General features: G+C 40.9%; 20 protein-coding genes, 2 long non-coding RNA genes and 2 pseudogenes across 87 annotated transcripts; 9 read left to right on the forward strand and 15 right to left on the reverse strand.

Annotated features, from left to right (window-relative positions):
• Positions 1–6252: 6252 nt before the first annotated feature.
• PLA2G4D (phospholipase A2 group IVD) lies at positions 6253–34245 on the reverse strand. Of its 9 annotated transcripts, none has more exons than XM_057722428.1 (21): positions 34112–34245; positions 32882–33016; positions 29781–29853; positions 29449–29585; positions 27802–27933; positions 27065–27105; positions 26631–26673; positions 25186–25249; positions 24719–24855; positions 23701–23811; positions 23533–23570; positions 23220–23355; positions 22769–22905; positions 21311–21533; positions 14573–14690; positions 14071–14208; positions 13748–13855; positions 13405–13596; positions 12963–13129; positions 12129–12315; positions 6253–10969 (listed from the first exon to the last, which is right to left on the reverse strand). In XM_057722428.1, exons 4-21 carry the CDS (start codon positions 29533–29535, stop codon positions 10743–10745), a joined length of 2286 nt encoding a protein of 761 aa, XP_057578411.1. In that variant the 5' UTR covers positions 29536–29585; positions 29781–29853; positions 32882–33016; positions 34112–34245; the 3' UTR covers positions 6253–10742. The 9 variants fall into 9 exon arrangements, 8 of the variants coding, with proteins under 8 accessions (XP_057578411.1, XP_057578413.1, XP_057578412.1 ...); XM_057722430.1 differs by having other exon boundaries at positions 32882–33064; positions 34112–34241; XM_057722429.1 differs by having other exon boundaries at positions 32882–33061; positions 34112–34240.
• A 26652-nt stretch (positions 34246–60897) lies between these two features.
• Positions 60898–78040, reverse strand: PLA2G4F (phospholipase A2 group IVF). Of its 2 annotated transcripts, XM_057723697.1 has the most exons (20): positions 77866–78040; positions 76787–76859; positions 76049–76185; positions 75812–75940; positions 75163–75203; positions 74880–74922; positions 74341–74407; positions 72337–72506; positions 72129–72242; positions 71880–71917; positions 71554–71689; positions 68851–68987; positions 68373–68595; positions 67347–67461; positions 67010–67147; positions 66800–66907; positions 65604–65798; positions 65163–65329; positions 64425–64611; positions 60898–64166 (listed from the first exon to the last, which is right to left on the reverse strand). In XM_057723697.1, exons 1-20 carry the CDS (start codon positions 77974–77976, stop codon positions 63946–63948), a joined length of 2550 nt encoding a protein of 849 aa, XP_057579680.1. In that variant the 5' UTR covers positions 77977–78040; the 3' UTR covers positions 60898–63945. The 2 variants fall into 2 exon arrangements, with proteins under 2 accessions (XP_057579680.1, XP_057579681.1); XM_057723698.1 differs by lacking the exon at positions 67010–67147.
• A 1847-nt stretch (positions 78041–79887) lies between these two features.
• On the reverse strand, positions 79888–128084 carry VPS39 (VPS39 subunit of HOPS complex). Of its 6 annotated transcripts, XR_009051358.1 has the most exons (27): positions 127865–128084; positions 119954–120019; positions 112588–112620; positions 112012–112076; positions 111662–111704; positions 110361–110455; positions 109314–109412; positions 108765–108857; positions 106472–106655; positions 102755–102875; positions 102525–102645; positions 99473–99602; positions 91225–91367; positions 88959–89102; positions 88432–88573; positions 87650–87736; positions 87236–87309; positions 86809–86907; positions 86083–86200; positions 85440–85568; positions 84699–84801; positions 84473–84518; positions 83417–83566; positions 83117–83251; positions 82769–82860; positions 81400–81951; positions 79888–80860 (listed from the first exon to the last, which is right to left on the reverse strand). XR_009051358.1 is itself a non-coding variant. In XM_057722154.1 (26 exons), exons 1-26 carry the CDS (start codon positions 127935–127937, stop codon positions 81876–81878), a joined length of 2661 nt encoding a protein of 886 aa, XP_057578137.1. In that variant the 5' UTR covers positions 127938–128084; the 3' UTR covers positions 79888–81875. The 6 variants fall into 6 exon arrangements, 5 of the variants coding, with proteins under 5 accessions (XP_057578137.1, XP_057578139.1, XP_057578138.1 ...); XM_057722154.1 differs by having other exon boundaries at positions 79888–81951; XM_057722156.1 differs by lacking the exon at positions 119954–120019 and having other exon boundaries at positions 79888–81951.
• Positions 128085–129882: 1798 nt separating this feature from the next.
• Positions 129883–173288, reverse strand: TMEM87A (transmembrane protein 87A). 5 transcript variants are annotated; one of them, XM_057721839.1, is made up of 20 exons: positions 173085–173288; positions 171745–171805; positions 168715–168800; positions 166101–166214; positions 163963–164016; positions 163830–163874; positions 158485–158605; positions 153720–153781; positions 152742–152925; positions 151632–151731; positions 149284–149377; positions 147713–147911; positions 145760–145864; positions 144768–144826; positions 143921–144024; positions 136366–136439; positions 135885–135946; positions 134210–134262; positions 133627–133657; positions 129883–131152 (listed from the first exon to the last, which is right to left on the reverse strand). In XM_057721839.1, exons 1-20 carry the CDS (start codon positions 173226–173228, stop codon positions 131111–131113), a joined length of 1794 nt encoding a protein of 597 aa, XP_057577822.1. In that variant the 5' UTR covers positions 173229–173288; the 3' UTR covers positions 129883–131110. The 5 variants fall into 5 exon arrangements, with proteins under 5 accessions (XP_057577822.1, XP_057577821.1, XP_057577823.1 ...); XM_057721838.1 differs by having other exon boundaries at positions 134210–134265; positions 173085–173286; XM_057721840.1 differs by lacking the exon at positions 147713–147911 and adding an exon at positions 148409–148484 and having other exon boundaries at positions 134210–134265; positions 173085–173285.
• Positions 173289–173316: 28 nt separating this feature from the next.
• On the forward strand, positions 173317–241352 carry GANC (glucosidase alpha, neutral C). 7 transcript variants are annotated; one of them, XM_057721831.1, is made up of 25 exons: positions 173322–173639; positions 174126–174280; positions 177812–177874; positions 179361–179469; positions 187372–187499; positions 191889–192071; positions 198144–198189; positions 200493–200559; positions 201982–202078; positions 209612–209792; positions 210021–210174; positions 214008–214243; positions 216318–216444; positions 217884–217963; positions 219758–219901; positions 221016–221112; positions 223875–223976; positions 225065–225308; positions 227300–227364; positions 228829–228905; positions 231879–231953; positions 234880–234993; positions 236238–236350; positions 238888–238991; positions 239596–241352. In XM_057721831.1, the coding sequence occupies exons 2-25, from the start codon at positions 174252–174254 to the stop codon at positions 239703–239705; spliced, it is 2745 nt and encodes a 914-aa protein (XP_057577814.1). In that variant the 5' UTR covers positions 173322–173639; positions 174126–174251; the 3' UTR covers positions 239706–241352. The 7 variants fall into 7 exon arrangements, with proteins under 7 accessions (XP_057577820.1, XP_057577819.1, XP_057577816.1 ...); XM_057721832.1 differs by having other exon boundaries at positions 173321–174280; positions 179336–179469; XM_057721830.1 differs by having other exon boundaries at positions 173322–174280.
• Positions 223995–249315, reverse strand: LOC130845114 (uncharacterized). Its single transcript, XR_009051329.1, has 3 exons — positions 249065–249315; positions 247182–247294; positions 223995–224063 (listed from the first exon to the last, which is right to left on the reverse strand). It is a non-coding gene; the product is annotated as an uncharacterized LOC130845114 (long non-coding RNA).
• Positions 249316–250234: 919 nt separating this feature from the next.
• Positions 250235–300547, forward strand: CAPN3 (calpain 3). Of its 4 annotated transcripts, XM_057721848.1 has the most exons (24): positions 250235–250851; positions 276591–276660; positions 278154–278272; positions 279786–279919; positions 280649–280817; positions 281649–281795; positions 283584–283667; positions 284558–284643; positions 286750–286827; positions 287603–287763; positions 288971–289140; positions 289455–289466; positions 290111–290319; positions 291104–291140; positions 292907–292924; positions 296303–296413; positions 297389–297466; positions 297848–297905; positions 298004–298068; positions 298552–298620; positions 298710–298788; positions 299004–299120; positions 299447–299505; positions 299915–300547. In XM_057721848.1, the coding sequence occupies exons 1-24, from the start codon at positions 250543–250545 to the stop codon at positions 299939–299941; spliced, it is 2466 nt and encodes an 821-aa protein (XP_057577831.1). In that variant the 5' UTR covers positions 250235–250542; the 3' UTR covers positions 299942–300547. The 4 variants fall into 4 exon arrangements, 3 of the variants coding, with proteins under 3 accessions (XP_057577831.1, XP_057577832.1, XP_057577833.1); XM_057721849.1 differs by lacking the exon at positions 283584–283667 and having other exon boundaries at positions 250366–250851; XR_009051330.1 differs by lacking the exons at positions 298552–298620; positions 298710–298788; positions 299004–299120; positions 299447–299505; positions 299915–300547 and having other exon boundaries at positions 250366–250851; positions 292907–292938; positions 298004–298062.
• Positions 300548–301067: 520 nt separating this feature from the next.
• ZNF106 (zinc finger protein 106) lies at positions 301068–367832 on the reverse strand. Of its 4 annotated transcripts, XM_057721844.1 has the most exons (22): positions 367688–367832; positions 349340–349425; positions 345433–345494; positions 337374–337571; positions 331695–333875; positions 330037–330664; positions 328808–328877; positions 327136–327290; positions 326992–327052; positions 326155–326493; positions 323418–324198; positions 323005–323060; positions 321980–322125; positions 319399–319533; positions 314497–314613; positions 310348–310539; positions 309835–309897; positions 309012–309131; positions 308416–308487; positions 307525–307596; positions 305430–305576; positions 301068–304985 (listed from the first exon to the last, which is right to left on the reverse strand). In XM_057721844.1, exons 2-22 carry the CDS (start codon positions 349391–349393, stop codon positions 304929–304931), a joined length of 5706 nt encoding a protein of 1901 aa, XP_057577827.1. In that variant the 5' UTR covers positions 349394–349425; positions 367688–367832; the 3' UTR covers positions 301068–304928. The 4 variants fall into 4 exon arrangements, with proteins under 4 accessions (XP_057577827.1, XP_057577830.1, XP_057577828.1 ...); XM_057721847.1 differs by lacking the exons at positions 331695–333875; positions 337374–337571; XM_057721845.1 differs by lacking the exons at positions 345433–345494; positions 349340–349425 and having other exon boundaries at positions 367688–367825.
• A 2831-nt stretch (positions 367833–370663) lies between these two features.
• On the forward strand, positions 370664–408091 carry SNAP23 (synaptosome associated protein 23). Of its 10 annotated transcripts, XM_057721855.1 has the most exons (11): positions 370692–370779; positions 371793–371849; positions 376086–376207; positions 389060–389163; positions 389730–389771; positions 390178–390226; positions 391225–391342; positions 395470–395502; positions 400215–400373; positions 401792–401936; positions 403076–408091. In XM_057721855.1, exons 4-11 carry the CDS (start codon positions 389107–389109, stop codon positions 403139–403141), a joined length of 669 nt encoding a protein of 222 aa, XP_057577838.1. In that variant the 5' UTR covers positions 370692–370779; positions 371793–371849; positions 376086–376207; positions 389060–389106; the 3' UTR covers positions 403142–408091. The 10 variants fall into 10 exon arrangements, with proteins under 10 accessions (XP_057577837.1, XP_057577843.1, XP_057577838.1 ...); XM_057721862.1 differs by lacking the exon at positions 376086–376207 and having other exon boundaries at positions 370697–370779; XM_057721861.1 differs by lacking the exon at positions 376086–376207 and having other exon boundaries at positions 370703–370779; positions 389063–389163.
• A 78-nt stretch (positions 408092–408169) lies between these two features.
• LRRC57 (leucine rich repeat containing 57) lies at positions 408170–413422 on the reverse strand. 2 transcript variants are annotated; one of them, XM_057721852.1, is made up of 6 exons: positions 413329–413422; positions 412982–413087; positions 412739–412877; positions 411806–412074; positions 409539–409724; positions 408170–409111 (listed from the first exon to the last, which is right to left on the reverse strand). In XM_057721852.1, exons 2-6 carry the CDS (start codon positions 413063–413065, stop codon positions 409070–409072), a joined length of 720 nt encoding a protein of 239 aa, XP_057577835.1. In that variant the 5' UTR covers positions 413066–413087; positions 413329–413422; the 3' UTR covers positions 408170–409069. The 2 variants fall into 2 exon arrangements, with proteins under 2 accessions (XP_057577835.1, XP_057577834.1); XM_057721851.1 differs by having other exon boundaries at positions 413322–413420.
• Positions 413423–413458: 36 nt separating this feature from the next.
• HAUS2 (HAUS augmin like complex subunit 2) lies at positions 413459–426197 on the forward strand. Of its 4 annotated transcripts, none has more exons than XM_057721864.1 (6): positions 413459–413584; positions 416930–417022; positions 417388–417457; positions 419487–419619; positions 420894–421002; positions 422622–426197. In XM_057721864.1, exons 1-6 carry the CDS (start codon positions 413492–413494, stop codon positions 422829–422831), a joined length of 708 nt encoding a protein of 235 aa, XP_057577847.1. In that variant the 5' UTR covers positions 413459–413491; the 3' UTR covers positions 422832–426197. The 4 variants fall into 4 exon arrangements, with proteins under 4 accessions (XP_057577847.1, XP_057577849.1, XP_057577848.1 ...); XM_057721866.1 differs by having other exon boundaries at positions 413478–413584; positions 416983–417022; XM_057721865.1 differs by lacking the exon at positions 416930–417022 and having other exon boundaries at positions 413478–413584.
• An 8032-nt stretch (positions 426198–434229) lies between these two features.
• STARD9 (StAR related lipid transfer domain containing 9) lies at positions 434230–562150 on the forward strand. The gene is given in 37 exon segments (XM_057723627.1): positions 434230–434351; positions 438304–438373; positions 440157–440273; positions 491371–491487; positions 492983–493015; positions 493105–493166; positions 494810–494922; positions 504980–505049; positions 506450–506522; positions 509955–510022; positions 511060–511157; positions 511564–511773; positions 511953–512050; positions 513103–513180; positions 513581–513652; positions 516680–516859; positions 519999–520050; positions 520382–520519; positions 521214–521296; positions 521420–521523; positions 526207–526397; positions 526875–527343; positions 528830–529224; positions 529227–529316; positions 529319–529387; positions 529390–529529; positions 529531–538859; positions 539049–539246; positions 539627–539810; positions 540207–540344; positions 559392–559509; positions 559662–559783; positions 559983–560047; positions 560219–560421; positions 560588–560667; positions 560900–561058; positions 561557–562150. Coding segments are annotated over 37 exon segments (13935 nt in total). The 5' UTR covers positions 434230–434304; the 3' UTR covers positions 561659–562150.
• LOC130846676 (importin subunit alpha-1-like) lies at positions 468714–470198 on the forward strand (annotated as a pseudogene).
• On the reverse strand, positions 558261–560945 carry LOC130845844 (uncharacterized). The gene is made up of 3 exons (XR_009051472.1): positions 560884–560945; positions 559536–559805; positions 558261–559449 (listed from the first exon to the last, which is right to left on the reverse strand). It is a non-coding gene; the product is annotated as an uncharacterized LOC130845844 (long non-coding RNA).
• A 2769-nt stretch (positions 562151–564919) lies between the features above and the next one.
• On the reverse strand, positions 564920–578140 carry CDAN1 (codanin 1). Of its 3 annotated transcripts, none has more exons than XM_057724695.1 (28): positions 578027–578140; positions 577307–577797; positions 576870–577076; positions 576510–576679; positions 576265–576378; positions 576104–576182; positions 575563–575683; positions 575266–575375; positions 574714–574803; positions 573948–574023; positions 573200–573405; positions 572775–572895; positions 572289–572435; positions 572005–572171; positions 571231–571318; positions 570898–570987; positions 570646–570700; positions 570310–570443; positions 570123–570226; positions 569683–569841; positions 569247–569310; positions 568998–569076; positions 568664–568812; positions 567375–567482; positions 567183–567246; positions 566836–567017; positions 566476–566583; positions 564920–565711 (listed from the first exon to the last, which is right to left on the reverse strand). In XM_057724695.1, the coding sequence occupies exons 1-28, from the start codon at positions 578114–578116 to the stop codon at positions 565586–565588; spliced, it is 3699 nt and encodes a 1232-aa protein (XP_057580678.1). In that variant the 5' UTR covers positions 578117–578140; the 3' UTR covers positions 564920–565585. The 3 variants fall into 3 exon arrangements, with proteins under 3 accessions (XP_057580678.1, XP_057580676.1, XP_057580677.1); XM_057724693.1 differs by having other exon boundaries at positions 576870–577073; positions 578027–578116; XM_057724694.1 differs by having other exon boundaries at positions 565586–565711; positions 566476–566653; positions 578027–578116.
• Positions 578141–579478: 1338 nt separating this feature from the next.
• TTBK2 (tau tubulin kinase 2) lies at positions 579479–717050 on the reverse strand. 5 transcript variants are annotated; one of them, XM_057722975.1, is made up of 16 exons: positions 710562–710653; positions 681893–682028; positions 676850–676997; positions 652159–652232; positions 645351–645491; positions 643756–643860; positions 630187–630252; positions 626270–626362; positions 625211–625336; positions 612100–612257; positions 604551–604767; positions 601210–601421; positions 598855–599443; positions 589057–590330; positions 585893–586380; positions 579479–584977 (listed from the first exon to the last, which is right to left on the reverse strand). In XM_057722975.1, coding segments are annotated over exons 1-15 (3804 nt in total). In that variant the 5' UTR covers positions 710564–710653; the 3' UTR covers positions 579479–584977; positions 585893–585917. The 5 variants fall into 5 exon arrangements, with proteins under 5 accessions (XP_057578958.1, XP_057578960.1, XP_057578957.1 ...); XM_057722977.1 differs by lacking the exon at positions 710562–710653 and adding an exon at positions 716686–717050 and having other exon boundaries at positions 579479–586380; XM_057722974.1 differs by having other exon boundaries at positions 579479–586380.
• Positions 717051–736273: 19223 nt separating this feature from the next.
• UBR1 (ubiquitin protein ligase E3 component n-recognin 1) lies at positions 736274–891029 on the reverse strand. Of its 9 annotated transcripts, none has more exons than XR_009051332.1 (48): positions 890794–891029; positions 866683–866939; positions 864365–864443; positions 843169–843279; positions 829997–830127; positions 827526–827664; positions 826508–826570; positions 825941–826064; positions 825199–825306; positions 824461–824549; positions 822803–822901; positions 821719–821876; positions 816918–817017; positions 816258–816386; positions 807852–808032; positions 805637–805698; positions 805253–805363; positions 804464–804529; positions 804101–804202; positions 801994–802057; positions 799231–799355; positions 796929–796981; positions 795732–795834; positions 794822–794870; positions 794274–794428; positions 792689–792788; positions 791633–791742; positions 787359–787445; positions 786215–786396; positions 781875–782080; positions 780382–780475; positions 779468–779617; positions 775886–775983; positions 773090–773183; positions 771604–771752; positions 769174–769229; positions 768049–768145; positions 764007–764074; positions 762895–763045; positions 758516–758603; positions 757092–757225; positions 755549–755657; positions 752608–752664; positions 749913–749990; positions 742060–742230; positions 740626–740727; positions 739860–739940; positions 739010–739140 (listed from the first exon to the last, which is right to left on the reverse strand). XR_009051332.1 is itself a non-coding variant. In XM_057721874.1 (47 exons), the coding sequence occupies exons 1-47, from the start codon at positions 890872–890874 to the stop codon at positions 738999–739001; spliced, it is 5226 nt and encodes a 1741-aa protein (XP_057577857.1). In that variant the 5' UTR covers positions 890875–891029; the 3' UTR covers positions 736274–738998. The 9 variants fall into 9 exon arrangements, 7 of the variants coding, with proteins under 7 accessions (XP_057577857.1, XP_057577856.1, XP_057577855.1 ...); XR_009051331.1 differs by having other exon boundaries at positions 739011–739140; positions 739884–739940; XM_057721874.1 differs by lacking the exon at positions 739860–739940 and having other exon boundaries at positions 736274–739140; positions 773090–773147.
• A 37991-nt stretch (positions 891030–929020) lies between these two features.
• TMEM62 (transmembrane protein 62) lies at positions 929021–963286 on the forward strand. 7 transcript variants are annotated; one of them, XM_057721884.1, is made up of 14 exons: positions 929021–929335; positions 929598–929709; positions 930866–931003; positions 933202–933247; positions 937203–937344; positions 939474–939598; positions 939746–939868; positions 944173–944328; positions 945688–945847; positions 951459–951572; positions 954372–954456; positions 957347–957451; positions 959976–960094; positions 962407–963286. In XM_057721884.1, exons 1-14 carry the CDS (start codon positions 929156–929158, stop codon positions 962731–962733), a joined length of 1932 nt encoding a protein of 643 aa, XP_057577867.1. In that variant the 5' UTR covers positions 929021–929155; the 3' UTR covers positions 962734–963286. The 7 variants fall into 7 exon arrangements, with proteins under 7 accessions (XP_057577867.1, XP_057577868.1, XP_057577869.1 ...); XM_057721885.1 differs by lacking the exon at positions 951459–951572; XM_057721886.1 differs by lacking the exon at positions 929598–929709 and having other exon boundaries at positions 929208–929335.
• Positions 963287–963376: 90 nt separating this feature from the next.
• CCNDBP1 (cyclin D1 binding protein 1) lies at positions 963377–973593 on the forward strand. Its single transcript, XM_057721892.1, has 11 exons — positions 963377–963577; positions 963747–963806; positions 964097–964176; positions 967505–967586; positions 968356–968452; positions 968626–968693; positions 969271–969347; positions 969698–969978; positions 971881–971941; positions 972812–972858; positions 973115–973593. Exons 1-11 carry the CDS (start codon positions 963469–963471, stop codon positions 973227–973229), a joined length of 1077 nt encoding a protein of 358 aa, XP_057577875.1. The 5' UTR covers positions 963377–963468; the 3' UTR covers positions 973230–973593.
• Positions 973594–979513: 5920 nt separating this feature from the next.
• Positions 979514–997167, reverse strand: EPB42 (erythrocyte membrane protein band 4.2). Its single transcript, XM_057723120.1, has 13 exons — positions 997013–997167; positions 995531–995716; positions 994688–994918; positions 991713–991831; positions 990899–991003; positions 989827–990004; positions 989063–989201; positions 988663–988766; positions 987690–987932; positions 986380–986679; positions 983502–983656; positions 982219–982352; positions 979514–980363 (listed from the first exon to the last, which is right to left on the reverse strand). Exons 1-13 carry the CDS (start codon positions 997020–997022, stop codon positions 980201–980203), a joined length of 2067 nt encoding a protein of 688 aa, XP_057579103.1. The 5' UTR covers positions 997023–997167; the 3' UTR covers positions 979514–980200.
• An 11604-nt stretch (positions 997168–1008771) lies between these two features.
• LOC130846189 (non-histone chromosomal protein HMG-14-like) lies at positions 1008772–1009123 on the forward strand. The gene has a single exon (XM_057724276.1). The coding sequence runs from the start codon at positions 1008772–1008774 to the stop codon at positions 1009075–1009077; it is 306 nt and encodes a 101-aa protein (XP_057580259.1). The 3' UTR covers positions 1009078–1009123.
• An 11687-nt stretch (positions 1009124–1020810) lies between these two features.
• On the reverse strand, positions 1020811–1054671 carry TGM5 (transglutaminase 5). 3 transcript variants are annotated; one of them, XM_057724797.1, is made up of 13 exons: positions 1054504–1054670; positions 1050481–1050660; positions 1050109–1050354; positions 1046530–1046648; positions 1042586–1042714; positions 1041804–1041981; positions 1033103–1033241; positions 1032403–1032506; positions 1032058–1032297; positions 1023540–1023902; positions 1022863–1023023; positions 1021503–1021636; positions 1020811–1021338 (listed from the first exon to the last, which is right to left on the reverse strand). In XM_057724797.1, exons 1-13 carry the CDS (start codon positions 1054511–1054513, stop codon positions 1021185–1021187), a joined length of 2157 nt encoding a protein of 718 aa, XP_057580780.1. In that variant the 5' UTR covers positions 1054514–1054670; the 3' UTR covers positions 1020811–1021184. The 3 variants fall into 3 exon arrangements, 2 of the variants coding, with proteins under 2 accessions (XP_057580780.1, XP_057580781.1); XM_057724798.1 differs by lacking the exon at positions 1042586–1042714; XR_009051573.1 differs by lacking the exon at positions 1022863–1023023 and having other exon boundaries at positions 1021201–1021338; positions 1054504–1054671.
• Positions 1054672–1059375: 4704 nt separating this feature from the next.
• Positions 1059376–1079844, reverse strand: TGM7 (transglutaminase 7). The gene is made up of 13 exons (XM_057720793.1): positions 1079835–1079844; positions 1071862–1072044; positions 1070897–1071142; positions 1070209–1070327; positions 1068146–1068274; positions 1067881–1068058; positions 1065586–1065724; positions 1063836–1063939; positions 1063154–1063396; positions 1062368–1062694; positions 1061796–1061956; positions 1059786–1059919; positions 1059376–1059535 (listed from the first exon to the last, which is right to left on the reverse strand). Exons 1-13 carry the CDS (start codon positions 1079842–1079844, stop codon positions 1059376–1059378), a joined length of 2133 nt encoding a protein of 710 aa, XP_057576776.1.
• An 11537-nt stretch (positions 1079845–1091381) lies between these two features.
• On the reverse strand, positions 1091382–1092045 carry LOC130846758 (oligoribonuclease, mitochondrial-like; annotated as a pseudogene).
• Between the last annotated feature and the right edge of the window lie 13946 nt (positions 1092046–1105991).

Consider the following 1105991-nt stretch of genomic DNA (forward strand, 5'->3'; position numbering starts at 1 on the left):
ACTAGCACAGTCCACTCTGCCGGTGCGGGTGTCCCCAGCATTTTGAAATAAACTCCCAGTTGGACCTTAACAGACATACAGAAAAGTGCGTGAATCATAAGCGTGCAGTTCGAGAGTTTTTACTATTGAACACGCTCACAGAACCAGCACCTTGATCAAGAGACAGAACAAGACCAGTATCCTGGAAATCTACCTTATGCTTCTTTCCAATCACCACTTTCCTGACCCCCAAAGGAGAACACTATCCTGATTTCTAATACCATAATTCATTTGATCAATTTGGGAACGTTGTATAAATGTAGTCATTCAGAATCATTCTTTTATGCCTATTTCTTACTCAATATTATGTTTATGAAATCCATCCATATTGTTGCAAGTAGACACAAAGTGTTCATTTCATAGCTGCATAGCATTCCATTGCATGAATACACCAAAATTTATCCATCTTAGAGGATTTACCTAGGCATTTATGTCTTTGAATTTTGCTCTGAATTATATCTTTCTTTGGGTATACGTGTAAATGCTGGTTACTAATTAATATTTTTAATTAATTTGTATTGGAGTATAGTTGCTTTACAGTGTTAGTTTCTACTGTACAGCAAAATGAATTAGCTATATATATACCTATATCCCTCTTTTTTGGATTTCCTTCCCATTTAGGTCACCACAAAACACTGAGTAGAGTTCCCTGTGCTATACAGTAGGTTCTCATTCGTTATCCATTTTACACACAGTATCAATAGTGTATATACGTCAATCTCAATCTCCCTATTCATTCCACCCCTCCCCCTTTCCCCCTTGGTATCCATACTTCTCTATGTCTGTGTCACTGATTAATATTTAAGGTTGCTACATGAGTGTAAAAGCATATTTTTTTGTGGAAATGTTTACAAAGGGATGAGGATGCTCTGGGGTCCACCTTTCCTCACCTCTTTTCGTCCTAGCAACAATCATTTGGCAACATAGCCCCCCTGGGTGGCGGCTTCCTGAACTGCAACCACAGCTCGTAGAAGAAGTTAATTGCTGGCTTTTCAAAGTATTATGTAAAGTAACCAGTGATTGTTTATGGAAATAAAAGTGCTCCATCTCCATCTTACAATCAGGATGCAGGTCCATCTCTAAAATAATGATAAGATTTTAAAATAACAACTACCATTTATCAAGTACCTACTATGTGTCAGATATTATGTCAACTTCAACACACACAGTATTCTATGTAATCCTTTCAGCGAGGCTATGAAGTGGTTACCCTTGTTTCCTTTCTGAGGTGAGAAAACAGACTTAAGGAAGTTTAATAATCATCTCAAGGAATGCTTGAGATGTGAACCTCGCTGTTCAATACTGACTCAAGGTTCATTCCACCAGACCCCTTCCCAAGGAGGGCTGGGGTAGGAGAAGACCTTGCGCCCCTCCTGGGGCTCTCTGCTGGGAGGCAAGTGCTTCCAGTTCCTCTTCTCACATCTCCATCTCTGCCCAAGAGGAAGGGACTTGCACTGCTGCTGTGCCCTGTCCATCCCGCAAGGAGGCACGTTGTTTTTGTGATTGGCAGAAGCTCGAGCCATTGATCGGACAATGCTGCACTAGCAGATGGGTTGATCCATCTGAAGATCAAGAGTTGCATGGGTGGACTTCCTAGGTTGCACAGGGGTTAAGAATCTGCCTGCCAATGTAGGGGACACAGGTTCGATTCCTGCTCCAGGAAGATTCCACATGCCACGGAGCAACTAAGCCCGTGTGCCCAAAAAATAAATAAATAAATAAATAAAAAATAAAGATTGATGTTATAAAAAAAAAAAAAAGAGTTGCATGGGTGTTTTCTCCATCTTCCTGCACCTGTGCAGCATCAGGCCAGCCTCTTCTCTATCCTAGCTAACAGCTCCAGACCAGGTGTTAGGGAAGATGACAAACCTTTCTTGGTTTGCCAGGGACTTTCCCCCTTCACAATGAAATTCCTGAGTCACAGGATCTGCCTCAGTCCCCAAGCAAGTTGCCCTCCCTTCTCATATAGGGCAGGTCGGGCCCAAGTTGCACCACAGACTCAGTTGTTCTAGATTCTCTAAGAGGATGAGACATTCTTTAGGCCTCCTGGTTTGTGACACATGAGCCAATCAGCAACAGTGACTACCATTAGGAATGAGGCTTATCAGATGAGCTTTGGTGGCCCAGCATGTAGGCTCTGCAGGTGGCCTGCGTACAGGCTTGGTTTATTGTACACAGGGCTGCCAAATCAGGTATGGAAATACCATCCTGTTACCCACAGGCTGTGATAGCCTCCCAGGTTTTGGTCCTAAGTCTTCTATTTATTTTTATTATAAAATGTTTCATAATACAAAAGGATATATAGCATACATACTCATATATGATGTAAAAAGTAGTAAAACACATACACCCATGTACTCACCACCACTACCACTCCCGCCTGAGAAACAGAATATTTCCAATGCTTTCAAAGCTCCTGTGTGCCTCTCTGTAATCATAACTTCCTTGTGAGGGTAACAACTCACCTGAATTTTGTGTTTATCATTTTCTCAACTTTTGTTATATGTTTACTACATATAGCATATACTACATAAATAATAGATTGTTAACTTTTGGATACTTGAGTACTAATCCAAATGAAACCACGCTTTCTTTTTTCACTTGACATTGTGGTTTGGGGATTCATCCACATCAATGTGCAAAAAACTGTAGTTCACCATTTTTCCTTGCTGTATAGTATTTCACTGTTTGAATATTCTGTAATTTATCCATTCCCCTATTGATAGATGTTTAGATTTATCTTTTTGGTAACATAAACAAAGCTGGCACAAACAGTCTCAAATATGACTCCTGGTGTGCGTGAGTAGAGGTTACTTTCAGGTATGTATCTGATTCTGAAAGTCTTTACTGATCACTGGGTGGCGAAGTGCTGTTCTCAGGTTTGATTCTCCTTCCACCTCAGAGTTCTGAGTTCAACACTCGCCTTTCCACTAAACACTCTTTCCCTGTGTATTAGTTAGGATTCAAGATTGTGAGTGACAAAAATCCCAACTGAAGTGAGATTAAGCCAAAAAATGGGTGTGTGTGTTGGGGGGTGGGGGGCGGGGGGGCAGGGATGGTACAGGAGGAATGTGTTGGAATGAATGCATGATTGAGCAGTCAGGATGGGGACTGATTTAAACCTGTATCACCGGACTTCCCTGCTGGCACAGTGCTTAAGAATCCGCCTGCCAATGTAGGGGACACAGGTTCGATCCCTGGTCCAGGAAGATCCCACATGCTGTGGAGCAACTAAGCCTCGTGAGCCACAACTACTGAGCCCACGTACTGCAACTACTGAAGCCTATGCACCTAGACCCTGTGCTCTGCAACAAGAGAAGCCACCGCAATGAGAAGCCTGTACACTACAATGAGGAGTAGCCCCCCACTCTCCAAAACTAGAGAAAAGCTTGTGCGCAGCAATGAAGACCCAATGCAGCCAATAAATAAATTTAAAACAAACAAACAACAACAACAAAAACCTTGTATCACCTCTGCAGCCCTAAAAAAGTCCCCTGGTGTCCCTCTGGCTGGTCACCTACTCATCCCTGAGCCAGTCCCTGTGGCCAGGGGAGCACAGGGTACTGCTCTGATCGCTAGGCTGAGCTACAGGTGGTGGTGGGTCAGAGCCCTAAGCTTGCGGGCTAAGGGTAAAGGAGAAGGGAGCTCCTCACCTGGAGACGGGTACAGTTCCTAAAAGAAGGGTAATGGCCAAAAGGTAGCCTGAAACAGTGAGCGCTGACTCACCTCGGCTTGCCGTGTGACCGGACAAGGTGTGCCATCCCCGGTGGTCTGTTTCTCTGTGTGTGGTTGGGGGTGATGAGCTTCAGGTCCCTGTGATTCTGTCTGGCTCTGGACTCTGACTGTGGGCTCTTGTTGCCTCCTCCTCCTCCTCCTTGCTCCTCTTGTGTCTTTTAAAATCATGGCTGGGCCCAACCTCTGTGATGCTGTGAGGTCAGTCTTTGCCTCTCCAGGCTTCCAGAACATTCCCCCTGTTAGCTCTCAGAAATGCCAGACTGTGGTTCTGAGCTCACCTCCACGAGCACATTCCCTGACTGTATGACATGACTTCTCAGAGGCAGCTCACCCACCGCAGGACAACTTCCCAAGCCGAGCCCCCCATGAAGGCCAGAGTCCTTCTGAAGCTCCGCACTGTTCTCACCAGCACCTTTCTTTCAGGCTGCAGCCTTCCGAGTCTCCTGTGGATCTCCACCTTCCTTACACCCCTGAATCCCATCTGTCACACAATTTGGTCATTTGCTTCCTCTATTATACCCCTCAGGTCCCCTCTTTGCTTCTTCTTGCTTTGCTCACTTTGACGAAGCCGGCTACCCTGCTGTGACCTGTCCTGTGGACAGGACTGGTGACAGAGAACTGGGGGCAGCCTCAGGCCAACAGCCCATGGGGAGCTGAGCCCTGCCAGCAGCCACACGTGTCAGCTTGGAGGTGGTTCTTCACCAGGGGAGCCTTGAGCTGATCAGAGTCCCAGCCAGTGCCTTGACTGCAGAGCACCAGCTACGTCGCACCTGGATTCCTGGCCCACAGAAACCAGGTGAGCTGTAGGCAATTGTTGTCAGGAGGTGGAGATAGCAGACATCTTGATCTTATACATGAATTTTAAGGAAATGAGTCTAAGATTTCGCCATTCAGGATGACAGGGATGTTTTTTCTTTCTAACGCAGGGGTCCCAGACCCCCGGGGCTACGGACCAGTAGCGGTCTGCGACTTCGGCCGCACGGCAGGAGGTGAGCGGCAGGCAAGCGAGCCAAGCTTCATCTGCCGCTCCCCACCCCTCGCATTACGGCGTGTACACCCCCACCCCCCAGCAACCGTGTCTGTGGAAAAACTATCTTCCACGAAACCAGTCCCTGGTGCCAAGAAGTTGGGGACACTGTTCTAATGGACACTGTATTAGTCAGGGTTCTGAGAAACGGAAAAGAGAGAGCAATCTGGGGAGTCCAAAATCTTCAGGGAAGGCTGGGAGGCCAGAGACTCGGAGAAGAGCTGCAGCCTGAGTCTAAAGGCCGTCTGCTGGCAGAATTCCCTCTTGCTTGGGAGAGGTCCGTGTTTGCTCTAGTAAGGCCTTCGGCTGATGGGATGAGGCGCACCCACATTATGTAGGGTAATCTGCTTTACTCCAAGTCCAGCTGACTTAACTGTTAATCTCATTTGCAAAACACCTTCATGCAAACATCCAGAATACTGACCACATATCTGGGCACTGTGGCCCAGCCAAGTTGACATAAAATTAACCATTACAGATACCCTACACCAGTTAAGTCAATGCCCTTCTATTCCTAATTTATCAAGGGCTTTTCATACTTTTATACTACTACTCTCATTTGATCTATATATTGTTATATAAAATTTATAAATTCTCTGAAACCCCTCTTACATCGTTGAAATAAATCCAACTTGATCAGGAAAGAGAACTATTTTTTCAATTCACCCTTTGCTCACCATCCCCACCACCACCACCTGTGTTGGTCAGGAAGCAGAGTACCAGCCCAGGGCCAGGACTGGTGACAAGACCCCCTGCAGGGCTTTCGGGTCCCCCTGCCCCCAGCCATTTCTGGGCCTGGCCCAGGAGTTCCCATGGGCTGCAGGAAGAGCCTTGCACAGTCCACACGGAGCCTGCGGGTGGGACCAGACAGCTGCCTGAGTCACAGTCCTCACCCAGGTAAGGGTGGGGTTGATGGGACATCCTGGTAGTCAAGGGACCTGGGGTAACAGCAGCTGGTTGGGTGTGGGGTGGGGGGTGTGAAACAGACAAATACACCCACGTGCACACCCACGCACCAGGTAAGGCCTTGAGCCTCAGCCTAGCCCACTTCCTGGCCTGTGAGGCACTCCTTGGCTCTCTCTCTGCCTTTATTGAAAGTTCCCCAAATGGGATGTCTTTTTTTCTACTTGTGCCCCTTCTCACTCTCCAGAGCATAGATACTGAGTCAGCCAGACTGCAAGGTTGAGGGCACAGTCCTCCAGACTGCCAGGAGTTCTGACCCTGCTTGCAGAGGAGCTTACCCAACTGTGCAGTCTCAGGGAACAGCCCCCGCAAGACTGTCCTCACTTCAGACACCAGCTACAAGTTCAGGGGTCCCCAGAACCACCCTCACTTTAGAGCAGCTCGCTACAAATTTGGCAGTCCTCAGGACCACCCTCAGGTTTGATAATTTGCTAGGACAACTTGCAGAACTCGGGAAAGCACTACACCTAGAATTACAGTGTGTTGTGTTTTTGTTTTTGTTTTTGTTTTTTTTATAGTGAAAGGATACAAATTGAAACCAGCCAAAGAAAGAGACCACAGGGCAGAGTCTGGGAGGGGCTAAATGGAATTTTCAACTGTCCCCTCTCCATGGAGTCACAAACAGAATTACCTCCTCCTGGCCACAGTGTGTGACAATACTCTCAGAGCACCACCAGCCAGGGGGCTTGAGCCTTTGATGTCCAGAATGTTTACAGGGACTCTACCACTTACTGCCCACATGGCTGACCTTTAGTCTCCAAGCCCTCCAGGAGGTCAGGCTAATAGCTCTAGTCCCAGTTCCTCTGGAGGTTGGAACTGATAACAGCCTGTTCCAGAGGCCTCATCAAAAATCACACTGTCAGGCTGTCCAGCAGCCAAAGCCTCCAGGCAAACAAAGACTGTCCCATCAGGCAGACCATTCCAGGGGCCAGACCCCTCTTTAGGTCAAGTTAATTCTTCCCAATAGAGTAGGGCAAGCTCCAAAGTGCCCAAAGATGCATGGTGGCATGGCTGTTAGAAGCCTGGCATTGATTTTAAAGCCTCCAGTTCCAGCTCTGGCTTTGCCACTTCTGAGTTTAGTTATCTTAGCAAGTTGCTTAACTTTTGCTAATGCCCACCAGCCAAAGACTCCCTGGAACATCACTGTAGTTGAACAAATTTGAGTTTATTGGTCCTTGTTGCAAGGAGACTGTATACTGTGGGGAACCATGGAGTGTCTCAGTAAGTGGGAGGTGGGAGGGGGTTATTGTAGGATTTGGGCTTGTGTGAGGTGATTTACAGTGTAAAAAATTAATAAACAGAACCCTCAGATAGAGTCAGGAGGCCGGGGGGGAGCTCTCATGCTCTATAACAATAGCAGAACCCAGTAGGAAGAAGAAAGACTCTTCTTTCTTGGCAAGGACTTAGACAATGAAAAGCCATGGACTCTGTTAACTAGAGCCCTCCCAGCTTCCTTTTCCTCTCTGTAAAAGTGTCATCTTTCCCTTGCAACGTGGGACCTTGCACACACACACACACCCCTGACCCCCACCGCCCAGTTCCACAGAGACAGAATCTCTTGCACTTGGGGACAAGACCTCACCCTATGTACTTCTTCAGGCTGTTCATCTGTATCCAATAAACTGGTAAATGTGTTTCCTTCTATCCTGTGAGCAATTCTGGTTAATTATTGAATCCAAGAAAGGGATCATGGGAACCCTGACTTATAGCTGATTAGTCAGAAATATAGATAACAACCTGGGACTTGCAATTGACACGTGAAAGAGAGGTAGTCTCATGGGGCTGATCCCTTAACCTGTGGGATCTGATGCTAAATCCAGGTAGATGGTGTCAGAATTGAGGTGAATTGTAAGACTCCCAGATGGTGTTGCAGAGAATGGCTTGATGTGGAAGAAAGCCCCACTCATTTGGTGACTAGAAATGTCAGAGGTATTCTGTGTGAGAAGTAAAGGAGAAATCAGAGTGTTTTTTCCTATTGAAGCCAGTATACCACTATCAACATCACTGAAAAATAAGAGTTTGTTATGAAATGGAAAAACTGTAGAGTCAAAATAAAGCCAAATACATGAGAGGCAGAGGAGAGGTCATCAAATGAGGGCCATGATCTGTCACCGTGACACCTACCTGGGGCCAGGGCAGCCAGAATTGTGTGTGTGTGTGTGTCCCCCTTTGAGTGTAGGAGATTATAAGTGAATGTAACAGCAATACATAACTGGATTATATATCATGACCAAGTGGGATTTATCCCAGTAATGCAAGGTTGGCTTAACATCCAAAAAATCCACTACTGCCATATAGCACATTAAAGAATAAAGTGGAAAAAAATCACATAATTGTCTCAATAGACACAGAAAAAGCATTTGACAAAATTCAACACCTTTCATGATAAAAAACACTAAAGGAACTAGGAATGGAATGGAATTTCCTCAACCTACTAAAGGGTATCTAAGAAAAAATGCTTTGCTTCCAGTATTATGTACAAGACAAGGACGTCTGCTCTTGCCACTTCTATTCAATATTATACTGTTCTAGTCAGGAAAAGAAAAAGAAATAAATGGCATTCGGAGCAGAAATAAAGAAGTAAACAATCTCTATTTGCAAGTGACATGATCTTATAAGTAGAGAATCTTAAGGAGTCAAAAAAAAAGAGAAAACTATTAGAGCTATTAAGCAAGTTCAGCAAGATTATAGAATGCAAGATCAATATACAAACATTAATTTTATTTCTTTATAATAGACATGAGCAATTCAAAAATAAAATTAAGAAAAGAACTCAATTGATAATAGCATTAAAGAGAACAAAATACTTAGGAATAAACAAGTGTAAGACTTGCTCATTGAAAACTATAAAACATTGTAGGAAGAAATTAAAGAAGACCTAAATAAATGTAAAGACATCACGTGTTCATGAATTGGGAAACTTAAAATTGTTAAGGTGGCAATACCCCCCAAATTCATCTACAGATTCAATTCAATCTCCATTAAAATTCCAGCTATCTTCTTTGCACAAATTGACAAGCTAATCCTAGTATTCATATGGAAATTCAAGGGACCCTGAATAGCCAATACAATCTTGAAAAGGAAGAACAAAGTTGGAGGACTCACACTTACTGATTTCAAAACATACTACAAAGCTACTGTAATCAAGACAGTGTGATATCAGCATAAGGATAGACAAATAAATCAATGAAGTAGAATCAGAGTCCAGAAATAAATACTCACATTTACAGCTAACGGATCTTCAGTGAGGTTGTCAAGACAATTCAATGGGAAAAGAACAGCCTTTTCAACAAATGGCTGGAAGAATGGGATATTCACATGCAAAAGAATGAAGTTGAACCTCTACTTCACAGATATACAAATGTAAAACTCAAAACAGATCAAAAACCTAAATGTAAGAGGTAAAAGTATAAAACCACTAGAAGAAAGCATAGGTGTAAATCTTCATGATCTTGGATTAGGCAATGGCTTAAATATAACACCAAAAGCACAAGCAGCAAAATATACATAAACTGGGAATTACCAAAATCAAAAACTTCCATGCTTCAGAGGATATCATAAAGAAATCGAAAAGCCAACCCACAGACTAGGAAAAAAACCTTGCAAATCATACATCAAATCAGAGAACACATAAAGAACTTTTTTAATTCAACAAAAAGACAAATAATCCAATTAAAATGGGGAAAAGATCCGAATAGATATTTCTCTAAAGAAGATATACAAAAGGCCAATAAATGTGCGAAAATATTCTTAACATTGACATTATGGAAACGCATATAAGAAACCACTTCACACCCACTAGGATCATTATAATAAAAAAGACAGACAATAACAAGAGTTGGCAAAGACTTGGAGAAAGTGGAACCCTCATACAATGCTGCCAGGAATGTAAAATGGTGCAGCTACTTTGGAAAACAGTCTGGTAGTTCCTCAAAAGATTAAGTGAAGAATTACCATATGACCCAGCAATTTCACTCCTAGATATATATGCAAGAGAATTAAAACACTGCCCACACAAAAAGCTGTACATGGATGTTCATAGCAGCATTATTCATAATAACCAAAAAAGCAGAAACAATCCAAATGTCCATCAACCCATGAATAGATAAATTGCGATATATCTACACAAGGGAGTATTATGCAGCTATAAAAGGGATGTAGTACTGATACCTGTTATACCATGGATGAATCTCGAAAGTGTTATGCTAAGTGAAGGAAGACACAAAAGGCCACATATTGTACGATTCCATTTATATGAAATGTCTAAAATAAGTAAATCTAAAGAAACAGAAAGAAGATTAGTGGTTGCCTAGGGCTGGGGTGGAGATGGTTTGAGGTTGACAATTAAGGGGGGAGGGGTTTCTTTTCGGTTAATGAAAATGTTCTCAAATTGATTGTGGTGATGGTTTCACAGCTCTGAATGTATACTAAAAGCCACTGAATTGCACACTTTAGATGGATAAACTATATGGCTTGTGGGTTATATCTCACTAAAGTTGCTTTAAAATAGCATAAGAAGAGGAGGCGGCAGAGGAAAAGCAGGAGCAGAGGCAGTAAGAGGGGCCTGTCAGGACATACTGTGATTCCTGATACCTGGAGCCACCTTTCAGGCCATCCCCTGCCCCGCCTGTCCCTACTCCTGGTCTGGCACCTCCAGCTTGCACCTCAAATCCATTCTGTTCAGGCGTGGAAAGGACTACATGTGAATGTTTGGTTGAACCAGCTGTTCTACATGCTGACCTGGTGAGGAGTTTGTTTTCAGCTCCTCTCAAAGCAGCTATGAAGGTGACGGAGAAATCTGGGTGGGACACAGCCCCCTCTGGGTGGTGAGACCAGCCGTAGAGGTGGCCTGAGCCTGGGAGAACCTGGGAACTCCAGCCCCCTGAGGGTTGTGGCTGTGCCCACCGCAGGTGGTTAAGCCCTCAGCCCCTGGAGGGGTCAGAGTGTGGCCCTCAAATCCTGGGGCCCCCAAGAAGTCTTAAGTCTGTGGCCCTGGAGGCCTGGCTCCCGGGGCCCGGTGCTTCAGAGCGGTCCTCAAAGCCTGCAGGATGGTGCCCCGGCTGTTCCGGATGTTGTAGTCACTGAGCTGTAGCAGGCGGTCGAAGTCTTCCTCCTTATAGGTCATGTTGAACATGGAATAGGGGGAGGTGACCCTGCTGAGATCCACCTGGCCGGCTGGGAGCTCTTCGGGGCTGCGCTGGACACCTGCCCAGGGGTGGGAGGGGGTTAAGGGCAGGGCCCAGAGGCCTCCAGAGCTGGCAGAACTGCTCCTGGCGGCTGGACACAGGGGTGAGTGGCTCCCCTCTGGAGGGGTTCCTCCCAGCCCCGTGTCCTTTGCCCAGAACTCTCACTGGGGACAGCATGATGCTCTTTTGAGCCATGAAGCATGTCGTGCTCCCCACATTTTCTCGCAGCATTACACATCTCCCACTGTTCAGGCCACCCCCTGATATCCACCTCACCTTCAGGGGTAACGCGGAAGCAGCAGGAAAACAAAGTCCTGTAGGTTAGTGAGTGGATTCTTAAAACTCACAATGGAAGCAAGCATCTGAAAACCAAAGTGCTTTTGCTTTGCAAGAAAAAGTCTTTGTTGAGAGAGGAAGAGAATTCCAAGATGCGGGCTGAGCATGTTAAGAGTGAAGCTGGAAGGTTCAGGATTATGGTGGGAACTAGAAAGCCAGAAAATTGCACAAAGGCAGGATTAAGGTTTTCCATCAAAAGGAGGTAAAAGTCTGACCAGCCAGTGGGAGGCAAGGATTAGAAGGAATGTGATGGAGGTTCAGATCTCGGGGGCCCTGGCGTAGAGGCCCAGCTCCCTGAGAAAGGACCCCGGAATGGGCTGCAGTAGAATGACAGAGAGGCCAGTTGTGACCCCAGGCAGGTTTAGGGGAATCCGAGAGAGAGAGAGGACTGGGGCCTCTCTTTCCTGGCTGTCCAGCCTGGGGTGGGGGTGGGGGTGGGTGAGGGGGAACACTTTAGGAAGTCCTTTAACAATGTGCCGTGTGGCATTGGTGGTAGAACGGTGACAGTGCGGGGATTCCCATACACCCCACCCCCACCCCAGAGCAGGGGAGGAGAGCCCAGGTGTAGCAACAGGCACTAGGGGAGAGGGAGGCCAGAGGAGCCTGCAGTCATGGCAAAGAGGTCAGCAGCCCGGTGACTGCAGACAGGAGGGCCCTGCAGGGATCTGGACATCCACAACAGACCAGGGTACTGCCATGTCTCAAACTGGGTGGGACTAGCCTTAAGACTCTCCTCCCTCTGCTGGCCGCAGGGGCACTGGGAGGGCCCAATGCGGTGCCTGTGAGGGGCCAGGCTGCCAGGCTGTTAGGGAGTGGGGGTTGGGTTGGGGGGAATGCCTCACCAGGGGCTGAGTGGTCCTTGAAGGAGGCGTTGACCAGAGGGAAGTGCAGCAGGACAGGGGCGTCAGGGCGGGTGGGGTCCGAGAAGAGATGGCACTCCCGGGGCTGGTGTTGGTCCTGAGGGACGGGCTCCAGGCAGGGAAACGGCAGCCCCCGGGCCCGGCAGTCCAGCTCTGTCTGCTGCAGCACCTGGCAGGGAAGAGGGGGCTCAGAGAGCACCGGCTACTTCCCAGTCATCCCAGGTCAGCACTCTAGAGAATGCTAGGACAGCTCCAGCCCAAACTGACTGCTCGGGACAACCTGGTTCTGTCTGCTCGTGGCCCAGTCAAACTACACAGTGCCTCGGAGGGAAGCAAAGGATCCCGGTGGACGGCAGTATTGTTTGGCTAAAATCTTTAGGTGGGGTACAGACCTAGCACTCTTTCTTCATTTGGGATTGCTGTTTCTGGGATATATTCAATCTCAGAGTCTTGAGGGCCTCAGTAGGGGACCCACTTCTGTCTCACGGCCCTACCCACCTCCCTCCCCAGATTCCCCAGAGAGGCCCCTGGGAAGGTGGATGTGGACAGGACAGGCTCTCCTCCTAGCTCTGTCCAGTGGTTCCTCTTGGAGTGGGCATGGCGAGCTTCCTCCCTGTCTACCGTTCTTGGGAGCCCAGGGCCCCAGCACCTCCACAGCTCTTCCCAACCCTGGCAGGAGCCTTTGGGTCAGAGCCCGTCACCTCTCCCTCCCCTTGGGGACCCAGAAGGTCTGGGCCAGTAGCACTACTGCTCGGCCCTGGAGCATGGCCTCGCGAGGTAGAGGGTCTGGGGTTTCCATGGGGTGACCAACAGCACCTCAAAGGGCGAGGACAGAGAGTAGTCGAAGGAGAGTATGAGGTCCAGCCTGCGGCCTGGCCGGAACATGGAGGGACAGCTGGTGTTGAGGAAGTAGCCGGCATCTACCAGGCAGAGCTGGGGCTCCTGTGGGGTCAGCTGGCCGGGGGAGGAGTCTACCTGGCAGTCTGACGGGGGAGGCAGCAATACTCAGGGGCAGCCGCTCTAACACAGATCAGCCACTCGCCCCCTTCACACTGCATTTGCCTCCAGGTCCCCTGCTAACCTCTGGTGTCCCTCCCTGAATGCACATGCCACCCCCGCCCTTCCCAGGAGCTTCTTCAAGCCACACCCCAGAAGTGGATGCTGGGACCCCCCCAAGGCCTCTACCATCCCAAGCTATGGTCCATTTCCACCCAGGAGCTCAAACTTATTATCCGGGACCCATGGCAGTGGCCCTTACCTGCCCAGGTGGAGAAGTCTTTCTGGGCACAGTAGTCCTGGTGCAGCTGGAGACCCCGGAGGAAGTTGGAGCTGCGCTGGTAGAGTGGTCTGCTTGTTAGGAAACCCTTAAATGTCTGGGCCAGAGCTGTTCCAGGCTGCAGCCACAAGGCCTCGGGCCATGAGGAAGTCCCCGAGGAGGCAGGAGGCTCCTCTGAGCCCAGAGAAACAGACATTGGTCCAGTGAGGGGCCTGGAAATGCCTGGTCCTGCCTCCCCTTAACAGTCCCCCCCCACCTCAACCCTGCAGCATCTGAAGGGAAAGTGGCTTCACCGAAGTCTCCCCTCAGTGCCTCCCTTTCTTACCCAGGTTCCTGATCTTGTCCTTGATGTGCTGCTTCCAGGCATCACTGGAGCTGGTGAGGTCATACCAGGCGTCCAGTAAGTTCAGGGAGAAAATGTTGCTCCAGATACCTGAAGGCCAAACCCCCAAGAGAGGTCAGCCTCAGGCCTCAGCACCCTGCGCTCCATCGCTTGAAAGCCAGTGGCCCCCACCCTTGGGTACAGATGGAGAATGGGAGGCGGAGCGGGCTGCCCCTGCACTGGCCCTTCCCCACAGCCCAGGAGCCACCCTCACCAGGGGCTCTGCCCAGACCTGGGTACAGGGCCTTCAGAGTGATGACCCTCACCTTCTAGAAAGCAGATCCGGGACTCAGGGACCCTCTTCATCAGCTGCCCCATGAAGAACTCAGAGCCGAAGAGCTCAGAAGGCACAAAGGCTCCATACTTCAGGAACCCGGTCTCATAGGGGGAGAACTCGACCCACTCTGAGGGGGCAGGAGGGAGAGGCAGGAATGAGAGGATAGTGGGCTGGGGAAGCCCCAGCTCTGACAAGGGCCAAAGACCCTGTCCCCCAGCAGGCCTCAGCCTCTTCCCGTCTGGCTGTCTCTTGAGCTGATCCCTCCCCCACCCAGCCCTTGTCTGCATCCTCACCACAGCCCCTGCCCCAGGATGGTGAGCTCTGCTGGCTGGCTCATCAGCCCATCAGAGCCACCACCCTCCCAGAAGCCTGGCCATCTGTGCAGGAGTTTCCTGTGTGAATTCTCTGGAGACCCCCAGGGTGCAGAGAAGATGTGCGTGTGTGTGTGTGTGTGTGTTGGAGGGTGGAGTGGATAGGACTGAGGACTGTACCCTTGAAGTCCAGGGTCTGCAGACTGTTCTCTTTGACATTGAGGCTCAAGTAGAGGGGCAGAGGGTTCTGGCCCCGCTCCAGCGCAGCTCTCTGTCCTGATAGCTTCTGATCCATCACCTGGGGTGGGGCATGAGGGCTAAAGTAAGGTTGGAGCAGGCAGGGTGGGGGCACAGGCTGGGGGTGAGGAGCATTGGGGTCTGGGTGGCATGGGTGGGTACATGATTCAGTTCCCACTCCTGACCCCACATTCTGACCGGCTCCACATGTAGGGTCGCCATGTAAGGCTATGTGCTGTGTATCTACAGAGAGTACCATTCACAAGGACCACGACATCAACAGTGACACCCAACCCTGCATCCTGTGGTTCCAGTGGCCCATCTGTACGGGTTGAAGGGTGGAGGGGACATGAACCCTGATGCAGAGACATAAAGGTACACACACACACACACACACACACTGCTTTCCAGAAAGGACTCGGAAATCCCCCTTCAGTATATATTGCAACCTTTGCCAGGGGATGGGCTGCCCCTTCTAGGTTCACCTGGATGCAGTTCAAGTTTCAGCCCCTTCCAAACTCTCCTGACATACTCGCCCCAACTCATCTCCTCTGTTCCTGCTTTGCACAGTATGAAGTTGTACCCCACTATTTATCCTTGCCTTCTGTGTCTAATTTTCCCTCCGGTAGAACTCCAAACTCTGGCAAGAGCTATGGCTTGCCTTTTGGGGAAGCCTCTGCAGAGCCTCACTGAATTCTAGGGGAACAGAAAGCTCTCCTTCTATCCAAGACCAGAGATGCAAATGGGGTTCATCTCAAGCCTCAGCAAGGTTAATGGTGGTGATTGCCTGGAGCCACACCTGAGAAAGGATCCTGCTGCCACAGGCCCTAGGCTGTTTCTCATGGAGCAGTATGTGTACCATGAACACACCACCTCTCTCTTAGGCTCTCTGAGCTGGAAGGCACCCCACTCAGCAGCTAGACCTAGGGGGTTCCCACCCTGCCATATCACCTTTATCATCAGATTTATTTATATATACTGTCTACAAGAAACCCACTTCAGACCTAGGGACACATACAGACTGAAAGTAAGGGGATGGAAAAAGATATTCCATGCAAATGGAAGTCAAAAGAAAGCCAGAGTAGCAATACTCTTCTCAGACAAATTAGACTTTAAAGTAAAGACTATTACAAGAGACAAGGAAGGATACTACATAATGATTGAGGGATCAATCCAAGTAGAAGATATAACAACTGTAAATATCTATGCCCCCAACATAGGAGCACCTCAATACATAAGGCAAATGCTAACAGCCATAAAAGAGGAAGTCAACAGTAACACAATAATAGTAGGAGACTTTAACACCCCACTTACATCAATGGACAGATCATCCAAACAGAAAATAAATAAGGAAACACAAGCTTTAAATGACACATTAGACCATCTCAACTTAATTGATATTTATAGGACATTTCATCCCAAAACTACAGAATACATTTTCTTCTCAAGTGCACATGGAACATTCTCCAGGATAGATCACATCTTGGGTCACAAATCAAGCCTTGGTAAATTCAAGAAAACTGAAATCATATCAAGCATCTTCTCCAACCACAATGCCATGAGACTAGATATCAACTACAGGAAGAAACTTGTAAAAAATACAAACACATGGAGGCTAAACAATATGTTACTAAACAACCAAGAAATAACTGAAGAAATTAAAGAGGAAATAAAAAAATATCTAGAAACAAATGACAATGAAAACACAACGACCCAAAACCTACGGGATACAGCAAAAGCAGTTCTAAGAGGGAAGTTTATAGCAATACAGTCCTACCTCAAGAAACAAGAAAAATATCAAATAAACAACCTAACCTTACACCTAAAACAATTAGAGAAGAAGAACAAAAAAAACCCCAAAGTGAGCAGAAGGAAGGAAATCATAAAAATCAGATCAGAAATAAATGAAAAAGAAATGAAGGAAACAATAGCAAAGATCAATAAAACTAAAAGCTGGTTCTTTGATAAACAAAATTGATAAACCATTAGCCAGACTCATCAGGAGAAAAAAGGGAGAAGACGCAAATCAACAGAATTAGAAATGAAAAAGGAAAAGTAACAACCAACACCGCAGAAATACAAAAGATCATGAGAGACTACTACAAGAAACTATATGCCAATAAATTCGATAACCTGGAAGAAATGGATAAATTCTTAGAAAAGTACAATCTTCCAAGAGTGAACCAGGAAGAAATAGAACATATGAAAGCACCAATCACAAGCACTGAAATTGAGACTGTGATTAAAAATCTCCCAACAAACAAAAGCCCAGGGCCAGATGGATTCACAGGTGAATTCTATCAAACATTTAGAGAAGAGCTAACACCTATCCTTTGCAAACTCTTCCAAAATATAGCAGAAGGAGGGACACTCCCAAACTCATTCTACAAAGTCACTGTCACCCTGATACCAAAACCAGGCAAAGATGTCATAAAAAAAGAAAATTACAGGCCAATATCACTGATGAATATAGATGCAAAAATCCTCAACAAAATACAAGCAAACAGAACCCAAAAGCACATTAAAAAGATCATACACAATGATTAAGTGGGTTTATCCTTGGAATGCAAGGATTCTTCAATATATGCAAATCAATCAATGTGACACATCATATTAACAAACTAAAAGATAAAAATCATATGATAATCTGAACAGATGCAGAAAAAAACTTTTAACAAAATTCAACATCCATTTATGATAAAAACTCTCCAGAAAATGGGCATAGAAGGAAGTTACCTCAACATAATAAAAGCCACATATGACAAACCAACAGCCAACATCATTCTAAATGGTGACAAAGTGAAAGCAGTCCCTCTGAGAACAGGAACAAGACAAGGGTGCCCACTCTCACCATTATTATTCAACATAGTTTTGGAAGTGTTAGCCACAGCAATCGGAGAAGAAAATGAAATAAAAGGAATCCAAATTGGAAAAGAAGAAGTAAAATTGTCACTCTTTGCAGATGACATGATATTATACATAGAAAACCCTAAAAGATTCTACCAGAAAACTGCCAGCACTAATTGATGAATTTAGTAAAGTAGCAGGATACAAAATTAATGCACAGAAATCTCTTGCATTCCTATACACTAACAATGAAAGAGCAGAAAGAGAAATTAAGGAAACACTCCCATTTACCATTACAACAAAAAGAATAAAATACCTAGGAATAAACCTGCCTAAGGAGGCAAAAGACCTGTATGCAGAAAACTATAAGACACTGATGAAAGAAAGCAAAGATGATACAAAAAGATGGAGGGACAGACCATGTTCTTGAATTGGAAGAATCAACTTTGTGAAAATGACTATACTACCCAAAGCAATTTACAGATTCAATGCAATCCCTATTAAATTACCAATGGCATTTTTCACAGAACTAGAACAAGAAATTTTATGATTTGTATAGAAACACAAAGACCCCGAATAGCCAAAGCAATCTTGAGAAGGAAAGATGGAGCTGGTGGAATCAGGCTCCCTGACTTCAAACTATACTACAAGGCTACAGTGATCAAGACAGTATGGTACTGGCACAAAAACAGAAATATACATCCATGGAACAGAATAGAGAGCCCAGAGATAAACCCATGCACATATGGCCACCTTATCTTTGTCAAAGGAGGCAAGAATATACAACGGAAAAAAGACAGCCTCTTCAATAAGTGGTGCTGGGAAAATAGGACAGCTACATGTAAAAGAATGAAATTAGAACACTTCCTAACACCATACAGAAAAATAAACTCAAAATGGATTAAAGACCTAAATATAAGGCCAGACACTATAAAACTCTTAGAGGAAAACATAGGCAGAACACTCTAAGACATAAATCAAAGCAAGATGCTTTTGAACCCACCTCCTAGAATAATGGAAATAAAATAAAAAATAAACAAATAGGACCTAATGAAATTTAAAAGCTTTTGCACAGCAAAAGAAACCATAAACAAGACAAGAAGACAACCCTCAGAATGGGAGAAAATATTTGCCAATGAAACAAAGGATAAAGGATTAATTTCCAAAATATACAAGCAGCTCATGCAGCTTAATACCAAAAAAGCAAATCACCCAATCTACAAATGGGTGTAAGACCTAAATAGACATTTCTCCAAAGAAGACATGCAGATAGCTAACAAACACATGAAAAGATGCTCAACATCACTAATCATTAGAGAAATGCAAGTCAAAGCCACGAGTTATCACCTCACACCGGTCAGAATGGCCATCATCAAAAAATCTAGAAACAATAAATGCTGGAGAGGGTGTGGAGAAAAGGGAACCCTTCTGCACTGTTGGTGAGAACGTAAATTTGTACAGCCACTATGGAAAACAATATGGAGGTTCCTTAAAAAACTAAAAATAGAACTACCATATGACCCAGCAATCCCACTCCTGGGCATATATCCTGAGAAAACCATAATCCAAAAAGAAACATGTACCACAATGTTCACTGCAGCACTATTTACAATAGTCGGGACATGGAAGCAACATAAATGCCCATCAACAGATGAATGGATAAAGAAGATGTGGCACATATATACAATGGGATATTACTCAGCCATAAGAAGGAATGAAATTGAGTTATGGTACCATAAGTTAATATAGTATAGTGATAATACTTTTTTTTATCTAAAGACTTAAATTTGAAATCAACACTAAATTTGTCTCAATAAAGAATTATTTTAAAAAGCACATAGTGAGGGACTTCCCTGGTGGTGCAGTGGCTAAGAATCCACCTACCAATGCTGGGGACATGGGTTCAAGCTCTGGGCTGGTGAGATCCCACGTGCCCCAGAGGAACTAAGCCCAAGCCACAACTACTGAAGACTGTGTACCTAGAGCCCATGCTCCACAACAAGAGAAGCCACCACAATGAGAAGCCCGCACACCACAATGAAGAGTAGCCCCTGCTCACTGCAACTAGAGAAAGGCCGTGCACAGCAACGAAGACCCAACACAGCCAAAAAGTAAAAATAAATGAATTTTTAGAAAAAAGCGCACAATGAATGTGAACTTTAAGAGGTAAAGCATGATGACTAACAAAAAAAAAAAAAAAGAAACTATATTTGAAAAGCTTTCATATTGACACAAAATTTTTAAAACTGCATGGGTAATTAACCCATGCAACAAGAGGAAGTCACAACGATAAATATATTTAAAACTACGCTCAGTCTCACTAAAAATCAAGGAAATTGAAAACTACAATAAACTTTCCTTTCACACCCATAAAGTGAACAGACATTTAAAAGTGTGAAGAGCATGTAGAGAAAAAGAAACTATGATACACTGGTGGTGGGAGGGTGAATTAATACAACCCTTTTGAAGAACAATTTGACGATAGCTAGGAAAGTTAAAGGTATACAACCCAGTGGCCTAACGATTCCACTACTGGGTATATATCTTCAAGGCTCAGAGAATCTCTAACACATCGGCACAAGGAGACTTGTACAAAACCAGTGTGCACGTCATACCATATTTTCCTTAAGGATATGCATTTTCATAAAAGTATATGTAATAAAGTATATAATAAAGGTTTATAAGATATGTATTATGTATTATATAATATTATAAATTGTACAGATACATATGTGATGATAAACCTAAACTCAGGATGGCGGTTACCTCTGGGGAGGGAGGGAACTGGGCTTAGAGGGGGGTCCACAGGGGGCTTCAGCTCTTCCTGTAACATTTCATTTCTTAGGCTGATTAGTGAGATCATACATATTCCTTACATTGTTCTTTGTGCATTTTCTTAGCTCTAAACACTATTGTAAAGAATATTTAATAATTAATACTAAGATGTTATAATAAATATTTTTAAACTAATTAATGAAAAACAAGAATGGCTGGTAATATCCAAGAAGCATTGTGCTTGCCAACAAGAATCAAATTTAAAGAAAAAATTTAAAGCAGATTCACTTTTGGTTAGTTTACATGATAATCATTCTTGGTCAAATGCCTGATATTCAAAAATAAGAGAGAGAATATATTTGATAGTTCACCTTTTTGTTATACATATTAAAAGTATTTTTTTGTGTTTTAGTTGTTTCAAATGTTTTAAAAGAAATTTTGTTCAGGTAACTATATGTGGTAAAACAACACTGAAAAAAAATCCCCGATTTTAATAATTGTATCAGTTAATGTAAGATCCAGCGGTTAATTTAGTAAGCTTTTCTTAAAGAAGCAATATAAGTATTATTCTCATCCTCACTGTACAGATGAAAAAACTGAGGCACAGAGAGGTTAAGTAATTTGCCCAGGGACACATAGCTAGTAAGAGGCATTGGGACTAGAATTCAGGAAATCTGGCTCCAGAGTCTGTATTTTTAACACTACCATGAAGACAAAGAAGAACACATTTCATATTATAGTATAAATAAAATAAAATTAAAGCAGTTCCAAAAATCTCACTGACTCAAACACAGTGCTTAACTGACTTTGGCATTGACTGGTCCCTAGCTCTTGGGAGATCCAGAAATTTCTGTTCCATAGCAACTAATTGAAGAATAATCTGGCTCCAAAAGTAGACATCCCAAAGTTCGCAGACACTGAAGCACAGGGGTTCCCACATCCTTCAACCACGGGTCTCGCTTACCCAGAAGGAAATGCGCACGTGCATCAGCGAGCAGCAAGGCTGCCCGGGCCCGACCCGTGCACACCCGGGCCACCTCGCCTGCGCAGGCACCCTACCTGACCGTGCAGCATGAACTCCAGCACCAGACCCCACAGGTCCACAAAAGTCGTGGGGTGTCCTTGCTCAGCCCGCTGCTCCAGCTCCTGATGGTAGCTTGCCAGGCGCTCAGGAGAGAAGGCCTCCAGCTTGCTCTTGACCATGTGCTCCCGGGCGTGTCTGATGGCTCCCTTGAGGTCCCTCTGCGACCACTCAGGGTCCCCATACAGATGGGCCATTGTCCTGAGAGAACAAAGGAACATTATAGTAGGAGGCCATGGCTCGGCATGGGTCGCGGCAACTCCAGCTTCCACCCTCCGACTTCTCCCAACGTGTGGCCCCTGCCGCTGAGGCCCCGCCTGTGTGGAAACTGTCCCGGGGCTTTCTCTGTGTCTTGATCAGTACTGTCCAACATAAATAGAATGGGAGCCACATATGCAATTTAAGTTTTCCTAGTAACCACATTTTTAAAAAGTAAAAAGAGATCCGAAAAAGTTTATTTTAATAGTATATTTCATTTAATTCAATATCTAAAAATGATCATTTCAGCATGTAATCGATTTAAAAATTAATATAAATTTATATTTTTTCCCAACTGTTTTCAAAGTTCACTGTGCCTTTTGTATTTATAACACATCTCAGTTTGGACCAGCCATATTTCAAGGGTCAATAACCACATGTGGCTAGTGTCTGCTGTATGGTACAGCACAGCTGTGGACCCTACTTCCATCTTAATAGGCCTGTTCTGAGGCCCTTTAAGACTGCTTGTTAACAGCTGTCACCTAAACTCCTCTGAGGAGTTTATTCCTCTTTTACTCCTTAAATTCAACAAGACTCAAAGGAATGAACCTCTAACAGGGAGAAGTCCCATTTCTTCATAGGCGGAGAGGAGTATAGGGAGGCAATGCTGTCTTTAAGTAAAATAGCATCTCTTGATCTCAATTTCCTCATCTATACTATACAATAAGAGAAACTACCCCAGAGAGTTGCTGTGAGGATTAAATGAGGCAGCAACCATCTGACGCATACCAGAAGCTCTGAAAAAAGCTGCCAGTTCGGAGCTTCTGGTATGCGTCAGACGTGTTCAGTGCTTTACCTGGGCTGTCCTGCTCCAATCCTATGAAGTATGTACTGTTATTACCCCTATTTTGTAGATGAGTCAACTGAGAATCAGAGGAAATAAGTTGCTCAAAGTCATCTATCCAGTAAGTAGTGTTGCAGAAACTCAAATCCAGCTCCTTCTGAATCAGCTATCTCACACCACTTCAGCAGCATGGAATGGATGTCCTGCAATGCCTCGCTCATGGCAGGACCTCTGAATGTCTGTTTCTTCCCTTTTGAGAAAGCCACTTGGCACCCATCAGACCATACTGCTCACACCCACTTGGCTTCCCCACATAGAGGGTCCCTCTGACGTCCACTCCATTTTCCCTCGGGGCCTGATCATCTCTGGTCTTCCAAGTCCCCAGGGCCCTCACCACGTAGAGCCCGAGATGCCACTGAAGTAAGTCACACAGTCCAGAAGGCCCAGCTTCTGCAGGGCCAATAGGTGGCCATAGAGAGAGGTCATGGCCCGGGCACCTCCTCCTGTGGCCATGATGCCCACGACGGGGACCTGGGTTGCAAACAGACACAGGCTGGCTTAACAAGGACAGGGATGGAGCTTCTTCCTGCCTCCAGAGAAGGGACCTTGTGGTCAGGGCCTGAAGGAGTCAGGATTAGAGCTGGCGCCTGGCTCCTCCCCAGCAAATGACAGCTCCCAGCCTTGGACAGATCCCCAAAGAGAGCTTCCCCATGCCCCATGTCTCCCCCCACATGCCCACTCCCCAGTCTCTGCTGACTGGAGGATCCGGAGAGGGCATAGCAATCAGGTACTCACTTAAGGCCAGTGCAAGGTATCTGCACCCACGTCCCCCTGCGCCCACAAACCTCATCTTCCTGTAGGTCTCTGTCCAGCTGCAGGGCCTGCTTCAGGGCCTTGGCCACCACCTGCTTCCTCCTGCTCAGGAAGGCTTTCTCCTCTTCACACAAATCGAAGCCCAGATGCACAGCCAGCTCCTTAGGACTGGGGCAGTGGAGGATCCGAGGGTCAGGGGGCATCTGCATAGCTCAGCCACTGGTGGTCAAGCCCACCACAACTGCCAAATAAACTGCCTGCTCCCAACCCCCCAGGACCACCCTTTTCATGTACTCCCCAGTCCCATGACTACCCCTGTTCCCCACAGATACGAATGTCCCTTACCAGCTCTCAGCCTTGAGCTGCAGCTTCACTCCTGGGGCCTGAAATCAAAACAACAGACCCCACTCAGAATGTCCTAAACCCTGAGGCGAGTGTGGGTATCTCCTGGGGGCCCTGGGCTCCCCCATCTTCATTCTCACTGGCACTTCCCATCCAGCTGAGGCCACTTACATTTGCAGCAGGAATGTCAACGGTCACCTCCTTCCCCATGGCCAAGGACCTCAGGGGCACAGTGAGGGGCTCAGCTAAGTTGCCCGAGTTCCAGCCACTGCTATTAGAGCTCTGGAAGGAAAATTCATTCATTCATTCACACGATGAATCCTTACTATCTAGACAGTGATCCGGACAGACACAGGCCCTCCCTGATAATACCAAACTAATTACAGTATTTACAGTTATTGTAATTACAGTAATTACAATTACTCATAATTATAAAAATAATAGCTAACCAAATCACTTTGCTGTACACGTGAAACACATATTATAACTCAACTATACTTCAATAAAAATAATAGCTTATATTTACTTTAGTATAATAATAGCTAATATTTATCATTCTAACTGAATCATGTGCATGAGTTTGTAAAGAAACAGGTGAAGAACTGATGTTAGTATTGTAAAGGAAACAAGAAGTGAGATGTGACAGAGTAATCAAAGGCGGGGTGTGCGGACTATGTTTAAAATTGGGTGTCAAGGAGGGCCTCTGAAGAGGTGCCATTTGAGCTGAGATCTAAAAGAGGAGAAGGAGGAGGAAGTAGAGGAAGAGGAAGAGGAGCAGGCAGCCTTGGAAGGAGCCACAGGAGGACAGGGAAAGCACTTGGTGTGTTGGAAAAGCAAAGAGAGACAAACATGGCTGGAGCATCGGGAAGGAGGGGAGCATGGAAGACAACGCGGCAGCAGAGGCGGGCAGGGGCCAGGTTACGCAGGGCCTACGGACCCAGACATGGGGTTTTATTCTAAGAGCTTTATTGGAGGAGCCACTGAAGACCTCAGACAAAGACTGATATGTCATAGCCCCCAGGCCCACTCTAGGCCCCTGGTGATCCTCCCTGTCTGCCGTGGGCACGTGCCCAGCTAGGGGAGGCTGACAAGGCCACGGGGGCCTGGCCTTGGCAGGAGGGTGGCCAGAGAGAGGCCTGCAGCAGCTGAAGGCTGGGGTTGGCAGGGGCGCTCCAGAGCCAAGACCTACCCTCAGGCACCCACTCAGCTCTGCCTCTTGGGCCGCCACATAGTGGAAGCGGAAGGCAGAGGCTGTGCCCAGGGCACGTGTCTGTGTGTCCTCATATGAGCCCTTCAGCACCAGCTCCAGCTCCAGCTCATCCTGATCTAGGGAGAGAGTGGACAGGTTAGCACAAGGGAAACAAGAGCCCGGAACCCCAGCTAGGATCCAGGAAACCGGCAGTACTACCCACGACAAGGGGAGGCCGGATGGCGGGACCATGGCAAACAGCGTTCTGGAAAGGGCTCTCCACAACCCCCATGGGACACCCCCTCCTGCAGCATGCCCTCCCCCAGGTCAGGGGGACTCTCTTGCCGGGAGGAGACCCGTTGCCTGTGTGCTGTGTGGGACTCCTCCTGCTGTACAGTTTCCCAGCCACCCCCTTCCATCCCCCACATTTCAGGCAGAGGCCAGACCTCATCCTGAGCAGGTCTCACCTGCAGCCACAGCTGTGCTCCCCGTGCTGTCTAGTTGGACATCCAGGCGTGACAGCTCTCGGGCCTGGGGCAGACCACACCGTGGGCAAGGGGCTCTGCCGGGGAAGCTGAGGTCCCCTCAACCTCACCCCCTGAGCCCCACTGTCCCAAATCTACCACACACAGCACCAGAAGCAGGGTCCAGAGTGGGACCAGGTGCAGAAACCCCTCATCCCAGCTCTGATCCACCGCAACTGCGAAGCCAGATGTCCCAGGGCAGCCAGGAGAGAGCCATCTCCACCCGGCCCCCCTTGGCTCCTAGACTTGCCAAACTTCTGAGATCTCTGACCCGCAGCCCTCAGGTCCCATTCTATCTTCTCTATGTTTCTCCGCCGACTCAACCTGGAGGCTGTATTCTACTACAACTTCTCCCAAATAGTATTATGCAACCCACTGGTCCCCAGGATGATGGAGTGGATCAGAGAAACTCTTAACATTTCAGCAACTAGAGTATCGCCTGACTGTCCTCCAGTCAACTGACTTGCCACGGGAGCCTGCTGCATCCTCTCTGTAATGCGTGCCAGCTGAGGCCTGCAGCCCACTCAGCTCTTGCTGCTCCCCTCTCCCATAGAACTGCTGAGGTCATCAACATGCCGCTGGTCTCCATCACCTCTGATAAGAGGCAGCTGCTATAGGTGTGGCAGTTTTAAGGGGTATTTGAAAAAGTCACACTAGCCCATCAAACAGGCACTCGTAGGACCACCAGCGTGAGTGCCTGCTTCAATTTTGAACTCCGGCTGCCTTACTCACCACATGAAGGGCCCGGCTTTGCTCCCAGGTCTTGCCTGTGATGCTGGTTGGGGATGTTACTTTGAATGGAAAGTTTCGAATCATTGCTCACCACCCGTTCCTGTCCACTGCGGTTTCGTGAGCTTGCTGTGTTTTAGGAGAGCTGACCAGGACCCTCCATGGTCCCGAGGAGGAGCTGATTGACCCCCAACCCTATCTCAAAGCTGCCAATTGGAAGCACACCACACTGGAAACTCCCTCCAAGGCTCATTGTTTTTATTTTAACAACCTGAGCCTGCTGGCCTGGCCTGTGAGTCTTCCTCGCCACCTTCAGGGCTAAGAACTATGAATTCATCACACGTGAGTAACACCATCAGGAAATGCCTAAAATTCCCCCAAGGCTCCCTCAGCCATCCTGCCTTGGGCTCAGCAGAGCCTGGGCCTCCCCTCTCTCCAAGTTCCATTTAGCCCCAGGCCCCTCCAAGCCCAGACTGCAGCCCCAGGTGAGCACCTAGCCGAGAGGCAGACTGGTCTTACTGCAAAGCCCCGTCCTTGCCTTGTCCCTTCCGGCCCACCCACCAGGTAGCCACCCCCGACCCCCCCACCCCAGTGTCTGCTCTGGGACCCTTCCCTTAGCGCCCGCCATCCCCACCCCCAGGCCTGGGGAAGGTGGTTACCACAAGCACGTTGTTGGTGATCAGGTTTTCTGGGCAGTCTGACCTGGAAAAATCAAACCATCCGGAGTCCAGCCTTGCAAAGGCAAATGCTTCCTGTACTGATGTGCCCCCTCCCGGCCGGGACTGCACCCAGGTGGGGCTTCCTTGGGTGACCTGGCGGGTTCTCTAAGTCCTGGATACAATTCAGGGTGTGGGGAGATGCTTTTGAAGGGTGAAAGGTGAGGAGAGAGGGAGAGAGGGAGAGTAGGGCAGAGAAAACACTGGCCTTTCTCTCCTCATTTCTCTGAGAGGGTCCCCCCATGCTGACTGGCAGGGGTGGGAGATGAACAGCAAATCTGGGCTAGACAGGCCAATGGGCAGATCTGGGTCAAAGATATTTTCCTAAGGAAAACCTAGGTCTTGAGACACTTCCTGGGCTGTGTGGTATTACTCACGTTTTCTCCATCAGGAACTCCACGTCCAGCTCCTCTGGTCCCTGAAATTAAAGATGAGCAAACTGTCACATGTCTTTAGAAGTGACACAGCTCCTTTACCTGTGTTATCTTATCATCCCAAGCAGCCTCTGAAGGAGGCACAGTGTTATGTCCCTTTCCATTTTACAGATGAGGAAATTGAGTCTTAGGGAAAGATGGGCTGCCTGCCCTCGTTACCCATAGCTAGCTAGATATCCCTGCCTGGCAAGGCTGAAGGGGAAGATGAGGGCACAAGCCAAAGGAGGCTTGAAGATGCCCAGGGCACATTTCGTCTTCCTCTCGAGGGGGACCAACTCCAGAACTCTGCCCTCCATGCCTCCAGACTTCGCTGCTGGAGAAAGAGCAGAAATCTTCATCACGCAGGCCTGGGGCACCATCGGAGGGTCAGAGGCAGTGAGCAAGAGTGATGAGCCCACACCCCCCAAAGAACTGGTCACACCGAACTGTGTTTTGTGGCACATGAGGAAGTTTTCCATCACCCAAAAACCTCCATTCCCCGTAGATGACTAGAATTCCTCCCTTAAGTGATTCAGCCCGTTTAAGCTCCTCCTTTCCTATTAAAATGTAAATATCTCTGGGTGGGCCTCCACTCTTTCTGCAAAGGAGTTCAACCCAGCAGCATTCCAACAGATGGGAGAAACTGTGCCACTTCCTCAGCCTGGAGCTGAGTGGTGGGGCTGATGGGGACCTCCACCCACCTGGGGACGCAGGGAGAAAGTCTTCCGGAGCAGCCTGCCAGGGACGACTTCAGAGACATCGAAGAGAATCTTGAAGCAGGCGTCGTCCTGCTTGACTGGGTCCTCATCGTAGATGCTTAGCTCTAGAACATTCTAAGGACCGTAGAACAGCAACTTAGCACATTATTAACGCATAGCTGTGGCTCACACCTGTTGAACCCTCACTTGATGCCAAGGACCAGGAAAGATTATTATGCCCCCAAACTTTGTACTTCAAAATAAAAATAATGGTAAAACCTAAAAGCAGTAAAAGGAAATTCAGCAAAGTTCCTAATTTCCCCCTGCTAATTTTTGTTTTTATAAAAAATAAAATTCACAAATACAGGAAAAGATGCTCAACATCACTAATCATTAGAGAAATGCAAGTCAAAGCCACAATGAGGTATCACCTCACACCAGTCAGAATGGCCATCATCAAAAAATCTAGAAACGATAAATGCTGTAGAGGGTGTGGAGAAAAGGGAACTCACCTGCACTGTTGGTGAGAACGTAAATTGGTACAGCCACTATGGAAAACAGTATGGAAGTTCCTTAAAAAACTAAAAATAGAACTACCATATGACCCAGCAATCCCACTCCTGGGCATATACCCTGAGAAAACCATAATCCAAAAAGAAACATGTACCACAATGTTCACTGCTGTACTATTTACAATAGCCAGGACATGGAAGCAACCTAAATGCCCATCAACAGGTGAATGGATAAAGAAGATGTGGCACATATACACAATGGAATATTACTCAGCCATAAGAAGGAATGAAATTGAGTTATTTGTAGTGAGGTGGATGGACCTAGAGTCTGTCATACGGAGTGAAGCAAGCCAGAAAGAGAAAAACAAATACCACATGCTAACTCATATATATGGAATCAAAAAAAATGGTACTGATGAACCCAGTGACAAGGCAAGAATAAAGATGCAGATGTAGAGAACAGACTTGAGGACACGGGGTGGGGGGCGAAGGGGAAGCCGGGATGAAGTGAGAGAGTAGCATTGACATATATACACTACCAAATGTAAAACAGATAGCTGGTGGGAAACTGCTGCATAACACAGGGAGATCAACTCAATGATGGGTGATGACTTAGAGGGCTGGGATAGGGAGGGTGGGAAGGAGGCACGGGAGGGAGGGGTTATGGGGATATATGTATAAATACAACTGATTCACTTTGTCGTACAACAGAAACACACAACAGTGTAAAACAATTATAGTCCAATAAAAAGCTTAAAAACATTAAATAAATAAAAAATAAAATTCTTTCAAAGAGTTTCCCCACTCCAACCTCCACCCCTGCTTTGCTGGTTCCCCACAGCACGGTAGGTACCAGGCACTTACTGGTAGTCTTCTGGGCATGATCACATTTAACTTCTTACAAGCCAGTGAGGAGGGCTTTTATTGCCTCCATTCCATAGACTGGTTCAGCAAGGACCAACAGGTTGCCATTCACATTCTCTCACAAACAGCACTTCCAGGCTGGGGCACAAAGACATCCCCTTCCCCAGTTTCTCTGCTTGAGCTCCAGAGGAAGGCGTGCTCTACCCCAAGAACCTTCCCTGTGTGGGGTACGACCTGTCCTCAGGTGGGTGGCCAGGGGTACTCTGACCTTTACCTTGACCTGATTTTGGATCAGAAAAGTGAAGGTCTCGTTCCATATAGGATGATTGGAGTTGGTGAGTGTTTTGGTCTTAAACTTCATTCCAGATGCGGTTGGCAGCTGCAGGATCACATAGGGATCTGCCTCGCTTACTGCCAACATCAAGAGAAGCGTTGTGAGAGAGAATTCCTCACATCCCTCTCCAGGGGCCTCACCAGGTTCCTCCCAAGACCCCTGCAGCCACTCTGTGCAGCCCAGCCCAGCCAAGCCCCAAGGCACTTGTCTGGGCCTTTCCTGTAGGACCTGATCCTCCCCACACCCCTAGAGCCCGGGACACAGTTACTCACACAGGTCAGCCCAGCCCAGGCCCCGCGCCTCCAGGACCTTCACGGTGAGCCGCCAGCAGGCAGAGGCCTCCTCCTGGAGAGAAACAGACCACCGGGTCCCTCCTGCTCAGTCACAAGCCCCACCAATGGGTGCTGAGGCTTCTTCTAAGGTGCTGGCTGATGCTGCCAGGCATTCTGCGGCCAAACAGCCTTTGCCCACCACTGTCCCTGGGGCCACGGTCCTAGGCCGCAGCAGTCGAGGAATGGCAGACCACACGGGGTAGAATTTGTGGGACACCTTCCCTCCAGGGACAGGATTGCGCAGTAAAGTGAAGAAAGCAGGGAATGGAGGGCCAAGGAACGGCCACCACACTGGACATGTCGCTTTGGGGTCAGCCACCCCCAGAACTCCCAGCCCTTTGGTAAAGGGCAGCCCTTTGGTAAAAGCATGTGACCCTGCTGCCCAGTGTTCCCCCCGGGCCCTCTGGACAGGAAGTGGGCACTTGACTCCTAGAGGCTGAGCCCTGGGGAGCCCAGTGCTCCGTGATGGCCTCAAGTATAAACCCTCTCTTGGGTGTGAAATGGGAAACTCCAAGAGCATCAGGCTGTTACTGTGAGCAGGGGGTGAAAGGTATTAAGATGCTGACAAGGCCACATCAGACCACAGACAAGCCCAATAAAGTGGAAGAAGAAACTGAGTGGGCAGAAGCTTGGAGGGACCAAAAAGAGGAGCAGTCGCAGGTGGCAGGAGGAAACACGGAGTGCAGGTGGAGCGTGGCTGAGCCTTGCTAGGGACAGAGCCCTGGGTGGGGGGCGGGTATCCTGAAACCCCTACTGCTGAAGTCCTTAGCATGCTGGGATCCAGGAGGCCCTCGGGTTTCTATTCTTCCTGAGGCCCTGCTGGGTAGATTTTTCTGGATACCTGCACACATTTCTTATGATAAGGCCCTGTGATCTGAGGCAGAGACAGCACTGTGTTTGCGTGGTGGACATTCAGCACTGCATGGTGGGGAGACAGCACTGTGATGAAACCAAAGCTCTTTCCTACTCTGCACCCTCCCATGACCAGTCCCACTCCTGTGCGTGTGACCTGAAAGTCTCGGCTCCCACAAGGGACCGTCTCTGCTCTGCACAGGTGCTACCTGCCAGGGGCTGGCTCAGTGTCCATGGGGCCGGCTCTCCATGCCCCACAGAGAAGGGGCCACAGCAAAGCCAATCAGGCTTGTGCCCCTGCCCCCATGCTTCTCCCCTGGGCCCCCACATCATCCCTGTCCTGCTAAGTGTCTTTGTCATCCCTGTCAGCACTCTGGCAGAGAACACATGACCCTCCCAGCAAGGTAGACTGGTTTCTCCCTTCTTGGGGATTAATGCCAGTTTGTAGTTGACAGGGGTTTAGTGACTTTTTAGACACCTGGTTCCATTTCTTCCCCACACCCAGATTCCATCACCTCCCACCACAGAGAAAATGCTGGCTGGGACCTGGGTTCCTGTGAGGAGTCGCGCTTCAACACCCACTCCAAGCTGTGGGGGGAGGCAGAGGCAGCCCAGGCACACCCCACCTCAATCCTCAGGGCCACAGCCTATGTGGGCTGCTCTAAAGCCACTTGGGGCTGCTAAGAATTGCCCCCAATTGCCCCCCAGCCAGCCACCGTACCCAAGTTGAGGGTTGCTGCTTATTTCCTCCTCTGGTCACTGAGAGCCTCTCAACCTCAGAAAGCCCACTGTGTCCTGGAGGATATTTTTCCTGGGATGAAAGCTCATTCTCCTCACCTCTAAGAGTGTCACTAACACAGAGCACCTGGAGGATGGGCTGTGACAATCACTACAAAGACTGGTCATTGCTGGGGCAGGAGAGAGCAGTGGTCAAAGGCAGGCACCCAGCCAGGTTGTCTGGATCTAAACCCTGGTCCTCTGCTTACTTGCTGTGTGACCCAGGACAAGTCATTAAACTTCTCGGTGCCTCTGTTTCCTCATTGTAGTGGAACCAATAATAGTATCAACCTGACACGGTGTTCTGAGGCTGAATGTGTTAATGCCTATAAAATGCTTAGCAAAAAAGTAATAATTTTCTAGATAGCTGCTCTTATTACTATTTATTAAGTGCTTGTTATGTTTCTAGCTGCTATACTAAGCATATTACATATTCGAACTCAATTTATTCTCACAACACCCTCATAAGATAGTTCTCTCATTTCCTCCCATTTTACAGATGAGAGAATTGAGGCTTGGCAAAGTTGACTCGCTCTAGGTCAGAGAGTTAGTGATATAGTTAGGATTTAAACCCAGGTCTTCAAGGCCAGAGCTCACAACCCCCATGCAGTTCTACCTTCTTAGGAGTTTGCTTCTTTGTAAAAGCATGCAAGATACCGCCCCCCTGCGGCCCGTCCCCCCCCCCCCCCCCACTGCCATGGATGTCTAAACATTAGAATTTCACAGATTTGTTTTAGACAAATAGGATTATTGAGCCAACTAACATGTTAACTAATAGGATTCTTTTCTCCTGAGGGCTCTGGGGCTTCACCTTCCCTATTGAAAGATCCTCCCACCTGGAATACTGCCTTCATTGATGGCTGACCCTGGATGCTCATGGAGGGGTCTCCAGCAGGGTCCCCCACCCAGCTTCCTATAGCATCCTGGAAGTGCCTCCCTGCTGACAGTCCCAGCCATCCTCTCTCCCCCTGCATAGGGACCCCCGGGGCCTCCTCCATCCTCCTCCATGGCTCAGTGCTAGTCTCTGCCCATCACGGGGGATGTGGCCCAAGGGAGACTGAGGAAGGCTGGATTCCCCAGACTGGGGTCCAGAGGATCTATAACCATGGGGTCTTCAGCTGAGGGAGAAAAAGGAGCAGGCTGCCTTTGCCCCCTGCTGGCACCCATTGACCTCCACTGGGGCAGTGCAGGGAGGTTGGAGAGACAGGGAGTGGAAGCTGCAGGCACAGCCTCAGGCCCTGAACCTTCTAACTCAGGCTGAGATGATGCTCCTGGACCACACAGCTGGCACATCCCAGAGCAAGTCCTGGATGCCTGGCCTGCCCTGCCAGCCAAGCTCCTGTTGCCAAGGCAGGCTCCAGTTCCCCATTCCAACAGGGAAGAGGCGGGGTGAGCCTACCACTGAGACTCACCTGCCCCCGGAGCTGACTTGAAGTCCTCAGGGACTCGGCCAGGCCTGGAACTGTCAGGCAAGGTGCTTTGCAGATGTGTGGGCAAAATCAGGCTCCCAGGGCCACTGAATCTTGGGCTTCAGTTTTGTCCCTAGGCTGGGCCCAGAGCAGAAAGAGGGTGGGAAGAGAAGGATGCCCAGCCTTCTCCAGGAAGAAGAGGAGGAAAGGGGACACTTTGGAAACCTGCACAGCTGGATCCTGGGGCTCAGGCTCTGACAGCTGGAGCCAGAACTGTCCAGCCCCTCCACCACCCTTCTCCTGCAGCCTTGGGTTCCCTCCAGCCCCCCATCAGGACGTTTCCATTGATGTCTGCCTTAGCAAGGGTCCTCCAGATCTCAGGCTGACACGGGCTGGGGCAGCAAGTGTCCTGCGATGGAGCAGTCCCTATCTGTCTTTCCCAGGAACCCCTACTGCCTGGCCTGCCCCAATCAAGTCTTCTCCAGGAGCACCTGGACCCAACTCAGGCCTGGATCTCAGGGCCAAGCTCCAGAAGCCTGGCCAGGTCTGTGAATGAGGCAAATGCCTCAGGACAGCGATCGTGGCCCCCTTCGTGGCCACCGTCTAGGGCAGCAGGGGATACCCAAGGGCCAATCCTTCCGGCCTGGGTCCCTGGCAGAGAATGAGAAATCTGGGCTTAGGGGAAGCACGTGGCAGAGGTGGGAGCGAGCAGTCTGTAGGCCTCTTTGGCCTCATAGCTCATAGGCCAGGCAAATAATTTGAGGTAGATGGGGCCTGGGGTTGGCAGAGCTCCTGAAACACACATTGCGGTTTCTGGGCTCCAGCCAGTTCCAGGAAGGCCACTGTCTGCAGTGGTGGGCTATGGGCCTGGTGGGGTCTCCTATGACATGCCACCACTGCGTTCTCTGATGTGGTGCGTGAGCCTTTGTGGGGAGGAAAGGGAGGGGCTCTAAGAGGGCTGCTGCCTGGTCAGCGGAGACTCTGGTGTCCTGGGCTCTCACTTCTGTGGATGCTAATTGTCCATCCCACCCACTCCCCATCCCTCAGCAGATTCCCTCACCTTCTGCCTCCCACCTTCAGCCTTTGCCTAGGTGGAGACCCCACGTCTGGGACCCAGCCCCTCCCCAGAGACCAGAATCACCTTGGTTTCAGCCATGTCAAGCTTCTTAGAATGCAGGCCCTGGCTCCAGACCCTGCCCCGAGTGATGCCGACAGGCTCAGTGACATTATTACCTGGTGAGGATGGCCGGGTGGTCCCCTAGGTGTCTGTCTCTCCATGCCAAACCTTTGGCTTCCCTCCAGGCTCAGTTTCCACCAAGGTGCCAGGTCCCTGGCTGGCTGGCAGCGACTACTCCACTGGAATGGGACCTACTGTGAACCTGCCTCTGAGGAGCCACGATCCTATAAACAGCCCGGGCCCCACCTCCAGGTCACTCCCTCAGCCCAGCACCTTCTCCTCTTCTCCCGGAGGCTGAGTCAACTAGCTTCTCCTGAAACTTCTGGCAAGGCTCAAGGACCTGCAGATGGAGCATCCCTTCCAGACCTGGGATGTCAGGATACCAGAGAGGGGGAAGGCAAGCCCCAGGAGCAGTGGCAGGAAGCTGGTTCCCCTGAGGCTGAGGACAGAAGGCAGGGTCAGGGCAGAGCTAGGAAACCCCCGCAGCCCAGCCCCAGCCTGAGCCAGGCCACCCTCTGGGGGACGAGGGCTGAGCACCCGAGAGCAGAAGAGCAGTCAGGAGCCTGGGCGTTAACAACAGGGCGGTCCCAGGGGCAGGCCCTAGGCAGACCCTGGAGACCTAGGTGCAGGGGGCTCTCTCGCCCCTTCTGTGTGGCTGGTCCTAGGAATTTAGAGGATTTCTGTTAAAACAGAATGACAAGCTTTGTAGTAAAGGTAAGAGACCAACCAGGAAACTCTTAGATTATGAATATTACAGCAAAAAGCTTTGCAAAGTCACCTGTTTAAGCTATTCAGTATGCACGACATGAAACGTTCTCCTCAAATGCCCTGAACTGTCATTTTACTGTCAATTCATTATATAGTTGAACAATAATGATTTGTTTTTAGAGGCAAGTGAAACAAAATGAATGTTAACCTATTACAAATGGATCTAAAATGTGTTATTACAGAATCCGCCAGAAAAGAAAAATTAATAATGGTCTATGAAAAAGTGAAAAATAATTTGAATGAGAAATATCAATACTTTAAAATTTGCTCAAACCAGGTATAAAATCTAATGAAAAAGTAAAGGGCAAATGTAGAACACTACAGAGAACAGCTTATTCCAAAGTGGGCCATGGATGAAGCAGTGCACAGAGTCCCCGGCTGGGGGGCAGCAGAGCTCAGGATGATGCTCTCCACGCCGAATGCTCTGTCCCCACCCCAGACTGGGCTCAGCCCAGCCTGGAGCCCACCCACCGGGAATGCCCTGGTCATTGGTGGCCTCCGTAGGCCAATCCCAGAGCAGTCCTGCGATCACAGGAGTCCTGAGGAAATACACCCTCCTGGGGAGTGAATTCACGTCTCCCTGAACGGATGCGAGCCGCATCTGGAAACACTTAGGGAAACTACAGAGGCAGAGCTGCAGCATCACCCAGCAAGAGGTAACCCCCAGTGCCAGCTCTCCACACACGTGTGGGAGGGCCAGGCAGCCCCACACCCCAGATGACAGGGGTCCCTGGGCTCAGCTGGCCGGACTAGGAGGAGAGCCTGGTGCTCAGTTTCCCCATCTGTGCAGTGATGGTGTGGTAAACGCTGTACCTGAAGAAACCCATGAAATTCCTGATTCAGAGATTCTTAATTTGGGGCCGGATGGGATTTAGGGCACTCCCACCAGTTCCTGGTAATATATTCAAAATGATGTGAGCGTGTGTGCATGTAATGCACTGTCCAATAGGAATGTCATGCAAGACGCATTTTAAAGCTACAAGATACAGGTGAAATTAATTTTAATAAAATATTTTATTTAACCTAATAGTCCAAAGAATTATCAATTCGACATTTAATCAACATATAAAAATTATTAAGGGTTTTGATTTAAAGAAAAATGCACAACATGAGAGTTGAGTTTCTGTTTTATTCAGGGTCTTACTGAAGACTATAGCCCAGGAGAGAGTTTCTTAGTAGCTCTGAGTAAACTGCTCCAAAGAGGTAGGCGAGGAGCCAGTATATATATGGATTTTTTGGCTGGGAGATACATGTAATCAAGCATACATTTTGGTAAAGAATTATTCCTAATCACATACATAGTGTTTTTCTATGTGTGAGAGATGTGAGAATCTGAGGTCATTGGAATTCTTTCTGAGATACGCATCTGTCTAGGGTTACATAGAACACCTCTATCAAAAGCACAGATTTTGAAGGTCTAACCTGAAGCCCACCTATCTTCTGTCTCAGGAAATGCAAACAGGAGGCTAGTTGTCCAGACTGAAGCCCATTTTCTCCTGCCCCATGAAATGTAAACTGCAGGCCAGTTGTAAACGTCTAAACTGCAGCCCATCTATCTCTTGCCTCAGGAAGGGGGCAGGGCCAGAAGCAAGGAAGCAAAGTTGTTAGCTTAAGTCTTGCCAATTGCCCCACCCAGACCCCACATAGACTGTGTTTAGGGAGCGTGGTTGGGAGAGGTTAGCTAAGTGGGACAGAGGTCAGGGGGAGGTGAGAGAAGAGAGGCCGAGGAGATCTGGAGCAGTCAGTCTAGTCTGAAGCACGGCCAGCAGGCACAGCTGGGCTTGGCTGAGGCCGCAGGTTGCTCACCCAGGCCCACGAGATCCTCAAGGGAGGGACCTGCCTGTCGAGTCCATCAGAGCAGGCCCTGCCCACGCTGGAGGAGATCTTGGGCACCCCCACTTCCCATTCTGTCACCCCTGCTCCCTGGCTGGCCTTCCCCCTTCCTCCCACTCTCCTCAAAGTCTGCTCTATGCTCACAGTAAATGAACATCTATTTTTTCATTTGGCACTGACAGCTCCTTTAATTTTCCCAAATGTCCTCTGCGGAACCAGCCCTCCCCTCACTCTCAGCCCTGCAAGAACGCAGCAAGTGTCCCAGGCTGGCTGACCAACGTGTGCAGCCGCCCTGACGGGGTGATTGGTTCGTTGGACTCAGGACCTAGGCTGGTGCAAAGTAAATCCTGGTGCATGAGATACTGAAAGAGGCGCTTTGTCTTTCTTGCTAGTCATGAACCTGGGAGGATGTGAAGCTAGGGCTGCTGAATGGTGCCATCTTTCCACTACGAGAGGAAGACCTGTTGAAAGATGGAGCCAGTGAGCACAGTTAATACTTAAAAATACTGTGTGCAGGTGGAGGTGGCTTTACTGTGCAGCTAAAGATCCTCAAGCTGGGTCCTCTTCTGGCACATGCCCTTCCAAGGCTCTGAGCGGACCCAAGCAATAGGTTCTTGAGACCATTTGTATGTGCTAGTAAAATCTGCAAAAATAACCTACTTTAACTACAACTGGTGAAGACCACCGTCTTCCCATTCTTTTATCTCCTCTATTAGCATTGATGCAATGGATTCTTAGGATCTAAGGAGAAGTTGCGTTAGAGACACGTATATTAATTTCAGTTCAAGGGGACATAGTTATGTGGCATGTAGTTGGTTTCATGTATAGTGAAGTTGCTGCCAGCCATTCTTGTTTACAAATAGTTTCCAAAATATTCCTACCACCTACTGTGCCAACTCACCTGGCATTGTGACACAGAAGTGCAAGGCAGATGTTGTATAGGAGTACAAGAAGAACAGGGTAGAGGAAAAGAAACAAGGTATGGAACACACACCTTTTGGTCACACAGACCAAAAGTAGTCTGTGGAAAATTCGTCCAAACAGACACACGGGGACTTCCCTGGTGGCGCAGTGGTTAAGAATTCACCGGCCAATGCAGGGGACTCGGGTTCCATCCCTGATCCGGGAAAATCCCGCATGCCACGGGGCAACTAAGCCCATGCACCACAATTACAGAGCCTGTGCTCTAGAGCCTGAGAGTCACAACTACTGTGTCTGTGTGCCACAACTACTGAAGCCTGTGTACCTAGGGCCCATGCTCCACAACAGGAGAAGCCACCGCAATGAGAAGCCCATGCATGGCAATGAAGAGTAGCGCCCGCTCGCCGCAATTAGAGTAAGTCCGTGTGCAGCAACGAAGACCCAGCGCAGCCAAAATAAATAAATAAATAAAATTTAAAAATAACAAACAAACCCAGACACATGCAATCTTAAGTGGAAGATACAGTTTTGGTTTTGTTTTGTTAAATTTATTTTATTTGCTGTGTTGGGTCTCTGTTGCTGTGCGAGGGCTTTCTTTCGTTGCGGTGAGTGGGGGCTACTCTTCATTGTGGTGCGAAGTCTCCTCATTGTCGTGGCTTCTCTTGTTGTGGCACATGGGCTCTAGGCGCGTGGGCTTCAGTAGTTGCAGCACATGGGCTCAACGGTTGTGGCTCACGGGCTCTAAAGCGCAGGCTCAATAGTTGTGGCGCACGGGCTTAGTTGCTCCTTGGCATGTAGGACCTTCCTACAGCAGGGATTGAACCCATGTCCCCTGTGTTGGCAGGCGGATACTTAACCCCTGCGCCATCTAGGAAGCCCGAAGATAGTTTTTATTGAAACATGATCAAACAGAAGTTCTTTCCTGAAAGAGATGTTTTCGATCATCTTAAACGCTTTTTCCCCTTTATTTAATGGGAATTTCAAGAAACAGATGTTATCATATTCCTGTACCACAAGTAGTTAGCACAGCCACAATAGCTCAGATATGAGAGAAACTTGATAGAGGTTGTAGCACATTTTATTTTTCTAAAGATGGTTGCAACAATGTCTCCTGTCCTCATGCCCTTCTAGAAACTTACCCCTCCTTCATCAAGAGGTGGAGGCGGATTCCCCTCCTTTTGAATCTTTTGGGTAACTAATAGGATGTCAGGAACCTGACACTGCCTGACTCAGGTTAGGTGATAAAAGGTGGAAGCAGCTTCTTCCTGACGGCTGGAACACTCCGGCTGAGAGCCACCGTGACAGACGTCTGAGTCCCTAATGCTCCGTGCTGTGAGGAAGCCAGAGCACACGGAGAGGCCAGGAGTTCTCGTCCCCAGGTCTTCCCAGCCCAGGTCCAGGCATAGGGATGCGCGAGCCTTCAGAGGATTCCAGCCCAGCTGCGGAGTCACCCCCAGCCGGTGCCCTTTCTGAATTTTTCACCCACGGAATCTATGAGCCTAATAAAGTGGTTACTGTGTTATGTCATTAAGTTTGGGGTGGTCTGTGACATAATAACAGTAACTAAATCAGAGCTTTTCTCAAGTTTGCTAATAATCTAAAGTTTTACGTGGCGTTGTCAAGGAAGAGATGTGAAGCAGAAAGAAATTATGAATAATTAACTATCAGTAATTAAAAAAAGCTAAATTTTGTTCAACCAGGCTAGGGGAATATTGCTTTCTATTTGCTCTAAAGAAAATTATTTTACAAAATTGGTGTTGAATAAGGAGGCAGTTGAGGAGTATGAGACCAAACAAGGAAGGAAAAGGTACAGAGGTTAATTAATGAAAATATTATGTTAGTTTCCAAATTTTTGTGATGTTTTGGCATTTGTCAACCTTTTACAATTTGTATTTTGTGTGATATTACTTTATCTGATTTTGTATTAACTTGTATAAACTTCAGGTGCTATAGAACATGGATCTAATCTGCGTGTCACACTGTTCAACGCACTTTATTATATATACATGTATATAATATTTATTGATTCCCCAAACTCTATGAGGCAGTTATTATTATTATCCTCACTTCACAAATGAAAAAACTGGGGCAGGAATTAGTTTAGGAATTACCCCCAGGTCAACCTGGGAATCTAGCCAAGAGGCAGTGCTCTTAACCATCACCTGCAATATGATCCCTCTGCAGCAGAAGTATAGAAACAGAGAGTCCCTGGATCCAGGTTTGCCTGAAGGACTGAACATAGTCCTGGGCTTTTCATTTGGGTCTCAGCCCTTCCCTATCTACTTTAACTCCAGGAAGGAAGGGTTCAGTCCCTCCCCTCCCTTTACCTTTCTCCAGAATAGCACTCGATGACAATGTCATAGAGGAGAGGAGGTACCTGACAGGATGGAGGAGGAGACAGAGCTGATGCCCAGCTGATTCTCAATCGAGGAAAAGCCCTGAAGCAGGTAGTGGGACAGGTAGCAAAATGTATTGAGACAGGGATGACACACACTTCAGAATTCAGCACTAATTACCATGTCAAGATCAAGGCACAGGCAGGCCTGTATCCTTACCTCACAAGGAAGTGGTTATTCACTCTGATGGCAAGAGAAAAAGGACTATTTCCTGTCCATGACTGCTCAGGACCAAGCGGAAGAGGAGCGCCGGTCCCTGTCCTCATTTCAGGGCTATTTGAAAAGATGAGCGTCTCTCTAAGTAGGGAGCAGGATGCCACCCAGCCAGTCCATTCATTCATCCAACAGATATTTACTGAGTGTCTACCATGTCCCAGACATAGGGCCAGGTGAGTATCACAGGCCGGATTCCCACCTGAGGAAGCCTCTGTCCAGTGTACAATCTGCCTTCCTCTCCATGTCTCTCAGCCAATGGAGAACATCAGTGACTTAGAACCAAGGATGTTACACTGGAGGCCCTGGAGTGCTAGGGCAGGTTTCCAACCCAGAATAGAGCCTCTGGAATTTTAAGGTAAAGAGCCAACAATAACATTATAAACAAATATTAAATAACTTTGTTTGGAGGTAGTGGTGGCAGGTACATGAGCTTCAAGTAAGTTAAGAAATAGGAGCATGTCTCAAGAACTACTGATGTACCTGGACCGAACTCCCTTTAGGATGCTTCTGCCTCACTGACTTGTCTTTCTCCAACTCTGTGGTCTCTCCCTAGCCCCCACTCTGCTCTGTTGGTCTTTTTCTCTCTGATTCCTTTTTTGATAAACCTTCTACACACTGGAAATGTGTGTGAGCACTTAAAATTTATTGTGTTTATAACCTTTGTACTCTAGCTCATAATTTTTTAAAAATTAATTGAGCCTTTTATACATTTTCAAAACAGAAACCCCCAACTAAACTGCTTTAAACATGAATAAGGCACTTTAATGATTTTTATTTTTGTGGGTTAGCTTATCTCAGAAAAAAAATCTTTCTCTGAACTCCAGGGGTGACCACCTCCTGCACCACCAGATTTCACAGGAGAACCCCATCTGGACCCCATGTCCAGAGTTTCAGGTATCCTGCTCTGTTGCCAGCAGTTCATGTGAAATCTATGCTTTTCTTTCCACCCAGCCTTGACTCATCTGAAATGTATTTCCTTTAAACACCCAGCAAACCAACAACCCTTTTCTGGGGAAGGACCATGAGACAATGATCTTCTTGCTGGGATTCAGGAGGGCTATGGGCTACACCTTTGCCAACCTGCCCGCTTCCTGCAGCTGAGAGAGCAGCACCTGGGCTCCCATCCAAGTGCCAAGGAGCCTTCCCTCCCTCTGGGCTCCATGGAGGGGCCGGATGAGTGACTTGAGCTACAGCTGGGTGCTGGGGGGCCAGGCCAGCCCCTCATCACACTCCCCAGCAACAACTATCTTATCTCATGAAACAGGGATTAAAATACATACATAAATGTGCTTTTACTGTTTTGACCCTTCCTCCTGTCCATCTCCCCTCTCTTTGGCCAATGGCACCTGTTGTCAAAACTGGAGATGAGAGGGAAAAAGGAGCCTCCTGCTGCTGCTGGTCTCAGAGTCAACCCTCCAGAGGCAGGGCTTGAAGGCTGAACACTGTGAGGAAAATAAAGGGGTTGGTAAATGTCAAGAATTTCCTTTTACACTTCATGAGCAAAGCTTTGAGCTATGAGTCCTCGGGAGAGAGAGAGAGTACTTGGGGGGTGCGCCCATCCAATGTAAGATGAATGCAGAAAGGCCCTGTACTGCCAGGGGTGGGGAGAGGGAAGGAGAAGGAGAAGGACGAGAGGACAGCCGTTCACATGTCTTAACTCCTGCCCCAGGCCCAAATTCTGAGGGGTTATTTTGCACAAACAGATCATTTGGGTGAAATCCTGTAACTGAATTTGGTCCTCTTTGTATAGGTGTATCATGGGAAAAGTCATACCCCCGAGAGAAGCACCTGTCCAGCATGGTAATGCCCATGGTGGTTGTTCTAAATGATTGAAGGAGGGTTTAGGTAGGGCAGGTGCCAGCAATGGTGTCCCCCTCTCTTCCTAGGCCCCTTGTGGTAGAGAAGAGATCAAAAAGTCTTCTTGAGTTCACATTGAGGGTGTAGACGGTAGCTAAGCTGAGAGCCAGGGGCCTTCTGGGGCTATCATGGAGCTGTGGGGTGGCCAGCCTGAGCCAAGGGATGGACAGGGTCCAGAAGAGCCACAGAGTATTCTCAGCTTCTGAGGGAGCTAAGGTGGGTCTGAGTCAGCCAGGGACCTGGCCCTGATCTGGCCTGCGTACAATAAAACAGTTGACCCACCAGCTGTAGTTTCAGCTCACATGTCAGCAGGAACCTAAAGGCCAGGCTAGGGAGACCCCAGAAAACCCCAAGTAGATGATAGGCTGTATCCCTCTAAGGCCGTTGCTTAGCTGCCATCTTGACTACATGGATGAAGGTAGGGAGATCTCTGAATAAAGCATTTGCCGGCACATGGTCACCAAGTGTCTGGCATAGTTGTTCTGTGCTGGGAATGCTAAACCAATGTGTTAGGTACAAGGCCTCTATACACGGCCCTCTATAGGCAAGTAAAATTGAACTAAGCACAAAAGAAGAAGGTAGACCTTATCTTATCACCTAGATTCCATCTTATTTTTTCTGGGGACCCAGTGGGCTTTGCTGGCGTCTCCATGGGAAGTGGAGACAAAATGGTGGAGTATAAGGACATGAGCTCACCTCCTGTCATGAAAACACCAAAATCACAACTAACTGCCATATAACCATCAACAAAAAAGACTGGAGGGACTTCCCTGGTAGCACAGTGGTTAAGAATTTGCCTGCTAATGCAGGGGACATGGGTTCGAGCCCTGGTCTGGGAAGATCCCACATGCCATGGAGCAACTAAGCCCACATGCCACAACTACTAAGCATGCACTCTAGCACCTGCATGCCACAACTACTGAGACCATGTACCACAACTACTGAAGCCCATGCCCCTAGAGCCTATGCTCCACAAGAAGAGAAGACACTGCAATGAGAAGCCCAGGCACCACAAGGAATAGTAGTCCCCATTTGCTGCAACTAGAGAAAGGCAGGGTGCAGCAATGAAGACCCAATGCAGCCAATAAATAAATAAATAAATAAATTTATTAAAAAGAAAAAGACTGGAATCTATCAAAAAAGATATTCTACATCCAAAGACAAAGAAGCCACAATGAAATGGTAGGAGGGGCGCATTTGTGATACAATCAAATCCCATACCCACCAGATAGGTGACTCACAAACTGGAAAACAACTATATCACAGAGGTTCTCCTACAGGAGTGAGAGTGCTATGCTCGCTTCGGCAGCACATATACTAAAACAGGAGTGAGAGTGCTGAGCCCCAGTTCAGGATCCCTTGTCTGGAGGTCTGGCATTGGGAGGAGGAGCCCCTAGAGCATTTGGCTTTGGAGGCCAGCAGGGCTTGATTGCAGGAACTCTACAGGACTGAGGGAAACAGAAACTCCACTCTTGGAGGGCACACACAAGGTCTCATGTGCACCAGGACCCAGGGAAAAAGCAGTGACTTCATAGGAGCCTGGACCAGACCCACCTGCTGATCTTTGAGGGTTTCCTGGGGAGGCAGGGGGTGGTTGTGGCTCATTGTGGGGACAAGGACACTGGTGGTAGAGGTACCAGGGAATACTCATTGGTGTGAGCTCTCCTGGAGGTGGCCATTTTGATGCCTAGACCTGGCCCCACCCAACAGCCTGTAGGCTCCAGTGCTGGGACACCTCAGGTCAAACAACCAACAGGGTGGGAACACAGCCCCACCCATCATCAGACAGGCTGCCTAAATTCTTCCTGAACCCACAGCCCTCTCTAAACATATCCCTTGACATGGCCCTGCCCACCAGAGGGACAAGACCCAGCTCCACCAACCACTGGGCAAGCACCAGTCCCTCCCACCAGGAAGCCTGCTCAAGCCTCTTAGACCAGCATCATCCACCAGGGAGCAAACACCAGAAACAAGAGGAACTACAATCCTGTAGCCTGTGGAATGGTGACAACAAACATAGAAAATCAGATAAAATGAGACAGCAGAGGAATATGTTCCAGACTAAGGAACAATACAAAAATCCCAGAATAACAACTAAGTGAAGTGGAGATAGCCAATCTACCTGAAAAAGAATTCAGAATAATGATAGTAAAGATGATCTAAGATCTCAGAAAAAGAAGGGGGTCACAGACCAAGAAGATATAAGTAATGGTTAACAAAGAGCTAGAAGATATAAAGAGCAAACAGGGTGGAAAATACAATAACTGAAATGAAAAAGACACTAGAAGGGATCAATAGCATAATAAATGAGGCAGAAGAACGAATAAGTGTACTGGAAGATAGAATGGTGGAAATTACTGTCACAAAATAGAATAAAGAAAAAAGAATGAAAAGAAATGAGGACAGATTAAGAGACCTCTGGGACAATATTAAATGCACCAACATTTGCACTATAGGGGTCCCAGAAAGTGAAGAGAGAGAGAAAGGGCCTGAGAAAATATTTGAAGAGATAATAGCTGAAAACTTCCCTAACATGGGAAAGGAAACAGTTACCCAAGTTCAGGAAGTGCAGAGAGTCCCATTCAGGATAAACCCAAGGAGGAACATGCCAAAAGATATTAATCAAATGGACAAAAATTAAAGACAAAGAAAAAAAATATTAAAAGCAACAAGGAAAAACCAACAAATAACATACGAGGGAATCCCCACAGGTTATCAGATAATTTTTCAGCAGAAACTCTGCAGGCCAGAAGAGAGTGGCATGATATATTTAAAGTGATGAAAGGGAAAAAACAACAACCAAGAATAGTCTACCCAACAAGGCTCTTTTTCAGATTTGACAGAGAAACCAAAAACTTTATAGACAAGCAAAAGCTAAGAGAATTCAGCACCACCAAATCAGCTTTCCAACAAATGCTAAAGAAACTTCTCTAGGTGGAAAAGAAAAGGCCACAGCTAGAAACAAGAAAATTACAAATGGGAAAGCTCCTCAGTAAAGGCAAACATACACTAAAGATAGGAAACCATCCACACACAAATATGATACCAAAACCAGCAATCATGAGAAGAGGAGATTACAAATGCAGGATATTGGAAATGCTCTTGAAACTAAGAGACCAGCAACTTAAAACAATCTTGTATATATAGAGACTGCTATATCAAAACCTTATGGTAACCACAAACCAAAAATCTACAATAGATATACACACACACAAAAAAAAAAAAAGAAAAAAGAAAAAAAAGAAAAAGGAATTTAAACACAACACTAAATATAGTCATCAACTCACAAGAGAACAAAAGAGGAAAGGAAGGAAAAAGACATAGACTGGCTGAGTGGATACAAAAATAAGACCCATATATGTGCTGTCTACAAAAGATCCACTTCAGATCTAGGGACACAAACAGACTGAAAGTGAGGGGATGGAAAAATGTACTCCATGCAAATGGAAATCAAAAGAAAGCTGGAATAGCAATACTTACATCAGGCAAAATAGATTTTAAAGACTGTTACGAGAGACAAAGAAGGACACTACATAATGATCAAGGGATCGATCCAAGAAGAAGATGTAACAATTGTAAATACATATGCACCCAACACAGGAGCACCTCAATATATAAGCCGAATGCTAACAGTCATAAAAGGAGAAATCAACAGTAACACAATAATAGTGGAGGACTTTAACACCCCACTTTCATCAATGGACAGATCTTCCAAACAGAAAATCAATAAGGAAATACAGGCCTTAAGTGACACATTAGACCAGATGGACTTAATTGATATTTATAGAACACTCTATCCAAAAGCAGCAGAATACACATTCTTTTCAAGTGCACAAGGAACATTCTCCAGGACAGAATATATGCCGGGCCATGAATCAAGCCTCAGCAAATTTAAGAAAATTTAAATCATATTAAGCATCTTTTCAAACCACAATGCTATGAGATTAGAAATCAACTACAAAGAAAAAAAAACTGTACAAAACACAAATACGTGGAGGTTAAACAATATGTTACTAAACAACCCATGGATCACTGAAGAAATCAAAGAGGAAGTTAAAAAATACTTAGAGACAAATGAAAATGAAAACATGATGATCCAAAACCTTTGGGACACAGCAAAAACAGTTCTAAGAGGGAAGTTTATAGCAAGACAATCTTACCTCAGGGAACAAGAGAAATCTCAAATAAACAACCTAATCTTACATCTAAAGCAACTAGAGAAAGAAGAACAAACAAACCCAAATTTAATAGAAGGAAAGAAATCATAAAGATCAGAGCAGAAATAAATGAGACAGAGATGAAGAAAACAATAGAAAAGACCAATGAAACTAAAAGCTGGTTATTTGAAAAGATAATGTTGATAAATCTTTAGCCAGACTCGTCAAGAAAAAAAAGGGAGAGGACTCAAATCAATAAAATTAGAAATGAAAAAGGAGAAGTTGCAAAGAACACCACAGATATACAAAGAATCATAAGAGTTTACTACAAGCAACTATATGCCAATAAAATGGACAACCTAGAAGAAATGGATAAATTCTTAGAAAAATACAATGTCCCAAAACTGAACCAGGAAGAAATAGAAAATATGAACAGACCAATCACAAATACTAACATTGAAACTGTGATTTTAAAACTCCCAACAAACAAAAGTCCAGGACCAGATGGCTTCACAGATAAATCCTATCAAACATTTAGAGAAGAGTTAATATCTACCCTTCTGAAACTATTTCAAAAAATTGCAGAGGAAGGAACATTCCCACTTCATTCTATGAGGCCACCATCGCCCTGATAGCAAAACCAAAGATACCACAAAAAAAGAAAATTACAGGCCAATATCACTGATGAACATAGACACAAAAATTCTCAACAAAATACTAGCAAACTGAATCCAACAATACACTAAACGGATCATAGACCATGATCAAGTAGGATTTATCCCAGGGATGCAAGGATTTTTCAAAACACACAAATCAATCAGTGTGATACACCACATCAACAAATTGAAGAATAAAAACCATATGATCGTTTCAACAGATGCAGGAAAAGCTTTTGACAAAATTCAACACCCATTTATGATATTAAAAAAAAAAAAAACGCTCCAGAGAGTGGGCATAGAGGGAGCCCACCTCAACATAATAAAGGCCGTATATGACAAACCCACAGCTAACATCATACTTTTGGGGAAAAGCTGAAAGCATTTCCTCTAAGATCAGGAGCAAGACAAGGATGTCCACTCTTGCCACTTTTATTCAACATAGTTTTGAAAGTCCTAGTCATGGCAATCAGAGAAGAAAAAGAAATAAAAGGAATCCAAATTGGAAGAGAAGTAAAACTGTCACTGTTTGCAGATGACATGATACTATACATAGAAAATCCTAAAGATGCTACCAGAAAACTACTAGAGCTCATCAATGAATTTGGTAAAGTTGTAGGATACAAAATTAATACATAGAAATTTGTTGAATTTCTATATACTAACAATGAAAGATCAGAAAGAGAAATTAAGGGAACAATCCCATTTACCATCACATCAAAAAGAATTAAATAGCTAGGAATAAACCTATCTAAGGAGTTTTTGGAGTTTATAGTACTCCAAAAACTATAAGACACTGATGAAAGAAATTGAAAATGACACAAACAGGTGGAAAGATATGTTCTTGGATTGGAAGAATTAATATTGTTAAAACAACAATACTACCCAAGGTATTCTACAGATTCAATGCAATCCTTATCAAATAACCAATGGCATTTTTCACAGAACTAGAACAAAAAAATCTTAAAACTTGTATGGAAACACAAAAGATCCTGAATAGCCAAGGAAATCTTGAGAAAGAAAAATGGAGCTGGAGGAATCAGGCTCCCTGACTTCAGACTACACTATAAAGCTATAGTAATCAAAAGAGTATGGTACTTGCACAAAGACAGACTTACAGATCAATGAACAGGATATAAACCCATGCACCTATGGGCAATTAATCTACAGCAAAGGAGGCAAAAATATACAATGGAGAAAAGACAGTCTCTTCAATAAATGGTGCTGGCAATACTGGAAAGCCACACATAAAAGAATAAAATTAGAACACTCTTTAAGGCCATACACAGAAATAAATTCAAAATGGATTAAAGACCTAAATGTAAGACCAGATAGTATAAAACACTTAGAGGAAAATATAGGCAGAACACTCTGACATAAATCACAGCAATATCTTTTTGGATTCACCTCTTAGAGTAATGAAAATAAAAACAAAAGTAAACAAATGGGACCTAATTAAACTTAAAAGCTTTTGCACAGCAAAGGAAATCATAAATAAAACAAAAAGACAACACACAGAATGGGAGAAAATATTTACAAACGATGCTACTGACAAGGGATTAATCTCCAAAATATACAAACAGCTCATGCAGCTCAATATCAAACAAATAAAAGCAACCCAATCAAAAAATGGGCAGAAGATCTAAATAGACATTTCTCCAAAGACATACAGATGGCCAAAAAGCACATGAAAAGATGCTCAACATTGCTAATTATTAAAGAAACGCAAATCAAAACTGCAATGAGGTATCACTTCACACCAGTCAGAATGGCCATCATCAAAAAGTCTACAAATATTTGATGCTGGAGAAGGTGTGGAGAAAAGGGAACCCTTTTACACTGTTGGTGGGAACGTAAATTGGTACAACCACTATGAAGAACAGTAGGGAGTTTCCTTAAAAAACTAAAGATAGACCTACCATATGATCCAGCAATCCCACTCCTGGGCATATATCCAGAGAAAACCACAATTTGAAAAGATAATGCAATGTTCACTACAGCACTATCTACAATAGCTAAGACATGGAAGCAACCTAAATGTCCATTGACAGAAGAATGGATAAAGAAGATGTGGTACATACATACAATGGAATATTGCTCAGCCATAATGACAGTTTCTCTGGCTTATTCCCACATCTGCATTCTTGAAGCCCTTAAGAGTTTTTGTTGAAATTTAGATGAAAACTCTAATTTGAAAAGATTCATGCACCCCAATGTTCATAGCAGCACAATTTACAATAGCCAAGACATGGAAGCAACCTAAGTGTGCATTGACAGATGAATGGATACAGAAGATGTGGTATATATACACAATGGAATACTACTCAGCCATAAAAAAGAATGAAATAATGCTATTTACAGCAACATGGATGGAACTAGAGATTATCATACCAAACAAAGCAAGTCAGACAAAGACAAATATCATATGATATCACTTACATGTGGAATCTAAAACAATGATGCAAATGAAATTATTTACAAAACAGAAGCAGACTCACAGACTTAGAAAACAAACTTACGGTTACCAAAGGGGAAATGTGGTGGGGAGGGATAAATTAAGAGGTTGGGATTAACATATCCACACTACTGTATATAAAATAGATAATCAACAAGGACCTACTGCATAACACAAGGAACTCTATTCAATACTCTGGAATAACCTATATGGGAAAAGAATCTGAAAAAGAATAGATACCTGTATATGTATAACTGAATCATTTTGCTGTATACCTGAAACTAACACAAAATTGTAAATCAACTATACTCTAATATAAAATTTAAATCTTCTAAAAAAGCATTTACCAAAGGAATTTAAGTTTACCCAAAACTAAACCTAGAGTTAGTTTACAATAACTGGCAATTTTCAATTCCTATAGCCCTTGGCAACCTCCTCCTTACACAACCAACCAGAGGCTTGAGCACTGGAAAATAAGATGACATGAGTTATAAAAGTGAAAAGAAATCTAAATGGGACACTTGGAGAAAGATTCACAGAGGAGGCATTCCTTATTTGGGAACTTGGAATACGGGTTGGTACTTATTGATTATCACAACACCAATTTACAGTATTCTGCGCTACTTAAAAGTGGCATACAAATATATTTATTGGTGTAAGATGTTATTTCAGAGGTCATCTAGCATCTGTGCTGAGTCTTTTGGGCTGTCTGCAACCCCGCGCCATTTCCCTGCCTACCCCTTCCCAGACCCTCTCACCACAGTCCCTCCTAAGCCCTCTTTAGGACTCAGCTGAAACAGACTTGCTCAGATCAAAAGAAGCATCCGTGAAAGAGTCAAGAAATCAGACCAGGCTCTCTCACACACATACATACACACACTCTTTCACACAACATTTAGATTCCAGAACAAGGAGCCCATGTTTGCATGGGGTGGCAGCTGTGCATCTGGCCTGAGCTCAAAGAGCCAACTGTGGATAATTAGGGAGGAAACTGTGCACACACACCAGTGGGAGCCCTCCCAGCATGGGTCCATCACCCCACAGCTTTCAGGAAACTGAGCAGAGAAGGTATTTATTTAATAATTTCTCTAATTGTTTTGTTATCTGTTCCTAGAACCCCTAATAGGTAAACATTGGCATACTTCTCTAAATTTTCTAATCTTATATCTCTTATTTCCATTTCTTTGTATTTCTGTTTTGCTTGTTAAAAGAGGCAATTCTATTGGTGAATCAATTGTACAATGCCATGCATGAGAGCTGGGGGAGCCCTGCCCCTCACTCCCTGTGGACTCCTTGACTACACCCAGCCTTTGACTCAGTCCCTGTCATCGGTCCCTTGACTGGTGCTTCCTGTCATGCTAATCCTAGTCACACTTCTGTAAATGTCCCTATATTAAATCCTCTTTGGCCACACCCTCTGAGTGTGCTAAATGTATCCTGCGGGGACCCTGATACATCCATCACTCAGAGCAAGATAGGCCATCATAGCCAGTCAAGGGGTTGACGACAGGAAGCACAAGACATGGGGACTGAGTCTTCAGATTAAAAAGTTTCACTGAGTACATAGGACAATCAACAAACAAACAAACAAAAAAGACCCTCACCAAAGCACATTAGCATGAAATTTCAGAAACGTGGAAATAAAAGTAACTGCTAGAAACACAAAAAAGTCACACACAGGAAAGTACTGGAAATCATAATGGAATTGAACTTAATAGCAACACTGGAGGTTAGAAGACAAGGGGAAGTGTCTTGAAAATTCAGACAGAAAATGATTTCAAATGTAGAATTTTATTCCCAAACTGTTAGTCAAAAGTGAGAGTGTAAAGCAATTATAGTCCAATAAAGAGCTAAAAAAGAAAAAAATAAATTAAATTAAATAAAAAGAATTTCAAACGGAAAAAAAGAAAGTGAGAGAATATAAGCATCTTCAGAAATGCAAGATCTCAAATTATTTTCACCTATCTCAGATATTGGCTCAGTGCTTTCTTAACTTTAATGTGCATGGGAATCACCTGGGAATTGTGTTAAAATGCAGATTCTGATTCAGTAGGTCTGTGGTAGGACATCAGATTCAGCATCTCTAACAAGTTCTCAGGAGATGCCAATGCTGCTGGTTCATGGACCACACTTTGGGAAGTAAGTTACTAGAGGATATGTCCCATCAAAATGAGAAAGCAGGATAGAGGAAGGAAGAGGATCCAGGAAATTAAAGATCTAACATAAAAGTCAAAGGGAATATCCAGAAAGATGCTGAAGGGAAATCCCAGAACAATATCTACAGTCTGAATTCGGATGTCAAGGAAGTATCAAAAGGAGGAGGAGGTTGTAAAGGAGAAAATAATGAAACTGATGATGACCTGACATACTGAGAGAAGACTTATGCTGCTGGTGGAGAGTTTGAGGACAAATTAGTGAAAACTAAGCAAATGAAAGTGAGGCAAGTGTTAACTCCAAAGAAAACTAAAACTTAAGAATGAAAGAAATGTAATCATATACTACATAATCACAATAATGTAAACAATAAATATTGACAAAATTTATAACAATATTGGGAAGTTGATGGAAAGTAGGATAAAAGAACTGAGCCATCGTCTTCCATAGTAGGAAGTCATAAAAATCAAGAAATAATAGTATAAGCATATTGTTCTTGAATATGGAGGTGAATACCTAAAGAAACAACTAATAGAGTTCAAAGCAGTTGCCTGCTAAGTAGGTAGCAGTGGGGTAGGGAATTAATGCTTTTTTTATTATAAGCTTTAACTATTTGATTTTTTTTAATTAAGTACATGGATAACTTTGATCAAAATAAAAATAAAGAAAATTATTTGAAAACATGGACCCTTTGTCATTAATAAATCACTTACAATAAACATCACAGCTTATTGCCACTCCCCAGTGCTTCAGGACCCACTGCTGCAAAAAACAGCTCAGAGGCAGTTCATTCTCTTGAGATGCTCAGTTCCAGGAGAGACCACATGGGCAGGAGATATTTGTGGGTATAGCAATAGCAAGTTCCAGAGATGGTTTTGAAACTCCCTGACATCTAAGAATACGCCCAACAGGTTCTTCAATAAGGTAACGCTATGCTGTGCATACTTTTTCCAAAGAGAAACTTTTATCTCCTGGATTTCCTATTTCAATAAAAACCAGCAATGTCCACCCAGTTGCCCAATGGATTAATGAGGATATTTTTTCAGTTGCAAGTATGAGAAACTAAACTCCAAATGGCTTAAGCAGAAAAGCAATTCATGAGTCCTATGAAACCCATGGGAAGCCCTGGGAAAAGCCCAGTTTCCTATCATACCTTCAACATTCAACACTGTGCAACTTGGACAAGATATTTAAATCATTTATAAAATGGTGGTGATAATAGTATTGTTGTGAATATGAATATGTGAATACTTTAACATTTTAAAGTACTTTGGATAGTACCTGGTGCATAGCTAATGCTCAATAGATATTAACTATTACTATTATAAGCTATTATGCAGCAATCACAACAAATCTGGAGGACAAATAAAAATATTCATCCTGGACATATTGTAGTGTAACTGCAGAACACCAAAGATAAAGAACAAAAGATAAAAGCCCTCAGGAAAGAGAGATAAGTTGCCTACAGCTAGGCAATTAGACTGGAGTGGGCTTTTCAATAGTAATAGAAGCCAGGAGAAAGTAAAATAGCTTCCAACAGCTGAGAGGAAAAAACTGCCAAATGAGAATTTTAACTCAGCCAAACTATTATTTGAGACTCAGTATTAAATGAAGAAGTTATCAGATCAAAAACAACTGAATCACCAACAACTCTCACCAAGCCGTTCTAAAGATTTACTCCAGGAAGAAGGAAAAAGAACACAGGATGAAATGCAAGAAGCATTGCTGGGAAAATAAGTTAGTAAACACGTGGTAAACCAAAATGTTGACTATAATAATAATAATGATGATGATGACTGATGTAGGGAATAAAAAAGTAAAACACAGAACAATGACAAGTGAAATGGGAAGATGTGACTGGAACTGAAACATTCTGAGGATGTTGCTATTGTTCTGGAGGAGAGTAAAGAAATTAACTTTAAACTTTGTGAATTTAAGTGAACAGGTTAAAATTTGGGGGTACCTACAAAAAGAATAGAAATAAAGCATATAAATCCCAAAATAATAGAGAGGGAGAAACAAAAGAGTCAAAAAGAATTCAGGAAAACTTAGAAGAAGAAGAGTGAATAGAAGGCACAAAATAAGATAGTAGTAATGGATCCAAATATTTCAAAAATCACAATAAATATTAATAGACTAAATTCATCAATTTAAAAGCATAAATTTACTTTTCTGTATGATTGAAATTTATCACAATAAAATATTTGTAAAAGGGAGAATGTCAGTCTAGAGTTTCTTAGAAACCACCTGTGGCTGTTTTCAAGGGTGCTCTGAAAGCATAAGAACATAAAAAGTTTGAAAATAAGAGATTAGAAAAGCTACACCAAGCAAACACTAATCATAAGAAAACCAGGGTATGTATAGGTAAAAGAGGTTTTAATGTAAAAGTCACTAGGGATAAAGATAATTTCTATGTAAAGATAAAAGGAGTAATAATAAAATAAGATAAAAGGATAAAAATAATAATAATAATTCACCAAGAAGATATGCCAGTTTGAAACTTGCATGTACTTAAATAACATGTCTGAAAATATTCTAAGCAAAACTTGACAAAATTACAAGGATATTGATAAATCCATAATCACATCACCCTCACTAATAGATAAATAAAATATACAAAATATTATTAAGAATATAGAAGATTTGAATAACAAAGTTAACAAGCTTTATCTACTGGACATATATAGACCCCTACAGCCACTACATTTAGGGAATATGTATTCTTCTGAAGCACAATGGAAAATTTACAAACATTGATCATGAATGAGGCTTTATGGTTAGTCTCAAAAATTTTAAAGACGTAGGGAAACAGAGGAGAACAAACCTAACTTCATATTGGATCTATATCTTTAGCTCTAGTTGCCTGTGCTTAGTCATGTTGGCTCTGCATCTTTGTAACAGAATGGTGCCTATAGCCTGAAATATACATGATAGCCTTTTCTCAAGGCTCTGCCTCCTAAGCTTGACCTTTAAACACTTTTCATTCATATAGAGATAAAAAGTTGCAGAACATGCCTTTAAAAATCTATGATTTGAAAATAAAAACAAAAAACAAAAAAAACAACAACACTACATTCCCAAATGGAAACATAGAATAAATTTACTTTAAAAAACTTTACTGTTTAGAATAAGTATGAGGACAATACAGGGTGTTCATATACCATGTGCCCAGTTTACCCTGTTATCAACATCTTAACATTCATGCCGTACATTTGTTACAATTAATTATCAATGTTGATATGTTATTATTAACAAAATCCATACTTTATTCAGACTTCCTTGATTATCACCTAATATCTTTTTTCTGTTCTAAGATTCCATCTGAGATACAACATTACATTTAATAGTCATGTCTCCTTAGCCTCCTCTTGTCTGTGACAGTTTCTCAGACTTTCCTTGGTTTTGACGACCCTGACAGTTTTGAGGAGTACTGGTCAGGTATTTTGCAGAATGTCCCCCGATTGAGATCTGCCTGATGTTTTTCTTATGATTAGACGAGGGTTATGGCTTTTGGGGAGAAAGATCACAGAGGTAAAGTACATTTTCCTCACGTGACATAAAGGACACACTATCAAGGTGCCTCATCGTTGTCGCTGTTGACCTTGATCACCCTGCTGGGGTAACGTTTGTCTATTTTCCCTACTGGAATTTACTTTTTTCCCCCTTTCCGTGCTCTCCTTTTTGGAAGCAAGTCACTAAGCATAGCCCACACTTAAGAAGTAATATTCTATCTCCTTTGGGGGGGGAGTATCTATATAAATTAACTTATTTATTCAATCATTTATTTATATCTGTGTGAACTTATGGATATTTATTTGCTTTGGGTTATAAATACTATGTTAGTTATTTTGTTGCTCAAATCTATATGTGTGTGTAATATATATTAAAAATATTACATATATATATAAACCTGTGTGTATATAATATATATTATATATGTTAATATACATTAACCCATATATGTACATATATCCATAATTATTTCTACCTGTATTTATATCTATATTAAGCTAAACTTAAGTTCATACTTATAGAGTCCCTAGTTCTAATCCAGTACCATGTGCTTCATTCTTGTTGTCTGGTATATTTTTTTAATGAATTAATAATTAAAACTCTAACAACAACAAAAATAAAACTCAAGACCCAGATTGTTTAATGGCAAGTCTTATCATTGAAAGAATAGCCACAGTTTTAAATGTGCTTTAGAAAGGCACCAACAAAGACAAAAAAAAAAAGGAAAGATGTTCCTAGATAGAAAGACTTCATATCTAAAGATGTCAATTCTTTCCAAAAATAATCTATACATTTAATGCCATTCCAAATGAAATCCCGGAAAAGTTTTCAATGAAATTTAACAAGCTGAATCTAAAAAATATATATATATATATACACACATACACACACATATATATATAAAGAGAGAGAGAAGGTCCAAAAAACAATAATAGCCAAGACAATTCTAAGGATGAACAAGAAGGGGATTTGTCTCACTATAAATTAATTATAGCTGAGCCTTGGTGTAGGAGTAGACAAATGGATAAATACAACAGAATATGGAGCCCAGAAACAGATCCACACATATTAGGAAAATTGTTAGGTGAGAAGGTGGCAGTGTAGATGAGAGGGGAGAGAACGATTCAGTAAATGGTGCTGGTGAAAACAAAATTTAGGCCTTAAATTTAAAAGTAAAGAGTTTGATATTTACAACATTAGAATAAAGAAGGATTTCTTACACAAGAAACAAAACCCACAAACCATAAAGGAAAGCAATCATATACTTAATTATATTAAAATACAAAACTTCTTTTTAATAAAAGACACCTTCCAAAGTTGAAAAAATAAGCTACAGACTGAGGGAAGATATTTGCAGCATATTCAGCCAAAAAAGTATCAGAATAAAAAAATATCTTCATACATTTACAAATCAGTCAGAAAAAAAGACAAAGAACTGAAGAGAAAAAATGGGCAAAGTATATAAACAAGCACATCACAGACGAGCAAACAAGTGTAGCCAAGAAACACACAAAAAATACATACAACTTCATTAGCATTCAGGGAAATGCAAATTAAATTCACAGTAAGATACTACTTCATACACATCAGATTTGCAGACATGCAAAAATCCTACAAGATTTTTAAACGATGAAGTAAATTAAGCGTTTTTCCTTCTCGCCTTGGAAGTCCTCCAAAAGCAACAGGAGAAAATAACAATAGAAACACAAACTCCACCTTGGATGAAACTGAAAGACATTTGAATCCCAACCCACAAAATATCTGGAAGGACTGCCAAAAGCAATGAAGATCAAGCAGCCAGAGGCAGGTAGAGGAGCAAGGATGCAGGCGATGCCTGAGCTCAGAGACCGTTCAGAGTGTACACACCAAGGTGCCGAACACACCGTGAACTGCAAAGCCGAAAAAAGAACGGGGTGCCTGGGTTTGTGGCAGAAACTTCCCTGGAGTTGGTTTAGTTATGAAAAATATAGGAGGTAGGGCTGATTGATAAATCCCAGAGACAAGCCCCTTGAACACAAAGCTGAGTATTCCAACACCTGAGCAGACCCACAGCTGCCTGTCTCCTCTGGCTGAGGTCCACAGCATGGCGCTATGGATACCTGCCTCAGGGGAAAGACTTTGACCACTTGTACCCATGGGACAAGTGGTCAAAGTCTTTCCCCTGGTATATCATGTGGGAAAAAGAACAATGTGAGGAGACGTCAAAAGAGTGTACTGCCCTGGATACCTGCCTCAGCGGGGAAGAGGAGGAGGTTAGGAGCAGGTCACAGAAGCTCCCCAACGAGGTCTCCAGGTTGGGCACAGGCTGGCCTTCATGTTTGGAACTGGAATATCTGGGGGCTGCTCCCCACCTGAGAATCCAAGCAGTCCATTGCTGTTCATCTTCCTTTCCCAGGAATAAGAACCTCATGGTTCTATGGTCCATCATTATAATCATTCACTGACACCCACTCTTAACCTATTTGCCCTTCTCTTGCTTCATTACACTCACTGGGCAACACTCGGTCCTGGTGGAATCCAACTACTTGGCATCTGCACTTGCTTTAACTCCATGACCAGGAGCCTCAAGTGGGTCCTTGTGTCGCCCAGCAGGCCTAGTCCATGTCCCCAGTCCATGCCCCTCTGCCACTCCAACAACCTGGTCATACTTTTTCCACTCTCCATAAACCTCTAAAACTGCCTGCAAACTCTCAGCTGATGACCTTGATTTCTATTCCTAATTGCTTCTGTTATCTATACTGCCTCCAACTTTTCTCCTCCTGTTTTCTTGAACCAGTCAGATTTCTCTCCCACTGCTCTACCAAACTGCTCTTGTCGAGGCCCCCAGTCAGTGCCCGTGGCTGGAGCGGTGATGAGTTCTCAGTCCTCACCTTACTTGACCTTGCAGTGCATGTGACACAGGTGATGGTGCTCTTCTCCTTGAGATGCTTTCTTCCCCTGGCTTCCTGGACACCACACTAACCTGGTATTTCTCCTACCTCACCAGCCGCTCCCTCTCAGTCACCTTTGCTGCTCCTTCCCACCTTCCTGGCCTCTCAAGACCTGCATCAGTCCACATAGCAAACAAGTTCCAGAAGAGTCCTGGATGCCCAGCTTGCTCTCTAGCTGCTGTTTTTCCCACCCACCCCATTCCTGCAGCCTTGGGCTCCTCCCAGCCCAAGGGAGGGTACCTGCTAATGGGTGATGTCTCTGGGACAGCGGGAAACATCAGGACCTCAGGCTGGCGCAGGCACGGCAGCAAGTCCCTGGCTGCACTGTCTCTCAGTGAAAGGGGATCTGGGGTCCTGGGCCCCCACACTGCCTCTCACTCCTGGATTCCCAGAGTCAGCCTGACCTCCTGGCAAGCCTTCTCTGCGAGTTCCACTGGGAAGCTGCTGGTCCAGACGCGGCTCAGGATTAGATTCCCGAAACTAGGCATAGTCTGGGGATGAGAGGAGGAGCCTCCGGAGAGTGGCCCCATCACACGCAGGCCCCCTCCGTGGCCGCATGTGGGACATCAGCGGGGGACTGAGAAGGCAGCCTGCCTGCAGGAGTTCTTGCTCAGAGGAAGGCACAGATTGGGAAAGGCGGGTGATGAAGGAGGCATCTGGGCTAACGTCACCACGGGCTTCCACTGAGCACGAAACTCTGCAGGTACACCTGGGAGCCACTTGCCAGCCTGGTGAGGACAGAGAAGGGGGCTTGTGTGAAGGCTGTGGCCTCAGCTGTTGATCCCAGCAGGCAATGCAAGAATGTCGTGGCTGAGGAAGGCCAGCTGGTCCCTTAAGCCTGTACTTCCCACCCCCTCAGGTTACAGTACTCCTGTACGGTGGCATCAACTGGCCAGGGTCATTAGGTAAATGGACACGTCTGTAGGGAGCTGGAGGAGAATGGCCAAGAGGGCTCCAAACGCCCCTGGCCCTTCCAGCCCCCATGAGGGCTGAGGAACTCCATGTCTCATTCAGGAATATCGGAGAACAGCAGCCACTGGCTGGGAAGCCCTGCCCTCGGCTACCGGCTCACTCTGCCCCTCCCTCCTGCCCTGGCTCCAGCTCCACTCCAAGCCCAGCTCTTGACACAGAGACCTGCTCCCTGGGTGGTGGCACCAGCAATCCCACAGGGATGGGGCCTTGAATCTGCCCGGCTCAGCCACACAAGGATCTGTTAAGAGAGCAGGGCTCCACCCTCTGGGTGGCTCCCACGCTGAGGGCTTTATCCTCAGCTCTTGGGTGTTGGCCAGCATTACCAGGAACCTCTGGTACAGCTAATAATAAAAAGAAAACAGGGACAGCATATACATGTGCACACAAGGACACACAAGGATGGACCACCTCCCCCCAGGCCAGGAGGAAGGAGGGAGAAGAGGAAGATTCATGGAGCAAAGACAAGGAGTGGGTCCTGTCAAATGTCCCCAGAAGGCCAGGTTCTTCCCCTGGCCTAGGGGAAGGTTGGGGCCTGGGGACAGGTCCCCAGCATCACCAGCCAGACCTACTTGCAGCGAGGTGGCAGCAACAAGCCCAGGTCTGAGCCAGGTTGCTCTGAATGTACCTGGTAGGACGTGGGGAGCTATGATGACCAAGTCATTTAGGACCAGCCAAGAGACCACTTCTCTGCAACTCAGAGTGATCAGCACTCCTTAGAAAAGAGAAACCAGCAAGTACTGAGAGCACACAGTGTGCCAACCACTGAGCTCAGCGTGTCACACACCTTGTCTCCATTTAGTTGTTTTTCTGGGGTTTAATCCTGTCCCTTCATCTGGTACAAAGTCTTCTGCTTTTTCATTTTCTCTATCTTTCTGTGGCTGTGGTTTTCAGCTCCACAAGATGAAATAGTGCTGACACTGCTGTCTGCCCTCTTGTGGAGGAGGCTATCTAGGAGGCTCATGTGCGCTTCCTGATGGGAGGGATTGATGATGGGTAGGGCTGGGTGGGCAGAGCTCAGTAAGACTTTAATCTGATTTGGTGGGCGGAGCTCAGTAAAACTTTAATCTGCTTGTCTGCTAATGGGTGGGCCTATGTTCCCACCCTGTTGGTCGTTTGGCCTGAGGCCACCTAGTACTGGAGCACACAGGCTCTTTGGTGGGGCTAATTTTGGACTCTGGGAGGGCTCACACCAATGAGCACTTCTCAGAAGCCCTGCTGCCAGTGCCCCTGCCTCCTCGGTGAGCCACAGCTGCCCCCCACCTCGGCAGGCAACCCTCCAACACCAGCAGGTAGGTCTGGTTCAGTCTTCCATGGGATCACTGCTCCTTCCCCCTGGGTCCTGGTGAGCACAGTTTTTTGTGTGCCCTCCAAGATCGAAGTCTCCATTTCCCCCAGTCCTGTGGAGGTCCTGCAATCAAATCCCGCTGGCTTTCAAAGCCTGATTCTCTGGGGATTCCTCCTCCTGTTGCCGGACCCCCAGGTTGGGAAGCCTGATGTGGGGCTCAGAACCCTCACTTTGGTGGGTGGACTTCTGCAGTATAACTGTTCTCCAGCTTGTGAGTCACCCACCCAGCATTTATGGGATTTGATTTTAACGCAATTGCACCCCTCCTACTGTCTCATTGTGGCTTCTCCTTTGTCTCTGGATGTGGGGTGTCTTTTTTGGTGATTCCAGTGTCTTTCTGTCGATGATTGTTCAGCAGTTAGTTGTAATTTCGGTGCTCTTGCAAGAGGGAGTGAGCACATGTCCTCCTACCCCGCCATCTTGATCCTATGACACACACCTTGTCTCAAAGGCCACTTACGGCTCCTTGTAAGTGGTCTTTGAGAGCCTTAGTGAGGCCAGCAGCTCTCAGACCAAGAGGCTCCTTACCCTTGCATGTGTCAGAGTCAACTGGTCCCGTGGAAGAGCGGACGTCAGCTCAGATTGATGGTGTATTTGGGGACTAAAAAATGATCAAAAAACTCAGATATTGCTAACAGAATAAAATGTTATGCAACAATGATACCGAACTTTTTTATTATTTGGGATATATAGTTGCTGATTGAACTTAAATTATTTCTTAAAAAGACAAATTCAGAAAATTTACTGTGTAATTGAAAATCGTTAATTTTTTTAAATGCTGGGGCATGATCTCAGCCTGTCTTCTGTCTTTCATCTTGAAACTGGAATTCTCTTTTGTCATATTTTAGTTACCCCTCAAAGCACCAAACCCATTAGATATAAATATAGATTAATAAATTCATAACATCACTTCAAGGCTCTGAAGGCCCCTGGAACCACATCCCTTCAGCCTCCTCCCCAAGTCCCACACTGCCACCTGAAGGTCACCATGCCATTGCATGGCCGGTGACCTGACCAGGAGCCGTCACAGCCCAGAGCTTGTACACAACCCTCTCAGAGACGAGATGACAATCAACAATTACCTAATACATATTTGGTAGTATATATTAACACATAGATGTAAAATATAGAAAAATGGTCCAATTAACCGGTTTGCAAGGCAGAAATAGAGACACAGATGTAGAGAACAAGCATATGGACACCAATTGGGGGAAGCGGGGAGGGTTGGGGGGGAATGAACTGGGAGATTGGGATACCAAATTGTACACTCTAAATATATGCAGTTTATTGTGTGTTAACTGTATCTCAATAAAAGTTCTTAAAAAAAAATTACCAATTACATAAAGAAGGCAAAGCCCATGAAGGAGACGCAACAAAGAACATACCCCAAGGAAACTGTTCACATAACAATCAGGAAAAAACCATACAATGCACATATTAACACCATCTGAGGTAAATGGTGAAGCATTTCCTTGTAATGAAAACAGGTAGTTTTGGAAGATCCCATTAGGGAACTTAAACAGGGAAATGTGACAGTCAAAAGTTAAACAAAACCCCCCATAATACACATAGAGAAGCAGACTGGACACAGGTGGAGAATGTATTTGTGAACCATAAAATCATGCAAAGAAAATACCCAGAATGCAGCACAAATGAAAAATATACAATGTGTAAAAGAAAGTTTAGGGATACAGAGGATCGATTCATATATTTCAATATCTATTTAATAGGAATCCAGATAGAGAGAATGAAGAATAGTGTTTTGATAAAATTGGTAGATAATTTCTTAGAGCTTCAAAAAGATATGAATCTTGAAATCAAAAGAGCTCACTGATTTTTTTTTTAAGTTCACACTTTAGAAAAATCATAGTGAAACTTGAAAATCAAAGACAAAGAGAAAACCCTAAAAATTAGGTAAAGATAAATTAGCTACAATGAATGAGAATTCAGCTGACATCTGACTGCCCATAGGCAATATCCAATGCAAAGAGGCATTAAAATCTGAGTAAATGTAAGCCAGAACCAAGAATTCTACCCTTATCCAGGCTATTGTTAAGTCAGAGCAAGAAAAGACAATCCCAGACACATCAGGTCTCAGAAGGTCCTCCACCATAGAAGTATTCAATTTTGCACTCTGACAAAAAGAAAGATAAACCCAAAAGGAAGACTGCAGGTCAAAGGATAAAGAGTCACAAAAGATGTGTAAACATCAGCTATTCAGATAGCTTATCTCAAGAGCAATTGTCCCTGGTGAGTGGAAAGGAGAAAAACAAGCTGCCCCACCCCATGCAGCCAAAAGCACTGGCTCTTTTGAGGCTCAGCTCCCTCAGCCCTCCCGGTTCCTGTCCAGGTGGAGGGCTGGGGTCCCAGGTCAGGCTGGGGCACAGGGGCCTGGGATCTAGAAACCTTCCTCCCAACTGGGAGCCAGAACTAGAGTCTTCTTCTCAGAGTCAGGATGGGTAAGGCTCTGACACATAGGTTCCCTGATTAGAAGAGGAATGGTGACTTTGACCCTGGAGAGCATGTGTGTGTGTGGGGGGGGGGGGGGGGGGGGGAGGCGGTGATGAGGAGAAAGAGGCCACAGAGGCCCCCACCACAGGGAGAAGACCTGAAGACCCCTACACCAAGCCCAGTCAGCATGGATCTCCTCTTCACAGACTTAAAATCTGCCCATGCTGCAGAGACTCCAGATATTTGGAAGGTGGCTGGTGGGTCAGAAGTGATAAGCAGGGGGAGAGAGAAACAGATCGCCCAGATTGTGGGATACATCTGTGAAAAAGGAACCCAGGCCTTTGAGATCCCAGCCAGCCTCCCCCTACCACCGCCTGTCCCTAGCAGCTGCCAGGCGCTCACGGGCCACCCCCACCAGGAACACACACGCCCCTGATAAATGGATATGCCCTCTAGACACGCCCCTTTAGCTTCTGGGAACGGTGAGACTATTTGCAGGAGGTGGCAGCTGTACCGCTGATAAGAGAATGTGACCCAATTTAAAGAGCAAAGATGAGTAATTAGCAGGAGGACCCCCCAGCTGGAGCCCAGCCAGGATGGGATATCATCCCACAGCCTTAAGGAGGCTGAGCAGAGAAGGGTGGGGAGCCATGACGGGGAACAGGGGAGGCCCGAAGTGCAGAGGGATTAACAGGCAGGACCATGGAGTTAGTGACCCAGGCTGGCAACCCCACCTGGTGCCCCTTTATTCTTGATGCCCTCAGCACCGCATCCGGGAGCTGGGCAGTGGGGGGTGGTCAGGGCTGGGGCTGTTTGCAGGAAGTGTGGATTGGGTGGATGCATCTTTGCTTCTGGTCTCAGTTAAGGACGGTAGCCTGCACCTCGGCTCTCACAGCGCCCATCCTGTTGAGAGACTGAAGACCTGGGCCCTCTGAGGTCCTTCTGTGTTTGCCGAGGGCCCTAGGGCTAGATTCTTGCCTGATTCGCTCTACACACTCCAATGGCAATGAACACTGCTCAGGTGTGCCCCACATCCCCCAGAGCCCTGGGAGAGACATACGGCCCCACCTCCTCCCGGAAACACATGGGAGAAGGCCCCTGCCCCTAATCCAGGCAGCATTCCTGCAGGAGCATTCTGGGTGGGGGACCTCAAGGCAGATCCCAGCGACGTAGAAAGCAGAAGCCCCGCAGGGTCTACCACCCCTCCTTCTACCAAGCCCTGGTCTGGAGCCCGTGGTCCCTCCTCTGTCCCGCCTCCAGCCTGGGTCAGCCTCCAGCCCTGTCCCCAGCCTGCCGTCGGTCCAGAGCCAGCCGGAGGGCCTGCCGCACGGTCTCCACATTGTTCAGAACGTTGTATCGACTCAGGGCCACCAGCCGCTCAAACTCCTGGGGCTCATAGGTGAAGTTCATCATGCCATAGGGGGTGTCTGGCCCGTTGATGACAAAGTCCCCATAGGCCTTCTCCTCATCCGTTTGTCGCTCCACACCTGCAGGGGGACGTGGAGAGAGGCCAGGCTAGGGTACTCTGTGGCCAAGAGTCCAGAAGCCCCCCCTTCCCTAGGGCATCTGGCTGGTTCCGTGGGCTCCGCTCGGGCACACATCTCAGCTCTCTCGCCCACCCGGAGGAGCCGGGCCAGCGTGCACGCTGAGTCCAGGAAGCTGTGGCCAGCTTGCGGCCTCCAGGAGGCACGCCTGGGCACACTTGTGGGCACAGCACCCCATCACCACCCCAGGGCTCCCCTCACCTGGAGCCAGGTGCGTGCGGAAGGTATGGTTGACCAGGGGGAAGTGCAGCACGATGGGTGAGCGCAGGTCCTCGGCCTTGCCGAACAGGTAGCACTCACGGGGGTCCTTCAAGTCCTCAGGGGGCACCTCAATCCGGGGGAAGGAGATGCCTCGGTCCAGGCAGTACTTTTCTGTCATCTGTAAGGCCTGGGCAGGGACACAGACCTGTGAGCTTCTGACTCTGCCTGAGGCCCCCTGACACACACACGGGCCCAGGCTTTCATGCCAGCCCTGCCTCCCGCCAGCTGAGTGACTTCAGGCAGCACGAACAGAATCCACACCCAGGTGTGGAACCTGTCCACCACTCCACAAGGCTTGAGGGAGCTGCTGATAGAGACTCCCTGAAGGGGACACTGATGGCTCTGTTATTACCATAGTAACGAAGTGACAGCGGACCTAGACCCAGGCCCAGGTAGGAGCAAGGAATCCTATCAGGAACAGCAGGGTCCAGAACAGGGGTCTTCTTTTCACCAGGATAAAGGCTCCTGAGCACTCTCTTTGGCCTCCTCTCCTGACTCCCACTCTCCTCCATCACCTCAGTAACCCTCCTCTTCCAAGTGGGGAGACCAGTGCTGGTAACGGTGTTCACAAGGTGCCTGCCCACCGCTCAGAACCCAGGCCCTCCTCCAAGGGTGATCCCCCAAGGCCCAGCCAGGCTCCCTTAGCAAAGAGCCCCCCCCCCCAACCCTGCACCTTACCTCAAAAGGGGCATCCAGGGAGTAGTCAAAGGACAGAATGAGGTCCACGGCTCTCTGCGGCTGCAGGCTCAGCGGGAACGGAGAGTTGATGGCAAAGCCTCCGTCCACCAGGTACAGACAGTCCCGCATGGGAGTGAGCTGGTTGGGGAAGGCATCCGGGTGCGAATCTGCACAAAGACAAATGCTTGCTCTTTGCGGCAACCCTCTTCTCGTCTCTTTGGGAATGCCCCTCTGTCGAGAGCTCTCCTCTTCTGACAGCCACGGGGTGTCCCACCCCAGCCCCCGGCCCTGCGTCCCAGCACATTCATCACAGTCCTCCCCCCCCCAGCCCCTGGTGGGCAGCAGGGGCCCCACCCCAACCCCCGGGTCAAATGCTGGCACTGGCCCCAGTGAGCCACAGGCACAGGCAGCAGGTGGGACCCCACTCAGAGCAGCACCCACCTTTCCAGGCCACAAACTCCCTGCCAGACACATAGTCCCTGTGCAGGCAGAGGCCCCGGGTGAAGTTTGGGTTCTGGGCCGAGGTAAAGCGGTAGGTGCATATGTCCAGCACAGCCCGGGAGAAGGACCCTTGCGGGGTGAAGAGCCTGGTTCGCAGCCTCTCTGGGTCGTGCAGCTGGAGCTCCTGGCAGTCGTCTACGTGGGGGTGGGGTGGTGAGATACAGTGAGAAGTAGCACCCTCCTTTGTCCAGTGGTCCTCGCATCTCGGGGCAGCCCCCTCTGTCTCCTCCCCACATCTCCCCTCCTCCCCCACCCCCACCTCCCAAGCTTCTGACCACTGCTTCCCAGAACCCATTATAAATGACTCTTTCTTTCATGTTCCCCATGTTTTGAAAGTTGCCTACGACGCTGCATGTATTACACAACATCACCTACCCTTAAAGTTTGCATATGCAACTTCCAATCAGAATTTCACCCATAAACACCCACTGAGCAGTTATCAGGCGCCATGCTGGCCCGCTGTGCAGGGCACAGGGGTGCAGTGGTGAACAGGGCCTGGCCCTGGCCCTCCAGGGCTCACAGCCTACTTAGGGCAGAGTCACATAAAGAGGTAATAAATGGTGACAACGCCCCGAGGTAAGGACAGCATGGGATGTGCGCATGGTTCTACGGGACCTTGGCGGTCAGACCCTCGATCAACCTGGAGGGATGGAGTGGAACAGAGACGCTCCCTGACAAAATGATGTCTGAGCTGAGCTTTAAGAACAGAGCAAAAGTGACCCAGGGAAGAAAGGTGGGAAAGGTATTCTATGCAGCAGGGAGCTCATGGGCCCTTTAAGGAGCAGGCTGAGGAGGAGCCCTGAGGTCCCACCGAGTGTCAACCAGCCCAGTGGCCCTGGGATGAGTTCATCTAATTGGAGCCCAAGCAGAGAATTAAAGGCACAGGCTCATCACGGATCACTCACAACTCCCATTAGGTTTTCTGACATGGGCCCTCCCACCCCTTGGCCTCTCTGTAGACACATGGGCATCCCAGAGACCCTAAGCTGGAAGTCATTTTCTCAGTACTTCTCTGAACCAAATGTGACATCCGAGTCCTTCACTGCCCCCTCCCTCATTCCTCATGCCTCTGTTGCTAGAAAGAGGTATTGGGGACTGGGGGGTGGGGGTTGGGGGAGCAGGTTCTCTGTCCGCACCTGTGGTGTTGACATTGCCTCTGTACCAGTGCAGGAAGCCAAGGCCCGAGCCAGCGGTCTTCAGGAAGATCTCATCCAGGCTGGCCGCAAAGGCACTGCCCCACATACCTAAGGAGAAAGACAAAGTCCCCAGCCCTCACAACTCCTCCACCCGATATCAGGGCCTGGCCTGGCGCCTGCCCTGCCCCCAGTCCTCTGGCCTAGACTCACCCTGCAGGTAGCAGATCCGCGACTCGGGTCGGAGCTGCAGCAGCCGCCCCATGAAGAACTCTGAGCCAAAGAGCTCGGTGGGCACATAAGCACCATACTTGGGGAAGCCGACCTCGTGGGGGGTGAACTCGCACCACTCTGGGGGCCCGAAGTGAAGGGAATGTCACCAGGGGCTTCCCACCAGGACCCCATGGTTCTCCCCGCCCTCGTGCCTGAGCAGGAGGCAGTAAGCCCACGTGCGCCGAGGCTCCCACCTGTGCCCTGACAGCCCTGGCCTCTGACACCCTCCCACCGACCACTGCCTCCACCTGCTTCCTAGGTCCCCAGACCCAGGCACCTGCAAAGTCTTCCCCACTGATGTTGCTGCGGACGTTGACGCTGGCGTAGATGGGGTAAGGGTTCTGGCCCTGGCTGACCGCCTCCTGCTGGTCAGACAGCTTGGCAGGATTTTTCTGGTCAGGAAATAAAGGAGACCACTTGGCCTTTTGGGATTTCCCTGTCGCCATCCCCATGGCCTGAGGTCTAGCGCCCTGAGGGATGTGGCATGCCCATAAGACTTTGGTTGCTAAGGCCAGCGCTCTAGAGACAGCTCTCTAAGGGACAGGCTTTGGGCTGCAGCAAAGGTGAGGCCACTGTGGGGTTTGTGCAACTCCAGGGGCTTTGGGAACACCCTCCTCCATTCCTTCCCATTCAAGAAAGCATATCAGAACCCAAGGGAATCAAGTGACGTTTTTAAAGGAATAACTGCAAATCCAATCTACTTTCTTTTAAAAAGTAAATCACTAGAAAACATGTATTCTTTTCTTAGAAATTACTTTCACAACGGTTAGCCACACATCAGTGGGCTAGACCCCACAGGCCCCCAGGGCTGAGAACCTCTCTTATCTCTAATCTCATCTCCCAGTGCATTCTGGGCCTGCAGGTCTAGGAGAAGCCTCCAGGTGGCATGAATCATGCCCACTTGACCAATGGGCTAGAATGCCATTCTGCCTCACCTGCTGGTTGGAATTATTTAGGACATTTTCAAAGCACACCACTAGGGCTCGACCCCTCACCAACCAAAACCAGTATCTCTGAAAGTGAGGCCCAGGCATGGCGTTTTTGGAAAGCTGTACAGGTGATTCTAATATGCAGACAGACCTGAGAACTGCAGACTACACTCTCCCTCCCCAGGGGTTAGAGCCAAGGCAAGATGAAGTGTGTCAGCCCACCCAGAGATCCCACCCCTTGCCTCCAGGGAGCTAAGATCTAAAGGATAGGTTTGCAGATCTCAGACCTTAGCCTAGTGGTTAAGACAGAGCTAAGTGCTGGTGGGGCAGGGTGGACAGGAGCCACATTCATTTACTGCTTGCTCTTCTCTTACCTCCTGGTACAGAAAATATTCAACGAGAAGGCCCCAGAGGTCGATGAGGGAAGCGCTGTAGCCATGGCTTTCCCGGATCCCCAGTTCCTGGGCATAGTACTGTAGGCGTTCCGTGGACATTGCCCCCATTTTACTGCTGCAAACCCGAGCCTGGGCACGCTCAATGGGGCCCTGCAAGGCCACCTGGGACCAGGCTGGGTCCTTGTAGAGTGTGGAGATGCACCTGAGCATGAAGGGGATTAGGGACAGGGGAGCACAGCAAGGGGAGAGAGGGATGCAGATGTCTGTGAGTCACCCCTCCTCCCCCATCCCTCGCACCCACTGGCCTGCACCACCCACTCAGAGGGCCCTGGGGACTCCATCCCTTCTGGCCCCTCCTAAACCCTCTGGATCCCTGCCCCTCCCCACCAGATCACCAGGTCACACCCCTGCCTCTTCAGGGCTCTCCTTTATTTTGCCCTGCCCCTACCTCACTTACCAGGTGGAGCCAGAGACTCCACTCAGGTAGGTCACAGTGTCCAGGAGGCCAAGCTCCTGTAGCCCGGCCAGGCTGCCATACAGGGAAGACATGGCTCGGGTTCCACCTCCCGAACCCAGCACGGCCACCACAGGCACCTGGGCACAATAATAATCATGATAACATCTCCCCCCACTATTGTTCATATATGATTGCTCAGCATATCAGGTGTTGGTCTAAGAGCCTTACTTGTATTATCTCACTGAATCTTCAAAGAAACCCAATGGCATCCCCACTTTACAGGTGAGGCACAGGAAAGTTAGATAATGTGCCCACAATCATACTGTTAGTAAGTAATGGGCGGTCAAATTGAAGCCATGTAACCTCAGAGATGGCTCTTGACATTATACCAGGAAAGCATGTTCCTGGGGGTATATTGGATTCACTCACAACAGCTAAAGCAGGGTTTCTCAACCTTGGCACTGTTGGTAATTTGGGGCCCGATAATTCTTTGTTGTGAGGAACTGTCCTGTGTGTTATAGGACGTTTAGCAGCATTCCTGGCCTTCACCCAGCAGATGCCAGTAGCATCCCTCTCCCCTCCCTCGGTTGTGACAATATCTCTAGACATTGACAAATGTCCCCTAGGTGGGTGGGGGGATGAAATTGCCCCCAGTTGGGAACCACAGAACCAGAGTGACAAAGGCTGGCAGGCAGCCTGCTCTGCACCAGACACGGGAGGTGCCCAGATGTCTTTTCAGGATCAGAGGTACCTGGTGAGATCAGACTAGAAGTTTTTGGGCTTCTCAGCTTTTCCACAAAGGTTTGTTTCATTCCACCCCAGATTTTCAGTTGCTTTCCCTGTCCTCCCTTTCTTCCCCTGTCTTGAAAAAAATGCTCCCTGGCCACTGCCCAGCAAGGTCGCTGTCCCTTCAGAGCACTGGAGGAGACAGAGCTCCCCGTAGGCAGATCTGTGCCCTCTCTACCCTCCACCTGCCAAGTGGAGATCAGGCACAGAGCAGGCATTACCAAACGGAGCAGTCTAGGCTTGCTCAGCTTGTCAGCGCTGGGCACAGGCTCTGTCTCCTCGTACACTTGCAGCCAGTATGAAGCTGCCTTTCCTCCTGCCTCCACTTCCAAATCCCTTTGTCTCCTGTTATGTGCTGGGAGCCGTCCGGGGATTGCCTAAAGGCTCAGGCAAGGCCGAGCACTTCGGGAATGGCCTGCAAGGCGGGAATTCAGATGAAGGCATCTTCGGTTCGGGAGAGCTGCAAAGCAGGCATCTTGGAAGTACCGGAGTTCTCCGAGATTTAGTTTCACTATGAGTCTCCTTTGTGTACTTTTCTTTCTAGGAATGATGAGCTCTCTGGGTGAGGGGCGCCAACGCTGCCTTCAAGAATGGTGGCTACCCCCCACTTTCTTGGTGTTGTGGAAATTCTATGGGCCGCAAACAAATCACATGTAGACCCTTAGGGGGCCCGGGTAATGGAGGAATGTTTAAACTTATTATCCCCACCCTTGGGCCATGCTGGCAATTCGGCCGTAATGGGCCATGCATTGTGATCAGGAATGCTGCCTCACCCAATCACAATTATCCCAAACCTCTGAAGTGAGGGTCCGTCAAACCAAAGTTGCCTATAAAATATCCCATGCACTCTTCCCTTATAAGAACGGAATATTACGGGTATCTATGTTATGTCCATGTCCTGTATGTCTGCTGTCACGTAGCATAGAGAATGTAGCTCACTGATTAAGCTTAACCTGCTAACAATGTGTCTGTCACGTCAAGCCTGGGCGCCTGAGAGGCCTGCCCTTAGAGATTGTTATCCTGTGCTCCCCTCCCCCTTGTAACCACTGGAAGGACAAAACAAGAACGGGAAGAACTGATAAGAACTAATGATTACATAGAAGACTCATCACCTGACTAAGGACTGGCCCCCGGCGGAATCAATGGGACATTTGGGGGAGGGATATGGGGCCCCTAATGGAAAAATCCACATAACAAGCTGTAAGATATATAAGACCCGAGCAAAAATTAAAGTCACTCTCACTCTCTCTCTCTCTCTCCTCTGCAACTTCACTGCCTCCTGTCTCTCTCTTTTTTTTTCTCGCCGACTCTACCCCTCCCAAGGGACTCCCTGGATCCTGCCTGGGCTGGACCCCGGCAGTTATGGACTGAATTGTGTCCTCCCCAAATTCATATGTGGAAGCCCCCATGTGACTATATTTGAAGAAAGGGCCTGTAAGGAGGTAATATAGGTTATGCGAGGTCATAAGAGGGGGGCCTTAATCCCACAGGAATGGTGTCCTTGTAAGAAGATGAGGAGAGAGAGAGAGATTCCCACAAACCCCTGCACACGCACAGAGGAGAGGCCATGTAAGGACACAGCAAGAAAGTGGCTATCTACAAGTCAGGAAGAGGCCTTATCAGATACCAACCCTGATGGCACCTTTACCTTGAACTTCCGGCCTCCACGTGAGAAAATAAATGTCTGTCGTTTGAGCCACCCAGTCTGTGGTCTTCTGTTACGGCAGCCCGAGCGGATTAACACACCTCCCTCGTTACCTATGGGGTCCTGACTCTCCCGATGGTGCCCATCAGCTCAGGCAAGCAGACCTGCCCCCTTCCTCCTCCGGTCCCCACACGTCTTAGACACACAGTCCTCCAAGGAAGAGGTTGGATTTGGTCCCAGTGACTCTGGGGTGCGGCTCCTCCATTCCATACCTGGCTGCTGTCAGGAGCCTGGCTCAATCCCAGCACCTGTTGCAGGGCCTTGGACACGATCTGCTTCCTCTTATGCAGAAACTCCTGTTCCCCATCACAAAGGTCAAAGCCAAGACGCAGGTCAAGGTCCCCAGAGCTGCCTCAGGTGGGGTGGGGGTGGCGTACCGGGTGACTGCTCGGTGGAGGAGAGCCTCCAGCCAAACCCATTTTTGCAGAAGCGGACAGATGCACACTCCGTGGAAGCCCTCAGAAAGATCCCACGGGAACCAGAAACACCCAACCCCCAGCTGAGCCCAGCAGGCGGAAGAGCCTCCACCCTGCCTCACCTCACTTCTGCCTTCATACTCACGGCCAGCTCCTGGCCCTGGAAGAGACAAGAGTCCATCCCTGAGCGCACTGAGTGGGACTCACATTGGCAGTCCCGGTTGCTCTGGTAACACTGGCCCAGATGTGGACACCACGGCTGAGCTCCAGACTGGCCTGATCTTGCCCCCCTTCCAGGCTCCCTCCCCTAGACCTTTTTTGGGCATCACAGAGCAGGCAGGAGTCCCTCAGGCACCCAGGCAGAGCCTTACCTCCCCCAGGGCCACAACATGCTGCTGCTCCCGGCCTAGGGCCAGAGAGGAGAGCAGGATGGCCCCCTCGCCCAGCCTGCTGGTCTGGACCTCCAGCTCAGCACTCGGGCCGCTCTGCAGAGAAGAAAACACCCGAGAGGAGGAAAAGGGACCTGGTCCAGGCTGGATGGATTCTATGGTCCGCCCCGTCCCAGGCTCCGTCACTCACCTGCAGGATCATCAGCTTCTCTCCCAGCTCCACCTCCAGCCTGGGGCTGAGCACGGGGTTCACGTGGAAGGTAAATGTGGCTGGGAGGCCGGCCTCCGTGGGAGGCTGCAGGGGCAAGAGCTGGGGCTTCTCGTAGGCCCCAGGCACTGCCAGCCGAATCTGCCTGGAGCCTGGGAGCAGAGGGCCCAGGTGAGTGCCCGGGGCGGGGTGAGAGCAGCGTGTGTGTGTGGCTCGGGATACCAGCACCCGAGCAGCGACTCCCCTCTCCTTCCCCTTGGAAATGCCAGCTCATCTCCCTGCTCATTCTCTGGTACTGTGTCCCACAGGCAACACATCAGGAAGGACGCTCGGGGTCCCATCACCTGCCCTGGTCAGAACTGGGAGCCTGGGCAGAGGGGACACACAGTGCTCAGGGAAGGGCCCCTGCCCAGAGCTTATGGGGCTGATGATTTTGAGATTATTGTATGAAGTATATAGACTATAACTCTATAATAATCACATGATGATGATCATATATTAATTATTACATTAATTTCAACTGATAGTCCCCCTCTCTTGCCCCACTCAAGCTGTGCGCTCACTGCCTTCGGGGAGGTTTGTGACCAGAGAGAAAGCGAATCGGCTGTACGTTGTTTCCAAAGCATAGACCTTGGGAGAACATAGAGGGTTTGCACTGGAAGTAAAAGGAAGAAGTGGGTTTGTGGCACAGGGAGGACAGGCTTGGAGGAGGTGGAGAGAGGCCTGTGGGTCCCGGAGCAGCAGGGCCTGCCCTGTTCCTCCAGCGTTCTGGGGAGCAGGCAAGACCCCAGAGAGAAACGGCTACACATGACACCCAGGGAGAGTAGACCCCAGACAGACTCACGAAAGAGCCCCAGACACCTCAGGAGCGGAGGTCCAAATGCAATGCCTCTCCCTACGTACCCTCCTTGGCACTAAATGAGACCTGGGGACTTGATATGACCAGGGGTGGGAAGGAATTAGAGAAAATAAAGAAAGTGATACTTCTGTCTCATCATGGTTTACAGAATGAGGTTGATAAGGGCTGTTCAGTCAGAAACAACAGACGCTGTGGTGAGGCGACCAAGCGGGCCCCGGCTGTCGCAGACCTGGGCCTGGGCCCGGCTCTACCGCTTACTGGCTATGTGACCTTCAGCAAGTTTCTTCTTTGAGCCTTGGTCTCATGAATTAAAAGAGGATAATGACTGTACCTACTTTATGAGGTTGTTATGAGGATTAAAAGGTAAAATACCATAAAAAGCTCACCCCAGTGCCTGATTCATAGTAAGTGCACGACGTTAGCTGGACAGGACTCAGCCGGTAGGCTCAGACTCCCAGCGCCGGAGGGGACCTCAGCTGCCCTGCCGCCTCCGCTGCCCTCCCACGGCTGGATCCCCTCCTGAGTGGCTGCCCCCTGTGGCAGACTGCGATGGCCCCAGTTCTTCACTTCCGGAGTTCTCACTCTTGGCCACGTGGCCTCAGCGCCTCCACGAAAGAGGCCGGCTATATTCCTTCCCCTCCAACTTAGGGTCAGCCTCGTGCTTGTGTTGGTGAACAAAATGTTAGTGAGTGGCTGTGATGTGACCAAAGGCTTGAAAAGCGCTAGCTTATCTGGCCTTGTGCTCTTGCACCTCTGCCACTGTCTTAAGAACATGCCCAGGGTCCTCCTCTGGTCACAGGAGGTGGGTGAGGACACAGCAGCAGAGCCAGGTCACTCCATCAAGCCCAGCCTAGATCGCCCATGCCCCAGCTGACCACCAGCTGTGTCTGCCACTGAGATTTTGTAGGTGCTTTTTGTAGAGCAGTAATTGAACCGATACAGCCTCTGTGCTTGAATACTTCCAGGGACAGAAATTCATTACTTCCAGAGGCAATCCGTTTCATCCTTGGTCAGTTTTAAGCAGTGAAAAATTAAGAACTTTCTGCCCCAGACCCATCTTCTTGAAATCAGCAGCCCCCAATCCCCCAGGAGAGAAGGCAAGACCCAAGGCCACTGACCAGACTCACCATACTCTTGATGTGAGGCTGTCTCATCCCCTCCAAGGGTGCCCTGGATTCTCAGACAGGGCTGAGCCTGAGGAAAGCAGAGGCCTGTGGGAGCCAGACAGTCCACAGGGCCCTGCACAGGGCCTGAACCAGGATGGAGGGAGGGGTATCTGGGGCAGGGTCCAGCTAACATCCTTCCCAGGGCCTATGCCTTATGAGCAGGGGTCTTCTGTCATAGCCCCCATCCCAGGACTGAGAGGAAGTGGCCCCTGGTGGGAAAGGGGGAGGAGATGAGGGGGCCCTAATGGTGGCTCCTTGGCAGTCTCAGAAGCCAGGGGCCCAGGTGAGCAATGTGCTGTGCAAGGCTGGCTTCTGGGCTATTCCCTCAGGTGGGAGGCAAGGTGCTCCTTGTCCCTGGAGACGCCTCCTCCCCAGCATGTCTGCCCTCTGAGGAGGGGCTGAGTGTCCTTCAGAAGCAAGTGGGCATGATGGGCTCAGTCGTGGACTCCCCAGTCCCCTCCTCAGCCCTGGGCAGCCCCAAGCTGGTCTCCCCTACTCACCACCAGGACCCCATTGGTGATGACTTCAGATGCGGGCGCCTGGCTGCAAAGGATGAGGGGCTCATGGGACACCTGAATCCCTCGAGATGGCTGTTACTATAATAATGTAACCAAAGCATCTGGAAGCGCTTGGGGCGCACTGCAGGGTGGGTCACAGGGGTGGGCGTCAAGATCAGGACATCCCCTCTCAGGCCAGGCCAGGGCAGGACCTAGCGCCGGAGAGCTGGGAGCTGCGGGTGGGCCTCAGAGTGAATGGGAGGGTGCAGGCTCCACCTGAACTCACCTGTTCTCCAACACAAATTCCACCTGCAGCTCTTGGGAATCCTACATGGAGGGAGCAAGAGAGCACCAGTCTTCAAAGAGCTCCCAGAGGGACTTCCCTGGTGGTCCAGTGGGTAAGACTCTGCACTCCCAATGCAGGAGGCCCAGGTTCAATCCCTGGTCAGGGTATTAGATCCCTAAGGCTGCAACTGAAGATCCCGTAAGCGGTAACAAAGATCTGGTGCAGCTGTGTAAGCGTTTTTTTTTTTTTTTTTTTTAAAAAAAAAGAGCTTCCAGAACCTGCCCCAGCCCTGGTCCCACTCAGCTCCAGGGGCTAGGAGGAGAGACCGTTGTTGTGGCTGCTCATGGGGACGCGACAGGGTAGCGGCATCGCCACAAGGAGCTCCGTCTGTTCAAGGCTGTGGGCAGCACTGTTCTAGACACAGAGGATCCAGCAGTGACCGAGACACACGAAGCCCCTGCTCTCAAGGAGCCCACGTGTTGGCTTCACTCAGGGAAGGAGTGTTTGCGGGAAAGCTTTGTGGGGTCAGGGCTGCAGGATGGAGGAGGGTCTGTCCTGGTGGCCCAGCCTGTGCTGACCAGGAGCCCCCTGTGCCAGGGCCTCTTCTCCTGGGGCTGGGCTGGCTGCTGGCGAAGGTGGGACGGCTCACCTGGTGGCTGAGTGGGAAGGTGTGTCTGTGAGCTTGGCCGGGCTTGAGGCTCCTCAGGTCAAACAGCAGCAGGGAGAGCTGGTCACTGTCCAGGACGTCCTTGTCATAGAGGGTGAGCTCCAGGACATTCTGGGGACAGGGCGAGAGTGGGTGGGGGGCTGCTGAGGCAGGGTGGAGGGCAGGCACCTGGGAGGAGCCCTGTCTCCCTCCACAGCCCGGCCCCTCGCGGGCCCCCACCTTCACGGCACCGTGGATCCGGTAGCAGAAGGTCTCGTTCCACTCGGGGTCACTGCAGTTGGCCACCACCCTTGTCTGGGCGGGGCTGGGGGATGCTGTGGGCAGCCACAGTCGCACGTAGCAGTCGGCTTTGGACACTGTAGGTGGGATGGGGACGGGTCTTCAGCCTGCAGCTTGTTGCTGGAAAGGTTGCCTGGAGGAGGCTGGGGCTGGATGGGAAGGGGCAGAGAGGGGAGTGGAGGCTGCCCACGTAGCAAGGTGGGGTGGGGAGATGGTGGAGGGCTGGCGTCCTTGACTCCACCTCCCCCAGTTATACCTCCCATTCAACTAAATGGAAATCCTGCAGCGGCCAGTGGAAAAGAGTATGTGACAGCACAGACCACTGAGTAATTCCCAGCAAGGGCTGATTCAGGAAACAAGCTCCCACCCGGTGTGAGCACTGGCGTGGAAGCCCCTAGGGAGCAGACGGTGACTTCTGGCAAGAGCGGGCCTCACACGCCCACGCAGGCTGGCAGCGCTCCACATGCCAGCCTCAGGGAGGAGTCGGCGGCCTGCACGCGCCCCTCCCCTCCCGCTCCCGCCGCCTGCCCTGGGCTGTGGCCTGGGCTCCCTCACCAGAGAGGCTTCGGTCCCCCCCACCCCAAATACACTCGCACATTTCGGGCCAGCCCTGGCTGAGCTCTGGGGGAGGCCCCAGGGAAAAGGAAGGGAGAACGCGTGGGATTGCGGGTCACTCACGCAGGTCTGTGCCCCAGATATTTCTGGCCCTCAGCACCTTCACCTGGAGGTCATAGTATGGGTGCGTCTCCCGCTGAAAGGACAGAACTCCGGGAACTCAGTTCCAGGAAGCCGGCTGTGGGGCCTGACCTCCCTGCCGTGGCGCCCACCTTGAGTTTCCCACACCCCATCACAGAGCGGCAGCCTGGCCCAGGGTCACTGCTGTCACTATGCCAGGGACCCAGGAGGCCTTGGCGGGGCAAGCACTGGGAGTTGCGCATGGCGGCGATGAACCTGACCTTGGAATCAGTCAGGCTGGGGTCAAATCTAAGCTGCCCTGTGGACTAGCTGAACGGCTTTAGTCTGTGCTTTCCTGTGATGTCCCTCTGCCTTAGTCTCTAAAGTGGGGGTCGTGATGCTGATCGCATGGGGTTGTGGTGAGTTTTAAATGAGAAGTCGTACAGAGCACCCGGCCCCAGTTTTTCACACACTTCACCACTTTGACTGATTGTGTTCATTACACACCACAGACGTGCAGCTGCTGCTGCAGCTGGAGAGCCAACGTGAAGGCTGGAGTGATGTGCTTACGGAGATTAAGTACCAAAACAGAAAACTGTGTGGGGCCCCACCCACCAGCTCCTGACGAAGGCTGGAGACAACCCGAGGGGCGTGAAGGCAAGCCAAGAGTCACTACTGGTCTGACGAGTCGCTAAGGAGATGGCAGCTCGGGCTCAGGAGAGAGAACCGCAGACTGCAGCCTTCTGGGCGTGAGACCATCTCCTCCAGATCCCAGCAAAGAGCCTCATTCCCCGCAAACCCCCAAACACCAACCCCCACTCTATAGCCAGGCTGGGGCATTCCGGGCAAAAGCCAACCAGGTGCAAGTGTCACGTGACCTCACTCTCCATTTCCTTACTGGAGGTGATTATTTTCAAGATTATTATTATATGGCCGAGCTCTCTAAGCTTTACCAGGTAACCTGGAGTGAATTAGTCCTGGCCCAGATCAAAATGCATTCCCAAGGGTTGGCACCCGTCTCCACAGGGGCCTGTGCTCCCAGGAGTCCTCCTGTCCACACCCCCAAAGAGCAGGTACTTTACCTGCCACCTCCTCCACTGAGGTCCCCTCTTCTCCCTCTTCCGCAGCAACACTGCACCCAGGAGGGGCAGGCCCTTGCCTGTCAGCCACCTGGGCCAGAGCGCCCAGAGCATGGCCGGGCAGCCCAGCTCCTGGCAGGAAGCCCTGCCCGTGCTCCTCTGGCTACACCGGCTGCTGGCTCAGGTATGACAGCTGGGGTGGGGAGGGTGGAGCTAGCTGCTCTGCTTAAGCTCACAGTTGGGGCAGGAGGTGGGGTTTGATGTGCTCCAGGAAGTGACTGGAGCTCAGTTTCCTCTAGCAGGAGGGACTTTAGATCCTCTCCAAGTGGATTAGCCCCTAGCACTCTGGTTCCCAAACCCAGCCCCCGGCTATCAAGGGGCTGCTTATCGAAAACATGCCTGAGCCTCACTTCCCAGATGATGTGATGTAGTGGGTGTGGATAGAACCCAGGTGTTCATATTTCCAACAAGCCCTTTAGATGATGTGGGTGGACACAGGTGGTCCAGGGAACAGCAGCCAGAAAGTGCTGCAGCAGGCCCTCGTCATCCCCAGCTATCAGAAAAGCCTAAAACTAACACCTTTCAAGTCCCACCTGCCCTACAGCTCTTAAGCAGAATCATGGAAATCTCTGGTTCCCCACAGTGTTTCATCTGGTCTCAGAAGATGTTTCTAATCTCTCGGGGCATCCCTCATTTATTCTCCAAACACAGAGTGGCTGCTGTGTGCCAGATACCGCACTAGGCCCTGGCCCAAAGGTGAAGAGGGCCCAGCCACATCCTGAAGAAATTCAGACTCGTGACTCCCTGTGGCTTCTGCCCAGGCCCCCTTCCTGAACCAGTGGAAATACCTGGATGGTCCAGGAACAGAAGTAGGGATATGGTCAGGTGGTGTTGATACGGGCAGGTAAACAGTAGCCTGCCTGTCCTTAAGCTACTAGAGATAAAGGTTTTAGAGGGCCCCCTTTGACCATTGTGGGCTTTAGGTGCAGATGGTGTGTGACGTCCCCTTTTCTGTGGACCACAGCTGCCTAGATGGCCAAGACAGTTTCTGGAAGAAAGGATCTCTAGGGCAGTGAGCTGTTGGAAGATACATCTGTTTTCCTCAACCAAGACCCAGTCATCTCCACTCTCCATCCCAAGGCCCAAGTTGGAGCCTGAAAAAAATGACATTCCAAAATGAGGTGATTCAACTCCCAAATAAACCTGCAGGCAAGTTCAGACCAGAAACTCCTAGAACTGCTGTTGGCCAGGTCCCAAGGGGGAGGGCCTCTTTCTGCTTAATTTGGAGCATGAGGCCAAGACCTGTGCTGGGGCCTCAGAAATGCCAGAGTCCCAGCCACTTGGTGACCTGCATGCACGATGTGGAGGCCTGCGGAGCCGCAGCAGGGGAGCCTGAGGGAGGGGCAAGGGGCCCGCGCAGGACAGAGCCAAGGCCGCTGACTGACGGGTGCTTTCTGGGCTGTACCACACTCTCTCCCGGAAGTCATCAGCCCCATGCCTCAAGAAAGTCACGTACCTCTTAGTCCCAGATGTTTTTCACTCCTAGGGAAAGCTCAGGATGGCCAGAGATGGCTCCCGAGAGGGACACAGAGGGCCAGATCACCTTTTTTGGAGCTGGCCAAAGTGGACCGACACGTCTTCACTTCTCAAGCATCCCTAGTTCCCTTAATCCCACCAAGCTCACACCTTTCCTGCCCGTCCCAGTCATCATGAGCTGCAGGAAGAGGCACGAGGCCCTAATATATGAAGTGAAAGGCAAATAGTTTGGATCAGCTAGAGCTGCAGGGTGTCTATTAGCACTTTGTGATACTGGAAATGTTTTCCATCTGTGCTGTCAATACATCAGCTACACACTAGCTGTACTGGACAGCACAGATCAAGACAGGACAGAAGTGTCATACTGACTTTTTTTCTTAGTCACTAATTGGATTAGTCTTCTCAGATTCTTAAATTGACGCCTCTGTTATTTTCATCAAATCCCACAGGAAAAGGGAAAAAAGAGACCCAGGCAGGCTTAGTTTTTACTTCATGATGTTTATTATGAGAGATCTTTGTCAGTCCTCACTACAGAGCTTTCATCTCCAGCCTTCTCCACACCTCTGCAGAGGGCAGTCTAGGGAAGGAGAACGGTGTTCAGGAAAACTGGGTCGTTTATGTATTCCAGAACAGAAGGAAACACATTCTTTATTCTATTGCTTCAAACACGTGTGCCACACAGGTGGAGTGAATGGGAGATACACATACGGCAGGCTGGGAAGGCAGGGTGCGTGGGGTGGAGCCAGTTTCTGCGGCTGCTCCTAGAAGAAGCTAGGTCCAAGCTGGTGCAAACAGGGCCCAGGGCAGCACTGCATCTTCCCGGGGGCGTGGCCAGTGGGGCACGGATCTTGTGAAGCGCTGCTCCGCCTCCCAAACCTGAGCAGAGTCCCCAGTCCCTGTGAAGGATGCTGACAGCCCTCACCCTATCCCTTTAGACCCTCCGCGGACAGCATGCCTGGGAGGAGCCTCGTCCACACCACCAGCAAGTCAGGCTACAACACAGGTCCCAAACAGCACAGTGCTGCGGCTTAACAAGGATCTCATCATGTCAAGGGCAGGCCGTCAGAACAGTGTCAGTATCTGGTGCTGTCACCTACTCTCATTACTGTTAGGAACACTGGGGCAACGAGACGGTGAATCTGCAAAACGCCAGGGAGGACAGGATGCAGGGCCACTCTCCCTGTGCGTCCTCAGCCCGCAGTGCTGGACACTCCTCCCGTGGGCTCTAGGGTCCTGCAGGAGGCAGGATCTCCCCCGAACACACACGAGTGCTCGACGGATTTGGCGGCGAGTTAAATCGTAAACTCCTGCCTCCAGCAGCCCTCTGGGTTGTCCCCGAGCACCTCACGAGCACGCTCTACACGCCGGCAGTGTCAGCTCCTGATCTGATGGTTCCCTGTGTGCAGCAGAGGCACCTCCCTACCACGTCTCTCCACAATCCCTCGACCCCTGAAAAACAAAGCTGGAGAACAATGGCCAGGCCAAGGTGTAAGGTAGGCAGATGACACTGGCTGGAAAGAGAAAGGCGCCCAAAGCACAAAGCACTCTGCTCAGAAAGCCTAAACCAACCTGCCCAGGGCGGCTGGTGGATGCACCAGGTGCAGAAGCCTCTGTGTACATCTGCCAAGAGGTCACAAACCCTGGGCAGTCCACCCTTAGAGCTACTGTCACACTCGGCCCCGAGGGACTGAGATGACACTCTCCTAAGCTTCCAGGCATAGAGCACACAGTCCAAGGAGGACCTATTTACAACACACCTAACAGTTACCAACGTATTCCTGCAAACTGGGACTTCCTCTTGCTTCTCATTTGACCTTGTTTAAAATATTAGTTATTCCTAGTGTCAGGAAGATGGGAGAGAAAGCCTGCTGGAGCAGTGGTTGGGGGGAGAGATAAAGGAAGAAAATAAATAGAAGGTGAAGGAGACTGAAAAATAAAGAACCGAGTGGGGAGATGGGTGGGGGGACACAGGGTCAGTGACTACGAAGTGACCAGCGTTACCTAGAGGATGGGCCACTTGGCCTCTGCAGCCAGACGGGCTCTGATTCTCCAGGACTCCAGGCAGCCGAGGGGAGGGCTGCTGAGACGTCCTGCATGTATCTTAATAGAAAAATCTGAACAAACAACCCTGGGGGTTACAAATACTTGAGACAGTTTCCTTATTCGAGTGATGGGAATGCAAAGACAGGAGAGTGCCCTTCCCCATCTCCTCCTGTCCACGCAGGTTTTAAAGTCTCCGGAATTGCCTACAACATAATGGTATATAAGGTGTAACTAACCTCTTTGTCTATTAAAAATCTGGCAATTCAGAACACAAGTCTGATTAATTCAGAGATGTTCGAGGGTGCAAGGCAGCCAGTAGTGTCCAAATGGGGAGGTGCCTGGTGGTGGCAGCAGCCCCCGATGCCAAAGGCCGGGGGCTCTCCCCACTCTGGGATAGCCGAACGGTCCGCTGCTCAGTCCCCGGCTTACTGGGCTCAGGGGTCAGCCGGGTTGACCTCTTTGGAGCAGAAATAGTGCACGACCACTCCATTGGGGTATCTTGCAAATGCACTGCAGGGAAGGAAAATGACCCCAGAGTGAGAACTGCCTCTCAGAGAAGACCACTTCTTACGGGAAAAGGCACCTTACCGGGAGCCACCCACCCTAACCATAAAGAGCAGCCTGGCCCTCTCTGGATTTACGCAGCCGCCATCTCTGTCCAATATCCGAACAGACGATGAGGTCCGTGCCACTTGAGTGCATGGAGATATTCCTTACTGTCATCAGTGTGCGAGACACGGGCAGATGGGGCAGTACACCTGCCTGGCTCAGCAGCGGCTACTGAGAGCCAACTGACTGCTCATCAGGACCAGCTCTGGGCTAGTTTTCACAAAGGACTGTGAGCCTTTCTAAAGAAAAGGAGTCTTCCAGCCATATAAGAAAAAGGACAAATCACTCTTCTTTGAAGGAAAGGGGAGTGACTAGAGTATATGCCTTAAAACAGAATTTTACTCCAGTCACGAGGTAGCAGGTTGAAAGACCTTTTTCTTCCTTCAAAGGTGTATCCTTAAAAGATAAGGACTTCCTGCCAACCGACAGCTCTCACACACCCCCTGGCTACATCACAATGTTTAGCTGCCAGAGGGGAAGGACTTCCTGAGCAAGACGTCAAGAGCCCCGTGCCATACCTATCAGGCCTTTAAATTCTCAACCCCACCCCCGCCCGCCCTCCCCCACCTGACAAGTGGCCTGCCCTTTGGAGGCTCAAGAACGAAAAGCGGCCCAGAGAGTCTGCCGCTGCGCTTTCCTCTCGGGTTAAGGGGCAGAAATCCATCCCGAGTGTGACCCACATCAGGCCCGATGCTGCCGCGCTGTGGATGAGGCTCACCTGTTCCCAATCTTCTTCTTACACACCATGCACACCTTCTCCTCTGTGATGATGCACTTCACCTGCTGGTGTAAGATCCGCTCTTCCTGGACCTGGGAGCAGAGAGATGGGGGAGAAGTCCCTCTGGCTGGCAGGTATTTAGAACAGAAGGAGGGGCTGGCACTGTCTCATCTCCCAGCCCACAGAGACTCCCCTAACTGAAACACCTGCATCTAAGTGCCCAGCTGGTTACCGATCCGCTTGAACTGGAGTGAAAAAGCACAAAGTTCTGCCCTTACCTACAGGGAACGTGGTAACCGTCTCACACTGAAAAGTATAAGCTCTCCCTCATGTCTGAAAGGCTCATACCCTGAGGAACTCTGCATGGAGAAGGTTCTTGAGCACTTGATTGAACCGTTTCTTTTGTGCATTCTCTTCCAAGACCTTTTCCAGAAAGATGCGTATATCGTTAATCTGAGTGTTCGCTGGCAGAAGGTTGATGGCCTGGGGACCGGAAAAGAGAAGGAGATAGGGTGAGGCGGGACAGACGTGAGACTGAGCAAATGCCTGAAGTCACGGAGCCCGCAAACCCCAGTCCCTCCTCCGGCCCCTCTTCTCATTCCATGCTCCCCACACGCGCCCTCCATCTCCCCGAGAAGAACCCCTGACCTTGGTGGTATCCAGTTTGCTGTGGTGCAGCTCGAGGACCTGCAGGGCGGCTTGGAGGTTGGCTTGGGGCTCCAGCAGTTCCAGCTTCATTGGCCCCAGGCAGTGAACACTGGGCGGGGACAGGTACATCCGGAGCAGAGACAGATACACCTGTCTCACACACAACAAGCCACGCGCGTCAGGCTGGCGTAACCCACCCAGAACCCCCAGTGCGACCACACCTAATAGCAAGAGGGTTGGTCTAGAGCAACAGCTGTCACAGAGCATTTAAAACTCATAATTTTTCACCTTTTAAAAAAATGTGTACAGTCAGCCCACTGAAGAGATCAAAAATTAAAGACTGTGTTTTCCCTGAGAGAAAAAAAATCAAATGCCTTGTATCTGTTTAGCATTATACTGTTAACAAAATGACTCCGAGATCCCTCATTTCCTTTGGCTCTGAAGGCTGAGACCCTGCCACGTATCAGCAGGTGAGGATTAACCCAAGATGAGATGCCGTATCTCCTACTGGTACCCGTACCACAGTTTCTCAGCCTCAGCGCTCCATATCCTGAGCCAGATAACTCGTTGCTGAGGCTGTGCTGTGCATCACTTAGTAGCAGCCCTGGCCTCTACCTCCTGGATTCCAGGAGCACCCCCACCCCCACTCACGGCCACCTAGCACGTCTCTGTGCATGGACAGATCCGTGTGCAAGCTAGATAGAGCCCACATGTGCACCTCATCAGAAGCATCAGATGCTCCTTCTCAACAGGCTGACCACAGAAATTTATTATACAAGTCGGGATTCTTTGGCGCGTAAAGAGGCAAGGGTGCTACGAATAATCACACGGATGACAACAGATCTAAGCCAGAACCACCCCAAGCAAACCAGGACCGTGGTCGTCCTGCCTCTACCTCAACACGCACATGAAACAGCAGCCAGCGCACTGACCCATGCCCTGTCTTGTCTTAGCAATTCACACCGGCGTCACCTGCGGCCAAACCGGAGGGGGTTAGCTACGCTGAGAGGGACAGAACAATGCACACGGGCTCCCTGAAGCCAGGTCACCACTTACATCTTTGCTGCCATCTTTGTCTTGGTCATAATGCTTGTGGCAGTACCTGCAAGGGAGAACGTGGTCAGACAAGGCTACGACCAGCTAACGACAGCAAAATCGGGGGCCGGCACACGAGGCGATTCTCGCTCCTGCTGCAGGGTGGGTGGGTGGCTTTCTTAGCCTCTCATCTCTCTGAAGGGCCTCTTTTAGACCCTTGGGAGGTGGGATGACAGGGTCAACATACTCTTCAGCCATCCTCGTATCCTTCAGGATGTGGACATATATGAAGAGAGCTTGTTCGTGTTTCCCCATGCGTCCCAGCAGGAGAGCACGCTCTTCTAAGAGGCCTATGGAGAAAAAGGTGTATACGTGACCAGCACCAGCACCAGGCAAGCCCAAGGCCGGGGGCTAAGCTATTAGAGGAATGGATACTGGGGAAATCTAAAATGGGAAAAATTATTTTTATTACTTGGGATTTTTTCAAGGAGAAAATGGCTGAAATTTTTAAAAGGGAAGAGGTGTGGGAGCTATTTTCGGAGGTGATTGCTTATAAATGGAGTAACAACACGGTGATCGGTCAAGTGACTAACAGGCACCTACAGGGTACCAGGCACTTCAGCTGCAGTACAGAGACACTGGGTCTCTGCTCTCATGGAGCTTACATATCAGACAGATGTGTGTCTTTTTCAGACAAATTGCTCCTGATTACAAAAACTGCTAAACAACGAACGTGGCCAAGAACAGGTACAGAAGCAAGAAATAGGTTTCGACCTGGCTATCAATTAGCATGTGGTTCACACCCAAAAAAGACTCCTCTCTAACAAAAGTGAGCCTTCAGAGGGCACAGAACAGGAGCACAGGCATGAAATATGTGGTTTTTCCCAGGCCCAACTCTTTGAAGGGCTGGGGAACTGGTAAAAGGGAAAGATCCATTTTTGCATTATCTTCTGCTAAAGTTGGCTCTGGACCTAAGCCAGACACTCACCATCAAAAGGAAAATCACAGATGAGCCGGCCTGGATCATAGTAGCTGGAAATTTCCAAGAATGTGAGGAGCTTCTGTCGGTATTCTCCTAGCTCTCCCTCTTCCTCACCAGCAGGGACTGGAGCTTTGCCTTTAAGGGAAACCACGCTCGACATGAAAGGATGTCAGGCAGCCATGTGGGGTCATTAAGAAAAACGAGGGGGATGGGGTTCAGTGATGTCACCACCATGATCAGAAAGGGCCTCCGTGGTGGTTTCCAGTTGGCCTTCTCTTAGTTTATGGTCTCTACATGGCCCCAAGACATCAGCTTGAGGTTAAAAAAACCAAACCAACAAACCAAGCTGCACAGAGAAGCACTCTGATAGACGAACCTGTTTCTTATCAGCACAGCTGCCACTCTGCAGACATCTGTTCTTTCCCTCCTCCTCCAGGGGTGAAGTCCAGGGAGGCTCAGAGGTACCCAGATCCAGACACCAGCCCCTGAGTCTCACCTGAGGGGTCACTTAGCTGCCCTGGCTCCTCTGAGGCACTTCCTGCCCACCTGGGCCTACAGAGAGAGTCTGCTTCCCTACCCCACCCATGGCACCCTCGGGTCCAGCTCACCTCTAAGGCCTGGGGCCACCCCGCTTTCCAAGAACTGGTACCTGCAGGGAAGGACAGAAGATACTCCTTCATCAGACCTTGCACCTTCTCACAGTACAGCTGGATCAGGCAGTTGTGGAACCGAGAGCCCGTCTCCTCCCAAACGTGGATGACGTGTTCCTGAGGCAAGACACAGGTCTGCCTGGTACCTTCTGTGCTGTGACTCAGCCCAGTGGCCCAGGCTCCCTTGCAGTTTTAAGGCCCAACAGGTCCCATTCAGATTATCCCCTAATTAGGCCACAAACATTTCCAAGGGACAGCTCTTCTAAACCCACTGGGAAATTTCACAGTACAACCCAGCAATATCAGGAATTATTATCTTGTTTTCCAATCGAAGCTCTTTTATTAATTCTGTCTCATAATCCTCCAAATCAGCCCATTTAATTAAGGTTAAATATTTGCACTCTGGTACTTAGGACTGATTTGGTTGTCCTTCGGTCACGGTTGAGTCTGGCTGTACAAAGGTGGCTTTGAAATGTTTCTCTCAAACATCCTTCTCTTTTATCCCTCTGTACGTCACCTAGGTTTAGAAGGTAGCATCAAAAAGTGACATCTCCAGCTTGGTCTATTGGGATCTCTGTCCTCAGAGGATATTAAAAGAACCCTCTTCCTTACATTCCCTCCAATCCCCAAGGGACATAAACCCCAATCTGAATTGGCTAATCACCAACATGGAGTCCTAGATCCTGGGTTTGAAGCTTTGTAGTTCTGATCAAAAAATATCTTACCAGGTATGGAATAGCCAGACCCTTAAAATTCTCCACTAAGAAGCCAAGCACTCGGTCTCGGGGCAGAGACTCCACCTCTGGGAGGTCCTCGGTAAATATCTGTTGGAACAAAACCTGAGTTCTAGCAGCAGAACCATCTGATAACAATTCTTCCAAACGCACAGGCGCACAAGTGTAGGGTCAAATGGACAGACACTGTATGGGAAGGGCACCTGTGGCCAGTTAGTGTGGGAAAGACTAGGTTGCAGGTCTCCTGGAGTCTGCACCAGGCTCCTTCCACTCCATCCCATTGCTGTCCCCATGTTTCCCAGTCTCTGAAACACCAGAGAACTGCATGAATCCCTCCTCCCTCTCCACCCACCGCTGTCCTAAGTAGAGTCAGCACCAAGCGTGGTGCCAGATAAATCCAAGGGACTTCATGATCTACCTTCAGGCCATCCTCTGGAAAGTCTCTCAGCACCCACACTGAGTAGGAAAAAATCAAATGCAGGTTTTCTGTGCCTAGAGGGAAAAGTAAGACTTGTTAGCAGATGAAGCCCACCCACACTGCCCACAGGACCCAGAAAGACAGGTGCCCAGGTTGCTCAGGATTTATCTTTCAGAGAAGATAGCTCTGTCCAAGCACCAGTCACTCAGGGCTGCTTGGGCCTACCAGGCTGGCTACATACCAAGGGGCTGTCATGGTTCCATCACTGGGGCAACTTTTGCCCCAGCCAGAGGAACCCAGTTGCGTGAACACAAGGGAGGGAGGGGACCGACCAGCCAGAATCAGAAAGGGAGAGTGGTCAGGTCCACTTGAACACCATCCCCTCCCCGCGCCCCTTCCACAAACTGGGCTTACCCAGGTGTTGCAGGTACTGCACTGTCCTCTCATGGCCTTTCAGAGGGGAATTTGCTTTCTTGGACTGGTCCACCAGCACCTGCAGAGCTGGCCACGAAGCCCAAGAATAAGGTCATGAGCCCCTTCCAGAAGGTGCATCTCCATGCAGAGTCATCACACTGTAAGCAGCTTTTGGCAGGAAAGAGGCCTTTGCAGGAGGCCCCTTTGTCTTGTCACTAACCTTAAACCAGGCACCTACATGCTCTACTCATCTCCAGCCCTAGCACACCTTCCAAATCTTGTGATCACAAAATACTCTGCCTAACTTGTTGGTTCTTTCCATAGACCAAAGAAGTAAAAATGAAGAATACGTAATTTACAGAGGACCAGATCTCCTCCCTAGCTTCCCCTTCAGTACTCTTGTGAACAAACTGTGTGAAGAAGACAGTATCTACAGAAAAGTCACCGGTCGTCGACACGCCTGCCCACAGTGGGGGACGGTGATGACTCTGACCCCCTATTTGAATGATTAACTGAGATGACTTCCCTTTTTCCCTTTAAAAGCTTTCATGGTGCAGGAGCATCTTCGGAGGTGGTTTTGGGGGGACACTGGGTCCACCATCTCCCCAGACGGTCAGCATTCACATTAAAAGCAACTTTCCTTTCTTAGCAACCCTTGTCTCTCATATATTGATTTTCGAGTGGGGAGCAGCTGGACCTGATTCGGTAACAGCACCTCCGTAGGTTTCCTCCATCAAAATACAAGAGACCCTCCCAATCAAAGAAACACCTCCTGCGGTCACCTTTCTCGTGGAGCCCCTTCTTCTCGTACAGGATGATCAGTTCGCTATACTTGTGAGCCTTCTTCAGCACGTGCTCGCTCTCTTCGATGTGGCAGTGATTGTTCTCCAGGCGCAGCAAGGGGGCCACTAGGGCCACGTTTGTCTGCAGAGGAGGCAGAACTTCAGCAGAAACTGCTTCCGGGGGAGCCCGACCCTTGCCCAGCCCCGGCCTGCTTCAGGCTGAAACGCCAGGGATGTAAGAAGCAAGAGAGAGCAAACCACCCTTTTCCGTGACTATAGGAAGTAGCTTTTATAGCATTTACGCTCTTTCACACAACATGTTTTAAGGGTTTTGTTTGTTTGTTTGTTTGTTTTTTGCAGGGGAGGGTAAAGAAAGAGGCAATTTCCTCTGGGGAAACACTGTCCTTGTTCACCTTGTAGCAATGACCCCGTCTTAGCAGAGGAGGCCACCCCACTGTAAGATTCTTACCAGTGGCAGGGACCCCAGCGTGGGGGACTGTGGGGACCCGAGAGCTCGCAGAACTCACATGGAGGTAGCACTTGAGCAGGGTGGTGTCAATGATTTGCAGCAGTTTCTTCTTGGATTTGATGGTAGGAGTGCCTTCCATGAGCGGGGAGGTGCTAGACTGGTGATCAGAGTCATTCAGCTTCTTTACCAATTGGCTTCGTTTCTGCGAAAGCCAAAAACACGGGGTCAAGGCCAGGACTAAATCTTCCTTTATCACCTGAGCTACTAGTCAATTCCAAATACAGTACCTCCAAATCAGCTCACATCTACCTGCCCTGATCCCACATTAGCATTCCGTTTTTATCAGGGATCAAAACAGATGACCACCGAATCACCAGATACAATAACAATTATCTGCTGAGTATGTACTACACACCAGGCACTATGCCAAGCACTTCATATATGACCCTATTTTAAACCTAAAACAAATGCAGCTATTACTATCCCCATTTTATAAGTGAAGAACCAAGGCATAAGTGAAGACCCCAAGCGAAGAACTAAATGTTAGATACCTCATAAGTGGCAGAGACAGATCTCAAATTAGGATCTGATTCCAAAGCCCATGTTCTTTTAGTTTTTTTTTTTTAATCACCTTTACTGAGGTATAAGTTACATATAATAAAATGTACCCTTTAAAAGTATACTATCAGATGCGTTTTGACAGATATATACATGTATGTAACCACCACCCCAATCAAGGAACAAAACATTTCTATTACCCCTGAAAGTTCCCTTGTGCTCTTCCCAAAGAATCCCACCCACCCCCTACCCCAATGATCTGATTTCCATCACTAGAGACTACTTTTTCCCTATTCTAGAACTTCATATAAACGGAATCATCCAGTTTGTACTATTTTGTGTCTGGCAATGCCCGTGGTCTTATTTGTTTTACTATCTCTCTGGCACAATGCTGGTGTCAGTTACCTCCACACATTCCAAGCTCAGTGGAGAAGGCCAGGGAAGAATGTATGCTTGGAGTCCTAAAGCTAAGATATTGGTAATACAGGGTCTTCTGTGATGCCACACATTTGGGAGACTTTCTGCCCTGGGAACCTTTTTCACTTGGCTCATGAGGTGTGCAGTATGCAGACAGAAACAAGTTTGTGTGCTCCTTGCGGGCTGCTGGCCACCCCTGGAGCCCAATGTCAAGGAAGTGCCAAGGCAATGCATGCCTGAGAGGACCTGCAGGACATCCGCTGACCCAGAAGCAGGTGGTAGGAAGCTGGCTTACAATTTTCCTAGCAATACTTCTCATGCTTATCCAGAGGACCCCTTACAAAGGTCTGTAGAACACTTACGGGAAAAAATTTAATAAGTTCTCTGACTCTGGGTGCACAGGAAATAAATAATCATCTTCTGCACAGAAATTTAGGGTTCAAAGACATTAGTTTTAGTGCTGACATGACCATTTCACTTATCTGCCCATAACAGTAAATTGAAAATCATTTAAGTCTAAATACTCCCTCTAAAAAGAACATATTATAGAAGGATATTTAATGACAGAGAAGGACTTTCCTAATATATGGCTAAATGTCTTAAAAGTAAGCTATAAAAGTAAGCTATAAAACAATATATAGCTTGATATCCATTTGCAATAAATAAACCAGTAAATAAACAAAAATTATTCACAAGTACGTACAAAAGTCTGGAAGGACAATATTAAAATGTTAGCTACTTTCCTCTGGGTGGTAGAGCTACAGGTGATTTTTATTTTTGTTTTATACTTTTCTGTGTTTTCCAAGTTTTCTACATAGAACACATATTTTTTTCCAAAAGTATATACGTTCCCAAAAAGTTGGTTTTAAAAAAAGTATTCTGCTAGGATAGCGAGGGTGGGAGGGAATGGTGGGAGGGAATCCTGGGAGGGAGAGGATATGGGGATCTATGTATAAACACAGCTGATTCACTTTGGTGTATCTCAAAAACTGGCACAAGAGTGTAAAGCAATTATATTCCAATAAAGAGCTTAAAAAAACAAAACAAAACAAACGTATTCTTTTCTATCAACTAAACTTTTCCCTTTTTAGTTTCTATAACAGCTTAATGTGAATTTATCAGGAATTGAGTGAGTTTCCTGGTATCAGGATTTGGCAAAAAAAGAGCTCAATACTATTGTTAAGCAGGGAGATGAACCAGGAAAAAATGTGCCCCTGGCCCAGACTTCTTACAGTGGTGATTTATGGAATACCTGCAGCATGAGAGAAGGTTCCCAACTCCCTGCCGTAGAGAAGCAGGTACTGAAACTCCCAGGTAAACTCTTCCATACACTTCTGTATTACACCCACCTGTGTCAGGTAGTCAATCAGAGCTAAGTGAGCCTTCTCCAACTCAGCCCCAGAGAGCACAGGCAGCGGGTTAGGATACTGTAGCTGCTTCCGGTAGTCTGTGGGCAGCAGGTCTGGGTACAGGCCCATCACGTGGGTAGGATCTACATGGAAGGTAAACGTGAGTCCCCAGAAAGGAACACAGCAATTTAAGGATAAACTAAAACAAGACTATTACTACAGCAAAATACTGATAAGTTCCAGACTGATTTTTTAAAAGGAATGATTCAAGTTCATAAAAACTTGAGCTATATACATATATTCTGAGCACTAAAACATTACAAAAATAGTATGACAATATTCTAAGACACATAAAGAATTAGAATTGAAAATTCATTAACTCACTAAAAGTAAGGGAGAAAAGAACTGCCAAAGGAAAAAACTGATAAGACATTGAAGTTGAAAAAGATCAACAGACTTAATAAAAAAAGTATATATATATATGTCAAAAAAGGAATATTAGTAAAACAAAAACACCAGGCAACAGACTAGGAAATATATTTGCAGCATAATGGCAGAGGCTAATAGGTTGATTATATAAAACTAATTCACACAGATTGGTTAAAAAAAAACATAGGATTTCATTTGATTAATGGGCAAAAGATATAAATAACTGACAAGTGATGAATATAAATAAAGGGGAAATGTTCTGCTACATTAAGAACCAAAGTGATACATATTAAAAATGTCAGAGGTGACATCTTTATATTCATTTAATTAGTTAAAAAGTTATTTTTATATGATACAACCCAGTGCTTACAATATTGTGAAACTGAATCACTCTTATACTGCTAACACAAAAATACTGCTACCTCAACAAGGAAAAAAGCACTTGGACCAACTAATCCTACTTTTAGGAAAGTATCCCCAAAATATGGGGGGAGGTTAGGTCAGTACACATAGGGAAACCCCCAGTCAGTGCCCACTCCAGCCCCAGCCAGCCTGCCAAAGCCACCCAGCACATGCAGTCTACACAGGGAACACTCCAACACAAGGCCACACCTTCAAGACCAGGAGAGGTAACTGTTTTACCTAATTTAATGAAAGTAAAAACTGGTTCTTTGAAAAGATAAACAAAATTGATGAACCTTTAGCCAGATTCATCAAGACAAAAAGAGGGCCCAAGTAAATAAAATCAGAAATAAAAGAGAAGTTACAACCAACACCACAGAAATAAAATCAAGCATAAGAGACTACTATGAACAATTATACATGAACAAATTGGAAAACCTAGAAGAAATCAATTCCTAGAAACATACAACTGCCCAAGACTAAATCAGGAAGATATGGTAAATCTGAACAGAATAATTAGTAGTAATGAAATTGAATCAGTAATCCAAAAATTCCAGGACCAGACAGCATCTGCAGGGAACATTACTAAACATTTAAAGAAGAGTTAGACATTTCCTAGTTAAAGTATACCTATCCTTCTCAAACTATTCCCAAAAAATTGAAGAGGAAGGAACACTTCCAAACTCATTATATGAGGTCCACATTACCCTGATACCAAAACCAGACAAAGACACTACAAAAAAAGAAAATTACAGGCCAAAATTGCTGATGAATATAAAAATTCTTTAACAAAAGATTAGCAAAGCAAATTCAACAATACATTAAAAGGATCATACACCATGATCAAGTGGGGTTATTCCAAGCATGCAAGGATGGTTCAATATCCACAAATCAATCAGCATGATACACCACATGAACACAACAAAGAAAAATTTCATGGTCATTTTGGGGTTCCCTGGTGGCGAAGTGGTTAAGAATCTGCCTGCCAATGCAGGGAACACAGGTTCGAGCCCTGGCCCAGGAAGATCCCACATGTCATGTGCCTAGAGCCCATGCTCTGCAACAAGAGAAGCCACTACAATGACAAGCCTGTGCACTGCAACAAAGAGTAGCCCCTGCTCTCTGCAACTAGAGAAAGCCTGCATGCAGCAATGAAGATCCAATGCAGCCAGTAAATAAATAAATACATAAATAAATTTATAAAAATAAATTTCATGGTCATTTCAATAGATGCAGGAAAAGCATTTGACAAAATTCAACATCCACTTATGATTTAAAAAAACAAACAAAAAAACCCAACCTCTTAACAAAGTGCGTATAAAGGAGACATAACCCAACATAATTAAGGCCACACACGACAAGCCCACAGCTAACAACATATTCAATGGTGAAAAGCTTCTTCAAGATCAGGAAGAAGACAGGGATGCTCATGCTTGACACTTGTATTCAACATAACATTGGAAGTCCTAATCACAAGCAATAAAACAAGAAACAGAAATAAAAGGCATCCAAATTGGAAGGGAAAAAGTAAAACTATCACTATTTGCAGATGACATGATACTATATATAGAAAATTCTAAAGACTACCAAAAAAAAAAAGAAAAAACTATTAGAACTAATAAATGAATTTGATAAAGTTGTAGGATATCAAATATACAGAAATCTGTTGCATTTCTATAAACAAATAACAAACTATCAGAAAGAGAATTTTTAAAAGATCCTACTTTCAATCACATCAAAAAGAATAAAATACCTTGGAATAAATTTAACCAAGGAGGTGAAAGACTGATACTTTGAAAACTATAAGACATTATGAAAGAAACTGAGGATGACATAAGTACAGCTGATCCTTGAACAGTTTGGGGGTTAGAGATGCCAACCCCTGCCCCTGCACAATGGAAAATCCACATATAATCCTACAGTTGGCCCTCCATACCCACAGTTCTGCCTCTGTGGATTCAACCAACTATAGATTGTGTAATACTATAGTACATATTTATTGAAAAAAAATCCATGTATAAGTGGTCCCACACAGGTCAAACCCATGGTATTCAATTGTAAATGGAAAAAAAATCATGCTCATGAATTGGAAGAATTACTATTTGTTAAAATGTCCACACTACCCAAATCAATCTACAGTTTCACTGAAATCCCTATCAAAATACCCACAGCTATCTTGAGAAAGAAGAACAAAGCTGGAGGTATCACACTCACTGATTTCAAACTATACTATAAAACTATAGTAATCAAAACAGTATGGTACCAGCACAAAAACAGACACATAGATCAACAGAACAGAGAGCCCAGAAATAAGCCTACACTTATATGGTCAATTAATCTATGACAAGGGACACAATACTATACAATGGGGAAAAGACAGCCTCTTCAATAAATTATGTTGGGAAAATTGGGAAGCTACATGTAAAAGAATGAAACTAAACCATCTTCTTACACCATATACAAAAACAAACTCAAAATGGACTAAAGACTTAAAATGTAAGACCTAAAATCATAAAAGTCCCAGAGAAAACATAGGCACCATGCTCTTTGAATTGGCCTTAGCAATATTTGGATCTGTCTCCTCAGGCAAGGACAACAAAAGCAAAAATAAACAAATGGGACTACATCAAACTAAAAACTTATTGTACAGTGAAGGAAAACATCAACAAAACATAAAGGTAGGGGCTTCCTTGGTGGTGCAGTGGTTAAGAATCCGCCTGCCAGTGCAGGGCACACGGGTTTGATCCCTGGGCCAGGAAGATCCCATATGCCATGGAGCAACTAAGCCTGTGAGCCACAACTACTGAGCCTATGTGCCACAACTACTGAAGCTCACATGCCTAGAGCCCTTGCTCTGCAACAAAAGAAGCCACCGCAATGAGAAACCGGTGCACTGCAACAAAGACCAGCCCCCACTCACCACAACTAGAGAAAGCCCCTGAGCAGTAACAAAGACCCAACGCGGCCAAAAATAAAATAAAATAAATAAATAAATAAATAAATAAATAAATAAATAAAGTAAATAAATCTAAAAAGAAACAAAAACAAAAACATAAAGGCAACCTACCAAATGGGGGATGAGATTTTCAAATGCTATGTCTGATAAGGGGTTAATATTCAAAATATATAAAGAATTCATACAACCCATCAAATCAATACAATCCAATGAAAAAATGCACAAAAGACCTAAATAGACACTTTTCCAAAGAAATCATACAGATGGCCAACAGGCACATGAAAAGATGCTCAACATCACTCATCATCAGGGAAACGCAAATCAAAACCATAATGATATATCACTTCACACCTTGTCAAAAAGACAAGAAATAACAAGTGTTGGTGAGAATGTGGAGAAAAGGGAACCCTTATGCACTGTTGGTGGGAATGTAAATTGATGCAGCCACTATGGAAAACAGTTCGGAGGCTCTTCAAAAAATTAAAATTTTTAAAATTTTTAATTAAACTATCATATAATCATAGCAATCTAGCGATTCCACTTCTAGGTATTTACCCAAAGAAAATAAAAGCTATCATACAATCTAGCAGTTCCATTTCTGGGTAATTATCCAAAGAAAATAAAAACATTAATTCAAAAAGATACATGCATGCCAATATTCACTGCACCATTATTTTTGCCGAGACATGGAAGCAACCTAAGTGTCCACTGATATGTGAATGGGTAAAGAAGATATATCTATGCACACAATGGAACATTAGTCATAAAAAAGAAAGAAATTTGCCATTTGCGACAACATGGATGGACCTAGAGGGTATTACACTACATGTGATACATGCTTTGCTGTGAATTAGCTCATGTGCAGCTGGTAAGTGGGAGAATGATGTAGGTATGAGGTAAAAGTTGTATTCGTTGGTATGCAATTTTCCCCAGCTTGTTAACGTCTTGAAGTGACCAGGGGCAAGATTTCTCACAGTTAATGAGAAACCTTAACTATACAGAAAGATCTAAAGAAAAGAGCTGAAAATCCTATAAAAGGGCCCTCTTTTAGTGCAAGTAGTGGCTGATTAGTAGCTTCAAAAACCACTATAGTTTCTACTAAGTTAAGCCATCTGGGAAGATGAGAGTAAAAATGAAGGAAAGGTGTCTCCTCCTATTAACTGTTTTGGGGGTCTCCTAAAGAGGTCTACACCCAAGACCAGATTTTTTACTAAGATGAAACTAGTTTCTGTTGGAAGCAAATTGTTCTCAAAGATCTGTCTCTCAAAGGAGAAAGCACAGCTCCAGGGTTTAAGATGGCAAAAGACTATCATCCCAGGTACCAACAGCAATGAGAATTTTTTAGTAGGATTGCTATTTTTATTAGTGTTTCAGTTACAAAGCTGCCTAGATTTTGAGTGATCTGCTCAGTGTTATTTTCTCCTTAAGTCCTGTTATATTTCATATTTGTTATAGAATACAAGGTTCTGCAGGACCACATTCAAGGCATTATTGCAAAAATACCTGTATCTCGATACACATAAAAAAGGGTGCCCTGGGTGCCACATGAATATTCTGGCCATTTGCAAGGGATCTAGCCCCCATACTGTAAGCAAATAAAGGGATATTCTATTAATATGTCGGTCTCATGTGTCAGGGTCAGTCTGTCACTAGTGGTCTGATGATCACTGGATGTACCAAGAATATCCACTACAGGACCTAAGGACCAGTCCTTAGACTGAAGTCAGTCAACGGACGTGCTGCCCAAAAGGCCAGGTCAATAGCCAGCTGCCTCCAGACCACATCACACCAGCACACACCTCCTGCTGCTGGTAAGGGTCCACTTGTGCCTTATCTTCCCTACTAGACTCCTCTTTGAAAGCAGATTTCCTGTCTGATTACTGCTGCTTGGGGCCCAGCAGAATGCACTGCACTCTCTTAAGAGCTCAGTATATATTCGCGGAGTGAACAAATTAAAAAGTAGTAGCTTCATTAGGATTGACTTTAAAGTTTTAGAATTGAAGTTCAAGTATTGTTGGTACATGGAAAAAGGGTCAAGTTGTTACAGCAGTTCTAGCTTATTATCCCCGTGTCTTCCCAAAGAGCTGGTGGCACACTGAAAACAAATGTCCCAACTGAGTTCATTCAGAGGAAGGATGGTAGATATTTATCAATTTCAGGGTGCCTGGCTTCCGTCTCCCTTCTTTTTTTTTTTATAATTAATTAATTAATTTATTGGCTGTGTTGGGTCTTCATTGCTGCACATGGGCTTTCTCTAGTTGCTGAGAGCAGGGGCTACTCTTCATTGTGGTGCGCAGGCTCCTCATTGTAGTGGCCTCTCTTGTTGTGGAGCATGGGCCCCAGGTGCATGGGCTTCAATAGTTGTGACACATGGGCTCAGTAGTTGTGGCTCATGGGCTCCAGAGCACAGGCTCAATAGCTGTGGCGCACGGGCTTAGTTGCTCCGCGGCACGTGGAATCTTCCCAGGGCAGGGCTCGAACCCGTGTCCCCTGCACTGGCAGGCAAATTCTTTACCACTGCACCACCTAGGAAGTCCCCCGTCTCCCTTCTTAAGAGCAACCTATTTCTTTTTGGTGAGCTCCTTCTTCCAGACCATGTGTAGTCTTGGTGGAAGAATAGTTCAGGCACCTATCTTTGCTTTCAGAAGCAGAGGGTAGCCACAACCTCCTTTCCCACCCCTAGTACAGTCAGAAGGAATGAGACCATGACCTACTCCTGGCCAATCATATCCCTTTGATCTTCAGAAAGTGATTCAAGGATAACAAGCAGTATGGCCTACATCAACATATATCCAATCCTACGTGCTTCTTTTATGTAATGTTGATGCTGCTCCATCATGAGGTGGGGTCTCTGTTCCCCTGCCTTGAACTTGGAAAACCCTTGTAAATCAATAGAATACGGGAGAAGTGACCTCCATAAAAAGCACTGAGGCTTCCACCTAGGCCTCTTGGATCACTCATTCTAGGAAAAGCCAGTCACTCTGCATGAGGACATCAAGCAACCCTGTGGAGACACCCACTTGGACAAGAACTGAGGCCCGCAGCCCACAACCAGCACCAACTTATGAGCTATGAGAGTGGGTCATATCGGAAGTGGATCCTCTAGCCTAGTCAAGACTTCAGACAAAGGTAGCCCAGCCAGTATACAACTGCAACCACATGAGAGACCCCCAAGCAAGAACTGCCCAGCTGAGCACGTCCCAAATTCCTAACCAACAGATACTAAGGGAGGTAACAGATGACTTGTTATTGTAAGTCACTACCTTTTGGGAGAATTTGTTACATGGCATTAGACAGCTCATACAAGCTGATGGGGGCAATCGTTATCGAGGATGCAACAACAGGGGAGGCAGCGGCAGTAACAGCTAAGGACATGGCTGTGCCAGTGGAAGACTGCCCCGGCTGTCCCGGCTACAAAGGGATTACTGTCCAGCTTCCCAGTTCCTGCTGGGAGGTCCTCCAGAGCAACCTTGGTTCCTATCTTTCCCGAAGCTGGTCCCCCATTAATTTTGTAGACTCCTCCAACTGCCATTCCCTTAATATTCCAGTAAGCCATGCTTAATTTAACCAGATACTGTTTGAATTCTCCAGAATTGGTCTTTATTCCTTACAACCAAAAGCCTTAACTGATACAGGGAGTTACCACAGTTTAATGTTGGCCAAGGTCAAGGGAAGATGGAAAAAAGGTAAACAAAGAGGAGGAAAAAAGAGGAGGTACAGAGTCAAACCAAGTATATACAGATTGATCTAAATTAAGCGAAAATAGAATATACCCAAATGAAAAATTTAATAATAATAACAGCAAACACTTACCTGGCATTTATTAAGTACCACACACTGTTCTAGGCACTTTCCTGTTCTAAGCACTTAACCTAATCTTCACTGCAACACTATGAGGTGAGTAGTACTATTCACCCTGTTTAGCAGAGGAGAAAACGAAGCAGAGAGAAGTCCAGTAACTCTGCCTGAGGTCGGGCAGTCTGACTCCAGAGTACCTGCTCCTCACCACAATGCTCTAATGTCTAGAGAGCTTTTAGGACGCTGAGAAAAGAAAGGGCTTTGCAGCACTGCCCTGTGTGGCTCTTAAAAATGACCTAGTATTGAATCCTACCAAGCTCAGCTCAGTGATTTTTGTCTAGAATAGCAGTCAATAACCACTAGATGATCAAACACGCATGTGCTGACTTGAATGACTTTGTTACCTTCCTCTAATGGCAAGGGCAAAGCACCCTGGAAAACTGGCAGTCTCTATGTGTATAGGTGAGACCAGAACCATAAGATCAGGACTGTAAACACATAGCTACACGGCCACCCACAGGATCCTGTTAGGTATGAGGATCAATTTACATAGACTTTCCCCGTTCTCAGAAGTCTGCTGTCATTGCTCCCCATCCTTTCCAGTACCCACCCCCGCCCCGCCCTGGTTTAGTTCCTTATCCCTATATCATATCCACTTGTTACCTGTGCCAAGTTTAGCAAAGACCTGCATGGACTCATCAAAACGCTTCTGGCAGAAGAGGTTGAAGGCATACAAGTTCTTAATGTGATGGATCTGTTGCTGCTTTTCACTGTCGGAATCATCTTTCATTTCCTGATAAGAGAGTAGAACAGGTAGAAGCCCACTCACTCAACAAGTATTTATTCAATACATACCAGGAATCAGACGAGATCCCGGCACGTGCATATGCCAAAGGGTACGGAGCAGTCATGTGGCTCTGACCTCAGACTGCCCTTACTTTCCAATCATAAGTAATCATGCAATTAAAATACAACAGGATTTCTACAAAATACCTGACCAGTACTCCTAAAAACTGTCAGGGTCATGAAAAACAAGGAAAGACTAAGAAACTGCGACAGATCAGAGGACATTAAGAATGCATGACAGTTAAATACAATGTGATTTTCGGATATGAACCTGGAACAGAAAAAAGGGACATTAATAGGAAAACTTGGTGAAATCTGAATAAAGTCTAGAATTTCGTTTAAAAACAAAAAATCAAAACAAAACAGGGTGAGTGATGATAGAAGCACGTGGGTGGGATACTCAGTCTAGTGTGTGAGTGGTGGGTCCGTGAAGGCTCCCAGGAGGAATGCAAAGAGAAACAAAGGATGACCTGGAGTTAGCCAGGCGAGGCTGGCAGGTGAGACAGGAGGGGAGGGGATTCCAGGCCAAGAGGACAGCACGTGTGTGCAAGGCCCTAAAATGACAGAGAGAGAACACGGCCGGCTCAAGCAATGAAAGATGTTTAGCATAGCTGGCGTGGTTGGGAAAGGTCCTGTTCACAGTAAAAGCCAAATAAATACAGAGAGGTACTTAATATATCTATTTCTTCCTTTAAACTTTTCTCCCTTTATATCCTTTTAAACCAATCTTTGCCACATTTAACTTCTTCCTTCAAAATGTCTCTCCAAGACCTACTAAATCGGAGTCTGATTTTAACAAGATCCCTATGTAATTTAGATACATATTTAAGTTTGAGAAACACTGACTAAAAAAAAAAAAACTAACCACAACAAAAAAACAAAATGTCTCTCCATGTCAACTACTCCCCAACTTAAAAAAAAAAGTCTTTCCATGTTTTCTCTTCCTTTCTTTTCCTCTTTTATGGCTGTCACCCTAGTCCAGGCCACCATCAACATGTGGCCATGCTTGGGCTAAGCTCTCCTGCTTGGTGCTTTAAAGGCTCTCAAAGCCTGGCACAGCCTCCTTTTCTAGATTACTCCCAGACATTCAAGCCACACTCTCCATCCCAGTCAGGATGGGCTCCAAGCATCCTGGAAATACTTGTTTGCACACTTGTTTTCACTTCTTTAACCTCCTCGGGCTCTGTAACTCTCCCCGTTTCCTGCTCCTGCTCCTACCTATACTTAGAGGGTCCAATCTTAGGATGCCTTTTCCAGCCCAAACCAAAGTTTAGTACGTAACTGCCTTCTGAAAGTTTCATGTATGTTCTCTGATTAATTTAAATAAAAGATAGTTTCCTCAAGAGCTAAGATGATAAGAAGCAATAGTCTTTCATCATAGAGCAGAACACCTAGTAGGTACAAGCCTAGAGAAGAGAAAGGAAGATAGAAGCCCACTTCCATCCTCTCTGCTGAAGATTAAACAGACAACCTGCAGCAGGAAGATCACTGAAAAGACCTGAGACCTTCCTTTTAAGAAAAACAAATACTAAAAAAAGCTATGTGCTACATAATACCCTTTTCATAAAGTTTAAAAACTAAATACATATTCGAGCACACAAATATTTGTAAAAGATTAAACAAAAAAATTTTAAGGGAATGATAAACACAAAAGTTAGGATAATGGCTATGTCTGGAGGGTAGGCAGAGGGATGGGATGGGGAGGGACATTTAGGTTACATAAGTTATTTTTCGGGGGTAGGATAGTGGGCTCATGGGTATTCACTATTTTAAAAATGAAAAAAATTCAGAGCGATAGATGAGTGGGGGAAAAAATAGTAAGATGCTAAAATTAAATAGGCCAAGAAAGAAACAATCTATGGGATATTAAATGTCTCTAACTATTAAGAGTGGATTTTTGTTATTTATTTATTTGTTTATTTATTTGGGGGGTATAGTTGCTTTACATGGATTTTTGTTTTAAATCTAGAACTTATACACCCAAAATAAATGTTGTTCTTCAAAAGTACCCATCATATATGATTATAAGCATACGCATTCCAGAATTTGTGACCACTGTTTTCCTTTCAGAAATAATTTATAAGATACTCTAGAAACTAAGTGTTCCTACTAATCATAAAAAGCTCTTTTCTTTTACCAAATGAGCACTGTCCGGTTTAATGACTAAGTGAGGCTCGGCACAACTTTCAGTTGTTTCATAAAATCAAATCCATCCTTTAGAGGTGACAATAATCACTGCTAGGCATGTTTAATAGAATATGCAAGGCAATCTCCAAGAAGCGTGTTGGCAATGGCAGCATCACTGAAACAGGAGCATGGTCACTACTCAAACCACAGCATGAGTGACATCCCATGCAAACATTCAAGGAGCGTGACAGTCTCGTGACGCGGCCTTGCTGAATGCAGCGACCTGCAGTGGGTTCAGAACGCCCAGAGAAGGCACGCTCATCCAAGCCCAGGAGCCACTGGTGAAAGGGATCTGGGGAGGCCCTCTAGCTGTGGCCTTCGACCAAATGGTAATCTTGACAGTTATGATCGTGATGTTACTGTCTGCATTGCCTTTAATGTTTCAAGGCCATACCATATCTAGTACGTTATTTTACTGTCCTATTAATTCTGTGAAATACTGCTAGTATAACTGGCATTCATTCTACGTTTGACAGATAAGCAAACTGAGATAGTGAAATCATTCAGAGTTACACAGCTATTTTTATGCCAGGGTCCGATCCTGAATTCAAGCCCCCTGGCTTTCAGCTCTGTGTTTATCCCTCCAGTTCAAACTAAATATGAACATTTAAACCAAAATCACCTGCTCTGGAGAATAATGAGGAAGGCAAACTCACACGCAAATCTCAGAAACAAGACTTACTGCGAGCTGCAGAGCCAATTCAAACTGCTTGTCCTGGAGAAGCTGTTGGATTTGGGTTGCCATGGGGACTGGAATGAGTCTCCAAACAAAATGGTTGCTGGCCACATAGATAATGTTTGATCTAGAGACAAAAGTCAGAGGATTAGTTAAAGAGCACTGGCTTTATGAAGACACAGATGACTTGAAAGCTTTGGAATAATATGGCAGCTACAAAGAATGAAATTCCTTACCCTCCCGAGGTAATGAAACGGGGCCTTTGCAATTCAATGCTCTGGACCAGAAGCCTCGGCTCGAATGTTCGGATCTCCACATATCGAGGCAACACTGCAATGATGTAGGGAGGCTGGTGCTCTGCACAAGAGAGAACATCTTGAGTTGCAGTTCTGCTCTAAGGCTTTAGGTTTATGGACTGTTTCAGCTTCTCATTTCTAAGCTGCACTTGGATCTCCAAATGGTCCACTAGTCAAATACCAAGCCAGGGTCCTACACTGTGATATACAAAGAAAAAAAAAAGTTTTGTCTCAGTGATGCTAAGAGAAATCTCCAGCACAAAAAGGATGCATCCAGCTCTGCTCAGAGCGACCTAACTCCGCTCCTACTGTTTCCCCGAGAGAACTGGGTGAAAGCGTCACTGGCTCCTTTCTCATCAGTCACAGAGCCAGGCCAGACCAAGGCCAGCTGCAGCTCCCCTAACAATGTGTCAGTGGGAGAACGAGGTTACATAACTTCTTTCATTCTCTTAGGAAAGGCAAAAGGAGAGCAACTTCCTTTTTTTTTTTTTTCACCTAAAATTATGCTAAAGAAAGAGATCCACATTTCTGGCCAATATTGTTTCTGCTTGAGATTTTCACAGCAAAAGGATGCAAAACTCCACCTGATGCTCAATGGTTCACAGGGAAGGCAGCTGGATGGCATTCTCAGTGTAGGCATTTCCTTACATGAGGTAACTAGTGTGTCAAGTTCATAGAAACAGAAAGTAGAATGGTGCCAAGGGCTAGGGAAGGGTAGAATGGTGCCAAGGGCTGGGAAAGGGAAAATGGGTTCTTGTTTAACAGGTATAGAGTTTTAGTTTTACAAGATGAAAAAGTCCTGAAATCTGTTGCACGACAATGTGAATATACATAACACTACTGAACTGTGCACTTAAAAATGGCTAAGGTGATAGATTATATGTTATGTGTCTTTATAAACCACAGTTAAAAATAAATTTTTTTTAAACTAGTAAAAAATGAACCACTAGATGGCATAATTATTATATAAAAATTTTACCTCAAAGAATATATGAATAGTTTCTTAGTGTGACTAACTTGCTATAAATTTATTTTCCTTGTTATTTATTTTCAGATAAAAAGTTTTTCATATAATACTTGCAATTTATACTCTAAATGAATAGTACAATAAAATTTCAAAGCCAGAAGAGAACTCAGAAATGAGGAAACTGAGGCCTTAGTAATACCTTCATTTGTTTGAATGCTATTGTTATGTTGATATTTTTCATCTTACCAAAAAATACAATTAAATAGCATTTATTTTGTATTAGTTTTTTTTTTTTATGCTGTCTTCATTTTAAAAAGCTATTACAATCTTCTTTCATGTTAATTTTCTCCGTCTTTTTAAAATCTGGCCCACTTTAATAAGGTCTAAATGAATAAGAGAAGTAATCTCTACTAGAAACCCTTTTGGTTGTCACATCTTTTTTTTATTTAGCTGCATCTTTTTTTTTTTTTTTTTTTTTTTTGGCACACGGGTTTAGTTGCTCCGTGGCATGTGGGATCTTCCTGGAGCTGGGATCGAACCCGTGACCTCTGCATTGGCAGGCAGATTCTTAACCACTGCGCCACCTAGGAAGCCCCTGGTTGTCACATCTTATCACTTGTGCAGCCTCCCCAAGTCTTCGACAACAGAGATGGTCTGGATCTCTGCTTCTTCAAACTTGGCAGACTGGCTGGCATCCAGCAGGCACGTAATGAGTGGCAGACAATGACAGTGATTCATCTCTCAGCAAGCATTTACTAAAAGGCTATGACGTTTCAGGCACCATCCAAGTGGACCGAGACACGAGCCCACAGCTCACAGAGCTCCTGCGTGGCAGAGGAGATACACAACTCACTGCATCCACTGGGACGGTGCGGCCAGCAGGACAGAGAAACCTGAACGGGCAGTAGGAGCACCAAGGGGGAAGTGACTAATTCTGCCCGCGGGTCAGAGAAGACTTCAGAGAGGAAGTGCCACCGAATGGGGCCTTGTCATATGAGTAGGACGCTGCTGGGCAGAGAAGAAAGGAAAAGGTAACAGCATGGACGAAGGCACAGGGATGGGGAGTCCTTTCAAAATGACTGGAGTCTGGGTGCAATCGTGAAGAGGAGAACAGAAACAGAAGCGAAATTTAAAATGTACTCCATTCTGAGACATTTAGTCCTCTTCCTGTCAGATGCTGTTCTCCCACCCTACCTAGGAAGACCGTCCCCTCCCTTGGCAAGTTAAGGCACAAAATTGTTTTTGACAAACACTGCCAAAGGGGCTGGGCACTAACAAAGGTCTTAAAGCAGGACTCCCACGCTCGGGGATCAAAACCTGCTTCCAGCATATTACATACAGCTTCACCTAATCTGCCAAGGTTCCTCTTCTGAAAGGAAAACAAGGGTCCCTAGAACATCATGAAGCTTCTCATGAAGCTCTAACATCCCTCTCAAACTTGTGAATATACATAATCTTGAGCCCTATAAAATACTGTCCTTTTGATTTATCTTCCTTCTGGTCTATTCATCTCTCATTACCACCAGAATAACCACCCTAGAACATGATGCTTTTATCAATTCTACCATTTAGGAATCTACTGGCCTCTCAGATCTTCACGTGGGCCTCTAACAACGGGCCCCACCCTCATTCCTCCATAGTCCACACCACCTGTTTCGGCCAGGTCAGTCTCTGGAATGCCTGCCCACAAATCAGCATGTCTTCTGCATTTCTGCTTATTTTTCAAACTATTTTTTTCTGCCTAAAATGAAAGAAATTTCTCTTCAAGCTAGATACTAAACCCCCTGCCTGCTCTAGTCCAAACTTAATGAAACTTCTTACTGACTAACTGAACAATGAACTTCCCCTTTCTCAACTACCGAATCTCAACTCATCTGATTTAACACCCTAAGCAAGGCCTTGTTTCGTCCCGTCATCCAAGATGTAATCCTTATCCCCTGAGCTAGAGCCCTTAAAGACAGCGTATCTGTATGCCCCTCCACAGCAGGAACTAAAATGCTCACTCTTCCAACTAAAAGTTGCTGGGAGCGTGGTCATATGCTTCCAGGCAATACCATCTCAGAGAGCTGGGAGCCTGAGGCAGGCACAGGGGCAGAAATACCTCATGCATAGGACAGACACACCTGAATACACCCTGTGCCTCTAAGCTACAGAAACAAGAGCAACAATAACCACCACATCAAATTATAGGGCTAAATAAAGAATTTCCACGAATTTCCACACATAGTCTATTTGGCAGAGGACACAATAAAACCACTTAAAAAAAGGTAAAAGAAAAGGAACTAAGAGGTAAAAATAGCAGTAGACAATCACTTCCTAAAATGCACAATTCTGTTTACATTTTTCCCCCTCCGGGGCAAAATCCAATTTCCTACAAAAGCCAGAATATCCCCTTTCTTTTTTTGGGGGGAGCGCACCATGCAGCATGTGGGATCTTAGTTCCCTGATGAGGGATGTAATCTGTGCCCCCTGCAGTGGAAGCGCGGGGTCTTAACCACTGGACCGCGAGGGAAGTCCCCAGGATATCCCACTTTTAATAACCCGAAAACACTTTTCTACTTACAGGAAAGGCAACTGAGAGTAAATGACACTGGAAACAACAGCCTGCTAAAGCTATGAATGGGGCTCCATGCTGTGAGGGTGGCACAGCCCCAGCCCAAAGTGGGAAAGAGCAGCTACGGTGCTCTCACCCATGGCCACGGGGATGTCCGTCCAGTTCAAGGCACACTTCTGTGTGCAGGTCCCCTCCTCGTTGAGCACCACGGTGAGGTCATCCTGACCCACGGCCACCTTTCCGTCTGCCAGAGGTGCAACTAAGGGCTCCAGCTGTTTTCCTGTTGGAAAGAGCTCTTTGTTGGACCCCTTTCCATCCACCTACAGGAAGACACAAAGTGAGTCACCCATCATTTTCCAGCCAGAGGCATGAACACGGATGGCCTGGAAAAATCAAGTTAAAACCCCAAACATACAGAAGCTGATAATACTCCTTGTTTGGTATAAAGAAATATAGAGTCTGTTATGACAAAGTTTGTCATCACAATGTAGAACCAGTTCCCTTTTTTCTAACATGGAGACAAGCATCTAGCCTGGCAACTAACAATGTCAAGTGCTGGCAAGGATGCAAAGCAATTGGAACTTTCATAAGATGCTGGTGAGAACACAAGATGGTACAGCCATTTTGTTTGTTGGCTTCTTATAAAGTAAAATATACACTTACCATGGGACCCAACAATCCCATTCCTAGGCATTTGCTCAGGAGAAATGAAAACCTGTGTTTACACAGAAATCGGTGTGCAAATGTTTATAGCAGCTTTGCTTATAATGGCTAAAAATTGTACACAGCTTTGTCCTTCAACTGATGAATGGATAAACAAACTGTAGTACATCCATAAAATGGAATACTCCTCAGTCATAAAAAAGAATATATTGACACACATACACAACACAGATGGATGTCAGATGCATTATGCTAAGTGAAAGAAGCCAGGCTCAAAAGGCTACATACTATATGATCCCATTCATATGACATTCTGGAAAAGGCAAAACTATGAGAGATGAAGAACAGATCAGTGGTTACTAGAGGCTAGGATGTGGGAGGAGAGCTGACTTCAAAGGGGCAGCATGAGGGAATTTCTTGGTGTGATGGAACTGTTCTGACGGGGTTTTTTTTCTCTCTTTTTTTTGGCCATGCAGCATGCGGGATCTTAGTTCCCTGACCAGGGATGGAACCCATACCCCCTGCAGTGGAAGCATGGACCACTGGGCCACCAGGGAAGTCCCCTATTCTGAATCTTGACTGTGGTAATCATTATACAACTCTAGGCATCTGTCAAAACTCAGAACCCCACATCCAAAAGAATAAACTTTACTGTATATAAATAAATGAATACATTTTGAATAACCTGGTCCTAAAGCAAGATTTCTCACCCTCTAAACACGCCACCCTCAAGAAAGTGACGGCAACACCTAAGGTAGTCAGAGGAATGAAAGCCCTCCTCCAACTTCTGGCTTCATCCCTAACCCCTCGCAGACTCTTCACAAGCACCCATCTGCCTAGTTGCTATGCAGTCGGTTACACAGCAGTAACTCACCTAGGAGCTTGCAGTTCTGATGCTGATAAAATTAGGCTAGTCCAAGAATATAAATAGGGAACAAATATATTAACTAGATAAACAATGAAGAGCTCACACAGCAGGGAGTAGGGAAGTGGGAGGTGGGGAGAAAGACTTCTAGGACTGCCAAGTCTGGATTAGGAGAGGGGTATGAAGCTAAGGAATTTATATTATTCTATAAAATGAATGGTATACCAACCTTTTCTACATACAGTATACATATTGGAGGGAAACAAAACAAAACAATGTCATGGATATTTACCACTTACGAGAAAAAGCAGGTTACAGAACAATGTGTATAACATGGTATTTCTCTAAATAGGGCAGATGTCCATTACCAAAAAATTCATAGGGATTACTTCTGAGTGGGAGAATTATGGATGACTTGTACTTCTTTTATTTTCCTTATCTATATTTTCTTATTTTCTATAATAAACACATATGGCTTTTGAAATAAAATAACTTTTACAACAAATATACTAAAAGATTTTGGGGGGGCAAGAAACTCAAAGTCTTAGAAATACTTAAGTTAATACTAAAATTAGTATCTAATTCTTCAGCACTGAAGCCTCAAGACAGCAGTCCATGATAATGCTACTGGACAGAGGCAAGCAGTCCTAATTATTCAGCCCAATAGCTAGATATAGGATGTGGATATATCATTACGTAGAGAATTGAGAGGTGACTCTGCCTGGCTTAAGATACACAGACACCTTATTTGTGAAAGATGTTTAGAGCATGAAAATAACCAAACATACAAACATAAACCCTGTTATGCCAAAAACTCTACTTAAGACACTCTCTTGACCTGCCGTTCAGAATAGTCACCTTCCCCAAGATAAACTGATATCTGCAAAATAGTAAGTCTTACCCTTATTAGGTAGTAGTCTCTCTTGAAACCCACACAGAGAGAATTTTCACACCATGCCATGGACTTGGGCACATCTGGTACACTAAAGTCCCCCTGGAGAAAGAGAGCAAGAGTTCAACTGGAAAGATGTAAAAGGGAAAAAAAAAAAAAGAAATGACCTCCTGTTTTTCCACCCCCATTCTGCAAAATTACTCTCACCCTCATCTAAATACAATTCTCTTAACACAAGGCCAGGAAACCATCCATAATAAAAATACAAGCCACCCATGAACTGGACAAGGTGCGTTTGGAAGAGGTGAAAACCCACTTCGATGTAAATCAATCTGCAGAGATGCAGAATTGTGCTACCCCTGCCTCTGAAGGCCAGGAGACTTTGACAAGTGGGCACAAGTAACTCTCAGGTACTCATAGCAGAGCATTCATCTGGGGAGAACACCAAGACTGGGCTCCTGAGCTTCACAGGAACTGAACAGCAAGTCTTGCAAGCTGTGGGTCAACTTAGCAGCAGCTCCCAACCAACCCGTGGACCAGCTAACAGGTGGACTTTACCTGCAATTCATGAAATTCCCTGTCTTTCCAGAAATAGAGCTGCAGCTTCTTTTTCACAGCCACACACATCCGCAGCACCTCCTCCCCAGTCTCTGTGTGCTGGGAAGAGACACCCAGAGCAAATGAGGACATGCGTACAATGACTCCAGAACTGACAACTGTACTAGAGATTTTCTACCCTGAAACGGCTACTCATCTGAACATCCCCTGTCATACAAAGTCACGCTGCCCGAGAAGCTGAGCCACAGCACACCATACTCTCTAAGATATTCTCAGAAACAACAGGTTGAGGAGCGCTTCCTCCCCAAGGGCTGCCAGTCAGAGGCCCCGGCCCCGGCAAATCTCATGGACGTTCATCATTTAGACAGCAAAACCGATATAACTGCTTCCTCTTTTTTTTCTTAAATGCTGCTTGCTCAGGGCTGTCAGTACCTGCAGGGGCAGGGATCAGCCTGTGTCAGTGAGAGCAGGCCCACTTTCAATCCTTTAAAGGAGTGGGGGGACAGAAATGCCTAAGCACGCAACAAATGATGCCGCGTCAATATAGACCGTAAGTGCTAAAAAGTGATCAAAGCTGAGTAAAGGGGTGACGCAGAGTCTGAAGAAGGTACGGATGACGAACTGGCAAAAAACAGGAGAAATGTCTTTTCTGAATAACGAAAACTCCCTAAAGACAGACCACAACGATATGTTTGGAACAAGAGTCAATTTAATGCCCTAGAGCTATGTTCATGTACTGTTACAGATCTGACTTCCCACTAATGGTCTGTCCACTGGCAAGTGTTTTTGTCCTTGGTTAGCTGCCTCCTGAAATACAGCTCTCCGGTGGTCTAACTAGCACACACACAGGGAACACAAATGTTTCAACTTCAGATCACCATATTAAGGGGGTAATTTCTCTAATGCAATTCAAAATCAAATATTTTCTTTGGAGTTTCTGCTGAGTTTGGATATCACTGTTATTCTTCCCATCTAATGGTAGGAATGATGTAGGAAATGCTGTACCTATTAAAACACGAAGTCAAATTTCATCTTGCCTACACTTACCTGGAGGTCGCATGTGAACAGTGATGCTCCCTTTGCCTTGGAGACCGTAGTGATTTGTTGAAATGTCAATAGGTCATGGACATAAATATTATTTTCTGTTTGGAAGGAGGTAAAACACCACTATAAATTATCACAATTCTCTAGCATAGCCATCTTCAAGACAAAAGAAAAAAAATTAACCGTGTAACAACCAGAAGAACCAAATGGCAAATGCTGGTCAAAGATATACCTTCAGCTTCACTAACAATGACTTATTCTGGTCCATGACCAGTACAAAGCATTTAGGAATTCACTTAGTCTTCTAAACTTGCATATTTTGTTCCTTTAAATTTGGGCTGGCTTGAGTTAAAGAGCTCCTTCACTTCCAAAGGGCACTCTTATACTCTTTCTCAAGTCTGGAAACTTGTGATGTAATATTTGTACAAGAAATTCCTTTCAAAGCTACTCACATGAGGAGGCTCCAATAAGAGAAAGGAAACCCCCTGTGGATTTTGTGCAAACCCATGACAAGGATTTCTTTTCTAGCAAAGCAAGCACAATAATTTCACTTGGGCCACGTAGCTAGTTATAGTTACTTTAAATGTTTCTCTCGTGACTAAAAACTAAGTTTAAAATGATTCTACCATTTGGGGCCTGGGCTGAACAGTACAGGGCATGAGGCAACTTTCTAGTTCTTATGCTTGTCAAGAAAAGGCCTCACTGGCTGCCTTCCATGAAACTGTGGCTTTTCAAACAAGGCCTTAAATAGCCTGGCTCTGGTCCCTCACCTGTCTCTCGCCACTTTCCACCACATACCCCAAGTTTCACCAGACCTCAGGGCCTTGGCTTAAGCTGTTCCCTCTGCCTAAAATGCTCTGTCTACCCCTCTCTTCCTGTTGAAACCCTAGCATCCATTAGACAATGCTGTCCCTCCCACTACTAAGATCCCATGACACTTTTTATAAATTTTCATTGTAACTTATCACACTGTAACATGAGTACTTTCTGTCTTTTTGGTCTTCAAAATCAGAACCTAAGTTTCAAAGATAGAAACCATGTCTCATTCAACTTGGTATCCCCAATGCCTAGAGTAGGGCTCAATAAATACTGAATGAATGAATGAAGTGACACTTCTTGAAGAACAGAGCTCATGATATGGGGGATGCTGGTGCCTTTATTACCTGCGTACCCTGCCTTATCTGGTTAGGAATGTGTCTGTTTCATCGTCAAAGAACATCTATCAAATTAACCATGAAAGGGTTAATCAGGTCATAGCTTTTGTTTCCTGACACATGAAATACAAATGCAACCCCTTTTCTTACCTAACAAGCTGACCAGAATCTTAAACTGGGAAACCACATGGATCTGGAAAATAGGAAATCATTAGACTCAAGCATTTCTGACAAGGTTTAGCAAATGTTCATTTTAACTACAACACTAAAAAGGGACTAAAAAGCCCATATCAATGACAAGGATCTGAATTATATTTAATCACAATTTCTGCTCGTGAAAGAGCATCTCAGGTACATGATGGATGGACAGAGATCCCTGCATAAATAGGAGGACAGAGAGCAGAGGATCCAAGATGAATAAACACTTTTACCAAAGTTCTAGCTTTGACGGAGTCTCACAGAAGTCAAATATTCTTGTAGCAACCACCATCACGGCCTACCTGCTGTATCTTCTTGGAGAAGTTCTTATTGGATTTCTCTAGTGTCACTTCAAACCTGTTGCAACCTATGGGAAAGAAACAAACATTCACATTCCCAAACAAAAGGGTACATATAAAAATAACTACCACAAAAAATGCTGCTCCACCCTGCTCTCCTATATGAATCATAAAAAATTCCTGAAAGACTAGAAGTTGGAGATTCTAGAAGCTGGAGTTGCCAGTTCTCTTTACTGAGTTTAGTAAGTTACTAAGTATAGTAACTCCAATTTCAGAACAGAGGGTTTCATGCACCTTCACTTGGCATTAGCAGAAAGGACCACACCACAGTTTACTGAAGCTGCAAGGTACTTAGGAGGATTTTATCCTACATAATAGTACCTTGGCAAAGTATTTCACCAAAAGAGTGTAAAAAGGAACAGTCAAATATAGGAGCCCAAGCAAGGAATCCCAGCCCAAAGCATCCTTAGACCTAGACAGACTAACTAAATCCCAGCAGCTACCCTGTGTCCTGCATCACAGGACAGAGCAAACAACACCATCCCCAGAGCTACAGCAATTTAATGCATCTACACTTACTGCCACTCTCAGGTGATGCTACATCTGCTGACACTGTTGCAAAAAAGGGGAAGAAAGTTATAGACCATAAAAAAAAACACGCAAAAACGTGAAGCCAGCCTTGCTGGGATGACCAAAATATTTAACATCAAAAGTCACCAAAGAGTCAAAAAGAGAATAATTATCACAATAATAACAGCAGTATCATTAACGAAGCAATAACTAAGTTCCAGGCCCTGGATTTATTTATTTATTTATTTATTTATTTATTTATTTGGCTGTGTTGGGTCTTCGTTGTTGCACACAGGCTTTCTCCAGTTGCGGCAAGCGGGGGCTACTCTTCGTTGTGGTGTGCAGGCTCCTCATTTTGGTGGATTCTCTTGTTGTGGAGTACGGGCACCACGTGCGTGGGCTTCAGTAGTTGTGGCACATGGGCTCAACAGTTGTGGCTCACGGGCTCTAGAGCGCAGGCTCAACAGTTGTGGCGCACAGGCTCAGTTGCACCGCGGCATGTGGGATCTTCCTGGACCAGGGATCGAACCTGTGTTCCCTGCATTGGCAGGCGGATTCTTAACCACTTCGCCACCTAAGAAGTCCCCAGGCTCTGGATTTTTAAACTTATGTGTATTCTCTGTAACCTCACAACCACCCCAAGAAGTAGGTATTATTATTCCAATTGCATATCTGAGGAACCCGACAGGTCAAGCAGTTAGGTAGCAGCCAGTGAGAGAAAGCCCAGAGGTAAACTCAGGGCTGACTTTACCTAAAGCCTGTGTGCTGAGCCCACACCCTGCCACACGCCTCCCAGCTCGGGGAGAGACCATTTACAGTGCTCAAATCGGTGGAGATTCTTTGAGGCAGCCACAAGGGCCCACACCACCAAAGCTGCTCTTACTTCCTCCGCACGTCCCTCAGAAGAGGAGACCACAACGAGGCCCTGGAGTTGTGGGAGATTCAGAGACCTGCCCTGTATTATGCCATTACATTTCACAAGAAAAAAAAAAATCAGCCATTGCTGCTTGATAAAGAGTCCTGCATTTGAAAAGGACTTTATTACCTCTAACAATCCTCTTGAATTATCTAGGGCAGAGATTCTCACACTTTCTGGCCTCAGGACCCCTTCATCTTAAAAATTACTGAGGACCAAAACTTTTACATGGGTTATAGCTACCAATGTTTACCATATTAGAAATTAAAGCTGAAAAATTTTTAAAACATGTATTAACTGCCTTAAATATAACAGTAATAAGCACATTACATATTAACATAAATAACATATTTTTATGAATAATAACTATTTTTCCAAATTTAAAAGAAAAGCATTGTTGTATACTTTTGTAAATCTCTCTAATGTCTGGCATAACAGAAGACAGCTGACTCTCACATCTGTTTCTGTATTTAATCTGTTTTGATACGTTGTTCGGTTGAGGTATATGACAAACATCTGTCCTCGTGTGGACATTTCGTTGGAAAAGGGAGGAATATTTTAACAGCTTTTTCATATAATTGTGGATCTTCTTTGATGCTATACCCAAACTGGACAAATGGAGTTTCTTGCAATCTGGAATCTGAAACCTATGAATGAACTTTTCTATAAAAGTCCATAGGTCTATCTCACACTTTGAATGGCTCTTTTATGCATGCTTGCTTTAGAAATTTCCTGCGTTGGAAAATATTGGTTCACATAGCTATGCAGGCTTTCCGAACGTTGACACATTTTGTTATAGGGTTGAAAAAAAAAATCATGCTCATCATTGCCCTTAATCTCATCAGGAAAAGCTTGAAGTATTGCGAAGCTGTCACGCTCCTGGGGGTGGATACTGTTTTTCCACAATTCTAATTTTCTTTTGAAAGCTCTGTCTATCAGTAGTAACAAGTACTGCCAGCTATTCTCTTTGAAGCGACAGACTCTCCTTGTTCATTTTTGAGAAAACATCTACCAGACACCCAAATGGTCTGAAGAACCACAGTCTATCTGTTAGTCATTCCCTCAAGCAAAAATGAGGCTCCGTGAAGTAAGTGGTCAGCTCAGCTCGTTACTCCAACAATCACACGAGTGCTTCTCCCTGAGACAGCCACTGGGCTTCGGACCTCGCACACAGCAGAAGTGCTTTACATGACTTCCCGTTATATCACAGAGATTATTGAAAAGAGGTGTTCTTAAAGGTCAAGATGTAATAAAATTAATACTTCGTACTGCCCCACAAAGAACATTCTTAAGTGAAACTGGCAGGAGGGAAGAAAAAAGCACTGTGAGTACACACTGGGGAAAAACACAACTGCTAGGACAGCGTGCTGCCGACAAGTTTGCTGACCGCTGTCCTGAACTTGTTTTAAGGGCAGCAGTTTTAGCTGCCTTACTTTTGTACCATCAGTGCAAATGTCAATAAATGTCAGTGAAAAAACAATAATGTTTTAGTGTTACTGTGAACGTAAGTTTTGATCTGAAAGGATCTTGGGGAACCTCCCAGGGTCTAGAAACTGCTGACTGAAAAAAAAATCCACAACCTAAAAGTTGAGAATTACGTTTTATTCTGTAGACTTGCTGAGGACTTAAGCCTGGGAGGAGCCAGGATATACAGCAGTTTGGACAAAAAAAAAAAAAAGGTAGTTGAACATCAAAAGATTACTGCTATTAAGCACTATTTACAATAGCCAGGACATGGAAGCAACCTAAATGCCCATCAACAAATGAATGGATAAAGAAGATGTGGCATATATATACAATGGAATATTACTCAGCTATAAAAAGGGATGAGATGGAGCTATATGTAATGAGGTGGATAGAACTACAGCCTGTCATACAGAGTGAAGTAAGTCAGAAAGAGAAGGACAAATATTGTATGCTAACTCACATATACGGAATCTAAAAATGGTACTGATGAACTCAGTGACAAGAACAAGGATGCAGATACAAAGAATGGACTGGAGAACTCGAGGTTTGGGAAGGGGCGGGGGGTGAAGGGGAAGCTGAGACGAAGCAAGAGAGTAGCACAGACATATATATACTACCAACTGTAAAATAGATAGTCAGCGGGAAGTTGTTGTATAACAAAGGGAGTTCAACTCAAGGATGGAAGATGCCTTAGAGGACTGGGGCAGGGAGGGTTGGGGGGGACTCAGGGTGGGGGGAGTCAAGGAAGGGAGGGAATACGGGGATATGTGTATAAAAACAGATGATTGAACTTGGTGTACCCCCAAAAAAATAAAAAAAATAAAAGAAAAAAAAAGATTACTGCTATTAAGAAAATCAGACTTCTCAAGTTTCTATGCATGGGAAGATGCAAGAGTCTGGGCTCAATGAGATCATTCCTTTGATATGCACCTTAACTATCTAGGGCCAGTATCCTGTTTTCCTCCCTCCTGAATCCCCTCAGAGTGTACAGTCTGAGGCTGCAGTGGCTGAGGGCTTGAGGGCCACAAAGTCTTTTATTTACTGATATGGCAGGTGACATTTTCCTCCACAAGACCAAATTTTGAGAATCACTGCTCCAGGGTAAGGTGTCACTGAAACAAAGTTCTTAACACCTTAGATGAGAAGTCATCTAACTCCTCTGTTTAAGCTATCAATACGAGTAAACTGAATTCTCAGAGCAGACTGAAGCCTAGAGACGTTTGTGAACTCACAGGAAGGAGATGGCTCAGATCAGATCAGAGTCCAGGTCCCCTTAATCCCAGTCGTCCCATGACATCTTATTACCTGCTCTTTCCCTTCCCTCAGAAAGATAATCTAGTTGCAGCCTTATCAAGGTTTTGATAGGGACTGAGTAAAGGGACAAAGTAGGTAATTAAATAATTAATCCCACTAGGGGATTGTAAGTAAAGAAAAAAGTATGGGAGACCCTTGTAAGTTAATGACCACTCAAGAAAGCACCTGTGCTTAACCACAAACCCAAGCAGGCCTGCTCAGCAACAAAACCATGCAACAGAAGCATGAGACATGCCTCAAAACAATAAAACAATGGTGGCGTGAGACCACATCCCGCCCAGTGAGCTCAGTAAGTTAATGATTTCTAGGACACGCTCCTCTGCACGCACTAAAAACAAAAATATAAGGAAAAGGCGACATGACACCTGAGATGATCTGCCACTGTTCGCATATGTTACTGCCTTTTTGCTCACTGCCACTGCGCCATGACAGTCCTGGCTTGGCCATGTAGGGACAAGAAAACTCCCTCGTCTGCCGTGGAGGAGTAACTGATGATGGAAGCGTGACACCTACTCAAGAATGAGGAAGAAGGTGGTCTTTTCCCCCTCCCCACTTTTCCTTTGATTATAGAACTGTAGCCCACTCGGTTCTCGGGGGTGGCACTCTCTCGCCCCCCCACTTATGAGGCTTGCAAGTATCCTATTCTAATAAATCACTTCTCATCTGTCACTGTGCCCCTCGCTGAATTCTTTCTGTGCTGAGATAGAAAGAACTGGAGTGCCTCAGAGCACCCCTCCAAATGCCACCTAACAGTTTCAGTTTGGAATATCTCAAATTTAGAAACCCAGTTAGTTCTACAGCTGATTCATGGAGGCCCAGGTCTATTTCTGGCCCATAAACAGACCAGAGCTGGTCCAGAACTGAACAGTTCTTTAAGAGTACAGGGAGAAATGAAGTTACTAATCAGAGTCTGATTTCCTAATTGTCTAAGGTAGGTTAATATTGCTATTCAAGTTACCTGTGGGGAAACGGAGGAAGATTAACTAACTTGTCAAAGGTTACATGGTGAACTGGTCACAGGGCAAGGAATAGTTGCTACCAGGGTTCCAAGTCAGATTAACATTGATATTACCAGTTTGAGTCTATACTGAGTTGAAAAGTTTATTTTTATAGTTTAGTTTTCAATTCCTCACCACTTACACAGAAATGATATACTAAACAAATTACTTTATCCGAGTATTTAGTATTTGATGGCACAAAGAACTGATTATCTCTTGGGATAAGAATATTAGGCTCTTTCATCCCTCTGCTTTGCAAATCATCTGAGCCTACAGTAGACAGTCAAAACACAGTTGCTGGATGCCGAATAAAATCAAAGGCAGGCTTAATTTTTAAATTACAGACTGGGCTGATGTCACAGAATACAAATATTCTGGCTCTGAGAACCAAAAATTTAAAGCAAGGGCCAGCAAAGTACTGCCTGTGGGTCAAATCCAGTCCTGCACATGTTTTTGTAAATAATGTTTTACTGGTACACAGCCACACCCATTCATTTACATATTGCCTACAGCTGCTCTTTTGCTACAGTAGCAGAGTGCAGTAGTCAGGACAGAGATGCTATGATCTGCAAAGCCTAAAATATTTTCTATTTGTGTAAGTAGATAAGGAAAGGAGTACCTGAAGAAAGAGAATCAGTCATGGTTTTCTTGACATAAGAGAAGCCACTTTTGGCCTGTGCCATTTTGTGATCTAGGCCTGGCCACAGTGCTTATCCTTGGACAGAGCTCAGTAATGACGAACTTAAGGCAACAAAAGAACAAACCTTTATCAGCCAACAGAAGTAACAATAGCAAAGATAACAAACCGGGTGTAAAGACTGCCAGTTCTGTTTCAATGGTAAAGATGAGCCTCGCTTTCTTGAGATTTTGCAGAATTTAAACCCCCCTAAGGTGCTCAACCACCAGATCCACTGGAACCTAAGCGATGCTGCTGCTGACCTTTTCAGACCCTCAGTCACTTCACTTAATCCTGGACTCTCACCTACCCAAGCCCCTTCACGAATATGCATGTACCCTTAGCTTAAAAACTTCCTCAGTTTTGCTGTTCGGTGAGACACTGCTTTGGGAAAGATCCCTGGTGTTTTATTTAAAGCAATAAAGCCTTACTTCTCCCACTCTCTGCCTTGGTTATGTCTTTTGGCTCAACACCCACTAAGAGGTGAACCCAGTTTTGGGGTAACATTTAGTCATTTTTTTGGAACAAGTTAGCTGACTACTGATTTAAAGGAAAGCTGAAAAAATTAGAAATGAAATAAACCTTATTTTGATCTTCTGGTTTCTCTTCTTATCCCACCACGGAACCTGACCAGGTACCTTCCTCCTTCCCTACTGCACCAGCGAAAGGTAGCAGAATATGCCACCCCAAAATATGCTACTCTGGCACAAGGATTATTTTGAGCTGAAGGTAACTGAGAAGAAGCAGGTACAAGAAAAGCTCTCTGCTCTCCCCCACTTGCCAAAGAGCAAGACACAAATTTACAAAGGTAGCTCCCCTCTCCTCTCTACCAAGGACAATGTTTAATCAATTTGGAGACAACTCTAGACCCCTATATTAGCCCACAGACTGCACCAGAGGAATCTACATGACAAACATCTTCAATCAGTTCCCCCACATATTTGCCTTCCCATAATCTGCCCCTCTAGAAACTCAACGTCCTTTTCCTTTGTCTTGTTGCTTCTGATTTACAGGTCCCCATCCAATTGACCTAAGACGGGTACAGTAAAAAAGAATTTTTTCCTGTGGTACATCAGTAAGATACTCTTTTTACCTAATATGTTACCCTTGCTACAGGTTCCAAAGAGAAGGCTCCATTTCCACACTTACATTAAGTTATTTACTATGGAAAGTTATATATTAGGTTGAAAGCTATCAGATTTTGTTTTTTCTAATATAGCCAAATAATTGCAATTTCTTATGGTTCAACCCATTCTGGCATTAACAACTGATCTCCATACTCTGTAGCTCCAGGGTAAAATATCTAAACACATCTATTTTCTACAAAGAGAAAAGAAATAAAATTAGGAAAAGGGAGTAAGATACTTTTTTCCCCACTAGAGGGCACTCTAACAGAATAACCATCAAACACTTTTAGTTATTCTACATTTTTACTGACAAAGAAGTATCTGATTAAAGTTTTAGTTTTCAAAGTCCTTGCATCTGACCCCAACAATTTTGTGAGGTACTTTACAGAAGAGGAAACAGGCATTGGAAAGGACCTGCTCACAGTCATGTGGCTGAGGAGAAGTGACGCCTGACTCAATCCCAGCTCCCCTCTTGTCCTAGTCCACCGCGCAGAAGTTTAACAAGATCTTTAAAATCAATGGCTCCTAATTTCTATCCCTACTACCACGCCACTTACATGAGAATTTTATTCCCCTCAGTAATATTTTTTATTTCTGGCATGAGTCTCTAAGAAGTGAGACAGGAAAAAAAATCTAGCTCCACCTCCCAGATGAGGGTAGGGTAAATATAGTCTGAAAAAAAGAGAAAATCCCGGAGATTCTCACAAGTTTCTCCCCGCTTCTCCACTGCGCTACCACCAACCCCCAGTCACTCTTTTAATGGTCCAGGAATCTACGGTTGTATGCAAGCTATCTTTCTTTTTTTTTCTTTTTCTTTTCCTTTTTTAACATGAGCAGTAAGCCACCTCACATTTGGTTCTGAAAAGTTGGCACTTACCAACATCTTTCCGAATCCTATAGAGAAGAAGATGACCTTGCTTTGTTCCAACAAGCAGCCATTCCTCTGGAAAAGAAAAGGACCATCAGCTTTAGTGAGACCCTATTTCTTTAGCTGCAGCTTATAATCAGAAATCAAAGGGTTGAGAAAATGAGTTGCTTTTGATAGTAGGTGTTTTGCAAAACTAAGGAATGTTTATATTCAAGAAATGTTTGAGCGACTTTCCTGGAGGTCCAATGGTTAAGACTCTGCACTTGCACTGCAAGGGACGCAGGTTTGATCCCTGGTCGGAGAACTGAGATCCCACATGCTGTGCAGCACAGCCGAGGGGGCCGGCGGGGGGGGGCAATGTTTGAGAATCTACTAACTGAAAACATATTCATTGAACTAGGTGAGACATATTAAAGAATGAAAAATGTCCCTGGCTTCATTGTTTCAAAATGAAACGGACCAAAAATATGATGCAAGTTTGTAAAATCATAAAATAGGTAGTATAAACATAAAACTAGGTATCTAATCTCAGAAATAACAGCTAAAAGGCATCCTTCGAAGGTTTGATGATTTTACTTTAGGAAAAATAAGAAGTGCCATAGCATATTAAGCTTACAGAATTATCTCAAAAGATGGTCTAAAAATAATAGTAAGTGTTGCCAAAGATGCGAAGAAACTGGAACGTTCATACACTGTTGGCAGGAAAATAAAATGGTGCAGCGCTTTGAAAAACAGTTGGATAGTTCCATAAAAGACTAAACGTAGAGTTACCATATGACCTAGCAATTCCACCCATGGCCATACACACAACAGAAATGACAACATATGTCCACACAAAAACTTATACATAAATGTTCATAGAGTATTACTCACAATAGCCAAAAGGTTGAAACAACCCAACTATCCATCAACTGACGAATGGATAAATGAAATGTGGCTTATCCACACAATGGAATATTAGCCATTAAAAGGAATGAGATGCTGATATATGCTACAATAGGGATGGATCTGACAACATTATGATAAATGAAAGAAGCTAGACAAAAAAGGCTACATATTGCATGATTCTATTATATGAAATGTCCAGGATAGGCAAATCTAGAGACTGAAAGATCAGTGGTTGCCTAGGGCTGTAGGCTTAGGAAAATGGGGCTGGTGGGCTTGGGGAAAAAGAAATGGGGTTTCTTTTTAGGGTAATGAAAATGTTCTAAAATTGATTGTGGCAATACTTGCACAACTCTGTGAATGTACTAAAAACCACTGAATCATACACTTTAAATGGGTGAATTGTATGGTATATGAATTACATCTCAATAAAGCTCTTATTAAAAAAAAAAAGATGGTCTAGGCTAGTGGTTCTTAAACTTTGGTATCAGAATTATTTAAGGATTTAGTAAAACAGATTGCTAGGCCCTGCCTTAGGTTTCTGACTCACTAGGTCTGGACGTGAGCCTGGGGGTCTGTGTCTCTAACAAGTCCGCAGGGGATGCTGATGCTGTTGTTCAGGGGCAGCATCTTGGGAGACACTGGTCTAGACTTAAAGGACTAGGTTCTGAAAGGACTTAAATAATTACCCTGACACATTTATATTAAGTCATTAAGGGAAGTTAAACATGTACAGATACTTCCTCAGCTTTTTGATGTTGTAACATAAAGGTCACTCATTCCCTTCATAAATTCTTGATCTTTTGCAAAATTAAATATTAGATAATGACAATGACATAAATAGATAAACTTTATTGAGCATTCACTGTGTCCCAGGAAATGCTAAGCACTTATCATATGTTGTAACAACTATCCTTTGAAGTATGTCCTTTTCTTAAATCCCCATTTTATAGATGAGCAAGTTGAGGCCTATGGGATAAGCAACTTGTCCAGAGTCACACATGTAGTAAGATATGTGTAGTAGGGGCAGGATTCCAACCCCAATTTGACAGACTCTTAACTCTATGCTACGATGCACTTACTGAGGCATTCTATCTCAAAAGAATAGGTGTTGGCCAGAGGCTTCTGAAAGGCAATGGTTATGTTTATAAAAACAGGTCAGGAGGACTTCCCAGGTGGCGCAGTGGTTAAGACTCCGCCTGCCAATGCAGGGGACACGGCTTGATCCCTGCTCCAGGAAGATGCCACAAGCCGGGGAGCAACTAAGCCTGTGCGCCACAACTATTGAGCCTGTGCTCTACAGTCCTCGAGCCACAACTATTGAGCCCATGTGCCACAACTACTGAAGTCTGTGTGCCTAGAGGCTATGCTCCAAAACAAGAGAAGCCACTGCAATGAGAAGCCCGCACACCACAATGAAGAGTAGCCCCCGCTTGCTGCAACTAGAGAAAGCCCGTGTGCAGCAACAAAGACCCAAAGCAGCCAATAAATAAATAAATAAATAAATAAATAGGATATATTAAAAAAAAAGTTAAAAAAACAAAACAGAACAGGTCAGGAGCCACATCAGGAACATTTCTACAGGTTGATGTCCTTAGTCTTCCATAAAAAGATAGTGACTCTTTTGGGTTTTAAAGTAAAGGCAGGACACAGAAAGTGAGACACAGTGTGCTCTCAATGACATAAGTGGGAATCAGAAATTACACTAGCTCCAATAGAACACTGGTGATTTATGCTGGAGCAGAATACGGGGAAAAAAAAGAATTCTGTTCACAATGCTTGCTTTGCAAATGATATTATGTTTAGAATTTTACTTATAGGTATCACTGTATTGAGCAATTGATAATATTAAAGTTGACTTTTAGGACACCCATTAGTATTTCAAATACAGATAAAATAAAGCAGAATTTTTTTAGTTCACTTATAACATACATAAAAATCTATAGCAAAAAGACCAACATAATGTTCACCATCTTCCCCATCCTCTCCACTGTGACCCCCAAACCTCTGTCAGTTCTCGTTTTTCTTTACCTCTTTCAACAGCTTTATCTCCCACCCAGGTCTGCAAGGCCTATCAGTTTGACCTGTACAAGGTACCCAGCAAGAGCCCTCTCGCACAGAGTCTCTCTGGAGACCCCTCAGCTGGTCTCACTCTATGTGTCCTATCTGTTACGTTACAGCATAGCTCCAATGCTGTCACACTGGAGCTTAAAAAAATCCTCATGAAGCTGTACTACCAAAATATGAAGCCAAACTCCTAAGTATGACTTTCAGGAGTCTGCTTTCCATTTTTATTGAAATGTTTATTTGCCAACAGACATTTCTATCAAATGTCTATCCTACTGGTCATAAAATGGAATCAGATAAATTCACTGAAAATTTTTCTTTAATTTTAATTGAAATTTTATTTGACCCTTCTCAAGCATTCCTTTGGAGATGCTGAGGAAAATGCACTTATCATACATGTGAAGTATTGTAACAGCTTTCTTTTAATGAGTAAGAGCACCACACACATACTCATTACTAATCCTCAAACTCATAAGGAAAAACAGTGTATCACCCAGAGGTAATGATGGCACAGAGATCTGAAGAGTCTTGATTTGGTTACAGAAGTCAGTGGGGGCTCAGGTGGCCAGAGGACCTGACCCAGGCTGGCCTATGCATACTCTATGTCATCATATAACACAGCCGTGCATGTAAAACACAGAAAATGAAAAGCCTGCAGAGCAGGCAGAGCATGGGGTAGCCAGTCCCTTCTGAGACTCAACGCTGCACATCAGAAAGTGGAACACACCACACAAATGGGTAACACACACAAAAACAAATGACGGTCAGCCCTAGAAAACTCCTGATGGCCTGATCCTGAGTCACAAGGTTAGATACGATTCCTTCTGGGAAGGAAGGGGGAGCTCTCTAGCTCACAATTACCCTAGTGAAGCTCCATCCAGCAGTGCAACCCAGTCCAAACTCACGTGATAAACAACCACTGCTGAACATGGCAGGGAGTACAGAGACCAACAGGGTAGTGGTCACTTCCCTTCTTTGGCTCACAGGGGAAAGAACAGTGTTACTCAAAGCACCAGCCCCTGTTTAGTTGTATCAGAATCACTTGTATTTATTAAAAATGCACATTCCTGAGCCCCGCTCCCAGAGATTCTGATGCAATGATTCTGCAGTGGTGCACTGAAGTCTGCATTTTTTAATTTATTTTTTTAATTACATGAGACATTTACTTAGTTCCAAAGCTAAAACTATGAGAAGTTCATCCCTGTCCACTTCACCCTGTTCTCTTCCTTCTGCTATAGGTAACCATTTTAATCATTCTTGATTTATTTTTCCATTGTTTCTTTGGAAAATATAAATAAAAATGATTGGGTATACACACATACAGATACACACACACACACACACACACACACACACACACCCCTACATTTTTTATAGGCTCTGAATATACAACAAAGTTTGAGAACCAGGCTCTAGTATCAGACATGATTTACAGGATATATGACCTTGGAAAAACTACTTAAATTTTCAGGTTCTTCCTCTGCAAAATGGAGTTGTTATTATTGCATAAATGCTTAATATAGACTAGTACTCAATGATGGAAGCCATTACTATTACTATTAATTAATTAAACAAATATTTAATAAGTATCCATTGTGAGTCAGGAACTGTTCTAGGCACTGCAAATAAACCTATGTACAAAACAAAGTTACTGCTCTGAAGGAATTTATACTCTAATATGAAATGAGAGGGATAATAACATATAAAATAGCATTGTGTGGCAATCTGTGATAAGAAGATAAGGCTGAGTAAAAGAGTAGCCCATTTGTGGATGTGGCATTTTCTTTTATACAGAATAGTTAGGGAAGGTCTTACGATTTATGAGACATGCTTTGTGTGTTCATGGAACAAGGAAGACCGTGTAACTAGTACCAGAAAGGAGCAAGAAATAAGAGCATAGGGGATAAAATCAGGGAAGTAACCAGAGGCCTGATCATGACAGGTGTTTCCAGTCATGGTAAGGACTTTGGAACTTATTCTGTGATGTGATGTGATGTGATGTGAAGCTACTGGAGGGTTTTGAGCAGAGGAGAGATGCGATTAGATTAAGTTTTCAAAGGATCACTCTATCCCAGGGTGATCAGTCAGAAGACTACTACAGTCATTCAGATGAGAGAGACTGGTACCTTCAACAGCAGTAGCTAACAGTAGAGATGGAGAGAAGTGACTGGATTGTAGAATTTTTCGGGAGGTGGAGCAGACGAGATTTGCTGATGGATTGGATGTGGTGTATAAGAGAATAAGAGAAGTCAAGAATAATTCCAATGATTCTGGCCTTAGCCAACTGGGCAAACAGAAACGCCATATGCTGAGCTACGGGATACAGGGGGACGGGCATGTTTTAAAATCAAGAACTGTTTTGGAGACTTCTCTGGTGGTGCAGTGGTTAAGAATCCGCCTGCCAATGCAGGGGACACAGGATTGAGCCCTGGTCAGGGAAGATCTCACATGCCGTGGAGCAACTAAGCCTGTGCACCACAACTACTGAGCCTGTGCTCTACAGCCCATGAGCCACAACTATTGAGCCCATGTGCCACAACTCCTGAAGCCCGCATGCCTAGAGCCTCTGTTCCACAACAGGAGAAGCCACCACAATGAGAAGCCTGCACACTATAACAAAGAGTAGCCCCCGCTCTCTACAGCTAGAGAAAGCCCTCACGCAGCAACGAAGACCCAACACAGCCAATAAATAAATAAATAAATTTATATTAAAAAAAAAAAGAACCATTTTGGCCATGCAACCAGATATCCAAATGAAGATGCTGAAGAGGCAGCTGGATTCTACAACTCTGGAGTTTCAGGAGAAGTCATCATCATCATCTGTATCTTCCTCATTTCCATGTCCCAGGAGATGGATCATGGTCACTCTACATCTTTCAGCTTAAATACTGTCTGGCCCTCCAGAAGCCTGGAGGTTCCTGGATGAACTTTCCACCTAAAGTCACGGTGTAGATAGAAGGGGTAACAACTAGAAATAGCAATATTTATTGCTGCTAAAGTCTGAAAATAAAGTATCAATAGTTCTGAGGTACAGGCAGTAAATGGCCTCTTATAAACCAATACCTATCACAGCATCCTAGTAGGCAATGGGCGTTTCTCCTGTTTGCTTGGAGATCAGGCAGACCATAAGGTACCTACCATTTCAAAAACTGTGTTTCTGGAAAGCACAGGTACAGGGCATCTTTACTGTGAAAAACTGCGGTTGGTGAAAGAGACTGAGATATGTGTACTACTAGTTCCACAGGGTATCAGAGTCAAGGATCTGACAAGCTAAGTACAGTTTGGGAAGCAGCTGCATCCATCCTCTGTAGAAGCATATGTCCGAGGCTGAGTGGAATACCCCTCCCTTCATGTTCCCATATTAGGCAGGATATGTCTCCAGTATCATTTATCTTGTATCATAATCTGTTCATATTTCTTTGTCTGCCATTGTGTGTCCTAGGAGCACAAGCACTCTTTCTTATTCATCCTTGTATTCCTGTCTCTAGCAGAGGCTGGTGCATGTAGGCACTTAAAACATGCTTTATGAAGAAACAGGGGAATGAGCCCCTTTGTGCTGAGTGTCAGGTCTTTCATTTCTATTTATTTTTAATTTTTACTGAGAGCATTTAATGACAGAAAAATGGAGGTTTTCTTGAGATATCTGGAGGAAGCAGGATTCTCTCCTTAACTCTAGGACAGCTTGTTGTGGAGGTGTGACTTTAAAGAGGCCCAAAGCTAAATAACAAGGTCCTACTGTATAGAACAGGGAACTATATTCAATATCCTGTGATAAACCATAATGGAAAAGAATATGAAAAATAACGTATATAGATATAATGGAATCACTTTGTTGTACAGTAGAAATTAACACAACATTGTAAATCAACTATACTTCAATAAAATTAAAAGAAAAAAAAAAAAGAGGTCCAGGGCTGCTAAAGGCGGGAGGTGGGGGGCACACATTAACATGAAGATCTGGAGTGAAAGCAACTTGCTGAAAAAGATGTGAGGAACTCTGACTGGTGGCACTGTCCACAGATAATGAATAGGATGCTGGCTACCAGCGAGATTCCACCAGGCCCATCATGGGTACATAGCTCATTATAAGATCTGATTAAGGGTTCTGAGCCACCTTTTTATGGCCCTTGATTTCTAGGACCTGGACACTAACAAGAAAGACTGAAATTACTTATGTTTGGTCTTTGGTTATCAGACACAAACACTCCTAGATAGGAGCATAATGTTCATAGTTAAGAGTCAAGGTTTATTTCAGAAACCATTTGTATTCTGGAGCAGAGAAGAGATACCTGACCCTGCTTTCTGCCCTGCCCAACCCCAAGAGGATCCTGCAAGTTTTTATGGGTTAGGTTTCATGACAGCCTGGAATGATGCTCTTATAGCTACAAGAGTTAAGTAACTTGGGCATTTTAACTACAATCAACCACTTGGCTAGATTGAGTGAAGAGTAACAAGTTAGCTACAGTAATTAGAAGTAAGCGATCAGTGATCACTAAGGGGAAAAAGACATAGCTGTTAACTTGTTCAATGCAAACAAACAAAGAAAACACACACACACACACACACACACAATCCCAGAAACAAAAAGCAAAACAGTGTTGTCTTTAACCTGGAAAACACAATAGTCTGGACAAGTTCAAGCCCCTAGCAGGCTGAGAACGTCCCACTGCTTTGTCCCCCCAAACTAAAGACTTATCAGGAATCGAAATGAGCCAAAGCTGAGTAGTTAATAAGGAAAGCTCCACTTCCAACTCCGCACCGAGAGCAACGGCAGGTGAGTGTCCCTAAAATGCCTGGGTCCCCGAGGATCGCCCACGCTGTCAACAGTGCTCTGCCCTCCCTCATCCTAGGCCCCTCTCGAACGGCATCCAAGAGGAGTCCACACAGCCAGACGCCCGTCCACTTCCGCAGCCTCGTGAAAGGTCCCAGCCGCCCCCGCGCTGACCCCCGTCTGGCCCCTCGGCTCACCCCACGCAGCCAGACAGTCGATCTGCAGAGGCAGCTTTTCCAGGATCGGCACCGGCTCGAAGGCGTCGTGCATAGCGGCGGGCGGAGTCGCCGCCGCAGTCTCACCCGGATTGTGCCCGGTCGGGTGTGCGGCCGGAATCAGGCCAAGGGAAGAGTAGGGACCCCTGCTACTGGCCCTTGGGCAATAGAGCCATCATCAACACCGGACTTCCTGCAGAGCCAAGCCCGTCCCTTCCGCAGCCGAAGCCCCGCCCCTTCCGCCCCGGTTCTCAGCGCGTAGTCGAGGAATGTACTGGTGCTTTGGGTCCGGGTGTCACCCTGGACGGAGCATGTCCATCGAGGAGCCTGACTGGTTATGGGATTAACAAGGAGGAAAAACGATCCTAATTTCAGAACTGTCTTGGGCAGCGTAGCGTGGTGAAGAATTCAGGCTTTGGCGACAGTTAGACCTGGGATGGAGACCTACCATTTAGGAAATGAACTAAGTAGCTGTGGCGTTTAAGAAACAATCTCTAGAAGCCTGTTTCCATATCTGCAAAATGATGGTAGTGTTGTGTACCTACCAAGTTGTGAGTACTTAACAACGCCTGACACTCTAAGCACTCAATAACTGGCAGTTTCTGTGCTACCATTATAAGCCCAACTAGTTCGAGTACCTTGTATTTTAGGGTTGTTCTAGGGCAGTGGTCCTCAAAGTGTGGTCCCTATATCAGCATCACCTGGGAACTTGTTAGAAAGGCAGTCTCAGACTTCGTTCCAGCCCTACTGACTTAAAAAGTGTGTGTGTGTGGGGGGGGGGGGGGGGGGGGAGTCCAGCAGTCTGTCCCCAGGGTGAGTCCATGAACTTTAAAGTTTGAGAACCAACGCAAGAATGATCTGTATTTGGCAGTTTACCCCCAAGAGAACAACAGGTTTGCCATAAAATTAAGCATTTGGTTTAAAGCAAAATGTAAAAGGGAAAAGGAGTGAGTCTGATATAAGGTGTTAAGAAACAAAACAAAAACCCCACCTGCCCTGGTCACTTTATTTTCAGTTTCTTCATCTGTAAGTTAAGAAGTGCTGTTTCTGGTAACCAAATGAAATATTATCTAGTAGTAAGAAACACAAAAATTGCTAAACAAACCTTGTGTTGTGGCTGATTTTCACCAGAGAAACTGAACACCTTGAAAATTTAGAATTACCAGCTGCTGTGCTAGAAGAAGGCCTAGCACCTTGTAGTTCCAGAACCAAGGACCAAGATCAAAATGAACAATGTAAACTCTAAGGTAACAGGTCAATGTGATACTATAAATTCCTTCTGAACCTATTCTAAGAACTGATACACAATTACAAGTAACACAAGAAGCCATAAGCAAAAGCAGAAAGAATTATCAGGCTATAGAATTTGTGCTATATATACGCCTGCTTAAAACAATAGGTTTTGGGGAATTCCCAGGAGGTAGAGGTTAGGACTTGGTACTTTCACTGCCATGGCCTGGGTTCAATTCCTGGTTGGGGAAATAAGATTCTCCAAGCCACACCGCACGGCCAAAACAAACAAGCAAGCAAACAAACAAAAAACCCCCAAATAAGTGGTTTCTTGTTGTTTGTTTTGGGTTTTTTTTTGCCTAGTCTCAAGTTAACATATAACCAGTCTTGAAAAATATTTGACCAACTATCCCGCTGCATTATGACTACTATTCACTTGCTAAGTTTCAGTGTGGAAAACAGAAAAGCACATGAAGTTAACACCAGCCTTTTGCGAATGGGTTAACCTGAGAATAGTCAGTTCTTCATATTGTTTCTTAGAGATACTATCCAGGTGATTTTTTTTGTTAATCACCATACCAAACAGCTATAGGGAAATGTTACATAAATGTTAACACTTTAGTGAAGATTGTAGTCCTGTGGTCTCTGGTTTGAACAGAAAATAAGACAACACAGAATAAAAACCATATGAGGAAAATTCTACAAGAGTGAGTCTGGGAGAAAGAAGGTTCTCTAGAGAAAGTCTGGGAAAAAAAGTGAGAATATATCAATTTTGTTAAAATTTTTTAATATTAAAAAGTGGCATGAACTTTCTATGTAGAACAAAAAATCTTGGGAAGGCAAAAATTAGACAAAATCATTCAAACAAATATAGTGCTTCAAATGAATCCCATCACCTTGTGATGTTTCTTATAAACCATCCCTAAGCCAACACCAGATACAAGAAGAGTCGATCCTGAAGAATGAGCAGCAGTCCAGGGCCTCCACACTATTTCATGCAGAAAAAACTGTTTAAGCCAGAAGGACCTGTTTCCTTTGTATCAGCTCCTGCTTCTGAAGCATCATAACCCCTTTAACAGGGTGCTCACTCACATGCACTTAAGATGGAGTGCCTTTCTGCATCTAGTGCAACACCCAGTGAAAGGCATGAAGGCAAACAAAGCATTGCCTAGGACACCGCAATGCTGCCCCTGAAGGCTTACAAAACAGTAGTTAAAAGTTCTGGAGTGTGCACCACATTGCCAGCAATGGGATGTGTCACAATAGCAGATGTCAAAAGAGTTAAGCTAATATTTCTCTCTAAAGTACATCTGAAATAGAAAAATCTTTAATATACACCATTTGTAAACAAAATTGCACTTGATTTTGCTTCTTTAAATGATCTAAATCACACTGTAACAGTCTCTTTCCCTTTTTTTGTTGTTGTTGTTGCTGTTGTTCTTTTAATCATTGACAGAACCATGCCTCCTTAATGCAGAAGGCCTCTTTTTTTCTCAAAAATACTTCTGCAAGATTTAACCTTGGCTTCCCAGGAAATGCAAAGATAATTAACATTTTCCCCCCATCACCTATGTAACTCCCTAAATAAATAAAAATTGCAGGCAGTTGCTCCTGGATATTACTTATTATGGCGTTGATGTCACAGTTCTTCAGAAGATGTTAAATTTTTTAGTTTGACAGATTAAACAATTTAAACATTATAGAAGGTTTAGGAACAACATACACAAGTTGCATAAACATTCATGTCAGGGTGTGGGAGGGAAAGGGGCATCAATGCTGCAAATAAAAAACTTGTAGATTTTTCTCATCCTATGAACTTGTTTTCAATAGAATGTTCTCCATGTTCCAACACCTCTCAACAGCTCCAATGCATAAAGGTCAAGGAACACATCAGAATGTCACTGCCTCCTTTAATCCCATGGAGCAGTGTAGAGACTAACACAGAAGTTGATCTCTTCCGAGATACTAGCCGTCTTCAGCTGCAAGTCTTCCCGTTCTTTACTCCATTTTGGACCTTTCAAAGTGCGTGATCATTCGTTCCTAGGGGGAGAAAAAGTTATTCTAAGTATATTAATTTTAAACGGTCTACATTCCAAATATTTTTACAAAGATGATCATGCACACATTTTCTATAAGTACTTGCTTATGTTCATTAAATATTTAGAGCCTTGGTTCCTAACCATCAGTGAAGATTTTGAAACATACAGATGTCCAAGTCCCAAGATTAACTGAATCAAAATCTCTAGGCTTCTGGACAACAAACCACAGATTAAAAGGAACTGTATATTTAGAGTCACTTAAGCTTTAATAAAAATATGTACCTCCTCTGATTCAAGAATTTAACTTAATGAAATAGTCAAGGATGTGGGCAAAGATTTAGCCATTCTACTGCATCACTCAGAATTATAACAAAATACTAGAAAGAATTAAGTGTCCAAAAATATAGGACTGTATAAACCAAGTATAGTATATCCTTATAATGAAATATATTTAAATTTCACAGTAATTACACAGTAATTTTACCTTATTTTTTCACTTTTCCTTTGCTTCATTTGCAAAGTACCTATCACAAATTTATCTCAAACTCTGACAGAACTGAAAATCCCTTTTCAATATGATCAATTACATCAGATTACCTAGCTTTTTCACTTTTTTTTTTTTTCCCTTAGAAATACCCCTCCCTGAAGCTCTCTGTTTTCCTGCTCCATTCTGGACTAGCTGCTCTCCAAACCTATTGCCCAGCTGTCACTCTGAGAATTTCTTACATCATCATCCTAGGAATTTATCCCTCTCTGTGTTGGATCCTTTACTTCCTGGATCCGAAGTCTTTCTTTTTAGTTTCCTCATTTTATTTTACTTTTAATAAATTTATTTATTTGTTTATTGGCTGCATTGGGTCTTTGTTGCTGCACATGGGCTTTCCATAGTTGTGGTGAGTGGAGGCTCCTCACTGCAGTGGCTTCTCTTGTTGCGGAGCATGGGCTCTAGGCTCATGAGCTTCAGTAATTGCAGCACAAAGGCTCAATAGTTGTGGCTCACAGGCTCTAGAGCGCAGGCTCAATAGTTGTGGGCTCTAGAGCGCGGGCTCAATAGTTGTGGCACATGGGCTTTGCTGCTCTGCGGCATGTGGGATTTTCCCAAAGCAGGGCTTGAACCCATGTCCCCTGCATTGGCAGGATTCTAAACCACTGCGCCACCTAGGAAGTCCCTAGTTCCCTCATTTTATGAATAACATTTTCTACTACTTTCCTGAGAAAGCACACGTAGGATGTCAATTGTTTTATTTTTTGCATGACTGAAAACATCTTTATTTTACCCTTATATTGATAGTTGAGTACAGAATTCTAGTTTGAAAATAATTATTCTCAGAATTCAAAAACATTGTTCTATTATCTTCTAGCTTCCAACATTGTTGAAGAGTCTGATGCTGTTTTGATTCCTAGTCCTTTATTTGTTTCTCTTGTAATTCATATAAGTTCTTTTTTCAGTTCTTGAATCATTTTTTTCACACAGGAAAATATAAACAGATGAAGTCAGTACCACCAAAAGTACTACAATAAACCCATATTCCCATGAATGGAAAAACTGGGTTTCACATACTCAGGCCTCTCTGGTTGAAATATGTGTGTCTGGAGATCTAGAGCCAAAGGGGAAACCCTGAAGGCAAACTATTAGCAGAAGGTGGCCCCCAAGAGAAAGATATAGGAACTGCAGAATGCACCACAAAAAGCAGTGTTCTGTAAACAGGCTTCTCTGAATGGTAGTTTTCAATTACTTCAATGTATGGGACAGCTAAGGATTCTGACACTGTGTGCTGCACTACACAGCAGGTCAGTGGGAAGTGAGCAAACCATTTTTTAGCAATCAGTCCAACACAATAAGCCTTTTAAAAGGCTTTCTGAAATTGAGACTCTAGAATAACCTAAACATTCAGAACATGTCTAGACCATGAACTGAGACCACAATTCTTATATAAGACCTCATGTGAAACCTTCTAGATAAAGTGTATGGAGCCATATTAAAAGACTAAAAATCAACATAAACATTACAGCTACTAATTATCCTTATTATCTGGAGGACAGTGACACTGATAACACTGCATAGTAGGTAACTTAAAATAATTTTTCTTTATTATTATTATGACCTAGACTAGATAAGACTAGATAATTTTTCTTTATTATTATTATGACCTAGACTAAATTTGAATTCCTTCAAGACAAAAGAATTAGACAGTGGGAAAATATGGTACTGGATATCCAATTTAAACAAAGATATGCTCAAGTCTGACCACACTTTGTAAGAAGTAAAAGGGGAAAGTGTACAGAAAGGAAACATTCTTGAATATTTTAGTTCTAATATTCGTGTTTCTCTTCTCATCCTTTGTCAACTATACCAACTATAGTTCATCAGGCCATTACTGAGTCAAATAAATAGATCTCCTTGAACAAAAGACTTATGACTGCCTATTAAGCCACCAGACGCACAATTTATGTGCATATGATTTGATTACTAACCTCATCTGAATCCAGAAGGGCTGGAAGTGCTCTGCAGAGAGAAAAACAAACAAAGTGATGTAAAATAAAGCCATAAATAGTTCAAAAAGGACAGTGGAATAATGAATACAATTTAAAGTTTTTGTACTAAGATTTGCATCCCATTAAAGACATTTCAGGAAAAGAAAAAGCAAATACAAAAAAAAAAAGAATTATAGTTACTAGAATTGTATGGACTTTAATAGGACCAATGTTTAATTAAAATTACAGACATAGAAAGGAGCCAAAAATTTCAAAAGGATTATCTCACTGATTTTAGGAAAACCTATAGCTAAATCTTTCTGAGCAGAAATGCCATCTGAATGAATAATCCACATTACTTTTGTTTGTATATCATTCCTAGTCTTTAATTATTTTCTAATACCTTTTTAATGTTTTTAATACTTTACATCTTTAATACTTTAAAATCAGTAATTTGATCTTTTACTTCTAGAGTTAACTACAAGCATTCTCATTACTATGCTCTTCAGCGCCTTCATTTAAAATAACAAAAGTAATACTAACTTTAAAAAAACATTCTTGTGGTAATGATTCAAAAACTTACACATCTGTCACAGATGACGGAACATTCTCTTCTACCCACTTTAAATCATCTTCCTGCTGAGAACAAATAAATGCCAGATATTACTAAAATGCACCAAAGTATACATCTCAAGTAAGGATCTAAAGAGGTCTGAATTTAATCTTATGTCACTCTAAACTAGTATATTCACATAACGGGACTGATAACAGAAAAGGCACATAATTTAATTTAAAAAACTAAACTATATAAATGAAATATAAAATGATATCCTACATCCCTAAATGCTTTCTTCTCAATAGTCTGATACCTAGAGTTTTTGCTTCATGTAAGCTTTTCTCCTTAAAACTGAGATAAATTCTAAAGCCTTTTTAAATGCAGTGAATGCACAGTTCATAAGGAAAAAATTTTAAAAAGAACTGACTGAAAAAAATCTTGATTTTTTAAAAAAAAGTGCAGTACAGTTGATTTACAATGCAGTGTTCATTTCCACTGTACAGCAAAGTAATTCAGTTATACACATATATATTCTTTTTCATATTCTTTTCCATTATGGTTTATCACAGGAGTTTTAAAAAATTTTTTATCGGAGTATAGTTGATTTACAATGTTGTGTTAGTTTCAGGTGTACAGCAAAGTGAATCAGTTATACATATACATATATCCACTCTTTTTAAAATTATTTTCCCATATAGGCCATTACAGAGTACTGAGTAGAGTTTCCTGTGCTATATAGTAGATCCTTGTTGTTTATCCATCCTATATATAATAGTTCGCATCTGCTAATCCTAAATTCCCAATCCTTCTCTCCGACCCCCTCCCCACTGACAACCACAAGTCTGTTCTCTATGAGTCCTTTTCTGTTTCATAGATTGGTTCATTTATATCATATTTTAGATTCCACATATAAGTGGTATCATATGATATTTGTCTTTCTTTCTCTTTCTGACTTACTTCACTTAGTATGATAATTCTCTAAGTCCATCCATGTTGCTGCAAATGCCATTATTTCATTCTTTTTTATGGCTGAGTAGTATTCTGTTGTACATATGTATCACATCCTCTTTAAGCATTCATCTGTTGATGGACATTTAAGCTGTTTCCATGTCTTGGCTATTGTGAACAGTGCTGCTATGGATATAGGGGTGCACGTATCTTTTTGAATTATAGTTTAGTCCGGACATATGCCCAGGAGTAGGATTGCTAGATTATGTCAACTCTAATCCTAGTTTTTGAGGAATCTCCACACTGTTTTCCATAGTGGCTTCACCAGCTTACATTCCCGCCAATAGTGTAGGAGGGTTCCCGTTTCTCCACACCCTCTCCAGCATTTGTTATTTGTAGACTTTTTAATGATGGCCATTCTGACTGGTGTGAAGTGATACCTCATTGTAGTTTTGAAAAAAATCTTGATCCTTACTACAAAAAGACCACCTTAGATTATTAATGGGGCTATGATTTCATTGATGAAAATCATTAAATAGAACCATTAGAATGGTCTGGAACCCTTTCAGGGCATAGCAGCAAATCATCTAGTTAAAGATTACTAGGTCCTAGACAGAATCTCTTGCTATCTCTAGTTTTAAAAATGTTAATTACAGCATAGGTTAAAAAAAAAATCATTAAGGCCAGTACATAACTGCTGAGCTCCACCAAGGGCTAGAGGACAGGGTAAAGAAAAAAAAAAAGTCATACTTACTGCTTTGTTTACTTTACTATTTCCATTTGGTTCTTGTTTGGTACTTCTCATTTTCATTCCTTCTGTAGAAGAAAAAAAAGTAGATTGGTTAACTACGTCAGGAGACCAGCACTGATAGCAAAAACAGATTGAAGAGCTTTATTTTAAGCTTATTCACACTAAATTATACTATAGATAAGTTTCTCCATCTTTACATTTGTGCTAGAACGTTCAAAGTCAAGTTTTCAGCTCATCTTTAGCAAGTAAACTGGACATTTAATGTGCCATTACTTACTGAACATAGTTTTATCTAAAGATTCATACCCTTACTTTCGCTTCCCCCTAACTTCACCACATACCAAACTGAAGAACATGTGGTAAAAGAATAAATATATTTATATCAGTCTCTTGATTTTGATACTCAAGTTGTTATACTTCCTTTATTTCTAAAAGCCAGAAAAGAATATTTAAAGCACAAATACAAGGTGAATTTGATCACTACCAAAGCTTTCTTTCAGCATAGGTTCCTTTTGTTCATCCTCCTCGTCTTCTTCAGACAATGGTGAAAAGGCAAACCTGACAGAACAAAGACAGAACAGAAGGAAAAAATCAGAAAACTAAAAAAACTACTTCACTATTTGGATTTTATAGGATTAATTAGTGAAAGCTCAATTACAGTTGTCCATAACATCAGTTCAGTGAATAATAAAATAATTCTTCCCCCTCAGAAAGCTCTCAATTGCTGCTATTAGCAAGAGAGAAGCAGGACAGTATCATATGTATGAGTGCAGGCTCAGCCACAGGCTACTTGTGACCTTAGACAAGTTACATATTCTCTCTGTGCCCCAGGTTCCTCATCTGTAGAGGGGGATAATAATAGAACATTACTCATAGAGGTAATGAAAAAAGCATGTAAGTTATTTCAAGTAGAGTGCTTGGAAACAATACCTCACAGTAAGTACTCAATAAATGTTCATTTACAGGCATATGTATCACACAGGGGTAAGTAAACTCTCTTGTAATTCAAAATTTCAGACTTCAAATTGGTAGTTATGATGTGGAAAGCCTGATCTTGTTGGGTTCTAAGTAATTTAAAATCTCAATTTCCAAGTGGGGAGCTGAGAGGATGAAGGCCTGATCTGGTATATCTCAGTTACCTTTCCTTTGCAACTTGCAAGAGATTCAGAAAAGCAGCTACCAGTTAGGCAATCCCTAGAATGCTTTAGCTTTGAACTCATTCAGTGCTTTGCCTATTATTTTCACTCTACATTGTTTAAAATCTCCCTTACATTATGAAAAAACTCTTTATAAGCTAGGAATAATAGGGAACATCTGTAACCTGTTAAAAGGTAACTAAAAAAATTCACAGTAAATATCAATGTGATGCTTCAGATGCATTTATTTTGCAGTCAGCATAAAATGAAGAGCTCCACCCTCAATTCCTCTATTCAATATTACACAGGAAGGCCTAGCAAACACAAGAATCAAAAATGAAACAGGAAGACTATTAATTTGAGATAATTACCAATCTAATGAGAAAATCTAGAAATTATTAGAACAAGGTAACACAGGAGGATTGATAGATATGTTATACAAAAATCAGTAGCATTCCTACATAATTGGAAAAGCCTAAATTATTATTTTAAAAGAGGTTGCATCCATAAGATCCACAACATTTTTAAAAAAAACATACTTCAAGTTACTAAAGATACCTGAGGCATTGAAAGGACTGAAAAATGGAGCAATACCACACTCAAGGATGAGATTACCAAAAAGATACATAATTTCCCTAACCCATTAAGCTTAATTCCAAACAAAATCTGATAAGGTTTTCCTAGAATTAAACAAATAAGCTAATTTTTTTTTTAAAAGAGCAAAGACCCAATAATAAACTGTATTTTTTAAAAAGAAGATTAAGGGGGAGGGCAGTTTAGGCCCTGGAGATACAAGACTTACCAGGAAGCTAAAATAATGAAAACAGTGTGCTAGTGAGCAGGATCAGAGCAAAAGAAGAGAACAGAGAACCTATAATCAAATGTACTCTTGATGAATGAAAGCTCAACTGTGAAATTTTTAAAAAACTATACAAGAAATTGGGAGATTGGGACACCAAATTGTACACTCTAAATATATGCTGTTTATTGTCTGTTAACTGTAGTTCAATAAAAGTTCTTAAAAAAAAAAACTATACAAGAACTTTATGATTTCACCTCAAGATAGGAAATAATTTCTTGGGACAAAAATGTACAATCTGTGAAGGGAAAAAAAATGAGAAATCTGACTCCATATTTTTGAGTTTTTCTATAACCAAAAACATCATTTAAAAAAAGTTCAAAGATAATCAACAAACTAGGAGAAAATATCTGGAATATCTGAACAATCCAAATATCTGGAATACTGGCATCTAATATATTAGGAATTCCTACAAATCAATACAAAAATGATCAATAAGCCAATAAAAAAATAAGCCAAAGATATAAAAAGCTGATTGACATTATAAAAGACATAAAAAGTTAACTCAGCCTTAAATGCAAATAAAAGTAACATTGAATATTAACACTCATCCATCAGATCTGCAAAAATTAAATAAAATAATGGGAGTGTAGAAGGAGGGAAGAGGAAAGAACTCCTCTCATATCACTGTTGGTAGACATGCAATTTGTTTCAGATTTTTTGGGGAATACAATCTGGTAATACTTTAAAAATTACAAATACACATACCCTTTAACCCAGCAATCCCAAGGCCACTCACTAACATGTACTGAGCATCTGCTATGTGCCAGCGTGTAGTGAAAATTTAACCTTGTATACACAGAGAGGTCTGATCTTTGCCCTTGACTACTGGGAGATGATCCCTACACCCCTGGCATGTCCTGCCTGATGGTAGTGCCTTTGGTCACCCACTTTGGCTCTGGCCACAGGAGAGTCTAACACTGTGATTTGTGATAAGGTTTCTGGGGCATACAATACCACTTCTGACCTCCAGAGGAACCAGCCACTAAAGATAAGCCTGATCTCCAGGCCCTCCTTGGAGACTGAAGGTCAGCCACTCCGGCAGTAGGTGATCGAGCCCCAGTAAAATCTCTGGACACCAAAGGCTCAGATGAGTTTCCCTTGGTTGGCAATACTCAGTGGGTACTGTCACACACTGCAACCAGGGGGAGGGAACACCATCTGTGACTCCATGTGGAGCAGACAACTAGAAGTGCTGCACTTGGACCCCTCCTAGACTGTAAGTCTCCCCTTGACTGATTTTAATTTTCATCCTTTTTCTGTAATAAACCATAGCCATGAACGTAACAACTTTCAGTGAGTTCTGAGCCCTTTTAGTGAATAATCAAACCTGAGTTGGTTTTGCAAACCCCTGAACTTGCAACTGGGTGTCAAAAGTGAGGACAGTCTTATAGGGACCATTCCCTCAGGTTTTGCAGCTTGGCTAACTCCATGTAGCCAGGAACAGTTCTTGGCCTTCATGGAACTTACATCTGGTTTGACGGGTGGGGGATGGGGAGAGAAGGTAGATAGTAAGCAATAAATAAAGTATATAGATTCGAGAAGATAATAAGTGCAATGAGGGGAAAAAATGAGACATAGGGATATTGGAGTATATAAATGTATGTAACCAAGCAGGACCCTATAGGACCTTCCCTCTCCACCCCTGACCCCAAACCCTCTGCCTGTCTTTTGTTTGTAGAATAACTATAGCTTCCTAGGCCTTCCCCAAGTTCCAAAGAATAAGTTTCATCAGAGAAACAAGAAAATGCAGAAGCAAAGGAAAACAGTCAAGCAAGACAAAATAATAACAGGTTAGCCATTAAACAAAGTCAGGAACCTTTAGTTCCTCCTTGAGGGCTACAGATAATATTCTGAGTCATATCCTTTGAGCTGTTTTGCAGATACTGAAAGCCCCACCAGGTGGAAGAGGTTAACTGTGTGCTGCCAAAAGCACACAGATCCCAGATTGGTTGGAACCAGAAGGTTGACAATACTGACTCCAGACTACCTCACCTCTAACCAATCAGAAGAATGTCCACGAGCTGATCATGCACCCTACACCACTCCTCCCTCACTCTATGTTTAAAAACCTTTCCCTGAAAGCCACTGGGGAGTTGGGTCTTTTAAGCCTAGCTGCCCAGACTCCTTGCTTGTGCCCTGCAATACTTAGCTTCACCACAACCCAGTGTCAGCAGATTGGCCTTACGATGCACAGGCAAGTGGACCCAAGCTTGGTTTGGTAACATGTACAAGGGTATTTAAAACATTCTTGTAGCTTATTCCTATTTTTAATGCCCCTGTGCATAAGAGTTAACATAGCAGGCCTTTATTTATTTATTTAGATTGATGCTGTTTTTTATTTTACTTTTTTAAAGTATCCATAATTTTAATTTTTTTATTAAGTATAGTTTACAATGTTGTGCTAAGTTTCTGCTATAAAGCAAAATGATTCAGTTATACATATGTATACATTCTTTTTTATATTCTTTTCCATTATGGTTTATCACAGGATATTGAATAGAGTTCCCTGTGCTACACAGTAGGACCTTCTTGTTTATTCATTCTATATATAAGTTTGCATCCATAGCAGGCCTTTAGAAGGGCCTACTTACCATGATGCTCCATGGTTGATGTCCAGTAACTTGGTAACTGATCTGTTCCCTAGCTGATTAAGGGTGAATCACTGTGCCTAGACTGTCGTATGGAATCTATAATAAAATTTTCTTTGCTTCCGGGAATTTGGAATTTTGGTATATATTAGGTAGAGGGTGCTTATGTGGCCAGCCCCATAGTAACCTGAGTGTTGAGTCTCTAATGTTTCTTCCCTAAGCAGAAACGTTACTGTATTTTTTGTTGCTGGGAAAAGGAGCATGCTTGATGTACTTCCTTAGAGGGGAAAGAACATAAGCAAACAAGGATTTTTCCACATTCTACTTGTATCTTTTTCCCTTGCTGATCTCACCATTTTGCTATAATAAACCTTTGCTCTAAGTACAACTGTATGCTTAGTCTCATGAGTCCTTTTAAATACGTGAGGTCTTGTGGATCCTAAAACACCCAAACTGTAAATAGTCCAAATGCCCATCAATAGGGAAACAAGTTAATTAACTGCACTACATCTGCACTATGTAATATAATCCCATCCGTGAAAATAGATGGGTTTAATTTAAATCGGTTGCCCTGGAAGGCATTTCCACAATACACTGTGAGTAAAAGAAGATTCCATATTTGAAAAAGGAATACAATGTGGAAGGATACATCACATTAGACTGTTAACACTGAAGTTATAGGGAGTGGGCAAAAAATTTTTTTAAAAGACTGAAAAAAGGGAAAAATTTTATGTATAGATACAGCTAGCAGGTGAGCAAAATATCAATAGATCAATGTAGAAGGAGGTGGCACGAAAGGCTGGAAACAGCTGCTGGAAGTGACAGAGCAGTGGCCCTGCGCAGCGTGCTGGAAGACAAAGCTTCCAGGTAGTGGCCTGCAGAATCTGACCCAGAGTATGACAGGGCAGTCGACAGGAGGCCAAGGTCCCTGGGCTGCGTCTTTAGGGGAGCAGGTGGAGCCAAGTGGAAGCTCCACACTTCCTAAGCCCAGGTCCCCTCAGCTCAGTGCAGCCATGAGTGTCGAGATGAAGGTGACAAACCAAGGGGGCAGCACTGGCCACATTCATCCACCAGGTGCTGGAAGCCCCTGGTGTCTGCACTGCTGGATATGCCTAATGTTAGAGTGCTGGCTGAGAGGGACATTGTCTCCACATTCCGCATTTCGCCTGCTCATGGTATCTTCTTACAGGACATACACTGACCACTTAGCTGAAGCCCAGAATCATCCCCCACTCACAGAGGCTCAGCAGGATAAGCTTTGACACCTATCAATCATCACCCAAAGTCAAAGTGTATCCTATATGCAGTACCGCTGGAGGCCCTCATCTTGTAGGACACGTGGCATCTGGAAGGCCTTGTCATTGAGGCCATGTACACTGATGTGCTTTGCCTCCCAACAACCAGAGGCTGGAGGTTGACATCCAGGACCAGGACCTCAGTGCCACTGCCCGAACCCTGCAGGAGTGGTGTATGGGCTGCGAAGTGGTGCTGTCAGGCACTGAGGAGCAGGTGAGCCGTGCAGCCACATATCAGGACCCTGGGCAACATGTGACTGAGCTGAGGGAATCAACTGCCGGCACCAACCAGTGCCAGCCCAGCAAGAAAGCCTCAAAGGGTGAGGGGCCCTGAGGGAGTGCCAAGATTTGGTCCACGTCGTTTCTTCCTTGGGGCTGTGGGGTCCCAGATATCTGCCTGGCCCTTAGGAGTCCTCAGAGAGCTTTCCTGTGCCCCTGGCCAGTTGATAATCCTAGGTTCATGACCCTTTATATCCCGTCTTCTCTTTCCCGCTCCCAAGGGAAGAGGCAAGCACAAGTCACGTTTTTGTTGATACTTTTTGTTTTATGTGACTTTCTTATGTGTCCCATTGCTCCCTCCTCCCTGCCATACTCTCTCCCCATTTCTTTTTCTTCCTTTTTTAAATAAATTGATTGATTGACTGATTGATTGGCTGTGTTGGGTCTTCGTTGCTGCACACGGGTTTTCCCTAGTTGTGGCAAGCGGGGGCTCCTCTTCATTGTGGTGGCCTCTTGTTACGGAGCATGGGCTCTAGGCACATGGGCTCAATGGTTGTGGCTCACAGGCTGTAGAATGCAGGCTCAATAGTTGTGGCGCACAGGTTTAGTTGCTCCACGGCATGTGGTATCTTCCTGGGGCAGGGATCAAACCCATGTCCCCTGCATTGGCAAGCGGATTCTTAACCACTGCGCCACTTAGGAAGTCCTCTCTCCCCTATTTCTTTAGGAGCCAGCATCTGTCCCTGTTTGTTACATGTCTTTGAGTAGGTGGGGCTGCTACGTCTCCAGCATAACCCACACATGTTCTTTCCCCCACCACCCCAGCTCTGCATACCTAACCCCTAGCTCCTACTCCCTGCTCCTAGGCTATTTGGGGAGCATCTGAAGAGCCATAGGTCTCCCACCTTCATTCCCACCCTGAGAGTTCTGGGAGCCAGCCTGCCTTTCAGGAGTCACTGGACACTTTCATCCTAGAATCCTGTCACACTGCAGTTGTTTCCTTTCCTCTTTTCTCCCCTCGAGTTCTGGGAATGCTACTGCTTCGATGACTCCACAGACTAGGGCAGCTGTTTCTTGAGCTGTTGTGAGATGGTTCTTTCTCAGCCCTGGCTATCTCAGAAAGCCTGATGGCAATCCTGGAAGGATCTATATCTCCTTTTGTGAGTTTGGTGGGGAAGCAGAAGGGGATATATTGTAGAAAAAGAGTATATATACAACACGACACAGAAATAAATCGGGAGGTCTACCTACCAAAAAAAAAAAAATAAGATTAATGTAAAGGAGGGTCACCAGACCCTTAGTTATATCATCTCATCCTTTTCCTTCTTTGGTGGTGTAGTTGCATAATATAAGCTCTTAATTTAAAAGCACAAGAAGAGGGGGGAAAAAGAAGGGAAACAAAAGCATGGCTAATAACAAAATAAAGAGAGCCAATTCGCCTATAGTTAGACAAAGCAAATTCACAAATCGATTTTTATTCCATAGTCAGTTACTTAAGTTTTCACTTTACCCTCTCTGTTGTTACAAAATAAGCTGAGCTACTGACTACAGAAATCGTTCTTTCCTTCTGGACACTAAATAGGCAAGACTCTCATTACAATTGTCACCATCTATCTACCTCCCTTATTCACCCACACAAATACTTATATTAACAGAAGATGTCAGAACTGAAAAGGACCTCATATCAATAGTTAACAATCCCCCCTATTATATGAAGAGGAAACTAAGGCTCAGAGAGGTGAGAAGAGGCAGCATGCCAAAAATCACAACTCAAATTAATAGGAGAGCTGAGACATGAACCCAACTTCCTGAATCCAGACCCAACGAGCATAACTTCCATTACATGACACAGCCCTGACACTGTCACCCACTGAACCACCCCTAATTGATATAGTGGCCATTCAATGGTTAGTAGCGTGAATAAAAAGTATCCCCAAACCTCTGGTTGTTTGCAGATGGTCGCCAGAGAACCATGATGACAAAGAGGATCATGGAGAACAGCAACCGCCAGATGGCATCGTCCACCCACAGCTCCCGCCAATCCTACCCAAAGGGGAAAAAAATACATTTCTATACATAATCTTAACCCTTTGTTCACAAAGCCCTCTGCATAGAACAAGGACCACTTATTTATTCACTCAACTTATATTTACTAAGGGTCTGCTATCATATGCTAATAAGCACTGTGCCAAGTGCTTGGGATACAAAGTGAAAAAACCTAATTTCTTCCCCCACAGTGTTTACTGTTGTTAAAGAAAAGGCACTAACCAAATAAAGCACTTGCCAATGCTTCATTATAGCTGTGAGACTCTTTAGGGAAGGGTTTTTATATAAAGTAAGAGAAAGTAACATCAGGTTGTTATTTTTTATAATTTTCATTTTCATTTATTTGTTTTACCAAAATAGAGCCTTAGCTGCCTCCAAAGAAATGCTACTGGCCATAGTCTTTGTGCTCAGATCTTAAGGACATGGTTTTTATTCAATTAGCATTATTCACACATACTTAACATTTAAAACTCTGAATTGCTTGTTTGAGAATTTTTAGTTAAGGCAAGACTGGGTTATGACGGACTGTAGTTATCACTTACAAAATTCACTTGAGCTACTGGTATATATAGTATGTGGTATATACTGAACACTCAGGAGGAGAGAAGCATTCTAACCCTCAGAGTGGAGACCTAACCCTAATTTTTTATAAGGTGCAATTCTTACCACTGTCATCAACATCATTGTCTGTGTACAACAAACAGTACAAAATTCATAAATGCATGTGTTTGTAAACTCACCGACTGGCAAGTCACTATCCTGAACTTCATGGTTGTCCAGATGATAAACACAATAGATGCTACGAGGAAATATAAAAGCTGGTCGGTATGAATGTTGGTTTACATTCCCAATTACATTCTCTAATTCTGGTTAAGTGGAATCCCACACACCCCTAACCCTCAAACAACACCATCACTTTCTGTTATTTTACCATATTTAGTCAATACAACTTAACTACTCTACACAAGGTCCATGTACTCCTGACAAGCCTTTCTGTACTTAAAGAATAGCTCTGTTTACTATCTGGCTACTTCAGTAACCCTGAGAACTGGAAAAAAAGGTATTGGAAATATGGCTTTTTCCAGCAATATCAATAATATAATTTTTTCCCTTCCTTTATCCTTAGTATAGTAATGCTAATTTTTCTTTAGCTGGTCAGAGGGGAGCAAAAAAGGCTGATAAAATGACTGCAAGACAAACACAACTGTTGGTTCCAATCACAGGCCAGATTTCACTATTCTTGCTATAAGGGCCAAAAGACAGAAAATAAGCCTACTCTGGCTATAGTCTACTTAATGTCTATATCTTATGCATGCTTAGTAACATACATAAAAGGAATATAGTGGCAATGTATCCTGACCTAAAATTCTACAGCTATTTAATAAAACCAAATAAACAAGTATTAATGTCTTCTAAAAGGAATCTGAATGCTATATGGCACTCAAACTACCTTGCCTCAGGAAAAAGAATGGAGACAGGATCAGGATACACTAGGGGCTGAAATTATATGCAATTAACTTTCATCTACTATACTTAAACTAAGTGTTTCTCAATCCATTCTGAACCACAGACCCCCTCGGAGAAATGACAAAAGCTAAAAACCCCTTCCCCAAGTAAAATGCACAAAACTTTTCTACGTAATTTTAGAGAGCCCATCTATGACCTCTCAGGTTGAGAATCTCTGTTCTAAAAGGATCACCTTTAAACATCGGGAAGAAAGTCCCTGACTTACCTGCCACTGCCAAGATAAGCGTGTTGGTGAAATGTCGATACAAAGAGAGCTTTACAATGTTCCTCCGAAGTTTTAACAGCTTCATTGTTTGAGTCAGGCTAATAAATATGTGTTTGAAGGTCAAGGAAAGCAACGTTCAGAAAAAAAAAAAAAGCTAGTAAATTAATCCTCAAGTTTCTCTGAGAATCTGGTGTCATAACGATAGAGCTACGGATCCCAGAGGCCTTACAGCTCTCTTATTCTCAATCTCACAAACACCCCAAGCCTCACCATGATCAATAAGAAAATCTTCATTTTCAATGAGATACTGAAGAGAAGACAGAACCAGGATAAAATGAGAATAGAGAAAAATAAGAAGAAAAAAGAGAAGAGGAAAATATTAAAAAGAGAAATAAAGACAGGAAGCAGCTTTCTAAAGGAACAAAAATGAAAAAGAAAAAAAGACAAATGGAAGAAAATGAAATGAAAATGAGTAACAGGCAAGGTAACAGGAGTTAGCATTATCTTCTATCTTCCTTTAAGGTAGGTAGCTCTGTTCTCACTGTCCCAGCTAATTCAGTCTGGGGTCAAAAATATACTTATGCCTACAACCTTCTAGAGTTCTACACTTAGACCCCTTGTGCCATATTAAGAGAACTGCCATCAGCTGCCAGATCAATCCTGAATTAAAAGGACAGCACAATTACAACTGGCTGAGTATTCCAGGCAGTTAGGCTCTAAAAGTAACGACTCTCCATTTTCAGAACATTATTCCCAAGTAGAAACTGCCACAGAAGACAGGAGGTGAATTGATGACTATTAAACAGGATATCTGCTCTCATGTTCAACTTTCAGAGTGAACAGATACAAAAATGAGTGAGTTGGAATTTGGTCTGTGCTTTGACAAAGACTTAAGCTGCTACCTAAACACTGAGTTATCTCATTGTTTGGTCCAGTCCCACTTTCCTGTCTTCACTCCTCCCAGTATTTATAGAGGTTCACAAAGAACACTTGAAAGATACTGATCTAGAAAAGCTTGACCATTTGAACCAAGAACTTCAATTTCAAAGATTTTTGATAATGACAATCTACTCAAATTCATAAAATTATTTTTAGTTTACATTCAGCCTTTTATAACCATCACAGTTTATCAAGACAATAATATTGCACAATTGCACACAGAAGCAATACACAAAACCCAAAACAAATTTAAAAAAAAACAAAAAAACCAAAAAGATGAAAGTCCACAACCTCAAATCCTTCATCCAATAGGCTAAGTCCCTAATAAACAGTATTTAATTTTAAGAAGCAGGAGAAAAAGATTACGCAAATAGAAATTTGTCTGTTATGTGCTGGTTGATTTCACCTGTGAATGAATCAATATTTACTTCAAAGAGTGGAAGGCTTCAGACAATCCCAAGTCAGCTTTTGAACAGGGGTACAAAACACCTGTAAGGGTTTAAATCTGCTAAACCTACACAGAATTTTTTTTTTAACCTACATAGAATTTTAAGAGAGTCAAACAATCTTATAAAGTCCCAAAACCACATTTTAATAATCAAAATCTTTTCATAATTTTCAAAGCATTTAATAATTCCTAGAGGCTGAAAGAAATGGTAGGAGCAGAGCAGCCAGTGATTCTAACACTAAGTGGGGTGCACAAATAAGTCCAAAATCAAATGAAATGTTCATTTAAGAAAAAATGGAAAGCCAGAAGCTTTTATCTCGTGCTCAGCTCACAGTCACCAATTTCTGACGCAATTTTAAAAATTAAAAACAGCAACAAAAAAAAACTGCTTACCTCTGGTCTCAGGTTGTTAGACTGAAAATACCCTAACACCAACCTAAAGAGTAATCAACAAAACTGGTAAAACAAACAAACAAACAAACAAAAAACCCCTTTGCAGAAAGACCAATGGAAACCCATCTCCAAAAGGAGAAAATGGACTGCCATCAAACAAGCCAATGAGAAGGATATCCACCAGCACAGGGCAGTGTCTAGGAAAGCCAAGGGGATAAAGGCCAAGGAAGCAAGATCAGTCTGGGCCTGCAGACAAAGAAAAAGAGGTAGTGAAAAAAGAGATGTCCAGAGAGGCACAGAGAAGAAACCAGTACATGGTTCTGCATTTATATAATCATCTGGAGTGGTTATGCATTTGGTTTTGCACTTGAACTGAAAGAAAACAAAAGGGAACAACATTTGGCACCTACATCATTCTTCCCTTCTCACAAACCATCATGTAGAATACATAGCTGTAAGCAATTCACACAAATCGTTGATTACAATCTCAATACAATGAAACATGTTGCTAACTAATAAGGGACAACCATCACAGAGTTCATAGCACGCTAAGATCCATGGTAAGAAGCGACCACACCAAAAACGTTATGGCAGTATAAGCTCCCATCCCAGCCTATCATTTCCCATCATTTTGATTTTCGCTGTTAAGTCTAAAAGACCCTTCTCATATTTAAAATTACTGCATCATTAATATACTAAGAATTATTGATTTCTAGAATTGTAATACAATGTATTTTTACGAAACAGAGCTCATCTCAAAATAAGATATAAGGCAAATCTGTCCCCAAAACTATGATGCTTGTTTTCATAAGTTTAAGATGCTATTCATGTAACCCTAATTACCCAATCACCAGGGCATTACTGAAAGGATATCCATAAAATAACACAGGCATCAATTGCTGAGAGGGCCAGGTTTACTATCAAAGCCAAGGGATAAGAAAAATACTACAACAGCAGAAGAAAGAAAACGAAATTGACAGAGGGTTAAAGTTGCTGAAAGTCTAAGGAAATTTCATACAGAGGACAGTGTGGTTTGAAAACCAAATTTGCATCTATAAAGTGTTTCATTTAAGGGGCAATTTGTTGCAAAACTTATGGAGCCTAGTTCAACTGAGAGAAAAGTTTACAGCATTTACCACCTTGAATCTAACAAGTTATTGCAGAGAGCAATTTTTAAATAAATAGAAAAATAACTGGAATGACCCATTTCTTCACATTAATCCAGCTCTAACGTAAATTTCTTTATCACTTATATCTCGGTGCTTTGGTTTCCTTCCCTGACAAAAGGCATAATTATGTAATTCTCAATAATTATGTAAAACATAATCAGTTGAATTTTAAGAAAGCCTCCGAAATTCATCTGCTGGTTAAGCAAAGAGCACTGTCACTTTTAAAAAGTGATTAAAAAATTAGATTAACCAGCACGTGCATGATTACAATGTTTGTCACTTATGCAAGAATGGAGCCCACTGCTCCATTGCTGCTCCCCACTGAGGAACTAGTAAATAAGCAGTGATTTGGGGTCAGGTGGGAAAGCGTTCATTCCCCATCACAGATTAAATTTATAAAGCTCTAACACAGATTAAAATGAAAAAATGAATTATACATACATTTGGAAAACCAGAGCCCAAAGGTGACTTAGAGGAAATAGTAAAGAAGCCCACAGACATTTCCAATTAACCTCCTCAAGACAAAAACAATATATCTGAAATGACCACAAAAACTCAGATTAAGCAATACTGACCCCAGTAACTCTGAGGACTCCTTCCATGCCAGAGAACAAAAGATAAAGGGCTCCTGCTACCACAACCTTGTGAAGAGTGACTCCAAGACGAGGCCTAAAGAGGAAGCAAAGAGATAACTGAGTACAAATGTAACAAACCCCGAGACAAGCGAAATAACAGGCTTGTTGTTTAATGTTGATTAATACAGGCCAACAACTTGATTCGTCTGAGAAAAACTCAGACATACGTTCCTAAATCAAGACAGTGAACACTAGAACTCCAAATCTGGTTCCTGGTTACTGCATTTTTTTAAAAAAATTTTTATTACAGAGAATTTTGAAACATATTCAATAGTATAATGAACCCCTATAAACCCATCACCCAGTACCAAAAGCCATCAACCTACACAACTAATCTTGCCCCACAAACACCTTATCCACTTTCCATCCTCCCATACTATCCTGAAACAAACCCTAGACATCTTACCTTTTATTTATATGTATTTCCGTATGTTTTTAAACAGATACGGATTTTGAAAAAACATAACCACAATATCATTATCCAATTTAAAAACATTAACAATTCCTTAATATAACCATAATTTTATTAAAACTCATTGAATAGTCTGTTATCAAGCTCAAAATCCAACAAAATGTGAAAAGTCTGAGTAACTTCTGTGTCAAGGAGAAAAAATCTTAGATCCTTCATAGTCAACATATCTCTGAATCAGAATCTACATTTTAACAAGATCCCCAAGTCATTCATTAGTGCATTACAGTGTGAGATGCACTGCCTTAAATCATGTCTACCTAGGCCTTAGCAATGTTTGTTCTTATATTTTGTTATATGCTAGAAAAACTGCAAGTGAGCAGGAATTTATTTCCCACTGGTGTTATCTTAGAAACCCAGAATGCTTCTTGGCATATAGGAGGCGACCACATGTGTTAAATGAATAAAAACATTTTAAAAGTGAGAACCCCCCATTCCCCTAATCCCATTTAAAGCAAAACTCCTTTAAATGAATGAATTTAAAAAACTAAAATTCCCCATTTCTTTAATTCTACTTCAAGCAAAACTCCTTCAAATAATTGTCTATACCTAACTCCAATTCCTCTCCCCCTATTTGAGAATTCCCCCATTCTCTCTTAATCTCACTCCAATCAAGCTTTTTGTCCTACCCCTTAACCAAAACTGTTCTCATTTAAGGTCACTAATATCCTCCATGTGGTTAAATCCAGCGGTCACTTCTCAATCCTCTTAACCTGACACAATTAATCACTCTCTCCTTGAAATCCTGTTCAGCATCGTCTTCCACTTCACTGGTCACTTCTCAATTTCCTTTGCCAGAATTCTACTTCACAGCATTGACTTCTAAATAATTAAAGTTCAAGGGCCCAGTCCTTTGAACTCTTCTCTGAGGTCACTTCCCTTATAATCACATCAGTCTCATGGCTTTAAATAACAGCTACATCTTGATGACTCCCAAATTTATATCTCTGCCTTAATTTCTCCCTCCTACTTCCCTCATTTGGATATCTAACTAAACTCCTAATCCTGCCTCCAAATCCTGCCAAAATTATTCCACTTAAGATCTTCCTGAACTCAGTAAACGTCAATCCCATCCTTCCACTTGCTTAGATCAAAATAGTCAGCATCAACCTTGATTCCTCTCCTCTTTCACATTACATATTTGATCTACCAGCAAAGTCTGTTGGCTCTACCTTCAAAATATAAAAGAATCTGACCACATCTTAGCATCTCTTTCCCTAGGTGTACATACAGTTCCTTCACCAACTTGGATCTTTGCTTAAATTGTCACTAAGTGAAGCCTTCCTTGACCACCATATTTACAACTGAAAGTTCCACCTCCTTCCTAGGACTCTCTATATGGTTACCCTGCTTTACCTGCTCACCGCCATATTAGATTTTTCACTCATGTATTTTTGTCTGTGCACCAGTCTGTCCACAACTATAAACTCCAAGTCTTGTTTTCTTGCTGTATCCCTAAGGCCTAGAACAACGTCTAATATATAGAAAGCACTCAAGAATGCTCTTTCCATTAAAAAAAATCTGATTTGCAAGAATACTTTGGAAGAGTAAAGTCACAATAAGCTTACTCTAAAAGTTAGATGTTTCAAAGTCATTTGTTATATTGCAGGTTTTCCTGAAGATGCTCCTTGAATTCTAAGCAGTAAAATGAAGCACTAATATTTTTTCAACTTTTACAAATTTGCAAAATTTCAGATACCTTTGATTTCAGAACTATTTCTTATATCAACTCTTTCAGAACTACACTGGAAACCTGCAACACTGTTTCAATTTAATCAGCATTTTAATTTGCTCTTCCATATAGGAAGTTAATACTTACTTGACTATGCCATATCCCAGACTGACTATGATGACCAGGGTTCGAGCCAGTGAGCGTTTAACTGCTGAAAGCAACTCTGCAAGGATCAGGGCACCTTGGACTGTAAGAGAGAAAACAGGGGAAAAGAATGCAGTATGTAATCTAGGTTTGGGAAAAGGCATAATTCTAGAACCAGAACGTAGATTTCTAACACTCTTCAGAATAAGCACCGATATTAGTTCCACTTATAAAGAATACCTCTTCTGCAATGTTTAAAAGCACAAGCTGATATCCTTTAGGATCTTACTCATGTGGATAGCAATCTGGGTGTGCTCAATTTACCTTCCCTCTCCACCTCCCACTTCACCAAAACCTCGGCAGAATACCTTACCCTACTTGAACAATTTACAGCATCTAAGGAAAATTCTTCCCATTAAAAAAAACAAAACTGTGAAATATAGATATACACAGAAAAGCACAAAACACAAACACAGAAATTTCAACTCATTTTCACATCTATTATTTTCAAGCCATTTCAAAGACTAGGGAAAGAGCTAATCAGCATATTTTGCAACAATAATAATTAATAATTAAATGGTCTGATGAGAGAGAACTGAAGCTATAACAAAAAAACTTCAGTACAAAACAATTTCTATCATTACCTGTTCACCTTACTAAACTTTAAATACCCTCCTATTTTCTTGGTATTACCGTATTTTACCAAACAGATACTAGCTCCCCACCCCCCACCTCGTACCTTTGAAATTAAGGTATGTCTTACGATCAATGGCATCTTACAATTAACTGGCAGTATTTACCTTCTTTCTTAGATGCATGTAATAGTAGTACCTTAAAAATCAATAGCAAGTGAGATTCAATGATGGTAATAATATTCCCAAAGTGGCCACTACTGTTGTAACTTTTGTGAGTTTATTTCAATAAAATTACTCTTAAATGGCTGAACCCACAATTCAAGAGATTAAACACAAAGTCACAGTCATAGTGATTCTGCTTAAGTTATTCTAATAATTAACTGAAAGTTACACCTACTTAATGACTGCTGACCTTAGGAAAATTGTCCTCTCACCTGCCAATCACTTACAAACTGGCAAACAGTTTTTGGTCACATACCAGATTCTCCTTTGTATCGGATGTTCTGAAATTCTGCATAGAAGACAGCTTTCTCAAGCATTCCCAGGAAGATGACAGCACCAATCCAAAACTGAATTCTCAGGAGATCTCTCCAATAGCAAGCAGACCATGCCAGCCACAGAACACCAAATAGGACATACACAATACACATCACCATGAAAAACTGTCATCCAAGTGGGTAAAAGAGAAAAAGAAGGATTAGGGCCAAGAGCCAATTTAGAATCAATACATAGTCTTAACATATTATAAAAAATATACATATTACACCTTCTCTTTTAAAAATTATTTTATTTCTTTGAAGTTCAAAATTAAGATGAAAAAACTGTCTCTTCTCAAGCAGAGAGAGACTACCTAAGTGTCTACCTTAAAGAGTGACCATTCTTCTGTATTAAAAGAGTTTTTTCAGCTCACAATCTAAAATTATTTAAATAAAGATGACAATGAGAGGAAAAAAGGCACGGCAGGGTTAGGACACAGCTGAAGGCAATGAAACACAACAGAGTGGGAAAACTACAAAAGCACAAGGAAAAAGAAAAAAAAATCACAAACAGAAGAAATCTGAAAATAGATCAAGGATGTTCTCAGACACAGACACAGACTGAAAAGGAGAAAGCATCATCATTTACTCATCCTCAGTGGGATCAGAAACTATAGGGTTTGAAGAAGTACCCCATTTTGGATCCTAGAGAGGATGTGAGGTGAAATGACAGTTGAGGTACTTTCCAACTCTAAAATTCCACAAGTCATTGACTTCTTCATTTTACAAATGAGAAAATGAGGCACAGAGGGGTTCACTGACACTCCCAAGACCACATTCTAGTAAGAAGTAAGTACGGAACTACAAGCAATATTTTCTGAACTGTTCAGGAACAAGTCTTTAATACTGCCACAAAACATGGACAATCTTTCAAGCTAAACTCATTTAATGTTGACGTTAAAGAATATAAGTTCACTTACAATCATCAATGGGTATTCTTCAAGCGTGAGGTATTCATAGGGACCTTTCACTTCAATAGTCACTGCCAAAACACAGTCCTCAGAATTAATGCAAAGGATGAAAAAATTAAAACAAAAACAATGTTTGATATTTGTTTGATGAAATTAATTAAAAAACCCCATTGGATAATTTACTTTTACCCATCTCAATCTTGGTAAGTTTTACATTTGTAAAGCACTTTGAAATTCATGAAGTGTTCTGATGGTTCATGCTGTGCCCTGTACAGGCCTCAGCATGGCTCTGCTCCAGTCAGTATCTTAGATGGAAAAGCCCTTTGCTCCCATACTCAAATCCTGTAATGACTATGTTGAATGTATTTCCTCCACAAAGCCTGATTAGCTGCCCAGTGGCAAATATTCCCCGTCTCCTCTAAACTCCAAACATACCTCCTGTATGCTTTTCCTTACATCACTAATATGCTTTGAAACGTACAGGACTTCATTCCTTCATTCTGCCTCCTGTTTGTCTTTTCTCTCTCCTTACCTATATTTTCCTGTTGCTTTATTTCTTTTTTACCTACTATTATTTCATGTGACTTTCCTACATTAATATATCATTTTCAGAAAATGCTTAATAATAACAAGTGTTTAATGAAGCAGAACAAATGACAGTAACAATTTAAAAAACAGCTCTGTTTTACTGAAGCAAACCTATGACTATTTTACAATTGTAATTGATAGAACTACTTGGATAAATTTTAAGTATGATTAATAAACTGATTTATCTGAGAAGTGATATATATCTCCAGAGAGAGACTAGTCAACAAAAACTTTCTACTAATTTTTATCAAGCAAAAAGGAAATACCATTGAAAGTATTAAATCAGGCATATAAGTATTGGTACTTATAGGAAGAAAAGGAGCATCCCATAATAGCAATCACGAAAATTTCATAGCCGAACTGGTTAGTAATCTAAACCTTCTTAATTTAATAAAAGAGTAAATAAAATAATTAGTAAATATTTGTCACATTATTTGTTTACTCTATAGCAGGGGTCAGCAAAATATAGTGCATGGGCCAAATCTGGCCATCTAGTCCAAGGTTTTACTGGGAAACAGTCACATCCACTCACTTACATATTGTCAATGGCTACATTTACACCACAGTAGCAGAGCTGGGTAGTTGTAGCAGAGAGAACATTTATTATCTGGTGCTTTAAGAAAAAGTTGGCTAATCCCTGCTCTATGCTATAATATAACATACATTTACTGAGCACTTACCATGTGACACACACTATGGAAAATATAGGAGATAGACAAAGATGAAAAAGATGTTTTCTGCCATCTAGTGGATTACCATCTACAGGGGAGAGGGAGTTGGAAAGCAAAAGAGAACTGTTCCCCTGAGCCAGACCCAGAAGGATGAGTATTTTCTACAATGAAGTAAAAAGCTTAGGCGGAGCACATTATATGAACAAAAACAGGTGTAAAAAATGCATGATATATTTAAAGAGCGTATAGTCTGAGACTGTACATAGTACCACATAGTAGCATTCTGACACAAGGCAGCAAAAGGTAACCTGGGACAATCTGCAGAATTTTGTAAGCCTTGCTGCAGAATTGGACATTTTATAGGTAACAGGAAGACATCAAAGATTTTAACGAAGGGAAGAAAGATGACAGCGAGAATTTTAGGACTTTCACAAGGTGTAAAGTTCTGAGTACTGTCGTCTTAGTTCTAAACAACACATGGATAAAAGAAAAAAAAAGAAAAGAAACAAAAAGGACACAAGCTCAATAAGATATACAGCTCCACATATCAAAACTGAACAAAAACTCAGAATGCATGCATGAGGCTGAATCCATGGTCATGGTGGACTCTGGGCCCGAAAGCACGCTATAGTAGTTGAGCGTGCAGCTCCTGTGGGATCACTGAAACTAGTAGGGGTCTAAGATAAAGGAGGACCAGAGCCAGATTTGATGCATGAAGAGGCTGAGTGGAGTAGAGTAGGGTTTCTTCTCCATCCTTTTCAAAGAAAGAAGGTTCAAAGTAAATGCTGGCAACTGCTCCTTGAGACTATTACTCATTAGAAAGCCATAGGCGCCTAGATACAGGAGGATATACATATGTCTTGGGTCCAGAAACTGCCAGGCCACCTCTGGTTTGCCTAGATCTGCTATATTCCATATTACTATGGAGAATAAGACCCATCTCTATCTTGGGAATTAAACATTCAATACAAGAATCCATAAAAAACCAAAGTTTAAAATTAAGTCAAATGAAGGACTTCCTAGGTGGTGCAGTGGTTAAGAATCCGTCTGCCAATGCAGGGGACACGGGTTAGATCCCTGCTCCGGGAAGATCCCACATGCCACCGAGCAACTAAGCCCATGTACCACAACTACTGAGCCCATGTGCTGCAACAACAGAAGCCTGCACACCTGGAGCCCGTGCTCCACAACAAGAAAAGCCATTCCGCAATGAGGAGCCCACGAACCATAATGAAGAGTAGCCCCCACTTGCTGCAACTAGAGAAAGCCTGTGTGCAGCAACGAAGACCCAACACAGCCAATAAATAAATAAACAAATAAAAATTAAGTCAAATGAAATAAAGAACAATGATAAAAGTAGAAATTAATAAAATAGACAACAAAATAGGAAAATTAACAAAACCAAAAGCTGGTTCATTGGGATAAAAATATAGTAAAACAGAATTCTAGAAAGATTTTAAAAGTTGAAAAGAGAAGGCACAATAGCAATATTAAGCATAAAAAAGATTAAAATAATATCATTACTAACTTTATGCCAGCAAATTTGAAATCTTGAATGAAATGACAATTTCTCAGGGGAAAATAAAGAAAAATGCCAATTCAAGGAAAAATAGAAAAACTAAAACTAAAATACTTATTACTATTAAAGAAAATAAATCGTGGGACTTCCCTGGTGGCTCAGTGGTTAAGAATCTGCCTGCCAATGCAGGGCACACGGGTTCGATCCCTGGTCTGGGAAGATCTTGCATGCCAAGGAGCAACTAAGCCTGTGCGCCACAACTACTGAGCCCACATGCTGCAATTACTGAAGCCCCCGCACCTAGAGCCCATGCTTTGCAACAAAAGTCACCACAGCAATAAGAAGCCCGTGCACCACAACAAAGAGTAGCCCTTGCTTGCCACAACTAGAGAAAGCTCATGCACAGCAACGAAGACCCAACACAGCCAAAAAAAATAAATTTAAATAAATAAATATTAAAAACAAAGAAAAACAAAAAGAAAAGAAATCAGTTGTTTAAAATCTTCATGGGAGGAATTTCTCTGGTGGTCCAGTGGTTAAGACTGTAGGAGGCATGGGTTCAATTCCTGGTTGGGGAACTAAGATCCAGTATGCCATGCAGGGCAGTCAAAAGAAAAAACAAACAAACAAAAGAAAACAAACAACAACAAAAAAGCCACAAAAAACCTTCATGGAGGTAAAAGAGAACATCAAAACACTATCATAAGTGAGTTCCATCAAACATTCAAGGAATAGATAATTCTATCCTTACAAAAACTGTTCAATAGAATATAAAAATGGACATTCTCCCATTCATTGTGTGAGACTAGCATAACTTGGATGCCAAAACCCATAGGAGATGTACAAGAAATGAAAATCATAGGCCAATCTTACTTTGAACGTAGACAAAAAACTCTAAGTAAAATTCTAGAAAACCGAATCCAGCTGTGTGTGTGTGTGTGTGTGTGTGTGTGTGTGTCTGTGTGTGTGTGTGTGTGTATCAAGGCCAAATAGTGGCATCTCAGAAATTCAAGAATGGTTTAACATTAGAAAACCAGTTAACGTAATGCATTACATTAACAAATTAAATGAGGAAATCTATATGATCGCTTTAATCAATACAATTAAAGCATTCCATAAAACTGAGTATTCATTTTTAATATTAAAAAAGAAAAATGAAAGAAAAAAAATTCACTTAGTAAACTAAGAACAGAAAGAAACATCCGAACCAAATAAAAAATATTTTAAAAATTCTACAGTAAACATCATACTTAATGGTGAAATGTGCTAACATTGCCAATAAAGTCAGGAGCAAGATAAGGATGGCCACGATCATTGTTTCTATTCAACATTTCACTTGAGAAAGCAAGGGCGGGAAGAAAACTGCAAAGGAGAAGGAAGAAACAAAAAAAAGAAACCACAGAAAATAAGACCAATTAGTAAGTTATTACAAAATTCCAGGTAAGAGATGATGATTCCCTGAACTGGGCAGCAAAAGCAGAAAGGAGAACACTAAGAAAAATTGAGACATTAAAAAAATTATCTAAGTCAATTAATCAAAAAATTTCCAAGTTTTGAGTTGGTAACTAAGTTTTAAGAAGTCTACTGAGAACATGATGCTAATTAAAAATTTTAAAAGCAGGAGGATCAAATGAAGGAAAATGAAAGCCAGTATCTATAATACATAATAAGAAAGCATATGTGAAGTGCCTAAAGCTGTATCTCATATATAATGGATGCAGAAAAATGTTAATTTCTCTCCCTCCATTTTCCTACTTGACAACATTCTTATTACTCCCCCACCCCCTTTTTATTTTGGCCATGTTGCACGGCTTGCAAGATCTTAGTTCCCTGACAAGGGATTGTACCCGTGCCCCCTGCAGTGGAAGCATGGAGTCCCAACCACTGGACTGCCAGTGAATTCCCCCTATTATTCTCTCTTTAAAGCAATTTTACACTACTCACTATGCAACACAACTAGATGAATACAAATGATAAAAAAACAAAATGTACTTACTGGTAAAAAGACTACTTTGTGAATTTTCTTTTGATGATGATTCTTTGGAGGGTGAAATGCCAACATGTACAATAAAAATGTATGGTGCATCTTGCCAAGTTTTCAATGGCTCATGCATTACCTAGAGAAGAAAGAAGACATCAAATCTTCCAATCTTAAGAATTAAGAACATAGGTTGGGTGGGGGGGTAGAGGAATTGGGACATGGGGATTGATACATATATACTACTGAACTATGTATAAAATAGAAAACTAATAAGAACATACGGTATAGTACAGGGAACTCTACTTAATGCACTGTGGTGACCTAAATGGGAAGGAAATCTAAGACTGGATATATGTATAACTGATTCACTTTGCTGCACAGCAGATTAACTAACACAACATTGTAAAGCAACTATACTTGAATAAAAATTAGGTTAGATTATAAACTACTAAAGGCAGGGCATCTCATATCTTGTTATACACAAAAACCTCATGTTTAACTTTTTTGTTTTTGTTTTTTTAAAGACCATGAAAACCTCAACTTAAATCACTAAATTGAATCTCTGTTTAACTAAGCCATGCTAGGATGCTAGGTTATATTTTACACAGATATACCAAACAAACTAAAGAAATTTAATTTAAATCACCTGGAAAAAACCACCCCTGATGACATCAGTGAATTATAAACACCAATTACTGAATCTAATTCCCTTTATTCAATGCCTTTTCTAAGACCACCACAATTTCTGCTAATAAGGTCTCACATTTATATCAACAATTTAATCTTGGCTAGGCTATATGGAAAGCAAGAGTCATTGTCCCCCAAAGTCAAGAAAGTAGAATTAATAGCCTCCATATTTATGGAACTGGTTACCTGTTCCAAGGCCAGTTAGTCTGCGAACAGCCCTAGCAAAAAGCCATCAAAGGATCTGTTGTTTTGCATGCTAGATGGACTATGGACCTTCACAAAAGCAAGGCTACAACAGAAAGACAAGGAAGATAAACCTAGAAAATGCTTAGCTGCTTCTTCCTCATATCTGAAAGGAGGCACTACTACTTAGACTTGCAATTTATTACTTTCTGGTCTTAAAAGAAACTTTTATCCAGAAACCTCTGGGTAAGTTTCATCGATCTATGAAACCCCTCAAAGTGAATAATAGATTCTGCATTTTCCTATGGAGCCACAGCTTTTCTCAAATGCTAAAATTATCCTACAAGCCAAGAAAATTCTTAACAAGAGTTCAAAACTTATATTTCATGATACAAATTCAAAGTGTCAAATGAAGCAGATTAAATGATCCTTCAGCTTTATTTTACTAGGTTATCTTAGTACCTTAAGGACATAAATGTCATGTTGAATCATACATTGATTTATCTCTGCCTGACAGTCTCTTTCTGACAAAATTCAGGGACAATATTTTAAAAATCACCTCTTACAAATCTCAAAGGTACTGATTCTCATATTCCAAGATTTGATAAAGTTTGCACTTCACTCTGAAATGTAGATATTTTGACCCTATAAAAACAACATTCACAGGCCAGGCACCTGTTAAGCATGTAATATTTATTACTTCCTTTAATCCTCACAACAATACTATCAGATACTATTACTAGCTCCTTCAACAGGTGTCTTTCAATAGGTGAATGGATAAACAAACTGTGGTACATCCAGACAATGAAATATTATTCAGCACTAAAAAGAAATGAACTATTAAGCCATGAGAAGGCATGGAGAAACCTTAAATGCATATTACTAAGTGAAAGACACCAATCTGAAAAGACTATATATATGATTTCAACTATATGACATTCTGGAAAATGCAAAACTTTAGAGACAGAAAAAAAAAAGAAAAGAAAAGAAAAAAAAAAGAAAAAAGAAAAAAAATCAGTGAGTGCCAGGGGCTTGGGGATATGTAGGGATGAATAAGTGGAGCATAGGGGATTTTTAAGGCAATGATACTATTCTGTTTATTACAATGGTGTTTATCTGTCATTATACACTTGTTAAAACCCAAAGAATGTACAACACAGAGAACTAACCCTAATGTAAACTACAGACTTTGGTTGATAATGATGTGTCAATGATGGCTCATCAGCTGTAACAACTATACCACACTGGTGCAGGATGTTGATGGTGGGGGAGTGTGAATGCGCATTTGTGGAGACCTCTCTGTGCTCTTTGCTCTATTTTGTTGTGAACTAAAACTATTCCAAAAAATAAAACTCATTAATATAAAAAAAATTATAATGGTAAATATAGCACATTACTGCTTAAATCAAACCAGAAAACTCAGTTAATCAAGATACTAAATCTTTTCTTAGGGGAAGGGACAGAGAAAGGCCCTTTCCTCTAAAAAACATGTTTTATCAGAGTTTTAATAAAAGAGGATAGAGGTAATGAACTTACTAGTATCCTTTAAATAGGATTATAAAGTATTCTCTCAGGCTCAATTTCAGGAAGAAAAATCAAAGGACAGATAATTCTCTGACTTCTTTTGACTAGGAACAGACCAAATATTTCTAAATATCACTTGTGATATTCAACAGGGTCATCTCTTCAGCCAGCTTTCATCACTGAAAGGCTCAAGCCTTCAGTAGAACTTAAAAGTATGCTATGTACAGAAGACCACTGAATAAAGCACAATTACAAACAGCCAATATGCACATAAGTAGATATTCAGCATCAACAATTATTTAATACAATTTACAATTTAACCTGAAAAACTGCATAAAATCTGTTTTAAATTATAATAGCTATTGTTTGTCAGAAAAGAGGAAAACTCAATCTTACTTTCTTGGGACCACAAATCGCTATAACTTTTCTCCAGAGCACTTTGACAAAACATTACAAAAGAACTTATAAATTGTGCATATACTTGAACCTAAAAGTTCTACCTCTAGGAATTTAGGCTAATGAAAATATTATAAATGTGCACAAAGATACAGCTAGATATTATGAACATGATCCTATCCATAATAGTGAAAATTTGGAAGCAACCCAATGTATATCAAATGGGAGTTAATTATAAAACTCATGGTAAAATAGTAAGCAGCCATGAAAAAAAAATGAAGTAGTGCTCAATGTACCAATTTGTTAATTGAAAAAAAAAAATTACACAGCAGTAAAGATAGTATGATCTCATTTGGGTTAATATGCATGTCTCTGTGTAATCACACCAAATGGCTGGAAAATAAAGTTACAATTTTTACTTTTAAATTATAGAAGCAAAATGTTCACCAACACAGAATTTTTCTGAAACCAGAAAAAAAAAAAAAGAGCTAAAAACAAATATATCTACAAGAATATTGACTGCAACACTGTTTACAACTGCATGATAATGAAACACATGAACATCCAAGAATAGAGAATGTAACAAATTGAAGTGTATTCATACAATAAAATTCTATGCAGGCATTTAAACAACGATGCCATACAATATTTTCTGAACTGGAAAGATGTCCACGGTATATTGCTAAAATTAAAAAAAATGTTGCAGGGACTTCACTGGTGGTGCAGTGATTAAGACTCCGAGCTTCCAATGCAGAGAGCCTGGGCTGGGTTCCTTGTCAGGGAAGTAGATCCCACATGCCACAACTAAGAGTTCACATGCCACAACTAAGGGGCCCACGTGCTGCAACTAAGGAGCAGGTAAGCCACAACTAAGAAGCAGGAGAGCCACAACTAAAGAGCCTGCAAGCCACAACTAAAGAGCCTGACTGCCGCAACTAATACCCAGCACAACCAAATAAATAAATATAAATAAATGAGTTCGTAAAAACAAAAGTTGCAATACAATATATGATTCCCATTTTTAAGCAAATTAAGTATAAATATGCAAATGGACAAAATACTAGAAAATAAATGTTTACAGTTTATCAGCATGTGGTAGTATTACAAAGGATTATTTTCTTTTCATTTATGTATATTTTCTAAATATCTAATAGTGAATAAGAAAAAAAACCCAACAGATGTTGTTTTAAAAAAAAACTAATGGAGCTTGCCATGCCTAACTTATTTTTATGTTAAAATTCTGTACAACTATAATCAGGGCAGGGAGAGTAGGGACACTTTCAGGATGGCAGAAATAAGGACCCCTGAAAATACACTCACCCATAAAAGCAGTAAGCACATGGGCAAAAACTATCAAAATCAACTTCTTTGGAACTCTGGAAATTAACTGAAGACTTGCAAACTTCCTAGAAGTGTTTCCTTGAGAAAAGCACCTGAATCTCAGCAAGAAAAGCAAGCTTGTAGCATTTTTGTTCTCCCTAACTCCTTGGCATTTTCTAAGTTCCTTAAAACCAAACCTGAAAAACACTAGTTTTGGCAGCCAGCAGAAAACAACTTCAGAGGTCCCCTAAAGCCCATTCACCAGAGCTGTTTGGTAGGTGCTGAAAAGCTCCAATCCCAGGGCTTCTCTTTTATATGACCTGATTCACCTCATTCAGCAGGAAGGACCCTGTACCAGGGCACTGTCAAAAACACTCAGCAGCAACAGTGAAAGATCACAGCTGCCTGAAGTGACATTAGCAGGTGAGGCTATCAAGAGGCTAAAAACTTAAAAGGAAAAATTGGAAATAAGATGTCCATAAAGGTTTTGAAAAGCTCCAAAATATTCCTGGAAATCTAGAAAGCTGCGAGTACATGCAGGGCTGTGCACATATGTGTCGGACTGTGCACACATGCCCAAGAGAGACCTGAGTAGGCCCTAATCGCTCACCCTGACTGACCTTAAGGCTCTGTACAAGAAGGAAGTAAAACTTAAGACAGAGTTTTAAATTGTGAAAGAAGCCAAACACAGGCCACAAATTGTATGCTTCCATTTATATGAAGTAAACAGAACAGGCAAATACACAGAAACAGAAAGAATAGTGTTTGCCTAGAGCTGGGAGAACAATGGAACGAGGAGTGACAGCTAAGGACTGTGTGGTTACTTTCTGGGATGATGAAGATGTTCTGGAATTAGATAGTGATTAGTGGTCACACAACTAAAAATCTCTTAATTGTACATTTTAAAAGGATAAATTTTGAGATATACTCTTCCAATTATATTCTATCACAAGATAATCAGATGGAGTTTAAGGTTCTTTCTTAAAAGTTTCTTACTATTTACAAATAATATTTATAGGGTGATAATTACAAAACAATACAGACTGACTGTAGCAAACATGGAAAAGACAGAAAACACAAAGAAGAAAATAAAAATCACTCATAATATCATCCAGAGATAATCATTATTAACATTTTGGTGTACAGCTTCCATTCTTAAGTTTCTTTTTAAATGTAAACAGAAGAATTTAAAATAAACAAATGTAAATACTAAAATGTCTTCAATGCCCTAAATTCCCTATCACACTTACAGTTTTGTCTCCAGTAAAGGTAAGATTTGTTCCATTCTCCTTAGCCTTCAAACAAACAAACAAATAAAAAAAAGAAAATTAATTCAGAATTTCTACTTTACTCTCAGAAATATGTAATAAGAAAAACAATTACCTCCTGTTTTTCTCCTAAAAGAGGCAATCGATGCACAAAATCCCCAGAAAAGCTCTATGAAAGAAATATAAAACTAAAATTAAAGATGCATAATAGCAAAAGAAAAGCATAGCTCAAAATCCACAGAAACAGTTAAAGCAAAACATATTATAAAAGTAAACATAATAATATGGCATTAATAGACAAAATACTTCCAATTAACCACAAACAAGTGAATAAAACCTTGCTGGAAACTGAAAAATAGTATCAAACCAATCTGGCCACTCAATTTTTCTATAAGATTATAGGTACTGTCATTCTTGACAAAACCTCAGATAGAAGATATATGAGTAGGATAAATGGATGTCATAGCTCCCTTTGTTTCTACAGACGAGGAAAATGTGGTTCAAAGCTACAAAGCTTTAGATCAGAAATGGGATCTGAACCTAAGATTCCTAACTCTGGGATCCATTGCTCCTTCCATCACAACACAGGCCATGCCTATAAAGAAAACCTCCACTAATTACCTTTCTTACCTTTCTTATCAGCAGAGGAGGCATTATCCTTCCTGAGTAATTACAGCACGTATTTCAACTGCTACATTAGACTGGAGGAGGCAACCTTATGAATAAGGGTTTACGCCAAAACCCTGGAAAGCTTATAGCAGATCTAAAAGTAATGAACCTTGGGTAACAGTATACAACAGGTAACTTTCCACAATCAAATCAAGATAGGCCAACCAATCCTCCTAGCCTGGGGGATAAATTTGGAAAACCAACAGAAAACCCCCTATTCAACATCACATTGTGCCTAGTTTTCTTTTTTTTACCATACTTTCACTATTTTAAAGCTGTTTTCTTTTTTCTCCAAGGCCATAAAATCTGCACTATGACAAGAATGCAACCCTTGTAGTTCAACTATCAATGACTTCATTTGCTCATTGATTACTGTTAAGTAAAACCCTTCTTATCAATAAACTTAATTTAGTAACTAAACAGAATACCTAACTTTCCATGAACTTGCCTCTTCAGCAAGTTGCTAAATAATCTGAAGAAGTATTTAAATGCAGTAAGGACAAACCAAAGCTACAGCTAAAATAACTATTTTCAACACCTATAAAATACATAATTTTTCTGTCAAAAAACTGGGGTCAGATCCTACTTCTAAGAAAAGAGAATTTTATAATATAAGCCCCATTTATATGATTACATACATATAAGCATTAAAATACATAACACTGGGAATTCCCTGGCGGTCCAGTAGTTAGGACTTGGTGCTTTCGCCACCATGGCCCAGGTTCAATCCCTGGTCAAGGAATAAGATCCCACAAGCCACACAGTGCGGCCAAAAAAAGAATAATAATAAAAAATAAAATAAATAAAACACATAATATTATTCACCTCTTGCACTTTATTTGAAAAAAGTTGTAAAGTTCAACCCTTTTATTTCAAGTCTATAGTAGTAAAATCTAAAAATGTTGATTCTGGGATATACCAATTAGATGAGATGACAAGAGAATTAAAAAATGAGGGTTTCAAAAGTCCACCAATGGATGGATAAAGAAAATGTGGTATGTATGTACAATGAAATATTATTCAGCCTTAAAACAGAAATGAAATTCTGATACTATATGGATGAACCCTGAAAACATTAAGTTAAAGAAGCCAAAAAAAATATTGTATGATTTTACTTCTTTGAGATATCTACAACAGTCAGATTTACGCAGAAAGAAAGTAGAATAGGTGTTACCAGGGAAGTGTAAGTGGGAGTGGGGTGGGTGCTATTAGTATTTAATCATTATGAAGTAACTACTGCAGATGATGAAAAAGTTCTGGAGATGGCTAGTGGTGACAGTTGCACAACAATGTGAATATACTTAATGTAACAGAATGGCACACATAAAAATGGTTAAACTCGTAAATTTTATGTTATATATATTTTACTATAATGAAAAAATTGGGGCTTTGCTTTTTACAAAGGAAAGCACATCCTCTCTTCGATGAGACAAATATTTAAGTGGCTGACTACGTACCTATCGAACATGATTCTAATTTGTTTCTGTCAGAAGAAGGAACTGAGTGAGAAATGAGTATCACCAAAAATACATACATCATATTTTTCACCTCTTCTATTTCCCTTCGACTACTATCAAACATTACCTGTGTTTTAAAGAGTTCACTGCAGTTCTGGAACAATTTTGATGATGTCTGATATTTCCCAGACAAGCCTTTTTTTTCCTTAAGGTTTTCCAAGTATGTCTCCACTTCTTCTGCCTGGGAAAATAGAGAAAATATGAAGTATTTAACTTACATAAGATATTTAAAAGATAACAAACAGTTGCCTTTGGTACAAATATAGTTTTGGACTTGCTATTTTTAAAATTAACATCAGATAAAGATTATATATTAGTATCCAAAAACCTAACAGTATTAGACTCTAAAGTAAGAATTCTAGTCTATGACTCAGGAAGGGTAGTTCCTCTAAAAATTCTAGGAAGACTGGGAAACTGCCAGAGTCCAGAGGGTTTTGTTATAAGAAAATATATTTACAAGAGTTCTTTGACTAAATTAACACCACCACCACCACAGACAAAAAACTTGTACTTCTAAGCTAGATAAACTAGAGCACAAAACTATTGCAGCCATTCACAGCCCACTGTTAATACTCTGAAAAAAAATCATTTCCTTGGCTTCATCAGTTCTGTGACTTTTCTCCCATACCAACATCCCTAATTTCACCCTCTTTTTTTCCTAAGCTCCAATTTCACACCTCCAACTATCTGCTCGTCATTTCCATAATTCGGTCCTGTGGCAATTCAAAATAATTTTTACATTCTTAACTTGTCCTACTCATAAAGACTGAATCTGCTAAGCTTGACCAGTTTTTATCACAAGTTTCAAGCATATGAGGTTTTTAACTGTAAATTTAACTAGGGATCAATTAGGAGAAAAGGATCAACAATATTTCAAACCATATTCTGGAAATATTTCTCACTAAATTCTTCAGTCCTTTTAGTCCTCCTCATCATTCCAATCTTACCCAATGGTGTATAACAAAAGCAAAATACAATCACCAACATTACAAAAAAGATAATGTAAAACTCTAATACTGGGCAGAAATTCAAAATGCTTAATGTTTAAAAAACCAATTGTATGGTGGACATTTTTTAGACTAGTCCTATTATTTTTTAAAAGAAACCTCAAGAATAGTAGGCGAAATGTAAAAAAGAAAAGAAATGATGCAAAAAGAAAATAAATGATTCAAATACCACAAAATGGAAAAGGCCTGAAAAACCCATCTACGAGCTATAAATCTTCAATGCTATGTACAGCGTACTATAGCAATTTTGAAAGTGTGGCCCATGGATGGTTTCATGAGGTCTAAGGGGTCAAAACTGTTTTCATCTTCATCACCATCATCATCACCATCATCATCACCATGTTATTTGCCTTGTACCGGCAGTGCAAAAGTAACGATGCAAAAAATGGCTGCCCCCTATCAGTGGTACCTAACTGTACTAGCAGTCATTGTTCTCTCACAGTCACAAACTTACAGTTTAAAAAAAGCCAGTATTACATAAGAATGTCCTTGATGAAACAGTAAAAATGATTAATGTCACTAAATCTGGACCTTTGAGCACATGCCTTTTAAAATATTCTATCAGACAAAATAAGCAGTATACAAAATACCATGATGATTGTCTTAAGACAAAGCACTTAGCAACTATTTTAACTTATAAGCTAAACTATCCACCTTTTTCATTTACTTGAAAGAATGACCAACAAACTACAGTTATTCAGACTTGGTTACTTGGGAGATATTTTCTTGAAAATGGGCAAAGGGAGGCTGTCACTTCAAGGAAGACAACTGAGAGTATTCACTGTCAATAATAAAATTTGAGCTTTCAAGGAAAAACTGGAATTTTGGAAAACCTGCATGTTCCTCACCATGAGTTTCCAATACTTCAGGAGTATCTGATAAGGCTGAGAGGTGATATTAACAAATGTAATTTTGAATTAATGTAAAATGAGTATTTGGAAGGTTTACATAATTCAGCCAACCAACAGTTCCTAAATGACCAATGAAAGATGATGCAAAATCAGACACGGGCAAAAGACCATTCAAAGTGCAAGACACACCAATTTATTTTAATACAACAGAACACAAAAAAAGTTCAGGGTATGGTTTCAGATTCCAAACTGCAGCTAACCTTTAAGAAACTCTACTTGTCGCATTTGGGTATAGAACCAAAGAAAAATATCTACAATTACCTGAAAACACTATTAAAATACCATTCCCTTTTCCAACTACATATCTGTGTGAGGCCACATTTTGAGCACACACTTCAACCAAAATAGCACATCACAACAGACTGACTAAAGGAGATATAAGAATCCAGCTATCTTCTATTACACTAGATATTAAACAAACAGATTTGCAAAAATACAAAACAGCACCACTCTTCCTATTTTTTTGAAAAGTACTTACTCTTCATAAATCAATAAATATTTCTGTATTTTTCTGTTTTAATTTCTAATATAGTAACCCACGTGAATAAAGGCTTTTTGGGGTCTGTAGTAATTTCCAAGAATGTAACACAGTTCTGAGACCAAAAAGTCTGAGAACTGATAGTACAAGTACGCCTGCAAATTGGGAAGCATGATTCTAGCTCTAGCTCTTCTCTTCCATAGCTACACAACCCTCTTTTCTCTATCAGGTTGGGACCCATGATCTCTAAACTCCAAGAAAAGTCTGTAATTTTATGTTCCGTACCTTGAAGTTGTAGATTTCATTGTAACAGTCAGCACTTTTCAGATACCAGGTTACATTCAAAGACACATCACAAGATTCTCCATCAACTATAAAAGAAGAAATCTTTGTGAATAAAAGATGATACCCAAACAAAGCATTTTTCCTAAACTATTACCCCACATCCCATTTCCTGCTAAACTAAGACACTCAAAGACCACCCTTTCTCCAAACAGAAGGTAATGAAGTAATACACTGAAAAAGAACTGGATATTTTTCAGTTAAAAGTAAGAATTGTTCCTCACAGAAATAAAAAGCAGTTAAGCCATTTTCAACCTTTAAAACTGTGCATTTATTTTCATGCCTTAACACCTTCATTTCTGGTTCTCTGTTGAGAAAAAACCTGGAAGTGATAAAGCAATCCTAAGTTAAAATCAGTCTTCTATTGTCATTTAAATATTTATTGAGCAGAGCATTTAAGTGTACAAAGATACATGGCACTGTGTTAGGCCAAAGAGGGGAACAGAAGAGAATAAATTACTGAAGACTCTTAAGAAAAGTCTTAAAAAAGATTCTAGTTAAAGAGTCAAGGAATAACATTAGGAATGTCACAAGGCAATATTCAAAATAGTTCCACTGAGGGAAAACTTCACGGCTTAAACCTTGAGAGATATCAAAATTGGACAGAAAAGAACTGTCAACAAAAAGCAAACCTGGCTGGGGAACGCAGGAATAGCAAAAGGAAAGATAAAAGAGTATTAGATTCTTTTTAAAACCCACCTTAAGAGAAGCCTCAAGGAACCTCATGAAATCAGAGAAGCCTCACATAACTCATTCAACATAATTTGGGGCACAGTATTCTAGTGAACCAAAGGATTAGCCTGAAGATTTAGGAGTGTAAACCTGACAATACGACTGTTAACTGTCTCACCTGGGGGAAGTCAGTAGTCCCTTTTATCTCTGATTCCAGCTGAGGAAGGGAAAATATACTGGAGATACATACTTTGTACAAATGTGACAAAGATAAAGACTGCATCTAGGAACCTACTTTTGGTTCTTAACAAAAGAAGCACACCTAAAATTACAACCTTTCCCTTTTCTTTGTTTTAAGTGATTTTCTCAAACATTTTTAAGTGGTACACTTTTATAAGGCTTAACTAAAATACGCAAAAATCTGATGTGTTGAATAGAATGTATGGACGCTGCGATCTTGTTATGAACTACTCAGAAGAACCAGAGAAGGAATTAATTAAAGCCAGTAAGAAAATCGCCTAAATAGGAGATGTGCAGGGAAATGTGCCTGCAAAAATACTACTGTTTATGTTAAAAGACATAGTTGTTGTTATTTTTTTTTTTGGCCGTGCCACGAGGCTTAAGGGATCTTAGTCCTCCAACCAGGGATTGAACCCTGGCCTTCAGCAGTGAAAGCTCAGAGTCCTAACCGCTGTACCACCAGGGAATTCCCAAAACACATGGAACTTTAAATGAATGGCTTTAAAAGACAATGAAAATGGTCCTGCCAATCTCATGGAAATCTATAGCATACCATTCCCACAAAAGCATAAAAGTCAGAGAAAAAGTAAGTACAAGAAAACACAGAAGTCACAAAGTGAAAGACAATGCAAATTTTAAGAAGCTTCAAATCCGCCAAAAACAATGAAACACAGGCACTTCAAAATATGCAGCTTGGCTCTAAACCACTAGAAAAACCGTTAGAACAAAATACAGGTAAGAAGAGATGGTACAGGGACTTCCCTTGTCACACAGTGGTTGAGAATCCGCCTGCCAGTGCAGGGAACACGAGTTCAATCCTGGTCTGGGAAGATCGATCCCACATGCCTCGAAGCAACTAAGCCCGTGTGGCACGTTTGCCACAACTACTGAGCCTGTGCACCCCAACAAAGAGTTGCCCCTGCTCTCCACAACTAGAGAAAGCCCTCATGCAGCAACGAAGACCCAACACAGCCAAAAAAAAAAAAAAAGAGACTGTACATAATACAAAGGCAGAACAGCATACACACAGGCTGTCAGGCTATTTCAAAAGACAAAATACTGCTATCCCTAAAAGCTTTTCTTTTCTAGTAAGCCAACCTCACAAGGAAGACCAGCATGTCAGAGTAGATTTGATTTAAATCAAACTTAAATCATTAGCCAAGAGATCATATTTTCATGGACAGTATATTCTTCATAGAAATTCTACCTAACCTCACCAACCCACTAGGCTGTAAACTCAATAAGAGAAAGGGTCTCTTCTATCACTTCCTTGCTGTCTAAAACAGTGCCTGGCACATAGTAGTATTCAGTAACTACTTCTTACTAAATGATTAAAAGAATAAAATCATCCAACTATGACGTATCTTTGCGCTTTCACAGAAATATGAACAGGAGCACACAGGGATGGTCTGGATTTTTATTCCTGATCTTGAAATCGAGCTGCCCATGATCATTCATTCTCCAAAAATAAAGCCAGTTTCAGAAATAAAAGAAAGCTTTTCTTTAATACACAATGGGGTATTCTAGACTCAGATACAGCGGTTTTCCCACTAGACAGACTGGTTTTGTTCTACATAATCTGTATTTCCTGGTAATTATCTTTGAGCTTCCTCTTCCAAAGATCTAAGTGGTAAAATACTCCTTCTGCAAACAAAAGCTTTACTGAACGTATTTGTTCAGAGCCAATGGTCTGACAAACCTAGGTAATGTATCCAGTAAACATCTAACAAGCACACAAAAGCGAAATCAGCAGTTATCTCTCTGACTCAGAACAGATTAAAACCCATACATGCATTCAACCAAAACAATCTGTCTAACTATGTACTGTAAACACCAGAAAAACAAGAGAAGAAAATAAAGTTCACAAAAGTAAGTATTCTGAAGATTATTCAGTTAAAGGACCCTAGTTACACTACATAAGTTTATACCTAGATAGTGCTGGACTACTAAATTTCAGAACTTATGTTGAGAGTAAATCATCAGAGTAGAAAACAGGCAATTTAAAAGTTTAAAGATCACTCAAAACCTCGAATAAAAACTTCATGAAATGCAAAAACTCACATTTCAGGAAGATAGTGGTATTTTTGAAGAGGATCTTTCCAAAACTAAAATAATTTTTCCCCTGCAAAGATAAAGGAGAGACAGATAATTAGCATCAGATCACTTTAATTCCCAAGGCAGAATATAACTGATATAAAAACCTAAATTTATAAAATGTTGAAGTTAGTTTTCTTAACACACACACTCAAAAGGAATCAATATCCTTTCTTGTAGTAAAATTCAACCATATCCAAACTGCAGGATTGTGAAGCTTGGTGCACAGATCTGATTTTTTTCCCACAGGCCATGAAGCAAGGACTCTAGAAGGAAGGCTGCTAGAAATCCTAACCTAACTTAAATCTTCCTGGAAGGTACTCCTTAATCAGTTCATTCCCTTTACTCACTAATCACTGCCCAGAATAACCAATCATTTCTTCAAATAAACTATTCTATGAGCAGACAGCCAGACTTAACTACTATTTTACAAACAACAAGTAAATACCTAAAATTGAGTATCTTCACCAAATGAATAAGAGCTGTAATTCTTGCCATATCAAAAGCTCAAATAAGATTTGGGCATTACAACCAGTGAGCAGAGCAGAACAAAAAGGCCACCGTGGTTTTAATAAGACATGCCTTTCGGCATTTCCTGCCAGCATCTGATTTGTTGGCTCACAGGACTATAGCTCTTACTCAAATGAGGTTTCAAAAGGGTGGTAAACGGCAGAAAGCGTCAACCAATCTAGTTAACTGTTCTTAAGAAAGACTAACTTACCACAAGAAATTTTAGAATACTGTTTCTTCCGTTTTAAACATTCTCACGTTAGAATACATCGTTTTAAATGCCTACGCTTCCTAATTACACGGCAAGGCTTCGAATAATCATTTTAAAGACCAAACGAAATCAACCAATTTCGTAAGTAAAATTATCCAGTAACAAAAAAGTGCAGAGGAAACAAAAAAGAGAGAGAGAGAGAAGTCTATTTACATATCCCTCTCATTCAACCCGGGGTCACAAGTCTCTGAAACTTCTGCTGAAAGAGAAACCACTCTCCATCTATACATCAAGTTTACACATTTCCAGTCAGGCAGTGAAAGTTCTCTGACTTTGCTAATAAGAAACCGCTCCACCGCGGCTCTCCGCTCCTGAAATGACCCTGACATTCCTGCTAATCTACCCACAGAAATGTACTGCTTCCCGCTCCAGGGAGGTGAGTCCCCGTCAAGCACTTACACAGACGTTCCCGGCAATCCCACCCCTTTGGAAGCGGACTTTAGTGAAACCTTCATGGACCCCTTGGGCCGCCGTAGCCCCACCCCTTGCTCCTCCAGGTTCAGTTGCTCCTGAAGCGAACACTCACCGACGGTATCGGAATGTGCCACTTGGATCGGTCGGTAGCAGCGACGGGTGCTGGTCCTACACTGAAAAGCGACAATGGGGACGTCTGAGCCCCCAGGAGAAGAAGAATGACAGGCAGCACCTGAAGCCACGCAGCTGCCGCCATCTTCACAGCCTTGGAGTGCCTACCGAAAGCATTTCGCCTTCTTCCGGTTCGTCCCGCCCTCTTCCGGCTCCGCTCTGGGGGGCGGGATCATACGGGTCCTCAAAACCTCTGGGGGCTTGTTTGTTTTGCGACTGAGCGGCTCCGCCCTCGGGGTGTCGTCACGGCTTGGGGGTGAGGCTTTGGACCTACTGCGCAGGCGTCGTCCTGTGGTACCCTCGTCTGTTCGAGTAACAGGTTGATCGCCAAAAGCTGCCGCCTAGTTTGTTGGCTCGTCTCTCTTCCAGCTCTTAAAGGGTTTGGGGACCAGGGAAGAACCCCGTGTGTCATTTGTCTCTCTCCTCCTCCCGTTCGCCCCAGTCACTCATCCCTTCTAAGTCAGTCAGACGCTGGGGCCAGAAGTCTGGGAAAGCCGTAAGTCTGGCTACCTGTTTAGCGTGTAGTAGTAAGTTCTCGGTTTCCGGAGTCTTTAAGCAAAGACTGGAGTTTGGTGATGGTGGAGTATAAGCGTTCCTAAACTGGATAATGTAGTAGATGACCCCTTTTAAAACATCAGCCCCCAGCGACAACCCGGCCGGCACTTGCTACTCAAAACTAAACGCCGGGAGAGAGTGGGTCAGTCTTAAGTATTTGGAGTGACCGTCACTGAGGTAGATCTGCAGAAGCTTCGCCCCAACCACGCAGGCCGTCTCGGTGCTTCCTGTTTCTCACGCTCTGGGTTTTCATTCTCTAAGGGCTGAGTACACGCTTCCTCTGGTGCAAAAACCTTTCGGTTTTTAATGAAGGCAGCTCCTCATCAGCCACTCATAACCAAGAAAAATTTGATAAGTAAATCTCTGTAGAAACGCTAATTCGGGCCTGGAAATCCCAGGAACAAGTGTCAATTTGTCACTCCTTAAGGACCTGAAAGTCCCAGAAACTTGATGGTGGTGAAGCTCTGGTAATTATTTAGAAAGACTGAGAATTTAATAGATCGCCTGGGGCCTTGGCCTGAGACCTGGGAGCCTGTGAAGTGACCGGGAAGCCATGGAAGCAGCTGAGAAAAAGGAAATCAGGTAAAGGCCCGGTGGTCCAGCAGGGACTGATTCCAGGGCCCACGGAAGCAGGGGATAGGTGGTACCTGAAAACAACATTCTGGCTTTGAAGACTTTATTGATTGTTTGAGTGCATGTCTTATTTGTATGTTTTATGTTTGTGGACTTTATGCAGCTTCTCATTTCCCCAGGGAATTAATTGAAGTTAATAGCCCCTCATGAAATACTTGCAGGATGGTTAACAAAACGGAAAGAGTTGTGATCAGAACTCTTAACACGTGAATTTCAAACATGTTGCTTTCAAAGTTCAGCTAAATACACCTCTTCCTATCTCATTCCAGAGTTTATTCTTCAGTGCTGGAAAGAGACTACAAATTTCTCTATAATCTTTGCACACTTGATTAAAAGAAACGGTGACAAAGACTGAATCAATGAAGGATTTGATTTCTTCCGTTGATAAACCATGGCCAGGTGTATTTCTCTGGGCTTGTTTTCATTATATTTTGCAACTGGTGTTCAATCATAGCTTCCTGCTTAATCATGGACATGCTGACCACAGATGTATTCATCATGTCTCTGCATGAAAGTCAGTGTGGTTTTTTCATTATAGCCTGTAATTGGTTTTTTTTATATATATAAATTTATTTATTTATTGGGTCTTTGTTGCTGCACACGGTCTTTCTCCAGTTGCTGCAAGCGGGGGCTACTCTTCATTGTGGTGCGCAGGCTCCTCATTGTAGTGGCTTCTCTTATTGTGGAGCATGGGCCCTAGGTGCATGGGCTTCAATAGTTGCAGCACATGGGCTCAGTAGTTGTGGCTCACGGGCTCTAGAGCACAAGCTCAATAGCTGTGGCGCACGGGCTTAGTTGCTCCGCGGCATGTGGAATCTTCCCAGCGCAGGGCTCGAACCCGTGTCCCCTGCATTGGCAGGCAGATTCTTTACCACTGCGCCACCTAGGAAGTCTGCCTGTAATTGTTTTAATCAGTATGTGTTAAATACATATACTGAAGTAGCAATATACATACATCCTGATCGTATTCTCGTCCAGAAACAGCTTTTTTGGAAACTCGGTTTTAAAAAACAGCGGCCCCTAGATTGTCAGCATCATCTTGAAAAGCAAAGGGTTTTCCTTCTCTCTCTGTTTCTATCCTTATTCTAGCACCTTGTACATACCTCTGTTAATAGCATTTGTCAGGTTGATTTTATGATATTGGTTAAGCTCTCAAAGAAGGCTTGAACACTCTCTTTATCTTTCCTCAGAGCCCAACACTGAGCAAGAATATTCTGACAGTATTTTGTTGAATAAATATGTGGGTGGGTTGTATTTGTTGGTTTGCTTTAGGGCTTTTTGTTTTTACTCCTTCAGATTTTATTGTTGTAGTCATAGCTTTCAGTCATTTTTTTTTTTCTTAATTGGGGTATAGTTGCTTTACAACGTTGTGTTAGTTTTTGCTACACAACAAAGTGAATCAACTATATGTATACATAGATCCCCTCTGTCTTGGACCTCTTCAACTCCACCCCCTCCCCCCATTCCACCCATCTAGGTCATCACAGAACACTGAGCTTAGCTCCCTACAGCAGGTTCCCACTAGCTTTCAGTTTTACACACAGTAGTGTATATATGTCAATCCTAATCTCTGAATTTGTCCCACTCCCCCCTTTCTCCACTGTGTCCACACATCTGTTTTCTATGTCTGCATCTCTATTCCTGTCCTGCAAATAGGTTCATCTGTACCATTTTTCTAGATTCCACATATGTGTTAATATACAATATTTGTTTTTTTGTTTTTTATAAATTTATTTATTTATTTATTTATTGGCTGTGTTGGGTCTTCATTGCTGCACCACAGGCTTTCTCTAGTTGTGGCGAGCAGGGGCTACTCTTTATTGTGGTGTGTGGACTCCTCATTGTGGTGGCTTCTCTTGTTGCAGAGCACAGGCTCTAAGCATGTGGGCTTCAGTAGTTGCAGCACATGTGCTCAATAGTTGTGGCACACAGGCTCTACAGCACAGGCTCAATAGTTGTAGTGCACAGGCTTAGTTGCTCTGTGACATGTGGTATCTTCCTGGGGCAAGGATCCAACCCATGTCCCCTGCATTGGCAGGTGGATTCTTAACCACTGTGCTACCTAGGAAGTCCTTCGGTCATTATTTTTATTTATTTATTTTAAGAACTTTTATTGAGATACAGTTAACAGACAGTAAACTGCATATGTTTAGAGTGTACAATTTGGCATCCCAATCTCCCAATTCATTCCTGCCCCCAACCCTCCCTGCTTTCTCCCCTTGTGTCCATATGTTTGTTCTCTACATCTGTGTCTCTATTTCCGCCTTGGAAACCGGTTGATTTGTACCATTTCTCTATAGTCTGCATATATGTGTTAATATATGATATTTTTCTCTTTCTGACTCACTTCACTCTGTATGACAGCCTCTAGGTCCATCCATGTCTCTACAAATGTCCCAGTTTCATTGCTTTTACAGCTGAGTAATATTCCATTGTGTATATGTACCACATATTTTTTATCCATTCATCTGTTGATGGACATTTAGGTTGCTTCCATGTCCTGGCTATTGTAAATAGTGCTCCAGTGAACATTGGGGTGCATGTGTCTTTTTGAATTATGGTGTTCTCTGGGTATATGCCCAGCAGTGGGATTGCTGGGTCATATGGTAGTTCTATTTTTAGTTTTGCAAGGAACCTCCATACTGTTCTCCATAGTGGCTGTATCAATTTACATTCCCACCAGCAATGCAAGAGCGTTCCTTTTTCTCCACACCCTCTCCAGCATTTACTGTTTGTAGAGTTTCTGATGATGCCCATTCTGACCGGTGTGAGGTGATACCTCACTGTAGTTTTGATTTGCATTTCTCTAGTAATTAGTGATGTTGAGCAGCTTTTCATGTGCCTCTTGGCCATCCATATGTCTTCTTTGGAGAAATGCCTATTTAGGTCTTCTTCCCATTTTTGGTTTGGGTTGTTTGTTTTTTTGATATTGAGCTGGATGAACTGTTTATATATTTTGGAGATTAATCCTTTGTCTGTTGATTCGTTTGCAAATATTTTCTCCCATTCTGAGGACTGCCTTTTCATCTTGCTTATAGTTTTCTTTGCTATGCAGAAGCTTTGAAGTTTCATTAGGTCCCACTTATTTATTTTTGTTTTTATTTCCATTACTCTAGGGGGTGGATCAAAAAAGATCTTGCTGTTATTTACGTCGAAGAGTGTTCTTCCTATATTTTCCTCTAGGAGTTTTATAGTGTCTGGCCTTACATTTAGATCTTTTTAAAGAACCCTTTCTCATAAGTGACAGTGCTCTTTTTCTGTTGTTTTCAGAGCAATCCCCGAACTTCATGTTTTGTTGTTTACCTTGGGTAGTTTACAGAAGGATGTAAGCAGCAAGCACATTTTTGTGTTATGTTATACCCACGACACAATTTTACATCACAGTGATTTACATCCCATGTTTATGTTATAGAGAAGATACAAAAATTGGATTCACAAACCTTATGTAAAATAAGTTTCTTAAAATGTCTTTTTATTTAGTGTTGAAAATGAAGCTGTGGATAAAAGCATTTTCAAAGACTGCAGCAAGATTGCTTTCTACAGGTAAGGAGAGGAAGTGTGTGACCTAGGTAAAATAGTTCTGAAAATACTTCAAAATTGATGTTTATTAAATTTTTGAAAACTGATAGACTTTCTGAGGAAAGAGTCAGGAAGTTCAGTGATTAAAGAATTTATCAACAGGAGACATTCACCTTTACTACTTTAACTTACTCCTGTATGATTTTATTAATATGTTATTATTATAATTAATTGTATTGTATACTTATAATTAACATTACTGTATTAATAAACAGGTGTTTTATTTTAAAAGTCAAAGTGTCTTTAAACTAATGTTAAGTTTTTGAATCTTTGAAGAAATAATACTTTTATGTGGTTCAAAATCAAATAATATAAAAAGATACACATTGAAAAATGTTACTCTCATTTTTGTCCCCTTCCACCCCATTCCACATCTTTCCCTGTAAGTAACCAGATTTATTAATTTATTTATCTTTCCAGTATTTCTTTTTGTGAATGCATGTATTCTTATATCACCACCATTCTTACACCAAGTAGCTTTCTATATACATTGTTGTATACCTCTTTTTTTTCTGCTTCATAATTTATTCTGAAGAGCTCTGCATGAGTATATGGAGATTTTCCTCTTTTCATAGCTGTATAGTATTTCATTGGGTAAATTATGTTATAATTTATTCAGTCTCTCTCCTATTTCTAGACCCTTGGGTTGTTTTCAGTCTTTTCCTATAATGTCACTGCCACAGTGAAAAGCTATACATGCAGGTATATTTATAGGATGAATTTCCAGGAGTGGGATTAATAGGTCAAAGAGTAAATGTATTTGAAATTTTAACTGTTACCAGATATCCCTCCATAGAGATTATGTCATTTTGCACTCCCCTCACCACTACATGATTGCCTGTTTCCCCAGAGCCTCAAAACATATTTCCTTAAAAAAAACTTTCGAGCACCTACCTTTATGTGGCCCTGAAACTGAAATCACAAAAAAATATATCATAGTTTTCTGATTTATACACACTACTCTAGAGGAAGAAAATCATATTTTAATCCTGAACAGGTACCTTAGAGGGAATTCTATACTGAACTCCTGGTCACTTTGTCAAACCATTAGATTATATTGGATTTCCACTAAGATTTATTAAGTTTCTATTAAAGTGTACATTTCATGGAAAGAGGGAGGGAAATCAACAAGCTAATAAATGTCATCTATGAAAACTGCCCCACTTTTTCAATAAAGGGGACAAGATACCATTTTTGAGCAGTGTTATGGTGAACAATTTTATTAGCATTCTTATTATTTTATTAATTGTGTTGGCACTCTTATTAGTTTTATTAGCTCTCTAAAGTATTGATACTCCTGGTAGTGCTTTATTGGAGTACTAATATACTGCCTGTGCCCAGTTCACTTACTATCAAAGTGAATTTTAATGACTTCCACATGGTAATATAGTCTTTTGGAGGCTGAGAGTCACAAATCATTCTCAGGCATCTGTATACTCCAAATCTGTAGGCGTCATAAACAGCGGCTCTCCAAGAAGTCTACCTATCGGGCATTACTAAACTCAGTCACGACAGGCAAAGACAGCACCAGGTTCCAAATCATCAACGAAGCAGCTAAGGTGAGAAAAAGCATTTTCTACAGAGAATTATTTGTTTCTACATTTATTTGGGTTGAATGAAGTAAATTTCCACAAAGGCAATTAAACCATGTATGCTTCAAAAATAAACTGTGTGAGAGAAGTAATGCTGTCTTTTTAATATCTACACAATTCTACTTTAAAAGTAATATGACTATCAACATATAGATTGCCTTGTATCAGATGCTTTGTAGATGTTTTACAAATGTTTTTTCCTTTCAGTTCATCTTCAGAATACATCTAAGAGGTACATTGTATCATCCCCAATTTTCAGATAAGGAAATTGAGGTCTAAAAAGCCAGTTGCTCAAAGTCATAGCTAGTAACCAGAATTTTCACCTGTGACTGTAGACTCTATCAAGCACCCACACTCTTTCTATCACTATTACATAGCGTACACTCAGGCAGGGTACCGATTCAGTGAATGTTCAAACCTCAAAATGTGAGTGGGCAAGAGGAGCAAAGGTCAATACAGTTGAATAAGTCACAAGTGTTCCCTCCCCTGAGCTGCTTCACTAACAGATCAGTGTTATTACATGCTGAAAGGTTTAGAGCAGTATCCTAAGTGCTTTTTCTCATCTGTCAAGTTTTCACACTACCTCAGGTGGGCCAGTCACAGAGGAAGTGATGTGGGCTGGGCTAAGAAGTGTGGTCATGCACAAGTAGCTGATGCTTCCAACCTGACCCTGGCTTCAGATCCTCCCCCATCTTCGAAAGGCATCCTAAGCTTCTAAGGCCTCCCAGACCAATCTGGTTTAATTGGTAATTCACTGAAGGACATAGGTTAAGACATGCAGTCTAGGTCCCATAACAGCTTGGATAGTAATTCCATCACCTCACTAACACAGCCCAGTTCTGGGAAGCAGACTGAGAAGACATCCCCATGTTCACTACAACATTGTGAGATCTTGTGATTGCCACAGCACTTGCCATATAGCATTGCACTGAGGAATCTCCTCGGAGAAGACAGAACAAAAACTGACCCCCCCAACATCAGGGCGTTCTCTGTAACATTTGTAAGGCCTTTAACTTAGCCAGGAGGCCAAACTTTGTTCCCAGGCAGGAGGAGCAATTGGACAGTGAGGAAGGCTACCTTTCATATGAAATTTTAGAGATTTTAGTCATTTCAAAGATGTGGAATCCTCTAACATAGCTTCCTTGCCTGAATAGAAGCATATCAGCAGTTCTGTGTTCTCTATCCCTGTCCCTTGTTCCCAGCTTCTGGTTACTTGAGGATGTAGTTGTGGTCGCAGCACACTTAGTTCATTTCTCTTCACTACACCAAAGGGATGGCTAGCCTTTCTTCAAAACCTAGAGCTGCTTCTTTTACTACTCATTTTTTTCTGGAGGAATTCCCCCCCTTGCTTGGCACCTGTGAGATCTTTGAGTTCACAGCTCATGGTAACTTTGAAGTCATAGTTCCTCATCTACTGATCTAAGTCTCCAAAACTTTAACATTGTTTTGTAGCCAAGTTTGAAAGCTGTTCGTGGGAAAACATGGGGCAGCATTAATTTCTTTCCTAGAGAGTCACTGGCCATTTGCATGTGGTCTAATAGACCAATACCCAGCCAAACCCCTGCATTCAGGGTCAGCAGAAGCAGTTGGCTCCAGGAATTGCAAGGAGTCCACCAGAGACCTTCCAAGAGTTGGTAAGCCTAATACCAGCAGTCAGGTCCCTTCCTTTCTCATTTTTCCTGTCGTTTGCTCTTTTTCCGCCTTGTCTCCCATGTGTCTAGCCCCAGAGAGTTTTAGTTGTCCCATAGTCAGGGCAAGAATCCCTTTCCATCCTTGGGGAGGCTCAGTCTGTTGAGCACCTGAACAGTCCACTGTCGTGATGACACATGCTGAGGCAGAGTAAATGAGACACTCGGAATACCAGTGTGGGCCAAAATGCAACTTCTCAGCACAGCTCCAGACCAGTGACGTTAGTGGTGGATCCTCTCACATGGCCTTTTACAAGACAATAGGTCAGTTTCTCTGTGCACACCTCTCTTTGGATCCTGAAAATATGAGAGACAGTGCTGTTCAGGTCAGGTGCCAGAACCAGAGGCCACCAGATCTGGATGCCTTCAGGGGAAAAGAAGCCACAGTCCAGGAGGACCCACAGGAGCTCAGCACATGACAGCACGTGGCTCAGAAGGGAGCTGAGGAGCAGGACAAGCAAGGGAAGTGATCCAGAATGTCAGCAACATGGCTCCCAAGACTGAGAACTTTGAGGACCCCTTGGAACAGACACCATGTTCAGGTATTGGAAATAACAGTGCTGCACAGGAAATCTGCATGCTCTGATGTCAGGCCTATGCACACAAATGTATGTTTCAGGAGATCACCCTAAAATTCTGAGCTGAACGTCATTTTAATGTTCTCCTCGTCACTTAGAGTTGAGATCACTTAAGGCTTCATGCCCTCTATCAGTTTGATGGGGACAACGAAGATCCAAACTAATTTCTAAAGTTGTCTGGACCTTGTATCCTGCTCACTGCATAGTCAGGGAGCCTCCAATAGAGGTCATTTCTGGGATGAAATGGTTGTTTCATGAAAGATTTCACATTAGGGTATGGTAAGGGTGTGGTCTGGAGATTTTTAAAAGGCCACATATATTCACTTATTCGATGACAGCTTTTTATTTCAGGTTCAGAGAGACAGAGCCCAAAGTCTAAGAGGATCATATTCAGCTCACAGCTGCAGTTCTCACATTTCACTGATGAGGCAGATTCTGACATACCCAGCACTCTGAGTGCCTACCTGCCCCCACACCATTAAAACTTTTAAAGCAGTAACTTTGTTGTCAGGGTCTGTTGTTAATTTTTGAATTCCGTCTTCCCAGTTGCCTTTCCCAACCTGCAACCAGGAATAAGCAACCAGGAAACAGAACCAAGTTTCCTTCAACATCGTCTTAGCTCACACTACCATAACATAGACTGGGTTTCTTAACAGACGTTTGTTTCTCACAGTTCTGGAGTCTGGGAAGTCTGAGATCAGGGTCCCACTTCCTGGCTTGTAGCCTGCCACCTCCTTACTGTACAGTTGATCCTTGAACGATGCAGGAATTAGTGGTGCCGACATCTCCATGCAGTGGAAAATCTAAGTATAACTTCACAGTCGGCCCTCAATATACATGGTTCTGCATCCACAGATTCAACCAACCATGGATCATATGGTACTATAGTATGTATTTATTGAAAAAAATCCATGTATAAGTGGACCCAAACAGTCCAAATCTCTGTTCAGGGGTCAACTGTACATTCACATGATGGAGAGACAGCTAACTCTGGTCTCTTCCTGTAAAGGCAGTAATCCCATCATGACTCTACCCTCATGACCTCATCAAAATCTAATCACCCCCAAGTGCCATCACATTGAGGGTTAGGGCTTCAACATATGAATTGAAGGGTTGGACAAGGGGGAAAATTGGGGGGGGGGGGGGCGGGGATTGACGCAGTTCACTTCGTAGTAAACATGATGTTTCTGGGACACAGTAATGTTACAAAACAAACTGAAGTGTTGCCCTGTGTGTTGCCTCTGGGTCAGGACGTCTAGGCTTTGAAGAAAAGCTTGTTGCAGGTTCAAATGCCTAAGTTTTCTTACATAGGGTCCTATTTCTTATGATAAAATAATCAGATATTTGATAAAGAAGCTTCCAGAAGAAAATCTTAAAGGAGTTATTAGTAAAATGCTTACTGCTTTTTTAGATCTCTTTTTTGCCTACTGTTATCAATTTTGTACCTTTTTACCTTCAGTCAGAATTTGACCTGGATTGAGAAGCAGAGAAGATCTAGCTTTGTGACATCAGAGCAGGGAAATTTATGCTGTCTTCTTAGTGTACCTAAAAAGCACTGCTAGAAAGGCAATTTGGAACAGACCTATGTCTTTGACCTACTATATTGCTAATTTTTATGCTTTTCATGACGTGGATGAACCATTTGGCAAAATGTTTATTTTGCAGCCTAGTTGGAAGTTTTCACTGAAGACAACACTTCTGGTGGCTTCTCCAAGGATGCAGGGATATCTCTGAGCACCTCCATGAAGTTATCCCTTGCCTCTTCATCTCAGCCTCATGAAAATGGGACTTGGCACGACCAGCCACATCCTCAACGGATGAGGAAGAACTACCACTTGTTAACCAGGATTGTTTCTGCAGAAATGGCCAGGAACAGGCAGCTAATTTGGGAATTGGCCAAGCAATCAGAAGCATACCTGGACAGGCTAATTGTCCTTGGGGAACAGGCTAATGCCCAGCGTGAACCTGCCAGTGTTCTCCATAGAGAGTCAGTGCTTGCAATAAATCAACTGGCTGCAGCTATGGAAGGGGCAGTAAGTGCCCTACAGCAATTTACTGAACTCTTAGACCATTCTCTGAATCCTAGGAGGTCTTGACCAATAGCTGGGAGAGATCCTTGCTCACTCTTCTAGGGCTTTTAGGTTAACTGTTCCTTGTATAGTAAAGAGACCTGGTGCCAGAGGAAAAGCAAGATCTACCCATCATGGAGAAGTTGATGAGGTCATAATTTCTTTTCTAAATACCCACCACCATTTAAATATGTGTTCTAGGGCTCTTTTGTTAACTCAGTCACAGTCTCTACTAGTTCTAGGTGAAATGAAAAATAAAGTTTTAATATAATTGTTATCATTCCACTGCTTGAATATACAGACAAGGCTGTTTTTACCACCATGATTTTTATAACCTGTCTGATACTTTTCCCCTTGTGGCCAAAAAAACTAGACTTATGGCTGACAAACTACCAGGTTTTATTTTTGTTGAGTATGGGAGAAATAAGATAGAAAAGGGGAATTTACACTTTCCAGACTATGAAAGGTGAGCCTCTCAATGAAAAACCAAGTAGAGACTTGTAGTATTAAAATGAAACTCCAAAATGTATTTCTTTCCTTGAGGATTTATTTCATCTCCTCTGTGTAGGAGGACATTTACACATCTTAAGTCTTTCTAGAGGAGCAAAACCCATGCTGTCTCACCTTATTTAAAATGTTTAGTTCTGTGTTTCTTCACTTATTTTACATAAATCCATCTTGCTGCAATTTGTACTGCTATTCTCTAAATATTAACATTAATTCTGAGTTTTTTGAAATCTAACTTCTGTAACTTAACATATTTTTTCATTGTCATTTTTAATATTTAATTTATTTGTATATTATTTTAAAATAAATGTCCAAACAGGTCTCTAGAGAACAGGAATATTTAGAAATTCTTAATGTTTTAGATAGATGCATAGAACATTCATGTCCAGGCTATTTGACAGTCAGGTTTTGGTGGAAGAATTGGGCAATAGCTGACAGTTAAGAAGCCCAAGGAAGTTGGTTTATAAACTGTCATCCGCATAGCCCTGAGGTTTCCGTGGAGGTGTCTCAGGACTCAGTGCGGGGAGGGGAGGGGGCTCAAAGGTAGAGGCTCTGAGCCACTTCCTGCTGTCTTCAACCCAAGCAGCTTTACTTGTTGGATTTCTGAGTCCGCTGCTGTTGATTTTTTAAGCCAAAAAAAAAAAAAACAGGAGGCAGATCATATGAGCAAATGTATACTAAGATCTAAGGAAATTGTGTGCTTGGAATATGAAGCTATGTTGATGGCAATAAAAGATAAGAATTAATCTGGATATTGACTTTGAAAAGGGTTACCTACTGGCAAAATTGGTTTGCTTAATTAAGTTAAAATGAGAACAAAATGGGGCTTTGACTCTGATTTGTATGTTTGCTTGCATAAGGTCATTATAGGAAAAGCAGGGTTATTGCTACCTTCTCTCATATAATTAGGATTCTTTCCTAGGCTGCAGCCCCAAGAACAGTCTTTGGTTTAAAAAGATAAAAATTTTTAAGAAAGTTATTTTACTATAAATGGGAGGATCTCTGAGTAAATAAACTAGATTCAATTTGTTCATCACACGTAGGCAGACAACCTGTGTGCCCTCTGCTTAGGATGTTCTTGCCCAATTTTGCCTACCCAAAGTCCTACTAATCTTCCTCCAGATGGATATCCCAGAACCCCTCTCCTTACAGTCATCAATATTCCCCTTCCTTGTTCTCCCGCAGCACTCTCCTTGTCCTGTCTCAGCACTTATCATAAAATGCTTTATGGTTACTACACACGTTTCATCTCCTCTGAATTGTGCTCTCCCTAAGAGTTTAGCCATCCCTTTCACAGCAATCAGCACCCTGCAATATTAGATGCCAAGTAAATGTTAAATTTGAGAGAGTAGTGGAAATTTATGTCTAACTTGGGACAGAATACATAATCTAACAGGATTTCAGCCTTATATTTGGACACATTTTCAAATCTTAGAATTCTGATGGCATATTTGAAGTAAATCAGATATACAAAAGAATATTAAAACATATAAGCAGTAATTACAGTATGATTGGGAGTAGGGGAAAGGGGGAGGTATTGGCCAAAGAGTACAAATTTCCAACTATAATAAGATGACTAACTTCTGGAGATTTAATGTACAGCATAGTGATTGTAGTTAATAATACTCTGTTATATACTTGAAAGTTGCTAAGAGAATAGATCTTAAATGTTCTCACCACAGAAAGGAAATGGAGATTATGTAGCTTGATGCAGATGTTAGCTAATGCTATGATGGTGATCATTTTTGCAATATGTAAGTATCAAATCAAGGAGTTGTACAACAAACTTACAGAATATGTCAATTATTTCTCAATAAAGCTGGAGAAAGATAATTATTCTATAATCAGTACTACACCATAAACTTGTTTTAAAAATGTGTGTAAAAAGCAGCCACAGCCTAGTTACCATTATTTACCTGGTCACTCTTCAGTGTCCTGTCACTATTTAAGTGCCCTGACTACTTTCCTATATTCTGAAGAAGCAAGGTTCCAGTAACATTGTTTTGGGAGGGAGGGGTTGTTTTGTTTTCTGTTTCTGTTTTTTGGTGCTGCATTAATATTCCCCCTTTTTCCTATATCTTGCTTGCACCACATCATACCTGTTCTTTGTGTTACCTCACACAGCCTACCCAGCTTAGCCTTTCTTTTAACAGACATTATAGTAACAATATACAGACCCAGTTGCAACCAGAAGTTGGCATCGTATTGTACTTAATGATTTGCAACTAGTGCAGCATGGCACATCAGTTGAAAACCACTGTCCTAAGATATTTCTCTAATCTTGAGTCCTCATTTTGTAATCTAAATCCAGCCATTTCTGCCTTCAGAGTTTGTTGTTATTGTTTTGTTTTGTGTTTTATTTTTCAAATTCTACATTCTCTTTATGATTCTATGTTGCTTCCATTTATCATCATAGGTAGAATTTCACCTAAATTCTCCATCCTCTTGAGAAAGCTGAGAATATCCCAGTCTCTTGAGAAAGTTCCCCAGACCTTAATCTAAGTGTACCGGAAGTGCCTTGATTTTTGCGCAGGAAGCCTTATTCATCTAGAGAACCCCAATGACCACCTACTCTCTATTCTTTTCTATTCTGTGGCTTGTTATCCTTCATCTTTCATTCAACTGGAATCTAGTTACTCTAGTTTCAACACCAGACTCTATTCTTAAGATATCTGTAGTTTATCGTAGATACAGTGGGCCATATATTCCAATTTTCCAAGGGCAGTTTTGGTTTATGCCTGTCATCCATTATAATTATTAATAGAGAGGCCTTTTACTTCTAATGATCCTAGTCTGGACAACTACATTTGCCTAGCCAAAGAACACATAGGTGGTGTTTGTTTCTACTACAGGCAGAGCCAAGCAAGTACATGTATAGATTGGGGGTGGGGGGGGGTTTCTCTTCATGATTGCCATTGTTCTCCAATTTGCTTGGCCTATAATAATTTACACGTAGTTTCCTAATTATTGTAATTTGTAGAACTGACTTGGGTAACCTGTTGAAACTAATCTCGTGTGTGTTCCCAGGTTTCTCTCCTGGCTGAAGTTTATGGTATAGAAGGAAATATTTTCAGGCTTAAAATCAATGAAGAAACACCCTTGAAACCCAGGTATGAAGTTCCTGATGTCCTCACAAACAAGCCAAGCACTGTAAGGTAAGCCAAGAAACACACTACCTTGGATACATCCTCAATATGTTCTTCTATCATACTTTGAGTAGCAGCTTTTGTATGTCTCAAATTTTGTTTCTTCAAAGATACAACCATTTGCAGAGTTAGTTTTCAGTTATTTGGGGATAAATTTATCCATTTTGATGTTATCCATTCTGTACTCTCTTCCTCCACCATTTGACTCATCAGCACTTATTGATGAGGAGAAGCAGAGCTTCTGATCCCTGCTCCTCACCTCACAAAGTAAGCAATTTATCAACCAGACTTTGGGAGCAAGCAGGAGAGCTACTTAATTGACTCATTCAGATGAACAGCAGGGCTCCAGAGAGCCAGTGTACTAGCCAAACTCCCATGCTTACAGTAATTTATACAGTTAGACTGACTCACTTTTAATTAATGGTAGTCTCAGAAGTCTAACATGTAATTTGACTTAGAGTCAGATAAATTAATAATCAGTTTCTAGGTGGAAAAAAATCTTTGGGGATTATAGCATTTTTCATGTACTTGTAGAATCTGCATCAGTGCTCAGCACATTTTCTGGTGATATTTTAACTTGGTTCTGTCTGTTGGTTTGTTATTTTCTCCATATCATTTCCCTAAGGGAATATAGGATTATGCCACATACTTTCGTTTTCACTACATCTTGTCATAGTTTTATGCAGATTATTTTTTCCATGAAAATCTAATAAAAAGTTAATAAACTTTAAGGAGAAATTAATTCACCTATGATATAGAACTATCATAAATTTAAAATATATCACGGAGCCACTACTATATGCCAAGAACTTAGGAAATAAGAATTAAAAAGAGACTATTCTCATGGCATTTCAGTTGGCAAATGAGAGGGAGGGAGGGAGGGAGGGAGTATGTGTGTATTTCCTCTTGGTCACATTATATTATTTTTTTACTCTCCTGGACAATTCATTTTACTAGTAACCTTTAACATTTTTACATCTGTGTTCATAAGTAAAATTAGTCTGTAGCTTTCTTTTTCTGTGCTATCTTTGCCAGGTTTGGGAGTCAGGGTGATATTAGCTTTGTGCAGTAAATATGGTATATTAGTTTTGCTTCTAGTTCAACATCTTTCTAGAGAACCTTTGGCTACTATAGTAATTAAAAAGCTAAAAACTACATTTCTCCATTTCCCAGACTCCCATGTAGCTAGTTTCTGTTGTAATTCAGGTTCCACCAATCAGATGCACTTACAGTTACCTTGATTTCAGAACTGAGTTTCCCATTTTGCTGGTGTACATTGGCAGCTATAGAGTGACTCTAAAGCCACTAGTTAGAGCAATGGTTTCCTGATCTCTGGATTGCAGCTAAGGTGGCATAATCCTGGAACCCAGCAGTTGCCACATTGACTTCTGATTACCTAACTTCCTGACTCCAGCTGAGAGAGAAGTTCTGTTGGCCTACAGTTATGTAGTATTGGGGTCATTACTGGACACACTGTCAGAACTCTGCTACCTCAAATCTTCCATGATGTTGTTGTAAGCTCATAATCCTCCATATTAAGTCATTTACTTACTGCTTAAAAGAGCCAGAGTTGTTTCTGTTATCTACAGTTGAGTCTTGGTTAGCATTGTCATTGATATCAGAAATGAGTATAAGCAACAGACCCTCAAGGATGGGAATATGAGTTTAGTTAGCTGATCTAGTTGGATTGGAAGGCAGTGGGGACCTGGTTTTCATTAGAGGGTGGGATATCAGTGTTTTGGGCTGAATAGTACCGTCCCCCACCAGACTCATGTGTTGAAGCCCTAACCTCCTATACCTCAGAATGTGACTATGCAGAGATAGAGCCTCTGAAAGGTAATTAAGTTAAAAGAGGGTCATTAGAGTGAGCTTTAATCCAATATGACTGGTATCCTATAAGAAGAGGAGATTAGGATACAGATAACACAGAGGGATGGCCATGTGAGGACACAGAAAGAGGATGGCCATCTGCAAGCCAAGAAGGAAAGCCTCAGAAGAAACCATACCTGCTGACACTTTGATCTAGGATTTCCAGCCTCGAGAATTGTGAGAAAATAAATTTCTGTTGTTTAAGCCACCCAGCCTGTGGTATTTTGTTATGGCAGCTCTAGCAAATTGATACGAGTAGCAATAAACCACGGCATTCTGTGGCAGAGTCACTTATATTACTACTTGTGGTCACCTGAAACAGAGTTCCTATTGAAAGCATGGCTCTGGCAGACCAAGTGGTGGGGTCATAGCATAGCATGATTGTCATACAAAATTCAAAACTCCAAGGTGGCCTGGCTGCTGTTAATTTCACTGAAGACCTTAAAGAAAACAGCAGTTCCAGGCTTTTAAATTCTTAGCATTGTCAGAAACCTAATAGATTTCTATGACAATACCAAAAGTCTCTCATATCTACAGAGTCCTTGTAGCTACAGAGTCCTTGTAGCTGAAAATCAGATAGAGAGTTAGATTCTGTAGTTTGCATAAGTTAAATTCACAGCTTCATCAAGTCTGTGAATTTAGGGCTTCAACTGTGAAAAGGTAGGGCTCCTCAAAATTGAATAGCAGCATTTGGGAAGATTTGGATAACTCTGACTACCCAAACCTCAAAATTCCACTGAGCCTCCAAGTTCAGCAGAAGCAGCTCCTTGTCCTCTGTCCGATAAGGCTGATCTTACCTTGCTTGGACACCCTGTGTTGACCTCACCTGAAATATACTGTACCAGGGGACTCCAGTACTCCCTGTGCTTCACCCTTAACCACCCTTCACTGCCTCCAGACCCACTATCAGAATCAGACCCCAACATGCCTAGGGAGCCAATTACAGTCAAACCCAGGAGGAAAAGGCTTACACACCTAAAGATTTATAAGATTTTATATTGGCAAAAACCTGGGAAATATGCATGGAAATGATTTCTGAGGGACTCCTAGATAGACCGGAAGGAAGGACCTTAATTTTAGGATCACACTAAAGTTACTCGGTGCATGTACAAGAGAATCCAGATTTAATATGCTAGCTTCGACAGCTGAAAGTTGTTCTAAGTATTTGCTTGGTTGGTTGAGTATAATCTGAACTCAGCTATGGACTGTGCTGAACGAAGCTGAAGTAGCAGAAATTCTTTGGCACCGTGTAGAAGAAATGATTCATAGACTTGGGGAGATAAAGATGTTGAAGTGGATATATCATACGCAACCACCTCATCTAGTCTCTAATTCTGTTCTCCAAAGGATCCAAAAGATAACTCATTGAAAATACATTGGTGAGGGAACACTTGGAAAGCATTGTAGTGAGTGAATGTCTTTTCTGAGCTAGAGATAATGGTGGGAATGGTACCATTAAAATGGGCTCCCTGATTTCAGTGGAGATGTTGAGACTCTAGGTAGCAGAATCAAAGTAGCAGCATTTACTTGTTAGAGACAAGGTGGATGTGTTTCCGTAACAGGGCCTGTGTGGTACTCAAAATGGCTCAACGCTCAGGGCAGTGAACAATATGTCAAGGGGTCTACTAGACTGAAATAGATGGACTAAAATAGTACTTGATAGAATAATCAAAAGAACTCTATTTAGGTTTGATGAACAGTGAGACACAACCTCTCAAACAACGGAGCTAGTTTCCAGAACCCAAGCATCTTGCTTGAGGGGAAGGCCTAGAAGCCATGGAGGAAGATTATGTAAATATATAATAAGATCATAAACTGTCCCTCCTAATCCTCCCTAAAGAGGCCTGAGACCAGGGTGAGTATGCACTAGAAAAAGAAATATCTAGACCTAGGGATTTTAAGTGCTGCCTCTGAGCTTGCATAACTCCTGGGGATCCAAAACATCCTAAAAGTCTACCTGTCACATTGGGGGCTGATGGAAGTCAGGTGATAAATAGATAAACAAGTTTGACCTTTCCATCTCACTGTGGACTGAGCGGATCAATAACCCAATCTGTGTTATTTCCTCATTTTCTGAGTGTCTGTTTGGAATGAGAAAGAAAAAATGTTTAAATTCTGTGCACCAAAGTGTTACTAGCCTGTCCAGACCAAGGTAATAATGATGATGATAGCTAACATTTACTGAGCACTTATTATGTGCCAGCACTGTGCCAAGTGCTTTACATGTGTGATCTCGTTTAATTCTCTCAGAAAGCTCTGTTTGTTCTTGCTTTTGTCATTTCCACTTTACAGATGTGGAAACCGAGAACTCAAAAGACTAACCTGTGAAAAGTTATACACCTAATGTGTGGTAAAGCTATGTTCAGTCCACGCTTTCTGACACCAAAGCCCATGCTCTCAATTACAGCTCTCCACTGCCTTATCTATGCTATGTCACATGAATATTGATGTACTAATTTGAATTGAGAATTGCATTGAGCCATGCAAACCTATAGCAATTTATTGTTCTCTTCCTGCCTTGTTTTCCAGGCTGACTTCATGCTCAGGGGATACAGGCAGTCTGGTATTGGCAAATGGAAAAGGAGATCTGAAGTGTCACATCACAGCAAACCCGTTCAAGATAGACTTGGTGTCTGAAGAAGAGGTTGTGATGAGCATAAACTCCCTGGGCCAGTTGTACTTTGAGCAGCTGCAGATTCCTCTCAACCAAAGGTATTTTTGCACATTACTTACCACATAAAGAACATAAGAAAACCTGATTGTGAATAGCAGTTGCCTAAATAGATAATACATCACCACAGAAAATTGGTTTGCCTTGTTTGCTGGAATGTTGTTCTGAGAAATTTCATCTTTTCACCTGTGCAGGTGAATGCAGGCATGGTGACAAAAATTATTCACAGGCATTTGCAACGATGAGACTCAATGCATTCTGTTTGTTTGACTGATGGCATTCTCTACCCTACACACCATTCTAAAAAAGCACCCTGTTAACTTGATAGATGTTAATGTGAACTAACATGTCTTCAGAATTTCACTTTACCCCCTTACAATAACATGAGTTACCTTAGACTTGAACAGTTGTCCAGAAACTTTCTGGAAACAGCCACTAGATCAAAGCAGTTTGTGTGTGGGTCACATGAATTGGAACATAGTAGTAGAAGGAGATTCTTCTTCCATTTTTAACCAATATTGTCTTTAAATCCTCCAGTCTTTCTATTCTTATCCAAATAATGAACATCTTGTATGAGCTGCAGAAAGCATTCAACATAGTGATTTTTTCCCCTGAGTTTCAACTTATTTCTATTTTAAAGTTTCAATATTAAAAAATCTTATTTTACCACAGAAATGTGTTCATTGAAGGAAAAATAGAAAATATTGAAAAGAAGAAAAATTAAAATACCCATAATCCTGCCACTTACTCTTAGTGCCTTATGAATATAATTCAATTTTTTTTCAATTTTTAAAATAAATAAATTTATTTATTTATTTATTTAATTGGCTGTGTTGGGTCTTTTTTTGCTGTACGCGGGCTTTTAGTTGCAGAGTGGGGGCTACTCTTCCTTGTGGTGTGCGGGCTTCTCATTGCCGTGGTTTCTCTTGTTGTGGAGCACGGGCTCTAGGCGCATGGGCTTCAGTAGCTGCGGCACATGGGCTTAATAGTTGTGGCTCACAGGCTCTAAAGCGCAGACTCAGTAGTTGTGGCGCATGGGCTTAGTTGCTCCGCGGCATGTGGGATCTTCCTGGGGCAAGGATCCAACCCATGTCCCCTGCATTGGCAGGTGGATTCTTAACCACTGCACCACCTAGGAAGCCCAAATTCAATTACTTTTTTAACTGAAAATACTAATAACGTAACAAATCCCTGTGTATTTGTTATTTATATTTAATTCATTATTTATTTATATTTAAAGCATTAATATTTAAAACATTTTTTCCTTTTAATAAACTCCCATTATTTTTGTTTTATTTTGTTTTAGAGGTGATATCTAAGTTGGGCTTTTTAATTTTCATTTTTTTAAATATATTTATTTATTTATCTATTTATTTATTTATTTATTGGCTGTGTTGGGTCTTCGTTTCTGCGTATGGGCTTTCTCTAGTTGCAGCAAGCAGGGACTACTCTTCATTGTGGTGTGCAGGCTTCTCATTGTGGTGGCTTTTCTTGTTGCAGAGTACGGGCTCTAGGCGCATGGGCATCAGTAGTTGTGGCACTCAGGCTCAGTAGTTGTGGCGTATGGGCTTAGTTGCTCTGTGGCATGTGGGATCTTCCTGGCCCAGGGATTGAACCCATGTCCCCTGTATTGGCAGGTGGATTTTTAACCACTGCACCACCAGGGAAGTCCCTATTTATTTTTTTAATAAGCACATTGTACAAAGGCGTATATAGTGAAATCTCCCTCACCATTTGTCCTTGAGCTACCTCATTCCATCCTTGAAAGTAATCAGTGTTTCCAGTTTTCTATGTATCCTTCCAGAGGTAATTTATGTCTATGCAATATGATTAATGTATTCTTTGTTTTTTTCCTTTTGTGACACAAATGATACCATCTTTACACATTATTCTGTACCTTGCTTTTTTTTTCCTTTACCAGTGTGGTAGTTTCTAATTTCTTTAAAGCAGCTACATAGTTTCTATTATATGGTTACACTATGATTCATTTAGTAAATCCCTTCTAGTGGTCTTTAAAGTTGTTTCTGATATTGTTTTGCAGCTGCTTACTTCATGAATAACCTTATATATGTGTCATTTTGCATACATGCAAGTATATCCATAGACCAGAGCCAAAGAAATATAATTTCTGATCAAATGGTTTGTACATCTGTAATTTTGATACAGTGTTTCCAGATTGCCTTCCACAGAGGTTGTGTGCTAGTTTATATCTCCATCATTTGTATTTATATGTGTGTTAGGAAAATTAGATTATCCACTTGGAAAAAAAAGTGTAAGTTAGGTCCTAACCTCAGAACATTAGCAAAAATGAATTCTAGATAAATAAAAATTAAACACACACAAAAATAAAAATAGAAGAAAATGTAGAATTTATTTAATCTTATTAGTGTGATAAAAACTGAAGAGCTATAAGGAAAAAGATTGATTTGATTACTTAGAAATTTTAAACTTTAAACTTTATTATAACCATAAAAACAAAATACAAACAAAAAAACTCAAACAACATGAAAAGGCAAGGACTTGTAATTTCCAGACTGACATGTGAGGAGCTCAGAAGTTGCCACAAACTAGAATGAAACATCAGTCAAAAAAAAAAATTACTCAAAATACAATATAGACCTAAATGTAAAACCTAAAACTATAAAACTTCTAGACAATAACATAGAAAATCTTGAAGACCTTGGATTAGGCAAAGATGTCTCAGATATTACACCAAAAGCATGATCCACAAAAAAAAAAACTGATTAAATGGACATAACCAAAAGTAAAATTGCCTGCCCATTCAAAGACCATATGAAAAGAATGACAAGATAAGTCATAGACTAAGAGAAAATATTTGCAAAGCATATATCTGATAAAGAAGTTGTATGTATTGATACAAGGGTGAGTCAAAAATTATCCACACTCCAGTTATATTAAAACTTCTGTTGGCCACACTGTCTTATCAGCACTCTTCCGTTCAAGGCTACTGTCTCCCCAGTCACTGCTGTGCAGGTATGAACATGTTACATCAGTTCATTTGTAAGAGCACTGCAAGCAAAAATGGATGCCCCACTTGTGATTTGCATGAAAGAAAAGCAGCGTGCAGTGATTCGTTTTTTATGGTCTGAGGGTGTACCTGGTGCCATTATTTATCAAAGACTTTGTACACAGTATGGGAAAAGTGTTTTGTTGCAAAGAAGTATGTATGAATGGATAGAGAAGTTCAAAGAAGGCTGCACAAGTGTTAGCCAACAAGAAGGAGCCAGATTCACCTCTGATGAAGAAGCGAAGACAGCGGTGCATTCATGGCTCGCAGCTCAGCCTAAAACATTTTTTAATGAGGGAATACGAAAGCTTATTGACAGGTGGACAAAGTGTATTGAAAAGCAAGTAGATTATGTCGAAAAATGATGTATTTGTCTTTTCTAAAAGTTAATTAAAATAAATTCTACAGTCAGAGTGCGGATAATTTTTGACTCATCCTTGCATGATATAGAATGAACTCTCAAAATTTAACAAGAAAATAATCTAATAAACAAAAGTTTAAACAGATATGTCACCAAAGAAGATATACAAGTGACAAATAAGCCCTTAAAAAATATGTTCAATGCCATTAGTCATTAGGAAAATGCAAATTAAAACAATAGTGACATACTACTACACACCTATTAGAATGGCTAAAGTTTAACAGGCTGACCATATTGTTAATGTAAATTAACCAAATAAAATTGCATCCTTCTTAACAGGAGCTGATAAACTGACACTAGGCTTGGAAATAAAAAAAAAAAAAATTCTATAGATGAAATGAGCTGAAACCAGGGAAGAGTGAGTTCACTATAGACAGGAGGAACATGGCTATTTGGAGTAAAAGTTCAATCCACAGCATCGTAATAAACAATTGCTACTGATGTGTATATTCACAACAAAGTAATGTCACTACATTTAATAAACAGCACCAAATAAATACACATAGTGTGGACAAAAGTTCCCTGATATAAAAGGTTGCCTAGACTTAATATCCTTGTGGATTCTTTGAGCCCATATTGAGACCGGTCTCTGGGCAGAATGTTGCTTTCTGCCTGATAAACATTCATGCTGCAAGAAGAGGTAATAGCCTTATTCTAAATACAGATGAACCTTGTACTTGTGTAATGTCCTAAAGGAGAACCATAGTTTACATGCAATCCTGCAGTCTTCTGCTATGGAAAGTGTTTATTTTGCCTTTTTCAATATATTTGCTTGACTTAGGCACTTTGAACAAGGAAAGGAAAAATAAAAAACCCCTGAACTCTGATCTTTCACTGCTTTTGGACATTCTGATTATGAAATTGAGGGTAAGAATGTTCATGGGGGGATTTATATGCCTTTAGAATATTGTACCTGTTCTAATATGATGAGCTTTTAAAACACTTTGTTAAAACATGAATCAGTTTTTGTAATTGTATAGATACTCAGCTAATTTTGAATGCTGCTGATGGCATAACTATATATAAATTTCTGTATCCAAAAATTTCTGTATATTCTTCTGTGCTGCTTTTCCTACCTTGAGATGTTACTTCATATAATGAAGATTGTTTCTTTTTTACTAACTTATTTCAAAGAGAAAGAATTTTACTTATAAGTAAGCTGCTTTTCCCCCAAACATCCCAAAACAATTCTTTTTCTTCTTTGTTTTTTTTCATTCAATAAATGATGGCATTATGATTTAAAAAAAAAGAAAATAGGAGTAGTTATATTAATTTCAGAAAGAGCTAACTTCAAAACGGAAAGTTATCAGGGATAAAGAAAGCCATTACATAATGATAAAGGGGTCATTCTCTGAGAAAACATCAATCAACAAACCTAAATGTGTATGTGACTAACAACAGAGCATCAGAATACTTGAGGCAAGAATGATAGAACTGCAAGTAGAAGTAGATGAATCCACTATTATAATGAGACCTTAACACCCTTCTATCAGGAATGGACAGATTTAGCAGAGAGAAGATCAATAAGGACATATTCTAATTCAAAAACACCATCAGTCAACTGGCTGTGATTGACATCTATTGTCTCCCTCATCCAACAACAGTAGAATACACATTCTTCTCAAGCTCACATGGAACATTCACCAAGACCATATTTTGTGTCATGAAACACACCTTAACAAATTTAAATGAACAGAAATCATACAATGCAAGCTCTCAGACCACAATGCAATTAAACTAGAAATGAACAATAAAAAGCTGGAAAATTCCAAGATACTTGAAGATTAAACAACATGCTTCTTAATAACACAAAGAAGAAATCTAAAAAGAAAGAAAGGATTTCAAACTAAATGAAAATGAAAATACAGCCTATCAAAATTTGTGAGATGCAGCAAAAGCAGTACTTAGAGGGAAATCTGTAGCATTGACTGCAAATATTAGGGGGGCAGATCATTTGAAGAGAGGCACACAGAATTCCAAAAGAACAAGTCATTTCTGTTGCTGATGTTCACTGGTAGGTTCATAATTGTTCACGTTAGTATTATTCTGTAAACTCTGCACATACATTATATACTCTTCTATAAGCATGCTACATTTTACACTAAAGAAAAAAATTAATGTATAATGAGTATGAGTGGACAATTCACAGAACTAGATATACCATTTAATGTATAAAAAGGTAGTCTGCATCATTAATGGTACAAGTTCAAAATGAAATGCATTCTTTTCTAAAAAGTTTAATTGGCAAAGAGTTTTAAAAAATCCATAAAGTCCAGTAATGTTAAGAATGGGAAGAAATAAGCACTCAGTACAACTGTAGGTGTTAAAATAAGTTGTCATGCTCATCCTGGAAGACAGTGCATCATGTCGCTCCATTCTAGGGTAATATTGCATGAGAGGAACTGTGTTCTACCTTGTTTACGTTTTGTTTAAATACTATGAACATGTATTACATTTATAATAAACTGATTATTTTTAAAAGTTAACAAGAAAATTAAGATCTATCTACATCATAAATGTTTAATTTCGTAAACATTTTTATAATGTTATTTTTAATAAAGTATATAATTTATGGGCTATCAAAAGTTGAAAATGAAAATCTTTATCATTGAACAAATTGCCAGTCTTGCTATAAGTAAAACAACTGTATTTATATTACAACAGAGCTACCAAGGAAAATGAGGAGGATGCATCAGTTGATAACACTCAGGTAATCTACAGAGAGCAATTTATCATTTTTAAATCTTGTTCACTATCATCATCATTATGTAGAATATAATGGGTCTGTTCTTCCCTTATACAGATGGATAGTTGGTAAATGCTCTACTGCATATAAATGGGACCTCCTGTAGGCCAGGCACTGTTCAAGGAATTGGTGATATATCATCAGACTAATCAGATTCCCTCATTATCATGGAGCTTCATTCTTCTAAGTCATGTTAACCTTTTTGAACTTTAAGAGCAAAGGAAAACTATGGAAAGTTCTTAAGCAGCAGAAATACATGGTCTGATTTCTGTTTCTAAAAGATTATTTTGGCTGAATTTTGGAGAATGGACATTCCAGAAGCCTCTTCATCCAAAGCCACATGCATCTTCAAAGGAACCCTGACAGTAGCTATGGCCACCAAGAATGGTGAAATATTCCCAGTGCAATAAGACAAATGCTTCTTCCTCTTGAGAACTGACCCATACTGATGAGTATGAGAGAGAATAATTTTTCCATTTTCAAATAGGGAAGATAAAAACTAACACAGTTGTGCCTTACACAGCTTTGTGTTAATACGTTAGATCAGTTTTTGGGAGATCTCTAATCAGATAGCTTAGATAGTGGTTTTGAGTCAAACACACCCTTGCAGGAATGCGATGAAAGCTATGAACCATCTCTGTAGAAAACATTTTTTTTTCATACTGTTTCAGGGAGTTCACAAGCTTTAAAGCCTATCTAGGCCTCAGGATAATAATCTCTACATTAAAAATTCAGGTGTGATTTTAAGAAAAACAAACATACAGACTCATTTTACAGAAGCTTTTAATTATGAAGAAACAACCTAGAAATAGGAAAAGGGCTCACTTTTAATTTTATTTATTTATTTATTTATTTATTTATTTATTTATTTAGGCTGCACTGGGTCTTAGTTGCAGCACGCAGGATCTTCATTGTGGCACACAGGATCTTCGTTGCAGCATGCGGGATCTTTTGGTTGCAACATGCAGACTTCTTAGTTGCGGCATGCATGTGGGATCTAGTTCCCTGACAAGGGATGGAACCCAGGCCCTTTGCATTGGGAACGCGGAGTTTTACCCACTGGACCACCAGGGAAGTCCCTCACTTTTTAAAAAGAAATGTGCTTTTTCACATACGCACACAATTCTTTTAATACTTTTTCATTTTACCAGAGAAAAGGAGACTTTTGTAAATCTAGGAAGTTCATAGCTCTAGGTCAAAAGATAGTGAACCTGAGCAGTGGCCATCCCAGTTGACTTCTCCACCCAGTACAGGAACACAGCCAGTAGTTTGGCTAATTGAAGCAAGGGGGAAAGTACCCATCTCAGCCAAAATCCTTGCTTAGGGTATCTCAAAGGAGACCCAAGTTATTTGATTCTAAATGTTTTGCCTTACATATGTAAAAACTGCATTTTTCAAAGTGCTTTCACATCATTTTGGCTCTTATAAAGATATACACGTCAAACAGTGTGGCAGTTCCTAAACAATTAAACATAGAATTACAATATGATCCAGCAATTCCATTTATGGATATATATCCAAAAGTCAAAGCAGGACTCAGATATTTGCATGCCTATGTTCATAGCAGAATAATATTCACAGTGGCCAAAAGGTAGAAGCAATCCAGTAATCCAAGCGTCATTGACAGATGAATGTACGCACAAAATGGAGTATATACATACAATGGAATATTATTCAGCCTTAAAAAGGAAGGAAATTCTGACATATGCTACAAAATGGATGAATCTTGAAGACATTATACTAAGTGAAATAAGCCAGTCACAAAAGGATTGTTATTGTGTGATTGTGACTGTATGATTCTACTTATATGAAATATCTAGAGTTGTCAAATTCATAAATATGGGAAGTAGAAAAGTGGTTGTCAGGAGCTGAGGGGAGGGGAGAATGGGGAATTATTGTTTAATGGGTGCAGAGGTTCAGTTTGGAAGGATGTAAAAGTTCTGGAAATGGATGGTGATGATGGTTGCACAATATGTGAATGTACTTAATGCCAATTAAAAATGGTTAAAATGGTAAATTTTAACTTATGCATATTTTACCACAATAAAAAAACATATTCATGTCAGCTGTATATCATAAGGATGATTAATGGCATTTACATAGAATGCAGATCTAATTTGTTTAATATACTTATATCACAAATTGATCTTTTAAAAGATGAACTCATTTCCTCAGACTAATATTTTAATCAAATAAATGTGCTATTGTGGTAACTACACTTGTTGCAATATATAACCTTAGTTTGCTCCCCTTTTTTGTGCCAACAGGAAAATCAAGAGGAGCTAGGCCTGTGGGAGGAGAAATTCGGAAAGTTTGTGGATGTCAAAGTTAATGGTACAATTAAAACTGGTGTAGTGTTAAAACAGATCTTTCCAAAATGGCCAAAAGTCTCTATCTAAAAGTCCCTTGAGCTTTGGCACTTAAATACATGACTTCTCTAAGATGAACAGAAATCTCATATTTGGGTCACCTATTCTTCAATAACGCATTGCAATAGAGAAATAGTGAGTGTATGACTTGTGGGGAGTGGAAGAGAAGTATAGGCCTTGTGGAGCTTCTGATCCCATGGAGGAGTCTAGGTCAGCATACTGCTTGAACTATCCAGTGAATCAGACAGCTGCAAATTCCACATTCTATTTTTATGAGAGTCAAATGATGAGAAACCAAGTTCTAGAGCTCATTAGCTCCAACATTCCAAGCCAGTGGTTCTAAACCTTTTCCAGGCCTTCCCATCATTCATGTGAGCATCACACGACCATCTATGACCTTTCTCACAAGACAGTGATGGTGGAGGGGGGTGTAGGTGGCTAAGAAGGAATTTGTGTCTTTAGGAGACACTGTTCAAATACTTGGGGCTTATTTAGTTGAAACAAATACTCACTTTTCTCCTTATTCCTCCCTACCCTGTGGAATAACAGACCTTCCCTAGTTCCTTGAGAATCTCTGTTCTAGCATCTATTACTATAGCCTAGTATAATGATCAGGACTGACAAATGCCCAAAAATTATAAGTAGAGGGGCCCTAAAGCTCCCCTTTCTGTAAGATTATAATCCTTTTTACCTTATCCATAGCATCCCCTTTCCATAAACTCCTCCAATTAAGGACCATTTGATGACAAATATTTATACCTAAGAGTGAATTTGTCAGTGTTATCTCTCCTAGTTACGTTCATTTTCCCCATATCTCTAAAATAATTGTTAAATAAAGGACTTTGATGAAAGAAAATTTATATTTCTATAATCACAGGGAAGAGGGGTACTTTGAGGAGCCAGGAAAGTTCCTCCTGGTGCCCTTGACCTTATAGTTCCTATATGCAGTTAGAATGAACAATCATACAGAAGATATCCAGTCTTTCATCCAGCAAGTATTAAAAGTGCTCACTATCCTCTGCTTCCTAAAGCAAACAAGTATGCAATATATTTCAGGAAAATTTAGATTAGGGAAAAAATCTAAAACTTTGTAATCATATTTTACAGAGATTTACTATAAATGCGGACACAGAGAACTTTAGCACACAGCTAAGGAAACATAACTAATAAGTGACCAGAGCTTTGCCCTGTGCATTTTTGTATCCCCACAACACCTGAATATAACATCATACAGAGAGTCAGCATACAGGATTTACTCACTGATTAGGGCAAGCTCAGGTCTCTTGATCCCTAGTCTAGTCATCTTGCTACTTTTATAGTTGCTGAATCTCCTTAATTGATTGTCCCATTGAGAAGCAAAACTCAGTCACTATCCTCGTCCCTGCAGGTCCTGCCTCCATTGGTTTGGATTTCTCCTTGCATGGGTTTGAGCATCTCTATGGGATCCCACAACATGCAGAATCACACCAACTTAAAAATACCAGGTAAAGTGAAAACAAGAATTCTTACAGGAGACTCTGGTTTCTGGACTGGAAAAGTTTGAAAGGAAAATATGTGAGATGTCTGAGCCAGTGCTAATATGTATCTGGTCTTTCCCTTCTTGAGATTGCTTGTAGGTCTTTAAGAGTTTCCCTTTAATGATTGCCCAGAGCAGTGGTTTTCAATTTTTATTTTATTTTTTGGCAAAAATTAGACAATTATAAAAACTGTAATGCTGAACCTAAAAATATAGAGGAAGTAAAAATATGGAGCTGCTATGGTTGAAGAAGTGGGGAGAGCTTCATCATATCACCTCCCTGGGTTTTGCTTTCACCTCTCAAGGCCTTTCTGTGGAAACCTGGGAAATATACTGTGAAGATCACCAGCCTAGAGAAAGGCTTTTACCAAAAAAGGACAGTGAGCCAGAGAATGGAAAAGTGTGGCATTTCATATCACCTTTGATTCCCTTGGGGAGATTATTTCAAACTAACACTATTGACAAATAAATGCCAGAGGTATCAGAGACTAAGAGGAAGCAGAATCAAAGAGAAACAGAGGTCAAATTTGCCAGGTTCAGATGCTTTTTAGATATTAGGTAGACACAGTGACAAGCGAATCAGAAACTGTGTTGCTCTCACACAAACCTGAGCTCCGTGCTCACCACTTCAATTCAGTTCCTAATCTTTCCCTACTCAGCATCGTCGAAGCATGTTAGGGCACTATCATTTTCTTTTCACAACAGAGAAATACTCAAGAAACTTGTCAGTTTATTGTGTGCTTGCTATTATGGAAGATTCACAGAAAATGGTCCTCACCTCACAAGAGATATTCAGAAAAGATATCTAAGATATGAGATCATGCATGCCAATAGTAGCATAAGAGGATGCCAAAGGAATCAAAGGAAAAGGATCATATACACCCAGTTTGAGTCAGGAAACCTTTAGGGAAGTGTTAAGAGTTGAGCTTTAAAAGATGTATAGGACCTCCTGCTTCACCTGGGTCACCGGCTGACATGCACTGCTGTCGGAGGCTGAGCCGCGCAGGTGCAGGGGATGGCACGGGGCTGCCAGGGGCCACAGCTTCTTCGGGGACGGACGACACCGGCACTCCGGGTCGCGGGCAGCCGTGCAATGGCCAAGCGGTGGGTGTGGCGTAAGAACTGAAACTGTACTGATGAACAAAAATCAATATATGCCGAGAGATAATCAAGATGGCGGAACAAGAGGACGTGTGCTCACTCCCTCTTGCAAGAGCACAGGAATTACAACTAACTGCTGAACAACCATTGACAGAAAGACACTGGAACTCACCAAAAAAAACCACCCCACATCCAGAGACAAAGGAGAAGCTGCAATGAGACTGTAGGAGGGGCGCAATCGCGTTAAAAGCAAATCCCATAAATGCTGGGTGGGTGACTCACAAGCTGGAGAACAGTTATACTGCAGAAGTCTTGAGGGTTCTGAGCCCCATGTCAGGCTTCCTAACCTGGGGGTCAAGCAACGGGAGGAGGAACCCCCAGAGAATCTGACTTTGAAAGCCAGTGGGATTTCATTGCAGGACCTCCACAGGATTGGGGAAAATGGAGACTCCACTCTTGGAGGGCACACAAAAAAGTGTGCTCACCAGGACCCAGGGGGAAGGAGCAGTGACCCCATAGGAGAGACTGAACCAGACCTACCTGCTGGTGTTGGAGGGCTTCCTGCAGAGGTGGGGGGCAGCTGTGGCTCAGCGAGGAGACAGGGGCACTGGTGGCAGAGGTTCTGGGAAGTGCTCATTGGTGTGAGCCCTCCCAGAGTCCACCATTAGCCCCACCAAAGAGCCTGTAAACTCCAGTGCTGGGTAGCCTCAGGCCAAACATCAAACAAGGTGGGAACACAGCCCCACCCATTGGCAGACAAGCAGATTAAAGTTTTACAGAGCTCCGCCCACCAAATCAGATTAAAGTTTTACTGAGCTCCGCCCACCCAGCCCAACCCACCATCAGTCCCTCCCATCAGGAAGCACCCACGAGCCTCCTAGACAGCTTCCTCCACAAGAGGGCAGACAACAGAATCAAGCAGTATCAGCAGTATTTCATCTTACGGAACTGAAAACCACAGCCACAGAAAGACAGAGAAAATGAAAAAGCGAAAGACTTTGTACCAGATGAGGGGACAAGATAAAATGCCAGAAAAACAACTCAATGAAGAGGAGATAGGCACTCTTCTGGAAAAAGAATTCAGAATAATGATGGTGAAGATGATCCAGAACTTTGAAAAAAGACTGGATGCAAACATCGAAAAGTTGCAAGAAAAGTTTACCAAAGATCTAGAAGAATTAAAGAGCAAACAAACAGAGATATGCAACACAATCACTGAAATGAAAAATACACTAGAAGGAACCAACAGCAGATTAACTGAGACAGAAGGGTGAATAAGTGACCTGGAAGACAGAATGGTGATAATCACTGATGTGGAAAAGAATAAAGAAAAAAGAATGAAAAGAACTGAAGACAGCCTAAGAGACCTCTGGGACAACGTTAAACACACCAACATTCGCATTATAGGGGTCCCAGAAGGAGAAGAGAGAGAGAAAGGACCTGAGAAAATACTGGAAGAGATTATAGTTGAAAACTTCCCTAACATGGGAAAGGAAATAGCTACCCAAGTCCAGGAAGTGCAGAGAGTCCCAGGCAGGATAAACCCAAGGAGAAACACACCAAGACATATAGTAGTCAAACTGACAAAAATTAAAGACAGAGAAAAGTTATTAAAAGCAACAAGGGAAAACCCACAAATAACATACAAGGGAATTCCCATCAGGTTAACAGCTGATTTCTCAGCAGAAACTGCAAGCCAGAAGGGAGTGGCATGATATATTTAAAGTGATGACAGGAAAGAACCTACAACCAAGAATACTCTACCCAGCAAGAATCTCATTCAGATTCAATGGAGAAATCAAAAGCTTTACAGACAAGGAACAGCTAAGAGAATTCAGCACCACCAAACCAGCCCTACAACAAATGCTAAAGGAACTTCTCTAAGTGGGAAACATAAGAGAAGAAAAGGACCTACAGAAACAGAAACAAAACAATTAAGAAAATGGTAATAGGAACATACATATTGATAATTACCTTGAATGTAAATGGACTAAATGTACCAATCAAAAGACAACGACTGGCTGAATGGATACAAAAACAAGACCCATATATATGCTGTCTCCAAGAGACCCACTTCAGACCTAGGGACACATACAGACTGAAAGTGAGGGGATGGGAAAAGATATTTCATGCAAATGGAAATCAAAAGAAAACTGGAGTAGCGATACTTATATCAGATTAAATAGACATTAAAATAAAAAATGTTACAAGGGACAAGAAAGGACACGACATAAAGATCGAGGGATCAATCCAAGAAGAAGAGATAACAATTATAAATATATATGCACCCAATATAGGAGCACCTCAATACATAAGGCAACTGCTAACAACTATGAAAGAGGAAATTGACAGTAACACAATAATAGTGGGGGATTTTAACACCCCACTTACACCAATGGACAGATCATCCAGACAGAAAATTAATAAGGAAACACAAGCTTTAAATGACACAATAAATCAGCTTGATTTAATAGATATCTATAGGACATTACATCCAAAAACAGCAGATTACACATTCTTCTCAAGTGCACATGGAACATTCTCCAGGATAGATCACATTTTGGATCATAAATCAAGCCTTGGTAAATTCAAGAAAATTGAAATCGTATCAAGCATCTTTTCTGACCACAACACTGTGAGATTAGAAATCAATTACAGGAAAAAAACTGTAAAAAACACAAACACATAGAGGCTAAACAATACACTACTAAATAACCAACAGATCACTGAAGAAATCAAAGAGAAAATCAAAAAATACCTAGAGACAAATGACAATGAAAACACAACGATCCAAAACCTATGGGATGCAGGAAAGGCAGTTCTAAGAGGGACGTTTATAGCAATACAATCCTACCTCAAGAAACAAGAAAAATCCCAAATAAACAATCTAACCTTGTACCTAAAGAAACTAGAGAAAGAAGAGCAAACAAAACCCAAAGTGAGTAGACGGAGAGAAATCATAAAGATCAGAGCAGAAATGAAATAGAAATAAAGAAAACAATAGCAAAAATCAATAAAACTAAAAGCTGGTTCTTTGAGAAGATCAATAAAATTGATAAACCTCTAGCAAGACTCATCAAGAAAAAGAGGGAGAGGACTCAAATCAATAAAATTAGAAATGAAACAGGAGAAGTTACAATGGACACCACAGAAATAAAGAGCACCCTAAGAGACTACTACAAGCAGCTATATGCCAAAAAATGGACAACCTGGATAAAATGGACAGATTCTTAGAAAGGTATAACCTTCCAAGACTGAATCAGGAAGAATTAGGAAATATGAACAGACCAATCACAAGTAATGAAATTGAAACTGTGATTAAAAATCTCCCAACAAACAAAAGTCCAGGACCTTAGAACTCGAGGTATGGGAGGGGGCGGGGGGTGAAGGGGAAACTGAGAAGAAGCGAGAGAGTAGCACAGATATATATATACTACCAACTGTAAAATAGTCAGTGGGAAGTTGTTGTATAACAAAGGGAGTCCAACTCGAGGATGGAAGATGCTTTAGAGGACTGGGGCAGGGAGGGTGGGGGGGACTCGAGGGGGGGACGTCAAGGAAGGGAGGGAATACGGGGATATGTGTATAAAAACAGTTGATTGAACCTGGTGTACCCCCAAAAAAATAAAAAAATAAAAAACAATAAATAAAAAAAAAAAAACAGCAAAGTGAGGACTTCCCTGGTGACAAAAAAAAAAAAAACAAAGTCCAGGACCAGATGGATTCACAGGTGAATTTTATCAAACATTTAGAGAAGAGCTAACACCCATCCTTCTCAAACTCTTCCAAAACATTGCACAGGAAGGAACACTCCCAAACTCATTATATGAAGCCACCATCACCCTGATACCAAAACCAGACAAAGATACTACAAAAAAAAGAAAACTACAGACCAATATCACTGATGAATTTAGATGCAAAAATCCTCAACAAAATACTAGCCAACAGACTCCAACAACACATTCAAAGGATCATACACCATGATCAAGTGGGGTTTATCCCTGGAATGCAAGGATTCTTCAACATACGCAAATCAATCATTGTGATACACCATATTAACAAACTGAAGGATAAAAACCACATGATCATCTCAATAGATGCAGAAAAAGCTTTTGACAAAATTCAACACCCATTTATGATGAAAATTCTCCAGAAGGTGGGCATAGAGGGAACATACCTCAACATCATAAAGGCCATATATGACAAATCCACAGCGAACATCATTCTCAATGGTGAAAAACTGGAAGCATTCCTTCTAAGATCAGGAACAAGACAAGGATGTCCACTCTCGCCACTACTATTCAACATAGTTTTGGAAGTCCTTGCCACAGCAATCAGAGAAGAAAAAGGAATAAAAGGAATCCACATTGGAAAAGAAGAAGTAAAACTGTCACTGTTTGCAGATGACATAATACTATACATAGAAAATCCTAAAGATGCCACCAGAAAACTACTTTAGCTAATCAATGAATTTGGTAAAGTTGCAGGATACAAAATTAACACACAGAAATCTCTTGCATTTCTATACACCAACAATGAAAGATCAGAAAGAGAAATTAAGGAAACAATCCCATTCACCACTGCAACAAAAAGAATAAAATACCTAGGAATAAACCTAACCAAGGAGGTAAAAGACCTGTACTCAGAAAACTATAGGACACTAATGAAAGAAATCAAAGATGACACAAACAGATGGAGGGACATACCATATTCTTGGATTGGAAGAATCAACATTGTGAAAATGACTATATTACCGAAAGCAAATTACAGATTCAATGCAATCCCCATCAAATTACCAATGGCATTTTCCACAGAACTAGAACAAGAAATTTTACGATTTGTATGGAAATGCAAAAGACCCTGAATAGCCAAAGCAATCTTGAGAAGGAAAGACAGAGTTGGTGGAATCAGGCTTCCCGACTTCAGGCTATACTACAAGGCTACAGTGATCAAGACACTATGGTACTGGCACAAAAACAGAAATATAGATCAATGGAACAGGACAGAAAGCCCAGAGATAAACTATGGTCAACTAATCTATGACAAAGGAGGCAAGGATATACAGTGGAGAAAAGGCAGCTTCTTCAATAAGTGGTGCTGGGAAAACTGGACAGCTACATGTAAAAGAATGAAATTAGAACACTTACTAACACCATACACAAAAATAAACTCAAAACGGATAAAAGACCTAAATGTAAGGCCAGACACTATAAAACTCCTAGAGGAAAACACAGGAAGAACACTCTTCGACGTAAACAACAGCAAGGTCTTTTTTGATCCACCCCCTAGAATAATGGAAATAAAAACAAAAATAAATAAGTGGGACCTAATGAAACTTCAGAGTTTCTGCACAGCAAAGGAAACTATAAGCAAGACGAAAAGACAACCTTCAGAATGGGAAAAAATATTTGCAAACGAATCAACAGACAAAGGATTAATCTCCAAAATATATAAACAGTTCATCCAGCTCAATATCAAAAAAACAACGCAATCAAAAAATGGGCAGAAGACCTAAATAGACATTTCTCCAAAGAAGACATACAGATGGCCAAGAGGCACATGAAAAGCTGCTCAACATCACTAAGTATTAGAGAAATGCAAATCAAAACGACAATGAGGTATCACCTCACACCGGTCAGAATGGGCATCATCAGAAACTCTACAAACAGTAAATGCTGGAGAGGGTGTGGAGAAAAAGGAACGCTCTTGCATTGCTGGTGGGAATGTAAATTGATACAGCCACTATGGAGAACAGTATGGAGGTTCCTTGCAAAACTAAAAATAGAACTACCATATGACCCAGCAATCCCACTGCTGGGCATATACCCAGAGAACACCATAATTCAAAAAGACACATGCACTCCAATGTTCATTGCAGGACTATTTACAATAGCCAGGACATGAAAGCAAACCTAAATGTCCATCAACAGATGAATGGATAAAGAAGATGTGGTACATATACGCAATGGAATATTACTCAGCTGTAAAAAGTAATGAAACTGGGACATTTGTAGAGACATGGATGGACCTAGAGACTCTCACACAGAGTGAAGTGAGTCAGAAAGAGAAAAACTAATATCGTATATTAACACATATATGCAGACTATAGAGAAATGGTACAAATCAACCAGTTTGCAAGGCGGAAATAGAGACACAGATGTAGAGAACAAACATAGGGACACGAGGTGGGTAAAGCGGGGAGGGTTATGGGGGGAATGAATTGGGAGATTGGGATACCAAATTGTACATTCTAAATATATGCAGTTTATTGTAAAAAATAAAAAGTTAAAAAAAAAAAAGATGTATAGGACCTAAGTCTTAGTAGGGGAGAATAGAGCTATAATATTCATTAATAATATATACGTGATGGTAATTGATAATCCTTCTTTGTGTGTTTCAGTGATGGAGATGCTTACCGTCTTTATAACCTAGATGTCTATGGATATAAAATACATAACAAAATGGGCATTTATGGTTCAGTGCCTTATCTCCTGGCCCACAAACTGGGCAGGACTTTAGGCATTTTTTGGCTAAATGCCTCAGAAACACTAGTGGAGATCAATACAGAACCTGCAGTAAAGGTGAGATATGGATCATGGCTACATGTCATACTCACAGAAGAAACAAAACCACCGAAGTGTAATCATAGCTCTGAGCTTTCAGTGGCAGTCCTCTGCCTCCAGAGTCTTCTCAGTATAATCAGTGAAGGTTATTGGTATGTACTAAAGGAACCGACTATTACACATATGTGGATGGGTGTTGTGGATTAGAGGGAAATTTTTCAGACCTTCATCCCATTCCTTTCCCAGTACACACTGACCCAGATGGGCCCAGTTGCTGCTAAACAAAAGGTCGGATCTCGAACTGATGTGCACTGGATGTCAGAGAGTGGAATCATTGATGTTTTTCTACTGACAGGACCTACACCTTCTGACGTCTTCAAGCAGTACTCATACCTTACAGGTACTTGCATATGGAAGTGCCAGTTTCTTGTTCTATTATATTTCCTCTATCCCATGTACAATCACTGTAAATTAATATTTGTTGTACACCATATAGCATTTATAAACAACTCACCCAAGCTTTTGAAGAAGCAAGCATTTCTCTTCGCACTCTCGTCCCATTCAGCTTGGTTAAACATTCCACTGGGGCTGGAATTCTCCCTTCTCTAATCCCTAATACTCACCATCTGCCTTTCTTGGAGTCTTTAACCCCTGGGCTTTCTCTGCCTTTATCTCAGATGACTGGTATCCCAATCTGAACTTTTCTATGTTTTTTTCTCCATTAAAATATACCACTGGTGGACTTCCCTGGTGGCGTAGTGGTTAAGAATCTGCCTACCAATGCAGGGGACATGGGTTTGAGCCCTGGCCTGGGAAGATCCCACATGCCATGGAGCAACTAAGCCTGTGCACCACAACTACTGAGCCTGCACTCTAGAGCCCTCAAGCCACAACTACTGAGCCCATGTGCCACAACTATTGAAGCCCGTGTGCCTAGAACCCGTGCTCTGCAACAAGAGAAGCCACTGCAATGAGATACCTGTGCACCACTATGAAGAGTAGCCCCCGCTCTCCACAACTAGAGAAAGCTTGCGTGCAGCAACAAAGACCCAATGCAGCCAATAAAATAAATAATAAATAAATAAATAAATTTATTTAAAAATTATATATATACCACTGGCTTTAGCATTAAAGCATTTTATCTTTAAAAGATATTAGATCATCTCAACTGATGCAGAAAAAGCATTTGACAAAATCCAACATATTTTATGATAAAAACATTCAGAAGACTAGGAATAAAGGAAATGTCCTCCACATGATAAAAGGCATTTATGAAAAGTTCACAGCTAACATCATACTCAATGGTGAAAGACTGCAAGGTTTCCCCTAAGATCAGAAACAAGATGAGGCTTCCCACTTTCACCACAGCCAGAGAAATTAGGCAAGAAAAAGAAATAAAAGGCGTCCAAATTGGAAAGAAAGATGTAAAATTATCTCTGTTCATAGATGATGTGATACTATATGATAGAAAATCCCAAAGAATACACACACACACACACCATTAACTAAAGTTGCAGGGTACATAATCAAGACACAAAATCAGTTGTGTTTCTGTACACCAGCAATGAACAATCTAAAAAAGAAATTGAGAAAACAACTCCATTTACAATAGCATCCAAAAGAAAAAAATACCCAGGAATAAATTTAACCAAGGAGGTAAAAGACTTGTATGCTGAAAACTATAAAAAATACCTGACTTAAAGAAGGTCTAGATAAATGGGAAGAAATCCCATGTTTGTGGATTGAAAGATTTAATATTATTAAGCTAGCAGTACTATTGGAAGCAATCTACAGATTTACTACAATCCCTTCCAAAATTCCAATGGCCATTTTTTAAGAAATGGGCAAGCTGATCTTCAAAATCATATGGAATTTCAAAGGGCCCTGAATAGTCAAAAAATACTGAAAAAAAAATGTTGCAGGACTCATACTTCCCAATTTCAAAACTTACTACAAAGTTAAAGTAATCCAAACAGTGTGGTGCTGGCATAAGGATAGACATATAAGCCAGTGGAATAGAATCAAGAGTCTAGAAATAAACCCACACATCTCTGGCCAATTGATTTTCAATAAATGTTCAAGACCATTGAATGGAGAAAGAATTGTCTCTTAACCACTTGGTACTGGGACAACTGGATATCCACTTGCAAAAGAATGAAGTTGGACCCCTGTCTCACACCATATACAAAAAATTAACTCACAGTTGATCAATGACATAAATATAAGAGCTAAAGTCATAAAACTCTTAAGAAAAATGGGTAAATCTTCACAACCTTGGATTGGCAACAGATTCTTAGCTATGACACCAAAATCATGAGCAACAGAAGAAAAAAATAGATAAGTTGGACTTCTTTAAAACTGAAGATTTTGTGCATCAAAGGACATTATCAAGAAAGTGAAAAGGCAACCTATAGAATGGGAGAAAACATTTGCAAATCATACATAAGGGTCTAGTACCCAGAATATATAAAGAACTCTTATAACTCAACAACAAAAAGGAACAATCTAATTCTAAGATGAGGAAAGGACTTAAACAGACATTTCTCCAAAAAAATGCACAAATGGATTAACAAGCACATGAAAAGCTGCTCCAAAATCACTCTGAATTTGGCTCCTTTGTATATGATCTATCTTTTCTCTCTGAAATATCTTTTCTTTATCTCTAATAGCCTGAAATTTCTAAATATACTGAAACTCTGAAATTTTGCAATGAAATGCCTTGATATAGACCTTTTGAAATAATCATTGTGCTGCATATTAGAGGCAGACTCTTTCATTCTTGAGAATTGTGTCCTTCAGTTCTGGAAAAGTATTTTATCATTCCTTTGAAATTTTCTTCCCCTCCTTTTTCTCTTTCTACTCCACAGATTTTATAATCTCTCTTCTCTTTTTTATCCATTTCTGAGCAATTCTCTCAATTTTATCCTCCACATCTTCCATTTATGTGCACATTTCTAATTTCTGCAGACTGTTTCTTATCCTCAGATTGTTCCTTTTTTGTAATATCTTATCTTGTTTTATGCTATCCTAGTCTTATTTTATGGGTGCAATTTTTTTTTTCATCTCCTTCAGATACTAATGATAACATTTTGCTGTTTACTTTGATTCCTTGTATTGTCGCTATTTTCTCAGAGATCCTTTTATTGTATTTCTTTATGTGAGTCCCTCTGTCTAATTTTGGAGGCTTTACTCAAATGTTGGATGATCCTTGGCTATCGATGCACACTTAAGAATAAGGTTCTGCTTGGAAGCTCTGTGTACCTGGATGAGTTTCACTCTCGCGTTGGGGTGGAGGGGGGGATTTCTCCTGTCTGCTAGTGTTCTGGAAGCCAGGATGAACTCTTCTTGTTGGCATCCCGCTCACCAACACTTCCTGGTGAAAGCTTCCTTGGCTTTGCTCAATAGTTACCACACCTCCCTGCCTGCTGCCTTCCAAATCTTGTTGAAATTGCTCCTCTCCCCTTCTCTTTGTTCTTGTGGCTTTATTCTTTTTTTCCCTCCTCTTTATTCTGATTTTAGTGGGACTTTAGGAGGAGAAAGAGATAACTGCAAGTGGTTTACCAGAAGTCCTCCATGTTATCAGTAAATGTTTTGATGGTAATTTCCTGACAGTTCTTCCTGCCTTCAGTCTCTTTGCCTTCAAGTCTGCTCCCCAACTAATTTTTCTAAAACATAGGTCTTCTAAGGTTATGTCTTGCCAAACTTTTGACGACTTCCCATAAGAGAAGATTTAGAATGCTTAGCCTGAGCTACAGGGTCCCTCTCCAGTTGCATCTTCTACTGGCCTCCTTCACAGTATAACCACCCTGGAATATTTATTCTTCCTTAAGCTTATCATGTCCTTCTCTGCCTCCATGTCTTTTCTATTCCTGTGCCTGAATGCTCTGTGCATTCTCCCTGTCTAATGTAATCTTATTCTTCAAAGTTCAAATCAAGTGTTACTACCTCCATGGAGCATTTCAAGATTCCACACTTCACTGCAGGAAGAATTTATTAGCCCCTCTGCATTCCCACAGCACTAGGCTGATACCTTTAACGTAGCAGTTATACCTCAGAGCAGAGCAGTTTATTCACACACCTGCCACATCAGCCAAAGTGTCACTTTCTTGAGGGTAGGGATATCCTAAGTACCAGGCTCAGTGCTTAGACCTTGTAGACAGTCAGCAAACATTTATCAAATGTATAATTATCATTGTGGTGGTAGTTGGCTCAGTTGTCATCTCTCCCTTTTAGGCACACAAGCCATGCCCCCTCTCTTCTCCTTGGGGTACCATCAGTGCCGCTGGAACTACGAAGATGAGCAGGATGTAAAGGCAGTGGATGCAGGATTTGATGAACATGACATTCCTTACGATGTCATGTGGCTGGACATAGAGCACACTGAGGGAAAAAGGTACTTCACCTGGGACAAGAAAAGATTCCCAAACCCCCAAAGGATGCAAGAACTCCTCAGGAGCAAAAAACGTAAGGTAAAATAAGCCGGCACTCTGAGCCTTTTCGTTACAAAGCATTTTTTCATTTTTTAAAGTTGCCTTGGCACATTCGTGGAAGAGAACCATCTGGTAAAAATGGCCAGGAAAATAGTACCTTCAAGTGTAACTGCAACTGTGATAACAGAAAAGCAATGGTGAAAAGGTGGTGACATCATCCATCCCCGGCTTAGCAGTCTAGGTCCCCATAAGGATGAAGGGGCCTAGCATTCAATCCCATTCTTTGTGGCCACCCTGTAGTGATGTGATGGATGCACCCCACGCAAAATTTGATTTTGATGTCAAGACTGATGATATCACATTGGCACCAAGGGATGTGAAAAGGGATAATTATGGGATAATTAGTCCCATAGTGAGGCGTTCTGGGGGGAGCAGACTGTCTCCCAAGCTCCTTTGAAAATGGCCTAAGAGAGCCAGGAAAGGAGACAGGCTCGGGTTTTAAGGTGGTTAGAGGTTTGAACTGGGGTGACGATTCCTGCGCATGCACCAGGGCTTGTGTTGTTTGAACTTCCTGTTGACACCAACAAGGGAGCATCAGGGCTTTCTTTGTCAGCATGCACGGATATGGGCAGAAGGGTAAGGGTGAGCAGTGAGGCTTGAAGCTCTTAACAGTTGATCAGAAATGGAGTCAGATTCTTTATTACACCATTTTTCCTGCATGTTTCCTGATGGACTCCACCTGTCCATCTGGCCAAGGAAAGAACTAAAATAGAAAATGAGGACAGGGAGAAGACACTGGAAAATGTGTAACGCAGGGGTGGTGGTGGTCACAACAATAATGAAAAGAGTGAAGGAGAGGAAAAGGGGGGAACCCCATATGTGTCATATAAATGGATCCCTTCAGTCCCTCTCCCCGAGCTTAAAGTTGCCTTTTCAACCCATTCCGTTGATCCCCGGGCCTTTCACAGGTGGTCAGAGCCAATGCTGTTAATTCCTAATCTCCCAATTAATAAACAGCTACCACTTATCAGGCATTTATTGTGGAAGCAGCCCAAGGGCCCATCGATAGATGAACGGATGAAGGAAATTTGGTATATATATACAATGCAAAATTATTCAGCCTTTAAAAGGAAGGACGTTCTGACACAAGCTACAACATGGATGAACCTTGAGGACATTATGCTAAGTGAAATAAACCAGTCACAAAAAGACAAATACTATATGATTTCACTAATCTGTAATATCTAGAGTAGTCAAAATCATAGAGACAGAAAGAATGGTGGTAGCCAAGGGCTGGGGCGGGGAGTGGGAAATGGGAAGTTGTTCTTAATGAGTATAGACTTTCAGTTTCACAAGATGAAAAGAGTTCTAGAATTGACTGTACAACATTGTGAATGTATTTAACACTATTGAACTGTACACTTGAAATTGGTTATGATGGTGAATTTTATGTTATGTATATTTTACCACAATTTAAAATTTTTTAAGTTTTTGAGTAATGGAGAATTAAACTTTAGTATATAGAATAGATTTGAATAGATATGAGGAAGGATTATCAGCAGGTTATTCTAGCCACATAAAGTGGATTTGAGGCCCTGAGTAGGTGGAAGTGATGGTATTAGAAGGGCAGGGAGAGATGCTGGAGACATAGTGCTGTGATCACAGCTTTTCTCAAACCTCCTTCCTAAATACGGGTGTACTATTGGGTTTAGGGATTTTTTGTTGTTTTTAATATGCTAATCTCTTTTCTTTAATGTTTGCTTTTGTGTTATCTTAGCCTCTATATGTCTAGGGAGCAGGGACCTGGCCTACTTCATCCTTTCTGTAAAGTAGCCCACACCACAGACAGATAGTGGTGACAATAAATGTGATCTTAAGAACGTGTATTGGTGGCACAGCAATAATCGTAAAAAAGGATAGGCCTGGTTTTGATGTCAATTTATATCCCCATAAGTACATGAAAGTTTGTAGGATTTTACTGGTGTCTGAAATATTTCAGTAATAGTAGTTGTTTTGAGTAAAATTTGAACTCCAAAACTATGATGAAAACATATAAATGAACATATGGTTCATGTGAAACTGATGATATCTTTAAACCTTTATGTCTTGACAGCTTGTAGTCATTAGTGACCCCCACATCAAGATTGATCCCAACTATTCAGTGTATGCTAAAGCGAAAGAACAGGGCTTCTTTGTGAGGAATCATGAAGGGGGAGACTTTGAAGGTGTATGCTGGCCTGGTAAGATGTCATTTTATACACTTGTTGTCCACTGTTTAGACTCAGTTAATGAAGGTTGCATGGCCATCACTCTCATTTCTTGTAGATATCACATGCTACATTCATGTACCTTTCCTTAAGGATGATAGTATTATCTTCTTTTAATTAATTAGTTAATTAATTTATTGGCTGCGTTGGGTCTTCATTGCTGCACACGGGCTTTCTCTAGTTGTGGTGAGTGGGGGTTACTGTTCATTGTGGTGTGCGGGCTTCTCTTGTTTCAGAGCACAGGCTCTAGGCACGTGGGCTTCAGTAGTTGCAGTGCATGAGCTCAGTAATTGTGGTGCATGGGCTTAGTTGCTTTGTAGCATGTGGTATCTTCCCGGACCAGGGATCGAACCTGTGTCTCTTGCATTGGCAGGCATGTTCTTAACCACTGCACCACCAGGGAATTCCCAATAGTATTATCTTCTTTCATATCTTTCATCTAACAGTGTGTTTTGTATACATTTATAAGTCAATGAATGAATGAAAGAAAAATTAACAAGCAAACCCCAGTGACATGCTATTTCCCTAAGCAAATAAAAAGTAAAAGCCAGGGACTTTCCTGGTGGTGCAGTGGATAAGACTCCATGCTCCTAACACAGGGGGCCCAGGTTCAATCCCTGATTAGGGAACTAGATCCCACATGCATGCTGTAATTAAGATTTCGTATGCTACAACTAAGGAGCCCACCTTCTGCAACTAAGAAGGCTGTGAGCCACAACTAAGGAGCCAGCCTACCACAACTAAGACCCAGTGCAACCAAATAAATAAATAGCCAGGAAATGAGTAAAGGAGAGGAGGAGAAAGAGGAAGAAAGAAGAATCCTGCAATCTCTCTCCATGTGATTATTCTTTGCCCTGTTAGCCCATAGTTTTGACTTCCCAGCCTTTCATGAATAACCTCAGCTGCCCCTGACAACTCTGAAGTCTTCATTTCAGAAATTATTAAAGCCTTGGTAAAAACTCCTCAAGGACAAAAGGGAATCACCACTTATCATATGATAGCACTCTATCAGAAGTCCACACACCGTAGAGAAACCCCATGCATTCCTCTTCTCCCTGTACCACTTATAAACATGTCTCTGCTCTAAGAACAGAGGGGTCACTCCAGGCTATCTGCCATCCTTACTAGGGCTGTCTGAGGCCATCAGTGAGGGACAGGCTCCATCTTGATGCTTGTTCATTGGAATTCCCCTGCCCTCTGGGGTTGAGAAGGCTAGTGATTGTCACTGGAGTCCAGCAGTGCCTCCTTCATTCACTTCTTGCCAGACCGTGCCTCTGTGTCAGCTATCTTTTACATTTGATGTGAGGTGCCCACTCATTACCCAGCTTTCACATCTGATATTCTTATTTACAATACATCTTACCCTGAGGACCACCATTCCTAACAGGCTGTCTACTCTAATGCCTCTACAGGTCTCTCCTCTTACCTGGATTTCACCAATCCCAAAGTCAGAGAGTGGTATTCCAGTCTTTTTGCTTTCTCTGTTTATCAGGTTTGTTTTTATTCTTTTGCTCTTCCCTAGTTACTTGGGAGGATAAAATAAGGGGAAAAAGTGATTAAATAGAGCTACTCAGTGAAGCAAATAATACTTGTATGAAAAGACAGGGATGCCAACCACATTATAGACTTTGGTGGTGCCAGGAGAGGTGCCGTATGAATTACCAAATGCACAAAAGCTCTCATTTTTTACTTCTATTATGATAGACTCTATGATATATCCAAGTACCTAATAAGAGATTTATTATATTTTCAAGTTGTATAAATTTTTGCATAAAATAGTGTTGTATAATGTTATTAAAGATGATGATAATGATATATGAGAAACTATCTTGCAAAGTATAACATGCCATTAAAGGTAAGATACAGTAATAATTCTCAAAATCTTACAAGACCACAGAGAGAACCAGAGAGGCCACATCTAGAGAACTGTTTTCAATCCATGGTGGTGATGAGAATAATGATGCCTAATATAAACTGAGTATGTGCTGTGTGCCAAGCACTATGCTATTCACTTTGTGTGCATTGTACCATTTCATCTTCACAATAACTCTTTGAAGTTGGAACTGTAATTAACTCTCACAGATGAGGAAATCAAGGAATGGACAAGTGTAAAAACCTTCCAAGTTCATCCATCTAGTAAGTGGTGGACCTAAGATTTGAACTTAGGTCTGTGTCCCAAGCCCAGCTCTTAACCACTAAACTCTAGTTTCTGAGCATCCTGTATTAGGACATAGAAAATAACTTAGAGCAGCGGTAAAGAATACTTGGGCCAATCTGGCCTTGCTCATTTGTTTCCCTATTGTCTAGACTATTTGCACATAACTATAGCTGGCTTGGGTTATTGAAAAAGAGGCCTTATGGCCTGCAAAGTTGAAAATATTTACAGTCTGGCCCTTCCAGAAAAAGTTTGTCAACCCTTGCCTTAGAAGATGCTAAAAAAGGACAGTCAAAGTAGTTAAATATTTGGAACCCATATAGCCTTGTTCATAAAAGTATACATGATTAGAAATAATTCAAAGTAAAGAGTCAAAAGAAAACATGTAAGCCTCCTCCAGTCATTTGAAAGACTACCATGTGGGTGAGGCAGCAGATGCATTCTGTGATATCCCAGAAGGCAAGCTAGGCCTTGTGAGAGGATGTTACAAGGAGCAAGACTTTCAGAAAATAATGGAATCAGCTGCCTGAGGGGTTCCCAGTCATTGTAGCTATTGAGTCAAATGCTGAGAGACCAGGGATTCTATAAAGGGATTGCAGCACCATGTTAACTATATGACTCAACAGTTCCTTCCCACTCTAAATCAAACAATTCTATGTACAACACAAAGTACAGATCCTGCTAACAAACAAGTATCTTAGCTGTCACATCTTTCATAATTTTAGAGGAAAGGCAGAATCTTTTCATGGATAGCTATAACTGCCCCTAGTTGAGAGTTGTAGCAGATGTAGAGCCTTTGAACATTCACAGCCTTTCCTGTAGGGGTTCTCCAGGGGGTCTTTTAGTGAACTTGTGGGCAACATGGGAATATAGCACAGCACTCTTTAATTCAACAAGTACTTATTGAGAACCATTTGCTGTTCAGATTGTTCTAGGTATTTGGGATTTATCAATGAATAAAACAGACAAAATTCCCTGCCCTGTGGAACTTTTATTCTAGAAGAGGGCACAGCATAGATAATAAACATAATAAATAATAAATTAAATGGAGTAAGAAAGAGGAATAGAGACAGCTATCATATTAACATTGTCACTGTAGGAGTTTTATCATAACCAAGATTGACTTCCTAGGGGTCTACTGACATCCTCTACATATGGAATGACATGAATGAGCCCTCTGTCTTTAGAGGGCCAGAGCAAACCATGCAGAAGAATGCCATTCATCATGGCAACTGGGAACACCGAGAACTTCACAACATCTATGGCTTTTATCAGGTAAGACATCTAAAGCACAGCCACCTGGATCTATCTTTTGGGCTGAAAGTCATTTGCTTTGTAACAATCATACTGTACTGTTCATTTCTCTTTGTGTCTTTTTTGTCAACTGCAATGGGTCTCATCAGGTTGTAGCCAGCATAAGATATTTCTTCCTTTGCATCTTTTCCTTCTGTAATGAACCTGATTAATTTACAGATATTGTGAGATTAATGATAGCATAGAAACATCTTCCTTGACGGGAGCCATTAGTAAATGGCATTAGATACTACCTCAAATCTTTTATTGGCATACACTGTGCATAAATACATAAACAAAGACAATTGAAATAAATGTTTTGAAATTTCACAAATGTCTAAATATAGCAAGCCTTATATTCGTACCAGAGGAATAAGATGTAGAACACATGCACAATTTCAATATGTATACTTTCTAAATGTAGAAAGCCTTCCTTAAGTACTTAGCCTCTTCTATAGAAGGTGGTACAGTTATCTTCCATTTGCCAGTCACATCCAAAAAACTTGGCAGCCACTTGCCCTCATTTATACCTGTGGTTGTTTGTTATTTTCAGAATGTAATGGTGTTCCTATAGCCCTCCCACTAATTGCTGTTTTTCAGTGGTAGCTGGTGGCTACATACAGCATGGTTTTCAGATAGTATCTGTTTACTTCTCTACACAGCCTCTTGTTATAACTGTAAACTACCTTATAGTTGAAGAATTTTCTTATGTAGGCCAGGGGCAGTCACTTAACCTCTCTGAATCAGTTTTTTTTTTTTTTTCATTAACAAAAACAATCTCAGAGATTTCTGTGTAGGTTACAGGAGAAAATCTTATAAAAATGCCTAACAATAGTAAGCACCAAATAAATGCTATTTTATTATTTACTATTATTTCATAGCTATTTTAATCAAAGAAATTGTTTCACTTTTTTACTAGGGGAATTTAGAGTAGTTTCATTACATCATGAAAGTTATTTGGAGGGTTTTTTAATATTTTTCATTTCACATTCCCACCTACTATTTACTTTTTGCATGTGAAATAGCTTATTGGGGATGTCTGCACAATGCCATAGTCCAGTCATCTCTTTGAAATTTTTCTCCTTTGACTTTACAGCAAATGGCCACTGCGGAAGGACTGATCCAACGATCTAAAGGAAAGGAGAGACCCTTTGTTCTTACACGTTCTTTCTTTGCTGGATCACAAAAATATGGTAAGGACTGGCTCATATGATCAGACTTACAAGCTAGCAACCTGTCTTTTTTAACATATATGGTATATGATGCTACTGTGTTGGTGCCTTCCTTTTCAATAGGTCAGGTCTTAGATTGTAGAGAGCAATGTGCTCTGAAGTATGCGTTTTATCCTATGAGACAGAGTAAAGCAGTTTTTATAAAGTTTAGTTACTTGTTTCCCACTGAAGAACTGGCCACTTTGTTGTTGGGGGAATGACTTCAGAGTATCTCAGTTTGCTGGGAGGGTCATCTCTGATCCTGTCTCTTTGATTTATCAAAAACAGGGAAAATACACTGGTAACACATCCCTTCAACCACCTGTTCCACTCAGCAATGTGTTTTAAAATAGACCTAGCTTTTGCTTGTGGTCAGGGTCATCTATAACTGGATCCAGTTTACTAGCGAATGCAGATCTAGTTCAACTTACCCACCCTGTGGCAGGAAGGCTATTTTAAGTCCCCTTGCCTTGCATAAATAACCTGAAGCTTAGGTCCCAGTTTGAGGAATCCAGCCTTTCTTGTACCATAGACATTATTAGGCCTCCTACTCGACCCCTGAAAACCAGCCCCAATGGTACTCTGGAAAATGCCAAAATATTATCCTCAGGCAAAGAGTCATATACAGAGATGCTCAGCACAGAATTAGTCCTTAAAATAAAAAAGAAAGAACATCTGAATATGTAACAATAAAGGAATAGTTATTAAATTATGGTGTATCCATATGATAGACTATCATAGGCTATTTAATATAGAAGCCTTAATTGCATGAGAAAATTTTTGTGACATCATGGTAAGTGGAAAAAAAAAAGCAGATTGCCTAAATGTTTATATATTATCCTGATTTTGTTAATATATATACACACACACACATATATATATGTAGATAGTAATCTACATAAGTATAGTACTGTGGTGATTATGAGTGATTTTAATTTTCTCCTTTTTACCTATCTCTATTTTCCAAATTCTCTACAAATATCCTTTTTAATCACTATAACAAGTAAAGTCTTTGAATGAAAACATTTATAAGCAGCAGTTTAAAAAAGGTAACAGGAGGTGGGGGAGGGATGGGCTGGGAGTTTGGGGTTAGCAGATGCAAACTATTACATATAGAATGGGTAAACAACAGTTCCTGCTGTACAGCACAGGGAACTATATTCAAAGTCCCGAGATAAACCATAATGGAAAGGAATATTAAAAACACACATATATGTATAACTGGATCACTTTGCTATGCAGTGGAAATTAGCACAACATTGTAAATCAACTATACTTCAATTAAAAAAAAGATAACAGAAGATATGCATACTAAGTAATCTTTGATCTCTTAAGTATCAGCCCACTGCCTAGTCTTCAATACTCTGTGTGAAGCTGTCGATTTGCCCCAAAGTGTAGCAAGTGAGGCATCACAGAGAACACTGTTGTGTCAAAGTCCTATGCTGAGACAAATAGCCAGAGAGAGCTTCCAACTAAATAACCATATGAGACATGAAAACATCTGCACGTTTACATGAACTTTGTTTCTTGATAAGAATGTTGTCATGTGGATTTCAAAATCATTATGTAGATAGATACATATCTCATTTGAAGTGAAGGAGAAATGATAAGAGTACTATTTTAATAGAAAAGTCCCTTGAAAATATTTTTCTTTGCTGGCCATAGGACAGCCTAAAATTTCTACAGAATATTAAAACAACAAAAGTGTTTTGGTAAAAGACAGACAAAAATGTTTCAGGAGTAATCCAGGCTTAGTAAAATAAGATTTTTTTCCCCTTTTATGAATCTCTTTAATGTTATATATCTTCACAAGCTCTTATCACAAGATATATAACAATGCAGAAGATCACTGGCTTTAAAGTCAAACTGCCTGAGTTCAAATCCTACTATAGCCGCTGTTTGCCATATTTCCCTCAGCTGTAAAATAAAGTTAAGTAGTGTTTACCTGATAGAGTTGTTGTGATGATTAACTGGGATAATACAAGCAATGTAGCATAACACCTGGCTCAGTGAGGGCTCTATAAATGTTAACTATTGTTATTGCTGTTGTTATTATGTCTTCCTTATGTGGTCTTAAATCCTCTTATAGAGGATTTTGCAGAGGTGGGGGGGTGGCGGATAGGCATATAGATCAGTGAAACACAAGAGAATCCAGAGAGAGTCCAACACATATATGTTCAAATAATATGCAACAAAGTTGCCAAGACAATTCAATGGAGAAAGGAGTTTTTTCAATAAATGATGCTGAAACATGGGATATCCATGTGGGTGAGGAGGAAAGAACCTTGACCCTTACCTCACACTATATACACAAAGTAACTCCAAATGAAATAGAGATATAAATTATAAAAGCTAAAACAAACAAAAAGCTTCCAGACAAAAACAGAAAATCTTTGTGACTTTGAGGTGGCAGAAATTTCTTAGAACACAAAAAGCATGAAACATAAAATTAAAAAATGATAAATTGGACTTCATCAAAATTTTAAAATTATACCCTTTCAGAGCTGTCGTTAAGAAAATGAAAGTCAAATCACAGACTGAGAGATGACATTTGTAATATATATTTTATATTTGTCAAAGGACTTGTATCCAGAATATATAAAGAACTTTCACAACTAAATAATTAAAAGAAATGTTTTATATTAGTTTGTATATTACAAATAAGGAATCTAAATATGAAATTGACTACATGGGCTGATTTGTGATTTTTTTTTCTTTTAATATCTTCTTACTGGTGATCAAAGGTGCTGTGTGGACAGGTGACAACAGAGCAAAGTGGAGTTACCTGAAAATTTCTATCCCTATGTTACTTACCCTCAGCGTGACTGGGATCTCTTTTTGTGGAGGTAAGATGACATTCTCAGGCTCGAAGTGAGAGAAAATCAAAGGGAGGGTGTTTTCATCAAAGCAGGTCACAAATCCCTTCTTGTGAGCTGTTTTCAACAGGGAAAGAGAAAACGAGAGTGAAGGAGAGCAGACTAGAGAGGAGAGTGAAAGGGATGCTTCAGGCTGTGTGTGCTTTGTCTGAACTGAGGACATAAAGTCATCAGAAAGCGAGCCAGAGTGTTTTTTTCCCCTCATCCTCTTACTGCTCCTTCCTTAGACACTTGATAACGAAGTTTCTCTTCCTGAAACATGCCTTTTCTACCTGAAAGTCAGAAAAATGGAGAGAACTGCAAAGAATTTAGCAAATCAGAAATCAGCCTTACAGAAATTCTGTGACATTGTATACATACACACTCTTGGAAAAGATAAATTTAGTTAAAATAAGATTCTCTGATGGGCTGTCTTTGCCTAATCCTAATAATTCCCTGCAGATGAGAGATCTCAGTGTGGAAGGCGCTCAGCAAGGCTGCAGGGCCAGCTGCTCCTTGTTTTCTGTGGGACTGGAAGCACCTTAATATCACTTTTTGATGGATATGTTTCTTTATGGCATCGGTCCACATTCAGTACAAGGAATATGTATCCTGCTTAAGGGCTAAGCATGAAATTCTCCCTAAACCTCTAATTTTGATTATATCTTTCTCTTTAGTTCTTTCTACAGTTTTTATTTTGCTTCAGCTGTTGCTTTCAAACAAAATCAGTTGCCACCCCACCCCCACCCCCACCCCATCACTAAATACAGACTTACTGAATCAGACAGACATTTTGCCATTTCTGGGTTACCTGGGTTCAGGACGTAGGGAAATGTTGGTCTTGCAGGAAAGCCTTTTGACAGGAAAAGAATATATTCAAAGAGCGTATTGTCAGATCTCCAAAGAAGTTGAGTTTTTTTAGTATATGCTCCTTAATTTGAGGCCACAGTTTTGTGCTGTCATTTTGAGTGCACATACAACACCTTTGCCCTGTCCGTCTTAAAGCCTTATCTTACCTGTGTGCATCATCTGTTAGATGCCTGGGTGTCTTACTCGGCCTTTCTTTACTGACTAATCAGCTGATGTAGGCGGCTTTGACGGGAATCCAGAGGCAGAGCTGCTAGTGCGGTGGTACCAGGCGGGAGCCTACCAGCCCTTCTTCCGTGGCCACGCCACCAGGAACACCAAGCGACGGGAACCCTGGCTCTTTGGGGAGGAGCACACCCGGCTCATCCGAGAAGCCATCAGAGAGCGCTATGCCCTCCTGCCCTACTGGTATTCTCTGTTCTACTCTGCACACGTGGCTTCTCTACCCGTCATGAGGTAAACAGGCTTCACCAGTCACCCCAGCAACCAACCTCTACCAGAAGATCCCCTAAGCCATTGGCAATGGAGTAATTACAGTGATTGCAAGAGAAAAGCCAGGTGTTTGACCAAGTGTCAGTCAGCTTACTGAGCACCAATTCTGAGCAGGATCAGGCAGTGGAGGTCACAGAAGATAAAAACTAGATCTCCTGCTACTTGGCGATGCAAGTAGGAGATAGAAATAGATTGGTAGGAGATGTAAGAAAGAAAGAAAAGAAAAAGGAAGTGACTTTGTAACTGAATTCATCCAGTATTTTACCCATGTAGGGGAACAAAACTTGCCACCCCAAAATGTCTCTTCAGCTTAAGGATTTTGGGGGACTGATTGTTTTTAAGAAACGGAAGTCTTTCTTTTTAACCTCCTCCTTAACTGCCTAAAAGAAATTAGATAAAGGGCCTGGTCCAGGAAGTGCATTATCACCAGAGATAACTTCGAGGAATATGAGCTAAGCATGGTAGGGGAAACGTGGGGACCAAAGTCCTCTCTGTGTCCCATTGTCTCTGCATGGCCCAGCAAACATTTGCTTACCAAATATTTGTTTTTCCACCTCCAAATGAATATCATTCCTCCCCTTTGAAGTCCCAAACGCTACTCCCATCTCCTTCTCTCAGGTGTTATATGAGCCTCAATTGCCTATCTTGCCCTTAGGCATCATATTTTTATGGAACCCCTGTATGTACATAACTAAATTTGATTTTCTCCTTTAAACTGTCTCATGACAGTTTAATTCTTAGACCAGCCAGAAGAACCTATAAGGGTAGAGGGAAGTTGTTTTTTCATCCCCCACGCCCACAAGCATCCTCTCATGAAGAACAACTTATTTTGCCAGTCTTAGCTCTATCTTACCCTTAGGGTTTTTCCTGGTGTATAAATTATATTCTGATTCTATTTTGAAGGCAAGATGTGAATACCAACTTTCTGGGTTAGAGAACAGTACACCCAGAGACGCATATAGTACATCAGGACCTCTAGATCAGCATTTCCTCAACCTGGCTCAGATCAGAATCACCTGGGAGCTTTTCAAAAATACATATTCCAAGGCCATGCCTCCAAACCTGCTAGGAATCCCTTGGTTAAGTTGCAGGGATCTATATTTGTTAGAGGTTTCCCTGGTGATTTTAGACATCAAGTAGGTTGAGACACCACTGCTTTGTTACTATGTAGTAGAAAAGGTATAGATTATTATAAAGGCTAGTGAATAAACTAAAAAGTTTCTCTTATTAAAAAGTATCTTTTCCTCATGAAATTTAAAATAATATTAGAACCATTAAGTTAATATCCAAATACATAGCTATTGAAAGTTTTATGAATTTTATAAGCCCAAATGCCTCCTAGTTAGTTGTGTACAACAACAATAAAACAAAACCCCAGAACCACACAAGTTTCTCCAAAAATGTAGCCATCCTGAAAACAAGAAAAACCAGTTCTTTTCATTTAAATAGGTAATGATTAAGGATGCATGAAAATTAGTGACAGAATGAAAAAATGGCACAGATTTTACAACAGTATAAAATTCAGTTTTACATTTAATTTGTTTTACAACAAACATGTTAGGCATTTGGATTTGGGCAAAGCTCCGATTCTGCCTGTCAGAGTAGTATTTAGTGCTCAACAACGAGAAGGGGAAATTTCAGGTACCAGGATTCTCAAGCTTTCATTGGGCCATTTAAGCTAATAGATAGCTCTTTCACATAAGAAAAATACAAGGGTGAGTCAAAAATTATCCGGACTCCGGTTATATTAATGTTACAGCTGGAGTGCAGATAATTTTTGGCTCACCCTCATATATAGTAATCATAACGTGCTCATAAAATCTTGAATCATATGAAAAGAGTCTTGGCTTTTTCCAGTTTCCTTGGAATAGTTATAAAACTGAATATATGTTAGTGAATTACAATAAAACATCTAATGATATTGAAGTAAGAAATTTCTTTTTTCCTTTCCCCAGGCCTCTGTGGGTAGAGTTCCCTGATGAATTAAAGACTTTTGGTGTGGAAGATGAATTCATGCTGGGTGAGCATCTCTTGATTAATTGTAGCTATGATAAGTACTTTAATTATGTTTTTCTTATTATATTTTCTAGCATAAGAACACTAAAAAATCCCTAATCTCAAGAAAGCCAAAAACAGAAATAAAAGAAGTTCCCTCACCAAGATTTTTAGTGTACTAGTGGGATCACAGCTCTATCCTGTTGTCATGTAGCACTTCTCATAACATGTTAATAATTTCATATAAACCCATTCTATTAGTGGATGCAATTTGGGATTCTTGTCTGGATCCACTCCTAAGCCTTATGATACCACCTCAGGGAAGGGAAGTAGAAAAAAGTAAACCAAATAGTTGTAGTGAAGACTCAGAAGAACTTATTTCGTATGCAAGATAGGGTTTTTGTTTGTTTGGTTTTGGTTTGGTGTTTTTGTTTGTTTTGTTTTTTTGGCTTGTTGTTGGGTTTTTATTTGTTTGTTTGATTGGCCTCTTCTTTAACAAGGGTTAACCAGATTTGGAATGTGGAAGTTTATCATTTGGGGAATGGGGTCAAGAAGCCAGGCTCAATATAGAGTTGCCCTAAAGGTGAATCCTGTTTCTAAAGAGTAGAAACCCCAAAATGTAAACAATCTATCTCTTTTGGTCTCCACTCATCCTTAGGTCTCAAGTTTAAAAGCTACTTCCTTGGAGAAAATTTCCCTGACCAAAATTGCTTCCTAATATCTAATTCCACCTGCCTTAGTCAAGAGTTAGTCCCTCTTATTACATAGATTTCATCCCATTTTGTACTTTCATCTTTTTGATATTTGTCTTAACTCTGATTAATTTGTAATTACTTGTTTAATATCTGTTTTTACTGTAAACTTCATGAGGGTAGGGACCATGTCTGTTTTATTTACCACTCCACCCCCAGAGCCTTAGCACAGTGCCTGGGACTCAGGAGGAACTCAATGAATATTTTTTGAATTAAAGAGCAAATTCATAAATGGATGAATTTTACATATGGCCAAGATCAAAATGAAATTAATAATAAACATTGCCTTTAAGAGAATTACAGGCTTCCCAATGATACCTGCCTAAGGAAGAGGACCTGACTATCTATGCAGACAATACTTCTGTGTCACAGTTGTAGGCTCACCATATTTAAAGTCATGTATAGCAAACAGCGAAGCACTTGGAGAAGTGCAGTGGTCCTTTCAGATGACAGTTATGCACAGAATGAGACTGTGCTAGACTGTCAGAGTCCCTCCCTGTAATCCTACTACACCACAAGTGCATTAATGATAGGTAATAATACAGTCACCTCTTTGAGCACCTGTCCTCTGACTAACAGTGCATCTCCCTGATGAATCATTGGTTCAGCTCACCAAGATCTCTACCTTCAAGAAGTTCAGTTGAGTGGTCTTCAAAACCACAAATGCACTCAAGGAGAAGGGATGTTTTCATACCTCTTATCATGATATTCAAATTTATTTCTTTTCCATTTTTCAGGAAGTGCTTTATTGGTTCATCCAGTCACAGAACCAAAAGCTACTGTGGTTGATGTCTTTCTGCCAGGATCAAATGAGGTAAAAGTAAATGACAAACATCTGCATCCCTTACATGCCTCATATCTCTTCCCTTCATCCTGGTGCCTTAAAACGACAAAAATTTATGCTCTCACAGTTCTGGAGGCCTGAAGTCTGAAATCACGGTGTAGGCAAAGTTGGTTCTTCTGGGGGTTCTGAGGGAGGATCTGTTCCATGCTGTTCTCCTAGCTTCTGGTGGCTGCCTGCACTCCACACTCCTTGGCATTCCTGGGCTTGTAGCCACATCGCTTCAGGCTGTGGCTCCATCTTCACAGTGTGTATCTGTGTCTCCTCTCCCATCTGTCTCTTACAAGACACTTGTGATGTTATTTAGGGCCCAGATCCTTAATTTAGTCAAATCCATTACCATAGAAGGTAATATTCACTCCTTCCAGGGATTAGGAAGCAAATATATCTTTTTGAAGGGCCACCATTCAGTCCACTACGCTTGTCATTATTGTTATAAAATAACCAGGCTTTTCTACAGAATGCTCATGAATGGTGGTCTTTCTGCTTGGTTTCTCTAGTGATTTGTAGTTCTGAAGGTGGTGTCTCTCTACAAAGGTTCCCCTGCCAGGTAGAAACCCAAGAAAAAAGTTAAATATAACAACAGCTAAATAAATTGTCCTGCCAAGCAGTTCTGCTGAGAGTTTCTCAAGTAGATTCTAACAAAGCATAGGCTCCCATTGAGAGGAACTAGCTCCCTTTCTGACTTAGCCACAAATTTCTATAATGACCTATTATTTATTGCAATCATATTGTTGTGACTATGTAACCTATTCCTTCCACACTATTTCCCAGAGTGATCTGTGATTGTTTCTCTTACTACATCTTCCCAAAACCTGGGTAATTTACCTCTCTGGTTAGGTAGTATCACATCACACCGTTCAGGGAGCTATCTAAAGGCCTCACTGTCACCTTCCTGGTGTTTCCGTGTGGCCCATTCCCTCTCCTGCAAATCTCTTCCTCAGGGAGGCCGTCTCTGACACCCTCTTTAAGATTACAGACCACTCCCACTGCTCCTGGTACTGTCCAGTCCTCCTTCATCCTTTATTTTTCTCCATGGAACATGCCATTTTAAACATTCTGTATGTGAGGGTGAGTCAAAAATTATCCACATTCTGGCTGTAGAATTTATAGAAGTCTTAATATAACTGGAGTGCAGATAATTTTTGACCTACCCTCGTATTTACTTTTATGTTTTGTTTATTAACTATCTCTCCTGTTAGAATGTTAGCTTTTTTTTTAACTTTTTAAAAACTTTATTTATGTATTTATTTATTTATTGGCTGCGTTGGGTCTTCATTGCTGCAAACACAGGCTTTCTCTAGTTTCAGCGAGCAGGGGCTACTCTTCATTGTGGTGTGTGGCCTCCTATTGCAGTGGCTTCTCTTGTTGCAGAGCACAAGCTCTAGGTGCACTGGCTTCAGTAGTTGCGGCACATGGGCTCAACAGTTGTGGCTCGTGGGCTCTAGGGCACAGGCTCAATAGTTGTGGCGCACAGGCTTAGTTGCTCCGAGGCATGTGGGATCTTCCCGGAGCAGGGGTCAAACCCATGTCCCCTGCATTGGCAGGCAGATTCTTAACCACTTGCACCATCTAGGAAGTCCTAAAATGTTAGCTTTTTGAGGGCAGTGATTTTTATCTGTTATGGTCACTGCTGTATCCCCAGCATCTAGATGGGCACATGGCACATAGCAGGCCTTCTGCAAGTACTTGCTGAGTGAGGAGCTTGGTGACTAAGCTCTGGGTCTGACCTGTGTGGTGTTTTGTACCAGTTGTGCCCTTCCTAGGCTGGTGATCTTTGCATATGGCACCAGAGCACACACCCTATACCTCTCATTTCAGTTAGACTGGAAATGATCAACAGGTAATCCCCAAATCTTGTTTGAATCCTTGAATCCTTTTTTTTTACCTTTCACTCCCAACAGCTTTTTAGCTAAAGCTACTAGAATTCACCAAAGAAAGACATTGCAAGAAAAAGCTAAGACAATATCCCTTGTAAACACAGACACAGAAATCCTTGATAAAACGTTAGCAAATTGAATCCAGCCAAAGATAATACTTCATGACAAGGTGGGGCTGTTCCAGCTGAATTAAGAGTTCACTGTAGCTAACAATTGTCAGGTCATAGCCCTCTCACATTCACAGTAGGACAATGACAGATTCAACAGCCCAGCTTTATAAAGGCTCTGGTAATCCTAGGAGGTGAACTTCTGAAATAGACTCTGTGGCTGCCAGAAATTATATTGAACTAGAAGAGAGAAAAAGGTTTTGTTTTCATGCTGCTTCTGATGATATCTTAAGGATTTACCCCATCAAATTACTTTGCAGGACTTTTCTGGCACTTTAGCAAGAAAACCCCCTTGACAGGCATCTCAGATAACAGTTTGAACCTCATCCCCAAATTGAGCTCTGTTAAAAAATAATGATGCTATAGTAGTAATCCCAGTTTCCATTTGTTTTTCTCTAAGATCTGTTTCATTGTCTGACACTTTCTTTTCTCCTGCCTCATTTGTAATTTATTTGCCTGCAATGTGCTTTTCTGCATTGTTATTGTTTTCTCTCTCCCATCATCTTTTTCACTACTAGATCATTAAGTTTTTATAAGCCACCTGGGCTATAAAATCCATGAGGGCAGCTTCTGTGTCCTTATGTTCACTTGTGTGTACCCAGCAATGCTGGGCACATGGTTGATTGTTCAAAAAATAACTTTTGGATGAATGAATGGAAAAATGAATGGCCTTTTAGTCAGCTTAATCCTTCGCAGTACTAGGTTTTTCCTTTGGGATCTTCTTAAAAGCATATGTTCTTCCTAACTTCTGCTCAAGGTTTGGGTTTGTTTTTTTTTTTAATACTTACTTTAAATATCTGGTTATTTGAAATCCAGATAAATGGATGTTTTATTAAATAATGAAATTGTGAGCAGAGTTGCTTGTACACTCTTTTTCATTGGAGTCTATTTCTTTTCAGGTCTGGTATGATTCTAAGACATTTGCTCATTGGGAAGGAGCATGTGTTATAAAGATCCCAGTAGCCTTGGACACCGTAAGTTATTTTCAGACTGTTATTTTTACCTATTGTGCTGTGTTAGTCTACTTGGGCTGCCATGACAGGATATCGTAGACTGGGAGCTTCAACAACAGAAATTTATTTTCTCACAGTTCTAGAAGCTGGAAGACCCAAATCAAGGTGCCAACCAATTCAGTTCCTGGTGAGGGCTCTCTTCCTGGCATATAGACAGGCACCTTGCTGTGTCCTCACATGGCAGAGGGAGAGAGTGAGCTCTCTTGTCTCTTATGACACTAACCACTTGGATCATGACCCCACTCCTATGACCTGATTTAATCTTAATTACCTCTGTAAAGGCCCTGTCTCCAAATACAGTCACATTGGGGGTTGGGGCTTCAACATGTGACTTTTGTGGGGACACATTCAGTCCATAACATGTGCCTACATAGAAAGAACCAAGGACATCAGTGTTCTGCATAATAACACACACATATGAAGACCGAATGTGGATTTGTGGTTGCCTAGAGCTGAAGGCAAGGAGAGGGTTTTGGGAGCAATGGGGAGTGACCACAAATGGGTACAGGGTTTCCTTCTGGGGTGATTTTAAATTGATTATAATAATGGTTGCATGACTCTGAATATACTAAAAACCATTTAACTGTATACCGTAATGGGTGAATTGTATGACATGAATTATATCAATAAGGCTGTTAAATGTGAGAAAAAAAGTATAAGAAAACATATACTCTGATTTCACAGTTTGGAACACTGTGGATAAGTGTTCAAACAAGAGGACAAACAACTCTTCCGCATATATTACATTTGTATGTCTAGGAAAAATAATAACACTGACAACAGAGAGCAAACATGGTGGTCACCACACACCACATACAGAATATCCTTCTACAACACGAAGTCAGAAAACATGAGTTTTCAGTTGGACTTCTAGGCCCAAGGGGAGGCTATGAGTTATGATATTAGAGAGGCCCATCCAGGCTGCATTTCTGAAGGGAAGTGTGCTCCTGGAGCTGAATCACAATCATACCACAGGCCTTCAGTAGTATAAAGATTTATAAAGAGATATTGATGTTATTTTTTAAAATTCTCAGGAGCAGTATGAACTCCATTATACAGAAAATGATTTCAGATGCCAACTTTCAAATCTAGAAGAGACCTTACCATTCATCTATTTGAATCCCTCATGCTTATAGGTGAAGAAAGTGAGGTTCAGAGAAGTCAAGTTACTTGTCCAGGGTTGCAGCTAAATTGTGGAAGTACTGAGACAAGACCCCAGGTCAACTGGACACCTACTCCAGAGCCCATTCATACTAACTTACTGCCTCATTCTTTGAAGGAAGAAAAAAAAAAAGAATAAGAAGATAATGGCTGATGAGGGTGGGGAGGTAGATGTGCTTTACTTTTTGCTGCCGACTGCAAGTCAAGCAAAGGGTGGACATCTTGACTACTCCACCCTCACTATCAACTTCATGTATAAAGCAGTCCCCCTTATCTGCAGTCTCACTTTCCACAGTTTCATTTACCTTCAATCAACTGTGGCCCAAAAATATTAACTGCGGTCCAGAAACATTAAATGGAAAATTGCGGAAATGTACAATTCATAAACTTTAAATTGCATGCTGTCCAGAGTATGGTGATGAAATCTCACGCCGTCCTGCCCCGTCTGCCCAGGACATGAATCATCCCTCTGTCCAGCAGATCCACACTGTGTGTGCTACCCACCTATAAGTATAGGGGAAAATATCTTTATATACAGTTCAGCACTCTCCTCGGTTTCAGGCATCCACCGGGGGTCTTGGACCCCCCACTGGTCGGGAAGGGGAGACTATTTGCTCTTCTCCCCACTTGTACTTTGCTCAGAGCGAAGTATAGGCCATCACGTGATCCAGGGAGCTTCCTTACAGAGGATTGCTCTGGGAGTCAGGGAACCTACTGGGCTGTCCCTGCTGGGAATGCCATTCCAGAAGACCCATAGGTAGGGGCCATGCCTACAACCCTGTTGTCAGAGTCACTTCAAGTGCCCTTGGTGGCTCTTATAACAGAAGTTTCACAGATTTACCCTCAGAATTGAGTCAGTCATCCTGGTGATCCAGGGAAGCAGCGAGCAAGAAGGGTATAGGCTAAAGTCATATCTCCCAAACCAGGAAACTACCATCTTTTATAAACACATACACATATACGTCTGTTCATATAGACAGAAAAATTCCCTCTTTAGTGGAACCCTAGAAATAGACTTATTTTATTGACAGGAAAATTAAAAATACAAAACAGGAAAGGCTGCTTATAGGATAATCAGAACAGATAATAAATTGATTGAAGGGTGAGAAATTTCCTTTTTTTTTTTTGACTGCATTGGATCTTCATTGCTGCACATGGGCTTTCTCTAGTTGTGGCGAGCAGGGGTTACTCTTTGTTGTGGTGTGTGGGCTTCTCATTGCAGTGGCTTCTCTTGTTGTAGAGCACGGGTTCTAGGTGTGCAGGCTTTGGTAGTTGCGGCACATGGACTCAGTAGTTGCAATGCGGTGGCTCTAGGGCCCACAAGCTTCAGTGGTTGTGGTGCACAGGCTCAGTAGTTGTGACTTGAAGGCTCTAGAGCGCAGGCTCAGTAGTTGTGGCACATGGGCTTAGTTGCTCCACTGCATGTGGGATCTTCCCAGACCAGGGCTCAAACCCTTGTCCCCTGCATTGGCAAGCGGATTCTTAACCACAGCGCCACTAGGTAAGTCCCCTAATAATTTAAAATTGAACCATTCTTAGTGTTTGAACTCTTTTCCTTTTAATGCCAGGGCCCCCATATTTGCCATCTCTGTGTTCCCAAATTTATTTTGCCATTGAGTCTATACTTGTAAAGAATGTGAGTCTCGTACAATGAAATATTTTAAAAGTCTACTTTGAAATTGCCTTATATGAATCCTCCTTCTCTGAGAGTGTTGCTCTGTTATAGATACCAGTGTTCCAGCGAGGTGGAAGTGTGGTACCAATAAAGACAACTATAGGAAAATCCACAGGCTACATGACTGATGCCCCATATGGACTCCGGGTGGCCCTAAGCACTAAGGTATTTGAAAAATATTACTTTTACACATCTCGTTTGTTACTACTCTGTCTCTTTACAGTGGTAGCCTTGAGTGTGTGACACTATGTAAAAAGTGGTGAACCCCATCTATGTCATAGGTGCTTCTGATGTTTATCTAGAAATCAAAGTTTTTGAATCATTTCTAAATCATTGTCCATCTTGTCTGACTTTCCTGGAATTATCCTTAAGGGAGCTCTGAGAACTAGAAATAATAGAAATCTCCTCTAGGGCACCATGACCCTTGGTGCTCTGCAGTTTGGCACTGATTACCACTGAACTGAAAGCTCATTAGGCCATAGGCAGCCTGCCATGTGGATTAGCCCTGAATCTCAGTCTCCTGTAAAAGGGTCCTGTGTCTATGCAACATTCCAGGGCACAGCCTCATACAATGACTTCTGTTCTCATCAGATGACTCAAACAACTACAGTCTCCTTGGGTAAAGCCTGGTAGGATCCAGAATTGATCTGTCCTTTTGAGGAGATCTTTTGAGCCAAACAAGGCCTATAGCAGATTCCTCTCCTAGCCATTTGCCAAAATACAGTACCAAACACAAATCCTTACTCTTAAGAAAATACTATAAAATAATTAAGCTTTCTTTTTCTTACATCTTTCTTTTCCATCTGTTTCATTTAAGCATGTTTTCTTGGGTCAAACTATGGGCCTCAGGCCTGTGTGAGGCCATGGAATAATTACAAGAGACTCGCAGTCCATAGCACATGAAGCATTGTCCATAACAGTGAACTGCCATACGGAGTGCTGTGACATGGTCTGACATGCAAAAGGGGCCCTCCTACTAAAAGACAGTAGGAACTAAACACCATTCTCTAAATGGAGGGTCTTGTAAAGGTAGTTGATCTCATCCATTGTATACCAGTTTTTTCTTTTAATTTCATTTTCATTCTGTGAACTTTTCTTGACCTGTTGTCACCTTCTAGGATAGTATTTTTGGGGACGCTACCTATGCTGCTGACCGTACTTCATAGTTTAAAGCTATTTCAACAAGGCCTAACTCTTTGTGCTCCTCTTGTGTGACTTCCTTATTCATATTATTTCACAAATGGGTATTAAATGTATATATTGTATGACTACTTCTTACGGCTTGAATATTAAGCAGTTGTTCAACATAATTTTTCATAGATTTTTAAATCTATTATTGCCTTTAGGGGACGACAGTCTTTTCCTAGAAAGCTATTACATAAGCACATTCTCTGTGATTCACTCTCCAGGGTTCTGCCGAGGGTGAATTCTATCTTGATGATGGCCATTCATTCCAATACCTCCACCAGAAGCAATTCTTGCACAGGAAGTTTTCGTTCTCCTCAGGTGTTTTGATCAACAGGTAATGGCAGCTAAAAAAGCTGTGTGCTTTCTTAAATAAATTATGCTATCCTTTGGCTGTCCTCAAATGCACAGCTGATATTTTAAGGTACTGTTTAAAGAAATTAATGATGAAGCCCATTTGTGGAATACTTTTCTTCCCCCCAAATTCATTAAGGTATAATTTTTTTAACTTTTTATTTATATTGGAGTATGGCCGATTAACAATATTGTGATAGTTTCAGGTGCACAGCAAGGCAACTCAGCCATACATATACATGTATCCCTTCTTCCCCAGTCTCCTCTCCCATCCAGGCTGCCATGTAACATTGAGCAGAGTTCCTTGTGCTATACAGTGGGTCCTTATTGGTTATCCATTTTACATATGGCTGTGTGTGCGTGTGGATCCCAAACTGCCTAACTGTCCCTTCCCCCACCCCTCCCCTGGGTAACCATAAATTCATTTTCTAAGTCTGTGAGTCTGTTTCTGTTTTGTAAATAAGTTCACTTGTATCATTTCTTTTTAGATTCCACGTATAAGGGATATCATATGATATTTCTCTTTCTCTGTCTGACTTACTTCACTCAGTATGACAATCTCTAGGTCATTAAGGTATAATTTAGAAATAAAATTTTAATAAAATATACTAGTATACAAATATAATTGTAATATATTTAAAGTATACAGTGTGATAATTTGATACATGTACACATTGTGAAAGGATTCCCATCATCAAGTTAACGCATCCAGCACCTCACATGTTTAACCTTTTTTTTTTCCCCTTTTGATGAGAACACTTAAGTTTTACTCTTGGCAAATTTCAGTTACGCGATACAGTATTATCAACTATATTTACCATGTTATACATTAGATTCTCAAACCTTATTCATCTTACAGCTGAAAGTTTGTACTCTTTTACCAGCCTCTCCCTACTTCCCCCAGCCCCCAACCCCTAGTGACAGTCATTCTACCCTCTGTTTCTCTGAGTTCAACTTTCCTTTTTTTCTTTTCTTTTCTTTTTTTTTTTTTTTTACCTTCCATATATACGTGATACCATGCAGTATTTATTGAATTTTCCCTTTCACTTCTTGTGCTCTCCAGGTCTATATTTTGTTTGGTATTTTTAGTATTTCCTGCCGTTGTTCTCACTTTGTTTATGCATTGCTCCCTGGTGAGCATCTGTATGACCGTTAGTTTGAACTGTCTATCAGGTAAGTAACTTATCTCCATTTCATTAAGTTTAGTTTCTGTAGATTAATCACGTTCTTTTGTTTGGCACATATTCTCCTGTTTCATTTTCCTTGACTCTTTGTGTTGGTTTCTCACATTAGATAAAAGACAGCCACCTCTTCCAGTCCTGACAGACTGGTCTCATGTAGGAGATGAAACTCATCAATCAGCCGGCCCTGAGCTCCTTGTTGCTTCTCAGACCTTTGTGATTATCAAGCTGCCATCTCTGTTCTTAGGGATTCCCAGTAGTTGAAGATGTGCTGAGACCCATGTGCCCCAAAGGGGCAGATTTTAGTCAGCACCTAGAAGCAGGCTGATTAGAATCCTCAGGCAGTAGCTGGGAAAGAATGCAGTCAAATCCTTTCCAGGGAGAACCTGGGAGATGGATGTTTTTGCCTGCTCCCTCCGCACTGAGCCCTGGGGGGATAGCCCCAGCACTGCCTGGTAAAAACTACTTCTTTATTTGCTGTAATTAACCTTGTCAGCTATCAGAGTTGGGTGATTTGAGGGCTCGTCCCTCAGGTGGGAACCTTGAAAGGAGGGACACTGGAAGTGTGGTCCAAACCCTTCACTCTTCCCAGAGAAGCTGCGAGTTGGGGATTCCTTCCCAACTGTATGGGACTCTGCCAGGGTGGGGGTTATGTGGAGTGTGTGTCTCAGCCTTTCCTACTTTTTTGATGTGGGTATTTTCTCAGTCACCTAGGATATGGGAATCCCTCAGCTAGTTTCCAGGTTTCTCTCAAAGGGAATTCATCCATTGATGGATAAATGGATAAACAAGATATATGTGTATATATATGTATGTGTGATATATCGCTTTATATTCAGTGCATCTGTGGGAGGAGGGAAATTCAGGAGCCTCTTATATTGCCATCTTGGGCTGGAGACCCTGGGAGTATTTTTCAGCCACCCCATGAACATCCCTTCCTTTTTGTCTCCATCTTCCTTTCCTTCCCTCTCTGAAAAATAAAAAAGAATTCAGTATAAGTTCCCATTAATCCCATGTATTCATCCATTCAACCATACATTAAGTATCTGATTTCTCACAATTTGATTGCAGTGTCCAAGTCACATTTGGGACTTCAGTGTCCTTAGGTGATATCTCTCCAAATGGCCTGTTAGAGGGACACTGCTGCTTAGCTAGCCCTCGGCACATAGACTCATCTTTTTCCATCTCTTCATCCTAGTAAATGTGACGACTATATGTTTCATGCCTCCACAGGGAAAGATGGGAGGGGAACTCACAGGGCTTGGGATGGTGACCTGGCAACCAGTGCAAACCTCTGTTCCTCTTCTTCTCCTAATGCCGTTTGTTGTATCTATTCCAGCTGTGCTGACGAGAAGGGTCATTATCCCAGCAACTGTGTGGTGGAGCAGATCTTGTTCCTAGGCCTCCAGAAGCAGCCATCTTCTGTGACCACCCACTCACCTGGTGAGGAAACGGGCCCTTTGCTTTTGTAAACATAGAAGTATCTGCAGTGAAGAGATGATTAGTCTAAAACTGATGTAATGTGCTTAGCCAAGTGGACTCTGCTCTTTCTGGCAGGAGTCAAATATACTAGTATCTAGAGGGGATGAGGCCATCCCACTTCTCTTCATCAGCTGGTCTTTCTGCTCATTGTAAGCTGTTAATATTTTCCTAAAGAAAATTATTTGGGGCTTGAAATAATGTTGTAGCTTCTCTGAATATTTTTTTTTAACTGTAGATATCTGAAGTCCTGGGGAATCCTACTCATGTTTATGCAGTTTCTTAAAGGACAAGGGATAGAATATTTTTTTTTTTACCTACTGAATTTGTTGGACAAATCACTTTGTTTCTTACAATTTCTTTTCAATCAATCTTGCGCTCAAAACAATGGAGTGTTTCATAGTTTAAAATTTCATGGAAGCCCATGGGTACAGGTGCTATTAATTTGGATTCTCCTCTATGTGGCATAAGATTTTATGACAGAGTCAGAAACATTTTAAATTCAAAGAAAATATTTTTCTCTCCTAGATATTCATCAAACTTTCCCTTTTACTATTTTGATATATAGATGGTAAAGCTCAGCCTGTGGATTTTACATATTGTGCCAAAACATCCACCCTGAGCCTGGAGAAGCTCTCACTGAACATTGGTGCTGACTGGGAGGTCCACATCCAGTGACAGAGCAGTGCACCTGGTGACAAGTGCTGGGAGCAGCTGCACCTTTCCGCCTTTCCAGGGGCCTTTTTTATTGCGATTTGTGCCGCATGCTAATTGACTTCTCTGGCTCAAAGCCATCTTTCAATTAGTCACCAGTTTACTAACGAACAATCAATTTCAAGTTTTTCAGATGTTACATTTTTAGATGTGCTAGTAATACTCTTTGTGTCACACACCCCCTCTTCTCCTACATACAGGTGGTCCAGAGACATTTATAGAGTTCACATTGCTCCTTGGGCCATGGCCTGTGGTATGCACTGTTGCCCAGTGGGCAGCTGCTCTTTGAGCACAGCTGGATGGGTTTGTTTTATGTGAGAGGTGGGCCAAGCCCACCCACCTTGTGGAAACTTGTCTTAGCCCATGTCGCAGAGCCACTAGGGCTCCAGCAGCTGAGCTGCTCAAGGCCTATCTCTAAGTTGACAGCAGCCTCTGGTGCCCGCCCCACCCTAATTATCTGTTACCCTCTTAGACCTAGGCAAGACAACCCTTTTCTGCTTGCACTGCATTCACTGCAGCAACAGGGAGTTACTCTACACTAGAGACTGACTCAGGAACACAAAGGGTTCTTTTCCTTGCCATGTGTTTTGGGCTCCAGAGTTCCAAATTAATCTCCTTAAAATTCTAACTTCTTTATATTAATTGTTTTTATTAAATACTGTTCACTAACCAAAGCTTATTTGTAACATAAGTAAGCTATAATTAAAAATAATAAAATAAATACCTATGTCCCCACCCTCAAACTTCAGAAATAGAACACAGGGCTGGGACAAGGGTGAGGCAAGTAAGGCACTTGCCTGGGGCACAAAATTTAAGGGGAGGCCCCAGATCACAGTAATCAAAATAAATAATATTTTAATGCAATATTTTTAAAAATCAAAATTAGTGCAAAAAAAAATCTATGATGAACAAAATACCAAAATTTTAAATGAGGACAGGATAATAATAATATTATTAATAATAATATTACTGCATTTTACTTTTGCCTCCGACTCCAGGACAGCTTGGCGTGGGCTAGAACGCTACACCATGCCAGTTCCCTAGGATTCTCCCCAGGGACTCCCTACGGCCGCAGCATCTGCTGGGGCAGCCGCATGGCCTCAGCATTGCTCAGCATGCACATTTGCATATCAGGCTTCCTCCACTTAGCAACTTGCCAGCTGCCACCTCTGTGCCTTCTGTTCCCTGGGCCCCAATATCCACTGCCTCCCCTCTACCAATGCAAATCCTGCCATCCATCCGAGCCAAACTCAAATCCCACTTCCCCACAGAGCCTTTCCAACTACCCTAACACCCTCAATTCCCCTTTACCACGAGCAGTGATTTTGCCCTTCTCTGAAATGCTGCCTCACTCATAGTATTCGTTCTGCTTAGCATTCTCAGGGATGGTCCCTCAGTGTTTCAGGTCTGTCTTGTTTCACTACTAGATTGTATGTTCTTCAAGATCATGTTATATTTGTCTTCTATCTGCCAGAGCACCCTTATACTTGGCTTTTAGAAATGGTTGGCTGTAACTGGTTGACTGATGGATTTGATTGATTAAAACTTGAGAATTGAATATATCTGTTTCTGATTTACTTTTCTGACATAGGACTCTTCCCTCCAGGTATAGTAAGCATCACACATTTCCTCGTGCACACATTTCATTGTATCAGTTGAGATTTGAGCTTTGCACCATATATAAGCGCGCATAGACATATACAGATTCTTTGCTCCTATTTCTGTAAGTTTTGCAAATAAGGAGAAAGGAAGAAGCCTCTGTTAGCTGAATTCCTATTTCCCAGCTTCAAATTTCCCTTGCCAACCTACAGTAAGACTTAAGCTGAAAACTTGAGTGCTCTTACCTGATATAAATGATGGTTTTTAATAGCATTTAAAGCTGAATAATTAAGACCTGTCTTGAGATCAACATTTATTACATGTCTATTCATCCATTTAAAATATTTTTGGAAGAAGGAATGAAAGAAGAACTGTAAAGTAAGTTAGTAAGGAACTGCTCTGTCTTGACCCAGAACTATACTGAAATGTTGAACTAGATACAATGAATGGAGAGAAATACATGCAGCCTGGGTGTTCTTAAATGTTCTCTGCTCTTATTGCTTCTCATGCTTTACCCACCTCCTATATCTGAAGTTGAGGACCAGAGAGCTAAGTGGGGCTGAGTTGGCCTACAGTGTTCAGTTACCTTGTTGTGGCTAATTCTTGATGTTTTCTCAGGAAACTGGATTTTATGTAAGAACTTAGAATCATTTTAACAGAGATTCAAACAAAGCTCCAAAATGAATATATAATGTGTCTTTCCTTTAAGACTTAAATGCCAAGGAATAAGTTGACAAATCAGTTTAAAAATGGAAACTGCTCCAAAGAAATATGGGCAAAGGTAATTCATAAAAGAAATTGAAACAGGCAAAATAAGCATGGAATATGCTCAGCCTTATTAATATTCAGAGAAATAGGGGTGCACGATTGGCCAAGATTAAAATGAAAATGTCCAGTGCTGATGTTGGTGTGGGGAATAGGCATTCTTGCGCATCATTGGTGAAATTATACTAAGTATAATCTTCCTGGATGGCAATCTGGCAATAGCATCAAAATTTTAAATTTGCATACTTTAACCCAGAAATTCCACTTCAGATAAATAAGATAAATTGCTCAAAGCTACTAATTGTAGTGTGGAAAACTAGAAATAAGCTAAATGTCCTTTATCAGGGGATTGGTTAAATATAGCCCTTTCATGCAGTGGAATATAATGCAACCATTAAAATAACAATCTATATGTATCAACATAGAAGTATGTTCTTGATAAAATGTTTACTGAGTGATTTCATTTATAATAAAAAAACCAAAATTGGGGACTTCCCTGGTGGTCCAGTGGCTAAGACTCTGCGCTCCCAAAGCGGGGGGTGGGGCCCAGGTTCAATCTCTGGTCGGGAAACTAAATCCCACATGCTGCAACTAAGAGTTCACATGCCGAAACTAAAAGATCCCGAGTGCCACAACTAAGACGCAGTGCAGCCAAGTAAATAAATAAATAAATATTTTAAAATTAAAAAAAATAATAAAACACCCAAAATTTGAGGTATATCCTGTACTGCTCAAAATCTGAAGACCATGAAAAACAGGTCTGAGGAACTGTTCCAGATTGAAAGGGGGACTAAAGAGATATGACAACAAGCGTATGATCCTGGGTTCCAATCTGAAACTATAAGGGCCATTACTGGGACAGTTGGCAGAACTTGAATGAGATCTTTCAATTACATGATAATTTTGCTAATTTTGAGAATTGTACTATGATTACATAGAAGAATTTCCTTATTTTTAGGAAATACAGAAGTATTAAAGCATCATAACTGACTTACTTTCAAATGGCTCAGAAAATAATTTATGTATGTATGAGAAAGAGGCGGAGACAGAGAAAATTGGCAAAATGTGTTAAAATGTTACAATTGAAGAATCTGGAGGAAGGGCATACAGTAACTCCTTATACTATATTTTCAACTTTCCTGTAAGTTTTAAACTATTTCAAAGCAAAAAGTTTTAAAAACAAAGGTGCTGGGCCATATCTCCATAGTATCTAATAGCTTTAAAATGTTTGGTTTCTATTGTTGTAAAGGCTTGTAAGCTGTGGCATGTAAAATAGGATGAAACAAGTGGAGTTAAAAATGAACCCCAAGCCACTATGGAGAACAGTATGGAGGTTCCTTAAAAAACTAAAAATAAAAAAAATAATAAAAAAATTTAAAAAAAAACTAAAAATAGGAACTTCCTTGGTGGCACAGTGGTTTAGAATCCTCCTGCCAATGCAGGGGACATGGGTTTGAGCCCTGGGCTGGGAAGATCCCATATGCTGTGAAGCAACAAAGCTCGTGCACCACAAATACTGAGCCGGTGCTCTAGAGCCCATGAGCCACAACTACTGAAGCCTGCGCACCTACAGCCCGTGCTCCACAACAAGAGAAGCCACCGCAGTGAGAAACCAACATACCACAATGAATAGTAGCCCCCGCTCACCGTAACTAGAGAAAGCTCACACGCAGCAACGAAGACCCAACACAGCCAATAAATAAATCAATAAATTTATTTAAAAAAAAACTAAAAAATAAAATTACCATATGATCTTGCAATCCCACCTCTGGGAGTATATTCAGAGAAAACTGTAATTCAAAAAAATACGTGCACCCCTGTATTCACAGCAGCACTGTTCACAATAGCCAAGACATGGAAATAACCTAAGTGTCCATCAACAGATGAATAGATAAAGAAGATGTGGTATACGCATACAAAGGAATATTACTCAGCCATAAAAGGAATGAAATGATGGGACTTCCCTGATGGTCCAGTGGGTAAAACTCCACGCTCCCAAAGCAGGGGGCCTGGATTCAATCCCTGGTCGGGAAGCTAGATCCCACAGGCATGCCGCAACTAAGAAGTCCACATGCTGCAACTAAGAGATCCTTCATGCCACAACTAAAGATCCTGCATGCCTCAACTAAGACCTGGCAAAGCCTAAATAAATAAACTAAATAAATATTATAAATATTAATAAGTAAATAATTTTTAAAAGAATGAAATAATGCCATTTGCAGCAAATGGGTAGACCTAGAGATTATCATACTAAGTGAAGTCAGACAGAGAAAGACAAATATGATATTGCTTATATGTGCAATCTAAAAAAATGATACAAATGCATTTATTTACAAAACAGAAACAGACTCACAGACATAGAAAACAAATTTCTGGTTACCAAAGGGGAAAGGGGGGGAGAGGTAAATTAGGAGTTTGGGATTAACAGATACACATTACTACATATAAAATAGATGAATATAGCACAGGGAACTATATTCAGTATCTTGTAAAAACCTATAATAGGAATCTGGAAAATTTTATATATATATATATCTGAATCACTTTGCTGTACACCTGAAACTAACACAACATTGTAAATCAACTATACTTCAATTAAAAAATTTTTAAATAAAAAGAATGAACTCCAGTACAAGAAAATACCTTTATTTCTGACGCAGCAGACCTCCTCAGAATCATCAGATCAGCTGTTCTTCACCTGAGAAATGCCAGGATAAGCCAAGTCCTCTATTTCAGGGAACACAAATACCACCCTTGGAGCACCAGACCAGCGGCTCCTGACCCCACACCACACTGTGGCAGCGCTATATGTGCTTCTATATGTGCTTCCCAACAGAGGTCCTGTCTGACTGCAGGAGCTGACCAAGTAGGCTTCAGGAGGGTATTCACACTAAGAAATGGAATAGGAACACATGTTTATGGCAGGTATTTATTTTAGGGCGGATGCCCTGTATAGTGGTCAGGGAAAGTCCTTCATGCATTTTTTGGTCACCTTCCTTCTTTTCCCAGGTCTAAATCAACCTGCAGACTCTGGCTATGGTGGACCTGGGGTGGTCAGTTCCTGATAGAAGTGATCCCAGGATGTAGGTTCCAGTTTGACCAGGTACCAAGACATTCCCCACCCTAGAGGTAGTTTCATTTATTTTTTTATTTTTTTATATTTATTTATTTGGCTATGCCAGGTCTTAGTTGTGGCACACAACATGTTTTATTTGGAGCATATGTGGGATCTAGTTTCCTGACCAAGGATCGAACCCAGGCCCCCGGCATTGAGAATGCAGTCTTGGCCACTGGACCACCAGGGAAGCCCCGGCTAGTTTCATTTAAATGGACCTATAGGGCTTCCCTGGTGTCACAGTGGTTGGGAGTCCGCCTGCCAATGCAGGGGACCTGGGTTTGAGCCATGGTCCGGGAGGATCCCACATGCTGCAGAGCAACTGGGCCCATGTGCCACAACTGCTGAGCCTGTGCTCCGGAGTCTGCGAGCCACAACTATTGAGCCCACATGCCACAACTGCTGAGGCCCGCGAGCCTAGAGCCTGTGCTCTGCAACAAGAGGCCACTGCAATGGGAAGCCTGCACACCGCAACAAAGAGTAGCCGCCGCTTGCCACAGCTAGAGAAAAGCCTGCGCGCAGATATGAAGATCCAATGAAGCCAAAAATAAATTAATTTAAAAAATAAAATAAAATAAATGGACCTGTAGGACGAATTATGCTTTGGGGTACAGCTCACTTTCAGAACTAAGTGCATTCCAGGGTCCTGGTCCCACACATCAACATGACCAGGGCTAGTCCCAGGTTGGGCCATTCTCCTAAAGGCTCCCTACAGTGGAAAGCACAGCTTGTCACCATGATTTTGCCTTAAAATTGTGCTGAGCCTTACATCCAGGTTAACTAAGACCAGCCCATCAGATTGCTGTAGCCATAAAGACTGCCGTTCAGGAGTTTGGTCTGTGTGCAAAATTCCTTCACTTTTTCACACCCCTTTCCCTTTCACATTCCTTTCACATCCCAGTATCAGTGTATCATAATGACAGGCAACAGAAACACAGTCAAAACCCATTACTATTTGGAGTTTAACGGGCTTTAGCTCACAATTGACCATCTTACCTAAAAGCCTTCCTAGTCATGGAACTATGACAATATCAAGCATTCCACTCTGCTTTTAAGATTTCCATCTACCAAACCCTCTGGATGCCCAGCATAATTCCGGGGGTTGGGGTGGAGTAGCACTCTAGACTAAAATAACTTCTCAGACCAGGAGAGAGAAAGCCATCAGCAACTCCACTGGAAACCGATTACCGTGTTAACCACAGACAACGGGGGCCATCTAACTCACACTCTAGCAGAAATAAAGGAGACATTGGTGTCTGATATCAGATCTGCCCGTCTTATGACCAGCTAAAGGCTGCAGTGCCACAGCAAGGCCAGCCAGAATCAGACAGCTGCTTCTTAACGGTTGTTTTCAGCATGGCTGACGGTGTTAGATTCCACTCCCATCATAGCTGGGGAAGGGAAGCCCTGACTATTTATACGCAAGAATCCAGAGATCTTATGCCTAATGCACATTATTGGAGTCTTAGTCATGCATTTACTCCTTCACTGGATATCAGGAGACCTGGGGTCTAGTTTGGTTCTGTAGTGAACTGGCAGAGTGATCTTGGCCGTGTCATTTAATCTCTCTAGGCTTTGGTTTCCTCTTTTGTTCAAAAAAAGAGATAATCTCTAAAATTCTGTGAGTTTCCCACGACTTAACTGTAAAAATAGAGCAGATATCTCAAGTTTACTCAGCTGTAAAATGGGATTAATCAAACCTGCAGGGTTTTATACAGATTAAAAGTATTCCATGTGTATAGAAAGGAAAAAAATAGTAACTTTACTTTGGAGAAATCTAGTAGACACCACCTTAGCCAAGTAATCAAGATTGGTATCATCAGTAATTAAACACATCACTAGCATGTACCCCCAGATCTGATTTGATGAGAAGGATGCATAACCTCTGTGATATTCTTCCCCCAAACCATAATCTCAGTCTAATTATATGACTGTCAAGTTAGGGACATTCTATAACATACCTGACAAGTATTCTTCAAAAGTGCCAAGTTCATGAAAGACAAACACTGTGGAACTGTCAGAGATTGGAGGACACTAAGGAGATGTGACGATTAAATGCAGTGCAGATCAAATTCTGTAACAGAAGGGGGAGAAAAGTACTACTGGAAACACTGAAGAAATCAAAATATGTCTTGTAGTTCAGTTAATAGTATCTTAACAACATTTGCTTCTGAGTTTTGATCATTGTACCATGGTTATGTAAGGTGTAAACATTGAGGGAGGCTGTTGAAGGGTATTTGAGAACTCTGTGCTATCTTTGCAATGCTTTTGTACTTCTAAAATTACTTTAAAAGTTTTTAGGTGGGGGGGAGTCAAGGGAGGGAGGGAATACGGGGATATGTGTATAAAAACAGATGATTGAACTTGGTGTACCCCCCAAAAAATAAATAAATTTAAAAAAAAAGTTTTTAGGGGACTTCCCTGGAGATCCAGTGGTTAAGACTTTGCACTTTCAATGCAGGGTGCACGGATTCAATCCCTGGTTGGGGAACTAAGATCCCATGTGCTGAGTGGTGTGGAAAAAAAAAATTAAAATGATGTGGAGTACCTAGCTCACAGTAGGCACTTAATGGATGATAGGTGTTCTAATTACAAGCAAATACATTAATTGCAACAGTGTTGAATCAAAGAAATGTTGATGGAAGACAGTGATACACAATCATTAACTGACTTGTTGGTGCAACAGAAGCCATTCCAGCCACAGATGTTGCATGACCTTGCCTGAAATACAGTATAAAACTTAGTTCTTTATCCTTGAAGAGACTTTTGGGAATTAAAACGTGCAGCTGTTTACATGCTTATTATCCACCTTTGTTCGTGGGCCCAGATTGGATTTCTCACTGAGAGCATGAGTTTCTACAGCTGTGCAGCTGAGTAAACCTTGAGTTTGGACCTGCTAATCTGAAAGGGGTTTTATTCACAACAATTGGTAGAGCAAAACGAATAGCACCTTTCACTCTGTGTGTTTGAAACAGTATTCCCATTCTGCTAGGACAAGAGGCTGATCTCCATCACACACCCATCTTCATTACCAACAGATGGAGCTAGCTTAGACAGCTGAGGAAAGAAAGGTCAGCTGTGTGTGGCCCAGAGACAGCTCCTCCCCCGGGAGCAAACCAGCCAAAATACTTTGACTGCATTGGCAAAGCAACAAGAAGTGGAAGAAATTTCTTCTCACATAGGGGAACTTCCTTCAACAGATATACAACACATATTTATTAAGAGCCTTCTAATATGCTTAACCCTGAAGGTGGAGGGGGACCCAGTTCCCACCTTCACAGACCTTATAGTCCTGTGGGCAAATAGGAAGCTCAATAAAGAGCTTCAATAAAGAGAAACAGTAAAATGTGGGTCAGTGCTGTGAATTCCAAGGTGGTATAGAGCTGGGACTCAAACGTATGATGGCACACATTATGGTGCGAGAAGGAAACTGCCCCCCTTTGCTTTCCATTCCATTAGTGAGTTTGAGGGTGGAAATCAGTCTTTTTAGAGGCTCTTTCAGTGCAGGCAGATAGGCACGCCTTTGACTGGAGACTCTGACCACATGGTCCTGGGCAGATGCTCTGTACACATGGAAGATGGTCAGTAAATGCTCATAAAGTGAAAGCTGATTTGCACCAGTGAGTAACTATCATTCAACCTGATTTAACCCGAAAGTAATATTAACTTCGGCTCATCTCTAACAATAACAACATTTATTATGTGCTTAAGACAAATCTGGCTATTTTAAATGTTTTACACAATTTTTTTTAATTTTTACAACTCAATAACAAAATGACTATCATCATACCCATTTTATAGGTGAGAAAACTGAGACATAGGAAGAAAGGAAGAAGCAACTCACCTAAAGCTACACAGGCACAGCACTTGAGCAGCAGGCCTAGACTTTGAACCTAGGCAGTCAGCTTCAGATGCTGCCCTCCTCCATTCTGCCTCTCCAAGAGTAGTAATAAAGATCCTTGGGCATTTGCTTAGAGGGATGGGAGAATAAGGTGATGGTCCTACAAGCTGCAACTGCAGACACAGCCTCCTCAAAGCTGCAACCCCAGGGATCATGAGCCTGATGGTACTCTCTATTTCACCTGTCACCTCCCGCCTTCTCTCATAGCCTCTAGCCTTGGGCTAATGAAACGGGAACAGGCAGGGCTGCAGTCTGGGACTAGCCTTCACTCAGCCACCCTTGGAATATGGCCATCTCCTGACAGCCTGGGTAGCAGCTACCATGAGTAGAAGACAAGGCAGAGGCCAGGCAGGCAATTTCCTTCCCCAGAGCCACTTGTGATCTCATCTAAAAGCCCTGAAGCCAGCTCTTTGGGTATGACATACCAGGACTTGACACCCAACCTGGCTCAATATCCAGTTTCAACTTCTGACTCAGATGCCTAATGTGGCATGCCTGAATAATCTGTACTCAGGTGTACTTTTTGCAGTAGATTTGGTCCCAGTGTTTATTCTGGGGGGTGGGGAGAGACAAGCGATGGCTTGGTCAGGTGGGCAAGACGAGAAAGGGATTTTCTCAACTGGGGACTCTGCTGAGTGGCATTTTCCACCCAGACAGTGTCACTGAATGCTGACATCAGAACATTCTAGAAGAGATGCCAAATCCAATTGAATAATATTCTGATATCCTAGAATTTTAAAAAGTAAAAATCATGTTTTCAAAAATGCCTAGAACACTCCTAGAATTCAGTATCTCACATTCATCCTTGCTAGCTTTTTTCAGTATTGTTCTCCATTAACTTGGTGGCCAATAGTTTGATAGTCTGGAAAACTGCCAATTCAGTAACTCATCTGCCATTCTTTGCTAATTTGCAGTGTTCACCTTACTCAAATATTCCCCTTTCATTTCCTGACAACACCAGCACTTACTGGCAACGCAGGAACACTCCTGGCCAGCTCCTTCTCTCTGGACCACGCCGTCTAGCTGCACTGCTGGCCTCTCTCTTGCTCTCATACTCATGATCTGTCTTCATGTCTATTTTTGGTTTTCCTGGCTCAAGCTTCTTCGGGCCACTGAAACACAGCCCTCACTCTCTTTCTCTCCCTCTGGCATGTATGCTGCTGGTAGGAGCCCCCCAGGTGAAAACTGCTACAGAAATCCTTTAGTGCTCCTTCCTCAGGAAAACTGATGGCCGGATGAGTTTTTAAGATGAACACAAGCTGTACGACGTTCTGATGGGCTCTGAACTTTGAATTGGATGTGGACATTTTCCTCTCTGATGACAGAAACACTGCAACTTCCTCTATGCAGTTGCTTCCTTTCCTTAAAGGTAGCTGAATCTTGTTGTCTTTAAAAACCCTTTCCTTCCGAATTTGCCTGTCATGCCGACCGTCATTAGTGCGTCTGTGGCCCCACGGACAGGGGCTGAGCCCAGGTCCCCAGGGCCGATCGCCCAGGCAGCCCAGGGCAAGGGCACCGAGGCCGGGGGCGGAAACTCCAGTGGCATCTACTCAGCCATCATCAGCCGCAATTTTCCCATTATCGGGGTGAAGGAGAAGACCTTTGAGCAGCTTCACAAGAAGTGCCTAGAAAAGAAGGTTCTTTATGTGGATCCCGAGTTCCCACCGGATGAGACCTCTCTCTTTTATAGCCAGAAGTTCCCCATTCAGTTCATCTGGAAGAGACCTCCGGTGAGTAGCTGACTGGTTGCTGCTTGGGTGTTTTCCCAAGGATTTCAGAGAAATCCTTCCACTCAGCATCTCCCCACAGCTCCGTGGTGCACGGGGCACTGGGTGAAGGATCCTGGCAGCAGCTCTGCAGGGCTCCGTCCTCAGGTGAGGCAGGGCTGATTCTCACTCTCTGCTCTTTCTGAAAACAAAACAAAACAAAACAAAAAGCCAAAAAAAAAAAAAAAAAACACCCTTGCTTTTTATGAAAACAATTGGAACTCAGTTTAATTCACCTTCTAAAAGTCAATATTCCTTTCTCAGAACAAATTCCAAACTGGAATTTCCGCACAAATTCCAAAATTCCGACCTGGAGAGTAGTCCAGATCTACCCTCTCTGCTTAAGCATCCTGCATCTTTATAAGATTCCTTCACTTTCTTATTGAAGGGCTAAAACCATGATGTTCTTTTTAGTTTGCCAGCAGCCATGTCTTTCTGAAACACAGAGCCCTGGAAAGAGGAGAGTGGCAGTAAAGACTACTTTTTCACGCGCAAAGTGTTAGGATTAGAAGGAGAAACACTAGCAATCATTTGTGTCCATCTACCTCACCTCACAAGTGAGGAAATAAAGGCACACATGAGTGAAGTACATCCAGGGTGCACATAAAAGCCTGGATTAAAACCCTTTCTCTTTTAGTGACTCTCTCAGCCTCTGGGTTTCACTCATAGCTATCTACCAGGAGGAAAGTTACATTCCCCCGGCTCCCTTCTCTGATCACACTTCTGGCATGACTTGTCCTTAATTCAAGAAATATTTACTGAACATCTTTCAGAACCAGAAACCAGGCAAGCAAATGAGGCAGTGTAAATAAGAAAAACAAAAATTCCTGCTCTCTTGGAGCCTAGAGTCCTGAAGGCAAGAAAGGCTTTGAACAAGAGTGAGGCGTTTCAGGAGACAACGTTCAGGGTGCCATGGGACCAGAAGGCAAGCAGAGCTAGCCTAGGCCAGGGAGAGAAACCCTCCTGAGGAAACCATTTCATCTGAGCCCCCGTGCTACTCATTAGCCATGTGTTTGTTTTGTTTTGTTTTGTTTGAGCCACGCTGCTCAGCTTGCGGGATCTTAGTTCCCCAATCAGGGATTGAAGCCGGGTCCTTGGCAGTGAAAGCACAGAGTCCTAACACTGGACCGCCAGGGAAGTCCCAAGCCACGTGTTTCTTTTTAACCTGAGATGAAATATCCAGGTTAAACATCCAACAACCCTGTCTTCACCCTGCAGGTTCCACAGGGGCCCCTTTCCTCGCCTGCTGGTTCTATGCTCAGGCCCATGACCGTCCAGCCCTCAGTTTAGAAGGGAGGACTGGAAAGAACTTCATTCTCCAACCCAGTCGCTGCCCTGCCACCAGGGAACTGGGACTCGTCACACCCCTGATGAAATATCTTCAACGACACCATTCTCCCCCCTCCCACCCCACCTCCACCGCCACCAATGTTTTCAGATAAGTCCAAACTCCTTACCTGGGCTATAGGCTCTTCTCCAGCTGGCCCCAGCCTCCCCGTTCATCTCTCCTTCACCCTTGCCCCTGGACCCCGACACATTCAGCTGTTCTGTCGTTCTAAGTTTTCTCATACCTTGCAGCCTCTGCTCCTGCTGTCTGCCGTGCCCTCCTTGTTTTTATCTGATTTGTTCCTCCTTGCCATCACTGCAAAACTCTGCTCAGGTGGCACTGCCTTCAAGCTTTCTCACATCTGTTCCCATTAGCTGAGATCAGGAAGCATTCCTCTTCCTGTTTGGACCCCCTCACCCAGCAAAGGGCCAGGTCCACAGTAGGCGCGCAGCTGCTGGTGGTGAATGAAATCCCATGTCGGAGGGCGTTGGCCCCTGAGAGAGGACAGCCCTGCATTCCAAGGCTCAGAGTTCCTAAAAGCCTTTTCTAATAGAACTGCAGAGAAAAAACCAAAAAACTTGCAAATACTGCTTTTAGTGAATCATTGGTAGATTTTAGTCTTAAAACCTAGACCTGCATATTAATAAAAACATTTTAAGGGTCTATTATGCTCTAGGTACTAGATAAGTCCTGAAACTTAAACTGTCCGTGTCATTGTGACATGAGGGGCACCAGAAGCCCTGTCCCAAGTTGTGCTCCCACCACCGCCACCACCCAAAATCCTGAGCTTTCTTTCTACTGTCACTAAAAGTCCAGATAGCAAAGCTCACTCTTGGTTAAAATGTCCCTATTTCCCTGAGTTTAAGATTAAGGAACACTGCCTACTGGGTTCATTAGCAAAATTAGAATATAGAATTAGAGATGGTCAGAGTTGGAATATCTTGGAGATGTGGTCCAGCCCCTTCACATATAGGTGAAGTGATTAGCATTCAGAGAGGGCATATGACTTATGTATAGTCACACAGCAAGCTGACTGAAACAACCACTGTGCTGACTCCAGGACTGTCTCAAATGTAAAGCACTTCTTGGAGATGTAAGTTTTCCATGCCCCCTATAGATGTAGCGACCTTTGCCAGGTTTGAACATTCTGAAAAGGGGACTATGTCCTACAAGAGGCCCTTCCTGCTTTTACTACCAAAGTCATTGAAAACCAATCTGAATGTTTCTTCCCAATCAAGTGCTGCTTATTACAATCAGATAATGGTGGTGGTAATGATGATACAGGGAGAGTTCTTCACAGCCAACCCTGATTCTGGTTAAGATAACTGGCTTCACTTCAACCTTTCCCTCTTAAGAGAGACACAGGCCACCGGTCCCTCCTATGATCTCTTCTCACCCTCATACCACGGCTGCCTCACTGCCTTTCCTGCTCTACTAGGGAACATCACGCATTGAGTCTCCAAGCCAAACTATCTGATTCCTCTAGCCTTTCCTTATATTATCTATTTCTAGGTTCAGAAAGCAAGCAAACCTTATACCACTTCCCAATTGTTAAGCCAAATCTTCTTGATGATAAACCCCTGTGCAGGAAAGAATGGCTCCAGAGCAGGGCTTCTGGGAAGCTGATGACTCTTGCCCAGTATCACTGAGGACACGTGTGGGATGAAGCACGTGTTTCACTCCATGTGGTGGGGGCTGCAGGCACACAACAGTCCTGGACTCTCTCCTCCCCCGGCAGGTGGGGCTGGGGGAGGGGGTGTCAGGAGAACTTGACCTGTGAAGCCCAACACGTTCCTTCCTTTTTCCTCCTGGGAAAAAACGACCTGCTGCTCCTTGTGGCAAGTTTCCCAGAGGCAGGTCCCTGTGGGGAGTCCTGCAGTGGTCCTGGGCCACCTACCACTGCTGTTGGTGAGTAGTAATGATAACAGCTAACCTTGACCGAGAACGCGCCACGTGGCAGTAACTGTTCTAAGGGCTTCCATACATTAACTCATTTCATCTTTACAACAACCCTGTGGGGTAAGTAGTAGTATTGTCCCCCCTTTACAAATGAGGAAACGGAGTCTCGGGGGATAAATCACTTGCTCGGATCTCCCAGACAGTAAAAGGTGTGCCTGGGATTGGAACCCAGGCAATCTGGCTATAGAACCCTAGCTCTTAACAACAAAATCTAATTCTGGGGTTTAGAAGCCAAGATCAGATTTATGAACAATAAATATGGCATTTTTTATTCCCACCTGCCCTACACATTTGTCTTATCTATGCACTGATTCAAAACTCAGGCATGGAAATGATGTGTTACTTATTGGGTCGCCACAAGCCACAGAAGGAATTGAGCAACTTTTGTGAGCTGGAGATAGAATGGCAGAGTGGCTAAGAGCCCAGTCCTGACCCGAGGTCAAGTCCTGGCCCAGCTACTTAACACTTGGGTAATCTTGGTCACGTACTTTTCTCTTTGCCTGTCACAATTTCCCCGTCTGAAAAATGGGAGAAAATCCTAATACAAGGACCCATCTCAGAAGGTCGCTGTGAAGACTGAGTGAATCCACACTGAAGGCTTACAGATGCCTGGCACATGGGCAGTGCCCAATGAACTTGGACCGCTCCCAGCACCCCCTGCATCCACCCCGGAAGCCTCTTAAAAGGGGCAACGTCAGAGACATCTTTCCAGCTTCATTTATGTCTAGACCGATCCAGATACTACTCACAGCAATGTATTTGAGTACGTCACGCCTGATCTAAATGAATCCCTCCAACCAAACATGAGGATATGTGTGTGAACCATCCCCTCGTGGGCAGGCAACTGCTTGTCCTTTTGGGCAATTCCAGTCATCCCCATCACGTACAAAATGCGTGTTTGATTGGGAAATGCGAGTGCATCACGCGAATGTGAAGGTGACCACATAAAGGGGGAACCACACTGGGTCAGGGAACTTGGCTGCTCACTCCATGATTGGCTCTGACAACCTCCGGAATAAAGGGGTGAGCAAATGTTGGCGTTTCCCCCATCTGCCTTTGCCTTGTGCGTTCCAGGTTATTTCTCCATACTCTCCTGCAATCACTCTTAACATCTGGGGCAACCTAGATCACTTTTACTTTTGGACAGATGCGACACGAGGGGCCAGCTGCAAGGCCTTGTGCATCTGGTACCCTCCTTCCCTTGGGAATGCAGGATCCCCAAATCACTCCACAGGGACCCAGAGGCCCACAAGGGAATTCTCCCTTGGGAGGTAGCATCTCCTTTCTTGGTGCCTCTGCCCTTCCAGGCGAGGGTCCCTCCACAGGCAAGGTGACTCACATCCTCTTGTGCCACGGGGTGCAAGGATTCTGTACAGTGCTGACCCTCACGAAGGCCTCCAACAGCAGAGACTGGTAATGTGTTTCCAAGCCTCCCGTGTCTCTAGTCCTAGGCAGAATCGCCTTTTAGTAAATTTCATCTCATTCCAGCCCCACCCTAACCTGGACCCCAGAGAAGGAGTCCATACTATTTGGGAGCCAAGTTAAGTCAGACTTGTGGTTACACTGCTCTTGATGAATTCAGCCTCTTGGCTCTACCAGGAGAGGATATATCCTCTCAGCTTGGGCCCCCACTTCACAGCTGAGGTGAGGTCAAAACTTCATCATTGATATATAGCCACCTCCAATTTATCCCCTCAGTGCTTTCCCTAGGAAATCTGTTTTCCCTTCCTCCTCTGCCCCCCTAAGCCCCTGGGGCTGCTGGCTGGGACTCAGCACTTTCCCTGAGCCACTTTCTGCTCAGCTTTGTTTCCACTGGCTATTGGGGGTTGGCAGAATTTACCACCTTTCCCTTACCTCCAGATCCAGTGCTTTATAATTTGCTGGCAGTGGCTGGGCCTATAGCCATAGGCTGCCTAATGACCTCTTCCCCCCAAGTCCTGTCCCCATCACTCCAATCTTTTCAGAGCCTGACCCTTTGCCAGCTGGGAGCTGGATCCTAACTTCACCCACATTTCTCTGATGTATGCCTTCCCTCTTACCTGTTATTGCTATTATAACCCCATATCCAGCTGTGCTTTGCCCCGTTGGTCTAACCTGGCTCTCAGCCCTGCTCTCCTGCACTCCATGGGTCAGCTAGTTCCCTCTGCCAACACCTGGACCTGAGGAAACCTCCTTTCCAGACAGACAATAGCCCCTTTATACTCTGAACAGGAGACTTTATTTCCTGTAGTTTCCATACCCGGAAATCTCTTAAACCACACTCTTTTTTTTTTTTTTTTAATAAATTTATTTATTTATTTATTGGCTGCTTTGGGTCTTCGATGCTGCACATGGGCTTTCTCCAGTTGTGGTGAGCGGAGGCTACTCTTCACTGTGGTGCATGGGCTCCTCATTGCGGTGGCTTCTCTTGTTGCGGAGCACGGGCTCTAGGTACACGGGCTTCAGTAGTTGTGGCACATGGGCTCAATAGTTGTGGCTCACAGGTTCTAGTAGTGCTGGCTCAATAGCTGTGGTGCATGGGCCTAGTTGCTCCGTGGCACATGGGATCCTCCTGGAGCAGGGACCAAACCCGTGTTCCCTGCATTGGCAGGCTGATTCTTAACCACTTTACCACCTAGGAAGTCCCTTAAACTATACTCTTTTTAAGGATAGAGTTTAGGTAAGTTTTTCAAACTATAATTTATCATGAACCATCTTTCACCAAGCCTAGAACAATTTGATGCTGATACTTTCTTGATCTTATCAGAGAATATCCACGGAAGGTCGTGACCACCACCCAGCTGAATGTAATTGAAGGAAGCTTTCTACTGTAAGATGCATCACAATTTCAAGGATGTTAAAATATGGGGGGGGGGGGGCACTTCCCTGGTGGCACAGTGGTTAAGAATCCACCTGCCAATGCAGGGGACACGGGTTCGATCCCTGGTCTTGGAAGATCCCACATGCTGCGGAGCAGCTAAGCCCCTGAGACACAACTACTGAGCCTGCGTGCTGCAACTACTGAAGCCCGTGCGCCTAGAGCCCATGGCCCACAACAAGAGAAGCCACCGCAATGAGAACCCCTCACACTGCAACAAAAAGTAGCCCCCACTCGCTGCAACTAGAGAAACCCCACTCACAGCAATGAAGACCCAATGCAGACAAAAATAATAATAATTACAATAATAATTTAAAAAATATATATGGGGGAAAGTGCCTTTAGAATAGAAAAATAAGACAAATAAGACCCCTTTCCCCCTTAACTCACAGTCCTGCCATCCCTTCCTATTCCTCTTCCCAAACCGTTTCTCTCTCCCAGGCTGCCTATCAGCCTGAATCCAACCCCACCAGCTGGGCTTTGCTGCTGTCTGACCTGGTCTCCTAACCCTTCCCAAGTCCCCACCATCCAGGCAGCACTAACTTCTCTCTTGTCCCAAGATGTTACACCAGACAAAATTAAAAAATAAAATCAATCATTACATTCTTCAGGTTAGGTCTTGTTACCACTACAAAATTATCTTTGATATTTTATACATATTATCCAAACGTATTTATATGTGAATTCTTAGCATGGCTGAACTTCCAGCTTCTCTCTTCAAGAGGAAAACACATAAGGAAAAAGTAGGAAGATTCTTGTAATTACAGGAAGGGCATGGTTGTTCTCTAGGGGGAAAAAAGGAAAAAATAAATATGCCACTTTACTTACAAGAGGAAGGAGAGCTAGAGCAGAAACCAAAGTGGGGTGGGGGAAGCAACAGGGCAGGAGGCCACACACGCCAGGGTCGTTCGTCATTCCTCCCCTTGACCTGACCCTGACGACCTCTTTACCAATGAACTTGTGAAACTCCAGACAGAAGTATGTAACTTTTCTCGGTAAAGGGCGGAAGTTAGTGTCTTGATTTCCACAGGCAGAACTGGGCCAGCACATCCCGAAGTCAGAATGTAGAAAGCACAGGAGTGGGGAAAGAAAGAAGCGTAAAGAAACAAACTACCAGGAGCCCACTGAACTGTGGTGGGGGTGAGGAGGGTCCAGCCTCTCAGAGGCTGTGATGTGGGTGCTCAAGACCTTCAAGGAACCACGAGCCCCCAGCTAATACCTGGGAAGCATTCTGCTTAAGGGAAGCTGACACTTGCTTTACCATTTTCATCCAAACTTGAGGTTTAAATAATCACTACCAGAACTTTGAGAAGTGTATTATATACCCCCAGAGTACCAGGAATATATAGAATATATTATAAAGCAGTACAAAAACTGCTCTTAAAAACTCCTTATAAATCATAGGATTGAAAATGTTTGAGAACTACTACTTTCCACCACTCCAGGTAGATGGGCTTCTTTCCTGATGTTGAGGTTTTGAAGGGAAAATGATGCGCCATCTCCTTTATTAACCTATGGTTATTACCTTGCACAGTCTGAAAGTCCATCCTTATTTCTAGCCAGAACTCTTCTGGCCACAATTTTAGCACATTATATCTGGCCCTGATCCAGCAGACAGTGAAATAGAGTCAGCTGATTTCCTCTATACAGTAATTTTCCTTATTCGTGAATAATGCCATCCTTCCTTTAGTTGCTTCAGATCAAATAGTCATAAAACTTCTCTAACTCTACCCCATAGGTGTGATTTTTCCAACACTGGGGATGTCAGTCCTATGATTCACGTACAGTCGATCCTCAGGACTTGTGGATTCTGTATTTGTGAATTCACCTACTCACTGAAATTTATTTGTAATCCCGAAATCAATATCCATGGTGCCTCTTTGGTCATTTGCTGACAGGTGTAGGGCTGTGAAAAATTTGAGTCTCCCTCTGTGCATGTTCCCAGCTGAAGTCAGACAAGGTAACCCTCTGCCTTCTAGTTTCGGCTCTCAGACTATAAACGTGTCCTTTTCATAGTCTGTTTTGTGCCACGTTTTTTCACATTTCTGTACTTTTTGTTGGTGATTTCTCTGTTTAAAAATGTCCCCCACGTGTAGCGCTGAAGTGCTATTTAGTGTTCCTAAGTGCAAGAAGGCTGTGACGTGCCTTAGGGAGAAAATACACGTGTTAGATAAGCTTCATTCATGTATGAGCTATGGTGCTGTGAGTTCAATATTAATGAATTAATACTATATATTAAATAAGGTTTCTTTAAACAGAAACACATATGAAATAAGATTACGTATTGATGGGTTAATGAAAATGTTGTGATCAGAGACTCCCAGGAATCTAATGCTGTATTTCCTCCAGGTGCAATGGCTCAATATTCACTAGCTGGGCATTCATAGTGACTTTATAGAATGTAACTACCATGAATAATGAGAATCAACTGTCTTCCTATGTTCTGTTTATTCCTAAGTTATCACTCTTGAAATAATATGCTATGAACAGTGGAAACACAGTGGAAACAGTAGGAAACACAGCAACATATTTTAATCCATTGCAGTCATTTTTTATGTTCAAATTATTCCATCTTCGGACAATTGGAGCCTCCTATAAGTTGCCTGTATCATCTGCCATGACCCCATTCATCTTCGATAGCTTTCTGTTTTGTAGCCACAACAAAAAGTCCCAGGCTCATCTTGGTACATTTCTTGCCCTAGATCTGGAATGAATCATTTCTTCAAGGAGTCTGGTTCCTTTTAGTCTGAACTAGAGTTAAAGAAAAGGAATGAAATGTAGAAGACAGCTGTCATGACTTCCTAGGACCCAGTGCTTGGCCTGCATGTCAGCACTCTGAAGTTGGAAGTTTTCTGACAATCTGTGGGGACAGCAGATGTCTCTTGCTCTAACGACCTCTTCCACGTGACTGTCACCTCTATAATTAACTCTCCACCTTGTGTAACTTGCCCGCCAGGGGGTCACTTGACCTAAGTTACTCAATTCTGAAAAGAAGAAATCCTATTTTGGCACAAAATAAACTTACTCCATTCCAGTGTGAGATGAGAGGGAGGGAACAGAGCTACAGAAACACCAAGGCTGTGTGTAGGGACCCCTCTGTTCCCAGGCCTCGGGCCCAGTTGCTGTGCGGCTGCTTCTCTCAGGGATATTATCTTTCCAGTAAACCTGGCTGGGAAGAAGTCTGCTTGTAATCTATTTTAGTGTCATCATCTGTCAGACAGTGTAGAGAAAAGTGGGGATCCCTGGGCTAGCCACAAAGCGGAAGCATTGTGGTCAGGGTGCACAGTGGTTAAGAGAGCTGGATTTAGGACCAAACAGACCTGGACTGAACCCTAGCTCTGCCCCTAGCAAGTCACATAAACTTTCCAAGTTTTGAGTTTCTCTTCTGTAATGTGGATAGAGATAGATTCATCACATGGCTGTTCTGGGCTAGTATCCATAACATCCTAGTATGTACTCAAGGTAAGGTAGCAATTACCATTTGGATAGGCAGCAGAGAACAGGGATATAACACAGAGAGGGAGTGCACAGGCCTTTAAGTCAAAGAAACTGGATTCAAATCCTGGCTCCACCTCCTACCAATATGACCTCAGGCAAGTAACTGCCCATTCCTGGGTCTCAGTTTCCTCCCTTGTGAGAAGAAAATGAAAATTCCTACTTTCGTAGAGCTGTTGTAAGGGTTAAATGAGGTGCTGTATATGACTTGCTTAGCATAATGACTCAATAAAGTGATGATAGTCATTAGAAGGCAAAATGAGGTACCCATTTGAGAGCCAGCCCCTCTCCCTACTTAGCAGTGCCATCCTGGAATGGGGGTGGGGGAGCATAAGTTTTGGTGAAAGTGGCAATTCTATTACTATTGATAACTTTCAGGACGGCCTCCCGTTATATTCCGCAAGACAGCAGCTTCTCCTGAAAGTCAGGATGGAGACAGGACTCTAGACATCATGGGAGGGACAAGCTGAAGTAACTCAGCAGTGTAGCCCTGGAAATGGGAGCGGCAGAGACAGAAATAGCCAAGAAACGTATGAGAAGATGCATTTCATTGATTATGAATAAGGAAGAGCATCTTTTCATAATTCATGTAGCTCTTTATTATTTACCTTGCTGTCCATGAAATACCTGTTAATGTCTTTTGCTCATTTTTCTATTGAGTAGATTGTTTTTTCAACTTGAATTATAAGCATTCTTTATATACCCTGGATACTACTCATTTATTGTTTAGATGTGCTTTTTTTTCCCCCATTTTTTGGCCGCACTGTGCGGCATGTGGGATCTTAATTCCCCAACCAGGGATCGAACCCGTGCCCCCTGCATTGGAAACTTGGAGTTTTAACCACTGGATTGCCACGAAAGTTCAAACTTTTCACTCTTCTACGGGTATTTTTTTACTTAAAAAATTCTACATTGAGCTCTTAATTAGACGTTCTAAATTAATTCTTAATTTGTTATGTTTTCTTTTACACTTAGTGCTTTTTGGATTCTGTTAAGAATGTTTTTCCTGGATTTCCTAGGTGGTGCAGTGGTTGGGAATCCACCTGCCAATGCAGGGGACATGGGTTCGAGCCCTGCTCTGAGATTCCACGTGCCGTGGAGCAGCTAAACCCATGCGCCACAACTATTGAGCCTGTGCTCTAGAGCCCGTGAGCAACAACTACTGAGCCCGTGTGCCGCAACTATTGAGGCCCATGCACCTAGAGCCTGTGCCCCACAAGAGAAACCATTACAATGAGGAGCCCGCACACCACAATGAAGAGTAGCCCCCACTCGCAGCAACTAGAGAAAGCCCGAGTGCAGCAATGAAGACCCAACACAGCCAATAAAAAAAAAAATGTTTTTCCTAAACTAACGTAATTCTTCTTTATTATCACTTAGAAACTTTATTTTTCTGCCTTCACATTTGGGTCTATAATCCCCCTAGAAGTGATTTTTGCGTATAAGATAGGGATCACATTTTATTGTTTTTCCATACGGATATTCAACGTTTCCAGCACAGTTTATTAAAAAGATAATCCTTTTTGCAACACCACTTTTCAAATATATCAAGTATCTCTCAATGTGTGATTCTGTTTCTGCACTCTGTTGTGTTCCATTGTGTTTGTCTATCTTTGTGCCAACACAGCTTGTGCCAATAAGTCCTTTTTTCTGGCCACGCCACATGGCTTGCAGGATCTTAGTTCCCCGACAAGGAATTGAACCCAGTCCACAGCAGTGAAAGCACTGAGTCCTAACCACTGGACCACTAGGGAACTCGCACTTAAACTCTTAGTGATTTTAATAATTTGATTGTTGATCCCAAGTTATTTGTCTATAGAGTCTATGTTTCTGTATGAATATTTAGTCAAGTCACTTGCAAATAAGAATAGGGCTTCCCAGTACATTATGCACAACTGTATTCAGCAGACTAATTCTTGTGTTATTGCACTAGTGAAACACTCCAGCATAATTTAATAACTAAGGAGATAGCAGGCATCTTCCTCGGGTGTCCAGGTCTTTTGTTTGTTTGTTTTTGTTTGGGGTTTTTTTTTTTTTTTTTTTTTTGGCTGTGTTAGGTCTTCATTGCTGCCCGCAGGCTTTCTCTAGCTGTGGCAAGTGGGGATTACTCTTCATTGCAGTGTGCGGGCTTCTCAGTGTGGTGGTTTCTCTTGTTGTGGAGCACGGGCTCTAGGCACACGGGCTTCAGTAGCAGCAGCACATGGGCTCAGTAGTTGTGGCACACGGGCTTAATTGCTCTGCGTCTTGTGGCATCTTCCTGGACGAGGGATGGAACCCGTGTCTCCTGCATTGGCAGGCAGATTCTTAACCACTGAACCACCAGGGAAGTCCCTGAATAGATTTTCTACACATTTATTTGTAGAAACAACTTAACAGTAAGGAAGTTCCTCTCTATTCCTGCTTTGCTGAGAGTTTCTTTTAAAATCATAAATGGTTGTCGAACTTTACCAAACACTTTTTCTGCACTTAAGAAAATCATGTGATTTTTCCTCCTTTAAACAGTTAACATACAAAATTACATTAATAGAGTTTTCCAATATTAACCCCTTGCATTCATAAAATAAAACAAACTTAGGGTGTATTATCTGTTTTATATATCACTGCATTTTGGCTTACAAATCCTTTATTTAGGTTTTTGCATACATGATCATTAGTGAGATTGGCTTATTATTTCTCTTCCTGGCACTGTCCCATTTTGAGATCAAGGTTATATTAACCTCCTAAAATGAGTGGGGCATGTTCTTTCTTCTATTCTGTGAAAGAGATTGTGTAAGATGGAAACTATATGTTTCTTAAATATTTGGTAGAAGTTTGCCAGTGTTTTCTTTAAGGGGAGAGTTTTTTATCTATTGATGCAACTTCAATAATAATGGGATCATTTGAAATTGTTTTTCTTCTTGAGTCAGTGGTAATATTTATTCTTCTAGGAATTTTTAGTAACTATCTTTATCTCTTAAAAAAGCTTTTTTTAAACCCCTCTAAAGTTAATCATGTTAGATAGTAATATAGGTAACACCAACTTTGGGGGCAAGTTTTTGTTTGATATATATTTTCCTCATTCTTTTACTTCTAACATTTCTACATCTGATGTTTTGGGTGTGTTTCTTATAAACTGTTTATATCTTAAAAAAAACAACAAACCCAACTTGAAAACTTTTGTCTTTTAATTGGAGATTTTAGTCTATTGATTATGAGCATTGATATACTTTGGGTTTATTTCTATCATCTTAACCATAACCTCTCTTTTTGTATTGCTTTTTCCTCTTTATGTCCTTTTAATTGATTAAAAGTGCTTTCTCTCATTTTTTTTTTCCTTCTGCTAGTTTGGAAATTATTGATTATTTCTGTCTTTTGGGTGGTTGTCTTAAATTGTTAGCATACATATTTATCTTGGCAAAGCCTGAAATATAAATAGCATTATTTTTCTCATAAATAATATGAGGACCATAGAGCACTTTAAGTGTTTCTCTTCCAACCAATATGCCATGGTTATTCAGAGTTTTAGCTCTATCTTGATTTTTCAGCCTTAAAAATTAGAAAATGTATGCAAGTCAAAGCCACAATGAGGTATCACCTCACACCAGTCAGAATGGCCATCATCACAAAGTCTGGAAACAACAAATGTTGGAGAGGGTGTGGAGAAAAAGGAACTCTCCTGCACTGTTGGTGGGACTGTAAATTGGTACAGCCACTATGGAAAACAATTTGGAGGTTCCTTAAAAAACTACAAATAGAACTACCATATGATCCAGTAATCCCACTACTGGGCATATACCCAAAGAAAACCATAATCCCAAAAGAAACTTGTACCATAATGTTTATTGCAGCACTATTTACAATAGCCAGGACATGGAAGCAACCGAAATGCCCATCAACAAATGAATGGATACAGAAGATGTGGCATATATATACAATGGAATATTACTCAGCTATAAAAAGGGATGAGATGGAGCTATATGTAATGAGGTGGATAGAACTACAGTCTGTCATACAGAGTGAAGTAAGTCAGAAAGAGAAGGACAAATATTGTATGCTAACTCACATATACGGAATCTAAAAATGGTACTGTTGTACTCAGTGACCAGAACAAGGATGCAGATACAGAGAATGGACTGGAGAACTCGAGGTTTGGGAGGGGGCGGGGGGTGAAGGGGGGGCGGGGGGTGAAGGGGAAGCTGAGATGAAGCGAGAGAGTAACACAGACATATATATACTACCAACTGTAAAATAGTCAGTGGGAAGTTGTTGTATAACAAAGGGAGTCCAACTCGAGGATGGAAAATGCCTTTGAGGACTGGGGCGGGGAGGGTGGGGGGGGTGTTAAGGAAGGGAGGGAAGATGGGGATATGTGTATAAAAATGGATGATTGAACCTGGTGTACCCCCCCAAAAAATAAATAAATATTAAAAAAAAAATTAGAAAATGTAATTTTTCAATATTTGCTTAGATTTACACACATTTGCCAATTTCTTTGTTTACTGTTCCTTCCTGAGTCTTAGACTTTTCCTTCTAGAATAATTTTACTTTTTCCTAAAGTACATTGTTTAGAAGTTCCTTTAGTGGGGGTCTATTGGTAGTAAACATTCTCAATTTTTATTTGTGTGAAATTTGCTGTCACTCAAAATAATTTTCCTGAGTAATCAGCCCTAGGCTGATTCTCAGTACTGTCCTCTGGATTACATTGTTGTTGAAATCAGCAATCATCCTATTTGGTATCCCTTAATAAGCCATCTCCCTTTTCTCTCTGACTGCTTTCAATATCTTCTCTCTGTCTATGGTATTCTGCAATGTTGTGTCTAAACATGTATTTCTCTATATCTTTCCTGCTTACGATTCACTGGGATCCTGAATCTGAGGATTGGAGTAATTAATCAATTGCAGAAAATCTCTTAGAATATTACTTCTCCCCATATTTTCTATTATCTTCTTCTAGACTTCCAATTAAATATATGCTGAGCTTACCTTGCTCTATCTTATTTATATCTTAACCTTTTTTTTTTCTTTTTAAAAAAATTTCCCTTCTCTGTGTGGTATTCTAGGTAATTTCTTCTAACATAGCTTCCAGTTCACTAATTCTCACTTTAACACCACCTAATCCAATTACTGAATTTTTTATTAAATTATTAAATTTCAGTGTGAACATTAGTTGGATACTGGTTCAAAATGAAAGCCTCTATATAAGATACTTGGGGAACAACTGAAGAAATTAGCACATGGATTTGGATCTTGGATGATATTAGAGACTAATAGTTAATTTTCTTAGTGATAATGGCATTATGTTCAGTAGGCTAATGTTCTTGTCCTTAGGAGAGGCCTGGTGTATCCTAAGTAAATTCTTAAGTATTTAGGTGTCAACTGTCATGATACATACAACATTCTTTCAAATGGTTCAGAAAAAAAAATTATATCTAAATATACATATGTAGATAAAACAAAGATGGCAAAACGTTAACAACTGTTGAATCTAGATGTAAGCTATATGGGTGCCCATTCTTTAAACTTTTCTGTAAGTTTGAAATTTTTCATAATAAAAAGCTAGAAAACTGTGAGAGCTAAAATTTAACATTTCAATAACAGGGTTAAAATATAAAATCAAGAAAAAGGAGGGAAAGAAAGAGAGAAAGGGAAAAAAATTAATTGAAAGGGAGAGAAACGTAATAGAAATAAGAATATCCCAGAACTGAGGACAAAATTCTTTACATAGAAAGGAGTCACTGAGTGCTCAGCACAAAGAATTAAAAAAATAAATAAACTCATACCAAGGCACACAAATGTGGCTTTTGAAATTGGGGTGGGGGATTGTTGGGGAGGGGGGGAGGGTGAAAACCCTAAAAGCTTTCAGAGGGAAAAGATAGGTCACATACACAGGAATGTTCATCAAAATTGCATCATACTTCTCAACACCATATGCCAGGAGCAATGAAACAATGCCCTAAAATTTCTGAAGGAAACTGATTTTCAACCTAGAACACCAAGCCAAATTCTCAATCAAGTGCAAAGATAGAGAAGAGGTAAATGGGCAAGGGCTCAAGTGATTTATCTCCCACTCGCATTCTTACGAAACTGCAAGTTGTGTGCCACTACTATCAAGAAGTAAACTAAAGAAGGGTTAAGATTCAGGAAAGAGATTTCCACCCAGGAGAAGAGCAGTCAGTCCCAGGCTGTTGCTCCAGACCTGGAGTAGAGCTAGTCTGGTTACAAAGGAAAAGGAAGCTGCAAAGGAAGGCCCCTGGTTTGGGGAGCAATGGAACCTCTAGGTTATCTATGCATAAAGTATTTGTAAAAGCTACTGCTGAAGAATAGCATTGACAGGTACATAGAAAAAATAAGAGAATTATAAAGAGTAAGAGAAAATAAATATTTGTACAGACAGGAAATGTAACACAGCATACTACGTAGTTGAGAAGTGAACGATATTTAGCTATTACACTACAGTAAATACTGAACTTTAATTTCTCTAAAATTTATGGCGTAAGTATTTTTGGAAGATGATGGGCAGAGCATAATGTGAGAAACCTAAATCTCATTCCCCCAAATAGGAACTCTATTGACACTTTCTAAAAATCATAAATTAAACAGTAATAATATAAGCATGTTATTTAGAAATATAGAAGTAAATACCAGAAGAAAGCTAAAAGAATTAAAAGTGGCGTCCCTGTGGGCTAAGAGATTTTGCAGGCTAAGAGACTGCCATTCCTCTAGGCAACTTTTGTTTGACTTTTTAAAACTTTGTTTATGTGTAAACTGAATAAAAATAAAATCATTTCGTAAAGAAACTGACCCCCAAAATTACTTTGAGCTATTATAGTATCCTGGAAAGCCAATGTCATGGTTTCAAACACTAGTCAACGTAGAATCCCCTGATGTGCTTATTTAAATTGCAGAGTCCCCAGACCCCTACCAAGAGGATCTAAATCCTTAGGTCTGGGGTGAGCCCTGGGAATCCACATTTTAAACTTGCATCCCAGGTGATTCTGATGCAGGTAGTCCAAAGACCATAATTTGAGAAGCACGGAGTAGACAAAGACTGGCAAGAGTGAGCACGTGGGCAGGCTGCCAGAACCGAGTTTCCACCTGAGTAAGCTCCCTGCGCTTACACTCGAGTTGCCAGTTTGAGCATGGTGAGATTTTGAAAAAGCTGAGCTTTCTTGTGAATGTAATTCTGACACGCATTTATCCTCCTTCCCCGTCCACCATGCTCTCTGCCTCAGAGGTCCCGAACGCACAACCGTGGATGTCTGTTCACTGCCACTAGGACCCACTCTAACAGGGACTCTCATCTGAGGTCAAGCTACTTACCCTGTGGGTCCCTCTCACAGATTAGAATCCCTAAATGGCCAGTCAAGGTCTTTGGGGGGATGGGACAGGGACATCAGGAGAATGAAGGCTTCATTACCCTCAGACAATGGCCTGGAGCAGATTCCTCCTATGCATTCAGCAGCCTGTATAGGATTAGTGTATACAGCATGTTTCGAAGGCCCCATGCTATATCCCTTTGGCCGCCAGTGTTAAAGGCATGAATGCCTTTTGCTGAGGCAGGGTAAGCCTCTCTGTAACTATATTTTCTCTTTTTAAAGAAAGAATCCCAGCAAGGCTGATGGAGGTAGCCTGAAGGTCTGCAGGCCTTGTGGCCTGTCCTGGGGCTGTCCCTGGCTCTCTCGCTCCCCTTGCCGGCTCCCTGTCTGACTGGCATGGTGTTGCCCCTTGACCGTGGGCTCAGAGGCCTCCAGCCAAAGCTGCTGACTCTGACCACAGCCTTTCTCTGGGCTGTGTTCATTTGCATCGCGCTGCTGAGGGTGGAGGAGCTATATAGGCTCCGGCCCATTCACGAGAGGATTAGGCCTGGACTGAGGGCGCAGCAGGAAAGAGGCCACAGTGAAGGCCCAGCTCCACTCCCTGAGCGGTCACCATGCCCTACCTGCTGCCAGGATTCTTCTGTGACCGTGTGATCCGGGAGAGGGACAGGAGAAACGGAGAGGGTACCGCCACACAGCCCCTCAAGTATGAGGGGCAGGATTTTGTTGTTCTCAGACAACGGTGCCTGGCTCAGAAGTGCCTCTTTGAAGACCGTGTGTTCCCAGCAGGTGTTCAGTCCCTGGGCTCCCATGAGCTGAGCCAGAAAACCAAGATGAAGGCCATCACGTGGAAAAGGCCAAAGGTAGGGATAAGAGGGACGGGGCTTCAGGAGACAGCTCCTGGGGACGGGAGGCCAAGTGGTCCAGAGCCTGAGGCCAAGGATCCCGGATCTGAGCAAGTGGCTTATCGACATTCTCCTACCCATGTGCCCCCCAAAATACTTTCCTACTTCCTCCTGAAACTGGAGCCGTTATTTTCTATTCCTGCACTAGAGATTATTTAATACTTTATAGATCCCTGAGGCTGTAAATATTTTTCAGAGAGCTAATGCACTGACAAATTCATAGTAAGGAATAATTGATTATCATGTCTCTTCTCGAGAGCAGGTATTCTGGGGGAAGGAAAGTGGAGTGGTGAAAAGGACTAGGGCTCACAGTTTCAAGGAGAGTTCCATGGAAGGTGGTGAACAGTTATGAAATAGGAGGCTGCTGGAGGCTGGAGATTTGCCTTCTTAACTTTTTGCCTAAGGCTGGTTCATTAGTGATGTATCACTTCTGTTTAAACCAAAAAGTCCATGTTGACCTGCCACACTCCACACAGGGAGAAGCAGTTTGCTCAAGGGTACCTTACTGCCCTCAACTGAGGAGCCCATTTGTTTCAACTGTGTTCAGCTACTCTGTGCTTCTCAAAGTGTGGTCTTTGGACTACCTGCATCAGAATCACCTTGGGATGCCAGTTTAAAATGTAGATTCCCAGGGCTCATCCCAGACATGACTATGTTTCTATATTTAACTATCTGTATTTATAAAAAGTGAAATGTAAGTTCATACTGACTTATACCAAAGTATTTTTCTTTGTGTGTGTATGTGTTATTGTAAATGGAGTTTGGTTTTGTTTTTGTTTTTTTCAAATTCCATTTGTTCATTGCTGGTATATAGGAAAGCAACTGACTTATACACTAACCTTCTATCCTGCAGCTGTGCTATGCTTGCTTATTAGTTCCAGAAGGTTTTTTTTTTTCCTTTTTGTCATTTGTTTGGGATTTTCTACATAGACAATTATGTCATCTGTGAATAAACAGTTTACTTCTTCCTTTCCAATCTTTATAAATTTTATTTCCTTTTCTTGTTTTATTGCATTACCTAGGACTTTCAGTATGATGTCGAGTAAGAGTGGTAAGAGGAGATATTTTGACTTGTTCCTGATCTTGAGAGGAAAGCATCTCATTTCTCAACATTAAATATGAAGATAATTGCAGTTCTTTTAAAACTTTTAAAAAGTAAAATTTCTTTACCAACTGAGGACATTCCCCACTATTCCTAGGAGTTTTTATCATGATTGGGTATTGAATTTTGTCAAATGCTTTTTCTGCATCACTTGATATGACCATATGATTTTTCTTCTTAGCCTGCTGTGATGGATGACACTGATTGATTTTCAAATGTTGAACAAGTCTTGCATACCTGGAATAAGTCCCAGGTAAATTATATACTTGTAGTGTATAATTTCATTTATATATTGTTGTTTTTGAGTTACTAGTTTTTTTTTTGAGGATTTGGTTTCTATTTTCATAAGAGATATTGGTCTGTAGTTTTCCTTTGCAATGTCTTTTTCTGGTTGGGTGTTAGGGTAATACTGGCCTCATAGAATGAGTTAGGAAGTGTTCCCTCTGCTTCTCTTTTTCTGGAAGATAGTGTAGAGAATTGGTATCATTTCTTCCTTGAATGTTTGGTAGAATTCACCAATAAAATCATCTGGATCTGGTGCTTTTTTTTGAAGGGTTATTAATCATTGAATAAATTTCTTTAATGGGTATAGCCACATTCAGACGGTCTGTTTGTCCTCATGTGAGTTTTGGTAGTTTGTGTATTTCATGAAATTAGTCCATTTTATCTAAGTTATCAAATCTGTGGGCTTAGAGGTATCTGTGGTATTCCTTTGTTGTCCTTTTAATGTCCATGGGATCAGTAGTGGTGATCTCTCCATTTTTAATATTGGTAATTGGTGTCTTCTCTCTTTTTTTCCTTGGTTAGCATGGCTAGAGGTTTATTAATTTTATTGACCTTTTCAAAGAACCAGTTTTGGCTTTATTGATTATCTCTGTTGTTTTGCTACTTTCAATTTCATTGATTCTGCTCTAATCTTTTCTTATTTCTTTTTTCTGCTTGCTTTGGGCTTAAATTTTTTGTTCTTTTTCTGATGTCCTGAGGTAGAATATTGTATTGATATCAGATATTTCTTCTTTTCTAATATATGCATTTAATGTTACAGATTTCCCTGTAAGCACTGGTTTTACTGCATCCCACAAAATTTTGATGTTATATTTTCATTTAGTTCAAAGCAATTTTTAACTTCTTTTGAAACTTCTTCTTTGACTTGTGTGTTATGTAGAAGTGTGTTGTTTAATTTCCAAATAATTTGGGATTTTCCAGTTATTTTATTGTTATTGTTTTCTAATTTCATTCCACTGTAGTCTGAAAACATACTTTGTATGTTTTCTATTCTTTTAAGCTTGTTGAGGTGTGTTTTACAGCTCTGAGTGTGGTCTATCTTAGTGACTCTTCCATGTGATATTGAGGGCAGAATGTGTATTCTGCTATTGTTGCATGGAGTAGTCTATACATGTTAATTAGATCAAGTTGACTGCTAGTGCCATTCAGATCAACTATATCCTTATTGATTTTCTGCCTGCTTGATCTATAATTACTGAACAAGGGGTGTTAAAGTCTCCAACTATAATACTAGATTTGTCTACTTTTCCTTTCAGATACATCAATTTTGCCTCATGTCTTTTGACACTCTGTTTTTAGGTGCATCCACATCTAGGATTGTATGTTTTCTTGGACACCTTTGTCCAAGGACTCTTTTATCATTATGTAATGCATCTCTTTACCTCTGATAATTTTCCTTGTTATGAAGTCTGCTTTTTCTGAAATTAACACAGCTATTCCAGGTTTCTTCGGATGAGCGTTATCATGGTATATCCTTCTCTAGCTATCTGAGTCTTTAAAGTGATTTTCTTGTAGATAACATATAGTTGGGTCTTTAAAAAAAAATCTATTCTCATAATCTCTATCTTTTAATTGATGTATTTATGTCATTCACATTTAAGTGATTATGATATATTTGGATTAATATCTACTATGTTTATAACTGCTTTCTATTTGTGGCAATTTTTCTTTGTTTCTCTCATTTCCCCTTTCCTGCCTTCTCTGGTTTTAACTGAGTATTCTATATGATTCCATTTATCTCCTCTCTTAAGTATATCATTTATACTTTTTTAAAAATGTTAATGGTTATGCTAAAGTTTCCAATATACATTTACAACTGATCTGATTTCACCTTCAAATAACATATACCACTGTGTATGTAGTCTAGTACCTTCTAATAGAAAATTCCCAATTCCTCCCTTCCTTCCCTCATGACATTGCTATCATGCATTTCACTTATCCATATGCTATAATTACTCAACACGTTGTTATTATTACATTAAATAAAGTTATCTTGAGATTAAGAATAAGAAAAATAAAAGTTTTATTTTACCTTAATTTATTCCTTCTCTGATGCTTTTCCTTTCTTTACGTAGGTCCAGGTTTCTTATCTATATAATTTTTCTTCTCCTTGAAGAGCTTCTTTTAACATTTCTTGCAAGGCAAGTCTGCTGGAAATGAATTCCCTGTGGTTTTATTTGTCTGAGAAAGCCTTTAGTCTCCTTCAGTTTTGAAAGATAAATGCTCTGCATATAGAATGTTAGGCTGGTGGGGTTTTCTTTCATTAATTTAAATATTTCATCAATTTAAATATTTCTTGCTTGCATGGTCTCTGAAGAAAAGTCTGCTATAATTCTTGTCTTTTTTCCTCTAGAACAAAGGTATTTTTCCCTCTCTTGGCTTCTTTCAAGATCTTTTCTTTATGTTTGGTTATCTGCAGTTTGAATATGATATGTGTAAGTGTAGTTATGTTTTATTTTGCGGGCATTTATGCTGCTTGATGTTCTTTGTGCTTCCTGGATCTGTGATTTGGTGTCTGTTATTAATTTTGGAAAGTTCTTGGACATTATTACTTCGAATATTTTTTTCCTCTGTTCTTTTTTTCCTCCTAGTATTCCAATTATGCACATGCTGAATCTTTTGAATTGTCCCACAGTTGGTGGATGTTCTGCTCTGTTTTGCTGTTGTTATATTTTTCTCTTTGCATTTCACTTTAGGAAATTCCTATTGTTTCATCTTCAATCTCACGAATTTTTTTCCTCGTCTATGTCTAATCTACTGATGAGCCCATCAGATACATGTTATACTGTCTTTTATTTCTATCATTTTCTTTTGGTTCTTTCTTAGAATTTCCATCTCTCTGCTTATATTACCCATCTTTTCTTGAATGTTATCTACTTTTTCCATTAGACCTTTTGACATGGTAATCATAGTTATTTTAAATTCCCTGCCTGATAATTCCAATATCTATGTCATATCTGAATCTAGTTCTGATGCTTGCTTTACCTCTGCAGACTGCTTCTGCCAGCCTTTTGATATCTCTTGTAATTTTTTACTGAAAGCCAGACATATTGTTTTGGATAATAAGAACTGAGATAAATAAGCCTTTGGCATAAGGATTTATGTTAAACTGGCTAAAAGCTGTGCTGTGTTTATTTCCTATAGCTGCAGGTATCAGAAGCTTCGAATAATAACCTTGTTTTGCCTCCTCTCTCTTATTTTCTTAAATTAATTAATTAATTTATTGGCTGCATTGGGTCTTTGTTGCTGCACACGGGCTTTCTCTAGTTGCGGCAAGTCGTGGCTACTCTTCATTGTGGTGTGCAGGCTTCTCACTGCGGTGGCTTCTCTTGTCACGGAGCACAGGCTCTAGGCATGTGAACTTCAGTAGTTGAGGCACACGGGCTTAATAGTTGTGGTTCCTGGGCTCTAGAGCACAGGCTCAATACTTGTGGTGCGCCGGGTTAGTTGCTCCGTGACATGTGGGATCTTCCTGGAGCTGGGATAGAACCCATGTCCCCTGCATTGGCAGGTGGATTCTTAACCACTGCGCCACCAGGGAAGTCCCATTTTGCCTCCTCTCTTGACTTTGAGCTTTCCTAAATATTTATCAGAGTTTATATCTTGCAGCTCTTTCAGCTGTAAGTCACTGTTATTTCACTGGAGCCCTGTTGACGTGGTGGTGTGATGGGGGAGGGGAAGTGTTCTATAATCTAATGATTAAAGCTCTATCTTTTAATGGGCCTGTCTCTCTGGGCTATGACCTTCATACGCGTTTCTCCATTGGTATAGCTTTTACCTTCTCAGGTAAGAAAGGCTAGAGGGGGCTGGAGTGGGAGTAATAACCGTCCCCGAACATAGGTAAGGCTGGAAAATCTTTTCCCCTGTAGTGGGGATCTTTCTTGGATCTTCACCATGAGAACTTTGAATTTTTGGAGATAAAAACCATGAAAGGGTTGGGGGTTCCTCCCGAAACTGTGGCCTCCAGAAGTTTCTCACTCTTGTGCTAATCCACACTCAGCTTCTAGAAATTCATCAAAGTTACCATTTAAGTGTTCCTCCCAGTTTGTGGCTGAAGCCAGATAAGCAGATCTTGGCTGTAAGTCTCTGGGTTCACGTGTGTCCATATTCCAGGGTGGTGGGTTGCCCTGCAACCTCAGTTCTCTGATGGATCCACGCAACGTCCCTGTTTTTCAGGTGTTTGGCTTTTTCTTGTGGTAAGGATGGGAGTGATGACTTCCAAGCTCTTTACATGTCGGAGCTGAAAGCAGAAGTCCCTACATATATCTATATGAGCCTACCCTTTTAAGTGTATGTTTTTGTTTACTGTATAATGCACATTGTATGTTAGAATAACATACACATAATTTAAAACTAATAAGAACACATAGAGTTGCATGTTCTGAATATTTTAATGATGGAGGTATACAATTAAAATAAAAATGTTTGCAAAGCACAGCACTCAAAAACTGAGGAAATGGTCATCTGTTGCTAGTTGCTAGGAACCCATCACTGACAGACAGATCCAGTCTCCATGCTAAATTATAGCCAAACCAGAGCTAGGTCCCCAAGCTAAAGTGACAGAGCCAGGACAATTTACCCTTTGTTCATATTAACCAACAAAAACAAATCTCAGACAGTCCAGGAAAGTAGGTGGTGGGAAGGGGTATCTAGGCCAATCCAGCTGTTCTATGAATTAACCCTCAACAAGTTTGGTTACCGACCCTCACCAAACAGACATCTCTCATGAGGACAAACAATTGAGGGTCTCTACACTGGGGTCTCCTGAAGGGCAGGCAGGGACAATTTCCTATTTTTATTATATCCTTAAATCCCCCAGCCCTGTACATACCTGGAAGCTCAATTAATGTTTGGTGGATTTAGCTGAGGTAATAATAAAAGTAAATGTAGTATATTGGGACATTTCTACTACTGCAAAAACTGTAACTCCCTTCTAATACCTGGACCTCCGAGCAGGTGCAAGAGAAATCAGTGCAGTTGCTGCTGCCTTTCCAAGTAGTCAGCCCTGGAATTGGTGGCAGGTGGGGGGATGAGGGTGCTTCTGAACCTATAGACCAAAGGAGAGAAATCTGTCCTTGTGTAGCTAAAATTCTAGTATTTGAGTCACTCTATAATATATTCCTCATAACAGGGCAGGACATTCAGTAAAGTGTCTCAGCTGGCAAGTAACAGAGGCCCAACTCAAGCTAACTTAAATCAAAAAAAAACCTCTAAAGGGATTGCCCTGGCGGTCCAGTGCTTAAGACTTCGCCTTCCAATGCAGGGGGCCTTCCAATGCAGGGGGCACGGGTTCGATCCCTGGTTGGAAGGCAAAGTCTTAACCACTGGACTGCCAGGGAAGTCCCCAGATTGCTTTTTTAAATTGTCTTTTCTTTAGTTTTGGCTTTTAATTCTGTAAAATTTACATGGTTCCTAAGGCAAAACTATTTTCGAACAGTTATATTCAGAATTTTACGTCCACCCCTGTATTTACCCCCTTAATCCTTCCCTCCCCTATAGGTAACCTTTTTAAAAATTATTGTTGTTTAAGAGCTTCCGTTGGTATTAAGAGCTTCAGGCTGGAGGTATGTGTGGTGTGGTCTAAGCATAACTTTCCATCTAGTAGGAGGCGTAGATCCCTGAATGCAGGGAGCTTCAGCTCATGAGAGTATACCAGCTTGTTGTGATGGGGGAGACAGACAAAGAGACAGGGCTGTGTCACTGGGATAGCAAGGCTTCTTGAAGCTGTAAAGAACGGTGTTAAAATCAAAACACAGAATCTACAATTATTTCAAAAGTTAAAAAACAAAGCATGACACATTCAGAGAAAAACAAGAGCACCCTCTGTTGGCCTCTGTTGGAATGCACATACTTGGTAATGACTGGATTTGAAAACTGCCGAGGCCAGAGGTGTCATAGTGGGTTAGCTTCAATAAAGAAACATACCCGCCAACAGATGGGGAGGCCTTCGAGGCCCACACCAAATTTACCCTTGGCTCTCCCCACCTCTCAAGTCCTGTGGCCCTTGGGACATATGCTGATACTAAATAACTATGTTACCATGTCCTGGGGGAAAGATCCTTATTTTCCCTCCTGTACTTCTTTTCCCTGCCATAGAAAAAAAAAGCAAGAGAATGTTTTCTATTGTCCCTCCAAAGCTGTGACAGTAATCACACTGCCCTACCTCTCAAGGTGCATCTTTACTCAGACAGTGTATCAGTGTGAGGGAGCAGTGTGGAACAGTGGGAAAAGTAGCCATGTATCTGGCTTCTCTCACTTACTAGCTGTATGTCCTTGGGCAAGTGTCTTAACCTCTCTGAGCCTTGGTGTCCTCATCTGAAAAGTAACAATGATAATATCCAATTCATTGGCTGTTTTTGGAGGTTTAAATGAGTGGTTTGTATAAAACTCCTGATATGTGATGCCAGTACTACATATGGACCTCAGTAAATAATAGCTACTACTACCATTACTTTATTATTTCCTTTTTGTTTCACAGGAAATTTGTGAGAATCCCCGATTTATAGTTGGTGGAGCCAACAGAACTGACATCTGTCAAGGAGATCTAGGTAAGGAAGTCCCTCAGGTCATATCTAGCCAAACAATCAAGGGGTGATTAAAAGGAGTGATCCCTTTAAAGGGACAATAATCTGGTTTCGCTTTTAATGAATCTGGGGGAGGAGGTTTTGATAACATTACCTTAAACTCATTTATCCCTGTGCCGGTGATTGCTTCGTTTGATCTCTGTCCTTCCCACCTTTCTTACTAGTCCTTGCCTGTGTCACAGGAGGTGTGCCTCGTTCCACAGCCCCCTCTCCAGAGTCTCCAGGACACTCACACACCCTAGTCAGCAAGACAAACGCCCTGTTTTTAGCTGTATCCACCTTCCTTAAAAGGCAGCTTTGAAACTGTCGGAGTACCATGCATGTCCCTTGGGCACGTAGACTCTACATGCTCACAGAATGTGCTTTGGTAACTCGAACTCTTATTTAAATTGCCCCAGAAGAGCTCCGTATTAAAGGAGTCTTTCAACAAAGATGACATTTGCCATGTGGATGAGCATCCAATTTTCTGTCTGGTTAGTTAGCTTGGCTGCTCCACCAGACCTTCCTCTGTCTCAGCCTCTTTTTTGGGACGTGTCATCGTTGATGTGGACTGCGGGTAAGCTCTGTGAAATAAAGTTGGAGAAAACATCGACAGACACAATTTAAAACTTGAGGGAAAAGGGCACTCAAGACCAAATGGATTTGGCCAATTTGTCCCCAGAAAGAGAGGCTGAAGAGGTTTTGGACATCTGAGTTCCTGCACGCGAGGGAAGGCTGCCTACAGAGCCCTGGGCGAGCTAATAATCTGGGCCTGTTTCAGAGGAAAGGCTGGCTGCCTGGCGGAGCTGGGAGGGCAGTGGTGGGAAGAGGGCTGTGGCAGCTCTCAGCCTCCCCACTGCAGTCTCAAAGATGCTGTCATATGCCACACAGCACAACAAAGGCCTTGTTTAGTTTTGTCTGTGCTCTGTTCGTGTTCCAGGCCTGCCCCTTGGGCATTCACACACACACACACACACACACACACACACACGGCAAAGTGTCACCTCCAACTACTAGCTAGCTTTCCTTACAACACAAATGGACTGGACTGATGGCTCTCAGATGCTCAGTCTCTGCCAAGGTCAGAAGAGGAAATGGACTCACGTTGCAAAGGTACAGGGCAGGCAGATTTCCTGCAGGTGTTAGAAAGAATGACCCAATTACGACCATCTACTGCTCTGTCGCCATTGAGGTCCAAATGGAGGTCTGAGTTTATATTCAGACGGAGGAATTGCCTAGCGCCTTCCGGAAAGCCAGTCACGAGGGAGTAATTTAGCCTGTTGACCACATGGTCCAGGGACTGCTATCACACTGCTTCCCTGGGCTGACACCTCTGTAAGGTCAGATCTGGAAGCGGAACAGTGAACGCCACGTGAACGCCCTTCTCCAGAGAAGTAGAGCAGCCGATGGGGATGGAGTCGTCTTCTTCCCTGGAGGTGTGGGCCCTCCTGTGACCTGTGCCACGTGTTTACCTGCAGGGGACTGCTGGTTTCTCGCAGCCATCGCTTGCCTGACCCTGAACAAGCGTCTGCTTTTCCGGGTCATACCCCATGATCAGAGTTTCACCGAAAACTACGCAGGGATCTTTCACTTCCAGGTGAGGTCAAGGGGGTGTAGTTAAGAGGGCCAGCTGCCATCCACCCACCACTGGTCTCCCGGCCTCGACGTCCCAGTGGCTCCAGGAAATGTTCCCACCTACCCTCTCAGCCACGGCTGTGGGCAGTTGACCCCCTTCAGGCCTCACGCCTGTGAGGAAGCAGTTGTTTATTTCTTCCTACCCTCAAAGCCCTACACCTTCCGCTAGGCCCCAGAAAGGATGGAGGATATCCTGTTTGCTGGCCTGTGGGTCTATTTTTGCCTCTCCAGCTGGCTGGCTGGCTGCTGTGTTATTACCGGCGGCTGATTCTTCTCAAGTAAATCCCTGAGATACTGGCACTGGGAATCCAGAGGGCCCTTTAGGTTGTAAAGGAGATCCTGTCCATGGCTGCAGCTCCTGCTTACTTGTGTCCCTTAAACACAGATCTGTACCAAGACGATCACACACCCCTTCCAGCCTCTGGAAGAAAAGTCTGGTTAATCTGGGGGCCAGGCTTCTGGTTCGGCCCAGCAATGGAACTTCTGATTTCAGAACCAATTCAGCCATCGGAAACTTTCTGGATCCAAATTGTCCTGGCAAAGAGCCAAACCCTGTGCCAGCCCAGAACTGAAATGGGCTTTGTATGTGAGCACCTAGCAGATGTTGGGGTTCTGAGGCATCAATCTGACTCCAGCCCTGAAGGCTCCCAATGTCCTGGGCTGACCCAGATCATCAGTTGGTCTTTTCTATCCCAGGACTGAAGACCTCAGAAAGGGTCTTCTCCGCAAGTTCAGGATCAGTGTCCTGCTGCCGTCCCAGCTCAGGCAAGGCAGCTGGGCCCTGAAGTTTGTTTCTTCCCTGTGCCATCAAGCTACTTCCCTTCCCTCTGATATTTAAAAGGTCTGATATCTAAAGGATCACAAACACAAAGACCAGACAGAGTTTTGCCCTCTCCTTCATGGGGGAGAAAATGTCATTAGAAGGAAATTAAACGGCACGTGGCTTTCTTGGGTTAAAACTGATTTGTTCAAAAAAAAGAACATCATCCAGATAGGACAGTGCTCCTGCTTTAGGTAGAGTATGTTCTGGGTCACTTTTCTTTTCCATGTCAACCCTTCTTCTTCAGCAGCAGTTTCTACCTTATTTGTCATCAACAAATATGTAAATCATACATCACCAGGGGTTCTCAACCCTGAGTGAATATTAGAATCAGCTGAGATACCTAAAAATACTGATAACCTAGGCCCCGCCCCAGACCTACAGAGCAGAAGAAGGAAAACCTCAAGCCCTCAGATATGTAGGGAGCGCCTGCCATCCCCCATACTGAGCTGGACTGTGTGGAAGAGAGACTGGTTTGTAAACCACTTCCTGCCCTCAAGGAACTCACAGTCCAGTTAGAGAAAGATTCACACACTCCAAACCCAGAATAACATGAGCAAGCAGCAAGATGCTTGGTGCTAAGGAATGTGGGGTAGGGATGCATTTCCCAATGGTAATCTGAAGATGTGACTCTGTGCTTGACGCTTCTGTGCAGTTCTGGCGCTATGGAGACTGGGTGGACGTGGTTATTGATGACTGCCTGCCAACTTACAACAATCAACTGGTTTTCACCAAATCCAACCACCGCAATGAATTCTGGAGTGCTCTGCTGGAGAAGGCTTATGCTAAGTAAGCAGTGCTTGAGACTGTGAGGCAGGGCTAGGGGCGAGGAGGTAGACCTCAAAATCCAGCCAAGGTCTCACTTACAGGAGGACACATGTCTACATGGGTGTGTGTGTGTGTGTGTGTGTGTGTGTGTGTGTCTTCAACTGTGACACAAAGTCAGAGAAGATCTGGTCCAGGCAGCTGTGACTCTAAGTAAAAACACTAAGAGTAGAAATAAGATGTGTATAGGAAACCTTTAGCTTTAGCTTCCCATAGTGAGCTCTTTAATTCTGCCTTCTTGGTGGCATTACAACCCTGGATCAGAGCATTCTATCTCTGGAGCTCAGATCCCAGAGTCTTGCTTGGCTCCACCTCATGAGCTTGCAATATATGAATAAAGCCATGTTGTCCCTCAACTTAGAAGCCCCACCCCAGCTACTAGTGGCTTTAACAGAGCCCTACGTCAGGTTCAGGGTGTGGTGGAAAGAGAACCATCAGGAAGTGGGAGCAGCGGGTTCCATCCCACCATTTCTCCTCTCTGTGGCCTTAGCTGGTCACTTAGCCTCTGGAGGTCAGTTTCTCCATTGTGAAGAAAGGGAATCATAGCAGCTACTCCAACAGCTTCCAGGCTTGTTGGAGAATTGGATGAGACAACATCACAGGACCCAAGAGTAAAGTTCTGGTGGCAGGGGTACCTGGGTCATGTTTCCTGGAACCCTGAGACCCCAGATTGGCCTTCATCCTCTCTCTAAGGCTCCACGGTTCGTATGAAGCCCTGAAAGGTGGGAACACTACAGAGGCCATGGAGGACTTCACAGGAGGAGTGACAGAGTTTTTTGAAATCAAGGATGCTCCCAGAGACATGTACAAGATCATGAAGAAAGCCATCGAGAGGGGCTCCCTCATGGGCTGCTCTATTGATGTAAGTCTGGGGTGTGGGGTGCAGGGCAGGGAGCTGCCAGCTACTGGGAAGACTTACCCGGTGACTAGCAGCACAGGCCTTTCCTCTGGCACAGGGTGAATCTTTTGGAAGGTGGAACTGGTTATCAACTTTGAAAACTGGAAATTTCTTAAGGGAGAAGAGTTTGTGGAGGTTTTCAGTAAAGATATTGAGCAAGGACAGTCCAAGCCCTGGAACTTGGGTGGAAATAGGCCCAGAGGCCTATGTCCGTGCAGGCCTCTGTGGCCGCTGTTTCTCAGTTCCAGCATGCTGCTGCTAAGCCAGCCACGCACTTGGCTCATGGCCCTGAGCCCACCAGTTCCCTAAGAAAGCCTCCCAGCCATCGAGCTTTGATTGTATCTCTCACTCAGGACACAGGCTTTGTGCTGTAATCTGGGAGAAACTCAGCCTGTGCAATAAAGCGGTGTGAACTGAGACCAGAGCCAAGGGTGAGGGGACGGCAGACTGGCCAGGAGACACAGCTTTCCTGGGGCATGCTCAGTGTATAACGGTCTTGGCGATTTCCATTGCCGAGGAAGGGGCCCAAGCTGAATTCCTGTTCCTTCCTCTCCTAGTACACCCAGGAGAGGGGAGAGTTTGGGAAGGTGAGCCAGCATAGAGCACCCGCGGAGGAACGTGTTCTTTCTGCAGTGCTGTTCTCCATCTTCTCTCCATTCATGCTCTACTTATCTCTCCTCTTGTCCTGTGTCTGTCCCCTCCCTTCTTTCTGTCTTCTTCCCTTCCTGCCACCCTCCTTTGTTTGCCCTCTCTCCCTCTCCTGGACTGTCCCATGCCCTCGCCGTCGGGCCTCAGGATGGCACAAACATGACCTATGGAACCTCTCCTTCTGGGCTGAAAATGGGGGAGTTGATTGAGCGGATGGTGAGGAATATGGATAACTCGCGGCTCAGGGACTCAGACCTCATCCCTGAGGGATGCTCGGATGACAGACCGATCCGGGTGTGTACGCCTCCGATTGTCAGGGCCATCCCTCCCACCTGCATGACCCGGCCCCCTTGGCTGTGGTGTCAGACCTTCCTCAGCGGCCAGCACCTCACACAAGGGCGCCTCCTGGAGCCTTCCAAGGGTCTGGGTTGGAGTCACTTGCCCGCTTCAAGGCTCCTGAGGAAGGTGGGGGAGGCAGCTGTTGGAGGGAATCTCTGTGGGAGTTTCTCTGATGATAAATTAACAGACAGAAATACAAGAGAGCTCATTTACTTTAAAGTACTTCTCTCCTTCTAATTTGCTCATTTCCGTATTCAACACATACTTATTGAGCTCCTACTAGGCGCTAGGCACTCTTTCAGCAAAGAAAACTCTCTCCCCTTTGTTCTGGAATCTAGTGAATGAGCAGTCTCCCCGCTCTCCACACCCCTGCCCCGGAGCTCATATGCTAGTACTTTGAGAAGTCATACGCACCATATAGTAAAGCAGAAGAAAAAGTAACGTATATTTTCCCCATCTAAAGATAATAACATTTGGTATATATCCTAGTATTTTTCTATGCATACCACTAATCTAAATTTTTATTTTAAAAATGCTGTCATGAACAAGAAAAAAAATGCTGTCACCCTGCATGTATCTCTTTACAGCATGCTTTTATTTCAGTTAGCTTTATATTCCTGATGTGCTAATAAGAATTATATTCTTAATGTCTCTCCTATAACATTTTTTTAGTGGCTGAACAACATTCCAACATGCTGATACGTTATAATTTATTTACCCAATACCTTATTATTGGGAATTTAGGTTGTTATCTTTTTCTGTTCTTGGCTATTATGTTTAAATGTTACAATGAGCATCCTGTAAGATACATCTTTGTGTCTGTCCATGATGATCTGCTTAGGACGGGTGGCCAGCTGTGGAATAAATAGCTAGGTATGCATTACGTAATGACACAAGAGTCGTTTCCAGTGCCTCTCCCCTCCTCACCCCCCATCTAGAACTGAGAGATGCATGAATCTCCTGCCCCTCTCCCTTTCGATTCAGCATGGCCTGGGTCCTACACCCCTCACCTTGCAAGGGGCTCCCGGCTGCTCCTCTTAAAGCTGTTATGCCATCAGGCGAAGGGCAGCCACAGAGATCCGTCTAGGGCTCCCTGGGCTTTGGTGATCCTACCCCTCTGCCAAGGACCTCCTGTGGCTGCTCACCGCAAATGGAAGAGCCACCCCTGCTCCCTGAGGCGCAGTCATGTCTGAGCAGGACTCTTCTCTGGCCTCCTCAGCATTCTCCCCTGGGCGCTGTGACTTCTGATTCCTGGAACATGCTCTAGGTGGGGTGTGGAGGAGGTGAGGGGATGAAAGATAAAAGGTTAGACCTGCATGTTTCATCGAACCCCCTTTTCTCAGGCACTTTCTCTGCCAGGAAGCGTCAGCCCTGGGTGGGCTCAGGGAGTGGGGAGCCCCATCCTCCAAGCTTCCAGAGGCTCCAAGCTTCCATTGCCCCTACGTCCTCCTTTGAAAGACCCCAAGGGATCCAGAAAGGAGGGCCAGGCCCGCTCTCACCCGACGCGTGCCCCCACCCCCACATTGCTCTTGGATGGTCAGGGAACCAGCTTGAGGGAAGCCACGCGTCCGGGCTGCATCCTCTTGGCTCTCTTAAAGGGACAGTGAGGGTCTTCTCACGGCCAGGAGGCGCACTTCCAGGGCGTGGAGGGGTCCCCGTCCTTGCAGAACCTGGGACGTGAATCAGTGTGAACTTTGTCTCAGGCGGCGACCCCTGACAGGCGGTCTGGGTTTCGCCCCACAGATGATCGTTCCAGTTCAGTACGAGACACGAATGGCCTGCGGGCTGGTCAAAGGCCACGCCTACTCAGTCACTGGGCTGGAGGAGGTGAGCCTGGCGGGCCTCGGCGGGACGGGACTTGGGTGAACCTCCCGAAGTCAGGACTTGGCTGTCCGTGTCCCTTCACACCTGCAGAATTCGCCTCCCGTCAGGCACTCAGGCCGAGCGCCTGGGGCTGGGGGAGACCGCTGGGACTGGCAGGTGGATCTTGCGCAAGACGGTCCTCAGTGTCTGTGTGTTTTTAGTGCTCACGATAGCAAGTGCCTCAACATCGCCAAAGAACACATAGAAAGCACTTTGGTTTTATAAAGTTGATTTCACGGGCTCTTGTGTTTCTTGTCTTTCACAGTCCGTTCCAATGTCTTGCTCCCACTGGGATGCCTGGCCTTCACTGGGTCACGTCAGAGACAGGAACCTTGTCAGGCCCCTTGTGCACAGTTGGGCAAGTGGTGCCCTGGTCACAGGGATGGGCAGAGAGGGGCAGTCGTCTACAGCAGCCCGTGCAGGAGACAGGAGGAAGGGGTCCCTTTTTCGGACTAATCCATCTAGAAGGGACATTTTCTATAGTTCCTCAGCCAGAAGGGGCTTTTTTTCTAATTCATGCAGAGACACCTAATGTGCTAGCAGAGCCCTACATTATATGCCCTGCCTCCTCCCCCAAAGCTCTGAATGGCCAGATGTTCGCTGGGAAAATCACTTCTTAGAAGACGGTAAGGTGACGGCCAAGCCTGACTCTTCCAGTCTCAGTCCTAAGGTTCGGACCCGTCACCCTGGCATCCCACAGGGAACTTGGGATTCGTCTCCTTGACCAGGGCCAGGCAGGACAGCCCCCTGTATGGGATTCTCTCCCCACTCCTGTCCCAGCCCTCAGGCCAAGACAGGAGACCCCCTTTTCAGAAAGGGCCCACAGCGAGAGGGTTTTCTTCTCCTCGCTCAAGGCCCTGTACAAGGGTGAGAAAGTGAAGCTGGTGCGGCTGCGGAACCCCTGGGGCCAGGTGGAGTGGAACGGCTCCTGGAGTGACAGGTGGGTGAGGGCCCCACGAGTCAGGGACAGCAGGGCCTGGGGCAAGGCAGGGTTGGGCACCGAGCCACAAGAGTACTGCAAATGCTTGGCCTAAAATCCCCCTTAAAACCAACGATCCGCAGAGGAGAAGAGGGGGTGCGGGCTGGGAGCGGAGCCATGGGAACCTGGGACCCAGAGAGCTTGCGGATGGCCGTTGTCTGGAAAGGAAAGATGTCTGGAAAGCACGGGCTAGGCCCAGGCGGGAGGGGAGTCTTGGTGCAGGGCTCCGGACTGGACAAGTGACTTCCCTTCTGAAAATCTCTGTTGCCTTATCTGTAAAAGAGGAACAACACCAGCACCTAACCGTGGGCTGTTATGAGGAGACATGAGATCGTGTCTGGAGAGTGTTTCGCCAGTGCTAAGATTTTCTCTCCCTCACTGTCCCCATAAAGAGATGCATAGGCCCTTTGAAAGAACTTTACTGCTTATCACGGAGAGCAAGTGACTAGGGGCAGCAGAAACAACACACATGGGAAAGCTATTGTGAAGGCTCCAGGACGTTCACAAAGCCTGTACTGTCCCACCCCAATCGCTGGCTCCTGGCTGCCTCCCTGGGGGAAGGGTAGGCCCTAGAGCCCCTTTATTCCCAAGGCGGGGCGAGCAGGACTCCGTAGCCGGGAAGGACCACACCCAGGCTGTGTGTGCCCCTCAGCCCCTGGCTCTCATCTCAGGCACCATAATTACTGGTTCATTCGGCCATTCGTTCACTTAGCAAGTATTCGTTGAGCAACTACTGAATCCCAACCACAGGTCTAAGCACTGGGGCCCTTCAGAGCACAGGCAGCCTCATTCAGCAGACCGACAAGGTGCTAATCCCGGTCTCTTTACGGTTCCCTTCTCTTATCCATGTGACAAATCCCAAGTTCCTCCGTTTGCAGTGTGTGCCAGGCCCCATGCTACTGTCTGGGGACTTAGAAATGAAGGCAGGGATGTAGGCCCTGCGCTGTAGGCTTTAAGGTCCAGTAGGAGGGACAGAAAAACACGAATCATGGGGATAAATGCTATGGTAAGGGTCACAAAGAAGGAGCCCTTCTCCTACTTTGGGTGGGACAGGAAGGTAGAAGAAGTTTCCTGGAGGGAGGGACATGTGAACTGGCCACTCGGTTCTGGGAAGGCCCTCGGTGCCCCAGCAGTTGTCCACTCCACTGGTCACTGGACACTGCTGTGTCCTCCAGTCTCAGATCTCGGGGTCTGGCCTTAACTCACTTTCTGCCAACACTTCCACTGCAGGGACTGCTGACAAGTGGGGCCCAGCCTCAGTCACTCAAGGAGGCTCCTTCCCCTCCCTTCCCTGCCACTGTGTCCCTCCTGCTGGTCTCAGGAATCTCCATTTCCCCTTCAGTATTCCCTGGTTCCAAGCATTTCCTCAATCCCTAACCTCTCCAGATACCAACCAGTTTAGTTTCATTCTCCTCCGCGTGCCTGAAACACACATGTGTTTTATTTTCTCCTTCTTCAGGAGAGAGAGAGTGTAAAACTGCCCGGTTTTTAAAAACACAAAGCTGGGATGTTTTGCAGGAGGAAGGAGAAGTTTACATGTTTGCTTTTTCTCTCAGTAACTCAGACACTTCCTTATTAGATGACAGGTCTGTTCTCAACGTTTTGCATGCACTATTTCACTTCCTGCTCATCACAGCCCTGTGAGTAGGTGATATAATCATTTCCCTTTTGCAGTTGAGACAACAGGAGCTGAGAGAGGTGAAGTGACTTGCCCAAGGTGACAGCTAGTACTGGTATGATTAAATTGAATCCCAGTCTACCTATTTCCAGAGCCCAGCTCCTAACCTTATAGTGTGAGGAGTGGTTAAAGATTCAGCCAGAGAAGAGTCAAGCCCTTATAAACTATTTAAAGAACTTGGTCTTAATCCTGAGGGTGGTGGGAGGCAATTACTGGGTTTTCCACTGAGGGAATCACATCAGGTTTGCATTTCAGTGGTTCACACTGGCTGCAGTTTGGAGATAAGCTACTCTCCGAACTTATTCCTATTTCTCTGACACCTCCTGTCCCAACTCAGACCAGGCCTTCCTTTTCTTTTTCTTTCCATAACTCCTCCATTCTCCCTCCAGTTGGAAGGACTGGAGCTTTGTGGACAAGGACGAGAAGGCCCGTCTGCAGCACCAGGTCACTGAGGATGGAGAGTTCTGGTGAGTCCGGGACCCAAGAGGACCCTGCAGGGTAAGGGACGGGTGGGGGCTGAAATCTCAAACCTCCATCCCTGGACAGAGGCTTTCAGAGGCCAGCCCTTGGGACGTCTGGGCCCTCTAACTCGAGCCAGAAGCCCAGCAGGACAGGCTTCGAGAGGAGCCCGAGGGTCATGGTGATGGCTGAGCCCAGGGCCGGGCCAGCAGGCCGCGGCTCCGGCCTCTCCGTGCAGCTCCACCACGCACACCGCTCCAGCCACTTGCTCCCTCCTGGCCTTCACAAAGCTGTTTTCTGAGCCGAGGAAGCTCTACCTACTCTGCTCACTCAGTGCCACCCTCACCCTCACTCAGATCATTTCTACTGAGCCTTCAAGTCTCAGATGAAAGGGAACTTTCCTCAGGACCCCCTTGTTTTCCTCGGGATTGGGATTAATTTATTTGTGATATCACCTTTAAAATTGCTTTTGCTTAATTGTCTGTCCTTCCCTGACTATCTCCCCTTTCCCTGGCACAGTGCCTGAGCCCATTGGAGGGGCACACAGTAATATTTGGGAGAAATGAATTGCTGCCAAGCTCTCCCAGCAAGAACACATGAGTTTGAGTTGTTATTGCAAGTGATACATCAGAACTGACAGTGCTGACCCTAAAAAGGAAGCGTGGGGTCCTCTCTAGGACCATGACTGGGCTGCTCTGGACTATTTCATTGTGCTGTGTTAGCCCTGGAGTCTTACCTTTCCCAGCCTCCCAAATGGGTCTCCCTCTTCTTCCAACCTCTCAGGATGTCCTATGATGATTTCATCTACCATTTCACAAAGCTGGAGATCTGCAACCTCACAGCTGATGCCCTGGAGTCCGACAAGCTTCAGACTTGGACGGTGTCCGTGAACGAGGGCCGCTGGGTGAGGGGCTGCTCTGCCGGAGGCTGCCGCAACTTCCCAGGTGGGAGATGCTCTGGATGGGGGATGGGTCCAAGGGTCCAATGTTCCGGGTAGAATAATATTAACTAGCATTGGCTGAGTCTCTACGAAGTCCCAGACATACATTATGTTATTAAACTGTCCCCATTTTACTGAGAAGGAAACCTCCATGCTGAGGAGTTTGCATTAATGAGCTGGTAACAACTTTTAAGCAGGTTATTAGGTCAGAACAGGACTGTGTTCATACTGCTGAGGATGGCAGTGGAGGACTGAGTTAGCAGCTTCTGAAAGAGTTCAAGTCGGAGACAAGGAAAGCCTAGGCCAAGTCAGGAGGGGCATACTGCTCATGGAGGATGGGTCTGGTTGAGGGGAGAAAATATTGGGTGGTGTGGAGAAGGAAGAATGATTTCAAGGTTCCCACTCTGGGAGCCTGAGTAGATGGTGCCAATAATGTAACATGAAACACACAAGAGAAAAAATATCAGTGTGTTTTTTGCTTTTGATGGAGCTGGTGGTTGGCTCGCGGGGAGAGGAGTTTACTCTGGGACATGGGAAGTCTGAGACACCTGTGGAATATCCAGGTGAAGATGCACAATAGAGAACTGGGTGCACAGATAAGAATGGTACTTGGCTCTCCGATAGGGACTCAATATACATTTGCGGAAGGAAGGAAGAAAGGATGGAAAGAAGAGAGGAAAGAAAGGAGGGAAGAAGGGATGAAGGGAGGGAGGAAGAAAAAAGAAAGAAAGAAGGGACAAAGGGAGAGAGTCAAAAGAGAGACTGAGGCTGGGATCTGCAGCTCAGGCGTCCCCAGCACATAGGGAGCAGTCAGAAAGTGGGAGTGGATAAGACAGCCTAGGGAGGTAGAATGATGGGGTGAGAGAAGAGGCTCAGGACCAAATCTCAGGGACCAATAACACTGAAGGGGCAGGTGAGGAAAGCGAAGCCATCAGCAAAGACAGAGAATGAAAGTTCAGAGAGGAAGGAGGAGCCACACAGCCATCGGTGCAGCTCCATCTGTATAAAGGTATAAAGCCTACCCCCACCCCGCCACCACATACACACCAAATAATTAGACAAATGCCTGGATCATTTTTTGCCATACATATTTGAGCACCTAAATGTAGGGGGATAGAGATAAATAGGTTCCAAAACTCTGTCTCATCTCCCATCCTATCCTGTCTCTGAGAGGCAGATCTGAGTGTATAATTCCTTTTGCTGGGGCACAGACACTTTTTGGACCAACCCTCAGTATCGCCTGAAGCTCCTGGAGGAGGATGACGACCCCGACGACTCCGAGGTGATTTGCAGCTTCCTGGTGGCCCTGATGCAGAAGAACCGGCGGAAGGACCGGAAGCTGGGGGCCAACCTCTTCACCATAGGCTTCGCCATCTACGAGGTACACCATCCCTGACCACCTTTTCATGGAGGGGGCTTTCGGGGGCTCCCCGTCTTCCCCAATACTCAGTGACCCACAAAACTCCTGATATCAGGCCCACTTGTGTCAGAACCTCTTATAAGTTTGTAAGGAGTGGGAAAAGCCCCATCTAGGGGAGGTGGAGGGGGCCGGGGCTGTCCAGGTAGGTACACAGGGAGTCAGACCCCCGCATCTGCCCTGTGATTGCTGGCATGCCCTTTTGGCAAGCTTACCACCCCCATTCAGATCTGAAACCCACGGAATCTGAGCATCTTCCTTTTCTGTTTCTCCCCAAGGTTCCCAAAGAGGTATAGAAGTGGAGCAGCCAGCAGTGTGTGCAGCATTCCCTGGGGTCCTGTGTCCATCTGTGGCACATCAGGGAGCCTCCTGTGGGGTTTGTGGGCAGGACTATGATAGGAGAGGGCCTTGCCCTTGTTACTCAACTCAGAGCAGGTGACCCAGGGCCTCCTGACCACCCCCCCCCCCCAAGATGTGCCCTTTCTCCCCTCCTGTCAGAGACCGTCACACACACACACCCTCGCTCACACTCACACACAGTCACACAGACATTCTGAGGCTGACTGCCCTCTTTGGGGTGGAGGAATTGCCTCCCTCAGACCCCGGCCACAGTCCCTCTGCCTCTTTGGGGTCCCTCCCCAGCCTGGAGGTGATCTGGAGCTGAGCAGTGGCAGTTCTGGTAAGTGGCCCTGAGTGGGGGATGACAGAGTGGACCTTCACTTCTGGATCACAACAGAAAAGGAAGAGGATATGGAGTAGGGAGCTCCAGGGATGTTGAGCTATTCGAGGCCTTGGGAATCAGAAGTCGGTAGGTCATGACTGTGAAATGGGTGACCAGGGAGTCGGGAAGGAGGACTCCCTGGAGGAGAACTGTGAGCAGGACAGGGCGTCCCTCCCGAGGGGCTCAGGTCCCTTGGGCTCTCCTCTCCCCCAGATGCACGGGAACAAGCAGCACCTGCAGAAGGACTTCTTCCTGTACAATGCCTCCAAGGCCAGGAGCAGGACCTACATCAACATGCGGGAGGTGTCTCAGCGCTTCCGCCTGCCTCCCAGCGAGTACGTCATTGTGCCCTCCACCTACGAGCCCCACCAGGAGGGGGAATTCATCCTCCGGGTCTTCTCTGAAAAAAGGAACCTCTCTGAGTGAGTCCCAGCCCGGCTCCCCCACCCTCACCCCTGTCCAACCGTCCCTAAGAGCCCATATGGCCCATTCCAGAGATTAGAAGTGTGAGGCAGCTGGACAGGTCTCCTCCAGGAGTCCTGGGATATGTTGACCAGGCTGTTGCCAAGCCACTGGCCACATCTCCCCTACATCCATCCATCTGTCCATCCATCTATCCACCCCACACATAGTTATCGAGCACCTGCTATATCCCAGGCACTCTTCTTTTAGGCATTGAGGATACAGCAGTGAATTACACAGAAGGAAGTCCCTGCCCTCAAGGAGCTTAACGTTCTAGCATGAGACGACAATGTGTAGGAAAAAGTATATAGAGTATATTAGATTTAGATAAGTGATAGGGAGAAAAAACAAAGTGGGGAGAGGGATAGGGGCAGTTGGGGGTGATTGAACTTTTAGGGTTAGGATGACCAGGGAAGCCAGCAAGGCCACATCTTGCCCTCTTGGTCACCAGAGATGAGTTCATAGGCCCTGCCACTTTGAAATCCATCCCTAAAAGAAGCATAAGGTCCATGGATAGGTAGTTGGGTCATACATTTGGGGAAATCTGGAAAAAGCTAACAGGAAGCCCTGTGTCTGCACGTGGCTGCAGGGAACGATGCCTGTGGTGGGCGATGTTCGTTCCTGGGGTTCTCTTGAGGTCCGTCTCGACTTGACTCTGAGAAGCCAGATGACCTGAGCAAATCCCCTCTGTGCCTCCTACTTAATCCTGGTGACACTGAGATACCCTGTTTGTGTTCCTCACAGGGCAGTTGAAAATACAATCTCCGTGGATCGGCCAGTGGTGAGTAGGTTGGCTTTTTCGTGTGAAAAGGCCCAGAGCACAGGCGGGTGATGGAGGGGAAAGTGGGTGTCAGCAGAGGGATGTAGGAGTCTGGGGTGTGCAGAGCAATTACTCTGTGTCACTGCAACTTCTGTGTGGCATGGCCTGAAGTCATGGGACTTATGTCCTGGGGCCATTGAGTCAGTCCAGGGGCTAGAAGGACAGAAGAGAGTCCTAGAAGAAGAAGCAGTTTGAACAATTAGAGGCAGGGATGAAGGCCACAGGAAGGGATGATAATAGCAGCAGACAGCACTGGATTCTGAGTTAGAGCCGCACATAGAAAAAGGCAGCACTACACGGGCTCCGGAGTCAGCGTCAAAACTCGGGTCCTCCACCTGCCAGATCGATGACCTAGTCAAGTCATATAACCCCTCTGACTCAGTTTCCTACTCTGTAAAATAGGGATGATAATATGTGCCTTGCAAGGCTTTTGTGAGGTTTGAATCAATAAGATCATGTACAGGAAGGGTCTGGCACAGCACGGGCCCTTAAATGGTGGTTATTGTTCATGTGTTTTACATCTTACAAGGTACTTCTCACATGTGTCATCTGACTTGATCCTTGCAAGGTTTCTGAGATGTGATAAGATTATTCTCCCTGGTTTTCAAGTAAGGAAGCGGAGGCTCAGTGGGGTTAAAGGGCTCCCTTGAGTTCACAGAGCTCGTAAATAGCAAGGCTGGAACTCACATCCAGGTTCTCTGAGCCCAGACTCAGGCTCTCTCCCCCATCCCATGCTGAGGCCTGTCCCCAGGGGCGGGCGGCCTAGGGTTAGAAGCACAGAGCTGGTGTGTGTTGGGGTCTCTTTGTGTGGAGGAGTCTTGTGACTGCCTTGGACTTTGGGCTCTGGCTAATAAACAGTCCCTTGTGTTCTGTGGGTGTGTCCCGGGCCAATAAGAGGAGAGCAAATGCTCCACTGAACTATCTTCTGGGTACTGACAGTCATGGTTCTAATCCTGACCCTGTGCTAGTGGCAGATCTCCAAGTGCCTTCTGAATTATCACAGACGTTGGTTTTAGTATTAAGTGCGTTTAGTGCTATTCTTATCTTTCGAACGTCAGTAATCAGTGTAGAGTATTTCTCAGGCGTTGCCAACTCAAAAGCTTACAGAAACTGGCACATCACCTAACTGAGTAGAGCAGGCAGGAGTGGGGGGTTTGGTGTCCCTACACTGGCATATTTGCCTGTAAATCTCAGCTGACACTTTGCTTCAGTGTTGGAGGGACAACGGGAGTGGTGGTGACTGCGGCAATCTGGAGGGTGCAGAGAGCTGGGTGCCCCCAGCTCCCTGGATTGCTGTCACAGGGGGTCGCTGGCCCGTGCAGCCTGCCAAACCTTCTAATTTTACCAAAGAAACAAAACCCCAAACACTGTAAGTCAAATAAAATTCATTTTTAGGCCAGTTTGGGTGAGCCACTTTTTTGGTGTTTTAGTAACCAACTTCATTAAAAAATACAATACATCTGCCAGAAGCTCCCCTTCCTTGGCCATGTCCAATAGCAAAGTAGACCAGAAACGCAGAGCCATAGCAGCCGCCGGTCTCCGGGCCTGGAGACTTCTCTTTTCCCTTCACCGCCCAGTCCCATTTGGCTCCACGTGACCTGGATTTCTGGACCCTGGCACCTCACCCCACACTGAGGACCAGGTCACAGGGAAGCCAAAAGCCACTGGGTTTTCTGGGAACGTGCTTTTCACTTATTCTGCATTTATTATTTCCTTTCCTTGTGCAGAAAAAGAAAAAAACCAAGGTGGGTGTAACAGGGTGAGTGGGCAGAGAGCACGGCGTGTGTGTGTGCGCCGGCAAGCATGCATGCACTGGATCTGCCTCCTCCCCACAGCCCTCCAACTCCTCCCCTGAGCTCCTGTGGCAGCTCTGGGTGCGCAGCAACGAGAGCTAACCCTTGCCAAGCGGAGGCTATGTGCCAGGCACTCCTCTAGGTGTTTCCCATGGATTCTCTCCATCCTCACAACAACTCTATCAGATTGGTACAGGCAGACCTCGGAGATGTTGCGGGTTCAGTTCCAGACCAGCACAATGAAGCGAGTACTGGAATAAAGCAAGTCACACGCATTTTTTGGTTTCCCAGTGCATGTAAAAGTTATGTTTACACCATACTGTAGTCTGTTAAGTGTGCAATAGCATTAAAACTGAAAAAAAGTACATACCTTAATTAAAAATACTTTATTGCTAAAAACGCTAATCATCCTCTGAGCTTCCAGCAAGTCACAGTAGGAACACCAAAGATCACTGACCGCAGATCACCATACCAAGTGAGATAATGAAAAAGTTTGAAATCTTGTAAGAATTACCAACATGTGAGACACAAAGTGAGCAAATGCTGTTGGGAAAATGGCACTGATCCACTTGCTCGACATGGGGTTGCCACAAACCTTCCATTTGTAAAAAATGCAGTATCGGCAAAGCACAGTGAAACGAGGTATGCCTGTGCTATTATTATCTCCATTTTCAGAGGAAGAGAAGGTACAGGCAGATTGACTGACTTGCTCAAGGCCACACAGACAGTAAGCGGCAGGGCCAGCCCTTGGAACCAGGAGGGATGGCTGTGCCGTCTGTGCTCTGAACCACCAGGCTGTACTGCCCAACCATAAGAGGGAGGGAGAGGATGGACGGCCATCCAGTGAAAATGGGCCTGACGTGGGGGTCCTGCAGAAACCAAAAGGAGCGCCTCTTCTTTCTCAGAAATGGGTTTGACTAAGCTAAGCAAGGCTTGATTCTCAGGGGTAACGGCAAAGGGTTCTGTCCCTCAAGGGGCGGTGAGAGAGTTGTGTGAGGATTCCCATGGAGACGGAGCGCCTTGTGATGCCAGGTGCCTGCTCTGCAGATAGGACAGCTCCTTCTCCCGCCTCTATTTCCCTGCCTGCTCCCCACTCCTCCTTTTTTCTTAGCCTTCCGGGGAAGGGCTGTCACTGCCAGGGCTCTTGTTCCAGGTGAAGCCTGTTGCAAATCCCCTCCTAGACAGTGACCTCTCTCTGAACTAAGCCCCCCTAAGTCACAGGCCCTGATGGACTCTTCTTGCTGTGTGTGTCCAGGGGGCAAGGGGGAAAGGAGAAGAGAAGCTTCACCTGGACAGCCCCAGAGGAGCTGCTCAACTTGACTGGTTTAAGGGGGAGAGATAAGGAGAGCTACCTGGGCAGCTTCCCCTCCTGGGGTCTTAAGGAATAGTCCCTCCTGGGTGTCCTGGTTAAGACCACTCTGCTGTAGGACACCATCACTAAAGGTGACCATGCGTGCTAAGAGCATCTCAGGGGCCTCAGAGGAGAGCTTTAAACTGAGACCAAGACCACTGTTTCCCTCGTGTGGTTTTGGATCTCGAGATTACTGTTGTAATCAACCCCATCCTTGCGCCCTTCACCCCGTAACCTCCCCATAGTCTCCAGGGTGGTAGTGCCTACAATAATGGTATCCCTTTTAGAGCTTTGGTTTGATCACCCAGAGTGCCATCCAGAAATGACTGACCTTTGGGCATCCTCAAGCCCATGGAGCAGTAGCCATAGGCTATCAGACAAGGTTTGGTGTTAGTGTTCATGACAGAGTCTGGAAGGATCCATCACAGGGGTCCTCTAAGCATTGGTGCTGATGCAGACCAGGGCTGACATTCATCACGCACCTACTGCACATTAAGGCACATTCACCAAGCACCTACTGCACTTTAAGGCACTGCACAGGTGGTAAGACATACATTGTTTTCAGTTACAACAGTATCTACAAGGTAGGTGCTGTTATGACTCCCCTTTTATAGATGAGGATAAAGATTCAGAAGTACTTGCCTAAGGACACACGACTAATGAGTGGGAAAACTGGAACTGGAAACCGTTATTTGTCTGCTCCAAAACCCATGTTTCTTGCCCTCATCTCTCCGGTGCAGGCCCCTTACACTCCACTGCCTGTGTGGCCCAGACCCACACTTGGTCCCCAAGATGTGTGCCTGGCAGGGGTGCCCCATGGCCACACCACGTCCACGGACACACATCCCCCCTCAGACTGTGAGCCCCGCTTGCTCTGGGATTCCTCACAAGCATTAGTTACTTGAACAAGACCCTCTGCTTGGAAGGCAGAGGAAGCCAAGGTATTTGGGGCCCGCTGGGAGCCAAAGCTGGGGCAACTCTATAGGCCTGTCCACTCGTGCTTTCCCAGATGAACAGTATGGAAAGGCAAATGGGGACTAAGAGAGCGGTCAGGTTCCTTTTCTGCTCTGAGAGACTCTGCCCCCTTGCTCTCTGCACTGCAGCCACCAGCCTAGCCTTCCTCCTCTGGCTTTTCCTGTGGGATGTATACACCAACCAGTACTGGCACAGCATAGCAGCCGCTCTCCTTCCTTTTGTATCCTCCCCACTTGCATGAGCATGTCTGGCAAATACCCCTTATATTTGTGTAGCATCCTAAATGTTTTTTTCAGTACAATTTTACATTCACTATCTCACGTGATCCCCACAAGAGCCCGATGAGAGGGTCAAAGCAGGTTTTATCATCCCCATTAATGGACGAGTAAACCAAGGCCAGAGGATATTTCTCAGATGTGAGGGGCATGGCTGGGACTCCAGCCAAGTGTCCTGACCTCACCCACTGACCATGCCACTAATCAGAGTCCTTTCTTTCAATGTGTCCTCTGCCTCGTCCTAGAGGTTGCCTTGGAGGTGCCTCAGTAGCTGCCATGATGACACGGGGTTGCTGAGGGAAAAGAGCTCTGCTCGCTTCATCAAGCAGAGAAGCTCGGTTTTTAATGGCTTCTGGGGAAATTAAATTTGAACAGGGTTTCCACGTGAAAAAAAAATCTACAAAATGCTTGAAAAACACTGCACTAGATCACGCTGCTCTTAGCACTCTTGGCATTTTCACATGTACTAACTTCCTTGCTTAATCCTCACAATTCTACCATGAGGAGATAAGGAACTGAGGTCCAGAGAGACTTAGCATCTTTCCCCAAGTCACACGGCTTGCTAGTGGCAGAGATGGAGCTTGAACTTAGGTTCAAGGACTCCCAATTCTGCTCTTTCCCTCTCCGCTGGGCAAGGCTGCTCCAGGAGAGAGGTTGCCTCCATGTGCCCGCTCAGCCAGTAATCTTTGTTTCCTTCCTGCCCCCTCCTCACTTCCCTCCTCTCTCCAGCCCATCATCTTCGTTTCAGACAGAGCAAACAGCAACAAGGAGCTGGATGTGGACCAGGAATCAGAGGAGGGCAAAGACAAAAGCCCTGATAAGCAAGCAAAATCCCCACAGGTTTCTGAGCATGTGCATGAATGGGGTGGCCAGCACATAACTGAGGTCTATCCTCTTGGGGTGCATGGGGGTTGGAGGGGCCACAGGGTGGGGTGTCCCTTTAACATCTAGAGGTCTGGGTTTGTTCCACTGATGTTTCCTTTCATCAAGTTCTCCTAAAATTTGGCATGCTGCTTGGGTGAACGTCTTGGGGTTGGCTGCCGTACCAAGCTGGTCCTACGCCTAGAAAGGACGGGCCAAGCCTCCTCACTGGAACCCATCCAGCCAGGACAATGAAAGAAGAGGGATGCAATGCCTGAGACAGAAGCAGCTTGAGATGGGACAACTCCTGTTTCCTGGTGTCATTACCCATGGGAAGGATAAAGAATAGTAGTAGGAAAGGGGGATGACACCAGAAATGGAGTCCTCCGGAGCTCAGGGGACGGTGTTAAGAGTGGGGAGAGGTGGTCATGTAAAGCTTATAGAAGGTGAGACTTAGAGGCGAAAGTCCATAGGTAAATCCAGGGCCATCTCTATCCCGTAGTGCCCAGGCAATAGAGTGGGGAGGGGAGGAGGGTCCTCTGCGGACTTGGCCTTGATAACAGAGGCAGCTGGAGGTATCAGATTGGTCTGGCCCCCTTCATCCTGTTGGGGCTGGTTTGGTTGGGATGGTCAGGCTCAAAACAGGGGAGAGGGCTCTGGTCGGTGGGGATGGGCAGAGAGGACTAAGGGGTCTGTCTACATGTTTGCAAAGCTAATGTATCTCCTTTGGTTGGAATGTCTGGGCTGGGAGGTATGGAGTGAAGGGTCGCTGGGGCCTAGATGATTCTCACTCCAGATCACCAGGTTCAACTGAAAAAGAAGAGCGTTTGCCCTGCACCCAGCTCCTGCTCCCACCTAGGGGCACCTGGCTCCTTCAGTCCAGAAGGAACTTTTCTCTCAGATCTGTCCATCTCCCTGGTCCCCACCAACCAGTTTTCCTTTGCGCTTCCATAGCCAGAGCCCGGCAACACTGACCAGGAAAGTGAGGAACAGCAGCAATTCCGGAACATTTTCAAGCAGATAGCAGGCGATGTGAGTACCTCCAACCCTGACTCCCACCGACACTCCTCCCCTTGATTTACTGCTCAGCTTGCCAGTTATTTCATTATGGTTCAGTAGAGGTCATTTTGGCTTTTGGTGGAAACAGGGTATATGAGTGTAGCACAGAAGTCCGCAAGTGAAGTCCCTGAGTTTTAGACCAGCACATCCATTGGGTGGCTCTGAGCTGCCCACCGCAGTCCGGACAGCTGAGGGTGCAGTGTGTCTTCCTCAGAAAAGCCGCAGCTTCCCCATGTCAGAAGCGCCCTGACAGGGACTTTACAACCATGGACAGCTGGGATTTGTTTTGCAAATCCCGTGCTCCATCAGCTGCTGGACTCTTGAACAATGACTCTCTCCTCCCTTCCTCCTCAGGACATGGAGATCTGTGCAGATGAGCTCAAGAATATCCTTAACAGAGTTGTGAACAAGCGTGAGTGGCTCAAACTCTGTGAGGAACAGGTGGGTGGCGGGGGCAGTGTGTGTCCAGTTACCCGAAAGCAGCACCTCACTCTTCTCCATACATCCCAGATAAGGACCTGAAGACACAAGGTTTCACGCTGGAGTCCTGCCGTAGCATGATTGCTCTCATGGACGTATCCTTCCTGCCACCCCTTCCTTCCCAGACCTCTGTCGTCAGCCCCTGTGCAGCCCCTGGGGGCTAGGGCAACAATAAGGGGGGCCCTGTCAAGCAGAGGGGCTCAAATTCGTGTCCAAGGAAAGATCTAAGGAGGCCCCGAGTTAGAACTTCCTGGCTGCTGGTCTGAAAGGGGCTGTTGGAGGAGGTACAGTTGGGAAGAACATTGGTCCCCGCTCTTAACCGCAGGCCTGGGATTCTACCTGGGTCCCTGCCTAACAAAAGTGGTCCTTAGGAGAAAGGGTCCCCATAGAGCAGGCACTAATTTTGACTCGGGAAGCAGGGCAAAGGGTGTTAAATACCAGGACACGGCAGAGGGGGGGATACCCTGGGAAAAGCCCTCCTACGGGGCTACCTTCCCTGCACAGCCCCCCTAGAAAGCCCTCTCCCAATCCAGGGAGATTTTGCTAAGTGCCCTGTAGCCCTGACCTCCTTCCTCCAGACAGACGGCTCTGGGAGACTGAACCTGCAAGAGTTCCATCACCTCTGGAAGAAGATTAAGGCCTGGCAGGTGGGATGAGAGAACGAAGGTGGGCATGAGGAAGGGACTGATTCAGAGATTCAGTGTGTAAAGTCTATCCTCAAATTTTCTATCGCCAGAAAATTTTCAAGCACTATGACACCGACCAATCCGGCACCATCAACAGCTACGAGATGCGAAATGCAGTTAAAGATGCAGGTGTGGGGAAGAAAGGGGCTGGCCAGGCTATGGACTGGAGCTGGTGGGAACAGGAATGGGAGGGGATGACTGGCCCCTGGGGCCCTACTAGAGAAAGGAGTGAGAAAGGACTTCTCATTATCCTCAGGCCACAGCGTGACCAGGAGGCAGGGGAGACAGCAAGCAGGCCTGAGGACTCCCACCCTACCTCCTCCTCTCCTGTGCTCTCCCCACAGGCTTCCACCTCAACAACCAGCTCTACGACATCATCACCATGCGCTATGCAGACAAATACATGAACATTGACTTTGACAGTTTCATCTGCTGCTTCGTCAGGCTGGAGGGCATGTTCCGTAAGTGGATGGCTACCCTTCTGCTCGCTTGTGCCCCTCCTGCTCCCTCTCCTGCAGCGACAGCTGTGGCAGCAGGAATCTCCACTAATCAACCTACTGTATGACCCGGCCAAGTTCCAATCTACTCTATTCACATGGAACAAAGGTGAAAACCCTCTTTAGGCTCAGAATGGAATGGCAAAGGGAGCGCTATTGGTGATCCTTTGTCTGGTAGATTTCTGCGCTGAAGGGCAGCACTTAGCACATGGTCCTCTTAAGAAAAGGTAGAGTAGCGGAGGTGGAGTGAGCCTGTAACTGGCCTCTGGCCTGTGCATTCTTCCACACAGGAGCCTTTAATGCATTTGACAAGGACGGAGATGGTATCATCAAACTCAACGTTCTAGAGGTAAAGTCTAATAGAAGCAGTACACTCCCCCTACACCTTCAAACACAAGGTGGAGGAATCCATGAGGAAGACTGGACACACTGTGTGCTCCTCACTTCCCAACGGGGGTGGAGGGATGGGATGGGAGAGGAACATAAAGGGAAGCTCACGGCTCAGCAGGCTGTGGCTCAGAGGGAACGTGTACTGGGGGAAGGCTCCAAAGAGGCCTCAGCTCTTCACTGACTTTATGCTGGAAAATATGTACCTTCTAGGAGAGATCTGTGGGAAGGATGCAGTACACCGCTGCTTCTCAGAAAATCTTCCCAGTGTCTGGCATGCTGGAGCTGTCCCTTTCCTCTACCCTGTTAGATCCCTATGGCTGGGCTCTCTTTTCCTGTTTGCATTCTGATCTTGGGACTTCCTCTTTCAGTGGCTGCAGCTCACCATGTATGCCTGAACCAAGCTTGCCTCATCCAAGGCCATGCGGGATCACTCAGGATTTCAGTTTCACCCAACAGAGCTAGAGCCACTTACCTCAAAGGACATAGTAGCTGTAACCCCAGGAGGCCTCCAGGCACCTCATCAGTCTTGTTCCTCCTCTACTCACTTCCCTCTCAGCCTCAGGGCATCTGTCATGCCCAGCCTCACCCTTTAGTTAAGGAATGGGAAAGGGAGAACTTTGTCCCTGTGCCACATGGAGGCAAGTGTCTCTGTCTGCCTCAGCTAGCCATAGACCAGTGAGAGCTTTGCTTGGAGTCTGAGTGGCCTCAGCTCTGAAGCAAACACTCTGTTTAGCTTGCCCTCGGCTGTTCGCAGAAGCATTTGCCAATGGCACTCAGCACTTTCTGGTGCTAGAGCCCTCCATCACCTTTATGTTCTCCCACTCACGGGACAGCAGCTCAATGGTTCAGAGCACTTGGTTCCGTCTGATTATTTCAGGATGGGCCTGCTCCGGGGTAAACTAGATCAGCGAAAGAGGGTTGGACACCTTGGGTTATTTGACTCATAAGTTTGGCTGCATTCTGAAAAAAGTTGATCTAAATAAAGGCACCTGTATGGCTGGTTTGATCGTGTTTTGTTTTCTCACATTTAGGTGTCAGCCATAGCAGGGCTGAGTAGCTCCAATCTTACCCATCACGTATAGAGAGCCCTACTTTCAGAATACAGCAATGGAAAATATACACATACACAAATAAATCCTGAATCCCACTTTAATCATGCCTTTCGCTATTTCTTGAGCACAGGAATCAAATACTTTCCTAGATACATGAGGAAAGGAAGGGGGAATAGCTGTTGGTGTATAGATCAAGACAAAATGCGTCACCTAAAACCAGAAGGGCCAGTTATCTGAGTGTAATGGAGCAGAGATAACGTTTTTAATCCTAGCTCCCCCACTAATATTGACCTATTGTATGACCTTGGACAAATCCTTAAATGTAGCTGTTTGCCAGGCTTTTCTGGACTATGATCTGTGGCATATCCATAACCATCTTGCATTTTCCACCCGATTTCCTTCTTGTTTTCTATGCCAACATGGATAAGAAGGGTTTGGCTATGAATATGCAGATAAGGTAACAAAAATAAACAATCAGTAGAAGTACTTTATTTTCCCCTTATATTTGCTTTATATTTTGCGTTACAAAGTTAGGAAGTTCACAGCTTTATACCAAAATGTAAGAAGGCTAAGCTATTTGCTTATAAACATTTTTGCAGTCAAGTGTCATCTGATTTCATTCTTCTAACCCATATTCAATTAAAAAAAAAAATCAGACACCAAGGGTGCTGGTGCAGCTCTAGGGCATACACTTCTCTTGAGCAGAAGAAAGACCTTCAACAGCCTCTCCTCCTTGACTCCCTCCTCCCCCAGTTCAGTTGGGCTACTACCTTGAATTTAGAGGAAACCCGGGAAACGTTAGTCACCATGTGACCCAGCAAGGCCACATGCTTGGGGGTTGGAGGTAAGGTTGGAGGTTATTGCCTGATAAAGTAGTAGGTTTGGTTTAGTCAGGATTTCACATCCACTTGTGTATGGAACTCAGTATAACCCAAATCATCTCTACCACAGCTTCTAATTCTCACCATTAGACAACTTCTCTGAAATCCTGAGGATCCTGATGATTTGGGGCAGGGATAAAATCACTGTCTTAACAATGTGGCAGGCATGGCCTTCTTAACAGTTTTAGGAGCTCTCCTTTAGGTAACAGGAAGAAAATTTATAAGTCAGCAAATATAAATTGCAAACCAGAGGGTACATGCTGTTTAAATCACACTCTTAAATCATACTCTCATTTCCCCTCCAGTGAATTCTCTTCCATAAAATATACCATACCATTTCGCTAAGTGTTGTACACCTACTCCCACCAAATCATCCACATACCTAGTCACTAAAGTTGTCCACTGCATAATCTACCAAAAAGAAAAAACAAAAAACAAAAAAGCCTTTGTTAGGCAAATAATCACTTAAATAGCAATAATGTTGCCTAGAAATTATAGGTAGGTCAGGAGCTAAACACTCAACTGCTAACTCTTCTGAGGCAGAAACAAAATTCTCCAGAAAAGCAGGAGTGCAGTAGCAATGACGTTCTCTCAAATTCAAGTAACATCAGGTGGAGACAACTTTGTGCTGTGTTTCACCGCTTTGTACTGAGCAGAGCGGTGTACCAAAATTCCGAACCTGGTGAAACCTTCAGGGTAAAACCTGAAGCGACTGATATTTCATCAGAGCAAACTGCCATCAAAACACTAGCATCTGCACACAAAATGATTTATGCTATGGTTTGCTTGGCTTCTGTTAGACGTAAACACAAGTAACTAAAAATAACATTCTAAAAATGGCCTCCAATTCCTTATAAGAAATGAGTTGTATTTTGTCAGGTCATGTAACAATTTCCTTCCTCCAACTAAATATCAGAGCCAACGCAAATCCCTGAGCCACTGCTCTACTCTGAGGGGGAACAGAAGGCCAGAATCAGCCAAGACACTGTAGGAGACTTTAAAAAAGACTTTTGCATAACTTTCATGACACTTGGAAGTAATTAACACACAACCATAAGCAGCCCAGATGCTTATGGTGCCTTTATTTCTAAACGTATGGCTACAAAGGTGCATTTGGGGCAATATACTAACCTGGTGTTAAACGAATTTTACATATTCTTGAAACAAAGATGTTATTGCCGCGGCTTCAAAGAAAATTCTTGTGAAATGAGGAAAGGTATTACAAGTATAGGTGCCCGCGCGCATATACATGTACAAAGAACATCCATAACTGCACACGTAAAGGCAGACAGACTGCGTGTGATTCTATCAAAATTAAGCTCAAATCAGTTTCTACTGATTCTATCAGTCTGTTCATACCTACAACGGTTCCCCACGACTGCCCAACACCTCACATACCCCCTTCCTACTGTACAAGGCTCCACCATTCTCAACTTTTCCTACATGTCCTCAGGTAGGACAGAAGGGCACCTATGCAACAGAGCATGCAAGACTTTCTCTCAGCACACTGCCCAGCCAACATGGAAATGTGTGGGTTCACTACAGCCGGAAGGAAAATGCCAGGTTTAGCAATAAATCCGAACGTACTTTCCTGGGAATCACCAATCCCAAACCCACAGAACAGCTTAGCTTCTCTGGTCACCTGTACAGGAAATGGGGTGAGAGATGAGAATGCTTCCTCTCAGACAGAAACAGCACACATAAACTTTATGCAACAGGATCTTCTCTATTCTCCCTCAAGTATCATGCAAATCTCAATATTGTGGTCAACACAAGAGTTCTGCCATTCATAAGGACAGACATAAACAGCTTGTGGGGCCATTCATCATCTAGATGTAGATCCTAGATTAGTTCTTAATGTTTTTTTTGGATCCAGTAAGAACCAATGGAGGCTTTCCTGGAAAAAAAGAACACCTACTTAGTCTTACACACAATTCCAGGGGGTTTGGACACCCTCTTGAAAGCTATATCCATGAACCCCTGGTGAAATCCCCCTTCCCCCGAGCCTGAATGAAGACATGGGAGTAGAAGTGTGTGCAATAAGATGGGTGGAGATAAACCTGGATGCTCTGCAGTCCTAGGAAAGAGTAGGCATCACACCTGAAGCTTGGTATGTGGCACTGGGCTCTTCTCCCTTCTCCTCTCTCTCTCTCTCTGTAGAATCTTTCAGTTTTGAGAATCTAGAAACAAAACGCTGGAAAGCAACACCTCTATGGCTTCTCTTAAGAGTCCAGAGAAAATCCAAAAACAAAGCAGTCTCATGAAGGCTTTGTTCATTTGGCTGCTTTCAATGGACAGGTAGGGTCTTCCCCTTCACCCTACTCCACCCTCTCTTCCCAGCTAGCGGGGAGGTGAAGGCAAGACGTTGGTCTTTAAGAAGCCTGCCTGACGCCTTAAAAACTATATTTAGATGCTTTATCCTGACTCCCCGATTTGGGTACTGCAGGTGGGTGGGAAGTACCCTGTGAGCCCAGAGGAAGTATATGATGGCTGCTGTCAATCTAGACACAGCCAGAGAATGGAAGAGAGAAGGGTTTGGCAATGAAGCAAATGAAAAGGTTTCAAACCCACAGCCTACTTGGAGACTCAGAAGCTGGAAAGAGAGATAAAGCTTATACCTCCAGTTCGAACAGCCTACCAATACCTGCAGTGAGTGCCCAGGTCTCACAGTGAGACTTCCAAGTAGACGTTAGGTCTGTGCACTGCCTTGAACTGAGCACTCTATCGAAATCTACAGAGGTTCAACAGGAAGTACTGTCTGTAAGGACTTGTCATTATGTGACTTGCTGCCTGAGTTCCTAAAATATAATCAGCAGAGCAGTTACTCTAGCTGTTAAAAATCTACTGTGTGTTCCCTTTAGCATTTAAAGCCAGCTCTGTCCATCTACAAAGAGAATACTGAAACACACTACACATAATTATTAAGAAAGGAAACTATTTGCTTCCAATTTAAATATCCAGTTGTTACAATTAACTGATTGTAATAAGAGGAGAAATTAAAACTGATTCTAAAAACCTAGCATTTGAACAAATTTGTACTTAAAAGCCTGACTATAGGTTTAAACCATTATAAGAAAAGAAACTAAAAATTACAGACTGAAATCAATAAAATATACATATGATTAGGGTTAAACTGGGTAACCAATTAAGATCTGTATCTTTAATAAACATCTGGAGAACACCAGTAGCATAAATTACTATATGCCATGCTGTCCCAGAAGAGTATGGTTCCTTAAAAATCTGTTTCAATCTGACAAACCTCCAGCAAGAACTTAGAAGTGTGACCTATCATCCCATTGAGCTGCCCAGACTTATGCTAGTGGTAAGCCTGGCCAGTAACCACTTTCTCCTTCCCTGCTTCACTAGGGAAGGGAAGACATTGGCCTGTGTAAGGGGCCGATGTGAAATTACTTCAACTAAAGACTTCCCAACATGGGAGGCAAAAAACTTCAGGAATCAATTTTGCTGTCATCCTCAGCATGTCGTTCAATGTGTCCTGCAGCATCCTAGGAATAAAGGGAAAAGGGCCCATGAGAGAAAGGTTGGCAGTAGGACAAGAGAAAGTCAAAGCCAGGGAGAGCTTCACAGGAACATTCTAAGATCCGTACATGAAAGGCAGTTAGGCCCTGCACTCTAATTCACATGGAACCGTGCACTTAAAGATGAGTTCTTAACACAAGAGCACTGTAATAAACCTCTAGGTTCAAGTTACTGGATTGGAAACATGTGAAAACATTCTCTTTAGGCTCTTTCTCAAAAACTACCTAATTCTTCATTTGAAACCTCATTAAGCCATCCCCCAAATACCTGGATAGTAATAAAAAGAAAAATGTCTACACTCTCCCTGTTTATTGCAATTCTGAACATTCTAATAAGGCAAAAAAGGTTTGCTGAACTCTGCTCTGAGCAGTCAAATGACCCCAGGTTGACCTCAAATCTCAGTGATGTACCTGTTTGGATCCTTTCCTAGCAGTAAAAAAAGCATCACAGTTCTTCCAGCGACATTTCAGAGTTTGAAAGTTTGGATTTGTATGGTCAGTCAGCAAATGTTGTTTTAAATGATCTATAACGCCAAATATCAGAGAGCAACCATGCCACTGGAGAGAAACAGAATGAAAGGGTAAGTTATAAAGAGCATAGGAAACATGCAATGAGAATATTCCTCACTTGTACCCCTGTAAGTAAGCCCCTATTCTTTAATTTACTCTTGGCTAGAAAATCCAACAAAGCCAGAGGCAACCGAATCATCAATTTAAAGAGAAACCTTGAAAAGACTAGGAAGTCTTTTGACAGTGCAGTATTTTGAGAAGCACTAAGGCAGCCATTACATCATTAGATAAGGAAGCTGTCAGCAAATACTGACGGACAGTTACATAAAATTCAATTTAAACCATATTTATGCTTTATCTTGCCATCATAAAAGGAGTTTCTTAGTCCATTTATTTAAAAAGGCAAAGAGCTTTCCTGTAATACCTAAAGGGTTATTTTTAACAATTCTAAGAACTGTTGACTTGTAAATGTGAAAATACAAATGTCTAATAAAGAAAACTGGATTTGTGGAAATACTTGTTGTAGAAAACTATTTGCCAAGGAAGGCCAACTTTACTCACAATTTTTATCACTTGAATCACCGTCTTGTTATCACCTACTTTTTTCTAACTGTATTATAAATGTGGCTATGTTTCAATTGTCAGAAAGCATAAAGACTCTTTGTCTTGGCTTTTTTTCCTTACAGGCTTGTAAGAAATCTTACGATTCTCACTCTAACATGTTCATTTCTAAAAAGTAATGCAAATTTGAGTTTTTCCTCTGTAAGCACTATTCCATCCCTCCAGCTTTAAAACCAGAAGGTATTTTCCTCATTTCTCTAGGTAAGTTAAGTCTATTTGTATATTCTGGAGCCTGTTGTACTAGATTTTGCTTATCTTCACTGAAAAGACTAAAAAATCAAAGATAGTGATGTGTGAAAAGCTGAAAAGTAATTAGGCCAGAGACAACCTAGAATCAAATTTTAAAATGGAGAGCACCCGGTTCATTTCATCAAGGCTGAAAAGGTTAGGGATTAGGGTAAAAAAATTCAGTGCCATCAATTTTTCTCTGGTCACTACTAATTGTTAGAACTGATGAAACAAATTAAAGGTTTATAAGAAACAGTGTGAGGGACTTCCCTGGTGGCGCAGTGGTTAAAAATCCACCTACCAATGTAGGGGACACGGGTTCAATCTCTGGTCCAGGAAGATCCCACATGCTGTGGAGCATCTAAGCCTATGCACCACAACTACTGAGCCTGCATGCCACAACTACTGAAGCCCACGTGCCTAGAGCCCGTGTTCCGCAACAAGAGAAGCCACTGCAATGAGAAGCCTGTGCACCACAATAAAGAGTAGCCCCTGCTCTCTGCAACTAGAGAAAGCCTGTGCACAGCAATGAAGACCCAACACAGGCAAAAAAAAATTAAAAAATTAAAATAAATAAATAAATAAAATTAAAAGAAAAACAAAAAACAGCAAAACAGTGTGAAAGTTTTGAAGGTTAATCACTAGCCCCCACCCAAAAATAAAAACCATGCAATTTGGCCTACTGAACTGAGGCTTAGCACTTCAAAAATGCAGATTTTTATCTGCCTATTCCTAAAAAACCAATGAGGAACAAACCAAACTATTAATACATGTAATGCCTGAGGAATGGGTAAACTATTGTGCGTAGGTCATAAAAATAAGCACTTCCACTTTTCTTTCACACAATTCTGTACTGTTGATGTTTTTGTAGGCATGTATGTAGTAATAAAACAAAATAAAAAACACAAAGGAGATAACTTCTGAGTGGATACTTATACTTTAAATCTAATCTTAAGATTAGACTTTTCATTATAGAAGTATAGAAGCATTTTATGTACTTTTTAAAAAGTAAGCTTATTTGTCCTACAGTGGAAGGCGTAGATGCTCAATATAAAAATGTTAAACCGATGATATAAGGAAGATCTATAAATTGGCCGGGGGTTGTGCAACATCTAAGTCTGGTGACAAGAACAGTTTCACTTCTTACCCAGCAGCGGTAATTCTGCATCAGATTTAGCCTCACGGCCTGAATGCTGCCATCATAACAGCCAGTATAAATCTAGAGAAAAACATTTATCATATCAGACCAAAACAACACACAATAAAACATCTACAAACATCCTCAAAATAAGAGTCAAAAGCTACTGGTAGCAACTATAACAAGAAAACATAAACCTAAACCCAAACCAGCCCCAGAGTACCATAATGGGAAAGCATCTTGTAAATCTTCTAGTCTGGACACTTGGAAGCAGTGCTCCTTAGATAGCCACTCTTGGGACCGTGGCCGAGAGTGGAAGTGGCTCGGCTCAGAAGCACTGCTTATACTTATTTAACTGGTGTAGCTCTGGCTTCTACTGGGCAGTACATATTAGGCATGTATTTCATTGGAACAAAAGGTTCTACTGCTTAAAGTCTGAAAAACATCCATTTTGGTTCAACCTCATAATTTAAAAATAAAATAAATCAAGGCTTAGCAGGGTTACATGAGTTAGCTTCTACTTTTAGGTCTGCTATAACTATGCCACACTGGCCAGATCTCCTGGCTCTATTCCAATGTACTGTCCAGATCATAATGTCTCCGAAGAAAGAGCCACTCATTTTTTCTTCTTTGAAACATCTTAAATTTACCTTCTATTTAATGGTGGTATTATTTTTTATTGTAATTATTTTAGCTCAATAAAAAATGGAATATTCAACAGCGTTACTGGGTTACATCTCAATATGATAATTCCAAGAGACAGAAAGACATTCAGTAATGAGGCATATCAAAAACAGATCTCATTTTGGGAAGTGACAAGTAGTAACATTATTAATTGTTTGCAGAATTTTTAGGAAACACATTCAAAGGCAAATGTGAGGCATGGCAAATTATACTCACCATACTTTTATGGATGGTCATACACATAATCATGTCTTTGTGTCCTCCATAAACTTGCAATCGATCATGGGACTTAGGTGGAGGGGAAACAAAACAGAAAGAGGATTAAGGTTGTTTATACCTTGTGTTTAACAAGCATAGTCCCTGAAGGCCTTTGGAAGGTTTAAAAACTACATCTGAGGTACGAAGCTGAAGCACCAGTAGCATGTTAACAGAAACATAATCTAACAGCAATCTTTCTAATAACTCCTCCGCCTCAAGGGAAGAGTTGGTAACTGGAAAAAATAAAACCAATTTCTGTGTAGTGTCAGTCTCAAACCTGAAATTACACACAAAGAGAACCAGACAGGTGTTACAGACTACAGCTGCTCTCCAGAAACCATTTAACTTTTGACATCTGTGCGCCTGACCAGGTATCTCAGAGCAGTGTTTCTGAAAGTGTCGTCCAAACACCAGCTACTTTATAATTACCTAGAGCACTTGTGAAGAACAGAAATTCCCGAGTTCCACCTTAGCTTTTCCGTATTAAAAAATTAACACCAAATCCAAACAATCTCCCCAAATCATTCAAGCAAAATACTGGATCTAAATTCTACCTGTAATTCGTAGACACGAACAAATTTATCCAGGCAAGCAGTCACCATCACTTTTCCTAGGATATTCACCACAGTCACTGCATGATTGTGACCTTTATAAATCCGTATAAGCTCACCAGTCTGCATCAGAAAAGATAAGAGTCACTAGACTGACCTTCAAGATTTCTTCCAACTTTTGAGATTTATAATTCTGTAGATCTAGAAGACATAATTCTGAAACTACTTGTACACATGTGTAGCTGTACTAATTTTAACAGATGAAGTACTCCCACAAGCATTTGTTACTTATACAAAATGTATGCACTGTATCTTGATTTAAAGAACCCTGTGGCACAGAAAGACAAGGGCCACAGCTCTGTGTGTATGTATTTTATAGCTTTTGAAGTATATTCACTTTTATCATTTCACTGGATCTGGACAACAAGCCCCTGAGGCTGGATAACCCCCAGGTTTACAAACCAAGAACTGAGCTTTAAAAGCAGCCTCTACGACCTGAGCAGAGTCTCTCAGCTGTTTTAACTTGCACTATTTTAAACTACACATCATATCTACTTTCTCGGAGACTCAGATGCTCAATTTATCTCGAGTTTAAATGAGGCATTCAAACTAAACCTTACATAAACTTTGAGTCTGTCCCCCACTAAAAATTTTGATGAGGTCAGAATTTCTACAGTGCTTAATATTATCCAAGAGCTTATGCACAGGGATTATTATTAAGTCTTCACTAGAAAAAGGGCTTCATTTAAATTGCAAGAGGTCTGAGGAATCCTTCAAGCTTTAACCATCATTCTATTAAAGATTTCTTTACACCAACATGGCTTACATGAATGTTGTGGGCATGGACTGACTGATCACTGGAGCCACTGAACACAAGGTCATTCACCACCTTAAAGAAAAAAAATCCAGCGAGAGATATTCAGTATAATGTTCTGAGTTTCCTTTAGTTTGTAATATACATCAGCAAATTCTACTTTCCACCCGATTTTGAGATGAGCATGAATGAGGTATAAAATAAGTTTCTCAGACAAATTTTTTGAACTGAAACTTATGTGCTGCCAAGTACTCTGATGAACTGACTGTTGGGTTTACTGCTTCTTCAGAATGATTATGAAGTAGCCTAGAAGGGCATTCAAGTATATCTACATTCTACAATAAGATACAACTTTGTCTTTTGGTTACTATATTAAAAAACAGTATGTCCCATGGTGGTCCAGGCCTAAAGAAAAGGACTGTAATCTCCTGTCTTCTAATGAGTCATTAGACAACATGGGAAATTTCATTCAAACCCTTCTATGTGTACCAGACAATGAACTCCTGTTTCTTGCACTATACTCGCCTTCATGCAGAGAATGGTCTTGCTGTGGCCCTCCAGAGTTCTAAGGAGCAGTCCATTCCGTGCATCGCGCACACTAATGGTACAGTCATAAGACCCCACAACCAGCAGCTTTCGGGCACCTTCCTGAGCTGTGGCAAGACAGCTGACAGCCCGAGGGCCATGGCATTCAAAGATTTCAAGTCGTTTGTTGTTCTGAAAAACACACCACCATTATATGAAGTCAAAGCAACTTAGTTGGAAAAACTCAACATCAACTAACCCAAATCACTACCTTGATACAAACTCTAAATTCTAACACCTGTATGTACGAGGATAAGTCAAAAATTATCTGCACTTCCAGTTACATTAAAACTCCGCATTGTTTTATCAGCACTTTCCGTTCAAGGCTACTGTCTCCCCAGTCTCTGCTGTGCAGGTATGAATGTGTTACATCAGTTCACCTGTAACTGTGGTGCGAGCAAAAATGGACGCTCCACTTGTGATCTGCATGAAAGAAGAGCAGCGTGCAGTGATTCGTTTTTTGTGGTCTGAGGGTGTACCTGGTATCGTTATCAAAAACTGTGTGTGTAGTATGAAGAAAGTGTTTTGTCATGAGGAAGTGTGTATGAATGGATAGAAATGCTTATTGAAGAGCTGAAGCCTAAACTTTGGATTAAACGCAGAGGACTGCTATCCAAGGGCATTGTGATCTTGCATGACAATGCATGTCCACACACTTTTGCCCACACTATCGACACTCTGCAAAAACTTCGTTTTAAGGTGTTAAAGCATCCTCCCTATAGTCCTGATCTTGCTCCATCAGACTTTCACCTGTTTTGTCCCCTGAAAGCTGCCCTACGAGGATGAAGATTCACTTCTGATAAAGAAGTGAAGACAGAGGTGCACTTGTAGCTCACAGCTCAGCCTGAAACATTTTTTAATGAGGGAATACAAAAGCTTGTTGACAGATGGACAAAGTGTATTGAAAAGCAAGGAGATTGCGTTGAAAAATGATGTATTTGTCTTTTCTAAAAGTTAATGGGGAGAAGACCTAAATAGGCATTTCTCCGAAGAAGACATACGGATGGCCAACAGGCACATGAAAAGCTGCTCAACATCACTAATTATTAGAGAAATGCAAATCAAAATGACAATGAGGTATCACCTCACACCGGTTAGAATGGGCATCAACAGAAAATCTACAAACAGTACATGCTGGAGAGGATATGGAGAAAAAGGAACTCTCTTGCACTGTTGGTGGGAATGTAAGTTGATACAGTCACTATGGAGAACAGTATGGAGGTTCCTTGCAAAACCAAAAATAGAGTTACCATATGACCCAGCAACCCCACTACTGGGCATATACCCAAAGAAAACCATAATTCAAAAAGACACATGCACTCCAATGTTCACTGCAGCACTATTCACAATAGGCAGGACATGGAAGCAACCTAAATGTCCATCAACAGATGAATGGATAAAGAAAATGTGGTACATATATACAATGGAATATTACACAGCTGTAAAAAGGAAGGAAATTGGGACATTTGTAGAGACATGGATGGACCTAGAGACTGTCATACAGAGTGAAGTGAGTCAGAAAGAGAAAAACAAATATCGTATATTAACACATATGCAGAATATAGAAAAATGGTACAAATCAACCAGTTTGCAAAGCAGAAATAGAGACACAGATGTAGAGAACAAACATATGGACACCACATGGGGAAAGTGGGGGGGGGAGAGATGAATTGGGAGATTGGATTGCCATACATACATTGCTCATAAGAAAAAAATATCAAATTGTACACTTTACATATATGCAGTTTACTGTATATCAACTGCATCTCAATAAAAGTTCTTAAAGAAAATAAACACATAAATAAATTCTATAGCCAGAGTGCAGATAATGTTTGACTCACCCTCGTAAGTTCTCATATCCACTCCCTATCTCCAGCTCGCCAACCTCTGCCCTTCCCTTTCCAACACTCTGTACTCATGACTCCTTCCTCCCCGATTCTAGTGGGGACAGCCTTACACTATAAACTCATTTTTACCTTTGACCTGCACTATCCTGATCATAATTAGAATTTGGTTCTCTTTTTATGCCCTCTCTCACTTCCCTTAAGTTAATGATAATGAATAATAAACTTTTTTTCATATTCGAATACATTTTCCATGCCACAGACCTAAGAACTCTCACTGCTTTTTTTGTCATCCAAAATTTATGCCATCCAAAATTTGTCATGGTTTTTTCCAAAATTCTCTTTGAGAACTACTTTCTTAGACACTCAAGAGTCTCTCATTCTCCACCTTTCCATTATTCTGACCTTCTTCTGACTTCTGGTTCTATATCTATCTTTCATGACATCATTGAGTTAAACTATAGCCTTTAGTATCAGTCAGAGTGGCATGGTCACATCCTGAATTTCCAAACATTCCTTTACCTCAGATTTTAGACTTGCTTCCCTCATTTCCAAACCAATCTTGTTCATAAAGTTTCCTAATTCCCCAAAACTCTAAAAAGGTACTTTAGGTGCATGCATGAGATAAAATTCCCAGAAACTAGGCAAGAGCAGCAGCTGGGAGCCTACAGAGCTGAGCATCAATCTAAGCCATCCCGAGGTGCTAGGGAGATAGATCAATGGAATTCAGGACCCAGTGGTGCGCAGGCCCCAGTAAACAGCCTGGCTTTGTGTTGAGCCCCAGGAAGCACTGCATTCCAGGAGTATGGGCAAAGCGGAAAAGGCCCAGCCTTAACAAGGCTTCAAAATTCATCTCTCTGCAGAAACTCTCAAATCTCTGTCTCAGGTCCATCTTTGCTGGAGCTTTTCAACCATTTAAAGACCATTTCAAAAAATAAATAAATAAATAAAGACCATCCCCACTTGAATTTATCATCTTGCCCCAAAAGTCTTGCTCCTAACTTCTACCTACCTCTGATTACATTAATCTCACAAAATAGAAGAGAACTGTGTAATTATTAAGTTTTATCCTTTAAAATATTTTAAATCTATTCTGTCTTCTTCATTTCTATTGCCCTAACCAAATCTAATCTAGGTTGTTAGCACTTTGCATTTAGAATGCAAAAACCTTCACTAATTACCCTTCTGTGATCTATTCATATCAAGTGAACCAAATAACTTGACACTTGATTATATATGTGCTAGTTTCTTCTAACTTGATTTTAAGCTTCTTAAAGGCAGAAACCATGACATATTTTATTGCATTCCTTATACGTAGTTTCAGCCAGCTGGTGGAAGGAGATAGTAGGTACTAACTAAACATATGATACTATAATAAGGCAAAACACAGTAAACATTCTAACACACTGTTAAAAGATGACCAGTCGGCCTTGGGATAGAATGCTACAACTAACTAGTAACCAAACCTATCACTTCTACCTCCAATTACATCTTTTATCCATTCTCTTCTCTTCACCTCAGTCTAATCTTTCATGTCAGCTGCCATAACAAAGCTTCCTAAATGGTCTCCAAGCTTCTACTAGTACCAGTATTTTCCAATCTGTTCAACTCCAGAGTAACTCTTTCTAAAATACAAATTAGATCATGTCTCTCATACTTTAAAGCTTACAAGTCCAACTACATTAAGAAAGCACACAGGGCCATCAAGAACTGGTCCATATTCATTTCCTAAGCCTTATCCTGAGATCTAGCACAAAACAGTCCTCAATAAAAGTTTGCTCAACAAGTGGATTTATACTTGGGTCAGGAAAGAATGAGGCCCACAGGCATGAAGGCAAACCTTGACTTAGTTTAAGTCAAGAACAGGCTATCCTCATGAAACCCTAAATCAGTTCTAAACCACACCAATGTCATACTCAAAGGAATTTAAGCTCATTTCATGGTGTCATTCTTAAAATAAGATGGACTAGATTAACCTATGACTCATTATTTGGCCCCAAATCATCAGGCTTGGTTTAACTTAGTAGAGTTACACTTTGGTCCTGGCACACTTGGGTCTGAGCAGACAGGATGCAGCATTTGTTTCACTTACAATAGAAGATAAGTTTTTGAGTAGCCGCTAATTCTGTTGCTTTCTCAAACACACACAAAAACAGGAAAATGTCTGCCTTCAACGTCTTCCCACACACACTCACACCATTTTCAAGTGGCATGGGAATTCAACCTTCTCTCCCCAACCACTAACCTTTATGTTGAAGGTGACCACAGTGCCATTTGCCAGTCCTGCATAGAGAATTCGCCACCTACTATGGAGGCAGAGAACTCGGTCTTCCAGCTGTAACTGCTCCACACACTCTCGAGTCTGATAAAAGTACACAACACCTGATCAGCAGAGGTTAAAGGCAAATAAGATGTGAAAATAATCCTCCTGAAAACAGAGTGTGAAATAATTTTTTATGAGGAAGAAAATGTAGCATCCTCTATTTTGTAGAAGACTATCTTAAGACTGTTTTCTTCTGCTTTGAAATATGTGGCCAAAGACCCTCAAGCTGTAGGCAATATAGTAAACAAATGTAACTTCTAATAATGTTATCTATGTTTCTAATTTGGAACATAGAAATTCTTTAAAGGGCACTATGAATTGGGTTTTAGCCTCTTAAGCGGCCAAAGATAAAGTTAAAGCTGCACTTGACATTTAAAAAGAAAAATAAAGATTATAGTTGTATATCTGATAACTGCATTAATCAAATATGTGCTTTCCTTCAACTGAGTCCCTATTTCAATAGCTCCCAAATGCCTCCTTCAAACCAGTATCAGGTTAGCTGGTCTATAATTACCCAAGAAGCTTTTAAAATATATAGAACCCCAAGCTTCACCCCAGTCCCTGAGATTCTAATTCAGTAGGCCCTGGAATATGTGTTTTTAAAAATTTCCTTCCTAATTCTGATGCATATCCAGGTTATACAAACACAGTTTGAGCTGGCCTTCAAGAAGCCATTTCCATGAATTTCCAGAACTGGGTTATACTGATAAATCTAATTACCTAGAACCTAGAGCAGGGCCAGTTATATAGTAAGTACTCAAGACTAAATGCTGCTGAATGATAGTAAGTGACTAATGGCCCAAGTTTAGCTTTTTAAAGAGGTCTGGATACAGACCATATTAAAATCAAGATGGTTATAAAGTAGGTAGGATGGGACAAGCTATAGGTTCAATGACAAAAGTTGCAGACTATCAAATTCTTTGATCTCTTCCAACCTCCTTTCATACCTGAGTCAGTCTTTTAAATTACTTCCCTCCATAAAATTACAAATATAAATGCTGCATACGAAATTGTAAAAGACTGTGAATATGCTCAAATGATAAGATATATGTTGCCCCTGGTTAACCCTTCCATGTGAGATCATTTTGTAATTTTTTAGGGGAAATTGAATACTTTGCAGTAATTTAAAAAAAAACTATTGGTGCATGCAACAATAAAGATGAATTTCAGACACTGTGGCGAGCTAAAGCTAATGTGAAAGAATACAGGCAGGATGGTTTATTTATACGAAGTTCAACACAGACAAATATAATCTCTAACGACAGAAATCAGAAAAATCATTATCTTTGGCCAAGGGTGGTGAGTAGAAGGTGTATGAGGGAAGCTTTAGGGGGATGAAAATGATCTGTGTTTTGATCTTGGTGGTGGTTCAACAAATGTGTACCTACGTAAAAATTCATCAAGCTGTATACTTAAAATTTGTGTACTATATAAAGTTACACCTCAATTTCAAAAACTCACTAAGAATTTTTTTCACTAATGTGAAAAACAGTCCCACTATGCCAAATAGTATTGCGGGTTAGCACCCTTAAAAATACTGAAAAATCTTTTTAAAGTTTTTGCTAATTTTATAAGTCAAAATGGTACCAAACTTCTGTTTTAACTTCCATTTATTAAGATTGTATTATTTTCAAACTGTTACCTGTATATCCTCTTTTTAAAGAATTTCTGTCTTCCAAATGATGTATAGGGATTTTACTATTTCCCTTCTCAAAGGTGTAAGCTCCTTACAACATATGATATTAATGCTATGTTTATCCTATCCTGTTATAACTATTTTTCCCTCTTTTTAAGACAATTTCTTGCCAAAATTTGTTTACAATTTTCAACAGACTTAAGTATTCTTTCCATGTAATAAAATTCACCATGTTAGATATACATTTCATTAAGTTTAGTAAAGTATGCAGTCATGCAACCATTACCACAATCAACTCTAAAAAGTTACCTTGTACCCTCTTTTAGTCAACCCCCACTGCCATCCCAGGCAATCTTGATAGTTGTGCCTTTTCTAGAATTCCATAATAAGAGAATATTCAGTTTGCAGTCTTTTACATGTGCCTTCTTTCACCTAGCATGATGTTTCTGAGATCCATCCATGCTGCTACATGTAAGAATAGTTTATTCCTTTCTGTTGCTAGTATTATTCCACTTTTTATATACCACACTTAACCATCTATCAGTTGATGGATGCACTGATTAATAATGTTGCTACGAGGTTCCTTCTTACATTCGAGATATTGGAAATTTGTGGCTTCTCTGTTTTGATCAATTTAGTTAAAAGTTTTGTTTTGTTTTTTTATTTATCTTTTCAAAAAAACTAGCTTCAGGTCTCACTGACTTTTCCCTTTTGTGTGTCATTATAAATTGGTGGTTTCCATTCTGCTCTTTATTATTTCCTTTTCTTTATTTTGGGTTTAACTTTTTCCTCTTTTTCTATTTTCTTACAAACTTAGATAATTGATTTTAAACTTTTTTTCCCTAATACAAGCATTTAAAACTAGAAATTTCACCCCCAGCAATGCATTAGCTACACCCTACAGACACTAAGTTGGATGCTCATTTTCATTTAATTCAAGATATTTTCTAATTTCCTTTGTGACTTCTTTAGATCATGGGTAACTTAGAAGTATGCTATTTCACTACCCCTTACTTAGAGACTTCCAAGATTTCTTTTTTTTTTGGGTAGATTTCTTTCTGTTACTGATTTCTAATTCCGCTGTGGTTAGAGAACATATTCTAAATGATTTCAATCCTTTTAATTAAGATTCTCAGTAAGGCTGAGACCTATTTAATGACCCAGCAATGGTCTATACTGGTGAATGTTCCACATGCACCTGAAAAGAATGTGTATGCTGCTGTTTTGGGTGGAGGAGTCTACAAATGTTAATTTTTTTAAACTATAAATGTTAATTAGATCTTGTTTGTTAATGGTATTGTCCAGTTCTTCCACATCCTTGATGATTTTCTGTCTAGTACTCTATCAACTATTGAGAGGTGTTGAAGTCTTCAACTATAATTGTGGATTTGCCTACTTCTCCTTTGTAGTTCTTTCAGTATTTCTTTATGTATTTTGGTGCTCTGTTATTAGGTACATATATTTATAATTGTTCTATCTTCCTGCTATATTGACCCTTTTATCACTATGGAATGCCACCCTTGTCTCAGCAGTATTCCTTGTCTTAAAGTCTATTTGCCTGACAGTAACATAACCACTCTAGCTCTTTTCATTACTATTTGCATAGAACATTTTTTTCCATTCTTTATTTCAACATACTTGTGTCTTTGAATTTAAAAGGCGTGTCTTGTAGACAGCATAGATTTTGATGTTTGTTCTTTATCTAGTCAATCTCTGCCTTTTGATTTTAGTGTTAATTCATATTTAATATAATTATTAAATATGGTTAGATTGAGACTCCAATTTGCTTTCTATTTGCATTATTTTTATTTCTCTGTTCCCCCTTTTCTGCCTTGTTTTGTATTAAACAAGTGTTTTTTAGTATGCCATTTTAATTCTTATATTAAATTTTTTAGCTCTCTTTCTTTACATTATTCTTTTAGTGGTTGCTCTAGGGCAGCTGTTCTCAGAGTGTGGTCCCTAGATCTGCTAACAGCATCAGTATCACATGTTAGAAACGTAAATTCTTGGGTCCTATCCCAAGCCTACTGAATCAGAAACTCTGGAAGTGGGGTCCAGTAACGTGTTTTTTTTTTTTTTTTTTAAGAGTGTAACAATTTTTTTTTTCCTCTTATTAGTAATATATATATGGCAATACCAATCTCCCAACTCATTCCCCTGCAACCCTCCCCGCTTTCCCCATTTGGTGTCCATATGTTTGTTCTCTACATCTGTGTCTCTATTTCTGCCTCACAAACCAGTTGATTTGTACCATTTTTCTATATGCTGCATATATGTGTTAGTATACGATATTTGTTTTTCTCTTTTTGACTCACTTCACTCTGTATGACAGTCTCTAAGTCCATCCATGTCTCTACAAATCAGCAATATGTGTTTTAACAAGCTCTCCAGGTCTATCTGATGCACACTGAAGTTGTGAACCAGTCTTTTGGAGATCACTTCCTAGTTCAAGTTAAAACTGACTTATTCCCAATAAAATATAAGAATCTTGTACCAGCACAATTTCACCATCTCCCTTTCCTTTGTGTTCCCATTATCACACATATTCCATCTATATATGTTAAAAACCTAATTCTTTGGTATTATAAATTTTGTCTTAAATAATTAACTCTTTTAAAGTTAAGAATATATGTATATATATATATATTTTAATGCAAACAACTTTCATATCTTACAATACATTTAGAATATTCTTTCTCAGAGGCAATATCTACTCCTAAGTCCTCAGGTTTAAAAAATTTAAACATTTCATCTTCTATCTAGTATTAATTTTGGCATATGATGTGAAAATAAAAATCAAGAATAATATTTGTTGGACAGACCAAGGGAGGTATATTATTATTTATTTTATTTTATTTATTTATTTATTATTTTTGGGGGGGTACACCAAGTTCAATCATCTGTTTTTATATGCATATCCCCGTATTCCCTCCCTCCCTTGACTCCCCCCCCACCGGGACGTATATTATTAATAGTAGTAAGTGAAAAGATACTGGTGGAGGGAGACAGAAAACATGGTTTAGATCTAAGCCTCATTTCTACTAAGGGCTATACAAGGGTATTGAAATAGGTTCAGAAGCAAGAAAGTGAACAGAATGAAGCACCTGTCTCAGTGTCTCCACTCTCCACAGTAAATACAGTCAAAGCTCTCCAACATTATCACTTTTGATTTTGCTGGACCCACTCACCTTAATGTTATAGCAGCGAATGGTGTGATCACTGGAACCAGTGTAAAGGGTAGCATTCTTCCCGGAGGTCTGAGTAACCAGCAGGCAGTTCACTTTGGAGGTATGGCCCTCAAAGACACCAACGCACTTCCGACTCTACAGTCAAGCACAGTTCAGATCATTACTTGTGCATATAGACGGATTAGATAATACACTTCCTCAAAAAAAAAAAAAAAGAAGATGCTAAAGCATACAGTTCATTGTTATATCCTCAGAGTCTAGAATAGTACCTGGTATTAAAAGGTGTTCAGTAAATACCTGTTTACTGAATGCCCAGCAAATAGTCACATGTACTGAGATACTTGCAACTATATGTTAACGGAGCCATACCAAAAAATATTGGGTTGGCCAAAAAGTTTGTTTGGGTTTCTCCGTAAGATGTTCTGAAGAACTCGAAATTTTTGGCCAACCCAATACTTAGGGCAATTTGCTATAAGACAGATCAGAATTTTGATTAATGTCTAGGGCAAGGCTCTCCGACATATGGACAAAAAAGCTCGCAAATTCAAACTGTAGCTAATTACCCGGATAAGTTCCTGCATTTTATCAGTATGCAGAGAATGCTCTACAATATTCAAAGACATGTCAGGCACCATCACAGGTCTAGTGTTCCTGGTGTGGTTTCATAATGCAGCATCCTGTTATCCCTGTGCACATACTGTTACATGCATATATATATAATTTATTTATTGGCTGTGTTGGGTCTTCATTGCCACGTTGGGCTTTCTCTAATTGTGATGAGCAGGGGCTACTCTTCATTGTGGTATGTGGGCTTCTCATTGTGGTGGCTTCTTTTGCTGCAAAGCACGGGTTCTAGGCACGTGGGCTTCAGTAGTTGTGACATGGGCTCAGTACCTGTGGCTCATGGGCTTAGTTGCTCCACAGCATGTGGGATCTTCCTGGACCAGGGATGGAACCGGTGTTCCCTGCATTGGCAGGTGGATTCTTTTTTTTTTTTTTGATTTTGTAGTTTTTTTTTTTTAATTTAATGTTTTCTTTTTAAGCTCTTTATTGGAATATAATTGCTTTACACTGTGGTGCCAGTTTCCTTCTGTACACCAAAGTGAATCAGCTGTATTTATACATATATTCCCATATGCTCTCCCTCCCACAGCTCTCTCCCACCCTCCCTATCCCAGCCCTCTAAGTCTAATCACCCATCATCGAGTTGATCTCCCTATGTTATGAAGCAATGTCCCACTAGCTATCTATTTTATATTTGGTAGTGTATATATGTCAATGCTACTCTCTCACTTCATACCAGCTTCCCCTTTGCCCCCCCAACTCCGTGTCCTCAAATCCGTTCTCTACATCTCCATCTTTATTCTTGCCTTGTCACTGGGTTCATCAGAAGCATTTTTTTTTTTTTAGATTCCACATATATGAGTTAGCATACAGTATTTGTTTTTCTCTTTCTGGCTTACTTCACTCTGTATGACAGTCTCTAGGTCCATCCACCTCACTACATATAGCTCCATTTCATTCCTTTTTATGGCTGAGTAATATTCCATTGTATATATGTGCCACATCTTCTTTATCCATTCATCTGTTGATGGGCATTTAGGTTGCTTCCATGTCCTGGCTACTGTAAACAGTGGGCAGGTGGATACTTAACCACTGTGCCACTAGGGAAGTCCTACTGTTATATATTTACAATGTACATATACACCTATACTTATCTTGCAATTTAGAGTTAGAGTCAATTCCCCAGATCTTACACTCATACCTCCCAGTACCATTGCTTCCTTCAGTCATCCCTGTTGCACTCACATTAGGCTAAAGGAACCTATATACCTGTTGCCTACAGCAAACACATTTTCTCAGTCCATCATCTAATCTTTTGATTTTCAAGGACTTCATCAATTTCAAATACTCTCATCATATTTGTTCAGACAACACAGTGTTCCTAAAGTTTCGTGGCTATCATTGTGAATAAACAGAATTAGTTTGACATATACCAGACTCAAAACTCAAACAGTCCATTCTATGAAAACTGAGATATAATAAGCATCAGATTACCCTAAGTGTGGGGTAGTGGAAGACTGTTGCTCTTCTTAATAATGTGGATAATTAATTGACTCTCAGGGAAAATGCCTCCTCTTACATTGACTACTTCCTCAATACTCACTCTCTCCCTTCTCTATTATGCAGCAGCTATGTGACGGACCTCAGCGTCAACTCCAAGGCTAGGACCTGACTGTCCCGAGCCCATTGTTATAATCCCATCTCCTTTTGCCAAGTGATTGTTCGGGAACAAAGCACAGGACCTTTCCTCCCTGACCCCCAACAGGACCCTTTTTTGGTGGTGGGAGGGAAAAGAAACTCCTGTGGCTACTGAAATCTCTCTGTGAGCAGGAGGAGAACTCGCTTTAGGAAGAGGTGATACCAGAGAAGGCAGAATGGAGAGAAAGAAAGAAATTAAGTCTCCAGTGACCCCACTGATCTCTGGACAGCAAGTAAACTCCTATTGCTTGAGAGAGCTAGTTGTAGTTTCTAAAACCTGTAACCAGGCAAAAATATTCAAATTGATGTATCAACTTACCACGAGATTGTAAGCTCGAACAGTTTTATCTGCTGAACAGGTATACAGCAAATTCCCAAATATCTGAATTGCATTCACTGCAGCTTGGTGCCCCTCAAAGCTCCCTTCTGTGGGCTCATCATCGTCTCCTGGCTCTGAAGATATTTCTAGAAAACAAGAATATGCTTCAGAGATGTGTCTGCTTGTGTCTCAAAAGATACTAAAAAATTTAAACCATTACGAAAAAGTGGTCTCTGGATTCTCCTTAAAGCCTAGTTCCCCTAGCAAAACACCACATTTTCATTAGTGATCTTCATTATGAAGATTTCATAATTAAGAAAAGGCAGGGAAGGCCTTTCACTTAGGAAAAAGATACTTATATAGTAAGTTTTGAGTGACACCTGTAAAGCACTAAATATCTTTCCACATCCAGTCTCCTCTGCTGCCAGTTATTTCGTTGAGTAAGGCATTATTTTTTAAGTACTTCCTTCTCGAAGCAAAACCCCCCAAGAGCCAACAAAACCTTAATACAGTTGTCCCTTGGTACCCAAAAGGGACTGGTTTCAGGACCCCCCCACCCCCCACACATACCGAAATCCACGGATGCTCAAGTCCCTTGTATAAAATGGCGTAGTATTTGCATATAACCTACACACATCCTCCTGTTTACAGCTGACCCTTGAACAACATGGTCTGAATTGTGCAGCTCCACTAACACAATTTTTTCTTTTTTCAGTAAATGTGTATTACACGATTTGCAGCTAGTTGAATCCATAGATGTGGAACCAAAGATACAGAAGGCCAACTATACTAATTAGTTGAACACATAAGAGAGCCAGGTAAGAGAAATGGAAGTAAGAAACTGAAATGCCAGGATTTTAGGATTTAGGGATACCATAACTGCTGATCAAAGCAATCCTCTTGGTAATAAGCTCAGTTTCCACCCCCTACTCTATAAGCATAGTTAAGTAGATTTAAACGCTGGCTCTAATATTCACAAGCCTTTTTTTCTGTGATAAATTTAAATAAAATTGAACACCAAATACCTGAAGAGTTCTTTGATCCTTTTATGGAGGAGATCACAGTCTGAGTTTCTGCCACACTACAAAATAATAGCAGAAGTCTTCTTAGCATCTGTGTGAACAGGCCAGGTAGTAAAACTTATATTTTCCTGACTCAAAAGATTGTTCTAAACAATGGACAAAATAGCAACGATATAAGAGGTCGGCTTTTCCATATGAAATTTCTATATGAAAGGAAATAAAAGTACAGTAAATATCCACAACACAAATGAGAAAGCAGAAAATCTCCATTGCTAAGGTTTGACTCTTCCATATCCATAATCTCTATTGATTTGCTATAAATGTGACTTTAAAAAATTGATTCAGAACAAAAAGTTCTATTTTTGAAGAATAGAATGGTGAAAGCTGTTCTGATTGGACCAACACAATACCCTTACCTTACAGGGATGCCATCTTTATAGCGAGTGCCAATCTCACTGGTAGAGCTAACTTCATCACAACCAGAGCGAGAAGTTTCTAGTGAGTTTTGCTCTGTGGAGTTCCAAATATCCTTTTTAGATGGGCTGTCTGGTTTCTCTTCTCCAGATTCAGAAGAATCAATGGCTACCACTTCTAACTGAGGATTAGGAATTTCTAGGACTTCCAGAGACGAGTCACTATCTGGTTCATCTCTGACACTCTCTTGTTCTGGGCCAGTTCTGCTATCTTCCCAGGTAGAGGTTGTCACTTTCCCCCCTTTAGTGGACTTTCCAGTTTTTACTTTCCTTACAGGTTTAGCAGTAAATACATCCTGTTCAGTGTCACTGTTCTCAGGAACATGGGCAGCCCGCAGAGTTTTCTTCTTCCTAAGTTTCTTCTTTTTCTTGTTCCCCCTAGCTTCAGCTGATGTCAGAGTAGACTCTGCCTGTTGTTCTGGATGGTCAGCTGGAGAGTGGGGCTCTTTCTCTAAAGGGGTTTCTGAAGCAAAGGACAATCTTGGAAAAGAACTGGTACAGGCCTCAGACCCACTGTTGCCTCTGTTAAGCTCTTCACCTTCTTTATTTATGCTAGGAAGACCAGATGACTGGGAAGAGGGAGTGTTCCCTCTGTTTCTGGTATTTCCTTGCTCCACAGAAAACTTCAGTTCTTGGCTAGGCTCATGAAATCTCTCTGTTAGCTCTGATAAGGACAATGCTGCAGTGATAACTGGATAAACTGGACTACTGTCACTGATCTCTCCTGAATTGAGAAGGAAAAAAACAGTTATTCCATCGTTTTTGTGTCTGCTATTTGTAGTCATAAGCTACAATTATCACTGATTGAATTTCTACCGAATAGTGACATTTCGATGATATGTTAACAACAGTCATGGTTTGGTTATCTCACCCCTAAGCATCCCATAACCTACACATATTTCTATTACAGCATTTATACACTTTTCCTTGCATTAATCTCACAGATAATGTGCATCTCTTATACCCTACAAAAACTTCTTTTATGGGCAGGGATTATTTCTGTTGATCTTTTTTTTTCTTGTTTGAAATATCCACATATTTAACAATGTGTTTTATTCTTAGACACTTAAATATCTACTTAGCTCACGTGTTTTCACCTTCATTTCTTAGACGTTTTCATCATGCATCGTACCTGTACATCATCCAATTTAGCTACGTATTAGTTGTTAAAAAGTCAGCTGACTTAAAATGTCTATTTTCTTTGACTCAGTTATTTCATGTCTAGAAATTTAAACTGATGAAATAATCATAGACATACTCAAAGACATACAATGTAGCATTATACAGAACACAAAAAAAGGGGAAAAATGTAAATATTCAAAGATTATATAAATTATTGTATATCCAGATTACTATGCAACTTCTGAAATATTATACAACTAGCAAAATGTTTTAGATGTATTATTTTTAAGACACAGGAAAATGATCATGATAATTAAGTGGGAAAAAATCAAGTTATAACAGACTATGATTTGTCCTTTGTATAAAGTCTCCATGTAAACACAGAAACATTTATAATTTTAAAAGACTGAAATATATAACAAAATAATGAATATACATTTTTACAGTTTCCCAAGGTTTTACAACGAACATGAATTACTTTTGCAATCAGAAAGGAAATTAATACAAGCTATTTTTTGAAAAATATACTACTAGTTTTTAAAAAATACTAAATAGTATCCATATAAAAGTAACAAAATTCAATATGAAAGATAATATACATTTGATGTAGATATCAATAATTAGTGCTGCAACAGACAGAAAAATGTAGGATAATTCTTCAGACTTTTTGTTTTTGCTCAAAAAAAAAAATCACACAATATCAGTCTGCTTCTTTTTAAAAAGTATTTATTTATTTATTTATTATTTATTTATCTTTGTTGTGTTGGGTCTTAATTGCGACATGCGGGCTTCTTAGTTGAGGCATGCGGGCTTCTTAGTTGTGGCATGCGGGCTTCTTAGTTGCGGCATGAGGACTCTTAGCTGCGGCATGCATTTGGGATCTAGTTCCCCGACCAGGGATCAAACCTGGGCCCCCTGCATTGGGAGCACAGTCTTACCCACTGGACCACCAGGGAAGTCCTTGTTTGCTTCTTATTAAATTTTCAGTATAGCACCATTGTGGTTATGCAAACTTCAGATTAGATTTTAAATAGCTTGTAAGTTATTCTCAAATGGTAACTAGATAAGAATTATTTTATGAAGAGAGTAAAAACCCTGGCTATTTCTCAAACCACCCAAGTTCCTATTAGATGGTTCCAAACCCCAGGGCCCTCTGCCTTTCATCACGGCCACCTGCTCCTCAGGTCTATATTAACCATAATTCATACTTGAAATGATAAAGATAGTTAAGTAATGAGAAATTCAGAGGAAATATCTTATCTAGAAAATTGACTGAACAACTTCAATGCCTTTTATCTCACAAAAACCAAATAATTGTGTGCCAATCCTAATAAATGAAATCTGTTAAGTGCTAATCCAAAGTCAACTTAGTAATCCTACATTAGAGAAAATTAGGAAAAGGTTAGCAATATTTAAATAATCCTCCTAAATAAGAAAACTTCAAGAAAAACTGTAATAAATTCAGTTTTAATGGGCAAGTATGATGTTACATCACTGATATAAAATTGCCACAGACCCACTACAGGGTTGCCCTTAACCCAGAGAAAAGTTTACATACTATTAGCTTGCAGTAATTCCTTGGACTCATTGCAAGCAGAGCCTTGTGACACAGCATTCACATTTTCATCTTGTTCAGGAGACATGGGTTCTTGTTTAATCTGAACTGATGAGTCTGGAGCAGAAACACTGCCATGGGCTTGGAAAGTAGATGTGATTACTTGGAGAGGGGCTCCAGTGGATGATGGAGACACATGGGAAGATGAAGGTTCCCGGAAAACCGGGAAAAAAGGAGCAGGCTGCAGTGTGGCATCAGCAGACGTTTGAGATCTAACGTTCCTCTGTTCTTGTGTAAGGTTACAGGGAACCTGGTCTGGACCCTCTGGAGGTTCGTATGTTTCTAGAATGGGAAATGTACATACACACACAAATGCAAAAATGTTATCTGAAAAGCCACTCATTTCTGAGCCAATATGTATTTTTAAAGATTACAAGAGAATTTTAAAGACCTTCATAATTCTTTAAAATAGATTACTATATAAGCGAGAGATATATATATAAAAAAAATCACCACAAAGGATACAGACAGAACAGACATTAATATTCCAATTTTTCCAATTTTAAGTGACTTATTCAAAGCCATATTGGTACTAATAGAAGAGCCAAAACTTGAACCCCAGTCTTGGGATTCCTAACCCAAGACTCTTTCTATAACATTATCTCCACTGCTAAGCATTTTGGGGATGTGCAGTCTCACAGGCCTTTCTACAGAAGGCTGAAACCAAGGAGACATGAGAAAAATCATATTAACTTTTTCATAACTATTTTAATTTCCCTCTACAGAGAACCAAAAAGTAACAAGTTAGAGAGGGTCCAATCTATCAGATTCTCTGAATACCTTGTAATCCCTGTAGAATCTGTATTCTATGGGTCCTCAGGGCACTCATCTCCAAAGTTATCTAAAAATAAAGTATTTTGTTAAGCATTTTAAAATCCAACTTCAAGATGATCCACTTTCATTAGATATCCTATCTATTATTACCTGCTGCTTGAGCATAAGTAGCCTCTGAACTTCAACATAAGCTGTCTGAAGTGCTGCACGGGCTTGCAGAAGGTTGTTATCCATGCACTGCAATGACTTGCTGAGTTCTTCCTCCCTTAAAGAAATATGCAGCAGCTGGTCAACCTGAGAACGTTCTGTCAAAAGAAACCATAAGGTTCAGTTTAATACTGGAGACTTCTCTTTAATAATACAGCTCCTCAGAAGATGGAACTGCATCACTTATCTAGGATAGGCCTTTATTTTCTCCCCACTAGGTCAATGGAAGGAAATGTCAAATTTTACAAATCACATAGTCAATCAAGCCTGATGTTGTCAGAGCTAGAAACCAAGCCTCATGGTTTAAAGTGTATCACCACATGGTACCATCTTACCAAATCACCATCTTCCACCATGACCCTTCCAAGCGAAATCTCTGTCGCAGGCAAATCAACTCTTGCAGGTTGCATTTCTCTTCTTCCTTTATTTACTAACCTCTCCACCCAAGGCTTTGGCTTAGACTGAGCCCCAAACCTGAACTGCTTGCACTCTCTTCCAGATTCATATTTTTTAGTCTGTTAATTTAAAATAATTCTCTTTATTACAAAAGGCGTCCTGAGAAAATATAGCTTTGAAACAGTACATTTAAGGTACTTTAAACAAAATGTTCTACATGTACGTATTTGTCATCTTTATGTTTCAATATGCCAAGACCTCTCCCCTAAACTCCAGACCCATATATCCAACCAGCAACCTGATACCTCTACCTAGGTGTCTCGAAAGTCCTTTAACTCAAGAGATTCAAAAGGGTACTCACCATCTTCCTCTGCCCTCAACCTGCAACTCTCATGGGGTTTTCTAGCTCTACAAATAATGCCACCATTCACCCAATTGCCCCAGACAGAAAATGAGGTCACCCTTGCCTCATACCTTATCTATCACATCCAATCACCCAAAGTTCATCCAATCACTTCCTGCACTAGCCCTTATACTGAAATGGTGTTAGAGTCAGTGGAAGGCAAGAATCATATCAATCAGGGAGCCATACTAATAATTTCTCTCCTTAATTCACATGAGAAAAACATCCAAGATGCCTCAACAATGGAAAGTGAGCAAAATGGCTATAAATGACCAAGAGGGATAAAATTTTTACTAAATGTCCTATTCCTCTTCATCCCACTGAAAAGGCCCAGTGAGACTTTCTGGCTGTATTATGAATTCAATTTGTCCAAGATATATATTAACTTTAGCTTTCAGGTCTAGGTGGCATCATATATTTCTTCTATAGCTGCAACTGGATACGGTAGGAAATCAAACTTTTTGTTTCTTTGCTTTCATTTCTTTTTTTTTTTAACTTTTATTGAGATACAATTGACATACAATAAACTGCATATATGTAAAGTGTACAATTTGATATTTTTCTTCTTATTAGTAATGTATACACGGCAATCCCAATCTCCCAATTCATCCCACCCCATCCTCTCCCTCACGCTTTCCCCACTTGGTGTCCATAGGAAATCAAACTTTTTTTTATGCCCTTAAGCACGACAATAAAAATATCAAAAATAAATAAATGGGCATTCCGTGTTTGATAAGCTACACTCTATATCAAGTTGTAAAAAGGTTAGATTGCTGTAAGAACAATTTCCCTCTACCAGAATATTCTATACTATACCTTTCTTTCCTTTAATTTTCCTTCTTTTATTTTTTCTCTCAAGACTTGGGAGTTCAGGAGAAGATCCATCCTAAGGAGATAAAGAAAATTGAATAATATTAAATATATAAAGGCCATTGTCCGGGAAGGGAGAAAAATAATCAGTTCTAAGATAGTCATACATTATTCTTCATTAATGCTACCATCTCTAACAGGATAGTAGAAGTCTCATGTACACTGTATGAACTCAAATATTAGTTGAATGAATGTATCTAATTAAAAAAAAATACTACCCAAAGTCAAGTACCTTCCTAGCATCCTAGAGGTAGTAAAGCCCATAGGGCTTAGGCAAAGCATTTCACCTTGGTAAAAGCTAGTAATACATATATCTGATTTCATAGCTTCTACTTTAGCATTCAGCAAGAAAATCTTTACAACAAAAAACTCAACAGTCTGAGACAAGCCTCAAGGTATTAGCCTTGTCATAAGACAATCTCTTATCCAGCAGTATCCACTACAGCACCTAGCTCAAAGGGGCAGAGTTGGAATAACTACTTTGAGACCATATTATCTCAATATTAAAGGAAACAGCCCATTTTCCCCCAGTGCCAGATTTCAGACTTTATTACCACCAGCAACTCTTTCTTTTCAGAACGGGTTCCTGAAAGGGTTTAAGCAATACTGACATCAGAGGTGCCAAAAGAGAAGTGTCAGTGAAGTAATGGATTCTAAAAAGACCAGGCTGGGTAACTTAAGTACAAAAGATAAGGTAACAGAGACTAAGACTATGCTCACATAGACGTACTCTCGTAGTATGAAAACTATCTTAGTGTTAAGCCTAGTAGTCCTGGGTCTGACAAGCATACATGCCCTACAAATGCAACACTATAGTACCTTTCTTCAGCAGCAGTACAGAATGCATCATGAAAACAGATAAAGTTACAGCTGAAGATGTGGCTCATTCCTTGGTCAGGTGATATAAAGAATCGTTGGCTTAGAGACTAGTTTTAGACATGACTTCATATTTTCCTAGTACTGTACATTCATATTCAATTACATCTAACTTAGTAGAGTTACTCAGTGAAATAAACCAGTAGGATAAGAACATGGAAGTAAGAGTAAGAGCCTTAGAAATTCAGAGTAGGGAGAATCACAACCCCAGATACCCAAGAAAAATTAAACAGTTAAGTCTTATTACAGCCAAGTCACCATATGAAATGTTCTACAAAAAGCACAGGAATCATACTCACTCCAGTGGCTCTTCGTTTCTTTCTAATATTCTGGCCATCATTTTGTTCAGCACCAGAAGTACAGCTACTGTCTGTGGCTGCATCTGCCAAACTGGAGATTGCAAGGGCTGAGGACGCATTTGATGATAAAGAGTTTCCTTCTCCATTACTCTCCTGGGCATTGTGATTCTCTGAAAGTGGTATAGAGTTCTCCTGGCTGTGCAGGTCTTTTGCCAAATGCATCAAAGGTATCATATCATCAGATGATAACTGTGCACTATGTCGCCTTCGAGGAGCAACATTTTCAGCTCTTTCACCTGTTCTTAGGGAGGCAGCTAGAGGTGTCACTTCCTGCTTAAGGTCCATGGCTGTTGTTTGACTCTGTGCAGACTTCAATGAGTTACTAGGTGAAAAAATCTGCTGGGGCTCATTTTCTTTGCCTGTACCTTCCTCACTGAAGAAGCTATACACAGAAGGAGCCCTATCCATGATCACACTGCTCTCGGAAAGGCTTCGCTTCCTTGCCAACCCAGGGGATGAAGAAATGGAAACATCTTCCCACTGGAATCCTTCTAGACTGGACAGATCAGGCTCCCCATCCAAATCCTCTTGTTCATTTTGAACTAGAGGCACCATTTCGATGCCAAACCTCAAGAAAGAAAGAAAAAGAAAATAATCAGACATGGCTGGGAGAGGGGGCACCACTTAATGTGCCAGACTCTGTTAAGCACTGAGGTTGCAAATATAGATAGATGGTTTCTGCCCTCAATGAGCTTATGGTCTAGTAAGAGCTCTAAACATAAATTAACTCTATTATAAGTATTATAATGTAGCAAGTACAGTATTAGATGTTTGTATACAGCTATATACAAAAGGAGGGACTAAAAACGGAGGGTTTTATTTAATATGGAGCTCTAAATCAACAATACATAATTTTTAACAGGAAACAAATCAAAAATAAACAAACAAAAATGTTTCATTGAGCATTTACAAGCAGCAGACACCATGCTAAGAACTTTATAATCTCGATGATACAAGTTACAGGAAAAGAAAAGGGGGCACAACAAGTATGTTTTTTAAGGATAGAAATTTAAGCCGAGAGGGCTATATAATTATAACAGCAGGATGATTTTCAAGTAGCAAACCAATGTTGAATGCTGTTTTACCATTCAGAAAAGTTTAGTGCCTCAACATAAGATGAATAGCCAAACTACTACACAAGTACTTAGGAGAAAGTATTTTGTGATCACAAATATAATGCCCAGAGCAAATAGAGAAGGACAGTCATCCATACGTTCTGAGTAAAAGGTCATGAGAACAGTTATACCTAGAAGTTGTACCACTATAGATAGGGACAGAGCTATAGATAGACTTTTTTAGGCTGTCCCTTTATGGCCCCTACCACCAAAGTGCTAGATTTCTAATAGTTTTTTCCTACATCCCCACCTCATTTCTCAGAAGTAGGCGTGCTTCTTTTTAACCTGAATTCTCTGCTAGAAAACACTTTATTCCATTTGTTATAGAGTAGCAGTCACTGTTGGATATTTAAACCAGACATCTACAATGTATATTTTTTGCAAACATTTAATTAAATTTAACAAGGAGAATTCTCTTGACCAGAGTCAAAGGGTAAGTTTAAAAGAAAAAAAGGGAAATGGATACTGAAAAGAGGCACACACCTGGGTAAGCCTTTGCCAAGCTCTTGCTTTTTCTTGGTTACTTGCTGAATGACCTGTTCCCAGTTGACATTTCTCCGAGATGCATTTAGAATCTGTCGAAGGGTTGGCTTGAGCCCAGATTCCTTCTCTGTCTCACTCTTTCGATGACCACTGATATTGCGGATGCGGCGAGCACTATTGAGGTTTGGCTCAGGAAGGTGTGTTCCAGTTTTGCTCTTCAAGCTAATGTGGCGGGTTAGATCTCTCTGGAGTGAGGCAGGAAAGCCAAGCTTACTTAGTTCAGGCAGGAGAGGGCCTGAGGACTGACCTATATCATTTTTTTGAAACTCGGCATCCAAGCTAGTACTCTCAAAGCCTTCTGTTTCGTAAGATACAGGAGATTTAACAGGGTCATCAACCTGTGCATCTTCTAAAGAGGTTTTCAAATCTAGCAGTAAGCCAGAGTGTGGGCTGGCTACAGATGTCATTTGTAACTCAGATTCTTTTTGGTGAACTGTTGAGTTACACGGGGAAGTGGGTGGTTTTCTAGATGTTTTCAGGTTTTGGTCATCCTCCCCTTTCTCATCAGCAGCATGAGTACTGCAGGATAAAACTTCTGTAGTTGCAGAACCCAGAGTTCCAATTTTTGTTCCATTCTTTTCTGCGTCAGATATCCCTCCATCACTTTCATCTTCTAATGCGTCTACTTGAAACTCAATCTTCAAAGATCCTTTTTCAGACTCTTCTACATTCCTACTTGCTTTTGGATAATTCCTGGTCCTTTTAGAAGCGCTAAGAAGTGGATTTTGCCATGACTCATTACACTGCAACACGTCTTTGGCTTTTTGTAATGTTTCACTTAAATCTTCATCAGGTTCCCTTTGAGTTCCAAACGTACTTTTATTCCCTTTTAAAACACGAGGACCTGAACGTCGCGATTTGGATATGTAAGAATCCTGATTACCTTCCACAGTGGGTTTGTTCAAGGGATTTGAGTGTTCTCCAGTAAAAAAAGAATTCGTTTTGGTGTTTTTTGAGGGATTCTTTGAATCTTGCTTTTGAGGAACTGATTTAGTGACTGGAATTGGAAGGAGTGGGGATTTTAGCAACGGCACCTTATTTAAGTGACGCTCTTGTTCAGGTTTTTCTATGATGGGGCACTCTCTCACCACCTCATCGGAAGCAGTGCAGTCAGAAGTGGATTTGTGATTAAAAGATCTAGTATGTGTTTCTTTTTGTGTTTTCAGTATTGGAGTATTATTTCTTTCATCGATTTGAGGCTCTTGTGTTCCTGTAGTTATCAAGTTAAAATCAAAGAGAGGCTTATCTGTGGTTTCCGACTTGTTACCCGTGACCTCTTTCACTCCCGACTGTAAATCCAGAGTCTTCTGGGACGGGTAAGGAGTCCAGCGACGGAGCTTTTCCCTTGCTATGCTGCTGTTCTTCCCACCAATCTTGGAAGCGAAGGTATCTGTTTGTTTCGTGGTTTGGCTTTCCAGCTGCTCAAAATTGAAGTCAAGTAAGCCTTCTGAAGAAAACTTATCACTCGTAAATCCTTCAGAGGGACCTCTGTATGTGTCCACTGCACCAACGTTGTCATTTTCTTGCCGCTGCCACTTGTATCTCTCTTGATTGTATTTGTTTGACTTAGGTTTCTTGTTCCACAGCATAGTCATGTCTTCCATGTGACAGTTAGAACTTCTGTTTCTGCCTGATTGAAATTTGTCTCCGGGGCCACTGTAATTCCAACTATTTGTGCTACGTACACTGGATTTCCAGTTTCCGTTACTGCTGCTCATATGCCGACTGGAAAAGCCACCTGTTCCTTCAGAATGCCAACTGGAATTCCTTCCTGTACCATTATGATTCCAATCTACCATTCCACTATTTGAATGCCAACCACCTCCAGAATTACTATGGTTATGAAACCAAGCTGAGGAGCCTCCTGCAGCACCCTTGTGCCACCCAGAACATCCTCTTGATCCACCACTATTCCTTGAAGAATGTGGGAAGCTGTTTTTCCTAGTATTATTATAGCCATCCTTCTCCCATTTCCAGTCCCGCGGAGGAGGTCCACGAGGATGCCATGCTGGCTGACTATAGCCCTCTCTGTCTTGGTAGGGGATTCGGTCTTCTCGTCTCCTTTGGGGTCGCCTGTCATCAGAGTTTATTTCTTGGCTGCTATGGGAAGGTTCCTCTTGTCTGGAAGAAAAACAGTCTCTCATTAGTGATTTAAAGTTGCTCTCCTGGTCCCTCTAAAGCAGCGGTCCCCAACCTTTCTGGCACCTGGGACTGGTTTCATGGAAGACAATTTTCCACGCATGCGGGGCGGGGGATGGGGCGTTGGTTCAGGATGTAATACAAGCGACAGGGAGCAGCAGATGAAGCTTCCCTCGCTCACCCACCGCTCACCTCCTGCTGTGCAGCCCAGTTCCTGACAGGCCACAGACCAGTACCGGTCCACAGCCCGGGGGTTGGGGACCCCTGCTCTAAAGGCATAACCCACCAAACCTCCCATCTGCCTTCTTCCTCTGTATTTAGAATATGTAACTTAGAACATGTAACAGAGTCTATTTTTATCTCAAATAGTGGTTGCTGTCATATCTTTAAATGATATACTTATATTTCATAATTTATTGATTTAGAAATTAATATCATGTGTCTCCTATCACCCCCAATATATTAAAAACTTGACACACATTATCTTCCCTCTCCTGCTCCTGTTTTTCTCGGCATATTCTGGGATTTTTGTCCCTATCATCCAATTATTATTTTTACATTATATGACTTTTTGAAAATAACAAGTATATTTTGTAGCTATGGTTTATTTATCATAGTTAATACAATTTAAATTCACCTGTTCTTAATACCATGATTTCTTCAATAGTTGGTTCTTTCTGAAAACCTAGTTTCTTAACCTATTTTAAATGGTAAGACTTTACTTTGCATAATCACTTTCATTAATAAACACTTTATTAAGTACACATTCAACAACTGTTAGTGAGGAAAGAAAACTTTTATGCATAGTTTCTGTTCCTGAAGGGCTCTATAGCCTAGCTAAGGAAATAAGCAGGGTCACAAACAGGAGCAAAGTAGCACATAGCAAGTAGCACCCGCAGTAAGTGCTATACGGAGCTTCATGACCTAGAGGTTTTTATAAAGAAGCTACAGCTGTTTCAACTATTCTTGTTAGACAAGGAGCGCACAGAAATGTGAATAAATCTATGCAAACATCACAGGAATAGGTGCAAAACCATTTTTCTCTAAAAAGCACCTATAGTATGCCTAGCTCAGTGCTTAGGTAGGTACTCAAAAAATTGAATAATACTACCTAAATGTACTGAGTACCTACTAATCATAAGGCATTTAATGCTAAGCACTTTATACAGATTATCTCGTTTAATTTTCACAGCTCTACAGCAAGTATTATTATTCCTACTTTTTAGATAAGGAAACTGAGGATTAGAGACGTTAAGTAACTTGTCTAGAGTAAGACAGCTAGTTAGTGTTATGGCAGAGATTCGAACCTTGGCAGTCTGATTCTAGAGCTCTTTCTTTTTTTTTAACTGAAGTATAATTGATTTACAATGTTGTGTTAATTTCTCTATACAGCAAAGTGACTCAGTTATACATATACGTGTGTGTGTGTGTATATATATATATATATACACAAACATATACATTCTTTTTCATATTCTTTTCCACTATGCTTAATCACAGGATATTGAATAGAGTTCCCTGTGCTATATAGTAGGACCTGTTGTTTACCCATTTGATGTATAATAGTTTGTGTCTGCTAATACCAAACTCCCAATCCATCCCTCCCCCACCCCCGTCCCTGTTAGCAACCACAAGTCTGTTTATAGAGCCCACATTCTTAACCACTAGACCTTGATAGAATAAAAATCTCAAAGTTTCTGCAGCTGGGTTCCCTCCTCTGAGCTTGACTTAAATTTTAAACTCAGTACTGACTTTAATTGGCTTTAAAAGCCTCTAATGTCTATAGGATTTTGCAATTTCTTCCTTTTTCACAAGATGGAATTAGAAGTTAATTTACCTAAAGTTCGAACAACCACTCACACTATGAATTACAACTATTTCTAAACAGGAGACCCTAAGACCCCAAGTGAGAAGTGTTACTACAAACACCTGGAAGATTTTTATCCACTATTAACCAAATGGCTTTTTTGTTTCTAAGCAGTACACAACTTCTGATATCCAAGGAGATCACCAACTTGGCTCTACCACTATGATCCAGAAACGAGGAGAATTAGGCAATAAGTCAGTCACAAAGTAAAATTCATAGATCATCATGAATTGGCTAGGTCAGGGGGACAATAACACGTAGCTAATCCACAGCCCAGAAGGAACAATCTAAATTAAAAACCTCGTGAAAGAAAAAAGAAAAAACCTCATGAAGAAATACGCATGACGGTATAATTAGACCACTGAAGAGGCATTTTAAAATAATCAAAGAATAGTAACTACAACATGAATGTCTAATTTACTGAGAAGCTCTTTTACCCTCTGACAGTATTTAATCATTTATACAGATAAACTAATAATGGCACAAGAGTGTAAGAACAAAAATAGAAGTTAAGTCTCCTAGAGGCTCCAACACCCTAAAACAAGAGTAAACTACAGCTATACTGAAAGTAGTGAGAATGTCATCTGAAGGAGAAGCAACTAAACAATTTTAGAACCATGTTGCTACATTTTAGAACTAAGAAGTATCCTTCAAGGACTTGTTCAAAAAACTTGTAGCATATAGAATAAAACCTACTTCTTTTTATATGCAAACCTCTAACTGAAAATGAAATACAGACCAGGTATAAATAGTATTCAAGACAGATCTTTAACATTTTTAGAATTTGAAATGTTTTTCATGTCCTAGGACTTTAAAACATTACCCCACCTCATAACTGGTTCTAACACTTTTACTCATATCTGAAATTTTCTGCTTCATTAATTAAACTCTTTAGGCCACAAATCAGTAAGGTTAAAATACAAAAGGTTAATGCCTGAATTATAGATGTAGGTATGAAATTATGTAGTACAAGCTATAAAACCTCTACTGCTAAAATGATCCTGACACTGTCCAATTTACAATATAAATTTATTCAGTAAATATTTACTGAAAAAATTAATAATAAAGGGATAAATCACATTTGGTAGAAGCACCATGTTAATTCACATTAAGCAAAACAATTTTTTCCTAAGGGATGAAATAAGAAATGCTATATAACATATTCGTATCAAGCTTATTCACTAATACCTTTCCACTAGAAAATCTGGATACCAAATAAGAATTTATCGGTATTCAAAAAACTTTGGAAATAATAAAAACAGTTCTAAACATAGTTATCAACATGGTGAAAATTTAAGATATGTAGCAGCTATAGCTAGCTTTTACGTAGGGTCAATACTGAGTTTTTGTTTTTTTTTTTATAAGAGTTAATACAGTAGTTCAAGAAAGCATTCCATTGCCTTTTATAAATAAGACAGCAACTTCAAGGTAAATTTTATCATTAAGATAAATAAGTCTGTGGCACATTATAAATCTACTATACTTCAATAAAAAAAATAAAATTAAATTAGGAAAAAAGTCTGAATGCTATAGGCTGAAAAGAATGGAAATGGAAAATGTATTCCCTACTACGTTTCAGATAGGCTTTTTAAAATATCAAAATTATTACTTACCGACTTTGTTCTTTCCTTTGTTTTATTAATTGAACAAGTTCCTTGTCAAAATAATCTTCTTCTTCTTCGTCCTTCCCATCATCTTCTCTTTCCTGGGCATCAACATTATCTTTGTGCAATTGGCCAGAAATGTGCTTTGCATATGCAGAAAGACCCACTTCTGTGACCCCGCACACTCGGCACTCATGACTACTGTCCCTAGGGAAAGAGGGAGATGAGGGACATTCAATTCTCCCCACTGGCATGGCACACTCACCAGAGCTGTTACAGTTTCCTCTGAAAGACACTGCACACTTCGGCACAGTGAAAAATTAGTGCTAATCAATTTCAATACTCCTTTCATCACTTTTAATAAGTTTGTTCATAAGTTACTTTTGAAAAAATGAATTAAAGATTCTTTTCCAGCAATCAAGAGGCGATACACTTCAGAATAATACAGTTTAGGAGGAGAAATCTTCTTGAATTGCTGTACTTAAAACCTTGCCAGAGGAAACGTGGTGAAAGGGGAGGCAGGGCAGGGGGGCTCAGAGCAAACAGAAGTTGCTCCGGAGCACACCCATGGTGCCAGCTGCACTCAGAAAGCCTGGCGACAGCGCTTACATTTAATCTCTGGCTCAAAAGCTTTCTCCCAGTGAAAATTAAGAGGTGGAGAAAAGAGTAGGTGGCGTAGCCAATCACAACCCGGTAACTAAATCGGAACAGCTGGAGCTCTGCCTGGAATGTGAAGATTCCGGACCCCAGGGCAAGAGATAGCAGTAGTCTTAGCAAACTTTTTTGGTCTGGATGATACATGTGATCTACATTCTGCTTCAGAAGGGTTTATTTTAAAGGGAATGGAAAGCATTTCAGTTGTAGGAAGTTAACAGCTGTGCTGGGCAAATGGTTTTTCAGAAAAGAACACCATTTAGAGAGAAATAAAATCAGGTTCTCAGTCAAGAAATTGGGCAGGCTTTTTCTTCTTTTACTTTACACACTTAATGGTATATCTTATACTTGGCCAGTTTAAGAAGCCAAAGTCTTGAATCAATGTCCAGAGCTGTAGTAGATGAACAATGTAACTGCTTTTTTAGCTTCCTAAGTCCCTAGATTGACTCAGCTCTCTATGCAGTCATGATGAGAAATATCTGAACACCATGGGCACATGTGCAATGAATGGACAGTAATAGCCACTCAATAATCCAAATTGGCTCAACTCTATCATTTGTCTTGGGTTAATATTAGTGATATTTATGCCATTCTATAAAAAACACACACACATACACACAAAGACATGCCGTCTTTGATAAGACAGACAGACACAGACATACATACACAACACTGCTTCATCTTCCCTCACACATATCCAACCAGACATGGGCAGAATTCATATCAGCTGGAAGAGACCCTCAAAATTAAGCACATCATTTACTAGAAGATGGTTTCTGTTACAGATCATCTGAATATTCATTAAAAAAAAAAACCAACTTATTAAGCAACTACTAAATTCCAGGCAACAAGCTAAGAATATGGTTAATGTGACAAGTTATAAACAAACAATGCCCAGTAGGTTAAACAAAACAAAAAATACCATTTTTTTTTGTAGTTTCCTTTTTTTTTTTTAACCTTGTAACCTCAAATGCTCTGGATGCAATGTAGTCTTTGACATTAAGATACATTTTAATGAGTTCTGACCAGATTCCCTGAATTACCCTGAATATTGATATTCTAATTCCTTCTAATCCTCCAGGAACTTAAATACATTATTTTCACTGACAGTCTTACACTGTACTTACTACAATTATATACTTAAAGAAAAATAATCCTCAACTTTCTCCAGTTTACCAGGGATATTCACACTCTTGTCTCAAGCAATTAAAATTAAGGTAGTTCATTCAAAGTGAACATTAGCTTGTAACGGAAAGCAAGCCTTTTCTCACAGCAACACCAAATGAAGTTTAAGATGTATATATAGAAATCTACCCCCAATGGGCAGTATCAGAAGAATCTGAAGACTGTAACAAACTTAGAAAACATAATTTACACTATAATAACAACTCAAATCAACTGAATTTTCTGGTTAGAAAATCTTTTGGGCTTTAGACTCCCTACAACTGTGGAAAATATTTTTAGTCCACTTTTCTGCCTAAAAATTTATAGAATGCTAAACTGTATACTGTATTGCAGTACCAGGGACATCATTCTTAAAGGTATTCTTAAATAAAATCCCTGATTTTATCCTTACTTCTAAAATGCAGAGAACTCTTTTTTTTTTTTTTTTTTTGGCCATGCTGCTTGGCATGCAGGATCTTAGTTCCCCAACCAGGGATGGAACCCGTGCCCCCTGCAGTGGCAGCACGGAGTCCTAACCGTTGGACCGCCAGGGAGTTCCTGCAGAGAATTTTGCCTATGTCAACCATCAAAATCCCTCTTTAAAAGACATAATTGAAAGACCACACTGACTTTTTAAAATATTAAGGAATGTAGTATAAAGTAGACAGTAACTCTGTTAAAACTAAATATCCCTAATCATAAACTCACAAATTTTGCAATTTCCAAAGCACAAGTATATGTTGGATATGTATCAAACACTCACAGATTTTAAAAACATTTTTGCTTTCTTTGCAAGAAAGAGTATTAACCATAATTCCAAAGTTATTTGATAGAAAAATACTTCAAGATCCTACCCAGAAGGGTACAGCACTAAATGCAACATAAAAGTTAACACTAAAAATGATTTATCAAAACAGAAATACCTAGCATTTTTCTTACAAATGAAATCTAGTGTTTGTTTGTTTAAGATCGGCTTTACAAGAAACTTCAAAAAGAGAAAAGAGAGAATCTACATTTATATAGGGAAAGAGCAGGATAGGTCAACCACAGTCTGATGAAAATTCAAATGTGTCTGTGTCTGGAGTCAAGCATGTTACAATACGCATTCATGCTCCTAAATAGGGTGTTTGGGAAACCATGTATTCTTTAAAGTTAATAGCATATTAAATAATATTTTAATGATACTATTTTCCAATTCTTTATCAATAACCAGTTAAAATACTACTTTGTATAAATATATAAAGTAATTGTTGGGAAAAAGGTACTGCTTTACTTCCTGACTAATAAAGGCAATAATTTTCCTCAGAGCATTTTACAGAGGGCCTAAATTAGCTTCATCCTGTTACCACACAATTTCCTCTCGTGTGAAAGGCAAAGCCTTCAGATATTCTATCCATAAGCTCCTTTTTATTAAGCTTGCTCTAACTATACCACAACAGCTGGTTGATAAATTAAGGTTTGTGTCCTTTTAATAGCATCTATCTGTAGAAACTATTTAAGGCCATACATCTGAGCAAGTACGTTAGGGAAAAATAGGGAAATGCTCCAGATGTCTACAATTGTGACTCACTTCTCAATCAACCTTGCATTCAAAACCTAAAAACTATGCTCTTTACATTTATTAACCATATCACAACCAAAAATTACAGTGATATTTAACAGCAGAAAGCCAGTAATTACACATGAAATCCAGAGGAAATAATCACAAACTGAGGATAGGAAGAAGAAAGATAATGACTGATAACTATTTGTCCCTTTGGTACAAACTAGTGATGATGTTTGTCATGACAATAAATGCTCCAAGTCAGTAAATCATTTTTAAGATAGTGTTGTTTTTTATAGTTTTGCCAGCTGTTTTTCCTTGCTACCTCCTTGCCTTCTCTCTTATAATTTGTTACTGGCCAGGAAACGATACCAAACCTGACAGCACTGTATCTAAAATATGAGTAAATTAAGTACCAAAGTGTTCTCCTCTAAATAAAATGCGTTTGAGTGTTAATGCTGACAATATTGTCAGTTTAGAGGCTTCTGATACTTACTCCCTGATTATTTGATTATGCATCAAATAACTAAAAACAGACAAAATCTCCACAGCACAGTTAAGTTGACGAGCGGGAGGAGAGGAGAAACAAGTTACAGAACAAAATATATATGGCATGTGGTTCAGTTATGCTAATATGACAAAACAAAACGAGTATACATATAAACAGAAATCGATGTAAACACACAGAGGAGAGGTCTGGATAGGATACACACTAAACTGCTGACTTTCCTCTAAGAGGGGAGTAGGAAGGGGGGAGGGAGTGAAAGGACCTCTACATTTTTTACTTTTTATGATTCTGTACTGACTATGAACATGAATCTTAAGTTATCAAAATTTGTTTTTTTAATGTTTTAATTAGCTGATTAGTGATCTTTGAATAAAATAAGGCATCAGTCTTAGAACAAAATGGGCTTCTCTCCTTATGACTAGATTTACTGACCTCATTTGTTTTGTATGATTTTATAATACAGTACAGTTCATTAAGCAGCCCAGAAAAAGATGAATTCCAGAAGGAAGTCTGTTGGAAATGGGATCAAATAATTAAGATAATCCACATATAGGTAATCAAAGGTTGACTGTATTTCATAGGTTCCAATGATAATGACTTAAAGATCATATATAGGGGCTTCCCTGGTGGCGCAGTGATTAAGAATCTGCCTGCCAATGCAGGGGACATGGGTTCAAGACCTGGACCAGGAAGATTCCACATGCTGCGGAGCAACTAAGCCCAGGCGCCACAACTTCTGAGCCTATGCTCTAAAGCCCACGAGCCACAACTACTGAGCCATGTGCTGCAACTACTGAAGCCCGCACACCTAGAGACCATGCTCCACAACAACAGAAGCCACCGCAATGAGAAGCCCACGCACTGCAACGAAGAGCGGCCCCCACTCTCCACAACTAGAGAAAGCCTGTGTGCAGCAATGAAGACCCAACGCAGCCAATAAGATAAAATAAAATTTAAAAAAAAAAGATCACATATATTCAAGGTATTGTAAGGGCTCTCCACATTAAATCTGCGTGAACGCCTCTTTTACACTGCTGCTAAGACCTAACCTTCACACAGTAAAGGACTGAGACCAAAGAAAAATTCCATTAATATGCTAAACAGATGCTGAAAGTTTCATAACATATTAATTTGCCCACACAACCTAAAACTGTATTATTTAAAATACAAATAATTCCAAATGACGTAGGTTGGCATCTTGATCAAACCTTGTATGGTAAGTCCCCTACATACGAACGAGTTCCATTCTGAGAACACGTTCGTTAAGTCCAATTTCTTCATAAGTCCAACAAAGTTAGCCTAGGTACCCAACTAACACAATCAGCTATATGGTACTGTACTGTGATAGGTTTATAATACTTTTCACAAATAATAATACATAAAAAATACAAAAAAGAAACATTTTTAATCTTACAGTACAGCACCTTGGAAAGTACAGGAGTCCAGGACACCAGCTGGCATCCAGCGGCTGGCATCAGTGAACGGGCAAGAAGCGTTACTGACGGAGGAGGGAGAGGAGGTGGGAGGAGGTGGAGCTGAAGGATCGTCCGCAAGAGGAGGCGGAGGGCGAGCTGCAATTTCCCTCACACTTGATGTTGATGGCACAGGTTCAGGTTCCTTGCTGGCTTCAATCCTCCCCTTCTTGAAAAAACGATCCAGTGATGTCTGGGTAGTAGCTCCTTTTTTCTTGTCAGAGATGACACAGTAGCACGTGACTGCATTCTGAACGGCTGCTGCAACCTTCATGTACCTTTCTATGTTCAAGTCCTGTGCCTCAAAAACTAAGAGTGTCTCCTCAAATAAAGGAAATCCTCTTGCCATTTCCTGCATCATGAATCTCTTGGGTTCTTCAGTTACTTCTTCTTCCTCTTGTCTCTCTTCATCGTTTCTCTGGGCCTTCTATTCCATCAGGTCTTCATTAATAAGCTCTTCATGTTGCACAACAAGGAGTTCCGTGAAGTCACCTTCTTGCAGATTGAGCTTCAGCTTCTCACTGAGGGTCACGAAGTTGCTGAAGACCTCTTTGGACTCCTCATCCACCTTCCTGAATTCAAGAAAATTGTGAACAAAGCAAAGGTTCTTCTAAACAGCATTCATGGTGACAGCCATAACCTCAGGCCAAGCAAAGCCAACGTTTTTTATGGCCTTGAAGATGTTACAGTCCTTCCAAAATAGTGGCAAGGTTGCTCCTGATTTGTCACTCGCCTTTACTGCCTGATGAAAAATGTGACATAAATAATATTTCTTGAAAGTCGCTGTAACTCCCTGGTCCATAGGCTGGATGAGTGATGTATATTCTGTGGCAGTTGCACTACTTTGACATTGGGATGAAAGTCGTCCATGAATGGAGGTGGCCTGGAGCACTTGACGCAGCAGAAGAATGTTGTATGGGACATCCTTCTCCAAGCAATATTTCTCTACCTCCGGGATAAAGTGGTAGAAAAACCAGTCCTGGAAAATGGCCTGTGTAACCCAGGCTTTGGGGTTACTCTTTCACACAACAGGAAGAGAGCCCTTGGCTATGTTTTTAAGGGCTCCTGGGTTCTCTGAATGATAAACTAAGAGAGGCTTCAGCTTCATATTGCCAGAAGCATTGCCACCAAACAACAGAGTTAGCCTACGTTTTGCTACTTTACAGCCTGGTATCAACTTTTCCTCCTTACTAATATAACTTCAGTCTGGCATCCTCTTCTAGTACAGTCCTGGTTCTCATCCACATTAAAAACCTGCTTCCTGCTTGGGTAAATACATGTCTTCATCAATAATTTCTATAAGCATTTTAGGAGATTCTCAGGCAGCTACTGTATCTGCACTCATTGCCTCGCCACTTACTTTTATGTTGTAAAGGTTGGCTCTAGTCTTGAACCAATGAAACCAGCCAAGGCTGGCATTAAAAGATGTGCCCTCTGAGTCTTCACCGTATTTCTTCTTCAAATCTTCATAAAGGCTTTTTGCTTTCTCTTGAATCAGCATTAAGCTGAGTGGGACTCACACTGATACCCTACACCCACACACTGAGAAGTTTCTCCAGCTCCTCCATCACTTTTCCACTTTCCAATATTGTCGACATCATTGGCCCAACAGACTTCATATGTTCCATGATTTTGTCCTTGTTCTTTAGGATTGTGCCGATGGTTGAACAATTCATGTTATAAGAATGAGCGACATCTACCATCTTTTCGCCTCGCTCCACTCTCTCAATTATTTTCACTGTTTCCATCATTATCGCTTGGCGCTTCTTAGCAGTACCAGCTGCATCACTGTTGCTTTTAAGCTTGCTCCCAGACATTCTGAGCTTGAAATAAAAATATTGTACTACTGTACTCTATACAGTACTGTACAGTAAAGCACACAAAAGCACAACCACTTGTAGAGGATGCACGCACGTGACAATGTACGCCAGACACGTGACCTAACTTATGCGACTGGACATGGGAATACACGTTCCCATCTGTGAAAGTTCGAAACTTGAAGGTTCACATGTAGGGGACTTACTGTAACCATTATTCATGGACTAAGGTATAATTCATATTTCTGTTTCCCAAAGTTTCTCTGTTCCATACTGTCTCCAAACTTCAAATTCACACACGTTCAAAACATCAAAAAAGGGAACTTAGTTGGAAAAAAAGACATGGAGTATACACACATGCTACATGTAATGTCTTAAAGGTACTTATGTTAGATTTTCTTTCCTTAAACATCCCGAGCTTTAATTCACAAAATAGCATTCTTAAATACTCAAGGTTTATACATCAATTGTATTTACACTAATGAGATGCAGTGCTATTTAGCAGACTTTGGACTTCTCAGACTATTCCAGCCAACAGTAAAGGTTTATGGCATGCAATAATTTGAACACTGCTGAAACAACAATATGAAATGTCCTAGTTGCAAGGCTGGTGTGTAGGAATGAGAAAGCTTACTAATGAGAGAACTAGCTCATCCCCATCTACCTTTGCTGTAATCTATTTGCTAGAGCTGCTGTTAATTCTATACACTTGAGGTGCACAAAGATTTATCCCTTTTGAATGCAAAAAAAACCCAAAACAAACTATTGTACTTGTTATTAATTCCAGAAGATAGTTCTATGCCATAGACAACATTCACTTATGAAGGATTACTATAAAATAAGCTGACAAGCACCATCAGCCCTCAGATCCCCCCACATCCACACGTTACGGAAGACAGCCGTCCCATACCTGCCCTTCAGGTTCTCAAGTTCCCTGTGATGCAACATGCTCCGCATGTGTTCGTCCATCTCCTTCAAAATTAAAGAAAGCAGGTTAAACTAAGGGGGATTGCTTTGGGGGAAAAAATTCCTCTGTCCTATGCAATCAACAACTGGGGATCAAGCTCCTTGAGTCAAAGTCATGTTTGTGGTTCCTATTCTCAATACAATATTGAAATCAGCTCCTTATTAAGTAACTCTTTAGCTTGTTTTTTTAACATATTATTTAAGTGGCTTTCCAAAAAGGTTAGAACGTATATTGTATTTAGGAGGCAAAAGACTAAATAATAAACAAGCAGGTTAAATTCTACCCCAATATAAGGAATTAACTTTATTAAAAAAAAAAAAAAAAAAACTGCCTGAAATCACATAACTTCTCAACTACTTGGCTACTTTTCTCCATACTCTCTTTCCCCACTCAACTAAGAGTTTCTCAATAGTAAGCTACAACTCTTTATCCATGTCTTGGCCAGAGCCTGACATACAGTTAATGAACAAATGGATACATCAATTCTAGACAGAAGTTACAGATACAACAGAATCAGTTCAATCACGGCTTCACCTTTACTGCCCACTTCCTCCCCCACACCAATCGATTTGTTTGGTTTCAAATATTTGTGTGAAAAGTTTGAAAGTGTACTAGATTTTCCCCCGCCCTCGATCCCTCCCTTGGTGGGAAGGAAATAAAATCTGTGCAAAGAGCTTCCACTTAAAAGTGCAAGAGTGACATATGGGCACACACACCTCAAAAAACTCAAAGTTGTAAATGTCTGTCTCTTTGTGACACAAAGTATATATAGCCAGTATGCCATGTTTAGAGAATGGCTATTTACAAATATAATAAAAGGGTTACTACAGTTGAGTATTACTATTAACTGTGCCCTGGGCTAAGTGCCTCAAACATTTTCTCATTTGACCACAAAACACTGCTAAGGGAGGATTATTAACATCATAAGGACACAGGGATGCAAAGAAGCTAAGTTGTTTATTCACCAGATATTTATCAAATGCTTATTAGGTGCCAAGTACAGAGCTAGGCATGAAGGGATAAGTGTGAAAACATTCGGTCTTGCCCTCTCAGGGTCACAGATTATCAAGTGGTGAAAGTAGGACTCAAACTCTGGCAGATCTGACACCAAAGCCAACATTTCAAATACCATGTCACAGTGCATTGAGATTTTTTTTTTAATTATATACAATTCATTTGTCAAAAAGAGTACAACAACCTATTCTTTAAGTTATCTACACACAGTGTGATATACCGTTTGTGATTCAAAACACTTCCTTTAAGTGGCAATTTTACTGAAGATGACCATCACTTCCTTCCTATCTCTACAAATGCTTCATCCGGAGGGGATAGTTTTACACATGACCGCTTCTAGCTACAACTGATTGTCCATTAACCATAATGAACACTTACAGAGCTGAAAACCAAGTTGAGTTAGTGACAGGACATAGAATGAAAAAATCCATGAACAATATACAACATCTGCTCAAATCCCTACGCTTACTGTTGTTCAGCTTTTCCTTGGATTGGATTTAACATATGCCAAATCTCTTTTTCTTGAGCTAAATTTAAGTGAGTCTGTTCCTTGAAATGAAACCATTCCTAACCAAAAGAGCATTCACTGAAATAGGTTATTCCCTCTGATGTAAAGACCAATTCTATATTCTATTTCAGTTATAAAAAATGTTATCATTCAAACCTAGTTTTAATGTGACTTTTTTTTTCCCCACATGGTTTGCAGGATCTTAGTTTCCTGACCAGGGATTGAACCCATGCCCCCTGCAGAAGAAGGGGAGAGTCCTAACCACCAGACCACCAGGGAATTCCCTTAATGTGACTTCTGATTGTCTAAAATACTTCAATAATCAGTTTCTAAATTTACATGTGAAATCCTCTCCCATCCTGCTCTAAAGCATGACTGCAAATAATGAGACAACCGAGTTTTCAAAATAACTGAGAAAGATCCACAGGCATAGCTCCAAATGCATACCTGCAGAGTTATTACCAAGCTTCAATTTAGTTCCTTACAGTAGCATTATGTTTTTGAAAGGAGGGGGAAAAAAGGGAGAGAAAAGGATCTGGGGTTGAACAAATTTGGAAAACACCAACACAAAAAATTTTTTTTAATATTTTTTAATTCCAGGGCTTCTCAGATTTTCATAAGTTAATAAGCATCAGGATACTCAGGGATGTAATATACAGCACCCTAGATTCTTTTCTCCTTCACAGTGTACTTGGAGAAACCATGGTAATACTAGTTTGGGAAACTAGAGGAAAGCACATCAATATAAGTTGTTCATAGTCTATTAAAAGCAAGTATCTTGAGTTTATCCCTTTCAGTTAACCCATTCATTTAATTTCTTACACCAAATCTTAACACTTAAATCATGCCATTCCCTTGCTTAAAAACCTATAAGTTGGCTTTCCCTAAGGCAGAAGTAAATGGCCCCAGCTCTTATTTAACTTTGTTAAGATCCATGGAAAAGTATGAAGAGATGAAACATGTTTTAATCAAGAATAAAATGCCAGAAAGACTTAAAATATCAAAATCATGAGATATAACAAGATAGGACTGCTACTCCACGAAAGTCTGACAACACAGCTCTGAGTAGCCAACTCATACCTTCTCAATTTTCCATCTCTCTCTAATCTGAAAGTAGCCATAAGGAATTTTTATTTAATGAAAATCTGAGTAAACCCTGGTCTAAATTTTTAAAGTTAGAAGAGCAGTTCTTTTACTTTTGTAAAAGGCAGCAAGTATATTACTAAACATGATTTTAAGATCTAAGGTGATTTTTCCATCACTGACAGAAATCCTGAATAGGAAAAAAAAATTCTTCACCCCGGCCTACTAGATGGATCCCAATCAAAGCCCTCAGTTTGGCATTCAACACTGTTTATCACCTATCTTCACTTAAATTACAAATTAAATGTGGCGACTCCTAGAACTGTTATACTCCATTCTACACCTGTACCTTTGTATGTATTTTTCTTCCACCTTAAGTATCTCTTCTCCATTTTTTTTTTTAAATTTTATTTTTATTTATTTATTTTTTTTTTGGCACACGGGCTTAGTTGCTCCGCGGCATGTGGGATCTTCCTGGAGTTGGGATCGAACCCGTGACCTCTGCATTGGCAGGCGGATTCTTAACCACTGCGCCACCTAGGAAGTCCCCTTCTCCATTTCTTTTAAGCCATTTTACTTGCAAACATCTTTCAAGGCTCACTCAGACTTCCCTGGCTAACCTCACTCATACTACTCTTCCCAGTTTTCTGAATTCCCAATGACAATCAAGAACATCTTAAAAGCACAGAGGAAAAAATCGTCAGTAGTTAAGCTAGCAGCGCTCTTGGAAAGCAAGAATAAAGGGGTGGGGGTGGGGGGGAAGCAAAATGTGAGACAAACTGCATCCAATTTGCATAAAGCACAGGTAAATTCTTTTAGTTCTTAAAAACGTTTTTCTTTGCGCAACATCCCCACCTTGTGGATGTCTAAGGATATAGTTAGTAGCACTGCTGCTGTGCTACACTTTTCACAAGCATGGGCTAAAAGGCTACCTATCAATGTTGTTACCTAGCTAATCAGAAAGATGTTATAATCTCAACCTGAATTTTAATCTATTTTCTCTATAACTGAATTTCTCTTTATCATAGTGTTGAGTATCCTTAAATTCCAGGTAGAGGTTTAATAATATAGTGACTGGCTTTATGAGGTAGTCATGAGGACAAAAACCAGTGAAATAAGACTGAGGTTTAGGAAAGAAGCATAAATAAGATGTTGTTAAAAGCTTTTACCCATCTATAAATTCCATATGTCTCCGAAAAAATGATCAGTCATAAAAGCCTCAGATTCTCCCTCTTCTATTATTACCTTTTTTGAGCTGTACACAATGTGGCACAATATGCATTTTCGTTCTCGTGCCATAGTGACCAGATCTGAAGCACTCAACGTCACACCTGCAATGAGGAAGTAACATTTAGTAACCTTTTTCTTCCCAGATGTCTTCTCAGATTCATCTTAACAGAGCCCAAAATACAAACCCTGCATCTCCCTCACCTCCACCCTGCTCCTCCCCCAGTCTTCCCATCTTGGTAAAGGAAAATTCGAATTTTCCAGGTACCTAGGGCAAAAACTTTGGGAGTCATCCCATATCCACCCTCATCAGCAAATCCTGCCAGTTCCACTTTGAAGTGCATCCAAAATCCAACCACCCCTCACTGCTTGGCACATCCATCATCTCACATGGCACCAGCCTACTGACCCGACCTCCTGTTTCCACTCTTGTCTGTTCGCTCACAGGTCTATTCTCAAATTAGCAACCAAGGATTCTCAGAACAGGATTCTTTTAAAATTTAAGTCAGATCATTTAACTCCTCTGCACAGACTCTTGCAATAGATTCCCATCTTACTCACAGAAAATCCGAAGTTCTCTGCCACTGGCTACAAAATCTCTTTCTCAGTCTGACTCCACGCCCTGTACTGCTCCGTTCAAGGTACACTGTCTTCCTTGCTCCTCGCTATTCCTTGATCACACCAGGGGTTCTCCTACTTTAGGGTTTTTATATTTCCTGTTCTGCCTGGGATAGTCTTTCTTAAGACGTACCTAGGCACAGCAGAGAGTAGATCCCACATCTCTGATTTCTGGTCTAAGAGCCTTTCCTCTGTGTTATGCTGACATTTAAAATATTTAAATAAATCCTTCAGACAAAAAAAAAAGTCTGTATGGTTTTCGGGGCGCACTCTCTCCTGCTGCCTCATCGGGGAGGCCTTCCCTGACCTCCTGATAGAATACTGCACGTCCTATCCCCCGTTCCCTCCATCCCCCTAATAACCTGCTTCATGTTTCACTTTTTAATAGTACTATGGTAGATTGTCTCCACAGATGGTCACAACATTGTCTCCCACCTCATGTGCTCTTTTGCAATGTGACATTGTCACCACCGCCCATCAAAAGATGGAGCCCATCTTCCCTCCCTATGAACTGCTTGACCCATAAAGTGCATTGGAAGTGACAATGCAATTTCTGAGGCCAGGCCTTAAAAAATCTGCAGCTTCTACCTTTGCACACTTGGAACATTCCCTCTTAGAGCCCAGCCACACGGAGAGACCAAAGAGAAAAAAACGGAGGCCCCAGCTGAGCACCCAAACAACAACCAGCACCACCTGACAGGTCCAGCTGCCAATGAGTGACCCCAAGTGAGACCCGTTAAAGAACCACGCAAATAAGCCCTTTTCAACCCACAGAATTGTAAGAATCAATAAAATAGCTGTTTTAAGCCAGTAAATTTCAGGATAGCTTGTTAAACAGCAAGAAATATCTGAAATAAGCATCCTTTACTACCTAACATAGTATATATTTGTTACTGCTTCCCCAACTAAAAATTAAGTTTCACAAGAACAGAGACTCTGTATATTTTGTTCACTAGTATAGATCTAGCACTGAGAACAGTGTCTGGCATATTGCAGGCACTCCATAATTATTTGCTGAATTGTTCCAAATAGAACTATCTTAGGTTATTAAATGTGAGACAGAGATAACTGGATAAATACTGAGGTTTGGATTTAGACCAGAAGGGTCTCTATTCTACAATCCTCTAGCAGTACTATCCTTTCCTCCTGCATCCCTGCAAGGACGCCCTATCTGAGAATTTAATTCTATTCCCAGGCAAAATTACTTTTCCTCTACACACACAACACCAGACTCTAACAGATTTATCTGGTTCTTAGCCTGGACTTCTTCTTTATGGGACTTCAAAATTGTGAGGTAATGAAATTATAAGCTGCCCTAATTTAATCTATAACCCCTAGACAACATGGTGGAAAAACCAATGAGAAAGAAGCCTAAGGTTCTCCACTTCTCTTGTCACTCAGCAGTTTCCTTGCTATTGTGTACCACGGTTGAATGTCTGAAATAATCCTATTCAATAACAAAGTACAAAGCACCAAAACAAGACTGTAGGGTAAAATTCTGAACATCTGAGAAGGCTGAATGTCAACTAGCTAATAAAACAAAGAAATATAACTTTATGGATAGGCATAGGATTATTTATGCTTCCAGTATTACTAATCTATCCTAAATCTCAAAATTAATACAAATCACTCTGGTGCTAAGTGTCAAAGCATAATTATTCTTTTAATTCCCTTACCTCTTAACATTAACTTTAATTATTATTTACAAGCAGTATTTTATTTCATTCAGCAAGCACTGTTCTGAGTTGCATAATCAGTGATAAAGATATTTCCAGAAATATTTTTAATACTGCTTCAAATTATTACTCATTAAAGCAAAATAGGAACAAAAAACTTGGAAGCAACAAAGTCAATGAAAAAGTGAGACTTTCTGGCACAAGCAACAGCAGTTGCTGTAGGATTCTTTTTTTTTTTAATTAATTAATTAATTTAATTGGCTGTGTTGGGTCTTTTTTTGCTGTGCGCGGGCTTTCTTCAGTTGCAGTGAGTGGGGGCTACTCTTTGTTGTGGTTCGTGGGCTCCTCATTGCTGTGGCTTTTCTCGTTGCGGAGCATGGGCTCTAGGTGCATGGGCTTCAGTAGGTGCAGCACATGGGCTCAATAGTTGTGGCTCACGGGCTCTAAAGTGCAGGCTCAATAATTGTGGCACACGGGCTAAGTTGCTCCGCGGCATGTGGGATCTTCCTGGAGCAGGGCTCGAACCCGTGTCCCCTGCATTGGCAGGCGGATTCTTAACTACTGCGCCACCTGGGAAGCCCTGCTGTGGGATTTTTATATTTTTACTCAATTGAAAACTAAGCACTAAAATACCAACTGTGTTTCTCTTTAATAAAGCCAAAGACATCAACTCGTAGTAAATGGATAAAGAAAAGTCATATAATAAAAATACTCTCTATCAACCTTTTAACCAAAGACTCCCTCTTTTTATTTATTTTTTCTTTTCATGAGCTCCATGTTTCTAATCTGCATATATCGTTTCATTTTTGTAAAAATTTTCACTTTTGTAAAAAATCAAAAAGTGTAAACTGCTAGCAAAGTATTTAATCAACGAGAAAGACCTAGTACTTAAAAACACTGAGTTGATATGATTCCAGCTAAAGACAAAAGAAATTTAATTTGTATATCCTTAAACTGGGTAAAAATATAATTTCCGTTAAGCTTTCTGAAATACTGAAATTAGCTCACAGCCTTCTTCAAAGGTCTTAACAAGGATTAGAAGTCGAGGAAATAGAAACCATCCAACTTTGCAATCTCAAAACGCTTGAGATGTTACATTATACAAGTCAAGTAAGTATAAATAAATGATTCAACTACTGCTGTCCTCACTTTAACCACCTTACATTTTCTCCCATATCACTTAAATATACCCATTATGAAATCTTTCAAATTTTCTCCAAATAACTGTGAGAAATATGTGTGATATTTCTTAGTCATAACTCTACAAAATCCTACAGTAAGTACCTTTTCTCAACATCTCAATTACTATCCTGTTAATACAATTATCATTCCCATAGGCAAAACCATATTACTGATTTTCTTTCAGATTCTCATATTCAGTCACCAAGTTCTGACAGATTTCAATTTTTAAATTATTTACTCTTCAGTGTGATAAACCTGCATGACCTTTATCTATTCTCCCTTCACCCAACTGCTTTACTCACTAATGTTTCCTGCCTTGACTCCCTCTCCCAATAAATGAACAAGTTCTAAATCCAAGCAATACATCAAAATCACCTACATAGCTTACTAATAAAAAGAAATACAGTTGTGCAGGCAGAGTAGAACTATTGCATTAGAGTCTCCAGACGCTCCATTCTGTACTTCATCATCTCTCCCCATCCTTATACAAGGGCAGTCACTCAAAAGTGACCTAAACTGGTCAGCAAGATGGCCTTTCAAGAAACCACTATCTCATAACACTGTCCTCCATCTCAAACATCAATGTCAAAATAACCCTCCAAATATTACATTTATGTAACTCAAGGCTGGAAAACACTAGTGTCAACTTTATTTGAAACATTGTCACATTATCCCATGTTACTGTTAAAACAATCTGCTATATAAGTAAGAATAGACTATTTGATGGTAGGTATGTCTGGACTTCTGGTGAACAAGACAGGGCAACAGAGAGACAGTGTTCAGTGATACAGCAAGTTTTTGTCACTACCCCTCGGTTGTCCAGAAGGTTATGGAACAAAGATATGACTGGCACTTTTGAAAAGTCCTTACTTTGTTGAGTGGGACTCCCCAGAAAGTTTCAAGGCTCCCAGCTAAGGAAGAAGTTTTAGTAAGCTGACAACAGAGATCAAGAAGTATTTTGGGGCATATGAACCTATGATTACAACTTTCAAAGGCTTATTCTGGGTAGCTGTCCTATTGACTAGGTCTAAGTTCTGGCGGGCTCTTCTTTCCCAAGGCAAGTGATTGGTGGTTTCCTGCGTCCTTCCAGTATCTTTGATGGAGCATAAGTTCATAAGCACTTTACTCACTAGCATTCCTACTTTTTATATATCTGCCCTAACATAACACTCAGGAGGATTCTATATATATATATCTATCTCAACCACTCTTTATTTTTTATTAGTAAGCATAGGGCTAAAACAAACACAGGAAGGTAGTGACTCAGGAAAAGGGATCAAAAGTCAAGCATGCAACAAATGAAGCTGTTCATATTGCCCATCACCAGGCAAGGAAATGGACAGGGCAGACCACAATCTGATTCCTTACCCTGGAATTAGAACTACGGTCAGGTTCCAATACTTTAACTCAATTCTAGAACTTGGAAGCATTATGTCCTAGAGGGAAAAATAACTGAGAAAGAAACTGGGATAATGCCAACTCTAACAAGGTAATAAAAATACCAGCAAAAGTCATCATCATATAACAGAGTGAGTCATAAGCCCAAAGATAGCTTATACAAACACTGTTTTAAAAGTTTAACTGGGTAGCTTATTGCATTTATTTAACAGTTTAAAAAGTTCAACATATCATTTATTTATATTTCCAAGCAACTCCAAAGATCCATAGTAATGTAAAATTCTGTGACATGAATTACAATCACTGTAAGCCTTACTAACTGCTCTCTATTCTCAAAAAGCTTTGTTGTTCTCCATGCATCTTATTACTAACAGTACATTCAATACCCTTCATCCACTTCATACAAGTATGACTATAATAGCCATCATTTTCACTATTTCTTCTTTTTATAGAATCTTTTAAGTTCATAGGTGACCATACCACAGTTTTGGTGTGATACAGTAAAGCATGTACTTTAGCAGTTTTAATTTATATTACCACCTTTCTAAATGCCTTTGTCCTGTATTTAAAAAAATCATTAAGCCTCTGAAAGGGTCATCATATATTTTATTAGATTTTAAGAAGGAATTTATGTGCTATTAAAGTAGTGGTATTTGCAAATTTTGGAATTTGCAAAAATCTCATATCCCTGTAAATGTCAAAAGTCAAAAGCTCACATGCACACCGTACATGTGGCAAAGATATATTCCAAATCTCAACAATACAGTAAAAGATATGCTTAGACAAAATTAGCTACTGTTCAAAAGTACAGTATTCCAAGATCTTGAAAAACTTCCCGGGGCTCAAACTCATCCTGAAATTATCAGCCTAAAGAGAATACCTGTACAACATCTTCCTAAGTGGTCTCAGCACTCCTTCTCAAACTACTCTCAGGTAATCCTGTACTTTCTTAATTCCTTAAACTGCAGCAGAAGTAATCTCTTTAAAATGCAAACCTGATCATAATATTCCCTTGACTTTTCTCCCTATAATGTATTTTGGAAAATTTCAAACACAGGAATATTAAAAGAACTTTATAGTGAATATCCCATCCCCAGTTTACTGCATATCCATATATCCATCACCTAGATTCTATGGTTACCATTTTACTACATAGTACTTGCTTTATCAGATACCTATCCATCTAATCTTTGGTCACTTAGTCATGATGTATTATGATTTGTTAATATTCTGCCCAGAATTTGGGGGGTCTATGTTCATAAGATACACTATTCTGTAATTTTCTTTTAAACCTGTTAACATTTTTATCAGGTTTTGGCCTCATGAAATGAGTGTTTCCCTTTTGTCTATTTCCTGAAAGTTTATTTAAGACTGATGTTATTTCTTCTTTAAATACTTGATAAAATTCAGCAGTGAAACCACTGTGGGAGTCTTTTTTTTTTCCCATTAATTCCATTTCTTTAATATAAGCTTATTCAGATTTTACTTCAACTTGCGACAATTTTAGCACATTGACATTTTCAAGAAACTGTCTATTTATAGTGTCAAAATTTGTTGGCAAAAAGTTGTTCATAATATCCCTTTTATCCTACAGGATCTGTAGTGATCCCTTTCATTCCTGTTACTAGTAATCTGTGTTATCACTGTTTTTCATCATCAGTCTCTCAAGTGGTTCATCAATATTGTTGATTTTTTTCAGTGAATCAACTTCTAGCTTTGCAATTTTGTCTACTGGTTGTCATTTTCTATTTCACTGATTTCTTCTGTTGTCTTTATTATCTCTTATCTTCTATCTACTTTAGGTATATCTTGTTCTTCATCTACTAGATTCTTAAGGCAGAACTTTAGCTCATTCCTTATTTTTAAACCTTGTTTTTCTAAAGCAGGTGTTTAAGTTATAAGCTTCCCTCTAAGAACTGCATTAGCTGTGTCCTATAAGTTTTTTAGCACTTTTTAATAAACTATAATAGTTTTAGACTCATAGAAAATTTGCAAAAAACAGAAGAGTATCCACATACCCACCCCTTTTCCTATATTATTTACATCTCATATTAGTATAATAATTTTCACAATAAATCAATATTGACATATTATTAAATTCATACTTTATTTCCTTTTTTTTTTTAACCTAGCATTCTTTTTCTCTTCCAGAATTTCAACAAGGATACTACATTTAATCATCATGTCTCCTTAGGTTCCTCTGGGCTATGACATTTATCCCACAAATTTAGATGTTGCATTTTCATCATCCAGTTCAAAATATTTACTGATTTCTCTTATGATTTCTTCCTTGACTCATCAACTTAGAAGTTTCACTGAACTTCCAAATATTTACAGGGTTTTGTTTGACATCTTTTCTACTTTAATCCCATTATGGTCAAAGAACATACTTTGTAGTATTTCAACCCTTTTAAATTTATTAAGACTTGATTTACAGACAAGCATCTGGCCTATATGCACTCTTGGGGAAAAAATGTATTCTGCAGCTGTTGGGTGGAAATGATGATCTATACTGATTTTTTGCTTGTGTAGATGTCTATCAATTGTTCAGGAAAGTGTTAAAATCACTGCGGTTGTTGTCTCTTGCTTCCTTTAATTGCATCCATTTTTGCTTGATGTATTTTGAAGCTCTGATATTACGCACATACATATTTATGACTGTCTTCCTAATGAACTGACCCTTCTATTATTATGAAATAACCCCCTTAATTCTGGCAATATACTTTATCTTGAAATCTACTTTATCTGATATGAATACAGCCACTCCAGCCTTCTTATGCTTACTGTTTGAAAGGTGTATCTTTTGGAATTTACTTTTAACCAGTCTAAACCAAACTAAACTGAATCAATGTTTGTTCCACTAAAGTAAATGAAATCATTGATATGGGTGGATTAAGTCTACCATTTTATTATTTTTAATCTCCTATTTATTTGCTTGGCTGTACCTCTGTTTCTGTCTTCTTTTGCATTATTCACTTCAATTTTTCTACCAGCTTTTTGCTTTTGCTGTTTGGTTCTTCCTTTTTTAAAAATATTTATTTACTTATTTACTTTTATTGGCTGTGTTGGGTCTTCACAGTTGCACTCAGGCTTTCTCTAGTTGCAGAGAGTGGGGGCTATTCTTTGTCGTGGTACACAGGCTTCTCATTGCTGTGGTTTCTCTTGTTGTGGAGCACAGGCTCTAGGCACACAGGCTTCAGTAGTTGTGGCACACAGCCTTAGCTGCTCTATGGCATGTGGGATCTTCTTGGACCAGGACTTGAACTCATGTCCCCTGCATTGGCAGGCAGATTGTCAACCACTGCGCCACCAGGGAAGTCCCTGTACTAGCTTTTTAGCAATACTTCCTTGCATTATTTTTTTCCACAGTGGTTGCTCTAGGATATAGAACATACACCCATATCATTTTTATACTGTACTCAGTGTTAGTAACATGCCACTTCATGTAATATGTAGAAACCTTACAACAATACAGGTTTATTTACCCCCACTTCCCATTCCATGATCTATGATATATCTTTTATACCTACAAGCATGATGAACTCCACAAGATGTTTTTTTAACAGTCATAGATAGTATTAATTAAAAGAAAAAAATAGTTTATATTTATCCAGATACTTACCATTTCTTTCTTTTTTTTTTTAAGAACTTTTATTGAGATAACAGTTAAGAGACAATAAACAGCATATATTTAGAGTGTACAATTTGGTATCCCAACCTCCCAATTCATTCCCCCCCAACCCTCCCTGCTTTCCCCACTTGGTGTCCATGTGTTTGTTCTCTACACCTGTGTCTCTATTTCTGCCTTGCATTTCCTCTTTCATAGTTGTTAGCATTTGCCTTAGGTATTGAGGTGCTCCTATATTGGGTGCATATGTAATTATAATTGTTATCTCCTCTTCTTGGATTGATGCCTTGATCTTTATGTAAAGTACTTTCTTGTCTCTTATAACATTTTTTATTTTAAAGTCTATTTTATCTGATATGGGTATTGCTACTTCAGCTTTTTGATATCCATTTGCATGGAATATCTTTTTCCACCCCCTCACGTTCAGTCTGTATGTGTCCCTAGGTCTGAAGTGGGTCTCTTGGAGACAGCATATATATGGGTCTTGTTTTTGTATCCATTCAGCCAGCCGTTGTCTTTTGGCTGGTGCATTTAGGCCATTTACATTCAAGGTAATTATCGATATGTATGTCCCGATTACCATTTTCTTAATTGTTTTGTTTTTGCTTTCGTAGGTCCTTTTCTTCTGTTTCTCGCTTAGAGAAGTTCCTTTAGTATTTGTTGTAGGGCTGCTTTGGTGGTGCTGAATTCTCTTAGCTGTTGCTTGTCTGTAAAGCTTTTGATTTCTCCATCGAATGTGAATGAGATCCTTGCTGGGTAGAGGATTCTTGGTTGTAGGTTCTTCCCTTTCATCACTTGAAATATATCACGCCACTCCCTTCTGGCTTGCAGAGTTTCTGCTGAGAAATCAGCTCTTAACCTGATGGGAGTTCCCTTGTATGTTATTTGTCATTTTTCCCTTGTTGCTTTTAATAACTTTTCTCTGTCTTTAATTTGTGTCAATTTGACTACTATTATGTCTTGGTGTGTTTCTCCTTGGGTTTATCCTGCCTGGGACTCTCTGCACTTCCTGGACTTGGGTAGCTATTTCCTTTCCCATGTTAGGGAAGTTTTCAACTATAATCTCTTCCAATATTTTCTCAGGTCCTTTCTCTCTCTCTTCTCCTTCTGGGACCCCTATAATGAGAATGTTGGTGCGTTTAACACTGTCCCAGAGGTCTCTTAGGCTGTCTTCAGTTCTTTTCATTCTTTTTTCTTTATTCTTTTCCACATCAGTGATGATCACCATTCTGTCTTCCAGGTCACTTATTTGCCCTTCTGCCTCAGTGAATCTGCTATTGGTTCCTTCTAGTGTATTGTTCATTTCCGTTACTGTGTTGCATATCTCTGTTTGTTTGCTCTTTAATTCTTCTAGGTCTCTGGTAAACTTTTCGATCTTTGCATCCAGGCTTTTTTCAAAGTCCTGGATCATCTTCACTATCATTATTCTGAATTCTTTTTCTGGAAGGGTGCCTATCTCCTCTTCATTTTGTTGTTTTTCTGGGGTTTTATCCTGTCCCTTCATCTGGTACAAAGTCCTCTGCATTTTCATTTTCTCTATCTTTCTGTGGCTGTGGTTTTCAGTTCCACATGACGAAATACTGCTGATGCTGCTTGATCCTGCTGTCTGCCCTCTTGCGGAGGAAGCTCCAGATATCTACCATATCTGATGCTCTTCATTCTCTTACGAAGATTCAAGTTTCCATCTGGTTTCATTTCCCTTCAGCATGAAGAACTTTCTTTAGCATTTCTTATAATGCAGATCTGCTACAAAGAAATTCTCTTGGTTTTATCTGACAATATTTGTATTTTGTTTTCATTCTTGAAGGCTATTCTACTGAATCTGGAATTCTGGGTTATCAGATTTTTCTTTCAGCATTTTAAATATTCTCTATTCCCTTTGGCCTCCATGATTACTCCCCTGTATACAACATGTTGGGGGTTTTGGGGCCATTTTCTAGATTTTTCCTTTTATTTTTGGCTTTTAGCAGTTTGACTACGAAAAATCCAATCACCATTTCCTTCATTTTTAAACTAGAGGTTTTCTTATCTTTACCTTTCTTGGGTTTGCTGAACTTATTGAATATGTCAATCTATGCCTTTTCACTAAATTTGGGAAAAGTTCAGTCATTATATTTTCAAGTATTTTTCTTTTCTTCCCCATTCTTTCTCCTCCTATTCTGGGATTCCAACTACGTGTGATGGATTTTGTGATATTGTTCTCAGGTCCTTGAGAGTCTACTCCGTTTTTCCTCCTACTTTTTCTGTTCCTCATATTGAATTTCTATTGATCTTCAATTTCATGGATTCTTTCCTCAGTCATCTCCATTCTGCTGCTTAGCCCATCTAGTTTATTTCCAATATGATATTTTTCAGTCCTAGAATCTCTATTTGGTCTTTTCTTAATCTCATACTCATTCTTTATGAGCATACTTCCTTTGCATGATTTTCCTTTCCTTTATTAATACAAAGTTATAGAAGTTCACACTTAAACTTTTTATAAAAGTTTAAATCCCAACATTTGGATACTTTAGGGTCAGTCTCTGTAAATTGTCTTCTAACTTGAGAATAGGTTACGTTTTCCCGATCCTCTATACATGAGCAATTTTGGAATATATCCTGACTATTGTAAATATTTGTTAAATTAAACGACAAACATATATGTTATTTGTGGAGTCTCTGGATTCCTTTATATTCCTTTGAAGAGTGTTGATATTTTTATTTATTCTTGTTTTAATAAGTATCTAAATTAGTTGACTCAAACTCCAAACTCTGTTCCTTAAGCAGATGAGATCTTGCTTCAGTTCTTTAATCTTGAGCTGGGCTTCTCAGAGTCTGCTTCACACATGCATAGTTCTCAACAGTGTGCCAAGATCCGAGTAGAGTTTATTCACAGAATTTGATGTTTCTCTCTATGTTCCAGGATTCTCACTTTCCAACACCTGTGGTTGCCTTGAGCCTTATCTTTTGGTTCTTTAGATCATAAAGACTGGAAGTTTACCATCAGAATTTTAACCATCCTATCTGACACAAATTGGGGCCATGAAAATGAGAAATCACTCCATGTGGCTCTGTTTCCCAAGTGTCAATTACTTTCCAGAATTTGCTTGCTTTTGGTAACTCTCCAGTGATTTTAGTTGTTTTATGTATTTCTGTCCAGATTTAACAGTTGTTATCTGCAGGAGGAACTTAGTGATGACCAGAACTAGATTCCCATGCTTGCACTTTTTTTTTTTAAGCTCTTTATTGGAATATAATTGCTTTACACTCTTGCACCAGCTTTTGAGGTACACCAAAGTGGATCAGCTGTATTTATACATATGTCCCCATATACCCTCCCTCCCACCCATGCCTGCACTTTTAAAAGCCTTCACCATGTTTGAATGACTGCAAGCAATGGTCAAGCAGGTGGGGATGATCAAAGAAGACATACTCCTCAATCCTGTGATGGAGTAAGAGGCCCTAGGCTTAGTGACAAAGTCTGCTGGGGTTTGAGTGACTCTTGTATGGCAGCTGTCTTTCATGAGGTGGCTCAGCATTCCAGTCTACTTCAATTTCATCTCCATCTAAACACGCGCTTTTTGAATCCCTCAACAATACAATGAAAATGCCATTCTCACACACACACAGTATTTTTATGTCTCAGTTCCTCACTTTTAAAGGTCCTTCAATGGCATCCAATTCTGTAAGACATAAACCAAAATATTTAACAAGTCTAACAAGGCCTACTGATATGATCCTTGCTAATGTGTACTATATAGGTTTGAGCTACTTTCCCCCTTGATCTCTGTGCACCAGACAAAATGGTATTTTTAGTTTTTCCCATGTAACATGCTCCTCCCACAAGGCTTTTTCTTATGCTGGTCCCTCTCTTTGGAATGCTCTTACTCCTTTCCACCTAGTTAACTACTCATCCTTCAAATCTCAGTCCAAACATCAGTTGCCTGAGGAAGCACTCCCTTATCTCCCAGACTAGGTATTCCCTCACCATACATTACACTTCTAAAATCCAGTACCTTCTTTTTTTTTTCATAAATTTATTTATTTATTTTATTGGCTGTGTTGGGTCTTTTTTTTTTTTTTTTTTTTTTTTTTGCTGTGCATGGGCTTTCTTTAGCTGTGGTGAGTGGGGCTACTCTTTGCTGTGGTGCGCGGGCTCCTCATTGCCGTGGCTTCTCTTGTTGCGGAGCACGGGCTCTAGGCGCGTGGGCTTCAGCAGGTGCAGCACATGGGCTCAATAGTTGTGGCTCATGGGCTCTAAAGCACAGGCTCAATAGTTGTGGCACACAGGCTTAGTTGCTCCACAGCATGTGGGATCTTCCTGGAGCAGAGCTCGAACCCGTGTCTCCTACACTGGCAGGCGGATTCTTAACCACCGTGCCACGTAGGAAGCCCCCAGTACCTTCTTTATATCACTTATCACAACTATTACTATTTATGAGGCAGACAGTAGAGCAGCAATTCTCAACCATATCAGACCCAAAACTCTTTTTTCTAAAACATCATGGGAATTTTCATTCATACATAAATATGAGGGATTATTAAAAGAATCCTCAGTCTGCTCCTCAGTCATCTTCCCCAACTGTCACCATACAATTTTTTTCTTTAAAGATACTTTTATACCTTCTTTTTATTGTAAATATTTTATAATACTTCTTATCCTTCCTGAAATGAAATTCAGAGGTACTGTAACTTACACATGTAAATTTTACATTTTATACATGTAAAATAATGTGCTAGCTATAATAAAAAAGAAAATGTATCATAAAGCAATATGTATTTCATCATATAAATGCTTTGGCATGATATTAAATAAGACTATGAATGTGACAATTACAAATACAGATGGATATAGGTATATTATATTGTTGATAAAAATACCATGAATAACTTTGCTGTCTGAAGACAATCCAAAACAGTAACCAACTCTTGATAAACTTTCTGAAATAAAGAAACCACAATCTCATGATTTACATAACTATGCTCTATGCAAAATAATAATAATAATAATACAGTGTGTTTATATGTAAAACAAATTTGGGTCTAGGCTCAGAAAATCATAAACAGATTTTTCACCTATGTGAAAAATCCTCTGGGACATTTGAAAGTGACACAAGATGCGGAATAACTTTTTACTATACAGGGACGTCCCTTACACTGCAGGATGTCTTAACATCCCTGATTTCCATCCACTAAACTCAGTGTCACCCTCTCAATTACTTTGAAACCAAAAACACCCCCTGCAAATTTCCAAAGCTCCCTGAGGGATGATTCCCAATCCATCACTGAAAACCACTGCATTAGGGTAAAGGAAGAAAGTAAGATCTCTATAGCCAGACTGCTTGGAACCTGGCTCTATCAATCACTAGCTGTGCGATCTGGAGCAGGTAATTTAATTTTTCTGTACTTCACGTTCCACATTTATAAACTAAAAACAATATCAGTACCAATGTCAGAGGGCTGTTATGAGGAATAAATTAGAAAATCCACAGTGTTTTGCACAAAGCAGGTACTAAATCTTCACTATATTTAATTATTAGTATAATTATTTGCTTAATAACTGCCTCTCCCAATAGGGTATAAGCTCCATGACAGCAAGCAGGAATGCCTGTCTTGTTCACTGTTTTATTCTCATTACGCAGCACAACATCTGGTATAGAATAGATATTCAATATCTGCTGAATGAATGAACAGAAATCAGCAAAGATGTCTGGAATACAAACATAATAAAGACTGGAGTATAACCTTCAACGGTAGTATTGTTTTAGGTTATACGACTAAGATACTTCTACATATGAATGTCAGAATTTACCCTGATGACATATGCATATGTACAGAATAACTCTAGTGGGATACTCATGAAATTAGTAACATTCATGACTAGTAATGACAACTAGTCATTGCCTCTGGGAAAAAGGACTGAGGACCTGGGGGTCAGGGATTTACTTTTCACTATAAACCCTTTTGCACTCTCCAAAAATTTAAGCAATAATACACATATACAGTTGACCCTTGAACAACATGGGGGTTAGGAGCTCTGACCCTCCTCAAAAATCCACATATAATTTGTAGTCGGCCCTCCCTATACACAAATTCAACCAACCACAGATGGTGCAATACTGTAGTATTCAATATTTTTTTAAAATCAGCATATAAGTTGACCCACGCAGTTCAAATCCATGTTGTTCAAGGGTCAACAGTATTATCGTTTTTTAAATTAAAAAAATTTTTTTTAAACTCATATTTTTTTAAACATAGAAGACTTTAGGCCCAAGAACCAAGACTACATAATGGTTCCAGGTAGAGAACTTTTTTGGAATTCCAGAAATCATCAAGAAGTTTGACTTTCACATATTTTGAACCTTCAGAGTGGTTCATTGAAGGCTATCACACCACATAGATCAATTCCAGTTTACTGATACTCCAAAAAGTCTAATCTCATTAGATACTGATTACCCATCTAAAAAGATACAAAGGGACAAACAGCATAATACTAGCAGTAATAACAATTTTACATTTATATACTAGTTTATAGTTTACAAAATATGGTGGAAAAGCGTGACCCTGGAATTAAACAAATATACCTAATGTGTCTACCACCTTGAGTGAACTTTGATCTCTCCAAACTTCAATTTCTCTTCTATGAGAACAATGCCACCTAGTTATCGGGGTTTCCGTTAAAAAAAAGGAGAGAGAGAAAGAGACAATTTCTTGCAGTGAGTTTTGTCTTTTTAAAGATAATTATTTGCATTTTGAATAGTTAACACAAGTTTCAAAATTATAAAGGTATAAAAGGGCTTACAGCTGGTTTCAAGGGGTAAAATGCAACTTTATAAGGAAGGACTCAGACTTACCATCTGAACCCACTAAGAAAGAACTCAGACTTACCACCTGAACCCACTAATCAATCTCAGCATCACTATTAGGGGGAAAACTAGAGTACACAACCTGATCTTTAATATAGTCCCCAGAGTGTTCACCTGAACTAATCAAGTATTACCTCTATCTTCAAGTTTGTAGTAACATGTTAATAACACTAGGAATTAATCAGATAAATCCAGGTAACTGTATTAGTCTCTGATGAATCATGATGGAAAAAGAAAAGGGAGAGAAAAAAAGGTAACTTCTAGATATAAAAAGACTTCAAGAGACATAACAGTCAAACTCAATGCATAGACTTCGACTGGAAATGGATCAAAAATGTAAAAACAAACAAAAAGGAATAATTTGGGGAAATTTTAATAAAGATCAGGTATTAGATAATATACAGAAATTATTCTTGTTCAGTGTGATTACCATATAGAGTGATGCAGAAAAATGTTCTTTTTATTAGAAACATATCAAGGTATTTAGGGGTGAAATGTCAGGAATAAAAACAAATATAGCAAAATATTAACAGATTTTAAAACCTGAGTGATCAAGTTACATGGGGTTCAAAATAGTATTTTCCCTAGTTTTCTGGACATTTAAAAGTTTTCATTAAAAAAAAGCTTATAGAAAAAAAAAAAAGACCCACTACAAAAAAAAAAAAAAAAAAAAGCTTATAGAGAAAATTATTCCTCTTCTATTCCTGTTTCCCAGCCACCTCCACCTCAGCACTTACCAGTTTCTTATGTATTCTTCCAGAAATATTCTATGCATATATAAACATACAATAATCACTGTTAAGAGTTTTTCCTTTTTAAATATCTTCTTTTAATCAAAGCAATTGGTTCTGAACTAACCTGATCAGACCACACCTCCTAACTTCTTCCAAGCCACTTTGACGTTCTCTTCAAAAGCCATCTAGTATGGAAGCAACCTAAATGCCCATCAACAGATGAATGGATAAAGAAGATGTGGCACATATATACAATGGAATATTACTCAGCTATAAAAAGGAATGAAATGGAGCTATATGTAATGAGGTGGATAGACCTAGAGTCTGTCATACAGAGCGAAGTAAGCCAGAAAGAGAAAAACAAATACCATATGCTAACTCATATATATGGAATCTAAAAAAAAAAGAAAGAAAATGGTGCTGATAAACTCAATGACAAGACAAGAATAAGGATGCAGATGCAGAGAATGGACTGGAGGACACGAGGTTGGGGGGGCGGGGGGGCGAAGGGGAAGCTGGGAAGAAATGAGAGAGTAGCATAGACATATTTACACTACCAATTGTAAATTAGATAGCTAGTGGGAAGTTGCTGTACAACAAAGGGAGATCAACTCGATGATGGGTGATGCCTCAGAGGGCTGGGATGGGGAGGGTGGGGGGGAGTCGCAGGAGGGAGGGAATATAGGGAATATGTGTATAAATACAGCTGATTGATTTTGGTGTACCTCAAAAACTGGTACAAGAGTGTAAAGCAATTATATTCCAATAAAGAGCTAAAAAAAAAAAAAAAAGATCCAGACCAAGTAATGCTTGCAAATACATCTTTGCAGCAGTAGTACGTGAGACATACATTTCACAGTATCGTCTCTCACTCTGAGTATTCACACCAGAAAAACATAATATTTAATATGTGAAAGGAATATGCTAACCATTTTTAGTTTGCAATTATTTCATTACTTGTGAGGCTGAATGTGTATGTGGACTTACTTTTACTTTCTCTATCGAAACATATGTGTGAGTCCTTTCCTTTTGTAGGGTGGGATCAGAGACCTTTTATTCCTGTTTTTTTTTTATTGCATTCTTTCAATAAAGCATTAGTGGAGATTTTTCCCCACCAAAAAAAAAACCATCTAGTCTTTACTTAAGGCTCCTGTCATTTTCTAGACTCAATAGTTAACTCTAGAAACTATAACTGTAGTATAGTTGCTTCTCAACAGAAGTGCTTACAATATCTGAATTGATGTAACAGGAAAAAGATGAGCTTTGTCATCATATGGGAATTTCACCACTTACCCTAGCTAGGTTCTCTTGAGCAAATTATCATCTCAGCGACCTCATCTGAAATGTGCTCCCAAAAAACCACCTTTCACTATAATATCTCATTAATTTTTAGTGACAGATATGAGTGTATCTGGCACATGGTGCTAGAGAAATCCTAGTTGAAACTAAGTATTACTTTCCATTGTTTCACTCACTTGAGAACAGGGCTTAAAACAAATTTTAAGATTTTCCACGGGGGTTAGAACACTATTAGGCTCTTAGTAAGTGCTCAAAAGTTATTTGGCTTGAGTAAATTTGATTTAAACCATTATGGTGGAAAAAGACTCATTTGCTAGGTAAGAGAACTTTGCTTAACTAGGATGGGAGTCTCAAATTGCTAAAAGCTACAGAAATCTCAAACTTTCCAACAAGATGGCTTAATCTGACTCTCAAAGATGTTTAAACTGAGCAGAATGAAGGGGAAGTGGGATGCAAAGCATTTCCTCTCCATAATTATACACAGATTCGAACTAAATATTAAATTGACACATAGTAACTGCTCCATAATTAGTAGCTATTATTAAGACGCATCCCACAGGGAAAGAAAACTGAAGAAGGAAAAAGAACGAAGGCTGTCAGTCACAAGAGGTCGAAAGGTGTCCGTGGCCTGAGAGCCGTAGGCCTTTAAAGGGAACCTGGGTCTATGGGCTCCCTGCGGCCCCGAGGGGCGATGGAGGGCAGCGACCTCTCCGAAAGGTCAAGCCTCCGAAACCACGTTTCCCGCTTGAGCTGGGAGCGGAGCCTGAACGCCCCCGCGAGAATCTGTACCCCGAAGCCAGAAGCACCGCCTGCCCGTAAACCCGCGCGGGCTCTGGGAGAGGGGACGCCCGGCTGCCCCGGCGCCGCAGCCCGTAGGAGCAGAGACCGGCCGCGTCCTGCAGCCCCACAGCCTCCCTAAAGCGGCAGACCACCGGGACCCTCGGACTCCGATACGCCCCAGCGTAGCCTAGCCCTTCGATACTCACACTTACAGCCGAACCCTCTTACTCCATCAGGTCGCCGAAGCCCCGGCGAGGGAGCCCACTGACGCCCCAGCCACCCCCCTCAGCTCCGGGTCCGGCGGCCCGACCCGGACCCGCTCCCCGCCGGGCACCACCGCCGCCACCGCCAGAGCGCAGGCGCACAGCGCAGCCGCCGCGCTTCCTTTCCCCACCCCCTTCCCCCCGCCGCGGTCCGCCTTTCTCAATAACCTAGCTTTATTTGAACACACGAGAGTGAACAACGGACACAGACCGAAGAGGCTTTGCTCCAAAAGAATGGAAGAAGACCAAAGGCAGGCCGGTTCGTTGCACCGGACGCTGCTGTGACCAGCCTCCCTCGTTTCTTTTTCATTCTTTTTACTCCTTCTGCCCCTCCCCCCCCACCCTTGCTCCTACTTTCTTCAGAAGTCCCCACCATTTCGTTTAGGTAGTGGCAACTGTTGTGGCTAAATTTCCAACCACTCCTTCCTTGTAAAACTTACTGAAATCTAATGGAAGGTGCAAGAGCTTTAGAACAGACAGACTTGAGTTCAGATCTTGACCTAGGCACTAGTAATTTGTGATATTGGGAAAATCACAAGTTTTCTTGAACTTTACTTCCCTCAGAGTTAAAATTAGAATACTGGTATCTTATCTCTTAGGGCGTTGCTGGGATTGAATGACATAACATAGGTCAAGTGCCTGTCCATGAATGGTGCCTACCACAAAGCACATAATCCATCAACACAGACGATGATATTCTTATTAGTACCTAATGTATTTATAGTCATCATTAGACTTAGCCCATAACCATTCCCTCAGGATTTTCTTTTAGTGACTAAAACTAGTCAGACAAACCAAGTTACATTAAAGTTGATAACGATGTGAATTTCCTATATTATTGAACTTCTAATAATATCTATGTTTAACAAGACCTTCAATGCCTCAAATCAAAGTAAGCAGCTCCCTCCATCTATGTGTAAATCCAGATTTGCTTCTAAAGGATTGAGGAACTTATTCCAATTCTGTGTTTGTGACATCACAAGTCTTTGAAACACCAAGTTGTGGGGTATGCTGCCCATTCTTCTCTCTTTTAAAGGCATGCAGTGTAAGAATTGCTTTACCCTATAAGCTCAGGGCCACAGTCCAAGAAAAAGCTTGTAGAAGACCAAGGTCTGCTGTTGGTGAGCATCAAGGTAATCGCAGATCACGTTTTTCAACCTTGGCACTATTGACATTTTGGAGATAACTCTTGTGCTGTACTGTGCATTGTAGGATATGTAGCAGCATCCTTGGACACTACATGCCTATAGTACCTCCCCCCTGCCCCATCTCCCGCCTCACACACATACACACCTGTTGTCCTGCCAAAAATATCTCCAAAAGAAAAAAAAAAATCTTCAGACTTTGCCAAATGTCCTCTGGGGAGCAAAAATGTCCTTGGTGGAGAACCATGGCATTATACCAGCCATCATCCCAACCCGAAATGAACTCATTTTCTCCACTTCTACCCTCAAGAAGTGATTACCGCTCAAGAAAGCCACATAGGAGGGCAGAAATTGGTGAGTTCATTTTTTAGCAATCTTATACAGGCCCTCAACACCGCTTACCAGTTCTACTACTTTTCTCTGGTCAACTTGCTCCATCACTTTCTACAATACTCCAAATCTTCTCTACTTCCCTTAAAACTCCTAACTCTTTATCAGTAGATGACCTTGTCTCATACTTCATAGAGAAAACAGAGACAATCAGATGAGAAATTCTTTAACTTCCTGTTACTAAATATACAAACTTACAAATACTTAAAATTGAGGAGATATCTTCTCCATCTTGTTTTCAAGGCCTTTCCTTCCATCAGTGCTTTGGATTGCCTCTACTCTTACCCACTCAAGATCTTTATCTACTGACTAGCCCTTCTCTTTAAAACTGTTTTTTCTCAGTTGTATCTTCCCTATCATGCTTAAGTTTCTCCTGTCTTAATTCTAACAACAACAAAAAAAACAGAAACAAAAAACTATGACCGCTTGTCATCCTCTTTCCTGCCTCCCCTCAAGACCAAACTCTCCAAAAGCATTCTACAATTTGTCCCCATTTCTGCATCTCCTCTTTCTCCAAACTACTACAATCTTTCAACCTCATCATTTCACCACATAACTTTCACTAATATCACCAATGACTTCTGTGTTACTAAATTGAAAAGATATTTATCAGGGTTCATCTTCCTTGACGCCTTAGGAAGCGACGACTCCTTTGAAGCTCTTTTTATTTCCAGCACGGTGCCTTATTCTTAGGAATGCCTGGAACCGTTTCCAGATCTGCTTAAAACCTTTCAGTATTCTCAGTGATGATGGTAAAGTGCAGGTTCACTAGTCCAAAAGTGCAAGCTCTTCCAAAATCTGCCATTGCCAACTTTTAAAAACTCATTCCCCCCTTCGCGGGAAGATATACGATGAACTTTAAGCATCTAAGTAGGATGAACTACAGGGAAATTTCCGAAAGGTGCTATATTCTTCTTGGACTCTCTAATGCCCACAGTCTGGAAACCTCTATCTCCCTCCCTCCCGGACTTATCCTTCATGATTCAAAAGTCACTTCCTCCGGGAACCCTTCCAGATAGCCCTAAGCATAAAGCGCTTAGTTCACTGTGCGCCAGCGGCGCCACGGATTTTCTATATGCCAAGCACTATATTCTGTCCACTATAATTTGTTTACATATCTATCTCCCAAACTAGACAGAGGGCAGGGAAGGCATTCTACTCGCTTTCTTCTTCTCAGCATTCATCCCGCACAGTGCCTGGCACATGGTGTGCCGTCAGTAAACGTTTCTTGTATGAACACTTCCCACCTCCGAGCAGGACTCGAATTCTCCGGCTAACGGGTGAGTCCCGGGGCTCTCCGCCTGCGTGGCAAGGAGATTTAAAGCCCCCGCACGGTGATTGGCTCCAGCTGCAGAGGTGTGTCCGCGCCCCCCCCGCCGCGCCAGGGAAGTGCGCAGGCGCGCAGGGCCGGCCAGCGCAGGCGCAGGAAGGGCGCAGCCAGGAGTCCGGCCTGCGGTGTCCGAGCTCCCGCTGCCGGAGAGGAGTGGCCGGAGCTGTTCGGTGAGTCTCCAGGAGTGGGGCTGAGGGAGCTGGCCGGGGTAAAGATTGGGATCGTAATCTCAAGGAGAACGAGTATATCGTGACAGTTGAAAAGTTGGTGGGGTCGGGGTTAAGGGGAGGAGGGGGCTCTCCGGCCCGGACTGGGCAGGTCCGGCCCGGATCGAGGACGAGAGGCGCTGGGAGACTGTCGAGGGGCCAGAGGAGGAAGGGTGGAGGGATGATGGTTCTCTAGACCCTTCCTTGAAGCCCAGCAGAGATAAACTCCCACTCCCTCACCTTCCACCCTCGCAGTGTTGCTGCGATCGGGATTAAGAGACTGCGTGGTGGCCGCAGTGATCAAATAACGCCGAACTAGTTGTTTGAAGAAGGTTTCTGAGGTTCATGGCATTTCCTGGAGAGTCCATTCTCTCCAGGAAAGTCCATTCTTACCTCGTGGCTTTACTGAAGACGCACGAAGGAAAGGGTCGGTAAAAGATCGAATTCCACGGCGTAAGAGGGGCGGGGGTAAAGTCCTGGAAAGTGATATTTCACTTGGGACTTTTTTTCGTCGTTAGTCACCACAGTGCTAGGAAAGACAGATGGGAATTAAAGGAAACCGAGAGTCATTAAAGTTGGGAAAAGAAGATGAGAAAGGAGTAGTGTTTTGCCTTTTGCTACTTGTCATCTCCTTCGGGGAGGGGTGGGGCCGATTGGGAGAGCAGAGTATGCATACTGGCAGCTTCTGACTGTGTTCCCTTAGTCTTGTGAAAATAATGTAGCTTCTCAATAGCACATATTTCGAGAATTGAGAGTGATATTACTCCATCTGTCCTGGTGCCCTTAAGACTGGTTTTCAGATGTCCCGGTGAAATAGTGCAGGTATGGCCAGATAGAAATGATTCTTCCACTTTCTTGTCTTGCCTGGGAAATATCACACTTAAAATTCAGGAGACATCATTAGCGAGAATACTTTGACATTTAATCTTAAAATATTTCATAGTAAAATTTTAAAATATTAATATTTCTGCCACCAGCAAAGTTGATGCCTAAGACATCCAGTGATCACCAGTCATTCATTCCTTTGGCAAGAGGTAATGAAAAGAAACACATTCATATAAATGTTAACAAATATTGATATTAGGAGAAAAACCTCTTCTTACATTACCCTGCTCCTTTGACAGGGCATGTGAAAGTAAATAAAGTGATCATATAACTTAACCTACAACTTAAATATTTTTTATCAGTGTTGCTAGGATTCTTTTTTTAGGTGCTTGTGGTATGTGGGTATGCACTAGAAAATAGCTGTTATCTTCGTTCCAGAATAGGAATGACTTATTGTGCCATTATTTTCTTAACAATATTACACTCTTTTTTATAAACAGTAGAATTTCTGTATGTGTCTTCGTGTTTGTTTCTTTTATTCTAAATCAACTTTAGTAACAAGCTCACTGAACTAGAGGTCACTTGTCTTCTGATCATTCAGAACACAACCTTGAACCAAGAAGAAAGCAAACAAACAAACAGGCCCTATTGCTCATGGGACAGCTATGGTGGTTCACTTGCCATGAACCATACCACCATCATAAATTTTGCATTTTAGAAGATCATTCGTGTTATTATTTTACTTCAAATTTTAATAGACTTTTTGAAAACATTACCCTCTTGCAAAGTGATAATCTGTGAAATCATAGTTTTGCTACATTTTATACCTTTTTCTAGTACATAATAAATACATAACTGTTAAATACGCAAATGTTGCTTATGTAGCAACTAAAATAATTTCTTGTTCTTGCTCTGCACTTTGGAAAATACTGCTTTGGGCCTAATCTACTCATTTTTAAAATGAAGTGAAGATTGGACTACCTAAACTCTAAGGCCAGTGGACTCCAAAATTCTGTGAGCCTTGTGATGGCATTCATTATTGTGACACAGTTCTAACAGACTTACTTATCTGGTTTCACCAGATGAAAGTAGATTAGAATAGCAAAAGGGGAAAAGAGGATGTTTGCTCTTTGACATTTTTGTGAAATCAGCTGCTTTTTGTTCTGTTTCTTCTGAATTAAGGTGCTTTGTTTTCCTCCTGTGGTTCTTATGTCTTAAACATTCTGAAAATCTGTTTCTTAACTGTGTACTCTGTGTTATGTATAGGTTAGCATTTATAATATATGATGTTGCTTGCATCTAAGAGAGCTTAACTTTTTATACCAGTGCCGTATTTTGTTTCCAGGTCTATATAGATCGACAGGGAAGTAGATGACAAGGACTGGTCTTTTCTTTGTCTTGGGCGGGTAGGGGCTTGGAACAGATGGATCCAGTGCCTCTAACAATTGAAGGAAGTGGATTGTGGAGCCAGGAAACAGTATCTAAGGTTCTTTTTGTAACATTGAGGGGTGGAGATGGGATTCCATTTGCACTCATTTAAGTTCACTGACATTTTGGCTTTGATTTCAATTTAGGTTGAATTGCTACTGAAATATTTAAATCACTGTTCACTATAATTTTCTGGAATTCCCTCAACTTGTTGATTTTTGTGAGTTCTTAGACTTGAAACTTGTATAAAATTTATTTTAGCAATGTTCTGACAATTGAGATTACCCTTAGACTGCCTCTTGATGCTTATAAAATAAAATCCAAACTTCTTGGTATAGTATATAAGCCCTTCACAACCTGTCTCCTACCTTCTTTTAAAACCATCCTGTCCCCTCTGTACACACGCACACACATACACGTTATATTCCTGCATGACCACGTTGTGGCACTTTTGGGGTGGGGGAGGGGCACTGTGCTCTGCAGCTTGTGGGGTCTTAGTTTCCTGACCAGGGATTTACCCAGGCCCCCCGCAGTGAAAGCGCTGAGTCCTAACCACTGGATCACCAGGGAATTCCCTGGGGCACTTCTTTAATAGTCTAAAATCACAATTTTTTAGAGTTGATTGTGCTTTGATTCCCAAATCACAATCCTGAGAGATGTTTAATAGTTCTTATGAAAAATTATAATAGTTTTATTGAGCATTACATTCTAGCAAGGTTCTAAATGCTTTGTATAAATTAACTCAGTCCTTATAACAACACTTGAAGTAAGCATTATATTCTCGTTTAATGAGAAGGCTGAAGCACGAGAAGTTAAGTGAGCAATAGTCACGATTTGAAACCATTATGCCTCCAAATACTGGCCACTTAACCACTACAGCTTTTTGTATAAACAAGAATGCCATTCATTCTGCTGTGGGGGGATATTCCTTTCCAGGGATCTGAGTGCTTATGTTTCCTACCTCTGGCAACTGACTCCTCATATCAGAATATTTGAGAAGCTAAGCAGAAAGCGTCCAAGTAAACTTGGAATCAGGGCCAAAATACTTGATGGTTTAGGTGAATATTTTACTCAGACAAGGTAAAGTCATGCCAGTTATCCCCGCCTCACACTTGGTGTTTCCCTGGCAAATACCATACTTATGTCTGCCGTGTTTGCTGCATTCTTGAGCCTCCTTCTTATCTTTTGTATAGATCATCCCTTTTCTGTTTTCACAGCCTTTCTTTTAGACGGTGGTTGATATAATTGATCATAATCACATCTAGATCTTCCTCCCCAGGATTATATTGTGGTCAGAGTTGAATTGAGGAGAAGTTTCAAGGTTGAGCAGGACTTGAAAACTAGATATTGGACATCAAGCAATTAAGTTATAATAGGTGCTTCTGTAAAACTGAAGTGTAATTTTGATCTCTTTGGTTAGTGAATTTTAGTGGTACTTTCTCCCTCAGTGAGGACTGTCTTGAATCATGTGCTTCAGTGCTCTCTGAAACCAAGATATTTAATGGGTATGATTCAGAGGTTTACTTCTTATATTTGCATAGTTTTTTTGGGGCCTTGGTATAAGAATTGTTGAAGTTGTTCCTGTAGGAGGAAGTAGAAAGGAGACTTGAAAGAGGAAGTAAAAGGAGGAAACTAACCTTCACATAAATAAGACTCTCATCTCATCTAAATACTTTCAGGAAGAATTAAATTTCCTAATTAGAGCGTGGATTCTTTTTGGCCTAACCAAGAATGTTTAGAGTATTTTGGAATACCACGTACCTGTACTTTGTAAGTATACGTGTGAACATTTTTTCTTCCTTTCTTCTTTGTGTGTGAACACTTTTAATGTTCCATATTAAAAATGGAATCTAAGAAGGAAATATATTTCTAAAGAGAAATTAAGTTCTTTTATGCAGTAAGTGATGGTTTATACCTGAATTTCTACTTCATTCTCTATAATCCTTTTTTCTATTCTTTCCATTTATTCTCCATTATTCATCTTTAAGAGTCTTCAAAAAAGAGCTGCTTAGGTGTATTGTGCATATACTTGTATTTTAGTAGGTGCCTGGCATGGCATGATGAAATGTTATTCAGCCATTAAAAATTGTTTTTTGAAGATGTGATATTCTTTCATATTTAATATTAATCAAATATATACATTGTTTGAGATGTCAAACAGTTCTACAACAGTAACAAATAGCAGTTCCCTGACCTTCCTCTTCTTCCCAAACCAATTCCTGCTCCTAGGACCCCAGAGACAAAATTTTCAACAGTATTAGTTGTTTTACTGTTTAACTCTCAATTTCTAAGTCATGCTTATAGTATTGTTTCTTGATATTTGTTACTTTTGGGTATCATCCACTGACTTTCTACAGTGAAGATATTTAGCTCTTATACCTTCCCATCTCCTCCTAGTTTTTATGTTTATCCTCACATTATAGACTGGCTGGCTTATTACATTCTTGACTGGAAATCAGACGTCCTAAAGCAGTGAAGACATCTGTTCAACTTTGTCTATCCCACTCAAATGTAGATGACCATAAAATCCTTCCTTCCAAGAATACTTCTATTAATCCCAAGGAACCCAGGGTTCCACAGAACACCATTTGGGAAACACCAACCTACAGAAATTTCTGCTTAATTAACCAATTATTGAATGTGTGAATGAAGTTTCTGTTTAATTTTCATCTCGGAGAATTATCTCTAAAGAGAAATAAACCTCAGAGATCATCTAGTCCAACTTTTTTATGTTAAGAGAAAAATTTCAACTCTTAGGCTCTCTTATACACAGTCCTTACTGGGGAAGTGGCAGGGTTTACTTCTTGGAAAAGTGGCGGGGCTTAGTTCCTGGAAAAGACTTGATGGTAGCTAAGAAAGAGAAAGCAGAGGACTGTGGTCGTAAGAGGGCAAGAGAGAAAAGGGTCCAGCTGAAGAGGGAAACTATGGGCCAGGGCTGTCAGGAGAGAATGGGTGAAAAGTGCCACATAGCTATGGTAACCTCCCTAAGAGAGCTGAAAACTCTCTTATGCTGACAGATGGAGAGCAAGGAGGAGTCAGCAGCCTACCCAGTCTGAAGGCGTGGCAGAAGGGAACCCTGATCATAGAATCCATCTCTCTCAATACACTCCACAGACATTTTTCAAGCATCTACTATCAAGTAAGAGAACATATTTTGATGTCAAGAAAATTACCTTTGTTTATTTTGCAATATTTATTTTATGCTTCATTGTAGTTAGGGTATGGAAAATAAAGCATTCTTCTCTACTGCCTCCAAACATATACAGTTTTCCTTTTCACCTAAGTTTTCTAATTGTTTTATGCACATAAATTCTGCCTCTCTACGGGACTACAGTCTTCCTAGCCTGAGGCTAAGACCATCTGAAATACTGCCAAGGCGTAGTTGGGTTGAATATGATTTCAGTTATAATTGTCCTGTGGCTAAACTTGCTACATCCATTTAAGATGAGATACTTTAATAAACTGTGTTCAATGAGCATAATGTAGTAGTTCACAGCACAGACTCTGAGGTCAGATAGACTCTGAGGTCAGATAGACCCTGAGTTCATCCTAGCTCTGGTACCTGGTACTTAACCTGTTCAAGTCTCAGTTTCCTCATTCACTTGGATAACAGTTCTACCTCTCACGGTTGTTTCAGAAATAAAATTAGTTAAGGTACATAAAGTACTTAGCACAGTGCCTAGCACAGAGTAAAGACTCATGAAATGACAATTATTAATGAATAAATACTATAATTTTTCAGTCAGATCTCTATCACTGGTTATTTAGACCACTTCAATTTTTTTTAATACTATAAATAATACTGGGAATAATGTATTTTTGTCTATATATGTGATTTTCTTCTAAATTGGTAAAAGTGGGAAAAGGCCAAAGAGTAGGGATATTTAAAGTTTTCTTGTATGTATTGTACTATCTTTTCAGAGTTTTGCCTTTTTAAAATCGGCATTTTATTTTCTTAAATAGTGGTCAGGTAAACTTTAATTGTATAGGAGTATGAATTGAAATGCCCATAGATAACCTAGATGCTTGAAAAATACTATTATATCAATTTTTCTTTTGTCACTGGAGCTTGCAACATTTTTTATCTTTTAGAGTTTTTCATTATTAAAGGTTTGTAGTTATTGCATAACTTTTGCTGTTAACAAAGTTCTAGAGTATCCTGAAATCTGTCTACAAAACCAGTGTATGTTTATAACTTTTCTAATGTGAAAATAAAGTGATTTCTGGACTTCCTAGGTGGCGCAGTGGTAAAGAATCCGCCTGCCAATGCAGGGGACACGGGTTCGAGCCCTGCCCTGGGAAGATTCCACATGCCACGGAGCAACTAAGCACGTGTGCCACAACTATTGAGCCTGTGCTCTAGAACCCGTGAGCCACAACTACTGAGCCCATGTGCTGCAGTTATTGAAGCCCACGTGCCTAGGGCCTGTGCTCCACAACAAGAGGAGCCACTACAATGAGGAGCCTATGCCCCACAATGAAGAGTAGCCCCCGCTCGCAGTAACTAGAGAAAGCCTGTGTGCAGCAACGAAGACCCAACTCAGCCAATAAATAAAATAAAGTCTCTTGTTTAAAAAAAATAGTGATTTCTATAGAGAATTTAGAAAGTACATTGTATAAGGCAAATAAAAAGCACGTGTAAAAACTTTAAAACATTTTTGTTCCATCTCATTTAAGACAGGGTGGACGTTTACATTTTTGGCCTTTAGTTTTTAAACTATATCTGTTTTTTAATGTAGCATTAAGATTTATTGATGAGAAATGATAGTGTTTAACCTTGTATATAATGACCATTTTAAATCTTTCCAAAAATTGTTGTTTTCAGATGTACTAAGTAACATAAATAATGAATTTGTTGATGCCTTATTTAGGTTTCACTGTCTCTTGCACAGATATTAATTATAGCCAGGAGTACCAGTTTAAAAAAATAATTTTCTCTCATCACAAGAAAGAAAACTTGGAATTTTTTTCCTTTTTAAAAATATAGAAAGGCATGTTTTCAGAATTTCAAGAAGTTGGAATGAAGAAGTTAATGAGGAAGGGCATCAGGTGTATTTCTTTTTCTTTTCTTTTTGGCTGTGTTTGGGTCTTCGTTTCTACACGCAGACTTTTCTGTAGTTGGCAAGCGGTGGGGCTACTTTTAGTTGCGTGGGCTTCTCAGTGTGGTGACTTCTCTTGTTGTGGAGCACAGGCTTTAGGCATGCGGGCTTCAGTAGTTGGGGCACATGGGCTCAGTAGTTGTGGCTTGCAGGCTCTAGAGCACAGGCTCAGTAGTTGTGGTGCACGGACTTAGTTGCTTTGCGGCCAGGTGTATTTCTTAATGTGGTTGTTCAACCCTATTTTCCAACCACCATTTTTCTTCCTGGAGAAAGAAAGGTGATCCATTTAATGTAAAATATGTTTTTTATTTCAGTGGTGCCTACTTTATAGCTACTATCATTTATTTTAACAAATCTGTTAGATTTTACACTGGCAGAAAATAGCTTAGCATAGGAAAAGCTACAAAATTAATGTTTTCCTTCCTATCTTCCTTTTACTTTTTTCTTTTTTATTTATTTATTTTTTGGGGGGTACACCAAGTTCAGTCATCTGTTTTTATACACATATCCCCATATTCCCTCCCTTCCTTGACTCCCCCACCTCGAGTCCCCCTACTTTTTTCTTTTACTTGACTGTTCTTTCAAAGTCTTTCTCCATCCTTAAGTCTTTTTTTTTTCAGTTTTTTTTTGAAAAACTGAGAGATATTTCTGAAATATTATTCACATAACTTAAAATTCCCCATTTTAAAGTATGCCATTTAGTGGCTTTTTTCATATTCACGGCTGTGCAGCCATCACCACTAATTCCAGGACATTTCCATCACCTCAAAACAACCCCATACCTATTGGTAGTCAGTCCTACGTCCCCCTAACCCTGGCAACTGCTAATGTACTTTATGGGTTTATCTATTCTGGACATTTCATATAAATGGCATCATACAATATGGGGCCTTTTGTATCTGGTTTTGTTCACTAAGAATAATGCTTTTGAGGCTCATACATGTTGTAGCATGTAACATTCCTTTCTATGGCTGAATGATACTCCATTGTATGGACATTTGAATTTTTCCCTATTTTTTTTTTTTTTAACTGAAGTATAGTTGACTTACTATATTGCATTAGTTTTGAGTGTGCAAGCATAGTGATTCAGTTATTTATTTTTTTAGATTATATTCCATTATAGGTTATTATAAGACATTGACTAAGATTCCCTGTGCTATACAATAAATCCTCGTTGCTTGTGTATTTTATGTGTAGTAGTTTGTATCTGTAAATCCCATACTCCTAATTTATTCCTCCCTGCCACCCCTTTGGTTACCATAAGTTTGTTTTCTACGTCTGTGTGTTTGTTTCTATTTTGTATATAGATTCATTTGTATTATTTTTTAGATTCCACATATAAGTGACATCATATAGTATTTGTCTTTCTCTGACTGATTTTGCTAAGCATAATATTCATCCAAGTTGCTGCAAATGGCAACATTTCATTCTTTTTTATAGCTGAGTAGTATTCTATTGTATATACATATATCACATCTTCTTTATCCATTCCTTTTTCAGTGGACATTTAGGTTGCGTCCATGTCTTGGCTGTTGTAAATAGTGCTGCTTTGAATATTGAGGTGCGTGTATCTTTTTGAATTAGAGTTTTCATTTTTTTCCAGATACATACCCAGGAGTGGGATTGCTGGATCATATAGTAGCTCTATTTTTAGTTTTTTAAGGAACCTCCATACTATTTTCCATGGTGACTATGCCAATTTATATTCCCACCAACAGTGTAGGAGGGTTCCCTTTTCTCCACACCCTCTCTAGCATTTATTATTTATAGACTTTTTGATGATGGTCATTCTGACAGGTGTGAGGTGATAACTCATGGTTTTGATTTGCATTCCTCTAATAGTTAGTGATGTTAAGCATCTTTTTATGCCCCGATGGCCATCTCTATGTCTTCTTTGGAGAAATATCTATTTAGATCTTCTGCCCATTTTTTGATTGGGTTTTTTTGTTGTTGTTATTGAGTTGTATGTACCATTTGTTCTGACTGGGTGATTTCCATTATTCTCTCTTCCAGATCACTTATTTGTTTTTGTGTCATTTAGTCAGCTATTCATTGCTTCTTGATTGCTTTTTATCTCAGCAATTGAATCATCTGCTTTTGACTAGTTCACCTGTATAGTTTCTAGATCTTTGTAACAGTGACCTGTATTTCTATCGATAATCTTTCTTAATTCATTCAGCATTTTTATTACCATCTTTTGAACTTAGAATCTGCAGGGAGGTGGCAGCTACCAGGGCGAGGCTTTCTTTGCCCTGATTGTTGGCAAGCCAGGACACGTGCCCACCTCCTGAGAAAGGCTTCTCCAGCCCTTCGTTCTGTCATAGTGGTTCTCCCAGCTACCAACAGGGCTTGTCTCCTCTGCACAAGACCCCAGGACTGGGGTGCCCAGATTGTTGCTTGACCTGCTTGTTCCCCAGGGCTAGAGTCTACCCTTAAAAACCTTCTCTTCCTTCCAGATCCCTCCCAAGGGTGCAGATCCTGACCCGATGCCTTTTTCCCATCCTACCCCATTACGTGGAGATCTCTCTTATAGCTTTGGTTGTATAGGAGTTCTTCTGCCAGTTTCCAGAAGTTTTCCCTGAGAATTGTTCCACAGGTAGATTTTTTTTTTTTTTTTTGGAAGATGTATTTTTGATGTGTTTGTTGAGGAAGGTGAGCTCCACATCCTCCTACTCTCCCATCTTCATCCCCCTCTTCGTTTTTTTCCTACTTTTTGGCTATTATGAACAATGCTGCTTTGAACATTGGTGTACAAGTTTTTGTGTGGACATATGTTTTCATTTCTCTGTAATATATGTAGGAATGAAATTGCTAGATCATATGGTAATTTTGTGTTTAGCTTTTTGAGGCCTAAGTTGTTCTTGTCCTGTGTCGTTAAGCTCTATCTATGTTTTTCTTCTGTTAGGTACCAGAATTGTAACAGGGGTAGAATATCATCTATTAGTACTTGTTTGTATATTAAAAAACAAAAACTTTTATCTGAAACAGCGGTTTTCAACCTTGGCTACACATTGGAATCACTTGGGAGCTATAAAACTGACGCCTGGCTCCCACCCCCAGAGATTCTGATTTAATTAGTGTGGGCTGCAGCTTTGGCCTCCAAAGTTATAAAGGCTCATCAAGTGATTATAATGTGTAGCCAAGGCTGGGAACCACTGCTCTAAAATGTGCTTTAAGCCTGAAGTTAGACTTGCAACTTGAAAAACAGAAAGCAGGTGTTGTAAGAAAGAAAGTGGGACACAAGAGGATGGTCACATTCCAGGTCTTAGACAAGTCCCTGGGAGGGCCGCTGAGTGTGGGATCTTCACTTGGCACAGGAAAGAATTCAAGAGGGAGCCATAGTAAAGTGAAAGAAGGTTTATTCAGGGAGATACACACTCCATAGACAGAGTGTAGGCCATCTCAGAAGGCGAGAGGCTCCAGGGTTGTAAGTTTTTATAGGGGTGGGTAATTTCATAGGCTAATGAATGGGAGAATTTGGGGGAAGAGGCAGGGATTTCCAGGAGTTGGGCCATGGCCCACTTTTTGGCTTTATGGTCGGCTTGGGAACTGTCATGGCGCCTGTGGGTGTGTCACTTAGCTTGCTGATATATTAAGATGAGTGTATACTGAGTCTCAAGGTCTAGTGGAAGTCGACTCGTCCGCCATCTTGGACTTAGTTGGTTGTAACTGGTTTATATCATGTCCTCAATGGCTATGCCATTCTTTTAAAGGTTGTACCCTGCTCCCTTCCTGTCTTACAGGGACTTCATGTATATACAGGTTGAACAACGTGGGTTTAAACTGGGTGGATACACTTATACTCAGATTTTTTTTTTTTCCAATAAATGCCTACTACAGTACTAACCCTGCATTGCTCAGGGGTCAGCTGTACTTGGCTTTGGGCAAAGCTGCTACAGATTTGAATAACTTGATAATGTGGCTCTCTACTCTCCATTTAATATGCATAATAGTAATTGAAAACACATGCTTTAGAACAATCTGCCTGGGTTTCATCTTGACTCTACTGTGTGACCTTGCAAAAGTTGTTTAACCTCACTGTTCCTTAGTTTGTACATCTGTAAAATATGGGATTAAATAGTGTTTGCTACGATAGGAATGTTTGTGTGTGCTCCCCTCCAAAATTCATGTTAAAATCATAATGCAGGATGTGATGGTATTACTAGGTAGGGCCTTTGGGTGGTGCTTAAACCATGAAGGTGGAACCCTCATTAATGGGATTAGTGTCTTTTATAAAAGAGATTCCAGAGAGCTCCTAGCCCCTCCCACCATGTGAGGATGCTGCAAGCCTGTGCCAGCTTTAAATCATAAAGAGAGCCCTCATAAGAACTTTTAAAATACCCAGTCTTTGGTATTTTGTTATCTCAGCCTTAATGGACTAAGACAGTGTTGTAAAGATTAAATGAATGTGTGTATGTATTTATATATTTTTTATATTTCTTAGAATAATGTCTTGCATGTATAATGCTTTGTAAGTATTAACCACTGTAGTTAGAGTCCTCTCAATCCCCTTCCCACTATCTAGACTTTCAAAATGGTGAGTAAAGATTATTAAAAAGTTAGCTGCCATTTAAAAACTTTTTTGTATATTTTTAAATTTTTTCATAATACAAAGTTGAGAAAGTAACATAAATGACCCTCCGTGTATTATTCACCCAGCTTCAGCAGTCATGGCCGTTCTTTGGGTCCTCTGTACTCCCACCCATTTCCCCACCTTCGGGTTTTTTTTGTTGTTGTTTTTTGGTTTTTTGTTTTGCCAATCTTCGTGGCATATGGGATCTTAGTTCTCCAACCAGGGATTGAACCCATGCCTCCTGCAGTAGAAGTTCGGAGTCTTAACCACTGGACCACCAGGGAAGTCCCAACTTCGAATTATTTTAAAGCAAATCCTACAGACTTTCATTTAAATGGCTTCTAATTTCATACATTTTCTTTGAATCCCTGATGGTGCTGAATGTCAGTAGAAAAGTTAGAGAACAAGAATACACTGAGATGAGGAGCTGTGACAGAAGATTGACTGTACTCCAAGAGGCAGCTGTTGTAAATTCTCTGTTCCAGCGAAGTTCTCTGCTTCTTTATGGGATCCTCTTTTATCCACTTCATAGTATTTTGCCATGAAAGTACTACGAACTTACTCAGACCCCATTAAAACCCACTCCTGCCACATCATGTGAAGTATGTTTCCTAGTCAGACCTTAGCAAGGGCCTTTTCTCTAAACATCTTTTAGCAGTTTAGGACAGATTGTTCCACTGTGTGATTTCTATACTTTTATGGTTGGGATGGGTGATCATCAATTAGTGGATAGAAATGTTTCCACAAACTTACACTTACTGTGAAAATGTGCCAACTGGAAGATCTGCCTCAAGGAAGGCTAAGAATTGATACTATGCTTATGAATTAGGGTGTAGGATTTATTCCTCGTCCTTATTTTCTCCAGTCTTATAAATCTCTTTTCTTGGTTGTCATAAACTATCATATTTTACAATAAAAATAAATGTATGAAGTTTAAAAGTAGTATTTTGCAAACTATTTGGAAAATTGGAAAAAGAAGAAAAATCACCCCTAATCCTACTATAGTGCAACAGCCTTTGGTTATATTTTGGTGATTCCCTTCAGAGCTTTTTTCTACCCATATTTTAACCCTCAGGTAATTACAGCACATATTTGATTTTTTTTAAGTCCTCCTTTGTTCACTGTATAATATACTAACCTTCATATACTAACCTTCATAACCTAAGCCCTTTTGTGGTTTGTGTTTGCTGGTGTTAGCCAGAAAAAAAGAACCATTTAAGGGCAGTCTTTAATTCTTTAGACACACAAATATATTTTGTATATATTTGTCTAGGTGTGTCTGTCAACCGGAAACTTGGTTTAATTATCTGTCTGGACGGATTTTTTTTTTTTTTTTGAAAACGAGCAGTGAAGTTTAATTAACCAGTACTAGGAGGTAACCATCATGCACCAGCATCACTTCCGTGAGCTGACTGATCAAGCAGAAGAACCACAGGCCTCATGACGGGCATGAAAATAGTTCAGATGTATAGCCTACACAGTATGGTAAACTTTAATATTCAAATTTAGTCTTCAGATGGAACAGTTAATATTTAGTAGTTATTATTTTCAGTTGCATTTACATTGATGTCATTCATATTTAACATTGTTGCTTTACTTTTGTTTGGCCTACTATTTCTGTTTCCCTGATAATATTGAAATAATGGCTAACAGTTGAATACCAGCTGTGCTTTAGGCACCGTGCCAAGCACTTCGCACATCTTTTTAAATCTTCATCAAAAAAGCCTTTGAAATAGATCTATTATCTCTGTCTTACAGATGCAGAAATTGAGCTTTCATGGGGATAGGTAGCTTGCCCAGGGTCACACAACAAATACGTTTTTGGGGGCCAGAATTTGGATGCTCGAGCTCACCACTATGCTATTCTGCTCTGAACAGAAGTTTCTACTTGTTGTAAATACATTGGTTTCCATGAAAGTGTAATCAAAATCTGCCAAAGAGAATTGCAAATTTTATAAAACTGTTGAGTACAGTAATAACTATGAGTGTAGCATAGAGCAACTTATGTTGTGATTATGTTTTAAGAGAAGGAATAGGCAGGAAGCTCACTTGGTAGAATATTTTAATGCAAAATCCTGCTCTCCAGCAGAGTTAATACTTTGTAAAATCATTCTTATGTTGGTCTTGTCAGGAATTGATGATTTAAGGTATTATTTCTTCATTACTTCCCGAGTATCTCTCTCCATGTTTGTCAACGAAGACATAATGTATCTCCTGTTGATTAAGTTCTAAGTTCTTTTTACTTTGTATTCCTTCTTCCCAGTAGTATTATTTTCATTTTCTAAATTAATGTAGATATTTTTCAGGTTCTAAATTATTATAAAACAGCTGAAAGCCATGATTACTCTGGCCTTTCTAGTTCTTCCTTCAGTTTAACCATCTTTGAGTCTGTAGAAGAGAGAAGATTTCATGGTATTACTATAGAAAGTATCTGAAATTTTGAAATGAGCCTTCAGGTAGAGTGCTTAGTCTATTTTTTTTTTTTAGCCCATTTTCTTATATTCAACAGTTATCTTATTAAGGGGCGGTGCATCCAACAATAACACTGTTTACCAGCTTTGGTTTCAGAGTTGATCCAGCCTTGAATAATAAATCTGCTCTTTATTGACTCAGTCATCTTGGGCAAATTACTTACTTAAACTGAGCCTTAGTTTCCCCATCTATAATAGAAAGTGGTATGACAGAGATAATGACATATATAAATAACTTAGGTGGGTATATGACATAAAGTACATGCTCAGTGAACATTTCTTCCTCTCCCCTCCCCAAGGTTTATAATAGAAAGGAAATTAAGAAAGGTGAACTAGGAGTCTACTAGTAAGCCCAAACAAACCATAGTATGGGAAATAGAATGTAAGAGCACTGAGAAAAATCTTGCACTTTCATCTCAAAGGCACACATATAGCGTAAGTTCCCAGGAGCATTGGGAAAATGACACAGATATTTAATCTATTAGGTTATATCTAAGAAAAGTAAGTTTAATGGGATCTTTGTGTCAGTGACGTTTCATTTTTCTGTCTCCTCCCCCTTCTCTAATTCTCTTTAAGGTTCTGGATAGCCTTCCCTGACTCCATGAGAGAAACTTCTTGGAGATAATAGATATGAGAAAAGCTATATATAGCTAGTTCTAGCTTGCACCCTGCCTGACACTTCTCAGCAGTTTGGTAAAGGCTAAAAGAGCCTGGGCAGTATTATTCTTTGTTTCTCTTTGGCCTTCCCCTTACAATTCTGCTTTGTCTCTCTCACTTCCGTTTACTATAATCATGTGCTCAACACCCTCAAAAATCCAGAGTAGAGAAGTCTTAGGCAGCACTGTCCTGATGTCATCATGCCAAACATGTGAGAACTTTACAGAAGTCTGTTTCTTATGTGTCATCTGCTCAGGAAGGAAAAAAAAAGTATTAGGCAGCCTTTTGAGTTCACTTAAAGGGTGTGTCCTAAAAAATGACACCATTGCTATGCCAGAAGTGACTCTTCACATCTGCTTCCCAGCTGTATCTGCCTTTTTTTTTTTTTAATCTGTCTTTTTGATAATTAAAGGCAAGGACTCTTGGAATCTTCAAATTTGACATGTCAGTTTTGCGTTCAAGCCTCTCTTTGAACCTACATGGAGTTTTGCTCATATTTACTAGGAGAATAACAGATATTGACTTGTAATTGGCAAGAATCACCTCTGGGAGTAGAATTACAAAATTAGACAATTTGAGAGATCTGAGCCCAAAATATCTTCCTACCCATAGTATGCTATATTGGAAAAGCTAATAGGGATGTCATTTCCAGGTACTAATTGAGTAGTGTGTATTGCTTTTCTTAACACCTCTTGCTCTGTGGGTCATTTAGGAGTTTTACATGAGAGGGATAGGTAACTTTGGAGCATACTGCCTAGGAAGGACAGGCTTTGAAAGATACCTTGTGGGGGGGCTCTAGGAAGTGATTGGGGAAGCACGAGGCTCCCTGAGCAGGCAGATGGGAGTATTATGGAAAGGAAAAGTGTATAAAAAAGGTGGGAGGGTACAAAGTAACTTCCTTTTCTTTTTATAATTACAACTATGAAAGATTGACAAAAGAGGAACTGTAGCATGAACATATGTGTGATTAAAGCTAAAGTCTCATAGGGACTTCCCCAGTGGCACAGTGGTTAAGAATCTGCCTGCCAATGCAGGGGACCTGGTTTTGAGCCTTGGTCCGGGAAGATCCCACATGCCGCAGAGCGACTAAGCCCGTGTGCCGCCACCACTGAGCCTGCCCTCTAGGGCCCACGAACCACAACTAATGAGCCCACATGCCACAACTACTGAAGCCCGCGCACCTAGAGCCTGTGCTCTGCAACAAGAGAAGCCACTCGAATGAGAAGCCTGTTCACCGGAACACAGAATAGCCCCCACTCGCCACAACTAGAGAAAGCCCGCATAGCAACAAAGACCCAATACAGCCAATAATAAATTAATTAATTTAAAAAATTTTTAAAAAGCTAAAGTCTCATAAACAATTAGCAAGGTAATAAAGCATGTGGTTCTGTTTATGCTTATAGCTAATGAATGATCAGTTCTTAATTAAGAAGACCTTTATATCTTGATTATGTATCTTAGTATATGAGCCTTTTGGCAGAGCCACAGCCCTACAATGGCACGCAAGATATGAGATGAAATTTGCAAATTTGACAATTTAATAACTTTAATAACAGTAATTTTATGAGCATTAATGTCTTTAATCAAGGGTCAAAATCTTAATTAAATGCTGAAGTGGTTAGCAATGACAGTGGAGTTATAAACAAGATTCTAAATGTAATGCCTTCCTGTCCTAGGAATGGGATATTGTCACTTTTTGTTTAGATGGTTCTAGTAAAAGTGTTGGTTAGCTATAGATGTGACTAAAAAGATCTGTATGTGACCAGCAGGCCATTTCAGATCTTATACATGTCATGGCAATTTTTGGTTTGTGGGTCTAAGTGTTTATTTAAAGGCTTTGTGCTACTATGACACGTAGCTTTGTTTCTAAGATCCACTTAAATGAAAGTACGTCTTGTTTTTCTACTTATTTGTTCATTCACTGTCAGATCCTGTTAGGTGTTAGAGGTACAAAGATATAATAAAATCCTTTCCCTCCAAAAGTTCAGCGTAGTACATTCTTAGTTAACAAGGTTCCCTGCTTGGCCTTGGGTGTTCTCCATAGCAGGATTTCTCAACCTGAGCACTTTAATATTTGGGGCCAGGTAATTCTTGTTGTGGAGGCTATCCCAAGGAGCATTACAGGCTGTTTAGCAGTATCCCTGGCCGCTACCAACTAGATAACAGTAACGTTACTTCTCCCTACACCCCCCCCCCCCAACTCCTGACAATCAAAAAATTCTCCAGACATTGCCAGGTGTCCCTTGGGGATAAATCCAGAATGTGAACCACACTTTTGTATGTGTCATTGACAAAGGGCTTTGGTAAAATTGGTTTTCAAAGTTTTAATAACAAAACAAATGTAGTAGATAACCTAGGTAAGTCACACAGTGTTTATCAGTCCACTTTACTGTTGGAAGAGGAATACTCTGCAGCAGTGTATCGCTGGTAATGTTAGAAGGCAGGACTCTGGGAATCTTCACCTATCAAAAGTTCTATGTTTCAGTTTGAATGTCTGTGAGATCACTTCCTGAGTTACTGTGAGTTACTAAGTTACTATGTATAGGAGAATAATTGTACAGTTTCTTAGGGACTTCACTAAAATAATGAATCATACAGTAATTGGAAAGGGAGAGTCTACTAAATAAAAACTAGTTCTTTTCTGAGCTCTTTGTATCAGGATTATCCTTTTCTTGTTAAGAACGAAAGTGTTTCATTTTCTCCAGTGAGTAGCCTAGAAGACTGTCACATTTTTAGAATGTTTCCTGTGTTCTGCAGGAACATGACTTTGAGTTTTGTTACTTTACTAATAGAACAGTACTTAACTTTGACTTCTTCACCTTATTGCTTTTCCATATTGCACCATGTACAAAGGACATTGTACAACCAGGAATTCATTTTAGTAGTTTCTTGAAGCTTGTCTCCTAATAATGCCTTCCTTCTCAAAGTAGAAGGACCACTTTCCTATTAGAAACAGTGCTTCACTGGAAGTCCTGAAACCTGAGTTTCAGTTTCACCTCTGGTACTGACTAGCATTTAAGCATTTACTTACCATCTCTCAGCCTTAATTTCCTCACCTGAAATATAGATAGATAGATAGGTAGATAGATGGAGATAAAGATAGGCTATTTTATCGTGTTTTCCAAGTATCCTAAATCCCATAAATATACACTCTTTGCTCAAACTTGTTTTTTTGTCCTTTTTCTTACAAGAAGAACCACATTTCAGCTTCTGCACCTATCAAGAGTTTTAATTCATCATGGATGATCTGTCAGCGGAAGAAGTTCAGCTGAGGGCTAACCAGGTTACTGATGAGGTAAAGGTTTTACTTGGAATAAGTAATTCTCTTTCAGTTTTCACAGTGGAAGGATGAAAGGACCTTCTTAGAAGACCATTTTGGCCTCTTCCTAGTCCCTTTGTATCAAAGAATGCATTTGCCCTAGAGTGCCATTACTAGCTCCTTATTTTTTCAACTCATCAAAAAACTAAATAAGTGAAAACAAGTTTTATGATTTTTTTTTAATCATTGCTGAACAGTTACTTACAACAAAGATATTCTAGATTTGAGGAATTCTGGACATTTAATTTTAACAGAATTTTCTAATATCTGTGTAATATGCCTAGATTTCTGCTTACATTAAATTTTTATAAATCCCATTAACTTCACCTTCCAAATTTTCTCTTAAGGAGCCTCTGGTAGGAAGAAAACAACCAAAAGTATAGTGATAAGCTTTCTTTTTTTGTTTTAAAGGGAGAGGTGGGTGGGCTGGCAGTCTTTAAAAATAGAGTAGCATCATGAATATGGTCTGTGGTCAGATTTTGGGCGCGGGGAGGGGGGTTGCTACATGTTTTAGAATGCTGAAACTCTGTATTTTTTCCTAGTCTCTGGAAAGTACAAGGAGAATCCTGGGTTTAGCCATTGAGGTAAGAAAGTGTTTAATTATCAAATTAAGTATAGAAACTGTATAGAAGGGATTCTGATAGCGCAGGCTGGAATTACTGTTTAGAGTCAGAAGAGTATTATATCAATAAGCTTTATTATTTGAAACCAGCAGTTGCTGAAATTGTCAAACCATGCAGTAATGGGTCTTTTTTGTTTTTCCAATTGATAGTATTGGAATATGACAGAGAAGACAATTCACCATGAGTTTGTGACAGCTATTTTGGGGGGTTAATATGTTAAAGTGTGTTGGTTTGGGGAGATTAATTTCCTCTGTAGCTCTAATCCTCTGAGAACTTAGTTTCTAGTGATTCTCTCTTGCTGTTTTCAGACCTTGTAGGTTTTGTTTCTGTTGGTTTTGTTTTATTTTGCTATTTTCCCTCTTTTTAGTCTCAGGATGCAGGAATCAAGACTATCACGATGCTGGATGAACAAGGGGGTGAGTTGCAGTCATTGGCAGAAATTCTTTTTTTTTTTTTTAATAAAAAGTATTTTTATATTAGAACAAACACAACTAAAATTCAATTCCAGGAGATATTTTTGGAGATAAGAGATAACTAAATATATGAAAAAGAACATATTTACATATGCATTCCTGTTTTATTTACATTATGCAGTAACAAACAGCCAGTGTGAGGTGGGTAATGAAAAATAGTTCAAAGAATGTCTAATTATGATGCACATTGCTGGGGGGGGGGACTCTCCATTACTTTTTTTTTTGGCAGAAATTCTTGATTTGATTTAGGATGCCAGAAAGTCTTTTCAAATCCGCCGTGTGTAAAATTAATTAAACCTTTGGGAGTACCTTTCCTTTGTAAGATGAGTGATATTTTACTTCTTTTCTTCTGATTTGAATTATATCATGTTTGTTGCCTGTTTGAGGTGGGGGCCACAATACCCCATGGTATACAAGTATTTATTAGATGGCAGGGCTTTTTGTATGTATTAGTAATATGTGTACTAGATATTATGATATTCTTGCATCATTTTCAGAAATCAAGTTAAGTCCTTAAACAGGTCAGATTCAGGTGGGCTTGGAAATACTCTGATTTGGCCCTAAGCAATCTGGTCTAGTTTTTATTAATCTTATGACAGCCTTTAGGTTTTGAGCCTATTGAATAATAGAAATGCTGGGGATCTGGTCTAGTCAAAGTACACTTTGGTTGCAAAAGTGATCTCTAAGCCAATCCTCACATGCTCCTATTGTACAAATTTCTTTAGAACAAATCTTTCCACAGTCAGAGGCCAGGTGCCCCAGGATCAGTATGTGAAAGACTGTTTTCATTCTGGACAGTCTAATACCATCTGGCCCTGATACATCACTGTGATGGGTTATTGGTGGATTTGAGGTTAAAGTTTGCCATTCCATCATAATGGCGTTTTCTGGTTGGCACCGTGAATATAACACAAAATGTAACTTCCACAACTTATTCTTAGAACAACTAAAACGCATAGAAGAAGGCATGGACCAAATAAACAAAGACATGAGAGAAGCAGAGAAGACTTTAACAGAACTCAACAAGTGCTGTGGCCTTTGTGTATGCCCATGTAATAGGTGAGTTGATAAATCAAGACCTTTTTTCAAATAAATCTAAAGTGAGGGCTCCCTCCTTCCCACCTCCCAATAAGTGTGACAGGGCCTAAATAAGGAACTTTGTCGGATCAACTTAAGCTGTTTCTCCTTCAGGCAGATCAAACTTTTTGTATAAGTGGGCATGTTCAATGCAAACCATCGCTTAAATTTGATCAATCCTTCAGTCAAGTCCCAATTTCATTTTTTAATAATATATGAAAAGGTTGGGAAACATACATCTGGGTAACACAGAGCAGGATAGAGTTAGTGTCTTTTCCTTTCAAATAAGGAGAAGTAGCAAAGTATATATTCTGTGGTAGGCACATGAGGGATGGTCAAGGGAATAAAGGACTTGGATCCTGGCTTCGAAAAGCTTACCATGTGGCTATATGAGAAAGAATAGCAAAAAGTAAAAACTGTATAGATCTAGTGCTGGATCATGTGATATTAACTGAGGCTAAGAACTGATAAAGATTGGTTTGGAGAACATCTTATAGGAGAGATAGGACTTGAGCTGGGCTCTGAATGATTAGAAAGATCTGAATGGACATGGAAGAAATGGGAAGACATTTGTTGTGGAAGATTTAATGTAAATAAAGATTACAGAGGAGCTTGACTTAACCGTACTATGTGATTCATGTAGATGAGAAGTGGAAAATAAGACATAAGTAGGCAGTAGAGGAACTTTGAATGCCAGCCTAAGGGGTTGATTAATTGGAGTGGAGTGTATAACTGCACACCAAGAGACTAATTAGGAACCTTTTGTAAACTAGACCTGTGAGGTATAAGTTTATCATCAAGTTTAGAGAGAAAGTGTAAGTCAAAAAAATTCACTTTAAATCAACTGATTGTACATCAAACATGAAGAAGGAAACATCAAAGAAGACTGAAGATTTGAAGCCTCTAGTAAACTAGGAAGTGAAAAGTCTTCCAACTATTTTTGTATAGTGTATGAGATTATACTTGACAGAAAGGAACTCATTCTTTTTAGTGACTTTATTATTAATATTTAAATTGTCTATATACTTAATCTTGGGTAAAACAAACTCCGTGATGTTGACAGATAGAGCATGTATTCAGACAAAGATGAGGAGTCGCTAATAAAACAACTTTGAACTTTACCTTTGGCTGAAATGACCTTGTCTGGAGATGGAATGACTATCCTTTCTGCTGAGAGTATTCATTTTTAAAGAGCTTTGTAAGCATTAGTACTTCCATCCAGTTGTCTCAGCTGGTGTGGTAAACCAAGAATGAGTTACAAAGGTTTACAGACTCTCAGCATTTTTACTCTTTAAAGGAGTTAGGAATGGAGGAGCTTTTGTTCTGTCATACTTTCAGATAAGTGTTTTCATATGATAACATTCTCTGTGCCATTTCTACTGGAGAAAGTAAATTACTTGTTGGTCAACTTTAGTGCTTATTTTGGGTGTAAGAAGCTAAGAAAGATAAGTCTGTTGACCTGTTTAGACCTTGGTTGACTCTCAAGTGCATATTTTAATAACTGTGACCTGTGAATCAGGATTTAGCAGATTACTTTGAGCAAGCAAGTTAGAAATCCACAGATTTTTTTTTTATCTAAACTCTTTTTTCTTTTTACTATGTTTTGCATACTTACTTGTGCTTTTCTCCTATGTTCTGTGTACCTTCTTGGAAGAGTGCAGGGGAAAAAAAAGTAAATGAATGAACTTCCTTGAGATACATATTAAGAGAAGATCCGGGAAGAGGACGTCCTCCCTAGAACCCAGAGCAAATTATCTCTGATGAATAGGAAGAGCAGTGAATCCTAAGATGGTCTGATATCATAGAAAGTGGGAAATGGAAGTACAGAAGTATTCATTTCATTTTTCTTTGTGTACCCAGCCGAGCATAGGCAGGATTTGCTTGGACACTGTGAGAGAGAAGGTAGAGTATGGTCCTGAAGCAGTCCGTCTTCAGCCTCTAACATCAGCAGAGCCCTTTCCTAGTGGGTCAAGAGAAAAAAGTACTTCTTAACAGATGGAATCAAGGGGTTCTGATAACAGAATAGTTGTTCCCAGAACAGGAGAGAGTAGTATTTCAGGTTAAAGATTCTGATTTTAATTGCCTTACTTCCACCCATCTCTCCTTTATACCATCGAGTCCTTGCCCTCTATGGTGTCTCTTGTCTGCAGCTTTATCTATTTTCATTCCTGCCAGGGGCCTGATCTTTCTAAGCTTATCTGCTAATCTCTGTTTCAGTTAGGCTTATATAAATAGCCATAACTGTGAGCTTCTCAAAGGCAGAGACAGGATCTTAGTCTTCTTTATAATGCTGGTACCAATTCTGGTACTAGTAAGAACAGCTCAGGTCCATAGTCTCTTGTCTGCCATTTAGAAATCTAAAAAACTCTGAAATCCAAAGGTTTGTTTTTTTTCAGAATGTAGTGCCATACCTTATTAATTAGGCTACAAGGTGTAACCTGAACTGAAGCTATTCAATAGTCAGTCACACAGCATAGATGTTAATCTGTTTCCCTGCAGAAATATTGATGTGTGTGGTTATGTGGCACTGCTCAAAATGTCTCACATCCAAAGGTTTGCATGAGAGTTGTGAGCCTGTATATTAATTTAGGCTTTTATCATCCTGAGTACTTTAAGTTTAATGCTTACAGTGACCTTAATATGAGATAGTTTCTCTTATTATCATCATTTTACATATGGGGAAACAGCAGCACAAGGAGGCTACACTAGCAAGTGGAAGAGCTGAGATTCAAAACCAGGCAGAGGACTTCCTAGGTGGCGCAGTGGTTAAGAATTCGCCTGCCAATGCAGGGGACACGGGTTCGAGCCCTGCTTTGGGAAGATTCCACATGCCACGGAGCAACTAAGCCTGTGCGCCACAACTATTGAAGCCCATGTGCCTAGAGCCTGTGCTCTGCAACAAGAGAAGCCACTACAATGAGGAGCCTGCACAACATGATGAAGATTAGCCCCCGCTCACAGCAACTAGAGAAAGCCCGTGTGCAGCAACGAAGACGCAATGCAGCCAATAAATTAAATAAATAAATAAATAAATAAATAAACTTATTAAAAAAACAAACAAACCCAGGCAGAGCCCTAGTTTTTAACTGTATGCTACATTGCTTGACCGGCAAGAAAAGAATGATTTTTGTTGTTGCTGTTTAGATGTATTAATATATAGAAAATGTCTTGAGTAGATTTGCTCTTTGAGATTTCTTTTGTTTAGTAGTATCCATTAAAGCCATATCAGCAGATCTTTTTCTAATAAGATGGAAGTAGCTTCACTTAACAGAACCCTGTATTAGAAGGGAATTTTAATTTTAGCTAATTCTTTTTAAGGACTACTAGAATTTAAAAATAGGCTACCAGGATTAAACTTTAAAATTGTGAATAAATGTCATTCTTTTAGCTTGCTACTATTTGAATCCTAAAAGCAAAATAGAACAGATCCTTATTAAAAATCCTATGTCTTTATCAGTAACCTTGGGGTTTTTTTTGTTTTGTCTTTTTGTTTTGGCCGCGCCACGCAGCTTGTGGGGTATTAGTTCCCTATCAGGGACTGAACCCAGGCCAGCCGGCAGTGAAAGCGCCGAGTCCTAACCACCGGATGGCCGGGGAATTCCCTTTGTCAGTAACTTTGATAAGTCATAATTCTAATTAACAAGAGTTTAAAAAGAGGCAGGTTTAAAATGGGAAGTCTCAGAATAGTATAAACTGCTTGTTGTCCCAGTTTAACCATTGTCAGACAAAGCATTCCTCTGTCTTAGCCTGCCTCTTTCCATTCTGTGCTTAAAATGTCAAATATATTGGCACATAGTTTGAAGACAGGTTGGTATTTCTGGACCACTTACTAGAGAAGTTGAAAATTGGTACTATATGTTTTGTACTATTGAATCTTATGTCATATTAAGATGTAAATATTCAGCTCTGATTAGTTAAATATTGAGTTACTGTATTTTAGTGACCATTTGAGTGCTTCCTCTGTCTTACTCACTGAAGATACAAAGTATTTGCCTTCTCTTCATGTTAATTTTCATAATTTTAGGACAGAATGTTATCATGCAGACATTCTTAGGAGAAACGAAGTATGCTGTGGTTTAAATAGTTTCCTTATTTTTCTTTTTGTCTAGATTCTCAGATGTTGGTTGTTTCTATGAAACCAGGCAGGAATTTAAATGCATTATGTTTTGAAAACTCTAAATCTGCCTCTGTTCTGTTTGATTGATTGGCATTCACTGTTTTCTGCATTTCATTCTCTCACCTAATCTCTTCCTTTCTAATCTGCTTACTAAAAATGAAGATTTAACATCAGAAGCTGTGCTCAGTAACTGATCAAAGGGAACTTTAAGATGCAGTCTTGTGGCGCAGTTTGGGCTGTTAACCTGCTGTCTAAAGGTGATGCTTCAAATGGCTTTTCTGTGCATGTGCATGGATTTTGTGAACGGTGGAGACTCTTAAAAGCTGTGCTGTGGTGTGTAATGTAAAGTGAATTTGTTCTTGAGTGCTGTCTGCCAAAAGATGGATTGACAAAAGGATCGTTTTTGCTAAATAACATTTAAGATTATAAAAGTAAAAACACCCCAAAGGTTTCCTAGGAAGTTTTAAATAGGTTGATCTTTGTTGAGAATTGCTGCATTCTAGTTCTGATCAAAGGTAAGGGAATTCATGCTAAATACACGGACATTGATTTCAGCCTCATTTCTTCTGTTAAGTTTCTCTACTCCTTTCCAGTTCCAGAATCAAGATTTCCTCTATTAAAGTATTGCTTCTAATGATTTTGAATTCCCCATGATTTACGCCACTAACCAATTGAGGAATTAATTGCCAGTGTAAGTCATCTTAAATGCCATTTGGAACAAGGTGGGATATAAATTTAAAATGTTATCATGTCTAGTATCTAACTTTTTAAAATAAGGTTTTGCCTTCCTTATATATGTTATCATCTGTTCCATAATACCTATTATGTCATGTGTTAGCTTGCTGTGGTTTCATATGGAATTAATGCAGAGCTAACTAATCTTAAATTTTTTATGGACGTTAACCCGCTAGTCAGCCTACTGTTTATTATGTTTGACTTCTTAATTTTGGATCTTTTGGGTAACTATAAATACCATGGCTAAATATTAGAAAATTGTTTAATTTCTACCCCTTGTTTCTTGCCCTTCTTTTTCTTCTTTCCTGTAACCTGATCACCTCTCTCTCTCTTTCTCTCTCCTCCTTTCTCTACCCTCCCCCCCCCCCCCCCCCCCCCCCGCCTTGGGCTTTCTTTTTGCTGTTTTTATTCAGTTAGTACTAATGTTAACAACCGAAACTCAAAAAAGAAGTTGTTAAAGTTATTGTGTTCATATCCTGATACTTGTTTTCTGTATTTATAGCAGCTTCTTGAATTAAGGGATATTTCAAATTCTTATTTCAAATATGCCATTTTTGGATGTGATGCTTATCTGAAAAAATGTGGCAGTTAAAGATTCTTAAACTCTTCAAAACTGACAGTCAGGGGTAAACCTAACTTTCTAGATGGAGTTAATTGCATTAAATCTACCACAAATTTGCTTAAGCATTTTATTATGAAATCTAATTTCTTCCCAGAGGGGCTGTTAATTTTGTTCTGTAAAAGAGTGCTGTTGAAAATCAGAACCATTTTTTTCTTACTGTAGACCAGAAACAACCCTGGCTTAGATATCTTTTTATGTAGCTGTATTCCAACTATATTTGTCCACCTGTAGATCTCAAAGCTAGGAAATGTTAATGGGCTAGAAGAATAAACATGCCAATTGGTGATCTGTGCACTTAAAGGCATGAACTTTTAACTAAGGATCAGGTTAAGGTTGAAATCAAAGAACAAAAATATTTGTCTAAAGCTTTACAGAACAACTTATCAACAGCCCTGTGAATTATTAAGTATTGTTATCATCTTAGTTTTACATGTAAGGAAAAGATGCTCGTGACGGAAATTTGCATAAGGTTCTATAGCTACTGAATGACAGGTCGAGGATTGGGATTCAAGTCAATTTACTATAAATCTTGTGTCTTAAAAAAAAAATCCTTGTGTATATGTTTGCTTCCTCCAGATTAATTCCTCTGTGTCCCAATATATAGAAATACTAAGATAGACTACCAGAGTAATCTAAAATATTCCTTCTACAACAGATTGGAAGTCTCTTAGAACAGGGTTTCTCTTCCATAGTTGGGCAGCTAAATGATCTACTGAATTTAAATAAAACCATAGTTACAACAGAAGTTTCCCAGGCTCCACCTGATACAAATTGAAGTAGAATTTCCAGAGTGTAGCCTATGCATCTGTGTATTCAAAATCATCCAGGTCACTTTGGTGCTTACCTTTTAAAGTACTTAAGACCCTTGGAAGGAAGACAGATTAAAACCATTCTTGTTTTTATTAGATACACAGCTGCCTGACAGTGCCCTTAAAAACAGGTATCTTTGGGCTTTCTAGGTGGCACAGTGGTTAAGAATCTGCCTGCCAATGCAGGGGACATGGGTTCCATCCCTGCTCCAGGAAGATCCCACATGCCGCGGAGCAACTAAGCCCGTGTGCCACAACTATTGAGCCTGCGCTTTAGAGCCCGTGAGCCACAACTATTGAGCCCATGTGCTGCAACTACTGAAGCCCACGTGCCTAGAGCCCGAGCTCTGCAACAAGAGAAGCCAGGGCAACGAGGAGCCTGCACACCGCAACGAAGAGTAGCCCCCACTCACCACAACTAAAAAGAAAGCCCGTGCACAGCAAAAAAAGACCCAGCACAGAAAATAAAATAATAAATTAATTAATTAATTAAAAATTAAAAACAAAGCAAATCAAAAAAAACAGGTATCTTTAAGGGTTTTACAAGTCAGTGGAAGAAGCTCCATGTGGCATGTGGCAGGATCTTGAGCTAGCAGAAGGCATTCTTACCTGGAGTAGAGGTGCTGAAAGAGACATGAAACTATCACAAGGATAAAGATATGAAGTCACCAGCATATAAAAATCACTGCTTTATAAACATGCAGAACATGTCGTAACTGCATGAAAACGAAGTGCAGAGTTTTTTTCCCCAGCCCATTTGAAAATAAATATGACAATTCAATTAAAGTCAGCTTTTTGTACCTTTTCCCCTTGATATTGGAAGAGCATCCTCAAAGATCCAGTCCTCTTAAAGGAGAAGGGTTTGATAACCAGCCTGATTGTTTGTTTATAAACTATGCTTTAATTGAACCTCATTCACAATATCATGTTAAAACAGTTTGTTTGCATCTTGTGCCCTTTATATCTAATTGAAGGAGGAATTCTCAGAACTTGAAGGAATTTCAAATATTATTTCCTAAGGTTGGGGAGATTGGAGCATGTCTGTATACCTTGTTAGACCAAAAGCCCACAAGTCCTGTCCCTGCTAATACTCTCAGAAGCACAGTGTCTTATTATTTAGTGACGTTAGAATTCCAGCCCTCACTCTTTGACCTGTTTTACAGCCTGACATCCTATAAAAGCTCCACTTATATTACTTCTGTTAGTATTTCTGGTTACCTTTCTGAAAAACTTACATGTTGTTTATTTTGCTTGGTTGCTATTAATCTCAGAATTTTGCCTGAGACCCAGCTTATTAACAAAGAATACATGTAAATGGGTTTTTTACTAAACTAACAGAAATTATATATAAATATTCATTTCAGTAATGTGTATCCCACCTTGTTCCAGGAAGGATTTAACATGGCTTATTAATAACTAAATAGATTGATTAATTAAACATAGTACCCTTTCTGTAGCATTGATGATTAAGGTCTAAGATCCAAGTTTAGGTTTGCCGAAAATGAATCCTCACATGATTCTATTAAGGAAGGAGCCACTGTTTTCCTAAAATCTCTCCTTTGCTTTTGCAGTTTCAAAACTTCCTCATTAATGTATCATGTGGAATAAATCAGAAACCAATATTATAGCCATATACTACTTTGCTTTTGTTTATAGAAAAGCAAAAACTAAAATTGTGTGAGTGGAAACTTTACCTAGCCAAATAATCAGTAAAAAAGAAAGTTTTATTTGTGCTTTTTGTAATAGCCACTTAAAAGTCATTTTACTAGGTTCTTTTTCTTGCCATTTATACCAGTTTATGTAGTAAATCCCATGGTAGAATTCTGGCTTTGGCTCATCTTTAGCTATATCAGTTAATCTAAAGGATATGCTTTTATTTTTAAGAGACTTGGATTTAGGATCTTTTTTTTTTTTTTAAGGTGGAAAAGTAAACTCTTAAGTCCTAAACCAAAGGATTTGTAACTGGTACCAGTGTAGCCGAGGTACTCATTCATTGCCCGTTCAGTTTGGAAATAATCCATGCCTTTCCTTCATGATGTTTGTTTCTTAAGAAACCTTTTTTTAAAAATTTAATGCACAATTCTAACTTTAAAAAACAGATCAGCTGGAACTACTACAGTTTAAGTAAGTGAGCAACTAAGGTCTAAGTACTGCCCACTCAGCTTTCTTTCTCATCCATCCCTCATCAACCTTTGAGATGCTTCTAAGGAACCCTTAAGGCATCCCAGAGCACCTTTCCTAAGGAATTTTTTTCCCTAGTGTCCATTAACCTCTTTTCTGGGAACCTGAAAAATCAAATAAGTACATTTTGCTACTTGCTAACTGCTCAGGGAAGATTTGGTGGAGGTAGTTTAACCTTTAAAAAAATTTTTTTGATGTCAGTGGGTTTACACAGTTCATCTTTTTCCTGTGCCAGATTGTGATGGAGCATAGTATAGATAATCTAGATCTAGCTGCATGTAGCTTTTATTCTGAGGGTGTTAGGGCACCCCCAAGGTAACAAGCACTAATAATGACATTTCTCCCCCTCCTGCTTTCTGGTATCTCTCTACACTCATGACTCTTATATAGGACAAAGAACTTTGAGTCTAGTAAAGCCTATAAGGCAACATGGGGAGATGGTGGAGACAACTCTCCTAGCAACGTAGTGTCTAAGCAGCCGGGCCGAGCGACAAATGGTCAGCCTCAGCAAGCAACCACAGGAGCAGCCAGCAGCGGATACATTAAACGGTATGCCAACTCTTTCTGATATTTTTATCCTTTTCCTAAGTGAATGGCTCTCTCTGGAGGTTGGGTGTAGTTATGCATGAACCCTAACTTATTAATTAGAAATAGCATTTATTCTTTTTTTTAATTAATTTTTAAAAATTATTTATTTAATTGGCTGTGATGGGTCTTTTTTGCTGTGCACGGGCTTTCTTTTAGTTGTGGCGAGTGGGGGCTATTCTTCGTTGTGGTGCGTGGGCTCCTCATTGCCGTGGCTTCTTGTGTTGCGGAGCACAGGCTCTAGGTGCATGGGCTTCAGTAGTTGCAGCACATGGGCTCAATAGTTGTGGCACACGGGCTTAGTTGCTCCACGGCATGTGGGATCTTCCTGGAGCAGGGATGGAACCCGTGTCCCTTGCATTGGCAGGCGGATTCTTAACCACTGCACCACCTAGGAAGCCTCTAAAATTAATTTTTATTTATTTGTTTTTTTTGGCTGTGCCATGTGGCATGCACGATCTTAGTTCCCCACCAGGGATCGAACCCATGCCTCCTGCAATGGAAGCACGGAGTCTTAACCACTGGACCACCGGGGAAGTCCCTTATTCCATTTTAAAATTTGCCTTCTGACAAAATGGTGACTGGGATTGTTGACATTCAATGATGGATTGACTTTTCTTTATTAAGTCCTTTCCAAATTATTCAAGAAATCATGTCTTACTTCTGTAAATAAGAAGATGTGTTTTAAAATGTATCATCTAGAGTAGTAGTCGACAGATCCCTATAAGGTTATCTGTAAAGGTATCCTTTACATATAGTAAATATTATGCAGATAGTAAATATTTCAGACTTTACAGGCTATACCATCTCAGTTACAACTACTCAACTGCTCAACTCTGTTGTAGGGTAAAAGCAGCCATAAATAATATATAAACAAACAAGCATGGCTGTGTTCAAATAAAACCTTATTTATAAAATCAGGTGGCAGGCCAGATTTGGCTTTTGGCCAGAATTTTGCAACCCTTGCTTTAGAGCATTTGTTCTTTAGACTTAAGCATGTATCAGAATCACCTGGGAGGTTTATTAAAACACAGATCGCTGGGGTCCAGTCTCTGATTCAGGAAGTCTGGAGCGGAGTGTGCGAATTAGCATATTTTCATGTCTAACAAGTTCCCAGGTTATGCTGGGAATTAAACTTTGAAAAACCACTATCCTAAAGTTGTTTCTTAATCTTCTCTTAAATGGCTTTAAGACACTGTGTTCTCTTGGATCAGTCTTTCCATTTTTACTATAGAATGTTTCCCAAGAATGGTAACCTGCATCCGTTGGGTCTAACAGTTGCTGAGGTCATTTTGATTGCTTATTTTTATAAAAACTAAATCCAGACTCAGTCCATTTCTAATTCACCCAAAAGTACTGAATTAACTGTCTTTTTGTGATAGTATAACAAATGATGCCAGGGAAGACGAAATGGAAGAGAACCTGACTCAAGTGGGCAGTATCCTAGGAAATCTAAAAAACATGGCCCTGGACATGGGCAATGAGATTGAGGCTCAAAATCGACAGATAGACCGGATCACAGAAAAGGTAAGAGCTTTTTAGTGCCACAGGAAAAGAGACATCCAGTACCTAAGATCCTATCCTCACAGGCCACACAGTTTTGATGCATTCTAACACTGAAAAACAATAGTCAAGTCTTCCTATCTCTTACTCAGTTGGTTCATTTTGAAACCAAGACCTTGGGACCAAGTGGTTTTATTTAAAATTCCACACATGAAGCTCACAATCTCCTCTAACCTTTCTGTGAGCTGTCTAGTTTTTTGTTGTTGTTTTTCCCCTGCATGAGCAAGTTAGCTTTTGGAATTTTATTTTGTTAACTAATAATAAATGAGTAAGTTCCTGAATCCTCATCTCATGAGTCAGAGGTAAAAATCAGTTCTACAGAATGGTCCTTGTGTGGTGGACACACAAAAACAAGATAGAGTCCTGTGAGTAACAAAAGAGTGTATTTTTTAATTCATATGGTATGAAATATATTGTGTTCAGTGTTTGGTTTTATCACATCTAAAAGCCATTCTTATTGTTATTTCATTAAAACCTCAGTATATTTTAAAGGTTGGGGTAAGTTTTTCAGCTTGGCTCTCTTTTGAATCACTTATGATAGATTTCATTGAAGCAAACAATGGTTCATAAGATGTTTTTGATGCTGTTATGTGGGTTTAGGCTACATATTACCCATTATTTTCATTTATATATTGATGTGGATGGCAACACATCTGTTCCAAAGATCTTGGGGCAGGTTATTTTCAGTCTCTGGATTAGATCTAGTAGCTCCAGATAAGATTCTATAATTCCGTTCAGAGGACTCCCACAAGGTCCAGATCTGTAGCAGAGAAAGGCATTCTTACATTTTCATTGCATCTGAATGCCATTGATTATAAGATGCATCCTAGTTTTGGACATGTTAAACTATGAAAAAAGATGTTACAGAACTCATGAAATACTGGCAAGTTCTTCTGTTATATCTTTGTCATGTGTATACACCCAGGTTTTTCCAAATGAATTTGATATCCTGTCACTTCCTGCCCAAAATGAGTTTTCTAATGTGATTTCGACTATTTCCTGAATTTTCTCAGTGTGTCAGTTCCTCTAAGTATATGAAATGTAACGTTTATTAGAGCAAATCACCTTGTGAAGTAATACTGGTATCTTTTTCTTTCTTCCAGGCTGACACCAACAAAGATCGTATTGACAATGCCAATGCCAGAGCAAAGAAACTCATTGACAGCTAAAGCTACTGCTGTACTTCTTTATCATTTATTCACTTCCTTAGGTCCTCCTTCAAAGTTATTACCTTTCCAGAGTTTGAAATTTTGGCTCCACACTCTTCTAATCTGGAGATGATGTGGAAGAAGATCCAGGAGTAACAGCCCCCCTATTTTTTTATTGTCTACTTTCTAATTGGGAGATGATGTGGAAGAAGATCTAGAACTAACAGCTCCCCTATTTTTTTATTGTCTCTTTTTCCCTTGAGGGTAGACTGCTGCTTAGTCTTCCTTCTAGTATTTTCTTTCTTAGTCCATACTCTTAGGTTGGTTTTCATACATCATATATAGTGTTATTTCTCATCCTCTCCATTTACTTTTAGCAGGTTCTTCTGCTTTCAGAATTTGGAAGCATTGCCAAAGACAGCCATGTAAAAGGAAGCTGGGGGTGGTGGGGGCAGGCACAGGGAGGAGAGGCAAGAGATAAGAGGTTTAACCCCAGTAAAACCTCAGACCCTGAAGCCAAAAGTTGCATAACCACAGTGAAGATCTAGTTGGGTTTAATTTCTATTTAAGTTGCAGTTATTGCCAGTTTAGGCCAGTGCTTGGTTTTGGAGCCTATATACACAATATTTTTGTTATATATCACAACTTTGCAACCTCTGCTCCAAAAAAGAATAGAATAAGTTTCCTTAAAGTGAGCTTAATTTCTGAACTCTTGGTGATTCATCTGTGTACATAGATTGTGTGATCCCATTTCATATTGCATCATATAGGAACACATGGTATAAATGAATGGCTTTTTATTTTCATATTATTAATAGTATCATGGTCCCATTATAGGCCTATTAACCTCATAAATTTGTCATTAGTCTTTGAAGACAAAATATGTAAATATGTATAACATGAGAATTTCTCTCTACAGCAGGGCTTAAAATTTTTTGGAAAAGTTTGACAAAGTATCACGTGAATTCAGATTTACCTCAATGCCAAGAATTATGTTTAGATAGGAAAAAAGAAACTTGTTTTGATCTCAGGTAGAAAATAGTTAGATTGCTTTGAGTTTTATGTAGCTTTTAATTTTTTTTTAAACTAGAATTTATTCTGTTTAAAAATGATTTAGAAAATTATGTCTTTGGTTTACTTATTGATGATTGCACTATCATTCTCTTAGCCTTTTGTATTCAACTTCCAGAATCACATTTGTTTAGATCCTGAACAGTGTTATAAGGATCTGATTGGTATTTGTCACCTTTATTTAAAAACTAGCTTCTGCACACTTCAAAGCTATTAATGTTGATTGGTTTGACCAATAACCACTGTTTGATCCTTACAATTAAATTTTGTAACTAACTATGGAATTGTTTTTTCAAATAAGTGATATGCTTTTGTGACTATTTTTGGGGGAATGGAAACCAATAATTTTGTCAGCTCTTAGTTGGCAAACTGAATAAAGCAAAGGTCCATAAATCAGAAGGCACTCCAACAAAGAGCTGACTTTAGCACCTTTCCCATTTTTATTGGAAATACAGGATTTTCCCTTCTATGATTTTGTCAGGAGGTTCATTTTAAACATTACTAGTCTTTTTTATTTTTTTGAGCTTAAATACACTAGCGACAAAGTGTTTATGAGTGAAAACTGCAACCCACTTACTGGAGGAGATAGAGTTAACATGGGAACTTTCAAAGGCTGAAAAGGAAAATATTTAAAGTGAGATTTAATTAGGCCCTCAGTAATAGAAATGCCACGTGTCAAAAGGAGTAGTCTGGCAGGTGGTAGTAAATGTATAAAATAAGAAGGTATAAAAGACTATGGGAGGGGTCTCCTAGGTGGTGCAGTGGTTAAGAATCCGCCTGCCAATGCAGGGGACACAGGTTCGATCCCTGGTTAGGGAAGATCCCACATGCCGCAGAGCAACTAAGCCCACATGCCACAACTATCGATCCTGCGCTTTAGAGCCCGTGAGCCACAACTATTGAATGCATGTGCTGCAACTACTGAAGCCCACATGCCTAGAGCCTGTGCTCTGCAACAAGAGAAGCCACGGCAATGGGGAGCCCGCACACCACAATGAAGAGTAGCCCCCACTCACCGCAACTAAAAGAAAGCCCGCGCGCAGCAAAAAAAAAAAGACCCAACACAGCCAATAAAATAAAATTAAAAAAAAAAAAGACTATGGGGTTTTCTGTACTTAAATGTCCAGAAAAACATTTAAAAAACCTTTTTTTATGCTATTATGGCTAAAGGAAATAGTTCTGAAGATACCAATATGCTGTTCCAACAGTATAATTGGTTAGAAGCGTGAGCTAAGGCACCAAATTGTCTGGATTTACACTCTAGCTCTGCCACTTGCTGGCTGAGTGACAGTAAAACCATTTCTGTGCCTCAGTTTCCTTATGTGAAAAGAGGGATTAATGATTCTTACCTCATAGAGTTGCTGCGAAGACTCCATGTGGTAATGCATGTAAAGCACTTAGAGCAGTGCCCAGCAAGTGTAAGAGCTGCTGAATGACAGCTGCTATTCTCTCTAGAGTGGAGCTCTTTTTGAGTCAAGGATCTCTTTGTGAATCTGATGAAAGACAACACAGCCTATCTGTCCAGAGAAATAGACACACAAACACACACGTGAATCACGCATAAATGGGTCTTGAAAGCCCATCCATGGATTCCAGGTTACATACTTTTTCAAAGCTTCTGCTACCAAGAAAAGAGGAATGAGAACCTAGAAATTAGGCTCATAATACACTAGAAATAGAAGCTGTTGACTTAAAGTCTTCTCCTGTAACATTGTCTGGAAACTAGTTTCTGTTACTTTTGAAAGGTAGTAACTGAGGTGGTTAGCCCAAGCTCTGGAGTCTGACCATCTGGGTTCAAGTTTTGATTCAATCATTTACTAGTTTTGTGACCTTGAGCATAAAACTGACCTATAATTAAGGAGTTAAACAGTATAAACAGGAGGATAAAAAAACTTACTGTTTTTTTTAACAATAAGCTTCCTCTTCAGGTTTCCAGTCTTAGGACAGTGATCTTTATCCCCTATAGTTGTGCCTGTTTTTTTCTTCCTCCACAGTTTTAATTCATCCTTTGTTACCACATTTCAATTCTAGATCTTTTCTTTCTTTTTTTTTTTAAATTTATTTATTTAGGCTGCGTTGGATCTTCGTTGCTGTGCACGGGCTTTTTCTAGTTGTGGCGAGTGGGTGCTACTCTTCCTTGTGGTGTATGGGCTTATCGTTGTAGTGGCCTCTCCTGTTGTGGAGCACAGGCGGTAGATGTGCGGGCTCAATAGTTGTGGCTCGTGGGCTCTAGAGTACAGGCTCAATAGTTGTGGTGCACAGGCCTAGTTGCTCCGCGGCATGTGGGATCTTCCCAGACCGGGGTTCGAACCTCTGTCCCCTGCGTTGGCAGGCGGATTCTTAACCACTGTACCACCAGGGAAGTCCTAGATCTTTTCATGTCATGTGTGACTTATGACTCTCCCCTTAACTTAAACTTCTACTTCCCAGACTTCCTGTACACAATTGCACTTAGAATTAGTTTCTTTAAATGCTATTCTTTAGGTTACTCTCTTACTAAAATTCTGAGTTATCTCAACTACATTCCTAATCATATTTATAGTTCTCACATTGATATTCAAGTCCCTTATTCTCATTTGTTTTTCATCCTTTTCATGCTCCAAGCCTTTCATTTCTGTACAACTTGCTAAATTCTATTTTAATGTTTTGCAGGTGAAATAGCACCATTTACTGAGTGCTTACTGTGTCACAAGCACTATTCTGAATGCTTTTATGTATCTTTTCACCAACTCCTCATAACGTAGCTGAGATGAGAGTAAATTGCTCAAATTCATAAAGCTAGTAAATGATGGACTTTGGATTCAAATCAGGAACTTTCTGACTCCAATGCCCATGTTCTTACTCAGTATACTACACTGACTTCTAACCAAGCTCTAAAAGAAGGTACGTGACTTAGAGCTGGTGGCCACTAGAATCTCAGTCTCTAGACCACAAATCAACCTACTTTTTTAGCTCATATTTAAGTCAAAATACTTGTGTACTATATCTTTGGGCATATTACTTTATTTAGTCCCTGACCTCCAGTAGCTCAGTCTAGCAAGAGACAGATGAATATAGAATGTGAGAAGTGCTACTGTAACAGATGGAGCAGTTAATTCGGCTTAGACTTCTCAGGAAAGGGCTTAGACATAAGAAAGGAATATATTAGTAACAGGGCATTCCTGACTGAGCAAACAATGTAGAGACAGTTAAAAGAGAGAGACATTGCACTATGGGTTTCAGGAGCAGAATAACCTGGTAAGACTGGGCAGGTGAATGAGAGTGAAGAGAGGGTATCTGGAAGTAAGGCCGGGTCTGAGTTAAGAAAGTTAGCAGTCATAAGGGGATTCTCATAAGGGTAGGGATTTTTAAAACTCCCATTAATAATCAAATGTCTGGGGACATTTAAGTTATAAGTTCTGATTTATTAGATAAGTACTGATAAAATAGAGAAATGTTCAGTAGATCAATAAGATTAAGCATTAAATAAAGTTTATAAAAAAACAAAATTCAATTGATAATGATAAACTGGCACTCCCATCCCTCCCCAAGTTGAGAAACACAATAACATGGGAAAAAGAGAACCCCTAGACCAGATTTAAGGTCAGAGAAGACTTTCCTCATATAAACACTAGGCTCTTGTGATCTCTTGACTTAATGGTCAAACTGGGTTTGTAAAATGAGAACTAAATACATGGTAAATAATAGTCCCTTGGCTAAGACAAAACTTCAGAAAATAACAGAATGGTAGCTTTCTAAATGCTCATGCCAGTAACAGTCTGAAATAATCTACTTCTATATCTTTACTTTCTCTTAATAAGCATGGTTCCAGTACCATAAAAATGTTCATCAGTCACATGAAGGCATTTCAGTACTCTTGCAACCTGAACAAGACATGAAACATTTCTTCCTAATCAGTTTGCTTTCAAACAAAGGGCCATTTACAGGTTAAAGTTCCCCTGTCTTCTTCCTTTAAAGGATTAACCTTTTTTCCAGCCATAGTTATTAAAAAATCTTTATTTAGTATATTCTCTCATTCAGAGAATAAATTTGATAAACATAAATTTTTGTAAAATATTGTAGCAGTAGTTTTCTTCTAGGTAATTTGATTATTAGAGTTGTAAATACAAAAAGATTACCAGAAATAAGATACTGTTTCTAACAAAGCTTCAGGAAAATCTTGATTATTAAAACCCTTGTATCTTACAAGTTTTGCATATACAGTTTTAGCTCTTCAGAGCCCTCTATCAATAAGGCACCTGCAATAGGAAAAAAAAAATTGCTACTGCAGCCTTGGAGAACACCTCTTAGTGTTGTGTTGTTGCTCCTGACAAAGTACACTTTTAATCAAGTCATACATTTACATAACATCCTAAATTCCAAGTATAAACATTGCAATTAAACAGATGGACTGGAATAAAACCATAAATTCTTAGATTAACCATAGCAGCCTCTCATGAATTACTTGAATTTCATAAAAATATGAAGTGTTAACACAGAGGTGGAATGGCAACTGATTTTATGAGCTTGCACATTGCAACATGAAATTTCAAGCTGTTGTGTGGAGCTATTCTGGTACCAGGCAGCATCCCCTCACTGTATACATAGCAACTAGCTACTGGGTTTCTTAAACCCAAACTAATGATGGTTTTGAAGATCAACATTGTCCTTTGCCCTATCTGTGACTCAAAATGGAGGACTCTTCCTGTCTTTCAATTCCTTTTAGCTAATTTGAGATGAGCCTTGGAAAGGAAAAAGATCATTGAGTGAAATATAACCTCCTGGAGTATCATCTCCTCACTGCAGATATCCTTGACAACAACAGAAGCCTTTCATCCAGGCAGACTGCAACAGGTTCCAAGCCAGTGTCTTGTACGGTTCCCATGCTACTGGAGAACATCATGCAAACTTCTTCTTGGTGGCTGTGAACCTCTCCATGTACTAAAAATCATTAAAGAATATATGTGTTATTTTGCCCTGAGCAAATAAGTAACTTATTGGTTATTTAAGATTTTATGATTTTTTTTTCTTTTAGGTTTTTATGGTCCTTCATTTCCTACAAAATCTACTTATTCTAGATGGAAATTTAAAGCACACGGTTTTGTGGGGTTTTTTTCCCTTTATATCTTAATAGGAAACCTATCAAAAGATAAAGATGGTTTACAATAAGCTGTCTAGAGAAAAATATAATCTTGGCACAATACCATTTGGCTGATTCTCAGAACCCACCTCCAAAATGGGGAACAAATCCTATGGACATAAACAGGACTATATGTACATCCTGTACCTATAAACATTCATGTGGGTTACTTCACCTTTCTCTTCTCTGGAGCAGAGACTAGAAGTGCAGAAGTATACTAATACAAACCTTATCATAGCCTTCCAGTTCTCGAAGTTTCTTTATTTCAAAAAGGTTGCCTTCCACAGCAAGCAGACAGATCTGGGAATCACTGAGGATGCTCTGTGGAAGCATACTGAGCTCAAGACAATTCTCCTCCAGACGAAGAACTTTAAGGCGAGGACAGCAAGATATCTTCACTGAGATCTGAGCTATCTATTGAACAATTTAAAAAGAAAGGATAATAGGAAAAAGTATGAGCACTATAATGATTATTTTCTACTAAATTAAAACAAAAATCTTTACTTGACTATTTGTCCTAGTTCTGTCTTTTACCACCTCCATTTTCTCACTACCCACTCATTCCAGAAGCCTCTTGTGTTATCCAGCTTCTGATACTACTCCTCCACTTTTGGGGGAAAAAAATCTTTTTTGAAGGTCACCAGTGGCTTTTGGAAACAAATTTTTCTGATGATAAAAGCACTGTTCATTATAGAAGATTTGAGAATGATACGAGTTTAGAGAAAAAAGTTACCTGTAATCCATCACTAAACATTTGGTACATTTACTGCCAATCTTTTATGTGTACACAGATGCCAACCACTTTACTGCTGAAGTCAAGGATGTATTGCCCTCATTCCCAGTTGCATTTGACTGTTCTATCTAGCCCTTCCTTGAAACTCCCACTTCTTGTACCTAAATGCTGTGTTTTTCTTCTTATCTTTTGAATTATTCCTGATTTTTGGCTTCCCCTCTTGTTTCTATGGACATTTTCCAAGCAGCAGTCCCTAATACTTAATATTAGATCTTTCTGAACACTCTCCTAGAAAGTTCATTCATTCTTAAAGCTACCACTTCTGTTAAGCTATCTACATTTCTGCTCACCTCTATTCCACTCCTATGTCTCCAATTTCTCGTAAAACACCTTGGATATTTCACCATCATAATCCAGTCAGCATGCCCATTCCTAATAGCACCCCTCCTCTTTTAGGCTCTTGAGCTCAATACCAAGCAGTTATCTTTGACTCATTCACCTCTTCTGCCCTTTACATGCTCCAAATCACCTAGTTATATTTACTATGCCTGGTATCATCTCAGACCATCACCTGGGACCTTGTTAAAACTGCAAATTCTCAGACCCTACCGCAGACCTACAAAATCAGAAACAGTGTTGGGGCCCAGTGATCTCTTAATTAGCTCCCTGGGTTATTCTGATGCACCCTAAAACCTGAGAACCATTGATTTAAGGCAGCATAGGTGAATGTGGAGCAAGTGCTCAACTTGCTTAAATTTTTTCCAACTTTTCCCCAAATATTCAGAATTTTCTTCCAAAAAGCTCAAGGACGTACAAGAATATCCACTTTAAGGAAAAGATAAGGCCAATATCCTCCAAGACCGACTGAATTTCATCATAATGTAAGGTCAGGACAATCTACAACAGTTTTGTCCAGTAAAACTTATTGCAACAATTGCAGTGTTCTACATGCTGTCTAATATGGCAGCCACTAGCCACATATGGCTATTAAGCACTTGAAATATGGCTACTGCAACTGAGGAATTGAGTTTTTAAGTCTAATTTAAATGAATTTTAATGGCCATGTGGCTAGTGGCTACTGTAATGAACTATGCCCATCTGGAAGCATAGACACTAGAAAAACTAAAGACTACCCAGTCTCACTATGATTAATGTTTCATCATTTGCACCTTATGTCTAGACCAAAGATTGTTTCTCCAGTCAGATACATGTTAACCAAAGAGCTTCTTAAGTTATGGAAACAAATTTCAAATACTGCCATTAAAGCTGCCCAACAATGAAATGACCTATCTCCAAAAATCCTATCACTCATGGTTTTTTGGCAAAAGCAGGACACACGCTTGACAAAGATGTCAACAAAAAAACAACTGAATGAACTCTGGTGTCCAACTCTGAGACCTTATGAATTTAAGCCTCTTTTCCACTCTATATTCCTGATATAGCTCCTTGCTAGATGATTAGAGGTACATTTGAGGACAACCTGAAGAACTCCTCAAGGTTTGTGAGACAGAGGTTTAACTTTTGAAATTACCTCACCCTGTTACCCATCCCACCCTCCAAAAAACACCTACACGACAAACACATCCAGTGTCTCAACTAACTTAATGGCACTCTGGGTTTTGAAATCAGTCCAGCCCATAGAATATACCTTTCTTCTAACCTCTGACACCTCTCTCCATGCTTACAGTTTAGAGAACAATGGTTTATTCAGGAGACTGTAAAACCACATACATGCTGTAGAAAAAACCCTTAAGCTCTAGACCTGGTTCTGGTTGAGGTTGAGTTCGATGACCTGCAGCTCGCCCACTGTGTCAGGTATGCTCCGAATTTGGTTCTTGGAGAGGTCCACTACGTCCAGGTGCCGTAGGCTACAAAGTTGGGGTGGTAGTGCTCTCAGCTGGTTCCCAGAGAGGCTCAGGGTCTTAAGGGCAGAGAGTTGCCCAAAAGTGGACGGCAGCTCTCTCAACTGATTGTTGTTTAGGCTTAGTGCTTCTAGTTTTTTCAGATTGCATAACTCATCAGGAAGAACAGCTGGCAAAGAAAAATGTAAAAACCTGAATCCAATACAGTTGAAAAACACCTTTGATGAAGTTTATAAAAACTGCATGGCAGTCTGTTATGCCTCTTGTTAATATACATAGGCATTTCATATGTGCCATTTTTAAATATTGCATTTTTACCAAAACATAGTCTTCAGAAAGTGAGGGTGCCATCAAAATTCAGGAAAGCATTATGTGTATAATAGTCTCCTTTTGTGAAGGGGCCACTGCACAATCCCACAGCAATTTTGTGGGATTTGGAAGGCCCTCTCCTCCCCATCCCACCCATCCTTCCAAATTAGCAACAAAATTAGCTCTATTTACATCACACCCCAAAGATGGTCCCTTTCAAGTCCAAATTAACCTCCTACCAATCATTACACCACCAGAAGAGGTTTATAGATGTAATTACAAGAGATAGAAAGCTTCAAGAACTCTGACATTCTCCTGCGTCTTGAGCTCCTTGAATGGTTTCATAACAAATACCAGCTCGTAAGAAAAAAACCCATCCATCTTTTTTTTTTTAAGATTCCGATACATTTATTTAAAAACCAGTTTAATAACATTATAATCATACTCCACGCTCTATTCCAAGAGAAAAACCACCATTCTTAACAGCTGATCACTAGCAAAATTCCCAGGCGCAAAAGCCATACTCAGTTTGTTGTTGTTCAAGGAGAGGCTCTTCAGCAGTGTGAACTTCCCTATAATCATAGGCGGTAGACTCTCGATCTTGTTGTTGGACAAGTCGATGGTCCTGAGATTGCTTGTCAGCTTCTGCAACTCTGAGGGGAACTGAAGAAAGGGGTTCTCAGCGCGGAGAATCCCTCACCTATTAACTTCACCGCCCGCCGTCCCTCTCCCTTTCTGTTCCCTGGTCGGATCCCTCCCAGCCTCACCTCGGTCAGTCCACGGTCCTTAAGCTGAAAGACACCAGTTTTCTGCGCGGTTTCCACGTGAGCGCGGAGGGCACTGTTTCCCATCCTAGCGCCACTGCTCAGGTCCCTGCGGGAAGGAAGCGCAGCTGTCACCACTCGTTCCGGCGCCCAGCCACCCCGCCGGCCTCCGGGCTGGGTCTCAAGCTCCAGCCGTCAGCTCCTGCGGATCCCTGGATCTTGGGGGCCAGCTGAAGACCGGCAAAGAAAAAAGCGAAGACCACCAGGCCCCGCAGCTTTTGCAGCTGTTCCAAGGCTAGACGCCGCTAGGAGCCTGGAGAGGATCAGGGATCCCCGAACTCGCCTCCTACCCCTCAGGTCACAGCCGGCTCCTTAAGGGAAGACCCGGGACCCGCGCTCGCCGGCGATGCGCTCCCCAGGCTTCCGCCCGGGCGGAAACGCCCTGTGACGTCATCGAGCCGCGCGGTGCGTTCCACTCACTCTCCGCGCCACCCGGGAAGGTGGCTCCCAGCCATGGCTGCGGCGAACCCCGGGGACCCGGCGTCCGCGCCAAACGCTGCCGGGCTGCTCCTGGGCCATTTCGTGGCCTCGGGGTTGGTCACTCAGGTGCGTAAGGGGACCCCTTAATGGTGTCATTAAGGGGGTGCCCACGGTGGCGACAGAAGACGGCTGTGAGGTGCTGGTGCTGGCTGCGGGGGCGGGTGTGAGGGTGCTGGCCGGGGGCTGTACTAGGGTCGAGGCCGGCGGAGCGAGGCCCTTGCAGGCAAAAGTGACTGGTCGGCGGTGGGTTCTGCCAAAAGCGGGGCTCAGAGGAGATGGTGTTTCAAGTATCTGGCGGGCGAATTATCCCAGGTCAGTTCTTGGGCGATAATATAGACCAGTGTTTCCCCGCCTTTTTTCATCCAGTGATACCGCCTCTAGATTGTAATGGGTGGCGGGGTTGGGAAATAACGGTAGGTAGTTAAAACATACGTTCCCAAAGAACGCTCGTTTGTGTGAAATATTGAATCATTATGGCAGGCGCCGGGTACAGGAGAGCGCCAAGGGAAGCACGCACCTTTAAAGGCCGGAGTGGGGGGAAAGTATTGGCGAAAAAGACCCGAAAGACCTTGGAACATGAATGGAGGAAGGGATTAATTTTGAGAAGGAGAGAAGAGGGAGATTCGCGCAAGGACTGGTAGTTTTAGGTTCGGCGGGAAGAGCCTGTTCATAGGCCAAAAGGTACTAGCCAATGGAAGGAGAAATTGAAGGTGAGGGAATAATGGAATAGAAAAGGCAGACATGACAAAGGAATGGGAAAAGTGGGGTTGAGAGAAGGGAAAGAAATTTTGAGATAATGAGGAAGTTGAGGAATTTCACTAAGAAGGCAACTGAGAAAAACAGAAAGGTAAAATCGTCCTCAGAAATTAGCACTATGCACATGATGAAAGATTTATGAAAAACACACTTTTTATACCTAGAAGAGTCATTAGAGAATTCTACTACCTACTTAACAGTAATGTTAAGATGCAGAAACTAAGACCTAAGGAGACCAAGAAACATGTCCAAGGCCGCTCAACTAGTGAAGTGGTTAGATTCCAGAGCTCTCCCTTTTCTGACACATTATATCATCTCTAAGATGAGCTGTGATAGATGATAGATACTGTGACACTTTTTTTTTTTTCATTTTTGCTTGGGTCTTTGTTGCTACAGGTGGGCTTTCTCTAGTTGGGGCAAGTGGGGGCAACTTTTGCTTGTGGTGCGTAGGCTTCTCATTGTGGTGGCTTCTCTTGTGGAGCACACGGTCTAGGCGCCAGGGCTTCGGTAGTTGCTCTGAGGCATGTGGGATCTTCAAGGACCAGGGATCAAACCCATGTCCCGTGCATTGGCAGGCAGATTCTTAACCACTGTGCCACCAGGGAAGTCTTTGTGACAGTATCTTGAAAGAGTTTAAACATCTGTTGAAGAACTTTTCTAGATTACTTGAAGACCTAGTAACCAGACCTTACAGATTTGGGGGGAAACAAGGGGTGGTAATGAATGCATTGGAAAATAGGCAAAACATAACCACAGCACTCCTCAGTACTCACCTTCCTCACTTCTCTCTTGTGTTTTCTTGCTACCAAGTTGCCTAGTGCTCTCACCTGTATTATTCAGTTCTGTGACAAAGTAATTTGGTAAATTCATACTGTAAGACATTTGGGGCTGAAAATTGGGCTGGGAGTTGTTTTGGGGAGGATCTTGCTAGTGTCCTTGAAGTAACACTAATTAGACAGGTACCTGTTTTGCCTACAGGTAAGATCTGCCAATCCATAGCTCCTTAAGACCATCTTATAATCTTAACTGCACGGCTAGACCCAATGAGGAAACTTTGAAGATTTGTAGCATGATTTTACTTTAAGTAAACTTTGCCTATTTTTATTACAAGGATTTATCATTGATTCTTTCAAAATGATGTATTGTATGGTCCCTTTAAACAGTCCATCCCTTAAATGCATATCTTTCCATGTGCATTAAAAATTGAGTGATGCTTAAAATTGTGATGTGATATGATACAGCTCTTCTAGAAAATATAGCTTGTTTCAGCTTTACACTGTGTTTGTTTTAATATTTATTTATTTAGGCTGTATTGGGTTTTAGTTGTGGTATGTAGACTCTTAGTGGTGGCGTGTGACTTCTTAGTTGCGGCATGCATGCAGGATCTAGTGCCTGACCAGCGATTGAACCCGGGCCCCCTGCATTGGGAGCACGGAGTCTTACCCACTGGACCACCAGGGAAGTCCCAGTTACTGAGCATTTATAATGTGTATTTCTTTCTGTCTAGAGTACCTTTTCCTTCCCATCCACCATGAGCTTGTTAAGGGCAGAGAGCTTGTTTCATTCATCCTTGAATCTTCCATTGCCTAAGTCAATAAATGTTATAAAATTGATTATCATCAGTCAGCGAACTTTTGCTGTGAAAGGCCGGAGAGTAAGTATTTGAGGCTTTTAGGTCCATAGGGTTGCAACTAGGCTGTTGTAGTATGAAAACAACATGAGATAATAAGTAAATGAATGAGCAAAGTTGAGTTTCAATAAAACTTTATTTCTGGACCCACAAATTTGAATTTCATATAATTTTCATGTGTCACAAAATATTTTTCTTTTGATTTTTTTTCTCCACCAATTAAGAAATATAAAAACCATTCTTATCCCTTAAGCTATACAAAAGCAGGCAATAGGCTGCAGTTAGTTCATAGGGTGTAGCTTCCCAACCCCTGGCCTATATGATATCTGAAGTTCTTTCCTGTGCTAACATTCTAGAAAAGAAGAAAAAGTAGAAAAAATTATGGTTGAAGCCAAGGGATGAACAAGATAATATTCTTATTCTGAGATAACCTACAATTTAAGAAAGCAGTATAACATAGAATGAAAGGATAAAAAAGAGGTGGGGGGTGGGTAGGCTTTATCAAGGAATAATTATGCCTGGACAAAACATTCCTTTATCTAAGAGAAGGAGAATGCAAAAAGAGACAGTATGAATCACTTGTAACCAATAAAGTTCATTTAATGAATCAGATGGATGATTCCATGGCCCGGGAAGGTTTGGTTTTAGCCCCAGGAAGGTCTGAGGGACTAGATCTTGGTCATTTGTGTAGAAGTGATTCTCCAACAACTTCAGCCTTCGAATTCTTTGGTAAGGTATTAGTAATGCCAATCTACTGTGCATGATGCTTTAGGAAATAGTACAAAATGATTTTCTTGTTTGTTTTTGTTATTTTTAAAATATTAATATTTGGGCAAAGGATTTGTGATGGTGGAGGTTTTAAAAACAGGAGATATACATTGCTACTGTCCTACTCTGTATTCATTTTTCAGCGGCAGCATTGAACATAATATATCCTCATATTTTAGACACATGGGCATGCTATTCCAACACACACAAAAACATTCTCTGACATATTGCTGCTTTCTCTGTTCACTTACCTATAGGACATGTTAAATATATCTAAGAAATCAACTTCTTGCTTTGTGAACTTCTCCAGGCTACAGCAGATCACAGATATTCAAGCTGAAATCTACCAGGTAAATTATGTTGGAGTTTTTACTTTCTACTTCTAGTATGGGAAAAAAATCTTAATTGGCTCCAACAGCAATTCTCTTGCACGTAGAATAATGTCTAGCACATAGCTGTATAGGCGTTTCTTTGCCGTAGTTAATAATAGTAGTAATGGTCACAGTAGTCATTAGGAGTAGCAGCAGTAGCAGCATCAGGGCTCGAACACCAAAATGAAAAGCTTCAGTAAATCCCCTGGGCTCTCATAACAAATCATCCTCATGCTCCCCTTAAATATTCCTGAGTTAAAGACTGTCCATTTTTATCAAAGTTTAAGCCTTTACATCAGGCTATTTTCTGCATGAGCTAAGTGTTATTTTTGTTTCTAATGTAGAAGAACCTGGAAATTGAACTCCTGAGACTAGAAAAAGATGCAGCAGATGTTGTCCATCCTTCCTTTTTGGGTAAGTGGTTTAGTTAAATGAGTAATCATTGGAATTTCAACTTTTTCTTGAATTACTTTAAGCACTAGGCTATAAAATTATGATAATTTTTCCAGGTATTGCCCCCAAAGCTAACAAAGTCTGCTTTTTTGTGTGCTCAAAAAGAATTCCTGGGACTTCCTTGGTGGCACAGTGGTTAGGAGTCCGCCTGCCAATGTGGGGGACTTGGGTTCAAACCCAAGTCTGGGAGGATCCCACATGCCGCAGAGCAACTAAGCCTATGTACCACAACTGCTGAGCCTGTGCTCTAGAGCCTGAGAGCCACAACTACTGAGCCCTGGAGGAAGCCCTTGCGCAGCAATGAAGACCCAACACAGCCAATAAAAAATAAAATAAATAAATATTAAAAAAAAAAAATTCCTGTGGCCTTAGCGGTTGCAAATAGCATAAAAAGTGACCAAGGTAGGAGCTCTTCAAAGTCAGTAGAGCTTAAAAAACAAAGGCTGAAGAACCTTCCATATGAAAGGATCCTAAAGGGACCTGACAGCTAAAGCACAGTATAGTCATAGATTGAATATTTGATTAGAAAAAAATTTTTTTGGTATAAATGACGTTATTGGATATTTGGCGATGTTTATATATAGGCTATATTAAATATTGGTGGTATTGTACCAATGTTAAATTATCTGAATTTGATACTTGTAGTATAGTTGTATAAGAGAATGTTCCTATTTTGGGGAAATACACGCTGAAGTTTTAGGGGTAAAAGGTCATGACATCTGCAGTTTACTCTCAGATTGGTTAGCAAAAATATATGTATGGGCCTGTAGAGAAAGAGGGGGAGAAAAGAAAATGTAGCCAAATGTTAGTTTGTGAGTCTAGGTGAAATGTATGTGGGAGTTCAATCAATGAACTATGCTTGAAACTTTTAAGTTTAAAATTTTTTCTAAATAAAAATTTAGAAGAAGAGACAATTGACAGTTTTTAACTGAATTCTGGGAAAAATATTGAAATAAAAGTAGCTTATAAGACAAATGTTTGTTTTTTAATGTTCATATAGAATGTTAGAGGCAAAGACTTTATGTGAAGAATATGGCTCTGGCTGTAAAAACTGAACTAGGGGACTACTCTGGTGGCACAGTGGTTAAGAATCCGCCTGCCAATGCAGGAGAAACGGGTTTGAGCCCTGGTCCAGGAAGATCCCACATGCCTCGAGCAACTAAGCCCGTGCGCCACAACTACTAAACCCACGTGCGGCAACTACTGAAGCCCGTGTGCCTAGAGCCTGTGCTCCACAACGAGGGAAGCCACCACAATGAGAAGCCCATGCACCACAATGAAGAGTAACCCATGCTCGCCACAACTAGAAAAAGCCCTTGAGGTGCAACGAAAACCCAATACAGCCATAAATAAATAAATAAACAAATAAATAAGTAAATCTTAAAAAAAAACCCAAAAAACTGAGCTAGGAGTAGAATTGGAAAACACAACGAATTTAGCTCTAGATTGGGTTGTCAGTAGGAAAAGTAAGAGAAAATTGTTGAAAATGAAACTGGTATTGGTATTAAAGATAGCAAAGGGTTTTTTTTTTCTTAAATAAATTTATTTATTTTCTTGGCTGTGTTGGGTCTTTTCTGCCTTGCGCAGGCTTTCTTAGCTATGGTGAGTGGGAGCTACTCTTCATTGTGGTGCACGGGCCTCTCATTGCTGTGGCTTCTCTTGTTGCAGAGCATGGGCTCTAGGCACATGCGCTTCAGTAGTTGCAGCACATGGGCTCAATAGTTGTGGCTCACGGGCTCTAAAGCACAGGCTCAGTAGTTGTGGCGCACGGGCTTAGTTGCTCCACGGCATGTGGGATCTTCCTGGAGCAGGGCTCGAACCCATGTCCCCTGCATTGGCAGGTGGATTCTCAACCACTGCGCCACCTAGGAAGCCCAAAGGAGAGATATTTAGGGGAGAAATGGTGGGATTAGTTTTTGACGTTGATAGTATTAGTGATTTCAAAACTTGCCCTGTTGCTAACTATAATTACTGTTTCTGGTTTGTATAGCTCAGAAGTGTCATACTCTGCAGAGCATGAATAATCATTTGGAAGCGGTGCTAAAAGAAAAGCGGTCCCTCAGGCAAAGACTGTTGAAGCCCATGTGCCAAGAAAATTTGCCTCTTGAAGCTGTTTATCACAGGTTAAGCTAAAAAGTAGTCTAATCCTGGTCTGGGAAGTCACGTTAACAGTCACACGTTTCCTGAGGGCAGTTTTTGTTTAGACTAGTAGGTATTTCATAGCATACTTCTTTAAACAGTATGTGAGTAATTGTGTCTGTTAATGTTATTAATAATGCTGATAGATTAAACCAGAAAGAAAATCCTTTACTTTTAAAGAATTGTAGCAGTGGTGAAGAGAAAGCCATTCCTTTTCCCGTTGTGTCTTGGGAATTATAAATAATGACTTCAATGAAAGAAATTAGATCCATAACATATAGTAAGGTGGATAAAAAATCATTTTTATTATGTATAGACAGCTTTCTATGATGTAAATTTATTGTTGCATTAATGTTGCCTGTATATAAAAATTCTATTGGAGAAGTTTAAGCAGGGACAGATAAAAACAATGTCAACTAAAAGGAGAAAAATAACAGTTCTGACCTCACCTCTGCTGTTTGTATGCTTCAAGCCTTGGGCAAATGATTTTTTTTGCCTTAGTTTCCCAGTCCATAGAATGGGAATGCTTTCTGTTGCTCTTTCTCATAGGAGTATGGCAAGTATCATATTGAAGGTGTAGATTATTATTAATAATAGATAACAATAAAATTAAAAAGCTGGGAATCTGATTGCTAACTTTCTCCACCAGTGCCTCACTAACTGACCCTGAGCAAATCACTATCTCCTTTTAAGTGTCAGATCTTTTATCTATTAGTAAAATAATAGATACACAGATTCCATTCTTGTGGATATATTCAGTATCTGTTTGTATACTTAAATATCATTAATGTGTATATTATACATTATATATATCAGAAGAATTGAGTAATAATTTTAAGGCATTTTGCAAATAAAGATTCAAAGTAGTTTCATGTGTAGGCTATTTTAGTGAAGTACCTTTATCCTTATTGACTTCACCCTTTACCAAGAATGAGTAGATTGAAATGGAATGAGGTTTTACCTAGAGAAAGTTTTTTACTTATATGAGAAAATTATTAACATTGATGTTTGTCTAACATTAAGTTGGGTTACAAATACGATTAGTCTTGTCTCTTTCTGTTTTCCTGTTTAAAGTGAAAGAGAGGACCTTTTTTATTACTGATATTTCTGTGAATGCAGAAAGGTTATTAAAGGCTCATTGGGTAGATTGTAATTCTCTTATTTCATACTAAAAGTCCTAATTAAAGGGAAAAAAAGAGAACACAAAATATTTGAACTAAAAAAAAAAAAGAGTTGACTCTTTTTCTCCCTCCTTCAGATACATGGTGCATTTGCTGGAATTGGCTGTAACTTTCATTGAGAGATTAGAAGATCATCTTGAAACAATTAGAAATATCCCTCATGTAGAGGCAAATCTAAAGAAAATGGTGAGTATTACCAATAGCATTTAAGTACCTCATCAACTCCTTTCACATTGCTTTTTGCTATCTGTAGCTCTTTTATACTAGAATCTCAAATGTGTGATCTCCTGGTTTAACTTTTTTTGATGGTTAATATTATGAGCAAATTATCTTTTTTAATCAAGGTGCCTTTTCTTCTTTTTATTTAGAAGTCATTTTACATTGTTTTATTCTAAATATGTTATCTAAATATGTTATCTTCATTGTGCAAGGGACTATGCTATAGATGTCATGAGAGATAAACAGATATGACCAATCCCTGCCCTCAAATTCTCAAGGTTTGGTGAGAGAAAGAATAAAATACTTTCTGATTTATAGTGTTGTATTTGCACAATGAGTACAGCAGAGAATTATAAAGAAGATGCTGTCTATTAAGCACAGAAAAGAGGGTGATTACTTTCACTTTAGGGAAACTGGGAATAGGATAGGAAGTAGGAATACTTCAATAAAGTTTTAAATAGGAGTTAGTAGGAAGCTGCATCTTGAAGAATCGGTGAAAACTGGATGTGTATCAGAAACCGTAGTTCAGCCAAAGGCAGCAATGTGAAGAAAGACATGAAAATTAGAGAGCACAGGTAGTTTGAGGAAAGAGTGGTACTCCACTTTGACTGATGCTTAAAGGTATTGAGAGGGAGATTGACTCGGGGTTAGTTTATGGAATATTTTGAAAGCCAGACTAAGAAGTTTAGACTTTGTCTGAGTACTGGGGAACCACTGGATGTTTTTTCTTTTGTTTTTTTAGAGAAGGACACAGAGGGTTGACTTGAGCAGGACTGTACCTTAATCATGGAGAAAATATTGGATAAAGTAGATTGAGCCTTGTCACTGAAAGTACGGGCAGAGCCTCAGCATCACCTGGAAGCTTGTTTGAAATGCAGAATTGCAGACTTCATTCACTTTAGAGCTTCAGAATCTGAATCTACATTTTAACAAGTTCCTCGGGTGATTCCTATGCACATTAAAGTTTGTTAAGCTGTGGGTTAGAGGACTAGACAGAGGAACCAAAGGCAGAGAAACTTGGAGAATAAGAACAGTCAGATGAACAATTTAAAGTACAGGAATACAAAGGATTGTGTAGATTTTTAGATTCTGGAGGTCAAATTTCTAACATGTGGCTACTGTTTGGACAAGGGACATATCCAAGGAACGAAGTTTCTAGCCTTGGGGACTTAAGGATGAGTAGGATCAAGAGATTAAGAAGCCAAAGAATTTATTTTTTGATACATCTTGCACAGACAGTAAATATTCAGTCATGGTTTGTTGAACTGTAGTTACATCGAGTTTGAGATATTGAATATGCATCTAGATGGAGATTTCCAATAAACTGAAATGTGGGACTGAATTTTAGGAAGATTAGGTTTGACAATATTGATGGAGGGTCATCTGCATTGAGGTGATCATTGAAGACAAAGGAGAGATGAACTCACAAAGAAAAAGAACATGTAGAACAGCACAATTTATAGGAGCCTTTGTATTAAGGGGCTGGAAAAGATCAGTTGTTAACTTTTGGTGTCATAATTATTTATGATATAGTAATGAATGACAGACATTTCTCTCCTGTTTTGCCCTTGTTTCAAATGCTATAGAGCACGGCTTTAGCAAAGATGGATATTTTGGTGACTGAGACAGAAGAACTGGCAGAGAATATACTCAAGTGGCGAGAACAACAAAAGGAAGTTTCCTCTTGTATCCCCAAGATATTAGCTGAAGAAAATTTTCTTCATAAACATGATGTTATAGTGCCTCCTTTACCTTTTACTTCTAAAATTAATGTTCAAACTATTAACGCCAAGTAATTATCAACTGTTTTTGCTTATATGTAGTCATGTGAAGTCCATTTCTAGTCAATTATAACACGAGTATTTATAAACTTTGCTGCTAGCAGTACTGAAAGAGCCCTCTTTATATTGAAATGCCAAGATTCCAAGTTAAGATGAAACTGAATTTTCCTTTGTTTTTCATGTATTTTCATTCCACTTTTCAGTAAAACTCAAATATAACTATGACAATTTTTTAACATGAGTGCATTAACCATATCTTAGGCAGCAGACTTTATCATGTTGTTTTTTAAAAAATGCTTGTTTCTGAGTTAGAAGAGTTTTGAATCTGAAAGTATGTTGATTATTCCTATGGGATTGTCACTAATTGTGCAGAAAGAGTAAAATTGCAGACCTGACTGCTATCCTTTGAAAGGCCTGCTTATAAGCTTAGTCCTTGGCTGGCATCTGGGAACTTAGATTTCAAGAGGGTTCCCTCCACTCTCACTGATAAGAGTTGCTCACTGTGACTAAGGTATTTGTACAGTGTGGTTTGTGCTGAACACCTGCTTTCTCCCTGGGTGTCTGGAATTTTGGTGTATGCTAGGCAGAAGCCACCTATGTGGCTGGTCCACAAGAATACCCGTGGCACTGCATCTTTAATGAGTTTTTGTGGTAGACAACATTTCACACATGTCACAGCTCAGTTGCTGGGGGAATTAAGTACATCCTGTATGACTCCACTGGCAGAAGACTCTGGAAGATTGTGCCTGCTTTTCCCCAGACTTTGCCCCGAACACATTTCCCTTTGCTCTTCTGCCTTTATGCTTTAGCTGTAGTAAATCATAGCCATGAGTACAGTATATGCTGAGTCCTGTGAATCCTCCCAGGGCGGAGAGGGAGGAGGGTCTTGATGACCCAACACACAAAGCAATTCTAGAGGATATTCACTGGCAGCCTTAGAAGTAGGCAAAGAAGAAAAATAGAGCAAAGCAAAGAAAAAGGCACATTATGGTAAAACTTTTAGAGGTTTTACCTTGCAAATAGCTCAGATATTTTACCTGAGATTAATATGCATATAAAAGTGAGTGGGGGCTTCCTAGGTGGCGCAGTGGTTGAGAATCCGCCTGCCAATGCAGGGGACACGGGTTCGAGCCCTGCTCCAGGAAGATCCCACATGCCGTGGAGCAACTAAGTCCGTGCGCCACAACTACTGAGCCTGTGCTTTAGAGCCCATGAGCCACAACTGTTGAGCCCATGTGCTGCAACTACTGAAGCGCACGTGCCTAGAGCCCATGCTCTGCAACAAGAGAAGCCACAGCAATGAAGAGCCAGCGCACCACAACAAAGAGTAGCCCCCACTCACCGCAACTAAAAAGAAAGCCCGCGCACAGCAAAAATAGACCCAACACAGCCAAATAAATAAATAAATAAATAAGTTTATTTTAAAAAATGAGTGGTATACTAACACGAAGTCTCAGGATATTTTCATTTCTCTCAGTAGTACAACTGCTCTTGGCTTATTTTCAGACTTGGGGATCTCTTGCTTTTTTAATTTTTATTTTACTTTTATTTTATTGCATTTTTTAGTTTTTGGCTGCATCGAGTGTTAATTGTGGCACGGGGATCTTTGTTCCAGCACCTGGGCTCTTCATTGCTGCATGCAGGCTTCTCTCTAGTTACAGTGCAGGGGCTTTTCTCTAATTGTGAGGTGCGGATTTTCTCTCTAGTTGTGGTGAGGCTCCAGAGCGCATGGGCTCTGTAGTTTGTGGCACACAGGCTCTCTAGTTTAGGCACTGGGGCTCAGTAGTTGTGGCAGGTGGGCTCAGTTGCATGTGGGATCTTAGTTTCCCTGACCAGGGATCGAACCGGAGTCCCCTGCATTGGAAGGCAGATTCTTTACCACTGGACCACCAGGGTGGTCTTTTGCTTTAAATGTATGCTTCAATATTTTTATGCTGGACTTCCTAGGTGGCGCAGTGGTAAAGAATCCGCCTGCCAATGCAGGGGACACGGGTTCGAGCCCTGCCCTGGGAAGATTCCACATGCCATGGAGCAGCTAAGCCCGTGTGCCACAACTGTTGAGCCTGTGCTCTAGAGCCTGAGCCACAACTACTGAGGCCATGTGCCGCAACTGTTGAAGCCCATGCGCCTAGGGCCCGTGCTCCACAACAAGAGAAGCCACTACAATGAGGAGCCTGCGTACCACAATGAAGAGTAGCCCCCGCTCGCAGCAACTAGAGAAAGCCCATGTGCAGCAATGAAGACCCAGCACAGCCAATAAATAAAATAAATTAATTAAAAAAATATATATTTTTATACTGTTGCATTCTCTATCACCAGAGTTCACGCATCCTTGTATTTGTCACACATAAAAACAAGAAGAACTCAACATAGTGGATGAGTTAAGTAGTAGTTCATAAGGAAACAGGATCATTAACCAAAACTATCCTGCTAAAACAACATCTTGAAGCCTATTTTGCTGACCTTAGCAAATGAATATATAGAAGAAGAGTGGTCATAATTTCTTGAACATTGCCCAACATTGCCTAGACACGTTAAGCAAAACTTTTAGTTGTATTTCATTAGAAATCTGTTCAAGCCCAGCCTTGGTTTCAAACATCTTACTAAGCTTTTTCTTCATGTGATTTCATACATATATAAATGAGTATATATATGTATATATTTTACATCACATATGTCACAATTATTAACATACCCAGTTGTTTTGGGTTTTATTTTTGCTTTTTTTATTTTTGCTTTTTTGACTTTTATGTCTTTTTCAAAATAAAAAAAATAAACCTATGATTTTTAACTAAACTTTTGTGGCCCTTGTCTGAATCCTATGTGATTGGAAGGACAGATTCTTTTATTTAGCATACACAATTAAAATGTAAGCATACAGGTTATCTGATTGACAAAAGCTTGAGGTAAGTTGAGACTGAGGTCTACTACAAAGAGAAAAGCTAATTTAGTCTGTGCTGGAGTCAATAATTGTGGATCAGTTTTTTTTCCCCCAGCTTCTAGATATGTGGATACTAAAAACAAACAAAAAATAGCTCTGAACGTCTTTCTACTTAACACCAGAAGGTGGTGAGATTTGTGAATTCACTTCCAACATGAGAATGATGCCACTTTATGAAGACTATTCTGAAGGAATTGAGATGTTGCCTGGTTTTTCCAGCATTTTTCTTATTTTTCTCCTTGCTGACTCTGCCAGCCTAACCTCTGTTTTCCTCTCAAACCTTCCATAAAGTTAGGAAAATAGTCTGAGGAATAGGAAAACCCAGAGGGTTTCTTGACATGTAAAATATAGAGTTGAGATATTAATAAAACTAATCAATATATTGTGAAATTTCCTGAGATGTCTGTAAAACAAATGAATTTATATGAGATTTATTCTACTTGGGGAATATACTTATGTAATTGAGTTTATTTATAGTTCAAGAGAAGCAGATCACATTCTAGAGTTCTTTTAATTTTGACTTTTTCCTTTTTCACCATTTCCAAGTTATATTTTCTCATTTTGGAAATACCTCATAAATATTTATAGGAAAAGATTTATATTAGGATGTAGTAAGAGCAGGAGTCTCATTAGCAGTTTATGAACTTTTCCTGGGAGACAATAGACCTCTGATGTTGCTCTACCAGAATTTAGGGTAAAAAAATAGAAGTCAAATATCTTAGGATTCAAAATCTTGGGATTTTGAATCACTTTATTTTCTTAATGTGGAAGGCTAGTAAAAGCAAAAAGTCATTCATTTCCTGAAGGTTGTGGTGACATTACGTTTTCAAGGAGACCCTACACAAATTCTGAATGTACTTCTTTATTAAAAATCAATTTAGGGGCTTCCTAGGTGGCACAGTGGTTAAGAATCTGCCTGCCAATGCAGGGGACATGGGTTTGATCCCTGCTCCAGGAAGATCCCACATGCTGCAGATCAACTAAGCCTGTGCGCCACAACTATTGAGCCCATGTGCCTAGAGCCCGTGCTCCGCAACAAGAGAAGCCACGGCAATGAGGAGCCTGCACACCACAACGAAGAGTAGCCCCCACTCACTGCAACTAAAGAAAGCCCGCGCACAGCAAAAAAAAAAAAAACAAAACAAAACCAACACAGCCAATAAAATAAATAAATAAATTTATTAAAAATATCAGTTTACCTCTAGATGGCAACATATACTTATTTTTGATCAGTAGATGCTAATAAAATTTTCTGTAACTTACATTTTCTTTTCTGAGTCTTAGCTTTTGTGGGACATGAAAATTTACCTTCGTCAATGAAGATTTACTTGAAAAACTTTGCTGGATGGAAGGCTTTCTGTAGAATACCTGACAATAGGTGGGAATCATGGAATAGGATGTCAGTAATCTGAACTGCTTTTTCTCCCCAAGCTCAGCTTAATTTTATACTCCTCTCTCCATCTCCACCCCCAGGTTCAGGAGATTTAGAGACAGGGCTTGTTTTTAGCTACTACAATATGGAGAGTACTAGCAAAGGCTTTGGAGTTAGACCTGGTTTTGAATCCAAATTCCACCATTTACTAGCTGTATGTTCTTTCTAACTTATTTAATATCAATCTCACTTTCCTCATCTCTAAAAAGAGACGATAACAGTACCTACTTCATGGATTCTTGAGAAAATTAAATGAAATAATGCGTTAAAAAACAATCAGTTCCTAGTACACAGTAATTGAAAGTCATTGCCGTTATTAGATATAACCAAAACAAAGATGACTTTGGTAACTCCCTTTCTAAGCTATTCCTTTTATTCCTTTAGGCAATAAGTTCCAAAAATATGTTTATTATGTTGAGGTACATTCATTCTATACCTAATTTGTTGAGTGTTTTCGTCATGAAAGGATGTTAAATTTTGTCACATGATTTTCCTGCACCTACTGAGATAATCGTAAAATTTTTATCCTTCCTTTTGTTAATGTGGTGTGTCACATCGATTGATTTGAAGATGTTGAGCCATCCTGGCATCCCTGGAATAAATCTCACCTGATCATGGTATATGATCCTCTTGGTGTATTATAGAAATAGGCTTGCTAATATTTTGTTGAAAATGTTTGCATCTATGTTAATCAGGAATATTGGTTTGTAATATTCTTTGCTAGTGGCGTCCTCATGGTAATGCTGGCCTTGTGAAGTGAGTTTGAGAGTGTTCCCTCTTATTTTTTGGAAGAATTTGAGAAGAACTGGTATTAATTCTTTTTTGAATGTTTGATAGTATTCACCAGAGAAGCTGTCTGGTCCTGATCTTTTGTTTGTTGGGAGGTTTTTGATTATTGATTTAATCTCCTTATTGTTAATCAGCCTGTTCAGATTTTTCTATTTCTTCATAATTCAGTTTTGATAGGTTGTGTGTTTCTAGAAATGTATCCATTTCTTCTAGATTGTCAAATTTGTTGGCATATAATTGTTCATAACAATTTCTTATAATCCTCTGTAGTATCAGTTGTAATGTCTCCTCTTTCATTTCTGATCGTATTTATTTGAGTCCTCTCATTTTCTTGGTAAGTCTAGCTAATGGTTTGTCAATTTAAAAAATCTTGACAAAGAACCAGCTCTTAGTTTCATTGATTTTTTTTTCTATTGTAGTTTCTATTTTACTATTTCTGCTCTGATCTTTGTTATTTCCTTCCTTCTACTAACTTTGGGAATTTCTTTTAGTCCTTCAGGTGTAAATTTAGGATGTTTATTTGAGATATTTCTTGTTTCTTAAGGTAAGCATTTATTGCTATGAACTTCCCTCTTACAACTGTTTTTGCTGCATCTCATAAATTTTGTTATGTTTGTTATTTTTGTTTGTCTCACATATTTTAAATTTTTTCCTTTGATTTCTTCTTTGACCCATTGGTTCTTCAGTAGCATGTTGTTTAATCACCACATATTTGTGAGTTTTCCAGTTTTCTTCTTGTAATTGGTTTCTAGTTTCATACCACTGTGGTCAGAAAAGATGTTTGATATGATTTCAATCCTCTTAAATTTATTGACTTATTTTATGGCCTAACATAAACTAATATAAGGTATATGTCAATTATACCTCAATTTAAATTTTTTTAATTAAAAAAATAAAATAGAGACATAAAGGAACTAGAAATCCTTGAAGAAAAGGCTGGTATCACATTTGGAACATGTTCAAGATGCACCTAGAACTTCTTGTCATGTCAGAAATAAAGGAAGCTAGCAAAGACTACTGGAGCAGAGTCAAAAGTCAATGAGGCTCCCACTGGCCAAAGTTGGGATGATTTTGGCTATCAAGAATATTAACTGCAGGGACTTCCCTGGTGGTCCAGTGGGTGAGACTCTGCGCTCCTAATTCAGGGGGCCCAGGTTAGATCCCTGGTCAGGGAACTAGATCCTGCACGCATGCGGCAACTAAGAGGCCACATACCGCAACTAAAGATCCTGCAAGCCGTAACGAAGGTCTTGCACGCCACAGTTAAGACCCAGCGCAGCCAAATTAAAAAAAAAAAAAGAATAGTAACTGCAGTAGGCTGAAACCAAATATGCTTAAATTCATGAGTTTATAATAATATTAAAAGCAAAAACAACAGGTCATTATCCACCTTTGGAAAGTGCTAGGGAACCAACTTATTTTGAGAACTAGTAATTGAAACAATTAAGCATTTGTCCTGCCTTTACTATGTGACCTGTCTCTTAGTTGATGAGGAAAAATTGCTCTTTATAAGTATTTCAAATCATAAATGAAAAATGATAAAATTAGAGTTTATCACTTTGCAACCTTGTGATATGATTTATAATAAGAAATATATAGTTGGTCTTTGTCTCATTTTTTTTGGCCCAGAGCTCCTAAAATCCTTAGGATTTCCTAAGTGATGAGCCTGGTAAAGGGTCACTTGTTATGTTAATGAGGTGACTTTTGGACCCCACTGAGAGATGGGCCTGGTTGCAGGGAGAAGCAACCATATGATTAGAGAACTGGAACTTTTAGTCAGTCCCTCCCCAACCTATGGGAAGGCAGGGCTGGAGGTTTAAACAATCACCAATGGCCAATGATTTAATCATCCATGCCTATGTAATGAAGCCTTCATAAAACCCCAAAAGAATGGTGTTCAGAGAGCTTCCATGTTGAGGGACCAGGACACTCCTATGTGTCACATGCAAGGTCCCAAACTCCACAAGGACAGAAGCTCTTTTATTTGGGACCTCACCTTATGTATCTCTTCAACTAGTTGTTGATTTATATCCCTTAATAGCCTTTGTAGCAAGCTGGTAATCTAGTGAGTAAACGGGTTTCCTGAGTTCTGTGAGCTGCTCTAGCAAATGAGTCAAACCCAAACAGGGGGTTGTGGGAACCTCTGATTTTATAGCCAGTAAGGTCAGAAGTAAAAGTAACAACCTGGATGTTGGGCTGGGTTCTGAAGTCTGCTCTAGCAAATTAATCATACCCAGGGAGGGGGTCTTCAGAATCTCTAATCTGTAGCCAGTGGGTCAGAAGCAAAGGTAACAACATGGGCTTGTGACTCAAGTCAGAAGTGGAGGGCCATCTTGTGGGACTTGACTCAACCTGTGGAATCCAATGCTATCTCTGATAGTGTCAGAACTGAATTGAAATGTAGGACACCCAGCTGGTATTAGAGAATTGCTTGGTAATGTGGGGACCATCCCCCGTCCCATAGTGGAAATTCGGTCCGGAACCTTTAAGCTCCTAATGAAGTGATGATCTAATTACTTCAGAGGCTGCTCATTAGCGGCTGCAAATAGCACAAATAGAAAGACAGGTGAAATTGATTTGATCAAGGCTCTGGATTGAACTACCAAGTTACAAAAAATACAGAGGACAGAAAAATATTTAAATATCACCATGGGATCCATCTGCAGAACCAGCCTGTGGGAAATTTACAGGAAAACTGCCTGGTTTCTTAAACAAATAAATGCCAGCAGGGAAAAGGAGAGGCACAAGGAAGCTACTGAATAAAAGATTAAAAGACATATCAACCAAACTATTTGGATCCTGTTTCAAACAAAGAGACTGTTAAAAAAAAAACATGAGAAAATCAGGGAAATTTGAATGCTGAGTATTTGATGGTGTTAAGAAACTGTCTTCAGTTGTGATAATGGTATTATGGTTATGTTAAAAAGGTAGTCCTCATCTTTCAAAGACATACTTATGAGTGACATAACTAAAAATATAGGATATTGTTATGCCAACTTCTCCAAACTGAAGATAGATAGATAGATAGATAGATAGATAGATAGATAGATAGATAGATAGATATAAGATCCTGCACCACATGGCTTGCAGGATCTTAGTTTCCTGACCAGTGTGGAGTCCTAATCACTGGACTGCCAGGGAATTCCCAAGATAGAAATATATATATACATTTTTTTTTTTAATTTTTATTTATTTATTTATTTATTGGCTGCGTTGGGTCTTTGTTGCTGCACACGGGCTTTCTCTAGTTGCTGTGAGCGGGGGCTACTCTTCACTGTGGTGCGCAGGCTCCCCATTGTAGTGGCTTCTCTTGTTGTGGAGCACGGGCCCCAGGTGCATGGGCTTCAATAGTTGCGGCACATGGGCTCAGTAGTTGTGGCTCATGGGCTCTAGAGCACAGGCTCAATAGTTGTGGCGCACGGGCCCAGGTGCTCCGCGGCATGTGGAATCTTCCCAGGGCAGGGCTCGAACCTGTGTCCCCTGCATTGGCAGGCAGACTCCTTACCACTGCGCCACCCAGGAAGTCCAGATAGAAATATATTAATGCAGCAATACTCCCCCCCACCCCAGCTTTATTGAGATATAATTAACATATAATATTGTGGAAGTTTAAATTATACAACATGATTATTTCGTACATGTACATATTGTGAAACCTTAATATTGGGTAATATATCCTTCACCTCACATAATTACTATTTTTTTTTGGTGATGGTAGTGGTGGTGAGAACATTTAAGATTTATTCTCTTGGCAGTTTTCAAGTGTACAATACAGTATTGTTAACTATTGTCACCCTGTTGTACATTAGATCCCCAGAACTTATTTATCTTATATCTGGATGTTTGTACCCTTGACCAACATATCCTCATTTCCTCCAACCCCAGCCCTGGCAACGACCAATCTACTCTCTGTTTCTATGAGTTTGGCTTTTTTAGATTCCATGTGCAAGTGAGATCATACAGGATTTTTCTGTCTAAATTATTTAACTTAGTATAATGCCCATGTATGTTATCATAGATAGCAGGATTTCCTTCTTTTTTTAATAGATGAGTAATATTCCACTATATATATATACATATATATATTAAATTTTCCATTCATCCTTTGATGGACACAGGTTGTTTCCACATCTTGGCTAATCGTAAATAATGCTGCAATGAACATGGGGATGCAGATATATTTTTGAGATAGTGATTTCATTTCCTTTGAATATATACCCAGAACTGGGATTGCTAGATCATAGGTAACTCTATTTTTAATTTTTTGAGGAACTTTCATACTGTTTTTCTTAATACAGCCGTTTTTTCCACTGCAAAGCACAGCAAGTAGAGAAGCCATTCAGAAGACTAGGATTCCAGGCAAATTTGAATTGTAAACCAGCTGTCCCAATACTCTAGGGATGGGTCCTTAAAATAGATGAGAGAGGAGACTGGATAGTAAACTACTATTGGAACATGTCTGACACAAAAGCAAAGGCATCACTGCCACTGGAGTATTAAAATAGCCTTCTGACTGGTCCCTCTTGGGCTTTCGCCCTTCCCCACTCCTCAGAATAATCTCAAAACAGTGGCCAGCGTAATCCTTTAAAATATATACATTGTATAATTTCATTTTTCTCTTTAACACTTTCCAGTGGCTTTCCAGCTCACCTAGAATAAAATCCAAAGGCTTCACATGGCCCCATGCTACCTCTATGACTCTCCCCCTCTGTCACTCCATGCAACCCCCACTGGCTTTCCTGTTGTTCCTCTAACATTCTGGGCTTTCTCCAAGTTCAGGGCCTTTACATCGGCCTGTTCCCTGTGACTGAAATTGCCCTTCCACCTAACAGCATGACTTCTTTTACAACCTTCAGATTTTTCTCATCCCATTCTCATGGAAGCCTTCCCTGGCCATATTATCTACAGTTTCAACACCCTCCTTACTCACTTTCCATCCCATTTCACTCCTTAGCCAATCTGACATACATTTTACTTTTTTCTTTCTTTTCCATATTTATTTATTTCGCTGCACCGGGTCTTAGTTGCGGTAGGCGGAATCTAGTTCCCTGACCAGGTATCAAACCCGGGTCCCCTGCTTTGGGAGCATGGAGCCTTAACCACTGGACTACCACGGAAGTGCCCCTACATTTTACTTACATTGTTTTACTTATTATTAGTTTCTCTCACCAAGCTGCATGAGGTCAGGGGTTTGCCTGTTTTCTTCACTGCTACGTCCCTGGTCATAATAGGTGATTACTTAGGAAATATTTGTTAAATACATAAATATATGCAAGAACCCTTCCCCCCCCCCCCCCCAGTTTATTCAGACCTAGTCATGTCACCTTACCAATGAGGCCTTTCCTGAAGATCCTATATAAAGTAGCACATTTCCCCCACATACACACAGAGATCATTACTGAATCTCCTCACCGTGCTTTTTCCAAAAAACTGCATTTAGCACCACTCGACATATTATATATTCATGTATTTATTCTCTCTTCTCTTCCCTGTGGATTCTAATTTCCACGAAGGCTGGGACTGTATCCTCAAGACCTTAGAACAGCACTTGACTCTTGGTAGGTACTCAGTACCTAATTCTTGGATGTATTAATGAACCACTTCTGCCCGATGGTATTCCCTCCACCAACAGGGTGGCTATGAGCTTCCAGCACAATCTAGAGAAGCTCGCCAGTGAGCACTCTAAACTCCTTTAACTCCAGTGCCTCTTCAAAGAAAGACGATGCTCCTTGCAGGCAACTGCAAAAACATCGGTGTTCCCCATTTCATTTCTGCCCCTAAAATTTAACCACAGAATTGACAGCTCAGGCAAACGCAGCAAATAAAAGTATTTAGTAAATTACTTTGTAAACTGTCTGGCGTTAACTAAACTTACGGATTTACTTGACTTTTATAGCACTGTCGCACAACAGGAGAACAAAAGCTAGTTCCTAGTAGGCGGGAGCCTGCCCCACCCCGCCAGGATCTCCTCCCGCGGGGCTCAGGATTGGTCCAGGCTCCGCAGGCACCGCCCGGGTCAGGCAGCTGCCGCGCGCCTGGGGCGGGGCCGTCCCGTGAGGGGCGTGGGCGGAGCGAGGCGGGGGCTGCCTGGGCGTCCTCCCGCCCACCGAGCTAAGGATTGGCCGAGGCTCGGCAGGCACCGCCCCAGCCGGGCTGCCGCCCGCATATGGGCGGGGTCGTCCCGTGAGGCGCGTGGGGCAGGCGGGGCCGGACTGGGGCTGGGCTGGGCTGGGCTGGGGCTTGGCTTGGCTTGGGGCTTGGTTTGGGGTTAGGGCCGGGGATGCTGCAGCTGGGCCGACCTGCGGGGTTTGAGCCGTGGCCGAGGGATGGCCCATGTGCGGGTGGCCGTGAGGGTCCGGCCCCTCAGCCAGAGGTGAGTCTGGGCGGGAGGGGGCGCCTGAGGCGTCAAATGAGCTGAGAGGAGGGCGAGGTCCCCGCCTCTCCCTCCAGTGATTCTGGCGCGGAGAAATCAGACACAAAGTGGCCCGAGGGGCCAGCGTCCGGAAACCGTAAAGGCCTGGCGGGACAAGGCCGCTCGGGTTGGCTTTTCGGTTAGTGCCCTTGCGGATAGCGGTTATTGGATGGCTTCAGGGTGGGCTGCCCTATCAGTGTCCCTGGAGTCCTGCCAGCAGGAGTTTTGAGGGACAGCGGCTCAAGTCTTGATGCATGCGTTGGGCCTTTCTCCCTGGGAGAGGGATCGGGCGGTCTCCTGTCTCTTTTTGGTGCTCTGGAGGACCTGTGAGGACTGAGGCAGAATTGTGTGCGTCCCTGCGTGCACATGGGTTTCTCTGTGAAGATGTGGAGGAAAGCAGATTGTAAGACATGAGAGGGAAATTGAGGCTCAGAGAGATTGTGGTTTCATTCTGTGCTCCACAGCAGAACTGTGAAGAAGGGGACAGTCATTCTAACCCCTTCCCTCAACGTAGTCAGTGCCCATTTCCTCATGCGTGAATCTGAGCCTGCATTTCTGAGCTGTTGAGGCATCCAGGGTCCAGCCACATAATTTCTTAACCTTCTTATTGATTTTCCACTCACAGGTTTGGAAAGTTAGGGAAGGCTTCACAGAAGGGCTGGCGTTTGAACCCAAACGTTTTTAAAAGAGCTGTTAGAGTTTGCTGACAGGTGGAGAAGGTGTAAAGAGCAGTCTGTGTGAGAACGCTTTGAGTGACGGACTTAGGCTGTTAAGAAACTGAAAAGTTTCAGTTGTTTGAGGAGATGGTGTGTGGAGGGAGGTGAGTGGTAGGAGATAAAGCTGGCAGAATGTAGTTTGGGACCTGAAGGCACATAATGGAACTATTTGGAAACCACAGACTCAGTTAACAAAGTCATTGGATTTTGTGTGGTACTTGGAAAGAAATCTTAGAGATCAAGCTTCCATTTTTTTACTTTTCCAGATGAGAAAATGGTCTTGTTTAAGATCTAAAAGTAGGCAGAGCCAAAATTCCATTCACCAGACCAAGCCGCTTTTTCCTGAGATTACGGAAAAGTTGCGCTTCTTTCTCAAATACCTGTTTGCTCAGTAGGACTAGGACAGACCATCAGTAAAATGATAATATGGGAGATGGTTTTGGTGCCGTCCCTTCTACCTCACAGTTGTTTCTCATAATCAGAAAATCCACGTCTCATAAGATGCTGCCCCTTGTTGTCCCAAATCATTCATCATTGAGAGAATATGTTCTCTTCTGCCAAAACTGTAGGTTCTGGAACACTCCCGAAGGCCCTGGCAAAAGTTACTTTTCATGCACTGTATTCCCTTTCTGTGCTCTTCTTTTTAAGTCTGTGAAGTAGTATAACTACTTCAATGGTTTTCTGTGAAGATTAAATGAAAGGATACATTAAAAATACTTAGAACAGAGACTGGCTTATTTTAAGTGTCCAATAAAGTGCTAGCTATGTAATTTTTAATAGCTATTTTTATTCCTCCCTGTTCTTAGCTATCTGTTTTTGTTTTGTTTTTTAAGTTTTACAAATGAATAAATAACATGTGGAAATGGTTTGGCTACTTTCTCCTATAGGACAGTTCTCAAATTATAGGAGATGTAATACAGTCCACCTGGGAAGCTTGTTATACTGCAACTTGTTAACAGGAATTCAAATTAACTAGCCCCATCTTCTCTTGTAATTCTGATGAAGGTAGCCTGGGGACCACACTTTGAGAAACACTGTCCTAGGAGTAAACATGTAACTGAGGATTTATTCCTGTGCAAAACCTTTAACCCTAAGGAATGAATGCCTGTACGTAGAATTCAGGACCCAGAGACAAGTGGTAGTAGTACCAGTAGACTTTTTTTGAGCTCTGTGTAGTCAGCTGCCCAGTTGAGGTTGGTGCCCTTTCTTTTCTGCTCAACTTTAATTTGTCCTGATTTTGTTCTAGAATATTTGGAACCATTAGGTTACCAATGGCAGTGGTCCAGGCAGGGGAGGAGCAGCATCTCACCCACTTATAGTGTTATATCTTTCTGTCAAGAGGTCAAGTTCGGGACCCTTTTTTCTTTTGGCTGCTTTATGCTAAAGAGTCCTAGATGAATCCTCAAGAAAGGGCTCACTTAAAACATAGATTAAATAGATTTGCAAGTTATTGCATTTTTCCCCTTATTTTCTTTATTGTCCAAATTTACTGTAACCTGTGTATTTTATAGTGGGTGGGGGGGAGAATAAAACATTTTTAAATGCAAAAAGGAAAAAAAATATCCTAACACCAAAGATGAAAGATTTTCTTTAGGGGAGCTAAGGGCTGGGGCCAGAGGGTGCAGTTTTATGATCCTGGGGGACAAAGAATATCCCTGCTGCCTTAAGTACTGTCTAGTATGAAATGTGAAAGAAAGAGCATCAGGGCCTTGAGGAAATTTAAGTAACAGAAATGCCATCACCTGGAAGAGGGAAAATTTCTTTTTTAAGCTCTTTATTGGAATATAATTGCTTTACACTCGTGCCAGTTTTTGAGGTACACCAAAGTGAATCAGCTGTATTTATACATATATCTCCATATCCCCTCCCTCCCGCGACTCCTTCCCACCTTCCCTGTCCTGGCCCTCTAAGGCATCACCCATCATCGAGTTTATCTTCCTATGTTATGCTGCAACTTCCTACTAGCTATTTTACATTTGGTAGTGTATATATGTCTATGCTACTCTCTCACTTCGTCCCAGCTTCCCGTTCGCCCCCTCCCAACCCTGTGTCCTCAAGTCCGTTCTGGAAGAGGGAAAATTTTTATCCAGGGCTTTGTCCCAAATGCACTGACAGCATTTAAAAAAAAAATAATAATCTTAAATCTAAAGACCCCTGTCTCACTGTGCACCCCTTGCCACCCCCACCGCCGAAATCCTCAAGGTCACATCCTGGGAACCCTGAGGAAAGATAAAAATGAAGCTGAACATATTTTCTCAACTTTCAGGTCCCAGGCCTAGGGTAATTAAATTGGTAACTTTTGTTGTAGTAGGAAAAGTACTAAAGAGTTAACTCTCATCTAGAAACATTCTGACCCTGAGCACTTTAGGTAAAGCTCTTTATGTTGTGAAAAAGGATTTCATACCTAGAATGGAGTGTATTCCTTTCATTTTGGGCTTCAGGTGTATGGATCACTTGGATTAAGCCCCTTAAAGTGAATTTAGGGATTGGTTAGTTGTTAGAAGGGTTACTACATAACTGCAATTCAGGAAAATTCTTAAGGATCTTGGCTCTAATTCTGATTTAAGAAGACATAAGGAAAGGACTTGGGAAATATGCTCTCAGGTCTCAATAGAGAGGACTCCAAAACCTTTTTCATTATTTTCTGTGCTCAAAATATCAGAGAAAATGAAAAGTGATGTCATGCTGTGTGCTGAACCAAGGATATTCTCAAGGGTTTCCAAGCCTGATTTCTAAGGCATATGGCTTTGTGGTTAGACAGATCTGGGTTTACATTTCACCTCTGCCACTGCTGACTGTGTGACCTTGGACAAGTTACATAATTTCTCTCAGCCTTAGTCTTCCATCCATAAAAATGAAGATATGTTAGGAAGCTATGTCAGGAGGGTGTGTTAAGAGGATTGCATAAGATGAAGTATAGTACATATTCCACTTAATACAATGCCTGACACATAGAGGGTGCCCACTAATGGTGACTCTTCACTGTTCGCAAGCCAAATTGTAACTCTCCAGAGAAGCATGCCAGCTAGGGGGCTGCTTGATATAATGCTTATAGCTGTTTATGGAGATGGGTACCCCAGTTATTGAGACAGCAATAGGGAAACACTTTGTCCCAATAGGACTGGTCTCAGCTGCTCTTTTCTTGATTAATTAAAAAAATTAATTTCTTCTCATATGGGTTTGTATCTTGTTTCTAGGGAGACCAAAGAAGGGGGAAGAATTATTGTGGAAGTTGATGGCAAAGTGGCAAAAATCAGGAATTTAAAGGTGAGCCTGAAATTGTTTTCATTTTTCTTTCCACTGAGGAGCTAGTATTATTACAGGGGCTTCTGGGATGAAGGTGTATATATGAATGTGTTTAGAGAGGGAGATTGGGAGAAGGCAGGGTGTATAAGGGGAATTGTGGGAAGAGCTTTAACCAACCACAAAACAAATATAAAAATACAGCAGGAAAGAAGTTCCCGGGATGTGGCTGCTGCAGCCCAAATTCTATCAAATGGGCTACCGCTGTTTTGGAAACTGGTCAGTAGTTGTTTTGAAAGTAAACACTAGTGATGTTACGGGGGCTATGGCCAGCTTAAGTCATGCTGGGACAATCCATGCATATGTTTAACTACCTGACCACCAATTAGACTTTGGCTCAAGCCTCTTATTGGATATCACTTCATCTAGAAGCATTACCAGGGTTTTTTAGTATGCATCTGCTAATGCAGGACTCTTTTTTTTTTTTGGTCATAGCGAGGGCCAAGTAAGAGACTTTAGATCCCAGGAGAGAGTTGGTGACTAGCCCGAGTCTTGCTACAAATTCTCTTTTACAGATCTGTCTGATCTTTGAGTCACAATTGGAAAAACACTGGCAACTTCCTCCCCCACCCCTCACCCCTTCCTAGGGCTAATTTCCTCCACCCCAGTCCTCCATTTCCCAGCCCCGCAGAAGTGGAAGGGATTCTTTTGAAAGAAAGAATGGCCCTTGAGCAGTGGAGAGAGACAGGGAAGCCAGCAGTGAAGAGAGACAGGGAAGACTGCTGCTATGGTCAGCTTGCAGGTGGTACTCAGCATTCCTGAGAGCTGAGGAAGCTGACTTGCAAGATGAGGGTTATCTGGACCCCAGGCTGCGCAGCCATACCCACTCTTGTGTTACTCCTATGATGTGATCTGTTTCCTTTTGTCAGTAGCTCTCTGTTGCAAGAGAAGCCTGCCAAACTTTCAACAGGTGCTCCCTGGGGACAAAAGACCTTTCACTCTGCTGTCTCTTATTTATATCTCTGTTGCCTAATCACTTTGGCTGCTTTGTTCTGAGAGCTCATATTTTTGGTTCTTAAGAATAAATCCTGGCCAAGATCAAACTCTAATCTGCCCCCTGCACACCTCACTGGCTGCCGACTTCCCTGAGGCCAGTTATCCGCTAAGAATCTCTTAGTCATTCTGGCAGCCTCATTCTATTGTGGCTTATGGTACCTAGTTCAAGGGATTGTTTCTCCCTGTCCAGAGTCCAAATTTTAAATACTAAGATAAACATTTCTTTGAATAATGCCATTCTCCCCAGTACCTGGAGGTCAGTACAGTTCCAAGCTCTGGCTCTGCCCTCATCTACCTTGGGCAGTTGGATTGGTCCTAGCTCTTCTGTCCAACATGCTTTCTCATTCACTTGGGACCTCTGTGAAAGCCCTAGGTTGATAGAGCCTGTCAGGCCCAGGGATTGAATTACTCATGCACTACCAGTATCTTCTACAGAAATACTTAACGAAGAAATGATAGCAAGAAGAAGAGGCCCAGAGAAGGAAAGGCTTTTTCTGTCAAGCTGTCTTATGCCTCCTAGGGCTGGTTCATATGTGGGTTGATATGTGATAGTATGATAGACATTTAATTCTCTAGGGCTTCATTGTACCTAACAACATGAAGACAAAGATTACCTTTTTTTTCTTTTTCAGGTAGATATAAAGATTCTCATGATTAGTCTAAGTATCTCTAGCTACAGCAGAGAGGAATCAAGCCACTGGCCAGATTCTGATATTATAGTAAAGACACTGGATCCTATGTTTGATTTTAGGTGGACAGTCGACCTGATGGCTTTGGCGACTCCCGGGAGAAGGTTGTGGCATTTGGCTTTGATTACTGTTACTGGTCAGTCAACCCAGAGGATCCCCAGTATGCATCTCAGGATGTGGTAATGTCATTTTTCCTTCACTCTCCCCGGGTCTTTATAACTGGATAATTATTGGGAAGTTAACATGGAATCTGGGCCCTGGCTATTTGTTACTTATGGTAGTCTGGTTAGAAACTAGTGATGTTTTGATCTGAGGAGTGGTGGTGAGAGGCATCAGTTGCAGAAAGAGCAAAGGAAATAAGACTGCTTGTTGAGGGCATGGAAATTGGCTGGTATCCATTTAGGCTTGGGGCTCAGCCTGATTCAGATGGGTACGAGGTAGTTCAGGTAGTGTTCTGTTCCTGTGGTAGGTGAATGGGCTCACCTCAAACTTGACCTTGTTGTTGTATGCAGCAGAAGGGCCCAGGAACCCTAGACACTGATATCTTCTTTGAGTCTTAGGCTTGTGCTCGTGCTCCTAGGCTGAGTGTGAAGGTCTAGACAGCTAGTCTGCCAGCCTGCAGTGTACGTAAGAGGCAAATTCTGTTGATCTGCTGGGGATTGTGAGGATGAGCCAAGCCTTTGCTGGCTAACGCTATAGGTCACCCTTCCTGTTGCTTAGCTCTCCCATAAGTTTTCAAGGCAGCAGGTCTGGCCAGGTGGGTCTGCAGGACTTCTCTCTGTTTCTGTGAAGCAGCAGCCTTGTCCTGGTTGGAGCACTGTCAGAGGTCATGCATTTAGTCCCCATGATGGGCAGCAAGCCTTGCCTGATTCAAGTCTGTGACCACAGATAATAGCCCTCATCCCAGCAGCTGCCAGGGTCCTTTCTGAAATTAGAAAAATCATTTATTAAAATCATTTATTTGGCCTTTCATATGTTCTTTCTAACTTGTGAAAGAGAATACTAGAGGAATACGTCCTTAGGAAAAAGCATTAAAAATGGAAATATTTGGCGGAGCACCCTAGACAACCATTGCCTATCAGTCCATATATCTTTGAATAAAAAGCCCAAGTGTGTTTTCTAAGTATTTTAGTCTTTTGTGAAACTTTTCCTAGTTATGCCAAAGAAACAATGTTATCAAGTTTGAGTGACTTGGAGGACAGCAGAGGCATACCTTGTTTTATTGCACTTTGCATTATTGCACTTAACAGATACTGCATTTCTTACAAATTGAAGGTCTGTGGCAACCCTGCATCAAGCAAGTCTATCCGTGCCATTTTTCATAGCATTTATTCACTTTGTGTCTCTGTGTCACATTTTGGTATTTCTCATAATATTTAAAACTTTTTCATTATTATATTTTTATGTTGATCCCAGTCAGTGATCTGTGATGTCACCACTATGACTCACTGAAGGCTCAGATGATGGTTAGCATGTTTTAGTCATAAAGAATTTTCAAATTAAGGTATGTTCATTGTTTTTTAGACATAATGCTATTGCACACTTAGTAGATGGCCATATAGTATAAACATGACGTGTATGCACTTGGAAACCAAAAACTTCATGTGACTGACTTTGCAATTATTTGCTTTATTGTGTTGGTCTGGAAGCAGACCTGTAACATCTGAGGTCCGCCTGTACTGATTTTCTGCTGATGCAGACTTCCGAAGATGATTGCATAGTTCTAAACCAATAGAAGTATAATTCCCCATCCTTCCCTTTTGAGGGGAGCACGTGGAAACAAGACCACTGTGGGATTTGTCGTCTCTGTGGGTCCCTTCTATTAGGATGAACACCCCACTTTTGTAGTCACAATGTGTTTGCCATAAATACTCAGCAGAAAAGTGCAGTGTGTGTATCACCTGGCCCCTACCAAGTCTTCTCTGTTCCTTGGAGGATGAGGGCACTGGCAGGTCCAGGCTTGTCTTGTGGCCCCGCAGCACTCCAGCGGGTGTGAGGTATCTGGTTACTGGTGTTTGTATTGTTCCACTGAGAGCCTCCAAGAAGAGCCAGGAAAGGAACTGACTCAAATAAGGGGATGGACTCCTAAAGCAGTCCACAGTTGTGTCTATATTTGTGGCATCAAAGGCAGTGGTCTTTCTATTAGCTGAAAGTGTGAGCATTCTGATGGCTCCTTTGGACCTTCTTGGCCATAGCATACCTAGGACCATTCTGTACATAGGAAACATTAGCTATTTTGTGTAACATTTGATAGATAAATAATCTGGGAAGTATGTGTAAACAAAACAAAGCTACATATCTCTATGTATCAACAAGCTCAGGTATAATTTTGGTACGAGGCTCACTTTTTATATTTATGTAGCTTAAGCCTATAAAAATAACCTAGTGGAAACCCAGAAGCCCATGGAGAAGGAGAATTCATAAATATGATTCCTCTTCTGTTACCTGATTTGAAGTTCAGTGGAAAGATCAAATGGGATTTGAACAGGAAGCCTGTGCGGAGAGATAAAACCAGTGTCTCCTGAGGTTTATTCTGGCTTGTTTAATTGTCTAAGGCACTCATTGGTCAGGATACAAGAGGGAAGGAAAGGAATCTCTGTCACAGGCTGGAGAAGTGCCAGGGGTCCCAGAATGGTGGCAAGACTCACATCCACGTGATTTGGTTGGAGGGACTCATCTCTTTGACACAGAAACTGGAGCCCAGACTTAACCCTAATCATTATGGCTCTGCGGTCACCAGGGGTAGGAGAGGAAGATTGTCATAAAATCATAGGACTTGGCATAGAAAAGCATTTAGACATCATCCATTTCATCCTCTCCCAAAATACAGCAATCCTCTCTACTGTTTTTGTGATCCTATTTTGGGGATCAGGGGAGAGGGGCCAGTCTTACTGAAGTATAATTTCAGTACAGTAAAATTCACCATTTAGTGAACAGTGTACAGTTCTGTGAGTTTTGACAAACACATACTTGTATAGCTCACACTGCAATAAGTATATAAAAGAGTGCATCATCCCCCAAATTCCTTCACATCCCTCTGTAGTCAAACTGTTCTCCTTACCCACCCAGCCCCTGGCAACTGCTGATCTGTTTTTTTCCCTACAGTTTTGTCTGTTCCATAATGCTGTATAAATGTAATATAATACTAGTAGCTTTTTGAGTCTGTCTTACTTCACTTAGCATGATGTACTTGAGATTCGTCTCTGCTGTTATGTGTGTCATGTCTTGTTCTGACCTTGATTCATACTCATTTAAATCATCTTCTTGCCTTAAAGGAATGTCATGGCTTTGATTCTAACTGCAAAGAGTGAGGGGCCAAGTCCCTGGAGGACTGTGCCTCCTTTTGTGAAGGAAGAACTGACATCACCCTCAGAAATATGGCACTGATTTCAGAAGTCCGGCACTGATTTCAGAATATCCGGATATCTGAGGGGAGCTTTTCTCCACTGGGCTTAGGGGATATTGAGCAACATCATAAGCCGTTGCTTGATGGCTGTTGACAAGAAGTCACCTATTCAGTGTTGGTGTTGCCTCCTCCGCGTAGTCTCTTAGAGTGTTAGAACTTGAAGGGGACTTGGCAGTCATCTAGGCCAAGCTTTCCCAACCTCAGCGCTGCTGATATTTTGGCTGGATAATTCTTTGTTGTAGGGAGTCTGTCCTGGGCACTGTAGGATCTTTAGCAGCAGCCCTGGCCTCTACCCACTAGATGCCGGTAGCAGTTCCAGTCGTGACGATCAAAAATGTTTCCAGACAAGGCCATCTAGGCCAACCTCTTGTGTTCCAGGTACAGCGTGTGACTTATATGGGCAGTCAGTGCCAAAGCGGGATGGGACCCTTGCTTGCTGTGGTGGCCTTTGCATTGCACTGCACTGCACCACTTTAACTCCCTCTCTTTATGTTTATGTTACAGCCTCAGAAGATGGGTTCAAGATTAAAGTTCCTCAGTGCTTTATCACTTCCCAATCCTTAGTTGTGACACACTTGAACACATAGATCAGGTGTCAACCAATATGAGCCTTTAGAGAGCAAATCAGCTACTGCAAGTTCTGCTGAGAGGCAGCTTCCTTGTTAAATATCTTAGACTCTAAATGTTTATCATTTCATTTGACTTTCTCCCAAAATCTATTAAGCCTATATTATTTACTCCATTTTATAGATAAGGAAACTGAGGCACAGAAAGCTTACAAGACTTGCCCCACTCACTTAGCCTGGAAGTGGTAGAGCAGGAATTCAAACCCAAGACTGTCTGGCTCTAAATTGTGTATTGTGTCCAACAAGCTTCACTGACTCTCAAAATTAAACAAATTTCTTTTAGTTTACTAGTGACCTGGTCCTCTCTTTTTGCATATTATCTGATTTAATTCTATCAACAGCCTGAAAGGTAGAAGATTTTATCCTTCTTTTATAGTTGAGGAAATTTGGGCTTAGAGAGATTACATGATCTACCCAAAGTCACACAATAAGAAAATGAGTCGTCCTAGATTTGTACTCAGATTTGCATCTGAATGCAAAGTTCATATTCTTTACTAAACTATAGTGTAAAAAGATAGAGAGATATAGGAAAAGAAAGAGATGGAAAATTGAGGAGAGAGGGTGAAGGGAAATAGATAGAGAAAAGGTTATAATGAATGGGAACTGGTAGCGGATTATACTACCTGACTTGTCCGTTACCCCACGACCCTGATGTCATCAGCCTCCCATTCTTAAGGGAGGTCATTATTGGTTTAAATTGTGCTTTCAGTCTTTATTAATATTTGGACTTGCAGCCGAAGCTTTTTTAAAATTTGACCTACAGTTTTATCTGGCTTGAATATATGTTAGTCGGCTTCTCTTGAAGTTAGATCTGGATTTGAATTCAGGCACAGCCACTTATGAGCTGGCTTACTTTGGACAAGTTACTTAACATCTCTGAGTCCTAGTTGCTTCAACTCAAGTTACTATGAGGAGGAAACAAATAATGATGTGAAGTGCTCAGCCCAGGATTTGGCAACTAAAAATTGAATAAGTGAGGTCATGAGGCTTGGGTCCCTGTTGTGATTACCACTGTCACAGTACAAAAGAGGCAAGGCCCATGCTTCTTTCCAAGAGCTGAACTCGATTTGAAAATCTCTTGTTTGAATCTGATTGTGATCCCTTTTGGGATCAGCATGCTCCACTTGGAAAATTAACTTCCCTCCCTTCCTCCTGGTCAGGAACATCTGTTGGAGCAGGAGTCCTCTGCTCAAGCATATTGTGTTTGGGTGACTGTGTGTTTGTAAAACTTTCCATGAGGAGCATTAGCTCAGCTTTACCCACCAAGGACTGTGAGTGGCTGTCAAAACAAGTGCAGACGGAGTCAACAGAAAGCGCATCAGGAACAAAAAGCCACCCAGCCCTTGTGGGACGTACTTGCATCTGTTCTCCTGGGAATCTTTATTTTAAAATGCTCTGTTATTTGGCTAAAACACAATACCTAAAACACCTGTGGCTTTTCCAGATGGAAAATCGTGTGAGTGAGCAGAGATTTCCTCCCCACAACCACCAAACTCAAAACTGAAATTATAGCTGCAGTGTGATTATGCGTGTTGTTGTTTTAATACTGTTTCATCTCTGTAATACACGGAACACCAAACAACACACAGAGAATATCCATTGCTTACCCTCAAAGAGCTCTGGCGGGCGGCAAGGTGGGGAGTGTGTGTGTGCACGTGCATTTGTGTTACAGGTTCTACAGTGAATATTTTCTCCAGTTCCAGACTTCAGCTTGAAGATGTTAGGAACTTGGAGAGGCTTCAGAGGAAAACCCCACACACCCCAAAATGATTAAAGGGCTGGCTGCAGGAACCAAGAGGAAAGTCATTGTCAGTGTAGTGCACCTCATGTGCTTTCTGCACGTGATTACTTAATGAAGGAATGTTGCTCCAGAGACGGAAAGACAGGTGATGATAGCGCTCTACAGGTACAGAACATGGTGATGTTAACAGTTTATGGTGCCGATAGGAGAACGTAGATGATTTCAGATTAAATTGTAGAAGATTGTAATTAGGACGTGAAGAGTAACTTGTGCAGAGTTTTGAATCCGGATATGTGGCAGCTAAATAGTTTGACTTTAGAATTCCAGAATGTTGGTGTTAGAAGAAATGCTAGAGACCACCATGACATGTATTTTAAAGATGAAGGCCTAGAGAGACAAAAACAGTAGTTATGGGATTTTTTTTTTTTTCTTTTTGGCCTGTCCAGAGTTGTGCTTGGTGTTACAGGAAAATGCCTGTTGCTTATTCTAGTGATGGGGCCATGAACTGCAACACAAAGGTTCCTGCAGGGCAGGAAGTGTGCTGCTTAGCACAATCCCAAGGAAAGACCTTGGTCTTGAGACTGGGCCTATCCCTGGCTCTGTACTCCGTCAAGATGAGGAAATTACACTATTGCCATCTAGTAGTATGGGGCGGGCGGTGGTTATTGAGTGGCTGTTATTATAGGTTCTCTAATGTGACCAGGCTGGGGCTGATTACAACTGCCACAGAAGCAGCATTTCTGTCTGGGGACCACAACCCATTGTAAGATGAAGACAAGTGATCTTTGACCTCCTGCCTCGTAAAGTAAATAGGGTGAGGTAGAGAGGAGTATGGCCCTCACTTCTTTTGTATTTCCTGAAGTTGGAGTGTGAATGAAGGCTTTCGGGAAAGAGGAAAGAAGGTAGAAGAGCTACTGAAACTGAGGGGGGACCTTGGAGGAGCAGGAGGAGGGGCAAATATGAAGAAGAAACTAAGATAAGAAGGAATTTGAGAGTTCATAGAGGGGTTGGGATTATATAACTTTTTTTAAAAAATGAATTTATTTATTTATTGGCTGCATTGGGTCTTCATTGCTGCACACAGGCTTTCTCTAGTTGCAGCAAGTGGGGACTTCCCTTCATCGTGGTGTGCAGGCTCCTTGTTGTGGTGGCTTCTCTTGTTGTGGAGCACGGGCTCTAGGCGTGTAGGCTTCTGTAGTTGCGGCACATAGGCTCAATAGTTGTGGCTCACAGGCTTAGTTCTTCGCGGCATGTGGGATCTTCCTGGGCAAGATCGAACCCATGTCCCCTGCACTGGCAGGCAGATTCTTAACCACTGTGCCATCTAGGAAGTCCCAGGATTACATCACTTTTTACAGTAGATATTATTATCTCCAAATTGGTACAGGAACAGGCTCAGATAGGTTGAGTAGCTTGCTTGAAGGTCACACAACCAAATGATAGAACCAGCATTTAAACCTTTGATGGTGTGATTCCAAAGTACAAGCTCTCAAATGCTGCACCACACACAGCTCTATTTATTTCTGTGTTTTCAGTGCTGCACATCTTAAATGATCAATTAATGGTTATTGTGTTGATAATTCAATGTATGGTTCAGTGGAGAAGTCTTAAGTTAGCACTTTGCCTTCTTGAATCTTGCTGCCTGTTTTGAGAAGGCCTTGCAGTTTGCCTCAGTTAGAGAACCACAGACGTCTATGAGTTTCTCTGTGCATCCCTTTGCCTAATGCATGTATGTGCTAGGGTAGCTGGGGAGCGTGTGGGTGTCAAAGTATTTTCTCATGAATATTTGCAGAGCTGTGTACATTCCATTGCTAGTGCTATTTCTTCCCAACCAAGATGAAGACAGAAGTAGAAAGGAGAGAAGTTATAAGAAAAAGCCTTTTTGTGCAATAATTGGATGGAGCTCTTCTGGCATGATTGGGGGAAAGGGAGATTACCATGAGTGTTTCATTTCAGTAAGTTCCCTCTGCCAACAGCACAGCTGCTCAGCTCCATAGGCATGTCCATGGGCTGGATTTTCAAGGAATAAGGTCATTCTTTTGGCTTCATCTAACTCATTTTTTCCCCTCTCTGGAAACTTGATTATGAATTTTTAAAGGGTAGCTTTTACACCCATAGAAAAATCTGAAGAACAGAGATCCTTAACTTAATGTTTGCTGTTGGTGCTGGATGCCTATACAAAAATGAACAGCAGAAGCTAGAGAAATCTTTTAAAATGCAAAAGCTTGTTTGGATTCTTTTTTCTCCTCTGTGAGCCAAGGGTAATAGGAATTTCTGGTAGTATCTGGAGTCCTTGAGATTTAGGCTTGGGAGAGACATTATCTGTAGGGGCAGCGTGCCCAAATTTTGATGGTCAGCTGGAAACCTGGGGCAGCCTTAGCATAAATATAGATATGAGCTAGGTTACCTGGGAAGTTACCCTATACTCTACTCCCTTTACACTTGAATTTGTCCTGGGTTTAAAAGGATTGTGAATTAATTGCTTGAAGATGAGAGGCATGATGATAGAGATGATCACTTTGAGGGTCTTTGGAAAAACTGATTTTCAAAGTCATTTGAACAAAAGGATATAAAATGAAGAGCAGCCCTTTGAACAAAAGGTCTGTGTGTTCACCACAGCGGGGATACAGGTGCACAGGCAGACTGATAACTAGGCTTCTCCAGAGGAAGCCGCCTGGTCTGCATCGCCAGGTGCTAAATTCTCTCCCTCATACAATAAGCCTGTGTCCAAGTCCCCTCTCAGCACCTTTCAGTGGTCCTCTGTTTGGGGGAGCCAGTCCAGCTGACCAACAAAAGACCCCTTCTAAGTTCAGTGTTCTGAAAAGTGTTCAGAAAGTGTGGGGAAAGAAACAGGACTGGTCTCTCTATAGTTCTGTGCTCAGCAGAAAGCAGACAACTGCGTAAACTGTGTCAGCAGATTAATTAGTTTATTAAAATATATTGCTATAAAGGCAATACGAGCTAACTGGAAAGCGTTCAAACAGTCCAGAAGGATATAATGTAAAAAGTGAAAACCCCTTCCATGCCTCCCCACCGATCTCATTCTCCAGAGGTAACCACTGTCTGCAGTTTTTTCCTATCCTTTCAGACATTCTTTAAACGTAAGTAAGCATATATAGTATGTCTCTTTTTTTAATACATCTTTACTGAAGTATAATTGCTTTACAATGCTGTGTCAGTTTATGCTGTACAGCAGAGTGAATCAGCTATATGTATAAGTATGTCTCTTTAAAAAAAAAAAAGCAAAGGGCCTTACCCTGTATATACTATTTTTCAACTTGCTTTATTCTATTCACCTTATCTTGGCCCTAATTTGTGGTACCTATAGTTCTACCTCATTGTTTTAATACTACATAGAATTTCATCCTATAAAGGTATTGTAGTTTAACTAGTTTTCTAGTGATGAACAGTTAGAATATTTCCAGCTAACTACATAATATATTATTACATAATATATCATTATAACTCCATAATTATGTAATTCTGCTATAATATAATATATATTATGTTTCTGCTATTTGCTGTAATACTGGAGTGAGCATCTTTGTATTTTTGCAAGTGTAATTGTAAGGTAAATTTCTAGAAGTGCAGTTGCATGTTCAGAGAGTATGTATATTTTAAATTTCAATAGATTTTTGTCTAATTGCCTTCCAAAGAGATTGTACCAATTTACATGCTTAACAATAATGTGTCAAAATACTTTATCACATTCCTTGTCAATCTAGGTGTTATCAAACTCTTTAATCTTTGCCTACTTTTAAAAAATAATTAATTTTTGGCTGCATTGGGTCCGCATTGCTGCATGAGGGCTTTCTCTAGTTGTGGCGAGCAGGGGCTACTCTTTGTTGTGGTGTGCGGGCTTCTCAGTGTGGTGGCTTCTCTTGTTGCAGAGCATGGACTACAGGCACATGGGCTTCAGTAGTTGTGGCTCTCAGGCTTAGTTGCTCCCTGGAATGTGGGATCTTCCCTCCCTGATTTACTTTTGTTGTGATTGTGTAATTTTTTCCTGTGTGCGTGTGTGCACGTGTGTGTGTGTGTGTGTGTGTGTGTTTAAATGTAGTCAAATTTATTGACCTTTCTCTATGGCTTCCTGGTATATTGATTAGAAAGGCCTGTCATTCTGAAATTATAAAAGTATTTGCCTTTTTTTTTTCTGGTATACTAATGGGTTTATCTTCTTAATAGTTAAATATTCAATCTATTTGAATTTTTGTGTTGTAGGAAGTGAGGTGGGGCTTCAGCTTTACTTTTTTTCCCAGATAGCTAGCCAGGTGTCTCATACCATTTATTGAACATCCATCCTTTCTTCACTGATATGTAAGAGCTATTTTTTTAAAAAGTTGTTTCTTTTTTTTTTTAATTTATTTATTATTTATTTTTGGCTGTGTTGGGTCTTGGTTGCTACAGGCGGGCTGCGGTATGCAGACTTCTCAGTGCGGTGGCTTCTCTTGTTGCGGAGTTTGGGCTCTAGGCATGCAGGCTTCAGTAGTCGTGGCTCGAGGGCTCAATAGTTGCAGCTCACAGGCTCTAGAGCTCTGGCTTAGTAGTTGTGGCGTGTGGGCTTCACTGCTCCGCAGCATGTGGGATCTTCCCAGACCAGGGCTCGAACCCATGTCCCCTGCATTAACAGGCAGATTCTTAACCACTGCGGCACCAGGGAAGTTCCAAAAAAGCCAATTTTATCATTTGCTTGATTCCTGTACATACTTGGGGTCTCTTTTAAAACTGTTTTGTTTCATTGATCTATTTGTACTTTTGTGCCAGAAATATACTACTTCAGAAGTTTTCAAATATTCATAAAAGTATATACCATACTGTTTTACTACTTTTTAGTATTGGACAGGGATAGTCCTTTCTCATTTCTTTTTCAGGCTATCCTGATTATTTTGGTTTTTGATCTTTCCTAAATGCCATATACTTCCTTGCTTTTTGCTCATGCTGGCTCCTCTTTCGAAAATATATTAAAATATCTTACCTACCCAGTTCCTGTTATTCAAAATGCTGCTTGTTCTTTAAGACCCAGTTAAAATGGTACTTCCTCCTTGACATTGTCGCCATCCCTTAGATTCTCATCGTATCTCGTTACTCTCTTGTGACACTCTGTATATTAATTTAAATTAATGCTCTTTGGGTACATGACTTATCTATTTTATTAGATCCTTGAAGGCAGACTAGGCCTCATCCATCTTTGAATATCCTACATTTTCTAGCATAGTGACATTTCTTTCATTCATTCAATAAGCATTTGCGAAGCAACTATCATCTGCAACACAGTGGGGCTGAATGCTGTGGGGACTATGGAGTGATGTAAGATGTGATCCCTGCCCTCAGCTTACAGTCTTACTGGGAATAAGAATAATAAATATAAATATAATAATAATATGTTTATATTGTTACTATAAATATATAATTTTATATTTATTATTTATAAATAATTTTTAAAATAATAAAAATAATCAACAATACCAAGCATTCAAGTGTTACTTGAGTGATACTTACATTAAGTACTTCAGGAATCCAGAGGAATAACACATTGTCCATAGATGACTTTGAATGAGTTCAAGAGAGGTCATTTCCGTCAGAAGAAAAGTCGTAATAAGCAAAGATTGTAGGGCAAGAATGTACAAGATGTGTATGTTCTTGTACACATGGATTAGGTGGTGCCAGTCTGGGGTGAAGCTAAGAGGATGTAGTCATAGTGTCCACCTCTCCAAGTGTTCCAGGAGGCCAGACTGCCACATTCCATCTCTACACTGTGCCAAACTCCTAGGGGATATGGAGGCTAATCCCAGGTTCTCTGGTACAGTGGCCTCAGGAGCATCCTGGATACTTAGCTGAATCCAGTAGATACAGGCTATGTTATACAGTCCATGAAGATATTTAACCTGAGGGCAGGAGGTGGAGTATCCTGGGTTACAGGGCTATAGAAACAGCATTCACTCACTCAATATTTATCAGTTGTATGCCAGCATTATACTAGATGCTGGGTACACAAACTATGAGTGTCTTTGTGTGTGTATGACAGACACAGAGTTTTGCTTAGTTGCTTTACCTCACTTGATATATTACCTTTATTTATTTATTTATTATTTTATTTTTTATTTATTATTTTTTTTTAATTGGCTGTGTTGGGTCTTTTCTGCTATGTGCGGGCTTTCTTTTTAGTTGTGGTGAGTGGGGGCTACTCTTTGTTGTGGTGTGCAGGCTCCTCATTGCCGTGGCTTCTTTTGTTGTGGAGCATGGGCTCTAGGCGTGTGGGCTTCAGTAGTTGCAGCACATGGGCTCAATAGTTGTGGTGCACGGGCTTAGTTGCTCCGCAGCATGTGGGATCTTCCTGGAGCAGGGATCGAACCCGTGTCCCCTGCATTGGCAGGCGGATTCTCAACCACTGCACCACCTAGGAAGCCCCAATATATTGCCTTTTATGCTGATCAGATTTTGAGCAAATCTAATGTCTCATTCAAGACTTTTTTCCTAGAAGTTCTAATAGGCTATACATTGTTGCTCGTATGCCACTGCCTTCCTTTGTTTCCACACCCTTGGTTTGGGGCCATGGTATCTCCATTGTTCCTGGTCTCTCGAGAGTCTGCCCCTAGGGCATCATACAGATCTGTTTGTTCCAGAGTGGTAGGAGTGTTCTGATTTATTGTAGAAAAATGCTTCCCAGGAGCACATTACTGGTTTTTCATTCTGGATGTGCCTGCTGAGCTTTACTAAGGATTGTGCTTGTCCAGATGCCTCCATACAATGAAAGAAAGAGGACATGCTTCCTACTCTTTGGGAACACAGAAGTAGAGAGCCTTGCTCCTCAAAATGTGGACCTTGATATTGCCTAGAGCTTGCTAGAAATGTGTACTTTCAGACTCTAAGCCAAATGTACTGAATCAAAATCTGCATTTTAAAGAGATCACCAGACGATATGTGTGCATGTGAAAGTAATTAAAGTTAGAGAAACAGATTCAGATCCAAGAGTTCCGTGTTGGAGCCTAAGATGCTGCTGGGCTGAGGACTACACTTTTAGTAACAAAATTCTAGAGTACATGATATCTTGTACCTTAAATTATAAAACTTTGAACTGATGACTACTTTTCCCAAGGCCCAGGTAATGGTGCTTTTGCTTTGGCTGTAAAATGTGAATTATTCCCTGATCGACATCTCTCTTACTTGTCTGTCTATCTGACATAAGAAGGAAGCTGTTTGAGACACTAACATATCCACTTACATAACTGCCATCTCAGGAGAACCTTAAATGTCTTTTGGTCTAGTGGGACAACTTTATATTATGTGATTTAAATAGCCTCAATTTTCTTATCTTTCAAAAGGGAATGATGATCCCCACCTATCAACACACAGGAATATTGTTAAAATAAAATCAAGTATTAGGCTTGGGAGGACTTTGAAAAAAATTAGAAAGATTAAATATCAGTTGCTATTATTACTACATTATATTCTCTGTTGTTTCTATACCAAGGAAGAAGTCTCTTTACAGAGTTCTATATATTGCTAGTGAAAGTACCTTTTGTTCTTAATTCTTTAATAAAAATATTTTTCTTCTTAAAATACTATAATTTAAGGCTTCCTAGGTGGCTCAGTGGTTAAGAATTCGCCTGCCAATGCAGGGGACACGGGTTCAATTCCCTGCTCCAGGAAGATGCCACATGCCACAGAGCAACTAAGCCCATGTGCCACACTACTGAGCCTGCACTTTAGAGCCCGTGAGCCACAACTGTTGAGCCTGTGTGCCACAACTACTGAAGCCCATGTGCCTAGAGCCCATGCTTTGCAACAAGAGAAGCCACCACAGTGAGGAGCCTGCACACCATAACAAAGAGTAGCCCCCCTGCTCTCCACAACTAGAGAAAGCCCGTGTGCAGCAATGAAGACCCAACACAGCCAATAAATAAATAAATAAATAAAATAAAAACCATAGAGATAGACCATTTCATACCCACCAGATTGACAAAAAAAAATTATTAAAAAACCCCCAAAACCTATAATTTATTAATTAAAAATAGGTAATATATGCACATGGCAGAAAAAACAGTGCAAAAGGATGTACAGTGAAAATTAAGTCTCTTTTCTATCTCCAGGTACCTCCTTTCCCTATGCTGAGGCAACCATTGTCATCAATTTCTTGTGTGTATTCCTAGATCATCTGTGTACATCTAAGCATGTAGTTGTATATTTCTTCTCTTTAAAATAATGGTTGCAGACACATATTTTACATCTTGCATTGTTCAGTTAATACATCTCGGAGACCCTGTCATATCTGTATATATGATTACCTCACTTTTTTGATGGTCACATAGTAACATTCTATGTGAGTATACCATAATTTGCTACTGTGAACTTTTAAACTATTTATGTCCTTATATTTACAGTGAATTTCTTGTAGGCAGCAGCATATATGGATTTCATCTTGCATTGTTTTCCTAATCAGACCATCTCTGCCTTTAATCGGGGCTATTTAGACCATTTACATTTAGTGTAATTACTGATATAATTATGACAATCATTTTGCTGCTTTTTGTTTTTTTTTCCTGTTTGACCTTTCTCTTCCCCTTTTTTCTTTTTTTTTTTTAAATTTTTTTTGGCTGCATTGAATCTTTGTTGCTGCACACAGGTTTTCTCTAGTTGTGGTGAGCGGGGGGGTACTCTTCATTGTGATGTGCAGGCTTCTCACTGGGGTGGTTTCTCTTGTTGTGGAGCACAGGCTCTAGGTGTGTGGGCTTCAGTAGTTGCAGCATGTGGGCTCAGTAGTTGTGGTGTACAGGCTCTAGGGCACAGGCTCAATAGTTGTGGCACATGGGCTTAGTTGCTCTGTGGCATGAGGGATCTTCCCAAACCAGGGATTGAATCCATGTCCCCTGCACTGACAGGCAGATTCTTAACCACTGTGCCACCAGGGAAGTCCATCCCCCCCCCCTTTTTTTCTTGTATTTTTCTGCCTTTTTTGAATTGAGTATTTTTGTGATTCCATTTTATTTTTGTTGGTTTATTACCTTTAAGTCTTTATTTTGTTAGTGGTTGCCTTAGGGTTTATAGTATACATTTTTAACTTATCACAGTCTATACTTAAGTGATAATATACTACTTCCCACATAAAATAAGATACACTAAAATACTTGTTTCTTCTCTCTCAGTCTTTATACTATCAAGTCATACATCTTATGTCTACATGTTATGAACTCCATAATACATTGTCAGTAATTTTGTTTAAATGGTAAATTATTTTTTAAAGAATTTAAATAATAAGAAAAAAATCTTATACACTTGCCTATGTAGTTACCAATTCTAGTGATCTTCATTTCTTTTTGTAGATCCATATTTCTGTCTGGTGTCATTTTCCTTCTATTAGTATATTCTTTAACTTTACTTCAGCTATCATATTTTGGACACTGAAAAGATGGAGACTGTGTTTGATTTATATCTGAGAAACCATATAGCATGATTCCAGTGTCAGCAGATGATCCACGTTGGTTTGTGATTTGCTGTATGGACTCAGCAGAGCAGATTTTAGTTTAGCATTTGTCTTCTAAACCAAAGGCAGTCACATCCTTTGACAGGCACAGTGATAACATGCTGTGGCTTCTAGAACATGACAGGAGACTTTTCCTTGTATTCTAAAGACAGAATCAGAAATTGATAATTTAGTATGAAGCATTTTGGAGCATTTCCAGTTGTAGGTCTTAGCTATCCATTATCTTTGCTGCTGCTTGCTGTTCTTTCTGAATTGCATTTTTTGGGAACAGGAGTTTGGCTTCATATTTTCTTTTCCAGGATCTGAAGTTAGGGGTGGTTGTTACTGTATACAGGCTCTAATTAGTCTGTGGTTTACATACATTTACATAACCTCAGTTTCCAGCAAAAATAGCCTTTTTAGAATCCTGAGCAGGTGTGGGGATGAAGGGAAACAGTCTGTTGATATCTTTATTTTGTTTACTTTTATCTGGTTGGCCCCCTCTTCTCTCACTTTTCCCTTAAATCAACATTAAATTTGATGTATCTTTAATTTGTGAAAGCTCACTAAGTTCATGTAATATGTGACTGTTTTACCTTATTCATTCATTCATTCATTCAACATACATCTACTGAAAAATATGCCAAGAATTGGACATAACCAGTAAGAATTGGACATTGTATTTACCCACGACAAGCTGTTAGTTCAGAGTTTTTCATGGGTAAACACAATGAGAGGGAGACAGAGTTAATTACTTCACAGTGTGGCAAATACTGTAGTAAATATTTTAATTAAGCATTTGAAAGAACTTGAAAAGGGAGGTAGGCCTTTTTGTTGGGGGTGGGGAGGGGAGGTTGTCCAAAAGTCTAGTCCACAGCATGATTGCTATATTGAATAGGATTTAAACCTGTAGTTCTCTTCCAAAATAGGGAAGGGCATTTCTTCTTAAGACTTGAAGGTGGTGCTTCACACACATGGATTTAACTACACAGCTTAGTGAGTTTCCAAAAAGATCAGTGATTTCTCAAAGTATCACATGAATCATTCACTAATCTTAACTTGGAGGTCCCTCCTGGTTTCATTCTAGATACCATTTAGTCTTATAAAATAGGTGTATGAATCATTTGATTGAGGCTGGCTACTTAGCATATTAACCTGATTTATGATCATTATGAGAGAGCTGAGTTCAGTGAAAACCTCTCTTCTCTCTGCAGGAAAGGCAGAGTGGATGGTTTCTCATTTTTCAAGTGTGAGGCAGAGGAGCATGAGCTATTTATAGTCTCACTTCCCCCCACAGACTGAACACAATAGCAGCCTGAAATCAAATGGTGACCAGATGTGCCCAGGCATTCCCCAGTTTGTATTTAGAAGTTGGAAAAGGCAGAGTCCCTAGAAAGTTGGTCTCAGGGCAGAAACAGTTGAAGTCACTCATGATCATCTGTATACAAACAGCATCTTGTATCTGGTCCCCAGGAGCGGAAGAGGTAAACAGAAGCTTGTGCGCAAACTCATTTTTCTTGCTTCTCTTCCTTGACGTGGGGGATTATTCCTTTGTTAGTCATTTTATTGCTCAATTCTTGTCTCTGTAGTTAGGCAGCTGGACAAAGTACAAATGCTTTCTGGGGATATGTGCTAAATTGATGTTGGAGGAAGAGCTAATGCAGCTTCTGTGCAGTTGGAGGAGACAGCAGTTCTGCTCAGATGAGAAGAGATCTGACAGGAATGGAGACCCTTAATTACATATTTTTCTTTCCTATTCCTCCCCTATTAAAAAACTAACCCCATCTTATTTGTGGTGGTGTTATGGTTTAAAGCACAAGCATGTAGTGGTTTCTGCCTGATATTGCTTTTCCTTTTCTCCCACATTAGAGATTTGGAGGAAATAGAAGCAACTTCCTCCTTCAGTAAGCATCTGGCAACATTTCCATGGAGTTTAGAGATTTGATTTCAGGGTTTGGAAAAGTGGTGCTTAGTTTTGGAGAATGTTCTCATGAATAGCTCGCCTAAGTGGGAAGTGAGAAAAGAAAATACCACTTCTTGAGAACCTGCTCTGTTCCAGGTCCTGAACTGAGTACCTGACTCATCTCATTCACTCCTAACAGCAACCCCAAGAGTGGGTTATTATCATCTCTATTGTACAGGTGTGAAAAGTGAGGCTCAATGAGGTTAGGTAACTTGTCCAGGGCCACACTACTAAGAGGTGGAGCCCAGCCTGAAACCCAGATCTGCTGTCTCCAAAGCCTTGCTCTTTCCTCTACACTCGTGGTCTGCTGTGTGTGCCAACTACTCCTGACTGTGCGCTTACCTCTGATGTTTGTCGTGTGACATGAATGAGCTGATAATTAGAAAAATTTGCACCGTTAAACTGTCCATTTACCATAGGAAAAGACCCAGGAGCCGTAATGAGGATCATGTGTTTTCCAGCTTCCCTGTTGATGCCTCGCTCTATGTGGAGGACACCACCTATTTTAAATTTTATATCTGAAGCAAGTGCTTGTCTGCAGGTGCAGTCAGGGTGTTTTCTTCTGCATCCCCCAAATAGCTCTAGTTGACCCAATCACTTTCTGAGATACAATAAATAGCTCCCACTTTATAGCAAATGGATGCTTCATCTCACCTGTTCCGACCCAGAGGCAAGGTTTTGAAGTGGACTTTAAAAGTGGTGAAATGGGGGACTTCCTAGGTGGCGCAGTGGTGAGGAATCCGCCTGCCAATGCAGGGGACACGGGTTCGAGCCCTGCCCTGGGAAGATTCCACATGCCATGGAGCAGCTAAGCCCATGCGCCACAACTATTGAGCCTGTGCTCTAGAGCCTGTGAGCCACAACTATTGAGCCCATGTGCTGCAACTATTGAAGCCCACGTGCCTAGGGCCCGTGCTCCACAACAAGAGAAGCCACAGCAATGAGGAGCCCGCACACCACAGGGAAGAGTGGCCCCCACTTGCTGCAACTAGAGAAAGCCTGTGTGCAGCAATGAAGACCCAATGCAGACAATAAATAAATAAAATAAATTTATAAAAAAAAAAAAAAAAGTGGTGAAATGGGGACTTCCCTGGCGGTCCACAGGTTAACAATCCAGGCTTCCGCTGCAGGGGGTGAGAGTTTGATCCCTGATCGGGGAGCTAAGATCCCACATTCCATGAGGTGCGGCCAAAAAAATAACAGTGAAAGTGGTGAAATGTACCCAGAAATGCCCATGAAGGAGCCTGGGGTCTGTGCACTAACTATGCCAGCCAGTGTGCTCCTTTCCTTCCCAGGGCACAACTCAGTATTGCTTGGTGCCTCTTTTTCTGAATAGGTTCTTTCTCATCTGTGAAGTACCCTGGGGTGTCCAGTTTCATATTGGGGAAGGAAAGAGTGCATGCAGGACCTCCAGTTTGAATCCAGAAGAATCTTAATGTATGTCTTTGAATGAGATGAAATCCTACATTGTTTTCTAGTTTTATCCTAAATTCTACCGGCTTTAATTTCCAAATCTTTATTTTTAAGCAAAGATGAACCTCATCTGCTCAGCATCTTCCATATAGAAGCATTTATCACCAGAGAGAATGAATCTCTTAGGCATTCGCCAGCTCTGTTAGGGTTTTTAGAGGCTTATTAACTATGCTTCATTAAAAATCAGTCCCAAGTTCCTGAGTGACTGTCCAGGTTTGTGTCAGTGCAATCTTTTGGTTGTTGTCACCAGCAAGTAATTTTTGAGCTGAATGCTCACCACTGTCAGGTCTCTCTTCAATCATTAATTTTTTTTGTCTTTTGCATGCACATTAATAAGTGGCTGTGACAACGCCAAGAAGCACCTTTATTCCAGGGCTGTTGACCAAGGCTGGAGTCCAGGGCTGTTTATTTGGTTGAGGTGACTTGAAATGAGGGCCTGAGGCACAAGTGCCACAAGACGGGTGTGGTTAGAGGTCTTATGATTCTTGCATGCAGCTCTGTCTTCTGCAAACTATGCAGTCTTCAGGCTTGAAGGAGGGAAGTGTGGCTTGAGGGAGGAAGGCATGCGCCTGCCAGTGGGATGCATGAGGCAGATGCAGTTCACATCAACACAAAACCAACCTCTTTAACTAGACCTTGGGTTGCTGAGAATGATTTGGGCTTCAGCTGGGCTGGCTGATCCGAACTATGAAATTAGAACTGTCTTGGGGGCTCAGCTCATTTGCTTCACCAGCATTAAGATTAGTCTCTAGAGACCCATTCAGACTAAACAATATTAAAAACAGGAAATTTGCTCCTAGCAGCATGGTTGCAGGAAAACTTTCCGCTTAGGCAGGAATGAAAGTTAAAAACAGAAACTCCATCCTCCAGGCTTGTTTTCTTCTTATGGAAAAGTGGTGTTAGCAACTCCAACAACTTGAAACAGCTTTGCCGTACTTGACTGCCCCTCAGAGTGCTCCCTGAGGGGATCCATTACAAAAGGTGGTAAAGAACCCTCCTGAACACATTCAAAAATATGGAAACAGTGCTATGTGGAGGATACTGACCTGATGATTTATGTCTTGGCTAAAGATCATGTGAGTGGAATTCATGCAGGCAGCACTTAAGGGCGACACAGAGAACAGCTATCGTTTAATTATGCTCAGCACACATTTATGGTGTGTATTCTGGATTGGGTCCACAGGTTATGTATTTATTTATTCAGTCAGTGTTAATTGAGCGTGTACTGTGTACCTTGTGTGTGGTTGCCTTAGATATGTGATGTGTGTGTTCCCTTTAGTACTGCAGGGGCCTGCTCAGGTTTGCTCGTGACAGTCAGCCCAGGGCATCCCTGAATCTAGGGATTCAGCTCCTGGGACTGCTGCTCTTTTGCATAATTTGCTGCTGAAGTTGATGGGGGTGGACAGGGGGCATTTTGGAAGAAGGGAGGAAATGCTCTTCTTTTCTTCCTCCCCCGCTGTGATGTCACTCTGCCCAAATGGTCCAGTGTTGAAGGCTTCTGAAGCCCTCAGTGAACGTGACCCGAGCCCTCACTGTCACCCCACTTTATGTTCACAACCCCTACTCTGGCTCAGTCAATCTTTCATGAACCAGCTTCTGCAGTAGAAGAGACTGTGTGGTGAAAAGATTCTTTAGCAGATGTGTGTCATTATTTTTGGCTGGTAAGGAAACAGAACTACTTTTTTTAAAAACTTTGAAATATATACACAGAGAAAAATTATATATTCACATATTATAAGTAAACAGCTCAAATTTTCTATCCACTTGAACTTTTACAAGCTGAGCATACGCACATAACCAGCATCCGGATCAAGAAATAGAGCATTATGAGCACCTCAAAGTCCCCCTTGCGCTCTGCTAAAATACGTTATGAAGCTCTTTCCTGGGGCTTTTTTCCAGTGAACACTCTGAGATGTTGAGAGGCGAGGTAATGTGCCTGTCTACCCTGCTAATCACTGAATTTAAGAGATGGCAGGCAGGCCAAACACAGCCCTGCCAGCCTTTTTCCTCAGCTCTCCCTTCTTTTTCTTTTTTTAATTTAATTTAATTAATTTATTTATTTTTGCTGCATTGGGTCTTCGTTGCTGTGTGCAGGCTTTCTCTAGTTATGGTGAGCAGGGGCTACTCTCCGTTGCACTGAGCAGGCTTCTCATTGCGGTGGCTTTTCTTGTTGAGGAGCACAGGCTCTAGGGCGCAAGCGGGCTCAGTAGTTGTGGCTTGTGGGCGCTAGAGCACAGGCTCAGTAGTTGTGGCACATGGGCTTAGTTGCTCCGCAGCATGTGGAATCTTAGTGGACCAGGGCTTGAACCCATGTCCCCTGCACTGACAGGCAGATTCTTAACCACTGTGCCACCAAGGAAATTCTGCCTTCCCTTCTTTTTCTGACTTGCAGCTGTCAGTATCCAATTAATCTCCTCTTACATTCAGCCCTGGGCTGGTTTCTAGCTATAGAGGTGTATTTTGGTTTGTTCTTTTCTTTTCTTTTTTTTTCCTGGCTGTACTGCGCAGCATGCAGGATCCTAGTTCCCTGACCAGGGATCAAATCCGTGCCTGCCCCCAGCATTGGAAGCACAGGGACTTAACCACTGGACCACCAGGGAAGTCCCCATTTTAGTTTGTTCTTACTTTGTGTTACATTTAGAAAATATACTGAAAGTGGAAAAGTGCATTTCTAACAAAAAAGTGATGTCATGGAGAATATCTTCAAAACAGTAGATTAGTGAGGTTCTAGTACGTGTGCTGTTTCTCACCCCTTCTCAGTCTTGGTACTCTTCAGGATGAGCGTATGCCATATTTCATCATTGTGTGTAGGACTGTATTACAGCTCAGCATTATAAGTTACTATCCACATGCAGGCAAAGCAACCGGCAAGCTTCCTGGGAGCCATGCCTGTGCTTAGGGTAGCTCCACGCTTGACCATATGGCCCACATAGAAATGGAAGGTATATACATAAAGGGGAGCCAATAAGGAGAAAGATCATAGTTAGAATTTTGTAAACTGGTCAGAGTTTTAAAAAAAATCATCCATCATGCAATGTTGTTTTCGGGTAAGACTGTGGACTGTAGCGCCACCCTGCCTGGGTTTGAACCCCACCTCTGGCATTTGCTAGCTGTATGACTCTAGGCAACTTTATGGCCCTCTCTCTGATTTATTTCCCTCACCTGTAAAATGAAGATGGTAATATCTACTTCATGGGTTGTTGTGAGGAGTAAGTTATTAAAAATGCCTGTAAATGCTTTGACTATTACCTGGTACCTTTCAGTAGTGAATAAATTGTTGTTCTTATTGTTTAACATCTGTCATGACACTAGATTGACAACTATCTGAACCTCTTTTTTTTTTTTTTAACTAAATGCAAGTCAGTATGGAATTGAGATGGAATATAGGAATTTTCCTCTACTGAAATTTTCTTCACAGCCAACTTTGCTTGCACACATTTATTTCCTAAGATGAGGACATACATCCACAGCATGGGGAAAAAAATCTCACAGTAATTTTTTTTTAAGCTCTTTATTGGAATATAATTGCTTTACATTCTTTTTTTTTTTTTTATAATTTTATACTTGTTATGAATATATTTATTTAAAATTTTTATATACATGTTCACATGAAAGGATGACATCTTAGATCATTCATATTTCCATATTTTAGACATATAAATATATTTTAAATAAAAAATAGTTTTCTGATTACTTATGAAAGTATCAGAATATAGGTTTATTCATTTGGTTTGTATGATGTAAAGTAATTGTATATTATAACCTGCTTTACATTCTTGTACCAGTTTTTGAGGTACACCAAAGTGAATCAGCTGTATTTATACATATATCCCCATATCCTCTCCCTCCTGTGACTCCCTCCCACCCTCCCTGTCCTGGCCCTCTAAGGCATCACCCATCATCAAGTTGATCTCCCTTTGTTATACGGCAACTTCCCACTAGCTATCTATTTTACAGTTGGTAATGTAAATATGTCTATGCTACTCTCTCACTTTGTCCCAGCTTCCCCTTCACCCCCCACCCCAGCCCGTGTCCTCAAGTCCATTCTCTGCATCTGCATCTCCACTCTTGCCCTGTCACTGGGTTCATTAGTACCATTTCTTCAGATTCCATATATATGAGTTAGCGTATGGTATTTGTTTTTCTCTTTCTGGCTTACTTCTCTCTGTATGACAGTCTCTAGGTATATCCACCTCATTACGTATAGCTCAATTTCATTCCTTTTTATAGCTGAGTAATATTCCATTGTATATATGTGCCACATCTTCTTTATCCATTCATCTGTTGATGGGCATTTAGGTTGCTTCCATGTCCCGGCTATTGTAAATAGTGCTGCAATGAACATTACGGTACATGTTTCTTTTTGGATTATGGTTTCCTCTGGGTATATGCCCAGTAGTGGGATTACTGGATCATATGGTAGTTCTATTTTTTAGTTTTTTAAGGAACCTCCAAATTGTTTTCCATAGTGGCTGTACCAACTTACATTCCCACCAACAGTGCAGGAGAGTTCCCTTTTCTGCACACCCTCTCCAACATTTATTATTTCTAGATTTTTTGATGATGGCCATTCTGACTGGTGTGAGGTGATACCTCATTGTGGCTTTGACTTGCATTTCTCTAATGCTTAGTGATGTTGAGCATCTTTTCATATGTCTGTTGGCCATCTGCATGTCTTCTTTGGAGAAATGTCTATTTAGGTCTCCTGCACATTTGTGAATTGGGTTATTTGTGTTCTTGGTATTAAGCTGCATGAGCTGCTTCACAGTAAGTTTTTTAGGGCTTAGTCTCTGTTTCCTATAAATTCTCTCTGTAGTAAGGTAGGACCACTGTAGGCTTCTATTAGTTTCACTCTGCAGAGGTGGCTAAGTTTTCCTTCTCAAAGTGAGGTCTCCCGATCAGCAGCATTGATATTACCTGGGAACTTGTTAGAAATACAAATTATTGGGCTGTACCTCAGACCTACTGAATCAAAAATTCTAGGAATGGGGCCCATCAAACTTTTTAAACAGCCATCCATGTGATTACGATGCATGCTAAAATCTGAGAACCACCACTTTACAAATTTTCTATTATTTGTAGACAGTGGGGAGCATAGTCATAACTACAGGTTGAGGGAAGAATTAGAAGTTGGGGAACACCTATCTTAAATGAGCTAACTTCTTCCTAGTGTAATATTCTCTAGTTTACAAAGTGCCTTCGCGTGTATTGTCATCGTCACACATATTTGTCATGAAATTATTGTGGTAGGTACCATTATTTCCACATTTTAGAAGAGTTGATAAAGACTGCTGTTACCTAATAAGTTGTAGGGCTGGAACTTTGTCATTTGGAGTTTCCTGAATCCAAATCCTGGCCTCTTTCTATAGCGCTGCATAGCCTTTCTGCCCTTAAGCTGTGAGTGGGCTATTTTCAGTCTGGCTTCCTCAGTAACAGACCCTGAGATAAGGAGTTGTGTAAAAGTCATTTATTAGGAGGTATTGCTGGAAAAGAAGTGGTAAGTAGAGTGCGGAACTGAGACCAGCAAGGGAAGGAGGAGGCCAAGCAACTCCACAGAGGTGTTCTGAAGACAGAGATTAGTTTTCCTAATCAAGAATGTCCTGAGTTTCCCTGCACCCATCAGTCATTGGTAAAAACTGCCTTCTGGGGCTTCCTAGGTGGCGCAGTGGTTAAGAATCCGCCTGCCAAGCAGGGGACACGGGTTCCATCCCTGCTGCAGGAAGATCCCACATGCCGAGGAGCAACTAAGCCTGTGTGCCACAACTATTGAGCCCATGTGCTGCAACTGCTGAATCCCACGTGCCTAGAGCCCATGCTCCGCAACAAGAGAAGCTGCAGCAATGAGGAGCCCATGCCCCACAACAAAGAGTAGCCCCCACTCGCCACAACTAGAGAAAGCCTGCACATAGCAACAAAGACCCAACACAGCCAATAAATAAATAAATAAAATTCATAAAACAAAAAAAAACTGCCTTCTAAAGAACACTTGGCTCTTAAAAGGCATCTCAGTAACCTGTTGTCCAAAAAAGAGACAAAGAGACACAGATACTGACTTTTGGAAATTAAAGCATACCCGCTGGCTGGTGCATATGAAAATAGTAAAGGATAGGACTTCCCTGGTGGTGCAGTGGTTGGGAATCTGCCTGCCCATGCAGGGGACACGGGTTCGAGCCCTGGTCCAGGAGGATCTCACATGCCACAAAGCAACTGAGCCCGTGTGCCACAACTACTGAGCCTGAGTGCCGCAACCACTGAAGCACATAGAGCCTGTGTTCTGCCATAAGAGAAGCCACCTCACTGAGAAGCCTGCGCACTGCAACGAAGAGTACCCCCCACTTGCTGCAACTAGAGAAAGCCCGTGGGCAGCAGCGAAGACCCAACACAGCCAAAGTGAAAAAAAGAGAATTGATGTTCATAGTGATGACCTCAAGTCCTGCCATTACCAAATCCTTAGACACTAAGGAAGAATATACCCAAAAATTTGAAATTTTAATGTAAATGAAGTTGACTGGTTTCTGGCTAACCAATATATCAGAAATATGTTTTTAATAAGAAAATCTCATTTTGTGATTATTTAGGTAAAAGTGGCTTAACTATCGCTATAGTCACTCATGCTGCTCATGGATATTCATGGCTTTTCATTTCCTGCTGTGTGATAGAATTTCACTTCCTGGTTCCATTATGTGTGTGTGTGGGGGGGGGGGCCTATATGATGAGCTGTATCCAGTATTTTTTTTTAATTAATTTATTATTTATTTTTAGCTGTGTTGGCAGGCAGATTCTTAACCACTGCACCACCAGGGAAGTCCCTGTCCAGTGTGTGTGTGTGTGTGTGTATATATATATGTATATATACATATATAAACATATTTAAATTAGATTGGCTGCATTGGATCTTCATTGCTATACATGGGCTTTCTCTAATTGTGGCGAGCAGGGGCTACTCTTCATTGTGGTGCAGTGGCTTCTCTTGTTGTGGAGCACGGGCTCAGGCGCGTGGGCTTCAGTAGTTGCGGCACACAGGCTCAATAGTTGTGGCTCACGAGCTCTAGAGTGCAGGCTCAGTAGTTGTGGCACATGGGCTTAGTTGCTCTGTGGCATGTGGAATCTTCCTGGAGCAGAAATTGAACCCAAGTCCCCTGCAATGGCAGGCAGATTCTTAACCACTGCACCACCTAGGAAGTCCCCCTGTCCAGTATATTTTAAGGAAAAATGATGTCTGAGCCTTCAGTTGCTGGAGTATGCCCTTCCAAAGCCGTCTTTCCTTCTGGCACCAAGATCAGTAACATTGGAGATGGATAGTTCTGTCAGAGAAGCTACAGCCATCAAGACTCCCTACTGACCCATAGGTAGCATGAGCCAGAAATAAACTTTTGTTGTTTTAAGCTACTGTGCTTTAGGGGTTTGCTGCAGTAACCTAACTAAGCTTGTCCTGACTGATGACTCTTCAATGCTGAGCTTATTGAGTGACTTTAACTTTGGTACAATACCAGTTATTGTAAGAAAATCAGTCAAGGTGATCTGCCCATATACTTTCACTTTATTTTCAGTGATAAATGATTTTAATGTATTTCAAAGGATTAGAAGGCCTTTCATATATGCAGGTCTCTCTTTAGTTTTACTTTGTTTCCTTTTCCTCTTGGGACCTTCAAAGCCACTTTTTTTTTTTAAGAAGTTGGCTCTAAAAAGGACCTCTGCCCTATAACTAGGGATGGCAAACTATACCCTGTGGGCCATATCTGACCACCACCTGATTTAGTGAAGTTTTATTGGAAGATAGCCATGCGCATTTGTTTATGTAGTGTTTATGGATGCTTTTGTACCAAAAGGGCAGAGTCAAATAGTTCTAACAGAGACCATAATGGCCCATAAAGCCTAGTATATTTGCTGTATGGCCCATAATAGAAAAAAATTTGCTAACTCTTGCCTCATAGATCTTTATTAGGAATGGAAAGTTTCCCAGATGATTTGCCTCAATTATTGTAGATACCCTAGCTCTTGGAAGTTCTGTCTGATGGAATGAAGGCCTTCTCCTGGATCTGCAGTGTTCCTTTATTTTGTATACTACCTTGAAGGCAGTGAAACAGCTTATCCCTCTTGGATTCTGCCTGTGAATAAGCAAAGACTCCCTCACACCTGATGATCAAACCATTTTTCCATATTGCCACTCTCATTGTCTTTGTCCAGACCAGCTGCTGGGCAAGCTGCTAACAAGTCCACTTGTCATGTGACTGCTGCTCAGTGATTCTGCTTTGTGATGTTGCTGTTGACAGTTGAACCTGCCATTGTGATAGGGCTTTTTCAAGCTGCATGGGAGAGAGGTGATCAGGTTGTCTCACACGATAGGTCATAAATGAGAGGCTATGTGAGGAAATAAGGCAACTGGAAACTGTCCACAGTCACACAGCCAGGCCACATGACAGTGGAACATTATTCATTACTGCAGTAACTGTAGGAGGCCAACAGCAGCTCTCTGTCTCCCATTCAGAGCTCCCTGAGAGAGTTGATCATGTCCGTTAATCTTTATCCAATTTGACATACCCTTATTAGCATTCTTGTTTGGGGTCATCTAATGGTTGACAGTGTCTCTTTTGCCTGTACTTGCTTTGCTTGGGGCCCAGTCAGATGGGGCCTAGGAAACAGGGTTAAATGACATAAAATATGGCAGATTATGATCAAGGAATCAGTTGTGGTTGTCTTTTTAGAAGTGGCTGTGGATGGCAAGAGTCTTCAGATTCTATTCCAATAAATCCATCTTTCATATTTTCTCACAGGATCCTGTCTAAGGAATCTGTCCTTTTGCAGGGAGGAGGGAAGCATTAGAGCTAGATACCCATCTATCTGTCCTATGAATTCCTTGCTAATGTCCAGAGAGTATGAAAATCGCATATGGGACCTACCAGATCACACATGCTATTTGGACAGTTGTCCATGAGAACATTCCTTAGCAAAAAAGCATTGTTAGAAATAGCAAAATCTTGTGTAAACAAAGATGTTTTGGTGATCTCAAAGCCCAGTTTTCCTGATTCCTTCAGGAATCAGGGTCTTAAATAGAGAAGAGGAATTTACGTTTCTCTGTGCGGTATGTGTATCATACTCTGTGTATTTGCTGCTATGTGCAATTTTCTTTTTCTTTACTCTTTCATTTCAGAAAAAGAAGCCCTAGACAAATAGAGATTTCTGTTTTTATCTTTTGATAAGGGTGATAAGAGTCACATTCAGTAGAGAGGGCGTATTTTAGGGTCTGACACCAGAAGGACCCAAGACTTTCCTCTTTGACATCCCATCTCCTTCCTAGATGAAAGGTGGTGGAATATAGTGATTAAAAATATGGTTTATTTTCCAGTTTCACAGATTACTGGAAATCTGTGATTCTGGGCTAGTCCGTTTACCTCTCTGTGCTTCATTTAACTCTGCTGCAAAATGGGAATACTGATACCTACCTCAGAGCTGTTTTGTGGACTAAATGAGTAAGTAAATATAAAACACTTAGAAGTGCTTAGCAGATAATAAACGCTAGGTAAGTGTTATCATCATCATCTTCTTCTCTGGTACCTGATCATGATCTTAGCCAGCATACAATAATTTCTCCAATCCCTTTTCTATTCACAACAATGTATCCTTCTCTCCTTCCTGATAGCATGTGCATTTTACTAGGGGCACTGTGAAGTTACAGCTAACTCCCATGAGTTTGGAATAGAATGGAGAGAATTTCTAGTATTCTGCAGGGTGGTGGGTAAAATCACTTGGGGTACATCGTGGCAAGAGGTTGAAGAATCAGGGGAAATCACATGCTTAGAGAATATCTAGAAAGATAGAGACTTGAGTGTGTCTCAGCTTCCTTCCACTTTTGGTTCCAAATTTTCTTAAGTCAGGAAGCTGTAGGGTCTGCACAGCCTCCTGTGGAAACCCGAGCCAGCTCTGTAGCTTTCTCCCTGTATCTCATAACCATGTCCAGCAACAAGAATGCTAACTCACCAGCTGCCTGCCTTAACAGATTCAAGGGCATGATAGTACAGAAATGAGGCCACACTGAATACTGGTTAATGTGGAGCTGAGGAAAGCTAAGCTAAGAAGAATGACCAGGTGCTAAAAAGGAGAAATGTAAGGTTGCTTCCTGAGGCTGCTGCTTCTCCACTGCAAGAAAACCAGAACGACCAGGGAAGTGTAAATTGGTCTGTTGATGACACTGTCAAAGGCATCAATAGCAACAATTTGGAAAGCCAGCTCCAAGCTACTCAAGCTGCTGGGAAAATGCCGCCTAGTTAAAACAGCACCCCCATAGACAATGTAATCTGGTTTGATTCCAAAATTTGTGACCTTCTTTAGCAGAACTGATTTTAGTCCTATTCAGTTCGAATCTGCTTGGGTGCTCACTCACATTGCTTCTAGGACATCAGAACAGACTGGGGCTGGGACTTCCTCTGAGCTCCCAATGCAGGGGGCCTGGGTTCAATCCCTGGTCAGGGAACTAGATCCCACATGCATGCTGCAACTAAAGATCCCAAGTGCCGCAACTAAGACCTAGTACAGCATGCATGCATCAATCAGTCAATCAATCAGAACAGACTAGGGCTGTGCTGTCCCAGCATTCATTTCTCTGCTGGCGTCTCCCCATGCTTACATCAGTGAACAAGCTTTATGGGCTTTTGGAAACATTGCAGGTGATGGTTCAGTTTTCCAAGAATTTGTTATCAAGTGTGGTGCAGTTGATCCACTGTTGGCTCTTCTTGCAGTTCCTAATATGTCATCTTTAGCATGTGGTTACTTGCAGCACATTACCTGGACACTTTCAGACCTTTGTTGCAACAGGAATCCTGCATCCCTGTTAGATGCTGTTGAGCAAATTCTTCCTACTTTAGTTCGTCTCCTGTATCATGATGTCCAGAAGTATTAGCAGATACAAGGATAGTGTCAAATATCATAGCTGGCCACCAGCACCAGATACGGTGAGTTGTGAATCATGGAGTAGTCCCATTCCTCGTTGGCGTTCTAAGGCAGACTTTAAGACACAAAAGGAAGCTGTATGGTCTGTGACCAACTATAAAAGTGGTGGAACAGTTAAACAGATTGTGTGACAGATTGCTCAGTGTGGCATAATAGAATTGTTGATGAACCTCTTAGCTGTGAAAGACACCAAAATTACCCTGGTTATTCTGGATGCCATTTCAAGTATCTCCCAGGCTGCTGAGAAACTAGATGAAACTGCGAAACTTAGTATAATTGAAGAATGTAGAGGTTTGGACAAAATTGAAGCTTTATAAAGCCATGAAAATCACTCTGTGTACAAAGCTTCATTAAGCTTGATTGAGAAATACTTCCCTGTGGAGGAACAAGAATATCAAAATGTTGTGCCAGAAACTGCCACTGAAGGCTGTACATTCCAAGTACAGGATGGCATTCCAGGACCATTAACTTTTAGATTGTACAGCTGAAACATGAGTTTGTTTTACCAAACATGTACTATGTTTGGTATAAGTTTCTCTACTAAGAACTCTATTGTGAAACCACTTTTTACAGGGAAACTATACTTGAACAATTCCAAAATGTGCATGTTGTATGAAACTTCTCCTCTCAATGTGTTTCTTAACTTTTAAGTGGAATTTCATATCTTACAGTGTCCTATAAATAAAGATTATTTCACCCTTTTCTTTACTTCAAAAAAAAAAAAAAAAGCAGCAGCAGCTAAGGGTCAGCAGGCAGTCAGGGCCTAGAGGCCTCAGGCTTTGTTGCAGTTCTAATAGAGGAAGTTAGACTTTATACTTTGGAGTGCTTAGGGGTAAGGGTCATATTCTATAAAAATAAAAAACACCAATATGTAAGGATATATGCTCAAGGAAATTTGTTGAACCATTTTGAATAGGGATAAAATAGTAGAAACAAGTGATTGCCCATTTTATAGGGGAATGGTTGACTCAATCTTGGTACATGTACACCATGGAATATATTGCAGATGACTTAGAAGAATTTCCATGAGATGATGTTGACTGAGAAAAACAAGGTGTATAATAACATCCCATTTTTAAAAGAAGTAACCAGCACCCATGAATCTGTGAGTGAGTATGTGTGCATTTATGGTTATGACTGTGGGAAGAAGAAGAAACAATGCTAGTTGTTAACATGTTACCCACAGGTGGGAGTTAATGTATAGGGAGGAAAAGAGGAAGGGAAAAGAGGGGAGGCAAATAAAAGGGAAATAAAACGAAGCATTCCCCCCACAGTCTGCATGATAGCCCAATTATTTTAAATATTTATTTATTTATTTATTTATCTGCCTGCATCCGGTCTTAGTTGCGGCAGGCGGGAATCTTCATTGCGTCGTGCGGGCTTCTCTCTAGTTGTGGAGCGTGAGCTCCAGAGCGCGGGCTCAGTAAGTTGCAGTGCGTGGGCTTAGTTGCCTGACCAGGGATCGAACCCACGTCCCTTGCATTGGAAGGCAGATTCTTAACCACTGGACCGCCAGGGAAGTCCCCCAATTATTTTGAATTGTGTTCGTGTAACTGTGGCTGTGTGTATGCATGAAAAAAGGAAGTTATATCTATGGGAAATAACCTTATGTTCATTCTATGTTATGTGATAAAAAGCAAGTTGCAGGTTGACGTGCATTATATGTGTCTATTTCAATGAAAATAAAAACTAAGAACTGTATATCCTTATATATGTGGAGAAAGGTATGGAAGGACATACCTCTTGGTTATATCCTTCCTTCCCTCAGTGCTTGAAGAGGACCTGTTGAATACTCAAATGAGTAGGATTAGGGGTGAGGTAGGGATGCAAGGTTAGTTTTTTCTTCATGCATTGTACTTTTTCACTTGATACAAAAAGTAGGTGTTCTTTGTAGTTTGAAAAGCAGCGAAGAAAGAAAAATATGTAATCGTGTCTGTCTCTAATAAAGCTTCAAATTCTGGTCATTTAAAGGCAATGTGGGGCTTCCTAGGTGGTGCAGTGGTTAAGAATCTGCCTGCCAAATGCAGAGGACACGGGTTCGATCCCTGCTCCAGGAAGATACCACGTGCCGCAGAGCAACTAAGCCCGTGTGCAAATAATAATAATAATAATAGCAATGTGGGTGAAATTTGGGGATGAGGTTATAATTGTCTTCATGGGCACATGAAAAGGTTAGTGGAGCAAAAAGACTCCAAAAGTGATTAACAAATGGCAGAAGGATCAGATTTTACTGTTTTTGGCCAAAGGCTATAACAAAATTTTACTGAGACTGCTATTTAGAAATGATGAAAAGGAGACTTGGTAAAGTTTCTCCCAGTGTGAAGCAAAACAACAGGAAGTAAGGAAACCTTGAAGAACAATTTTAAATTGTAGGGTAATAGTTTACTGTGCACCAGATAAGATTTGCCTTTCCTGATAATTCTGGTGAACAGTTACTTTGCTAGTGGCAGAATATCACAGTGGTTAAAAGCAAGAGCTCTCTTTAGAGATACTTACTACCCATGGGACTTCAGTTTTCTCATGTGAAAATTAGAGAATTTTGGTAATAGTAACTGCACTCATAGATGTATTGTGAGGGTTAAATGGATTAATAACATTTAAGGTGCTAAGAGGAGAGCCTAACACAAAATAATTGCTTAGTAAATGTTACTAGCTATATGAATATAAAACTCTGTTTTTTACTTTTTTTTTATTTATTATTTTTTTGGGGGTACACCAAGTTCAATCATCTGTATTTATACACATATCCTCGTATTCCCTCCCTCCCTCGACTCCCCCCCCCCACCCTCCCTCGAGTCCCCCCACCCTCCCCGTCCCACTCCTCTAAGGCATCTTCCATCCTCGAGTTGAACTCCCTTTGTTATACAACAACTTCCCACTGGCTATCTATTTTACAGTTGGTAGTATATATATGTCTGTGCTACTCTCTCACTTCGTCTCAGCTTGCCCTTCACCCCCACCCCCCCAAACCTCGAGTTCTCCAGTCCATTCTCTGCATCTGCATCCTTGTTCTTGTCTTGTCACTGAGTTCATCAGTACCATTTTTAGATTCCGTATATGTGAGTTAGCATACAATATTTGTCTTTCTCTTTCTGACTTACTTCACTCTGTATGACAGACTCTAGGTCTATCCACCTCATGACATATAGCTCCATCTCATCCCTTTTTATAGCTGAGTAATATTCCATTGTATATATATGCCACATCTTCTTGATCCATTCATTTGTTGATGGGCATTTAGGTTGCTTCCATGTCCTGGCTATTGTAAATAGTGCTGCAATAAACATTATGGCACATGTTTCTTTTGGGATTGTGGTTTTCTTTGGGTATATGCCCAGGAGTGGGATTACTGGATCATATGGTAGTTCTATTTGTAGTTTTTTAAGGAACCTCCAAATTGTTTTCCATAGTGGCTGTACCAACTTACATTCTCACCAACAGTGCAGGAGAGTTCCCTTTTCTCCACACCCTCTCCAACATTTATGGTTTCCATATTTTGTGATGATGGCCATTCTGATTGGTGTGAGGTGATACCTCATTGTGGCTTTGACTTGCATTTCTCTAATGATTAGTGATGTTGAGCATCTTTTCATGTGTTTGTTGGCTGTCTGTATGTCTTCTTTGGAGAAATGTCTATTTAGGTCTTCCGCCCATTTGTGGATTGGGTTATTTGCTTTTTTGGTATTAAGCTGCATGAGCTGCTTGTATATTTTGGAGGTTAATCCTTTGTCCGTTGTTTCGTAGGCAACTATTTTTTCCCTTTCTGAGGGTTGCCTTCTAGTCTTGTTTATGGTTTCTTTTGCTGTGCAAAAGCTTTTAAGTTTCATGAGGTCCCATTTGTTTATTCTTAATTTTATTTCCATGATTCTAGGAGGTGGGTCAGAAAGGATCTTGCTTTGATGTACGTCATAGAGTGTTCTGCCTATGTTTTCCTCTAGGAGTTTTATAGTATCTGGCCTTACATGTAGGTCTTTAATCCATTTTGAGTTTATTTTTGTGTATGGTGTTAGGAAGTGTTCTCATTTCATTCTTTTCCATGTTGCTGTCCAATTTTCCCAGCACCACTTATTGAAGAGGCTGTCTTTTTTGCATTGTATATTTGTGCCTCCTTTGTCAAAGATAAGGTGCCCATATGTGTTTGGGCTTACTTCTGAGTTCTCTATTCTATTCCATTGGTCTTCCTTTCTGTTTTTGTGCCAGTACCATACTGTCTTGATCACTATGGCCTTGTAGTATAGTTTGAAGTCAGGAAGCCTGATTCCACCAACTCCATTTTTCCTTCTCAAGATTGCTTTGGCTATTCAGGGTCTTTTGCATTTCCATACAAATCGTAAGATTTCTTGAAAACTCTGTTTTTTAAATAAAGCACTTTAAAAAAAAATTGAAGTATAGTTGATTTACAATGTTGTGTTAATTATTGCTATATGGCATAGTGATTCAGATATATATATACACACACACACATTGTTTTTAAAATATGCTTTTCCTTTATGGTTTATCATGGGATATTGAGTATAGTTCTCTGTGCTATACAGTAGGACCTTGTTGTTTTTGTTGTTTATCCATTCTATATATAAAAGCTTACATCTGCTAACCCCAACCTCTCACTCCATCCCCACCCAACCCCTCTCCCTTGGCAACCGTGAGTCTGTTCTCTATGTCCATGATTCTATTTCTGTTTCATAGACAGGTTCATGTCATATTTTAGATTCCACATAAATGTGATATCATATGGTATTTATCTTTCTTTTTCTGACTTTCTTTACTTAGTATAATAATCTCTACGTTGCATCCGTGCTGCTGCAGATGGCATTATTTCATTCTTTTTTTTACTACTGAGTAGTACTCCATTGTATATCTGTACCACATCTTTATCCATTCATCTGTTGGTGGACATTTAGGTTGTTTCAGTAGTGTCTTGGCTATTGTGAATAGTGCTGCTATGAACATAGGGGTGCATGTATCTTTTTGAATTATAGTTTTGTCTGGATATATGCCCAGGAGTGGGATTGCTGGATTATATGGTAATTTTATTTTCAGTTTTTTGAGGAACCTCCATACCGTTTTCGACAGTGGCTCTACCAACTTACATTCCCACCAACAGTGTAGGAGGGTTCCCTTTTCTCCACACCCTCTCCAGCATTTGTTATTTGTACACTTTTTAATGATGGCCATTCTGACTGGTGTGAGGTAGTACTTCATTGTAGTTTTGACTTGCATTTCTGTAATAATTAGTGATGTTTAGCATCTTTTCATGTGCCTATTGGCCATATGTATTTCTTCTTTGGAGAAATGTCTCCTGAGGTTTTCTGTCCACTTTCCAATTGGGTTGTTTGTTTTTTGCTGTTGTTGTTGAGTTATATGAACTGTTTGTTGAATAAAGCTCTTCTATTGAAGTATTCCTTGTACCAAGTAATCCTTACAATCATCCTTAAACAATAGGAATAGTGCATAGCATAGTATTTTGCTTTAGTAGGCATTTTACAATATTGGTTGAGTAAATAATTTCATATGATTTTGTTAGAGTCTCTGTTTAGATTAATATTATTTCACATACTTATATTTTTCAAAAAATTAAAAGTACATCTATAGGGTGATAATTTGGGTGCATCTTAGTTAATGGATTCAAGAATGAAAGAGATTCCTATGTACTTAAATATAGACAGCTTTCAGTAGGGAAATATGAGGGTACTAATTTGTATTTTAGACAATCATTAGGAAGGTGAGGATTCTAGGAAGAAAGCAGAAATCTGTCTTTCCACCTAGATAACAATTGCACTGACAGAATCCATCTTAAGTAACTGTTTTGGGACTCTGGAGTCTATTGAAGGCTTGCCACTTCCAGAGGAAGACTTGGAAGATAAATCGAAGTTAATTTCAGCTCTTAGCATAGTAGCAGCCACCTATTCCCTATTCCCAACCAAGGGACAGGCAGCTGTGCACTGGTCCTGGAGCATCTGGCACATAGCCAGCAGAAGTCAGTGTGGGCAAAAGAACCCTGCTTTCCGAATATCAGTTATGTGCTCCGATAGCTAATTGCTGCTTCTGATCACAGAAGTGCAGACGAAGAGATAGGCAGCCATTGTTGTTGCACCTTTCTCCAAGTCCCTCTCCATCCTGCTGAAGTGACTTCCAGGAGGTTTAAAGGGCTAGCACCCCTTCACCCCACCCCTACCCCACTTCACTTTTCTCTTTTTCTCCTTTTGGGAGCCAGACATTTATGACCAGGACATTCAAAAACAACAAAGCACACAGGGAAAATTAGAAAGTGATCATTCATGCCCAGGGAATAGCTTGGAAAAGACCTGAGAATACTTTAGCTTTACACCTCTATCTTATCCTTAGCACAGAGAAAGCCTACAACAATCAAAAACACAAAAACAATAAATGAAAATAATAACAAGAGACTACATATGCTAGAGAAAGGGAAGAATCTGATTTCCAGAGTTACTACATTATTAGATTCACATGTCCAGTTTTCAACAACAGAAAAAATCACAATACAAAGAAACATGAAAGTATGGCCCATGTAAAGGAAAAAATTAATCAACAGAAACCACCCCCGAAAAGGACCTAAAGGCAGATATACTAGACACAGACTTTTAACTGTCCTAAAAATGCTCAGAGAACTAAAGGAAGATGTGGAGAAAGTCAATAAGACAATGTGTGAATAAAAACCATATGATCACTTCAATACATGCAGAAAAAGCTTTTAACAAAATTCAGCATTCATTTACGATAAAAACTCCACACAGTGGGTATAGAGGGAACATACCTCAACATAATAAAGGCCATATATGACAAGCCCACAGCTAACATCATCCTAAATGGTGAAAACCTGAAGCATTTACTCTGGGATCAGCAGTAAGACATGAATGCCCACTCTTGCCACTTTTATTCAACAGTGTTGGAAGTCCTAGTCATAGCAATCAAACAAGAAAAAGAAATAAAAGGAATCTAAATTGGAAAGGAAGAAGTAAAACTGTCACTGTTTGCAGATGACATGATACTGTACATAGAAAATCCTAAAGATGCCACCAAAAAAACTACTAGAGCTCATCAATGAATTTGGTAAAGTTGGAGGACACAAAATTAATATACAGAAATCTGTTGCATTTCTATACACTAAAAAGAAACTATCAGAAAGAGAAATTAAGAAAAATATCCCATTTACCATCACTTCAAAAAGAATGAAGTAATTTAACTAGGAGAAAACCTAATGGAGAAAGTGAAAGACCTGTACGTGGAAAGCTATAAGACACTGATGAAAGAAATGGAAGATGACACAAACAGGTGGAAAGATATATCATGTTCATGGATTGGAAAAATTAATATTGTTAAAATGACCTTACTACCCAAGGCAATCTACAGAGTCAGCACAATCCCTATCAGAATACCAATGGCATTTTCATAGAACTATTTAGAATAAATCGTTGTAAAATTTGTATGGAAACACAAAAGACCCCAAATAGCCAAAGCAATTTTGAGAGAAAGAACAGAGCTAGAGGTATCATGCATCCTGATTACTGACTATACTACAAAGCTACAGTAATCAAAACAGTATGGTGCTGGTACAAAAACAGACACACAGATCAATGGAACAGAATAGAGAGCCTAGAAATAAACCCACACACTTATGATTAATCTATGACAAAGGAGGCAATAATATACAATGGGGAAGAGACAGTCTCTTCAGTAAGTGGTGATGAAGAAACTGGACAGCTACATGTAAAAGAATGAAATTAGAATATTTTCTCACACCATATACAAAAAAAAAACCACTTCAAAATGGATTAAAGACCTAAGTTTTGGGGGTTTTTTTTTGGGGGGGGTGTGTTCATTTATTTATTTATGGCTGCATCGGGTTTTAGTTGCAGCACATGGGATCTTCATCGTGGCATATGGGATCTTTCATTGCGGTGTGCCGGCAGGCTCTTCTTTGAGGTGCACAGACTTCTCTCTAGTTGTGGCGTGCGGGCTTTTGTTTTGTTTTTTCTCTCTAGTTGTGGTGTGCTGGCTCTAGAGTGTGTGGACTCTAGTTGTGGTGCACAGGCTCCAGAGAGCATGGGCTCTGTAGTTTGTAGCACACTGTCTAATTGAGGCATGCAGGCTCAGTAATTGTGGCATGTGGGCTTAGTAGCCCTGTGGCATGTGGGATCTTAGTTCCCCAAACAGTGATTGAACCTGCGTCACCTGGGTGTTCTTTACCACTGGACCACCAGGGAAGTCCCTAAAGACCTAAATTTAAGACCAGAAACCATAAAACTCCTAGAAGAAAACAGAGGCAAAACACTCTTTGACATAAATCATAGCAATATTTTTTTAAATTTATTTGTTTAATTTATTTATTGGCTGCGTTGGGTCTTCATTGCTGCTCACGGGCTTTCTCTAGTTGCTGTGAGTGGGGGCTACTCTTCATTATGGTGCATAGGCTTCTCATTGTAGTGGCTTCTCTTGTTGTGGAGCATGGGCTCTAGGTGCATGGGCTTCAGTAGTTGTGGCACATGGGCTCAATAGTTGTGGCTCATGGGCTCTAGAGCACAGGTTCAATAGTTGTGGTGCACGGGCTTAGTTGCTCCATGGCATGTGGAATCTTCCCAGGTCAGGGCTCGAACCCATGACCCCTGCAGTGGCAGGCGGATTCTTTACCACTGTGCCACCTAGGAAGTCCACACTATTTTTTTGATCTGTATTCTAAGGCAAAGGAAACAAAAGCAAAAATAAACAAATGGTAGCAAATTAAATTTAAAAGCTTTTGCATAGCAAAGGAAACCATTGACAAGATGAAAATACAACCTATTGAGTGAGAGAAAATATTTGCAAATGATATGACCAATAAGGGGTTAACACCCAAAATATATAAACATCTCATACAACTCAATATAAAACAAACAAAAAAACAACCTGATTAAAAAATGAGCAAAAGACCTGAATAGACATTTTCCCAAAGACATACAGATGGCCAATGGCACATGAAAAGATGCTTAACATCACTAATCATCAGAGAAATGCAACTCAAAACCACAATGAGATATCACCTCACACCTGTCAGGATGACTGTCATCAATGACCACATATAACAAGTGTTGGTGAGGTTGTGGAGAAAAGGGAATGCTTGTACACTGTTGGTGGGAATGTAAATTGGTGCAGCCACTATGGAAAACAGTATGGAGATTCTTCAAAGAACTAAAAGTAGAATTACCATATCATCCAGTATTCCACTCCTGGGTATATATTCAAAGAAAATGAAAACACTAATTTGAAAAGATGCATGCACTTCAGTGTTCATAAGAAGCATTATTTATGCTAGCCAAGATATGGAAGCAACCTAGGCATCCATCAACAGATGAATGGATAAAGAAGATGTGATATGTATACACACACACACACACACACACACACACACAATGGAATACTACTCAGTCATTAAAAAAAAAGAATGAAATCTTGCCATTTGAAACAACATGGATGGACCTGGAGGATATTATGCTTAGCAAAATAAGAGAAAGACAAATACTGTACATTATCACTTATATGTGGAACCTAAAAAATAAAACAGACTAATGAATATAACAAAACAGAAACAAACTGACAGATATAGAGAACAAACTAGCGGTCACCAGTGGGGAGAGGGGAGGGGCAAGATAGAAGTAGAGGATTAAGAGGTACAAACTACTATGTATAAAATAAGTAAGCTACAAGGTTATATTGTATAGCACAGGGAATATAGCCAATATTTTATAATAACTTTGAAGTATAACCTGTAAAAGTTTTGAATCACTATGTTGTACACCTGAAACTAATATGATATTGTAAATCAGCTATACTTGAATTTTTTTTTTTTTTTTTTTGGTCTCTCTGCATGCCATGCAGCATCCTACTTCCCCAACCAGGGATCAAACCCATGCCCCCTGCAGTGGAAGCATGGAGTTGTAACTACTGGACTGCCAGGGAAGTCCCATATACCTCAATTTTTAAAAAATGAAAGAAAAGAAAACCTCATCCTTCACATGACCCCAGTATTTAGTCTTATCTTGCAACATATGTGATTTTCGAAAGTTTCGCTTGGACAGCAGTGCATTTTCATTACTCACAGCTTTACATGTGTTATTGATACTGCCTCGATAATCAGCCTAATAATTAAAATCCTACTCATGGCTTGAGGCCCGCTTCAGATGTTCCCTGTTTCATGAAGTCTTCCCTGCTTCTTCAGCTAGCATTCTCTTTCCTTTTTAAGTTCTGTTGAATATCTTCCTTTTGCCCTTCCAGATCAACTCTTCAACAATTTTTACCTTTTTCTATCCCCAAGAGCTGACCTGTTGGACTAATCAATGGCCTCCCTTGCCCTCTGGCTTGAGTTGGGGTTGAACAGTGGAGAGCTCTAGCAGATCAGAGGGAGAAATTTCCTCCTGTGGGATTGGCTTATCCTCTAACTTACATCCCAGCTCCTCTCAAGGTGGCACTCTCTGCATGTTGTCTCCTTCCAGGTTTTGCTGAACTTTTCCCCCCCTTGACCCTGGAGTCCATTTTGGCTCTGAGGTGTCAAATTTCCAGATACTGGTTTCAGGTTACTCCACTGTCCCTTGTGGTTTTCCTACTCCACACCCACACCTTTGTGAATAATCTTTTTACTTAATTAAACTTGAATGATTCTAATTTACATATACCACCTGTTTCTACTCAGACCCTGATTGATATAGTGCCACAACGTGTTTTTTGTACCTATTGTACTTTTCATTTTATCTTTATGGTGGTTATTTTTTAATTTGGTTCAATAGAACTGCAAAATAAATATCTTATGCTTCATTAGCATTTTCATGTGTTAAGTGTTTTCTCATATTTCACTTCGTTTGATTTTTACAGTAAACTGTTTACAATAAATGTCATCCCCATTTTACTGATGAGGAAAAAGGAAACACAGAGGTGACTCACACTAGGTCACACAGCTAGTAAGTGGCTGTGCTGGTATCTGTAGGAACCCAGGCCTGATTCAGAATCCAGGGTGCTTTCTGTTGTATTTTTCCTTACATCTTTTTATTAAACTTAAAATTTTTTTTGAAATGATCACAAATTTACAGAGAAGATGAGAGTACATTCAGAAAATTTTTTTTCCTGAACCATTTAAAAGTTGCCAACCTAATACCCAGTTGCCCCAGATACTTGAGTGTGCGTTTCCTTAAAGTACATTTTTAAAAATCAATGTTCTTTTAATTTTTTAAATTTTATTTGTTATCTTTTTTTTTTCTGCATTGGGTCTTCTTTGCTGTGTGCGGGCTTTCTCTAGTTGTGGAGAGTGGGGGCTACTCTTCATGTGGTGTGCGGGCTTCTCAGTGCGGTAGCTCCTCTTGTTGTGGAGCACGGGTTCTAGGCGTGCAGGCTCAGTAGTTGTGGCACGCAGGCTTAGTTGCTCTGCGGCATGTGGGAACTTCCCGGACCAAGGATCGAACCTATGTCCCCAGCATTGGCAGGTGGATTCGTAACCACTGTGCCACTGGTGTCATGATTAAGAAAATTGCAGCCCTTCTGTCTCCCCTTCTTCCCTCTATAGGTGGGAGCTCATGGATCATTTAGCTTTTGGGGGGTTGTGAGAAGAGGGCAAGCGTATAAAACCCAAGCAGAAGATCCTAGAAAGACCCTGTTATATCCAGCCATAGAGTAATTTTCATTTTAGGGAGTGATATTCTCATACTACTGAAAGGTTGCATCATGGGAATGGACCATTGCCTCTATAGTGGACCTCTTTTTTTTTTAATATAAATTTATTTATTTTATTTATTGGCTGCGTTGGGTCTTCGTTGCTGCACACAGGCTTTCTCTAGTTACTGCGAGCGGGGGCTACTCTTCATTGTGGGGCATAGGCTCCTCATTGTAGTGGCTCCTCTTGTTGTGGAGCACAGGCCCTAGGCACGTGGGCTTCAATAATTGCAGCACATGGGCTCAGTAGTTGTGGCTCACGGGCTCTAGAGCACAGACTCAATAGTTGTGGCGCATGGGCTTAGTTGCTCCGTGGCATGTGGAATCTTCCCAGGGTAGGGCTTGAACCCGTGTCCCCTGCATTGGCAGGCAGATTCTTTACCACTGCACCACCTAGGAAGTCCCTATAATGGGCCTCTTTAATTGAGGCTAAGAACAGAGAGCTGCTAATGTCTGTCCTTTTTTTTTTTTTTTAATTTATTTATTTATTTATTGGCCGAGTTGGGTCTCCATTGCTGCACGCGGGCTTTCTCTAGTTGTGGAGAGTGGAGGCTACTTTTCATTGCAGTGAGTGGGCTTCTTATTGTGGTGACTTCTCTTGTTGTGGAGCACGGGCTCTAGGTGTGCGAGTTTCAGTAGTTGTGGCACACGGGCTCTAGAGTGCAGGCTCAGTAGTTGTGACTCATGGGTTTAGTTGTTCTGTGGCATGTGGGATCTTCCTGGACCAGGAATTGAACCCATGTCCCCTGCATTGGCAGGTGGATTCTTAACCACTGTGCCACCTAGGAAGTCCCAATGTCTGTCCTTTTTGTGCCATACTTCCTTGTTCAAATAAAAGTAATAACTTCAATTAAGGAATGAGGGAGAGATTTGTTTGGCTGTTTCTAGGGTTATTTGCCTGGATATTTGTTATTCCTAAGGTGGGAGATCTTTGGTCCTTGGCATGAATTTTCCACAGTTGACAGCCAGGTATTAAGAGATGGCAAGTGGATGTTCGAAGATTTTTCAGGGAGAGTAAAGTGACCTAGTTGTTCTGTTGTTCCACCCAGAACTCTGACTTCCTGAAGGATTGAAATGACAAGGATATGTTTTAGATTTTGTGGTGGTACACCCTAACTTAAGAGAGAAGGCCTCTATCTGGGGGACATTATTTAAAGAAGGGACTTATCTGAAAGCAAGCTTAAGACACAGGTTGAGTGCCACCTCTGCTATGAAGATTTTTCAACCCCAGCCCACAGTTGTTTTTCCTTTTCCAAATGTAATATTTATCTACCCTTCATTCATATTCTACTGTGTAGAAGTAATGAACTTTTTACTAACTCTATGATCATTGTAGATCTTGACAGTGTTTCAAATGTCTTCCAAATCTCCCATAGCGACCATGCAGTGCTAGGTCCCTGTTAGGAATTTAATAAACACTTGCTACCTGAGATGAAGAGAAATCCAGTTCTGGGATCTGCCCATCTCAAGACTGGTTTCTTTCAATATAATAAAAAAAAGAAGCAGACTCACAGATATAGAGAACAAATTAGTGGTTATGGGAGGGGGATATAGGAGTGGCGGAATGGGAGGTACAAACTATTGGGTGTAAGATAAGCTACAAGGATATATTGTACAACATGGGAAATATAGCCAATATTTTGTAATAACTGTAAATGGAATGTAACCTTTAAAATTATATAAAAATTTGAAAAGTCATTAAAAATAAGAAAAAGAAAGACTAGTTTCTTTGAGAATAATGATTCTTCTTACTCCTCAGTGGGTGTGTATGGCATAGGTTCTGGTTGGCCTTGTTTATGTTTACCTGCATTTCAGAATTTCTGTTATAGTTTCTTTCTCCTCCCGTTCCTTGGAAACTGTTTAAGCAACAATTTCCATGGTATACATTGTAAAGATTTATATATATATATATTTTAAATGTGAATAAATATGGTTAATAAATCTCTCTGTAGTTCACAGTGTAAAATGGAGAAACCAAATAGGAAATCTAGTTTCATCTGTCAAAGTCAAATATAGTCTGTTGCTTGTTTTCTCTGGAAAAATCTGCTACAAAAAAACCAGGGACAGGACCCAAGTGATGTTGATTAACCCCTCGCCGGGCTTACAGTGAGAATGGACTGTGAAAATTTATACTCGGCAGAGACCCAAAGATCAACGACCTGCAGTGGTGTTATGGGACTAGCCTGACATTTATAAAGAGTGGACAGCATTTCCTGATACTTTGTGGGGTTGTTTTGGCAGAGCTGGCACAGATGAGGCTTTCTTTCCCTCCCTAGATACCTTGTTTGCTCTTTGGGTAAGCTATAGCCAGGTGGACAGTGGGGCCTGGGCTATGGCTTAGATAGACTTGGATACCTGATGGGTGGGGCTATAGCATACTTTCCTACTGAGAAATTAAATAGAATTTTAAATTAAAATATTAAGTTGTCTAAGTACAAATATAGGGAAAACTGTGCTTATGAATATCACAAATAACTATAGTAAAATAAAAAATAAAAAACTGGGTTCAGTTGATATGCTCATTGTATTAAAGTATTCTTTTTAAAAATTTTTAAAACATTATTATTATTATTGTTGTTGTTGTTGTTATTTTTGCTGTGTTTGGGTCTTCATTGCTGAGCGCCGGTCTCTAATTGTGGCAAGTGGGGGCTACTCTTCTTTGCGGTATATGGGCTTCTCATTGCACTGGCTTCTTTTGTTGGGAGCACAGGCTCTAGGCATGCAGGCTTCAGTACTTGTGGCATGTGGGCTTCAGTAGTTGTGACTTGCAGGCTCTAGAGCACAGGCTCAGTAGTTGTGGTGCACAGGCTTAGTTGCTTTGTGGCATGTGGCATCTTCCCAGACCAAGGCTTGAACCCATGTTCCCTTCATTAGCAGGTGGATTCTTAACCACTGCACCACCAGGGAAGTCTCCTGTATTCAAGTGTTCTTTTTTTTTTTAATATAAATTTATTTTATTTATTTGTTTATTTTATTGGCTATGTTGGGTCTTTTTTTGCTGTGTGCGGGCTTTCTTTTAGTTGCAGTGAGTGGGGCTACTCTTCGTTGTCATGTGCGGGCTCCTCATTGCCGTGGCTTCTCTTGTTGAGCACAGGCTCTAGGCACGTGGGCTTCAGTAGTTGCAGCACATGGGCTCAATAGTTGTGGCTCACGGGCTCTAAAGTGCAGGCTCAATAGTTGTGGCTCATGGGCTTAGTTGCTCCGCGGCATGTGGGATCTTCCTGGAGCAGGGATCGAACCCGTGTCCCCTGCATTGGCAGGCGGATTCTTAACAACTGTGCCACCTAGGAAGCCCTCAAGTGTTCTTGATTACTATATTTACATGAGAATTTAGGACCTGAAAGGGACATTAAATATTATCTAGGAACAGAACAAAAGTCTGAAAGAGTAAGCTGCACAGCAAAATGTTAATGATGGTTATCCCTAAATGGTGGGAGTATTTTTGTCAGCATTTTCTGTTTTTTTCTATTTTAAATATATTTATTTAGGTAATAAAACATTATAAGAATAATTCTCATGGTGAATACTCAAATACTGATTCTTGTCAATAAAGATGATATCTATTACTGCATTAAGTAGCAATGTTACTAGAAGGGGAAAAAAGTCTTCTAGTATAAGCCTTTTATTTTAACAGTGGAGTTATAGACCAAGAAAGATAGCAATGTTTAAAATCCATTTAAATGGAATACATCATAGATTTTAAAGCTGTTTTCTCTTAGGCAAAATAACAAAAACTGGTGAAGAATTTCTTTTCAATGTGAAAATCATAGTTTATAATAGCAATTCCATTTTATAATAGAAATGTATGGGTCAAAAGGTACAAATTTCCAGTTATAAAATAAGTCATGGGGATATGATGTACAGCATGGTGACTATAGTTAATAATACTGTGTTGTATATTTGAAAGTAGCTAGGTGGGTGGATCGTGAAAGATCACAGCTGGAGAAAAAGATTTGTAACTGTGTGGTGATGGATGTTAACTAGATTTATTGTGGTGATCATTTTGCAATATATAGAAATGTTGAATCATTACCTTATATACCTGAAACCAATATTATGTTAATTATACCTCAGTTTTTTTAAAAGCCTGGAAAATAAAAAAAGAAATGTATGAAGCCTTTCTGTGGGAAAATATTAAGAATTTAAAACTTCATGTATTTTATTGGCTAGGTAACCTGTCTCTAAGGTACCTGATTTTCATATTTATAAAAGGGAAAGGATGATCCTTAGGCCCTAGCAAAACCTATAAGATATGAAGAAAGAGTTTAAATTTTTTTTATTTTAATGGTTTGTGAAGATTTTTTTAGAAATAAATATTTAATAGGATGGAAAGTAGTTTTTTAAAAGGTATCTATGTGAAGTTGGGGCATATTAACTATGGTATGTGTATTTGGATATCTGTTTTCCAAAATAAGTACAGTACTTGGTTCTTTTAAAAGTACATGAGAGTACCAGAGAGAATGTTTACTCTTTTGTGTAGTCCTTATACCAAAAAATGGAAAAAACAAAGCGTAGTAACAACAAAAAAACAGTACAGTAAAGTGCTTACTTTATGCCAGACATTGTTCTTAAAGTTTTACATGTATTTATACAGTTAATCCTTCAGAAGCCCTGTGAGTTTTAGGTACTGTTTAATCTCCATTTCACAGGTGAGGAAACTGAGGGGAGGTTACTAGCCCCAGGAACCAGGTTTTGAATCTATTAAGTTGCAAAGCTTGTGTTCTTAACCATTAAACTATAAGTGTAGCTGTTTAGAGGAAAGCGGATCATTCTAAGCCCTTTCCTCAACTCCAGGCCCCATTGTTATATTTTTTACATGAATGCTCTCTTCAAATAATAGGCCCGGAACCCTAGTTTTCTGTACTGCTGCCACAAGTTTGGAGAGAGAATGGGTCAGTAGATCCACAAATAGTATCAGCTGTACCTCACTGTCTCTGTGTGATGAGAAGGAAAAGTAAGTACACTCTGGGTTACTCGAGATTTTTCCTAAGTAACTACCAGCATTAGTGAAAACATATGTTTGAATAGTTTCCAGAGTTGTCTAGAGTTATTTTCCAGTTTAAAGATTCCTACTAACAGACAGTTTTTAGAATTTTTTTTTTAACTTTTTCCCCTCCTTGAAATGTCCCTCTTCTCACTCATCAGCAAATTTTTAAAAAATATTTATTTATTTAGCCTGCGCTGGGTCTTAGTTGCGGCACAGGGGATCTTTTTTTAGTTAAGGCATGTGGACTCTTAGTTGCAGCATGCGGACTCTTAGTTGTGACGTGAGCGCTTAGTAGTGGCATGCAGGATCTAGTTCCTTGACCAGGGATTGAAACCAGGCCCCCTGCAGTGGGAACATGGAGTCTTACCAGCTGGACCACCAGGGAAGTTCCAACAATTTCTGATAGCTGTATTTGAAATCAACACTTATTTCATCATTTTGAACCCTTTTTTATCCTAAATTGAAGTTACAGTTGTTTTTTTATTGTCATTATGAGTCTACTCGGGGCTTAGAGAACATAGTGTATAACAGAAGGAACTACAGAACTACCAAAAACAAGCAAACAAACAAACAAAATCTATCAGTGAAAAGTTCCTTTAGGAAAATACAGAGCAACCATTATTCTTGGACCTGAAACAGTCATCATGAAATCTCCAGAGACACAGTTGATTTTAACTGGTTTTGAGAAGGGTATGTCTGATAAATGTCGCTGATATCAGGGAATTCTATTCCTTTAGATTTATCTTGTGGGTCTTTTTAAAAAATAGACTTTATTTGTTAGAGCATTTTTATGTGTATAGAAAAATTGAGCACAGAGTGCAGAGAGATCCCATATACCTCCTACCCCCAAACTATCAACATTGCACACTATTGTGGTACATTTGTTGCAGTTGATGAATCTGTGTTGACTGATGTATCATCTAATGTCCATAGTTTACGTTAGGGTTCATTCTTGGGTTTGTTCATTCTTGGGTTTGACAAATGTATAATGACATGTGTACACCATTATAGTATCATAGAGAGTAGTTTCGGTGCCCTAAAAATCCCCTGCACTCCACCTATCATCTGTCCCTCCCCCAGCCCCTCGCAAACACTGATCTTTTTACTGTCTCCATAGTTAAACCTTTTCCAGAAATTCATATAGTTGGAATCATACAGTATGTAGCCTTTTCAGATTGGCTTTTTTCACTTAGTAATGTACACTTAAGTTTCCTCCATGTTTTCTCATGGCTTGATAGCTCGTTTCTTTCTAGCACGATATCCCATCATCTGGATGTACCACAGTTTACAGATTCACCTACTGAAGGACACCTTGGTTGCTTCCAAGTTTTGGCAATTATGAGTAAAGCTTCTATAAATATCTGTGTACTTTTTGTGTGGATATAAGTTTTTAGCCCCTTTGGGTAAATACCAAGGAACATGGTTGCTGCATTGTATGTTAAGAATAATATGTTTAATTCTGTAAGGAAAAAAAAACACAAAAACAAAAAACCAAAAAAAACCTGGCAAGATGTCTTCCAAAGTTTTTGAACTATTCTGCATTCCCACCAACAATGAATGAGAGATCCTATTGCTCCATATCCTTGTCAGCATTTGGTGTTGTCAGTGTGTTGGATTTTGGCCATTCTAACATGTGTGTGGTGGTATCTCCTTGTTTTAATTTGCAACCCTGATGACATATGATGTTGAACATCAAAAATTCTCGTTCCTAATTCAGTTGCCCTTAGGAAATGGGTACTGCTAGGGATTTTGGTTTGGGCTTCAGGTGTTGTGAGTCCCAATACAGCAGCATCCAGTGGACTGTCCCCTATCTGGTGAACACTTAGACTGAGAGTGCTGTGTCACATAAAATTAACCTGTCTATTGAATGCTTTCTTCTACTTATATTCCAGAAAAAACAAAGTTACACTGCTTATCTTCCCTCCTGAACTGGACCCTCTATCTTTAGATTGCCTTTTGGTGATTTATTTTAGCCTTCAAACTGTTCTTGGTATTCATATTGAGCTGTTTCCATCTGCTTCATTATAGTACCACAGTGAGAGTGAACCACGGTATCATCTGGCTCTGTTGTGCTCTATTTAGGGCTGTGGTTTTTCCTAGAATTTATGTTGAGCTGAGCGCCACAGTTCTTTTTTTAAATAAATTTATTTATTTATTAATTGATTGGCTGCATTGGATCTTCGTTGCTATGCATGGGTTTTCTCTAGTTGTGGCAAGTGGGACCTATTCTTTGTTGTGGTGGGCGGGCTTCTCAGTGCAGTGGCTTCCCTTGTTGCGGAGCACGAGCTCTAGGCGCTCAGGCTTCAGTAGTTGTGGCATGCAGGCTCAGTAGTTGTTGTTTACAGGCTCTAGAGCACAGGCTCATTAGTTGTGGCACACGGGCTTAGTTGCTCCGCGGCATGTGGGATCTTCCTGGACTGGGATCAAACCCATGTCCCCTGCATTGGCAGGCGGATTCTTAACCACTGTGCCACCAGGGAAGTCCCAGCCTCACAGTTCTTGAAGAATGAATTGTAACAGTTTCCACTGATACCACGTTTGGAGCCTACTGGTTTTGCTTGTTCACATCTTTTACTGAGTGAAAATGGTATCTTCAAAGGTGTTTTTCATAAAACCTCCAGGTGATTATTTGAATTTGGATAAAGATATAGGCAAAGTAACATTCTATTGTCTTCCTTCACGATCCACTGAGCTCATTTAGCTCTGCTGTGTGAGCAGTGGGACGAAATAACACTTTCACTAGATGTAGCCTTGCTCTGTCTGCACCTCTGTTCCCACTTTCTGCTGGAGCACTAGAAAGAGAGGTTGAGTTTTGTGGAACATTTCCAACTGGTAAATGGGTGGCCGACCAACTCAAGTGGTCTGGTGAAGAGAATTGACCCCTCCTTCCTTCAGTCCCTGGGAATTTTACCGAGACAGATGTCAGGAGGCAAAGAGTACTCTGCCCAATTTCCAGCTTTGCTAATATAGAAGTGGATTAATGGCGAGTACAGAGCTGGGAGGGAGATTGGGGAAGGGGGTGGGAATGGTACAAGGTCCAAATCTTTCACCAGTCCCTGCGTTATTTTGGTCCTATGCCTGAATGTTAGAAGCACTAAAAAACAAACAAAACATAAATAGTTCACTGGTCAAGAAGCATAACTGTAGCTGCTAAAACAGAATAGGGTAGTGTAGTCTTTGGTCAGCAACTCCTATCTTTGTTGCTGTGGTCCCAAGTTACATGTATTATCTCACTTAATCTTCACAACAAACCTGTGATATAGATACAAAATATCCACTTTACTGGAAAAGAACTTGAGGCTTTCAAAGTGTAACTAACTTGTTTAAGATCACACAGCTATGAACAGTAAGAACCATATTCCAGTTTGGAACCATATCAGGAGATTCACAGAATTTAAGGAAAGTAGAAAAATGGGCAGGAAACAGTGGGCCCCTAGGTAGAAGGGAAACCAGGCAAAGCCATATCACCGAATAGTCTGATTTGAGCACCACACTTGGCACTTGTACGTTCAGGATGCAGTGCTGATGGACTCTCGATGCCAACATGGAGAATTTATCAACTATTCCTTTGTTTTTGTGTCATTCTTAGAAAATTCAAGGGCGAGCACCTAGTTGGTGGGCCTCATTTCACGTGTTCGCATTCTTGCCGCCAGGAGGTGGAGAGGATTATCTGGACTATTTGACTTCCTTCAGGGAGGGCTGGGCCCTGCTTCCAACCAGGACTGACATAATCAGATTCCCCCTCAAATAGGAAGAGTATTTGGATGCTGAGCAGCAGCAGTACAAAGGGTAAATGCTCACCATACCAGATGTGTACGAAGATGTCCGTGCGGCATTCTGCTGAGGACTGGTTCAGCTGGAAGCTATGCCTTCCCTATAAGCCAGGCTGTTTCATCCTGAGCCAAAGTCTGCCTGACAGAGTCCAGCAGGACTTTCAGACACTGCACAAAGTATAGGGGGTTTCACAGGAGGACCCCTGGCTGTTTCTGATTCACTAAAACTGACCACAACAGAGGTGAGTGACAGCAGAACCAGTCAGCTGCTAGGATCCGTCTGAAGAGGCAGCATGTAGAAAAGGGGCCCACAGAGAAAACTCCTCCCTAATTACTGGGCTTAACTGACCCTCGGTGTGGTGTCTTGGGACCCTGAGTTTGTGTGACATGTTACTGGGCAATATCTCATTGTAGCTTTACCTGATTAACCATATTAAACTTTTTTTTTTCGGTAATGGGAAGTAAAAAGAATTAATGTAGGGGCTTCCTAGGTGGCGCAGTGGTTGAGAATCCACCTGCCAATGCAGGGGACACAGGCTCGATCCCTGCTCCTGGAAGATCCCACATGCCGCAGAGCAACTAAGCCCGTGTGCCACAACCATTGAGCCTGCGCTTTAGAGCCCATGAGCCACAACTGTTGAGCCCATGTGCTGCAACTACTGAAGCCCACATGCCTAGAGCCCGTGCTCCGCAACAAGAGAAGCCATGGCAATGAGGAGCCCGCGCACCACAACGAAGAGTAGCCCCCACTCACCACAACTAAAAAGAAAGCCTGTGCACAGCAAAAAAAAAAAAAAAAAAAAAAAGACCCAACACAGCCAATAAAATAAATAAATTCATTAAAAAAAATTAATGTACATGGTTTTTCTTTACTAATTTGCTTGCATGTCTTTGCCCTTCTCCCAGACTCTTTTTGCCTTAAGATTAGGGACCATATATATCAGTTTTGTACCTTTAATGTCTAGCCTTGTGCCCAGCATACAGTAAGCACTTTAAAAAATATTTGACTGACTGACTGACTGAATGAATGAATGAATTTTCCTTAGCAATCTTTTTTTTGAAGCTGAATCGATTCTTATAAAACAGTGGAGAATTTATAGTCATGGATGTTTGAACATTTTATATTATTTTGGGTTCAAAAATAATTTAAAAGCTGCTGTGGGTAGAGAGACCAGAGTGACATTCTCTCTATTTTTATTGCTACAGGTGTTCCAGGATTTGGGGACTGAAGTACTGTCTGGAGCTGCCAAAGGCTACAACATATGCCTTTTTGCCTATGGGCAGACAGGCTCTGGGAAGACATACACCATGCTGGGCACCCCAGTGAGTATTGGGATTGGAATGCGGTATCTTCCTAAAGCCACAGCAGGCCTGAATCTCGCATTGTCCTTGCCACTGAGAGAGGATGTGAGTTTTATAGTTGGTCAGCTTCAGTAAGATTAAATGGGTCCTATTGTATGTTAAGAATGAGTTTCTCCAGACTCGCAGACTTAGAGAGTGAACTTATGGTTACTAGGCGGGGGTGGAGATGGGGGGCAGTGGGGGAAGGGATAGTTAGGGAGTTTGGGATTGCCATGTACACAATGCTATGTTTAAAATGGATAACCAACAAGGACCTGCTGTATAGCACAGGGAACTCCGCTCAATTTTATGTAACAACCTAAATGGGAAAAGAATTTGAAAAAGAGCAGATACGTGTATATGTCTAACTGAATCACTTTGCTGTACACCTGAAACTGACACAACATTGTTAATCAACTATACTCCAATATAAAATAAAACATTAAAAAAAGAATGTTTCTCAGCACTTTAATTGAAAGGTAAACTTTGACTAGTTAGCCCCTCTTTATTGTACCCCTCTTTATTGAACCTTAGAATTTTATGATGAAGCAGACCTTGTTAGTCCTTCTGAATTTCTCATATCATTTCCAAGTTCATCCCTTGTAGCTTTTTAACACCTTTGATGTAGACAAGTCCCAGGCTGAGTCTTAAGTGTCGGCCAAGGCCATGTGGATATGGGGCTATGTGCGTGTTAGATCTGAGTGTTAGAAAGAAGCAGGAGAACCAGCTACTGGGATGGGAGCTTCCAAAAATGTGTAGGACTTATGAGAGCCTTTCCTTATCATGGAAGATTAGCAGGGTAGAGTTCCTTAAGAACACCTCTTTGTTTTAGGCTTAGAAGTATCCTGGTGAGATGAACTGGTGGGGCAGGTAACACATCTCACCACGCAGGGACATTCTCTAGGACGTTATTCCTCCTGAAAGATTATCCCTGCTGCCGTGGGCCCAGATTGTTGCTTACTACATCCATGTGTAGTGTGATTTTATATATTTTAAATTAAAAGAAGAAAATGCCCAATAACCCAAGGGTGTAAAGCCCTTAACCTGAGTATAAGTTAGTACTGGATCCAAGATGAAAAAAGAAGCCACTTCTCTCTAAATGTGTATCTTGAACACCCATGTACTCTAGTCCTCCTGTGTGTGCGGGGATAGGAGAGAGGGTTCTGGGAGGGACCGCCATGGTAAACTGGGTTTATCCAAGAAGGACGTGACCTTCTCTGCATGAAAGCAGGTACCTGGGTTTGCTCGTTTCTCCTCTCTTCCTTCTTACCGTGGTGATCTGCCTCTCATTTGGTACATTTCTCGCATGAGAGTCTCCTGAGAACATTGGCAAATAGAGTCTTCCACTTACCATGGGGGAAACTGCCTGAAGTGAAGAGCCTGCGCAAGGAGCCCGTCCCCGAGGGTGGGTCCTGGGTGTTGGGGGAGAGCATCACCATGAGTGAACAGTAATGCTTTCTTCTCTTCTGTTCTCCAGGCGTCTGTTGGGCTGACACCACGGATATGTGAGGTATTAACTCTCTTTTGTCTGGATCCCCTCAAAGTAGGTCTTCTTTGTACACTCCCATCAGTGAAATTCCAACCCTCTGGTTTGTGCAGGGTCTCTTCGTCAGGGAGGAAAACTGTGTCCCACTACCTTCCTCCTGCAGAATAAAAGTAAGGTAAGAACCTGTCAGGCTCTGTGACCTGAAGTGTTTCTACTTCCACTCCAGAGCTGTCCTCTCTGCTTCCAGAGTCATCCAGAGTAATGGAGAAAAGCCACAGCAGAAATATCTTGCAGTGCGAGGTGAAAAACTTACTTAGGTTTTAGGTTGTAGGAAACTTAGTTCCTTTCCTCAGACCTAACAAGCCAATATCTCCTGTGGACCGGCTGCCCCTGGCTAGCTGGTTTCCTTTCCTTCATTTTCTCTACATTTTCATACCAGCTTTGGGGGTTCTCTTCCAGCCCCCTCCTAGATTGTTCTCCAGGTCAGTAGTTCCCAAACTCTAGTTCATAGACTAGTGCTGGCTACCGCAATGGGACGTTTTAACCAGTCTGAATTGTAAATGTTGGTGGAAGGTTACCAATTGCCCTTAATTTTCTTTTTCTTTTTTTTTAAAGTGTACAATTTGATATTTTTTTCTTATTAGTAATGTGTTTATGGCAATCCCAATCTCCCAGTTGATTCCCCCCACCCCACCCCCACCACTTTCCTGCCTTTAATTTTCTGTATTCTTTTTTTTTTTTTGGTGTTCAGTCTCTTTGTTTAAAAACACGAGATGGAATTCACATACCATAAAATTCACATTTTTAAAGTATATAGTTCAGTGATTTTTTTTCTTTGATATTTACAAGGTTGTTCAACCATCATCACTATCTAATTACACATTTTCATTACCCTAGAAAGAATAAATGTCTGTCTTTAAAATTAAATGATTGTGAACATTTTTTTACATTTTTTAAGTTTGTAAAGTAAAAATTTGCAGACCTCTGTCTATATAAACATATACATATATATTAAGTGTTTTATTGTCCATGAAATCTGGGAACCACTATTCTAAGAGATATCTGGGGTTTCTGTATCCAAATATGAGAAGATTAAGGAGAAAAATTTCATAAGAAGAGTGTTCAGAGAACAGCTTTGAGCTGGAGGCTTTTTTTCTGACTGCTGACTCCACAGGCAAGCATCTGTGTTCTGGTGAGGAAGGCCTTTCTGTAAGAAGTCTGCTTTCTTATTTAACAAAATATTTACTGATTTTCATTAAGAATTGTAGCTGTTATTTTAAAAAGGCATAAAATGCCAGTAGATATCAATAAGACAGAGCATATCTTAAACAGAATCCCAGTGTATAAGATAGGTCAAATGAGATGTGTGCTACTCAAATTAGGGGTGAGGAGCAGAACCCTTCTCACTTAGCTTCCCTGTTGCTCGGCAGTGGCCCTTGAGATGCCTTCAGTAAATAACAGAGCTCAAAGATCACGTTTCAAAACTACTTTAAGAAACATGCTTGTAGACTCCATGCTGTGGGGGCTTGATCAAGGCACAAGCTGGTGGCAGCCTAAACCTATGCTGCAATAGCCTCTTGAAGACTAAACTTGAATCAGCACTGACAGTGTAAACCTGAAACTGTGAAGTAATGGCAGCCGATGCTAAAAACCCTATTGTACACATGCAGAAGGAGACTCAAGTCTCTGGTGTGACCAAGTTCTTAGAGTGTCAGGGGTAGAACTAGAATAAGAACCAGGACCTTCTGATTCTTGGCTTAGTGTTTTTCCCACATTTTTTCAAAATCTAATTATATGCCTTTTTCTACATGTCTCTAGCTTCCTAGAAATCTATAATGAACGAGTGCGGGATCTGCTGAAACAGTCTGATCAAAAAAAGACCTATAATCTGCGGGTCAGGGAGCACCCAGAGATGGGGCCCTATGTACAAGGTGAGCCACTGTGGTCCTGGAGGTCTGAGACCAAACCAAAGCCTGGGAGTTCCTTTTGATGGTCACTGATTCATTCAACAAACGTATAATGAGTACTTACTATGTGCCAGCTACTGGTGTTAGATGCCGAATAGGTACCAGTAAACAGAAGACAGTCCTGCCCTCCCATGCAAGCTTATACTCTTGTAGGGGTAAGTCAGAAAACAAGCACTAATTACAGTTGTGATAAAGGCTAATAAAAAGATAAGTAGATACAGTGATGGAAAAGAACACTGGGTAGTGTAGGCAACCCATCTGCCTAGGTAGGGTGGTCAGGAAAGCTTCCCTGAGGAGGTAACATTTTAAGCTGAACCTGGAGGGGATACAGGAGCTGGTTGTGTAAAGAATGGTGTAGTAAGGGGAAGAGTGTTTCAGGCTTAGGGAGCAGCATGGGCTAGAGCCCTGAGTGAAGGCTTGGTGGTTTCAAGGGAGCCAGTGTGTCTAAAGCATGGTGAGTGAGGGGGAAAGTGGCATGGAATAGGGTTGGGTCTGTGGTGCCAGGCCCAGCAGGGCCGGGACTGACTCCCAGGTCAGCCAGTCTCCTTTTTGGGGTACTTTCTGTTCCAGTGATGGTGATAGTCAGGGACATGGGGAGATATCAGACGTGGAGCAGGGTCTATGCTGCTTCCTCATCAAGCACTGATGAGCAAGGCTAAGTCTTGCTATTAAATAGAAACTGTTGGGTTCTTTTGTAGGGGAAGCTTTTACTCTTTCTGGCCGCTGATAATAAATAACATGAACTTTATGCTCCTGTTCCCTTGGCAATATGCTATTTAAATCCTGTAAAGGAGAGGAACATGAAAGATCAAGAGCTGGTCTCTTCTCTGATCACGGCACGGCTAACGGATGACTCAGTAGGTGTGCCAGTCACTGATTCTGCTACCTGAGTCTTTTTCCAAACGTTCCATCATAATTGGCAGCCTGGAAACAATGACAAAAATACCATTTACTTTGCTGGGAGCCAGTTGGAGATTCCTCTGTAAAATTCTGTGGATATGTATTTCTGTGTAAAGCAATACTTTGAAGGTAGACCATGAGTGGTTGCAGTAGTGCCGCAATTTCTCATCTTTTGATTTTATCTTAATATGTTGGGAGGTGGGGTAGGGGGAGTAACTAGAGGAGACCTCAGATGTAGTCCTAATGTCCTCATTGCACAGAAGATGAAATGAAGTCTGGAGGAAGTTAAGGAACGTTCCCAAAGTTGCACAGCTGGTTGGGGCAGGGTTGGAACTGGGAACCTTTTCTAGGACTGGAAGAGAAGAATGGGACAGAATGTACACGGAGGAGACCTACGATCATAGGTTCTTCGATTGGAATAGTACCTGAAACCTTGAGAAAATCACATAAGGTGGAACAGCTTGGGTGATATATCCAAGATCAGCAACAGGATCAGACTTAAATCTCAGGACTCTTTTGGATACCTTCGTGGAGTGAATCCTTGTGGGGAGGGAGGATACTTGGTAAGAAAGAATGTTAAACCAGCAAAAAGTCTCTTAGGTTCTTTGGGTTACATGTTTCTTAAAGTCGGCCTGGACTTTCTCAAATCATTGCAGATATAGGTGGACATTTCTCTTATTTCTTAGTGAAGGAGCCATGAGCTCAAATAGTACAGAGCCAGCCTTGGAAGCCAAGACCCTGAAAATTCACAGTGAACTTATTCCCGTTGCTACCCTCCGATGGCATTACAGCAAACTTTATTTTTAAAAGTGTTTGCTTTCTTTATTCGTTTAGTATTTATATCACCTGCCTGTCTGTCTGTCTGTCTGTCTGTCTCTATCTTCAGGCTCATGCATTCTGTGAATATGATTCCAAAGCAGAAAGTGGTTTCTGCTTTGAACCCAATTCTACAGGAATTTATTTAGTACTTGCAAGATGCCTGTGGTATTCAGGGTGCCATGGTAAATATGAAAGATACAAGGCCTTTAAAGAACTTGTAGTTCCAGTTTAGAACTATAAGCCTGAGCTTGATAGCTGCCTAAATCCAAGGAAAGAAAAGGGGTAGCCTCTTACTTTTCATTAAAAAGTTTATTAATTAGATGACGATTAAGTTGAAATCTGAAATGTACAAGGCCCTGCCCAAAGCACACATAAGAGACCAGTGCTTACAGGATCTAAAGTGATATTTAAGTGAGACAAAGACACTATCATATTTTTGCTTTGCTCTCTATCTTAATATGTAGGGATGGGTACAAAGCAGGAGGTTGTTGGAAGTGGGTAGTTGGGACTCTGAAAAAAATTATTTCGTTTTTTCTTTGTACTCATTCTGCACATAACAGGAGTATTTTTGTTCGTTTGTTTTTTAATTCTTACACCTTTTTTTCCTTGCCTTTCTACACTGACTAGGACCTCTAGTACCATATTAAATAAGAGTGGCAACAGTATTTAGTTCTGTTCCCAGGGGAAAGCTTCAGCATTTTGCCATGATGTTTGCAATAGCATTTGTTGTTAATAGACTTCATCACACACTTCTCAAACTATCTGTGGGGAAGCACCAGTTTTTTAAAAAATTTCCAATCCATGGCAAACCAATACTTTGGTAAAATAAAGATGAACTACTAGAAAAAAAAAGAAAGAAACAGATCTTAATTATAAGCCCAGATTCTTTTTTATTAGATTCAGAAGATTTAAAATCTGTCATATTGTTGTAAAAGTTTCTAACACTCTTAATTTCTGTACCTATCTCATCACACATCAATAACAGTTTGAGAACTGGTTCCAGTCTGTGCAGCAAGTTTGAGAAGCACCGCCTAAGCAGGTTAAGGGAATTCTCTTATTTTTCTAAGAGTTTTTACTTTTTAATTTTGAAACAAACTGTTGAAAAAGTTGCGAGTATAGTATAAAGAACTTTTTTACTTGAACCATTTGAGAGTAAATTGCCAACCTAATGACCCTTTCCCCCTGATTATTTTAGGGTGTTTTTCTCTCAAACAAGAATGATCTCCTGTATAGTTACAAATCAGGACATTAACTTTGGTGCATTACTACTATCTGATCCTTAGGACCCATTTAAATTTCACTAATTGTCCCAGTAACTGTCCATTTGAGAGTCCAAGGTTGCCTTTGGTTAGGGTGTCTCCCTAGTGTTCTCTAGTCTGGAAGGCTCCTTGGTCTCTCCTGACTTCCATGAACTTGACACTATTAAATGGTACACAATTCTGATATGTCCCATTACTCATGATTTTTAATTTCCTCACTTAAGGTCGTATCTGCCAGGCTTCTTCATCTGAAATTGCTATTTTCCTTTTGTAATCAAGTGTTTTTTTGGGTGCAGTGCTGTGAAATCGTGTATGTGTCCTATCCTCATCTAACTTTCAGTTTATTAACTTATGTTGTCATAGACTCATCCTTCCCTATTTTATTGAATGAGTCACCTTCTGTTACTATTATTTTTTATTTTGCTGCTCCAATTATTCCAGATTTAGCCAATGGAATCCCCTTCAGTTGTGTTCCTGTGACATTTTGGCATATGGCCGTCATTCCTTGAGTACTTCCTTGCTTTCTGACAGGAGGTGTTTCAGGCTCATCTCCTTTCTCTGCTTCAGTCTGAATCAGCCATTTCTCCAGGAGCCCTGGTCGTCATCCTCCTCCCCCTCCCCCTCCTCCATTTATGTATTTATGTATTTATGTATCTAGGCTGCGCTGGGTCTTAGTTGCAGTATGTAGATCTTTAGCTGCGGCATGCAGACTTCTTAGTTGTTTGTTTTTTTAAATTGAAGTATAGTTGATTTACAATGTTTTGTTAATTTCTTCTGTATAGCAAAGTGATTCAGCTATGCATATATATATATATATTCTTTTTTTATATTTCTTTTCCATTTTGGTTTATCTCAGGATATTGAACATAGTTCCCCGTGCTAGGCAGTAGGACCTTGTTGTTTATCCATTCTATATGTAATCTGGTCCTCTTTTTTTTTAATTTATTTATTTATTCATTTATTTATTTTTATTTATTGGCTGCGTTGGGTCTTTGTTGCTCCACACGGGCTTTCTCTAGTTGCTGAGAGCGGGGGCTACTCTTCATTGTGCTGCACAGACTCCTCATTGTAGTGGCTTCTCTTGCCGTGGAGCACGGGCCCTAGGCGCGTGGGCTTCAATAGTTGCGGCACATGGGCTCAGTAGTTGTAGCTCACAGGCTCTAGAGCACAGGCTCGATAGTTGTGGCACACGGGCCTAGTTGCTCCGTGGCATGTGGAATCATCCCAGGGCAGGGCTCGAACTCGTGTCCCCTGCATTGGCAGGCAGATTCTTTACCACTGCACCACCTAGGAAGTCCTGGTCCTCTTTATTGGAGAAAGTATTTGGAAGGCAAGATCTAACTGCTTGGTATGCTCATTGCTTTTGAGATGTTGTAACTCCTAGTCCCTCTGAGTGGACAGTGCTAATATATGTTCACACCAGTACCTCCAACTGTAGTCCAACACAACAGGGTTCATCCTGGATTTCTCCCTTTTCAGATTTGTAATTCCTTTATCCAACAGTGGAAATACTTCTTTGATCCGCCCCTCCCCCCATGTGTAATTAGTCTCCTTGTCATTGCTGTCCTCTCTCTTATGTGGATGCCCGCCTCACCTAGCTGTGCTTAGACACCCTGTGCTGGACCCCTCACCACAGGAAGCCCTGCTCACCATGCCCGTGTCCCAGCACTCCGTGCAGGGCTGCCTGTCCCCACCCCTCGCTGTGCAGTTACCTTGTGTACCCCTCTCAGTCTTGGTATCCTTTTGCTGGGCCACCTCCTCACCCCAACATAGAAGCCCTGTTTCTCTGCCAGTCACTCTGTGGAGATGCCTTTCACTCCTTATTTGGGCTCTGACTTCTCACGGCAGACCACCCCACACTTGAGCAGCCTGCTCACCTTCTCTGGGCTCCCATGCCCTGCACTGGGGATGCTCTGCTCAGCCCGCCAGGCTGTGACTCTCCGTGCTGGGCTGCCAGCAGTAGCATCCCCTCCTCACCCCACTCTTGTGCCAGGCCTTCCCTCTGAGGGAATGCTCTCCTCACTCCTCTCAGGCTCTTCACCCTGACTGTTGCCTGCCTTGCTCGGCTCCACTTAAGGACTGTAGGACTGAATTGTTCAGGAAAGGGAAACGGCGGGGGTGCTAGGAATTTTTTTTAAGTATAAGCAGCTACTGAATTTTTTAAAATATTTCTTTATATATGTTTTTCTATATTGTATGATTTGTGTCCTTTATCCTGTTACTATGGTGAATTATCTTGATTTTTGAATGCTCTAGTAATCTTGCATTCCTGGCATAGACCCAAGTTAGTTGTGATATATTTTCCTTTTTATATATCATTGGATTTGGATTTCCAATGTTTTGTTGGGAGTTGTTGCAGATATGTTCAAGAGTGAAATTCTCCTGCAATTATTATCTTCCTTGTCCTATTTTCTGCCTCCTCTTCTCCCTCCTCTTCTCTTCTTCATCCTTCTCTGATTCTCCATTTTCCTTTGTGAGGGTTAAGTATAAAGGTTATGTCCGTTTCCTAAAATGAGTTGGGAGATGCTGCCTCTTTCTATTTTCTGAAAGATTTTGTGTAAGATTGGGGTTATTCTTTCTTAAATATTTGGTGGAATTTGCTGGCAAAGCCTTCTGAGTCTGGAGGATTTTTTGATGAGAAGGTTTAAGATTATAGATTTGATTTCTTTCAAATATTCTATTTTTTATTGCACCAATTTTTGGTAGATTGTATTATTCTAAAAAATCTGCTTCCCCTAAATGTAAAGCCTGTATTTGCATAAAATATAATATCCTCTTATGCTTTATGTGTAAGATGTCTCTATAAATGTAGGATCTCTTTTTTCATTCCTAACTGGTTATCTATCCCTTGCCTCTTTTTTCTCATTCAGTTTTAGGACTTATTAATTTTATTTGTCTTTTCAAAGAAAATATATATATTTATTTACAGCTATAAATTTTTCTGTAAATATAGCTTTAGTTGCACTGCACATGTTTTAATGTGTAGTATTTTTATCATTACTTAGTTTAAAATATATATAATTTCCATTGTGATTTCCTTTTTGACCCTTGGGTTATTTAAAATTGAGTTTCTTAATCTTCAAACATTTGGGGATTTTCTAATTCTATTTTATTATAGGCATCTAGTTTAGTAGAATTGCATTCAAAGAACACACTCTATATGATTTCATTTATAAATATGTATGTATAACATTTTGGTTTGTGGCCTAGCATATGGCTAATTTTAAAAAATTTTCCATGTGTTCTTAAAAACAATTATGAGGTAGTTGAGTGTAGCATTTATATAAGGCTGCTTGTCAAGTTTGTTATCTGCATTATTTAAATCTTCTAGAACCCTACTGATTTTTTTTTGCTTGTTTTATGAGATACTAAGAGAGGTTTGTTAAAATTTCCTGTTATGACTATGAATGTCTTTTTCTCCTTTTAATTCTGTCAATTTTTGTTTTATATATTTTGAGACTTTATTATGTGCATATAAAATTAGAATTATTAAATCTTCTTAATGAATTGAGTTCTTTTATTGTTTTGAAGGATCCCTCTTTATCTCTAGTAATGCTTTGCCATGAAGTCTACTCTACTCTGTCAGACATTACTATAACTATTCTAGCTTTCTTTTGGTTAGTGTTGGCATTTTCATCTTTTTTATACTTTCTCCCTTTCTACATCCATATGTTTTAGATGTGTTTTTTTAAATAAAAATATTTGGCTTTCACTTTGTTTTATCTAGCATCACAATTTTGGTCTTGTAATTTGAGCATATTACAAGCATATTTTGGTCTGTTTATTTTCAATGTAATTACTAATTTTATTTGGGTTTAATTCTGTTACATTGTGTTTTCTTTTTACATTCTCTTTACATTGTCTGTTTTATGTTCCTTTTTCTCTACTTTCATGACTTTTTAAAAAAATTTATTTATTTATTTATTTATTGCTGTGTTGAGTCTTCGTTGCTGCACACGGGCTTTGTCTAGTTGCAGCGAGCGAGGGCTACTCTTCGTTGTGGTGCCCGGGCTCCTCATTGCCGTGGCTCCTTGGAGCATGTGGGCTTCAGTAGTTGCAGCACACGGGCTCAATAGCTGTGGTTCATGGGCTCTAAAACACAAGCTCAATAGTTGTGGCGCATAGGCTTAGTTACTCTGAGGCATGTGGGATCTTCCTGGAGCAGGGATCGAACCCATGTCCCCTGCATTGGCAGGCAGATTCTTAACCACTGTGCCACTTAGGAAGTCCATTCATGACTTTTGAGTTGATTAATTTTTAAACTTATATGATGTTTCTCCTCTTTTAGCTTACTATTTACACATTGTCTTATTATTTTAGTACTCACTGTAGAGATTACAACATGGATAATTGACTTATTGAAGTCTAATATTGTGGTCTAAGCTTTTTTTTAAATCTCCTGCCTTCTGTCTGGTATTTTCCTTCAGCTAAAAAATAATCTTTAGTGTTTCCTCTAGTGTGGGTCTGCTGTTTGCAAATTCTCTTAGCTTTCAATTGATTGAAAATAGCTTTATTTCTTCTTTATTCTTTTTTCATATAAATTTATTTATTTAGGCTACATTGGGTCTTTGTTGCTGTGCATGGGCTTTCTCTAGTTGCGGTGAGCAGGGGCTGCTCGTCGTTACGGTGCTCGGGCTTCTCAATGCAGTGGCTTCTCTTGTTGCTGAGCACAGGCTCCAGGTGCAGGGGCTTCAGGGGTGGCAGCAGGTGGGCTCAGTAGTTGTGGCTCACGGGCTCTAGAACACATACTCAGTAGTTGTGGCGCACGGGCTTAGTTGCTCTGTGGCATGTGGGATCTTCCTGGAGCAGGGATCGAACCCGTGTGCCCTGTATTGGCAGGCGAATTCTTAACCACTGCATCACCAGGGAAGTCCTAACCTGCTGTTAAACTTACATACTGAGTTCTTTTTTTCACTTACAGTAGTTTTCACTTCCCAAATCTACATTTGATCCTTTTATTATAGTTTCCAATTTTCTCTGAAGTTTTATAATCTTGTCTTTAGCCCCTTGAAAATAGTAAGCAGAGTTACTTTAAAGTTACTGTAACTCCAATGTCTGGATCTTTCTTAGGTCTCTTTCTATTCCTTATTATTTTTGCTGGTTTTCATTTATGTTGTCAGCTCTACTTATGTCTCTGGTTTGTTATTTTGTGCCAGACAATATTTGCTAAATTGCTTATAGAAATAATTTGTAGGTCTTGAACAATGATATCTTCTGGTACAGAAGACTTATATTTATTTGTGCCAGGTTCCTGCACACACTAGTGATCCAGAATCACCTCAGTCCAATTTAAGGACTGAGAATGTTCAAAGCTGAGCTGCAGTCCCTTCAGAGGCTGTTTACTTCTAACTCAACCTTATTCCTGTGTTTTAACCCTTTGGGTTTCCACCCCAAAGAGGTGGGGTGCCATAGGCCCACTGTGGGTGGGCTCTGGACTGCAGTCTGTGTCTCCCCAGACCTGTGAGGTTGTCAGGAGAACTGCTGTCAGCCACTTCGCCTCAAGATTTGGCAAATGCTCTCAGAGGAGGAGCGTCCCCAAATGCTGGCCTTCTCTCTCTGGGCTTCCATCCTGCCCCAGTATATGGCCTGGAAATTTTTCCGCTACCTGGTCATCCCTCTGTGCCTTCACGCTGATGTCTTTTATATTTTGTCCAGCTGTTTCTAATAGCCTTTAGCAGAAGGGTTGGTTTATATTATCTGATTTGCCATTACCAAAAACAGAAGGTCTCTATCCTTGGTTAAATTTTAAAAATTCTTTTTATTATAGAGAATGTTGAACATTTTGAACAAAAATAGACTAGTATAATGAACTCCCATATTCACAATAACCCATAACCCAAAAACCCTTGGCAAATTCTGCCCTGTCCACATTATTATTTTGAGGCAAATTCCAGATGTCACATCAATTCATCTATAAATATTTTAGTATGTAGCCCTAAAAGATATATTTTTTAAAAATAATCATATCCATAAAACTGTTATCACATCTAAATCATAATTTCTTAATATAAAAAAATCTAGTCAGTGGTTAAGTTACTTTGCTTATTTTTAGTGTAATTGTATTCAGCTATGAGCCTGTGAAGTTACTTTGATTCCTGAATCTCTCTCTCTCTTTTTTAAAAATATTTATTTATTTGGCCACACTGGGTCTTAGTTGCGTCACACGGGATTTCCACTGAGGCATGTGGGCTCTTAGTTGTGGCATGTGGGATCTCTAGTTGCAGCATGTGGGATCTAGTTCACTAACCAGGGATTGAACCCGGGCCCCCTGCATTAGGAGTGCAGAGTCTTAACCACTGGACCACTGGGGAGGTCCCCTGAATCTCTAATACAGAGATTCTTTAGCACAGTTGTGAAGGCCTTTTTTGACTTGGTGGGTAACCAGACATAAAGATTTACTTTCATGCCCTTAAGCTCCTCTTTACCTATCTAAAGCCTACCTATTCTACAGTGGCTAAATTCAAGTCTAGCTTTCTCCATGGAGCTTCCCTGACCACTCCTCTGATCTCCTCAGCATTTATTATCTTTCTACTCTTGTGGCACTTGGCTGTATTATTTTGTATCATGTAATTTCTCATGATTGTAAACTGTGGGAGCATAAGGACTTGTGTACGGTATGTTTTGTATGTCAAACTGAGTCCACCATTTTGTGGGGCACGTAGTCCCTATCTACCTCAGGAATTTTGTGAGGGCCAAATTAGGTTATTTATGAAAACTTTTCTTCTAACCTGTGTAGCAAAATTGTAAGGAATTATTATTGTTCTTCTTTTTGTTGTTGTTAGCATAACTACTACATGAATTCTAGACTATAATCTCTGTGAGGGCAGAGATCTATGTTCCTAGAGAGACTGTCACAATGCCTGACAGTAGGCTTCCAATAAATATTTGTTGACTTAATTTATTATCTGAATTAAGTTATTCCCTCATTCTTGTCTATCAACTAATATGAAATAGGATGATAAGTTTAATTACCTACAGGAAAAGATTAAACTTTGCCAAAAATTTTTATTTAATTTCTTTTTTCCTCCTCGCAAATCTGATAGGTTTATCTCAACACGTAGTTACCAACTATAAGCAAGTAATTCAGCTCTTGGAGGAGGGAATAGCAAACAGGTAACAGGTTTGTTTGTCCCTGTAATTCTTTCAGTCTCATTCTTCTTTCCTGTGTTCTCATCCCCCTTTGTGTTCTCTGCAGTTGCCCACATTCACAGTCAGGATGCCTTTCTCAGAACAGAAATGTACCCAGGGCAGGGGGCAGTGGCTGAGATTTAGAGTTCGTCTCACTATTGGTGAAGCTGGAATTTGTTCTGGATGTGATAATATGAGGCAGTAAGCCCAGACAATTACTCTATGCTTTGTCTTATAATACACGACTTCTGCTGTTTTCATCAAAGAAAAGATTCTTGCCTGCATTGTCTTGTCTTTGATAGAGATGATATAGTTTAATACAGTTTATATATAGTTTAAGATGTTTCAGAAAACCATTTTGCTTCTAGTTTTGCATACTATAAAGTTACTCAAAAAAAGACTTTTGAATCTGCTATGAAATACTGAGTGCTTTAGACTCTCCTAAAATTTGACAATACTCTATATTTTTAGTTACAATGAAATACCCAGAATGTTATTTTACACACACACCCCCAATAACCTTTCTTACCTGAAAAAAAATTGGGGGAATTTAGAGTCTTCTATGTACCCTATAAGTAACACGACTGAATTAACTGAATGTAGAGGAAGAAATTTAAATTTAACATTCTATTCCTTGGCTTTCACGAAACTATTCTGGAGGCACTTGCTTCATGTCTTCAGGGTACCCTGAGCTCCTTGATCTTTAAGTGTCAGGCTTCACCTTGTCCTTTTTATCCTTGAATAGACCAGCCTCTAGATTTTGACTCTTTTCTTCAATTCTGTAACTCCTCTGAGAACCGAGGTTAGTGAGTTGGTCTTAAACTGAAGCAAGATTGGCTTAGATTTAGATGAAAGAAAGACTCAGCATTGGAATGAGTCTCTCAGGGAGACTATGAATTCTACCTGGCTTAAGTATAATGTTCATGTAATTCAAGATCTCATTTTAAAGCCCCTTCTGTCACTATGAGATTAATATTCTGTGTTTAATCATAACTTACTTTGTCTGTCTTTGAGCCTTCTTCTCCAGCAAGCTCTCTACGTCCACTTGTCTTATTTAAATGGGTCTATTTTAGGGATATTCTTCCAGGTTGATAACTCTAGTATCACCTTTTCAACTCTGATTTTTAACTTCTGTAGCTCAAAAAATGTTCTAATTGTGGTTTAGTATGAAGCTACACTTGCTTTTATTCTCAGATATCAGTATCTAGAGCACTGCTTCTGCCCTCTTGGAACCACTCTCCTAACTATAACAGACTAAATACGGGTGTTTCGTGATCCTCACTTGTGAATCTCAGCACTAACATTTCTTGTGTTCCCCATGGATCCTTAAGGACCCGCCATGCATAAACAATCCTTGTCCTAATTTTCTTCCCTTATATACACAGAATCACAGCAGCAACCCACGTTCATGAGGCCAGCAGCAGATCCCATGCCATCTTCACTATCTACTATACGCAGGTTGGTTACCACTTATATTTGCTTAGCTTTCTTCCTTTCATTGTCCCTTTTGACTGATTTCCTATCTTCCTTCCTATTTCTTTTTCTTTCTTCCTACCTCTCCCTTTATAGGTTCTCTGATGTGACCTAACATTATAAGTAGGACCTACACACAATCTACTAAACTACACACCCAGAAAGGGTAGAGGCATTTCATAAAGACTAATCAAAATATCTTTGATTTACATTTTGCTTTTGACATTTCAAAGTACTTTCATATCTATATGATTAGTCTGGGCATTTAAAATGAAAAGCAAGATTGAAATGAAAATAACCATTAAAATTAAAAAGTAGAAGGTTTACTTCTACTATGATGGAATGAGGAGGTTAACAAATCCTATCCCCCAAAAGCAACTGTAAACCTGGACAAAACTGTCCAAACAACTATTTCAAAATAGTGCAAAGGCATGTAGTAAATTGAGAACAGTTTATTCAAGAGAGCTCCTGAATTTCACGTAAGGACAGTGAAAATGTATGGTGTATTCCTTGGGCTGCTCACATTTCCACCCACACCCCACTCTCTGTCAGTGAGGTAGTTCAATCAAAGAAGGAAGGGTGGTAAAAACCAGCAGCTCTGTTGCTGCCACAGCTAGAGGGATTCACTTGATTTGGAGCATTGTTGGTTAAAGTGGTGATCTTGGTGGCAAGCTAACAAGGAGATCAATAGCTCCATGAGCCTGAAATTGTAGGTCTGTTTCAGGCAAGAAGTGAACTGGAAGATTGTCTGGGGATTTAACAGGGAATTCTGGGAGATGATATGACATAGGAAGCTTGATAAGCTCTTCACATATCCTGGGTTAAACAGATGCTGTGCACATATACATCAGAGACTAGGTGGGCTCAAACCCCCTACAGCCCTAGCTGACAGAATCTGCACATATGTGCAGAAGAGACACAAGAGGGCCCTGTAGCTAGTGAATGGTGGGGCAAACTTAACACAGCCAGAACTTTTACTGCATTCACGAGCTCACACATAGATCCATCAACAGAGAATAAAAGTTCTGTTGCCTCAAGGTGTTTGATTACAATTTCTGACCAATCTTTGGCTGAACATTAGGCTATGCAGACACAGGGTGGCCCCCTAGAAGCCAAGCTTAAAATTAAAAACAACTAAAGGAAAAAAACTGAACAGAGACCTCTTTGGCTGCATGTTGTAGAGGAGACAGATTTTAGAGATTTAGTGCAGGCAAGTTTCCAGACAAACAAAACAACAATCACTGTCACCTTCAAGAGGAAAAAAAAAAATCAGAATCCAGAGTTGTTATGGCGTTATCTTAAATGTCTAGTATTCAACCAAAAATTGTTAGACATGCAAAAACAAACAAATAAGAAAGTGCAACCCACACTTAGGGGAAAAAAAATGTCAATAGAAACTGACTCTAAGTGTTCCACATGTTGGATTTAGCATACAAAGACTTCCAAGCAACTAATATAAATATGTTAAAAAAACTGAAGGAAGCCATGTTTTAAAGAATTAAAGGAAAGCAAGATGGTAGTGACTCTAGGGAATTTCAGTAAAATGATAGAAATTATTTGAAAAGGGGGAATTCTGGTAATGTACAATAATAGAAATGAAAAATTCACTAATGAGACTCAAGAGCTGATTTGAGATGACAGAAGAATTAGTGAAGTTGAAGATAGACAAATAGAAATCATCCAATTTGAAGAAGAGTAACTGAAGAAAAAATGAACAGAGCTGCACAGACCTGTGTCTGTGTGTCACTGTCAGGTGTGTCAACATAAGTATAACGGGAATCCCAGAAAGAAAGAAGAGAAAATAGGCATAAGGAGAAATGGAAAAATAATGGCCAAAAAAAGTCACCAAATTTGTTGAAAATTATTAATGTACATTTTATTTAAAAATTAACTCAAACTGGATCATAGACACTAATGTGAAATCTAAAACAATTAAACTTGTAGAAAATAACATGGGAGAACTTTTATGACCTTGGATTAGGCAAAGTTTCTTTAGATATGGCACTAAAAACATAAATTGAACAAAAGAACAAATTGAAATTTGATATTGGTCAAAATTGAAAACTTCTGCTCTTCAAAAGACACTATTAAGAGAATAAAAAGCCACAGGGAGAATTTATTTGTAAAACGGATGTCGCGTAAAAGACTTGTATCCAGAATATAACAGAACTCTCTAAACTCAATAAAACAACTCAAAAAAAATGGACAGAAAATTTGAACTGACACTTAACTAAAGAAAATATACAGATGGCAATTAAGCACTTGAAAAGATGCTAACATCATTAATTATTAGAGGAATGCAAGTTAACACCAAATGAGCATTCACTACTCACCTTTACAAATGGCTGAAATTAAAAAGAGTGGTCATACTAAATACTGGAAAGATATGTAGGAGCTAGAGTTCTCATACACTATACTGCTGGTACAAAAACTTTGGAAAAGAATTTAATAATTTCTTGAAAAATTAAACATATACCTACCATATAATTCAGCCATTGTACTCCTAGGTATTTTCCCAAGAGAAAAGAAATCATATGTCCATACAAAGACTTGCGCACAAATGTTCATAGCAGCTTTATTTGTAATTACTCAAAGCTGGAAACAGCACAGATGTCCCTCAAGAGGTGAATAGATAAACAAACCACGGTATGTTCATACAATGGAATACTACTGAGCAATAAAACTGAACTTTTGACACGTGCCTCAACTGGATGAATCTCAAAATAATTATGCACAGTGAAAGAAGCCAGACATTGTATGACTCCATCTGTGTGAAATATCCTAAGACAAATTTATAGAGAGAGAAAATTGAGTGGTGGCCTGTGGCTGGAGATGGCAATGGAGATTGATTGCAAACAGACTTGGGGAATTATTGGAAATATTTTAAAACTGGATTTTGGTGATAGATGCACAACATTAAAATAAAACAACAAAAACCCCATATTGAATGTGAGGGGAAAAAAAGGAAAAGTAGTTTTGCTTTTGAGGGCTGGATGCCCCTAGATAGAACAAAGAGAGGCAGAGTCCTGCCCAACAAGTCAACATGCTGTGACTCAGGTTAACAAGAGACAAACCCCCATCAGGGCCACCCCCCACCTGCTGTGGATCTCTACTGATGAGTCAGAGCCTCCTGGAGGGGGATTGAGCATTTACCTGATAAATAGCAGTAGGGAGACTTTGTGGGGGTTTGCCCACCTTCCCTTTGGAAGTTTTGCTCATGTTTTTAATGAAGGCAGGACCCAGGGCTTACTGATTGTCGGGTATTGAGAGCTCATCTGGTTCAGAACACATTAGAATACAGATTTCTTGAGAGAGTTGGCTAAAAATCCAAATATCACCTTGGTTAGGAGGGTGTCATGGGAAAAAAAGCTACACATTGTTCCAAATGACAAGCTTTAAATGTATTTTCTCCCTTAGGCAATCCTGGAGAACAACCTCCCCTCTGAAATCGCTAGCAAGATCAACCTTGTGGACCTAGCAGGCAGGTAATTAGGATCTCAAAGCCAAGTGGAATTACTACGTTGACAATGACCTTGTTCTTGCCCATTTTACAGAGAATAAACTTTTCCCCACCTTTTACACATTTCGATCATCCTGAAAAAATTACAAATTTTTTGAATGCTAGGTTAAGAAATTATAGTTTTCTGAGGGCTGAAAAATTCTATGTTAGGGGTTCTCAATCTTAGCTGCCCATTAAAATCACCTGGACCTTTTAGAGGTTCCAGTGCCTAGGCTGCACCTCAGATCAAATAAATCAGATTATTAGTGGAGTTGGGGGAGTGCAGACAGTGTATAGCCAGGATTGTCAACCAGTGCTCTAAAGAGAGGTGACTGAGCACGCTGTTTCCTTTTGACCTAGTATTTATTTTATGCAGCTCTGTACATTTCTTAAAAAAAAAAAAAGAAAGAAATACTGTGGTATTGGGGAGAAGATACTGCCTTTTTAAGTGTTAGAAGGAAACATGAATTATACTCATTTACATACCAGAAGGCAGGCACTCTCAGGAATAATGTGGTCAGAAAAAAGTGTAACATGAAATAAGGCACATTTTCTTATTTTAAGACTGCTAAATAATTAATATGGTACAGCACTCCCTTAAAAGCTTAAGTGCTTTCTGGAAGAAATTGTATCAGCCAACTGGAATTGTGAATATTTAATATTTCCCATTTACTTCAATAAGGAATTTGAAACCGTTAATGACACAGATACCATAAAGCCATTAATATGTGAAATTAAAACAATAAAGAAAAGGGGAATTGCATATACCAGAAAGCTACGTTAGTATCATTACTGTAAATAAGTACTATGTTTAGCTCAAAGTGCTCTGGAAGTCAAATGTAATGAGTTATTTGATTTTTATTGCCTGAGAAGCAGAAGAATGCCAGTTCATTACATGATGGTAACATTGTTTCTGGAACTGAATTCTAAGGGGCATTTATTATGCGGATCTTTTTCAACAGCCTTATAAGGGTAGTGTCTTCTTGTTTGCTTTTGTTTCTGTTTTCATCCACTGTGTTTTAGTGAAAGAGCAGATCCCAGTTACTGTAAGGACCGGATTACTGAAGGAGCCAATATCAACAAGTCTCTTGTGACTCTGGGAATCGTCATCTCCACTTTAGGTATTTTGCCAGTAGCCTGGATTATCAGAGTGGGAGGGAGACTTTGGAAAATAACTCATACATTTTCATTTTGTCAAAATGGAGTAGATACTTAAAAGGTTCTTTTTGATAAAGTTTACCTTCTGGTTTGGGGAATGAAAAACTGACATTTGTGGTTTTTGAACACAACGTGACCATCATCCTACCACTTTCATTCCAAAAAGAAAGGGAGACTACAAAATTGGCTTAAATATTCCATCTCTTGAGTCCAGAGTCTAATTCAGGGCCCACTCTTAAAGCATCATGTCATATGCAGAAAGGGATTAGGAAGTGTGATGCTAAGTCTGCGTTCTCCAATCATTGCTTTATTTTTATGTATTTGTTTCATAATTCCTTTTTTTCTTCCACTTTTATTTTGTCTTTTAAGCCCAGAACTCTCAGGTATTCAGCAGCTGCCAGAGCCTCAACAGCGCAGTGAGCGATGGTGGTGATAGTGGGATCCCTAGCTCTCCTTCCGGGACCACTAGTGGAGCAGGACCCTCCCGGAGGCAGTCTTACATCCCCTACCGGGACTCTGTGTTGACCTGGCTGCTGAAGGACAGCCTCGGTGGCAACTCCAGAACCATCATGGTTGCCAGTGAGTGGGCTGCCGGAGCTGGTTCTGTGTTGGGACTGGTGCTCTGCCTCAGAGAAAGGGCCATGGTCGCCCATTTCATCAAGGGTCTCATACAGCCTGGGCGATGGCAGTGAGGCCAGTGATCATGGGCTGGGTGGGAAAGGCTAGGCGTGTGTTTTAACTTTCTCCTTCTACCTCAGCTGTGTCTCCTGCACACACTAGCTACAGTGAGACCATGAGCACACTGAGATATGCATCCAACGCCAAAAACATCATCAACAAGCCACGGGTAAATGAGGTGAGACCTTCATCTGAAGTCCTGGTCTGGTCAGTTTACATCAAATTCTTTTTTTCCTCTCATTGATTTCTTTCTCTTTGTTCTCACCCCAGCTACCAACCTTGTTCTCCAAATGATGAGGGAGTAAAACTCTTTCTTTCAGTGTCATACCCTTCTCTCATATCTCAACGCGCTTCCTTCAGTTGCCTTTTTTTGAATAATTTATTTTAGATCTTTCTCTAAGGCCATTGATCTTAAGATCCCTGGTACACCACTGCCACTCGAGGCAAGATCATTTAAAAGCTGTGTTTACTGCTTTTATTCTGAGTTTATGTTGCTGTATGCCTTTTTTCTTTCTTGAAACCTGAATTCATAATGAGAATATTCCAAAAGTTCCTCATCTGCTTTGCAATTTTGGTGAAAAGTTCCAGGGCAGGGATCACAAATGGGTGACCCACATACACCCCATCTATGGACTGTTTTAAAGGGCAATATAATCAGGCAGGTACTAAGTTTAGTCACACACAGTACAGGAAGATTCACACCTACTACCTCTACATACTCTGGCATTTGTATTACCTGCCTGATGTCCTGCTCTAGGGCAGTGATTCTTTTTTTTTTTTTTAAGAACTTTTATTGAGATACAGTTGACATATAATAAACTACTATATTTAGAGTGTATAATTTGGTGTTTTTTTTCTTATTAGTAATGTATATATGGCAATCCCAATCTCCCAATTCATTCCCCCCCAACCCTCCCCTAGGGCAGTGATTCTTAAACTTCAGTGTGTATCAGAATCACCGGAAGGGTTTGTTAAACCACAAACCCTCAAGAGTTTCTGATTTAGCAGCTGTTGGGGCAGTGAAAGGTGGTGGGGGTATCCACAGAATTTGCATCTCTCACAAGTTCTTAGGTGAAGTTGCTGCTGGTCCTGGGACCACACTTTGAAAAGCCTGCTCCAGAGGTTACACCAAAGGAGTAACCCGCTTCTTCCAAGCTAATTGCATGTGGCATCTCATAGCCATTCTGGGCCTGACATCAGTCAGCAGTGACAGAGTTCTCTGTGTTTCAGGATGCAAACGTGAAGTTGATCAGAGAACTCAGGGAAGAGATTGGAAGACTGAAAGCAATGCTGCTGAGCTTCGAGCTGGTATGTGGGCAGTCAGGACTTTACTATCCTCCAGAGCTCCTTCTCTTCTTCAGAGAATCTGAGCCCTGCTGCATTGTTTTCTCAGTCAGGTGATGCTTGTAGAGCAGGCGCAGGAGCAGAGACACGAGAGGGATTACTCTGATTACCTGTAGTTTCACAGGGGGTGGGCCCTCTCACTATATCATCTCTGCTGTCCAACGTTCATTTGCCTGAATGGCCCTTGTTCTGTATGTGGGCAGACACAGGGAATGGGGCCCTCCAGAAAATATTCTCTTGAATTCTCCTTCTTTGTACAAATCTGAGCCCAAACACTTAGGCTTCTGATTTTAATGATAAAGTCTTTCCTTTATCTTCATCTTTCCTTCACCCATGAAGCACTTCTCTCTCTTTGTTTGTGCAGAGAAACGTACGTTCATTGAATGAGGGAAAGGATGAAAATTTGAAGGAACTGGCTCTCCAAAATGAATTGAAGGTGGGTGTGTTGGGAATACTCAGCTGTGCTTCACATCACCTTGGGAGCAGATCTGACCTCCCTCCATTATTCCTGGGCCAGGACTGCTCCCTCACCAGGACAGAGAGGCTCTATATAGAGACAGCCTTTGTCTCCATTGAGCCTTGAGTCGGGGGATGTATTTGTCATAGGGCTGGTGACTGGCTTTCTGACTCTGCTTTGTTTTCCCCAGGGATCATGATAACTCCCTTCAGACAGTGACAGTTACCTAGGAAAAAAATTATTTTCCAATAAATAACTCAATGACATTTATTCACTGAGCACCAAATAGGTGCCCAGCATGATGCTGCAGGAGATGTAAAGTCCCTGCCCTCAGGTGGCTTGCAGTCTAGTTGGAAGCACATTTAGAGAATGATTAAATGTAATTACTTATGTGAGTTAGATGGAGAGAGCTTTGGAAGGAAGAAATCATGGAGGCTTGGAATTTTCAGTGCCAGCCTCAGTGCTGGAGTTGGAAGGCAGAGAACTTGAACTAGACCTTGGAGGATGAATAGGGTCTGTTAGATACAGAGACGGGCTGAGGTATTGGGGTGAGGGAGTGATAACAGAAGCAAAACCACAGAAGTGAAAGAAGGGCTGGCGTGAGAGTCCACGTGGACACACTCAGTGTGAGGATGCCAAAGCCGGCTAGGATACGTGCTCCTGCTAGAGAGGAGCGGAGGGGAGGGGAGGGTTTAGGAGGTTTGAACTTGACGTGAACAGGGTTACTTATAGCTTCTTGAACCAATTTGGTGACATGATAAAGGAGTATGTTGGGGACATTAATGTGACAGTTGCATGTAAGATGGATTGAGGGCTGGAAGCAGAGAGACCAACAAGGAAAGAAACTGTTGTTGTGACCCTGTGAGGGCGAGGACGTTTTGGGAGATTGAATCAAATGGTGATTCCTAGAGACTTTTTTTTTTTAATCACTTATGTTGTTTTTCTTTTTTAATTTCTTTTTTAAATTTTTTTTCTTTTTTTTTTTTGGCCTCGCCGTTTGGCATGTGAGATCTTAGTTCCCTGACCAGGGATGAAGCCTGCACTCCTGCATTGATTAAAATATCCTGGCTATGTCAATATTTTGTTATCCAAATTAAACTTTAGGACTACTTCACGTATCTAGAAGTTTCTCAAAAATTCTGTTTAGCCGTATGTTCTGATTTTTGGTTCATTCTAGGCATGTTAGCATTTTTACATTATACAGGCCTGCAAGACCTGGCCTTGAACCTGCCACTTGCTGGTCTTATGATCTTAGGCAGGTAGGAGTGGGTGATGAAGGCAGCCAGAAGGGAGGTGTCCTCTGTAGCGCCTCCAGGGGGATGTGCCCTGTCACCCACCTCTGCCAGACCCAATCCAACCCATCCTTTCATGAGTACCCTGTAGTTTTCCAATTTCAACTCAATGATTATAACATTAAAAAGAATGTTTCAGGAATTCCCTGGCAGTCCAGTGGTTAGGACTCTGTGCTTCAGCTGCAGAGGGCACAGGTTCAATTTCTGGTCAGGGAACTAAGATCCTGCAAGCTGTGCAGCACAGCCAAAAAAAAAAAAAAAAAAAAAAAAAAGGAGTGTTTCTGGGGTCATAAAATATTTGTGCCTAAACTTGGCATGATTTCTTTTTTCTTAAGTTTTCTCTTTGTGAGAGAAAGACTTAGCTGAATCCAGTTCCTTTTCCTGGTCTTCTTCAGTTCTTCCAATCCCAAAAGAAGCTTCCTGCCTTGACATCAATAAGAAACAAAAAGGATCCTATATTCAACATTGTTCCTTCACATTTGCCCAGTGGGCTTAGCTTAAGGCCTCTAAGCCTTAGTATATTTATTTTTAAAACTCTGTTCCTGATCCATAGTAAGTCCTCAGTGTTTTTTTTTTTTAATTAATTTTTATTAGTAGTATAGTTGATTTACAATATTGTGTTAGTTTCAGGTGTACAGCAAAGTGATTCAGTTATACACATACATATATCCACTCTTTTTTAGATTCTCTTCCCATATAGGTCATTACAGAGTATTGAGTAGAGTTCCCTGGGCTATACATTAGGCTTTCATTAGCTATCTTTTCTTTTTTTTTTTTTGGCTGCATTGGGTCTTTGTTGCTGGGTGTGGGCTTTCTCTAGTTGTGGCGAGTTGGGGTTACTCTTGCGAGCTTCTCATTGCAGTGACTTCTCTTGTTGTAGAGTATAGGCTCTAGGGTGCATGGGCTTCAGTAGTTGCAGCAGGCAGGCACAGTAGTTGTGGCACACAGGCTCAGTAGTTGTGGTACACAGGATTAGTTGCTCCGCAGCACGTGGGATCTTCCCGGACCAGGGATCGAACCCATGTCCCCTGCACTGGCAGGCAGATTCTTAACTGCTGTGCCACCAGGGAAGTTGTCTATTTTATATATAGTAGTGTGTATTTGTCAATCCCAGTCTTCCAATTTATCCCCCCCCCCACCCCGCCACCCTCAATGTTTTAATGTTATTACTGTTGTTATTGTATTATTGCATGGTCTTTCGGACCAGTTTCATAGTCTTTATTCTCCCTAGGGAGACCCCTCTTGGTGCTTTGTGGGTCTTTGAGGCTCATACAAACTTTTGTTAGAAGTCAAGGTGCTGCACCTTGGGAAAGAAGTCCACAAGAGAACTCCCAGTATGGGTCACATAGGCGGGGGGTAGGAAGAGGGGAATTTAAACATAGATATCTGAGTCACACCCCAACTGATTTTTAAAAATAACATTTATGGTGCTTTTTATTTTTTCTAAAAAAAAATACAGGCTCATTGTGGAAAACAAACAAAAAAATAACATTTATTGAGTTTCTATTTATAAAATTAACAGTTGCTTATTGAGGAAAACTTAGAAAACACAGAGAGCTCACAGAGGAGGTGCAAGTGCCCATGTGGGGCCTTGAATAGTCACGGGGAGGAAAGTGAGGAAGTGATGCCATGAGGAATCGGGCCAGGATGGCACTGGACCCATTCGTCTGCTCCTCGTGCTGAGCATCCAGGACCACCTGCTCTGTCTCTGCAGATTGACCAGCTGACTAAGGACTGGGCCCGGAAGTGGAATGAGTGGAAGGCCCTCGTGGAGCATTACAGGGTGGACATCAACAGGAGGAGGGCCGGGCTGGTCATCGACTCCAGCCTGCCACACCTGATGGCCTTGGAGGACGACGTGCTCAGCACAGGTGTCGTGCTCTATCACCTCAAGGTGAGCGGGCAGGTGCACCCCCTCTCTCCTTAAGCCCTTGGCCCCAGAGGCCAGGGAGGGAAAAGCCAGCACAGCCGAGTTGGCCAAGCTGCCCTCAGATTTGCCCTCAGGAAGCCGGGCCTGCCAACTGACTGTGATCTGTTTTGCTTTTGTACAAATAGAGCAGAAGACTAATAATGAGAACAAACATTTGTAGCTGCTGCTACGGTCACTCTTTTGTTCTCTGTGCCTAAATTTCCTCGTTTTAAAGTAAGAATGATGCTGCTTGTATTCCTTTTCCGGCTTCCTGAAGCATAGGGGTGCAGTCATGGAGCTGAAATCCTAACCTCGAGATTCCGCCAACACTCCTGAGCCCTCGGCGCAAATACAGGCTGCTCACAGATGGCTTTCAGAGGCTAAAGGGATCAAAAGATCTGAAACAGTTCCCTTTCCGTACTTTCCCACTTCATTCAACCCCCCTTCTCCGTTACTAGGTTTGCCTGGGAAAGAAGAGAGGAGAGAGGAAGTAGAGTTTAGGAAGCTTCAAGAAAGTATGCAAGAGTCCAGAGAGCGGTGGGTGAGGGGTGACCAGGGCCTTCATGCAGCCACCCAGAGGAAAGAGAGTGATGTGAAGTTCTTCCACAAGGACCTGGCTCCCCTGGTGCTTTGTCACCTGGCTCACTTCTAAATGAAGTGTTTTGAGAGTTAGTGACCCATGGTAGACAGAGTGTTATATCCTGTCCTCATCAAAAGCCTTTGTAGAAGGACAGTCCCCATGGAGGGCTGAACATACTTCACGTGGCCAAAATCCCTATGCTCACTGAAAATCCAATCTTCCTTTTCATAATTGTCCTAGCACATTAAATTCACTTTTAAAAGGAACAGAGTTTATGAGAATGTGTGATGCTGCTGTCATCCCTGGAGAAATAAGGTTGCTGTTGCTGCCTTGCGTGTGGTGGGGAGATGTTGGCAAGACTCACCCGTTTAGAGAGTCTGTGTTCTGAGGATGAGCCCTCAGGGAAGTTGTCAGAGACTGAGCCTCACAGGCAGAAAGTTAAAGTAGTTTCTTTTTTTTGACACAGTGTAAATCATCTCAGTGAAAATGCCTCAGGCAGAAGTGGCTGTTACTTAAATAACACATCTGAACACCAAAGGCTATAGCTCTCTCCATTTGTCAGAGCCACTGGGGAGAGGCTGGAGGTCAGGGAGAGACCAGATGGATTAAAATGCTCAGTATTTGACCAGAACTGATCTGATATATTGATTGGAGGTAGAGCGAGCAGCTGAAGTTACACGTCAAGTGGCAGCGCTTAGGGTCGCGGCAGAGGGTTGAGGGATGATGGGGAGATTGAGTTGGAGGCGGGAGGGGGATGGTGCTGGGTCTCTGGTGTCCCCGCTGAGTCAGTGCACTGGGGAGTGGCTCCCTCCCTCGTGTGCTGACCGTGAACCTGGGGGATGAGGTTTCAGTCTGCCTCTAATCCTGGCGTTTCTGTGGGTTTTGTACCCATTTCCCCCCTTTTTGTTTGTTTAGATACTGGTTTGGGTAGTAGTATAACAGTAGTCACTCAAGATTCTATGTTTTTATTTGCTAACTTGGTTCCAGACCCAGAACTAGTCCCTAGCAATGGCCTGGGCGCTGTTTTCCTGAGTCAACTCAGGAAGCACCTTGGGTGGGGAGCAGGCAGCGGGAAGGGAGGGCAGAGCACAGGTTACTGATACCCTGGACTTCACCCTCATAATCAGTTGCCTTTGTGCCGCTGCCCCTCCCAAAAAAGAGACAGAGGGGCGACAGGCACAGGCACCAGCTCGGCCCATGTTAAACGAGATGCCAGCATGTTTGTGGGTAGTTTCTACTCTGCAGATCCAGAAGTTGGGATGCGTTGTGACCTTTATCCCTCTGGGAGGAATGTGCCTCATCAGCAGGGCTGACCCTGAGCCCCCACGCGTGGTCTTGATCCCTCTCCCTTGATTTTGGCTGCCAGTGTCTGGAGACGGCAGCTGTTGGCTTGTGTGATCCTCGGTGGCTGAGCAGGAAGGCCTGGGCTGTGACTGGCTGTGTGTGCTCAGGGTGAGCCAGAGCCCTGTTCATTACTTCCAGGGGTCTTTCTCCTCAAGTGGTTTCTGGGGAGCTGCAGGGGCCTCCCTTCTGGCAGCTGACAGTAAAGCCTAGTGTGGAACTTTCTAGTCATTTCAAAAACATCAGTCTCCGGGCAGGTGGTTTGGCGAGACTGGGAACACATGGGCACAGGACCCGGAAAGACCTGAGTTCTAGCCAGAGTCCTGTTCAGTGTGTGGGCTCCCTGGGCAGCTTATCCCCATCAGCTTCCGATTCCTTCTCTATAAGGGGGATGGTGACACCTACATTCTGGGTTGTTAGAGGAATAAGTCAGCGAAGTCTGTAAAGCACTCAGCGCGGTGCCTGGGACATAGGGAATGGTTAGTCAGTAATGTAAATACACATCTAAACCTGCATCTCTGTTGCCGTGTTGCTGGCTTCCTCAAGAGGAGCTGTGTGATCTTAAACTGCATTGTTATAATCCAAGGGCCAAAGGCCTCGTCTTCTACTAACCCAGTGATTCATGGATACTAACTCCAGTTTCCCCCTCCTCTCTTAAACTCTCTTCCAGTCTCTTTTGATTCTAGATGTGCTTTTCTCCTTTTTGTGCTTTACTCTTCTTAGAATCTGGTGTCTGTTAAACTTCATCTACGGACCAAGAAGGTAAAAATCCTGTGCTTCCATACATCATCATAGAAAGCGTGTCTCTTTGAAACTGACTGGACCAGACTTGGACCACACTAACCTTAAGCCCTGGGAGAAAGCTATACCATGTGCCCACTTCCTCAGGCTAGAGAAGCTCTTATGGCTTAACTCCGGGCTATGAGACAGAAAGGAGCTGGCCAGCACTAGTTGGACTTTGCAAAAAGTTGGTGCTGCTTTGTCATATTTTTTTTTGCCCTCGCCCTCTTAGGGGCTTTCTGGGCTGCAGAGTGATGGGCAGAGCAGTCAGAACAGCCTGGACCAAAGCTGAGAAGTGGTGTGGAAAAGGCTGGGATGGGCATGGGAAGACAGTGATGAGGCTCAAACAGGTGGGCTCTCCTTTGGGGGCAGGGCTGTGTCCCCTTTTTATTCTCATTAAAATGGCTTTGTTTTTCCCTTTAGGAGGGGACCACAAAAATAGGAAGGATTGACTCAGACCAGGAACAGGACATTGGTGAGTGACAGAGCATATGGGTCTGATGCTCCGTGGCAGGCATTCATGCCGGACAGGTTTCTTCAGAGGAACCTGATGGTGCTCTGAGAGGAAGGAGTCTTTGGGGTCTGAGGGGCTGCTCCTCTTTTCCTGCCAGGTTGTGGGTCTGGAACATGAAAGGAGGAGACCCACACCGTGGGGTGATCCAGGTTTGGGTGATTTCAGGTGGTGGCCCTTCCTCTCCTGGCATGATATGAGATCTTCCAGATGTGGATTCTGATCTCATCGGAAGAATGGAGGAGGTGTTTCCCTGGGCTGTGCCTCCACCCAAGTGACTCCCCCTCTTCTGTAGTCCTGCAGGGTCAGTGGATCGAGAGAGACCACTGCACTATCACCAGCGCCTGTGGGGTCGTCGTTCTGCGGCCTGCCCGCGGGGCCCGCTGCACAGTCAATGGCCGGGAGGTCACTGCCTCCTGCCGTCTGACCCAAGGTAGGACCATCTACAGCCCAGATTATCCCAGGATATGTGATGGACCTGCTTTGTTCTCATGGGCCAGACCCAGCGAGCTCAGTGAAGCAGACTTTAACGATGGAACACCGAGCCTCTGCACCCAGAGGTCTGAAGATTTCCTAATATTGTCCTCTTCCCATAAAGAAAAAAACCCCAATTCCAGGGCCCTAGAGTGGAGAATCACTCTCTGCAATTAGTATCTGTGTTTGTTAGCTCTTTGTCCTTGGGAAGGTCTCTGAGCCTCAATCTCCTCATCTGTAAAATGGGGATAATAAAAGGATCATTGTGAGGACTGAGTGAGCTAATCTGTGTAATGTTCTTAGCAGTGTTCTTAGAAAACGCTCATTATCATGTTACTGCCACTATTGTTACTACTATTAATCTATTCAGATTCTGTCTATCCTTCGAGGCTGAGCTTGGATACCCCCTCTTCCATGAAGCATTCCCTGACTAACCCACCTGGAGCTCATCTTGCTTTCCCCTGGAATACCAGAGCTCCTCCTGTTCATTTCATTAATTCAAAACGTATGCTGTGCGATGATACATATCTTATTGACTCAGCTAAATTAACTTGTGGGGACAGGACTTCGTCCCCCAGAACAGTGCCCTTGCACATTACATGTACTCAGAACATGAGCTGTGGATCGAATTCACATCAGTCTCTGTGCCACAGGAGCAGTCATAACCCTGGGGAAAGCACAGAAGTTCCGATTCAACCACCCTGCAGAGGCCGCCGTCCTCCGGCAGAGGAGGCAGGTGAGCACATGGTGTCTTCCACGAGGCTGCTGGCCTCCCCGCTTCGCCTTTCTGGAGGAGGGAGTTGAGCTTTGTCTGGGTCTGCGGGGATGGGTGTGATGATGCTTCCTTCCTTGTCCGCAGGTTGGAGAGGCTGTTGGTGGCAGTGGCTCTCTGGAGTGGCTGGACTTGGATGGAGATGTCACTGCCTCTCGGATGGGTCTCTGCCCTTTGCTTTGGAAGGAAAGGTGAGAGACAGCTGCTCATTCTGCTGTAGAACCTGTTGGTTTTGCTTCTTAATTAATTACAACATGGAGCAGAGAGGAGATGAGTATAGCAGCCAAGCTCGAAATGAGGCCTGGTCTGAACCAACTTGGGCGAGTGGTCTGAGGATGCCAAGCTAGCCGCTCAGCCGTGGTTGACCAGGAAGTGGTAAGCCCTCATTCATTTCCCCTTGGGTGTTGCAACTTTCTTCATCACTGAAAGAGGTATGTATCATTTGGTGTTTCCTGTGGCCACCTTCCCATGCCAACGAGATTTACTCCTGATGTGTTTGTGGATATCTTTGATGCTGCTTTTGGACCTGTGAACCCCTTTAAATTCTGGCCTGCCTGTGTGTCAACTTCCAGGACTGTGGCTTCCTCTGAGTTTTTAAAGTTATTATGAGATCGAGAAGCCTCTTTCCTCATAACCAAGGGTCCAGAACTATGAGTAAGAGGGGCAGAAACTGCAGGAACACTTGAAAATATCTCGGGGTTCTGCCCTGTTCTACCCGCTTCACCTGCCTTGAGACTGTGGAACGTGGAGTCAGCGTTTTTTACGTAATTCGTGGCAACTGCTTTTCTTCTTTGTAGTCATTCTTTATCCATTTCGGCATAGAAGCCCCTCCCAGGTCGAGATGCCTTGAAGGTTGGATACTAGGAACAGTGGTGTCCTCCTGTTCTGAAAGCCACAGTGGCTTGTACCTTGGGGACTTCCTGTAGGAAATGTTAGCAGGGGACCCAGTGCCTGTGAGACCCCTGTGCGGGGGGCTGTCCAGCACTGTGAGCACCGTGAGGGTTCTGATGGCCCTTGGTCCCCTGCTGCTCTTTCCTCAGGTCAAGAGCCTTGGGGCAGCTGAGGATAGCCTTAGGGCAGACCTTGATGGTGAGATGCTGGATGAGGACAGGAGTGCTCTGAGGTAGGGAGCACAAGCAGCAGGCTGGTGCTCCCTGGAGGGCTGCCAGGGCTGGCGGACGACGCTCCAGGGCCTAAAGGAGGATGGTCAGTGTCCAGTGACTGCGGACCCTCAGGGGTGGCACAGGGGGAGTGTATCCAGACCAAGGTGGACTCAGGACTGAGGCCAGGGCTCCTGTTTTGTCAGAGTGGCCTCCCTTTTTGTAGTGAAGTCATGAAAGGAGGTCTTGTCTGTTGGGAAGACGCACTGAGGATGTGTTTTCCCCAGAGTCTAGAGGTTTACAGGGAACGGTTCTGCAACTTAAAGAGCCACAGATGCTGAAGAGATACGTTGGAGTTGGGTAAAGCAGTCTTACCTCCTGGCTCTACCACAGAAAAGCTGTGTGACCTTAGGCAAGCTACTGAGTCTCTGAGCCTGTTGGCTCACCTCTAAGTAAGGATGCTATCATCCCTCTCCCAGGGGTTCTTGTGACACGGGTTGAAAGAGCGAGTGCACATGGAGTGCTTTGCCGAGTGCCTGACACCCCACACCCTGCTGCCGGGAAGACAGCTTCCCTTTTGCTTTCCTATCCTCCCATCTCACCCTAGTGGACCCATCCACCCCTGAGAACACTGGTCTTCTCCTGCCTTTTTAAGGTCTTCCCAGGCCCTCTAGCCCCACGGGCATGGACATGACCTTTCAGTAGCACCAAGAATGCACCCTTTCATTCAGAGGACAGAGGGGGCCTGGAGACGCGGGCCTCTCCCCTCACTGCCTCCGCCCTTCAGCTCCCGCTCTGGGAGCCCGTGGGCCGGGCAGTCCTGCCCAGCTGTTGTTGCCGGCACGTGTGCACCAGCCCCTGGTGGTAGTGGGTAGTCTGGGCTCAAGCCGGTGACTGGGCAGAGGGGCTGGGAGGGAATGTGAGCGTGGGGAACCCAAAACGATGCCAGCGGGGTTCCCCGTCTGGGCTTGTGTCTCCACGAGGGTCTCTCATCTGCTCCTGGGTGGCGTCAGCTCCGAGGCCTCCCCGTGTCCCAGGTTTCCTTTCGGTCCTCTTTCTCTCGGGGGGGGGGGGGGGGGGGGCGCTTCTCTGGTGCGGAGCCCGCAGAGCCAGAGCTGACTGCAGAGAAGGGGAAATTGGCCTGTCGGCCTCCCTTTCTCCCTGCAGCAGTGAGACCTGAGAGCAGTTTGTCCTTGAAAACTGTTGTCCGTGTTCTTGGCATTTTCCCGTTTGGAATTTCGGGAGCTTAACCTTACGTGGCTAGAGCCCAGGGGACACTGTTGCTGCTGCCACCACCTCTGCCACCTCAACGAGTAGGTGCCACTGCATTTCTGCTGCGGAAGCCACCAGAGCCAAGCAGCCGGAGGGCGCGATGGAGTCCTGGCAGACGCCCGGGGTCCCCCAAGGTGAAGGGCATCATCTGAGAGGGACAGAGGTCCTTGGCTGCATGTAACTGAAGACTGGCCCTTGGTAATCCACCCAACGTGTAGCATTAGGTTGGCGTGTTCTTTTTCACCTACTTTCTAGGAACTTGGCTGATGTGCTTAGCACAGGGGTCGTGGCTTCTCGGGCGAACGTGCAGTGTCTGCGGGGCTCCTCCCAGACTGCCTCCCCTTGCGGGCTTGCTGCTGTTGTGGAGTAAGCTGTACTGGGTCTGCAGGAGCTGACAGGCTGGCTGCGGCTTTCCCCGGGGGAGGGTGGAGGAACGCCCTTCTAGGGAGAAGCAGGTTGTAACTCTGAAGGTTGGGGGGACAGGCAGAGAAGGAAGCTGAACTCTCTCAGAGAATTCAGAATAAAGATCCCCTCCCTGCCCCTTGTATCTGATGGTCTGGATCTTAGCTGAGTGTGTCTAGGACCCTCTGATGGGCTCGGGTTTGTAATTCTGCCATGTCTGTGGTCAGATACAATTTGGGTCTGTGATGTAGCCGTGATACATACATATAGTTTTCCATTAACTGCTTTTTCTGTTTGTGTGGCGCTGACTTGCTTTTTATTCCAGTTGCTATCCCTTTGTCTTACATGTGCAGAACGTGTGCCCTTCCTGTTTTCTGTACATTGCACTGTGTGTGTTTGGCCTTTTGCTCACAGCAGCCAGCACCCGTCTCCCCCAGAGCACACTTGCTCAGGTCTCTGGGCCCGTCCTGGTCCCTGGACCCACTGAAGTCCGAGTCACCTCCCAGCCTCCTTTCCAGAGAGGAGCCACCTGTGGTGTCAGCTCCCACCGACACCCCCATCCATCTATTCACTCTCCCACCCATCCCCCCTCACTGTCATCCTAAGGCTACGGTAAGAAATCTTAATTTCTTCTAAGACAGAGGCAGCAAACTTTCTGTGAAGGGCCAGATTTCCCCCTAGACAAAACGTAAACCACAGGTGTGGCTGTGTTCTGATAACTCGATTCACAGAAACAAGCAGTAGACCGTTCGGCCCTCAAGCTGTGGTTTGGGTACCTCTGCTTTGATACCCTCTGATTTCATTCTGCTCTACAAAGTGATAAATCTCCTAAGTGGAATGGACACTCAGAGCACACTGCTCAGACGGTTTGCCATCTGATTCTAGTGTCAAGTCACTGAGAGAGTCTCCAAGGCTGAGAGCCATGGCGTCCCAGGGCTGGAATGAGGGCCGAGGGCAGGCTAAGCGAGGCCGAGGCCATATCGGGCTTTTGTGTCCGTCTCCAGCAGACCCTGACCCTTCCCGGGTGCTCCCCCTCCCACCCCAGAGTGGAGCCCCATGCATTTGGCTCTTTTAGAAACCCGAATGACAGGGACGAAGAGGCCCTGCAGAAACAGCATGGCAGGCCCTTGTATAGAAGGCATGCGTGACCCAGGGAGAGGTTAGCATGAGGGGAGAAGCTGCCAGTCTTCAGAGGGAGGTTCTGACTCATCTGTGGTCACGTGGGAACCTGGTGGCAGAGTAAAGCATGACTATAGCCTAGAATTTTTTTTTTTTTGGTGGAGGTGCTGGGAAATGAAACTGGGGCCTCATGCAAGCTGATGGAACCTTTTTAAATGTTATATTATTGGAAAATTCCAAATACACTGCAAATGATCAACTCATGGCTAATCTTGTTTCATTTATGTACCCAGCTCACGTTCCCCAATTCCTCCCCACTGGATCTAAACAAATCTTGGACAGTTTCCCCAGTGAACGTGTCAGCATATGTCTCTGAAAGGTGTGGTCAAGTCTAAAGGTCTTGAACTCTCTTCTAATGGCCCTCGAGTGGAGACCATCTCTCCCCTGGCGCTCCTGCCACACACACACACGTTGGTGTGTGTCTGAGTTCTCTCTCCTCCTCCTACCACATCAAGATGGTTTATGCTCCAGGAGTGGAGCTGCAGTTGTGATCGCTGAATGTGGAGAGGGTTTCCATTCCCACAGTGTTTCTGGAGCTTCTGCTCTACTCTAGTTACAACAGATTTTCAGCAGATACCTTTTTTTATTATTTTTTAAAGGACAAGGTTTGTTGACTTAGCTAAAATGTTGTGTTTTCTAAAAACAACCTCTTTACTTTCCTGGTTATTTTCCTTAACCAGAATGAACTTGTGTTTCTCCTAAACCCACAGAGAACATGCTAGTCTCAGGACTGTTCTCCCCTCCCGCACTGTGACATCATGAGCTGCCTGTGACACCATACCTGTGTGTCCCAAGTTGCCAGAAGCCCAAAGCCCTCTGGGCCCTGTTGAATGCAGGGCTCCCTGGGAGGGGCTGAGGCCGCCCGAGGCGTGTACTGAGCTGGGTTTGCATTTTCCCTGGGTAACCCAGCCTCTGTGACAGGAGAGTGCTGGGAGAGCAGAGTGACGAGGACCACTGGCCACCGAGGGCTGGAGAGACACCCCACAGGGCCCAGATTCAGCAGCGGCCGAGCTTCGTGGGGGATTTGAGGCAGCGAATCCTAGCAGGACAGATTAGAGCCAAACAGGAACCGGAATTGGACGAGACGCGCGCCAGCTGGCAGGTTGTAGATGGTACGAGCCTGTTTCCCCTTCCCACCTCTCTACTCACGCCGCCCTGGCCTTCTGTATTCTCTCCTTTGTTTTCTTTGTGATATGATGGAATCTTTGCTATTAGGGGTTCTCTCCCCTCTTTTAAAGACCAGAGGCTCTTACAAGGGGCTGGAAGCAAGAATCAGGACACGACCTTCCCCACTGCCTCTCGGGGTCATGGTCCTCCTGCTCTCTCCTTCGTGCGCACAGGCTTGTGCAGGCTCCGCTGGTGGCCCTAGCGTGTACCCACTGCCCTGCTGAGGCCGGGGGGCTTCATCCCCTTGCCCTGTGGTCAGTAGGGGGGCCGACACTCCTGCCCCAGAGGGCCCTGTGGCCCTCATCCCACCACATCACCCTGGCCAGCTCTTCACTCTGTGCAGGTGCAGCCGTGGCCGGAGGTGCCTGAGTCCAGGGAGGGAGGGCAGGCTGACCTCCTCTCAGGGTGTTTTTGGTTCGCAGACCAGCAGTGGCTGCTCAGAGAAGAGACCTGGCCGGCCCGCTTGCAGCAGCCGCCGCAGCAAGCCCGCGTAGCAGAGAAAGAACTTGCATCTGCTCTGCCCTCTGATTCCTGGTGCCAGACAGACCCTGAGACTCAGCCACCCCCCCTGGTCCGAAGCCGGAAAAGGGTGGTGCACCCGCAGCTCCTGCGGAGACTCGTGCATCGGGCAGCAGAGCGGGACGTCCGGCGGAGAAGGGTGTCATTCCAGCTGGAGAGGATCAAGAAGCAGAGGCTGCTGGAGGCCCACAGGAGACCACAGCAGCTCAGGGCGCTGTGCCGACTGCAGGATGACCGCCCCTGGAGGGCCCCCTTCCTGGCCCCCCGCCCCGGTGCCCTGGTCCCAGGGCCTCAACGTAGAAGCAGATTGACACGTTGCAGTTCTTTGAGCCTCCGAAGGCCCTGTGGCTGGCACTCGGTCCAGCTGCACAGGTACAGCCAGTGGAGGCTGCCTGGAGGCACTGGCTGAGGTGTACAGCCTCGTTGCCCAGGCAGCAATCTTTACGTCCCGGGGCCTCCGTTTCCTCCATCTGTGAAATGGAAAGATGTGTCTGCTGTTCTCTTCCTCATCACTTTTTCCCTCTTGTGACCACTCTCTTCTTCCTCTATAGCTGATAGATTTTCCCTGCCCCCACTCTGAGTAGCAGCTCTGGCTTCTTTGGTGATATCTTCTGAGGGAGAATCTCAGCCTCATTTTCCATGTGCTCTAGGCTGTGACTATCCACACACGTCTCCTTGTGTGTGTCCTGCCTCCACTTCTGTCTCATATTGCATCAAACCACACTTCGTTCCCACACCCTTCTCCCCTTCCCAGCTGCCCTACTTCCAGACCCACCTACCGTGCTGAGCGAGTGGAACACTCTTTCTGACTCCTGGGTTCCGTTTGGGATCCCCCTTGTTTCTTTTCTCCTTCACTCCTCATGTTCAGTCAAGGTGAGGATGTGTTATCTGCCCGATTGCTTGGAGCAGGACTATGTCTACCTCTTTATATCCTCCGGGCCTAGCACAGGGTCTTACTCTAGTAGGTGCACAGCTAATGTCTATTACTATAATGTTTGCTTACCAATCCGGTCTTCAGAGTACTAGGCAGGCTTTTTTTTTTAAAGTGTTATGAAAAAATTTCCAATATACACAAAATTGAGAGAATGGTGTACCTTTTACCCACATTCAGCAAATGTCCAGATGTACCATGCTTGCTTTGTCTTCCCTCCTTCCTTTTCCTAATGAAGTGTTTTAGAGCAACTCCTAGACGTGATGTCATTTCAATCCTACATCAAGTATACACTTCTGAAAAATAAGGACTTTTCTTATAATGACATTGTCAGCACACCCAACAAAATTATGATTAATTATTCAGTATAATCTAAAACCTAGGCCATATACAGATTTCTCTAATTGCCTCAAAATATACATTTATAGTTGATTTAAGATCGAAAAGGATTTATACACTTCATGTAGTTAAGTCTTTTAAGTTTCTTTTTCATCATTCTTTTTGCTTTTTAAAAGTTTCTTCATATCATTGATTTGTTAAAGAAAGTGGGTCAGTTCTGTAAAACGTGCCCCTTTATAGATGTGTCTGTTTAATTCCTTGTAGTGCCATTTAAGTTATTCTTCAGTTCCTCCTGTTGGAGGTGTTCCCTAAAGGCGTGATTAGATTCAGATTCAGTTCAACGTTTTTTGGAAGATAAAGAATGTGAGAAACAGGGTGTACCTGGGGCTTCTCTGAGAGCCTTGGCCTGCAGTTTCCTTGTGTACCTATAGAGCTTTCCTCTGACCCCAAAGGCTGTAGGGGACGGTGACATTGGCCTAGTTTTAAACCTCTTTCAAAGCAAACTAAGCAGGACTTTATATTCTCTCTCTCAGCAGCAAGTAGTAGGGACCGCTTACTTTTCTGAGATGGCTTTCCTTGTCTCCACAGTGTTTTCCTGAATCCGGATCTGTCCACCACGTTACCTCCTATGCCTGACCCTACTGAGCAATTATCAGAGAAAACCCCATCAGAAGAGTATTTGCCCCAGGCTGCTTCTTACCCGCTAAGGACAAGGCATGTCATCAAGCATGCCCTCCGTTCCTCAGGTGAGGGGCAGCTCTGCACAGCCAGGAAGGCCCTGGCCAAGAAGGGAGCCTCACCCCCAGGCACCAGCCTCACCAAGAGCTCTGAGTCTGCCATTGTCCAGGAAGCAGAGAGCGTGGGTAAGCAGCCCTGTCGGGTGGTGGCCCAGAGATTAGCATCTCTGGGCCAGTCAGCTAACAAGCTAAAGCCATGGGATGAGCCAGAGGTCCTCACCCCTTCCACCCGGAACAGGAGGGCTAAGGCCACGCACTAGTGGGGTGGGGAAAAGAAGGGAACATTGGGCCCCCCGAGGCTGCTAAGGGAGCCAGTTGCAGTTCCTCACATCCCCATGGATCCAACAGACAGCTGGGTGTGGGAAGGCGGCCAAGACTTTCTGGGCGGAATCCACACCACCCTCTCCAAGTGGAGGGTCCTGGCAGCTAGGGTCAAAAAGTCCTCTCGCTTTGCTTCACGGCAGCCCTTTGAAGAGGCAGCATAGTCAAGGGACCCAGACACCATGGCCTCACTCACAGATTCCAGCCCTGTAATGGATCTTGGAAGAGAAAAAGGGTGGTGATTTATCTGACGCAGATAGCGGTCACTCAGTAGATTCTCTCTCCTGTGTCTGTGCCAAAGCCCTGCCGGCACCACTGAAGCTGGAGGAGCCCCAGGGGAAGCAGCGGGATCTCCCGGAGCCAGATGACTCCGAAAGTGACGACAGCCAAATATCTGAGGACTCGCTGGCCGAGAAGGGGTACCAAAGCCCGCGGGACAGCCCAGGGCACAGTTATCTCACCAATGGCCACGGCTGCTTCAGGGCCAGAGCTCGAGCCTCTGTGAGGGGCTTCACCACGTCCTCAGGCAGTCGACTATTCACCCAGACTCACAGGAGCTTTTCCCTCGACAGCCTGATTGACGCTGAGGAAGAACTGGGGGACCACCAGCAAGAAGGGCCTTTCTTCGGTTCAGCTGACGAGATGCCCACGGAGACTTTCTGGCGCCTGCAGAGCTCCAGTCTGCCCGCAGGGGACCAGGAGGCAGTGTGCCAGCTTGGTCCCATGAGCCACAGAGCAGGAGTCAGGCTGGGTGCTGTCCTGCCGGTGAGCAGCTCATTTTACTTGGCGCCCCAGCCCCCCTGTGAGCAGCCTGAGTTGGCGGTGGAGGCAGAACAAGCCAACACTCTCCAAGACGTGCAGGTTTCAAGAGGGAGCCCTCTGGTGTCCGTGGATTCCTGGTTCTCCTGTGACTCCAAGATCAATCCCAGCAGCCCCCCACGTTCTTTATGTCCAAGTCCTGATGTCCAGAATGTTCAGCCCTGCAGTTGGGAGAGGCCTGGATACTGGCACAATATGGAAGAACTAAAGTCATCAGGTACAGAAACAGTCCTGCCCTACAACTCTGAACTGCCCCCAGGCAGTGCTGAGCTGCCCTGCAGTGTCAGAAATGTGTACACTGTCCCTATTTCTGATACAACGAGGGTGTCCTTCTGGGGTTCCTGCAGGCTTCTTCAGCCAGGAGCCGATGGTGCCTTTCAGCCCAGAGGGGTCCCTGACACGGTCCAGCAGGACGTCTCTGAAGCACCTAACTCTAGTGTGTCAAGCTTGTTGGCTGCCTCTGCCACCTCATTCACTTATGTTGGCAGCGCCTGTGAGAGAGACTGGGCTGCCCTTCAGCAAAAGTACCTCCTTGAACTGTCTCATCCTGTTTTGGAGGCCACAGGCGTGCCCAGGCCAGCTTTCCCCTCCCTCGAGGGAGACTCTGGTTCCCTGACTCAAGCTTCTGGCAGGGAAGGGGATGCTCTATTGCCAATTGGTCCTGGGGTATCTAGCAGCCCGGATTTCAACAACTTTCCTATCCATCTGTCCAAAATTAGGCGTTTGAGAGCTGAGAGAGAACAGGACAGTCTGAGTGTCGAGCTAGAAGGTACTTCAGATTTCTTTACAATTAGTGAGAAAGAGGTGAGTCGTAGTGGAACTTATTCAGCAGACATAGAATCATCGACTTCTGGAACTACAAATGCACAGGTCTCCGCAGCAGAGAACCAGACAGCACATCCCGTGATGGAAGCACGGGGAGTCAAAGAGAGCAGCTTGGAAGAGTCACCTCAGAGTAGTGAGAAACTTGGACACATGGCGTCCTCTGAGGAATGTTTCGTCATGAGGAACCCTTGTCACCATATCGTCACCATAGCCACCAAAGACCCCCAGTGGCCCCGAGGCTGGGCTCCTTTGAGGAAGAATAGTGCAGGCCCAGCGGGGCAATTAGGTCAGGACAGCCACCGCCCCCCACAGGAAGAGAAGGCAGACTCTCAGGAGAGCTCCAAGGAAATGAGTGGAAGACACAACAAGCTTTCCTTTGCCTTTCCTTCAGGTCCAGAGCTGTACCTCCACTCTGCTCCCTGGAATCCACTCCCATCTTCCCTGCAGCCACCTCCCTTGGAAACATTCTATGTGACCAAAAGCCGAGATGCCTTCACAGAAACTGCCTTGGAAATCCCGGCTTGCAGGGAAGCAAAGGTGCCCTCCCCACCCCCCAGGGACGTGTGGGGCTTTGGACATGAGCACCAAGTCCTCCAAAATGTGTATGTGAAGAATGAATTGCCAGTACTGTTACAAAGCCAGAATTCCAAGATTGTGTCATCTCAGCAGGTCACAGCAGAGAGGCCAGTTGATCTGAACACCAAGGAAGTGAGTAGAGAAAAAGGGAAATGCCTTGGAAACAATGAAGAAGAAAGCCATAATTCAGTTTATTTTTTTGTCACTCAGAACAGACATTTTCTTCCATCTACCAGCATAAAAGTATGTGAGTTTGAAAATCAAGTTGGAATTTTAAATAAACATAGTCTTCCAACACTCGGGCAGGGAGAAAAGGCTACTGTACAATCCTACTGCAGTGTTTCCTCGGACAGTTCTGGGTCAAGGCAGCCTCTCCTGGTGTGTGAATCTGAGACGGGTGGGGAGGAAGAGCAGGGTCAGGATGCAGTCCTCAGACAGACCCAGGCCTTTGACACGAAGACACAGTTTCCTTCTCGGGTCAGCTCTGATTTCATCTATAAAACCATCAATTTAGGCCTTGACAAGGACAAGATAGGGGAAGCTGCTCTTTCTTTGAAGTCCAGATCAGTACATCATAGAGTAAGTAGCCCAGAGACAGTGGCCCGGGATGAGAGTCCAACCCACAAGAGGGAAAGGGGGAATGAAATCAGGGTTCTTGGAAGAGTGGTGCATCCCAAAGATGGCTCAGAAGAGTTTCAGCTTCTACAGGCAGAATCTACATATGAAAGATTCCAGTCTTCACGCTCTCAGGAAAGAAACCTCGGTGAATGCAAGGTCCCGGGAAAGACACAAGGAACGTTAAACCCCAAAGAAGAACCTCCTGGAAAGAAATGGAATAAAAGAATTAATAATGCTGCTGAGATGGCCAGGCTAATTAGGAGTGTAATGCAGCTGGAAAATGGAATCTTGGAAATTGAATCCAAACAGAGTAAACAGCTATATGCTTCCCACACACCAGGAGTCAGTAAGGAGTTTATGTTCCAGGACCAGAAGGACCAGGAGATGGCTGACCATGTGCTGAGGCAGGGCAGCTTTAGAAACCACCTGTCCTTCAAGGATCAGCCATCTTCTCCAAAACAGACAGATGATGCTGTCTTTAGGGATGGGGAAGCTAGAGAAATGGAAGTTAACAGTAGCATTGACCCCCGGGTACACGACGTCAGATTTGTGAGAGGGCGCGCCTACCCGGCTGTATTAGGTAGAGCCGCCAGGGACACTGGTGATTGTTTAGGGAAATGTACAGTTTGCAGAGAATGCACCAACACTTCTGCTCATCCAAGGACAATGAAAGCTTCAGCTGGAACTCTGCCGTTGCAGCCCAGGCCTGAGAGGACTTCTGCAGAGGGCGAGCTGGGGAATGCAGCACCCCCCAGACGGCAGCCTCGTGGCTTGGGAAGTCTTAAGGAGCTGGAGGCTGTGAAGGGTTTTCAGGAAAGCCATCTTGCCAAACACATACGTAATTCTAAGCAAGCGGAGCCAAAAGGTCAAGGCAGAGTTGAAGAAACAGCTGTGCAACGAGGGAGCCTACAGGAGAAAAACAAAGTGGTCTTGTCGACTCAGCAACTCCCTGGTCTGTGCCAGCATTGTGTGCGCACATTTTTCAGCCAAGAGACCGGCCTGTTGCCGAGCCAGCCAGACTCCTGTATGGCTCCTCACCAAGACCTGAGTAATGCCTTGCCCTTGAATTCAACACAGCTGCCAAGAAGCTGTCTTTATGCACCTGATACCGTAGGCATCCCTTCTGTGGACTATGTGCTGGATCCCACCGTGTTGAAAATGCCCACCAGCCCCTTGGTAACTGGAGTGGGGCGTCAGGGCCAGGGTGGAGAGCCTGGGCGTCACAGTCCGCAGGGAGGTGATAGATGGGGCTCCTCCAGGACGCACCCTGAATGGTGGGGGTCTGTGACATCCATGACCGTGGGATCTCGTGGTTCATCCAGTGCACCAGGGAGCATTCCCCTGGGGGCAGAGGGCAGGAGGTCAGTAAGCACCAGTCCCCAAGACCACGGAGGGAGCCTCAGAAGGACCTTGAAGGGCTTGGGTAGCAAGGTGGGTTCTCCTGAGGCCAAGGCAGCTGTACCAAAAGGGCCAGACAAAGCCAGTTCCCTGAACAGGGCCTCTAGCCCCCTTGAAAGGAGGGCCAGCTGCCCCTTAGAAGAGGCGGACAGCCGAGGCAGGGACGTGAGGCAGAAGGCAGAGAAGGAGGCTGAGGACCTCAGTCCTGCTAGTAGTGGTGCTTTCTCAGCACCTGTGTCCCTACCAGGGGTGCCTCAGGCGGAGCCCTCTGCCCATCCACCCATGTGCCTGGCTGAGCTGGAGGAGACAGGACAGGCAGAGGCCCAGGGGAAGCAGCTTCACAACGTGGTGGCTGGGGGCACAGTCCTTCCCTACGGTGAGACTTTATTAGAACCTGGATGTTCTTCAAGGGGCCCTGGCAGGCCTCATTGTCCACAAATGGGCCAGTCACTGTCAGACAGGACCAGAAATGAGAGTGAAGCACAGGGATTCCATGCGGCATCTCTCTCTGCTGAACCAGGACACCTGTCAGTGGATGAGAGGACATCTGTCCTTTGGGCCACAGCCCCCTCTGCAGACAGCTGTCACTCTCTGCCCAACACTGACGCTAACACAGAGCCACGGCCTCCCTCACGGACTTGCCCCCACGCTGACCCTGCTCCAGGTAAAAGCCGTTGCACCGGAAAACCGAGACATTTCCTGGGAGCAGGTGAACATTTTGTGTGTCACGCTAGCTCTTCTGAAATCATAGAGAAAGAGAGAGAAGCAACCAGAACACCTTCCTCTGCTACCGCTTTGAGCTCAGGCAGTCTTCCTGCTTCAGCAGCCGTGGAGCAGGACAGGAGGGTAGTAGCGGAGGAGGCAGGGGCTGCCTCATCTTCTCAGGCCCCTTCTGATTCTGATGATGCTGGAGGGAGTCCACGTGGGCGAGGCCCGCTCGCTGCCTGGGAGGCCGCGGAGGGCCTGCCCCTTGGCCATCAGGAGAGCAGCCCAGCCCACCAAGAACCTGGGACTCTGGGCAACATGTGGGGAGGAGGTTCTGGTAACTTGCTAGCGGCTGCGAAGGGAGGAAAAACAACCAGTTTTGAAAGTCACCCTGTGATCTGTGATGTTCAGAATTCTGCTATTCTCTCAGGGCCTAATCAAGACCAGGGCCAATGCCTTGAGGCTTTCGCTGGCTTAGAAGAAGGGAAGGCAAGTCCCAAACGGGATACCGTGCTGCCTGGAGCCCTGAGAGGGATTGAACCGGAAGCTCCCTTGCAGCAGCCTGTGAAGCGGGAAGGGAGTGTCGGCTCTGGGCCGGCAGAAGCCTGCAGGGCCAGCGACAAAGGTCCTAGGCCAACTCTGTTGCCAGATCAGAGACCCGGGGGAGTCAGGGAGGAGGCGCCATGCAGATGCCTGCAGGAAACTTCAGATTGTGGTGTCTTCTCAGGGAGCACTGAAGGCAGCAGGACCCTCAGCACGTCTGGGGGTCAAGAAGACAGCAGATCTCGTCCTTGCCAGCAACTGTGCAACCCTCAACCCGTTGCTTCCGGGGCCCATGCCTCCCCGTCCTCCACTTCACTGTGTTACAGAGATGGTGACCTGGGCAAGGGGGCTTCCGAGGCCACCCCACACACTCACCACCTACCCTGCATGGTTCCCTCCAGGGCCTGGGGAATGGAGAGAGGAGAGGGCCATTGCAGGGAACCTGATGTGCTCTTGGCACATGGCCTTGAGCCCAATGGCATTGACGTGGAGTTGGGGCCAGCAGATGGCAGCACTCCAAAGCCCTCCGCGGCTGCTACTCTCCTGCCTCAGGCTCAGGGCTGCAGCTCCCCTTCCGCCCCTGACGCGAGGACAAGTCCCCTCAGCCCCTCGGTTGTTGATGGAAGCTCCAAGTCAGTAGGGGCTCCTGAGAAAAAGGCTTCCGAGAAGAAAGTCAGCACTGAGCTTGAGGCTCTGCCTTTCTGCGCAGACAAGTGCTCTGAGCCACCTGGGAGGTTTCCAGACAGCTCTGCTGGTGGCCAGAGTGCACAGAGCTCTCACCCCAAGCCAGAACCACCTGCAACAGTTGGGGGACCACACAGCCTGAATTTAAGTGAGAGTGAGCTGCTGGCAGGACCACAACATGGATGCTTGGGAAATGCCATCAAATGCCTTCCAGAAAAGCCACAACGTTCCTCTGAGTCCAGAGATCACAGTGGCTTGGATCCCCAAGCCAAATTCATAGCACAGTTAAAGTACATCTCCAGTTCCCAGGCTGACAGTCTCTGGGAGGAGGAAGAGCAGCAGAGAGACCAGGCTTCAGGTGGCCGAGAAGACCCTGCCCGGGGCAGGAGCCCCACATGTGCTGACGAAGGTGGCTTGGACAGCTGTCAGATTAGAGGTGCAGGCAGAGAGGGCGTGGCAGTGGCCAGGCCCCCTGCAGGCTTCGGAGGCTCAGCCACTGTCCCCTTGGGGAAACGTGGAGCACGCTGGAGCCCCAAGCAGTCCTCTTCTGGCGGGGAGCAGCGGGCGCCCCACCACCGGGGCTCACTTCCCGCGATTGCAGTCTTCTCTGGCCACAGACACTTTAGACCACGGTTCTCTGTGGTCAGCTCTTCCCGGTCTCTTCAGGAGCTGAATTTGAGCATGGAGCCCCCTTCCCCAACAGATGAGGATATACAGGAGACTAGCAGATTGTGGACCCCACATCCCAGGGGCTCTTCCTCAGGAAAGTCTGCAGCAGGAATGTCTCTGAAAGCTGAGGGCTGTGATCAGGCAGCCTCTTCTGACTTGGACAGTATCACTGCTGATCCCAGGCCCCTGCCACCTGCACCCCCTCCTTACCCAGCGACTTCAGCTCTCTCATGTATGCCAACCCCCAATCTCACGGCCGTCCATCCATCTGGTACTCGGGAGCAGGCCCAGCCAGGAAAGCCGGAGAGACTGGGAGGCCAGGCCAGGCCAGAGGAGCAGCACTCTGAGGCGGGTGGAGGAGCCCTGCTCTTCAGCTCCAGTGACATCAATCCCTGCATCCTGCCCTTGCGTCCTGAGGGGCCTGCGCGCATTGGCTGGAAGCAGTATGTGTTTGGCAGTGCAGTTGATGTCTCCCATGGCCCCACATCCCAGGGCCTGACACCATCAAACGTAGCCCAGTGTTCCAGCAAGGACGACAGCCTAGATGACCAGAACTCCCCATTCCACTCCCACCTCAGCACCTTGGCCACCGCCTGGGGCCTGTCGAGCCCACGCAGCTGCATTGAAAATGCCCAAGGTTCACTGGAGGCCTGGCAAGTATGGGGTTCCTCGTTTGCGCCGGGGAACCCCCACATACTGATCAGCTCTGAAAGGGCAGCCCCCACTAAGGGTCCTGATGAGAGAGTCGGGCTCCCAGGCACCCCTGATGAAGCAGGCTGTCTGAGGAGGGAGCCTCCCTTGGCTAAAGGAAATGCTGCAGGTCCAGTGGATGAGATTATGCTACTATATCCATCAGAGGTGGGCGGCCCTGTGGGTCAGTCCAGGATGAACACCTTGGAGCAGGGCACACAGACCCTGGGCTGCAGTTCCCGCTGGAGCTACACTGACCTCTCCTCTGCTCAGTCGGATCTGGCCTCCTGGGCCAGCATGCACAACCTCTCTCTCCACCTCGCGCAGCTCTTGCACAGCACTTCGGAGCTGCTGGGGAGTCTCTCCCAGCCAAGTGTGGCCCAAAAGGAGTGGAATGCCAAGAGGGAGACCCCAGGTGCGGTGCCCCAGGCCCTGAGGATGAACAGCTGTACTCAGACCACCATGGATGAGGGCATCCAGACCGACCTGGCGTCACCATCTCTGTACCTCCAGGCCTCAGAGGCCAACCCTCAGAAGGTCCATGTGGTCCATGAAGGCCTGGGCTCAGAACTCTCCATCACGTCTCAGGAAAAGGGACATGTCCCAGGGACACTTAAGAAGAGAGAGGCAGATGAGACAGCACAGAAAATAACAGAGCTCCTGGGTCTTCAGGAAGAAAGCACCCTCTGCAGGCCCTGGAGCGCCCCCATACCCTCATCCCACTTGAGTTTTCAGAAAGTCCCCTTTGGGCAGAACCTGCCTTCTCTGAGCTCTCAGGCTTCTTTGGATGCCCCCCTGCCTTCCAGCTCCCAGCCAGAGGAACACTCCTGCCTGGCCGTCGGCAGCCCCGGCGCATCTGCCTCCCCAGGGTCCTGCCCCCACTCTGCGGAGTCTGTTGGGGAGCCCAGGGTGCAGAAGGGGCAGGGGCCCACGCGTGCCTTGCTGGTGGACAGGGCCTCCTCCCCAATCCTCACCCTTAGTGCCAGCACCCAAGGGTCGGGCTCCCCCCCAGGTGCTCTGTCTCTCTCAGCCCCCTCAGCTCATTCCCTTGAAGGCTGCCAGAAGCTCGTCTCCAGCCCCAGCCTTCCCCTGTGCCCCCCCAGGCCTGCAGTGGGTAACTATTCTCAAACCACTGATGAGGCAGGTGGCTCCCAGAGAGCAGGGGCTCCGTGTGGGGATGGTAGGCGTCCCTCAGAAGGAGCTGACCTCAGGTCTTTCCCTGGGGTGAGCTCCCGAGGCAGCCTGCCGCAGAGCGCAGAATTCCAAGTCTGCTTTGTGGCGCAGCCCCCACAGCAGCGTCCGCCCAGGACCAGCGCTGGGGTCCAAAGCGGACTGCTGCCCCCACCACCGAGGAGCAGGAGCCAGAGGCTGGCCGATGTCTTTGTGCCTGGGGACACGGACCCCCTAGGGTGTGGGCCACGGAGCAGCCAGGGGCTGAGTCGAGGGCAGAGCAGGACAGAGACAGGGGCTGACATCTCAGCATCCCCAGTGGAGCCACAGCCTGCTCTGAACGCTTCCTCTTCGTGGGAAGGCTTCCAGCACCGCAGCCCCTGCCCTTTCTCTGAGTTGATGGACAGCCCAGGGCTCCAGGGTTGCATCTTGGGCCAGAAGGAGGCCTGCCTGCCTGAGGGACCACCGCACCCCAGTTCCCAGATGTGCATGGCCCCTGAGCCTCTGCATCACGGTCTGAGGGACCTCCCGGTGCATAACAAATTTAGCAGCTGGTGTGGGGTTCAGGATGGCTCTCCTTGGGGGCTGGGTGTGATGGATTTGCTGGGGACCAGATGTGATCGCAGCTCTAAAGAGCAAGGACAGAGGCCCCCACAACCTCCTGAGGACCAGGGCCAGGTGCCTGAGTGGTGCTGGAGGGAGCAGATCCCCCTGCAAGTTGGGGCCCAGAACCTCTCCCTCAGCGTGGAACTCACAGAAGCAAAACTGCACCACGGCTTCGGGGAGGCAGACGCCCTGCTGCAGGTGCTGCAGAGCGGGACCGGGGAGGCGCTTGCCGCTGAGGAGGAGGAGCGCTATGTCGGGTAAGGACCCAGCCCGGAGTGGGAGGTAAGGGCTGGGTGGAGGGGAGAGAGAACGGAGAAGGCCAACAGCCAGCTATTCCTTCCCCAACCCCGCTCAACTCTGGGATCTTCCAGGGGTCAGAGAGAGGTCTTAAGATGGAGAATGGCATTCAGGGGCAGCTTCAGTGACTCAGTCACGTTCTGTCTCAGCCCAAAACACACCGCAGAGAACCTCCGGAGGGAGCGGGCTGAGCGACTTCAAAACTTCCGCCGGACTCGAAGCCTCAGCCCCCAGAAACAACTGAGCTTCCCTTCCAACCGGGATCTCCCTACCCGAGACTTTGACCTGCCCAGCAGGCGACGAGAATACCTGCAGCAGCTGAGGAAGGATGTTGTGGAGACCACCAGGTGCGGTGGACCCAGAATCCTGTGGGGAGCAGGCTCTGTGGCGGTCGAGAGCGTGTGGGGAACAGGGCCTGGATTTTAGCATCCTGGACACCGGAGGCTGCAGCTTTCTTTGCCAGGAGCGATTTCAGGAGTGGGTCCTACATGCCTGTGACAGTCAGAGGCGGCTGTGGAGACGGGTGTGGGAGGGAGCAGCGGAGGGGGTGGGGTGGATAGAGGGGCCGTGACGTGCTATGTAAGACTGCAGAACTGAGCCTCAGGGTGTTTGTGAAACCAAACCTGAGCACCCTGTGGTCCTTCAAGAAGCTGGCGTTGAGCAGGCCTGGGCCATCGCCCACTCACCATGTTAGATGGCCTCTCTCCACCCCTCTGGTTTTCCCCAGGAGCCCAGGGTCAGCATCAAGGTCTTCTCACCCACCCTCTGACATAGAGCTGATGCTACAAGAATACCAGCGGGCCCGTGAGGAGGCCAAGATGGAGATTGCCCAGGCCCGGGACCGACTGCGGGAGCGGACTGAACAGGAAAAGCTGAGAATCCACCAGCAGATCGTCTCCCAGCTGCTGCGGGTGGGGAGTGGGGCAAGCCTCTGATTTCAGGGTGGGCTCGGAGCCTGGGGCAGAACTCAGACTGGGCCAGCCATCACCAGGGCTGCCTCTGAGTCTTGGAAGGTAGAATATGGAGGAGGGCGTTGGGCCCCTGGTGCCAGCTCAAAGCGGCTTCACTCCCTGTTTACACGACATCCTCATCAGACCAGCTCCTGTCCCTGGGCCAGTCTGGGAGGAGACAGCTTGGGTATATAGTTGGGGTGGGGATGGGGGAGGCATGAGGGTATGAGGCTGAAGCAGGAGGCACTGAGAGGTGATAGGAATTGGGGAGGTGAAAAGGGGTGGTTTCTGGGGCAATGAGGGCATGGGAAGTGAAAGTGCACCTGAAGCTGTTTGACAGTGATCTGTCCTTCCCAGGAAGAAGAAAAACTACACACCCTGGCCGCCTCCAGCTCCCGGTGCACCAGCTCCGATGGAAGCCTCTCCTCTGGTGTCACCTCCGGCTACAATAGCAGCCCAGCCTTGCCAGGCCAGCTCCAGTCCCCAGACAGTATGGTGAGTGGGCAATTGCGAGGCACGAATCAGGGGCCAGGACTGCTGTGGCAAGAGTTTGGGAGGAAGTTCTGACTCCTGGAGGCCACTGCTGACATGAGCCCTTCTCACGTACCATGGCCTTCAGTCTTCCCTGTGTTTTTTGTCTCCCCTCCCGTTTATTCATTCATTCATTCAACGGGTGTTTATTTTGTAGGCACTATTTTAGGCACTGAGCAAAATGGTTCTTGTCTTTAAACAGATTATTAGAGGGATAAATATTAAATAGCTTATTTTATGATTAATTATTGTTGCAATAAGTTCTATGAAGAAGGGGTGCTGAGCTGGCGTGGAACAGGGACCTGACCTAGTCTGGAGGGTCAGCAAAGATGCTCTGAAGAGAGTGTGTTTAAACTGAGACTGGAAGGCTGAGAAGTAGTTAACTCAGTAAAAGTTGGTGTCTGGAGATATGTGGGGGGCAGGAGAATAGCCTTCCAGGCAGCAAGTGAGGAAGGAGAAGTTTGGAGAACTTAAAGAAGGCTAGTGTGGCTGGAAGGTAAAGAGTAAGATGGAAGAATCACACAAGAAAGGACTAGAAAAGGCAAGGTCATGTAGACACTGTTGAAAATTCTGGCTGCTTTCTAATCTAACATCTGATCATGTTACTTCCCAAAGCTGCCAACAAGCTTTTGAGTGGGGAGGAGAATGATCAGCTTGCTAGAGAAGAGGCAAGAGCAGCCCTGGGTAGACCCACTCACAACCTTGGCAAAGCTGAGTGAGAGACTAAGGTTGCTTGGTTCAGGGCACTGCCCCAGTGGGAGCCGATGTGGATGTATTGACTAGAGCATCCACAGGATGCAGGGGCGGATTGGTAGCTGGAGGCAGGAAGCAGGGGGAGTCAGAACCACATGTACTTTGGGCTCGAAGGGCTGGTGATGTCCATGGGACGAGGAGCCCTGGAGGGGGCAGGTTTTGAGGGGAAGATCATGAGTCTAGTTTGGTATTTACCAGGTTGAAAGTGCTTGTGAGAAATGCAGGGGAGCAGCTGGAAATCAGGCAGTTGGGATCCAGATCTGGAGCTCATTTTATATCCCTAGGTAAGATCTGGCTGGGGATATAAAATCTGAAATTCCTTTTATAAGCAAAACTTCACATAGTTAAAAAAAAAATAGTGTTCAAACAGTAGCAAAAGACATAGAATGTCAAGTTCATCTTTCAGTCTCCTTTGTGCCTCCCCAGAAGCAATCATCCATCCCAGTTTGGTGTATATTTCCAAAGATAGTCTATGCATCTATAAGAATGTGTATCTTTTAAGAATACGTATATCTTCTTTTGTAAAGCTCATGAATGGAAGCATACTGTACCTATTTTGTCTCTGCTCTTTTTCCTTAAAAATATTTTCTAGATATTGTTTCATATCAGTGAATCTAGTGCTGACTCTTTTTAACAGTTGAATAGTGTTTCTTTTTTCTCTTTTACTGCATCTTTTTCAATGTGATGCTTTGTAGAGATAATATATTCCCATAGTAGGAAAGGCAAAAAATATACACATATATAGAGGTATACAAGGAAATGGCCATTCCTGTCCCCCATCTACCTAGTCCTTCCTCCTCACCCACCCAAGAGAACAGTGGTGGTTTGCGGGGAGGTCCTCCTAGAGTGTTATAAATACAGAATAAAGTACATAATGTCAGTGTTCTGTACTTACATTTTTTCACTCAGTACATCTTAGAGCCCTTTCTGCATAAGAATGCAGAAAACTTTCTCTTCTTTTCTGTTGCTGCACAGTGTTCCGCTGTAGAGAAGCACTGTATTTATTTAACCAGTCCTCCACCTTGGGTTGTTTTCAGTCTTTTGCTGTTGTAAACAGTGCTTTGTGCATGTATCATTTCATGCATGTGCAAATATATCTGTGGGGTAAATTCCTAGAAGTGGACTTATACAAAGAGTATGGGCATTTGAAACTGATAAGTATTGGCAGACTTTCCCTCACAGATGTCCTACTTTATACCCCCCACCCCACCCCCAGGCAGGAGGAGAGAGTGCATCTCCCCCCACACCCTCACCAACATGTTATCAAATGTTTGGACTTTTGCTGGGTGGTCTGTTCATATCCTTTGTTCATTTCTCTTTTTTTTTCCTTACCAGTTTCCAGGAGTTCTTTATGTATGAGCAAGATAGCCCTTTGCCTGATATGAATTAGAAATTTTTTTCATTCTCTTTTGGCTTTGTGTATTGTGTTTGGAGCCATTCAGAAAGTTGTATTTATCAGTTTTTCTTTTATAGTGTCTAGGTTCTGAATCTTAATTAGAAACACATTCTTCATTCCAAAGTTATCGTTTTTCCTGTAGTTTCTTCTAGAACTTGTATGGTTTTATAATAGTCTTTGATCCGTTTGAAATGCATATATAGTGTCAGCTGTGGATCCAACTTTATCTTTCCTGATGGTTATCTAGTTATCCCTACTGTGCTTATTAGATAGTTCATCTAGACAGTTCCTCTTTGGCTCACCAGTTTAAGATGTCAACTTTTCTTGTACCAAGGCTTATATTCTACTCATTTCTTTTTTTTTTAAGATTATCATTTTTTTACATTAATTTTTACTGTGGTGAATATACATAATATGAAGTTTACCATCTTAATCCTTCTTAACTGTACAGTACAGTTGCATTGAATACATTCACAATGTTGTGTAACCATCACCCCTATCCATTTCCAGAACTTTTTTATCATCCCACACTGAACTCTGTACCCATTCAGCAATAACTCCCTGGTCTTTCCTCCCCACGATATGATGCCCAGCAACCTCTATTCTACTTTCTGTCTCTATACATTTGCCTATTCTAAATACCTCATATAAGTGGAACCTTACAACATTTGTTCTCTTGTGTTTGCTTATTTCACTTAACATAATACTTTCAAGATCCATCCATATGGTAGACTGTGTTGGAGCTTTATTCCTTCTTGTGTCCGAATAATATTCTATTGTAGGCCTGTACCTCAATTTGTTTATGCATTCATCCACTGATGGACATTTGCGTTGTTTCTGCCTTTTGGCTACTGTGAATAATGCTGTTATAAACACTGGCACACAAGCATCTGTTTAAGTTCCTGTTCTCAATTATTTTGGATATATACCTAGAAGTTTAAAGCCTTCCTTTACTGGGATAGTGGTAGGAAGGAAGTGCCGGATGTGTGGACCACACCACCGAGAGCTCTGAATCCCCACTACTGTTCCCACTGCTCAGAGGAGGGTCAAATCATCAACTCATTGATTCTGAGACGTGACAATGCCTTGCATTTCAAGGAAATGATGCTTCTGTCTCTCCAAGATCAGGAGAACAACTGCATGTAATGTTTTTCCTCACTAAATAGACAATGCACCCAACAGAGCCCTTCACACAAACATCTGGGCTTTTCTCCAGCAGGACACAAGCATGGAAATACATATAAGGTTCTGGGCTGTGAGACTCCCTGCTGTGAGAGCCTGAAGAGCATCACAACGTCGAAATCCACATTTTCTTGATGACTCCCCTTACTTAACAGCATCTAAAGTTGATGCTGAATTGTCTTCCACGGGAACACAGTGCTGAGGCTGAGAGAGAGTAAAACTGAATCTCAAACATCAGTATGATCTGAATCAAGGCATAAATGTGTGTGAAATAATGATGTGTATTGAGGAGTCATACCATTTGCCAAAAGCCATTCTAAGTTTTTTCACATGTGAAGTCTTAGGCACACAGTAGAGCCTAAGCATCTATTTTTCAAATTGAATTGTTTTGTTAATCTAGCATAATCAGCTCCTGGTGCTGTGGCAGGTATATGGACAGATGGAATTAATCAGAACTCTTACCTAACAATCAGAACCTCAGCTACACACTCCAGTTCAGAAACAATCTAACCAACATCCCTGTTGGGCATGTAAAATTTGCCAAAAGGCAGCCTGGAGTAATGTTGAAGTGAACCTAGCCACTAGTAGGTCCAGGATTTTTTTTTTTTTTTAAGAAAACTTCAGTTATGTTTTTTTTTAAGCTCTTTATTGGAATATAATTGCTTTACACTGCTGTGCCAAGTTTTGAGGTACACCAAAATGAATCAGCTGTATTTATACACATATCCTCACCCTCCCGTGACTCCCTCCCAAAGTAACGGCAGTTATCATTATTTTTATTGCAATATAGTTGATATACAATGTTGTGTTAATTTCTGTTGTATGGCAAAGTGATTCAGTTATACATATATGTACATTCTTTTTTAATACTCTTTTTCATTATGGTTTATCATAGAATATCGAATATAGTTCTCTGTACTATACAATAGGACCTTGTTGTTCCCATTACTCTTCTTCTTCTGAGCCTTTGTAGTGTATTCTTTTTTAAATTTAATTTTTATTTTATATTAGGGTATAGTTGCTTTACAATGTTGTGTTAGCTTCAGGTGTACAGCAAAGTGGTTTAGTTATATGTATACATATATTCATTCTTTTTCAGATTCTTTTCCCGTATAGGTTATTACAGAATATTGAGTAGAGTCCCCTGTGTTATACAATAGGTCCTTTTTGATTATCTATTTTATATATTATAGTGTGTATATGTTAATCCCAACCTCCTACTTTATTCCTGCCCCTGGCCCACCTTTCCCCTTTGGTAATCGTAAGTTTGTTTTTGAAGTCTGTGAGTCTCTTTCTGTTTTGTAAATAAGTTCATTTGTATTTCATCTTTTTAGATTGCACATAAAAGTGATATATGAAATTTGTCTTTGTCTGACTTACTTTGCTTAATATGATAATCTCTACGTCCATCCATGTTGCTGCAAATGGCATTACTTCATTCTTTTTTATGGCTAATATTCCATTGTATATAGGTACCACATCTTCTTTATCCATTCATCTGTCAATAGACATTTAGGTTGTTTCCATGTCTTGGCTGTTGTAAGTAGTGTTGCAGTGAACATTGGGGTGCGTGTATCTTTTTGAATTATGGTTTTCTCTGAATATATGCCCAGGAGTGGGATTGCTGGATCATATGGTAGTTCTATTTTTATTTTTTTAGGAACCTCCATACTGTTCTCCATAGTGACTGTATCAACTTACATTCCCACCAGCAGTGTAAGGGGGTTCCTTTTTCTCCACACCCTCTCCAACATTTATTGTTTGTAGACTTTTTGATGATGGCCATTCTGACTGGTGTGAGGTGATACCACATTGTAGTTTTGATTTGCATTTCTCTAATAATTAGTGATGTTGAGCCTCTTTTCATGTGCTTTTGGGCCATCTGTATGTCTTCTTTGGAGAAATGTCTATTTCTGCCCATTTTTTAATTGGGTTGTTTGTTGTTGTTTTTTGACATTGAGCTGTGTGAGCTGTTTGTATACTTTAGAGATGAATCTCTTGTCAGTCACTTCATTTGCAAATATTTTCTCCTATTCTATGGGTTGTCTTTTCATTTTATTTATGGTTTTCTTTGCTGTGCAAAAGTTTTTAAGTTTAATTAGGTCCCATTTGTTTATTTTTGTTTTTATTTTCATTACTCTAGGAGATGGATCCAAAAAGATATGATTTATGTCAAAGAGTGTTCTGCCTGTGTTTTCCTCTAAAAGTTTTATAGTGTCTGGTCTTAAATTTAGGGCTTTAATCCATTTTGATTTATTTTTGTGTATGGTGTTAGAGAACGTTCTAATTTCATTATTTTAGCTGTAGCTGTCCAATTTTCCCAGCACCACTTATTGAAGAGACTGTCTTTTCTCCATTGTATATTCTTGTCTCCTTTGTCATAGATTAATTGACCATAGGTAAATGGGTTTATTTCTGGGCTTTCTCTCCTGTTCCATTGATCTATAAGTCTGTGCCAGTACTGTAATGTTTTGATTACTGTAGCTTTGTAGTATAGTTTGAAGTCAGGGAGCCTGATTCCTTCAGCTCTGTTTTTCTTTCTCAGGATTGCTTTCGCTATTTGGGGTCTTTTTTGTGTTTCTGTACAAATTTTAAATTTTCTCATTCTAGTTCTGTGAAAAATGCCATTGTTAATTTGATGGGGCTTGCATTGAATATGTAGATTGCCTTGGGTAGTATAGTCATTTTCACAATATTGATTCTTCCAATCCAAGAACATGGTATCTCTTTCCATCTGTTTGTGTCACCTTTGATTTCTTTCATCAGCGTCTTATGGCTTTCAGAGTACAGGTCGTTTGCTTCCTTAGGTAGGTATATTCCTAGGTATTTTAATTTTTTTGCTGAAATGGTAAATTGAATTGTTTCATTAATTTCTCTTTCTGATCTTCTGTTGTTAGTGTATAGAAATGCAACAGATTTCTGTGTATTAATATTGCATCCTGCAACCTTACCAAATTTGTTGATGAGCTCTAGTAGTTTTCTGGTAGCATCTTTAGGATTGTCTATGTATAGTATCATGTCATCTGCAAATGGTGATGGTTTTACTTCTTCTTTTCCAATTAGGATTCCTTTTATTTCTTTTTCTTCTCTGATTGCCATGGCTAGGGCTTCCAAAACTATGTTGAATAAAAGTGGCAAGAGTGGACATCTTTGTCTTGTTCCTGATCTTAGAGGAAATGCTTTCAACTTTTCACCATTGAGTATGATGTTAGCTATGGGTTTCTCATACATGGCCTTTATTTTGTTGAGATAGGTTCTCTCTATGCCCACTTTGTGGAGAGTTTTTATCATAACTGGGTGTTGAGTTTTGTCTAAAGCTTTTTCTGCATCTATTGAGATGATCACATGGTTTGTATTCTTCAATTTGTTAATGTGGTGTATCACACTGATTTGCAAGTATTGAAAAATCCTTGCATTCCTGGGATAAATCCCACTTAATCATGGTATTATGATCCTTTTATGATTCTATTGTTGGATTCTGTTTGCTAGTATTTGTTGGGGATTTTTTATGTCTGTGTTCCTCAGTGATATTGGCCTATAATTTTCTTTCTTTGTGTTGTCTTTATCTGGTTTTGGTATCAGGATGATGGTGGCCTCATAGAATGAGTTTGGGAATGTTCCTTCATCTGCAATTTTTTAGAATAGTTTCAGAAGGATAGGTGTTATGTCCTCTCTAAATGTTTGATAGAATTCATTGTGAAGCCATCTGGTCCTGGACTTTTGTTTTTTGGGAGTTTTTAAATCACAGTTTCAATTTCAGTAATTGTGATTGGTCTGCTCATATTTTCTGTTTCTTCCTGGTTCAGTCTTGGAAGATTGTACCTTTCTAAGGATTGTCCATTTCTTCTAGGTTGTCCATTTTATTGACATATAATTGCTTGTAATAGTCTCTTATGATCCTTTGTATTTCTGTGGAGTTAGTTGTAACTTCTTTTTCATTTCTAATTTTATTGATTTAAGCCCTTTCTCTTTTTTTCTTGATAAATCTGGCTAAAGGTTTATCATTTTTGTTTATCATTTCAAAGAACAAGCTTTTAGTTTCATTGATCTTTTCTATTGTTTTCTTCATCTCTATTTCATTTGTTTCTGCTCTGATCTTTATGATTTCTTTCCTTCTACTAACTTTGGGTTTTGTTTGTTCTCCTTTCCCTAGTTGCTTTAGTTGTAAGCTTAGGTTGTTTTTGAGATTTTTCTTGTTTCCTGAGGTAAGACTGTATTGCTATAAACATCCCACTTAGAACTGCTTTTGCTGCATCCCAAAGGTTTTGGATTGTTGTGTTTTCATTTTCATTTGTCTCTAGGTATGTTTTTGTTTCCTCTTTGATTCTTTCAGTGATCCATTGGTTGTTTAGTAACATATTGTTTAGCCTCGACACGTTTGTGTCTTTTACAGGAAAGATGCTTGATAAGATTTCAATTTTCTTAAATTTACTGAGGCTTGCTTTATGGCCCAGCATGTGATCTGTTCTGGAGAATGTTCCATGTGCACTTGAAAAGAATGTGTATTCTGCTGCTTTCAGATGGAATGTTCTATAAATATCAATTAAGTCCATCTGGTCTAGTGTGTCATTTAAGACCCATATTTCCTCATTTTTTGCCTGGATGATGTGTCCATTGATGAACGTGGGGTGTTAAAGTCCCCCACTATTATTGTGTTACAGTCGATTTCTCCTTTTATCGTGGCTAGCACTTGCCTTATATATTGAGGTGCTTCTGTGTTGGGTGCATATATATTTACAATTGTTATATCTTCTTCTTGGATTGATCCAAGATCCCTTGATTATTATGTAGTGTCCTTCCTTGTCCCTTGTGACAGTCTTTATTTTAAAGTCTATTTTGTCTGATATGAGTATTGCTACTCCAGCTTTCTTTTGATTTCCATTTTACAAGGAGTATCTTTTTTCCTCCCCTTACTTTCACTCTGTATGTGTCCTTAGATCTGAAGTGGGTCTCTTGTAGACAGCATATATATGGGTCTTATTTTTGTATCCATTCAGGCAGTCTGTGTCTTGATTGGAGCACTTAATCCATTTACATTTAAGGTAATTATTGATATGTATGTTCTTATTGCCATTTTGTTAATTGTTTAGGATGTCGTTTTGCAGATCTTTTTGCTTCCCTTCTCCTTGTTCTCTTCTCTTGTGATATGATGACTATATATTTTTTCAATTAATTAATTTTATTTTTGGCTGCATTTGGTCTTTGTTGCTGTGTGCAGGCTTCCTCTAGTTGTGGAGAGCAGGGGCTACTCTTCGTTGTGGTGCTCAGGCTTCTCATTGCGGTGGCTTCTCTTGTTGCAGAGCACAGGCTTTAGGTATGCAGGCTTCAGTAGTTGTGGCACAAGGGCTTCAGTAGTTGTGGTTCATGGGCTGTAGAGCACAGGCTCAGTAGTTGTGGCACATGGGCTTAGTTGCTCTGCAGTGGGATCTTCCCAGACCAGGGATTGAACCCCTGTCCCCTGCATTGGCAGGTGGATTCTTAACCACTGCACCACCAGAGAAGTCTCTGATGACTATTTTTACAGTTGTGTTTGAATTGCTTTTTCTTTTTTTATGTCTATCTATTGTAGGTTTTTGGTTTGTGGTTGCCATAAGGTTTTGATATAGCAGCGTATATATATACATGATTGTTTTTAAGTTGCTGGTCTCTTAATTTCAAGTGCATTTCCAATATCCTGCATTTGTACTCTCCTCTTCTCACGATTGTTGGTTTTGATATCATGTTTGTGTGTGGATGATTTCCTACCTTTACTGTATGTTTGCCTTTACCAGTGAGCTTTCCCATTCGTAATTTTCTTATTTCTAGTTGTGCCCTTTTCTCTTCTGCCTAGAGAAGTTCCTTTAGCATTTGTTGTAAAGCTGGTTTGGTGGCATTGAAGTCTCTTAGCTTTTGCTTGTCTGTAAAACTTTTTTCCATCAAATCTGAGTGATAGCCTTGCTGGGTAGGGTATTCTTGATTGTAGGATATTCCCTTTCATCATTTTAAATATATTGTGCCACTCCCTTCTGGCCTGCAGAATTTCTGCTAAAAAATCAGCCAATAACCATATGGGAATTCCCTTGTATGTTTTTTGTTGCTTTTCCCTTGTTGTTTTTAATATTTTCTCTTTGCCCTTAATTTTTGTCATTGATTAATATATGTCTCAGCATGTTCCTCCTTTGGGTTTTTCCTGTATGGGACTCTCTGCACTTCTGGACTTAAGTGAATGTTTCCTTTCCCATGTTAGGAAAGTTTTCAGCTATTATCTCTTCAAATATTTTCTCAGGCCTTTTCTCTCTTCTCTTTCTGGGACTTCTATAATGTGACTGTTGGTGCTTTTAATGTTGTCCCTGAGGTCTCTTAGACTATCCTCGTTTCTTTTCATTCTTTTTTCTTTATTCTGTTCCATTGCAGTGATTTCCTGTCTGTCTTCCAGCTCACTTATTTGTTCTTCTGCTGCATTTATTCTGCTATTGATTACTTCTAGTGTATTTTTCATTTTAGTTGTTGTATTACCCATCTCTGTTCTTTAAATCTTCTAGCTCTTTGTTAAACATTGCTTGTATCATCTCAGTCTGTGCCTCCATCCTTTTTCCAAGATCTTGGATCATCTTTACTATCATTACTCTGAATTCTTTTTTTAAGCAGACTGCCTATCTCCAGTTCACTTGTAGTTCTTCTGTGGTCTTATCTTGTTCCTTTATCTGGAACATATTTCTCTGCCATCTCATTTTACCTAACTTTCTGTGTTTGTGGTCAGGCTGCAGGATTGCAGTTCCTCTTGCTTCTGGTGTTTGCCCCCTAGTGGATGAGGTTGGTCTAAGGGCTTATGTAGGCTTCTGTCTCACTGTGGCTTCTTCTTCGTCTTTGGATATAGAATATCTTTTTTGGTAGGGTCCAGTCTTTTATTGATGCTTGTTCAGCAGTTAGTTGTGATTTTCATGAGAGGAGGTGAGGTCAAGTCCTTCTACTCCATCATCTTGTCTTCTCCTCACAATGATTGTGGAATAGAGTAAAACTTAAATTCTCCCTTCTACCACAAGCTTATCCCCACACAAGCTCTATTAGGTGATTTGAAATTACATACATGTGCCTGGAATACCAGAAAGGGCAGTGCATTGGTAGAATTTTCAGATCACTGGTTTATCATAAAAGGATATAACTCAGGAACAGCCAGAAGGAAGAGATGCATAGAACAAGGTATGTGGGAAGCACCACCCTCCCCAAGTCACATGTTCACCAATTCAGAATCTCTGTAGTATATTCTTTCTTGTTTATTTTTTACATGAAAGTTAGGATTAGCTTCTTTTGTTCAATTATAAAAATGTTAGTATTTTTAATGGGATCATATTAGATTAATAAATCGACTTACGGAGAAATGACATCTTACCCTCTGTAATTTCCTAACCAAGAACATAGAAGGTTCAAGCCTTCTTTTTATAATTTTAAAGTTTCCTTCATATGTCTCTGAAATTACATGTCAGATTTCTTCTTGTGTTTTATCTTTTTTGTTTCTGTTATAAATAGGTTTTCTCTTCCTTTGTGTCTTCTATCTGGTTGTTTTATATTTACAAATGCTATTGAATGCTGTGTATTAATTTTGTGTCCATACTGTTTTTTGGCTGATTCTCTAGTTCTGCACTTATACAGTAGCTATCTTAATTTTAATTTAAATTAAGTCAAATTAAAATTTTAGTTCTTAAGTCACACTAGCCACATTTCACATGGTCAGTAACCACATGTGGCTAGTGGCTATCATATTGTATAGCCCTGCCCTTGATTTTTTTTTTTTTTTAGGTATACAAACACATCCTCTTCTAATAGTGATCATTTGACCATTTTCTTTCTAATTTTTGTACCACTATTTTCTTCCTCTTTTTATTTTTTTATTATTTAAAAAAAATTTTTTTTTTTTATTCTTTTTTTTATTACAAACCCTTGCGTCGAGGGCTGACTTTCAATAGATCGCAGCGAGGGAGCTGCTCTGCTACGTACAAAACCCTGACCCAGAAGCAGGTCATCTACGAATGGTTTAGCACCAGGTTCCCCACGAACGTGCGGTGCATGACAGGCGAGGGGGTGGCTGCCTTTCCGGCCGCGCCCCGTGTCCCAGGACGAAGGACTCTCCGCACCAGACCCCGGTCCCGACGTGTGGTGGGGCGCGCCGCGCCATGCCCCGAGGGCCTTCCTCTTTTTAAATTGAATTACCTAGTGTCCCAGCATAAATAAAATAATAGTGATGACAGTAAGTATCCTCATCCTATTCCAGGCTTTAGTGGGAGTGCGTCAAGAGTTTCCCCCATTTAAGCTAAACACTAACATTTGAGCTGAAATAGATATATTTTGCAATAGTAAGAAAGTATCCATCTATTCCTGTTTTGTAGAGTATTCTTATCCAGAAGGTTATTTCAGAGTCTCTGGAGATGAGCATTTGATTGATTTTGGGGCTAATAATGTACCATTCTTACATTCCTATAATACTTCACATACTTATGCATATGATGTCTTATTATCTTAATGTACTTTCAAAGTCTATTTGCTATTTTTTGTCAGTATTTATGAGTTTTGTTCCTGTAGTTTTTCTTTTTGCCATTTATTTCAGGTTTTGGTATCAATGTTATACTCTTTTTACAGAAAAAAAAGGTGGAAATTTTCTTTTTCAATGTTCAGGAATAGTTACAAAGGTAATGGAAATGTTATACCTGTTGAACTGTCAAATTAAAAAGCCAGGTGATGCCAGGACTTTGGGGATATAGGAACCTTATAGGTTCTTACAACCCAGCAGTATTTGCAGAGTTTATGAGGGAACATGTATGAAATTATTTACTAAAGCATTATGTGAAGTGGCAAAGAGTTGGAAGCCATTAAAGAATCCATCAGTGAGAGATTGCATATGTAAGATGTGGACAATGCACACATGTAATACTATGTAAGAGTCAGAATCAACAGATTGGATGAAAACCGAGGCAAAGTATTAAATGGAAACACTATGAAACAGAGTGAGGTGTAACACATTACTATTTGTGTAAATTAAAACTATACATACACAAAACAATCCTTTTGTAAGAACACATACAAACAAAAAGATATACGCTAAAGAAGTCAGAATGATTTAAGGTGGGTGGGAGAGGGAAATTGGGGATGAGAGGTTAAAACCTTTTTAGAATTACGTAATCTTTTTTTTAGTAAATTTATTTTTTTATTTATTGGCTGTGTTGGGTCTTTGTTGCTGCATACAGGCTTTGTCTAGTTGCAGCAAGCAAGGGCTACGGGCTACTCTTCATTGTGGTGTGCAGGCTCCTTTTTGCCGTGGCTTCTCTTGTTGCAGAGCACAGGCTCTAGGCACGTGGGCTTCAGTAGTTGTGGCACATGGGCTCAAGAGCTGTGGCTCATGGGCTCTAAAACACAGGCTCAATAGTTGTAGCGCATGGGCTTAGTTGCTCTGCGGCAAGTGGGATCTTCCTGGACCAGGACTCAAATCTGTGTCCCCTGCATTGGCAGGTGGATTCTTTTTTTTTTTTTTCCCAATAAACTGCATATATTTAAAGTGTACAACTTGATATTTTTTTTCTTATTAGTAATGTATATATGGCAATCCCAATCTCCCAATTCATCCCACCCCAACCCCCCCGCTCTCCCAACTTGATGTCCATATGTTTGTTCTCTACATCTGTGTCTCTATTTCTGCCCTGCAAACCGGTTGATTTGTACCATTTTTCCATAGTCCACATGTGTGTTAATATACAATATTTGTTTTTCTCTTTCTCACTTCACTCTGTGTGACAGTCTCTAGGTCCATCCATCTCTCTACAAATGTCCTAATTTTGTTCCTTTTTACAGCTGAGTAATATTCCATTGTATGTATGTACCACATCTTCTTTATCCATTCATCTGTTGATGGACACTTAGGTTGCTTCCATGACCTGGCTGTTGTAAATAAGTGCTGAGATGAACATTGGGGTGCATGTGTCTTTTTGAATTATGGTGTTCTCTGGGTATATGCCCAGCAGTGGGGTTTCTGGGTCATATGGTAGTTCTATTTTTAGTTTTTCAAGGGACCTTCATACGGTTCTCCATAGTGGCTGTATCAATGTACATTCCCACCAGCAGTACAAGAGGGTTCTCTTTTCTCCACACCCTCTTCAGCATTTACTGTTTGTAGATTTTCTGATGATGCCCATTCTAACTGGTGTGAGGTGATACCTCATTGTCGTTTTGATTTGCATTTCTCTAATACTTAGTGATGTTGAGCAGCTTTTCAGGTGCCTCTTGGCCATCCATATGTCTGCTTTGGAAAAATGCCTATTTAGGTCTTCTGCCCATTTTTGGATTGGGTTTTTTTGATATTGAGCTGGATGATTTTGGAGATTAATCCTTTGTCTGTTGATTTGTTTGCAAATATTTTCTCCCATTCTGAGGGTTGTCTTTTTGTCTTGCTTATAGTTTCCTTTGCTGTGCACAAGCATTGAAGTTTCATTAGGTCTCACTTATTTATTTTTGTTTTTATTTCCATTACTCTAGGAGGTGGGTCAAAAAAGATCTTGCTGTGATTTATGTCTTAGAGTGTTCTTCCTATGTTTTCCTCTAGGAGTTTTATAGTGTCTGGCCTTCCATTTAGGTCTTTAATCCATTTTGAGTTTAGTTTTGTGTGTGGTGTTAGGAAGTGTTCTAATTTCATTCTTTTACATGTGGCTATCTGGTTTTCCCAGCACCACTTATTGAAGAGGCTGTCTTTCCTCCACTGTCTATCCTTGTGTCAGGTGGATTCTTAACCACTGCGCCACCTAGGAAGTCCCTAGAATTACTAAATCTTTTAAAATGGGGTATAATGATCCTGTGAAAATGACAAGGTCTGGTGTTTGGGAGGATTAGTTGTTTGAAAATTTCTTCTAAGGAAAGTGCTCTATTGAAATTAGGGTTCAGCAAACCCCTTTGGCCATGTCTAGCCTACCGCCTGTTTTTGTAAATAACATTTTACTGCAATATGGCCTCACACATTTGTTTGTGTATTTTCTGTGGTTGCTTTTATGATACAGTGGCAGAAGTAAATAGCTGCATATATTCAAATGGTCCACAAAGCCTTAAATACTTACTATACCCATTACAGAAAAAAGTTTGCCAGCCTCTGGTTTAGATTTTCCGTGTCTTCTGGAGTCAGTTTGGATTCTAACTTGTTGCTTTCTGCTTTTTAAAATAATTAATTCCTTTTTCCAGTGATAATTTCTTAGTCTTTCCTTGTCTCATGGTCAGTAATTTTGTAGGATGTACTTGCTGTTTTCTCATGATTAGATTATGTATTTTTGGCAAGAACACCACAGAAACAATGTGCCCTCCTCAATTGGGGTTGCCAGATAAAGCAAAGAATAATGCAGGATACCAGCTAAATTTGGTTCCTACATTTGGGTCTTTGATCCGTTTTGAATCAATTTTTGTATATAGTGATAATTAGGGATCAAAGTTCATTCTTTTGCATGTGGATATCCAGTTGTCCCAGCACCATTTGTTCAAACAGATAGTCTTTTCTTCCTTTGAATTGTCTTTGCACCCTAGTCAAAGATTAACTGACCATAGATGTGTGGATTTATTTCTGGACTCTTAATGCCATTGCACTGAATTATATATCTATCCTTAGGCCAATACCACACTGTCTTGATAACTGTTTAGGTTTGTGGTAGATTTTGAAATCAGGAAGTGTATGTCTTCAAACTTCGTTCTTTTTTCAAGATTGTTTTGGCTCCCTTGACTTTACATATGAATTTTAGGGGTAATCTTGTCAATTTCTGAAAAGAAGTCAGCAGGGATTTTGACTGGGATTGCATTGAGCCTGTAGATCAATTTGGGGAGGGTTACTATCCGAACAATATTAAGTATTTCAATCTATGAACACGGGATATCTTTCCATTTATTCAGGTCTTCTTTATTTTCAACAGTTTTGTAGTTTTCAGAGTAAAATTTTACATTTTTTTTTGTTAAATTTATTCCTAAGTATTTTCTTCTTTTTGATGCTATTATAAATGGGCTTGTTTTAATTTCATTTTTGGTTTGCTCATTGCTACTCTACAGAAATACAATTGATTTTTGTGTATTGATCCTATCTCCTGTACTCATTTATTAGTTCTAATAGTTTCTTAGTAGACACCTTAGGATATTCTATATACAAGGTCATATCATCTATCTTTTGTTGCTGCTGTTTTCTTGCCTAATTGCCCTGGCTAGAATCTTGAGTACCATGTTAAATAGAAGTGGTGGGAGCAGACATTCTTGTCTTGTTACTGATTTTAGGAGAAAACCATCCAGTTTTTCTATTAAGTATGTTAGCTGTTGGGTTTTTTTGTAGATAATCTTTAGCAACTTGAGGAAATTTCCTTCTAGTCCTAGCTCATTGAGTGTTTTTATCATGAAAGGGTGTTGCATTTAAATACTTTTTCCTGCATCTATTGAGATGATCATGTGGGTGTTTTCCTTTGTTCTAATAATGTATTACATTGATTTTCCTGTTGAACTAACCTTGTATTCCTGGGATAAATACCACTTGGTCATGGTGTATATCCTCTTTATATGTTGCTAGATTCAGTTCACTGATATTTTGCTGAGGATTTTTGTGTTTAAATGCACAAGGGATATTGTGATGTCTTTTCTTTTTGTATTAATCTGGCCTCATAGAATGAGTTAAGAAGTGTTCCTTCCTCTATTTTTCAGAACTGTGAAGGATTGGTATTAATTCTTCTCTAAATGTTTGGTAGATTTCACTAATGAAGCTATCCCATCTTGAAATTTTGTGGGAACTTTTTTGATTTTTTGATTACTAAATTTACTTGTTAAATGTCTATTCAGGTTTTCCATCTCTTCCTGAGTCAGTTTCAGTAGTTTGTGTCTTTTTTAGGAACTTGTCCATTTCATCTAAGTTAGCTAATTTGTTGGCATGTAGTTGTTCATAGTATTCATTTATTTTTATTCTTTTTCATAGATGTAAATATCTAAAGTTAAAACTTTCCCTCTGAGCACTGCTTTAGTTATGTCCCACACGTTGAGATATATATGTATGTGTATATACACACACACACATAAATATATAATCTTTGCTTTATAGTAATTTTGAAATTTCAGTTTGTATTTCTTCTTTACCCAATTGTTGAGGTTTTAAAAACTTTTTTGGTAGAAAGGCTCTTGTATTTTCTGATTTTGTTATTAATTTTTAAGTTTGTTTGCCATGTGTTAAGAGAATGTATGATTTCAGAGAAAGTGCAATTTGTTTTTTATATCTGAGGGTTTTTTTGGTCATGAATATTCCATGGGCTTCTAAAACTCTTGTTTTATCTTCATTTGTGGCCTGTATTTTCCTTGCTTTGGGGGTGTATATGTGTCTTCTTTCTGGTAATTTGGAAGTCTTTTCTTTTTTTTTTTTCCTTTTCTTTTCATGATCTCTTTTATATCATTACATAGTCTTTATTTCTTGACTTAGCAGTTTTCTTTTCACCCTGGCTACAAAACATGAGGAAATTAGTGTATTTCCACCTTCTCTCATTTTTTCTTGTTAACTTTTAGTTACAGTATTTCTACACTGTTTATGGTGTTTGCATTCAGAGTTCTAGTTTTTATGCTAAATCAGATGGACTCTGCTCAATTGCAGTTCTTTGGCATGCATTCTTTTTTCTATCCTAGTAATTCTTCCTCTTGTAATTTCTTCCAGAAAGACTCAAGGGCACTATATGCTCTAGGTTCTCTGAGTTCATATTTGAAAATGTTTGTTTATTGCCACTTACATGAAAGAATATCTGTAGATCAAATCACCAGAAGCAGGATTGCCAGGTGTCAAAGGATATGTGCATTTTTTAATTAAAATACATGATATTTTCAAAATATACTTATTCATACTCTCAAATAACAATATGTAAGTGCCTACTTAATCACACTTCTGCTTAACAGAGTGTTTAAGGGTTTTTGCCTTCAATCTTTGCCAATCTCACAGGCATAAAATAGTATCTCATTTTAATTTGCAATTCTCTTATGTTGATGGAGTGCCTTTTCAGATATTTAAGAGCCCTTTGGCTTTTTGCTCTGCCTGCCAGTGTACTGGGTCCATTTTTGTTAGGTTGTTCTCCTTGTTTTTGGAAGCCTTTCTTTATATTAAGACAATTATCCTTTTGCCATTTGAGAGGCCAGTGTTTTTTCTTAGTTGTCTGTTTTTATGATATGTTATCTAGTTTTTATCAGTCTTTTCTTTCATGGCCTCTGGAGTTTGTGGCCTGTTTAGGAAGGCATTTCTTCACTATGAGATCATTAATTTTTAAAAAATATTTCTCATAGTAATATTAAATTCTACCCTACCCTGTATGTTTTTGAGCCACAAAGCATAAATAATTTGTTTTGGCATGATGTATGAAATGGGTCTGATGTAATCTCTTCTTCAGATGGTGACCCCATGTCTCAGCAATATTTATTGATTAATCCACACATATTTACTGTTGGAAATTATCAATATAGCATTGGGAACGGATGGGATCATAGAGAAAAGGGCCTGGGCCTGAGTTGTGAAAGAATCCCAATAAATCAACTTAGGTTTCAGGAAGATGAGCCAACAAAGGAAAGTAGGAAGGAGCACCCAGAGAGATAGGAAGCCAAGATCCCGGGAATTCAGGAAGCAAGTATCTCAAGTGAAAGGGAGGTGCTCAGCAAGATGAGAACTGAGACCTGTTCACCAGATCCAAGCACATGGATCTAGCAAAGGCTAGACTCAAGTGGGTTCAGAAGGGTATAAGAGGTGGGAAGATGGCAAATGGTGACAGTCGTTTCAAGTTTATCTGTGAAGGACAGGAGAGAAAAGATGCCTGTTGAGGAAGGTTTTTAAAGTTGAGAGAAATTTTTACATGCTTAAATGCTGATATGAAGAATCTAGTGAAGAGGGAGAGGTGGAGGCAATAAGTGTAGAAAGAGATGATCAGTAGTGAAAGGTTCTTAAGAAAGTAGCACAAAATCTCAATCTGCCTGAAGTAGGAAAAACCACCTGGATGCTGCAGCAGGAAAAAAGGAGGTAAGGATGGAGACAGAATATCTTTGTTCACTTCTTTTTTCATAAGTAGCACTAGGTTAGGAACTGATGATAGAGGTAGGATAGTGGGTGCCTGTTAGATCCAGCAGAGGTCAAGGGTCATGTCATTGAGGAGCTGCTTGCAGTAAAGGTGGGGTGACTGTATGGCAGATCCAAAGGATCATCTCCATCTGGTTCCAAACTAGAACCTTTGGCTTAGCTGCTGTACCTTAAGCTGGGGCCAAGGGTCAAGCTTTTCACAGCCTGTCACTTTTGATCCCCATTCCCACCTGCCAGCTGGGCTTTGCTGCCCACCCTAAACACAGCTCCAGCCATGGCCTCTTTCCTGTTGTTGCAGTGGTGCAGAGGGCCCCCCACCAACTGACCCCTGGCACCCCATCCTCTCAGGCCCCAGTTCATTCTGATCCCTGTTGGAACTCTCCTACAAGCAACCTTGAGTGTGTAGCTTGAAGGGCAAGGAAACTCCAGGGACTGGTTTCCATTGTTGTTGACTTCTCCGGGGCATCAGGCAGGGAAGACCTTTTCACTTGAGCCTTTATGTTGAAAGCTCTTGGTGCAGTTCAGAGGCAGAGGAGATAATTCTGCACTGGGTTCCTGGCGCCCTGCTCTCTCCCTCCCTCTGCTCTGGTCCTGAGCATCTTCTCTTCTGCAGGGGGACACAAACTTGCCTGATTCCAGAGACTCCTGGATAGCAGATGTGCGGGGCCGCTCTGCAGTGAGGAAGAGTCAGCTGAAACTGGCGGAGCCTGCCTGGAAAACCTTAGCCTACAGTGAGTGGTGGGGCAGAGCTACCTACCTGATGTGGGGACTTTGGGGCTGAGATCTGCTAGATCCAAGGGAGTCACTGTCCATCAGGAGGCTGTTGCTGCCCTGAGACCCTGATGCTCATACCGTCTCAAGAGCCTCCACCTATTCGTTGTAGGCCGCAGAGCCTCCCTGGGCAGTTGCTGCTGTTCTCCGTCCAGCCTGTCCAGCCTGGGGACCTCCTTCTCCTCCTCCTACGAGGATCTGGCCAAGCACATCGTGGACATCTCTATGGCTGATGTGAGGTTTCCTGTAGCAGACTCTGCTGGGTGGGGAGCAAGATAGAGGAGGGAAGGAACAGGGCAGATGAGGGCTTCTTCAGCAGCTCTCTATCTTTACAAAAGGGGAATTCAGTAAATGCCGGCCCGAGGGACTAATCCAAGGTTCTGCTTTGTACTAACTGTGCCCGCTAATTTGGGTGTGGTCCCTGTGTCCTCAGGTAATGGCTGCTTGCTCAGATAACCTGAACAACCTCTTCAGCTGCCGAGCAGCAGCCGGCTGGAAGTAAGTTCCGTTTGCACAGTGTCTTCTCCCTGTGGCCCTGCTCACCTTTCTCCTCCTTTCCCTTCTCCATCCTGGCTTCCGTGAGTCCCTCATCCTGAGTGCTTCCTCTGTGACCCTAGAACCCAGTTTTCACCCCCTCCTCCTCTTCCCCACCCTTACTTTCTCCCCCAGCCATCAGGGCAAGGAGCAGGAGGTGCAACTATACTACAAGGTGTTTTCTTCTACTCGGCATGGCTTCCTGGGAGCCGGCGTGGTGTCCCAGCCGCTGTCTCACGTGTGGGCAGCTGTGAGTGACCCCACCTTGTGGCCCCTGTACCACAAGCCCATCCAGACAGCGAGGCTGCATCAGCGGGTGACCAACAGCATCAACCTGGGTGAGCCCAGGGGACAGAGACAGCAGGGTCAGAGGCAGCACTCTCAGGAGGCCGGGTACTCGGGCTAGGTCCAGCAGGGTGTCAGGCTGCAGAAGGATGGTGTGTCACAGGGCAGAACCTGGTCTGTCCATGTACCTTCTGACTTTCTGCATCCCTGCCCCTCCAGTGTATTTGGTCTGCAATACCACCCTGTGTGCACTGAAGCAGCCACGGGATTTCTGTTGTGTCTGCGTGGAAGCCAAAGAGGTGCCTGCCTTGCTGGTGGTAAAGATACTGTGGGAGGAACTTGGGCTGGCGTGTTGTTAGAAGGAATACCTGTGGGCATCATGTCCTCTGGGGGAAGGAGGGCAAGTTGGGCGGGAGTAGGGGTGGCTTGAAGGCTTAGCCCAGTGTTGCCTTCCACGGTACTGACTGCACTGGAGCCTGTCCCTGTTTGAGCCACATCATGTAGGCTGAACTCACATTGCTCTCTTTCCAGGGGCGACTGTCTATCATGGCAGCTCAGTCTGTATACGATGCATCCATGCCGAGACCCAGCAGGGAGATGGTCCGAGGGGAGATCCTGCCCAGTGCCTGGATCCTGCAGCCCCTCACTGTGGAAGGGAAGGAGATCACCAGAGTCATCTACTTGGCCCAGGTGATCGACCTCGTGCAGCTGGCCTCACAGCATGCCTTGATTTGACCCCAGCCCCATGGGAGCTTTCTGTACAGCTGTTCAACATCCTTCAGGACCCAGGACCTATGGCCTGAGAGCTGGAGACTCAAGGGTTTCTTGGGTCACAAATCAGTGGGGAATCAGGAAGGAATGAGGCAGAGTTGATCAACCTTCTCTAAAGCTGCTATTCGCAGAGGCCAGTAGCCTTACATCCTCTGGCTGTTCCCAGGGTCCTCAGGAGATAGATGAGTTGTTGTGAGGCAGAGCAGCAGCCTCAGTTCCCTGACTTGACCTTTTGTCATTGGGAAGTGAAGCTTTTGTCTAGATCTGAACAGCAGAGCATAGGGCTGTAGACAGTTCAGTTCAGAGCCTCTCCCATCACAGCAGCCTGGGGTGGCTACTTATGGCTGAAGTGTGCCCTGGGCACACACTCTAGGGTCTGTCTGCACCTTTAACTCTTTCCTCTCTCCTTTATTTTAGGTAGAACTCGGTGCTCCAGGATTCCCCCCTCAGCTCCTAAGCTCCTTCATCAAGCAACAGCCGCTGGTTATAGCCAGACTGGCTTCCTTCCTTGGTAGTTAGCATCTCATGGTCAAGATGGTGCTCCAGGACGTCCCAGAGATGCTGGGGCAGTTCTTGTTACTCTCTGTATCCTGATGCAAGAAGAACCGAGGCTACCTACTGTGGCCGACTGGGCAGACAGCACTCAGCCCCAAGTTCCCAGCGAACCTGATCAATACTTGGTCACAGCTGGCACTTCTGCAGAGCAAGGGGGCCTGAGCTCCTGGCTATCCAGAGTGAATGAAGCTCAACTCACCTTTTTGGACTTCTCACCTTTCTTTCCTGTCTGGGACCCTACGGCATACAGGCCACTCGAGGATCAGGACTGGGCCTGAGCTGGGAGACTGCAGTGCTCTGACATGGTGCTTACTTAGTTCGGTGCAGCCCTTGGCCTGGTGGGGAAGCAAGCAGCCAGTGGCCAAGACTCTGCTCAGAATCTGCCTCCAGAATTCAGCTACACTGTGGGATGGAGTGTAAGGAAACAGAAAACAGTTTAAAAAACAGCTGCACAAAGCAGAACACTGATTTAGAATTGTTTCTCCTCCTTGAATTTTTACACGATGCTTTATTATTAATTTTTGCTTTGCCCCCTCTTCCTTTCCCTCACAGGAGAGGACATTTGTTTGGGTCTTGGCCCCAGTCAGGAGTACTGAGCAATGCTCTGTCATGAAGCCATCACTCCAGAGCTCGGTAGAATGGGAAGACCACTGTAGAAGTTGGCTGGATAGATTTGGGGTTAGGGTGGGGGCCTAGCTCTTTGAGGAGGCCTGGGGGTGGGGTGTGGGTATCTCTCATTTCAGAGATGAAAACGTGTCTTTTGAAGACAGGAGAGAAGATAATGGACCTCCTAGAAGGAGGTAAGTGATTTGTTGGCAGTAAGCTCAGTTCCATTCCTTACCTCACTCAGAGCCGTGGTCCCAAGTCTTCAGTGGTCTCTTGAGCATTCCATGCACTGCTGTAGCCCCTTCTATTCTAGGATGGGATGGAGGATGGGTTTTCTTGTACCTGAGCCTGGCTGAACTTGAGCTTTGAATATTCCATATGGTTACCTGGAAGTGGTATGGGTGGGAGAGATTCTCAGCTTCAATTCTGGTGCCCAGAGTCTTTGGTGAAAGAGGGTGACCATATGGGGATTGAGATGTGGTAAAAAGGTAAATTTCTGTACAGTACAACAGAGGTTTATTTTTCTAAAAGTATTTGCAGGATTTTTTTTTCTTCTTACCTCAGATTAAGTTATTTATATATTGAAGGTTTTTTTTTAAATTGCTTTTAAACTTATTTTTCTGGTTAATTTTTTTTGGTAACACTTGATATATTTAACACCCTGTTTATGTACTCCCATCTCTTTTCATATGAATCTCTAAGACCATTGATTGAAAAGTTTAAAACACTTGCAAATTAAAAGTCCAATGTGTACTTTTATTCAGTGAAGACAACCCTGGGATAGCCTAACTGTGTCATCTGAGCTCAGAATTCAGCCTGGAGATTATGATGGCAGTAACTGCTCATGGCCCACTTTCAAGCTATATAGTTTACACATATGTACTGAGTGTTTCCCATGAGCTCAGCACTGCTTTGCACATAAAGAGCAACCAGATTAGTTGCCCAGCTATGGACAGCTGTAGCCCAAATACAAATATTCCAGTGACCACAGACCCCTGGAAGGAAGCTCTTTAACAGGCTTCTGAGGCAGAGCCAGCAATGGGAATCTGAACATGTGGGTAGCCTGGCAGTGACCGTATCCCCTGGAGAAGCCACAAGCCAGGCATGTGAGTCAGCAAATCTAAAGAACGTTAACTGAGGCTGATCTTACAGTAAAATGCAGAGGCATTAAGGATAATCCAGGGACCTGGCTCCAAATGATCACAGGGAAGTCAGGTTTTGGTTAAGAGAGGTGGTTCTCAGACTTTATTGTGCATCAGAATCACCGGAAGAACTTGTTACACCCCAGGCTGGCCCCCACCCCAGCATTTCTGACCCAGAGGGCTGGAGAGGGGCCCACATATTTGTATTTCCAGGAAGTCCCAGGTGATCAGGAGGCTGCTGGTCTGGGGACCACACTCTGGAAACCACTGTTGGAGATAACTGGTAGAGAGCAGGTATGTGGAAAAGAACCTAAACACTGATGAGTTCACTAGTTCATTAGCTACCTGTCTCTGTAACTCCTCTCCCATCTACTGCCTGCCTGAAGTCAGCCTTTAAGTTCACACAGGCCAGCACTGTTTCCTGAATTGGGCCTGTGCAGTTTAACTGAGTGGCCTTTAACTCAGGGCTTCAGGCTTTCTTCCCTGCTTGCCTGCCTGTCCCACCTCACATGGAACTGGGTGTCTGAAGTAGCTGGGTGTCTGCTTACCTCAGGGCTCAGTTTCCTGGGGCAGTGCTTTCGTTCAGCCACACCTGATGGGTGCAGAAAGATAAAACATTTCTTAAAACTATTTTGGTTCCCAAGCATTCAGAATTTCCAGAATTTGCTATAGTATAAATTGGATTTAAAGGACAAATGAAGAGATGAAGAAAAAAAGGTTGAGATGCAAAAACTTACTGACTAGGATGAGCTGAAGGGAAGGGAAATTCACAGCCTGACTGGGCAGAAGCATGATTACAAAGTGGTGTGAGACACACCCCCATTTTTAACTTTGTGCTGATGGGACCTCCTGTAAGGAGGGCTCCCCACTGGCTTTACTAAAGTCGTACAGCAGACCTCTTTAGGCCCAGAGCATCTTACCTATCTTTCCTTGGGTTGGAGACCTCTTTGACAGCTGGAACTTTTCCCCTAAGAAATACACACACACGCACAGACAGATTTTGCGAGTCTCCTTCCTCTGACAGAGACTGACTCTTTCTGCACACACTGCCAAAGCAGAAAAACCATGAATTTTACAGGAGTGAATGTAATGTGCATTATCAAGGCAGTGCTTTTTTAGTCAAAATCGGTGCACCATTTATAGACATGTAGAATGCTTTTGTTCTGAGCCAAATCCAACACCCCCAGGCCCCCAAAAAACAAGCATCACAAGTGGGCAGTAGCTGGTGAGTAGAAACTTCACACGTCCTAAACCTTTAAAGGGAGTTACACAGAAGTCAATACTGTTTTGACTTAACAGGGGCCCCAGGCTCTCTGCAGGGTCTCACACGATGGAACATTTAGGCACTGCTAAGTGGCCAAGCCACTGGGACAGTGCTACCCTGTCAACGCCCACCTCCAAGCTCACCAGAGACTTTGTAGCCTTCTACAGGGACGTGTAAGGTGAAAATAACTAGACATGAAGCCCTTGGTAAAGAAAACAGTTTATTTTAAAAAGCTCTAACGTTCTGCCCGTGCTTGGCCCCTGGATGGAGCCAGAGTACAGTTACTACCTGCACGGGACCGAAGGCAGGCGGGGTGCAGGTAAAAGGCGGGTTTCTGTCGGGCGAGCCCCACATCTGTTGTACGTTTTTAAGGAGATGGCAGTCCAGCTCCTGGTGGTAAGAAAATGTAGACTCCCAAGATTCACGTTTAACTTTACTCACAAGTTAAGCAGAAGTCACTTGCCTCTCATGATTTCCCAGACCACAAAGCTCGAAGAGGTGCTGGGGATAGCAGCACGTGGGGCTCCGATCTTGTGTTGACACGCCCCCACGTCATTTCGTCTAGTATCCCAGTAATGAATGCCAACTCTTCTTCTCCAGGACTGGAGTCTCTAGGTTTTTCCACCATAATCCTGAATCAGGTGACCCCTCCTTCTTCCTCTGGGACTTGGGAGGATGAGCCTGCAGTCACTGGGATGCCAGGCAGCTACTCTCTTCCTTCACACTTGAGCGGGAAGCCTGATGACAGACTGAGCTACTTCCACACCAGCAAGGGTCAGAGTGGGCACTTGGGTTGGCTCTGGGGCCTCCTCCCGAGGTGCAGTCAGGCTGGGTTCCAGCGCTCTGGCAAGATGCCCAAGGTAGGGCCACTTCCCAGCCCTAGCTCTGGGCCAGCACAGTCCCACGGTTTGGCTGCACCAGCTCACAAGCTCTTAGCTGGGGTTCTGGCACATGGGGTTCAGCTAGAAACAGGTTGAACAGTGTTGCTAATTCTTCAGAGAAATCCTGGAATAAGCAGAAAGATGACAGAAAAGACAGACACATAATTCTAGATTGTTCACCCTTTTAACTAAAAACCGAGCCCAAATATTAAGCCCTAGCTAACCAGTGAGTAGACAACCTAGCTATTTTATTTCTTCCCAGCTGCCTTCTACACAGAAATGGACTTGAAACCTTGTCCCATTAGTACTCTAGGATGCTCAAGTTCCGGAAGGGAGCGTGAACTCTATTGCGAGGCTCAGAACTACTAATGACTACTTAACATTATTTCACCTTGAAAAACCCTAGGAGGTCTAAGTTATTCCCATTTTATGACCTAAAATTACTTTGCCCTAAATCACCTAAATCACAATAACATTAAGGACTAGCTGAGATTAAAATCCAGATTATTCTGATTTAAAAAACCCACACTTGGGAATTCCCTGGTGCTCCAGTGGTTAGGACTCGGTGCTTTCACTGCTGGCACCCTGGTTGGGAAACTAAGTTCCTGCACGTGGCCAAAAAACCCCCCCCACAAACCCCACACTCACTATGCCACGCACTATCTGCCTTCCACCTTCCCTTCCTCCACACAACAGCTACTTAAATGTGAATGATGCCCCCCCAGAGCAGCCACTTCCTTTCGGGGTGGTCCTCCACATCTGACAAAGTCCACTGAGCTTTGGGCAGATCCTAAGAATGCCAGGTCCCATCACTTGCCCCCTTCCAGGATAAAAGCGACATGTGACACCTGTTCTCTCTCCAGGTAAAAGGAGACGAGGATTCCTTACCCCTGGCCACTGGGCCTCATGGAGGCTGCCCAGGCAGGCCTCTATCTCCATCCGTCCCATCAGACCTTTCTCTATCAGCTCCCGGAGCAAGAACAGCAGCAGGTCCCACTGCAACACACACGAAGGAAGAGGTCAGGCGGCTAGGAGAATTGCGACCCTGATACACAGGACAGAGTTGCTGAGGGAGGAGGGGGGAGAGATTAAAAGGAGTCTGAGCACAGAAGAGAAAATAAGCACAGCCCCAGAAAGGGGGGGACTCAACCAGCTAATAACATTTGGGGTGAGGGTGGTGGGTATAAACATGACTGCAGAGGCTTCTAAGACGCCCACCTGCCCCATCCACCCACCTCTCTGACTCACCTCCCTTGGCCGAGTGTCTGCCAGAAGCCCCACGTTTCTTGGCCTCAGCAGCAGCTGCAGCGGAACCGGCACCTGAAAGTCATCCTTCCACAGGGAAACCAGCATGAGCAGGAGCCTCCGAGCCTGCCCTCTCTCCAGCTGGTGCTGTGCCGGGGGCCCTAGGACAGGAATTTGATCTGCAACTATGGGAAGAGAAGAAAGCCAAGCTTTAAGAAATGGAGGCAGGGTCATGTGGTCCTGGGAGGAAGAAGAGCAGAAAAAAAGCTCTGTTTTCTACTCTTGCTTGTACCCAGCCCTGAGAACTGGGGGATCTGGCAACAGAGTGATGTGATAAAAAGGAGCCATACCAAGGAGGGATGCTAACTCCACAGAGCACTTTGCCAGATGCTGCTCAGCAGGTGGGCACAGGAACTGTGGGGAAAAACAGGGAGACCTTGGACATTAGCATCATCCTCAGAGCAGCAGCCCCGAGCCAAAGCAGCTCTGATTATTAGGCACTGGACAGGGACACGTAAGAAGAGCATCCTGCCATGTCTCACCTGGCGGCACTGTAGCATCTGGCCCAGCTGGCCTAGCAGCTGCTCCAGATGCTCTGGGGAAACTCCCTCCTCAGGGTCCCGGGGCCCCACGGCCAGAGACAGCACATCCTGGAGAGAGGAGGGGCAGAAACAACAAGGCTTTATGCCAGGCCAGGGCCAAGGAGGCCACAGAGAATGTGGCTCGGGGTGGGGATCAGCCATGGAGAGAGGCAGAAGGAAAAGGAAGACAGGGCCTTGGGGTGAAGTAATGGGCCAAGGTGCCCTTAGACTTGGCGCTTGGGTAGGACAGCACAGCTGGGAGAAGCAACCAAGTGGACAACAGAGGGAACAGATGGGGAACAGGTAAGCAGAGGAACTTAAGAGATGGCACTCATCCTGGGACAAAGTCAAAACTAGCCAGCTCCCAGAGAACATCTTATTCTGAAAGCATTTAGGGGAACTGTCCTGTCAGGTACATGTAATATTTTCTGTCCCTCATGATTCTCCATTCATCTTCTCAGGAGAGTTGAAGTTTCAGTGCAGAAATCCTCTGCATATTGAAAACCAGTAGCTAATGGCTGCTGAGAGTTTTCTTCTCCCTCTTATACACCCTCTAATGTTAGTCATTCCTTTTTAGTCCCTAGTCCAAATCTTTATTCTGACACTACTACCCCAAATCTGGGTCACTAGTTTAGGTCTCTGCCCCAACCATTCAATTCTACCGCTGGAGCACGAAAGCAGCCTGTCAATTTGTAAATGAACGAGTGTGGCTGTGTTCCAATAAAACTTTATTTACAAAAACAAGCAGCAGGCTGGATTTGGCCCACAGGTTGTTGGCTGACTCCTGCTCTAGACAGTTATCAAAATTGTTTTTTATCAAATTAAAAGCATTGATTATTCTTACTGCCTATAACTAAACAAGCATCACCTCCCACATAGAAGAACACTTCTGATATCGTATCCCAATACTGGTATGACTGTTCCTTAGAGACTTTCCTACTGTACTAGACAGCCATTCCTTACCCCACTCCCATCATCATCTGTGTAACATGTACTCAGTCAACAATTTTCACATCTACCCTTTTCCCTTTCACCCTTTTGGGTGATTCAAGCACAAAAGTCAGAGAAGAGCTGTTATGTAAACCATTCAGTTCTGCCCTATCTAATCGCATTCAGTAACAAAACAGGAATTAGCTGGACAACACAGAAAGCTGCCACACAAATACTGGAGTTGAGGGAGCGAGGAGGGAGACCAGGAAAAGAGCAGGGAGAGGGAGGAGGGGAGCCGAAGGGAGTAGGGAGCTGTGTACTTTTATCTCGGAGATGAGGTGGGAGGGGAGGGGAGCGTGGTGCTCACAGGCACGGGAGCAGCCCCTCCGCTCCCCCCGGGCAGCCGGCTCAGGACCCTGGGCTCGAAGCGTGCGACCCACAGCCGCTTTCACCTCCCTCCTGATCAGTGCTGCAAGTCAGACGGAGGACAGAAAAGGGGTCACCAAAGCAGCCCTGCATAGGTTCACCATGCTAACCCATGCCCTTCCCTGTTTCCAACTGGCTCTGAGTCCTACCTCCCCCAGGTGGCCTCCAACTTCCTGCCAGTCCACTTTTGAAAAACTTTGTCAGCCACTCCCCTTCCCTGGACCTTACCTGTGATGTTGGCTGACAACCAAGCACAGGCTTTCTCTGTTGCAAGCCCCACAGCAATGTTCTCTGCGCTGCTCAAAACCTGTGACACAGACGTTCCGAGTCAGGTGCAAGTTAGGACAATGATGAATGCCCAAGTCCAGGACTGATCCACCTGCCACCAGAAGCCTCATGTGCACATTCACACACACACAACCCGGCAGCACTCCTCTCCCACCACCAACCACCCAGCCCACTAACCCCAAGACGTACAGCTGCCGGGGTCTCCTCAGGAAGCAATGCCCTCACGGCACCAGGGCTCTTCTTTTGGCAGAACCTGAAAGGAGACAGAGGTCAGTGATGTCTAGATGTGTCAGCCTGGTCCACTGAAGGAAATACCCTGCGTGCACCAATCACCCACGCTGGGAGGGCTCTGCCTCAGGGGAAGGCACTCCCAGCCCTCCAGCCCCACCCCAGATGCCGGGAGAAGGGACACCCAACCACATGCCCTTCCAGTTCAACTCTGGACTCTCTAAAACCTCTAAAAACCAACATAAGCGCCTACAGAGTAGGCCAAAAGAGAATGAAAAAAGCAGGGTGGGGAGGGGACATGGAATAAAGGATGAGTATAAAAGAGAAAAAGAGGACAGGAAAGTAAAAGCCAAGAGGAGAGTGGAGATGAGAGGATCCAAACAGACTGGCATCTTACTCCCGCCCCTGGGTCAATGCCTGGGCCCCGTGGGGGCACAGCTGGGAACACAAGATCTCCAACAGCTGGGCTGGATCTCCCCCTTCCTGTCCCTGCGTCACCAGCTGCTCTTGAAGAAGCGACTCTGCCTGGCGCACCAGATCTGCCACCAGTGTGGCCCTGCAGCAGGAACAGCAAGGTTTTGAGGTAGTTGGAAAGGTTGAATCGGAAAGGGGCTGCAAATTCAAGGAAACCCGGTCAGAACTAACTTGAAAGAATGTCAGCAATTTTAGCCTCCCCCACATCCCATCTAGCCCTTGTCTTCTATTACCCGCTACCCACTACCCCTCAGCTGACTTTTCCTCAGTTTGGTAACAAGGTGTTAAAAAGGGGAAAATGGTAAGGAAATGAGACTGGGACCCTCAACACCTCCACTCCCAATCCCCTCAACTCAGCCTCACTTGATATGCTTGACACAGTTAGAGCCAATTCTCTCTGCCACAAACTCCACGGTCCTGCGCAGAGAGGGCGGCTGGTTGTGGAAAAAGGCTTGGGCCAGCTGTGCCTGTGGAGAGAAGGGAGGAGTACAGTGAAGGGCTCCCTTTCCCTCCCCCACTGGGCAGTCCCCTGCCTCCCCCTGCCCCTTACCTGCAGCCCCTGCGTGATCCGGGGTGGCTGGGCTCCCAGGCCGGCAGTGGTGGTGGGGGTGATTTTCCTGACGAAGCCCCCACTTCGCCCACTGCTGCCTGACACCCATGAAGCAAGCAGTTTGCGGAGCTCTCCTGCATCAGGGAAGCCCAAGTGTTTAGTTCCAGAACCATCCCACCCTCCCAAGCATCTTGACTTTAAGCATTTATGGATTAGGAAGAATGAGGCACCAGGGAGCGCAAAAGAACAGAACAACATATTAGGGTGCCTTTTGGGTACTTATGAAGGGACAAGCCAAGGACCAAGGACCTTCTGGGGGGACACCGGTATCCTTACCAATATAGGGGCAGCAAGTGTAGAGCAGGTGCTGGTCCACCACAGGCATGCTGTCCTGGGGGAGAGAACAGACCAGTGCTGGGAAGGCAGGCTTCCCTTCCTTCCCAGCATGCCAGAAACAGGGTGGTCAGGTAAGAGAATTACATAAGACTTCAGACTCTATTCTGGCTTGTCTCCTGCTGGGCCATGGCCAGGCAGCCTGCCTCCTTTACTCTTGTGGTTCCCATGGCTCTGGCTCGACCCAACACTTACCAAGCCATGCTCTGAAGCTACTGTGTCCACCTCAAAGGCATCCAACTGACCCTCTTCCAGAAAGAACAGGTCCTCAGGGACTGTCGGAATCTGGCAAAAGATTAGGGCAGTGCAAGTCAGCACCTTAGAGACTCATCACACCTCCTACCTCGTGGTTCCAGGGTTTAGACACCAGGTTCAAAGCCACCTTCCTCTGAAACTATTGCAATCCCCACCCCTCCTCTGAACTTTCACCTTCTGGCCCTGCCCTTGTTCAGACGCATACATCCTCCTTTTCCGTCTCCAGCCACAGTAGTCACCCCATTCCCCAACTTGGACCCTCACTCCACCAACCTGGAAAAGCCAACCCAGGACAGCAAGCAGCAGCAGCTTGTTCAGGAAACACATCTCCCCTTCATTTTCCTTTGACAAAACCAAGCTCCTGAAAGGTAAATGAGGGTGTGAATGGAATCTATGCAAAGAAAGAAATGGAATGGACTCACAGAAAGCTACTGCTGGGAAGGTTATTCTCAAAAGCAGACCTAAAAGGGACTCTGTTGTGCAAGCAACCAGGTCTCATCAACCCTTCCCAGATCTGTACTTCCTCTTAGCTGGACCATAACAGGAATAGAAAAGGGCTAATCAAAGTGCAAATATTGGGACTTCCCTGGTGGCACAGTGGTTAAGAATCCTCCTGCCAATGCAGAGGACGGGGGGTTGATCCCTGGTCTAGGAAGATCCCACATGCCGCAGAGCAACTAAGCCCACGTGCCACAACTGCCACAGCCCGCGTGCCTAGAGCCCATGCTCTGCAACAAGAGAAGCCACCACAATGAGAAGCACCGCAACTGAGAGTAGCCCCCCTTGCCGCAACTAGAGAAAGCCTGCACGGAGCAACAAACACTCAACACAGCCAAAAATGTATTAAAAAAAAAAACCAAAGTGCAAATATTCAATAATCGCCTACTGTCTTTCCTTGTGGATCAAGGCCTAGCCTCTCCCCTGAAGGTGAGTTCTGGCTATGGTACCACACAGGAAGCACTGGCTGCTTGACCCTCTTCATAAACAGCAGCCTCAGCAACGTTCTCCCCACACCCTTTTCTCAAGCCTTGCCCTCTCTCTACTCACCGATGCAAGTGCAGCAGAAGAGTGAAGATGCTGCGGTAATAGTCCAGCATGGGGACAATGTGGTCAGCAAGGGAAAGGAACTCCACCAGCCAGGGCACCGTGAGCACTGCTCGGTGGGCCCGCAGCCCCTGCTGCAGCAGAGCCCGCACATCCAGGACCGGGGGCACCTGGCAGAGCCAGCATCAATTAGTGGGCGGGTCAGTCCTAGGGGGTTGGGGAAAGCCTTCTAACACCATTGCCTTGCGGTTCCTCCCTGCTCCCTCCTTACCAGAGCCCCCATTCACCTGGCTCCTCAGGGCCAGAATGGAGTCCTGGAGCTCACGGGTTGGGGGTGGTTCAGGCCCCCGGTATGGCAGGAAAGCCACAAAGCCCAGGAATTTAGCCAGAAGCCTCAGGCTGAGCAGCACCACAGCAAACTGCCTCCGTTCACCCTGCAGGGCATTGAAAAGGTAAAGGTCCTAAGCATAAGGCTTCTAGAACAAAACCAAATCTGCGGGACTTCCCTGGAGGTCCAGTGGTTGAGACTTTGCCTTTCAATGCAGGGGGTGCAGCTTTGATCCCTGGTCGGGGAGCTAAGATTCCACATGCCTCACAGCCAATATATATATATATATAACAATATTGTAACAAATTAAAAAGACTTTAAAAATGGTCCACATCAAAAAAAAAAAGATCTTAAAAAAAACCCCCAAATCTGTTACAGATTTCTTCTTGAAAATACCCTTTCCCCCCTAGGTCAGAACCCTGTCATCTCCCTTCTGCTTTCTAACCTGCCAGTCCACGTCTGACTCCCCGTCTTCTTCACTGGGCTCAGGCTGAGGCAGGGCAAGGCTGTTGAGCTCCCAGATCTTCAAACTCAGACTATCCATGAGATGCTGATTAAACTGGAAGCTATGAAGGGGAGGGGGGAATAAAGGTACTGGAAGAGGTGTAGGAAGGACCAGAATAGGGAAGAGGTGCTCCGGACAGAAAGGCTCAGCAAGGTAGACAGAAGAGGCCAAGGAGCAATGAGGTTACCTTCATGGGTGAAAGAATGAGAAGGGAAATGGAGGCAGGAAGTGTGTGTTAGGAGCCCAGGCAACACCCAGTCCCACTCTGTTATATTTTAGGCAAAGGAGAGAAATCCCTGCCCCTCTATGAACACAAACCTCTTCTGGCCTCTGCCTCTACTGTCTGCAAGACAGGGGACCTTTACCTGCTGGCACTCAAGATGAAATCCCTGAAGAAGCCCTGACAGCCTGGGAAGGTAGGGGGTGGACAGGGCCCCCCACTGCTCTGAGGGGCCACAAGCCGTTCCTGTAGGCGCCGCAACCGCCCCAGCTTGTCAGCTCCAAGCATATTTAACACATCCGGAGTCTCACCCAAGACAGTGCCTCCAGCACCACCAGGACTCTGACACATCTGGGGCAGGGGGAGGAAGAGAGAAATCGAAAAACCAGTTAGTTTTTCTGGAAAGAAGGACAGAACAAAATGAGGAGGAAGCAATGAACAATTATGGGATGCCAACCCTGTATCACGTGCCACAGATATCTTTTTTGAGGTCTGGATTATATTCCTGTTTTTACAGGTGAAGAAACTGAAAGTGTAAGATTCAACATCTGCCTAGGGTCACGAGAGCTAGGATCTGAAACCACACATGAGTCCTAACCCTGTGCTCTTTCTGCCACAGCACAAATCCAGGACAAGAATGTAGTGAGAGGCCGAAGGAAGGCCAGGTGTGTGAGGAGGCCTAGCGAGGCGGGAGGCACAGGGCATGTGAGAGAGCACTCTGGCTCCTCTCTGGCTTCCCGACTTTCGATCACCATCCAAAGAGCAGAACTCTTGTTCAGTCTCCAGCCAAGAACCTGCCTGCTTGCCTGTCCTATCCCAAAGTGCTAGCCATTGCTTGGCTGCCTATAATACATACTGTTCACTGTAGATTAATCTCCTGCTGGGGCTATTACCTGGAGAAGTTGTTTTTGGAAAAGTCGAACAAAATGGCTGTGGCTGCAGGCTGCAGAGAGTTGACCCATCATGGCTCTGAGGAGAAACAGGATGGAGTGTGATGGAAAGAGGAAGAGGGAGAGAAACATCTGAAAGAACAAGCCAATCCTTGGGACTTTCAGCCCTTTACCAGGGTCTTGAGCAGACCTCTGCCAGAGCTGGTTGGCAGAAAGATATGGGAAAAAGGAAGGGACACTCTCCTAAGCTCCAAGATCCCTCAAGGCTAGAAATACACTTAACCAAACATGAAATAATACCACCCCTCTCATCTTCAGTCTACACTGAGTGCCAGTGAGCTTCATGACTGATGTGGACAGATCACCAGACAAGAGGATATTCTTTCAGTATCCTAGTTATCTGGCTATGCAAACTTATCTGTATTGTCAAGTTGGAGGATGGAGAAAATGGAGGTTGGGAAGGGTCTAAACTAGTGATGTGGGCCAAAACTCAAGCAACCTGGAATAAAAGCATTCCACTTTTTCAAGCATTTGTAATCACAGAGCAAGTATGAGTGATTGAGTGATTACTGAGTGGAAGGAGCTGGAGGCAAATCCCTTTTGAGTGGAGGCAGAGGTGGCAGTGACTGAAGAGATTAAGGAGGACAGAAGAAAACAGCTTTGCCCTGGGTGGGGTGGGGGAGCTTCCTCCAATCAGCTACACAAGCACCACTAAGCTGCTCGCTATTGGAAACAAGAAAGACAAGGTGACCAGTATATGAACACGTACCTGATCCTGCTGCCCAAGCCCTTCTCAAAATCCCAGCCAGGCTCCTCATGGCGATCTTCCCACTCTCGAAGCACCTCATAAAACACATCCCTGACAGACACATAAGAATGCCTGATCAACTGAAGCACAGGTGGCCTTCTCAGGAGTGCCTTCCCTGGCTCAGAAAAATGAGGACAGGACCATCCACAACCCCATTCCTTATCCTCTCCAAAGTTCTCTATGTGATAACGCTACAGACCTGGTCGCAGCACACCACATGTTTCACATGTTTCTATGTGGGCAATTAAGGTTGATCTGGCACTCTCGTCTGAGATACCTGTGACTAGAGTCATACACTTGCAAGAAGGCCGCTTAGGTAGAGGTTCAAGTCCATGGGCATGAAACAGAATGAGGCTAAGTGGCCCTTATGATGTTTGCCAGAAAGGGCCTGGTGGTGCTAAACTACCCCCTATTAGTGCCAAACCCCTGGTTTCTATGAAAACGATATAGGCTGCCTATCCCAGAGAAAATCCTGCTTCATCCCCTCCCCGCAAAGTTCCCTTTTCTTATCACCTCTGTTTTTTAAAAGTATGAAAGGCTCGGTCACTGGAGAAGTTGGCACGATTATCAGTTTCTGGCTGAAAGGAGACAGCTTGAGCAGAAGGTGGCATCGCCAGAGAGACCTGAAACATGGCAGTGACAATTAGGGACTGAAGCTGGCAGAGTTCATGCTCAGAAAACTTTATCCCCATATTCCAGCCCAGAGTCTTAGCCCACATAACACTACAGTGCTATGAGCTGGGTTGCCTGAATTATGAGACTGAGAAGGGTCAGGTCCAGGCTAGTAGATGTCTAAGATGGGGTCAGTACCTTGGCAACACTGCCCTCATAGGCAGCTCGGAGGCGGCCTTGCAGAGCTGGTGAGAAGCACAATAGCCGTTCATTCTCAGCCAACAACTTCAGGGTCCCTTTGTCCAGGTGGGAAAGTACACTACACGGACAAGAGCAAAAATGACCAAGAATGGGACAGACTACAAACAGGAAGCTGGCACCTACACACCACACAGCGTGTTATCTAGAGCATGGAGCAGGTACATAAAGAAAAGTCATGGGCCAAGGATCAAAGATGATGAAGGCAAAGGGGGAGGAAATGAGACCTTACGGAGCAGCAAAGAAGCGAGCAGGGCAAAAACATTAGATAAATCCAAAGGTCAGTTACCAAAACCACTGGGGGCAGTTTGATTTTTTTCCAGGGCTAAATTCACAGTCTTGACACAAAATTGAAGGTTACATGTAGGAAAAGGTCCAGGATCACTACACCTGTGTCAAGCACAAGTATGTACCCCAAGTAATAAGAGAACCAAGTGGACAATGAGAATAAAGCTCAAATGCCTCAGCTGGGGAAACTCACTGAAACTGATGCTCCAAAACCTGCACTGCGAAGAAGACACAATCATGGACACTCTGGAACAGGGGGCTTTCCAGGGAATCTAGAAGGACAGTACCAAACTGTTGGTTAAGAATGATTTCACTTCCAGACCCCATTTCTCAAAAAAAGGCTTGTTCACCAACCTACGGCTCCTGGACTTGGTTCAAGGTCACTGTCCTTGGCAGCCACCATCCTCCGGGCAGTAAGGAGCTGAAGGACGAAGAAAAGCTCCAAGAAGAGGTTTGGTACCAGGTTCTCTAGATAAAAAATGAAATCCAGGGTATTAAACACCATTCAGAACCAAGGCTCAGTTCTATGTCAATATCAACTTTTTTTACCCTGCCGTTCTACAAGTATCTCCATTCCAGGGCCCTCTGCTCTCACTCACCTGCAATGCATGAAGAGTAGACAAGGGCTACCAGCTCCAGACGCTGGCGGGAAGATACTCTGGCAGGGTCAGCAGGTTCAGCTGTGAGGTTTCCTGTCCGGCTGGGGTGAGGACACCCTGATTCTGGGGTGGGACAGGTGGGAGCAGGTGACTGCTGCAGCTGCTTAGAGCTGTGGGGAAAGAGAAATGTCGTGAGCAGTCAGCCTGCCTTCCCCTCCACAGCCATACTCAGGTTCCTCAGAGAGACATCCTCAGCCCAGGAAAGAGACCCAGGGTTCCCAGGGGACAACAATCACAGGGAAAAGCCCTGCGAATCCCCCACAGAGGAAGCTGACATCCCAGGGAGCGGCAAGGCCATACCGCTCCTTCCTGAGCATCTCCCGCTCCTCTTGCAGACTTCTGCACCCTGGGGGAAGGCCATGGCCCCAAGGGCTAGTGTCCAGGACTGAGGGTTGGGAACTGGGGACACAGTTGATTGGGGGTGAGGTGAAGCAAGTCTTGGGCTTGGAGAGTGACCGCTCTTCGCTCACCGGAGTTGGGTTGATCCTGCGTGAAGGCTTGGTCCTGCTGAGGAGTAGCCACAGGTTTTTCTCATATTCCTGTCTTCTAGCATCTCCCTCCTCCACCACCACCTCCGCCACAACAGCCTTGCAAAATGCCCCTCACCACGGTAGTTATCTCATCCCCAACTTTCCAGCCATTACCACGCTCTACTATAGAGCACCCAGCCTTAAGGTATTAACTCCCCTAGTTGAGCCTTCGTGCCACCCATCTCCTGCATGAGAGCTGATTCTCACCCTGCAGAGCCGGGGGGAACCGAGCCTACGGGAGGGAACTCCTCCAGGTTGCTGAGGTTTGGCGGATCAGAGCGCGCGAGCCTGGGGCTGCCGGGGCTGCCAGAGCTCTTGGGCCTCCGACCCCCGGCCCAGGGCAGGTTCTCCCCGCTGACCCCCTCCTCCAGGCCCCCGGGGCCGCGCCCTCCTCGCTCTCGGGCCGGCCCCGGGCCCCGCCTCCTGCCCCCACGGCGGGCCGAAGGGGCCTCAGCGGCGGTGGCGCTGGAAGGCTCCATCGGAGGGAAGAGCTGGCTGCGCGCCCCGCGTCCGCCCCGCGGCGGGCCCCCGGGTCTCCCTGGCAAGGCTGCCGAGGAGCCCGGGGCCTTGGCGGGGGTTGGGGGGCCCTGCGGGAGGACACGGCTGCTCTGTTCCCTCAGGAAGTTCAGCAGGAATGGCACGAATTCCTTCCGCAGTGGCCGAAGTGAGCTCAGCGCGGCCGCCTCCCCGGGGTCATCCTGAGGGACAAGCGGCCAGGGCGAGAGGGTCAGCTGGCAGCCCGGGGCCGCGAGCAGCCGGGGCTGCAGGGCGCGCTGAGAGGGGCGGGCGGCCCGGGCAGCGGCCCCTAGTCGGAGCGCAGTCCCCCCGGGCTGACAGCCAGGCACCCGAGAGGAAAGGGGCGGGAGGGCTGGTATCTCCCGTGGGAAGCAGATTCGGGCCAGGCTAGGGGCGTGGCGGCGCTGTTACCTCCGGACTCTGGGCGCTGCGCGCGATCCACCGCACGGCGGCTGCGACCGACAGCTCCTCTCGCAGCAGCGACTCCAAAACGGCCGCCATCCCGGTCTGGACGCTCGGAGGCGATTGCGCAGGCGCCGGCGCGCCACGGGCGCCCTGGAAGGGGCGGGGCCGGCGCCGCAGGGCGACCGTTGGGCCGCGGGGCGCAGGGGGCGGGGCCAGGGGCGGGACCGGGGCCGGCCGCACGGCGGGGCTTCCCCAGGCAGAGGCTCGGCTCAGGCCTTGGCTTAAGGCCGCAGCTGGATCCGCGCTTCCCGACGAGAGGCTCGGTGGTCCGCCAAGCGCAGCGCACCGCTGTCGGCGCGCCCGGCCCCGGCTGCCCTGGTCCGAGGGCGACCTGCAGGGACTCGGGGACGCGGCGGGGGAAACTAAGGGCCCGGGAGAGCGGCCGGACGGTAAAGGTGAACGATTCTCCGGAGAAGATGCCCTACATTTTCTACGATAAGCACATTCTTTTCTTTCAAGAGTTTGTTTTCTAGATTCAGTGGTCACCACCCTAAAGAAGTTAGGATAAAGTTAGCTTAACTTCATTTTGGCCTTGCTTTTCTCAAAGGCTGAGTTTTCAGTCCCCTGCCGATGAGGTATCCACTGGTTTTCCAGCACTCACCAACTGATTGATCATTTAAGACGGAATTCTTGCAGGGGGGCTTTAGGATCCTCAGTCCACAACCCTTAAAGTGCCTCAGACCACCCTCCACAACAGAATCGCCTAGTCCATTATCCCTTACACGTTACACAAGGTTAATATTTCAGCTGCTTTGCCCCTGAGAAGTGAATAGACATATACATGATTACCTTCTGGGAGCTTGAGTTATTTCTTAATTTCTCTTATTTTGAAAAACGTGAGTCACCTCTTTGGATGTTGCTGCTCACTGAGAAGTCAAGAAAGGGAAACCAGGCAGAGAAAAACAGAGAAAATGGCACTAACATACCAGGCCAAACCAAATCAGGAAGGGTGAAGCAGTGCCCATGTGAACGCCTCCTGAGAGTTCCCCTGGTTCAAAGGAAGGTGGAAAGGAGAGAAAGGTGGGGAGCAGAAATCACTCCAGTGCTACAAGGCCGTTTCCTACAGAGAATGAAAAGGTACCTCCAGCCAGCGATAGAATGATGGACTGAAAGATAGCTTTTAATACTTTCAATTTTATTACATGGGCAACCATCTCCTCATATCCCCGAACCCTGGTTTTTGTCTGCAGGGATCATGAACAGCTAGTTTCTATTCAGTCCAGTGCTTCTTTTTCTAGGTCACTTCTGGATGTGGTGCTGCATTTGTAGAACACTTTCTGTTCCCTGTGATCCTGTAACCTCTGGTACATTCAATAACTTTATTAAATTAGAAAAATAATATTTCCCACCTTTGAAATCCAAACCACCACACAAATAGAACTAGAGTTTGCATGCGGAATGAATATTTTATTACTAGATTATAAAAATAAAATACAAAATAATTTTAAAACAGAACTTAAAACACTGTACAAAGCTTTAATATGATACAAATGGGAAAATTAAATAAATAAATACACTTTTATGTACAGATGGCCTATACAAAAGCACTCCATGTTTCTGCCAATACTCTATGTCCTTGGTTGCCTGAGCAAAAATGCATAAAGAGGGCTGCTTGGAGGGGAAGGGCTATAATACAATACCTTTGGAGGTATTTCAAAGAGCAATTTCTCATCACTCTGATTTCATGAAGAGGAGAAAAAAGGGAGAAAACTATGGAACTGTTAAGTTACTCTAACTTATTGGTCTTGCTCGACGAGAGAGAATTCTTCTGGTTTGTGGTTCCATCTGATTTGAGCTGCCAATAGTTCAGAACTTTCAAGTTTTATATCTAATTCAAAACGAGGTGTTTCCCAACTCCCTCTTTTTTCCTAAAAGCTGTGAACTTGTAAGTAAATGGCCCAGTGAAATTCAGCACTTGGTTATTTTAGGAAAGGAGTCAAGAAGGGGACCAGGCACTGTGCATGAGAAATGAGGGAGCTCAAGCCTGGGTCATCTGTTCTTTTGTTTACTCAGTTCACCCAATCCAATTTCAGAGCCCCAAGGGACACAGTGTTATATTTCCTTTAGCTTCCTATCTTTGTACTTCTGAATGCTTTTCACCTTAGTGAACTAATTTACCTAGCTGGTGAATAGTTTAAAAAGAAAAAATCCCAATGGCTTTCCCTTCCCTGGGTTGATCCCTAAAACAAATCACATTCAAGCTCTGGTAGGTTTGTTTATCCCTTGTGGATGACAGAACACCCAGACAGACCCCAGGTATGGTGAAGTGCTGTGCATGAAATTTTAAGGATTTAAACTGTATATTTTAAGGGAGACAAAAGCAACATATGGCAAGGGTAGTCTATATAAAAATTTGGTTTACCCAGTGTTTTTAACTGGGTGAGTGAACACTTATGTATACAGTATGAAACAATATTAAACTACTTAAAAGAGAGATAAAATTACCTATTGTTAGTATGTAAAATTATGTCATCAGCAAATTCTGTAGTCACATGGGCTCAAAGGTTTGCCTCCCTGAATCCTATTCTCTAGGTCAAGGAACCCAGAACTGCTGGCCCAGGGCATCTGAGAGATAGGTCAGTATCATCAGTGATACATACTGCGCCCACACTGTCACTTCCATTAAAGAGGCAGGTCCTGTCAAAGTTTCACAGGGCAATGAAGGAAAAGGCTTCACTTCCTATACATGTCTCCTTAAGATCAAGGATCCAGGAAAATCTAAGGAAATGTTCAAATCATTACTGAGTAAATGTTTCTAATATTCAATGTCTTGAGATTGTGTATCACGTCAAGGTGACTTTAACCTTGTCACATACTCTGATTTTCCAAATTTGCTTAAGGGAAGTAATTAAACATCAAACTTATGTTTTAAAAATTGGAGCAGGTATTCACAACTGAATTAGATGTATTGGTGGGTCAAGGCTTTATCAGCATTTCATGTCCAGCCAGGGATTTGAGATGTGCAGTATCCAAATACCCCTTTAAATGAATAGGGGGGATCCTTGTCCCATGTCCTGGAGTTACCTAAGAACTATAGGAATTCCCCACTTATCTCCTGCAGTTCTCCCTAGCAATGTTGGCAACAGATTCTGCAGACTCCTGAGTCTAACTGGCTTAAATTTCTCATAATTCCAGAGGGACAGCCAAACTCTTGAGAATATCCAATGATACGTTTCCACACTACTCCCACATCCTTTAAGTATATACCAGAGTTCTACTGGATGAGGACAGGGAAGTGGGATGTCCTAACAACCACTTGAGGTTTTCCATGTCCTACATCTTTCCATATGCTCTGAGGACTGGAACTGCCTCTTGTTCCCTTCTCTAGATTAAGGTCTAAATATGCACCTGTGATTTCTGAACTTGGGAAAATGTTGACATGTGAGGACTACCATAGTGGTTACATGCCTTAATCCTGTAATACTTTTATATTAGAACATAGATAAATAACTTTTCTTGAAATAAACTGTCTACAGTACCAAACTCAAGAAAATTAAACAATATAGTTTTCATCAACCATTCTATCTCCTCAGTGATATAGGTGCTGAAATATCTCTCCCATTAGGCAAAGTCCCAACACATCTGTGGTAAATACATATAAACAAAAATGGGCAGATTTTAAAAGAGTGAATGCAAATAACTTAATTCTAAAACACATGAACATGACAGAAGAAATGGTTCCCTAACATATACCACATTTTGATAGATATCAAGGAATGAAAAAAAGTTTTAAAATGTGAAAATTCTGATCTTCAAGACTAAATCTAGACTTATCTACAAATAAATGTATTTTCAAATAGCCAGAGTAAGATGCATTTTTTTCCCCCTAAGCCACTAAATTCTGAATTCTGGATCCTGTTTCTCCTATCACCAATTCCTAATGTTAGATTAAGAATGTAGTTCCTAGAACAAAGAATCTTCTGCTCTTGAGGGAAAAAGCATCTGTTTTTAATTCAAAGCTATTGGATATAGAAAAACTAGTTATAGTTTTAACTATCTGTGTCTGGGTTTATAAAACATGCACCAACATTTTTCCTTATCAATTGCATATAACCATAGGAACAGTCACATAAAAATCTGTGGCCTGCAAGGAATCTCTGATGATTACAGAAGAACCTCAAGTCCCCATAGTTGCTAAGAGTGAAACAGAGATACTGCACCCTAGTCCACTGGATTAGTACGCAGCTGAGATCCGTTTAGTATTTTAAAGCAAACAATATAGAGTGGATAATGACAACAGTGGGTCTCAGTTACCATTTTGCTGCTTATATAGGGCTTCACTTGGCAACTTAGAAAAAAATTCACTCCACAACATGTGACTCCATAAACAGTAAATGTAACTATGCCACTGTCAGCAAGGCCAGCTTGCACACCAAGTTGAGAATAAGAGTGCCTGCTTAAGACTTACCATTCAAAAATGTTTATAATCTGTGCTTTAAAGTCAAATTTGATATGACCCAATTTTCATTCTTTGTTCACTATAAACTTAAATGCCTTTAAGCTCTGTAAAAGACTGCTATGTGGAATTTTAATATTTCAAACAATCTACACCCTGGAGATTTGGCAGCATAATTTAGGGATAATGCTGCCTAAAGGGACTGAACTGTTGTTAATTCCATCTTCTGCTCCACCCAAGTAATTCCAAAGACTAGACAAGAGAGGGTAAGGACAAGTGTGACTAGGTAACTAGCCATTTTGTTGTGATAGGAGAAACTAGGAGGCACTTGGTTTTTAAAAGATAATTTTAACTTCTGCCCCATACTACTCTTAATATGGTTTGGCTTGACTTTAATTGATGGCTATGTCCCTCATCTTAGGTGGAATAACCAAACTGGTGTAAAATTACTTGGATGATCTATGTTTGTCACTGAAATCTGAAATATGCCATCACTAAAAAAATAAAAAATAAAAAAGAACAAAACCCAACTCATTTTCTGTATCATACTCTAAAATAACAAAAACAAAAATCCTTGCGCCAAAAGTGCTTTGCTCAGGGCTGCCAACTTCTCTTTTTAGCCCAAGACATCTAAAATCTAAAAGCACAAACCGCTTTTAAAAACCGTAAAGCAAATCTCTATACAAGATAGTCCTTTTAAGTGGATCTATTGATACATAAGATATAATTAGTCTCTCTTCTTTTGAAAGTATCAGAGCAGAAATATCTTTGGTTAACTCTTTACATGCAAAATATTCTTACACAACAAGGCTGTTTCTGGATCTTGAGTTTGTCAGTGCCATTTAGAAAAGGGGGCAACACAGTGGAAAAAGCTGGGAGAAAAATGGAAGGAACCAAGAAAGAGAGAAAATATTCAGTTGCCATGTTGCCGTCATTGTCCATTTTGACTTCTAGCAGAGAAGTGCCAATAAGAAATAAAATAACACACATACCACAGTCTGCAGCCTCATCAGCTTTTCAAATAAATTACCATGAGCACATTTCTGAGTAGAGGGCTCAGGATTTAAAGCTGGCTACTTTTAGCACAATTTAGCTAATACAACAGGAAAAAGAAGATAATTTCTTAATTGTAGATTGCTCTCCACCCCCTCAAGTGAGGTGAAAAGAGGAAAGCAGAATGGTAATTTTTACGAGATTTTTAAAAAAAATTTTATGTCAGACCCATGATTATCATCCCAGTTTATCCACTCTAACCATAAGGACAGAATTATGTAATTAACATGACAAATCTTTGAACCAGTATTACAAGCGTGTCCTAGTAATTTTTTCCCCTATTAAAATCTTTTAAAAATGAAAATTAAATAACCTATCTTGGCTTGTTAAAGACTGCCAACCTTTGCATTATACACAAGGAAGGCAAAAAGTATCTGAAGTGTCACATGCCAAGAATATATTTTCAGAAAATGAAGATAGGCAAGGCCTAAGTGTACACGAGGCACACAATAAAAATTAATTTTACCATCTGTGATCTTGAAATTACAAATGGAGAATGAGAAGGAATGAGTTTATATAAGCATATGTTTCTCTATATATTTATAAATATTTATATAATTTACCATGAAGACATGCAAGTAGTATTATAGCAACTATTATACAATATAATACAGAAGGATCGGTCTTCCAATATTACAGTTGCTTTAGTTAAACAGCAAATATGTCTTAAATATTGTATTCCTCTGTACTCTTGAAACCGGAGAGAAATTAAGATTCCACTCTATGCTACATTTCTTATGGGAGACCATAGATGCCTCAACAGTGTTTTGAGTTTTTGTGGTTTTTTTTTGTTTTTTTTTCCAAAAAGCTCAACACATAAAGAGAACAAGTTAAGTTCAGTGCAGCTTCAGGGCAGCTTTGATGCAGCATTAGAATATGTTCACTTGGTGAGGAAATATCTTTCTTTTTTTGTTTTCCAATTCAACCATATTAGGTTTGGCAGCAAACACAAGGTCAAAGAGAAAGCACAGATGTTTGCTAGAAGGCAAATTTCAACAGCAAGCAGACCAATTTACCTGGCCTTAATAAGGTCTTTATAACACAAAAACTACAGAGTATAAAAGAGCCCATTTAAAAAATCTAGTATAATTTAACTTTGACTGATTCCTGTTAGCAGAAGAGTGAGATCAGAACAAATATGTTCCTCATGACAGCTGTATAAATTAAGATTACATGAAAATCAGGTCACAAAGCCCAAATATTCAAACTAAAGCACAGGAGAAGCAGGTAATAAAACCTTAAAAGATAAATATTGAGCCTAAATTTATTTCCTCAGATCTCATTCCTTATTGGCTAAGTGTATAAAATACAAAGTTTGAGAATTTTAAGCCTCAACATACCTAATTTCTTCCTATTTTTCGTTCTACAGCTCTAAAAGCATAAAGTCACATTCCACAGCAATATACTTCCCTGGTATCGTCTTGGAGGTTGATAGAAATAGTTGGTACCTAGAAGATTTAAGGAAACAAGGTCTACTCTGGTCAGTTTTCCTTCCACAAAGAGGAAACTAACAGGGGGAAAAGGGTCATTCTATCTTAAAGGGTATTACCCCACTCTCTGTCCCTCTCCCTAAAGCACTAAAGCCTGCAAAGTAGTTCTATTTAGACTTTTCCTTCCTTTACCTAAGTTTCATCAGTTGTTTTTCACAATAAAAACATACTGAGTTAAGAACTGTTGCTCCAAAGAGAAATATTAGGGGATTTAAAAAAGTAATTGGATTTGAAATTCACAGCATGTGCTGCTAAAAGCACATTAGAATGTATTGTTAAAATAAGTGAGATTGGATCAGGTGACAAACACTAACTTTAAAAAATGTGAAATCCAGGGAGGGTACTAGGAATGAGGCAAAGTAAAGGTGTGAACTTTCAATACACCAGATAAACACACAGGCCAAATGTATGTGAGCACTGGCTCCCCAGCAACACACTTCTTACATACTCTTAATATTGGAGCAATTCTGACTCTCCAAGGCTGGGAAGTTTGGAAAGCAAATATTAAAATGAGAAGTTTCACTTTTGCTATATAATCTTTGAGTAGAGCCTTAAAAAAAGTAGGCTAAGCCCCTTAAAATTCCAATCCACCTTCTACCTTCAACATTTTTGTTTCTAAGGCAGCTAAGAAATGAGAGTTCATTTAACCAGTTTCGCCCCCTTGGATTTTGCTGGATTGCTCCTTCCTATGTAAAGATGTTGATTCCTGATCTGCTTGCTGCCTGCCTTAGGTAATTTCTTATCACATATTTATATCTTCTTATAAATAATTTATCATGTTACTTTCTTTTGCAAGAGAAGACCAACACTGATTTTTTTAAATAGACAGTACAGGGACACACATGCATCAGATTTAGGAGGAAGATCTCACACCTTTCACAGAGATGCAGCCCAGCTCCTATCTGCTGAGTTTACTGGCTGACTTACTCTTCCCTGGGGGGGCTTTAGTGCTGGCCGAGTGGTGATGGAGGCTGCTGGATCCTTTCGGGCCATTCTTGCTGGGTTTGCAATGCTCCTGTTGGCAGGACCTCCTGGAGGAGGAAGATCCTGAGTGGCTGGGAGGTGACTTGCTTCTCCCCAGATGCGGGGATGAACTCCTCTGGTCATGGTGGGGCCGTCCAGCCCTAGATGGTGAGGAACTGGACGTGCGAGGCAAGGAAGAGCTTCGAGGAGAGGCACTGGGACTCCTGCGAGGGACAACTGGACTCTTGGGTGGTGTTTTCGGATTATGAGGGGATCCTGGACTCTTGCATTGAGTAGGGCTCCGTGGTTTCTGAGATCCATTTTGAAGAATTTGGGCCAGGCGGGAGAAAAGGTCTGAGTCAGAATTGCTACTCCCTAGGACTTTATATCTGCGGAGTCTTAAAAAAACAGAGAATCATTATTTTCATTTTAATTCACTTTAGGAGTGCCCACTAGAAAGCCACAATGTCCCAAATCATAATATGTATGATGTGAGTCAAAATCAGGAAACACTTAGAGGATGCAGAGTTACTCTTTCATATAGCAGTTGTATAACCCTGGACAAATTATTTCACCTCTCCCAGCTTTGAATGGGAATACTGTCTATCTCACAGGGTTACTGAGCAGTCAAGTGCAGTAAGGTACTTAATTGGATGTCTGCCATCCTGAAGCACTTACATGTTGTTAATTCCCTTCCTCCTATAGCATATTTGCTCTTCCCATTTACTTAGTTCATTAACTTAATGAAACGTCTCTAGCATGCTAGCGCATGAGAGAGAGTAAACAATTCTGTTTAAGGCTTCTAGGACAGGAACTCTACATATACTTATGCAAACATTAAATTCCACAATATAAGTCTTCAACAACAACTATACTCACCAACAGAAGGAACTACAGATAAAAATACATTTCAACCTCGTTTAATAATTTCCAAAAGGAAAGAGTAGTCACTGGTTTCTCTGGGCCTCAGCTTCTGCCCCTGACAATAGCCTGAGATTCAGGAGAGCTCTCTTACTGGCAACCAAGCTTGGGCCCTGGAATTCCAAAGCTAGAAAGTATTCATATGAAGAGCAATGTCTCCTCTGCCCTAAATGTCTTTCTGTCTCGGCCTAAAACCCATTCAGTTTAAGAATTTAAACCTCAAACTGCTGACATGCCACTCCTATCGAAGGAAATGGGAGAAGAACTTCCAAATTGTATTGACACCTGTAGGATGCAAGGGACAAATACAGCCACCATCACCATCATGGGTCAGCAACAAGTTACTGATTTTTAATCTGAATTTCCTCTCCTCTTCCTTCCCCACTATCTACTTAAACTGACAAATGACATGAAACTCATGCTGGTTAAGCCTAACTTCATGGATCTTATAGTAAAAATTGAAGAACAGAATAAAATAATTCCTCTGTGCCAGGACCTAAGTGGGAAAGTTAAGTTCCCACTGAATTCCCAGATGAGGTTCAGGCTGGTCAGCTCTGTAATATCGGGCACAATGCCACACGTTTGGCTTTGTTATCAAGTTACCAAGTTCTACTTTTAGGGGACAGGTAAAGTCCTAAATAGTAAATGATAATTAAGATTTGTTTGTTGCAGTCCAAAGCAACTCAAGCCACAGATACACTATCTCTACTAAGCATAGATGCCAAGCAAAAGAAGAAGGGGGGATGGGCGAATATTGTTTATGGGATCTTTTTTTAAAAATGTCTCAGCTAGAGACGAAGCGAGAGAGTAGCACAGACATATATATATACTACCAACTGTAAAACAGATAGCCAGTGGGAAGTTGTTGTATAACAAAGGGAGTCCAACTCGAGGATGGAAGATGCCTTAGAGGACTGGGACGGGGAGGGTGGGGGGGACTCGAGGGAGGGTGGGGGGGAGTCAAGGGAGGGTGGGGGGGAGTCAAGGGAGGGAGGGAATACGGGGATATGTGTATAAAAACAGATGATTGAACTTGGTGTACCCCCCCAAAAATAAAAAAAAAATAAAAAAAAAATAATAAAATGTCTCAGCTAAATTACTGCTGTTTACTCATCACCATTTTTTCTGTTGAAGTCTAGTTCCATGGTCATTTCAAATCCAATGTTTAGTTACCTTTGAACCTGAAAGAAGCCCTAGGGCAAGTCAAAACTAAACTTACTTTAGGTAAGGGTAGAAAGTTCTGCCGGGTAATGATACAGATAGGCCCTCACTTTAATATACTTCAGAAACCCTTAAAACAGGTGGAGGCCTATAATATTATCTAGAACAAGCTATAATTTTCATGTAAATTTATTTTGATGTTCACTTTGTTTTTGTTAAAAGACTACCCTTTTGCTTTCTTCTCCAAGGGCTTAGACTATCCTACTCTGAAAAGTGAGTAATGGCTCCAAGAAACACACTCTTAACGGGTTTATTACTTAGCAACATTTTCCCCTCTCCAAAATAAAATCACTCCATGGTCAACTACACATAAGAATATGTCAGTAAACAAGCAATACCACACAGTAAATATTAAGGCAATATAGTATGTGTGGTTGTACATATCACCAGATGTAGGGAAACTCCCTATAGGATTGTTGTTTGTTTGTTTAATTCATTATAATCAGATAAACAGAACTGTTACTAGGATCCATTCATCAAATTATAGACAAGACAGTATTCTTCCCTAGAATTTGACATCATTGTGACATCTGTTATAACAGGTTTCTGACTTTGACAAAACTAGAAAATCACTGAGTATCTAGTTAAAATGGACTGGGGAAGAGACATAACCTTTGTTGCATGCTAATAAGCACTAAACAAAGCTCTAGACATATTCTACCTGATTTCCTCTTCCCAAATCCATGAGGCAAATGTTTTACCCATTTTAGAGATAAGAAAATTGAAATTCACACCACTAGAAAGTGGGAAAGCTAAGAATTAACCTGGATCAAACTGACCCCTTCAACTACACTGTGCTATAAGGCTTGGGAAAGGCAGGGAAGGAAGCAGATGATCAGAAGCAGGCAACGAAGAAATGAAACCACTGACATAATCAAGCAGACACAGAAATAATGCTACACACTTAAGATAGGGAGAGCACACAGCATTACCTGGCTTCTACTCCAGGCCTCATGGGTGGCTTTCCTGGTGGTGGCCGAGGCAAGAACTGAGATGAAGTTGAGCTGTTGACTTGATCTGTGTTGATCCATGAAACTGGCCTTGGAATTTTGCTCTTTCTGGACTGGGAGATGATGGGTGTCAGAAAGCGGTCTTCGGCTGACCTGCTCAGGTGTGAGTCTACAGCCAGTCTTGGAAAGGGAGTGAAGACTTCCTCCTCAGTAAAGGGAGCAGGAACAGTGGCTAATCTCTCCTCTAGCAGTTTATCAGAGGCACTTGAGAGGTCCCCAAGGAAAGACTTAAGTTGCCTTCTTTCCACCAGAAGCTTGACTAGATCTGGCTGATAAGCTTTCTTTTGGAGGAGCTTTTCTTTTGCAGAGACTGGAGAGAATGATTCGAAAGTTGAGTCTATCTCTTGTGCTAACACAGGGATTCGGCTGTGTCTAGTTACAAAGGATGACCTAACCACATCCTTCCGGGATGGAGGACAATGTTCACCCTCTGAAACAGAATGAAACAGTTCTCCGTTTCTAGGGGCAGTTTTCTCTCTCTTACCCTCTTGGTGCAAAAAAGTAGAGAGGTCTCCTTGATGACTCAGCAAGTCTTCACTCTTGATGTCATCCTCCTTAGATATCTTACTTTTTTGCATTGCTGCCACCTGGCCTATCTGTCCCTCAACACGTGGGTCAAGAACTCGTGGAGATACTTCTGAAGTTCTAACTGCCAAAAGCTTCATTATCTCATGATTTTTGTCTTGATTTGGCACCACACTAAAAGTCTGTGTCTTTGTCACATCAAGAGATTCAGTAGTAGCTGAGTGATCCCTTTCCACCGTTACCAAGTCTCCTGGGAGAGGGGAGATCTCAATACAAGGCTGCCCTTTACTCAGCTTCTCATCTTCATTAGCTGACCCTATAAGAATGCTTTTCTCTTCCGTTTCCCTAGGGAGACCCTCAAATTCTCTCACAGCCAGTCCGTTATGGTCAGGAAGGTCTTTTGGTCCCAGGTCTTGGGACCTGTCACACTCTCTAATATTGGGTAACACATCATGACCAATATGATCTATCTGAAGCCCCAAGTCTGTTCTGCTTCCTCCACTAGGAGGTTCGCCCTCTGTCACAACCAAGCCAGAGAAGTTCTCCCTTGGAGAGTAAAGCTCCACAGTGGGCTCCACAGGATGAAGGTCTTTCTTTTCTGGCTGCTGACCACAATGAAAGCTTCCTGAAGTTGACTGTGTAGATGCCACAGAAGGTCTAGGTATTGTGATCTGGAGAGAGAAGGGAAAAAAACTAAATGTAATAATGTGGAATTATAAATGAAGATGCATGAGTTGAGATTTAACACCTCAAATTCTAATGTATAAGAGGAACACAGATCCCAACCAGCTTTGCCCAACTCATACTTAAAACGAACAATTTCGAATAAATATGCATGATACTCAAGCTCCCCTACTCAGAAACTGTAGTCAAGCTCCCCTACTCAGAACAGTCTCCCTCTAGGTTCATCCCTGTCTTTTCCTTAGGCTGCTCTATGCTCTGGAAGACTGACTTCTACTGACTGCACTATCCAGGCTCCCTTGCCTTCTGATTTCTGGTTGTGTTTGCCCAAGGGGGACCACCAGCAGAGGATCAGGGACTTGGAAGAGAGAAAGATCTGGGTATTACTTCTCTCTGCTTCCTCCCGAGGGACTACAGCTTTGGTGGTAGATTCCACCACTCCTGGCCACAGCTTCTGTCACATGGCCCCCTCTCCTATAGATACGACTCTTACCAGGTTCTGTTAACTGCCCCTCTTCCTTCTCTTTCAGGACTCAGAATAGGAATAGCTCCTTCTATTTCTGTTCCTGCTGACTCTCTTAAACCCTACCCACACGTCTGTAAAAAGTTCCTTTCATTAAATTTTCTCCAAGTCCCTTTGAGTGTGTCAGCTATTTCCTGCCAGCATCCAGATACAGGATCATAGGGAAAAAATTATTGGCAAATTATTGTAAGTTGAAAAACTCCAAATTTACATGCATTTGTCGTTTCCCATAAATTCTGTTAATCAAGGTTATTAATATTTTCCTATAAGCAAACACAAAGATGTTTACTAATGTTTTATACCTTCTTTAAATTTTTAAGGTCAAGCCTATTATAAATGAAATTCTATCATCCTTCCATAGAGGTCATTTCAATTCTATGTGAATAAGATTCAATGTTTAATAAGAATGTCCTTTCTTAAAGACACCTACATCTTCACATTTGTTAAGTGACTTGTAAGGAGGCAGAAAATGTCAGCCACATAAACCGGTAAGGAAAAAAGCCTTTTTGAGAAATTAAATAATTCAAAAATCACTTAATGAAGCCCATAAAGCTATAACAAAACTATGGAAATTTGTCTGATTTCAAAGCAAAATAAATTTGGAGCTGTCATGGGAGATTTCACTCAGACCCCATCTCTAGTCCAATGACACCAAGAAATCCATTTGGTCCCAGAGTCAGATAAGTTGTTTAGTTCTGTTTCTCTGTGTGTCAGGAATACAGTTAGGTTTAAGAACATGCAAATCTTACCTTAAGCCCAGCCCAGGGAGAAAACACCTAACTAATGTCCTAGAATAGCTCCTGAATGGAACCAGTATACTGAGGCTCTGTCAGGTTAATCCAAGACCAGACACGAATTCTCACAATAAGCACAGACCTACAATGACCTTTCCATTGGTACTGTCACCCTTCAGGAAGTCACCTCATACCTGTACTTCTCTTTCATAGGCAGATGGCAATTTCCTAGTATTTTTAAAAACGATACTGAAACCTAAAATTTATAGTTATTTACTCTTCAAAATTTACTTTTTAAGATCTGAGAGTGATGGTGAAAAGAAAAGTGTATGTGAAATTATATTAAATACTAAATAACTAGGGAGATAACTATATTTACATTCAGAATAAACAGTCATTTCATTATTATATGTAATTCCAAGTACATCAGCCGAAATGAAATCAGCCTTATTTACAAAAATAACATTCCACCGGTCTTCTCAGATTGAAGCTAGAGAATCAATGCATTTCTGAGCCTGACTCATCTGGATTCAGGATATAAATGTATGTGTATGTTTGGTATGAAAAAAGAGATGATAATCTTGTATAAAGAAAAGATAAATGAACCACCAGACAGAATTAATTTTATTGAAAAGGTTATGAGCAATTATGATAAACTGCATAAATTACTATCATATATTTATATAGCACTTTAATTTATAAAATATTCCTAAAATCATTTTTACAATTCCATTTCATAGCTGCCCAGTATCTTAATTGAGAACTTTTATTAACACAAATTTCACAAATGAAGAAAAACACAGACAAAAACAGTCAGGGATAGGATTCTAGGATTTTGAAAGTCCCTCCCAGCAAAGCCTACTGATATGTACAACACACTCTCAAATGAAGTCTGGGAAACTGTGTCTGAAAAAATAAGTAAATAAAATAAAGACATTATCTATCAAGATGAGCAAAACCAAAGACCAACAGCTGCGTAAAGAGAAGAAAAAGCCAGTTCTCAGTAGGGCTGAAAGCAGCTTCCTCAACATTAGACTGTAAAGGCCAAAAGCAATTCCCATACCTGGGACATTCCAGAAATAGACTAAATGAATGATCTGCCAGTAAGCCACATGCACCCTTTATGTGTTTAATTCACAAATGTTTCATTAAGGCATGAATTCAATCATTTCCTTTCTTCTGTTCTCTAATTGTATCAGGTACACCTTTCTACAGAATCAGAAAATGACCTCAGTGTTTTCCATTTCTTTCATATTCTCTTATTTTTATTAATGTCTAGTACTGCGCTCAACTTAACATCAGTCTCATTACTTTCTGGCTCAGATAAAGCAGCCTCATTATTTTATAGTTATCCCATCTTTAGAACTGGCCACACAGCAAGAGACAATAAACTGCAAACCAACTATTCACATTTTAACTTACAAATTAACCTTTTACGTTCCTCTCATTCACGGATAGTAATGCTATTAATAAAAACTTTGGTAAATTCAACATTCATACCAAATAGTCTCTCTTCCAAATGAAAGGAATGTGGTATATGAAGTATCTATATTTCATTTTGTTTTTTTGACAATTTAGAAGATATAGGTAGTAAAATAATTTAGTGGTTCCTACTATATAGCCAATAATAACTGAGTTAGAGGAACAAACTTCTGGCCTATTAAAAAAAATTAAATTTTAACCATTCAAATTTCTTTGGGCTATTCAAATTCCACTGTAGATTTTGTCTGTTTAAAGCATCTTTACATAATACTTTATACATTTGCTGAAAATTATGAATAAAGCTAAGCTACTATTACTGAAACATGTTTTTATGTACCAAATGTTTATTTCTATGAAGACAGTACACAGTTGTGGTAACATTTGAATATTAAGAGGCCATACATGCTAAAAGAATGTCCTACTCTTTCACTCTTTACCCCCATCTCTTACTCTGACCACATTTATGTTGGTTACGTTTGCTGAAGACACTGTTATATTGTGGTTTGGCTCATGTGGAATGATAGGAGGCCTGATGGAGTCGTAAGGAATGGAGAGGGCAGCAGTCTTTGCTACAGAGGTGGGTAAAACTGAAAACCTGAAGCCTCAAGTAATAAGAAGTAAAAGTTGTTTTTTCCCTTTCCCTGTTATCCCATCCTCAGAGACAGTCACTCATTATTAATAGTTTAATGTATATTTAAGGGAGTTTGAAGTTATAAAAATTTTGTAGAGGTACTAGGAATCATAAATAAGTCACAACTCACACCCAAAGAATAGAAATCCCAGAAGAGACAGATGGAAATAAAATATTTCTTGGCTGGCCAGTAAATTATATAACATATACATGGCTATAGGATTTAACAGTCAGATTTCAGGCCCCTTCCTACTATCCTGGAAGACACTTTGAGGATAAATCTAGTCCAACGATCCCCAACTTCCACAACCTACAGATGTCTACCACAGCATCTATAACACTTAAATAGTGAGGAGACTCACTGGGCTTTGGATTCTTGATGCCTAGCACAGTTCCTGACACATAGTAGACACTTAATAAATGTACATATGAGTAAATCAACCACTGGACGCGTGAGTTCCTTCTGTGAAGCCTCTCCCAAGCGACAGTCCAGTCTTTTCTTTGAACACTTCACAAATGGGCTTTTTTTTTTTTCACTTCCCAAGTAGGTCCATCCAGTTTCTGGTCTTTTCTGACTTTCATAGATTGAATTATACCATCATATATAATTCCAGAGATCTAATCTCATAGAAACAAACCTTTTCTATAATTATAATGACCCAACTTTCCAGATCAAAAATAGAAATCCATGGTCAGACAGAGGACATTCAGCCACTCCCTAGTCAATGTACCTGCATTCAACTCTCCTACAAAATCCATTTCAAGAAGTTAACCACGGTGGCAATTAATCCAAAAAGTCTTTACCTTTCCACACTATTAAAGCATACATCTATTAATACAGTACATGGATTCCTCATTTTTCAACGGAGGCTCTGAGTCACTCCATGATCTTTCATACGGTCACTCCAGGTGTACAAGGGTTCCAAATATTCAGTGGAACACTGGAAAAGGCACATGAAGCTACTACTTCAGGTAAGTTGCACTACCGAAATGTCTCAAGTCTTCATTGAGATTTTCACAATTCACAGTTCAAGCCCTCATATTTGCTTGAACAAATGCCAAAGCTTCCTCACTGGCCGCTGCCCCAGCCATTCTCCCTCCATGGCTTCCAAAGAGCAGTGTTATTCCCTTCCCTCCATCCTGGCAGTTTCTTGTCCTGCATCCCACATATCTCAGCACGGCAGGCCAAGGCCCTTCATCACCTTACTTGTGCAGCTCATTTTCAGCCTCCTTTCGTCGCCCTGACATTCTGGATTACTTATTTAAATACTCTGGATTTTGGTGTTTCAAGCCTCTGTGTCTTTGTACATGTTGTGTTCTCTGCTTTACACCCCACATCTCCTTCCAGCTAACTTATTCATCCTTCGAAGTCCTCTTATTTTCGAAAGCAATATATCTTTACCATGGTAAATAAAATTAGAAAGTAAGAGTTGAGAAAATTAAAGCACACAACATTGCACTCCCCTGTCCTAGGCAGATTTATCTGTGTCCTCATCTGTGTACAAAGCTCCACCACGGTCACTTCACGTGGTTTAAGGTAACTGTTTAGATATAGGCCTTCACTGTCAACCTAACAGGTTGGTACCAACTGTTTATCCCTGAGGTACAGCATAAAGCCTGGAACTTTTAGTCCTTCATAGAACTGAAGGACTAAAAAGAACAGAATTAAGGCAATGCAATCAACTGCTGATCTGAATCTTATAGTACTGGTATTGGTAACTCCTGTAAATCCAGTCAGAGGAATCCTCTTAATAGATGCTAACAGATTACAAAAAATTACCTGACTCTCCTTTTGTCCTGTTCCCTCTCTGTGCACTATTTTATACACAACGTCCCCGCCCCCGCCCCGCTCGTCTTCTTCTCAATGTCTGAGAAACAAGTCCATGAGGAAAGTCCTTCAGTATGTTGAAAATCCCCCGGTATGAGGAAAGGTTGGTATGTGTGACCAACAGAACATGGCAGAAATGATAATATGCCCCACCCCACCCCGGTCTCTTTCTCTCCTCACTCACTGAAAAAGCCAGCTGCCCTGTCAAGCATGGAGAGCCTGTGTGGTGAGGAACGGAAGCCTCTGTCCAAGAAATTGAGGCCTGCCAACCACCACGTGAGTGGGCTTGAAGGTGGATCGTCCCATCCCGGTCAAACCACGTGATGAGCTCCCTGGCCTACAGCCTGGCGGAAACCTCATGAAAAACCCTGAGCCAGAACCATCAGATTAAGCGACTCCTGCCTTCCCAACCCTCAGAAAAAGCATGAAATAATAACTACTGTTTAAAGCTGATAAATGTGGGGTAATGTGTTATATAGCAAAAAGTAACATATGGGTGGTATTATTATTCTCCAGTCACATTTATAGTGTTGCCAAAGGTGATACTAAAAGGAAGCACTGCCTTTCTAAAGGGCTGTCTAGAACCAAGAGATCATGTGGTACAATCCGCCACGATATCCTGTGAGGAATAACCCTTCCATTTCCACATTACGATTAAAATCCAACCTTCTTCCTACCAACAGTGATTACGCAACACCACATAAAACCAGTCACATTCTTTCCTACAGTTACTATCATTCTAGACCAGCAGTCAGACCTCTTTCAGAAGCAGTTCAAGTTATTTTAGTTTCCTTCTCTATATGTGTTCATTTATGCCAGCTTAACTACCTCTCCCTTTGCTAATCAAAACATAATTTAATATCTCTCCTATCAGCCAAAGCCTAATCTTATTTTGCTCCCTATAAACCTATGTTGCTCAGCCTCTTTTTAGAAATGATTAGTAGTGGGCCAACTTCACAACTGTTTACCCGAGGGGGAAAAAATCTAATTTCCAAAAATAACCCAAACCAATTTCTTTTCAATCTAGCAAATTTATCCATCTTTCAAAATATATTATCTAAAAAATTTATACATGCTATTTGATAAGCAGTGGTTTCATGTATATGGATAAGCAAAGCCCTAAACAAGGTTCACAAATCTGTGCTAAGAAATAAAGAGAATTAAAGAGTGCTGAAGTTCTCATCAGTTAACGTAATATGCCAACTATACCTGTAATACAAATAAACTTTTGCTTCGCCTATTTTTATAGTTCTTATATATTTTAAGGTACCAGGACAATTTCCTTTCATATCATCATAAAAAAGTAACAAGCCTGAATGAAAAAGATATAAACTAACAAACTGTTTCCCATCAGAGTATGTCCTAATTTAAAATATTCAGATAGAATGGTAATATGTTTTATCATACTAAGCTAGAGCATACTATCAGAGCTGCAAGAGATCTAGAGAGACTAACTGGTGGTACTCCCTATTTAATGTGTCTATAGTTAAGTTAGGGAAGTAATAACATCTGCTTGTAAAAGTAAACTCCGAATGTAGGCCTCAAGAAGAGAATCAAGATATATTTTGATCCTAAGCTCCTCAAAATAAAGGAAATGGTTAAGTTCAATACCTTAGACATAAGTGTACAAGTGATGAGGCTGCTATTTAAGAGATCTTCAGTTAAGAAAAAGATTTTTTATTTAAAGATGCTTGAAAATAAGGTAATATAATATCAACTTCTAACATCAAATATACAAGTTTTTAAAAAACTTGATAGAGAAAATGTTGCAGATAGTGTATAAGAACAATTTTTGTGGACAGAACAGTATTGATGGGAGAGAGTAAAAAAATACCAGGAGAAATGGAAGCACACCAGAGTGCTGCTGGAAAAATGCTTGAGCAACAGTGAGTACATAGCATAACAGGGTCAAAGAAAAGAAGAAACTGAATCTGGGAAGGTGGAAAGAGGGAATGAATGGAAAGAGGAAGGTGGGGTGGAAAAAGAAATGAAGGGAAGGGAGGGAATGAGGGAGGGGTTAGGATCTGCCTCTAGCCCACAGGGTACCTTTGAATACTTTGGAAAAGGATACCTCTCAAACAGGAAACAGCCCTACACAAACATGCACAGTTTGGCTAGCAAAGTCTGGGCTAGATTTCAGCCCCAACTTGTTCCCTTGGCTAGGTCACTTATGCAGTGAATGACAGATATAACTGTACGAAACAGTCCTAGGAAAGAAGGAAAGACGAACTAACATGATGAAGAAAGAGGCAAGCATTTATTTCTCTATTTTGAAGTGCAGGTAAATTCCTACAGAGCTGTACTCAAAATCAAATTTTGTTACCTTTTCTTACTGTTTTACACCTGCATGTGGAATTCTGTTCTAACTGAAAATATTTCAGCTTGGGGTACAGTGTTGTTACTGGTGAGCTAGAAGAGACAGTTTTCTAGATGATTATGGCATTTAAGGAAACCTGCTACTTTCACCCATGTAAGGACAGATGTACCTGCTCGTGCCTGAGATTTGTGTACAGTTCCTTACTGCCTCCATATCTGGCTTTTGTGGGACTCACACAGTCACAGAGGGCACCAACGCTTACTGATAAGAACAAGGTAACAGGTGTCTCCAGCTAAATGCCCACACTGAGAGAAAAAGAGTAGTTTCCTCAAAATGTTCCTTTGCAGAAGGCCTGTATCACAGTTGACTTCAGCTGTTTGTTAGAATGCAGATTCCTGGGCTCTCACGATCCCAGACGACTGAAGCAGAAGTTCTGGAAGTGAGGCTGTGACTCTTTTTTTATAAACAATGGACACTAAAGTTGGAAAACTACTATCAAAATAAAAAGTAAACGTGAAAAAAAAATTGGAAAACTACTGTTTAAAAGGAATGTAATATATGAGAAATTTCTGGGTGAAGGTTACAAAGAAGAAAGGAAACAAAAAGAATGATACCTAGCAACGGTGTACAGTATAAAGCACAAACCATGAATAGTTAAATATATGCCGTCCTCACCACATTTGTAATGTAGAGATTCAAAATATCTAGAATTACAAATTTTAAAAAATCATATTATATATACACATGCAGATAGACAGTTCTTGTGGTTTAACTATAAATGTTATTCTGAAATTAGGTTATAATGACATTTCACGTATTAGGTTGCTATCCTGACAGAAAACCTCACTTCTTGAGAAATTTCACATTAGTCCAGACATCATTCCCTACACCCATGTGCCAAACTTAGGCCTCTGCTGAGGAATCTTAGTTGATCAACTTGTCCTTTCTTAGTAGCACCTTGAGTGGATGACAGAAAAGTGACAGGAGCAAATCACTTACCGCTGTAAGGGGTCCTTCTGCTTGTGCCTCCATTGGACTTGTGGGTGTCACTGCAATAAATTGACTGGCAGCTCCAGCCTGGAGTTCCAGCCTATCTGTATATTGTTCTGAAGCAGCAGTGGCAGGGCACTCCCCAGAAAGTGCTAAGATCACACCTGAGGTTTCCTTCTTCAAATGATCATTTTCTGCCCAAGGACCGAATCGGAGCTTTTCATCTTGGGGCGATTCCTCTAGGACTTGAAGGACTTCGGGCTCCTCATCGGAAGGGCTTCCAGTTGTTTTATGGCCTAAAGCCTCATTTGTCCTAAAATCCCGAAGGTCCTGTTCCTTGTCCACAATCACCCACTCTTTGGAATCAACCTCCTGTTTGCAGGAGCTCAGGTTAACGGCTACAAATCCATTGCTGCCACCACCATCTGCCTGCTCAGGGGTGTTGGCAGAGGCAGGCTTGGAAGCATCTGGAAGATACTCTTCATCAAAGTGCCAGATGTGGTCAGTACGGGATACAGCAGGGACACAAGGCTTATGAAGCAGAGCAGGGAGAATAGATTCCTTTCCTGCACTGGAATCTTTCTGCATTTTCTCCAAGCTTAAGAAAATGAATACAAGTTATTTAACTGTCCTAGAGAAAAATGCTTATTATATAACCTAGAAGTTCTATACAGAACTGATATTTACCCATAGATGAGAGAAAACAACATGGATAAAGCATAAGGAACTTCTCACAGGTTGATAACGTTCTGCTCCACCTGTCATAATCCTGTTTTGGAAGATGGAGCCCATGGGAGGAAGATGTCTCTCCTGCTGCCAGGCAGGAGAGAAGCCTAACCAGGTTAACCAGGGTGAACTGTGTGATCCATTTCACCTGTTTTGTTAATTCAATCATACTGCTCTCTGCTCTGAGGGACTGAGGGACAACTTACCCAAGGGGCTTTCGCCTCAACAGAGGCCATACAAAAGGAAATGAGGAAGCCAATATACATCAGGCAAATACTATCTGCATTTCTTTTGTCTTCAGAGTGGTATATAAACCTATACTCATTCAAATAAACTCCTCCAAAGACAAGGCTAGGCAATATGTGAATGGTGCTATTTGGCTGCACTGGCTTTTGAGAACTGCTCTCACCTGCAGGGAAGCTGTTTAAGCAACACACTTGTTCCCCTCCTTAAGTTTATAATTAGGTGCTTCACTTCCTTCAACTGTTCTCTATTCATTCTAGGTTCTGGCTTGAGTTCATTTTCTTGGAGTACTTCTGTTCTCAACTCTGTCTTATCTCTCGGCTCTTCCCTCAGCATGGACTCTCTTTTTAGTTCCATTCTTTTGTTAGACTAGTTCTTTCCCAAACTAAGCTTTTATCCCTATTGCACTTTTATTTTTATTCCCAATCTCATGCACAACTGAAAATGTTTAAACACTGCCCCAGGCCATCCTTTTGATCGTATCATCATGTAGACACAAACTTACATCACACAGCTGTGAGACCAAATGATTACCACATGAAGAATACACAGCTCAGAAGCACTGTTTAAAATGGAAGCTAGATTGGACTAGGCCAGAAGTGGCTGAACTGCCTTCAGACACAGTAACTACTATGTTAGTCAAATACATGGTCCTTCTATAACTTATATTTCATTGCTAATAGTAGCCATTAGAGATGTACATTGAAGGATGTGACTATTATTAAAGTCACTCAGGTCTTAATATGACTAAAGCCTTCTATAATTCATAAGTATATCCCAAGTTCTTTTTAAAGTTTCGTTTCAGTCTTTTGTTATCAAAATTGGAGATAACGGGCCCTATAAACATGAACTACAAACAGTTGTCACCTCTGTATAGCTTTCTAAAGTTCCACCTTTCCTTCTTTCTAGGTATAATGATAAATATTCATGTCTCTTTTTCCTACAGCATTTACTCATAGAAGGCCTTCATTAATTGAACTGAAATGCCTATCACTTGTATATAAATTACTTTTTTCCTGACTTCATGTACTCTTCCTCCTTTTTGCCTAATACCATCTTTCTCATGCTCTCTCTAACTTACACTGAATCTTCTCCATTCCAATGAAAGAGATCATCTTCCAAACAGTCATTTCAAAATGTTCATTTAATTCGTACCTAGTCTTACGAAGTTACCAGCTCCCATAGCCAAAGGCTATATGTTATAGAACTTGTAACAATATTAGAAGGCAAGTCACATTAAGAATGAGGATGTTAACTAAAAACATGGATAAAGATAACAGCTTAAATCAGTGCTACAAAAATGCAAGAATTCCTTATTTGAAAAACTTTACATAATAGAAATTAATAATAACAATAATGTTTTAGTTGCTTTAAAAAAACAAAACTATTTTATACCAGGTCTCAAGAAACTTGTCAGTATCTGGCTTTGGCTCCAGCGCCAGACGTTTTTCCAGCTCAAAGCTGTGGATGGAACGTAACTTTCGCACCAATGGAATGTCTCTGTCTGGCTGAGTAATCTCTGAGCGGACACGAATTGGTGAACCAAGGCTTGGAGCATTCAGAATACCATTTGCTTGACCATGGCTGTTCTCCTCTTCAGTAGCAGCCTAGCAAAACATAAAAGGAAAGCATGAAAAACATTCTAGTCACTATAAATGGTACGAATCATTAAAGTCTTTCAAAATAATATAAGCAAATGATTGGGATTGTTTTTCCAGAAGATGATGATGTTTTGGCTAGTGTAATTCATTACATACTTGTCTATTAACCCTTTATTAAATAATTTTCCTAAATTTATTCTGTGTCAGTATTTTCAGTGTTTTACATTTTGGTGCAAAGACAAACAGACTGAAAACATTTAACAACCTTGGCTTTTTGTATTATGTCTAACTAGATGCTTGCAGGACCCCATTCTGCAAAACCAAAATTAAAACCTGGAGAGGGCATTCTCTTTGAGACATAAGTGGTCTCACAAGAGGTAGGAGAGGTTGCCAAGCCTGAATATAGTCCCTGTCTCATTTCCTCTCTAAAAACCAACCAAACAACAACAAGAAAACTAGAGCTAGAACAATAAGCAGCTAGGTAAAGCAGAAGGAGGCTGAGAATGAGGCAGCCCAGAGGGTGGGGCTGCCTAAGGACAGATGCCTACAGTAGCACAGTGATCAGGGACATGATGCTTTACACCAGCAGTAGGGTGACAGAGGGAAGTCTGGATGTCTATTCTGAGTAAAGACCCTCAAGAACACCCAACTGATCTTAAATTGGCGGTGTGCTCTGGCTACCAGGAGAAGCAGAAGATTTCTGCTTTGGAGGAAAACAATAAAGACAGTCAAACATATGAGAAGGCATGCTACCATGGCTAAGAGTCAGCAGAAATGATAATAATTTAAAAAAATTTTTATAACTCCCAAAGGCTTTGGGCATCAACTTGTTCAGATACAGAATATAGAACAGCTATGCACAAAAATGTTTAAATATATAAAGGTCATTATCACAAAGATCAACAAAGGATTACTTGGAATTAACTGATGAATTTAATATAAATATTCAATTAAGTTGTTAAACATCAAATTAGCCATAAAAGGCCAAAGGTATTAATTCATGAACAAGAAGATGTAGCAAAAGAAATTACCTAGAATGAAGCACAGCAAGATAAGAAGAAAAATATGAAAAATGATATTAAAAGATATGACAGAATAAAAAGATCTAATATATGTTTATTTAACTGGTGTCCCTGAAAGAACAGAAAAAATGAAGAGGTAGCAATATGTAGAGAATGGCTACATATTTCCCAGAACTGATTAAAAAATTGTGAATCAAAGATTCAGGAAACATAAGACATCCCAAGCAGAATAAAAAGAAATATGTGTATGTCTGGACACATCATAGTTAAAGTGCAGAACACCAAAGACAAAGAGAAAACCTAAAAAGTTGCTGCAGGAATGGTCATCTACCCGAAAAAAAAAAAAAAGAGTAACAGTAGTAGACTTCTGAACACTAATAACTGAAGACAGAAGAAAAAAATAACATTCGATCAAAAACTCTGAATGCAGCATAAACTATTTTTAAAAGAAAAAGGCTGTAATAAATACATTTACAGCTAGGTAAAAATTGAAAGAGTCCTCTATCAGAAGACCTCAAACTAAAGAAACTTCTAAAGGGAATATTTCAGGAAGAAAAACAATTGGGTCTAGGACTTCCAAAATTGCAAGGAAATGGTAAACATCTAAGAAAATTCCATATAAACATTACTTGTATAAAAGAATACCACTAATAATCTAATTTACATAATTTTTTAAAAGTAAGGAATGAAAAATTGAAAAAAATTAAATCAAGATTAAATAGTGATAATGTGTGAAAGACAGAAAACTAAAGTAATTAAGACCTATGTCAAGTGCCATTTCACTCTGTCACATACACAAACGCTCACATGGGCTGACAACTGAGAATGTCACTAGAGATTTTTTAGTATAAGAACAGTTTGCTCTTAGGGGCTTCCTAGGTGGCGCAATGGTTGAGAATCCACCTGCCAATGCAGAGGACACGGGTTCGATCCCTGCTCCAGGAAGATCCCACATGCCACGGAGCAACTAAGCCTGTGTGCCAAAAAAAAAAAAAAAAAGAACAGTTTGCTCCTGGTATTTACTATAAAGACAGCCAGAGGTGACCTTACAGAAATCTGACGGACTTCCTGACTACTTTTCACTACTTGTTCCTGATTACTACTAGTCCAGACAGTGCTAACGGACAGCAAGCCCACAGGGCAGCATATCGCATCCAGGCGGAGAATGTTTCTGCAAATGACTCCCATGACTGAAAGCATACACTGTTAATTATAAAAAAAAATTATACAGTTTAAAAATATAGTATATATTGCCCAAAGACAGGACAAGCTCCTCAGACATGATTGCAGAAGATTCTTTTCAAGACATGTTTCCCATTTACAGAGCAGGACTAGCCAGCTTAGTATCAATCATGTTAACAGATATGGGCCGGGAGTCTCATTTTACACCTATAAATTTAACCTCCTTCCCAACTAAATCATTATAAAAACATAGGAAGTACCAAAAACTAACTGATTTGTAATTCACTGTCCCTCCATCCCATTTATCTTCATCTTATCTTCCATGAAAATGGAAATGACAGGAACCTGTAAGATCAAAGAGAAATTTGGAGATAATCTACCCCAAGATTACTAAAAATCATTTAATTCAGAAAGCTACATCTCTCCCCATACTTACAAGCGGACCTGCTTACAATCCTAATAAAGGAAAAATCATGTTATTCAACATCTACTTTGTCAGCTCATGACCAGTTTGATGCTTTCCACTTCTAACCCTCATTTCCCCGCCTCCATCTGAGACAGTTTTCAGAATGAACACTCACAGCTTCATTGGTCTACACTATGGAAGGGGCCCAGTCTTGTCATTCTATTTGAAAAGACCATTAACTTCTGTTCTATAGATGTCTCTTCTTTTAGACTCCGTGTCTGGTTATTTTTTTAAAACCACCTTCATTTTTTCCACAAAATACAAGATGAAGATTAATTTTTGGTGTCCATACTTGAGTGTTATGTGCAAAATTAGCCAAAAACATTGCAATTACAAATATATACATAGCTAGCAATATAATGTTCTACTTTTCATTCGAAATTGAGAATCATGATACTTTGCTACACCAAAAGGAGAAAAATAATGACACAGAGAGATATTACTTTCTATGCAAGAAAGACACACCTTACAAATCCCAAGCTTTATCTTATTCCTGTTGGTATCCATCTCTTCCCAGACATCCTTCTCCTGGGGACGAGGGTGTCCCAGAGATCCAGGCAATTTATCTGGTGACACACCAAGAGGGATCCCATTCTCTCCATCACTAAGCTGTTCATCTGGAAACACCTCATCTGTATTTTCTCGAAGTAAGTCTCCTGGGATAGGAGTGGCATTGGCAATTCTGAAAATGAGAAATGAAAAAAAAAGGCAGAACTTAAAAACACCAGAATCAAAAATTACTATGGGATCATCCTACACTTTTGTTTCTGGATTTAAATAATGAAGTCTATACAGAATTAAGAAAGTAAAACAAAACAAAAAACCTCAGAAACTTAAGGCATGCCAATTCTACAAAATAAAACTGCATTTTTTATTTGGCCTCACCATGCGGCATGCAGGATTCTTAGTTCCCCACCAGGGATCAAATCTGTGACCCCTGCATTGGGAGTACAGAGTCTTAACCACTGGACTGTCAGGGAAGTCCCTAAAACTGCATTTTGATCAACAGAATTTTCAAGTTGATTTAAAAATACAAATTTTGATATAATAACTCCCTAATTTAGCAATCACTTTAAAAGTTAGAAACATTTCATTTATTTTCCAGGGACTTTGTGAATTTTAAATATTTTCTATTCTTTACCCATTTTTCTTAGAGAATAACAAAAACTATAAACAGAAAAATGTTGTATCATAATGATATAAGCAGGTATCAAATCAATCAGTTATGTTTTATTTTTTAATAGTGTGAAATGTGCATTTGCTTTTTCACTTACAGACTTTTTACTGAGTACCTACTACATGTGAGGCCCTAGGGACATGAAAATTCTTGCCCTTTAGGGGAAACTAGAAATTCTGCAATTTTCCAGTTCATATGGTCCTGTATGAACTGATTAAGAACAAAATAGAAATTATTAATTGGCACTTGTCTATATGTTCTTTCAAAGTAATTTCATGTCCTATTTACATGGTTAGTCATCTCTCCCTTAGACTTCTGGCCCGTGAAGGTCTTTACTAGTTCTCAGTTATCATTCACTAAGTGATCAGGCCCCAGCTGGCTCTACTGTTCTATAACTAGTATGTTCTACTCTACATACTAGTTGTTTCTTTAAAAAATCTTGCTGACTGAACACGACATTTAGCACACAGTGAAACCTTTTCTTAGGGTGATCTGCACTGTCTAAAAGTAGAAAAAATAAACAGCCTTCAGTAGATTATACGGACACATACAATTATTATGGTGGGAAAACAGACATCTTCTCAGTGAACCGCTCTAAGGGTAATGGTTATACCCTGGCCCAGGTGTCATAAATGTGTCATGCTGTGAGAACAAAGCTCATGATTTTTCAGGGACTTGTTTCACCTGATTTGATGACCTTCGCTACCACCTCTCCCAATGTTAATCTGGAAAAGCACTGATTATGGCTCCCAGGGAAAAACCGTAGGCCTTGTAAAGTATTCCCTGTAGTTCTAACACTGGGATACAGCGGAAAGGTAGTTTGGCCCAAAATAGTTCAAATGAAAACATTTATTATAAAAGTAATTAAAGTTCAGAAATAGACTACTTAAAAGGTACATATTTCACATATAAGTTCAATATAATTTGTTTACTGATGTAAGGAATTATAATGGACACTAACACACACGTGCTATGTGGTAATCCAAATGTTTACTGAAAGAATTCTCTCTATTCCTGAGACAAGCGAATGGCAAAGGAGGAATATTTGAATTCAGGAAGCTCAACCGACTAGCTCCACATTTTTTTCCCGATTTTAATCACTCAATGTTCTTCCAAATGCTTTTTTCCCCACGCCTAGCTACAACCGCTTCTTTCCAACTACCCTAATTCCTTGGCATTTCCTGCTTCCATCTCTCAGGAAACAATCCACACCTCCACCTATGAAACTGCCTCTAATTTTACTCTATCCTAGTTTCCCCCCTATATCGTGTGCTTCAGTGTGACAGCACACACTTCAAGGAACATTCCATCTTCACACAGGCTCTCTTCCACATGACTCAGATTCCTCTCTGCATTTATTCTGCCAGTTTTAGTCCTTGCTTAATTATTATTTTCTTTCTTCTCCTATAACTCTGATCCAAATCCGGAGCTTGAGATACGGAAGGAAAGAATTCTCACCCAAGAAAATTATATTATGTTCAGGAATAAGTATGATAAGAAAAATATATGTGAGAGTATTATTAGCACATGGCCTGTGTTTACAGACTAGGTATAAATTACAGAAAGCAGATTAAGGAAAAAAAATTAAGAAGATATCTGGAAGAACTAGACAGGTGTCAAGAGAAGTAACAGGATTGGACATCTTTTTCATATGCCCATCCCCGATCTGAGGTAGTGGTCAGCAAGTTCGGGCCTGTGAGCAACGTCTGGCCTGTTTTTGTAAATACTATGTATGGCACACAGGCACGCTCACTCACTTACATGCTGCCTGTGGCTGCTTTAGCACTACAGTGGCAGCGCTAGTGGTGACAGACAGCAGAGCCCAAAAATATTTATGTGGCCCTTAATGAACAGTTAGGCTTGCTGACTCCTGATCTAAAGCATCCTCTACCTTTTCCTGAACTTACTTTCTCCCTCTACTAAGAACTAAGAGTTGTGGGACATAAATTATCATTTTTTCTCTTTAACACTGATTCTCTAGGGCTTTCCAGGTATTCTACCATATCATTTGCAAAAAGAGATAACTCAGAGGTCAGCAAACTTTTTCTCAAATGGTCAGATAGTAAATAATAGGCTTGTGGGCCTAATACTTTGCAGGCAAGATGGATGCTAAAATTAGCGGGCAAGTGTATGATGAGAAACAAGTTTATTCGAATAGCCTCAAAGTATCCTCTCACAAGATACTTATTACTTACAAAGGGAAAAATAGTAACTTTATAGTGGAAAAACCTAATACCACCTTAACCAGATTACCAACATTAATATCATCAGTAATAAGAGATCTTGACATTATATATCTCCTTATTCAATGCCATCAATTTTCCTCTCACCTTGGCTTTAAATGTATACCACGGAGTCTGATATGTAGTGTTTTAATTATCATTATTTTTCCTATAACTTCAGTTTATATTTTCCCTTTCACCCAAAAGTAGTTTAATTGGAGGTTTTTAAGTTTCCAGGTGGAAAGGCGTTTGACATTTTTGTTTTTGTTGGCAATTTCTAGTTCTATTACATTGTGATCAGATAGTGTAATATTTCTGCTTTGTGGAATGACGTGTTTTCTTGGTGACCTGATAACTGATCAATTTTTGTGAATGTCCTGGGTACTTGAGCAGAAGGTACAATCGCTATCATCAGGGTGTAGATATTGAAAACTATGCCTAAGATCCACCTTACTGGTCATGTTTGTCTTCTGTTTCTTATTCTTTGTTCACTTGAATTCAATCTTGAACTGAGTTGTACATTAAAATCTCCAATTACTAGTGTTTCTTTGTCTCCTTGAATCTCTCATAGTTGTTGCTTCCTAAGGATGACTGTTGTGATTCTGGTGGCTAAATATTAATAAACACAATGTCCCACTTGTGAATTGTGACACTGCATTAAAAGGCACCCTTCCACCGCTGTAATTTTAATGCTTTCCTTTGGCTTGAATTCTATATTGTCTGATAGCAGGATTGTTATTCTCTTCTGACCATTTCCATTTTTCTTGTTTATCTCTGTCCATCCCTTTCTGAAACATGGTTTTTTTGGTGTATCTTTTGTATAAAGCATATGTATACAGCTACGTAAACCAAACTAAAAATCTTTTTCTTTTAATAGTTGTTCCCATTCATATTTTTTAAAAAAAATTTATTTATTTATCTATTTATTTATTTGTTGGCTGTGTTGGCTCTTCGTTGCTGTGCGCAGGCTTTCTCTAGTTGCGATGAGCGGGGACTATTCTTCATTGAGGTGTGCAGACTTCTCATTGTGGTGGCTTCTCCTATTGCAAGCACGGGCTCTAGGCGCACGGGCTTCAGTAGTTGTGGTACCCAGGCTCAACAGTTGTGACTCAAGAGCTCTAGAGTGAAGGCTCAGTAGTTGTGGCACACGGGCCTAGTTGCTCCGTGGCATTGTGGGATCTTTCCAGACCAGGGATCGAACCCATGTCCCCTGCATTGGCAGGCATATTCCTAACCACTGCGCCACCAGGGAAGTCTCCCCATTCATAATTATTGATATGTTTGGTCTTAACTCTGTCACAGTATTTTACAATTATGTGTATTTTGTCATATTTGCTATATTTCTTTCTCTACAAGATGGGTATTCTTTGTACTTTAATTTATAAACTTTTAAAAATATATATTTTAGAAGGTTTGCCTTTTGTTCTAAGAGTCACCTTTGGACATTTTCCTTTCTAAATGCTCTTAGTCCTGTTTCCTTATTTAACCTTTTGCTATTGAGTTTCTCAGTCTTAACCGGTATTGTTTTGCTTTTCTTCCTCAGGGACTCTAACAATATGAATGCTATTCCTTCTCTGTCTGCCTTCCATTGGCACTATTTTCTCTCTAGCCCTTTTAAATGATTTCTTTATTTTCAATCTCTTGGGGCTTTTCTCCCCTGACTTTATTCAATGCCCTTTATTAAATTTTCATTTGAATCTACTATCCTTTGTGCGCTTCGTGATTTATTCAATTCTGAGATATCCTTCTCTTCCATTTCTTTGCTGAGTTCAGTGAACTATCATTTCATTGCTTCCTCCATCTTTTCCTTTTCTTTCTTCTCTCCCTCCCCACACCACACTCCCTCTGTTTCTGTTCTTAGTTTTTAAATTTCTGATCCAAGGTGATTGTCCATATCTTCAAACGCATAAGCATATTCACTTCCATTTGGGGTGTTGTCTTTTAATTTTCTTCTTCATAGTTGTTTTTTCCTAACAGGAAATTTCCTTAGTTAATATGTATTAGATTTTCTTGATTTTTTGAAATAACACTTTATGGATCTTTAAAATATTTTTCTTGTTCATTTTTGTGGCATTGGAGTGTTTTACAAGATTTATAGATTAACTGGTGCCCTCTTCTGTATAGCAAAGTCCAAACACTTTAGTATATTTTTACTTGGTCAGAGGAGATATTGTGTATCCTCTGATTTCACAGTTCTCCTTCCTTATAGGTAATTACATTTTATTTCCCCCTTTCCCCCCTCTGTAATTACTCTTATTGCCTTTCAGCTCCAAATTCATCCTTTTTGCCTATTTTGTGAAAGTGCATCTGTGCACTTTAACGCTTTTCCTTTGCCGGCTGGCATGGGAGCTTTGTCAGTAGAGGGCACTGCAGAGACCCTGTAGGAGGCAAGGGTTTTGCTTTGGGTTCCAGTGTACAGCTTGGTAAACTTTTCCAGCATATGCGGCTTTCCCCGTGCCTGTCTCCTGCAGTACACAGACAGCAGCAATCAATATCTTCCCAGAGCAACCCTTTCTACCCACAAGTTTTGCAGCAGAGTGTCTCCAGTGAGACACCCCCAGAAAATCTCTTTCTCTGGCACCCCAGAGGGCAGATTTCCATCAAGTTCCAGAGGGCAGATTTTCAGCAAATTCTACCAGTGTGGCATCAGAGTGACTCCATGCCATCCAATGAGTGAGGACATACCATCGCCAACAAGGTCAAAACTCAGCCCTGGGATGGGGGCTGAGGGAGCTCTCCCTTGGATGCTTAACTCAGCCCTATGAGTAGGAGCTGCACTTTATATGTGCTATTCCTGTATTCTTTACTGTTCTCTCTCCTTTTTCAATCCCAAGTTATTCCAATAACACACAAGTTATCTTCTGTTATAGGTAATAATTCTCTGTATCATCTTTCCCTGTTCAAATTACTATGCAGTTTCTCTCTCCTGATTGGACCCTAACAGATACATGTTTTTTCCCTCACCACTGAACTAATAAAAGGCATTTCGCCCTTTTTTTGACTTTTTTTCTTCCCCAGAAGCTACATGTTTTGAATCATGAATATTTTTATCTCCCTGTAGTTTATGATCTGATCTACCTGGATACTTTTTAGTATTTTCATTCTTTGGATGGGTTTCGTTTTTCTGATGTTCGTTTTAAATCAACCTTAAATCCCAGTGCTAACTTCCCTCTTCCCCACAGTTTTTATTGATCTGCCTTCAGTGAGCCTTGTGGGAGGACTGGGTGAGGCAGGAGCCTCAGAGCTATCACATAAGACCTTGGTGTTTTGTTTTGTTTGTTTTTCTCTTTTTACTTACAGTTATTTTGATTTGGACATCCTTTGTCTTCAAATTATGCTGAGGACATAGTTTTTATGTAGTTTTATTTTTCCTTTCTTATTATTCTATCTTATTTTAAGAAAAAACATTGGAAGATGGGAACTTCAAATGTATTCATTGACTTCAGCTACCCTGAAGTGCTATCACCTGGATTTTTGCAAGTGTGAGATTTATTTCTAACAACAATCAAAGGAGAAGGAGGACAAAAGTATTAAAGCAAGAATCAAAATTTCTACATAGGGTCCAGCTCTTGTTGCTAATATTTATCTAAAGTTGGATGATTCACTCAGAGTTAGGATTATTTCCTCATTTGTAAAATGGGGTGGCTGGAACAGGGCAGAGGGCCCCAAACTCAGACAAGCATGAGAAACATGTGATGCATATGGATCTCTGTGCCACATCCCTAGACATTCTGATTCAGTAGGTCTGGGATGAGTCCTACATATGGGTATTTTAAACAAATATCTGTGGTGATTCTACTGCAGCTCGTCAAGGTCTCACATTTAAGAATTCTTAGACGAATCAGGGATATTATCTCCAGTTATGAGTCCATGTAAGCTTTTCTGATTCAATAAACTCTAGTGATCTCATCTCAATATAAAAACAAAGCAATGGATTAATGATAAAGTGTTCCAATTAGCTCACTGTATGATGACTCTTTTCCTAGTTACTTTTTCTTTCAAACCAGTTTAAAGCAACCAGAGCAGGTAAAAAGAAAAGGTGGGGGGGAGGGTCAGAAAAAAGACAACCCCCCCCAAAATAGAAAAATAACAAACAAAAGCAACTGTATTTAATGCACTTAGAGGGAATAAAATTAAAAAACAAACAAAAAAAGACACACCAGAAAACCAAGAAGATGGAAATACACTAACCTCTTCCTAATACACTTCGAAAATTAATCACTTTTGTAAGAGGAATAGCTACACGTTTCGTTCCCACAAAACTTAAGCACAGTATAGTTAGATATAAATGTGGCTTGTTCTTTCCAGGGTCCCATATATTCTTTAGTAGTAAATGCAACAAATGCCCCTTCTCATTTTGAAGAAAACCTACCATACATCTGACATTAACAAGTAACACAAGCTCTAAGCTGCCATCTCACGGTATAATCTGTGAAAAGTAAATCCAAACAAAGTCATAGACAAGAGCAATGTTAATTCAAGGAAACCCACAGGCATCCCTATGTCTTAGCATTTGGCCATCAGAGGGGGCCTGGATGAAATGAAAGACATTTCGGCTAACATTGATATAATGCATTTAGGAAAAACTCTGCTGAACCATCTGTTTAAGACATACCCGATTGCCGCAGGGGTCAAGCGGGTGTGCAGCTGAGGAGTGGCAGAAGCAGTGGTGGTGGTGAGGGAGCCATCAGTTCCAGTCTTCTCCCAGTCGAAAGGGTCACTCTCAATTACTCCAAAGGTCTTTATGCTGTTGTCAAACACGGATGTAAGAAGCTAAACCACAAAAGGAAAAAACTAGAGTAAGGCAACAGTAGACACAGTCACTTTATAAGAGAAAGCGCCTCAGACTCTTAGTTTAGTAGTACGACTTTTTAAAAAAAGCCTGATGATACAAATAGGGGAATCTGAACAAGGACTGTATATGGATAATGATATTCAGTTAATATTGATTTTTCTCAGTAGAAGAACTGGTTTTTAGTTATGTAGGATAATGTATTTTTTCTTGGAAGATAAATAATGACGCGTCATACCTAAAACCTACTTTCTAATGGTTTGGCAAAAGAAAATGTGTATCATAACTGTATATTCAGTTTCAACCATCTATGTGATCACATTTTTTGGTGTGTCGAAAAGGGGCATATATGGTTCAACTTAAGTGACCAGGATTAACAGTTGGTATGTTTAGGTTAAGAGGTATATAAATGTTCATTGTGCTTCCTTAGAATTTTTTTGTGCATTTGAAAAATTCTCAAACTGTGTGTGTGTGCACACAAATTATTAAAAAGCAATCTGCTCTGTTATTTGATTTATATAATATTTCATTTTTGTCTTTAAATTCCAAAAGTCTAATGTAATATTGAGAAAGATCTCACAAAGACCTTCCTTTATGTTTGACAGTATGCAACATTTTCAATTTTATGATTAAAACTGGATTAAAATCTCATCATTTCTCTTACTCTGTTAGTATCCTATCCTCAGAGATTCATCGTGTACATTTCCTGCCCCAGACCTGAAATCAGAACTTCTTCACTGGAAGATTTTTACAAAGGTCTGTTTTAGGCTTTAAAAAGATCACTCTGGCTAAGAAGTAGAGAACAGATGCCAAAAATAGGGAGGGGGATGAGGGTGCTAGGAACAGATGACCAATTAGGAGACCAGAAGAGGTGATGAGAAGTGATAGGATTTGGACATAATTTGTGGAGTCAACAGAACTTACTGATAGATTAGATGAAAGCTGTGAAAGTAAAGAAAGAATAAAAGATAATTTATATTTCCGTCCCAAGCCACTGGGTAAATGGTGGTGCCATTTATCGAGATGGAAAGCAGTGAATGTGAGGACTGGGATGTCGAAAGTTTTATGGTGTTTACAGAGGAACAGCGAATATAGATACAAATTTGAGAGTCATCAGTATATTGATATTAATAGGTATTATTTAAAGCCATATGACTAGATGATATCATCTAAGGAGAGTAGGTAACAAGGGCTAAGGCCTAGGGCTCTCCAACATTTAGATGGAAAGAAGAGGTGGCCTCAGCAAGAAAAACCAAGGAGTGGCCAGTGAGATAGGAAACAGGTGTGTGGTGTTCTGGCTACCAAGTGAAGAAACCACCTCAACAAGGAGATAGTCAAATGCTATCAATTATAAACTTAGCTGCTTCTGATTAATTGACTCCACCCACACTGCAAGCTCCACGAGGCTGGTACATGCCTGATCTTGCTCATCCCTGTCTCTAACACAACGCCTGTGTCTGAGAGTGCCGTACTGTGATTTCTACAGGATACATATGTGGTCATTTAGAGGACCAAAAATATATACCTCACATATATTTGGTTTTTGTCCACAGTTCCTGAGTCACAGCTCCCAAAACCCTTGAAAATTTCTGAGAGGTAAGAGCAACAGGAGCATTTTTTGGTTATAGTATTTAATCTCTACTCCTCACTTCCTGAAACCACTTCAGAGCCATAACGGTGAAGTGGGTGTCTTATTATTCATAACAAGCCAGCCCCTTTCCACCACAACTGGGTTTAAGTTAATAAGGGGACTTCTGGAAAGTACCTAAGGATGGAGGCTGGTCACCAGAGGAACCAACCATGTGATTAGCGGGTCGGAACTTTCAGTCCCACACGCCTGGCCTTCAGGGGAGAGGAGAGGGGTTGGAGGTTGAATCAATTATCAATGGTCAATGATTTAATCAATCATACCTATATAATGAAGCCTCCATAAAAACCCAAAAGGAGGGGGTTCAGAGACCTTCCGGGTTGGTGAACATGTGAAGGTACTGAGAGAATGGTGCCCTTGGAGAGGGCATGGAAGCTCCATACCCTTTCCTCATACCTTGTTACATGCAGTTCTTCTATCTGGCTGCTTGAGTTATATCTTTTGTAATGAACTGGTAATCTAGTGGGAAAATTGGCTTCCCAAGGCCTATGAGCCACTCTAGCAAGTTAATCCAATCCAAAGAGCGGGTCATGGGAACCTCCAATTTATAGCCAGTCAGTCAGAAGTACACATGACAACTAGGATTTGCAATTGGTTATCTAAAGTGGAGGGTAGTCTTGTAGGAATGAGTCCTTAACCTGTGGAATCTGATGCTATTTATCTCTGGGTAGATGACATCACAATTGAGTTGAATTTTAGGAACCCAGCTGGTGTCAGAGAATTGCTTGGTGGTGTGGGGAAAAAAAACATGTGGGAAAAAAAACATGTTGGAATTGTGGGTGCAGAACCCTTAAACAGTGGTCTAAAAACAGTTCAAGAATAAATGTTTATTTGTAATATTATTTGTTGAAAAATTCAGGTGATTCTACCTTTCGTTTAAATCCCAAAGAAAAAAATAATAAATGTAGAAAAGGAAACTAAAAAGCTAAAAGGAATTGGAAAAGGCATAGTTATAAAACCTGGGAATTTTTATTTTGGTCCTATTTTTGCTGACATAAGTTATCTATGTTACAGCTCAGATTTTCCCAAATTGTCAGAGGTAGAGGGCTTTAGAAAACACAAAGGATGAAAGGAAAATGGATTGAAACCCTGCATATGAGAACTGAGCTGGCCGACCCTGGATCTCGGGACTCTGGAAATCGAGGTTCTCATAGGTTCTTACAGAGTGAGATGCTTCTTTCCTGAAAAGTGGAGTCCCTATCCACGAGGCAGCATCTGCCTTGCTATGTGAGTACTGAGACTGCTACTGCTAAATGCTGTGCCTGTACTGGGTGGCAACACGGATGGTCCTAAACAGTTTTTATTGCTAGGTGTCCTTTCATCATGGAATTCTTTTCCTACATTTATCACAGTATTGTATGTCTTAGAAAATGTAGCATATGCCATTGGGTCAAAAATAAGAAATAGTTCGTTACTGAGATGGTGATACTTGAGACCAGCAGCAGGAGGCAGAAGGATGGAGGGCACACAATAAAAGAAATACAAGGAAAGCTAAAAGCACTAAAGCACTATAGGCACCCTACTGGGAACAAATGGTCAGATGATTGGAGCTCTGCAGATACCTTAAAGAGAAAAACATTTCTAATGTAGCAGAATAATTTTTTTTATAAATTTATTTATATATTTATTTATTGGCTCTATTGGGTCTTCACTGCTACACATGTGCTTTCTTTGGTTGCAGCAAGCAGGGGCTACTCTGCATTGTGGTGTGTGGGCTCCTCACTGCGGTGGCTTCTCTTTTTGCGGAGCACGGGCTCTAGGCACGTGGGCATCAGTAGTTGCAGCATACAAGCTCAATAGTTGTGGCGCACAGGCTTAGTTGCTCTGCAGCATATGGGATCTTCCTGAAGCACGGATCGAACCAGTATCCCCTGCATTAGCAGGTGGATTCTTAACCACTGAGCCACCTAGGAAGTCCTGCAGAATAATTTTCTAATTCAGGACCAGGGTTGCTTTAAATCCTAAACTTCAACAGATTGGGGCAGTAGAAACAGGACAAGTCAAGAACATTTTTTTTTCCTGTTAACTGAATTCATCATATCACATTTGGCTAAAATAAATAAGACCAGAAAGCTCAATTCAGTTACTCATTCAAATAGATTTGAGAAAATAAATCATTAACTTTATAAATCAAATATTTATATACACACATATATGTATGTATGTATGTGTAAATAAATAAATAAAACTTGTGGTCCTTATCCTTTTTTATACCCCAATACTACTGAGGATTAAAACACTTTTACTTTCCAATCAGAATAGGAGCTCACTGCACAGTAGTTCGCAAACTGAAAAGGAGAGCAAAATCTGAAAAAATAATCCAGATGATTCTGACACTTCCCTCTAGGAAGGCATGATCCATCTCTCCACTGAGAATCACTGGAAATCTAGTATACATCTGACTCCTTTTATTTAATAATATATTCTTAGAAAATACAAACTTATTTAAAGAGTCCAGGTTTCTCAAATTAGGGTAACATGCACCCTCAGGCGATGCAGCCATATGCCAGAGAGAGTTTAAAGTCATTTGATAAATGTGGCACAGTTTCCTGAAGAATTTTACTCAGAGGTAAGACATTTAATATGCTATTTTGTAATACAATGAACACAAAGAAGTTAGAAAGCAAAAATTCATAGGAACTTTTAGGATAAATCAAGAGAATGCAAAGAAACTGTAGACTTAGGGCTGATACTTTAAGACTATTCCCAGACCTCTTGAGAACAAGCTCATACTTTGCTGCAATAGGAGAAATTGGTGAAATAGTGTGAGAAACACTAGAAGCATAACATCATGAGGAAGGTGACTCTTCCTTGAACAGAAGTAGGGAAAGGGAGGAGGTTAGGGGAAGGAGACTGGGGAAGGGGAAGAAAAGAGGAGGAAGGACATAAGGAAGGTCTGGACAGACAACAATGCAACGTTACTTTTCATGTGGCTACTGCTGTTGATTATTTGTGTCAATTTCCCTTCTAATTGCACTTATGAATAAGAGGTAGTTGTTTTTCTTAATCCTAATTCTAATGGGTTATACAATAAAATGCTTTTTCTGAAGCAAATTATTCAAGACACAAAAAAAGTATATAAAAATCAGGTTCTATGTCTGGGTAATGAGATTCTGAATAATTTAGATTTTATAATTTTCTGTAATTTCCAAACTTCTATTATAATATTTATTACTTTTAATAAAAAGAAAAAATTTAACAAAAATGCATTATCTAACATAAATTAATTGTATATAGAAGCATGTGTAGACCACAAAAATGCATGGTGCAAGCTCCCACCATCTGGAATACCCTTATTCTTTATCAGTCATCAGACATAGACATAATGCCTTAGAGAAGCACCACTCCTTTTATCCTTAGCACAAATGCAATCGACAGCTTTATTATATTTACCTCCACAAAAAACCCCAGTTTGCCCTTTCAAAGGGAATGCAGACAAAGTACAGTCTTTGAAAAACAAGAACTATTTGCAATGTGATACTGAGGACTGAGAAGCCTGATTCCTGAATTCTCAGTTAATAAATGGTAAATTAATGGATCAGTAAAGCACTAAACCAGCAGAGCACAATGGCAATGCTGGCTTGGCTGATTCAAAGATAATTACTTATGGCAAAAGAAATTGCCTCACTTCAGTGATAAGTAGATGCAAGAGAGGAAAAGAAACGCACAGGCTCTAGATTTCTCTCCTCTTCAGGGTTTTTTTTTATTATAGCAGCATTCACCCATCCTTTAGAGAATAGAACCAAAAAAAGAAAGATTAAATAAAGAGAATGAGTTGAAGAAGCTGCAGAGTTTCAGGCTGTTTTCACTACTTATAAGACACTAGGACAATTCAGGAGTGCCCCTTGGTTGGCTGCCCCAGGGGCCCCGAGGCAGCATAAGGCAGCATGGTTGCTCAGCCATTGTGCTGCCTGATATCAATGTCATTTCATTCAGGTGCTTGTCAGCTCACAAGGTAAACTTGCAACGTCTAAGCCTCTGGATGCCTCCTAAAAAGTTCAATGGAAAAGGTAAACAACACTTCCCTTTTGCCTTAACAGGACAAAGCAGCATAAAGGAAACAGAAATTCTATTAACATAGAAGTAACGTTGAGGACTTCCCTGGTGGCTCAGTGGTTAAGAATCCACCTGCCAATGTAGGCGACACAGGTTCGATCCCTGGTCCGGGAAGATCCCACACGCCACAGAGCAGCTAAGACCATGCACCACAACTACTGAGCTCACGTGCCACAACTACTGAAGCCAGCACACCTAGAGCCTGAGCTCCGCAACAAGAGAAGCCACCCAATAAGAAGCCTGCACACCGCAATGAAGAGTAGCCCCCACTCGCCACAACTAGAGAAAGGCCGTGTGCAGCAAATGAAGACCCAACACAGCCAAAAAATTTTTTTAAATAAAATTTAAAAATTAAATAAATATCTTGAAAAAAAAAAGAAGTAACCGTTGAGCAGAATACAAGAATGAAGAAAAGTGCGATAATTATGAGCAAAAGCAGTGTCACTGAGGTACATGTAAAACCACTTAACGTTTACATGATGCTTTACAATTTACAAAAAATACACACAATTATCTCATTAAAATCTTAACAACACTGTGGGGCAGGTATTTTCCCTACTTCGCAGACAAGAAAACAGGTTTAGAAAGGCCATACAAATGGTGTGTAGCAAAGCACCAACTGAAACGGATCTTTCAAGTGCAGTGTCATTTCCACCATGTTAGAGTTACAGCCAGTCAGCAAATGTTGAGCTGCATCCCGTAGGCCTGCAAGCCCTGTACTTGCCAAGCCTCAAGACTGAAGAAAGAGCCAACAGACAGTGACAGAGACATCAGTGGTTAGTTGGATAGGGAATCTTACACATCCAAAGCAAAAGGGTCCTGGAGCGACACCCCATGGTGCATGGCAGACAACAGGCAGGACATGGCAGCAATCCGCAGTACTAGGGGAAGGTGGCTACCACTTCCAGGGGAAACGGATGCCCGCCTGGCTTATCAGTTATCAGGGACACCAGCAACTGGGGCACGTCCCGCACAGCCCCTCAGATTAATAACCATCACAAGGGCTGATGTTTCCCTTTAATAAACCAGCAGGTGGAGCTGTTCTGGCCTAAGGACCAGCGCGATCACTAGCTGGGACAGGGGGCAAGGCCATTCATGTGAGCAGGGAGTAGGAGAAGAAGGGGCTGGTCACGCAGGGGATGTACAGCGAGTAAGAGAACAGCCCTCCTGAGCGGTCTGACTACATAAACAGGCGAGGCAAAAACAGCATAAAGCTGACGTTATCCTTAAAGCTTCTTAAGATGCCCATGAATGAAGTATAGGATAGTAGTTGTACAAGATGCAAAATATCTAGATGTTTTTCTCCAGCATTAGGAGAGACTTCTGTTTCTTCAGATGAACATGAATGAAGCTACCTACCTTTAGCGGTTATACTGTACCCCCTAAATTACTGTTCTTTTACACATCAGAATCATACTCAGTGCAGCCTGACTGCTGTGAATGAGAGAAAGACTGAGGGAACAGCAGACGTACAAGGGCACACAGGGCATGGCTACCTGAGCCTGAGGGCAGGCAGAATCTCAGACACATTAAAACTGTTCCATTTCCTGCACATGCAGCTGAATTTGAGTCAAGTACACATGGATGTTCTGTGACTCTATTGTATTCTACATAGTTATATCAAATACCCATTCACTGACTCAGACATACACTGAATGCCTACTATGCTGGGTGCTAGGAATGCAAGAGTGAACAAAACACAGTCTTATCTTCAGAGAGTTTGCATTTAACAGAAGCAATAATCAGATTAAGCAGATTTCATTCAATTTGGCAAACTTTTACTAAATGCCCATCATTGTGCTAACTTCTTGAGAAAACTGAGATATATGTGCAAGGTCCTGACTCTAATGAAATTTAGTAAGGAGAGAAAACAAAGTACTGCTATAAAAGTTTAGCATAAGAAATTACTCCTGTCTAAAAGGAATCGGACGAGACGGTAGCATCTGAGTTGGCCTTCCATTTCATAAGACAAGCAGCGTTACGAAACACAGGCATTCCAGGCAGGATGAGCAGGAAGGAGGGCTAGGAGTCGCATTTGACTGCACTGAGGGGTACTTATGGAACACATAAGCACAACTGAGAATGAAAGGAGATAATTAAAAGAGGGAAAGCAAGAACTCATCCACTTCTTCCCATCTCCACGGCTGATACCCAATTCAAGACCATCGTCATTCCTTGCCTAGGAAGACGCTACCTCCCAGCCTCCTCTGCAGTTACCATTGAGCCAATGTGAATCGATTCTGGTCACAGAGGTATATATATGCCAAAGTGTTTAGATCACTTCCAGGCCTGGTCTTAAACCCCTAAACCATCATCCGTACTTGCTCTTCCCTTTCCTGATGACTGTAAAGGCCATGCATTAAAGACAGCAGCATTGGACTTCCCAGGTGGTGCAGTGGTTAAGAATCCACCTGTCAATGCACGGGACACGGTTCGAGCCCTGATCTGGGAAGATTCCACATGCTACGGAGCAACTAAGCCCGAGAGCCACAACTATTGAGCCCGTTTGCCACAACTTTTGAAGCAACAAAGACCCAACACAGCCAATAAATAAAATAAATAAATTAATTTTTAAAAATCATAAATAAAGACAGCAGTGTCAAAATATAGGTGGAGCCTGGACGTTCAAGGTACCACTTGAAAGTTGCTCAGGAGAGAGGCCCAACTTAAATACACTGTTTTGTGAGCAAAAAATAAAACCTTTGTGGTGTTAAGACACTGATTTTTTAAATATTTCTTTCTTCCTAAGGCATAGCTCAGCCTCTCTCAGTAGCTTCCTAAGTAGTCTCTAATTCTCCTCTGCCTCATTTGAACACACATACCTACAAAAGCAATCCTCTTCAAACACGAACTGGATCACCATGCTCCTGTTTACTAGACTGCCAAGGCTTCCTGTTGCACTAGAATAAAAGCAAACTCCTTAACAAGGCCAACAAAGCCCTGTATCACCTGGCCTCTGCCTTACTTTCTAATTCATCTCAAACCATGCTCTCCCCTCATTTACTACATTCCGGCTACTTATCTTCTTTCCATTCCTTTCTTGCATCAGAGCCTATGCGTATGTTCTTCCTTTTGCTTATAAGCTTCTTCCTCTTGTCTTTGCTCTCCACGTGGCCGATACGGTCCCATTTTTTAGGGCTCAGCTTAAATGGCAGCTTAAGAGAGAGAGAGACCTTATTTTATGGGACGTTCCCCATCGTCATTCTCTCACTCAGCCTATTGTTTGCTTCACAAGCAGCCCATCAATGCCTTCTGAAAAATTTAGCTGTTGTTATTAGAGTCAGGGGATCCTAAAACAGCTCTAAGTCCCCCAAAGCAAAAGGTAAGCCTGCTGAATTTTGATGTAATCTTTGTATAAAGAGTCCCATTCCTAAACCTAGAAAGTATACTAACAAGATTAATGACACTTGTTTGGCTTTGGATTTCCTCTCTCATATCCCCTGATTTAGGCAATGCTGTGGCAGTGTATGAACTGGCTGATATACTCATTTTAGTTTCAGGTTCACCAATGGTGTATTTATTTACGGGTTTCATCAGTCTTCTCAATTTGCTAAATGATGCTTAACATAATCTGATGCGCTAATAAAGATACTTTTTTTGTTCTTATGTCAGAATCATGTGATCCTGTTACTGACAATAATTTCCGATAACCCTTCATGTAACGTCTTAGTTCTTTCACTGCAGCTTTAGTAGCCACTGAGGTTAGTATTTATTCAACAGTGCCTGCCGTGTTTGTGGCCACCTCTCTAAGGCAGGCATGAAGTAAGCTAGAAAGAGCTTGGGCCTTTTTGAATGAGTCAGAAATGGGTTCAGATACTCCTTCAAGTACCACTAGTTTTCCCAGGCAATATGTCTAAATTAAGTCTTCATAAGACAGGGATAATAAAGAGGGGAAGCGGGGGTGGGGTGGGATGAATTGGGAGATTGGAGTTGACATATATACGCTGATATGTATAAAACAGATAACTAATAAAAATATATTTTTGAAAAAAATTAAATAAAAAAGAAAGACAGGGATAACACTACTACTCAGATATCACTGTGGCCACACCGTGTCATCACTGTGATGATAATGTGCAAAGGCACAGAGGGCTCTTCTCTATCTAAGCTGATGAGGCTGCCTTAGTTCCCTGTTAACTAGTAACACTGTCACCTACAGGGGGAGTCCTGCGGTGGAATTCAAGGTTGATCAGATTTTCCTAGGCACCCCTCAGAAATACCTCCCTTTCTCAAAACATTTCAATTCAAAAGATTCATTTAAATTATAAGGTGGCAACAAGATCAAATGTTTTCATCACTATCTACATTTTTGAAAATGTTGACCCAGCACTTTTTTTTAACTCTTAATTTGAAATAATTATAGATTCACAGGAAATCATAAAAACAGTACAAAGAAAGTCCCCTTTACCCACTTTGCCTCAATGGTAACACCTTAAATAACTAGAGTACAATATCATAAACAGGCAAATCACACTGGTACAATCCAGAGAGTTTACTAAATTTTACCAGTTTTACGTGTACTTGTGTGTGTATAGTCATACATAACTTTACCACCATAGATCCATGGCCCAGCACTTGTCTCTGAGAGTTGCTATACTCTTTTCAAAATCTAATAATAAAAACAATCCATAGGTTCTGTATCTGAGGATTCAACCAACCAGATCAAAAATATTTAAAAAAATCCAGAGGGACTTCCCTGGTAATCCAGTGGTAAAGAATTCGCCTTCCAATGCAGGGGACGCAGGTTCGCTCCCTGGTTGGGAAACAAAGATCCCCCATGCCATGGGGCTACTAAACTTGCATGCCACAACTACAGAGCCCACGTTCTCCGGCAAGAAACTATGATTTTTAAGGATTCACAAAACACAGATACAGTGAAAGTGGCTTTGGAAAACATCATCATTTAACATTTTGATTATAAAATATATCCATTTTGGTCTTGTCTCAGAATATATAAAGTTGGAGATGTATTATTATTTGACCTTTGATATAGCTAGGCAATCAGTCACACTGAATACTGGTATGGTTTTGGCTTGCTGCTAGAGGAGGTTTGTTGTTATTGTTTTTGACTACTCTGGTTGTTCAAAATAAGGAACTTAAAATTCTGAAAGAATAGTAATTAAACTCAAATTCAGGAACGAATACCAAACTGTAAAATTAACCATTAGACAGCATTAGTCCACAAGAACATTCAGATTCAAAGCAGAGTAATTTTTCTCAAAATGAAGACTGCAGCAGGGCACTGTGAGGAAAGCAAGAGACAGAAACTACCAAGGTCATATCTTTTTGGAACCTGATGTCACACTGATACTAGTCATCAAAATATACCAGTCACTTACATCAACATCTTTTTCCCAATTATCTTTCTCCCATCTACCTGCCTTCTGCTCCCAGTCACTGCTTACAGAAGATCAGAGAGCAAAAAAGAACCAGATTATTTATAGAATCTGTGAAACAATGAAAATGTTATGCCTGCTCTCTCTCTTTCTAGAACAGGGAAATTACTATACTTTGTTTTCTTATCAGGTGACAGAAACACAGAGAAGCCCCTAAGAGAATGTTCAAATAAAAAAACCTAGGAACAATACTTTGTTAATTTAAATTAATTATAGGTCTAAGTTTCAAACGTTAGCTGGTGAATTTTATAATCTTCTTTAGCTTGTAAGCATAAATAAGCAGAGAATGCAATTAAATTTTTTCTTGCTGTGTTAAACTTTAATACTCACATGCAAATTTTGTCAATCAAAAATTATTAGCACCCAAGGTGAGAAAGTTGAAATAATTCCTAGCTCCTCCTGAATCTAGTCTTACAAGCAAAATTTCATTATTTTATTGCAATGTTAACTCTCTGTATTTTAGAAAACCCATATAAAACATAAATATGAGGGACTTCCTTGGTGGTCCAGTGGTTAAGAATCTGCCTTCCAACGCAGGCGACACAGATTCGATCCCTGGTTGGGGAACTAAGACCCCACATGCCATGGGGCAACTAAGCCCACGTGCCACAACTACTGAGCACAAGGGCCACAACTAGAGCGTCCATGTGCTCCAACTACTGAGCCCACACAACACAATTAGAGAGAAGCCCACATGCAGAATGAGGAACCTGCACGCCAAAGCATGCCACAGCGGAGGATCCTGCACACCACAATAAAGATTCAGTGTGCCGCAACTAAGACCCAATGCAGCCAAATATAAATATTAAAATATATGTATATAAATAAAAATATAATAATATATATTCCAAATCGACTCATACAATGTATTGATATTTTCTCCAATTGTTAGCCCATACAGTTTATAACCCAAATAGCCATATAGAAGAGAAAAACACAGGCTCACCTACTTAAGGTCTCTAAGGACCCAAGGCTGTACGTTGCCTCTCTACTTTATATTCTGTTTATATATCATACAAATAACTAGTTATTATATGCAAACAAGTTCACTGTGCTGTAGACAGTCTTTTAGTCTTTTGACACTGACAACACTTTAGAATATAAAAAACTTTCATTAACAGGCAGTAAAGCCTATGTGTTGTCCTTTGCAGATAAAAAAGATACACTAATATATTATTATTATTATTAATCAATGTGTGCCTTGCATTTATGTTTTCAGTGGTAGTGATTATCTTGCATTAAGCTCTGACCAAGTTACCCCTGAGAGCAACAGAATCTTCTGAAATCTAGCTGGTTGGGGTTAGGGATGCAATTTGTGGTAAGCCTAGTCACCCTCATAAGGCCTCATTAACTGACGCTCTAAGAAAATGTTTCACTGACCACAGACAAAATGGGGCCAGTAATCTTCACTGCCTGCTGTCCCATAGCATATTAACATACGACATGCAGCCCTCGAGCCTTCGACAGATACATTACCTACTTGGACATTTCCTTCTGGTCAACAAATTAGCTTACACAATTTGAACAATCAGCAATTCTATACACCAGAAGAATCACAGCAGGAACAGTTAAAATGTTACACGATGAACAAACCTAAAACTCTAATGAAGTATGTTCATCCAGAAGGGAGGAAACACACACACATGTGCCTCATGCGTGGACATGGACACTGTCATCATCAGTTAATTAAACCACATTTCTCAGGACGTATTAAAATATTATTATTCTAGGGACCTCCCATACTCATTTACAACACCCTCATCAGTACAACTAATGAAGACAGAGACTAAATGAGAGAGAAGAATTAACCCACAGAACTTATAAAGATGATTACCTGGTAGTCCGGTTTTGTAAAATAATCCAAAGAGGAGATGTGGTCCAGAAAGATGCTGAATTCTGGAGGGAGATGTTTCAACATAAGCCTGTGATCATACCTCTCCTTAATAGAGCCCACTTGTTCCTGGGAAGTAAAGAGAAAAGGAACCAAAGTCAATATCTCTTGGCAGCTACACATTAAGAGCCTCTCAGTAATAGTCTCAAGGGTATGCACTATGGAATGATACAGTGGGCAATTAAGCATAAAGCAAGAACTGAGCTCTTACTAACAGCTAATAGCTTAATAAAACACTGCTTTAAGGGGGCGAGGTGGCGGGGACTATAATGCAGTTCTGCAAACAGATAACTCCCCAAAAGAAAGAGCTGCCCTTAAATCTGGTCTACTTTTCCTTATCAACACATGGATTTATAGTTTTCAAATCAAACAATATACTGTGACAATTAAAAGCCTAACTGACTTATAAAAAAGAAAAAAGAGAACTAGTGAAAATAAAAGCTAAGAGGGAGGGCTAGAAAGCAAATCAGAAATGACAATTGTACTTAAATTAGTATCTATTCTCCGCATACACAGAAAAAGTCATAACATTAATTATACCTCTAATATCAGCTCAAAGAAAGAAAAATATACATATTGGGATACAGTGAAAATGTTTGTAACTTTTAATTCTTAAGCATAGCTATAATCTCAACAAAAATGCCTACCCAGAAGAAAGTTTTACTCCTCCCCTACCAAAACTGACATTTCCATTTCTTTTTAAAGGTTATCTATCTATCTATCTATCTATCTATCTATCTATCTATCTATCTATCTATCTATCTATCATCTATCTATCTACCTATCTATCTATCTGGCTGCGCCAGGTCTTAGTTGCCGCACACAGGATCTTCACTGCCGTGTGCAGGATCTTCAATTGTGGCACGCAGGATCTTTTTACTTGCAATATGTGGGATCTAGTTCCCTGACCAGGGATTGAACCCGGGCCCTCTGCATCGGGAACACCGAGTCTTAACCGCTGGACCACCAGGGAAGTCCCGACATTTCCATTTCCATAATTACCTTGTCTTTTATTTTTCTCCAAGGCAGCTGACCAACCACAAATTCCACCAACATGTAGAATAAGGACCAAAGGTCATCATGTCTTCCCATTTCCTTCATAAGCAAAAGAGAATTCAGTCACATTACATTACCACTCCTTGTGAGTATATCACCTTATCTAAGGCCTAATCATTGTGTATTATTTTCCCATAAAACTATCTGGTAGGTACATCTACATATCTGTATAGCTATACAGCAATCTACATCGCAGAACAGATATACCGAAAAACTTTTGATACAAAGAACACCCCAAAACCCAGAAATGCTGGAAATAATATAATTGAGACCATTAATTAATGAGTTAATTAATTAGTAAAGGAAGATGGTTGCCAAGGGCTTGGGGAATGGGGGAAAGGGGAATTAGTGTTCAGTGGATACATAGTTTCAGTGCTGCAAAATGAAAAAGTTCTAAAAATCTCCTGCACAATAATGGGACTATACTTAACACTACTGAACTATATACTTAAAAATGGTTAAGGTGGTAAATTTAATGTTATGTGTTCTTTACTACACACACACACAAAAAAGCAAAGGAAATCTTAAGAGCCAAAATTAAAAGAAAGCTGGAAGCATGAGAAGCAACCTAATACTGAAGCTTTGGCTTTGGCTGTTTTGGGGGCATCTGTCATAGGTTTATCAACCAGGGTTTTATCAATCATGAAGAAGACAGATGTAAAAGCATTGAGCCTACACAAAACAAGAGCTGTAACTGAGACATTTCCCCACCTCTACCCCCAGCATATAGCTAGGACCCTCAAAGGGCTATCTTTAGCGCAATATTCAGTAGTTATACTATAATAATTTTTTTTCTGTAAAATCTGACCACTATCAAAGAGATAAAGCAAGTGGTTAAAAAAAAATTTGCCCTGAGGATTTGTTACCATAGGCCTCACTCAGATTTGGGGTTTAAATTTATATAGTTTGTGTGGTCCAGGAAACCAAGCCTAGAAATTAAGTGTTTTCTGGGTGATCCTGTCCTCTAGTAATGTCAGATGCAAATGAAAATCCTCTCAAGGTAAAAGCACCCTTAAATTCAGGCCTCATTGAAGTCCTACAGATAAAACCCCACCAAATAGAAGTTCATGAAATAAGAATATTTAAAATGTTTAAACAAAAATAGAATCAAAGTCACAAGAAAGGAAGCATATTCTCTCCCCCCAAATAAAAAGACCAATGAGATTCATAAAAGGAATAAAAAAGAACATCTGGAAATAAAAAGCACAAATATGAAATTAGAAACTCAACGGACAGGGAATTCCCTGGCGGTCCAGTGGTTGGGACTCCGTGCATTCACTGTCAAGGGCCCAGGTTCAATCCTCACTCAGGGAACTAAGATCCCACAAGCCATGTGGCATGGCCAAAACAACAACAACAAAAAAACCCACGCTCAGTGGATAGGTTATAAAAACCTCATCAAACACACTAGAAAAAGAGAATCAATGAAGAAACTATCTAGAATGCAAAAAAGAGACAAAAAGAGAAACTCTGAGAGTGAACTTAAAAGGCATGGAAGACAGAACAAGAAGGTCTAATACACATCAATTTGGAGATATGGAAATAAAGGTATACAGAGAAAGGAAAAGAGGCAATGTTTAACAAGTAATGTCTGAGAATCTTCCAGAATAGATGAAAGATGTGAATGTTCAGATTTAGGAAGCATAACAAATCTCAAATAGAATAAATATAAAGAAATCTACACCAAGGCACATTTGAGCATATCTGCAGGACACCAAAGACAAAGAGAAGATATCAAAAGTAGTCAAGAAAAAAAGGACAAATTAAATACAAAGAAACAACAATTAAACAGACAAAGATCTCAGTAGCAACCACAGAACCAGAAGAAAATAAAATAATTTCTTCAAAGTATTGCAATAAAACAAATATTAACAAGAGATTAAAATACAGGAAAATAATGAGATGAAGTAAGCAGAGTTCTTCAAGTATTTTGAAAAGTCCTTGTATTGTTTGGGAATTAGTCATATTAAAAGTTAAGATTCTCTAAATAAACTTGCTTTCACTTAAACAAAACAACAAAAAAAGGTTAAAATTTAGGTACCCCCAAAATAGAAATGCAGTGTATTACGTTTAGAAATTATCAAATCAGGGTCACAGAGTACAGAAGAAAGAAGTATATTAGAATTACCTGGGAATTCTTTTTAAATTAGACAAGGCCCTCTCAAGGTTCCACTAGTTGCATTCCTGCATCACCACATCTACTGACAATCACTGTTGTGCAGCTGTGTTACTGTGTAAAGCATTCTACTCCTCAGGTTTGTTGGGAGCAGAAAAGGGTAAAAACTACTGCTATACACTATCAAATTTTTCTTCCAAGATTAATAAGCAGGTTAACAGAGCAACTGATAGAGCATTCTATGCTGGAAAGGCTTTTAAAAGAAATCTCTACTCTTCAAATTTAAAAAAAATATACATATATAATTTCTTTCTAGTAGCTATTTTGGAAGTGCTTATATAGCTATTATGATCTCTGAAAATGTTTATGCTTATCTCAAAAAGACTGTCCTATTCCAAAGATTCCAATGTGGACATATTCTTTAACAGAACTAATTAGAAAGCATAATACTTCCAAAATTTTGCAAGAATCTATCTGGAGAATGAGTACTTTCTTTTCAAGGTAGAATAATTAACTAAATACCAAAAATAAAGCAACACTGAATCAAACCAAATGAGTTAAAATGCTTGGCAGAGTGCTATACACTGATAAAAGTACTTTTCCTAGTAGCACAGACATATATATAGTACCAACCATAAAACAGATAGCCAGTGGGAAGTTGTTGTGTAATAACGGGAGTTCAACTCGAGGATGGAAGATGCCTTAGAGGACTGGGATGGGGAGGGTGGGGAGGACTCAAGGGAGGGTGGGGGGGAGTTGAGGGAGGGAGGGAATATGGGGATATGTGCATAAAAACAGATGATTGAATTTGGTGTACCCCCCCCCAAAAAATAAATAAATAAATAAAAATAAAAATAAATTCCTTCTCAAAAAAAAAAAAAAGTACTTTTCCTATTTTCAATTTATAATCACATGCTAAGAAACCAAATTAACTGAAGCATAGCTTATAAAACCACAGGATTCTCTTCCTATTACAGTTAGCATTGGTCAAGTTTTATTTAAGCAATTTTGGCTTCACAGAACAAGAATAAGGTAACAAAAGATCAAGATAAAATTTCTCTTTATTTTATCAAGGAATCACTTGTTAAATTTCTCAACTCTGTCCACAAACAAGTTCAAGGATGGAGAATCCACTGAGAACTCATCTTTCCTACTCATAACTAAGGTTCAGGATGAGAAAAAAAATATTAGAGCAAAACAAAAGGATCAAAGCAAAAAGAGAGAGGAAGAGACAAATTTAAAATATTTAACCCAAGAGGAGAGGTATAATTTACTAAGATGAAAAAAAATTTTTAAGTTGCTATACTTCAGATCTTCATGAAAACAAAAGTTTGATGGAGAGGGAATATCACAGGTTAGATGTATATTACAGGTAAAATGATGACCTCCTTCACTGGGTATTGATAATATCAATTCCCAAATAACTTCTTGCAATAGAACACAGATGTTTTATTTCTTCAAAATTCTATATTAAACTTGTTAATACCTATTTATATCTGATTAAGGACACAAGATTCCCCATAGACACACATACACTTAGCCATTACATTTTCTGCCAAATTCAATTTTATTTTCTATGCACACATCTATTATCTATCCACTATACACGTTACCACACATTAGTATTTCTAACACCTTTCCCTCTGCTCCCAAGCACTTTCCACACCTCTGTACCTAATGTAAAGAAGTCAATCTGATTCAAGTATCAGCATGCTTATACAGTTACGACTCTAGTTCAGGTACCTACCCTGTTCCGATGAGCATTGATTGATGCATAACGAACTGTCCCTCGAAAGCCTGCCACAGCTCGAGGCTACAAAACCAAGCAAAGAATAATAAATGAGCTTTAAATAGCATAAGATTCAGCACACTTGAGCCCATGAAGTAGAAGGGAGAAATGTGTATTACTGTCAAGAAAACACTACTTAAATTTCTTTTTTAATAATTGTGAAATTATAAAAATTAGAGAATATCTTTAAATCATATGCTTAAAACATTAGTTATCAATGAATCCCATTTTAGTTATCAATGACTCCCACTTTTTCCTACCTACATTTTAAAATAAATTAGGATTTATGACAAATATACTCTGTCCATTAGAAAACATAAATGCTTTCATGTACCCAGAATCATGCCAAGCATCACAGTATATATATTAATATTTAGGCTCTGGTTACAAATAAGTACATTAAGACTATGAGGTCTAAGTAGACCAAGATGCCAACCTCTTTGTGTCTTGGCTATGTCATTCAAACTCAATTCAAAGACGGTGGCAACTTGTACCTCTCCCTGCACATTAATTCAATATTCACAAACTCATGGGTATCTATTGTGTGCCAGGTACTGGGAATAAATTCAACATAATATGTGATCCCAGTCCCAGAGAGCTCAACTTAGAATAAAGTCCAAACTCTACTTATTTGGTCTTTAAGACCTTCCATGACCTGGCATTGGCCTCATTCCAAAATGGATTTACTTGTGGTTTCTCCTACAACCAATTTTGTTTCTAGCTCAAGACTTTGTACCTGCTATTCTCTCCAGCTAGGATGCCATCTCTCTGCATGCTGCCAATGGTTAGCTCTTCTATTCCATATTAAGCCCTCTGCTTGAATGTCACCTCCTCAGAGAAATATTCTTTAGTCATCCTAATCTAAAATACTGCCTGCCCCTGCAACACCACTCTCCTCTTTTACTCTGCTTTATTTTTTTTCACAAAACACCTTTCACTATCTAAAATTAATTTTATTCATATTTTTTACTTATTTGTTTTTGCCTGTCTTCTTCCATTGGAATATAAACTCTGTGATGGCAGGGTCTTTGTCTTGCTCCTTTTATAGACATAGAAACAGGTTCTAAGAAGTTAAGTAAACTTGTCTGAGGACATAGAATTAGTAGGTGATAAAATCAGGCATCAACCAAGGTCTTTTGACTTGAAATTATACACTGTTTCTATTCTACTGCTTCACGAAAATCAAGTCAGTAACTTAAAGATTCATGGGTGACATTGTGTGACGCTGTAGCTCAATAGGAAAACTGACATACTTAAAAAATGATCATGGCCAATAATTTTCATTAGTAGACTTTTTTGGTCTCTTTTTTAGTAATTTCAAATTATCTTCAATTAATATGTATTACTGTTGTAGTCTGAAGAGATTACAATGAATGTTATTTTAAAAATCTTCAGTTACCAGAATCGTTTTGGTCATACACTACAGCATAAGATAAACATTCTATGTGTTCTTCCTCCGTTTGCTCATTTCTATAATCTATGTTTATTCATACTGTCTATTTCTTCTTTCATGAAATTATCTCTTCCCCTTTAGTTACCCCTTTTCGTTTCAAGATTTAACTATTTTTAAAATGTTCTTTGTATTTAATGACAAGTCTCAGTAATCAGAAGTTTCTGCAATCTATTTAAATCCCCTTTATTTTCTTAGCTGCCATTCACTGACAATCACAGTCAACAGATCTCAATATTTTCCTAAGACATCATGACTAACAGGAATATCTAATATTTTCAATTTGGTTGATGCAACTCTGAGGTCGGAGATCTCTCTTCCTAGAAGGAAAATGTTTAAGAGGTTATATGAAAGCCTACTATCAACACTTTTCAGCAAATAACATTTCAGAGGTTGTATTTTTCTTCATTACCTGACAAGAGAATTCACTAACACAAAAATGTTTTTGTAACATGTAATTTTGTCCAGCTATTTTCACTCCAACATCTGTCAGGATGAAAATCTCCAGACCCATTATCACATTCTGCAGCCTAGTTCATGGTTAATTGGACACCTAAACTTCCCCTGATGGATTCTAGCCAAGAAAAGCCCAGAACACTCTTTCCAGTTAAGAGTCCCTTGGTCTGGCTCTGACCTTACTTCTGCCACGGAAAGGTTGACACAGAGGTAAAGAGAGATCAACTGTCTAGGGAGATCTTGATGTGATCCCTCAAAGAAATAATACCAGGTCAAGAAAATCCAGCCACTGTATATAATGAAGAAAAGACCACCCAACCCAACTGGGGAAAACAGCTATATGTGCAGATAATTCTACTTGAAAGCAGATTATAATAAACATCATTAGCAAAGTACAATGATCTATGAAAGCCTAAGAGTGGTAAGGATTAGTTCTATTTGGTGAGTGAGAAGAAGGAAAAGTTCTATGGGAGAAGGATGTCATGAATAAAGCAACACCTGGAAATAGGTGATCTCTTAAAACTTCCCCAATTGATGGTAATTTGGCAATAGCTATCAAAATTGCAAATGCATACATTCTCTTTGACCCAGCAATTTCATTTCCGGAAATTTATCTTACAGATATACACTTTGCAGTGTATATAATGGAATACACCTTGCAGTTGCAAAAAGGAGTGAAGAAGCTCTATATCCTGACAGGGAAAGATCTAGACACACTGTAATGTGAAAAAAAGAGAAGTGCTGAAAGTACATCATGCTACCTTTTGAATCAAAAAGGAAAAAAATGAGAGTATACATTCATATTTATTGTATATACATAAAGAAATTTGGAAAGAGTACATTAAGGCACTAATAACAATATAGCTACCTCAAGGTGGAGGGAGGGGTAAGGGCAGTACAGGAAATTAGTGGATTTGGAATAGCACAGGTGAAATGGGGATTTGTTTTACTGTTTACCTCTAAAATTTTTTCAAGTCAGGTTTACTAAGGTATAATTTACATACAATAAAACTCACAGTTTATGATTTTTGACAAAGATATACAGTCATATAATTACCACTGCAATCAAGATACAGAATTTTCTATTACCCCAAGAGTTCCCTTAACACCCTTTACCGTCATTCCCTTCCCCTGACTCCCAGTCTCTGGCAACCTCTGGTTTCTGTCCCTCCTTAGCACTCAGAATTGTCTGTTTTTTTAGGTTTAACTATACTAATTGCTGTGTAATCATATCTCACTGTGCTTTTAATTTGCATTTCCCTAATAACTAAAGAAGTTCAGAATCTGTTAATGCTCTTATTTGCCATCTGTATTATCTTTTCTTTAATGAAATGTCTATCCAAATCTTTCTTTCATTTATTTTTATAGGTTTGTTTTTTCACTATTGAGTTTTGAGAGTTGCTTACAGATTCTGGATATAAAGTCCTTTGTCAGATATGTGTTTTGCAAATACTTTATCCCAGCCTGTGATTTGTCTCTTCATTTGCTTAATAGCATTTTTTCAAAGTGCAGAAGTGTTTACTTTTGATGAATTTTTAATTCTTTTTTAAAAAATGTATTTCTGATATTCTTTTTTTTTTTTTTTTTAATTTACTTTTTGGCTGCATTAGGTCTTTGTTGCTGTGCGTGGGCTTTCTCCAGTTGTGGCAAGCGGGGGCTATTCCTCCTTGTGGTGCATGGTTTTCTCATTGTGGTGGCTTCTCTTGTTGCAGAGCTCAGGCTCTTAGCACATAGGCTTCAGTAGTTGCAGCACACAGGCTCAACAGTTGTGGCACACAGGATCCAGAGCACAGGCTCAGCAGCTGTGGCATGTGGGATCCTCCCAAACCAGGGGTCAACTCTGTGTCCCCTGCATTGGCAGGCAGACTCCCAATCGCTGCACCACCAATAATTCTTTTATTTTTGTATCATACAAATATGTTTTCAAAGATTATGTTTAAAAACATCTTTAAAGAAAAAGTAAAAAGTGAGAGTTGTTAGCAACCTAATAGCATGCTTTATTAAAATAAATACCTAGAAACCAAAGCAATCTTGAGAAAAAAGAAAAAACCTGACGGTATCACACTCCCTGACTTCAGACTATACTACAAAGCTACAGTAATCAAAACAGCATGGTACTGGCACAAAAAACACACATCAATGGAACAGAATAGAGAGCCCAGAAATAAACCCACACAATTATGGTCAATTAATCTATGACAAAGGAGGCAAGAATAAACAATGGAGAAAAGACAATCTCTTCAATAAGTGGTCTGGAAAGACTGGACAGCTACATGTAAAAGAACGAAATTAGAACACTGTCTCACACCATATATAGAGACAAATTCAAAACGGATTAAAGACTTTAATGTAAGACTAGAAATCCTAAAACCCTCAGGAGAAAACATAGGCAGACAGTCTGACATATATTGTAGCAATATTTTTTTTTGGATCTGACAGGCAAAGGAAACAAAAGCAAAAGTAAACAAATTGTACCTAATTAAACTTACAAGCTTTTGCACAGCAAAGGAAACCACTGACAAAATGAAATGACAACGTACTGAATGGAAGAAAATATTTGAAGATGATATGACCAATAGGGGTTAATATTCAAAATATATAAACAGCTCATTCAACTCAACATAAAAAAAAAAAAAAAAACCTGATTAAAAAATAGGCAGAAAACCTGAATAGATATTTCTCTAAAGAAGACATACAGATGGCCAACAAGCACATGAAAAGATGCTCAACACTGCTAATCATCAGGGAAATCCAAATCAAAACCACACCTGTCAGAATGGCTATCATCAGAAAGAACACAAACAATAAATGTTGATGAGGACAGGGAAGAAAGGAAACCCTCATACACTGTTAGTGGGAATGTAAATTGGTGCAGCCACTACGAAAAACAGTCTGGAGGTTTCTAAAAAAACTAACAACAGATCATAGACCATATGATCTAGAAATTCCACTCCTGGGTGTATATCCAAAGAAAATGAAAACACTAATTTGAAAAGATACATGCACCTCAATGTTCACAGCAGCATTATTTACAATAGCCAAGATAAAGAAGCAACCTAAGTGTCCATCAACTTATGAACAGATAAAGAAGATAACACACACACACACACACACACACAATGGACTATTACTCAGCCATAAAAAGAATAAAATTTCACCACTTGCAACAACATGATGAACCTGGAGGGTATTATGCTTAGTGAAATAAGTCATTTAGAGAAAGACAAATAGTGTATGTTATCACTTATATGTGGAATCTAAAAAATGAAACAAAGAAATGAATATAATAAAACAGAAACAGACTTACAGACATAGAGAATAAACTGTGATTACTACTGGGGAGAAAAATGGGGAGAGGGGCAAGATAGGGGTAGGTGATTAAGAGGTACAAATTACTATATATAAAGTAAATAAGCTAAAAGGAAGTATTATATAGCACAGGGGATATAGCCAATATTTTGTAATAACTTTAAATGGAGTATAATCTATAAAAATATTCAATCACTATGTTGTACACATGAAATTAATAATATTGTAAATTAATAATACTTCAATTTAAAAAAAAAGAAAAAGAAAAAAGCACATACATATTTAAGTGAAAATGAAAAAGAAAAAATAAATTGAGCCTTAAAGGACTGACAGAATTACAACAGGAAGAAAAAATGCATTTTATTTTTTAGTTTATTTTTTAAATTAATTTTTATTGGAGTATAGTTACTTTACAATGTTGTGTTAGTTTCTACTGTACAGCAAAGTGAATCAGCTATATGTATACATATATCCCCTCTTTTTTAGATTTCCTTCCCATTTAGGTTACCGCAGAGCACTGAGTAGAGTTCCCTGTGCTATACAGTAAGTTCTCATTAGTTATCTATTTTATACATAGTATACATAGTATATTATATATACATATTATACATAGTATCAATAGTGTATATATGTCAATCCCAATCTCCCAATTCATTCCACCACCCCTCTTTATCCCTTGGTATCCATATGTCTGATCTTTCTCTGTGTCTCTATTTCTGCTTTGCAAATAAGATCATCTACACCATTTTTCTAGATTCCACATAATTCAAAAAGATACATGCACCCCAATGTTCACTGCAGCACTATTTACAAAAGCCAGGACATGGAAGCAACCTAAATCTCCATCAACAAAGGAAATGGATAAAGAAGATGTGGCACATACAATGGAATATTACTCAGCCATAAAACAGAACAAAACTGGGCCATTTGTGGAGATGTGGATGGACCTAGAGACTGTCATACAGAGTGAAATAAGTCAGAAGGAGAAAAGGAAATGTATTTTAAAAAGAACACAGTGAACAATGCAAAAAGGGACAAAAATACTGTTAAGTGGTAGGGAAAAGAGTTTGGTATGGTTGAAGGAAATGGTGAGAGAAAATAATGGAAAAGTAGGTTGGAATCAGATTACGGATGGCCTTAAATGTCATATTATGTTGTCTGGCTTATAAGGTAGAGGCAAATGGAATTCATAAAAAATTTTAAGTAAGGAAGTAACATGATTGAGAAAGTGCTTGGGATGTTTACTTCGCTGGAAGTATAAAGGATAGATTGGAAGGAGAAGGTAGGGAGACCAATGAGGAAATAATTTCAATAACCCAAACAAGAAACCACAAGACTAGTATAAGGACAGAAGCAGCGAAGGTGGGGATCAGTGTTAGAGACAGAATGAGCTCCTCAGGAGAATAAATCCAGAAGAAAGGAAGGACTCTAGGTAGGAACCTAGACCTACTGCTACCAAAAGGAAAGGATCAGGAGGGGGAAAAAAGCATGGAGAACTGTGTAATAAAACCCTCAATGGAAATAAGAAAAGAGCTGAAATTCTGGAATGGTAACATTTTAAAATTTTTCTTAAGTAGGACACTATAGCCCTAGGCACTGGAAGTTTCAGCTGAATGGTTAAGAAGGAAGCAGCAGGAGAAACACAGCATTCCAAATGCTTAGAACAAAGGGCCAATGCAAGATGCCAGCTGAAGGGCTAAAGAAACTGGGGCATCCTCTAAACCAGGAGGGAAAAAAATGAACATGCAGATTTAAATTACTAAGTAAATAGAAGTTCAACTTCCAAAACGGTATGGATCGAAGTACTGCAAATACATAGAGCGAGACACACACAACTTCTTTGTATCTCACATCCCTATTTGATACAATTAATACATCTTAAAGGTGATAAACAGTAGAGGCTCTCAAAACCAACCACATAAACAACTCACTAGTGTCACCAGTGTAACAGATATGATCTATCATTCCCTTTGTAATGCATTCTGACTGATGGTCCTATACCATAAGTTTGGAAAATAAATATACATTTATGTTTTGAGGGAGTTTCTTTGTGGTGATGGAATAGTTTTGTATCCTGATTGTGGTGTTGGTTATATGAATCTATATGTGTGATAAAATTTCATATACCACCCCTCCCCACAAGGAAAAGTGCGTGTAAAAAACAGTGAAATCTGACTCAGGTCTGTACTTGAGTTAATAATAGTATATCAATAACAATTTCCTAGTTTTGACAATATATTATGATTATGTAAGATGTTATCACTGGGGGAAGCTAGGTGAAGGGTCCCTGATAACTGTGCTATTTTACAGCAGCTCCCTGAATCTGCTCCATACTTCAAAACAAGTACCTTAGGTCTATAGAAGAAAGAAGAAAGCAAAACAAGGGACTGGTTAACGCAAAATACAGAATGGAGGTTATGGCTGCAATGGCCACTATAATAACAACTTAAAACTAAATGAAATTTCAAATTCAGTTCCTCACTTGCTCTAGCCACAATTCAAGTGCTCAATAGCCACATGCAGCTAGTGGCTATCATATTTGACAGTACACATATAGACACTTCCATCTTCGCAGTAAGCTCCATTGGACAGTGATGCTCAAAGAAGAGAAAGAGATATGATCAGGAAGGGACCAACCCTAAGAACACTTCTAAGGTGGTAATGAGCTATTACTTAACTTAGATGGAGGTCATGGATGTTTCAACATTCTTCCTTAAGATTTATATATATATATATGTGTGTGTGTATATATATATACATATATATATATATGTTTTTTTCACTCTTCTAGAACGTACATAGCAAGACAAAAAAAAGAAAAAAGAAATATTGGCTTTTGCAGATAAAATGATGGCATTCCTAGAGAATCCAAGCAACTTAATTCAAGTTTCTTAAAAGCAATAAATAAACAAAATTGTATTATATGAAAGAAATCTACAAAGGCAACCTTTGATTTTATATTAGTGGAACAATATAACAAAATGATTTCAATCATAATTATGATCCAAAAAGTATGAAAGTAATTTTACTTGAGATTTAAGAGTTTTAAAGAAAATTATGAAATCCTACTGGCATAAAAACTCTAAAAGGAACTAGCTATTAATACATAAATAAAGGGAAAGTTAACTCCTTACACAGCCACACCACAGTGATATTCTCTCAACCCACTTCCCTCTTTCTTCCATAGTGCTAAACTGACCCCAACCTTGGCTAAACTCAATTCGTAGACTAAACTGTACCTCTAAACAAGCAGTTAAAAGTATCCGGAGAAAAAAACACAACCATACTGACAATCTCACATTTAATATCCGTCATACTCAAATGAGCTTTCAGCACAGCCCAACAATCTATTATATTCTCCTGGTTAGTTTGCTCTCTCCCTTTCAATAATAACTATTTCACGTGTACTCCTCTCTTCTCAACCTCCAACACCATTTTGCACTCTCAGCAAAAGGCCTTGTCTCTTTCTTCACTGACAAAAAAGCCACGAGAGAACTTTAACTTCTACCACCAAAGCTAAATGCCTACCTGTATCTGTGTCCACTTATTCTACCTTTTCTCAGTTACAGTGAAAGAAGTGCGCTTGCTCTAATAATGGGCTATCCTCACCATTGTGCCAGGATTCCTTCCCCTATTGGCTTGCAAGTACTTGGCTCCTATGATTGTTCCTGCTCTGTCCTACATCATCAATTTTTTTTCATGTCTCCTGGAACATTACTAACATTAGTACTTGGGCATGCTACAATAGTTGCCATTTTAAAAAATTAATTAGGGAAGGAAGAAAGGAAGGATTTTACTTTCCTTACAACTACTTTCCTGTTTTACCTATATTCCCTTTCTCCATATCTTCTCCCCAACATTTTCTTTAACCTACTCCAGTTAAGTTTCCACTGCTCTATAGAATCACTTTCATAAAAGTCATCAGTCACTTTCATCTTGCCAAACCCAGATGGTCAGTTCTCACTTCCTTGACCTATCAGTAGCATCTGTTGCAGGTGATGACCACCCACATATCTGAAGCACTTTCTTCACTTGGCTCTCAAGATACCACACTCTCCTGATTTTCCTCCTACCTCACTGGCCAATCCTCCTCCCCACTCTTCTTTGCTAATTCATAGTTCTTTTCTACCCATCATGGTGGATAATGCTAAAGTGACCCAATGGCTCAGGCTCAGCATCTCTCTTCTTATCTAGCTATACCTTTTCCCTAGCTGATCTAACCTAGTTCCATTTTTTAAAATTACCATTTACTTTTAAACACTGGGAGCAAATGATTCTTAAATTTATATAATCTCCATCCCTGATTTCTCCTTTGAGCTACAGATTACTATATTAAGTCAACTTCTTATTATTTTCATCTAGAATCTAAGAGACATCTTAAACTTCACTTTTAGAAAACAGAACTCTTGTTTTTCCCTCATCAAGTCCGCACTTCAGCCTTCATCCCTATCATGGTTAACAGCATGACCATCCACTCGGGACAGAAATTTAGAAGTCATTCTTGACTCTTCTTTTCTCTTCACATTCCAGTACCAAATCCAGAAGGAAGTCTTGTGAAATACATCTTTAAAATATATCCTAAATAATAAGCATTTTCCACCATGTTCATTGCATCCCCCTAATGCCCTAAGTCCCAGCCACCATCAATGACCACTGGACCATGGCATTAGCTTCTAACTTCTCTTTTTGATTCCATTCTTGCTCTCAACAGTCTCTTCATCACAGAGTGATTAAAAAAAAATCCTAAAAATTGAAAAACTGTAGAAATCGGATTCCAGAAATATATTCAAATCCAATAAACTACACAGAACCTAAGTTCTTTACATACCTGACTATCAATTAATGTAAGAACATTGATAAAACTGAAGATAGTCTCCCCACAATTTCAAGGCACTTAAATTCTCATGTGGCTATTTTTTAAATATAACCTACTTCTGTATATAACTCTATAGTTAGCTTATTGAGAGACGTAACATATTATGCAACAACACGGCTTCCTATCACACTTAGAATGAAATCCATCTCTTGGCAAAATCATTCACATTCTCAGGCCTACCAACCTCCTAAACCACGTCTCTCTCCACCTAGCTCCTCACTATGCTATGCCATGCTATAGCCACAACAGCCTCCCTGCTTTTCCTTGAATACATCAAACTTACTCTGCCTCAGAGTCTTCGCATTTGCTGTTCCCTTTGGCTGGAACATTCTCTTTCCATATAATTACATGGCCTGCTCTCATACACTTCATTCAACTCTCAACTCAATACCTCCTTAGAGAAGTCTTTTCTAACTAATACCTCTAAAATAGTCTCCCAGACTCATTGCCCAATACTCTCTATGTCAATACCCTCCTTTCTGGGCTTTTTGGTAGAATTTATCACTATCTAAAATTAGGTATTTATTTGTGTATTGCCTGTCTTCTCCACTAAAGTATAACCTTCATAAGAGCCTCATTTTGGTCTGCTGTTCACTGCTGCAGTCCCAGCACCTAGATCCATGCCTCACACATAATTTGCGCTCATTTAACAAGTGTTTTATAAGTGAATAAATAATAACCTCATAACATTCTAAAAACTAAAAACTTAAAGAAAAAAAAGCTACTTGGAATAGAAATGAGATTCCAGAAATATTTTCAAGTCTAATAAGCTTCATTAGGCCTAAATTCATCACCTGCCTTGCTATCTATTAATGCAAGACCTTCACTGGAACCAAAATGATTCTCTTCTAATTTCTAGGTGCTTAAATTCTCATGTGCCTATATATTTTTTAATAAATTTATTTATTTATTTATTTATTGGCTGTGTTGGGTCATCGTTGCTGAGTGCAGGCTTTTCTCTAGTTGCAGAGAGCAAGGGACTACTCTTTGTTGTGGTGCGCAGGCTTCTCATTGTGGTGGCTTCTCTTGTTGTAGAGCATGGGGCTCTAGGCATGCAGGCATCAGTAGTTGTGGCATGCGGGCTCAATACTTGTGGCTTGCGGGCTTAGCTGCTCCATGGCATGTGGGATCTTCCCGGACCAGGGATCAAACCCATGTCCCCTGCATTGGCAAGTGGACTCTCAACCACTGTACCACCAGGGAAGCCCCTCATGTGCCTATATTTTAAGTATAATTTATATTTATTGTATACAAGTCTATTATATAGTTAGCTCATTCAAAACCAGTGTTTCAACTTCTGTGCAATTAATCTGCTAGAAATGAAAATCACAACCAGTACCAAGTTGAAACAAACAGGTATAAAAAAGTTGACTTACAATGTTGTGTTATAATGTCTATCATACTTCAATAAAAAAAAATTTTTTTAAAGTAGACATTAAAGAACTATAGTGGGAGATCAACTGCCAGTATGACAATATGAGAAGCTCTAATATCTGCTCCCCAGTAAAACTAGTAAAAATAATATAAAAAAAATAACCATAGCCTCTGGAAATGGCCCTTAGGGCTAACAACAAATGATGAAACAGCTAGTCAAGAAAATCCATGAAAACTCAGTAAGAAAAGCCAGAGTCCCTGATATCTGAACCCAAACCACTCCCCCTCCTTTCTCGCTTCCAGATCAGCAGGGTGGCTCCACTCCAGGATGCTGCAGCCAAGAACACAGGGCTCCCTCCTTCCCCAGTTCCCAGCCAGGGGGCTTTCTTCATGTACGAGTAGGACTTCAGCATTTCTCATCTTCTCCCAGCTGCCTGTTGCTGAGGAGGCCGTCCTGGGCAAGTCTGGTACAGAGGCAGACGCTCCTTTCTTGCACCCAGCTTCCACTCATGGAATGAAGGCTCTACCTTGGCATGGTGTGCTGAAAATATTGGGGCCCCAAAAGCCCTTCTCGTGGCTCATAAGCTAGAATACTCTCCATGCCAGGAGAGTCAAGCCAAGAGACCTCAGGCTACTGCCCCCGTCTCAACCTGAGGGCTCAGCTCCTAAGAGAGGATGTCATTCAGGGAGAAGTCTGCCATAGTCCTCAGCCCCAACTCCAGAGCCCTCGGTCAGAGATTTTGTCTAGGGACAGAAGAAGCCCGTAAAAAATGTATCTCCTAATCTTTTCCCAAAGGAAATTATTTCATTTGCAACAGTGAAGTTAATTAAACTTAAGACACCTCAAAAATAGTGGAGGTTGTAGTGAAGAGAATTGGGAGGCTCTGTGGATCTAATGAGGATACAGCCCAGACTACGGGCTGGCCAGGTGAGAATCAGGGGAATACGGCAGCTGGCGGAGCCCTTCTGGGGTGAGCACAAACATCAAACTATAACCTCAGAAGGGAATTTCCTGGCAGTCCAGTGGTTAGGACGCTGTGTTTTCACCGCTGAGGGTCCAGGTTGAATCCCTGGTCAACTAATCCTGCAAGCTATATGGCATGGCCAAAAAAACACAAAACTATTCCATTTTAGGAGCCACAATTTTATTGGATTAGATTGTCAAGGAATGTACCTTGGGGCACTGTTTTAAGCAACAGAGCAATCAGCCAACAATCAGCAGGTTTAATAACTGGATGTGGTTAGAAAAAGTGTAGAGGAGAGGCCCACCAGTACCACTTTCATTCCAGTGTGACGATGGGCAGACCCAAAGCTGCACTTCCCTGGGGAGCAAGAGAGACTTAATACTATGTGCTGGGGGGGGGAATAATCCTGTCAGTCACTAAGCAAATAAACAAGCAAATAACACTAACAAGCCCTGGAAGGGAGGACCAGTACTCAGAATTGCCATATTACCTAAAATACCCAATTTCCAACAAAGAAAAATTTTAAGACATGCAAAAAAACAGGAAAGTGTGACCCATACATGCGAAAAAGAAGTAGGCAACAGAAACTGCCTATGAGAATGACTAGATGCTGGATATAACAGGAAAAGATTTCAAAGCAGGCATTATAAATATGTTCACAGAACTGAAGGAAAGCTTTATTAAAGAAGTAAGGAAACTATAATGACAATGCCATATCAAATAGAGAACATCGCTAAAGAGAAATTTTAAAAAAGAACCAAATGGAAATTCTGGGTATGAAAAACACAGTAACTGAAATAGAAGTAGTGTAGGATGTATAAAGAGACTCAGACTGCGAAAAAGAACCTTGATTCTAAAGGGGTAATATGTGTTCTTATAAGACCACTCTAAATCTGTGTCTAATGTACATGTTTTTAAAAGCCACAACTCTCAATAATAAAATTAATTAACACCCTCTATAACATGATCCTAAAACCTATATGATCCTTCTTGGATGACATCCATTCTGATAGACAATTAGCATTTCTTTAAAAAGAGTGATACTATAAACAGTAAGTTAATTCTCAAATATTTGATAATAATATGAAAAATCTTACTGGTCTGACGTCACCACAGGAATTGGTAAATTGTCGAGCCAAGCCAAAATCAAGCATATAACATTTCCTACATGTACTAGGAAAGCGACCCATGGCAAAGTTTGACTAGAAAAATAAAGAAGGAAAATATACATATTATTATTATACTTAGTCCTTATACCTTATCCTTCACCTATTTTAATTCTTCTACTTAAACTCTATATAATACACGTCCCAAATATACTATTCCAGTCAATGATGTTTACTGGATGTTAATACATAATTTTGCTGCGGGTTCTATTAATGCCTAGGATCAAGTGAACTTGGAGCAACAAAAAATTTATGTGACTGTATAAAGTTACACAAAACACAACACTGACTTAACTAGAATCAGTACTCTAAGTTCCTTGAAATTCCAGTCTAAGTCCCTACTTAAATGAACAGCCAACCCTTACTTTTTAAAATGGGAGGAACTAGGAGTGAGGAAAATAGAATACATAGTTCAGAAATTGAAATGAATTTCCTATAAGCATCATGAAGCTGAATTTCACTAAGTATAAAAATTAAAATACAATTCAGGGAAACATTTCAAAACAGACTGAAGGAAAATATGCTTTGTATTCTTCCCTTAATAAAAATAAATATAACATTAAATGACCACAAACTTACAAAGATGGGTATATAAGTAAGGGAATTTATAAAAGCAAAAGTCAAATTGTTACAGAATTGTTAGCTTTTATTTTAAAATACTGTTCTACTTAGGTAGCTTTCTAATCAAAATGGAAACTCTTCAATCACCATGGTTCTCAAATAATGACGTTTAACTTGACATAAAAATAAAAGCAGGAGAAATCTAGATTATATTAAGTCTGACTCAACTATGTTAATTTTAGTTGGCATTTTCATGTAAACTGTTTAATTTTAGAAATCATGTAGCAACAGATGGGTATAATTTTCAACTGCAACAACCAACATATGATAAATTTATAGTAAATACAGCATATCAGAAATGGGTCATTTTCCCCTGTGGGTATACAAAAACTAAGAAGGAGAAAATAAAAGCACATTTCACAGTTACAGAAATGACAATTTCTAAGAAAAACAGAATAGGGAAAAATACTACATGCTGGCACCGTAGCACAGGAGAAAAAGTAAGCTCTTTCATAATTGATGGTTTCTTATAGGTATAATTTGTCACTTGAGAAATAGTTCAAAGAACACTATGCCAACATCTAAAAGCAACATATGTATGTATTTTTAACCAATATCAGGAAGACTGACTATCAATTCAGGTGTAAGGCTAAGTAATTATCAATGTTAACACATATAATAATAACAGTCAAGCATTAATAATTTTTAATTTGGCGGCTGAGCAACATTTTCATTGTATGAGAAAAGCTCTTGATTATAAGTTATAGTTTGTAATCATCATTTTTTTAAATTAAAAGGCAAGTTACAGTGTGCTTTAAGTTTACACCTTTGCCACAGAAATTAAAATATTACCTTACCTTGCATTTAATATAGAAAGCTACATCTGTAATTTACTGTATCCCATCATATGATCAAGAGTACCAAGCAAACTCATTCTGTGCTCTGGCAGGAAAAGGCCCCCCTACCGGTTTGATGTCTCGGTGCAAGAATCCCACAGAATGGATGCTCTCAATAGACTCCAGAATCTGTCTACCCAACCGAAGAATAGTGCTAATGGTGAATGTGCCCCGGGACTGGCTGCGGCGTAGATCCGCCAGATTTCGACCCTGTGGGAACCAAATAATCACTTTCAAATATGTATAAGAGAACAGAATTACTCATTTAGCGTTAAAAAATGTTTTGACTGGAACAGTAAGGAGTTTACCCAAATCATGATCTCTCACTCAAGAGAAGAGATTCTCTTAATACATGAACATTTCAGACAAATTTAAGAATAACCAAAGTTTTTAAAAATTTTTTTTGAATGAAGGATTCTTTAACTGCTATAGTTTTACTTCAAAAACTTTTCAAAAGTTTCACACACATGATTTCATACAATGCCATAATAACCCCTCTTAAAAATCTCCTACCCCTACATTGCCCCTACTCCCTACTTCCCTTGCCCCACTGGTAATCACTACTTTGTTCTCTATATATCTGTGAGTCTGTTTCTTTCTGTTTTATTCACTAGTTTGTTGTATTTTTGGATTTCACATATAAGGGATATCATGCAGTATTTGTCTTTCTCTGTCTATTCTGTCTATAACATCTGAGGCATCATGTTTCCCTTTGTCACTGATGTCATAACAAAATATAGTCTTGATTACTTAAAGAAGCTATACATACACAGGGAGGTAATTCCTCATTACTGACTAACATACATTCCTATACAAACTACTTAACTTTTCTATGTTACAGTTTTTTTATAGAATGGGGCCAATAATAACTTACCTTTCACAGTTTTGTAAGGATTAAACAAGATCCATGTAGTGTTTGGAATTCTGTCTGGCACACAATATGTACTCAGTAAATGCTAATTACTGTTGTTATAAAGAAAAATGATATGAAACAAATACTCACTTATAGCAATACATTCATGATTGCAATTAGTCCTTAGCACCCTAAACAGAAAGTGTTACTCCTATTTTACAGATGAGGAAACTGAGCCTCAGAGAGTTTAAATAATGTTAATCTGTTAAGGTAAAGTTTGACTGGAAAGTGTTCTTCTTCCAATTCACAGTGCTGCTCTACCCAGAAGATTCCTTATTGTATAGGTAACAAACCAGCAATCGGATGAGAAGAGCAGCCTACAATGCTGCAGTTCCACCTCCCGAAGAATGGAAACTGGCTCCTATATCACAAAGGGATTTAAACATCCCAATCTCTCTATACCCCAAATTTACAGTGTATGTTTGAGATTAATACCACTAATACCATTACCTCAACTAAAGACAGCTGATTCACTTCTTAAAAAGTAATAAATTCTTAAATTACTTAAATACCACTTAAAATAAAATATTAAATAGTAACCAAGTAATGTAAGAATTCAATAATTACAGAAAAGTCACAAAGCCTTTCATACTTCATATCTTCTTTAAAAATGCAGTTTTCCCACAGCATAATTGGTAGTTATTTTTATTATTATTTTTTAATGTCAGTAGAATTTATCATTTTCTACATCCTCAGCAAACGTAAAATGAGTGATAATCTAGAGCAATGAGTTTCATAACCCCAGGAGAGCATCTAATAACATTTATCAGCATTTCAATAATTTTTTTCTTCAAAAATCAGTATTTTGACTGCCAAATATATACCTAAGATAATACTGAAACTTTGTAAACAAATTCTACCATCATAAAAGCTTCTGAAAGGAAATCAATTAAAGTGGATTTATGATATTACTAATGATCTGTAAATTTTAAATCTTTTAAAATGTAAACCTAAGGTATCAATTAACAAAATCTGAGAAGATAAATACAAGGATGGCAAGGGTATGGGGGAAACGAGTTATTAACATGTAAATACATGCAGGTTGATCCACCAAATTATACTTCAGGGTATATATTACAAGTGATTATATTTGTTATAGATAAAAACTGAAAACATCTATACATCCATCAATAAATTAAATGGTTAAATAAATTATGGTTCATTTTACTGACTGTTAATGCAGCTACTAAAAAAGAAAATGAAGAATTTTATGCATAGTAATATGGAATAAATATTACTAAATAAAAAAGCAAATTCCTATCTCCCTAAGTAATTGTATAAATTAACATGATCCCAATAAAAATGCAAGTGGATTTTATTATTAAAAATTTGAAACATGCTGGGACTTCCCTGGTGGCACAGTGGTTAAGAATCTGCCTGCCAATGCAGGGGACACAGGTTCGAGCCCTGGTCCGGGATGATCCCACATGCCTAGGAGCAATTAAGCCCGTGTGCCACAACTATTGAGCCTATGCTCTAGAGCCCACGCACCACAACTACTGAGCCCATGAGCCACAACTACTGAAGCCTGAACACCTAAAGCCCGAGCTCTGCAACAAGAGAAGCCACCGCACTGAGAAGCCCAAGCACAGCAACGAAGATTCAATGCAGCCAAACATAAATAAATCTTTAAAAAATTGAAACATGCTAAAAAGGAGAAAAAATAATATAATGAACCCTCATATACCTATCCATCACCCAGAATTAACAATTATCAATTAATAGCCAATCCTGTTTCATCTGTTATCCACTCCTCCCCTCCCTCTATGCAGCACACAACATCTGCCTTCCCACACACATATATTGGATTATTCCCATATAAATTCTAACCATATCATTTCATCTACATATATTAGGCAAAGTGATGAAAATATAAAATCAAAGTTATATGCAAGCAATTCTATCACCACAAATTTGCACTGAAATGAACTAGAATATAAACCATGATGTACTTTTTCTTTAAAAAAAAAAAAATATATATATATATCCACTTGAAAAGAATTTTAAAGAATGACCAACCCAACTGCAGCAGACACCCTCAGCATCTAGATTGTGGTCTCTAAATGCCATTTCTCATTAAGAGGAATCAGAAAGTAAGGATGCTATCAGAGTTCCCTACTGGGGAACCAACTCATTATTCTGAAAACTGGTAAATAAAAGAATCAAACATTACTACTGCCCTTCTGTGTGAAATGTACCTCAGGATAATCTAATAGTTGATGTAGTGCTTTTTAAAGAATTCCAGCTAATAAACAAAGAAGAAATTATAAAATTACAACAGTATATTTGCAACCCCACTGAAGTAAAGAATCTAGGCAGTGATTACCAATGGGTTGATAAAACCTAAGAGAAAAATCATTGGGAACTTTAAAATGGATGGAGAGGTGGACAGTCCCAAAACCTCGCTGATCAATCCTAACCTAACTAAAAGAGAGACAGCCAGACACTGCCTACTGATGTGATGTAAACAGGAAGCACACAACCCACCTCTGAAGTATTCTAGCCAAATAAAACAAAACTGGAATCTGATCTAATCACAAGTTTATTGAAAATACAGGAGACAGAAGAACATGTTTAAATCACCACATGGGGACTTCTCTGGTGGTGCAGTGGTTAAGAATCCGCCTGCCAATAGAGGAGACCTGGGTTTGATCCCTGGGCCTGGAAGATCCCACATGTCGTGGAACAACTAAGCCCGTGTGCCACAGCTTCTGAGCCTGTTCTCTAGCACCTCTGAGCCACAACTACTGAGCTCACGTGCCACAACTACTAAAGCCCGTGAGCCTAGGGCCCGTGCTCTGCAACAAGAGAAGCCACTGCAATGAGAAGCCCGTGCACTGCAACAAAGAGTAGCCCCTGCTCGCCACAACTAGTAGAAAGCCCATGCAAAGCAACGAAGACCCTATGCAGCCAAAAATAAATAAATAAATAATAAAATGAATCTTAAAAATAAAGAAATAAATATCACCACATGGAGACAACTGGCAAAATTCAGAATATGGAAACTTCTGCGTGACAAATGACTCTGTTTTTATCAGTGACAATACAAACAACAACAAAAAGAAAATTGTAAGGAAAAAAAATGAGAGGGAGCCTAAAGATTAAAAGAGGCTTAAGAGATATACATCTACCAAATACAATGTGTGAACCCTGTCTGGAACCAGATTCAAGTAAAACAAACATAAAAAAACAAGGGAGAGAAATAATCAAAAAAAAACCTAAAGATTGACTTGATAACAGATGCTATTATTAAGATACTATTGTGTATTATGATTAACAGTGGAAAAAAAAGAATCCTTGACTCTTAGATGTATTTGATATACTTACAGATAAAATATGCCTTGGATTTGCTTTGAAATCATCTCGTGAAGGAAAGGGAGAATATATCTCAAATAAGATTGGCCATATACTGATAATTATTGAAGCTAGGTGGTGAGTACATGGGTGTTCATTATACTATTCTCTCTACTTTTGATTATGTTTAATTTTTTCCATAATAACAAAAAGTTTAAAAAATATATGGCAGCTCTGATGTTAGCCAATCTAGATCTACATCTGTACTGGTTACAGGATTCAAAACATTTTTTGCCCATTTCTAGGTGATATGCTTATCACAAAATATCACTCTTTGGCTATACTAAGGATGATTAGGTAAAGCTTCAACGGTGATAGGATATCAAATGAGACCTGGCCAAGGTCTTCCTAGAACAAATGAAAAAAGAAATGTGTATGACTACTTGAACCCTATTAGATTTCAGACCTGTTTTAATGGTAAATAGCTAGACTTTCTATAAGAGAAAGAGGGTTATTCCTTAAAATTTTTGAAGGCAGATACTGTATGATTGAATCACCACGAGGAAAAGACTAAAGTTAACATAAGAACAATTAGGGTTTTTAGAAGAAATTAAAAATGTCAGTGAGAAGCTAGGTCTGAGCATATAAATTTTAACAAAATATATGCAGGAAACCCAAGCAGTCACCTTCAGTATGTCAAATAAGAGAATGAACCCTCAAACAGTTATACCATCTTTAGTCTTGTCTCAAATGAAGTCAATCACAACTGCAGGGGTGGGAGGTTAATGCTGGGTTAATTTCCTTATGACAGGAAAAAAAATACAGCATGCAAGTCAAATTGAAAGGTTCTTGGATGAGTCCACAGGAGCTTGCCAAAGGTCACAAAAGCCATTGTTATCTGATATACACCAGCTCCTTAGTTTTCCCAGACTAGAAGCCTTCCCGTTTCCAGAAAGTGAGATTAAGGTAAATGCACATAAAATAAAAACAAGTATATGCTAGGACTGAGAGAGACTATGCAGACTAAAAACGCCAAATTCAGGATTTCCTAGGTGGTGCAGCAGTTAAGAATCCGCCTGCCAATGCAGGGGACATGGTTCAATCCCTGCTCCAGGAAGATCCCACATGCTGCGGAGCAACTAAGCCCATGTGCCCAACTACTGAGCCTGCGCTTTAGAGCCCGTGAGCCACAACTATTGAGCCTGTGTGCCGCAACTACTGAAGCCCACATACCTAGAGCCCACGCTCCACAACAACAGAAGCCACGGCAATGAGGAGCGCATGCACCACAATGAAGAGTAGCCCCCACTTGCCGCAACTAGACAAAGCTCAAGTGCAGCAATGAAGACCCAAAATAGCCAATAAAATTAATTAATTAATTTTTTAAAAGCCATATTCTCCAGTCAGTAGTAGCATAAAGACAAAAATAAAGAATTTTCTCTTAAGCCAAGAATATTGGCTTCAGGCTTCCATCAAGTCCTAACACCCATCAAGTTGGTCAGTCTCAGGCAAACCATAAACCTCTCTGACCTTAAGTCTCTTCGTTTGCAAAATGGGGATAAAGCCTGTCCTATCCTCTTCAGGGGATATGATAAGTATCAAATAAGATGCATGATAAATCCAGAAGGAAACTATAAAACAGCATACAAAAAGTTATTATTGGCCAAAGTGAGAGACAGCAAGGTCCATACTAATGACCTAAACAGATACAGGGATAGCTGCTTCAAGAAACAAAACTACGTTGGCTCAAGAGTAGTGAATCACATGACTCAAAGACTCTAATGTTACAGTGCGCAGCGAGATTAATATCTATAGATCTAAATCAAATGCTAAAGGATAGCTGAGGGAAACAAGAAAAGCCTCTGACAAGAAGAGAAAGAATTTAGGCCACGATCTATGTCTCTGAAATCACTACTACGTAGTTAAGTTGGAAAAAAAAAAAAAGTTAAGGCCTAAAACAAACTGTGCTAAAGCTGAAGGGAAACCCCAAGAACGCTGAGAACCCCTTAGGCAGCAAAGTGAAGCATGGCTTTTACACTTTGATGGTGACTACAGGTTCAGAGCTCTGAGCGTGTGTGTGTGTGTGTGTGTTTGCGTGTGTGTGTATTCACTCAGGGGCAGAGGCAGTGTCGGAGAGAACGGGATGATCTTCCTCTTGTCCTTGCTGCAGTCGTTACGTCAACGCTCCCCTTCTGAATTTCTTTCATCCGCTACCCAACCCAACTCCACTTTCCATCTAAAGGGTAGGGGGATGATAAAGAGCAAGAGGAACGGATTTCTCCCCCATCTCGTCTCATTCTTGAATTTTCGAGCAGGCGAGATTGACACCTTTGACAATGGAAAACTAGAGTCCTTAAGGCAATGAAAGGTGGAGAAGAAAGGCACAGGCACAGGACAAAACTCATATTATACCCGGCAATCCACGTGGGAATCAAAAGCTTTGCAATGACGACAATCAATGAAGATATACATCAACTAAAACAGTCGACAAAGACTACCCTTCCATCTTTGGAAAAATCTGTTATCAGGTCTGTTTAAACAAAGTTCTATCTGCACAGTATAAAACATTCTGAGATGATACCAAGAATGTTGTTAATTTTATTCATATCTACTATAATTAGGTATCTTGATCAAAACTGGACAATTTTAAGATACGTTTAAGTAACCTACCTGCAACTGCATGACCACGTAGTTGAATCGCTCATTCCGCCCACAGCCAATAAATCTACAAACATGGTCTTTCCCTGGATAAAAGAAAGAAAGAAAGAAGACAGTAGAAAAAGTTATACTATAGTTTCTCTACTTACAAACTAATAATTTGTTTTGCTGTATAGCATTTTATGATTGAGTATAAAGGACCTCTCTTAAGGACCATAGGGACAGGAGATTAGTATTATCTAAATTTTCTACCCACCTCCCTCCATATCCTACTCTGCTCTTTGCGTAGTCAAAAAATGCTGATTAAATGAATAAATAAACAAATGAATGAAGGAACAAATGAATGATAATTTATTTAGGAGGGAGAGAATTAAGAGGTCATTTCAGATCAACTTGCCCAGACATGATACATATAAAAGCACAGAAGAGCAATAAATAAGAACTATGTTAGGAATATAAATCATGAATTTTATATATGGTCTGCCACTCACCATTATACACTCAGTGAGTCACTTCACTTTTCTGGGCCTTACTGATTTGGATTTGCTCAGTGGTTTTCAACCTGAGTTCCATATGTGAAATCCAAGAAGGTGCTAGTGGCTAGGGTGCAGAGGGAAGCAGAGCACATAGAGACCAGTGTCCTGCCCCTGATTCAGCAAAAGCAAACAAAGGTCCTAAAAGAGGATCAGGACTGGTGGAGTCCAAGGCCAGAAGAGGAAATCTGGCCAGAGAACAGTGAATGAAGGGAGGGAGAACAGAATGAGATGAGGTTGTAAAAACAAGGCAGGCACCAGATCCTGAAGGGTCCTGGACTCCATGATAAGGAATCTGAACCACATGTGTAAATCAATGTTTTCCAACCCTGGCTGCTTATCAAAATCATCTGGGTAACTTTTTGAAAACTCCTAAACTTAATACTGATTCAGAATCTGTCAGGGAAGATACAGGATATGAGCTTTCAAAAGTTCTCTAAATGACCCAAAAGCAGACAGACCATGAATGTTTTTGAAACATCCACGTATTTGAAAACTACTGCTGGGTAATGAGAAGCATCCAAAAGATAAGGAAAAACACTTAAAACATTCCATTAAATTTAGAACACCACTATGGTAGCAATGAGGAAGATCAACTATAGAGAGGTCAATTACGGAGGCAGAATGGTCACTCTGGGGACAGTTACAGTATCTCAAGAGGGAGAATAAGGGTTTGAATCTTTTGTTTTTAAATCTTATGTATTATAGATAGAGATTAAAAAATAGGATAAATCTGAGAGATACTAAAGATATAGTTTCAATTAATTACATTAAAAGTTGTACCAAACTGGCACAAAAATAGAAAGGAAGATCAATGGAATAGAATAGAGAACTCAGAAGTAAGCCCAAACACATATGGGCACCTTATCTTTGACAAAGGAGGCACGAGTATACAATGGAAAAAAGACAGCCTCTTCCATAAGTGGTGCTGGGAAAATTGGACAGCAACATGTAAAAGAATGAAATTAGAACACTTCCTAACACCATACACAAAAGTAAACTCCAAATGGATTAAAGACCTACATGTAAGGCCAGACACTATAAAACTCCTACAGGAAAACATAGGCAGAACACTCTTTGACATACATCAAAGCAACATCCTTTTTGACCCACCTCCTAGAATCATGGAAATAAAATCAAGAATAAACGAATGGGACCTCATGAAACTTAAAAGCTCTTGCACAGCAAAAGAAACCATAAACAAGACTAAAAGGCAACCCTCAGAATGGGAAAAAATAATTGCCTATGAAACAACGGACAAAGGATTAACCTCCAAAATATACAAGCAGCTCATGCAGCTTCATACCAAAAAAGCAAATAACCCAATCCACAAATGGGCAGAAGACCTAAATAGACATTTCTCCAAAGAAGACATACAGATGGCCAACAAACACATGAAAAGATGCTCAACATCACTCATCATCAGAGAAAGCAAGTCAAAGCCACAATGAGGTATCACCTCACACCAATCAGAATGGCCATCATCACAAAGTCTGGAAACAACAAATGTTGGAGAGGGTGTGGAGAAAAGGGAACTCTCCTGCACTGTTGGTGGGACTGTAAGTTGGTACAGCCACTATGGAAAACAATTTGGAGGTTCCTTCAAAAACTACAAATAGAACTACCATATGATCCAGTCATCCCACTCCTGGGCATATACCCAAAGAAAACCATAATCCCAAAAGAAACTTGTACCATAATGTTTATTGCAGCACTATTTACAATAGCCAGGACATGGAAGCAACCTAAATGCCCATCAACAAATGAATGGATACGGAAGATGTGGCATATATATACAATGGAATATTACTCAGCTATAAAAAGGGATGAGATGGAGTTATATGTAATGAGGTGGATAGAACTACAATCTGTCATACATAGTGAAGTAAGTCAGAAAGAGAAGGACAAATATTGTATGCTAACTCACATATACGGAATCTAAAAATGGTACTGATGAACTCAGTGACAAGAACAAGGAAGCAGATACAGAGAATGGACTGGAGAACTCAAGGTATGGGAGGGGGCGGGGGGTGAAGGGGAAACTGAGAAGAAGCGAGAGAGTAGCACAGACATATATATACTACCAACTGTAAAATAGTCAGTGGGAAGTTGTTGTATAACAAAGGGAGTCCAACTCAAGGATGGAAGATGCCTTAGAGGACTGGGGCAGGGAGGGTGGGGGGGACTCGAGGGGGGGCGTCAAGGAAGGGAGGGAATATGGGGATATGTGTATAAAAACAGTTGATTGAACCTGGTGTACCCCCCAAAAATAAAAAAATAAAAAAAAAATAAATAAATAAAAAGTTGTACCAAAATAAGAGAATATAGTAAGTTGTATAGATTTAAGGGATATCAGAATGTTGAGTCTGATGACAACCAGCTGAATTCAGTAGACAATTGTAATTTCAAGCCTAGTGCTGAGACAAAAAGCTGAGTTCCAGAAATACTGGGTTGGCCAAAAAGTTCATTCAGGTTTTCTGTAAGATAAAACCCGAATGAACTTTTTGGCCAAGCCCATACATTGCGGCACGATTGGTTCATGGAAGGTGGATGGAACTACAAACATAAATGGAAGATTTCCAAGTTGAAAGAATAAAGGAGGAGAAGAAAAGAAACCTAAGAACAGAATTCTAGAAAGTGAACCATTTAAAGCATGAGGAGAAATAGCCCATGAAGGAAACAGAGTAGCAGCCTGAGAGGTAGGAGGAAACTATGAGAAATGGAGAATCCAAAGGAGAAGAGCATTTTGGGGTGGAAGTGGCCAGTGATAAATGCTATAGAAAGGCTGAGAAGCACCTATTAAAATAAAAAATCAGGAAGTCACTGGTGAGTGGAAAGGGCAGAAGCTAGTCTATAGGAGGTTAAAGAGTAAATGGGACATGAGACAATGAGGGCAATCTTTGAAGAAGCTTGCCTAAAATGTGAGGAAGTCACAGACCAGGAGCTAGAAGGACAAATTTTGACAGACTGTTGAGAAATACCTCCCAACAATCAAAAATAGTCCACTGACTGATTTAAAATATAAATACAATCCAGATTTAATTTAGTTAATAATTCCACACTTCTCCGTTGCATCAGGGTCATCACATTGTTCTCATTCTCTGTGCTTCTGTTGAAAAGGGCCAGAGCTAGCAAGAACAGGAGCAATGGGTACAATAACTCACAGTGTGTACAATGTGTGTACAATGTGTGTACATCACTTTACATATATTGTGCATACGTTTGCAAAACTAAACCATCTAACAAATTGTAGTAAGAATGAGAGGATAAAAATGACCACCAAATGGTAACTTACTCTTTGCTTCGGCTTCACAGAAACAAATAGAAAATCATTTTAAAGTATTTTCTTATTATCCATTCCTCAAGACTCTACCTTCATATCATGTAACATTGAAACACAGAATCCCTATTCCAAAGACGTTTAAATCATCTAATAACAAAAGGCCATACTAAATTTAACTCCTCTAGGAATGATCTTTTAAAAATATCTCTATGATAGGGCTTCCCTGGTGGCACAATGGTTAAGAATTCACCTGCTAATGCAGGGGACATGGGTTCCATCCCTGGGCTGGGAAGAACCCACATGCCACAGCGCAGCTAAGCCCGTGCGTCACAACTACTGAGCCTGTGCTCTAGAGCCCGAAAGCCACAACTACTGAGCCCATGCACCACAACTACTGGAGCCCATGCTCTGCAACAAAGAGTAGCCCTCACTCTCCACAACGTGTGCAGCAATGAAGACCCAACACAGCCAAAAATAAAATAAAATAAATAAATAAATCTTTTAAAAAAAAGAAGTACCCTCACCTCATTTCAAATACTATTGCCAAAATACTATTTATCTCTTAATACTAAAACCACCCTACTTTTAAAAAGATAAAAATCAAATAAACTAGACCCTTTACTGGGTAACCAAAACACAAAGTGAGTAGCAAATTTTCTAGGATTCCCTGGTACATCTTCACTGCTTTAGGTAAGAGCTTAATGAGTTCTTATCTCATACTTTATGACATCGTATACTACTACTCTTATATTTTCGATGCATGCAATTAATGAAAGTACTTAATAAAATTAGTTCAATAAATATGTACAAATTTTTGGAAGCATGGAGAAACTACAATTGAAACAGTAACTCTTCACCACCACTTAGAGCAATTCTTAAAATAACTTTTATAACAACTAGTACAAACTGAGGTATCACTCCATGGGTACTGGGACCATATCTATCTTGTTCTGTTACCTACCCACCCTCCTACCTCCCTGGCAAAGAGTAAAACACTGGAATGATATTTGTAAATGAACAAATTAATAAAATAACTAATAAAACATGCATAATATGAAGCATACTGCGCTAGGCATTATATTAATGCTTTATATGTATTTTATCCTTAAAACTTAATAGCATAAGTTATTATTATTTTCCCTATTTTTCCAATGTGAAAATGAAGGCTTAGTGAGGTTCAGTACTTTGTTCAAAACCCCACAGCTGGAAGATGATGGAGCAGTTTGATTGTAGAGGCTTTAGTTCTTATCCATTATGTCAAAAATAACTGAAACAGATTTTAAAGTCAAGTAACACCTTGTAAATAAATATTAAAACTAAAAGGTAAATAAAGACTATGACAAAACACAGCAAGAAGACCTACCACGTGCCAAGAACTAAAGTAGGCGCTAGGAATACAAGATAAATTAAGTAAGATTCATGTCGTCAAGGAATTCTCAGCCCAGGTATATAAACAAAAAATTGTAATATAGTATGATGAGCTCTACATTATAGACAAGTTGCTGTGGACACTCAGAAGATGTGAAAAAAAATTTTATGAGGCTTTTCATGAGAGTTAAATCACTAGATTTTTTTGTAAGTTTTTTAAGTATTAATATTTATTCAATATTTTAACAAATTAAAATGTATCCAATTTTACCCTTTATATTTCATTTTTCCATATATTTAAGTCATTCATCGCTACCTTTTTTTTAGGTAGGAAAGTAATCATTTAAGGATAATTGGACATCTAAAGAATTCTGGTAAACTGAACCATAGTACAGTAGTACTTACACAAGCAAAATAGCTCTTATTTTGATTTCTAATTGCTATAGTACGGTGTCAATGAGATCAAACTCAGGCAAGATGGACTCAATTCATGTTTACATGTGGAATCCATACAAAGGTAAGTGGTTAATCTACTGAAAGTTTAGCAGTCTGTTTCACATAACTGAGAAGCCAATCTAAGCTCTACTTCCATATCCTTGCACTGCCCACAAAAAAATTCTTTGGAAAAATCATCAAAGCTGTCATGTGTCCAATGAAATCCTTAATCTTTGATATCTTTAAAGCTTCAAAGTACTTGATAACAGCAGGTAAACACGGAACATCTTCTAGAACACCAACTTTACATTAAACATGTAATATTAAAACAAAAAGCAAATAAATGCACAATTTATATTCATTTTTAACAGAGGAGACGTCCCTCAAGTTCCTGCAACCGTCTGTATGGTTTCATCAGAATCTGAAAAGCTCTATATAAGAACATGGTTACTTCTGCCATAAAAGCAACTATAATTCTTAAGAGCTCTATTAGGAACATCTAAAACAGGTACCACTTTTATTCTGACAGGTCATATACACCTCAAACAAGCTCTTCCCTAGGTGACACGACCCAGGCCAAAAGGCAGGTGGGGTGGGTATTATTTTAGCCTAACTGCACTGACAGTATTTACACCTCCTAACAACGTACCAAATTCAACATTGCTGATCTGTTGGTCATTTGTCTGAAATGATTCAAATGTACAGAAAATTAGAAGAATTTAACCTAATTAGATTTTAAACATATGAGAAGAGTATTCTAAGTGAAGGACACAAAGTGTGAAGGATCTAAGCATATATGAAAGATAATTAATACAGTTAACAGGCTAGAAGGCTGGATAAGAGTTAAAACATAAGCTGAGGTGCGGGGCATGCTGAGACAAGAAAAGTACACTGAAGTCTTATATGACACATAAAGGAATTCAGACTTGACTTATTATTAGATAATGGGTGACAGCTGGGTTGTGGAAGGAAGTAGTTCAAAGGTTTTCAAGCATGAGAGCTACATGATTTGGCCTGTGTTCTGGAAAGGTAATGCTGTTCACCATTAGATGCTGATTTATGTAAGAGATTAAGGCAGGGAGATCAATTAGGAGGTTAAAACAACAGACGAGGTAAAAGATAAGGAAGCTTCAAATTAAAGCACCGGAAGTGAGAATTTAAAGAAAATTAAAGACTTCAAATTAAGCTTGAAGAGATAGAATAGACAGATTATGGAATAGAAGAAAGTGAAGGAAGACTTTTAGCTGAAACTATGCAAGTTAGTGTTAGAAATTTAGGGGTAGAGTTTAACAGAGGTCAACTATATAAAGTAATAGATCTGTGTATTGTCAACGGAGGTAGGAGCTAACTGCCTGGAGAAGACGGATAGTTTGAAAGAACTGGGTCAATGCCAGAACACCAACACATCAAGGAAAGAAAGAGGAACTGGTGAAGGAGACTAAGAAGGAAATCCATTCAGATTTTCTATTTCTTCATGAGTCATTTTCAACAGTTTAGGTCTTTCCAGGAATTTGTCCATTTCATGTAAATTATTTAATTTGTTATCATGCAGTTCATAGTATTCCCTTATTATAATCCATTTTATATTTCTCTAAGGTCAGTAGAAATGCCCCCTCTTCCATGACTGACTTTAGTAATTTGAGTCTTCTTTCTTTTTTTTTTTGGTCTGCCTAGTTAAAGGTTTGTGAATTTTGTTCATTTTTTTTTTAAAGAACCAATTTTTGGTTTTGTGAATTTTTCCCCATTGTTTTTCTCTTCCCTCTTTTTATTAATTTCCACTGTAATCTTTATTATTTCCTTCCTTCTGCTTGCTTTAGGTTTAATTTGTTCTTCTTTTTCTAGTGTCACAGGTGGAAGGTTAGGTTATTTACTGAAGATCTTTCTGGCTTCATAATGTGTTTACTGCTATAAATTTCCTTTTAAGTACTGCTTAAGCTGTTCCCCATAACTTTTGGTACCTTATGATGACTAAGTTTTAATTAAGGAATCTGTTTGAAAATCGCTCTTGAATCTTAGAAGATAGGGTCATTAATGCTATATATGATGCAGGACAACCTATTTTTCTTTGAAAGAAACACAATACTGATGTAAAGAAAAAAAGCATTGGCTTCAAGTTAAATTTCAACTCTACCACTTAATAATTATGGGACCTTGAGCTAGTCTCAGTTTTCTCAACAGGGCTACTGAAAAAAACTTAAATGAGATAATATATTTATAAGGCATTTTCTTTCTTTTTTTTTTTTGAAATATGAAAAGTTTTATTGATTTTTTTCACCCTCCTAAAATCTCTTGTGTTTTTCTGCTGTCCGTTGTGACCAGACCCTAGAGAAATGCAGTAGCTTCCTAATGGTTATGTTTTTATCTACTGTATCTTTTGCATCTCTGATCTGTTTTCTAACTTTAGCCAACAAAGATGACCTTTTTTTTTTTTTTTAACTTATAACCTGTTTTTTTTTTTTTTTTTTGGGGGGGGGGGGTACACCAGGTTCAATCATCTGTTTTTATACACATATCCCCATATTCCCTCCCTTCCTTGACTCCTCCCCCTCGAGTCCCCGCCACCCTCCCTGCCCCAGTCCTCTAAGGCATCTTCCATCCTTGAGTTGGACTCCCTTTGTTATACAACAACTTCCCACTGACTATTTTACAGTTGGTAGTATATATATGTCTGTGCTACTCTCTCGCTTTGTCTCAGCTTCCCCTTCACCCCCCGCCCCCTCCCATACCTCGAGTTCTCCAGTCCATTCTCTGTATCTGCATCCTTATTCTTGTCACTGAGTTCATCAGTACCATTTTTAGATTCCGTATATGTGAGTTAGCATACAATATTTGTCCTTCTCTTTCTGACTTACTTCACTATGTATGACAGATTGTAGTTCTATCCACCTCATTACATATAGCTCCATCTCATCCCTTTTTATAGCTGAGTAATATTCCATTGTATATATATGCCATATCTTCTGTATCCATTCATTTGTTGATGGGCATTTAGGTTGCTTCCATGTCCTGGCTATTGTAAATAGTGCTGCAATAAACATTATGGTACATGTTTCTTTTGGGATTATGGTTTTCTTTGGATATATATAAGGCATTTTCTTGATTAACTATTCAGTGTTCATTCCTCCTTACACAGCACCCAAATTTCCCTTGGGGAACATAGTCCTCAATTGCGTAACCACTGGCTCAATGGGTCTGATTCACTCTTAGGCAAAGCTGGGCATTAACTGCTGTAAGCCAGTCAGAATAATCTAGAAATTGAGATCGCTTTGATGATGGAAAGAAAACTAGATATTTAAGACTTAAGATAATCAACACATGATCAATAATTATGAGAAGAGAGGGACTTCCCAGGTGGCGTAGTGGTTAAGAATCTGCCTGCCAATGCAGGGGACAAGGGTTCGAGCCCTGCTCCGGGAGGATCCCACATGCCGCGGAGCAACTAAGCCTGTGCACCACAACTATTGAGCCCGTGTGCTGCAACTACTGAAGCCCATGCGCCTAGAGACTGTGCTCTACAACAAGAGAAGGCACTACAATGAGGAGCCCGTGCACCACAATGAAGAGTAGCCCTGGCCCTCTCTGTAACTAGAGAAAGCCTGTGGGCAGCAATGAAGACCCAATACAGCCAATAAACAAATAAAATAAATAAATAAATAAATTTATCAAAAAAAAAAAAAAAAACCCAGCTCAAATAAATATTAATGACATCATTGGTAACCAGCAAAAATACATATCTAAAAAGAAAAAAACAAAAAAAATTATGAGAAGAGATGTTATATTTAAAGAGGAAGAATATAGCCCCCTTCCAGTTGCTATGGGCAGTCGTCTCTCAACTGTGAAAGAAACCAACATGAAGATAAAGTTCACAATATGGAAGAGATAATCACAGGAAAAAAGAGCATTGGATGAACAGCCACATGCAAAATGAAAAGTAGACCCTATCTTACATCATATATAAAAACCAATCATCAAACATCTACAATCCACCAAAATGGATTAACGACTTGACCATAAGACCTGAAATCATTAAACTCACAGAAGAAAACACAAGAGGTGAGATCGTTGACATCAGCCTTGGAAATGATTTTTTTGGACTTGACAACAAAGCTGAGAAATGCAAAAATAAACAAGTGGGATTACATTAAATCAAAAAGTTTCTGCACAGCAAAGGAAACCATCAAAATAGAACTAATATAACTAAAGCATATCCCACCTCTGGATCTTTCAGCTTGGTGTGGAGGAAAAGTGCATGTGCTCAAAACTGCTTGAGTTAAATATCAGCTTGTTCACTTGCTAGCTTGTTACTTAATCTCTACAAGCCACATGAAGAGTAACAACAGCACCTACCTCAAAGAGTTACTGCACAAGGGAAGTCAGCTACAGTATGTCTCATCCTTCATGTACTGCCGGGTACATAATACTCAATACGTGCTCCCTATTACTATCATTAAAGCCGAGTGCTTATGAGCACTAATTTTGGAAGCAGACAGATATAGGCTCAAATCGTGGCTCTACTGACCAGGCTCACCTAGCATGTGCCTCTCTTTGACACCATCCATTCTGTCAAATCTGACTGTACTTCAGTGGACCAGACCAAACATGTCCCATAATGTCTCTGCCCACACACTATTCATAGGATAATCTCCCCCAAATAACTGTTTTTATCATTTGCCTACTCAAGAGACCACAAACAATGATGTCTGAAGAAATAAGATTAAAATGGTGAGCCTGGAATTCAAGATTCATTCTATATTACTTATCAAACCTAACTTCCTTCAGTTTAACACGAATTATACTCTCTGATGAAGTCTGTTTCTTTTTTTATTCTCCCTCACAAATGTTCTACTTATTTTTTGCTCACATTATTTCCCTCAACCTCACCTCCTCAAATCAAATGTTAACTCTTAAAATCTAAATATCCCTGTAGGAGGTGTTATTAATGAATTAATACTCAGGATTAGATTTTCAGATATTTAGCCAGTAGTCACCTAGCCCAGCACTGAGTGGGAAAAAAATAAACAAGACAAAGTAAGAGTTCCCTAGAGACAGATAAAAGCAGCAGAGTCTGATGCACAGATGGAACCAGAGAAAGAAGAGAAGTCAGCAAGGCAGCACTGATCACTAGGAATCACAGGTTGTTGATCACAAGAAAATACAGGATGGGAATATATCAACAAACCAATTTTAATTTTCTGCTTACGTATCTCCTCTTAGAAATCTGCTATAAGACAAAAGGAATCCTGAACATACAAACCAGATCTTTACTAACCATTGAAAATACCACCACTAAGGCTTTTTCTTAATCTTCCAGCTCTTGACCACTCTAACCCTATAGGGAATGCTTGTGGACTGCCAGCAAGCTCCGTGCAAAACAGAAATAATCAGTGATATCGCCACCCAAAAAAGACAGTAATTTAGATAGATAGATAATATCAAAAGATATTATAAGCAAAGTAGGACCTTGCTAGTTAAATACAGATTTTAAGTGTGATATAAGAAACGATTTCTATTAATCTAAGGCAAGCAGTGATAAACCCTTCTCTAACTGCGTAATTTCTTTTTTTCTTAAAGGAAGAGATATGCTATACGCGTAACTAATCCACATAACCTAAAGAATCTTTTTATTCTTACAATTTCAGATGATCATCTACTACCCTTGTTTTCAATTCAAGGGCTTAAAACTATGGCAGGTGGTGGTATGGTGATCTACATCCTAGTGTTAAATATTAATAAGAGTAAAATGTCATGCAAAAGGCAAGTGATTTTGCATGACTTGCTGCTAGAGGAAAGTAAATCAATCAAAGGGGGCATCAATCATTTTTCTTTTTAAATAAAAAAAGCCATTTAGTAATAAAGTGAAAGGCTGAGCTGAAAGTATCCCTAACCCACTAAATGGGGATGCTCTGGAATTCAAAGAACAAATTCCAGGTCAATTACAAATTAGCAAATAAGGGGATTCTGCAAAGCTGGACAATTAGACTGCTAAGGACACAATAAAATTAGCTTCCTTATTCAGCTATCATTTACTTCTCATATTTACCCACCCCCCCACCAAAAACAAACTAACCATATCTTCCCTAATAATAACAACTCATGAAATATCCACACCCATGGGAGACGGAAAAATATAGGCATAGGTCCTGTCCTCAAAGAATTTACAATCTTGTTGAAAGCAATAAATGTATTACAAGACCAATATAGGCAGTACAAGATCAAATTATAGCTTATAAAAACAAAGAATAAGCATTACAGAGAAAGCAAGAGATTAGATTAGAATGCCTCATAGCTTGGAGCTTGATTGAGTTAACTTGACAGTGATACAAAAAGAAGGAAAGGTGTCTTCTAAGCCAAGTCCCTAGGAAAAATAATTCAGCCAAGGAGTCTAAGGAACAAAGACTCCTATCAGCATTCATGAGGATGCCCATCTAACAATCCTTTAGGTTCTAAGTAGCTCACCAGGAACCAAAGGCAGAAGGAAGTTTCCAAACTCTTCAGTCTAGATAACCATCACAGGGAATTTCATCATTTAAACAAGACAATCCTATCACAATGACCAATTTAAAAATAGCAGGCTTTTATGATTAGAATGAAGAAAAAGAGCATGGTTTCCTCACCCTATTTTTAAAATGTACTAAACTATTACACAAATGTATAAACAAATGTATGTTTGAAAAAGGATGGGACTTTCCTGGTGGTGCAGGGGTTAAGAATCCACCTGCCAATGCAGGGGACACAGGTTTGATCCCTGATCCGGGAAGATCCCACATGCTGCAGAGCAACTAAGTCCTGTGCCGCAACTACTGAAGCCCACATGCCTAGAGCCCGTGCTCCACAAGAGAAGCCACCGCAACGAGAAGCCCTCGAACTTCAACAAAGAGTAGCCCCCACTGGCCACAACTGCAGAAAGCCCGTGCACAGCAACGAAGACCCAACGCAGCCAAAAATAAAAAATAAATAATAAATCTATAAAAAAGGAGAGAAAAGATAAAGAATTAGGAGACCACCACAAGAGGCCCAATATCTGCATAACAGGTAGGTGTTCCAGAAAAGCAGACAAAATAAACAGGTAGAAACCACCAACAAAATAATTTAAGAAAATTTCCCAGGAAGAACTTTCAGATTGTGAGTTTCAATAAAAGACACAGCCTAGATAAAAATACACACATACCATGGTATATCACAATGAAATGGCACAACACTGCAGAAAAAAGGAAAAACAAGCTGCCAAAGTAATAAGAATCATAATGGGAATTACCTTTCTCAACCACTACAGTGAATATGAAGACAAATTTCTGAAATAAAATTATTTTCAATCCAGAATTCTATATCCAGCCAGTGTTTTTTAACATCAGGGTAGGATAAAAACACTTTCGGACATGCAAGAGAGGTCTCAAAAATATATCTCCCATGCACCCTTTACTCAGGAAGTTAGTAGAAGGGTGCTTCACTAAAATGAGAATAAACAAAAAAGAGAAAGGGATTCAACAAGGCATACAGTATAAGAGAGGCAAGGGGAGTCCCCAGGAACACACTGCGGGGTGATCCAAGGACAACAGTTGTGAATGTAGAAAATAACCAGGCCTAACTGGAGTGGACTAGAAGGTTCCTAAAGTGATCTCCCTAAGAAGAAGAAATTAAGAATTGTTGTGTTTATCAGTAATTCATTCTTTTTTATTACAGAATAGTATTCCATTGTATGGATATACCACAGTTGCTTTTGCCATTCACTCTTTGAAGGACATATTTTTGGTAATTAAGAATAAAGCTGATATAAATATTTATGTATATGTTTTTGTATGAATGTAAATTTTCATTTCTTTAGGTTAAATGCCTATGAGCAAGATTACCACATTTAACATATGGTAAGCACATGTTCAACTGTTTTCCAGAGGAGCTGTATCCCCACTAGCAGCCCCACTAGCAAGGTGTGAGGGTTCCAGTTGCTCTATATCTTTGTCAACACGTGATATTATCAAAAGTTTTATATTATTTTAATAGATGTACAGTGGGAACTCACCATGACTTTAATTTGCATTACCCTAATGGCCAGTTATGTTAAACACCTTTTGCTGAGCTGATTTTCTACTCTATATCCTCTCTGCCAAAGCCCATTAAAGATTTTCAATTGGATTGTTTTCTTACTGTTGAGTTTTCGGAGTCTTTACACATTCTGAATAGAAGTTCTTTGCAGGTATGTGATTTGCAAATACTTTCCCCCAGTCTATAATTTGTCTTTTCATTCTCTTAATAGTGTCTTTTACAAGCAAAGCTTTTAATTTGACTCAGTCCAATTCATCAGTTTCTTCTTTTATCAAGCATGATTTTGGTATCATGTGAAAGAACTTCTTGCATACATACCCAGCTCACAAAGATTTTCTATGTTTGCTTCTAAGAGCTGTACAGCTTTATATTTCACATTTAGATGTGTGGTACACTTTAAGTTCATCTTGTGTAATGCATGTGCTTTAGGTCAAGGTTCACTATTTTTGTATTTGGATGTCCAATTGTTCCAACACCACTTATCAAAAGTGCTATTCTTTTTTCACTTTGCAACTTTGCCCATATTTGTGTGAGTCTATTTCTAGAATCTATTCTATTTCATTCATCTATATGTCTATCCCTTTGCCAATACCACAGTCTTGATTGTGGTAGTTTTGTACTAAGTTTGATCTTTCCAACATTTTTCTTTTTTAAAATTGTTTTGGTTATTTTAGGCCTCTGCCTTTCTATAGAAATTCTAAAATCAGTTACTCTATAACTACAAACAGTGCTGCTGGGATTTTGTTGTTGTTGTTATTGCTTTAAATCTATAAATCAAATTGAGGAGAATCAACACCTTAACTACAGTGAATCTTCCAATTCATGAATACATGTCTCTCCATTTATTTAAATTTTCTTACTTTTTAAAAAAAATCAGGGTTTTACAGTTTTCAGCATAGAAATCTCATACATATTTTGTTACATTTATATCTAAGTATTTCATTTTGGGGGAGCCACTGTAAATGGTTTTTTCAAAATTCAGTTTTCAATTGTTTATCACTAGTATACAGAAATATGATTGCTTTTTGTGGGCTGAATTTGAATCACTTGCTTAAACTCATTTATTCTAGGAATTTTTTTGTGGATTCCTTGGGATTCTCTACATATACAATCATGACATCTGCAAGCAGAGAGTTTTATTTCTTCCTTTCCAATCAGTATGCCATTATTTCTTCAAATATTTTTGCCATACCACAACCATTCTCTTCACATTCTGAGTCTCCGACGACACAAATGTTAGACCTTATGATAGACTCACGGTTTCTGAGGTTGCTTATTTATTTATTTTTAACTTTTTTCCTCTGTTCTTCAAAAAGGATCATTATTATTTATCTACTTTTAAGTTCACTGACACATTCATCTGTCACGTCCTCCCTGCTACTGAGCCCATCCAGTGAGTTTTTCACTTCCATTATTGTATTTCTCTGTTCTAAAATTTCCATTTAGTTCTTCTTTATATCTTCTATTTCTTTGCTGAGACCTTCTATCTTCCCACTCATTCCTGGAATATGGTCATAATAGCTGATTTTAAAAGTCTTTTTGAGATAATTTTAACATCTGTGATCCTGGCACTGGCATCTGTTTTCTGTCATTTCCCATGTGAGTTCAGATTTCACTGGTTCCTTTTAAGCTGAGTAATTCAAGACTGTAATCCGGACATTTTGAACTATCTTATGAGAATCTGGGTCTTATTTAAGTCCCACCGAGATTATGTTGGTGCTTTTGTTTTAGCCAGTAATTGACCCAGCTGGGTTCACACTTCAAGTTCTGACCATCCTTCTGCAGGCTGCATTTCCAATTTCAATTCAGTTTACAAAGCCTTTGTAGTTATACTGAATGTGTTCCATAATCATCGCACGCAGTGTCCAGTTTGGGGCTTGGGGGTGGTCTATCCCATAATTCAATCCTCAATGTTTCTGTATGCCGTTTACAATCACACCCATGCACGCAGAGCTTGGAAGTCAGCTCAGAAGTCCGTGAGCAACTTTAAGTGGTCAGTTTCCCAAGTTCCTCATTCTCCTGCTATCTTTTGGTTTCCTGGGGTTTCCCTTTCAGCCTTCCAGCAGAAATCTGGGGCTTCGTTAACCCCATTCTGCCATGTACTTCCCGTAACTGTGCCCACATCAGGGCCAAGCAACAGAAGAGCAGAGGGAGAAGAAAAGCAATGGGGTTTGGAAAGTTCCCTCTCCTCTGAGGCTTAGGCTCCTGCCTGCCGCACTGACACCACTGCAGCTAAACTGCCCAGGAATGCTTGAGGCCTGGGGTGCAAGAGAATGAAGAAAAGGGGGGAAAAAAAGAAAAAAGAGAAGATGTGGGATTTCAACATTTTCTCTGAATATTAGGAGACCCTTTTCCTGCTCTTTGAGTCAGAACTAGGGGGCTTCTCGGGGTGTTTTTTCTGTCCATGTTAATAAACGCTCACGTCCAAGTTTCAGGATACATAAAGTTCAGGCTGGGGCATACTGGAAGAAAAAAAATGGTAAACTCACCGCCGGTTCAGTAGTACTTTGAATTCTGGTCTTCTTCCCCAATCTGCCTCCTACTATTTATTTTTCAGAGTCCTCAAATAGCCACTCCAAGCATTCTGGCCAGGTCTTATAGCTGCATTCAGTGGGAGAGAGGGTGAAGTGTGCTTACTCCATCTCATCTGGAACCAGAACCTGGACTACTGCTTTTCATAAAACTTTGTAGAACTGATTGACTAAACTATTTGTTAAATTTGATTATAAGAAATTAAAATTTAAAATAAATAAACCCTGTAATAACCTTATTGAGGAAAAGGGAACAAGCAAGCTAACAGGATCACACTTTTTTAAGCACATATACTTTTGGATATTAAATGTTTAGGAAAAAAGTGAAGTTCTTAATTGTACTTTGCTTTTACTTCTTTAAATCTTATTCTACCTGTGGATTTTTATAAATACTAGGACTGTTATAAATTTTTTAAAAGAAGCAAAAAAAAAGGACTTATCCAAAGTATGAGACAGAGGAAGCCAACTGCAGATGAGAAGCTATAAACTGTTTAAGAAATTGAAAAAAAGTTCAGGATGACCAACACTCTGAGTGTAAGCCCAACAGTTTCAACACAGAGGCTAGAGAAGCAGGCAGGCATCAATTCAAGGTTTTGTATGCCATGTTAACCTAAGGTGGGTGGATTTACCAGAGTAAAGGAAGGCCCTGAAACGTTTTAGCAATGGTTGAGGGGTGACACAATCTGATTGGTATTTTTGAAGGATATCTCCTCTGCAGAACATAAAGGTGCATAGAAAATAAGTCTTAACTGTCTGAATCTAAGGGGTCACATCAAGTTGCAGAACAGTATATACTAGTATGATTCCACATGTGGTTGGGGATTATGGATAGGGAGGGATATTTTATACACACACACACACACAATATTATTATATACATCACAGATAATCACATGATTATACATCCATATATATCCATAAATTATACAATTATATGAACTTATATCTGATTATGATGCTATATAATTATACATATGTATTATGTATGTATATAGATAAATAGATTAAAATATGTATTGAACGTTTCTGGAAAAAAAACAAGAAAATAGTAATAGTGGTTAGAGAAGGAGAGTGAAGGGCTAAAAGAAAAAATCTTTTAGTTTTCACATACTATTCTGTTTGATTTTTAAATTCTTTTACCATGAACATTTACATTCTTAAAAAGGGTTATAAAAAAATGGAAGATCTTATGCATAAATTTAATATGAGATAGATATAAGATATTAAAACAGGTTATGTATGAAAGCCTAGCATTCAGTAGCACTGCTCCTAGCATACAGTAAGCACTCAAACTCGGTTATAGATCTTCCCACAAATAAGATATTACCAACCATTTATAAAGTAAGTTCACAACACAAAACCGCTTTCTACTACATTACACTACACTATACTGCACTAATTTACCAGGTATTTTCAAGCATTCAGAAATCTGAGGAAAGATAAAGAGTAAGAATGTATTTTAAAGATATTTACTATTATTTAAATTTTTACTATAAAAGAAATGCTTGCATATTTTTCTCAATTCCTTAAGTACCGAAGGGTATAAAGGGAAAGAGCAAAAGAGCCTCTCCTTTCCTGGTCCCTCTAATTCCAATATCCAAATATAACCATTCCCAATGGCCTCTCGAGTTCTAGACAATTCCAGACTTTCTTTATGCATATAAAGCACATATACATATTTATATACATTAATTCCCTTCCAAGGAAATAAATCTCTGCTCCTTCAAATAATCTAAACCTCTTCTATTTCTTACATGTCATTTTTCTAAACCCAAATAGAGTAATGAATAGACAAATCCCTAAACTGGCAGATGAAGTTAAATCTTCCAAGTCGGGAAACGCTAAAATGGACATACTTAACAAAGTTCTCAATGACTGCCTAACACCCTTTGATAGAAAAGATAAACCTTAATAAGGGCAAGCAAAAAATTACTTTAAGGGGAAAAAATGCACAGGCTGAAATGAGCAAAAGGACAGATGATAGGTTTTTGAAAGGTTAAAAGACATAATAAGGGATAAGGGTGTATCCCTAACCTTTAGGTCCCAGAGTCTGACTACTATGCTCTCCCACAAAAGGAGTTTCAGAGAGCTTCTCAACATACCCTTCGATGAAACAGGAACCTAACTTCGATGAAACAGAAACCTAACAAGGGCAAGCAAATTTGGAATAACTTTCACAGACATTCTATACTGAACAGACCACAGGTCTAATCCAGAAATGACATATTTCTTATATTCTTATGACTGGGGGAAGAAAGTCGCCATATTTTACAGCAGTAGCTGGAGACATCAAGCAGAGAAGGCAGAAGAGGTGCAGTTGATCTTCTGTAATAGTAACTCTTCACCTCAACTTTAGGCTTGTGCTCTGCAGTTTCCAAGGCAAAAATAAAATCCAGGACCAATATTTCAGGGTTTAAAAAAAAAAGTCCCCAGAAATCAAAACAAAAATCACAACCTCTTTAAGGGTTGTAAGGAAAAACATAGTTTTTCCCTGCAATTATATGGGGTAAGAAAAATTAATTCCTATTTCAACTGAGAATAGTTAAATTATTTGGTTATCAAACAGTGGCAGTTACTCGATTATTTCTTGATATTAATAGGATCTTCACTTGCTTTTAGAGGATCTAGAGGAGAAAAACTTTTAAATTATTAAATAAGCTTTTAATTACTTTCTCATCCAAGGTAATATATAAAGAGGAAAACCTCAGTTTTACTCAAGTTGGTGCTTTGAAAGAACACAAAAGATAAGATGATGTTGATCATTTACAGCATGAAGTAAAGAGCTAAAATGGGACAGAAAGGCTGGACAACTTTCTAGTCACTCATTGATTTAAGTAGTGATTTTTAAGTGCAATAAACTTCTTAGATTGAACACACGATGGAGGGAAGACATAAGAATTAGTGAGAAATCTGATCTAAAGAATATTTTTAAAGAAAAACTATTTTTAAGCTTAGGTATATATTTATACATCAATTGGAAGCAAGTAGACAAAACACAAACTTTTAAAGATCCTAGGCAGACTTCCTTTGGTGAAAAGATATAAGGATAAATTTTAGTTATAATTTTCTGAATTTCCAAAATATGACAACACCTATATGCAAAGATAAAAAAAACTTCTAAACCAAATAGATGCCAATATCTGGAAGACCCAAGTGACTGTCCTTTGTAACAATGAAGATCTGAACATCTATATAACATGGTTTTGAGAATCTAAGCTCTAGTCTTCCAAAGGAGACTTTAATCAACTAGTATTTATAACATTCTTTAACAAATTATTCCAGAATCTTAATAATTCTTTTTCTTACCAAAAAAAAAAAAAAAAAAACCACAATAGTTTACTAACAAAATAGCAACCAGAAATAGAAGAGTTAATGTTTTCCTATTCTCCCACATCTCCATTTACAAATGTATACTATCACCAAATACAAAGCCATTTTCTGCTATCATTTTGCCACTAAGCATAATATATCAAGTTTAAAAGTACATAATTCCTACCCTTTTAGATTCTGAAATTTAAGAGAACACAAATATGTTTTTAAAAATAAAATAAACAATGTAAACAAACTAAAAAGAGCACATAAGAGTAAACCAGGCAAAATCTAGTATTCATTAAAACCTATTGAGAGAAGTGTGTTAATCTAATGGCAATTAGTGTCCTAGTCCCCACACCGTGATCTCAATTGTTTCCCAATACAAGGAAACAGGACTTCTTGGAGAAAAATGATTCCAACTCTGGTGCAGGGAAAGTTCAGAGAAAGCCTGAAGCATGTGCGGGGTCAGAAAGCTAGAATGATATCAAAGAACACTGAAGTTACATCAGAAGAACAAGCAGCCAATTTAAAAGGGTTTCCACTAGCCAAAAAAAAAAAGTGAAAATTTTAGCCTCAGAAGAATAATGACTGCAGTGGGTTGAAATAATATATATAAAAATCCATGATCTCACAGTGATACTCAAAACAAAAAACAGTTCACTATTCCCATAAGGGCACAACTTGTTATTCTGAAAATTGGTAAATAAAAAGGAAAAAAATCAAGCCTTTATCCTGCCCTTCTTGTAGTAGCTATTATGTCAGGGGAAACAAACAGCTGGTGAAATAAAGTTCTACTCTGTAGAATAATTCCAATTCAGAAATTTGGAAGGAACAAAAGAATTAGAAAAATCACCATCTTGCAAGCCCTACGGAAACAATAGATCAAGACAAGGTACTCTTGCCATAAACAACAACAACAGCAACATGAATTTCATCAAGCCTCTGGGTCTGACTACAAGTTCACAGGAAATGTGGAGGACAGAGGAACGTGCTAAACAACACTGCGAGGATACAATCAGCCTACTCTATCAAACGGAGAACTTCATTTCTCAGCAAATAAACGGCAAGGCCAACGTTTTAAAAAGTAGGGGAGGGGAAACTCCTATATTAAGTGAGACTTAAGAGAGATGTCAACCAGATGCAACATGCCTACCATGCACGTGAGATTTGAACAACTCAATGGTAAAAGAATATTTTTGAGGCAGCAGGAGACATTAAACACTGGCTGCTAGGTTTTATATAATACTGAGAAATAATTTTCTTAGGTGCTTAAGACTACAGTGTTTATATTATTAATAAAGAAGTCCCCTAATGTAAATTAGGGACTCTAGTTAACAATAATGTATCAATACTGATTCACCAATTGTATCAAATGTACTATGCCAATACAAGATGTTATTAATAGAGAATTGTAGATGGGGACTCTGTACTTTCTGCTCGTTTTTTTCTGTAAACCTAAACCAGTTCTAAAAAGTAAAGTCTATTCATTAAAAAAAGAAAAACTGGAACATGGGCTTCCTCTCCAATGAGATTCTCCAATCCATTCTTAAAAACTGGTCACCTGAAGAGTTTTTATAGTGTTATTATTTCACTTTTTCAATAATGCAGATTTCCCCAAAGTTTCCTAATGTTTAACATAAACAACTACTCATATCATTCCTTTTTTTTGGGGGGGGGGGGAATAAGTGACTAAGACTCTCTACGTTCCAATAGATATAATTTAATGGGTTCACAAAATCATCAATCACCAACAAAGCTCTTCTAGGCAAAGTAATGTCTGTCAAATTTTGACATATTTCCAAATACCCCTACCCCAACCTCAACCCCACAGATTTCCTAACTGGCTGGTAATTCATAACTTTGTAATAAAGAATATTTTCATTAAAAAATAAAAAGGGAGAGCTTATCTACTAGACAAAGATATATACTGATCTTACAGATGGTATGATGTCTAGGATTTCCTTTTAAATACTTCAGCAAGCTGGGGAAAAATGTAGGACATAGATGCAACAAGACTGGCCAAATGCTGATACTTACTGAAGCTGAATAATGGGTACATGAATGTTCATTACACAATTCTATTTTTGTGTATATTTGAAATTTTTCATAATAAAAAATTAGGGGAAAAAACAAATTTAAGATTTGCCTGTCTCACTGCAGGATTCTAGACATGTATCGAATTTTGTTAAGATTGGAAACGAAATCTATCATTTTAAAAAGTATGGATGGTAGGTATTGCAGAATTAGTAGATCAGATTAGTGTGATCAGATCTGGAATTACAGGACAAAAGGTTTTTTTCCCCTCTTATACCAGCACTGCAAATAAAACTGTATTTATTAAAATGAAAAAAAAAAAGTGGTGTGGTGAGATAGAGTTCAAAAGATTATAAAAATGGAGAAGTGAAGATAGGTAGAATGTCACTATAAAATATTTATTAAGATGGGAGAGAAGAGAGAAAAAAGAATCTAATAGAGTAGGGAGTAGGGAGATAATACCCCTTTGCCCAGTATCAAGACAAATAAATTGAACACAAAGGTTTGAAGGTAGTATAGTCATAAATGGAGAGAAGAAACACAAATAAATGGTTATATAGAGATGTATCTCTGAACAATGATATTAATAAAAGGAAAAACTTAATAAGTTTTAAAGTTCTATTTAATAGGGAAACTTCAGAGAATAATTGAGTGTAGAAGTACTACCTAATAGGCCTATAGACAGGTGGTCTGGTTGAGCAGTGACTAAAAACATTCAGACATATTTGTAAAACCCAAGTACAATTCAGGAGTCTAACTTGATTCAATAGAGAATTGTAGGATATACATTCAGAATATTTCAGAGAGCATTGAAAAGAGAGTTATCTGCTGTAGTAGCATGGGGAAGGTCATTCAGAAGGAAAGATGAGGTAAAATGCTAAGGTCTTCATACTTTAGGGCCCATGAGAAAGGAACATACTGGTAATGAAAGCTATGCATGAGCTGAGGAAATCTAGGATTGTTAAGTACAGGAAAGACAGAGAAAACTAAGAACTGAAGGAATCCAGGGAAAGATATGATAAGAATTTTGAACAGGGGAATTGACTTATTAAAAGAAACAAAATTTAGGGTTCAGCCTAATTCATCATAAAAAAAAATAAACAAAAGAAACAAATCCTATACCAGTTATCAAAAACTGAACATCAATTTTAAACCAACCAATCCTATAAAGGGCTAGCCTCTGGTTACATACCTTTTCCTGAAACATTTAGCCTTTTTATTGGGGTCACTAAGAAAAATTATTATGCCAACAGGCAGGCAGGAGCAAGCAGTTCAGCCCTGTAAAAATGCTCTCAGAAGGTACAGATTCCAAAGCACCTTCAACAAAAAGAAGTTGTGAGGCATAAGTATGCAGAAGGCATAGCAAGAAAGCCAAGAAAAGAAAGTCAAAGGCTGCCCATTGAAACACAGACCAAAAGATTAAAAAATCTATTTATTTTGGAAACCGAAGAGTCCTAAGGAACAGGATGTCACATGGTTATAAGCAAGTAAGAGAAACATTTTAGGTAATAGTATGAAAGATAAAATAAGAAGGAAAGGAGAGACTCAGCATCCAAGGATCTCCAATTCATCCATTAAAAGGTACTAAACTATTCTTCAGGCTTTATCACATACAATACTGAGTAAAGCATGGCCAAAATAGGCAGGAGAACTTACTGAAAGGGCTACAAAGCTGTATCCTGCCTCACCTGGAAGCATCTCCTCAGGACCAAGTAGGAGAAAGACAGGTGAAGCACCACTGTCCAAGCCAAGCTGATGCTGACATACCCTTTACGGGCTTGGCTGAGAGTAAAACAGATCTCTTGGGATCTGTGCAACCCAGGAAGAGATAGCTCCAGCTGCACCTGTTTGTGGCCTCTATGTCACTGAGCTGGGAACAGCTCAAAAGAAAGGGAAAAAGCAGAAAAGGTGAGAAAAAAGAGAACACCATCCTTTTCTCTATTCTTCCTTCTCCATCCATTTTTTTCTAGTAGTGACAATGCGTGCTAATCTATTCACTGTCTTCCTGATTTCCCATGTTTTAGGAAAGCTAAGTTTGGGCTAAAAGTAACTATTAAACAGAGCTATAATTTTATTAGCATCATGCTCTAATGAAATGAGCCAACTAGTAGAAAAACTCAGACAATGAGAAAGCTTAAGGCAAAGGACAGTGATTAAAAGCATAGATGTTGCTAAAATACATAATACACATTTCATTAACTTAACAGAAAGTAATTTACTAGAATTCCAAACATCAGTGATTCACAAAGACAGCACATTTACCCTAGAGGCTACACAGCCATGAATTTGAGGGTCCTACACTACACTGCATATTTTCCTTGCTATTTCTTCCAACTACAGTTATTTCCACCAATTACAGCAACTTCCTTTGCTCTCTATGTTAGTACTAAATTCCTTTAGAAGCTAATGAATGTCCCATAGCAATATCAAACCTTCTAGAGCTTAACAAGATCATTTAATGTGCTAATTACTCCTATTTAATTCTGATTCAGATAAAACATTTAAATATCAGTAATACCAAATTATGTCATAAACTGAAGATACAAAGATAAACCAAACTAGCCATGTATTTAGGGTTTTACATCACTGGATTGATGTCAGAAAAAAAGTTACTTATCCTTGTAGTAAAACAATAGGGATCCAAGTAGTAAAATGGACCTCTAAAATGATGACAGGGCCAGAAAGAGTTATTCAATGAAATTGAAGCTAATGAAATCAACATATCACAAATACTATTATTTTTAATCCATTCTTCAGTGTTATTTGAAGGCAGTGTCCTTAATGTGATTAAAGCATGTTTAACATCCAAAAACATAAGTAGAAACAACTCAGAGGTGTTTATGTTTGGCTATTTTTTCAAAAAGGCAAATTTTACTATAACAGATATTATGAAAAAACCCTTTCCAAAGCAGAATGTTTCAAGTAATTCACTCGCTCTCATCCTTACTCACCATGAAAAGGAGTTATTATTCCAAAGCCCAATTATTCTAAGCAATCAGTACTTCTACAACTACTAGCTAGTAATAAAATTTCCAAAAGAAAAATGTTCAGCATGTTTAAACCAAGCTGACACCAGAATATTCAACTTATAGTTAGAGAATGTAATTGAGGTTCACAGAAATAACAATAAATTATAAATTGTTTGGTATATCATATAAGCAGCTTACCTTGTAGTTTTTTCAATACAGCAACCTCCATTTTCAGAACTTGTTTTGGTTGTTGAGCTGATTCCACCTTCAGTGCAACATTTTCTCTGGTAAGCATGTCCAAGGCATCGTAGATTTCTCCAAAGCCCCCACCCCCAATCTTCCTCAACTGCATGGGAAATAAAATAAGAACACATACACACAAAATTACTAGAAGATCCTAATTAGAAACCGATTCATCTCATTTAGAAAATAATATATAATTTGACTACCCCCTATTTTATGATAGAAGATCTCAATATTGTTAACTAGGCATATACCAAGAACAAATACTTAGAAATAACATCAAAATCTTTTCTCACAGGTTTGTCCACAAAAAGTACTAAATTTATTTCAGCCACAAACAATTCTAAAACCTGGTCTACAGCCAGCATCAGAAACATCATAAAAGACACAGTATCCGAAAGCTTTACTTCCCACAAATACCCCTCAACAACCATATTTGTTCTAATTCTAAGGTAATCATTTGAAGACTTTTTATAAGTCCATAAAATCTTTCTGCTAACTGAAATCTCATCTGGAACCTACTGACACGTGTATGCGGGGAGGCTGGAGGGAGGACGGGGCAGCCAGAGCCCAGCCCTCTGGGCACCATTTACCCTCCTCTCTGAGGTACTGAACAGGCTCTCCAGAACAGGCTTAAAGCTCCTGTTCTAAACCATCTCAGTGTTCACTATATATCCATACACCCAAATAATAGTAAACTCTAACCAAATTAAATACTTTCATCAGAGAATTCCTTGGCAGTCCAGTGGTGAGCACATGACACTTTCATTGCCAAGGCCCCGCGTTCAATCCCTGGTTGGGGAACTAAGATCCTGCAAGTTGCATGGCACAGCCAAATAAATAAATAAATAAATACTTTCATCAAACACTTAATATTCTTCCTAATAAAATGTGTTAACTGGGGAATATCGGGATCTTTGTCTGAGTATTAAAAGCAAGTTCTGGGACTTTCCTGGTGGCACAATGGTTAAGAATCCACCTGCCAATGCACGGGACATGGGTTTGATCCCTGGGCCGGGAAGATCCCACATCCCGCAGAGCAACTAACCCCATGCACCACAACTACTGAGCCTGCATTGTAGAGCCTGTGAGCCACAAATACTGAGCCCGTGTGCCACAACTACTGAAGTCAGTGCACCTAGAGCCTGTGCTCTACAACAAGAGAGGCAACGGCAACGAGAAGCCCGCGTAACCACAACAAAGAGTATCTCCCGCTCGCCACAACTAGAGAAAGCCCACATGCAGCAACAAAGACCCAAAGCAGCCAATAAATAAATTAAAAAAAAATTTTTTTTTAAAATCAAGTTCTATGTTAATCAATTATACTCCAATATAAAATAAAAAGTTTAAACAATAAAAAAAATAATAAAATAAAAGTTCTGAAGAGGTACTAACAACTGGAACTGTAGAGCTGTGAGAAACTGGGGTGGGAGGAGGGCAGGTGGTATACTTCAAGCTAGATACCACACGACATTAGCCTTCTTCCATTTCCTGAAACTCAGTCTTCTCCTCACCATGTTATCAAGCAGCTAGGATGTGACATAATGTAGGAAGTCATCACTGCAGCCACAGGATCCTAAACCTTAACCACCCCAGAGGCCTCACCTCAAGTCCTACTTCTTTTTTCACAGGGTCTGTAACGATTTCTGTATCTAGGCTGATTTCTTTATCTCTTCCAAATTTCTATAGGAATTGTGTGCTTAATCATTTAATTAATAATTTTACTAGGCTAAATACCTCAGATATCACTTGTATTAACACATTATACAGTGTTTTAACTCATACTGTTTAACTTTTCACTGTTGATGTCCTAGGCCTCTACAGTGAAACTAAGCTCCTTCAAAGAGAGGGCCACTCCTATTTTTTATTTCCCCCATAGCATGTGGCAAAGTGGTAACTATATAATTATTGCTAAATAACTACTTACTGTTTTGTATATATGAGCCATAATCTTTCCTTATTCTGGTTTGATGATGGGAAGAGAAACCAAGAGAAACTCTGATATGAGTTTGGGACTAAAAAAAGTTCCAGAAACAATTTCAGTTAAAGAAATTGCTCTTTTTTGGGCCCTGACTGGTTCTTATGATTATTTATATTTTGTCCATTAAACAAAGACTGTGTGGATCTTCCCTGGTGGTGCAGTGGTAAGAATCTGCCTGCTAATACAGGGGACACGGGTTCAATCCCTGGTATGAGAAGATCCCACATGCCATGGAGCAACTAAGCCTGTACACCACAACTACTGAGCCTTCGCTCTAGAGCCTGAGAGCCACAACTACTGAGCCCATGTGCCACAACTACTGAAGGTGACGCACCTAGAGCCCGCGCACCACAACGAAGAGTCGCCCTCACTCCTTGCAACTAGAGAAAGCCCGCTCGCAGTAACAAACATCCAACACAGCCAATAAATAAATAAATAAATAAATAAATAAATAAGACTGTGTAACTTTAAAAACTCATAAACAGTATCAAAGAGACATTTTTCTAATTATGGACTCATGCAAAGCGGCTTCATGTTTTTACCTCAAAAACAACATTACCAAACAAGAGAACAAAAATTCCAGGCTAAAGTAAATGATTTCACTCCTTGGTCTATTCCTATAACGTCATTTGAACAATAATAGGGCATTAATTTTTTTTACTGAGCTTAACAAAGCCCTAAGACATCATCAGTGTTTATACAGCAAAGAGACAGCAGTAATTTAGTACGATAGTGGTGTGCAGACTAGGGGAGGAATAGAGGTAAGATTGTGGCAGACTGTATTTTCCAAAGATGGCCACACAAAAGTGCCCATCCTTTCTGCTCTTCTTCTACATGACCTCACCACTCCTCCATCAAGAGGCACAGTCCATTTCCCCACCCTCTGAAACCTGGGTGGATCTTGTGACTACTTTAACCAACAGAACCCTCTCAAGAGCCAGTCACCATGTAAAAGTGTGTCCATCCTGAGAAGCCATAGCCCTGTAGAGAGGTCCTAGAAAATGGGCCACCAGTTTGGGGGTAAAGGAATTAAGGACCCCAAGGCACCAAAGAAGCCATCTGGAAGTGGACCTTTCAATCCCCAAACCTGCTAGTGCCACACGGCTAAGAGACAAACCACCCAGGCGAATTCTTCTTAAATTCCTAATCCACAAGACCGTGAGCAAAATAAATGATTCTTTTAAGCCTCTAAGTTTTGATGTAGTTTATTACATAACAATAGATAACCAAAACACCATCCTTAACAATAAGCCTGTGATTTTTTACTAAAAATGCCACTATGCCTCTCAACTTCGGGGGACATGCTCCATACAATGTATTAGTGCTCATTATCAGGACAGAGCAACTATGCCAGACATAGCTTCATCTGTCACCTTTTGATATGCCTACTGGAGAAAGCCAATTTTTATCACAGCATGTAACACAAAGCTCTCACCAAAGCAACACTCACACCTGACTTACATTAAAGATTACCAATTGCTGGAATCTCCTGGCACCAGTCTATCATGATGACAAGATTCTTTTCTTATATTTACTCAAGTAAATTTTCAGAGCGTACTGATTTGCCTAATCAGTAAAACACTGTACCATAGAAACAAAATTTTTATTTCTAAAAGAAGAATCTTCTTTTTCCAATCTGTTAGACTAAGAAAACTATTAAATAGCTTTGCTAAACCTGCTAATGGAACAAAACTTTGGTTAACAAAAGACTGGGTAGCAATAAAATATATTTAAATATATCCAAAACAAAAATAGCTTCTTTCATAGGAAGAAAGATGGCAGATTCCAAGTCTAGGACAAGGAAGCGATCAAAAGACTATTAGGATCATGTTAAAAGGACTCAGGGGACTTCCCTGGTGGTCCAGTGGGTAAGACTCTGCACTCCCAATGCAGAGGGCCCAGGTTCAATCCCTAGTTGGGGAACTAGATCCTGCATGCATGCTGCAACTAAGTTTGCATGCAGCAACTAAGAAGCCCACATGCCGCTACTAAAAGATACTGTATGTCGCAACTAAGACCCAATGTAGCCAAATAAATAAAATACTTTTAAAAATCTACAAATTCTAAAAAAAAAAAGCCCCTACCTCAATAAACAAACCTGCAGTCAGATCTAATCAAGCCTCTCTATATAACAGTCTACATAAAATACATGAGACAGAGAAACATCTTAACATCACATGGAAGCAATAGAAAAAACAAAAACTGCAGAAAATTCTACAGGAAAACAACCTAGTTTCTTCAATAACTAAACTGTAAGGAAAAAAAGAGAGATGAAAAGGAAGCTAGAAATTAAAAGAAACTCAAGTGATATCAACCAACTGCAATATCCAGACTACTTTACTTGGATTTGATTGATTCAACTGTTAAAAATAATTTACAAAACAATTAGGAAAATGTGAAAGTTGGAAGGATACCTAATGCTATTAAGAAATTACTGCTTTTCTAGATGTGATAATGATATTATGATTATGTTTTACGAAGAAATCTGTCTTTTAGAGATACATACTGAAGTGCGTAAAGAGAAATGCTAAGGTAAAATATTTGCTTCAAAATATTCTGGGAGAGAGGTTAAAGAGATGAAACAAGATTGACCATCAGTCTATAACTACTTAAGCTGGGGCATGAGTACCTGGAGGTTCTTTATAATAGTCTCACTATTTTAATGTATACTTAGAATTTTCTTAAATAAATGTTAAAAAATAAAAAAGGGGCAGTTCATTGTACTATATATTTTTTTCAATTGTTCTTTCCCTAAGTATACTTTCATGTACCTTACTCAATAGTAGCTATCAGAGGTTAGGAAAATTTACTACTATAAGAAGCAACAATAAGAATTAGGGTATGAACAGAACCTAATCACAGGAAAAGAACCAAAAACAACTGCTTTAGGCATATAAGCAATATATGTATTATTTCCTAATGAAATGTTACTTTTACCAAGATACCAGAACTTACCCTCTCATATGCAAACACCCCCTCCCCCACCCCACCCCTTTCTCTCCCTCACGTAGACTTACTACTTTCCATCTTTCTTTGACCAGGATTCCAACACTGAGGATATCCGGCTGCTCTCCTCCTCCACTCATTGCAAGCCACTGATGTGGTTGAATGGCTACACAGGCATCCAGCTCCGGAGTGTGGTTTCCATTTAACCTGAAACAAAAGAAATGAAGCTGCATATCAGGACTAACTAATTAACACAAACATTCCAGCATCACATAGCACTACTAATCCTGTACATTAATTAGGTTGCTTTGCTGGAAAGAGGGGAAAACCCCACAAACTCAGCTCTAAAATCTGTTTATGGGACTTCCTTGGTGGCACAGTGGTTAAGAATCTGCCTGCCAATGCAGGGGACACAGGTTCAAACCCTGGTTGGGGAAGATTCCACATGCTGCAGAGCAACTAAGCCTGTGCGCCACCACTATTGAACCTGAGCTCTAGAGCCTGCGAGCCACAGCTACTAAGCCCACGTGCTACAACTACTGAAGCCAGAGAAAGTCTGCATGCAGCAACAAAGACCCAACACAGCCATAAATAAACAAATAATCTGTTTATTGCATGTAAAAAAAAACTTGTTTTTCCATTACAGATGCCCAGTGAAATAGCCAGAGATTAAAGCATTAAATTAAAACACAAATATAATTTAGAATAACTGAGATTGCCAGACTATAGGACAAACCTGGTGTCAATGGCAGTTGACCCAGACTACTATCCTTAGTTCAACATGCTACTAAGAAAAAAAAAATCATACCTAATTCACAACAGCTTACAGTTTAATAGGTTATGACTTAGAGTTTAACATCACCAGGGCTAATAAAATTTTAATGTTACATAATGCACTTAAAATGCATAGGAAATAAACATGAGCCACAGAAGAGGGCTGTTGATCAAACCCAATACAATGATATTGCAAGAAAAAAAGGATAATAGTAACATGAACAGCATACCTCTAGAAAATGAAGATACTGCAGAAAAATATGGCCTAAAGGAAATGAAACTGACCTAATATTACAGAACAAACTGAAGGAAAGTAAGAAAAAGAAGCTTTAAAAGAACCTAAATCATAATTAGAAAAGCTCTTAAATGAGAGCTAGGCAACAGGAAGACACAAACAGAAATCTGAGCAAACTCAGAAAAGGATCAGAAATTAAAGAAAAAGAAATGAAGATTCAAGTAGAAGAGATATGAGTGAAAACAGAAAATTAAGGGAGAAAAAATAAAGGAGAAAAATGAAAGAAATTAAAAAGAAACTTAGAAATTAAAAGTGACAAAAGAAGGACATCCCTGGTGGCACAGTGCTTAAGAATCTGCCTGCCAATGCAGGGGAAATGGGTTCAATCCCTGGTCCAGGAAGATCCCACATGCCATGGAGCAACTAAGCCCATGCACCACAACTACTGAGCCTGAGCTCTAGAGCATGAGAGCCACAACTACTGAGCCCATGTACCACAACCACTGAAGCCCACATGCCTAGAGCCCACACTCTGCAACAAGAGAAGCCACCACAATGAGAAGCCCGTGCACTGCAACAAAGAGTAGCCCCCACTTGCCACAACTAGAGGAAGCCCGAGGTGCAGAGCAACAAAGACCCAAGGGAGAAAATAAATAAATAAACAAACAAACTCATTTTTAAAAAGTGATAAAAGACAATGTAAATATATAAAATACATATTATACAAAGCCCTCCAAAATAAAACCAAGGCTATGAGATGAAACAAATACTAGCCACTATAATTCAAGAAAATAATTTCTGAAAATTAAAAAAAGACTAAATCTGCAGGTTGAAATGGTATACTACATATCTGGGAAAACAACTCAGAAGGTCAATGCCAAAACACAGTCTAGTAAAACTACTGAATTTTAAAGGGAAAAAAAATTCACTGGACATATGTGCAGAAAGTCCAAATTATACATAAGGGGAAAAAAATCAGACTGAGAACAGACACTGGTACAAACAGCTTATTGTATATCTAAGTATCCAAGGAAATGTGAGCCAAGCATGTTCCATCCAGCCGAAGTAACCTTCTAGGCTAAAGGAAATAGTTATGAACACCCAGAACTCAAAGAATACTGTTCCCAAGATATGCCCCTAGGAATCAACTCTATAACAAGTATCAGACAATCAAATTATGGCAGAAGATTTGGCATGAGGATTGGCCTGAAAAGGCTTAAAAGCAGTGATAACCCAGTATCAATGAGAACCCCTGCCTCCAGATTGTGAATTCTAAACATCATATGCCACTAAAAGAAATCAGAGCTCCTTGGAGAAATGGCTTATTCCAGGTCTTGTGCAGGAAACTATGCACAATGAATTTGGGGCATCTTGTCAAATCAAAAAGCAAAAATGTTAACAATACTATTAGTAGTAAACCAAAAGGAAATCAGAGTCAAGGGAAAAAATTCTCATTTGCCAAAGATGAAACTATTTGAGCATATATAAGAATGGTAACTGCAATGATTGAAAAACATCAAAAATATAAACACTCATGAGTTCATAATGACACTCAAAAAAAGAAAAAAGAATTTTGGAGGTCAATTTTGGAGATTGCTAAGGCACAACTCATTATTCTGAAAATTGGCAAATAAATAGAAAGAATCAAGCATTTATCCTGCCTTTCTGGTATGAACAGTATTTTGGGGAAACCAAAGAGATGAGGAGGGCAACTTTTTCCTCAGAGAACAGTCACAGCTAATAAATGCAGAAGAAATTACAGAATTAGAAAATCACCATTTTCCAATCCCTGGTTAAATAATGAATCTAGGCAATGACCATCAATGGCTGCTAAAACCATAAGGTAAAAAGTGGATGGAGAACTTTAATATGGAAAGATCAAGTTGAACTCACTGATCAACTTTAACATCACTAAAAGGTAGGACAATGAAACATGAAGTGCTTCCTGACAGAAAACGAAATTTTCTCGGTACCACCTATGAAGTCTCTTGCCTTAAAACAAACAAAAAACCCCTAAGTCTCGTCAAGCTTCTAGATTTAATAAGTTTACAAAAATAAGGGTGATCAAGGAACATGTTAAATGACAACATGAAGATTCGATGAGTTAAATCCATGATGATGGAGAGCCTAAAGAACAAAATGACTCATAAAAATGAAAAAATGACCCAAAACAAATGGCATGTAAAATAAAGAAGCTTTACACTGCACATTACAAGAAACAAGACATGTATCAACCTAAGGCAGCAACTAGCAATTGGATAAAATTAAGCATGCACTGGGTAAGGAATAATCGGTAATTTTGTAGAGTGTAATAAAAGTAGTGTAGTTACGTTTATAAAGTCTTTCTCTGTAAGAGATACATAAACTACCAATGTACAAGGTGATAAAAGGTCTTAGATTTGCCTTAAAGCGTTCTTAAGAGGAAAAGGAGTTACTGTGTTGGGGATAGAGGATCAAATGAGGTAAGAATGACAGAATTTTATAATTTTTGAATGATGGGTACATGTAAATCCATTATATTAATTATTTCTGGGTATAACTGCATTATTCTATATTAAAAGTAAAAATCAAAAGATGCATGGCTTAAAAAGATCTGGAGTTTGTTTTAACAAGTGGGGCTGGGACAAGTACATATTCACATGCAAAAGAATGTATTTATACCCCTACCTAACATTATACACAAAATTAACTCAAATGGATCAAAGACCTAAATGTAAAAGCTAAAACTATAAAACTCTTAGAAGAAAACACAAGCATAAATCTTCACTGACCTTGGATTAGGCAGTGATTTCTTAGATATGACACCTAAAGCACAACAAACCAAAGAAAATAGATAAATTGGACTCCATCAAAATTTTTAAAATTTTATATGCCAAAAGACAACCTATGAAATTGTGGGAAATAACTGCAAACTACATATCTGACATGTAGTTAATACCCAGGATAGATAAAGAATAATTCAACAAAACAAAAATCAAATAATTCAACTAAAAAAAAAACAGGCAAAGGGCCTGAATAAGCATTTCTCCAGAGAAGATATACAAATAGCCAAAAAGCACACGAAAAAAATGCTCAAAACCTCTAATCATTACAGAACTGCAAATCAAAACCACATGAAAAATGACTTTACATCCACTAGGTTGGCTACTATCAAAAGAAGAAAATAACAAGTGCTAACAAGAGTGTGGAGAAATTGGAACTCTTGTACACTGTGAGTGAGGATATAAAATGATAGAGCCACTATGAAAAACAGTATGGTAGTTGCTAAAAAAATGAATCAATTCCCATATGATTCAGCAATTCCACTCCTGGGTATTCACCCCTAAAAACTGAAAGCAAGGACTCAGACAAATATATTTGTACACTCAAGCCCACAGCAGCATTATTCACAATAGCCAAAAGGTGGAAGCAGCCCACAAGTTCATCTACAAATGAATGGATAAAAAAATGTGGAATGAATAGACAATGGAATATTATTCAGCCTTAAAAAAGGAAATCCTGTCACATGCTACAACATGAATGAATCTGGTTGAGTGATAAAGCCAGTCACAAAAGGACAAATACTCTTATGATTCCATTTATATGAGATATCCAGAGCAGTCAAAATCATGGAAACAGAGAGAAGAATGGTGGTTACTAGAGAGAGGAGGAGAGGAGAGGAGGGGGGCATTGTGTTCAATGGGTATAGAATTTTAGTTTTGCAAGATGAAAAAGTTCTAGAAATTTGTTTTGAAACAATGTGAATATACTTAACACTACTGAACTGTATACTTAAAAAGGATTAAATGGTAAATTTTATGTTATATGCTCTTTATCACAGTAAAAAAAAAAAAAAAAAGTATAGGCCCCATGCAGGGGAATCTGGTAATATTCAGCATAATAAGATAATTTACATTTAAACTCTAATCCAGCAATTTCATTTCAAGGAACCTATTCCAAAGGTACAATGGCAAAAATATGTGAAAAACTTCCTCACAAGTCTTTCCACTATAACAGTATTTACAATTACAAAAGATTAGGGAAAAAACTAACAGCCCATCAATAGGGGATTGGTTGAATATAAAATGGTTCACTTATGTAATGGAGTACTAGTCCAGGAATAAGAGATATATTGACACAGAGTGATTTTCCAGATATATTGTTAAGTGAGAAAAAATAAGATGCAGTTAAGTGTTTACAGTATATTACTTTTGTGTAAAAGGAAGGTAAATGTTAAGTATATTAACATATTTGCAAAGGAAGGAAAAACCAAAAAGTGATGAAAATTATAGTAGAGATCAGTAAATTTTCTTCAGTAAAGGGCCAAATAATAAATATTTCAGTCTTTACAAGCTATATCATCTCAGCTTGGCCATTTTAGCACAAAACAAGACACAGACAGTACATAAACAAAGGAGTATGTGTTCCAACAAAAATGTATTTACAAAAAGAGATGGACGGCCAAATTTGGCCTGCAGACTACTGTTCGCCCACCTCTGCCCAAAAGAAAGGAGAAAATAGGATGGAGGGAATAAGGGTGAAAGTCGGCTTCTAAGAATGTATCTTGTGATATAGTTTTGATTTTGGAAGGAAAATCATTGTTTAACACACAAGAAAAAAAATTCCTATACTCCAAATTCAAGAAAGGACCATAGCAAGAAAGAAATGATCAGAAGTGGCTTTAAACTCATCCCAGTCTATCAATGACAGCTTCAAATTAGTGACCACACTTCAGAAAGTCAACCAATCAGTAACAGCCACACTTCATAATCACATTTGTTTATCAAAAGTTCAACCACTTCCTAAACACTCCCACCTCACTAATCCCTGAACTCTAAGCTTCACAGATCTTCCCTGAATGGAAACCAATAAATTTAGCATTTTGTCCAGACATTGAATGGTGACCTCTTCCTTCAAGACAAAAGACAAATCAAAAAAGAAAAACAAATACTAAAAATGAAAGGACTATAATCTCTAAAAATTTAAAACAAACTGAAACCAAGAACCCACTGCATACCAAGTATGTGGCATTATCACACAGAAAATAATTCAAGTGGCTTTAAAATACAGTATTTTGATTGTATACCCCTAGTGGGATATATCTTAAGGAATAAGAGAACTACAAAGAAATCTTAAAACTGCATTTAGTAGTTTTGTTGTTAGAAATAATATCAATTCTGATATCTAAAAACTATTATAGGTATACTGTAAAAAACAGCAAATAAAGGGCTACATTAAGTCACTAAGAGTCAACATTTTCAGTATAAAGAGGTCAAGTAAAAATCCTGATATCTTACATTGAAGAAAACATGAAAAAAAAAAACCATGATCTTTAATATTTAAACATGTATTTGACAAGTCTAAGCATCGAGAAGTCCTAGAAGCAATGCAGCCCAGCAGATTAAGCATCTCTAGCATCCAAACTGAGAGTTCCAAATACTATTTCCCTCAAAAAAAGAACAAAAGCTCCTTGGAGATTCTGGCTGTTTCTAAAACTGGGGCAGGAAGTATAAAAGATAAGCCTAGAATCTTGCTGTGCTTGAAGGCAGGGAATATACCAAAGACGCCGGACAGATCCAGGTTTTATGGGGCCTGGAATGTTATTAAGAGAGGCCCCTATCTCAGAAATCTTACTGTTGCAAATTTTACATATGACCAATTACTAAAGCTTTGCTTCCAAAGCTTTGAAAGAAGCTGATGCAAATAAAGAGCCCTGAAGTTTAAGCTTCATTATCCTCATGGTAAATCCAACTTTGTTCAAGATAATGGAGTCCAGTCAAAAGAATACAGGAGCTAAGTGGAAGGGGCTCACGATGGTTTGAAGTGAGAACATCTGACATCTAAAAGAATAAGGAGGGAGTTCTTTCGTGGCCTGGTGGTTAGGATTGGGCACTTTCACTGCCGTGGTCCAGGTTCAGTCCCTGGTCAGGGAACTGAGACCCGCAAGCCTCACAGCATTGGCAAGATAATAAATAAATAAATTAATTAATTAAAAAATAAATAAATAAAATTTTAAAATAAAATAATAATGACTGCAATGAACTGAAACACATGAAATATATGATAACCCGTAAGTTCATAATGATATTCAAAACAACTCATTAGACACTACAAATAACCACTAGAGTACTAATTCATTACTCTGAATATGAATAAAAGGAAAATAAGTCAAGCATTTACTGTGCCTTTCCTGCATTATTAACTATTTCAAAGAACCAAATAATTAATAGTTACAGAATTAAAAATTCACCATTCTGCAACATCTAATGAAATAATGTAGGCAATGATTATGAATGGCTACCAAAACTCTTAGGTGAAAGATTGGTTGATTTAGAACTTAATAATGGATGAATGAGGGACTTCCCTGGTGATCCAGTGGTTAAGAATCCACCTTCCAGTGCAGGAGACGTGGGTTCCATCCCTGTTCAGGGAACTAAGATCCCACATGCCATGGGACAACTAAGCCCACGCACCACAACTACTGAGCCTGCACACCACAACTAGAGGGAGCAGCCCGCATGCCGCAACGAAACATCCCGTGTGCCTCCTCTAAGGTCTGACACAGACAATAAGTAAATAAATAAATATGGATGAATGAAACTGATAATACTTAAGACTCACAGATCAAATTTAGCATCACTAAAAGATATGACATTAAACAGCATGCCACTAACTTTGAGAACTGAAGTAAGGCTTAGACTCACCATCCAGGTGCCAGACTGACCACCAGTGGTATACACCTGGGACAGATCTGAGTATTATTTCAAAGGCTTTAAAAACTGAACTAATTGGTGGGGAAAGCACGGAGGGTTGGGGGGGGAATGAATTGGGAGATTGGGATACCAAATTGCACGCTCTGGATATATGCAGTTTGTTGTATGTTGGCTGTATCTTGGTGAGGGTTCTACAAAAAAAAAACTGAACTAATATTAAAACCAAAACACTTGGAAGAATAGTTAGAATGTGTAATCTCAACACAACTAGGTGGTTAAAATTTTAAAATATCAATATTCTCCATAGAATTTAAATAAGACTCAAGTCTCTCTAAATTTTTTAAATAGCAAGGACACAATCCAAAACTACCAAATATACAAAGAACCAGGAAAATCTCAACTTACATGCAAAAAGAAAATCAGCAGATGCAAATACCAAGATGACACAGATTTGGGACTTATCAAGGACATTAAAGCAGCTACTATAAAAATGCTCCAAAAAGTGAAGAAATGAATAGAAAGATATATAAAGTCCTAGAAACAAACAGAAAGATAAAGTCTCAGTAAAGATATAGAGGATAAAAATAATTTTAGAAGGGAAAAAATACCATAACAGAAATTTAAAATGTCACTAGAGTCAACAGAAGAATGGAAGTGTCAGAAGAGTCAGTAAACTTGAAGATAAATCTATAGAAATTAGAAAAACAGAAAATAATTTTATAAATGAACACAGACCCTAGGGACCAGCGGGACAATATCAAAAATTCTAACATTTGAGTCATCAGAGTCATGCCAAGAGAGGAAAAAGTGTAGGGCAGAAAAAATATTTTTAGAATAATGGCTAAAACTTCTCAAGTTTTGTGAAGGACATAAAACAATATATTGAAGAACCTTAATTAACAGGATAGGCACAAAAAAATCCATTCCCAAACACATCCTAACCAAACTGTTAAAAATTAAATACACAGAAAAACTCTTAAAAACAACCAGAGAAAAATGACATATTACTTACTGGGAACAATAATTCAATTGACTGTGACTTTCTCATTATAAACCATGGAGGTCAGCAAGAAACAGAAAAACATTTTTAAAGTACTGAAAGTAAAGCACTGCCAACCAGAATTCTGTTGACAGAGAAAATATCCTTCAGGGATAAGGACATACGCAGAGAAAAGAAAACTAAGATTATGTATTGTGAGCAGAGCTGCTGTGAAAGAATTACCAAATAAATTTCTTCTGAGAAAAAGGAAATTATAATGGAGGGAAACTTGGAATAACAGGAATGAATGAAGAACAGAAATATAGATGAATATAATAGACTAATCTCCTCCTGACTTGTTACCAAAGGGGAAAGGGGGCGGGGGAGGGATAAATTAGGAGCTTGGGATTAAAAGACACACACTACTACATATAAAATAGATAACCAATAAAGACCTACTATGTAGCAGTGGAGAACTATATTCAATATCTTATAATAACCTATGATGGAAAAGAATCTGAAAAAGCATATATATACAAAACTATATATATAGGTATAACTGAATCACTTTGCTGAAACTACCACCACATTGTGAATCAACTATACGTGAATAAAAAAAAAACCCCACAGTGATAACACTAAAATTAAATTAAAATTGGGGATAGTACTATTTGTGGATGAGGTTGTGGGGCCACAGGGATTCTCATGTTTTTATGAACTCATTCCATTCAAAGACCTAGGCAGAATAGTACAGTCTAACTTTTCCTGCATTGTATCAAACGTAAGGAGAAAAGAAATTTAACAAAAACGTTACTCTGTTTTTCTTAATAAGCACTAGTTTATCTTAGAAGATCAGGCTGCACCTTGTCATAGACAAGTGTATAGGAAAGAATTACAGAAACTGATGACCACGATACAAGAGCTGTCTGCAGGGATAGCTTCAGGACAGCTGAAGAAAATTGTGGGAATGGGAAAATAGAGTTTTCTGAGCTCTCCTTTGATACAAGCAAACAAAAATCTAAGCTAGAAGCATAAAATCTAACCTAGGATTGTTCTTCTTGTTGAGTATGATAAAGATTTATGGTGATATTTTAAGGTGGGGGGAAAACCCCACAAAGCTAAAAATCTAACTTAGAATAACTATGTGAATGATGTGGCCTAGGTTTTTCAATATTTAGTGAGGTGCACGTCACACTCTTATTATCCAACAGCCTGTTTATTAAACATTCTTAATGCTTGAAATAAACTAGATAATTGAGTTAGTTTCTTGATTAGCCAGATAAGCTAAGGGAAGTGCTAGAAGTTACCATTCAGGGGAGAGATGTCCCAGCTCAGATTTGAATTCGTGTTCAGCTTTGTGGCACGAGACCAGGTCTGAATCAATACTTCTGCCTGGAAGTCACATAACCTCAATGAGAGAGTAACGTGGTTACTGCTGGTTTCCATGTTCCTCATCAACTCAGTGTGTGCACTTGTCACTCATATTTTGTTTTCAGCTTGTTACACTGACAGAAAAATCTCTGCAGAATAAAGAACCAGTTTTCCAAGTATATGAAGCTATATTGTATTTGCATATTTCCAGGATTTAAAGTGAAGGGTCTTTTCTTTTTCCTTGAAACATTATTTATCTGGGTGGTTTGTTCTACTGTATGGTCCTGGGAAACATGACTGACAGCTCCTAAGATGTCTATGTCTCATGGTGTTTCTGCTGATTGCTCATTTTCTTGATTCAACAGCACGAGAAATAAGGAAATTTTCCTTTTATTAAACAACATACTTTCAAACAAATTTTCAAAAAAAAATATGCTTGAAAATTAAGAACAAAAATTATAACACTATCTGGAAGGATTTTCAATGTATATAGATATAACTCATAAGACAATTACAACAAAAAGGTAGAATGGTAAAGAGACCTATCTGATGGTTAGGTCTCTGCATTCCAGATGATTAGGCTTCTGCATTCTATTTGAAGTGGTGATATAATAATTCTAGTAGACTGCGAAAAATTAAGTAGGTATACTGTAAACCCTAGAGCAACCATTCAAAACAAATATATATACAGCGACTTCCCTGGTGCTCCAGTGGTTAAGACTCTGTGCTCCCAATGCAGGGGGCCTGGGTCAATCTGTGGTTAGGGAACTAGATCCCACATGCTGCAACTAAGAGCCCACATGTCACAACTAAAGATCCTACTTGAGTAACAAAGATCCCGCATGCAGCAACGAAGATCCCTCATGCCGCAACTAAGACCTAGCACAGCCAAATAACTAAATAAATAAATAACTTTTTAAAAAACTATACAAAAAAGATATAATAAAAAGCAAAAAATATGAAATAAAGTGGAATACCAAAACATGCTAAGATAATCCAAAAGAAGATAAGAAAGAGAAACAGGAGACCAAAAACAGAAAGTATAAACATAAAATGAATAATAAAATGGTTGGCCTAAATCCAAATATATCTGTAATTACTTTAAATATAAATGGCCAAAACACACCACTGAAAAGACAGAGATCATGAAGATGAGTATGATTTCTACAAGAAACTCACTTCAAAAATAACGGGATGGGACTTCCCTAGTGGCTCAGTGGTTAAGAATCCGCCTGCCAATGCAGAGGACATGGGTTTGATACCTGCTCCAGGAAAATCCCACATGCCATGGAGCAATTAAGCCCATGCATCACAACTACTGAGCCCTCCTGCTGCAACTACCGAAGCCTGCACACATACAGCCTGAGCTCCGCAACAAGAAGCCACTGCAATGAGAAGCCCGTGCACTGCAACAAAGAGTAGCCCCCACTTGCCGCAACTAGAGAAAGCCCATGTGCAGCAACAAAGACCCAACACAGACAAAAGAAGTAAATAAATAAAATTGTTGAAAAAAAAGTAAAGGGATATGTAGGTTAAAAACAAAGATATGCTTACTTCTGCTCCAGTTCTCTTTACCCTCTAAACAGTTCAATCCTGACACATTAGCATGCATCAGCAAAATGTTGGTGACATTTTTGTAGCCTGGCAGAACAGATTAACGTACAGCTATTTCACTTCAAAGCATACTGAATGTGACTTCATATTAAGGCAGCATTAGGTACAACATGGTAATACGTCATTAACTTTAAACTCTCATAAAAAAGTAACCTAGCAGTTTCCAGAATTTCCAGTACAGGACCTCCTGAACAGAGAACCATTGTTCAAATATAATTCAGTGTGAGTGACAAAGTAGAATTTAGAAGTAAGACTGTCTATTTGATATTCAACTGTTTATTAAATCTTTAAATTCTTGCCTGTCAGTCTATACTGCTTTTTATTTTTATTATTATTATTATTATTATTATAATACTTCAGTTTATTTGAGAACTTGTGAGTTTCAGGCGTTTTGCTTTTATTACATAAATATCACTATAAATAAACATGAATTTAAAAAGCAAAATAACAGGAAAAGATACACCACATAAAGCTGGAGTACCTATACAAACCTTCCTCTATTTATGATGGATGGGGTTACATCCCATTGTTAAGTGGAAAATACCATAAGCCAAAAATGCATTTAAAACACCTAATGTACCAAACATGATAGCTTAGCCCAGCCTACCTTAAACGTGCTCAGAACACTTACATTAACCTCTAGTTGGGCAAAATAATCTATTTTACAATGAAGTGTTGAATATCTCATGTAATTTATTGAATGCTTTACTGAAAGTGAAAAACAGAATGGCTATATGGTTACAGAATGGTTGTAAGTGCATCCCTCATGATCGGTTTCTAGTCAATTCGTATCACTTTCACACAAGCGTAAAGTTGAAAATTTGTAAGTTGAACCATTATTAAGTCAGGACTGTTTGCATTAATATCAGACAATTTAGACTTCAGAGCAAAGAAAACTCCCAGAGATAAAGAGGGACATCACATAATCACAGAGGGCCAATTTACAAAGAAATTACAAATATATGTGCATCTAAAAAGGAGCATCCAAATACATGAAATCAAAATTAACAAGCTGAAAGGAGAAATAGACAAATCCATAATTATAACTGGAGACTTCAACACTTCTGTCTCAAAGAAATAAATAGACAACAATATCAGTAAGAACACAGAACTGAACAACACGACTATGGTATAGTAAAAAATATATTGAGTCTTTATATTTGGTCTATAAATCTTTATCTCCAGCTCCTGACAGAGCTTGGTGTTTCCTGAATGACAGGAATGTCTGTTATGCTGATGAGGTGACTCCCAGCGGGACTCCTAGATCAATTCAGATGGGGGCTGGTCACCAGAAAGACCAAACAAGTGATTAGAGGGTTTGAACTTTCAGCCCAACCTCCCAATCTCCAACCTCCAGGGAGAGTGAAGCTAGAAATGTGAGCTCAATTACATGGTCAATGATTTCACCACTCATGTCTAAGTAGTGAAATCTTCATATTAAAAACTCTAAACAACAAGGCTCAGGGAGATTCCTGGTTGATGAAAATATTGATGTACTGGGAGGGTAGTGGAATCTATCCTGATTCCACAAGGATAGAAGTTCTTGTGCTTGGAATCCTTACAAATCTGCTCTATGTACCGGTTCATCTGACTGTTCATTTTTATCCTTTATAATAAAATGGTAATCATAAGTACAGCACTTTCATGAGTTCTGTGAGTTGCTCTAGAAAATTACTGAATCTGTGGGAAACCCCAAATTCATGGCCAGCCAGGCAAAGTATGAGTAGCTTGAGGATACCAAGGACTAGAAGGTATACTCCAGGCTAGAGTTTGAAGAGGGGGCAGTCTTGTGGAACTGAACCTCTTAGCCTGTAAGGACTTCACTAACTCCAAGCAGTTAGTGTCAGAATTCAATTGAATTGTAGGACACTTAGTTGATGTAAGAGAACTGAATCAGAAAGCAACCATCAACCAACTGAAACTAATGGACATTTATAGAACACTCCAACAAAAGCAGAATACACATTCCTTTCAAGCGCACATATAACCAAGAGAGACCTGTCATATTCTAGGTCACAAAATAAATCTTAACAAAGTTAAATAAAATCATACATAGTATATTCTTTGTTCCTAAGGATATTAAGCTAAAAACCAATAGCAGCAAGATAATAGAAAACTCTACAAACATTTGGAAATTAAACAAAAACATTGAAGCTGGGTGCTTGTTTTCTGTAAATAAAAATTTTATAGGAACAACACCACTCCCATTCATTTATGTGTTGTGTGTCTATGGCTGCTTTTACACTACTAGCGCAGAGTTGAGTAACTACAGCTGAGTATGGACTCAGGCCTATCATATTTACTATCTGGACTTCTTAAAAAAAGATTGGCAATGACTATTCTAAATAACCCATATATTACAGAGAAAGTCTTTAGGCAAATTAGAAAATATTTTAGTTGAATAAAACTTAAAATACAACAAAGTTTGGTGGGGGAGATGGTTCAAGATGGCAGAGTAGGAGGACGTGCACTCACTCCCTCTTGCAAAAGCACTGGAATTACAACTAACTGCTGAACAATCATTGACAGAGAGACACTGGAACTCACCAAAAAGACACCCACATCCATAGACAAAGGAGAAGCCGCAATGAGATGGTAGGAGGGGTGCAATTGCGTTAAAATCAAATCCCATAAATGCTGGATGGGCAACTCACAAAGTGGAGAACAGGTATACCACAGAAGTCCACCCACTAAAGAGAGGGTTCTGAGCCCCATGTTAGGCTTCCCAACCTTGGGATCCGGCAACAGGAGGAGGAATCCCCAGAGAATCAGACTTTGAAAGCCACTGGGATTTGATTGCAGGACCTCCACAGGACTGAGGGAAACAGAAACTCCACTCTTGGAGGGCACACAAAAAATTGTGTGTGCACCAGGACCCGGGGGAAGGAGCAGTGACTCTATAGGAGACTGAACCAGACATACCTGTTGCTGTTGGAGGGTTGCCTGCAGAGATGGGGCTGCAGCTGTGGCTCACTGCGGGAACAGGGACACTGGTAACAGGGGTTCTGGGAAGTGCTCATTGGCATGAGCCCTCCCGGAGTCAGCCACTAGCCCAATCAAAGAGCCTGTAAGCTCCAGTGCTGGGTAGCCTCAGGCCAAACAACGAACAGGGTGGGAACACAGTCCCACCCATTGGCAGACAAGCAGATTAAAGTTTTACTGAGCTCCGCCCACCAAATCAGATTAAAGTTTTACTGAGATCCACCCACCCAGCCCTACCCATCACCAGTCCCTCCCCTTAGGAAGCATGCTTCCTCCACAAGAGGGCAGACAGCAGAATCAAGCAGTATCAGCAGTATTTCTTCTTGTGGGACTGAAAACCACAGCCACAGAAAGGGAGAGAAAATGAAAAGGCAGAGGACTTTGTACCAGATGAAGGGACAAGATAAAACCCCAGAAAAACAACTAAATAAAGTGGAGATAAGCTCCCTTCCAGAAAAAAAATTCAGAATAATGATGGTGAAGATGATCCAGGACTTTGAAAAAAGGCTGGATGCAAAGATCGAAAAGTTGCAAGAAAAGGTTAACAAAGACCTAAAAGAATTGAAGAACAAACAAACAGAGATATGCAACACAATAAGTGAAATGAAAATTACACTAGAAGGAACCAAAAGCAGATTAACTGAGGAAAAAGGGCAAATAAGTGATCTGGAAAACAGAATGGTGAAAATCACTGATGTGGAAAAGAATAAAGAAAAAAGAATGAAAAGAAATGAAGACAGCCTAAGAGACCTCTGGGATAATGTTAAACGTTGTCCAACATTTTCATTATAGGGGTCCCAGAAGGAGAAGAGAGAGAGAAAGGACCCAAAAAATATTAGAAGAGATTATAGTTGAAAACTTCCCTAACATGGGAAAGGAAGTCACCCAAGTCCAGGAAGCACAGAGAGTTCCAGGCAGGATAAACCCAAGGAGAAACACGCCAAGACATATAGTAGTCAAATTGGCAACAATTAAAGACAGAGAAAAGTTATTAAAAGCAACAAGGGAAAAATGACAAATAACATACAAGGGAACCCCCATCAGGTTAACAGCTGATTTCTCAGCAGAAACTCTGCAAGCCAGAAGGGAGCATCACAATATATTTCAAGTGATGAACGGGAACACACTACAACCAAGAATACTCTACCCAGCAAGGATCTCATTCAGATTCAATGGAGAAATCAAAAGCTTTACAGACAAGGAACAGCTAAGAGAATTCAGCACCACCAAACCAGCCCTACAACAAATGCTAAAGGAACTTCTCTAAGCAGGAAACATAAAGAGAAGAAAAGGACCTACAGAAACAAAAACAAAACAAATAAGAAAATGGTAATCAGAACATACATATCAATAATTACCTTGAATGTAAATGGACTAAATGCTTCAACCAAAAGACACAGGCTGGCTGAATGGATACAAAAACAAGACCCATATATATGTTGCCTACAAGAGACCCACTTCAGACCTAGGGACACATACAGACTGAAACTGAGGGGATGGAAAGATATTCCATGCAAATGGAAATCAAAAGAAAGCTGGAGTAGCGATATTCATATCAGATAATAGACTTTAAAATAAAAAATGTTACAAGAGACAAGAAAGGACATTACATAAAGATCAAGGTATCCATCCAAGAGATCCATCCAAGAAGAGGAGATAACAATTATAAATATATATGCACCCAGTATAGGAGCACCTCAATACATAAGGCTAACAGCTATGAAAGAGGAAATCGACAGGAACACAATAATAGTGGGGGACTTTAACATCCCCACGTAAACCAATGGACAGATCATCCAGACAGAAAATTAATAAGGAAACACAAGCTTTAAATGACACAATAAACCAGCTAGATTTAACAGATATCTATAGGACATTACATCCAAAAACAGCAGACTACACATTCTTCTCAAGTTCACACTGATCATTCTCCAGGACAGATCACATTTTGGGTCACAAATCAACCCACGGTAAATTTAAGAAAACTGAAATCATATCAAGCATCTTTTTTGACCACAATGCTATGAGATTAGAAATCAGTTACAGGAATAAAAGTGTAAAAAACACAAACACATGGAGGCTAAACAATACACTACTAAATAACCAACAGATCACTGAAGAAATCAAAGAGGAAATCAAAAAATACCTAGAGAAAAATGCCAGTGAAAACACACACAACGATCCAAAACCTATGGGATGCAGCAAAAGCAGTTCTAAGAGGGAATTTTACAGCCATACAATCCTACCTCAAGAAACAAAAAAAATCCCAAATAAACAATCCAACCTTACACCTAAAGAAACTAGAGAAAGAAGAGCAAACAAAACCCAAAGTGAGTAGATGGAGAGAAATCATAAAGATCAGAGCAGAAATAAATGAAATAGAAATAAAGAAAAAAAAAAGAAATAAAGAAAACAATAGCAAAAATCAATAAAACTAAAAGCTGGTTCTTTGAGAAGATAAATAAAACTGATAAAGCTCTAGCAAGACTCATCAAGAAAAAGAGGGAGAGGACTCAAATCAATAAAATTAGAAATGAAACAGGAGAAGTTACAACAGACACCACAGAAATAAAGAGCACCATAAGAGACTACTACAAGCAGCTATATGCCAAAAAATGGACAACCTGGATGAAACGGACAGATTCTTAGAAACGTATAACCTTCCAAGACTGAATCAGGAAGAATTAGGAAATATGAACAGACCAATCACAAGTAATGAAATTGAAACTGTAATTTAAAATCTCCCAACAAACAAAAGTCCAGGACCAGATGGATTCACAGGTGAATTTTATCAAACATTTAGAGAAGAGCTAACACCCATCCTTCTCAAACACTTCCAAAACATTGCAGAGGAAGGAACACTCCCAAACTCATTTTATGAAGCCACCATCACCCTGATACCAAAACCAGACAAAGATACTACAAAAAAAGAAAACTACAAAAAAAAAAAAAAGAAAGAAAGAAAACTACAGACCAATATCACTGATGAATTTAGATGCAAAAATCCTCAACAAAATACTAGCCAACAGAATCCAACAACACATTCAAAGGATCATACACCATGATCCAGTGGGGTTTATCCCTGGAATGCAAGGATTCTTCAATATACGCAAATCAATCAGTGTGATACACCATATTAACAAACTGAAGGATAAAAACCACATGATCATCTCAATAGATGCAGAAAAAGCTTTTGACAAAATTCAACACCCATTTATGATAAAAATTCTCCAGAAGGTGGGCATAGAGGGAACCTACCTCAACATAATAAAGGCCATATATGACAAACCCACAGCAAACATCATTCTCAATGGGGAAAAACTGCAAGCATTCCCTCTAAGATCAGGAAAAAAACAAGGATGTCCACTCTCGCTACTACTATTCAACATAGTTTTGGAAGTCCTAGCCACAGCAATCAGAGAAGAAAAAGAAATAAAAGGAATCCAAATTGGAAAAGAAGAAGTAAAACTGTCACTGTTTGCAGATGACATGATACTATACATAGAAAATCCTAAAGATGCCACCAGAAAACTACTTGAGCTAATCAATGAATTTGGTAAAGTTGCTGGATACAAAACTAACATACAGAAATCTCTTGCATTTCTATACACCAACAATGAAAGATCAGGAAGAGAAATTAAGGAAACAATCCCATTCACCATTGCAACAAAAAGAATAAAATACCTAGGAATAAACCTAACTAAGGAGGTAAAAGACCTGTACTCAGAAAACTATAAGACAATAAGGAAAGAAATCAAAGATGACACAAACAGATGGAGGGACATACCATGTTCTTGGATCGGAAGAATCAACATTGTGAAAATGATTATATTACTGAAAGCAATTTACAGATTCAATGCAATCCCAATCAAATTACCAATGGCATTTCTCACAGAACTAGAACAAGAAATTCTACCATTTGTATGGAAACGCAAAAGACCCCAAATAGCCAAAGCAATCTTGAGGGAAAAAAATGGAGCTGGAGGAATCAGACTCCCTGGCTTCAGACTATACTACAAAGCTACAGTAACCAAGACAATATGGTACTGGCACAAAAACAGAAATATAGATCAATGGAACAGGACAGAAAGCCCAGAGATAAACTATGGTCAACTAATCTATGACAAAGGAGGCAAGGATATACAATGGAGAAAAGGCAGCCTCTTCAATAAGTGGTGCTGGGAAAACTGGACAGCTACATGTAAAAGAATGAAATTAGAACACTTCCTAACACCATACACAAAAATAAACTCAAAATGGATTAAAGACCTAAATGGAAGGCCAGACACTATAAAACTCCTAGAGGAAAACATAAGAAGAACACTCTTCGACGTAAATAACAGCAAGATCTTTTTTGATCCACCCCAAGAATAATGGAAATAAAAACAAAAATAAATAAGTGGGACCTAATGAAACTTCAAAGCTTCTGCACAGCAAAGGAAACTATAAGCAAGACAAAAAGACAACCCTCAGAATGGGAGAAAATGTTTGCAAACGAATCAACAGACAAAGGATTTATCTCCAAAATATATAAACAGTTTATCCAGCTCAATATCAAAAAAACAAACAAACCAATCAAAAAATGGGCAGAAGACCTAAATAGGCATTTCTCCAAAGAAGACATATGGATGGCCAAGAGGCACATGAAAAACTGCTCAACATCACTAAGTATTAGAGAAATGCAAATCAAAACAACAATGAGGTATCACCTCACACTGGTTAGAATGGGCAGCATCAGAAAATCTACAAACAGTAAATGCTGGAGAGGGTTTGGAGAAAAGGGAACTCTCTTGCACTGCTGGTGGGAATGTAAATTGATACAGCCACTATGGAGAACAGTATGGAGGTTCCTTGCAAAGCTACAAATGGAACTACCATATGACCCAGCAATCCCACTGCTGGGCATATACCCAGACAACACCATAATTCAAAAAGACACATGCACTCCAATGTTCACTGCAGCACTATTTACAACAGCCAGGACATGGAAGCAACCTAAATGTCCATCAGCAGACAAATGGATAAAGAAGATGTGGTACATATATACAATGGAACATTACTCAGCTGTAAAAAGCAATGAAACTGGGACATTTGTAGACACATGGATGGACCTAGAGACTGTCATACAGAGTGAAGTGAGTCAGAAAGAGAAAAACAAATATCGTATATTAACACACATATGTGGACTATGGAAAAATGGTACAAATCAACCGGTTTGCAAGGCAGAAATAGAGACACGGATATAGAGAACAAACATATGGACACTAAGTGGGGAAAGCTGGGAGGGTTGGGGGGGAATGAATTGGGAGATTGGGATACCAAATTGTACACTCTAAATATATGCAGTTTATTGTAAAAAGTTAAAAATTAAAAAAAAAAAAAAATCCACCTGCCAATGCAAGGGACATGGGTTCAAGCCCTGGTCCAGGAAGATCCCACATGCAGCAGAGTAACTAAGCCTGTGCACAACAACTACTGAGCCTGCACTCTAGAGCCAGACAGCCACAACTACTGAGCCCACAAGCCACAACTACTGAAGCCTGTGTGCCTAGAGCCCAAGCTCTGCAACAAGAGAAGCCACTGGAATGAGAAGCCCGAGCACCACATCAAAGAGTATCCCCCCTGCTCACCACAACTAGAGAAAGCCCACACGCAGCAATGAAGACCCAATACAGCCAATAAATAAATAAATTTATTTATTTTAAAAATAATAAAAAGGCTTCCAATAATCCTTGTCTAATGCTATTGATCCCCTCCCCTTGAATGTGAGTGGGTCCAGTGACTTGCCTCTAATGAATAGAATACGGCAAAAGTGACAGGATATCACTTCCAAGATACAAAAGACTGTGACATCTACCTTGCTCATTCTCTCTCTCTCTGGCTCTTCCTACTTGCTTGCTCTGATGAGGAAAGTGGCCATGTTGCCCCAAGGAAAGGCCCACATGCTAGGACAACCTCTGTTAGCACATGATTCCACTTATAAAAGGTACCAACAGCCCTCAGGCCAACTACCCACAAGGAATGGAATCATACCAACAGCTCCTGGAGTAAGCTTGGAAATAGATCCTTCCCCAGTGGAGCCTTGTGATGACTACAGCCTACCTTAATTGCAGCCTGTGATTAATCTTAAAAGGGTACCCAACTGAGTCACACACAAAATCCTGACCCACAGACTCTGAAATAATAAATGTTGTTTTAAAACACTAAATTAGGGGTAATTTGTTATGCAGCCATAGATAACTAACACACCAGGCTTCACTGGTATACAACAATAGTTTCTCAAGGTTGTACATGAACCACAGGTTCTTTCTGATTCCACATCACAAATTATATCTGAAAAAATTATTGTAATTTGGCTGCCATATCAATGCTGTCAAATAACTGTTTGAGGTTCATTTTTTTCAGCAACACTAATAGCTTTAAAATAATCTTAGTGCAAGAAAATGAGATACTGCAAGAGAGAAATTAAATAAGTCCTCCTTGGCAATATCCTCAATGACCTAAAATAGAAACTAAATAGCATGCTAATGAATTCAGACAATGATGCTAAATCTGGAGGTGTTGCCAAAACAGACCCAAAGATGATCAAAATATGGACAGAACATACTAAACGGAGATTTAACTTGTAAAATACCATGTGGTGAAAAATCATTTGAAACAACTGTTTGGTAGAAAAAGACTGAGAAGAAAAATAGCCAACAAATTAATAATTACTGACAATCCCCTAGATTACAAACTCCTTGACACTGAAGACAATATCATAATCACTATACCCTCTGCCATAATCAAAAATTATGAACTTTGCAGTTAATCAACAGATATTTGGTAAAGTAATTTAATTAACCAGCTAAAAATGAGACATCAAACTACATGATTTACAAGTCATACAGGTTCACATATACTAGTATACACAAAGATGAGAGGAAAAATGAGAACTAAAAGGATAGTGAAAATAAGAATGATAAGACACAAAGACAAATGGATAAAAAATTGTATTAATATAAGAATTCCAAAAACATAAACCAGACCAAACCACACTTGATGAAGAGAACTCCCTACAAGAGTATTATCTGAGAAATTAATAACACTGCGGTGTGTTTATTGTCTTTTAGCTCCAGGAACCCCACAGAATAGAGATTAAGACCAGACTACTTGGGGAATTCCCTGGCAGTCCAGTGGTTAGGACTCCACACTCTCACATCCGAGGGCTGGAGTTTAATCCCTGGTTGGGGAACTAAGATCCCACAGGCCATGTGGCACAGCCCAAAAAAAAAAAAAAAAAGACCAGACTACCTAGATTTAAATCCTGTCTGTGTAACCTAGGACCCATTAACTTAACTTCTCTATGCCTCAATTTCTTCAATTATAAAAAAAGAGTTAACAACTGTGGCTATTTAAGGATTAAAAGTGATAATATATAATATTTGTAAAATGCTTACTCATCACAGTGTCTGCAAAACCGACCGTGCCCAATAAACGGTAATCATTACTTAGTACACCATTTTGCATGCTTCTTAACCAACAGAAGAAAAAATAGTCATATTCACAAACATAATGCTGTCCAAAACAGTCCCTGAACTGCCTGAATGTTGATGAAAGGAAATAATCATGCTGGCACGGAAGATGAGAACTTAAACCTAGTATGCAACTATTACTTATCAAATTCATATAAAAATGTTGTCAGCAAGAGAAATTATTACTCTACAACTATCATTACAAATTAAATTATACCACTTGCATGGTTATAATTTTGCTCTTAAAGTTAACAGAAAAATTGGTTGACCAAAAAGAGAATAAAAATAAACCTACTATTTCTAGGTTGGAAAAAGTATAAATTAGTTCCCAAATGTGTTTTGACTTGAAGCAAATTTTGAGTACCCACCTACACAAAAAAAGGAAGCACTGTCATAGTGAATATAAAAAAAGAAACTATTTAAATATAAAAAGTAGACTCTCATACACGGCTACTAGGAATGTACCTTGGAAAATAGTTCTGTATTATAAAGTAAAGCTGAAAATATGTACATACTATAACCCAGCAACCCTTTTCCCAGGTATATACCGTAAAAACACTCTTCTCTCACATGCACCAGGAAATATGTATAAGGATTTTCACAGCCACACTGTCCATAAACGCCAAAAACTGGAAACAACCAGCAGGAGAAGGATAGATAAATTATAACATATTCATACAGTGAAAAAATATACTAGCTTCCTACTGCTGACATAACAAATTACCACAAATTTAGCAGCAAAACAACACAAATTTATGGTCTTACAGTTCTGGAAATTAGAAGTCCAGGCTTTCGCTGGGGCTAAAATCATGGTGTTAGTAAGGCTATGCTCCTTCTGGAGGCTCTAGAGAAGAATCCTCTTCCTGGCCTTTTCCAACTTCTAGAAGATGCCTTCATTCTTTGGCTCATGGCCCCATCCTGCATCTTCAAAGCTGGAGTAGCGCAGTTAGCATCTTCAAATCTCTCTGACCTCTGCTTCCATCATCACATCCCCTTATTTCTGACAAAATATATATGCTTCCCTCTTATAGGCCTTTTGTGAGTACACTAAACCCACTTCCCATCACAGAACTTTAATTTAATCGCACCTGCAAAGTCCACTCTGCCTGTACAGTAACATATTCAGAAGTTTCAGGGATTAGGAAGTGAGTATCTTAGGGGGGACCATTATTCTACCTATCACAAAAAATATTCTAAAACAAAAATGAAGAAACTACTGCTACTCTGAACTACATGAATAAATCTCACAATAGACACTGAAAAAAAAATCAAGCAAGACAAAAGTATACTTACAATGTAAGTCCATCTATATAAAAGTTCAAAAATAAGCAAAACTAAACTATGTTAACTAGGAATGCAAACATAGGTAGTAAGTTTATAAAGAAAAAACAAGGACATGATTTTTCATAAAAAGCACAAGAATGAATTCCTTTGGGGTAAGAAAAGGTGAGATAAGGAAAGGGCTTCTGAGATACTGGCAATGTTCTATTTCTTGACCACTTGGCCTTATAATTATTCTTTAAATTGTATACATATGTTCTATGTACCCTGTGATTAATGTCTCTTATAAAAAGAACAGTAACAAATAATAGTCATATAAACCAGAGCAGGAAAAACGAGACACAGACTAGATTAGGCAACAACCATCTAGCAGTATAACAGATAGCAGGAGACTGTCCCATCTATAGTGAAAAGCCAGGTAACCAGTGTGTTGAGCGTGAGGCAGAAATCTAGGTTCAGAGTAAAAAACAGGCTTAGGCACTGTTTGACAGATGTAGCCCAGTGGAGTGGTACTTAATATACTGTTTTTGTTTTTTATTCAGTGTCATATTAAGATTAACATATTAGTTGCTTTGTTGGTTAATCTCCTGTTGGTGTTTTAATAAATGACATAAGCTTGCCTTTAGATCAGGTGCTAATATTGCATGTTTTCTAGTGATGGGTTTGATCGTTGGAATTGTTAGTTTGACAATGCATTGAATTCAATTTATTGAAACTTTGTACTGATGTAGCTTTAAATGAGGGTTTATTTTGTGTGTGTATGTTTAGAACTCCCTGACTTGGGTAAATTATATATATTGGAATGAAGAACAGAAGAACTGCCTTTTGCTGATGAATTCTTAAATAGGCAAGGTACGCAGTGATAACACCAACCAGACCACCCCTTCTGCATGATTCTGAACATCTGGATGCCTCCTGTTTGACTGTGTATATTTTATTTTAAATGATAAAATTGTTACTTGGATTTGTAAAAACAAAAAAATAGAAGAAGAAATAGGCTTAGGGGATTTCCCTGGTGGCTGGTGGCACAGTGGTTAAGAATCCATCTGCCAATGCAGGGGACATGGGTTCGATTCCTGGTCTAGGAAGAGACCACATGCAGCAGAACACCTAAGCCCGTGTGCCACAACTACTGAGCCTGCGTTCTAGAGCCTGCATGCCACAACTACTGAGCCCTTGTGCCATAACTACTGAAGTATCACAACTACTGAAGCCCACGCACCTAGAGCCCATGCTCCACAAGAGAAGTCACTGCAATAAGAAGCCTATGCACTGCAACTAAGAGTAGCCCCCGCTCACCACAGCTAGAGAAAGCCTGCCTGCAGCAACAAAGACCCAACACAGCCAATAAATAAATAAATAAATAAATAAATTTTATTTTTTTTAAAAAAGAAATAGGCTTAGAAGCACATGCACAATTACATGTTTTCTAAGACAATTTACAATGTCTTCCTAAAAGATTACAAATTTCTTAAGGTCAGAGGCAGAATTCTACTCATCTTTGTATTCTTAGTATCTAGCATAATACCTACCACAGAACAACCATTCAATAAATGTTTAATGAATGGAAGAATGAATGTCTTTCACCTCCTAGAGAGCTGAATGAAAAGTAGTCCTCAAGTAAATAACTGAGAGTTGATTTTTAGATTTAACAAACAAATACATAGAAGAGTAGAAAGAAGTATAATGCATAGTTTTGCCCTCAATGAGTTTACAGTCAAGGGAAGAAGTTAAACAATTATTTCCAAATTAGTCTTTGAAGTAGAACACATAATACAAAAACAGAAATTAATAATAATCCTCTGTATTTAAAAGGCAAAATGTATAATAAGTTAATCAACAGCAAATTGCAAGGGCCAGTGCATATGACAAATCAGAACTGGGGGAGAACAACATGGGCTAGGATGATCATACAATATTTCTTAGTGGAGCTGGATAAGATTTACAGTGGTTTGGTGACTGCGAAATAGCCAAAAATTCCTCCCATTCCTGTATATACATCCCTTTATAATGTGACCTTGCTGCATCTGCCATTGAAAGGTACAGTTTCTTTCTCCATTCTGGAAACTAAGGTTGGCTCTATGACTTGCTTTGATCAACGGGACATCAGCAGGCATGACCTAGAAGGCTGAAAATAGTTATGCACTGGACTTGCCCTTTTTTGCTGGTTTTGGAACCCAGATAGTGAAGAAACCCAAGCTAGGTGATTGCTTCACATAAGTGAGCCCAAACAAGACCAAAAGAACCATTCAGCTGAGCCTAGTTAAACTGCCAACCCCATAACAATTAATGAATTATTGTTTTAGCCCCTGAAGTTTGGGGTGGTTTGTTTAATGACAAGAACTAACTGAGGATATAAGCAAAAACACAGAAGAGGAAAGGAGCAAAGCATACCAGTACATGGGAAAATGAATGCATGCATTAGTCTAAATGCAAGAGTTCTGATTGCAAAAAAAGAACACATAAACCTGAAAGGTAAACTGAGTTCAGATTGTAAAACTCAGGCTAGGAAGAAGATGGACTTCATTCAATTACAACAGACAAGGAAGAGCCACTGAAGGACTTCAAAGCTGGCGAGGATATAATGCAAGAGGAAAGGAAGTCCAATTACAACTACTATTACCTAGACAGGCTGAAGCAAATTCTCCTACATTTGTGGGAAGCTAGATAATTCACTAAACAGATAACAGCATGGTTCTATAAGTGCCATATATGGCTTATGTAAGATTCTGCTCTTTAAAAGAAACACAGGAAAATTATTTTTACCTACAATTTTAATTTCATTGGGAACAGTGCTAGAATTAATCATCAGAAGAGCTTATGACGTGTCTAAAGAGTAAGGAAAATATTTTTCAAGCTATTATTTGGGCATAAAGATAATACATACATTTCTAAAGACAGCGTAACTTTGAAATATGACTCCCCTTTGAGATTTCAATATACCCACCAGACCACTTCAGCTTCTGAGCACCAAAGTAACAGGGACCAAATTTAGCCTCCCACCTTAAATGGGAAAAACAGACAAATTATATGAAACAATGGATTTTAGACACTACAACTAGACAACAGGCAGCACAGAACATGGATCCACGAGAGATGGGAAGTAGATGAGGTAAGCCTTAAGACTGCCCCAGCTCACTGCCTAGAGAGTTTCCAGGCTGCAGCACAGAAATGAGGAACCCAGCAGTCTCGCTGACTTGAAGAGACAGAGTTCAGTTTTGAGGAGGGCCAAGGCCGGGCAGAACACTGAAAACAGCTATACAAAGATAGAGCTCTGGGTATCTAGAGAGGATTCTTCTTGAAACTTTGGCAGAGTACTTATGAGTGCATGCGTGTACAGAAGCAACCAAGGCCAGGATAAAGAACTACTGGAAAGGGGCAGGCAGAACAATCCTTAATGCCCACACACGGCTCTGAATAGTTTGTGTAATCACCAGAGTGGGAAAAAAAAAAAAATTAAAAACATCCAGGTCCATGAATGCATCTAACTACTTTCAAATAACTGTATCCCAGAACAAATCCCCATAATATTTATAGGAATTAAAAAAAAAAAATCCAGCACATGACAGTATAAAATCACAATGTCTGGCATCCAAACACAATTACCAGGGATACAAACAAGGAGGAAAATCAATCAATCAAAAACAGACACAGGGACTTCCTAGATGGCACAGTGGTTAAGAACCTGCCTGCCAATGCAGAGGACATGGGTTTGATCCCTGTTCCAGGAAGATCCCACATGCCACAGAGCAACTAAGCCCATGTACCACACTATTGGGCCTGCGCTCTAGAGCCCATGAGCCACAACTATTGAGCCCAATTGCCACAACTACTGAAGCCCATGTGCCTAGAGCCCATGCTCCACAACAAGAGAAGCCACACCACAATGAGGAGCCCATGCACCACAATGAGGAGTAGCCCCTCCGCTCGCCACAACTAGAGAAAGCCCGTGTGCAGCAACAAAGACCCAATGCAGCCAATAAATAAATAAATAAATAGATTTATTAAAAAATAAGTAAATAAAAATTAAAAAAATAGAAACAGACTCAGAAATGGTGCAGATGATAGGATGGCAGACAAGGACTTTAAAACAGTGATTATAAATACATTCAAGAAAATAGCAAAAAGCATTAAGCATGAGGAAAGAAATGGGAGATATTTTTTAAATGAACTCCTAGACATGAAAAGTATATATCTGAGATTCATAAAACTACATTGGATAGGATTAACACCAGATTAACCACTGTGGAAGAAAGGATTAATGAAGTTGAAGATACAGAAATAATTGAAACATACACAGAAAAAGACAGAAACCACACAGAGCATCAGTGAGCAATGGGATAACATCAAAAAGCCTAACATACATATAACTGGAGTCCCAGAAGGACAGAATAGAGAGGTTGTTTATACTTTTATTTTGCTGTCAGTTATTTTAACCATACTATCTTATGTAAAGTTTCCTTCCACTTCTGGTAGATATTTTAATTTCTGGATACACTTATTGGGCCCAAAGACATTGCATGCTTTAAACACACACACACACATACACACCAGCCTGAAGAAAAAAATGTCTGAAAATTTTCCAAATTTGATGGAAACTATCAACACACTGAACACCCTCTATTATTAAAGTAAAAAATCAGATGCTTTCAGTCATCATGATCTGTTAAGTAGATAATATTTAGAATACCTGAATAATATTCCAAAAATAGATTAAAATATAGCCAGATGCAAAGTGGCTATCTCTGCATCAAATATCTCAAGAGTCAAATACATTTTCACATTATAAAAAACTATCTAAATTATGTTTCAAGATAAAGGAAGCTGAGGTGTAGATACAAGTTTACAAAGACTACACACCAGCTAAGCTATCTAATAATACTAATGTAAACAACAGAAGTACAGGTCAAGAATAGGATAAACTACGAGAATTTTTTTTAACCCTGTAGCAAGAGTCTCTCTAAAGGGTAGTAAAAAGAAACGAAGATGTTTGAATAACCCTATTTGCTCATAGCAAAAGAGAAAGAAAATTCAGTCACCACTCACACTTCAACTGTTCCTTCTAAATTTTAACAGCAGGTAAATTATACTTCCAGCAGCATGGACTCTGGGCTCATAAATATATTCAACAAAGTAAAATATCTATTAAAAGTGAAGAGAAACTTTACAAGTCAGTTATGGTTACAATTACCTACAACAGAATAAAAGTGTAAACAACCTAGTTCTCCTCTCCCTGGCTACTGATACTAACAACACATAAACAAATTCTTCCCTTATAGAAAGTACAGTGTAACTTACATGCAAGATTGTCAGGAAAACACTACACACTCCTTGGGTAAAATCTACTGTAGCCAGATCAACCAAACAAAGCACTGCCTATGATCTTCCCACTAAGACAAAGGAAAACAAGAAACAAAAAAACCAATGAAGAACTTTCTCTGTAGCAATCTTCAGTATAATTGGATTTTAATTATATTAACTTCCCTTTTTTAAAAATAGCAAAACTAAACATATATATGTATACACACACATATATATCAAAACTGGGGCAAAAAGAGGTTAAGTAATATGTTATCGTAGAGGTAATTAAAGATTCATATCTCATCCTGATGTACAACTAGCAGTTTTGTTCATTTGTTTAGTAAGCATTTATTAACTTATGAGGTTTATGACTATACTAGCCTTATTTTTAAGCCAAAAATTAGGAGCCAGTATATGGTAAGGGATTTTTTTCTGACTTACAAATGAATTTATGTATTTTTAAACTTACAAAGATATTCAAACTATATCCTAGTTTACTTGTATATTTAATAACTCACCTATAAGCTGTTGGACTCTGGCTACAAAGAGACTCTAACTATTTACCTGAAAGACCTCTTTCTTGTAACCATAAATACCCTCCTAAAGGAAATGCCTAATACTAACTTCTGAGGTTCAAGGAGTATGAAACATACATAGGAATTCTGTCAGTACTTAGCAATTGAGACAGGGAGAACCCAAAGTCGAAACCTATATTGGAAGGACAGGGTGGCTCTTTAGAGTAAAAGTTTTCAAAGTGTTCTGGTGTTTGGAAAGGATCTGTCTAAAGCTGTTTCAGGAGTTGTATGAACATTTAATTTTTATTAAATATCTTTATTTTAAAACATTTATTTTTAATTATTTAACTACTTACAGCTTTAACATATCCACTAACCTCTGAAACTGGTAGAGTATGTAAAATAAACTGTGGTTGGTAAAATAGAAGACTACTTCCCTGAACCCACCTCCCAGACTGTTAGGTCTTTCAGTTAATATGCTCATGTGGTTGTCTACATTTTCCTTTCATGATACTTGGAACACTTGTAATTCCTTGTCCTACAACTGCCTATTCTCACTGCACTGCAAGTTCCAAAAATGAGATTATTTCTGCCTTGTTCCCTGATGCATCTCTAACCCCTACCACAGTAACACAGTAGATATTTAACAAATATTGAATGAGCCTACTGCAATAGTTCTAAGAGATAATGAGGGTCAGACAGGCTAGGTTAAGATGACAGCAGCAGAGGGGCTTCCCTGGTGGCGCAGTGGTTAAGACTCTGCCTGCCAGTGCAGGGGACACGGGTTCAACCCCTGGTCTGGGAAGATCCCACATGCCACGGAGCAACTAAACCTGTGCACCACAACTACTGAGCCTGCGCTCTAGAGCCAGAGAGTCACAACTACTGAGCCTACCAGCCACAACTACTGAAGCCCACACAGCTAGAGACTGTGCTCCACAACAGGAGAAGCCACTGCAATGAGAAGCCCGTGCACCACAACAAAGAGTAGCCCTTACTCCCCATGCGCAGCAACGAAGACCCAACACAGCCAAAAATAAAAAAGAATTTAAAAATAAATAATAAATAAATCTAAAAAAATAAATTAAAAAAAAAAAAAAGATGGCAGCAGTAGAAATGAAAAGGAGAGGTTTTGTGCAGTAGAACCAGGGAAAAGAAAAAGCCAAAAAAATAATGAGATTTTTGAATTTGGGTGACTGATTAAGTAGTGACACAGTCATTTATATAATTAAAGAAATTAAAAGAGGGCTGACTTTGGTCTTGGACATCTTAAATTTTTTAAGTACTATACAAGTCCAGTAGAAATGAAGTCCTAATCTAGCTTACTATCTACCATTTAGTTTCCAGATGATTTTTTCAAATCAAATTTCATGAGAAGCAAGGCTCACATTTTTCTCTTTAGTTTTTTTTTTTTTCCCCTATTTTCCTCCCCTCATCCCTGCATTACTGGTCATTGAAAAATGTTGATAAAATCTTTTCTGAGAAATTTCAGAAACCAAGACACTTAGTAGATTAATGAAAAAAGCAGGGGGCAGGGGAGGGGTGTCCAAACTTAATCCATAACACACAGCAAACATGGAAAACTAAATGTTAGACCATTAGCAAAATACAGTATTTAGATGATGACATGGCTAGAACAAGATCAGGTAAACAATGCAAAATCATTTTTTTTAAAAAGGCAATTACCTTGGAATTTCAGAAAGCCAAAAGAAAAAAGTCCAAGTATAAAAATAATGATAAAAGCATTTTAGCAGAAACAGACATAATGGCAAGTAAGTTTTCTAATGCAAACATTAAAAAATACTGATTTTTATTTTCAATAAAGATGTAAATTCTCTAATAAATTTATATAATATTGATTCTTAAACATGGTTAGGTTAAATCTTGACAGCTTACCAAAGGGAGCTAAGAAGCTATTACCTCCCATTCTTCAGAAGACACTGTAACAGGGCTTCCCTGGTGGCGCAATGGTTAAGAATCTGTCTGCCAGTGCAGTGAATCCAGACACAGGTTCAATCCCTGGTCTGGGAAGATCCCACATGCCACGGAGCAACTAAGCCTGTGCACCACAACTACTGAGCCTGTGCTCTAGAGCCCACAAGCCACAACTACTGAGCCCATGAGTCACAACTACTGAAGCCTGAGCATGGGCCTGAAGCCCATGCTCCGCAACAAGAAAAGCCACTGCAATGAGAATCCCAAGCACCGCAACAAAGAGTAGCCCCCCGCCCCTGCTCTTCATAACTAGAGAAAGCCCGCGTGCAGCAACAAAGATCCAACACAGCCAATAAATAAAAATAAATTTTAAAAAAAAGAGAGACTACAACAACCCAGGTTCTTCTTTTTTTTTTTTCTAAATTTTTATTGGAGTATAGTTAATTTATAAAGTTGTATTAGTTTCAGGTGTACAGCAAAGTGAATCAGTTATATGCACATCCACTCTTTTTTAGATTCTTTTCCCATACAGGCCATTACAGAGTGTCGAGATCCTTTTCAAAGAACACAATTTTTTTTACCTTGGGAAGCTCTACTCTAATTGAAGTGAAAGTAAATTGCTTAACACAATAAAAAGCAGCTACCAACATCCCAAAGCATCAAGGATCTTATATACAAGTGTTAAAAAAAAAATCCAAAATGTTGATAAAAGTTGATAAGTATTAAAGACTCAATAAAGTATTAAGAACACATAAAATAATAACCACAAAGAGAAGAATCATTATGCTTAACTTAAAGTCATGCAACGTAAATGAAAATATACCAAGAAGTCTGCTTAAAAATAATCTGTTTAAAAGATTAAATTTTCTGGCAAAATTGACATTGATATTATATAAATAATATAATTTCAATCTATATTTTAAATGTACAACCAAGGATCACAAGATATTGAGGACAGAAACTTGTGATGATAATTTGTGTTGTAATTATGTTAAAAATTCAGCTCTAAAAACCCAACTTTTTGCATATAGACTTAAAGGCTCTTTTATCAAATATGGAAGTACAACATTTAACCTGAAAGCACTGAGTATTTACAGCACAAGAGCTGTTAAAAAAAAACAGAGAGAGAGAAAGAAAAGAAAAATTTTCAATTCAAGGATTCCATCCACTGAAGCCCGGGGGAAAAAATATCTACCATCATCACTGTTGTTTACAGTATACTGAAAAACAAACAAAAGAAAACAAAGTAAAAGTATAAATGTTTAATTTCATATTTCAAAACCTATAAATATTGAAGATGTCCTCCCATATCAAATAAACTGACATAGCTCCAGCTGTATTTTGAGTGTTTCCCAAGAACCTCAAAAATAGCAAAGGAATACATGGCTAGAGTGATTCTGAGCAACATGCAAACTGTAAAGAATGACACATATCTATAAAAGAATTTTCCTATGGGAGATTTTTTTTTTAAGTGGGAAAGAAAGCAAGCTATATTCTCCATTAGCTCTTAAAGGCTATTTTATTTCCCTAATCAATTTAGCCGTCACTAGTTCAATAATGCTCATTAAACATTTTCTCTTGGTTTATACTGTTTGGATCTGTGGGAGTTTTGTTTGCTTGTTTCCTTCAGGCAACAAACATTTATTATGAGGATTAGGAATCTAAGAATATCTTATTTGGGTGGTTCCAGCTCAAAGTCCCTCATGAATTGCTATTAAGTTGTCATTTGTATACTTTAAGTTAGAAAACTTATAAAGAATTGCCTGCCTGCCCCCCCCACCACCAGTTAAATTCCATGATCATAGCATATTCAGCTCTGTAATATTTGTTTACAATGAAAAAGCAACAATCTATCACTGTCACATTTTACTGCATTTTTTAAATGTAAAAATATCTTCAAAAGTTGTCTGCATTATACAAACTTCACTTCTAACACTGCATGTGGAGATATTTGAAGCCCTGCATAAATGAGTTCATTGTGCTAAAGCAAACGAGCCTAATCTCATGAAGATTTCCTGAGGCATTAAAATAATAAGTATTTAAAAGAAAGTCAAAAGAAGATACAAAAATCTTAAATCATATACAGAATAGTGAAGAATTCTCTAAATTATGTATTAACCACAGTACAAGATAATGAGCAAGATACACTATTCTTAGCCCCCTACTGAAGATCAAATTTATTTCAATTTAATATTACAAATTAAATTAATGAAGCTATGGACTTAAATTTTTTACATGTCTAAAACTAAAAGTAGAAAAAGCATTTTGTAACATCCTATCATAAAGGAAAAGTATTAGAAAAGCTTTCCTTTATAACCATGCTTAAAAAATCCCCTTTAGTGCCTTGATAAAAATGTATCACACAGGAAAACATAAGCTTCTAAATTAGAGAAATCCCTTTCAGTATGTTTTCAATTTCAAAAGAGCACAATACATCATCCAAGTCCACACACTTGTTATCTGAAAATGTTTTAGATTTAGGATGAATTCTTCATGATTAGTCATATAAGTAATATTTGTCATCATACTGCTTTATTTTAAAAAAAAAAGCAAATACATTAGTTTTAAAATCAATCTCCCATCACTCCTTCCCCCCAAATGAACGTTACCCTATTCCATTTAGCCAAAAGAAAACAGCAAATACATCTTTTGTGGTCTATCCTAGCAAATCAGTATTTAGAAACCAATGCAACTGTTATTAATGGCTCAGAACCAAACACTGTAACAAAACACACTGAGTGGATCCTCCGGGTGTGTACATGTGCCCATTCATAATATTATGATCCTCAAACACACATTAAAAACTTAATTTCTATTTAATACCAAAACACCTTTACATAATACACTGGTTATTATAAAATTGCCCTCTTTAATGTTCAAAGAAAAGAACAATTTCTAAAGCGAAGGATGAGAAGAGTTAATACCGGATTGCTGCCACCTATCAACTTTAATTCAAAGCAAAGTACAACTCAATGTCATTTTTATCTCTAATGCAGCCACAACCGAAACAAAATTAAGTTCACTGTGGATAAAGTATCCTGGCATCCCGATGGATAATTTACTTGATTTGACAGTAAATCTGTGTGGAGTCTTTTGTCCCTCCCACAGCATCTCAGGGTGTCAACATCATCTCAGTCAAAGCAAATGACGAGCAAATCCCTCAGGTCTACCTCGCACCCTAAGTACCAGAAAGTCATGGCCTCCACTGTCCTTACTACACAACAGATTCTATAGCCCCATGCCCTCTTCTATTAGATTTGGGGAAGCGGGGTGGGAAAGCAGCGCTCAGTACCTGAGAATCCTCTGTGTTCAATCCTGGTACCTGAAGCAACATGAATACAAGTGGTATGTGGGTCACTCACAGAGAGAGAAACAGAACGAAGCTTTACGACCCTCCAAGTTCAATGAAGACACCAAAAGCCTCTGGGGATGCGGGGCACAACCCTCCAGGGAAACGGGGGAGAAGCAGACGGTCTCCGAGTTGGACGACTGGGTCTGGCACAAGCCCAGGGCGTGGGTAGCGACCGAGGCGTCTCCGGTACCGCTCCCCTCCGCACCAGGGTCGGTCACTGGGCTAGGGGTGCGGCCGGAGGAGGGAGTCGGGGCTGAGAGAGGGCGGGGCGCGGGGCTCCCCCAGCGGCGTCCTGGGGGCTCCGGGGGGTGTGTCCTACCTGGGCCGTGGCGGACGCAGGGATTTCGGGCGGAGGGCTCGGGTCCAGCTCAGGGCCGGGACCGGCAGGGGTCAACCCTCAGCAGGCGGGACGGCCGCCGCCTGCCCATCCCCCGCCGCCCACTGCGGCGGGACCCGAGCGCGGCTTCGAGGGCGGGTCGGCTGGGTAGTCCCCTCGGGTACCGTCCGCGTCTACTGGCGGCGGCGGCGGCTGCTGCTGTTACTGCCGCTGCTGGCCGCCCCCAGCCGCTGCTCTTGTGCCAGCCCCTGCTCCTCCTCCTGCCGCCGCCGCCGCCGCCTGATCCCCACCGCTCCCATCGCCGCTGCGGCGACTACTGCAGCGCCCGCTGACCCGACCCGACGTTATTCTCCCCCTTCGCAACCCGGCACAGCCTAGCCCACCTGCCCTGCCAGTGCACACGCCCACCTCTCCGCCGCAGGTGCTGATTGGAGAGCGCATCCCGAGCCCGCCACGTCGGTTGGCTGGTCCCATTGCCTATCACGAGAGGGGCGGAGAGTCTGGCAAAGAGCGTCTCCGCCCCCCACCGGAGCGTTGCCGCTATCTTCAGGTTTGCCTGAGAGGGCGAGTTACCGGGAAAGGAGCATCACAATGGCAGCGCGCGTGCGCGCGGGAATTCTGGGCCTCGTAGTTCCAGCCGCAGCCGCAACTGCCCGCCGGCCCTGAGCGGAGAAGTAGGGCTTCTGAGGCCAGTGGTTGGCGCACAGTGGTGTCCTCGTAGCTCATCAGTTACCTTGGTTATAGAGGCACAGTTGTGACGCCAGGGTTGGTCTTTTCGGAAGAAAATCGGAAATGCTTTGTCACGATACGAATGTACACACGCCGATGAGTTCGGTCGCGAGGAAGGGCCCCAAATCGCGAGGCCCTGCCATGCCACCTCCTCAGAAGCAGCCCTACCAGGATCTTGCCGATTGGCGCTGTCCCCAGAACCGCCTAACACGCAGCTAATCACCGGTGGTTACTGGGGAAAAGCCTCCAAGTGTAAGAGAGAAAGGAGACCGAGTCCTCCAGAAAGGAAAGTCAGCCTGGAGCCCGGCGTAGCCTTAAGGTTTTCACAACCGTGAAGAACAAGATTGCATTCCCTTTTTGAAACACCACCAGTGAAGTGTCCGATGAGCAGCTCCGGTGAGGTCCGGTATGGGAATCTGGCCGAGACGGTGCGGGAGCCCCTCGAAGACTTTCAAAGAAAAGCGAGGAGGGCGGAGCAACAAGGCTCTGTGGGATGATTTGTGTTTGGTGTATCGAGCTCTTTGGTGAAAAGGAAACCTCATGATGAAACCCCTCTCCCATCCTTACCCACCAACCTAACGGAAGAAAAAAACTCGAAGAGGTTAACATCTTTCCTACAGCTATAAAACTATTTAGTGGAAGAACCAAAACTTCGGTCTCTTAAACTCCCGCGTCCAATGCTTTTTTTTTTACTTAATAATCACAGTGACTCCCAGGAGTCTACCATGGACTGAAAGATTGCGATGAATTACCAGCTTCTTTTTACTTTAAATCTTTTTCTTCCCTCGAGTGACATTGATTAAAGCCGATTAAGAATATGGGACGGGGGACTTCCCTGGTGGCGCAGTGGTTAAGAATGTGCCTGCCAATGCAGGGGACGGGGTTCCATCCCTGGTCCAGGAAGATCCCACTCGCCGCGGAGCAGGTAAGCCCCTGAGCTACAACTACTGAGCCGCCGTGCTGCACCTACTGAAGCCGGTGCCCCTAGAGCCTGTGCACCGCAACAAGAGACGCCACGGCAATAAGAAGCCTGTGCACCACAAGGAAGAGTAGCCCCAGTCGCCACAACTAGAGAAAGCCTGCTTGCAGCAATGACTACTCAACGCAGACAAAAAAAAAAAAAAAAAAATACACACATGTGGAATGGTTAAATATGAATCCTATATTCAATCTCATAACTATTATTGAATCTGTTTCTTCTTGTTCAGGAAATGTCACAGCTTCTTGACATTCTTTGAAAAACAGCAGGCACTTCTATTGTCTGTAACGTTTAGATCTTTGGGTAAAAAGTAGGACAAAGTGTACATTAAAGGCAATTGATGGACTTCCTAGGTGGCGCAGTGGTTAAGAATCCCCCTGCCAATGCGGCAGACACGGGTTCGAGCCCTGCTCTGGAAAGATTCCACATGCCGCGGAGCAACTACGCCCCTGCGCCACAATTATTGAGCCTGTGTTCTAGAGCCCGTGAGCCACAACTATTGAAGCCCACGCGCCTAGAGCCTGTGCTCCGCAACAGGAGAAGCCACTGCAATGAGGAGCCCCATGCACCACAGTGGAGTAGCCCCCGCTCGCATCAACTAGAGAAAGCCCGTGTGCAGCAATGAAGACCTAACGCAGCCAATAAATAAATAAATAAATAAATAAATAAATAAATAAATAAATAAAATGCAATATAAGTTAAAAAAAAAGGCAATTGATGATGCAGCTCATCTTGTTCTATTCAAATTTAAAGAAGTTGTCACATTGTTTTCTTTCCGCTGACTAAAACTGTAAGTTGCTTTTTCCGTCACTTTGTCTAACAGACAATAGTTCACGTCAGAGTATTGGCAGGGCAAGTAATTTTAATTGGAAAAGATTAATGTTTCTGTAAATACTTTTCTATAAAATTAAAGACGTTTATAGGGGAAACAAAGTCCAGATTCATTGAAACCGTGCCTAGCAGGATTTCAAATAGCTGTTTCAAACAGCTATTCTCTATTTGAAGAGAATATTTTTCACTCACTTAACAAATGTAGTATGTCCTCTTCAAGCTACCCAGATATAATCTCTGCTATCATAGGTAAAGATTTTAGTGAATTAATTCATAGAACTACTGTTGTGTTTATTTTAAATAAGTGAGTGGATACAGCTGGATTCTCCAAATGATGGAAAGATGGTTATTCTTCTGATTGTTATCTTATGACCAAGTCTCATTTGCAAATCCATGAAGGGTAAGATAAAGAGAAGAGTATGTAAGAAAGCAGTCCAGCAGCTGTATATCAAGAAAGAGTTGAAGGAAAAAAAAAAGTGCAGTGCAAAGGGAATTGTTGTATGACAAGTATCTTGGGAATAGGACAGCAGTATATCTCAGAGTAGGAAGTATAAGAATGAATAGACAGTGAAAGTTAATGCCGCAGGTATAGGAATCCTAGGATATTGGACTGCCCAAGGAAAGCAGCTTCCTAGGCCTCCTTTTTTCCTCTGCTCCTTTCCATTTAAGAATTATTGGTCTATCCCAAGAGATATTTGTTCAGTTAGGATAAATGGCAAGGTAATATATAATTCAAGAGCTGGTACCAGAATTCAGGAATCTCCTTTGGAGATATATGTATCTCAAATACATATATTAAAAAATAGATAAATGTGGTAGCCAACCTATAAGATGGCCCCCAATGATCCCTGCCTCCTGGGATCTTCACCCTTGTATAGTCCTTCCCTTACTGAATTGGGCTGCCTCTTGTGACCGATAGGCTTTTTCTGAAATTGTGTTGTGTAAATTCCAAGTCTAGGTTATAAAATACTTTGCAGCCTCCACTTCATGCACTCTTGGATCACTCAGAGGAAAACCAGTGCCATAATACGAGGACACTCAAGGAGCCTCTTGGAGTGGCTATCTGGCAAGGAACTGAGCCATTACACCACTAATCAGCACCAATTTGCCAACCATCTTAGTGAACAGTTCTTGGAAACAGATCCTCCAGCCTAGCCAATCCTTCAGATGATGGCAGGCCTAGCTGGCATTTTTTTAAATAAATTTACTTATTGATTGATTGATTGGCTGTGTTGGGTGTTCATTGCTGCGTGCGGGCTTTCTTTAGTTATGGAGAGTGGGGGCTACTCTTCTTTGTGGTGCATGGGCTTCTCATTGTGGTGGCTTCTCTTGTTGAGAGCATGGGCTCTAGGCTAGTAGTGGGCTTCAGCAGTTGTGGCATGTGGGCTCAGTAGTTGTGGCTCTCACGCCCTAGAGCGCAGGCTCAGTAGTTGTGGTGCATGGGCTTAGTTGCTCAGCGGCATGTGGGATCTTCCTGGACCAGGAATGGGACCCGTGTCCCCTGCATTGGCAGGCAGATTCTTAACCACTGTGCCACCAGGGAAGTCCCCCAGCTGGCATTTTGACTGCCGTCCTGTGAGATACCTCAAGCCAGAACCACCCAACTAAGCCGCACCCAAAATCCAGACCCCCAGAAACTATGTGATATAATAATAAATGTTTACTGTTGCTTTAAGCACTAAGTCTTGGGGGCAATTTGTTGTGCAGCAATTGGTCACTAATACAAGAAGATTTGCAAAAATATGGGAGAGAGGAATGATTCAAGTCTAGAGATAACTGAGCCTGAAACAATGAGACTCTGATTCTAGGATCAGCCTTAGAGCATATTCAAGGGTAACGAGCAAAGTTCAGATTTATACTGAGGTCCCCACAGGACATAAAGCCTCTTTCAACACAGCTTCTTTTCTCCTGCACAGAATAAATAACATACAGGAGAATTCCCTTCTTCTTTCCCTCTTCCTCCATTTGTGGGTTCCTCTACCCATATTTAGATACCCATTGATTTACTACTTTCTAACTTTCCCCTATCCAAACAGGAACTAATCTAGATGAGTTATTTACATCATTTTTACAATGATGTAAATATGAACCAGTGTGCAACTCAAAGAAAAGAGAGATCCCTTCCCTTTGGCTTTCCCTCTCTCTTTAAAAGCAAATTTCATATTGTATACCTAAAATTAATATAATATGTGAATTATATCTCAATTTTTTAAAATCTCAGAAGTGTACACTTTAAATGGGTGGATTATATGGCATGTCAATTACAGTCATCTCATGGTATCCCTGGAAGATTGTTTCCAGCCCTCCAGCCCTCCTGCAGTTCCCCCCCTGCAGATACCAAAACCCAAGGATACTCAAGTCCCTTATACAAAATGGCACAGTAGGAACTAACAAAGTGTTGTAGATCAATTATACTGCAAAAACAAGCAAACTAATTCATAGAAAAAGAGATCAGATTTGTGGTTACCAGAGGCAAGGTGTGGGGGGAAGGGAAAATGAAGGCAGTCAAAAAGTACAAACTTCCTGTTATAAGAAAAATAAGTACTATGGATGTAATGTACAACATGATAAATATAAGGAACACTGCTTCTGTTTGTTTGTTTCATTTTTTGCTTTCTAGTCTTTTAGGTCTCTCTCTCTTTTTTTTTTTCCCTTCGGCCGTGCTGCATGGCTTGCAGGATCTTAATTCCTCAACCAGGGATCAAATCCATGCCCCCTGCAGTGGAAGCATGGAGCTCTAACCACTGGACAGCCAGAGAATCCCCTAATTAACACTGCTGTGTGTTATGTATGAAAGTTGTTAAAAGAGTAAACCCTAAGAGTTCTCATCACAAGAAAAAAGAATTTTCTGTTTCTTTAATTTTGTATCTATATGAGATGATGGATGTTCATTAAACTTACCATGATAATCATTTCATGATATATGCAAGCCAAATCATTATGCTGTGCACCTTAAACTTGTCAATTGTATTTCAATAAACTGGAAGAAAAAAATCAAACAGCATAGTATTTGCGTATAACCTATGCACACCTTCCCATATACTTTAAATCATCTCTAGATTACTTACAATATAGATTAAAGAACATAAAGCCTACGGGAATAGTTGCCTGGAATGCAGAAAATTCAAGTTTTGCTTTTGGAACCTTCTGGAATTTTCAAATATTTTCAATCCAAGATTGATTGAAGCCATGGATGCAGAACCCAAGGATACAGAAGTCCAGAGCACTGACTGTATATCTCAGTAAAGCTGTTTTTAAAAACTCTGCACATTCTTTTGAAACATGAAGCTTGTAGTGGACTGGTGCTCAAGTGTTTCCACAAACCAGCAAACAGTCCCGTTTTTTAAACTTTTCATCAGTCTAACCAGTTTCTATTTGAACGTTACTTAATCCACTAAAAAAATTTTAGAGCCAATTAATGCCAACCACTCTGCTAGGCACTGGAAAAACAAATATGAATAAAAGTCTCTGTCCTTAAGAGTTTCATAGTAGATTAGCAAACATGCAAATAATATTACAATTCACCGCAATAACTGCTAAAGGTATATTATGTAGGCTATATAGATGCTCTAGAGCAGGGGTCAGTAAACTATAGGCTGCAGGCCAAATTTTGGGGGTCCTCTGAGAGCTAGACCTCTTTATTTTTTTGAATATTCATTTATTTATTTTTGGTTGTGTTGGGTTCTAGCTGTGGCTCATGGGATCTTTTGTTGCAGCGTGCAGGCTTCTCTATAGTTATGGCTCATGGACTCCAGAGCACGCCAGCTCAGTAGCTGTGTTGCGCAGGTTTAATTGCCCCACTGCATGTGGGATCTTAGTTCCCCGAGCAGGGACTGAACCCACATCCTCTGCATTAGAAGGCAGACTCCTAACCACTGGACCACCAGGGAAGTCCCTTGACCTCTAAGCTAGTGTCAGAAACATTCTGATTTTGACAGAAATGCATTCACACCAAATAAATTAACTACCTCAAGTGTTTGTATTTAAAAAAAACTTCATCCTTAATTTTGCTGTGAAAGACTTTATTTCTAGTTAAAGAAATTTCAAATAAAAAGGAATCAGTAAGAAAACTGGCAGGAGACGGGAGTAGATGGGCAAGGTAATCTCAGTTTTGGATACATGAGTCTATTGCCTTTTAACCTGTTGATGTTTGGTGTTTGGTGATTATTAAAATAGACCATAATATTAGGGAAGATTGATACTGATTAAAACTGGTAAAGTTAGAAAAGAAACTAAAAGTTAATTTGCATTTACAAAAGTAATTCTAATTAATAATTTCTTGATCTACTTCTTATTAATGCCTAACTTTTATGAAATACAAAACAACTATACCTTTAAATATTAACAGTTAACTTTTTACAAGTTGTATTCTACTAGACAGTAAGTTCTCTACATATTTGCTCAGTGTTTTAGGTTTCCACTTTGTTGCAAGGTCATCAATTAACAAAGCATTGTTGGATACTCAAAATTTTCAAATGAGAAAGTGGTGAGGTGATGATGTGATTCCTGATGTGTGCCTGTGACAGTCTGGAAAAAGTTCAGTGACTTTCAATCTGGTTCAGCAATTAGCTGCTCCAAAAGCTGGACGACTTTTTGTGATTTCCAAGTTAGAATAACTGCCTGGCAATGCTAATAGCGCACCCTAGTGACCATAGTATTCCACTGCCAGCTGTATTGAAATAGAATGGTCTCCTCTCTGTTTTGTCTTAGTAATCAAAGCTGACTATCCAGTGGGTAGATATTTTTATAATTTTTAGAAATCAGATGGTGATGATGATGACAAATATGATCTTAAAAATATCTTTCTGGTGGCGCTACTTGGGCATTGTATGCTCTACAAAATAAAATATATTTGCAGATGGAAAATTAAATTTCCAGAAATTTAATGGGTAGCGATATCAAGTTACTGTACGACATGGAGGATTAAAGAAACATAAGATGTGGTTCCTGTATAGACTACTTTGAATTATAGTTTTGTGCATATGTCTTATTTCTTTCTGTAAGCTAGAGGATTATTTCTTATACTGTATATTTTCCATACTTTCTTCACTCTGTAAATATTATTAAATACACTAGTATTTTCAAATAAATGAATGCAAAAAGTTAAATACTAAAAAGTACAAAAATGCAAGTGCCCTCATACGTTGCATGAACTTCCAAGTAAGTGTTATCAACACCTCTGGTTTCCCTTTTTCTGCGTCTTCTGTATCAAGATAATTATATATGATTCTTTGATTTTCTTTAATTATTACCTAGAAATATAACAAAGGATGATTATTAAAAAACAAACAACAAAGAAAAAAAATCCCCCAGTGTTTAGGCCTCAGAAGTGAAAGGAGAAAAATCCTATTAAATTTACCTTAGAAATGGTAACAACAGTATAAAACCAGAAACTGGATCTTTTAGGTTCCTGGGCCAGTCTGTCTTACACACAACATTCAAATAGAGTCCCTGCCTATTCTTAGCACTGGATCTTATCGTGTGTCTGTGTGTTAAAGTTGCTCTGGTTAATTCAGGATCTCAAGTAAATGGGGGATATCTAGATCCAATTGAAAATGAGTTCTAGCCTATCTTTTTGCAGAACACCATCCTTATTCCTCTTAGTAAATTCAAAGTTCATTTTTCTTACACAGACTTTCAAGAAATCCAATGCTGGAAAAATAATTTTTTTTAAATTTAAAATTTTAACATTTAATTCTAGTTAACTAGAATAGAAAGTTTGGAAATCGACTCAAATACACTTAATATATGATAAAAGTAGGATCTCAAATAGATGGGACAAAAATAGGTCTTCGTAGAAGTTGTGTTCAGACAACCAAACAGCCATTTGAAAATATATAATAATAAAATTGGATCACAGACAGAAATAAACTCCAAATGGATCCAGAGATCTAAATGAAAAAATGAGACCATACAAGTACTAGAAGAAAACATGGGTGAAATCCTTTAAACCAGGGTGTGAGAAGAGGTTAACTATGACTCAAAATCCAGATGTAATGAAAAAAAAAATTAAAAACTCAACTATAATCAACTATACTTCAATTTTAAAAAATAAAATAAAAACTCTACAAAAAAACTTTAAAAAATCTTTTCATGAAACAATATAAAGTCAAAATATACTTAGAATGTATATCATAGATAAAGAGTTAATATCTTTTTTATGTTTGTTTTTTGTTTGGCCATGCCACGCAGCTTACGGGATTTTAGTTCCCTGACCAGGGATCAAACCTGGGCCTCCCGCAGTGGAAGTGCAGAGCCCTAACCACTGGACCACGAGGAAAGTTCCAAAGAGCTAATATCTTGAATATATCAAAACTCTTAAAAATCAAGAGGGGGAAAAAAGAGAACAAAAACCTACAAGAAAAATGGGCAAAAAACAACATACCCACCACATTGTTAAAATTTTTTAAAAAACTGATAGCATCAAATGTTTGTGAGGATGTGAAGCAAACAGAATGCTCATACATTGTTGGTTGGAATGTAAAATGGTACTTCCACTTTGAAAAAAAATCTGGAAGTTTCTTTAAAACTGAACTTATATCTATCCTGTTGTTCAGCAATCTGACTTCTATGTATTTACCCACGAGAAATGAAAATATATGTCCACAAAAGACTAACACGAGAACGTTCAGAGCTGCTTTATAATAGCCCAGACTAAGAAACAGCCCAGGTGTTCATCAATAGGAGAATGAATGACAAGCCATGCTATATTCATGAGTGGAATCCTACTCAATAATAAGAGAGAGCTGATACACACGACAGCATGGATGCATCTCAAAAATAATATGCTGAATGAAAGAAACCTTACACAAAAAGTTCATATGATTCCACTTATGTGAAGAAGTCTCACAGAAAAGAGTGTATAGTGTATTCTAGTTATATAAAGCTCTAGAACAGGACACACTAATCTATGGAGGAAAAAATTGCAACAGTTGTTGCCGCCAAGGAGATAGGGAGCCCGGTTAAGTCTTAAGGGGATAAAGGATGATGATAATGCTCTGTATCTTGATCCGGGTTTGAGTTTCACAGTGCACACATCTGTCAAAACTCAGTGAATGTACACTTAAGATTTGTACATTTCATTGTATGTAAATTTTACACCCAAATGAAAAACTATAAACAAATATTGAACTCTAGTTAATTATATGCATACTGAAGTATACAGGAAGATATGTATTGATGTCTGCAATTTACTTTGAAATTCATCCAAGTAATAAATTGGGCCGATGAGTGACTGGAGGGATGGATAGATACATGATAAAGCAAATATAGTAAATTATTATTGGCAGAATCTAGGTGGTGGTATATGGATGATTGCTGTACAGTTCTTTCAACTTTGCTGTATGTTTGAAAATATTTGTAATAGAATATTTGGGAAAAAAAGACTTCACAACCATGTTAGTAAGCCATCTTGGAAATGAATCCTCGCATAGATGTTGGCATAGGGTGTGCAAATTTAGGAACTGTTCAATTCTGCCAAGGGCTGAGGGGAATGTGTTAGTCTTCTATGCTGATATAATAAATAACCACAAACACAGTGGCTTAACACACACACATTTATTATCTTAGAGTTCTACAGATCAGAAGTCTGACACGGGTCTGACTCAAAGGTCTCAATTAAGGTGTCAGCAGGCCTGCACTTTTTTTTTTCTTAATTGGTCAATATCCTTTCATTTGTGTTTATCTTCTGTGTTTTTTTCTTTAATTAATTAATTTATTTTATTGGCTGTGTTGGACCTTTTTTGCTGTGCATGGGCTTTCTTCAGTTGTGGTGAGTAGAGGCTACTCTTTGTTGTGGTGTGCGGGCTCCTCATTGCCGTGGCTTCTCTTGTTGCGGAGCACAGGCTCTAGGCACATGGGCTTCAGTAGTTGCAGCACATGGGCTCAATAGTTGTGGCTCACGGGCTCTAAAGCACAGGCTCAATAGTTGTGGCGCCCAGGCTTAGTTGCTCCACGGCATGTGGGATCTTCCTGGAGCAGGGATTGAACCCGTGTCCCCTGCATTGGCAGGCGGATTCTTAATTACTGCGCCACCTAGGAAGCCCCTGCACTTCTTTCCTGAGGTTCAAGGGGAGAATCAGATCCCTTGTTTTTTCCACTTGTAGAGGCTGCCCACATTCTTTGGCTCTTGGCCCCCTTCCTTCATCTTCACAGTCAGGGGCATCAGTGGGCCAAGTTCTCATGGCACATCCCTCTGACCCACTCTTCCACTTTTACAGACTCATGTGATTAGATTGGGCCCAGCTGTATAAACTAGATAACCTTCTCTGCACCCTTAATCACATCTGCAAAGTCCCTTTTGCCTTGTAAGGTAACATATTTGTACATTCCAGAATAGTACATGGACATCTTGTTGGAGGTAAGGGACATTATTCTGCCTACCAAAGGAAGAGATAAGGAAAACTTCCTGGGAAAAAGTAACAGTTGAATTCACTCTCAATTTTTCTTGCAACGTTTTACTTGCATTTATTACATTATTCTCATATATTCTTGCTTTTATTGATTTCTGCATCAGTTACTTAATTTTACGGTAGAAGTTAGGAATTCCTTCAAGAAATAGCTGTGAATCCCTATGGTTTGTGTCATCTTTGCTAAGAATTGTAACCAAAAATTTAAATTCAAATCAGGCTTACTTATTTATTTAACTTTTTGACCACATGGCTATGGAACCTTAGTTCCCTTACCGGGGATTGAACCCACACTGAGTGAAAGCACTGAGTCCTAACCACTGGACCGCCAGGAATTCCCAAATTTGGCTATTTTTGTTGCTCCTCCAATTGTTGCTCTGACCTCATGCCACTTTATACATTGGATAGTAATTGTGCTGGCCTTTTTCAAATTATAAAGACCCACTCCAACTTATTAACCTTCGCACGGTGCCTAGCTCAGTCATGCACATACAATAATGAGAAAATTACCAGAATCCAGGAATAAATAAATATAGGAATGTCCCCTACATTTAGACGATACCAATTCACCCAACTGTTAAGCCCTCATAGACCATAAGACTGTCTCAAACAATATTAGCTGCTGTTCAACAAATAGCTTTAGTCTCTCTCTCTCTCTCCTTTGTTGTTTGATCCCAGCCCTAGTTAGACTTAATGACTTCCATGCATGAAATCCACAAGGAAGAGCATACAGAGCAAGAAGGCAAGAGGGCAAGATTGGAACATGGAGAAAAAGCCAACATTTAAAAGGTAGACGATGTGACGGGAGAGGCCAATGGGATGGAGGAATTTACCCGTATAAAAGTATTCCTGCTTGAGCGCAAGGCTCACCTTTCCATATCCCTCACTGCACCGTTTACTTTTACCCTCAGGCTCCTCCTGAAAGGATCTTGGAACAGTTTGGTGTATTCTCATCTGACTCTTGCCAATTCTTTCCTGACAGGAAAAATCCTATTCTACTCTGACTACAAATGTTAGAGGGAGGATTCAGTGGATCATCTTATTTTTTTCTGATTTTGTTTATTTGTGTGCTTGTTTACTAGAAAATATATTCACATGGTTCAACATTCAAAAAGGTATATTGCAGAATAAGCCTCCTTCCCATGCATGTCTCCCAGTCACTCAGCTCCCTTTCTCCTATTACTGGTTTCTTGGGTAGCTTTCCTATGCATGTGCAAATAAATACAGCCAAGGATTCTTTTTCTTTACACAAATAGCAAGCAGTACTTTTATGAACTGTTGTGCAACTTTTTTTCATTAATAACATTTTTAGAGTTTCTTCAATACTACTACATAAAGATCTGCCTCATTCTTTTTAATGATTGTGTAATATTCATTTGGAAATAGCATTTTTAAAAAAGACCTTATTTGGGGGGATACTTTTAGATTTACAGAAAAATTGAGAAGGTAATATTCAAAATTGAAAAGGTAAAGTTCCCATACAGCATCTCATCCACTTTCTCCCACTATTAACAGCTTACATGTATATGACACGTTACAATTAATAAGATTGATACATTATTTAACTAAAGTCCATAGTTTATTCAGATTTCTTTAGTTTTTACCTAATGTCATTTTCTGTTCCAGGGTCCCATCCAGGTTACCCCATTCTATTTACATGTCATGTTTCCTTAGCATTCCCTTGGCTAGGACAGCCTTGTTTTTGATGACTTTGACAGTTTTGAGGAACATTGGTCAAGTATTTTGCAGGATGCCCCTCTATGGAAATTTATCTGGTGTTTTTCTTATTGTTACACTAGGGTTAAGGGTTTTGGGAAAGAAAAGCACGTAAAATGTCATTTTCATCATATCATATCAATGACATACTATCAACATGATTTATCACTACTGATATGACCTTTATCACCTGGCTGAGGTAGGGTTTGTTGGTTTTCTACACTGTAGTTACTCGCCCCTCCCCTTTCATACTCTATTCTTTGGAAGGAAGTCACTACCTGCAGCTCGTACTTAAGGAGTGCAGAGGGAATGTGAACATTTAAGTACGTGTTAAAATTATTTTTACAAATTGGCTAGAAGTCAGAGTATAGCTGATTACAAAGAAAGGGAGAAAACTCCAGAAAAATAACTTGGAGCCATGTTTCAGAGGCTCTTGAGTTTCATAAGCCAAGGAAGGTTTTTGATCACTGACGGCTACTATGGAGCCATTGTATCAATCAGAGATGGTACCAGACCTGGGCCTTAGGAAGATTAAATCTGTGACAATATGCAGAATTAATTTAAGCAATTAATTCAGCAAGGAGACTATTGCAACTGTTCTGACAGAGGTGAAAGAGAGGCCTCTAATGGGGCAGTGATAGTACAGTGCTGGTAGTGGGGGTGGGGGTATTATCTGAAGAAAAAACTGGTGAGATTTAGCAAGTGATTTACTGTGGAAGGAAGAGACAAGGATAACTGAAATGCCCAACTGCATCATTTGGAGAATGGTGGTAACTTTAACAGAAATAGAAGGGAAGAACTGGGGCAGAGGATAAGTTGATCTTAGACTCTGTGAGCCTTAAGGTCCAGCAGCACGACCAGGTAAAAAGTTGGAAATGCAGGCCTGAGGTTAAGACTGGACACAGAGATTTGAAATTTTTTCACCTAGAGATGAAATCGAAGTTGTGGGAAACTCTAAACAAGTAGGGCATCCATTAAGGAGGTGAGATCAAGGGAGGGCTTGGGGCAAAAGGAAGGAAGGCCAAGAGCAGAGAAGGTAGCATAGAAATGTAAAATAGATAGTCAGTGGGAAGTTGTTGTATAACAAAGGGAGTCCAACTCGAGGATGGAAGATGCCTAGAGGACTGGGGCGGGGAGGGTGGGGGGGACTCGAGGTGGGGGGGAGTCAAGGAAGGGAGGGAATACGGGGATATGTGTATAAAAACAGATGATTGAACTTGGTGTACCCCCCCCCAAAATAAATAAATAAATAAATAAAATTTAAAAAACAAAACAAAACAAAAAGGCAGTTCTAGAGCTGGTGAGGCTTTGGGTAAGTGAGATACATTCTCCAAAAGTCACCTACTTTTGTCTTTTTGCATGATTCAATTCAAATTTTCTGCTCTTGTCACCTTCTCTCCTGCTTAAATGTCTTTGTTTTTTGTTTTTTTTCCCCTTAAATTGATACGACATTGTTTTGCTATCAGCCAGAGGTAATTTACTTTTTTCAGTTCATCTATATTGCTTATCAAGAACCACATCAACTATTACTACAATTTAGCTAACCAGTTCTGGAAGCTGCCATAAACAACTTGTGACCTGCCCTGACTGGGGCTTGTTTATAGGAAAGTAAGTCCTAGTAACTAATTTTACATTCATTGAATTGCATTACTTTCATTTTATATTTTCATTTGTTTCAAGTCATTTTTGTTAACAGTTTGATAATGTGTTAAAATTTTCTTTTTAGTGGCTTATGGAGATGAATTTCCCCTAAAGAAAATGTCTGTCTTCAAAATGGCTTGAAATATGTGCATATTTTTATTGACTGGTTTATTAGAATCACAATTGATATGGACAAAGTGGAGACATATTTTATCTTTTAAAAATCAATTTTTCTCTACCTCCTGGGGCACAAGACAGGCAGGAGAGGGTAGAATGTAAACTGAATGGAAAAATGGAAAACATCAAGCACAGGTACAAACCACTCATTCCACTAAATGTGGCAAGAGCAGATGTCATAGCAATTCCTACACTAATGAATAAAAGCAAATTAGAATGATGTTTCCTCGACATATGCAAATGAACACTGACTTCATTGGGAACTGTGTACAAAGTCTCTAGAAAAGAAATTTTTTTAATTAATTAATTAATTTGTTAGCTGTGTTGGGTCTTTGTTACTACACACGGGCTTTCTCTAGTTGCGTTGAGCAGGCGCTACTCTTCATTGTGATGCATAGGCTCCTAATTGCCATGGCTTCTCTTGTTGCAGAGCACGGGCTCTAGGCACTCGAGCTTCAGTAGTTGCGGCACACAGGCTCGATAGCTGTGGCTCATGGGCTCTAAAGCGCAGGCTCAAGAGTTGTGGCACACGGGTTTAGCTGCTCTGCAGCATGTGGGATCTTCCTGAGCAGGGATCAAACCTGTGTCCCCTGCATTTGCAGGTGGATTCTTAACCACTGCACCACCAGGGAAGCCCCTAAAAAATTTTATATACACAAAAAATACACATACTTTTATGATGTTAAAAGTTTATAGAAATAGGTTAAAAATGATCAATTAGAAGCCAAATGAATTAATCTTTAAAAAATTTTATACAAGAAATATAAATTGCTTACCACTTTTGCATTTCTACAAAAATATCATTTCCCATATCATATGAATTTTTTATGGCTAATGTCACAATTACAGTTCTACTAATATGCTGCTTATAATGCTTTCCATTCACAGAATTCATTTTGTGAAGTACATTAATCTATTTTAATTTTACTTTTTATGATATAAAACCTTTCTATTTCCTTTATAATCACCAGAATTTTATCTATTTTGTCAACTTTTTAACTGTCATTTAACTCACTGACAGCTTTAATTCCTCTTCAAAGTTTATTCCTTAGTTTTGTTACTGCAAAAGTCTCATTTTACGAAGTGCACTGATAAAAATATAGTGAATGCACATGTACTTAAAAATAAAAACTACTGTTTAAATTGAAAAAAAATCAATTCTTCTCCATTCCAATTGCCACGTCCCTTGCTTAGGTCATCACTTTTTTTAAAAAAATATTTATTTATTTATTTGGTTGCACTGGGTCTTAGTTCCAGCATGAGGGATCTTTGTTGTGGCATATGGAATCTTTAGTTGCGGCATGCAGGATCTAGTTCCCTGACTAGGGATGGAACCCCACCCCCTGCATTGGGATTGTGGAGTCTTTTTTTTTTTTTAATTAACTTATTTATTGGCTGTGTTGGGTCTTCTTGCACTCAGGCTTTCTCTAGTTGCAGCCAGCAGGGGTTACTCTTCGTTGTGGTGTGCAGGCTTCTCATTGCCGTGGCTTCTCTTGTTGCTGAGCACGGGCTCTAGGTGCATGGGCTTCAGTAGTTGTGGTATGTGGGCTCAGTAGTTGTAGCTCTTTGGCTCTAAAGCACAGGCTCAGTAGTTGTGGCTCATGGGTTTAGTTGCTCCGCGGCATGTAGGATCTTCCTGGACCAGGGATCGAATCCGTGTCCCCTGCATTGGCAGGCAGATTCTTAACCACTGTGCCACCAAGGAAGTCCCAGGAGTGTGGAGTCTTAACCACTGGACCACCAGGGAAGTCCCAGTTCATCACTTCTTATCTACATTACTTCAGGAGGCTTCTAGCTGGTCTTCTTTCCAGTCTTCCCAGCGTCTTTTCTTTTCCCACACTGTAGCCAGAGAGCTCTTTCTAACTGCAAATTTGACCACATTATTCATCTATGAAAAAAATATTAGTGATTCCTCATTGCCCTGAGCACCACTTACAAAGCTCTTTATGATCATTTTCTACTCTTGTTTTTAAGTCCCCACACTCTATACTCCAGTCCATTCAGTAAGAGAACAACTAAGGTATAAATACTGGAAGGGAAGAGCAAAAATGTTGATACATGTATTATCTACACAGTAAATCTCAAACGCACCTAAAGAAAAAATATTAAAATTAATGAAAAAATGATACAAATGAACTTATTTACAAAATAGACTCAATGCACTAAATCAGAAACCTTTCTATGTTCCTGTGTTTCCAATAGAAAGAATACCTGGGGTTCAGGAACCAAGCAGTGTCTCCACTCAACATCATTCTCAACACTCCCTGGAGAACTCTGTTCCGTCCCTTCTGTCCCCGCAGTTCTGGGCTCTTCATGGTTAGACGTCTTGGTCGCTAGAAGTGCCCCACTCTTGCCAGGGGAGTCCTGCAAGGGTCCTTCTAGACTACAAACTATGGCTGTGGACTTTTGCACTGCATGCAACAAGCAAGCACGTAAAGGAGTTACCATCTCGACAGGGGCAATTGACATGGATGAGCAGAAGGTAGTGCTGCTCTTGGAGTAAGAGAGCAGGGAAGAACATGTGTGGAATTTACATGATCTGCTTGGACACTTCTTGGACACCCTTGCCCAGCTGTGACTGAATGGCTTAGACCAGCAACATAAACCTTTTGTGCTCCCAAATCTGTCTCAGTATCTGCTTACTGTAGGACCCAACTAATACACTGATTATGATGTTTAGGTCTACTATATTCTTAATTTTTTGTTTACTTTATCTGTCTAGGTTTGGGAGATGTTTGTTAAAGTCTCCTTTATCAATGTGTCTATTCATCCTTTTATATCCTGTAGTTTGACTTAGGGAACGTGCTGCCCTAGTACAAGAAGTTCTCAGCTTCCACAGTTCCCTCATGCAAGGTTTTCAGTTACTGTGTTTTAATTAATTAATAATAGTCCTCAACAACGTGGTTCAAATTTCACTTATGATGGTATATTAACTGTAACTTCATAAAGTGCAAACTATATGGCTAGCTCTTCAGTCCACAAATCACTAAATAACAGATGTGTGTCATGATCAGTGACCAATTATGTAACTTTTTTCAGTCTGTTGGGTTTTGTTTTTTTGTTTTGTTTTATTTTTGCTTTGTTGGCCTCGCCAAGTAGTTTGTGGGATCTTAGTTCCTCGACCAGCGATCAAACCCAGATCCTCAGTAGTGAAAACACAGAGTCCTAACCACTGGACAACCAGGGAAAACCCCAGAGTCTGTTGGTGATTGGACAATGCACTTCTGTTGTTCAGTTCACGGACAGAAAGCAAAGCGTGTAGTTGTGTTGTCTCCTTGTCTCCCAGGTTAAACCCATGTGACATTTTACAAAAAAATGGATAATAAAGGGACTTCCCTGCCGGCACAGTGGTTAAGAATCTGCCTGCCAATGCAGGGGACATGGATTCGAGCCCTGGTCCGGGAAGATCCCACATGCCGCAAAGCAGCTAAGTCCATGAGCCACAACTACTGAGCCTGTGCTGTACAGCCCGTGCTCCACAACAAAAGACATCGCACTGAGAAGCGCATGTACCACAGCAAAGAGTAGCCCCCCCTCACCGTAACTAGAGAAAGCCCACGCGCAGCAACGAAGACCCAATGCAGCCAAAAAATAAAAATATATTTAAAAAAATAGATCATCAAAAGAGGGACTGGCCAACACAGATAAAAATGTAGGAAAGAAACGAAAATGATAATGCTGGAAGTGAAATTCAGGTCAAATCTAGATGTTATACAAGTTATATTGGAGTTACAGGAGTAGTAGTTAACTATGGAATTATTGACACCGCTAGTATTTAAGAGACTGCATGTCAGAGGAAGCTAGTGAAGCCAAATTAAAAAAAAAAAAAAAAGTGTTTATGATGAATGTCCCAGAAGGAATGACATCGCCAAAAATCTTCACACTAAAGGAACTCTTGGAAGTATTTCACAGCTTTGGAACACAAAGGGTAAAGTTTTGGAAGCTGATCCAAACTTAGAAATATGATAATTTGCCGACGCATAGAAAAGATGCTTACTCTGTGTCATAAGTTACACAAAGAGAAGGCACGCACACTTGATGTTATTTTCTTGACAAGTTTTTTTGAAAAAAAAAAACCAACCACTTTAATTTTCAATGTTTCTAATGTTATAAATCACATTGTACTACATATTTGTTCTACTATTTTCATTTCCCAATACATTTATAATTGACAGTAAGGGTTTGTTTTCACCACATTTTTCAAAGGCCATGGATCAATGTGTCTTTCCCACTGATTACTAAGATTGCTCTGTATGGTTTCAGCTTGCATGGACATATACGTAGTAGTTCATTACTGTACAAAGTGAGAACTGCCTGTATTTGGTTCCAATTTCTTCATATCCTCACCAACACATTGTCTGTCTTTTTGAAAATAGCCATCCTTGTGGGTATGAAGTGGTATCTCATTGTGTGTTTCCCTAATGACTAATGCACATCTTTTCATGTACTTATTGGCAACTTGTGCATCTTCTTTGAAGAAAAATCTATTCAAATCTTTTGCCCATTTTTAAATTAGGTTCATCTCTTTAATTTTCATCTGAATTTGTTAGCTCATCTGATTTTTAAAAAAACAGGTGAGTTAAGCCCATCTCCATGTATTGATTGGTCTGAATTTTGTTACATTGTTTCACTATATAGTCTATTTTCTTTGCCTCCACCCTTTTGATACTGTGTGTAGTTCTAGTTGTAAACTTTATACTAATTTTGTATAATACTCTTAATACTCCCTTTCTTTAAAAACTGTTGCTTCCCTAATATATAAGCAATTTTGAAACCACTTCTTACTGGCCCTTTCTTTCCATCCAGCTGCTAGTTTCCTCCTAGTGTCAATTTGTGTGAAGTTTTCATTTCTTGATTTCTCAGCTTCAAGTGCTATCTTTTTACTTCTGGGCAATACCATTGATGCAATCAGTGAGCTTATTTAACTTTCTACCTACTCATCCCTTTTCTCTCATCTTTTGTTGGCTGTAATAATTTTATATTATCAAAGCATCTGATTTTGTCTCCCTTATTCCCACCCCTGCATCTTTAATCTTAATTCTTACAGTTAAACATACACATATATGTGTGTATGTATTATATGTGTGTATATATACATACACACATATAATATGCACCTTAAAAATTATTTGCTGATAGAGTGTATGGTCAAAAAGTTTGCAGACCATTACACTAAATACCTATGTCTTTTAAAGCATTCGTCTGGGCTAACAAAGATAATTTTTAACTAGAGCTCCTTTCTGGGTATAGTTTTTTATACATCAAACCCAAATCCCCAAACATGAGAAGTCCCTTTTTTCTTTTTAAATATACACATATAAGATATTTTATTTCAAAAAGCACAGAACATTATACAAGTTTTAAATTTACATTTTGCAATAAAAGATATCAATATATGCATTATTTGTATAACTTCATCATGGTTGGAATTTGAATCAGTGGTATAAACATGTTGCAGTCACTAAATATAGATCATCATCACAGTGAACCAAAATGCATAGTTGTTATGAAATGACAAATGACCACTAAAGGGTGAACTCACAGCCCATACACCAACATAATAAATTAATTATACAGATACATGTTTTTCTTCACTGTATCATTAAAATTCCTGCCAGCCCCTCACCAAACATTCGAAAAACAGTTTTGGAGCCATCCTGTTGAACCAGTTCCTCCACATACTACACTAAAGAAAATAAAGTGACTTTTTGCTCATTTTAAAGTAAACTTCACAAGCTTGATTAAATTGTTTGCAATGATGAAGGCAAACAACTAGGATATTCGAATATAATTAGAAATCCCTTGGGCTGGGGGCAGCACTGAGAGATGTACATTCATCTACAGTGCAGAGATCTGAATCAATCTCAGGAAATGGAACTCAATAGGAAATGCGTTCTTTGGCAGTAAAGATCTGACTGGCCATTGCAGGACAGTCCCTCTGGCAGCTTGAGAGCTTAACCTTAGGATTTATGAAGTGGATAGAAAAGGCTAGAAATAAAAAAAATCAATTTACCTTTGCTAAACCGGGGCCAATCAATTAGGGCAGAATTCAGCATCTTCTGTTGCCTAGGCTGGCTCAGACTTCTCAGTTACACAATCCATCCAACAAAATTATATGAGAAACAAAGGGAAATGTTATAATCATTTAATCCTACTGGCAAATTTGACAAACTGAATACTGAAATTTCTAATCCTCACCCATCAATAGTTACAAATTGTTCACTGGAGTTGTATCTATTTCCTGATACCTTCTGAATAATAATTATTCAAGCAGAAAATCATGATTGTGATTCTGATGCCTGTTCATGCCAATCCCTTATTGCAAATTCCAGAATTTCCTTTACATAAAAATACCAAAATATCTAACCCCAAATATGCATCAGCAATCACTCTGCAAATATATTTTTATTTGCTTGCCTTTGCTGAGCAAAAAGAAGGTAGGAAAACATTTATACACATACATGACGGTGGTCACCAAAGGCAAAATAAGATGGTCTTTGAATGCATCTTTCAAACTCCTAACATTACCCCGAGACAACAGAAGCTAAAATATAAGATTTCAATTTATCTTCTGCCTGCTGTTTTATACCACGATTTATTGATATAAAAAGTTAAAGCCAAAAACCAAGACGTCTATGCACAGATTCAGGAGAGCTCTGTTATTTATGAACAAGATGGCTCAACCACAGCATGTTATAATGGGACACAGACTGCTGATCACATGGCTTTTTTCGTTGGTTGTACTAGTCATATACCCAGAGTTTATGAAAAGTTTGCACACAGATAACAAATGAAGGATCTGTCTTACAAGGACAGAGAAGGTTACAGAACAGGCTGAAATCTGATTGTTCTAATTTACAGCTGCCATGATCCATTCATTGGGGGAATTTTCTTATCCTCATTCTATAGATAGTTTACATCAGAACTGCATCAGGTTTCTGAGTCAAATAGAGTGGTACCACAATCAAGAGATACGTGAATTCATTTTAGAAACCTGCCTTTGGAAAATGGAAAGTATAATTTCAAAACTCAACAACGCTAATCCTCACCATCAGAGGCGAGGACTGCAGGCTTTGTCTCATCAGGGATAAATAATAAATACATTATCCTAACACTCTTCTTGAGGTCTACAGTAGGAAAAAAAAAGCTTTTCCACACTGGCAGAAATTTGCTTAGAAATGGAAACTCTGTCCATATAGAAATCTAGTTTAATATCTGGCTGAAACAGTAAGTTGCACATTGGGGGCATTTCCTTAAAAGAGAAATAATAAAATTTTTACTTTTTGGAAAACTTTCTCAATTGAAGTATACCGCATGGTTTCAGAATTCCTCTTTAGCTGCAAGGAAAACTATCACAGATTATTAAAATCTTGTCAGTGATCCATTAGCTAAATTAAATTTCAGGGGGGAAATACCAAATACAAAATTGTAGAAGAGTTAACTAACATATAAGAATGCCCACAACTGCTTGATGTGACTTCATTTATCAGGTGGATGAAGTGAAACGGGACAGATTACGAAGGGAAACAAGTTTTCTGGAACTATTAGCAGAATCAGACACTTGGGGTGAAAAAGCATTTCTTTAGTGTTCTGGAACATAAAACAGATTAATTTATGCCTTTTTTTCCCTTTAAGCATATGTTCGCTAATTGAAAGAAATACTCCATTAAGGAATATTTTATTGATGTATGTGAATCTGGACATGGAGCAAAAGACCCTCCAACCCTTCCCCAGCCCTCAGTAAGGTCTCCATAATTTTGAGTTGGTCTTCATTACTGTCTTCACTCGTGACTGTCGCCAGGCGGAGTGGGAGCTCACAGTAACTGCCAGTTGAATCCAAATAACATCTGATTGGTTTCCTGGCTCCTAGCAATCTCTTCTATAATGCAGTGTTGTTGCCACACCAAATGGAGCTTCCGATACCGCTCACGAGATAAATGAAGGGGGTTGCCCCTCCTTCAGGGGGGAGAAAAAACATGTAAGTTTGAATCAAATAACTGCCACATCTTTATTGTTTAAGTCAGTCTGAACTTTTGAGATGTTCTTAGAACTGGGAGGAACTACCAGGACAGGGTTTTAAAAGGTATATTTTCCCTTCACTGGTCACTATGAACTTGATAAATTACTTAGCTAATGAAGCAGAAACTTACTCCTTGATTACTCAGAAAAATAGGTCAAATATACCATGGGCATTATGGGACCTCATTTAAATGGCTAGAAAGGTTTATAACTTGAAGCAGTTCTATTTTTTTTTTTTTTTGGACTAGTTATTCTGGGAGGGTCTTTAATGGCTTTTTGGCCTCATATAGTTTATTCAGCTTTGATTTCTGATCTTTGTATGGCAGAGGTTAGGTATGAGGTATAACACTAAGCCCTCAAATTATACGCTGCTCCTCAGAAATATTTGGTAATTATTGTTTTTATGACACAACAAACTTGCTGGTGATTAGCAAGTATTTAAATAAAATCACTTGGTGCCTATCCTACGGTCACACGGTTTGTAACACTGCACAACGGCTCATCAAAATGACTGAAATTTGGCTGTTGCCAATGATGGAGAACTGCGAGGTTCTCATCTCTGAGGCACTCACAGGTCTCAGCTGGTTGGGTATTTTCACATTGCCTAACTAATTTAAAAGTTCTGCTTCTTTGTACCTTTCTGGAACAACACAGACCTCTTATCCTCAATCATTAACTACCTTCACCACCCAGCTTTTTTCTTCATGAATCCAAAGACTTTCTGTACAGGTCAAAAGCTGTTACAATAAAAACAAATTTCTTTATGAACAAAGAGATTCCAAGCCTCATCTAATAAGCTGATTCATTCTGAATAAAACATTTCAAAAGAACAAACTTTCAGTTAAACAAAAAGAGTTTATGGTAAGGGGATCTAATCTTTAGCTATATGTACTTTGGGGACCACTGTTGCCTATCTTCTTTTTCTCATACCCATGAGTGGTACTCCAGTTCCTAACACCAGTGAAGGATACAGAAAATTTCAGGATTCTAAGTATTTTTGCTAATGCTTAGAAACAAAGAAGGCTGACATAACTGGCTAATAAAAAGTCTCAAGTATTGCAGTGGAAACAATGAATACCATTTTAAACCAAACTCCCTCACTGGACACTACAGATTTCTTTCTTTTATATATCCGTGTCAATTAAACCTTGTAAGTAATTCTGAACAAAGGTTGATTAAAAATAATAGAGCATTCAAACATTAGGATGGTGGGGGTCTAAAAATTTTGGAGAAGTATTACCCTCAAATTTTGGAGAAGCACTAACTTGTTGAAAATTACGTGTTGCATTTAGGATGACATCATACTTAATATTTTCAATTTATAGCTATTTAAAAATCTCTCTCAATATTTAGCATCAGCTTTTGTGTTTAAAGAGCTGCTACCATCCACACACAATAATGTGAGTAAAACGAAAAACTTACTTCAGGCCAGGGTCTGTTTCTCCATATTCATCCAAATAAGGGGCTGGATAGGCACAGCCTCTGGCTTTACCTTCAACCAGGACCACTCTACATTCTCTGATTCTGAAGGACAAAACAACCAACAGGAATATTATTAAGCGCATGTATTCAAATAACAGGCACTGTCTCAAAGTTAATCTGGAGAAAAGACATAGCATCTGTTAGGAATTCAGTATAAAAAACATAAACAGACAAATAGACTAAATTGTGTTTCCTCTAAATAAAAGAATGAACATTGTTATTTTTGTTGATGCTATGGGAAAGAATGAATGGATTTAGGGAAATGGGATCAGTCAGTAATACTGACTAAATATACTGAAGAGAAGGAAGGAGGCTGGCTTATGTGAACCATAGGTACCCTGGAAAATGGTGGCTGGGGTTGTTTCTGCCCCATTTCCTGACCTAGGACCCGGGGAGGAGGGAGCTTAACAGAGGAACATAACCACATCTCCTAGTCTGATAACCCTGGGCCAGAAAGAAGGTCACCTATGGAAATATCAAGCCATTTCTGGTTAGAGCCAGCTTCCAACAGTGCATATTATAAAGAACCACTGCAACCTTGAAGGTACTTGGGACTGTTACAGCAGAGAAATGGAAAAATAAAAAGTAACGTTCGTGTATATAGGGGATAAGTACTCTAGAGAGAAATTATAAGATAAATGGCTGGAATAGATAGTGGTTTTACTCGCTTGTAGGTACCCTAGAAGAAAACAGGTGTTTGGGCTTGGCTTCCATACACTTATTCCCCTTGTTCCAACAGATGCTGATAGCCAGTGATTATATATTCCCTAGTAAGGGAGATGTTTGGGTTTATGTAAACAGAAACTACATTACACGGAGAGAATGGAAAGAAAAAGCACATGCATCCACTGTAAATTTTCTCAGGAAATCTGCACTCTTCTTTCATAAACATGAGAGATTACTGGTCTCTTCTCAGTCATTTGCTAAGACATCAGGGAAAACAATGGTTGGTTGATACAGGAAGTGAAGAAAATTAAAACATTCAAAGGAAAACATAAAGTAACAATTTACATGTCCTTTGAAGATACAAGTTTTAGGACTCTAAACTCTTTCACTATATCTGAGTTTTACACAATACCAGAGTAATCAATATAAAGTCATATTTGTTTAAGGTTTTCCACAAATAATAAAAATGTGAACAGACTCTAATTTTTAACTACTTATTTTTTAAACTACTAACTTTGTATTTTTTAAACTATTACTTACTTACATTTGAAAAGATACTTAAATATCTTCTCAAATGCAACTGCATGGGAATAACAGGTCTATGCTCTACCTTCTGACAGATCATATCCTATCAACATACTAACCTGCCATTATGGCCTACAGACTGGATTCAAATTCCCTAAGTTCATTATGAAGCTTCCTACTTACTTTAGGAAAATGCAGACTCCAGCTCCACAGTGGAGTGCATGAAAAATGCAAGCTCCCACCTCTTCCCCATTCACGATTTCTTGGCAGCAAATGTTCTGAGAACACAGTATGGCTCCACAGAAAAGACAGAGGACAGGGTGCTTTCGCTCGTCATCTGCAGACCGCGGGCACCTCAAAAGGGAAGAAAACATTCAGTACGGTGGAGAAACAATACAAGCATGATATAATCACTTAGCAATGGATATATTTAGCAGTGTTTTAGATGCATTAGCAGTATTTTCATCACTGGCTGCTTTGCAGCGAAGAAGCTCTTAAAACACAAGGAAACATTTAATTAAATGATTCCTCTTTAATATTTCCCCTTAAGAAGACAACAAAAAGTCTTCTGATTAATTCAAAGTAAGAAAATTTATTTTTAAATATGCAGTGTTCTGGTAATTCCCATAAAGTCTTGGCACTTAAATATGCCTTAAGATTGAGATGCATTTAGGGAATCCAGTCTTCATTTGACATGACCAATTTACAGTCAACTGCCTCCTCTGGATTGGTTTAGTCAAGCTTGTGTCCTCAATGTTGGAGCAGTATGATCTTGAAGGTGCACAACTGTTGTTGTCGGGTTTTTTGGATTTTGTTTTTTCTTATAAATTTATTTGTTATTTATTATTGGCTGCGCTGGATCTTCATTTATGCACGGGCTTTCTCTTGTGGCAGGCTACAGGCTTCTTACTGCAGTGGCTTCTCTTGTTGCAGAGCATGGACTCTAGGTGTGCGGGCTTCAGTAGTTGTGGCTCACGGGCTCTTGAGCACAGACTCAGTGGTTGTGGCGCACAGGCTTAGTTGCTCCGCGGCATGTGGGATCTTACCGGACCAGGGCTCGAACCCACGTCCCCTGTGTTGGCGGGCAGGTTCTTAACCACTGTGCCACCAGCAAAGTCCCTTAGGGAAGTCCCTTGTTGTTTTAACCACAATTTTCAGTAAGGGTTTAAACACATTTCCCCCACTTCACTGAAGTTTTGAGATCTTTAGGGTTGAAAGGGGAGACTGCAGACTTTGAGTTGATGCACCTTTTCATCTGGGAAACACACCCAAATTTTGGGAAGGAAAAAGTGACAAAGTTGACTTGTTTGAACCAAGTAGTAATCTGGCCATTTGACATAGTGACATGCTACAGCCTTGCTATGATGCCCCCAAGGGGGGTATCATTCTCTGAATTAAGGTGATTATAGCTATCTTTGTAAAAGGAGATTCTTATACTCCTATCTCTGCTGTATTACAGACATAAACCAAACATCTATTTGGACAATAAAAAATAAATGCAACCCCAGGAGAGATCCAGTTATGCCCACAACTGGGTCAGAATAAAGAGCACCAAAACAAATCTCTAATAGGGTATTAACAGTTTATTCTCTGATGCCCACTTTCTTAGGCAAGATAAGAAAGCCACCACTAAAAAAAAAAGAAAAAAGAAAAAAAGAAAGCTACCACTGTCTACACAGAAGCAGAGGGACTTCATGCATATGTATTCCATTCCTGTCTCCTATAGATGAGGGGTTTATTTTCACTTCTAGGATATTGCTCTTTTTGGATAAAGCCAACATCTTCTTCAACTTTTAGCACAGTATGGCTGAGCCCCATCCTATAGAGGAAAATGGGGGTGATGCCTGAAATACAGTCACTGAGCAGCTACCCTCCTACGCTAGAGATGACTCAGTCTTAATGGAAACTGGTAGTAACAATAAAACTGGAAGAGAGTATAAGATTTATTTTCATTTTTACTTGAAAACAATAAGCATTAATATCATCCAGGAGAATCTTCACTGTGATTAATAATTAACGTTCTTCTCAGATCCTCCTAGGAGCCAACAGCATGATACCCTTGAATGAATAGAAAACAATGTCTATTCACTGGGGTCTGTGGTACTGATGCAGCCCGAAGATTAGGAAAATCACTGAATTTGGAGCTGGATGCAATCTTTGAAATCATCCAGCTAATTTTTCAAGGGCTGAGAGGTAAAGTGATTCAATCACTTCTTTAGTTGGCTGATCTTAATCTGCCTGAGACGAGCAGAAAGGGAGCTGATATCAAGGTCAATTCTAACAGGTAATATAGGCTGAACTATGGGCTGCCAAAGCCCTGCTGGGCCAGTTAACCCCCTTGGCCTTGTGGCTCAAAGCAATGGTTATAACTAAATATGAGAATTTCCTTAGTCATTCTGTAGGGCAGTGATTCTCAGAGTGGGCCAAGGAAGGGCTCTTCAAGCCCTTAAGATGACTCTAAGCTGCAATCTCTCCTTTTGGTTCCTTCAAATGACAGCAGGGCTGTCATAACTAAAGACTACTACTAAGTCACCTTATAGATCAAGGCAGTTAAATGGAATTATTAGTTGGTATCCTTAAATTTGAGAGTTATTTGTGTTTACTGAGAGCTCTAATTAAGTTTACTAAGAAGTTCAGCTGTTACACAATGCTTAGGAACATTAAAAAATACCTAACCGAGCTTTGGAATTTCTGCAATTTGGGAAAAGGATGCTTTGTCACCAGTACATTATCAATGGAGTCTTGAATAGGCGTTGATTTTCAGGCTACTGAGATTCTTGCCTTTTAATTAATTACAAGTTACTGCTAGTTTCAGGTCAGCACCATCACTCTGGTTTGCTATGGGTGGTGTGTGATGCCACTGGGTTGTAAAGGATACAGAACTGCATTAATAGTAATTTTGGCTTATTATTTTCAAGACAATGCATTGTGATTTAAATATGAAATATTCACAAACCAATGGCTAAAGCAGATATGAATATGATTCTCCATTCAGTGACATTTCACTGGTGGTGTGCTGCTCGTTCATTTATGCTATTCGAATAACTTGAATCATATTATAGATGGTAAGTGTAAAACAAAAATTACTGTTAACCTTATAGAACATAATTTTATCACATAGAATCATGTGTTTAAGCTCATGTTATTCTCTTACAAAAGTAACTGACAGGTAATTCATACATGGTATTAGCAATGAGTATAATGTAACTTGTTTTTATTGCTTCTCACTAGTCTTTACCAGCCAGTATTTTTTTTATTTGAAAGTGATCAGTAAAAGGGAAGACGAAGATAAAAAGAAGTTTGAGAAACACTGCTTTAGAGTAGTGTTTAATTTGACTGAGGTAGGAGGAACATGGTGCCAAAAAGGCTACGGGGTGTACTCCTCTTTCCAGTACCCAGGCTTGAACTTGAGTCACAATGTTATCTGTTTTACTGTTATAATGGGCTTCCACATAAGACTGCGTTTGGAAAAAAAAGGGTCCTTCAGTGTGATTTCAGTGAATGAATGTGGTCACCACACTAATGCATGAAAAACAGCATTTAAAGACACATGTATAAAAAGGTATTTCTAAGAGTGCTACTTGCTTGGGAAGTTAAGAACAGCACAGTTCCTCTACCAGAACAACTACTGATCTGGCAAGAACTGTCTGAAGCAACTATTTTGGGAACTCTGAGTCTGGACAAAGTGTGCAGAGGAGTGCCTGGCAAAGAAAGAGGCTGGTAAATTTCAGTGAATTTTGGCATTTTGTGTAGTGGTTACCATCCCTAATCCCCCAGCCCCACAGCAGGCAGCTATGGGGATGGCTGCCCATAATCCTGGTGCAGCGTGCTGGTGCCAAGGTGAGCAAGAGGGACCTTGTCCTCAAAAATTAGGGTTGTGTGTTTAGTTTTGCCTGGCAGTCCACTGAGGGGCTGGCATAGAAACTGGCCATTGTTTCAACTACAGTGGGCTGAAGCAGCTTCCTTGGCGGTGATGGCAAGTAGAGGAGATTTAAAGAGGCAGAATAGTCTTTATATTTTTTATTCTCTTTTTTTTTTCTTATTGGATCCAGGCATTTACAGAAATCTCTGTCAGTTACTGGCCAACCACAGAGATAATGGAACAGAGACTAGTGAACACACTACAACGAATAGGGTCTTTACAAAAACTGTTTGAAAAAGTCACTGAAACAGATAACTACAGCCTTTACCAAGCAACAACAGCAATTCCTGGGATGGGCAAAGAATCTGATTTCCAGAGTTATCACATTACAATACTCAAAATATCCTGTACTCAACAAAGCTTACAAAGAAACAGAAAAGTATGGCCCATTCACAAGAAAGAAAAAAGAGAGAGACTGACAGAAATCATCCCCAAGGAAGCCCAGCCGTGAGACATAATAAACAAAGACGTTAAATGAACTTGCCTAGATATGCTCTTTGAAAGAAAGGACCGGCAAAAAACAAAGAAACAAACAAACAAAAAAACAAAAAAACCCACAACTAATGTAAATCAGGAAAATGTATGAAAGAGTAGGGAATATCAGGAAAGGGAAATTATAAAAAGGAAACAGAAAAGTACAATGGCTGATATTAAAAACTTACTACAGGGGTTGAACAGCGTATGTGAGCAGGCAGAAGAACTACTGAACTTTAAAGCAGGGTAAGGACTTCCCTGGTGGTCCAGTGGTAAAGAATCCACCTTCCAATGCAGCGGATGTGGGTTCGATCCCTGGCCAGGGAACTAAGATCCCACATGCTGTGGGGCAACTAAAACCCCTGCACCACAACTACTGAACTTGTGTGCCTGAACTAGAGAGCCTGTGTGCCACAAGCTACAGAGCCTACGCCCTCTGGAACCCGTGTACTACAACTACAGAGCCCATGTGCCCTAGAGCCTGTGAGCCACAACTAGAGAGAAGCCTGCATGCCTCAACAAAGAGCCTGTGTACTGCAACAAAAGGTCCTGCATACCTCAACAAAGATCCCGAGTGCTGCAACTAAGACCTGATGCAGCCAAAAATATATATAAAAATAAATAAATAAATAAATAAACAAAGCAGGGCAATTGAAATTAGTGAATCAGAGGAACAGGGGTGAAAAAAAGTAATGAAGAAAAAGGAACAGAATCTAAGGGATTTATGGGACACCATCAAGCATACCAATATACATGTATATTATGGAAGTCCAAGAAAAATAAGAGGAAAAAAGAAATCTCAAGAAATATGGCCAAAAACTTCCCAAATTTGTTGAAAGACATGAATCTACACATCCAAGAATCAAACTGAACTACAAGCAGGATGAACTCAGAGATCCACACTTAGGCACATTATAATCAAACTATCAAAAGCTAGAGACAAAGAGAGAAGTCTGAAAGCAGCCAGAGAGAAGCAACTCATTCAATATAAGGGATCCTCAATAAAATTAACTGCTAATTTCTCATCTGAGACCATGAAGTCTAGAAGATAATAGGATAATATATTTAATGCGCTCAAAGAAAAAAAGCTGTCAACCAAGAATTTGATATCTGACAAAACAATCCTTTAAAAATAAGGAAGAAATTAAAACATTCCCTCACTAGAGAAGTTCACCGTTAGCAGGACTATCCTACAAGAAATGCTAAAGGAGAGTCCCTCAAGCTGAAATAAAGCAACACTGAAGGTAACTTGAAGCCACATGAAAAAACACAGATAATTGGTAAAGACAGCCACATATTAGAGTATAAAAGCTAGTATTATTGTAAGTTTTGACACAAAACTCCTCTTTTTGTTTCCTGTATGATTTAAAAGGCAAATGCATAAAACAATCATCTTATAAATCTATGTTAGCAGGTACACAATGTATAAAAATGTAATATGTGATTTCAACAACATGAAGAGGGGAGATAGAATTGGAAAGAGTTAACGTATGCTATTGAAACTAAGTTGGTATTAATTCAAACTAAATTTAGGTTGTTAACTGTCATCCCTATGGACACCCAGCAAAATTGCCGGGTATAAGATCCAAAGACAAAAATCAGTTGTGTTTAAATACACCAGCAATGAACAATATAAAAAGTAAATTAAGAAAACAATTTACAATAGCATTCGAAAGAATAAAATACCTAGAAATAAATGTAATCAAGGAGCGAAAGTTTTATACACTGAAAACTACAAAACATCACTGAATGAAATTAAAGAAGGCCTAAGTATGGACAACATCCATGTTCATGGACTGGAAGACTTAATACTGTTAAGAAGGCAACACTCCCCAAAGCACTCTATAGATTAACGTAATCTCTATTAATATCCCAATTGCCTCTTTTGCAGAAATGAAAAAGCCAATTCTCAAATTCCAATGTAACTGCAAATGACTCAACGGTCAAAGCAATACTGAAAAAGAAAAACAAAGTTGGAAAGCTTTCATGTTACAATTTCAAAACTTACTACTTAGCTACAGTAATTTAAAAATGTGGTACCAGCATAAGGATAGACATATAGAACAATGGAATAGAACTGAGAGTCCAGAAATAAACCCAAATGTCTATGACTATCTGATTTTCAAAGTAGGTGCCAAGACTATTTAATGAGGGGGAAAGAACAGTCTTAAAAAATTGGTGCTGGGACAACTGGAAACCACATGAAAAAAAGAATGAAGTTGTACCTCCTACTTTATTCCAAAAATTAATTCAAAACAGATCCACAGCATAAATATAAGAGCTAAAACTATAAAATTATTTGAAAAAAAAAAAAAAAGGAATAAATCTTCATGACCTCAGATTTGGCAACAAATTCTTAGTTTTGATTCAAAAGCACAAGCAACAAAAGAAAAACATAAAATAGACTTTTAAATATCAAAGGACGGGGCTTCCTAGGTGGCGCAGTGGTTAAGAATCTGCCTGACAATGCAGAGGTCATGGGTTCGATCCCAGCTCCAGGAAGATCCCACATGCCACGGAGCAACTAAGCCCGTGTGCCAAAAAAAAAAAAAAATAAATATCAAAGGACATTATGAAGAATATGAAAATACAACTTATAGGAGAAAATATGTGCAAATTAAAGTCAGATAAAGGTTTAATATCTAGAAAATAAAAAGAACTCTTACAACTTAACAGCAAAAAAGACACTCCAATTAGAAAATGAGAAAAAAGTTGAACACACATTTCTCCAAAGATCATATGCAAATATGTAACAACCACATGAAAAGAAGTTCAATATCATTGGTCATTAAGGAAATGTATATCAAACCACAGTGAGCTACCATTTTTTACCAACTGGGATGGCTTTAATTAAAAAACAAAAAACAAACAAGCAAACAAGAAAATAATAACTGTTGGTAAGAATATGGAGAAAGAGGAGCCCTCATGCATGCTGGTGGGAATGAAAAATGGTGCAGTCACTGTGGAAGATAGTTTAGTGGTGCCTCAAAACGTTAAACACAGGAATACCGCAATGACCCAGCATTCCACTCCTAGGTATATATACCCAAGAAAAATTAAAATATATGTCCAACCAGAAACTTGTACGTGAGTGTTTATAGTACTGTTATTCATAATAGTCAAAAGAGGGAAACAACCTAAATGCCCATCAATGGATGAACAGATTAATAAACTTTGGTATATACATACAATGGAATATTATTTAGCCAAGAAAGGAATGAAGTGCTGATACATTCTACAACTAAGTGAAAAAAGCCAGACACAAAAGGTCATAAATTGTATGATTCCTTTTATATGATATATCCAGAATAGGCAAATCCATGGAGACAGAAAGCACAGTTACTATAGAATCAGGAAAGAGTGGGATTGGGAATGATTATTTAGTGGATGCAAGGTGTTTCTCTGGGGTGTTGAAAAAGTTTTGAAATTAGAAAGAAACAGTGGTTGTACAACATTGGCAATACACTAAATGCCAATGAATTATGTAAAACTGTATATTATGTGATTTTCACCTCACTTAAAAAAGACTGAATATCACTGTTACAGAGGATGCTCAGTGGTCACTTTAAAAAAAGTTTGCTAGTGGTGGTGTTTACCAATTGCAAGCTCAAAACACTTTTAAATATATATTTCTTCTTACCTGAAATGAGAAGCTTGATTTAGGAGGCAGCTATAGTCATCAGGAAGCTCTATCAAACTATTTCTTTTTCTAGGGTACCTAGAAATATAATTTAAATGGCAATTTTATTTTATGAGTAAATTAGCCCAGACCAAAAGCATACCAAGTTATAGAAGGAAGAATGTTTTAAAAATAATGAAAGAAGGGGAATTCGCTGGCGGTCCAGTGGTTAGGACTCTGTGCTTCCACTGCAGGGTGCATGGGTTTGATCCCTGTCAGGGAACTAAGATCCCATAAGCAGTATGGCATGGCCAAAGAAAAAAAATTAAAAAAAAAACAAAAAACAAAAAACAAAACCTTAAGGTTTCATATTCGCAATCCATAGTCATTCCCACTGTTGACTAGATTAAATCCAAACTTTCCAGCCTAGAATTCCAGATCTTTCATTGGCTAGTTTCCCTTCCAAACCCAACGCCTACTATTTCCTAAGACTAAATTGTTCTAGTCATATTTCTATACTGTCTAGCAAGGTAAAATAAAGTAGTAGTTAAGAACACAGCCTTTGAAATCAAACAGGCCTGGTTACAAATCCTAAATTCTCTGACACGTGACAAGTCACTGAACCTAATCCTGTATTTCCTGGTCTGTAAACTGAGAATAAACATATTATACTTTCTTGATCATAAGGCACACCATCAATTTAGTGACATATTTCCAGGGGGTGAGGAGAGAAATATTAAATACTCATGCTGATTTAAGAAATGAATAACAGTATCAGGGGACCTCAAAGAGTTGTTGAGAACTCAATAAGATACTGAAGTGAAATATAACATACTTAGTACTTGAAACACTTGCAAATGTTATTATTCATTCTTACCATACTAACACTACAAAAGCCTTGCATGCATGCCCCAGGGGAAGGTCATCTGAATAACATGCAATTCTCTCCTCAAACCCCCAATCAATTAAAATTCTATAATTCCTTCTGTGTTCAGCTAAAAATTATCTCCTGTAAGACTAAACTTACATCAAGAGTATTTACTCTTTATATTCTATAGCATTAACAGTATATTCCATATATTATTATACTTTATCTTATGTCTTGAATTTATGTACATAATCAGAGTATAAACTACGTATGACCAAAAGCTGTATGTGTTGTATCTTTTAACTCTCTCAGAGTATTTTAGTTTAGTACCATGCTGGGAAAATAGTAGATGTCAAAAAAGCACACAATGACTTTTGTGAGATTAATAGTCCTAGAATATGTACTCATCTTTTAAACTCTTCTTTTCTTGGTGATGTGAATACTACTGCATCTGAGCACAGGAGGTGGATCTATAATCTCTAAATCACTGAAGTTGGATTAAGGGGTAGGCAGCATATGCACATTTAAGGAGAAGGTGAAAGGAACTCAAGGGGTGAAAACAGATGGGAAAAGAAGGCGGCAAATGCGCAGTGTCTCACAGTGTTTGCTTTAGCCATAAAAAATTGTGCTGGTGTTAGTATTTAATGCTGAAGGTCAATTCCTCTGCTTGTTTACTGATGCAATTCAATTTGAATACAAATCAGAGACTGTACATAATACAAACCAGGCCCTGGAGGGGATGCAAAGAAGATAAGTATGCAGTTCTGGCCCTTGTTAAGTCTACTGTTCAGTAATTTACAGTGCTGGCAGGGACACACACACACACATGAACACACATGAGAGGATATGTTAGGACAGGCTTCGGGGAGAAGGTAACATTTAAATTGGTGCTTGAGGAAGAGATGGATTTTGATTAAGTCATAATATAAGGGAGATAAGGGGGGCTGAAGAAAAGTTTTGTTGGGTAGTCTCCTAGAAAGGAAGAGATGGGGAGGAGGGAACAGTTCTATTTATATCTTTAGTCTCAAAAGGAAAAAAAAAAGTGGTTTATATGAATATTGTCACTACCCTCTCATTTTAACACACTAGCAGCTCCAAGAAACTATCTCCTCCTTTGCCTTTTAACAGGTATGCACTAGCTTAAGGAATAGGAAGGAGTTGGTGGGGTCAAACAATTTAAGAGGGAAAGGACAGCCACTCCAAGAAAAAAATCAATTGTAGGAAGAATCGAATTTCCAGCAAAGACCTAAAAGAAATGTAAGAAATGTCAACTAAATTGGAACTTGCCATCTGCCTGTACAAGAATTAAATCACTTTGTTCTACTATAGCTGCTGACCTTCCACATCCCCTGAAGGGAATTCAGGGTGGAGACCAGGAATGAGGTACTCTGTGCTTTCGAGGATGGGCAGAACAGGTCTTTAGATAGTTAGATGTTTTCAGGAGCTGATTTAATGAGCCCAACCCTTGCATCTCCTCATATCTAGAAAAGCACTACATCCCTACATGGTGATGTCTGTTCCTCCTGACTAGCAGAAACCCCTTACCAAAAAATGTGTTTGATTGATTGCATGTACTCCTCCCTTACCAAGAATACATATATACTATTCTTCTCCCCTGCCTCTTTGGAACAGTTTCTCGAAGCTATCTGGGATGCTGTCTCCCAGGCTGCAGTTCTCATTTTGCTCCAGATAAACTCAACTCGCAACTCTCATGTTGTGCATTTATTTTAAGTCGACAGAAACAATGTGCTGAGTGAGAACGAAGACAGACTAGAAAGCATGCTCATCAACCAACTACTTTTGGAAATGCAACTTGTAGATGGGGAAGGACTGAGAAGTAAAACCAACCTGACTGTGGTGCTTTTTTGCTTCAAACAGTTTAGCAAGGCGGGATCTGTACACCACCTATATGGGGAATGAAGAGAAAAAGCAAATGAGTCATCACAACGTCAGTACAATATTCATGAAGACATCTTCTCCAAACCTCTCTGTTCCTTCTTCCCATGTGCCCTCTGCTAGACTTCTTTTACCTTATATCTTGTCCCCCTTTCTTCTCCCTTTCTTTCTTCCCCTTCTGTGTCTTCCTATTTATCCCCCTCTTTTATTAATTTCTTTTTGAAAATGTTATCTATTACTAGAAAAACAGAAACCACTCTGAGTATTTTAACAAGAGGGAATTTAAACACCAGGAATTGGAAATAAAGGTGATGGAAGGGCTGAGACGCCAACCAGGAGACAAAAAGGCAAGGCAACCCAAAGATTAGCCAATAATAGGAAGCTACTACCCTTCCCAGGCTGGAGGAACAAAATAGTATTTTTGGAATGGTATTGTTGGAGCTCAGGGTCACTGGTGGATGCTAGGACTACAGTAGACCTGTCTGGTGGGAATTGGAGCCAGAGAAGAGCTATAGCCACTGTCAGGGAGGCCCCACAAGGCAGAGAGAGGTGGCCAAAATATAGGTTTCTCTCTTCCTCCTGGCCTCCAATATCCTGACAGTGCCTCCCACAGACTGAAGCCAACGGACAAGATAGACTGGGAAATATGGCCTTCAGAGCAGACAATGAGGAAAGGCTTTGAGGCAAGCAGAGCCAGCGATGGTACAGACTTAATGTTTCAAAGTTTGTACTGCTAACTAGAACAGCAAGTTAAAAACTTTCCGATTCCAACAATATAAAAGTAAAGTTAGTATAACCTACTGTGATTTTTTTGGATCCATTTGATTCATTTTTATCACACTGGAAATCAGAATACCTCATGAGAAAAGAGGAAACACAGAAAAGAACCCAAGAGAAGTGGTGAGAGCACAGAGAAAGGTAGCAGGAGATGGGCAGACATTCACACAAATCCTGACACGGGCATGAAGGGTAAAAGACACTGATTAAAGAAAAAGGGGAAAGAAAAAGGGCAGAAAATCAAAAAGACGAAAGGAAATCACCGGTGTGATACTGTGACTGATAATATTAAAAGAGAGACAAGAGGCTCCAAGTAGAGTTACTTGTGCTAAGCCGATGTCCATCAAACCAAGACTTAACACCTAAACTAACTGCAGTTTCAACCTTTCCCAGGAATGAAATCTTTACCAGTCTGGAATTTCCTGGTCAGCACCAGTGAGGTAATCTGCCTAACAGATCCTTTCGTCCTGCAAAGGAAGGTGACCTTGCCTGAAATAATTCTTTTTTCATTTACAACTTCCTTGCCTACCTTCTCGCTGACTATAAAAGGCTCCTTTCTACTTGGTAGATGGAATGCTGCCCATTCATGAATTCTTTAATAAAGCCAATTAGATCTTCAAACTTAATTTTGTTTTTTAACAATAATAAGAAATATATTTGGTCTTTTACCCAGTTCAAAGACCAAATGGGTCAGCACAACTTCAGCACTGAGCTTCCAAAACCCTTGGAATTTCCTGAGTCACATGAGTGGAAAAGGTGTCTTTTGTTAACAAAGTGGCTTTTGGACTTAAGGATGAGGGCTGGCAGCCAGGAGAACTAACCACGTGACGAGACGGTTGGACCTTTCAGCCTCCCCTTACCCACCAGCCTCTGGGGACAGAAGAGGGGCTGGAGGATATATCAGTCGCCAATGGCCAATGATTTACTCAATCATGCTTATGTAATAAAGCCCTCATAAAGCCTCTAAAGGACGGATTAGGAGAGTTTCCAGGTTGGTGATCACGTGTCGATTTGGGGAGAGCGACGTGCTCAGAGAGAGTGTGGAAGTTCTGCTCCCTTTTCCTCATATATTGCCCTAGGTATCTCTTACATCTGCCTGGAAGCGTTATATCCTTTTATAAAAAACTGATGATCTGGTAAGCAAAATGTTTCTCTGAGTTCTGTGATCTGCTCTACAGATTAATCAAACTATAGTTTTTTGGTCAGCACAGGTGAGAACCTGGACTTGCAACGGGCTCCTTCTGAAGAGTGGTGGTGGTGGGGTTGTCAGTTTTATATGACTGAGCCCTTAAGCTGTGGGATCTGACACTATCTCCAGGTAGACAGTGTCAGAATTGAGTTGAATTGTAGGGACACCCAGCTGATACACGAGAATTACTTGTTGGATGTGTGGGAAACCACCCCCCAAAACAAGTGTTGAAACTGGATGTCAGACTCTTTAATGGAGGAAATAAAGTAAGAGTAACATGATGAGAATTGATTATTAAAACGATGGTATATGTCAATTATATCTCCAAAAAAAAAAAAAAAGATGGAAAATGGTGGCAGCAAAGATAGGGTAAGGAAATTGGAAGTTTGGAGGGTGGAGAGTGATCAGAAAGGCCAGTAAGTAAAGGGGTAGGAAGAAATTTTTAATAAAAAAAAAAAAAAGACACACCTCTCCAAGGGAATTTAACTAGATACATGTTTGATCTACTAAATGATTTTTATTTCCTGCCCAGTCACCCTTCTGAGATATGAGCTACCACATGAGATATGCTACTGTCGTAGCCCCACTCTGGGTTCTTCTGATGCTTAACTGTGACTGTGTGGCTGCTGACAATATGACTTACCCTCGCTCCACCCTCCCCCCACTCAGTTTAAAACTGGGATGAGACAGCAGCTGTGGGGAAAATAAGCAAAATGAATGGTAGTCATGGTGAACAAGCAGAAATTCCAGCTGCCCACTGCTGCTGGTCTTATCCCCAACTCCTTATGTGTGTGAATTAGGAATCTCGTTTATTTTTGTCACCCCCTTGGATCAATGCTAATCAATCTAAAAGCTTAGCAAATATTTTTCATTTAAAATTTCCAAACTGTGTAATAACCCAATAATGATATTTTACTCCCATAGTACCTCTGGAGAAGAGGCCCTAAAGTATCCCAATATTTCTGGAAAAGGAGGAACAAATTTGTGGGTAAAGATAAATAGCTACAGAGTGCACTGTACTCTCCTTCTGCAGCATCTGCAAGAAAATAAAAATACATTTAATAAGTACATTATTCTTCCCTGGTCAACCTGTTAATAAGAGTTTCTTCATTGTTTATGCTTATTTCTATACCTCTGTCTATACAGAGTATACCTTGTACTCTATAAAACTGCAGGTGACAAATAAGACACAGTGATCCTTGTAAGTCTGATTGAGTCATTCTCCTGATCCGATTTCTCCAACATCAAATCACCACAAAAATACAAAATACAAAAGTCCTTATCATGGTATAAAGGCCCTACCTTATCTGGACCTCATCTCCTACCATCCTCCCCTTGTTCATTAGGTTTCAGCCACTCATCTCTACTATTCCTTGACAATGTCAAGCCAAGCCTTTGCATTTATTGTTCCTTCTGCTTAGGAATACTCTTCCTTCAACCTCCCCCAACCCCCCACCCGCCCAGTTCAACCCCATCTCCTTTTTCAATGTCTCTGCTCAGTGTCTCCTCACAAAGAAGGCTTCCATGATTCTGCCCCAGCATTCTCTACTCCCATGACCTGCTTTATTTTTCTTTACAGCATTTATCACCATTTGACGTTATACTATATATATTTATCTGTTTATTTATATTTCATCTCCTCTCAATAAAAGAAAGGACTTTATCTTATCCATTGCCACACTATAGCACCGACTAGATAATATACGATTTAAAAAAAATTGAAAACAACAGATCCGTACTGACAATCACTTGGAAAGTAGCATCCTATTTATCCAGAATCTGAACAAACCTACATCTAATAAACCCTACTGAACTGGGTTCAAGATAAAGAACCTTCTTAAGGCTGACCTGAGAAAAGGGCAAAAGAAAGAATCTCAGCAAATTTGATGACTCTTCCAAAATCATACAAACCTTCTGATTTTTACCCATACAAAGCTACAAGGAAGCCTTCTCTACTTTGATGTAGATTTAAGTCAAGTAAAGGACAAGGGAAATGATTCTGTTACTCAAATAAACATGGCCTCAGTTTATTACAACACACCTTGCCCAGCAGCATTTTAATTCTTTCATAATAGATAGTCATATGTTCAAATTTCAAGAAACAGAGTAAATAATAAAAAATTTCCTCCTACCTAGCCAAACAGTTCTCTTCCCTTAAAGGCAACCAATCTTTCTAATTTCTTGTATACCCTATCCTTTACACTCTGTGTGCAGGCATTTTGTAAGCTCAAATATAAAAACTGTACATAGACAGGAGCCATGAATAGGTTTTGCAGATTATGAGGCTAATCTGGTTTCTGGCCTCACCTTTCACCTACACCAGGGCAGGGGCACACATGTTTGGAATGAACACTGATGAAAGAAGTAAGGAATGAAGAAGTGGTTTTGCCTGCTCTCACCTTATATTCTTGAGGTTGAAGGTAATCAAAGAAAGTCACTTATTTAACTATGATTTCATTTTCCTACTTACTGGTAAATAGTTCTTCAGGTGGAGTTACTCCAAGTAAATAGTGGAAAAACAATGCAGCACAGCGAAGGTAAGGGATGATGCCATTCTTCAATGAGACCCATAAATACCAGCCAGGAATACCACACCCAATGTAGCTAATAGAATAGAACAGAATACTGATGAGACTAAACCTAGATAGTAAACACATCCCCTTTCAAAAACATAACTAGGCATTAAACAATTTTTTTATCTATTTAATTTTTAAACATTTAAAACAAAATATTTAACTAGCTATAGCTTCAGTCTTTTAAATCTCCTAATAGTTTCCTAAAGAAAACCACAAATCTTGCATATTTTACGAAGTAGATGTTTAAGGCAAAGAACTATTTTTTTCTTTTTCCTAACCCTTGTAATGTGGAGCAAATATATTTATCAATAACTAACCAAAGCAGCTAAGTTAGCTGAAGAAAAAAAATTAATACTTTCCTGATTTCTGTATTAAAATTGGTGATTTTGCAGGGCAGTGAAACTAAGCTATATGATACTATAAATCTTATAACACAAAGAGTGAACTTAATGTGAACTATGGACTGTAGTTAATAACAATGTATCAATACTGGTTCATGAACTTAACAAATGTACCACACAAATGCAAGACATCAATACTAGAGAAACTGGTGGGGGGAGGGAGGAAATGGAAACTCTTTGTATTTTCTATTCAACTTTTCTGTAAACCTAAAAAACAGCTCTAAAAAATAAAGCCAATTAACATAAAAATAAATACACACGCACATATATTCAGTACTTAAAAAAAAAAAAGTTGGGGCTTCCTAGGTGGCGCACTGGTTAAGAATCTGCCTGCCAATGCAAAGGACACGGGTTCGATCCCTACTCCAGGAAGATCCCACATGCCGGGGAGCAACTAAGCCCGTGTGCCAAAAAAAAAAAGAAAAAAAAAGTTGACTGATGAAGAAGATGAAAACAAAGAGGGGAACTTGGCAGCCGATACAGCTCAGCAGAGCATTCTACTGCACTTTGGTTTTAACCTCTGCATTGCCAATATACTTCACATATTACTCACAACTGCCTTAAAAAACCTATAAGTAGTTAAGTGTATTAACTGTATGAATTGCTTTAAAAGGACAACCTATTTTCAACTTTTTACATTCATTTAAATTATAACTGCTGCATATTGTTAAAATTCTATCATCTTTTGCCTATGTTCCCATAGCAGTTTATAAGAGTAAAGATGTGTCAAAACTTGTTTTAGTCTCAGAACCAAATGAATGGGTAGCTTTTACTTGTTGTTATTGCAAAAACCTTTAACCGATTTTTAAAAACTGGAATTAAAATGGTTCAAAAGTTATACTGCCAAACCACTGAACAAAGATGTGGAATTATAAAAACAATACTGAAATAGATTGGACTAATGGACTGTTACTCACCCACTCGTATACTGAGAAACTTCTGCCAAGAAAGAAGATGCAGAACGAGCCTCTTCACTCTCTTCTTGAATCTGTGCAAGGGGGAGGCCTGAAAAAGAAATTCTGGAAGATAAATCTATGAATTTGCTATTCAATTTATCAACTAAACTTCAATTTCATGGTTCCAAGATAATAAGCAATGTCAACACAACTGAGGTTTTTTTCCCTTGTTCTCAGTCTAAATTGTTGATTCTGAATATTAAAACATAAACTTTGTTTATCAGTATGTTAGCTAGAGAAACAAATAGGGCAGAATCGCAGCCTTGCTAAATATGATGTTTAACAAACATTTACTTCATTATAACATGACAGGGTAAATAAATCAGTGGTCATCTACCTGCTCTGAGTTCCTAGGAGTCTTAGCTAGCAGGTAGAAATTCAACCTCTAGAAAGGAAAGTAGACTGCTGTTCTGCCTTCTCGCTCAAGCAAAGAGACACACGAAAAGAACCTTGTGGGGTTATTTTCCTCCATAATCTATCCTTAACCTTTAGGAGGACCATCCTAAACCTTTCCAGCAACTCCCAAGTCTCCCACTTAAGTTAAAATTCTGTGTAAGCCACTGAAGTTCCCTGAACTTTAGCTTTATTATATTAAAATGGGGATAAAACTGCCTACCTTGCAGTCTGCTGTGAGGGATTGGTACAGCACATTTGAGTAGTACTCTCTTGTTTTAAAAAAAATTTTTTATACATTAATTCATCTGAAAGGCCACAGTTAAAATTACCCTGAATCTCTTACCTGGAATACTGCCAGTTCTTTTCTTTTTTCAATTAAGGTTTCTTTAGGAAACACACTTTTTTTTTTTAAGGAAAATATATCATGAACTCATACGGATATTTCCAATTTAAACATAAGAGTTCAATATTTGTATATGACTTTTTTTTCAGTTTGAGGTAACTTTTACATGCAATAAAATACACAAATATTAAATGCACCATTCGATGAATTTTGACAAATGCACATACCCATGCAACAAGATCTTTTTAAATTAATAAACTTTATTTTTTAAAGCAATTTTAGGTTCACAGCAAAACTAAGTGGAAAGCACAGATTTCCCATATACCTACTGTTCCCAAACACCTACCATCTCTCCCACTATCAGTACCACTCACCAGCACTGGCACATCTGTTAAAACCTACACTGACACATCATTATCACCCAAAGTCCACAGTTTACATTAGAGATAATTCTTGGTGTTGTACATTCTATGGGTTTTGACAAATGTATAATAAGATGTAACCATTATTATAGTATCCCACAGAATAGTTTCATTAAATAAACCCTAAAAACCCTCTGTATTCTGCCTATTCACCTCTCTCTCCCCTAATCCTTGCCAATCACCACTGGTCATTTTACTATCTCATTCATAGTTTTGCATTTTCCAGAATGTCATATAGTTGGAATCATATAGTATGCAGCCTTTTCAAATTTGCTTCTTTCACTTAGTTATATGCATTTAAGCTTCCTCCATGTCTTTTCATTGCTTGATAGCTCATTTCTTTTTAGCACTGAAGAACAGTCCATTTGTGGATGTACGACAGTTTATTCACAAGGACATATGGGCTGCTTCCAAGTTTTGGCAATTATGAACAAAGCTCTATAAATGTGTGCAGGTTTATGTGGACATGGGTTTTCAGTTCATTTGGGTAGGTACCAAGGAGTATGACTGCTGGACTGTATGGTAGGAGTATGTTTAGTTTTGTAAGAAACTGCCAAACTGTATTTCAAAGTGGTATGGACTTCATTCCTACCAGCAACGAATGAGAGCTCCTGTTGCTCCACATCCTTGCCAGTACTCAGTGTTAGTCAGTGTTTTGGATTTTGCCCATTCTAATAGATGTATACTAGTATCTTGTTGTTTTAATTTGTAATTTTCTAATGACACCAGATATTAAACATCTTTTCATATACTTATTTGCCATCTGGATATCTTCTTTGGCAAGGTGTCTGTTCAGGTCTTCGGTCCATTTTTAATGAGGTTGTTTGTTTTCTTCCTGTTGAATCTTACGAACTCTTTGTACATTTTGGATAACAATTCTTTATCAGCTGCATCTTTTGCAAATACATTCAACCAGTTTGTGGCTTATCTTCTTATTCTCTTGATAATAATCTTTTGCAGAGCAGTAGTTTTGAACTGTAATGAAGTCCAGCTTATCAATCATTTCTTTCATGGATTGTACCTTTGGTGTTGTACCTAAAAAGTCACTGCATACCCAAGGTCACCTAGGTTTTCTCCTATGTTATCTTCTAAGAGTTTTATAGTTTTGTATTTTACATTTAGGTCTATAATCCATTTTTAGTTAATTTCTGGGAAAGGTGTAAGATCTGTGTCTGTGTCTTGCATGTGGATATCCAGTTGTTCCAGCACCGTTTGCTGAAAAGATTATCTTTCCTCCATTTGTCTTTGCTCCTTCGTCAAAGATCAGTTGACTATATTTATGTGGGTCTATTTTGCGGCTCTCTGTTTTGTTCCATTGATTCATTCTTCTCTTCTTTCACCAATACCACATTGTCTTGATTCCTGTAGCTTTCTAGTAAATCTTAAAGTCAGGTAGTATCAGTCCTCTGACTTTGTTCTTCTCCTTCATTACTGAGTTGGCTATTCTGAGTCCTTTGCCTCTCCATATAAACTTACAACCAGTTTCTTGATACCCAAAAAATAATGTGCAGAGATTCTGACTGGGAGATTTTTTGGTTTTTACTTAATTTTTCTGATTCTTGTGTGTCTTCCTTTTATATTGAAATTTTGTTTCCCAAAGACATTAACACAATCACTTAATTGGTTTAAAAATTACCTAAAATAATTTCAAAACAACAATATTAGTACTACTGATATCACTAATTGAGTTCAATTTAAGATATTTGTTTGTAGTTCTTCCATTATCAGAATATATCCTACTAGGGAAGTACAGCTGAAGTACTGTCTTTTAAAGTCACTTAAGCAATTATTTTCTTGATATACTTGTTAGGTTCATGTGTTGTTTTCAACTGTCAAAAAATTATTTTTGCCATTTAGATTTTTTTTTTTTGGTTACGTATAATTGGGGTTCTAAAATCAACTACATTAAAAAGATATTCACAGAGTCTTTGCTCAAATTCTTGTACTCTTTACTTTGTCCTAGAGGCAACTCTTTAATTAGTTTTTGGTTTCTACTTCTATTGTTACATTTATCTAAAAAATAAGCAAGTATGAATATATGTATAAGCATGTATATGCATAAATATACATAAAATACCTTACACAAAGGTATTATACTACTGTTCTATACCCTACTTTTTTCACTTAATAATATATCCTGGAGATCACTTCTTCAATACATCTTGTTCAATCCATTTTATAGCTGCACAGCATTTCATTATAGGGATATACCATACGTTATTCAATCAATCTCCCAGTTTTTAGCTATTCCAAATAATGCCACAATGACTAATCTTATGCTTATATCCTTTCATATTTTTGCCTAGGAATCTGGGGTAGATTCCTAACAGGGGGATTGGTGGGTCAAAAGTTAAATGCATATGTAATTTTGCTAGATACTGTTCTAAGGTCACTCTAATTATCTGTCCTCTACATTATTTGAACTTTCAGCAGCCTTTATTGATCACTGATACTCAAAACCTGACTTTGCTTTCTATTAAGATTAGAATCTAAAAGGACAACTATATCTCAATTCCATGATGTTATATTACTCATGTATCCTCAAATGAACATTTGTCCAAAAAATATTTTTTGAGTTCTTATTGGGTATAACAAAAGTTGCTAGACACTTGAAGTTTATGAGGGAAGATTTTGAAATTTGAATGTTCTCTATTCAAGAAATTTACAGTTGGGATGGAGGAGCAGGGAGAAAGGAGAAACAGGGAAAGGAGGGAACAACAGTAAGATATAACTATAAAATAAGACACTATGTGATAAATGCTATAAAATGAACAAAATACTATCATTCTAGCTGGAGGAATCAAGAATGTTTCATAGACAGGGTTATCAAAAGGCTGAAAATATTTAGGTAGGGACCAACCCTGGAGAGACTAATCCCCAACCTCGAGTTTGGGAAATTTGAAAAGAAAAAGGGAAAAGCAGATGCAAATGGTCTCCCTATATACCTAGAGAGCAGCCACAAGTTAGAGAATCAAACGGTTTAGCTAATTATTCCTGTCACAGTTCTTCTACCTTTCCATTTAAACAGCATCCGTAAGGAAACAAATGAACGATCATTCAATAAGAAACATAATATAGAACTTAGGAATATATAATATGATTAATCACAAGCATAATTAATTTTGCCAATAAGTCATGGGCAAATGTTATTTACAGTTAACGACGGATGGGAACTTTACCTGTGTCTATGGTAAGAAGTATCTGAAGCATGTGTGCCATGGTGATCAAATGGAAGAGATAAAGGTGGTTATAGGAAGAACTAACTGATGAAGGCTGCAGATCAGCAGTGTCATCCCAATACAAGGATGGGAATGCTAACACAGTACCCACCTATGAGAGAAAATGGACATAAACATGGGTAACAACAAAGACCAACACAAGTTAAAGAACACTAGATCCTGCACTATTTTTGCGTTTTTTTAAATAACTACTGTATTTTCCCCAATTATTCAATAGGATATTTTAGAATATACCATAAATAGAGGACAAATGTCATCACCAAACAGATTTACCCCTTTGCTGGGTCTGCTTAGTCTAGCTCTAGGTAGTGGTCTCAACCCCGTGGTTTTAGAAGATTCAACACTGCAATCACTTGGGGAGCTCTTAAAGTAACACTGATACACAGGCCACACCCCAGTCCAATCAGATCATAATCTCAGGGGCTGGGGCTCATTTACCAGCATTCTTTTCAAGGTTCCCCCAAGAGAGTCCAAAAGACAGGAGTGACAACCACTGGGTAGAGGATACTGGCTAACCCTGCATCCACAAACTCCATGCTCCCAAACCTTACCCCGGCTTTCTCTAGAGAACTCATTTTGAAGGAATGAAATCATCACAAGGATGGAAAAGCTGTGCAAGAAACTCATAAAACAGTTGCCACCCAACCACAGGTGTTTGGGGGGAAGCCTAAATGCGCCCATGGCCTGGTCCCTATCACAAATAATTAATGGTTTTAAGACAGCTCACACCATCATTCACTGCTTATAATGTAAACAAGTTGAGAAAAAGGGAAAGGGGGAAAATACATTATTAGAAAAAGTTTGCTGGTATAGATACTAACTAAATATAATCAACTCGAATAAGACCTATTACAAAGTAAAGGGTAAATGTGGTTTCATTTTTAAAGTGATTTTGATGGTCTCAGTCAAATCTATATTTGTAAAGGAAATGGACAAAAGAGACTAAACTTTGAATATCAATAATTTATAATCTTGAATGAAGAGCATAAATTTGAGGAAAACACATGAAATTATAAGCTTGAATGACTTAAAGAAATTTACTGAAAACTTACCAAAACGTGAAATAGATCTACGGATAGAAGGCAAGGTGTAGGTTCTGATTTTAGGTTAGGAAGAACAACTGAAAAACAAAAAAACAAAAAAACCTTTTAATGTAATTCAGTTAATCATATAGCAATGTAGTTAAATATAATGCAAGATATAAACATCTAAAAAAAAATTTAACAGGGTTATAGTACAAAAACTAATAAACTGGTACGTCACACCTTTAAGATATGGCAACCATAATTAAACTAAACTGAGAAAAGGCTCTCTAAAAAGCCCTGGATGCAATTTAGTGGTTGAAAGATAAGACATAGGGGGAAAGGGTAAATAAACTAGGATGATTGAAAAAAGGAATTGTTCAATATGTATTTGCTGAATGAAAAAGAATTACTTTGATACAATGTTCCCCACCACTTTTCCCCCAACTACACCTTTCTAAATGTTCTGATACATAAAATATGTGAACAAATTTGGGGCTGGGGAGCAGGGAGAGCATGCAAAGCAGTGTAAGTGAAAGGAGGATGAAGAGGATCCTCCTGAACAAAGTTAGATAATGGTTTGTATGAACTGATGAATGGAAGGAAATGCAGACAGCTCAAAAACTTTGTCCTTCTGATTTGATCAGTCTCTAAATTCAGAAATTAGGGGAAGAGTGACAAGGAAGTGAAATCAAGAATTCAAAACAGTAAGGGTTCTGTATATATAAAAATGAGGGAATTGATTACATTTCAATAAAGCTATTATTTATTTAAAATGAGGGAAAGAAGACTCTTTTCAGACTAGGTCAATTTCTTAACCCCCAAATATTCTAAACACAACCATAAAAGTGAAGAGCATGGGCTTTGGAGTCAGACAGAAATGGAATCCAGTACTTCCTGTGCCTATTTGTCATAAGCCAGGTACTCAACTTCTGCATGTGCATTAAAAGTACTTATCTTGAGCTTGGCATACAGTAACCACTATAAACACTATTAATATTGGCTTTATAAAACAAGCTAAAGTGACCACAGGGCTCTGCCATTAACTAGCTACCTGTTCTTTTTCAGTAATACTTCTGATACATCAGTTAACATGTATATGACACTACCAACACTACCTACCTTATTTTCTTCTCAATGTTACACAATGTTTTGCTTCCAGGACATTTTAATAGCTCCTAATCCCTTGTCCTCAATTTTATCACCTTTTCAGTCAGCAGAATACCCTTTCTAATATCAAATTTTTCTTACAGACAGCTATGAAACTTTTTTTTTTTCTGGCTGCTAAATCTATTTATTTTAAAAGTCCTCTGAAATCAGAAGTTAATTTTTTGCATGCATATTTTCATTTCATCTATCAGTAAAATCTTCCATTTATACTAAATTAAATATCTCAGCAAAACTTATGTGAGTAGTAGGAAAAGCATAGGTTTTATGGTCAGGCTTGCGTTCAAATATGAGTTCTGCCTCTTACTGGTTTTATGACCTTGGTTAAGGCACATAACTTCTCTGCACCTCAGTTTCTTCATCTCTAAACTGGGAAAAATGATAATCTCCTTGAAGAATAGTAGTTAGAAGACATGATTCTATAAAAAGATCCTGGTACAATGCCTGGCACATACATGGCAGTGAGCTTTGTATGTCCTTTGCTACTGCAGAATCAACATGTTAAAACAATATTCACCACCTTTCACACAAAACCACTCTCTATTGCGGACTTTCCTATTTCTCTCAATAATCTAGTTACTCATTTTAATTCAAAATCTTGCCTCCACCCATCCCAATTCCCTCCCTAATTTATGCTACTACATGCAGATACATGTTACCTCTAATTTTTCCTTTTTGCAATCCAACCTATACAATATCAAATTAACCTTAAAATACTATTGCTCAAAATGTTTCAAAAATTCCCAATATCCTAAAGAACAAAGTTCAAACTTCTCATTGGGGCATTTAAGACCCTCGATTTTTAACAAAACAACTTCATACTTCTCCATCTATCTATACGTGCCACTACTCCTACCAGACTTGTCTATCTGAACATACCACATGCTTTCCTACCTCCTCAATCTCGGTTCAAATTGTGCCCTGGGCTCAGAATGCTGTCTCTGTTCCTCTCAACTTATCTTTACAGATCCTGTTAGAGGGAAAAAACAGCAGAACCCCATGGTGATCTCTTCCTGTCTCAATTTTTGAAGTACATGTTTTTAACCATACATCTGGCATTTGGCTACTTTATGAGTTTTCAGAGGTTTTGCTTCTTTAATTCAATCATAAGCCTTACAATAGCAGGGACCATATCTTACACCCCCATACAGAGTTTATAGCCCTTACACCTTGCAAATATGTTGCTGCTAATAAATTTTCACATAACAAACTTTTATATAAAGGCACAAAGCTACAATACAGAGCAAAAGCATAAGAATTCTATTAGTTACTGCCAATTAGAGATTACGCACTATTATTTCAGTTTCTGCCATCTCTGATTGATGTTAAATAGTCTCCTTGTTTGGTGCTTATTTTGAGGTGTTTTAAACATTATAAATCCCATAATGTGTGATGAATGTAAAAGCAGGGAGACTATTTGGAAGTGCTGGTAAAACAAGGTTATATCGAAATTATAACTGAAATGAAAAGAGATACCAGAAATTAAAAAACAAAACCACAATATTATTATGTGAAAAAGCTAAACTGTTAATACGAAGAGGTCCTAAGAACAAGAAGCACGTGTAACACATGCAAAATTCTGGGCCTGTGCAACTGACCAATAAGAGAAAAAGTAAATGAAAAAAGGGAAAAAATTGGACTTCCTAGGTGGCGCAGTGGTAAAGAATCCGCCTGCCAATGCAGGGGACACGGGTTCGAGCGCTGCCCTGGGAAGATTCCACATGCCATGGAGCAACTAAGCCCATGTGCCACAACTATAAAAAAAAAAAAAAAAAAAAAAGGGAAAAAATTTAAATGCGTAGCTAGGGAAAAGCATTAACATTACATTCCTATTAGCATGAGGTTAACTCAGGAGATAGCTGGAAATAAACTTGAAAATGTAACAGCTAGTAAAGTGGAAGTTCTAGTGAAAATTAGGTGGCAGCTTTGGATGGAGCCATGGACCGCCCCCCGCCCCCCCATGTCATCAGAGTGACAGCTGCCCAGGAAGAGCTCCCTAAGAAGCTTGTGGGAATCAACAAGGAGGAAAGTGATCTGTTTCCACAGACTTTCAAGGTAAAATAGCTGGTCAATTTTGGGGAAAAAAGCCTGTTAGATCAGCTAGAAAAAAACTATGCCTGGCTTTAAAGCTTAAAAAGACTGAATGACTCTCTTATTTGACAGAAACATACCTAGGAAGTGCAAGCTTAAACCTCATTACCTGTGACATATTGAACCTACGAACAAAAAGACTTATAAAGTCTTTTTTAAGTCTGACTTATTTAGGTACAAAAGAGCTCCTATAGTACAAACATCTAAATGGAAATGCAGATAACCAAAATGAAAGCCAAATCATTCTACTACTGTACAACCTCTAATCCTTCTTTATATTTTTATATTGAGAGTACCATATGAGCTTAGTTAATTTCTAGCTTGTTAGAATCTTAAAAAAAAAAGCAAACCCACTCAGCTGTTATAGCCTGTCTCTGAAATGCGCATGCATGGACCTACAGTCTGAGATTGTCACACTTCGCACTTCTATTATTTTTATATGACTTTGATATACACCAGCAAAACTAAACATATTTCTAAATGATCTATCCACCATCACTGCTCCCTTTTCTAACCAGACTGAGATACAAGGACGTTAGTGATTGTCAATGTTGGTTCAAAAAAGCCCTTAGGTGGGTATAAGGGATACAAGTTGACAACATTTGGAGAACACTTGGTTTTAAAAATAAGATTGCAGGTATTACAGGAGCAGCCAAGTGTTTTGTTTTCTTTTTCTTTTTTCTTTTGTAAGGCTGTAGTAATGAGTGTCCAAAATAAGTGCAGTGTGTTATTTCTTAATAAAATACACAGACAAAAATGCAATGGGAAAAGACATGTAAATAACATAATAATAATAATTCAGAGAAGACTCTACCTGATAGAAGACGGATCAGATGTTTCTGTATCAGGACCTGTGAACAGGTAATCCTTTGTGCAATAGCAAACTGCATTAATGCTTTCAGACCATTATGCTAGATTGTAAGAGAGAAGATAAAAAAAATAAGGGAAAATGAAAAACCTAAGTCATTCACTGTAAAAACCAATCCCGGTCTGCAAGAATCAGTACAGACTTACATTCTTACAAATTAAGTCACAATATTTTTAAGACTTCTAAAAAGTTTTATGACTTCACCGAATTTTTTAATAGATTCTCCCATGACAAAGATATTAAAGATATAACCACCTCAATTCTTATTTAAGTACTCATTTTCCCCAGAGTAATTCTCTTAAATGTCTGGCCCAAATTATTCTATTGAGGCCTGTGCAAATAAACATATTTATAGAAATTCTAAAATGATGACAGAAAATCTCTGAATTCAGGGAACAGATCTTCTGCTTCCCAGACGAAGTTGGGAACTATAGGGAAGCACATCATGGACTCCAAGTCCCCTGTGCCAGCTGTCAGAAAATAAGAGAGAAATGGCTAGGAGGTGGCTGGTCTAGGGAATCCTCAGTTGCCTAGTTTATTTTCACAGGACTAATGAGCACATTTCTTCAGTACTGTTTTTCAGAATCCCCAGTGTTATGAGGCTTGGGCCTGAGGCAGGAGTATAGTTATGTGGAGTCAGGATCTGCCCATCAAGGAGTCATGGCTTAGTTTTTCTTGAATTCAGTATGATGATGTATCTAGAGCTAAGCCAGCATTAATACTTCATGTTACATGATGGTGCAAAATTAATGAGAAGGAAAAATGTAGGAGACACCAGGGTTCCGATTTGGAAACAAACAAAGAAGGGGATAAAAAGTAACCAAGTATCATCAGAAATCTTTCTGTGAATTACCTTTACCCACCAAGAATGAACCAACTCTCCAAAGTGTACAATGTTGGCCTTTCAGTCTCCTATAAGACTGAAGTAGCTATTTTTTTTTTTTTTTTACAGAATTCTGCTAATTTTTACAGGAAAAGGAATGAATAAAGATTTTTAAAATGATAAATTTACTGTGGACTCCTTAAAAAAGCATACCATGAGCTACATGTACCCTGCTGGAATATACATACCTGTCTATTTTGAAGTGCTCCAAACAAAGGTTTCCCTTCATCTCCCAAGAGGTTTTCTCAAAGAGTAAGAAGAACAAAAATAATAAATTCTGCATACTTCTACAATTGTATACTTGGTTTCTGTCTATCAGATGTTCTTTAACTCTATTTTTGACCAGATACTTTGCACTTCTCCCCCACAAAACTTCATGTTGAAGTCTATGCTAAAATTTTCAAAAAAAAATTTTTTTTTAATATTTATTTATTTGGCTGCACTGGGTCTTAGTTTCAGTACGCAGTATCTTTGTTGTCGCACACGTGCTCTTTTAGTTGTGGCATGTGGGAAATAGTTCCCCAATCAGGGATTGAACCCAGGCCCCCTGCATTGGGAGCTCAGAGTCTTAACCACTGGACCACCAGGGAAGTCCCCAAAGTTTCCAAATTTTTGAGTGAGAGAATACTACACAGGCAAATGTAGATCATTCACAAATTGTTACTATAAATAATAAAGTCCCTGCAGCAATCTATAAAGAATATTTGGGAAAAACAAGGCATTCTGGTTCATTTATCCTCCTTTTTAACATCCCTCCAATGCAAAAAAAAAATTTTTTTTAATTGATGTTGACTTACAACATTATCTTAGGTTCAGGTGTATAGTAATTTGATATTTTTAAGGATTATACTCCATACAAAGTTGTTATAAAATATTGACTATATTCTTGTGCTTTAAACTACTTCCTTGTAACATTTATTTTATACCTAGTAGTTTGTACCTCTTAATCTCCTTCACCTATTTTGCCCCTACCCCTACCCCTCTCTCCTCTGGTAACCACTATTTTGTCCTTTGTATCTGTGACTCTGTTTTGCTATATTTGTTCATTTGTTTTATATTTTAGATAGCACATATAACTAAAAACATATGGTATTTGTCTTTCTCTGTCTTTACTTATTTTTAAATGAGCAACTTTTTAATACAGTCACACGTATTTTGTTAAAAAATAATACATAAGACAGAGGTAAGTAATCTTATTGCTCTTTCAGGCACTATTTAAAAAGAACTAGATTTATAGGATAAAAGAAGATGAAATTGAAAATACCAAAAAACATGGGTTCAGAAATAGCATTGTATTCACTGGATGGAAAAAGCCCTATAGTGAAAACAATATAACACTCTATTAAATAGATTCCAATTACTATGTTACGGAAACACATATGAAGATTCATTTCCTATCCTCCAATGAATTTCTCATATTTTATGACAAAACTGTCACTTTTTAAAATATTCAATGCCTAAATATAAATTTCCAACTCCTAATGCTTGTGTTCCCAAAATAATAAAGTGTAAAATAGCTTCATTGGAAATCTAAAGGTATTTAGTAGATCATGACTCCAAAGGAATGCTTTACATTTCATATCAAATTGTTCAGATTCTACTTAAACCTCTCTTTTCCTTTTTTTTCCACTTTATTTAATCATAGTAAATATAAACCTATGTATTTATTTTTTACCCACAATTTAAGTCTGAAAGGTTTGGAAATGACTCCTAAAATCTGCTCACACAGACTGATGCTGGTATGCAGGAAGGCTCTGTGAAAGAAGTGGCTTCATGCTATTTAACTCAAATCATGAAATACTGTCTTATTACAAAACTGTATTTAAATGAAGAAAATGTGGTAGAACCACTAAATACAACCACAAAAAAAAAAAAAAAAAAAGAGGAAAATGAGTCTAAAACTGGCTTGGATAAAGATGACATGAAAGAAACTACAGTTCTTAAATTCTTTTTTCATGTAGTACCCTATATTGTGACTGTAATGAGCAAATAAACTCATTTAAAAATCTAAGCAATTCTTCACTGCTTCACTTCCCCCAGCTTTAATGAGATATAACACTGTGTAAATTTAAGGTATACAACCTCTTGATTTGATAGCTACACTTTTCTCTAAGAAGCTTTCAACATGGCAGAGAATTTGACAGTAGGCTTCCCTTCAGACTTAGTAAGTTTCTTTTTGCTAATCTCTCTCTCCTGACCACCTCAGTCTTCCTTTCTCTTTCCTAGTAATTTTTTAGATGACTTTGATTTACCTCTCTTTTTCTCTAAAAGTGTAAAAGAAAAATTTCTGGACATTTCTGGCTTGATTCTTCTTCCTTTTTCTCTCGATCTTCCAGCATTGTAACTCTGCTACCTTTCGAATACAGCTTGCTTCATGCTGTCCCTTTGAAGTATTTTTAGTTTATGTTGCATATTCCCAATTTTGTAATTAAAAGAGATCAATACAAAATATTCTTAGACTAAATGGTATCATGTCACTTAATCTACTGATATACCAAGAGTCCTTAATACAAGTCAAAGTATTCCAGGCCATCAGGGAAAAAAGGGAATAATTTTTGGTCAATCAATGTTAATTCTGTTTCTATAAAGCTCCAAACCAGTTCTCTTATAGGCTTTACCAATTGCCTGGATAGTGAAAGCACATGTGCTCCAGGTCATCATGGGGATTCGAGCATCCGTTTCATCAGGAGGCACTTTCAATCCGATTCTATAAATTGTTGTGGCAAAGAGAAGGACCATTTCCTTGATGCTATTAGAATATTTTATCCTAAAAATAAAACAAGAAAAATTTATACTGATATAATGGTTTAGTAAAACAGGCTACCTACTGAGAAGTCCAATTAGGTACTGAAGCAAGAACTGAACTCGTTTTGACAAAGTAAATTGCTCTTTGTCAAACTAGAGATAAAAGCAGCTGAAGAAGATTTATTCATTGAGAAAAAATGGGAAAAGCAGAATTATAACTACTATAGGTAGAAAAATGTCTCCAACAAAATGGTAATGACCCAGATGACTTCTTGTAAAAGATGCAGTAAATGAACACAGCAGAAAAGGTCCAGGTCCAAATTACGGAACAGACTGGTGAGAGGACTAAAACTCAGAGGAAACAGATCTGACGTACGTTTTAGTATATAGAAAAGGGACCAAAAAGTACTTCTGTGCTGATAGGGTGTGTGTGTGTGTGTGTGTGTGTGTGTGTGTGTAAGTAATAATAATAATAATACATGCACTAGCAAGGATAATTTTGGTTTCCTGAACTTCTATCTGTAACAAGTAACAAGTATTTTCAGTAGCAATGGGATACATAATGTAAACAAGGATCACAACTAGAAAAAAGTACCTCAGATAATATTTATTAAATAATAATATCTGACTTCGTCCCAACATGAGAGAGCAGCATAGACATATTTACACTACCAACTGTAAAATAGATAGCTAGTGGGAAGTTGCTGTAGAACAAAGGGAGATCAACTTGATGATGGGTGATGCCAGGACAGGGAGGGAGGAAGGGAGTCGCGGGAGGGAGGGAATATGGGGATACACGTCTAAGTACAGCTGATTCACTTTGGTGTACCTCAAAAACTGGTACAAGAGTGTAAAGCAATTATATTCCAATAAAGAGCTTAAAAAAATAATAATAATGTGATTTGGATAAATTATATTTTTCAAGTTGTCTTTACATAAATATCCTTCTATTAACCTTATGAGGTAAGTTAGGAGACCACTGTCTCAATCTTACAAACAAGAAAATGAACTGCGGTGGGGGTGGGGCAACCTGAGACTCTTCAGAAGTCACAGAGCAAGTCAGATGTGACTTTAACTTAAGTCTGTTAAATCCTGCTCTTCTCATAGGTTGGACTCTATAAAAATAGTGTTTTTGTTGGTCAAAAATAGTTAATTATAGGCACGGTTCAGCCTAATTACTCTCATATCTCAAACCACTTCATTTCATTAGTACAAATAAAACTCTAGGGAGAAAGGAACAAAATAAAAATGGGATAAAGAAAACAATTTTACAAATAAAACAGGAAGGAAAGAAGGAAGAATTGTTCTTCACTCTTATTTTCCCAACCATTTACAAACTTCTCTTGTTTAGATACTTACGAAGGCTGAACTCCAAAATTCAGGATAGAACAGAACTCCAAAGTGGAATCACCCATTCCTTGATCAAGTAAGAGGGGAAATGTTGTGTTTTCTTCTTATAAATTGAAAGGAAAAAGAAAGAAAAATCATGGGAGTTTAGCCTGACACACACTTTTCTAGCTTTTGTATGTTATATACAATCATTTTAGAAAACTTAGGAAATGCTAACAAGCAATAAATAATCATTCAAAATTTCTCCACTCAGATAACCAGATAGCATTCAGGTGATATTCTTCTGTTCTCCATATAAATGTTATACATGTAGATTTTCTTAAAAATGGACATCTCTAGTTGTTACTGGACAACAACATCTGTATCTCGCTTTTTCACTAATGGATCATAAATGCCTTCCACATCGGTAACTGCCCCTTTATATTTCTATTTTTAATGAGTGCACAGCATTCTTTTAGTAAGGCAGCATACATTAGCAAGAGCAAAGGGTCTGGAGCCAAGCTGCTTGGGTTTGAATCCCACCTCTGCCAGTGACTGTTACTATGACCTTGGGTGAATACTAAACCTCTCTGTGGCTCCACTTCCTCATCAAATTAGAAGTGTTATTTCTATCTGTGAAATGAGTCGTTTTTTTCTGGTGGCTCTTGAGACTCTTTTCTTCAACTTTGGTATTCAGCAGTTTGGGTATGACCTATCTAGGTATATTTTTAACTTTATCTGTTTGAGGTTCACTGAGCTTCTTAAATCTACAAATGTAAGCCTTTCACCAAATTTGGAAAATTTCCAGCTATTATTTCTTCACATATTTTTTTCTGTACCATCCTTTTTCTTTTCAGGACTTCAATGACACAAATGCTGGGTTAAAGGGAACAAAAAAAGGTTCCATATGTCCCTAAGGCTAGTTATTTTCTCCATTACTTTTCTGTCTAGTCTCCAGTGTATAATTTCCCCGATCTAATTTCAAATTCACTGACTCATCTCAACACCTCCATTCTACTACTGAGCCCATTCAGTTAATTTTTTATTTTATATAGTATTTTTTTTTCCAATTCTGTTATCTCTATTTGGTTCTTCTTTATAGTTTCTATTTTTTCCTGCTGAGAACTCCTATCTTTCCATCATTTCATGAGTGTTCACCTTTACTTCGTGTTTCATGATTATAAAACTGCTTTATACTTTTTTGCCTGAAAAGTTTAACATTAAAACACCTCAGGATTGGCCCTTGGCTGATTGTTTTTTCCTCGAGAGTTGGTCAGATTCTCCTGGTTCTCTGTACCTTGAGTAATTGTGGATTGTATCTTGGATATTTTGAATATTACATTGTGAATATATTTCAACATTACTGGCTCCCACTAAAATTCTCTGGAAAACTATACCTTTTTGTTGTTGTTCTAGTAGTCAATCAACCCAATTAGGTTCAACAACTTCTGTCTCACTCTCTGTGAGTGGTGGTTCCAGTGTTAGTTTTCAGAGCCTTTGCTATGCTGTTTTTGCATCTGCCAGTATATGTACTATTCAGGGCTTAGTCTGGGACTTGAGTGGTGGTTTAAAGCAGCTTCAGTCCCAAAGCTGTTGCTATGCTTCTTTGAGCCTGTTCTGCACATGTGCAGCTTAGAGATGAGCTCAGGATTTGTGCTGGTCTCAAAAGTAGGAGATTCCCTTCTATAGCTCTCTCCTCTCTGAGATTTCCCCCTATACTCACTAGCTCCAAGGGGCCCTTTTCCCCAGTTCCTCCAGTCAGAATGACTGACTTCTCTCAGTTGTAGTCCTCTGTGCTGTCACGCAGATTCATGTGACTGGAGCTAACCCTGGGACGAAGCTGTGAGGCAAAGAAAAAAAATGAGGATTCACCCTGCGGTTTTTGGAACACAGTGGTCCCATTTCTCCCAGTTCTTTTGGCCAGTAAGACTGGTTTTCTATTGGGATTTTAGATGTCTATGTGGCCACCATGGCAGTGCTGTTCCATGACTGGAGCTGGCCTTGGGAAGGAGCCAAAAGAGAGGAAAAAAAAAAAAAAACACCTCAACAGGAATTCCCTTTACACCCTCCAGCTGTGGGGTCTTCTTTTCCAGTCTTCTGGCCAGAAAGATGGGATCTCTCCTGGATTTTTTCTGTTCAAGTCCACTGCATAGTTCTGTGACTCAGGCTACCCTGGGGTTAAAACTGGGAAATAAAGGAGGGATAAAAAACCCCATGAAACTCACTGCATGTACTAAACATTCCTTAGATTTTTACCTCCTCCCAATCTGCCTGCCATTGTTTATTTCTCAGAGTCTTTAGGTAATCTCATTTCTCAATTGTAAAGAACACATAAATGAGGTAATAATTTCCAAATTTTTTGTTGTTATTAATATTAATTACAACATATTATTAATAATAGTTAACACTTATATAGTATTTACTATGTACCATGCACTGTTCTACTTTATGTAGGATAACTCAATCTTCCAATCAATGAGATACGTACTATTACCATTTCCACTTTGTAAATAAGAAAGCTGACGCACAGAGAGGATAAGTAACTTGCCCAAGGTCACACAGACAGTAAGTGATGGATTTAAGATTTAATACCAAGCATTGTGACTCCAGATTAATTACTGTCTATACTGCCTTCTAGTATGAAAAATTATTAAATTAAGTGATTTTAAGCCAAACTTAGCCTTGACCTAAAAAAACCTCTACTTCCTAATATTTAACAAATCTGTATTTGCAAACCATATTTTAGAGCAATAAATACTTTCAAAAAAATAAAGACTCTGACACTTTAATCTCACACAACTAAACATAAAATAGTTGTAAGCAAACCTTTAGCATGTTTCATATTATAACCTGTTATTCTGGCCAGAACAGTCTGTATCCATTGTGTCAGGGTCAAAAGTTGAGCAAGAGCTTCTGTATTCTCACTGAAAAATGATATTTAAAAATTATTAAAGCCATCGGCGTGAAATCAAACTGAAAAGCTGAATTTGTAGGGTCTCTGCATGGATAAACAACTATATGAAAAAGTCAAACTCCTCCAGATCAGCTTCCTAGGTCATAGAAATACATGTGCCTAAAAATATAATTTTTGAGAGGGAAGAAAAATTTTAAAGTACAAAGAACAAGATATCACCCATTCGCCAATCACCTGGAAGTAATAAATGTCAGTAAATGAAATCACCGTTCTAGCTGCTCAAGTCAAAAACTAGGTTTCATCAAGGCTATATCTGATTCCTCACACCCCACACTCTAATCTATCACCTAGTGTTATAGGTTTTACCTTCTAAATATATCCCAAGTTAATCACTTCTTTCTATCTCCATCCTTATTACCCTAACCCAACTTACATTATCCCTCATCTGGACTACTTCAACAGCCTGTTCTTCCTGCTTCCACAACAGTGCTTCTTTAGTTATCTATGTATTCATCATACAACAGTCAGGAAGGTCTTTTAACAATATAAATCAGATTGTATCACTTCCCTATCCAAAACATTCTAATGGCTTTCCGTCACACATAAAATACAGTTCTAACTTCCAATCTCAGCTCATAAGCCCTTTTAGGATCTGGTTCCTTGCTCCATTCCAAGTGCCTTGAACTTGCTACCTTCTTGCTGTTCCTCCAACATGCTGGTGTGTTCCTACCTCAAGGTCTCTCCTCTTAATATTGCCTGTGCTTAGAATTCTCTTCTCTCAGAGAGTAGCACTGCTTGTCCTTCATTTCATTCAGATCTCTATCCAGATGTCACCATCTCAGAGAGGAGCTCCCTGCTGAGTCAGTCTATAAAAGAACCTCATGCACTGGTCGGTCTCTAGCCCTTTTAGTTTTTCACAATATTTCTCACCACTTAATACTCCGTATTTACATGTTTATTGTTGGTCTTTTCTCCTCTGTAATATAAATTCCGTAAGAGCAGGGGCTTGGCCCAAACTGTTATTAACAACCAAGGGGGACCAGAAACAGTGCTATTAAAAAGGACTACAAAGTAGAAATCTGCTTTCTGAAAGGACAGTTTTAAGTGAAGTTAAAATATATAATGAACTGTACCAAAATTCACATCTCTGGGTAGAAATTTGACCTAAGAATTTTTTCAGTTCTCAGAAAGTGTACTCTAATTTGTTATGACCGATTTTCTTTAAAAATGCCAGCTTATCATTAGTTTTGATAAAGTTTTTTATGTGCTCTTATTAGTATCTTAGGTTATACTCATGTTGATTTTCTAACAAAAGAGGCGATATAGGTAAGTTCAAATGCCTAATAAAAATGTTATGTATAATTATGTATTTCAGATCCCAAATAACAAAATTGTTACTACAGATTAAAAGTGTCACAGGGTTTGAAGAGACCTCATTGTAAGGATCAGTCTAACTTTACAAATGACTGCCCTGAAGCATTCTATTCTTAAAGATATCAAGGAAAGAAGGTGCTGAATATTCCTTTAGAGAATAATTTACATGTTTAATAATTCTTACTTGGGGAACCATTACGTAAAATAGGCTTGTACAGGCTAACAAGAAGTTGGACAGTCATTTTATTTTATTATGATTTATTTTATCTTTGTCTTCACGTGTGTAGTTAGGTGAGGTTTTAGTCAGGTCTAGATTCATATCCTTGATCTGTCTTGGGACAAGTAAAAACCACTCATAGTCTCCAATTCCTTACCTTTAAATGGGAATAAGTACCTCCCTTCATTAGACAATTTTGGGAATAAAAAAACATACATGGCTAGTGCTTGGTAGAATGCTTAGAACATATGTTAGTCAAAAAATAAAAGATAAATCTTTCTGATGCCACCTTCTTCCCTAAAAGATGACATTCTATGTCCTAATACACTAAGTAGGAGACAATTCAAAATGATGTTTTCTAATGACATGGAACAGTAGAGACAGAGCAACCACTTATTGACCTTGATTGCCAAACCTATCACCTTTGAACTCTTTTGTCATGGAAACATGTTAAAAGTGTTTTTATCAATAAAATCATTTTCTTTAGCAAAATTCAGGTCTATTACTACAAATTCACTGAGTTAAAAAAAACTGAAGTAGGGCTTCCCTGGCAGCATAATGGTTGGGAATCCGCCTGCCAATGCAGGGACACGGGTTCAAGCCCTGGTCTGGGAGGATCCCACGTGCTGAGGAGCAGCTGGGCGCATGCGCCACAACTATTGAGCCCATGTGCCATGACTGCTGAGGCCCTTGGGCTTCGAGCCCGTACTCCACAACAAGGGAAGCCAACGTGATGAGAATCCCGGGCACCACAGTGAAGAGTGGCCCCTGCTTGCCACAACTAGAGAAAGCCCTGTACGCAGCAATGAAGACCCAACAGAGCCATAAATAAATAAATAAATAAATACTCAATTATAAAAAAAAAAATGAAGTAACAACTATAATAAATAATACTGTTATCATCATGTAGAATAGTGAGAATATAGAAATATATGATTAAATGTTCTAGTTGTCATAAAAAAACTAATACATTTGCTGTTAAATTCCATTCACAGATGGTCAGAATATAAGTTTAAAAATTTATTCTAAACACTAAAAAACTATCCATAGGTGAATCTATTGTTTTTATTTACTTTTATAGTTAACATTTCATCCATGTCTCTACAACTACAGCATTTGGATCTTCAGAAAAATAGAATAAAAATAATAATACAGGACTTCCCTGGTGGCGTAGTGGTTAAGAATCTGCCTGCCCAATGCAAGGGATATGAGTTAGATCCCTGCGCCAGGAAGATCCCACATGCAGTGGAACAACTAAGCCCGTGCACCACAACTACTGAGCCTGTGCTCTAGAGCCCATGAGCCACAACTATTGAGCCTGTGTGCCACAACTACTGAAGCCCATGCACCTAGAGCCCATGCTCCACAACAAGAGAAGCCATCTCAGTGAGGAGCCCACGCACTGCAACGAAGAGTAACCCCCACTTGCCGCAACTAGAGAAAGCCCATGTGCAGCAACAAAGACCCAACACAGCCAATAAATAAACAAATAAATAAACTTATTAAAAAGTAATAATAATAATACAAAGACCTGCAGAGCAACCAAACTCTAAACAGCAACTCTAATGCTGGCAAAGGACTATAAGAAAGGAATGAATCTTCTCTGCAACTTTTTTCTTTCTGTGAGTGCTAAGATAGAGATCAAAGTTCTACTGCTTTAATGGCTGCTGGAAGACAGATGCAAAACATGTAGACTTGAGTAAATGAATATTCCAGTTCTTTTAGAAACCAAAAATTGGGGCTTTTATCATATTTTTAAAGTTGAATACAAGTTATGAAATGAAAGAGTATTAATTACTTTAAATAGCAAAAAAAGAAACTAGTAATCTAATCAAAACAGCCACAATGAAAGGATTAAAGACAACTTTAAAAAAAATTAACCAAAACATAAATTAAAATATACCTGTTTATCCTTTGAGGTTGCAAAGGAATAATGGGGATCACAGTGTTACATAGAGACTTGCAAAGAGGGCAAAGATATTCTCCACTCTCCAAGTCAAAAAGGTCAACATGAATGCGCTGCTGAGAGCTCAGCTGTACAGCTTCAAAATATCTGCAAAATTCCAAGACATAGGTCCATTCAAAACTACACATGTATTTTTGCTCTAATGCAAGTGAAAAAAAACCTGGAGTTTTTGCCTCAATAAACATCTTTAGAATCTACATGCAAAAATACACAAATTACAATTACAGCAGAAACAGGATGCCCATTCTTTTGGGGGGCACACTGGAGGACACATCAGGGCAGAAACAAATTTAAAATAGTTTAACTGAATTACAACTTGTCTCCTGCTTCAACAGCATGGAAATACAGTATAGATACTATGTCCCTCAGTTTCCAATGACCAACTGAAGTAGTAAGGGCTATTATGGGAAAATTATGTATTTTAATCCTGATGCTAAAAAGGTAAATCCTATACCAAATACTTCCCAGGAATTATATTTCTGAATTTTTATCTCTTTCAGACATACAACTAGAATTTCATGTCCTATTCTATCTCAAAGGTACTTTTCACTCTATATTTTGAGGGGAATGAGATTTTTATAAAGATTACTGCTTCTTTTATACACATACTGATTAAGAGAGACTAATTGGCTTGTGGAAAGCAAGTACAGTGAAAATTTTAATTTGATAACTTTACACACCCATTTCTAAGGGTGATATTAAAATGAGTATCATGCAAACAAAATTAGCAATTAAAACTGCTTCAATTATTCAAATAAGAAGAAGACATGAGAAAACACGCCGTTTTGTGGCCTTTAGAAAACTTCAATATTCCTAGCTTCTTTCAAGAACGTGTCAGAAGGACAACTTACTTCTGCCAGCACATTGCATGCATTACATGACCACAGCTTCCTGTGTAAGTTCCATATGCCAAGTCTGAATCCATGAAAAGTGGGTCCACGGTTTCTGATACAGAAAGACAAAAATATGAGGTATGTATTAATCTGTCCCACAATCATAAAAAGAAACCAAACCAAAAAAAGAGGTTATCAGGTCTAAACTTCTAATCATAAACTTTCTTAGGAATGTCCAAGAAAAGTGTCACAACATGAGGGTAGTAGGATATATATTCTTAATAGTAAGAAATAAGAGGAAAATATAAAGCTAGACCTCTAGGCATGATTAGTATGGATTAATGACAACTTCTATTCTTGATGTACATTTTTATTTTAACATTAGGTTTAAGTTGCATTATCTCGGTTGTTGAAGCAATTTTCTATGATTGAAGCACAATTTACTTTTGTATTTTAAAAGTGATTTGACTGGATAATTTTAAGGGATATTTAGGAGCATTATAATCTACTGGATAAGAGCACAGACCATGTGGTTCAAAATCTGATTTCATCATTTATAACTTGTGGCCTCTGGCAAGTTACTTAATTTCTCTGTGCCTCAGTTTCTTCATCTGTAAATGGAGCCAATATTGGAACCTAAATCACAGGGCCGTTGTGAGGATTAAGTGAGTAAATACACATAAAGCACTTAATCAGTGCCTGGCACATGGTGAGTGCTCATTAAATGTTAGCCTTTTTTATCATTATTATTATTCCAAGGGTATTTGAAAAATAAAGCAGGTAACTCCTGATGTGACGTAAGAATTACAACATATTACCTATTTAGTACTCTGGCCAAGAAAATGTTTAACAAGAACGTAATCACACGGCAACAATCAGACAAATCCACAATGTAAGATACTGTACAGGACAACTGGCCTGTATTCTTCAAAAAAATTATCATGAAAAAAAAAAGGGAAGAGGCAAATGACTATTCTAGATTAAAACAGACATAACAAAAGCAACATATGAAACAGGTCTGAATCCTAAATGGAAAAAAAAAGTCTAGCTAAAAAAAAAGACATTTTGAGGGTAGGTGGGAAAATTCAAATATGGATTTTATCTTACATGATATTCCTGAATTAGTAATTTTCTTAAATGTTATACTGGTATGGCAGACATATAATAGATTAGTTTTAGACAATGCATGTGGAAATATTTAGGGATGAAATGTCATGAATTCCTACTTTCAAATGGTTCAGCAAAAAGAAATGGAGATAGAAAGACAGACAGACAGAAGACAGAATGAGCAATGTGGCCATGTACTAACCAAATTTAAAAAACAGACAAAGGAGCCGACATGGCATGTAAAACCTAGCATCCATTTTGTGATGGATAATTGTGATCTCACCAAATAAGGCTAAATACAGTCTCACTCCCAAACTTCTTTCAGATAGTATTTCTTCTAATTATACAAGTATGAAAAGTATGAAAAGAAATGTTCAAAAATACATTTATTAAACAATACATACCCCCTGAAAGTTCTATGGGTTTTCCCCTGTGCTGGGTTAAGGCGGTGGATTTCTGGACACAGGCCGATAATACCATGGCATTATTTTCTATTTTCACCTCTTGTTCTTCTTGGCAGAGGATGCATGTCAGCACCTCCTTTTCAGTAACAGACGGACCCCGTTTAGGACCCAAAGCAATTCTAGAGTAGTCACTGACTGCTGGGGTGCTACCAAGAGAAACGACCAGAAATGAGGACACATGTTTTGGTCACTTGTCTTTATATTTTGGTAGATTTTAAGTATCTTTAGGGCAAGAACTTCAAGAATAAAAATAATAAAAATTATATTTAGTAATATTAGCCTAAAATCTTCCCTCCTGATTTTTCTGGCTTTTATCAATTAACTTGCTTACTAGAAAATACATTCTGTGCTGCTAAGTGAAAACAAAAAAACAAAAAACAGCAAAGTAGGAGGCATATTAAAATTAAACTTAACTTATTGTACCAAGAAGCTGGGTTGTTTTTTCTGACTATAAAAGTAATACGTGCTTATTAAGAAATTTGGAAAGTCTAGAAAAGTATAAAGAAGAAAATAAAAAGCATTATACTCTCAAAAACTAGAAATAACCACTTGTATATTTCCTTCCAGTCTTTCTATTTATAACATTTTTTACATAATTAAGATCACATTACATAGACAGTTTGTGTCCTGCTTTATTCACTTATATCTTAGCTATTTTCTCACATCATTAAAATTGCTTCAGGAACATTTTTTTTTTTAATATTTATTTATTTGGCTGCACCAGGTCTTAGCTGTGGCATGCAGGATCTAGTTCCCTGACCAGGGATCAAACTCGGGCCCCTTGCACTGGGAGCGCAGAGTCTTAACTGCGGGACCACCAGGGAAGTCCCCAGAAACATTTTTAAATGGCTGTACAGTACTCTCACTATATGCGCCATAATAGTTTTATCCATTCCCTCTTATTAGGCATTTAAGTTGCTATTCTACTTTGGTAGCTATTAAAATTAAAATATACATCTTAATGATTTAGCAATTCATAACGTATTCAATGTGTACAATAATGATAATATAATAAATAAGAGCAAATACTTCTAAAACACTAATCGTAATGTAAGGCACTGTTTCAAATACTTTGTTATGTTACTTCAATTAATCCTTCCAACAATCCTATAAGGTAGGTACTATTATTATCTCTATTTTTCAGATGAAGAAGAAACTGAGGTCTAGAGATGGTAAGAGACTTATCTAATGATTCATTTAGGAAGTAACTGGGCCAGGATTTAACCCAGATGATCTGACTTCACAGCCCATGCTGTGTAATACTGTCTCTCTATTGGTGCAAGAAGCTCCCTGAAATATCATATATCATCCAACAAACTGGAAATAAATGGTCATTATCAATGTAAGTGAAATTACATAATACAGAATATTACGCACTGTTTAAAAGGTGGCTCTCGGCTAGGTGTGGTATTACCTTCTAGGAGGCATCCAGCAACATGTGGTTAAAGTTAACTTCTTGGTTATCATAAGGACTAAGGGACACTACTGGACTTCAGTGGATGAGGGGCCAGAGATGCTAAATGTCCTGCAATTCATCAGGCATGAAAAAGAACTGCTGCCCAAATGCCAAGAAAGAGAAACACTGAGCTTGTTTTTTTGGTTTGGTTTTTGTTTTAATATTTACTTATTTATTTGGCTGCCTCGGGTCTTGGTTGTGGCATGTAGGATCTTTAGTTGTGGCATGCGGGCTCTTAGCTGTGGCATGCAGGATCTAGTTCTCTGACCAGGGATCGAACCCAGGCCTCCTGCATTCGGAGTGTGGAGTCTTAATCACTGGACCACCAGGGAAGTCCTTGAGCTTGTTTTATATGTAAGAACACAAGTATACAGATTTCTAAGACATAATAGTAAATGAAAATGGAAAATTGAAGAATGATACATACATAATACCATTTATGCAAACAAAACAAAAGGCTGAATGACACTATATAATTTCTACGGTTACATATATTTGTATGTAATAGCACAGTAAAAATTCTTATAAGATATACATAAAACTTATAACCAGAGTATCTCTGAGGAAGGGCAGAAAGGGGTACAGGATTTGGGCCAGTACTCAAATGGAACTTTAGCTTTATCTCTAACATCTGCATTTTAAAAGGAAAATGTGTTAATATAACTGTAATTAAAATTTTGTTTTAAAACATGCAAGAGAATATACTTGTGACTTTGGGATAGGAAAAGCCTTCTTAAACGAGATACAAAAAGTTAAAACTCTAGAAGACTGAGAAATCTGTCTTTATCAACATTGAAAACTTCATTATGGCTAAAATTCCATAATTAATGTTAAATAAACAGGGACAAAATATGGGAAACACGCAACAAACTTTAATATACATAATTTTAAAGGACTTCTAGAAATCAGTAAGACAAAAGTAAAGCACCCAACAGAGACGGGCAAAGGATAATAGGAGGCAATTCTCAGAAGACAAAATGTAACAGGCTAGTGAATAATTATAAGAAAAGATGCTCAACCTAGTACCAACTAATCAGGGAATTTCAGAAGGTCACAAATTTGTAATTTTGATTATATCAAATATTTTCAAGTACTGATAATTTTAAGTATTGGTGAGAATGAAAGAAACAGGAACTCTTCATACACTGCTGGGAGTAGAAACTGGTGAAACTACTTTGGAGGGCAGTGTGGCAGTACCTATTAAAATTTTAAATAATTATGACCCAGCCCTTCCACTTATTAGATTCCACCCTTGAGAAAAGTACTTGTAGAACTGCACAAGGGGGAACATACAAAAACGTTCTTACACGTTGTTTGTAATATGGGAAAACTGGGAAATAAGGGAAAAACAACTTAAATGTCCAAATCTGATAAATAAAATATTGCATATCCATACTATGGAATACAATGCAGCAGTCATAAAGAATGATGCAGAATCTACACTACAGGTCTATCTGTATTGACATGAAAAGACTTAAAAGACACTGAATGAAAAAGCAAGCCGTAGAACAAAAAGTGTGGTAAAATTTTAAAAAGCCACTAAAACACACAAAATAAGACTCATTATTCACATACACATGTTTACAAATGCATAGAAATACACCTAGAACAATAGTTATTTGTAACAATGGTTATCTGTGGAGAAAGATCAGGAATGTAGAGGATGGTCAAAGGGGACTTACTGTGTTATGTGAATTGTTTTCAATGAGAATACATACACAATTTTATGTGTACAATCAGGCAATAAAAATATATTATGAAAGCATTAGAGCCGTTAATTAATTCTGAGTACATTTCTGCTTACATCCTCTTGTTTGAATCAATATACAGTTCATTACTTTCTAAATATTATATTGTTAATATGTATTATTGAGAGGGTGGGGACTTCTGCTTGTTGTTTACAGTTTTGTATTAGTGTCTAGTTTTATTACTGTTGTCATCCCAGGATAGTTTACCGTCATATATATATATATTAATCTTTAAAACAGAGTCAATGTTCTTTGTGGTTCTTTGTTAGCATACTCAGCTTCAGGATTACAGACACATTATGTAGAGTATAATGTTTCTACTGTTATTGCAGAAACATAATTTCCTAAAAGTATCCACAACACACATTGTTTTAAAAAGCAGGGAAAGCTTGTTTTTAAAAATAAGCATAGAAGGTATTTTCAACATTTTAAATTGGAATGCTTTTCAAAGTACTATTATTTTGCCTCCTCCCTTTTCTCACTGTATCTAAATAGCCCACAAAGCACTGCTCTCAGAGAGTTAACCGATTTCCCCAAGAGCACACCACAGTCTCATAGTCAGAAAACAAAGTTTACTGATTTCCATTCCAAGGTTTACTGCTCTCCATGACTATAACTACAGGCATTGTCTTCTTTCTTTTTCAGAAAATAAAAACTAACATGGACCATCTTTTTCAGGTGAAGGGTTTTTTTCAAAACTGTAATAACAGCAGTCATTTTTTATCAGAACGAATAAAAACGACATGGAATATATGAACTGATATATATATAACTGATATATAGATATATACCTAAAAAAGCCCTCGAATACAAGAAAAGAGGAGCTGATTTCTATCTTTGCTGTTTCCATCATCATGTCTTTTTGTGCATAAGGGTCCCGATAAACTTCACTGCACACTTCAACAGTTTATCAACATAAAACTATATCCAGTAAGAGACTTTACTGTGCCCTTGCTAGCTTAAGAATAGTGTAATTTCTCTTACTTTAAAATATGTTGTGAAAAAACATTATTTAAAGTGAGTAATTTTTCCTCCAAGAGACTGAGATGCTAATTTTAAATTTTGCTTTGTTTTACCTCTCTTCTTCCATAATAGAGTCTTCTTTCCCAGACATTTCTGACGTACTATCATACATGAGTTTGTGAGTTTCAATGAAGTTTTTCTGTAAGGCAGACATCTGAGCCATGATCTTCTGGCGATGCAGCCTAGCAGCTTCAGCTTTTCTTTTTCGTTCTGCTTTTTCTTTATCATGAGTAATCTGGGTATTAAGAGACCACAAAAATTAGGTAAGATCCATTGTTAAAATTTACATATATTGTTCAGTCAGGCAAAATTTCCTAGAGTAAAGCTAGATTTAATCCAATGCCTCAACATTAACATACAGGCTCATCACATCATACAACTAATTGTTCCTTTGGTTACTTTAATAATTCAGCTTATTAAAAAACTTTTTTTAACTTAAAAGGCCAAGTATCTTAAATATCTAATAGACTGCCTTTTATAGTCAATGCAGGTATATTAAGAAACAAAATTAAATGAAACAATAATTTTGAATCATTTGTCAATCATTTAACCACTGACATTTATTTAATCAATTTAAAGCCAACTTGATGATGTCTAACAGTTACTCCTAAACACACAGCTAAGAATGAGAACTTTAACAACATTACTGAGATGTACTGGTGTCTTTTTATTTATTTTAAATTAAGTCCAGTGTTTTTCTTTTAGGAAAGATAATTAATAACCACAAGTAATAATATTCTAATAATTTTAAGACTAGAATCATCAAAACCTGATTCATTATATTATGAAAATTCATAACCTAAATATTATTGCATGTCATTGAATCTAAGAGGCACCATAATCTTGTGTTCCACTAAGAATGCTGTTGATTAAATAATAAGAAGGCATGAACTGTAAGATGTATTCCAATTTTGGATATTAAAATATTTCAAAAATTAATAAAATATGGTATTTTCAACAGACCTCCACTGAACATCAATTTCCTCTGTTTTTGTGAAATACATATATTATATTGGATAACTATGTATGTCAAGTACCACTAATCCCTGTGGTACAGAAACACAATGAACAAAAAGAAGATAGACATCTTATATACCTTACAATAAACAGGTTCCTTCTCACACAAAGCAGCAGCTCTCTTATACCAGTAAAGTTCAAAGACAGAGATGAACATCATCATCATTATAATGTTATTACCTCATCGTTCTTAACAGATTCTGTTCCTGATGTAGTTGCTACAATTAAACAAGATTTTTCTCTTAATCGCTTCACGGTGTCAAACATCTGTGAAAAACAGATGAAATGTTAAAAAAAGACTTGGTTAGATTGATCAGGAGCAGAAAAATTCACTCATCTGATTTTGTCATCATGTCTCCAAATGTCTTTGACTTAAACTTAAAACCATTTGTCAGCATTAGAGTTGCTGTTAGAGTTTGGTTGCTCTGCAGGTCTTTGTATTATTATTATTTATTTATTTATTTATTTATTGGCTGTGTTGGGTCTTTGTTGCTGCACACGGGCTTTCTCTAGTTGCGGCAAGTGGGGGTTACTCTTTGTTGCAGTGCACGGGCTCCTCATTGAGATGGCTTCTCTTGTTGTGGAGCATGGGCTCTAGATGCGTGGGCTTCAGTAGTTGTGGTACATGGGCTCAATAGTTGTGGCTCATGGGCTCTAGAGCACAGCCTCAATAGTTGTGGTGCACGGGCTTAATTGCTCCATGGCATGTGGAATCTTCCCAGAGCAGGACTTGAACCTGTGTCCCCTGCATTGGCAGGCGGATTCCCAACCACTGCGCCACCTAGGAAGTCCTACACTTAATTTTGACATACTGGCCTGACTGGTGCTAGGTGAACTTCTTGGTCCTCTTTTCGACAATCTTGGGCTTCATGAGAGTGGCCATGATGCCAAGTAGGAGACGGCCACCACCTCCACAGGCAGTGCCGAGAAAGAACTATCTCATTCTTTTTAACAATATCAAGATTTCAGAAATAGGACAGCATGTCCATAGAACTTACAGTATTTATACTTAGAAAGCGCCTCAGTCCCATGTGGAAAAACCTCCCACAAGGAACTAACAACAAAACTTTATGTTAAGCATTTGGATAAATACCTAATGTTTATAAGAACAGATACTTGTGCTTTTTACATATTTTGACAATGAACTTTGGTACTGCAATAGAAGAATGAACTTCAGGATCGGATCTCCAATTTATAACACCATGTCCATAGGATATAAATGTTGGACTGACAGTTCAATTTACTTTTTTAAAATTGTGGTATATTGATTTATAACATAATACAAGTTTCCTGTGTACAATGTTGTATTTCTATTGGGTTGGCCAAAAGGTTCGTTCACATTTTTCTGTAAGATGCCTCTAGTAGTGCTTAGTTGTCTTTAACTTCATTCAAAACAATTCTGCTAGATTGTACTGTGACAGCTGTCACATCACCATGCATTAAAAAAAAAAAACCTATCAAAACTTGTGAATTTTTTGTAGCCATTTTAATATTGAAGATGGAAGAAAAAAGCAACATTTTCAGCATATTATGTTTTATTATTTCAAGGTAAAAACGCAACTGAAATGCAAAAAAAGATTTGTGCAGTGTATGGAGAAAGTGCTGTGACTGATCGAATGTGTCCAAAGTGGTTTGCGAAGTTTGGTGCTACAGCAGTGGTCTCCAACATTTTTGGCACCAGGAACCTGTTTAGTGGAAGACAATTTTTCCACAGACCCGGGGTGGGGGTGGGGGGATGGTCTGGGGATGATTCAAGTGCATTACATTTATTGTGCACTTTATTTCTATTATTATTACATCAGCTCCACCTCAGATCATCAGGTATTAGATCCTGGAGGTTGGGGGCCCCTGGGCTAGAGATTCTCACTGGATGATGCTCCACAGTCTGATAGACCAGTTGAAGTTGACAGCGATCAAATCGAGACTTTGAGAACAATCAACATTATACCATGTGGGAGATAGCCCACATACTCAAAATATCCAAATCAAGCGTTGGAAAATCATTTGTACCAGCTTGGTTATGTTACAAATTGTGACAGGCGATGAAAAGTGGATACTGTACAATAATGTGGAAAGGAAGAGATTGTGGGCAAGCAAAATGAACCACCACCAAGCACGCCAGAGGCCAGTCTTCATCCAAAGAAGGTGATGTTGTGTATATGGTAGGGTGGAAGGGAGTCCTCTATTATGAGCTCCTTCTGGAAAACTAAACGATTAATTCCAACAAGTACTGCTCCAAATTAGACCAACTGAAAGCGGCACTCCACGAAAAGAGTCCAGAATTAGTCAAGAAAAAACTCATAATCTTCCATCAGGATAACGCAAGACCACATGTTTCTTTGATGACCAGACGAAAACTGTTACAGCTTCGTTGGGATGATCTGATTCATCTGCCACATTCACCAGACACTGCACCTTCAGATTTCCATTTATTTCGGTCTTTACAACATTATCTTAATGGAACAATTTCCATTCTCTGAAAGATTGTAAAAGGCACCTGGAAGATTGTAAAAGGCACTTTGCTCAAAAAGAGAAAGTTTTGGGAAGATGGAATTAAGAAGTTGCCTGAAAAATAGCAGAAGGCAGTGGAACAAAAGGGTGAATACGCTGTTCAATAAAGTTCTTGGTGAAAATGAAAAATGTCTCTTTCATTTTTACTTAAACCGAAGGCACTTTTTGGCCAACCCAATACATCTCTATACACTATAGCATGCTCACCACCAAAAACTCAGTTTCCATCCATTATGATACAGCTGACCCCCTTTGTCCATTTCACTCTCCCCCTACTCTCTTCCCTCTGGTAATCACTACTCTGTTCTCTGTATCTATGTCCTTGGTTTGGTTTGATCTGTTCATATATTTAATTTAATTAATTTAATATTTCACATATGAATGAAATCTATAGAATAGTTATATACTTTACTTCTTTTACTTGTTTTTTTAAATAAAAGTCATTTTTTTCAGTTCTACTCATCTTTTATCTTATTTTTTTAAGAACTTTTATTGAGATACAATTGACATACAATAAACTGCATATATTTAAAGTGTACAATTTGATATATTTTTTCTTATTAGTAATGTATATATGGCAATCCCAGTGTCCCAATTCACCCCCCCCAACACCCCCCACTTTCCCTGCTTGGTGTCCATATGAAATCTATAGAATAGTTACCTACTTTACTTCTTTTACTTGTTTTTGTTTTATATTTCAAAATGATTATATTGGTAGGTTTAAGAAAAATACTAAATATTCATGAAATCTACTTCAAGAGAAATCTTGATAGTAAAATCATTATCTTATACTTACATATCAAATTACATCACGCTTGTTTAAGGAGTGTCTTTAAGTAATAAAAAGGACTGACTGCTTGAGGTACAAATCATGACAAAGCTCTCCTATTGATATGAATGTGGAAAATAACCACCCTATATTCTAATTATCCAAAATAATATCTAGCTGATGACATAAAAATATTTTAATAATACAGTAAGAAGACGCTCTATAACCTTGGCTTCATGTTTCCATTTGGAGGGTTTTCCATTAAAGTAACATTCTCAACCTCTCCCCCACCCCTCATTCACTCCTCCCCAAAGACACTGCCATCCACCCAATAGTTCAAGCTCCAAATCAGAAGTCATCTTTGATTCCTCTCATTTATTCCATCTAATCTATCTGCAAGTTCTATAGCTCCTACTATCACATTATACCTGAATCAGTCCAGCTTCTTGCCATCTGCTTCCTAGCCTAGGTCATGCTCATTTTTTTACCAGGATTACTGCAACAATCTTCTCATGGTTTCCCTATTTTTACTCTTGTCCCTATAACCCATTTACCCCTGACCTGTAAGGTCCTATATGACCTGGCCCCTGGCTACGCCTCTGACCTGCTGCCTACTTCTCTCTCTCCCCCATTACGTTCCAGTCACACTAGCCTTCTTTCTGGCCACCTTAGAGCTCTTGCATTGCTGTTCCCTCATTCTGGAGTACTTTTCCAGATTCTTGTAAGACTGCTTCCATGTCATTCAGTTCCAATGTCACCATCTAAAAGAGGCCTTTTCTGATAACCCATCTAAAGTTACCCTACTCATCTACTGAATTATTCTGAATTATTCTGATAATTTTTCTGTTTATTGTCTATATCTCAACATATGCTACATGATAGCAAGCACCTTATCTGTCTCTTTCAGAGTCTAGAAATGAGCATGGCACATAGCAGGTATCCAATACATATTTACTGAATAATGAAACAAATGAATAAATCTTAATTTATTAAAAATGCCCCTCCACTTAACACAGGGAAAATAAAATTATTAACATGAAAAATTATGAGTGACCATGAAAATCAGCAGTAAATGATTTTACAATTAGAGAATATTACGGTTTAATCTTAGAGGCAAGCAGAGGATTCTTAAATACTTAAATCAAGATATGATCAGTTTATTTTTCAGGTTTACCTGGAGTATCCATGTTATCATGTCCTTCTGGCCTTCTAACTGGGGGATTCCCTTGAGTTTTTCCAAAAGCATCTGTATATTCTGAGCATTCATGGCTGAACTTCCCAATCCTTTTTTAAAACACAAAAACTATATATTATGAACATATATCTTCATAATTATGCATAAATTATAATTTATAGTTAATGTTATTCACATTGATAATCAAAGTTTGCAATCAACCCCTTAACTACATTAATTTTTCAATGGAAGAATGTGCAATTACATGAAGTACTAAGTACTAAATTAAACAACCTGAAAACCTGGAATTACTTTAGGTCTCTCTTGTACATTTTCCACTGGGGATGCTAGGTGAAAACTACCCTTAATGATCTATCAAAACTTTCCTCTGCTTGGCTCACTGTCTAATAAAAGTACTTACTGAGAACCAAAGCTCCCAAAAATATGGAAGTGGGAGCTGTCATATCCATAAACTGAATAGGTTTATGATGTATTCAGAAATCTAAAAAATAGTGTTTAAATAGAAAATGAGATGCTTTTCTCTTAATTGATCTTATAAATCAACGTTCCTAGAATGTGCTCTGAAAAAAACTGTCTTAATCACATAGCGTTTAATAGAAATCTAATCTAAACCTATTTTGCTCTTCCAGGTTGAAAACGGTCCAAAACAAACACATTATCATTCACTCAGACTTTTTCAATCATTTAAAATTCAAGAACATTAATATCTTCCATAGATGGGTAGTGTGAATACTGTGGTTGAGATAGCAGCAAATATTTGATAATACTGAGACAAGGAATGAAAGTAAGAAACTATCAATGCATGCAGCCCCACCAAAGAGGGGTGAGTTCATGCAGTAAAAGGACTGTCGTGGGGATTAAAAAACATATCTGTATTATTGAAAATGTTAAAAACTAAAGATGCTATGAAAAGACTCAAAACAATTTCAGAGTTTTCTGTCTTAAGGACTAACAGATTAAAACTTTATCAGAGAGAAACCTTCCACTGCAAATTGGCAATTAGCTGAAACTGTTGAAAATGATACTGAAACATACTTGAGGCCTTATGGTAAAAGTCAAATGTCACTTCCTCTTCAGGAGATTTTTGAAGCTGTTGCTTTTCTTCTAGTAAGCCCAATGCCAGAATATGAAATGCCTGAAAAAGGAAAATAGGACAAGATCTTTAAAATTGTGCTTTTTCAGGTAAGTATATTTTAAATGGAGGTATAAAAATAAGCAATCTGATAGGTAAAAAATGTGCAAAGGTTATTATAAAAAAGCAGTCCACAGAAAACAGAAATGATATATACACATATGAAAAATGTTCAACCTTGGGAGTTCCCTGGTGGCTTAGTGGTTAGGATTCCAGGCTTCCACTGCCATGGCCTGGGTTCAATCCCTGGCTGAGGAAGTTCCCGCAAGCCGCATGGCACGGGCAAAAAAAAAAAAAGTTCAAGCTCAAAATGTGAATGAAACAAGATCATCTATTTTTCACCTATTATAATGGCAAAAAATTTAGAGGTTAGTAAAATACAGAACTGGCAAAGGTACTAGGAAGCAGGCACTTATCACCACACTGGTAATGGGAAAGTAAATCAGTACAATGTTTTTAGAGGCCAATTAGACAATATCTATCAAAAACATCAAGGTGCAGACCTAGTACCAGGAATTAGTGTGAAAGATTCATACACTTAAGTGTACAAAGATATTTGCACAACAATGTTCACTTTAATGTTCTTTGTTATACAAAGACCTAAAAACAACCTAAATGTCTATTCATAGGAGAGAGTTAAATGCATCATAGGTGTCCATATAATGAAATATGCAGCTATCAAGCATGAGGTAGGTCTACATGCACTCATGTGCAATGACTTCCAGAAGACATAAACCTTTAGGTAGGGCGCTGGGAGGCAGGAAGAAAAATTTTAACTTTCGATTTCAAATATATCTCTACGGGTTGAAATTTTTACTGCATTTATTTACCACTGTTGTAAGAAAAAAAGTGAAATACACATAGGGTATGACAGCATTTAGAGCCTCAAGACCAATAAAAGCCAAGGAAACATAGTTACGCATGTGCCAAATAAATATTCAGTTATAGCTACCAAAGGTGACATTATAACAGTATGAAGGAAAAATAGCTGCCTCCACTTAACGAGCTAATTCTCAAAACAACTTTATGAAATAATTATATTTAAACCCATTTTAGCAATGGGAAAATTACTCCTTGCTTCTTAAATGGGAAGTGGGATAACCGAAGAGGGGTAATTCAAGCCTAGATCTGTCTTCAAATCTTTATTATACTGTCTCCTGATAATACGTGTGAAATAATAAATACAGAAAACTATGATACAATAATGACATGCCAATTTATTATGAGCAGGAAAGGGCTTTTTTTTTTCCACTGCTTTTTTTAATGTAAATGATTCCCAAGAGTAAGGATCCTTAAAACTTGAGAATGTGTCACAAGGAAATCTGTGCCACATCTAAACTGTTTTCAATGACTCTTAGGTCTCAGGTGCTCTAGTTGTGGTTCTGACTGAAGTGAGAAAGTTAGACTAGGGATCTTCTCCAGACCCCTAAGGACTCTAAGAAGTAGAGAAAGTATCTGAAACAGAGAAAATATTTTCAGTACACATACCATCTGGAGCATCCCTTCAGTCCACAAGTTAGAATCTGGGTCTACTGCCCGCTCAAATATGGTCCTGAGAATGTACATCATGATATCACAATTGAGAAGGTTAACCGCTTTGCTGAAAGCAGGGCAGAATTCAGGAGGTGGTGGTGGTGGTAATGCTAAGTGGGTAGGAGATCAATGTCAGAAGAGACAAACAGGTATAATTCTATTTGGGTTATCCTACATGCAAAACTGCAAATGTCAGAATCATATATTACATGCAAAACAACACATGATCTTTGTTACCTTTAAAGCACTGAAAACGTCAACATCAGGGGAAATATAAGTTACTATGTAAGTCACCCAAAATAAACTCCATTTGTTATCAATTTAAAGTTTTATCACCACTGATGTAGGCTATATCTTAATATGTGAACAAGAAACAAAAGGTTCTTTGCACTTCCATTAGTTGCCCACTCTCAAAAGACAATAAAACAAAACCCTATATGCTTTGCTGATACAAAATCACAGATTATAGTCAAAATGTGTCAATTCACAATCTCATTTTTTACCTTCATCTTTGTTTTCCTGTTTTCTCCTTTTCTTCTGCATATGTTCAGCCTATATATATTAAAAAAAAAAAGTATTCTTAAAATATACCACTTGACAAGCATGAAACAAATGGAGTACTTTGAAGCAGGAAGGAAAGATCCACAAACCTACCAAAATACTTTATATATATTGAAATATGTATTCAAATGCTACCTTATTCTAGAAACAAAATTGTTGTCCTAGGGAAGGCCACTGCAAAATAGATGGGTAATAATCTTCATCACTAATCTAGTCCCCATTCTTTTAGTCAACAATATTTGCCTAGTGTCTACTATATATAGGGCATTGTACTACAAACTGAAAATTATTCATTTTATAAGGACAAAGCCAGGCATCACCTTAACTAAGTGATCTAACTTAACATCACTCTTAATGGCACCAACATACATTACACGTGCCTACTGATGTGATGTAACAGATCACTTACGTAGTATTCTTGCTCAATGTTTAACTTGAATCTACTTATGAGAATACAATCAGACATATCCAGAATATAGGATATTCTAAAAGACAACTAGCCTATACTCTACAGAAATGTCAATGTTATGAAAGTCAAAAAGAGGCAAAAAGATTATTCCAAATTAAAGGAGGCTATAGAAACATGACACCAAATGAAATGTATGATCCATGATTGAATCCTCCTATTCCTAACACAACTATAAAGAGTATTTCTGGTACAATCAGGAATATCTGAATAGTGCCTACAAACTAGATAACAATATTGATTCAATTTTAATTTCTTGGGTAACATAATGGCCTCTAATAATGAAAAACCAGAATGAAACTACAGAAAAACCAAGGAATTTTCTATGGAGTTGGAAAGCATAAAGTATTTTAGATTTATTTACTGAAGAGGATAACTTTTCCTACCTTGCTATGTTGTGTTTTGGAGTAATGATAAAAGTACATATTGAAGTCTTTCAATGATTCATCTTTCAGTTCATAAACTCCATGGCCTGATACACCTGGTTTCCTAAAAAGACAAAAAATACAGAGGTGAACTGCAGTGCTCTTGAAGTATGGAGTAAGACAAAATAAGAACCTAAAAATTAATCTAAAAGTTAAAATCAAGAGAAAGAACACAATCATATCTCATTCAGCTTGCTTAAACTGAAATGACAAATTTCAAGAGTAAAACTAAAAACCTACACTGCAAGCTCAAAGTCCTGATAACAGCTAAGGTGTGTCTCAGAATTATGAAATTTAAACAAACCTGAAGAAGTTTATTTTACACTATGTAGATCTGATCCCATGCTCGACTTAAATCCCTAAGGCTTTGTTTTTAGCCTCTGAAGCCTAAGACTTCCTGTTCAACTAAAGCCTGCATTGTCTGAGGCCAAATCTAAAATGACAGTAAGATATCATATCCACAGCAAATTGTAAATGAAAATATAGTGGCGAATCCTCTACAGAGAACTATAAGGAAAAGCATCAAGGCCAAAAGGAGTATACCATATTTGTTCTGCACATTAAACAGCTTTTGGTCTCTATCCAAGTAAGTGAAATATTTTATTGAACATTATTAGAGCATAAAAAAGCTACATTCTAATTTTAAAGTTATTTGAAATTAGCAATTTATCTATAAATACATTACTATAACAAGTAGAAATTCTCTCCCAGTATCAATTTTTTTTAATTTCAAGAATTAATCCGCTTAAAATCTTATTTCCACTTTATGTATCTCAAAGAATCAAAGGATTGCAAAATAATGTTTTAATCCTAGCAGAGAAAAGTCTAAAATTAGTATACAAAATAAAAATACACTAAATGAAGTCATGGCTTAGAACTGATGGGAAAGAGACTATCAGAAAGGTTTCTTTATTTATTTATTAAGTCACCTAATATCACAAATGGATATTTCTCATTCACTTGCCAAAAATACTCATTTCTTTATCATACAGGTACTAAGTGCCTACAGTGTGCCCCTTGTTCTCACTCTTTCTGTCTGTACTTTGTTTTTGCTCTTAGGAATTCAGGAAAGAACTTCAGAGCCTCTACAAAGTATCCAAAGTACAAGAACAAAGACTGGTCTACCTTTCAGAATAAGCATAAATATTAAGTACTTACTTAAATGTGGCCACTTTGTTTATGACATTCTCTAAGCCAGTTTCATTATTTTCCTGTTGAAACAATATTTTTGTCATTTTTACCTTCAGGTAATGACTTTATCTTCTCTTACTGTGAACTGAAATACACTTTCAACAGCATTCCTGAGTGTTTTACAAACAATAAAAAAAAGATCAATTTCCAATATTTAAAAATTAGGTCTAAGACCAATTAAGACTTGTTTTGAGGGACCAATTTCTTAACAGAGGCAAGATGTATGTATAAACTGCTTAAGGAAGAAATTTAAGTTTATCCTCATATATGTATACACATACAACCAATAATTCAAAGAAATTATTATTTTCTTTATCTAGTATGTACATCACCTACATCATTTAAGCACCTGCCCATGCTGTACTAATCCCTAAAACCAAGGTAATAAAATAAATAGAATCTACGGTAAAACACATATGTAGATGTCCAAATATACTCTGGCTTCTGCAATTATAATAATTTTATTTTTTCTGATTGGCCTGAACTTTTCCTTGAACAAAGAATTTTTTTGTTTGCTTCTTTTCAGCCACGTCGTGTGGCATGTGGGATCTCAGTTCCCTGATCAGGGATTGAACCCGTGCCCCTGCAGTGGAACCGTGTAGTCCTAACCACTGGACCGCCAGGGAAGTTTCAACAAGGAATTTTTTTTTTTAACCAAGTCATTTAAAATCAGGATAAGGGGACTTCCTAGGTGGCTCAGTTGTTAAGAATCTGCCTGCCAGTGCAGGGGACACAGGTTCGATCCCTGCTCCAGGAAGATCCCACATGCCTCGGAGCAACTAAGCCCGTGCGCCACAACTATTGAGCCCGTGTGCCGCAACTACTGAAGCCCATGAACCTAGAGCCCGCACTCTGCAACAGGAGAAGCCACAGAAATGAGAAGCCCACACACCACAACGAAGAGTAGCCCCCCAACTCGCCGCAACTAGAGAAAGCCCGTGTGCAGCAACTGAAGACCCAACGCAGCCAATAAATAAATAAATAAATAATAAATAAATAAAATTAAAAAAAAAATCAGGATAAGGACCTAGTCAATATACTAAAGCAAGCTCATAGATTCCTACAGTGCTGTAAAAATTAAGAAATTTAGCCTCCTTTAAAAATGTACTTGAGATAAACAGTGAAAAATTGGGGTATACAAGGCAGCATTTTTTTTTTTTGCAAAATATGGTATGTATATCACTACTGGTATGTGAAATTATTTTAGATGGCACACAGTTATATATTTTATATTTTCTGAATAGTTATTCATTTATCTTAACATGTATTGGAAAAAATTAATCTAGAATGTCAAACCTACTATTTCATTGTATTACTGCTTAGAAAGATGCTAAGGAAAAATGTAAGTTGATTTTTAAAAGTATTAATAATTATAAAACTGGTAGACAGACGTGCAAAAATTATGAGAGTGATATGCCAAATGGTAGAGACTCAGTTAATGATGAAATTGGAAAAGGAGACATTTTGGAAGAAAAATGACCAACAGTCAAAGCTTATCTCTATTCTACTTCTCTGGAAAGCCTTGATGGTACAGGTAAGTCTAATCTCTTTTAAGAATCATTATTCTAATTCAAAATTAAATCTCAGAGTAAAAAATATGACTCATAATCTTCAGGATTATTGCTTCAATATCAGCAATACTGAACATAAATATCACCTGTGGCAGCCATGAGAATGCACCCTGCAGCCCTCCAGTTAGAGAACAAAGATACAAATGTAGGCTCACTCTGGGGGACACGAGAAGGCATCAAACCTTGATTAGACTACCCAGCAGTCTAGGACACTCCTACCTAACCTTCCTTCCCTCCTTCCTTCACCTGGAGTCAGACTTGCACCACAGTCTGATGGCTCTCCCAGCCTTTCCCAGCTTCCTCACCATCTCTCTCATAGTCATTGTTCCTAATAAAATCTTAAATGTTTTGTCTTGGTATCTGCTTCTGAGAAGACCCAGACTAACACACCACCCAAATAGTCTCAGTATTTTACGAAGTCCCCTTTTCCTCTGGAGAAAATTTATGTGAAAGTACACAAAAAAAAGAGTTTCTTGCTCTACAATGTTTTCTAAATAGCCAGAATGTCTCTAAAATGTTTCCTAATACCCTAAAGCCCAGAATTAAAATTTATACCACTAAAAAATTGATGGTGAGAGTTTTATATCTGAAAATTTCCTAAACAGATTTTCCTAAAACTTCGTGTAGATTTCAATTAAAGAAAAAGAAAAACTATCCCATCTTAAGGTGAATGGAGTAAAAAACAAAACTGGACTTACATTCTCAGGTAAATTTTTGGCAATGGCACTGTGTGGCATGGGTTCAATACAAAGTAAGTGAATAATTTCTCTCATTGTGACCTCTTCTTTGGTCACGTTTCCCACTCCAGGTACATAACGTTCTCCTAATACAAACAATGAAAAGAAAAAGTAAAACAATTAATTGCTTTCCATTTAAATCTGTTCCCATCAAGAACACTGCATTAAATCAAATCTATGAGATTGTGACCAAAAATTATTTGAACATGTTCCTAAATCTGAACAAAAGTCTATTTGCTGAAAGAGGAAGAAAAATTAAGAGCTCTGAAGAACACAGGCCTTCTCTTAACCTAAACACAAACACACACACACACTCACTCACACATTATAAACAAGGCCCCTCAATTAAATTAGCATGTGTCCCTAATCCAGAAAACAAGGAAGATGGCATTGAATAAGTAGGGGCCATCAAGGAACAACAGCTTTTCTTTCAAGATCTTCCTCAATTTTGTCTCTACTTGTTATTTAAGAACAACGAAGTGAAACCTAAAAAACAAAATACTTTAAAATGTCTCTATGGGTTAAATGACAAACAGTCATGTGTATCAGGAATGGATGGTGTTGCTAACACGCCAATGCGATCAGGTTTCCATTTTTTATAATGATAAACTGCCAGATGGAGAGAGAAAATAGCTAAATTAACTATGGGAACTTCACTGGTGTCAGCAGCATCTAATTCCCAGTGCCTCAAGAAGGCTTAAAATATTTGACCTTATGTCACCACCGATTTTCAATACTACAACATGTGTACAAAGTCCTATGATACCTATAAGAGGGTTATTACAAAGACAGGAATTTTTTGCCTAAGAGAGTTGATGAATTCTACAAACTAGCCAAAGAATGACATTTTGTTAATTTAATTCACTTCCAAGACTCATTCCTCTTTAAACACTTTGTAATTTTCAATTTTTTTCACCAAAATAGTACCCTCTATAAGTTTTGTGCTAGGCAGAATCTTAGAGATGATGTAGATTACTTTCACATTTTACAAACAGAGAATTTGACAGACTTCCTAGGTTGCTCAGTGGTTAAGAATCTGCCTGCCAATGCAGGGGACATGGGTTTGATCCCTGCCCTAGGAAGATACCACATGACACAGAGCAACTAAGCCCATGCGCCACAACTATTGAGCCCATGTGCCACAACGACTGAAGCCCACGTGCCTGGAGCCCATGCTCCACAACAAGAGAAGCCACTGCAATAAAAGCCTGCACACCACAATGAAGAGCAGCCCCTGCTCACAGCACCTAGAGAAAGTCCGTGTGCAGCAACGAAGACCCAATAAATAAATAAATTAATTAATTTAAAAAAAAAAGAATTTGAGACGATGGGACTTCCCTGGTGGCATAGTGGTTAAGATTCCAAGCTCCCAATGCAGGGAGTCCATGTTCGATCCCTGATCTGGAACTAGATCCCACATGCATGCCACAACTAAGGAGCTGGTGAGCCGCAACTAAGGAGTCCACCAGTTGGAATTAAGGAGCAGGCAAGCCGCAACTAAGGAGCCTGCCTGCCGCAACTAAGACCTGGTGCAATCAAATAAATAAATAAGAATTTGAGACCCTAAAAATGTAAATGGCAAGGTCAAGACTAGATCTTCTGATTCCTAATCCAAATCTTTTGCTACTTCTTAATGTTTTCTCCATAATATAATCAGACATTTTACACACACACACACTTTTAAAACTGATGACTCCTAAAAGTCATAAACTTATACTCAGGAATGTAGCAGGTATTAACTAAAAATCAAATCACATAGAAGGAAATACCCAATAAATTTGGGTAAACAAAATAACAGCAAAATAATAGTGGCAATAATAAAATATTAAAATATAAAACAGCAAAAATATATTAGCATTCTAATACATAGTATTAATACACAGTATTAGAAATTCTTCATATAGTATTCCAAGAACAAACACAAAAATTCCCAAGTTTTTGTATTTTAATAAAGTATGTCATCAACTTAAAAATCTTTTATACATTTTTAATTTGTCCATATTTTTCAGCAGTTTCCTATGGAATACTCTCTAATTATTCCATAAGAGTTAGTGCCTGGAAGATTTACATCTCACTTAGCAATGAAGATTTACCACACTTCCTGCTGAGACAAGCAGCTACTCCAGCAACTAGCTCCCTAACAGGCAAAATGAACCCAAGTTTTCAGATTTGGCTAATGGCTAGAATGCTCGCTAGGAACCATTAATACAAAGCAGTGTCTCCTGCAGTAAAGTAAGAAACAAGAGCCAGAATGAGAGGTCAAGAACTTTTACTTACCTGGTAAAATCAACAGAGACTATAATATAGAATATACAAAAGTAGAAGTATGGCCAATATTTGCACAAAGTAATTTAAAAGAATGACTTGATGAAAATATATCTTACTTAGATGTAAGTTACATTGAAATTTCATATATATATATATATATATAATTTTTAGCACTCTACATATATTTATTTTACATCTGTGTTTCTAACTAGGATAATTATATCCCAGACCCCTACAAACAAGTCAAAACACTTACAAAACAGGTATTGAAAAATGAAGATGTAATAGCTGTACTTTTTTAAAGATGAGTTTCTAAACGTATCAGTAACATTAGTCACAGTAATCTCTAATATTCTCTGCTGTATTTGGGATAAGAACAAAATAACTTACAGTTCTTATTAATGTTCTCTCTAAAACATAACTCATGTTCTATTTCAAAACATGTTTTAATCTTACCCACAATGTAGATGAGGACTTGAAGCATTTCTTCTATTAAGGTATTATATTGTTTAATCAAATCCTATAGAATTGTAAAAAAAAAATTAGTTACATAAGAACCAAAAACCTCCATAAAATACACATTTTTTTCTGGATCAGATTGACAATCCAACCAATCCAGTATTTTCTTTCAGACCACAGCAAGAGACAATTATGAGGTGAATAATTCCCTTTTTCTGACATCAAATTCAACTAGATTCACAGTACTTGGCATGTAATAAGAACTCAGTAACAATTGTTAAAAATTGTTTTTATTATCATTATTCCCCATCAAGCCTTCAGTCAACAAAAGAATTCTAATCTTGAACTTTTCCTCTACTATTGGCTTTGTTCTTACCTGGGTTGGTAAGACAGTGGCTTCAACAGGTAACTAACAGTTACAGTGAGAGTACCCTTCCCTAATACACCTGTTATTTAAATACTACAGTAAATTAGATATTCATTTTCATTGAGTATAAAAACATGACTAAAAATTAGCTCTGTATTTTATATGCTATCCTTTGGTCCTTTGCAAGTGACTTCTAATTTGAAGAATAAAATAATGTAATTCATAAGTTCAAAGTAGTCAAAGGCTCCTTTATAACCTGGTATCAAATATTAAAACAATGAAGATGTGACAAAACTCCAGAGACAAATTATAAACTGTAAAAAATGTACTGATAACAAATACAAGTAAAGAATTAATATCTTTACTAAATAAGGAACTCTTACAAAAACAGGAAAAAGGTAAAGGACAGGAACAGATAATTCACAACCAAAATGGGGAAAAAAAGGCCAATAATCATGAAAACAGGATTATCAACCTCACTGATAATTACAGAACGACAAATGAAAATTAAACACCATCTCTCACGTATCAGATCAACATCTTTCACATATCAGATCAACGAAGATTAACAATACCAGTGCCATTATAGATGTACACACTGCTAGAGAGAGCTTAAATTGGAGTTACTTTTCTGAGAGCAACTTGACAATATGTATTCAGAGTCATTAAAAGAGCACATTGTATTCACCATCAAATTCACTTTGAAGAATTTATCTTAGTATAACTAGACAAGTGTTTCAACCTTGAGGTGCAGAGATGTTTATAAGAGCAAAAAAACCTCGAAAAACCTCTTCAGCAAAAGGGGACTAAAGTATAATGCATTCATATAGTGCAATACTACACAGCCACTAAAAGTTATGATGTAGGACTTCCGTGGTGGTGCAGTGGTTAAGAATCTGCCTGCCAATGTAGGGGACATGGGTTCAATCCCTGGTCCAGGAAGATTCCACATGCCGCAGAGCAACTAAGCCCCTGTGCCGCAAACAACTGAGCCTGCGCTCTGGAGCCCGAGAACCACAACCACTGAGCCCGCATGCCTAGAACCTGTGCTCTGCAACAAGAGAAGCCACTGCACTGAGAAGCCCATGCACTGCAACGAAGAGTAGCCCCTGCTCACCACAACTAGAGAAAGCCCGCGCATAGTAACAAAGACACAATACAGACAAAAATAAATAAATAAATTTTGTTAAAAGTTAAAAAAAATTATGATGTAAAAAAAAGATGATGTAGTTGTATACTTATTTAGTGACAAGAAAAAAAACCTATCATATTTCATTAAGCACAGGAAGCAAATACAAAATAGTCCATGTAAAAGATTCAATTTTTCCTTTAAAAATAAACAAGACATCAAAACTTTAAAAGTGATCATTTCTAGAAGGCAGAGTTTCATGTGATTTTTCTTCTCCTTTTCATTAGTCTACATACAGTCATCCCTCAGTATCTGCAAGGGTTGGCTCCAGGATCCCTACTGATACCAAAATCCACAGATTCTCAAGTCTCTTATACAAAATGGCTAGTACAGTTGGGATTCTGCATCCATGAATATGGAGGGCCAACTATATTCTAGTTTTTATACAGTAAAAAGAGTATATGTGTATATATGTAGAAGTATATGTATGTTTTATGGATTTGCCTGATTTTTGGAGATATACATAAATAAATAAAAATCTTAAATATGATTTAAATTGTTAACAATATTTCCTTTGGAATTAATACATACCAGTTTCTGTCACTTACCTGGTCTTTTCTGGATATGGTCTTGTTAAAAGCATCAGCAAGTTCATACCTCTGAAGTATCAGTAATAAGAATTTGTTGGGCTCCATTAAAGATGCACCAATCTGTAAAAGAAATCAAGTACATAGTTCTCATGTATTAAATGGAGAAACACTTTGTCTTTAGTACGACTATGAGAAAAATTATAAGGTAAATCTGCAGAAGATAATGTAGTAGTCCCTTCCACTTCTATGACACTATATTCATTTCAACAGTGAGAAAAATTTAAGTAAATAAAGTTAACAATAATTATAATATCTTCTCTTATTATAAGGAACTTAGGAAGGAAGGTTAAGACAAATATCAGAAGTAATTTAAATAGGTACCTGAAGCATAATGATATCTTTATCATACATTTCTTCTCTGCACTTAACATCTTGGTAATAAAACACCTATAAAAGGTAGAATAGAAGCTAAAAGAATCATTTTATTTCAAACAGAATTCTCAACAAAAACTATTCTTAAAACTTTCTCTAAACTAGACACCCCAAGAACTCTTTTATGGTAAAAAATAAGCTATAAATCTATGAATCATTTTAAGGGATTTGTGAGGATGAAGTGAGAAAATATGGCATGAAAATAATTCAGAGTTAAAAATGCTCTATCCTAGTTATTATTCTCAACATGCGTAACAAAAGAATTTACTTTCCCTAAGTTTAAAATACCCACTTCAAAAAAAGGAAACCAATTTCCACAATCAATCATAACACCATTTTCCTCCCAGGTGGTAATTTTACAAGTTCTGTTTCCCCATCTTTTAGGAAAAGCACTTCTCCTTATTTGCTCTAAAACAGAGGGAAAAACTGTAAGATGCCCTTCAATTAAGACTGGTGGTGGGAAGATTACAGGTCCCCAAGTAAGGTAATCTTCAGAAAAGGCATATATTAGTGGGAAGGTGTCTGCTGGTACTACTGGCTTTCACCTAATCTATCCACTTAACAGGATTAAAGGAGAAATGTCTATATGGCCACTAGAACTTTCATTTCTGAGTTTATATAAGAGAACAGAAAACAAAAATACTCAGCAAAATCCAGGGACACAAGGTAAAATACAGAAAAGAAAAAGCAAGCAGAAAATGAACACATTCATAATGTCAATAACAGGTTTTGTCATACCTGGCTAATGAGAGAGAGCCCATTTCTTCGCCACATCTCAGCAACAACCTGGGCAACCAATACCAGACAACGCAAAGGATATTCCACCAGTACATCTACTTGAAAATCCTCCTGAAACAGAGTAAGATCAATTCCATTATTTCTCAGAGGGCTTGGAGGTTATGGCACTACATATTGCTCAGTTTTTTCATCTGTAAAACAGAAGAGCTTGAACTAGATGACTCTAAGTCCTGTGATTCAGATTTCAATGTTTTACCATATAGACACAAAATTACTAATTGGGAATTACTCAAGTAGATTTCAAAATATTCCTTTTTTTCCCACTCAACCAAGAGGTATTTGAAATAGAATATAAGCAAATCAACATTTAACACAGTCACTTACAAAAGGCACAAATTCATGCAGTCTTGAAACAGCACCTAGCCTGCTTAAACGCACATGAAGACCTAAAGGTTAAAAAAAAAGAGAGAAAAATGAGAAAGCAATAAATCCAGCTGATTTGTTTCCTAGTTAACTCATCAAGTTTGAAGACCTGTGAGATTTAAATATACATTTATTGAGTTTAGAAATGACATCTTAGAATGCAAACTTTTGATTTCTAATTTTGAAACACAGTATTACTAACATTTAAGATCCTACATTGTACAAGGTGCGCTTATAAATTATATAAAAATAATATTCTGCCTCTTAAGAAATTATTCTCCTCTTAACCAAGCATCAAAAGAAATGAAAACTGATAAACGACAGGGTCTTACTGTATAATACTAGGAACTGTATTCAATATCCTGTGATAAACCATAATGGAAAATAATATGAAAAAGAATATACATGTGTATAACTGTGTCATTTTACTGTATAGCAGAAATTAAACACAACACTGTAAATCAACTATACTTCAATAAAATAAAAAGAAATAAAGCTAATCTAGGTATTTATTTTTATAAAAATAGAAGCAACATAAAATTACATGTCAATTATACCATATACAAAAATTAACTAAAAATGAATCAAAGATCTGAACACAGGAGCTAAAACTATAAAACTCTTAGAAAATAACACAGGGAAAAGGCTTCACAACACTGGATTTGGCAATAATTTATTGGATATGACACCAAAAGTACAGGCAACCAAAGGGAAAATAAATGAAACTACACCAAATTAAAAACTTTTGTGCATCGAAGGACACTATCAACAAAGTGAAAAGGCGACCTATAGAATTGGAGAAAATATCTGCAAACCATATATCTGATAAACAGTTAATATGTAGAATATACAAAGAACTCCAATAACTCAACAACAAAATCTGATTAAAAAATAGACAAAGGACTTGGACATTTCTCCAAAGAAAATATACATATGGTCAGTAAGCATAGGAAAAGATGCTCAGTATCACTAATCATTAAGGAAATGCAAATCAAAACCACAAGGAGATACCACTTTACACTTATTAGGATGGGTATTTAAAAAACAAAAAGTAACAAGTGTTGATGAGAATGTAAAGAAATTGGAATCCTTGCGTACTGCTGCTGGGAATGTAAAATGCTGTAGCTGCTACAGAAAACAATATGGCGGTTCCTCAAAAAATTAAAAAGTAGAATTACCTTATGACCCAGCATTTCTACTTTATGGGTATATACCCCAAGAATTGAAAACAAGGACTCAAATGGATATTTGGACACTTGTGTTCATGGCAACATTATTCAACAACAGCCAAGAGATGTAAACAACCCAAGCATCTACTGGAGGACGAACAGATAAACAAAATGTGGTATATACATACTATGGAATATTACTCAACCTTAAAAATGAAGAAAATCTGACACATACTACAACATGGATGAACTTTGAGGACATTATGCTAAATGAACTAATTCAGTTATAAAACAGCATGAGTATGATTTCACTTACATGAGGTACCTAGAGTAGTCAAGTCATAGAGACAGAAAATCAGCGACGTTTTTTCTGGGAATGTGCACAAATTTCAGAATGGGAAGATAAAAAATTCTGGATATGGATGGTGGTGATGGTTGTACAACAATATGAATGTACTTACTGGCCCTGAACTATGTACTTAAAAATGATTAAAATGGTAAATTTTATGTTACATATATTTTACCGCAATTAAAAATATAAATATATACACTTTTATAAAGTTGTTAAAGGAAAAAGAAACTGACAGCGTCAATTAACATGGAAATGCAAATCAAAGGATGATTAAAGAAAATCTATGTTTTCTTTCTTTTAGTGGTGAAAGGATCAGTGACACAGTCAACACACTGGTGGATTCAGGCAGAGAATAGGGTGAAAAAACAGCAACAAGATTTTCCTATATTTACGTTTGGTTAGGCGATAAGTTACCAAGTCAGTCTTTAAGTGTATACTATAAGGATCCATTAGTTGACCCAGAAAACAAAGACCCAGGTAAATAAGCACCCTTCGATGTTCCGGTCACAGCTCTTTGAAGGACAGTGACAGCTCTCAACTGCAGTCTGATCTGAGTATGTCTGTGCATACTGAGCACAAAATCAATACTGATTTTAATATGAATATCTAGAAAACAAAGCTAATAGAAACATGAAAAAACCAAATAAACGCTCACCAGCAAGAGTCCTAGAGAGTGGCAGATGTATGCTTACAAGATCTTCAGATACTCTGTAGGACTTAGTTTCCAAAGTATGACCACACAATTGTACTACTGTTTTGCTACTAGATTTGAAACTTGTACTGCATCTCATCACAGCTTTATGACATTCTTTATAAGCCACTAGTAAGAGTTCTTCCTAAAAAAAAAATAAAAATGCAAATAAACTGATGTTATCTACTTTACTACATCACTCAATAAATATTCACTAGATACAAACACAAAATTGTTCTATGTGTTACTAGAGCTACCTCAATAGGATCTGTAAACCTGCAGGAAACATTAAGACAGTCAGACACACATATGCACACTTAAAACCAAACTAAAAGATTGTAAGCCACGTAAATGGTATAAATTAATAACCTCAATAGCTCAAAAGGAAAGAAAGAAAGAAAGAAAGAAAGAAAGAAAGAAAGAAAGAGAGAGAGAGAGAAAGAAAGAAAGAAAGAAAGAAAAGAGAGAGAAAAGAAGAATCACAAACAACTGGGAATACATATTTGTAAAAGTAGCTTTTGAGTGGGGTCTGAAAGAATATGCAGAATTTAAGTATGGTGAGAAGATGGAGAGATGGTAGCACTGTAAGCAGAGATATAGAATAAACAAAGAGAAATAAGAGGAAGTACAACTCCTGTTCAGGCAATGGAAAGGAATAAAAACTAGATAAATCAAAGGGTTTATGGATAGAATTAATGAACAATTAAACTGGAAATATGCCTTGGCATTGCCATGTGAATTGGAATATACTGATAGTGTCTGAAGCATAATAATGTAGTCAACATAATTGCTTCAAGAAGAATTAGTGGATGGGACTTTCCTGGTGGTACAGTGGTTGAGAATCTGCTTGCCAACAGGGTACACAGGTTCAATCCCTGGTCCGGGAAGATTCCACATGCCGTGGAACAACCAAGCCTGTGCACCACATCTACTGAGGCTGAGCTCTAGACCCATGAGCCACAACTACTGAGCCCGTGTGCGGCTGCAGCCTACAACAAAGAGTAGGCCTCGCTCACTGCAACTAGAGAAAGCCTGCATGCTGCAACAAAGATCCAATGCAGCCAATAAATATTAATTAATTAAAAAAAAAAGAATCAGTGGGTGTCACTGACGGTGGCAGATTGGAGAGGGTAGTGTTAGGAGACAAGGAAACCAACAGAAAGTTTACTACTAAGTTAAGTGTAGGGGATAAGGGACTCAACTAGGGTGGGGGCAATCAGGGCAAAAAAGAAAAAACCCATAGAAGGAAGTTAGGGTTATAAAATAAACTTAGGATAAGGAAGACTCAGATCTGTGTGAGTATGGCAGGGAGGTGAGTCATACAAAGTACATTAAAAAATACTTTTTAAGAGTATTTCTCACACATTTTATCTTACAAAAGGAATTTTACAGTTAAATTTTGGGAATATCCCTCTTAGAAAAGAGCACACTGATTAATCAAAGGGTTTGAGAAGTTCAGTGGCTTAAAAAAATCATGTCTGATTCTGTTCCACCTAGCATTTCCCAATCTTAGGTGAACACAACACTTTTTTCCCCTCAAAAGTCTGTTAGCATCTAACACACTGAACACAGTGGCTCTCAGAATTCCTGCATGGATGAACATATGCATCATGGTGGCATGAACAGAACAAGGGATTCAAAAAGAGAAAATGCATGCTGGAAGTAGAATGAAAGGATGACAAATCAAGTTAAGATATTCTGAGTTTGAAATATAAATGGAAGATCTAAGCAGTAATGTGTAGCACACAAACAGAAGTGATACCATAGCTTGGGAAAATTATGAAGTTTTAACTGGGGTGGAAGAAATAAAAGTTCTGTAAGAAAAAACACTGGGGAATGTCTCATTTAGTAGGCAGAAGAAATTGATGTGAAAAAGGCAATCATTTCTTGAAATAGGTACTCAGTAACAGAAATATTAAGATAAGTAGGTTTGTGAAAATCAGAGGGAAAGAGTTTCAAAATGATTAAGATTCTCAAAAGCATACAATGTTACAGATATTTAAGGAAGATGGGGGACTTAGAAAAGACCTCTGAATTTGGTTACTAAATAGATCCTTTGAAATTTTCTCAAAAAGCAGTTCCTATAAATTGGTAAGGGCAGAAGCCTGGCTCTAAAGAAGTTTTAGAAGCTAAAGAGAGTCAACAGTAAATGCAGATGACTTCCAAAGGTTTTGCAGATGTCAAGATGAACACCACACACTTTAACCTCATCTCCAACAATAAAGCATGCCCTCCATAAACATGAGGAGAGCCAAAAAGTATACTCTGTGGTAGCTGCGGGACAATATTTCCTGTCCTTATTGTTCTATACAGCTACTGTACTAGATTAAAGTCTACTGTGTTTGTGAGGGTGACCGCTACTCTGAACCCATGACCAATGGCTACTGGTGGAACAGAAGAGGTAAAAAAGAGATTCATGAGGTAGCAATGATGAGTAAGGGGGCTTTTATTCTCATTGTTCTTAAGAATAGGACAGTCCTAAAGGATTAATCTCCAAAATATACAAGCAGTTCATGCAGCTTAATACCAAAAAAGCAAATAACCCAATCCACAAATGGACGGAAGACCTAAATAGACATTTCTCCAAAGAAGACATGCAGATGGCTAACAAACACATGGAAAGATGCTCAACATCACTAATCATTAGAGAAATGCAAGTCAAAGCCACAATGAGGTATCACCTCACACCTGTAAGAATGGCCATCATCAAAAAATCTACAAACAGTAAATGCTGGAGAGGGTGTGGAGAAGAGGGAACCCTTCTGCACTGCCAGTAGGAATATAAATTGGTACAGCCAGTATGGAGGTTCCTTAAAAAACTAAAAATGGAACTACCATGTGACCCCAGCAATCCTACTACTGGGTATATACCCAGAGAAAACCATAATCCAAAAAGAAACACGTACCACAATGTTCACTGCGGCACTATTTACAATAGCCAGGACACGGAAGCAACCTAAATGCCCATCAACAGATGAATGGAGACTAATGGCAAGATGGTGGAGTAGGAGGACGAGCGCTCACTCCCTCTTGCAAGAGCACCGGAATTACATCTAACTGCTGAACAATCATTGACAGAAAGACACTGGAACTCACCAAAAAAAACCACCCCACATCCAGAGACAAAGGAGAAGCTGCAATAAGACAGCAGGAGGGGCGCAATCGTGTTAAAATCAAATCCCATAAATGCTGGGTGGGTGACACACAAGCTGGAGAACAGTTATACTGCAGAAGTCTTGAGGGTTCTGAGCCCCACGTCAGGCTTCCTAACCTGGCGGTCCAGCAACGAGAGAAGGAATCCCCAGAGAATGAGACTTTGAAAGCCAGCGGGATTTGATTGCAGGACCTCCACAGGACTGGGGGAAACGGAGACTCCACTCTTGGAGGACACACAAAAAAGTGTGCTCACCAGGACCCAGGGAGAAGGAGCAGTGACCCCACAGTAGACTGAACCAGACCTACCTGCTGGTGTTGGAGGGTTGCCTGCAGGGGTGGGGGGCAGCTGTGGCTCACCGAGGAGACAGTAGCACTAGCGGCAGGGGTTCCAAGAAGTGCACATTGGCATGAGCCCTCCCGGAGTCAGCCACTAGCCCAATCAAAGAGCCTGTAAGCTCCAGTGCTGGGTAGCCTCAGGCCAAACAACGAACAGGGTGGGAACACAGTTCCACCCACTGGCAGACAAGCAGATTAAAGTGTCACTGAGCTCCACCCACCAAATCAGATTAAAGTTTTACTGAGCTCCGCCCACTCAGCTGAACCCACCATCAGCCCCTCCCATTAGGAAGCACCCACAAGCCTCCTAGATAGCTTCCTCCACAAGAGGGCAGACAGCAGAATCAAGCAGTATCACCAGTATTTCATCTTGTGGAACTGAAAAACACAGCCACAGAAAGACAGAGAAAAGGAAAAGGCAAAAGACTTTGTACCAGATGAAGGCACAAGATAAAACACCAGACAGACAACTAAAGGAAGAGGAGATAGGCACTCTTCCGGAAAAAGAATTCAGAATAATGATGGTGAAGATGATCCAGGACTTTGAAAAAAGACTGGATGCAAAGATCGAAAAGTTGCAAGAAAAGTTTACCAAAGACCCAGAAGAATTAAAGAACAAACAAACAGAGATATGCAACACAATAACTGAAATGAAAAATACACTAGAAGGAACCAATAGCAGATTAACTGAGGCAGAAGGGCGAATAAGTGACCTGGAAGACAGAATGGTGATCATCACTGATGCAGAAAAGAATAAAGAAAAAAGAATGAAAAGAACTGAAGACAGCCTAAGAGACCTCTGGGACAGTGTTAAATGCACCATCATTTGCATTATAGGGGTCCCAGAAGGAGAAGAGAGAGAGAAAGGACCCAAGAAAATATGGGAAGAGATTATGGTTGAAAACTTCCCTAACATGGGAAAGGAAATAGCTTCCCAAGTGCAGGAAGTGCAGAGAGTCCCAGGCAGGATAAATCCAAGGAGAAACACACCAAGACATATAGTAGTTAAACTGACAAAAATTAAAGACAGAGAAAAGTTATTAAAAGCAACAAAGGAAAAATGACAAATAACATACAAGGGAACTCCCATAAGGGTAACAGCCGATTTCTCAGCAGAAACTCTGCAAGCCAGAAGGGAATGGCACGATATATTTCAAGTGATGAAAGGGAAGAACCTACAACCAAGAATCCTCTACCCAGCAAGGATCTCATTCAGTTTCGATGGAGAAATCAAAAGCTTTACAGACAAGGAAGAGCTAAGAGAATTCAGCACCACCAAACCAGCCCTACAACAAATGCTAAAGGAACTTCTCTAAGCGGGAAACATAAGAGAAGAAAAGGACCTACAGAAACAAAAACAAAACAATTAAGAAAATGGTAATAGGAACATACATATCGATAATCACCTTGAATGTAAATGGACTAAATGCACCAACCAGAAGACAAAGACTGGCTGAATGGATACAAAAACAAGACCCATATATATGCTGTCTCCAAGAGACCCACTTCAGACCTAGGGACACATACAGACTGAAAGTGAGGGGATGGAAAAAGATATTCCATGCAAATGGAAATCAAAAGAAAGCTGGAGTAGCGATACTCATATCAGATAAAATAGACTTTAAAATAAAAAATGTTACAAGAGACAAGAGAGGACACTACATAAAGATCGAGGGATCAGTCCAAGAAGAAGAGATAACAATTATAAATATATATGCACCCAATAGAGAAGCACCTCAATACATAAGGCAGATGCTAACAACTATGAAAGAGGAAATCGACAGGAACACAATAATAGTGGGGGACTTTAACACCCCACTTACACCAATGGACAGATTATCCAGACAGAAAATTAATAAGGAAACACAAGCTTTAAATGACACAATAAATCAGCTGGATTTAATAGATGTCTATAGGACATTACATCCAAAAACAGCAGATTACACATTCTTCTCAAGTGCACATGGAACATTCTCCAGGAAAGATCACATTTTGGGTCATAAATCAAGCCTTGGTAAATTCAAGAAAATTGAAATCGTATCAAGCATCTTTTCTGACCACAAGGCTATGAGATTAGAAATCAATTACAGGAAAAAAACTGTAAAAAAAACTCAAACACATGGAGACTAAACAATACGCTACTAAATAACCAACAGATCACTGAAGAAATCAAAGAGGAAATCAAAAAATACCTAGAGACAAATGACAATGAAAACACAACGATCCAAAACCTATGGGATGCAGCAAAGGCAGTTCTAAGAGGGACATTTATAGCGATACAATCCTACCCCAAGAAACAAGAAAAATCCCAAATAAACAATCTAACCTTACACCTAAAGAAACTAGAGAAAGAAGAGCAAACAAAACCCCAAGTTAGTAGATGGAGAGAAATCATAAAGATCAGAGCAGAAATAAATGAAATAGAAATAAAGAAAACAACAGCAAAAATCAATAAAACTAAAAGCTGGTTCTTTGAGAAGATCAATAAAATTAATAAACCTCTAGCAAGACTCATCAAGAAAAAGAGGGAGAGGACTCAAATCAATAAAATTAGAAATGAAAAAGGAGAAGTTACAACAGACACCACAGAAATAAAAAGCACCATAAGAGACTACTACAAGCAACTATATGCCAATAAAATGAACAACCTGGATGAAATGGACAGATTCTTAGAAAGGTATAATCTTCGAAGACTGAATCAGGAAGACACAGAAAATATAAACAGACCAATCACGAGTAATGAAATTGAAACTGTGATTAAAAATCTCCCAAAAAACAAAAGCCCAGGACCAGATGGATTCACAGGTGAATTTTACCAAACATTTAGAGAAGAGCTAACACCCATCCTTCTCAAACTCTTCCAAAACATTGCACAGGAAGGAACAATCCCAAACTCATTTTATGAAGCCACCATCACCCTGATACCAAAACCAGACAAAGATACTACAAAAAAAAGAAAACTACAGACCAATATCACTGATGAATTTAGATGCAAAAATTCTCAACAAAATACTAGCCAACAGAATCCAACAACACATTTAAAGGATCATACACCATGATCAAGTGGGGTTTATCCCTGGAATGCAAGGATTCTTCAATATATGCAAATCAATCAATGTGATACACCATATTAACAAATTGAAGGATAAAAACCACATGATCATCTCAATAGATGCAGAAAAAGATTCTGACAAAATTCAACACCCATTTATGATAAAAACTCTCCAGAAGGTGGGCATAGAGGGAACCTACCTCAACATCATAAAGGCCATATATGACAAACCCACAGCAAACATCATTCTCAATGGGGAAAAACTTGCAAGCATTCCCTCTAAGATCAGGAACAAGACAAGGATATCCACTCTCGCCACTACTATTCAACATAGTTTTGGAAGTCCTAGCCACAGCAATCAGAGAAGAAAAAGAAATAAAAGGAATCCAAATTGGAAAAGAAGAAGTAAAACTGTCACTGTTCACAGATGACATGAAACAGATGAATGGAAAAGAAGATGTGGCACATATAGAGAGTGGAATATTACTCAGCCATAAAAAGGAATGATACTGAGTTATCTGTAGTGAGGTGGATGGACCCAGAGTCTCTCATACAGAGTGAAGTAAGCCAGAAAGAGAAAAACAAATACCGTATGCTAACTCATATACATGAAATCTAAAAAAAATGGTTTTGATGAACCCAGTGACAGGGCAAGAATAAAGACACAGATGTAGAGAAAGGACTGAGGACACGGGGTGGGCAGGGGGGCGAAGGGGATGCTGGGACAAAGTGAGAGAGTAGCACTGACATATATACACTACCAAATGTAAAACAGATAGCTAGTGGGACGTTGCCGCATAACATAGGGAGATCAACTTGATGACGGTGATGACTTAGAGGGCTGGGATAGGGAGGCTGTGAGGGAGTCATGGGAGGGAGGGCATATGAGGATACAGGTATAAACACAGCTGATTAACTCTGGTGTACAGAAAAAAACTGGCAAAACAGTGTAAAGCAATTATATTCCAGTAAAGAGCTTTAAGAAATAATAATAAAAATAAATAAACAAATAAATAAATAACAAGAGAGAGGGAGGGAAAAAAAAGAATAGGATAGTCTTGTGTGTTTACAGGCAGATAAACGAGAGTGGGAAATAACTAGAGGAGACAACTGAGGAAGCAAACTCCAAGAAGAAGTAATATAGGTTGGGACCAAGAACCTAGGTAGAGACATTACTTTTAGAAAGAAACAGGTAAAATGAAAGAGATCAACAGTGGAGATACACATAGAAACTTAGTGAAGAGTCTACAGTAAGAGGTACAGAGAAACTGGAGAAGAAAGAATTTGACTCAGATAATGTTAATTTTCTCAGAACAGAAATAAATGAGGTCATCTTCTCAAAAGGGAATCTGGGGTAGAATTATGTGTTTAAAGAGGGTTATGCTCTAAAATTATTGCTTAAGGAAAAACATTAGTTCTCTATGTTAAAATTAATTTTCTTAATGGCTTAACTCACATAACAAGGCTCTTGATGGAGTAAATATCCACCCCTCTCCATTGCTGGAATATTTAAAAGTCCAGTCCTAAGTTTCATATTATTAATATTCATGTCCAAGGAAATAAGTTTATCAATAATTAATTTACTAATTGATTACTGTGTTTTATTTTTTAAATTCCACTATTCCCAAAGGTAAATGGAATACCATGGAGCACATTTTCTCATTAAGTGTAAAAAAAAACTACAAATTTAATAAGATAATTCAAATATATAAGAAACTACTTAAGTAATAAAACTTTACATCAAGGAAGCTGCAACATAAACTGTACTATTAATAACAATTAGAACACTTAAAAAGGCACTGATCCTACTAACAAATTTTACTTACATCACAAGCGCACCACTCTTGGAACATTAGTAAAATATTCTTCAATTGCATCTGTATAGCAATGGCAGCCTCCCAGTCAGGATCCACTTCTATGTGCTGCCCAACCTGTCTTCTGATTTCTTCCATTCCCTGCAAGAAAAGAGTGGTTAACATACACATATGGGCCCCCCTTTCTTTACTCCTCCACTGGCAAAAAATATAAAATCATCAGGATTCATATTCATGTACGTATAGTTTTTTAACATGGCTATTACGCTAGGTCAGAATGCATGAGTTCAAATCATAACTATGTCACTTTCTAGCTGTAAGACCGTGGTCAAATTATTTCTAACCTATGATTCCCTTATATGTAGAATGGGGATAATAAGCCACTAATAAGATTGCTATGAGTTCAAAAGAAATAATGCATGAAAGTGTTTACTACAGTTATCACAGGTAAGCATCAATAAACAATAGTAACAGCAGCAGTTAACTAAGCTATTCAGAAAGATCTATTAAAGCAGAATCAGTGAGGCAGTGTTTAAATTTTATTCTACTTTGCTAGATTTATTCTTCCTCAAATAAAAACCATAATTTGCTCAAAACAAAACAAAACGTGAGGTTGGAATTAATTTTTTTTTAATAAATTTATCTTACTAATGTACAGAAGAACTATCATACCTGCATACAGGTAAGAATCTTCAAAAAAGATCGAAAGCCTTCAAGGAACTGCATTCTTAATCTTTCTGTCCATACCGTGGGCTTGCTGATGAGTATATACCTGTCATTTCAAGAGACAAAGAAACATTTCACTTTCCTATTTTGAGATAGTTTTAAGGTTCTCAGGGCTATAGATAATGTTGATTAACCAAAATTATGGATTCTAATTTCTTATAATTCTAGGCAGCACTAGAACTATACCAGCAAAAGGTGAATGCTCTGAGAGAGGCAGATGTCAAAGCTAAGACTGACTTTTCCACTCAAAAGTTAGTCTGATTAAGTGAACCTAGAAGGAACCTAGCCTGTCACAGCTGGACAACCACAGTACAAATTTTCTAGAACTGTTCATACCCTTCACCCAAAGGGCAAGTTGAAATCCCTTCAGCCTCAAAATGCATGTCAAAACTACATGTGCGGACTTCCTAGGCGGCACACTGGTTAAGAATCTGCCTGCCAATGCAGGGACATGGGTTCGAGCCCTGCTCTGGGAAGATTCCACATGCCGTGGAGCAACTAAGCCTGTGCACCACAACTATTGAGCCTGTGCTCTAGAGCCCGTGAGCCACAACTATTGAGCCCATGTGCCACAACTATTGAAGCCCACGTGCCTAGGGCCTGAGCTCCACAACAAGAGAAGCCACTACAATGAGGAGCCTGCGTACCACAACGAAGAGTAGCCCCCGCTCGCAGCAACTAGTGAAAGCCCGTGTGCAGCAACGAAGACCCAATACAGCCAATAAATAAATATAATTAATTAAAAAAAAAACATGTGCATGATGTAGGCTGTTTGTGAAAACTATTTCAGAATATTTTGTTATAAAATATTTTTGTGCATTAAAATGACACACTTTTTTCCCCTAAAGTATGCAGTCATGAGAATTACAGAAAATGTACAACACATAGAGTCTGGCCTGAGGATTCAATACCTTTGTTGTTCCTTCTCAGTATGTAATGACTAGAGATTTGTACAACTTTGTGTTAATATTCTGCACTGGGTCCCAGAGCCATTCATTCCTGCTACCTGATTTCAGTACCACAGATATACTACTGCTGGTCGGTCAGGAAATTTAGAACAGACTTCCTACCTCCAGGCTTTCTTTGCCTAGAACCCAGAAGAAGGACAGAAGTACCTATGTCATCTGGGCTTACATATCAGAATGTATTTGTTTCAAAAGATAAACAGACCCATTTTACCCTATAATTTACAAGACCAATACTTCTTTTGGCTGTAAAGACAATCTGGGTTTCATACTCAATGGGAACATGGTTTATCATGAAATAACTTCTCAAGAAGGAATCATTAACAATTAGTAAAATTTATTTTGCACTCAGTCAACCCAAATCAATTCCTATTACACACCAGGTACTGGGAACATAAACATGAACAAGATACCCTACCCTTGAGGTTCAAAGTGTAGGGGGGGAAACAGATATGTATACTGGACACTGTAATCCAATGTTAAGCTTCCAAAAAAGGGGCACAGAGGAAGTAATGCAGAATATAAAAGACAAGGCAAAAAGATGGAGGAGTAATTAGTTTTATTTGTAAAGATAGTACAGATTGTGGTTTAATTTTTCCCTTCTTTAAATATCCATTAATACACTGAAAGTTAAAATACAATCATCAGGATTTTATCAAAGAAATAACTTTGAAATATGCTAATTACATTTTAAACCATTCTTTTAAAGTAAAAGTAAAAAAGACTAAAGTTTAAACTCTACCACAATGAACAAATGGCATCAATGTTTGGCTGTTTTCTAGAGCACTGCTACTCAAAAGGCTGGTTCACAAACCAGAAGCATCAGCATCAACTGAATCTTTAGAAGTGCAGAATCTTGGGTTCTAGTCAGATCTATTGAGAAATAATCTGCATTTTAACAAGCTTCCATAATGATTTGCATTCATATTCATATTTGAGAAGCACAGATCTAGAGAAGAGAATTTACATTTCTAGTTTCTAGTGACCTCACATAGTTCATGCCTGACCTCTGCAGGAGACCTAGGAAGTAAAGAAGGTGTAAGAGATAGGAAGAAAGGAAGAGGAAAGAAAGAAAGGAAAAGAAAGGTAATCTGCACATAAAAACAGGCGGTAAAAGTAGTGGCAGGAGATGGTTGGACAGAATAGGAGAGGAAGATGGTGACTTGGATTGAGAATCTGCTATACTTTTCAGAAAAAGGAAGGAACAGGTTAGAGTAAATAAAGTATAATATTCACTTAATAGAACCAACGTTCAACTCCATCTCTTTTCTAAGTTTCATTTCTATAGTATCCCAACAGATATCTTCCATGGAGTGAGTGACAAATGAAACTAAATTAATAGAGGTGTATTATTTAGAATGAGGGAGGTAATAATCCCTTCCTTCCATGACACAGACTACTGTATACCTTAAGTGATATACAATCAACTAAAACAGGTTTAGTAGAGGACAATAATGTAGAAGGAATTTTAAATATGAAATGGGCATATTTAAAGAAAATGATGCAACTTAACATAAAGAAGAGTTGGCAGGTGTGCCTGCTGACTTCAAATATTTCAAGTTAAATGAGCATTGAATTGTTCTGAATAGACAAAGGGTGAGCTAGAGCCACATAATGAAAGCTACAAAAAGACAGAGTTCAATATAAAATAACAACTTTCTAAAAGTCAGAAGGGGCTATTCAAAGGTTAGAATGTAGTGCTTTGAAAGAATGAAAATTTCCTGAGGCAGGCTGAACAGAGCTTCTGCTAGGACCAACAAACTTATTTCATGCTGAGGTACAGTCAGATAAGTAGTATATAGGGTGAGACTATGGAGAGCTACAAATTCTGGAAGAATCTGTACTTTATTCTAGAAACAATTAAAAGGCATTAAGTATATGTGGTTATTTCTAACTGATTTACAAGCAGGGTTTCAGGAAGAAGTGGTGAATGAATAAGTATCTGGGGATATAGTAAGAATGACTACAACATTTCTACAATGAGAGACTGAGAAATGGGGCTCGTTAATTATTTGCTAAATGAAAGGTACATCTGTTTGGTGTTTTAGGCCATGTTTCAGAGAAGGCTTTGTTGTTGTTGTTTATGTAGCCTGTGAGGCTACATGATGTAGTGAAAGAAACATGAGTATTACAGATAAACAGTGTTAGGCTCAAAGCCAAATTCTGCCACTTACTAGCTTTGTGACCTTCAGCAAATAATTATAATCTACAAATAAAGATTATATCACCTACCTTATGAGAATACAGAATAAAATGCAGTAAAATAGTAAAGCTCCTTAGCACATAGCAGTTGCTAATAAATAACACAGGACTCTTGTGAGAGTGAATTATATGAGAAGTCTAGCATAGTGTCTGCTAAACAGGTATTCAAAAGACATTAATTCTCCCTTCTCCTTGTCATTAAAGATATCTCTATTTATGTAAGAATGTAGGAGAGAAATTGCGAGCAACAGAAGAGTGGGAAAACTTTAAAATTACCTTCCCAACCAGGGGCCCTAAAGTTTTACCATAGGGCGAAGTATCTAGGCATGCGTTAACTCTAAATTATTCACTGCAGAGAATAATTATAGTCAGAGATCCACACAATAAAATAAACTATGATAAAACAGTGATGTGATTATGCACCACTTCTCTGGAGAGAAAAATAACTCTGCTGTAAGAATACTTCAGAGTAACGAGAACCACAGTAAAGAGATTTTCCCTATACAGTAGACCAAAGGAATGATAAATACACCGATTTAACACTAAACTTTAAGTAGTGCCATTAGGAGTTTTTGTATATTTTTCGTTTGCTTTGCATAATGTAATTCACTACTGAACTCATCATCATCTCAACCTGTACCAAAGATGTGATAATTTATTGAAGTTTAAAGACAGAATTACATGTCATAATCATATTTAGAAATTGAGGAATCTGAAAAGCTCTGGAAGTATTTTTCTTGGTAATATCAAGGATCGAATGCATAGTTCCAGAAATCTGTCAAATGTATTTTTCTAACTAGACTAAATTATTTCCAGGTTGGTTTGGAAACTTGTTTCCATTTCTCTATACCTTACATGATCACTAGAAGAAGTGGACAGAATTAGACTGATAGAATAAATAATCGTATACACCTTAGAGTTCTTTTTTTAAATAGTGAACTAAATGAAACATATTTTGTCTTAATATATTAAAATAATTTTTTGAAGTTTATGATTTATTGAATAGTTTAGCATAATCCTTATAGTATTCACCATCTATGTCTAGAAAAAACAGAAATGTATTTCCTTTTAGGTCCAATGATCCCAAATGTGATCTATCATATGATTCCAACTTTAGTTTAAAAGGAAACTCCACTCTCTTCGGGGAGAAAAACTTAAGAAACCCCTGATGAATATAACTTGGTCATATGTATGAAAAAGGGAGTTAAAAAAAAAATCACATCAACAAGATCATCTGAAATTAAGCACAAAGAGATTATGCAAGAGAGGCAGAACCAAAATGCATAAGTGGAAGTGAGTGGAAGGCATGGTGACTAAGATGGAGATTCATTTCGTGACCCCAAGAGACCCTAAATTCCTGTGAGAGGCCCTTCCTCAGTACCTTCTTTAGTGACCTGATTTTAACTCTGTAAGAAGCCTTCACTTAAAACATTTATTGACATGACAATACCCAGTTCTTTGTACTTGGCATCATTAGAAAGATTCCTAGATAACCAAAAAGATCAGATGTTTATTTATAGGACAGAATAAACACAACCGTGTTTAACAGGTACCCTCACCTTTTGACTGGAACAACTTACTTTAGATCACATATTACTGCATATACTCTTCCCAATTTGTCCTGGCTATAACCCTGGAAGTTGAATTTATTGTTCCTATCCAAGTACTCAGGCAAAACTTCCAGCAGAGTTTCAGTAATGACAGAGATAACATTCTGCTCTTCAATAAGATGCCGAGCCTGCAGAATATGTCAAGAATATTGTCTTTAGTATTAACTCATTATAGTATGGACTTTATTTATTCATTTGGCTGGTAAGTCATTTTGAATAAATGTTGAGCATCAAACACACTCCTTAGTCTCAAAGAATAGCAATTTCTGAGAAATTATTTTCTAAAAGTAAAAATTCCCTATTCCTCAGTAACTAGAAAACACCTGTCTGAACACCCCAAGCCCATTACACAGGTTATTTACATGAATGTTTACCATTGTTAATAACATAGTGAGCAAAGTAGAACAAACAGATATACTTCAGGCTTCTATCATATATATTATCTTTCTAACCTCTCTCCCTCACTCGATATCCAATTTCTCTTTCCATTCTTTTCTCTGGCCTTTGAAAAGAGAAAGTAGGAACCAAACTGTCCAGAAGAAACAGGAAAAGTAGTAGTATAAAAAGGAAGCAGAATCCTCTACTCTCCTTCCAGGCCTATGCGGCACCATTTCATGCAAATGCCTGATGGTTATACTCTCCTCCTGCTTTGTTTTATCTTACTCTATCCCCTCACCCCACAACAACAACAAAAACAACAACAACCTTAAAGAACAAAAAAATAGCAAAAAGAAATTTTTTTTGGTATTAAAAAAGGCACTGCTCCTAAGTTTCTCTAGACAATGAGAAACCAGCTCTAGAGTTCACCTGCAGGGATGAGGACTTTCGGACCAAGGTAGTGCCATCACTCCCACTCCACAAGTTACCTAGTCTTTGGGTAACATTAAAGTGTTTTCACATGCAGATACACTAAAGCATTATTTAATTTCCCAAATGTAATTAAAATAACATAGTGACTCAGAAATTGTTTTAATTTGATTCAACACTAACTAAAATTCTTAAAAAATAAAATAAATATTACTTAGGAAGATTGCCAAGACTAATCAATACATACCAAAGTAGGAACAGTAAACATCTGAACTGAGAGTGCAGTTATAGAGATACTTCTGTCATGATCATCACTGATGTATTCTTTCTGTAGCTGCTTATAATACTGAAAGATATAACAAGTGGAGAAGCAACTATAAATGAGTACTGAAAACTTTTTAAAATCCTAATTTTAACAGCTGCTATATTTGTTTCTGTGTGTAAGATGAAAAGTATTATAATTCCTATTTATTAAGGGGAGATATAATGGTCAACAAAAATTTACTAGAAAGAGAGTAACGAAAGACTGAATATGAACTCAGCTACCCAATCTAGCATAGTTGGATACTAAGAACTATTTTAAAAAACAAAACAAACACACACACACACAGAGACACACACACAGGTAAAAATCACAGAGGACTGCAAAGGTGCAGTGTATCCTTCCTCTGAACAGAATCTGGGGCAATCTTTAGCAGATTTTACCCCAATGGAACAAGGCAGGAACTATTTTATAGTATTTAGAAGCTGATATGACCCAGAAAGCCAACCATCAGATTCAACCCAGCCTTAAACAGAATAGATGCTGGCTGTATATAACTTCTTATCCAGACTGGTGCATACCAACTGAAAACCAACCCTGATATCTTGGGAGAACAAAAATAATAATACATCCAGTCATGCATCAAGCATCTATTATGTGTAAGCACAGTGTGAGATCCTTGACCTACTTATTTAATTTCATCCCTTAGAATTTTTACAAAGTTTAAGAGGTAACCATGGTATACAGAAAAACATCATCTACAGAGGAAGAACTGCTGTTGTACAAGGAAAAAACTTCATTTAAGATCACACATACGTCCAATATTCTCTCTCTAAAGAGTTTTAGAAGAATAGAGTTGAAAACTTGAGTTGTTACCACCTTGCAAAAAACCATATATCTCAGTTGCTTTTAACAACCTATTTATGAAACCCAGGAATTGCAGGTATCCTATCCCACAGTATCATTTACCTATTACAATTATTATTTCACTCCCTGCTTCCACTTCCATCCTGGGTCTACCTCTGTCCTAAGTTTCACAGAATTTCTTGCAACTCAAAATCAGAGTAAACCAACAGAGGTATTTACTGGATACCTCTGTATAAGGCAAAGTAGGTTAAAGAAGTACATGTTCTAACTAATCTAACCTGAGAGAGAGAGACACAAAAGAAATATAACAATGTAAGGGATATACAATAAATCAATAAAACTATTAAAAAGCTATAAGTTTTATCTTTACATTCTAGCCTCAAACAGTTAAGTATAACTCTTGCCCATCAAATTCCTGCTTCCTTTTAGCATGTATATCTATCTGTTCCTTTTCCCTGCTATGCCTTTCAACTAGTCACTGCTCTTGTTATAATTTTACTAACAGACAAATGATTTAGAAAAGATAAAGGTATTCATCAATATGATAACGTCCTATTGCTTTGTCCAGGCAAATAGTAGGTCATTTTCCACCTATGTCCTCTCTCAGACTACTATTTCCATACTACCCAAATGTCAAAATAAATGAACTTTTTGACAAAGAAATGAATTATAAAATTAAATCCTTGCTTTGTAATTATCCCTTTTCCATTATTTCACCTACAAAAAAATGGTCTTCTATTTATATTTGTTGATATCTATTTATAAAGAACAATTACCTTCACAAATTCCATAGCAAAGAATTTTTTGTATTCCATCTCCATAAAAAAACTGCTGAAGATCAATTCGTGAAGGATCTTACGGGCACCTATAGATCATTTTTGGGGGAAGTGGGAGGAGTATCACCAAGGCAAAAAAAACATTCCAGCTATTAGTAGTGGCAGAATATTATAAAAATATTTCACATGCTAACAGACCTCAAGGACTCAAATATTAGTGGCATTTGTTACATTAATATTTAATAGCTAGAATTTAAAATACATACATGTAATGCCTTTTCCCTCTTTTTCTGTACCCCTCTCACTGCTGTACCTTATTTCATCCTACTTCTCCCAACCTTTCTCCATTCCTTTTCATTCTCTTTCAGTAAAGACTACTCTTACTCTGTACCTTCCCTTCTCCATCCCCTGTAGCCTTTCTCTCACCTTTTACTTTTGGTTCTTCATTTAGATTTTAAAAATGAAAATTAACATAGCTTTTATAATAGTACTACTACATGAATACATACATACTCTTTTTACTGGTTCTGACTAAAGGAAAAGGCACTATAATTAAAAGGCAATATCCCTGGGTTTTAACACAGAAGAATACATATTGATTGGTTAACCTCACCTTGAAAGCATAATATCTTATTAAGTTCACTGATTTAATAAACAAAAGGGATTACAACTCCACTTTAAGGTCATAATATTCCTTTGCTTCAAGACAAACAGCATTAAGTAAAAAGATCTACCTACCTTTATAAAGCTTTGCATCCCAAAGCATTAATCTACTTATGAGACAGGGATTCTCAGAGTCAGGGTCTTCCCTAAGGCATGCTTGGCAAAAGATCTGTCTGAAGTCACCTAAAAACAAAAGAAGTCACATAATTTTTTTTTTTTTTTTTTTTGGCTGCATTGGGTCTTTGTTGCTGTGTGCGGGCTTTCTCTAGTTGTGGCGAGCGGGGGCTTCTCAATGTAGTAGCTTCTCTTATTGTGGAGCAAGGGCTCTAGGTGCATGCGCTTCAGTAGTTGCAGCGCGTGGGCTCAGTAGTTTCGGCTCACAGGCTGTAGAGTGCAGGCTCAGTAGTAGCGCATGGGCTTAGTTGCTCTGTGGCATGTGGGATCTTCATGGACCAGGGATCGAACCCATGTCCCCTGCATTGGCAGGCGGATTCTTAACCACTGTGCCACCAGGGAAGTCCCAGTCACATAATTTTTATTCTTAAAGTATTTCTCCCAAAAGTACATTTCCTATAATAACATATGAAAAAACTAAGTAATCCTCCCACGCTTGATGTCAAGAATAATTCTGTCAACATCAAAGAATCAAGAGCCAATAAAACATTATTCACAGCATTTGAAATGCAATACTGAAAATAAGCAAAATGTATAAAAAACAAAAACCATTTTATTTTATACTCAATGACATTTTTTAATTTGTGGCTATTTAAAAAGACAGTATTTTATAAAAAATAAGAAAAATAGGCTATATGCTTACTTGAATAGCTCATAATTTTATTCATCCATGACCCAAGACGCAAAGCAAATTTCTGATGAGCCATAACCTCAGAGTGTAATACTTCTACATGAAGGGAATGTTGAGAGACATTTTCTGAATGATTCTACAAATGAAAGGAATATTAAAAACAAACTAGTTTTAAAATTTTTGTTTTTACTAAGTAATCTATTCTTCAAAAAAATTTAGAAATCATATAACCAGATGTCCCCAACCCCTGGCCACGGACGAGTAGTGGTCTGAGGCCTGTTAGGAACTGGGCTGCTCAGCAGGAAGTGAGCAGCGGGCAAGCAGAGCTTCATCTGCTGCTCCCCATCACTCACATTACCGCCTGAACCATCACAACCACCACCCTCCAACCATCCATGGAAAATCTGTCTTCTAGGCATGCTGATATAACTGTTGCAGTTCCAAATCTCTGGGTCTAAATGGGCCAATTCTATCTTTACTTAGGATGTCAAACCACTTCAACAATATAATTGTTTTACTTGGGCTCTTGTAATGTGCATTCCTCTTAAAATTCTTTTTGACTCTAACTCGGAAAATTACCTTTATATCTTCCTTTGCTTTCTGGCAAGCAGCAAAAGCACCTGCTTTAACAGCCCGACGGCCCTAATAATAGACAAACATGAGAATTAGGTAGTAGATTGACAATCCCAATCAAAAAGTAATATAAATCTCCAAAACCCAACAAGTTCTTAATTATCAATCTTTTGTTGACTGCCTGAAAGTCCAAAAATTGACAATACCTAGTGGATAAACATAAATGTTTAGCACCTTTATGTAGCTTCAGAACTTACCACTAGTAGAATACCACTAGTAGAGAGTTTCTGTACTTTAGGATCCTACATTTCCTACTAGGTAAGAATGCCAATTATTTACTTGCTGTAGTATATTCTATTTCTATCAGACAATAACAAGTTAGGTATAATAAACTCCTATTATATGTCTTAATACTTTTCATGAGTAAACTTAAAATTCTTCAATGTGTTCCATAACACACTGTGGTCCACTAGCGGGTTAGAGGTATGGCCAGGATATTGATTCCTCAAGCCCTAGAATCACATGATGCTCTTTCCACCATCTTACACTCCTCTTGAGGGTAGAGATTACGTTAATATTCCTTCTGCATACCTGAAGAACACATTTTGCTTTGGATGGGTGTTAAATAAAAGCTGAGCTATGCTATCAATATTATGCTAAAAATAGTTTTAATGCAAAATGTTAAAACCTCAGAACTAACCAACTTTTCATAATTCATGCAATTATTCATTCATTCAATAAATAATTATAGAAACAGAGGTTGAGCTGACATTCTTAACTACTCTTTGCCAAGTATATTCAGTAACTTTCTAATTATTTAGAATAAAAGAGGAAAATTATACTCATCTGAAACTATCTTATACACACAAAGAAAAATCAAGTTTCAACCAATTTACTTAGGCTATAAGGAACAAATGAAGAGGATGGCTAACACAATATGAAGGCACTTGGCGAGGGCTAGTCAACACCCAATATCTGGGAAGCTGATGAAGGCAGCATAATAATTCAAATGATGCTCACGAACCTCTTTGTCTATGGCAGTGGTGTGCAACTGGGCCTCTGCGAGCTCACAGTCAAGAGCTCTTTGTAAACTGTATATGACATGGTCATATGAATGGTGTTCGTCATTGAAAAGGACACAGTAGTATCTATCATTTTTCTCTCTGTTAAAAAAAAAAGATATGTATTCAGACACTGCAACAAATAAACAAAGGAAAACATGAAACACAGGCTAAAATAATACATGCCATGTGATAAAGCAGCACCATGTAGTTCCCTACATATGGAAAAGAACCACTGTAACACTAGTATAGGAGGTGTTTTTTTTTTAAAGCTCTTTATTGGAATATAATTGCTTTCCACTCCTGTGCCAGTTTTTGAGGTACACCACAGTGAATCAGCTGTATTTATGCATATATATTCCCATATCCCCTCCCTCCTGCAACTCCCTCCCACCCTCCCTATCCTGGCTCTCTAAGTCATCACCCATCATTGACCGGAGGTGGTTTTAAGTAGTACGATGCCATAAAATTTTACAACCCTGATAAAAGTATTACCTTTTCCATGTTTGCTCCCCAATTTTTCTTAATTTCAGAAGTAAAATATTATTCTCAGTAAGTGGCAGTCTGTCTTTAACACTTCTTTTCTTTTTAATAAATAAATTTATTTATTTATTTGGCTGTGTTGGGTCTTCATTGCTACACGTGGGCTTTCTCTAGTTGCTGCAAGTCGGGACTACTCTTCATTGTGGTGTGCTAGCTCCTCATTGCCATGGCTTCTCTTGTTGCTGAGCACGGGCTCTAGGAGCATGGGCTTCAGTAGTTGTGGCACACGGGCTCAATAGTTGTGGCTCGCAGGCTTAGCTGCTCCGCAGCAGGTAAGATCTTCCTGGAGCAGGGATTGAACCCATGTCCCCTAGCATTGGCAGGTGGATTCTTACCCACTGCGCCACCTAGGAAGCCCATCTTTAACACTATTCTTAACTCTTGCCAATCTCCCACTCTGACAAAGGGAGACAGGCCTCAGGCTCAGAAACTTCAAGCAGGCAATGATAAATAGATGTTATTAATATTTAGTTTTTATTTATTTTTGTTTTTACCTTCAAGTGATACTGGTTTTATACTACATTTAAGTTTTTTTTTTAAAGGTGTATATATTTAAAGTGTCAGCACTACCATTTGACTGTGAGACTTTAGATAAACCACTTAAGCTTTTAATCTTGCTGAGATGACTATTTCTTCCACCTCTATGAAGAGTATAATATCTACATTTGAGAGTGATGTGAGGATCTTACAAAATATGTGAAAGTGGCTGTCATGGGCTACACAAATGTCAGAAGTTATTGTCAGTTTTAAACAGTTTATAATAACCTTTCACTAAATACTGAATTGATTCTCATAACTCTAAGAGGCAGCTTTTCTCAGACCTCTTATAGCTTAGGAAATAGAGGCTCAAAAAGACTTCTCTATGGTGCCAAAGCTAATAAGCAGTGAGAATTAGAATTCAGACCTGTGAACTCTAGTGCTGTCTACATGCATGACCACAGTCAAGCAATCCACCCTTTTTTAGACAGGCAGATTGCTAGTATTATGTTTACCAACACAAAGTTTCTTAAAGCCTTTAACTGATGCTATCAACATATCTGATATTAAAACCTTTGTGGACACAATCTCAGATGACCTTTATTTTTCCAAGCAGTTTATGGTCCAGCAAAAGTCAAAACAATACATTTAATGTCTTTAAAAACTGAAATTCTTAATTCCCTCTCCTAGAATAATACAAATAAACCCAGTAAACTCAAAAAACTATATTTAGATTTGTGAAACTCTTAATATTACACAGGTAGAAAAATTCCCACAAGCCCCAAACTGTATTTCATATCAGGTCTAGAATTCTCTTTTGCATTTGTAAGGTAAGAGCAAATATTACTGTCACTAAAAGACTCACAGTTGTTAGAAATTGCTGGGTTTTAGCTAAAAGAAACTGTTAAATTCCTACACCTGAAATAATCCTAGATCCCAAAGCACTGGGCAAAGGGCTATCTCCTTATTCCTACCCTCAAGATTTTTGATCAAGAAAAGAGATAATATCTGAACTAAAGGGAGACACACTGTTCCAAAGTCCCCATCTTTGTTCACGAACCTCTTAGGGAACCTGAGAGTTGGTCCAGGACAGGATCAAACTGGGCAATTTACTTCCCTACTGAGATGAATGGCTGCCAGGTCCCTGTCAATCATTTAGAAAAAGAACCCCAAAATGCTTTTTCTTAAAAATCAGAAGCTCCTGATTAGGCTCTTCCTTTGGCTTAACTTCTGTATAGTGTCTTACCAGAACATCTCATATAAATGGACATTTTGGAAGTACTCCCATGAGGCAGTTCTCTATAAAATTTTCATAATAAGTTAAAGCAGTAAATAACAAAGACATTTTTCAAAAACCCATTTTGCAATATAAATAACCATTGTGAAAACTTCTCCCTTTTAAAAAATTCCCCACCTTATCTGGAGTTGAGGAGGCAGTTCTTTTTCCTCTTCCCATATAGTCATTTCTACAATATATTTTATCACTGAAGGGAATATTTTCCTGGCTTGGGCAATTACCTCTTCATTCAAGGGACAGTGTAAGTTCTGCAAGAAAGTATAGAAAAACATACTACCAATGTTGTATACAAGTAAGTGGATGAGAAAGATTAATTTATAACAATAATTTCAATGAGTTATTTATACCATCCTCCAAAAATGAATTTAACTTCAGCTCAAGAGGTTGCTATTCACATCAGTTTAGCTTAACTCCTTGTGGCCAAGTTGGCACTAGAGATGACAGAAAGGAAGGGAGGCAAAACCATGGAGGTCTCCTTTATGATGCTCTTCCTTACAAATGTTCTTCCCTGAGTAAACTAAGTATATCATTAGAGAACAATAAATTATAGGGATTGGTTGTCCCCTACAGCTTAAAAAAAACTTTTCTAACTAATTTATTTCAACTGATCCTTATAACCACTCTGTTAAGGAAGAAGATTAATGGCGTTTAAAGAATAAAGATCCCATCCAGGTCAAAGAACCTCTCAACAGATATAAAAAGCAAGACTAAAATCTGGGCCTGTTGACACTCATGGGAAAAAAATGTTAATTGCATTACAGAATACCACTTCCTTAATGAAAGGCCTGTCCAAACCAATTAGCTAAAACAATGCATTTAAACGCTCTATATCATAAACCAGTATGGAAATCCAAATCAAAACCTCTTCATACCTGCTAAGGTGACTACAATCAAAAGGTAGATAACAACAAGTGTTGGTCAGGATATGGAGAAATTTGAACCCTATACACTGCTGGTGGAAATGTAAAATGGTACAATTTAGAAAACAGTCTGAGAGATGCTCAAAATGTTAAGTGTGGTTACGATATGACCCAGCAATTCTACTCCTAGGTATCTATCCAAGAAAAGTGAAAACATGTGTCTGCACAAAAACTTGTACACAAATGTTTGTAACAGCATACTCATATTAGCCAAAAAAAGTGGAAAAAATTTCCATAAACTGATGAATGGATAAATAAAATGGTGTGTAATCCATACAATGGAATATTATTTGGTCATAAAAAAGAATGAAGTACATGCTAAAAAAGCACTAAAGTTATACTTTAAATGGGGAAATTTTTTAATACAGTATGCAAGTTACAATTCAATAAGTTGTTTAAACAGAAGGAAAAGAAATATAGTAGGTCTTTAAGACACACACACACATAAAATCCAGTAGAAATTCAGTATAAGGCTTTTAATATTCGATTTTAACCTACCTGCTATAGACCATACTAATGGACTGTATTTTATTTTTGGTGACCAAAACTTTAACCTACTCATTTATTCTGCACCTATTCTTTCTCACTCCCCAGTGCTTTATTATTTTAATTTCTACCATCTCTTCAATATGTCACCTTTTCTCTGGAGATTTTCCCCAGAAGCTTTTGCTAGAGAGAGATAAAAACAGTGCCAAAGGTACTAAGAGCAATGTTAATCCACTACATTCCTATTTCTTATCTTTTTTAGCTCAATATTTCCTTTCAATTTTTCAAAAAAGTAGTCTGAAGTGAAGAGTTAAAAGAATCTACTCATTACTTCCATACTTTATCAATCAGAAGCTGAGTTCTTCAAAGAGGTCTGGTAAGTACAGAAGAAACTTTTAAATAAATCATTTATAGCTTAGAAAATAAGAAGGTCCATTAGAGCGAACAAAACGGTGATAATTAAAATAGACTTTAGAAACCTAAATAATTAACCCAGAAATGTACTTCAGGACTAGAAAGAAACTTCTCTTAAATACACTTGAAGAGATATTGCCAAATGCTGGATGAAGGGCTGATTAGTATCAGCCAGGTCTAATTACACTTGGTAAATCCCTATTATGGCTGGCACAATGCCACTCAGCTGGCAGAGTATGGATTTCACATTCACCGAAGCAGAGATGACACAAATGCGAAGTACAAAGAACTGTTGGGTGGCAACTTACTAGTTACATACTAGCCATAAATGCCCTTCTGTCAAATCTAGATCATGAATCAGTTCCAGAATATCCAGACTTACCTTCAAAATAAGTCTGAATGACCAATTATTTTTTTAATCTAATTATAAAGCCAAAGAAATCCAAGAAGATCAGGTTAGTTCAGGACTAAATTCAGTGTTCTGAGGCCACATGACTCAGGAAAACCACAAACAGACCAGAACTCCATGATGTAGGAAGAGGGAGGCTAGTTTTGTAAACTGAATGAATAATTTAACTCCCAAGGATTCTTCAGCTACTTAACACAAAACAGTACAAAAACAGTTTTCTAGGATAAGTTATGGAATGAAGAGGATATAAAAATCAAGCCACAAAGCCCTCTGAGTATATGCTAAAATATTCCTATAGCTTTTTAAAAAGATATTAGAGGAAATGAAAATAATCAGAATTAAAAGCGTTCTTTAAATAAAACAGAAACAAGAGAATGAATTGAAAGGGTTAAAACTTGATAGACTGTTCCAGGTAGTAGACACCTGGTGTTTTTTGTGTGTTTTTTTTTTTTTTTTTTTTTTTTTTTGGTGCACGGGCTTAGTTGCTCTGTGGCACGTGGGATCTTCCTGGAGCAGGGATCGAAGCTATGTCCCCTGCATTGGCAGGCAGATTCTTAACCACTGCGCCACCTAGGAAGCCCCATCTGGTGATATTTAATCAAGAAAATTGTTTGCCAAATGAAGGAATAATCATTTGGAATCAGAGCAAGTAAATAAGTAAGAGAGAAAAGGCAATCTAAAAAACAGAGTGCTGAAGGACTTCCCTGGTGGTCCAGTGGGTAAGACTCTGTGCTCCCAATGCAGGGGGCCCGGTTTCAATCCCTGGTCGGGGAACTAGATCCCACATGCATGCCACAACTAAGAGTCTTCATGCCACAACTAAAGATCCTGCATGCTGCAATGACGATCCTGAACATGGCAACAAAGATCCTGCGTGTCTCAACTAAGACCTTGAACAGCCAAAGTAAATAATCAAATAAAAAGCTTTTTTTAATAAAAAATAAATAAAAATAGAGTGCTGAATGATAAGGTATATGGGGGGAAATGTTAGTAATAGGTGAATAGGTAAAGAGTATAAGAATAGTCTTTATACTGTTTATTTTTGCAACTCTTCTCAAATTTGAAATTATTTCCAAATTCAAGGTTTAAAAAAAATGTGCTGGAGCCCAGATTCTAAAGATCTGAATTTTAGTCCTAACTGCCACATTGTCTGGATTACTATGGCTCTTTAATACATTTAAAATCTGTTAGACATATTTACACTCATAACTCTTCAGTTTTTCCTGGCAATTCTCATAAATTTTTCCAGAAAAACGTCTGATTACTTTGTCAAGTTCCAAAAGAGAATTTGGCTGTTATTCTGATTGGGAATATAATGAATTTATGGATTAATTTTGGAAACAACTTTTATCATTTGTAATACTGAATCTTCCAATCCAAGAATGAAATGTGCCTTCTGATTTGTTTTTTTCTTTCATGCCTATACTCCCATAGGAGTATAGTTTTAAAGTTTTCTTAAAACGGAGCTGGCAGATTTCTCCTTAATTTTTTTCCTAAGTATCTTATCTTTTTTGACACTATAGCAAATGGGATCTTTTCTTTCACTACATTTTCAAAAAGCTACTGCTTGTAAGGGCATTCAAAAACTATTTGTTATGTAACAACCTAATTGGGAAAAGAATTTGAAAAAGAACAGATACATGTATATGTAAATAAATAAATAAACTCCATTATAGTTTCTAATTCTTTTCCAGTTAATTTTCTTGGGTTTTCCAGGTATTTTGCCTCTTCTCCAATATTTATGTATTTTAGTTCATTGTTTGCCTATTTGATTGACTTCCAGAATAGTGTTAAATAATGATAGCAATAGTGGATTTCCTTATCCTGTCTCTATTTATAATGGAAATAGAATAATGCTTCATCATCAAGCATGATTAATGGCTTTTGACTTGAGGCCAATAATTCTGGAAGAAATTGAGAATGTTATCAAAGAGCTACTTTCCCAAAAACTGCCAAACACAAACAGTTTCACAGGTGAATTGCAAAAACAGTTCATTCCAGGAATGTAGGCATGATTATGTTATTCTTTCAAACTTGATTCCACCCGTTAATGTTTTATTTAGGCTTTCAGCATAACAATTATTAATACAACTGATTTATAAATTCCATATTATATCAGACCTGAAGTCAACATAATGTTGGTTTTATATAACATATTTGGAATATTTCCCTTTTCCGTCCTCTCTGTTTAGCAACAGTTTGTATGTTTTTGTTATTTGTGTAGTATTTAAGTAATTGAGTGATTTTTATTTATTTTTTTATCTTTTTTATCAGTAAAATTTTTAAAATACAAAAGAAACAGAGATACTGGTATAATAAAAACAACTTTTACCTAAATTTAATCATAGCCCCCACAGACCTAAAAAAAAAATCACTAATCTACTTATTGTACATACAGATGTTCTATTCTGGATATTTCATGTAACTGTAATCATGTAATACACGGTCTTTTGTAACTGGCTTCTCTCACTTAGCATAATGTTTTCAGAGTTCCTCCAAACTGAAGTATGTTTCAGTACTTCACTTCCTTTTATAGCCAAGTAATATTCCACTGTATGGATATAACCTAATCACATTTGTTTATCCATGTATCAGTTGATGAATATTTGGATTGTTTCTATTTTTTAAGAATAATAATACTATTCTATAACACTTTTATTATAATAATAACACTACTATGAATAATGTTACGAACATTCAGTATAAGTAATTGTTTGAATACCTGTTTTTAATTATTTTGAATATATCTAGGAATAGAATTGCTGGGACATGCAGTAATTCTACATTTCACAGGTTTGAAGAACTGCCTCTTTCCAAAGCAGTCTTACCATTTTACATTTCCACCAGTAGCATCTGAGGGTTCAAATTTTGTCACATCCTCGTCAACACTTGTTACTGCCTGCTTTTTGATTATAGCCATTAGTGGGTGTTAAGAAGCATCTCATTATGGTTTTGGTTTGCATTTCTCCAATGACGTATGATGTTGAGCCTTTTTTCCTGTGTTATTGGCTATTTATGTATATTCTTTGAAAAAATGACTATTCAGATTCTTTACCCATTTTAAAAACACCACAGCAATCAGAGAAGAAAAAGAAATAAAAGGAATCCAAATTGGAAAAGAAGTCAGACTGTCACTGTTCGCAGATGACATGATACTATACATAGAAAATCCTAAAGATACCACCAGAAAACTACTTGAGCTAATCAATGAATGTGGTAAAGTTGCAGGATACAAAATTAACACACAGAAATCTCTTGCATTTCTATACACCAACAATGAAAGATCAGAAAAAGACATTAAGGAAACAATCCCATTCACCATTGCAACAAAAAGAATCAAATACCTAGGAATAAACCTAACTAAGGAGGTAAAAGACCTGTACTCAGAAAACTATAAGACACTCATGAAAGAAATCAAAGATGACACAAACAGATGGAGGGACATACCATGTTCTTGGATCGGAAGAATCAACATTGTGAAAATGACTATATTACCGAAAGCAATTTACAGATTCAATGCAATCCCCATCAAATTACCAATGGCATTTCTCACAGAACTAGAACAAGAAATTTCACGATTTGTATGGAAACGCAAAAGACCCCAAATAGCCAAAGCAATCTTAAGAAGGAAAGATGGAGTTGGTGGAATCAGGCTTCCTGACTTCAGGCTATACTACAAGGCTACAGTGATCAAGACAGTATGGTACTGGCACAAACACAGAAATATAGATCAATGGAGCAGGATAGAAAGCCCAGAGATAAACTACGGTCAACTAATCTATGACAAACGAGGCAAGGATATACATTGGAGAAAAGGCAGCCTCTTCAATAAGTGGTGCTGGGAAAACTGGACAGCTACATGTAAAAGAATGAAATTAGAACACTCCCTAACACCATACACAAAAATAAACTCAAAATGGATAAAAGACCTAAATGGAAGGCCAGACACTGTAAAACTCCTAGAGGAAAACATAGGAAGAACACTCTTCAACATAAATCACAGCAAGATCTTTTTTGATCCACCCCCTAGAATAATGGAAATAAAAACAAAAATAAATAAGTGGGACCTAATGAAACTTCAAAGCTTCTGCACAGCAAAGGAAACTATAAGCAAGATGAAAAGACAACCCTCAGAATGGGAGAAAATATTTGCAAACAAATCAACAGACAAAGGATTAATCTTCAAAATATATAAACAGTTTATCCAGCTCAATATCAAAAAAATAAACAACCCAATCAAAAAATGGGCAGAAGACCTAAATAGGCATTTCTCCAAAGAAGACATATGGATGGCCAAGAGGCACATGAAAAGCTGCTCAACATCACCAAGTGTTAGAGAAATGCAAATCAAAACGACAATGAAGTATCACCTCACACCAGTCAGAATGGGCATCATCAGAAAATCGACAAACAGTACATGCTGGAGAGGGTGTGGAGAAAAGGGAACGCTCTTGCACTGCTGGTGGGAATGTAAATTGATACAGCCACTGTGGAGAACAGTATGGAGATTCCTTGCAAAACTAAAAATAGAACTACCACAGGACCCAGCAAATCCCACTGCTGGGCATATACCCAGAGAACACCATAATTCAAAAAGACACATGCACTCCCATGTTCATTGCAGCACTATTTACAATAGCCAGGACATGAAAGCAACCTAAATGTCCATCAACAGATAAATGGATAAAGAAGATGTGGTACATACATACCATGGATTATTACTCAGCTGTAAAAAGCAATGAAACTGGGACATTTGTAGAGACATGGATGGACCTAGAGACTGTCATACAGAGTGAAGTGAGTCAGAAAAACAAATATTGTATATTAACACATATATGTGGAATATAGAAAAATGGTACAAATCAACCTGTTTGCAAGGCAGAAACAGAGACACAGATGTAGAGAACAAACATATGGACACCAACTGGGGAAAGTGGGGAGGGTTGTGGGGGGAATGAATTGGTGGGAGATTGGGATACCAAATTGTACACTCTAAATATATGCAGTTTATTGTAAAAAATAAAAAATTAAAAAAAAAACAAAACAAACGAAAAAAACTGGGTTGTCAAGAATTCCCTGGCAGTCCAGTGGTTAGAACTCTGTCCTTTAACTGCTGAGGGCACAGGTTCAATTCCTGGTTGGGGAACTAAGATCCTGCAAACCACAGCCAAATAAAATAAAAATAAAATGTCACCACTAAAAAAAAAGAAGAAAAAAAACTGGGTTGTCTTTTTATTATTGAGTTTTAAGAGTTCTTTATAAGTTCCAGATACAAGTTCCTTTTATCAGATAATATGATTTACAAATATATCTCTCCCATTCTGTATGCTGTCTTTTCACTTTCTTGATAGTGTCCTTTGGAACATAGAAGTGTTTAATTTTGATGAAGTTCAATTTAAATATTTTGTTCTTTTATTACTAATGCTTTTGGTGTTATACGTATGAATCTATTGCCAAATCTAAGGTGATAAAGATTTATCCTTATGCTTTGTTATAACAGTTTTATCATTTTTGCTTTTATTTTTAGGTCTTTGATCCATTCTGAGTTAATTTTTGTGTTTGGTGTGCGCTAGGGGTCAGGATTCATTCTTTTGTATGTGGATATCCAGTTGTTCCAGTCCCATTTGGTAAAAAGATTATTCTTACCCTAGTAAATGGTCTTTAGTTGAAAAATGTTTGGGACCTCCCTGGTAGTGCAGCGGTTAAGAATCTGCCTGCCAATGCAGGGGACACGGATTCAAGCCCTGGTCTGGAAAGATCCTACATGCCAAGGAGCAACTAAGCCCACGAGCCACAACTACTGAGCCCTCGTACCACAACTACTGAAGTCCACGTGCCTAAAGCCTGTGCACCACAACAAGAGAAGCCACCACAATGAGAAGCCCATGCACTGCAACAAAGAGTAGCCCCCACTCACACAACTAGAGAAAGCCTGCGGGCAGCAAGACCCAATGCAGCCAGTAAGTAAGTAAATAAATAAATAAATAGAAAAATGGCTGATCACAGACGTGGGTTTATTTATGGGATTTCAAATCTATTCTATTAATCTATATATTTACCATTATGCCAGTGCCACACTGTCTTGATTACTGCTGCTTTGTATTAAGTTTTAAAATAGAGATGTGTGTGTCTTCCAACTTTGTTCTCTTCTAAGATTGTTTTGGCTATTGTGGGTCCCTTATAATTTCACATGAATTTTAGAACCATCTTGTCAATTACCTAAAAAAACTTTCCAGCTGGGGAACTGTGTTGAATCTGTAGCTCAATTTGGGGAGCACAGCCTTTAATATTGTGATTTATAATAAGAAAAATCTTCATCCCAGTTTCTGGCACAGAGCTGTGGGCTTGAGCCTTCAACCTGTGGAATATGATGCTTTCTCCAGGTAGACAGTGTTAGAATTGAATTAAATTTGTGGGATACCTGGTCAGGGTCTGTGGAGAACTGAGTTAACTGCTTGATGGTATTAGAAAAAAAACAATGGACTGCTATTATTAACAATGCGAAGACTTCTGATCCAGAAACATGGGATGTTTTTCCATTTATTTAGATCTTCTTTAATTTCTTTTTTAATTAATAAATTAACTTATTTATTTATTTATGGCTGTGTTGGGTCTTCTTTGCTGCACACAGGCTTTTCCTAGTTGTGGCGAGCAGGAGCTACTCTTCGTTGCGGTGAGCAGGCTTCTCATTGCACTGGCTTCTCTTGTTGTGGCGCAGGGGCTTAGTTGCTCTGAGGCATGTGGGATCTTCCAGGGACCAAGGATCGAATCCTTGCCCCTGCATTGGCAGGTGGATTCTTAACCACTGTGCCACCAGGGAAGTCCCAAGATCTTCTTTAATTTCTTTCAACAGTATTTTATAGTTTTCAGAATATAAATTTTGTACTTCTTTTGTTAAATTTATTCCTAAATATTTTATTCATTTTGATTCTATGGTGAATGAATTTTTTTTTGACATTTAATATATTTAACTCAATATATGTAAAATTCATGATTTCAATATGTGACCAATATAAAAATTATTAGTGGTATAATTTACATTCTTTTTTTATATACAAGGCTTCAAAACCTGGTATGTAGTTTACATTTACAGCACATCTCAATTGAGACAGGGCACATTTCAAGTGTTCAGTAGCCACAAGTGGCTACTGGACACTGTACTGGACATAACAGAGCTAAACTGAGGAAGTGTAATACACACAGAGGTCTCTAAACACATAAAAGATCTACTACTGCTAAACTCTTTCCAGGCAACAAAGCTTTCAGCCCCTGCATACTTGTCCTCTGGATACAAAAGGATGCAACAGACACTTTAAAATGACTACTTGTCTCTTCCTTAGATCAGATAAATTCTGAGGTAAGCCCCATTCCACTCTATTTTTCTTCCCATTACATTTATATATCACTGAGTTGAATTTATTTGAAGTATCAAGACATGCACATGTTAGCACAAACTAAGATCTGATTACATCTAAATATGCCTGCACTAAGCCAGAATTGTAACACAACAGTACTTAGTTAAGTAAAATCTTTGTAAATCTGCTTCCCTAAATTTGGGACACTGAGAAACAATTAGAAAAATGCAACACTGTCCTTAGAAACTGTACTTGTTGAAGGAGCAGATATTCAACAAAAGTCTGTCAATAACCATAAGTAAAAGTAAATGCTAAAAATATTTTAATCCAAGAAAGAAAATATATTCTTGTGAAAATATTTAGGTTTGCCAAAATTGTCTTGTTAAAGCAAGACAGTTTATGCCATGTCCAATTATTTGTTACATGATTTCTGTGCAAATCTTTATAACTGAACAAAGCCTCAGTCCTAAAATGTACCTCTTTAAATTTATCCAAACTCAATCAGAAGAGTCCATTTGAATTTATTGTTTTACAGAAACATTAGAATCTATTTCTTTTTATATTTTTTTCTTCCAGTTTTGAGATACAACTGACAGACAGCACTGTATAAGTTTAAAGTGTACAGGCTAATGATATGACTTAAATACTTCATGAAATGATTACCACAATAAATTTAGTCAACATCCATCAAGTCATATAGATACAAAATATAAGAAAAAAATATTTTTTCCTTGTGATGAGAACTTAAGATTTACTCTCTTAACAACTTTCACATATAACACATAGCCATGTTAATTATTTTAATCATGTTGTACATTATATCCCCAGCACTTATTTATTTTACTGGAAGTTTGTACTTATTGACCACCTTCATCCAATTTCCCCTCCTTCCACTCCCTGCCTGTGATACCACAAATCTGATCTCCTTTTTTATGAATTTGTTTTTGAAGTATAACTGACCTATAATACTATGTTAGTTCCTGGTGTACACCATAGTGATCTGATATATATTTGATAATAAATGTATATTCTATACATTTCAAAATGGTCACCGTTAAGTCTAGTCACCATCTATCACCATACAAAGATACTATATAATTATTGCCTATACACCCACACTGTACACTTCATACCTATAACTTACTTATTTTGTAACCGAAAGTTTGTACCTCTTAATCTCCCTCACCTATTTCTCTCCTCCCCCCAGTCTCATCCCCCTAAGCAAACACTTGTTCTTTGTATCTGTGACTCTGTTTCTCTTTAGTTATGTTTGTTTATTTGTTTTGTTCTTTAGATTCCACATATAAGTGAAATTATACAGTATTTGTCTTTGTCTGATTTATTTCATTTAGCATAATCCTGTCTAGGTCCATCAATGTTGTCTTAAATGGCAAGATTTCATTATTTTTTATGGCTGAGTAATATTCCATCATCTGTATGTATGTATATATACACAGACACACACCACACTGTCTTTATTCAGCTATTGATGGGCACTCAGGCTGATTCCATATTTTGCCTATTGTAAATAATACAATGAACATAAGGGTGCATATATCTTTTTGAATTAAATAAAATTTGCACTTTTTTAAATTTCATCTTTGTATTGTTCATTACTAATGAACAGAATACAAGTAATTTTCGTATAATTATCTCATATCCTGCAATTGTGCTGAACTTGTTTATTAGTTCTAATAATGTTTTAGTGGATTCCTTAGGATTTTCTATATACAAAATCATGTCATTAGCAAACAGAGCTACTTTTACTTCTTCCTTTCCAATCTGGGTGCTTTTTATTTCTTTTTCTTGCCTAACTGTCCCACTAGAATCTCCATTACAATACTGAATGGATATGCTCTGTGGCAAAAGCAGCATCTGCCTTATTCCTGATCTTAGGGGAAAGTATCCAATATAATTATACAATAGTTGTGAGTTTTTCATAAATGCCCTCTAACAGGTTAAGGAAGTTCTATTAAAAGTTTAAGTCTTTTTACTGTGAAAGTGTGTTAGATTTAGTCAAATGATTTTGCTGCACCTACTGAAATGATCACGTGGCTTTGTTTTTTATTCTATTTATATAATGTATTACACTAACTGATTTTCAGATGTTAAACTATGTACTTTATTTTACATCATAGGAGGAGGCTCATTATGCCTTATCAACCCAATACTCATAATGATGCTAATATTGATGACTGTTTTCAGGTGACAGCAGTATGATGCACCCCCCCCCCCCACTGTACAGTTTTGTTTTCCCCTTATGACTAGCAAGTAATCTTTGAGATGGTACTTTAGAACCATGTCAATACTATTCCTCATTAACTCAAGTTTTAAGGGTTTTAGGGTCCATTAATGATTATCTAAATCAAATATTTCCTTAGGGCTTGCAAAATGTTGATTTTTCTAATTCTATTATTCCTTCTCTACTAGCTGGCATTCCTCTAGAAAGAGGAGCTTTACCTCATGAACTGGCAATACTTGCTTACAATGAAATACAATTCCTATTGAAAAGGTAGAATAAATGTTTAGTCTATTCCCTTCAGTTACCAGTTTTTAGAGTAAGGATATGATATAATAACCACTGCCATGGCAACAAACAAGTTTTATTCTATTTAGTTCTCATATAAGTTTCGTTATTAGGAACTCATGGATTTTTATATATTAAGTATGATTCAATCAATCATAGTGGTTACTTATTGTTTTTCTGACGCCCCAATTGTCCAACTCAGGTCAATGAGAACCTTTTCAAACTGGGCTTTAGGTTCTTTTCACACAAACCCATCATCAGAAGCCTACCTTATCTATTCCCTAACTCATATGTGGAATCAGGTATTTTTACAAAAAGCCCTGATTTCTTTTGGTGGGAAATGGTACTTAAGAGATCAAAATACAGACCCTATGGGTATTCAACGCTACAGAGTTATCAAGAATGGTTTAAAAAGTACAAAAATTATTTATTCCTTAAGTTTTGAAAAGGATTCCTCTGTGAAACTATTTGAGCATGACATTTTTTTAGGAAACACTTTCTTACAACAATTTTCTAAATTTCTCCAATGGTTATTGACCATTGAACCAATGGTTCAAGTTTTCTCTGTTTTTGAATAAATTAAGGCACTTAATCTGTCTGATAAAAGAATCTATTTTCAAATGTATTTGCAAGGAGTCATATAAAAAGCCTTTTATAATCCTTCTATATCTGTGGTTCTATGGTTATTTCCCCATTCTCCTCTTTTAATTGTCTACATCTGGGCTTGCTCACAGTTTTTTTTCTTGATTACAATGTATAGTGGAAAAACAGTTTGTTGACTTTTTTTCTTTAAGAAAAGCAATTACGGAATTTATATGTCAATTCTACTGTTTCCTAATTCACTGTATTCTCCTTCTATCTATTAATAACTACTTCCATTTTCTCTTTTAGGTTAATATATTGTTTACTCTTACTTATCAAATTGACTGCTTAACAAAAAACATTCTAAGTTCATCTCTTCATTGTAAATTCATTCCTTCTTTAGATAATTACACAGAATATATTATTAAATCCTTAAATTCTCTACAGTCAAATAAAACTCCTTATATTTAAACGTTAGAACATAAAAATTAAGATTCTCAATAGAATTCAGCTTAACCCATACACATAACACTTATTTCTATTTAATTTCATCAAGCTTAAAATAGTTAGCAATTAAAAAATAGTAATATTCTTACCTCTTTTGTGGTACCTGCTCTTCCAGGTTCATGACTTACACAAAAAGGGCCAGTTTTCCATGCTTCTGTGTCCCCACAGTCACAAAATCCTCCTCCAGTAGAAGTGTGCATCTGATAAATGAAAAATGAGTTTGTCTTAATTTCAAAACATATTACAAAGCAAAGAAAGGTAAAGATGACTCAAATGTTTCCCACTATTTCAGCCTTAACTGCCTCTAACGTTACAGATATATATCAAAAAATATTTTGATTACTCAACAAAAAAAATCCTTAATACCTAATCATGACAAAAGTGGATCTTCAAAATTGATAAATTTTTGAAATATATTCAAAATTTTTAAATAATAGTTTTTAAAACTTTGTACTAATGGAGAAGAACAGATTGTGACACATGCAAAAAATAATCTATATTTCACCCAGAATGCTTGAGTAGATTTTATGATTAAACTTTTTTTAAATCATTATAATGATACTTGTATAAGTACTTAAGAAATGTATAAAGTATTTTCATCTATATTGATGTTCCACAGCAACTAAAACTTATTCACAACATTTTCCCTCTTAGGGTTCCTGTAAAAAAAATTATCTAAAATATACCAGTTTAGATAGAGAAGGATGACAATGACCTAAATCTGAATCTTCCCCAAACCCTTCCCCCTCCAAAGCATAAGCTAACAAGAACAAACAAAGCCACACATGATCCATGTCTGCAAGATTACTAGGAGACAAAAAATAAATACCACGACCTTCAAATGACTTGTTTTATCAGAGTTCCTGTTGCCTATCACTTCAAGCCTGTGGATACAGACAACAGGAGAGGGAAGCTTAAGAGACCCCATGAAAGAGAACAGAAGGGTAGAAAGGACTTAGATCAAGCACAGACAAAATCATACCCCAAAAGAGAAAGCCCTAAGCCAAGGGACAAATACTGAACACAGGTTGGACTTGGTGGTTCACAGGGAGAAAGACCAAAAGTGAGCAGGACCAGAAGTGGTCAACTCAGAAAAGCATTACTTTCGGCAGAAATGAAATACATTTTAAAAAGGTGGTAAACTCTTATAGATGGGGCAGTAAATGAAAAAAGTAAATAAGAAAATTTAATGATCCTATGAAACACGAGAGAAACAAGACATGCCAAACCCTCCCCACCCCTCCCCACCATCACCAATATCATCTATAAAAGAAATTACAAGGACTTCCCTGGTGGTACAGTGGTTAAGAATCTGTCTGCCAATGCAGGGGACATGGCTTCAATCCCTGCTCCAGGAAGATCCCACATGCTGTGGAGCAACTAAGCCCTGTGCCACAACTACTGAGCCTGCACTCTAGAGCCTGTGCTCCACAACAAAAGAAGCCACTGCAATAAAAAGCCTGTGAACCACAATGAACAGTAGCCATGCTCGCCACAACTAGAGAAAGCCTGCATGGAACAACAAAGACCCAATGCAGCCAAAAAAAAAGAAAAAAGAAAAGAAATTACATAAAGGAGAGTAGAACTGACAAAAGAGAGAACTTGTGAATCTTAACCATGAAATGAAAAAAAACTGAAAAAAGTACACTAAGTCCACACAAAACTATTGCAAAAAGAAAGCCAAAAAATGCAAATAAAAGCCAAAACCCAATTATGAAGCTGAAGAAAACTAACACGACACTCCAAACTGAATTACACAGCCTCGAACAAGCATTAAAAACCCTTGGTCATACTGAAACACCTTTAATCATAAATACAAAAACTAAGAACAGAAACAGACAAAAAAATAGGAGTAAATAAAATGAGACTCGAATGAACTCAGAGGAAAAAAACAGAAGAAAACAACATCATACCAGAAATGTATTTTAAGTTACAAGGTGCCCAAGAAAACAGACTCAAATGAAAAGTTAATAAATAGCACTGAAACAAAGCAGGAAAACAAGAGAATGAAAATAAGATGAAGTAAAAAAAACAAAACAGGGTCAGAGAAAAAGTGGTTGAAATAGAAGATAGGCCTAAGACAGGCAGATGAGTATAACTGGAGTCACCAAAGAAAAATCAAGACAATGAAACAGAGATAATATTTAAAAGTGTAACCTAAGAAAACTTCCTGGAAATAAAAGACCTGAATCTACACATCGAAAGAGCCATGAGTGACTGAGAAAAAAAATCACTCAGTGTGATCAACTCCAAAATATATCTGCCTAAAACTATTAGACTTTCAAGATAAAAGTCCTGGGATTTCCTAGGTGGCACTGTGATTAAGAATCCGCCTGTCAATGCAGGGGACACCGTTTCGATCCCTGGGCCAGGAAGATCCCACACACCATGAAGCAACTAAGCCCATGAGTCGCAACTACTGAGCCCATGTGACAAAACTATTGAAGCCCATGCGCCTAGAGCCCATGCTCTGCAACAAGAGAAGCCACCGCAATGAGGAGCCTGCGCACCATAATGAAGAGTAGCCCCTGCTCACCACAACTAGAGAAACCCTGTGTGCAGCAACAAAGACCCAACTCAGTCAATAAATAAATAAATTAATTAAAAACATAAAAGTCCCAAGGCCTTAGGCAAAAAGATGAAATAACATAATCACAAGAAAATTAGACTGGCATCAGACTTCTCAAGAACAACACATTAAACAATAGCAGAGCAGCATTTTCAAGCAAAAAAACTGCAAACCAAGGATATTATCTACAGCCAAGTTATAAAAATATAATTTTGAACATGTCAGAACTTAAGGAACACAGTATACATGCAGCCTTCCTGAGGAATCTACCTGATCAGCAAACTTTTTATATTAAGGAAGAGATAGTCAATATTCTAGGCTTTGCAGGCCATAGAATCTCTGTTGAGTTACTCCATTCTACTCTTGCAGTGAAGCAGCAGCCACAGACAATAAATAAATGAACAAGCATGGCTATGTTGCAATGAGACTTTATAGGCACTGAAATTTTAATTTCATATAATTTTCATTTATCATGAAATATTATTCTTTTCATCTTTTTTCCCAACCATCTGAAAATAAAAAAACCAAGCTTAGGGACTTCCCTAGCAGTCCAGTGGTTAAGACACTGCACTTCCACTTCAGGGCTCACAGGTTCGATCCCTGGTCAGGGAACTAAGATCCCGCATACCTTGCAGTGCAGTCAAAAGAAAAAAACGAAAACATCAAGCTTAGCTTGCAGGCCATACAAAAATAGGTGGCAAGCCAGATTTGACCCACAAACTGTAGTTTACTGACCCCTAGAAGTTAAGCTTCAGCTCACCAAGCAGTAACTAGGGAAACTTCAGAAAGAGGACAGATGGTGACATTTTATGTATTTAACTATAGCGCTAAGAACAAATCAAGGGTGTTAAAAGATACATGGATAGAAGAATGTAAATATTATATGATCTCACAATCAGAAAGACTACAACTAAAAAATGGAAGAAGAGAAAGAGAAAGCAACATAAGATTATCAACTATTAAATAGGTAAAAGGAGGCAGTCAAAGATACCATTAAACTGACAGACTAGATAATAAAAAGGTAAGGAAGTAAAAAGGAACTAAAGGCAATATAAAAAGTATTAGCACAAACATTATTACTAGAACAAAAGTAACAAAAGAAATTAAAATACACAAATCAATTTTATATACTGAAGCATGCTAAACTCATCCATAATTACTAAAAATGTAGTTGTTTCAAAAGAAAGTAAAAGCATAACCTTAGTATAGGGAATGTCATGGAAGCAAGGCACAAAATCCAGAAGCATTAAAAAAAATCTGGCAAATTTAACAACATATAAAGTGTCAATAAGGTAAATGATACAGCAAAAATCAAGTTTAGAAGACAGAAAACAGATTTTATACAGTCAAAACATAAACTTAATTTATGATCCACAATATCATTCTGAGGTTACCCAAGAGAAATCAAAACAATTGCCCACACAAAGACATGTACTTGAATGTTTGTAGCGGCTTTATTTAAAAGCTGGAAACAAGTCAAATATTCATCAACTGATGAACAGGTAGTATATTGTGGCATATACATTCAATGGCATACTACTCAACAATAAAAAGGAACAAACTGCTGATACACGAGAGGACCTCAAAGGCATTAAGCTAAGCGAGTATAACCAGATAGGAAACACTATATACTATATGATATCACTTATATGACATTCTGAAAAGTCAAAACTATAGGGACAGAAAACAGATCAGTAACTTCCAGGAGCTGGGGATAAGTGGGCAAGAGGACTGCCTGCAAAAGGGCACTAGAGAACTTTTGGGAATGACACAAATGTTTTATATCTTGATTACTGTGGTGGTTACTCAACTGTATGTGACTGTGAAAACACATGGAACTATATACTTAAAAGGGTACATTTTATTGTATATAAATTATATCTCAAAAAATCTGACTTAAAAATTAAGAATTATTAAAGACAAGCATAGTAAGAGAAAATATTGTAAAGTATACAACATAGCAGTAAGAAAAAGAAAAATAAGTAAAGGATAGAAACAGGCAATACACAGAAGACATTAAACATACAATTAAAAAATGAAAACATGTTAATAATACTAGTAATAGAAGTACAATGTAAAATGAGATTATCTGATTAACAGATTGGGAGAAAGTAAAAAGACTGATTAAATAAACCTTGGAGACAGGTGTAGAGAAAGAACATTGTCATATCCTTTTAATGGGACTGCAAATTGATATAGCAATTCAGGAAAAACATTTGGCAGAACCTATCAAAATTTAAAATGCACATACCCTTCAATCCAGAAAATCTACCTCTAAGAATCTAGTCTCAAGTACTCTTGAATATATACACTGGTTTATATTAAAATAAAGGTATATGTGTATGTTCCATTATTTGTTGATCAGTGAAAAACTAGAAACGTAATTATCTAGAAAAGGGAGATGGGTTAAATATATGATGACATATTCCCACAAAGGAATACATGCAGCAATTAAATAAGGCAAGAGTTATTGTATGTATCAACACAGAATTATCTCCATGAGATATTAAGTTAAAAACAAGTTGCAGGGGGGACTTCCCTGGTGGAGCAACTAAGCCCGTGAGTCACAACTACTGGAGCCTGAGCTCCTAGAGCCCATGCTCTGCAATAAGAGAAGCCATCACAATAAGAAGCCTGTGCACTGCAACAAAGAGTAGCCCTCACTCGCTGCAACTAGAGGAAGCCCACGAGCAGCAATGAAGACTGAATGCAGCCAATAAATAAATAAATAAAATGTTTTTAAAAAGTTGCAGGGAGTTCCCTGGTGGCCTAGTGGATAGGATTCTGGGATTTCACTGCCATATCCCGGGTTCAATCCCTCATCCTGGTCAAGTAACTGAGATTCTACAAGCTGTGTGTGTGGCGTGGCCCAAAAAAAAAAAAGAAAAAAGGTTGCAATACAAAATATATAGTAGGATCCCATTTATACACACATACAAACATCCCTCCTAAACATACAAATATAATATGCGTGTACATGTTTTTAAATACATAACGATCTGTAAGGATGTGCACTAAATTGTGCTTAGTTTAACAAAAAAAGTAAGATGGGACAGAAAGGCAACAATAATTTTTATTTGTATTCTATATTATTTGAATTTTTAAAAGGTAAGTTTTATTGTATCGACTAAGTAAAAAATTTTTTAATGTTGTGTTTCAAAGACAATATATGAATATAAATTCTCAACATGCAGGATTATAACAGCTTGTTAAAACAAACCCTGACTGTTTTTTTTATAATTAAATCTTAGACATCAGCTCTGCCTATGATCATAACACTGCCTATGATCTGCCCTTTTGATCCTAACACTTCATTTCAACAAACGTTTGTTGAAAGCCTCTACTTTCCCAAGTACTATGACAGACACAGGAGGCACAAAGCACATGAGACCTGGGCCTTGTCCTGAAGTACTCACAGTCCAGTGAGGATGAAGGACACATAAATACATCACTGCAATTTACTAAATGAAGATAGAGGCATATACAAGAAAGGGACAGAGAAAAAAGATTGTTACTGGGCTCTGTTTTCTTCTCCAGATTTACTCTAAGTGAATCTGGAATGTGTTTAATAAAAAAGTAACAAAGGGAATTCTCTGGCAGTCCAGTGGTTCGGACTCCGTGCTTCCACTGCAGGAAACATGGGTTCAATTCCTGGTCAGGGAACTAAGATCCTGCAAGCTAGGCAGGGCAGCCAAAAAAAAAAAAAAAAGTACCAAAGTTTCAAGCTGGCCCAGTTTTTGGTATCACCTTCCACACTAAAAGAAGACCCTAGTTAGGTGAACTCAGCCACTATTTTGGTTCTATTTGATCAAAGTTATATTATTCTGATAATATAATTTTGGCTTCTCAGAACTTAAAATACTCATTAAATCAAAGAACTTGGTCCTGTCAGCAAGAACTATGGCAAAATAAACAACCAAAGACCTTGTTCCATTACCCAGGAAGATGACAAAGTTAAACAGCAATACAAGGGTGTTCCATATTTGCCATTCCAAATTAAGCAAAGACAAACAACTTTAAGAACAATCAAGAAGGGAGAAGAATCAAGATGGGGGAGTAGGAGGATGTGCACTCACTCCCTCTTGCAAGGGCACCGGAATTACATCTAACTGCTGAACAATCATCGACAGAAAGACACTGGAACTCACCAAAAAAAACCACCCCACATCCAGAGACAAAGGAGAAGCTGCAATGAGACAGCAGGAGGGGCGCAATCGTGTTAAAATCAAATCCCATAAATGTTGGGTGGGTGACTCACAAGCTGGAGAACAGTTATACTGCAGAAGTCTTGAGGGTTCTGAGCCCCACGTCAGGCTTCCTAACCTGGCGGTCCAGCAACGGGAGGAAGAATCCCCAGAGAATCAGACTTTGAAAGCCAGCGGGATTTGATTGCAGGACCTCCACAGGACTGGGGGAAATGGAGACTCCACTCTTGGAGGACACACAAAAACGTGTGCTCACCAGGACCCGGGGGAAGGAGCAGTAACCCCATAGGAGACTGAACCAGACCTACCTGCTGGTGTTGGAGGGTGGCCTACAGAGGTGGGGGACAGTTGTGGCTCACCGAGGAGGCAGGGGCACTGGCAGCAGGGGTTCTGAAAAGTGCTCATTGGTGTGAACCCTCCCAGAGGCCACCATTAGCTCCACCAAAGACCCTGTAAGCTCCAGTGCTGGGTCACCTCAGGCCCAAACAACCGCCACGGTGGGAACACAGCCCCACCCATTGGCAGACAAGCAGATTAAAGTGTCACTGAGCTCCACCCACCAAATCGGATTAAAGCTTTACTGAGCTCCAGGCACCCAGACCAACCCACCACCAGTCCCTCCCATCAGGAAGCACCCATGAGCCTCCTAGACAGCTTCCTCCACAAGAGGGCAGACAGAAGAATCAAGCAGTATCACCAGTATTTCATCTTGTGGAACTGAAAAACACAGCCACAGAAAGACAGCGAAAAGGAAAAGGCAAAAGGCTTTGTACCAGATGAAGGGACAAGATAAAACATCAGAAAGACAACTAAAGGAAGAGGAGATAGGCACCATTCCAGAAAAAGAATTCAGAATAATGATGGTGAAAATGATCCAGGACTTTGAAAAAAGACTGGATGCAAAGATCGAAAAGCTGCAAGAAAAGTTTACCAAAGACCTAGAAGAATTAAAGAACAAACAAACAGAGATATGCAACACAATAACTGAAATGAAAAATACACTAGAAGGAACCAATAGCAGATTAACTGAGGCAGAGGGGCAAATAAGTGAGCTGGAAGACAGAATGCTGATAATCACCGATGCAGAAAAGAATAAAGAAAAAAGAATGAAAAGAACTGAAGACAGCCTAAGAGACCTCTGGGATAATGTTGAACGCACCAACATTCGCATTATAGGGGTCCCAGTTGGAGAAGAGAGAGAGAAAGGACCTGAGAAAATATTGGAAGAGATTATAGTTGAAAACTTCCCTAACATGGGAAAGGAAATAGCTTCCCAAGTGCAGGAAGTGCAGAGAGTCCCAGGCAGGATAAATCCAAGGAGAAACACACCAAGACATATAGTAGTCAAACTGACAAAAATTAAAGACAGAGAAAAGTTATTAAAAGCAACAAAGGAAAAATGACAAATAACATACAAGGGAACACCCATCAGGGTAACAGCTGATTTCTCAGCAGAAACTCTGCAAGCCAGAAGGGAATGGCACGATATGTTTAAAGTGATGACAGAGAAGAACCTAAAAGCAAGAATACTCTACCCAGCAAGGATCTCATTCAGATCTGATGGAGAAATCAAAAGCTTTACAGACAAGCAACAGCTAAGAGAATTCAGCACCACCAAACCAGCCCTACAACAAATGCTAAAGGAACTTCTCTAAGCGGAAAACATAAGAGAAGAAAAGGACCTACAGAAACAAAAACAAAACAATTAAGAAAATGGTAATAGGAACATACATATCGATAATCACCTTGAATGTAAATGGACTAAATGCACCAACCAGAAGACAAAGACTGGCTGAATGGATACAAAAACAAGACCCATATATATGCTGTCTCCAAGAGACCCACTTCAGACCTAGGGACACATACAGACTGAAAGTGAGGGGATGGAAAAAGATATTCCATGCAAATGGAAATCAAAAGAAAGCTGGAGTAGCGATACTCATATCAGATAAAATAGACTTTAAAATAAAAAATGTTACAAGAGACAAGAGAGGACACTACATAAAGATCGAGGGATCAGTCCAAGAAGAAGAGATAACAATTATAAATATATATGCACCCAACAGAGGAGCACCTCAATACATAAGGCAGATGCTAACAACCATGAAAGAGGAAATCGACAGGAACACAATCATAGTGGGGGACTTTAACACCCCACTTACACCAATAGACAGATCATCCAGACAGAAAATTAATAAGGAAACACAAGCTTTAAATGACACAATAAATCAGCTGGATTTAATAGATGTCTATAGGACATTACATCCAAAAACAGCAGATTACACATTCTTCTCAAGTGCACATGGAACATTCTCCAGGATAGATCACATTCTGGGTCATAAATCAAGCCTTGGTAAATTCAAGAAAATTGAAATCGTATCAAGCATCTTTTCTGACCACAATGCTATGAGATTAGAAATCAATTACAGGAAAAAAACTGTAAAAAACTCAAACACATGGAGACTAAACAGTATGCTACTAAATAACCAACAGATCACTGAAGAAATCAAAGAGGAAATCAAAAAATACCTAGAGACAAATGACAATGAAAACACAACGATCCAAAACCTATGGGATGCAGCAAAGGCAGTTCTAAGAGGGACATTTATAGCGATACAATCCTACCCCAAGAAACAAGAAAAATCCCAAATAAACAATCTAACCTTACACCTAAAGAAACTAGAGAAAGAAGAGCAAACAAAACCCAAAGTGAGTAGATGGAGAGAAATCATAAAGATCAGAGCAGAAATAAATGAAACAGAGACAAAGAAAACAATAGCAAAAATCAATAAAACTAAAAGCTCGTTCTTTGAGAAGATCAATAAAATTAATAAACCTCTAGCAAGACTCATCAAGAAAAAGAGGGAGAGGACTCAAATCAATAAAATTAGAAATGAAACAGGAGAAGTTACAACAGACACCGCAGAAATAAAAAGCACCATAAGAGACTACTACAAGCAACTATATGCCAATAAAATGGACAACCTGGATGAAATGGACAGATTCTTAAAAACGTATAACCTTCCAAGACTGAATCAGGAAGACATAGAAAATATGAACAGACCAATCACAAGTAATGAAATTGAAACTGTGATTAAAAATCTCCCAACAAACGAAATCCCAGGACCAGATGGATTCACAGGTGAATTTTATCAAATATTTAGAGACGAGCTAACACCCTTCCTTCTCAAACTCTTCCAAAACATTGCAGAGGAAGGAACAATCCCAAACTCATTCTATGTGGCCACCATCACCCTGATACCAAAACCAGACAAAGATACTACAAAAAAAGAAAGCTACAGACCAATATCACTGATGAATTTAGATGCAAAAATTCTCAACAAAATACTAGCCAACAGAATCCAACAACACATTCAAAGGATCATACACCATGATCAAGTGGGGTTTATCCCTGGAATGCAAGGATTCTTCAATATACGCAAATCATTCAGTGTGCTACACCATATTAACAAACTGAAGGATAAAAACCACATGATCATCTCAATAGATGCAGAAAAAGATTCTGACAAAATTCAACACCCATTTATGATAAAAACTCTCCAGAAGGTGGGCATAGAGGGAACCTACCTCAACATCATAAAGGCCATATATGACAAACCCACAGCAAACATCATTCTCAATGGGGAAAAACTGCAAGCATTCCCTCTAAGATCAGGAACAAGACAAGGATGTCCACTCTCGCTACTACTATTCAACATAGTTTTGGAAGTCCTAGCCACAGCAATCAGAGAAGAAAAAGAAATAAAAGGAATCCAAATTGGAAAAGAAGTCAGACTGTCACTGTTTGCAGATGACATGATACTATATATAGAAAATCCTAAAGATACCACCAGAAAACTACTTGAACTAATCAATGAATTTGGTAAAGTTGCAGGATACAAAATTAACACACAGAAATCTCTTGCATTTCTATACACCAACAATGAAAGATCAGAAAAAGACATTAAGGAAACAATCCCATTCACCATTGCAACAAAAAGAATCAAATACCTAGGAATAAACCTAACTAAGGAGGTAAAAGACCTGTACTCAGAAAACTATAAGACACTCATGAAAGAAATCAAAGATGACACAAACAGATGGAGGGACATACCATGTTCTTGGATTGGAAGAATCAACATTGTGAAAATGACTATATTACCGAAAGCAATTTACAGATTCAATGCAATCCCCATCAAATTACCAATGGCATTTCTCACAGAACTAGAACAAGAAATTTTACGATTTGTATGGAAACGCAAAAGACCCCAAATAGCCAAAGCAATCTTGAGAAGGAAAGACAGAGTTGGTGGAATCAGGCTTCCTGACTTCAGGCTATACTACAAGGCTACAGTGATCAAGACAGTATGGTACTGGCACAAACACAGAAATATAGATCAATGGAGCAGGATAGAAAGCCCAGAGATAAACTATGGTCAACTAATCTATGACAAACGAGGCAAGGGTATACATTGGAGAAAAGGCAGCCTCTTCAATAAGTGGTGCTGGGAAAACTGGACAGCTACATGTAAAAGAATGAAATTAGAACACTTCCCAACACCATACACAAAATGGATAAAAGACTTAAATGTAAGGCCAGACACTATAAAACTCCTAGAGGAAAACATAGGAAGAACACTCTTCGACGTAAATCACAGCAAGATCTTTTTTGATCCACCCCCTAGAATAATGGAAATAAAAACAAAAATAAATAAGTGGGACCTAATGAAACTTCAAAGCTTCTGCACAGCAAAGGAAACTATAAGCAAGACGAAAAGACAACCCTCAGAATGGGAAAAAATACCTGCAAATGAATCAACAGACAAAGGATTAATCTTCAAAATATATAAACAGTTTATCCAGATCAATATCAAAAAAAAACAAACAACCCAATCAAAAAATGGGCAGAAGACCTAAATAGGCATTTCTCCATAGAAGACATAGGGATGGGACTTCCTAGGTGGCGCAGTGGTAAAGAATCCACCTGCCAATGCAGGGGACACGGGTTCGAGCCCTGCTCTGGGAAGATTCCACATGCCACGGAGCAACTAAGCCCATGCGCCACAACTACTGAGCCTGTGCTCTAGAGCCCGTGAGCCACAACTATTGAGCCCATGTGCTGCAACTATTGAAGCCCATGTGCCTAGAGTCCGAGCTCCACAACAAGAGAAGCCACAGCAATGAAGAGCCTACGCACCACAATGAAGAGTAGCCCCCACTCACAGCAACTAGAGAAAGCCTGTGTACAGCAACGAAGACCCAATGCAGCCAATAAATAAATTAAATAAATAAATTTATAAAAAAAAAAAAAAAAGAAGACATATGGATGTCCAAGAGGCACATGAAAAGCTGCTCAACATCACTAAGTATTAGAGAAATGCAAATCAAAACGACAATGAGGTATCACCTCACACCAGTCAGAATGGGCATCATCAGAAAATCGACAAACAGTACATGCTGGAGAGGGTGTGGAGAAAAGGGAACGCTCTTGCAGTGCTGGTGGGAATTTAAATTGATACAGCCACTGTGGAGAACAGTATGGAGATTCCTTGCAAAACTAAAAATAGAACTACCATAGGACCCAGCAAATCCCACTGCTGGGCATATACCCAGAGAACACCATAATTCAAAAAGACACATGCACTCCCATGTTCATTGCAGCACTATTTACAATAGCCAGGACATGGAAGCAACCTAAATGTCCATCAACAGATGAATGGATAAAGAAGATGTGGTACATACATACCATGGAATATTACTCAGCTGTAAAAAGCAATGAAACTGGGACATTTGTAGAGACATGGATGGACCTAGAGACTGTCATACAGAGTGAAGTGAGTCAGAAAGAGAAAAACAAATATTGTATATTAACACATATATGTGTGCTACAGAAAAATGGTACAAATCAACCTGTTTGCAAGGCAGAAATAGAGACACAGAGGTAAGAGAACAAACATATGGACACCAACTGGGGAAAGCGGGGAGGGTTGGGGGGGGGAACGAATTGGGAGATTGGGATACCAAATTGTACACTCTAAATATATGCAGTTTATTGTAAAAAATAAAAAAATAAAAAGTTAAAAAAAAATCAAGAAAATACATTTCCATAGCAATTGGAAAATTTTTTTAATAGTTGAGTTAAGCTGAAAGGTTTCAGTTAAAAGGTTTCTGCTAAAAGGTTTCTGTAGATTCCGCAGGTTTCTGCACTGCTGCTTATCGTACCTTTGGTTTAACTCTTTCTTAAAGCAATTTAGAAAAATGTACCAAGAATCTTTAAAAGTGCTATTTTAAATATTAATATATTTTTGGACTTCCTTGGTGGTGCAATGGTTAAGAACCTGCCTGACAATGCAGGGGACACGGGTTCAATCCCTGGTCCAGGAAGATCCCACATGTTGCGAAGCAACTAAGCCCGTGAGTCACAACTACTGAGCCTGCGCTCTACAGCCCGTGAGCCACAACTATTGAGCCTCTGTGCCACAACTACTGAAGCCCATGCATCTAGAGCCGTGCTCTGCAACAAGAGAAGCCACCACAACAAGAAGCCCGCATAACACAATGAAGAATAGCCCTCGAGTGCCGCCAACTACAGAAAGCTTGCGTGCAGCAACGAAGACCCAATGCAGCCAATAAATAAATAAATAAAATTTATTTTTTAGAGCAGTTTCAGGTTTAAAGAATGAGCAGAAAATACTGAGTTCCCATATACCCCTCCTTTTCCCTACCCACAGTTTCCCCTATTATTAACATCTTGAAATAGTGTGATACATTTGTTACAATTGAGGAGTCATCATTGATACATTATTTTTAACTAAAGTCCATAATTTACATTTGGGTTCTCTCCTTGTGTTGTATATTTTGGGGGTTTTTACAAATGTATAATGACATATATACACCACTACAGTATCACACACAGTAGTTTTATGCTCTAAAAATCCCCTGTGATCCACCTATGCATCCCTCTATCCCTCCCACCATCATCCCCCAGCCCAAGCATCCACTGATCTTCTTACTGTCTCCACAGTGTTGCCTTTGCCAGAATGTCATACAGCTGGAAGCATACAGTAGGTAGCCTTTTCACAATGGCTTCTTTCACTTAGCAATATGCATTTCAGGTTCTGCTGTATCTTTTCATAGCTTGATAGCTTATTTCTTTTTAGCACTGAATAATATTCCATTGTATCAGTGTACCACAGTTCTTTTACCTGTTCACCTACTGAAAGACATCTTGGTTGCATCCAAGTTTCGGCAAATACAAATAAAGCTGCTGTAAACATTTCTGGACAATTTCTTCTTGTTTTTGTTTTGATATAAGTTTTCAATTCATTTGGGTACATACCAAGGAGCATGGCTGCTGGCTTATATGGTTACAGTTTATTTATTTCTATAAGAAACTGCCAAACTGTCTTCCAAAGTGGCTGCATCATTTTGCATTTCCAACCCAGCAATGAATAATAGTTCCTGTTCTTCCACATCCTCACCAGCATTTGGTGTCATCAGTATTTTGGATTTTCGCCATTCTAATAGTTCTGCAGTGGTATCTCACTATCGTTTTAATTTGTAATTCTCTAATGACATATGATGTTGAGCATCTTTTCATGTGCTTATTGCCATTTACATATCTTCTTGGTGAAGGGTCTGTTTCAGATCTTTTGCTCATTTTTAAAGCTGAACTGTTCATTTTCTTATTGTTAAGTTTCGTTGATATGATTCTTTACCATAAATGATATATAATCAAGAATTCAGCTATTTTTGTGTCTGCAAGTCAGATGCTATCAAGCAAACCACCATGCATGATCCACAACCCTTTTAAATTTTTAACTCAAAAACAAATAGGGACTCCCTCTTGCAAGAGCACCAGAATCACAACTAACTACTGAACAACCATCGACAGAAAGACACTGGAACTCACCAAAGAAGACACCCCACATCCAGAGACAAAGGAGAAGCCGCAATGAGATGATAGGAGGGGCGCAATCCCGTTAAAATCAAATCCCATAAATGCCGGGTGGGTGACTCACAAACTGGAGAATAGTTATACTGCAGAAGTCCACCCGCTAAACTGAGGGTTCTGAGCCCCACATCAGTCTTCGCAACCTGGGAGTCCAGCAACGGGAGGAGGAATCCCCAGAGAATCAGACTCTGAAAGCCAGCGGGATTTGATTGCAGGACCTCCACAGGACTGGGGGAAACAGAGACTCCGCTCTTGGAGGGCACACAAAAAAATGTGCTCACCAGGACCCAGGGGGAGGGAGCAGTGACCCCACAGGAGACTGAACCAGACCTTCCTGCTGGTGTTGGAGGGCTGCCTGCAGAGGTGGGGGGGGGAGGGCAGTTGTGGCTCACTGAGGAGGCAGGGGCACTGGCAGCAGGGGTTTTGGGAAGTGCTTATTGGTGTGAGCCCTCCCAGAGTCTGCCATTAGCCCCACCAAAGAGCCTGTGGGCTCCAGCACTAGGTGGCCTCAGGCCAAACAACCAACAAGGTGCGAACACAGCCCCACCCATTAGCAGACAAGCAGATTAAAGTTTTACTGAGCTCCGCCCACCAAATCGGATTAAAGCTTTACTGAGCTCCACCCACCCAGCCCTACCCACCATCAGTCCCTCCCATCAGGAAGCACTCACAAGCCTCTTAGACAGCTTCCTCCACAAGAGGGTAGACAGCAGTATCAAGCAGTATCACCAGTATTTCATCTTGTGGAACTGAAAACCACAGCCACAGAAAGATAGAGAAAATGAAAAAGCAGAGGACTTTGTACCAGATGAAGGGACAGGATAAAAACCCAGAAAAACAACTAAATGAAGAGGAGACAGGCACCCTTACAGAAAAAGAATTCAGAATAATGATGGTGAAGATGATCCAGGACTTTGAAAAAAGACTGGATGCAAAGATTGAAAAGTTTACCAAAGACCTAGAAGAATTAAAGAGCAAACAAACAGAGATATGCAACACAATAACTGAAATGAAAAATACACTAGAAGGAACCAATAGCAGATTAACTGAGGCAGAAGGGTGAATAAGTGACCTGGAAGACAGAATGGTGATAATCACTGATGTGGAAAAGAATAAAGAAAAAAGAATGAAAAGAACTGAAGACAGCCTAAGAGATATCTGGGACAACGTCAAATGCACCAACATTCACATTATAGGAGTCCCAGAAGGAGGAGAGAGAGAGAAAGGATCTGAGAAAATATCAGAAGAGATTATAATTGAAAACTTCCCTAACATGGGAAAGGAAATAGCTACCCAAGTGCAGGAAGCGCAGAGAGTCCCAGGCAGGATAAATCCAAGGAGAAACACACCAAGACATATAGTATTCAAATTGACAAAAATTAAAGACAGAGAAATATTATTAAAAGCAACAAGGAAAAAATGACAAATAACATACAAGGGAACTCCCATAAGGGTAACAGCTGATTTCTCAGCAGAAACTCTGCAAGCAAGAAGGGAGTGGCATGATATATTTCAAGTGATGAAAGGGAAGAACCTACAACCAAGAATACTATACCCAGCAAGGATCTCATTCAGATCCGACGGAGAAATCAAAAGCTTTACAGACAAGCAACAGCTAAGAGAATTCAGCACCACCAAACCAGCCTTACAACAAATGCTAAAGGAACTTCTCTAAGCGGGAAATATAAGAGGAGAAAAGGACCTACAGAAACAAAAACAAAACAATTAAGAAAATGGTAATAGGAACATACATATCGATGATCACCTTGAATGTAAATGGACTAAATGCACCAACCAGAAGACATAGACTGGCTGAATGGATACAAAAACAAGACCCATATATATGCTGTCTCCAAGAGACCCACTTCAGACCTAGGGACACATACAGACTGAAAGTGAGGGGATGGAAAAAGATATTCCATGCAAATGAAAACCAAAAGAAAGCTAGAATAGCAATACTCATATCAGATAAAATAGACTTTAAAATAAAAAATGTTACAAGAGACAAGAAAGGACATTACATAAAGATCAAGGGATCCATCCAAGAAGAGGAGATAACAATTATAAATATATATGCACCCAATATAGGAGCACCTCAATACATAAGGCAAATGCTAACAACTATGAAAGAGGAAATGCAAGGCAGAAATAGAGACACAGGGGTAGAGAACAAACACATGGACACCAAGTGGGGAAAGCGGGGAGGGTTGGGGGGGAATGATTTGGGAGATTGGGATACCAAATTGTACACTCTAAATATATGCTGTTTATTGTGTTAACTGTATCTCAATAAAAGTTCTTAAAAAAAAAATAGGGACAACCCTCAGAATGGGAGAAAATATTTGCAAACAAATCAACAGACAAAGGATTAATCTTCAAATTATATAAACAGTTCATCCAGCTCAATATCAAAAAAATAAACAACCCAATCAAAAAATGGGCAGAAGACCTAAATAGGCATTTCTCCATAGAAGACATATGGATGTCCAAGAGGCACATGAAAAGCTGCTCAACATCACTAAGTATTAGAGAAATGCAAATCAAAACGACAATGAGGTATCACCTCACACCAGTCAGAATGGGCATCATCAGAAAATCGACAAACAGTAAATGATGGAGAGGGTGTGGAGAAAAGGAAACCCTCTTGCAGTGCTGGTGGGAATGTAAATTGATACAGCCACTATGGAGAACAATATGGAGGTTCCTTGAAAAACTGAAAATAGAACTACCATATGACCCAGCAATCCCACTGCTGGGCATATACCCAGAGAACACCATAATTCAAAAAGACACATGCACTCCCATGTTCATTGCAGCACTATTTACAATAGCCAGGACATGGAAGCAACCTAAATGTCCATCAACAGATGAATGGATAAAGAAGATGTGGTACATATATACAATGGAATATTACTCAGCTGTAAAAAGCAAAGAAACTGGGACATTTGTAGAGACATGGATGGACCTAGAGACTGTCATACAGAGTGAAGTGAGTCAGAAAAACAAATATCATATATTAACACATATATGTGGACTATAGAAAAATGGTACAAATCAACTGGTTTGCAAGGCAGAAATAGAGACACAGATGTAGAGAACAAACATATGGACACCAAGTGGGGAAAGTGGGGAGGGTTGTGGGGGGAATGAATTGGGAGACTGAGATACCAAATTGTACACTCTAAATATATGCAGTTTATTGCATATTAACTGTATCTAAATAAAAGTTCTTAAAACAAAACAAAACAAAACAAAATAAAAAAAACCCCAAAAAGAACAAATAGGAAGATTCAGTAAATTTTAATTTCCTAAATGTTCTCAGAGTTATCAGAAGCATCCTCCAGTTACAAAACACAGTTGGGTAATCCATTTACCACAAATGAACTACCTGTGTGTGTTGTGAGGCAGCAATGAAAGACTATGATCTTCTGTGGTGATAACACCCTCAATGCAGAAGCATTCCCTTTTACATGAAGAGTGTGAATAACAAGAAGGGACAGAGAGTCACCTTTCATTATTTCATCAACTATTGGTGTTTTCACAGTATTTTAAATGCCTGATTTCAATTTTACAACAATAATACCAATACTTATTCTGAAAGGTAATCGTATGTTCCAAGTAGCAGAACTTCCAACAGGATCTCTAAGAATAATTTGAAGGCTTTTTTTTTTTTTGGTTGTTGTCTGCCATGCCACACGGCTTGCAGGATCTCAGTTCTCCAACCAGGGACTGAACCCAGGCCATAGCAATGAAAGTGCTGAATCCTAACTGAGAGACCACTAGGAAAATCCCTAATTTGCAGCAATGCAGGATTTATTCCTACTTCATCACTGGTAATAACTGCACATGTCAATACAGGAACTGTACATTCTTCTGCTGCAAACTTTAGGACTGCTGTGAAAGTTGTACTTTTGGGAACACTGAGTACCCCATAAGGCAGCCATCAGTGTGATCTTAAAGGAAACTTTCGACACAGAGCAGGTCTGGACAGAAACCCCAGGCCATCTCCGAGCCGCAGCCCCAGTTCCTCTGCAGTGCCAGGGATTGCAAAAGTTGTTCTGCGCTATTCTGTGACTAAAGGTTTTTCTTGGTGCTTTCTTCATGTAGTATTTCATCTTTAGTCTGCATGCCCATCATTATTCTTTTCTTCCCCTTCTCTGCAGCAACACATATGCCTTCTTATTTCTTTCAATCTTTTTTTTTAAGGCTTCATTTTCTTCTTTTATTCAGTGTTTTATTATAAAAAGAATATACACAATGTATAGGTGAGCTACAAAGTATAATAATAAAATGAACACCACTGACCCAGCATCTAACACAAGAGAATATTAATACTGCTAAAGATCCCTATGTGATCATCCACTTGCCCTGGAGGATACTATTACATGAATTGTATTTGTTAGTCATTCTCTCACTCCTCCTTAAAAATTTCACCACACATGATAGGTGTTCCAGAAAGATTCTACCAACTTATTCTCCCACCAAAAGTCTTCTCTTCACACTCACTTTTGAAGGGTATTATTTTTTTAAAGCTTATAAATATAATTTTTTATTAGTTACACAATAGCCCATCCTTCTGATAATTCAAAGATTCATGAGTAAGCTGTGTATGCACTTTCTGTAAAAGAAGAGCTCTGCAAAAACCTAAAGATGATAAACCTAAGGATGCCTCATAAAAGAGTGCTTTGTGGTGGCAATGTAGACTGGTAAGCTTTCAGTACTCAAAGGTAGCTTAGTAAAGAGGTTCCCAGAATTTAACAGACAAGTTTTACCAGTCCAGAGAAAAATCAGAAAATGAAGGAATGTGATGAGCTTTTTCACAGAGCTACATGTACCTGCTCTTCAGTCTGAGATTATCCTACTTTCTTGGAATTAAATTTCCTTTTTCTTTTTCTTCATAAAATGATAGGAGATGGTAGGTATTTTTTGGTTGCTGTTCATGTGCCTTTTAAAATTAAAATTGAACTTACTTAGCCAAATAAAAATTTGAAAACCCTACGTTTTACCCAAAGTCCTCTGAAATTGTCCTGGCCCACAAAACCCCAAAGCTTGGCAACTGGAAAACTCTGGTCTTAAGCCTTCAGCATCTCTCTCCCTTAATCTCCCAGAGTAAAAATCAGAAGAAATTAACAGCTTCCTTGTCTCTACTTCTGGCATTCTTTCTTGAGTTCTCCAGCATAAGGAAAAAACTATAATAAATGGAAATGACTAGGCAATATGGAATATAACCAATGATCAACTTTGTAAATTCAATCAGTGATTAGCTTTGCAATGTTAGGAAAACATTTTAACCACACTATATGATAGGCTCCTCACTCTGTTTTTTCTTGGGCACAATAACATTAATACATACCTATAACATATATCTATAGCCTATCACTTCCTGAGACAGAACCGCACTTTCACCTGTATGGAAGAAATAGTCTACATAACTTTAAGATGCTATTTACATTTACACAGGACCTTAGGCATATTTTACACAGAAAGAGAAACATCAGTTATTATGTCTGTCCAAGCCCAGAGCACACAACCAATACTGTTATTTGAAAAATACATTTCAGCTCAAAATAACAAGATTGTCTAAAGATGTAACAGGAAAGGCAAAACCCCTCAATCTCACTACTAATTAAGAAAATTAAACTAAGACCACAATGCAATACCATTATATACCCACCAGATCGGCTACAATTAAAAAGACTGGCAACACCAAATCTTACAAGAATGTGAAGCCATGGGAACTCTCATATACTGCTGAAGAACTTACAAATTGGTATAACCACTTTGGAAAACAGTCTGACATTATCTACTATGACTTAAGGTATACCCTAGAACTCAGCAATTCTATTCCAGATATATACCCTGGATAAACTCCTGTACATGTGTACCAAAATACACAAATAAGAATGTTCATAGCAGATTTGTCTTAATATAATAATATTCCCAAGTTGGAAACTATATCCATATACAGCACACTGAATAAAGACAATATGGATTTTTAAGCAATAAGGTAAATGGACAAAATGTATAATAAATATATACATAATGCTGAGTGAAAGCTACTCAACAAGAAAAAGATACAGAATGACTCCATCTATACAGAATTCAAAAACAAACAGAACTATTCAATATGATTTGGATGATAAGCTTAAGGGAGATAAAGAAATCCATTATCACAAAACACAGAAGAGAGGTTATCACAAAGGAGGAGAGAAGGATGGTGATCCAGAAGGGACAAATGGGAGGCCCCTGAGAGCTGGAAATGTCTCATTTCTTGACCTAAGTAGTGGTTACAAGCTATTTCATAGTTATTCGTTAAGCCGTTTGTATGCTTTGTACAATCTTTTGTATAAAAATGATATATCTCAAAATATCAAAAAAAATCGTAAGGGGCTGCCTCTTGAGGTAGTAGATGTCCTATTACATGATATGTCTGACCAGAGCTAACGGTTCACAAATCAGGTCTGTTACAGCAGGAACTCAAGTACTAATCAGTAATTTGGACTAGCTGGCCATCAGAGTCCTGCCAATCTAGAGATTTTATGCATCTGTTTTCATACCTTGTAACGATGATTTTTATGAACACTATTCTGGAAGCAGTCCATACAGAGTACACATGTTGGATCAATTGCACAGTCCCTGAAAAAGATTAAAAATCAGATTCCAAAATTTAGATGACTCCCGCTGATGCTCAAGGTATGACTATAATATAATGTGAATGAGTTTCCTATATGATGCACAAACTGATCGTGAAAATACTTCAAAAACTGAATTCCAGGGACTTCCCTGGCAGTCCAGTGGTTAAGACTTTGTCTTCTGATGCAGGGGGTGTGGGTTCTATCCCTGGTTGGGGAGCTAAGATCCCACATGTCCCAGGGCCAAAAAACCAAAACATAAAACAGAAGCAATATTGTAACAAATTCAACAAAGACTTTAAAAATGGTCCACATCAAAAAAATCTTAAAAAAAAAAATGAATTCCAAATAATGTTAGCCTCTTTTTGGCCATACTTAAATGTATAAGTTTGGATATTTGGTTTTGTTTCTTAACTTTTCCTCATTACTTTGAGCTTTCACCTGGTTTCAAACTGTTACGCTACAATTCAGAATTAGTTTTCTGGTGCTCAATTCAGCAGCATATATACCAAAATTAGTTTTCTGAAAATTGATCAGCTTTTTTTCATTCTCTGCATCATCTTATGCTATTAGAGTTACAAATGTATTTTACAGAGACTGACTGTTCACTGGTAAATGAGGCTTGGTAATGAATTTTCATTCTGATGAATTTAAAATTCTTTAGAAGGTAAGCAACATACAGGAAGGGATTTTAACTTATTTTATATATTATGTCCCAAGCATGTAGAGCAGCGCCTGGCACACAACAGGTATTCAATGAATATTTATTGAATAAACTAAATTCAATCTCTCCTAATCTCTTTCCTAATAAAAACTTTAAAATGTAAAATTTTATTTAATACTTTCAGGGAAACATTAATAACAATATAAATTAGTGCAAAGTGCAAAATTAATTTTTAAAATATTTAGACAAGTTGAAGAGATGGAATTGGGCAGTTTTTTTTTATAAATTTTATTTATTTATTTATTTATTATTTTTGGGGGGGAAATTGGGCAGTTTTAAGAATGAATTTATAAAGGGTAATAAGTAAAGATTCACTAATAAAAGTCTCTAAAATATATATGATCTACTAACCTATCTAGAGCAGGATTTCTCAACCTCAGCAGTACTGACATTTTGAACTGAATAACTATTTGCTGCGGATACAAGAGACTGTCCTGTGTACCACAGGATTTTTAAGTAGCAACCCTGGTCTCTACCCACTAGATGCCAGTACCATTTCCCTAGCTAAGGCAATTAAAAATGCCCCCATGACCCTTTTAAGAGAAATAAGGTCTACGAATGTCTACTAATGCTTTAGTTGAAACTGACTGGGCTCCAGCTAAAAATATATAACAAGATAAATGAAACTTTTTGCCATATAGCAAAATAGTACACAAAATACAAAAGCTGACTTTTTCCTGAGAAAAGAAGAGAATAAAGAAAGGTACTATGTTCTGAACAACTGTTAACTATACATAAACTGGTCAAACCTAAAATTACAGTGAAGGAAAAAACAATTAACCGTATTTATAAAATCTAAAAATTCACATTCCTAACCTAAACAACCTCTAATAAAAGAAAAAAAAAAAAAAACTAAAAGTGCTGTTAAGATCTAAACGTTAAAAGTTTTGGGCAGGAGTTAAAAAATAAAAAAGTTCTCTGTGTTACCACGCTGTTTAAGTCAACTTCTCTCACAAAAGGCAAAAAAAGCCTAAAGCTGTTTCCAGTTTCCCTACCACTGGCCTCTTATATCCAACTAAATTACAAATGCTCCTACAAGTCCACAACCCTTTGATACCAAATCTCACTTGGTGGCAAAAAAATGACCAGAAATGACAAGGGACTACAGACTTTACTTACACCACTTGCTGTGAACAGTCATAGATTTCTTACAGAAATGCTATGTTTGATTACAGGATCCTACTTGGCCTCTACTGGGGAAGTATTCAGAATTCTGAAATACATGTGGCACCAAGAGTTTCAGATAAGGGTGTATGCACTATATTATAAACAAGGCAAAAATCTATCACTTATATACGTTTGGAGAACAGAAAGAAAAAGTGAGAAAACTGTTTAAGTTATATATTCAAAAACAAGCTGTACTAGCAAAAACAAACTTACAAGTGCATAATAAAAGGAAGTAAATTAAGTAGAATTAAATATATTATAAATAGTAATATGCCATGAAAGGTACAAAATAAAATATGCACAGAACATCAAGTTGTAATTATAACCAATCCTGTACATTTCTAAATCTTACCTACAAGAATATGTTGTCTCTCCACTTTTGAAAACCTTCCCACAGAGTTGAAATGCTCCACTGTGCTTCAATTTCTCTAAGCAAATATCTGGATCTTCTCCAAATAAGTACCACTCCAGTGGAGTGAATATTGACATTTGTATACTCTCCTCCTGCTTTTCCAAGTCTGGGTCCATTTCAGCAAAATAAATTTCTGGCACCAATTGTGCCAAATGGTTCAAGAAAGCAGTATAAAAATCAATTTGCTGATCCCACCACTGAAAAACAAAACAAAACAAAAATTAAATTTTGTTATAAGTTCCTTCTTAAAGATCTAGGGGCACAAGTAATGACATAATCCTGTAGTTTCAGAGAAAGTGATTTACAATATATTCTTTTTTTTTAAGTTAATTTATTTATTATTTATTTTATTGGCTGTTGGGTCTTCATTGCTGCACATGGGCTTTCTCTAGTTGTGGCAAGCGGGGGCTACTCTTCATTGTGATGCGCGGGCTCCTCACTGTGGTGGCCTCTCCTGTTGTGGAGCACAGGTTCTAGGTGCGTGGGCTTCACTAGTTGCAGCACATGGGCTCAATAGCTGTGGCTCATGGGCTCTAGAGCACAGGCTCAACAGCTGTGGCGCACGGGCTTAGCCGCTCCAAGGCATGTGGTATCTTCTTGGGGCAGGGATCGAACCTGTGTCCCCTGCATTGGCAGGCAGATTCTTAACCAGTATGCCACCTAGGAAGTCCCCACAATATATTCTTATTTTATCCTTCACCAATACAAAAGGAAGGTAAATGACTTTTTTTTTTTAAAAAAAAAGGTCTTGGAAATAAATGGTTGCCCACATATCATAAATATCTGGAAAAAAAGAAGCTTAGTCTATAGCGGATGAGAATTATTCTTCTCTTCTGAAGTGGTCAACTCCTGTTGTGTGAAGGTGATTCTATTATCAGTTAGAGGCTATACACAAAAAGCATTTCCCATAACTATTTTATTGTTTCTTCCAGTTTTACTGAAATGTAATTAACATACAGCACTTTCAAGTTTAAAGTGTACAGCATAATTATATGACTTTCATACATCATGAAAGGACTACCACAATAGTTTCAGTGAACATCCATTATCTCACACAGATACAAAACTAAATGAATAGAAAAAAGCTTTTTCCTTGTGATGACAACTCTTAGGATTTACTCTCTAGTAATTATTTAAAGGAATCATAGTGTTTAATGAGAGATTGAAATGAATGAGTGCCAGTTTTTAGAACACAAAAAACACTAACCATAAAAAAAAAAAAAGATAATCAGACCTCAGCAAAAGTAAAACCTTCTGCTCTTCAAAAGAAACTGTTACAGATGGCTTTTCTGCCATGCTTATTTACACATGAAAACATGCTCAACATCATTAAATCATTAGAAAAATGCAAATTAAAATGACAGTGAGGAGAAACCAAGACGGCAGAGGAGTAGGAGGAGGTGGAGTTCATCTCTCTCCACAAATGCATCAAGAATATATCTACAGATGGAACAATTCTCACAGAACACCAGCTGAACACTAGCAGAAGAACCTGGACATTGGAAAGTACAAGAAAGATCCCTATATAACCAGGTAGGATGAAAGAAAACGGGAGAAAGAAGGGAAAAAGAAGAGGAGGGGAAGCAGGATGGGATCTGTGCCCCTGGTGGGGAGCTGAAGCAGAGGAGAGGTTCCCACATCCAGGGAAGCCCCCTCACCAACGGGGAAATCAGTTGGGACAAAAGGGGGAGAATCTGAGGCTGTCAGAGGAGGGTGAAACAGCCAGTCTGTGGCAGAGAGGACAGAGTGGGACCTACACAGATAGTCTGTGCCACAGCCCTACATGCCCCAGACTGGGATGTGCTGGTGTGCACAAGGACCAGGAGCTGGAACGTTGGGTTTGGAGAGCAAACCCAGGGAAAGGACTGCTGCTGTTGGCTGTGAGGAGAAAGCCTGAGGGGATGGGGAGGGAGGAAATCCACAACCTGGAATGCTTGTGGAGGAAACCCAGACTGCCACAGAAACAAGGCAATGCTGTTAAGTGATGTGCAGGGGGTAGAGCCACCACTGCAGCCTCTCTCTCCCCACACGCCAGCCCCCTGCCCCTCCAGGGGCTAGGAAAAGGCCCCACCAGGGCTGACCTCACACCTGCTGCCAGGTGCCAGGAAAAGCTCCCACTATGGCCAGATCTTTCATGCCCATGGCCACCAGATTTCCTTTGCACCTCTTGCCTCCAGGGCCCTCATGATGCAGGCAGTCAAGGCACCTCCACACCCTGTCTTCACCAGGAGAGCCTTGGGAGCAGACTCCTGTGGGTGGCCCACATGCAGATGGGGGGCTAAAACCACAGCTGAGCCCCGGGGTGGGGGGGCAACTAAGGAAGAGGAACAAAAATCTTTCTGTGCAGCATTACAAAATGCAGATTGAATCCCCATGATCAGTTTGGTAAACCCTGCATCTATGGAATATTTGAATGGACAATGAATGTTTCCAAAACTGAAACTGGTCTAGCTTTAGCAGCTGTGGACTTTGGGACTAGTACACGTGGGAGTTGGGCCAAGTCAGAGTCTGAGCTGCCCCAACAGTGCCCACAGAGGGACCAGAGACCTACCTGGAGGTTATGGAAGGCCTCCTGGGGAGGTGGAGTTTGGCTGTGACTCATGGTAGGGGCAAGGACACTGAGAGCTGAGACCCCAGGAAAATATAATTTTTGTTTTGTTTTGTTTTGTCTTATTATGTTTTTATTTTTATTTTTTTAAATTAAGACTTTTTTTATATTTCTATTTCTCCTTTACTTTTTTGTTGTCCTGAGTTTTTTCCTTGTTCTTTTTCTTTCCTTTGTTCTATTTTGTTTTTATCTTTTTTCCTTTGTTCTATTTGTTCTTATCATTTTTAACTTTTTTAAATCATTTTTGTATCTTTCTTTTGTTTTCTTTGCTTTTTCCTTCAGTTTGCATTCTGCTTTTTTTTTTTTATTTTTTGTTTCTGTTAGTTTTGTTTTTGTTTGATTTCATTTTGGGATTCTTTTGTTTGCCTGGCTGTTCTCTTGTTTTTTGTTTTCTGTGTTTTCTGTTTTTATTTCTTATTTTATATGTGTGTATGTTTGTTTTTGTTTGGTTTTGCTTTTACCATTTGTCTGGGGTTTTGTTTGTCCATTTGTTTATTTTTACCTGTTGCTGTTTGCTTGTTTTTGTCTTTGTTTTTTGTCCTGGGTGTTATATGTCTGTTCATTTGTTTTCTTCCCACCCTTTTTTTTCTTTTTTCTTTTCTTTTCCTTTTTTTTTTTTCACTTTTTTGCAGGGTCTTGGTTTCCAGGTCAGTGGGTCAGGCCTGAGCCTCTGGGATGGCAGCACCAGAGAATTCCCAGCTCCAAGGAATACTAACTTGTGAGAAGTCTCCCAGAGGTCTCCACCCAACTCCAAGACACAGCTCCACCCAATTGCCTGCAGACTCCAGTGTGGAACGCCCCACGCCAAACAACAAGCAAGACAGGACTATAGGCAGACAAGCTGTCTAAAGTCATACTAAGCCCACAGACACCTCAAAACACACCAACTGACATGGTCCTGCCCATTAGAGGGAAAAAAAACCCAGCTCCACCCACCAGAACACAGGCACCAGTCTCTCCCACCAGGAAGCTTACACAAACCAGTGGACCAACCTTACCCACTGGGGGCAAACACCAGAAAAAAGAGCAACTACAGCCTTACAGGCTGCAGAAAGGAGACCTCAAACACAGTAAGTCAGACAAAATGAGAGGACAGAGAAATATGCTGCAGACAAAGGAAAAAGGTAAAAATGCACAAGACCAAATAAATGGAGAGGAAAGAGGCAATCTACCTGAAAAACAATTCAGAATGATGGTAGTAAAGATGATGCAAAACCCTAGAAATAGAATGGAGAAAATACAATAAACATTTAACAAAGGACCTAGAAAAACTAAAGAACAGTGATGAACAACATAGTAACTAAACTAACAATACACTAAAAGGAATCAATAACAGAATAACTGAAGCAGAAGAATGGATAAGTGAGCTGGAAGACAGAATGGTGGAAATAACTGCCATGGAGCAGAATAAAGAAAAAACAATGAAAAGAATTGAGGATAGTCTCAGAGACCTCTGGGACAACATTAAATGTACCGACATTCAAATTATAGGGGTCCCAGAAGAAGAAATAAAAGAGAAATGGTCTGAGAAAATATTTGAAGAGATTATAGTCAAAAACTTTTCTAACGTGGGAAAGGAAATAGTCAAGTCCAGGAAGTGCAGAGAGTCCCATACAGAATAAACCCAAGGAGAAATAGGCCAAGACACATATTAATCAAAGTATCAAAAATTAAATACAAAGAAAAAATATTAAAACCAGTAAGAGAAAAGCAAGAAATTACAAGGGAATCCCCATAAGGTTATCCACTGATTTTTCAGCAGAAACGCTATAGGCCAGAAGGCTGTGGTAGAATATATTTAAAGTGATGAAAGGGAAAAACCTACAACCAAGATTACTCTACCTAGCAAGGCTCTCATTCAGATTTGATGGAAAAATCAAAAGCTTTACAGACAAGCAAAAGCTAAAAGAATTCAGCCCTACCAGACCAGCTTTGCAACAAATGCTAAAAGAACTTCTCTAGGCAGGAAACACAAGAGAAGAAGAAGATCTACAAAAACAAACGCAAAACAATTAAGAAAACGGTAATAGGAACATACATCTCAATAATTACCTTAAATGTAAATGGATCAAACACTCCAACCAAAAGACACAGACTGCTAAATAGATACAAAAACAAGACTTGTATGTACGTTGTCTACAAGAGACCCACTTCAGATCTAGGGACACATACAGACTGAAAGTGAGGAGATGGAAAAAGATATTCCATGCAAATGGAAATCAAAAGAAAGCTGGAGAAACAATACTCATATCAGACAAACCAGACTTTAAAATAAAGACTGTCACATGAGACAAGGAAGGAAACTACATAATGATCAAGGGATCAATCCAAAAAGAAGATATAACAATTATAAATATGTATGTACCCAATATAGCAGCACCTCAATACATAAGACAAATGCTAACAAATATAAAAGAGGAAATCAAGAGTAACACAATAATAGTGGGAGACTTTAACACCTAACTTACATCAATGGATAGATCATCCAGACAAAAAATTAATAAGGAAAAATAAGCCTTAAATGACACATTAGACCATACAGATTTAATTGATATCTATAGGACACTCCATCTGAAAGCAGCAGAATACTCTCTCCCTTCCTTCCTTCCTTCCTTCCTTCCTTATTTATTTGTTGGTTTTGTTTGTTTGTTTATTGGCTGCATTAGGTCTTCATTGCTGCGTGCGGGCTTTCTTTAGTTGTGGCAAGCAGGGGCTACTCTTCATTGGGGTGCATGGGCTTCTCCACATGGTCGCTTCTCTTGTTGCAACGCATAGGCTCTAGACACGTGGGCTTCAGTACTTGCAGCACATGGGCTCAGTAGTTGTGGTGCATGGGCTTAGTTGCTCCACAAAATGTGCAATCTTCCTGGGCCAGGGCTGGAACCCATGTCCCCTGCATTGGCAGGTGGATTCTTAACCATTGTGCCACCAGGGAAGCCCCAGAATACACTTTCTTCTCAAATGCACACAGAACATTCTCCAGGACAGATCACACCTTGGGTCACAAATCAACCCATAGTAAGTTTAAGAAAACTGAAATCATATCAAGCATCTTTTCTGACCACAATGCTATGAGATTAGAAATCAATTACAGGAAAAAACCTATAAAAAATACAAACACATGGAGCCTAAACAACATGCTACTAAATAAACAAGAGATTACTGAAGAAATGAAAGAGGAAATCAAAAAATACCTAGAAACAAATGACAACGAAAACATGATGACCCAAAACCTATGGGATGCAGCAAAAGCAGTTCTAAGAGAGGAATTTATAGCAATACAATCCTACCTCAAGAAACAAGAAAAATCTCAAATAAAAACCTAACTTTACACCTAAAGCAACTACAGAAAGAACAAATAAAGCCCAAAGTTAGTATAAGGAGAAAAATCATAAAGATCAGAGCAGAAATAAGTGAAATAGAAACAAAAAAACAGTAGCAAATATCACTAAAACTAAAAGTTGGTTCTTGGAGAAGATAAACAAAATTGATAAACCTTTAGCCAGACTCATCAAGAAAAATAGGGAGAGGACTCAAATCAATAAAATTAGAAATGAAAAGGGAGAAGTTACAATTGACACTGCATAAATACAAAGGATCATGAGAGACAACTACAAGTACCTATATGCTAATAAAATGGACAACCTGGAAGAAATGGACAAGTTCTTAGAAAGGTACAACCTTCCAAGACTGAACCAGGAAGAAATAGAAAACATGAACAGATCAATCACAAGTAATGAAATTGAAATTGTGATTAAAAATCTTCCAACAAACAAAAGTCCAGCACCAGATGGCTTCACAGGTGAATTCTATCAAACATTTACAGAAGAGTTAACACCTATCCTTCTCAAACTCTTCCAAAAAACTGCAGAGGGAGGAACATTCCCAAACTCATTCCACGAGGCAACCATTACACTGATACCAAAACCAGATGAAGATACCACAAAAAAAGAAAATTACAGGTCACTGTCACTGATGAACATAGATGCAAAAATACTCAACAAAATACTAGCCAACAGAATCCAACAACACATTAAAAGGATCATACACCATGATCAAGTGGGATTCATCCCAGGTATGCAAGGATTCTTCAATATACACAAGTCAATCACTGTGATACACTATATTAACAAAGTGAAGAATAAAAAACCATACGATCATCTCAACAGATGCAAAAAAAGCTTTCAACAAAATTCAACACCCATTTATGATAAAAACTCTCCAGAAAGTGGGCACAGAGAGAAACTACCTAAACATAATAAAGGCTATCTATGACAAACCCACAGCAAACATTATTCTCAATGGTGAAAAACTGAGAGCATTTCCTCTAAAATCAGGAACAAGACAACATTGCCCACTCTCGCCATATTCAATGTAGTTTTGGAAGTCCTAGCCACAGCAATCAGAAAAGAAAAAGAAATAAAAGGAATCCAAATTGGAAAAGAACAAGTTAAACTGTCACTGTGCAGATGACATGATACTACACATAGAAAATCCTAAAGATGCCACCAGAAAACCACTAAAGCTAATCAATGAATTTAATAAAGTCATGAGATACAAAATTAATACTCAGAAATCTCTTGCATTCCTATATACTAACAATGAAAGATAAGAAAGAGAAATTAAGGAAACAATCTCATTTACCACTGCAACAAAACAAATAAAATACCTAGGAATAAACCTACCTAAGGAGGCAAAAACCTGTATGCAGAGAACTATAAGATACTGACGAAAGAAATCAAAGATGACAAAAGAGATGGAGAGATATACCATGTTCTTGAATTGGAAAAATCAATATTGTGAAAATGACTATACTAACCAAAGCAATCTACAGATTCAATGCAATCTCTATCAAATTACCAATGGCATTTTTTACAGAACTAGAACAAAAAGTTTTACAATCTGTATGGAAACACAAAAGATCCTGAATAGGAAAAGCAATCTTGAGAAAAAAAGAAAAGAAAAGAAAAGAAACAGAGCTGGAGGAATCAGGCTCCCTGACTTCAGACTATACTACAAAGCTATAGTAATCAAGACAGTATGGTACTTGCACAAAAACAGAAATATAGATCAATGGAACAGGACAGAAAGCCCAGAGATAAACCCTCACATATATGGTTGCCTAATCTATGACAAAGGAGGCCAGAATACACAATGGAGCAAAGACAGCCTCTTCAATAACTGGTGCTGGGAAAACTGGACAGCTACATGGAAAAGAATGAAATTAGAACACTCCCTAACACCATACACAAAAATAACTCAAAATGGATTAAAGACCTCAATGTAAGGCCAGACACTATAAAGTTCTTAGAGGAAAACATAGGCAGAACACTCTTTGACAAAAATCGCAGCAAAATCTTTTCTGACGCACCTCCTAGAGTAATGAGAATAAAAACAAAAATAATCAAATGGGACCTAATTAAACTTAAAAGCTTTGCACAGCAAAGGAAACCATAAACAACACGAAAGACAACCCTTAGAATGGGAGAAAGTGTTTGCAAACGAAGCAACTGACAAAGGATTAATCTCCAAAATATACAAACAGCTTATGAAGGTCAATATCAAAAAAAACAATGCAATAAAAAAATCGGCAGAAGACCTAAATAGACATTTCTCCAAAGAAGACATATGGATAGCCAACAAACACATGAAAAAAATGCTCAACATCACTATTAGAGAAATGCAAATCAAAACTACAATGAGATATTACCTCACACCAGTCAGAATGGCTACCATTATAAAGTCTACAAACAATAAATGCTGGAGAGGGTGTGGTGAAAAGGGAAGCCTCTTGTACTGTTGGTGGGAATGCAAATTGATACAGCCACTGTGAAGAACAGTATGGAGATTCCTTAAAAAACTGAAAATAGAACTACCATGTGACCCAACAATCCCACTAGTGGGCATATACCCAGAGGAAATCATAATTCAAAAAGACATATGCACTCCAATGTTCATTGCAGCACTATTTACAATAGCCAGGATATGGAAACAACCTAAATGTCCATCAACAGAGGAATGGATAAAGATGTGGTACATACATACAATGGAATATAGCCATAAAAAGGAACAAAATTGGGGCATTTGTAGAGACATGGATGGACCTAGAGACTGTCACACAGAGCGAAGTAAGTCAGAAAGAGAAAAACAAATATTGTATATTAACACATACAGGTATGGAATCTAGAAAAATGGTACAGATCAACCGGTTTGCAAGGTAGGAATAGAGATACAGATGGGAACCAAGGGGGGTAAGTGGGGGTGGTTGGGGTGGGATGAATTGGGTGACTGGGATTGACATATACACATTAATATGTATAGAATAGATAATAAGAAAAAATATCAAATTGCACACTTTAAATATCAGTTTATTATATACCAACTATATCTCAATAAAACTCAGTTTAAAAGGGAAAAAAACCAATATATAAAAATCAACTGTATTTCTATATACTAGCAACAAAAAATTGGAAAACGAAATTTTTAAAATAGCATTTACAGGGACTTCCCTGGTTGCGCAGTGGTTAAGACTGAGCTCCCAATGCAGGGGGCCTGGGTTCAATCCCTGGTCAGGAAACTAGATTCCACATGCATGCCACAACTACGAGTTCACATGCTGCAACTAAGGAGCCTGTGAGCTGCAACTAAGGAGCCTGCCTGCCACAACTAAGACCTGGCACAACCAACCAACCAAATAAATAAATAAATAAATAAATAAATAAATAAATAAATAATTTTAAAAACAGCATTTACGGTAGCATCAAAAACACAAAATATTTGAGAATTAACTTAATAAAGATTATGAAAAGCCCGTACACTGAAAACTACTAAATGTTATTGGGAAAAATTTGTAAAACATCTAAAAAAATGAAGAGCTACATCACGTTCAGTGCTTACAAAATTCAATATTGTTAAGATGTCTATACCTCCTAAACTGATCTACAGATTCTACACAATCCCAGGAAGCTTTCTTGTAGAAACTGAAAAGCTGATTCTAAAATGAATATGGAGGGGAAATTCCCTGGTGGTCCAGTGATTATGACTCGGTCCTTTCAGTGCCATGGCCCGGGTTCAATCCCTGGTCAGGGAACTAAAATCCTACAAGCTGCACAGCACAGCCAAAAAAAAAAAAAAAAAAAGGAATATGGAAATGTAAAGGAATTAGAAGAGACAACACTACCTGATTTTAGGACATACTATAAAGATACACTAATTGAAACAGCGTGGAATTAACACTGAAATATATATATTTATCAATGGAACTAAGAGTTCAAAAATGAATCCACACACATATAGTCAATTGATTTTTTAAAAGGAACCAACATAATTTTAAAAAGACAGCATTTTCAAAAACTGGTGCAGGAGTAATTAGATATTCTTATGGGAAAAAATGAACTTCAACCTATACTTCACACCATATCCACAAATTAATTTGAAATGGATTACGAATTTAAATATAAAAACTAAAACTGTAAAAAGCCTTAACAAAAAAATAGGAGAAAACTCTTTGACATCCTACGGGCAGGCAAAGATTTCTTGGACAAGGCAGAAAAAAGCACTAACCAAAAAAAAACAAAAACGGATAAAATGGACTTCAAATTAAAACCTTCTGTTCCTCAAACTGAACATGAGTAACTGGTATCCAATTCTGCTACTCACTGTGCATTTTTTAAATTTTTCATACAACCAAATAGTGAAAGATGAATTTTAGAACAGATCTATATTAATAAGAACATGCCCCGGGGCTTCCTAGGTGGCGCAGTGGTTAAGAATCCGCCTGCCAATGCAGAGGACATGGGTTCGATCCCTGCTCCAGGAAGATCCCACATGCCACGGAGAAACTAAGCCCGTGTGCCAAAAAAAAAAAAAAGAACATGCCCCTACTTCCTAAATCTAGCTACCCCTTCCATGAAATTACACAGAAGTAGGAGACAACTAACAAGTATATTATCATATATTAACCCAACCTGCCAACAGGGCATAGGGTACTCACCCACAGCTATCTATGGTGGCTAAGGTCTTGGCCCTTTTGGCACAGGAACACCCTTGTCCCAAGATGTGAGACTGACTATTCATGCCATTGGGCAGTGTTATCTAGGCAAAAATTATCAAGAGGATGAATGAATTCCAGAAAATAATAATAGGTATGGAAAAATAGGACTCTTCAGTCTGTAAAAACAAAGGCTAGATAACATTTATAAAATCATAAAGAGTTTTGACAAGGTAAACATATCTTAGAGTAAATTAACAGGTGCCCCTTGAAGTGTTAAAAAACAATTTTCAGGGCAAAGAAGAGGAATCAGAATTCTATTCAGCTATGATAAACTCATAAAACTTGTCTAAGGAGTTTTATAAGCTAACATATAATTAGAATTAAGAATTTACATGGGGGAGGGATAAACTGGGAGATTGGGATTGACATATACACACTACTATATATAAAAATAGATAACTAATAAGAACCTACTGTACAGCACAGGGAACTCTACTCAATACTCTGTAATGGCCTACATGGGAAAAGAATCTAAAAAAAGAATGGATATATGTATATGTATAACTGATTCACTTCACTGTACACCTGAAACTAACACAACATTATAAATCAACTATACTCCAATAAAAATTAAAAAAAACAAAAAGAATTTACATAGAGTCCCATCACAGGTAACTAAGGAAGGTTACAGATATTTGATTATATATAAGGCTTTCTGAGTTTGCTCTCCTGAAGCTCAATATGCCTCCATAAACAAGTTCAACTCAATAAAAATTTATGTAAAGTTTTATGTTAAAAGTATTTGACACGCTTCCTAGGTGGCGCAGTGGTTAAGAATCCATCTGCCAATGCAGGCGACAAGGGTTCAGGCCCTGGTCCAGGAAGATCCCACGTGCTGAGGGGCAACTAAGCCTGTGCACCACAACTACTGAGCCTGCGCTCTAGAGCCCATGAGCCACAACTATTGAGCCTGTGTGCCTCAACTACTGAAGCCCACGCACCTAGAGCCTGTGCTCCACGAGAGAAGCTACCGCAATGAGAAGCCCACGCACACTAGGAAGAGTAGCCCCTGCTCACCTCAACTAGAGAAAGCCCGTGTGCAGCAATGAAGACCCAAGGCAGCCAACAAACAAATAAATGAAAGAAAATAAGATTTTTTTAAAAAGTATTTGATATTTTTTTCTTATTAGTAATGCCATATATACATTACTAATAAGAAAAAAAATCAAATGGTACACTTTAAATATATGCAGTTTATTGTATGTCAATTATATCTCAATAAAAGTCCTTAAAAAAAAGTATTGTAGAAATTAAATTAGCGTATTGTCTCAGAAGGACAATTTGATAGTTTTTAAAAAATTTTAATTTATATAACCTTTGACCCAGATATTCCCACTTCTAACAATTTGTTCCTCAGATAAACTCAAATATGTAAAAAGAAATACATACAAGTATTTTAGTTACAGCATTATTTATAATAATAAAAGACAGGAAACAATCTAAATGCCCCATACGAAGAGTTGAATAAATCATGGTATGTAAATTCAACGCAGTCATTATAAAAAAAGGGGGAGGGTGCACATGTAGTGACATGGACATTCTTCAAGTTATATTGTTAAATAAAAAACAAAAGGTACAGAACGATCAGTATTGTATGCTACCATTTATAAAGGAAAAAGGGAAGAGAATGAAGAGAAGGAGATATGCTTACATTAGAGTACATGCTTACATTTGAGTAGAAAATCTCCGAAAGGATTCAAAATACATGGTTAACAGTGGAAAGAGCCCTGTATTTATTTTTCACTCTAAACCCATTTTTACTATTTCAATTTTTTACTACATATGTTATCTATTAGAAATCATTTCAAAGCTTTTTCAGTCTACACATTTCATGTACAAAGTTATTCATAATGGGGGCGGGGAGACCCTGAATGTCCATCAATAGGAGAATAGCTTAAAGACATGGTGGAATCTATCATTTAGCCACACCTGCCCAACTGTGAAAAGATATATATTTATTCCATCGTCACCACTATGTCACTTGTAACTGTGAAAAAACAAAGTCCACCTAAATGTCTATCAATAAAGGTCCACCCATACCATTCTATGCAGTCAGAATGCCATAAAATACTGTAGACTGAAAAAAGCAAGTTTTAAATAATATAATTTCATTTTTGTAAAAAAAAAAAAAAACTAAATTATATTTACTTTATACATTTCTACAAATTTGAGTATCCTAATTCAGCATACCTACATGTACATATATATACAGATATGTGTACAGATATGTTTCCTAAACATAGAATAAGTATCTAGAAAGAGAAACATCAAACTGTTTACAGTGGTTACATAGAGAAAAGGAACTTGGGAGAGAGTCTAAGAATGTTCTCTTTTTACTTTAAACAATGTTTCACCTTGTTTGACAAGTGTCAATATTCCTGTAATCAAGGGGAGAGAAAAAAACCACTGTAAAAAAACTATAGGATATACACCCATTTAAAATGATGTCAAATATGCAACACTGTGAAGCAACTAGACTGCAATAAAAATCAATTTAAAAATTTTTAATAAAATAAAATGATGCCAAATAGTCTCAAAGTATCTCCCTTGAAGATACTTATCTACAAAGGGAAACCACAGTAACTATGAAGTGAAGAAACCCTGCAGATACCAACTTAACCAAGTAATTAAGATAACTATCACCAGTAACAAGAAATACTGATATCAAGAATTCCTTAATATTATGCACTGAGAAGGATATGGTACCATTTTTGTGTTATTCTTGCCAAAAATGTACACCCTCATTCCAAACTTAAGAAAACATAAAACCCAAATTGAAGAACATTGTACAAAATAACTGCTCAATATTCTTAAGCAGTCACGTCAAGATCCTGAAGAATAAAGAAAGACCAAGCCACTGCTACAAACTGGAAGGAGACTATGGAGAAGCTGACACTGTTGCATGCTGGAAGAGACAAACAGGTGGGATGTAAGGTGGGATCCTCAATAGGATCCTGGAACAGAAGAAGGGCATTAGTAGGAAAACTGGTAAAATTTGAATAAGGTCTGTCATTTAGTAGCAATATTAATTTCCTATCCCTAATAATTGTACTATGCTTATGTGAGATGTTAACATTAGGGGATGCGGCAGTGAGAGATATAAGAGAACTGTTTGTGCTATTTTTTTAAGTTTTCTGAAAGTCCAAAATGAGTTCAAAATATGAAGTTAGAAAAAAAGAACTGACACTGAAAATGTCTATGTCCATCTAATGGAAAGGCATTAAAGATACACAGTACATATTAAAGTAGGTTACAAAACAGTAGGTATAAAATCTCATTTTGGTTATATATTATACATATTAACATGGGGAAAAAATTAGGAGGAATATATACCAAAATGTTAACAGTAGTGGGTAGTAGGATTTTAGCATATTTTCATGGAATCTGTATGTTTGCTTACCTAATATGAACAATAACCTTACAGTGATTCCACATTTGGGGAGTAACTTTTTAACTGTAAAATTTAAAATATTTTACTAAAACCTTTTTTTAAAAAGTGAACTACACCTTCCAATATTCTAACTCCAACTTTTCTAGGGTACTCACAAACCAACAACTTGTATTCTCTGCATACTTGGCAACACCTGTAACTAGCATTTAACGTTCTATGGTGTACCTGAGGCTCTTTTCTTCAAACAGCGCTAAGGAAAAAAAAATCCTATATATTCAGTCCTATACAACAAGCAAAAACCTTTTTCTGTCCTACCTAATTATGGTAGGCACACAACTAGTTTCTGTTCTAGTTTTCAAGAATATTTTCAAGAACATGAGAAACTTGAGAACCACCAAAAACCTAAGGAATCTATTCTGGTTCAAGTCCTTCATTTAAAACTGAGTCACAAGGAAAAAGTAAACTGGCTTGTTCAAGACTGAATACTAACTATCAGGGTCAGGAATAGAACTTGGGTATCCTGACTCCCAGAGTTCAGTGTTCATTCTACTTAACCAAATATAAATACAAAATTCTTCTAAATTTACCCTTAAGACTTGCTCAATTTCACTTTAACAGTAGAATAGGGACTTCTCTGGTGGCGCAGTGGTAAACAGTCCACCTGCCAATGCAGGGAACACAGGTTTGAGCCCTGGTTCAGGAAGATCCCCCATGCCACAGAGCAACTAAGCCCGGGTGCCACAACTACTGAGCCTGAGCTCTAAAGCCCACAAGCCACAACTATTGAGCCTGCATGCCACAGCTACTGAAGCCTGCATGCCTAGAGCCTGTGCTCCACAAGAAAAGCCACTGCAATGAGAAGTCCACACACCACAATTAAGAGTAGCGCCCACTCACCACAACTAGAGAAAGCCCATGAACAGCAACAAAGACCCAACACAGCCAATAAGTTTTTTTTTTAATAGTAAAACAAAAAACAAAGCTTTGCCTTCTTTTTAACTTTTCCCTCTAAATGAAGCCTCTTTTAAAAATTTTTTTATTTGTTTTTATTTTATTTATTTTGCCTGCATTGGGTCTTTGTTGCTGTATGTGGGCTTTCTCTAGTTGCAGTGAGCAGGGGGCTACTCTTCCATGCGGTGTGTGGGCTTCTCCATGCTGTGGCTTCTCTTGTTGCGGAGCACAGGCTCTAGACACGTGGGCTTCAGTACTTGTGGCTCTGCGGCTCTAGAGCACAGGCTCAGTAGTTGTGGTGTGCAGGCTTAGCTGCTCCATGGTACGTGGGATCTTCCCAGACCAGGGATCGAACCCATGTCTCCTGCACTGGCAGGTGGATTCTTAACCACTGTGCCACCAGGGAGGCCCCTAAATGAAGCCTCTTTTGCTAACAACTGCCTAACATTCCTGGATACCACTAACTATTTTTAAATTATATCTGTCATTACATGTCTCAGTCTGAGGAACTAATATTTTAAAATGTTATCTTTATATAATTGGTTGATTTGGACAGAATGTCTGGGTATCAATGCCTTCAATGCCCTCTCCACTGACCTTACCACTATCTCTCTATTCTTCCACCTCTCCCGACCTTAGCTGTCCGTTAACGTCCATTTAGTTCACAGCCCACCTCCATGAACATGTCACTGAGCGATCTAAGAAAATTTCTCTCCCCTGTAACTCCAATACAGCACTTATTAAAGAAGGTACTTATTCAGTATCTATACCTTTGCCAGATAACATTAAAGGTACACACCTTTAAATGTGTACATTGAGCCTCTTCAACCAGATTGTCAGCTCCCTGAGGGAAGGAACTTTCCTTCCAAATCCTTGTATACCCATAAGCCTATCTCAAGCACTTAACAAAAGTTCTCAGTCATTGCTGAAAGTTATGGACTTCTTGCTAGAGAACAAAGCAAATGATAACATTAAGCCTTCTAAAACTGTATACAAAATTCTTACAGGAGATAAAAGTACAACTAGATTGCTTCACAAAAATTTTTTCCTAGATGACTACCACAAGTATGAAAAAAAAATTTTCGACTAAGATTTCTGTCTTTTTTTTTTTTTCCAGATAAGAAAAGCTATACAGGATGTATTTTACTGGGTGACATGTTCAGGAATTACTGGTGACTGGAGTAGGTTTGATTTTGTTCTTTGGTTGGTTGCTTTTAGTATTTTCTCCAATTTGGGACATGATTAAATTAAGAATTTTTAATTTTCATGCTCAGGGGAATAAAAATCTTTTTTCAACCTTTGGACTTAAGGGATGACTTTTCCAATTGACTGTTCTGTGAAAACAAGTTCTCACAACATTTAAATTCCCAAACATTCCAAACATTTTCCTCATCCCCATGGAGATTAAAAAATATGTTTTCAACTCTGACCCAGGGACTGGGATGCTTGTTTGGGAACAACAGTCTGAAAACGGAACTTACTTTAGTATAGTTCCTTTTGTTCAAATCACAACTTACCCTTCCTTAGATAACTGATAGACACCTACAGACCCTTCAGAGGGCCTTTATTCTGTTTCTAATTTCCCTGTTTAGAGGCATAGCAAAATCTGGAGGCTGTAGAATTGCTCATAGCAAGTACTAGATTAGTAATTGGAGCACCTCCAGGCACCAAAAAATCTTTTGGTTATACTAATTTTTTTTGTAATACCATTTGACAGATTTTATGAAGTTTAAAAGCAAGCAAACAACAAAAACCCTTGTGCACCCACTTATCCCATAGGGAAACCCTGTCTAAAACACATCTGATAATCAGCTCCCTAAGCCTATCTGAACACTTCCTCTCAGCCCACTTCCATTCTTACAGCTCATAATTAAATCAAAATCTACCTTCCTGTAACTTTTATCCTATGCTGCCTGAAATAATTCAATACAAATTACTCTGCTCTTTCACCCAACAACTTATTAAATAAATGAAGATAAGTATTATGTCTCTCATTAGTCTTTTTATTCCAAGGATAAACTGGAACGTAGAAACTAAAGAAATCTGTTCATTCTTAGAAATGAAATTTAGCCATCCCTAATGACATGGTATCCAGACTACTCTCCATGTTAATTACTCTTTCATAGAACATCCATAATGTGCCTCTGTACAGAGGAGTGGGGCTGTTTATTACCTTTCTTATCCAGGACACAAAACTGCTTTTAAAAAATGGATTTTTTGTTTGTTTGTTTGGTAGCCACATCACATTATGACTTAGTGAGTTTGCAGAAAACTAAAACCTTCAAATCATTCACATACAAGAGACCTAGTCCTACACACAAATACTTAGACCTACACTTTCCTTTCATGGCAATTAAATTCCACCTTGTTAGTTTTAATGCAAAGTTTAGCCTAAGGAGATTTTGCGTGGTGTGTCCTATAACATATAGGTCCTATAGTATATCTGTTAAGCCTTGTGTTGTCTGTACACATAATAAGTCTACTAAGTCTTCATGGCATTGATAAAATTAGCCAGAATCAAACATAGAGTAGTGTGACAAACAAGGCCCCTCTCTCTTCTTTCCTGCTGAGATAATATACATCCATACATGCTGTCAGAATTTAGTTTTGGAAAACATCCCATCCCTCCTAAGCCCTTTTCTTCCTTTTTTCTCTGACCATAGGCTCATGCTCCAATTTCCTGAGCTCTCTGCGAAGTCTCTGGATGAATAAAATCTGGTTTCCTACACTACTGGATACATATCTCATATTCTATTTCTACTGTATTGAATAAATATTTCCAAACCAACTAAAATTCTTTCTTAGATTGCAAGGCAGAGTATGTGTATATAAAAACATGAATGGATAAATTAACAGATTTTTCCTCCTGCTAAAGTCATCTCTATCTTAGCCAACAATACCAAAAGTTCAAAGGACTTTTTTTTTTGGGCTGCATTGGGTCTTCGTTGCTGCTCACGGGCTTTCTCTAGTTGTGGTGAGCAGGGGCTACTCTTTGTTGCGGTGCATGGGCTTCCTGGTGTGGTGGCTTCTCTTGTTGCAGAGCATAGGCTCCAGCTGAGTGGGCTTCAGCAGTTGCAGCATGCAGGCTCAGAAGTTGTGGCACACGGGCTCAGTAGTTGTGACTCGCAGACTCTACAGTGCAGGCTCAGTAGCTGTGGCGCACGGGCTTAGTTGCTCCGTGGCATGTGGGATCTTCCCGGACCAGTGATTGAACCCATGTCCCCTGCACTGGCAGGCGGATTCTCAACCACTGTGCTACTAGGGAAGTCCCCAAAGGGCTTTTAAAAGGTAGTCCATAAAGACATATTAAGTGGTTATAACCCCACTCCTCCAAACAAGTCAAACAGATTTCGTTCTGAAGAATAGCATTAAGTAAACTATTAGAAGGAGAATTACATTCAAGCGATTAAAAGCAGACTCCATTCTGGACAGGGTCTATGGTCATTCCTGGATAGTAAGCAGGCACTTAGGGAAGCACAATAACTCTTCTGGGGTCTTTCAATAGCATTTATTTAGTACAGCGTATTTCCATAAGTACTTAGCTTACTACAGGGTGTAACAACATTTAAAAAAAAAAAAAAGCTGTACCAAGCGCTTTAAAAAAAGAAACTCATCAAATAACTTTTGTTTCTTCAATAGGAGGCATGTTAACCAGAATATCTTAGAACATATAGGAGTTCATACGGATCACTTGGGACTAAAGAGGTCTTAATAGTTTGTGTTAAGCCATCTGAATTAAAAGTTTAGAGAAAACTGTTTCACAGAGCACAACATATGATTAACACCTTCAAAGAAATCTGAGGTAACCCTCAAAGCCAGCACACACAAAGAAAGCATGGGCAGGATACTGCACTGGTTCATCCTGCATCACTGACATATACACATATCCACCCAGACAGACTCTCTATGCAGTACTGAAGACAAAAATCTCTTTATTTGCAGGACAATGTCTGTTATTAAACATAAGCAGTCAGTCTCAAGCACCAGCTCATCTACACTAAATTACTAGCAGGACTGAAGCTGTCATACTTGACTTGCAGTTTTAGAAACTTCACTTCATCTGACTCTACAGCATTTGGTACTGAAAATCAGAATTTTCCCTAGCTGCCTACAATAGAAATTAGGAAACGCTGATGAAAAAATAACAGGCACTAGGCCCTGGTATAATCTGGTAACAAAGCACTTGAGTCAAGACTCTAGAGACTTAGGTTTTCATTCTTGTTTTCTCACTGTGTTCTTACTACAGAAAGCTGTGCTCTGACCTAAAATAATAATAGAGATACAAATTTCTAAGGCAAATCACCTCCACTGAAAATAGCATATAATTTCCCACTCCTTCCTTTATAGTGCAGTATTTTAAAGTCAACTATCAAAAGACTATGTTATCTTTTAAAGATTCCCTACACACGAGACTATAGATAATTTTTCCTTGATTTTCATAATGATTATTGCACAAATATAACAATATTAAACATTTTTTAAAAAAACCTAAAATCCCCCCATTTTGGGGGGATAACTGATATCACAGTTATATATATCACAAAGATAACTTTGGGAGTAATAGAAATGTTCTATATCCCTATGTGGTGGTAGTCATACAGGTGTGTACATCTGTCAAAACTCATCAATCAAGCGCTTAAAATGCATGCATTTTATGTACCTAAATTATACCTCCATAATGTTGATGTTTTTAAAACCCTCCCAACTCAATTTTAAATGTTTTAGCCTCATTATCTCTTAACTTCTTCAACTCCCATTACCTTCACCTCCACTTACATATCCTCACTCATTCATTCATTAAAATTCACACACAAAAATTTTGAAGCAATATGCTAGGTACTGGAGGTACAGATGTGAAACAAGAAACATTTCATGCTCTCAAGGAGTTTACTGTCTAAAAGGACAGACAAACACTAAACAGGTAATGCTGAGTACAGCCTGAGACATGCTACATACACCAGGAGTATGGAAAAGGGTGCTATAGGAATGCGTAGTGGTGGATCTAACCTGGCTCCACCACCACAAAAACCTGATGTGCCTCCATGTTCTCAAACACCCAAACTCCCCTTTCTGACCATAACCTTCAGTCCTGCCACTTATGTCAATAACATAACCTTTAATACCTCAAATCCCACCAATTCTCCCAGAATTCCTGTTTTTGCTTTTCTTACCTCCCTGTTCATCCTAGATTCCAAGGTTAGCCATTACTCTAATATGCCCCTTCATTCTCTCCTCCCATCTTCCATTCACAATTTCCATCCCCCGACCACTATCAATCTTGCTAAAATAAATCACTGATGTTGATTCTCAGTTACTCACTAGAAGTATGTAAATGTCTGCTGTATCAAGCATATACCAGGATAGATCAGTGAACAAGTCAGACACGATCCTTGCCTTCATGGAGCTTACATTCTGATAGGAGAAACAGACATTTAAATAAATAAAGACAGTACAGTAATTACAGATTGTAATAAGTGCAGTGGAGGAAATAAACAGGGTGATTTGACAGAGAATGATAAGAAAAACTAATCTCTTAGACGAGGTAAGTAACAAGAAAAAGCAGAGAAAAACTCTATGAAAAAAGAACAGTGAGTAAAGGCACAGGCCCTGAAATAAGAGAGCACTTGGGCTTATTTTAGAAGCTAGGGTGGCTAAAAGTGAATGAAGAGAAAGTAACAGAAAATAAGGTAAGATGGAGGGGTGGGATCAGGCAGGATCCTGAAGAACCTGTAATTAGTTTAGATTTTATTCCAAGTAGATGGGAAACCACTGAAGGATTAAGGCAGGAGACTGACATGATCTGATTCAGTCTTAAAAAGATTTGTCTGGTTGCTCTGTGGAGAATGGACTGGAAGAGGGCAAAAACAGAAGCTAAGAGACCAGTTAAAAGGCCACTGCAGTTGCCTAGGCAACAGATGGTGGGTAGGACGAGAGAGATGGAGTGGAGAAAGAGAGAAATGTTTGTGTTCAGGAGCTATTACGGAAGTGTCATCTACTGAGACAGGAATAACAAAACTTGATCTGTCTCCCTTCTTTGTCCCCCCAAAACCTGGTCTTTCCTCAGTATATGACACAGCCAGTCTTCCTTTTTCCCTCATGCCTAATCCATAAACAAATCTCTCTACTTTTACCATACTTCCAAAATCTCTCTCAAATCCATCCACTTCTCTTCATCTCCAATGATATCGCTTTAGTACAAACCACCAGCAACTATGGCTTGGTTACTGTAGAAACTTCCTAACTGTTCCTCCGTTTGAAACACTTTTCAGACATCCAAGTGGATGTGTCAAGTAGGCAGCTGGACCTGTGATTGTGGAGCTCAGAAGTGAGATGACCCAGAGATATAAATTTGGGAACTGAATGAATACAGATGGTATTTAGAGCCACAGAACTGGATGAAATCACATGGGCAGAGGATGTAGACAGGGAAAAGAAAAGAGTTTAGTACCACACCAGGCGGCATCTTTTGAGATGGACTTAAGTAAGAAAATCCAGTTAATGAAGACAGAAGGCAGAAGTTCTGTCAGACCACTCCACATACTATGAATTCCCAATTTTTCTCAGTCTTCACCTTCCAAGACCCAATGAATCACCCTTTCCTAGAAACTACACCCTATGACACTGCACTACTCTTACCTCCTACCTGCTTGGCTGCTCTCTTTCTAAGTCCTTCCTCCACTGTCTCTCCCTGGAATTCAATCATTCCTGTCTTCCTCGCTTCTCCCTCTCTTCCTCCCTCCGTCTCTGTGTGACTGTCTCTTTCTCTCTGTGTACGTATAAACACACACATACACAGCCTTTCCTCCTCATAGATCTTAACCATCCCTGCAACCTCAACTGTCAACTCTATGCTGAGAATTTCCAAATGTTTCTGGCTAAGTCTTACTCTAAGTGTGGCCCACAAACCAGGACTTCATTTGCAGGGCGTGCTTGTGAAAATGCAAATTCTCAGACCCCACCCTAGACCTAAAGAATCAATTCCTAATTATTCTTAAGCAAAGGCTCTTCCAATAAACATCCAATAATTCACATCTAGTATTTCACTATAATTGTAGGTTATGTGATGTCAGGAATTTGAGAGACTTCATGCCTGTTGATTGAAATATGACAGAAAAAAAATGACCTGGGGTGTAAGAAGAAAGTTTGATTTAAGAATAACAGAAACTATAATTACCCAGGGACTAGACTCTAATGGAATTGTTAAGATTTCTTAAACCTCTGTAACTGTCCCATATTTACTATTTTTGTTTTCCCCTGCCTCCCAATGGTGATTTAAAATTCAAATCATTCAAATGTTAAAGAATCTCTGAGCTTGCTTTGCTTAATCAAAAAGAAGTAGTAAACTGGAAAGCCAGTATCTTACTCCATTGTCAGGATAAAACTGAAGATGGTATTTTTAAAAAGAATAGGAAAGTAGTAAAATGTCTGGAGTCCTAAAATAGATAAGAGTGATCCAAGCCAAAAAGTGATCGGGAGCCTCACCAGTCACAGGTCTTCATTCACTTACATCACCCTACCTTGTATTAAAATTTGAGCACTTGTCTTATCTGTGTCTCTACAGTGTGAGTTACCTGAGGCTATTACACTTCTCTTGTCATCTACCTATTTTCCTGCAAAACCCAAAACCTTGCCCAAAGAAATCTAATATTGAAAAGTTTGCAACATAATTCTAGCTGGATTACTGTACTATTATCTCCAATTCCAAATACGATCCAGACTGAGGATTTTTTGTACCACCTGGAAGGAATTAATATATCAAAGCTTTAAATAAACACTAATCATCTTTAGCAATACAAAATTACAATATCACTTCGGACCACAGCACAGTTTCTCCACTCCCTAGAAGATGTAAAAGCACAGCTTTACATTAAGACCAGATGTTTTAGCTGCTTCTAAAGTTTCCCTATCTTCTCATTTCTTATCATCTCAAACACATGGTTCCCCCTTCAATACCATGAAATGAGGTTGAACTGCTACTTGGGGTAGAGGATGGATGCAAGCACTGCCCCAGTTGATGGCCAAACCCTTAGTCCAACTCCTTCCCCACCTGATTTCTATCTCCCAGCCAGTCTCTTCAGTCCCTGAGGTGGACTCATGTCTGTAGCTCACTCTGTTCTCTCATAAAACAATGCCCAAGTGTCTGCAGGGTTAAAATACTTCAAAAACGCTTTTATTAAAACTACAAACCAAAGAAACTTCAGAAAGAGGTGTATATACCACACTTTTCTATATGCACCAATAAAGATAAATCTTCACATCATGCAGTGACCAATATTTGAATATTTTCTATATACCTCCCCACTAAGTGCCTGGGGACATCCGGAACTTTCCCTAATGTTGTCCCCTACCTCTTATCCTCCTCAGTCAGCTTTCTCCCTGTAGTCAGACTACTGAGTTAAATTTACTAACTCTCTCTGCTTTCCCTTTTTTTCCTCCTAAAATACAAGGGCAAAGTGTAGATTCCGATATTAATTAATGGTATCGCTCTGACTTCAAATGTCTGAAAGTCTCTTCTTCACCTTCAAAAAGCAAAGACAGATGACGAGTTTCTCCACTGAGGATTAGGCCTGGGTTCTCATGATACTACAACGAAGGACTACAACTCCTACACCCCATATCTTGACATGAGTTGACAGAGACAGCATTCCCTGTCACTATCAAGCCCCACCCAGCCACCTATGCAATACAACACTAGGTGCTGCGCCCTAGACTCCTGTCGTCATGAGGGGTTAACACTGCGTCTATCGGAAAATGGCTCTTCCTCCAAACCCCCACACCAGACCATCTAATAACATTACCAGTTCTACTTCAGGATAGAGAAATGCTTGAACTCGTCATGGCTAACTAATGACAAAGTCATTATACACCGTAGACTTGGCTGGCAGGAATATGGGTGATGACTAACTTTTTATTCTGTGGCTTCCTTCCAGATCAATCCATACGACTCCCCCTCCCCAGAGCCACCATAAGGGGTGAAGCCCCATATCCTCCTAAGCGTGGTAGGGAGGGACTCGTGGGGACAAAAGGGACTAGCCTCCAGGGACTTACAGACGCCAGTCGTTGAGGGGTCTGGGGCAACTCCGTGCTGACTTCCATCCTCTCTGCGTCCCCAGCCTCCTCGTCCGCCATCTTGAGGGAAACTGACGCCCGCAGTGCCAGACCCCCCGTCGGAGGCGAGCGGAAACCTGTGGCCGGTCCCAGAGACGAGGGGCGACACTTTTACGACGGCCCCTTAAGTCGGGTTTGACGCAGAATCGAAGGGCGGCTTCCGGTCCGCTTCCCGGAAGCAGGCGTCACAGCCTGTGCGGCTGTTTCTTCCCCTAATTTCTTAGTCACAGTGCTTGGTGGCTGAGTAGTTGTAAAGCTGGTTTCGGTGCTGGGAACTGTTGCTTCTACGAGGTAAAAAACAAATTCAGCGTCCATTGTGAAAGGAAGAAAACTGTCGGGACTAAGTGAGAACCTGCTCCTGTTTTTTTCTGGTCAGGTTGTTGTTGTGGGTGTGTTTTGCCTGCCGAAGTACCTGCTTTGGTTCCCCAAAGGCCACAAATGAAAAAATACTCAGGGATAAGCTATCTTTAGGAATGTAGCCTGTGGGCACTTGCACATGCGCGCAAGAAAGCTTGGGCCCCAGCAGTTCTTGGGAGAGGTGGTGTAGAAATAACGAAAAGTTGGAAACATCGGTAGACAAAAGAAGAAATAAACGTGGTAATCCGTGTTATGGAACATCATGTAGCTCTTAGAAAGAACAAAAGAGTTTTGTGTGAAAAGATAAATTAAGTGGGAGGAAAAAGCAATTAAGTTGCCACAAACTGTGGTTTGGCACTTACTTACATTTTATATGCGAAAGAAACAGTCTTGAAAGGGAAGGGAGCAAACTGATAATAATTAGCTCTAAGGATCTGGAGAGGAGGGAGGTGGTCTAGAGCTACTTTACCTTCTCTGTATTTTTTAACAAAAGAAAAAAAATAAAGCTCCTAACGCTCTGGAAAGAATAAATAGTAAACTATTTGGGAAAAGATTAAATTATTATGTCTTCACCTCAAGTAATATATAAAAATAATGAATTGAGGCATTAACTGCTTTAAAAACAGTAAAGAAATAAGTAAATACATTTGTTTAATACTGGGATGGAGGCTTTTTTTTAAGCTCTTTATTGGAATATAATTGCTTTACACTCTTGTACCAGCTTTTAAGATACACCAAAGTGAATCATCTGTATTTATACATATATACCCATATCCCCTCCCTCCCGCAACGCCCTCCCACCCTCCCTGTCCTGGCCCTCTAAGGCATTACCCATCATTGAGCTGATCTCTCTTTGTTATACAGCAACTTCCCACTAGCTATCTGTTTTACAGTTGGTAGTGTATATATGTCTATACTACTCTCTCACTTCTTCCCAGCTTCCCCTTTGCCCCCTGCCCCCCCAACCCCATGTCCTCCAGTCCATTCTCTGCATCTGCATCCTTATTCTTGCCCTGTCACTGGGTTCATCAGTACCTTTTTTTTTTTTTTTAAGATTCTGTATATATGATTTAGCATACAATATTTGTTTTTCTCTTTCTGGCTTACTTCACTCTGTATGACAGACTCTAGGTCTATCCATCTCATTACATGTAGCTCAATTTCATTCATTTTTATGGCTGAGTAATATTCCATTGTATATATGTGTCACATCTTCTTTATCCATTCATCTGTTGATGGGCATTTAGGTTGGAGAAGTCTTTTTAAAGCATGACAGAAAAGGCAGAAAATATAAAATATAGAAAATATTAAAAGCAGAAAATATAGACAGATAATATAAAAATACTGATAATTTCATCAAAATTAAAAACTTACATATAAAAATAAATTACACAAAGTTAAAAAAATAAACAAAAGCTGGGTAGAAATTTCTGCAACACTCATGACAGACCAGAGGATAAAATCCCAAAGTAGACTGTTCCAATTTAAAAAATGGACAAAATGCATAAATACTCATCAATTTTTATAAATACATGAGGGACTTCTCTGGTGCTAAAAAATCCGTCCTGCAATGCAGGGGCGGCGAGTTGGATCCGTGGTCCACAAACTAAGATCCCACTTTCCACAGGCAACTAAGCCCAAAGGCCTCAGCTGGAGAGCTGGGTGCCTCAAACTACAGAGCTCACCCACCCTAGCGCTAGCATACCACAACTAGGGGAAAGAAAACCCGCACGCCAGAACTAGAGAGAAGCCCACGCACTGCGTCAAAGAGCCTGCGTGCGTCAGTAAACATCCTGTGTGTGGCAACGAAGACTTGACACAGCCAAAAATACAAATAAATTAAAAAATCAATAAACAAACATAAAATGTTTTTTAAAATTAAAATATATATATATTTAAAAACCTAACTAGTAAGCGAATAAATGCAAATTATAGAAAAATGGATTCCATTATTGTCTGTAAATTTGTTAAGTTTTTTTTTTCTTAAAGATAATCACCATTGTTGATAACCTGGAAGGATACTCATATTCTTATGTAAAATGTAAGTGTAAATTGGTAAACTTGCAGCAAAGCAATGTGGCAATATTCAGGATTCTTTTTGTTGTTTTTTTAATGCATACTCTTTGGCCTAGCAATTCCATTTTTAAGACTGTATCCTGGAGAATTCAGGATGCAGGTGAGAATTCAGGATGCAGGTGAAGTTTTAACTACATCATTACTCGCAATGGAGAAAGATTAGAAACAACTCAGATGCCCCCAATAAAGGACACTGGCAAAATAAACTATGGTCACAAATACAATGTAATACTCTGCAGCCTTTAGAGATATTGTAGAACGTTGGTTCTTTTTTTTTTTTCTGGGTATCCTTTTCCTTTTTATTTATTGAACATTGGTTCTTAAAGTGTGGTCCACAGACCCCATGAGAGTTCGGAAAGTTTGTGAGGTAAAAACTTTTTATGGTAATGGCAGAGAAGTTATGTGCCTTTTTTAAAAAACCGTATTGGTATTTGTAATTACTGTTGTAGAAGAAATGGTGGATAAAACTGCCAGCCGCAGCAGAAAATAAAGGCAGTAGCACCAAAAGCAACTAGTCCAGCTAGTTGCCAAAGTCACTAGTAATTTCTTCACCACCATTCTCTTGCAGTTAAAAAAAGGCTAGGATGGGGGGTTGGGGGAAGCCTGTTTCTCTTAATTTTTTTCAAATATTTATTTGGTTGCGCTGGGTCTTAGTTGCAGCAGGCAGGCTCTTTAGTTGCAGCAGGTGAGCTCCTTAGTTGTGGCATACAAGCTCTTAGTTGTGGCATGCATGTGGCATCTAGTTCCTTAACCAGGGATCGAACCCAGGCCCCGTGCATTGGAAGCATGGAGTCTTAACCACTGCACCACTAGGGAAGTCCCAACAATGTTCTTGATGAAACAGTAAAAATTACTAATTTTATTAAGTCTCAACCTGTAAGTCTCTTAAATATTCTGTATAACGAAATGGGAAGCACACATAAAGCTTTTCTGCTGTATCCAAAGTATGATGGTTGACTTGAAGAGAAGCACTTCTGTGATGGAGTCGCTGGCTGAACCAGATACCTTTTTCATGGAACACCATATTTACTTAAAACAACTGACAGATATTTTAGGGTTATTCAGACTTAGTTATTTGGCAGGCATTTTCTCAAATATGTTCTCAAATATGAACAAATAAGACTTTCTCTTCAAGAAAAACAACAGTTTTTATCTATGATAAAATTCAAGCTTTCAGGTGAATGTTTTGTGGGGAACTTGTATCTGCCACTGTGAGTTTGACAAAGTCCCAGTGAACTTGGTTGGATATTAAAACACGTGCTTTTGGGGGGTATTGTATAATGAAAAGTATTGACATTTGGAAGATCTCATAAGTCAGTGAACCAATATTTTCCAAATGACAAATGCAGGATGTTATGAAATTCAGCATGGGTAAAAGATCTGTTCACATTGCTAAATAGACCAGTAGAATTTAATGTTATGGTGTACAAAAATTTCAGATTCCACATTGAATTGATCTTTAAGATTTTACTATTGGCCTAGTTCTGATGTAGTTCTGAAGAATAATATCCACAGCTAACCTGAAGACACTATTTAAATACTCCTCTCTTTTCCAGCTATGTATCTGTGAGGCCAGAGTTTCTTAATATACTTGAACCAAAACAATATATCACAGTAGAGATGAGAACCCAGTTGTCTTCTATTAAAGAGATTTGCAAAAATGTAAAACATTGGCACACTTTTTGTTTGTTTTGGAAAACCTGTGTTTCATTTACAAATGTTATTTATTTTAACAAATTGATATTTTAAAATTTTACTCAGTTTTAGTTTCCAATACAATAAGTATCAATAGATATAACCTACATAAACAGAAGAACTTCGAGTTCCCTAATTTTTAAGAGTGTAAAAGGATCTTGGACTTCCCTGGCAGTCCAGTGGTTAAGTGGCTTCCACTGAAGGGGGTGTGGGTTCAATTCCTGGCCAGGGAGCTAAGATCCCTCATTCTGGTCAGCTCAGCCAAAAAAAAAAAAGTACTAAGAAATCTTGAGACTACAATTTGAGAGCCACTGTCATAGAGGCATTCTTATTGACTGGGAAGTTTTGTTTTTTTTTAATTTGGCTGCACCGGATCTTAATTGCAGAGTTAGGAAGATATCGACTATATACATATTGCTGAGTGGAAAAAACAAGTTACTACAACAGTATGATTCTATTTTGGTAAGACAAATGCACCTAGATATTTAATGAATACTAATAAGCAAAATATTACTGTTATCCCTGAGTTGCAGAATTGTGGAAATTTTTCTTTTTTTTTTCCACATATTTATTTATTTATTTGGTTGTTCCAGGTCTTAGTTGTGACATGCAAACTCTTAGTTTCGGCATGCATGTGGGATCTAGTTCCCTGACCAGGGATCAAACCCAGGCCGCCTGCTTTGGGAGCACAGAGTCTTAACCACTGTGCAACCAATGAAGTCCCAGAAATTTTTATTTTCTACTTTGTGTATTTTCTAGTTTTTCTTACAATAAGTATTTATTACTTGTTTAATTTTTTTAATCTACCTCTTTTTTAAGAAAGAAAAAATACCGAATACCCAGCTAGATAGATAGATGGATAGAAGATACCCAATCTATCCAGAACAAAAGCTTCCTTGATAGTGTCTTCCCTGATCTAGCCAGTTGTAGTGGGATCTTTCCCTTCTCTTGGAGGAACTAGTAGCTATACAGCTCTAATTTGTTAGTTCCTTAAGTGCAGGAACCAAGACACATACATAGAAATGTCAACTACTATGTTAAAGATTTTAGATTCATGTTAAAGTATGCTAAAATAACTCTAAAAACAATCCTGTGATGTTGTTCTTATTATCACCATTGTACAGACAAGGAAATTATAGCTCGTACAAGTGAGGTTGCTTGTTCAAACCTGCAATTACTAAGTAACAAAACCTGTATTCAAAACCTAGGTCTGACTGGCTTCAAAATTTGTGCCTTTAACCACTTCGCTCTCCTACCTCCTATTTAAAAAAAAAAAATTTAAGTCTCTTTTACTGTTTTCTATGTTATAATATAAATGTCTTAGGTATCTGGCACACATTTAACATCCTAGTACATTTATATTAGACATTTTACAGGGCATGAACCAGATAAAATAGAGATAAATTTATGATTATCATTGCTCTTTTCTGATCTAGACCAAGGTGTGGTTTGGCCTAGTTTAGAATAGAAATATGAATTTCTTCGATTCTTATGCAAAGACATATTTCTTTTTTTAATTAACATCAGTGCACAGTAACTTTTGCAAGTAAATAAGCTACAAGGTCATTTTTCAGGTGTCATTTTACTGTTTGAAGTATTAACGTAACGACTAATTCTTTCTGGATGCCCCAGGATGACACAGTCATTTGGGACAGCCATGCTCCGAACTGTTTTCCTTAGAATCCTCCTTTATGGGTTGTGCTGGAGATTTTCAACCCTGGTTACACATTAGGATCACCTGGAAACTTTTTTAAATTTCCAATGCCAGGCCTCATTCTAGTGATTCTGATTTAATTAGAAAGAGATGGGGCCCGAATGATCATTTTTTAAAACTTCTCCCAAGTGATCCTAATGAGCAATCAGAGTTAAGAACCCCTGGCTGGTTCCATTTTAACTGACCTCATTCTCTGGGATTATTTTCTTGTATAGATGATAGTAGTGCCTACATAATTCCTTCTGCCTGGTACAAACCGTTGATATTCCTCATCGGGATTAGGGAAGAGCAACCTTCCTAGTTGGTCTCCTTATTTCCTCTCTCTTGCTCATATCAGCCTCCTGCCAGAATTATTCTTAAATATAAATCTGGTCATGTGACTCTTGCCTAAATGTATTAGATGACTTCTCTATAGGATAAAATCTAACCCTTAAGCATGGCATTCAAAGCCCTTCTCAACCTGGCTTGAAATGATTTTTGCTAGTCTTATCTCCCTTGCCACCCCCTCATCTTAAGCTATCCACACTGTGTTTTCTACACACCATACAGTCTCATACTTCTGTGCTTTTGCATAGGTTAGTCCCTTGGCCTAGAGTGCCGACCTCCTTCACAACTCTTTCTATGAAGAGATTTGACTAATTCTTTAGGAATCAGCTTATATATGATGGTGAGTCAAAAAATTATCTGCACTATGGTTATATTAAAACTTCTATAAATTCTATAGCCAGAGTGTGGATAATTTTTGACTCACCTTCGTACAACTCCCTCCGAGAAGTTTTCTGATTCTCTCATTCTCCAACAGGCAGAATTGTTCCCTCTGTGTTTTCGTCGCACTTTAAATGGCTCTGGCTCAGCACTTATGTGATAGTTATTTAGATGCCGGTTGACCCTGCTAAACTGTGAGCTTCTTGAGAGCAGGAATTCTGTCTCAGCTTTGTATTCATAGCACACAGTGGCTGCCTGCCATATCATGGATGGTCAAAATTTATGGAAAAAAACTCAGCAAAGACTAAAATACTACATGATACAAATGATTGTAACTGAAATTTATAAATGGTTTTTAAAATACAGTCTTAAAAAATCAACTCACAGAATATGCATTGGTCCCACAATAATTTCCAAATCCAGGTTAGAAGCTAGCACTTACATTTATTTCATCATTAGAGGCTTCTTTCTAAGGAATCTTAGAGTTTTCAGCCTGAGACCTTCTTAAAATGCAAGTTATATTTGAGGAGGATAACTTCCTATCACATTACCTTTTAGTAGGGATTAGTTTAACAGATACCTGAAATCCAAGTTCTGTGACTTATACATGGTGTTAGAGGTTGGGTTTCAAAAGAAACTGACTCTGAAGCAGAGATTAGCATACAGGTTTACAGGGGAGATTTCTTAGGATCAACACCTGTAGGAAGGGAAAAGAACAGGAAAGAAACATGATTAGGCTGAGGGAAAAGCTGAGCTGCAATGCAATCTGAATGAAGGCCTCAGCCAACTCCCTGGGGATTTCTGAAGCTGGACTCACTCTTTAGGATTGAGACCAGGGTGGGTAGGACTTTATATTCTCACATTGATCAGTCATTAGACATGGGCAGCCCTGGCAAAAGGGGTCACTTTGAGCAAGGCAGGCCTCTTCAGCAGAGGCAATTATTCCCTTCCCGTTGAGGCAGTGCAGCCAGCAGCTAGGGAAGTAAGTCCTTCATTCCCAAAGGGGGATTTGGGTGGCACACCATGGTTGCCAACACAGATAGGAATGGTGAGAAAGAAAGAGCTGAAAAAAGGCAGCTAAAAAAGCCCAAAGACCAATCTTGTCTTCTTCAGTTTAGCCTATGCTCTTGGGAGACTGTGTGACACATGGTGACTGTGGAACCCCAGATGCCTGGGATTTGAATCCTGACTTCACCACTTCCTACCTGCAAAGAATTAGGCAAGACTCATAGGGTCGCTGAGTCTCAATTTTCTCATCTATAACTGTGATAAAAAGTTTCCCTAAAAAACAAACAAACAAACAAAAAAACAAAAAAACAATTACTGGGGGCTTCCTAGGTGGCGCAGTGGTTAAGAATCTGCCTGCCAATGCAGGGGATACAGGTTCGATCTCTGCTCCAGGAAGATCCCACATGCCACGGAGCAACTAAGCCCGTGTGCCAAAAAAAAAAAAAAAAAAAAGTTTCCCTGATTAGGTAGTTGCAAGAATTAAACAAGAAAATATGCATGAAACTACTTTGTCAGTTATCAAGTGCCATACAAATATATGGTGTTGTTACAAATATTTGATTTATTAAGTAGTTGAAAAACTAAGTATCTGTAGAGTTATCTGTTCAGAAACTAGCAGGTAACAGAGAGGGAGTACAACTCTTTTGTGTCGTTTCCTCTTTAGCCCATGCTCAGTATGTGCCATTGATCCAAGAGGCTGCCAAGATGCCTAACTTAACATTTATTTTACTTTTTTTTTTTTGCTTTTTTTTGAACTATATTTCAATGCAATAAACTCCCTCCCTAACAACGCAGGTGGATTTGGTAGTATTGTCTTGGGCAGAGAAATTGTAATGTAATTGAATTATATGTGAGTTATTTCTATATTAACATGTTCCATGGATATAATTTATGGCCTTTACACATGAAGCTCTAAAGGTGGGGACTGATGATCTCAGAACAGAAGGCAGCCTAGGAACTCAGGAGGAGAATGGCAGAGGACAGAGATACACAGCGGAGCTTAAGCTTGTGAGAGAGATGGAGAATGACAAACCTAAGCTGCTGCTGATTGCAAGGGCTTAAGCAGTGAGCCCATGAGAAAAATCCATTAACCCCAAATGTATTATCTCATTTACTCCTTAAAACAGTTTTGTTGAGCAAAGACTGCCATAGTCCTCATTTTAGAAGTAAGGTAACAGTGGGCCAAAGAGGTTACAAGATTTGCCTAGTCACACAGCTAAAAAGTGACAGAGCTGGCTTCAACACAGATCTATCTGAGGTTCTTAGCCACAACACTGTATTGCCTGAAAGTGTGGTTTCAGCCTGAAACCAATGGGTACTCCTGGAGAAGAGATAATGACAAAGGGAGGGTAGTAGAAGTGGGAAAATAACTCTATGAATAAAGTGATAAGTGACAGTGACCTAAAAGACCTGGCTACGTGGAGTTAATCATGTGGATGAAAAATCAGGGAGACCCCAAAAAGGCTGCGTGAGATTTAAATGAATGTGCTGTCTTTACCTAAAATTTCCAAAGCTGCCTTATTGTTTCATTGAGGCCACAACTGAAGGTAGAGAATGAAAGAGATAAGAACACAATAATTGTTACTTTGGGGGAAGAAAAAAGAAGAAAGGGAGACTTGAGTGAAAGAAATGGAAGCAAGGCATGAAGAAAGCAAGGACTTGGGACCTCTGTGGAAGAGCAAGTGGAGTTGGGTTATAGAAGAGTGTAATGACCTTCCAGGCACGAAGCAAAATAAGAAGGGGAAACGAGCAGACGAGTGAAAGGAAAAGGGGGATGAAGGAAAATTAATGGAAATAGAGAAGATAAGCTCTTAACATGATGAGAAAGAAAAAAAAGGAAAATGACATTTTTTTTCAGTCATAAAAGATGTGACACATTGAGTAAATTTACTCAAAGATCCTGTTCTTTTTTTATATATATATAAATTTGTTTGTTTATTATTTTATTGGCTGTGTTGGGTCTTTTTTGCTGTGCACGGGCTTTCTTTTTAGTTGCTGTGAGTGGGGGCTACTCTTCATTGCAGTGCGCGGGCTCCTCATTGCCGTGGCTTCTCTTGTTGCGGAGCACGGGCTCTAGGTGCTTGGGCTTCAGTAGTTGCAGCACATGGGCTCAATAGTTGTGGTGCACGGGCTTAGTTGCTCCGCGGCATGTGGGATCTTCCTGGAGCAGGGATCAAACCCTCGTCCCCTTCATTGGCAGGCGGATTCTCAACCACTGTGCCACCTAGGAAGCCCCAAAGGTCCTGTTCTTAAATACACATGTGTACACTTTTTGTCCCACTAATAAAAAGGCAGCAAAACTAAAACAAAGTAAGTGACATAGTTTTACAATCCCAGGAACTACTTTACACCAGAACCTATAGTAATCATAAAGGCAAGGATATTGTAATAATTTATTCTTGGCCATGTCATTTAAGTTATACAATCTTTTCCCATGCATCCAATTTCCCAAGAAAACAACATATATGAATATCTTTCTTTGAGGGTGCAAAGATGCTTTAAAATTAAAGATAATTTGGGCTTCCTAGGTGGTGCAGTGGTTAAGAATCCACCTGCCAATGCAGGGGACACGGGTTTGAGCCCTACTCTGAGAAGATCCCACATGCCGCGGAGCAACTAAGCCCGTGCACCACGACTATTGAGCCTGTGAGCCACAACTGTTGAGTCTGCGCACAGGAAGAAAGACCCAACACAGCCAATTAAATTAATTAATTAATTAATTAATTTTTAAAAATTAAAGATAATTTATCTTGAATTGTAATGGTCTCATTCCATATCTTATTAACATATATCGGGTTGTTTTGCGGGATTTTTTGTTGTTGTTGCATTTGTATTAGTTGGCTATGTGAAAATTTTCAGTAACTATTAAGAGTAAACTGTTGTGTGTGTGTGTGTATTTTTCTAGTTTCACTATACGTTTTTCCTGAATGGATCTAGTAGTGTTTGAATAATTAGGTCCCCAAATACAGCATTTCAGATATGGACTTTATGTTTTGAAATTCAAAATAATTTATCTTTGAATATAACCACCTCCATGTAATGAAAGAGGCTTTTTTGTTCATAGAGGTTCACAGTAATCTGATGAGATAAAGGGATCTAAGGCAATAATCTAACAGCTTACACTAGTAGTCAGCAAACTATGGTTGTCCCAGTGCTTACGTTTATATCACTCTGCCTTAAGAATGGTTTTTACATTTTTGAATGGTCACAAAAATCAAGAATAATAATATTTTGTGACGTGAAAGTTATTTGAAATTAATATTTCAGTGTCCATAAATAAAGGTTTTTTGGAACATTGCCACTTGTCTCTGGCTGCTTTCATGTTGCCACAGCAGAGCTGAGTACTTGCTACAGAGATCAGATAGCCCGCAAAACCTGAAGCATATATTATCTGGTCTTTTATAGAAAGTGTGTCTACACCGTCCTAGAAAATGATACAGCTCTGCTCCAAGTAGAAGTTACATAGTCACTCTGAGGTCAACTCTGAATACTGACTTAAAATTGTGATACAACTGTTTTGGGAGGATGGGGTCTGGAAGTATGAATTAAGGTAGTCCTTGTGGTGGCTGTGAAAGAGGGTTTGTTCCTAAGTGGGAGTCAGTAGGATATCACTTAATCCTGAAAGCCCCAAACTATCATGATCGGCATGTCAAGAGAAATATGGAGGTTAGTAAAAAAGAGTGAGCTCCAGAATTGAAAGTCTCCTCTGGAAGATGTGAATGGGGAGCACTTGGGATCCAACATTTTCTTGGTGGTAAATGCCATTTTCATAGTCACAAATTTGTTGAAATATTGCTTCCTTAAACTGAGAGCATGTATAATTTTGAGTAAAATAAAAATTATATTAGAAAATAGTGTCATGAAGGGAATCAGGATATAACACCCCAAAATATGCCATTTTAGCATGAGGATTATTTTGAGCTAAAGGCAATTCATAATCAACAGATACAGGAATCTGCCCTTATCTGCCCAAAATCATGGCATAAATTTCCCTCTCCTGCACCAGGATGAGGAGCATGACCTTGTCATCAGAGACAGAGCCAGCAGCAAGATGAGCCTGCATAAACAAATCTTACTGAAAAAAAAATAGCCCTTATCTCCATTAGTTCCCCCATATATTTCCTAGTTACTTCCCCACAGTTGATCTCCCTTGAAGCCCAAGCCTTTTCTTTGTTAAGAAAGATACATAAACTCCCAAGTTTAACCGCTTCTATGAGTTAAACCACTTTCTGTGAACTCCTTTGCATGTAAAAAACATTAATAAACTTGTATTCCTTTTCTCCTGTCAATTTGTTTTTTTTCAGTTGAATTCACAGGCTCCCAAACACCGAACTTAAGAAGGTAGATGAAGTTTTTCCTCCCAGTCGCTCCACACACCAGATGCGTTAGTCCCATTAACAGTATTCCAGACAGGAGAGCCCAGGTATCTCTTCACATACCTACAAGGCCTCAGTTGGGCAGGGAGGGCTATTATTTTTATCTAGAGCTCCTAAGGTACCTGGATAGAGAAAATACGAAGAAGTTTGGCCTCTACTGAGTCCGCCTCAGGTTCTTGGTCTCCCCCTAGTCGTGGCTCTGTCCCATGTGCCCTACGCACCTCCCAACTCCTTCCCTACATATTAATGTTTAACCGCAACAGTCCTTGGCGCCAGGGGAATTTGGCTTGAGGCCCTTTATTTTGGAACTCCGCCTCTCTTTGGGCTGGCCACCCAGTACCACTCCCACCCCAGGCAAGGACTTAGGACCCCACTGCTCGAGCTCCTGCTCACCAGCACTGGCCCCTCACACTCTGGCTTCCAATGCTCAGGGGATATCATCATATCATGGGTATGACAGGGGTAACAGAAGTGACAGAGGAGAAAACTCTGCGCGCTTTATCGTTCCCATGGAAACCGCAGCCTCCCACCATCGACTGGGCGGCACTCTTAAGAGGGGCGTGACCAGCGACAGAGGGGCGGCTTCCACTCGCGACGCCCCTCCTCGACCCCATCACATCACTGAATGGCTAGAACTTTTGCCAGGAAGCGCTCCCGCAGAAGTCAGAGCAAATTGGTTAATACTGCTCGGTGTCCCGCTAGTACCTCAAACTCCTGATCACTGTGGGCAGGTCGTGCTCTCCATACCCTGATGTTTCCCCATGTTTAATGAAGGCTATCCCCTGGCTCCACATTCAGGGCTTGACTAGACTGTCAGGGTTTGAACGTACCTAAAGGAGATTTATGGCCAGGTCCCAAATTCTTGGTTAATAAGATGAATTGTCCTAGATTATGGGAAAAATAAATATATTTTGTATTTTAAGAAAAGACTACTTCTGGGACTTCCACTGGCGGGCCAGTGGTTAGGATTATGCTCTTCCACTTCAGGGATTACGGTTCGATTCCTGGTCCGGGAACAAACATCCTGCCTGCAGTGCGACGCTGAGAGGGGAGGAGGGGACAGGACCGGGACAGGACTTCAGAAAGTTGGGAAAACAAAAAAATCATGTGCAGATAGAACTTGGATAAATATAAAGGAGGTAAAACGAATATATATGTTTATGTATGTACAAATTAGCCATCTAGGTTGAACTGAAGATTTCCATTTCTAAAAGTTATCAAATTATTTTTATAATTCTAGTAAGATCATCCCAACTTCCTGTTAGTCTGTAATTTGCATGAGTGGTTATTCTTAGCCTTTTATTTGTCTTGCTTGTTGACTAGAGTTCCTGGATTGTCTCAATTGGGCCTGGCATGTTACTTGTTGAGAACTATTTCCTTCCTTGTTAGCATTAGGGACTGTTTTTCATTTTAAAAAATTCTTTTTTTCTTTTTGGCTGTGCCTTGTGGCACGTGGGATCTTAGTTCCCAGACCAGGGATCAAACCCATGTCCCCTGAAGTGGAAGTACAAAGTCTTAGCCACTGGGCCACCAGGGAAGTCTGGGACCCAGGCATGATTTTTAAAATGCCAGCAGTTTGAATGTTGCAGGGTTGGAAGACAGGTGTAAAAATGAAACATGTATGGAAGCAAATCCAGTATACCCTCTGCAAATTTGAAAAGGCATTTACATATGGGGAATGCTTATTGGTGTGAATGATGATTGTTTGCTTTGGGGTGGAAAAGTTAGCCTATCTTCAGAGAGGGGGACATGTCATCTCATGATTGGTTTAGAAAACAAAACAATATAAACCTAAGCTGAGTTTTGTGCTTGCTAAGGAAAATATAAATTTTAAAAAGGAAACGAAAGAGGAAAGAAAATTATAGAATGGTGCCACTGTCCTCATTTTCTAATTCAATTTCTTCAATTTCTTCTCAGCTTCTACTCCTGCTACCTGTCCCAAGAGCGCTGGTTTCTGAGCTGAGGAAAGTGGGGTGGAGGTGGGGGGTGGCTATATGTCCTCTCAGGGAGTCTGTGGACCATAGCAAACCCATTTGGGGGCAGATTCACTTGAAGAAAGAGGTTCCCACACTAAGCTAAGAAGCAGGGGTCACTGAGGTCAATAGGGTCAAAATCAGGATGTGGAGAGGATGGTCCACCTTAGTCTAGTCTTGGGCTAAGATCATTGCCACAGCTGGGATCAGCCCTCTGTTAGAACCAGGAAAGTCCTGAGAATGTGATGAAGTAATCAGAGTTGGAGGCGTCAGCATCAGTTTTGGAAGAATCAGTCCTCAGATCAGAGATTTCATTTCTGAGTTTGGCTTGGTTTGTGGGGGTTAGCTTCATTTTATAGATGGATTTCCACACTTGGGGAATCATTTCTGGAGTGAAACTCAGATTGCTGGTTCAAATTGAGTCAGACGTAGGTTAGGGGGCATAAATAAACCTGGATCTCAGGTTCACTCTCAGCCCTGGATCTAAGCCCTGGATCATTTAAGGGCACTGCTGGTCAGAAGATCCTGTCCCTGCCTGCAGGTGATGAAACACAAGAGCATTTCAGCCATAGTGGAGGGGGAAAGGGTGTGGAAAAAGAGGAACAGACAGATAAAGAATTTGCCAAAGGTAACACAACTAAGAAGAAATAGAGTCAGGATGTGAATCAAGATCCATAAGATTCAAGGGAATGTGCACTTCACAGAGGTACCTGGGCATGGAGATGTGGAAGGGAGTGGGGAGGAATGAGACGGAATGCTCAATGGAAAGAAAGAACTTTGTTCAGACATGCAGGAAATAGCTCAGTCTACCTGGAGAACAAAATCTAGTTTGGAAATAGACCAAGTGGATGATTCCACCAAGTGTTTGATAGGAGTTATATGCCCTAGTTTGCAGAAGGCTACATCAATCCTGGGCTTCAAGTGGTTTGGTGAACACATTACCTAGACATGAGCAAATTTATTTGTCCAGTATCTGAGTAAATTCTAGGAAGAGGACCCACACTGGACCCATGATGGACCCAAGATGGTTTGAGCACCTGTCAATGCAGCTTGCCAACCAACTATATATTCTATACAGGCATCTTTTCCCTTAAAAAACAATTTTTGGGGGGTGGGTATCATTTGCTATGCACTGTGCTAGGCACTTTGAAGAAAAGGCGGCAGTGTTCCAATAAAACTTTTTGTGTGGACACTGAAACTTGAAAAAATGGAGGTGAGCTGAGTGTGAGCAATACATGGAACACTGTATTAATAACTGAAATAGGGCTTCCCTGGTGGTGCAGTGGTTAAGAATCCGCCTGCCAATGCAGGGGACACGGGTTCAAGCCCTGGTCCAGGAAGATCCCACATGCCTCGGAGCAACTAAGCCCATGTGCCACAACTACTGATCTCGCACACCTAGAGCCCGTGCTCTGCAGCAAGAGAAGCTGCCACAAATGAGAAGCCCACACACTACAACGAAGAGTAGCCCTTGCTCACAGCAACTAGAGAAAGCCCGCACGCAGCAACAAAAACCCAAAGCAGCCAAAAATAAATAAATAAATTTAATTTTTAAAAAAAACTAAGATAAAAGGCAAAAGAAATCCCTAGGCACAGGGTGAAAGCAGATACCTAGACAACAGCTGTGCACCAGACATGGTGAACAAACAGGCCAGGTTAGAAGAAGTCAGAAAGCTCTGGGAGATGCTGCTTCTGAAAAATCCAACACAATACTTGAAGGGCTCAAAAATGCCAAGTAAAGTTCAGACAATTAGTGGTAAGAACATGAAAAATCAAACATATAGAAAAACCAAGATAACTCATCACTGTAGGAAAAGGAGTTGTGCATGATAAGAATAGTTGTCCTAGAACAGGGGTTAGCAAAATGTGGCCCCCAAACCACCTGCTGCCTGTGCAGACTTCAGGATAAGAATAATTTTTACATTTTAGATGGTTGAAAAATAAATCAAAAGAAGGATATTTCATAATACATGAAAAATACATGAACTTCAACTTTCAGGGTCCATACCTAAAGTTTTATTGGAATGCTGCCACTTCATTCATTTATTTATTAACTCTGGCTTCTTTTGGGTAAAGGTAGAGTTGAATAATTGCAAAAGAGACAATCTGGTCCACTAAATCTGAAACATTTACTATCAGGTCCTTTACAGAAAAAATTTGCTAACCCAAAACATGGTCATTGTTAACAATTCAGAAAATGTATAAGCAAAGAGATGAAAATATCAACAACCTATAATCTCATATAATCTCAGTATCCCAAGATAAGCATTATTGATCATTTGGTATACATTTCCAGGCTTTTTTCTCTATGTGTTTGTGTGTGTGTAAAATGACATTCTACTGTACAGCTTTATAAAATACTCATTATCATGTTAACATATTTTCATTACATTAATATTTTTCTTCAAAATCATTTTTAAGATTATTGCACATAATTCCCTTATATGGCTGTGTCATTTTATTTTTAAGACACAATGTGGAACGTTTACTATAGTTTGTTTCCAATTTTCTCCTGTTATAAATTTTGCTTTATTTAAAAATTTTTTTTATTTTTTATTTATTTATTTTTTTGGCCACACAACTTCCGGGAATCTTAGTTCCCTGACCAGGGATCAAACTCAGGCCCCAGCAGTGAGTGTGTCGAATCCTAACCACTGGACCACCAGGGAATTCCCAAGTTTTGCTTTAACACACGTACTTATTGGTAAATTTCTGTAAACATCCATATTTTTCCTTGGGGTAAGTTGTAAGTAGAAGTATCAGGTTGAATGCATATTTTAATTTTTTTTATATTTTGATGGATAAAGGATGCATTTATTATATTTTTATTAAATGTATCTCATCAGAGTTTTGTGGTAAATATTTTATATTACTAAAGATTACATGTCACATGTATATGTTAAAGAATAGCAGTAGAATGAATATCAGTGTATCCACCACCAGCTTAAGAAATAACAGCTAAATTTTTAAAAAATATTTATTTATTTATTTATTTATTTATTTATTTATTTATTTGGCTGCTCTGGGTCTCAGTTGCAGCACATGGGACCTTCGTTGTGGCATGCGGGATCTTTAGTTGTGGCATGTGATCTTCTTTTAGTTGTGGAATGCAGAATCTTTAGTTGAGGCATGAGGGATCTTTCATAGCAGCCTGCAAACTCTTAGTTGCGGCATTTGGGATCTAGTTCCCTGACCAGAGATCAAACCTGGACCCCCTGCACTGGGAGCTTGGAGTCTTAGCCACTGTACCACTAGGGAAGTCCCAAAGGCTAATTTTTAAATATTAAAGAAAATAATAATAATGTGACCAAAATATTTTTCTGGTAGTTTTTAATGACTGATTTTGGTGCTTTTTCTGGTTTTTGATGAGGGCATTAGTCCTCTACATTTTTTTTTTTTAATTTAAAGCTTGTGGATTCATGCTTCATTGCAAGCATGGCAGAGTGGCATTTGTATCACAGGAATGTGAAAGCTGACAATCTTATGATTGTTTTTACATCTGTTTCATACATTTAAATAGATATAAAATATGGATTTAAAGTTAACCAAACTTGCCTTGATTGACTCATTCCAAAATGGCTATCTGGTCATTGTCTTTTTTACTCAACCATAAAATGACTTATGAATGGTAATCATTTTAATAATGACCTAAGATCAAGCCTCCCACCTTTATTTTTTTTAATTTATTACTTATTCTTATTTAGAAATTGTGGTAAAATATACATAACACAAAATTTACTATTTTAATTTTTAAAGTGTACTTTGTATACATTTTTGTTGTCGACCCCAAGTTTGTGCACTTGACACAGTGAAGCCAAACAAACAGAAACATCAGAGTTTGGAGCAGAGAAAGGCTTATTGCAAGGGCCAAGCAAGAAGTAAGTGTGGCGCAGGACTTCCCTGATGGCGCAGTGATTGAGAATCCACCTGCCAATGCAGGGGACACTGTAACAGGGAAGAGCTAAATTGGATTCCACGTTGGATCTGTTTCTTTGACTTTAACCTTTGCTTTTCGCTGCTTTTGTTATTATAATCATACGTGATGGCCTGCCTCAGGGAACACTGTCCCCTGCCTAAATGTTAAATTAAAGTGCCTCTGTTCAGCTCACAGGCAGACAATCTGCCCTGTCCACCTGTGTGAATGTCTGAAATTAACATATCCCCTCACCAAGGCTGGCATTCCCAGAGATGTTTTGCAAGACTGATGGCCCTTTCACTTTACTTCCTCACAGCCTCTCACTCTCTATTCTGCTCTTTTACTTTACTTCCTCACAGCCTCTCCCTCTCTGATTCTATAAAACAAACTGGCATCCAGACCCTGAGAAGATGGTTTTTTGGAGACACTAGTCTGCCATCTTCTCCGTCTGCCAGTTTTCCAAATAAAGTCGTATTTCTTGCCTCAACACTTCGTCTAGGATTCATTGGCCTGTTGTGTGGCAAGCAGAGTGATCTAGGACCCGGTAACAACACAGGTTCAATCCCTGGTCCAGGAAGATCCCACATGCCACAGAGCAACTAAGCCCATGCGCCACAACTACTGAGCCTGTGCTCTAGAGCCCATGAGCCACAACTATTGAGCCCACATGCCATAACTACTGAAGCCTGCACACCTAGAGCCCATGTTCTGCAACAAGAGAAGCCACTGCAATGAGAAGCCCATGTGCCGCAACAAGGAGTAGGCCCCGCTCACCACAACTAGAGAAAGCCCATGTGCAGCAATGAGGACACAATACAGCCAATAAATTAACAAATTAATTTTAAAAAAAAGAAGTAAGGGTGGCTCATACTCAAGAGACCTGGACTCCCTGGTGGTCTTCAGGGAAGAGTTTTTAAAGGCAAATTTTGGGGGGAGGGCTGCAGGATGCATGAATTTCTTCTAATTGATTTGTGATGAGGTAACAGGGTGGTGTTTCAGGAATCTCAATCATCAGCCTTCTGGTTCCAACCAGTTTGTGGTCTACATGCTTATGCTCATCATGTAGTCACCATCTTCCGTCTAGGTGGGGACCTTGGTTCCTGTAGAAGAGCTCAAAGATATGAATCAGATTGTTATCTCTATCCCTTAAGGAGGAATTAGGACTGCTAGCCTCTCTGCACTATTGTCTCTTGGCTGCTTTTCCTTTGTTTCTTTATCCTCTCATTTCCCGAATTAGTAACTGTTTGAATCTGCCCTTTGGAGCTCAGGGAAGGTCTAGGAAGGCCTGCAGGGCCCTACTTTGTTTTAATCCTCCCTTTTCTTTGATACTTCTCAAGCTTGAGGGAGAACAGGTGCGGGACAACAGAGGGCATAAAGTTTTGGATAGAGAGGTTAATCATAAACTTGCAGAGGAACTTGGCTTTAGGGGGACTCAGTTTCATTTTAAGTGTACATTGTGGGTGTGCACATTTTAAGTGTACAACAGCATTAAGTAAGTACATTCACATTGTTGTGCAGCTATCACTATACCACCCATCTCAAAGACTTCTTTCATCTTGCAAAACTGAAAATCTGTACCTATTAAACATTACTTCCTCATTTCCCCCTCCTCCCAGCCCTTGGCAACCACTGTTCTACTTTCTGTCTCTGTGAATTTGACTGCTCTTGGTACTTCACATAAGTGGAATTGAAACCTAGACCTTGTGGGGCCCTCCTGGGTACAAAAGTCTTTCTGTGTCCCTGTTTCTTGCTTATAGGAAGTAAGCTTCATTTAGCCTCCTTGACCTTCCCTGAGTTCCAAAGGGCAGGTTCAAGCAGTTGCTAATCAGGGAATGGAGGGGATGCAGAAATAAGGGAGGAGCAGCCAAGAAACATAGCAGTCTCGGGGCAGGGTCCTGGTTCCTCTTGAAGAAGTACACATAGCAATATCTTTGAGTTCTTCTGCAGAAACTAAGGCCCCTCCAAGATGGAGGATGGTAACTTCAGGCAGAGCACCAGACTCCTAGAACACCACCTTTTTATCTTACCACCAACCAGTCAGAAGAAAAAAGTCACACACTCTGTAGCCCTTACCCCAAATTCTTCCTATAAAAACTTCTCCCCCAAAACCATTGGGGAGTTTGGGCTTTTGGAACATGAGCCACCCATTCTACTTGCTTCGCCCTACAATAAAACTTTCTCTGCTCCAAACTCCAATATTTTGGTTTGTTTGGCTTCTCTGTGAGTCGGGGATATGAACTTATGTTGGGTAACAGAATCATTCAGTATTTGTCTTTTATGACTGGCTTATTTTACCTGCATAATGTCCTCAAGGTTCATCCATGTTGTAGTATGCATCAAAATTTCTTTGATCTCTGACATTACTTTTGCAGGTGTTTTTTAGATTCCTTATACAGAGCCTTAACCACCTAGATAAAATTCCCCTCAAATTTCTGTCTCCTAAGGAGTTAAAGGAGTGTTCCTTGTGCATCTGTTAATTCTATATGCCCAATTGATCTCCCCCCACCATGAACACTATCATATATAAAATAGATAAGCAACAAGGACTTACTGTATAGCACAGGGAACTATATTCAGTATTGAGAGTTCCAGGGGCTGACTTGGCCTGGGGGAAGGGCGGAAGAACTGGAAAATGTGATTTAAGCTCCTTCATTCTTTAGGATTGAGTTTTGTGACTCTCCTTTGTAATCTTGATTGTAAACTAGGGTAAAGATTACTTTGGACATCACAGATTACTGAGTAAAGAAGATCCTTGTTCTGATAAATATCACAACACTTCTGGGAAACAATCAATCCTCAGGCTAAGGCATGTTTTTAGTAATCAGTTTACTGCTGTTGTAAATTCCTATAGAAAGAAGTAATTATTTAGGTTAGAGATTGGGATTATAATTAACTCCTCCTTTGGGGATATATAATTCACCCATGTAAGACCCCTTCTCGGGTCTCTCCACCCCCCTTCTGGTCTGTGCCAGAAGCTATTGTACTCTCTCTCCTTAATAAACTGTTATTTTGTTACTTAAAACCTGAACGACGGCCTGTTATTGATCCCGAGGAGAAATTCTTTTCTATCAGAGATCATGAATCTGCTCCCCTAGAGAGATTTCATGGCATCAGTATCTTATAATAAACTATTGTGAAGTAAAATTCCTATTTTATGACAAGAAAAATTTAAACATAAAAAATTCTTCTCAGTCCCTTGGCCTCCTCTATCTCCCCACTGTGCATTATGTGTCTGCATTATGCATTGACCAAACCTCCTCCATCAGAAATACTTGCTCAATCATAAAGAGCAACATTCTCCTAGCATTAATAAGATGACTCCTTAAAGATAACATTCCTTCCTGATAAGGGGTCCCATGGTGCTTAGATCTGGATTGTGTAAACTGTCAATAATACGTCATTCAATGTACAGCTCTCTGTCTCAAAAAGTTTACATAACCATGCCTTGACTTCTAATGGGCATGAAGAGGAAAGTTAGAAGTTTACACTCAGCTGGAAATAACTTCATGCTTGCTCTGCTTCTGTAAAATCTGCTTGCTGAGCCGAGATAAGAACAAGATAACCTAGCAATCAACTGTAACCTTAAGTTGTTCTGGTAAGTAGGGAGTATTCTGCTCCTGAAAGTTTCTGTTTGAAAACCCCCTGCATGTAACCCATAGCAACTCCTGTGCTCTGTAACTGCCTGAAATCTATAGTAACCAGGTAATCAATCAACCAATGCTAACTGTAACCATGTGCACTGACCCCTATAAAAGTAAAGCTCACCCAGAGCTCGGGGCCCCAGAACTTTAGAGCGTTAGCTCGTCTGGGACCACCAGCATAATAAACTTGAGTTCTCCAACCCTCCGAGTGTGGTGCTTGATTTCTTGACAGACCGATTTGATTTCCACAACGTTTCTGGAGGCCCCAGAGAGATTCCAACCACGCTGGCTCCTTGAGCCACCAGACTGGTGGCTCGGCGGAGTCGGAGTGAAGGAGCTCTGAGACAAATGAGGAGGCGCGCCACCTGACAGTTTTCTGGGTTCTCTTTCAGACCGGTGTTCTAACTCTCCGGACGGCCGGGCCCCGACTGGACTCATTGGAGGGATGGACCAACTCACCAGGAACGGCCACGGGATAAGGTAAGACTCTGGGGCACAGAACCCAGTCAGGTTCCGCCTCCCAACCGAAAAGGAGCTTAATCACCTCCTACGGTCTTCAGTAAGAAGAACACCAGGTAGGGACCTTCCCAGAGTGGGGAGGCACTATGATAAATTCTGATCTGAATGTGTGTGTGAGTGAGAGCAATGGTTCATCCTTGTTCCAGGGTGATTATGTGGCTCCACGGCCTTCGTGTCTATGGAGTCTGAGTGGGCCCTAACCTGCAGTTCCGTGGTGACCTCATACAGCTCAAGGCAGTATCTGTCTCTGGGGGACCCAGTCCCTCCCTGTGAGTCAGATTCAGGTCAGGAGCTTAAACTGACCTGCCAAAGCTAGGAGGCACTTAAGTTCCCCATGGGGATGTGGCCAGGTGGGCACCTGAATGATCTCCTCTTTTGAGGGGGCACCCACCCTTGTTTGTTTTTTGTGCCACAGACACAGGACAGGATAGATGGGGGTGGGGAGCGGGAATTGGTTACTGATTTTATTTAGAAATTGTTTATGTCTAAATGGCCCTTTTGCGCTAGAGCCCTCCACCAAAATTTTCTTAAAATTTTACGGCTCACTCTCCCCTTCTGTCAGCTGACTCTTTGAGCCAACTTATTGAAAAATTAAGTTTTCCCTGAAAGACTTGCCCCTTTTGCCAGACAGATCTGCACCTCTCTCTCTAGGTCCCCTGGGCCACTCCCTGTGGAGCGGTACACTCTGATGTATTCTTTTATACTTTTGGATTCTTATTACGAGGCTGCCTTCCCCTGTCAACTTTCCTTCATAATCCCCTGATTCCCCAAGGATTTCAGGCTCTTCACTTAGGCAAGGAGTACGCATACTGCTCCTCTGCCTGCTCAGTGCCCTCGAGAGGGTCAATCACCCCAGACACCCTCCGGAGCCCCACCTGAAGTTATTCCTCCACAAACCCCATTACAAGGGACTGCCTCCTTTCAGCCCTGTCTCCCTGAGACATTTAACGATCAGGGCCATCTTCAAGGAGGCATGTAATTGTGCTGTCTGGGAATACTGGGCTTCCCAGGAGTGGTGACATCAGTGCTACCTGGGTTATAAGGCCCTAAGACAAGGCCCTTTCCATGCATGCCCCTCTTCCTGGTCAAAGAGGTAAATTACACTTGTCAACAAAGGGGAAACAAAGTCATCTTAGGAGGAACTTGCTTGTACCTTTGAGAGGTAAATGTCTTATCTGGTCATCTAAGGAACACTTATCTCTGCTATCTTTTTAAATGCAGATTTAAAAAAAAAAAAGAGGCAAAGTAATTTAAAACTTGACTTGTCAAGGATAAATAGAAATCCTAAGTGTCTTTTCTGTAAACAGTAAAAGGGTTTAGCCATCTAGATAGGTGACCTCTAGGTAGGTGACCCTGATTTTTTCCATCTGCTAAAAGCCAATTTGAATCCAACCCCTTGCGACTGATGGCTTTTATGTTGTACCTGACTCAGTACTGAAATTTTAGATTGAGAATTATGAGGCCTCTGTGTTTGTTTCTGTGTTCATATGTATCTATATGTTCGTTGTAGGTGTATGGTATGGCCAAAAGAATTCATAAAAGAGCTCTAATTGGCTTAAAAAATTATTAAGTGCTTATAAATACTCAGAAATAGAAAATAATCTGGCCAGAATGAATTTCAGGTTCATGACATCTGGAAAATTCAGTACTAAACTGATATCTGGTATTGAAGATGGCTTAAGCTTGTTGGTTTGATTAACATAGACATGTTTTAGAGTCATCAATATTAAGTATAAATTTTATATAAATTTCTATTGTGCCTAGGTGTAATATAAGCTAAATAAAATCTTGTTATATCTGTTACAAATTTGTCAGCAAGGAAAGTAACTTTATGTGAAGAAACTTCTAAGGAAAAAAAATGTAAATGAGATAAAAGCTTTAGGTAAACTCTGTCAAGAAGAATTATGCTTTAGGAATATCTACCTAAAATGGTCTCTCCAGATCCTGGTAACTGGAAATTCTGGAGTTGCCCTAAATTAAGTGATAAAAGCTCATTGACTAGCTAGATCATTCCCAAATAAAATAAGATACTAAAACATTAATTACTGAACATTGTCTTCCTTTTACAGAGAAACAAAAGGGTATTTAGGACTATTGATAAATATGTTTGGTGCCACGTTCTGTAAAGAAAGCAAATGTTTTTTTAAAATATCACTGGCATTTATGTTCACCAATCTGTAGAGTGCTATCATAAAGGACAGTTCATAGTTGCTTAAGAAAAGTAGGATGTATGTTTTCAGTAAAGAAGTCCTAAAGAATGGAATTACATTTTATTAAGGAAGAAAAAAAGGTAGGTTTGACTTCTGTTTCTGAATGGGAAATAAAGTAATGATACAGAAAGTGATTAAGAAGGTTTGTGGAAAGTGGATCCTGAGAAAAGAGTTTTGTACATGATCAGGACTGACTAAATTTAGATAAATTTAGTTGAGTAAATCAACTTTAAAAGTGACTGGTGCAAAACAAATTTGGCTTCTCTCTCTGTTAAGAAGAGAAGTTTTCTTAAAATGTTGAACTGCCTTTTGATAACAGATTTTAAGTTTCCTTACCTTTTAAGTAATCTGTATTTGCCTTTGAAATATTGTTTCACAGGGACCTGTGAGCATATCTGACTAAGTGTTCTAAACTCTTTTCGGTATTTTTTTTGACAAAACTTCCTAAAACAAATTTTGATGAAGTTCTTTTGACCTCTAGCTAACTTTGGGATGCTTCAAAAGGCCCCTGAAACATCCCAAAGAGAGATATAAACTAGGTTCAGTTGGTACATTGTTACATGGGAAGTATTGTCAAACAAATAATAAATATTAGATTTTAGTGCATGGTAATTGTTTTTAATATAGTTATTCTAGAAATTATATGGAGTTCCTAAAATTCTGATATGTCTTGGTAAAATGTTATCAGTCATAATTCTAGTTATTATCTTAAAATGTTGTATGTCACAACAGTAACCAAATTGATTGATCTTGCAATCAGATTTTAAACACACCTTCTTAAGCCTTATGTCGTAAGATGATTCTGGTTGTATTCTGATGCCTTTGCAAAAATACTTCTTCTTCAAGAAAATTTATAAAAAGGACTTTTGGATAAATACAAGTTTCTGACTTTCAGACCATATGCTGAAAGGGATAAAAAAAAAATTTAAGAATCCTAATGAAAAACCTGATGGCTTCATAAGCTGTTAACAAAAAGGATGTTACATAGAACTGAGTAAACTGGTGAATATGGTTATAAATTTTATGGTTTCTATCTAAAAAAATTACTGGCTTAAATCTGTGTTTTCCAGGTGTAAGGAAAATCTTCCCCTCAAACTAATTATGATTTACAATAATTTGGTAAATTATACTTTTGTAAAGCAGGATTGAAACATTTATCTTTTCTCTCTATCTGTTGCCTCCAGACACTGGAAACTCTTAGGTTCCCAGCAGCTTTATCAGATAAATTAAAAAGTCTACCTCACTAACAGGTATAAAAAACTCAAGGTATTTTGGGAACTTTGAAAAGGGAGAAATTCACCTACATCTGTTAGGCAAAAATCTGTGATAAGCCAAAGCCCTTGGCGTGGCTTTCCTAGCCCTGAGAGGTCTTTTAAAAGTCCAATCTGAGACTCCTTATAAAAGTTTCAACAAAGCCAAAAGCCTATATGATCAATTATAGTTACATAAATCATCAGGCCAATTTTCTTTTGAGACCAGACTTATTTTGCAAACAAATTAGTCTTAATCTGGTTATATTAGGTAAAAATTAGGGTAATTTTAGAGAGAAAAAGATTATGTTTCAATAAAGATTATGGGCCAGTTTTGCTGATGGAGGTCTGTATTTACTAAGATTCACTCCCTGGATAATTCCTTGTTGTTACCCTATAGTAATGTAAAGTCCAACTGAATTTTTAAAAGGACACTCTAAGTTTGTTTCTGAAGCTTATCTCAGTAATTTGTCTTTGGATAAAAGCCAGGTGCCCCACAACGTGCAACCAAGGGATTATGGATACTAAAAAGGACGTAATTTAAAGGACAATCTGCAACTTAGATGGAAGGACAATTATCAGAGGAGAAACTACACTCACACCAAGACAAGAAGAAGCTGACATCAGAAGTAGACAGCCCAAGATGCTGGACCTAACTTATATGAGCACTTATAATGTTTTCTTGACTTCTTGGACCTTTACATATAAATCAAATGTTTTTCTATCATGGGCACAATCCTATGCTAATTTTGAAAATCAATCCAATTGTTGGGTTTGCGGCCAATTACCTATGACTAGTACTTTTGGGTTGCCTTGGTGGATTTCTCCCCTCCAAGGCTCTAATTAGATGGCCCTGAGGAAATTTACTCTAGAGAAAGAAAAAAAAATTATAATCCTGTTCGGGGGATTCCCTCACTTGGCCAATTAATAATACCTGCTCAGATTTCTGCTTTAAGTGACTCATTCTGAAGTCTTGACCTCTTCAAAAACTGGTTTGGCATGGGAAGCTCTTGGCTTAAGTATTTACTTGTAACTCTATTGACGCTACTAGCTATATTATTTGTATTTTGCCTGCCTTTCAAGATTATTGCTTCTTGTATTACCAAATGTGTGACTGAACCACCAACAAAAATAACGATGACTAGGCTACTTAAAGCAGTTGATCAAATATATAGTTCTGCATGTGATCAATGATTGTAATAATGTAACTCTGGATATGGGAAGATGCAATAAGAGGGAATTTTTCCTGGACCATAACAAATTAGGAGTACAGGTGGTCCAGAGAGATTTGGCTTTTGTTACAAGACCTAGCCCAGTACTGGCACACTGAGTGGCCTATCGGCGAGATCTTCATCAAACCTAGGAATGAGCCTTCCTAGCATCATGGGACAAAATGGTCATGAAATGCCTCCCAAAGCATGGTCGAATTTATGACCATGAGAGGGCCCTGTCAACTATAAGTTGGAACTTGCCATCTGCCTGTACAAGGACTAAATCACTTTGTGCTGCTGCAGCTACTGACCTTCCACATCCCCTGAAGGGAATTCAGGGTGAAGACCAGAAATGAGGCACTCTGTGCTTTGGAGGATGGGCGGAACAGGTCTTTAGATAGTTAGATGTTTTCAGGAACTAATTTTATGAGCCCAACTCTTGCATCTCCTCATATTTAGAAAAACACTAAATCCCTACATGGTGACATCTGCTCCTTGTGACTAGTAAAAAACCCCTACAAAAAAAAGTATATAGGACTTCCTAGGTGGCGCAGTGGTTAAGCATCCGCCTGCCAATGCAGGGGACACGGGTTCAATCCCTCCTCCAGGAAGATCCCACATGCCACAGAGCAACTAAGCCCATGTGCCACAACTATTGAGCCCATGTGCTGCAACTACTGCAGCCCACGCGCCTAGAGCCTGTGCTCTGCAACAAGAGAAGCCATGGCAATGAGGTGTCCGCACACCACAACGACGGGTAGCTCCCACTCACTGCAACTGAAGAAAGCCCGCACACAGCAAAAAAAGACCCAACACAACCAATAAAATAGATAAATAAATAAATGAATTTATTAAAAAAATATATATATATTTGATTACATGTACTCCTCCTTTTTCCTACTTCCTTTAGCCCAAGGTAAATCATTAGGGGTCCCAGTTTATGAAGACAGAAGCATCACCAGGAAATGCAGGTCTCTACAGATTGGAAACTGGGAAGATGGTGAGTGGCCTCCTGAACACATGATCCAATATTATGGGCCAGCCACTTGGGCAGGAGATGGGTCCTGGGGCTACCGAACCCCAATTTACATGCTTAACAGAATTATTCGGCTCAAGGCGGTAATTAAAATCATTACTAATGAAACGGCCAAGGCTCTTAATTTATTGGCAGAACAACAAACCAAGATGCGTAATGCTGTTTATCAGAATCGCCTGGCCCTAGATTACTTACTGGCTGCAGAGGGGAGTGTCTGTGGGAAGTTCAATCTCAGTAACTGTTGTCTACACATAGATGATAAGGGCAAGGTTATAAAAAAATAACCAACAAGATGACTAAAATAGCTCATGTCCCAGTCCAGACTTGGAAGGGATGGAATCCCGGAGAGCTATTTGGGGGGTGATTCTCTTAGAAGGATTCAAAACTCTTGTGGGAATAGTTCTATTCCTCCTTGGGACCTGCCTCCTCTTACCTTGCCTCTTGCCATTATTCATGAGGATAATTTCCAGCCTAGCTGAAGCCACCGCAGATAGGAGGGCCACCGCACACCTCCTAGCCCTGAGAGGTGACCAGCCCCTGGGCCTAGAAAATCAAGAGGTTGATGCCTTATAAGATTTAAGGGGCATCAAGAGGAGGGAATGAAGAGGACAATTAGAAGTTTGCAGTCAGCTAGAAATAACTTCATGCTTGCTCTGCTTCTGTAAAATCTGCTTGCAGCGCCGAGATAAGAACAAGATAACCTAGCAATTAACTGTAACCTTAAGTTGTTCTGATAAGTAGGGAGTATTCTGCTCCTGCTCCTGCAAGTTTCTGTTTGAAAACCCCCTGCGCGTAACCCATAGCAACTCCTGTGCTCTGTAACTGCCCAAAACCTATAGTAACCAGGTAACCAGTCAACCAATGCTAACTGTAACCATGTGCACTGACCCCTATAAAAGTAAAGCTCACCCAGAGCTCGGGGCCCCAGAACTTTAGAGCGTTAGCTCGTCTGGGACCACTGGCTTAATAAACCTGAGTTCTCCAGCCCTCCGCGTGTGGTGCTTGGTTTCTCAACAGACGGATTCGATTTCCGCAACAGGCAGAACAGTTCTCAGAGCTTTCTGAGATGCTTTCTCAGGCTATTATCCTCGAATTTGGCTTGAATAAAAATTTCTGGAACTTCCTTGGTGGTGCAGTGGTTAAGAATCTGCCTGCCAATGCAGGGGACACGGGTTCGATCCCTGGACCAGGAAGATCCCACATGTCGCGGAGCAGCTAAGCCCGTACGCCACAACAACTGAGCCTGCACTCTAGAGCTCATGTGCCACAATTACTGATGCCCGTGTGCCTGGAGTCCGTGCTCCACAACAAGAGAAGCCACCACTGTCGGCTTAAAAAAAATGCACAACATGAGAGTTGAGAGTTCAGTTTATTTGGGGCAAAATTAGGACTGTAGCCCGCTAGGCAGCATCCCAGATAGCTCTGAGAAACTGTTCCAAAGAGGCGGGGCGAAGACTGGTATATGTGTATTCTTGGTAAAAGAGGAGTACGTGCAATCAAATACATTTTTTTGTATGGGGTTTCTGCTAGTCACTAGGAGCAGACGTCACCATGTAGGGATTTAGTGCTTTTCTAGATATGAGGAGGTGCAAGGGTTGGGCTCATAAAATGAGCTCCTGAAAACATCTAACTATCTAAAGACCTGTTCCATCCAGCCCGTTTTCCAAAGCACAGAGTGCCTCATTCTTGGTCTCCACCCTGGATTCCCTTCAGGGGATGTTGACGGTCAGCAGCTGCAGCAACACATGTGATTTAATCCTTGTAGTAGAGGTAGATGGCAAGTGCCTACGGCAAGTGCCAATTTATAGTTGATACCGCAATGAGAAGCCCATGCACCTCAGTGAAGAGTAGCCCCCACTTGCCACAAATAGAGAAAGCCTGTGTGCAGCAACGAAGACCCAACACAGCCAAAAAAATATAAATAAATAAGTAAATAAATTTTTAAAAAGTCCCATTTCTTTCTTAGATGGACTGATTAATTTTTTGTCAACATTATAATGGAAAATAAAAAATAAAATATATATATTCGTATATATTTGTGTGTGTGTAACAGAATCACTTTGCTGTACACCTGAAACTAACACAATATTGTAAATTAATGATACTTCAAGTAAAAAAATAAAAGGAGTGTTCCTTAAAAAGCTTTAAAAATATCTGGTACATAGTGATGTTTAGCAGCATTATTCACAATAGCCCAAAGGTGGAAACAATCCACGTGTCCATTGACAGATGAATGATTAAAGAAAATGGTATATTCACACAATGAAATATTATTCAGCCTTAAAAAGGAAGGAAATTCTGACATATGCCTGTTGACTTAAAAAAAACTGCACAACATGAGAGTTGAGAGTTGAGTTTATTTGGGGCAAAATTAGGACTGAGACAGCATCCCAGATAGCTCTGGGAAACTGTTCCAAAGAGGCAGGGGAGAAGAATAGTATATATGTATTCTTGGTAAGGGAGGAGTACATGCACTCAATCAAACACATTTTTTGGTAAGGGGTTTCTGCTAGTCAGGAGGAACAGACATCACCATGTAGGGATGTAGTGCTTTTCTAGATATGAGGAGATGCAAGGGTTGGGCTCATAAAATCAGCTCCTGAAAACATCTATCTAAAGGCCTGCCCCACCCATTTTCCAAATCACAGGGTGCCTCATTTCTGGTCTCCACCCTGAATTCCCTTCAGGGGATGTGGAAGGTCAGCAGCTGCAGCAGCACGTGTGATTTAATCCTTGTGGTAGAGGTAGATGGCAAGTGCCCATGGCAAGTGCCAGTTTATAGTTGACATGCCACCACATGGATGAACCTTGAAAACATGTTAAGTGAAATAAGCCAGACACAAAATGACAAATATTGTATGATTTCACTAATATGCGGTACCTAGAATAATCAAATGCATAAAAACCGAAAGTAGAATAGTGGTTACTAGTGGCTCAGGGGTCGGGAGGGAAGAATGGGAAATTAACGTTTAATGGCTACATGGTTCATTTTGGAATGCTGAAGAGTTCTGGAGATGGAAAGAGGTAATGGTGGCACAGCAAAATGAATGTATTTAATGCCGCTGAATTGTACATTTAAACATTGTTAAGATGTGTAAAACAAGGAATGTTGCCAACCTTGCCAGTTCTACAAGGATTAAGTTGCAACCCACTGTAGTCACCCACCCTGAGGGGAATTCAGGATGGAGAAAAACAGGAAGCATGCTGTGCTTTTGATATAAGGGCACCTAGATAGTTAAGATGCATATCTAAGGAAAAATTTCAATGACCTCAGATCCTTGCAACTTCCCACATAGGGAAAACACTAAAATCAGGGAACTCCAACCCCTGGGCCACAGACTGGTACCGGTCCGGTCCGTGGCCTATTAGAAACTGGGCCGCACAGCAGGAGGCAAGTGGCTGGCAACGATCGAAGGAAGTTTCGTCTGTATTTACAGCTGTTCCCTATCACTCGCATTACCACCTGAGCTCCGCCTCTTGTCAGCATTATGATGAGTTACATAATTATTTTATTATATATTACAATGTAAAAACAATAGAAATACGGGGCTTCCTAGGTGGCGCAGTGGTTAAGAATCCGCCTGCCAGTGCAGAGGTCACGGGTTCGATCCCAGCTCCGGGAAGATCCCACATGCCGCGGAGCAGCTAAGCCCGTGTGCCAAAAAAAAAAAAAAAAAAGAAAGAAAGAAATAAAGTACACAATAAATGTAATGTGCTTGAATCATCCTGAAACATCCCCTCACCACCCCCCCCCCCCCCCATCTCCACCACCCACCCCCATCCTCCCCACCCCAGTCTGTGGAAAAATTGTTTTCCACAAAACTAGTCCCTGGTGCCACAAAGGTTGGAGACCCCTGACCAAAATCACTTACTTGAAATATCTGTTCTTTGTGATTAGCAGTAATCTTTTTGTGCCCAACTACATGTTTTTCCCAGCAAAAACTTCGTATATATCCTGGCTCCTTCCCTGCCTCTTCGCCGCAGTTCCTTAGAGCTATCTGAGAGGCTATCTCCTGGGCTATAGTTCTCAGGAAGGTCTGTGAATAAAACTGAAACTTACTGCTCTTAGGTTGTGTGGGGTTTTCAGTCAACAGATATGTAACATGTTATGTGTATTTTATCACGATTTTGAAAAATAATTTTAAAAAATCTTTATATACACAAAAAACTTCTGATTATACTACTTATCTCTCTATGGAAATTGAAATCATACCTCATAGAGTTAACAGAAGCTGATAACTTATGAAAATTCTTGAGCTTGTCTTATGGAACAACAGATGTGGGAACAGCTTGTTAAAACCCCTCTGCCTATAAATGGCCTTCAATGATTAAGGTCACTTTTCTTTCTTTCCTTCCTTCCTTTCTCTCTCTCTTTTTTCTTTTCCTTCCTTTCTTCCTTCCTTCCTCTCTCCCTCCTCCCTCCCTCTCTCTCTCTCTTTCTCTCTCTCTCTCTCTCTCTCTCTCTCTCTCTCTCTCTCGCTTTCTTGCTTTCTTTTTCTCTTTAATTGCATACCTTCTCAGCTTCACACACCCCACTCATTTTACAGGAACTTGGACTTAGCTCTTGCCCAGTGCAAGCTGGCTGGGGCTGGTTGGGGCCACTGACCTTTAAAACTGGGTCTGGGCAGGTGTCTGATGAATAGCCTCTTGATGTCAGAGAGCCGAAAAACTTCACCCTCTAATCATGCTAAGCAGTTCCATTTTCAATATGCAGAAACATGTAACCCAGATGCACCTGCACAGAACACCAATTACCTCACCTTTTCCCCTACTCCAATCACCTTTCCCCATGCCTATCTCTGCTTATCCCCCTGTCCCTCCCCCCCCACCGACTTATCCCATAAATATCCCACCCCCGTCATCTTTGGGGAGGCAGATATGAGAGTTGTTTTCCCATTTCCTTGCCTGGTTGCCTTGTGAATAAACTCTTCCTCAGTCATAAACCTCAGAGTCTCAGCTTACTGTGTGTCGAGCAAATGTACCTCACTGGGTAACAAAATGACTTCACAAAACAATGATTTAATAATACAATTTCAGATTTTAAAATAGGTTTAGGGAACTTACCTGCTGGCACAGTGGTTAAGAATCTACCTGCCAATACCGAGTTTTTTTCACAACTGGAGTTCCAAATTTTAGCACTAAATTTTAGCTATCTTTTGTTCTTCCTTCAAATATCTAATCAGCTGTCAAATTCTGTAGTTTCTGTCTTTACAGTCCTTCCTTTCTAAGCTTAATGTCACACTCTCCCATCTTCCTACTTCAGGCCTTTGTAATTACCAACTACCTGAATGTCTTAGTCCATTCAGGCTGCTATAACAGAATATCACGGAGTGGGTGGTTTGTAAATAACAGAAATTTATTTCTCACTGTTCTGTAAGCCAGAAGTCTAAGATCGGGGTGCCAGTGTGTTCAGGTTCTGGTGAAGACACTTTTCCAGGTTGCAGACAGCTGACTTCTTGCTCTGTCCTTGATCTTGGGTGGCCTTGGCCTGCAGTGGCTTGAAGAAGGATTTTGATTCCTCAGCCAGAGATTGAAGTCTGGCTTCATCAGTGAGAACGTTGAATCCTAGCCACTAGACCACCAGGGACAGTGGCCAGTGACAAGGCCTTGGCCTGTTGGCTTTGTAGAAATGAATTTCCACAAAGAGTTGGAAAGTGGTGGAACAAATAAAGTGTTTATTAGGAGGAAAAAGAGTACATGTGAATAGACAAACAAGGGTGGTGACAGAGAAAGAGTTGTGCCCTCGCGGTAGTTTGCTTTTTTTTTTTTTTTTTTTTTTTTTTGGCACACGGGCTTAGTTGCTCCGCGGCGTGTGGGATCTTCCTGGAGCAGGGATCAAACTCATGTCCTCCGCATTGGCAGGCAGACTCCCAACCACTGCACCACCTAGGAAGCCCCTCGCGGTAGTTTGAATCACTTGTATGGGGCATTTTTTTTTCCCTTTTTTGTTTTTTTTTAAGGAAACCTGTTAGCATTTTTTTTTTTTTTTTGGAGTATAATTGCTTTACAATGCTGTGTTAGTTTCTGCTGTACAATGAAGTAAATCAGCTATATGTATACATATATCCCCTCCCTCTTAGACCTCCCTCCCACAGTCCCCCATCCCACCCATCTAAGTCATCCCACCCATCTAAGTCATCACAGAGCACTGCGCTGAGCTTCTTGTGCTTTATAGCATGTTCCCACAAGCTATTTATTTTACACAAGGTAGTGTATATATGTCAATCCTACTCTCCCAACTCATCCCACCCTCCCCTTCCCCCGCTGTGTCCATATGTCCGTTCTCTACATCTATGTCTCTATTCCTGCTCTGCAAATAGGTTCATCTGTACCATTTTTCTAAATTTCACATATATGTGTTAATATGTAATATTTGTTTTTCTCTTTCTGGCTTACTTCACTCTGTGTGACAGACCCTAGGTCCATCCACATCTCTACAAATGACCCAATTTTGTTCCCTTTTATGGCTGAGTAATATTCCATTGTATATATTTACCACATCTTTATCCATTCATCTGTCATTGGACATTTAGTTTGTTTCCATATCTTGGCTATTGTAAATAGTGCTGCAATGAACATTGGGGTACATGTGTCCTTTTGAATTATGGTTTTCTCAGGGTATATGCCCAGTAGTGAGATTGCTGGGTCATATGGTAGTTCTATTTTTAGTTTTTTAAGGAATCTCTATACTGTTCTCCAATGTGGCGGTATCAACTTACGTTCCCACCAACAGTGTAGGAGGGTTCCCTTTTCTCTACACCCTTTTCTCCACACCCTCTCTAGCATTTATTTTTTGTAGATTTTTTGATGATGGGCATTCTGACTGGTATGAGGTGATACCTCTTTGTAGTTTTGATTTGCATTTCTTCTGGGTTTCTTCTGGCCAATCATCTTGCTTTGCCGGGTTCTGAGTGCAGATTTGGTTTATCTCAGGGTCCTCGCATATGTGCACACTTGCACATCTCTTAGCCAAGATGGATTCTAGTGAAGAGGCCTATAGGTTGGTTGACATCACTCCCTTTTTGACCTCCAAGGAGCCTTTCTGCACATGTGTAGTTGGGAAAGTCTCCTTGACCTTGAGAATGAGAAATATGTGGTCTCTTTACCTTTTATGTAGACAGGGCTGAGCTCCTCTCCACTCCTCTTCCCCCAACAGAGGACAAACTCCAGCTGCTCAGCCTGGAGTCCATCTGTCTCCTGCCTCATCCTCACATGGTGGAAGGGGCCAGGGATCTTTCTAGGGTCTCTTTTATAAAAGGCACTAATCCCATTCAGGAGGCTGTAGCCCAAAGCCCCCACCTCCAAATACTATCAACATATGGATTTTGTGGGGACATATTCAGACCATGGTACAGGATTAGTGCAGTATTCTTTTAACAGGACTCTCTGACACACCACTCTGTTTAATTTGTTCCCTATGCTGTTACCAGATCTATCTTCACTCTTGGCATTTATAGAGGCTTTCTGTTGCAGGAAAAAAATGGGGCACAAGAGGAGGGTCATGTCCCAGGTCTTGAGTGAGTGTGTGGGTTTAGCCGTCAAGTGAGGGCCCTTGGCTTTGCACAGGAAAGAATTCAAGAGTGAGCTATAGTGGAGGGAAAGCAGGTTTATTTAGAGAGATACACATTCCATACACAGAATGTGGTCTGTCTCAGAATGTGAGGGTGCCCCTGAAATATGGGGCGGTTAGTTTTTATGTGGCTGGGTAATTTCATAGGCTAATAAGTGGGAGGATTATTTCAACTATTTTGGGGAGGGAGTGAAGATTTCCAGGAATTGGATCACTGCCCTCTTTTTGACCTTTTAAGGTCAGCCTTGGAACTGTCATGGTGCCTGTGGGTGTGTCATTTAGCATGCTGATGTATTACAATGAGTGTATAATGAGGCTCAAGGTCTACTGGAAGTCAAATCTTCTGCCATTTTGGACCTTGTTGGTTCTATCAACTACAAATTGGCACTTGCCATGGGCACTTGCCATCTACCTCTACACGGATTAAATCACACGTGCTGCTGCAGCTGCTGACCTTCCACATCCCCTGAAGGGAATTCAGGGTGAAGGTCAGGAATGAGACACTCTGTGCTTTGGAAAAATGGGCAAAACACGTCTTCAGATAGTTAGCAGTTTTCAGGAGTTGATTTTGTGAGCCAATACTTGTATCTCCTAATATCTAGAAAAGCACTAAATCCCTTCGGGGTGATGTCTGCTGCTTGTGACTAGCAGAAACCCTCTACAAAAATATGTTTGATTGCATGCACTCCTTCTTCACCAACATCACATACGTACTGACCTTCTCCCTACCTCTTTGGAGCAGTTTCTTAGAGCTATCTGAAATGCTGTCTCCCAGGCTGCAGCCCTCATTTCGCCCCAAGTAAAACTTAACTCGCAGCTCTCACGTTGTGCATTTTTTTAGGTCAACAGTTCTAACCACTTTATGTTGTGTCCTCAATGGCTATGCCGTTCTATTAAAGGTTGTGTCCTGTCCCCTTCCTGTCTCACTTCCTCAATGTGGATGAAACAAAGAGTCTGGTCTAATTCCTCTAGGCAGAACCCAGTCCCAACGAAACTAAAGTACAGTGTCCCTAGATATGTGCAGGGTATTAGTTCTGAAACCCCACAACTCAAATTGGGACTTGAAACCATGAGCTGGGACTCGAACCCACTGTCTTTTAATTGAGATCACACACCTGGTCTCAGAGCTTAATGAAGCTCAAGTTCTTTATATTTCAGCACAGAAGGAATTCAGCTAGAGGCAAAGTGAAATGTAAAAAGTGGATTTATTTAGAGAGCTACACATTCCATAGACAGAATGCCGCCCATCTCAGAAGGTGAGAATAGCCCGGAAATACGGCATGGTTAGTTTTTATGGGCTGGGTAATTTCATAGGCTAATGAGTGGGAGGATTATTCCAACTATTTCAGGGGAGGGGCTGGGATTTCCAGGAATTGGTCCACTGCTCACTTTTTGGCCTTTTTATGGTTAGCCTCCGGAACTGTCATGGTACCTGTGGGTGTGGTGTGTCATTTAGAATGCTAATATGTTACAATAAGCTTATAATAAGGGTCAAGGTCTATTGGAATTTAAACCTTCTGTTGTCTTGGACATAGTTCTAGCCAGTTTTTGTTGTATCCTCAACAGCTAAGCCATTCTTTTAAAGATTGTGCCCTGCCCCCTTCCCTCCTGTTTCAGTTCCAGCAGTCTGTCCCCACTTTCCACTCCCTACCCTCCAACTGCCAAAACCCGCAGGTGCTCAAGTCCCAGGTTTGGCCCTCTGTATCTGCAGCTTCCACATCCACATGGGTTGGTTGAATCCACAGATGCCCAACCCTTGGATAAGGAAGACTCTCACTGTATCTTCAACATGACCTGCATTTTCTCACCTTACTGTTCTGGTTCATGTTGTTAGGTCCTGGTGGAAAGTGCTTCTCCCCACCCTGCCCCCAATCTCTGCCGCTCAGAAATACCATCCATGCTTTACATGCCACCTCCCTAATTAAACCTTTCCAGATTCTCTCCAAAGATGTGATCTCTCCAGGTTTTCACCTTCTTCTAGACTTTTATATCTCAATGTCACTTGTAGCAAAATGGCAGATTCTTCTCAAACTCATTTGTGTATTTCTCTCTGCTACATAAACCAAGATAGTGAACATTTTAGCTACTTATTATGTTTCTTTATGTTTTTCTGCTTAGATCAATGTGTTGCATTCCAAAGGTACTAAAAAATATTTAATGAATTGAAATAGGCATAACTTCAATACTGGCAACATAGCCCAATAAACTAACTCAAAAAGGGATTAAAGGTGGGCCCTGTTCGTATAAAATTATGTTTATTCAGGATGTTTCTTCAAAACATGTTTATTCAAAAATGCTTATTCGGAACATTATAAACAATCCAAAAGTTCAACAATAAGGGTATGGTTAGATAAATTAAGGGCAGGACCCAAATATAATTTTTCTTTTGTACCTAGCCCGTGGGAAGTATTTTAAAATGTATTAAATGAATGGCACACCACTGTATTAGAATATTATGTAAGCAAGTGCACATGAAATCAGGTTTAGGAAAAAACTTTCACAAGACATAGGGATTAACTCTATAGAAAACCTATGGAACGACGCTGTTAATAATCAGAAGGGACCAGAGAAAGCCACCTGCCACATTTGTACAGCAATTGAAAAGGTGTCCTATACATGCTTTGACTGCCACAACCACCCTGTGAAGTACGCTGGGGAGGTACTGTATTGTTAACTCCGGTTTACGAGGAAACCGACCACCGAGGTCAGGCCTGAATGACTAAGGGGGATCCAGGACGCTAGCCTCTGCCTTCCCAGATCCGGGCTGCTTCCCTTGTGCCACTCGCGAAGCACAAGGCAACCGCGAGTGGCGCTGACGGCTCAAGGTTTCCTCTCCTTCCGCCGCATGACATCAGCAAACCGAGCCCACAGCCGCGGGCAGCGGGGAGGTGCACCGTCAGGCGCAGGTGCGAGCGGCGGCGGCCGCGCCCGGCGCCCTAGGCCCCGCGACCATAGAGTCCGGAAGTGCGGCCAGAGCAGCTCCTGGGGGCGCTGCTCCGTCCCGGCCCCCGCCCAGCACGCGAGGGCCGCGCCCGGGCGGGCGGGATGGCCGTAGCGCTGGCCGTCAGGGTGGTCGCCGGGCTGGCGGCCGCGGCCTTGGCGGCCGTGCTCTTGGAGCACTACGGCCTGGCAGGCCCGCCCTCGCCACGGCCCCAGCCTCGCACCCCCCGGAGCCCGCACCCCGCGCCGGGTCCCGGAGCCAGCAATATCTTTTGGGGTCTGCAGGTGATGCAGCGGGAGCCCAGGCAGGGGGGTGGGCGGGCGCAGAGCCGGCCTACACGGGGAGACGCCAGCAGTTTCCGCGGGGGCGCGACCGGCTCGTGTTTGGGCCCACGCTGCGGGGTGGGGTGCTCGGTCCTTCCCTGGGGGTTTCGTTGAGGCACTGCGTCCTTGCCTTTTCCTCCGCCGGAGAGAGCCGCTGCATCTTCTCTGTTCGTGCTGCCGCTTCCTGACTCAGATCTCTCTGTTTAATACCTGCTTTTGGCAGATTTCCGACATTCACCTGAGCAGGTTTCGCGATCCAGGCAGAGCTATAGACTTAGAGAAGTTCTGTTCTGAAACTATTGACATCATTCAACCAGCTCTCGTTCTAGCAACAGGTAGGGCGGATTGCCGTGCTGTCATGTTGTTCTGTGGTCCGAATGGTAGAATGCATCCAGGGCTGCAGCCTTTTAATTTGGGGACGTTAGGAAAACTTTAAGCCACGGCCTCAGGTGAGTCCTCCTCCTGTAGTGGAGATGGGACATTATAATTTCCTTTGCCTATGGATAACGGAGTCAAGATCCGGGCTATATGACTTGCCATAGCAAGGTTTCGTCCAAGCGGTAGAAGCAAGGATCATATTTTCATTTTATTGTTCCGTCCGCTGTATCTGTATCTGTTTTTTTGTTGTTGCAGTTATGGATTTTAGACAGAATTAGGGAAAGCCCTTTAATCAGAAATGAAAAGTTTTCCTCCTTCTCCCCCTCCTCCTCGTCTTTTTTTTTCTTTTTCTTAACTTTTCCATTTTCTTTACAGTATTAATCAATCTTATATTGTCAGTTGTTTGAGGCTTCAGGAAACTCAGGAGACTTTTTCATCCTTTGGTACTTCTGTGACTTGATTCCCTAGAGGGTTCAAACCCCAAACCCTTTGCTCCCACCTGTGTGGGAGAAGAAGCTAGAGGAGCATCTATCCTGGCTCTTGGGGGATTCATCTTCCACGCAGCTTACTGAAACACCTCTGCTCATATGATGGAGTCCTCACTTTATGGACAACCTCATTTTCAAATGTCTGTTTAATTTCCTAGCAATTTTGGTATTTCATTTTCCAAACTACACCTTCCAGATTGCTCCTTGCTGTAAAAATAATACTTGGTCACATCACATATCCTGATTTGGGGTTTGGAAAATAAGGTCACCATAGATATTAGACACCTGCCAAAAGTGTTGGACTTTCTTCTTAAAGAGTTTTCATTTTATCAGAGTCTCGAGATGCTTTTGTACTGCTTTCTTTAAAGATATATTTTTCACAACCCATTTCTAATATCACAGGAAGTTAAATAGGCACTTGCTAACCTATAAGAAGCAAAGTCTGTGCTGAGAATATTATTTTAGATGGCTTGCTTTGGACCGAGATGGATTCATAAGTGGTTATGCTAATACACGTTGAGTACTTTAAATATCTTTGTTCTTCAATATGCATTAAAAAAAAAAGATTGAACCCTCAGCCCAGCTTTATTTTGCATTGCTATTCAATTCTTATGTAAACCTACAGGAGACCTGACAGATGCCAAAACAAAGGAAAATTTGGGATCCAGGCAGCAAGAGGTAGAATGGCAAACTTACCAGGGTATTCTGAAGAAGACAAGGGTCATGGAAAAAACCAAGTGGCTCGATATCAAAGGAAATCATGGTAAGAGTCAAGTCCCAGTTATAATTAAGACTAGATTTTTTTTCCCCTTCAGGATATTCTCCAATTTGAATTGTAAAATTGTAAAATGGGACATTGTAATGTAAGTTTAGATATACGGAAGGCCACAACTATGAAATTCAACTATAATATATGATTTTAAAACTTCAGATGTCACTGTTAGACCTTGAGGGGGAGATTGGTATGGTTTTTTTCTTTACATGGAAGAAAAGCATATAGCAAAATCCATGCAGGCGGATGCTTAAAAAGATATAATTTTGCTAAGTGAAAGAAGCCAAACTCATAAGTCTACTTTACTATATAATTCCATTTATATGACATTCAAGAAAAGGCAAAACTATAGATAGATAGCAAATTGTGCTTGTCAGGGGTTGAAGATGGACGGAGAGGCTGACTACAAAGAGGCATCATGAGATAATTTTGCGGGGTGATAGGACCGTTCTGTATCTTGATTGTGGTCGTAGAGATGCGACTGTCCGTTTGTCAAAATCCATAGAATTGTACATCACAAAGATTGAGTTTTGCTGTATATATATTTAAAAATTAAAGTTACGAATATATCTCCATATGCATGGAGAGAGAAATGATAACCTTTGCCACTTTTTAGATTGTGACTATTGTGTTAATAAGGAAATGAACTATTTTGCAAGAGTCCTGATGGTAGACTTGTTTGTTTCATAAAGGTTGACTTTCTTATTGATTACTTAAATATTTGTCTGCTTCATTTGATTATTCGTTGCTGATGAGTACCTATTTATATATTTTTAAAAAGCTATCTTTTAAAATTCTATCTGGTGAAATGCACAGCTATTGGTTAGATCAGAAAATGCTCTCTATAAAAACAGTTGACCCTTGAACAGTGTGGGAGTTAGGGGCACTGACCCCCAGGCGGTCGAAAATTTGGTATAACTTTACGGTCGGCCCTATGCATCTGCAGATTCAACCAACCAAGGATCTGTAGTACTGTAGTATGCATGTATTGAAAAAAATCTGCATGTAGGTAGATTCGCATAGTTCAAACCTGTGTTGTTCAAGGGTCAACTACAGTTCTTATAAAGCAGCTAGAAATTATAAATTAAATACAGGATTTGGCTTACAGCTCTCTCTGGTGTTTACATTCCCTTTTTTCCCCTGATCTAAACTAGGGTACAGGTCAAATTCTCTTGTAATGAAAAGCAAATCTGTGTATATTGAAGTTTCCCAAGCCAAGCTACTGATATATTTCAAGTAGCAAATATCAAATGGAGTTTTGTGATTTAATTTGAATACTCCTTTGGAGTTCATAATCATTTAATTTGACTTGTATAGGCATAAATGCTTATGGTATATATATGTGTGTCTGTGTATGTATAAATCTTTATCAGGATTTAATTATAATAGGGAGTTCCTTAGTGGTCTGATGGTTAGGATTTGGCGCTTTCACTGCCATGGCCTGGGTTCAATCCCTGATCTGTGAACTGAGATCCCACAAGCCCTGCAGTGTGCCAAAAAAAAAAAAAAAAAGATTTAACTATAACATTTGTTCTTAGCAAGAGGATTATATACACGATAATATTTCTTTTGGTTTAGACTGGGCTTGCAGCTTACTAAGGTTATTAGAAATATAGTGGATTCTTGGAAGTCAAAGCTGATAAATAATTTTAGCTATTGCAACCAGGCAATAAAGATAAAGAAAATCAAGATAAGAAACTATGTGTCAAGATAAGTATTCTGTGATGTCCTTAACCTTTTCCATTACCATTATATAGCTTCTTTATTACTGAATCTTTTTTAAGATTTTAAAAGAGAGGGGCTTTGACCCTGTTATCAAAGTCATCTGCTGTTTAGAAGCAGCAACCATGTATCCAGCCTGAATTCAGTCCTTCCTGGCTTCCAGAATCACACAGTTAAACAGCAGCAACAGTGGTCCAGTCTTATAACTTCAAATTGATTTATTCTGAGTAGTACATAATTCAGAATATTTATTGTTCTTCAGTATACTAGACGCCTTGAATAAGTTTCCAGATAATCTGAATTCTATTGTTATCGAGTTTTAAAAGTTAAAATTAGATGCCAATCTAATTAATTAGCGTCTGTCATCTAAAGTGTTATTGAAAGAATTGTCATTTTTCTTTAGTCATTAACATGTTTGCATTTTTCTTTTCAATATAGATGATGTTTGCTCTTTTCTTTTTAATTAGATGCATTCAACATTCCAAGTCTGGAGAGTGTTGAGAATTATTACAGGTACTGTAATGAACAGAAGACAGGCCACAATGTAGAGTCTGTTACAAGGAGGCTGCAGTCAATTCACTGAAGGGGTGAAAACATTTTTTAACAGAGAAAAGAACCTCTGGTAATTTAGAAAAGGAGCCTTTTAGGTTATTATTATTATTTTCGTGATTCATTTTTTTGTTTGCCTGGATCTCTTCTTTCCTTTCATTCTTTTTATTTCGTATACTTGAATACTTTTTGTTGGCTAACAGTACTTTTAATATTATATACAAACTTTTTTTTTTTTGGCCATTGATGCACAGCAAAAGTCACTTAGGTCAGAGCTTGTCAACCAGAGTACTGTGGATTTTGAAAATGCTGAGATACTGATTCTCTTAGTCTCTGGGGTGGCTGAAGAGCCCAGTTTGTCACCCCTGGCTGCTTTGTCCAGTATGTCATACAAGTATTAAAAAAATTTTATGTGCACGAATATGAAAGGATCTTTGAGTTAGAAAACCAATTCTTCAGTTTCAGTGTATTAGAATTCTTCTTTTGGCCGTAATTTCACTTTCTGTTCCAGGGCATTCAGTAGCTTTGTTCTACACTGTCAGTCAGTCAAGTAGCAAGTATTAAGAACCTGTCATTAGTTGGATAGTATGAGAGATACAAGAGCTAATATTAAAAAATATGGCCTCTACCTTCAAGTAAGTCTAGCTAAGGGAGATAAAAATTGTTTAGGAAACAAAAAGAACATGAAGGAATGGCTGATGAAATGCTAGATTGTTTGTTACACTTAATTATCACTATGAGAAATTAGAAAAGGCAGAGGTCAGCATGAGGTGGACATAGAGCAGACTTTATTTTTTATTTTTATTTTTTTATCGAGATATAATTGACATATAACGTTATGTAAGTTTAAGGTGTATAGGGTATTCATGTGTTACATTTATATATTGCAATATGATTATCACCATAGGGTTAGCTAATATCTCTATCATGTGACATAGTTATTGTTTCTTTTTTGTGGTGAGAATGATTAAGATTTGGTCTGTTAGCAGCTTTGAAGTTTATAAACAGTATTGTTGACTATAATTACTGTGCATTAAATCTCTAGAACTTGTTTATCTACTAGTTGCAAGTTAGAGAAGGGTTTGTAAAAGAAGTGAAAATCGTGTCCATTCTTAAAAGATGGGTAGCATTTGGAGAAGTAAGAAATTCTGAGGGGTATATTTTAGGCAAAAGGATCAGTATAAATAGAACTTTAGGGACTTCCCTGGTGGTGCAGTGGTTAAGAATCCACCTGCTAATGCAGGGGACACGGGTTTGAGCCCTGATCTGGGAAGATCCCACGTGCCGCAGAGCAACTAAGCCCATGTGCCACAGCTACTGAGCCTGCACCCTAGAGCCCGTGAGCCACAACTACTGAAGCCCATGCGCCTAGAGCCAGTGCTCCACAATAAGAGAAGCCATCGCAATGAGAAGCCTGTGCACCGCAATGAAAAGTAGCCCCTGCTCACTGCAACTGAGAAAGCCTGCGCACAGCAATGAAGACCCAACACAGCCAATAAATAAATAAAATAAATAAATTTAAATAAATAAATAAACAGAACTTTAAAACTAGAGTGAGCTTTTGGGGGCAGTAAGGAAACTGCTATCACCAGAATAAAGGTTCATAGTAAAGATTGATATGACATTGGATAGATAGTGTAGAGCCAATTTATGGAGGTGTCAAGTGACAAGCATAGAAATTTAGGTGTGATGGGTAATAATTTATAATCCAGTATAGATTCCTAAGGACGTAAGTAACATAGTGAAAATAGTATTTTATAAAGGGCAGACACACAACAAAATCGGGATAGGGATAAAAAGAAAAAGGGAGAGATTGGGGTTGTGTAGACCAAATAGAAGAATCCTGCAGTAGTCTAACCATCATAAGGAAAAGGCCTGAAATGAGTAAAAGACATACCTGTCTGAACAAGGGTCATGGATATGGAGATGGTGACATGAATTTGAGGATGATAGGTCAAAAAGCATTGGTTGGCATATAATTAGAGTCAGCATAACTTGGAAGGGGAGATTGTCCTCTTTTGTTAATGTGAGAAATGAAAAGGACAGAGATGAAAACCTTTCACTTCTTATTAACTGTTTGTATTTTTGATGGTGAGTATGGGAATGGGATTAAGAGACACATTTAAAGAATTAACAGGACTTAGAGTCTGATTAGTTATTAGTTATTGGAAAAGTAAAATTATTAGTCACTTTAAAATTTCTTAACCTTTATATTTTTGTTTCTAACCACCTAAACTTTATCTGGATTTAATAAATGACATTTTGCTAGAGATAGACATTATGGAAATATCAACTGGAAGGAAAAAAATCTTAAGGTTAGATCTTTATCTCTAGAATGCCTCAGAAATGCCAAAATCCAGAATTCAAAAACTATTGTAGGGGGCTTCCCTGGTGGAGCAGTGGTTAAGAATCCACCTGCCAATGCAGGGGACACAGGTTCGAGGCCTGGGCCAGGAAGATCCCACATGCCATGGAGCAACTAAGCCTGTGTGCTGCAACTACTGAGCTTGTGCTCTAGAGCCTGCAAGCCACAACTATGGAGCCTGTGCACCACAACTACTGAAGCCCAAGTGCCTAGAGCCTGTGCTCCACAGGAAGAGAAGCCACAGCAATGAGAAGCCTGCACACCTCAATAAAGAGTAGCCCCCACTCACCACAACTAGAGAAAGCCTGTGCACAGCAACGAAGACCCAACACAGCCAAAATTAAATAAATAATAAGTAAACTGATAAAAAATATTTCAAAAAACAACAAAAAACCTATTGTATATCTTAACCTCTGCCTTCAAGTAGTTGGGTTTTATTTTAGGTAGTTGGATTTTAATATGTCAAAATGTGGGAAAGGAAACAACATTTGTAAGATGATAAGATCTTGAAGAATAACTCTGAAAACAAAGAAGGAAAAATATAAATACAAATTTTAAAGAGGAAAAAAACCCTGAAATAGAAATTTTAAAAATACAGAGGAGAAAGAATAGAAGTAATTGACTATTAATTGCAGTATCCGTGATAATGTTTTTGTTTTTGATATATTTGTTGGCTGTTGTTGCTTAAAAATAGCTCCTTGATTACTCATTAAATTTCAGAAGTTTATTTGTATTTTTTTCATATGTGCCCTTAGGTAAAACATCACATAAGACACAGATATTTTCTTATAATGTTCTGACATTTGAATAATAAAGATATACTCTAAATATCATCTATACCTTTCACATTTATTCAACAGATAAATGTGAAAGAAGATAGTTAATGAGTGCCGACCCTGTGTACTCTGTTACCCATCCTTTCTCCCTGCTCTTCACTCTCCAACTTTCTGGACACTTGAACACTGTTGATCCTTAAGGTGGTGAGGACTTCCATTACTGGATGTGGACCCTGTGTATGTTTTCAATATATTTTTAGGAACCGAAAAAAGTTTTACTGGCCCAGACCTAAAACTTTTTCTCCCAGCTCAATGACTTCATCTTTGCAAGGCTTTATTGTGACTTAAGCCTTTGCAGTCCTGTTTCAAGAAGTGAACACTTTTGTATCTCACCACACCAAGAATTCTGCTAGGTACTTAGAAGTCCCTCACTAACATTTTTAATGATTGATAAATACCATTTCCCTGGATTCTGACCTCTTTTAAAATGTTCAGTGGACTGCCTAAATTAGCCGCCTACCTCTCTGCTTTGCTTGGTGACCTTGCGCTTGGTTACTGATGAATGTTTGCATGAGTCTTTGGAGACAATGGGAGAAAATCTTTAAAATTTCTTTTAATTGATGTATCCATTGTGGGTCTACTTTTGTGTATTTTTGTCAGATCATGGAAATTTCCTTTTCAAATGGAGGCAAAATATAGTGTGATATTAGGGCAGCAATTTAAACTCATTCTATCTTTTTTTGATTGCACTAAAACTTTCCTGTCTTGTATTTTTTAGGAAATATTCTGCTGTACGTAGGGACGGCTCTTTCCATTATGTTCACGGTACTCCCTTTGGCAACTATTCTTTCATCTCTTTGGATGCCACCCTAAGTCCAGGGCCTAAGAGACCTTTTAATTTCTTTGGAATTTTAGATCAGGTACAGTAAAAAATCACGCTTCCCTTTGCAGCTAACCTATTTTATCTTTTCCCAGATACATGTGGCTCAAAGTTACCCTAGGTAAAACAAGTTCTTATCTAGGAATGCTTGACAAAAGTTCTACTGTGGTTGCAGATATGGCTGGAAGAAATTATTGGATACTTCAACTCTATTATTACTATCTGTGTTCTTGCCCAAAATCTGGGAAAGCAGTACCTCACATTTTACGTTAATTCAGTAAACATTTTTTAAATATGTACTGGACCTCCCCTGGTGTCCAGTGGTTAAGACTCCACGCTCCCAATGCAGGGGGCCTGGGTTTGATCCCTGGTCAGGGAACTAGATCCTGCATGCCACAACTAAGAGCCCAAATGCTGCAACTGTAATCTCCTGCATGCCTCAACTAAAGATCCCGCATGCTGCAACTAAGATCCTGTGTGCTGCAACTAAGATCCTGTGTGCTGCAACTAACCCAGCTCAGCCAAATAAATAAATAAATATTAAAATAAATAAGTATGTACTAAGTGCAGCATGCACTTTGCAAGGTGCAGGGCATACAGCTTTGTATACTATATGGTATATTGCTAAATCCCCACAGTTGCCATTTCTAACTAATGGTCTATATTTTTTTGGTAAGAGAAGGGCAACCACTGAAGTGAATGTTTCCTAAAGTACTTTTTGTAAACTTGGTGGAAATTGTTGCTGGATTAAAACTGTATGGAAAGTCACGTCTGAGAACCTCTAATTATTTCTTGGTACAGCAAATGTCAACTCATTAATGAGCACGTGCCCACACGTAAGACGTGTGCCCATATATAAGAATACAAGTGTGATAAGATCAAGTCCTTGTCCTCTTAGAATATTTAATGTACTGGTGGGGCTTAAGACCTATTCAGAAATAACTAAAATGCAGAATTTGCTAAGTGCTGAAAGATTCAAAGTGGTTTGATGGTTCAAAGGGACTTGAACAGAATATTGTTAAATATCTTGTGTTTATTAGGCATTTTGTTTAATGAAGGTATATTTTGTTTCCTATCTACCGAGTGTCTTTAGACAGAGTTGATTAGCTTATTATTTTAAAGCCTACCCCTTAGAATGGTGTTTTTTAAGGTATGTTTGGATAATCTGCGTGAAAAGGAGCAGTTCTGTGAAATGCAGATTCCCAGGCTTTGTCTGCAACTTAACATATTAGAAACTCTGCAAGTAGGGCCCAGGAATTCGTTGCTATAAGTGCTTCACAGATAATATTAATGTGTATTTTATATATACAAGTTATTTTAGAAATCATCTTTATGAGGGAAGATTTACAGACAATAAAACGCGTTCGTTTTGAGTCTTTGAAGAGTTTTGACAAATGTATGTACTGGTGTAACTGTCACCACAATCAAGACAACATTTCCATTACCTCAGAAAGTTCTCCTGTGTTGTTAGTCTTCACCTGCAGTCCCAGGGAACCTCTGACTGGTTTTCTGTCAGTATAGACTAGTGCTGTTTGTTCTAGAATTTTATATAAATGAAACCATACGGTATGCACTCTTGTGTCTGGCTTCTTTTGCTTAGTGTGTTTCTGAGATTCATCCATATTACTGTGTGTGTCCTTTTTATCGCTGAGTAGTATTCCATTGTATGGATATGGGTATATTGCAATTTTTTAATGGCTTCTAGTTTTTGTCTATTATGAGCAGAATGTTGTGAACATTTAGGTACAAGGCTTTCTGTGGACATATGTAAATCTAATTTTAGAAATTTAGTTTCAGTATCCTCTTTATTAATTGCACTGTGGTATACAGGGCTGAAAAGATTAGTGGTTCTTTATTTCTGCAAAGAAATTTATAAATAAAGAAAAAGATCTTTGTAATTTAAAGATTATTCTTTATTTCTGTTTCTTTTTCTATCAGATGGGAATAATCCTTGTCCTAGTTAATGCGGAGTTATTTTTAGGATCAAATGAATTGTATGTTTAAACAGTTTGAAACTTACAGAGGTCCATATAGGTCACTGGTTAGTAGGGTTTAAGCCTTAGACATAATATACTTATTATATAACCTCAAAGGAGTTGTATAATCTGTTGACATTACAGTTCAGCCTGAGCCCTAATTAAAGCTCCTTCTATTTTTCTCTGATTTCAGAAACAGATGGAGGAGCTTTTATTACTGGCCAAGGAAAGTAGTCGGAGCAATCACAGTATTTGGTTTGGACACTTTACAACATCCACTATCCTTTCTCCATCACCAGGAATTCGGTCCATAATGAGGTGAGGCAGCCTTCCAAAATCAAAATTAATTGTTTTTAATTCTTTTACATCGCTCTACCTATCTTGCTTTTCTGAAGAGATATTTTTATTAGTTTGGCATCACAAGTTATCTTTGTTCATTTATTTCATTTATTTTTCATTGGTTAGTTCGGCTATAGCTTATTTGTGTGGGCACCTCCATACACTCGGTGGACTGATGCCTGTTTTGCACACTCGCCACTTCCAGGGCACTTTGGAACTTGAGGTGGGAGACTGGAAGGATAACAGAAGGTAAGGGAACTACCCCACAAAATACCACTTACATGTGTAAGTTTTGCTAGTTTTCTGATCGCTATCATGAGTGATCCCAGTTAAGGAAAAACTTGTGATATCTCTGTTTTTTGAAGGAGTATATGTATCTGGCAATCTTTATCCGTATGCAGAAACCTTGTTGCAGCAGTGATGTTTGCCATCACTATGTTATGTTGGGTTTTCAAACACATCCTCTAGGAAATAGTTTTCAAACTCTAGAATACACGAGATCTATGGAGGAGCTTATGAAAAATAAAAATTACCAGGCCCTGTTTCTAGAGATTTTGGCTGTGTTGGTCTGGGTTAGGACACAAGAAACTGCTTTTTTAAAAAAAGTCCACCAGTGCTCAATGGACCATACTTTGAGAAATACTAGGACTAGAAATATGTCATCTTTTCCCCTGAATTTTATATCTTCCTTTCCAGTTATTGCTACAAGATGTTAGTCATTTTAAGTTCTTCAAATAGATTATAGTTGGTTTTATTAAGGTTAAAGTCTTTAAAAAATTATTATTATTAAACATTTTTTAAATTGGAGTTTAGTTGATGTACTATATTATGTAAGTTACAGGTGTACAGTATAGTGATTCACAATTTTCAAAGGTTATACTCATTTATAGATATTATAAAATATTGGCTATATTCCCTGTGTTGTACAGTATGTCCCTGTAGCTTATTTTATACATAATAGTTTGTACCTCTTCACCCCTACCTCTATCTTGCCCCTCCTCCCTTCCCTCTCCCTACTGGTGACGGCTAGTTTGTTCTCTGTATCTGTAAGTCTGTCTCTTTTTTGTTTTTGTTATTTTTTTAAACTCTTTATTGGAATATAATTGCTTTACACTATTGTGCCAGTTTTTGCTCTACAACAAAGTAAATCAGCTGCATCTCTACATATATCCCCATATCCCCTCCCACCCACGACTCCCTCCCACCCTCCCTATCCCAGCCCTCTGAGTCATCACCCATCATTGAGTTGATCTCCCTGTGTTATGCAGCAGCCTCCCACTGGCTATCTATTTTACATTTGGTAGTGTATATATGTCAGTGCTACTCTCTCACTTCATACCAGCTTTCCCTTTGCCCCCCACCCCATGTCCTCAAGTCTGTTCTCTACATCTGCATCTTTATTCTTGCCCTGTCACTGGGTTCATCAGTACCATTTTTTAGATTCCACATATATGAGTTAGCATATAATATTTGTTTTTCTCTTTCTGGCTTACTTCACTCTGTATGATAGACTCTAGGTCCATCCACCTCACTACAAATAACTCAATTTCATTCCTTTTTATGGCTGAGTAATATTCCATTGTTCTTTTTTGTTATATTCCCTAGTTTGTTGTATTTCTTAGATTCCACATATGTGGTATTATAGAGTATTTGTCTTTCTCTGTCTGACTTACTCACTTAGCATAATACCCTCCAAGTCCATCATTGTTGCAAATGGCAAAATTTCATTCTTTTTTATGGCTAAGTAGTATTTCATTGTTTATATACCACATCTTCTTTATCCATTCTTCTGTTGATGGACACTTAGGTTGCTTCCATATCTTGGCAATTGTAAATAATTCTGCTATGAACATTGGGGTGTATGTATCTTTTCAAATTGGATATATAGCCAGGAGTAGAAATGCTCAATCACATGGTAGATCTAGGGTTAAAGTCTTTTGGAGAGAAAACATAACTTATTTATCAAAAGGATACAGTATATTGCGGCACTATTTACAATAGCCAGGACACGGAAGCAACCTAAATGCCCATCAGCAAATGAATAGATAAAGAAGATGTGGCACATATATACAATGGAATATTACTCAGCTGTAAAAAGGAATGAGATGGAGCTATATGTAATGAGGTGGATAGACCTAGAGTCTGTCATACAGAGTGAAGTAAGTCAGAAAGAGAAAGACAAATATTGTATGCTAACTCACATATACGGAATCTAAAAATGGTACTGATGAACTCAGTGACAAGACAAGAACAAGGACGCAGATGCAGAGAATGGACTGGAGAACTTGAGGTTTGGGGGGGTGCGGGGGGTGAAGGGGAAGCTGAGACGAAGTAAGAGAGTAGCACAGACATATATATACTACCAGCTGTAAAATAGATAGCCAGTGGGAAGTTGCTGTATAACAAAGGGAGTTCAACTCGAGGATGGGTAATGCCTTAGAGGACTGGGACAGGGAGGGTGGGGGGGGAGTCGAGGGAGGGAGGGAATATGGGGATATGTGTATAAATACAGATGATTGACCTTGGTGTACCTCAAAAACTGGTACAAAAGTGTAATGCAATTATATTCCAATAAAAAAAATTCTTAAAAATTAAAAAAAATGGATACAGTATAGTTAAATATATATTTATTGTGGAGAACGAACTATATATTTGAGAATAACTAAGTGCAAGTTTAAGTGTAGGTAAGTATCATCTCATTGTTTTTTATTAATTGGCTGTTTAACTTAGTCAAACCCAGTGCTATGAAAATATTAGCTACTCAGTAAATATTTATTGAGCCAAATATGTTATATTTCTATTAACTACAGTTGAGTGTTGAACAACAGAGTTTGAACTGTGCAGGTCCACGTATAATCAGATTTTTTTCACAAAATACTACAGTACCACACAGTCTGTGGTTAGTTGAATCTGTGGATGTGGAACTGAGGATACGGAGGGCTGATTGGGAAGTTATACTCAGATTTTTGACTGCTCGGGGGTCGGTGCCGCAATGCCACATTGTTCAAGGGTCAACTGTACTTACCGTTCATTAAAAAGCAGCTTTATATCTCGGAAGGTACTTACTCATTTCAGTTGGCTTTTCTAGAAACTGAATAAGAGCTATGCTTGAAGCCTGTGATTAGTTGGCAACTGTAATTACTTTGAACTAAGACCTGTCTGTTCATGACTGTGAGGCTATGGGCTGAGCTGGAATTACCTTTTACCCGGTAGCCTTCCTAACTCTCGATCAGCTCCTTTATTTCTTATAAATGCTACAGTTACAAGTTAAGCGATGTTAATTATGGATCCATTTCCTTTCTTCCTCTTCCCACCTGCTCTCCTGTGTTCCAACCCTGGGGTTTTATTTGGAGTTTATTTTACTGAATGGACCTAACCTTTACCTGCCCTATAAACATTTAAATTATACTAGTACAGTAGAAGAGTTTTTTTCTCCTTTCTTTTTTTGGCTGTGCCTCGTGGCTTATCTTAGTTCCCTGACCAGAGTTCAAACCCCAGCCCTCGACAGTGAAAGTGCAGAATCCTAACCACTGGACTGCCAGGAATTCCTTAGAAGAGTTTTTAAAAGCAGTTAGTATATTAGTAATGTTAGACTAGGCTTTGTTGTGGTTGCAAATAAATCTAGAAATATCAATTGCTTAACAGAACAGATGTTTATTTTTTCATTTATATAAATTGGTACGAGTCAGGGAAACTCTTCATCCATGGGGTAACTCAGGGATTCAGGCTTCCTCCATCTTATAATATGACTATTTCAACACCTCAATTCCAGGGCAGGGAAGAGAGCACGGAGAACTTATACCCACTCTATAAAGTATTTTGGACCAGAAGTGTGATACATGTCACTTCTGTTTACAGCCCATTGGCCAGAACTAGTCACATGGTCCCAACCTAATACCAGGGAGACTGGGAAATGCAGGGGAGCACGTGGAATATTTGGTGAGCACTATTGTTTCTGCCATAGCTAATCATTTCTCTCCTTAGTTCTAAATGTTAGGAAATACAAAACTTTGGTTATTTTTAAATGCATAGCTATACCTTTCATTGTGCATTTAGAAAATCAAAACCACTTAACTTTTGCTGTTTTCTTTGAAATTATACAAATAAAGATTAGAAGAAGAATTAAAGGTTTCTGATTGCGTTTATTTTAATATTTTATGTAGCATTGTTGATGGGGTGAAGAATGTCAGATATTATTAGGCTTATGATGAATGTTTTAGGTTCGAAATAGTCTTAAAGTATGGAAATCAAATGATTTAATTCAACATTTATTTAAAAATTAAAGAGTACACGCTATGTACCAGGCATTGTTCTAGGACACAGTGAAAATTCCTTGCTTCCGTCAGATCCCAGTTATGACAAATGTCACATGTGATAAAATGTGTAAAGTGATGGGCCAGTGGAAGAAAGAGAAACAATATTATTTACTCTGCATTCAAATTAATAATCTCAGAATGTATAGTTTTATATTTTTACATTTGTTCTGTATATATCCTTCAGGCTCTCTTATAATATGAAGTGACTGAATTACCTTATTGTCTTCTGGTCTCTAGGTACCGGATCTTTGCTTTTGATCATGACCTCTTTAGCTTTGCAGATTTGACCTTTGGCGAGTGGCCTGTGGTTCTTATCACTAATCCCAAGTCACTCCTCTATAGTTCTGCTAAACATGAACCACTAGAAAGACTCCTTCACTCAACACACATCAGGTATGTAGCAATTTTTCAGAATTTACTTGTTTGATATGGATGGAAGTAAGTTATTGTGATTGCATTCTCATGTGAAAGCTATGTGATGCCCTACTTTAGTTTTCTCAGCAATCTAAATATTATATAAATTGCCTACTGTTTCATTCCTATTCAGTTAAAAAATATATAATTTTTTAAGCTGCTGAAATTAAAATCTAGAAACCCATAATCCTAACCATTATTATTTTTGTCTTTTATTCCAGCTTTTTTATATGCATGGTTTTGCATTGCTGTAATCATAATGTACCTATTCATTTGTATACTACTTTAAAAAATTTACATCATATAACAGAAATATATATTTTTTGTTTTGCTACATAGCCTTTCAAAAAAGCAAAAGCTATATAAACCTTCTGGAATTGAAAATTCATTTGGCATATAAATTTGACAGTATATATAAATAGAATCTTTTTTTAATTTATTTTTTATTGAAGTATAGTTGAATTACCATGTGTTAATTACTGCTGAGAGTAAAATGACTCAGTTTTACATATATACATTCTTTTTCATATTCTTTTCCATTATGGTTTATCACAGAATTTTAAAACAGATACTAATTTATAATGTTACCAAGCAATATGAGTGCCAGTTTCACAGCACTCTTATCATTATTGGATATTGTACTTTTAAAAAGACTTACTAATTATTCCGGAAAAAAAGGGTACCAAACTGTTTTAATTTATTTCTTTTGATTGCTAGGTAAGTGGAACATACATCTCTCGGTCAGGTTTCTTGATAGGAGCTGGATCTCAGATTTAGATTTAGAATAGTTCCTAATTTCTCTCCAATTCAGGTTTGCTGCATCATATAACTCCAGAAGCCACCATTTAGAAAGAAACCAGACCATATGAATAGTGTCATAGGCACAGTTGTACACCATAGTGGTCTGCCTTACAGTTGTCCCTTGGTTTCTCTGGGGGATTAGTTCCAGGACCCCCTGTGAATACCAAAGTCTACAGATGCTCAAGTCCTTTATATAAAGTGGTATAGGATTTGCATATAACCTATGCACATCCTCCCTATACTTTAAATCATATCTAGATTGCTTGTAATACCTAACACAATGTAACTGCTATGTAAATAATTGCTGGTGAGAGGCAAATTAAAAGTTTTGCTTTTTGGAACTTCCTTGAAATTTTTCTTTTCTGAATATTTTCAATCCATGGTTGGTTGAATCCATAGGTTCCACATCCCAGTAACTCTCAGATCAACCAACAGAAGGCCTACTGTACTATATCTTTTCAGGTTATAATAAGGTTATTCTTCTTTATAAAAACAATGACAGATACCTAAAACCATGCATTTATGCTCTTATTTTAGAGTTTTGGCCTTTTCCTTATCCTCCATTACTTCAGTCACAGTTAAGATTGATGGAGTTCATTTAGGGCAAGCTGGTCATTTGTCTGGTCCCATTTTCATACTAAAGTGGAACCCAAGAAGCTACAGTAATAAGACACATAACATAGAAGTAATCGTTCAGGTAAGTTAGTAATTTTCAACTTGTTATGTAAATGATTAGGCTGTAACCACAGTGAACTCTGATTTGTTTTTTGTTGTGTTTTGTTTTTATTTTTGTCAATTGATAAGATGAAACAGTTAATAAAAAATTTGAATACACTGGATTTAGTATGTTCTGAAAATGGACACTCAGGAGTAATTCTACTTTTAGACTAAAAACTGGCAGAGGACATGAGTGTGCAACTACTGGTACAGTCTCTTCTTTTTATCCCCAGGGAAGCATTCTTCTGTTTTCTTCCAACTTTGTCCAGAATTTTTTTTTTTTTTAGTATTTATTTATTTGGTTGCACTGGGTCTTAGTTGCGGCAGATGGGCTCCTTAGTTGAGGCTCCAGGGCTCCTTAGTTGTGGCAGGTGAACTCTTAGTTGTGACATGCACGTGGGGTCTAGTTCCCTGACCAGGGATTGAACCCAGGCCCCCTGCATTGGGAGCACAGAGTCTTATCCACTGTGCCACCAGAGACGTCCCAGGCCAGAATCTTTTAATAATGGGAGCACATTCCCCAATATTCCTAAAGATAATAGAATGTCATAAAACATGTAATATTTACGTATCCATGTCTTTGATTGCTGTCTCCAAGTACAGGAAAATTGTGTCACCATTTTGAAAGCTCTAGGATAGAGAATTTTCAAGGCATCAAAGGGATTTTTTGTTTGGGGAGTGGGCATTGATAGCATATGCAGTAACTATAAGCCTGTCCCTTTTCTGATTCAGCTTGGGGGACATTTAATTCACTAGACCTGCCACAGTAGAAAGTGATTATCATCGCCAAAACAGAGCAGTTTCATCAACACTCTGAAACGCTTCAGGGGGTAGACTGTGCTAAAAAAATTAGTTTCTGGAAAAACAAATCTGTCAATTTCTACAACTTTATGATTTGATGACAGTGTTACACTATTTAATCTTTTAATGTTAAGTCTACCAGGTAATCCTTCAGAAAACACAAGTAATTATTCTCATGATCTTTTTTAGTATATGTCACAGAGAAGGATTTTGATTAGGAAAAAGCTATTTACTGAGCTTCTTCTAAGGAGATGCCAGACACTTAGAGGTTTGTTTTTTTTTACTAAATCCAGATAACAGTCTTATGTGGTGGGTAATTTTATCCCCAATTCATAGATGAGGAAACAAGAGAAGGCACCTTGCAGTGCCACTCATCTTTGAAGTGTTCTGCTTAGGAGGAAGAAGACACTCATGGGTAGGATGTGGAAGGAGGGGCTCCTGGGGACGAACTCCTTAATGTCTTTCATATTAGAAGTTGGCTCATTTTAAAAAGACTTGAAGATACAGGTGTACATAGAATAAATTGTTTCCTATCTTTACAGTCATGGGGAAGAAGTAGGAGCAAGCATAGGAGACCTGCTCGCTGTAGGAACAGGAAATTCCCAAATCCTTGGGTTGCTTCTGAACCCCAGCTTCTGTAGTTTTATGAGGAAGAAACCATAGCTCACATTCCTTGAAATATTTCTGCCTACTTAGTTGAATCCTTAGTAAAAATGTGAAATCACGTATACTTTTTATATGAGATTTTTATTTGTTTAACATTTCTTACAACATTATTGAGGTATAATTTATATTAAAAAACTCCATATATTTAAAGAGTACAATTTTGTGAGTTTTAACTTTCTTATACATCCTTAAAACCATTTATTTATTTTTTTTACTTTTGGCTGGCTTGGGTCTTTGTTGCTGCACACGGGCTGTCTCTAGTTGAGACGAGCGGGGGCTACTCTTCGTTGCAGTGTGCAGGCTTCTTGTTATAGTGGTTTCTCTTGTTGCGGAGCCTGGGCTCTAGGTGCTCAGGCTTCAGTAGTTGCAGCATGTGGGCTTAGTCGTTGCGGCATGCATGCCCCAGAGCATGCGGACTTGTAGTTGTGGTGCGTGGGTTCAGTAGTTGGGGCACACAGGCACTAGGGCACATGGGCTTCAGTGGTTGTGGTGCAATGGCTTGGTGGTTGTGGCATGCAGGCTTTAGAGTGCAGGTTCAGTAGTTGTGGTGCACAGGCTTAGTTGCTCTGCGGCATGTGGGATCTTCTCAGCCCAGGGCTCGAACCTGTGTCCGCTGCATTGGTAGGAGGATTCTTTTTTTTTTTTTTTCAGCTCTTTATTGGAGTATAATTGCTTTACACTGTTGTGTCAGTTTTTGCTGTACAACAAAAGTGAATCAGCTGTATTTATACATATATCCCCTTCCTACCCACCCCTCTAATCACCACCAATCATCTAGTTGATTTCCCTGTGTTATGCAGCAGCTTCCCACTAGCTATCTGTTTTACATTTGGTAGTGTATATACGTCAGTGCTACTCTCTCACTTCGGGCAGGAGGATTCTTAACCACTGCGCAGCCAGGGAAGCCCCAGCTATCTATTTTGACAATCCCTGCAGGTGATTCTGATGTGCACTGAAGTTTGAGAACCAGATTTTAAGATTACTGTGCCTGCTTTGCCAATTTAAAGAGTAAACTCTAGAAATCTCTATATCTCAAAATTAAAGAAAATCTCTGCTTTAAAACAAGAACTTAAAAAAAGCCCAAGAACTTATCATTCAGAGTAAGAACATTTGAGCAATAAAAGTTTGATAAAACCAGTACAAGTTCTTTTTGCTATTTTAAAACTTTTTATGATGGGGAATTTTTAAAATATGTGAAAGAGAAAATACTATAATGAATCTCCATGTATCCTTCACCCAACTTCAAAGATTATCAACTCACGACCATTCTTGTTTCATCTATACCCCATCCACCTCTCTCCTCCCTGCACCACAATGTCATTTCATCTGTGTAAACATGACAGTAGGTATCACTAAACGATAAGAGCTATTTTAAAATAATAACCATAATACCATATCACACCTGAGAAATTAACAGTAATTCCTTAATATCAGACTGTCTGGCTAGTGTTCAGTTTTCTTATTTTGTCATACGTATTGCATTTGGTTGGTTCCAATCAGAATCTAAACAAGGCTCAAATATTGCCTTTAGCTGATTTGTCTCTTCAGTATCTTTTAACCTATAGATTCCCTCTCCCCCCTCCTTTTTTTCCCCACCTCATAATTTGTTTGCTTTGGAAACTGGGTCTTTTTTTTTTTTAATTTTTTTAAACTTTTTTTTAACATATTTATTTTTTTATTTCCTTTTTTGGCTGTGTTGGGTCTTCATTGCTGTACACTTGCTTTCTCTAGCTATGGAGAGTGGCGCTAGTCTTCATTGCAGTGCAGGGGCTTCTCAGTGCAGTAGCTTCTCTTGTCTCAGGGCACGGGCTCTAGGTGCGTGGGCTTCAGTATTTGTGGCACGTGGGCTCAGTATTGTGGCTCTCGGGCTCTAGAGTGCAGGCTCAGTAGTTGTGGCACATGGGTCTAGTTGCCCCATGGCCTGTGGGATCTTCCTGGACCAGGGATCGAACCCGTATCCCCTGCATTGGCAGGTAGATTCTCAACTGCTGCACCACCAGGGAAGTCCCTGGAAACTGGATCTTTTATTCTATAGTGTTTCTCTATTCTGGATTTTGCCATTTATATCCATGTGGTATCATGTAGCATGTTCCTCCACCGGCTCTAGTTTCTATAACTGGTAGTTAGATTTCGAGGTTTGATCAGATTTGAGTCTGTTTTTTGGCAGGAATACTTCATTTGGTGTTTTATGCTTTTATCAGAAGCCTATAGTATCTGGTTGTCTCTCTTTTAATAATGTTAAGATTGATCAGTGTATGAAGATATTATTACCCTACCCAGTGGTGTGCTGGTAAATATTTAACAACCAGCTTGGGGCAGGTTTGAAGGGAGGACCCTTTTTTGTAGTGTCTGCCTGATTTATACCAATTTCCATAGTATAAATATTCCTTCCGTAGCTGGTTTTAAGTTACTGACACGTCAGCTGGTCTGCAAAATTCCTGAACGTGTAGCAGTTGGCCTTTGTGGGTCAGTCAAGCCAGTGCCAGCACACTGCTGGCTTATCCTCTTCTCATTATGAAGTACCCATACAGCTTTTTTTTTTTCTTCAGCTCTTTATTGGAATATAAATGCTTTACACTCTTGTACCAGTTTTTGAGGCACACCAAAGTGAATCAGCTGTATTTATACATATATCCCCATATCCCCTCCCTCCCACGACTCCCTCTCACCCTCCCTATCCTGGCCAAGTCCTCACGCATCATCAAGTTGATCTCCCTTTGTTATACAGCAACTTCCCACTAGCTATCTATTTTATATTTGGTAGTGTATATATGTCTGTGCTACTCTCTCACTTCATCCCAGCTTCCCCTTGGCCCCCCCGCCAAACAGCTTTTCACTGAGGGATTAGCACCTATTGATAATCTCAGCCTAGATCCATTATTTCATTAGAGTTATAAAATGGTGATATTCAAGTTGCCACTCCTAATTATAGGAGTATTAATTAGAACAGTCCCATAAAGAAAAAATTAGCCTCATCTATTTGGTACCCAGATATAGAGTTCATACAGGAAAGGCAGAATAAATTCTTCCTCCACCTTTCCTTTCATTTTCTTTTCTTTTATCAATATTTATTTATTTGGCTGCGTTGGGTCTTAGTTGCAGGATCTTTGTTGTGGCACATGGGATCTTTCATTGCAGGGCGTGGGCTCTTCATTGCAGCACATGGGGTTCTCTCTGGTTGTGGTGCACAGGCTTCTCTCTAGCTGTGGTTTATGGGATCCAGAGTGCACAGGCTCAGTAGGTGTGGTGCATGGGCTCTCTAGTTGTGGCACACGGGCTTAGTTGACCCGCGGCATGTGGGATATTAGTTCCCCGACGAGGAATTGAACCCAAGTCCCCTGCATTGGAAGGCGGATTCTTAACCATTGGACCACCAGGGAAGTCCCACCTTTCCTTTTTTAAACCAGTTTTCAGAATAATGAGTTGCGGGACTTCCCTGATGGTGCAGTGGGTAAGAATCCACCTGCCATTGAAGGGGACACAGGTTTGATCTCTGGTCCGGGAAGATCCCACATGCCTTGGAGCAAGTAAGCCCGTGCACCATAACTACTGAGCCTGCACTCTAGAGCCCATGAGCCACATCTACTGAAGTCTGTGTGCCCTAGAGCCTGCGTGCCACAACTACTGAAGCTCAAGTGCTCTAGGGCCCTGCATGCCACAACTGATGAGCCTATGTGATGTAATTACTAAAGCCCACACTCCTAGAGCCCATGCTCCACAAGAGAAGCCACAGCAATGAGAAGCCTGTGCACCACAATGAGAAGCCTGTCGCCACAACTAGAGAAAGTGCACCACAATGAGAAGCCTGTCACCACGACTAGAGAAAGCCGCCTACGTGCAGCAACGAAGACCCAACGCAGCCAAAAGTAAATAAAATAAATAAATAATAAATAAATCTCTAAAAATGAGAGGATGCATTGTAATACATGCTGATATTTGCAATTCAAATCTACAGTTATAGGGTTTAAAAGAAGTTTTATTTAAAGTGCTTATAGGAAGAATCAAAAGTAAATGAAAAAGATGTTGCTTATTCTGAGATAACTGACAAAAGTTATTGGAAATAATCTTGGAACGTTGTATATATTTGTATATGAGGGTTGCTTCTCTGCTGTGCTTATAACTAGGATTCTGCTGGAAGAAGTAAGAGTATTCGCCACATGTTTTCTGCTAGAGAGGATATTCACCTCAGGTTTGATCCCCTGGCATCATTTATTCTCCTTACTGACCATTGTATTGTGGTGAGTAAATTCAACTGAATATTATGTGTATTTTTACTAGATTTGGTAGGTCCAAAGTCATAAATAATATAATAATCATGTGATGAGAAAGCGGAGCTTTATAAAATTAAAAGTGTAGTTGTTTGTCTAGAAGAATACAATGACTTTAAATTGATTTGAATTAAAAGAAGCAGAGGCATGGACATATAATACCTGTTTGGGGACCTGGTTCTAATGCCATAAAACAAGGATAACTAAGGGAATTATAGGGACTGTGCTAAATTGGATTAGGATCTTTCAAAAATAATATTTCTTCCTGCATAAATAATACAGGCTTAATGTAGAAAACTTGGAAAATTTAGAAATAAAGTACAGTCAGCCCCACGTCATTCTTTTATCACACGAGCCTTTATAACCATTGTATTTCTCATTATGATACTCTTTTTTCTCTTATTTACATTTGGATATGAGTTTTTAATATAAAATGGTAATATACTTTTCATCCTCTTTATCTGTCTGAGTTTTTCCACTGAGGAATTTGTTTTGACTGTTTTCTCACATCATGTTTATTTTATAAATGATGCTTATTGGCTGCATTATATTGTCATAGATACAGCTTAATTTATTTTGCCATTTTCCTATTGTTGGCCGTTTGTTTCCAATTTTCCCCTCTACTATAAAAATACTGATTGTAACTGAGTTTTTGTGCATATTAGTTTTTTTTTTTAACCTTTTATTTTATATTGAAGTATAGTTGATTAACAATGTTGTGATTGTTTTAGGTGTACAGCAAAGTGATTTCAGTTATACATATACATGTATCTATTCTTTTTCAAATTCTTTTCCCATTTAGGTTGTCACATAATATTGAGCAGAGTTCCCTTTGCTATACAGTAGAGGTCCTTGTTGGTTATCCATTTTTTTTTTTTTTTTTTTTAAATACTCAACATCATTAATCATTCGGGAAATACAACTCAGAATCACAATGGGATGCCACTTCCTACCCACTAGGATTGCTGTAATCAGATATGACCCAGCAGTCCCACTTCTAGATAGATACCCAAAGGAATTAAAACATACTCACATAAAAATTTGCACATGAATAGGTTATCCATTTTTAATATAGCAGTGTGTACATGTCAATCCCAAACTCCCTAACTATCTCTGCCCTCCACCCTTCCCCCCCGGTAACCATAAGTTTGTTTTCTAAGTCTGTGAGTTGCACACATTAGTTTTTTGGAAATTTCTAGAAATGAATTGTTGGATCAAAGAGTGGACACATTCTATATACTTCATTTATTTATTATATAATTTATATAATTACATACATTTTATTTTATTTTTTAATAAATTTATTTATTTGTCTATTTACTTATTTATTGGCTGTGCTGGGTCTTCGTTGCTGCACACGAGCTTTCTCTGGTTGCGGCGAGTGGGGGGCTGCTCTTTATTGTGTTGTGCGGGCTTCTCACTGCAGTGGCTTCTCTTGTTGCAGAGCACGGTCTCTAGGCATGTGGGCTTCAGTAGTTGTAGCACACAGGCTCAATAGTTGTGGCTCATGGGCTCTAGAGCACAGATTCAACAGTTAGGGCGCATGGGCTTAGTTGCTCAGTGGCACGTGGGATCTTCCTGGAGCAGGGATCAAACCCGTGTCCCCGCAGTGGGAGGAGGATTCTAATCCACTGTGCCACCTAGGAAGTCCCAAATTACATAAATTTTAAAATTATTTTTTATATTCATTGTTTTTGGTCTGTCCCCCTTCCTTAAAATATGAGCCCCATGAGGGCAGGTATGTTTGTCTTTTAGGTATGCCTAACACAAGTAGACCCTCAAGTAAATATTTCATGAATGAATAAATAGGTTTTGTTTTTTGTTTTTTGTTGTTTTAAATATACACTGTCAAACTGTCTTTCAGAGAAGCTCTGGCAATTTACACTTTATTTTCCTCAGATCTCCCTATGCTGAGTATTGACATAAAATACATTACAGTGTTGAGAAGAAAATTTAAACGTCCCCTTTAATTTCGCCTCCCAGAGATAGTTTTATATTGTCACATACTTAAAATGTGAATTCCTTATTATTTTAATTTACTTTTATTACTTGTATGATTGAACTTTTAAAAAATTATGACTAACGGGCATTTGCATCTCATTTTTACAAATCTTTGTGTCATTTCTTTTTCTTTTGGGGATTTTTAATGGTCACCTAGACCAGGCTTTGGAAACTTATGAATCACCTGGGAATGTTAATAAGAGGCCGATTTTGATTAGTAGGGCTGAGATGGGGCCTGAGATTCTGCATTCATAAGAGGCTCCAGGTGATTCCAGTGATGATCTGGGGCCCATACCTTGAGAAACAAGGACCTAGATTACATGTCTCTTTACTGTGAATTAGTCTCCAAGTGAGTGCATTCTTGATGGAAAAAGCATAAGGAAATGCAGTCTGTTTACTCAGCCTGCAGTGTACTGTGTACTGTTTTTTTTTCCCACTCTTATGCAACTTTAAATAAAACAATACAAATTATACTTATCCTAGTACAATGAAAGTGGACTATTTTAATTTGATCACTTTATATACCTCTGTGAAATTACTTACTTTCAACATTGGTCCAAGTATCCAAATCTTGAAAAAGTAATGCTGAGGCAACTTATAATTTTCTTTTTTGGTGGATCAGATGTTCAGTTCTCTTTGACCATATATTTTTCTCATGTAGTCATTTCTGCTAGTGATGTCATTTCCACTTTTGTTAATGAGGCCATTTAAAAACAACTGAAGCTGTATGCATGTATGCGTGTCACGTTAATGTCGACTTCTCTGCAGGCCCGGGTCCTTTTTGTGATGATTGTGCTGATCCAGCTCACCATTCTCATTATTTTTCGGTATCGAGCATATCCGGAACATAAAGGTAGTCACCATGGTTCCTTTTATACTTAGAAGACTTCATTTTAGCGTATGCCATAATGTCCTCACTGTTACCAAGTGACAGATATCAATGCAAATTGTCTTTCTTGAGCTCTGTGAGGTGCCTCCTTCAAACTATCATGGTCACCTCAAACCCTCTTTTCCATATCATTGTCTCCAGCCATTCCAGGTCATAATGAGCTCTTGCTTCTCTGAATTACAGTAGTCCTTCCTGAGGATTAATCCTGTACTTAACTAGCCAGTCGTCTTGTTTTACTTAGCCACTTCAAATGCAAATACATTTTCTCCTCAAGCAGACTGTAAGTTCCTCCAGATAGGAGCTCTTGTTTTCTACTTCTTTTCTGTTTTCCATGGCACCTGACACTGAGTTTGTGCATTACAGGCAATAAATGCTTGTTGAATTAAATGTTCATTATTCTTTCCTGGCTTGGATGAAATCCCTGAAGTCAAGAACTGACTGTGGGGGAGGGGAGTACTGTAGTAAAAATTGAACAGTAAAATGACTAACTGAATAGGTAGTATACATGTCCTACTGAATGTTTTCCTGCTTATATATATATTTAAAAATTCTATGAAAAAGTTCAAGAAGCATTATTTAAGAACTGTATTTTCTTGCACACAATGTAAATAAATAAATATTTGAGGGAGGGCCCCAGCCTCATTATGTGGGAATACCAATATTTTAGTATAGTATATATTTAAAATTTACAACATATTTTTACCTACATTATTTCACTTAATCCTTACAACAGCCCTGTGAGGTAGGTATTATTGTCCCTATTTTAAAGATTAGAAAACTAAGGACTGCAGAGGTTATGTAGGTTGTCCAAAATCTCATAGCTAATAAGAGACTGACTCCAGGTTAGTTCTTTTCTTTAAGCAACACGTCTCAACTCTGACTACACCTTAGAATTCTCTGGGGAACTTTCAACATCTCAGTGGCTACACAGAATCTCTGGGGGTAGGACCTAAGCATCAGTATTTTTTAAAGCTCCCCAGATGATTCCAGTGTGCAGTCAGGACTGAGAAGCACGGCTCTGTCTAAGGCAGTATTTTCAGTCCTGCTGCCTAGAATCACCTCGGTTGCTGCCCCCAGCTCCCCTCTTCCCCAGGCCAATTAAATCAGAATCTGTGGAGGGTGAGACCTGGGCATGAGTATTTTCTAAACTATCCCCCAGATTATTCTAATGTGTAGCCAAAGTAGAGGACTACTGCTTAAAGTTTAAAGCATAGCTGCCTCTAAGGCTAAAGAATGATGTATTTATAATAAATAATAATTATTATAGGTGGATATGTAGATTAATACTTTGAGAAGTACCAGACTAGAACAAGAGAGAAACTGAGAGATGAATGAGTAGCAGGTATGCAACACAGAGTGAGAAAGGTCATACATTATCAGTCTCTGTCTGAAGATAACTGTCAGGCTGAACAGTGTTATGAGTATAAAATGAATATGCTGGTCTATTAGGGAAGACATGCTAATTTAACTCACATCAGGCTTCTTTCACTGGGGCCAGTCCTTTAAATAGTTTCACCTCTAGCATTGCTCAGTGTGTACTGAGCTTCCCATCATAGTCTTCTGCTAACCAGCATATGATCAGCTGCAGGTGAGTGAAATGGCTGGCTGCGGCTGAGGAACTATGATTCTTTAGTATGTGGCCACAGAATGAAGCCCTTATGCTTGGGCTCTCTGGCACTGTATTTTGTGTGTGTGTGTGTGTGTGAGTGAGTGAAGCCCTTATGCTTGGGCTCTCTGGCACTGTATTTTGTGTCTGTGTGTGAGTGAGTAAAGCCCTTATGCTTGGGCTTTCTGGCACTGTATTTTGTGTGTGTGTGTGTGTGTGTGTGTGTGTGTGTGTGTGTGTGTGTGTGTGTGTGTGTGTGTGTGTGTGTGTGTGTGTGTGTGTTTGCCATGCCACATAGCTTGCGGGATCTTAGTTTCCTGACCAGGGAATGAACCTGGGCCCTCAGAAGTGAAAATGTAGGGTCCTAACCACTGGACCACCAGGGAAGTCCCTTTAAGTGATGTTAATTTGGAGAGCTTTGTAGATCCCTTTCAGTTTGAGTAAGAGAATAGCTGTGAATTAAGAGCTGTATCACATATGGGAAAGGTATATTTGGACAGATACTCATACTTAAGATTAAATTTTGATATTTATTTGATATGCCTTTGTTATATATATAGTATATATAGTACTATATATATAGTTTTTAAAAAATTTTATTGGAGTATAGTTGATTTACAGTATTTTTAGTTTCAGTTGTACAGCAAAGTGATTCAGTTATATATATACACATATATATCATTCTTTCTCAGATTCTTTTCTCATATAGGTTATCACAGAATATCGAGTAGAGTTCCCTGTGTTGTATAGAAGGTCCTTATTGGTTATCTATTTTATATATAGTAGTGTGTGTATATTAATCCCAGGCTCCTAATTTATCCCTAACCGCAATGTTTCCTCTGTTGATGGACATCTAGGTTGCTTCCATGTCTTGGCTATTGTGAATAGTGCTGCAGTGAACATTGGGGTGGCCTTTGATATATTTTGATGTAACTTTTGAAAGATTGGACATTTGGATACTAAATCTCATGGAAAACAGAGACTTGATTATCCTTTGAGCACAGAATGTGTGTGTATGTGTGTGTGTGTGACAGCTACACCACTGCTTTGACTTCCTGCCATCTGTAACTGGAAGTGAATTGGCTTATCAGAATTCCTGCCAACTTCTGAATTTAAAGTGGTGTCATCCATATAACAAATGATTTGCTGAAAATGTAGTAGATAGCCTATGGAAGTCTTCTAGAAAATATGTTTAAAAACTTGAACTTTGCATGTGTTCACTGGATTTTTCAAATTTGTTCTGTTTAGGACCTCCAGGATTTGTAAATTTGACCTCATTTTCCTTTCATGTCTTGAGCAAAATAAACATCTTCTACTACTCTGTGTTGTTGCTGACCCTGTATACAGTGCTGGGTAAGTCAATTAGGAAACCTGCGATTGCAGAGAATTCTGCCAAAGAATATATTGAGAATTTTAACAGTAGCCATTTAGGTTCTTGAGAGCATAATGACCAGCACGTGGCTCCTTCATAAGTCATTTCCTGGGACATGATCTTGGGAAATGAAGTTCTTGCCTGTCTTAAAGGACACTTAGTCAACACCAAGTTAACTTAAGAGTGCTGAAAGGACCATGACAGTATTTGTGTAGAAACCTAATAGAAGATAGAAGTTCAGCTTACATGCCATCTCCTCAGAGCAGCCTTCTTTAACCACCTTAAAGCTTTATCCTCTATTTCACCACACTTGTTATTTCCTTTTATGATTATGATTATCTTCTGTATATGGCATCTCTCCCCTCATTAGAATATCCATTGATGTCTTGTCTGTCTTGTTCCCCTCTATGCCCAGAACTAAGCACAATGCCTAGTATGTAGTTGAGTGACTATTACCGTGTGACTCCTTAAAACTCAGCTCAAAAAAGAAACTGAGATGAGCAGTGAGTTTAGGCATTTGAGCTCTAATATTAATTATTATACCTAATACTGACAAAATCACTTAGTCACTTATGGAAGCAGAAAGCACTGTGTGTCTCTTTTTAAAGGTTTTTACTAATGTTACTTACTAAGAGTCATTTAGGAGTAGATTAGCCTATTTGAGGCTTAGGCTGTGTTTTCTACTTTTAGTTCATCCTTGGACTTTTCTTTCCTCAGTGGTAACTCCCACCAGAGAACAGAAAATAGTTAAAGACATAATATGACCCTTTACAATTCTCTATAACAAGCTATGGCAGATTCCCCTTTGGAGGTTGGTTTCCTTGTTAGAAGATAGGTTGAAGCTGTTTTAGATACTTGTCTTCCACTAGGAGGCAAAGCAGGTAATTTGATTCCTGGCTGTAAAGGAAAACATTAGAAGGGGAGAAGTTCCATTTGTAAAGGTTGAAACTTAAAGGGGAAATACTTTTTAAAACTAATAAGTATCTAATGGAGTATATATAACATATATCTGAGAAAATTATCTATGACTTTTTTTTTTAAGATGTTAATTTTATTTTATTTATTTTTTTATACATTTGTTTATTTATTTATTGGCTGCGTTGGGTCTTTGTTGCTGCACACGGGCTCCCTCTAGTTGCTGCAGGCGGGGGCCACTCTTCATTGCGGTGTGGAGGCTCCTCATTGTAGTGGCTTCTCTTGTTGTGGAGCACGGGCCCTACGCGCGTGGGCCTCAACATTTGCGGCAGATGGGCTCAGTAGTTGTGGCTCACGGGCTCTAGAGCACAGGCTCAATAGTTGTGGCGCACAGGCTTAGTTGCTCTGTGGCATGTGGAATCTTCCCAGGGCAGGGCTCGAACCCATGTCCCCTGCAATGGCAGGCAGATTCTTTACCACTGCGCCACCTAGGAAGTCCTATCTGTGACTTTTTTTTTTTTTTGGCACACGGGCTTAGTTGCTCCGTGGCATGTGGGAACTTCCTGGAGCTGGGATCGAACCCGTGACCTCTGCATTGGCACGCGGATTCTTAACCACTGCACCACCTAGGAAGCCCATATCTATGACTTTTTAAAGTTGAACTCTACTCTTTTTTTTTTAAATATGGTATTTTTTTTTTTTTTGTAGTATTTATTTATTTGGCTGCACCAGGTCTTAGTTGCAGCATGGGGGCTCTTAGTTGTGGCATACGGGATCTAGTTCTGTGACCAGGGATCAAACCCGGCCCCATGTATTGGGAGCGTGGAGTCCTAACCACTGGGCCACCAGGGAAGTCCCAGTTGAACTCTGCCCTTACCAGCAAATGATGGTATTGCATTTTGAGAAGAGAAATCTGACTGTCCCTTAATCACTGTTGACAATATCGTATTTCAAGAAGTTCTGCACATTGAGAAGGGGCAGTAAATAATAATAGGGGGTAAAGTCACTCTGTCATTGCAGATGAAAAATTAAAGAAGTGAGTTAAACTTTGAACATGTTAACCCTGAGTATGTAGTTGGTGTACAAAGTAATGACTGTGGGTCAGCAAGAAAAGGTTAAAATACATTCATTAATAAGAAAGAGAAGTGCGTTTTAGAATGATTAAAGTGGTTGAAGTCTTATTGCTTAAAGGAGTAAATCTCAGTTATCTGGAAAATTAACTGTGGTACCTATGGAGTACCTCTTTGCTTCTTAAAGGAAATATTAATGCATTATATTGAGGTTACTACTGCAATAGAATCTTCAAAAATTTGTGAATGTACTCCAGTCTGTTTCTGGAATCTATTCCAGGTATAGCATGTACTCAGGAAATTTTGTAATCTAGAGAAATATGAGGCAAAGGAGCAAATAACTGGTTAGCTAGGATACTGAGTGCAACCCACAGATTAGCAAAGAAGAAAAGCTGTGCAAATAAATGCTTATAGATAACTAGCCTCATATTTCTTCATTGTTCCTGCAAATGCATCTCATGATGTATGTAATCAGAGTCACAGTTATTTAACTTCCTTTCCTGTTCATTGCCTCTTTCAGGACCATGGTTTGTTGGTGAAATCACTAAAGGCAAATTGGGTTGCTGCTTTTCCTTTGGGATCTTTGTTGATGGACATTTCCTACAAGGCAGTGTAACGTTTATAGTTGGAATTCTCCAGGTAAAAAGTCAGAAATGCAATTTAAGAACATCTTGGCCTTGTTTGACTAATTGCATAATAGTTATGAATTAAATCCAGAATCCCAAATTAAACACCATAGATCATGTTTTCTAATTTACTGGCAGGGCAGTCTTTAGTATCTGGTGTTTTGTTTGCTTTTAGATTGCTTCCTAAGCCCCTTCTTCCACCACTCTTGTAAACATCTAAAATACATTTTTAGCAGAAAGGTTTATAAGAGTTGAAAGAGCTCTTTGTTTTTGTTGTTGGTCTGTTTCACTGTGCTTTTTCATCGACAAACAGTGAAAGAAGAGACACATGGTAGAATAAATGAGATTTCTGGGTAAACCAAAATTTGTTATGATAATGAAGAAGGAAACTGTTTTAGAGGGAGTAAAGGAAATATAGACACACAAGAAAAGTGGGTCAGTTACCCAATGGAAGCTTTCTGGTGATGTCCTAGCAGTATACCTGTTTATGAAACACTGATATAGTAGGTTTACATTTGGACTGAGATTCCTTTAGAACAAGCAGACACAAATAAAAAACCCAGACCTATAGCAAATCTCTATAAGTAGGTTTGAAAACTATTTACCTAACAATTTATCTATTGTACTCATGTAATGGGGCTAATGGATCAAAATCTGAGGTGATGATCTGGTTTTATAAGAGATCCAAAAACATTGTTCAAAATGAGTTCACAGCCTCATAAAGAGGGCAGTAAAACATGATTAGCACGATTAGAGACAGACTAGTAGGGAAGATCTCTGCCTAGTGAACACTGACCACAGGCCAGAATAGTCTCTGTTTAGCAGCATTTTATATGTGACTAGATCCAGGTCTAGTTCAGTTTTCTATTATGTAGATGGAGGCTGTCTCTCAGGAGCACTCTTATCCCAAGTAAAACCTAAGCCTTACCAAAAAGTGGGCTTATAGTCATATTTTAATAAATAGTAAACTAAGAATGGATTTCATGTATCATATCTGTGACCTAGACCTCTTCTCTGCACTTCAGGTGCCTATGTATCCAACTGCCATTTCGTATCTTCCTTAGATAGTTGACAGGAATTTCAACAGGACCTTTAATTTCTATCCTCGAACCTGTTCCTCCCCCAGGTCTTTCCACTTTCAATAAATTATCCAGGATGTATTTTCCCCGGGATGGATGTTCAGTTTTTCCCCTTCGCTCATACTTTATATCTGGCTCATCAACAAGTAGTACCATATTTGATCTACCTCCAATACATGTCTTGAATGCACCACTTTTCTCTGTTACTGTTACTGCCACCCGTGTCTAAATCATAATTATTTCTTGCCTGGGCTACTGCAGTAACCCCCGAACTGCTCTTGCCTCCCTATTTATTGTCAGTTTGCCACAGAGCATGCACTGTGGTCCTTTTAAAATCTTAATCAGCTTACTCACTTCTCAGCTTAGAACCCTTTAAGCAGATCAGTGACATGATCTGGGTCCTGCTAACTGCCCCAATTTCCACTTGGCTTATCATGTTGCAGGCCCATGGGCCTTAACTAGGCCAAAACCTCTCCCACCTCTGGGCTTTTCATTTGTTTCTTCTGTCTGGAATGCACTTCCTTCTACTGACGCATTTCTGTCCTTCAGGCCTCAGAGAGCCCATCTTCTAGTTACCCTCCTGGGATCTAGTTATTTTCTTCATGGAATTTATCACCATCTGTAATCATCTTCCTCCTCCTTTGTTTTTTTTTTTTTTGGTTTCTCTTCTCCCTGTTAGAATGTAAGTTCTATGATGCATCTTTTCCAATTTGTTCACCAGTATGTCCCTTGTTTAGAACCTCGCACAGTGCCTGTCACATAATGGGTGCTCAATAATTATTTGGTGAATGAATGACTCATATCATAGTTAAACTTGGATTATAAATCTTAAATCTTATAATTTGTATTCCAGTATTCATGATGCTACTTCAAATAAAAATGCAGAGAAAAGAAAAAATATTGATACCCAAGTCTCCCCTCACTCTGCCAAAAAAAAAAAGTAGTGTGTGTGTGTGTTTGTACACATACACATATTCAGTTCACTTCTACCTTAAACATTATTTGAGGGCTTCAACAGAAATGAAATGACACTTGCCTTTAAGATGAACAAAAGGATACAGGCAAATAAACAACTAACTACAAGACAACTATTGTGTTATAAGCAAGTGTGATTGAAGCGCAAAGAATCAGTCAACCCCCAAGAGAGAAAGCAACATATTTTTAGGAGCCACCAGTAATGTGTTAGTGAGACCCGACCCCTCCAGGGCTTGCTAATAAGCTAATGGTTCTGTTCTGCTCTTTCCAGCTGGTGTTTTTTAACATCCCCTTGATGATTTACCTGTGTTGGAGCTTGCTGCAGCGGTGCTTTGGTCACACCTTCAGGTCTCATCTCCGTCAAGGAAAATACTTGAAAATTATACCTGTTCACCTACTTATGTTACTGCTGTATATCTGGCAGATTTATTCCTGCTACTTTCTTCATATGACATATGGCACTCTAGCTTTATTATTCTCCCCTTTGCGGACCTGGTTGACACTGGTGACACCTGTTCTCATTCGTTGTGTGTGGACACTGAACCCCGCTGAGCTGGGAACCTTCGTAGTGCAATTAAAAAGCCACCTGAGCTCCTGAAGGCCATGTCTCAACATCCACCTTTGCAGCCCAGGCCTCTGCCCCAGCAGCAGGCGGAAAGCCAGTATTGGTGGGCAAGCTTCAGGGAGTAGCTGTTCCTTGGATGCCTGGGAGTTGCGGTTACCCATTACTGATTCCTGCAGAATGGACTGCAGAAAACTCTCTAAATGATGCCATGATTCCTTCCTTCACCAAGAAGGCAAAGGGTTGATTTACTTTTGTGAAGAGAAAGCCCTAATCTAGGAGGTCCACGGGGCAGGGGCTGTATGGGTATGGGAGTATCTGACGCCCACCCAGTGTGTTTTTTACGGTTACCTCATGTAAAGTACCTAGCACAGTGTCTGGAACTCAGCAACCTATAAGGGCGTCACTTTAAGGGCAGGGAACCAGTGCAAAGTTGCGCTTGGCCCCGAGGACCCTTGGTTAGTTCCCAGTCCTTTTTTCCAACAGAATTCTAGGCTCTCTGCTTCCTCAGTCGGGGGTGTTTTCAATTAATCAAATATCAATAAATTAATGGTGAATAATAAGTAACTTGATCTGGGTCCTGCCGATGTCGCCGGGGGCCGGGGTGGGGCGGGAGGAGGCGTGGCTGGGCCGCGGGGCGGGCGGGGCTGAGCGGGGCGGGGCGGGTTGTTGCCGGAAGCGAACCTGCGGCCCGGAAGTGGAGCGGCTACGTCCGTGCGGCTCCGGCAGCCCGCGGCGTCTTAGTCCGCAGACGTCTAGCGTCCTACTGAGATGGCGAACGCAGCTGCTCCTGCGGTCCCAGAGCCCACCCTGGATCCGCCTTTGGAGCAGCTCCGGCACCTAGCAGGGGAGCTGCGGTTGCTCCTCCCTGGAGTGCGGGGTGAACTGACGTAGTCGGGACGGGCGACGGCCGGGTCGGGCTTGGGTGGGAAGGGGCCCGACCGGGGCGGCGGCGGGGGTCCGGGAGGAGGAGGTGGGTTCCGGAGGTGGCTCCGCTTACCTCTGCTCTTTCTTCCGCCGCCGCCCGGCCCACACGCCGCTCCCACTAGTCGGCGAAGCCCGGGAGACCACCAAGGAGTTTGATCGAGAGACCTTTTGGAGAAGACTCAGTGAGTGCCTCTCCCGGTGGAGACTGCCATCTCTCATCTCTTGCAGCGTCCCTACCCTTTTCCTTCCTGTTTTCCCCCGCCCCATCCTCTCTGTGGGGATACCTCAGTTTACCCATCCTCGGCACCTCCGAGGTTGAAATATAAAACACTGATTTTGGGAGGTGTTGTTGAGACGTCACAGCCGGCAAGGGTGGAGAGGGAACGCATTATCTTAAGAGCCCGTACAGCTTCTGCAGCCTTATCCTTTTGGCACTAACATATTGGCTCCTGCCTCCTCTGTCACCCCCCAGATGAGGCAGCTGTGATAGTGGCAAGGGAAGCCACGACTCTGACCGAAGTCTTCTCCCGACTTCCACTGCCATCTCCACAGGTGGGCTTCACTTTCCTAGAATTCTTGTGCTGCCTCGGTATCCCTTAGGAATCCTCTCATTTTCTTTCCACGTTTTACACTCAAAGCTGGGGATTTAATTTCCTCATTTGTCAAGTAAGGTGGTGGTTCTCACATCACAGGATTGTTCTGAAGATCAAATTGCCAAATGCAGTAGTTGTCGTGGGGTAGGCAGCTCTTCTAAATATTGGTTCATTCGAAGTTCACCCTGGTTATTTCCTTTCCGATAATTTTTTTAAAAAAGCACTTGCTGTTTGTTAGGTGTTTTTACATGATCTCCATCTGACAGATGACCGAGCAGGCCCAGAGACTCAGGTTAAGGTAGATAAGTAGTGGAGCTAGGTTTTAAATTAGGTTCTGTCTGATGTCTAAGCTACACCTTTTCTGTTATACTACGTATTACTCCTTTATATTGAATTATTTTTTATCTTTAATTAGTAATCTAGACCGTATGAAATTCAAAAGATAGCAAAGTTAAATGTGCTAAAAAGTTTATATCTAATGTCCCTCGTTCCTTTTCTATAATTCCACATATATGCTTATACACACTTAAGTGTATATGCCTGCTTCTTTTTACACAAATGATAGGATACAAAAACGCTTTTCTAGACCTTTTTTAAAAAAAATAACAACATAGCTTGTAAATTGATTTTTAGGAGCACATGTAAAGTTGCTCAGTTCTATGTAATGGCAGCATGGTATTCAATAGAGTGGATATAACCATAATTTATTTAACCAATACTGTGTGGACATTCAAGCTATTTCCAGTTTGTAACTTTTATAAATAGTGCTTTGGTAAAGTGCCTAATATAATCTTTGTGTATATCTACAAGGGTGAGTCAAAAATTATCCTCACTCTGGTTATATTAAAATTTCTGTTAGCAGCACTGTCTTATTAGCACTTTCTATTCAAGGCTACTGTCTCCCCAGTCACTGCTGTGCAGGTGTGAACATGTTACATCAGTTCATTTGTAACTGCGGTGCGAGCAAAAATGGATGCCCCACTTGTGATTTGTACAAAAGAAGAGCAGCATGCAGTGATTTGTTTTTTTGTGGTCTGAGGCTGTGCATGTCTGCACACTTGTGCCCACACTGTCGACACTCTGAAAAACTTTGTCATGAGGTGTTAAAGCATCCTCCGTATAGTCCCAATTTTGCTGTATTGGATTTTCACCTGTTTGGTCCCCTGAAAGCAGCCCTATGAGGACAAAGATTCACTTCTTTTTTTAAAAAATTTATTTGCTGACTTATTTATTGACTGCTTTGGGTCTTTGTTGCTGCATATGGGCTTTCTCTAGTTGTGGTGAGTGGGGGTTACTCTTCATTGTGGTGCGTGGGCTTCTCATTGCAGTGGCTTCTCTTGTTGCGGTGCGTGGGCTCTAGGCGCGCAGGCTTCAGTACTTGTGACACATGGGCTCAATAGTTGTGGCTCGTGGGCTCTAGAGCACAGGCTTAGTAGTTGTGGTGCACGGGTTTAGTTGCTCTGCGGCATGTGGGATCTTCCTGGACCAGGGATGGGACCCGTGTCCCCTGTATTGGCAGGTGGATTCTTAACTGCTGTGCCACCAGGGAAGCCCAAGATTTGCTTCTGATGAAGTGAAGATAGCAGTACATTCGTGGCTCGCAGCTTAGCCTAAAACATTTTTTAATGGAGGAATACAAAAGCTTGTTAACAGATCGACAAAGTGTATTGAAAAACGAGATTATGTTGAGAAGTGATGTATTTGTCTATTCTAAAAGGTAATTAAAATAAATTCTACAGCCAGAGTGCGGAGAATTTTTGACTCACTTTCATATATATCAGTAAAAACTCCTAGAAGTGTAATTGCTAGAACAAAGAATTTATGCTTTATTATGAAACTTTATTATAAAACCCTTTAAAGTAAATATTGTTGGCTATGGCCAGGTATGCTCTATGCTCAGTTTTTCTAGAGCTAGGTATACTAAATTTGGGAGTAAGTTTATTTTAAAGTGGCATATTCATTGCCTTATTTTATTTTCATAGTACTTTTATTCTCTTAATTATATATCTAGATGTTCTGAAATGAAAAAATATTTTGCTGCGCCTACAGTAATAAACTCTCCTCGTACATACCTCAGAGGTTTGTGATGAGGAAATGAGAATTGTATGAGAGTACTTTAAACGTTTATGGAAGACAGTCAATCTTTAGTTCAAAGGGAGAGTAATGTTACTTTATTTTTTGTTATGTGCTGACTCCTTTCTTCCAAATGCACTTAGGACTTGATGCTAAAATTCACAGCTAGTAAGATACCGTGAGGAGAAAGAATAGAACTAGTTTTATGTACATGCTCAGGACAGTTTTTTTTTTACTCTTAGATGAAAAATTAGAATATGGTTTTTATTTGAACTATATATATTATATATATTTGAATCACAATTGCTTTCTTAGGATCTCAGCTGTTTAGTTTTATTAAAGAATGCTTTTATTTTGTTTTTTTAATTCCAGCCCTCATGGCCTGGTATTTTTATGAAATTATGTGTTTGGATGTTGAAACAATGTCCGATTGGCATAAAAGTTTCTGAGCTCTCTCAGTCATTGTACTTATCCACCCCAGGCTGGTAACAGACTGTTTATATACTGGCACTCATCTGTGGACCACATTTTGCATAGCACTGGCTTAGAACTTAGCAAAGAAGTGAGGTCAAGGAAGATAAGGGAAAGCCAGTGACTGCTTAGAAGGAAAATAGTCAACATTGAGCATTCAAGAGTCAATGCTAATTACCTTTAGGTATATTGAGATTCTGTTAGAGAGAGACAGACAGAGACAGAGGCAGAGAGACAGACAACTGATTAATGGTCTAAGAGAGAGTTGGCAAACTTTTTCTGTAAAGGGCCAGATGTAAGCATTTTAGGCTCTGTAGGCCAACTACTCAACTCTGCGAACACAGATACAGACAATATGTAAACGCAAGAGTGTGGCTGAGTCCCAGTAACACTTTTTTCACAAAAACTGGCAGTGGGCCTGATTGGGCCCTTGGGCCCTAGTTTGCCAGCTCCAGGTCTAAGATGTGATGAATACCTCAAAACAGATCACAGATATCTTGGGATATAGAATATCAGGAGTAAGTTTTTCCTGCTGTTCCTTACATGTCTTATTGAGTTGTACACTCAGTATCTGGTGTCCAGCTAATTCCTCTCTGGTATGTGATGAGAACAGCACAGAGCCTAACTCATAATAGGACTTCAAAAAATGTTTGATGATGCTGTATAAATGTCTGCTCTCTTGCACTGTAAGACGGGTTGACCACATCGATCTAATGCATTTCCTTTGGCTTATCACCTCATAGGAAACCCAGAGGTTCTGTGAACATGTGCATGCTGCCATCAAGGCAATTATTGCAGTATACTATTTGCTTCCCAAGGATCAGGGTAAGCTACTCCATACATATAAACATTCATTTTATGGGGTATATCTTTGCTAATATGATAGCTTATGTCTTGAGACTTGTATGTTTTCCTCATTTTGAGCATGTAATTTAACTTTCTCCATTAAGTGCAGTCAAAGGTAGTTGTATAAATGACCTCCAGAAGTAAGCCTTTGTGCTAAGGTGCAGATGCTGTGTTCCCATCTCCCCTGCCTTGCCTGACTCTTAAGGTTTTTAATTCTCATTGGCTCCTTCCTCTCTAACCCATTGTAACCCCACAGATGCTGGTTGGATATCAGCCCCAGGCCCAGGCTGTCCCCAGGCTCCTCCACCCGTATTATCTCACATGCGTTTCTGAGCTGCCTTATAGGTTAAGTGGCCTCCAGCCCTGCCTGTATATTCATGCCTTGATTATAATCATGCTACAATTATAAATAAGTACATCTCATGGATCTTCAGGGCTATTCATGTGGTTTAAACTTGAAGTGTTTTATCTATAGTTGTCAAGAAACCACTATTTTAAATGAATGAATACGTGCTGTCATGGAAAGATTTTGTTCCAGATCTCTTTTGGAAAATACCACTAAGGAATGATAGGAGGAGCAAGAAAATGACATGGAGATATAAATAAGACCTGAGTTTTGTGTTGGCACTCCAGTTAAAGCATGTGGGTACACGTTACCTCAACGTCTGTAGGGTTTAGACTCTCAGGAAAACAGATGGTGACTTCTGGAAATACAACCAGGTTGCTTAGTCTTTGGGTCTGGCTTCAGGAATCACCCTGCGAAAGCTGGTACGGAGTGCCACTCTGGACATCGTGGATGGCATGGCTCAGCTTGTGGAAGTGCTGTACACCACTCCAGCTCAGAGGTAGTGATGCCACAGTGGGGGTTATCGGTTAATGGGGTTCCTTGCTTCTGGGAGGAGAAAAAACTCATTTTAACAGCAAAGTTCTGATAACAGAATAATGACCAGCAGGAAGGACCTTTTTAGGAAACAGAAATCTAGGTTATTGATACATCCTTATGGATTCCTCTCCGCAGCCCTGAGAACCTTATTTCCTACAACAGTGTCTGGGATGCATGCCAGCAGGTGCCACAGATCCCAAGAGGTGAGTGAGAATGGGAAGTGGACATTGACTCTGTAGGCCAAAGCAGACAGACATCTTGTATTTAGCTGCCAGTTTTGTAGTATGTGTGTATTTTTACTTATATAAAGAACTCAGTGAAATAGATCTAGTTTATCACCAACATGAAAAGATAGGTATTGATACTTTTTGCCAGTCTTTTTAGATGTCATAACTTCTAAATTCAAACACCCTCTGGCTGTGACTCTGTCTCTTGTTGAACATTTGTGGTTTTCTCTTCTGGTCCTGCCCCAGGGGCAGTATTTTGGGGACACGGAAGTAGTTATGAGGTAGAGCCCTCTAGGCCAAAAGCAGTGGTCATCCAAGAGGATGAGAAACATCATGTGACCATTTCATTTCTTCTTGTGGTAAATGACAAAATGCTTTTTAGTCCCTTGTCTGAGTACCCAGAGGATATACGTGAGAAGAATTTTACATTAAACTGCCCTTGTTGACTGTCCTTGGCACTCCCTTCAAGTGGGAGCACTGTGGCTTTTTGCAGACTTAAGAGAATTGTTGGTTTTCTCCTCTAATTCTAGTGCTTCCGATTCTTCATTCATAGATAACAAAGCTGCAGCCCTTTCAGTGCTGACAAAGAGTGTGGATCTTGTGAAGGATGCACATGAAGAAATGGAGCAGGTGAGGGGACCTCTGTCTTTGATGGTCATCGGAAGGCAACTCTGTGTCTAGTAGATGAGGATCAGTTATAAAGAGAGATGTGCTGAGCATCGACCAACTGGGTCCCGTCCTCACTCCTGTCCTCCGTCTTCCATCTTGCACCCCATGCTGGTGTGTGATTTGGTACCATTCCCCTCTGTTCCATTGCTGCTCTAGTAAAGTCAGAACGGGGTTTATGAAGTGATTCAGCTCTGTAGCCATTAGGGAAGTAGCTGGCTGAAGTTTGGAGACAACTCAGATATGAAGCTGTAAGTACAACACTTTTTTTTTTTTTTTTTTGGCACAATCACATATATCATGATGTGTCTTAGGCTGTGGAAGAATGTGACCCTTACTGTGGCCTCTTGAATGACATTGAGGAGGACAACTCTGACAGCCAGGGTGATGGGGAGTATATATTGGGATGTCCAAACAATCAGGACTCATATTGGTCAGAGGAAGATCAGGAGCTCATAATCCCATGCCTTGCACTGGTGAGAGCATCTAAAGCCTGCCTGAAGAAAATCCGGCTCTCAGTGGCAGAGAATGGAAAGAAAGATCAGGTGGCCCAGCTGGATGACATTGTGGACATTTCTGATGAGATCAGCCCTAGGTAAGCGTGATCTCCACTCAACACATCCGAGCAGCAGCATTCTGATCTGAACTAGTGCTTTCACCCCAAGGTTTTTCCCCACCTTTTTATTTTGAAAATTTTCAAACCTATGGGAAGGTTGAAAAAGTATTGCTGTGAGTCAGTACCTACACCTCTGTCTAGATTCACCTGTTTTTCACTTGTTTTTCTGTATTGGTTTATTTCTGTATAATTAGATGTGCCTTTTTAAAAATTGAAGTATGAGGGTGAGTCAAAAATTATCCTCACTGTGGCTGTAGAATTACTTTAATTAACTTTTAGAAAAGACAGATACATCATTTTTCAACATAATCTCCTTGCTTTTCGATACACTTTGTCGATCGGTCAATAAGCTTTCGTATTCCCTCATTAAGAAATGTTCTGGGCTGAGGTGCAAGCCATGAATGCACCGCTGTCTTCACTTTTTCATCAGAAGTGAATCTTTGTCCTCATAGGGCTGCTTTCAGGGGACCAAACAGGTGAAAGTCTCATGCAGCAAGATCAGGACTATAGGGAGGATGCTTTAACACCTCAAAAGGAAGTGTCGACAGTGTGGGTCGAAGTGTGTGGATGTGCATTGTCATGCAAGATCACAACACCCTTGGATAGCAGTCCTCTGCGTTTAGGCTTCAGCTCTTAAATAAGCATCTCTATCCGTTCATACATACTTCTTCGTGACAAACAAAACACTTTCTCCATACTGTGCACAGTCTTCGATAAATAACGGCACCAGGTACACCCTCAGACCACACAAAATGAATCACTGCATGCTGCTCTTTTGTGCAGATCACAAGTGGGGCATCCATTTTTGCTCACACCACATTTACAAAGGAACTGATGTAACATGTTCACACATGCACAGCACAGCAGTGACTGGGGAGATAGTAGCCTTGAACAGAAAGCACTAATAAGACAGTGCAGCCAACAGAAGTTTTAATATAACCAGAGTGAGGATAATTTTTGACTCATCCTCACATATATGCCATTTTTATTCCTGAACCATTTGAGAGTAAGTTGCAGACATCAATGACATTTCATCCCTAAATATTTCAACGTAAATCTCCTAAGAACAAACATTCTTATTCTTATTCTTAGTATTACATTTAAGAAATTTACATTGAATACAATAATGTTATCTAATATTCAGATTTCCCCAGTTGTCTCTAAAATGTCTTTTATAGCCTTTTTTTTTTTTTTTTTTAAATTTAGAGTTCTTTCAAGGTGTCACACTGCATTTGGTTGTCTTCTCTCTGGTGTCTTGCGGCGAGAACAGTCCCTGTCCTTTTTAGCTTTTTTTGACATTGACTTTTTTTTTTATTTTTTTGACATTGACATTTTTAAAGAATCCAGGTCAGTTGCCTTGTAGAATATCCAACAGTCTTGATTCATGTGATTGTTCTCTCCTAATTATATTCAGGGTAAACATTTTTTGGCCAGAATATTACATAGCTGAGTGTTTTGTGCTTTTCACTGCATCATATCAGGGAGGCACATGGTGTTAGTTTGTCCCATTATTGGTGGTACAGTAATAACTTGATTGCTTGGTTAAAGTGGTGCCCACTTTAGTGACATTCAAGGATGAGCCCTGCCTGTATCACTTATTAAATTGATGGTTTCAGATCCTCACATTTTAAACTGAATTAATCATGTCCCATCCTACCGGCCAAGGGAGTTTTTCCCCCAGCTTCCTAGTGAAACAGGGTATGTGTGTATTCCATAAATATCAGTTGAATTGGTTATTTATTGGTTGCTCAATTTAAGGAACTGATGTGCATTTCTGGGAGTCATTTCTTCACTAGTTGCATCCTTAGTTGTGTACTGGAGACCACCTAGCTGAGCTTTGTTCCCTCTTTGTTAATGGTTATTTTTGCTGTCTCCCCTTAGTGTGGATGATTTGGCTCTGAGCATATACCCACCTGTGTGCCATCTGACTGTGCGACTCAATGTAAGTACCGGCTTTGACGGAATAGCTACAGACCTACTTGGTAGAATTTCAGTAATCACAGGAAATTAGTATTTCCTTTAAGCTATAGGGAATATGTTTACTTGTTACACTTGGATGCAAGTACAACAGTAATGTCACAACGTGTTTGTGCTTGATAAATGTTTGCTGAATTTGAATTCTAATAGCCATGAGCTCTGGTAGTACTCTCTTCCATAACCACTTGGGTAATCTTTTAGAAAAACCCAAAGACCTTAGAAAATGTTCCTTTGAAAAGGAAGTCTTAATTACTACAGTGCTTTAGGATTCTTTCAACCAGAAGTCGCAAGTTTCTAATTTCCAGTATAGGCCAGAATAGGTGTTTCAAAAACATACTCTGTTCTAATATCAACACATTGTGTGATTTAACCACAAAGGGTTAAGCTCTTTATAAAAACCTGATTTTATTGTCTTTCAGGTCCTGGGTCCTATGCTTGAGTACTGTCTTTAAGTTCTTATGTCTCATTTTATTGGAAAGAGAAGTAAAACTGCCAGTGGCTTATATTTTACCATCAAATGTATCAATCCTAATAATATTTGGTAAATTAGTGGAAATTAGAGTCATCAAGCACCAATACAATTTTTCTAAATAGAAAAGAATCCATGATCCCACCACCCTAATCTAATCAGAATTTTTGGTTTTTGACTGTTCCCTCCAGTGGACTTTTTATTACTTGAGTGTTAAGTAATAATACTTAATGACTTTCTAAAACAACTTTTTATTACTTGAGTGTTAAAATATTTTAGCTCTCCTTCCCTCCCACCCCCTATTTTTTCCCTCCTTTCCTTTTTATGGTAGGGCTCAGGGTGAGTAACTTCTCTGTTTTTTTCTAGTCTGCAAAACTTGTATCCGTTTTAAAGAAGGCACTTGAAATTACAAAGTGAGTATGAAGACTTATCCCCAAATAACTTTTTGAGAATAAACCTATACAGCCACTCTCAACTCTCAAACCCCCATTTTGAGGAGTAGAAGGTGAGTGTAGTGTTTTCTTTCAGCTTTACTTGTGGAGCAGCTGAGTTTCTGCAAAGAAACTTGCCTTTTCTTACTATAGTTTTCCCTGTGCTCCCTTTTGAGGGTAGGTTTTTCCTTGACAGTATAATAAGTTTTAACTTCTCTTTTTCCTATTCCATTCGCAGAGCAAGTCACGTGACCCCACAGCCAGAAGATAGTTGGATTCCTTTACTTATTAATGCTGTTGATCATTGCATGAACAGAATCAAGGAGCTCACTCAGCATGAAGTTGAATTATGAATTTTCAGGCTCATTTTTACTTTCTCCCTGTCTTACTGTCACAGCCAAGCTCTGATGTCTGCTTTTAGAATGGGACTAGGATACTTTCTGAATCAAAAGGGAGTTCCTATCTATACTTATCAAAAGACACTATTACCAAAATTTGTTGATTAGGCCAAACTGGCAATTATTTATAAACCATATGAGTATGACATATTTTTCTGTGCTAGATATAAAAGATAATTGTATGAGTTTTTGTTCTTGAGTTGCTGCTTAGAGATTCTGGGGAAGCTGCCTTATTCCCTATTTACAATAAAGTGTGTCGTTTCATTGTTAAAGATGTTGATAGTCTCAATAAAATGCTAACCTGCCAGTGGTTAAATGAGTACCTTTCCAAAGTGTCTTTCTACCAGAAGTACGTGGGTTGAAATTAACAACATTGCTCTTGTTTAGGTTTATAGATCTAAAGATGTGATTTTGATCAGAAATATACTTAAGACAAAAAGACCTGACTTTATTTTAGAGCAGATGACTCCAAAGCCCCTGTAAGTACTTCAGCATGTTATAGAATATTATTCTTACCAGCAAGTTCTTCTGAATATTATTCCAGTTTATTCCATGCCTCTATTGGTACTGAGCTTGTGAAAATTAATAAAGGGAAACTTTGTTTAAAATGGAATCAAGGGGACTTCCCTTGCAGTCCAGTGGTTAAGACTTTGTCTTCCAATGCAAGGGGTGCAGGTTCAATCCCTGGTCAGGGCGCTAAGATCCCACATGCTTTGTGGCCAAAAAACCAGAACATAAAAAAAAGAAGCAATATTGTGACAAATTCAGTAAAGACTTTAAAAAGTTGGTCCACATCAAGAAAAAATAAAATAATAAAATAAAATGGAGTTGAGAGACCAGAAGGGGGAGCTCTCACGCAGTGCTACTCTAGGTCAGTAACAGGAAGAACTGAATTTTGACTACCTCAGTTGCTAAGCCAGTGAGAACCCCTCATCACCCTGAATTCTTGCTTTCCTCTATGGAATGTTTTTCAAAACAACTGCTCCCAACTTCCTCCATTTTCCTCCTTTGTCTGTGGGACTTAGCTGTGGCTTTTACTATAGCCTGCTTGACCCGAATTGCAGTTCTTTGTTGTTCCTGAATAAACCCATTTTGCTGGTAAAATAACTAGGTGTTTTATTTTTTAGGTTAATAAGCTCGGTTGTTAGGTTTGTTCACCTTATTGAACAGACTTGTTTTCCTTACACATACTTGTGTTGTTGTTCTGTGTTTTGTATTACGTGTCCTCAAATGTAAGTACAAATTTTTTTTTAAATCAAATTTTAAATATATGAGTTTATATAGTATTAAGGGCCTCTTCAGTTAATCCCTTTGCAAAACCATTGCCAGTTAATTATATTTTTGCATCAGTCTGGAAGATCACATCTTGGAAAGCAAGGTAAACCTGAAAGGTCACATCTAAGAAAACAAGGTATACAGTGATGTATATTCTGGTGACCTGACTTAGGCCTTATGCATGTACTAGAGGTCTCCACACTTCTACTGTTGGTCCTTTGTCTTGTATAGAGGTACTTCATCACATCTGCCCTTTTGATGTCCACATGGGCTCTAGGTATAATCAGCAACAGCAGCTGTCTTTTTTTTTATTCCCACCACCCCTTCTTTTTTGTTATATTCATTAGTTTGTTGTATTTTTTAGATTCCACATATAAGTGATATCATACAGTGTTTATCTTTCTCTGATTTATTTCACTTAGCATAGTACCCTCCAAGTCTAGCAGCTATTCTTTTGAGAGACTAGTGTGTACTTGAGGTTGAAAATCCTTGAGTCAAGGGTTTTAATTTACTTTTATAAAGTGCCATTCTGTACTTTCAACAAGTGTTAAAAGGAACTATCCAGCAAGAATCTCGTTCAGATTTGATGGAGAAATCAAAAGCTTTACAGACAAGCAAAAGCTAAGAGAATTCAGCACCACCAAACCAGCTTTACAACAAATACTAAAGGAAATTCTCTAGGAGGGAAACACAAGACGAGAAAAAGACCCATAAAAACAAACCCAAAACAATTAAGAAAATGGTAATAGGAACATATGTCGATAATAACCTTGAATATAAATGGATTAAATGCTCCAGCCAAAAGAAACTGGCTGAATGGATACAAAAACAAGACCCACATGTATGTTGTCTAAAGAGACCCACTTCAGCCCTAGGGACACATACAGACTGAAAGTGAAGGGATGTGAAAAGATATCCCATGCAAATGGAAATCAAAAGAAAGCTGGAGGAACAATACTCAGACAAAATAGACTTTAAAGACTGTTACAAGAGACAAGGAAGGACACTACATGATGATCGAGGGATCAACCCAAGAAGAAGATATAACAATTATAAATATTTATGCACCCAACATAGGATCACCTCAATACATAAGGCAAATGCTAACAGCCATAAAAGCGGAAATCAACAGTAACACAAAAGTGGGACTTTAATACCGCACTTACACCAGTGGACACCAGTGGACTTACACCAGTGGACATCCAAACAGAAAGTAAATAAGAAAACAAGCTTAAAATGACACAATAGGCCTGATGATTTAATTGATATTTATAGGACATTCCACCTGAAAGTGGCAGAATACACTTTCTTCTCAAGTACACAAGGAATATTCTCCAGGATAGATCACATCTTGGGTCACAAGTCAAGCCATGGAAAATTTATGAAAATTAAAATCATATCAAGTATCTTCTCTGGCCACAACGCTATGAGATTAGAAATCAATTACAGGGGGAAAAAACATAAAAAACAAATACATGGAGGCTAAACAGTGCACTACTAAACCAAGAGATCACTAAAGAAATCAAAGAAGAAGTGAAAAACTACATGGAAACAAATGACAATGAAAACACGACAACCCAAAACCTATGGGATGCAGCAAAAGCAGTTCCAAGAGGGAAGTTTACAGCTATTCAATCAAGAAACAAGAAAACTCTCAATCTAACCATACACCTAAAATGACTAGAGAAAGAAGGACAAAGAAAACCCAAAGTCAGTAGAAGGAAAAAAATCATAAAGATCAAAGCAGAAATAAGTGAAATAGAAATGAAGAAAACAATAGCAAAGATCAATAAAACTAAAAGTTGATTCTTCAAGAAAAAATTGATAAGCTTTTAGCCAGACTCATCAAGAAAAAAAGAGAGAGGAGGCAAATCAATAAAGTTAGAAATGAAAAAGGAGAAGTCACAACTGATACTGCAGAAATACAAAGGATTATGAGACTACTATAAACAACTATATGCCAATAAAATGGACAACCTCGAAGACATGGACAAATTCTTGGAAAGGTACAATTTTCCAAGACTGAATCAGGAAGAATTAGAAAATATAAACAGACCTGTCACAAGTAATGAAATTGAAACTGTAATAAAAAAATCTTCCAACAAACACAAGTCCAGAACCAGATGGCTTCACAGGTGAATTCTATCAAACATTTAGAGAAGAGCTAACACCCATCCTTCTCAAGCTCTTCCAAAAACTGCAGAGGAAGGAACACTCCCAAATTTGTTCTACAAGGCCACCATCACCCTGATACCAAAACCAGAAAGGTATCACAAAAAAAGAAAATTACAGACCAATATCACCAATGAACACAGATGCAAAGATCCTCAACAAAATACTAGCAAACAGAATCCAACAACACATTAAAAGGATCATACACCATGACCAAGTGGGATTTATCCCAGGAATGCAAGGATTCATCAATATACACAAATTATTCAATGTGATACACCATATTAACAAATTAAGGAATAGAAACCATATGATCATCTCAACAGATGGAGAAAAAGCTTTTGACAAAATTCAACACCCATTTATGATAAAAACTCTCCAGAAAATGGGCATAGAGGGAACCTACCTCAACATAATAAAGACTAGCAAACATTATTCTCAATGGTGAAAAACAGAAAGCACTTCCATTAAGATTAGTAACAAGACAAGGATGTCCACTCTTGCCACTCTTATTCAACATAGTTTTGGAAGTCCTAGCCACAGCAATCAGAGAAGAAAAAGAAATAAAAGGAATCCAAATTGGAAAAGAAGTAAATCTGTAACTGTTTGCAGATGACATGATACTGTACATAGAAAATTCTAAAGATGCCACTGGAAAACTAGAACTCATCAATGAATTTGGTAATATTGCAGGATACAAAATTAATGCACAGAAATCTCTTACATTCCTATACACTAACAATGAAAAATCATAAAGAGGAATTAAGGAAACAATCCCATTTACCATCACAATAAAAAGAATAAAATACCTAGGCATAAACCTACCTAAGGAGACAAAAGACTTGTACTCAGAAAACTATAAAACACTGATGAAATCAAAGATGACATAAACAGATGGAGAAATATACCATATTCTTGGATTGGAAGAGTCAATATTGTCAAAATGACTATACTACCCAAAGCAATCTACAGATTCAATGCAATCCCTATCAAGTTACCAATGGCATTCTTCATAGAATTAGAACAAAAAATTTTACAATTTATATGGAAATATAAAAGACCCTGAAGAGTCAAAGCAATCTTGAGAAAGAAAAAAGGAGCCATAGGAATCAGGTGCCCCAACTTCAGACTATAATACAAAGCTACAGTAATCAAGACAGTATGGTACTGGCACAAAAACAGATATATAGATTAATGGTACAGGATAGAAAGCCCAGAGATAAAGCCACACACATATGGTCACCTAATTTATGACAAAGGAGGCAAGAACATATAATGGAGAAAAGACAGCCTCTTCAATAAGTGGTGCTGGGAAAATTGGTCAGCTACACGTAAACGAATGTAGTTAGAACACTCCCTGACACCATACACAAAAATAAACTCAAAGTGGATTAAAGACCTAAATGTAAGATGGGACAATATAAATCTCTTAGAGGAAAACATAGGCAGAACACTCTATGACATAAACCACAGCAACATCCTTTTTGACCTACCTCCCAGAATAATGGAAAGAGAAACAAAAATAAACAAATGGAACCTAATGAAACTTAAAAGCTTTTGCACAGCGAAGGAAACCATAAACATGACAAAAAGACAATCCTCAGAATGGGAGAAAATATTTATAAATGAAACAACTGACAGAGGATTAACCTCCAAAATACACAAACAGCTCATGCAGCTCAATATCAAAAAACAACCAAACAACCCAACCCAAAAATGGGCAGAAGACCTAAACAGACATTTCTCCAAGGATGACACACAGATTGCCAACAAACACATGAAAAGATGCTCAACATCACTAATCATTACAGAAATGCAAATTAAAACCACAATGAGGTATCACCTCACACAGGTCAGAATGGCCATCATCAAAAAATCTAGAAACAATAAATTCTGGAAAGGGTGTGGAGAAAAGGGAACCCTCCTGCACTGTTGGTGGGAATATAAATTGATACAGCCACTATGCAGAACAGTATGGAGTTTCCTTAAGAAACTAAAAATAGAACTACCATTTGACCCAGCAATCCCACTACTGGGCACGTACCCAGAGAAAGCCATAATCCAAAAAGATACATGTACTACAATGTTCATTGCAGCATTATTTACAATAGCCAGGACATGGAAGCAACCTAGCTGTCCATCAACAGATGAATGGATAAAGAAGATGTGGCACATATATACAATGGAATATTACTCAGACATTAAAAGGAATGAAATTGCGTTACCTGTAGAGAGGTGAAGGGACTTAGAGTCTGTCATACAGAGTGAAGTAAATCACAAAGAGAAAAACAAATACCATATGCTAATGCATATGCATGGAATCTAGAAAAATGGTACTGATGAACCTATGGCAGGTCAGGAATAGAGATGTAGACATAGAAAATGGACTTGAGGACACAGTGGGAAAGGGGAAGCTGGGACGAAGTGAGCGAGTAGCATTGACATAGATACACTGCGAAATGTAAAATAGATAGCTAGTGGGAAGCTGCTGCAGAGCACAGTGAGATCAGCTTGATGCTTTGTGACGACCTAGAGGGGTGGGATGGGGAGGGTGGGAGGGAGGCTCACAAGGGAGGGGATATGGGGATATATGTATACATATAGCTGATTGACTTTGTTGTACAGCAGAAGCTAACACAATATCATAAAGCAATTATACTCCAATAAAGAAAAAAATAAAATAAAAAAAGAAAAGGAACTAAAATCAAACCGAGAGTATCAAAGCAACAAAATGTAAACAAAAACAATTGTAACTTTGTACAAAAGGAGTCCAGTTCTTTTATCTTTTTTTATAGGTTGTATTTTCTTTATACTTAATAATTATGTATTTATCTACTGGATCAAATTTATGTTATTAACATCAGACTTAATTGTGGGATATTTAATATTTAATAATATTTAACTCTAATAAGGACTTATCTGTAGCTGAATCTAGAAGATCATTCTGCACTCAGGTCTTATGCTGTATATTTTATAACTTTCTTCAGTCATCTTTGGATCTTTAAGAATGGTCAGGGGTGACACTGATCAGTGTATTCCTAGGATTACCTAAAGATCTTATTTTTAGTTAATATTGTCCCATTTCATCAGAAATACAAGAATGACTTAAATGTTAGATTCTTTTCCTTACCTAGAAATTAATGTATGTATTAGTGAACAGTAAATGGTTAGGAAAAACCCTGAACTCAAAAATCCGAATTTACTTATCTGAGTACCTTTACAAAGGCATCTTTTTATTCCTGAAGCCCAGTAGTTTCTGTTCTAAGATAACTAGTCTTCATGGGTGCCTTAAGCTGGGGTGAGAGACATGAATGTCTTTTCTATTGATTTCTGGGAATCTAGTTTTGTCCTTGGTCACTCTTCTGCTCAACCTGAACAGAGATTCATTTGTCTGATAAGCAGTTTCTCTTCCCAGCACATTTAGTTTTAGATTGTATACTCAAGAGGTTGTTGGGGAGAGAGATTCCAGAGCTGGGAGTTTAAGCTGGAGGTTCAGGGGCCACCACAGTGACACTTCTGAAGTTGGTTAGGTTCTGGAACATGTTGCAGTCCATTTCCACAGTGAGCCTCTGGAGCCCCACCTGCATCGGTGTGAACTCGAGTTGGGTGTGCAAGGTGTTTCCAGGCTGCACCGAACTTAATCTGAAATAAAGGAAAAGGCAGGTCCTAATTCTGTGCCAGGGTCATTGCTTTGCTGATCCCAGTGACTCTGATCCTTACCTGCTTAAAGAGGTGGACCCTGAAGAAATAGACATCCAAGTACCTTGCTGTTAAAACAGAGGAAGTTTGAAGGGGATGGAAGGCAGGAACCTCCTATGGTGAGCAGTTGTATGTTTGAGAAGAGAAACTTCCTGTTCTAAGGGCTTCCGGATGCATCTGTTGTTTCTTTTATCACCTGTGACTTCAGTCTGGTCCTGTTCTTGGTAATAGTCTGTTTGGGAGAGCTACGGTTTTGGAAGCCTCACCGCTAACTGCAGTGGGTGCAGTGGGCATACTGAGATGTCAATATCTCAACAGGTGGTGTTTGCAGCCCCATCAGCAACCTCCTAGTCTGCCTGTGGACTTTCTTATGGTGACTGAGGGAACGGTGCAGGTTTCTTCTGAGGAGCTGTGCCCCACAGTTGCTCTGGGAGACCACAAAATGTGGTTAAATGTTGGCAGTCCCTCCTCTCAACTTACGGGCAAGAGTGACTCACTGAGTTTCTTGAGGCTGAGGCAGTGGCTCAACAACCAGACAACCTGTCAGGGACCTCAGAGGTGGTAGGAGTAGGCATTGTGAACTCTAAACTGTATGTGTGTATTCAGTGGAGGATGCCGTGGACATCATGAGAGAAGGAGCAGTAATGAGCAAAGATACTTGCAACACTAAAACCAACAAGGCACTAATAACCTCGACTATAAAAGTGTTTGTATGTATATATATACACACATATATACATGCACACAAATCAACAAGGAAAAAAGGCAGGAACCCCAAAAGAAAAGAGTGCAAAGTTAATAACAAACTATAGAGAGGAGGAGATGGAAAAGGTTAGTAAACATATGAAAAGTTGCAAATTAAAACAATAATGAGATATACCTTATTCCCGTTAGACTGGAAAGGAAGAGAAAGCTGGGTATCGCCAAGACTGGAGGAATGGTAGGACTATAGAAACTGTCCAGTACTGCTGGAGGGAGTTGTAGACTCTTGCAGCCATTCCCCAAGCCAATCTAATAGCATGTGGTCAAACCAGGTCATATCCTATGTCTCAGCAACTCCATTCCTGCTTGTATTTCCACCCCTTCCCCGCCTCCCCAAAACATAAATTTTCAAGCAAGTATATAAGGGGACATGTGTATTTATGGTGTCCAAGAGTTGGAGGCACTGTGGAGTGGTGTGGTAGGAAGTGGGGGATGTACATGATGGAGTAATATATAGCAGAAGCAATGGACTTGACATGTGGATGGACTGTAAAAACAGTTCTGAGTGAAAAGTAAGAAAAAGAATTAGACATAACACCATTTATATAAGTTAAAAATACCTGAAGCATCAGTACTCATTTTACATATACTAAAAAAAGATATGAAGAGTGGTGGTGGGACTGGGAGTAGGATATAACAGTAAAGGGGAATGTGTAAATAAACAAACTTTGTATTGTGGTGTCACTAGTAGAATGCACCTCTCTGGCTACGCTGAGAGGCAGCCTACCTTCCCTCGTGATGTTCCCTCTCACCCAGCCCAAACCCCCTCGCCTGCATTCACCAGCAATACCCAGGCTCTCCCTGCGTGACCAGGGCCACAGCCAGGGTCAGATGCCCAAGAGGCACAGAGCCTCCCTCACTCCTGTGCCCACACTGGTGGCCCCAGGATGAGAGAGGCCCTGATCCTTTAGTTCAGTTCAGGTGGGTATTTGCTCTGTATCCACAGATACGGCAAAAGACAGTCATCAATCTTGGGTCCCTGCCTTTCTGACCAATTGAGATGTTTCTGTGGGATGGGAAGCTTGTGGTCTCTTACCTGAAGCTCTTCTCTCTGTAAATAAGCCCCCTTCCGAAGACGGAGATCACACAGTCCTTCATGGGAGCATCTAAGGAGTTATGGATGCTGACCGAGACTGTAAGGGGCTGATGTTGCTCTGCTGTCTCTGGCATCTGTGGGAGATACCAAGAGCACAGAGCTGCAGTCACTCCTTCCCTTCCTGGCCACCTTCCCTGAACCCTCCTCGGTTACTCTCCTCCCTCTGCCATCCTCACCCAAACTCCACAACTGACTTCTCTAACTCTCTACCTGGTCTTCCTGCATTTACTCTCACCCTTGATCCATCACTGACCACCTCTGATGGTACCTTTCCTTCACTTAGAAACCTTGGCGGTTTTCCCATTGTCCAGAAATCAGCTTCGGTTGGCATTCGGAGAACTTCATGGTCTGACCCCAAACTACCCCCAGGCTCATCTGTTCTTCCTCTGACTATAAGACATGCCAGCCTCTTTGGGCACTTTCCCAGCCCCAACACACCCCTCAGGCGCCCTTCCTTTGGGGCCTCTTTACTCAGTCTCTCTCTGCAAGGGCCTCCCCCCACCTCTGCATTGAAAGCTTACCCCTTTTTTCAAGGCCCAACACAAATGCCCCTCCTCCACGAAGTCGTCCCCAAACCCACCAGCTGGAATTAATCCCCTTTACTTCACTTGTCCCAGAAGTAAAGGGGATTTGTACTTCTATTAAAGCGCTGACATAAAAGACCACACGTATGTCTCCCTTGCCCAACTACAACTTCCTCCAGGGCAGAGACCAGGTCACATTCATTTTTGTCTGGGTAGACATGTGGGAAGAGGACTGGACCCAGAGCCCTAAGCCTCCAAAATGTCCCATTTTTATGATTTTGGGCATAATGCTCTCTGGGACTCTTTCTTCATCTGAGTAACGGGAACAGCTCCACCTTCCAGGGCTTTTGTATTAAAAGAAGTGAAAGAGGTGAAAATGCACTGGCACATATACAAAGTGCTAAATAAACATAGGCTATTTTTATTTAGCATTTTAATACCCTGTAAGTACGGAGGCAGCAGCTGGGAAGACCACAGTTTTAGAAACCTTTACTCAATCTAAATTAAGTTGGAAGATTTAAACCTTAATAGCATACATAAGAAACCATCTCTTTCAAGAGAAGGTGCTCTCAACCCAGCATTTCCTGGTATTTCTTCAGCACGATCACCTGCTCTGAAGCTTGAGGGGCTCAGTTCTTTCTGAAACAGGTACCTGAGTAGCAGCAAATGCCAGTGATTTGGGGAAGGACTGGTGCCTACCTCGATGGTAAGCTGTGGTCTGCAAATGGCGATGTCCTGCTGATCAAAGCAGGTAAGGCTGGAGTGCGTTGCCATGGCGGTGAGTCTGAGGAAGCTATTCTCTGGAGGGTTTTGTTCAAAATTGGAGAAGGACAGGAAGATGGAAATATTCTCAGCTGAAACACATGACAGGTGGAGTCAGTGCCCAGGGGTGTGTGCATGTGCCCCAGAAATAAGCAGTAGTTTCACACACGATGCAAAGGAGTCAGGACCTCACTGAGGCCAGATAGATGCTTCATTCCTCACAGCAATGTTAGAATTGAACTCACTCAAGAACCCACCCATGACCATCATCATCACCACCACTAACACTCTTGGTGGACCGCCTCCACAGGGCTGTGGAATGGGCCCTGTGAACTAGAACATGTGAAGCTCTTGGAGCCTCAGTTTCCTTGTCTAATAATAAGGCCTACCTGGCGGGAAGGCTTGTGGTTCATGAGACAGTTGTGAAGTGCTGGTCTTAGAAGTGCCACCCAGCAGTGGCTGAATATGGGCTTGCTTAGTCCCCTCCCATTCTCTGCTTCTGCTCTTTCCCTTCTGCAGAGAAAAGGAAGCCATCCTTCGTCCTTGAGGATTCTGCTCAAGCTCATGCTCTCATTCCCAAACTTCAGACATAGACATCTACCTCTGCTGTCAGCCCCCCACCCCGAAAATGAGGTATCCCCCCACCCAAGTCCAGTCCTTTGCTTTTTAAATCACTGCCCCATCCTGACCCCACTGCTGCTTAGCTGTGTAACTTTGGGCAAATTATTTAACTCTCTGTGTCTCAGTCTCCTCATCTGTAAAGTGGGGATAATAATGGTTCCTGCCTCATAAGGTCGTTATGAGGATAAGTGAGATAATGTATACAGAACACTTAACACCATGTTTGCCAAAAATAAGTGCTCAATAAATGTGAGCTATAATTATTCTAGTTGCCTTTCATTTCCCCAAGGGTTGCACCATCAATTATAACCCATCACTTCTGAGGCTTCCATCTTTTTCTCTCTGATGATTCTGCCTCAGCATGTATGCAGGTTCTGCTCTCTCTCATCTTAAAAGAAAATAACCTTCTCCCCAGTGTCCCTGGCTGACTACCACCCAGCTTCCCTTCTTTTTCCATCCATTTTTCCAGGAAGGACTGCATACCTTGTCTCACCTCCCCAGCTCTCAATCTGTTTAAGCCCCAGGAGTCTGGCCTTTGCTACTGCTTCTCTGTAAGACTGCTCTGTCAGTGGATGCTCATCAGCCTTGACCTCTTGTGGCCTCTCTGCTGACCTTGCTGGGTGCCCCCTTCCTCTCTTTGACTTCTCAAGCCTCTCATTCTGCTCTCTCCCTGACAGCTCCCTACCTGCTGGTGCTGCCTGGGTTTCCTCCTCACCCTCTTGTCTTCTCAGTCCTCCCCCCACTACCCTCATCCTCATCCAGGCCTTTATTTTGAATACCAGGTTTAGGTTTCCAGCTGTCTACTGGCTTGGATGTCTTACGGGCTTTCAAATCCAACATGCCACAAACAGAACTCATCATCTTTCTCCCCAAACCTGCTCCTCCCCATTTGCCCTATTCTAGAGGCTCACCCAAACTGGAAGCACCCTCTCCCCACATACACAAGTTCAATCTAGCCTACCTCTTTAATATGACTTCATTTGAAAAGTGCTGTGAGTTTAGTCTGTTCTTCTTTTCTTGGCTTGATTATTACAAAAACTTCCAACCTCTAATTCAGTGATTGTCGACATTGGATGTTAGAATCATATGGGAAGCTTTATAAAACAATCCCAGTGCCAGGCCACACCCCCAAATCAATTATAGCAGACTCTAACAGTGAGGCCCAGGCATCAGTATTTTTAAAGTTCCCCAGGTAATTCAATGTGCAGTCAAGTTTGAGAACCATGACTCTAATATGACTCTTTCTATTCCATTCTGCCGGAAGTTCTTTTTTTAAAATGAATTTCTGATCACATTGACTCCCCTGGTAAAACCTTCCACCAGCTCCCATTGCCCAGAGGACAAAACCCAAACTCCCGAGCGGGATCTACAAGCGCCTTCATAATCTGGCCCTGCCCAGCTCTCACACCCCTCCCCCACCCCACCCCACCCCTCCCACCCTTGGAAAGGGAACAGGGTGGAGAGACTGGAGGCCGGTTTGGAGGCTGCTGCAATCGTGTAGGCAAGTTCTATCCCACTGATTCTCTTGTCTGCACACTGGAATCACCCAAAGACTTTAAAACTTTTTTGATGTTTGGGTCAAACCATAGAGTTTCTGACTTAATTGGTCTGGGGTGCAGGTTGAGCATCAAACTCCCCTAGGTGGTTCTGATGTGCAGCAAAGTTGGAGAACAATTGCTCTAGTCCAGGGAGTTTCAACCCTGGAACAACACAGGGAGTTTTGAAAAAATACCAGTGCCTGGATCCCATCCCAGATCAATTAAATGAGAATCTCAAGGAGGAGGAAGAACCTGGGCACATGACCCTTCTGCCTGCAATGCCCATGACTCATTTTTCTGTCTGACACTGTCTGACTCATCCTTTAAGACCCAGGGTGGCCCGATTTACCTGGGGCAAACTGCTCCAGCCTGGGTGAGAAGCTAACCCGCCATTGTACTCTGTTTACCTTATCAAACACGTCTTACACTGCTCCATGGTTGGTTTACTTATATGGCTACAATCAGAATTGTGGGTTTTTTTCCTGTGTGAAGCTCAATAAATACGTGTTGAATGAAAGAGAGAGGGAGAGAGAGAGACAGCGTGAGCGCACACCAGCAGCTGGGTGCCATCTCTTCAGATCTGCAGGGAGTGCTGCCTGCCCTGAGTGGGAGCTGGGTTTGTGGAGTGTCTGGGAAGGGGGGCCGTAGAGAGTTACCTGAGTTGGCACTGAGTGTAAGGACATGCTTCTTCCTCCAGAGCTTGGCAGCAAGGATGCCATTGTAGTACACTGCCTGCAGCCCAATTGCCAGTTGCACTTCCTTCTCATGGTCACTGTGGTTTACCAAGCTCACAGAGAACTGGACATTCTCTCCCAGGGCGAGGGAGCTGGGTGCTTCCAAGAAGAGATGTAGAAAATCATCAGTCTCGAGACTAGGAGGATGGATGCCATTGTCTTTGCCGTGTTTCTTTCTGCTTTCCTGGACCTTCACCAGCACCTCTTCTTCTTGAGGAGATCCTGAAGAATGGAATAAACAAAGCAGGCCTCTTACCCAGTCGGTGTAGACCCTTCTAATAAAAGCCCGGGGTTAAGGTTCATTTACCCACTGCTGTTCAAGTGCCAAAGCCACAAGAGCTTTGCAAACCTCTAGGGCCATATTTAGCTAAAAAAAAATCTGTGTTAGATAGACCCACCACAGGTCCAGTGTGTCTCTTCCAAGTACTCAAGAATCAAGTTCTTCAAGTGCTATGAATTTGCCCCTTGAATGGTGGGAGAGCTAGTTTCTGTACAGGTTGCAGGGACTTGAATCTTCCTAAGTGAGGGAGTTTGGACTTATTCCAAGGGCAATGGAGGCCATGAAATATTCTGGAGCAGGAATATTCTGTAATTGTAATAATGGAAATGGAATAATGATGGGGATGTTGGAGGCGGGGGTCCAGTTAGCCTGCTGCAATACTATAGACAAGAGATGATGAGGTCCTGGATGACCTACAGGCAATGGGGAAGGAGACGAGGAGACGGGTGTGAGAGTACAGTGGGGCGGTGACGGGGGAGGCTCAAGGACAGTGCAAGCCTTCTTGTTTGGACAGATGGGTGGAGAGTGCAGCAGTGGGATCAAAAACAGGTCCGGGGGCAATGGATGAGAGCGGAAGAGAGAAAACATCTCCTGGCAGCTGGGCTTGGTATTAAGTGTCCTGTTTGATAGTAGTGGTTCTCAACTGGGAGCAATTGTGCCCCCAGGGGACATCTGGGAATGTCAGGAGACATTTCTGGTTGTCGCAACTGGTGGCAGCGGTTGAGGGGGGAGCTGGTATCTAGTGGATAGAGGCCAAGAGTGCTGCAGAATGTCCTGTGGTGCACAGTCCCCACAATAAAGTCAGCCAGTCCAAAATGTGAATAACATCAAACAGGGTTGAGAAATCCTGTTTTATGTGATGGGGAAAGGACGGCACCTCTCTCTGGCCTGTATGTGTTTGGCCCAGTCCCTTCACTCTGTTGCTGTTTCCGGGCCCTCCTCTGCTCAGTACCTTCAGGATACTTGTAGTTCTGTGTGATGTCCTCACAGCGGTCACAGTCCACACCCTTGGTGCTGATGTTGTTGCCAACATACTTAGTGTTGGAGTCAGTCAGCTCCAGTGTTCCATCCTTATGGCACTTCCAGACCACACACAAGGCGTTTATTGAGGCAAAAATGTCCAATACTGCAGGGGTCAGCCCCAGTGTCCCCTCCTTGACTGCTCTGACCGGGACCAGATCACAGGACTCCAGGACTGAGGGAAAGAAAGGTCTGTGAGTGAGAGGAATCACACCCAGGTCCCATTCTATGCCCTATTGTCCCTCCCCTGGGACCAAGGTCAGAGGTGGGCACCAGGCAGGGTTTCTGAGAGGGCACTGCTGTGGTGAAACTGAGGTGACAATACTTTTCGGTCATGGCCTATGGCAGGAGCCCTCTCAGAAACAAGACAGGTAAGAACCGCAGAGGTACAGAGTACATGGGAGTTCCTAAGCCAGCTTGACTACAGACATGATAGGAATAGGTTGCCTTTGCTGAGCACTTCCTATGTGCCAGGCTCTGTGACAGTGCTGTTCCTAGGAAAGGAAGAGCCATCCTTCCATGACTTTTGAAGATTCCTTCTCCAAGCTTGAGCCTATCCTGATACCCTCTTGGTCCACATCCAGAACCTCAGAAGTCCCACTCTACAAGCTGTCTGAAGACCCTCTGCCCTTCCATGAGACTCAGCTCCCTCATCTGTTTCTCTGAGGGGAGCTAGTGTCCCCGGGGCCTTGGGGCCAAGATGGCTAACGCTTTTGTTCCCTTGAGCCCGTGGGCATCAGGTCAGCATTCTGCTGGCCACAGTCATTCCTGCCACGCCTCCTGTTTTAGGGGAGGCACACCCCCTTTGGACCACCTGCTGCCCCCGTTTCCTCTCCGAAGGACTCCTCGTGCTCATGCAGCTCTGTGCAGCCAAGGGTGGTCCTGGGCCCACCCCCAGGCTTTACCTCCAACTCCATTAGGAGCCCTTGGGTACAGAATCTGCCATCCGTCATAACCCTGGGGCAGAGCAGGCCGGGCCATCCAGCACTCCGTGGAAGTCTGGAAGATCCTGACAGTAACAAAAGGAGCAATTCAAGGGGGATAAAAACAGTCCCGGAGCAGTCCTAGAAATGACAGTGTTGTTGCTATGGGGATGGGAAGACGACGCTGTGTAGGAGTGGTAGCAACACTCCCCGGAAAGGGTGTGCACTCCACAACTCACCCTGACCATCAGCATCCTGCCTGCAGGAGTCTTGAAGGCCCACTCTCAGCAGGGCCACTTGGGTTGGGGGGTTCCCATGGGTGACAACCCACAGGTTTAGAGCCCTTCCAGGTCTGGGACTGCATCCCCTTTGGGCTTCTCACCAGATTCTGCCTCTGCGGCCTTCTCCATTCTGAAGCCCCTCCTCATCGTAGAACTCGTCTATGAGCAGGTCCCCGCCGGTGCCCTGGGCCGAGGTGAACGTGGTAACGACGCGGGCAGGGATTCCCAGGCCTCGCAGCACTGCACGGACAGGGACAGAGGGTCAGGGCACCAGAGAGGCCTGGGATGTAGGGGGTGGGGTATACGGCTAGCGTTTTCAGTATCTACTCTGGACACTGGACACTTTCACTGGCTTAGATGCCAGGTGACATTGTGTAAACAGAAGGGGAACAGGCACCAGAAAGTTAGAACTGACAGTAGCCGGACCCGGGCCACATGAAGGCCGAGAAATGAGGTCCGAAACATACAGCAGGCAAAGCACACAGCAGAGGGAGGCTTCCTGGACGTACAGCAGAGCACTGGGGTTTGCTTCCCTGGGGCAGGGGCAGGGAGAAGTGAGTCTGAGAGCAGAGCTCGCCAGATGGGCCCAACTTTGTTGGCGGGGGAAAAGGAGCAGAAGCTTGTAGGCAGGAGCTGCTCGGGATAAGCAGCCGGCTTCTTGGCCAGATGGTGCACCGGAAGCAGCTATGGGTGTGATGGAGGTGGAGCCATGCTGCAGAGTGGAGGCAGTGCCTGCCTTTGGAGATTCCCCCCCACCCCCCCACCCCCCGACCTGGGGGGTGGGGCGTAACTCAAGAAGCAGGGCAGACACGCTGCGCTGTCGCCAAGGTGACGTGTGGGGGCAGCAGGCAAGCCTGCTTTGTACCTGTGCAAGCAACGGCAGCCAGCACCCAGGCCTGACCATCATACACGGGCCTCCCCCGGCCCCTGAGCCACTGCCGCAGGATGGGCGTGCTGCCCCGGCGTTTGTTCAGCAAGGCCCTTTCCTTGGTGGTCTGGAGCTGCGGGGTGGGCAGGACACGCTGCTCCTTGAGAGTGTACAGCTGTTTGGGGAAACGTGTGGATGTTTATGTGGGTGGGTAAGGAGGGCTCATCACAGTTCTCCAAGTGTGGCGAACAGATCACCTGCGTGGGAATCACCTGGAACTTGTTAAACCTGCATGTTCCTGGGCAGTGAAAGCGCTGAGTCCTAACCACTGGACTGCCAGGCAATTCCTGGGAATCCTCTTTTTAACGAGTCTTCCAGAAGCAGGGCTTCACGGACCATAGTGAAAAACAAAGCTCAGGACACAAGAGCTGCAGGAGGGCTGCCCCTGGCTGGGGCGCTTTCACTGCTCCTTCACCTGCTGGCTCCAATTCCTTGTGAGTGTTTGCACCTGGGACCTCGAGGCCCATGCATCCCAAGCTTCCTTCTCCTCTCAGGCCGGCCCTGTCCCTCACCACCTCTTTAGAGGGGCAGATGGAGCCACACGAGGAAATGGGGAATATGTTAGTCCTGTGAGACGACTTTTAAAGACAACAGGAAAGCAGCACTTCATGAGAATAATTTAAAAACGAGTACAGGTTCCTTGGACCACCGTAACAGCAAACACCGGGTAAGATGGACCTGAGCCCCTTCCTCCCAGGGACCTAAGCCCCCAGGTTGGGCTGGGGGTGGGGAGGCAAGGGAGGGGGAGCGCTCCAAGGAAATCCAGGCCAGTTTTAGTCCTCGCTGGGTTGTGTCCTGAGGGATGACACCTCCCTGTCCTGTTCTCTCCCCTGTGGGTGCTACTGTCTGCCCCTCCTCACTCAGAACCTTCTCCAGGGACTGTTCCCCACACCCTGGGAGGAGGGGACCATTTGCGATTTGAAGGTTTCCAGAGGCTGTAGAGGTGGGGCAACTTTGTGAGAGGGCTGCCGTCTCATCTCCTCCCCCTCCTGACCCCGTCCTTACTCACCAAGGCACCCAAGATGCGGGCCACGTGCACAGGGTTGCCCCACTTCTCCACCTGCTTGTCCACACGCAGTAAGTCCAGGCTGAGGTCGATGACATCCTCCTCAAACTATAAGGACCACGCAGGGCCACGATGGAGGATGTGCAGGTCAGGCACTCCTCCCACAAGTCAACCCCGTCCCCTCGTCCTTCTCCAGCCTCAGGCTCCGTTCCTTCCTGCCTTGTGCCCTCAGGAATTCTGGCTTTCCCCCCACCCCTGGGGCCCCCTGGTCTCTGTGTCTGGCACTCCAGCCCTTTGCCACTTCTGTTGTCTGACTCCTGACAGTATGAGCTCTTGAGCACGAGGGCTGTGTCGAGTCTTTCCTTTCCATTGTTTTTCATGTAATTTGCTCCCACTGCTCCTCACAGGGCAGCCTCGTGTGGGCAGATAAGATGGCAGCTCCTGCTCCTGAGGAGCCCGGGCTTAGGAGTGAGGGGGACATGTGGCCACTCAGGCTACAGATCTCAGCAACGTGGCCAGGGCTCTAGGAGAGACACCAACACAGGGAGCCCAGTGGAGAGAGTCACTTTGCCTCTAGGGGCTGGGGACGGCTTTCAGAAGGCCTTAAAAGATGGGTAGGAGTTTTCCAGGGGATAAGGGAAGTTGTGGAGAATGATATGATGTGGCCCTGAGGGAAGAGAGGTACCACATGGCTGAAACTGCATAAAGAAATGGCCTCATGATCAGGGGATTTTGGACCTGCCCACTCTGTTTGACGTGAGTACTGAAGGTTATGGGGCAATCACTGTCCCCCAGCCTTCCCCGGAGGCCCCTGTACCTGGCCAAAATCCCAAGGCTCAGCCTGGATGCAGTCAGCTGTGCCCAGGAAGATGAGGCCATTCTGGTTCAGCAAGTATTCCCTGCGTTGAGCTTCATTCGCCAGGAACACAGCATCCTCTGGAGAGAAGCAGGCAGGAGTGAGGGTCTGTGTGATGCTAGGCCTGCCCTCCACTTCCAGGCCTCTGCCCTCCATGCTCAGGTGCGATTCTGCTGTAGGCCTTCCCTTCAGCTCCAGGCTTGATGGGGATTGAGGAGGAACCCCTCTTTTCACCCTCCACTGGGACCCAGCCTCCTCTCTGGTAAGAGTGGAGAAGGGGGTCCGAGTCCCTGTATCAGCCACAGTGGCCTTCACGGTCAGCCAGAAGACAGGAGCAAGCCAACCTTAAAAGGTCTACTGCTTCCCAAAGATATTTGCAGCCAGAGTACTACTGAACCAAGAGAATTTGACAACAGCCCAGGGAGCTTCCCAAGGGGACTGTTATGTCTCTCTCACAAGTTCAACCAAAAAAAAAAAAATGTTTCAGAAAAAGCAGTGAAACATGTTGACAGGCATGAGCAGAAAGGAAGACAAGCAGGGTCAGAGGGACTGGTGGGGCTGTGTGGAGCGGTAGCGGAGCATTGCTTTCCACCTGGGGTATCCAAGTGGGTCTAGGACTTCTGTGGTCTCTCCCCACTGCTGTCCTCATCCAAGGTTGGGCTGGGGATCATGAGGAGGGTGGGGGCTTTAAGGAGGCCATTGCCTACTCTAGGAAGCTGGGAGCAGCAGGGGGACCTGATCTGCTTGCCGAATGTCTCTCTCTGCCTGGTGCTGGGGGTGAAGTGGGGGCTTGTTAGACTAGTTCCTGGGGACTAGAAAGAGAAGAGGATTTCCAAACCATCCCTTCAGGCATCCAACTGGGATGAGGGTACTCAAAGTAACAGAAGGATGGGATATTAGAAATCAGGAAGCCCTGAAAAACCTGGGACAGAAAATCACAGAACTCCGTGCCCAAGGAGCCCTGGGCCCCTGCCCCTCCATCCCGAGTGCTGTCTGTGAAGTCAGCTGGACATCATTTCTTTGGAAATCGCTTCAAACTGAGGTGTTTGGCCCCAGGCTCTGCAGGCTCTGGGAAGCACATTATCAGGGAATAGGTAGCACACCCACTTCTCTGCTTGGGTGCAGCTCCCCCTTTATAAAGTTCCCTCTTTATGAATAAAGACTCTAACTTTCATTATAGGATGTAAAATTTCCTTTCGAATCCAGGAAAGCCCCATTTCCAAGTATGCCAAGATGAGACTGAGTCCCAGATAATCTCTGAAAATCTCTTGCCTCCCAGATAAGCAGTGCCAACAACTCACCCCTGGCCAGACAGACACCCCCCCCCCCCCCCCCCCCATAGAGAGGCCTTCCCTACACAGGTCCCTACAAGCCAGGCATGGAGGCAGGATTCCTGACACAGAGTCAAGACTTTGAGCTCCCTTTGAACCAAGCACTGTCCCAGAACTGTCTTTGCTGGGTCTTTGCTCGGGCTGTCAGGGTCTAGCTCTGGATGTGGGCTCAGAGTCAGGGAGGCAGGCACACAAAAGGCTCAGTTTTGGAGGGAAATGGCTTGAGGGTCTTTCTGTCCGTGTGCGGAGAGACGTGGAGCCTCCCCCAGCTGCAGAGGCCCTGAGTCCACACTCACCCACGTGAGGCAAGGGCACCTCAGTGGACACTAGTTCCCATCCATTGTTCCACCTGCCAAACCCCTTGGAGCAGGAGCAAAGGGCCTGAACTGAGGACGGACAGGGCCACTGGAAGGAGGGGGTACTGGGCAAGAGACGTGGAGACAGGCAGCTCACTGGGATTCAGGTGCCATATGGAAAGGGCATCAGGAACGGGGGCCCAGGGCTGCAGGAGCCTGGTGAGGTTTCTTCTGCTTCCCCTTGTTCTCAGCGCTGCCTCGTAATGAGGCCCCATCAGGCTGGCAGTAAACGCGTGAAAGGAAAAGGCTTGTCTGCAGTAGCAAGGACAGGCAAGCAGGAAGAAACTGTTTTCTAGTCCCCCAAACAACTGTTCAGGGAGCCCAAAGGATTAAGGTAGGGGGTGGCAGATTCAAAAGGGAAGACAGACTCAGTCTTCAGAATGGGAAGGAAGAGGAGGTGTTCTCTCGGCTCCCGTTTGGGGCACATCAACCATGTCTGATGACTTTTCTAGATGAAATAGTCCTGACAGCTAGAGCTGAGCTTTGCCAGAGGTGGCCACTACTTGGGCCTCGGGAGGCCACCTGACCCTAGGAAAGTCCACCCAGAGGCTGCTGAGCTAGGGACGCTGGCTGTTTGATTCGCTGCGCCAGGTGGATACTTGGACGAGTCAGTGGGAGAGAACCCAGCAGTCTGTAGTAAGGACAGAACTGACAAGTGGAGAAAAGCAGAGAGCGCAGAAAGGAAGATTCACTGTGAAGTTAAAGCTGAAGCTTTGGGCCCCTCACCAGCACAGACCCCTACCAGCCCAGGGAGGTGTCTTAGCTATTCAAAATTCTGTGTTCTTTTTCTTAAAGAGGGTCCCCCAAATTATATAAATCTCAGGTCCTGCAAAACCTGGATTCACCCTGGAGACAGACTATGGGAGCCCAGGGAGGGAACAGAGAAGCTTGGCCCTCAGGTTGCCTCTCTTCCTGAAGTGCTTTCCAGCTCTAGGCCCCTGTGCTCTTATAATGGAGGGTAGTTCTCCTAGGGTCATCTCAGTGAGTCTCAGCTGCTGTAACCAAATAGCTTGAGCCAGCACCAGACAAGCCTCTGCTCTCAGTGGGAAGCCCTGGGCTGCTTCTGCCGAGGTGACACCAAGACAGCACCCTGGGTCTGAGAGGCCATTCCTCCAGGGAGCAGGCACCACAGTAGCTGAGTGCTGGTGCTGCCCTAGAGGGAGCTGTCCTCTGGGGCCTGGGACAGTCGCGCCCCAGCTCCAGGACCTTGAGTCCTGTGCAGCTCAGGCTGGTCCAGGTCCAAACTCACCTCGACCCCAGGGGTTAAAGAGCAGTGTGAACTGGCCCAGGCGTTCCTTCCTGCCTGAGACCTGTAGCAGGAGTAAGTAGTGGCCAAAGACAGCGTCTGCGGGTGTGGTCACAGAGATAGTCCAGGACTGGTCATCTCTCTCCTCCACCCTCGCACTCCACCACTTCTGGTTCCCCAGACTGGAAATTGGGAACGTGGCTTGGGTCCCATTGGCCTCGGAAGGCTGCTCTCCTGCAGTTACACAGATATGAATTGGTCATTTGGGCCTTTTTGCCACAACTCAGAGTAACAAACTGAAGTATCACAAAGATGGAGCAAGTGAAAATTAGATTTGGAGGAGAATGAAAGCAGCCCATCCAGGAACGGGAGGCGGTAAAGGGTGATGGGAAAGCACAGGTCCTCAGCGCCCATGGACCTACATTTAGAAAAGGTTCATAGTGTATAACATGGGGTAGTAATAATACCTCCTTCATAGGGCTGATGTGAGGTCTTAATGAGATATTGCATGTAAAGCCTTTGGCTCAATATCTGACATGTAGTACAGATTCAGCAAGTAGTAGCAATTAAATGTTACGTTTAGCCTAGATTAAATGCCATTCAGGCTTTTCTACAAAACTGATAATATGTATGCAACAAAGGAACCCCTTAGTGATACTGTGGTTGAGCAACTTCTGGATCATAATTGGTGCTACTTATTATGCATGTTATCTCATCCTCACCGTCCCTGCCGGTGGGCAGGACTTCTTGAGGCCTAGGTGCAGTGTGAGCTGTTTGCTCCTTGGTGGGCAAGAGAAAGAACCCCCCAGTCCTGCTCCCAAAGGGGTCAAGGCCTGACCCACTCACCAGTTTGTGCAACGAGGGCTACCTTATTCAGCGTATGCAAATATGTGGTGACTGGAGCCCAGAAATGCAGGCTGATGGTGAAGGGCTGCCCCCTCCTCACGATGAGGCGCTGGGAGCTGATGTCATTGGTGTGGTGCTCTGCGTTGTTTCTTGTTGCCTGAAAGTCGCAGCTCTTGATCCCCAGGCCTATTGTGGAAAGAAAGAAACCATGGGGACTAGGTAAATGTGGCAACATCAGTAAAAGCAGAGACCCTGGAGTCAGAGACCAGGGTTTAAATCTTTGGCTCAACTTGCTTAGTAACTGTGCCATCTCAGGCAAGTAACTTAACTGCTCTGAGCCTCCATTTCCTCTTCCTTAGAATAATCATTCCTCCTTGAAGGGTTGTAGAAAGCAAATGAGGTAATTGTATATAATATGCTTGGGACCGTGCCAGACACGTAGTAAGTCCTACATAGTAAGTCCCTGTTACCATTATTAATAAGAGCAATGCTTGTTCTCATTTTTGACCCCCCCACCCCGCCTTTCTGGTTCCAATCCAAAAGCAATAAATAAAATCCAGAATTTTGCTCACCCCTACTCATTTTTTTTTCTAGGAACACAATCAGATAATTTTTAGGGCTGGTTTTGAAATCACTGAGTCCAATTCTTTTGTTTCATAGGTTAGAAGAGTAAATAAGGCCCAGAGAGTAGAACCAACTCACTCAAGATCGCAAGTGGCTCTTTCATCTAAAGGCTCATAAAACCCATGGTACCATGCAGCCCAGAAGAACCCTACAAGGAGGGAGCCTGTGAGTATCATGACATTCTCTCAGCAATTCCCACTTTACAACGAGAACTTGTAAATGTGCTAACAAGAGGCCCCTGAGATTTCTGCATCCTCTGCTTCTGCCTGTTTCCTAGCTCGGTGTCTGCCTCTGCCCCTTTTAGTTGGATTCTCTGACTCCTACCTCCTTTCTCTCCCATTTAGCTTTGATGGAGCACAGCCCAGTGAGAAAAGCCATGTTAGGATGATCCTGGGTTAAAGAATATAAATCTGTTTAACCACCATCACCATCTTATCACCATTATCACGACTATAACCAATTTACCACCAACAACCTACTCTATTGCCATTCCATAGCCATGCTCCCAGTACCATCACCACCACAGTACCCATCACCACTTCCCACCATAACCCACTTCCATCATCTCCACTGCTGCCAGCACCAACGACTACCCTCCCCACCAGTCACACAACCATTACCTATACTACCACCAGCACCCACTACCAGCCCCTCCACCATCAGCAGTGCCCATTTACTATCCCCCCACCATAGCCCTACCACTATCACCTCCATCACCATCAGCACCCACTACCACCTGCCACCATGGTCACAACATCATCACCTCCACCACCATCCTGCTTCTTTTAATGAAACCATGTAATGATGGAGGAGCCATTGAGAGCCCAACAAGCCCTGTGAAGAGGTGGCTTGGCTCACCTTGTCCCATGGCTGCAGGCTGCACTTATCCACTTGGCTATAGGAAATGCCTGTCTTGAACTGTGGCTCTGAGCTCCCTCTCTGAATTTGTCTTCCAGACAGAAAATGATGAAGGCACTTTTGTTGGCTTAAGAATCTGTAAATAGTGGAATTTCTTTCTGCTCCACCTGCACGCTTCCCCACATGTTTGTCTCTTCTGCTCCTTCCCCTCTGTATCTCTTGGACCAGCTGCTGGGAGTTCCCCTTTCTCATTTTATCTCTTGTGCCAGGAGGCCCAGATAGGCGTATATGTGGCAGGCTGGAGTGGGGGGTGGAGTAGGGGAAGATCTGCCAGTTGGAGAAGCCCAGGTAAACTTCTGAGTCTCTTGCTTCAGTGGCCTCAAGAGACCCTCAGAGACGTTACCTGGATGACACTGGAAGACTCTGGAAGGAGGCCCATATCCAACTCCAAATTCAGGCCCCAAACATATCACGGGCTGCAAGTTGTTAGATGTTCATGGGCCATTCTGATAGTATAAAGAGAGAACACGTGTGTCTAGGACTCATCTGTGTGAAAGAGATTAGCGGGGAGAATTTGTTGGTGAAAAATAAATGTCCTAAAAGCAGAAGCAAGGGCTCTGGTTCTTCCAAGCCTGATGGGTTTGGGACACTCTACCTGAGAAGGTTTGGAACTCTGTTGGGACTTAGGGCCTACCTATGTCTTTCCTATTTCTACTTGTTTAATCAACAAGGAAATGACACAGGGGAGGATCTCCTATTTGGGCCTCTTTGGCCTCCCAGGTTTTATCTGGGCTTCTGAGACTGTGTCACAAGAAGCTCTCTCAGGCACAGCTGGACTGGCGTGCATATATATGGCATATCTATAGAAGGATATAAAAGAAACTGCAAAGACCATTGGTTGCCTGTGGGGAGGGGAGCTGGGGAATGGGATAAGAATGTGATTTTCCTGCTGTTTACTGTTTTTTGTTTGCTTGTTTTTAATATTTATTTATTTGGCTGTGCCAGGTCTTAGTTGCAGCATGTGGGGTCTTTAGTTGCAGCATGCAGGATCTTTTAGTTTCCACATATGGGTTCTTAGTTGTGGCATGCGGGATCTAGTTCCCTGACTGGAGAGTGAACCCGGGCCCCCTGCATTGGAAGTATGGAGTCTTAACTGCTGGACCACCAGGGAAGTCCCTGATTACTGGTTTATAGTTTTCAAACTTTGAACTATTATCCATTTGAAGAACCTCATTATGCAAAAAAAAGATATTACTTTTCACTCCCACCAAAAAGAGATTTTTCATGAGAAATGAAGAGGTAAATTTTTTCATTATTTGAAGGTGATATGATTTTCCCGGCAAAATGTGAATCTACTAAAAAATGATTAAAAGAGATAAGTTGATTTAGTAAGCTGATCTTAAGTTTAATGCATTCCCAATAAAAATGCTAATACGTTTTTTCTCTGAAACTGAAAAAGCTGATTCTAAGGTTCAAAAGGAAATTTCTAAAAGATCTAAAATATGATCTAAAAAGATCTAAATTTTAAAGATCTAAAAAATGTCTCATTAGAAATGTAGAATGGCTGGGCTTCCTAAATATTAAAACATATTATGACAGTGCTGTAATTGAAAAAACATGTAAACCAAAATGTATGCATTAAGTACGTTCTAAATGTGGCACTTTGAATCAGTGGGGATGATAAGGATTCATTAGTAAATGGTTTGGGGATAATTAGTTTCTCCAAATAAAGTTTGTTTTCTACTTTGCACTATACACCACAATAAATTCCAGATGGATCAAAACTTTAAATGTAAAAAATTACATCCTAAAAGTCTCAGGAGAAAAGATGAGACTTATTTTCAAGTCAGCATGGGGAAGGCCTTTAAAGCTTTACACAAACCCCAGAAGCCACCACAAAGAAAAGATTGATAAATTTGATTCCTTAACAATTTTTACATAGAAAAATGTGTACACAAAGTTAAAAATATACAACAAGCTGGGAAAAATCTTTGAAGCTCATATCACAAAGGGTTACTTTCCTTAATGTAAAAGGTGCTTGCAAATTAAATAACAAAAGAATAACATATCAAGAGAAAAATAGATGAAGGGCATAATGGATAATTCACAGAAAAGGAAATTCAAATCTCTTCAATATATGAAAAGATGTCCAGCCTCATTTAATATAAATGCTAAATAGAACCACCCCAGGATATAGTTTTTCTCACCTATCAGATTGGCAAAGATAAAACAGTTTGACAACTTTCTCAGTTAGTGATGGTTTGGGGAAATAGCTACTCTCTCATTGTACTGGTAGGAGTTTAAATGGTGCAGCTTTATGGAGGGAGATAAGGTAATATCTACCAAAACTTTAAATATTTATACTTTTGAATCAGCTATTCCACTTCTAGATGCTTAATCATGCAAATAACCAAATGTGTAAAATGAAACTTAGACAAGTATATGCATTGCACTGGTAGTTATAATAGCAAAATTTTGGCAATTACCTAAATATCCATAAATAAGGTACTGGATAGATAAATTATGAGACATGCATTTAATAGAACACTATACGAGTGTGAAGAATGAAGTGGCCCTATATAAACTGATATGGGACAATCTCCAAGCTATACTGTTAAATGAAATGAGCAAGGTATAGAACACTGTGAACAGTATGCTACCTTTGTATAAAGGTGTGTGCATGGGGAGAAAATATATAAATTTGCTTACGTTTACATAGAATGTTTCTGGAAAGTTGCTGCTTCTATATAGGAAAATTCAGTGCCTGGGAGTAAGGCTTTTTTCTTTGTATCATTTAGTATCTTTGTATCACAGGAATATGTGTTAATATTTAAAAAAACAGAAAAAACCCCCCAAACTTGCAGGGGTAAGAAAAGGCTGACCAGAAGACTGTTTTCACCACTGTGAGCCCCCTACCTGGAAGGGCAACACGGGAGTTGTGGGTTGGCTTCCCTTTTGGGGTTCCACTTCTGGCACTAGCAAAGAGAATCTTCTCTTTCCTGATACAGTTCCCACGGAGCTTCACAAATATCCACTCTGGCAGTATTTCCATTGGGCCACTCTTAGAGAAGCCTGTGATGAGACAGATACTACTGTGTTTTGGTGGAGCTGGGGAAAGGCGAGTGGGAAATGTGAGGAGGATGTAGGCAGGAGCGATCAGAAAGGTCTGCCCTGCTTCCTCCTCCACCCATGCCTTTCAATGCCCCAGCCTCTGGCAGAACAAGAAACTTTCAACCGGTGTGTACCCAAGAAGGATTCATTTATTCATGTGTGACACAAATATTTATTGAGCACTGTTGTGATTTTGGAACTGTATTAGGCACTGGTAATACAGTAATAAATTAGCTAGGTGTGTCCCTGCCACCAAGGAGTTTATATTCCAGCAGGGGCAAACAGACAGTATTAAGTGCTTACACCAGTAATTATTTACTTGCCATTGTGACAAGTGCTATAAAAGAGAAGTTCTGAGTTCTAGGACCTAGATATGGAAGTCAAGGAAAGCTTCCCTAAGAAAGTGATACTTAAGCTGAGAAACTGGAAGGATAAATAGTGAGCTAGGCAGTGGGACATAGGGTGGGGTGGGAGGAGCCAGAACAGCATGAGCAAAGGCCCTGAGGCAGTGAGCAATTGAAGGAATGCCATGGGACTGGAGCACAGATTGCAATGGGGAGAAGTAAGGGAAGGGCTCCTCTTGCAGAGTTGAGTTAAGGATTTTTAATTTTATCCTCAGATCACTTGGGAGCTATTGAATGGTATTTTAAGCAAGGGCATAACACAATCAGATTTGCATGGTTAAAACAGGGATGGCTAAAATAGGGATAATAAATTATTTAGAGGGGACAAAGTGGAAGAGAGGACCAATAAGGAACAACTGTAATGGTTCAAGTGAGAGATGATGGTGGCCTGGTCAGGGGAGTGTTGGTGAAGACATAGGTGGACAGAATTTTTTTTTTAATAAATTTATTTATTTTATTTGTTTATTGGCTGTGTTGGGTCTTTGTTGCTGTGCGTGGGCTTTCTCTAGTTGCAGTGAGCGGGGGCTACTCTTCACTGTGGTGCACAGGGTCCTCATTGAGGTGGGTTTTATTGTTGCAGAGCATGGGCTCTAGGCATGTGAGCTTCAGTAGTTGTGGCACATGGACTCAATAGTTGTGGCTCATGGGCTCTAGAGAGCAGGCTCAGTAGTTGTGGCGCACGGGCTTAGTTGCTCCGATCTTCCCGGAGCAGGGCTCAGACCCGTGTCCCCTGCACTGGCAGGCGGATTCTTAACCACTGCGCCACCAGGGGAGTCCCAAGACTTTAAAAAAAATATATTTATTTGGTCACGCCGGGTCTTAGTTGTGGCTCACGGGATCTTTGTTGTGGTATGCAGGATCTAGTTCCCTGAACAGGGATTGAACCTGGGGCCCCTACGTTGGGAGTACAGAGTCTTAACCACTGGACCACCAGGGAAGTCCCAGAAGTGGACAGATTTGAAGGAAATGTAGGGGGTAAAATTGGCAAGACATGCTATTGGACAGGATATGGAAGGCAAAGAAGCAAAGATATTCAACATGACTCCCAGGTTCAAATAAGTTAATCATGCTGGTACATTGCTTTACAAAGCACTTTCATATACATTATCTCCTATCATCAGACCTCAATCTTGTAAATGCAGTAAGGGACATTATTCCAATTTTATTGGTGTGAAAACAGGTTCCAGGAGTAAACATGTTTATTTTAATGAATTAACCCTAGGTTTTCAGTAGGGAGCCCTTAAGGGCTGTACCCCAGGAGTGAAGGTAAATAGGAAATAGACCAACAGTTACAAAGACTGAAGCCTGATTTTGATTGTTTTTAGGCTCTCATTTAATGGAAATTTTTATTCCTGCTGACATTGTTATGGATGCTATTATCAATATTATCACTATTATTTATCTAATAAGATTCTAAATTTTGGAACAGCATAGAATGGTTTAAAAATTTTTATAGTAATAGAAAACATATCATAAAACTTATACCTTAACCATTTTTAAGTGTACAGTTCAGTAATGTTAAACATATTTATGTTGCTGTGAAAGAGATCTCCAGAACATTTCCATCTTGCAAAACTGAAACTCTATACCCATTAAACACAGCTTCCCTTTGCCCCCTTCCCTCAGCCTCTGGTAACAATCATTCTACTTTCTATATCATTAATTTGACTAATTTAGATACTTCATCTTCATATAAATGGAATCATATTGTATTTATCCTTTTGTGATGCTTATTTCACTTAACACAACGCCCTCAAGGTTCACCCATGTTGTAGCATGTGACAGGATTTCTTTCCTTTTTAAAGGTTGCATAGCATTCTATTGTATGTATATACCACATTTTAATTATCCATTCATCCACTGATAGACATTTAGGTTGCTTCTACCTCTTGGCTATTGTGAATATTGCTGTGAACATGAGTGTGCAAAAATCCCTTCATGACCCTGCTTTCAATTCTTTTGGATATATACCCAGAAGTGGGAATGCTGGATAAGATGGTAGTTCTATTTTTAATTTTTTTTAAGGACTACCATACTGTTTTCCCAATTGGTTGCAGCACTTTACAATCCCACCGACAATGCATGAGTTCCAACTTCTCCACATTCCCATCAATACTCATTATTTCCTGTTTTTCATATTACCTAATGGGTGTGAGGTGATATTTCTTTCTCTCTCTCGTTTTTTGTTTTGTTTTGTTTTGTTTTGAGCGTGAGAGGGACAGGATTTATTTATTTTTCTGGTTCTGAGAAAACAGATGTTCACACTTACATGGAAAGGATTCCTGGTTTGTGATCTTTGTACTTGTGGGGCTCTCCCAGAACACTTTCTTTCAGGACGAGTGAGAAAGGAAACTTAAAAGTTAGAGATATCTACCCCCAGGTAGTCATAGAATAAGCCATTTTATTAAAATTTAAAAAGCCTGCTCACTCCCCACCCTGGCAGCCCCACATCCCTCTCTGCCCATTTTGGGGCTTTGCTCTACACCAGGATCCCAGGTCTGACTGGGTGCTCCCCAGGCCCCCTGCAGCCCCGGGCCCTCCTTCCTGCTGACCGGGTGCTAGCCCCACGAAGTGGACACGTCCAGGCCCCCGAGTTGAAGCCGTTATTCTTAGGGTTTCACGTGCGGCTTACCATGCGCCTCCCCGAGGCAGAGCTGCAAGGTGCCCTGGAAGACAGACGACTGACAGACGGACCCTGAGTTGACCTAGGCTCCCCACCAACATGTCCGAGGGCCTCGGGTACGGGGAGTGGAGGTGCGGGTGGCGAGTGTCATCCTGTGGGGGAGCCGCTCGGAAGGCAGCAGTGCTGCGGGATTTGGGGGGGTGGGGGGGGGAGACTTTCACCGGAAACGGTCCTGCGGGAAGGCACATTCCCACGAGGGGAAGAATCACTTCTAAGAGAAGCAAAAGCATAAGGGAGCCCACCTCCCTGCCCTCCGGGCGGTGGGCCTTCCTTCTCGGGGGCACTTTCCGGAGTCAGACCCCGAGACGGGGACGGTGGGGGCACAGTGGGGGCTTGGTCCGCGGTCCTGGAGGCGGACGCAGTGACGTCCTCATTTTGCGGAAGAGCAAACGGAGGCCCAGGGAGGTTCGGGTAGAAAATGGTGGAGACTCTCCCGGTTCGTCCCAAGATGCACCTGCTGGGGGACCCAGGGCCTTCCGATTCTGCGCCAAACGGGGATGGTTGAGGGCAGGAACGGGGCGGGTCTGTTCCCCTCAGCTTCGCCACAGGTCATTTTCTGAGCTCGACACCCGTGTGCTCGTCTCGCTGAGTCCTGCCCGCGGGCCTGCGCTCGGCCGACGCGGGGCTCGCATTCGGGCAGGGTTCACAGCGAGACCTCCTCGCGGCGCTGCAAGCCCGCCCAGGAGAGGCCCTGGCGCCCAGCGAGCGCCTTTACGCAGAAAAAGCACATTCTCCAACGCGGCTAAACTTGATTCTATAAACTGAGGTGGACGCTGAGAGGGGGTCTCGGGCAAGGCCACCAAGGGTCCCTTGTCCCAGCTGGCCCCACCCGCGCCGCGAGGTCAGGAGCCAGGCCTTGGTCTGGATGCTGTGTGGTCCCCGTGGCGCGCGGCCGCCCTGTCTGGCTCAGGCCCTGGACACCGCAAGGCTGTGTTCCTCATCCACCCCAGCCTCCCCAGGGCTGGAATCCTACCCTGGGGGGACGGAGCTCCCTTCAAAGGGCTGAGGGGAGCATGAAGGCCCCTAAGCTGAAGTGCGTATGAGTCTGCCGGGTGGGGACCCGAGGGGCCCTTCCAGAAGCATCCAGAGCACGTGGGACCAGGCGGGACCCTCTCGGCCCATGCTCCGCAGGGGTTTGAAACGCATCAAGTTGTGTGGAAGGACTGGATCCCGGAGCACGAACAGAAGTGATTAAACTTCGATTTAGCCTGAACTCCAGCACCGACTTCCGGGAGTCATTCCAGAATAACCCATGGGGAAGCCAGGCCCACGTTCTATGGAAGCAAGTTTCCCCTGCCCAGGCCTAGGGATGCGGGGGCCCTGTCTGGTGAGGTATTCATTCTTTCTTTCTTTCCTTTTTTTTTTTCTTTAAGAACTTTATTGAGATATAGCGAGAGAGTAGCATAGACATATATATACTACCAACTGTAAAATAGATAGCCAGTGGGAAGTTGTTGTATAACGAAGGGAGTTCAGCTCGAGGATGGAAGACGCCTTGGAGGACTGGGACGGGGAGCGTGGGGGGGGGGAGTCAGGGGAGGGTGGGGGGGGAGTCAGGGGAGGGTGTGGGGGGGAGTCAGGGGAGGGAGGGAATACGGGGATATGTGTATAAAAACAGATGATTGAACTTGGTGTACCCCCCCAAAAATTAAAAAAAAAAAACGTTATTGAGATATAGTTGACATGCATATATTTTAAAGTGTACAATTTGATATTTTTTTCTTATTAGTAATGTATATATGGCAATCCCAATCTCCCAATTCATCCCATCCCAACTGGCCCCCCTTTTCCCCACTTGATGTCCATGTTTGTTCTCTACATCTGCATCTCTATTTCTGTCATACAAATGGTTGATCTGAACCATATTTCTAGATTCTGCATATATGTGTTACTATACAGTGCTTGTTTTTCTCTTTCTGACTTACTTCACTCTGTATGATAGTCTCTAGGTCCATCCATGTCTCTACAAATGACCCATTTCTTTCCTTTTTATGGCTGAGTAATATAGCATTGTATATGTGTACCACATCTTCTTTATCCATTCATCTGTTGGTGGACGTTTAGGTTGCTTCCATGACCTGGCTATTGTAAATAGTACTACAAAGAACACTGTGCATGTGTCCTTTTGAATTATGGTTTTCTCTGAGTATATGCCCAGCAGTGGGATTGCTGGGTCATATGGTAGTTATATTTTTAGTTGTTGTTTTTTTAATAAATTTTATTTATTTATTTATTTACTTATTTTATTGGCTGTGCTGGGTCTTTTTTTTTTGCTGTGCACAGGCCTTCTTTTAGTTGTGGTGAGTGGGGGCTACTCTTTGCTGTGGTGAGTGGGGGTTAATCTTCATTGTGGTGAGTGGGGGTTAATCTTCGTTGTGGTGCTTGGGCTCCTCATTGTCGTGGCTTCTCTTGTTGCAGAGCTCGGGCTCTAGGTGCGTGGGCTTCAGTAGTTGCAGCACATGGGCTCAATAGTTGTGGCACACGGGCTTAGTTGCTCCGTGGCATGTGGGATCTTCCTGGAGCAGGGATCAAACCCGTGTCCCCTGCATTGGCAGGCGGATTCTTAACCACTGCGCCACCTAGGAAGCCCTGTTTTTAGTTTTTTAAGGAAACTTCATACTGTTCTCCATAGTGGCTGTATCAGTTTACATTCCCACCAACAGTGCAAGAGGGTTTCCTTTTCTCCACACCCTGTCCAACATTTATTGTTTGTAGATTTTTTGATGATGGCCATTCTGACTGGTGTGAGGCAATACCTCACTGTAGTTTTGATTTGCATTTCTCTAATAATTAGCAATGTTGAGCAGCTTTTCATGTGCTGCTTGGCCATCTGTATGTCTTCTTTAGAGAAATGCCTATTTAGGTCTTCTGCCCATTTTTTGACTGGGTTGTTTGTTTTTTTGATATTGAGCTGCATGAATTGTTTATATATGTTGGAGATTATCCTTTGTTGATTCATTTACAAATTCATTTGCAAATAACTAGCTCTAGTAGTTTTCTGGTGGCATCCTTAGGATAGTCTATGTATAGTATCATGTCATCTGCAAACAGTGACACTTTTATTTCTTCCTTTCCAATTTGGATTCCTTTTATTTCTATTTCTTCTCTGATTGCTGTGGCAAGGACTTCCAAAACTATGTTGAATAGTAGTGGCAAGAGTGAACATCCTTGTCTTGTTCCTGATCTTAGAGGGAATGCTTTCAGTTTTTCACCATTGAAAATAATGTTTGCTGTGGGTTTGTCATATATGGCCTTTATGATGTTGAGGTAGGTTCCTTCTATGACCACTTTCTGGAGAATTTTTATCATAAATGGGTGTTGAATTTTGTCAAAAGCTTTTTCTGCATCTATTGAGATCATCATATGGTTTTTATTCTTCACTTTGTGAATATGGTGTATCACATTGATTGATTTGCGTATATTGAAGAATCCTTGCATCCCTGGGATAAATCCCACTTGATCATGGTGTATGATCCTTTTAATGTGTTGTTGGATTCTGTTGGCTAGTATTTTGTTGAGGATGTTCGCATCTATGTTCATAAGTGATATTGGTCTGTAGTTTTCTTTTTTTGTAGTATCTTTGTCTGGTTTTGGTATCAGGGTGATGGTGCCCTCGTAGAATGAGTTTGGGAATGTTCCTTCCTCTGCAGTTTTTGGACGAGTTTGAGAAGGATGGGTGTTAGCTCTTCCCTAAATGTTTGATAGAATTCTCCTGTGAATCCATCTGGTCCTGGGCTTTTGTTTGTTGCAAGATTTTTAATCACAGTTTCAAGTTCATTACTTGTGATGTCTGTTTATATTTTCTATTTCTTCCTGATTCAGTCCTGGAAGTTTATACCTTTCTAAGAATCTGTCCATTTCTTCCAGGTTGTCCATTTTATTGGCATATAGTTGCTTGTAGTAGTCTCTTATGATGCTTTTTATTTCTGCGGTGTCTGTTGTAACTTCTGTTTCATTTCTCACTTTATTGATTTGAGTCCTCTCCCTCTTTTTCTTGATGAGTCTTGCTAAAGGTTTATCAATTTTGTTTATCTTCTGAAAGAACCAGCTTTTAGTTTCACTGATGTTTACTATTGTTTTCTTTGTTTCTATTTCACTTGTTTCTGCTGTGATCTTTACAATTTCTTTCCTTCTACTAACTTTGGGTTTTGTTTGTTCTTCTTTCTCTAGTTTCTTTAGGTGTAAGGTTAGATTGTTTATTTGAGATTTTTCTTGTTTTTTGAGGTAGGGTTGTATTTCTATAAACTTCCCTCTTAGAACCCATTTTTTTATTTATGTTTTTATTTCTATTGCCTTGGGAGACTGACCTAAGAAAATATTGGTATGATTTATGTCAGAGCATGTTTTACCTATGCTCTCTTTTAGGAGTTTTATGGTGTCATGTCTTACGTTTAAGTCTTTAAGCCATTTTGAGTGTATTTTTGTATATGGTGTGAGGGATTGTTCTAACTTCATTGATTTACATGCGGCTGTCCAGTTTTCCCAGTACCACTTGCTGAAGAGACTGTCTTTTCTCCATTGTATATTCTTGCCTCCCTTGTCGAAGATTAATTGACTGTAGGTGTGTGGGTTTACCTCTGGGCTCTCTATTCAACACAGTTAGAATGTGAACCCTAGTCCCTCTAATTCTAAGGTCCGTGGTATTATCACTAGGCTGTAGTGACTCTTTTTATTTGACTCAAATGACATAGAACTGCCGGATTAACTTTCCTAATATATTTCATCATGTCACTTTTCTAATCAGGTACATCCAACAGTTCCCAACTGTCAACAAATCTAAATCATTCTACTTTTGTATTCCTAATTGCCTATCACAGTTCAGCCCTCAATACAAGTTTAATATATAGTCTCAACTAGTTCAACACACATTATTGAATTCAACACGTATTATTGAATGAATGAACAAATGGATAAGAAAACTTCTACTGTATTGATAATCTGTATTAGATGGTAGAGTCTTAATACTTGCTTTAGCATTTTCCAGTTCACCAATCTCAATACACAGTATGTACCAAATAAAAACTTATTAAAACCTAAAATATACATATGAGCACTATCAGTTTTTAATCTCCCCATATTATGCCTCCAAGCCAATGGAATCCTAAAACTCAGCAACACCCATGTGTGCATATACATAGATGTGCATGTATACATGTATGTGCATGAATGCAAAATACTTTATTTCATTTTAAAGATAAATGTACTAAAACATATTAAAGTTTGCACATATTATACGAGCCTATTTATGTAAAATTGTATGCATACATCTCTGTGCCAATAGAGAAGGCTGTCTGCAAAGATGTTTAGATGACTTACCGTTTTTCTCTGAACTTTTATATTTTGTCATAATTAATTAGTATGTAATGTTTTAAAAAAAGCTATTTAAGCTATGCTAAGAAAAAAATCTTTTTAATCCTTAACAGTAAAGAGATTAAAAATAATCCCGGCGGCGGGAGGAGCGGCAGCGGCCAGACAGCCCAGCTCCGCGAAGGCTCTCGGCTCTCGGCTCTCGGCGCGCCGCGGCCCGCAGGCACCCGGCACGCGCCCGCCCCGCCGCCGCGATGCCCAAGAGGAAGGTCCGCTCCGCCGAGGGGGCGGCGAAGCAGGAGCCCAAGAGGCGATCGGCGAGGTTGTCGGCTAAACCGGCTCCCGCAAGAGCGGAGACGAAGCCAAGAAAGGCGGCGGGAAAGGATAAATCTTCAGACCAAAGAGTGCAAACAAAAGGGAAAAGGGGAGCAAAGGGAAGACAGGCCGAAGTGGCCAACCAAGAGACTAAAGAAGACTTACCTGCAGGAAACGGAGAAACTAAAGACGAGGAGAGCCCAGCCTCTGATGAAGCAGGAGAGAAAGAAGCCAAGTCGGATTAATATCACACACCTGGTCCTCAGTGGTCCCTGTCTCCCTTCTTGTACAATCCAGAGGAATATTTTTGTCAACTATTTTGCAAATGCAAGTTTTTTAGTAGCTCTAGAAACGTTTTTAAAAATAAGGAGGGAATCCCACCTCATCCCATTTTTTAAGTGTACATGCTTTTTTTTAAGAGGTGAAATCATTTGCTGGTTGTTTATTTTTTGGTACAACCAGAAGATAGTGGGATATTGAATATGGGAGGCTTTGATTGTCTTGGGTGTCAGCTTAACATTCCATAGATGGGGGGTAGCTTTTATATCCTATAATACAAAGCATACTAAATGGCAGTTTGGAGTCAGTTGTGCATTTAATGTCTTGAACACTTTAAATTGCTCCTCTGGTTTTGGTAGAATTGTTTCCTAAAGCAAATTACTCACTCCTTGATCTCGGCTCTCCTGGTCAGAATTTTGTGCACCCTGTAACATCTTTCGTTGTGGTAGTCCAGTTCTTCTAGTAACTTTGTTAATGTGCTGTGAACGATTGACAATTGGAGTGAGTAGTGTATATGATATTAAATTGTGAATTAGTGGGACTTCAGATGTAACAGGATATCAATATTTGAAGATATTGGTACTTGATATCCTGTTAAGGAAAATTTGCCTCCAAATTTTAAGCTGGAAAGTCACTGGAATAACTTCAGAAAAGAATCACAACCACATGATTTTTTAGATTTTTGGTACGTATGTTAAGAATTGTGTACAAATTGAAATATCTGTGTACTGATCCTCAAAACAACCAATAAAATTTCAGTTATGAAAGAATTTCTTGAAGCAAAAAAATAATAATAATAATAATCCCTCCCATCTCTCTCAAAAACATACTGAATCACATTTGGAGAGTAAATATTGAAGTCCTAAGAATAGGTAACTACATAAATTAGAAGATAGTTTTAATTTTTAGAAAGACATATTATATACTCAAACAAAAGCCCTGAAATTTCTTATTAAATTAAAAATGATTGGAGAATTACCAGATTTATAGCACGGTACTGAATTTTCCTTATTTCACATGAGTATTGAAGAGTAATTATATTTATCTCAATACAGCAATCATTTTTTTCCCGGAGATCACATGTATTTCACATCCACTCCAGATGCAATTAAAAAAAGGAGAGACATATTTAACAGTATGTAGAACTAAGAAATTCCTTTTTTTATTTTTAATTTTTTTGGAATATAATTGATTTACAATGTTGTGTTAATTGCAGATGTACAGCAAAGTGATTCAGCTATACATATACATATATCCTTTTTTTAAAAACTTCCTTATTTATTGACTGCATTGGATCTTTGTTGCTATGCATGGGCTTTCTCTAGTTGCAGAGAGAGTGGGGGCTACTCTTCATTGTGATGCGGGGGCTTCTCTGTGCAGTGGCTTGTCTTCTTTTGAAGCATGGGCTCTAGGCGCTTGGGCTTCAGTAGTTGTGGCACTTGGGCTCTAGAGCACAGGCTTAGTTGCTCCACAGCATGTGGGGTCTTCCTGGCCCAGGGCTCGAACCCGTGTCTTCTTCATTGGCAGACAGATTCTTAACCACTGTGCCACCAGGGAAGTCCCTGCATATATCTGTTCTTTTTCAGATTCTTTTCCCATATTGGTTATTACAGAATATTGAGTAGAGTGCCCTGTGCTATACAGTAGGTCCTGGTCGATTATCTTTTTAAAAAATATTTATTTATTTATTTGGTTGCACCAGGTCTTAGTTGTGGCAGGTGAGCTCCTTAGTTGCGGCTCCAGGGCTCCTTTAGTTGCAGCTCGCTGGCTCCTTAGTTGCGGCATGCAAGCGCCTAAGTTGTGGCATGCAAACTCTTAGTTGTGGCATGCATGTGGGATCTAGTTTCCTGACCTGGGATCGAACCCAGGCCCCTGCGTTGGGAATGTGGAGTCTTAACCACTGTGCCACCAGGGAAGTCCCGATTATCTTTTTTATATATATAGGGTGTGTGTGTGTGTATGTATATATATATGTTAATCCCAAACTCCTAATTTATCCCTCCCCCCACCTTTCCCCGTTAGTAACCATAAGTTTGTTTTCTATGTTTGTGCATCTCTTTCTATTTTGTAAATAAGTTCATTTGTATCATTTTTTTTTAAGATTCCACATATAGGTGATATCACATGATATTTGTCTTTCTATCTGACTTACTTCACTTAGTATGATAATCTCTAGGTCCATCCATATTGCTGCAAATGGCATTATGTCATTCTTTTTTTCTGGCTGAATAGTATTCCATTGCATTTATGTACCACATCTTTATCCATTCATCTGTCGATAGACATTTATGTTACTTCTGTATCTTAGCTGTTGCCTCATTTATTCTGCTATTGATTCCTTCTAATGTATTTTGCATTTCAATTTTTGTATTGTCCAACTCTGTTCTTTATATCTTCTAGCTCTTTGTTAAACATTTCATGTGTCTTCTCCATCTGTGCCTCCATTCTTTTTTCTAAGATTTTGGATCATCTTTACTGTCATACTCTGAATTCCTTTTTGAGTATATGGCTATCTTCACTTCATTTAGTTGTTCTTCTGGGGTTTTATCTTGTTACTTCATCTGGAACATATTCCTCTGCCATCTCATTTTATCTAACTTTCTGTGTCTGCGGTCTGTGTTCCACAGGCTGCAGGGTTGTAGTTTCTCTTGCTTCTGGTGTTTGCCCTCTGGTAGGTGAGGCTGTTCTAGAGGCTTATGCAGGCTTCCTGGTGGGAGGGACTGGTGCCTGCACACTGGTGGGTGGAGCTGGGTCTGGTCCCTCTGGTGGGCAGGGCCATGACAAAGGATGTGTTTAGAGGGGCTCAGGGCTCGGGAAGACTTTAGGTTGCCTGTCTGCTGATAGGTGGGGCTGTGTTCCCACCCTGTTGGTTGTTGGGCCTGAGGCATCCCAGCACTGGAGTCTATAGGCTGTTGGTTGGGGCCAGGTCTTGGTGTCAAAATGGCAGCCTCCAGAAGAGCTCACACCAATGAGTACTCCCCAGTACCTCCACCATCAATCTCCTTGTCCCCACAGTGAGCCACAGCCACACCCACCTCCCAGGAGATTCTCTAAGATCAGCAGGTAGGTATGGCCCAGGCTCCTATGAAGTCACTGCTTTTCCCCTGAGTCCTGGTGCATATGAGACCTAGTGTGCACCCTCCAAGGGTGGATTTTCTGTTTCCCCCAGTCCTGTGGAGTTCTTGAGATCAAGCCCTGCTGGCCTTCAAAGCCAAATGCTTTGGGGGCTTCTCCTCCCAATGTCAGACCCCTAGGCTGGGGAGCCTGACGTGGCACTCAGAACTCTCACTCCTGCGGGAGTACCTCTGCGATATAATTATTTTCCAGTTTGTGGGTCACCCACCTGGCAGGTATGGGACTTGATTGTATTGCGAATGCGCCCTTCCTACCATCTCATCGTGGCTTCTTCTTTGTCTTTGGATGTAGAATATATTTTTTGGTAGGTTCCAGTCTTTTCTGTCAATGGTTGTTCAGCAGTTAATTGTGATTTTGCTGTTTTCGTGGGAGCGGGTGAGCTCAAGTCCTTCTATTCCACCATCTTGTCTCCACCTACTTACAGCTCCTGCAGCTGAATTCTGGGGGAGAATATTTTCCCATAAAAGGAGCTACAAAGACTGCTGCACGCCTTTTTGTCCCACAGCATGTCCTTGTAATCTTCCCAGAACCTCAGCTTGCAGCACATTCTCCACAGAGCTGCCATCCAGCAGACAGATGCCCTGGTAGAATGGAAGCCCCTAGCTGCCACCACCGCCAGCCTCTCTGGCATCTTCAATACAGTTTTGATTTGCATTTTTCTCATAGTGATATGGAGCATCTTTTCATATGCTTATTGGCCATTTGTATACCAGCTTTGAAGAAATGTCTGTTCAAATCCTTTACCCATTTTTTTTAATAAACTTATTTATCTATTTTTATTTATTGGCTGCATTGGGTCTTCGTTGCTGCACACAAGCTCTGTCTAGTTGCGGCAAGCAAGGGCCACTCTTCACTGTGGTGTGCGGGCCACTCTTCACTGTGGTGTGCGGGCCTCTCACTGTGGTGGCCTCCCCCGTTGCAGAGCACGGGCTCTAGGCGCATGGGCTTTAGCAGTTGCGGCAGTGGCACAGTCTCAATAGTTGTGGCGAACGGGCCCAGCTGCCCCATGGCATGTGTTATCCTCCCAGGGCAGAGATTGAACCTGTGTCCCCTGCATTGGCAGGCAGACTCTCAACCACTGTGCCACCTAAGAAGTCCCTTTGCCCATTTTTAAAATGGGTTATTTAATTCTTGTTTTTAAGTTGTAGGAGTTCTTTATGTATTCCGGATATTAGCCCCTTATCAGATTTATGATTTATAAATATTTTCTTATAAACCGTAGGTTGCTTTTTCACTCTGTTGATTGTGTCCTTTGATGAACAGTAGTTTCAAAGTTTGATTAGTCCCATCAGTCTATTTTTGCTTTTGTTGCCTGTGCTGAAACCTTATTTAAATTAGCCTGGGTTCTGGTGCTCTGCTCTACCTTAAGTGCCTACTAGAAGGAAATTTCTCTGGAGGATATAAATATTATCCAGAGCCTTACTTTATCACTATGATTTTTATGTAAATATCTAGCTTTCAATGAGAAATTACCAAACATAACAGAAAAAAAAAGACCAAATGTTTTAGAACCAAGAGAAAATATGGACAATAGAAATAGGCCCACAGGAGATCCAGATATTAGAGTTATCACAGACTTAAAAATGTGATTATTATATTCAAGAAAATAAATGATAATCTGCAGAATTTTGGTAGATGATTGAAATATGTAGAGAATAACCTAATGAAGATTCTAGTACTGAAAAATACAATAACTAAAATTAAAAGCATCATAAATGAGATTAAAAACAGATTTATCCCAGCAGAAAAGAAGATTGGTGAACTAGAAAATAGATTAATAGAAGAGAATCAAATTAAAAAAGTCTCTGTGAAACTGCAATCCCAGAGGAGAAGAGAGAGAAAGAGAATAGGGCAGAAAAATGTTTGAAGAGATAATGCCAAGAATGTTCCAAAACTAAAACCACCAGTTCAAGATATGCTAAGAACTCTAGTCCGGATTTAAAAAAAAGTTTTTTAACTAACCAGAGAAAAACATATTACTTTTAGAGGAGTGAAATAAGATAAATAGATGATATCTCAGTGAAAACATTAGAAGCCAGAAGACAAATGAAATGATAGCTTGAAAAATGCTGAAGGAAAAAAACAGCTAATGCAGAATTGTATATGTGAGAAAATATCTTCCAACAAATGAAGGCATATGTTTCCAGGCAAACGAACTTTCCTTGTTATCTTTTGTTCTGCCCACAGCAGCAAACAAAGGGGCTCAAGAAATATTTATGGACTGATGGATTTAATGAGCAAATGAAAAATTAGGAAGCTGAACAAGGATTCCCTAGTTTTTTTTTTCATTTTGAGTTATAGAGTGATAATACTAATATCTGGGTGAGATTAATCATTGATAATCTTTTAATGTTTTTCTTGATAAAAGCCTATTCTCCAAAGAATTGGATAGCTTACCTTATTCCATAAAGGGGTAAAGTTTAAAAATATATAACGAGGGGCTTCCCAGGTGGTGCAGTGGTTAAGAATCTGCCCGCCAGTGCAGGGGACACAGGTTTGATCCCTGGGCCAGGAAGATCCCACATGCGGAGCAGCTAGGCCCATGCACCACAACTACTGAACCTGTGCTCTAGAGCCGGCAAGCCACACTGTTGAGCCCATGTGCCGCAACTACTGAAGCCTGAGTGGGCCTAGAGCCCGTACTCTGCAACAAGAGAAGCACGGCAGTAAGAAGCCCGCGAAGAGTAGCCCCTGCTTGGCACAACTAGAGAAAGCCTGTGCGCAGCAATGAAGACCCAATGCAGCCTAAATAAATAAATAATAAAATAAGTCTTTAAAAAAAAAAAAATATATATATATATAAGGAAACTGAGAGTCAATTAACATAATTCTGATCTTTCATTCTGAATTTGTAACTCAGTTAATAACTACAAAATGGGTCTTAATGAGTCACTCTTTTCTTAGCTAGACAGTTCTGCAGTCCAGTTTGAAAGGGCTTGAAAGACCATATGACTTTTCACATTTCCTGCAGGATTTTTCCAGGCCTGAGCAACTTGTGAGTCAATGCACAGCTATTTCTGGGTTTCAGTAGGATGGGAGAGTGGTCTGTCAGCTCATTAAAGGTCAGGGGCTGAGCTGGGGTCCTGGGTGGAGGCACTTTCATTTTCCTTATTGTGCCCCAGCTGGACACCAAAGTGTGTGAGCAGCTAGGCTTTACTGCAGAACTTCAGACATACTCGGCAGTTTCATTGTGTTTGCATACCTATGCCTTCCGTAAGTATTTTTGTTCTGAACTATAGCCCCTTTAAACTGTGGAAACCTTGACTCCCTTGCCAATGTGTAGCACAGTAATAAACTAAGCAGGCATTTACAAAGTAGTTCCTGGAGAATGCAGACTAAGAGTAGTTGTAGAATACACCATCCATAAATGAGAAATAGGCCATTTCCAGCTAACTTGAAGATCAATTGTTTTTCAAGGGTTGAGTCACTTTTAAGAAGATCACATGGAAAGTGGAGGAGTGTGAACTGGTACCCAGACCCAGCTATGCTCCTCACCCATGGTTTTCTGGGCCATGATTTCCCATCTGAGGCTCAGTACCTTTATAGTCAGGAGGTTGGATTAGTTACTTCCTGTGCTGGATATTTTCCATTTGTCCTACCCACAACCCCTCCCCCCCCCCCCCCCCCCCCCATATACTCTACATCCATCTCCATCCTGCCCTGTGCTCCAAAGCTGGATGATGGACCAGTGTGGATGATACATAAAGGCTCCCTGCCCTCTGGCCCCCTTCTGTGGTCTTAGTCTAACGGGGCACAAACATAAAATCAGAGGATGAAGAAGAGCAAGGTTGAAGTTTCAGTTCTCCTGATTCCCTCCCTGTAGCATCACCAAAGGTCAGTTCCTGGGCAGCCTTCTCCACAAAGCTCTTTCTGTCTCCTGTTTCCAGCAGTCTCCCTTTCCTCTCACTCCTTGAGGCCTAGAGCTCTAAGTGCCCCACAGTTACTGTGATTCCCTACTCCCTGTCCACCTCTGTGTAAATAGCCCCTTTCCTCAAAATATACCCCTCTGCCCATAGACAGAATTAAAAGAAGAAATAGATAAATCCACAATCATTATGGGAGATTTTTTTTAACACACTTTCTTAGTAAATTATAGAACAAACAGAAATATTAATAAGGATATAGAATTAAGCAACTGATTAGCAAACTTGACCTAAAGTACATGTATTAAACCATGTGTCACAAAACTGCAGAACACACACTCAAGAGCACGTGAAACATCTATCAATATGGACACATGTTGATCCACAGCACAGGTCTCAACAAATTGCAAAGGATTAAAATCAGAGAGAGTAGTCTAGTCACATTGGAACTAGGCTAGAAATCAGTACCAAAACGTAACTAGAAAATCCCCAAACACAATGAATGTAAGTAATGTTTCTTTTTTTTTAATTCATTAATTAATTTATCGGCTGTGTTGGGTCTTCGTTGCTGCACACAGGCTTTCTCTAGTTGTGGTGAGCGGGGGTGGGGGTGGGGGTTACTCTTCATTGTGGTGCATGGGCGTCTCATTGCCATGGCTTCTCTTGTTGCAGTGCATGGGCTCTAGGCGTGTGGGCTTCAGTAGTTGCAGCACACGGGCTCAATAGTTGTGGCTCACAGGCTCTAAAGCGCAGGCTCAATAGTTGTGGCACACAGGCTTAGTTGCTCCGCGACATGTGGGGTCTTCCTGGAATAGGGATGGAACCCTTGTTCCCTGCATTGGCAGGCAGATTCTTAACCACTGCGCCACCTAGGAAGCCCAGCAATATGTTTCTAAAATCAGCCTTTCATTCTCCCTCTTTCTAATCTTGACCCTTCTCCCTCCAACTTGGTGAAGAATGACAGAGCTCTTTCTCACATTCCCACAGATTGCTGTGCAGTCCCAGCTCAAGCGTTTCCTGAACCCCCTTTCTATCCCCAGCACTCGGTCTACCTCCCTTTAGGAAGCTCCATATTCATGTACAGTCTGAAGCCAGATCCCATCCTATGGATCCGAGGCAAGCTAGGAGCACTTTGCAATCAAATTCTTTTTGTCTGTACTTCTAAAAAAGCAGCAGGCCCAAAGCTGGCGCCAGGTGCTTTCCAGACACTGAAAAGTTGGGTCTTATGTGCAGGTTGGGAGGCGGCACTTGCTGCACATTGGTTGCTTCCCTGCTAGTCAGTGGGAAGATGGTGAGGGAGAAATTCTGGACAATGGGCCTTGAAGGGTCATGCCAGGGACCAAAGGAGGAGCAGGGCCTGGCAAACAAAGTCTAGCTCCTGCTGCTGCCTGCCCTTTCCATACTGCCAGCCTCACCTTCTCTTGTTATTTATAAGATTGTGGTGAATGAGAGTTTCCGCCACTTCCTTAAACTTCAAGTTAGTTTCTGGCACTAACAAGGACACCCCTAGGACCAAAGGGCAGACTTCTAGGAGCACTGGACAGCATGGTATAGTGGGAATTTGGAGTCACATAGACTTTGCTGTGTGATCTGAAATAAGTTGTCTAATCTCTCTGAACCAGATAAAGTCCTTTGACTGTAAGTAATTGAGGGAACCCCTAGAACTGATAGAAAAAGGAGGACCAGGCTCAGAATCAGGAGAAGGGTAGAATCCAGGGCAGCTCAGGGGGTCTAGGAAGCAGGAGCTGCTGGATGGTCTCTCTCTGGGGCTTTGCTGCTAGGATGGATCAGCTCCAAGTCTCTGCCTTCTCTGGCTCACTCCCCTCTGCAGCCAAAGTCCTGGGAGAAGCATCTGATCCAGTGTAAGTCACATGCCCACCTCTAGGCTAGGGGGATGCAGGGAGCTTTGGCAGACCCTGACAGACTCCCCCCTTACCCCCCAAGTTACTATGAGGAACAAAGCGATTCCTCCAAAAGAAGCTGGGATGCTGTCACCAAAGGAGAGATGAGAACAATCAATGAGTGTCCATTACACTTTTGTGCCTCAGGTTTTTGCTCTATAAAATGGGAATTATAGCATCTACCTTGCGAGACTGTTATGAGAATGAGTTAATGTAATGTAGGTCATGTGACTGGCAGGTACAGGGGAAGGTGATTAATAGATGATGTTATTAATTATGTCAATACCTACAGCAAGAAAATGCCACTGCGAGGGGTGGGGGTGGGGTGGGGGCGGGGTAAAGAAAAAAAATGACCCTGGATTTGGAATTAGAAGGCCTAGGTTTGAGTCTGGCTCTGTCACTTTTAAGCTTTGAGACCTTAAGCAAATCACTTAACTCTCTCTGACACAATTTTTCCTTCTACAAAATGGGGATAATAACAATACTGATCTCATAGGTGTTGTGAGGTTCAAACATGTGGAAATGCATAAGGGATTCATAATTTCCAACATCTACAAGTCTTTACAAGGCTCCTTTGGGCCCATGACTGGACTTTTATACAGGCATACTGTGCTTTATTGCATTTTGCTTGATTGCACTTTGCAAACTTGTTTCTTACAAATCGAAGGTTTGTGGCAACCCTGCAGTTGTCAGATAATGGTTAGCATTTTTTAGCAATAAAGTCTTAATTAAGGTATGTACATTGTTTCTTTAGACCCAGTGCTATCACACACTTAATAGACTACTGTATGATGGAAACATAACTTTTATATGCAGTGGGAAACCCCAAAATTCATGTGACTTGCTTTATTGTGATAGTCACTTTATTGCAGTGGTCTGGAACTTAACTCGAATTATCTCCAAAGTCTGCCTGTGCTGAATTACACTGGGGTTGGGGGTTGGGAGTTGGGAATGAATGGGGGAGGAACTCGTTTGCCTTGTTTACTGCTCTATCCCCTGGGCCTAGAATATTCTACACGTAGGTATGCAATAAATGTTAAGTGAATAGACGAAAGACGCCCTTGACATTCAAGGAAGGCCTTAATTCCAAGGAGTGACACTGACGGGAACTGCAAGGTCCTCTGACAGGCAAGGATGGAGAACTGTTTGTCCTTTAAGTGCTTCTCAAATCACATGCTCAGCTCTGCCAAATAGAATCAGCTTTAAGCACTGACATCATAGGCAGTGACTGTGAATCAAGACTTAGAGGAAACAGCTGCCTGAAGATGATCATGGTCCAAATTCCTTAGACTGCCACCTAAAGCTCTTACCCTCCGGCTCTTGCCACACTTTTTTCTGCAGCTTGCTCCCTCCTGCTCTGTTCTCTATCCATCTCAGTGACATGCAGTTCCTGACTGCTTCACTCCACCCCCACCCCTTCAACGGTGAGTCTGTTTGACTAACTCCTGGCCTTTTAGCTTTCAGCTTAAATGCCACTCCCTCCAGGAAGTCTTCCTTGATCCACAGTCCCAAGATTGGACTAGTTGCCACTCCTCATGCTCCCACAACACCCTGTACTCACCCTCATGGTGGTTCTCACATCTGTATTGTAACCTCCTGTTTATTTTTCATTCTCAACATGCTTAGGCTTGAGCTCCATGAGGGCAGGTCTTGGTCCTTCTTATGTCCTCATTACCTAACTCAGGGCCTTGCCCGTAGTAGAAACTCAGTGAATATTTGTTGAGGAAAAGAGTAAATGAGTATGGTGTTAAAATCAGGATTTGTGAAAGAGTCTGAGAGTGTGGTAGCTGAAATATGCCAACTGCTTCAGAGGTCTTTGTAAGATGCTCCCCTCCATGATGTTTTCCTTAAACCATTTTTCATGATGGTCAGATAATAATTATAGAATGAAATAATTATAGCCTGCCTCCAGCTCCATGCTGTCAGGATTCTCCTGGTTTTCAGCCCTCTCTTTAACAGGACTATCAACCTACTCTGCAATTCCCACCACACCCTCTCCTCTCCTGATTAACTGCACTTACCCTTCTGTTCATATATAATAGACGTAATTAACTATTTTTTTCTTTTTTGGGTGTGCTGTGTGGCATGCAGGATCTTAGTTCCCCGACCAGGGATTGAACCCGTGCCCCTTGCAGTGGAAGCTTGGATTCTTAACCACTGGACCTCCAGGGAAGTCCCAGAAGTATTGCAGTTGCTTTGTGCTCAGTAGGACCATAAACACAAGCTGCAACCAATAGGAAAGTCTGAGAGTCCTTCATTCCTTACCCAAAATCTACCTCATTGCATTATTCAGCTGGCTTTCGCTCCAGAACCCAGCCATCCCAGGGCCATCCAGGACTATAACACATGGATGGACTTTCAGCCAAGGGGTTGGAACTGTTATAACTGAGGGACCTCTTGGATGTGATTTGGGAGTCAAAGGACGGCCAAGTGAGAGATCGCCTAGGCTTTTTTCTAAGTCACAAAGATAGTAGCACATAGAAACATCTGCAAAGGCTTTTGTTTTCCTAACTCAATCATGACTGGTACACCATCTGTAAGCGCCTTCCTTATTTGTTGACATGTTTATTGTCTGTCTCCTCTGCCCCCAGGATGTAAGCTCCTGGGGGACAGGGACTTTGCTTTATTTACTGCCTCATCCTCTACACTCAGAACAGTGCCTGGCACATACCAGGCACTCAGTAAATGTTTCTTGAATGAGTGAGTGGGCCCAGGTAGTGAAACAGTACGACACTCCCAGCATCCAGGGAACAGGCGGGAGCTGCTGTGGGGGAAGTGATGACTGATGGGCGCAAGGATGAGAATGAGGGCTGAAGTTTATTGGTACTAGGGAAGTAGCCATTGCAATGACAAAGTGACAGTGAGCTGCTCAGCTAGTCTTCCTCTTTTCTGGACATCCTGGGGTCAGTAAATCATGGCCAAGTCCAACAATTCTAGACTGTATGGCGAATCTCACAATTCTGGATGGGACACCATGGAATCCCTGAGCCCTGGACAGAGTCCTGGGGAGCCGTGCAAATGGCCCAGGAGACTATCCATTGCCAGCATCTCCCCTGCTGCTCACATCAGAGCTAGGAGGAGCCTCTGTTTTGGTGGGGAATGGCACAACTTGCATTTGAACTTGCTCTTTCCCTGAAACTTAACATCTACACGTCCAGCTTATTGTCCCAGAATTTATAGCCCAAAGTCTACGTAGACGTTTCTGTAACCCTTGATGTCTTTAAACTTGTTGCTCCTCAGATTTGCTTGGATCTGCCTTTGACCACTCTTGAAGGGGACAGTCTCCAGAGTGAGGCAGGCTCTGTGACGGGGTGTGAGGACTCCAATGCTACAGCAGAGAAAGGAGACTGTCAGAAAAGCGTAGGATTATGAGAACCCCACGGCCCCTTTCCACTTTGCAGCCAGGCCTCCCCTTTCCTGATGTCCAGAGAGAAGGACAGCGCTACCCCCAGGATAGGATGGGAGGGAAGGCTGAGCACCCCCAGCACTCACAGGACCGTCTGCTGTCTCCTGAAGAGACCACTTCCTTCCACAGTCAGCACACAGTCTTCAACCTGCTCCGAGAGGGGGTTTGAAAACATCACCTGTATGGAGAGTGGCTGGTTCACAATGGCTGCTCCTAAAGCCTGAATAGGGAAATCCAGAGAAGAGGGAGCAGAGAATTAGTCTCATCCCCCAGTTCACCAAGCGTTTATGGAGGCACTTTTCCCTCGATCTGTTTCCTGAAGAGCTGGGTTTCCATGGCCTGTTTTTTCCCAACTATGGACAACTTAATGGGTTGTCATTAACATTAAAAAAAAAAAATGAAATAGAAGAGAATGTCAGTGTACATCACCCAAGATATTGTTATGTGAAACTTCTACTTCACTTATACATGTATGGATGTCTGTGTAAAATATTACTGCTCAACCCAGCATTTAGAAAGGTCTGGTGAATTGGGAGTCTCCAGTAAAATTTCCTCTGCTCCAAGGATTTCATCCAAGTGTGAAATAAACAAGAGCTCCCAAAGGATTCTCCTGCACAATGTGAGTGGATAGAATCTTTTTTGGCAGTTTTGTTTGTTTCTTCTTTTTACAGTCTGACCTCCATCCCTTCCCACCCTCTTATCTTAACTGGCTCGATTTGTTTTCACAGCAGTGTGTGAGTCAAGAGCAATGGATCATTCAGGGCTTAGAAAGAAGAAAGTAGTCTCAGAAAATTTGGAGGCACCTTTGGAAACCCTCCCTAAAGTAGACTCCAGTGGCTGGGCTTGCCAGACGCACCCTACGGGGCGGCAGCTAAGACTCACTTGGCAGGGTCCAGGAGGCTGCTTGGCCTTGGGGAGACAGCACTGGCAGGAAGGGCCCTGTGACGTCTCCCCACCAGAATGTCAGAGAAGAAGGGCTCCTCAGAGGCCATCTAGTCTAATCCCATCGTTGACAGTTCAGGATGCAGAAGCCCAGGGGCATGTCCAAGGATGCACAGCCAGGAGATGGCAAATCAAACCTGAGCTGACCTTTGTTCAGGCAGTGCTCTTCCCCCACTCAGGACCCTCCCATGTGAGCCCATGTTTCCTCATATTGACCCTGGGGAAGGCCAACAGCAGGAGAAGGCACAACAGAGGGGTCTCTCCCTGATCTCTCCATGGCAGCTCCTCAAGGTCCACACATAAGGCCTCTCATGGTGCAAGAGGATGGAGACCTCACCCAGTGTTTTCAGATAAACCTCCCACTCCTGGTGGGGAGGTTCCTGGAGGCACCAGAATAGGCAGGGGACAGGAGGGGCTGCTCTCCTGAGCAAGCTCTCCAGGGGCTCCACCCCCTCCCAGCTGGTCCCAAGGAGCCCCCAGGCCAAGTGCAGGGCCCTTGCCTACATTAATCATGATGCCAGGATAGGCTAAGGTGATGATCTTGTTCACCAGGATCTTCTCAGGACTGCTCTTCTCTTCACCCAGAGCACTGATGCGGATCAGCTTGTCTGTGGACAGGTACTGGCTGTACTGGGAATAGGGGATTTTGCAGGGATAGGTCTTTGCTAGGGAGAGAACACAGGATGAGGTGAGGCTCACTAGGGAAATCAGCTGGGCCTGGGTGGATCTGGGGGCCCGTCTACAGAGAGGAGAGGGACAACCTGTACTGAGTCCCAGTGAAGCAGGTACTCAGTTTTCAGATGGAGGGGCTGAGAGGTGAAATGGCTTGCCCAAGGTCATTCTGCTGGTAAATGGGTGTGCTGACGCTCTAACCAAGGTCTGGATGACTTCAACTCAGGCGTTCCCCACTAACTCAGGCTATATTCCTTGAGGTAGTAAAGGAAGGACTGGAGGAGAAGAAGGAGGAGGATAAAGGAAAAAAACAGAGGAGGCGAGGAGAAGGGAGGGAGAGGGAAGGAAGGAAGGGAAGGAGGAAGACTCTGTGCTGGAAGGGAGCCTAGAAGGACCGGTGTCACGGGGATCTGCCCCCAAACACTTGCTGGCTGGCTTGACCCCACTGGCATTTCCATAAGCCACTCTGTGTTCACAGACTGTCCCCATGCCCATACCCAGAGCCATACCTTCTTCAGGAGAGAGTGTGATGAAGGCTGTGTCCTGCCAGAATGGGGGCAGGGGGCTGCCATCATGCAGCAGAGACTGGGCACTCAGGTTCACTTTGAGGTCCTTGAACTGGGGCGACATGTTGAGGGCCAGCAGGACAAACCTTATGTCCTGGCCCATGTTGGGCGAGTCGAGCAGCTGGAATTTCAGGGAGACCTGGACAGCATCACTGGGCCGAAGGGAAGGCGTAGCCAGGCTCCGAGGACTGTCCCTCGGTGGCATGGACCTGGAAGGTTGCAATTCTGCTCGGAGGGAGCCTTGGGACCTTCCAGCCTTCAGCTTCTGAAGAGCCTTCAGAAACACCTGCCTTTCCTGGAGGGTACCTGGGAGGACAGAGCATAGAACCAGCTATGGGCCAGGCTGAACCAGGGGGTAAACCTTGGCTGAAAACCCTCAGCAAAGATCCCACATCCAGAGACAAAGGAGAAGCAGCAATGAGACTGCAGGAGGGGCGCAATTGCGTTAAAATCAAATCCCATAAATGCTGGGTGGGTGACTCACAAGCTGGAGAACAGTTATACCGCAGAAGTCCTGAGGGTTCTGAGCCCCACATCAGGCTTCCTAACCTGGCGGTCCAGCAATGGGAGGAATCCCCAGAGAATCAGACTTTGAAAGCCAGCGGGATTTGATTGCAGGACCTCCACAGGACTGGGGGAAATGGAGACTCCACTCTTGGAGGGCACACAAAAAAGTGTGCTCACCAGGACCCAGGGGGAAGGAGCAGTGACCCCATAGGAGACTGAACCAGACCTACCTGCTGGTGTTGGAGGGTTGCCTGCAGAGGTGGGGGGCAGCTGTGGCTCACCGAGGAGACAGGAGCACTGGCAACAGGGGTTCTGAGAAGTGCTCATTGGCATGAGCCCTTCCAAAGTCCACCATTAGCACCACCAAAGAGCCTGTAAGCTCCAGGTCTGGGTCGCTTCAGGCCAAACGACCACCAGGGTGGGAACACAGCCTCACCCACTGGCAGACAAGCAGATTAAAGTGTCACTGAGCTCCACCCACCAAATCAGATTAAAGCTTTACTGAGCTCCACCCACCCAGCCCAACCCACCATCAGTCCCTCCCATCAGGAAGCACCCACGAGCCTCCTAGACAGCTTCCTCCACAAGAGGGCAGACAGCAGAATCAAGCAGAATCAAGCATCTCATCTTGTGGAACTGAAAATCACAGCCACAGAAAGACAGAGAAAATGAAAAGGCAAAAGACTTTGTACCAGATTAAGGGACAAGATAAAACACCAGAAAAACAACTAAATGAAGAGGAGATAGGTACTCTTTCAGAAAAAGAATTCAGAATAATGATGATGAAGATGATCCAAGAATTTGAAAAAAGATCAAAAAGTTGCAAGAAAAGTTTACCAAAGACCTAGAAGAATTAAGAACAAACAAACAGAGATACGCAACACAATAAGTGAAATGAAAAATACACTAGAAGGAACCAATAGCAGATTAACTGAGGCAGAAGGGCAAATAAGTGACCTGGAAGACAGAGTGGTGATCATCACTGATGCAGAAAAGAATAAAGAAAAAAGAATGAAAAGAACTGAAGACAGCCTAAGAGACCTCTGAGACAGTGTTAAACGCACCAACATTCGCATTATAGGGGTCCCAGAAGGAGAAGAGAGAGAGAAAGGACCCAAGAAAATATGGGAAGAGATTATGGTTGAAAACTTTCCTAACATGGGAAAGGAAATAGCTACCCAAGTCCAGGAAGTGCAGAGAGTCCCAGGCAGGATAAACCCAAGGAGAAAAACACCAAGACATATAGTAGTTAAATTGACAAAAATTAAAGACAGAGAAAAGTTATTAAAAGCAACAAGGGAAAAAAGACAAATAACATACAAGGGAACTCCCATAAGGGTAACAGCTGATTTCTCAGCAGAAACTCTACAAGCTAGAAGCGAGTGGCACGATATATTTAAGGTGATGACCGAGAAGAACCTAAAACCAAGAATCCTCTACCCAGCAAGGATCTCATTCAGATTTGATGGAGAAATCAAAAGCTTTATAGACAAGCAACAGCTAAGAGAATTCAGCACCACCAAACCAGCCTTACAACAAATGCTAAAGGAACTTCTCTAAGCAGGAAACATAAGAGAAGAAAAGGACCTACAGAAACAAAAACAAAACAATTAAGAAAATGGTAATAGGAACATACATATCAATAATCACCTTGAATGTAAATGGACTAAATGCCGCAACCAAAATACACAGACTGGCTGAATGGATACAAAAACAAGACCCATATATATGCTGTCTCCAAGAGACCCACTTCAGACCTAGGGACACATACAGACTGAAAGTGAGGGGATGGAAAAAGATATTCCATGCAAATGGAAATCAAAAGAAAGCTGGAGTAGCGATACTCATATCAGATAATATAGACTTTAAAATAAAAAATGTTACAAGAGACAAGAAAGGACACTACATAAAGATTGAGGGATCAATCCAAGAAGAAGAGATAACAATTATAAATATATATGCACCCAATATAGGAGCACCTCAATACATAAGGCAAATGCTAACAACTATGAAAGAGGAAATTGACAGTAACACAATCATAGTGGGGGACTTTAACACCCCACTTACACCAATGGACAGATCATCCAGACAGAAAATTAATAAGGAAACCCAAGCTTTAAATGACACAATAAATCAGCTTGATTTAATAGATATCTATAGGACATTACATCCAAAAACAGCAGATTACACATTCTTCTCAAGTGCACATGGGACATTCTCCAGGATAGATCACATTCTGGGTCATAAATCAAGCCTTGGTAAATTCAAGAAAATTGAAATTGTATCAAGCATCTTTTCTGACCACAAGGCTATGAGATTAGAAATCAATTACAGGAATAAAAGTGTAAAAAACACAAACACATGGAGGCTAAACAATACACTACTAAATAACCAACAGATCACTGAAGAAATCAAAGAGGAAATCAAAAAATACCTAGAGACAAATGACAATGAAAACACAATGATCCAAAACCTATGGGAAGAAGCAAAGGCAGTTCTAAGAGGGATACAATCTTACCTCAAGAAACAAGAAACATCCCAAATAAACAATCTCACCTTACACCCAAAGAAACTAGAGAAAGAAGAGCAAACAAAACCCCAAGTTAGTAGACGGAGAGAAATCATAAAGATCAGAGCAGAAATGATGAAATAGAGACAAAGAAAACAATAGCAGAAATCAATAAAACTAAAAGCTAGTTCTTTGAGAAGATAAATAAAATTGATAAACCTCTAGCAAGACTCATCAAGAAAAAGAGGGAGAGGACTCAAATCAATAAAATTAGAAATGAAAAAGGAGAAGTTACAACAGACACCGCAGAAATAAAAAGCACCATAAGAGACTACTACAAGCAACTATATGCCAATAAAATGGACAACCTGGATGAAATGGACAGATTCTTAGAAAGGTATAACCTTCGAAGACTGAATCAGGAAGACATAGAAAATATGAACAGACCAATCATGAGTAATGAAATTGAAACTGTGATTAAAAATCTTCCAACAAACAAAAGTCCAGGACCAGATGGATTCACAGGTGAATTTTATCAAACATTTAGAGAAGAGCTAACACCCACCCTTCTCAAACTCTTCCAAAACATTGCAGAGGAAGGAACAATCCCAAACTCATTTCATGAAGCCACCATCACCTTGATACCAAAACCAGACAAAGATACTACAAAAAAAGAAAACTACAAAAAAAAAAAAAAAAAAGAAAGAAAACTACAGACCAATATCACTGATGAATTTAGATGCAAAAATTCTCAACAAAATACTAGCCAACAGAATCCAACAACACATTCAAAGGATCATACACCATGATCAAGTGGGGTTTATCCCTGGAATGCAAGGATTCTTCAATATACACAAATCAATCAATGTGATACACCATATTAACAAACTGAAGGATAAAAACCACATGATCATCTCAATAGATGCAGAAAAAGCTTTTGACAAAATTCAACACCCATTTATGATAAAAACTCTCCAGAAGGTGGGCATAGAGGGAACCTACCTCAACATAATAAAGGCCATATATGGCAAACCCACAGCAAACATCATTCTCAATGGTGAAAAACTGAAAGCTTTCCCTTTAAGATCAGGAATAAGACAAGGATTTCCACTCTCGCCACTACTATTCAACATAGTTTTGGACGTCCTTGCCACGGCAATCAGAGAAGAAAAAGAAATAAAAGGAATCCAAATTGGAAAAGAAGAAGTAAAACTGTCACTGTTTGCAGATGACATGATACTATACATAGAAAATCCTAAAGATGCCACCAGAAGACTACTTGAGCTAATCAATGAATTTGGTAAAGTTGCAGGATACAAAATTAACACACAGAAATCTCTTGCATTTCTATACACCAACAATGAAAGATCAGAAAGAGAAATTAAGGAAACAATCCCATTCACCATTGCAACAAAAAGAATAAAATACCTAGGAATAAACCTAACCAAGGAGGTAAAAGACCTGTACTCAGAAAACTATAAGACACTCATGAAAGAAATCAAAGAAGACACAAACAGATGGAGGGACATACCATGTTCTTGGATTGGAAGACTCAACATTGTGAAAATGACTATACTACCAAAAGCAATTTACAGATTCAATGCAATCCCCATCAAATTACCAATGGCATTTCTCATAGAACTAGAACAAGAAATTTCACGATTTGTATGGAAACGCAAAAGACCCCGAATAGCCAAAGCAATCTTGAGAAGGAAAGACAGAGTTGGTGGAATCAGGCTTCCTGACTTCAAGCTATACTATAAGAGAATATGGTACTGGCACAAACACAGAAATATAGATCAATGGAGCAGGATAGAAAGCCCAGAGATAAACTATGGTCAACTAATCTATGACAAAGGAGGCAAGGATATACAATGGAGAAAAGGCAGCCTCTTCAATAAGTGGTGCTGGGAAAACTGGACAGCTACATGTAAAAGAATGAAATTAGAACACTTCTTAACACCACACACAAAAATAAACTCAAAATGGATAAAAGACCTAAATGTAAGGCCAGACACTGTAAAACTCCTAGAGGAAAACATAGGAAGAACACTCTTCGACATAAATAACAGCAAGATCTTTTTTAATCTGCCCCCTAGAATAATGGAAATAAAAACAAAAATAAATAAGTGGGACCTAATGAAACTTCAAAGCTTCTGCACAGCAAAGGAAACTATAAGCAAGACGAAAAGACAACCCTCAGAATGGGAAAAAATATTTGCAAATGAATCAACAGACAAAGGATTAATCTCCAAAATATATAAACAGTTCATCCAGCTCAATATCAAAAAAACAAACAACCCAATCAAAAAATGGGCAGAAGACCTAAATAGGCATTTCTCCAAAGAAGACATATGGATGACCAAGAGGCACATGAAAAGCTGCTCAACATCACTAAGTATTAGAGAAATGCAAATCAAAACGACAATGAGGTATCACCTCACACGGGTTAGAATGGGCATCATCAGAAACTCTACAAACAGTAAATGCTGGAGAGGGTGTGGAGAAAAAGGAACGCTCTTGCAGTGCTGGTGGGAATGTAAATCGATACAGCCACTGTGGAGAACAGTATGGAGGTTCCTTGCAAAACTAAAAATAGAACTACCATAGGACCCAGCAATCCCACTACTGGGCATATACCCAGAGAACACCATAATTCAAAAGACACATGCACTCCCATGTTCATTGCAGCACTATTTACAATAGCCAGGACATGGAAGCAACCTAAATGTCCATCAACAGATGAATGGATAAAGAAGATGTGGTACATACATACAATGGAATATTACTCAGCTGTGAAAAGCAATGAAACTGGGACATTTGTAGAGACATGGATGGACCTAGAGTCATACAGAGTGAAGTGAGTCAGAAAGAGAAAAACAAATATTGTATATTAACACATATATGTGGACTATAGAAAAATGGTACAAATCAACTGGTTTGCAAGGTAGAAATAGAGACACAGATGTAGAGAACAAACATATGGACACCAAAGGGGAAAGCAGGGAGGGTTGGGGGTGGAACGAATTGGGAGATTGGGATACCAAAATGTACACTCTAAATATATGCAGTTTATTGTAAAAAATAAACAAATAAAAAGTTAAAAAAAAAAAACCCTCAGCAAAGGCTCCACCGGGGTGTTAAAACCTTCATTTACAAAAACAAGGACTCCCTGTTACTCATCAAGTCTTTCCAAGAGTCACACTCTGCTGAGTTCTTACACCTTTCATCCTCATATCAACTGTGAGAGAGATGTATTATTGTTATTATTCCATATACAGATGCGGCCAGTGGGGCTCAGAGAGATCATATCACTTGCTCAAGTCCCACAACTTGCACGGGGCAGAGTCCAGTGGAAACTAAATTCGCTTGAGATGAAAATCTGCTCATGACTACTAGACTCTATGCTGTCTTCCCCAAGGGAAAGACGAAGGCTCACAATGCAGAGGAATAAACCTCTTAAAGACAACAGGGCATGGTGTGATTTTTCTGCTCCAGGACCAAATTATTGGTCAGTTGTAGACTAATTGCTGGAAACTGAGAAGCTACAGTGAAAAAAAAAAAAAAAAAAAAGAAGAAATTCAGGCAAGCCGAGTTCCCGAGCACCCAAGCTTAAGTCCTGGGTGGTGCTGTGGCCAGGATGCGCAGGAACACTCACCCATGCTTCCCTAATAACTCCAGCAGCTGCCTTCGCGGAGCACTTCCTTGCCCCCTCGGTGCAGCCCCACAGCCTCCCCAGGCTGAGGGAGGCCGCTTTTCTCCCTTTGCTCTGAGGTCATTCTAAGCCTGGATTAGGGCAGAAGAGGACCTTGCCACATTGGCTTCACTAAGAGTGAGGCCAGAGAGGTGTGAATCAGACTTAGCTCATCTGTGGTCTGCTCGGCCCCCAGATTCCGCCAGGCTGATGGGATGAGACAGTCCTCTCTGAGCAGGACACTCAGGCCCACCGGAAAATAGCTCCAGCCACCCCCTGGCCCCCTGCCCCAAGTTCACAGCAGAACCCTGTGGACCTCTGTAGCACATGCTGTCAGTGCCCCACTCACATCTCCTTGGCCCTTGCTATTTCAGTGCCCTCGTGCCCTATTTCCACATTCTAGCACCTGCAACTGTTTATCTCTGGCTTCCTCTGCCACCAGAGCTGAGTCAGCCCACGCACGGAGCAGGCCAAGAGTGCTAGGGAATTTACGCCCCCAAGGAGCAGCCCTCAAGTTCTGACCAAAAGGAGCTGGTGGATAAATAGCTAGACCCCTTGCCTCATGGGTGGGATAAATCTGTGGTGTTGTTCTACACCTATACTAAATCTCTGATACGGTTGCCAGATTTAGCAAATAAAAGTATAGGGAGGTTTCATTTGAGTTTCAGATTAACAACAAGTACATGTGGGCCGTGGTTAGACAACAGCACTCTTCGTCCTGCATTTTCCCTGGCCACCCCACTGGCAGGGCCCCCAGCAGGACTGAGCCCCAACCACCCACAGGCTAACAGGCCTGACGAGGTGCCGGCATTGGCTTCCTCCCCGCCCCCGTCTCACGAGCTCACTCTCCTGCCTTCCAGTAGTTCTTGAAGCTCCTCAATGATAAACCACTTGTCCTCAGGATCCCCAACCAAGATAGCCACAGAGAGAATGGCAGGGGAGGGGGTGATGGCCAGCACCCCTGGATGTGTTCAATGCTCGTCTCGGACTCTGGGGCTTCTCTGTGTGGAGCCTGAAGGCCCACATGGACAAACCACAGTCACCGACTTGCCGGCACTCCTAGGAACCTCAGGTGCCCCCGCCGCCAGCCCGCGTAGTCCTGAATCACTCCTGCCCCTCACCCTGCATGTGGCCCCCTTGGACTGCGTATGTCTGCTTGGCTCCCTGGTGATTGGTCTCAGTCCACGGCTGACTGACGTAGATGCCCCTTGCTCCTGCTGGCTCGGGTCAGGAGACCCTGCCAGGGCTCCCATCTCTCAGAACCGTCCTCCGCATGGGGCGGGCGAGGGAGGGAACGTCTGGCCTTACGTGGGCCTCAGTGCTGGCTGTGGTCTGGCCTGTCCTCCAAACACCCAATAAGACATGAATCAAACAGTAAGTTAAATGAAATTAATGAAATTGATAGGAAAGAGTTTACTCAATCCCCTGTCATCTTCAGTGGGAGGCTGATTTTTTGGTAAGGCGGGGGCAAGGAATTCATACACGGTCAATGGCCCTGCAGTCCATGTGAACATCTTGTGGAGGGTGCTCCGTGGCCTGTGAGGAATGGGGTGCTGGTGGGCATGAGGAAGTGAGGCAGTGGGGACACCGCAAAACTGGGACCTTGAAACTGAAAGGCTGAGGAGACAGTGGGCCTGGGTTCTGCCCCACCTGCCCCCCAGAGGGCTGCCCCAGCCGGTAGGGAGGTTCCCTGGGACAGTGGGGAAGGTGCCTACAGGACTTGAACTCTGCAGGATCTGGCTCGGTCATACCTTCTCTGTACTTGTAGTTTTCCGTGATGTCATCCCGCTCATCACTCTGGATGCTCTTGGTGCTGATAAAATTGCCAACAGAATTGGTGTCCTGGTGCAGTTGCTGTTCCTTCCCTCCAAAGACCAGCCAGGCCATGCAGTCAGCATTCACCATGGAGAAGACAAAGGCTGTGTCGTAGTTCAGATTCACCTCTCCTTCTTTGATGGCTCTGACAGAGGCAGGGCCACAGCAGTAGAGGCCTAAAGGGGAGTAGAGAGGCCTCTGTGGGCTATGGCTGCAGGCCGGGCAGGGGCGGGGGCTGTTCCTGTGGGAGTGGGCTCTGCCTGTCCTCCCGAGAGCCTCACCATTGCTTGTCTCCTGAGGTGTGGCGTCTAGCACCTGCCAGCCTCCGTAACCAGGAGGGAGATCGTTCCGGGCCATCCAGCACTCATTCCAGACATGGAAATTCCTGAGGGAGAAGCCAGAGGCGTGAGTGTTGGATGAAGCTGAGGGAGCGTTTATGGTGCTGGAGTTCTTTCTGGAGCAAGGCAGGGGACAATGAATGATAGACGGCTAGATAGAAAGGACACCGCAGGCCTGCGCACCTCTGTGGGTGATAGGTGACCGCTCTTCCTCTTGTGAGCCTGGAAAAGAGCTTTCCTCTGTTTGTAAATAGAGAGTGAAAGTTTCCAGAGCCAACGGAAGTTAAAAACCCTTCGCTCTCTCTCAAAAAAACTCTTATAGCCTTTTCCTCTGGCTGCTGCCAACTCACAGAGGCAGTTACGGCCTTTGTGTCCAGAGGTGAGACTTCAGGCCCTCCTGTGGTCAGAGGCCACAAGCTGAGTATTAAATAAAGGAGGTGACAAAGAGGAAAACTCCCCCAGGGCAGAGAGCTCTTGTGAAGTGAGGATTCTAAACTCAGAAAATCGTTGTATTTGTGTTCAGCTGCCTCCCAGCCGTAGCGTTGGGGCTACCAAGCCCCGGGGCTGGTGAAAATGGGGGGGGGTGTGGTTCAGCTGCTTCCTGCTGGTGGAGTTTGCCCTAGAAAGAGAAGGTGTCTCTCACCAGACACTGTCCTTCTTCTTATTCTCCAAAATCCTGCCGGTGTTGTCGTAATACTCATCTATGATCAGGTTTCCATCTGTGTCGTGGCCAGAATCAAAGTTGGTGATCACGCGGGTGGGGATCCCCAGGCACCTCATCACTGTAGGAAGGACAGAAAAATCTCCTGTGGGCTGTGGATGCCTGGACTTCGTGCCTTAGGCTCAGGGAAATCATGCATTTGGAAGGCAAGAGCTGTCTGGGGCACAGGTTTGGTGACACTTCCAACCTCCCTCCCTGCCTTCCTGAGCTCCTTTCCATGGGGTTCCGCACAAAGGTTAGGCCACTGGCTGCTCAGACAAGCACTGCCGGGGCCAATGGAGGGTCTAACAAGTTTTGGGTTCCCCTGAGCCAGCCAGCAGGGTGGGAGAAGCATGCCTCCTTTGGCAAGACTCAGCAGCTTGACTTGTCTCACTTCTCTCCTGGCCATAAATCTCTATATTCAAACAAAATTGCTGGATTTTCTTCCCTCCTGTGGTATGGATTAAGACCATCAGATTCTTAGGCAAAGAGTTTGGCCGCTTGGATTCCCCCTTCTCTAAGGGTGTACTGACTTGGAAGCTTATCAAGGAAAGTATTACAGATCCAGCCAGGAAGGGAAAGAAACTGTAACAAAAGCCTAGAGAAATGAGGGTCTGTACCTAATGGAGAAATTCTTGAAGGGAGGTAGAATGTTGTCTTTATTCCTGAGGGGGCATCCCTTTCCTTTGCCAGCTAGCTTCTTTTCTTTGCCCTCTGCCATTTTTTTCCCCGATTGTGCACTCTTTTAAGAACAGCAATATCCCCCAGCCCATCCCGCCACCAATCCCCTGGGGATGCCTGTCCCCCCAGGTCCAATGGTGACAGTCCACCTAATTCAATAATAATGGTAATAATGATAACAACAGTGTCTGCCAGCCAGGCATGATGTTTCATATGTATTATGCTCAGGACAGCTCTACATGGAAGCTGCTCTTATTATCCATGATTTATAGATGAAGAATCAGAGGCTAAGAAAAGTTTGCTACCTTGACTAAAGCCACACAGCTAGGAAGCAGGAGAGCTACCACTCAAATCCTGGTTTTACTGCTAAGCTTGTCCCCAGTTCTGAGCCCACCTCCCACAGGTGCACACAGTTCAGCATTCTAGTATTTTCACCTTAGTATACAACCCACGCATTTTTCCATGTTATCAAATATTTGCCAAAAGCAAGATTTCTAGCAGAAGTTAATTTTTTTTACAAAGTCAAGAAATTTAACATGAATTTAATAGTATAAAATCCCATCTTCAAATTTTCCCAAATGTCTTTTATATCTGTCCCCACCCCCCCATCAGAATCCAATCAGAGTACCTGCATTACATTTGGTTATATCTTTCCAGTTCCTTTTAAACCAAAAGAATCTCCTTTAATCTAGAACAGTGTTTTAATAATTTAGGACACTTGGTTAGTGGAATGACCCATATTCTGGATTTGCCTGATTGATTCTTCTTGGCTAATTTCAGAGTTAACATTTTTGGCAAGAATACTGCATAGGTGATGTTGTGTAAATTCCTCTGAATCACTTTAGAAGGCACAGGCTGCCCATTTGTTCTGCTAATGGGGGCCTAAACTTAACTATTTGATTAAGGTCAGATTAATGCCTGATGAGAGTATCCTTTCCCTGTCATTTAACAAGCAATCACTAGCATGAAAGATGCTGCTCCCTAACAACCTTTCACCAAGAAATTTTGACATCCTTGATAATCCTTGCCTGAATTAATTATTACACTAGTGATACCAAAATGGTTATATTCTAACACTATTGTTTCTTCCACAGGTATTAGCTGGCATTCTTCTATAAAGAAAAGCATTTCAATCCCCCTCTCCCATTTTTTTGGTATTGTTATGGGTTCATGTAATTTTTTTGTTTGTTTGTTTTACTTCAGCAGAAGTTATTTTTAGCCATTTGCTTGGTTTCTAATTTTTCCCCTGTTGTAAGTAATGCTGTGGTGGACATCTCTGTAGATCAACTTCTATTTTTACCCCCTTGGGACAGATTCCAAGAGGTAAAATGACTGGGTCAAAAAATATAGATATTTCTAAAGGTTCTTCACAAACACTACTGTCATTTTAAAATGTTTATAATTTTTAGTTTAGATACTTATTTATACTAAGTATTTAATTGCTTATAGATTTTAGTTTAGGCTCCTTCTTATACTTTGGCACAAAGCCTCTCCAGGCTGGGGTGGGGACACATCCCTGGATGCAGCCCAGGAAGGGGAGGAGAGAAGCCCAAAGGGGAATCATGTGCTTCCCTGGAGCAGCAGGTCTGCATAGGGCCAAGGAATGAGGGCGGGAGTGAGCAGAGCTGACAGTAAATTGTAGGTGGAGGTGACACAGGATGCCTCGGAGGGGAGGGTGAAGGTGGGAAAAGCTGCCACTGAAGGAACATGAGACAGGAGGGAGGCAAGAGCATGCAGATGACTCAGGAACATTGCATGGGCACATTTATGCTAAGATTACAGTCAGGAAGGTGGACAACGCTTATGGTAATAAGAGCACATGCCAAGGAGGGGTGGGCAGGGAGAGCAGGGAGCAAGTCTCCATTCTTCACCCTACTTGATGAATTCATGTAGTGTCAGTGGTGGTGTCAACTCCTGCTAGACATGGCAGGGTGGGCACTTTTCCACCTGAGCACAGGTCATTGGTCTCATGGCACTCTGAGTTCTCTACTAGACATGGTACATGGTGTGTAATGATTTGTTTGAGTCTGTCCTCCTGAGGAAAGGGACTGTGTGATAGTCATCTTTATCTTTACACAACAGTTAACAATACAGGGCAGGCCTGTTTTGCAGAAACGTGGTGCATCTTTGCTGGGTGAATGAATGTCTTGAATCTTTTGTCCATTCTGGAGATTTCCAACCTTAGCACAGCACTGTCATAAAGGCTGTATGCTGTGCTGTGGGTACCAAGCTTGACTGTCCATAGAGCATAAGCTTTGAGTGGTCATGATTTGCACTGACACATTCTCATCATTTCCTCATCATGCCTTGTGAGAGGACTGGGATAGGGGACAACAGCTGTCACAGTGAGGCAACAGAGGGACAAGAATGGTTTCTTACATAGGGAGGAGGCCAAGGCTTTAGCTGCAGTATCACATGAAGGGAGCTAATAGCATTCAGATCTGCACAGTCGTGCACGTACGTTTCACAGTTTTGCCCCCTCTGTCCTGCTTCCTCTGTCCCCCCACAAAGAGCTCCTCTTGTCTTGTGGCTTCATCTCTCACTCTTTGCCCACAACTCCTGACTTTGAATATTGAGCCTACGTGGAGACCTTGCTGTCACTAAGCACATCCCCAACCGAGCTTGTCTTTCATTCTTTCCAAGCTTCCTTGCCAGTTGATGACATCATCATCCTCACAGGTGCCAGGTATAACCTCACTTAATCCTCTCCACAACCCTGTGATTATCCCACCTTTGACAAGGAAAAACCTGAAGTTTACAGAGGTTGAGGTCACGTGGCAGAAAGAGGAGAGCCAGGGAAGGATCTAAATCCACGTTTCTCTGATCTCAAAGCCTCCCAGGCTTGAAACTACAAGCCAAACCACTGCAACTTCACTAGACGTCCCAGCAACACCTCATTCTCAATGTGCCTTACTGTGTGAAGTTTTCACTGACTACTCCATGCCGCACTAATCTCCCTTCCCATGCTCTCACTTAATTCCAGTCACCAACGCCACACATTTTATCACTGCGTGAAGCTATGATCTCATATATTTATTTTATCAGCCAGATTAAACCCCCCCCACTAGAGTAAGGCTCAAATCAAATACTTTTCTTACATTTCTTTATTCCTAGCACGGTGCTGGCCAAAGTAGATGCTCATTAAATTCATGTTGAAGTGGGTTTTCTTTCACCTCACTTCTGCAGACTGTCAGTCTTGATGACTCAGTTTAACATGAGACTCAGGTGACTTTTTCATGGATAATATGGTGGGAGCTGAGTCCTTGGAAAAGACAAACCCCTGTGGGGTGTGTGTGTTTGTATGCGCGTGCGCACACATGCACATTCGCACAGTGGCACTTGGACAAATGTGGACAAGATCTCAGTGTCAGGAAAGGACTGCGGAGTTCCTAAGGTATATTACACCACTGCCTGGCGTTACTTACTATGTCTCTTCACTCCGCCATTCAGCACTCATTCAAATGAACTTATTTACAAAACAGAAATAGACTCAGAGGAAACAAATTTATGGTTAACAAAGGGGAAAGGGAGGGAGAGGGATAAGTTAGGAGTTTGGGATTAACAGATGCACAGTACTATATATGAAATAGATAACCAATAAGGACGTGCTGTATAGGGAGCTATACCCAATATCTTGCAATAATCTATAAGGGAAAAGAATCTGGAAAAGAATACACACACACACTCTCTCTCACACACGTATAACTGAATCACTTTACTGTATACCTGAAACTAACACAACATTGTAAACCAATTATACTTCAGTTAAAAAAAAAAAAAAAGCAGTATCAGGCTAATTATGTGATAGCTAACACTCCTGTAAATCTAAGCATGTGCATTTTTTTTTAACTTTTTATTTTTTTATTTTGCCATGCATTTTTCCAAGTGCATGCCACACATTAACTCACCACCCTGCGAGGCAGCATTCCACACAGTCCTTGATGTCTCATGAATCAGTGGGGAATAACAGTAGATTTATGCTTAAGCCAAAGGTTGAGGCAAAATAATGTGCCAGGACCTTGGCTGAGGTTCCTTCTTTGAGAGGTAAAGGCTCATTAAGAACAATGAGGACTAGAGTTATTGTATTGAAATGAAGATAATGAGGCACTTTATAGAGACCACTATATGACTGAGAGAGAAGAAATCTTACATGACTTCTAATCCAGGGGTGTTCAAAACAAGTTTTAAGCAGAGGACTCTACATGCAAGCCAGATCACTGGGAATCCAGTATATAAAAGACGTACATGTGGGGTAGTTTTGGGTGAAGAGAGGAGGGCCCAGCCCTAAGCACACAACCTCCTCATCTTCCAGGCTGTTTCCCATCCCTCTCCTCTGCGGCTCTGGGCCCAGGACCCTACTTCACAGAGGAGGGGATGATGCCCATAGGTCTGCTCAGAGTCCTAACCTTCAGCCAAGTCATGGCTGCCCCCACCCCACCCCCTGCAGCTGTGGGCAGAGACAGACCAGGCACATGCCTAGGATGCCTGGGTTTTCTTTTTTAAACAACTTTATTGAGATATAATCCACATACCACAAAACTCACCCTTTTAAAGTGTACAGTTCAGTGGTATGTAGTATATTTACCGGTTGTGTAACAATCTCCACTGTCTAATCCCAGAACATTTCATCACCTCAGAAAGACACTCCGTGCCCACTAGCAGTCACTTCCCGTTCTCCCATCCCCCCAGCCCTAGGCAACCATGAATCCACTCTGTCTCTATAAATTTGCCTATTCTGGGCATTTCACATATATGGAGTCGTATTGGGTTGGCCAAAAAGTTTGTTTGGAATATCTGTAAGATGTTACAGAAAAAAAAAAACGAATGAACTTTTTGGCCGACCCGATACAATAGGTGGCTTTTTGATGCCTGGCTTTGGGGAGAGTTTTCAGGCAACAGCATCACTGTCCCTTCTGTTCCCTTGTTACAGAGCAAGGCATCCAGGCTACTTCATAGACCTCAGGGCTGAGGGGTCTGACCTTGTCACAAGGAGTGGATGGCCAGGACAGGAAACTCCTGATGACCTAGAGAGAGGTATGGAGCAGACAGTGCTGAGCACCGGAAGGAAGGTAGGTTAGGGATTTCTCTGAAATTCTCAAACAGCCAACTAAATTGGTGTCTAGGAAACATCTGTCCAAAAAATTATAATCATGTAATTTGCATGCAAAGTCTCCTTTTTTGTGATTTTTCCTTAGAAAGTTGAAGTCAATATGCTGATGTTATTGAAAGGGGCAGGGACTTCCCTGGTGATCCAGTGGTTAAGACTTTGCCTTCCAATGCAGGGGGTACAGGTTCCATCCCTGGCTGGGGAGCTGATATCCCACATGCCTCCCGGCCAAAAAAACAAAACATAAAAAACAAAAGCAATATTATAACAAATTCAGTAAAGACTTAAAAAAGAAAACAAAAAAGGTCCACATCAAAAAAAAAAAAAAAAAAAAGACAGCTTTAAAAAAAAGGAGGGCAATACAGGGAGGCAGAGCTGCAGAGAGGGGAATGCACGTCGGAGTAGACCAGAGTCACGTGGTCACCTTAAGCCTCAGTTTTCTCATCTGTAACATGACAGTAATGATACCTTTGCAGGTGGTTGTGAGCATTGGAAAGTGCCCAGCATGTGCCTTAAGCACAGGGGATGCTTGCTAAATGGCAGCTGCTAGCATTGTTCATGCAGCAGTATAGTCTAGTGGTTAGAGCCAGCCAGACCTGGATGTGAGACTAGCTCTGCCACTCAATTTCCTCACCTGTAAAGTGTAGATAATGATACAGTCTACCCCAAAGGTCATTTGGGGAGTCAAACAAGGTGATCCTAGTTAGCACTTACTGAATGCTCACTGTAACCAGGCATTATTCTAAGTACTCTCCATGTATGAACTCAGTCAGTCCTTTCAACCATCCTGTGAGAAAGGTGCTATTAATTTCCCCATCATATGTCTGAGGAAACTGAGGCACAAGTTAAATGACTTGCCCAAGGTTACTCAGACAGTTAATAGTAGTGCTGGTATATTTGGACCCAAGCTTTACCATTACTCTAGGCTGTCAAGGTTTTCACACAATGCCCGGCACCAAGGAAGTCCCCAAGTAAATTTCAGCTATTGTGATTGTTAAAGAATAACAACAATAAAAATTTTTGACAACGTGCTTTGGCAAGTGTATTGGGTTAAGGAGTTTGACTAAATCCTTGACTTTTAGTGGAGGATTGAGGCTGGGTCTTACCCATCTTTGTAAGCAAGATTATTAGAAGCACAGTGGTTAGCATAGGATAAGGACTCAGTAAGTGTTGTTGGATGAATGAATGAGTTTTCCAAACTGATAGACATGTTTATTAATGTACAACATGGTGACCCTGTTGGGGAAGGCCGGTGTTGATTGAGCTGCAGGTGGATGGGCCACGTTTGACCCACTTTGCCCAACCCTTTGCTTTCCAGGTCACTGAAGGCCCATGACTCTCATAAGCATTGTAAGTGGTCTGCTCTCACTGCATAACCTCCATTCACTGGCTCCATCTCTCTCACCACCAGTTCCAGACAACCACATCCAAACCCCCGCCCTCTCCTTCTACACATGCACCTGGCCCATTGGACTCAGCTTTTCCAGGCCCAGGAAGCCTCCCTCCCTGTCATATACAAGATCGATCCATTCTCTGCCTTCAGTCTTGTGCCTGATCCCTGGATGACTCAGACATCCCAGTTCACCCAAATGTCTGTGACTCTGGGCATCCAAGCCATCGAATTCCTGGTTTCTTACCCCTGGGCAATCAAAGCATCCAACTCCAGATGGGGCTCTGCAGCTACAGAGGAGGAGTAGCTCCCCCTTGCTGACCCACGTGAAGTCATCCTCTGAGGGTGTGGGCACAAACCTCCTGGTGCCCTTGGACCAAGGGCTGGTACCTGTTGCTTATGGCCTGGGGCTCTGTAGGCTTCCTCTGAGAGCCCGGAGACAGGTCTAGCACACACATACACACACACACATGCTGCACCAGCCTTTGCATACAGGGAATTTCTACACAAAAGGCCTGAGCCCTGAATAAACACCAAGTTGTAGGCAGATCTGGCTTCCCCGTATTGGGCTAGAGAGTATTGTGAGCAAAATCCAAGTTTGGGCTCTTTCCCCAGCCAACAAGAATAACTTCCTGATTGTGAACCAAGTCAGGTACACAGATGTGCCTTCCAGGAGGCTGAGAGCCAGCCTAGGCATGGGGGCAGGGTGAGGACCGGGAGCACGTTTGGCCCTGGGTGAAACAGAAACCTCCTCTTGCTACCTCCAGTGTGTAACTCATTTCCAGGTGTTACCTCCCTCACACTCTGCTTGTTCTTCTTGCCACCTGCAAACCAATTTCCATTTGCCTTCTTTCCCAATACATATTTTTAGGCTTTTCTTCTGCTAATGTAGCATTCACTCCCTATCTGAAAAGCTGATCTCTCATTGTCCCCCATCCCATAACTCGCTGGGCTGAATCAGGCCTCCAGGCCTGCTGAACGTGCGACAACTGCAGATTCAAGGTCACTGTACTTTGTCTGCCGTCTTGCTCTGGCCCGGTGGCGCACAGCCCTGCTCAGATGCACATTTCCCTCCCATATATACATCTTCATCAAGTCCATTCCCTGTGCTCAGAAAGGACACTAATCAGTTTGTAAGTTTTCTAATCCTTGGCCTCTCACCTTATTCCTAGCTTGGACCTGGACAATTCCCAGCTAGAGGCTCTTAGGAGGATTCTGTTAGGTTGTCCACGTTCAGAAGAAGGGAAGGGCACCAGGTTTTGAGAAGTGTGTGATTTCCACCTCAGAACCATCCTCTGAAATAAGCCCAGATATGTGAAGCCTGAGGTGAGTGAAGAGACATTTTGCTTCCTTGCAAATGTCCCTTGGTAGGAACTGTGAGATTTCTAGGACAAGAATGGTTCAGAGGGCTGAGACGTGAGCCATTGCACGTTTTGTCTTTCCACGGGGCCCTTTCCACTCCCTACCTGTGCACATGATAGCTGCAAAGACCCAGCACTGCCCGTAGCGCACTGGCTGACAGCCTGTGGCGTGCCACTGCTTCAGGATGGCCACGCTGCCTGTCCACTCCACGGGGTTGATGCCATCTGAGTAATTCTCGCTCCAGTTTCCATCGAGCACCCCACTGTCATCGTTGCTGTTGATCTGAAGAGAAGCCATATGTAGAAGCATTAGAAACAGCCTTTTCCTCAAAAAGATGTGAACTGTGGGTTGCCTTGCAAGGCCCATGGGCCTGAGACGCAGGAGGCTTTGCTCTCATTTTACCTGGGAGCTTGCAGACCTGCTGGGGAAGGGGTGAGGGTCTGAAGCCAGCTATTCTGACTTGTGTATCACTGTTAATTAGTTTATTATTCTGTTTCTACCCACCCCCTTAACCCCTCCATCCCCCATCTCTGCAAAGCCAGAGCTTGGCTCTAAAAGCATTTGAATGTACTTCAGAGCAAAGGAAATTTAGAAACAACAAGACCATTTCCCAAACCAGAGCTACACTTAGTCTTTCCCAAAAAATGCAATTTGGAATTCATGAAGGTGATGGCCCACACCCAGCTATTTCACAGCTCAGTTGAGAAAACCAGTTACCCACATTCTTTCACCAGTCTCCTAAAAAATGGCTTTGCCAGAGGGCCCCTGCCTCTCAACTCTTCACTCCCCCACTGCAGGGGGCAGCCGTGAGTGGGCAGGGCTTCCCTGCACAGCTTCCTCCCTCCCTGGACATGCCCTGGGTGGGCAGAGCCAGACCCAACCTCACCATGGCACACACCACTCTGCTGATGTAGACGGGGCTGCCCCGCAGGGCACAGTCTGTGGCTGGGTCAATCTGGAAGTTCAGGCTCTTGTCTAGCAGCTCCAGGCAAATGTCTGTGATATTCTCTTCAAACTGTGAGAGGAGATGCAGAGAGGCAAGGTGCCCAGACTTGGCACACATGGATATGAAAAGAAATGCGTGACCCACCCCACTCAGCTCTCCAGTGGAGTGTATTTGTGGAATACAAGCCCATTTGGAAGGAAACTCTGTCCAGCAGCACAGCCATGGACTGCCCTACCTCTAGGGCAGGTACAGGGTCTCAAAGCTCTGGGGTCACTACTCGCCCAGTTTGTAGGTCCTGCCTGTTAAATTCCCAGAGTCTTTTCCAGTGAGTCTGACTGGCTGAAACATTGTTTTCTCCTGCTTCTGCCCTTTAATCCTACACTCATGGAGGCCCTGGGACGTTCTTGCTAAAGCCACATTGCCTGATCTTCCACCCCTACCTGCTCACCCAGCTTGTCATTGGCAGCTAGTGCTGAGGTGTTGGCACTCACTTGCCGTGGCACCTGTGATTCAGCGGAGCTTTGGATTGACTAATAGCATGTGAGTTATGGAAAATTTTCACCCAAGGCAGGCTGACTCCTTGTCCTTCAGGCTTGGTATGAATGCTACTTCCTCTGAGGCTTTCCCTGAGCCAGAGCCTGGTTTCTCTCCATAGCCCTGGCTGCATCTCTTACTCACTAGACTCAGTTACAATGAGGTAGCCAAGGTCTGTCCTCCCTGCCTGTCTGTATGCTGTATCTCTCTCCAGTTCTTCTCACATCCCTGCCCCCCAAGATCTGGCACAGTGTCCAGCACATAATAGTGACTCTGCATCTTTGTTGAATGAGAGGAAATGAACGCATTTATTCCCATGGAACACTGGGCAATAAACAGGATTAGGAGGCTTCTCTGATCCATTTTCCCCAGGGGACAGTTTGATTGGCTCACTTTTCTACTTTAAAATGCTCAACGGCTCCTATGGCCTACTGGATCAAAGCTCTAACCTCTTCTACAAGGCACATAAGACCCTCCCTGATCTGGCCCCCTTCTACCTCTCCAGCCTCGTGTCTCAATACCCCACCGCCTCACTGTTTTTTGCTCCAGCAACACCAGATTCCTTGTAACCCCTGCAGCGGGCCAAATCATTTCTCACCTTTGTGTCTTTGCTCATGCTTCCCTCTGACTGGGATATTTCCCCCCCTTTCCTTCACTTGGCTAACTCAGTTCAAGCATCCCCTCTCCCAGGAAGCCTCCCCCGTGCCCAACCAAGTGCTCTTCCTCCAGGCTCTCAGAATACCCTGTGCCTGGTGCTCAGTCTTTACATACCCCACTGCATAATAAGTGACCTGCTTATGTGACTGCGTCCCTACTTTACTGTGGGCTCAGGGACAATGTTTTATTCATTTTCATGTTTCTAGCACCCAGTCCCTTGCATAGCACTGCCTATTCAATATACGTTTACTAAAGAAGAGGGAGAGAGAGAGAAAGAGAGAGAGAACGAACCCAGGGCTCAGAAAGCAACAACTCCTCACTTCTGCTTCTCACAGATGACAGCCAACTCCTGTCCAGGGGCTCTCTAGTATCCCCATCTGCCCATGCTGTGTGAGGAGTTGGGGATGTCAGTTGGGACCAGTTGAGGCTGCCATGTCTCATCTTGACTATAGCCACCCCGGGGGCCAAGGCTGGGCCTGATGCCACATGTACTGGAGTTCTGTTTGGGCAAGTCCAGGAGAGGCGCCCACATCAAACTGATACAAGCTCTACAAGCCCCCCTCAGGATTTTCCAGCTGACACACCTTCTGAGCAGCCAGAGCTGGCCTCCTCCCCTGCTGCCCTGAGAGTGTTCTGGTGCCAGAGCTCACCCTCAAGAACCTTTCCCTGGCCTGGCATTGGGCTTCTTGGAGCACCTGCTGTTGGCTGAGCGTTCAGTGACAGGCAGGCTTTCAGTAACTAAGGAGTTGCAGAGCATTGCAATTAATAAAATGCTATTTTTACAAGTAAAATAACATGTTTTAGAATATGTGTAGGAAACAAAATGGAGAGGAACTTACACTTTGCTGGTGACAGTGCTTTTAGAAAGACCTTCTTATTCTAGGCACCTATTTTTGTAATGTTTCTCTATAAAGTTTTTAAAAACAGTTATGTATTACTTTTTAAAAATTTTATACCAATTTTATTTTTTAATTGAAGTATAGTTGGTTTACAATGTTGTGTTAATTTCAGGTATACAGCACATTAATTCAGTTATACCAAGGTGAGTCAAAAATTATCTGCACTCCAGTTATTATTAAAACTTCTGTTGGCTGCACTGTCTTATCAGCACTTTCTGTTCAAGACTACTGTCTCCCTAGTCACTGCTGTGCAGGTGTGAATATGTTACATCAGTTCATTTGTAACTGCAGTGCGAGCAAAAATGGATGCCACACTTGTGATTTGCACAAAAGAAGAGCAGCGTTCAGTGGTTCGTTTTTTGTGGTCTGAGGGTATGCACATCTGCACACTTCTGCCCACACTGTTGACATTCTGCAAAAACTTCGTTTTGAGGTGTTAAAGCATCCTCCCTATAGTCCTGATCTTGCTCTATCGGACTTTCACCTGTTTGGTCCCCTGAAAGCTGTACTATGAGGATGAAGATTCACTTCTAATGAAGAAGTGAAGATAGTGGTGTATTCATGGCTCGCAGCTCAGCCTAAAATATTTTTTAATGAGGGAATACGAAAGCTTGTTGACAGATCAACAAAGTGTATTGAAAAGCAAGGAGATTATGTCGAAAAATGATGTATTTGTCTTTTCTAAAAGTTAACTAAAATAAATTCTATAGCCAGAGTGTGGATAACTTTTGACTCACCCGTGTGTGTGTGTGTGTGTGTGTGTGTGTGTGTGTGTCTGTATATTTCAGATTCTTTTCCCTTATAGGTTATAAACTAGGAGCTTGGGATTAACATATACACACTACTATATATAAGATAGATAACCAACAAGGACCTACTATATAGCACAGGGAACTATACTCATTATTTTGTAATAACCTCTAAGGGAAAATAATATGTATTACTTTTTTTTTTTTGGCTATGCTGCACAGCACGTGGGATCTTAGTTCCCTGCCCAGGGATCAAACCTGGACCCCTGCACTGAGAGTGAGGTGTCTTACCCACTGACCACCAGGGAAGTTCCCAGTTATTTGTTTTGATTATGTATCTTTTTCATTATAAAACTAATACAGGGACTTCCCTGGCAGTCCAGTGGCTAAGACTCTGCACTTCCACTTTATGCCTCAACTAAGAGTTCGTGTGCCAAAACCAAAGATCCTGCATGCTGCAAGGAAGATCCTGCACATGGCAGCAAAGATCCCGAGTGCCGCAACTAAGAACTGGCGCAGCCAAATAAATACACTGAAGAGGCAGTGGTAATAGGCAGGGGGACACATCGCTGCTCATTGGCCCTGCTCCTGGCTGAGATGCTTAGGGGCAAGTTTCCCTCAGTGTGAAAGAACTGATCCTAGAGTCTGTCACCTGGGGTTGTGAGGATGACGTAAGCGTGGCAGCTGGAAACACAGTTAACAAACAAAAAACCCGGCACCGTCATGGCCATTGTCACTGTTGTCCTTTCATCCTCACCCTCTTAGTGGAATTCCTGGGTGGCCTTCAGCTGTCCTTCCCCCTTAAATCCTATTGTCCAAACCAGACGTGATCAGCAAAGAATACCTTCCAACTTTCTACGGCTGCTCCCCTAGCTCCCAGGAATGTGGTGTGGGGTCATGTTTCACACCTTCCTGGTGCCATTCAGTTCTCACTTGTCAGCAGTTCTGGGTGAACCTTGCAAGAAGGGCACCCTCCCACCCGCTCCTGCTCTCCCTCCCCACGAGCCCAGGGTCTGGATGGGCCATGAGCAGGGCTGAGACTCACCTGTCCATAGTTCCAGGGGCAGGGGAGGATCCAGTTCTTGTTCCCTTGGTAGATGAAGCCGTAATCATTCACGACATACTCCTGCCTCTGGGGTTCACTGTCCAAGAAGACAGCATCCCCTGGGATTCAAAGTGGGAGGACACAAAGCAGAAAAGTCATGCCACCCTTCCTGTTCCATTTCCACCCCCGGAAGGCCCAGGCCCACAGACACTGAGCTCTGGGGAGAGAACCAGGTGACTCCAAGAGGGGCATGAGTGAGGGGTCTTGGGGAGCCCTCCCCCCCATCGACACCAGCAACGGCTCAATAGGAACATGGGGTAGAAGTAAAAATTACCTTTGGTGGAATTTCTTGGTTTACAAAGCACATTTACATCCTAGCCCCATTTCAAGGTTGAGGAAACAGGCTCAGAGTGATAGGTAACTTGCCCAAACCACACATAAGTAAAGTGAAATTTGAACACAAAGCCCATGTGAGTCCATGTTCCATGCTCTTTCTGCTACACGCAGCTAATCCTGGTTGGAAATGAGCAACCTGGAACCTAGGGGTTGGCATTGACCTCACCATTCCTTCTGTAGGTAAAGTATTTAGAAAGTGCACAAAGATCTAAATCTTAAGATCTAATACTTAAGCTGCTCATCTGAGTGCTGTTTGTAACACTGAAAAGCTGGAAACAAAGGCCTGTTCTTAGGGACTAGTTAAATAATCATCTCCATCACAGAATTCTGTACACTATTAATGTAAGGGTGCAAACTGCATATTTAGATGGAAATCTGTATTTGGTAAATTAAGTTTAAATAGGTTACATAGTGTGTAAAGCATGAATCGACTTTTGTTAGAAACATACTTGTGTATGCACAGAGGATTTTGATCCCTATTCTAAAAGATTTTAGCAGTTTTTTTTTTTTTCTTTTTGCCTATGGGTACTCTCTAGATTTTCTGGAATGAACATGTGTCTCTTTTAGAATATATATAAAAAAATTCTTTTTAAAGTTAAAAATGAAGAAACAAAAGGCCTTGGGAGCAGATGTCCTCGTTTCGGTGTCCTGGAACTGTCTAGAAGCCCTGCCTGAGCCTGAGGTGATGGTGCCCTCCTCCCTTCCTCAGAGGCAGCCTCAGACACAGCCTGAGGGGTTGCTGGTGGAGGAGGACTCCTTGCTGACATGCATTTTACCAGGTTTTGGACCAGTGTGGTGAGAGCTGCAGGCTCATGGTTGCGACCATGCACCTCCCTCTCCATAGTGGGGACCAGCAGTGGCCTGAGGTAGGGTGGGACTCCCCGGCCAATATCCCGGCCCTGGTGATGGGGGGCCGCTGATCCTGACTTCAGCCACGACCAATCCCTAGCCCCATAGTGGGTCTCCCTGGGACACGGGTGGGGCACAAGCCTGAAAAGTGAAGGCCCCCCAGATGTCACTCTCCTCCCCACAGCTCAGGAGGGCCCTCAGTACACGTCTGAAATCCCTAGTCTTGGAGGCCAGGAGATGTGTGTGTGTGTGTGTGTCTGTGTGTGTAAAAGAGACAGAGACAGGGAGAACAGAGAGACAGACAGACAGCCGTCCTCCTTGATCCAGGGGCAGTGCGCCTTCACCGGGCCGACAGGTAAGAGTTCTGAGCCTTCAGCGACAGGGCAGTGAGAGGTGGGGAGAGATATGAGGGTTCTGGGCTCAGGCACAACGCAGCAGACCCCCTGGGGATAAGATTGGGGTGCGGGGGGGAGAGGAAGGGAAGAGAGGGTGGGCGTCCTCTAAGTCAGAAGTAAGACTTGGTTGAGGCCGGCCTCCGCCCCAAAGCCCAGCAGACCCACTCCCTGCTCTCAGCCCTCCCCGCCCGTCTTCCCACTCTCTCCTCCTGGCTCGCCCTTCCTGCCGCCCATACCGTGTCTGCACATCTGTGGAACGACCCCTGACCCCAGGCAGATTTAGAGAAGGGGGATTGTCAGACACATGGTGCTTGGACGCTCTCCGTAGCTTCGTCTGTCTAAGACAAACACTAGAAACAGCCAAAATGCCCATAAGTAGGGGACTAGTGAGAAACATTTGGTGTGTTGAAGCAGTGGAGTAATCGTAGCTGTTAAAAAGAATATACTGATAGGAAAATATGTTCGAAGTTGAATTGTTAAATGAAAAAAACAAGTTAGAGCATACTAGGTATTAAATAATGCCACTGTGATATGTGTTGTGTCATCACACATGCACGCATATATGCATAAATACATATTTGATAAAACATAGAACATTTCTGCAAGGCCCCACAAGAAAGCATTAACAGGATTTCCTCTGGAGGATGGAACTTGGGATAAGGTTTTACTTTTCACTTTAGAGCCTGTCCTTCTTTCTTCCTTCCTTCCTCTCTCTCTCCCTTTTTCTTCTTTCCCTTTCTTTCTTTCTTTCTTTCTTTCTTTTTCTTTCTTTCTTTCTTTCTTTCTTTCTTTCTTTCTTTCTTTCTTTCTTTCTTTCTTTTTCTTTCTTTCTTTCTCTCTCTCTTTCTTTCTTTCTCTCTCTCTCTTTCTTTCTTTCTCTTTCTTTCTTTCTTCCTTTCTCTCTCTCTTTCTTTCTTCCTTTCTCCCTCTCTTTCTTTCTTTCCTTTTCTTTCTTTCCTTCCTTCCTTCTTTCTTTCTTTCTTTCTCTTTCTTTCTCTTTCTTTCTTTCTTTCTTTCTTTCTTTCTTTCTTTCTTCCTTCCTTCCTTCCTTCCTCTCTCTCTCCTTTTTCTTTCTTTCTTTCTCTCTTTCTTTCTTTCTTCCTTTCTCCCTCTCTTTCTTTCTTTCTCTTTCTCTTTCTTTCTTTTTCTTTCTCTCTTTCTTCCCTTCTCTCTTTCTTTCTCCCTCTCTTTCTTCTTTCTTTCTCTTTCTTTCTTTTTTTTTCTTTCTCTCTCTTTCTTTCTTCCTTTCTCTCTTTCTTTCTTTCTTCCTTTCTCCCTCTCTTTCTTTCTCTTTCTTTCTTTTTCTTCCTTTCTCTCTTTCTTTCTTTCTTCCTTTCTCCCTCCCTTTCTTTCTTTCTTTCTTTCTTTCTTTCTTTCTCTTTCTTTCTTTCTCTCTCTCTCTCTTTCTTTCTTTCTTTCCTTCTTTCTTTCTTTCTTTCCTTCTTTCTTTCTTTCTTTCTTTCTTTCTTTCTTTCTTTCTTTCTTTCTTTCTTTCTTTCTCTTTCTCTTTCTTTCTTTCTCTTTCTTTCTCTCTCTCTCCCCTTCCTTCCTTCCTTCCCTCCTTCCTCCTATCCTGTACTTCATTCCACAAACTTTCAATGGAATGCACTTATTACTCTTATAATGAAAAACCTTAAGTTAACTTTAGAATATATGATGAAGGTAGATGTTAATAGTGATCAAACTTAATTGTAATAGTTTTCTTTGTAAGTAAAGATGACTTGGTTCATCATTTTAAAATTCTGAATAAGTAAATAAATAGTAAATAAATAGCAACTGCTCTGCTTGTTGATCGTTAGGAGTGGATGCTGAGTGCATGGGATTGGGGAATTTTGTGGGTGACCAGGGAGAAGGGGTCTGGAAATCCTTGAGACTGGCTGTCTATGGCACTGACAAAGGGGCAGAGATGAGGGACCTCCACACAGGCAACCCACTTTACCTGGGCACCAGGGATTGAAGAGAAGGATGAACTCCCCGAGCTGGTAGGCCGTGACAGGCCCCTGTAGGGATTCGATGTGTATCTTCAAGAGGTACCGACCCACAGCCGCCATAGGAGGGGCACATAGGCTCACCTCCAGGGAGTTGGCCCCGATGGTCTCCAGTGAGGCGATCCAGGGACTGGGGCCACGACAACCTGCCAGGCTAAACACGGCCCTAGTCCCCTTGGCCAGGTCTGGCAGCGGTCCTGAGAAGGAAGCAGAGCTGAGGACCTCTGTGGTGACCTCCCATCCTCCAAGAATCCCCCCCAACACACACACACACACACACACACACACACACACAGCCCCTACGAGTCAGCCCGGGTCCTTACCAGTCTCAGCCACGAAGATGATGTTGTCCAGGCCCGGCTGGAAGGCCCGGTTCTTGAAGTACAGGGTGATGTTGAAGGCCTGGCCCCGGCGAACAAGGAGGCGGTCAGAGCTGATCTCCTCTGTGTGATGTCGCACGTTGTTCCAGGAGCTCTGGAGGTCGGTGAGGGCCACCTCCAGCCCTGTGACGGGACAGCCGGGGCAGACAAAAGAGCAGGGTTGTGGAGTCTAGTCCCGTCCTGTCCACTACTTACTAGTTGTGCAAACTTGGGAAAGAAACTTAACCTCTCTGCGCCTCAGTTTCCAAGTAGGTAAAATAGAATCCGTGATATCCGCCTTGGGTATCATGGGTTGGTATGAGGATTAAGTGAGGCTCCATGAATGCAAGTGCCTCTTTCTTATTTCTTTCCTCCCTTCTTCCCTGCTTCTCTGACCCTCTAACCCCTTCTCCTGTAAGGAGGTGCATGGTTTTCTGCCTCTGTTTGACTCCTCTTGTAGACCTGGCCAAGTCTGCTTCCTCCCTTCAGCCTAGCATGTCTCCAGATTGACCCCAGCATCCACTTTCTTGGACTTAACAGTTTCACTCGTCCCTGCACCAGCCTCCAGATCTGGGAGCAAGGCCCTGGAGTAGCTGCCCAAGGTTAACTGTCCCTGGGTTCGCTGCTATTCTTGAAGCAATTTGCTGGCTCTCTGACTGCCACTAATGCTATGTTCCCAGTGCCCTGGGAGCTGGGATGCTGAGAACGGTCCCAGAAAGGTCCACTCCCAGGCTTCTGTAGCTTCCGTTAAAACACAGACTGACCTCACTGTTCTCCAAGTGTGCCTTCCCCGAAGACCTCCACTTCTTTTTTTTTTTTTTTTTTTTTTTTAATAATTGTTACAACAGCTGTCATTTATTTATTTATTTATTTTATTTTGTGTGTGTGTGTGTGTGTGTGTGTGTGTGTGTGTGGCACACGGGCTTAGTTGCTCCGTGGCATGTGGAATCTTCCCAGGGCAGGGCTCGAACCCGTGTCCCCTGCATTGGCAAGCAGATTCTTAACCACTGCGCCACCTAGGAAGTCCAACCTCCACTTCTGATTTCTCCATGTTTGGCCGTGGTTCTGCCATGGTCCCCAGGCACCTGGGCTCACAACCCTTAAATCACAGTTGACTCATCCATCTTCTTCTCAGTCTGTATCCATTCATGTGTCACAACTCCCTTCACTCCTTCCCTTAAAATGCCTGTGGTATCCATCTGTCCCTTTCCACATGGGCACAATTCTGACCGCCTCACCTCATTCCTAGTGACTATAACAGCCTCCATCAGGTCTGCTTCCTATTTCTCCACATCACCCACCCCTTAACATGTCACCAGATTATCTTCCTTCAAGGCCATTTGATCATGCCATCCTTTTGCTTTCAAAGTCCTGAGATACCCCACAGCCCACCATACAAAAGGCGCACTCCTTAACTGAGTTCTGACACTCATGACCCTGCAGACTTGGCCTTAACTTATGTTCGCACTCTTACCTCTCACCACTCCCAGCAAAGGCCCTCTCCTCCAGCCAATCTGTCCCAAAGCAAATGGTAGCCCTACCTGTCCATGTGTTTTGATCCTACAAGAGCCACAACTCAGAGTGTTCCCTCACTATAAAGAATTTGTATAACTCAACAATTTAAAATAAACTCGAATAAAAAATGAGCAACTGATCTGAGTAAGCATTTCTCCAAGGAAGATATGCAAAAGGCCAATAAGCACATGAGAAGATGCTCAACATAATTAATCACTAGGGAAATGCAAATGAGATCTCACTTCACATCCATTAGGATAGCTATAATAGAAAGACAGATAATAACAAGTGTTGGTGGGATTGTGGAGAAATTGGAACCCTCATACATTGCTGGTGGGATTATAAAATGCTGCTTCCACTTTGGAAGACAGTCCTCAAAATGTCAGACATTGAGTTACTATATGATGTAGTAATTCCTAGGTTTATACCCAAGAGGTGAAAAGTGTATGTTCACACAAAACCCGTACATGAATGTTGAATGCAGCATTATTCATAATGGCCAAAAAGTGTAAACAATCCAAATGTCCGTCACCTGCTTAAAGCATGAATGAAATGTGGTATAGCCACATGATGGAATGTTATTCAGCCAAAAAAAAAAAGGAATGCTGAATATACTATAGCATGGGTGAAACTTGAAAATATTATGCTAAGTGTAAGAAGCCAGACACAAAAGGCCACATATTGTATGATTAAATTTCTATGAAATATGCAGAATGGGCAAATCCATAGAAACAGAGGTAGATTAGACTTTCCTAGGGGCTGGGGGTAGGAGAGAATAGGGCATGACCGTTAGCGGGTTTGGGATTTCTTTTTTGAGGCGATGAAAATGTTTTGGAACTACTTAGTGGTGATGCTTGCAAAACTTTTTGAGTTTACTAAAAAAAATCCCCACGGAATTGTACACTTGAAATGGGTGCGCTTTATGATATATGAATTATACCTCAATAAAGCTAATATGAATCAAATCAGCTGTACCAAAATGCCCTCATAAATATTAAACTTTATCTTTTTAAGCGTCAAGTTCTTTTGGTTATTGGTAACATGTACCTTTCTCACAAGCTAGTTGCTGTTTTATTGTTGTTATCATAAGAGAAATACAAGCATAACAACCAGCATAGTGTAGGTACTCCAGTGTTTGCTGGGTTGAGCAGAGTGCTCTATTTTTTTATGTCATCACCCTGTACTTATTTCGTATTTCAGATTCAACCCGTAGCTATTAGGGGCCTGTCTGTGTGTGCTGGGCCCTGTCCTAGGCACTCTAGGATAGGGATCTCAGCGAGTATTCACCACAACACTGGGGGGATGAAATTCCACGTCGTTCACGCTTGGAGGTGAGGAAACCGAGGTGCAGGCAGGTTAAATGTCTTTCCTAAGGTTAAACCGAGGGCAGGGTTGACTGGCCCAAGTCTGGTGCTCTTTCCATTCCCCAGCAGCTGCCACCCACTGCTGGCCTTCACGCACGTTCAGGAAGAACATCGGACTCACTGCCAGCTGGGAAGGCACTGGGCTTTTTCCTACTAAGAAAAAGAAGCTCACCCTTTTTGGAGACCCATGGACTGGACTGGCCCTGATTCAGGTTGGGCATGTGGCCCAAACTACTCAGCAGGCGTGGCAGCATCTGCCTGACAGCAAACACTGGGGTCAAGTCTCATCCTCTGGGTACATTGTGGATGAAGTTAATCTCTGCCTGTAGCACAGGGATTATTCTTCAGCCCAAACATCAGATATTCAAACACAAAAAATAGTAAATGAAGATGAAGCTGTTACATCTATAGAGCTTTTAGCTCATTCTTACAAATGGTTTCGACTAACCATTTAATCTTCATAGCAGCTCTTTCTAGAGAAAGGAAGCTGATACAGAAAGGATGGTGGGACTTCCCTGGAGGTCCAGTGGTTAAGACTCCACGCTTCCACTGCAGGGGGTACAGGTTCAATCCTTGGTTGGGGAACTAAGATCCTGCATGCCGCATGGCATGGCCAAAAGGGGAAGAAAAGAAGAAAGAAAGTGGTGGGCAGATGAGCCACAGACCCTCTAAAGTGGAGGAGGAAGAGAAGAATGAAGATTCAGAGAATTCTGGAGCTGCAAGATAGCTTCAAGATGGTTTGGTCCCAGCCTCGTTGGTGAGGCATGGGGACTGGGAACTAGAGAAGTGGCTCGTTCAGTGACAAAGGGTCAGCTGTGGCAGAGGGCAGGAACCCTGACCCCCTAATCCCTCACCCTATCCTGTCCCACGGGGCTGTGGAAGCAGACATGTTGGCACTCATTTGTTTAGCTGGTTTACCTGCCAGCCTCCACCTCGTCTCCTGGTTCTCAGGCTACCAGTGAATTCTGCTGTTTCTGGGCTTTCTACTTTTTCTGCGTCCGTTGTTTATTTACTCCTCCCTTCCTCTGAATCCATCCTCCCCTTGACTTCCTACAGTCTCTCTGTCTTGCTCAGCCCTGAGCTCCGCAGCCCCATGGGCCTTGCCTACCTTGTGCCATGGTGGCTGCCTCTGGTTCCCGGGTTGCTCCCGCACAACAGCTGGATGGCCTTGGAGCTTCAGGAAACTGGTCCTGGAGTGTCTGCTTCCCCTTCCATCCCAAGACTCCAGGAGACACCAAAGGCGGGGTGGCTGTTGCACTGCCACCTGCTTACTGGGCAGATCACAACTGGTTTTCTCACTTGCCCTCAGGTTTTTCTTGGCAGTGTTGCTCAGCTGAGAGGGACTGTGGAGACCAATGAACAGTCAGGGCCTTGTGCCATGTGGGCCTCTGGCAGCGCTTGGGCAATGGGGCATTCCCTGGCTGGTGCTGTGCTGTGATGGGGGAGCTGGGTGGCAAAGGCGAGCTGATGGGGCCTCTAGGAGGAGGGAGGAGGTCTGTGCCCCTGCAGGAGGGACTATCAGGGTCCCAAGACTGTAGGTCGCATGAGAGAGCTCTCAAGCCTAGAACTCTGTTTGGCAGCTGAGTCCTCTCTTTTATCCTGAAGAGTCCCTTTCTGGACATCAGATGCAAGTGGAACCTACTCTGGAGCACCCTTGGGAAGATTTGTTGGTATTTGTTTTTGGGCGAAGGTATTGTCTTGAGTGAGACCTGTCAGGTGCTTGGTGAATCTCAAATACAAGCAGTAGAAAAAGAAAACGGGAAGATTCATGGAGGAGTTTTGGAAATAGGTGAGAGGGTGTAAATGCTGGTGACAACCTTGATTCTAGTAAGACAAGTACAAGTCTTTGGAGGAAGAAAAACACAGACGGGGGAAGAGAGACAGGAGGGAAGGACCCTTCACAGGGAGTGGGTGGCACACTGGAAGCCCCATGCACCTGCCCTGACCCTACCTTTCCCTCCTGTGGGACATTTGCCCCTGCTTTCCCCTGCTTTCTGGGGCGCTAAACAACTCTCCTCAGGAGCCTCATTCACCAGCATCCATCCTTTCTCCTGTCTTGTTGACTCTTTCTGGCTCCAGTCAGCTCTTAGGGTGTGTATACACACACGTATGCAATTCACTGTCTGACAGCCCCACACCCACCTTCAATCCAGAATGCAGCTCCTCCCCTCTTCCCTTCCTCCCGCATCTCTGGTCTTGGTGAGCGAGGACAGTGCCCACCCAGGCACTTGAGGGGAAACCTGGGTGCCCCCTCATCCTTCTCCGACTTCCTGCAATCCCTTAGCTCAGCAGTCACTGAGCCCTGTCCGGTCCAACTCCTGATTATCTCCTACAACGGGCCCCTCCTCCCTGTGCCCTTGGCCCTGCCTTCATTAAGCCCCCTTGCCTGGACAGCAGCTCCTGGCCAGTCTCCCACCTAGTCTTCTTCCAAATGAGTCAGCAAAGTAAGTTTTCTGAACCGCCAGCTCAACCAGGTTGCTCTCTGCTTAAAATCCAACAGTGGGTAAAGTCCAAACGTCTCATCACCTTCAAAGCCCTTCAGGAACATTCCCTTCCTGCCTGAAGCCCAGGGAGGCCAAACCCCTTCAGTTCTCAGATGGAGACCTGTGCTCCAGCACCTCTGTCTGCCTGCATGTGTTGGTCTCTCTCTGAAATCTTCTGCCCTCACCTGTCTGCTTTCTGCATCCAACCTCAAACGTCGAGGTTACCCTGACATTCTCTCTACCATGCCAGGCGGTTAGGGGTGCCCCCTTTTATGTTCCCTATTAATCTACTTATGCTCGCCATTATAAATACTCCCCTATCTTTCCTTCAGTCCCCCTGTGTCTTATTAACATATTCCCAGGGCTTAATCATGATCGTGGCTAATAGTAAAACTACTAGTAGGGCTAACTAGTAATAGCTTTTAAAGAACTGTTTAACTTTTTCGTGTTCACTATCCCACTGAATCTTTGCACCATTATTTAATGTCTTTAATATTGTGCTTCACAACTTACAAAGCTCTTTAAAATACACTTTTGCATTTGATCCTCACAGCAACCCTCTGAGGGGAGGGGAGGTTGGCAGTGCTATTACTGTTGTTAGCATTTTGCACTCAGGGGAGCCAGGACTTCATCCTGGAGCTCTTTGCTTTATATCAGCAGAGATCCCCAAACCACCAGTCAAAAGGACAAGATGACAACGGTCTCTGTGAATGCCACAGGGAATGGGAAGGCCAGCAGTCAGGAAACAGGGGTGCTGGCCTGGTTGTGCCTCTTTATTCCACAGCCTGAGCTCTTCTTCTGCCAGTATATCTGTGGGCACCCCTGCCTGGCCCAACCAGCCCCAGGGGTTATTGGGATGAGGACAGAGAGGCAGGGTCACTCAGGACCTAACCTCAGGGTGCTCCGTGGCAGTGGACATGAACCCCAGCATCCTGGATCCTGGGGAATGTTGGAGATGGAAGGAAGCTTTGAGACTGTCAAGCTCATCCAAACAAGGTGGGAAAGTGAAGCCAGACAGGCTTCCCACGTGAAAAAAAGAAAAGAGGGAAACACTGCAACTACGTTTTTTTAAGCCAATCTTTAGGTGTGAAGAGAGGAACTTATTTGAAAGGCCAACTGGGAAGGCCGAGATGGCTAACATTCCCATCCCCCTGGGAGGCCCCAGAGGAAGCTGGCCCACTGTTCCCCTCCAGTAACACAAGTGACACAGCCAGGGAGCTCTGTGCCACCAGACCTCCTGGACAGGAAGGGCAATGACTAAACAAAGGAGGATTGGCACTCAGCAGAAGGAGCAAGGTTTCAGATTTCTGCAGGCACCAGCCCAGTTTCCAGGTCTCCTGTGGGAGCAGAGGGCGGGGAGCCACCTGGAACACAGCAGTGACAAACAGTGACGGAGCCAAAGGCACTTAATGGGGACGGGCGCAGCTGGCACCCAGGGTGGAGTGCAGGTGTGCAGGCTCCTGCCCTTCCTGCACAACGCAGCCTGCAAAGCAAAATAAATAAAGAGCAGAGAGCAGGAGGAGGAAGAGGGGGAGGTGAAGAGGGTGGTGAGAGGAACCAAGTGAACCTGCAGAGCCACTGAACAGGGAGGGGCGGCAGGTTGAAGGGCCCACTCTGAAAACCCGCAAGACCATGCTCTCCTTTTCTGCGTTTCTGGATTTTCTAAATTCCCCGTGATGGAGATATGTCCATTTCTAATGATAACTTTAGTCTTTATTTCCTTGAGATATAATTGACATAATATTGTATAAGTTTAAGGTATGCAGTGTGTTGATCTGATACAGTGTGATGTGATCACCACCATAGCATCAGCTAACACCTCTGTCATGTCATGTGATTACCATTTCTTGTGTGTGTGTGTGTGTGTGGTGAGAATATTTAAGATCTGGCCTCTTGGTAACTGTGAAGTATGTAATACAGTACTGTTAATTAGAATCATCACGGTGTGCATTAGGTCTCCAGAACTTATTCACCTTCTCACTGGAGGTTTATACCCTTTGACCAACACCTCCGCAATTCCCCTGCTTCCAGCCCCTGGTAACCAACATTCTACTCTCGGTTTCTACAAGTTCAGCTTTTTTAGATTCCACATATAAGTGGTATCATACAGTATTTGTCTTTCTGCATCTGAATCATCTCTCACGTAGCATAATGCCCTCAAGGTCCATCCATACTGTAGTAAATGCCTACGATTCCATCGTACATATGCCACATCTTTATCCATTCGTCTGTTAACAGACACAGATTGTTTCCATATCTTGGTTACTGTCAATAATGCTGCATTGCACACAGAGGTGCAGATATCTCTTTGAGATAGTGATTTTATTTCCTTTGGATATATGCCCAACAGTTGAGTTACTGGATCATATGGTGCTTCTATTTTTAATTTTTTGAGGACCTCCGTGTTATGTTCCAGGGTGGCTACACCAATTTACATTCTTACCAGCAGTGCACATGGGTTCCCTTTCCTCCACACCCTCACCAACACTTGTTATCTCTTGTATTTTTGATGAGAGCCATGTAACAATAACTTTCAAAAACACAATGAAAGTGGGGTGGGGGTAGGGGACCAGAAAGATGCATGTCAAAGGCTAGCAGAGATTTCTTCTGGGGTGGGGACGCTATCAGTGATTTTTCTTTTGTTTCTTTTCACTTTTCTGTTCTTTCCAGGTTATCTAAGATGAACACAAATGATCGAGGGAAGCACAGGAAGAAAATACAAACGAGTGGCTCCCTGTTCTTAAAATGACAAAAACACACAATATGAAGGAAGAGAGGCTGAGCAGAGTCAGATTGGGGAGAGGGAGTGGGTGAGGGAGCGGGAAGGGGAGATGGGATCAGGGAAAGTTAGGGCCTGTGTTGGGGGGCAGCTTGCTGAGGAGTGCTTCCCAGTCACCCTGGCACCACCACGACTGCTGTCCCCAGGCTCTCAGGCTGGCAGCAGCTTCTGGCCGGTCCCCGCAGCACCACAGTCACTATCCTCCCAGCGTGTCCAGGCCACTCTCCCCGGACCTCGCTCCAGCCTCTGCTTGCAGGCTCGCTGAGACCATTTTAATGGAGAAAGCTGGGATCCAGGATTCCAGAGAGGCTGGTTTAGAGAGGATCATGTTTCTCTTGTTTTGTGTCTGTGGATCTTACAGGAGGAGAGAGAAGACAGGAAGGGCAGGGAGGGCCCAGCCACACAGGTGGCAGGCAGGCCAAGAGGACCAGCCAGTAGCAATAAGTAGCTTGTGAGCACAGAGAAAGGGACACGGGTGATAGGTAAAGCATTTTTATTGTCTCTTCCCAAGATGCACAGTGGTTCTCACAGCGCTTTCTTCACCCCCAGGCAGACAGGGAAGAGAACAGAGAAGGAGCAAAGATAACACCACACCTTCAGGAGGAGAAGAGAGCAAAGTGGGCCTGGAGGGGTAGGCGGGCTGAGAGGGCGTCCGGAGGGGCACGGGGTGGGGAGGGGCTGGGTGACCTCGGAAGGCCTGAGGAGGTGGGTATGAAGCTCAAGAAGCCCTGGCTGCAGCAACGAAGATGTCCTTGTAGCCCTTGATCTCTTTGATCTCATTGCTGCTGATGAGGACTTGCAGCTGGCGGGGTCCGGCTTTGATGGGGTAGAGGTCCAGTTGAATTTGGATGGTGTGTCCGGCCACCAGAGTCCCAAGACTGAAAGTCAAAAAGGGCCTGTTAGAGCCTTGAGTAACTGCTGGGGTGGGTGATCTGGTTTCCCATCATGGTCGGTAAGCACCTCCGACATCCATCCCCCCAACACCACCAAGCTCAACTTTCCGCAAGGAGGGTGGGTAGGTGGGGGCAAGGAGGTGCCATTCAGGAGACTAAGGACCATCCTGTGACCCCATGAAGCCCCCCCTTATCAAAGACCAGCATGAGACAGGTGGATGGCCATGGTACTTACTCATTTGATAGCTGCCCACTGATGAGGCCACTGCCCTCCAGCACCATCGTGCAGTGACTCAGAGCCACTGAGAGGGTATTGGTGAGCGAGATGTGGACTCTCAGTGCCTTGCCCACCTCGGCCCTCTCAGACACCTGTGTGGAGAGAAGACCAGGATATCGTGGGCAACTGGCCTCATTTCCACACTCAGTTCAGCAACCTCACTTCCCCATCCCTGTGCTGATCACCAGGGACTGCTTCCTTAGCACTAAGGCACTGCAGGGGGTAGAACGTGAGCCTAGAGAATTCACGGTTAACACACACCCTGGCCTGCCTTAGAAGCTCACAGTACTTCCGGAAGCCACCGCCAGTTGGGAATTGGCACCAAGGGAAATCTGTTTCCCTCCCCGTCATCTAGCTTAGGATGGCAACTGGATTTCAACGTAAGTGCCAGCTCCAATGCGTTAATGGTGGCTGTTAGGAATGCTGTTAAAAAGGATCCTGAGGACAATCCAGAGTCAGCAAGAGAGTGATTGATCAGGAGTGTCTGATGCAGGCAGGTAAGAGATAAGGAAGTGGCATCATGTGTGCCATCCATGTGCCACCAGTGATGTCCTTCTGAGGCCACGGTTGCAGGATATGTTCATGGCAGAGCCGGGATCTTTCTCCCATGCTGCTCTGTCTTCATGTACATTAGTGGACCCACTCAGTTTTTCCAGGTGCATTCAGTGCCTCACATGTGAGGTCTGTGTCATAGGGCAGCATTGCCTTGGCCTGTGAGTGGGAGGCAGGGATTCCATCCTACTCACTTGTAGAGTCCCAGTGCCTAGCACAGTGCCAGCCAAATGATGGATATTTGGTACACAAGTGTTAAACTGAAAGGACTTGACCACCCAGATCATAGTAGGGGCATGTTCTGGCTTAACCAGAGAATCAAGGTGAAGGAGGAACACATCCTGATTTCTCTGGAATTCAAAGAAAAGAAACAAGTCCTTTGTACTCTTGTGAGTGTGCCCAAATTGAACAAAGTCAGAATAGCTTTGGAAGCCAACGTAGTGACACAAATCATCCCAGGGTTCCTTACCAGTGGGGACCAATTAGTGGCCTCCTTGGCATCTGATGTGTTTGCATTGGCTCCTGTTGTAACCAGGGCAGAGCCCTCACCTCAGCCCCAGGCTTGTGTCTGCTCTTGTGACTCTGCCCACTGTTCCGCCCTCCCTCCTCATGAAGGCTGCCTGACCGCCTCACAGCATGCCCAGGTGCAAACTGTCAGCTGGCCAGGCAGTTTATGATGTGGAGGTGCTCAGTTCTCGTTCAGGTTGGGGGTGGAGGGTGCTGTTGACAAGTCCACCAGGTGCACAGTCAGCTGGGGATTAGGCAGCGGGCAGGTCCTTCAGGTGGGAGGAGAAAGTGGGGAAAGGAGGCTTCAGAAGAGGGAAAACCCTGCTGTAGGAGGCAGTGGGCAGGTCCTTCAGGTGGGAGGAGAAAGTGGGGAAAGGAGGCTTCAGAAGAGGGAAAACCCTGCTGTAGGAGATGGGGACCATCTCTGTCCTCCCCCATTTACCCTTCTTTCACCTGTGTTTGTTCCTCATGCAATTGCCTTGCCAGCCACTCAAGCCTCTGAACTTGAAATGTGAGGCTCCCCTTTCATTTGTTTCCCTCCTCCTTGTCAGCCCTGTCTTATCAGGTGACAAGGAATTAGGCCTGCGTCTTTCTCAAACCTGTCTCCTCTACTCCATCTTCCAGATACTGCCTTTCTTGTCTCTTTGCCTCTGCAAAGCTATTTCCTTACTTAAAATGCCTTTATCTCCACCTCGTTTCTCTAGTGTCTTCCTGTGCATGCCCCATAAAACATCACCTCCTCTGGGAAGGCTTCCCTTTGCACAGAGCACAAGAGACCACACCATACTGCAGTTTAACCATCCGCTTGGTGTCCAAGGCAGGGACTGTGTCTTGTTAGCTGCTGTACCCCCAGCCCCTGAGCTGGGTGACTCAGAGGGCCGCTGGGCCCCATCTGTCTGGATGCCTTACCTCAATAGATAAGTGGGGAGGCTCCAGGGAGATATCTTTTATGACCAGCATGGACCTCCCTGTCTCTTCCACCTTGGCGATGCCAGACACGTGGATCAGCTTTTCATCCGTCAGCTTGTTTTTATAATTGTTGTAGGGTAGCGAGAGCGGCCACTGTATCTCTAAACACAGGCAAAACGCATCTTGAGTCCAGGAATGGGTCTCGGAAAGAGAGTGAAAATGTGTATGTGTGAGAGAGGAAAAAACAGTTTGTGTTTCAGAGTGAATATGAGTGTGAGTCGATGTGTGTGTGTTAAAGTGTGTGTGTGTGTGTGAGAGAGAGAGAGAGGAGTGCTTACCCTGAAAGCCCCGTCCCCTGAGGTCAGTGCTGTGATTCACCTGGTGGGACGGCATCAGATGTACAGTTTCTGACATTCAACCTCCTGCCAACAGCAGCTTCACTGCCCAAAGTGTTTGTGTGTGTGTGTGTGTGTGTGTGTGTGTGTGTGTGTGTGTGTGTGGTAGGGGTGCCTTGTTCATGGCCCTACGCTCCCCTCCCTGTAGGTGCCTTTCTAGTCCTGCCTCGTACTCACCCTCCCCGAAGTCCAGGGTCAAGTGCGCTGTTTGTCTCCAGAGGGGCTCCCGGGTTCCCCCGTTGTGCAGCAGGGTCTGTGCACAGAAGTGCACCACCAGGTGGATGGGCCCCTGGGGGTGGGCTCTGTCTGCCACCCTCCGGGCATGCAGCTTCAGCAGCAGGTCCTGGCCCCACTCGGGCTTCCTGGCCAGGCGAAGCCGCAGCTGCGCCGGCGGCCCCTCAAAGCCCCTGGCCCCCAGCAGATGCAGGAAGGCGGAAGAGGCCCTCCGTGGGCCCAGCATTTTCCGAGAGGCTTTCATGAACACAGATCGCTCCTCAGGGGATCCTGACAGAAAGGAGAGCCAGGAAAGACATCCGTGGGGAGGGGTCAAGAGGACCAATGGCCTGCTTGGGGAAACAAGGCACCCAGCAACTCCCAGATCCCCTCCTGAAGCCTCAACCACAGGAATAGCTGCCTAAGGAGACACTACAGTATCCGGGCTGAGAACAAGGGGCTTGGTGTTGCGTGGTGCTGGGCTCACACCCTTGCTCTGTCACGGTCCCTCGTTGCTCAGTTCTGTCGTGTATAGCCCAGGGATATCTCCTTGCCTCAGAGAGCTGCCAAAACGTTGGGTTAAATAAGTTCCTGATTATAAGCACTGGATGCTGTTCTTAGTCATCTTTTGAGGAGGAGGTGGTTAGGTGGTGATGGTTTTAACATGAGAGCCATCCTCATGCCCCTTGAGAGGCAACACAAAGGAGGTTATAGCCACCCCTCTCCCTGAAACCCGGGGGCCCCAGGCACCTTCTGGGTACTTGTAGGAGCTGGTGATGTTCTGGTGCTGGTCTGACCCTACCATCTTGGTGCTGATTTCCTTCCCGATAGAACTGGTCTTATGGGCCAGGATTTCCTGGGCTTGGCCATCCTCCAACAGCCAGACTACTTCATCGGCGTTCACCTCGGCATACACAAATGGGGTGTCGTAGGGCAGGTGCACCTCCCCTTCCCTGATGGCCTTCACGGAGGCAGGGCCACAGCAGAACAGCCCTGAGCAGGGAACAGGAGTTGTGGACCATTAACTTGGCTGCTAACATGTGGACCAGGGCCAGCAGGTCGTGGCCATGGGAGGTAGAGTTAGAGAGATGGGATGGGGAGGGGCAGTGGCATTAATGACCCTCATCCACGGGTTGCTCTCCAGTTCCCATTCATTCATATGATGCTCACAGCCACCCTGGGAAGCAGCAGTCATCACCTTCATCTTCCCTCCTTTACAGGTGAGCAAACAACTGAGAGGTCCAGTGACTCATCGGCTTACCCAGCTGTCAATGGCAAAGTTAGACCCCTGACCTGAAGGTGTCTCTGCTATGACTTTGGAAAGCATACGAACTGGGAAAGGCATCACTCCCTTCTGGCTTCCTGCTTAGGGGGTCAGTCACCTTACTCGCCAGCCCCCCCACCAGACGCTTCCACAGTGGTCTTTACTCACCGCTGCTGATTTGCTGGGGAGTGGCATCCAGAACCTGCCACCCATTGTATCCTGGAGGGAGATCTTTCCGGATCATCCAGCACTCGTTCCAGACATGGAAATTCCTGCAGAAAGCAGTAAGGAGAAAAAGGACTCACGTTTTCAGAAGATTTGCCAGGTATCAGACCCTATACTGAGTGCTTTGTATCATTATTTCTTCTATTTTTTTATATTTTATTTGGAAGTAATTTCAAGCTTACAGTAAAGTTGCAAGAATAGTACAAAGAACACCCATATACCCAATTCATCTGTTGTTAGCATTTTGCCCCATTTGTTGTTTTTGTTTTTGTTTTATAAATTTATTTATGTATTGGCTGCATTGGGTCTTTGTTGCTGCGTGAGCTTTCTCTAGTTGCGGTGAGCAGGGGCTACTCTTCATTGTGGTGTACAGGCTTCTCATTGTAGTGGTTTCTCTTGTGGAGCACAGACTCTAGGCTCGAGGGTTTCAGTAGTTGTGGTACATGGGCTCAGCAGTTGTGGCTCGCGGGCTCTAGAGCTCGGGCTCAGTAGTTGTGGTGCACAGGCTTAGTTGCTCCACAGCATGTGGGATCCTCCTGGACCAGGGCTTGAACCTGTGTCCCCTGCAGTGGCAGGGGGATTCTTAACCACTGCACTGCCAGGGAAGTCCCTGCCCCATTTGTTTTATCACTGGCTTTCTTTCAGTGTGGATATGGAGATTTCCTAGAAAAGGGATCTTCCCTTACATACTCTTGTACAGTTATCAACCTCTCACATTTAATATCGATACCATCCTTTTATCTACTTTGTTGTCTATATTTCACTTTTGTCAGTTTACCTAATAATGCCTTAAGGGCATTCTTTTCCACCCAGTCCAGAACCACACATTGCATTTAGTTGTTCAATACCCTTTGTGTCGTTTCATCTGGAAGAGTTCCTCAGGCTTTGTTTTATCACACTGACATTTTGAATATAGTCCTTATTTATTTATTTATTATATCAGCGCAGCCCTCACCTTGGACTTGCCTGACGTTTGCTCATGATTAGATTCAGGTTATGTGTTCACAGACAGAATTCTATGTAAGTGATACGTCCTTCCTAGATATACTCCTGCTCACCGAGCCAGAGAAGTTTCAGCCTTTGAGGAGCCCAGAGAGGGAGGGGGCTCCAAGGACAGCAGCTAGTTCTCATACAATTCAACAGTCTTACTTGGAAACTGGCTGGAAAAGCAAAAACAGGAAATCAGATTTGGGGTACAGCAGAGGAGAAAGGAATCAGGGGAAGCGACTAGAGATCCAAAAATACAGGGACACCCAGAGACGCACACAGACACATATACACTTGCCTGTAGGGAGGGAGTGGGGCAGGGAGAGGAGAAACTGAGAGAGGCCAGAGGAGTATGCAGAGGCAGCTAGTCCTGGCTTTTCCCTGACAGGAGCAGAGAAATGTGCAAACAGAAAGGCTCAAAGCAGAGTAAGATGAATACAGGTTTTGAGGGCAATATTCAGAGGACCTACAATCTATTCACTTGATTGCCAGCTTTGGGATATTTATCCCACAGTCTTCCATCTCTGAAGTGAGCTTGATGTGATGATCTGATTAGCCAGAACAGCTTTCTGGCTGGGGACTTATTCTCTAAGCATCAGCAACAGTGTACGAGGCGATATTTCCTCAAGGCCAGAGAGCATCGGGTCAGCATTTTCCTACCCTACCTGGAACTGAGCAGAGATCTGTAGGAGACAGTGCCCCTTACCATATTTTGTCTTGTTTCTGAGTTGGCAGCATCTCTGCATGTTGGTCATAGTAGGTGTCGATGGTCAAGTTCGCATCTGCATTGTGTGCAGAACGGAAATTGGAAATGACACGGGTTGGAACACCTAAGCATCTCATTACTAAAGAGAAGAAAAGCATGGGGAATTACTGAGTTCACTTCAAGCAGAATCATTGGTTTCATGTGCATACTTTCTCACTTTCAAGCTGGAGGAGAAAAAAAGGCCAAGATTCTTGCAAATCCATAACTCCTTTATCCTCAGAGCACCACACCTAGGCCCAGAGCCTTGCAGCGTACCTGCCCTATCCATGGTCTCCATTCCACCAGGAGAAAGAAATCATTTGAGGGTCACTTAAAACAATTAACAACAGCTCAATTTATCATTTAGGGATTTTTCCATTCAGCAGCTTTCCAAACTAAAAACAGATAAGCTAAACATTTGACAATTCAAAAGAAAAATTTTTAAAATTAGGCCTATGCTGTGGCAAGAAGAGAAGCTGTGTGACCTTAGGTAAGTGGCTTAACTTCTCTGGGCCTTAGTCTATATGTAACAAAATGAAAAGTTGGACCAGAAGATTTTCAGTTCTGAAATTCTGGATCTGTAATTCTACTCAAATAAAAGGGTTTGGAGGAGGTAAGAAAGGAATCAGAGCATGGATAGAAGAGCAAGATAGACTTATAGAGATACGTGGAAGACATTAATGACGGGGAACCTTGCATTTACGAGGCGGTGACCATCTTTGATAAGACAACAGCACCCTCTTGTGGCTTCTCAGGAATCACAAAAAGCAGACACCACACCATCATCATCCGCACCACCACCACCACACACACCCGACCAGGGTCAGATAAAATTAAGCCAAGAGCCAGGTGTGACCTTTGGAACACAGGTCCCCACCTCTGTGAGCAAAGCGAGGAGTTTAGAGAGAGGTTTATCCCCCCCCATCCTCCTTAGGAGTAGATGGTGCCCACTGAGGCTGCTGGGAGGATTACAATGCTTTGAAATGTAAGATGACTGTTAAGGTTGACAAGTCTTTTTGTTTCAGTTCATTCAAGAGCCCCAAAGGATGCCACCTGTCCATAATCGCCTGTCCACTCCCAGCACGGCTCCTGGGCTTTTCACAAACCCTTAACAGGGGTAGGAGTTCAAAACAGGGCTGCAAGTGGCCAGAGGCAACTTGGCAAGAGCAGCTCTCCCCTCACTCAAAGGCTGGCGTAGAGTCGAGGGCCTGGCAGTGAGGAGAGGCTCCGAGCTGGAGCAAAGATGCAGACCTAGACCTTCCCCCTCTCTTTGCAGGGTCTAAAGGCCTGAGCCCTCCTCCTCAATACCTGCCTGGTCTGGGACACCCAGCCCAAGGCAGATTTGGCTGTACTAAATACTAGCACTGTGCTGAGCATTTTCCACTGAAAACAAATGAGCAAAATGAGGTCACTTGATTTGAACACATATTTAAACCTCTCCGCTGTCTGCAGCACCTGTACATAACTGCCAAGCTATGTTGCCCCTCTCAGAAAAGTCTAGAACTTTGTCTTTGGCCCCTGTCTCTGTCCTCCCCCACTCTCCAACTCAGAGTCAACACATTGGTTCAGGAAACATTTCTTGAGCATTACAATGTAACAGGCAGCACTGTGCAAGGTACTCCTGCCTCTTGGGGGAAGATAGGCAGGCACCACAGTGCTTCCCATCTTTCCCACATCTTCGCAGATAATCTGATCAATGACGTGGGGATAAATTGTAAATAACTGGTAATGCATAAAACATGGGTGCTCCTTAAGGGCAGCCAGCAAAGTAGTAAATATCTAATTGTAACTTCTCAAGAATCTCTGAGACGTGTTTGGGAGCCGTCCGCTCTGCCCACAGGTGAGATCAGGTTTTCCCAGATCATCTGCTTGTACCTCGAACTTCCCCTAACCTGCCCCTGACTCCAGGCTCACTTTGAGCTGAGAAGCCTGAGCGAGTGGCAGAAAGAAGCCAGTTTTGTCTCTACTTTGGGACTACAAGCTCCTCTATCCAGGTGACTATTTGAATAGTCTAACTGCTCCCTCAGGGAGACTGAAGAGTGATGGCAGCGGGCCGCCCCCTTCCTGGTTATTGCAGGATTCCTTGAGACTGCAGAGTGTGCTGGTTAAGAGCTGAGTGCCCACCACTCCTTAGCCATGGGGCTGTGGACAAGCCACACTTTACTCAGGTGACGTGGAGATAACCCCAGCCCAACCTCAAAGCGCTCTCACAAAGAGTCAGTAAGCAATTCTACATTCCCATCCCCCCTCACTCACCCGTACACATAACAGCTGCAAAGACCCAGCACTGCCCATACTTCACAGGCTGCCCGCCCCTGGCCGCCCACTGCCGCAGGATGGCCACGCTGCCCGTCCACTCCAGCGGGCTGACCCCCTGGGAGTAGTCCTCTCCCCAGTTCCCCTGCAGCACGCCACTGTCATCACTGCTGTTGATCTGCAGAGGACAGACAGGTGGGTTTCCGCGGTGCGGTGCCGGTGCCGGGGGAAGCTCAGGCAGGGCTGGGGAGGCGTCTGGCCTTACCATGGCACTCACCACCCTGCAGACGTACACCACGTCGTTCCGCTGGGAGTAGTCTTTGGTCGGGTTCTCTAAGAAGTGCAGACTCTTGTTCAGAATCTCAAAGCAGATATCTACGATGTCGTCTTCAAACTTCCAGGGGATTTCAAGGAAGAACAAAGAGAGGAGTAAAAACATCCAGAATTTTGAAGCCAAGTCAATAACACGGACTTTCAGGGATGGTGTGTATGTGGTGGGGCTAGGGGTGAGGCTAAACATCAGATAAGTTCCTGCCTTCAAAGAGCTTGTAAGTCAAATTGGGAATGTGTTAGACTCAGAATTTTGAAGAATTAACCTGTGTGTTTCTGATGGAAAATGCAAATGAATTTTGGAGAGATGAGAGTCAGCTGAAGGGACCAGAGAAGGCTATTGGAGCTGGTGGGCTTGGAAGAACGAGGTAGATAGTAAGGGAGCGAGATGGGGGCGTTTACCCGAGGTCTTTGGGCGTGTCGGGTACCAGAGACAGAGGCTCAGGGATTTTCCTTCTGGAGGATTTGTGGGAGTAGGAAAAGATCAGATGGATAAACACAACGCTAGGCATGTGAAGAGAGGGAGAAGAGTGTGGAGAACCTTGAAATCAGGTAGAGGGTTCAGTGTTGAGTGAGCACAGGAGAAGCCAGCGTACACGCGTGACATACATGTATTTGCTACCTGTGTCATAACCCTTTTGGCTGCCAAATGCCCCGGTATTTTTCTAAGTTTCAAAAAATTACACAAGTTGTTGGAGAACAGGGAGACTGATCTTCCTCCACAAGGCTCCCTGCTTCCTGCCCGCATCCCACTTTTCCCTCCCAGTATGTGTGGACAGGGCTGAGAAGGCAGTGGGAGGCAGAGAGAAGCTATCCCAGCCATGGCTGGTGGTTGAGAGTGGAAAAGTTGCCCAGAGTCAAAGGTCCCCCCACTGTGTACGCTAACTGGATATTTGGTGTTTATCGAAGAATTGCTGTTCATTATTTCAGTTATAATAATGTACTGTGGTTCAGTTTTTCAGAGAGCCATCCTCTTTTAGAACTATATTTGGAAGTATTGCTGGATTAAATGATATGGTAATTTGCTTCCCCAAAATCCAGTGAGGAGATGGGAGGAATGGGGGAGAATATACCAGGGATCGGCATAGTTTTTCTGTAAAGGACCAGATAATAAATATTTCAGGCTTTGCAGGCTTTAGGGTCTCTGTCTCAACTACTCAGTTCTGCCATTGTAGCATGAAAGCAGCCACAGATGATACCTGAGTGAATAAGCATGGCTGTGTTCCAATAAAATGGTATTTATTAGACTCTGAAGTTTGAACTTCATGTAATTTGCATGTCACAAAATACAGCTGGCCCTCTATCTGTGGAGTCTGCATCCATGGATTCAATCAATAGGATCAAAAATATTCAGGAAAAAAATTCCAGAAAACTCCCAAAAGCAAAACTTGAACTTTCTGCATAGTGCCAGCGACTATTTACATAGCATTTACATTGTTTTAGGCATTACAAGTGTCTAGAGATGATTTAAAAGTATATGGGAAGCTGTGCATAGGCTATATGCAAATACTGTGCCATTTTATATAAGGGACTTGAGCACGCTCGGATTTTGGTATCTGTGGAGGCGTCCTGAAACCAATCTCGTGCAAATACTAATGGACGACTGTGTTATTTTTTTAATTCTTTTTTTTAAAGCTGTTTGAAAAGTATGAAAACCATTCTAAGCTCTTGGACCATGCAAAAATAGGCAGTGGGCCACATCTGGCCCACAGGCTATAGTTTGCAAATCCCTGATATAAATGAAACAAAATACACCATAAGTTGGTCACTATTGAAGGTAAAAGATTCATGGAGGTTCATTATAGTAGCCTGTCTGCTTGCATTATGTTTTAAATTTTCCATAAAATATTAAAAACTGAGAAAAAGGCTTCTCTCCTTCATTCCTTGCACCTCTCACTGGATGGGCAATTGGTCCAGCACTGCACATCCTGACTTCTGTTAGTGGCACTTCATAACCTAATAGAGTTGTCTAAGGCCCACTTCAGGTGACACTGTTACCTGCCCGTAGTTCCAGGGCCAGGGGGTGATGAATCTTTCATGACCCTTGTAAACAAAGCCATAGTCCATCATGATATACTCCTGTCGCAGTATTTCACTTGGCAGGTAGACGTCGTCCTCTGAGCAGTTAAGAGTAGCGGAAGGCCCCCAAAAACAAACAGTAATAAAATTAAAAACTGTAATGAAAAAAATAATCATAGAAGCAGTGCGTCGATGGCAACAGAAATCAAGACTGGACCCCTTAAAAGTCTATGTGCTTTTCTAGAGGCCAGTAAAATAATCTATACTTTAGAAAAAGATTATCTTTTCTTTAATTGTAAAAGCAGCAAGCTTGTCATAGAGATTTGGAAAATATGGATGACAGAAAGAAGGCAATGACGATCACCCTTCTCACTCCTTGGAGACACCCATCATTGCTCTTTGGTGTATTCTGGCTGTGCACTCTTTCTCTGCACATATATGTAATTAGGATCATATGTGTTCCATTTCCTCATTGATTTCACTTAACATCACGCCATGAACGTTTTCATCATGCCATTAAAAATTTTCTGTAAAGATTATTTTTATTGAGTACATGGTAACACATTGCGTAGATGTGCAGCATTTTATCTCAGGGGCTTCCTAAGTAGATCCTCGCAGAGTGTTCCCAGTGGATCAGTTAGCATTACAACCTGTAAGCAAGTTATACCTGCACTCCAAGGGTTAAAAAGCAGGATGAAAGTCCCCAGAGGGTGGGTCGTGCTGTGACCAGGGCCCTGAGAGAGCTCCATCTTCAGAGTGTAGGGGCCAATGACTGCGTTGGCTGGCGTGAAGAGGGAGACAGAGAGTGAGCTGGCATGAATGGTGAAGTCAGAAGCACTCCAGACATTGCCTTGTCGGGCCTGGGTGAGCAAGAAGGTGGCTCGGGTTCCCAGCAGCTCCGTAGGCTCCGGTCCTGTGTAGGAGAGAATGACCCCAAAGTGAGGCTCAAAATATGTGACACGATTTCAGGGGAACTGGAAGGACCCTTACCCTCTCCTACTACTTGCTAATCCTTCTACTGCCACTGGGTGTCCTTGGGCAAGCACTTAAGATCTGTGGGCCTCGGTCTTTTAATCTGTAAAATGTAATTGTAGCAGTACCCCCCTGAAAATCTTGTCTCAGGGATTAAATGAGATAATGTGTGTGAATTTTTAGCACAGTGCCTGTTGGGTATTTAAAAGTTGTCTGTTATTATCACAATCTTAGTTTGCTAAGTTGGCCAAATCTCTTCTTAACAGCACTAATTGGGTCTTGGGGGTGGGGTGGCCCCAGGAGAAGAGAAGGGAAGGCAGTTCAGAAAGGAGAGGCAGGGACTTCCCTGGTGGTGCAGTGGTTAAGACTCCAAGCTCCCAACACAGGGGGTCCGGGTTTGATCCCTGGTCAGGGAGCTGAATCCCACAGGAATATTGCAGCTAAGAGTTCACATGCCACAACTTAGAGTTCACATGCCACAACTAAGAGTTCACATGCCACAACTAAGAAGCCCACATGCCACAACTAAGGAGCCTGCCTCCTGCAACTAAGACCCAGCACAACCAAATAAATATTTAAATATTTAAAAAAAAGAAAAGAAAAGAAAGGAGAGGCAGGGGCCCTACGGGTGAACTTTGCCTTGGGGAGGGATGGGCTCACCTGTCTCAACCACGAAGGTGATGTAGTCGGTCCCAGAGTGGAAGGGGCGGTCGAAATGCAGCTGGATTGTGAAGGACTGGCTGCGGCGCACGATGAGCCGCTGCAGGCCCATCTCCTGTGTGTGATGCTCCTGGTTGTTCCTGGCACTCTGCAGGTCCACAGACCTGAGCTCCAAGGCTGCCACTGGGGGTGGGGGAAGGCGGGGGAAGGTCATTGCCCAGCTGTGACTCCCTGGATTCAGCATCCCCTGACACTTCTCGACATTTCTGTGGCACCTGGCTCTGACTTGGGTAAGATTGCTCTCCAGGTCTTAGCCCTCTGCCACCTGTCCCCCAGTTTCAGGACTCAGCCTCAGAGAGCGATTCGGCACTGTGATCCCAGTGACCTCTGGATGTGGACCTGAAGCCACAGTGCTCGAGAACTGGGGTCCCAGACAGCACAACATTTCCAGGTAACAAACTTCACCTTCGACGTGCTGCCGTGTACTCTTAATCACTTTCGTTGACAATCTAAAAATTACTGTTACCCTGATGATAGAAGAGAGGGCATATTAGAATTTTGTATGAATTACGTCAACAAGCTGACTGGAGGCTGAGACCTCAGCTACATGCAAGTGCCTGCTTTAGGATGGGGGTGGGAGTGGGCACCTCAGGATTATCTGCATCTTATTTCTTGCTTCTCAGCCATGTTCCAGATGGATAAGGGCAGTGGCTGCTTCCAAGGATGTGCACTTAGTGTATAATTTTAAAACTCTCATAGCATAACAGGCAAGGTGCAGGCTCTCACCATCTCGGCTATGAGACCTTGAGCAAGTCCCTTACGGTCCCTAGACATCAGTGTCCTCAGCTGAAAAATGGTGACAATGGTGTTCCTACCTCCTAGAGTTCATGTGGGCATTAAGTGAGGATTCACAAGTGAGGACCTTCGTGTAGTGGCAGGTGCAGGGTAAGTACTCAGTCATCAGTAGTTGCTCTTACTACTGATAATAATGCAGCCTCAGACTGCATTTGCTTTGCTGTTTTTACTGGTGATAAAAATTCATTAGGTCCTCTCCCTCAGTAGTACCTCAGTTTATCTCAGTGGTTCTCAACGGGAGCAGTTTTGCCCCAGAAGGACATTTGGCAAAGTCTGGAGACATTTTTGGTTGTCACAACTGGGCAGAGGCTGCTACAGGCGTCTGGTGGATAGAGGCTGGGGATGCTGCCACATAGCATCCTAGAGGAAAAACTCATAGTTGTTGTGCCCTTTGCATTTTGAACTTTTTTTCACATAGGTTCTTTACATTTTCATTAAATGAGTTCACTTTGATAGTTTTAGCCCATCTTTGTTACCTGGCAGGATTTTTTTGAGTCCTAACTCTTTCACTCAAACACTTTATCTTGCCATCTGAGAACTGTCTAAACTGTCTTCCAGGTCTTCGTCCAAGTCGTTTGGTAATCGATGGTTCTAAGCATTGAGGCTTAAGTCAGAGGCCAGTGGAGTATTATCGTTGGAGCTTCCTTCCATGTTAACACTGAACCATTAGGAAATACTCTTTAAGTAAAGTTGTCCAACTCGCTGTGATTACAGCTAATTCTTTATGTGAGGAAATTGGACTAGGTTTTTAAATTTCCTTCACAGTCTAAAATCAAATCCAGCTTTCATTTTGTATCTTTCCCACAAATGTGTCAAACATCTGGCTGAAAACAGAAGGTGCTCAATGGTCCCTTGACCCTCCTTCCTGGTAACAATCTTTCCTTGAGGCAGATTCACAGATGAATTACTGAATCAAAGAGAACAAAGTTTTTCAACCTCTTAAATGTAACTTAGGTACTTAAATAGTTATATTCTTGGAACCAGATAATTCAGGGCAAGATCTAAGACAGATGTCTGTGAGGTATTAAACAGCATTTTGTAAACATGTCTAATCTATCAGTAGTTTGTGAAATCAATTTAGAAAAATGTGACCAATATTTTTTTAAAAAAAGAATAGAAAATATCACAATGCATCCTACATAGGAAGAACAGCATAATTTTATGTACAAATGAATCATGATGTAGACTGTGGGTTATAGTCAAAAAGTTTGAAAGCAACTAGCCTCGATCCTGGTAGAAACTGTTTACATCTCACTTGTTCCTGAGGAACCTGCATTTTCAGACCAGGACCTACTGGGGCTTCACAGAAGCTTCTCCACCCCATACATAATGCCCAATGGCCATTCGACCCTGAAAGATCAGATACCTGAAGGTGGCAGTGAAGAGCACGTAGGTGTGTGCATCACCTCCACAGAGAGGAACAGGATGGGGGGCCGCCTTTTACTGGCCATTACCCACAGCTCAGAGCGTAGTTCTGAGGCAGCTCACTCAATTTCCCCTTTACTGAGGCCGACTCTTGGTTCAGGAAGGAAAGGGGAGGAGGAAGAAGGAAGGTATCTTCCTCTCCATGCCCAGGATTAGGGTGCAGGGAGAAAACTCATTCTCCACTAGGGACTCAGGGTTGTTTTGTTTTGTTTTTTTTCACTGAATATAATTATGCCTTTGGCTCACTGAAGCACTTTTCATGTCAGGGAGACAATAACTTCAAAGAACAAAAGGGAGGGCCTTCAAGGGAGCAGGCAAAGAAAGCCAAGAGGATCAGGAAGAAGTTCAACAAAGCAGGAAATCAAACAATCAATTAGTAAAAACAAAACATGGCAGGGCTTCCTAGGTGGCGCAGTGGTTAAGAATCCACCTGCCAATGCAGAGAACATGGGTTCAATCCCTGCTCCAGGAAGATCCCACATGCCACGGAGCAACTAAGCCCGTGTGCCAAAAAAAACAAAAAAAACAAAAAACATGGCAGTGCCCATAAGGCCTTCTCGCCTTGGCCACTGGCCCACGGGGTTTAATGACGAGTGAGAGGAGAGGTAAGTCCCGTCCACATGATTCCTGGCACTTGACTAATATTAAAGACAAGGGTATAAAAGGATCAATATATACCCCCATGTTATGTAGGCCTTAAAACAAATAAAGACTTTAGAACAGCCGTCTCCCTGAAGTGAGCCTGAGATTTGAAGCTCCGGCCCTCTGAGCCATCTACACCTGAGGCAGCCCAGCTCTCGCGGACGCCTCGTCTCCCCCTCGGGTCTTGGCTCAGGGGTAACCATCACACGGGGGCTTTCCTTGACCGCTGGTCACGATCCCTCATCCCTCACCCTGTGATCGTCTGCTAGCACACCACCCTTTTTATTTTCTGCAGAGCACTTCATAGCATCTAGATTAGTTCCACAGACGCAAAGACCTTGGCCATCTTCTCACACCTGGATGCCCCCCCTGCCGGTTGCCTAGAATGGAGCATTGTTCCTAATTGCTGATAATTACAGCTAATGTTCGCTGAGCACTTACTACATGCCAGGCACTGTCGGAAGCATTTTACCTGTCTGAAATTGTGTCCATTCTCACAGCCACAGGGGGGTGAGGTGTTCCTGTTGTCCCGGACGCGCAGGAAGGGCAGAGCTGGGATCAGCTCCGGAGCGTGCCCCTTCAACCTCCACCGTCTCCTGCCTTCCCTGGTGGGTGCTCAGAGATGTGTGCTGAATGGATATGTGCTTGCATGTGTGAAGTGTGAGGAGGATAACCTGGCAGGAAGGCAATGGGGCTGTGGTGGGGTTGAGAGAGAAAAGCCTGCCAGGGCAGCAGGGCCGTGATGAGGAGCGGCTTGACTTCAGATGCTGCTGTTTGCTCCGTAGTAATGGATGTACCTCTCCCCTGATGGGACGGTAAAATGTTAAACCTTTCTGAGGGCAGTTTATCATATTTATCATAAATAAAAGAAAGCCTTAAACATAAATTCCTTTGATTCATGAATTCCTCCTCTATGAATTTTTCCTAAGGAAAATCATAATTTGTGTATAAAAATGTAAACACAAGGATATTCAGTGCACCCCAGATACCCTATGATAAGAGTGGGATATGTAAACTTTATTCCTCTCATCCTGATGTAATCAACAAAGGACAAAGGATATGGGAAAATAACTCATGAGATATTAAAAAGAAACATAAAAAGTTCAAAAAACAGTATGTTACAGATTAACTGTAGATGGTAAAATTATGGGAAATTTTTCTTTCCTATGAGTTTTTTGGTATCGGCCAAGCTTTTGCTTTGAACGTGTATTCCTTTTGTATTAAAGGCAGGTTTTGGGGCAGGAGTGGAATGATCAGAGCTGTACTTCAGGATTAATCCAGACCAGAGGGAAACAAGACTAGGGTGGGAAGGGCAGTGAGAACTCTGTTGCAATAATCTAGGCAAAACACTAATGAGCACCTCAGCAAAGGTGTTGGTAGGAAGAAAGGAGGGACCACCCTGGTGTGCGAGGGACTGGTGGCCCCAGGCGCATGGCAGGCTGGTAAAGCCCTGGTGAAATACCTTGACTTCCAGGCCTTCTTAAGGCCCTGGTTAATATGGATGAAGACTGGGGCAGGTTGAAAAAATCCACTGCCCACAACATCCCAGGCAAGCAAGCTACTGGTGAAGGACTAGAAAGCTCCAGGCAGAGATGGTGAAGGGTACAATACAGCCAGCAGATACAGTGGGCACCTGCCATTGAATTTCAGGTGGACTCAGCTCCTTCCCTTCTCCTGCCTTTGTCCCTGCATTTAGTCCAATTCTCCATCAATGTCTTTTCTTTTTCCACTTCTCATTGTTATTGTCAGTTTGGGACTTTGATAAACATTTCATTCTTTCTCATTTCTTCCCTTTTAAGAAATATGAAAGGGCACATCTGTGTGAGAGCATACACAGATTCCTATGTGATGATATTATTGCAGAGCATTTCTGTGTAAGAATGAAAATGTCTTAGGTTCAAGTCCAAATTCCTTAGCCAAGCATTCAAAGCCCTTCACAATTCGGTCCTAACACATGTATCCAATCTTATCTCCTCATAGCCCATAAGTAAATTCTACTTCCCTCGTGTTGTGGCCTGCAAATAGATTGTGCCCAGCTCTACTTCTGGATGGCTCTGCCCCTTTCCCAATCTCTATGTGCCCCCATCGTACCCATTCTTCAAGCACACGCAGTGTCCACCTCCTCCATGAAGTCCTGCCCAGGCATTTTAGGACCAGGAGCATCTATAACAACAGTTTCATATCTAGCTGACATTTACTGAGTGTTATTAAGCGCCAGGCTTTATATGTGTTATGCATTTTCTCCTTCTAGTCCTACAACTACCCAGTAAGATATTACTAATTCCGTATTACAGATGAGCAGACAGAAGATTAGGGAGGTAAAGTAACTTGCCAAGGATCACCTGCCTAGTAAGTGGCAAAATTATCATTTAAACGTAAGCACTTTGATTGCAGAACCTAGCTCTTAACCTCTGGCCTGTGGTGCTGGTCTGGAGGTTTTCACTCTTTTTTTTTTTTTTCTTTCAGGTAAGTGACTATTGTGCTTTATTCAAATAAAGACATAATAAATAGACCTAAGAGGAGCTGCCCTGGTGGGAGAACTGGGGAGGGGGTTCCCTTGGCTACTCTGTAGAGCCCTGTAGGTCTGAAGAACACAACAGAAATTATAGCCCATCTCAACCTCCTCATCCTACAATGCCAGCAAGTCAGGGAAGAACCAGCTCCAAGACACACCCAGTCTCTTTCCCTGCTCTGCAGTTTCTTAGACTTTGAACTATGTGTTTGTCAGTTAATCATATACTACTGTGTTATTTCTTTGAAACATTATTTTCATTTAATGGTATCTACATGATTAACTGTATTGTTTGATTGTTGACACCCAGTACTCAGCAATTCAAATAGCTGCTGGCAGAAGAAAAGTGTTACCTGGCTGGTTGTACAAGTTAAATTATTAGGTGTTCTGTAGCAAATGTAACAAAGGATTAATATTCATTATATATAAAAGTTGCTGGAAATATTAAGAAGTCTTGCTATAATCAGGGAAACGCAAACTAAAACAATAATGAGGTTCCATCTTTGATCCATTCAGAAATGTTTAAAAGGGTAATAGCCTATTTTGTAAGGGTATATGGTCTCATATATTTTATATGTGGTGTGAGTGTAAACTCATACAGACATTTTAGAGAAAATTGATATTGAAGGATAGCAGATTATGCCTTCCCCAGATATACCACTTCAGCATAAAGATTACTTTGAGCTGAAGGCAATTGAGAAGCAGCAGACACAAGTAAAGCTCTCTGCCCTGCCCCATTTGCCTAAAAGCAGGACAGAATTTGTAAAGGTGTCCCCCCTCCCTTCTCTACTAGGAAGGACAGAAGTTAATCCCCAGAGACAGCTCTAGAGCCCCATCAGCCCAGAGATGGCACCAGAGGAATCTGTGTAACAAAGCATTAACTAGCCCGTATCTTCCATTATCTCCCTCAAATATTTACCTGCTGACAATTTGCTGCCCTAGAAAATCAGTCCTTTGCTTTTGTCTTGTCCCTTCTCTAAAAATGTGTTGTTCTCTTGTTAAGATGCTATATAAGCCCAAGTTCTCACCACCTCTTTGAGTTACTCATCACAGAGTTCTTCCATGTATATGTGCGATGCATGTGTTAATAAACTTCTATTTGTTTTTTTCTTGTTAATCTGTCTTTTGTTAGTCTAATTTATAGGTCCCTGGCCAATAAACCTGAATGGTAGAGGGAAAAAAAGTTTTCTCTCCCCTACAACATCCATCAAAACTTAAAGTGGATATTCTCTTTGATCCAGTAGATCTTCTTTTAGAAATCTTTCACATAAAAAATATTTGCATACATATGCAAAGTTATATCAACAGGGACATTCATCGCAGCATTGTTTATAAGAGCAAAATATTGGAAACAATCTAAATGTCCATGAATAAGGCATAGTAACAAATTAAACAAATAAATTTATTAAATAAATTGTTTATATGCCCAGAATGGAAAACTATAATTCTTTATAGATTTTTGATAGATCAATATGTACTGATGTGCAAAGATTTCTGAGATGCATGATTAAATTTTTTAAAAAGTCATCAGATAATATGTATTATATAATCTCATTGTATAAAACAATTTTATATAATCTAGTATTATTTAAAAGCCGTTAACCAAACTGTTGACCATTCTTTCCTATGATGCAAGGAGGAGAACTAAGAGTACATTGTACATAAAGGGAGACTTGGGGCTTTTATTCTAAAATATAAACTTTTTACATTTTGTAACAAGCATATATTTTTTGTATATTACTTGTTTAATTAAAGCATAACATTTTAAAAGATAATATAACATTTTAAGCTTACTGTAATTGGGGATAACCGAGAGGGGGGAAATACCCTAGAATTCAGCACAAAAATACCCTGGAATCCAGCATATGAACAAGTCTCTTGAGAATGCTCTACTAAACTCTGGCTTATATAAAAATACCATGGGCATCTCTAATTCTTAACAGTTTCTATGATATATAATTTAGAACACAATTTTAAGAAATGCACACTCTGTCTGAGTGTCTTCTCCTGGCAGGCCCCGTATGGCTGTCTGCCAGGCTGGCCCAGCCTGCTGGGTGCTGTTCTTCTCACTCCCAGCAGTGGTGCAGCAGGGGTTCTGGGGCGCCTGAGCTCAGAGGGCAAGAGCAGCAGCTCTCTAAGGAGAAGCCGAACCAGGAGAGGTTTAGGATCTGGGAGGTGGTCTTCCCTCAGCTCTAGCATCAGCCATGGAAATGGCCTCCCAAGTACCAGGGATACCTGGTGGTTAAGGCCAAGGTCCCTGTGGGCCTCCTCGAATTTCCAAGGCCATTCCAGTCCCAAGATATTAAAGAAAAGATTGTCCACAGCTTCAGGGTTAAGCTGAATCCATTCATAAGGAAAGGAATGGCTGTATGATTGTGCCAAGGTCTGAAAGAAGGTCAGGAAATAGGAGAAAGGGGCCAGATTGCACAACAAACTAACATTTAGGCTCTCCCATCTCTTCTGTTCTTCTCCTACCCTCTCCAAATGTCTCCCCTCCCTTGACTTAACACCTCAGAAAAGTTAGATTCCCAGTACTCACCCTGATCCATCTCCCTCCTTCTTCTGTCAGCCAAGGCCCTTCAACTAATCGGCATTAAGATTCGGGACCAAATTGCCTGTCTGAGCATTTATAGTCATCGCAGGAACCTTTCCTTCCATCCTGAGTCAGGTGGGGCTGCTATTTCCTCCTCCTCCTAGAACTCCTCCTGTTCTTAAGCTTCCCGTTGTTCCAGGTACATCTTAGCTTAAGGAAAAGAGCTTCTGTCTGAACCCTTTCCTAAAGATTGCTGAGGAATTTGTTTCTGTGGCCTCCTTTTTAAGCTGAGAAGCTTCAAGTGATGTGGAAGGCAAAGTGTGGTTTGGATTTGTCCCTTTGTGCCTTTGTCCCTTCAAGGCTTGGGACCCGATTGACTCTAAGCCAAAGAGGGGGATGAGTAAGGAACAGAGCTGCCCTCGGGAAGGTCATTCACGAATGGTCATAGGACCCAGAGAACTTTGCATCTTACATCTTTAATGAGTACATTAACATGGTGAATTATTGTGCTATTGATCAAAAATGAAGTGGACAACGTTTCCAATGACAAGGGGAATGCCTATAATATAATGTTAACTGGGAGAGGCAAGATACCAATCAGTGCAGCTTATTCCCATGCTATAAAAACTGTGCAGGTAGACCCAATTTTAAAAAATGGAAGCAAATGTAATAAACTGCTCTTAGATTGTCTATAGTTATTGTGAATAATTTTGATTTCTTGATTTACACTTTTCTTAATAAAAAAAAAATTCCACAGTGGGAGAGGATAAGATGTTTTAATAAGGGAGGAAAAAAATATTTTTAAGAAAATGTGAGGGACTTCCCTGGAATTGCAAGCCGACCTGAATAGACAAAATAATCTTGAAAAAGAAAAACAGAGGGACTTCCCTGGTGGTCCAGTGGTTAAGACTTCCCCTTCCTATGTGGCTTCGATCCCTGGTCAGGAAGCTAAGATCCCATATGCCTGGCAGCCAAAAAAATGAAAACACAAAACAGAAGCAATATTGTAACAAATTCAATGAAGACTTTAAACATGGTCCACATCAAAAATAAAATAAAATAAAATAAAAACTGAAGGAAAAAAAAAGAAAGAAAAAGTGAGAAGAGGGATAGGACGACCATGGCTGGAGATCCGGGCATGAGTATTCTACCAGACTGACAGTTTAAAGAGAAAAGCAGCAGCATCCAGTCAACAATCCTGGAGGAAGCATTTAGTTTGGTAAAAGAATCGTGCTGCAGAGAAAACAGAAAGGTATTTACCCATTTACTGATCATTGTCAAAGGTATGTAAGAGGCGCCTAATCCCTGGGTTAATCTGTGTGATTCATCACAAATTCCTGCACCTATTATAACCAAAGGTTTCTGTCACATCCTCTGCCTTTTTAAAATGTGTTGAGTGTAATTAAGGAAATGGTCCTAGGTGGATCCATTGAATTCGCTCATGGTGGAGGGCAGTATATATTTTGGTAAATTTCCTTCTTGTTGTTTCGTCTATGCTGAGGTGGAGTTTTTCCCCATAGTTGCAGCCATACTGTGTCTTGAAGATAGAACTTGTGTAAAATGATAATTTCCATATAAGACAATTTGCTGTTCTATTTGAACATAGCCTTAAACAATGTAATGACTTTTGCCTTGTAAAAGAGGCTTTCATATTTTAAAATTATATTTATTTATTTATTTAAACTCTTCCATTTTTATTTGGGGGCTTATATGGGAAAAGAGGTTCCCCTAAAATAACCACAATATTATTATCCAGGTTAACCATGGAAATTCCACTTTGTCAATCCTGTTGTCCCCATTAAGACTGAGTCCCAATTTCTACTACTACTTCCCTCCCTCCCTCGCATCCTTCCTCCCTTCCTTCCTTCCTTCTTCCTTCAATTTTACAAGCACTGATGACTGTAATGTTGACAGCACCAAGTTAGTAGTTTTGAGACACGCAAAGATAGTAAAAGCTGATCTTTAACCTGTTGTTTAATCTGTTGTTGGAGATAAAACGCACATAAATATTCTCTACAAAGGAAACTGCCCTGAGTAGCAGGCTCAGAATGATAGAGGTCTTTCAGGGAGGAGCTCAGGAAAGGCGTTGTGATGTGTTACCAGCCACTGGTCGTGAAAGATGAAGAGGATTTGAGAGAAACAGAGAGCGAGACAGAGAGACAGAGAGAGAGGGAGAGAGACAGATGTTGTGAGGAAGTCCCTCCAGGCCAAAGGCACAGCTTGAACGAAGGAGGAAGAGTGGGGAAAGCTAGGGCTCTTCTGAAACTGGCTCGGGAATTGCCTGCCGCAACCAAAACTTACTTTATTAAGCAATTGTTTTTAGCAGAGAATAAAAAGAAAGGGTCAGAGTTTCAAAATTGAAAAAACAAAAAACCAGAACAAAACCCAAAGCTGTTTTTCCTGCACTGCTTTAGAAATTTTAGAGTTTTATAGCTGTTGGTGATTAGTTTTAAAACCTAAACATCGCCATGAAATTGAGTTTCTGATTACTCCTGGCTTTTTTCATAACACTGCTTACATCAGCTTCTTAATTCTTTTTCTCTCTTTTTTTAAAATTAATTTATTTATTTATTTTATTGGCTGTGTTGGGTCTTTTTTGCTGTGTGCGGGCTTTCTTTTTAGTTGCGGTGAGTGGGGGCTACTCTTTGTTGTGGTGCACGGGCTCCTCATTGCCGTGGCTTCTCTTGTTGTGGAGCATGGGCTCTAGGCGCGTGGGCTTCAGTAGTTGCAGCACATGGGCTCAATAGTTGTGGCTCACGGGCTCTAAAGCGCAGGCTCAGTAGTTGTGGCACACAGGCTTAGTTGCTCCACGGCATGTGGGATCTTCCTGGAGCAGGGCTCGAACCCTCGTCCCCTGCATTGGCAGGCGGATTCTCAACCGCTGCGCCACCTAGGAAGCCTGTCTTCATTCTTTTTCTTGATTGAAGTATCATTGATTTACAATGTTGTGTTAGTTTCTGCTGTACAGCAAAGTGACTCTGTTATACATATACATACATTCTTTTTTATATTCTTTTCCATTACGGTTTACCCCAGGATATTGAATACAGTTCCCACATCAGCTTCTTATACGTGATTGTCACCCCCACCTGGAATCTAGCTAAGCAACTATCAGTATATTGGGCAACTAATTTTTAATTAAGTTATAGTCAATTGTTTAAGTTATGATCAATGTTCACTATGGTTTTGCAAATCATGTTCTTTGACCGATTATATTATGTTCTGTTCACTCTATAGATTTTTTTCTCCTAAAAGACAAATGCCCAATACAGTCAAGTTTTAAATTTAGTTTCCATAACAAAAAAGCCCTTTAACCATAGAATCATTTCTACGTTGATAAAAGACCAACCTCTGTTAGGGTTAATCCACTGGATTTGTCCCACAACAAGACAGCAAGCTCTGAGATCTTTAACTCTATAATAAATACAGACACATTATAATCCTCTCCTGGCTCCACACCCTTAATATGTGTCTACTGGGTTCTCCACTTGAAGATCGTGCAGTCACTTCAGATTCAATATCTTCAAAATTGAACTCATTAGCCCCACCCCTCCCCTAAATTCATATAATTTCTCACTCATCCTCGTAAATATTACAAAATTTCATTAGTTGTTTGGAACCTTCTATTTGAAGGTCGTGTGACCAAATGGAGAGAACAGAGGTGTCTGAGTTAGAGAACCTGGTTTAGGACACTGCTGTGGCCCTTCTAAGCTTTTTTGACTTTATTTGACCTTAAGGATGCATTGACGAGAGCCTCACTCCTATGTAAAATGGGGCTAATAGAAGTGCTCACTTCACGGAGCTGCTTTGAGAATCAAGTAGATAGTGTTTGTGGAAGCCTTAAAGTGCTCTACAAACACTAGTCAGTTTCACTGGTAATAATGATAATATTTATGATCCTTCAGAAGGTGAGATTCATGTTGAGTGAAAGAACATGGGTCAAGATCTGTTGCTCAGATGCTCAGAGACATTCATGACTACAGAGAAACTGTCATAGCCAAGTCCAGCCTCAAGCTCAGTCTTGTCAGTACTCCTGGCTTGATTATTCTCAGGGGGGACTGAAGACACCATATATGACCTAAACCGACTGGATCATGCCCCTGCTTCAGACTCATCAACGGCTTGCGTTGTGCCAGTGGTTCACACGTTCTGCCACCATGTTGACCCTGACCACATCTCCATCTCTATTGCCCATAGTCCTACTCCTCACGTGCTTTCTGATCTTTTGGTGGTTTGGTCAATTCCCAAATTCAAGTCTTTTCCCAAGTCATGCCCTTCCCTGGTCACGCTTTCTACCCTCTCTCCAGACCTCATTAGATGTTTCTCCTCATGGAAGCTTTTTCTAACTAGCTGAAGCCCCATATTTACTCTCTTGGAACACTTGGATTCTCCTTCACAGTACTGATCACACTCTAAACAGTCATTTGTATACTTAATCTTCCCCTCTAGACTTCTTGTCCTTCTGTGTGTCATCCAGATGATCCCACCTGACTAGGCTGAGCCATCTACAAAATATAACCCATTTTCTGTGCCATCTGAATGAAAACAATACCAATCCTTTCCCTATGAAATTACCTGGAAGTCAAGAAATTCCCAGGATCCCCTCCCCATCAGTCCTAGAGAATCCCCAGGGTTGCTTACTTTTGTCCAGAAATCGTCCTGCTCTCTTGACAGCTGATGCCTGCTTGAAGACTAGGAACTCAGCCTCACTCTTTCAAGGATGAGCTGGCTGGCTCTGCCAGGCTAGAGGTTCTTGACCAACTCCACAAACTTGGGAGGATGGCAGAAGCCTGCAGTTATAAAGCAGGGAGGGTGGGGCAGGAGGGCTTAATGAAATCAGCCACACCCACCTGGGATCAGCTTCTGAGCCCCTGCTGCTGAGTCTTGGATTCTTATCCAGACAGCCCCTTCCTGGTGGTGAGCTGCACCTGTCTTTATATATATATAGTTGCACTGAGTCTTGGTTGCAGCTCACTGGCTCCTTAGTTGTGGCTTGCTGGCTCTTTAGTTGCAGTACATGGGGTCCTTAGTTGTGGCATGCGAACTCTTAGTGACAGCATGCATGTGAGATCTAGTTCCCTGATCAGGGATTGAACCCAGGCCCCCTGTATTGGTAGCATGGAGTCTTAACCACTGGGCCACCAGGGAAGTCTCCAAGCTGCACCTGTCTTATCTTCACTTGCCTGTGTGATCTCAGTCTGGACCATCCCAGGCCATCAAACTTGTTTTAATAACTAAATATCCAAGGGGAGTTAGTCATAGTTGGTCCCCCAGTACCTTTTTTCCCCAGGATGCTCCTCTGCCCCTTGAAAATGATGGAAAAAGGGTAAAGGAGGAATTTTGCCTATTCAGGCAAAATCTAAAACCTGGTCATGCCTAATTCTGCCACCAACAACCTCATTAGCTTGTCCAATCAAAAATATTTTTATTCCTTTTTTAGATGTTAATCCCATCAATTATGCCACAATCACATTTTGTTACTTATTCAGGCTGCACATCACCTAATTTCCTCCACTTTCCATTCCCACTTCACGCCCCACCAGGCAAGGGCACTAGCTCCTCTCCTAGACCACTGTGCCTCCTAACTGGCCTCTTGCTGTCTCGTTTTGAACCCACACAGTCCTACACCACACGACAGTCAAGGAGATCTTTTAGAAAAGCAAACATGGTCAGATAAGTCCCTTGCTTAAGCTCTTCCATATCTTCTTATTCCCCTTAGACTAAGATCCAAAAGATATAATACGGTCCCCAAAGCCCTGCATGTTCCAACTTCTGCTTTCCTTTTCCTTGCTGTCTCTCTGCCACAGCCATTCATTCATGTGACAAGTCATTGCTAAGCATTTAAATGCCATGTGACAGGAATACCACAGAGAACAAGACTGATGAGGTCCCTGCCCTCATGGAACTTACATTTTAGTGGGGGGGATTAAATCTAAATTTAGTAGCATCAATGAACAATGAAGTAAGTGGATAAATAGGCAAAATATGCTCAGGTGGGGATAACCGCTCTGAAGAAGAAATAAATAAATAAGGCGATGAAAGCGAATACTTGGGGGCAAGAGATGCTACTTTAGACTGGGTGGTCAGGAAAGATCTCCATGGGGTGGGAATATTGATCTGAAGCTAAGTGACGAAACAGACCTAGCTGGGACTCCCCTCGTGGTGTAGTGGTTAAGACTCCTTGCTTCCACTGCAGGAGACCCGGGTTGGATCCCTGGTCAGGGAACTTAGATCCCACATGCCACTTGGTATGGCCAAAAACAAAACAAAGCAACCCCCCACCCCAATCCAAACCTAGTTGTTTGACAATAGGGACAGGAAACAGTAAGTTCAGAGGCCCTAAGCCTGGAAGCGGGGATGCCGGGAGTATGGGGTTAGGGAAAGGGGCAGACTGTTGGAGGAAAACAGCACTGGGGTGAGATAGGTGTGGGAAATGACGGGGTCAGAGAAGAAGGGTGGGGCCAGATCTCACTGTAAACTAAGGGTAGGACTTTGGGATTTCCTCTGAGCTCTCCTAGTTCCTTGGGCACATCTGCCCAAAGCCTTCTCACATACATCTGCCTGGACTGTTCTCCCCTCTTCTGTTCTCCTAGCTAATTACTCCTCTTTCTTCAGGATTCTAGTTTAAACATCCCTTTCTCCTGGATGACTTGCTTGGCAAATGCAAGTAGTTTGCATGCATTTCACTTATTCATTCCACAAAGATTTATTGAGTGCCTGTCATGTGCCAGGCCCTGCTCTAGGCTCTGCAGATACAATTAAACAGATTTTCATCAGATTAGAAAGGTGTAGTTAGGATAATATGATGAGAAATCACCCAGAATTCTGTCTTGGAGAATTCCCTTGGAGAGAACCTCTAAGATATAGATAGCTGTCCTTCAGAGCAACGGACATACTGTGAGTGGCTCTGGGGCTTTGGGCTGAAAGAGATGCATCTTATGAAGACGTGCTGGGCCTGAGAAAGAAGCAACTTCAAATGAATTGCAGGTGCTGATTTGGGACCTAGCTGCTTCTCAGGTGGGCAGCACAATGTATTCCAAAATTTATTTATTTCGTGACAGTGGTGATTTCCCTAAACAACTCCAAATGGGACCTATGGCTATTAGTGATGAGTAGTTATACCCAAGTTCCACTGGAGACTCAAGCAACAAGTCTCTGGATGCTGCCGCTGTTTCGCAGAGGGTAATTCTGCAACCCCAAGGGTGTCTGGAGTGATTCTTTTCAGAATGAGCCTCTAAAAGTTTAGACGAAGAAGGTCTTTTATGTATTCATTCAACAAACAGTTTTATTGAGCGCTCCCGTGAGTGTAGCGCTCAGCTAGATTCTGAAGGCATAGTAGTAAATAACAAAAGTGGTTCCTGTACTCATGGAGTTTACATTCTACCAAGGGAGACAGACAACTCAGAATTAATTACCTAGCTCCAACTGAGCAAGTACAGACTGTTCTGAAACCATGTTTCAAGAGGACCCAGTCATTCTGGGGAAGGATGGAGGGTGGAGACAGGAAGGTTTCAGTGGGAAATGATCTTTGACTTTGTTTTGTAAGATGACTGAAAATTCTAAGTATGAGAAGATACTGCTGAATGGTGAGGAGTGTTCCTTGCAAAGGGAACAGCTGTACAAACACCCCAAAGTGGAAAGAAGCAGGTGCGATTCCCCTAACATTTCTGGAAAAAAGTCAGTGTGACTTGCTCAGTGTGTTGAGCAAAGAGGAGCAGAGTATGAGATGAAGGTGTGCTGGAGATTTTGTTTGGGGTTATTTTCCAAAGAGCAGTGGGAAGCCATGAAGTGTTTCAGGTAGGCTAGTAAAATGTCAGGTTTGTGTTTTAAAAAATCATTTAGTGTGGAGGATGGATGGGGATGAAGGCAAAGGTGGATGGGAGGAGACCCACTGGGAGATTCCTACAGTAAAACAGGTGAGAACACAGGCAATGGACACCTGGCCCAGGGTAGTGGCTTTGGAGATGTTCTTGGTGGAGGATTCCAGAGGCTTTAGGAGGTCAAATTGATAGGTTATGATGATTGATTGAATATGTGGAATGAAGGAAAAGGAGGTGTCATGAGTCCTAAGGTTTCTGGCTTCATGCTTCTTGCTGGATAGTGAGGCTATTCTTGAAATAGGAACCACTTGATGAGGACCCAGATTGGGGGATCAGAACGTGGGCCAGGTTTCAGGATTTGTGGTGGAATTGGAGATGCCCATTAGGCATGCAACAGAGAGGCTGAACAGCCTATTGAACAGATGAATCGGGAGATTAGAGGAAAGATCTGGGTTAGAGACGTAAAAAAGATAATCATCGGAGCCAAAGGTTTGGATGAGTGCGTGTGGGGAAAGGTTGTAGTGTAAGAAGAGAGCCTAGGACAGATCTTTGAGGAACTCCAACATTTAAAGGTTGGGTAGAGGAGGAGGATGGCCATGGCAGCCAGAGAGGTAGCAGGAAAACCAAGAGGTGGTTGTCCCAAGAACCCAAAAAGAGTGTTTCAAGAAGTGGGGAGTGTGGGACTTCCCCGGCAGGCCAGTGGTTAAGACTCTGCCTTCCAATGCAGGGGGCCTGGGTTCGATCCCAGGTAAAGGAACTAAGATCCTATATGCTATGCAGTGTGGCCAAAAATTAAAAAAGAAGAAGGAGAAGAAGAAGTGGGGAGTGCTTATTGGTATGAAGTGCTGCCAAGTCATCGTGTAACACAAAGCCTGAAAACTGTCCATCAGCTTGTGGCATAAAGACTTACCTTAGTGAGAGATTTTGATGGTGTGAAAGGGGGAAAGGAAAAGATACTGGAGAGAGTTGAGGACTGCATGGGAGTGGAGGAAATGGAGATAGTGAATGTGAACAAAGTTGGGATTGACTTCCTTTCTTGTGCCAGGCTTCATTTCTGTTCTATTAAGAATCATTAGTAAGAAACGAATGAAGAATTAAAAAAAAAAAAAAAAAAAGAAAGAAAAAATAAGAAAAGAAAAAAAAAAAATCATTAGTGAAGGGGGAATTTCAGGACACCAGGAGGCAGAGGCCAGTTGAAGGGAATTTTTTCCATTGCCCCTTTATTTTCTAATTCAAAACCATATTTAATAATATTTATTTATTTATTTAGAACTTTTATTGAGATACAGTTAACATACAATATACTGCATATATTCAGAGTGTACAATTTGGTATCCCAATCTCCCAATTCATTCCCCCCCAACCCTCCCCGCTTTCCCCACTTGGTGTCCATATGTTTGTTCTCTACATCTGTGTCTCTGTTTCCGCCTTGCAAACCAGTTGATTTATAGCATTTTTCTATAGTCCACATATGTTAATATACGATATTAGTTTTTCTCTTTCTGACTCACTTCATCCTGTGTGACAGTCTCTAGGTCCATCCATGTCTCTACAAATGTCCCAGTTTCATTGCTTTTTACAGCTGAGTAATATTCCATTGTATATATGTACCACATCTTCTTTATCCATTCATCTGTTGATGGACATTTAGGTTGCTTCCATGTCCTGGCTATTGTAAATAGTGCTGCAATGAACATGGGAGTGCGTGTGTCTTTTTGAATTATGGTGTTCTCTGGGTATATGCCCAGCAGTGGGATTGCTGGGTCATATGGTAGTTCTATTTTCAGTTTTTCAAGGAACCTCCATATTGTTCTCCATAGTGGCTGTATCAATTTACATTCCCACCAGCAGTGCAAGAGGGTTTCCTTTTCTCCACACCCTCTCCAACATGTACTGTTTGTCGATTTTCTGATGATGCCCATTCTAACTGGTGTGAGGTGATATACCTCATTGTCGTTTTGATTTGCATTTCTCTAATACTTAGTGATGTTGAGCAGCTTTTCATGTGCCTCTTGGCCATCCATATGTCTTCTTTGGAGAAATGCCTATTTAGGTCTTCTGCCCATTTTTTGATTGGGTTGGTATTTTTTTTTTTTTTTGATATTGACCTACATGAACTGTTCATATATTTTGGAGACTGATCCTTTGTCTGTTGATTCGTTTGCAAATATTTTCTCCCATTCTGAGGGTTGTCTTTTCATCTTGCTTATAGTTTCCTTTGCTGTGCAGAAGCTTTTCAGTTTCATTAGGTCCCACTTATTTATTTTTGTTTTTATTTCCATTACTCTAGGAGGTGGGTCAAAAAATACCTTGATGTGATTTATGTTGAAGAGTGTTCTTCCTATGTTTTCCTCTAGGAGTTTTAGTGTCTGGCCTTACATTTAGGTCTTTAATCCATTTTGAGTTTATTTTTGTGTATGGTGTTAGGGAGTGTTCTAATTTCATTCTTTTACATGTAGCTGTCTAGTTTTCCCAGCACCACTTATTGAAGAGGCTGTCTTTTCTCCATTGTATATCCTTGCCTCCTTTGTCATAGATTAGTTGACCATAGATTATCTCTGGGCTTTCTATCCTGTTTCATTGATCTATATTTCTGTGTTTGTGCCAGTACCATTTTGTCTTGATTGCTGTAGCTCTGTAGTATAGTGTGAAGTCAGGGAGTCTGATTGCTCCAGCTCCATTTTTTCCCCTCAAGATTGCTTTGGCTATTCAGGGTCTTTTGTGTCTCCATACAAATTTTAGGACTTTTTGTTCTAGTTCTGTAAAAAATGCCATTGGTAATTTGATAGGGATTGCATTGAATGTGTAGATTGCTTTGGGTAGTATAATCATTTTCACAATGTTGATTCTTCCAATCCAAGAACATGGTGTATCTCAGAGCATGAGAGATTTCTTAGGAAGTTGAAGCACAGCACTGTCAGGTTGCACTTGGCAATTGTAGAAATAGCTGGAGTTAAAGGTGGGTCAAGGGGATTTGAGGTGTGGGACGAGAAGTGTCCAGTGCACCCTCAGTTTGAAATACTACAGATCCAGACTCACAGAATCAGAAAGTAGATGTGGAGGAGAGAGAAACAGGAAAGAGGTTTGGTGGATTCTTGTCACTCCCTGGTCTTCACTTGAGATTCAGAATGTGGTCATCCCATCTCCTCTCTTTAAAACAATGATTGGTAGCTGTCTGTCCACAGCCTGACTTCTGCCTCCTCACCACAACCTCCTGTTGCTCAAACCTGCCTGCTCAATTTCTTCCACAGGAACCTTTCTTCCACTGCACCAGGATGTCTGTAATGGATGTCTCTACTTTCTCTCCATCCATCAGCTTCCACCTGCTCTCACTTGTCTCCCAAATCTAGTTTAGAATCCATAGTTCATAATTTTAGTCCTATCTCAAGACAGTTCTAGATGCTTTCTCCTAAGGGCTTTTTTTTTTTGCATTTCAATAGAACTAGCTTTATTATTATTACTATTTTAAACAAAAGAAATGGTCTAAAAGGAAATACAGGTTGTACCAAGGGATGGATGTGACCTTGTACCTACAAAGGAGCTGCTGTGTCATAAATCAAAACAGCATGTGAGGAGAAAAATAATTTTCAGGTGCTGTCTGCTTGAATAATCTGGAGATGCAAGTGAACTGAAGGAAGGTGCCCTGCCAAGCAATCAGTGTGAGCCCGGGGGAAAATAAAACCCACCAGAAATCACTGGTGAGAACTACGTGGTGGCAGCACGAGAACTGGCATCAACTCACAGTCTTCTCATTTCCCCCATTTTCTATAATTTTCCTCTTCTTCTCATCTGTTTTTTCCTTGAAGATGTTATTTTGGTAAAACTGAAGTTCTTTGATGCTTTCACTAATGTCATCAAGTACCCTGCACAGCTCTTTAACAGTGCTCACATCAGTTATTCTATAATGAAGGTGTTTCATGAACTGGGGCATGTATTCGTCAAGAAACTTCTTATCTGCATGAACTGAGTTTCCTGCAAGCGGACAGAGCCCCAGAGGAGTCTGCTGTCATACAAAGGACAGAAATTCATACTCTGCCTGCTGCAATGTCATTGTACTCTCCTTCACTGCTTTCGTTAGACCAGACTTCCCAGGATGCTCCTTACACCCATCTGACATGCTGTCCAGGAATTCATCTGGCTGTTTTATAATCAGCTTAGGACCTTCAGCCAAAATGTTGAGATCAGAGTCCATTATCAAACAGGCCATCTCAATAATCTGGTCCTTCTCAGTGTCCAATCCTGTCATCTCCAGGTCCACCCAGACCATCTGCTGAGCCATGCTCTCCCCTGCCGCCATGGTTGCACCAGCCACCTTCACGGACACCACGTGTCCCAAACTAGCCTCAAGTCCCACCCACATCTCGCAACAGCCTGGAGCCCAGCGAGCCGCCTAGCATCACCTGGCAGTAGCCGCCATGGCCCCCAAGGGCTTTATTTTAAACCATTCATCTGATAAAACCCCAACCCCTGGTGAAACCAACACCCAGGTTTCGCCGTGGCCACATCCTGAGATGATTCCCTCCAGAGAAAAAAAGCGCAAGACAGGGCAGATCACTGTGGTGGAGATTACCAACTCCATACTCTAATATACATTCTTTAATAATAGAACTGATATCCAGTTGGACACATTGCTGCCAGGCATAAAATATTGTGTTTCCCAGCTGCCGTTGCATGCAGGTGCAGCCAAGTGTCTGTGTTACAGAAAATGAGAATATTGGGTAGTTGCTGCAGGAAAGCAAAAGAGAGTTGATTCAGTGGAAAAGCCTCCCCCCGCACCCCAACCTTTACCTTCTGGTGAGGCCCCTGTGGCCATCTTGAACCATAAGGTGACCTTGAGGATGGAAGCCACAAGCCAAGATGCTGATGCCAAAAGTAGTAGTTTTGATCCATGATGAAGTCATATATCAGCCCTAGTCTTACCTCCATAATCCTTTATGTGAAAGAGAAATAAACTGTAATTTTTAAAGCCACCATTATTTTGGTGTGTTTTTCCTGTTATACGCAGCTGAACTCAATCCTAGTTAATATAACCACCAACCTCAGAAGAAATTGAAATACTACGTAACAATTCTATCATTTTTTGTCCTGGTCCATTCACTTTTGAATTCTCCTCTGTGTCTATATCAAACTATCACCACTCTCCTACAATATATGACTTTCCACTTCCCACCTCATAGTCAGCAGGGCCTTCTGCTTCACTGGCAAAATAGAAGTCATCAGATCAGCAATCCATCAAATTCCTGCCACAAACTCGCCTGCTTTCTTTTACTCCCTTACTACCTTTCCTCCTGTTACCATAGAGACCACTTCCCTCCTCCATCTGAGGCAGATCTCTCCACCTGAGGTCTGGGTCCCCTCCCTCACGGGTTTTCAGAAGCCTTATCCTCTCAATCATTCCAGAGCCCATAAAATAATGTTCGTGGCCCACAGACATATCCTATGTTTGACCCATATAGTTTTTTCCTTTTATTTTTATCTTACTTAAAATAAGGAAAAATGGAAGGTAAAACCTTTCCTTTTTAGTGTATAATGCCACAAGTTTTGACCAACACGTGCATTTGTGTGTATATTACCATCACCATCAAGAATAGTTCCATCACGCCCTAGGATGCCCCCAGGCCTCAGGCCAATATTTAGAAGGAGGCTGTGCTCTCAAGTTGTAGTTCCTGCCATTCTCCATTTCTTACATCCCATTGCATCATTCATATAGGTCATCTACTGGCCCCTTAGACATTTGAGTTTGAGGCCCCTGGATTATTCCTTCTCTTTCCTCTGTCTCTTAGCCAATCCCCTCCTACTCATTCTTTCCCATCAACACCTCATCATGCTCAGTCCTCCAACATTAGGGAAAATCCCTCCTTTGACCTCTCCAGATGCTACCCTTCCATCACAGCCAAACTTCTTGAAAGAGCTGTTATTTGGGGACATCCTTGGTCAAATCATCCTTTGAAGGCCTGAAATTCTCCTGATACTCATTATCTAGGTGAGATGTTTCCTCTTTTTCTTTGGAAAAAAACAAAAAACAAAAGCAAGTTAAACCAAGACTTGCTGCATCTTTCTCAGATGATAGATTTCTCATGTTGCCACAAAAGGGACATGTAATGTTGCTCTAAAATTTTGGTAAGAAATTTTCTATCCAAATCATACCACTCTGCTCTTTCATGTTAAAATTACAAATAATGCAAACCCTGCCCACTGACTTGGTCTCAAGTGAGGGAATTAGATGAGATTAGATCCACTGTTACATCTACAAATAATTTTTGTCTCCACTGTCTCTTTGAAGGAATCATCCAGTATAAGAAACCCTGTGTATTTCTTTATAAAATTAATTTTTGTTGGAGTATAGTTGCTTTGCAATGTTGTGTTAGTTTCTACTGTACAGCAAGATGAATCAGCTATACATATACATATATCCCCTCTTTTTTGGATTTCCTTCCCATTTAGGTCACCACAGTGCATTAAGTAGAGTTCCCTGTGCTATACAGTATGTTCTCATTAGTTATCTATCTTATACATAGTATCAATAGTGTATATGTGTCAGTCCCAATCACCCAATTCCTCCCACCCCCCATTTCTCCCTTGGTATCAATATATTTGTTCTCTACATCTGTGTCTCTATCTCAAGAAACCCTATGTATTTCTTCTCCCATAAAGTGTGGGATCCACTTGGACATTTGGAAAAGAAAAGAAAAGAGAGGAAAAGAGAAAAGGGAAAAAACCTGAATTCTCATTCACAGAGGATTGTAACAAAGGTGGGTCCTATTTAAATATTACTGAATATGGTTTCATAGGAAGAACACTCTTCGACATAAATCACAGCAACATATTTTTTGACCCACCTCCTAGAGTAATGGAAATAAAAACAAAAATAAATAAGTGGGACCTAATGAAACTGAAAAGCTTCTGCACAGCAAAGGAAACTATAAGCAAGATGAAAAGACAACCCTCAGAATGGGAGAAAATATTTGCAAATGAATCAACAGACAAAGGATCAATCTCCAAAATATATGAACAGTTCATGCAGATCAATATCAAAAAAAAAAAAAAATACCAACCCAATCAAAAAATGGGCAGAAGACCTAAATAGGCATTTCTCCAAAGAAGACATATGAATGGCCAAGAGGCACATGAAAAGCTGCTCAGCATCACTAAGTATTAGAGAAATGCAAATCAAAACGACAATGAGGTATCACCTCACACGGGTCAGAATGGGCATTATCAGAAAATCTACAAACAGTACATGTTGGAGAGGGTGTGGAGAAAAGGAAACCCTCTTGCACTGCTGGTGGGAATGTAAATTGATACAGCCACTATGGAGAACAATATGGAGGTTCCTTGAAAAACTGAAAATAGAACTACCATATGACCCAGCAATCCCACTGCTGGGCATATACCCAGAGAACACCATAATTCAAAAAGACACACGCACTCCCATGTTCATTGCAGCACTATTTACAATAGCCAGGACATGGAAGCAACCTAAATGTCCATCAACAGATGAATGGATAAAGAAGATGTGGTACATATATACAATGGAATATTACTCAGCTGTAAAAAGCAATGAAACTGGGACATTTGTAGAGACATGGATGGACCTAGAGACTGTCACACAGGATGAAGTGAGTCAGAAAGAGAAAAACAAATATCGTATATTAACACATATATGCGGAATATAGAAAAATGCTATAAATCAACCGGTTTGCAAGGCGGAAACAGAGACACAGATGTAGAGAACAAACATGTGGACACCAGGTGGGTAAAGCAGGGGGAGTTGGGGTGGGATGAATTGGGAGATTGGGATTGCTATATATACATTACTAATAAGAAAAAAAACCAAATTGTACACTTTAAATATATGCAGTTTATTGTATGTCAGTTGTATCTCAATAAAAGTTCTTAAAGGAAAAAAAAAAGCAAATCCCTTGTACCCTGCTCCAGCAATTCTCTGTCATGCTGAGCACTCACACATGTGCAAAGCTGAAAAAAGAGGGAGAAGCTCGATACCCACAGGGCAGTCCTCGACCATTGAGGACCATTCTCTAGTAAATAAATGCTCCCTCTTGTCACCTTCAGGGTGGACAATTCTGAGGTACATTCTACTCGGCTCTCCAGAGAGTCCTAGCAGGACAGAGCCCCAAGTGCCCACAACAATGACCAGCTCGATAACACTTTAAAAAAATTGTGCTAACATGGAACATAAAATTTACCATTTAAATGATTTTTACAGTGTACAGTTTAGTGGCATCTAGTGTACTCAGTTAAGCAACCATCACCACTGTCTAGTTTCAGAACATTTTTATCACCACCCCACCCCACCCCCTTAGAAAACCCCATACCCATTAAGCTGTCACTCTTCATTCTTCCCTATTCTAATATCTGGCAGCCACCAATCTGTCTCTATGAATTTGCCTGTTCTGGCTGTTTCATATACAAGTCAGCACGTCAGCACCATTCTGGCAGCTCAATCTTGCAAGATCCCTCAAAGAAATATCACATTGGCCAATGGGAGTGATCTGCTGGCCAGGCTGCCCTCCTGGAACCTCATCCTGGCCACAGTGCCCAGGGACAACCACGCAGATGTGAGCCCTGGAGCTCCTCAAGGCATCTGGTCAACCCCCACTTTGAGGAAGACACTCCAAAGAGTAGGGCCCTATGAGAGCCTCACTCATCTGGGTCTAAGGGTAGTAAAACCCAGAATGATCTGGGATTAATGTGAACTTCAGAAAGCGGAATATGAGACAGAAACTAGTGTTTGAATGCGCCCTACTTGCCACATGCCATGCAGGACACTTGCTTCATTCGATCCTTGTAAGCACTTTGTAAGGTGGATACTATTATCAAGCCTTTTTTTACAGATGAGAAAACTGTGTCCCAGAGAGATTATCTGACTTCCCTCAGGTCACCCAGTGGCGAATCCAGGTTCTGAAATGTGTTCTCTTTCTACACCCTCTGTTATTGTCCATGAAGGGTCTTGCCTTTTCTACTTCTCCTAAAAGGGCGTGTGCTCTCTCTCTGCAGGAGTATGGCACTCTGATGTCTACTCTGGTTGCTGGACATTCTCCAGCTGACTTAGTACATCCCACACCCAGTTTCTGTGACTAGGTTTTTGCCATGGCCGGAAGCCCCCTCTGATCTCTTGACAAACAAAGGGATATGGAGCACCCTCCCCTGGTTTGCCTCCATGGTTTCACAGCTCCTAAACTTCTGTTGCAGGTCTAGGACTCCACCTGTGCCTGACAGTCCCCTGCCTTTTGTTTCGGAAAGGTTCAGCTCCCATATGGAATGAACTCGAGCAACTCCTTAAACAACGTTTAAATCAGAGGAAGAGCCACCAGGCTTGATGATGAAAGGTTTATTTAGTACCTGGCAGGAAATCGGGTTGAGGTCATTCTGTGTAAGTCTATGGTGATGTTAATGATTACTCTGGGTGCATCTTCATTGATCGAGACAGACTTCAGGCAAAAATCATTAGGGTGAGGTGTGGCTGTTCTCCAGTCTTGGCTGTTCTCTAATCCCTGCACCTAGGCAAGGGGCCAGGCAGGAATTTAAGGACGGCTACATGGCTAAGACAGTGTTTCAACAGTTTCACCAGACCTAAATGAGAGATGGCTTCATCTCCTGAGAGGTGTTGGCTTGGGGCTTTATTGCGTTTACAGACATCTTGGTCTCAATCTCTTGATCCTCCGTCTTTTCCACTGACCACTATTTATGACCCCATAAATAACTACAAATAAATCAATAAAATGGAGCTCCCATGAAGGCAGAAACTCAGGATTTTCATTTCCTTGTAAACACAGCATCCTGAAGGAGAGCATCTGGACAGTGTTTTTTTTGTTTGTTTGTTTATTTTATTATTTTTTTATTTATTATTATTTTTTTATTTATTATTTTTGGGGGTTACAAGTTCAATCATCTGTTTTTATACACATATCCCCGTATTCCCTCCCTTCCTTGACTCCCCCCCCTCGAGTTCCCCCCCACCCTCCCCGTGGACAGTGTTTAAGAATGAAATCAGGTGTCCTGGGGTGTCTTGTGATTTCAGCAACACCTCAGAGCTGGGGCAGGTGAGGTACTGAGTGTAACCATGAATCAAAGTTCCAACGTTCAAAACAGCAGCTGTTTCCCACTCAGCCCGAGGCCAGGGAATTACTCACGGACCCCTGAAAATGACACTCACCTGTGATCTCGGGAAGGGGTAAGACGATGCCTCCCAGAGGGGTCTAATATCAGGACAGACACCATTTTTTCTATGTGGGTAGTTATTCCAGGATCTGAAAGTTAGTGCCCACTCTTAACTTTTGAGCTATAGCAAATAATGTTATAGATATGAAACAAGGAACTAAAAGGAATACCTGGTTTCTAAGGCACCTGGTGGAACAGGAGCAAAATTTCTGGATGAGAGAGAATGGGTTCCAGGCTAATGTACTCCCCAGCACTTGTCCCAAAACTTGGCCATCCCAGTTGGTTTTTAAGTTATGACATACGTACTGGGCACTTGGGGCGGCTGCCTGTGCTACATCAGCCCCAGGAAATACCACACGTTTCCATCATAGTGTCATGCTTGGCTGGTTGTTCTAGACAAAAGGACCATGGTTCCCCTTGATGGCTTGTGTTCAGCTGCTGCAACAGAAACCAATGCCTCGGTTGTTTGACTTCAGTGTGGCATGAAATCATGGGCCAATAAAAGGAGTAGAGACAGTAAGTATTAGGTAAGGTTTAGGTCTCAAAGTCAACAGAAATTGGTTTCAGGTTGCTGGGCTGACAATGCAAGAAGGGAGTTTTGGCATTTTTAGGGGCAGGGTCGATGCTGCCTGTATGGCCAGTTTAACCAGCAGTGCATTCTCAGAGGCACTTCTGTCAAGTAGCAACTCGATTATTCCAGTTTGGGTCTGTAAAGCATCAAAGGCATTTTGTTGAGGTGGTTGTTCTTACCAGGAAGATTAGTGCAGTGGTATGGGATTCAAGCCAAGCCTCAGAGCTACCCAGAGACTGGATTACTGCCGGATTCTAAGATTTGAGTTCAAGTGCTGTCTCTATGATTAGCCTGTGTCCATGAACAAATTACATCCTTTCTCTAAGCCTCAGTTTCCTCATCTTCAAAGGGGACATGATAATAGTACCTCCTTATAGGGCTGTGAAGATTATAGGAGATAATACTCGAAAGCACTTGGCCCACTTCCGGGCACGGAGTCAGGTCTCAATAAATAAAAGCAATTACGACTACTTAGAAAGCATTTGTCTGCCCAAGTAGAGGCCTTCTCTTTTCTTAACCTTCCTTATTTTTGCGGAAGGAGTCACTGGCTGGGACTGCAAAGGTAGACCAGTTCTTCATTACCAGTCATCCCACCCCATTTCTGGGTCATTCAGCCACTGTCCTAATTTGGTTGCCTATGGTGAATACCTCAGCAAATGACTCAGGTTTTTTGGTAATGAAGAAGCAAGGAGTATAGGTTGTTGACACCTTATTTGATGTATAAGGAAGGGTGAAGGTGTTTGCTGAGTAACCATAAGCCTGGGTTCAGCATCCAGAAATAGCTGGGCCTTGTAAAGGACTCAAGATATCACAAAAGTTTTCTGTTGAATGCAGAACTGTGATGATAACTTAAGTTCTCTAGATTTTTTTTTTTTTTTTTTTTTTTTTTTTTTTTTTTTGGGCACACGGGCTTAGTTGCTCCGCGGCATGTGGGATCTTCCTGGAGCTGGGATCGAACCCGTGACCTCTGCATTGGCAGACGGATTCTTAACCACTGCGCCACCTAGGAAGCCCTCTCTAGATTTTTTAATTCACCTGTCACTTGACTGAATAAATATCCCCAGTGACAGGAAGAGAAGGTATGTTACTTAAAAATTTTATCACAGTGTAAATGCAACAGAGAAGATTCAAATTAACAAAAATAATAACTTAAAATTCAAAGATTGGCTTCACTATCCCCTCCCCATTAACTAAAAGCTTAAATTTACTTAGTAGGCCTAAAAAACCCACTTGCATCCCATTAAATCCCATCCTAGTCCTCTGGAATTGATCTGCATATGCCATATTGACATACTCAACTTATCCCAAACTAAATTCATTTCCCCTCTTAAACTGCTTCTCATTCCCAATTACCTATTTCTGTCAATGCTGTTACCATTTTCTAATCTCCAAACCTAGAGATCTTGGTGAGGTCTCTGATTCTTCCATCACCTTTTCTCTGTGTACAAGAGCTGCCTGGTCACATTGCTGCATCACTGTCAAACAGACTGGTTAAGGTTCTGGGCTCCATTATTAGACACTCCTGGTTTAATTCTTTATCACTTACAGCTGTGGGGCATTAGGCCTATTGGCCTCTCTGTGCCTCAATTTCCTCATCTTTAAAATAGGAGAAATAAATATTAATTCCTCATAGAGTTGCTGTGATAATTAAATGAGATAATGATCAGCAAGGTGCCAGCACATTGTAAGTACTTGATTCAGTTCTGCTACTAATTTTACTATGACAAATAGTCTAGGATGTGTTCCTTCCTCTCTATTTTATTGTAAACGCTCATTTTAAGCTCTTATCATTTTTTGAGTTAACAGTTACTGATGTCTAATTTTATCTCACTTCCAGATTTCCCTCTCTCTACCTGGTCCTGCAGGGTTCTGCCAGACTTGACTTCCTTAAACACCATGTAACTCTCCAGCTCAGAATCCACAACGGCTCCCTAATACCTATGGCTTCCAATACACACTCCTCTGGGCAGCTCCCAAGGCCCTCAGGAACTCACCCTGCACAGTGTCTGTCCAGGTGTTGTGTTGTGATTGAGGGCCCTGGGGCTCCACCATCTTCTAATTGTGTAAACTTAGGTTAGTGTGTGCCTTTGGACATTTCAAAATGTAAACCCCCTTCACTCTCAAGACATCTCTCCCTCCCTGCCTCCCTCCCAAGACGGCTTCTGAATGTAGTGGGAGCTTTTTTATCCTTAAAGGAGCAGGGGCACAGACCTCTGGCTCCTCTCTGATCTTGGATGTCCTCGTCTGGTCCCACGGTGCGCTCTGTTGGTCTGCTGAGGTTCACACGGTCCCAGGCTGTTCTCTGAATCTCTGCTGGTCTGCTTCTTTCCTCTGCTGAAATCCGTGGCCCCGACCTTGTAGCTTCCCTTAGTCTGACCCCAAGCCCCTGCTGGTCTCCTGGGTATTTCACTACTCTGGTGTTGTGCTGGTTATGAAGAAACTTCCGGTTCCATTAAATGCCACGCACAGGCTGGGGGAAACTGTGGTGCTATTTCAGATCCTCACAGCCCTTAGCTATGGCTAAACTACCTGTTGGTGGGGGCGGGCCCATATAGCCCTGGCCCTAAGCTGAATATGGAGTTTCCCTGGGGTGGTTACAATTTTCCCAGGCTTTGCCCTGAGAATTGAGAAGAAAGCCCCTGCATTGGGAGCTGCCTAAATCCAACCAATGTTTCTACCACCCTTTATGCCTCCTCTCCTTAGTTCTGACCCCAAGGTAGAGTTGGGAGGGTGTGAAGATACTCAGATGTCAAATCTCATCATATTTTCTCCTTTTCTCTCACTTCCAGGACCAGAGGGCCTTCATCTCCCTTTCCATTTAGAAGGTCCTTCTCTTATGTTTTATCTCCATATTTTGTACTCCAGCCTCATGGCCTAGGGTTAAAGGCTAAGTGACCTAAGGGAACCAAATAGGAATCATCAAGAAGAGAAAATGTGTTGGGAAGCATTCCAAAGGCATCATCACAATTGTACCTGGGAAGCCCCTACGTCTCACCTCTGTTCGTCTATATTCTACCCTTCCTTTCCTTACGAGGCATTTATCTCACATTATCCTTGATGCATTCTTTACTCCTTCCCATGTCAGTCAAAACCCATCTTTCCAAGAATCACCTATGCAGCTGTGTCACTCTCTCAAACTCTTTATCTGATTTCTCAAGGATGGTCTGTGAGTCTCTGAATATTACACTGTTCTAATTGTTCTCCAGTTGCTTCGTGTGCATTCATTTTTTTATATTGTAAGCTTCCTGGGGAGAAGTGACCACATTTCCTCCCATAAGCTCCAGCACGGTGTTAAACAGCCATTATGTATCGGACTCACTGGGGACAGACTACTCATGGGGGGTTGTAGGCTATCCCTCCTTCCCTTTGTCATGTCCTGGGCTGACACTTATTGAGCGCTTATTGTGTGCTCCACAATGTGCTAAAATGCTCTATTTATATTGTCTTATAAAATTCTCTCATCAACTTTTTTTTTTAATTTATTTATTGGCTGCGTTGGGTCTTCATTGCTGCGCACGGGCTTTCTCTAGTTGATGCGAGCGGGGGCTACCCTTCACTGTGGTGCGTGGGCTCCTCATTGTAGTGGCTCCTCTTGTTACAGAGCACGGGCTCCAGGTGTGTGAGCTTCAATAGTTGTGGGACACAGGCTCCATAGTTGTGGCTCAAGGGCTCCAGAGCACAGGCTCAATAGTTGTGGCGCGTGGGCTTAGTTGCTCTGTGACATGTGTAATCTTCCCAGAGCAGGGCTCGAACCCGTGTCGCCTGCATTGGCAGGCAGGTTCTGAACCACTGTACCACCTAGGAAGTCCTCTCATCAAGTTTTGATATGGGTTATTATATCATTATTATACCACCCATTTTGCAGATGTGGGAACTGAGGTTTAGAGAAGTTAAGTACTTTCCCAAGGTCACATGATAGTAAGGAAGAAAGGCAGGATTCAAACCCAGGTCCGTCTGACTCCAAATCCCATGTACTTAAACTGCACAGTTGCCATTGGCTCAGTTGTCCAGCATGAATTTTTGTCACATCTGGTTAGTTCTTCAGGATGAGAGAATATTAATTCAGGCTGCCAATGAATACACATTTGCTGGGCTCCTCAGGTTTATATTTTACTTCTCTTCTACCTTGGGTAGTAGTACTTTGGTTCTTCACCTGTGCACTCTTTTCCTCAGGTCTCCCCAGAGCTGATGTTGTAGACCATATTTCTCATCTTATAAAAAAAATGACATGAATAAAACTATATACCTTAGTTTCATAATCTTAGTAACCTTAGGGACTTGAAGTGATTCTTATCAGATGTAGCAGAAGGCACTCACTCATCAAAGAGGAGATTCATCAACACCAGCTGAACAAGAGTGTGCACAAGAACTATTAGTCACTTGATTCTATCCCCCTGAAGTTAACTTTCTTTGTGGTTGTGAAAATTTTTTATTCAGAACTTATAAAAAGCCATGCAGTGTGACCCCAACATGGTTAGAAAGTCCTAGAAAATGTTTAAATGTAGCAGATCTTGCTTTTTAAAATATTTCCATAATAAGCATATACACAATACATAGCAACAATAAGGGTTTGTTTTTAATCCATGGCCTTTTTAAAAATTGAAGTATAGTTGACTTACAATGTTGTGTTAGTTTCTGGTGTAGAGCAAAGTGATTCAGTTATACGTATATATACATATTCTTTTTCATATTCTTTTCCATTATGGTTTATTATAGGATATTGAATATAGTTCCCTGTGCTACACAGCAGGACCTTGTCATTTATTTTATTTTTTAAATTTAATTTTTATTTTATATTAGAGTATAATTGATTTACAATGTTGTGTTAGTTTCAGCAAACTAATGTGTACTGCAGAGTGATTGGTATCTCTTTTATGTTTAGTAGTTTGTATCTGCTAATCCCAAACTCCTAATTTATCCCTCCCCCACTTTTCCCTTTGGTAACCATATGTTTGTTTTCTCTGTGAGTCTGTTTCTGTTTTGTAAATAAGTTCATTTTATCAGTAACAATAAGGGTTTTTTAATGAACTGTTGGCTAAACCATACCAGGATATGGAAACTTCGATGCTGTGTGCTCTAGACGAGCTGACACTGCTGTGAGTCTAGGTCATCAGCTCGATCCCAAAGTGGCCACAAGCAAATCTTACCCAAACTGCAAACTCAAAGGAAATTGGGCCAGAGGGTAAGTTGCAGGTTCAAGTCACTATGAGGTGGATCTTCTTTGTAGTTAAGATGTTGTTAACATGTTGGTCTTCTACCAAAATAAGAAAAAAAATTCACTGTCTCTGTGGTTACTTATCTCTGTCACTACCCACCAGATGTCTGAGTGGAAGGTGGGGGAAGCAGCAGGACTAAGAGAGGGGTTCCCGAAAGCAGGCATTTATAATCACAGCTGTGTTGTAAAGGTTCTGGCTGATTCTCTCTGCACTTATGACCAAGGGCACAGGTTTGCATGACAGGCTTGCATTTGGGGTGTCACTATATTATTTTTCACTAATGCTACTCTGTTCTGCCCCAGGAAGCCAGTGGCACAGGATATATTATATTAAAAAGGTATGGGAAAGGTCTGGCTCCAAGACATTAAACCCTGACAATGAAAGATCCTTGTTCACTTCCAGTGTTGATAGTGTGCCAGGGGCTGGGAATACAATGGTGAATAAGCTATTATCCCTGCTCTCAAGGAGCTTCAATCTAGTGAGAAGACAGACGAGAGAACAGATTATAACACAATACGGATGATAGTTACAAGATGCTATGGCAGCACAGAAGGGTAACCCACCCCAGCCTGAAAGGGTGGAGGGATTCAAACCAGGGAATGCTTTCCAAAAATTAGCCTTGAGTCAAGTAGGAGTGGTATGAACAAAGTTGGGGTAGTGAGATTGAGAGTAAGGTAAGAGAGGCAGTATTGAGTCTCAGCAGGGAGAACACTGGAAGTAAAAGAACAGAAGCTTGTAATAGTATTCTGTCCTTTGGGACCCAGGTATGCTTCCTATATAACTGGGATGTCAATACAAGGAGGAAGTGTGACAGGAGATGAAGCTTGTGAGATAGGGAATGTCACATCCTGGCTTTATGAAAAAGCTGCCAATGAGGAATTACATAGTGTGTAAAATAAATACTAATAGAGAAAAAAATGATAATCAGGCAAAAGCAAGACAATGGGGGAAGAAAGGTGTTGGCAAAGGTTTTTTTTCCTCCTTAAATTGCTGGTGCATCCATGAAGAAGAAAGATCAGTTTTGCTAACTTTTCCTGAAATAGCAAGTCTAAATATGAATCAGACGTTGAAGCTCTTTCCACGGGGAAAGCCTAAAAATGTGGACAAAAGCTTAGAGAATGAGAAGAGCTGTATGTAGTGTAACATGCTAAAAATCATTTTCATTACAATTTATTTCCCATTCTTAGTTTGCCTATTAGGTGGCAAATGACTTTTCACATAAATATTAGGGCAAGGTCTTTCCTCTCCCTCTAGTAAACTTGCTTTGAGAGTTACACACCAAGTCAAGCCAAGTGAAGCATCAGCACATCCTAGGGAGATCCTGAGTTTATGTGCTCACAAGCACACTTAATTGCATGTTCCTACTCCCTCAGATTAGCCTTTCGGCAAAGTGAACTCATTTCATTTCCGATGGATGTGGGGTAACCATGGTCCATTGCTGAGCCAAAGGGGATGAAGATCAGCTGGAAACTGCAATCAGGTGTATTCTGCAAAGCTAGGGGTAACACCAGGAAGTCTACACCTTTACCCAGTTCAAGGCAGTTGAATCTTAAAAACTCTTAAACAAGGAGTCTTTAAACCTTTAATGTCCCTCAACACACACACAGTAATTAAAGGAATTCTGACATCTGCTTATACAGGGTAGGTACAATAGTAATATTCAAATATAATTTATTTGAGTGTCAGATTGGACCAACGAGTATTTATTGAGCATCTAGTATGTTGGGGACAGAGAAGTGAACTAGACAAACGTAATTCCTTCCCTTAGTCAAAGAACTACCCCTTTGGAACCAAGCGCTTGATGTCATTGTCCAAGAAAGATAAATGAGCAGTCTTTAAACTATGGAATGACAGAACTCTTTTGTTTACATAATTATTATTATTATTTTATAAATTTATTTATTTATTTATTGGCTGTGTTGGATCTTCATTGTTCCATGCGGGCTTTCTCTAGTTGTGGCGAGCTGGGGGCTCCTCATTGCCATGGCTTCTCTTGTTGCAGAGCACGGGCTCTAGGTGTGTGGGCTTCAGTAGTTGCAGCACATGGGCTCAATAGTTGTTGCTCACGGGCTCTAAAGCATAGGCTCAATAGTTGTGGTGCACGGACTTAGTTGCTCTGCGGCATGTGGGATCTTCCTGGAGCAGGGATCGAACCCGTGTCCCCTGCATTGGCAGGCGGATTCTTAACCACTGTGCCACCTAGGAAGCCCTTACATAATTATTGACCTCCAAGGAAATCTCAGCCTACTGTAAAGCTGATTATAAGTTTCATAATTTCTGCTCTAGATATTCTCTTTCTCTCTTTAAACATCAAATCCAAATATAATTAGCAAGGATTCATGACCTACCATGCCAGCCTAATGCTATTTTATAG

Source organism: Hippopotamus amphibius, chromosome 2, assembly GCF_030028045.1.
Source record: "Hippopotamus amphibius kiboko isolate mHipAmp2 chromosome 2, mHipAmp2.hap2, whole genome shotgun sequence".
Classification (NCBI taxonomy): Eukaryota; Metazoa; Chordata; class Mammalia; order Artiodactyla; family Hippopotamidae; genus Hippopotamus; species Hippopotamus amphibius.

What these genes read in the sequence shown, in the direction of transcription:
- SNAP23 (XM_057721854.1), top strand. Translation starts at nt 389,107, where the DNA reads ATGGATGATCTGTCAGCGGAAGAAGTTCAGCTGAGGGCTAACCAGGTT. An exon ending in CTAACCAGGTTACTGATGAG is followed by an intron (nt 389,164 to 389,729) that starts GTAAAGGTTTTA and finishes ATTTTTTCCTAG; the next exon opens with TCTCTGGAAAGTACAAGGAG. An exon ending in AGCAGCGGATACATTAAACG is followed by an intron (nt 400,374 to 401,791) that starts GTATGCCAACTC and finishes TTTTTGTGATAG; the next exon opens with TATAACAAATGATGCCAGGG.
- CAPN3 (XM_057721848.1), top strand. Translation starts at nt 250,543, where the DNA reads ATGCCGACCGTCATTAGTGCGTCTGTGGCCCCACGGACAGGGGCTGAG. An exon ending in ACTGAGGATGGAGAGTTCTG is followed by an intron (nt 286,828 to 287,602) that starts GTGAGTCCGGGA and finishes CCAACCTCTCAG; the next exon opens with GATGTCCTATGATGATTTCA. An exon ending in CAGGCTGGAGGGCATGTTCC is followed by an intron (nt 299,121 to 299,446) that starts GTAAGTGGATGG and finishes TCTTCCACACAG; the next exon opens with GAGCCTTTAATGCATTTGAC.
- UBR1 (XM_057721872.1), bottom strand. Translation starts at nt 890,874, where the DNA reads ATGGCGGACGAGGAGGCTGGGGACGCAGAGAGGATGGAAGTCAGCACG. An exon ending in TGCATGAATTTGTGCCTTTT is followed by an intron (nt 805,364 to 805,636) that starts GTAAGTGACTGT and finishes ACTCTGTTTCAG; the next exon opens with GAGGATTTTCAAGTAGATGT. An exon ending in ACTTCTTACCATAGACACAG is followed by an intron (nt 758,604 to 762,894) that starts GTAAAGTTCCCA and finishes TTTCTTTTTCAG; the next exon opens with GCCTCCCCCTTGCACAGATT.
- TMEM87A (XM_057721838.1), bottom strand. Translation starts at nt 173,228, where the DNA reads ATGGCGGCAGCTGCGTGGCTTCAGGTGCTGCCTGTCATTCTTCTTCTC. An exon ending in GTGAACTCTTTAAAACACAG is followed by an intron (nt 164,017 to 166,100) that starts GTAATGTTTGAT and finishes TTTCTTTCATAG; the next exon opens with AGCTTTTCTGGGGATTTTGT. An exon ending in TTTTAGGAGAAAAACAGGAG is followed by an intron (nt 163,875 to 163,962) that starts GTAATTGTTTTT and finishes GTTTGTTTGAAG; the next exon opens with GCTAAGGAGAATGGAACAAA.
- LRRC57 (XM_057721852.1), bottom strand. Translation starts at nt 413,065, where the DNA reads ATGGGAAACAGTGCCCTCCGCGCTCACGTGGAAACCGCGCAGAAAACT. An exon ending in AGGACCGTGGACTGACCGAG is followed by an intron (nt 412,878 to 412,981) that starts GTGAGGCTGGGA and finishes CCCTTTCTTCAG; the next exon opens with TTCCCCTCAGAGTTGCAGAA. An exon ending in AACTGGAAGGCTATGATAAG is followed by an intron (nt 409,112 to 409,538) that starts GTTTGTATTAGT and finishes AATGATTTTTAG; the next exon opens with TACATGGAGAGGTTCACAGC.
- TGM7 (XM_057720793.1), bottom strand. An exon ending in CTCCTACAAGTACCCAGAAG is followed by an intron (nt 1,062,695 to 1,063,153) that starts GTGCCTGGGGCC and finishes CCTTTCTGTCAG; the next exon opens with GATCCCCTGAGGAGCGATCT. An exon ending in GACCCTGGACTTCGGGGAGG is followed by an intron (nt 1,061,957 to 1,062,367) that starts GTGAGTACGAGG and finishes GCCTGTGTTTAG; the next exon opens with AGATACAGTGGCCGCTCTCG.
- ZNF106 (XM_057721844.1), bottom strand. Translation starts at nt 349,393, where the DNA reads ATGGCACGAGAACGAAAATGCATATTGTGCCACATTGTGTACAGCTCA. An exon ending in TACTTATGCTCAAGCAGCAG is followed by an intron (nt 327,053 to 327,135) that starts GTAATAATAGAT and finishes CTTTATTTTTAG; the next exon opens with ATAACTTTGGAGATGAGTGC. An exon ending in TGCAGAATTACCGCTGCTGG is followed by an intron (nt 305,577 to 307,524) that starts GTAAGAAGTGAA and finishes GTTTCTCTCCAG; the next exon opens with TGGCATGGTTGCTCTCTGAT.
- HAUS2 (XM_057721864.1), top strand. Translation starts at nt 413,492, where the DNA reads ATGGCTGCGGCGAACCCCGGGGACCCGGCGTCCGCGCCAAACGCTGCC. An exon ending in CCTCGGGGTTGGTCACTCAG is followed by an intron (nt 413,585 to 416,929) that starts GTGCGTAAGGGG and finishes ACTTACCTATAG; the next exon opens with GACATGTTAAATATATCTAA. An exon ending in AGGCAAATCTAAAGAAAATG is followed by an intron (nt 421,003 to 422,621) that starts GTGAGTATTACC and finishes CAAATGCTATAG; the next exon opens with AGCACGGCTTTAGCAAAGAT.
- TMEM62 (XM_057721884.1), top strand. Translation starts at nt 929,156, where the DNA reads ATGGCCGTAGCGCTGGCCGTCAGGGTGGTCGCCGGGCTGGCGGCCGCG. An exon ending in GGAATTCGGTCCATAATGAG is followed by an intron (nt 939,599 to 939,745) that starts GTGAGGCAGCCT and finishes TTCATTGGTTAG; the next exon opens with TTCGGCTATAGCTTATTTGT. An exon ending in ACATAGAAGTAATCGTTCAG is followed by an intron (nt 945,848 to 951,458) that starts GTAAGTTAGTAA and finishes GCTTATAACTAG; the next exon opens with GATTCTGCTGGAAGAAGTAA.
- TGM5 (XM_057724797.1), bottom strand. An exon ending in CATCTTCGTGGCTGAGACTG is followed by an intron (nt 1,050,355 to 1,050,480) that starts GTAAGGACCCGG and finishes CTTCCTTCTCAG; the next exon opens with GACCGCTGCCAGACCTGGCC. An exon ending in CACACTCTCTCCTGAAGAAG is followed by an intron (nt 1,023,024 to 1,023,539) that starts GTATGGCTCTGG and finishes TTCTCTCCCTAG; the next exon opens with CAAAGACCTATCCCTGCAAA.
- VPS39 (XM_057722154.1), bottom strand. Translation starts at nt 127,937, where the DNA reads ATGCACGACGCCTTCGAGCCGGTGCCGATCCTGGAAAAGCTGCCTCTG. An exon ending in GAGACTACTACCTAATAAGG is followed by an intron (nt 106,656 to 108,764) that starts GTAAGACTTACT and finishes GTCTTCCTGTAG; the next exon opens with GTGGATGGAAAGGGGTCCAA. An exon ending in GTCTGGCTATTCCATACCTG is followed by an intron (nt 86,201 to 86,808) that starts GTAAGATATTTT and finishes GTCTTGCCTCAG; the next exon opens with GAACACGTCATCCACGTTTG.
- GANC (XM_057721830.1), top strand. Translation starts at nt 174,252, where the DNA reads ATGGAAGCAGCTGAGAAAAAGGAAATCAG. An exon ending in AGCAAGATTGCTTTCTACAG is followed by an intron (nt 177,875 to 179,360) that starts GTAAGGAGAGGA and finishes CCAAATCTGTAG; the next exon opens with GCGTCATAAACAGCGGCTCT. An exon ending in TCCCAGTAGCCTTGGACACC is followed by an intron (nt 231,954 to 234,879) that starts GTAAGTTATTTT and finishes GCTCTGTTATAG; the next exon opens with ATACCAGTGTTCCAGCGAGG.
- CCNDBP1 (XM_057721892.1), top strand. Translation starts at nt 963,469, where the DNA reads ATGGCGAACGCAGCTGCTCCTGCGGTCCCAGAGCCCACCCTGGATCCG. An exon ending in TACACCACTCCAGCTCAGAG is followed by an intron (nt 968,453 to 968,625) that starts GTAGTGATGCCA and finishes TCCTCTCCGCAG; the next exon opens with CCCTGAGAACCTTATTTCCT. An exon ending in CACATGAAGAAATGGAGCAG is followed by an intron (nt 969,348 to 969,697) that starts GTGAGGGGACCT and finishes GATGTGTCTTAG; the next exon opens with GCTGTGGAAGAATGTGACCC.
- LOC130846189 (XM_057724276.1), top strand. Translation starts at nt 1,008,772, where the DNA reads ATGCCCAAGAGGAAGGTCCGCTCCGCCGAGGGGGCGGCGAAGCAGGAG.
- TTBK2 (XM_057722975.1), bottom strand. An exon ending in TCAATGCTCATCGGAACAGG is followed by an intron (nt 626,363 to 630,186) that starts GTAGGTACCTGA and finishes TTGCTTATGAAG; the next exon opens with GAAATGGGAAGACATGATGA. An exon ending in CAGAAGGACCCCTTACAGCG is followed by an intron (nt 590,331 to 598,854) that starts GTAAGTGATTTG and finishes TTCTCTCTCCAG; the next exon opens with ATCACAATACCTAGACCTTC.
- PLA2G4F (XM_057723697.1), bottom strand. Translation starts at nt 77,976, where the DNA reads ATGCTCTGGGCGCTCTGGCCCAGGTGGCTGACAGGCAAGGGCCTGCCC. An exon ending in AGCCTCACATCAAGAGTATG is followed by an intron (nt 72,507 to 74,340) that starts GTGAGTCTGGTC and finishes CTCTGCTCCCAG; the next exon opens with GCTCCAGGCAGATTCGGCTG. An exon ending in AGGCTCCTGACAGCAGCCAG is followed by an intron (nt 68,988 to 71,553) that starts GTATGGAATGGA and finishes TATTGTGCCCAG; the next exon opens with GTGCCTGTGGTGGCCGTGCT.
- EPB42 (XM_057723120.1), bottom strand. An exon ending in CTTTAACCCCTGGGGTCGAG is followed by an intron (nt 991,832 to 994,687) that starts GTGAGTTTGGAC and finishes GCTTCTCTCCAG; the next exon opens with AGGATGCTGTGTTCCTGGCG. An exon ending in GACCACAGCTTACCATCGAG is followed by an intron (nt 982,353 to 983,501) that starts GTAGGCACCAGT and finishes TATCTCCCACAG; the next exon opens with ATGCCAGAGACAGCAGAGCA.
- CDAN1 (XM_057724695.1), bottom strand. Translation starts at nt 578,116, where the DNA reads ATGGCGGCCGTTTTGGAGTCGCTGCTGCGAGAGGAGCTGTCGGTCGCA. An exon ending in GAGATGCTCAGGAAGGAGCG is followed by an intron (nt 576,680 to 576,869) that starts GTATGGCCTTGC and finishes CTTTCCCCACAG; the next exon opens with CTCTAAGCAGCTGCAGCAGT. An exon ending in GGCTTGGGCAGCAGGATCAG is followed by an intron (nt 574,024 to 574,713) that starts GTACGTGTTCAT and finishes GTTTCTCCTCAG; the next exon opens with AGCCATGATGGGTCAACTCT.
- PLA2G4D (XM_057722427.1), bottom strand. Translation starts at nt 34,156, where the DNA reads ATGGAGAGACAGACACCTAGGGGACCACCCGGCCATCCTCACCAG. An exon ending in CACCCGGCCATCCTCACCAG is followed by an intron (nt 29,854 to 34,111) that starts GTAATAATGTCA and finishes GTTTCTCTCCAG; the next exon opens with GAGGAGGCCTCTGCCTGCTG. An exon ending in GAGACCTACAGGAAGATGAG is followed by an intron (nt 22,906 to 23,219) that starts GTTTGTGGGCGC and finishes TTTGCAACCCAG; the next exon opens with GTCCCCGTCGTGGGCATCAT.